Genomic DNA, 1153433 nt, shown 5'->3' with positions numbered 1-1153433 from the left:
CCAAAGAGTTATTCAATCATGCAGTTTTACCCTTCAGCCCACTAAGTCCATGCCAACCAGCAAGCACCCACTTACACTAACCCCATTTTATTCTCCCTACTGTCCCATCAACTCACCCCAGATTCTTCCACATACTTACTTACACATTAGGGATAATTTACAGTAGCCAGTGGGAGCAACCAGAGAAAACCACCACATCACAGGGAGAACGGACACAGACACCACCAGAGGTCAGGAATGAACCCAGGTCACTAGAGTTGTAAGGCAGCAGCTCTGCTAGCTGAGCCACTGTGGTGGTGTCATTCCTCAGAAGAGATTTGAAACCATCTGCCCTTTCAGGCAAAATCCCATGACACTATTTTAAAAGCAGGGAATTATCCTTTATTTGCAGGTCAATATTTAGCCCAAAATCAAGATTTCAGAAAAAAAATCAGTTCATCTGGTCACGTTGATCTTTGTGGGAACTATCTGTGAGCAAATTTTCTTCCATGATTCTTACATTGTAAATGCAACAAAACAAAACCCATTAATTCTTCATGCACCCTCTCTCTCTCTCTCAATTTCCTCTGATGTACCCAAGTCATAGAACCATAGAACAATACAGCACAATACAGGCCCTTCCGCCCACCATATTGTGCCGCCCTTCGTACTGTAACAAGAAAAAATTTAACATCCTCCCTACATCTGACCTGCTCAGCATTAGCAACGTTTTCTGTTTTTGTTTATAATTTACAACAATTTTGAAAGGTGACGTCTAAACCATATTATTTTCCTTATCTATTGCAATGAATCTGCAGAAGCCTAGTTCATATTCACAGTGCAATAGTCTTAGTAAATCAAACACTGAAAACCTTCTCTTTGTGAAATTGCCTTTGTCCTCACAATGTAAAATCATCATTCCAGTAAGTTTTTGAGATAGTGCTAATGGTCTGAACACATCATCCCACAAATATTGGGACCATGCACTCTGATTCTCCCTCCATGGATTCTAGATTTTATGTTTCTAGTTCTATTTTAGCACTTCCAGCTTCTCCAGTTTCTTTTTATTATTCACGCAAAGCCACTTGTCAACAGAAAACGACCAGTTACGGGAAAACAAACTGTCCAAGGAAAGATTCCCCAAGGAGTCCTCATGCTCTGAATGGTAACTAGTTAATCAACTGAAGGAAAAGAAATCATTTTTTGCAATGCCAGATACATTATGCTATTGTCAAAGATGGGGCACGTTGGGCCACTAATTTGTAGTGTGTGCCTTCATAGTCCATAAGACATAGGAGAATTAGGCCATTCACCCCTTCGAGTTTGCTCTGCCGTTCAATCATGGCTGATTTTTTTTTCCCTCTCAACCCCATTCTCTTGCCTTCTCCCCATAACCTTTGACACCCTTACTAATTAAGAACCTATAAACCTCCGCTTTAGTCAAACATAGGGGTCCCAATCCTGCTGACAGTTTTCAGGCAGTGAAACAGTCTGTGCATTTCCAAGCTGGACTGTGAATGGAACACAACTTTCTGAGATTCCTCAGCACTTGCACTGCTCACAAATCCTGCACCAGGTTAGAACTGGCAAAAAAAAACCTGGAAGTCCATTCACTTCATTGGAAGTTATGAGACGATAAGGAACAAAAGTAAGAATAAGCTGAGTTCCATTTTCTTTCAATTAGTTCTGTCCGCTGTGATGGTTTTAATTATTTGAAATAGGTTCTAAGTGCTTAGATTTTTTTAATTTTTGAAAAGAATTATTTGTATCTTTAATAGTTCTTGACCGTTTTGTATGTCAGGGATAATCAGAAGCTTTGAGAGATGGTCAAGCTGAACAATGGTTTTGCAACCTATTAAAGGTATCATCAGCAACTTGGTGGGTGAATTGTTTTGGTTTGCTTCACAATGTGATTACATGATTCGGAGGAGGATCTAATGCCATGCGGGGCCTCACCAGCAGGTTCAGTCCTACACATCCAAAACAGCCAAGTGAGATGCTTTTGGGAAAACTAGATCAGGCAGCAGGTCCCATCAGCAAAATCTAGGCTATTGTTTTTAACACCCAATCCACACACTGCAGTGTTGCCAGACAGCGCAGCATCCTGAACCTGGGTGAGCTCCTGAACAAGGCACAACTTATACAATTGTACAATGTTTTTGTAAGAATAAAAGTGTGAGATTAGGAAAATTGCAGTAGTGGAAGGAAGTATACAAATATAAACTTTTTGTCAGAGCTAGCATTTAGCTAAATTACCAAATAAGATATCAGAGTTGAAAGCAGCAGGGTTATGGAAGTTACTTCATATAATACTTTCAATGGAGAATATTATAACATGCATGTTTATGTACTCGTCAATAGCTGTGCCATGCTTCAGGCAAATTGTGCCTTTTGCAGGATTTACCGATTTACTTTGAAATATTATAAATATTGAAGTTGATCGTCACTTTTGATGATCCCCCACTGCTGCATAATTCTGCAACATTTGCAATGTTTGATCTAAACAAATTAAACTGGTGTTACTTTTTCTGAGCACTCAAATTACTTCTTGGAGACTATAACAATGTTGTAAACATCAGCGAATTGCAAATTAAAATGAAAAAATGCTTGAAGAACTTAACAGACCAGGCAGCATTTGTGGAGAGAGAAACAGAGCTGATGTTTTAGCTCAACCACGTTTCAGCAGTACCAGGAAAAATTAGGTATCAAACATGTTTTAAGTTGCAGGGCTGGATGGATGAAGACAACAAAGGGAATGTCTATCATCCGGTGGAGACTAAGAGAGACCGAATGAGAAATTTCAAGTTGAAACATTAACTTTAGTTTTTTCTCCACAGATGCTGCCTGACCCATTCAGTATTTCCACAGTCTCTGCTTTTATTTCAGTTTTGGATCATCTGCAGTTTTTTGCTTTCTTATTTGATAAATAAGAATGGTCCATTCCTCTGAAAAATACTGTTACTTACTTGTGTCTTTATTTTCATTGGATGCTTTGAACTGAGGACCTTCCACTTATTTGTTTAAGAAAGACTCTGTAATTGAATTTCCTCAAGGTTTCCATTGCTCAGTATCCACTACTTGAGCAGAAATGTGATGAAAATCCCACAATGAGAGAACCTCCAAGGAAGTTCTTCCCCACAGTTCTTTATGTCTATTTTTAAAGTTAAGGTATCTTTTGTAGCAATACATACAGTAACTAACTCACAGCATGTCGGTTTAGGACAAGATAACTCATCGACAGAAGTCAGATTACTGGCAGAGACTTGACTTATTTTAACAGCTAAAATGGTACACAAAGCTTGCTTGATAGTTTCTGATGAACACTAAACATTTAAGGCACATTTTTTTTCTCATTAATCACTTAAAATGGGATCACTGGGCATAATAGAAATCTGCATTTACTTATCCATTACCAGTCTCCAAGGACTGACCATTAAAGGTAAAGTGCCTGAAAAATGTTTCTTATAGCTTGTACGCATGACCCCTTTTCTATGTACTTCTACAATGATTAAATTAATTGTTGATTCTCATAGGACTCCATGCCACTAACAAATGTACTGGCTTAGAAGGCACTAAAATTTTGATTAAATTGTTTTTCTTAAACTTCCCATAGTCATACATTACAGGTTAATTTAAGACCAAGATTATTCATTCAGGCAGTAAACCTTTCTCCAGAGTGCTTCATTTAGGATTCGTGCACTTTAGAACTCAGCCAGGGTTACTTAAAGTAATACTCATGAACCAAAGCTCATTTGGCTGAGGAATGATATGGTTCATTGAGTACTTGTAGCATTTGTTATCCAAAATTTAACATTTTCAATATCAGCTAACTGCAAGCACTGAGAAATTAGTATCTCCTGAGGCAGCCAATATTTTTATAAGCGATCAGCTTGTACACCGCGATTGAAAAACAAAAGTGGTACCAAGTGAGAAGTATTACAACTAAATGTAAAATATAAATAACTTAAATTACCATTCTCTTCCCAATCTCCAGGCCAGGAAGGCGGAGACTGGAGCATTTTCTTTCAGTCTACATGAGTGAGCCAGAGCCAGTTGCCTGTCATTTTAGATACAAGAGACTGCAGAAGCTGGAATCTGGAGCGACAATCTGCTGGAGGAACTTAGTGGGTCAAGCAGCATCTGTGGGAGGGAAAGAAATTGTCAACATTTCAGGTCAAAACCCTGCATCAGGACCAGAGTTCCTCCAGCAGATTCTTTGTTGCCTGTCATTTTAATTCTGCATCCCATTCCCTGAGATTCTCTGACCTATCTGTCTGTGGCTACCTGGACTGTTTCAATGAATCATAAAGTAAGCTGGAAGAATAGCACCTCATCTACCATCTGGACACCTTGTGGACTTCCGGACTCAGAATCAAATTCAACGATTTCAGGTAACTTACCTTCCATATTTGTATCAGGTCTGGCCAATTATCAATATGTGATATTAACTCAGTGCTTCTCTCCCAAGAGGCACTGCCTGATCTGCTTGGCTTTTCCTGCAGCCCTGATCTGTGTTTCACAGCATGTACATGTCCCTTTATTTGCATTCTCTCCCTCTGTAACTGTCATGGTTAAACTATTAACCAGATGGCTTTCACCATTACAACCCTGACCTCACCCCATCAGACATATTCCCTCTGGCCTTTCCATTCCTCCACCACCCTCTCTCTGCAACTGAGAACCAAGTTGTTTTCTCTCTTTCCCAGTTCTGATGACCTGAAACATTATCTTCCAGCATTTTCTGTTTTATCTGAGATTTTGAACATCTGCAGTTGTTTTTTTTTAAGACTTTTGAGGCGGGATCTCTGACTGAATGTGGGATGCAAGAAACAGAATCCCCAGTGCTCTGGGCAATGCCAATAAGACAGGGCTTGGCCATTAGACTCCAAATGGAGTCCAGTGACGGAGTGAAGCAACAGAGGCACTGGCACCCGTTATATAGCAAGTCCCAGATCAACAGCAGGTCGACCTGCATCCAAGACTCACTTACATGGAACTGCTGAACTCTTGACTGTTCTCTTCAGAGATTCTGGTCACAGCCAGCACAGCATCAGCCAAGGTAACATCGGCTTTGAGAAAAACAAACATTAAACCCCACTACTGCAAAAAGTTAATAAAGACAGAAAATGCTGGAAATACTCAGCAGGTCAAGTAGTATCTGTGAAGAGAAACAATGAGCATCTCAGGTCCTAACCTTTCACCAGTTTGGGCAAAGGTCCAGAATCTGAAACATTGACTGGTTCTCTTTCTACAGATGCTGCCTGACCTGCTGAGTGTTTCTGTTCTTATTTCAGATTTCCAGCATCCCCAGTTTTCTGTTTCTCATTTGCTGAAAAAAAAATGATTTGAGTCTAATAACCAATATTTGCCGAAATAACAATTTCAGGAGATTTCCTGTCTCCTGAAATTGTTATTTTAGTCAATAGTTAGTTATTATCTTTCCAGATTTTAGCTGCTTCAATACTTTGCACTACTTTCAACACTTGTGGTAGTTATGACAGACAACCCTCTATATCTAGCAATCAACAATAACAATTTTACAAAAGCTTAAATGCATCAGCTATTTAGCTTATTGAAGAACAGGTGTACAGATCATAATTGTGATCAAGAAATTCAAGTAATAACAAAAGAAATGTTAGACTGATTGAGACAATTCCAAGTTAAGTCACATCATTCAAGCCGATGCTTCTGAATTGCCCTTAAAAGTAAGCAAACTGCACAAAAATAATAATAGCCCTGACCCTCAGTTTCAAGCACAGTCAACAGCAGGCCCCGTGTACATCTGTACTCCTCTCTACATCTGAGGCCAGAGTAAGATTAAGTCCCAAAGCTTAAACAACAATGTAGATATATATGAATTATATCGTTAACGTGGTCGAGCATCTGAAGTAGTTTCGCGAGAGAATGATCATACAAAATAACTAGTAAATATTCCAGCAATCCAATAAACATGGGAGTGAGAGCTTGAATTAAGCTTCATGATTAACCAGTGACAATTTATTATAACATTTCCAGAAAACGTAATGGTGTACATAGTGAAAGAATGATTCCACCAATTTCCCAGTGACCTTGCATACTCTAACAAGGAGTAAATTTGAACCTGAAATAAGCAAAAGAGCAAACAGACAGAATTTCCCCCGAGTAATATCTGGTCGTGTAAATATCCAATTCAATTATGTAAAGTGAGTGAGACTTCTCTGGGTTAAGTTTCTGGAGCATTCATTAGATATGTATAGTGCTTAACCTTTTCTAAAAAAAAGCTCTTGGCTATGGATTACCTACAAGCTAAAGTGCTTTAAAAACATGCCCCTAATTGGCACATTTTTTTCAACCACCTTTTTGTATTCCATGCACACACAAACGATAAATGTAATTGATACAGGAAATTGCTGCAATAGTAGATGGCGTACAACAGCCTGTTTGAAAATTGTTCACCTTATTTATTAAGCGTTTCACATCAAAGATGACCTACAGTTATTTTTCCCCTCTAACACAAGAACAAAGAAAGAATACAAATAGAAGAGGCAACTCAGTCCAGTGCAGCTTGTACAATCAGGAAACACCTACTGGCTTCCCATCACATGTGGCCAACCAACTGCAACGGGGTCTGTGCTTCACTGATGCAGAAATCCAATGCAAAATCATTCTTTGTTTGAAGCAGGATCATCTGACATTGGTCCAACCTCAGTGCTTTGATAGTTTGATACTACAGTCATAGTCCATTTGAAGTAATATTTTGGATTTATTGTTCCTACTCTCTTCATTTGTTTTAATTCCCTCCATAAACTTTCCACTTTATTATTCTTTTTGAAGGTAGAGAAGATAAAATCTCCTATAGTTCTTCACCACAGAGATAAATGACAGAGTGTGGATTAGCCATGTGGTTGCTCTCTGCATTGTCTTTATAGTTTGAATGTCTCCCTGTGTCTTGGTTGTTAAAAGTCATCATCGTACTCAAGTCATTCATTGCACAGTTTTAGTGCATATCCTCCAACAACTATGTGGTCCCATTATTCCTTTTGCAGTGCTGGTAGAAACTTTAGTTCCAGGATAGCACAGAGATGAAGTGGGGACTTTATCTTCAGGTAGAAGTTAGATCTTGTTACAACCATTCCAGAGGAACATGCAGCCATTGGTTCAGACATTTTTTAAAGGCATCCCTGGCAGTCATTTAAATCATCCAAATATGCTAATGTTTACATCCCCTTAATAAAATCTAACTTTACAGAACAAATGACTGACGCTCATCAGGTTTATCCACTGAACAACACTGGCAAGGAAGGTTCCACATTTAGCTGCTAATCACCTGAATTTTCCATCATTTTTTGTTGCTACACTACCTAATTTCAAATGAGATCACAGTAGAAAACTGATTCAAAATGTCCTGAAAGGGACCCTAGGAGACCACTTCAAAGTGTGTCTGCCATTAAACTTAGGAAGGCCAATGGGAACTGCAGTGCTCCTCCCCATTCGTACCATCCATGAAGATAGAACTACAGCGCCAAATATTCCTCACATTCTCAGCTTCCTTTCAGCAGCTGCAGCAATACCTGGTGGTAATCCAAGAACATTTTTCATTCAGACTGAAACAAATCTCACCCTCTGTTTCCAGCTACTTTTTATGCTTTTTTTTTGGTCTCATCCATTTGAGGGACAGCACTTGGTTTGGGCAAACCTAAATGGCCACATCCGTCTGCTCTTTCTTTCAAGCTTCTGTCATTCACAGAAACAGACTCTGGAGGGAACAACGAAAATTATGGGGGGTAGTTGTTGCAGGGATGGGGAGCAGGGATTTAATTCTCTTCCCACATGTAAACATCCTGGAAGAATTCCAAATCCCAATTTTACAGGAACCTAATATAAAATAGCAAATTAGTAGTTATGCATGCTCTTCTCAAGTAAGGTCAGCCTGAGGACAATCTGGGGTGTGCCCAGGCTGGGTAGATTACCATGCAATTTAGACTTCACATGCACAGTTCCCATCCTGAACTAAAAATTAGAGTTGGGCTGGAAAGAGGCAGAGGAGGTACCTCAGGTATGGGGAGGATCATAAAATACACAATAAGATAGCAGAATAAAGCAATGATTTTCACAGCATGAGGATAGCAGCCGGAGTCTCAAAGCTGAGTTGGCTGAATTTAGGGCAGTTTCGTTAGGGAGCATGGTTCATATCTAGAATGGGTTATCCTTAGGTTGTTTGAGATGATTGCATTTTTTCCAATTTTAAACAAAGACAGCAGTATTCTTAAAGGATATGGTGAAGTGATTACAAAATCCTTTTTAAGATATAAGATATTAGATATTTATTTATTAGTCACATGTACATCAAAAGACACAGTGAAATGCGTCTTTTTGCATTACTGAGAATGTGCTGGGGACAGTCCACAAGTGTTGCCATGCTTCCGGCGCCAACATAGCATCTTCACAACTGCGAACCTGTACATCTTTGGAATGTGGGAGGAAACTGGTGGAAACCCATGCAGACACACTGGGGGAATGTACAAACTCCTTACAGACAGCAGCAGGAATTGAACCCGGGAGCTGGCGCTGTAATAACGTTACACTAACCACTACGTTACCGTGCCTCCAATATATTGTCTGCATCCAATATATTGTCTGTGTTATGGACTAGGTTACTATTGGTGAATGTCCCTTATCTTAAAGCACAGTGCACTAGAGCATAGTGGTGTGTGTGTGTGTGTGTGTGTGTGTGTGTGTGTGTGTGTGTGTGTGTGTGTGTATTGGCGTGATTACGACAACAGAAGATAAAGTATGTAATGACGTTTTTGAAGCAGTCAGTCGGATTCAGTCTGAAGGAAGAGAGAGCGAGAGAGAAGAGAGTGAGAGAGACAGCAGCCTGCTAGTCTCTATCGATGGATGAAAAACAGTAACTGTGCCTGTCACTACAATCCACGTATGGATTTTTGGAGTAATCCAGTGGAGTCCACTTTGTCGTTAACCTGTAGAGGGAAACAGGTATTTGTGTGGACGGCCACTATTCGAATGCCTTTCGGGGTGGCAGATACTTCGGAACAAAGCAGTGGAGTTCACTTTGTTGTTGACCTGTAGAAGGAAACAGGTATTTGTGTGGACAGCCACAATTCGAGTGCCTTTCGGGGTGAGGAAGATGCGGTGGAGTGGTCACTGCTGAGTAAACACTGAGGTGTCGTTTGGGTTCCATAGTGGAACATTTGGATTTCATAATTACTCTCTATTTTCTCTCTACATTTTGGCTTCAGTCAACAGTGGTTGTTGCAGAAGCCTTCGCTCACGTTTCACCTTATGGCTTGCTGAACTGAACTTTGAAAACTATTCCTGGACTTGGAGTTTGGGGGTTTGCCACACACACACTACAAATTTAGTTTTTGGGGTTAATGTTTAAGATCTAACATTTTTACTTCTAACAATCTAATATTTTCACTTTTATTTTTCTTATTATCATAAGTAGTTATTAATAAAGTAGTTTTTAACACATACATGACTCGGTGTGTTTCTTTTGTTGCTGGTTCGTAACATATGAGCTTATACGTTGATCTATAGACTAAAAATAGAACACATAAATAAGATTGGAATGGTTGTAATTGTCTCTGGACAAATAGTTGGCTCCTTACTATGAAAAGATATAATAAAATTTAGTTAGCTTAAAACTTCAAGTTTAATATTTTATAAGTAATCAATAAAATATGTCCATGATTTCATTTTCTTTCTAAATGTTCCCATAAAATACAACTTCTTTTGTTTAAATTCTGAGCGTTCTTTAATTCTTTCAGGCTACACAAAATTATTCTGATTTGAATGAAAACTCCAAGAATGTGTATGAACATGTCAGCATTATATGAATTAAAAGCAATATACGAGTACTGTCAAACTGCAGTCATGTTCAATTACCAGTCACCAGTACCATTTACAGTTCTGACCTCACAAATAGAGCAGGAATGCTACATATTTTGTGGTCTTGGTTGCACACTGATGCCTGCTCCGTGCTTTAACTCTCCAGTATTCACCAGATCTTCATTCACATCAAAATATGACCAGCATCAGACAATGGTAAACGCCTCAAAACTTGGGTCACCTGCTGAGAATTCAGATTAAGGTTTCTTTCTTTACAGGTATCAGTCTTAAACTTGTATCTTCTAAACTATAGGCCAGTTAGCTTAATGTCTGTAGTTGGGAAAATGCTGGAAACTATCATTAAGGAAGAAATAGTGAGGCATCTGGATAGAAGTGGTTCCATCAGGCAGACACGGCATGGATTCAGGAAGGGCAGGTCCTGTTTGACAAACTTACTAGAGTTCTTTGAGGATATAGTGAGCACAGTGGATAGAGGGGAACAGGTGGATGTTGTATACTTGGATTTCCAGAAGGTGTTCGATAAGGTGCCGCACAAAAGACTTATCCATAAGATAAGGATATATGGAGTTGGGGGGGGGGGGGTAATGTATTAGCATGGATAGAGGATTGGTTAACCAATAGAAGGCAGAGAGTTGGGATAAATGGGTGTTTCTCTAGTTAGCAATCAGTGGTGAGCGGGGCACTGCAGGGGTCAGTGCTAGGCCCGCAACTGTTCATGAAATACATTAACGATCTGGAAGAGGGGACCGAGTGCAACGTATCTTAGTTTGCTGATGACACTAAATTGAGTAGAAAAGCAAATTGTGCAGAGGATGCAGAGAGTCTGTAGAGGGATTAAGATAGGTTAAGTGAGTGGGCAAAGGTCTGGCAGATGGAGTACAATGTTGGTAAATGCAAGGTCACCCACTTTGGAAGGAAAAATAGATCAGATTATTATTTAAATTGTGAAAGATTGCAGCATGCTGTTGTGCAGAGGGACTTGGGAGTGCTTGTGCATGAATCGCAAAAGATTGGTTTGCAGGTGCGACAGGTTATCAAGAAGGCAAATGGAACGTTGGCATTCATTGCTAAAGGGACTGAATTTAAGAGCAGGGAGGTTATGCTGCAACTGTACAGGATACTGGTGAGGCCGCACCTGGAGTACTGCGTGCAGTTCTGGTCTCCTTACTCGAGGAAGGATGTACTGGTTTTGGAGGCAGTGCAAAGGAGGTTCACCAGGTTGATTCCGGAGATGAGGGGGTTAGCCTATGAGAGATTGAGTCGCCTGGGACTATACTCACTGGAATTCAAAAGAATGAGAGGGGATCTTATAGAAACATATAAAATTATGAAAGGGACACATAAAATAGAGGCAGGAAGGTTGTTCCACTGGTAGGTGAGACTAGAACTAGGGGACATAGCCTCAAGATTCAGGGGAATAGATTTAGTACAGAGATGAGGAGAAAGTGCATTTACCCAGGGAGTAGTGAATCTATGGAATTCTCTTCCCAGGGAAGCAGTAGAGGCTACCTTATTAAGTAGATTTAAGACACAGTTAGATTTTGCATAGTAAGGGAATTAAGGGTTATGGGTAAAAGGCAGATAGGTGGAGGTGAGTCCACGGCCAGATCAGCCATGATCTTATTGAATGGCGGAGCAGGCTCGACGGGCCAGATGGCCTACTCCTGCTCCTATTTCTTAAGTTCTTATTAATGACTTCAAAGTACTAATTGAGTAAAGTTAATTCATATATTTTATGGAATTGTTTTTCACGTTAGCATGCTTTTAGTTCAAATCTTTTGAGCACTTTTGATCTCATTTCAACCTTCACATCTTGCTTGTGGCTTCATTGGCTTGGTATTAAATCAAGGAACCATTGTCAAATGATGGGAGTCCAAACTGGACACATAGAGCTCTGGGAATGAACTGTTTATTCCAGTGTTTATGTTGTATTCGTTGAAAAAAATTGGTGTTACATAATTCTGGCCATTATGAACTCTTCTAAAAAAGCTCTCAATAATTTTCATTAGAGAATTGAAATATTGTTGAGCTTATCAAGTGTTTACCATATGCAGCATCTCATGTCATTGAGGACCATTGAGTGAGTTGCTAACAGTTAACAGGCAGCTTTTAATTATAATTGCCCTGTTCTTTTCGGGCACCTACAACAAAAAATAGAAATTCAGCATGTCTATTTGGGTCTGTGCTAGGGCTCAGGAAAATTCTTGCACCAAAACAACAAGGGTAGAAGCATCCTCAATATTGAAGCTTGGGCCTCAGTTCCAGGAGGTCGGTGAGGTGCAGAGAGCGGCAGGCAGTTCGCCAGCTCAGCACATTTGTAAATCAGGAGATTGCTGCTTTTGCAAAAGTCCTGGGATGAGTGAGGAAGGAGTGTAGACAAACGTAAAAGTGATGACTAGATCTGGAAGGATCTGTTGGGTGAGGTACAGAACAAAAGTGGTAAGTAGGGTGAGGTGTGAGGAATTATCATGGCTTGCATTCTTTTCATTTGGTGTTAAATTTAAAGAAAGCAAATTAAATCAGCTCCACGTCCATATAAACATATTTTTAAATCTTACCTTGTTGCTTGTGGCCTAACAGCAGATATTTGAAGGGCCAACCTGTCCAGATGTATGAAAGCCTGATTTTCATTATGCAGTCAGTTTTGTGCCTGTCCATCCCAGCACTGAGCAATCATACAATGAGAGAAAGGACATACATCAGGTTCCTTACTTGCACTGCAGATTTCTTAATACTTGTCTCAGGCAAGGGAACTGCATGCTGAAGATTTGGACTTCACCAGCATGGAAGATGATATACTGCTGGGCTGTGCTGAGTGTTCACTTCATACCTGCCACACTGGAGACGAGGATATTTGTAAAAAAAACACATGTTCAATGGCTGAATTTGTACGTTGCCCACCAAAGAGATATGTACCCTATTCTGGGATTATAATTTTCTTCCAATTTATCAGTAGCAACAGAAAATGTACATTGATTCTCATATTCACTGTATGTTCTTCACAATGAAAGAAGCAATAGAATGTCCATATGAGGCTTAAATAATATGAAGCGAATGAATGTCCTGCAAAGGACAGGTGTTAGGATTTTCCATTCCCATTTAGTTTCACCCAACTTATATTTGTACCCTTGGATGAAACGCATCAGAATTTCCATACATGAATGGCTTGACTGTAGGTGCTGGATGCAATGGCACTCTGCAGCACACAGCAGCCCTCCACATTCAGCAGCATTCATTGGGAACGAGAATATGAATTGCCTGGGTCATATATCTTCTTTTTCATTTTGTGTCATCTGCATCAAGTGGCAAACAGAACATTCATCCTTTTAACCAAAAGTTACATTACTTGCAGTCTCCATTATGAACGTACAGTGTAGGAATACAGTGTAGATTATTTGTGTTTGCTCCTTTGAGTAGCTTTACACTACCCTCCACTTTTGGCTGAAACTGCCTTCTGTATGCAGATTCCGACTTTTCCGAATCCAGCATTTCACTTCTTAAAAGCCTCATTAATAGCTGGGGAAGAACTTTTGAAGCAACAATAAGCATAGATTTTTATTTGCTTTAGTTTTGTTAAGATTAATGACATAAAGACATGTTAATAAGGCCATAAAAATCAAACCAAGCAGTGGGATTTATTTCTGGAGAGAGACTATTACCATAAAAGAGTTACGCTAAACCTGAATCAAACCTTTGTTGGAGCTTACTTGGAGCATTGTGTGGAGGTCCAGTCGCTACATCACAAAAAGTGTGTGGAAGTACTCAAGTGGGTGTTAAAAAAGACGCACAAAGATATTGTTAGTAATGTGAGGTTATACCAATCAGGAAAGGTTGAACAAGCTAGGTCTGTTTTCTTGAAGAAAGAAACCTGAAAGATGATGTAATATAATGACCTTGAATGCAAGTAATGCAGAACACAGAGAGAAACACAATGAAAACTGGAGAGCAGATAGAACACATACTTCTCCGCTCTTAAAAACAATAGTTCATATATACATAGTGTTTACAAATTTAACCTATTCACATTTTTGTTTCTTTTATCTTCTGAAAAGAATGTGTCAGCAGTGCTGCATCCACTTCTTAACATGAGCAGGATGTCACTTCTTGATTGACATCAATAGAATTTTATGTTGTTTCTTCCTTAGCCCAATTGGACTCTAGAATATGGTCATAATCACATAACTCTTTGATTTTCCATTGTTTCTCTCTTGCAAGAATTAAGTGATTTACATGTACAGTTCTAATTTTACCTCCCTTTTCACAAGATTGTCTCTTTGAACTGCATATTTCAGCTATCATTCCAACATCCAAATATCAGATTTCCTGTAGTGTTAACACATGAGCTCTGTCATCTTGTTCAAATTGTTTCTCTCCATGGTTTGAGTCATAATTTCCTTTCTGTCTCAACTGTCTCTCTTCTACTCTCCCCTCAAGATTAGGCTGAACTAAGCTCAATCATGATCAAAGTCTTTTATGCATTAGTAACTCAGCAGGAGTATAACCTGTTGTTGAATGAGGTATTTTTCCGTAGTTTAGCAAAGACCATGGTAACCGATGTCTCATTGTTAAACCTGAGCTCCCCTGTCAGTGGTACTTTAACATTTCTCACTGATCACTCAGCTGCACCATTAGAAACTGGATGATATGGTGCAATAAGAATGTACTTGATACCATTTTGTTTCATGTAGCACTCAAATAGTAATGAATTAACCTGAAGAATGTTATCTAAGACTAGTTCTCCTTGTGTGTAAATGAATCTCAATTCTTTAATAGACACAACAGGTTTCATTTCAATCTATTTTAAATGACTGTAAATGCTAAGATGTTATTCATCCCCTTCTCACTGTAATCAAAGTGTACTTTTTGGCAAGTTCTCATTGGCTACTTCTAGTGGTATAAAGGAGTCTCCACTAACTTGACTCTTGCGATTTTGACGGGTAATACATTAACCTAACAGCTCTTTAAGATCTTTAGCTGATATAGACTAATATACAAAACTACTGGGAAGTGCCTTCATCTCTTGATACAAGGATACTCAGAGTGAAGTTCTTCTAACATTTCATCTCATATTCTCTTCTGGAAGGAAGCCATTCAGCCATCGTCAATGCCAGGTCTCAGAGATCCCCATCAATCGCTTTCTCCCACTTATTTCTATATAACCAATTCTCTCTCATATTTCCATCAACTCCCTCGATTCTCCTGCTACATAGGTGGTGATTTATAGCAACCAATTAACCTACCAATCAACATGACTTTGGGACGTGGGAGGAAACTGTTGCACCCAGGAGAAACCTACATGGTCACAGGGGGAATATGTAATCTTCACATAGACAAGATCAAAGGTTGGGATCGAACCAGGGTCACTGGAGCTGTGCAGCAGTAACACTAACTATTGTGCCACTATGCCTTCTCGATACACTTGGTGGGACAACTATGTCCCCATCTAACGAAAGCTTTTTCTGCTGGTCGTTCTTATCATAAGTCATTCTTTCATCTGGAAGTTCGAAGGTTTTCCAATGTACTCATTTTAAAACCTTTTTTGGTCAGATGTTCCTGAAATGTAGATGGACTGTGAGCTAGGTTGGGAGTACTAGCACACTCAAAGCACGTGCCTTGTGATTCCTGTGTAGGTATCCTTGAAGATATTATCACATCTAACCACTTATCTCCAAACAAGACTTTTGAATACTTGGGTAGTCATTGAATATAGCCTTCCAAGTAAACTGTAAGTGTGAGCAAATTCTTGCCAGAGTCGGTCTCTCAGCATACTGAGCTACAACTACCGCCAACACAAAAGATTATCTTTTGTCATAAGCCATATATTATATTAGTGCCAATACCTTCAGAACTTCACCTGAATAGGCTGTGAGACTAACTGTGCTCCTTGCAGAGAGTAGATGACTGAACTTCTTCTCAGAGGTATCCTGAACCAAAATGGAACAATCGGCCACTGTGTCAATCTGCATTAGTTCTGACATGTCAATAAACAGCAGAGCACAATCATTTTAAAAACTTGTTTCTTCACATTGTGGTCCCGTCTCGTAAATGTTATACAAACTAAAGTCTGCCTTGTCTGTATCAATTGCGTGGAGCTTTTCTCTGTTGTTTCTTAACAAAGCTTTTCCCTCTCTGTGTTGTTATTGCATTGGAAATGGCACTCTTATCTGTTGCCTTTTGTATAGATTTTAACACTGCTACTCTGTGCTCTTTCTTCTGGTATACACAACACGTGATGTCCTTATAGGGACAGGCGTATGAGAAGTAGTTATTCTGACATCTGTAACATGGATTCTTACCACTTATGAGCACGTTTTTGTTTCTGGACTAAATCTTTGGGTGTTGCCTTTTGACTGTAGACTACTGTTAGCCATTAGTTCTGAACAAATGGGAAGCCACTACTGTCCAGAACAAGCAACTATACTCCAGAACCAAGGTTATCTGAACCTCAGTAATCAAGCGTAGGACATTTGCATTTGCGTGTCTCAGAGGCCAAGCTCCAGGCCATGATCAACCTGTTTATTTTATCACACTCCACACCTGCAATCCCTCTACCACCCTACATTGATTGTCATCCTTGCTGACAATCAACACAGGCACACCTCAAGGATGCGTGCTTAGCCCACTGCTCTATTCTCTCTACACTCATGTGTGGCTAGGCACAGCTCAAACGCCATCTATAATGACACCACTGTTGTTGGCAGAATCTCAGATGGTGATGAGGAGGCGTACAGGAGTGAGATAGATCAGCTGGTTGAGTGGGGTCACAACAACAACCTCGCACTCAACGTCAGCAAAACCACTGAGTGTGGACTTCAGGAAAGGGAAGTCAGGAGAACACACACCAGTCTTCATTGAGGGGTCAGCGGTGGAAAGGGTGAACAACTTCAAATTCCTGGGTGTCAACATATCAGAGGATCCATCTTGGGCCCAACGTCTTGATGCAATCACAAAGAAGGCATACCAGCAGCTCTAATTCATTAGGAGTTTGAGGAGATTTGGTATGTCACCAAAAACTCTTGGAAATTTCTACAGATGTGTGTTGGAGAGCATTCTGACTGGTTGCATCACTGCCTGGTATGGAGGTTCCAATATGCAGAATTGAAAGAGGCTGCAGTGGGCTGCATGGGCACAACCCTCCCTGCCATTGAAGACATCTTCAAGAGGCGGTGCCTCAAGAAAGTGGCATCCATCATTAAGGACCCTCAAGGACCATTGGGGAGGAGGTCCAGGAGCCTGAAGACCCACACTCAACATTTCAGGAACAGCTTCTTCCCCTCCACCATCAGATTTCTGAATGGTCCATGAGCCCATGAACACTACCTCATTATTCCTCTCTTGAATTATTTATTTATTTATTTAACATGGTAATTTTTATGTCTTGCACTGTACTGCAGCCACAAAACAACATTTTCACAATATATGTGATAATAAATCTGATTCTGATTCCCCTGCTGCACCATACACTTCTTTGTGCTCTTAATATTAAAGAGTTCATGGTGATACAGTGGTAAACATACACCATTTCCCATATCTTGGGAACCATCACTCGGTGAAGACCCCTTCATCTTCAATGTGCCAGCGTAACCTACAGTTGATTGACAAAAAGTGTATTTTGAGACCAAGACCTCTGACCTGGATAAAACTACCAGGCAGAAGTGACCCCTGTCTTCTAATTTGCTTCTGAGACCTGGACTACCCACAGCAGGTACCTCAAGGCAGTGGACAAATACCACCAGTGCTATCTCCACAATATCCTTCAAATTCACTGGAAAGACAAGTGTACCAATGTCAATGTCCTATTCCAGGCCAACATCCTGTTACATTGTTATATGTGGGAGGAATCGAAAGCGAAGTTGTTGAGGGTAAGAACAAGTTCTGCCAGGCAGGCGAGAGTGTTAGTGAAGAGGAACTGGTTGGGTTTTTGTTCCAGAATGAGGTGGGCACTCACATGGGCCTCAGCTATCCACATCTTTTCATTGGTTTTGTGGAAGTCTTTTTTCCAAACCTACTCTGGCACCCCTCCCCAACTCTACATCAATGACTGCATTGGTGCTGCTTCCTGCACTCATGAGGAAATCGCCTATCTGATCACCTTTGCTATTAATTTCCACCCTGCCCTCAAATTCACATGGACCATTTCTGACACTTCTCTCCCTTTTCTGGATCTCTCCATCTCCACTTCAGGAGACAAACTATCCACTGATTTCTGCTATAAACCCACTGACTCCCACCCTGTCTCCACGAAGGATGCCATCTCTTTCTCTCAGTTTCTCCACCTTTACCCCATCTGTTCTCAAGACGAGGCTTTCTGTTCCAGGACTTTTTGAAATGACTTCCTTTTTCAGGAAACGCAACTTCCCCTCTATCATAGTTGATAGAGCCCTCACTTGCTTTTCTTCCATTTCCTGGACTTCTGCTCTCACCCACTCCCCTCGCTCCAGACAGAACAGAGATAGGGTTCCCTTGGTCCTCACTTTTCACGCCACCGGCCTCCGCTTCCAGTGCGTCACCCTTCAAGAATTTTCACCAGCTTCAACGGGATCCCACCACCAGTCACATCTTCCCCTCTTCTCCCTTTTCTGCTTTCCACAGGAACCGCTCTCCCTGTGACTCCCCCATCCGCTCATCCTGCCCCATCCGCTCATCCTGCCCCTCACACTCGCCATTGCAACCATAGGAGATGCAACACTCATCTTCTGCCTCACCACTGCCCTTCCAGATGAGGCATAGTTTCACCTGCACTTTCTCCAATCTCATCCATTGCATTCAGTGCTCTGGATGTGGCTCGCTCCACATCAGCGAGACCAACATAGACTAGGTGACTGTTTTACATCTGCTCCCTGCCTGCAACAGCCATCTTGAGCTTCTAGCTGCATGTCATTTCAACTCCCCTTCCCATTCCCACACCCACCTGTCCGTCCTCAGCCTTCTCCACTGCCGCAGTGGTAAAGCAGGAAGTACAAGAACAACACCTCATGTTCCTCTGGGTAGCCTACAACCCAATAGTTTTCCAATTTCAGATCACCCACACACCCAGTATCCCTTTCCCATTCCTATTGATCCACCGAGGTTCACTTTCCCTTTGTTCAACTAGTTTCATTTGTCCACAACCTACTCACCTATCCGCCGGGATTTCTTCTCCCTTGGCTTACCCATCCTATCCCTCCCTCATCCCATCATCCATCCCTTACCTATCACCTCCCAACGTCTGTCTCTACCTTCCCCCAACACCACCTGGCTCTGTCACCCCTTTTCCTTTTTTTTCCTTCTTATCTACTTCCACCTATCACCTATCAACCTCTGCCTCAAAACTCCACCCCTCCCTCCCCCCACCTGGCTGCATCTGCCCATCATCCTAACCTCACCTGGTTCCACCTATCACCTACCAGTCACTATCTCACCCCTCCCTCTCACCTCTTTATACTGGCTATCTTCCCTCTACACTCTCAGTCCTAATGCAGGGTCTCATTCCGAAACATCAACCATTCCTTCGCATTCACAGATGCTGCTTGACCTGCTGACTTCTTCCAGCAGTTTGTTTTTTTTGTTCCCAAAGCAGATATACTATTCTGAGCTGTGTCGTGGGAAGACATTTCCAGGCAGACAGAAGGTTCAAGGGTGTGCTCAAAGCCTCCTTGAAGAAGATAAGATAAGACATCTTTATTAGTCACATGTGCATCGAAACATACAGTAAAATGTATCTTTTGCGTAGTATGTTCTGGGGGCAGCCCACAAGTGTCGCCACGCTTCCGCCGCCAACATAGCATGCCCACAACTTCCTAACCCATATGTCTTTGGAATGTGGGAGGAAACCGGAGCACCTGGAGGAAACCCACACAGACGCAGGAAGAACGTACAGACTCCTTACAGACAGCGGCAGGAATTGAACCCGGGTCACTGGTACTGTAATAGCATTAGGCTAACCGCTACACTACCCCCCGACTCTTGGGAACCATTGCCCATGGCCACTTAAAGTGGAGAAGGATTTTATCAAGAACTTCAAGGCCATTCATTGGGACCACAGCAAAGCCCCATGCAAGCAGTGGAAGGAGTGAATGACCTTGCAAACGACCACCCACCCACCCCTCAGCCACAACCTTCTCCACCCGTGGAAGGGTCTACAGTTCCCACACTGGTCTCATTAGCCACCTGAGAACTCACAAAACCAGAGTGGAACTATGACATCCTTAATCTCAAGGGATGATTTAAGAAGAACACTGTTCACCAGTTGGATCTCACACTTTGGAATTCCCTCCACAAACTCTCACTCTCTCCTCCTTTAAGAGTGCCCATCAATTCCAGCTTTCAGTTCAGCACATGTTTTCACTAGAACGTATTTCTGCATCAGACATACTGCACAAATGCTGATTGTTTACACTATTAATTTTGAACCCCTAAATGTATCAGCTTTAATGTTAAAATGCAATATGAAGCATGCTATGTGATAAAACAATGCAGTAAATATTGGCAAAAATCACCCTAATAAATCAATATGAAAATACAGATCTAATTTTTACAAAGTTTAAACTATTTTTAATATATTTTAATTTTCATTATTAATTTGGAAACTACGAATTTGATAAACATGTACAGTGGTTTTTCTGAAATGCTTGTGTTGCTTTGCAGAAATATTTTAATGGTGAAGAGGTGGATTGGGTTCCTCCCGTCCAGTCCTTGCACCCAGTGGAATGTAGTATTTTGTAATGTTCTTCATCAACATGTATTCCTCGGGATTTCAAGGTACGTTGTTTTCCCTTGAACCTGCTTGCATTTCTGAGTAAATTCAGTTGTTTTATTCCAGCTGTCACGAGACAACTTAACAACTGTTTTCTATTTTAGAAATTTAAGATAAGTACCAATATCCCCATTCCTGAGTGAAGACTTGTCTGCATTCCAAGGCTAATATTTCTTTCCTGAAGTTTGATTTCTGACTTGACAGGGTGGTCCTATGAGGGGAGGTTGAATGAAGGTGATGACACAGTCCTGTAGCACGAATGGAAATCTGATTGGAGAGATTAAGATATAGAATTACATGAAAACTGGGCATTGATTTGAAAGGTGAGACCAAATATCAGAGAAACAAAGGACTGCCGATGCTGGAATCTGGATGAAAAACACGATGATGCTGGAGGAACCCAGCAGGCCAGGCAGCATCCGTGGAGAAAAACAGGCAATGTTTCGGGTCGGGACCCTTCTTCAGGACTGATGGCCTGAAGAAAGGGCCTGACCCAAGACCAAATATCAGGTAGGTAAAAAAAGCATTTATTTCCTTCACATGGAAATTCCAAACCTGGTGGCACTTGCATGGATTGTCTTGCAAGGCATTGGCATGTGGAGTATAATGTGGGAAAATGTGAAGTTATCCACCTTAGAAAGAATAAAGAAAAAGTTATTATTTAAATGCATTGAACCTATAAACGTTGCAGTATGGAGGGATCTGAGAGTCGAAGTGCTTGAAACACAAACAGTTAGCTTGCAGATAAAGTAATTAGGAGGACCAATAAATGTGTTTTTTTTACTGCAAAGGATAGGCTGTATAAAAGTAAGTCTGCTTTGATGCAACTTTATCATTTGTTAGTGAGACTGCACCCGGAGTTTGTTTGCAGTTTTGATCTCCATATTTAAGGAACTATTCACTTGTATTGGAGGCAGTGTATAGAAGGCTCAGTAGGATGATTCCCTATATTCATTGGAGTATAGAAAAGAGGTGATCTTATTTAACATTTTAGACTCTGGGTGGGGATTGATAGGGTGGATATTGAGAGCATGTTTCCACAACAAGGACATCTAGAACAAGGGGGTCATCATTTCATAAAAAAGGGCGCATCATCCATTTCAGATGGAGAAGAGCTGGAATTTCTTCTCTGAGATCTTTACCCCAGCAAGCTGTGGAGACAGTCACTGAATAGACTCAAGGCCAAGATTGTCAGACAATAAAAATTGAAGGGATATGAGGAAAGAGCAGGAAAGTAGTGTTGGATTCTTGATCTCACAGTCTACCTCATTACGGCCTTGCACCTTATTGTTTGCCTGCACTGTACTTTCTCTGCAATGGTAACATTTGCTCTCCGTGACTGTGTGGGTTTCCTCTGGATGCTCCGGTTTCCTCCCACATTCCAAAGACGTACAGGTTAGGAAGTTGTGGACGTGCTATGTTGGTGCTGGAAGCGTGGCGACACTTGCGGGCTGCCCCCAGAACACTCTACGCAAAAGATGCATTTCACTGTGTGTTTCGATGTACATGTGACTAATAAAGATATCTTGTCTGTATCCACAGTCATTGTTACAGATGTCAGATCAGTCTTTCAGAGAGTGAACCCACAAAAAGCACCTGGCCCAGATGGAGTCCCCGGCCGCGTCCTTAGGTCCTGTGTAGATCATCTGGCGGGGATATTTGCAGACATTTTTAACCTCTCCCTACTTCAATCTGAGCTTCCCACCTGCTTTAAGAAGATAAATATCGTCCCAGTACCTAAGAAAAATATGGTAATATACCTTAATGACTACAGCCCAGTGGCTCTGACATCCATCATCATGAAGTGCTTCAAGATGGCACCCATCAACTCCAGTATCCCAGACAACCTCGACCAACTGCAATTTGCCTACCATCGAAACAGGTCCATAGCGGATGCCATCTCCTGGCACCTACACTCATCTCTGGAACATGTGGACAGTAAAGGCACCTACATTAGATGGCTGTTTATTGACTACAGCTCTGCCTTCAATGCTACAGTTCCAAGCAAACTCACCTCCAAACTCCTGGATCTGGGACTCAATACCTCCCTCTGTAACCAGATCCTTGACTTCCTGATCAACAGACTGCAATCAGTAAGGATGAGCAGCAACACATCCAGTACAATTATTCTCAACACTGGTTCTCACAAGGCTGTGTCCTCAGCCCCCTACTCTACTCCCTATACACTCACGACTGCATGGCCAGATTCTGCTCAAACGCCATCTACAAGTTTGCAGATGACACCACCATAGTGGGCCGAACCTCAAATAATGATGAGTCGGATTACAGGAAGGAGATAGAGAGCCTAGTGGCATGGTGTCATGGCAACAACCTTTCCTTCAATGTCAGCAAAGAAAAAGAGCCGGTCATTGACCTCATGAAGAGGGGTGGAGCACATGCTCCTGTTTAAATCAACAGCACTGAGGTCGAGAAGGTTGAGTGCTTCAAGATCCCAGGAGTGAACATCACCAATAGCCTGTCCTGGTCCAAACACATAGACCCCATGGCCAAGAAAGCTCACCAGTGCCTCTACTTCCTCAGGAGGCTAAAGAAATTTGGCATGTCCCCTTCGACCCTTTCCAATTTTTTATAGATACACCATATGAAGCATCCTATCTGGATGCATCACGGCTTGATATGGCAACCACTCTGCCCAAGACTGCAAGAAACTGCGGAGAGTTGTGGACACAGTCCAGCACATCATGGAAACTAGCCTGCCCTCCATGCATTCTGTCTATACTTCGCTGCCTCGGTAAAGCAGCCGGCATAGTTGAAGACCCCATCCACCCTGGACATCCTCTCTTCTCCCCCTCCCATCGGGCAGAAGGTACAGAAGCCTGAAAGCACGTTCCACCAGGGTCAAGGACAGCTTCTATCCCACTCTTATAAGACTATTGAATGGTCCCTTAGTATGGTAATATGGACTCTTGACCTCACAATCTACCTTATGGCCTGACACCTTATTGTCTACCTGCGCTGCACTTTCTCTGTAACTGTAACACATTATTCTGCAATGTTGTTGTTGTATTTTCTTGTACTACCACAATGCACTGATGTGTTGAGATGATATGCATGGATGGCATGCATGTTGGGAGAATGGGTAAAGAAGTGGCGGATGGAATACAGCATAAGGAAGTGTACAGTCATGCACTTTGGTAGAAGAAATAAAGGAATAGACTATTTTCTAAACGTAGAGAATTCAGAAATCGGAGGTGCAAAGGGACTTGGGAGTCCTAGTGCAGGATTCCCCAAAGGTTAACTTGCAGGTTGAGTTGGTAGTAAGGAAGGCAAATGCAATGTTAGCATTCATTTCGAGAGGACTAGAATATAAAAGCACGGATGTAATGCTGAGGCTTTATAAGACATTGGTCAGACCACATTTCAGGTATTGTGAGCAGTTGAATGTAATTGGTTTAGCACAACATTGTGGGCTGAAGGGCCTGTTCCTGTGCTGTACTGTTCTATAGTCTATATCTAAGGAAGGATGTGCTGACTTTGGAGACGGTCCAGAGGTGGTTTAAAAGAATGATCCTGAGAATGAAAGGGTTAGTATACGTGGAGCATTTGATGGCTCTGGGCCTGTACTCGCTGGGGTTTAGAAGGCTGAGGGGGATCTCATTGAAACCTACTGAATATTGAAAGGCCTGGATGGAGTGGATGTGGAGAGGATGTTTCCAGTAGTGGGAGAGTCTAGGACCAGAGGGCACAGCCTCATCTTTAGAACAGAGATGAGGAAGAATTTCTTTCAGCCGGAGGGTGGTGAATCTGTGGAATTCGTTGCCACGGACATTTGTAGAAGTCAAGTCATTGGGTATATTTAAAACGGAGGTTGATAGTTTCTTGATTAGCAAGGGCATCAAAAGTTATGGGGAGAAGGTTGGAAAATGGGGTTGAGAGGGAAAAATAAATCAGCCATGATCATAGAACATAGAACACAGAACATTACAGCACAGTACAGGCCCTTCAGCCCACAATGTTGTGCAAACGTTTTATTCTGCTCCAAGATCTATCTAACCCTTCCCTCCCACATAGCCCCCTATTTCTCTATCATTCATGGGTCTATCTAAGTGTCTTAAATGTCCCTAATGTATCTGCCCCCACAACCTCTGCCAGCAGTACGTTCCACACTCCCACCACTCTCTGTGCAAAAAACTTACCCGACATCCCCCTTATATCTTCCTCCAATCACCTTAAAATTATGTCCCCTCATGTCAGCCATAATGGTCTACTTCTGCTCCTATGTCTTAAAATGTCTTTTTCATTGTACCTCAGTACATGTGACAATAATAAACCAATATGAGGCCAAGACTGGTTCAGCCATAATATGTTACTGCTGCTCCCATTTCATATGTTCTGATATTCCTAAATAGGGATTGCCATAGTTCAGGACAGAACTAGAGACATTTCCCAGCAGGTTCATCAGAAAGGTCTTATGAGAGATCATTGACCAGATAAATTAGTTTCATCCATCGATCATAGATGTTTTCTGACCTGCTGAGTATTTTTTATTATATTTTCATTTCAGATTTTTAGATTTTCAGCATCCACAGTATATTTGTTTTGCGCCAGTTAAACTGATCACAATTTCAAGGTCTTAGTCTGCATCTTGTATACTGTGGTAGATCAAGTGCTCATGAGGTACTTATTACATTGATGATGAGCCTGCCTCTACCAGCTTCAGACAGGGAGTTCTATCCCCACCACTCCCCAAGGAGAAAGAATTTTTCTGTAATACTCCTCCATTCTGTCCACCCATTACATTAAGTAGACCCCAGCTATTAACCTTTCCTATTAATCACTTCTCAGAATTTTATGCACGTGATTAAGTTTCATGTCAGTGTCCTTTGTTCCAAAGGAAATAATCACAACTCATTCAATTTTGCATCAGACTGAAGTCCATCTCTGGAAATATCCTCATAAACACCCCAGAATGCTCCCTTAAACTATTATCTTCTTCCTGTAATGTGGTGACCAAAACTCTGTGCAGCACTCCAACTGTGTCCTAACTGATGTTTTATATTGTACAAGAATAATCTTCACAAGCTTATATTTTGTCTCAGCCAATAAATAATAGAATCTTCTATGCCTCATCCACTATCTATCAGCATTGCTGCCTTCAAGAACCTGTGGACATAGACTCTAAGATCTCTCGAAACTGTTTAGTATCCCATCATTTGTTCTGTATTCCCTTGCCTGGTTTACTCCCTTTGAGTACATTACTTCACATTTCTCCAGATTGAATCCTATTTGTCACTGTTTGGCCTGGTTGACCAATCCAATGAAATCTTTCTGCTGCCCACAGCTTTCCTCACTATCAAGCACGCCCCCAACTTTTGCATCATCAACAAACTGCTTAAATGTGGCCCATATATTTGTGGGAGGAAGGGGTTAGATAGTCTTAGGTGTGGTTTGAAGGGCGGCACAACATGGTGGGCCGAAGGGCCTGTATTGTGCCGTATTGTTCTATGGTTCTAAAACAACATTGATCAACACCATACAAAACAAAGACCTGGCAGTGAGCCCTGCAGAATACCAAAGCAAGCAGCTTTCCAGTCACTTAAACATCTCTCAAGCATTAAACAGTTTTCCCTGCCACTGGACCAATCTAGGTTTCAACTTGTCTCTTTCCCCGAGGTCTTCTGACTTGTCATTTTTCTGATCACTTTGCCAAGTGCATCTTTGTCACATACCTGCTGCTAGAGAACTATGGCTATGTCTCTGCACTTTCCTCAACTGAAACACCAATTTAAAGAACTTGACAAGTGCAAACTGAAAATCAAGCTTTTAAATTATCTATGGAGTATAACATTGATTTTGGATTTTTATGGATGTGTAACATTATTTTACTTCTTCAAATACAGGAACCTGTAAAAGTGGTGGTTTAAATCACAGGTAATTTCTTAATAAATTGACATATAGACTCCTGCAATTTGATAGCTTGCCCTATTCATGAAAATAGCACTCATCAGGCTTTAGTATTCAATGCATTGTTGTTATGAATGGTGACAACAGTTAATTAGATTAGAGAAACAATGGTCCTATTAATTTTTAATGAAGGTTGCCATTGGGCATCAGCATTAAAGGGACATCATGTTTGACAAAGCCCGGTTAAAAGAGAGCAGTGACTTCCTTGCAGTTATCTCATCTGCAGATCCTTTCACAGACAATGATTCTGAAGAACACATAACAAGAGTTCTATTTCTGTATGACAGTAGACACTAAATTGTTTGAATGAAAGCAACTTATATGACCATATTTTGTTCAAAAGCCACAAATCTTCAAGTACTGTTCTCTGTTACGTAATTTTACATATTTGTCATGTTTATAAATGTCACAATTAATGTTTCAAATACAATTTTATTAAATTGCTCTTAAAATACTATACAAATATTAGCAGGAACCTTGCCATTACTTTGGCATCTCTCAAAAGAAATTTCAAGCCACAAATTTCTATTGTACACTTATTTACTTATAAGAAAACATAATTTATGGAAGAACCTTGACCCCAGAACTGATTAGCTGAATGATCCTTTGCCAGACTGTAGAATGGAAATTAACTGTAGAAAAAAGAATTATTACTTTTCACTACTTTGGTTAAGTTGGATATCCAGTGAAAAAGCATTTTTCTGCACCCCTAGCTACCCTTTCAAGCAAATCAGTAACTTTGGCTACTTTGAAACAGAGCTTCACTTCAGAAATACTCCACTGGCTGTAAAAGACTTGGAGACAATCTGAGACTGCGAAAGGCACCATATGAATGCTAATCCTTTTCTTTAAAGAATTGAAAGGACATCCAAAAATAATTGGAGATTTCAAAAACAAAACAAGAGGAAGTTTATCTGGATTACTCGACAAATCTGGATTACACAAAACTAATTCTTTCCTCCCTTTCACAAATCATTTATCTGTTCAAATCACAATTCTAAGGAGTCACACCAATTTCAGTTGGGATGCACTATAACTACAGTTCAACCCAAGGAAACAAGTCCAGGGGACAAGTGATTCATATGGAACACTGTTTTGTGATTGCTGTAGAGTAAAAAAAATCAAAAGTCACCCATGCTCAAAAGAGATTAATGTCATGGCCCCACTACATTGGGAATCGAAGAATGGAAGAAAGAATGGAGACCTACGAAAACACATTCAACACATTTGTCCATTCACAAACATTCTACAGACCAGAATTAGCCACATAACTAAAAGGTAGTTACTAGTAAAACTAAAGAGTAAGTCAAGAGAAAAATATAGATTAGCATAGATAAGGTGGATGGTCACAGTCTATTTCCCAGGGGAGGGGAGCCTGAAGCTAGAGGGTATAGGTTTAAGGTGACGAGGAAAAGATTTAAAGGGGATCAGAGGGTGGACCAAGCTGCCAGAGGAAGTGGTAGAGGTGGGTTGTAGTGTGAAAGGTCATGGTTGTCACGTGACAGTGACAACATTGCTCATCTGGTCTGAAAACACACCACTGTCAATCAAGGTTTGGCTCCGCCCCTGCCCCTCTGGGCGCACCTGACAATTGGTCGCTTTAAACACCTTTGTACCTGGCACACTCAGGCGATTGCTCCGTTCAAATTACCTGGGCTGGCTCCACCTAGCCCTCCAGCAGTATAAAGAGCGCCACATGCTTGTTTTCTGCCTCTTTGTCTTCTCCGAGGGATGTCGAGGTAAACTGTGCACTTAAGGGTAATTAGTTAAGTACCCCTGGGAGCATAGAGCTGATGCTTGTACAGAGTCAGGGAGTCAGGCATTGTATCATTTTCTCCCTGACCATTTGTAACCAGTTTGTTGTGCGTGTGTGCCTCTCGCCCTCGTTGCGATTTCCCCCCACTTTTGCGATCACCTGTGTGTGTGTGTGCACGCACAAGTGTGCATCTGTTCCCATTCATTCTGTCCCCGCATTTGTCTTTGTGAATAAACCATTTTTAAACTCCAAAGACTGTGTCCAGAGTCCTTGTCCTTTAAGACCTCAAAGAACCGTTTCTCACAACACGGGTACAATTACAACCTTTAAAAGACATTTAGACGGGTTCATGGATGAGGGGAAATAAGCCAAAATGTTAGGAATCATCTGCCAAAATAGGTGAGAAAGAGGTAGAAATGTGAATCAGAATGTGACAGCCCGCCTGCAAATACCAGCTGTGCCTCATCATGCAGGGCCCTGCCCTCAAGGAACAGCCAGCATGGATACCAACAGCTGAGCAATTGTAAGTGGGAGTGAGGAGAAGAGATCAGCAGTAGTCAGTGGGAGACTAAAGCATGCTTGCTCCTTCTGGATCAATGTTTAAGTAAGTAAATGTTTTTTTTTCCCACTACATTTATGTTGCATCCCCGGGCCCCTTAAGGTTCACAGTTTGAGCTACTCTACATCTAAGTTAACTAATGCAGTAGGGGTAAGCACAGGCTGCACTGAATCCTCCTCTCACTTTGGACTCATCTATCACCTGGACTCACCTATCACCTACCTGTGTGTGCTCCTTCCCCTCCACCCACCTTCTTATTCTGGCCTCTGCCCTCTTCCTTTCCAGTCCTGAAGAAGGACTTCGGCCTGAAACATCGACTGTTTACTTCTCTCCACGGATGCTGCCTGACCTGCTGAGTTCCTCCAGCACTTTTTATATATTGCTCCAGATTCCAGCATCTGCAGAATTTTGTGTCTCTGTGCTGAATCATTGACAGTTTTGGGAAGGAGCATGAAATAAGCATTAGGCCCTGAACCACACAGGTGATGGGCCTCATTCCTGTTTCAGGCAGGTGACCTGTAACACTACAATATACAGTGCACAACATAATTGGTGAAGAATCAGCACATGCAAATGATGCCAAAATGGACTCTTAAAGGGTAAAAGTGAGTGAAGGCAGAAAAAGCTCTCTGTGGCACTACTGTGTGGCTCTGGCAGAGAAGGACAAGATTTTGTGGAGAGATAAACCATCCTGCAGTAAAGAGCAGCTGAACTAAAGGTGACAGTATCGGCTTGTGCCCCAAGTCAAAGTCGAGTTTATTGTCATATGCACAAGTACACATATGCACAGAGAAATAAAGGACTGCAAATGCTGGAATCTAGATGTAAAACACGATGAAGCTGGAGGAACTCAGCAGGCCAGGTAGCATCTGTGGAGAAAAGCAGGCAGTCAATGTTTCGGGTCAGAACCCTTCTTCAGGACTGAAGATAGGAAAAGGGGAAGCCCAATATATAAGCAGAGTACTGATAGGTGGACAAAAGAGGAGAGGTGGGGTGGGCACAGGGTGGTGATAGGCAGGTGCGGGGGAGGAGGGGAGAGCAGATCCACCGGGGGATGGGTCAAAGGTAAAGAGAGAGAGGAAAACAAAAGTAGAAAAAGAGGCTAGGAAAAGGAAGAAAAGGAGAAACATGGTAGGGGGATGGGGGAGGGTTGTGAGGAAGCAGGGTGGAGATTACCTGAAGTGGGAGAATTCAATGTTCATGCCATGAGGAGCCGAGAGCAGAGGAGATCACAGAGGTGGAGCAGTGAGAGCGTATGTATGCACAGGTGCAATGAAAAGTTTACTTGCAACAGCATCACAGGCACATAGCAACATAAATTAAATTATATTTACAGTGTGGTAACAGGCCCTTCCGGCCCAACGAGTCTGCGCCGCCCATTTTAAACCCGCATATTAACCTACCCCTATGTCTTTAGAATGTGGGAGGAAACCAGAGCACCTGGAGGAAACCAATGCAGACACAGGATTATAAACAGCATTCACAAGAAAAACATGAATTGGATGGAGAAGGGGTATATGAATTTGCTGAGTTCGTGTGTTTATATATGGCATTATTTTCTAAAGTTGCCTTATGTTGCACTTCACTCTACATGTAGCATCCTCAGCGCAGAATTACTGAAGTCTGCCAGTTCTCATCGACATAAATGCCGAGCCACGATGTAATGATACAGGATACAATATAGCCATCCTGTTAACCCTGTGGCCCCTAAAATGTGGCAGTTAACAAGCACAAAGTACAGTACCAGCACATTGTAGGAACGTGCTGAATTGAGGAGGACATAGTGCTGAAGTTAGTAGAACTTATGAGGATAGGATGAGGATTTTGTCCTATGAGGTTAGGTTGAGCGAGCAAGGGCTTTTCTCTTTGGAGCGGAGGAGGATGAGAGGTGACTCGATAGAGGTGTACAAGATGATGAGGCATAGATCAAGTGGACAGTCAGAAACTGTTTCCCAGAGAGAAAATGGCTAACACAAGGGGGCATAACGTTAAGGTGATTGATGGAAGATATAAGGGGGATGTCAAAGTTTTTTTTACACAGACAGTGGTGAGTGCGTGGAACACACTGCTGGCAGAGGTTGTGGGGGCAGATACATTAAGGACATTTAGGAGACTCTTAGATAGCCACATGAATGATAGAGAAATGGAGGGCTATGTGGGAGGGAAGGGTTCGATAGATCTTAGAGCAGGATAAAATGTCGGCAAAACATTGTGGGCCGAAGGGCCTGTACTGCACTGTAATGTTCTATGTTCTATGTTATCTGCTGTCTCACTGCACCAGAGACCCAGATTCAATCCTGACCTTGGGTGCTGTGTGGAGTTTGCACATTCATCCTGTGACCACAAGGGTTTCCTCCTACGTCCCAAAGATACTTGGGTTGGTAGGTTAATTGGCCACTGTAAATTGTCCTTAGTGGGGTAGAATCTGAATGGAGTTGATGAGAATGTCAGGAAAATAAAAAAAAATGTAGGATTAATGTAACATTAATTAATAGACACAGATGGCTGACAGTCAGAACAGACTCAGTGAGCAGACAGGCCAATTTCCATGCAGGACATCTCTACGACTCGATCAGAATAAAGTGTTTATTGGCTTAAGTTGGTGTCAAGTTCTCATATTCTGTTTCCCAATCAGAATCTCTTTCTCAACCTGCATTCAGGAGAGTTAGTAAATGTGGACAATCTGTAACCCTTAATTCCTTCAGTCACAGTGTTATAGCTACAAGAGAATGCAATATGAGTAGGTCAGAGAATTCCCCAAACCCACAGCTGTAACCTTTATCTGTTCATCTTTCAGTTCCTTACTCACTTGCTAATTCACTCCATCATAGATACCTAAACTGAGACACTACAAAACAATGCACTACAATCTTTTCCCACATAAAGACGCTTCAAAGTACATTGTGCTCATAGAAACTATCACTCTACACAAACTAGTTCCACCTGAATCACTTCAGATAGTGACAAGCAGCTGCACATGACAATTTACCAGTTTCAGGTTGTAACATGTAAAGAGATGAGAAGGAACAAATGTAGATATAACTGCACCATGCACAGCCTGTTTGCTGAAGGACCAGGGCCAACAGTTACTCTGGCCTCTATTCAGAGCTTCCGCATGAAGGCCATACCAAGGAGCAAAATCAGGACTTCATGGAGACATTTGAGATTTTGCCAAACTGTATGTTCAGTTTACAAGAAAATTAAACCAAAATCTATTGATCACCAATTGACCTTAGTGTGGGCTCATAGGACCATCATGGGATCAAATAAACCGCTCTGGCAAATGGGCTAAAACAGGACTTCAACAATCTCACTATGCCACCTCTAACTTGGAGGTCTTTGCCGAATCTGCTACCAGCAACAAACGTTGCGCTACAATGGTATCCTCTGGCAATGTTGGCTGTGAATGACCTTAGAAAGCCTCCTGCTCTGCCAATGTAACTTCACCAGAACTGTAACAGAAATCCTTTTTGCACATACCTCTGATGCAGCAAACCCATGAGGAGTCCAACATCAGTGCATTCTAGACTTGACAGCTGTGATAAGCTTTGCAGAAGTCAGGACTTGTGAATTATTGCATCCTTGCAAGGAGTCCGAAGCTTCCTCACAGTTACAAAGGTAAAGGTTACAGTCTCCATGGAACTGTCAACTTTCTGAGGTAAATTTTGGGCCAATGTTTCTTTAAGGGCGACAAGCCAACTGAATTCTACTTTGCACTAATGCTTTAACTTGGGCAGTGAAATGATGCACTGACTGTGCTAGTCTAGCAAGCAAGAAGTGTGCAAATTTCAGTGCCTTAGGTGTTTCTGGGTCAGGTTATCACAAGCTTTTCATATTGACTATTTAGTATTTCTACAGTAAACATTAGAAATACAGGCATCACCGATCATATTTTCAGGCAGTATTTCTCTTTATCTTCATGATCTTTACGGTCATTCCTGACCAAGTATTCACCTAAATCTTCTTCATATATAGATACTGTCATAACCTGAACGGCTCAAAATCTATTTCACATATCCATTACACTGTGAGAAAATATCCTCATCTCAATCCTAGCCTGAGGTTTAATATTCTCATATTCACATTCTCCAGTTCAGACTTTAAGTCCATGTTAAGCAACACTTTTGTGTGTCACCATTCCCTTCAGCATTTAAGAAATGTGGACCATATTTCCTCTCCATCTGCTTTTCTCCAAAGAATGCAAATTCGGTCCAATGAGAATCATGTTTTCCATCTTAGAGTCATCCAAGGCACTCTCTGAACTTTCTCCAATCCAAGATATTATCTTGAGAGCCAGATGATCAAAACAGTACATTAAATGACAAATGAGATTATACCAAAAGCCACAGATGTAGAAAGTAGTAACTCCAGTTATAATACCTGGAATTGATCCTAGTATTTTTCTAGCCTCAACAAACTTTAATTTTGTCTAGAAAATTCCATTGAATATTCACATTCAAATCTTTCTTTCCTCTCCTTACTGAAATACACAACCATACAAGATAAACATAATCACATAAAATCGATTTTACGTTGCTTAGCCCAACCATTAGTACAGTTCCTTTGGTGGTTATTAATATCCTTTTGGTTGTTAATGTACTGCATACTGGTCTGGTCACAACATTACAAAAAAATCTGAAAGCTCTAAGAAGGAATTAGAGAAGATTTATGATGATGTTCCTCGGACTGAAGGAGTTTAGTTGAAGAGTGCCTGTAAACTGAGCAAGATCACTGTCCAAACACTAAATTGCATTAACAAACATACTGGTGGTTCAATGAATGTAAAGGATTAGCGTCTGTGCTTGATTCTCCAGCCCATACTCCCATCAAGCAAAGATTGCCACAATAGTGGCATTGACAAGTTTACATTCATGTCTGTTGCATGAATCTATTTAACCACTGTTAAATCTCTAAAGAGAAGTTCCTAAACCATAATCTATAAGAATGAAGTATGCAGGATTTCTATGAGGTCGAGGTGGCTTTGAGTGGTACTTCTGATGATGGAAGCTAATCATCTCTCTGTGACAGACTGAGTAATCCCACAGCAAATCCAAATAAACATACAGTGCCCAATGTATCAATGATGAATGACCTACCATTTTAGTGCATTAGTGGAACATAGTAGGCTGGGATCTTCTCACTCAGCTCCAGATAAATCTACAAGTTCAAATCCTAATAAGTTCAGAGTAGGCTGGCTAAAGAAAGAGGATCAAGCTTTTAAGTGTTCCAAATTGTATCGTGGTGGCTACTAATATTTCAGCAAGATCTCAGTGCAAACGAGAGATCTTTGTGTTTTAGCTTAATATTGTTGTCCTGCAACAATCAATACAAACAGAAAATGCTGGAAACACTCAACAGAACAGGCAGCATCTGTGGATAAACAGAGTTAATGTTTCAGGTCAAAGACCCTTCATCAGAAGGGTCTGAAGACTGCCTTCACCCTGAAATGTTAACTCTGTTTCTCTTTCCACCAGTGCTGCTCGACTTGCTGAACATTTCCAGCATTTTCTGTTTTGATTTCAGATTTTCCTCATCAGCAATTTCTTTTTATTTTCTTCAGGTATCTAAAAAAAAATGTGCAGCTCTTGAATAACCATATGGGTTGCTCAGAACCACATTTGTGTGTGCTGTGCAATCCAACAAATAAATTGTGAACAACGAAAAAAAAAGGATTACCACATAGATTGTGAAGTCCACCATTTTCAGTTTAGAGTCCTCTGTATTTCAGAGCAATGCACAGAGATTCTTGATATATCCCATTTCCAGGATTTTCAGTCACATACAATTGGCCTGCCCTTCCAATGCAACTGAGAAGACTGCTTCATGTGACTTGAAGCGAATTTCCCTGAAAAGTCTCAGCCTTATTACTCTCCTTCAAGCCACCACACCACTCCCATCACAAATCTTGATCGATCAGCCCACCGACCTCTTGACTTAATGCAGCCAAATACACTCCAAACCTTGACTAACAAACCATCCCTCCCCACTACTGACCACCACCACCAAACCCCTCCCCGATGCTCACAGCCTCCTGACTTGGCTGTCTCTCACAATGGATGATGTCATTCTCTCCATCCCACCAATCAATAATTACAGATGACCACCCTGTCCAGCACCACTATTGATCTCCTACAGCTGAACACCACCTTAACCCATCTATTTAATGGTTGAAATCATGACCCTGCCAACTCACAATGCTTTCCCCCTTCCTTTGGTCTCTCTTTGTCAAGATCTTTGTCCGGTCCCAGACTTATCCATTTTTATCTTACTTCCATGATGCTGAAGTTTTTTGTGCTATTGAATTCCCAATCAGCATGAATGTGAACTGATTGCATGTGGGAAGAAATCAAGGTACGACTGCTAAACATGCCTTTGTTGTCATTGGTGAATTTCTAGGGCATCACTCTCTATGTAGATCTCTCGGTAGTTTCACATGGAAAATCTAACACACGATGAAGGGTTTCCACATCTTCCGTAAATCCAACTAATTAGTTCTTGTAAACTTTAGACAAACTGTAACAAAGACCCCTATAAAATGATATTGAGCTTTTCTCCACTAACCTTGCTAGGTCACCTGGTTTACTAAGTCTTCAACCCATTTCTTTAAACCCTGTTCAATTTGAAGTAACATTCACCATTTTTCAGTCTTTAAGAATATCTCCTGTTTTCTATCACTGAGTTGCAGTGATATTCTATATTAAATGCTTCATTTAAGTGTATGGCACTTTCATTGTGTTGCCACCCATCTCTTAATAAATAGTAAATATTATTGTGATTCAGTAAATTGGTCCTTGGAAAATTTGTCAGCAATGTAGTGCAGCAAATCATGGCTGTAAAATAGAAAAGAATGAACAACTTGTCATTAGAAATCAATACAAGGGAAATGCCAAACAATGAGAAATCAAATACATTTTCAAAGTTTGCTGAAGTTCACCAGTAGTCACTACGTTGTCCAAGGATGAGAATATTTCGATCACCTTGTGAATCTATTAGGACCAGCAGCAAAGACAACTGCTTTTAAACAACCAATAACATTTTTCTCAGCAAATCATGAAAAGAAAACAAATGGTGTAGTTATATGGTGCAGAAAGAACCTGAATGGTGTAGTTATAAGTTATCTCAATTTTGACATTTAAAAAATGAATCAATAATTTGCCATCATTCTTTCAGTTAAAGTAGCAATTCACAGCTATGATCTGCAGGGATGATAAACACCGCTTCAGCAATGCTATCTGGTGGATTGTCGGTGTAGTAGCATTAACACACTATATTTACATACAGCTTTTAATATAGTTAAAAATCACCCGAAGGAACAAAAGCAAACAAAATTTGACCATCACTTGCTGTGATTTGGATTATAGGTGGGCTCTTTTAATTGTACCACAGCAACTTTAATATTAATTCATTAAAAAAATTACTGAATAAACAACATCCCAGTATTCATTTTTGAAAGCCTAACTAAGCCTCCAGTAATAACATAATGATGACTTTTGACCAATACACCTAACAGAAATGGGGTTAAAAAGCAGTAGCTGTTAATTCTTCATTCCTGACAAACTCCACCAATTCGAAGCCATGCAACTGCTTTAAATAAGCCTCAGGAACATCAAACAAACCATACATGCCATATAGGCATGCAATCAGATTGAAGCAATGGCAGAGAGTCAAAAATCACACAGGCACCCTTCTTAGTCATGAAATAATAGGGACATCCCACCTGACCAATTCGCACATTTAGTTAAAACTGGGGCTATAGATTTTGATTTGATATGCATTTTGCTCTCTATTTGTACTTTTCCCAGCCATATCCTGAGAAAAGGTTCAGCCAGTAACCTTACCTGAAAAAAAGCCATTGTTCTTATTCATTTTTACACACAATGCTGAAGATCAATACTTCATCAGAAGGAGAGTGCAGGAAGATGCCTCAATGTTACCAAAAGTTGGCCTGTGTAAAACAATAATTTTCCTATTAATCATCCTGTGACAATAAATGACAATGGGTGACAGTTTTACTACTGCTCTAATACGTCACCCTGGAATTATTTCCCAGACAAAAGCCTTGATGCCACAGGAGGAAATGGTAATTAGCACACACTGCTTTTAACCAAATGCTTCCAGTAAGGTTTATTGCTGTTTTGGGAGAAGTACTTGGAGTAGAAATTTCTCAGATGCTCATACCTTTATTTCCATATATAGTCTAAACCATCGGGTCTGCCTGACTTCACTGTCAGACAGACCTGATGCCAGTCAGTTTAATGAATGGAAAGTATCCACCGTAACACGGATAAAAGTATATACTTTTGTGAGAACCATGGATATTGCAGCTCTTAAGTGAGATCATGAGGATTTCTGGAGGATATCTCTGGGAGTAGAAAGGACATGGGGGCTATCTCAGTGGCTATAACAGTAACTAAACAATACATTCTAGTGTTGGAGATGGTGAGGAAAAATGAATGAGATTACTAGGGCCAGTGGACAACCATTTGGAACAACTACATCACTTTCCCTTCTACCAAAGAGAAAGTGATGTAGTTGTTCCAATTGGTTAAGGTACACCTGCAGATACCCATTGGATGTCTCACCCTGACTGGAGAGCAGGGGAAGCTGCTTTTCTCTTCATTTTTGTGATAAGGGTATCAATCATAAGTGTGTGTTTATTTTCTATCCCTGATTGTTCCTGAGAAGTGGTGATGCACCCTTGGTCACTTGAATGCTTTGCTAGGATACATCTAAGGTCAGTCAAACATCATTTATGTTGTTCTGGGACTACAGTCACATATACACCAGAGTAAGTTATAATAAACACAAACATATCATGTCATCACTCTGTACTCTGCCTCCAAAATTTCCATTGAAATCAGAAGACTGACAGGAGATGATTTTTTTAGGGATTATTTTGTTTCCATGCAGTTGTTTGTAACCTTTCATTTCAGTACACCAACAAATATCTCCCTCCCTCCTTCCTTCTCTCCTCCACCCCATATAGATGGCTGTGATTAGAACTGGATTGTTTTCCTTTCCTCTAATCTCAGGTACTTTAGGAACAGGTACAACTATCTGTTTTATATCAAACCAATACTACCACTCCTTAGCTGTCCCATTACCTTCCCCAACATTGTGCTTAAACAAAGTTCAGAAATATAAATCTTGTGCAAATGAGTGTTGAATGACTTTGTACCAAAAAATATCATTGGATATAGATCAGAGACAGACAGTCCCTCAAAATCCCAGTATATAAACTTCTGAGCTGTCACTCAGGAGTTCTTTATCTTAAAACAGATATGCTGGTAATGTCAAGAAAGGTCTCTCTTTATGACTTTTGGAAAATAGCTTTTTGCTTTAGAACTGGTTGCACAAATCTGTTTGTCTTTTACGCTTGCATAATAGAGAATGGAAATGTCAGCAATGATGAATACCCCGCTTAGGATTCAAAAATATTGGTATCATCACCTCAGATATCACAATAATGGCAGACCTCAGCAATTCAAATGTTTCAGGGATCAAATGTGCATGCCTCTCTGCTGCAGTGCTTGACCTTGTTATTCAAATGCATTGTGCCTCTGCAGCACCGCTATGTCACATTAAATGCTCTGTCATCTGACTCAACGTCAGTGACATAAACTTTTACTTGACTTTCTGTTATAGGGAAATCAGATAATACATATAGGATAACAGATCAATGGCTGTGAATCATAGGCAGTAATTCAATCAAGTATTTTGAAAAACGTCTTAAATTATAAGGAATATGTGAAACCGATTTATAAGCATTAGAAAATAAGTGATTTGCACAATATTTCTACATACTTATATGGCCTATTTGACAAACATTGGGCTACATTTTGACCTGTCCATCTGATTGGTGTAAAAAGATGGGTGCAGTCTTCACGTCAGAGCTACTTAATGGCTCAGTCATCACTGTCACTACTCTGAGCACTTTTCTCCAGCTCACATTGGCCAGAAGGAAATTCCAGTTGATGTGGCAAGGAAAATCAAGGGCTAAGGTAGGCATGTAGGTGTTGGTAATAGCTCTTTATATACTTCTGAAATCCATAGGAGATCTCTCGCTCTTGCTGCTTGATGAAAATAAAATTTGGGATATTTTAGAAATTAGTGCTTTGGACAAATGATCAGAGGGCACACAGCATACTTCTTTAACCATTTGTCCCTGGCATTGGTAGTCTGGTCATATGTGCATCATGAAAGTAACTGGATATGCACAATCAAACAACCTACCACTATAAACAAGCACCACTTCATCCAGCAAGTGAAAGGCATCTTCCATGCTGGTGGCAGCCGAAATGCCAGTGTGAGCAGTGCAGCAGATATTGTGGTGACATTGCTGGGCACCATTCTCCACCCCCTCTTAATGAGCTGGCTTAAAATCAAACCACTGATGGAATACTTAAGTTGTATCATTCCTGAAACTTGGAATTGCAGAAAGTGGAATTTAAGTTGTGGCTCCATGTGCTGCCCATGTTGCTAAGGTGCCAGTCCTATAGGGCATGCATAGCAAGCTAAGGGTCACCTTGGATCGTAATTACAGTTTCTTGAAACGTAAAGAGTGGGAAGGCTTTGAGAAGGAATAAACCTGCTAACAGTATGGATTCTGACCTCCACCACCACTGAAAGCAGAGGAAGGATGATGGGAAATCTCACCAGGTAAATATTGGGCATCAGGATGACAGAATATACCAGCGGATCACACTGTAGTCTCCATGGTTGATTTGGCTCTGCATGAAGGCTGGTCCTCAGTAGGTTCAACACAGCCAGCTGCATTCAGCAACCATGCATCCAAGGGGAGTTTGACTGCCTCAGGCCTCTGCAAAATGGATCCCAAGCCTCATCTAGAAGTTGGACTGTTGGGTGACAGGCTGCCAATTTCTGATGGAAGGGACAGAGGTGGAGTGAAAGATTGTGACTGATTGTGTAAAGTTTGGAGGATCATTTCTTCTGCTGTTATTGGACGAAGAAAAGAGGTACTTACTGATACTGGCAGAGCAAACACAGCACACATTCTGCTCTGCTCAATCCAAAAGTGGAAATCAGGACCCTACATGCATTTGAAAATCAAAAATTGCAGATGCTGGAAATATGATCTAAAAACAGAAAATGCTGGAAATGCTCTGTTGGTCAGGCAGCATCTGTGGAAAGAGAAATAGAGTTAATGTTTCAGATCGAAGACCCTTCTAAAATATTAATGCTGCCAGACTTACTGAATGTTTCCAATATTTTCTATTTTATTCCTACATATATTTGCCTAACATTAAATTCAATGGAGCTGTGGTCACAGGAATCCACTGTCACTGACCTCCAATTTTGGCTAACTTGATTTTAATGCTTTGATATTCTAAATGTGCAGAAAAATACATAAAAATAAAATAAAAATGAGATACACAATGTTACATGTGATTTCACCTGATGTGCCTGAGGCATTGCCCAGGGACTAATAAACCACCTGTGGCTGAGCTGGGAACACGGGAGGCATTATAATCATCAGGACAAACATACTAACAGTGGCAGAGAATACTGAAGATTGATCTTTCTGCTTATGGTCCTGTTCATTTAAAAATGCATTAAATGCCACAAGACAACATTAGCACAATGACTCCACAGTGACAATGTAATCGTAAAGCAATGGAAAGTGCCACAGAGATAGATATCGGTGCCCTGATTGAAAAGTAGCATAAAGGCTTCTAATAATTGCTTTATTGCAAGTTCCATATGGCTGCACAATAATGCTGGTAGGAAGACTACAGGTTAGAAATTTACATAATATGATTATTACAAATTCACAAATGACCTCAGTAATTCTATCAGATGGAGTGGTGCTGCTGACTGCACGAGCTTACACCCCACTGTTCACCCATCCCCCCATGTCAGTTGACAAATTGGCTCTCAATCCAGCATTATCTTGGTTTAAGAATGTTCAGCTTGGTTTTCAAATCCCTCCATGGGCATGCACTGACCCATATGCCCCCTGCAGCACCCACTGCCATTTCCGCAATCTCCTCCGGTTGTCCGTGCTTCCTCAACTGAGCAATTTCAATTTTAAATCACTACACCATTGGACCGCATAGGAATATAAGAAACAGAATCAGGAATGGGCATTCAACCCATCACACCTGTTCCTCCATTTCAATATTATCATTACTGGTCTCTTACCTCAACACCACTTTCCTGCACTAATGGTACATTTAAGAAGGAAATTAAAGGTAAACACGTTCCCACAAAGAAAGCAGGTGAGACTGCCAACCTAGAGCCTCATAACTAACAAGGTAGATAGAGGACAAGACAAGGCAATGCTGCAAGAACAAGTCAGCACACTGACTGTGCAGTGGGAGACTTACAAGACCTCAATGCGACAAAGAGCCTTGAAAGGTACAGTAAGTGTTGGATTGAAATTAAAAGGGGAATTAGGAAGGAAAAATAAGGGTTGGAGAAATATTGTTAAGAACAATCAAAGGATATCAAAAGATGTTTTATAAGTACATAAGAGTAAAAGGATAACTGAGGAATCAGTAGGAAAGTCTGAGAGGGCTCTGATGCCAATGTTGTAGATAAGGCAGATGAGTATGAAATATTGGATGGGAGAAACACAGCAAGTATTAAGGGGCTTACCAAATGTGAAATTGCATAAATCGCCAGGACATTTTAGCAGAGGAATCAATAAATATGGGGATAGATTTAAAATAATTAATTGGTTTATTATTATTGTCACATATACCAAGGTACAGTGAAGAACTTTGTTTTGCATGCTATCCATGCTTATCATTTCATTACATCAGTACACTGAGGTAGTACAAGGGTAGAGGAGACCTGAGGGAAGGTGGTGTATTTTACCCAGAGATGTCCAGTACACATCACCTGAAAGATTAGAAGCAGAAACCCCAAAAATATTTTTAACCTTGTAATTCCCTTTTACTTCATTAAAAGGATGTCCCTTTAGAACAGAAGTGACAAGGAATTTCTTTAGCCAGAGGGTGGTGAATCTGTGGAATTCATTGCCATAGACGGCTGTGGAGGCCAAGTCATTGGGTATATTTAAAGCAGAGGTTGATAGGTTCTTGATTAGTGAGGGCATCAAAGGTTATGGGGAGAAGGCAGGGGAATGGGTTTGAGAGAGAATAATAAACAGGCCATGATCGAATGGTGGAGCAGACTCGATGGGCCTAATGGCCTAATTCTGCTCCTGTGACTTATGGTCTTAAAATGTTTTGACTGTAGCTATTTATTCCACGTTGTTTTAGAAAAGGAAAGAAATTCTGGGAAAAAAAATCAGCTTTTACAGCAAGTATTGAATCTTATTAAGTTTGTAATATACTGTGCTATTTTGGTATTCTGAGTTATGTAACCTAGTTTATCCAAGAATGATCAATAGCAGCCATTGCCTGCTTATTTCCAAAATGTTTCTGCTTATCTACTGCTGTGAATGGCAAAAGATAAACAGACTCTGAAGGAAATGAAGGAAATGGTTACAAACAGCCATTTACATTGTTTCTCTTGGATTTCTGTAAAATTTACTGCAGTAACTCATTGGGACTCCTCTAAACTTGATAAAAATACCCCCCTTTATATCTGCAACACTTTTTTTTACATTAATAAGCTACTATCTGAATCAAACTGACTTTATCAGCATCATTGGTCATCTTAATGAAAACAATTTCTGAACACATTTAAATTATCAAGCACCATCATATCCTTATATTATCACCATTAGCTCACAAAATATGCACCTTAATATGAATATGAGGATACACTGGATTTAAATTCTGTGTTGGTGGATCACTAATGCTCTTCTCGTCTATAAATATTTGAAGAACAGATACGCTGTAGAGGCTACGTTGTAAGCACATCCATTGAATGCCATCTTCATTATACTCTGCCATTATGAAGAGGTCACTCCTGTTAGTTCTTTAATTGTCTGTCGGTCAGACCAGATGTGGCAGAATTGCACAGTTTTGATATGACCAATTGGCGTGGTCTGGCTTGGCTCCAACTATAGAATGTTGCTGTTGCTGTTCAAAGAATATATTATTTCCATTGCAGATTCACTACTTCGGCACCTACTTTTTATATACGTCTGGTTGCTGCTTCTGAAAATGTTTCTAGATTTTCTGGTGTTTATTTCAGATTCACATCATCTGCAATATTTTGGTTTCAAAATAAATGGAAACAATAAACCAGGTCGTGAAGGAAATGCCAAAATGCCAGCAACTCTGCGGTTAATGGCACCATTTACCCCTCCACATGTCACAAAGTTTGAACCCTACATGCCATGGACCACAAATTGGTGCAAATCCCCAGCAGTCAGCTGGGATATCTGCCCAATGAACTTACACATAACCATATAGAGTTGATATGCTACACGGAAGAAGTATGTCAAGATATTTTATATTTTTTGAATTAATTGAATTTACTTTAATGTATTTAATTGTTTAAAAGTGTTTAAATGATGTTTTTAATTGATTATTTTTTTTTAAACTTTAGGACTTTATTTACAGCACAGTTAACAGGCCCTTCTGGCCCAATGAATCTGCGCCGCCCATTTAAACCCATGTTAATCTACCTGTATATCTTTGGAATGTGGGAGGAAACCAGAGCACCCAGAGGAAACCCACGCAGACATGGGGAGAACGTACAAACTCCTTACAGACAGCGATGGGAATTGAACCCCGATCGCTGGCACTGTAATAGCATCACACTAACCACTACACTATCATGCCGCCCCAATTTCTATTAGTGTTTGAATGTTTCTGGATGTCAGAGACATTTAGAAGCAATCCATGTCCTTCACAGGTTTTAACAGCCAGCATGACCTGGAAAACCTGGGGAATTAGCTTTGCCAGGTGTCAAGATGTTTTTCCCCCTCTCTACACCCGCCGCATACTCTCCCCCATTATCTTCATCAACCATGTAAGTGCCATCAGTTGTGCAAAGCTTTGCTCCTCTCTGCACAGGGCCTCATTAATTTGGATCCAGGTGGCACTGGGCAGTAAGCTGACAATGCCAGCTCAGAAAAGGTGCACATGTTAGAATGAAGACACAAGAGAGACTGCAGATGCTGGAAATCTGCAGCCACACACACAAAACGCTGGAGGAACTCAGTAGCTCAGGCAGCATCTACAGAGGGAAATGAACAGTCAATGTTTCGGGCCGAGACCCTTCATCAGGACTGGAAATGAAGAGGGCAGAACATATGTTAGAATCATGTATGGATGCCAGTAACAAATGCTTCATTATTGTCAAATAAAATTGTGTGATTGAAGGATAATCAAAGGATAGTCAAAACCAATAAATACTTGAAAAGTCATTAAATTCTAACTACATCATCTTTCTTAAATCTTTCTGAACCCCCTCCACTGGTTAAACAAGTTTATGGTGCATCTCTTAATCATTAATGATACTTTAATAAGTCATTGGCACTCAAGTAAAGGACAGTTCTGATGGGGATTCCGTGCCTGAAATGTTGGGCGATCATCTATTTACACATTACCAAATTTGGCTTGCACTCACATAATTTGTATTGTCCTTTTGTGTGTTTTTTTTGCACTCTCTCACTGAGTTACTTCTACACTCTTCTGGGTTTTTAAGGCCGTTTTATTATCTCATGGAGAAGATCTTTGAGTGTCATCCAATATCTTGCCTGTTTTTTCAAAAGAAATGTTTGCTGATGCATTCATCCTGATAACTGCCCAAACAGGAAGCACTCCCTTCCTTGTGACTTTATCCATTAGTCACTCCACACTCATTGTTTTATTCAGTTCTATTTAGACTGACTTTTCTTTTTATCAAATCTCCACAAAACATGTTCTTTTTTGCCTATTTTTAGGAGTTTACGGATCTGCTGTGTTTTACCAGCATTTTTAGTATTTTATTGTAATAAACTGATAGCCCAAGAAATATGAGGTCATGCCATAATACTGTGGCAGAGACCAGAAGCATCTGGTTAATCATGACTGCCCTAGCTCTTTGCTGAAAGGATCCAAACTAAATATCATTGTCCTGTTCCCTCTCCCGATTGTCCTGTACCTTCCTTCCTTCAAATGATTTTCCGCTCTTCCTTTCAAAAACACAGTGGTCTCAGAATCATTTATTTCCCAATATAAAGAATTTACAATTTCCAAAATAAATATTTTTATCTAGTTTCTCCCCACAATCTCATTGACTAAGACATCCAAAGCAGGCAAAATAAATTACATTAAAATGATGCACATTTTAGAGCTCTACAAGATGATGAGGCATAGATTGAGTGGACAGTCAGAGACTTTTTCCCAGGGGGAAAATGGCTAACACGAGGGACATAATTTTAAGGTGATTGGAGGAAGGTATCAGGGAGATATCAGATGTAATCTTTTTACACAGAAAGTGGTGGGTGCTTGGAACGCACTGCCGGCAGAGGTTGTGGGGGCAGATACTTTAAGGATATTTAGGAGACTCTTAGATAGCCACATGAATAATAATGGAGGGCTATGTGAGAGGGAAGGGTTAGATAGATATTAGAGCAGGATAAAATGTCAGCACAACATCGTGGGCCAAAGGGCCTGTACTGTGCTATAGTGTTCTACGTTCCGTTCTATAAATAATGTTTGGGAAATATTAGTCAAATTAAGTGATGAAGATGAAAGAATGTAAAGTAAAAATCAAAGTAGGTATTAAAGTAGATATTTTTGAAAATCAATGACATTAATTTTCTTTTGAGTGAATAAGGCAATGCTTGTAAAATGAACTTGGAAATTATGGCTTTTCCATTTAACTCAACATTAATAATTAAGGATAGAATTAGAAAGCCCTGCAAATTTAGGGGTGGATTGCCTTTTCTGTTACTGATATGTCTACTGCATACATAATATAAGTGGGTAACTTCCAGAATAGAAGCAAAGTCACAGGGTTGTTGATAGGCTTCGTATTCTTTGGCAGTCCCTCAGGATTGAGATGACTTGAAAGGCTTATATGTATTATGAGAGCATGATGATAAACCATGAATACTCCTCAAAACCTTCAAATGCAGAACTATCTATTGCCAGTTCTTTGTAAGACATTCCATGCGGGACATTGGACTTACATCACATAGTGCATACATTTAGTGAGGTATACAATAGCTCTGAAATAGATGAGCAATCAAAGAAGGCTATTGACACTTCCATTGGAAATTCTATTGCGGCCATTTATGCACACCTCACAGCGGCCTCTGAGCCCATTGTAGTAACATCAGTGAGGCCAGCTATGGAACCTTTGCTAATGGGCCAATGTTTTTCTTTCTTGAAGAGCAGGAGGATGGGGTCCACACCAATCCTCACCTCTGCTGCCCATCCCCAAATGCATAATACCCCATTATCTGTCAGAGATCTATAGTGGTCACTCTTCATCCAAAAGCATCATTGAAATAGAGGTTTCCTTTGAGAACCATCCCTTCAAGGGCACCTGCTATGAGAAGAGTTTGTGCTTTAAAATCCTCATTTTTCACATTACTTTGAAAGTGGTGTGTAGTTACTGAGTGGAAGTGCACTGGCAGCCTAAGGTCACAGTAATCACACGTACAGTGCTTTGCACATCAGCCACTCATGGAAAGTCATTCCCTTCCCCACGATGCCACACAAAACCTGTGCGTCTCCCACATGCAGTACCATTTTATCACAAGTTTTCAAGCTTCCAAGAATGTCTAGGTCACCATCTGTTGCTTTTTTTCCTTTCACAAGACCTTGAACCTCAATTGGAATGCGTGTTTGCAATAAAAACAGGAAACTGCTTTCATTGCAGGGAAGTGTTGGGACATTACAGCCGACTTCCTTGCCTTTCTTTAAGAAATCCCTGTTGATAGGTGGTCACTGCTGCCTTGAAAATTCACATGTAGTGGCAGCCATGCACTTTGAGACACCTCTGTGAACAGTTGATCTAACCTTCAGCCCACAGTGTTCCCAGTGAGCATCGTTCAAAGAACATCTCCAGTGGAATACATTGAATAATAAATACCGAATATTAATTCTTTGCCCTCTAAAAAAAAATCCAAAAGGAAATAGTCCAAAATAACATTTAACCTATAATTTTTCTTTTTTTGTAATGCCACAGTATAGAATTTCCCCCACAGTGAAGACCTGGATCAAATCATTATCACATGCTCTTTCTTCCCATCAAACAACCATGGAAAAGGCTTCCACCAAGGTTTAGGGTTATTCATTATCTTATAATAAGTCAGGACACTGGCAGGAATGAATCACATGCTGATCTCTCACTATTTCATTGGCAATAAATCTAGGCAGAAACAAAATGTTTTTTTTATCTGTTAGAGTCATGGAGTAATACAGCGTGAAAACAGGCCCTTCGGCCCAACTGGTCCATGCCAACCACAGCATCCTCCCTGCCAGTCCCAGTTGCCTACATTCGGCCCATAACCCTCCAAGCCCCTTCCCTCTAGGTTCCTATCCAAATGCCTCTTAAATGTTGCAATTGTACCTGCCTCGACCACTTCCTCTGGCAGCTCATTCCAGGAACTCACTACCCTCTGTTACCTCTCAGGTCTCTTTTAAATCTCTCCCCTCTTATCTTGTACCTGTGCCCTCTAGTTTTGGACTCCCCAACCCTGGGGAAAAGCCTATGACCATCCACCTTGTCCATACCCCTCATGATTTCATAAACTTGTGTGAGGTCACCCCTCATTTTCCTACTCTCCGAGGAATAAAGATCTAGCATGGCCAACCTCTCCGTAAAACTCAGGCTCTCTAGTCGAGATAGCATCCTCGTGAATCTGTTCTGCACTCTCTCCAGCTTGACAATGTCTTTCCTACAACAGGATGACCAAAGCTGTACAAAATACTCCAAGTGCGACCTCACCAACTACCTATATAACTGCAACATAATTTCCCTACTTCTAAACTCATTGTCCTGACTGATGAAGACCAACATGCTAAACGCCTTCTCCACCACCCTGTCCATTTGCGTGGCTACTTTCAGTGAACTTTGCACTTACAGTCCCAGGTCCCTCTGTCCCACAACACCTGTCATTACCCTGCCATCCACTGTAAGTTCTACCCTGGTTTGAACGTCCAAAATGCATAAGCTCACACTTATCTAAGTTGAAATCCATTTGTCATTCCTCTGCCCATCTCCCTTACTGATCAAGCTCTCTTTGCAATTCATTATAACCTGCTTCACTATCAACAAAAGCCCCTAATTTAGTATCATCAGCAAACTTGCTAATCGTGCCATGTACATTCATATCCAAATCATTTACACACATAATGAATAGCAGAGGTCCCAACACTGACTGCTGGGGCACCCCACTAGTCACAGGCTTCCAATCGGAGTATCGACCTTCCACCATCATCCTCTGCTTCCTATCATCGAGCCAATTCTGAATCAACCCCACCAGCTCCCCCTGAATCCCATGTGACCTAATCTTTCAGATCAGCCTGCCACACGGGACCTTGTCAAAGGCCTTACTAAAGTCCATACAGGCAACATCCACTGCCCTACCTTCATCCCCTTAGTTACCTTTTCAAAAAACTCAAAAGATTCGTCAGACATGACCTCCCACGCACAAAACCATGCTGGCTATTCCTGATCAGGCCTTGACTATCCAAGTGATGGTAGATCTTGTCCCTCAGAATTCCCTCCAGTAACTTCCCTACAACTGAAGTCAGGCTTCCTGGCCTGTAGTTCCCAGGCCTGTCCTTGCTACGCTTCTTGGAACAATGGAACAATGTTAGCCACCCTCCAGTCTTCTGGAACTTCGCCAGTGGCTCATGACAATGCAAATATCTCTACAAGGACCTCTGCAATTTCTTCCTTGGCCTCCCATAAGGTCCAGGGGTGCACTTGGTCAGGCCATGGCGATTTGCCCACCTTAATGCGCTTCAAGGCTGCTAATAACTCCTTCCTCGTAATAAGCACATGATCCAAGACCTCACTACTTATTACCCTTATTTCGTTGGCATCAATGATATTCTCCTTAGTAAACACCACAGAAAAATAGACATTAAAAATCTCAGCCATCTCCTGTGGCTCCACAAATAGGCAGTCTTGATGGTCTTCCCCTAGTCACCCTTTTACTGTTAACATAACTGAAGAACCTCTTCGAAATATCTTTAACCCTGCCTGCCAAATCCATCTTATACTCTCTTTTTGCCCTCCTGATTTAAGCTTGGTCTTATACTTTTATATTCGTTGAGGGATTCATTTGTACCCAGCTGCCTAAACAGAATGTACGCTTCCTTCTTTTTCCCAACCAGGGTCTCGATATCTCTCATCAGCCAGAGTTCCCTGAAGTTGGTAAGTCTACCCTTCACCCTAATGGGAACATGCTGCCCCTGGACTCTTGATATGACCCTTTTAAAAGCCTCCCACTTGCCAACTGTTCCTTTGCCTTTAAATAGAATCACCCAGTCGACCCCCACTACATCTTGCCTGATGCCCTCAAGGTTGGCCCTGCTCCAGTTCAGGACTTGAACCTGTGGACCTGTTCTATCTTTTTCCATAACTACTTCCATAACTATTTATAAGGCATAATCCATTGCCTTAACCTTAACTCTTATTAGGATGGAGTAATGAAATTATTTATCAAAAAAATAGCCTTTTATCCCTTCAAGCATTTAGGTTTGCTTCTTCAAATGTGTGTTAAAAAACATCATGTTTTTAAAATGTACAAAGTAATATGGACAATAAAGGTCAAAAATGCTAATGCCAAACAGAAATTGATTTAGGTTAAATATCTCTTTTAATAGACAGGAATAAACACAATAAAATGTTAATATTTAAACCAATGTATTATAAATTGGAGTAATTCTTTCAAAACTTAGTCATTAAAAAAAAACTCAAGGTTATAATCTTAATTAGAAATAGGGTATAGAGTACCATAAATATTACAAAATTCACTATGTAGTTATTTGTTAACAATGATTATAATGAAAAGGTCTCTCTTTCTTTTCAATTACTTGATAACAAGATTGCATCCTGGCAACTTTCATCTCACAGTCACAGCAGATTTTCAGATTGAATGTTTATTGCAGCCAGCAGTCTTATTCATTAACATACTTCATTCAGGTCCTGTGACATGCTGAGGACCCCAGTGCAATCCTGGAGTTAGATTTGGCAGAAGTGGACCCACCCATGGGTTTTATTACAGAACACCTTAGGATCATGAGGGGCAGGAATGGCCACAGATCAATCAATGCACCCACTGCTAGCCTATTCCTCCTGTCAGCCACATCATCTACCCCACCCATTTTAACTAAAGTCTTTGTCCTCTTTGTGTTATTACCATCAGGGAGGAAGTACAGGAGTCTAAAGACCCAAACTCAATGATTCAGAAACAGCTTCTTCCCCTCCGCCATCAGATGTCTGAACGATCCATGAACCTGTGAAATCTACCTCATTATTCCTTTTTTTTTGCACTATTTATTTATTTTTGTAATTTATAGATTTTATGTCTTTGCACTGTACTGCTGCTGCAAACCAACACATTTCACGCCATATGTCAGTGATAATAAATCTGATACTGACTCTGATTCTGATTCAGCTCACCTTCACAAAGCAGGAGATGTGTTTCTCATTTATCCCTTACCAGTGAACTGCCTGTCAAATCTCAGTCAACAACAGGCAACACATAACATTATGGGGTGGAGCTCACCTGCTACTCACTCCGTTATCAGGTGCAATATTCTGGAGACACCGGACTATGCTATTAGCCTCAGCCCAACTCAAAGGATGTGCATATTAAGCCACGTGGAGTCTCAGGGGACTCCCGTTTGTTGTGTTATGATCTTCGGACAATACTGACAACAAATGACTCCTGCCCTCAGTCAAGCCATCTGAGCAGCAGTGAAGTTTTGCCCTAAAGATAGAGGCAAAAATGAAGTTAACTGAAATTTCTTTTTAATATATATTTTTTCATATTGTTATCTAATAAAACAATGACAGCACTGTCTACATAAACTTTCTTGGTGTGAAATCTGCTCTGCTTTAGTTATCCTCAAAAATGATTGAGTAGCAGAAGCTCTCAGCAGACAGCACACATGAATTGAGTTGTGTTCCAGTGTCCCAATGGCAATATGAACCAATATATGGAAGAGATTGGGGAATTTATATAGTTTGATAGGGTCCTAGTCAATTAGTTCAGTAATCATGAAGATGAAGGAGGTTCCCCTGAAAGCAATACCTTTGTTAAAGACTTAGGCCTTCTGTTGAACTCAATATAAAAGAGAAGCACTGTTAAAAGCAACTGCCAATGAGAATCTTTCGGCAGTAGCCCTCAATAACATCTCTCTGTGAATGTACAGAAGGTTATATTGCTGGTGTGTTCTGTCCTAGTGTGTCTCATCTTCCTGACACTCGTGTCTGCAGTGAACGACAAAATACTAACACTGAACTTGCAGTTATGAACAGGCCATTCAGCCCAACAAAGGGGTGTTACCTATTTCTCCTCTCCCACTTCATTTAATTTTATCAGCGATTCTTCTGCCTTTGTTGTCACTTCAACAACATCAACAGCTTACATTCATAGAGTGACTTTAATGTAACATAATGTTTCACAGGAGCACTGTCAAACATAGTTTTCTCTGTGCATATTAGGAAAGATAACCAACGAATTGGACAGAGAAATAAGTTTAAAGGAGGGGAGGAGGAGTTGGGAAGTGGAGAGGCATGAAGGAATGAATACCAAGGACTGCAGGGTGAGGAAAAATAATAGAAGCGACAGATTTGATATCAAAACAAACAAGAATACAAAAACTACAGCAAAATTCAGCTGGGCTTTGCAAGCCCAAGCTACCCCCATAAAGTAACAAATTACACATTCTAGCCACTCTCTATGTAAAGACTTTCTCTAAAATCTATTCATGATTTGGTGGTCATTTACAGCTTCCAGAAGTGGAAACATTTTACCAATGGAAAACTCTGTTGATCATTCTGATAAAGCTTGGGTTCAGGAGTGTGGAAGAGGTTTGTAATGGACATGTACCACCAGACTTAAGGACAGTTTCTACCCCACTGTGATAAGATTATTGAACCCCCCCCTTATACAATGAGATGGACTATGACCTCACGATCTACCTTGTTGTGACCTTGCACCTTATTGCACTGCACTTTCTCTGTAGCTGTGACACTTTACTCTGTACTGTTATTGTTTTTACCTGTACTACATCAATGCACTCTGTACTAACTCAACGTAACTGCACTGTGTAATGAATTGACCTGTACGATCGCTATGCACGACAAGTTTTTCACTGTACCTCGGTACAAGTGACAATAATAAACCAATACATTTTCACAACCTGCACTTTGATCACTCTACAATGAGATACCTATGATTCCTTCACCTTCAGCAATATCCCCATCCCACCACCAACTACCAGTGACACCCTCAACCACCAGCCGACAGCCTCAACCAACTCCACACAGCCTTGCTGAAGTAATTGTTTTTGTCGAGCTAACGAAAAGCACATCCCTTTGCTCTTTTGTCCTAGAGAAGCCAGCTACATCAACAGTGTCCCTTGCAAGGGAAGCAGTGGGATATCAACAATCAAGAACAAGTCCTGCAAGACTCACAAGTGCTGCTATGCCCACGAAATCACAATAAGTTGGGCATCAAACCTCCAGCTAAAAATGTTTGTGTGCCATTTTGGAGGCTCTGGATATAGTTTAGTGTCTGTAAGTTCAAGTTGTACTTTATTGTCATTCACCCATATGCTGTAAAACACATGGAGGAACGAAAAGTCGTTTCCCCCAGACTCTTACAACAGAGGACATACAATAAACGCAGACAAAAAAATTGTGCAAGCACAAGTAGTGTAAAAAATGGTACATACAGGATACAAAATTAGTGCAAGGTTAGTGCAAAACCGAGTTGGACAAAGAAAATACAGAACTCTGTGTTGCACTAGGTGCATAAACATGTTCAGCAGCAGCCAAAGTTCTTATGCACTGTCATGCAAACCAGGACTTTTGACGTGTCATTTGTCTAAGACTGCCTCCAGGGTCTTCAGGAGCCTGACAGCCTGAGGGAAAAAACTGTTGTACGGTCTAGTAGTTCTGGCCCGGATGCTCCGGTACCGCTTGCCGGACGGCAGTGGGACAAATAGGTCGTGGGAGGGATGAGAGGGGTAAAGGACATGCTGTACAGCTAAATAAGTTCCTCAAAAAACATACCAACACTGAAAGATTGCAAACTTCAGGTTATTAACTTTATCAATAGAATCCTATATTAAAGCACCCAGAACTGCATTCACTCCAGCCAAAATAATATCAACAATATCTGCTACTGTGCCACTAATAGAAGGAATAGGTTATCACCTTGAGAAAGCAATAGCGGAACTGTATACCTTTCTGTGTTGGATAATACACAGCAACCAGAGCTGAAATATAACAGAGCTCAGTTCAAGTACTTTGAAAGTATGACATGCATTGAAGAGAATTTGTTATGTATGTGAGAAGTCATTATTGTATTCATTTAGCCACCTAAGCTATGATCCAACAATAACAGCCAATGAGAGTGATGCTTTCAAACTCCTGTCATCCAAAAAACAAACTTATGGTAAAGACACCTTCACACAGAAAATGGCAACTAATATAGAATTGTATTTATCTTTTGTAAAAGTAGCACGTAATGCATCAAATGTGGCAATTTAGCAAAAAATAAATCATTTAAAATACATTTAATAATTTGATATCACAGCTTCCTTTGCTGCCCTGCTGTGTCAGGGACTGCAATATCTTGTTTTCATTTTTAATTGCTTATATACCAAATTCACAAATTAAGGAATGTGATTTGAAATTGGAATTTTAGAAATGCTATCAATAACCTTCCCTGGGAAATAATAGGCTCTGTGATAAAAATGTATCTATTTGCTTATATACATGTTGCAAGCTAATTTTTCCTTAACCTTCCCTCCTATTTCCACCCTTCCCTCTGCCATCTGCCAATCACCCCTCCTCACCTGGATCCATCTATTCCTTGCCAGCTCTTGCCCCAGCCTTCCCCTCACTTTTTTATACTGGCTCTCTCGCCTCTACTCTTCTAGCCCAGATGAAGGTTTTTGACCCAAAACATTGGATGTCCATTTCCCTCTACAGATGCTGCCTGACCTGCTGAGTTCCTCCAGCAGTTTTTGTTTTGCTCCAGATTTAAGCATCTTCAGTGTCTGGTGTCACTATTAGCTAACTTTCATTATTCTGAATCATCTTGCTTCTCAGCCAGAATTACAATCTCTCAAAGTGTTCCAAGATGACCTTACCAGCAGAGTGATATTGTTCCCCAAAATTGTTTAAATCTATGTTCCTAAATGTGATTTAATTCACAGTCCAGGTACATGCATGAACTGCTGCAAAAACTGCAAGCTTTTTGTTACATCATCATTTCCAGATCACACATCATCCTAGCAAGACAGAACTCTGTAAATGCATGTTTACAAGCAGACAAACTCTGCTCTCCTCAAACCAAACTGAACTGTTAACTTTCTGTAAGGCTGAAAGTGTATATTTTTTTAAAAAGTTTATACTAGGAACATTGAACTTTACTTCAGACCAAATAGAATGATGTTTTAGTTCATTTTTAGACTCAACAGTGTGAGGTTGCCTCTTCATGGTGATCCCACACTGCTTGGTAAAATATAAAAGCCCCAGAAAATACTCTACACTCTTTTTGTGGTGGGCAGGCACAGTAGTGTAGCAGATAGCATAACACTATTACAGCGCCAGCAACCTGGGTTCAACTCTGGCCACTGTCTGTAAGGAGTTTATACGTTCTCCCTGTGTCTGTGTGGGTTTCCTCCGGGTGCTCCGGTTTCCTCCCACATTCCAAAGGCGTACAGGTTAGGAAGCTGTGGGCATGCTATGTTGGTGCCAGAAGCATGAAGACACTTGTGGGCTGCCCCCAGAACACTCTACGCAAAAGATGCATTTCGCTGTGTGTTTCGATGTACATGTGACTAATAAAGAAATCTTATCTTATCTTAAAACAACATTATCATTATTCCTATGAAATATGTGTGAAGAGCAAGGCTTTCAATCATGAAGTTCAAGGAAAAACACTGTTGAGATTCCCTTTGTAACTCTGCACTGATGCTTACATACAAAAAGATAAGAAAAAAGGAGCAGATGTGGGCCACTTGTCCCCTGAATCTTGCCTCACTATTCAATATAATCTCAGACCTCAACCACTCCTTGCTGCCAAATCCCCATATATTGTTAGCTTCAGTGCAGCAATCCCTGTTGGAATCAGAGGTCATCCTGGGACACTTTCATATTGTAATAGTATTAGTGAGTATACATCGTTGATGCATTGCACTTTTTTGCAGTGGTCAACATGCACCACAGCAGGTGCAATCTTTGCAGCTGCCTTTAAAAGGGCACGTTACAAAACAAGCACCACCATACCAGCAGAAGGAAAGTGTTGCTATTGATTGAATGGATGCTAGAGTTGGTGCTCTTTGGGAGTTGTTGGAAGTGGAGGGGATGGAGGGAGAAGAGGGCTTTGTAGGGAACCCCCAGGGGGTCAGAAAGATCTGGACAGAATGGTAAAGAACAATGCCTGCAGGAGGTATGCTTTTATCTGCCAGAAGAGCACAGAGATGTCCCAGGACCCCAGCCACATGCTCCTGGCAGGAGGATTACAAGGGGATCTCTGTAACAACACGAGTGCAGTCTATAATGCCGACACTTTGGAGATGCCCACAATGAAGACCAGGGGATGCAGTTTGAATGTTCACCCTTTTACCAGCACAGTTTTGAAGGGAAACAGCTTGGGCAAAACCTTGTTGTTCTGTGAGTAAATAAGAACCGCTCCTTTTCAGTCCAATGAGGTTGGAGATCTCACTACAGCTGAATTTTACAAGTGGCACAGTCTTTGATATCATTTGAGTGAGTTCCATGCCAGAAGAAAAAGAAAGACTGAAAATCCCGCCAAAAAATGACATAATAAATTTCCTAAAGGGTGTTGGGACAAAATTCACCTGCTCCAGGTTAAGCCAATTTTCAAAACCACAATGGCATTTCTTTTCAAAGTTGGTGGATGAATTCTCAGCCAAAAGACACATCTGCTTGATAACTCTACATTGGATGTACACTATGTGTGTGTTTAGGAATATAAGGATACCAGTGGACCTTCGAGCTCCATCGACCTGTCCAACATGCAGTCAGATCATGGATGATCTGTAACTAAACTGTACCTATCTGCTTTTGACCCATTGATATCCTAAGCTGCATAAAACTATTGATCTCCATCTTCAGTATTTCAACTAACCTAATATACATTGAATTCAATTTGTCTTTTTGATTACAATGTGTGCCTCTGCACTGAATTTCAGTGACTTGTTTTAATGGTCACATAAATTCCTCTGCTCCTCCATAGCTCCTAGTCCCTCAGCATTTAGGATATGTTTTAATTTCTCATTTGTAACTCCACAGATTTGCCAACACTGAATCTACCTCACTTAATTCACTCACCTAAGTTAGGTATCCTTTGCAACTTACAGCCATTTTGCCAACAACCATCTTCCTCATACTCTGTGGCATGACTGTGTTCTGGAGTAAAGTACGTATTCCTCCCACCATTTTCTGTGTTGAATGCCTTTCACCTGTTTTCATTATCTTTAAGACATACTAGCTCAGCATCTAGTGTTTTTCATACGTGTAGTTATCCATCTAACTCAGAATTCCAACATTCTAGAGCTGAAACATATTAACTGGAATGTGCTGGAAAATAGCAGTAGTTCTATTCATAACTGTGGGAGTGAGCAAAACCCAGCCCTTGCTATCAAAACTGCTGCCCAGGCTAAGCTGGCAGTTCCCTGGCCATGTTCCAGCAGAGAAAAAGAAATCTGAATCCTTCAATTCTTACACCAAACCTTTTACACCTACAAGCCTATTCATTTAAATGGCTCTAGGGGATAAAGAAAATACAAGGAATTTTACATGTTGCTGGAAGTAATTCCATTTCCTTCAACTTTTTTGTAATTTTTTAAAAGTGTTCTTAAATATTTCTTAGCGATATTAATTTGATGTTTATATTTTAATTATTTTTAAACTACCTAATTCTTGAATTGATTTTAATAGTTTTTGAATGCTTTTGAATATCAGGGACTTTGAGAAGCATTCGAAATCCTTAACAGATCTAATAGCTGGCAAAACATACAGCATGACTATACCAGCTTTTAAAATTTATTTCAGTAATGAAAAAGCAACAAAACTGTAGAAGCTGGAAATCTGAGATTAAAAAAAATGCTGGAAGTTTCTGTGGAGAGAGAAAATAGGGAGAACACTGATGACCTTTCATCAGAACTGGAAAACAGGTTCATCCAGTTTCACTTCCAGCAGATTCACTTTCAATATTATTAATTGGCAGTCCCATGGACTGCCTAACAGTCACACATGCTTACTTTGAATTACTTTTGTTGTTCAGTTTTGTCTATTTATCCTATCCCATCCATTGTAGAACTCAATATTTTTTTTAGTTTTTATTTCAGGTTTTAGTCCCTGCTTCTTATTTAGTACTTCTATTGTTTTAAATTTAGCAGTTCCATAACCTTTCATGTAATTTTTTTAAAAAAAGATGAAATGCTCTTTGCTTTTGTGTTTGTTAACTCATGGACCTGGGTCACGGTCATGGGAAGATGAAGTTAGAGAGCAGAGTTCAGGGGTTCCCAACAGCACCTGGAAAACAGCACCCAGCAGCCAAAGAGAGTCAAGATTGGGGAGTGGGGATCGAAGGGAGACCAACGTAAAACTGACTTACCAGAAACCTGTTCCAAGGGTTGGATTCCATGGACTGGTGAGAGCCCCTATTACCTTTGATGAAGACGACCTCATTTATCTTCTGTACGAGTGGTGTGTGCTGTCCATAATTACAAATGCTTGAATGAAAATCAAGGAAGTAGCATTCAGTTACATGTCAATGAGCACCACTACCTGGGTACATTAGTGTATCAGATGCAGAGAAGAAAATTTTGAACTTTGTAATTCATACTAAGATCCCTGACTTCAGTACACAAGCACCTATTGTTATACAGTATTTCAGTCACACAGAACATATTAATGTAGTTCTATGCAATAGGATTTTTTAGTTATCATCTAAAATTTGCAAAGAGTTATGTTACTGGTACAAGTTCAAAATTAGTTTTGCAACCAAAGATACACTATAACTGGTTTATAACAATTCTGTTTTTGGGTGAAATTTTTGCAATGCAGGATCATTCAAGAAATCAAAAGGTATGATCAAATAATGGCAATGTAACCAGATAGAAAGTGAGAGTTACTTTCAATTCTGATTGGCAATAACACTGAGAATATATGCAAATTGAGGAAGTTTCTATCTATACTATCCTATCCTGTATTCTATCCTATCTGGATGTATCACAGCTTGGTACGGCAACTGCTCTGCCCGGGACCTCAAGCTGCAGAGAGTTGTGGACACAGCCCAGTGCATCACAGACACCAGCCTCCCCTCCTTGGACTCTGTCTTTACCTTTCATTGTCTTGGTGTAGCAGCCAGCATAATCAAAGACCCCACCCACCCGGGACATTCTCTCTTCTCTCCTCTTCCATTAGGTAAGAGATACAGGAGCCTGAGGGCACGTACCACCAGACTTAAGGACAGCTTCTACCCCACTGTGATAAGACTATTGAACGGTTCCCTTATACAAGGAGATGAACTATGACCTCACAATCTACCTTGTTGTGACCTTGCACCTCATTGCACTGCACTTTCTCTGTAGCTGTGACACTTTACTCTGTACTGTTTCTGTTTTTACCTGTACTACATCAATGCACTCTGTACTAACTCAATGTAACTGCACTGTGTAATGAATTGACCTGTACGATTGGTTTGTAAGGCAAGTTTTTCACTGTACCTCGGTACAAGTGACAATAATAAACCAATAAGGTGGCATTTATCTATGTGTTACGTGTTGATAAGTGCCACTACCTGGGTACCCCTGTGCATTATTGTATCAGATGCAGAGAAGAAAATTCGTAATGGCTCAAATCAACACTGAGGTAACTAATAGTTTCCAATATGTGCCTTTCATGTTAATTCTTGATGGTATCAGAACAGAATGTTTTAGGTCATTTGAACACTTTTAAAAGAATGGAAAGCATCTAAAGGAAAGAACATAAAACAATATAACCAAGTATAGTATACAATCAAATAGTAACCAGGGCTGAATCTATATTGGTCTTAGTTCTAAAAGGTCTTCATCTTACCACACACAATGCCTGTTCATATGGATCATTTATGCTGTCTTCATTCTTGTGCAGTTATAGATTTGATGTTGCTCTCAAATGCCTTATTTTACAGCCTGAATCAAATTCATGTTGCTTACAAGATGAATTAAACTTTTACATGCACTGATTGAATCAGTTTCACATCCATTTGTGTATAGGTTCTTAGATTTATCAGGAAAAAGTACAAAACCTAACATGTATAGAGCTTCTCAAATGAGAATATTGTTGAAGTAGTCTGAATATAAATTTTAGACAACAAGAGTATCTGTCTAACAAACGTGTGCACTGGGAGTCCAAATGTCTCGGCAAGATAGATTAGGTGTCTGATTCTTATCTTAAATGAGTGTAATTTGCCAAATTTAAATTTAAAATCTACCTCCAATATACAGGGAGGTACGCTGAGTGACAATAATCTAGATACTGCTTAATTTAAATCAGAGGTAGTAGAGCAAACTTGAATAAATTAAGATAAGAGAACATTTCCTTTAATTGTCTGTGGACGACTCTCTGTCTCCCCACAAATGAAATAGGATGTACTGGCAGACTAACTGAGCTCTAAGATAATAATTGGACTCTTCTTTACATTTGTAACGGTAGCTAGTTATTAGCAGTGTACTACATTAAAGGCTTCTGAATGAAAGGTATTACCATTCTAAACCAATTCAAGCAATTACCTGTCTTCATTTTCATATATAATTAAACATTCCATCATTTTTTTTTCCCCTGTTTCAGAAAATGGTCCTTATTTTCCTGCAGTAATGAACATTTGAATCAATCAGCACTGGAGCACATATGTTCTTTGTTTTCATTCAGTACTTCATTTTGTCATATCTTTCATTCGACACAAGATATACAAAAATATTGAATAAATAATCTTGATATTCAGGATTGTATGAGCTATTTGGTGACAACTTCTACACATGAGGTTTGCTGATAAGTTCAGACTTTGAATGAGTGGCATAAGATTGCATATATTCACATGCCGTCAACCATGCAGCCATTTACATTAGAGTATGGACAATTTCACAAAGTCATCTGAAATTGATGAAAGGACAGAAAGCCAGATAATACAGGAATTAAATTAAAATCAGTCTGAAAGCAAGGATATTAAGACTATTTCAGAAACTAACAGCTCTTTATCCAGCCTGAAGCAATGTTGCATTTTCCTTTTTCGTATTAACTAAGTAACATATTTCAATACGGTTCATATTTGTTGATTTGGTTTCCAAATAACAGAGCAGTGCAAGCAAACCCTTTGCTTTTGGAAAATTATTTATAGACACAGTGAGAAATAAGAGCTTTTTACGATTTTAAATGCTCAACATTATTCACTCTTGTTTTGTTAGTACATGATAAAACCAAAATCATCCTTTTTGTTCAGACTGTAGGATCTTCTACTGGAGAAACAAAGGACTGCAGCTGCTGGAATCTAGATGAAAAACACGATAATGCTGGAGGAACTCAGCAGGCCAGGCAGCATCCATGGAGAAAAGCAGGCAGTCAACGTTTCGGGTCATGTCAGGACCCTTTTTCAGGATCTTCTACTAATTCTCCAAAGTAGATGTGGCATCATTCACTATTTAACTTTTATTGCACCTCACCAAATTATTTCCTAGAATATTTTTGTGTATAGACACAAGGGCCTACAAATTCTTCAATGCCAAAAGAGACACATTAATTAACACTATCCTGGGGACAAGGGCACAGAGGATGGAGTGAAGGTCTATTCCAGTTTTGCGCATTGTCCCTAGCAGCAACATTCAATGGTGCAATGGAAAGGAATTGTCAGCTAGCTCCACCTTTACATTGTCTAGTTCCCCTTAACCAATGCTGAAGCAGATCGCAACTCCTTTTATAAGATATTTTTATTAGTCACATGTACATCAAAACACAGTGAAATACATCTTTTTGCATAGTGTGTTCTGGAGGCAGCCCGCAAGTGTCGCCACACTTCCGGCGCCAACATAGCACGCCCACAACTTCCTAACCTGTACGTCTTTGGAATGTGGGAAGAAACTAGAGCACCCAGAGGAAACCCACGCAGACACGGGGAGAATTTTCAAGATTTGCTTTTGTGTTAGTGGCCCAAGTAACTTGGCGTTTGACATCTCTGTGCATATCTGGCAGTCTTTGTGTTCATGCTTAATGCAACATTGCATTTCACAAAGGAATGTCTAGTCTGTGGGTTAATTTTAAAAAGTTTCTACTTTCACATTGGTTTTTGGTTGACATTTCATTTTTTTAAAATTTGTAACAAACAAAAGTTACCGTACCTAAACTACCTTTCCTGTTACTTTAAAGCATCTGATAAATATCCAAGTCTTCACTAGGGAAAGAGTGGATAGTTAGAGATGTGATGCAGAACAACTTCTCTATTCACCTTGCCATTGAGTCAATACAATCAGCTGTTACTCTGGAGTTAAATTTTAGGAATTATCCAGCTATGGCATATTGGACTGAAAGAGCAGAGCATCCAGTAATAAAACTGATCATAATTGCCTGTCAACTGAAATGCTTTTAAGACTATATAAAAATAACATATACATAAATTATAATGACTCAAAAAACACTTTGGAATAATTCAGATTAGTTCCAAAAAATTTAATTTTCTCAATAGTTAAGGAAGAAGGAATATAAGAACATACCTAGACCATTTATTCTATCCTTCTATTAGATCATAGCCAATCTATAACTCTAATTCTATTTAACTGGTTGACTTATAACTACCTCGTCAATTCAGGAGGTAATGAGGGAAAGACAATAAATGCCAGTGTTGCCAGTGACGTCCACCTCCCATGAACAAAAAATGAAACAAACAATTGCCATTGCTCCATACTCAAACCTTACAGATATCTTTCAATCTCAGTCTTAAAAATTTAGAGAATTTTTCAGAGAAAAATTCAGAGAATGGCTTTCAGAAAAAGGCATTCAGAGAATCAGCATCCACAGCATGAGGTCCAGCAATGAAATGAAATGACTTCTAATATCTTACCTTGCCCTAGCCTTACATAATTTAGATTTGTGACTCCTGGTCCCCAGTAACCTTTCTAATTGGAACAAATGCCAATATGCTCCCTTCATTATAAACCTCAATCAGATAACTTCTAAATCAATGCTTTGCTAAAGTATAAAATCCATACTCTTTTAGCCTATCTTAATGAACAAGATGCATTTTATTGGAAATTAGTCTGTTGACTCTCCTCTGTACTCACTTCAAAACCTCGATATATCACACATCTTATAAAGAGACAAGACTGCACAAATAGCCTAAAAACAGGGTGCTGCACAATTTTGGTGTTCTAAACTGTTATTACATTTAGCATTAATACCAAATCTTGTCCCCTGATAACAATTAAAAAATTAGCTAAAAGCAATCCAATATAATGCAAGGTCTACTTACACCCAGAAATATGTGCTAACAGGGACCTACAAATTTCCCAATGGGACCACATTCAGTTGAACACAGCATCCAACAATTTGCTGTACACCAGTCTGAGGAGTCCTTAAAGGCATTCTCCCCACGGCAACCAAATATCAGCAAAACACACTGCGACTGCCTAGGAGGATTAGATGAGAGAATCAGAGAGAGGTTTCAGGGATGAGGCAGAGTACCATTAAGTTCAGTAAAAGAATCCTGGCATTCTCATCAGTAAAGTAAATGCCTGTAGAGAAGCCACATGTGCAAGTGATGCCAGGAGACCCATTAGGATCACCATTAGAACCATAGGAAGTGGCTACAGTTATCTCCTCCAAGTCTAAGAATCCTTTCTCAGTAGAGCAATTCACATACAAGTTTCATGTCCTCACAAAACATGTCCATGTAAACTACAGATCACTGAAAACATTTGGGGTGATTTCAGTAACAGCTTCAGGGACTCATTTAGTGATATCATCATGAGTGTGGGTGAACCTACAAAACTTCATGTGAGGAATTCTTATGTGTAATCTGGGCTCCGCCACTTGATTATATCTGTACTACACTAGTAACGGGAGTGTAGACAGGGTATCTTGCTTTGCTTTGGCAACTCTGATTGTGTCAACTCATTATGAGGACTGATTTTTTTTTCATAAGTACTCCATTACATCCCTATCAGTTCCTTATTCACTCCAGCTAATGTTCACAGCAATTTTAGAGATGAATGGCTCAAATTCTCGGTTGCTTTCTCCGACCTCTTCAATGGTTTGTCCTGAAGAGTGTGTGTGGTTAGCATTCACCCTGCTTACATTAATATCTTTGTACTTTTCATCTGAAACATCCCTCTTGTGGTGTTGTGGCCAGAGCTAAAAGCAAAATTTAAAATGGAGTTTGACAAATATCCTGTTGCATTCATTTCCCCTTTGTATTCCATGCCCTTTGCGAAGACCAGATTTCCATTGTATTCTTTCATGATGCTTTAAACCATGTCCCAATTTTTTATGATGTGTACATAAACCTAAATCCCTTTGTTCCTTCACAATTCAACATCGAGAAAAGATTCTGATATTCAGTACAAAATTGTAAAGCAGTTAAAGAGACACTGGCATTGCTCCAAATGAAATAATATTCAGCCAATCCAAAAGAAATCAAAGGGCAGTTGAGACTAATATGGTTGATGATAGACATAATAAGTAACATTAAGCTTAAGCTGGAACCGTTCAAAACACACAAGGAATTTGTAAATTATTAAGGCAGGATTTTGTACATTATTAAGACAGACAAAGTGAGATAAATAAACTTGTGATAAATTGAGAAAAATATGAAATACAAGTTGCTGTAAAGATCTTAAGTGAAGCCATCGACTCAAAACTATTAGTCTACCATTGATCCCACCAGTATCTTTGGATGGAATAAGTTAACTCATTTGTTTCTGCTAGGGAGTCAAACAAGATTCCTAACATTGCAGAGAGGCAGATAACATAGCATTAGTATTCTGCTCTAGAAGGAAGCTGCTGTCACCAGCGCAAAAAAATAAAAGTTTTGGCCTATCAGCAAATCTTCAGTGAGCTAGGCCAGGCCCTAGAGCTGACCCTCCATTTGGTTCCCATAACTGCAAGTATGTCATTACACCTGCTCACATCTGGCATATAGGCTACATAGGTCAATGATGTTACAATACATCATTTGGATATCCTTTCCCCTGGGCAGTCCATCTCTGCCACAAGTCACTTGCATGGAATGAGCAGGTCTAATAAGTTAGGCAAATGCATTACCAGCAAAGCAATCAGAAGAAAAACAAGGTCCACTTAAAAATTAGAGCAGGAAGCTGAATTTTGCAAAGAATGTTAGAATTATTAAAAATAGTTTCTTGGCACCTAATTATCTGTGAATGAAGGGGAGTGTGGGCAGGGAGGGTGCGTCATAGGGAACAACACTTGGAAGAAGTCATGAGGGCATGGAACGTATTCAGGATGGAGACTTCAATGTCCATCACCAGGAGCAGGTTGACAGTAAAACCATTGACTGAGCTGACCAAGTGATGAAGAACAAAACTGCTAGACTAGGTCTCTAGCAGGTGGTGAGTGGACCAACAGGAGAGATAAACCTATTTGACCTCGTCCTCATTAGTCTACCTGTGGCAGATGCACTTGTCCATGATAACATTGGTAAAAGTGACCACTACACTATTCTTCTGGAGACAAAGTCCTGTCTTTGTCTGTCTTCGCTCTCCATCATGTTGTATGGCAATAGAAACGTGTTAAGTGGAGTGAACTAGAACAAATCTGGCAGCTCAAAGCTAAGCATGCATGAGGAACATCAACAACAGCAGAAATATACACTACTACAGCCTGTAATCTCATAACCCAGATGAGGGGTCTCAACTTGAAATGTTGTCTGCCCATTTCTCTCCATAGATGCTACCTGACCTGTTGTGTTCCTCCAGCATTCTTTGGTGTGTTGTTCCAGATTCCAGCACATCCTGTATCTCGTGCTTCTAAGTTATAAAATAGGTTTGACGCTGATGCAAATCACCCAGCACAGACAACTTGCACATATATAACTTGAAGGAGATGGACAGAAAGTGGTAAAACTTTAACTGACAACAGTGTAAGTTTGCTAAATTGAGGGATGATTCATGAGGATTGGAAAATATCTACACTATTTATAAAACAAAAATCAAGGCACCTTAGGAAGGACAGCAGTTGCTGAAAGGGATGGCTTTGAAAGGATCATGAGAGTTCACATGGGTGGGCACTTGGAGAAGTACAAGCTGTTGAAGGGCAGTTAACATAGACGTTTTCAATGTGAATGGCATTGGCAGTGGTGAACTTCTGGCCCAATCTACCAGTAACCTGAGAAGTCTGACGCTCTTGCTTTGCAATTGTTTTTACAATTGAGGGCATTAAGTGACAACTACCCAGCTTTGGATTGAAGTGATGCACAGGCCATGAGAGACCAGAGCAGAACGTTAGTAAACTAGTTAGATTTTGTTTTATTTGACCACCTGGCAGCTATAGCTTTCATGATTTTCTTTTCAACAGCCTTTGAATTACCCAATTTATTGATTCAATTTCACATCCAGCTATAGATGGGATTTAGAACTCTCAGCCTCCAGATTGGTAGACCAGTATCATAACCAGTGCATTACCAAAACCAATCACATCAGGACTGTGAGGTCACATTTAACTAACCTCCTGGAGATTTTCTAAAGAGATGATGGACAGGGGAAATGAATCTGATATTATATACTTAGATTTTCAGAGAGCTTTTGACAGGATCCTATATTGGTGATTAATAGGCAAGGCAAGGTATTACATAATGGAAGATAAAGTATGGCACTGGATGGATATTTGGAAAACAGAAATAGCAGTTAAATACAACAAGAACTTTTCAGCTCAGATTAAGGCCACTTCTAGTATATCAGGAGCAAATCTTTGAATCCGTCCTGCTTTTTAATTATGTTAATGTACAATTGAAATCTTGTGGATGATTCTGAAATTAACACACAAAAAAATTAACATCCAGAATCAGAAGGATTTAATTCTTTTAGGAATTTCCAACAATTGCAATCCAACGTAGTTTTGGGATGGCCAATAGAACTGTCAGAGACCCGGATTCAATCCTGAACCTCCAGTGCTGTGTGTGTGGAGTTTACACATTCTCCTTGTGACCGTGTGGGTTGTCTCCAGGTGCTCTTCTTTCCTCCCACATGCTAAAGATGTGCCAGTTGGTAGGGTAATTGGCCACTGAAAACTGCCTATGTGTATGATGAGTGGTTAAATTTAGAGGAAGTTGATGGGAATGTGGGGAGAATAAAATTCAATTCATGTAAATGGGGATTTTACAGTCAGTATGGTGAGCTGTAAATCCTGTTTCTATGCTCTAGGAGTCCAGCACTCCATATTGATATAAAATAATGGGCACAGGGCACAGATCCAAAAATGGGAATGGCTTACAAATGGTAGTACAACACAATGACTGGGAAAAAGAGATTAGAAAGTTGTTAGAAAAATAAAAAAAAACTTTCAGTACAGTGCGTAACTGCATTAAGTTAAAAGAAATAATAACCTGTGTTTCACAATTAGGCAGATCATGTAATAGGATGTCGTCCGTGACTCCCTACAGCTACAATATACGTCCACTAGCACTGCATAGCTCCCAAATAAGTCTAGCGGAACAACAGCGTGGCACAGTTCATGTTGCTGTGCCTTCCTCAGCCCACTCAGGCATGCTGATGATGTTGCTTCCTTCATTTCATAAGTGATTATCATGGAAACTCTTGCTGATGTCCGTCATCCGTGTCCACTTTTGTGGTGGGGAGAGGATTCATACAAACCCTCCAACATATGAAAATTCATGGTCAAGAAACATAACCAGAATTTCCACGAGAAGGTAGCCAATCCAGCAGATTATTTGGGAAGCTGGTCCAAGAGGTTGGAATGGAGGTAATCCTGGAGGTTGAAGGAACATAACAAAACATAAGAAATAAAAGCAGGATTCAGCCATTCAGCTGCTCACATTTGCTGCGCCATTCAATTGGATCATGATTGATCACTTATCTCAGCAGAATTTTCTGAGACTAACTCCAAATCCCTTGATTCCCTTAATACAAAAAATAATCGATCTCTGTCCTTAAGCTACTCCATGACTGAGCTTCCGCAGTCCTCTTGGGTAGGGAATTCCAAAGATTCACTGCTGCCTGGTTAAGAAATTTCTTCTCATCTCCATTCTGAATCGCTGTCACCTGATTTTGAAACCATGACCCCTGGTTCTAGCCAGGAGAAATATTACCCCCATTTCTACCCTGCCAAGCCTGTTAAAAACTTAATGTATTTTCATGAGGTTGTTCCTCATTCTTCTGAACTCTAGACAGCATGGACCCATTCTACTTAATCTCTGGTTACATGACAAATCCACCGTCCCAGTAATCAGCCTGCACTTCTGCTATCAGAAGTATATCCTTTCTCAGATAGGGAGACCAGACCTGTATAGATTATTCCAGATTCAGTCTTACCAAGCTCCAATATAAGTGAAACAAAACACCTCTACAGTTGTACTGAAATCACTGGCAACAGAGTCCAACATGCCATTTGACTTCATGAGTGCTTGCATGTTAACTTTCACTGGTTCATGTACAAGGGCGCCCAGACCCCTCTGAACACCAGACCTTTCAATCTCCTGCCACTTAAAAAAATGCTCTACCTTTACACAATTTTTTTACCAAAGTGAATGACCTCACATTTTTCTACATTATACTGTAAACAATCTGCCATGTCCTTAACCATTCACTTCTCCCCGTGAAGCCTCTATACATCCACCTTACTCCCTTCAGTGCCAGGAAGGGGATGTGGTCTCAGAAGTTGGAATAGCAGGTGGTCTGGGAGGTTGGTAGGAGAGCTGGTTCAAGAGATCGACAAGAGTTGTGGTTCAGGAGTTTGGTAGGTGAAGTTGTGTGGGTGGTTGGTAGAAAAGCTAGTTTAAGAGCTTGGTAGGATAAGCCTGCTCAGAGAGGCCCTATCTAAAGTATGGACCAAGCAAGGCTCACGTGTACTTGGACAGGTACGTGGATAGGAAATGTTTAGAATGATATTTATATGCCAAATGCAGGCAAATGGGACTTGCTTAGATGGGAATCTTGGTCGGCTTGAACCAGTTGGCCTATTTCTGTGTTTGTATGGCCCTACGTCTAAGTGTTGAGATGTCCTGCTTCTGCAGTTACCTGTGCTGAGCACAGGCCCTTTCCCTTGGAAACTAAATTGCATCTTGCACAAAAATCAGGCACCATGTGATCCATTATCCTGACATAAATATCTTAGCTTTGCAAATGTTTGTGACTTTATTCACAAATGATTGATTTTACACCATAGATTGAATTCACATAATTTATAATGATAGAAGTGAATTAGAAATTTAATTCTCACTCCCTAGTTAATCACAAAGAATTGAACACATTAAATCCATTGTCCAAAGCAATAAATTAAGTATTGGCAACAGTAAAGACCAAAATAGGAAAAGTAATCAGGCAGAACATTAACACTTGAAGAATAATGAAAGCATCATAGAATGATAGAAAATTCACCACACTGAAGGAGGCTATTCAGCCCATTGTACCTGTACTGTTCGGAAAAAAAGCTACCCAATCTAACCCCACCCTCCAGAGCTCGGTGCATGACAAAATTATTGAATCAATATCCAAGTGAGCTCATTAAAGCTGACGTTGTAAATAGGTGTGAAGAAAAATTGAATGTGATCCTGGAGAACGGAGGGATTTGATTATAATGTAAGCAGTCAGTTAAATCAATAAAGCATGGGTGACTGTTTTAAGCAATGAGCTTTTTACCTAGTCTGGAATACCTCTTGGAGAACAATAAACATTCAACATGTTTTAACAATCTCACCAACACTATAAGTGCATGCAATCTGTTCACTTTTTTGAATTTGCCTCGCTCTTTGCAAAGATAGAAGGTGCATAATTGTGGGCTTTCACCAGCCTGTGCATAGTATCGTTAAATGGAGATCCTTAGGAAAGCAATGGAAATCACATTTATGACATTTCTCTGGAATCCTTCAGATCTTTGAGATTCCTCAGTGAAGCTACAGCAAGTAATCTCACAGAAACTCAACCCTACAGATTGGATATAAAATTGTACAAAACATATCTTTATCTTAACACCACATTAACTAAATGAGTAAGGGGAACTACTTCAAACTATCCATTTGACAGGGTTTTTTTAAAATCTTGACGAGAATGTTTTTGTGATTATTTCCCACAACTTTTATTCCAAAAAAAATTAAATTGATTTTAGAAATACAGTATATCATTCAGCAAGAGTTATTGGCAACTTTATGAATGCTCAGTCCTTATGCAGTAGGCTTTGCCTTCACACATACTGATTCTTGGACTTAAATCTAAATAAGAATTCATAAAATGCTGAAGTCCACCACTGGGAGTTCACACAATGAGTCTTGTCCAGTATAGCTGCAGCCCTTACAGAGTGTGCAGCAACATATGGAGCACTACAGCAGACTTCTAAAGCATTTTGATGAGCAAAGAAATTATTGAAAGGGAATGTGCAGCCAAGAAGCAAAGTCCATAGGCAAGTGATGAAGTAGCACAGGAACTGACCACCCTGTAAAATCATGGGTGAAGTAAATCCACTGATTACAGGAGAAGACAACCAAAGTAGCTGTCAATTCAAGTATCAGATAAAGAAGAAAGGTAGTCCACTGAAATGAAGCTGCCAGGACACGTTCATTCAGGATTACCAAAAGGCAGATACTTTGCATGCCATAATATTTTACCTCTCATGCCTTCTCAGACATGGTATAAGCAAGTAGTTCTAACACAGGCAAGCAACATGATCGATGGTGATTACTGATATTCAGGAGGCATTGCAGGCAGATTAAATGTTAGTAAATGTTGATTCACAGCATCTTGAGAATACTAACTGAAAGAGAGCCTTAATTGTATAATTGGCATGGACTCCTCTGGCCTCCCTTGCACACTACTTTTTGAGGACTTCCTCCTTTAAAAACAAAGGCTCCCTTGGCTGTTCTATTTGGATCAAGGTTGCCATTTAGAAGAAACTTGGCCTTCAGACAGTGGCAGTAGCAATTATAACTTGCTCCCTGCACAGTTTCACACATGCTGCAAGTTATTCTGGTTTTCTCACCCATTTTAATAGGCAACCTTTGGATTAAATATTTGTTAAATAACTTCACAGTAGGATTTTGAAAATGGGATTGCAACACTTTGGAAAAAAATCAGCTGAAAAACACCAAAGCCCAACCCCTCCACTTAGCCACAATTCCTCCTCCTCCACTCCTACCATTACTACAGGTTCAAATAAAGCATACGAGAATGGAAAGGACAATGTCCTCAAAAATCATTGCATTACCTTGCTGAAAAGTAGCCAGTACTATTAGTGCCACCTTAATTTTTGTCACTGACTATTGCCATAAAGTTTCATGATATTTATCTAATTTGACAAGATTGGACCATGCAGCTTGGTTGCGAAAGAATGTCTTCCTTAACCTTGTTTTGTTTGAGCACCTAGTTGCCATTTCTATTTATGTTCTGTTGACTGATGGCACTGCATCTCAAAACAACCAAATTTCATAGGACATAATCAGAATAGTCACGGACATTTTAGATTAATAAGGAAAGAATTTTGTTACACAGGAGGTTGTGAATCTCTGGAATTCCCTGCTCATGCGAGAAATATACTCAACAGAAAATGCACAAAGTACTCAGCAGGTCAGGCGGCATCTGTAGCGGGAGATATAGAGCTAACATTTCAAGTGATTGACCTCTCATTAGAACTGAGTAACATTAAATTAATGATGCAGAATAAGGAGCGAAAGGCAGGGAGAACAAAAAGAAAGATCTGAAATAGAACAGCACGCAGGAGAGATTACAAGCCAAAAAGGGGATAATGCATGGTGGTGCAAAAGTGGTCATGGAACAAGTAAAGAGAAAAGTTGTAGCAGAAATGCAGGATCATTAACCGGAAGTACGTAATATTGTGAATGCTGAAAATCTGAATTAAAAAGTGCTGGAAACGCTCATTATCTGAAATATTGAACTCAATATTTCAAACTTGTAATTTGGCCAATAAACTCATGATTCATATCTGACAGATTATGAGAACCAAAAGATGTGAGGATTGGGTAGAAAAGAGCATTTAAGGTAAAGAATTAGCCTTAATCTGTTTGAATAATGGAACAGGCTTGAGGGCCCCATATGGTGTACTCCTGCTTCTATTTCTTATGTCCTTGTGTACTTTTACTCCTACCATTATTCTTAACAGGAAACAGCTTGTAATACAAGAGTGAGATTGGGCACAGATGAGAGTGCAGCAACTTCTGCTCTCTCTCTCACGCTCGATGTTAGAACTCCTGGAAAACAGCCAAGAATTGCATTTGGAGTCAGGAAATTCAAAGGACTGGTGCCAAATATAAAGCCTTTGTTGTAGTCAAAAAATCAAGTATCAACAGACTATATCATGCACATCAGCAGACTATACTGAGTCACTCACAAGTATCTCAATGCAATGAAAATTGAATTCCGGGGTGGGGGGAGGATTTTAACCCCATGCTCCAGTGATTTTTACAGTAGAGAATAGGGTTAAATTGACAAATCAGGATGAAATTCCAAAGCAAAATTATAGACATAACACAAGTGCATCAGGCAATAAATAGGAAACCCCAGAGGGAGGAATGGGTTAGTAATTTCAAAATGTTAATTGCTCATTAACAGCTGCAGTTGGGGATTTAACCCAGAGTGCATGTGTTTCTTGAACTCACTAAAACACACCTGTGAAACAATGGCAACAGCAAAGCAACAATAGATGGGTGCTGAGAAGCCAACAGTGTAATCTCACCATAAATTCTGCAACTACACAGCAATACCCGAGTGCACCAGTGAAAGGAATTATTTCCAGGGGTTGTGTCGCTTCTCTCCATGGCAAAATCTGAGGAAAGCTTTGCAAGGATTAAAGCTAACTGTTGTTCAGTATCCACACATTCGGATCTACTGTCAAGTTTGCAGCATTTGTCAAATCTCCACCAAATCTTAAATGGGGGTTATTTATCCAGCAAGACTATAGAACCCAGAGGTGGAATGGGCTGCAGCTGTCCACAGATGTTAAGAATGGTGGTCGTCTGTTGCAAGCTCAATGCAGTGAGCATTAGATACAAGTATGTGAGAGGACACAGAATGGAAGTTCCTGAGACCTCTGACACAAACCTTCCTGTGCTGTCCCTGCTGCCACCATCTGCTTCTGCTGATGCACTAGACTCCATGTGTAAATTGTCCACCTCCTGCTGCACATCCTTGGAACACGTAAAGACCAAGAGCAGAGTGAAGGCATGGCTTAGAACATTGAGGGTAAAACAGAGGTAAAGGGAAGAGTCTTGCATAAGAAGAAGTGTAGGTGGAAGTTCTACTCTGCTGACCTTTACCAGCCTGAATTCACTGAACTATCTGAGCCCAGGAGCAAGGGACCACACTTGCCGCTGATGTTAGCGGCCACCCCCAACCTCCACGCATAGTCAAGCAATTAAAATCAAGGATGAGCAAAGGCAAGAACTGGAGAAGGGCGGTGTCTCTAATAGGCTGAGGGCCTGGAGGGTGGAGGAAGGCCATGGATGGAATTAAAAACCAGGATGAAAATGTTAAAGTTGGGACTTTGCCAGACTAGGAATTAATGTAAGTCATCAAGCAGACCAGAGACTGGTCTCTGTGAATGGAGTTAGAACACAGGCTGCAGAGTTTTGAAATAAACTCAAGCGTATGGAAGGTCGAAGATGACAGGCTAGCCTGGAGAGTATTGGAATGCTGAGGTTAAAAAAAAAAGCAGGGATAAAAGTTTCCACCTTCTAAAACAATGAGGAAATATCAGTCAAAATAGGCCCCAGCCTCTGTTTGGGAATAAGGTCAAAGCAGAAGGAGGTGGGTCTTGTGAACAAGATGAATTCTAAGGGAGCACGAAGAAGAGAGATGGCTACAAGATGTATGTTGCGGACCAGCAGAGAGCACGGGTTTTAGGGCAAGACTGACAAGGTGAGTCAAAGGAATGGAGGGAAGTGACACAGGCAGCTGAACATTTGATTTCAATCTCAGTGATTAAAAAAACTCCATTGTATTTGTTGCAGAAGATGATAATGGAAAGAACGAGAGAATGTTTTATAGTCAATTCCTAATATTAGTTCTACCAATTGCAAAAGAAGAGCCAATATATAATGACAATTTATGTACCAACAATAATACCTTCAATGTGGAAATCCACCCTGGAGTTACAGTAATAGTTTGTAACTGTATCTCCCATTGTTCTCTCTTTGCAACATCCTTCCTGTTCTGCTGAACACTTGTAAATGTCATATTCACAGTCAGGATCTGGTGCTATTGCAAACAGTATTTTGCTGCTTCTACGCCAAGATAATGGCAGAAGAGAAGATTTTAATTTGCAGCAGATTCTATTTCTTGGGGATGTGAGCATCACGGGCAAAGCATTTACAACCCACTTCTAATTCCTCATTGGAAAAGGGATGGTAACCCACCTTCAACTGCGATAGTCCTTCTGGTGAAACAACTCCCACATGCAGCTGGTTTGGGAATTCCAGCTTTTAGAGACAAGGACAATGAAAGAATAGTGAAAATGTTTCCACCTCAGAATGATGTGCATTGAGGAGCGGAACCTGCAGGCGGTGGTGTTCCCATGCACTTCAGCTCTTGCCTTTCTTGGTGGTAGACGGCACAGGTTTGGAGGGTATTATCAGAGTAATCTGGGCATGTAACTGCAGGGCATTTTTAAGGTGGCACATACTGCAGCCATTGTGTGCAGGTGATGGAGGAAATTACATTTTTGAGTGATAAATGGAATTCCAACCAACCTGCTGTTTCTGGGTGCAGTTGAACTTGAATGCTGTAGATGCTGCACATTGAGGCAACATCACATTTCTGACTTGTGTGTTGCAGGTGGAAAGGCTTCAGTATCAGGAAGTGAATCATTTACCAGAGGATACCCAGTATCTGATCTGCTCTTGTAGCCTTGTACTTTTGTGGCTGGTCCAGATGAGTTTCTAATAATTGGTGGTCCCCAGAATGTTGATCATGGTCATAATGCTATTGAATGTTAAAAGTAGGTGGTTAGACCCTCTCTTGCTGGAAAGGGACACTTGTGAATGTTGCTTACTAATTTTTATGACTGAACATTGTTGCTTGAAAGCTTAAACTCTTTCATTTGCTGAGGAATTGTGAATAGAATTGAACATTGTGCAATCATCAACAAATATCCCTACTTAGGGCCTTGTGATAAAGGGTAGGTCATCGATGAAGCGATGGAAATAGTTGAGCCCAGAACACTGCTTTGAAGAATTCCTTTAAAAAGAACTTATAATGTAAACAAAATATTGAATTTTCTCTCTCATTTTCACATGGGAATTTTAATTTTTACTCTAATTTTCTTTTTCAGTTCACGGACTTTAAACCAAAGGCCAAATATATAGAACCCTGACAATGTAAGACCATTTGGAAAAAATGTATTTATAGATATGATTTAATGACACTTTATTTTCATTCAAAACTAACATGTTAAAAGGAAATTATAAGACTGTACATAAATAGGTTCTTTTTAAATTTTGTAATGGGGATGGTGAACCTACACCCATTCCATATGTTTAGCTTGAAACTAACTCAAAACATTTTAGCCATCATGATCTTGTAACTTATTCTAAACATCTTCTGGTATTGAATTCCTTAAAAAGAATATTTTACAAATTTGAAATGCTAACACATATGAAATATATCAAACTATTTTGAAAAGCACCATATTGAATAGTTGGACTTTTTTTTATTTTTGTGTTTAATTTGATGCTTTCTAGTATTACAGGTCAAAACAAAGTTTGCCGTAGGTTGCAATGTTAGAGATACATCTGATGCTAAGTGGTAAAACAGAAAGATTGACATTTAAGAGTAGGGTTCAAAGAGATAGTTAGCTTCTAGGATACTGGTTAATACAGATGAAAGTGATGCCACCAGACATAAAAAGGAACATATGTGTTTCATCAATGGTAAGGAATCTACCAGCACTGAAGGCAAACACTGACCTCTTAAAGACAGCATAACCTGCCAAATAAAGGCACTTTGCTCTGCAAATATTGAGAGTGTTGTTATGTTAATATAATGTGGCATTCTTTCAATAACCTCTCTCATTCACAACCGGATTGGCATTGTGGTCCTAATTAGCCCATATTTTTCTTTATAACCATTGGTTCAGTATTATATTTCTTTCCCACCAATAATTTCATAGCACAGTGCAGGAGACCCTTGCCCTCATTATCTCCAAAATGTTTTGATGATGTAAATGCACTACCAAAACACTGAAGCTAATAGAGCTTCTTACCCCAATTGATTTCAATCAGAAACATGTTTCTCACATTGATAGTTGTGCAGAGAATTCAAATGCTTAACCATAAAACATTCCATGGATAATAATCCAGATATTGCATTAAGACCAACGACTCAAATCCAGCTTATCTTTAGCCAGTGATTCCATTGAGAACCACCAGCTATCTACAGCCAAACTGCAGGCAATCCATTGTCCAGCAAGGAAGTCCAGAATGAGCCAGAACTCAGGTTCCAAGCTATCCAATGACTCGTTTCACTTTGGGTTCACCACTGAGTTCTGGGGTGGAACACTGATTTAGAAAAGCAAGGAACCAGTTGCCTTGAACGTTGTGTCAGGGTCAGCTGGTGTACAAACCTCAAGCCTATTTATTTTGTCATCCCTATGAAAGAAAGCAAGTGAACATTGGCAGGTTACTTTAATTAATTACTTTCTTTAATTGCTTTCATTTTATTAATGATAATGAACGTATCAGGGCATTCTACAGTTCTTCCACGGTGTTCCACAGGACCCAGCGATGCACAAGGATGTAGCCCACTCCACCTGAAGGAACACCTCTCATGTTCCTCTCATGACCAACTGTCTACCTTTCTGCCCATGGGGCAACTTGGTGCTGACGGGCAGCAGGTTCAGGAAACAGGCCAGCTCCAAGCCTAATTGTAAAAGAAGCTGCACTCACTGTTATTATGGAGTGAATTGGGCGTCAACATCCAGAGTTTACACATGCAGAGTTAAATGCTTCTAATTATCCTAATCTTCCACAGGCTTTGCTCACAACTCCGGGTGACAGGCTCAGCGCTGAGACTGATGTAAATCCATGTTGCTTCTGCACCACCCACCAGGCAGCCACTGGCCTCTAAACAGTCACTGAACACAGGGTAGGGTTCGTGCATTCACAGGCAAGAGAATTTTAATAGTGCAACCAGTCGTAATTACAGCCAAAGAACTCTGTAGCTTTGAAAATACAACTTTTTAAATTTTAGAATCTTACTCCTTCAGAGTTTAATTATAATTGGATTTTTATTTTTTTCATTTTTCCATCTGTCTCTTGACTATTAATTCCATCTTCCTTTCCCTAAACTTCACTTTGTGTGCATGGTTTTTAATCTAAAGTACAGGGTCAGGTTTTGGCTCCATATAATCTCAATAAGGATTCCTCAATCTGATTGGTTGATGCCACAGGCCCATGGAACCACCGAGCTGGATCAAATTCCTATTGACAGCAACATTCCACTTAAAAGTCAGCAAGGATGTGTGAGCAACTGCCAGTCTAGTGAAAGGCAAGTGTTGTTCCTTTCCCACTAACCACAAAATCCACACCAGTCCAATTGAAGTTCTGACCATCTCCTGTCATTGGCATCATTCACTGCTCCACTTGGAGTGAGTAAGACACAATGAGAAAAACCTGTCCTTCCTGCACCCATCTTAAAGCCTGAAGCAAGCAGCATCGGGGCACAGAGGTCTCCTGGGCCAACATTTGTCTCAAGCTGTCCTTTGTCCTCCTCAAATTATGATCTCTGGACAACCAAAAATGGCTCCTGGCTCGGCCAACATAAGAATCTTTAGCTAAGGCCTGGGAAATAAATGAGAGGTTAGGTGGATGGGTAAAGGGTGGGCAGGGCTGGCAACACTGCGGCTCACCTACCCCCTAGAAGGTAGTTATATTCTCCAGTGATCCCCTTAAGATCTTATGGCCCAGCTGTATTAAGAATAAGAAAAACTGTATGCAACAGATCGGATTTCTTTAGTCACATGTACATCAAAACACACAGTGAAATGCATCTTCTGCATAGAGTGTTCTGGGGGCAGCCCACAAGTGTCGACACGCTTCCGACGTCAACATGGCAAGCCCACGCCTTCCTAACCCATACATCTTTGGAATGTGGGAGGAAACCGGAGCACCCGGAGGAAAACCCACGCAGACACGTGGAGAATGCATAAACTCCTTACAGACAGCGGCAGGAATTGAACCCGGGTCACTGGCGCTGTAATAGCATTACACTAACCGCTATACTACCGAGGTGCAGACCTGCTCCACTCAGTAAAGTCACGCCATGGCAGCACTGTTACCTCCCTGAGCTAAGGAAGGTTTCATTGTTGGAATTCTCTCTAAGTATTGTTCAAGCCACAGCTTCGGTCAGGAACACAGAAGAAAGCTCTACAAACATCAGGAAAGGCCACACCAGTTCCTGCTCCCTGCACATGTACTAACACCTTGAATTATTTCAAAATTGAAAACAGGTACAAATCCAGACTGAGGAGTGTATCCAATTGAAATAACAGCTGGGCACTTGATAAACGGCACTTTAAATCCAGTACAAAAACAGGAAGTTAACTGCGAAGTTTATTTTTTCTAGTGTTTCACACACAAGAGGTTCTTCACAAGATCACAAGATCACAAGATAAGGGAGCAGAAGCAGGCCATTCGGCCCATCGAGTCTGCTCCAAGGAAAAGGGAAAAAGAAATGGGGTGGGAAAAAAAGAGAGAGAAAAAAAAACTATTCTAATCCCATTTGCCAGCCTTATCCCCATATCCCTTGATACCCTGACTATTTAGATATCTGTCTATCTCCTCCTTGAACACCCCCACTGATCTGGCCTCCACTGCTGTGCGTGGCAAGGAGTTCCACAATTTCACCACCCTCTGGGTAAAGAAACTTCTCCTCATCTCTGTCTTGAAACTGTACCCTCTAATTCTAAGATTGTGCCCTCTGGTCCTGGTTCTTATTCACTATAAACCAAAGGTGACTTAATGCACAAAGTTTCCTGAAATGCAGTATTCCTAGTTCAATAAAAAAAACTATTTCTGCAAACAAGCTGACAAGAGGTAACCTCATTCAAAGTAGTGCAAGATGCCCCATGTTCTTCCACTGTACTGATTGAAGTGACTGGCAGAATGTATTCCTTCAGCTGTGAGCTCCAAATCAGGATTTCCAGGAGCAAAAACAGATAGCAGCTGATAGAAAAATCACTGCAGTCAACATGAAGTCAGTAACAAACTTATGAAATGTCAAAACTCTTGCAGATCCAGAAAGCAGCACTCAGATAAGCTTCAGAAAGAGTTGTTTTGCAGCAATGTTATCTCATTCAGAAATGGCTGTTGGCAGTCTCAACCTGGTTCCAGATAGACAATAATCACATACAAATGTGGCAGGAGAAATTCATCTTTGGTCACTGGCACCAGATGCAAGTACTGGTTGTCTGTTGTACTCACATCCACACTTTATTTCAAATGAGGAACTAGATGTGTGGGGGTTAGTACAACAAACAGCTGGTACTCATGATTGCATTCAGTGCTGATAACCAGAGTTGAATTACCTACTTCCTGTTTTGGCATAATTTGCCATCTTCGCTCAGAGAGATATTGTGGAAAACTATTTGAAATGAAGGGCGAGAAAAATTAGGAACGATAGCCCAGTAACAACCGTAGTGCTGAAAAGGCTAGAAGCTATTATGAGGTAACAGAACATATAGAAAGTACCAATGGGAGTAGACAAAGTCAACATGGAATTGTGGAAGAGAAATTGTATTTGACAAACATATGGAGTTCTTTGAGGAGGACACTGGTAGAATAGATAAGGGGAAACTTGGATTTTCAAAAAGTTTTTGATAAATTCTCACATACAAAATTAGTGTACAAAATTAAATTGTATGGCATTGCAAGTAATGTGTTGGTATGGATTGAAAATTGGCCGGAAGTTTGAGGTTGGTATAAATGGCTCTGTTTTTTTTTAAAAAGGGTCAGCAGTAACTAGTGAGGCACTGTTGGATCAGTGCTGCAGCCAGTGTGTGCAATTTTGGTCTTCTCACCTGAGAAATGATGTACTTGCCAGAGAGAGAGTGCAGCAAATGTTCACCAGACTGATTCATGGGATGGCAGGGCTGCCTTTTAAGGAGAGATTAAGTTGTCTAAGTTTGTACTCACTAGAGTTCAGAAAAATGAGGGTGGATCTAATTGAAATTTATAAAATTCTGACAAGGCTAGACAGACTGGATGTGGGGAGGATGTGTCCCTAAGCCATGGTGTCTGGAAAGAAGTGTCACAATCTCAGGTTTCAGAGCAAGAGATTTAGGACTGAGATGAGGAGAAATTTCTTCACTCAGAGAGTGGTGAAGCGGTGGCATGTGCTACCACGTGATGGATGCCAAGTACTGGATTATTTTAAGAAGGAAATAGATGCATTTCAGGACTAAGGGCATCAAGGGGTATAGAGAGAGCTTGGTAATATGGTATTGAGATGTATGTCTGCACTGGATAATGGAGTAGACCCAAAGGCCTACTCCTATTCCTTTTTCTATGTTTTTATGTTTCATTAATAATGTGCAATGTGGATTAAACCTCTGGAGATGAAGAATGGGCTATGAGAATAAATATCTTTATCGGGAAATGGGAGTCATTTGCTCTCAAGTTCTTATGCATAAAGGGTGCATGAAAAGTGATTTTTCACATGTTGCTTGTTTTCATCCATTTCCTATTGAAATCCCAGCCATCCATAAATTTGACTGGGCACCTCCTGTTGTGGATTCCCCTGATCCCAATGTCAGTTCTCCATTCTACTTTCCACTGACATCATCAACACGTACCATGCCCATTAATTGCTAACCAAGAGGAATTGAATGGAAAGTCATGACTTAGAAACCTCATTATTAACTCACAGTTCAATCAAAAATACACTACGCTGAAAGTAGTTGTTGATGCACGATTTAAAGTGTTCCCCCAGGAACATCATCATGTGTTAATAAATCAACCCCTGAAATGTTTATTTCTATATAACTTTGTTGCTGGCAGCTCTTGATACAGATCCCACAGTCTGGATCACAATGGTACTCATGGCCACAATCAGTACAGTCCATGCTCCAGGGGAGAGCCACGCACCTATTACACCCCCACCAATCCAAAGTATTCCCACATCACTAGCATGCTTCTCATAGCCTCCCACCAACCATTCATGCAAGGCTGCCATCAGCTAGTACTCTGTAAGAGTGCGGACACATTTCCTGTAAGCCAGCAGGTGAATGCTGTTGTTGTTGCTTGCCTCGCAACAGCTGTTAAGATGAAATGCTCAAGAGAGGTTTTAACGCCACGTAAAAGAAGAAATCCGCACTATGATTTCTACAAGCAAGGACGTTCTGACTTCACCATTTTTAGGTTGACCTAATTTGCCACCAGCACCTACGCTGTTCGAGGGAAGGGAAATCCAGTTTCCACACTTAATTTTGCTCCTGCCTTTGTAACCATTGAATCAGGGTAATAGATACCGACACCAGACTGACAAAGGCATTCCTTTTCCCAGTAATAGTTATCCCAAAGAGAAAATCATTTCTTTCTGAAGTGGTATGCGATCACGATGATTTCCAGGTTGAACCTAGGTCAGTTTGGCACTTCTGGTCGCAAATTATCTGGAGCAGATAGAGAATTTTTTGCCTTCAGTTCATATCTAGTGACATAGTTCCCCGGCAAAGCTGCTCTAGAGTGTTTCTGGGGGATTTAGTTCAAATGGTTCTGAAGCACATCTGTCATTGGATCTGCAGCAGAATGATTTAAAGCAGGTCTTTCCTGACAGTGTGATTCAGGTAAGTTCCCTGCAAATTATTCATTTATCTGCAGTCCTTCAAGGCCTCACTCAATATTTTGTCATTTACTCCCTCCTCCCCACACCCCTTACTCACACCGAGTTTATGAGCCTCAACCTGCAGGCCACAATTCATAAACCCTAGACCCCGATCACCCAACCCCTGAACTTGCAGGCCTGAGTTCACAACCACCACAGTCCCCAGGCTCCTATCCAATGAACCTTCTGGAAGCTCAGATACCAAACCCCCTGGTATACCGCTCCTACCACGGCCCCCAAAACCCAACCTCTCTGGAATCTCCAGGGCCCCAACCACCCACCCAACTGCCCCAGCAATGATCTGAGGTCCTGATCTCCAATTGCTGACTCTTTCTCCCTGCAAATTCCAATCTTGGCTCTGCTCTTCAAGTCATCTATTTTTCACCGCATGCTCAGTCATGGTGCATTGTGCAAGGAAATATGCTTTATTCAAGTTCAGTACTGCCTGATGCCTTGGGTTGAGATTGCTACTGGATTTTCAAGCAACAGTCTCACTACCAAAAGGATCATTGACAGTTTTCTGTGACATTTTCCCATTTACCAGCTCTTGGTCCATAGCCTTCTACACATTTGCATTACAAGTGCACATCGAGATGCTTCTTAAATGTACCTGCCTCACCATCTTCTCAGGATGTGCTTCCAGGCACGGTAGTGTAGCGGTTAGCGTAATGCCATTACAGCACCAGTGACCTGGGTTCAATTCTGCCACTGTCTGTAAGGAGTTTGTACGTTCTCCCAGTGTCTGTGTGGGTTTCCTCCGGGTGCTTCGGTTTCCTCCCACCCACATTCCAAAGACATACGAGTTAGGAAGTTGTGGGTATGCTATGTTGGTGCCGGAAGCGTGCTGACACTTGCGGGCTGCCCCCAGAACACTCTACGCAAAAAAGATGCATTTCACTGTGTGTTTCGATGTACATGTGACTAATAAAGATACCTTAGTATCTTAGTATACAATCGTACCTTAGATTGTAACCACCCTATTGGTAAAACTATTCCTCCTCAATTCCCCTCTAAACCCTTACTCCTCACATCAAACCTGTGCCATTTGGTTTTAGACACCTCCTACATGGGGAAAAGTCTCCTTCCTCCCCAGAACCCTCCTCTCCCTCTTCTGGGCTCCTCTCGAAAATCATCTTTGTTTTCAGACTTTCACCTCTTTCTCATCCCTGTGCCAGACAGAGAAGAACTTGAGTCAAATCTCTGAAAATGAAGTATCATTGCAAAAGTACCCATTACATGCAGTAAATACCGGCAAATGGTTTCGAGCAGACTTTCTACACAACATTATTTGCTATCTGCTGACTGGTGGGATCAATGGAACTCAGGTCTAACTGGCTGCTCAACAAATCCATAAGCAAAAGGTGATCCCTTTAAATTGATCAGGAGCAGAGTTCTGTTGTTAAGGTTTGTTTTCCCGTGCATGTTCCACATAGGGTATTAATTACATCTCCATGATTCAATTCAGATGGCAGCCAGCATTTGGGCATTGTGTGTGGGTTAATCTCACTTGGGCATTTGGGTTCTGCGTGCTGTCACATCACATGCACAGAGGTTGCTGGTTGAAATTCTTGTTATATATCAGGAGCATTAGTTCTTGATCAAAATTTCTATTTGATTTTGTGCACAAAATAAATTCCTTTTCATTTACAACATGTTCACAATATGATTAAATTTCCAGGCCAGCGTTCTTTGCCACTTACTTAAATTTCATCCAATTCCCATGCTATATCTTTAACAGATTTAGTTGGTTGAAGGTTCATGCAATTTATTTTCCATACATTGAAATAAATGCTTTTGTTTCATTTTACTATAATTAATACAAATTAATATAATAATCTGGACATAAAATATCAGAAAGCTGTGGCCACCTAAAAATAGATGCTTTATTTTAAAGGAAAGTTGTTTACTTTTAAAAATGCCCTCTCTGCTAATCTGCAGGTATTGTTATCATCTCAGGGGACTTTTCTTGTAAATTGTTAAAGAACAAAAGGATTCTTTTTTTCCCCATTTCCATAAGGTAAATGGAGGATGAAGTTGGTTATCAGTTACTTAAATTTCTTTGTTGTGGGTGTTGAGCATCTGCTTGTGGTTATTGGAATAGAACACATCTGATACAGAGTCCATGGACAGTGAGGCACACACTGTTTTATAAGGTCATATGCAACTCAAATGATACTTCAAGATGCAGAACTGCTTTTAAGATATTATACGATTCCTATTGGCATCTGCTGAGGAATGAAGCCAATAAAAAAGTTCACAGACTTGATCTGAAACTTATCCTAGGTGGCAGAGAAGCAATTATATTTTTGTTTGCTCCTTGTTAAATTATTATCAAAAATGCAATTAACCCCCCACTGAAAGCTGGAAGGTTTACTTTAATTTCCATGAAAGTTTTACTGCTTTATAGATAAAAACTTAATTGGAGTAACATATTTCCTGACATTCAATAAAAAGCAGATTAAATTATAGTCTCAAGTATTCAGGGAGTGACTTTAGCCCTACTCACCTGCATATCAACAGCTAAAATAAATTAGAAGGTTACTTATTGTCCCTGGAGCAATAGGGAATGACCATTGCTGACTTTAATCAGCCTCACTGAGCAGGTTACACGTAAAGCTGCCTAAAGCCAACAGGTCATATTTTACATTTATACCTCTGGTACTAATGATGTTATCAGTCTTGATTGTAACTCAAATGCCTTACTAGATCTCCAGAATTCACATGCAGTGTGAGAAACAGCACCACTCACTGAAGGATAGCTTGTATGCCAGTCCCCTGGAGCAGTGTAAGCGAGCAGGAAACCAGCATATTTTGGAACTTATAATTTACCGGCTCTTGTGCCCACAGTTCTTGCCAGCATAGTCTTTCTGCCAGCAGGAATTTCCGAGCTTTGATTATCATACCTTTCAATATTTGTGTTTCAGCAACATATTACAGCAAAAAAGAAAAAGAAAAAGATAAGGCTGTGTTTGCCTGTTTGGTATTTGTGGGAAAACATACAGCAAAGAAATAAAGTGAAATATGTCAAGAATATCACAAATATTAAAGACAATTCAACCAGGATTTAGGAATGTGTTAAACGATAACTCTCAAAGTGGTATGGTGTCAATCTGCTGATGGTTCCAAAGGAAAATATTAAATGTTACATTTAAGTGGACTTGAGTTTTGTTTGCATTTACTAAGTTGGATGGCCTAAAGGAAATGAGATCATGTTATGGGTGTATCAGGATTTGACAAGTTGGCAGTTGAAGATAATCTGAGCATTGGTGTTGTTTAATATTAGACTTGTATTAGTATCCAGTAGATTCACACTAGAGTGAGACCACAATCTTATTATGCAAGCAAAGAGACTACAGGCCAGGATAATAATTCCATGTCACCATCCAGGCATCTGTAACTGCCTTAAAACACTTTGAGAAATCTAATGATGTATTTAGTATTCAAAAAGGACACTGCATTCACATATTAATCTGTTGGATGGGACATGCTTTTGAAATAGTAATTCATTCCAATTCAACCAGTGTGTCGGAGCTTCAAATTCCCCAAGATCCAGTGCAATCATTGGCTTTACTCCCAAATTTACTCAGTATTCAGGAGTTCATTGGTAATTAATGGGCACACAGCCCCCGGGCAGGATGGCAATGGATCCAGCCCATTGCCCAAACTTGCCACCTGTAGTGCCCACACAGGTCCTTAATGTAACCTTCTGTTCATACCAGCCTTCCAGCGAGGATTCTTGAGGGTCCACCCCTCCAGCCAGTCTCTAACTTCTACATTTCAATGAACAATGCAGATGTCAGGGACAAGCTGACCAACAAGGAGAACATAGCTGGTGATTCTCTACAGAGCTGCACAAACCAGATCATTATTCCTGTAATATAACTGTCATATCACAACTTCCGTCACTCATCCAGCTCTTCCTAACATAGAAAAACTACAGCACAATTTAGGCCCTTCGGCCCACAAAGCTGTGCCGAACATGTCCCTACCCTAGAAATTACTAGGTTTACCCATAGCCCTCTATTTTACTCAGCTCCATGTACCTGTCTAACAGTCTCTTGAAAGACCCTATCGTATCAGCCTCCACCATCATCTCTTGCAGCCCATTCCACGCACTCACCACTCTGAGGCTACATCGATACCTGTGCAAGACATTGTTTTAATGGGCTGTTTTACTACTATTAGGAGAAGATTGGGTGGAAAAACACAGGAATTAAAGAAAATAACATTTTGTAGAGAGAAATATTGATCGTGCAGTAACTATTTGCTCACATGACTATGCTTTTTTAAAGTCTGTGCGTGTGGAATTATTTTCAAAACCTTCTAAATTTAGTTGGTCTCCAGGGTAATAACTAAGATGATAGCAGAGGAGAAAAAAATCGTCTACAAGCATGAGGAGGCATATTTTCTAATACCGATCTGGTCAAAAATAATTTAATATTACAACAGTGGCTGCAGCATATTCACTTGTAGAATTGTGACCTGATACTGAAGATATCAACCATTCAGTGGACAACAGGGGCTAATTTTCACTCTGGCAATAATGTCGTTTGGACAATATCAAATCAGCCTCTCATAGTATAATTTCTCCTGGTTCCCATTTCCATCAACTTCATTATCAATTTGAAGATCTACCTCAGTGTGGATTGTTGATGCAGGTAATGGTGAAAGTATTTCCTTCATTTACTGTGCAGCTATGTCAAACATGTACTTTGAACTTGAAAAAAATCTCCTCTGTGTCTACACCACTAATTGAATACTAAAATAAAGATAAAATAATGAAATTTCAGAGAGAAAGTGAGAATGACTGTCCCAACATCAGGCTGGCACGTGAAGCATCAAAGAGTCCTGAAGTCAGTGGGAACCAGGGAAAACTCCCCAATGTTGTCCTCATACCTGTTTCAAAGGAAGGAGTTTCTGCCACAAGAGCTTATCAGAGCAGTGTGCCAGACCAATCATTTTCTGCTGCATCATCTGTGCACCACTGCATGGTCAGAGCTGGGAAAATTTGTTCGTGGTTGCTCAGATTGGATAGTGTTTCTTCAGACAACGATGTTGCCTGTGCCTATATGCACAAAAACCTGCATCACACCATTGACCATGGCAATGGCCATCTCCGACAAATCAAGTCCAGTCACCTCCCTTTGAATTCAACAGCATTATCCTTGTCAAACTGCTTATTGTCAACATCCTTCATGTCACTTTTGAGCAAGATCTCAGCCGGACCAGTCACATGAAAACTGTCACATAAGGACAGTTTGAAGACTGATTACACGGCAGGAAATGATTCACCTTTTGACTCCACATCTATTTACCATCTGCTATGGAACATTCTCCACTTGCCTACATAAGTGCACCTCCAACAACACTGAAGAAGGTTGACTCTTTACAAAGCGTAGCATTATGCAGAATCAGAATAACACCCTCCAGCCTAAACATTTACTCGCTCCAGCAGCAGCTCATTATCTGTTCAGCATTCGCAAGATGCATGGCAGCAACTTGGCAGGGCTTCCTTGACAGCATCTCTCAAACGTGTAAACCTCTGCCACCTAGGACAAGGGCAGCAAGCATGTGAGAACAGCACCACCTCAAACTTCTCCTTCAAGTTTCACATCAAGCACATATTGACCCAGAAACAATGAAGGAATGGCAAAGTCCAGAACTTCTCACTTACTATCATTGTGAGCACCCTGTCCAGACAGAGTGAAGAGAGAAGCTCATCACCTGTTCAAGGGCATTTGAGGATGAGCAATAACCTTACCCATGGTGATCACATTCCATGTATGAATAAAATAAAATGTGGAAAACGTACTAAGGCCCTTCACAGGAGCATTAGGAAAGAAAACAATGCTGTGCCACAGAAGGATGTATTAGTGCAGGTGACCAAATGTTTGCTAAAAGTGATAGGTTTGAAAGGGTGTCCCAGAGAAAGGTGAAAAGGTGGATAGATTTAGGGAGCTTATTGCCATGACAGCTGAATGTGTGAATGTTAATAGTGGAGTAATTAACTTTGGATAGTTCCACTTTAGTTTTTGATGTCCTAGCCTTATGTGAAATAAATAAATGCCATTTTTGCAAACTAAACCCCGATGTCCCAAGGTGTCCAATTTATTCATGCTATATTTACCCGTATCCTTTCCTATCATTTTGGTTAAAAACTGACAGGCATAAGGTTAAAAAATAAATAATTTTCAATAAAAGATGTTAGTTTTGTGTTAATTCTCCATGAATTTAATTTAAGATGCATACAGCCAAATGAGGTTTCCCAGTCAACACTGGGAGATTATGTCCTCAAGGTATCATGAGCTGTCTGCAGCCTGTGGCTTTGCTGGAGGAACTCTGTTAACTGCATCCAGAAAAACATTTTACACTGAAATAATATATTTATCAATGTAGCACTACTGGCATTTTATTTTCTAAACTCAAACTTTGCAGAATACTGTGAATAAAACACTTAAGCTACATACTTATAATGTATTTTACAATTGGTTTCACATTAATGTGCAGTTTAGCAAGCAATACTATATTGAAATTGTTATGAACTGAGCCTTGAAACATGGTTTCAATATCTCTCAGCATTGCCTGCTACTTCTTATTACAGGAAACTGGAGAATAGCACTTCTCATCACTGCTGGTAAAGCTTGTTATAAAATTGTGTCTTATTTTCAGAGCCTGGAGCCAAACACCATAGAATCAAACATCTGAAAAGGCTTTAGTTGGACTGTAATTTCTTTATTCTAGTTCCTCCTGTGTTTCCTGTGGCACAACATTAAGGGAATAGTTGCAAAGGGATAAAGCTGGATTACTAAATGCCCATCTTCATGACTGGCAAGCCACACTGCAGCCTGACACAAAACACCCTCTGGTTTGAGCAAAATCTCTAACAGAACTGTGTATTTTATTCTGAAGTAAACTTATAACAGTCTTGGTACCAAGTGAAGTAACTTCTTCATGCTAAAGTAAAGTCAATAAAATAAACTTATCTTTGAACCATTTTCCACCAGATGACAAAAACATCTACCCTCTAATAACATAACTCTGCATAGCTTGTGCTTACAATGAGATCAGAGGAATGTTGTAAGTGTGACCACAATCCCATCCACCCTTGGTGCCTGAACATTGAATTTCAGGGCTCCATAGTCTATGGCAGTATAACTAAATTAGAACTTCAACCTTTATCCCAGGCTAGATTTTTCTACCACCAACATCTCAAGATTATAATCTTGTACCTTCTTTATCATTGTCAGGGCCAACATCCCACCCTTATTCAGAACATAATTTTATTAGCTTCACCCTTCATTTTGATATTATCGTTATTTTAAAGTAATAGTTTAGCCTAAGATTCTAGTACACTTGGACAGGCAGCAGAGTTAGAAGCTAACACCTTATTTTATCCCTGGCCATAAAATGGGGATAAAAAGACAGTCAATGGAATTTATTGCCTTAGATCTTCCTTCCACAGCTTCCAGCTTTGTGGTCTCCCAGTCCCACGTGCCCTCTTCTACCTCCTGCCCAAGATCCACAAGCAGAACTGTTCAGGCATACCAATTGTTTCAGCAGTTCTTGCCCCACTGAACTTATTTTTTCCTACCTTGACTTCATCACTTCTCCTGATCCAGTAACTTCCAACCCACATCCGTGACACCACAGAAGCCCTCTGCCACTCTGACAAGTTTCCAGTCTCCTGATCCCAGCCAATCCACCTTTACCATGGATGCAAACTCCCTACACCTCCATCCACATCAGGATGTCCTCAGGTCCCTCTGCTTCTTCCTTAAATAGAAGCCCAACCAGTTCCCCTGCAACAATACACTGAGTCATCTGGCTGAAGTCATCCTCAAATTACACAACTTCTCCTTCAACTCCTGATGTTCCAAAACCCAAAACTCCAACTATCCCTTTGCCTCCACAGACGCAGCTCGACCTGTTGGGTTCCTCCAGCAGTTAGTAATTATTTTCCCTCCTTCAACTCCACTCACGCTTTCCAGATCAAATATGTAGCTTTGGAAACTCACATGGACCTAAGCTATGACTGTATTTTTGTGGGAAATGTGGTCTTTGTTTCAAACTTACTCTGAGCACACCCCAACTCTTTTTCTGGTACATTAATGATTGCATTGGTGCTGCTTCCTGCACTCATACAGAACTCAAAAATTTCATTATTTTTGTCGCCAATTTTTGGATCTCTCGACCTCCATTTCAGGGAATAGGCTAGCAAAAACATTCAATACCTGCCTACTGTATCCCACAACCATCTCAACCACACTTCCTCCCACCCTGCCTCCTGTAACAACTCCATTCTCTTCTTACAGTTCCTCTATCTTTGTCATGTTTGCACTAACGATGAACATTTACACAGAGGTACCTCTGAGACATCTTCCTTCCCCAACAACCAACCCACCATCTTACAGCACTTTCCCATGTAATTGCAGAAAATGCCACAATTGTCCTTTCACCTCCTCCCTCCCACCATCCAGGAATTTTTCCAAGTCTTTCCATCTTTCCAAGTGAAGCAGTGATTCACTTGCCCTTCTTCCAATCCAATGTACTGCATTCAGAGACAATCTGTCTCCTCAACACTGGAAAAACCAATGCATTTCAAATTTACAAAGTACCTATTTTTAAAGTTTCTTGTGATGGAAAATATCCTGTCAAACTGCTCCTGGGTGTGAGGAGGAGAGAACTTTTGCATTATATGGAAGATGATGCTGACCCATATGTAACTAATGGAGAAAACAAGGTGACTCAAGCTGAGAAGTGCCCACCTGAATTTACAGACTCTCGTGAAACAACTCAAAAACTTCACTGAAGCAATTTGCTTAGGTAAAGTTATTTTTTCAATCACTTAATGCTTAAAAAAAAGTGTGATGAACTTTAAATTTTTAGGTCTGTTTTCTTTCAAAAATCCTGTAGAATATTTGAAAATTAGGAAATCTTGTCTAAATCAGGAGGAAAACTAGAGATGCCATTGAGAATGAGAATCTATTTAAGAGACATAAAAGTGAACAATTGAGCAATTAGCATCACAGAGCAATATTATTCAGTACACCCTCACCATGAAGGATCCATGAATATAAATCACGTTCATTGGTCTGGGACAAGACATTTGAGTGTTTAACTCAATTAAAGGATTTTCTTGAGTAAATAGAGAAAAGTTATTCCTTCTCCTAGCAATATCAGTTGTATTCTTCACCATATTTTTGATTCCATGGACTCCAAAATAACTGAATATTGGATCTGTGAGTACAACCAATAACTGATGTCCTAAAATTCGTTTACACATTTCGCACTAACATATAGACATTTCTATAGTCATGGAGCACTACAGCACAGAAACAGGCCCTTCGGCCCATCTATTCCATGCCACCTGATCTTCTGCCTCATCCCATCTACCTTCACCCAGACCATATCCCTCCAAAACCCCGCATCCATGTACCTATCCAAACCTCTCTTAAATATTACAATTGAACCCACATCTACTACTTCCATTGGCAACTCATTCCACACTCACACCACCCTCTGAGTGAAGAAGTTTCCCCTCAGATTCCCCTTAAATATTTCACCTTTCACCCTAAACCTATGTCCTCTAGTTCTAGTCTCACCCAACCTGAGGGGAAAAAGCCTGCATGCATTCACCTTATCTATACCCCTCATAATTTTGTATACCTCTATAAGATCTCCCCTCATTCTCCTGTGCTCCAGGGAATAAAGTCCTAACCTATTCAACCTTTCCCCATAACTCAGGTCCTCAAGTCCCGGCAACATCCTTGTAAATTTTCCCTGCACTCTTTCAAGCTTATTGATATCTTTTCTGTAAGTAGGTGACCAGAACTGCACACAATACTCCAAATTTGTCCTCACCAACATCTTGCACAACTTCAATATAGCATCCCAACTCCTGTACTCAGTGCCCTGATTTATGAAGGCCAAAGTGCCATTTACAACCGGATCTACCTGTGATTGCACTTCCAAGGAACTATGGATCTGTATTCCCAGGTGTTCAACCGCACACCTCAGAGTCCTACTATTCACCATGTAAGTGTTACCCTGGTTTGTCCTCCTGAAGTGCATCACCTCACACTTGTCTGCATTAAATTCCATCTGCCATTGTTCAGCCCATTTACCTAGCTGGTCAAGACCACGCTGCTGTCCATTATGCCCCAATCTTGTTGTCATCTGCAAATTTGCTGATCCAGTTCACCACATTATCATCTCAATCATTATTATAGATGATAAACAACAACAGAGCCAGCACCGATGTCTGCGGCACACCATTAGACACAGGCCTCCAGTCAGAGAGACAACCATCTACTACCACTCTCTGGCTTCTCCCAATAAGCCAATGTTGAATCCAATTGACTATTTCATCCTGAATGCCAAGCGACTTAACCTTCTGGACCAGCCTCCCATGCGGGACTTTGTCAAAGGTTTTGCTAAAGTCCAAGTAGACAATGTCCACTGCCTTTTCCTTATTGACTTTCTTGGTAACCACCTCAAAAAACTCTCGAAGATTGGTTAGGCATGATCCATCACGCACAAAACCATATTGACTATCCCTAATCAGACCCGGTCCATCCAAATACTTATATATCCTGTCCCTTAGAATACCTTCCAATAATTTACCCATGACTGACATCAGGCTCACCAGCCTATAATTTCCTGGCTTATTCTTAGAGCCTTTCTAGATTCTAATATTGTTAAATTGTTTAATTACAATTGGCTAATGCTCTGAATTTCCTTTTGTCCAAGGAAATATTTTCTTCAGAGATTTTCCACCTAATTCTTGAAGGCAAAGACTTTGGGACTGAATTTCCACAAGGGTTATGCCCATTTCCCAGCATAATTTTAGAGGTAGATTGGTAAAACTTCCAAGAAACATCCAAAAGTATCCATTGATGTCATTTCTCAGGTGGGGATTTACCCATTTCTCAATAAAGTCATAACTGAGCAATAAGGATAAGGCTTGTGAAGATCCAGGACAATGACTCCAAAAAACATTAGCAAGTTACTTAATCTGTAAATGTATCCTGGCCTGTGTTCAAACACACAACCAATAGTATCTTCCCAGTGCAATCTCAAACCAGGAAATATTAGGCCACATTTTAATAACAGGTGGTCTGATAAAATTCTGTGCTTTATCTTGAACCAATGCCTGGTAAGTCTGTGGTGAACACACGGGATGAACAAAAGTGGGTGCACTGTCTCATCCTGTGATGGCCAGATAACTGCAGGAACCACTCTGTAGTGAATATAAGAAGTTAAGCAAGAGCCTTTAATGAGCCTTTAAGAATTTTAGTACCAGCCCAAATGCTCCTTCAGATTGGCACAGGAAGTAACACTGCTAAATCCATTTTCCTAAAATAGGCAGAACAATGTGACATTTCTCCTCCAAACCTTTGGTAGTTAAACTGAAGTTAGGCCAATTTATTTTGGAAGTCCGTCATCACCACTTGCTCCCAAAGAAAATATGACAGTCAATGACAATTGACAGAAATGAAGTATAATGCAAAGGGAAAATTTGTTTAAAAACAGATACAGCTGAATCTGAGATTACCTCTGCTTGATAAAAAGGAAGTACTGGAATAAATTAGAAGCATTTCATCATTCTGTATTGATCTAAAACTATCACAGTTTTCAAATTATTTTCTAATCTCAACATTACATCTAGTCAAATAAATGAGCAATTCTTCTGAAGACAAAGTATTTAGAAAATGAACCATACTAGGCAATGGGATGCCATAATCTCCTGTAATCTCCATTTTCTATTTAAACTCCCCAGAGGCAACCTGGACCTTTGATCTACAATTTGAACTTTCTGCTGTTCTGTTAAATTAATTCCCTATCCAACACAGTTGCCATGGTACTTGTTTATTCTCATCCATAAGAATGCTTTCAAGCACAAAATGTAAGTTCACTGTACCTTCACCCTCTGAAGTCTATGGAAGTTTTTATTTTGCATTATAATAAGGGTAAGGACACTGCAAATCTACAAGAGTTCTGCAAAATCCTTGCTGTAACTCCATTAGGGGATCAAAAGAACATTCTGGAAAACAGTAGAGATTTAAGTGTGCTGGCTTTCGGCTATTTTGGAGGATTTCCTCATTGCCTTGTAACAAGTGGAATTTCCACTCCACACACGAGGCAATTGAGGGACAGGGTAAGGTGTCAGGTTAGAGACTTCCTAAGGCAGGAGATTCCACCTCAGCAGCTCAGTCAGCCCCAGATTTACTGTGGAAACCAGAGTACAGAGTGAGGGTATCTGAGGACCCCTATCAGTGAGTCTCGGCCAGGAAGCAGTTTAGTATCAGAGTTATACACAGTAGCGCAGCAAGGAAAGTTGCAATCCTAACTCAACTGCAATCCTGACCTCGGGTGCCAATTCTGTGGAGTTTGCTAGTTCTCCCTTTGACTGTGACAGTTCCTTCAGGGTACTCAGAGACTTCCTCGCACATCCTAAACACGTGTTAGGTTAATTGGCCACTATAAAATGCCCCTAGTGTGTAGGTGAGTGGGAGAATTTGGGTGGAGTTGACAGGAATGAGAGGAGAATAAAATGAGTTAATGCAGAATTAGTATAAATGGGTGATTCATGGTCAGCAGAGACTCAGTGGGCCAAACGGCCTGTTTCCCTGCTGTATCTATGACTCTACTTTTCAAAGACACGGGCAGGTTGGCTCCTTTAGTCGGCAAATATTTGAAATTTGCATTCTCTTTTGCGTATGTTAAATAGTTCCCCGAATGTTTCTGATGCTATGTATTTACAAAACACTGAAGGGAGATCTTTGTACAAATAAATTTCTCAGACCAAGTCAAAATTCTTGGCCTTTAAACACTTCAGACCACAATCCTGAATAACACATCAGAATCATGCCTGCCGTGGTCACCCCTTTCTCCCTGCACAAGAGACCAGGTCTCGTGAGGTCATTGACAGGCAGTTCCAGAGATGTTAGGGAAATGTCACGTGACTCCATTTAGCCTGCAGCAGTTACATATCCTATCACTGGCTCTGAATCCATCAGCTGGGTCAGCACTGCAGGCCACCATCTGGGGTGATTCTGATGCATTATTCAGGATTGTGGCCTGAGGAGTTTAAAGGACAAGAATTTTTGCTTGGTCTGGGAAATTCACAAGTATAAAAATTTCCCTTCAGTGTTTTCCAAATACATAGCATCAGAAATATTCAGGGAAACTGCCTAATGGAAGCAAAATAACATGCAGATTTTAAACATTTGCTTAGAAGTCACAGCAGAATAATCTTGAAAGGAATGGAAATGTGGGAAGAGAGCGGGTGAACTCAGCAGCAGATAGTGAACCCAGCAAGGTAGGTTGACACTTGAGTGAAACACTGTGGAGTCCTGCCAGAGAGCTGTCCAGATTGATAGACTGGCTGTTCAGAGATAGTGGAAATCAGGACAGGGAAAAACCACAAGTTCCCTTCTTGGGCCTGGAATGGACCATTCCTGCTCTACCTTGCTTACAAGGAATTTTCTAATAAAGCCAAAGTCATAAAGCTTAGAACAAGGCTGCAGAGGTTAAAAGTAATGAGGTGCCAACAGTATCCTGTGCTTGTCCATGTTAAGTTAGCTCCAGCCTGTAATTAGCAGGAGCCTTGTCCAAGCCCTGATCTGCTGGTATACAAATTACACCCATCAGATTGGGCCAGGTTGTATTCACTTCCATCACTGCCAATTTTTAACGGCCTCCAATCCTTTCTTGTCCATTGTGGTCAATATTCTTGTGTTCGGTGTGCAGAATAGATTCTGCATTTTTAAATCAAGCTGTCAGCTTCTTTCATTGAGTGGATTCTTTTTTTCCTCTTATTTCAACTGTAAACCTGTTCATAAAACCCGAAATACTTTCAGTAATTGTTTTCTTTCAATCAGCTATTAAAACATTCTTTCTGTTCACTTGGCTTATTTCATGCAGATGTCAACCATGTGGTTTCCATGCTGGGGATAAACAGTCAACTATAGTTTCACAGAACTTGAGAACATCCGAATATTTGTCTCAGGTGAAAAAAATTCTTCATTTCATCATACACTCTTTTAAATACATATGAACTATAATTAAGGAGGAAAGAAAGAGTCCAGTCAGATAGCTTGTTAAATTAAGTGCATTTAAAACACATGTGCAGCATCAAATTGGATGTGAAAACTTAACTTTCAACTGATAATCATCTTCCAATCGTCCCAGTGGCTTAAAGCCTGAGGTTTTGTTTACAAAGTTTCAGATCCCTTTATTTCATAATATCCTTTGAAATTCTGTTTTAATTAGCTTTTCTGTATCATGTTGACTTTTTAAATCAGCTTAGTTGGTTCTGGGAATTCTTTATCATTTTGGACTGACTGAATTTATTTTTTGTAATGGAGTTTCGATGCAGCTTCCCTGTGAACACCTTCAACCCAGTTCAAGCATTTATTTTTATTCACATTAGTGGGACATTTGCATTATCTCAAGGTCAAATGTGACAACTATTCAACAAAGCAGCTCTCTCACTGAACAAATCAAAGGCACAAGTGAGCTATTGGAATGAATTTCATCATCCCTGTGCCTGTTTTACAGCAGTGAAAGGAATATAACCAACACGCATTGAACAGTGCAGTGGCCCATACCCAGTCAGCATGTGTGCGCCAGCCCGGATGGGTGCATGAAACGAAAGCAAATCGACATCAATCAATCCAGAACCCTTTCAGGATCTGCAATGATAAAGTCATATAACTTCAATATACAGGAAATAGATATCAATTGTCTTGTATTACTAAAATATTAACAGTAATATTGGCATGAGTCTCTCCACTCCATCACTAAATTCTATGTACTCCAGCAGTCGAGTCCAATCACACTGGATTCCCCATCACTTGGTGATCACTCCCTTATCCTACATCAGCCAAACCTGGTGTAGGACCATGATCCCAATTGACAAGGATGGGGTTTCCTGGGCCTGTGGATTAGGAAAAGATAAAGGAAATTAATTTATTGTTAACTTAATTTTAATTATATTATGGGTTTTTAAATGCTTCAATTAATTATTTAAGTGTTTAGACCATGTTTACATAGTTTTACTATTTTTAATTTATTTTTAAAGCTGGACCCCACCTGGGTGCCCCAGTGGAACTTGATCCACGATCAGCATCCAGCCCAGGTAAGTGTGGATGGACAGGGACCGTGGCTGGTGAATCCAGGCAGTGAACATAATCTATCTGGATCCAGCCCAATACCAAATTATTTGCTCATTATGTTATGTTAGAAAAATATTGAACTAATCATTTCTGGAAATACAGGGTTTACTACTCAATGCCATTTGTTAAGTCTTAGAATGAGACATTATCATGTATTATAATTCAATAACTCAAGTACTTCCTTATTCACAGCAATAACATCTCAACTGCTTTTAGCATTGCGTTTAGTGAGGCATTTTCCATTGTGTATGTGTTATATGAATTCATTAACTAAACGTCAAAGATACCAAACAAGCAATAGTAACCTTCGATCATAAATCAATAAAATGATAACATTAGAGTTTCATTCCCATCAACTTGACTGTATGGAATAACTAAGATGGCTAAGGGAAGTCATTAAAAGACTGTACAGATGTTAACAGATTGACATTCAAGGGTGAAAACTTGTACGCTTTTAGTCCGGGTGCTCCTGAGCCATGGAACCTATTATGAAAGCGTGATAATTGCCTTTGTAATTTAACAACATATTAATTTTCAGCTAACAACATTCCAAATCTAAATCACCAATTAACAGCAATTAAATAAATTAACCATTCGCTGGTTTCTTTACAATTTATATATTTTATCTATTATCACCAGAAGATTTTGAAATGATTGTGGGCATAGCCAAAAGCATCGAGTTGAACCACACTGTTGGTCACAGGTTTTGCTGAGATCAGATTTATGTTTGTGTTCCAAATCAGTGTATCCATTTTTTGTTGGCTGGATAATTAGTCAGAAAGAAATTTACACAAATCTGCTTTATCATAATAGTCAAAGGGGCTGACCTTAACCAGTTGCAATTGCTGTTAGTGTAGCAGTCACAGTATCAAAATGAGATCAGCAAATTTGCTGGGATATTGATGCTCTACCCTCAGGTAGACCCTATTGAAGGTCTACCCTCATTCAGAACATATTGAACCTCTGCATTTCTAAGTTTAATTCCAAGCACTTAAAAAGCTCTCTGTTTCAGAAGGCAAGCCTTAATTAATAGTCTCCATTTTGTCACAATGCTGTAGCTAGATAGAGTGGAAATCATTGGGTAATATACAGGATAAATGCTATTAAAAATATTTTTTTTGGCAGCAAGCAGTCCATCCCTAATTGCTCCTGAGAAGCTGATGGTGACTCACCTTCCTAAACTGCTATAGTCCTTCTGATGAAGGTTGATGAGAGAGTTCCAGGAATGCAATCCAGTGCTGATAAAGAAAAGGTTATATTTTTCCAAATCAGGATGGTATGCAACTTGTAGGTGATAGTTCCTGTAGTCTCTTGTGTCTCCATACATATTGTTAGACTCTCTTTTTGGAGATGCCTGTAAAATAATTTGTAGCCTCTTGCTCAATCCTCCATAATAACAAATTGACTCCACCCAACTATTGCTGCTGCCCAAAACAGCATTGGGGCTGAATTTAATGAGATAAGGTGGTACAACTGTTCAGACCCAGCTGCTCCTGCTCCCCATCTGTTGACTCCTTTCTCTTTAAAGAGAAATTGAGTCCCAAAATACCTTTTCTATCGGGCTGGTGCTGAGATGTTAATCTCAACTTCAGAAATTGAAATTAACTGCATAAACAGTAGAAAAGAGATTGTCCTTTTTTAAGTTTATAAAAAATGCCATATTTGCTAGCATGCATGTTATCTTAAATGCAGATCAAATTCCTAAGAGCCTTATTCCACTTTTCTTTAACTAGGTTAGGCCTCAGGCTAGAAATTCCATGGCAGGTTGGTCACAGGTTGAATGCAGGAAAGAGAGAAGCCCAGGAGGTGGCGTTGCCTTGGGAGGGATTTAGGGATACTTAAGATACTTAAGGAAGGGCTTGCAGTTTCCTGCTTGTGGGATGTCAGAATTGTGATTGGGTATGGAGAGAGCAGGAGGTTTGCAGGGAGACAGTATGTGATCAAGTTAGGGTAGACTTGAGTTTGCAAAACCACAGTTGGCTGGGACTGGGGGCCCCAAAAGAAAAGCATTGCAAGGGGCAAGCAATTAACCTAAAGGCAACCTGTGAGGTGTAGATTTCCAGTGCCAGACTCCATAGCCTTTGACTGCTCAGGCAAAACCCATTTAGTCAACAATGTCACATGAGCCTGCACCTCCTTCTATATGAGTGGCCTGTATTGTCTGAAGATCACACATATGTGGATGAAAATCACACCACTGCACACTTCTGAGTGTCTCTGCACACTCGAAGGTCAAACAGTAGAGGATCCGGAATGAAAATCACAAACTGTGACCCACAAGGAAAGGCCAGTTTTCTTTCACAAAAGGTTTTTTTTCATAGAAAGTGTATCAAGTAGAGCTCACTAATTGTGATATATGATTTCTCAGCCCCTGATTCTCAAGTTAGGCATCAAAGTACAATTAGCATGAAATACTAAATTCTGCTTGCAGTTTGCATATACCCTTGGTTTCAATGCAGTAATTTTCCCAAGCACGTTAACCATCCTGTGAGTTGGTTTTCTGCTTTTGCTGCTGGATTTTACCCAGAATGAGGCTGTAGCAGAGTGTCCTCAAGTCCTGCAACGCTACGTGACTGGGTCTGCATTGTAACCAGAAAATACTTCTTGAGAATTTTAAATCAACAACAAACCTGAAGTGAATCTCTTCTTCACTTCTTCAATATGCATAGGATCTGTAAAAGTCGATTAGAGATGATTTGTGAGTGGGGATGTTAAGAATTATTCTTCACTGATGTTCTGCCAGCTGTTCCAGTCAGGAACTGTTTCTGCTGACACACACACAGAGGTTGCCCAGTGTCTTAAACTGGGTGCTTCATATAGGGTGTAACACTAAGTGAATGGAGTTCCCAGAATGGTCACCATGGCACCTTGGGCAGTAGGATGCCAAAAGGTCAGTGGCATTGGGGAGTGTGGGAGGAGGTGAGAGCGGGAGGAAGTATGCAGAGGTGATTGAATAATCTGGGAAACAAGTAGAATCCTCCTCAAACGTATTCATAAGTCCCATATGGTACATGCTTCCCTGTTGCCATGGTGAAAAGCATCTTTAACTATGTCCTTGAGAGGATATTGGAGAGGATCCCATAACTGTGGTCTATGTCAGGGCTAAAAACATAGGAAAGAGCAGGTGAGTGGTCCCAGTTTGGAGAGTACCATGAGCTACAGAGAGTAGGACCAACGGCTGGAACAGCAAGGAAGAAGACAGGGAAGGTTACACACCAGAAGGCCACGTCTGCCAAAGGTGCTCACGGTGTAATTCTGCTGACAGGATCTCAGCCAGGAACAGTGTGTGAGATGTCTGCACATCAGCAAAGAAACCCTCATTGCTGTCTGCAACTCCAGTTAGAATTGCAGTCTCAAAGCAGGTTGACAAGCTCTTTGCCCAATGCTGTCAAGGTGATTGTGAAGATTAACTTTCATGCACACAAACGGAAAACATTTACAACAACTCAGGGGCTGCATACTGAGAGGTGACTAGGATTCTCTGCCAGACAGTGGCAGGTAGAGTGCAGCTTGCTGGATTCTTCAGGCAATTGGTACCCAGCGTGTGGATACTGAGTTAAAAGTGCCAGATCTGGCAGGAAATTCCCATAATGGGCAGCTGGTGTATGACCAAGTGCAGCATATCACAGACTCACAGCCCAGCTTCCTGCCACCATTCCATTCTGCCATCACCACAAACCTACAGTGTGGCAAATACAGCACAGTTTGGCACAATGGAACTGCCAATGACGTGGCTACTGCACGGCTCTGCAATGCGGGTGCCATGACTTATGGTAGTCTGCCACTAGCAGTTAAGGAATGAGCAGCCATGGAGGAGGAAGAAGAGGAGCAAAAAAAAGCAAGAGGATGGATGAAAGCAAGCTGACTGCCTTTTATTGACTGCTTTTTCTGTGTACAGATCACCTGAGACCAGTAAACACAACAATTGCTCATTCACTCTTTAACTCATTTGAAGAGAAATTGTCATCTTCTATCAATATATAACAGGGGTCCTCAACAGAGTAGATAGTGGAAGTCTGTTCTTGTTGGTGGAGGGGTTGAGGCCTGGAGGTCACAGGGAGAAAGAATTAGAAGTGACATATAAGGAAAAACTTTCTTTTACGTGGCATGTGGATTGAATCTGTAATGCACTGCCTGCAGACCTGGCGGAGGAGGTTCCAATGTGGCCTTCAAGGGAGAATTAGATAAATACACTGTGAGGAAAAATTTTCAAGACTATGGAAAAGGGGACCGAGGAACTGGAGAATTGTTCCGGTAGAAACCCAGCGTGGACACGGTGGGGGTGGGGGGGGGGTGGTGGGGGCTGGTGGTGCCAAGTGGCCTCCTCCTGATGCTGTGAATTCAGCCTGACTGTTTGCCAGAATCTTGGTAACAGCTGTGCCAGTGATGACAAGAACTATTTCTTCCATGTGCCTACCTTTGTACAGTTCAGGCTGACACTTGTCACTTATCTGCTGCTGCCTCTGACTTTGGACTACCTTGTCCTGAGAAAGAGAGGGAAGTGTGTTTGTGAAATCTCAAACAATTTGGCTATTGTGCCTATCATTGTTGAGTAGCTAATAGTATGAGATATAGACGTGAGGCTGAAGATCAAGGATGCGGTCACCACTTGACCTCGAATTTTTTTATGACATGATATCCAGTCTTTAGGGCTTGCTTCCACCAAGTTTCTCCTCCTAATGCCTTTGCAGTATAAACCTAGAGGATACCTTTGACTGCTGAAAATAGATTATATCTCTCCTCTCCACCATTTTCACAAAGGACTCGCAGCTGCATCCAAAGTCATGCATTTGCCATTTCCACTTTTCAGTTTCCCAGTTTGATTTCAGTCACACAACATCCATCAGTTTGTTCTGATGACTATTCACCTCCTCTTGTTGAGGTGGTGTGGACTGCCTTTTAGAGCTCTAATTGCTTAACCACATTGGCGCTGTGTTGAACTGTGCAGACATTGAATATTACATTGAATTTACACTGTTCACAGCAATGCTGTAAATGAGTAGGCAACATGAAGTGAGCATGCTGATGGTATTGGAAGAAATATGCACAAGTTGAATATTTAATATGATCCATAGAGTCATTTGGGAGGGGGGGCTAACAGCATTGTCCCCCTTTTACCCCATTATTAACTCTTTAATTGGGTTGACGAGCTGGATTCAGCCTGTCATCTGGACCTGTCCCCACAGCCCCTGCACATTGCACTTATCCAAGTGGGCTCAGAAGGTCAAACGAGTCGTCTTTCCACTGCTGAGAGTTGGGTGATGAGGCAGAGCAAGGCCTCAGTGATAACATATAGTGGAGGTGCTGACCCAGGAACTCCCTGAAAGCCTTTGACAGAAGGCAAGTATCACCTCCTGTCAAAGTCTGGAGTGCTTTTAACAGTTTTTAAATCCTTCTGATATTCAGAGACATCTAAAAATTATTACATTTGCTATAAATAATTTAAAAAATACAAAACTAAAAATGAATAAAATTAATTGAATATATTTTAACAATTTACTTAAAATACAAATGGAGAATGCTGAAAATACTCAGCAGGTCAGGCAGCAACTGCGGAAAGAGAAACAAGAGTTAACATTTCAGGTTGAAGACTCTTCACCAGAACCTTTTCCTCCAAATCAACAAGTCAGAAACTGGTCTGGAAGGCAGTGGATCACAGAAGCAGATTTCCCAGCATAACGCTGAGGAATCCTAACATGTAGAATTCAGTGATAAATGCACCAGCAACTGTCACACAGCTCTTTGCAGGGCTGTGTGGGTCCAGGATGTACTTACTGACATGTGGGTGAGGACCATTGCCTCTCATCATAACCATCAGCCACAGACAATACATTTCATTCTGTCCTGCTATCAGAGGACATACAAGATTATTGTTCAGCTAAAGTGTTTTGGGAATGCTTCTGAAAAACAGAAAGACAGTCTCATTACAAACATATATCGCAGAGGTATTAGTTAGGATAATATGAAATAGCTGTTGTCTAATTGGCTGCTCACTTTAATCGTTTCATGTTTACCATGAAAAAAGCAGTGAAGAGTAGAATTCTAAATCATCATGGAAAGCATTAATAAAGAGAGAGAGGGAGAGAGAGGCCATGCATTGTGTTATTAATCTGATCCTTTATCATTGTACAACCAGATGGAAATCATGAGCAATGTTTTCATGTTACTGCAATAAATTGGTAAGGGTTATGTTCTGTCATTGTTAACTTCAATACTTGATAGAGAACATAATCTTCAATTACACACAACATAAGAATAGATGGAGTTTTAAAGGAATAGTATTACATAACCCTAACCCTAACACATGGAATATTATTTGCAGCTACCCCTTTCTTATGGATGGGATCACAGTTGATGCGCCAGCTACGACTCATAGTTGTTCAGCATAGAAACAGGCCCTTTGGCCCACCTAGTCTGTGCCGACCATCATGCCTATCTATACTAATCCCACTTGCCTGCATTAATTCCATATCCCTCTATGCCCTGCTCATTCAAGTACCTGTGTAGCTGCTTCTTAAATGTTGTTACTGTACCTGCCTCCTCCACCTCCTCTGGCAGCTCATTCCAGATACAACTGGTCTTTGTGTGAAAGATTTACCGATCAGATGCCCTTTAAAGCTTGTCCGTCTCACCTTAAACCTATGCCCTCTAGTTTTGGACACCCATGCCATGGGAAACAGACTCTGGCTATCTGCTCTACCAATGCCCGTCATAATTTTATATACCGCTATAATGTCACCTCTCAGCCTCTTCTCCAGGGAAAACAGACCCAGTCTATTCAATCCCTCCATAAGACCATAAGATATAGGAGTAAAATTATGCCATTCGGCCCATCAAATCTGTTCCACCATTCAATCATGGCTGATTTTTTTTTCAACCCCATTCTCCTGCCTTCTCCCTGTAACCCTTAACCCCCTTACCAATCAAGAACCTATCCATCTCTGCCTTAAATACACACAAGGACTTGGCCTCCACAGCTCTCTGTGGCAACGAATTCCACAGATTAACCACCCTCTGGCTGAAGAAATTCTTCCTCATCTCAGTTCTAAAGGGACATCAGTTTATCCTGAGGCTGTGCTCTGAGATTCTGCACTCTCCTACTAATGGAAATGTCCTCTGCATGTCCACTCTATCCAGGCTTCCTTATAACTGAAGCCCTCCAATTCAGGCCACATCCTTGTGAATATTTTCTGCACCTTCTCAAGCCTAATCACATCTTTCCTACAGTCTGGTGATCAGAACTGTACACAGTACTCCGAAGTGCTGCCTCGCTGATATTTTGTACAACTGTAACATGACGTCCCTGCTCTTGTACTGAATGCCTCAGCCAATGAAGGCAATCATGCCATACACCTTCTTCACCCCCTATCTACCTCTGTTGCCACATTAGCTTCATGTCCTTCTCCATGGTACATATAGTTGCCGTAAAGGGGAGGGGTCAGATACAAAGTGTACTGTGCCCCCTAGCTCTGAGATTGTGGGCTCTTGCCACTGGACTCCATGCCTAGTTCAGTGGCAGTTTGGGTGTGTGTTCTGTACTCCCATGTTGCAGTGTGGAAGTTGGGAATATTCTGACAGCTCACTGCAGCTCGTCACGGACTAGCCACCAACTGACCTGCTGATTCAGGTTCCTGGCCAATTTCCCAGCATTCTGTTACTAACCACCTCTTTGTGACCTGTTACTCACTCTTCATTTTGCACTCTTGGCTATCTGTCTTCCTTTGATTTGCATTGGTTTTACTAATGGATAAGACTGTGTGCTCTTGACAGATAAGATAAACATCGACCACCAGCTCAACCATTTGAGTGCCAAAACGAATCCTCTTAAGCCCTAGATTACTATTGCAAAACACTCCCTGTATCTTTCCTTAAAATATGAACGAGAAATGCAATTATATTTGTTCTTGATGGCGCAAGGTGCATCTAACAAAAAAAATTCTATATTCAGGCTGATCTTTTAACTTTCTTCATCTTCACAACCAACATTGAAAATCATATAGCATTCAAGATACATAGAGATCCTATAGATTTAAAATAGTTTTCCTATTCCAAACATCTATTGTGCCATAGTTGTGAAGAGTAGAAAGATAATTAAATAATGTGTGCACTAAAGATACAATCAAACTTGCACTTGATGTATAGGCGGAAATGTCAACTTAAATTAATCCTTGCAGTTGAAATAGACCCTTACCATTCCTATAAAATATCACTGTCTTCCTGCATCACTCAAAATAAAATAATAATTAAAATTCATTGCAGCAAAGGGTCACCTAAAAGTGAGCTTAATTATAAGATATGGCACTTTTAAACAAATTCTCATGAAAAGGTCAAATTTCTTTGTGTTTGAGCCTGAGGTAATTTATATTTATATTAGCCATGAAAAACCATGCTGTCATCTGAAGCCAGAACAGGAAATATATCTCATTCGACACAACTTGTGTTTCTCCCCCTTTTCTTCTTCAACAAATAAGATGAAGATAAGGAGCAATGGTGTTGTAAGAATGACATCCTTACTAGGAGGCTTTATGGTGTGGGATACATTAGGAAAAACCCTTTCTGTGAAAGCTTCAACGGATCAGGTTCCCAACAAATGAGGCTCACTAAAGCTGACGGCTGTTTGTCAGCAGATGTTTAGTTATAATGGTGGTCATCCCTTCTTCATGTTTTACAAACATTGACAAATGAAATATTAGTAATAGCAAGAGCAAATAGTCCAAGTCTCTGAATTACTAATCCAATGGTATAATCACTACAGTTCAATACTGTATTCTTTAGTTTCCAGTTAAATATAACGTCCTCATGCATTCACTCTGAGGATGTTGCATTACACTGAAAATTGAATACTTTGAACCTTGGTCAAGTAGATCATTGAAGTATTTACATAATACCAACATCTTTAACCACAGCAGGTTATATAAAGAGGCGACTTCGAAATTAGACACTCGGTTTAACTATTTAAATACAGATTTGCTAATCTAGGGATTGAATTACGATTTTACCTATGACTGGTTTCTGCTGGTCTTGTTTTTGTAGGTACCAAGGAGATATTTATTAACATACTGAAAACGGATTGGATCCATTATACAATTCTGGTCAATTTCAGCTCAGCAAGTCCAATAAGCAGGTGGCAACAAATGTACTGCCCCTTTTATACCACCTGATTTGCCACCACATGTATTCAGAAAAACAAAAAGTTGGGCAGACTGTATAAAGGCAGCTGTTCCATCAATCAGGGCCCTAGCACCCCCACCCCCCTCCCCCCATTACCACCACCAGCACATTTTGCTGCCCAAATGTAATTTACTTCTTTTATCTTTGGGTTTTATTCTCATCATTGTATTTGTTTGTGAATTCAACACATCAGCTAATAAGGGTTTTGTCAACTCATTAATTGAAACTCATAGTTAACACATCCAAAATAGTTAAAATGAAAAGATACAATCTTTTTTTAAAATGCTTGAACTGCAAATATCACTTTCTGCCATTAGTACTGAGGGTTCCTTTACATTTTTGCCTACAATGGCAGAAAACTACTGATTAGAATTATAAGTTAGAAGCGACCGATACAATTGATGCTATTTCTAATTAAATCTAAAAATTAGTACATGCTGAGACAATAATCAATCAATCAGGGAACCATGATAGATAAATATGTTGCAGTGATTCATCCTGGTTGACAGTGATATTGAAACTCTTTCAAACTATAATGTGTGCTAAATATTTTGACTTATTCTGTATTAACTGCTCTGTTTTAACATGCAGGTCCTGCATTGAGTCCACAAACTAAAAATATTGGGTATTGACTTTAATAGATCAATTGCTAATCAAAGTAAATTCTTACCCAAGTCACTCTTAATAAAGCAATATGCAGTAGATTTAGGAAATTGCAAATACTTTAATAGATGATGGCACAGATTTTGTGTGATATTGATGAAGGAAATGTCAGTTTTTGTCCTTATTATTCCATTTAACTGACAGCAATTTAGGAATTTCTGCACATTGATGGAAATCTGTATGTTGCTGAGAGTAATTTGCCACTGAGAAGAATGTTGGGTTCTGATATGGATCTCCCCATAGATTTCAGTGTGGGAGAGGAAATTTAGGTTGCCCTGCTGCAAATCATTTAAGTTCCCCTGACTAATTCCAATGCCCCTGAAACCTCTATCAGACTGAGGAAGAGCAAAGGTAACAATAAACGGCAACACCAATATTTTTTCATTTCCTTCCAGTTTGCACATCATCTGATGGACACGTATTGCTGCTCTATAATAGTTGCTGCAGCAACCTGGAGCAGTGGGCCTGCAGAACTGATAAGCTTGAGAAGAGAGAGAAAAACGAGGGAGCAGGAGAGGCCACATCTGACCAGGTTCACGGTTGTCCTGTCTGAACTTCATTGAATAGAGGTGTATGAAACATCTGCACGTCAGAAAGAATGCCCTCACTCAAACCTGCAAACCTGTTCCAGCCACAATTCCGTGCTCAGACTAAATCAAGGACTGCAATGCCAGCAGCCATCAAGCTAAACGTAAGTATGAATCAGAAATATCTACAGCATCTTGAAGGTTGCCTGTTGCATAAGGGAGACACCGACATTCCCTGTTCCAATACACAATGTTTCATTTTTTTCTTGTTGGTGAACAGACACTTTCAAGTGCACATGGCTTCACAAGAAATGCAGGATTTTCCCATGGTGCAGGATGCTTTTGACAGCACACACATTAACTTATCAACTCTGATACTATAAAATAGTTCCTCTCCTTCAATGTCCAGTTGGTTTGTGAACATGCAGAAGATCACAAGCAGATCAATGTATGGTGCTCTATTATATAGAAACATTAATTTATTTTTTCTGCATCCATTTAGAGCTGGTGGGCAGGCACAGTAGTGTAGCAGTTAGCGCAACGCTATTACAGCACCAGCGACCCGGGTTCAATTCCGGCTGCTGTCTGTAAGGAGTTTGTACATTCTCCCCGTGTCTGTGTGGGTTTCCTCCCACATTCCATAGACTTATGGGTTAGCAAGTTGTGGGCCTGCTGTGTTGGCGCCGGAAGCGTGGCGACACTTGCGGGCTGCCTCCAGAACACTCTGCACAAAAGATACATTTCACTGTGTGTTTCGATGTACATGTGACTAATAAAGATATCTTACCTTATCTTATGTGCCTTTGCTTATTCTTCTGTTGCCACTCCAATGGCTGGAGTAAGATTGCCGCTTTTCACTGGAGGAGACTGTAGATTGTCTGGAAGAATGACTTCCAGCAGCTCGAGTTCCAGAAGGACTGCCCTATCTTGACACGGGCAGCAGTGATGTAACAAACAGTCAACATCAAGGGACACTGCAATGGAACCTGAAGCACTGAGCTTCAAACACAGTATTAAATGTTGGTCAGTACCTCCATGCTAGAAAGGACAGGAGACAGATTTTGCACAGATCCCTTTGCAAAGTTGATGCTAGACTTCTTCATTCTTCTTGACATAGGTGCAGGCTTTCAGGCATTATATTACACCTACCCATCAGCCTCCTTCGACAGACTAAGTCCTCATCTGAGACCTCTGCAGTAAAATGTGTCTAACCTTACCTTTGGGGAGCTGACACTTGCTCTAATCTTTTCTCTTTGCTCTGGTTGAATCAAGTTGACTCATTTACTAAATATCCTAATCATGTTGTCAAAACCTGAAATGCATTTCCAATACATGAGCAAATGGCTGGGATTGTCAAGTGATACCATGACAGTCTCACCGTCTTCTTACTTAACTGTCACCTCTTGACCAGCTTGTATTTCTTGGTTAATTGGAGGGAGGAAGTCACAAGGGCAGGGCTGCTGTGAGGAGGGGGACTGAATAAAAGGTAAATGTTTTCACCATCTGTAGACTATAAATCAGACAAGATTGTGGGTTGAGAGGCCAGAAGGATGTATGAAAGGGGGTTAATATGAAGACACCGTTATCTTCTATCACACCAGTCCTGCCACTGACCACCATTTCAGTGGGAGCTGCTCTGGTTATGATGATCACTGTCTCCTCCATGTAGATTGGGTTAGGAAGCCAAGATTATTTCCTGGGAAGGAACTGCTTCTGCTTCCAATGATACACCACCTAGTCCTACAAGGAAGAGGGAAGTATATCAGTGCATGCTACATGATGTGTTTGGTGATGTACCCAACCTGCTAGCAGTGTGCAGAAGCTGTGCAATGTGATGTGAAGTTTGCTGCAATGCCAAGTGTAAGTGTGAGAAGGTGCAGTGGGACCTATGAATATTAGGTGTGAGTCCCAATAGTAGGAGTTTGGTGGTAAGTGCACAATGAGCTTCCTAGTCCCCTGTGAAAAAAATCACCTCTTTCACCTTGTACCATTCTTCAATGTTTCCAGAACAGTTTTTTTTTAAAATGTCTCCAGCACTTCCTGCAGTCACAGTGCAGCTCCCATTTAAGTGATGCGGTGCAGACATTCCTGTTTTAGCTTTAAATGGCACTAGCCAAGGTACTTGACCCCTGTTGAGCCTGGCAACCAGTGAACAACACAATTAGCACAGGCTGCATGAGCTATCGCCACAGAGCTGGCAGCTGCCGTCCTCAGAAACAATGTACACTGGCTAATTTGGCAACCACACGCCCATTTTCTGGGACAAACACACTTCCCCATAAAAGTCATGTAAATGTTCGTTGGGAAATTCTGACTAACTAAAGATTGCAATTACTTAAAAGAATATACATTCTAATGCTGAAAATTTCTTTTTAATCATAAATCCCAGGCGAAGGCAACCAACTTCCTTTGGTTTCAGGCAAATTCAGCTCTGAAGTTAAAATTTCCTCCATTCTGATGGGACAGGCTAGTTGCAATAAAATAACTCCCCACCTACACAGATATGATGAAATTATTCTGCTCTTTATTAACCTGCTGCTAATTCAATCCCTGATGGATGTGAGAGATTATTATATCTCATCTTCCTGTCTCTACTGCATCCGTAACAAATTACAAGTTTTTTCTCTCTTTAAAACTGCAGACTATTTCTCGCTGGTGCTGCAGATTTATAAAGATATTTTCAGCTTTGTGGGATTTGTTTTAAAATGCAGACAAACTGGACCTTTTACAAACTCTTACTTCTGGTTTTACTTAAATACATTTTGCATGGAAATTAGGGAATAATTAAATCTAAGAGTCCCCTATCACTAGTTATTTTCAAAGAAATAGTTGCTATGAATAACAATTAACTATTTTTTGTTAGAGGACAAATTAAAACATACCATTGGGTGGCAATGGGAATAACTATTGCCACCAGGATTTTCATAAATACCAATTTCCTGTGGCTTCAGGCAATTTCAGCTCCAAAGCACCAGTGAGCTAATCAGATTCACAATTCTTCCTGCACTCTGATAGGGCAGACCAGCTGGAATCAAGGCTCCTCCTCAGGAGGGGAAGCCAACTCTGAAACAAAGGTTCCACTCAAACTGTCAAATGTACAAAATAAAACTAAACTTGCATCATTTCCCTGCACTGATAAATACTCATCATGCGCTGTGATGCCCACCGTACTCTCTCCAGAATTACCAGGCCATGTACATGGCCCAAGAAGAAAGGCAACCAGTCAGAACAACCTTTCACTCTGATCCTACACATCCTATAATCTGTCATGGGTGGTTTTAGCCAAGCCTGGAGCTAGCACACGTACATCTATGCTGAGCATAGTTAATCATTGTCTAGAAATCAAACAGAAAGGACAATGGAAATTTATTTCTCCAAATTATTGTCAATCAATCTTCATCCAATTATTAGCTGTTCAGCAAACTGTTTGTCTACTGATTGTTTCCAAGCTGTGTTCAATGTTCTCAAGGTGAAAATACCAATCACCAACATTGTAATTAATGGTATCTTTCCACCACCTGACATGCTAAATAAGAGAACTGTTCATACACAGCAAAAAAACTAAACGAAGAGTCCTGTAGCAAAGCCACTTCAACCATCAATAAAAATCATTGTCCACAATAGATTCAAACAAGTTTATGTTCAAAATTAAGTGTTCACTCCATTGTTTTATTGAACATTTCCTTCCTAATGTTGGCAATTTCATTCTCATAATGATGAGTAATGGGTTTTCTTTTTCTGTTATTCTCCAGAATATGAAGGCCCATGTTGCTGGTGTAGATTCAGTACTAATTAGTATAACAGTAGAGCTGCATTTTAATTTAAGATTCATATAATTCAGTTACTGTCCACAGAGTTTATAATTGATGATCCTTTTCCAGTTACAAAGCTTTTATTTTGACAATACCTTTGATCTCAATGAACTAACATTGTAAAGAACATCACTCTGAATGGACTAATGCTTTGGTGAGCGAGCCCATCTGAATTCACTTCTGATTGGGTGAGAGTATGTGTTATTTGCATTCCTTGAATGCTGTTCTTCCACATTTCTTCACCTGAGCTACTTGCTCAAAGTAAGGCTACTGCAGTGCCTGTGGATGGAAGATTGTTTCTCCTTTCTAGTGGAAAGGAGAAAATATCTGTGAAGAATTGTGACTGGGAGCTGTTCTGGGCTCATTTGGCTTGGCTGCAGTCTACACTGTCACAACTAGTCTGCATTAGTTCTAGAGCAGCAGTGGTGGGAGTACTGGGGAAGGATGAGGCTGTTGGGTGTTCTGTCTCAGGCACAAAGCTCTTGGCAGCAGTGGACTCCAAAGTCACAAAGGCAGCACACATAAGTTAGGTTTACAACTGTGTAAACTTGCAGGACACCAGCCTGAATTTCCAGTATAGCACAAGTTCCAGAGCTGAGGTGAAACTGATATTCCTAGACATCAAAGCAACATTTAATCAAGTGTGGCATCTTGGGGAAAACATTCCCGTGATTACAATTATGCCTCGGACAAAGGAAGATGGGTGTGGTTCTGGAAGTAAATCATCCGGGATATTACAGCAGGACTTCCTCAAGGCAGTGTCCTGGACCCAACAAATGTCAACTGCTTCATCAATGGCCTTCATTCCATCATAAGGTCAGAAGTGGGGATGTCTGCTGTTGATTGCACAATGCTCAGTTCTACTGACAACTCGTCAGCAAATGATGCAGCACATGGCCTTACTGCAACAAGATCTGGACAACAATCAAGCGTGGACTCAGCAGTGGCAGGTAACATTTGTGCCACAAAAGTGACAGACAATGACCAAAAGAGAAAGTCTCAGCACCCGTCCTTGATCTTCAATGGCAATACCGTGCTAAATCTCTACCATCATTGACCCTGTGTTTCCATTGACCAGAAATTCAACTAGACCAGCCACATAAATATGGTATCTAGAACAGCAGGAGCGACTGGGAGTCCCATAGCAAATGACTCACCTCCTAACACACCAAATCTTTAAACCATCCACAAAAAACAAGTCAGCAAAGTGATGTGATACTCTCCACTTGAGTATAGCTCAACTGTCCACTTGTGTCTAGCTCCAGTAATTTTCATGAAGCTCAACACCATCCAGGTCAAAACAGGCAGCTTGACTGGGATTACATCCAACCTGAATTATTTTCCCTTCATCACTGAAGCAGAGTGGCTGCAGTGTGTACAGTCTACAAGTCTGCAAGATGCAGTGCAGTTACACACCCGCATTACTCCAACAACACCTCCCAATACTGTGAATCTTCCCACCAAGAAGGATAAAAGGCAGCAGATTCATGGGAATGCCACCATATGTAGGTTCCCCTCCAAGTCACGCACCATCCTGATTTGGAAATATACTACTGGTCCTTCATAATTGCTCGATCTAAATCCTGGAATGACCTACCCAAAAGTATTGTGATAGTGCTTTCACCAGAAGGACTGCAACGTTAAAGAAGGCAGCACACCACATCACCTTCCCAAGGACAATTTCAAATGAGCAATAAATACTGGCCTTTCCAGTGATGCCCCGATCCCAGAAACCTTTCCCTCAATGTCAACAAAACAAAAGAGCTGGTCATTGACTTCAGGAAAGGGGGCGGTGTACATGCACCTGTCTATATCAATGGTGCTGAGGTCGAGAGGGTTGAGAGCTTCAAGTTCCTGGGAGTGAACATCACCAACAGCCTGTCCTAGTCAAATCACGTAGATGCCACGGCCAAGAAAGCTCACCAGCACCTCTACTTCCTCAGGAGGCTAAAGAAATTCGGTATGTCCCCTTTGACTCTCACCAACTTTTACCAGTGCACCACAGAAAGCATCCTATCTGGATGTATCATGGCTTGGTACGGCAACTGCTCTGCCCAGGACCGCAAGAAACTGCAGAGAGCTGTGGACACAGCCCAGCGCATCACGGATACCAGCCTCCCCTCCTGGGACTCTGTCTTTACCTCTCGTTGTCTTGGTGAAGCAGCCAGCACAATCAAAGACCCCACCCACCCGGGACATTCTCTCTTCTCTCCTCTTCCATCGGGTAGGAGATACAGGAGCCTGAGGACACATACCACCAGACATAAGGACAGCTTCTACCCCACTGTGATAAGACTATTGAACAGTTCCCTTATACGATGAGATGGACTCTGACCTCACGATCTACCTTGTTGTGACCTCGCACCTTATTGCACTGCACTTTCTCTGTAGCTGTGACACTTTACTCTGTACTGTTATTATTTTTACCTGTACTGCATCAATGGACTCTGTACTAACTCAACGTAACTGCACTGTGTAATGAATTGACCTCTACGATCGGTTTGTAAGACAAGCTTTTCACTGTACCTCAGTACAAGTGACAATAATAAACCAATACCAATAAAAGCACAGACATTAGTTGGCTCCTGTCTGCCCTGCACTTTGAGGCTGTGACCTCAGCCACCAAGCTGAGGTCAAGAGATGTGGACATCACTGGTAATATCAACACTTACAGGCCCATCCTAATTATGCCCAAACTGAGTCCACAGTTAAGATTCAATCACATGCATGACAACACTAGACTCTAGGCCAGAGCAGACAAGGACAGCAGATTTTCCTCCCCCAAAAGATATTAGTGAACCAGATGGGTTTTTAAACCACAAGGCATTTGTTTTTTTTTAATTATTTGAATTTAAATGCATCGACTATTATATTTGGATTTGTTTCTGGATCAGGGCTTCAAGCCTCCAGATACTAGTCCAATAACATATCAATGCATCTTCTGCCCACCCAAGAAATGTACACCTGGTCTGGATTGATTTCCAAGTGTCTTTAACAAAATGCTCATCTCAGGTGTGACAGTGCTGGGTCATAACAGGGAGGAGGAAATTACTAGGTCACCTGCTAAAATAATAACTTATTTCTTTGTAACTACAATTTTTAAAACTGTGGCTTTGTTGATGGCAAGGTACCCTTTCAAAATTAAGCTACTGCCCCATAACAGTATATCAGAATGGCAAAACTCTGGCCAAGGTTAAACAGCATTTCTTTTGCTGCCATGACACAAATGACAGGCAATATGTTGTATGAGAGGTTCTTGTCATTTGCCTCAAATTATACAACACACTTCTTCAAACCAAAGTGATGTGGGATTTTGACAAGGCAAGTAGAGAACATTACGTCTACCAGTCTTAAGTTCCTAAATGAAGACATACATTTAATTCATCATCAGAAAGATAAAGGGACAAGAGTTTTTCTTAATGCTTCAGACTGTCAGAATATGAACTGCTCTCTCGTAACAAAAGTGGAAGCTGCTCTCAAATAGCTTTCAAAAGAAAACTTGTATTATTAATTGAGGAAGAAAAATAAACCTTCTTTGGGAGGTTTGGTAAAAGACAAGTAATAAGTTTAAGTGGCTTGTTCTGTCAAAGATCCAAAATTAATGTAAACAAATAGCAGTGAAGTGAAAAGAAAATGGCCTGAATTTTGCAGGGGAACTGCTGGCGTTTCTCAGCAAGTTGAAAAGTTTTGGGATTGAGGTCCTGAGCCTTTTTTGGCTGTCCTCCCCATCAGTAGTCGAGCTCAATCTTGCTGAGATTTCCTTATACACTGTAGAATCTGCACTTGAATCCTGTGACAGATTAGGTGTGACACAGAACAGATTGACCAACAATGAGGTTCTGCTGGGATCTGTGCTGGACCTCAACAATTTATAATCTACACTGATGATTTAGATAGAAGCACCAAGTGCACTGTCGTCAGATTTGCTGAGGATATAAAAATAAGTGGGTTAACAAATTGTGGGAAGAACTCAACAAGCCCACAAAGAGACATGTACAGCTCAGATGAATGGGCAAGAAATTGGCCGTTAAGAGTATAATATGAGAATATGTCAAGTTATCCATTTTGGAAAAAAGAAATTATTATTTAAGTGGAGTGAGACTACAAAATGTTGCATTACAACAGGATCTGAGGGCTCCTAGTGCATAAAATTTTTTTGAAAAGTCAACATGCCAATACACCAAATAGCTTGAAAAGCGAATGGAATGCCGGCCTTTATTGCAAAGGGCATGCAGTATAAAAGGAGGAAAGTTTTGATGCTAATTTACAGGGTGCTGGTGAGACTGCACCTTAGGTATTGTGTTTAGTTTTGATCTCCATATTTAGGGAAGAAATTGCTTGTATTGGAGGCAGTGCAGAGAACGCTCACCAGGTTGATTCCTAGGATAAAGAGGTTGAATTTTGAAGAATTTTTGTGGTTGGGGCTATATTCTTAGAGTAAAGAAGAATGAGGGGTGAAGCATGTATGATTCAGAGGACAATTGATGGGGTGAATGCTGACAGAATGATTGTCCAAGTGGCAGTATAAGGGATTGCCCATTAGAGATGGAGATAGAGGAATTTCTTCTCTTGGAGGATCATGAATTTTTGGAATTCACAAACCCAGAGTGCTGTGGAAGCCAAGTTATTGAATATGTTCATGGTGAAGACTGACAGATACTTAAAGCCCATGGAAGTCAAGGCTCATGGGGAGCGAGTGGAAAGTGGTGCTGAGTCTAAGACTGGAGAACCCATGATCTTACTGAATGGAAAGATAGACTTGAAAGGCTAACTGTCCCACTCCTGTTCCTGTGTCTTATATCCTTATGTTCTAACAGATGAGCCCAGGAATTTGAATAGAGACTCTAGGCTGTGGGGAAAAAAGGCAAGAACAAGAAGCTACTTTTATTTGTTGTGTTTAGTTTGATGTTTTTAGCTGAAAGTATTCTTTGAAAAGATGATTATTATTAAGTGTTTTAATTTATTTATTTTGTTTTTAATTACATTAGAAGTGAAAATTTTTATTGACAATTGGCAAAAATAGTGACATGGCTTTGCTAGCTATCAAAGGCTTCCAGGGAAGTTTTATGGGCTTGGCTCATCTGGCCCACTGTCACTTAGTTCAGAGACCTGTGACCACTTGATGTCTTGCTATTCCACTCCAGAACCAATGGACCATAGAGACTTCTGGATATAGCAATGAGAATTCTAAAAAATAGAGAATATTGCCAGCGAGTGCTGACAGCAGGTCCTACTGAGGAATATCCAGGCCATAGCTGCTGAAGAGCAACAAGTCATTAGGACCATATGGTTCCTATCCCAGACGTTTAAACACAAATGAAGACATTGGAAGATTATAGTCAGAGCATCGCCAAAGTTCTCCTGATTTGGGAACTGTTCCAATTAATTGGAAAATCGTGCATGTCATTATTCTATTTAAGAAAGGTGAGAAAGGAAGCCAAGTAATTGTGCACTATATATGTTAATATCTGTTGTTGAAAATACACTCTACTCTAATGACCAAAACACCTTGTGTGACCAAGGTGACCAACATGGATTTGTGAAGTACAAGAAGCAGAGCACTGGAAGCACTCAGTGATTAAGTGACATCTGTGGAGGCAAAAAGGTGCAAGTTGACATTCTGAGTCAAAACCCTGCATCAGGACTGAGAGGGAAGAGGAAAGATTGCAGGTGTATAACTGTGTGTGTGTGTGTGTGTGTGTGTGTGTGTGTGTGTGTGTGCGTGCGTGCGTGCGTGCGTGCGTGCGTGCGTGTGTGTAGGGGTGGGGTGGGAAGGAGGGAAGAAGGGCAGTGGGACAGAGGCTGATAGGTGATAGGTGGACCCAGATGGGGAGGGGATGATGGGCAGATGGACCCAGGTGGGGGGAGGGGATGGGAAAGGTAAACAAAGGGAAAGGAAAACTAGGTGGACGGGTGAGTGTGTGTGGCAGGAGAGCACTGGGGTGTGAGTTACCTGTCTGGATTTGTCAACTGCAGGTCAAAGCTGATGAAACTAAAGGAGTGAATAAAGTAAAAGAAAGGGGTTGAAATGTCTATGACTGATGTTTCCATGGACTTCCAGAAGGCATCTGATAAAGCTTCTCCTGAGGCACTGCCAGCTAAAGCCGTAGCTTATAGAAATGAAGGCAAATTTTTGAACTGTTAGGAAATTGACTGAGCAGCAGGAGACTGTGAATAGAAATAATAGGCAGGTGCTCCAATTGACAGCAATGACTGGTGATGTATCACCAAGGATCTGTGCTGAAAATTTCACCATTTATTAAATGATGAGATAGAAAGACATATTCTAAGCCTTCCATTGTAATGAAGAGGTCAGGTGAAAAAAAGAAATAGAATGATTTTTTGCCAGAATTGCAAGGATAAGACTCCCTTCCACGTATCATATTTTCTGCATGGTACTTTAACACCTACCTTTGACTCATCTCTATCAAATCTCCCTTCTCCACATTAAGTCAATGTATCATCAGGGAAAACATCACTGTATTTCCTGTCTGCTTGCACGAGCCATCAAAAATTACTATTTCACTCTCTTGCTCTCATTCTAAGGTAAGCTGTCTTATACATGTTGAAAATTGTTGCCCAGTGTACATGTCAAACATGTTTTTGCTTGGAGTAGAGCCTAACTGGAAGAATACAACCTGCAGAAGGATTATCTTAACCCAGCTGGAAATATTGAATGGACATACCTAATGGCTTTTCTCTTTACTTTCAATCACCCACTAGTGCAATCATGCACAGGCAAACCAACGTGCTCTCTTCTGTCACTGATCAGATAGAAAAGTGATTGACAAATGAGGTTCTAAGTCAGTCAGAAGACACAGTCACTACTGCCACAAAATGGAGATGAAAACCTGGATGACAATGCAACATTTACAAACGCTTTTACAGAAATTGCCATTCTGTATGACAGATCATGTGAGAGGTGTCAGTGCAGAAGGCTTCACTAAACACAAGTGTGCTGATTAGATGAAGATGACAAGGTAGAACCTGTTCATGTCTCAGCTCTACTGAAGGGATAATGGATACCACTCTCAGCGATTGGCCATTAAAGAAAAGATGACGTCTGCACACTAACAATTGCTCGGAACACTACAATGGTGTGATAGAGTCCATTACCAACTTTTGTGGGTTTCAGTTAATCTGTTTAGAGTGAATAGTCATCTTAACTGGCCATTGTAGTTGTGGCAGCAGATAAGTCCCTCCTGCCGGAGTTTGTGACAACAGTAATAGCAGATGTCAAGAATGCTTCTACTGGGGTGATTCAGCTTCCAAGCTCAACAACCTCCTCTGATCGTAGTCTGGATAGTGAACTAAATGGAAAAAAGGCCTCATTGATATCAGAAGTTCCCTGTGAGTCAGAAAGTGCACTGAACCATAACCCAGTATTAGGTACAGTTGTGATAAGGAGATAGAAGTTATGCATATCTCTTGTTGACAATACTACCTTCATAACCTTCTAAATCATTGCCCACAGTTTGTCCAGGTAGATGTGGAATCATTACAGTCCACTGCTGGGATCTCTCAGATCCTAGCTCCTCAATGCTACAACCACGGGCACCACAGAAAACCTTAATTAAACTACAACAGCCTCCCTGATCCGATGCTGTATTCACCAGGAGGGCATTTCACGGAGGCCCACATAGATAAGAGTGCACTTCAGCCAGTGGCTCACACCAGTGTTGAAAATTAGCTTGTAAGCTTTTCTGTCAGCCAGTGAAACTACAGCTCTGTTTGAAATTGTCCAGTACACAGAGCCTGCTCCAGAAGTATCTGCTGAGTCTGCAGTGTTAGGTGCTACAAATATCCATTTTGTTACTTGAGCAGATGTTGTGGGGTTGAATGGCAGAGACCTATGTTGATACAGGAAAGTACAGACTGTCCAACACTTTAACCCCCTCCTGCTAAAGTTATTTCCACAGGTGACTGCTGGCTGTTCCTCGTCATCCTCTCTCTGAGCATTCTGAGAACATTTCTGCAATGCTGCCTCATGTGTTGTCTCAGTTCCAGAACAAAGTTTTGCTTCAAACTAGCAAATCACAATCATCACCCTGAGTGGACTGAAGTACAGCCAGCCACCAGGCAGTCTTTCTTTTGCTTTTAAATCACTGCCTTGCCAGAAAGTCAAAGCTTCTTTATGCAAAGTCACAGAAAACGGCAGGGATGTTGATCTGGGAGCAGAAATTCAGTTGGAAGCCTGAAGAATTCCTGGGCATCTCTCACTTTATTTGTAAACTCCAAATGCATCTCTGTCTATTTCTCCTTAATTCTTTCTCTTCCCAAGCAGAATGCTTATCAACTACCTCAACATTAGAACCACTTCAACAGTTCAGAACAGTGACAGCAACAAATGCTCAAACTTTTCAACGGCCAATAGATCCCCCAAGCCTCTAGCGGAACAATAGCTACAAAAGCTTATACTTCACATCACCTTTATCTAAGAGTGCTGAGGATGTCTTAAATGGACCTGTCACCATTTCTACCATCAATGGTTGGCAGGCAGGAGCTGGAAGCAGCCAATCAGAAAATAACACTGGCATTGTAATGACATCAGTTAATTATGATGTAAATATATGCTGGATGCCTCTACCTTGGACAACAGTCAAGGTCATTGGGATAAATGAACCAAAGAAAATTAGCTTAAGTAGACTGGAGGAGCACTTGTATTATTCTCTGCCCCATTTGTGAGTGCCAATAGCGCAAGAAAATGACAAAAGTTACTTGCAGTGACTCAGGCACATCAATCATATGTGCATAGTCTCAACTCATGGGACTCTGTCAGCTTTTAAAAATTGCCTCTCTGTTATATACAAGAAAGAAAAGTGTTAGGTGAAATCTGAACCATAATACACAAAGAGAACAAGCAAACATCAATTTAAACAGAGTGAAAGGCTTTTGCTTTCATATTTGGTTTCATGAGAGGGTTCTCTTTTCAAGGTCCTTCAAGGTTGAGGATAGCTTGTTTCCACTCTAGTTCTAAGGGTTCTGGAATGCCTGTTGGGATCTGCAGGCTCTGTCTCAGGTTGGGCAAGAGGTGATTGATGAGGTGAGTGGGTGGGTTAGATTAGAGATGGTGTGCTCCTTCTGCCATTTTTGCTGAGCTTCCATATGCTCCCAGTGAATTGAACCAAGGTTCTCAATGCCATCCTGAATGTTCCTCATCTACTGAGTGGTCGTGAGCCAGGGATTCCCATGGGTCAATGGTGTTATTACACTCTTTCAAGGATACTTTGAGGGCATCCTTGAATCTTTTTCTTTGTCCAACTGGTAATCTTTTGCTGGGACAGGGCTCGAAGTAGAATGTCTGTTTTGAGAGGTTGGCGCCAGGCATGCAAAAAACAACACCATTGGAGCCAGCTAAATGTAACGAGGCTTCCAATGCTGGGTATTTTGAACTGAGAGAGCATGCTGACATTGATTTGCTTATTCTGCCAGTAGATATGGCAAAATTTGCAGAGCCAACGTTGCTGGTAATTTCCCAGCGCCAAGCGTATGTTGTTGGCAATCCAGGTCTCAGCTGGATACAGGAGGCTAGGGATCACCTACCCAGTAGTAACCTGTGGTCTTTGTATCTGGATCGTCAGATATACTTGTCCTCACACAGCAAAGGCTATGATAACTCACCGAAGGTGATGGTGAATTTCATCATCTTTTTTTCCCCACGGCAGGGGTATAAAAAACAAGAGGACATGTTTTTAAGGTGAGAGGTAGCAGTTTTAAAGGGGATTTGATGGGTAAGTTTTTATAGACAGAGAGTGGTTGGTATCTGGAATGTGCTGCCAGAGGAGGTTGTGGTATCAGATACAATCACTATATTGAAGAGACCTTTAGACAGACACTTAAGTAGGCAAGGCATAGAAGAATATGGTCCTAAAGCGGACAAATGGGATTAATGTAGATGGGAAAAAAGGCCAGCATGGACATCATGGGCCGAAGGGCCTGTTTCTGTGCTGTACATCTCCATGACTCTACGACTGCCTTCTCTGAGAAGTGGCTCCTGGGATGTGGGAAATGGTCCACATTTTCTATGGTCTCATCGTGAACTGTTATTGTCAGAGGGCAGTATTGTAGAGGGGACCAGGTTGGCAGAGGACCTTCATTTTACTGGTATTAAGTGTAAGGACCATCCTCTCATATGATTCAGTGAAAATCAAAGTGTGTGCATACACAGGCATCATCAGTTTACTGCAACTCAACGACCGAAGATGGGGGGAATTTTGGTTCTTGAGTAAAGGCATCGTGGTTGAACAGTTTCCCATTTGTCCGGTAGCTCCAGCAGGTTACAACCTGATCAAACTCATACCATTACAGTTGGTGCAGACATCAACCATTTATTGTTCCCTTTAGTCTTCGTAATTTTTCCCAAAAATGCTCTACTGTTAGTGCATTTTTGGAGCTCATAAATGGAAACAAAGCACTTAAGTTGATTGAGATTTTCAGAACAGTTTTGGCAGGATCAAGGAAATGACTGTTTAAACTTCTGCATTAACCCAGTTCAATCCATCATACCATGCAATGGTGTTCACAGCTGCTTTGGATTATACAGTTGGTATTGCACTTATAATCATAACGATAAATACAAAGTTATGATTTAATTTTGTTCTTGTGCACTAAGTGAAGCAGGAAGTAAAGATCCCAAAATAGAACAAGCAGCACTGTATGCTTGTCAACAGTAAAATAATAGTGCACATGGCTGCAGAGCACTTGATTATCTTTGGAACAGGACAACATAGAGGCAGGAGGTCTTTTTAGCTCCTTAAACCTGTTTCACCATTCATTGAGATCATAAATAAATTTGTGACTTAACCCCATCTTTGATGTGACAATAATGAACTAATCTACCAATATAACAAAATAAAAATATACCAATCTCAAGTTTACCACTAACATTTATGAGGATTGATTGCTGTTTGCAGAATTGTTTTCGAACTTTCTAGAACCCTATGCACGTAGAAATCTTTCCGGTCCATTCCTAAAAAGTCTGGCTCCGACTCTTAGGCTATGGTAGAAATTTGGTTTCAGTTGCACATGCTGAAAACATAATGAAGCAGCACAGGCATGTTGCACTGCATTTCTGAAATATGGTTCCATTGAAGCTAATGGAATCAAAGTCCAGAAATGGAGCTCAATATGTAGCTGCTACTGTATTCCACATTTAGCACACATGACCAGGGCCTAATTTGTACACCACTAACTGATCGCAGGCATGGTAGTGTAGTGGTTAGTGTAACACTATTACAGCGCCAGTGACCCGGGTTCAATTCCAGCCACTGTCTGTAAAGAGTTTGTACGTTCTCCCCGTGTCTGTGTGAGTTTCCTCTGGGTGCTCTGTTTTCCTCCCACATTCCAAAGATGTACGGGTTAGGAAGTTGCGGGCATGCTATGTTGGCGCCAGAAGCACGGCAACACTTGTGGGCTACCCCCAGAACACTTTACACAAAAGATGTATTTCATTGTGTTTCGATGTACATGTGACTAATAAAGGTATCTTATTTTATCGGCAATCTTATTGATCATCAACTCATGACACAACAGGTTGTACAATTCACCTGAAACAAGAAATGGATGGTCATGCACACTTATTGAAGTGTCACTACGATATTTAAAATATAACAGATTTTAGAGATATATCATTTTCAGTCTGTACAAATTAGCTTTGGCTCAATAATATAATAAGCAAGTACAATATCCTCACAAGTGAAAATTGTGGCTATCATTATTAACTCTGTTATTTTACTGGCTACAGACATAATGCAGCATAATCAAGTCCGCAGTAAACATATGGACCTGGTATCTATTGTTTGCAGAAAGCAGGAAAGGGGTAAGAGCAGATTTACAGAACATGGAAAGATATCAAGGTTATAGAATTTCAATGCTGTAGATATTGGAGGACAGTGTGATGAGAGTTGTACTTGATGAGGGAAAGATATAATCAAGGTTATAGACTATAGAAAAGCAATGATACCAGGTCTGTCAATAATTATGATTATGTATACTGGTAGACAATGTACCCAAGAAGTAAAAGTCAGGGAAAAGAAGGCAGTATCAGGCCTGTAGAAAAGAGGACAGATGTCTGTCACTCAAAACATTCTGTGCAGAGAGCATGAATTATTACACTGGAGAGGCATGGTAAAAGGAGGGACAGGCTTCCTACTTGCCCACCTTAATTTAGATGGGAGATCCAGAAGAAATGTATCATTTTGTAACATGTCATTTTGATGTCCATGGATATTTCATCATTAGAGAGAAAGGGGAGAATCTTGTGCAGAAATTTACCTCCTTGGAGTTTACAATCTATGTCACTCTCTTTGACCATAAATCACACAGCCAACCTTCCCCTAACAGTGATGGCTCAGTCAGTAATGTCTGTGAAATATGTGCAGAGGAAAATTTCAGAATCAATGAGTGAAGGCAAAAAATGCATTTTCTCAAGTGTGACTTTATTTTGCTTTCTTTTTGTTTTGATTCTCAATCATGGGCAGTTAATCTAGCAAAAAATCCAATTAAATGTCAATGTGCTCACAGCCTATGTCTCTTCCTAAGCATTCCAAACACAACTTTAGTAACAAACTTGTTAGGTATGGTCTCTTAAAGAGGAACTAAACTGCAGTGATGAAGTCACTGCATTGATCGATACTCAGTCACCATAAATTACCCAAACCCCAGCTGCCATCTCTGTGCTCAATAACCTCAATTAGCCCCTTAAGGGAACAAAACAAAGATTCACTAATCCATCAGTTCAATGTGCTGCTGGATTTTCTTTTTCTACCCAGAATTCTTGAGGGAAAAATTATGACATGGTTACTCTGGAATGTAGCCATGGAATTTTGTGAAGAGAAGAATTAGATGAAAAGCAGTCAAAATAAAGAAAGGAAGAGGCAGGAGTGATGAAAGTATTATTGATGTATTAGATAGTAATTTGAACAATGCATGGAAAGTAAGCTATGTTTCATTACTTTGTAGTGCAGATTTTTAAAAAATATTTGTCAGAAAGAAGTATGGAACTAGGTTGAAAAAGGTTAAAAAAGATTTGTAATTTCTTTTACTTTGCTCACAATGTAATGAGCAGACAGTGATGATGAACAGAACTTTTTCCACTGTCTCAAAGGAACATTTTAAACATTCATCATAGTATGTGAAATCTTTATTCCCTCTGCCTAAGTTAAAGTCAGCCTCGAGATATGAACATGACAGACAGATATTGCAATACACTGTCTCACCTGATCCCCTCTGTAAAGTATAAACTTTCCGTCTGTACTCCACATGATTAACAAACTTGTATAAATCCTTATACACATGGGTTATACTCATCTATCAAGCCAGATATTTGATGTATATGTCTCAACAAAATATCCTATATATGTCCACGTTAAAAACATTGGCTAATGCTTTGTGTTCTTACTTGGAAAGAAGAAAGTGTTACTGTCAGAACAGTTTTACAGCTCAAAATGGCCTTTTATCTATTGAGATTTATGGGACACTGCACTTCAAACCAAGTGTAGAATTGGACCTTTACAGACATCCTTCATTTAATCCTATTCATACTTAAACTATCATGTGGCTAATATAATGTCACAATCTCCATACCATTAATAAGTAGAGGCTTAACTAAAGTACATTTCATCATCAGTTACATTTTTTTCATAATCCTGTTCAGTGAAAGAGTCACTAATGGCTGACTTCCAAAAATGTCACAGCTAATAGCCTATATATTCATTAGAGATTTGCAACCTGGTTACAAAGAGAGATACGTTAATCATACCATCAATTGTTGATCAAGCAGCCTTGTATTTCAAGAAGAAGGGTAATTGAATTACCTTGTGCTGTATTATTATGAGCAGTGGAATCAGAGCCAGTGATAGCTGTACTATTTCCCCACTTCCCTTTACATTGTAGCACTCACAGATATCCACAAATGATCTCAGCTCTTTGGAATAAAATTTAACCATGATTACCTGGTGACTGGATACTTGCACCATCAGTTCAAAAGCCAACCAGTTTTTCTGACAGCCATGTCATCTGACAGTTCAGATGGCCTTGTCATCTAGATGTACATGACCCACAGATCTGCAAATGGAAGTGATGTTTACCTAAAGCATGTTTCTCTGCAGACAGGTGTGACAATAGGTAACTTGATAAGCTGGGCAGCAGAAGTTTTATTAGCCTTCTCAGAATGGGGAGGAAGCATTAAATTGGCTAGGTAGGAAACACGAGACGTAATTTGATTTCATGAACTCCAAATGACTTTTAAGTCTCAAAATGAAATTTTGATGAGTGTCCATGTCTTGTCTGTCAAGTCAAAGGGTCAAGCTGTGGGATCTATCCATTATCTATCTTGAATCTTTTCTTTCATTAGGTTTTGTGACAGCAGTCTGCTCATCTTGTACTGATAACAGGGAAAGGTCTGATAATCTGTATAATGGAATCATTCATCTGGTGAAACTTCACCCATAACATCTTCGGACAATGTTAGGCTTTCTCAAATTTAGGTAGTTTTACAGTGCTCCAATGACATCAATTGATTAAAAGAAAATTCATCAATTTAATGTTTTAATTTTCCCCCTGCAAAAGCATGTAAAGGAAAGTTAATTTCACAATTTAAAATCAATCATTTTAATTTAACCTGTAATTCCAATTTCTTTTATCGGTACTTGTTTCTGTGAATTTAGCTTCTTGCTTTTAATTAAGCAGCCTATGAATTATATCTAACTTTGAGCCCTATTAATAACATAAGAAATAGGAGCAGGAGTAGGCCATCTGGCCTGTCGAGCCTGCTCCACCATGCAATAAGATCATAGCTGATCTGGCCATGGACTCAGAACCACCTGCCTGCCTTTTCCCATAACCCTTAATTCCCCTACTCTGCAAAAATCTATCTGTGTCTTAAATATATTTAATGAGGTAGCCTCCACTGCTTCCCTGGGCAGAAAATTCCACAGATTCACTACTCTCTGGGAAAAGCACTTTCTCCTCATCTCCATCCTAAATCTATTCCCCCGGATCTTGAGACTATGTCCCCTAGTTCTAGTCTCACCTACGTGGAACAACCTTCCTGCCTCTATCTTATCTATCCCTTTCATAATTTTATATGCTTCTATAAGATTCCCTCTCATTCTTCTGAATTCCAGTGAGTATAGTCCCAAGCGACTCAATCTCTCCTCATAGGCTAACCCCCTCATCTCCAGAATCAACCTGGTGAACCTCCTCTGCACCACCTCCAAAGTCAATATATCTTTTCTCAAGTAAGGAGATCATAACTGCACACAGTACTCCAGGTGCAGCCTCACCAGTACCCTGTACAGTTGCAGCATAACCTCCCTGCTCTTAAATTCAATCCCTTTAGCAATGAATGCCAATGTTCCATTTGTCTTCTTGATAACCTGTCGCACCTGCAAACCAATCTTCTGCGATTCATGAACAAGCACTCCCAAGTCCCTCTGCACAACAGCATGCTGCAATCTTTCACTATTTAAATCTGATCTTCTATTTTTTCATCCAAAGTGGGTGACCTTGCATTTACCAACATTGACTCCATCTGCCAGACCCTTGCCCACTCACTTAACCTATCTTAATCCCTCTGCAGACTCTCTGCATCCTCTGCACAATTTGTTTTTCCACTCAACTTAGTGTCATCAGCAAACTTAGAAACACTGCACTCGGTCCCCTCTTCCAAATCGTTAATGTATATCGTGAACAGTTGCAGGCCCAGCACTGACCCCTGCAGCACCCCGCTCACCACTGATTGCTAACCAGAGAAACACCCAATTATCCCAATCCTCTGCCTTCTATTGGTTAATGAATCCTCTATCCATGCTAATACTTCACCCCCAACTCCATGCATCCTTATCGTATGGATGTCTTTTATGCGGCAACTTATCGAACGCCTTCTGAAAATCCAAGTATACAACATCCACCTGTTCCCCTCTATCCACTGTGCTCATTATATCCCCAAAGAACTCCAGTAAGTTTGTGAAACAGGACCAGCCCTTCCTGAACCCATGCCATGTCTGCCTGATGGAACCACTTCTATCCGATGTCTCGCTATTTCTTCCTTAGTGATAGTTTCAAGCATTTTCCTGACTACAGACATTAAGCTAACTGGACTACAGTTACCCGCCTTGTGCCTACATCCTTTTTAAACAGTGACGTAACATTCACTGTCTTCCAATCTGCCGAGACCTGCCTAGATTCCAGAGAATTTTGGTAAATTATCACAAATGCCTCTACTATAAATTCCACCATTTCTTTCAGTACCGGGGCATGAACTCCATCTACAAGTTTGCAGATGATACCACCGTCGTAGGCTGTATCTCAAACAGCAATGAGTCAGAGTAAAGGAAGGAGATAGAGAGCTTAGTGGAATGGTGTCATGACAACAACCTTTCCCTCAATGTCAACAAAACAAAAGAGCTGGTCATTGACTTCAGGAAAGGGGGCAGTGTACATGCACCTGTCTACATCAATGGTGCTGAGGTCGAGAGGGTCGAGAGCTTCAAGTTCTTGGGAGTGAACATCACCAACAGCCTGTCCTAGTCAAATCACATAGATGCCATGGCCAAGAAAGCTCACCAGCGCCTCTACTTCCTCAGGAGGCTAAAGAAATTCGGTTTGTCCCCTTTGACTCTCACCAACTTTTACCGATGCACCATAGAAAGCATCCTATCTGGATGTATCACGGCTTGGTATGGCAACTGCTCTGCCCAGGACCACAAGAAACTGCAGAGAGTTGTGGACACAGCCCAGTGCATCACGGACACCAGCCTCCCCTCCTTGGACTGTCTTTACCTCTTGCTGTCATGGTGAAGCAGCCAGCACAATCAAAGACCCCACCCACCCAGGTCATTCACTCTTCTCTCCTCTTCCATCGGGTATTGGTTTATAATTGTCACCTGTACCAAGGTACAGTGAAAAACTTGTCTTGCATATCGATCGTGCAGGTCAATTCATTACACAGTGCAGTTACATTGAGTTAGTACAGAGTGCATTAATGTAGTACAGGTAAAAACAATAACAGTACAGAGTAAAGTGTCACAGCTACAGAGAAAGTGCAGTGCAATAAGGTGCAAGGTCGCAACAAGGTAGATCGTGAGGTCATAGTCCATCTCATTGTGTCAGGGAACCGTTCAATTGTCTTATCACAGTGGGGTAGAAGCTCTCCTTCAGTCTGGTGGTACATGCCCTCAGGCTCATTTATAGTCCATCTCATTGTATAAGGACCTCACGATGTACCTTGTTGTGACCTTGCACCTTATTGCACTGCACTTTCTCTGTAGCTGTGACACTTTACTCTGTTCTGTTATTGTTTTTACCTGTACTACATCAATGGACTCTGTACTAACTCAATGTAACTGCACTGTGTAATGAATTGACCTGTACGATCGGTATGCAAGACAAGTTGTTCACTGTACCTCGGTACAAGTGACAACAATAAACCAATACTTGTCTACCTTTTGACCCACTAGTTTGCGCATCACTACCTCTTTAGTGACAGCGATTGTATTGAGGTCCTCACCCTCCATTGCATCTGTAACATCTCTCTTTGGCATGTTAGACGTGTTCTCCACCATGAAGACAGACACAAAATAGTCATTCAAGACTTTGGCCACTTCCACATTACCCAATATTAATTCCCCCTTCTCATCTTCCAAGGGACCAACATTCATTTTAGCCACCCTTTTCTGCTTTATATAATTATAAAAACTTTTCCTGTCTGTTTTTATATTTTGTGCTAGTTTTCTTTCATAATCTACCTTCCCTTTCCTTATTGGTTGCTTAATGATTCTTTGTTGCTTTTTAAAGTTTTCCCAATCTTCCAGTTCCCACTACTTTGGGTGATTTTGTATGCATGAGCTTTTAGCTTGATACCCTCTTTTATTTCCTTACTTATCTAAGGCAGGCTTTCCCCACCCTTACTGTCCTTGCTTTTAACTGGAATATACTTTCGTTGAGCACCATGAAAAATCTCTTTGAAAGTCTTCCACTGTTCCTCAGTTGTCCCACCATATAGCCTGTGTTTCCAGTCTACGCTAGCCAACTCCTCTCTCATCCCGATGTACTCTCCCTTGTTTCAGCATAATATGCTGACTTTAGATTGAACTATTGCACCCTCCATTTGTATGAGAAATTCAATCATACTATGATCACTCTCTCATCCCTAACCACAAGATTGTTAATTTTACCTGTCTCATTGCGCAGGACCAGACCTAAGATAACATTTTCCCTTGTAGGTTCACTAACATGCTGTTCAAGAAAGCTATCACAGATGCATTCTATGAAGTCCTCCTCAAGACTACCTCGACCAACCTGATTCGCCCAATCTATGTGGAATTTAAAGTCCCCCATGACAACTGCAGTTCCATTCTTACATGCATCAAACATTTCTTCGTTTATTGGCTGTGCCACCGTAATGTTATTATTCGGTGGCCTATAGACAACTCCCACCAGTGATTTTTTCCCTTTACTATTCCTAATCTCTACCCAGATGGACTCAACATTCTGCTCCCTAGATCTTATATCGTCTCTCACTATCACCCTGATCTCATTCTTAATTACGAGTGCTATCCCACCTCCCTTACCTTCCTGCCTATCCTTCCGTATTACCTGATACCCTTGGATATTTAATTCCCACTCATCTCCACCTTGCAACCACGTTTCTGTAGTGACCATTAAATCATACCCCTTTGTACTGATTTGTGCCACAAGTTCACTGACCTTGTTTTGAATACTATGGGCATTCAGATAAAGTGCCCCTAGACTCATTGCCCTTTTAGAATCTGGTAACCTTGGTGTCTTTTGCATTTGACTTTTCTGTACTCCACTCTTACTCTTTTCTTTTCTAACTTTTGCTCTAATTTTGGCGTATTCAGTAAGATTGTTCAATATCAAAATTGGACCTGATTTGAAATATAAAAGGCTGCCAGATTCAGAAAGCATTTTCTGACATTTTGGTGAATCTGTAATCATTTGGAAATAATATCTAAATATATAAACTAAAAATACCACTGCTTCCATAATTAGAACCATATGTTATATTTGTTTTGCTGCAATCCATTAACTGCTCACTTTAATTTAGCTGAGCACAGAAAATTGAAGTTTAGACTTTGTATCAAAGAGTTTGTTTCACTTATCTATTAAACAAAGAAGCATCACTTGCTTTTCCTCTGTATCTTCCTCCACTACCGTCTCCTGTCAAGGGAGAATTATAAAATGGAGCTCTTCAAATTAACAATGATGTTTCTAGTTAATAAATTTTGATGACCTACAGCTCTTTACAAAGGAATGTTTGCCACAACTGACCAATGCCGAAGAAACTAACAAGAACCATTAGTTTAGGAAGGACTAGATATTGGCAATGGTCGTGAACTTTGTGGTTAACAGATTTGACTTACACTTAGGCCATTAGACCAGAAGATATTGAACATAGAACATCACAGCCCAGTACAGGCCCTTTGGCCCACAATGTTGTGCAGACATTTTATCCTGCTCTAATATATATCTAACCTTTCCCTCCCACATAGCCCTCCATTTCTCTATCATTCATGTGTCTATCTAAGAGTCTCTTAAATGTCCCTAATGTATCTGCCCCAACAACCTCTGCAGGCAGTGCATTCCACACACCCACCACTCTCTATGTAAAAAACTTAACCCTGACATCCCCCCGTATCTTCCTCCAATCACCTTAAAATTATGCCCCCTCATGTTAGCAATTTTCACCCTGGGAAAATGTTTCTGACTGTCCACTTGATCTATGCCTCTTATCATCGTGTACACCTCTATCAAGTTACCTCTCATCCTCCTTCTCCCCAAAGAGAAAAGCCCTAACTCACTCAACCTATTTTCATAAGACATGCTCTCCAATCCAGGCAGCATCCTGGTAAATCTCCTCTGCACCCTCTCTAAAGCTTCCACATCCTTCCTATAATGAGGAGATCAGAACTAAACACAATACTCCAAGTGTGGTCTAACCAGACTTCTATAGAGCTGCAACATTACCTCACGGCTCTAGAACTCAACACCCCGACTAATGAATATGCCTTTTTAATAACCCTATCGACCTGCACAACCTTGAGGGTTCTATGGACTTGGACCCCAAGATCCCTCTGTTCCTCCACACTGCTAAGACTCCTGCCATTAACCTTGTATTCTGCCTTCAAATTCAATCTTCCAAAGTGTATCACTTCACACTTTTCTGGGTTGAACTCCATCTGCCACTTCTCAGCCCAGGTCTGCATCCTATCAATATCCTGTTGTAATCTACGTCAACCTTCTACACTATCCACAACACCACCAACCTTCGTGTCATCTGCAAACTTACTAATCCACCCTTCCACATCCTCATCCAAGTTATTTATAAAAATCACAAAGAGCAGGGCTCCCAGAACAGATCCCTGCCGAACACTACTGGTCACCGACCTCCAGGCAGAATACACTCTATCTACCACCACCCTCATAAGAGCAGAATTAGACCATTCAGCCCAGTGAATCTGCTCCACCATTGATCATGGCATATTTATTTTTCCCTCTCAACCCCATTCTCCTGCCTTCTCCCAGTAACCTTTGACACCCTTACTACTAATACTGACCTCCGCTTTAAATATACCCAGTGACTTGGCCTCCACAGCCGTCTGTGGCAATGAATTCCACAGATTCACCACCCTCTGGCTAAAGAAATTCCTCCTTATCTCTGTTCTAAAGGGACATCCTTCTATTCTGAGGCTGTGTCCTCTGGTCCTAGACTCTCCCACTACTGGAAACATCCTCTCCACATCCACTCTATCCAGGCCTTTCAATGTTCAGTAGGTTTCAATGAGATCCCCCCTCATCCTTCTAAACTCCAGCAAGCATCAGAATCAGGTTTACTATCACTGACATACGTAAACCTCCTCTGGACCCTCTCCAAAACCAGCACATCCTTCCTTAGATATGGGGCCCAAAACTGCTCACAATGGTCCAAATGTGGTCTGACCAATGCCTTATAAAGCCTCAGCATTACATCCTTGCTTTTAGATTCTAATCCTCTCAAAATGAATGCTAACATTGCATTTGCCTTCCTTACTACCGACTCAACCTCCAAGTTAACCTTTAGGGAATCCTGCACCCGGAACTCCGATTTCTGAATTTGTTCACCGTTTAGGAAATAGTCTATGCCTTTATTCCTTCTACCAAAGTGCATGACCATACACTTCCCTACACTGTATTCTACCTGCCACTTCTTTGCCCATTCTCCCAGCCTGTCCAAGTCCTTCTGCAGACTCCCTGCTTCCTCAATACTACCTGCCCCTCCACCTATCTTTGTATCATCCGCAAACTTGGCCACCAAACCATCAATTCCGTCATCCAGAAAACTGACATACAACGTGAAAAGTAGCGGACCCAACACTGACCCCTGCAGAACTCCACTAGTCGCCGGCAGCCAACCAGAAAAGGCCCCTTTTATTCCCCCTTTATTAGCACTAGAGATTAATTGCAAGTTCATGAATTGGAACCACTTCCTGAAAGGTGGCCTCCTGATGGACAGATGGTCTCAGTACGATGGGTATAACGCAAAACATTCAACAGAAGCTCAATTTGAAATAACTGCCATTTGTCCTCCTGTTATTATTAGGCACTCTATAGAAATATATGATCGGTTATTCTCCTGGCAGGAGCAGCAGTCACCTGAGGCACACAGTGCTTCATAAGTGCTTATCTGATTAGAGCACACTTCACATGCTCAAAGCATCCTAAAATGTTCCACAGCCAGAGAAGAACTTTTCAAGTCTAGTCACAGATACAGTTCAGACAAATAGAGCTGTCAACATTAAAATAACAAGGCTCCAATCAGAAACAATGAGATAAGTAGTCACATAATCATTTTTAAGCAATGGTGGTTAATCAATAAACTCCCAAGCTCTTCTTCAAATTGTATCAGTAAGAAAGTCTTACATTTATAGCATATATCTAGTGCCTGCATCATACTCCTGATGTGAAGTAATACAAGAATAAATTCTATGGTTATGATAACTTTTGCTCTTGCCAGAGATTTGTTAGCATCCTGGTAAAAGTAGCACTTCCAGCACTGCAGAACTCTCTTGGTATTGCGTTGAAGCATAGGCCTGGGTTCCTTCCTCAAAGCTCTGCAGTGGGGTTTAAATCCATAACCTTCTTACTCAGAGTCAAGTATGCAGCATTGTACAATTGTTAATACTGATTACACAAAGCCCCTAATGTATGAACCAAATATGCTATTAAGTGTTGTAATATTAGTAAGTGTTGCTGTTACTTCACCTTTACTTGCATTTTTAGCAGCAATGAAATTCAAAGTATTGCCCTCAATTCATTACAATATCTAGAATTCCTGGCTAATTAAAGCCAAAAGATCACCTAGATAGCTACATCAGACATTTTGTAAATGAGATTTCCACATTATTGAAAACATTTCCAGCCATTGTACCTCTCAGGTACAAAAGCAGAGAAAGAACCTACTTAGAAAATTTCTACAAAGAGCTTTGTTTGAGAAAGACTCACAAAAAATATAAAGAGAAAAATTATCTGTTCTAGTTGTCTTAAGTTGACATATTTCATTGAGTTTTAATGAAATATGTCCATTTTTCATTAGATCCATGCTACAGCTCTTCATAATCCATTCAAGCTGTGAATTAGATCTGTACCAGAAATACAGTTGTACCATGGATAGAGTTCATAACCAGTATAATAAACTGCCCAATTTAATTCGTCACGCAGAGTGCTCACTTTCACTGTCAATGACGTTATTGTAATAGACTTCCCAAATTCTACAACAGAATCTGACCAGCAATTAAACCATATTAAATTCTCCACATCAACAATATTGGTGAATGTACAGGAAGAAGCCAGTAGCACTGTGCATCAACTTATAAGAAAATGACAGCTGATTTAAATAAAAACAATTCCTGTAATTTCTGCAATATGATGTAATTTTTCCAAACACTGAATTTATTATTTTGTATTTTAACTTCTTCACTTCTGTCTCTTTACCATTCTTTTGCTACGAGGAGGCAACCAACATTGATAAAATCCTAGAAACTTGAGGCACAGAAGGAAACTATTCAGCCTGTTGTACCAGGGCTGGCTCTTTGAAAGAAAAGTCACATTTTTGTCCACAACACTATCAGCTTCTTTTTCTGTAGTAACTCTCAAACTACCTTTTAAAATGATTCATAGAATCAGTTTCCATTAGCTTTCTGGGTCCTGTCAACTCTCTGAGTGAAAAAAACTCTCATCTCCTCTCGAGACATTTTGTACATGATGATTTCTTGTTACTGACAGGGGAAATGGGTTTACATCATTCACTCTATTAGAACCATTTATTGTCCAACAAAAGACCTACATTAGATCACCTCTTAATCTCCTTTATTCTACAGAGAACTCTGCCATCTTTTCCAAACCACTGCCCCCAACTCACCACAACTCTACACCCAAATCTGCCTCATAACAGATGTTCCTCATCCTTGGTAACTTTCCAAATTTTTACATATAAAGGAAAAACCCAGAATGATCCTCATTACTCCAGCTGCAGGTAAGCCAGCAATTTATAAGGTCCCAGCCTGTTTATAGAGCCAAGTAGCTCAGCTGCTTCTTTTACCACCTTATCAACTTGGTCTACAATCTTAAAAGTGCATGTGGACACCAAGATCTTCCTGCTTTTTACTTTTCAGAATCATGCCCTATATTGTACACTGTGTTTCTGTGTTAGGCCTCCCACAGTGCATCAATTCACTGTTTTTGGCAATGAACTCTATCTGCCATAACCTGCCCATTCATTATGCTGCCTTCATCATCCTGAACCAAACAACCAATACCACCAACACTTCCAATTTCCCAGAATGTGTTTCTTCTGCATTTTTGAAACACATGCAAAAGAGGATGAATTTATACCCCATTACCTCCCTCCTTCAGGTAATCCCACCCCTTCTGTTTCTTCCTCCCAGCTCCTTTGTCTTCCCTTAGTCCTATGGCTCCCTTCCCCCGCCTTGATGACCTGCCCATCTCCTCTCCTCCCTTCCTCCACCCTTCATTCCATGGTCCACTGCCCTCTCCTACCAGAATCCTTCTTCTTCAGCCCTTTGCCTTTTCTACCTATCACCTCTCAGCTTATTACATCTTCCCCCCTCTCCTCCCTTCCCCCTCTCAACTGGACTTGCCTATCACTGGAACTCACCTACCCCCTGCCTGTGTGTTCTCCTCCCCCACCTTCTTATTCTGGCTTCTGCCCTCTTCCTTTCCAGTCTTGATGAAGGGTCTTGGCCCGAAACGTCGACTGTTTATTTCCCTCCATGGATGCTGCCTGACCTGCTGAGTTCCTCCAGCACTTTTTGTGTATTGCTCCAGATTCCAGCATCTGCAGAATTTCTTGTACCTCCCTCCTTTTGTTCTTGCTCTGAATTGCTCATGTTATCATTACTCTGAGATCAGAGGTTCCCAGCCTATTCCTTATTACAGATTCACTGACTGGCTACAGCTTGGAAGGTAGCCATTGGGCTCACTGAGTCCATACTGGCTCAATGCATGAGCAATCCAGCTAATCCCACTCACCTACCCTTTCCTCATTAACCTAAAAATTCTTTACTTTCAAATATGTATCTAGCTCTATTTTGAACACAACAATTGAATCTGCCTCCTCTACCCCTCCTGGCTGTGCATTCCAAACCATAGCCACTTCCTCGTGTCTCCATTCATTATTTCACCAATCACTTTCATTCCATGTTCTCTAGTTCTTGAATGGAATGGATTTCCTCTTTTTACTCTGTCTAGCCCCTTCATGACTTTAAATATTTCTGTCAGATCCCCTCTTAACCTTCTCAGTTCCAAGGAGAACGTCAACAGCAACCCCAGTCTATCTAAATATCTAAAGTCTCTCATCCCTGGAATCATTCCAGTAAATCACTTCTGGATCCTCTTTTAAAGTCGTCACATTTTTCCTTAAGTCTGGTACCCAGAACTGGACACAATACTCTTGTTGTGGTTAAACCAGTGCCTTAAAAAGATTCATCATGACTTCTTTGCTTTTATACTCTATATCTCTATTTGTAAGGCTTAGGATCTTATGTTTTTTTTAGCATTTTATCAATGTGCCTTGCCGGTCAACAATCTCTTATTTCAACAATTGACACACATTTACTCCCCCACCGCCACCCCCCCCCCCCCCCCCCCCCCGTATCTCTTCATTCAAGTACCCCTTTAACAATTGTTCCTATTTACCTCTTCTTCCTCTTGCCAAAATGTGACACTGCATTTTTCTGCATTAAATTTTATCTGCCACAAATCTGTCCTTTTCACCACCCTGCTATCTATCACCAACCTCCTCATAGTTCATTGTGTTTCCGGCGTCCGGCTTGTGTTTCATCCGCAAATTTAAAAATGGTGCCCCAACAACACAAGTCCAAGTCATTAACATACTTCAAGAAGAGGCAATTGGCTTAGTACCAATTCTCTTCAGTCCAAAAAAAACCCTCAAAACTCTGTTTCCTGTTATTTAGCCAATTTGCTACAACTTTCTTTTAATTCCATGGACTTCAATCTTGATGTCAAGCTTCTTCTGTAGCACTTTATCAAATGCCTTTTTAAAATTCATATATACCACATCATCTGTATTTCTTCTTTGTTACTTTTTCAAAAAAACTGTAAATAAAAATTGGTAACAAACAATTTGCCTTCAATAAATCCACATTGGCTTTCTCTCATCAATTCAAACATTCAAGTGACTGTTAACTCTCCCCTTAGTTATCATTTCAAACACTTTCCCCGCCTGTAAATATTGGTTTAATCCATGAAAGCGTTGATGATGGCTTAGAGCTCAGCTCCTAAGTGTGTGCAAATGCATGTATTATTTGCATATTGCAGCTCATATTTTATGGGTTACATTTTCCATTCATTCTGAAGAATGGGTCCATTCCTGTGGAATGTTTGTTGAGGAGGGGATGCAAAATTACTTCAAGAAAGACTGAGAAAAATGTTGGGACGATGGTGCCAATTTGATTGACACCAACCTTCACTGAAATGATTCTGCTGCACACCTATTGGTTGACATCATGGCTTGCATGCTATTGTGAAGCAAGTCTAAGATGGAGACAAATTTCTGTGGGCAGCTGAATTTGAGGAAGGTGTTCCACAGACCCTCCCAACAGAGAGAGTCAAAGGCTTTAGTGAGGTCTAAAACAATATATACTGGCTCGTGCCATTCCATGCACTTTTCTTGAAGGCGTCATGCATTGAAGGTTGTGTCCAGTGTATCTCTGGATGGACAGAAACTTCACTACAGTTCAGCGAGGAGCTTCCTGGTGCTGACTTTCCCTACAATCTTCTTTGAAAATGTAATATTTGCAATTGCACCAGCCTGTACCTATAGATCTAGAGTCATAGAGTCTGACAGCATGGCAACAGGCCCTTCGGCCCAACTCATCTATGCTGACTGTGTTGGCATAATCTTTGGAAGATTATGGCCAAGACTTCTGTAGTTTCCTCCCCTCAGCAACCTAGGTTGCATTCCATCTGCACCAGGTGATTTATGTACCCACTTGCAGATTTCCCAGGTGTCTGTGCACATCTACCAGTATACATTTGACATTTTAATCCCTTAAATGTAATTTATTAACAGCTGCCCAACTATTACCCACCAGCCCCTCTCCCCCCTCAACCAGCTGCCCAACTGTCCCTAATCATCTGTCAAAGCACAGTTTGGGACTTTCTGTTGCAGATTAACCTCCTCTTCCTTCTAATTATTTCAATCTTGGTAGTGTCATCAGTGTTGGGCCTCAACCCAGACACCTCAAACCCTGAAATATTTTGTGAGATTCCTTGTTCAAGTTCACCCATGAAATTAAGAATGGAACTTGGACTTAAAGAACTTCGATAGCAAGAAGAATCCAATAATGCCAAAGCCACTGATGACTGAATTGACATTCTAAGATTAAGATGCACAGTCTCTTTGGATTTCTTCTTAATTAATAATCGACAGCTTTTCCCTTCTAGCCCAATCTACATCACTAAATTTATAAAAAAAAACATGTAAAACCAAAACCTTCTTCGATAGTACATCTTTGAAAAGCTCATAGTTAACATGAATCCATGCAATATGAATGTGATAAAACTACTGTCAAGTCAAAGGAATAGAGGAACAGTTATAATTAATTTTACCTATATAAGATACCCTTATATCTGATCTAATCTGTGGCTATAATTAAAAGTTTCATCTCTGACACAAGCAGAGGCAAAGCAGCAATTATTGCCCATAATTACTGGAGAAAAATATATTGTTCATACTTTAATTAAATTGCTAGTTGAGTTTATATTGTATGTGTGTTAAATTAATAAAAAATAAAATTGATTTGAGAAGGAATAAGTAAAAAGCACATTGTACTAATAAGAAAATTATCATGATATACTCCAGCAAAAACCTACCAGAAGAATGATCTCAGCATTTGTTCTCAGTTCAATTTCAGCCCTCTTTTCCCCATGCCTCATATCTGGTATCAATTTCTTCACTATTCAGCCATAGATGCTCGCCTCAAAAGCCCAGTCTGCTGTTGAAAGCTAATGAGCAGACACCGGGAAACGTTTGGCACCTTAGGGAGCTTGAACACAATTGCTGTAGCCGGAGGAATTTAGCTCAAATTTACACTGGATCTTCACACAGCCATAGACGTCTTGTTGCTCAATAAGAACAAGTGCCCAGCCTTACACACAAAACAGCGGCACCCACTGTGACAGACCCTCAGTAGAAGGCTCTGACAACTTCTATGGTAATTAAAATAATGTTACAATTGCCATTTGGTTCTCAATGTCAACGTTTTCAGAGACTTCCAGACCATCTCCTTGGTCCTACACACCGATCGTAACAGACCTACAGCAGCAACAAGATACAGTCCCAGTGTATGGCCTTGGCCCAATGAGAGTGGCAATTGCATTTTTCTCTCAGGATGACAGCATATTTCCTTCCCTGCTACTCAGTCTGCCAGTAACTTTCTTCATATTACAGAAATAACTGGGTCATGTTGTTCCCACAATGTAATAAAAATATGGTCTGGAGAAAAATCACGAAGGTTCTATTGGAGGGCTCATGGAGATCGCCTGAAGCAGCATGTGGAAGGATATGATCACCTAGTCACCTGCTTTCTTGACCAGAGGAAACATACTACACCAGCAGAAAAGAGGGTGAGGGAAATTTTGTAATCTTTTCCCCTCATTAAAAAATGTTTTATTTTTGTGGAGCTCTTCCATTGCCTCTACTGTAGCATCGTTAATGTGAGGAAATAAATCTACTCTTTCTGTCATGAAGTCAAAGATGTCAGGTTAAGGTCCATAAATCTGGACATGCCTGTAACACATACATTGCATCACTGAATTTTAACAAACAGTTAATTCCAGTGATATTATTTGGCTCAATATTCAAATTATAAGCAGAAAAATCAACAAATATGCATAAAATAGAAAGATGCATTTTTTTTTACCATTGTCATTAATGTGTTCAGGATGTTGACACTGCTACTTCTGATTTTAATTAACAACAGTTCTTAATTTTGATAGATAGATAATGTTCTGCATAAGGCTGGTGTTCAAAACCAATTAGTTGATTAGATTTCATTTTAAAGACTATAAATTTTAAGCTTATTCACACATTGTAATCATTTCAAGGCTTATTTAATGGGAACTAATCAATTTCTATCTGAGAGACAGTTATGTCAAATTAACTTTCCTGCCAAGCCTAACATGCAGATTTTCTCTCCAAGCAGAATGTTTTGGAACATATTTGAATCCAGCTAAAAGTTGCAGAGAACTCAAAACATATATCAGCTGGCACTTCTGACCACATGTATGATGTGTTTGTTCCACTGTATGTGGTGAAATACAACTCACAGAGTAATTGTTTTGTTTAGCTTTGACATTTTCCTATTTCATACCACTCTGCATTGTTAAGTTCCCCCCATCATCCCATGTCTCCAGAAAGCCCACACCACCAGCATCACTGAAGACCTCTGCCTTGATACCCTCCTCACTCATCCACTCCCTATTCTCTCAGTGGCTTCCCCTCCTCATCCTTCTTTTAGTTCCAAGATAAACCCTACAATTCTCTACACGACAGGAGTTTCAAACATTGCTCTCCACTGGTAGAAGTCAGGCAGATCAGACTCCAGATGTGGCCATAAATGAAGATCCAAACATCAGTCCTCATTACACTCAGGTTGGACCATCTGTACCTACAGTCATACATTGGCGATACACGCCCAATCTTGCTTTAGAAAATGGTGTAACCCATAAAGATGTTGCACCCGATTCTAGACTCATCATGAAACGTCAATCTGTCAGTGGAAGCCAAGATATTTTCATTATATTGTAATGTCTCATTGTGAAGCCATTATATTTGTTTCCTAAATGTTTTGGCCTCTCAGCTGGCAAGAGTTTCATCGAGGCCACACAAGATCATGATTCCCAAAGCAATCCAAGAATTTTCTCAGATACACTGCCTTGATGTAGGAGCCATAAAATGGAGAATTGTCATCTCCACCCTTCCCATTATCGAAAAACATCCGTCTCCAAGTGCTATAAAGAACCAAGTTCTACTCGTGTTCCAGTCATCAACAGACAAGTTCCCACCCTTCAATTCTGGCTCTGTTAAGTTTCGTAATTTTTCTCAACTGCCTCAAACTGCACTGTTGAGATTCCCACTATTTCTGTCCCCACCAAACATTTCAAAGAGGCAGTTTGCTACTAATGGGCCCAAATCTCCACACCGCACCTGGTCCCAATTAGTACCTTTCTCATTTTTTCACCTCTTCCCCAATTTCTCACCCATTCCGCTTGCCGTGTTCAGTGCATTTTTCACTCTGATCCTAGTTACTACACTCCACCCTTCTGAAATCCTTCCTTAGTTTAAATGACGACAGTACCAATAGAGTTTTGTCAGGATGTTGATAATTCCGTTCAGTGGGAATGAACGGGCTAGAATTTCACCTTTACCCTCTGTGTTTCAAGCATGGGCAGGAAAAGATGCAATTCCTCACCTCTTTTGCTATGGTTATCAATGATGAGCAAACCTACCCTGCAGTTCACCTGCGATATGCACACACAAATCTTTACAAAGTGGCAGGATAAGTCAATAAATCAGCTGTAATATCTTGTCAGATCCCAAACTTTATGAATACAAAAGCAATTAGGTTATGCTGAGCCAAAATTCACTGGCTAAGGCTCAATTGAAATATTGGGTCCTATTTTATAGACCACAATTTAGGAAAGAGGTCAAAGCCTTGGAGAGGATGCAGAGGTGATTAACAATAATGGTATCGTTGATTTTCTTTCTGCAGACAGACCAGAAGGGAAGGTAAAGGGAAAATGCAATAGGGGTGGTAAAATGAGAGAAACAGATTCTATTGCTGTGATGTCCAACACAGATTACAGATAATAAAGAAAGAAAGGGGGACTTGAGTGACCTTTAATGTTAAATAAGTAGAGCTGTCATGAGCTGTGGATATATTTACGGGATGGACCTCTGTCAATAGCTCAATCAATGTCAAAATTGTGGCAGGACAGGTCTCTATCCTTCAGCCTGGTTTCACAGGGACTCAAGGATCAGCCTAAATTGCATTTTTAAATAAACTCCAGGCAACCTATTGACCTGAGCGAGGAAGTCAGAAAAGAGAGTATTGGTATTGGTTTATTATTGTCACTTGTACCAAGGTACAGTGAAAAACTTGTCTTGCATACCGATCGTACAGGTCAATTCATTACACAGAGCAGTTACATTGAGTTAGTACAGAGTGCATTGATGTAGTACAGGTAAAAACAATAACAGTACACAGGTGAAACTGCAGGCCTAAGTTAGATATCTAATTATTACATGTGGTTTCATTTTAATAAGAATAACTTGGAGGTCTGAAATGGAATAATAGAGTTGAAAACCATGAGCCTAAATGCCTGAAGAAATGATTGACAGGCCACAGTGGGCTATCTAAATCCTGTGCTTTCCCATATCCTTATATTATTGGAAAATGCTGATAGAAGTCTATCCAGATACCATCGATCAAATGAAAGATCTTTATAACAAAATGTGTGATGGAGTCTATTATCTTCATCATGCGTCTTTTTCATTTGCTCTATGAAGTCTTGGAGAGCTCAGTTTTTCAGAAGCAACCCGTTTCTCTCACCAGCAAGAGAACTCTACTGAAACTAGCAATGCGCAGCTGGCCAAGCTGAAGAACAGATGCTCAGAGATATTGCAGCAGGAAGGGAAACAGAGGCAGACTTGTGGGAGAGGAGCAAGCAGATTGGGTTAAGAGCACTGTCTGGTATCTTCAGCTGGATCCCTCCCTGTCATGGCACCAGCTGCATTCCATTCCCTGAGGTGAAGACTCAGCCAAGGACTGATGAGCCAGAATGTTCTCATCTTGCAGTACAGCTTAGTACATGAAGCAGCACTCAGCTTTTGTGTTTGGCAGGCACAGGGAAGCAGCAGCCACAACGAAAAGCATGCCAAGCATAAGACAAGACTATTAAGGAAGAATTTCCTTCAGAGGCGAAGGAACTTGGGAGAGCTTCCAAAATGAGGAATTTAAAAAGAACATACCTTAGAGGTTGGAGTGGGCATCAGGGGGTGGCAAGAGGATAGACACATGAAGGTGCTAACCCACAAATTAAAATATTAAATATAAACAGAAATGCTAAAAGCAGGTCAGAGAGCATCTGCGGAGAAAGAAACAGAGTTAATGTTTCAGATCTGTCCCCGCTCATGAGAACTGGAATATGTTGCAGTTGGGAAAAGTTTTCAACAAGCACAGAGGTTGGGAAATAGAGGCAGAAAGAATTCCTCAGAAAGATCTGGAAAGTGGGAATGATTAAATGACAAATGAGGTGAAAATTCAAAGAAAAAATAATTTGCTCTAGGAATAAAATGTATAAAAGATGATGATTGGAATTGAAATTGGTTTATTATTGTCACTTGTACCGAGGCACAGCGAAAAACTTTGTCTTGCATGCAATCCATACAGATCATTTCATTACACAGTGCATTTGAGGTAGTACAAGGTAAACCAATAGAGAATGCAGAGTAAAGTGTCACAGCTACAGAGAAAGTGCAGTGCAAGTAGACAATGAGGTGCAAGGTCACAACAAGGTAGATTGTGAGGTCAAGAGTCCATCTTATTGTACTAGGGAACCGTTCAATAGTCTTATAACAGTGGGATAGAAGTCGTCCTTGAGCCTGGTGGTACATGCTTTCAGGCTTTTATATCTTCTGCCCAATGGGAGAGGGAAGAAGAGAGAATGTCCGGAGTGGGTCAGCTGCTTTACCGAGTCAGTGAGAAATATAGACAGAGTCCACAGAGGGGAGGCTGGTCTCCATGATATGCTGAGCTGTATCCACAACTCTCTGCAGTTTCTTGTGGTCACGGGCAGAGCAGTTGCCGTACCAAGCTGTGATGCATCTGGATAGGATGCTTTCTATGGTGCATCGATAAAAATTGGTGAGTGGCAAAGGGGACATGCCAAATTTCTTTAGTCTTCTGAGGAAGTGGAGACGCTGGTGAGCTTTCTTGGCCATGGTATTTATGTGATTTGACCAGGACAGGCTGTTGGTGATGTTCACTCCCAGGAACTTGAAGCCCTCAACCCTCTCAGCCTCAGCACCGTTGATGTAGACAGGAGTATGTGCACCACCCCCTTCCTGAAATCAACAAGAAGCTCTTGTTTTGCTGATATTGAAGGAAAGGTTGTTGTCATGACACCATGTCACTATGCTCTCTATCTCCTTCCTGTACTCTGACTCATCGTTATTTGATACACAGCCCACCACAGTGGTATCATCTTGAAACTTGTAGATGGAGTTAGAGCAGAAGCTGGCCATGCAGTCACGAGTGTATAGGGTGTAGAGTAGAGGGCTGAGGACGCAGTCTTGTGGGGCACCAGTGTTGAGAATAATAATGCATGAGGTGTTGGTGCCTATCCTCACTGATTGTGGTCTGTTGGTCAGAAAGTCAAGGATCCAGTTGCAAAGGAAGGTGTTGAGTCCCGTCTTGGAGTTTGGTGATGAATTTGCTTGAAATTATAGTATTGAGGTGGAGCTGTAGTCAATAAGCAATGGTCTAATGTAGATGCCTTGACTGTCCAGATGCTCTAGAGATGAGTGTAGGGCCAGGGAGATGGCGTCCGCTGTAGACCTGTTTCTGTGGTAGGTGAATTGCAGTGGTCGAGGTTGTCTGGGAGGCTGGAGTTAATGCATGGCATGACCAGAATCTCAAAGCACTTCATGTTGGTGGATGTCAGAGCCACCGGGCAGTAATCATTAAGGCATATTACCTTGTTTTTCTTAGGTACCGGGATGATAGTGGTCTTCTTAAAACAGGTGGGAATCTCAGATTGAAACAGGTAGAGGTTAAATATGTCTGCAAATACCCCCGCCAACTAATCAGCACAAGATCTGAGGACATGGCCAGGGACTCCATCAGGGCCAGATGCTTTCAGCAGGTTCACTCTCCGGAAGACTGATCTGACATCCGATTTTACATTGATAATAGAGGTTGTAGATGGCACAGCAGCTGCTGCTGTCCTAAAACATAGGAGCAATGGTTATAATCTGAAATAGTTTGTGTGGAGTTTGGGAGGCTGTCACGTACCCTGTCAAAAGATCAGATGCTGCTCCTTGAACTTCCACATGAACAGTGGATACGGGATACTGAACTGGAAGTATGAGTAAATCACTGACCACCTTTTAGGATTATTGGTGTAGGTAGGGGAAGGGAGGAAAGGAAGAGAACAGGGAGATGTTGAATTTACTGCACTTAACTGAGAAGCTGCCCTGGGAAGGGGGAATGGTATCAGAATTAAGGAACATTACACCAGGGTGATGCAAGGGGATGGTCTCTTCAATATCCTGAAAGGGGTGAGAACAATGACTTGAACAAGGTGTTGGAACGATAGAAGGCAGAGGAGGATGATCTGATGAACGTGGAGGCCGAGGGTTTGGTTGGAAGAAGGGTGGGGGGATGTGGAAAACTTTTTATTCAGTATTGGGTCTAAATTCTAAGCCAGGAATTAGGTTAGCATTGGTTTAGCTGAAGCAGTCCAGTTTGTGGATCTCATGAAGGGTGTAGCTAAGGACTGCATGGGTTTAGGGATATAGAAGGCAAGCCAGCTAAAAATAAAAGAAAAAGATGATGATATTTAGCATGTGTGACTTTAGGGTGTCCAAAAATTGTGGCACTATCATTTTCAATCCTATTTCTTAAAATTTAACCCTACTTTGGATATAGGATTCTGATAATATAGACATGTTTTTGTTATCAAGTGACTACAATCCCTTATTTTTCTTCATTTAATCATATGGAAGGGCAACATTCAGAGTTTTGTAAAGGATCTCCAGCATACACTTATCCTTAGGACTTGCATGGCTGTCCTGGAAGGTAGCTTATGCAATTTATTTTCAAGGTTCATCAATATGTAATTGGTCCAGTCATATTCACCCTATATCAAATAATTTGAAGAAGCTTAAAAGCTCCATTTTAAAATTGCATTTAGAGAAACAAAGGACTGCAGATGCTGGAATCTAGATGACAAACACGATGACGCTGGAGGAACTCAGCAGGCCAGGTAGCATCTGTGGAGAAAAGCAGACAGTCAACGTTTTGGGTCACGACCCTTCTTCAGGACTGAAGATCTACAAGTATCTACTGCATTCACTGCTCCAAGTGTGACCTTCTCTAAGTGAGACCAAATGCAGACTAGGTGACTGTTTTGCAGAACACCTGCGCTCTGTCTGTGACCGCGATCTGCATCTGCCCGTTGCCAGTCACTTCAACTCCCCCCTCCCACACTATCACTGATATGTCGGTCCTCAGCCTCCTCCACTGCCGGGAGAATTCCAAGCGCAAACTGGAGGAACAGCACCTCATTTTCCATCTTGGAACCTTGCAGCTTAAAGGCATGAATGTTGAATTCTCCCACTTCAAGCAATTCCCCTCCCCTTCCCCACAAACCCTCAACCCTACAATGCTTTTCCTCTTCTTCCCTTTCCTAGCCTCTTTTTTTTCCTACCTTTTTATCCCTCTCTCCTTACCTTTGACCCATCCCCCGGTGGATCTGCTCTCCCCTCCTCCCTGCACTTGCCTATCACTATCTCTTACCCGCATCTACCTATCACCACCCTGTGCCCACCCCGCCTCCCTTCCTTTGTCCAGCTATCACTGCTCTGCTTTTCCCTCCTATCTATTGGGCTTCCCTTTTTCCTATCTTCAGTCCTGAAGAAGGGTCCTGACCCAAAAGATTGACCACCTGCTTTTCTCCACGGATGCTGCCTGGCCTGCTGAGTTCCTCCGGCATCATCGTGTTTTTCATTAAAATAGAGTTTACTTGAAAGGTTATCAACCTGAACTCTGTTTCACTCTCCAATGATACTGCTTGAACTGCTGAGTATTTCAGGTATTTTCTATTTTCATTTTAGATCTGTTTGAACAGTTGGCTCTCAAGAGGTTTACACTTTGTTTACAAACTAAACAGAATAAAAGATCAGAGCCTATTTATACATCCAGTTTTGCCCAAGGATAGCAGCAATTCAGTTTATTACCCAGGAGACTGTTTAAGGTCACTTGCCGAGAAATTAAAAATAAACTTTGCTATGTCTTTTGTCAGCAATGTGCAATACAAAATCAATTTAATCCAGAATAAATCACATGAGCAATCATTTCCACATGAAGTTGTGGCAATTGTAAAATTGGAATGGGCACATCGGATCACAATCCTCAAATGTGTACCGGCTGACATTGGGAGACCTCACACGACAGCTTCAGGACAATGTGCAGAGTAGTCAGACAATTCCCAAAGTCCATAGAGTATGCTTATGCTACAAGGGAATGTTGTTGCACCACTTCACTGCTGAGTGATTCATTCAATGGGAGCCTCGGTGGTGACACCAATGGCAGCACTTCATATTGGAAGCTTCAGGTTAGCCATTCAAGACGCTGCCATGAGGATTAGGGGCCATAGGGCAGGAGGCAGTTCAAGGTCCGTCTATAAAGAGTATGGGCAGCACATTGGCACAGTGAGTAGAGGTGCTGCCTCACAGTGCCAGAGACTCTGGATCAATCCTGATTTCTGATGCTGTTTGTGTGGAGTTTGCATGTTTTCTCTATGACCATATGGGCTTCCTCTGGGTGCTCCAGTTCCCTCCCACATCCCAAGAGTTGCAGGTTGGTAGGTTAGTTGGCCACTGTAAATTGCCTCTGGTGCATAGGCAAGTGGGAGAGTCTGGAGGGAACTGATGAGAATGTGGGGAGAATAAAAAATGGAATGGTCAATGGTCAGCATAGATTCTTTGGGCAGAAGGGCCAGGCTCCATGCTGCATCTCTCTACGACTCTATGACAATGCACAGTGAAGCAGCAGATCGAACCTGGACCTCTCTGATCAGCAATGTCTTTGCAGGCTCAGGTTTTCTAAGGCAGTCAGGGTGACAATCTTCAGCCATGCTCTAATGCTGGACTGCTCTCTCTGAGCAGGTGAAAGTCGCAGTAACTCTCAACTTCCAGGCCACTAGGTTATTCCAGGCCACTGCCGTATTTGTCGATTTGTTTTTATTTATCAGGATTTGGACATCACTGGAAAAGGCCAATATTTATTGTGCATTCTTAACTGCCCTTGTAGCAATTGCTATTTTTATTAGTTTACTGTTCACTGTAGCTTCAGAGAGATCAATAAGCTCTGTATTCATCAAGGAACAACATCATTTTATTTTATTTCATTGATGAAAAAGTTTCTCTATCACTGCTGGCTTCCCACATTGCAGGCAGCCATCAGCTGCATTGATGACTCCATTGAATAACCAGGTTTCTTCAGTTGTAGGAAGTCTCTACAGTCCCTAAATGTGCAGGTCATCATAGATTGTGAGAAGAATTCACTGATGGTCAATGCCATATTTCCTGTTCCCAGGACTCCTTTACCCCCAGAGAGTTTGCACTGCCTGACAGTTTCAGTGATCTGAGAGATGTATCTTGGGGCCAAAGTTCTGCCCACTAATTACGTGATTTCTGACCCCTATCCACACTCCCAACCACTTCAGCTGAGAGGAGATAGAACGGCAACCATACAAGTAAGAAAGCACTGGTCTCCTGAAAATGGGAGTCCATTGTCTTCCTCAGTCCAGAGATGCCCAACGGGTGTGGAGACTTTATTGTATGATGCTTCATGATGTGTAATCTAGGAAACCGAAGCTGGCAGCTGATGCCTTGAGAAAGAGCAGCGAGGAGACCTGGAGCCTGGAGGCCATGAGACAGACACAGAAGAGCAACGTGAGCAAGTACAGCAGCAGAAGGATGAAGGCTATCATAGGAATGTCCCTGCCTGACAACTTCCAACTGAGCAGAAGAAAGCATTGTCCAAACAACTAATACTAGAGAAACAAAGGACTGCAGATGCTGGAATCTAGATGAAAAACTCGATGATGCTGGAGGAACTCAGCAGGCCAGGCAGCATCCGTGGAGAAAAGCAGGCGGTCAACGTTTCAGGCCAGGACCCTTCTTCAGGACTGAAGATAGGAAAAGGGCAAGCCCAATATATAGGAGGGAAAAGCGGAGCAGTGATAGGTGGAGAAAAGAGGGGAGGCAGGGTGGGCACAAGGTGGTGGTTGGTAGATGCAAGTAAGATGCAAACAAGTAATGTGGGATTCTCGAATAAAGAGATGTTTCTCCTAAACAGCCTGTACAATCACAATCCCCAAAGCAAACAAGTGACCCTTGCCACACTCATTCATTGTAGAGTACAACAGAACTGGCTGTAGACTAAACACAAATAAAGCATGTGTGCAATAATAGCCTACACCTGCTTCATAACATTGACCCTGACAATAAAGGTTCACAATATGATCCTGGAAAACAAGGTCATTTTCCATGTCTTGTGAGCCAGCTCTCAGTAAAGGCAGATATTAATGACAAAATTCACTCCTGCTTCTAGTGTGGTAGCACAGCTTTTTACCATCTGAACAAAAAAGTGTTTGAAGATCAAGATCTCAAACGCTGGGTAGTATTGATCCCTACTCCCCAGTACTTCATAGATGTGGAGTATCATCTCCTCCAACCCAGTGACGTATTGCCTTTGAGATAGCTGCCCTCCTGTCTGTGTGACACCTCTTTATTTCTCAATGATTTACCCTGAAAGGAGATTGAGTTACCTTTGCATTATCCTGTGATTGGCAGCTTGATCTGTGTGTGGGTGCTGGAGAAGTGAGGAAGGGATGGTGTGGACTGTGGATTGTGTACCTGTCTGTATTGGTGCTAGTGCGTATCCCTCTGGATGAGTGTGTCATTATGAGAACAGTATTTTTAATCATCTGCAGTCACTATGGCATAGCTTGTGAGGTCATAACATTTCTTACAACGTTGCTTTATCGAGCAAGTACTCCTACTCCTCGAGAAGACAACTTGAGTCAACTTCTGCCAGGTTCTGAAGGTAGTCCTAATGGATTAGCTGGTCATGTCCACCCAACACACAGAACCTGCTTCTTCCACGTATCTCACTGGTGTGCACGTCCATATCCCTCTGCGTAAATCATGGACACCTCTCCCTTCCCCTCCTGCGGACTCTCTCTCCCCTGCGCGGCAGCTATAGTGGGTGTTGCTGTTGTTTGGCTGCTCTGGGAAGAGCTGATTTTAGGGCTGACGTCTTCCTCTAATTGCCATGCAGCAAATCGTCGACAGCTGAATTTAGCCTGGTACCCTCAAGATCTGCACAGATCATGTTTTAAAGCTTCTTTTTGGGTGTAAAAATTCAAAGCTGTTGTTCTTTGACTAATCTGATCAATTGGTTTTTGACCAATTTTGTGATGCTTTGAGAGGGACCTGATTTGGGGCTGGCACTCAATGCAGTAATGTTTTTTGGTTCACCAAAAGTAAGATGTAATCCAATCTCTTGGCAACAGCGCTCCTCAATTAAAGCTTTACATCCAATATATATATATATATATATATATATATATATATATATATATATATATATATATATATATATATATATATATATATATATTTGTGAGCAAAGGATTCATTTCTCATGTGACCATAATTTCTTCCTTTTTATATCAAAATATAATGATCAATTATTTTTTGGAGTAATTTGAAGGGGTCAAATAACAGGGAAAGAGGTCAGCTGGGCCCTCCTTAGGGAAACAAAGGAACTGGAAAAGTCACCTTTGTCACGTACAGGTGGCTCGTATACAGATCCTGTCAAACAAAGCAAGGAACAATTCTATTCAGAAGGAGCCTTTGGGAGATGAGTGGGATGGAGAATCGTTAAAATCCCCAGCATAGAGGGGATTTATTTTTGACGCAGTTCATAGGCTAACCAGTCAAAATAGTAGGCCTTTTTATTAGCTGTTCAGTACTTTGATTTAAATATCAAAGTAAATACTACATTTGGGCACATGGTCTCCATTATTATATTGCGCTGTGTTGTATTGATGCAATACAATTGGTGAAGACTTATTGACGAAATGGCGCACACAGTTTGGTCATGACAAAGTAGCTTGTTATATAGAAAACCCATATTGGTATGCACTTAGGTAATGAAATTGCTCTTCGAACCTGATAAAGCAGGCCAAGGAATGACACAGCACCAGCATTGCACAGATGTTACCACTTTCCCCCAGCTCATAAATCTGTTGTCCTCCTTGGAAGAGGAATTGAAGGCAGCAAGGGTCATCATCTATTTGTAATGAGGAACTCCAATGCTCATCACAAAGAGTAGCTCAGTGGCTAACCAAAGCTGGCCAAGACCGGGGCTGACCAAGATCCTTCAATACTAACTCAATCAACCTGACCTTCGTCATGCATCGGACAGTGCTAGTAGCATTGACCTCTGTACTGTTCTTCTAAGGAAGTCACCTTCACAATGAAGGCACCATTCATCATATTGTATACCATCACCCACTCAAAACCGGGCATTCATGAGGGACCACGAACCATCAGTGATTGCAGAACTGTTCTTCATCACAATTGTTAATCTTAAAGGTAAGAAACTGAAAATGCTGGAAATACTGATCAGACACCACCAACACTTGTGTTATTCAGCAATTCCTGGTCACCACCCTATTCCTCTTTATTCTCCCTTCCCTTCCTCTGCAACTTAAAAATCCCTATCTTTTCTCACTCCTAATGAAACATCATCAATCTAAAATATGAACCTTGTTTTTCACATGCATTTGCAACCTGACCCATACACTGGATGAGTGACTCACCTCCTGATCCACCACGAACAGGACACAGGTCTGCTTCAGCTATACTTCTGCTTTGACCAACTCTAGTTCAATGAAGAGTGCAGATGCGGATGCCAAGAGCAGCAACATGTCTGCCTAACAATGAAGAACTAATTTGGAGCCACAACAGAATCACTTACAAGCTATTGCAACACAAGCAGCTTACACAACCACAAACTCAGAAGAAATCGGAGCTTTCGAGTCCTTTCACATACAGCCATGGATTAAATAACTTAGGGGATGGTAAGGACGCTGCGTAAGCATTCACATCCTCACCAATGACAGAGCCCAGCTTGTGAATGCAAAAGTCAAGGCTGATGTGCTTGCAACCATCTTCAATCACCTAGACGTACATGGCAGCCTCCTCTTGATGCTCCCAGTCCTCAATCAATTTGATTTACTCCATGTAATGCCAGGATTCAGCTGAGCCGACTGGATTCAGCAAAGGTCATTGCCAAGTTAATGTCTAAGTAATGTTGAAGACTTGAACTCCAGAACTAGCTGCATTGCAAGCCAAGCTGTTGCAATGATGCCACAATTCTGGCATCTATGCATTAATGTAGAAAATTGCCCAGATATGTCCTGTCCACAAAAAGCAGTACAAATCCAATCCAGCCTCCCGCTGTGCTTGATTCTTTCAATCACCAGTAATAAATGCTGTTGTTAGCATTGCTATCAAGCAGCATTTACTCACCAACAACCTGCTCACCAATGCTCAGTCTGAAGCCACCAGGCAGTGTCCTTGCCAATCTTGTCATTCTTCACAAATGTTATTCTCTCTCTACTCTAGGAAAGAGTGGAACCCCCTCAGTTTCACATTCACAGACATTGTTACCAGCCAATAACCAAGCACTTAGATAAGTGATTAGACCTGACCACAACATTTATCTGGACCACGTAAATACCAGAGCTACAAGAGCAGGCAGATGCTGGATCATCTATGTTGTGCAGGACACTGGTCAGGTCCTGCGTTAATTGAGTTCTGCAGCTCGAACAACACTGAGGAAGATCAATACCACCTAACACAAAGCAGACTCCTTCACTAATACCCTATAGATTGCCTGAAATATTCACTTCTTCCACCACAAGTGCACCTTGACCGCAATATGCACTAACTAGAAGCCAAGACTTCTTTGACAGCACCTCCCAAACCTAAAATTTCTCCCACCTAGAAAGACAAGGCGTGCAGATGCATTGAAGCACAACTATCTGCAAGTGCACCTCAACTTACACACATCCAGACTTGGAAATGTGCCACGACCTTTTCGTCAACACTTCATTAAATTCTGGATCTCCACCTCTCCCCCACCACCGCCGCCCCCCACCCCCTAACCCCAACACAAGCACCACATGGAGTTAAGCAGTTCAGGTGACAACACCGATCCTTCAATACTAACTCAATCAACCTGACCTTCGTCATGCATCAGATAGCGCTAGTAGCATTGATCTCTGTAATGTTCTTCTAAGAAAGTCACTTTCATAATGATTGTATTCATTCTTTCATCATATTGTACACCATCATCCACTCAAAACTGGGCATTCATGAGGGACCACGAGCCATCGGTGACTGCAGAACTGTGAATCTAGATTGTCAGGTGACAATCTAGATTCCAGCATCTGCAGTCCTTTGTTTCTCTGACAATCCACCATAATTTCTCAGGTTTAATTAAAGATGGTCTTACCATTGAATCCCATACAATATGTATGAATAGAAAAAAAACATTTTTGCCCATTTTCTGGGGAGTAGTTTAATCAATGGCCTCCTTAGAAAGAACTAAAGACCTGGATTAATTTAACAACTATCAGGCCTCTGATCACCTCAAAGGACTTTGCAGCCAATGATGCACTTCTCAAGTGTAATTAATTCTGGAATGTAAGAAAAATTGCTGCCAATTTGCATACTGACAATAAACAAAATGAAAGTTTTCCATTTTTAATGCCTTCACCAAAGAGTATAATTTAAACCTTTGCAAAGCCTTCAGCAGTTCAGATACTTTATAAATCTTCTTCTTTGGCAGTCCCTTAGGATTGACAGTGACTTGCTTCTGTTCTGTGGGTTCTGAGATGGCTGACAGAGTCACTGCAGAGTCTTTCACAGATGGGACATGAGGTAGCTGACTGGGTGAGCAGGTGGGTGGGTAGTTTGAGAGGTGAAGCACTCCTTCACCAGTTAAGCAGAGCTTTTGTGTATTCCTGCTGCATGCCTTGAGGTGCTCAATACCATCCTGAATGCCCTTTCTCCACCTTGAGAGGTCATGGGCCAGAAGTTCTCAAGTGTCAATGAGCATGTTGCACTTTAGGGAAGCTTTGAGCACATCATTGAACTTTTTCCTGGTCTGGTAATTTTCTGTTACTGAGGTTGGAACAGAGGGACTGCCTCAGAGGCAAGCAAGCAACATTTATGTAGTCAACCTGGGCCTAAATGCTGCAGCTGTTGACCAAAGAGATGACAATGGCATTGGTTTGTTTATCCTTCCAGTGAATTTGGAATCATTTTCCCAGCCTCTTAAGATGTCTGCTGTAGGTAATCAAGGTCACAGAAGCATATAGCAAGGAATTATTGCTGCCCAGTAGACCAAGAGTTTTGTGCTAGATCTGTGGTCTTAATCTCCAAAAGGTCTTGTTCTCAACTGACCAAAGGCTGTGCTGGTGCGTTGAAGGCAATGGCAAATTAAAAAAGTAATGCATAACTGAACATCAAACCAGAATGCAGCAACAACCGGATTACAGAGTCATTCATAGGATGATGCTAACAGTCACCTAGTCTCCACAATCACACTTGCTATGGTACCCAATTGCTACAACCAGCAGTAAAGGAGAAGCAAGTTCTGAGTACACACCCAGTGCCACGCACATTCATCACGGGAATCAGCTGGGTAGCCCAATCTTGGCACCTTCCTTCAGGCCTACTATCTTCTTCTGCCATTGCAGCCAGGTCCTCTGGGTGTTGTGGAGAGCTATCCTGATCTCATCTACCTCCTGCCAAGCATTTCAGATGACTTCTCTAGGCAAGATGCCATGGACTGCCAACTGTGGCAACCCTCTTTGTGCTAAGTACTGAACCACAGGATGCTGCCTGTAGAAATACACATATAGCTATGTGGTGTCAAGAGATACAACAACTGTATGCAATTTCAATCACTTCACTTTTATTTAGTTAATATTGTATCCCTATAAATGTTTATAAAAGGAAGAATGTCAGGTGTAAAATAAGTAGAATTGACTGTGAAGAGGGTTGTAAATGATCTTAGGAGCCACACAAGTCTGTAATTAACATTATCAGGTAACTCAAAACAGAAAAAGACTTCCATTTACATTGCACCTTCCATGACTTTAGATCTTTCAAAGTCCCTTACAGCCAATGAAGTTCTATCGATATGTGGCGAATATAATAATGTAAGGAACACAGCAGTCAGTTAGCACACAGCAAGATCCCACAAATAGCAATGTGGTAACACTTAAAACTCATTTTGTTTGAGCATAAACACGGATCAGGAAATCAAGCATTACCCCACTGGACTTCTTCAAAACAGCCCCGAGGAATCTTTTACGTCCACCAGTGAGAATAGACAAGTCTACTCCAAAAGGCTGGACCTCCAACTCTGCAGTATTTTCCTAATATTACACTGGAATATCAGCTAAATATTTTCTGCTCAAGTCTCTGAAGTGGAACTTGAACCCAGAACCTTTTAAACTCAAAGGCACAAGCACTACCATCGGCTATGCCTGTCGCATGAAAGTGGTTGGAAAAGCGTTTCACTTCCAATAGGAGGACTTGATATAAAAGCATAATGGATTTAAGCCAGCTACACAATTAATGGAGGAAGAAATAGAGGACATGTTAACGAGGTCAGTTCAAAAAGGGGAACACTAACACTGGCATGGACTGATTAGATCGAATATTCTGCTCTGTGCATTCTATATAATTCCATGAAAAGGGAATCCAAAATGCCCTTTGCAGAATATGAATAATTGAAAAAGGGGGAATAAAAGGGAAAGGGAATAAGTTTGTAGATTGTCCTTTCTTTGTGTTGGCACAGACTTAATGGGCAGACAGGCACCCATTCTATAAAATAAGACTTCTGTAGTTCATTAATTAGTTACGTCACTGAAATTCCTGTTAAGTGCTTCTGAACTTCCACATAGAGCTTAAGCTTGCCTGGAACTGAATATCAATTCAGTTTAATTTCAGTAATATGGTACTACGGTGAAGGTCCAGAAAATTTACCACAGTCATACTCCAGCACTAATACCACTTTCATAAAATAAAGTTAACAGTGACCTTCACACTGCAAAACCTAATTTTTTGAAATATTGCAGATTTTATTTTAAGATTAGGGGAAGGTGATATTCAATTTGAAGTTTCATTTTAATTTATTTACTTGAATTGCTTACCCAAAATCTTGCAACATTTCTTCAAAAAGGCAGTTAAATCTTCATTTAGCTCCATGATAAAATCCATTTCAATTCAGGTTCAGAGAGTTCAGCAGCATGCTCCAGCAATGCTTAAATTTTCAGACAATTTTTATTTACTGGTTATGTTGAACATAAAATGCTGAAAAATGGCTGAACTCTGACCTGAGTAAGATGCACTTGTTGCTCTTTATTGATCAATAGCACAGTATTTCCTAAAAAATCTTCACCATATTCCAATGGAAATATCAAGTTTGGACTGAAGTACAATTCTGAAATAGCATTTCTTGAGCAGAGTTCCCTCCATGAACACCTCAGCAAAACTGGACAGGAAAATCAGGTAAGGAACCATTCTGAAAGGAACCATTGTGCAGCTCCTCCCTGGAAACCTCAGCCATCCAATAAATTAACTTGAAGTTTTTCAGATCAGATGAGAAGAATCTCTTTTTGTTGGCAAGATGGCCTGTGACCAGAGGATATAGTTTTAATTGGAAAGAGCAGGAACAACAAAATGCACTAAGTTTTTATGATCTGCAATCCACTGTTTGAAAGGGTATTGGAAACAGATTCAAAAATCACTTTCAAGACAGAGTTGCATACAATTAGAAAAAGGGGAAAAAAATCAGGCTGTGGAAATAATATCAGAGGTGGGAATTATTGACAGCTATTACATAATGAACAGAGGAGGTACTAAAAACCGAGTAGTGTCCTTCCAGACTGAATGATTCAACAATTCCCTGATTCTCCTCCATACCTAGTTATCTATGTTTTCACTGCTTCCATAAATAAGAACAGATATTCAACAGAGTCCAGAGATCAAACTGCAGACCTGTGTTGTCTGTGCAGACAAGCAGCACATCAGGTACCCAGCACATGCACTCACTGAACCATCAGCAAAGGATTGTGACAACAAAAATGACTGATGTACAATGAAAAGGATAACAAGAATAGCATTTCTCTGATCTAATCTCTGTTCCAGTTGGAAAATGCTTAAGCCCTGCAGCACCAGTGACTGGGCAAACAATCCTTTTTTTCTGCTTGGTAACTAAAAATAACGTTGCACCAGCTGCCATGGCATTTGGATTGGTTTGTAGTGATGCAATGCAAGTTTATATCTTCGGCCAAATACTTAGGGTGCAAAAAGATGATGTAATTGTGTCACATATAGCATGCGTCCAATAAATTACATTTTTAAGTTACTTCACTGCAAGTTGCAGCATTTTCACAGATCATTATTTGAGACTTCGTTGAGAGCCAGGTACAAAAAAAAATCCATCAATAAAACTCCCCATGAAAATGACGATGACCTTTAATGTTTATTTCTGTCTCTGGTAGTCAGTGGCTGTTTAGAGTGACAGATTTTATTCGCACATTGTTGTCTTTATTTCTAAGGTACATTATTGTGAATAGACACAAGATCGCAGGACTTGTGCATCATCATGCCTTCACCATTTCCACATGAAAACATAGGAAGGGACCATCGGTCAAATTGGTGATCACTGTGGTCTCTACTACCCAGGTAACAAATAAATTAGGATATGTTTTCATCCATGTTGCCAAATGAGCAGAAACTTCCTCCATCTAATTATTGGGAAGAGCAAAGCCATTTTTTCTGTACCTGCCGTAAACCTCATTTCCTTACCAATGACTCCATCCCCTGCCCTTAAAGCTGATCAGTCACAACCTTGGAGCTCATCAGTCAAAACCTTGGAATCTTAAATGACAGCAAGATAAGCCACCATCCACATTAGTGAAGTCATTGTTTCCATCTACCACACATCATTAGAATCTACCAGTCTCAGCTCATCAAGCCTGCCCTGCTATTCAATAACATTATGGACAATCTGATATTTGGCTTCAACTGCACTTCCCTGGTTGATCCCATAACTATTGTAGTCCAAAAATTATCTCAATCTTCAATATACCACAAATCCCAGGGGCAGTGAATTTCAAAGTTTATTCTGAGGGGACAAAAACTTTCTTCACTTTAACCTTACCTGAGATTATGTCCCCTGGTTTCTATACTCCCCCACCGAGGAAGCCATCTTTACAGTATCTACCCTGACAAGCTGACAGGGAATTGTCAAAGCTGCCTCATTTTTTTTCTGGAGTAGGGCCAGATCTGCATCCTTACATCAAGTAATTTATATCCTTGAAGGCCTTGCTGCTGCTGTTGGAACCAGCTTCACTCCACAAGCCCCCAACAGCAGAACCACATGAAGTAAGTGCAATCTTTTCTCATTGGTCAATGACGAGTGCGGCCACCTTGCTGCTGACTACAGACTCCAAGGCTTTAGAACAGGTCATGAAGAGAGAGGATTTAAGAAGAATTTTAAAAGGAAAGATTTCGAGACAGGAAGCTTTATGAAGAGAATTCCAGAATTTTAAGCCTCAACTGCAATAAGTGTGGAGATTAATGGTAGAATCTTCAAAATCTGGGAGGTGCTAGAGATGAGAACTGGTGAGGTGCCGCTCTCTCAGGGTTACAAGACTGGAGGATATAACAGAGAAATGGCCGAGTGAGCCCATAAAGGCATTTGAAAACAAGAATGGAAATTTCAAAATTGGGATTTGCTTAATTTGGAGCCAGTTTAAGTCAGGAAGAAGAGTTGCATAGGACTCGAGTTAGAATGTGGACAGCAGAGAACTGGATGACCTTAAGTTCATGGTGGGTGGAAGGTGGGCTTCACCGAAGGAGAATATTAGAATATTTCAGCCTAAGTATAATGAAGGCACAAATGTAAAGTGGTTCCAACAGCAGCAGCAAGGCCTTGCACAGGATCTGGACCTTAAGGTTAATCACATGATTAAAGTGAAGAGCATCTTTTTTCCCTCAGAGGGCCATTGATCTTTGAAACTCGCTACTCCAGGGAGATGTGGATACCAAGTCATTGAAGGCTGAAGTAGATTTTTGGACTACAGGGGAATCAATAGTTGAGGGGAGCAAACAGGAATATGAAGTTGAAGGCAAAAATCATCCACAATGTTAGTGAACAGCATAGCAGGCTCAAAGGTTTGGTTGGCCCATTTTTGTTCTTTCTTATGCAATTCACAACTTCTGGCTTAGCCAACTGTCACAGATGTCTAAAACTTTGAATACATCAGCATCTCTGTATGCCAGAAACATCTCAAAAATTAAAATAAATAAATAACCTCAAACAATTTAAAAAAATATGATAACACTCTCATTTTAGACCCTTGCAGCTGGCCTTCTCTATTGTGATCAGTGGAGAAGCCGCACAAGCAAGTTCCCCACCATCCCTCAGCAACATTGCATTTCAGCGCAGGACACCATACAGAAGTCAAACATCACAGCACAATCATGAAAAATATTACAAATAGTTGACAACAACTTTGTTCAGGATTTCTAGAGATGCTGTCAACATGACAAAGTGCTGGCAGTCATGCTGGTAAATGCCAATACTTCCCCAAAAAATCCAGGCAGATATCTAGCTCAAAATCAAATCTGTTTGATAGAGATTCTGTATTTTGGTATGTTTTATGGTTCAATCTGCTATATAAGTGCAAGTTTTTGTTGTCATTTGCAGAGCATGATATTTACGTGTTTCCATATATACTGATTCCAAACAAACCAAACTGTGTTGTTCACCCCCATTTTTATTTTCATTAAGGAGCACCTTGATTTATTGCATGACACATTGCTTGCACATTAAACTTTTAGGCAAGAGTCTTCTTGATTGGCAAAAGATGTGTAAAAATATTTTTCATTTAATAAGCTGCTGTTCAAAGAGCATTATGTTTAATTATGTATTAGCAATGTTATTACCTTTAATTAGCTTAATGATGGTCTTACTAATACCTTCCCAGTGTTCTTGAGATAAAAGGTTTTCAAATTTAAGCTTTCACCGGAAGTCGATTTTCCAATTAATCTTATCAACTTATATAAATTAGAACTAATTATGCTAATTTGCTATTATCCCTAATAGTATAATACATATAACATACAAGTTTCAAAAATGTGACTTTTCCAACTTAGGAGAAAGTCTGTTGCTTGTTAAGCCTAATTACATATGTAAATTAAATACAATTATAATAATTTGGGAAATAAAAATTGCTCAGTGGACAACTGTTCAAGGCCAATTTCCTTTCTCATGTAAAAGAGTGCAAATCAAATGTGGCAAGTAAGTTTCTGGCCTTCATCACACAATAAGCAATATGACACAATTTCCAACAGATAGGCAGACCTTTGGCACAGTTAGTTTCCAATTCAAATAGTAATGCATAAATTAAATTATGCAAAACCTTTTATACCTAAAATGTGGAAATGTTACTGGCAGAATGAAGAGACTCCAGGCTGTTGCAACATTGTGGATGGATGAATTTTTCTAATGAACATAAAATAATTGAAAGCATTATGCAGGTGAGGACTGCAGTTACTTACAGGGAAGAAGTGGTACTTTAAGAATTAGATTTACAACAGTTTACCATCACAACTCAGAAGAATGAGGACCCATTTAATACATTCCCCACCAGATCTGCTGACGTTACATCAGACAGGGGTAAGCACTACCAAATAAGACATTAAAAATTTATTTTAAAAGCATGATTTCTACTGTGGCAGTTAGCAGATATTTAAGGAATGATGATTTGCCAGTTAAAGACCTCTCGCATGAAATCCTGCTAGTTGTAGTGCAATCACTCACAATCAGATTTCTGTACTTTGTACAGAATCTAAGAAACGACCAGTTTCCTTCAGGACTTCCCTTAAAACAAATATACGTTCCAAAGTTCTGACTTTAAATTAATCAAACTACTGGCTTCCCTTAATAGTTCTCATTCACCTTCCAAAACACTCATTCTCAAGAACTGCTTTAGCAAACCAAAAAGCCAAAGTGATGCTGTGAATAAACTTAATTTGCCTTAGTTTTGGCACTGGAGATCAGGTGAGCTTGAGAAATGAAACAATCTTTCTGATTTATGGTAGAAAATGACAAACTGGGCACAGCTGTTTGATGCAAAAATCAAGATATCATGAGCTTAATCAAATATCACCTCACTTGCAAATAATAACGTATGATACCAACTTTTAAATTTAATGCATCTTTTAGAGACATGGAGTCTCTAAAGACATACGGGTTAGGAAGTTGAGGGCGTGCTACGTTGGTGCCGGAAGCGTGGCGACACTTGCGGGCTGCCCCCAGGACACTCTACGCAAAAGGTGCATTTCACTGTGTTTCGATGTACATGTGACTAATAAATAAATCTTATCTTATATAGCACAGAAACAGACCCTTCGGACTAGTCCACACCAACCAAGGTGCCTACTTGAGTGAGTCCCATTTGCTTCTGTTTGGCCCATTTCCCTCTAAACTTTTTCTATCCATGTACCTGTTCAAATGTCTTTTAAACATGATAATTATACCTGCCTCTACCACTTCCTCTGGCAGCTCATTCTATGTACCCACCACCCTCTGTGTGGAAAAGCTTGCCCCTCAGATCCCCATTAAATCGTTCTCCTTTCACCTTAAATCTAAGCCCTCTAGTTTGAGACTCTCCTATCCGGGGAAAAATACTGTGACCATCCACCTTATCTATGCCCCTTTATAAACCACTATACGGTCACCCTTCGATCCTGGAAAACAATTCCAGCCTATCTAATCTCTCTGTATAATTCAAACCCTCAAGTCCTGGCAACATCCTAGTGAATCTTTTCTGCCCCCTCTCCAGCTTAATCATATCCTTCCTTTGGCCTGGCAACCAGAACTACACCCAATACTTCAAGTATAGTCTCACCAATGTCTTGTACAGTTGTAACATGACGTCTCAACTCTTATACTCAATGCCCCGACCAATGAAGGCAAGCATGTCATATGCCTACTTCATCACTCCATCTACGTATGTCGCCATTTTCAGGGAACTATGTACTTGTACTCCTATGCCTCTGTTCTACAACCACCCTCAGCACCCTGTCATTCACTGTGTATGTCCTGCCCTGGTTTAACTTCCAAAAATGGATCACTTCACACTAGTCTGAGCCAAATTCCATCTACCAATCCTTTGCCCACTTACCCAGTTGACGTAGATACTGTTGTAACCTTAGGCAACCTTCTTCACTGTCCACTACACCGCCAATCTTGGTGTCATCCACAGACTTATTAATCATGCCACCTACATGCTCCTCAAATTGTTAATACATTTATAGTAGCCTTTCTTATGATCTGAGGTTTTGCTGTGAGCATAAAACAACAATCCTTCCATGTGCTTAGAATGGAACTTAGCATGAGACTGGCACACGATAGGGGTGTGATCTTCATCAATCTTTCTTGCTGATTTTTTTGCAATCTGCCTGTTTTTCTCTGTGAGCTTACTGGAAGTCAATCACAAAAAAATGATGAAGATAACAATTGAGTTCATGCTATTACCACATTGTATCTTAAATGTCAACTTGCCTTAAAGACAAAGGTTTCCTTCATTTGGGGTGTTTTAACATTTATCAACCATCTCTCCTGAAAATAACTTGTACAATTTTTGAGTTTTTAAATTTGGATAGATCTAGATACCAAAAACTCAGTTCGTACAAATGATCTATTCATTTACCATTCCATTTTCTATTAGTACTTTATTCTGTGTGATAAAAAACAATCAAATGATTTGTAACACACCGGAAATATTTTCTTCTGTGAACTTCTCAATTTCGATAATTAATGTATTTGCTTGTCCGATAGTGATGCCGTTGTTCTGAATCCAACCTGAAATTTTCACTAAATATGAAAATATTCTCATTGTAAGCCCCTCTTGTAACAAAGATTTCCTTTTTCACTAAGCACATTGTGTATCAAATACACTTCACAATTTTGTAGGTTATCAGACTCTTTGATTTTTATTTGAGTATGCTGATTCCCTTTCTTCTTGAGGGCTATACAATGAAAATAAATTTGTGAAAATATGTTCATAGTTTAATATATTCATGTTTTAATATCAAGTCAGTCTAATATTTCAGTTATCAGTGAATACAACAATAAGCATCTAAGCAATTTGATGGAAAGTATACCGATACTGCTTCATAACATTAAGCTAAAAATATACAATTAGTATCACATGTTAAACAATTTCAGCTACCAGAAAGGGTGAAAACAGATTTACAGTAATTTTTTCACTTTCATTTACATTGTGATTGTTGGATACTAAAAGTTGTGTAATAGACTGGCCATTTGAGAAATATCCATACCTAGAACTGATGCTGAGTGGGCTCCACATGTTTAGCAAAACAGAACCAGATGAAGAATAAGAATGGATAAATAACAATCCAATGTTGCACGTAAGTTCAAAAATTGGAGATCAAAGTTAAAGAAACTGATAAAGCTCATATTGAATTTTGTAAAGAATGAAAAAGCAGTGGTAAAGCAATAGCATTCAGTGATCAATACCTTGTTTGGGAAATTCCACAGCATTGCTCCCAAGCCATCAATGCTGTTTCTATTCCAATTTCAAAAATGCCAACTTAAATATTTCAAGGAAATCCCTTATGCATTGAACCCAAGATTTATTGTGCAATCTCTCAAACTAACATATTCCTTCTCCGTGTGATGTGATCTTCTATCTTTAGCTTTTATCTTCTTTCCAGGTACTAAAAAAAATCAGACTTGGCATCAAGCTATCACTCCTTATTTTTTCTATACATATTGGTCTCCAGTTCTAAGGACCTTGGATCTTCATTTTTTAATATAGAAAAGTAAATGCAGCCCTATTGCAGGTGTATTTGGAATGCTTTGATTGACATAGCCAGTCAGCAAGTATGTGGCTGTTCTGACTACATGTATGGCATTAACTCTTCATACCATATTATCTTTGAAGACATTTGGAGGAGTTCTAATGTTGTGTAACTGCATAGAACTGCAGTGGTAAATCAAGTACCACTTCGCTACTTGTAAATCACGCTCCAATTTTCCTTGTTTCTTTCTTCACGACAGGACATAAGTGCTCTCTGTTATCTCATTCAAATAGAATTCCTTGTGAATTAATCTGAATGCTGGTTTGTCGTAGATTGCATCACAGCTCAATTATGCCCTCATCTAATCTTCACACACATACACTTTCCAACATGTACTGCAGAGAATCAAAAACTCCACATGAATTTCTCCCTTCCTTGTCCTGGGAGAAGTCTTATTGTGGTATGACAACTAACACCCTTCACTAATGTAAGACTAGTTGTGACCAAAGATCCTTCCTATTCAATACTTACCTGAAAGAGGGGGTGCATGTAAATCAAGAAATGTAGCTTTCTTGCTTATTTAAAACGTAGAGAAGAAATTAGTTATTGCAACTTTTCAGAGCCAGATTTGTCAAAGATAAGAAACATGAGGATGAATAAAAATTGCCCTTTTGGCCTGATATACTTCCCAAAGAGAGCCATTGATGCCAGTTTTGCCACTACAAACAATTTGTCCCATGAAAGGAAGCAATTAAAAGGAAAATGCTCCACCAGTAGCCTTGGGTTATTCCTGAGAAAGGGGCTAGGTCCAAGGTTGGGGACAAGGCAAATCCAATCGCCCTACCTCTGTTGTGCCAGGGATTAGTCCATAACATATGGATGGCTAAAAAAATATCAGCCCCACAATTTCACCAAGGGGACCAGCCACAGGGCTGATTACACATAGGATGCTCCATCACTAAATTGCTACCTCTTGTGGCATTTTAACCCAATAAATGGACACAATGCTTACCAATTTCTATATTAGAGATTTTGGAGTGCTCCCCAATCATCCAAGATCTAACTGAATAGCAGAATGTATTCAAAAGGCCTATACCTGTCCCTATGATTCTTTCTGAATTCAGTTTCAGTAAAGTAATTCCAAATGGGACACATTGGTCTCGCTGCTTAAGTATTCTTCAACCCACAATCCAGATAATTTGCATCACCTGGAACCAAATCTATTATGGAGAATTGTTCATAAAACACCCAGACTATAAATATAAATAAGAACCCAGAGTCCTGAAGCTGATAAAAAAAAACTACGTTCCAAGACAGTTATCTGAAAGTTGCACTCATTTCAGTTCTATTAAGGAGCGTCCTTGGAAATAAACTACTTACTATTTTTAAACAAAGATTGAAAACGATTCTTGACAAATTATTAATTAGGTCTCAGGGTTGCCACAAAGCATCTGTTGGCCAGGAGACAAATTGTGTCATTACATCATGATATTTCTACCCCCAACAACTAGGAAATTTTGGCAGCAAACTTGGAAAAATTGCCCTCCAGTGTTGATCTGACCTACCTTACTTTGGAGGAGTGCTGGGTTTTACCTGACAGTTCACCTGCAAATTCAACAAATGTTCAACATGAAGTAACCATGAGCATTCATTTACCTAAAATATAGTGCAATTCAGTTTCTAAGAGCATTTTAAATCTTGTGTCCCTAAGAACTATTCCCTATAATTATATGCAGCAGGGTTTAAAATACTGACGCTGTAACAGCGTCATTTCTCTATACACAAAGAAATGCAAAGCTCTTAGTGGTTTCATTCCCTCCATCCCATGTTTTTGACACATTGCTTAGCTCATTCTCACTTGCACTATGTAAAGAAGCTGTTAATCCATTTAATTATAAACAGTAAACAGCTGCATTAAAAGACTGCAGACAAAAAGTTATTAGAAACAAGTTAGCCGGTGAACCAAGAATAGAGGGCAAAGAAAATTAAATTCAATAGTGTTTACAGGTTGAAGGTAATTAACAGACACTGATGATGGGTAACCTCAACTACTGTTGGCACATAAAACAGAGTTTAGATGAAAGCTGGTGATGCAATAATATCCCTTGTTGCCATTACATACTTGGAATAAAATAACAGAGTAAACAGCTCAAACATTAAAACAAAGAATAACTGGAAATAATTCAGGATACATCCAGAGAACTCATGAATATGGAAGCCTTATCCTTGTCTCATTACTTCTAGTCTTAATTATTCCAGTAATCTCCTGGCCAGCCAACCATCTCACACTTTACATAAACATTTACTCATTTAAAACTCTGTTACCTGTTTCTTATCTCATACCAAGTCTGGTTTATACATCACTCTGTGCTCCCTGATCACAGTGGCTCCTAATCTGGCAAAACTCCAATTTCAAAGTCCTCCATGGCCTCACTGCAACCTCTAACGCAATTAAGCCAATGCCGATCCCCGATTTTAATTGCTTCACCACTGGTGGCTCTGCCTTCAACTGCTTCAGCCAGAAGCTTTGGAATTTTCACCTTAAATCTTTCCACTTCTCTGCCTCTCTTTCCTCCTTTATCATTCATCTTAAAACCTCTTTGATCAAGGTTATATATCTTGATATCTTAAGTACTTCAGAGTCAATGGTGTTTTGTTTTAGATTACTACTGTCAAGAACTTTACAGTATTTGGAAATGTTAAAATTGCTATATAAACTTAAGTTATTACTGTAGTTTACAGAATGAAGAAAAAACCATTAACCAGCCACAATTCCATTGTAAAAAGATTCTAGTGGGGAAAAAAAATGAACATCTGAAATTCAAATAAGGAATAGTGAATCATGTCATGAAAGCAGTAGATCAAGTGGTGCAAGCTGGAGATGTATATATATTTTAAAAGAAATTCAATCACCATATGTATGAGGTGCATATAAAACAATTCAAAGGACATGCAAAATTGGTCCTAAACACAATCGATACTCCTGAGTACAAGACCACACAGTGGGAAGTTGAACTGCCCTCTTTATTGATGAAGCCGCTAGAAGTGGTTGGGCTCAACATCTACAGTCATCTTGTGTTCTAGATAGGACTCTGCCCACTGGAAATTTCTCAGTGCCACTTTTGGCCAACTAGTGCCTTGATGTTAACGGCATTGACTCTCATGACACTTATGTATTCAATTCTGTTGTTCACATCTACACCAAAGCTGTAATGAGGTCCAGAACCAAGTGTTCCAGGTAAAGTCTGGACTGAGCATTGGCACTCAGGTTGTTTTTAAGTTCCATTTGATAAAACCATTGACAGCTTCATCCATTACTTTGCTGATGATTGACAGTGGAGTAAGCACAAGATCACAAGACAAAGGAGCAGAAGTAGGCCATTCGGCCCATCGAGTCTGCTCCATGAGCTAAACTAATACTATTCCTATCTAGCCCCTAATGGTAAAGAAATTATTAGATTGGATTCATCCTGCATGTTGTGGACAGGATATAGTTGTGCAATGTTTCACACTGTAGGTTAGAAGCTGATATTGTCCCTGTTTTAGAATGGTCTAGCTAGGGAAATTGATTAGCTAGGGACACCTGCTTCAACATTTCAGGAGAAGGATAAACCTAAATTATGCTTCCTTTTTTTATATTTCTGCATTGCAAAAGATAGATATATTTGAATCAAAAATATGACTTGCCAAAGCTGAGGATGCCATAGCAATGAAGATTAATACCAACTATTTAATGAGAGTTAAATAGAAGGCAGTAGTGACTAGCCAATGCTAAGGTTTGGAAAACTTAGATAATCCAGGCTCAAATCACGGGGACAAGGAACCATTATATCACAAACTATTGGTGGGAAGCAAAAATTGGAAGGATCTGGCACAAGTCCAGGACTCTGTCGGAAGAGCTCACACGCAAGGATTGAACATAGCTCAAGCAAGGAATCATGGAGCAGAGGAATAAAATTACAGAGTGACTGATTGGTGAACTGCCTCCTGCACTATATTAGGTTTATAAATCTTGGGATAATTCAGACTAAGCTAAATTAAAATCTCAAACCATGATTTCATTGTTTGCTCCTCTCTTTAACTAATCAATAATTGCTGAATTCTATTATCTGTTCAATGTAGCTCAGAAAAAAAGTTATTTTTTTTAGATTATATAGTTGTACAGGATTGATCAAGCTAAGCTGAACACAAAAGAATAGAAATCATCATCTGCAAGAATATTTAATACAATACTGGTTAAAAAAGTCGTGTTAAATAGCAATGTGTTTCACCTATAGTAACAGCAATGTGTTGAAAAATGTACATACCTTCCATGATAGAATAAGAGATCCTCATTATTAATAAAGGTCATTAAAACTGCTTTGATAAAAGCTATCTGGTTTAAACCAGTCTACTGCTGAAAGCTGTCATTTAATATAATAGTTGACATTCAAATCCTAGAGTAGGCTCTGGGTATTTGCTATTGTATTACTACAACTAAAATGACAATAAGCCCACGTACTGTAGAGTTTTCAATCTTTTGACAATTTAAATTAAATGGGATTTCAGATTCTGTCTTTTCTTTTATTTTGTATTTGAAGAAAGACTTTTGTTCATCTCCTTCTATTATAAGGCTTTCTATTTTTACTGTTTTAATGCAAAGTAAATGATTTTCCTTGTGTCACTGTCTATCTGTTGAAGCATTGTTCTTGAGAAAATCAATACACCGTTTATAGTTGTTTTCTTCACTAAATCCATAAGTGCCTGTAAGTGAGTATGATCCCACATATGTGTGCTCAGAGTTTCAGCCAGTAAAAGGAGCTCAGTCAGTCCCCAGCAGGACTGTTCAGATCCCGGACATGTGACTCAATAATGAAGCAGCATGAATGCTGTTGTAACTGTGCATCCACATCAGGTTATCAGAAACCAACCAAATAAATGTGCCTACATTTTGCATTGAACACACCAAATAAATCATTCAGAAATCCTAAGGAGGAATTGTAAGATCAGGCAGGTTTGTAAATTTGTGTGTTCCAGTGCTAAACTAAACTATAAAGGCCACAAATACTAGAACTCAGACACTAAAGCAGAAAATGATGGAACTCCTCAATGGAGTGACAGCATTAGTAAAGGTGAAAGACAAGTTAAACTATTGCACATCAACCTTTGATAGATCTGAAATAGTAGACCCTGGAAATCTGCCCAGCAGAAATAGGTATGGCAACAACAATAGCAACATACAGAACATTTTAACGTAGCGATATATGTCAATGGAAAATCACCAAAGCATTATTAACTAATATTTTACAGTGAGCTGCATAGGGAGAAATAGGTAGTTAGCCTAAAGCTTGGTCAAAGAAGTAAACTTTAATGACGTTTTAAAGACATAAAGAAAAATAAAGAGGCAGAGGGGTTTATAGTTGAATTCCAGAGCTTATTGCTTTGACAGCTGAAGGCACAACCGCCAATGGGGGAGTCATTACACTTCTGGATGATCAACATTTAGTTGGAGTAATGCAGATAGCTCAAGTGTTTTGAAGGCTGGTGGATGTTACAAAGGGAGGGTTGATGGTCTGAAAACAAGGCTGAGAATTTTTAAGCTGTGAAAATGCTTAACTTAGAAGTACTCAGGAAGGAAAGGGGCAATAGTTGTGTCAGCCTTGGTGTGAGTTTGATGTGCTGTGTTATCTGTGAATGTCCTTAAGTCTATACAGAGGGTAGAAGAAGGAAGGCAAACAGGAGTGCTTTAGAAAGGCCAAGTCTAGAAGTCATAAAAACACAAAGACGGTTTCTGCGGTAATAACCTTAAGCAGGGGCAGAGTCGGGGTAATGTGAAATTGGAGATAAGTGATTTGAGGGATGCCATAGATAGCAGCCTTAAGCTCTTCCCTGAGATAAAAATACGCCAAGATTGCAGATTTTCTGGATCCTGTTTCAAACCATTGTCATAGATGGAATTAGTTGCCAGAGAATGGAGTTTGTGACAAGGATGGAAGACAGTGGCGTCAGTCTTTCCAATACTTAGCTGGACTAATTTCTTGTGAAACCATTATTGGACATTGGATGGTTTAGACACAGTGGAAAGGTCAAGAAGGTTGGTATGAGGCAGAGCCAGATGTCATCATAAATATACGAAAGGTGCTACTGTTTTGAGATGATGTCATTGAGGGACAAAGGATAGATTGTTGTGAGAAACCAAGAACAGTGCAGAAGATTCTCTCGCTCAGGCTGCATGGATAAGAATGGAACCGAACAAGTGAGGCTCCACTTGCGACAATGGCGGTGAATGGGCTTGGGATGACTCCATGCCAAAATGCACAAGGCTGGTGCAGACCATATCAGCCCTCATTTCCATTCAGATAACAGGCTACAGGTTCATAGGGACCTCACCAGGGAAAAAGCTTTGGATTTCAAGCAGCTCCATCATTAGGCAAACCCTGAGAAAATTCCTCATGCCACGGAAAGTCAATATCAGTAAGAATCGTTTTGCTACTTTGATTAATTAAATCAGTAATGCATATATTACAGTCCCACAACTCATTATTCTCCATTACTACTTAGACTTCACATGGAACACTCAAGATCTATCTCTAGTATCTAACCACAGCAATTGTCCACTAAAAATGAGGTTACTTAGGATTTCTTCATCCCCTTCAAAGCCAAGCACTTACAATTACACTATCAAGTTCTCTGCTGCCAAAATTTTAGTTCTACACTCACAACAACACTTCTGCAGTTGTTGATCTGTTCAATACTGCCTTCCCTTTTACTTTCAATGGCCTTGTTTCCAATGAAAGGATACACTCTCCCTTCATCCTACTATGGCATTAAGTCTCAATCCCCTCCACCAAATCCATTCCCTAGTCCAGAATTGCCTTGGAAGGCAAAGTGATTGCTGGTTTCTGTTCTGCCCAGAGAGAAACCTGCAGTCTGCATTTCAGACAATTCATTGTTACAATGGTCAGGAAATTTCTTGAAGCCACTTCCAATTCATTGTCTTCCTTCAGTGAAAGCAATTCTGGTGAAGTAAAAGCAGATGCAAAGAATTTACGAATAGAAACTTCTAATAATGTGGTTGAACAATACATTAAAACCAAAAAGAATAAGGGAGTTGAAATGCCACAGGTTTGACTGTTCCTTGAGTATTACGGTTACCAACTATACATAAATGAACATTAATTCTGTGAAAACTGTTCCTTCGGGAACAAGTCACCCAATAGCATGCAAAATGAGGGCAAAAGGCCTAACTTTGCACCCAATAAGCAATTGAAACTGGATCCTCATTTCACCTCCTTATACGAGGATTAATGATGAGCAGAAATGCACTACAACACTATTGCTCCAAATCTCTAACCTGCACATGATTAGTGTGGCTCCAGCTCAGCAGTGATGTCCTGCAGTTGAGGTCATGAATTTTAAAGAGCTTGTGTTATGTATCATTGCATCTGATACTCCAAGGAATAGCTAAGATTGAGCATTCAAGATTATCAGATATAACCCATATGAGGTGGAGCAGAGAGTCAGCTTCCCCCTTTAGATTCAACTGCTCCATGCAATGTACTCAAAATGCATCAATTATTTGATCATATCTCTTTCAAAGGGAAAGTTTCATTGGCCTGACTGTTTTGGACTCAAACTTTGGAAGCTTTGTGAACTTACTGCTCAAGATGTTTCAGTAGGCAACTGCATTTGTGTGCAAGTAAGTATTCTTATTTTGGTTTTATGAATATTCTCATTGAAACATTGAAAAAATCTGGTTTCTACAATGTCGGCATTCAGTATTATTTTGCATTCTATCATCTGAGCAATGACTCACACCCTGTAGTCAAATGTGTTGAATTATCAGAATGTAATCACAATTACATTTTCAATGTAACATCTTTTCTTGAAGCTAAAAAGTCAATATCCCCTAGTACATTTTGAGTCATTAGTTTTGGACAGAACACTTGAAAATGGTGTGTGGAGCTTTAACTCACAAACATATTGATACAGCCTCTCGGTCAGCAGCCTCAAAGATTTAGTGCTTTTCTTGCATTGTGGACATTTTTAGAGCTTAAAATGGTGCTGTTTTATTCAGTTGTCAAAACATTTAATGGCAGTCCATTACATTGCTGTCAACCTTTTCATGCTAAGTCAATAGAGGCTGTCTACATTGGCCAGTGAATAGGTTCTTTGATTAGTTTCATTTGGAACTGTCCATCTGGCAATAATTGCATAAATTATTGTCCCTGGATCTCTCCTTTCTGCCTCTGGCTAATCATCATGTTCACATTAACTGATAATTCTCTATAATGATCTCAAATGAATGATATCAAGGAAGACATGGGACCTGGAAAGAAGGCAAAGGGATCTTGGATTGTAGGGATGAAAGTGAACAAGACTTTGATGTGAGGAGGGAGGAAAGGGAGTGAATCTTTGGAATCCTTGAAAAGCTGTTAAGGGGAAATAACACAGGGATCTATGAGCTAATTCACCAGAGTGGGAGCAATAATCTGTGGATCTTGGTCAGGTAAGAAAGAGCTTTGGAATTTGGAAAAGAAAAGAGGTGGATGGAAAATGGGGAATAAAATTAAGTGAAAAGAGAATGAGTATATGCCACAAGGTCTGCAGCTCACTTGGAGGTGAAATGCTTGCAGTATAGTTGGGGCCAACAGGCACTTTCTACATTGCTACCTTTATCCAAGAATAATTAACGAATTGAGGCAATGCATCTGGAAGTGGAATACTCCAGTGCCACCCAGATGTGCTGACCACTGGACATTCGAGGCACTTGGATATACCCTCAGTGCACCTGGCTCAACATAGAATATAGAACAGTACAGCACAGGAACAGGCCCTTCAGACCACCATGTCTGCACCAACTATGATGCCAATCTAACTAATCCCATCTGCCTGCACATGATCTGTATCCCTCCATTCCCTGCCTGTTCATGTGTCTGTCTATATGCCTCTTAAATGTTGCTATCATATCTGCTTCTACCAGCTCTCCTGGGAGCATCTTCCAGGCACCTACTTGCCTCGCACATCTCCTTTAAACTTGTCCCTCTCACAAACTTAGGTCCTCTAGTATTATATATTTGCACCCTGGGAAAAAGACTCTCATGATCTACCTTATCTATGCCTCTCGTAACTTTATATAGTTCTGTTAGGTTGCCCTTCAGCCTCTGATGCTCCAGAGAAAACAATCCAAGTTTGTTCAATCTCTGCTTCTAGTTAGTACACTCCAATCCATGCAACATCCTGATGAACCTCTTCTGCACCCTCTCCAAAGACTCCACATCCTTCTTGGAGTATGGCAACCAGAATTGCATAGAGTATTCCAAATGTCAACAAACCAAAGATTTATACAGCTGTGACTTGCACCCCAAGATCCCTCTGTACATCAACGCTCTTAAGAGTCCTATCATTTACTTCATATTTTCCTCTTGCATATGACTTCCCAAAATGTATCACCTCATATTTGTCCGGATTAAAATCCATCTGTCATTTCTCCGCCCAAATTTCCAACTGATCTATATCCTGCTGTATCCTTTGACAACTGCCTGCACTATCCACAACTAAGCCAATTTCTATGTCGTCTGCAAACTTACTAATCAGACCATTGACAATTTTCATCCAAATCTTCAATAAATTTTACAAACAACTGAGGTGCCAAAATTGACCCTTGCAGAACAGCACTGATCGCAGACCTCCAGTCAGGAGAACACACAGCAGCCAGCACCCCCCCCCCCCCCCACCACAACCCTCGTTCTTCTATAATCAGGGCAATTTTGTATCCAAATTACCAATTTACCATAGATCCCATGTGACTTATATTTTACGAAATTCCATGTAGATAATATCCACTGCCCTACTCTCATTAATTATCTTTGTCGCCTCCTCAAACACTCAATCAAATTTGTGAGACAGGACCTGCCCCGCACAAAGCCATACTGACTACCCGTAATGAGTCCATATGAAAACCAGTAACGTCAACAAACTATTAGACAACAAAACACAGCAAATGTATTTAATTCTATGATTAATATAATTATATAATTCAATTATATGACTGATGGTCACCTTGCCTTTACTTTTTCTGCAAGGTCTCAGATGGTAGATTGGTCCAGAAGGTGAGACAATGTGGAATCCAGGCACAGCTAGTCAGTTGACTTGGTAGAAGGAGTCAGAGGGTGGTAGTGGAGAGTTGTTTTTCAGATTGAAGACCTGTGACCAGTGGTGTGTCATAAGGTTTAGTGCTGGCTCCCCTGTTGTTTGTCGTATATATCAATGATTTGGTTGAGAATGTAGGTGGCATGATTAGTAAGTTTGAGGATGACACCAAAATTGGTGGTGTGGTGGACAGTGAAACAGTTTGTCTCAGGTTACAACAGGATCTGGATCAACTGGGAAAGTGGGCAAAGGAATGTAGATGGAATTTAACTCAGACAAGTGAAAAGTGATGAATTTTGGCATGGTAAACCAGAGCAGGACTTACACAATAGACAACAGGGCCCTGGGGAGTGTTGCAGAACAAAGAGATCGAGGGATACAAGTATATAGTTCCCTAAAAGTGGGGACACAGTGGCGAAGGTGGCATATGCTATGCTTGCCTTCATTGGACAGGACATCGTGTACGAGAGATGCGACATCATCATACGGCTGTATAGGACACTGGTGAGACCACACCTGGAATATTGTGTGCAGTTCTGGTCGGTATAATGTAGGAAGGATGTGATTAAGCTAGAGAGGGTGCAGAAAAGATTCACAAACATGTTGCCTGGACTGGAGGCTTGAGTTATGAGGGGAGACTGGATAGGTTGGGACTGTACTCTCTGGAGCAAAACAGGCTGAAGACTGACCTTAGGGAGCCAGATAAAACCTTAAAGTTGCCCCATATAAAACCATATAGCGTATAGGGGCAAACCAAGGGGCATAGAGTGTAGGGAAGTCTGAAAATAGAGGGCATAGATTTTAGGTGAGGGGGCAAGATTTATAGGGGACTTGAGAGGCAAGTTTTTCACACAGAGGTGGTGGGTATATGGAACAAGCTGCCAGAGGAAGTGGTAGGTGCAGGTACAATTACAATGTTTAACAGGTACTTGGATAGGAAAGATTTAGAGGGATATGGGCCAAATACAGGCAAGCCACCTTGGTCAGCATGGATGAGTTGAGCCAAAGTACCTGCTTCCATGCAGCGTGACTCCATCAGTCTATGACTCTAAATACAAGATAAGAGTTTCCAGAACTAAAATAACTCTTCCCTGGTGTGTGCGTGAATCTAGGTGTACAAAAAGCTGCACATGACACAGAAATATGAGACTGACCAGTCAGTGTCCTCATCCTTGGGAAGTACCAATGCACCAGGATCACGTGCTGTAAGGTCCCTACTCCTCAATTGTACAGACACATTCCTTTGGGCTCCTTCACTTACTACTCATGCATTGGCTGAACAATGTGGGAATCCAGAGCTGACCACATGCTCTGAAGTGGCCTGTTGAAATGGGAAAGAGATGAGGTAGAGAGAAAGACAACAGCTGAAGAAAAAGAATAGATTGATGTTTATGAAGGCATCGAGGAGAAAGCTGACGTGAAAGCCTGGAATGGATTTGGTGGCAACAGATTTGTGCCTCACCAATATCCTTAATCACTGGGCACCACTGACGGTATGAGACTGGGTAGCAAATCTGGTGATTTCAGGTTTGCTTCAGGAATATCTATCATGGAATTACTACATTGTGGATCAATGTGTGCATAATACTTGTTTGGTCATGAGATCATTACTTTTAAAGGTCACTACAAAAGCAACAGTTTACATTTATGTGGAATTGTACATAATAAGACTTATCATTGGAGTATAAAACAACAGGACCAGTGACTACAAGAAGCAGCTGTTCAAGGAGGAAAAAGCAGTTGTAAATGCACTGTGCACACAATCTGTTAATCTATACCGAACAAAGTAGATGTCAGAGTTCAGGTAGGCTCTTGCAAACCAGGAATTGGAAGGCAGCTGTAACAGAGCCAAATTGGCTCTTGCAATCATATGGTTCAGTGTTAGGGATTTCATTCAGTGATTTCCAGCCTCTTGATTGAATGAAGATTGAGAAGAAGCAGGAAAGAGATGGCAGACAGAGGCACAGTTAATTCTAAATAACTGAGGACCATTACTACAATTGACTACATTTAGTAAAGGTGTTATCCGTTTTAAGACATAAGAAGAACATTGAAAATCTGGACTCCACTGTAAGGTAAGAGGGCATAGAGATGACTGTGACCTGTGTTCTTTAGAGAGTCCTCATAAAAAATAGTGTGCATGCTGGAAATCTAGAATAAAGACAGAAAATGCCAGAAATTCTCAGTATTTACAAAGAGAGTGAAAAAGAGTTAATCTCTCAGGCCAATCACCTTTCATCAAAACTTTTATAAACATTCTGTGCGTCAATAAGCGAAAGAGGGCAAGGGTGAGGGCAAACAAAATCAAACAGTTTGCCCTAGTCCTGAGTGAGGAGAAGACCTCCGACTTCACTCTCCCCTAATCCAAAGGGGTCACCCCTAATGAGCCTGAACTTCTTTGTAGCCCTTGGAAAAAATAACATAAGTGCAGCGTTTTTCTTGAAGATGTAAATGGAAAATACCAGTCTTATAATACCCATGCAGAGGGAAGGCGGTGTTAATATTTCATAACAGTGGCCTTTCATCAGCATTCCTGAAAAATTGATGATAAAATTCAGCAATCCAACACAGCCAACCAAACTAGGTGCTGTGTACAAAATCTGATAAAGTTCCAGAGAACCACAAAGAGAAAATGTCCATTACATGCATTGAGTGCTAAGCACTGGTAACAGCTTTTTTTGAGAAACATCCATCAACCATTACCCTTTGTTTCCTGCCACTGATCCAATTTGTCACTCCCTTGAATCCCATGGGGCTTTACTTTTTGACCAGCCTGCCACTTGACACCATATGGATTACATGAATTGCACAGCCCTAATGTACCCTCCTTATCTACTCATAACTTGCTTACCATCTTATATGACATCTTTTATGTCAATTTCTCATCCAACTGCAGATTTTCATTTCAAGAGGGTGCCTAAAATTGAAAAATGGATAGTTGGAGACTGTTTAAATATCTGCAACTACTAAAGAAACCTGAAACATTAATTCTGTTTCACTCCCCACAAATCAGTATCCCCAGCACTGTCTATTTTTATTACTTACACTACTATTCTCTTTGCATGTCAGAAATAGTTGCTGTACAATTGTGCATAGAAAGGCAGAGGTGTTATTGAATAGAAAAAGACCATTCAGCCCATCGAGTCCCTGGTCAGCTCGCTGTATAGCAATCCAGTGGGTTTCATTTTCTTGTCTTATCTCCATTGTCCTACAAGTTTATATCCCTCAAGTGGCTATCCATACTCCACATATTATGTGGTATATCGTGAACCATCTCCACTTACACCTCCTTTTGTTGGCAGCTAGTACCAGGCCATCATCATGCAAAGTGTATATATAGACAAAAGTTCTTTCCCACATTTCACTCCCACCCTCCACCCCATTGTAGCTCTTGTAAAATACTTTAAATCTGTGATCCCTGATTGTACCATCAACAAATGGGAACAAATTTTCAAAGTCATCTTGACTAAATGTGTCAAATCTTATCCACCTCTATCAAATCTCTCCTCAATCTTCTATGATCTGAGAAGAACAACCCCTCCTTCTCCAATTTAACCTGGTAGCCATCCCTATAACTATTCTGATAAATTTCCTTTAAATCCTCTCAAGGATCCTCACATCTCTCCTAAAGTGTGGTGAGCAAAGTAGACATCACACCAGAACTTTATAAAGATCCACAACAATTTGTCTTCTTTTGTTCTTAATTTCCACTTATGAAAGCCAAGGTTACAAATCCCTTGCTAACTCCTCCCACCTTCTAAGATCCATCTTCATGGGCCCCCAGGTCTTTCTGTCCCAGCATGCTCTTCACAACTGTTCCACTAGGACCATATTGCCTCCCCTCAACACATCTGCATATCTGCATCATGTTTCTGCATTAAATTCCATCTGTCCATTCTGTTCTTCTCTACCCTGTTGCAGTTGATTAGTATCACTATGACTGCACACCTTGAAACTTGGTATCATTGCCAGATATTGAAGATTTGCTCAGTGTTCTAATATCAAAGTCATTATACAGATTTTTACAAAAATTGGTCCTAGCAATGACTCTTCAGAAACTCCCCTGTCTACTACCCACCAGTTTGAAAAGCAACCATTTGTTACAATTCACTGTTATCAGTCCTTGACTAACTTTTTATCCACACTGACTTCGACCCTCTTATCCCATGAGTCTCAATTTTGTTAACCGATTTCTTTATGTAGTACATTGTCAAACACTTTCTTACATCCCTACAGAGAACATCATCTACATTCCCCTCATCAACCTTTGCGACTACCTCACCAAAAAGTTAAATTGGGTTGAGTCAAATACCATCTGCCTTTAACAAATCCACATTAGCTCTCCTTCATTAACATAATCCTCTCCAAATGCCTGTCATGCTTTTCCTTGATTATCATTCCTAAATCCTTACCCACCGATGATATTAAACTGACTGGTCAGAGCTATGTAGAATACCTTTCCTTGAACAAGGGTGTCTCATTTGTCATTTTACGATCCTCTACCTCCTCCCTTGACGCCCTCAATTAGCTCTTGCACTATCTCAGCCCTCGCTTCCCCTAGAAATCTGGAATGCAAGCCGTTTGGATCAGATGACCTTCATTCTCAACGCAGCCAGCTTTTCCAGTACATCCTGCCTATCAACTTTCACCACCCCCATTACTCCCAACATCCTTACTTCTACCAATGTTGCCAGTATCCCCTTCTTTGGTACGCACAGATCTACAGTATACATCAAGCATTCAAGACTTCCCTTGCACTTCTAAATGTAAATTTTTGTCCAGAATAAGTGCCAACCCTTTCCTTATGATCAAGGGGTATTCCCCTTTTATGCTACCTGTTCTTATTTTCCTCTTCCCTCTCAAATTCTGTGTATTTCTAGTTTTTGGTGGAAGAATTCACCTGACATAGAACAAACGTCCTTTTTTCTGATTCATCATCTTTCCCATCCCCCTTGCCTTCCTAGAAGTGAGAATTATCAGAAGCTCTTCCCTGAAGGACTGATTTGGCCTTTAAAATGTTCATTTCATGTGATGTTAGCCTGTAATTTGAAAGATGAATTGAATTCAATTTCACGATCTGAGCATAAGTAAGGACCTCTCCATTCAGCAATCTCACCCCTTCATAAACACTATTATCTGGTTCTGCACCCAGTCTCCCTGAGGACAAGCATCACGAGCTCCATAAAGCCAAAACGAGACATTCTCTTAAATTTAGCATTGCCACTTATTCCAGTTCCAACCTCTCTTTCCCTGTAATATGGAGGGTAACTTTACAATCTAGTACCTAGCTAGGTGTCAGTTATCCAAGGATTATGACAATAAACCCCTTCTCTGTGCACTGGACACAGTGATTTCACACATTCTTCCATCTGCATTTATCTGATGCTCTGGAAGATGTACTGAAAAATGCTCAGGATCAAAAGCCAACTGAAAACCATAAATTGACCTAATTTTACAGAAATTTTATGAAGGAATAAAATGCAGTTTTCAGTTTGGATGTGTTCATTCCTTACTGTTTCTAATGCTGCTTTTTCCACAGACTAGACATATCTAATTTGCAGATTGACAGTCCTTGGAGACATTGACTCCCAGTTTCCTTGATGCAGCCACCTATGTGCAGAAGATAACAATGGGCTGGAGGTAGACAGGATATTAAAACCTGCAAGGTCTCAAACCTGCCTACTAACAGGTGGTACAGCAAATGGGCAATTAACCCTCTGCGGGGAGAAAGTTGGCCATTTAAATTACTTCATATTTTACATACTTTTCAGCTTTAACCTTAGAAACTGCTGGCTGAAGCAATGCTTCATGGAAGAGAAACACGGCCTTACAGTACTGTTGGTTGGCCAAGAGGAGCAGGAAGGTCTCCTTCTTGTCCAGTAACTTTACCTGCCTCCCTTGTCAACCATCAGAGTTCCTTAAGCACCCAATGATTGGGCTTTTGAGGACTGCAGATCAGACATACCCCATGATTGGAGATTGCCATGAGTAATTATGAGCATGTATAGTGGAATGAAAGACAATAAAGTGGCATCATGGTCAACTCCCTATTGTGGAGCAGCAATGCATGTCTGCACGGTAGTGTGGCGGTTAGCGTAATGCTATTACAGCACCAGCGACCCGGGTTCAATTCCGGCAGCTGTCTGGAAGGAGTTTGTATGTTCTCCCCATATCTGCGTGGGTTTCCTCCAGGTGCTCCGGTTTCCTCCCACATTCCAAAGACGTACAGGTTAGGAAGTTGTGGGCATGCTATGTTGGCGCCGGAAGCGTGGTGACACTTGCGGGCTGCCCCCAGAACACTTTACAAGATGCATTTCACTGTGTGTTTCAATGTACATGCGACTAATAAATATCTTAATGTTAAATTTTTAATCAGTCACAGTGTTGAGGCCCAGTTACACCCAGTCAGTTACATTGGACAAGCCACATTATTCACATGTTAAGCACCAAACTGCCAAAGCAGATACCTATTTTGAGCCCTTATCACGGAAAAGATAGACAGAGGGAAAGGTTCAAGGATATGCTTAAAGCCTCATTCCACATTCCCACTGACTCCTAGGAACCTCTGGCCCATGACCGCTTAAAGTGGAGAAGGAGCTTTCCAGATGGTATTGAGAACCTCAAGACCCTGCAGAAGGAATGGACCACCTTACAGATTAGCCACCCACCTGCCCCACCGGGCACTGCTGCCCCATTGTAGAAGTGTCTACAGTTCCCTCTGTGGCTTCCTTAGCCACCTCAGAGCGGAAGCATGTCACTCTCAACCCTGAGAGGCTGCCTGAGAAGATTTAATAACTGATACATGGGTTAAACCGGCAAAGTTTACGACCACCAGCTACATAACTCCATAGACCTATGCCACAGGAGCAACAACCAAACCACCAAGACTTCTAGATCACCCTTCTGCCCATAAGCTCAGCTCTTCCTCCTTCTCCTGTCAAACAGGCTGGCTTTCAACTGAGCAAATACCTTGGACAGCACTCTGCATGCAAGGAATAAAATTCCCTGTTCACAAAACCCAGTAACTATGTCATCTCTAAAGTCTTCAGTTTCCATTTTTATAACAAACAGGACAGCTCAAGTCCCATAGGGGGCAGGGGGAGGGGGGAGAGAGAGACAGAGACAGAGACAGAGACAGAGACAGAGAGAGAGAGCTGAAAATGCCCTCCAAATTCTCCCTCAGTTCCAAATATCTGCATTGGTCTGCTGAGGTGTCAATCAATATGACTACTCCATGAAGAAGCTCACAATGGGTCCACCGTGTTCCACTTCCAATAATTCATCCTTTGGCCTGCTTCTTTTTTTTAAATAAAGCACACAACGTCAACCCCTTGTCCATTGTCTGCTAGTACTCACTTGCCTTCCTGGCAATGAGAGTGCTAATGGAAGCCATGCTAAAATAGGTCATTACAGCATTAGATATATGGATATGTTACTGAGTGCTTTTGTGGTGTGAATCACCCCACAGGTCAGTATGGATAGGCTGCCTGCGAAGGTTGGTGTTCCACCACTGAGCTTGTTACCACAGGGAAATCTCCAGGCAGGGGAGAGGCCTGCAGCCAAACAAAGAAGGGGGAGGCAGCAGCTTCCATCACAGGCAACAGGAGATGATGAGGACCTGGGCGATCTGGCAACATGTGGAGCAGGTGCTGCCTATGCCAAGCCATGGCCCACACTCCCCACGCCAGGCAAGCCCCATGTCTCGGCGCTGCACCGTCAGACTGCTCACCCCAGCCTGCCCACCCTCATCCTCTCCCCCTGCCTGCCCACCCCCCATCCTCTCCCCCTGCCTGCCCACCCCCCATCCTCTCCCCACCACCACGTTCTCCCCAGCCTGCCCACGCCCCATGCTCTCCCAGCACCAGCTTCACAGGTGGCCTCTGCACATCAAGCCATGGGCAATTCATTGTGGGGACTGCACCTGCAGAGTTAGAGGTTTGTAGCAGGTTCACGATACTCACATCCTTTCGGTGAGCAGCCCAAGCAGATATTTTATTTAAAGTGTTGGGTGTACGTATCTATGAGTGTTTGGACCGAAGGTCCAAGAATGTTAAAATAAATCAGTGCTCTGCAGGGTCACAGTAAGTGGAGTAGCAGTGTATCTGTATTATGCTGACAATTATTTGGGCTACTCATTGTAAGTCAGGGCAGAGTGGATTAACTACTCTTGATAGTCATAGATGTTGAAGTTTCTGGCATTGGTTCCTACTCTTTCTCAACAGGATCTTTCATGAGAGTGTAGAAGAAGACAAAATGAAATAAGCTTCCAGCTGTCCACTTTTCCCTTCTTACTGAGTTCATGTGTGGTTCTCCACAGAAATGAGACTTAAAAAAGAATAAAAACAGATGCTCTACTGAGCATTAATGCTTAACCAGCCCGTACCACTGCTGAATGCTAACTCACCTACTTGTCTTTCCTTTACACCATTAGTGAGTGAATTCCTGGATAACCATTGGCTTCCACTGTTCCTCATTCCGATGTCCGTCCTTCGCAAGAACAATAGACAGCATTTCCTGAATTGTGAAAGGACCCTTGTAATTGTCAGTCTCGGACTGTTTAATTTGACAGCTATTTGAAATTTCTCATTAATTCTTTCATAGAATTTCCTGAGAAATAATGAAGCTTCAATGGATGTACATCCAGTGCGGGATGTTGTCCCATGTAATTGATGTCTCTTATGTGTAAATGTCAGTGCAGATAATTTAATACAGGCTAATACTTTGAGATTTGTAAATGCACTTTAAGGTAAATAGTGTACTGTCTTATATTATGCATGGTATCTAATGAGAATATAAAGAACATTGGTCAGATGAGAATTATTAAACTCAATGCCAGTAATGGTACAATTATTTAATTTGGTCAAAATCACAATCATCTCTGAAATATATCATAACAAAGAAGGCAATTCAGTCCATTAGGTCTGTGCAAGCTCCCAGGAGAGCAATCCCATTAGCTGCATTCTCCCACTCCTTATTTCCCTGTAGCCCAGCAACTGCATCTTATACAGATACCCATCAACTCCCCTTTGATTCTTTTTGACATTAGCCTCCACTAAGGGGATAATTTATAATAGCCAATTAACCTAACAATGTCTTTGGGATATGGGAGGACACCAGAGCATACAGAGAAAACCCATGCAGTCATAGGAAGAATGTGTAAACTCTGCGCAGACAGCATTGATGGACCATTTCAAACCCAGTCCCTGACTGTGAGGCAGGTTGGCAGGACCAAAGGTAGTATCCTTGGCCCTATCATGATGGACATACTGGAAAAGGCAATAGGTAATGATGAGCCTATACAAATCTCAATAAGACTTCAGTCAGGGTGATGTGCTGCAAACTACTACTCAAAGGATATTGAGAATTTAACGAGAACCACAGAAAGGTTACAGGATGGAATTGTCTCTTCACCCATTGTGCCTGATTCACAGAAATACAATGATAAATTTGAAAAACACGGATTATGAGGTGTTAAAATCAAATTGTTTCAAATGATGAACAAAAAATTCAGCATAAATAGAAGCAGTGTACTTTCAGTAATTGAGGGGTCAGGAAGGAGCAGCTGATACAAAATTAAACATAAGAGACTTAGAGTAGAAGTGAAGGGAGTTTACATCACACAGAGGCTGCAGAATTCAATTCCCGATACAGTGGTTCAGCAGAAAATGTGGATGTGCCTTTCCCCACTCTACTCTTAAACTCTGTTACACTGCTTGAGTTATAGGGAGAGGCTGAGTAGGCTGGGACTTTTTTCCTTGGAGCACTGAAGGCTGAGGAATGACCTTCCAGAGGTGTATAAAATTATAAGGGGCACAGATAAGGTGGATGGTCACAGTCTTTTTCTCAGGATAGAGGAGTCTAAAACCAGAGGGCATAGGTTGAAAGTGAGAGAGGAAAGAGTTGAAAGGGACCTGAGGGGAAACTTTTTCACGTAGACGGTGGTGGGTATATGGAACAAGCTGCCAGAGGAAGTGGTAGAGGCAGGTACAATTACACTGTTTAAAAGACATGTGGGCGGGTACGTGGACAGAAAAGGTTTGGAGAGATATGGGTCAAACACAATCAAATGGAACCAACTCGAATAGACATCTTGATTGACATGGATGAGTTGAGCCGAAGGGCCTGTTTCTGTGCTGTACAACTCAATGACATAAACAGTGTTTTACTGTACTTCTATGAGGTTATGGCAATGATGTAGGACTGGTCAAAGGAAAAGCCTGGGCTATATCACCACTCATGGTTAGATTGGATGGGTGAATGAAGGAAAACAGATTAGAGGAATATGAGAAGATGGTCAACAAACCTTAATATACTTGTCGGTTGCTTACAGAGTGAAATCTAGAGCCCTAGCTAGTGTGACGCTAACAGTTAAAGTGGACTGGATAGTTATGTAGTTTGAATGACATATCTTCAATCTCTCCAAAAACAGATCAAATCCAACCAGGTAAGACAAAGCTTTGTTTGAATCTTTTAAGCTGCTCTGTTCTGCTGTGTAATCACATATTTCATCCTTAACATTCGTAGTATGTGCCTACTGTCCACATACTTTACATAATATGCAAAATCTGCAGCTTGTTTTTTTTAAAATATTGAATAATTTTTTTTTGTGGTTTCCCCCTTTCATTTGAAGTTTCTGAGATTTTCTTTCCTTTCGGCTTTGCACGTGTCACTTTCTAGGAGAAAAAGTATTACTTTGTTATTTCTGCAAATTAAATGCAACACGTACAGGTAAAAGAAATGTGCCAAAAATGTGGGTGTCCATTTACATAAATATTCCTTTTATTTTGTGACTGCAGTTTGATGGGCCTAATGTTTTTCCTGTCTATAGGTTTTAGGCCATAGCTACTCATTTTTACGCATTGGTTTTCAGTCTTCCAACCGTGAACCTAATTGACTTTTTTGATGAGATAACAGAGAGCACTTATGAGGGTAATGGGGTGGATGTTATGTATATGGATTTTCAGAAGGACTTCAGAAACAAAGTTTCATTTAAAACGCTGATTAGCGATCTGAAAACCCATGGAATAAATGGATCAGTAGCAGCATGGATACAAATTTAACTTAGGGATGTTGTTTGTCGGATTGAAGGGAGTTCCCTATGGGTCAATGCAGAGATCACAACTTTCAGAAAATATATTAATAGCTTAGTGGTGGATATGCAGGGTAAATTTTGAAAAGATGACACAGATTGAAAATGTGGTAATCTGTGACTATAATAACAGACCTCAGTAGGATATGGATAGGTTGGTTGGATGGGTAGTGTTTGATGAAATGTATTATAGAGTTGTAAAATGATATATTTTGGCAGGAAGAATGGGGAAAGACAATATAGGCTAAATGTTATACTTCTAAAATAGTTGCAGGAACAGAGGAACCTGGGTGTATACATGCATAAGTCTTTGAGTGTGTCAGGCAACTGAGTAAGTCATTAATAAAGCATGAGAGATCTTTGGCAGAGAGTACCACAGAAAGGAGGGTGTGTTGAACCTTTAAACAACATTTATTGGACTACAATTAAAGTATTGGTAAAATTCTGGTTGCTTTTTGCAAGGACATGAAGACAGTAAGGATGGTGCAGAATAGATTTATTAAAATAGTTCCACAGGATGAGGAATTTCAGTTAAAAGGTCAAACCAGTATTGTTCTTGTTGAAGCAGAGAATGAGGAGAGGGATTTTGATAGAGGTGTCCAAAATCTTGACAGGCTTAGATAAGATAAATAGAGTGAAGCTGTTCCCATTAGCAAAAGGGTCAAGGACCAGTGGTCACAGATTTAAAGTGACTGGCAGAGATCCAGGAGTGACTTGAGGAAGAATTTTTTATTGCAGTAAGAAGTTATGATCTGAAGTGCCATACCCAGAAGTGTATTGGTTACAGATCCAACTGTAGCTTACATAAGGCAATTGGATAAATATTTGTGAATTAAAAACATTTGGAGGGCCATGGGAAGGTGAAATGTGTCTGACCGCCTGCTCTGCTGGGAGCTGGTCCTCACTCAATGAGTTGAATGGCCTCCTGTACAAAAAGAATTCTATGTTCTTGTGAAATCAAAGACTTTGCCAAGACTGGAGAATTACTGTTTTGAGGAGAAACTAACATGGCCGTAGTTGTTTTCTTTTGAACAAAGGAGACTGAGGGAAGATTTACTCGAGGTACACACAATTCTGAGAGGCCTAGACAGAGTAAACAGGAAAGATTTATTTCTCTTGGCAGAGGGAACAATAACAAAGGGGCATAAATTTAAGTTAATTGATGGAAGGATTGGAGGGAACGTTGAGAAAGTATTTTTCACTGCCGGAAAAAGTGTTGCATGCAAAGGGTTTCAGCACATTTAAAGGGTACCTGAATGAGAGGAGCTGTAACTACTGGCCTCTGGACTGAGAGCTTGAGTGAGAATAACCTGACTACCCCATTGTTGCCCAGCACGGACTTAATGGGTTGAATGGTCTCCTTTTATGCCGTAGATTTCTATGTTTCTATGAAATAATAAGTTGCTGAGGACTGCTCTTCTGATGTACGTATATAGATTAATGGCACTTGCAGCTGTAATACTTACCCAGATAATTCTGTGGGATCTTTAATCTCATTCTACATTGGAAGTGGCTCTTTTTAATCACTTGTGCCACTACTTTTCACAAAGCTGCAGCTCTCATGTTTGGAGGAACCTTGCTATAAGTGCTCATTATTGCACACATAGCATTCCTCTTAAGTCTGATTTTGCAAGAAGAATATTTTAATCTCTGAGAAGGCTGATGCTTGTCCCTGTTACAGCACGTACATCTTTACTTAGCTGCATGTCTTTCCTGCATTAGGAAAGTCCAGCTTCAAATCTTCAGAGAAATACTCAGATGCACTCTAGTGATTGCTTCCTGGGGCACTGCCTATTTTAGCCCCACTTAATCACATTCTTCAAAACACAGCCAGTGATATCCAGTGGGATTAGCACTGGGTCCATGGATCCTCTTCCACCCACATCTCTAGTAGTGGACAATTGGTCTTTAAACTTTGATTAAAATTAAAATGCTACAGATCTGGGGACTAGAATTTGGGGTCCAAATTATCCATTCTAACAGTGCAGAATCTCTGTTTTCTCCAAAATGCACCCCGGCCAGAGGATAATGAACTTGAAATCTGTTGTTTGCAGAGAAATTTGGACACATAGTGGAATTTCGTTCTGTGCTGCACGTGCGAATGTCAATCTTTTCAGAAGCAGTAATGTGATCACAATGATTTCCAGGTTTAGTTTTAACGCTGTGGAAGTTCAACCTGACACTTCTGATGGCAAACTGAGCTGGGGTAAATGACATGTTTTCCACGTCAGACGTGAACCTGATGATGTCCTCTTCCATGCAAATACCCTTCACGATGTTGCAAGGGAAATTAGTTGACTTGGTTCTGAGGCCTACCTCTTGTTGGATACTTACAGAACAACCAGGTTTTGATAACCAGCGCAGGCTAGCTTTTAGATGGTGTTCACCACTCACGTATTACCACTCACGTATTACCACCCCCTGCCCCCCATAAAGCATGAGACCACTCAACAGCACAGTTAGCATTGCCCATATACTGCAACCATGTTAATTAGCAGGCAGTACAATGTTGGCACACTGCCTGCACTTAAACAACTTGAATTAACCACGTTGCCCACACACCTTACCCCATGTGCTCTATCACAAGATGATCTTACAATGCTCTCAAAAACACGGAAACAATGTACCACAGAAAACGAACCTTCATATTACAAATAGTTCACTGTGTACATAAATAGTTACATGATTTGCTTGCAGGCTGATGTAGTCCTGCTGAGTTAGCCAGCATGCTGTTGCACAAAATTTTTTTTTTTGCTTTCAGTAGAGAATCAGTATCTGTGCAAAAAGGTCAGACCTCTTCATAGCTTTATGGTTAGGTAGTCATCATTGAGTAATGTCCAAACGTGCATTTTACAAGAAAATGATAACCATTCATCTGTTTCTCAGTTGCACAGATGAAGAAATGTATTAACATATGGCCTTTTTTATGCACAAGGAAATAGGATCTTAATCTGATGACAAAGTAGCATCGTCTTGCAATCAGACCAAGATGCAGCCTTCCTGTGATCATCATGGGAAAAGTATGGTTAAAAAGTGCGATGAAAACAAGTCCTGTTTATCGATACACCCAATATAGTCACAAACTTGTTGGAAAAGACCTGTGAAAATTGTACACTGAAGTCATTTTACCTCTGCCCTCCAAATTGAGGTAACAGTCTTCAAAATGCGATATTGCTACTAATAAAGTTAGTGAAGATAAATAATTGTCTTCAAGATTTATTTGGCACCCAAAACCATAAGACTCAGATCACTAAGAATGGTGTTACCTTTGTGTTATTCCTAAACCTATGCTGACACTACATCTACAGTGATTCTGAGCCCAGAGACATTAGTGCTGTATTTCTACATTGTACCACCATTGTTTTGTAAGGTGAAGTTGGCCTTAATCCACCAGCTTCTAAGTCCTAGGAGGGCTTTCAGGAGATTGTCAGGGTGCAATGCCAGATCAGGAGCAAGAAGGGGAAAGGAGCAGGTAGATATGGAAAAGGAAAAAGAAGAAGCCCATGACCACCAGCATAGATCCATCAAGCCAAATGGCCTCCCTCTGAGCTACGACTGCTTTGTAATTCAATGTAATATTATCTCTTAAAAGGAAATGAACAGGAGTATTTGGGACTAAAGTTTCCTGTCCCTGGGTAAAGGACAACTAATAAAACTATCAGTTCACTAGGAATTGTTAAGTGTTATCCCTCAATTTAATTACTAATGACAACAAACAAACACAACCACTCCACACCTGTGAATGGTAATCCTTTTTTACATTTACTAAGCAGTTGGCAAGCCTCTCAACCAGTGTAAATGCCAGCTCTTTAACCCAGCTACTGGGTACAGGATTGTCGGATTGTCATGGGAAGAAACTGAATAGCAATAGAAAATATTCCAATTCATCCACAAGTTGACATGTGGACTTCGGAAACCCAGCTGTAGGTTTTCTGGCATTAATCCTGAAAAATTTTCAGGTTTTCTGGCATCCCCTCATAAAAATGCTTCCTAATTTCAAAAAGTCCTTTTGCCTTGCTCTTTTCTCCCAAGGATAAAACAAATGTTGTTCACTGGAAATTTTCCTTTTAATTAGAGTCCACATTTAAAAATTGTGACTCATTCCTCCACATTATATTTGTGATCACTTTTAAAGTGGGGTGACAATCGCTCCATTGTCCAGGGCACATAGGAACTACATTAAGCCTCCCCCATGGATTCAAATTTATTACCCACTTCTCTTTGCTCAGTATGGGCCTGTGGAGCTCCTTGAACATCTTCTGTTCATTAGGCTGACAAATGTTAAGTCTGCCTGGGTTCTAAATATGCACCTTTTGATTTAGCTTTGTAACTTCAGAATAGTGTGTGAGCTCCTCATTAATGAGAGGTTCATTAACAGGCAAGAACTGGCTTTTTACGGATGCTGCATGTTCAATTTTCAGAGAGGTCTAAATTAAATGAAACACAAGCGAATTGTCCCTTGCCCATTTCTGCCACATTGTATCAGGCCTTTTTTGTTAAAATCAACACATCCAAGTACTTAAGGCTTGTTTTAATTGAATACAGACCCATTATGTCCACTTTCTATATTTATATACAGAAACGAGCCTTGATTTCTTTTTTAAGATGTAGCACTCTGTGTTGTTTTTGTCATTTTAGTTCTGTTCCTTTTCTGTTATAATAGTAATATTACTGGAAGAAATGCACTTGGTTTAATCAGGGTGACAATTTCCAACTAGTATTAGACATAGAACCCTCTAATCCAAGGATAGCATTATACCACCACATTTGCATGCTGGTATCATACTGATTGACTGGGTTATTATGGTTATAATGATTGCAAAGTTATCAGTATTCACTAACATCAGTGAAACTGATAGCAATTTTAGAATTTCCATGCACACTAAATTTAATGTGGAAATCCTAGAGCTACCATCAGTGATTCAGCCCTCTTCTCTGGGCCATGTGTTTATTTGTGCTCTTCTTCATAATCAAGGTAAAGCAGTTCAACTGATAAAAACAACAGACTAAAATACCCTGAAAGTGTGGCATGAAGTATAAGTGATAAAGCCAAAGTTACCGCTTTTCTAACTCCTTGGCTTTTAAAAGTAACCTTGTACAATTTGCTTTTCCCTCAGATAAATATTTCAAAATAGAGCCGTTTCAAATATATTTTTGTGTTTTTAAAAATGGTTATTTATGATATTTCTTGTTCTACAAATTTTACACTTCATAAAATATTTTAATTAAAAACTACACTTTTACCTTCCTAGCTTTCTGCCTGTGAAAATTCTTCAACATGTTTGACTTTTTGGCATGTCATGGTTACTGGAGACCAGATATTCCTCTTGCACGAAGAAGGCATGCCAGCGGCTCTACTTCATTAGGAATTTGAGGAGATTTGGTATGTCACCAAAGGTTCTTACAAATTTCTCTAGATGTACGGTGGAGAGCATCCTGACTGGTTGCATCACCGCCTGGTATGGAGGCTCCAATACACAGGATTGCATTGCAGAGGGTTGTAGACTCAGCCAGCTCCATCACGGACACAACCATCAAGGACATCTTCAAGAGGTGGTGCCCCAAGAAGGCAGCATCTATCATTAAGGACCCTCACCATCCGGGACACACCCTCTTCTCGTTACTACCATCGGGGAGGAGGTACAGGAGCCTGAAGACCCACACTCAATGATTCAGGAACAGCTTCTTCCCCTCCACCAGCAGATTTCTGAACGATTCATGAACCCATGAACACTACCTCATTATTCCTTCTTTTTGTACTATTTATTTTTGTAATTTATAGATGCCTTTGCACTGTACTGCTGCCGCAAAACAACAAATTTCACACCATATCTCAGTGATAATAAATCTGATTCTGATGACTGACAGCAACCAATAGAGGAGGTCTCCATCAAAGAGGCCGCTTGATCTTTATGGACAGCATTCTTCAAGATCAGAGGCTGTGTTGCCCTTAGACCAGTCTGAAGTTGCAGTCCCGTTGAATAGAGCCACCTTGAGCCATAGATTGCACATGTTTGTTAGCGACACAGAGCAAACAACACCGATGCCAGGAAATACAAGGTCTCTGTGGTATATGCGGAACATTTCTTTGTTTCAATCCTACTCAGGTCCTTTCCTCGCCTTGTTTTTCATTAAATTGATGACTCTATTGGTGTCATTTCCTGCTCTTCCCTTAAAGTGGAAAATTTAATCACCTCTGCTGCCAATATCCACCTTGTTCGTCCATCACTCACACTTCCCTTCCTTGGCTTTCCATCACATTTTGAGGGATAGGCTGGCATGCAATAAGCCAATTACTCTCACACTGCTTTGATTACTCTTCTTTTTCCCTCAGCTCTGGATTCCCTTCTACCACAGCTATCAGCAACCTTTACCCTTCTCCCACTCTTCTGTTCCAGCCCCTTTTCCTCCCATCCAGAACTAGGAGATGGTTCTCACCTCCCACATTAAACTGATCATCCTGTGCAATATCCAACGCCTCCAGATCCATGCCACCGCCAGTCACATCTTCCCCCTTCCTTTCGGCATTCCCTATGGGATGCAATGGTTCACTTTCCGTTTTCACCAGTACCAGTTTCCCTTCCGCAGCACCTTCCCATACAACCAAGATGCAGCAACACTTCTGCTATTACCTCCTCCTTTCCCACTGTCCAGGGCTAATGCAGATCGGGCAACTGTTTTGCAGAACACCTCCATTCAGTCACCACTGTTCAAATTACTCTGTCTTTGACTCCCTATACTGTTCCAATAAAGCATTCAGTTAAAAATAGCACTGTATCTTCAGTAGAGCCTTCCAGACTCAATATTGAGTTCGGCTATTTCAGATAATCAGTGTTTCTAATGCTTTCAGTTCAGATTTCCAGCGTTCAGTGATTTAAGAACAGTGTTCTGCTTCCCCAGCACACTTCCATCAGAATAATCTTCTGTTCCCTGATTGTCCCATCTTCTTTCACTCTGCACCATCAAGCATGGGTGACACATTGGCATAGCAGTTCGTGCTACTGTTGCACAGCTCCAGTGATGCAGGTTCAATTCTGACGTCTGGTGCTGCCTGTGTGGAGTTTGCATGTCCTCCCTGTGAAAGGGTGAGTTTCCCTTTGCTGTTCTGGTTTCCTCCATGTCCCATTGACGTGCTGGTTGGTAAGTTAATTGGCAACTGTAGCTTACCCTTTGTGTAGGTGTGTGGTAGCAGATTGAGGGGGAGCTGATGGGCACGTGGGAGAGAATAGGTCACAAGACTCAGTGGGCCTGGGCAGCATCTATGGAAAGAGAAACAGCATCAATGTTTCAGGCTGAAGACTGAAGACCAAAGCATTCAATCTGAAACAGTAGCTCGGTTTCTCCTTCCACAAGTACTGCCTGAGCTGAGAGTGTTTTCAGCATTTTCTGTTTTTGTTTCGGCTTTCCAGCATGTGTAGGTGGGGTGATGAAATTACTCTGATAGCCAACGTAGACTCAGTGGGCCAAACAGCTTTCTTCTATCTCATGAGAAAATGTGATATATAGAACCCCTTTATTATGGAATTCTCCTGTGGATCATGGACTTTCTCTGTCTGTTCTCTCCTCACCTCCACCCATTTTCTACATCATAGAATGTAATTAACTTTTCTTCATTTCAATATAAGCTCACCGATCTGAAACATTAGCTCCACTTCTCTCTCCCAACAAAAACGACCAAACTTTCCATATTTTTACTTCTGGATGAAAGGAAACTTGAAATGACATACATCTTTTAAATTTTATCTTTGTAAATAATCATAAATATTGCAAAGAAACAGAAAACAAAGATACTGGATCAGTCAGCATCATTGGAAAGTGAAGTTATTAGTTCAGCTGATGGCCTTTCACTGTAACATGTATAACGTATATATTTGTATTGAAGGAATACTTTGAGCAAAAATTGTTCCTCCAAATTTACTCTTTAATGTCTTAATGCAGGGATCCTTCACATTTTGTCACTGATTATTTAATTATTTTAATTGATGTTCCACTTTTGTGTTTCATTTTAAGTTTCTTACTAATGGCGGCATTAGTGAAAAACAGCCTGTCAGGCTGTAATGTTTTGTAATTCTCCCACAGCAAATTACACCAAGATCTTCTGGAAAGAAACTTCTGAAGCATTGCAGTGAACCAGCTATATGGTAAAGAGATCATTTTATTATTTATTTATACAATGGAGTGTTGCCCAACGATATAAAGGAATAAATAATGATAAATTATTGGTATAAAGACAAAGTTTATTCAGAAAGAAATTATTATTTTGAGCTTGTATACTATATCATGCGTCCACAGCTGGGAGCTATGGATTTTAGCAAGATTGTTATCCCTTACCACTGATTGGTATCAGAACGCAATTTCAAAAGTGCTGCAGAAGACAGTCTCCTCAAGAGGTAATTTCACAGCATTTCAAAAATTACCCATTTTTTGGATTACCATATAGTATCTAGCAATGCAAGAAATAAGCGTAATTAACATACACATTTGCACGGCATTAAAGCATGGGCTTTGCTTTGATCAATCAAGAAAATTTGGAATTCAGATAAGAACTGTATTTTGTGATGCCCAGAAGCAATGTTGCCTCTTTCAAATTAGTTCCTGTTATGATTCCTGTTATTGCATGGAACAAACTCTTCAAAACCAGCATTATTCGGCATCAGACAAAGTGGCAGTGGCAATCTTAATGGCTTTAATTCAGCAAATTCACTGTTAATTGTAATGGAACAGAGAGGGATGACATTAATTAGTGTTTGGACTGTTTTAGCAAGTAAAATGACGAGGTGGGGCGCAATTGCAAAAGTCTTCAAGAATTATGAGATGGTGTAACTACGTAGGCATTAATCTCCTGGGACTTCTGCACCTTAAATTTGACCTTGTGATGTTGATGCACTTGTATAATGGGGCAAATCTCCAGGAATTTTGGGGCCATTGTTTCAGGCCATGATGCAGATAACATTTAAGAGAGGTCCCAGGATTCATTGTAGATAAATTCCTGGGCAAAGATCAAGCTGTGCCCACAGTAAAACCATGGCGATTCCATCCTATGTATAAACAGAGCAGGACCTAATTAGTGCATCCTTTGCACCACATGTATAAGTCCTATCAAACGGTATGCATTTAGCTGTATGATGCTATAAAGTCAGTAATATAATTCAAGAATCAGTCCATTAACCAAACCAAGGTGAGACAGGATTCCAGAACACATTTTCATCCTGCTCAGATTTTGCAGACAGTGCACTATAACTCTAAATTGAAGGTACATTGTCTCAATGTTAGCAGAGACTTTCACCCTTGTCATCCGATTTCTCAACATTAAAGTTTAACCAGCATTTGGTTGCCACTGGGCAGAGTGTTATTGCTGGTCCACAACTTGGATCAGGTGGACTTGTATCAGCCACTGGATGTACCTGTCTGAAACTGGGAATATTATATTAATCTGTCCAAAAGCACAATTCTCCAAACTGGAGAGTAATTATTAATACATACAATAGATGCTTGATTTCTGAACATTTCATAATAAAAACAATCTGAATGCTTGGCAATAGATAGAAGCACTTAATCATTTTTCTATGAGCACTGATTCTTCTTCACATCTCAGTTTTGAAAATATATAAATTATCTTCTTCAACAGTAAGGAAAATTAGACAGATTCTGCAGCAGAATACCCAGTTTGTAATGCCCAGCTCTTGAAGGTGAATATATTCCCCAATAGTATCAGATTACATATCTCTCTATTACAAATATGGCATCATTTGATTGAATCACTGTGATTCCTGTTTCATCCAGGTTACCATCACCAAGCCTTACTACCCAGCCTTTTTAATTGTTGACATTGGCCTAGCTTGAAAAATCACCAACAGCAACATTTTACAAAGTACATGGGCACTACAAGACTGGACTGCCATTCAACAATGGTTTTTCCAGGTTTGTTCCTCCCGGAACTCACCAGCAGATGGACATCTCATTTGCACAGGAATGCCACAAGTCTGGTGCCTTTCTGGCCAAAACAACCATATAATCCTGCCACCAGTCTTCATGAAAAGAATTCCCAGGCTCACACCAGATTCCTTCATTCAGGGTGCTGAACACAAGCAAAAAGCAACACCAATCTCTTCCTTAGGCAGCTCCTATTGGCAAAACTCCAATAGCATTATGCACTCACTCATTCATAAACATCATCCTGATGTGATACACCATACAGGAATGATAGATTTATGAAATATCAAGTACCTATGGGATGTAAATGCATCAAGGAAGATAAGTGGAAACAACTTCCTTACACCCATGAAATTAACCCTTTCATAACCTTAAAAAGCATCCATTGCCAAGTGTGAGGTGCTGCACTTTGGGAGATCCAACATAAAAGGAGAGTACACAGTTAATGGCAGGATCCTCAACAGCACTGATGAACAGAGGGATCTTGGGGTCCAGGTACATGGCTCCCTAAAAGTGGCCGCACAGGTTGATAGGGTGGTAAAGAAGGCACTATGGCATGCTAGCCTTCATTAGTCAAGGCATTGAGTTCAAGAGCCAGAACGTTATGTTACAGATTTATAAAACTCTGGTTAGGCCAAATTTACAGTATTGTGTTCAATTCTGGTCGCCTCATTATAGGAAGGATGTGGAGGCTTTGAAGAAGGTGCAGAGGAGGTTTACCAGTATGCTGCCTAGTTTGGAGGATGTGGGGGGCTGTTTTCTCTGGAGCGGTGGAGGCTGAGGAGAGATTTCATATAGCTTTACAAAACTAGGCAAGTCATAGATAGACAGCCAGTATCTTTTTCCCAGGATTTAAATGTCTAGTACTCGAGGGCATGTATTAAGGTGAGAGGGGAAGTACAAAGGAGATGTGTGAGGCAAGTTTTTTTTTACAGAGTGGTTGGGGCCTGGAATGCACTGCCAGGGTGCTGGTAGGTAAGCATAGGAGCGCTTAGGAGGCTCTTAGATAGGCACATGAATATGCAGAGAAGCGAAGGATATGGTCAATGTTCGGGGAAGGGGGATTAGGTTAATTAGGAGTTATAGGTTTAATTAGTTTGCCACAACATCACTGGCTGAAGGGACCTGTCCTGTGCTGTACTGTTCTCTGTTCTATGCCACCCTCGGCTATTTTTATTTCTAGAGAAAAAAAGGAGTACCAAATAAGTCATACTACCTTGACAGGTCTAACCTCTGAGTTAACAAGATGTATGTGGGGTCCCCAGGCTACGTAAGGATTCTATTTCTGAGAAACTGTCCATAACTGAATTTTCTGTAAGTCGGAAATGAACAATTTCCCTCAAAATAGTAACGAGTAATCTTTGGCCTCAACAGTCCTTAGGGACTGATTTGCAAAGAGTAGACTGGGAAAGGTCAGTGTAGGTGATAGGAGTTGTTACCAGCAAGTGAACTGTGACCAATGTTTGTCTGGATGCAGACCAGGTGACATGATGGGGGGGAGCTGATCTGCTAATCAGCGAAAATAAAGTGTGTGCAAACGAGAGTTGGCTCAGGTTTCGTAACGTTTGATCTCCCCTGAAGGAGAGTTGGAGTAGGCAGTGTCTTTTTCTATGGGTGATCTCTGCATTGTTTCCCAGTGAAGAGATTCGGGTACTGTACCCGCGAGCAGAGTCTGGCAGAATTTGCGTGAAGTCAGGTTTTTGCAAGTCATGTTTTCCGTAACTCGGGGAGACCCTGTATCTGGCAGTGGGTGCCCCCACAAGAAGCTGCACATAACATAATTAGCCTTGCAAAATGTAAGACGAGGGATCACCCCTGGATTCCTGCTGAACTGTGGTGGGTTCTACTAAACAACTGATTACGGGAAATCTGAGGCACCAGACTCAGTGTGAACTTGATCACGTAAAATTTGATTGAGGCCTGATTCAATGTAAAGTGGACTTTGCAATCAGATGGCAGGTTTTTCACCTAGAAGGAAATTAACATGACTTATAACAACTCCCAAACATCTAGACATGAAGGAATCATAAATTGAATTTAGAGGGATTTTGATAATTAAATTGTCTTTTGCCAAATAATACACTGAACAGAGACTGTGGCAGTGGAAATGTGCCTTCAGCAAATTCCTTCTCATGTCATCGGCTAACACAGAGGATTGCTGAAAAATACACGAAAACATTAATAATCTTGCACATTGGGTGTGATGGCAAACGAAGTTTGACAAGATTCATTTTGATAGCACGCATAAGGAGGCCAAATACATCTTGTAAAATAAGTATTTAAATTGTGGAAGAGTGGTGGGATTATGAGTGTGGATATACAAAATATAAACAACACAAAGTGACAAGGAGCTAAAAGAGTTCACTTTCATGTGATTAGAAACGGGAAATTAGAGATGTTATGTTAAGCATATGTAGTCTTACATAGACTACATTGTACACTGTGCACAATTCTGGTCTTCATATTAAAAGGGATACAGAGTTACTTGAGAAGATGCAAAAGGCAGAATGCCTAAACTGAGAGGTGAAACAAGTCAGGAAAGAATGATTAGGCTGGAGCTAATAAGTAAAATTTCTTGGGTCAAAATTTAAGATTATGGAAGTACTTGGTAAGGTAGAAAAAGAGAAGAAACTACAAAGAAGATCCAGTGATGTAGTGTATGGGGTTTTCCAAAAAAGCATTCGATAAGGTTCCACATTAAAGATGTGGGTACATAGTGTCGGGGGTAGCAGAGCAGCATGGATAGAGGATTGACAGAGAACGGGGAGTCAGGATAAATGGTTGTTTTCAGGTTGACAAGCTGAAGTTGAGTGCGACAGTAATCAGTTCTGTGCCCTATTTACTTAAATGGAAGGTCTGAGTGTATTGCAGCCAAATTTGCTGATGATACAAACACAGCAAATTGTGGAGACAATACAGGTGGATTAGAATGTGGCAAAATTTAGTTAAGTTACCTACTTGGGAAGGATAGAAAGCAGAAACTTACTAAATGGGCACTCCCAAGTGCTGTGGTACAGAGGGATTTTTGGTTCCTTATACATGAAATGCAAAGTACGCACTTAAGGTAAAGCAAGTAATTAGGAATATTGCCATTCAGCGAAAGAGGAATGGCACACAAAAGTAGGGAAGACTTCCTAAACCGTACGGGGTATCTGTGAGACCACAGCTGAAGGGCAGGTTGAGGTTTAGGTCCCTTTGATACACTTGCTAAGGAGGCAATTCAGAGAAGGTTCACTTGGTTGATTCCTCAATAAAAGGGTTATCATATGAAGAATGAATAAGCAGGCTGGACCTACAATATCTTGACAAATCATAAGATTCTGAGGATAGTTAACAAGGTAGATAAATACTCAGAGGCTGTTTCCCCTTGTGAAGAAATCTAGAATGAAGGGACATGGTTTCAGGAAAAGGATCAGCCATCTGAAACAGCGATGCTAAGGAATTTTTCCTTTCAGACGATGATGATTCTTTTGATTTCTCTAACCCACGTAACTATAGTGGTTGTGTCATTGAATTCAAGGCTGAAATGACTACAGGAGAGTCAGTGAAAGTCCCTTTAAGATAGAGAGTGTGTGTGTATGTGTGTGTGGGGCGTGCTTACGTCAATAGAAGATAAAGGACGTAATGACGTTGTTGAAGAAGTAAGAAGAAGAAGGAGAGAGAGAGAGAAGGGAGAGAGACACCAGCCTGCTTGTTTTCTCTATCGATGGATGAGAAACAATAACTGTGTTTGCCACTGAAATCCATGTATGGAAGTTGGAAGTAATCCGGTGGAGTTCACTTTGTTGCTGACCTGTAGAAGGAAACAGGTATTTGTATGTGGACGACCACGGTTCGGATGCTTTTCGGGGTGAGGAAGTCACTACCGAGTAAACACTGAAGTGTCGTTTGGGTTCCATCGTGGAACATTTGGATTTCGTATGTACTCTCTCTATGTTTTTCTACATCTACATCTATCTTCAGACAACGGTGGTTGTTGAAGAAGCCCTTGCTCATGTTTCACCTTATGGCTTGCGGAACTGAACTTTAAGAACCATTCCGGAACTGGGAGTTTTGGACTTTGTCACACACACACACGAAGAGTTTAGTTTTGGGGTTAACGTTCGAGGTTTAACATTTTTGAATTCTAACATACTAACATTTTTACTTTTATTTTACGTATTATCATAAGTAGTGATTAATAAAATAGTTTTTAACACTGAATCATGCTCAGTGTGTTTCTTTTGTTGCTGGTTTGTGACAAGAGTTCTAGGAAACAGGCAGGAGGAACCGTGATCTTATTTAATGGCAAAGCAGGCTCAAGGGGCCGTATGTTGTGTTCCCACTCTGATTTCTCAATATGTTTCGATTGGTCTCTTGAACCAGAATTTAAAAACCGAATAGTTTCAGCTTTGAATATTCTGACAGACTATACATCTATAGGCCTCTAGAACAGAAAATGTCAAAAATTTGCAACTCACTAAGTGAAGAGCTTTTTCCTCATCCCAGTCTTAAATAGCTGACTCCTGAATCTGAGCCTTTGCCACTGAGATCTATGTGCTTCATAAGATACAAAGCACTTTGTGCCCCTGGATAACATTAGAATTGATCTACTAAATAATAACATTCATGTATGACACAAGGACTAGGCAATGATTGTCTCCAGCAAAAGAAAATATAGCCACATCCACTTGAGGTTGAATTACATAGAACATTACAGCACAGTATAGGCCCTCCAGCCCACGATGTTGTGCCGAATTACCATCGCCAAATACCCAGCCACAACATTCTAAGGGTTTTCCATTGTGCAGAAACCATCTCCCCATTTACTTAACCTGTCCATATGTTGTAGAATCTCTGCATCTTTATCGCAGCTTACTTTCCCACTTGGCTCTGTATTGTCACCACATCTGGACAACCTGCTAATAACATATGCCAAATGAACATGCCCCATTATATACCTACACTTCATTTTCTGTCCTCTAAGAAATCCACTTATGTTACCTACAACCCGATGGGTCCTTGTAACACCTTACTTACAATACATTATGAAATGTCTTCAGAAAATCTGGATATGCCACATCCACTATTCATCCTTATCTACCCTGTTATTTACATACTGAATAAAAGCTCAATTAAATTTGTCATATGCAATTTCCCTTCTATAAATCCAACTGACTCTGCCTAATCAAATTATTTTTCTCTAATGCCCCATTAGGTCTATTTTAATGATGGATTCCAACAGTTTCCTTAAAACTGATATCAGATTAATGGGTGCACAGTTCTTTATCTTCCAGTTCCCTCATATTTTAATAGCAGTGTTACATTTGAAATCTTTCCATCCACAGGGACAATTCCAGAATCTAGGAAATTTTTGGAAGATCACAATCAATGCATTTACTATCTCTGCAATCACCTGTTTTCCAACCCCAGAACCCAAGCCATCAGGGTCCAGTGAATGTGGTCGCTTTGGACCCTTTAATTTCTTCAATATTTTTTTCTTTACAAACATTAATTACTTATGTTTCTCAATCTCTTTAGACCCTTGATTCCCAAGTATGTCTCGCAACGTCTTCTGCTATGAAACAGATAAAAAATATATATTAACCAAGCTCAGACATTTCCTTATTCCCCGATGAAATTTACACTGCCTGTGCATTTAAATCAGTGTGTCACTACTCACTTCCTTCTCACATACCTACCCACTTTTAAGTCACAACTTGACAGCTATACCTTCCATCTGAGAAAAGCACTACAGCAATGAACCAAGGCTTCCTCCACAGGACCACCCAAGCCTCCATACTCCACCCAAACAAGCAAAATGCCATCACCTACAGGTTTCCCTCCATATCACACACTTGGAACCATAACGTCAGCTCATCATTATCTCTGAATCAAAATGCTGGAACTCCTAACCTCACAGGTCTGTGGGAATGCCTTCACTGCAAGGTCTGGAATGACAATAAATTCTTCTGATAATCAAAAAGATGATGGAAATAAATTCTTCTTTATTCTCATGTTTTTAATCTTATCCCTCTTCATAAACTGTTTGGTTATAATTTGCTGGTTCCTAAAAGTCCCCAATCCTCAGGCTTACCTACACTTCAACAACATCATAAACCTCTCTTTTTAATCTGAAACTGTTCTCAACATCTTTCAGTAGCCGTGGCTGCATCATTTTTCCCATGGAGATTCTGTCTCTCAATGGATCATACATTCATTGAAAATTATGAAGGATTTCTTCAAACATTTATTGTTCAAATGTAGAAGCAAAATACACATATTGGAGAAATAGGAACAGAAGAATATGATAATAGGATTGGGCGTGGAAGATTGGGAGGAGACTTTTGTGAAGCGTAATCACCAGCATAGACCTATTAGGTCAACGGGTGTTTCTTGATGTAAATACAAAGCGACAAATGCAAATACAGATGCAAAGAAAAGGATAGATGGTGCACTGCAAGTCAATGCAGCATTAGAGCCCTGGGACTAAAGATTCAGATTTGAAAGACTGCAGTTAATTCCATTTAAACAAATACCTGACAAAATCACTTTGATTAAAAGAGAAGTAAATCCATTTATATTGAACAACAATCTCTAAATGTTTTTTTAACGTCCCTTGTTGCCAAGCTTCACAGTTTAAAACTGATGGTTGGAAACAAGAATGGTATAAGCAAGCAATTTTAGAACTTGCCATAAAACAGCATTGTGCACATGAAAACCGGCTAGCTCAAGAAAAGAAATGCTACTAGTGTGTTTTTTTTATATAAAAGTGGCTGTACCAGCTGCCTGACAGTGCCAGAGATCTGGGGTCAATCCTGACCTTGGGTGCTATCTGCGTGGAGTTTGCACACTCTCTGTGACCATGTGGGTTTCCTCCGGGTTCTCTGGTTTCCACCCATGTCCCAAAGGCATGCGGGTTGGTACGTTAATTGGCCACTGTAAATTGTTCCTAGTGTGCAGGAATTGATGAGGATGTGGGGAGAATTCAAAAAATGGGATGAGTGTATGGATTATGGTAAATGGGTGGTTGATGGTCGGCATGGACTTGATGGATCAAATGGCCTGTTTCTATGCTGTCTCTGTATCACTCTTCAAAGGTGTAACTAGTCATTCATTCCTGGAATCTTGCTGTCCACAGATGGGTTCTTATCTTCCTACACAGCAGGACTTTTCAAATATAATTTCTTATTGCAATTGTATTTGCATATCCTGTCAAGGACTTTATCCATTCTAAATGTTCAGTATTCAGTCTACAGAACATTGAGCATGCAGAATGAAACCAAGCAGTCTTTGGTAACTGGTGTTGCACATGAATATGTGGTATAACTTTCCAACTTGCCACACTGGCAATAAGGAGACCTCTTCAAACTCCAAAATAAAGTCACTTGCAGCATGTCAACACTCCACACTTAACTTTGTTCACAAATGGCATGAGAAGGTAGACATTTGGATCTATCACCTAATTGGCACTGGCTACATTAGAAAATTGTTCTTGCCACGAGGTACATCTGGATGTGGCTTAAAGGTCCCCCACAGTGGAAATTCGTGCAGAAGGAATAATTTGAGCTAAGATATTGTTTCAATGGATTGACATACCTTTAGACACAAACAGATTAAATTCTCACAGTGGTAGAGTCATGCAGCACAACAAATGGCGCTTTGGCCCACCTTGCCCATGCCTATCTATGCCATCAAGCACCTATCTATATTAATCCCATTTACCAGCAGTTGGCCCATAGCCATCTAGGTACTGACAATTCAAGCATTATCCAGGTACTCCTTAAATATTTTGAGTGGCTTACCTCCACCACCCACTGAGGCAGTACATTCCAGATTCCAACCAGCCTCTGGGTGAAGAAGTTCTTCTACAGATCCCCTCTTAACCCTTACCCTAAATCTATCCCCTCTGGTTTTAGATGCCTCTTCTATAGGGAAAAGTTTCCTACTCTCGACCCTATCTATGATCTTCATAATTTTGTAAATTTCAATACAGTTCCTCCAAGTCTCCTCTTCTTCAAGGGAAACAAACCCAACCTATCAAGCCTCTCCTCATAACTGCAGTGCTCCATCCCAGGCAACAGCAAAAAGGTGGATCTTTTCTTCACCTCTCCAGTGCAATTACATTCTACCTATAGTGAGCAACCAGAACTGTATACAGTGCTCCAGCTGTGGCCTCACCAGAGTTCTTTCAGGTTGTACATAACCTCCCTGCTCTTATATCCTGTCACCCAGCTAATGAGACAAAGTATCCAGTCTGCTTTCTTCACCACCTTATTTACCTGTGCCTCAAGGATCCTTACACTTGTACACTAAGACCCCTCTGTTCCTCAATACTCAAAGCCATATGATTTTTTTGCATACCTCCTTCCAAACTACATCATTTCACACTTAATATTCTGTAAATTCTATATCTTACACATCAGAATCTGCAAAGGTGACTACTGCCTATTGTCAGGAGAAACAATGCTGAATAGGAAGAATCAAGTCAATTTGGTTGGTCCAATTGATAATTATTGCACATATTGTTTCATTTAGTTGAATGTCCATTACGTCCTGTGTGAGAACAGCTGAGCCACACTGGCGAGCAACAACCTGCAAAAGAATATCCCAACAAGGCCCAGAATTTGTTTGTATTGACCATCATTTGCTGAGATTAAACCAGTTGGTTCACAAATAAAGTTGCCTCAATTTTCATGTCAGTCTTGATAGGGATTCCCATCAAAGCCAAAGTACAGTCAAGTGCAATCTGCCTTAATTGTTCAAGTTAGCTAAAAGATATACAGTGAAGATCAGATTTCACTTTGTTCATATTGCTGGAGGAGCTGCGCAAACCTTTCTCCAGAAAGAGAATGTCAATGGTACCTCACAGAATTGATTTGGTGTCAACTTCCTCATTGAAGACATTGTGGAAACTACGGGGAATATAATAGTGAGACACACAAGAGATTGCAGATGCTAGAATCTGGAGCAACAAACAATCTGCTAGAGGAACTCAGCAAGTCCTGCAGCAACTTTACGGAGGGAAAGGAACTGTTGACGTTTCAGGTCACAATTCTGCTTCAGGACTGACTTCCACCTCGCTCTCAAATTCATTTAATTATTCATTTCATTCCATTTATGACACTCCTCTCCCTTTTCTAGATCTCTGTCTCCATCTCAGGAGACAAACTACCCACCAATATTTACTATAATCCCACTGACTCCCACAGCTACCTATTCTACACCATCTCCCACACTGTCTATTGAAAGAATGCCATCCCTTTCTCCCAGATTCTCCATCTCCACCACATCTGCTCTCAAGGACATCCGAAATGTCCTTTTTCAAGATGTCTTCCCTTCTACTGTGGTTGATGGAACCGTCTCTTGCATTTCCTCTATTTCTCATTCTTCTGCTCTCATTCCATGGTTACTTGGAGTATTGTGTGCAGTTCTGGTCGCCCAGCTATAGGAAGGATGTCATTAAGCTGGAAAGGTTGCAGAAAAGGTTCACGAGAATGTTGCTGGGACTGGAAGGCTTGAGTTATAAGGACACAGAGGGTGGCGGGTAAGTGGAATGAGCTGCCAGAGGAAGTGGTAGAGGCGAGTATTATTACAAACATTTAAAAGACATTTGGACAGGTACACGGATAGCAAAGGATTAGAGGGGTATGGACCAAACATGGGAAAATAGGACTAGCTCAGGTAGGCATCTTGGTCGGCATGGACAAGTCCAGAAAAGAAAACAGGTCTGATGCAGGGTTTTGACTGAAACATTGACAATTCCTTCCCCCCACCCCACCCCCTCAGGTGCTGCTTGACCCAGAGTTCCTCCAGCAGATTGTTTGTTGGAATATAATAGCAAACTTCCTATGAGTTCAGCAAAGGTTTATGTTTATGTTTACAATAGAGACATTTATCAGATAATGTTGGTAATGTAGAAATTGTTTTGGTATAGTCCTTATTACTTGAAATAGATGAGTTCCTGTATTGGATTTGCAGGCAAGAACCTGGCTGAGCAAATGTTACCCTGTGAGTTTGGTCAAGGATAAGGTGAATCTAATTGAGTAACATCCACTCCATTAGGTCAACTATTTTGATATCACTCTCTGTATCCTCAGGTATTGTGATGACTATTGAAATTTCCAATATGGATGGCAAGGATTGAAGTTTCATAAAAATATTTGCTACTGGCCAAAATTGTTCACTATTCTGAAATGAGCAACACAGAAATTTAAATTAGGTACAAATGGCTTCATGTCAGCAAGTTCCTTAGCATAGGTAGCTCAACTATTTTTGTTATACAGAGAGGAACTCAGAAGGTCATAGCCCTTTATATTAAGACATTTAGCAAAAGGGAGTTGACATGTGTCTCCTGAAGGCAGATTTTATCTCAGTTATCTTAAGAGCTGGGATAATAGACGGGAGTATTTTCTTAACAGTAAATCCAACAGAACTAAAATATTTGCTGAACGTGCTTGTCAACTATGCTGTGGTCAGTTTGAATTTTTGTAAAGCTCTGGATTCTTTAATCAGATTTCAGTATTTTGTCATTTGTTTGCATAGGATTTCCTGGAGCAGAAGATAACTGTTTGTAACCAAGGAAAGCTTGTTACCATTATGAAACCAAGTTAGGTTGGAAGCATCACAATTAAATTTTCTCAACAAAATTATGTCTTCCCATTATGGAACCTAGCAAATTATTTATCAGCCCACTGTCCATTGGACAGTGGATTGACAAAGAGAGTAATTTTCAGTGTTGAGAAGACAAGGTCAATAATACAGCTGAGAAAGCTTGCTCTCACCCACATCTCTCTCCTGTAAGATAATATCAACAGCAAAAGCTGGTTTAAGTTCCATTCTCTCAAAGATATTATTGCATCATTTATTCTACTTAAACATAATCAGTTACTGAACAACTCCCAAAATATATTTAAAGGACATTAAAACATAAGGTTCTCTGATTTAATTACTAAATCTCAGCTATTTGTTTTTCAGCACGTTAATTATTCAGGATATCTCAGGCTGTAATCCTGTGGGAATTGGCAGAGTCAACAGTGGTTATGATGGTTGAAGAGTAATGTACTAAATCATGTGACTCATCCAAGATTAACATCAAATGATCGTTCTGATCTGGACCACAAGTTTTAATAAGCCTTTACAACCAGCCATATTTGATGAAACTTGAAAAACCACTGACCAGTCATATTTCCACCTAACTTCCAACCAAAACCATGATTGCAATTCTCCTCACAAACACTAAATCATGGTTTCTGTGCTGAAATGAATAACCTACTATAAAATATCCTTTCTACTGCATAACGTTATCTTCAATCCCGTTTCTTATTCCCTCAGTCGGTTTCATTTCAATCACCTCTTGAATTCATCATCTAACATAGCTGATCTTCTACTGCTGATTTCATTCAATCCTTGTGCACTCTTTACGTTTCAGGTTTTCAGCAGTTTGCTAATTTTCACTTTTTATGCTTGTTGCTGTATGTAACTTCCATTCTTCTAGCAGTGAATCGTGACATTTTGATATGTTCCTTATTCTGTCAAAAGACACTTCCTCTCTGTTTCCAACAGTTGCCACATTTTGCCTTTTATGGTTCCACATCTATTCTTTCTTTAGCCATGAATAACCACCTGATTGTACATAGAACTCTCCTATTTTCACTATTACAGAAGTTTCTTTTTTGTACATCAGTGCTTACCCCTGCACAAACTCCTTATTCTGCCAAGATATGGATATTGCTTAAGTACCTGAAAACATTTCCCACGAGTCTCATGGACAAGAAACAAGACAAAGCTTGTCAGCTGCTGTATATTTCTCTCATTTGTAACTTTCAAAATCACTTGCTTTTTACGTATTTTGTTCTGATCAAAGCCATGATGGATTCATCTTTATTGGTTAAAGGAAACAGGATGTGGAAGAAAAGGGAAGATCGATAGAATTTAGGTACAGATCTTCCATAATCTTATCAAATGGTGGAACAGGATAGAAGGCAGAACAACCCTCTCCTGTCCCTGGGATCTGTACTCCAGAGCACGTACAATTTCAATGCATTCTAAAATAAAAGTTAGTCTTACTTTGCTGCTTTTTCTCCTAGATTGATGAGAGCTGACTTGATTTTTGGTCCCCATTGTACTTTACTGACACTGAGATTCCCTTGGATTTATCATTTTTGGTCTCTTTAACTTTGGAATGCGCCAGTAATAAAAATTTAAGGTAATTTATCAAACATTATTTTTAATATGTATAGAAGGTCTCTTCCTCAAACTCAAAACAGTGAACCCATTATAAGGAAGTATGGAATGCTTCTAATTACAATAGATGAATGTGATTACATTGGATTTAATTTCTTCAATTCATTCATTACTTATACAGTTACAGAAAACAGTCAATAGGCTATTAAACTGATAATTATGCTGACATTACAATACATCTAATGACACGGATTGCACTTTGAGTAGTGTCTGATTCGCATTAATTCTATGAATCACATTGTACAAATTTTAATATGCTACATGACTTGTGGACAAACTCACTTGTTTCCTAACAGATTACATTATTAAAACAGTATCAAAATTTCCATTTTTGGAACATTACAAAAATTAAATGACTTGTTCATGAATTCAATTATGTAACTAGACATGAATCCAAAATGTAGATAAGGAAAATTCACTTTACAAATGATTTTACAGTGCATTTGTATTAATGGTAATTGTCATTTTGCTATCATTGACCTTGAAACGTTAGCTGCAATACAATTCATCAAATTAATATTAGGTTATATAAAAAAAACAAACATTTCCTTTATTATGAAGAACTGCTTAGTAGAGCCCATCAGACCAAAGAATTGACTGATGTACAACATAGGTTGCCAAGTAACTTGCAAACATTGTGGAAAAGGCAACAGTTGCATCTGGAAGGCAAGATGTGACCTACGATTGGCTGCAACAATTGTATTTAGAAATTATGTAAAGAAAGATAAAGAGCTAGTGTGAAAAGTAAACATTTCATAACATGTATGAAGTACTGATGAAGTGTCTTTGACCTGAAACGTTAACTGTTTCTCTCTCCACAGATGCTGCCTGACATGCTGAGATTTTCTAGCATTTTCTGTTGTTATTTAATGATTGCAGTACATTAGTTATTGTTTATAACTATTAAATGATTAGGGTGATTCAGATGGCACCAAGTCTGATTTGAACCATCAGTTCCAAAGCTCCACTTAGTTTAGTATTATCACATTTAGCACTACTGCTGGGACCAAATGGAACAGGGAGCATATACCTACATTAAAAGATTGTGGTATAAAAGATTTAAATAGACCCAGGTTTCCACAGAGTTCCACCTGTTTTGCCAGGTGGACACAAAAGTCACGTTTACATCCATAATAGGAGGTTCTATATACTTCTGGGAATGATACAACAGCAGAACAGGATCACCTCAAAGAGCTTTACAAACCAAGATTTTATTAAATATCCCAAGAACTTACTAAAATGTTATTTTGTACTAATGAAAAACAGAAATTGTGTGAAACTACACCCTCGGCATGATCTTGTGTTGTTTGCCTCAGTTCAATTCCTTAATTCCTGAACTATTTGTATGAAAGCAAAATAAATCAAATTCAGTGAGGACAACTCTCAGATTGGGGACCTAGTGAAGAGGACCAGTAGTAAAAAATAGAGCAATAACACTGTTGCTCAATATTGCATCACTCAATCCTACTTAGCAAGACTCTGTTGTGAGAGGACAGCTGTACCAAATTTTCCAGAAAGATTCTGTGCAGGAAATGATCTGTGCTTTAGTGCCAACAATTGCCTTCCTTTATCCAATGTCATTGACTCACGGAGCCAGACAGGAGCCATTCAAAATGACCTAACTTGTGCCAGTTCTATGGTAGACCGGTTCAATTAGCTCTCACTCTCCTGCTCTTTCCCATCAGCCCTGAAAATATTTCCTTTTCAATTATTTATCCAATTCTGTTTTGAATACTGCTGATGAATTTTCACCCATCGGCCTTCCAGCCAATGCATTCCTGATCTCAAAACTCATTTTGTAAAATAGTTAGTGCTCATATCCCTTCTGGTTCTTTGGCCAATTAAATTAAAATTGTATCCTCTGGTTATGACCCTTCTACCAAAGGAAAGAGCATTTTTTTATTCATTTTATCAAATCATATTCCACATCACTTTGAACATAACTATTACTTCTTCCCCATACCCCCTCTACTTGGAGAATAATCAGCTAGGTTTTCACATTAATGTTTCCTTATCCCTGATATCATTTCAATAAATCTCCTCTCAAAGTTCCCAGCAGTCCCTCCCAAAGTATAGAGATCGCAATACTTCAGCTGAGGCTTCACCAATGATCTATAAAGGACTATGATTTTTGTTTATATTTAGCACTATAAGTTGATTTATAATGCCTAGAAGCTCTGGCTTTTTAGCAACCTTGTTGACTTGTGTATTAATACCTGTACGGCATCTGAGTACTTCATCAAATAATGAAAATCTCTTTAATTCAATCTTTCAGAAAGAGAAGAGTCAATTTTCCACTGTTCAATGTTTTCAGTGTTATCCCATTGCTCCTTGATGCATATGTTGGAACTATAATGCCTTCAAATAACACAAATCCTCATTCACCAGCAAAACTGCTAACTTCCCGTTTATTGCAAAATTATTGACAGAATCCATAAAATGACTGCCACGGCTACTTGGAATGGTTACTGAAGACTCAGAATATGTACTTCAAATAATGCAGTCATTCTAACTTCTCCTTAACTGAATGTGTAACCAATAGGAGAAGCTTTGTCTTACCATATTATTTAGATTGCACCACTAAAGTAATTTCCTCAAAAAAATCTGTAGGATAAAACTGCAGCAGTACTGAAAAGGTTGTGCAAAATTATTAAAATATAACATGCAAAATCCTTAGTAGATGAGAGCAATAAGGAGCAATGACAAAGTTAAAAATTTAAGTGGTTAACTAACTCATTTCTGGATGTTAAATAATTGGAACATTCCATTTAAAATCCCATTGGATGACTTAACTTCCTGCCAACAGTAAATTAACATTTGAAAACACAAATAATGATCTGGATGCAACCCAAAACCCCTAAAGGTCTTATGCATTATAATGCATCAAATATTCTTTTTCTTTTTATTTCATTGACTACCTTTCACTCCCTATGGCATTTTTTCAAGCACAAACATTTACTGTTTGTAAACAAATATGATCTTAGTAACTCCAGTGACCCTCAGCAAGATACAGCTGCAATTCCAGGAAAGTCATTTCATGAAGGACAGTTTAATTTAAAAATGAAAGCTCCAGTTTTCTTTAGCACGTATACTCTTTGTATTATATGCATTATAAAAAGTTATTTTTTGTACTATAGTTTCTACTAAAAAGTTGAAATTTGCAAGATCTCTTTCCTTTCTAGTTGAACAGAAAATCATGTCTAGAAAAAAAATTCCATTGAATAATCTCAAATTTTCTTGACTTTATTCAAATAATCTAGGTCTTCAGATTTGGTGCTTTTTTGCACTGAACAACGCTCTTGAATTTCCTCTATAAACATTGCTACATGAATGCCCAAAACACTGAAGATGAAGTAGGTCCATTTGTATTTGAAATTCTAATCAATTTTCTCTACCATTCTCCTGCCTTAGTAATCTATCTTACTTTTCCTGATTGGGGAGAGAAGGACAATTCATATTTCAAAAAGCCCCGTAAGAAAGTGAAATAAATTAAAGAAAGCAATCAAAGGGGGACATTTACAGAGCCGTAGGGGAAAAGTAGAGAATTTGTTAGCCCTTTCAGAAAGCCAGCACAGATATAGCGAGTCAAATTGCTGTCTTCTATGCTGTACTAAAAATCTTTAAATTTGTCACCCTTCTCTAACTTACTCTGATAGTATCAGTTGGTGAGGAAGCACAAATGAAAGGGTTGAATAGTTCAAACTTCTCTAGCTAAGATCAATCAAAGCTTTGAACAGATGGCATTAGTGCCAATTCATAAAAGGTGATCTGATTCCAAAAGTAACTTCAGTGTGGTCTTAAACATCATATCACTTAGCTGAAAAGTACACATGGTTGTCTGCAAAGAAAGGTGACAGATTCTGAGCATCATCGCAAATAAGAATTATTGACGTATCAGAGACCATGAACAGTGGCATTCTATAGAAGCTATTAGTCTTTCCAGGAAGCATTCCGGTAACACAGAAATCTCAGGTCTCAACACCAAACAAACTAAAAGGCCGTGCGTGTTTTCATTTTGCTTCAATTTGTGGATATACAATGACATTGGAATATGAGTAACAATGGGATATTTTCTATCTAGACCAGAATCCTTATTTCTTTCAGTTTGACTTCCCCAGTGTTCAAAAGAAGGATAAACTTGGGAAAAAAAGTGTAAGTTAATAAAGGATGTTTAAACATACTGACAAAATTATCTTCCTTAGACATAAAATAGAAAGTACTAGTGATACTCAGCTGGGCAGTGGAGAGATAAACAGACTTAATGTTGCAGGCTAATGACCAATCTGCTGAAAGGTCATCAACATGAAAGCTTAACTCTGTTTCCCTTTCCACAGATGTTTCTGATCTGTCAAATATCTCCAACATTTTCAGTTTTTACATCAGATTTCCAGCACCTACGGTGTTATGATTTTCAACCAGGCAAATCAAACCCACCCTGGCACTTCAACCTCCCCCTCAGTAAGATTTTCAGTTTTTCCTTTATTTATCTTTATTCCTCCAAGGCAAATAACTTATTAGGCATCATATTAACCATATAGGTCCTACCTTCCAATTATGCAACAAGCTTTTTCCAAAGCAGAGGAGGGGTAGCACAGGGAGCATTGCTACCTCACAGCTCCACTGACCCAGGCTTCATCCTGACCTTCAGTATGATCCATGTGAAACTTGCAAGTTCTCTCATTGACTGCGTGGGTTTCCCCGGCTTCTTCTCACATCCCAAAAACATGCTGGTTGATAGGTTACTTAGCCTCTGTAAATTACCCCAAGTGTAGCTGGGTTGGGAGTTGAAGGGCAGTTGAGGTAAATGGAAATAAGTGGAGGAATAGTGTTCTGTTGGGGTTCAAGATGTTACTTTGGGAACTGGGGCTGCATGGTTGGAGCTGTACAACTTTTGTCATTGTCAGGGGCCTTTATGGAATTAGTCCTTGTGGTTCCATTGTTGTTGTACAGACTTGTCTTTCCATTTTATGTTGTCATTAATCACAGAATCAAATACAGCACAGGTGGTGGTGACTTGGCCCATTGTGCCTATGCTGGACAATTAAAAGGGCTATCCAGTTAGTATCATTCCCTTGTGCAGTGTTGCAAATGTTTCCACTTTAAGTATTCACAATTAAAATGTATTATTGAATATACACCCTCTAACAGTGCAAACTGAATCACAACAACTAACTGCATAAGATAAAATTCACTTCAAATCCATTTCAGTTTTTTTTGCTGGGCATATTACATCTATAAGCTACCAGATTCTCCTTATTTATTCATACAAGACACATTGTAATTTAGAACATCTCTGTTACACCTCTCCTCTTCTGTGCAGAACAATCCCTTTCTAGTCACATAAGTCCCTCACCATTCCAGTAAAATCTCCTCTGCACCCTCTCCGAGGTCTTGATGCTCTTTTTAGAGTGGTGCTCAAGAACAAATGCAATATTCCAACTGTCAGAAAAGAGAAAGCCATGCAGGGAAATGGTGGTGAGATTTTGAATTGGAATTGTGATGATGTGAGCCAAAGTAGATTACTGATTGAGATCTTATGGTCCACAAGACCCTATTCATGGAAGCGGGGTAGAATCCTGTGGTCAAGAGGAGCTCTGAAAATATATGAAAGGCAAAAGTAGAGAAAATGGAGGATGCCCTGAGTTCAAGGTTAGGACTGGACATAGCCTGGGCATAGGTTTGGCTTGGTATGCAAGGGCAAAGGGGGAAAGCAATGGGCCGAACAGATGCTCCCAATATTAATAAGGTGTACTTGTTATTGAGATCAATGTGATGGGCCAGGAGTGATGGATGTAAAACAACTGTTGTAGTGGAATAAAAAAGATGGAGATTTTAATTCATCAGGATGATCCCAGAATAGTCAGTGGATTTGTCAGTGTTGAGCAATGCCAAAAGCGTTTGGTGTTGTCCAGCCAGATCTGTTGATTACTACGGGATATCAGAGGCAGCTTCTTCATGCAAAGGGTGGTGCATATTTGGAATGGGCTGCCAGAAATCGTGGTTGAGTGGCCACCTTAGCAACATTTAAAAGCTGTCTAGGTAAGTACATGAATAGGACAGATTTAGAGGGCTATGGGCCAAATGCAGGCAGATGGGGCTAGTTCACTGGGCAACACAGTCAGCATAGACAAGTTGGGCCAAAGGGCCTGCTTCCATGCTGTATGACTCTATGATTATGAGATTAGCATCATGCTTGAAGAGATCAACAGTAGGGGGAGTGTTGACAACAAACGTAGACAATTTGGGCCGGGGATCTGTTCAGGGGTGAATGCAGAAGGTAGTGTTGTTAGGAGGTGATAGATTCTGATGGAAATGAAGGGTGCAAGATGTGGATGTGATAGATGTCTATGATCAAGGCACTAAAGTAATGAACACATGTAAAGTCGAATAGTAAAGGGAGGGATTGGGGATGTAGGGAGAGGATTATTTTTGAATTATTGCATTTTTTAGAAGCCTGGTAAATGCTGGGGAAGGAGAGTTTCAGAGATCAAGATTTAGGGATCATGGTAAACTTAGAAACAAGAGCATAAGATTAAAACACTGACTGAAGTCACAGGGTATGTGGACCTACTAAGCATAGGAATTGAGGGAGAAGATTCACGGTGAAGCTTGGGGTTGCTAGAAAGCTAATGAATAGAACAAAACAAAATGTTTGAAGGAAGAAAAAGTACCAGGAAAGTAGGGACAGGAGTCAAGGTGATTTTTAATGTTCACATATTTCTGTTCATGAGTATCCCTTTTTACCAAACTGGGATTCCTTTGCTCAGTTTCATGCCCTATTGAAATTATTAATCTTGTTCAGTATGAACAGCAATCAACACATACCAAACTAAAATACAAGTCCTGATACATACACGAGTCCTGATGCAGGATTTCAGCCCAAAACGTCGACAATTCCTTTCCTCCCACGGATGCTGCTCGACCCACTGAGTTCCTCCAGCAGATTGTTTGTGGTTCTAAAATATATACAACATGTAGAAAGTAATTCTTCATTTCAAGTATGCATATTTCAATCTTGCCATCCCCTTTCTCTTCTTTTATTATAATTACCAGGGAAGTTTCATTCGAATTATTTTACCTTTGCAGCCGGTGTTGCTTGAAATATGAATCCCAAGTGTTGTCTCGGATAGAACTGCCCATCAGTGACCTTCCAGGGTAGTTTTTCTGGGATTACTGAGATTGATAGGGGAGGTTGGGTGATAAATCCCTGGAAAATTTTAAACTTGGAAGATAAAATATATTCTTTGTTTGTGGCTTGCAATTATTTTAGATTAGTATTGTGCTTTCCAAACTTGCAGCTCTAATTTTAGTGACAGTGGTGATTGATGTGATTAATATTTCTGAATATGCACCAATTTGGGTCAACTTCAGTTTCCACTCCCCAGGAGAGCCAAACAAAAAGTCCTTTCCAGGGCTGAGAAATGCAAAGTAGCTGGAACCAGAAATAGTAGCTTATTTCCAATTAAATGAATCCCAGGAAATTGGTGTAGTCAAAGAAAGGCATATAGAGACTGTAAGGTATGCTTGACATTGTCATATGCTATAGAGATAAATTTGAAGAATGGAAAAAATAAATTGAAGATCCGGAGAGAGCTATTTAGAAGCTAGATCTGCAGCACAGGATAATGAATCAGAGACACAAGTTCAAATCCCACCATAGGAGCAGGGGAATGTAATTAATTAAATAAATCTGGCATTAAAAACCTGCTATAAATAACGATAATGTTGCTAATCAATTTAGGATGGTCAATAAACGCTAGTGTAGTGAGTGACACATCGTCAACCTGTGAATGAATAAATAAAATTAATACATCCAAGTAAATTTTAAGTGAGATTTTAATTAGTAGAATGATTTTATCAGACTTTACCTACCAAAGTGTAGACTTGAGCTCATAGTAAGACCAATAAATATTTCACTCCTATATAAAAGCACACCATTGACAAGTTGATTTTGGTTATTAAGCTACCCCGTTGTAAATCTAAAGGGTCTGTGGTCAGTTCAAGAATTATTGAAAGTTATCCATTCACTTCTAATGGCCTATGTCCCATAGGACTATCAGTGTCTTTTTTAAATCCATTGACCCCAAATACTTGCAGTTGTACAGAACAAAATTCCTGCCAGACTTGTGGAAATGAATAATTCTACAAATTCATTTTCCCTATCTCCCCCTCCCAAAGCCCCTCTCAGCCCCACCAGGTGGTTCAGCAATGCAGCATATTCTTTCCAATTGTGGAGAAGAACCAGTTTAAAGATCATTCACTTTCCACTCTCAAGACAATGTTGTATTTGGTGCCTTTTCAGTCTCCTGCCACATCAGCCCACCTTCCCTCAGTTCCCAGTGAGAACTGAAATTGAATTTTCAAGTATGAATGGATCTGATGCCAGGATAACTGAGCCTATTTTATGCCTAAGAAGTTTTGTAGAGTTTTAAGCCATCTTTCTCCTCATGTCCAGAGTAATTAATAATTTTTGTAACTGAATCTAACTCTCACTTCAATTAGAAGTGCATTTTTTGCAATAAATAGGTTAGCAATAATGAGACCGAGGGCAATAAACATAAGTCTTATTCATGTACATCAGCTTACTTGAATACGTAACATACTTCCACATGATTTTCTTCTCTTAAATGCATGACTTAAAAGTATATTCACTTGGAAATTGGTCTTTTCCTTTGAAAGCTAATGCCAGTTAACTTGTACCAGGCCTGGGACCTTTTACTTGGGAAGGTCAGTACCACTAATGAACAGATCTTGCAAATACAGAACTCACAAAGGAAATCAGGGCCAAAGGTCGCCAAAGGAGGGGAAGGAGCCAAGGATCTGCAGGGTTGTTGTGACTAATTATCTGGAAGAGGAGTCTGGAAGGTTGGTAACCTGGTATTGTAGGGGTTGAGGAACAGCAGTGAACAGGTTTCTCTGATCAGGAAGGGCCCTGTGAGTGAGGCCTGTAGATTGGTGGGGAGGGGAGGGTTTGTCCAGATCAGCTCATTAATGGTAGGACTGTGAACTTGGGTGTGCAGTCAGTGTGGGGTGAGGCCCTGTGGAGATCTGGAGAGTAAAATATTTGGAACCTACCTACGTGAGTCCTCAGCCCAGACTCAGACTTGCTCGGACGTGCTTCCCAGACACTGTGAAGTCCAAGAAACGGGCAGAAAGCATAGGCCACACACACATGATTAGAAATCACACACATGTATGATTAAAAACCACAGAAGTGGCAGCCAGGCATATGTTGCATGTCCAATAAAAACACAAAAAGCCAGAAGATGTCAGCAGGTCAGGTAGCATCTGTATGGACCTGCAACATCGATTCTGTTCCTCTTTCCACAGATACTTCCTGGCTGTACAGTGCTTCCAGAACTTTCTGTTTCTGTGTTGGATTTCCAGCACCTGCAGCGTTTTGCTCCAAATGTGCGGCTGGCCACTGGGTGCTAAAGTTCAGTCTCTTCAGAATGGTAGTGCATCACACACAGAGATTCCAGGTTAGTCTCCATAGTTTGTGTGCATCACACACAGGGGGCCCGGAGGATAATGGTGCATTGTGTTCAATTCACAATAAAGCCCCAATTTTCCATCATGCTTTATTTTTTCTTGATAATGAATCACACAGCTCACAAATTTCTTGGCAATTATATCAGCGCAAGGCTCATGAAACAAACCAATAGATAACTGATTTCACTTTGAGTAGGAAATGAAAAATGTTCAGTACAAAACAGTGGATTCAAAATATCATAAAGTAAAAGTATTAAGTAGCTTATGCATCACCTGTCTCTTAGTGTGGACCTTCAGATTAGTTACTCATTACATGAAGTGCAACCACGGAGACAAACTAACCTGGAATCTCTGATAAAAGATTAACTCTGTTTCCCTCTCTTCTGATATTGAGTGGTTCCAATGGTTTCAGTTCTATTTCAGATTAATAATACCTGCAGTTTTCTACTTTTGACCCAGAACTCTGCAGGCTTGTAACTTAGTGCAAATAATGGAATCCAAACCTCTAACATTGAACTCTTTGTACACAAAAAATCTCCAAGAGAATCACAAAATATCACAGGAAGCAGCTTGCAGTTCGATTTCAACATGCGCCACCAATCATAATGCAGCACCTCATGGCCTCAGCACTCACTGCAACATAATGAGAAGTCCCCCTCCACCCACTCCCCAAACCCACCCACCCCCCTCCCCCAACCCCCACCTCGCCACCCACCCTACCCCAGATAGCCACAATCTTTATCAACAATTTTGAGAAGAGTGCCAAATATCATAATTCTGATAATGCTGATGAAAAAATTTGGTGAGGTTGTGAGTAGTGAGGAGGATGTAAATACTCTTCAAGGGGATATAGACGTGGAGATTATGCATTTTGGTGAATTAATCAAAAGCAGTATCTCTTAAATGGTGAAAAATTGGGATACATTGACGTCTTTGTACACGGGTCACTGAAAGCCAACATGCAGGTGCAGCAAGCACAAAAGAGAGCAAACAGTATACTCTCCCAACAAATAGGACGTGGGTGAGATTGCATCTGGAAGAGCATACAGTTTTGTTTGCTTTACCTTCTTTATCTTTACAATATTCTTAGTAAATCTATGAAAAAAAATACAGAGTACATGCATCAAGAAAGAGAGTAAAAATACTACTGAATACATTGTGTTAAATCGTACTTAGGATTACAATACTCTAAATCAATAATCACATATAGTAGTTAGTTAATAAAGGAAGAAAAAAATTGAAATGTTTTATTACAAAAAAAAATCTACCCCCACTACCAAAACCCAAAGCTGTTAGATAAAAGAAACAGCAAGGAAAAACCTTAAAAAAATAACAGTGTCAGCCAATATCTGCGTTTTAGTCCCCAAATCAGAGATTTTGAAAATAATTCAAAAAGGGTCCCCACAGGGTTTGAAAGTCTAGGTTAGATTCAAAAACTGAACAGCAAATCTTCTCTAGATTCAAATATGACATATTTGCTTATTGCTTTACCTTAACAAAAAGATGTACAGGCAATCCCCACATTACAGCCATTCAGGTAATGGAAATTCACAAATTACTACCCAAAATTTTGAGATACAGAATAAAATTCACCCTCAAGGAATTTATGTGAAAATAGGTAACTAAATTGAGATATGGACTGTTTTCTAGGAACGCAATCCCCCATAATGCAGGGGTCGCCTGCATTGCTGTTGGGGGGAGGGGGAGTATAGCGAAGATTCATTAAGCTGGTTCCTGGGATAGCGAGTTTGCCATCTGAAGGGATATTGAGCAGGCTTGGTCTGTATATCCTCGAGGCTAGAAGAATGAGAGGTGATCCCATTGAAACTTACAAAATCCTTACAGGCCTTGCAGGCTGGATGCAGAAAGGATGTTACACCTGGAGGAGATTTGGAATAAGGAATAGACCATTGAGGAATGAGATGAGGAGAAATTCCTTTTGCGGAATCTTTGGAATGCTTTGCCCCAGCGGGCTGTGGAAGTTCAGTCACTGAGTTCATTCAAAAGCGAGATCTATAAGTTTCTGGATACGAGGGTCTGGGCAGAGGGCAAAGAATAGAGCCGAGGTAGGTCCACCATGATTTTAACAAAGGACGGAGCAGGCTTGAAGAGTCAGATGGCCTACTCCTGCTCCCAATTCTTATGCTGACATTCAATCACCCAATAGCCTCAAGTATCCCCAGGTTGATCACTGGAAATAGATTCCCCTGATTGGTGTGTACCTGTGGCCTGGCATCTGAGACACTTGTGTACGGCTTTGGGGCTGCCCTTTCTGCCTGAACTTCACCAGGAGGTCACCAAAGCTCTGGTAATTTTCACGAATCTTGCAGTACTTGACGTCAGACCAGGAGAATTCCCAACGATGGGTATCCAGCACCGATGATGGTCTGGGTGTGGTTACAGACAAGAAGGAGTGAAAGCTCTGTCCCAATATGGCAGGCTGCACAAATCCTGCAACACATGAAATTGGCACCAAATCAGTAACTTAAGAACCTAAATAGCAGGTGCTACAGAGCTGAATTTTGCAGCCAATTACTTAAAAGCCAGGAGTAAGTACACAAACACTCAGAGTGAATTGCTGCTGCAATTATCCAATTGTCAATAGATGTGTACTAACGATTCTACTACAATCAATCTTTTCCATTATATTGAGTCCCTTTAGTTTTACAGGAAGATTGGCCTTCACTGCCCAGAATGAAAGTTTCTTTTTCCATACCTTTCAAAAACACTCCCATACAGTTATAATCCATTGTGTATTCACATATAATAAAGAATTTAACTCAATAATCTGAAACATTGTTATTAGAGCAATTTCAATGTATTTATCATATTCCTTATTCTGCAGTATTAATGGAGACTTTTATTCAGTGGTGTATCTTTCTAAAACAGGCCCTCATTTCAAGACATTAATCCCACAAACAAACTGAGCAACATGAATCACATCAACAATAGAGTTGATTTTTTTCTTCATTCTCTGTTGTTAGGATAATTATTAGGTGATATATTAGGAAAATTAAGCAACAAATAGTGCAATAACTTGGATGCAAGATAGAGTCACCTTCCTGATGTTGAGGCAGCATTTGACCTAGTGTGGCAAGAAGGAGCCCAGCTATAACTGAAATCAATGGACATCAAGAATAAAGCCATCAAGGGATTATAGGCTGTGGTTGTTGGGGTTAATCGTTCCAGCTGAAGAACATTACTGCAAAGTTCCTCAGAGATGTGTCACAGGCCCAGCCTTCTCCAGCTGCTTCAACGATCTTCCTTCCATCAGGTAGTCAGAAATGAGGATCACTTCTGATCATTTCACAGCATTCAGTTCCATTTGCAGGTCTTCAGCTAGTGCCTGTCTGTTGGATGGCCTGGATATCACATGGTTGCCAGGCAGTGACCACCTCCGACTATCTTTCCTGGACATTCAATGGCATTGCCATTGCCAGTCCACCAACAATTAAGGTTCTGGGTTTCATGAGGGGCTGGGTATCCTGTGGTAAGTGGCTCACCTCCTGACTCTTCCACCATCTGCATTGTCAGGCACAAAACTGCAGTGTGATGGTAATCTCCCCACTTGCCTGGATGATTACAACTACAGTGACACTCAAGAAGCTCAAAGCTACCCAGGACAAAGAAGCCCATTTGATTCACATTACTGATCAACAAAAACATTTACTCTCACCACCACCAGCACACCATGTCTACAGTGTGTACCATCGACACGATGCACTGCAGCTACCTGATAGGCTGCTCAAGCTGCACCACCCAAACCTGTGACTTTGACACCAAGAAGGACAAGGCAATAGGCACGTGGCAATGCCACCACCTGCAGGTTCCCCTCCAAGTCACACATGATCCCAACTAGGATATATATTACCGTTCCTTCTTCATTCTTTCATCCAAATCTTGGACCTCCCCACCCAACAGCATTGTGGAAGTACGTTCTCCAGAAGGACTACAACAGTGCAAGTTAACATCTCAGCACAATCTTCTCAAGGGCAATAAGTGCTGGCCATGCCAGTGAATCAAATACCTGATGGTTCATAAAAAAGCACTTCCTGGAGAATCACACTGGTGACTCTAAATTTGTATTAGGAGATTACATATTTAAGTTCTCAAAGACTCTAAAATGGTGCTGCACATGTTATTATGGTGAAGCTATCACTGCTTGTAATTTAAACAAAGGAAATCTGACAGCAACTTCTAGAGAGTACACAAGCGCAGTTGAACATAGAAATCTAGAAGTCAGAGAAAGGAGACACAGAAATCAGGCCCATGGATTAAAATGGCCATGTTTTTATTTAAAACAAATTATTTTCTTGTTTAAAGTTTATATTTCAAATTCCACCTTAAAATCATATGTACATTCCAGTCTTGCACACACTGTAAAAAGTTTTTTTTAAATAGTTAAAAATTATTTATAACTCCAGGTTTGCAATCTGTGAGAATTCATCCCAGCGACTGGCTGTTCAGCATGTTTGGTGACACAGTTGCTGCATGACAAGAATTGCTTTGATCTCACAGCTGATAGCCATCATCATTAGGAAAGATGAAATCCATGCACAGGGATAACTAAATATTTGCAGGCAGCCTTTTTCAAGATCTTCAAGAAGTGCCTTCACATCACTGTTCATTGAAAATTCCAAGTCAATGTATTCTACTAAATTGTTCTTGAATTTATTGCTGAGATATGTTCATAAGTTGCTTAACTGTGACATAAAATACCTTTGTACTGCCATAAAAATTTGCAAGAAATAATGTCAATGAGAAAGAGGGCTTTGCAATATCATGAACGTTTCAGAAAAACATAACTTCAGTGCAATCCTGATTCCCCATGTGATCGGCTCGTTACCGCTAGATGCTCAATATTTTTTGTGAAGATTATTTTGTTACCATTGTGCAAACTCTGTCATAAAACAGTGTACTCACCTCATCCCACATGATGATCACGCCAATATTCCAGGAATTAATTGGAAATGCTCCGCAGTATCTGTTTCCAGCTCCTCTTCATTTCTCAATCCTGGAAGAGATGCTTGTTTGGTTCTTTGGGGAAAATAAGACTGGAATTGACCTAAATTGGAACACATTCAAATACATTAAACACATCAATCACTGCTTTCACTAAAATTAGGGCAATTTTGAAAGGTACACAGTCTTCATGGAAAAATATGGCAAATATTTTAGCATTTGTTTACAAACAGATGTGCCAACATGAATCATTCAAAAAGATGTAATTACCCACCTTTCCCTTGATAACTAGCCTAACAACATTCACTACCTAGATTGACATGTGAATAATAGACACTTGGGTAAGATATTGAATGGTGACTATTAATCTGTAACCATACCACAACAATAAAAGAAAATAAAATCATGGCCTTTGTAGAAATATTCAAGGCTTATTTCCTTCAATTAAAAAATCCTCACCGAATATTTTGCAAGGCCACAGTCATTTATGGTTAAAAAACTCTCTGGTGCTCTAAGATTCATGGAAGCCTATTGTCCGATTCAGCACCTGCTGTCGAATTTTCAAAAGCGCCATTAGATATCTGAAGTGTTTTGACCATCACCTCTATGGCAGCGCTTTGCTAGAGTAATACAAAGCTAATTTTGCTGTTCTGCAGTCCATAAGTAAACCTGCATCAAATTTGCTTTCAAAATATTTATCTACTAGACATTTCACTTGAGGGAGTTCAGCAAAATAATTGTAGCCTGACATTCCAGTGCAATACTGAGGGAGTGCTTCACTTTAGGAGCTGCTATCTTTCAGGTGAAACATTAAACCAAAATCTCAACAGCTCTCTTGAGAGCTGTAAATGAACCCTTGGCATTATTACATCAAGGAACAGAGGTGTTATCCCTAGTATCTTCGCAAAAAATCTGAAACAGAAAATGCTGGAAACACTCAATAGGACAACACCCCAAGGGGTAAATTATGACACAAATTAGTATTTATACCCTTGAATTTATAAGGTTAAGGAATGATTTCACCTAAGTTTTCAAGACCTTTAGGAGGCCCGGTAGGGGAGAGAGAAGGGTGCAAGGAAGCTATTTCTTCTGGCTAGTGAATCCAGGATTAGATGACATAGCCTGAAAGTGAGAGCTAGGTCCTTCAGGAGTAGGGTCAAGAGTTAGGGTTATCACCTCTGTACAGAAAGGGTGGCAGAATTTTGGAGCTCTCTTCTGCAAATGACAACTGATCATGCACCAGTTTTTCATTTTAGAGCTGGGATTCACAATTTTTTGTTAACCTAGTGAACTGAAGAACATGAGGCAAAGGCTGGTCAAACGAGCCAAGTCACAGGTCAGCCATGGAATATTCTCAAGGGGTTATGTGACCTTCTGATTTTTATTATTTCCCACGAATTACATCTGATACTCCTTCAAATTTCTTCTGTATTGCAATTTATCCCAACTTTTCACCTCACTGTTTTAAACTGATAATGCCTGAATCTCCAATTAGAGGCATTAGACTCTTCCTATTCACTTTGAGGAGAAGATTCAACATTGTACTTAGCACAAATTAAGCAATAGCAAATTGGTTGCCAAACGTGCCTGGTTTTCTTTTCCATTAACCTGATATGTGTTTCTTCCCCAAATCATATGCCCCATTGGAGTTGATACTTGGTACATAAATCTAATGCCTGGGCTGCAAATTACTTCAGAGTCATTCTTGTACCTCAACATAACTTCATAAGAAATGCAGCAGAAATCCACTTAAAATTATATCAATGTTAACCTGATGCTTGCAAAATCTTGCTTGCACACACTGAAAATTGTCGAAAATGATGAAATGTGTGTTATGCTTGAATCTGTCTTCCCACCTGTCTGCATTTCATTGCACAATTCATATTAAAATTGCCCATTTCCCTAGTTGCATGAACCTGCATTTGCTTAAACCTATGCATTTCCTTTCATGATTAATCTGCAATTGAAGTAGTAAAGTCCATAGGGAGGTTGCAACCACCCCCCCTCCCCCTTTAGATCTCAACTATTTGTGACTGTATAAAAAACTAAGTCTGGTTTAGCAGGTCAAATGTGCAAGATTTGAAATGCATGGAGATCAACATACTGACTACAAAATTCATGTTACTTAGTACTCTTCCAACTCAAAGCAATTGGGGATGATTTTAGTGAGGCTGCACTATTGAGCCTTGAGGGTCAGAGAATTGGCTAGAATACTATGAGGGTGATTTTAAATACATGCTCAAATTGTGTACAAAGCTAAAAGTGAATCTATGGCACCCATCCAAATCCATCAGCAGAAGGGCCAAAATGATGTCAGATGGCGAGATGCCCACTGTTAAATGAATGGAAGTGGGTTCCTCCAACTGTTACTCTAATTATAAAGCTTTTTATACTCCAAAGGTTTGGTTGAAATGCAGGTTTAGGTGGTATAGAGAGGAATTTGGCTATTAATTTACTGCAGCAGATCTGAAAGTACTGTGAACGAACAAAAAAAAGTGATGGTTCTTATTTTTGGGCTGAAGTCTAAAGTACAGGAATATGGGCTTAAAATATAAATATTTTGTTACTTTCTCAACTCCTCTTCAAATAGTTACTTACTTCTGTGGTCTCATTCCATTCTCCTTTATTTTTGATTGTTTTGCTTCTCAAGATTATTTCACATGAAGCAAGGTATTTCCAAATCCCTAAAAGATAAATAATTTCAAACAACAGATGCAATTTCTAAAGCTGGATATGGAAAATAAAGCAAACCATCAAAAATTGACTTTGATCTCTTTATTTTTCCGCAGGAATTGATTGCAGGTTAAAACATTTATTCTGCAGGCTCTAGTGTCACAAAATCGAATTTACACAATAGGTCTACTGTAGTCAGTGGGCCTTGCTTATAACATGCTCCTATAATCCAATTCTTCTGATGGAAAAATAGCAATTTGACCCACAAATCAATAACAATTGTGCCATTAGGAGACTCTTAAAGTCTCTTTGCAGCAATTAATTTTTTGATTGAATTTTTATTTTTCCAAGTATTGAAGGCTTGTCTAAGCTTCTCCATGCAGTGCGAGTATGTTCTCTGACTAAATCTCACAAGCTGCATCTGAAAATTAAAATATTCAGTAAAACTATTAATTGCTGCAAAGAAGGTTTAATAGTCTTCAAACATAAATTGATGGCTATAGAATATTATGAAGTTGCTATTTATTTCATCGTAATTGTAATTGTGACTACCTACAGCCAGCAGATGGATTGTTCATTGTTTGTCGGTGATGAATTTTGGATGGTTCTTGACCACTGATATGGAACAAGGATTTTCCATGTCAAGGTTGCCATTCTGCTTTCCCTTGCTCTTACTTGCCGACAAGTAGTCCTTGTAAAAATTCATTGATTCAAAATAGTAACTGTTTCTCTTTCCCGAGATCGTGACAGATCTGCTGAGTATTTCCAGCAGTATTTTTTTTATTCCCTTCCCACAAATTTTCATTTCTTATCCATTTTTTGTTTTAAAAAGTCCATAATGTTAGCAGGATAACCAAATCTCTGGTAAACAGAAGGGAAAGCACAACAACAGTATCTGTGGCCAGCTATAAAGTCTGCAGGATGATAACAGCCAATAATCAGGGATAAAGATAGAAGCAGTGGAAATCAGAAGTAAGCAGGATAATTTCATGTGCTTATTCAAAGTAACTAAAGCAGCATGCCCACAATTATAGGCATAAGACTAGGTCATGTTACTAAACAACACCAAGACAAACAGAAAATTGGCATTTGAAAGCAAAGAAGAGCTTGAAAGATAAATAGGTCTACTTGGATATTTTCAGATGCTCACACATGTTCTGCTACCATTTTCATGAACTGCCACATTATATACACAGCTAATCTCTTCAATTACTTCCTTTCTTAGCCTGTCAATCTTACATTCCCTCTTTCTCCCTCCTGTCCACTTTGCAATCATTCAGCATTCAGAAATTCCCCTTTTGAAAGTTATCACCAGCAACAATTCCATTCTAGAGCAGAGGAATTATTCCTTAAAGCGTGCATTGGAAACTGATCATCATTGTTAAATACAGCCATCTGTAGTTATAACACTGCTGTTTGTGAGTGTTGCATGAACATTTGAAAAATTGGGCATCAATAATATTTATGAAAGTCGAACAACTTTCATGAGACAAATAACTGGTGACTGCTGATGGAAATAAAATGCAGCTCTACTTCATGAAGCACAGAAACACTGTAAGGAAAAGAAAATCAGTGATAGTGTCATGTAAACATGTACATGAATGCAATATAATGACTTTACTTAGTCAGTTAACTCCTCACAAAAATCTAAGTACTATCATAACTAAATATGAAAATCCATGAAGCAGTGAAGCCCCCTTCACACCCAAGCAAACCATCTGGAAATCTTTCCACACTCATTTCAGCATTCACTTCAATGGATTCCTCCCAACTAATGGAACTGAAGATCTCAGATGCATATGCTTACAAATATAAGAATCACTTGCTGGTGTCTGGCAATGGCAAAATGTCACCTTACCATTACAGAAAAAGACAAACTAAAACAAAGAGAATATCCAGAGTACTAATTCTAATTTTGAACCAATGGAAAAAGAACTTCCATCCACATTAACAATCGATTGCTGCAGCCTCAATTCTATGTATTCTCTTATGAGTTCAGCTTAAGAACATATGAAACAGGGCCTGGAGCAGGTTAACTCGCTCCTCCGGCCTGTTCCTCCATTCAATAAAATCATAGCTGACCAATCTTACTCTCAACGCCACTTTTTTGCCCTTCCCCACACCCCTAGACTCCCTTGCAATTCAAATATCTGTAAATCTCCACCCTGAATATATTCAATGATCCTGCCTCCACAACTCTCTGGGATAGAGAATGTTAAGGAGTCACAACCATCAGAAAAAATTCCTGCTGACTCCATCTGAAATGGACAACCCATTATTCTGAAATGATGCCCCTCTCCCAGATAACCCCACCAGCTGCAACATCCTCACAGCATCCACCCTACTAGGATCCTTTTGCACCTTACATATTGCAGTCTCATTGTTGTATTATTCATGCCCATTCACCTGTTGCATTTGGTCCTTTCACAATTTATTCATTCAATTATTGCATTACAGGGTCAACTTCTAGGTGAAATGAATGCAAACAGAATAGTGACCCTTCTCTCTGACCCACTGAAGTTAAGCCATCATAATTTTCCACCTCCACATATCAAACATACATTGTTCAACTTTGAGTAAACACATTCCACAGAACTCCTTTCAACAGTCTGAACAGCAGTGAAATGTGTCTTCTGGTTACCTAACTACTGATCTCATAAACTGCAAAAATAACTGGACATTAGGCAACTTCTTACAAAAAGTTAATCAATATTGCATTAACTGCTTTTGAATCTATGGCATTACACGCAGTCAATAAACTACTATTACAAAGCTCACTGATCCATCAGAACTGGAACACAGTATGAAACAGAACCTCCAGCATGCACTCTTGACAGGCAAAGCACCAAGCAGGATACAAAATTGTAAATTATCCCTCTAGTCTTTTCTTGAGAAGCCAGCATCTAAATCCTCACACCACTTGGTGATTCCAATTTTCAAATGAACAAAGAATGAAAAATCACAGCAGAAGAAAAATGCCTGTTGCTTCTTCTGGGAAGAAGCTTGCTACATTAAACTGCCCTCTGAGCTAAATATGTAGTCAACCTGAGCACAGGCACTCAAAGGGAAATTACAATGTAGACCAGTTCAATGGCACCAGCCTCTATTAATTAGCCTAATTGACATATTCATGACAGCTTGTACCAACTCAGTTAAGATGTCATAGCTGGACCTAATGGAGGAGTACTGTCTGAGAACTCTCATAGCTCCAGAGTGGCAATTATTAAACTATGTCAAATGGTTGAGGATGACCTGCAGTGAGTTTCAGGAATCAAAACTGTTCTCCTGTGACTGTGAAGGTTGTAGCTGCTCTGACATCTTTGACTATTGTCTCATTTCAATCATTTCATAGTGCCAGAGAATACTGTCCACCTGCATTCATTACATGCCAATGCTTTACTCCAAAAAGGTCAAGACTAACTGGTGTAGAGAAAAATATCTTAAACAAATGGCAAAAAATGCAACAGTCAAAAAATATTAACAAAAAGGGGAATAAAACTGCAAAATTGCTCAGATTCAGGTTTATTATCACTGACTGATATGTCAAGAAATTTGTTGTTTAGTGGCAGCAATATAGTACAAAGACATAAAATTACTACAAAATAAATAAATAGTGCAAAAAAAAAAGGAATAACGAGGCAGTGTTCATGAGTTCATGGCCGTTCAGAAATCTGATGGCGGAGGGGAAGAAGCTGTTCCTAAATTGTTGAGTGTGGGTCTTCAGGCTCCTGTACCTCCTCCCCGATGGTAGCAACGAGAAGAGGGCATGTCCCGGGTGGTGAGAGTTCTTAGTGATGGATGCCACCTTTTGAGGCACCGTCTCTCGAAGATGTCCTTGATGGTGGGGAGGGTGGTGCCCGTGATGGAGCTGGCTGAGTCTACAACCCTCTGCAGCCTCTTGCGATCCTGTGCATTGGAGGCTCCATACCAGGCGGTGATGCAACCAGTCAGAATGCTCTCCACCGTACATCTATAGAAATTGCAGTACGTCAAGCTGAGGAAAATGCACAGCAGCTTATTAATCAGCTTTATCCTATTTCCAAGACAGGGCATAGAGTTAATAAACATTTCTCCATGTCATACCATGTTGACATGACAACAGTTTTATTGTAGCTTTCCTCACTGTTATTTTCTGATCATATTTTATTTCTAATATCCAAGATCATCAACTCATTACAATTCACAGCACACTCCAAGCCCAATAACATGTTGCATTATTTGGCACATTAGTTGCTGGGAGGTATCCTCACGCACCAGAATCACAGCAGCATTGTTTTCATCCTCACTCTGCAGATCCATAGCAAGTGCCTGCATACTCCATTTACTAAGTTATTATGCCTAGCAAGATCCAGTGTGAAAACAGTGCCATTCACTCACTTCAATCACTTTACTGCGAAGCTATTTTTATGATCACATTCCATAATCTGTGCTAAGCATGTTGTGCTTATGGGTATAAATATCAGTCATATGCGAGAAGGTTCACCATTTCAAATAATGCAAAGGTTGATGCTCGGAGAGAAGAACAGTAAAATGCAAGCATTCTTTATATCCATTGCAAGTCAATCCATTCCAATTGCCTCTTATAGATGTTTCCAGGAGCTGTGAAATTCCTTCTACAATTAAAGAAAATCACTCCAGCATTGATCCTCACAATCAACCACCCTCTGATCATTATATAAATGACTGCAAGCACACCAGATGAAATGGAAAATAGATCTGGTAAGTCCAGCAGTCCACGATGACCAGTGATGATGGAAAATAGTGCTCTATCAAAGTTTCAGTGTTAACAAATTGCCAGTAGCAATTCTCATTGTGTGGTACTGTATATTTACTTAAAAGAATGGGGGGAGAAAAACAAAAAGATGAGTAAGGGAATAATGGTATTCATCGATTTACCTTGTGAAACACCACACTGCATCCACTTAGGGGAAATGTTCAACTTTGATGTTTGGGCAATAAGATAATCTGATGCCTTTCAGATGAAATTTATTGTGGCGAAGGAGCCCATTAAAGACATTGGGTCCATGCCTGTCAAACCTATTAAGTTGAGCTCTCCCAGAGTATTTGATAGTAGTCACTGCTTTTCCTCCTTTCATTTGTAATTCCCCTGCTTCATTGGCTTTCGAATATTAAGGTGAGATGAGCTGAGTTATCCTTTCTTTTCAATAGCCAGACCTATTTGCACGGTCCTTACTGAATGTGTTAAGTAAACTTGTTCCAGACTCTCAGCACTTCTTTCACTCTGCACATTCCTGTTTCAGTCTGACACGGCTTCTCGCCGAGTCTTAACTTCCTCACGCGATTCTAATTTAGCATGAGGTTGCACAGGAAAGTATTATTTTTTATTAAAACCATGAAAAGGTTGTGGCACAGATACAGAGAATGTAACTGATGAGTGTACGCCTGTTCAAAATAAAAACTCAAAGGACAGCTTGAAATGACGCAAGGCACAAAAAGCATGACAAATAGAAGAAATATCATAGAACCAAGTTTCCAAATGCACGCACATGGCAAACCATTACACTTACCAAGCGAAAAAATTGGAAACTGCATGCACATTCCATACTCTTTCCATTCCTTGAGGAGGGAATATCCTGGGGTGCGAAGGTAGGTTCCCCACAGTGCTGGACAAGTATTGTTTTAAGTCTAGTTTCTGCACGCATTTAAGTATCCCCAGGCATGCCTTTAAAAGTCCCTCAGATATTCTCTTTTCAGTGTTAAAATCCCCAGCTGATCAAAGGATTTTTCTCATTTTTTTTCTTTTGGAAATGATGGTTAGGATAGAGGAAACTTAACCTCCATCAACCCTCCTAACAATCAGCATTACCAGCTCTCAATGTGTTTAATGACAGCAGAACAGGCTTTCTTTGCTACATTTTTGTTTCTTTTCTTACCCACTTTCAAATCTTTATTGACAACATTTGTTCATTTCCTTTGGTTTTGCAACTCTTATAGGTTACGTAAGCAAAATCAGAAATCAAAGTAATTGTAAAACTAATCAAAGTACATCTCATGTAGAACGACACAGCACAAGAGGAGCACACTCAACCTATTGTGCCTGTGTTGGCTTTTTGTAAGAGTTAGGATATTAGTCAAAGTTCTTTCCCCATTTCTCTGCTATGTTTTGTCCTTTCTTGAATTCCCTTTTGAAAATTATTCTGAAGTCAATTCAATATTACATTCTGCAAAATAAGGTTGACCACATGTTTGCTGAGTATCAATAAACAGACTGGAATAGAAAGAGTTAAGCAATCTCAAAACCAGTAGATCAGATCAAAGCTTTGTAGTCCTGCCACATCTAGTCATGAATAGTGTGAAAAATTTACAGGAAGAGGAGACTCCATGAATGTCCATACCTTCAGTGATGGTGGAATTCAACATGTGAGCCCTAAAGACAAGGCTGAAACATTCATAACCATGTTGTGCCAAAAGTGCCAATGGATGATCAATTTCAGTTTCCTGCTGAGATCCCTACTATCTATAGTCAATTCATTTAACTCCATGTGATATCAATAACCAGCTATGAGCACTGGAAACAGCAGAGGCTACAGGACAAGACAACATCGCAGCTGCAGTACTGAAGTCCTGCATTCTAGGGTTAGCTGTGCCTACAGCCAAGGTGCTCCAGTGTAGTTAAACAGTGGCATCTACCTGAAGATTGCCCAGGCAGGTCCAGTGCACAAAGAGCAGGAAAAAATCCAGTCTGGGTAACTCCTGCTCAGTCGGTCATTTGCAAAGTGATAGAAGGGATCTCCCGCAATACTATCAAGTGACACCTGCTCACCTTGGCCCATTATGGGTTTCACCAGCACCACTTGGTCCAGACCTCATCACAACCATTTTCCTTTGTAGAGGGTATGGCCCAACTATGATAGCCATGGTCCAAAACAAGATCTACCCCCTTGGTGAGAGGACAGTAACTGCCCTGACATCAAGCCAGCATTCAACAGAGTGTGACATCAAGGAGCTCTGGTAAAACTGGTATCACAAAGTTGCAGAGTCATATAACACAGAAATAGGTCCTTAAGCCCACTGTCTCCATGCTGACCACCACGTACTTATCCATACTAATCCTCTTTTACAGCATTCAGCCCATAGCCTGCTATGACATTGCTCTACGTGCTCATCCAAATACTTCTTAAATGTTGTGAAAGCACCTGCCTCAACCACTCCCTCAAGCCAATAGGCATCCCCATAGTTGGGTCATATCTCGTACAAAGGAAGATGGCTGTGGTTGTTGGAGATCAATCAAATCGCACCAGGGCTTCGTCAGAGCACTGCCTGGGCACAACTATCTTCATGCTGCTGCATTAATGACCTTCCTTCCATCATAAGGTCAAAAGTCACAACGTTCACTGAAGACTACAACATGTTCAGTTCCAACTGCAACTCCTCAGTATCTGGCCATATCTGCACACAGCAAGACCAACAGGCAGGGACTGATAAGTGGCAAGTAACATTCACATCAGTCAATGACCATATCCAACAAGAGAGAGTTGAACCACTACCACTGATATTCAATGGCATTATCATCTCCGGGTTCCTCACCCATAACATCTTGGGATTCCCCATTGACCGGAAATTCAACTGGAACACACACATGAATACTGTGGCAATACGAGCAGGTTAAGACCTGGTGTCCTGTAGCAGGAGACTTCTCCTGACAGCCCAATCCTGCCAGGACTATGATGGAACATTCTCCATTTGCATGGATAAGTGCAGCTGCAACAATATTCAAGCAGCTTAACACCATCCGGGACAAAGCAGCTGCTTGACGCCATCAACCACCCGAAACATTTATTCCCTCCACTTTAGATGCATTGGGTTACACTATGTACCACCCTGAAAAATGAAGAAATAAAAGTTCCACTTTCAAACAACGTTTCCACGTCATCACCACTGAAGCATGCACTTTAATATCTCAAGCCTCAGTGTTCATATCATTTACCTTTGCATGTTTCTTCATTTCAGCTACATTTTCCCAACTGTAGCTGCAGATGCAGCAAATCGGTGGCAATAGGCTCAAGGTCTGCATTCTTCCAAAAAATCAACTCCTTTTTGGGACCTTGTTGCATAAACCATCATTTTTAAGAACTTTCTATGACATGTTTTCTCTCCACTTGCATAATGTGTAAGATATCTTTATTAGTCACACGTACATCGAAACACACAGTGGAATGCATCCTTTTGTGTAGAGTGTTCTGGGGGCAGCCCGCAAGTGTCGCCACACTTCCAGCACCAACATAGCATGCCCACAACTTCCTAACCTGTACGTCTTTTTTGTTTGGAAAGTGGGAGGAAACCAGAGCACCCAGAGGAAACTCATGCAGACATGGGGAGAACATATAAACTCCTTATAGACAGTGACTGGATTTGAACCCAGGTCGCTAGCACTGTAAAGCATTATACTAACCGCTACACTACTGTGCCTGCACTCTATTTTAGCCATTTGGACCATAGGTTATTGATTAACTCAGCACCATTATTGTTCATATGTCCTTGGCTTTCAGGTGTACTTATTTGGAGAACACAATGTTCCAAAATCTGCACAGAATAACACTTTACATCCTTCACTGTATTTCCACAAAAATAAATGGAGGTAATATCACCTTTCATTTACCACAGACTCAGCATACTACAAATACTTCCAGGTTCAATGTTTTAGCAATCTCTCATCATAGATACACTGAACTTAAACACTGCAACTGTATTGCATCAATTGTCTTGATCAACAACCTCAGAAATGATGAAAATGATAATTAAATTTACTTTTTAAATTGTTTTAAAATAGCAGACTATAAAAAATGAACTTTCAATTGGCTTCAATGCCACCCAAGTTAAAAACTTCCAGACTTTTCTCATAACAAGACCAATAACAAAGAAATAAGCATCATTAATTCTATTTCTGATGAGGGACAAGTTTGAAGGGAAAGATAAAATGAATATTTTCTTCTCATTTTTCATTTCTTAGTGACTTTTTCACTTTATGCATACTCTTTCTACCTCCACATTCCCTACTCCTTCCCAAGCATAATAGTTGATGAAGATGCTTTAGCTCTTACAGAGCTATCATCAGCAACATTGGTCAAACTAAAGGAATGGTCCTGACATTGATTTTATTACTTACTGCATTAAGAAGACATTAAAGCTAATCCTTACTATAAATTATTAACAAGTAATCTGCAAGCTTCTGACAAAAACAACTCCCAGTTGATTAGATCATCCTATTAATGGCCATGATTGGATAAACATGGTGACAGGCAAAATTTAAGATTGCTAAGACCATAAGTTGTTTTTAATATTCCATTTAGTTACTTGGAAGAACCATTGCCATTAAGGTAATTAAGATTCAATTCAACCATCCAGTTATTATATTCAAGCATTATTTCCACTAAAATTAGGTGGCATTGAAGCCAATTGCAAGTTAACTTTATATCCTGCTATTGACCATTAAAGGACAACTGGAGCACGACCTGTACAGTGATTCTTGGAGCACCCTGAACTAAATTAAACATTTGGAATGGAACAAGCATTATGAATGGTGTGTGTGGTTTGTTCACAAATGGCTGGAAACATGTAAAGTACTTGCTGCATCTTTGACCATTTCCAAAGGACAGCATTGCAGAAATCTTTTGAGGAGGAGAAGAAAGGGAGTTTGAAACTGGATGATTGAAAATGCCAACCCCACAGAGTGTTGATAATAAATGTCCTTGCAGCACATGGCTCAGCTCCATACTAGCTCCCCACTGATCCAGCCCTTGAGACTGTAGTTCCCAGCTATCGTTGTGGGCCTATGCCTGAAAATGTGTTTTTAAAGTTCCATTCCACAAGAAAGGGTGAACTGAAGTGTGTCAATGTCGTAGAGAAATCACCATTGTGTTTGTGTCTCACCAGATCAAACGTGAGTGCAATCTGCAGGCTTTGCACTTTTTTGCAGGTGAATTTTGAGCGTTTCTTTTCCCAGCACGGATATCACCTGTAACCGTAGAATCTATCTGTTCCTTTCAATTTGCATCATCCTTACTTGGCTGCTTGCCATTGTAGAAAAAAAAACTACTGGAGAGAAATTATGGGCTTTGTTTGTCCAGTTTCATGTTACTCACTTCATATATTTTTCCCTTAATTTCACTTACAATACTGCCATCCCATGTGCTGTTTTTACCATCCCAAGTAACAGTGATAAGGGTTACCAATTGTTCCTCATCCATCCAAACCCAGCTGCAATCGTTCGGCCTCACCAGTTTCTCCAAACTCTACCCACCATCATCCAGCTGTGTGGAATAACATCTCCCTCATTCCATCCTCATCTGTCCATTGAGAGCCAAAGTTTCACCTGCAATGAGTTCTATTCCCACTCTGAACAATTACTTCTAGAGTCATCCAGGGATATATATTTCACCTCTGCTCATGTTTTATTTACATGTAGCCTCTCAGAGGCATAATGCAAAATGGTTCTCACAAGTACATGCTCTACAACACCACCAACTCTCTGTCAATTCCCCCATCCCCACCATTTCAAAGTTATCAAATACTTTACCAATGTTCAGTGCTGGAGAGGCAGAAATGTCTGCCAACTAAGTACAGGGAAGATTGATTCCCACTACAAACTCCATTCACAAACCACTAATTCCATTTCTCACCCTGATAATACTCTGAAACTGAACTAAGATTATTTGCAAACTTGGTGTTGTTTTTAACCTCAAGATGAGATTTTGACCACGTATCTGTGCCATCACTGAGGCTGTCTAATTCCACCTCTGTAGTATTGTTCAGCTCCTCCTCTGCCCCGACTATTCTGCTGTCGTAAATCCTCACCCATGACTTCGTTTATTCCTCTCCATATTCTACTCTGACCAAACCTGAGGTCATCCAAAGCTCTATTGCCCATGTCCTAGCTCATAATAAATCCTATTCAGCTGCCATCACTGTGTTCCCTGATTTATGTAGGCTCCTGGGTAAGCAACAATTTGAATTTAAAATTCCTTCTTTTCAGTTTCCTTCATGATCTCATCCCTCCCCACCTCTAATGTCCTCCAGCCGTACAACCCTCAGAATAGGTCTCCAGTCATAGCCTCTACGCCATCCCTGATTTTACTCACCACCATTGACAATCAAGTTTCCAGCTGTCAAGACATTAAACCTTCCAATTCTCACCACCTCTGCTTTCACAAATCACTTCAAGAGAGCATTAACAATAAAACAGGATGCTAGCCCACACACAGCACTTGGAACCACAGAAGCACAGAGCAAGGCCTCTGTTTCCATAACGATGATCAGGTACCCATCTATACTAATCCTATTTCCCAGCACTCAGCTTGTGGCCTTCCATGCTGTGGCATTTCAAGTGCTCATCTAAATATTTCTCAAATGTTGTGAAAACACCTTCCTCCACCAAACCATCAGGCAATATGTTCCAGGTTTCAAATATCCTTTTGGGTGAAAAAAAGTTCCTCAAATCCCTTACCTTGAACCTACGCTCTCTGGTCATGGATACTTCTACAAAGGGGAAAAATTTATCAGTCTATTTTACCTATGCCCCTCATTATTTTGTATACCTCAATCAGGCCTCTACTCATGTAACAGTTAGCATAACACTATTACAGCACCAGTGACCCAGGTTCAATTCCGGCTGCTGTCTGTATGGAGTTTGTACGTTCTCCCTGTGTCTGCACGGGTTTCTTCCGGGTGCTCCGGTTTCCTCCCACATTGCAAAGAAGTACGGGTTAGGAAGTTGTGGGCATGCTATGTTGGCACCGGAAGTGTGGCGACACTTGCAGGCTGACCCCAGAACATTCTACGCAAAGGATGCATTTCACTGTGTGTTTCAATGTACATGTGACTAATAAAGATACCTTATCTTATCTTATCAGCTTTCTCCACTCAAAGAACACAAACCCTGCCTATCCAGTCTCTCCTCATAGCTGGAATGTTCAATCCGAGGCAATATCCTGGTGAATTCCCTCTGCAATGCACTCACATCCTTCCTCTAATGTAGTGACCAGAACTGCAAACAGTGCTCCAGCTGTGGCCCAACTAATGGTTTATATTGTTGTATCATAACCCCCTGTTTCTAAACTTTATGCTTTGGCCAATGAAGGCAAGTGTCCCAAAGGCTTTCTTTTTCACCTTCTTTTTCCCCTCAGAGATCCTGAGAATGATTCTGTTGTGTATATCATAGTTTCTTATATTAAAAACAGAGAATGCTGGCAATACTTAGCTGGTCAAGCAGCTTCTGTGGAGAGAGAAAAATAGAGTTAAATGTTTCAGGCCAATGACCTTTCAGTTCAGAATAAAGGTTATTGACTGAAACATTAAAAATCTCTCTCTCTACAGATACTACCTGAACTGCTGAGTATTTCCAGCATTACCATTTATATAAAGCCAGATCACTACATGTTTGGTGAAAGAGAAATATGCTTTAAAGCAGAAAAAAAGAGGTGGAGAGATTTTGGGGGTGAATGCCAGAGATGGCCTTGTAAACTGGGGTAATTAGATTAACATAATCCATAGTCCCTTTATATCACTTTATGTGGCATAGTGTCAAATTTTACTTGAAATCTTATCTATGAAAATCCTGGGAAGATTTTAGTATGCCAATACATATTTATACACAAGTTGTGTTGTTTCATATCCTTTGAAGAAGTGACAATTAGCCATTCTGAATACTGCATGCAAATGAACAAGGGGGACCACAAATGTTAATGAATGTTCACACAATCTTTAGCAAGATTAACAGGATGGGAATATTTACCTTGAATAATTAGAATTGCTAAATAAGCAACTGTTGCATTCAATCTTAATAAAAGTAATAAAACATAATCTCTTATTTGGAATCCATTGACTAGTTAAGGTAAATTATCCACCATGCTCATTATTTTTGGCGTAAAATAGGTCATAGGTCCAATTCACCTTGATTACACACATTGTGTATTTTAAATTCATGGACATTCCACTGACTCAGTTCAATGTGTTGCACCTCAGGGGCATTTTCAGCTAATCCATTGCTGCAGTTCATTGGCTGCACTCACTTTAAGTATTCCCACAAGTTTGTTGAGGTTTGACTTTCTTCCTAACTGTGCACCGAGTTCAATGCCAGTGGGGGGAGCACAGGCTGATACGCAAGTGTGGTTATGTTTTTGAACTAATCTCATAAAAATCACAGCCCTGATTTTAAATTACAGCTACCAGGCTGAATGAGGAAAGGTGAGTATTTATAATGAGAGCAATGATTTATCCCGCTCTGATTCCACTGCCATTCAGTCATGCCCCAATGCAGTAACCTGAGCAGGTGAGTAGGACACCCACAAAAAGTCAGTAGAGTCCCTCCACGTGTGCAGATCAAGTCAATGTAGTTTGATGGGTGCCACATTTCCTTCTGTGTCAGAAGAATGTGGGTTCAAGCCCTACTCCAGAGACTTGACTACAAAAACGTAGACTGGCATTGCAGTCAATACTGAGGACTACTTCCATGTTAAAGTATTAGTGCTGCTGCCACACAGCTCCTGTAACATAGGTTCAATCCTGACTTTGGGTAGTGTGTGTGTGTGTGTAATTTTCACATTCTCCCTCTGTGTGTGTGTGTGTGTGTGTGTGTGTGTGTGTGTGTGTGTGTGTGTGTGTGTGTGTGTGTGTGTGTGTGTGTGTGTGTGTGTAATTTTCACATTCTGCCTGTGACCATAAGGGCTTCCCCAGATGCTCCAGTTTCTTCCCACATCCCAAAGACGTGCAGGTGTGTTAAATAGATACTGTAAACTGCCCCTTGTGTAGGCAGGTGGCAGGAGAGTCAAGGGCGAGTTAATGGGCATGTAAGAGAGAAACGGTTACAGGAGATGTGGGGGATGGGACTGACGACAATTTTCTGAGAACCGCATGGACTTGATGGGCTGAACGGCCTCTTTCTATGTCATAAGGAAATATGTGATGTCATTGAAGGAGGACCAGTCTGCCCTCATGGAAGGATTAAATTTATATCTATTGTTCTAGCCCATATTTATATCCTGCAATCAACATCACTAAAACTATTAGCACATTTCTGTGTAGAATGGGACTACTCCACCTCCTACATCACAAGTGTGGATAAACAGCAAACTCGGTAGTTCATCGATTATAACACATTTTGAGGAATCCAGAGCCTGTGAAAGGTACAAAAAAACAGTAGTCTTGTTTTAAGATTAAGTCCATTGTTTGCTGATCTCCAATTTTAGTTGGAAGTCTGAGAAAGACCACAGCGTCCCTTCCTTTCCAGGTCACACCTCCCAGGATCATGGGCTAGAAGAAACCATTCAACATATACTTTAAAGTTTTCTGTGAATTGTCCTTCTGGGCCATGAGAAGCTGGAGTGCTCCTCCGGGAGTTCCAGAAAGCCTGGGCTCCCTTGATCCACCTATTATTCCATTCCATCTGGCTGCTGGTGACAGTCCCTGCCCACTAAACAAGATGCCCATGAGAGAAAATTCATTGAAATAATGCTGACCATTAAAAATAACACCAGGCCTTCACGGTTCACACGTCTAGCAGTTCCTGCCTGGTTTAGGGCTCACTATTGCTGTTAACCCAATCTAGCATAAAAACAAGTTAACAGACAAACTGCTGAAGGAACTCAGTGGGTCGAGCAGCTCAATCTGTTGAGTTACTCCAGCAGTTTGTTTTTTGCTCCAGATTCCAGCATCCACAGTCTCATGTGTCTCTATAAAAAAAATCATTTCATGTCCTACAAATTCAAAAACCAGACTCTTGTTGGTCTCAGCATTTTCAGTCAAGAATGGTGGTGGATCAATAAGCAACTAATTGGAGGAGGTAGCTCCTCAGCAATGGCAGAGTTCTGCACATGGAGACCATTATATTCACCTGCAAGTACAAGGTGGATGAGCCATCTCGTCCTTTCCATTGCAAAGCTAGTTTTTGCCCAATTTACTCCACTTGATGTTAAGAAACATCTAAGAGCTCAGGGTACAACAAAGATCCTGGGACAAACAAATCCTAGATGAAGTACCAATAGCATGCATTACAGGTGCAGTCGTACCTTAGGCCAAGCAACTCCAGTACAGTTACAACACTGTTATCTACTCAACAATGTGGAAAACTGGTTAGGTACATTTATTCCACAGAAGGCAGTTCAGAACCAATCTAGGTAATTCCTGACTAATCAGTTTACTTTTAATGATCACCAAAGTGATGGAAGAAATCATCAACATTGCAGTTACACAGCAGATCTCAGCAATAATTCACTCACCAATGCTCAATCTGGATTCCAACAGGGCCAATTAGTTCCAAACCTCATTACAGCTCTGATCTAAATGTTAACAAAATAGCTGAATAGTTGAGATGAGAGTAACTCTCCTTGACACCAAGGCAACAGTTCAACGTTATCAGGCCTCCATGTTATCACTTTAGTTGAAGTCAATGGGTTTCAAGAGGAAACTATTCCACCATCTGGAGTCACACCTTGCATAAAGAAAAGTGATTTGGTTTTCGGAAGGTTAATATCTCAGCCTTTGGACATTGCTACAGGAGTTTCTCAGGGCAGTGTCTCAGACCCACCATCTTCATTGATGATCTCTCATCATCAAGTCAGAAGGAAGGAGTAAGATGTTGGTCACATTCACACATGGATTGCTCAGTGACAAGTAGTGTTCATGATGTACATGACAGGCAATGACTATTCCCAAAAAGAGTTTAAGTGCCTAGGCTTGACATTAAACAAAAGCCCTCCAGTGGTTGGTGCCATGAAGTAATATAGGAAGACAGTTGGTGTTCTCAGAGATAAATCAGCACAGTCCATGGTATTGTTACAAGAGTTCCTTACCATCAACATCCTCAGGATTATCATTGCCCAGAAGCTCAACTGAACCAGCCACATAAACACTGTGACTCGAAGGGTAGGTAAAAGGTGGGTATTTTGCAGTGAGTGGCTCACCTCATGAATATCCCAAAGCTTTTCTAGTAGTCAGGAGTGAGATAGAATACATTTCATTTGCTAGGATCAGTGTGGCCCCAACAACAATCAAGACGTCCAACATATTCCAGGATTAAGCAATTCACTTGATTGGCACCATAGTTACCACCCTCAATATTAGTTTCCCTTCAACACTGCGGCCTGCAAAATCCACTGAAGCAATTTCCTTGGCTTCCTTAAGTGCACATCATATACCTGCACTGTCTGGTACATGGAAGATGCATGGGAAACCATGGCTGGTCCGTTTCTCTCCAAGTCACACACCACCCCAATTTAGGTACATATCAGCATTCCCTCTTTGCTACAGGGTTTAATATCTTGAAACTCCCTACTCAACAGCTCTTTGGGAGTAGGTCATCACCAAGAACTCAATAGTTCATGGAAGTAGCTCACCATGAACTTCTCATCAAGAGCAGTTTAAAATGAACATCAAATGTTGGCCTTGCTACTGATGTCCAGTGAACAAGAGTTACATGAATCAAGCCCCACTACATGGTGATCAAGAGGTTTCAGATACATTATCCTGACCCACAAGCTCCTGTAGAAACCTACAATCTTTCAGTCCCTGTGAATTCTGCAAGTTTCATATCCGCTAGCAAGCCTTCACATTTCAGTCAGCGCGGATGATAGGCATCATATTTCCCTAAACATGCACATTTTAGCAAGGATCACCAAGTAGCAACCAGTTGGGCATATATTCATTTAGAATAATGAGAGAAGATCTCATTGAAACTTACAAAATCCTAGTGGGACTGAAGATACCAGATGCAGGAAGGATATTCCCAGTGGTGGGGGAGTCCAGAACCAGAAGTCACAACCTGAGGATATGAGGGGAGACCATTTAGGACTGAGATCAGGAGAAATGTCTTCACCTAGAGACAGGGAAACCTGTGAAATTCTTTAGCACATAAGGCAGCAGAGGACAAATCATTAAATTCATAGAACATAGAACAGTACAGCACAGGAACAGGCCCTTCGACCCACAATGTTGTGCTGAACCAATTACATTAGTAACAAAATGCCCAACTAAACTCATCCCTTCTGCCTACACAATAACCATATCTGACCATTTCCCTTGCATTCATGTGCCTATCAAAGAGCCTCTTGAATGTCCCTATTGTATCTGCCTCCACCACCACCCCAGGCAGTGCATTCCAGGCACCCACCACTCTCTGTGTAGAAAACTTGCCCTGCACATCTCCTTTGAACATTCCCCCTCTCACCTTGAAATGCATGCCCTCAGGTATTAGACATTTCAACCCTGGGGAAAAGATACTGGTTGTCTATCTATGCCTCTCATAATCTTATAGACCTCTATCAGATCTCCCCTCAGCCTCCGTCACTCCAGAGAGAAGAACCCAAGTTTGTCCAACCTATCCTCATAGCACATGCCCTCTAATCCAGGCAGCATCTTGGTAAACCTCTTCTGCGTCCTCGCCAAAGCCTCGACATCCTTCCTATAATGGGACAACCAAGTGGGAGTGGAGATAGTTCAAAGATACAGAAGGAATGCTGGAACAGGGTATTGAATTTGGGTGAATAGCCATAATCATATTGAATTGCGAGCAGGTTAGAAGGGCCAAATGGTGTACCAGGAGCAAGTATATAGCCAGTTCTCTTCTCTCCAGCCTAAGCATATTGAAACTCTTACAGCACACCAACCATTGCCTCAGGTGAGTACTGAACAATAGTTTTATCTTGGCCTCATTTTAAAAAAGTCTGATAGTAGTTAACTTTGGAAATAAGTAACTAGTGCAATGTCTGTTAGCCTCAGGCACTCATAAATTCCGATCCCTGTTGGCTAGTTTTCATCACAATCATTTTGCTTTTCCTCATTTCAGCTGCAGCACCTGACTACACAGGGAAGTAATTAAAGTCAATTCTTTAATGTACAGAAAACAAATTGAACTCATATCTCTTTAGACCTACCATGATGCATATGTGCAGAAAGGTTCATTTAAAGCAATACAAAAGGGAGATGGAAAAGAACTCTTTAACCACCTACTATAGATTAACCAGAGCATGCACAGCGAAATAGACAGATTTTTGGTTTAGAGAGGAGTCAAGGATTATGGGGAACAGGCAGGAAGGTGGAGCTAAGGCCAAGATCAAATCAGCCATGATCAGATTGAATGGCCGAGCAGGCTCGAGGGATAATTTGGCCAACTTCTATTATAATCTTATGCTCTTAAGGGCTCCCTGTGCCACTGTGCCTTTACTCTGGTTAAACAGCCCAGCTAAAAAGCAGAAAGTAGCTCACAGTACTGACCAATGTCAGACTATGCATCCAGTTACCAGGATGAGCTCAATTCTCAGAGGAGATACTTTCATCATCATTTCTCTGTTGGCATATCTGCCTGAAGATTTTTCACTGGCTGGGTGTCGTACTGACAAGGTCAGATGCAGCCACAGCAACTTCAATCATATTTACATTTTCCTAAGTCCTCAGCATAATGCCTTCCTTTACAGAGCCCTCTGCCATTCACGTCCTCATTTCCAAGTATATTAAAGCTGAGATTGCCTTCTCTATGCTTCCTTCTGTGTTTAGGGCAGATGCAATTCTTAAAATATTCTCAGAGAATGCTGGAAACACTCACCAGGTCAGGTAACATCAGTCGAAAGAGGAACAAAGTTAATGGTTTCAGGTCGAAGACCTTTTGTCAGAATTGGAAGGTGAGTTAAAGTTGCAGAGAGGGTGAGGAGGGGTAGAGAGGGCAAAGGGAATGTTTCTGATAGGGTGAGGCCAGGGTTACCATGGCGATAAGCTATTGGTGAACCAATCTGGTTGATAGGTTGATGAGTGTAGTTACAGAGAGAAAATAAAAACAAAAGAGAAATAAAAAGAATTATAAATGCTGAAATACAGGTCAGGCTATGCTAGTGGATAGAGAAAGATTTGGTCAATATTAGGGATCCATTACAAGCCTACAGAGAACCACTACCATCTCAACTATCTTTCCTCTCACACTCCTCCTGTGCAGACTCCGTTCCATTCTCCCAATTCCTCTCTCTATTCCTGTATATCTGCTCCATTGACATTTTCCACACAGTGTCTCCAAGATGTTTTCCTTTGTTCTAAACTGTGGCAGGGATTTTATCATTGTTGGCAGGGACTTAAAATGCTTTTTATCTATTTCCCACACATCTCCTCTCACCCTTTCTCCTCCCAGACAGAATAAGGGTAGCGTCCCCTGGTCCTCACTTCCCGCCCCACCAAGCTCTGCCTTCAGCAGATAATCCTTCACAATTTCTGCCACCTTGAAGAAGATTCCACCAGCAGACATATCTTCCCATCCAGAATCAAAATCAGATTTATTATCACTGATATGTGACATGAAATCTGTTGTTGTGCAACAGCAGTACAGCGCAAAGACATAAAATCTATAAATTACAAAAAATAGTGCAAAAATAAACGGAATAATGAGGTAGCATTCATGGGTTCATGGATTGTTCAGAAATATGATGTCGGAGAGGAAGAAGCTGTTCCTGAATCGTTGAGTTTGGGCATTCAGCCTCCTGTACCTCCTCCCTGATGGTAGTACCCTCCACCGTTCCAAAGGGACAATTCCCTTCCACGTCCCCCGATCTGCTCTTCCATCTCCACTAATGGTTCCCCATCTCACAGCACTCTCCCATGCACCCTCAGGAGATGCAACACATTTTATTTCGTTCCTTCCCATCACCCAGGCACCCAAACAGTCCTTCCAGATGAACCGGTGATTCACTTGTATTTCTTCCAATCAGTTTTTTTCTCTTCATTGGAACAGCCTGACCCACCAGTATTTCCCATAACTCTGTATTTCACTGCTTTTACGTGTTCCTTTAAAGTCTCTCTCTCTCTCTCTCTCTCTCTTTCTCCAGAACAAACTAGTTACCTCCCTTCCCCATTTCTGAAAAAGGGTCTTCAACCTGAACTCTGTTTCTTTCTCCACTGCCTGACCTGCTGAGTGTTTCTAGTATATTCTGCTTTTATTTCAGGTTTCCAACATCTGCACATTTTTGACTTTCTTTAATTAATCTCAGCCCAGTTCTTACTGGCAGAAAGTCTGCAATATAAAACTGCCAATAATAATGTCATTAGCGACCTCCCCATCCCTGAACATTGCACAACAGGATCAACAAAAGACCCGGTTTTTAAGTACACCTTATGGGTCTCATCCAAAACAAAACAAGCACCTTGGCAAACTGCCTCTTGGTCCCCACAATATCAGGCTGACCAGTCAGCCTATAATATCTGAAAAACCCAGGTCTGTGTTGCTGAGATGTGGAGTCGAGGGAGTGGGGTCTGATGTCCTAAGGAGGGCAGAAGCCACAGAAATATATAAAACTCTCCGCTTGAACTACAACCTTGCAGATCCTCTGTGACTCATGCTGCTTCGACTACAGTGCAAAATATTTAGAATTATAAGATATCTTTATTAGTCACATGTACATCGAAACACACAGTGAAATACATCTTTTTGTGTGGAGTGTTCTGGGGGCAGCTCACAAGTGTTGCCACGCTTCCAGCGCCAATGTAGCACACCCACAACTTCCTAACCTGTACGTCTTTGGAATGTGGGAGGAAACCGGAGCACCCGGAGGAAACCTACGCAGTCACATGGGAAGAATGTACAAACTCCTTACAGACAGTGGCCGGAATCGAACCCAGGTCACTGGCTCTGTAACAGCGTTACGCTAACCGCCACACTACCGTGACTGCCTTATGTCTTATGGTACTGACTTGCATGTTAAATGGTATACTGCCAGACTTAAATGAACATTCAAACCAACCTGTGTGGACCCTTGGCAATGTAACTCTGGCCACACTATAGAGAGGGGCAATTATCCTCTTCTGAGGAAAGCAATCTATGGAGTGGATGGGAACAACTTTAACTTGCCTAAGGTAAATTGCTGTAGTTGATCTGCAAATGCAACAAACTGACTTGAGGTCAAAAGACTAAAAAAACCCACAATACTTACCAAAGGATCCTGTCATTTACAAATAAATAAAGCAGATTATTCACTTAACCTCACATGTCTGCATCATTTAAATTATGAAGCAAATACACATGGAAAACCAGATATGTCAACCTTTGCATTATTCTGCAGTATAATCACTGCTGACAGCAATCCTAAACCACATAATAGCTGGAAACTCTATAATTTTCTTTCTTGCCAACCACTTTGTCAGCATATGTGCAGGTGACAGAAAACGTCCAAAAATAACACAAACATCCTCACATGATTTATAATATTGTTTGGGGACAAAGGATAAAGTGAGATGAAATAAACAGAGATGCTGTTATAAATCTACCTTTAAAAGAAGTGTGCATTAAACATAAAAAATGGTATCTACCAGAGTAGTGAAATATTAAGACTACAGGAAAATATCTGTACGTTTGCAAATTGACAGGCTTTTAACAACAGGCATTTTATAAACAGAATCAGAATCAGGTTTATTATCACTGACATAGGTCATGAAATTTGTTGTTTTGCAACAACAGTACAGTGCAAGACACAAAAATTACTATAAGTTACAAAAATAAATAAATAGTGCAAAAGAGGAATAACGAGGTAGTGTTCATGGGTTCATGGACCATTCAGAAATCTGATGGCGGAGGGGAAGAAGCTGTTCCTAAAACATTGAGTGTGGATCTTCAGGTTCCTATACCTCCTCCCCAATGGTAGTAACATGAAGTCTACAACCCTCTGCAGCCTCTTTCAATCCTGTGCTTTGGAGCCTCCATACCAGGCAGTTATGCAACGTCAGAATGCTCTCCACCGTACATCTGTAGGAATTTACAAGAGTCTTTAGTGACATACTAACTCATATTTTGATATGCCATCAAAAATATGACTCCAAAACATATTTTGGAGGCTTAAGTATTTCTGCCCATTAGTGATGAAAATTATCATTGTTGAGGTGATTGCTCTGGAGAGAGCGCAGAGGGGATTCAACAAGAAGTTGCCTGGGATAGAGTGAATCGGTCTGAGCAGAGACTAGATAGGCTGGGCTTGTTTACCTTGTAGGCTGATGGGGGACCTGAAAGAGATGTACAAAATTATAAGAAACACAGGCAGTGGTAAACTATTCCCCAGAGAAAAGTGCGTGGAACCAAAGGGCATGGGTTTTAGATGAGGACTAAGAGGTTTAGAGGGGCTATAAGGAAGAATTTTTCACTCTGAGGGTGGTTGCAGTTTGGCATGCACTGCCTGAGAGGGTGGTACAGGAAGCAATTCTCACAACATGCAAGTATCAGTACAGTCCTGATGAAGGGTCTTGGCCCTAAACATCAACTGTTTATTTCCCTCCATAGATGCTGCCTGACCTGCTGAGTTCCTCCAGCATTTTGTGTGCATTGCTCCAGATTTCCAACATCTGCGGTCTCTCTTGTATCTCCAAGTATCAGTACAGGCACTTCAGTCGCTGAGGTTTAGAGGCTATGGACCAAGTGCGAGTAAATGGGATTGGTCAGCATAGACAGGAGAGGCCAACAGACCTGTTTCTGTACTCTGGCACACTATGAGATAGAAATAATAATTTTCCCATTTTTAGTGAAGAATATTGTAATCAAGGCTACACCTTTGTAAATGACACCCATAATTTTCTGCCCCAACTCCCAACACTGTTTTCCAAACCAGGCATTGAAAGCTCTTCCAAATAGAATTACCAACTTCTGCTAAGTTGCTTGTGCTCTTGATTTGCGTCTATGAGAAGCTCTGTTGAAGCTGCATGGAATCATTTCAGATTCTTATCCAGTAGAAAGAAAAGCCTTTTTCTTATACCTGTAATAGGCACTATGTAAATGAAAGTCCTTTTGCATGAATGACATACATGTCAGAACATTTTTTAAATGGTGAGAATCTGGGATCTAGCAGGACTAAAGAGATTTGGTGGTTCAAATACAGAAATCGCTCAACATCAGTGGAGCGGGACAAAAGATAATTTAAAAGGCTAATGGAATGTTGGTCTTCATCTCATGGGGGCTGAAGTGCATAGAGGTAGATGTTATGTTACAGTTATATAAAGCTCTGGTTAGATCTAATCCAAAGGACCGTGTTCTCAGGAAGGATACAATGAACTTGGAGGGTGTCCAGTGCAGTTTCACCAGAATGAAATCTAGGTCAACGGGTCAAAGACAGGTTGTTTAGACAAGGCTCTTATCCTACTGGAGCTTAGATAATTTAGGGCTGAACAAATTGAGATGTTTAAAATAATTAAATAAATCGGCCTGGTAGATAGAGGATATTTCTCCTGGTGAATAAAACCAGAGTAAGAGGCATCACCTTAAAATCCAGAATTAGGTGGAACTGGAAGGAGCATTTAACAGGTCAGAGGATGGGCATCCTGCAACAAGCTGACACCAGTTGTAGTCCGTAACAACATGCACTACAGCTACTCACCACCTAGGTTATTCTAATCGCACCTCACAAACCCATGACCTCTACCACCTAAATGCAAATTGGCAGCAGCCACATAGGAAAATCACCACCTCCATGTCACACTATACTGAATTGGAGATATATTGTCCAATCCTTCATCGGCCTGATGTCTAAGTCCCAGCACTCCCTATTCATCAGCACAGTAGGAATACTTTCAACGGGAGGACTGCAGTAGTTCAAGTTGTTCACCTTCAGCTTCTTAAGGCCAACAAATGTTGGTTTTTACAATGACACCAAGATCCCAAAAACAAATTTTAAAAAATGCAGTGTTGTTTCAATATTTTATAAATCCCACTCTTGTCATCCCCGTCGCTATAAAGCACATTAATATAATATCTGCAAACCCCACCTGTTACAAACCATCAGTAACAATCCCATCCTATAAACTGCACAGCAAAGCTCACTGTCATAAAAATCACTGTTATAAATCCTACTATAATAAACGCCACTGCTACAAAGCCCAAGAATGCCATCTGCCAATTCAACATTGCGCTCGGGACTAAAGAATCAAAGGATTAACATCTCTTCATCCAAAACACAGGTTAGAATTTCTGAATGCTTCATTATTGTCCCTGACAACTAGGGCAGTGCCCCAGCACACGAGCAAGTTAAGAAGATTAAAATAAATTTACATGATAAATACCATACACCAATGCAATGTACAAAACAATTCATAAAGAGTTATCAGAGGATATAATTCACAACCAAATTAGTTTGTTTGTTGTCTGAGAGATTTCTCCGCACATGCCAAACGCTGAATTGTTTATACAGCGCTCAGGCAAAAGCAGAAAATGAAGATGGGAAACCATTGTGCCTTAAACACATTTCATAAAAAATCTGTTATCTTATTTTCACCATATTTATTTATTTCCCTTAAGGCACCAGCTAATACTGTATCATGGGCACCTGTTACACAAGTTTTGATTCTTCATGGTGGCATTGGACAAGGATTGCCAACAGAGCAATTAGAGTTTATCGAATTCCACAAACCTCCAGCCACCATGAACTGGAAGCTGATATTTCCAGTCCCTAGTTTAAGGTCATTAAAGCCCAGTAGCAGCAGCTTCACCATAACCAAAGACAGCCAACACATGAAGCCTGGCCCAAATAAAGTACCTGGCAACTAACTCACAGGGAAACTCAGATAAAAGTACAATGAAAAGGATTTTACCTCAATTATGATATTTAAATTACAGCATGTACTTTGTGATTTGCAAACAACTAATTGTGAAACTATGTTTTGACAAGTTAATTACATCTTGTTTCCATTTTCTCACATTGGCAAGCTTCCCACCAGCAGTTTCCAATCCAAAGGATACTTCCTGGAATTCAGGGATCCAAGAAACATCATGAGACAACACTTGCATCAAAAAGCAAGTTGAGAAATTACTCCACATTCAGTTTGCCCACCTATTTTCAATGTGATAATGCCCTATTATCACAGTGGGCCAAAGGGCATTACCTGAACTATGAAATGTAACTTTATATATATTAAAAACATTGGCTTTTCACATTATATCAAATAGTACAGAAAACTAAACTTTTCAGTCACACACAACTCATTAAAGAAAATGCACATCCCAAAATGTAAAGTGCTGGTAAAACTACCTAGATTAGGAGCATTGCAGTGGTTTGCGTAATGTTATTACAACGCCGGCAACCCAGGTTCAATTCCAGCCACCGTCTTTAAGGAGTTTGTAAGTTCTCCCCATGTCTGCGTGGGTTTCCTCCGGGTGCTCCAGTTTCCTCCCACATTCCAAAGACATACGGATTAGGAAGTTGTGGGCATGCTATGTTGGCGCCGGAAGCGTGGCGACACTTGTGGGCTGCCGCCAGAACACTCTACACAAAAAATGCATTTCACTGTGTGTTTCCATGTACATGGGACTAATAAAGAAATCTTATCTAATCTTATTGAAAAAGCAAACTTTTCCTCCTCTATGCTTGTCAAAACTCTTTTGTATAAACTTCAATAGGTTAACCCTCATATTAGTAATTAAATACTTACATTGCAGTCCACTGTGCTATTTTTATTAGCTTTCAGTTTTCTGCACATACTCACAATTATACACAAGTGTACTTTGAAGTACACATGCTGTTCTTAAAGTGAAAAAAAGCATAACCATGTGAAACAATTTGATAAATTTACAATTACTTGGAATCTTTCAGATGAAATGATAAACTATGACTTTATCTACTCTTATGGGTGAACAGACAAGATCCAACGGTATTACTTAGGTGGGGGGGGGGGGTGGTGAGGTGGTTCTTGAAACAGTATGTAGATATTCCACCCTGGGAGTGAGCCATATTAGATCTTGTATTGGGAAATGAGCCTGGCCAGGTGATTGGAATTTCAGTGGAAGAGCATTTTGGGAACAGCGATCATTACTCTAAATTTTCAGATAGCTCTGGATAAGAATAAGACTGGACCTTGGGGAAAGGCAAATCACAACAGCATTAGGGTGGAGCTGGGGAAAGTGGATTGGGAGCATCTGTTAATAAGCAAGTCCACATCTGACATGTGAGAGTTGTTTAAAGACCAGCTGGTCAAAATTCAGGACAAACATGTGCACGGTTCAGGAACCTTAGATAATGAGAAGTTTTGCAAATTTAGCCAAAAGTAAAAGGAAGCATATGTAAGGTTTAGGAAGCTGAAATCAAACAGGGCCCTTGAGGAATATAAAGGAACAAACCTAAACAGGGAATCAGGAAGGCTAAGTGAGTACTTTGCATCGGTAGTCACCAAGAAGGAGGGCACAGATGATAGTGAGATCAGGGAGGTGTATGCTGATATTCTAGGACATGTCGATATCAAGAAGGAGAAGATATTGGGTCTCTTGAAGAACATTAAGTCCCCAGGGCCTGATGGGATTTTTTTTCCCAATTTACTGAGAGAAGCAAGAAATGAGATTGCTGGGGTCTTGACAGAAATCTTTGTATCCTCTTTAACCACAGGTGAGGTCCCAGGTGACCGGAGAATAGCCAGTCAGTGTTAGGAGAATTATTGGAGAAGATTATTAAGGATAAGATTTACACATATCTAGAAAAGCATGGACATATTGTGGCTTTGATCGGGAGGTCACATCTTAAAAAACTGATTGAGATTTTTGAGGACAACAAAGATGACTAATGAGGAATGCTGTATATATGGACTTCAGTAGAGTTATCGACATAGTCCCTGTGGTAGGCTTATCCAGAAGATTAAGGCACATGGGAACCATGGAGACTTGGTAGATTGGATTCAAAATTGGCTTGGCCATAGAAGACAGAGGGTAGTGATGAAGGAGTGTTATTCTGACCGGAGGTTTGTGACCAGTGGTGTCCCGCAGGGACTGGGGCTGGGACCTCTGCTGTTTGTGACATGATTTGGAGAAAAACGTAGCTGAGCTGATTTGGACGAAAACATAAGTGGGTAAATTAGTAAATTTGCAGATGACAGGAAAGCTGGTGGAATTGTAGATCGTGAGAAAGGTTGTCAAAGGATATGGCAGGATATAGATCAGTTGGAAAGATAAGGAGAGAAAGAGAAGATGGAGTTTAATCTGGACAAGTATGAGGTGTTGCATTTTAGGAGGTCAAATATAAAGGAAAAGTATACAGTAAATGGTAGGACCTTAGGAGCACTGACGTACAGAGGGATCTTGGGGTGCAAGTCCGCAGCACCTTGAAAGTGGCAATGCCAGTAGATAAGGTGGTAAAGTCTATGTCATACTTGCTTTCATTGGTTAGGGCATTGAGTATAAAAGCTGGAAAGTCATTTTGCATCTGCATAAAACCTTGGTTAGGCTGCAGATGGAGTATTGTGTGCAGTTCTGGTGGCCGCATTGCAGGAAGGATGTGGAGGCTTTGGAGAGGGTGTAGAAGAGGTTCACCTGGATGGTGCATGGATTAGAGAGTATTAGCTGCAAGGAGAAGTTGGATAAACTTGGATTATTTTCTCTGGAGTGTCAGAGGCTGAGGGACCAATTGACAGAATCAGATAAAGTTATGAGAAGCATAAACAGGGTAGATAGAGTCTTTTTCTTGGGGTGGAAATGTCAACTACTGGAGGGCATAGCTTCAAAGTGAAAGGGGGAAAGTTTAAAGGAGGTATATGCAGCAAGTTTTTTGTTTTACACAGTGTGATAGATGCCTGGAACGCACTGCCAGGGGAAGTGGTGGAAGCATATATGGCAGCAATGTTTAAGAGGCATTTAGACAGGCATTTGAACATGCAAGGAATGGAGAGATATAGCCCATATGCAGGCAGATGGGATTAGTTTGAATTGGGATCATGGTTGGCGCAGACAGGTTGGGCTGAAGGGCCTGTTCCTGTGCTGTACTGTTCTATGTTCTGTGAAAGGGGATAAATCAGCCATCTCCTTGCCAATATTTTTCTTTCAGTCTCCACTTAATAAACAGATTATCTAGTCATTAGTACAGTTTTTTGGAGGGAGTTTGCTGTGTGCAAATTGACTGGATCGCAAAAGTGACCACACTTAAAAATACTTCATTGGTTGTGAAGTGCTTTAAGAGATTCAAAGTTCATGAAAGGTATTTTAATCAGTGCAAAGGCAAACATAATTGCTTTATCAATGAGAATAGTTTGGAGGCCACTAAAGTTTCTTCCCTTAATATGAAACAGAATGTGTATATACCTGGAATAGGATGACCAAGTTATAGCCAAATGAAGTCAGTGTGATTAAAACAAAATCATTGTTTCATTCCATTATTAACCAAAATCATAGGGACCTGCACCTTTGAAATGTTCAGTTTAAGAGAATGTGATATTGCGTGTTAATGTTTAACTCTTTCCCCTACTTTTATTAAGACATAACACGTTTACGCAGAATTGTGAACCACAATGTTCTTGTACTGAGATGTTCTATTAAGAACTGAACTGATGTGAATTTTATAATTTTGCAGTTCAGAGAGTAATAGAGCATTAGCTATAATTCACCCAGGTGCCATTTGCAATATAGTGTACCAGATGTCTGGTGGAGATTGGAACAGCCTGTTTTCACTGTTACTAAGATCGCTATTTGCAATCTAAAGTCTAAAAAAATCTAAAGGCACAACAGAGAAAGGATTAACTCATTAATCTGAGACTTGGGGCAATGAACGTTGTCTTGCTGAAGACTTGATCTATCCGGTGCAGAAATGAGCTTACTGCTAGAGGTCGCTCTCCCCTTTTGTGTCAGTGTCGCTGAGGTTATCGGTTTTACTGTCCGATGGTGAGTTGCCATTTAAACTTGGTGGGGAAAACAAACAGTCTGTCAAACCAAATGAGCTGTAAAAATGTAGGCCTACCACTGAAGACAAGCCTACTTTAGCCATTTTAATGACAGGGAATGGTTTCCAACTAAGAATTTGTCATAATCTGAACCTAATCTTCCTGAAACCGTAAAATCTTTATCCAAATTTTATTCATTTACTTATTATGATTTAGAGAAAGACCATTCAGCCCATTCATGACAATGCCAGCTCCCAAGAGAGCAATCCCATTAGAACCCACTCCCTCTCTTATTTTTCCATTCAACCCTACAATTCATTCTAAGGGGTAATTTACAGTAGGCATATAATCTTCCACCACATCCTTGAGAATTTCATATGTTTCTATAAGATCACTTATTTTTTTCTTATTTCTAGCACTTGGAGCTCCATTCTGCTTCACCTTTCCTCATAAAGCAATTAAGAGTCAATCTAGTGAAACTGTGCAGCAACACATCTAAAGCAAGAATATCTTTCCTTACGTAAGGGAGCATAATCTGTACATGGTACTCCGAGTGTGATTACACCAAAGCTTGCAGAGTTATAGCAAGTAGATGCAGCTAATGAAAGGCAATCAACATCTCAAAAAAAAGCCACTGTACTAAACCTAAAGGTAAAATTACCAATCTCAAACCCAAAACAAAGGAAGCAGAATCCAAAATGTATAACAAAGCCGTTACAATCCTAGAACCCATAAATACTATATGTAATCCTAATGCTATTTCCAATGCTTCTACAGAAAAGCCAGCTATGCCAATAGCTACTTGCATATAATGTATAATCAAACATCTAAATAAATATGAGCTTCTAGTGAACCATTCTAAAACAAATAGTAATCTGTGAGTGACAACAATCTGTCAAATCTGAAAATCTGTCTCAACATTACCTCAGTAACAATAGGGAAATCAAACAGAAAGATTTGGGCCACCTCTCACTCATATACTGGTAATGTGACTTTTTTGTAGGTAGAAAAGATTTTTTCCCTGTCATAGAAGAACATGTTGGACACAAAAAAAAAGCTGGAAGTAGCTGAGCTGCAGCAGAAGCAGTGACAGCTGTGCCTTGACACCCATGGTTTGAATACTGATGGCTCCAGAGGGTACAGGATGTCAAACAGCTGTCAGAGGAGGGAGGCAAGGCCAGGGGCAATTTACGGTCTTGCAAAGCCAATGAAAACTGCAAAGGGAATGACAAAAAAGGAACTCAGCAAAAAAAAAGCGAATTGGATTATGCCACCTGAACATTGAGAAAACTAGAAGGATGGCTGACAAGAGACTGGAGAGTTATTTGTAGCTTGCACAGGTGCAACAGCAAGAGGGGCGAGAAGGAAAAGTGAGGAGAAAATGAAAGAACAAAGACTTAATCTGCATTTAATGGGTTGCCCAAACAATGGCTGGGGTTATCTGTATATCAATAAAACACTGGCAAGGTGTCTAATAAAGCATGCACTTTTAATGCTTGCTTGTTGGATTATCCTTTTTGAATATTTTGGGCATAGAGGTTTACTTGAGTTGCTCCTAGCACCATTTCTGCATATCTGGAAAAATCCTAAATCAGTATTCAAAGGTCTACTAGTAACAGAGTCTGCAATATATGGTAATTAAACAGATATTTGCATTTAAATTTTACATGCAGCCCCAAAGGCTCCAGGGTCCACGTTTAAGGAGTTTAAAAAAATACTTGAAGGAAGTATCCGAAGAAATGTCCAAGGACGAAACTAACACAAGCATTGCAGCAGCTAAACAACAGCACAACCCTGGCCCTGAAAGCACGGAAGTAATCAGAGGTCAGGAGGAAGAGCACCTGCTGGAGACATTAGCAGCTGTGAGGAGAGAGACAGAAGCCGTCATTATGAGGCTACGGGCAAAGAAAGGTCAAATCTGAATGCAGCAAAAGACTATCCTTTTAAAAAAAATTGCACTCTTAAGGATGTGCCAAGCCACTTGCAGCCAATGAAGTATATTTGCAATGTACTCATTATCAAAGTTATCCAGAATTCAAAGCATCAAACAATCTACTGGAGGAACTCAGCAGGTCGAGCAGCATCTGTGGGAGGAAAGGAGTTGTTGAAACCCCGCATCAGGACTGAGAGGGGAGAGTTGAGATGGCCAGTGTAAAGAGGAGGAGGGGAGTGGTGAGACAGGGGTCCAAGGTGATTGTGGACTGAGGAGGGGTGTAAGATGACAGGTAGGTTGTGCCAGGTGGGGGAGGGGAGGAAGGGTGGAGCTGGGAGACATGGCAGGTGAATGGTAGATGGAGGCAGACAAAGAGAGAGAAAGAAAATTGAGAGGCAGATGGAGCAAAGTAGGGGAAGGGGAGTGTGAAGATAGGAGAGAGCTGCTGGAGGGGAAAAGCAGGAACACAAAGGGCTATCCATGCTGGTATCTGTTAAGTAAAAGAGATGTATATGGGAACCATTAGTGGAGAGGTAAATGGCAGATGTATTGAGAACCAGATGGGTTGGGGGGGGGTGATGTGAGCCTGTGGGTGAAGTGAGAGGATGGAACCAGGATGGGGAGGGGTACAAAGATAGGTAGATGGCGGATGGGGGGTTTGGTGGGGGGTTGAGGGAAAGGGGACAAAAATGGGAGGACTGGAGGAGGATTGGAAGGAGGGGGGGGGAGAAGGGGGAGACAACCCACCAGAGGGGAGGGTTATCTAAAATTGGAAAACTCAATGTTCATGCAACTGGGTTGAAGGCTACCCAGGCAGAATATCAGGCAGAATACCTGCCTGTCACCTTACACCCCTCCTCAGTCCATAATCACCTCAGACCCCTATCCCACTGGTCCCTTCCTCCTCTTGCCTCTCCATTCTCGGTCCTGATGCAGGGTTTCGACAATTCCTTTCCTCCCACAGACGCTGCTCGACCCATTGAGTTCCTCCAGCAGATTCAAAACACGACGATGCTGGAGGAACTCAGCAGGCCAGGCAGCATCCGTGGAGAAAAGCAGGCGGTCGACATTTCAGGTCAGGACCCTTCTTCAGGACTGCAGATAGGAAAAGGGGAATCCCAATATATGGGAGGGAAAAGCAGAGCAGTGATAGGTGGACAAAAGAGGGGAGGCGGGGTCAGCACAAGCTGGTGATAGGTAGATGCAGATTCACTGCTCTGCTTTTCCCTCCTATATATTGGGCTTCCCCCTTTTCCTATCTTCAGTCCTCTGTTGTCCCCTTATTCAAAAATGGTAGGAGGGATAGACCAGGGAATTACAGACCAGTGAGCCTTACGTCTGTGGTGGGCAAGCTGTTGGAAAGGATTCTTAGAGATAGGATCTATGAGCATTTAGAGAATCATGGACTGATTAGGGACAACCAGCATGGCTTTGTGAAGGAAAGATCATGTCTCACAAGCCTGATAGGATTCTTTGAGGAGGTGACCAGGCAGATTGATGAGGGTAGTGCAGTAGATGCGGTCTACGTGCATTTTAGTAAGGTGTTTGACAAGGTTCCACATGGTAGGCTTCTTCAGAAGGTCAGAGGGCATGGGATCCAGGGAGTCTTGGCCATGTGGATTCAGAATTGGCATGCCTGTAGAAAGCAGAGGGTTGTGGTAGAGGGAGTGCATTCAGATTGGAGGGCTGTGACTAGTGGTGTCCCACAAGGATCAGATCTGGGACCTCTGCTTTTCATGATATTTATTAATGACGTGGATGAGGGGGGTAGAAGGGTGGGTTAGCAAGTTTGCAGACGACACAAAGGTCGGTGGTGTTGTGGATAGTGTGGAGCACTGTCGAAGATTGCAGAGGGATATTGATAGGATGCAGAGCTGGGCTGAGAAGTGGCAGATGGAGTTCAATCCAGAGAAGTGTGAGGTGGTATACTTTGGAAGGACAAACTCCAAGGCAGAGTACAAGGTTAATGGCGGGATTCTGGGTAGTGTGGAGGAGCAGAGGGATCTGAAGGTTCATATCCACAGATCACCGAAAGTTGCCTTACAGGTGGATAGGGTAGTTAAGAAAGCTTATGGGATGTTAGCTTTCATAAGTCGGGGGATCGAGTTTAAGAGCCACGAGGTAATGATGCAGCTCTACAAAACTCTGGTTAGACCACACTTGGAGTACTGTGTCCAGTTCTGGTCGCCTCACTATGGGAAGGATGTGGAAGTGTTGGAAAGGGTGCAGAGGAGATTTACCAGGATGCTGCCTGGTTTGGAGAGTATGGATTATGAGGAGAGACTAAGGGAGCTAGGGCTTTACTCTTTGGAGAAAAGGAGGATGAGGGGAGACATGATAGCTGTATACAAAATATTAAGAGGAATAGATAGAGTAGACAGCCAGCGCCTCTTTCCCAGGGCACCAATGCTCAATACAAGAGGGCATGGCTTTAAAGTAATGGGTGGGAAGTTCAAGGGAGATATCAGAGGGAGGTTTTTTACCCAGACAGTGGTAGGTGCATGGAATGCGCTGCCTGGGGTAGTGGTGGAGGCAGGTATGTTGGTCAAGTTCAAGAGATGGTTAGATAAGCATATGAAGGAATTTAAAATAGGGGGATATGTGGGAGGAAGGGGTTAGATAGTCTTAGGTGTGTTTTAAAGGTCAGCACAACACGGTGGGCCGAAGGGCCTATATTGTGCTGTATTGTTCTATGGTTCTATGGTTCAAAAGAATGTTGCGATACAAGCCCGCAGAGAGTTGCATAAACAATCATTAAAGGGACGACGGTATGAACAGAACAATTATTGTCCATGTAGCGATGTTACATCTGGTATTTACATTGGAAACAGGAAATTTTTTCAATCTGTAAATGTGGCTTCCAACCAGTAAAATATGAATAAAAATGTTATCACTGTGAATTAGTTATATTTTTACCTTAGCACCCCAAACATCAGCACATCTAATTCTTACTGTTACAACCAGAAAAACTGAAATTCAATAAATCTGGCAAATTGCAAGTCAGAACCATAGAAAAATCTTTCGGGAAAGGGAACTTATCACCTCCATTGGTCAAGCTTCACGAGAATCTCCTACATCAAGGCCTAGATTTCAACTTCTGGATTTAGCAGTGGCTTAACCAAGAGCTGCTTCCAATTCATGGACCCCTGCATCTAACCTGAGCATGTCAGGCTGCATGCAGGAGGTGGATTGCCAATTTCAGTACATCAAATGCTCACAAACAGCAATTTTAACCAGCAGTGTTGAACTTTAACTTAGTACACATGGGTTTCCTGAGCTTTCTGGAACCTGACAGTGAAAATCAGCCAAGAAAACTGCAGCATTGGGGGAAGCTACAGATCTGACAGGCAAGTCCATTAACAAGTAAAACTATCTACTCTCAAGTAATTGTGTTTGAGACTTTTTTTTAAAGTTTGAACTAAGTTTTCAAAATGCTGCCATTCAATTTACCCACTTTGGAGGTGACTACATGCAGACTGCACTTGGCAGGTCTCAGTGGTCAGATAACATTGCTGTGGTTCGCATTTGGAACTCAGCCGCAAACACCAGCATGATTCTCCGGAAGAGCAGCACACTGCTCCTCCTACACGTCCAGCTGCATGGGGAATGGGAAGCCATACCACAGCTGGCTTCCTCAGTGTCCGAACGTCAGTGTCACGGGAGGCTCCAGATAGCACGTTAGGAAGCAACCATTGCTCGCAGCCTTCTAGAATAAGAACGACAGTCTGGGGGCGATAATTTGCCACTGCCCTCAACTTCTTTGCTTTGGGATTCTGTCAGAAGCTTTAGAAATGCATTAGGTAATGGGTGATGTAGATATGGTTTAATTGGTTTCAGCTAATCAAATCTAAATCTTTTAAAAAGTTGATCTCACCCCCAAAGCAATCAGCTGAAACAAAAAGAATGCAAACATTTCAGAGAGCTCACCATCACCCCGTTCATAGCCATTCCGCACGATCCAGCAAGCAACAAGCTGCAGAGCTGCTTCCAGTCACCGAGCTGCCGAACATCTTCTGCTGCAAGTATTTTGTAGGTGAAACACACTGTATTCTCTGGGCAAGTGATGAAGGGAATGCACGTTTAGTGTGATGGATGGGGTGACAACCAATGGAGCTGGTCTCAGGTAGCTGCGAGGCCTATCCCCCCATTTCTAAGGCCATGCATTCCCTTATCTCTAGGGCACTGGTACCTATGAAGGCAATTCATGAGACTGTGGTTAAATGTGAGAGTGATTAGGAATATGGGGATATGCATAAAAACAGTCTGGTTCAGAAGGGATGCTGTGGGGACCAATGTTAGGGAGTTATGGCTAGATTGAGGGATTGGAGTAATACCCATGTCAAGAGGTAGCTGAGTGTGCCCTGTATCCAGGTGATGTTGTTAGGCTGCTAGATCCCAGAATGCTCACCAGGGGTGTAGCCTCTACCTTGCTCTATGTCTCCAACAGGCTTCTTTGTCCTGTCAGAAGATATGATGTTCCTGTCAGACCACAGCCCCGCAGGACAACATCCTGAATCAAAGAGCAATTTAGCACTCCATACTTTATCTTCACTGTGTTAAGTAACCAACTACAGATCTGTCAACTGCCATGTCTGTAATGTCTCATCGAACAGTGAAACTGAAGTTGAATTGTGCACATCATCATCACACCCACTCAACCTATTTGGTTGGGGAACTGAAGTAACGGGTTGTTAGCAAGTCACTAACAAACCCACTGCTGGCTGCGTTTCATGCTACTGAACCCCTAAATCCAATCCATTCACATGTAGGAACGTTAGGATTCAGTCCTACAAGACTGACTCTTAATGCCTTCTTAAGTAGCCTAGCAACCCACAGTTGCATAACTACCAGGAATGGCCAATAAATGTGGCCTTGCCAGCATCACCCACATCCTGAGAACAAACAAATTGAAACTATCAATTAGCATAAGTGTACAATTGTCATTAAGATTTCAGTAAAGCATAAGGATGTCTGTTTGAAGCTTTCTACTTTGTGTGTTGAATCAATGAAAAGCAGACAAGTATAGAATTTGTCATTTCCAAACTTGGGCCGTTTCTTGAACGAATTATGTGCTACAAATTTTAAGTTGCGAGCTACCTGTATCTGCTCTTAACCTTTCCCACCTGATGATTCACAAAAAGTTTTGTTTTTGTTTGCAGTCTCAGTGAAATTCTTTACATCTAACTGAATCTTAAGCAATTGAGCAGTTTCAGAGCTGATTTGTGGACTATTGAAGGAATTATTTGGGGCCCAGTTAAGTCTGAAGGACTTTTGGGGTATATGGGGGTGTGCCTTAAGGCTTTTTTTGAGGGGTCATTTTGGCGTCTGATGCAGGGATGGATTTTTGAAGAGAGATTTTGAGTGTGGGTTTAAAAGTGGGTTTAGACACCACCACTCAATCATTGGTTTCAGGTAATCAAATCTAGATCTTTAAAAAAGTTGATCTCATCCTCAAAGCAACTAGTTAAAACAAAAATAATGCAAGCATCTCAGAGAGAATATTTAGAAATATTAAATTTACTTTGATTAATGAAGGTTACAAAACAAAGATAATGAAAATGAGAACAGGATGGGAAAGATAAAACGGGCTGTTTTTTTTGGAAAAACAATTTATCTTTCAATTGTGTATTTTATTGGTTTATAGCTACGGTTACGGTAAACTAGCTACTGACTATTAAGTGATTTTGTTAACGTGATGTTAGCAGATTGCTTTACCCCATAAACGGAAAATATGCATTCTCCGAGCTCTGTGAAGCCGCTAATTGCCCCGACCCACTCAATTTCTAATCGTTAATTCCTTAGATCAACAATAATTTATGACGGTTCTTTCTTCAACTGAATACCTTACCGCAAACTACAAGAACAGTTTACCGATGGCAAGAGAACGAGTTGACCTTGTTTCCTTGCTATTAACGCTGGGTTACGTATCTCCGCAGTGAGATATTAAATACATAAATCACTGGCGTAGCGAGATTCAAGATCTCATTTTTGAACAAATTATTTAAATATAGCATTATAAATACATGGAAGGAAACGACTCTGCATGGCCGGGTCACAAACCGTCTATTGAGTCATGTGTCTATGATGTCTTTACTGAGAAGAAAGCACAAAATGTGCAAATAACACATCATATTAGGAATGCTTATGTACGTGAAGACCCTTTAAAAGTTAACTGGCTGCAAGACACAAATTAAGCCTGTGTCTTTAAACATTAAATCCGTGCCTGCTTTGTTTTATATTACTGTTCATGTCAGCTCGACTACTCAATTCATTTGTTAATGCATCACCGCTCCTCCCACCGTAAGACACGAATGAATATAATGAGTATATTTTCAATGAAAACAGCCAGTTCCCAGATCAATGAAGTTCGATATTCCCCCTCAGTTTGTTTTGGTCTATCTCCTTATCTCCGAGGTTAAATCTAGTTGAAGGGGTGAGGGGCAAAGGTGAATTGTGAAGATCTGATATTTTATCACCCGGCGGGCAACATGAGTTCATCAAATTTAAACTGTTTTAGGGCAATCAATTAGGAAGCTGTCCGCGGATTGAAATGTCAACAATCTGCACGTTCTGATCGCCAAAACTGCACCCTACACCCGGTCAAATCCTCCCTCAACACTTCCCTTTCCTGAGAGATTTGTCTATGGTTCTGGCTTGCAATTTGCCAGACTAATTGAATTCCAGTTTTCTGGGGGAATTGGGGTTGGATCGCGCTTCACGTTCGACGCCGTTTGCAAAGTTTTTGTTTGCATTATTTGCATTAAAAAGGGGTTGTGTCTAAATTCCTCGCTTTGCAGGATGGCGTGAAAGTATTGCATTAAATGGTATTTGATCTGCCCAGATTTACGGGTTTTGCATTAGTAAAGAAAAGCAAAAGCGGATTGACCCAAAACGTTCACTGACGCTCCTGAGAAGGTGTCGATGATTTTCTGTTTATTTCAAGTGAACGCCTCTCCATCATGGTATAAACTGATGCAACAAACGCTCTCTGCACAGCGGGGCGGACCCGGCGGAGCACAGCACAGCGGTAGTTCTACCGGCGCTTGCGGCGAGCCGTTCCGCCCCCCGCCGACCCCTCCCGGTGGAGTTTGGCAACCTTCGTGGTCAGGGAGTCGGGAGCCCCGGGACACAAAGACCTGAACCATGGAGGGCCAGCGGGGCACCCGCTCTGCAGTCACTTCGTTCTCTCTGCCGCATCACACTTGCAGAGCTGATGGGTGACCTGTGAAACACTCATCCTTCAGTGGACCCTTTCATACTGCCAAGATTGTTATCAACTCCCGCTAGGGCGTGTGTACCAAATGATTTGTCTTCCAAACCTGGGCTGTTTGCTTTGCCTACCTCCACTTTATTTTCTTTGCCACAAGTGATGTTCAGGAATTCCGGCTAATTGAGCGTGTTGTTATTACGCCTCCGACTAGTCTCATTTCTGATGAGCACGATTTTATCTCTGATTTTGATTTGAATTGGCATTATGTCACTGCGACTGCGTGATCTCCCACATCTCATCCCAGGGCGATCAGAACCTTATGCGCGAGTAATATTTAGGGGGCTGGAAAGGATTTGCAATTCTCGTGAAAAGCCACGGAATTGAAATGACATGACTCCAAGATGTCCTGTATCACTGAATCAAATATAGTCACGCTTCCTAACCTGCCAGTGCGCATCTGTTCAGATGAATCATCACAAATTGTTTATCTTATCCCGCATTATATGTGTGTGCGTGTGTGTACAATATTTATACACAGACTAATGTAAACGAAGTCTTGCCGGCGTTTATCTTTGACATATCTACCTTCTATGTCTGGTCTTATACTTCGTGTATTAGCTGAAAACAAAGGTCGTGTTTCTTGGAAATGACACACTGGGGTTTTGCCAAATGAAATTCCATGAGCTACCAAAAATGCAATGATTGCCGATCTCTGGGAAGAGAAAAGGGCTGGAGAGGACACAATGGTGTACATGTTCACTTAACATTCGCCCGGGAGACTCAGTTGTACAAGTATTTTGGGGTTAACTTCTTCTGAACCAATCCGTTGAATAAATTTTATCGATGCGTCTGAAAATCTGTGGAAGAGGGAATCCTGCCTAAATAGGAGCGTGAGTTACTCTATGCAAACTTTAGGATTTATCCCATCAGCAGTTATTGGAATGAAGAAATGGACTGGCTTTCCCGGCGGTTCCTGGTTCATTATGAGGAATATATTCTATCTGCCAGTCACCCAGTTTATGAACCAAAAATTCTGACGAGGATACACTGTGGCTTCCGAGTTTGTGCGGAACGTGTCCCTATTAAGGAAGTCATATTACTGCAAGTCAAGTGGAATGTAATCAAATATCTAAAAACTTCAGAGAGCCCGTCTGATCTTCGAGAGGAAAAGTTGAAAATGGCCTGATTTGTAAAATGTAATATTCCTTCACTATCACCAGCTAATATTGTTTACGTTGCGTAAAATATATTTTATTTGCTGTCCTATTTGGTGTGAACATGAAAGCACATTTTATTTTCTGCAAATGAGCAGGTTCCGATCCAATTTCTAGTCCATGGTGTGCAGATAGTAATGGTGGCCTGTGTCGTTTTACTGAGTTACAGATGTTGGGGAGGTAAAGATGAACACAAGTAAGAATGAGATACTTGTAATACGAAACATCAACCACCGGAAGTTCCACTGCATGAAAATGCAATAAAGCCGAACAACGTTAATTTTGCCTCTCCCCCGTCGAAAAATAATGCTTGATGAGTGATTATTTAGAATGATTGCTTTTCTTTGCGCTGTTTACCCTTCGATCTGCCATTCCGCCCTTGCTCTCCGTATCAAGATTGAAGGCAACTTATTTGTTTTAATTATATGACCTCAAAACACGTTACAAATTCGTCCTGGGGGTCTCAGAGGACTTGTGTGAGAGAGCTTCGTTTTGAAATCAAGAGCTAACGTCAAGTTGTCTTGGGGAAAGAAGTAGTTTTGCCCTATAGTATTTAAGGAACAACCTATAGTTAAGATATTTTCTTTTTTTTAATCTATAATAATAGTATTTGCGTTAATTGGCTATTTCGATAAATAACAAAATGTAACTTGTTCATTAAGGGTGAAAAATAGTGCCTCTGGTCTTTTATTGATAAATGGAAACGCCGCTGATTTGGGGGGATATACTGACTGTGCAATGTACAGTACGATGAAAACAACCAGGGGTTTTGTCTAAGATGCAAGACGGCCGCTCGAGATTCATTTTACATTTTAATACTCTGCAGTTATAACCTAATCCCATCCTGCAAAGGGTACAATTTCAGTAGCTCGTGTTTTTATTACATAATATTAAGATCAACATTTAATATCTTGCTGTAAATTATCGTAATTTATGTATAACGATGAGGCACAATATTGAATGAACAACCGAGTTTAAAGTTTATATGCTCAGAAGGAGTTTCGAGTTCACTGTCCAGTGTTTTTATTGTGTTCGGGCCGTCAGGTGAGTGCTGAGAAATTAAATCACCTTCCATCCAATCCCCAGTGCTTGAAGCCGGGCGATCTGGAGTCAGGCACCACCGCAACAGTTATCAACTTTTCTCCTCTGCACCAGAGCGATCTTTTTCCATCTCCGCAAGACTTGGCGTCAGTGTAAAGGTGCAGGGCAATTTTGTGCTGGAAACCCTTGATCGCCGAGTCCAAAGCAGAGCCAGCACCCAAATGTGATTTCCAGGCAATTGGATCTCGCCGGATTCAAATGCGAGAATGGAAGGGTATCAAACCGTCCCGTTTCTTTCCCACTTTCATGGGCATATTTTTTCTTATGCATGTTATAGGTGCCGTGGTAGAATTGACCATATTCCAAGTTAGCTTCATGTGTAATAAACTACCTTTGACCAGAGTCGAGTCCGCGCCCTGTTCATTTTAAATGTCAGGACTACTCGGTTTCAATTGAATTGTGTAGCAGGTAATATATTTCCAGAAAAGTATTGCTTACTTGCTAAGCCTTTCTTGCTGAAATATCACTTTTGAACGCATGTCATGGGATTTAGTTTGCACAAAATACCCGAGGAAAATATTCGCAATAAAACATGCAATTTTCTGAACATTTAAGATGAGGTATTTTGCCCTTTGAAACATATCTCCCAACTTTTAATGGCCAAAGACACAGAACACTGTAATGATGAACATCTTTAGTTTTATTCATGTATAGTTGCTCAGACACGTGTATATACAAAACAGATGTATAGAGTATCCACATGGCAGAAGACCATAGGTTTGTTTCTTTCTCTTATAAGCATGTCAAAAAAGCACTCTTCAATAAGTGCAAAGAATCTGCATTTCAAGCGGTTCTTGAGCAGGGCAGTACAGGCACAGGACAACAATGGCTGGACTCTAATATCCAGACGCACAAACAATGAGTGACTCTGACGGAGTGTCAAGAGTAAGCATCTAAAACAGATTTAGCAGACTCCATGAGTAACCTTCAGCATGCCAGCATTTATTAAACTGTACAGACAATGGCAGCAACGCTATTGTAAGAAGATTCGTCACGCACCAGAACAGTTTGGGGGCTAATGCATGGGAAAAACTCGGAGTTGCCAAATAGAACAGATTTACCCATTCACCGCTCAATGAAGGCTTGGATGAAAGCAGGGAACAGCTGATCTACGTGGAGTGAATAAAAGGGGAGTGGATTAATTTCTATGCTTCTAAATTTATAGAACCATTTCCATTCCACATTGCAAGGTGGGTCAGTAAAGTGTGACTGGTTGTTGACAGGTATAGTGCACCCCTACTTCTGTCCCTGGAAGGAGCCGCTTCCACACAAAGAGGGAGAAAAACAGGAGACAAAATTTACAAAACTATACCGGACAAACTTTCTTTTTCTTACTCGAGTCCATGCGCATGCCACAATGATGCTGGCAAGATCTTTCCATAAAATATTCGCTTCATTTCTGGGGCAGGAAAAAATAATCAGGAACACCAATGAATCGACTTTCAGAACCAACATGCCTCTTCACACATGGCTTCGCGATCAGAAATCCACATCACCTGATAAACATTTAGGACCAATACGTTGAATGTCAAGTCAGGTTTTTTTTTGCTCCCTTCTGTTCATTGAGAATAAGCAATTTGCAGGCTGCACCCAGTTCTGTGCTTCCAGCTGTCTATAGCATTTGCACAATTCGTGTAAGCCACTATCAGTACTGTTGAAGCACATCTTCCGTTCCAACATAGATCTGTTTGCTTAAACTGTTCAATCAAATCCAGAAATTCTATTGTATTCAATTATAAAAGATGTAAGAATTGGAATTAATACTTTATCAAACACTATTTACAACATAGGTTGCTAATAATACAGAATTTAAACAATGTATTTTTCCTATTGCCCTCCAATAAAAGGTACAAATCAATGGACTAAGCTAACACTACTGTTATAGACTATTACAGGATACACAGTATCCACTCAACAGACTGATCCTTATTTCCCTGCTTTAAAAAAGGCAACTAAAAACAAACAAGCAAAAAGTTGTAGGTCTCAAATGTCCTCAATAACATCAGGGGTGTCCAGTTTATGTTAGAATCCTCCAAGTATGTAATAGTAATGGTTTCATATTGAGTCTATTCATTATCAAAATATCTTGGCAATGGCTTGCCTAAACAGCCAGAAGTTAATTGGTCAAATAATAAAGTGTAGCTTACAGCTGACAGGAAAAAAAAATGCAATCGTTACATCACTATTACAGAGTTGGATTGCAATCCAGTTTTACAGGAAATAAAAATGATGCGGTGTTTTACATTCTCAGTTCATTAGCTTTTCACTTGTAGAATATGGTGTTAAAATAAATTGCAAACTGTTATGTTATTCACAATGCCTATCCTTATTCACATGAAAACTATCCATATTACAAACGAAACCAGCATTTCTAATCTACCTTTATATTTGTGTTTCTCACATGGTTCAGCATGAAGCTCATAGCCTATTGCAAAATGCACCACTCTTCAGTTCTGTGGTGATTCCCAAATTTTTCAAAGGCTATTTAAAGTATACGCATCTCCTACAAAAATGCAAAGCCCTGCTAAGAGCCCATGAAACAGGACATGTGTGGAAAGTACAAAATATTACAGACCATATTAGCTACTGCACAAGCACAGGAACTCTCTCTTCAGACACATGTTCAATTATAAGTCCCAAGAGGGATGGGGTTATATCTATTTGTAATATCTCCCCTAAAGTTCTGACACGGTGACTCAATGCCTTGCGTGATCATCTTACGGTATTGAGTGATAACGTATAAATATTGCATGGAGGACTAAAACCCTCTTGGGCTTCTGCTCAAAATTCTTATTCTTCAGTCACTGCATCTGCCACTGCTGTTTCTCATCTGCACTTGGATGACAAGAGCCAAACCACCTAAGGGTACTTTGAAAGAAGAAATGCACAGGAAAATAAGAATCATTAGTCTCAAAATATAATTTGGCATTTTTGCAGGAGTTTATCAGTTTGGACACATCATCCCTCTTAAATCGCTCTTTACTCTCCGGACAGAAAATAAATCTTATGCCTGGATTAAACGGAATGTCCCCCTCTTCAACAGTGCAGTTACAGAATTCGCGATGTTTCCTGATCCAGCCATGCTGTGTCAGAGGTTCCTTGTATCTTTGAGCACTACAATGTTGAAAGCATCAAGAAAAGGAATAGTACAGTCGCCAAAAGTAGCGGGGATATCCTGGATGTTTGAGCATCATTCTCACCTCGCGATGGCTCAGCTTCATGGATGGTGTCGTCTATTTAGACAGAACAAAGAGAGAAAGCAATGCTGTTACAGCAAAAGCCAACTGAAAGAATGCTCCTCAGTACCTTAGTCGCAATTACAGGTCAGCTAAGCTCCTTGGCCAAACACATTTCATCGTCACACTGGCAATTCGCCTTCTAACCACCGACAAAGCACTTCAAATTTCTTGGTTTTTTTAAACTTGAAAATCTTTCATGGTATTTAACGAAAAACAAATGCAAATCAAAAGCAGTGGCTGGGAGGAGGCAATAAGGAGCTTCAATTACTTCAGGTAAAGCAATATTTCAGCTTACAAGCCAGATATTTAATGCCAAGGAGCTAACTAATTTCTGTATAGTTTGCTCAACAAATTAAAAAATAAATGATTTCATGCACCACATCCACTGTTGGCTTTCTCATCAAATTATTTAGAATTATTTTAAAATTGGCTATTGCGTATGCTGCTGACAGAATGGAATCACACACCTAACATGGAGGATTTTACATTAAATTTATTCCAACGAATTGAAGCAATTGAAACTAGTTGAATTCAATGTTTATGATTTTGTTTGCATTAATAGATATTCAAACTGCATGAGAAAACCAACAGAGTATCTCACTGAGTTGCTGCTAATATGATCACAATGACCTTTCTTTGTACCTAGACAGAAACTGGCAACAGCTGAATGGCACAGTGAGTGTATTTCTTCATCAAACTTGATTTGTAAATGAGCAACTAATATAAATATTCTCCATTGGTTGCATAGAAGACAACATCTGTATTACTGGCTGTAAATTCTTCCAAAATCTGTTTTCATTGCTGTCTCTGGAAGTAGAAGCCACAAATGTGGGGTAAGATCTATTTTCTGCTTTTGTCTCAGGCTTGGAAAGATAATAGCTCCAGGACGAGGAGGGACAATCCCATATTTGCTTATGATTTGTCAACAAAAAAATGTCAACAGGAGAAACTTCAGTTACATGAATTTTCCTTACTTGGCAAATGGAATCTTTGTCTCAGTTACCAGCCTGTGCAATCTTTTGTAAGGTGGTATTTTCCATTTGAACAACAGCAAATGACACTGAGTCTGGGAAAGTCTCTATTAATTTTAAATCTTGCCTTATCTAGGTGAGGCCATTGCCAAAACTTAACAGACCCAAAAGATGATTTCCTCTGGTTAACATTTCTACATATTAGCAAAATATTAAACATTTTCCATTGAATGCTTTTAATAATATTTTGAGATTTAACTAACAGGCATTTCTTTTCACAATAGCATTTGTTGTGCTATCAATCTCAGTTAATCCACTGTATTACCTTACCAAGGACGATCTTTTCAACAGATTGACAGATGGAATAACCTGAAACTCAGAGCTTTCATGTAGAAATCTCTGAATTTGTGAACTTAATTGTCATTTTATACTTTCTGTATATATTTAGTATTCTATGGATTACATTTCTAATTTAATCCTTTCAGTACGTAACATGTTGGCATGTTTGTTTTTAACTAAAACCTTCAAAAACTTGACCCACTCTAATAACAGTGCAGCATAAATTGTCCTTTGCTAAATATTCAGTATTTACAAATCCTGTCTTCACCAAGATCCACTGATTTTTCTAAGCACCAGATCATTTTCCAAACTGACTTTCAACCCTATAATGCCTTCATTCCCCAGTATTTGTTATCAGCTTCCAACTTCCCTATCACATCATACAATTATTCTTTATTCCTCATTTTCTCCAATCTCCTGTCAAATGTAGATCCTTCACTTATGTTCCCCTCATTTTCTTTAACTTTCAGCGTCAGTCTGTCCCACTACTTTACTCTCTGCTGTTAATGCCACACTAAAAACCTGTACTTTTATTCATGTCTTTACTCTCTTCTCCCCAAATATCTTTAACATCCCAGTTGATTTCCGCCTCTCATTCCAGCATGTGCTCAGAGATGTTTGGCTACATGATTAAAACTGGAAGTAGCTGCGTGGTAATAACAATAATAGCCACCTCCATTCAGATAAGGATTGTATGAGATTACAGAATTTGCAAGAACTCCTCAACATTGGCTTAATATTGGGACTAATGATAAATTTGAATCCCGAGTCCCTCACTGATGTACATTCAGAACACAAAATTCCACTTTCCTCTTTTAGCTCTGAGATTATTTAACACTGCAGCTTTTTGTTAAATTAAAGTGGACTTTCTTCACCAACTGTGGGGAAATGCACTGCACCTGGTGCCCAGGTTAGGTTTTTCCATGTGGTGTGAGGTACTGTTTTACTTGAAACACATGATTCTTCTGTGCTTTGATGAGTGACTGCAGTTTTTGGGTTGACTCACATCTTTGGGTGAGCAGGAGGCCACCTTCTTGGGAGGAAGAGACATTCATAAATGGAACATGAAACTCCACTGAAAGCACCAATCCTTTTGATCGTGTACCTTGAATTTAGTAAAGGGAGTTACATCTTTGCCACTTTGGTTAGAAGAATTGAAGGACACAATTGTCACAAAAGAGAAGACAAGAGAACTAAAATTTAAAAAATCAAGATAAATTTTAGCTCAATTTTTTAAAGTCAAAAGGACTGTGCAGGTTCTAGGATAAAGTTGCACATGCTGACTTAGCTGATATCTGATGACAACTGGAAGAGTAATAATTAGCTCAAGCTTTGGTGTCAAGGGAAGAAGCTGGGAAAAGTGTAAAAAGATGGGCTGGGCTTATTGCTCCTGATCCTTACTAGAAGGTGCACCTGTGTGAAATGGCTGAGAACAATTTCCAATTTCAGTTTCCAAGTGCAAGCTGGAGGAACAGCACCTCATTTTCCGTCTTGGAACCTTGCAGCCTAACGGCATGAACATTGAATTCTCCCACTTTAGGTAATCCCCACAAACTCCTCTCCCCTCCCACCTCCCCCCCCCCCCATGCTTCTTCTCTTCCTCCCTTTCCTAGCCTTCCTCTCTTCTTACCTTCTACCCATCCCCGAGCAATCTGCTCTCCCCTCCTCCCCGCACCTCCCTATCATTCTCTCTTACCTGCATCTACCTATCACCACCTTGTGCCCACCCAGCCTCCCCTCTTTTGTCCACCTATCACTGCTCTGCTTTTTCCTCTTATATATTTGGCTTCCCCTTTTCCTATTTTCAGTCCTGAAGAAGGGTCCTGACCCGAAACGTTGACCGCCTGCTTCTCTCCACGGATGCTGCCTAGCCTGCTGGGTTCCTTCAACATCATCGTATTTTTCAAGTTGGCTGAGAACAAGTTCGATTTGGATATCATATCCAACATTGGCACTGACTATGTAGAATCACTTAGCCAAGGCAATAAAGCGGCTTATGGTACCAGTAGAAATAAATCTACGTGGAAGAATGAAACACTATTGAAGTGCACAAGAGGTAAGACAATTAAGAGAATAATAATTGGATTTAGAAGGAAACAAATTGTGCTCAAGTCAGCCATCTCAATGATGTTCTTTAAATATACCAACAGGTTCTGGTGAGGTCCACCAAGAAATGTAAAAATGTGGGATTGGGTGAAAATTGTTACTTTTTGATAGTTTTGTGTTCATTTAGATGTTTGCATTCCTCACAGATCTTCAAATCAAACTGTCCAACAATCCTTTACTCAGGAGACACAAAAGACTGCAGATGCAGGAAACTGGAGCAAAAAACAAGCTGCTGGAGGAACTCAGCTGGTCAGGAGGCAAAGGGATAGTTGATGTTTTCAGGTCCTTTTCACCCAGGACCTAATATCACTAATGTAAAAGACAGAGCCTGTCTTTAGTAGTGTTGTAGTGAGTTTACCTCCAAGTCATAAGGTTGTGCGTTCAAGGCTCAATAGGGGGGATTGAACAGAAAATCTGGGTTGACACTACAGTGGGGTACTGAGTGACTGTGGCACAAAAGATGATATCTTTCATGTGTGATGTTAAACCGATACCTGATCTTATATGATGAATGTAAATGATACTCAGGAATGATTCAAACAAAATTGTGCAATGTCTTTTGGTATCTAGGTCACATTTTTTCCATAAACAAGCACTCAAAGATAATCTAGTTATCTGTTTCCTTGATATTGGTGTGATCCAGCCGTGCACTAACTCTCAGTCACATCTTCTACATTACTGATACAGGCACAATGGGCCAAAATGTGCTGTAAATATCATACAATCTGAAAACAGCGACAATGCATCAAAACATGGTTTATTGGCTGCACTGAGCTCTGGAACACCCCAGTCTTGAACAACCCCATGTCAATATAATTTCTTTCTCATGGAGTGCAGTGCAGAATATGATCCCATCAATCTGGGTTGAATCCAAAACCTGATTCCAGAAGTGAAAGGCGTATTGAATCCACTGTGCCACTCAGTCCCTCAAAATAATGAAATTGACATCATTTCTTCATGTTAGGGTTGCTAAAATATTGACAGCAGCAGACAGCAAACAAAACCAAATATACTCAGAGACATAAATGTTGGTGGCGGACTTTAATGAAAAGGACAACATTAAAAATACAAGGACACATAAATATGCTCCAGACAGATCTATTTCTGTTCAAGGCAGTGATGCAGGCAGATAGAAGCCTGGATTCGACCAAAGTGAGGGACCAGATGTCACAATGTGACAATATTTTCAGCTGTCATGGACACATTTCTTAGAGTGCATGAAAACTGGAACCCCAATCAATTTTGAAACAACCCGCCTCCCTCCCACATACCAATTAAAAAAAATTAGTTTCATGCTTTTGTTTTCATAGATCGTTAGTCCATTTTATTGGAATGCTGAACAAATCAACTTCCTTATTAAACAATTTTTATATTAGCTTCTTTTCTGTGAAGCAAATGCAATATGACAGTTAAAAGACAGCAAAAGCATTCTACCTGCTGGATATCCCACCTCAATACACTTGTATCAAGGAGAATATCCAGCACTGCACAGAATAAAAATCTGGCACACCATGCAAGAGTTATTGCATTGTCTTGTTGCAATAAATAGAGAAGAAAGTTATCAAAAAAAGGGGAAGGAGGGGAACAAGCTTTCAACACTGAACCCATGCAGGGCATGCAAACTGTGAAGGAGGGACAATTAAGAAAAGGGGGTGGGGTGGGGGACAGACGAACTGGTTAAAAGATTCTCTAAGCATACTAACCTGCTGGTTCTAATGAACTGTCTACTCTGTCGTTAGCACCGAAAACACTTTCATGTACACCTACAGTTTTCGAACAGCTGTCTATAACAAAAATAGAAATAATAGCCAAATATGTTAGTGTGACATTTTTTTAATTTCCCTGCTTTTTTATTCTTTCTCTTTTTTTAAAAAAATTGTTCCACGTTGTTTATTGCTGAACTTGTCCATTTGTTTCAACCATGGTAAACTTTCAGAAACAACAAGTTAGCAACTGCCATAAAAGCTCAGTGAAGAAATGTAAGAAAAAAATATGATGGAAAAAACACAGAAGATGCTATGTACAGAACAGATACCACACAGGATATACACAATAAGAAAGAAAAGTTTTACCAGTGCTTACAATAAAGCATGCGCTAAAGCCACTCTTGCAAGCCTGCTAAAGAAACTTACTTGATTGTCGCACGAGGACTTTCAATTTTAAACAAGTCTTCTTTCCATTATCTGGGATAGCCGAAGCTGTGAAGTGGAAATAGAAACAATTTTAGGATTTTGTACAGAAGTAAATAAAGCATCTACTTTCCCTCTTTAATTTATTATAGGTTAAAACATGTTTAAGATCAGTAATTGCAACTGACACGACAGTGAAGTGCTCTGGCTTTAGAAAAGGCTTCAAGATGTTGAAAGTGAAATTTTACAGCACATTGGTAAAGACAGTGCGTTCATTGACTGGGATTACTTAACAATGTTTATCAGTTCTGTGGCATTTGAGGCTTTGGAAAGAATAACTTGGAATGCTTTGAGGTCTAAACCACAAATTTGATTATCTTGAAACAAAGTTGAAGCAAAAGGTTCTGTGGTGAAATTGGTTCTTAAGCTTTGATTTCTTCCCACCATCTAAACACTTAAAAATATGTAGCAACTTTTTTTTTGAAGCTCCCACCAGATCACACAACCAAGAGCTGCTGCCTCTATTACTAAATGAAAGCACCACAACTTGCTATTAGGGTAAAGTACTTGAGGTTAGTGTTTACTGACAGGAAATGACCACTTTCCTGTGGGTTCTGCTAACCCTGTGTAACAAGAGGTGTTGCTTAAGTCTAAGGGACTGTTTAATTGTCCACAGGAAATCCAGTAAAAGAGAACAGGGGCAGGTTAAACAAGACATAATATTCTCAACATCTCTCACTGCTTAACCCATCAAGCGGCAATAACAGGACCAACTACCGGTACTTACCCATGTTTCAGCTTGGAGCCTGGCCTGATTCGTGGAGTGGCTTGCCAATTGCCAAGCCAGCCACCTTCCAACTGCGCACAAGTGAGCCATACTGCTTGGTGATATAATCCCCCTGCCTTGGTGTTGTTGGATAGCCCTCACTATTCAGCAGCAGAGCTCTGTCAATATTTCTAGCACAACGGGACCATTGAGTGGCAGGAGGCTTTTTGCTGGGCAAGAGCAACCAGAGCCATTCCTTGGGAATCTGTGTGGTCAGTGGGAGTGGAAGCGAGATGGGAGAGTGGTGGTGGGAGTGAACTTTGTAAACGTTGTGCACTCACATAATTGTTTGCCTAAAATGCCAGCCAACCATGCAGGAATATTCTAGGCAAATAATTAAATGAAATCAGAAGCTGTCCCTAAATGTTTGCTTAAATATTTTCTGTACTTCTGCTCCCTTCTGGAGAATGAACAAGGAAAGTCCAGCAAAACAACTCAGCTGTATCCTTTTTTTGAGGCAGATGGTGGATACTAAACCACATCCCATCTCAAACCATCGTGGCTGAAAAATGTCAATCAGCTATAAAACAGAGGAATTCTGCTGTCAGCATGGACAAGGGCCAGTTATTTGCTCTTTCCTGTATGCTGATGACCAGTGAGGGGCACAGAGTGGCTCATCCCGCCAAAATCAGTCAGGAGTTCAACAAGGATTGCTCAGGTTTCCTGATCAGCATGCATAGTAGCCACAGGCATTGGTGAGCAGCAGGCAGTTGTCGGGTCCAACATTCTACCCCATTCACAATTAAAACAAGAACAAAATAGTGCAGGGTGCTGGAAATCTGCAATAAAAAGAAAAAGTGCTGAAACACTCAAGATCAATGGCCTCAGATGTTAGTCTGGCTTCTCTCCTCCTATGCATTCAGCCCAAACTGCTGTTTGTTTCCAGCATTTTCAAGTTGGTGTTGGCAATTATATAAAAGGCTCAGCTGTTGGCTACTTCATTGGATCAGTTTTTAAAAAAATTAAAAAGATATATCTTCATACAACGTAACAAAGTAATTATTTACACAGACATTTTCATGTGAATTTTGCAAATCTGGCTCTGTGCAAAAAGATCATTGCTGTTTAACCTGAAGGCTGTTCTGTTATCTTTAAACTGTTCATTTATCTGCAAGCAGTGAAACACTTCCAAAAGTCTTACTGAAGAGAAAGGAAACAATGGAGCAGCACATCTAGGCTGTGCAAGGAAAGAGTGAGGGTATTAGAAATGAGAAAAGGCAGATAGATGTAAAAGTAAATGTACAAGGAGAAAACTAAAGCTTATATAAAGGGATGAGATGGTACTGTTATGGACCAGCTACAGATGGAAAGAGATATAAGCAAGCAGAACTAGCCCAGCTATACATACAAGATGAAAACAGTTAATAAGATGCAGTGAGATCACTTGCAGTTTTTGACCAATCAAGACTTAGAATGAACTAAGTTTCTTATACTTTCAAACAGCAAGTAAGCATGGATTAAAAATATCCACAAAGGGTTTTTGCACAACAGTGCCTAAACTAAACATTAGCCATTTGTATGATGCCACAGTGGGCTGTGTTTAAAAGAATGCTCCCGATGTGAGAATGGATCAATCAGCCTTTGTTGGGCTCCGTTCCCTATTAATTTGCTCAGTGGAGAGATCAGACCTTGCACAGAAAGGAACTCAACCTGCCAATACAGAGTTTAGCCCTGAAAGATAATAACTGATGAAAGCTTTACCCTGAACTCTACAGCTATCTTATGTTCCCTTTCTCACTAGAAAGCTTAACGATGCCGGACATGACCTTAAGGATTTCTTCCAATTTATCACTGGCTAGCCAATTATAATTTCACAGCTACAATTGTCTTTTTAAAAGAAAGTATGAAACAGTTCCAGAGTCAGTGGAAATTCATGAGCTTGGTTCAAACCTGCATTTAGCAACATAAATTTATTTCTATTCAATTTGCAAGTCACCCAGGGCCCTATTAGCCAAGCAAAATGAGTAGAAACAATGAGTGTGAAGTTCATAACTTGCAGTTTTGAGTTCAAAGTCATTTTGATGGCAATATTATTACATAAAGCTGGTGGTAACCTGTCTCTCACTTGGAAACTCGTGAGCGTTTACACACATTGTCGAGCATCCAGTGGGAGCTTCCACGAGATAGAGCAAATTTAAGTTTCACACAATGTCAGCTGTTTGGGTATTGTCAGAAACACAGTGAAAGCTGGCATGTTTCCAGAAAGACATGCACTACAGGTGTAATTAGATGGAGACTGTTATTACCATTCCCAGGCTCAAACAATGAGGACGGCAATAACAATTATGAAAACTGCAAGAGTTCAAAACCTCACGTATCCATGACAGTTCACCAAAGTTGGCATTGATACTCATCTCCATCTTGGCACACTGAAAGTTAGTAACCCCTAACCCACTCAAAAGTCCCCCGCTACACATACAAGCTGTGGTTTTATTCAACACAAGTAACTGGCCATCTGCCAAAATAATACAAGTCACACAGGCAATTTTAAACTAGCTTCAGTTAGTGAGAGTTTCCACTGTGAATTGTGACTGGTGTGAAAATGACATTGTTCAGACTGGCAGTTTGACTGTGCTGTAATATTACATAGTTGCATGTCACAATCCTCAATTAGTATTCACAGGTATTAAATGCTCTTGTTGCAATTTGAAAGAAGGCAGCAGTGAACAATACAAACTGATGGCATACTCTCATCTCAATCTAGAGCTTACAGCTGTCATTCTTGAATGTAATCATACAGATTATAATAACACAAGAAAGAGAAGCAGTGGTTATATCATCAAGGTTGCTCCGTCATTTGATAGGATAACACCTGTCCTGCATTTCAAATCCACCTTCCCGGGCTATCCTTGACCTCTGATTCCCTTCGTGCCTGTAAATCCATCAATCTCAGTTTTGAATCATCTCAATGACTGAGAATCCACAGTCTCCTAAATGTAGAGAAGTCCATAGATTTACAACCCTCTCCATTGAAAAAAAAATTCTCCACATCCTACTCCTAAATAGTCAACTCCTTATCCTAAGATGACGTCCCCTCATTTTGGATTCCCCAGCCACAGGACACACATTCTGGGCATTTTTTTTCTCAAAATCATTTCTCATTCTTCTAAACTCCAATGAATATTGGCCAAATTTATAGGAAAGTTCTGTCAGGCTCAAGCAAAAAACAAGAATGAAATGCACAACTGAAAGTTAACAGTCAATTATTCAAAGTTAATAATTTGCTGCTATAATTCTTCAAAGAATGTCCAGTTTTTGATTGAATTTTGCCTCATTCACAGACTGTCATGTCCATTTCAATTCCATGGTTCTCCATTCTCAAATACATTGACCTCAAGAACTTGGCTCTCATCTAAAAATCCCTGTATGACCTCCTATCATCTTTCCACACATTCAGGCTCTTCATATTCCAGGTTTCAACAATTTTGCTCTTCGTCCAGTCTAATATATAATTGGGTCTGCAAAGCAATCCAAAATGTGAGCCTTGCTTTTGCTCTCAAATGCTGGTTGTCCTGCTATATGTCTCAAGGTCTTTCAGAATGACGATCGCACACAGGATTTTCACCTTGAGAGTCAATGCTTGTAGTCAGTTTATGTTTTAAGTCTTTTTCAGCTGTTCTGAAACATCCTGACCTCATGAAAGCTGCTATAAAAATGCAAGTCTTTCTTTTACATTAACTCAAAAACCAAAATCAATATGTCATATGCACCATATCACCTGATAGGCTGTAAAAGGTTAACATGTACAGAGTACATGCAGCAATAATTGCAGTAATTTATACCAGTAACTCTAAAGCACCTGCCATCCCTTTCTATTGTAGAGATGAACATCATTGTACTTTCTCCTCATCCACTCACAAACTAATGTGTAATACCTCACTGCAGAGTGCACAGAAGCTAAACCTACAAAGTATGTGTATCAATAACACGGCTTTAAAAAAAAGCATCTGCTCCGTGACTGTATTTTTCTTGTTGATCATAAACCAAAAGTCAATTTATAAAATAACCAACTTGACCAAAAACTGTGAAGCAGCTTAAAAGTTTCCTTTAGTGTGCAATGTTGTAGTGTACAATTATATTGGATAGCAATTAATGCATAATAATGCTGTTTTCTTTTGCTCTCTCCAAATGCAATGCGACTAATTTTAGTGCTAGAACGTGTGACTTAATGCTGGAGGGTGGGTTATCCTCATCTTATTTACAAACAAAATAATTATCATTCAAGGTATTATTTGAAAGGAGGATAATTGAAGCACAAGGACCAACAGGTCTGAGAACCCATAATGACTTCAAAGTCCACCCAAACCCAACAGGACTGACCTCACTGCTAACATGTGGGTATCAAAACTGGTGGGAGGTTAAGCCACTGCTGGGGACCACAATACAGTCCCCAGTAGAGGTGAAGTGGGGCCAGGGCATTGGCAAAGGTGTGGAAAACCTCTGGACTGGAGTGGTTGCTGAATGGGAGGAAGCACAGGACATCACTCCTGTTCCTCCCGATCTATGAAATGCCTTTAAAAGTTGAAAGGAAATGAATATCCTTTGAGCTACCCTTCAAGTGAAACCTAGTTCTCTATTCTGGTGGTTTGGTTGGACAAAATAAATCCCTTGGTGTTTTTTTGAAGAAATGGAAGCTATTCTGATGAATGTTTCCTCTACCCACATGACCAAAGAAAAATCACATTGTGCCATTCATCTCATTTGTGCAAAATAAGGTTTACAACGTGCTCACATAATAGCAGACAATTCATTGTGCATAATATTGATACATTTCTTAAAGTAGCAGCAATGTGCTTTATTAATTCTCACTTACCTTGAGATTCAATTGGCAATGGTCAAGGGTAGTACTTATTACCTATCCCTCATTGTCCTGAGACCATCACAATTTAAACACACAGAGTGAATCTGGACTCATGTACGGCAATGTGGATAAGGCAGGTAGGGTCATTTTGTTGAAGGACAGTAACAAACCAAATTGAAAGCTACAGGCTTGCTGTAAAAGCCCACAGTTATTTTATTAACCCACAAATCATTGGAATTCAGTTTCAGAACTCAATGTGAAATATGGAATAAGAGACCTTTGTCTATTTTTTGCCCGCTGGTTTCCGTCTTGTAATAATATTAAGCTTTTCTTTTAACTCTAATTTGAAGTAAATCAGGTCATGAGCTGAACTGTCACCCTTTTCTGCTCTTATATGCCCAAATTCCCAAATTTAGGCAAGGGAAGAAATAATTAGTAAATTGACTATTGCACAGCATTCATTTATCTCAGAATTAATTTGCTAACGGAATAAAAGAATAAAACAACACTCAAGTTTGATGACACATTCTTTCCATATTAACTTAGAGAAGTATTTTGATAAGGGGGAAAAAATGCTTAAATCCCTATTTTTGATGAAGACTTCTCGATCAAAATGTTGACCATGTTCCTCTCCTCACTGATGCCTGCCAGCATTCTGTTTTTGTTTAAACCTGTATGTTCATTAGACCAGTTACTGGCCTGAATCATACTCAAGCAGACCCAAGCCTTCATCATGTCCCCCACCTGGACCCAATGTCAGACTCAGACTGATCCCACAGTCAGACTCTTGCAGCCACATCACTAAGCTTTGCTGCTGTAGAGTTGCCCACTTCTAATGACTAGGACTTGGGTAGCAAAACCCAAGGCCCTGCCCTTGAACCACCCTGATGCCCTTCTGAAAGCTCAAACCGTCAAAGTTTTTATAACTATCTCCAAATATCCCTAATGATCAGAGACATTTAGACACCATTGAACTACATTTATGTAATTAAAAATTATATTGTTTGAGTATTTTTAAATTTCATTATAAATAATGGAAAAAAAATGTAACCTTCACTTTATTAATGATCAGTGAGCCCGTTCCTATGAATGGGCTGTGTTGGATATACAGAGCATAATCAATCCCTGTGCCTCAGAATGATCCAGAACAGCCCTAGACAGTGGTGACAATGGCATCTGATCTCCAGCTCGTTCAGCATCCCCATATCGTGACGTGTAGTTGTGAACTTGCCAACCCATAGAGGACAAAGCCAAAGGCAAGTATGATGTGGCCCACGGCTATAGCTGCAGATAGTTCATGAGTCACACACAATAATGCATTATGGGACCTGCTTTAGTACTACCCAGTCTCAGAGCTCACTGCCTTGTTCCTGTTCACAGCAGCACAACTGAGTATGCTAGATCCTTCCCATCTCTCACAGGAAATATCATCAAGGATGTCAGAGCTTCTGTAAGAGCTGCATTTATGAATAAAGGACTAGACAGCTCTGAAAATGTAACAACAAAACTTTTTTTTTCCACATTTATAGAAATTACCTAGAGACTTCATTCAACAAATTTCATAAAAGGGCACTTGGTTTGATTCATTAGTTTCAGTGGATTAAGTGATAAAGGGCATTCACTACAATCTACTTCTAGAGCAATTCCATTACTGTTTATTTACATAATACTTCTTATGTAAAACTATAAAAATATTGCTAGATGTCACAATTGAACCATTATATTTTGTCACATCGCCATTATGGATATTGGTTTAAATCCTGTTTCACAATTCCTAATCTAAACTGAACTAAACTAGGAGTCACATATCAGTTAACCTCATGCTGGGATGACATTTCTAAATCACCTCATTCACATGGCTCACAACAGGAAGTACTGCCTACTGTGGTCTAATCTGTGAATTGGTATTAGTTTCTATAATGGCACAAAACCAACCAAACCTCAAGCATTAAATGGCACATCACTAAATCAAATGGCTGCAACACATTAAAAAATGTCTGTGTCTCTTTGCAGCTCCCTCTGCTCAGGAAAGGTCTGATGCAAGCTATTGAATAACTATGCTGAAAATGCATACAAGAGCTTGAAAGGAGAGCAATCAGAGCAGCCCTTGCCATCAAACTAGTCCTTTCAAGACATACAGATGATGGTTTATCTCAAACTCAGGTGCTGACCTGCTGTGCCTATGCACAGTGGGGGGGGGGCCAGAAATCAAAGAGAAAGATTTGGGGGTGGGTGGAGATGTGGAATGCAGGTTAGTGGTAACAAATACTCCAACTTATAAAAGTAGCCTCTTCAAAAAGTGGAAAGGGTAAGGGAGCAACCTCTCGCACTGCAGATGCAAATAGGAGACATTCCTTTCATTAGAAAAGGCACCTATGGCATGAGTACTTGCAAAATGAGCCACCCCAAGTGGTCCTGGATTGATCGCAAGTCCTGAGCTTCCTGCTGGGGAAGATTCAACCCACACTGCTGAAGAAATTTCTTCCAGAGTACTTGAGCAGAAGTTTAAGGAAAGGAATGTTTGTAGCATCAGCTTGCTCAAGTTGAAGTGATAAAGGGAAATTCTGAGCCAGGTGGGTTTTGAGAGGGGTACTGATGGTGGACAGGAATGCTGCACAGATTTAAATCTCCTCAATGCACCTCATGGGATCCAGGCTTCAATCAAAGTAGGTTGCAAATAGGTTGACTCAGGTGCACACAAAGTCAAAACAGTTAAGCTCTACAGTGGGCATCAGTGGCAGAGGGGAAACAAGCAGCTAAAGTGATAAAGGGGGCAATCACCTGAGATGTCCCATAAATAGAGGGAAAAAAACTGATTTCTTAAAATTGATTTAACAAATGATTTTCTATAAATAGGTCAATCTGAAATAAGGATAATTTCCATTGCAGAATTTACTTCTAAATTCAACATGGCAAAATTTGTGTAAATCAGCATGGCCTCTTACTGGAGGGAATAATGACCCAAGTCATAATCATTGCACAAAAAAGCAAGTAAACTGGCCCTGGAATACCTCATTAGGCAGATGTTAAATGACCAGGAAGAATCCAAGCATGTAGTGGCTGCTGCAAATGGACCTCTTTGCTAAATATTCCATACTCTCAATTCCCCATAGTGTGAAATGTGAACTAACCAACAAATGGCCAGTGTGCTCTATTGCTCAGGAGGGGAAGGAAGACACAGCTGTGCAATGGAATATAAATAACAAAATATTCATCAGTTATTCATTATGCAGTTCTATAGTTGAAACTTGTGGTAAAATATTGTTGGCAGTTATGTTTGTGGGAAGTGTCAGTAAATGCATATCTTCCCTAATATCAAGGCAGTCCAACCAAGGGAAATTCATCATTAAAAAAACATGGAATTTTCAATGCTTGCTATGAATTAGGAGAATGACTGGGAAAAATAAAATATACACAAACTAAAATAATTGCTTCAGGGTCTTTATGTCTATCATCTGTTATTTACTGTAGTTTGAAAGAAAAGAAATAGCTCCAAGGGATAGATCATCATCTACGTGTATTTTTTTTAAAAAATCAGATATACTAATTTAGAGCTCAATGCCATAAGAAATAGGCCATTTTCACAATATAATTCCCTTTGTTTACTAACATTCATCAAGTGTCTCAAGGCCTGGTTGCAGATGTAAAGCACTTGAAAAGTCTTCCTGTATTGTACAGTGGTACCCATTTGATGTCCATGCCCCTTACACAAGGGTGAACAAAACACATCTTAGATCGACTGCTTTTCAACTGGCTGAATGGGTAATTTTCCTTTCAAACCTGAAAGCCTGGACTGCCAAAATTAAGAAATATTGCCTCAATTTGATTTTATCCCACACGAGTTTTGTTGATTAACTAGTTTCTTTTGCTCGAATGAATTACACCAGCTCCTGTCTTTGCCATCTAATTTTATCAGAGACTCAACAAATCATCTTTATTGTGATGTCTTGCACTGAACTGGAACACTGAAGTAAAATTGGGTTTTTGTTAAATGAATTGCCAGAACAGTTAATCTTTATCTAAGCACTATAATAACTATTTTGTTTACCGTGGCAGTTAAGAATGTTTTTAGCATTGCATTTGGCAGCCAGCACGTGTTAATATATTAAAAAGATGGCAAAATTACTTGCCATTAATATGAACCCATTTATTTTGGATAACACTGAAATAAATGTACGTGGAAGGCCCAATCAAAGCACAGGTTGCAGCTTTAAGGTCACCTTGCCTGTGTCCAGGTCCACTGCTACCCAGACTAACGATGAACTCCTGCAACACTTACGCTTCTCTGAAGGAGGCATTGACTGCATTTAGTGAATCAGTTTATCAATGGGTAAACTTTCAATAGGAGAGTGCTACAGCACAATTTTGAAAGTGCTTTGACAATGTAAATTGCACCAATTTAAATAGAGAATTTTCTTATTCTGTTAAAGTTTATTGGAAATGGGTTAGTGTTTTTTTCCTTCCCAACAGTTGTTTACAATGAATGTCTGAATCTGCACAGATCAATCTTCACAGCTCTGTACTTAACCTTCATAACTCAGCTGCTGCGCTTAACAGAGAGTTTCTTTGACAGACAGCCTAGGGAAAGGCAGAAACAAAAGGTGTTCTGGGCAGCTTTATTCCTCCCTACTTTAAGCTGAGGTGAGATTTAGCAGGACTAACTAGCACCTCTGAGAATTCAAGTGGAAGAATTTCTTCCACTTCAAACCAACACAATACTTCTAAGACCTGCTATAATTTCCCAGGGCACATAGCTACAGCACACTTCCAAAGAAATGACTAGCTCCCACATTTATTTTATAGAAAGATTAAATCTGTTATGATCTTTTTCTTTATTTTCTGTCAAAAACCATGTACTTTTCTATAACCTACCACTACTTGCTATCACCAAATGCACATTTAATTTCAGTAAAATAAAAACTTTGCTTCAGTCATTCACATACTTCATTTCCTCCAGTGACCATAACCTTTTGTTCTATGAGCCTCAGTTATTAAATTAGTAAGAGAATTCCCACATGGCTTTCACTTCTGAAATACAATAAAAGTACAAGACTACATCCACCAATTTAAAAAAATCATAATGAATATCAAAAACCTTTAAAATAAAGGTTTCCACAACTGCCAGATATTTGGTAGCTAAGTGTCTCTTTTCCCTATTCCCTTTAATGGTTCCCATGGTTCCTAGTCTGACTACTCACAGGGACATTTCAAATATCCAGACACTCGCACTTGATCTTCTCAGTAAAGGATAAGACTAAATGTTATTGTTCTTTCGCTCAACACCCAAGCAACAGGGCTTTAGGGTTACCTGTGGGGTATCTGGCAGAACTGTGGTGCTAGGAACAAAATACAAACAACTATACAAGTGACAAAGTTGTCTGACTCCACATGGAGTTTAACCTTCTCTGGCATTTAAAATTGCAAGCTCTTTAAAGGGGTTGACTAGACTTCCTCTGCGATTCCAGTCAATCATTTGCCCTGCGGTGCTATGGCAGCACAGGAACATTCCATGGTACCATTCTATAGCAAAGTTCAGAATTGTCACAGGGGCCACCTCATGTTGACTTAATTTTGTGGCTGCCTATTTATTTGCAAATTTTGATGTTTGGACACAAAATCTCACAAGGACACAAGTCAGCTCTCTTAAATTGACTTCCTGTTGGGGGCTGAGGGCAAATACATATATGCAGTCTGCTTTATTTAACTAAAGTGAAAGTGCTTAGTTATCCATTATAAACATCCAATAGTTGATCCCAGTGCCTGAAACGGTCAACTCCTATAGAAGAAGCTACTAATCCAAATGCACAATCATTTTTAAAAGTTATTGCAAAAATCTGTTTGTTGAGACTTCTTACTGTTGTGATCTCAGCTTCAGTGCAATCAATGTACGAGGACTAGAGTGGATGAAAAATTAATAGCTTGCTTGCACTGAGACACTTTCATGAGAAGCAAGGAAGAGTTAATTCAGAGCAAAATGATGAAGGTGCTCAAAGGGTCACCCAGCCTATGTAGAGAGGGAAAGTAACTTTTCCTTTCAGCTTGATACTTCTCTCTCCCCACAGGCGCTGCTGAATAATTCCTGTACATCATTTCTAACTCTCAGCATTTTGCTTTTGTGTTATTCTGAAATTGAATTTGTTGTGAATTACTCTTCATTGTACTGCTGCTTCAAGTACAATTTCTGGATACAAGATCTTTTATGTAAATGGTATTCTCCAAACTGCCATTATTGATTGATGTCTAATAAAATATTTTCCTCCAATCTGAATAATTTCACATTAAGGGGACTTCAATGTTCACTTACAGGACCTTTAATTGAGACTCAAGGCAATGACCCAACTTTAGCAAGGAAATGCTGGCAATTCTGCACTTCTTCAAATTCGTTTGCCAGTGTTTTCCAGGCTGCATGTTAATGTTGGACCCCTTGTGGAGTCCAGTGGCAGCATGCAAAGCTGTGGCAGGTTCCCCGTACTCACACTGGGGAATCTAACCTGATAATACATCATGGGAACGGGGTCTCCATTCATTTAAATGGAGAAGAACCACTGAGGGATCAAGGTAAGGTTTGGTTAATTAGCTTTTCAAAACAAAACACTGCTTCTGTTTATTTAAACTTTTTGATTGGTTTCTCAGTGTTTTTAACTGTTTTTATATTTGAATTCTATTTACATTTTTAATAGTTTGATTATTTTTCATTGCTTCAGAATGCTTCTGAGTGACAGAATCATAGAAACGTTCAAGAACAGAGGCCTGTGTTAATCAGTTGTCATGTGGCATGCCAACAATTGCTTCTGATCGTGGGCCCATTGCTTATAAATTCTGTCAGGTCCAAGGAGCTAGGCACTGCTAAATGGGTCTTACACACTTCCATTTGTGGACTGCAATGCTGCAGAATGTGGGAAGTAAAATAGTAACAAATCTAGGAGCTGGAGTGAGCCTAGGCTGAGGGAAAAGTGGGGGACAGTGGTCAGACAGGAGAGACAACTGGTGGGCAGTGATCAAGTCATTGAATCAGAACCCAGGAAGGCCATCACACAGGTGGCTTGGGGCCTGAGAGACGTCAGCAAAGAGTCATAAGACGCTTTGGGGGGTCAGAACAGTGGTGTATGGTGGGATACACTGAAGTAAAGTAATTAAAAATATAAATTAAGGGGAAGCTTCTTGAGTTGGGATTACAGTACTGAACTGGGACTTGTTCAGAGAGATCCCCTGTTGCAGAAGTTTTAGGACATAGAACATTTTAATAGCAGTTATCTCTACCATTTCAGAGATAACAGTGCTACTAAAGCCTTCCAAATGCAAAATATTTCAGATGCTGGAAATCTGAAATAAAATTAAAATAAAATGCTGGAAAGACACAGGAGGTCAGATGGTGCCTGTGAAACAGGATCTGTGATCTTCCAATGAAAAGTCAATCAACCCGAGATGATAATTCTAGAAGAATTAAGTATTCCAGGAATTCTCCAAGGGAGCATTATACCAAGGGGGTAGGTATTTGACATGGAAAATGGTTAAAATGTGACAAATAATCCATGGTTAAAACTTGACAAATAATCCATGGTCAAATTTCTAGTGTGGGGTAAGTCAGCATGGAAAACTTCACAATCACGTTCTGCTCCAGAGGAATACTTCTCTCACATGCTGAAAATACTATTGCTGCTCATCAAAATTCTTCAGCCAAAAATTTTTGATTGGCAACTAAACTAGGATGATTGTCTTCCAGCATTTTCTTGATCAGGGCCTCCCTAAGAAACAACATTGAATTGTGCACAAGAGCACTGTGTATGATTGTACAGTAGCTGCATGCAGAAACACGCACAAGGACCTTCCACTGTGTTCTGTGGTAGGCCAAAGATCACAGTCGGAGCAGTGATTTCGAGACGCCCAGGAGTGGTTAGGGTTGGGAGTGGGGAACCGGGGAGGATTAGGACTGGTTGGTGGCAGAGTGTGGAGGCGATTTGGAGCCTCCAAAATAAGGGGCAACTTTGGGGAAGGGATATCAGGCATCAAAATGATTGCAGAGTGGTAGTGGATCAGACACATGATTAGCCAGGAATTGGGAATGTGGAGGAATAAAAGACATAATCAGTAGCCTAAAGGACATCAGCAGACAGGCTACACTAAGGATGGAGGTAGACTGGGTAATGTCGTCAGACACCAAGCAGAGTTCTTCAGAAGGACGCATCTGCCTCATATTTTCCCACAGCAGCAGACCAGATTAGATAGGAGCAGCTTCTACTCTTCCAATAAAGCCTCCTACTGTGTGAGTGGCCTATACTATTCACAGAGTTAGATTGTGCATAGGTAACGTCAAATATGGACTAACACCATACCCCATAGCCTCTGTTGCACAGGCAGAGGACCTGGAACAAATGTTAAGCTCTGTAACATCAAGTTTTGGATTAAATTCCCAGTAAGCACACAGAAAAATACTGCAGTACAAGAATTTCTAGTCCTGCATAATGGGGAAATAAAAAACTGTGAATTAAAGTTAGTTGATAAATAACACTCATCTTACAATAGAAATAACATTGTGTGGTGCAACATCACTGAAATTGCTGGGAAAACCAACAGAAGCAGGATAATACTCACAGATGTAGTAATATTCTCGGCCAGGTCGGAATTCAAATCCTAATGAAAATGGAGTGAACAGCTGGAACTTTTCAGAAAATTTTAAGGGACCATTGGATGCATAAGGCCTGTTACACTCCCATCGCTTGAACCCTTTAGAGGTGTGATCACACGAGCTGTAGCCATCGTAATTCACCATATAGAGAACATAGCGCTCCGTCTTGTCTTCCGGTACAGAGTCATCATAATGAGGGCAGAAAACATCCAAGTAATCATTGATGCAAACTTCAATGTGGAAATCACCTTTCAGGAATCTGCAAAAATAAACATATAATCTTAACAGAAACAGTACGTGCCATATAATAACCTCTGTCAACAATTATTTAGAGAACATCCCACTTAAAAAAATTTGGTTTGCAATAATGAAATCTACTTTAACTCACTTACACTTGAATCCATATTATTGTACATTCCAAACTGTACATCTGTTGGAGATTATTTCTGTGTATACAATGCAGGATTATCACTGAAATTTTTCAGTAAACTCTTCTTTCATGACGCTACCAAGTTTGTAAGCCTGCTTGTATAAATATAAAGAGAATACTTAGAAATTTATAAAGTAAAATTTGACATAATTGTTTATTTCTATGTTTTCTTGTGGCGTTTTTTCAAATGTTGTGCCAATAGATTCATTAGAAGGTGATAATAGGTTCAGTGATCGTTGAAGACCATCAAAATGGAAGTAACACCAGGACCTTTATATTTCTGCCCTTTAGTAAACCTGGATGACAATTCTGCACCCAGGAGGGGTGCACTGAGTTCTCTTCAGACACGAGAAGACAGTCTGGTCCATTCAGATGTACCTCTGACCTCCAGATTAACACCCACCCACTGATTGAAGATGGCACAGTTTACACCTTCTAACTTGGAACTTCGCTCCATAAAGTGACTGAGTTCCATGCCCGTGGTTCTTGAATGCGTCACCTACCACCCTCCTGTGATGGCCTTTACTGCAGAATATTTTTTTCAAAATCAGTTAAAGAGTCACAATGGGTTTTGGCATTTGTTTACTTATATCTGTCTATACATTAAAAATCTCTATTTTTTAAAAAATGTTGATATAATATTACTGGAAGAACCATCTTGCAGCAGTCCCTACCATAGTCTTGGTGATTGTGTTACTGGCTATCTGATGACCTGGGTTAGCATTTAGACAATCTGGTGGTAAATCAGCAGACCCGAAACAGAGTGCCTAATCTGTTCAGTAACAAAGGAACGATGCGTCCACTGTCTTGATTATATGTAGAGCTTTGATTCATGGAGCAGTTAATCTCTAATATTATGACTATATGTTGCAAATGCAGAGCATCCACTTCTTCCTAAAACTCAATATATACAAATAAATAATCTTATGAATGGTTCACAAGGTTTAATGGATCACAGCGTTTATAAAATCTGGTTCGTCATGGAGTGTTAAACAATAAATTCTTGCCATATACATGCATATACATCTGGATACTATCCCCAATGTTCTTGAGTAAAATGTGCCTAATCCATTACCTTGATATTAATGGGTTACATGTATCAGTAAAGTCAGCACTTGTTTACTATCCCCAATGTTCTTGAGTAAAATGTGCCTAATCCATTTGTGACTACCTGCTGGACATGGACTTTCATCTCAAATTTATAGAACATTACAGCACAGTACAGGCCCTTCGGCCCACGATGTTGTGCCGACATTTTATCCTGCTCTAAGATCTATCTAACCCTTCCCTCCCACATAGCCCTTCATTTTTCTATCATTCATGTGCCTATCTGAGAGTCTCTTAAATGTCCCTAATGTATCTGCCTCCACCACCTCTGCCGGCAGTGCATTCCACGCACCCACCACTCTCTGTGTAAAAAACTTGCCTCTTACATCCCCCCACACCTTCCTTCAATCACCTTAAAATTATGCCCCCTCGTGTGATACGTTTTCGCCCTGGGAAAAAGTCTCTGACTGTCGACTCGATCTGTGCCTCTTTAGTTCCAGTTAAAGTCACTGAACTGATACAAAGTTACTTTCACTTAAATAAATCACTCAAGATTCTTCCATACTGACAGAGAAATGGCAAAATTGTTTCCAAAATTATCACCTTCTAATGAATCTATTGGCACAACATACGGAAAAACACAACAAGAAACATAGAAATAATTAATTATGTCAAAATGTACTTTATAAATTTCTAAGTATTGACTACATATTTATACAAGCAGGCTTACGAACTTGGTAGCATCACGAAAGAAGAGTTTACTGAGAAATTTCAGTAATAATCCTGTGTTGTAATTCATTTGTTTTCTTTAAAATCAAATAAATGTAAAACTCTCATTATCAAAAGTACAGCCATTAATTTTGCACTGTTGCATGTATTCAATTTTTAACAATGCCTTACAGCAAGAGGTAATAAAGCAAATAATAATTTACATAGCCCTTCTATTCAGTCAGACTTATATTGAAAGTTCATTGGCAAAGGCACACTGCCATACCATCTATAATTCTAACATCAAGAAGCAACTCATGTTATTAAAGGAATGCGCAACATTAATTATTGCCATACTGCTCAACTCTGGACCTCTGAATGAAAGCCTGCCATGAAATTTCCCTTAATCTGCTGACATGACTGCCTGTGTTAGCAAATAATGATTCTTAGATGCACACAGCAGGAAGCTTTCCCAACTCCACTCTAAGTATAGTGTACACTTTTACATATACCTGCTGTCTGATATGGCTCATTAGGGATAATTAAACACAAAGGCTCACATTCCTTACACCTATGTGACTTCCAAATAGCAAATTGATAATCCCCAGTTCTCCGAGTCACACATGCTAATCGTGAAGATAAAGTCCCTCAGTAATTCCTACACATTCAATAATTTGATGGCTACCAGCCAAGATAAAAAAATGAAGCTGCCAAACCATTTCTGAGTATAATTAAACTAACTCCTCCTCCTCTGTCACCACGAGGAATATGTATTTGCTGGCCCTTTGTCGAGAAATAACATTATTAGTTATAATTCCTTTTGATGATTTTAAATAAGTTTGCTGCTTTAGTCATAAACTTAAAGCTATATTTATTTAAGAGTTAAATAGCTTTGCAAAGATTACTTGTGCACCACACTCTGAAAAAAGGTGAAATGAATTTTAATAAAGCATGTTTTGTAGCTGTATTGAAATGTATTTTTAATAGCCTAGCAAATATACCATATGTCCCTCCACCATTCACAAGATACACAAAGCATATTGAATTGTGGAAGATAACAACTTAATAGTTTTTTACTGATGATTTTATGGCTTCATTAGTGAAATATTCTCTTCTTTTAAGACAGGGAATATGTTCTTGGTCTTCTAAATGATTTTTCTTCCTTAATATATCCTACCCTTGTGATAATTACATGATGGGTTTGAGAAAAATATTTTCTAAAGATGAACAATAGGGAATAGTGGAATCCCCAAATTATTCTGCGCAGAAAGATTCCCTGCACCTGCTCCATTCGGTACGTTTCTGTTAGATAGAGAATTGGCCATGTGCTTCACTGCTCCCTGTCGTAAGCTTTTTCTATTCATGGATATGAATATACAATATTGTATAATAAGTCAATGACTCGGTATACTTAAGGAGCATAATGTGTTAGTTGCTATAAACAATTACAACAAAAGTATATAGAAAGTGACTGAGTGCAGATAAGCAAGGGGGCATGTTCAGTTCTGCTACACATGAGATTACAACAGAAAGAAGTTTGCTTGAATGTAATTAAGTACAATATAAGCTAACTGTAGTTAATGATAGGGAAAGGATTACAATTCCACGCCGTGCAGACAGGCTTAGACTGCGATAAACTCAGGCAGGACACTAATGAAAACAAGATGTAACAAATTTGAAAAAAAAAATTAAGAGCTGGAGACTCATCTAACAGTTTATGTATAAATGGAAAAAAGCAACTTATGTGGGGTTCTTCAGATCAAAAACTGCACGGATTGGTCCAGGTTTTGATCACCATGAACATTAAATATTACCAGATCTGTTTCAGTGGCTCCGGAAGACCCAAATATTCATAGGCTTTATGCTAGAATCAGATGGTACAAGAACACTCCTGGGTTATAGTAGGCAAATTGATTACTCACATCCTTGCTCCTGGTATTTTTTAGTTCCTGCTACTTGCCACAGAAATTGGCCTACCATTCAGCAAAAACATTGACTTTTTGTAATGAAATTGGTGCTGAAAGAGCCACTGTGTTCTGAGATCAAAACCATAAACTGGGTTTGCTGACCAAGGCTGCAGACACACACACACAGCTGCTTCTGGGCTCGCAAAAAAAAGGAGGAAGTCCACGTAAAGCGTTGTGACCACAATCCATATCTGTCGCATATTCTACAAGAGATCTGTTCAAGAGCAGAGGAAACACAAACACACCACAGAACACTGCAGCAGTGTGAAGGTCCTATCAGCAGCCTTTCACTTCTCAAGACAAGGGAGATACTTCTGCTCACACTGCCTAACTTCTTCAGTCTCACATACAACACCTCTGCTAAATAATCAATACACTTTGATTTAAATGGCAAAGCAAGGTTAGATACATGGGGTGAACTCATAGTCCTCCTCGACAAGCAGCTCTTATCAAAACAAAGGCAGCATAAGGAATACAAGGTGCCTTGTTGATAATGAATTTATTAAAAAAATGCTCATCTCCCTCCTCTTCAAGAAAGGTCGGAACTTGACAGAGAAACGGTTAATAGCTACCCACTGCATTTTCCCAAATGACCACACATCAAACACATGAACTTGGATAAGTATCCCCAAACTACTTATTGGGAATGTTGGGGGAGTGGGGGGGGGGGTGTCTAATGGGTGGGAGAATCACACTATTCATCTGATCCAGTTCCAAAGACACACACAGTCAAGTGGGAATCATTAGAGAAACCCTGGGAATCCCCATACGCTGCACTGCTAACAACCACTACCACCACATGCATGCACACACCCCTCCACAACCCTTGCAGTTATGGGATTAACGCCAAAGTATCAACCCCATTGAGAGCCTGACCCAAATTAATAGGTAAAACTTTCATTCCAAATAAAATCAGAAAACGCTGGAAATACAGAGCAGATTAGGCAGAATCTACAGAAGGAGAATCAAAAGTAACATTTCATGCAGATGATATTTTTTTCAGAAGTGGGAAAGAGATAAAACAAGTTAGCAATAAGTTGCTGAGAGGGCTGGGGGAGGATGCATGGGACAAAGGGAATATCTCTGATAGGTTAAGACCAGGGTTACCATTGGGACAAATTGTATTGGTATTGGTTTATTATTGTCACTTGTACCGAGGTACAGTGAAAAACTTGTCTAACAAACCGATTGTACAGGTCACTTCATTACACAGTGCAGTTACATTGAGTTAGTACAGAGTGCATTGATGTAGTAAGGTAAAAACAGTAACAGTACAGAGTAAAGTGTCACAGCTACAGAGAAAGTGCAGTGCAATAAGGGGCAAGGTCACAACAAGGTAGATTGTGAGGTCATAGTCCATCTCATTGTATAAGGGAACCGTTCAATAGTCTTATCACAGTGGGGTAGAAGCTGTCCTTAAGTCTGGTGGTACGTGCCCTCAGGCACCTGTATCTTCTACCCGATGGAAGAGGAGAGAAGAGAGAATGTCCCGGGTGGGTGGGGTCTTTGATTATGCTGGCTGCTACACCGAGACAATGAGAGGTAAAGACAGAGTCCAAGGAGGGGAGGCTGGTTTCTGTGATGCGCTGGGCTGTGTCCACAACTCTCTGCAGCTTCTTGCAATCCTGGGCAGAGCAGTTGCCGTACCAAGCCGTGGTACTTCCAGATAGGATGCTTTCTATGGTGCATCGATAAAAGTTGGTGAGAGTCAAAGGGGACAAACCAAATTTCTTTAGCCTCCTGAGGAAGTAGAGGTGCTGGTGAGCTTTCTTGGCCGTGACATCTACTTTCTTGCCTGTGGCAAGAAAGATCATCCGTAGAGGTCATCCAGTTGGTGGGTTAATGATAGCAGTTAGAGAAAACAAAATGAACAAATGCTATGAAATGAGGGCAGTTATGAAGTAAGAAAAAGAAAAAAAGTATGTAAAAGTGGAGAATGAATGACTTATAGTTGAAATGGCCAATTCTGATGCAAACAGAGAAGGTGAAATAAGTTTAAATTGCTGAATTTGATAGAGTCCAAAAAGCTTCAACATGCCGAGTCAGAAGATAAAGATCTTCAACCTGAAATTTTATCTGTTTCTCATTCCACAAAAGCTACCTGACCTGCTGTATTTCCAGCATTTTCTGTGTTTGTTTCAGGTTTCCAGCATCTGCAGTCTTTTGATTTTCTTTAAATTGAAATGATTGCCAGTATAAAGAACATTTAACTTTCGTTGTCAGATATACATTTTAATTGTGACGTTAAAGAAGCAGGAGCAAGCTAACTGGCCCTTCAAGTTCCAAGGGACTGTTGTTCTTTTTGTTGCTACAAACAATGGAGAACACATATGTACACTGCTAGCAAAGTAACCGTGCATACTGAGCCCACATTACTGTTGATACCTCACCTCTAAGTTTACCCTCCACTAGAGGGAAGGTCTGTTCACAAAATAAAAGTTTGCTACAAAAGCAGTCCTTTCAATTACAATTTACAGGTGTTAATTAAGAACAAAATGAGGATGCCAAGCTTGTTAATTATGATAATTGTGGGTCTCATTTATGCTACAGGTGTTCACAGTGTGCAGCAGTGGCACATTAAAACAAGGCCCAGAATTAAACTGCTCTGCAGACGTAGATGCTGCTATTCCAACCATTGTTGGAAAAGGCCAATTACTTGCAGTATTTTTTTCATCTATTCTTCCAAAAGAAGACTCCCTTAAATTTGCTTCAAAAACCAATCCTGATTGGACCACTTCCATTCCAATTACACAGTTGAATAAAATTGGCTCCAAACCAAATGGAGTTCATCAGTCTTAAGATAACTCCTTTACATTTGCCATAACCCTTCACCAAGCAAGAGCTCTGGTTTACTGTTTACATGACTTATTTTCACAGTAAAGTCGTGCCCTTGCTATCTGTAGCTGCAGGTTTTCCGCAGTTTCACATACATCAAAGAAAAGAATGAATTGATGCATGTAGCATTAGTAATGAATACATCTGTACAATTGGTGAAATCACTGTGATGTTTAATCTGAGCTTTAATTATACCATGCATCTCATTGATTTCACATCCTTGTTGTGGATGTCCACCTTCCCATCCCATTTATCCTTTACAACTAGTTCTCCTCTGCAAAGAGCCAGGGCTCTTTACTATGCAAAAGTTATTCTATATATGTAGGTTGCTATTGTTACACAGTTCCAGCAAATAGTGGTTGCTGCTCTGTACTGGTAACTCATTACTAGTAACTAACTAAAGATTCTCAAACCTAAACAACATCACAAAAATACCACCAAAAGCAGCTTAGCAGCCCGTTCAAACTATTGTTGTATATTTTTGTATATTGTTGCATATATATTGTATGGATCTTTGTGCATCAAATGCCTGTTGTTTGTCTAATAACAAGTCACTGCATTTCAAAGTAATTCATAGCAACTGAAATACTTCAAGTCACCTTTGAGAGATGTGATAAGCTGCTATTTGAAAGCTCGTCTTTCTTTCACTTTACAGTGTTTATGTCATTATGTGTCAATAACACAGAGTGGGCCAAACATCAGCACAAAAATAAACCCCAAAATTGAATGAAGCTTTTCCATAAAACGCCTTTCATGTATACTATAAAAGCAGCCAATCTGTTTTAGTACCTTGAAATCAGTAACTGATTCAGAAGAAAATGAGTTTGATTTAATTATCAGTCAGGACACCGTAAATGCTAAGGGAGTGGTGCAATTTCAGAGGTGCTGGCATTCAGATGAGACAGTAAATTAACATAATAAGCTGTCAATTGCTTCAGCATGCCTCCCCATGTCCTTGTATAAAACTGATTCCATAGCACCTGATGCCTTCAGCATTACTGAATTTTCCAGCAGTGAACCCAGGGCCAAAATGCCCGGCATGTGCAGCCACAGATTAACAAACTTATTGATCAATAATCTAGGCAATCCTTCAAGCATTGTGCATTCTTAAAACACTCCTTTATGATTTGATTTCAAATTTTCATCATGTACGTTAGGGATGTCTTCCATTTTAGGATCTGCATTTTTCCCCAACCCCAGAAGAACATTCCTAGTGCACTAACATGCTAGCTTTCATTCCCCACACCAGTCTTCTTATTTGTTTTCTGAATACTTCATTTTTTTGTTTCAGTTAATGACCCGCTTCTTTCTGAGCTGAGCTACTCAAGAGTTAGGTTGAGATCATTCAAAACTGATGCATGTAAATTTGAAATCCACAAAACCTGGGAACTATTCAATTCAAATCAGATGGGGAAAGTTCTTGTTCTTGAAAATCAATTCTGAGAGGTCAATAAACTGAATTTCCTGTTCCTTTTGGAGAATATACTCCTGCATAAAATGAGGGCAGCCAGTCAGTGAATGAAAATCAGGAGGATCATCTGTAGTAGCTGGGATAATGGATGCTGTCAGTAAACCACGAGGTGCAGTGGAGTGTCAGCTTCAAAGAAAGGAGCAGAAGAGTTCTGAAAGGAGACATGAGGTGGACTTTAACAGCCCTGATTCTATTAACATATTAAAATGCCACCCTCAACTTAAGGCAGTAATCTTATCCATCAAACGAATGTAATGCAGTAACAAATGATGTTTCACAGAATAAAACTTTTTTTGAATGTGTGCTTTGTTTAAAGTACCAATGTTCCTGGATGTTACATACCAGCTTTAATTCACCATTTTGTTCTTGCTTCGAGTTTTTTTTTATTTCAAAAATAAACTTTATTCATAATTTTAAAAAATACACAAAGGAAAAAACAGCAAAAACAAAACCTTAACATTCATGGTTGTTACATTCAGTAGTGTAAACAAAAGAGAAAAAAAAACAACAAACAAACACAGCACCATTATGTGACTCCCTGAGGTGATACCCCTTTCATTGCTCGAGGGGCTTCCCCACCCAACTCTGCCCCTCCTATACTCTGGTCCTTCCCCACAGAGCCTTAAGCACTGGCTGCACCGAGCTTCAGTGCGTCCCTCAGCATGTACTCCTGCAGCCTGGATTGTGCCAATGGACAGCATTTCCTTACGGACATCTCGCTGTGCTGGAAGACCAAAAGGTTTCGGGCAGACCAAAGGGCGTCCTTCACCGAGTTGATGACACTTGAGGTCTGTTTTGGAGTGCGTCCCCAGGAACAGCTTGTAGATCAGAGAGTGCTCTGTCACGCAGCTGCTGGGGATGAACCGGGACACGGACCCTTGCATGCTTCTCCACACCCTCTTAGCAAATCCACAGTCTGCAAAGAGGTGGGTGACAATCTCTTCCCCACCGCAGCCGTCCCAAGGGCAGCGTACACTGGGGGTGATATGTCTTCTGTAGAGGAAAGCTCTGACTAAGAGGGCACCTCTCAATGCCAGCCAAATGAGGTCTTGGTGCTTGTTGGTCAGATCTGGCGATGAGGCATTCTGCCATATGGTTTGGACCGTTTGCTCCGGGAACAAACCCATAGAATCCATAGTGTCCCTGTCCCACAGTGTCTGAAGTACATTCCGTGCTGGCCACTGTCTGATGGACTTGTGGACAAAGGTGTTTGCTTGGAAGTACTCTTCCACAAAGGACAGGTAGAGCGGCAACATCCAGCTGACTGGGGTGTTGCGCAGTAGAGGGGTCAGGCCTATCTCCCACAACACCAGAGACAGGTAGAACCTCAGCACATAGTGACACTTAGTGTCCACATACTTTGGGTCCACACACTGCCTGATACAGCCATACACGAAGGTGGTCATCAGGATGGGGGCAACGATGGGTACACTTTTGCCCCCATTTTTCAGGGGACTTGTATAGCATGACCCGTCAGACTCACTGGAAGACGTCCCGGGTGATTGCCGAGGCAGAAGAGTGAGGAACAGGCTATGCCTGTGCCAGGTACAGCAGCCCTGAGAGCACATCGCACCTGATGACCAAGTTCTTCCCAGTTATTTGAAGACACAGGATCTAAGGAGTAATCATGTTATGTTGGCCATGCCCCCACGACCATCACCTCTTTCACTCCATCTCATAGGCAAGTGTGGGTGTGGCGGCCCGCACACACGGGACTCGAACCACCATCGGGAGCTGCGGGCGGACGCACAATAGTGCGTTTTAAACTACCCGTTCGGGGTGGACCTTTCGGCAACAGTCGGACGTCACATCCGCCCCACGGGTCGCAGCTGCCCATGGGTAGAGAGTTTGGCGCGCCTTTCTGTTCTTGGAGTAAAGAATCTTGAGTTCAGCACTCTCTGCGTCCATGTGTTTCTTCAGTAGCGCATTGCGTACAGTAGGTGATGGGGCAGTTATCCACAACTCTGCAGATATTGGTATGAGAGGCAGGCGGGGCAACTCATGTATACTCTGCTCAAGTGTCAAATCATGGTAACAGGGGCAGTGTGGATTTGCACTCTGGCCTGCAAAGAGTTAAATTTCCTGGCATATGGTAGGCACAATTGCTTGGGGAAATAAATTAACAATATAGCCTACAATTGGACAAACAAACTATTATTTGAAATCAGCTGATCCTGTTATAGCTCTTTGCTAATCAGAATGAAGATTATTTTGGAACTTTCTGATGGGAAGTCATGAGTTTACACCCACGTGCACTTAAAATATGTGACTACATCAAAATAGTCAAGTTTTTCGAGCAACTTGGAGTTAAACTCTTACAGCACAATGCATCACCTAATAAGTTCTTAAATGGGGAAGAGGTTTGTGAGTGTTGGGATTTAAACAACACTTCAGTCCTAGGACCCCCATCCCCCCATCAGCCCCAGTACTTAGTTACAAAGGTCAGCAGAGAAAAAAGTCAAATCAATGTCCTCTTTTGGTTTAATGTGGTTTTGCCCTCAATCAATCACTTTACAACACAAAGAGAGGGCACTTGGCTCAGTGTGGCAGTTAGTTATCACTGAAGGACCTGTCCAGGGTCTTATTACTTTTTGCCCTTGTTCTCCTGACAGTGAGGTACGTATCAGGCAGGATTTATGAAACACTGTGCCCATATTTTGTCTGTTTCAGGATGCTTTAATGATGCACCAGCTCCCAAATATGGCAAGATGTTCCACTTCCCAAAAACTAAATGCTAACAGCTTCAGAAAACAAGTTTTTAGAGAACACATCTCCTAATGTGGACAATGCCAATAACAAGTTTGTAAAAATAAATTAAATTAAAAAATGCAGTTTGGCTGTGAATATACATGTGAGAGCCGAAGAGTCAATAATTCAACTGAATACTTTGTAACAGTGTCTTAAATTGCAGTACTGAAGTTTGCTGAGAGGGTTTTTGATAATCAGCAAAATCCTGGGATTGAATTACTATATAAAACTCATTTTTTTTGTTAATTATGTCCTTTATAGTCCATTTCTTAGAATAAATACTACATTAATCACAATGTTATGGAGATGTAGGTGAAAGCCATTTTGATGAAGTGTTGGAGAAACTTAAGACTCACTGGCATCCACTTCGGATGACCTGTCCTGGGCCCAGCATATCGACGCAATCGTAAGGAAGGTGCACCAGCGTCTTTACATTCTTAGGAGTTTAAGGAGGTTTGGCTTGTCACTGAACGCTCTAACAAACTCTACAGATGTACTGTTGAAAGTATCCAGACTGGTTGCATCATGGTCTGGTACAGCAATTCGAATGTGCAGGAACATTAGCAGCTGCAGAGAGTAGTGGACTCTGCGCAATACTTCACGGGCACATCCCTCCCCACCATCGGCAGCATCTACAGGAGGCCCTGCCTCAAGAAGCCAACATCCATCATCAAAGATCTCCACCATCCAGGCCACGCCATCTTTTCACAGCTACCATCAGGCAGGAGGTACAGAAGCCTGAAGTCCCACATCACCAGGTTCAAGAACAGCTCCTTCCCTTCAACCATTTGGTTCTTGAACCAACCGGCAAAACACTAATCACCACTACAGTTTAGCAACACTATAACCACTCTGATCACTTTATACTAAAATGGACTTTTTTTCTGTTCTAATTATGTCTTTTTTCTTGTAAAAATTGTGGATAATTTATGTTTAATTTATGCTTTTCTTGTGAATGCTGCTTATATGATGCTATGTGCCTGTGATGCTGCTGCAAGTAAGATTTCCACTGAACCTGTGCATACATGTACTTGTGCATATGACCAGCTTTATTCCCCTTAGAATTTAAGAAAGGAATATTATTTACATTGTTACTGCTAAGAATTTTTAAGTTATGCAGAGAACATTAAATAGCTTATTCTTGGAAAACTGTATATTCTTTGGACTTGCAAGCCCACAGCCATTGTGCTTGACAACTAACGGAAGGTCCTGCTAGCTGCTAATGTAGCATCTTGTGTATCTTCAATTGGCCTCACTCTTCCTCAATTACTAATGAGTTAGATTTTAGTAAACACGTTGTAGGCTCCCATGGGACAGGTGGCTAATTTTCAGATTCTAAAAGACCATTAACAAAATAACCATCTCCAACTCAGAATAAGCTTTGCCCAGAAAGAATTCCTCCTTCCTTAAAGTTTACGTTGAGCAAGGTGTCTTTATGAGAAATAATTATGAAGTAGAATATATCAGCAGTGTCATTATTTCAAATATTACACAAGAGTCAAGATGAAGTATCCTACAAAACATTTCTAAGTGAAAAAATACAGGCATCACAAAATGTCACCATCCAGAATTGTATGATTTCTGATTTAGCACAATTATCTGTTCTACTCTATTGTTGTAGCAGCAGTGTCTACGCATATTTAAATAATGTACCCATTCCTATCCTAATTTCAGAACCATAGCTAACTTTTTTTTAGTATATATGATATTTCTGGCATAAAAGCATGCCAAGGTACTTCACTGAACACATTTCAAACAAAATTTGACACCAACCACATGGAGACAGAAAAAAAAAGACCAAATGCCTGTTCAAATAGGTAGTTTTTAAGGAATCTCTTAAAAAGAAATAAAATGTAGAGACATAGAAAGGTTTAGGAAAGGGCTTAAGGCAAGACCTCCTAGAATGGAGCAATTAAGTTTTGGGGAAGATGAAGAGAAGAGTATACACATCCTAGCAGATGGTAGGTTGGGAGGAGATTATAGAGATTGGGTAAATTAAGGACATGGAGGGAACTGGAAACAAAGATGAGAATTAAAAGCAATACATTGTATCTCCAAGAATCTATGTTAAGCAGCAGAAAAGAGGTGGTCAAATGGGTCTCATCATGAGTTAGGGACATGGCAGCAGTTTTGGATGGCCACATCTAGAGTGAGGAAGGGATGAAGGTTTCAATAACAGATGGAGGAATGAAGATAGGTGATCTTATGGAAGATGTGCATTCCATAGCTCATCTTGTGTTCAAATATGACACTAAGTTACAAACAATCCATCCATACATTTCCTTCCCCAGATATCTCTCCACAATTAGTGGGGGGGAGGGGGAGGTGAGGGAGCCCATGAGTTTAAGGTTTTCTTTGACCTTTATTTAAGTTCTTATTGATCTGAGTCCCAGAAGGAAAATGAGTGACATGTCAATTGATTTATTCTCTTCTCCTGACATCATGGCCAAAATTAGGAGGTAATTATTCATGGAACCAAAACTGTACCCAGGCATATTTAGCACATTGTTGGGCCGCCATATGCACATTCATTGCCAGAGTGATGTCATCTGACATTCTGACCTTGACGAGTCTGCACTTTAAAAATAAATAATATAGCATATGAATAATTGAAGCAATAAAATGACACCCCAAAATAATTGAGTAGGACCAAAGTTATATTTCATAACATTGATAATGTAATAGTATTCATAAAATCTAATGAAGACCTATAGATTTTTCTGACTTGATAACTCTCTGGTTAATTGGATCTGACCTGCTTACCTCCTGAATTGTTCCAGGGTGGCACTGAAAGCTGGCCCCATTCAACCAACAGATGAATGGAACAGATCGCCATGACAAATGCCACTAACCAATCACAACAAGGCGCATCTGCTGCTACGTGTGGAATCCTCTGCCACTTTTCCATATCAATCACTCCCTAGTTTAGTTTTCCTTTTGTTTCACTGCTCCCATTCTTCTAATCCATGGCTTCTTCCATAAATGCTCGGAGTGTGAATAATGACTTCTCGGGCAGCTGGGACATCACCACTGCATCTGATGAAAGATGCTGCTGCATGCCTCAGGCAGAGCCAGCTCACGCCTGCCACCGGATCGCATTCCACTGGGCTTCTGACATACCGGCTGCAACTCCCCCACAGGCTTGCTGTGATCAATGGGGAATTTGTATTAAAGCACACTGCAGTTTATGAACATTCAGTCAACACTGATGAAATAAAGTCCACCACCAATGCTGTAAATTTGAAATCAAAATTCCACACAACACAATAATTGAGACAATAATACAACTCTTCTTACTGCACTCTCCTTAAGTATTCAGACCGTCGAGTTAAAAAAAAATCTGAACGCCAACTAGCACCTGTTTTCCTAACATATTATTGTGCCATCTTTCTCAGTAGGTGCCTTGGGTCTCTAAGGCCACAGCCCCTTCCTATAACATCTTGTCAGGATTTAAAATCAGGCTGCACCTGTTTGGGGACTTAACCACACAGCCCAACATAATCAAAGCCATTCTCTGCCTGCTGTCCTCTAAAGACTCACCTCCACACTGCACAGCTGTATATCACCCCGCTCTCTGATAAATGTCGGATTACCAGAAGGAATTTGCTGAGATAATTATGCCTCTCAAGTTCCCATGAGCAAAACGTAATTTGGCCTTCACAATGTTCTCCACAATACGGTGTGCAGATGGAGATCATTTTCTCTAATTTCACCGACTTTTGTTCAGAGGCTAAGGGACAAAATACCACATCTTGCTCCTATCACTTTTTATTCATTTTGCACAGGTGTCAGTTGATGGCTCCACATCAGAGGGTTCTAACTAATCAATTATTTCTGCTGTAAAAGCAGGTTCATGTCAATGAGCAGGGGTTTAGTTCAACACAGAGCAGATAGTGAGGTGGAAATTACAGATATGATTAGAATTTTAAAGAGCACTTCCACGGCCTATTAAAAGTTCCTTTGGTTTCTGCCTCCAGCAAGCTGGGTAAAAGCCTCCATCAATACTTGTCAATTGAACTCTACAGGTCTTTGCTTTAAAACTGCATAGCATATGAACTGTACAAATACATTTACAAACTGGCAAGAAGGAAATCAAAGTACCAGCAGGTGAGATAGAATTTATCCCAGGGCTTTTTGTATCTATGATAAACTTGTTAAATCTCTTCTAACTTGCTTAATTGTTTGGCACTTTGCACTGCAACTGTAACGCATTAATTTTAAATCCGGATAGTATAACTGGGCCATGTATGGGGATGGTCCGCACCCGCTGTAAAAAGATTGAGGAAAAGGATTCTTTTAAATGTATTTGCCATTTGTAATAAATTTTGTAACTTCATAGAATCGCAAGAATTCCCAAGGTTCACTTTTAAATCAAGAAGTGATTGCAATCAGCTTCTCTTGTAAAAAGTGCACTGATTTGGCATTTTTAAAAACACCCATCAGCTAATTAAATTTTGCAATGGAACCAGCTAAGGAGTTACGAGAAGAAAAAAAGCACTGAGTGTGCGCAAAATATCTCTGATGTGGGTTTTGAGCATCGTACAAGTGACACAGTACACCGCAGAAGGACGCTTTGAAAGCTTAACCCAGCTAAATGTCTCCCTTGATAGTGGTTCCACAGATTAGGAAAACAACCAGTTCCCAGGGATGCCAACTGTTCTTTGATGATGCAGAGTGGAAATTGGCCGCAAATACTTGATCACACTTTTGCCACATAGAAGAGACAAGCTACAAATACATTGAAAGTTAAGTTTTTATTTGCTTAATTCAATAAACCTCTTTGTAGCAATAAATACGATTCAGCTGGCATTCTTCATCCGTATGAAATGTTGGATATGCTGAATTCAAACATTAGTTTGGCTATATCATGAACTGCACTTCTGTTGATGACTGAATATGTGATTCTGGAAAAAATGAATAAAAAAATCTGCCACAATGGCACAACTGAACATATTATTCGCCAATGATGTAGGAAGAGATGAGTCCTGTGGCCTTGCTAACACTGCTGCTGTCTCCTATGGAGTTTCTGAAATCGGTGACAACATGATGACATATCCCTACCCACAGTCAGTGCCATTTTCTACTCTGTCATCAGCTCCATTTTCTCACTTGTCACAACCAATGTTGGACTTTCATGTCCCTCTTAATAATGCTCCTATAAAACAGAGCTCCAAGTGCCCTCTTGGTCTTCTGGCTCACTTACCATTCTTTTCTATCTTGGGTCCATTGTAATAGATGCATTTCACTGTGTGTTTCCATGTACATGTGACTAATAAAGATACATTATCTTATCTTATAGTCCATTGTGATAGAACAACTCAAAATGTATGTTGGAAAGGAGGTTACCTATGTTACCTATCTGACAAAATGGACAAAATAACGTACTCCCCTTAGAACTGTGATATGATCTGCAAAGTGTACATTGTAAGCCTATTGGACTGAATGCAGCTGCCAAGAAAGAAGGCTTAGCAATTTCCCCCTTCAACATCTATGGGCATATTCTTGGCATTTCATGGAAGTACAATGTTTTGAACACAATGATCCTCTTGGCAAAGATGCCAAGCATCCCAGTATTAATCTGATACACGATGAAATACACAAATAATAAAATGGGTAAATCAATTGCCTCAAATTAAGATGTGATCACGAAGCTCTGCTATGTGCAGGATGCACAAGATTTTCCTTCCTTTTACCCCCGCCCCCTCCCCCCCCCCCCAGTGTTGCACATGCTTTCAATGAAATAAATTTTGTAAAATACGATTGGTCGGTGTGGATTGCGTGAAAACTAATTAGAGAATGTTAAGTACTTTAGCTTATTTCCCAACTGTGTGTTCAGACCAATAACTGCCCTTTAACTGCTACTGCCAGCATCTGACTGAGGCTAAGCACGTGCATTAACCTCTCCAAATGTGAATGAATGTGTTTATGTGCCAGAGCTCTCATAAAACAAGCCAGTCTCTAGCAGAGCGGCACCATGTTGTAATGGCCCTTTCTTCAACACACCAACTGTTCAAACAATCTGCAGCACCAACATAGTACCAGCATCCTTCACCAAACAAAACTCTGACATGGGGTTACAATATTATTCTGGCTCATTAGGGAAGCTCACCCATATTATACAAGGCCAGTTTCCGAAACTATCTTCAGAAACTATCTGGGCACCAATCCCATTGAGAGGGTTTTGATATTTCAATCTGAGTGTGTCCGATAAAGCAAATGCAAGTCATGTCAGTACACCCGTATCCTTCCAAATGATGATGTGGCTGATTTTAATAATGAACCAGAGGCCTCCATGTTATTGCTTTTATTTATTTCTCTCTCTCAACAAAAAAATAATTTAGTAATTCCTTCTCATTTGTTTCTTTCCTCGATGAAAAGTTCAGACTTTAAGGATGAGGTCAAGAGGCTTTGCAGTCTGAAACAAGGAACCAAACAGCAATCGTATCATCATGGCAAAAAGAGCCAGTGATAATACAGTATCAGCCAAAAATGACATGAATGCAAATGAAGCATGTGTGACTCAAGCTAGCTTGCCTCTTAAATTGATCGTGGCCCTGCTGTCATGCAAGAGAAAGGCACCAAAAGGGGCAGCAGCCACAATTTGCTTTATTTGTGCCAATATTTCATCAGTGTCTCAATACAGGCAGCAGAGATCATTGGACAGAATTCTATCTCTGTCAAAAAGCACTCCAGTAAAATGCATTTTACCTTTCAAGAGCCTGCACCTCTTCCTTAAGAAAATACAATTTACACTTCTTCCATAAAACACTGCAATCTTCTTCACTCAAATGGCTTCACAGTTCCCAATAAATGAAAAAGGCCAAAAGAATGAAAATGTTCAGAATTTATTGGATTCCATTTTTCAAGAGTGCAATACCTCCCGGTTGCATTAAAAATTAGATTAAATTGACTGAAGTTCAGTTAACAGGATTATGCCCTTCATTCTTAAAAGACCTATGGAGAAAAAAAAATAACATTTTTAAAAGCAGCCTGCATTGGCTGATGGAGATGATAACGGATCTCTTGAATTAAACGCGAATAGATTGAGCTTTATCATACTTTTCTGACCAAGTCAGCACCTCCAAAATGGTGCTCATTAAGTGCATTAGCAAAGTGCCATGCAACATGACAAAGGAGTGACAGGGAAAACTGCTTCAGGGCTGAGGATCCTGACCTGAAAACTGTCAGAGAACAAAGGACTCACATCTGTGGCTGCCTTATCAGTGCCCCGTGACTCCCAGGAATTCATCTCTGTAGAATTCCTCATTATTTATCTCATGACCCTATATACCAAGGGTATTCATGAAACATCATGAAGCTAATAAATTAGTGATGATTGTGGGATTGGTTTGGTGCACACAGGCAGGATGGCTCAGTCCCAAGCTCAGCACACAGCAGCTCGCCTGTCTTCATCCACTGCTGCTTATCCTCTTGTAACAGAATCCTTCCCTTGTAAGTGACTAAGACACAACTATGCCCTCCAGATGCAGCCATTAACCTATCACTTTAGTCAAGTATAGGCCTCAAGAAAGCCAGCCGGAGAAATCACTCTGTTCAGTGAATAGGATTATATTCAGTGAATGATTACATTCAGACTGTGCCCTCTGCTGCCAATCAGCCAATGTTAGGACCATTCTTTCTTCTGATTTAACTCTGTGCCTGTTAAATTGTAAAGGGATTGATTTGTGTAAAACCAGAGTGTATCAGCTTTTGACTTGGCAGATGCATCGTACATATAGATGAGGGAGAAAGATCAGATGAGTGGGAATGAAAGATGACCTAGTGCCACACAGCAAAGCATTCTGGGACCCAGCAGTTCTGCTCCATGTCCCCCATTATTACCTTCTGAGTATTTCTGTTCAGGAGGGAGTACAAACTATCAGAGAGTGCAAAATAGATACAGCTACAATTGGTTGAGTTAGAGAGCATGGACACAGCACAGTAATGAGCATCTGTTTCAGTCTGTGACCCAGCAATACCATCCCTATCACAGATCTTCTGTTAGAGAAGCCGTACAGTGTAAAATTATCTTCCAGCATAACTAAACCTATACTGAATGCATCATGTGTTAAATTAAAATGAAAATCAATTAGCATGTATCATTCTTGCATCTCCTCAAGAGGAAATACCTCAACGGTTTTGGCTTATTAACTGTCCTATTCATTTCGACTGACAAAAATCAATCATATCCAACAAGTGCATTAAGCAAAAGGAACAGGAAAAGCGAAGGTCTTGTTATTTCATTCAGGGGTCTGCAGGGTGCATGGAAGTCAATCAATGCTCAGCTGCTCCCTCAAACTAGAACAAAAGGTTTCTTCGTATTCTTGGAAAAAGGCATTTTAACACAAGGGGCAACATTCTGCTCCAGGCTCCACATTAGCTAAACTCTGAGTCACTCTGTAGTTGGAGACACAAATTCCCACGTGACCAGTTCAACCTTTTAGTGAGCTACTTTCCAAACTGACCTTGGTGGGGTAGACAGAGTCTGTTATTTTTAAAGAGCATACAGGAGCAAAGCCAAATTCTGCACTTTTTCAAAGTATCTGCATGACTACGTGCTATTTTAAGCTTTCTGAATGACTGTGAAACACATTAGAAAGGACGGATAAGTAAAATTATGAAACGTTACTAATTCAGTTGCTGATTATAACAAATGAAACCCGATAAAAGACAATCTCCAAGTATGTAAATTGCCATTGAAAAGTAAATACTCTGACACACAAGAGATTGAGTAAATACTCTGTTAGGTTTCCATCAAGATAAAATGATTATTCTTATTCAACTTGTAGGTGCTAATTTAAAACTAGCCTGAGGCTGGTAATTACTCTAATCCTCAAATGATTAAGCCTTTCTTGCCACTTAAAACAAATAAACAAGTTATGATATTCCAAATTCTTTGAAGGTGCTTATCATTCCTTTTAAAGTGTTTATTGAGGTGATTTTGAGCACTTCAAGGTGAAGAAAGTTATGCTGAAGAGTGGGATGTTGATCACACAATATCAGCATCAAGAATTCATTGATGAGATATGCCAAAGCCTAACAGACAACAAAGGTGGCTTTTACATAACATTAGCACAAATGCACTGAAAGTCTCTGAGTGAAATTGCTGATTTAATAGTTGTTTAGGAGCAAATTTCCATTTGTGATAGCATTTCCACTAAGAATTTGCTTCAACCAGGTAAAACTCATTTCAATAGAGCCCATACATCTGACAGACAGGGCAGACTTCTATTTCAAACAAGATCCCAAGAGTGAGACTAATGGTGAAACAATTGGCCTGCCATCCAATAACATGGCAATATAAATATTGTGAACAAATATATTACCTGCAACATGTTAAAGGAGAAAATTAATGATTGTTGCAAGGGTAACAGAGTGTATTCTATGTTCAAATTCCAGTGCCTCTTATACAGAGGAGTTATACAGTCTGTTTATAGCTTGAGAAACAATTTTATTATTTATATAGAGCTTTCTCCGACTTTGTACAGGATGCTGCCTCTGTTTTTTCTGTCAGCAGTAAGGAACAGCCTCTCTACTATTGGCAGAATATGCAGTTACTTATTGCTGATGCATTTAATAGGCAACTTTCTTACACAGTTTGCTATTCACATTCAGAACAGGTGAAAGATACAGGCACAAATTTGGGTGATTCTAATTAAAATACAGCCACACTTGAAATGGATCTGGAATATTTTTAACTGCTCTATTTTGCAATTTGTGCTACATTAGTGAATTGGCAGTTTATTCAATTAACTTTATTCTGCAGTAGTTCAAAATACTGCCCCTCTCACTGCCCAAGGTAGGAGAGGGAGCAATGTAACTTCTACCTCAGTATTGAGCGTTGCTCGTTTCTCAGCCTCTTGCTGAAGAATGATGGCTGACAGCTGAGGAAGGAGAGCAGCTGATTCTCAACAGGAGTCACAAGATAACTGGGTATAAAACGTTTCTTTAAAAGTATAAAACGTTCATGCAGTTTAAGCTGATTGCCGTCCCACCCCACCCCCCAGAAATGAATATGCCCACCAACGTTTGCAAACTGCTATTATTAATAAAATGTCAATATTTAACAAAATTTTGTTTGCCTTATCTGCATTTCAGCCACAATTTTTTGAAGTTCATCCCACAATTTCTGTAGGCCTTTACTGGAGGGGTAAATGAAGAGTGTAAGACAACTAAAAAGCTGTTGTTGGTAAAATTACAACTCCATCCCATGAAAATACTTCTTTCAATGTAAAATAAATGTCATAACCTTGCTGAAAATTCTTACCCTGTATTAAAAGAACATGGTTAACCTCAATTTCAGCCTTTTAAAAGAGCACAGGTCTCTATTAGGAAACATTTGCATCTGTTGTGCCAAAACATCAATGTTATGACAATCTCAAGTTAAAGTTAATGATCCACAACTTTCTACAATATTTTTTTCTCCAAAGCAGCCAAGACAAAAGCTCCTTTTTAATCCCACAGTGACTCAATGAATAAATGTGTTGCAGTGTTGAGCCATAAAGACCAGGAAATTCATAGATTCAATTCTTGGTCACTTCTGCAATTGCTGTTAGGCTGCTGATGGGTCATTGCAGTTGACCTCGGTGTCACTGGGTCATTCAGTGATTTGCAGTGGAAGTATTTACTGAGTCAATCTCAGTTGTGATGACCCCCATGGCTGACGATGACTAACATTGCACATTACATATGACCTCTTTGGTGTGATACTGAAACATACTTTCAACCACAAACGACAAAGTTAAAGTGCCCAAAGCCTCCTTGAAAAACATGCAACATCCCCACTGGCTCTTGGGAATCCCTGACCTATGATTGTTCAAAGATGGTCAATTTGGAATGGTTTTGGTTCAGGAAGCCCAGCATAAATGGCAGGAGTGCACCACCTCAACAACTACCTGCCCGCCCCATCAGGGAGATCCTGCCCCATCTGTGGAACAGTCTGCAGGCCCCATATTGATCTCATTGGCTGCTTCAGAACCACAAAATTGAAATGGACGTAAGTCATTCTTAATCCCAACAAGACATCCCAACATGATTACCTAAGAAAGGGTACACACTGAAAAGATATAATTTCTGTATTAGCAAAACACAACTAAGCAAATTATCGTCATCTGTGTATAGAAAAAAATTTAGGCCCTTGGGTTCATCGAGGATTTAGAGCAGCCTTGATTAGGTCCAGCTTTAATTTTATACCCGGGTGGACCCTAACTCAGATGATATTTACAATACGCCAAGTTTCATTGAATCATCATTGGCAACAATGATCAGGCTGAAACAAACTCATTACTAGGAGCAGGGGAGCTGACAGCATTGTCCCTTAATGTGACCACTAACAAACTATAACTTCAAGTGGGTGTGACCCCAGTTACCACCTGAAGTTCTAAACACAGGGAGGGTTGAGCATCAACTGGGTCACAGAGGAGATTCGGCTCAATTAAAAAAAACTCACCACAAGTTGTTGAAGCCAACCTGGCTGATAATGCTTTCCAATGTAACTCAACTTTCAGCAAATGCATTGGCTGTTCTGTCTCCCTCTAATCAAAAATCTCTACCAAAAAACTTTTTTTTATTAACAAATACACTTTTCCAAAAAGGATTCACTGTATTTTTGAATTGTTACTGGCAAGGTCGGTGCACATCAACTTTGATGTCAGAGCCAGATTGCAACCTTGGTAGAGGATTGACATTTCCCATTGACACTTTGCTTTACGGATTGCGAGATTTTATGACAGAGCTTTGGCAAAATGTCACAAGGCACAACAGTCAATAGCACTGACAGCTTGTAAACCCAGAGAGTAGGATTCTGCTAAGGATTGGCTTCCTCCCAACGACCCATCAAGAGCGAGTCACCTCACAGGCTGGTGTAAACTGCTACTCCCCAATTCCCAGCCTTTCAAACATCTTGCAGAAGCTGCACAAACCATGTAGTAATTCTGGCAGACTTTGCACAAAATGAGGAAGAACTACTCCCAACAGAAGCAGAAAAACTATTATTTCTTTTCAATCTTGCTTGTATCAAGCACATCTAGTTTGATTTTCATTAAAAGATATCGCCTGATAATAGTAAACTCCTTTGGATCAAACATTCGATTTGTATAGAGAAAAACAAACAACAGGATTTTACATTTGTTGTGTTGCAAATAATGGCTGAAACATTTCATGGTGCACTGCCAGCATTTGGAAATTATTAAAATAAGCCCATCAATAACAACAGCACACATGACAGGAGTTGGGTCAACTGTTCGTCCCCGAATCCCAGTGATACATGTGGCAAAAGGACTATTCAAATTTGAATAGGCCAAAAAAACCTATGAAATCATTCACAGGGCAGTCAATTGAACACATAGGCACCTTTCTTTTAAAAAAATTCAATTTTAAAAGCACTGAATAGCATTACAGAAGCTGCCAGCCACAATGGCACAGCAGGCCTCCAAAGCCTTTCACAACTGTTCTCCTGCCCCTCCCCTTTCAGAAGGATTTGGTGTAAGCCAAGGAGACCATCTCAAAAAATGCAAATTCTCCTGACCACACGCACAAAAAAAATCAATGAGGTCAGAGGTGCATCCTTTTGAAAGGCAGAACTCCTGTCCTGCCCAAAGGCATCTGGACTCCACAATAACAGCAAGCCTTGGCTAATTTATTTGCAGTTTGTAAACCATACAGATCTTGCTGAATTGACTGATTGACAAGTTGATATCAGAGTAGTATTATTCATTGCCTGCCCTTTCAAAAATGATGCAATGATAAAGAAGTTTCTGCTGAACAGGCAGGCTTATAATAATTTACTCTCCTCGATTCTGCTTAAAAGAAATCTACTACCAATGTAGCAGTTACATGATGTTATCCCCAGAGAAAATGTGATCGAATGTAAAATCCCCACAGACACTCCAAGCAAGATCAGTTTAACTCAGCACAGTCTAGGGACTGGGCCTGTGCTTTTACATTCCTGTGTGATGAATAGTCAGTTAATCCATTAAATTATCTAGTAAGATTTTGAGGAAATATAGCATGTTTATTAAAAACAGGCAACTAACATGATACTCACTCTACTAACAAAGAACATTGGAAAAGCTCAGAAGACAACTCAGAAATTAAGGAATCCTGGTTTAATGGCTATGTTTTGCTATAAAAGTAAAGCTGTATACACACATAGAACTGTTTAGCAGTCACTATTCCTGGTAGGCTCTTACAGTTTATAAATATTTCTACTGTGAAAATTACAATGTTCTTGAAATAGGATTTTTCGCAAGTAATTGTACAAGACATCAAGATGTACCAGAGCTTTCAAAGTAAACCTACAAAATAAAACAGAATTACTTGACAGTAAACTGAAAGAGCAAATCTTGCAGGAGGACAATTTGCTGGGGTAAAAGAAAAACAGGAAAAGTACATCATCATGAAAATGAGTCCAAATCTCCAGCAATAATATGATCCGTTGAGGTTTGCTACACCGGCAGTTTAAAGCAAGTACTGTACTAGTGAACGGTCCTTTCAATTTTACTACTTAACCAGTAGTTATGCATGCTTAACCATAAAAATGCATGCAAATAGAAATCCAAACTGCTCTCAACAAATTGTTCACAATATTTTAAATGTATTACCTTGCAAACTTGGACTCTCTGCTGAGTTCCCTTGTCAACAGCAGGGGTCTTAGGACTAAGAGGCTCAGCTTTCTTCATTGTAATACCTGGCTAAGGGTGGGCATTTCAACTTGGATTTAATTTTGATCAAAGCTTTTGTTCTGCCTGATGGACAAGACATTTAATGAAGTGGAAGTCACATCATTTCAGCTATCCTTTCCCCATTTTTCTTTGAATGAGGATGTAGCTGTTAACTGCCCACACAACATTCAAATATTTGTTCATGTCGGTAACCCATGGAGACGCAATGTCTGGATCCTTTGCAATAACCATCCACGTAGCCTGGTGAGACACGGTTAAAGCCATTCAACATTAATTCTTCGGAAATGTAACCGAAGGGTGGCGGCTTGCAGGACAACTGAGAGTTTTGTGCCAGTAGTAAAACAATAACTGCAGGGTTGAAGTTACATCACATTCAGGCATTACAGTACTAAAGATCATGTTTGAAGTGACGTATTTACCCCTTCTTTGTAAACATGTCTTTCAACAGCATAGTCAGGATGCTTAAGGAGGAGAGTTGCTGCCCTTTTCCTACATGCATTTTGGTCTGTGACATGAATTACAATGCAAAGTGATTAAACTCTAAAAGAAGCAGATGGGTTGAAACAGTGTGAAATATATTTGTTACCCAAAAGCTAATTCTCAAATTCGTCTCCCCTCACTGAAACAAATTAGTCTCTACCAGGCACGGGTACTAAGAGCTTTCAAAGCATCCAGTACAACTAGACTTGATAGTCGACAGCTCGAATACCTGGGAGTTTATTAGCACAAAAAACATTTTGGCACAAAACGGTATCTTCAGGGCACAATGCCTCAGCTCTTGTTATTGCATGACAGAGCCTACCAGTATTAAATGAGGCTGAGGGTATGCACATTTTAGAAACATGAATTGAGTTAAAATATACCTCCTGCATGATCAGTATGGAATGACCTGGCAAATAATTAGTTTTAGAAATGACTGGAGAGACAAGATTGGAAGTGACTCTGTTCAAGAAACATCTGCATTGTTGAGAACATTGATGTGGGATTGGAGTGACATTTAGGTCAGACTGCTCAAGGAGTCCAGACTTCCTACCTCAGAACAACAGTAAACTAGTTGGATTTTTACAACGATCATGATTACTGCATGATCACTTTTACTGTTCCATTTTTTTCCCGAATGTTACAACTGGATTCAAATACTCAAATTATGATTGCGAGATTTCAACTTTAGTTCTCTCGGTCATGAGCCCAGTGAATAGTCATTTCACTACCATAGAGGTTCTTGTTTGGGCATGGTAAAGTAACCACCACACTATTCTAGGAGGTGGGGAGAGGGCTGAGCAGATGGGGGCCAACCAACAGAGCATCATTGGTGACAAAAGACTGGGCAAGAATTGATACAGATGGTGTTATGACTTAGGAATGGACACCCTTCAGATGAGAATGCAGGCTTGAAAGCTCAACCCAGTAACATGAAGCTTGTGTTCCTTCTTATTCAACTTGAAACATTGCTTAGGTGGGGAAATACAATCAGTGGACAAAAACCACAGTTGTTTTGTAGTCACAAATGATCAGTAATAATCCTTGTAAAAGACTACATTACTTTCTCCTCTTTCATTGTCATTAATCAGCTTTGCTCTTGAGTTGTGCATGACTGACATTTTCTCAAACATGTCCAGCTTTTAAAAATTAAAACATATATATTTATTCATTTTACAGGAAGTGGACATCATTGGCAAGGCCAGCATTTATTGTCCATCCCCAAGTAGCCTTTGGAAGGTGACGGTGAGTCACCTTCCTGAAACGTTGCAGCTCTTCAGATGAAGCTAGATTCACAATGTTGTTGGGAAGGAGTTTCGGGATCCAGAGCCAGCATTTATGAAGGAAGTGATATATTTTAATTCACTCAAAGAAAGACTTGCATTTTTACAGAATTTTTCACAACCTCAGATCACTCTACAGCACCTTATACCCAATGAAATACTTCTTAAGTTTCATCACAGTTTTAACGTAGAAAACATTGTAGACAATTTGATCACAGCAAGTTCCCACAGATAGCACTTATAATGAGCAGAAGGATTGATGACAGTCATTGGTTGAGATAAAAAATTGGTTGGCCAGGCCATTAAAGTGAACTTCCTGCTCTTCTTTGAAGTAGTGCCAGGGTAATATTTACTTGAACTGAGAGAACAACCAGGTCTCATTTTAACATATCATCTGAATATTCTTGTCTGACAATCGATTGTCAATTTATTCTCTGGTGCTCAAATCTCTGGAAGGCAGCTTGAACCCACAACCTTCTCTCTCAGATGCATTATGCCACTAACCATGACTAACACCATAAATGGATCAGATACAACCTGCTTTTTCCCCGGAATAATGAGTGTGTTGGGGTTCCTCAAGACAAGGAGACTAAGTGCAATCCCTTTGGAATGTGATACTTCCCTTCAGTGAAGCTAATTGGGTTACATTTGTTTCTCAGCAGATATGTTTAGATTGGATTCCTGTTACATTGGAATCAAAAAAAATTGAGCCATAATTTTTTGTTCAATTCCTACAAAAATGCAGTATAAAGTGCACAATCAATCTGCCTGTGAATCATTTTATTTCAGCCTTTGCCCTGCTGAATAAACATAACTGCCATCTGTTTAGCAGAAAAATGCTGTGACTAACACTCCATAAAGGTCTCAACAATAACAACCATGCAAGCCAGAAATCCATGCTTACAAGCAAAGCGGCTGCTTTCCGTTACCAAAGAAAACAAACTCGACTTTTTACAATAAGGTGGGCTGAGGAGGTTCAAATGTGCAATTCTCAAATGAACGTATTAATCTGAAATTCCCTAAAGATGTTTTTTATTGTAAAAAAATTCCGAGGTTTTCACCACTGTTCCCATTTTTGATTTCACTGAGCTAATGTCATTACCATTTTATCAGCATAAATTGTTGTTTACTGGTTATTCCCACACATACTTCAAACCCTCCTTTTATCCTCAACTGTGGGTGTCTTTAAAAGCTGCTTTTATTTTGTTCAATAAAAAATTACATAGTTTTATAAATCTGGTCAGAGAATTATTTCCTTAAAACTTATTTTAAATTTTGGATGACAATCCTTTCCTTAACATTAATATATTTGTTTCAATTGTCAGAAATGAATTTATAGTGATTCCTAAAATGGCACATTCTGAGCTGAATGCTACAAGGATGATCATGAGGATATGAGTAAGCCCATTCATTATGAAAAGCATCCACATTAAAAGCTAATGAAAGTTAATAAAACTATTAGTCAACAGCAAGTGTTAGGAAGTAGCTCTCACAGTAACTCGGGTGAGAAGCCATGATTCTCAAACTAAATAGCAGTAAATCCTGCAGCATTTATTACTAATTAGAGCTTGATTTCCCTACTTGAAAAACAATGATTAAACAGTGTCTAGATCATAATAATTTGTTGCTTTGGCTGCCTTACTTGTTTAGGAATGAGTCACCCAAGCTCAGAAAATACAGTGCAGCATTGATATATACTGATTCTTTCATTCATTGTAAGCATTATTATTCGGTATAGAATGTGGTTAAAACTTTTTTATTCATCCATCGGACATGGTTGTTGTTGCCAATGCCAGCATGAAATGTCTATGCCTAGCCTCCCTTGAGAAGATGGTAGCTCTTAAACCATGTGTTCACAGAGAACCTCATAGAGCTGTGTGCTAAGAGATTCTAGGATTTTGACCCAGTGACAATGTATATATTTCCAAGTCAGGATGGTTTATCACTTAGAGTGCGTGTGTGGATGGTGGTGTCCCCATGTGCCTGTTCGCTTGTCTTTCAGAGGTTTAGGAGGTTCTGTCAAAAAGCCTCAGTGAGCTGTAGCAGTGCACTTTGCAGACGGTACATACCACAGCCACAGAAATGAAGCAAGTAAATTTTCAGGGTGATAGATTAGATGCCAATGAAGCAGGTTGTTTTGCCCTGGATGGTGTCCAGCTCCTTGAGTATCGTTGAGGCTGCAATCATTCAAGCAAATGGAGAGTATTCCGTCACACTTCTAATTTGTATCATGGAGGTGGTGAAAGACTCTGGGGAGTCAGAAGACAGGAGAATGCCTGGCACTTGTGTGGTGTGCTGTTGAGATCTTGTAGCATGGGGCACAGATTGCTTCAATTTTTGTGGATTTGTAAATGGAGTTGAACACTGTAATCATCAGCAAATATCTTGATGCCTGACTTTTAGTAGAGGGAAGGTCATAGATGAAGCAGGTGAAGCTGGTTGGGCAGTGGACACTGGTTAGAAGAGCTCCTGGGCTGAGGTGATTAGTCTCCAACAATCAGAACAATCTTCATTTTGCTAAGACTCCTGCAGAAAAGGGGGAAAATTGCCTCCTCAATTCTCATTGATTTCTACTTTTCTACAGTCTCTCCGTGCCAACTTAGATGTCAACAGTAGTGTCTCCCAGGTCTTCTTTGAAATCTAACACTTTGCCCACATTTACGTCAAGGCTGTAATGCAGTTAGGAGCCAAAAGGTCCTCGTGAAACCAAAATTAAACAGTGCTTATCATCTCCGCCTTTTTGTAGATGATCCAGGGTTGACTCAAGGTAATGGGCTAGAATAGGTTTGCTCTGCATTTCCTGATAGCACATACTTGGATATTACACCTTCATCAGAAGGTTTGCTATCATTCAGAAGATTGGTCACCACCACTTTCTCAAGGGCATTGGAGATGAGGGAATAAGTGCTGGTCTTATCAATGACATCAACAAACTGTAGGAGAATGTAAAACAAACATTTTCAGCTAGATACCAAGTATTGGAACTTCTCAGGAATAGTTTGACCAGAGGCACTTGTCTTCAGCACTACACTAAGGTATGCTCAGGAGCCATAGTTATTGCTGTATCACATAGAGTGCAGCGAATTCACTGAAGACTGGCATCAGAGATGACGGACATAACAATAGGAGACTTGGCTCATCTACTGAGCACTTCTGGCAAAAAATTGGTTACAAATGTTTTAGTTTATGTACATGCATGCTAATTTCTGCTCTCACTGAGGATAGTGATCTCCATGGTTTTTCCTTCTCCTGCTAGCTGTTTTAGTATCCACCATCCTTCACAAATGAATGTGGCAGGAATGTTTAGCTTTGGTTTGTAAGATCACTTGGTATTTACTGTTTGATGTTGTTGCTTAGAACTCATGCAGTCTTGTGTAGTAGCTTCACTAGCTTGGTATCTCATTTTTAGTTAGCTGCTCCTGATGTTCTTCGCTTTCCCCATAACAAAACAGTGTGGACGGGAATTGGAGAACAAAGAATTATGTTGAGCCTTTAACTTACACTGATGGAGTCTAATTCTGTCGCTGATGATGACCCACAATGTCTGAGGAATGGCCAGTTTAGAGAAAGGAGATTTAATCATCTCCATGCAGATGTGCTAGAATTATTTCCTCATGAACTCAGTAGACACCATGTCCACCGGAGCCCCGACAATTCATGTAACAAATGCACTGCCTGGTATAAAACTGAACCACACAGACTGAAGGTTGAAGTTCTGATCCTAAGCCAGTGATGAATTGATGGGGTAAAGATAATGATACCAGAATTGGTCCATGTAATCGAGTACCACTCCTGAATATTATCTATTGAGTCTTCCTGGTAAATATATGGATACAAGGAAGAATGGGACAGAGCCTTTTGATGAGTAACTGTGCCATATTGTGAATTTTACTTTAAAAATGGAGACTGCAGCTGATATTGATGCATAGGGAATGAGCACTTTGAAATGTACCGTAGGAAAAGTAAAGACCTTACCATTTCTTAGGGACTCTGGTTGGACATAGTGTTAACTGAGTTCATGAGGAAACAGTTCTAGCACATTTGCATGGAGATTAATGTGTGTGCGTGTGTGCGTGTGCGTGTGTGTGTGTGTAAGACGGACATATATTAACTTTATTTAGTGACCAATATAACTTTGTGAAGAAATGTTAACTTCTAACAGCATATGGACATGCCTTGATCATTGGCCATGAACACTGCAATAAGCAGTACTTGTATTGAAATCAGGTGAGGCTAATTATAAATGACAGTCGATCTGCCAGAAGTCAATTCTCTTTCTGGATTTCCACAGCCCTATTGAATTACAGGGTTTCCATCATAACTGGCAGTCAGATATTTATCAGCAAATTACAATTGTTCAGCTGAGAAAGGCACAAAATATCCACACATTGTGAAATGATGGCACGCCAAACATCTGGCCCCACCTTTTCCACTGCTATCGGGCAACCTAATTAATGTTCTCTCGGTTCAGTTGAGCCCCAACACTGAACAGTCATCATCTATGCCAAGCAGCTTTCTACAACAAAAGGAATTCCCTCGAGTCTTGTCATGACATCATTTTTGCAATGTAACCTTGTATAGTGTAAAATGAAGCTGATATTTAACATGGATATTACAAAGGCCTCCCATATCAGCCTTGAAATGACAACATGTCAGGTTCAGTCATTCGACAGGACCAAGGCCTATATTTTGGCTGCTTTTCATGACAAACAGAAAATAAAAGCACTTGGCCAGAGTATATTTTACAGAGAAATGCAGATGTTTCACGTATCATGATTCCTAAGAAAATAATGCGACAAATTAATTGGTTAACAATATTTAAGTAGCTTGGTTCTAATGTATAAAGCTTCCTTGCATAGCACAATGAACAAATACTATTATGACAGTGAACAATGTGCTTGCCTGTGAGGAAAGGAAATGAGCACGCAGTCTAGTAGCTTGATACTCTTTCTACCCATACTACTCATTTTTATCTTCTGGAGGCCAATGTTTATAACACATAGGTTTGTAACTCAACTTTCAATGACCATTATGCACTCTGCTCATTATAAGCCTCTTCTAAAAAAAATTAATTGCTTAACGCTGATGTGATATCAGCAGACTTTAGGCAAAATGCATCAAATTAGTAATCTGTATTCATATTTTTTTAATTTTTACTTCAAGATTTTGAACAGACACTTCAGCTCTACTCCACTGAAGTTTAACTATGAGCACACTGCATTTATTCGCAATAGAATATTTGTTTTCAATTCACTGTATGAAGAAAAATGATGGTAAGGATGGAATTAATAATTATATTGTTCATACACAGCAATTAAACAGCATTTTAATTCTGTTCTCTGTCTCCATATGGACACACGAAAGCTTTGCTGTCCTACCTTAATATGACCCAATTACTGAATCAATTAATAATAAAGCATAGAGAGTGGCGATTCATCCAATCAAGACAGGTGGGAAAGCAAGTTGTGAAGAGGACGAAAGGAGGCTAAGGGATATAGATAGCTTAGGTGAAAGGGCAAAGATCTGGCAAATAGAGTATAATGTGGGAAAGTGTGTCATTGTCCATTTTGACAGGAAAAATAATAAAGCATATTCCGTAAACAGTGAGACATTGCAGAACTCTGAGATGTAGAGACACCTGGGTGCCCTTGTGCATGTTTCACAAGTGACTAATACGCAGGTATAGTAAGTAATTAGGAATGCTGAAAGAATGTTATCATTTATTGTTTCTAAACGTACACAATCGTCTTGAATCATTATCCTTTAGGTAAGGAAATTTCTTCTTATCTCAGTACTGAAAAGCCAACCCTAATTTGAAATTGTAAGGCCCCTCCCCCCCCACTTCTAAACACCCCAACAATGGGCAACATTATTCCTTCAGCTAAACTGTCAAACTGTCAAAAATGTATGCTTCAATGAGATCACTTTTCATTCTCTTAAACTCCAGTGAGTAAAAACCCAATCTGCTTTATTTCTCCCCACAGGTCAAGCCCCATCCAAGGAATCAATCTAGTGAACCTCTGTTGTATTGCCTCAATCTTTCCTTTGGTAGGGAGTCCAGACCCATACACAATATTCCAGATGCGGACTTGCCAAAGCCCTTTATAATTGCAGCAATATGTCTTTACTTTTGCATTCAAATTCTTTTGTAATAAATACCAACATCCCATTTGCCTTCCTAATTGCTTTCTGTACCTGAATGTTAATTTTTATTGATTTGTGTACAAGGACACTCAGAGTCCTTTGAACATCTCACCAATTAAAAATATACTGTGTTTCTATTTCTCTGAGATGACCTCACATTTTTCCACTTTATATCCACCTACAAGCCTTCACCAATTCACTGAGTCTCTCTCCTCCAAAGCCTATTTGCACAGCCCAGGCCACCACCCATCTTTGTATCAGCAGACGTTGATTGTGAAGAAATAGGGCACCACACCAATTCCTGCAGAATCGCACTAATCGCAGGATACTAACCCAAAAATTAACCGTTTAGCCCTCTTCTCTGATTTCTATCCATTAACATCTTCCAGCATACTAATATATTACATTCAGTACTGTATGTTCAAAATGTATTTAATAATTTCTTGAGTGGCATCTGATCAAATGCTTTCTGAAAGTCCAAATACACCAAAACCACCAACTTATTTTGCTAGTTACAAACTCAAAAAAAACTTCAGCACATTTGCCAAACATAAATCTACACTGCACTGTCTGATCCCACTATTATTTTCTAAGTGCTCTGTTACCATATTTTTAATAATAGATTCAACATTTCTCTAGAATTATAGTCAGGCTGATTGGATTGTAGTCCCCCACCCCACACCACCCTGCCCCCCCGTCTCTCTTACTCTCCCCCTCTTTTTTTTCTGAAATAGTGAGGTCACACGTGTTACCTTCCACTCTGTGGGAATTGCTAGAATCGATGGAATTTTGGAAGATGACAACCACTGCATCCACTATCTCCAAAGTGAACTTAGGATACAAGTCATACAAGTCATCGGAACCTGGGGATTTATCATTTTTTAGTCTCCTAATTTCTCCAATTTTTTTTTAGTTGGCTTATTTCTTTCAGTTCATAAATCCTTGTTGAATTTGCCCAATCTCAGTCTACAAAGGACCCACATTAACTTGTTCTAATATTTTCCTTTTTACATATCTATAGAAGCTTTTATAGCCTACTTTCAGGTTTCTTGTAGATTATGCTTATATTTAACTTTCCCTTCCCTTGTCAATGTCTTGCTCTTTTGTTGAATTCTGAAAAAGTTCTCAGTTCTCGTACTTACTGCAGTTTTTGCCAATATTGTCAAGCCTTTTTCTTTGAACTGATACTACCTTTAGCTTCTCTTGCTATCAACAGCTAGACCACTTTTCCCTAATCAGCCCCACTGTTACCATGACAACACTTTTATTAATATGCCAATAGAAATTCTTGGCATACCATTTTATGTTAGCCTCTAGTCTATCCTCACAGTCCTCTTTGCCCTTCTTATATCCTTTTTCACACTTCTCTGAATCTATGTGCATTTTATATTCAGCCTATTTTTCCCTTGTCAAGATGATATCCAATTTTTTTATGTTTCACAATGCTCCCTAAAACCATCATCAGATGTCTCTGGTTTTGGCTCCCTCCCTTTTCCACTTATGGGAATCTGCCTAAACTGTAGCCAATCCAGTTCTCTTTAACTATTGCACATTTCTGACTGTCCATCTTTCACTCCAGTTTACTTGGCCAAATCTTGTCAACACCATATTAGGGAAAACTGGCAATAACAAGGGAATAAAAAGACTCTGCTATCATACCACTGCCTCATCAAAACAGTTCCAGACATTGTTATTAGATTATTTGAATATGACTTTTTCTGGTATTGTTAGTGCCTGATAATGTATGGAAGGTTGGGTTCAGGACTTTTTTATTAATTAATTTGCATTTTGGGCTGTGGGCATCCCTGGCAAGGCCAACATATATTGCCCATTCTTAACCAGCCTTGAGAAGGCTTTCTTGAACTGCTGCAGCCCTTCTTGTGAAGGTACTCACACAATGCTCATGGGTCAGGAGCTTCAAGAATTAGACCCAGAAATAATGAAGAAACAGAGATATGCTTCCAAGTCAGGATAATATGGCACAATGACAGGAACATGCAGGTGGTGGTGTTCCTATGTTTTCGCCACCCTTGTCCTTCTTCATAGTCGAGGTCATGCAATTAGGAGATGCTGTTGAAATAACCTGGGTAACTGCATGCATTTTACAGACTGTGCATATTGCAGCCATTGTGCACTGGTGGTGGATAATCAAATGGGTTACTTTGCCCTGGATTGTGTTGCGATTCTTGAATGTGTCAGAGCTACACTCATCCAGGCAGGTGAAGGATGTTTCTCCATGCTCCTGACTTGCGCCTTGCAGTTGATGGAAAGGTTATGGGGTATCAGGAGATGATTCATTCACCCAGCTCTGATGCATATTTGGCCACTCAATGTATGGTTGGTCTATTTGTGTTTCTGGTAAATGTGTTGACCTCAGGACTAGGGCGGGGGGGGGGGGTGGTGGCAGTTATATTGCATGTCAAGGGTAGGAACTTAGGCTCAAAAATATTGCAGACTGCCACAGCCTGGTGTTTTTTATGGCATGATTGTTATTTTCGTTATCATTTTCTGAGGAGCTGCAGATGGAAATGAACACATGCGAAGTTCAATGAATATTCCACTTATGACCTTATAATGGAAAGAAGGTCATTGATGAAGCAATGGGATTTTCTGGAACCCCTTAATATCCACACTGGTATAGAACACTCTTTAAAAAAAACACAATGGTCATAGAAAAATATCCACAAACCTGTTTCCTTTTAACAGCTTTTCTTTGTGAAATTGCTACTTAACAAGGTGACAAATATAATTTAAGTACCAACAGTGCCAACTTCAAGTACTCCCAAGCAGAACAGAGCACAAGATGGAGACAGAGTAAAATCCATTTTCTAGTATGTTCAGCATTTCTAGCTTTTTAAGCTTATCAAAGATATGCTGGAATTTTTCCAGGACACATTCCAGCCATTCTAGGCTTGTCTGAGGTTGACAGCTAATCTAGTGCCAATTCCTGCTAAATTATTGGCTGTTTTTTTGTTGCTGGTCCATGACCCAAAGGAACTGACTTTGTCCAAAAGAAGTTATTTCTTGCAAGAATTTTACAGTTTGTAGACAGAGAACACTTTTATTCTTAGACTAAATATAAACTCAGATCTCATAAATGTGTAACTCACTACCCTACACAATCCTCAAGTGGGGCACTTCTGTCCCAAGTAGATTCTGAGGAGAATCATTTACAAGTGTTACCCTTCCAAGTTCATACAATAGATATGCGTTACACTTCACCACCAGCAAATCCATCATGCCAGTCTCCCAAACACCCATTTGTACATATGCGCTGTACATAAGTCAAGCATTTGTAAGCTGGCAAGGACCTGGACAAAGGATCTCCACTTAGGTTGGCTATAAAATCAAAGACAGCCAGTACAACACACATGGGTTCCCCATGCCACATCCAAACTGCTCACTACTCCTTGTGTCCATAGGGATTTGATACTCATATCAATGCACATATGGCTCTTTGACTCTAAGACTCATCATATAAAGGTGGCCTATAGAGGAGGTCAGAGTTCTGGTGGAAAGTTCAGAGGTCAATAAATTTTTATTTCTCAGAGTCATAAAGAAATACAGCACAGAAACAGGTCCTTCGGTGCGCCAAGTCTAAGCGAACTTTCCGTGCATTTCAGACTAGAACTTGACCCACGAGGAAATCAACACACTTAGAAGAATGTAGGAACTCCTTCCACGATCAATTTTGCATGGATTTGACAAAAAGCAAATTCAGTAATGCAAACAAATTCAGTGTTGTCAGCAGTGCATTCTAGTGCACATCAGCAGAAAGATAACCACGTCTCCAAAGGTTAGTGTCATAATGACATGACTAGCATCAACCTGTGAAAGATGTTTTGGTTTCAAATAATACACAGGCATTGAAATTTTTTTGCCCAATAAAGAACTAACAAGACAATTGCATTTGACAAACACCTTGGGTGCCTGGCTGTCTTCACATAACCCAGTGTAAATTACTAGGATACTGTCAGCAGGACTGCCCTGCTCATGACAGGCGTGAACAGTTTGTCTCAATTCCTGAAGAAAACTACGCATTGTACAAATTCAACCAGGTTATTCCACAGTAGTCAAGGGTAAAAATGTAGCTACCACCACAATGCAGCTCTTTTATAATGAAGTATCACTTACCATGACACCATCACTTCCTCAGAAGCAAGTTGACTCAGTTCAAAGAGCAAATGCAGAAATGGTGAAAGCAGCAGATTCTGTTGCAATAAACAGTCTATTTTTAATGAGAACTATAGTCAGCTCCTGAGTGTGAAAATGACTTGATATATAATAAAAAAAAGTTGTCTCCTTCAATACTGTCATCTGGCTGAGTGGGTCTTCATCACCTGGTTCCACTCTTATCTATCGAGTCCTGGCAAGAGAACCATTGGCAATGTTTTTCCTGCCTGCTCCTACAATCGTAGCTGTGGTGTTTCTTTTTTATGGATTTACCCTTGACTCCCTCTATTCAACATGCTCTCCTGGTCAATATCATCCAAAAACATTGCACCAATTTTCACACACACAATGACTGTATCCATCTCTGCTTCACCAACACAGTTCTTGGCCCCGCTTCTATCTCTAAGTTATCACACAACCTGTCTGAAAACAGCGCTGAATGAACTGAAGTTTCCTCAAACTAAATATTAGGAAGATCGAGGCAAACCTCTTTGCTTCAGTCACAAATGACATTCCCAATTTATCAGCTTTACCTTTCCCTATGTGAAAGTCTGAAAGTGCCCATGTTATGTGCAACCTTGGTGTCATATATAACCCCAAAATAAGATATGACCACTTATTTGTAGTGCTAAAAAGACTGCATATTTCCACCTCCGTAATCTTCCCCATCTCAGCCCCTGCCTCAATTTATCAGCCCTGAAACCCTAATCCATGTTTTTCTTACCTCTTTGCTAATTCAACATACTCCTGGCAGGAATCCCTCATTCTATCCTCTGTAAACATATCATCTAAAAATTGGCCTCTCGAGTCCATCATTCCTGAGGTTTCTGTCCTTTGGTCCTAGTAAATCAATGCTTCAATTACAATGTTTTCCATGGTTTTCAAAACCCTCTGTGGGTTTGTCTCTTCCTATCACTATCCAGCCCAACTGAGAACACTGCATTCCTCCTTCAGCCCTCTTGATCATCTCTAAATGCTTCTTCTCTGCACCTCCCTACAGTTGCTGAGGCCTTAAGCTTTGTAATCTCCTTATTAAGCCTCCCTACTTCTTTTTCCTTCTTTGAAATATTTCTCAAAACTTATTTTTTGGACCAAGCTTTTGGTCATCTGCCTTTCTATCTCCTTTTGGCTCACTGACAAGTTTGTGTGATAACATTAAATGGGCCATATAAATACAAGTTGCTGCTGTTGTTGTTGCTGATACAATGGAATGAGTGTTTTTACAGGTGTAAGGAAAATGGTCAGTCAGTCAGTTCACACTGAAAGATTATCTTCTTTCAGACCGCAGGGACGGTTCTGCTTGCCAAATAAACAATGAAGAGCCTGGTATTCATTTTAAGTATTAAATTAATTCCCATAGGATCAGTTTTCACTTGAAGGAAGTTTCATGGTGGCATACTTTTCATTTTAATCCTTCCACTGTGGAGTGACAAATCTTAAACATCTTGTTTATTTTGTGCATATATTAAAAAAAATTAAATATATTTTGCACTTTACTTCATTGTAAGAAACGTTCTTTATTTAGCTGCGATTTTGACAGCTTCTAGAATCACTCACTGTAATAACAGTCTCTAAAGCCTTTGTCCTCTGCCTCATTACATTGCAGTAAGTCAACTGTCATCAGCATCTTCAGAATACATGGATCAGCAAATAAGAATGAGAAAGCCTAATTTGTGTGGCATCTGCTGCCTACCTATATAACAAACAAACCGGCATCGACAACACACAACATTTTGCATTGGATTTGTTTGCTGTAAAGCATCTTTCAAGCTACAATACCTTAGGGTAAAAAACTTAATTCAATGGCCTGACCGTATGGCATAAAATTCTGGACTTGAAGAGCTTTAAATTTTTCTTCAATCATATTTTTGAGACTGTATGTAGAATATATTCATACATACATGCATATATATAAAGTTAACTACAGCTCTATTCATACAAGAGCATTCTAGCTTTACCTCGGGAGATTGATTGCACAGTTTAACCATCTTAACAAAGAAACAAGTAATGAACTTAACAAAAGGAAGATATATTTATAAGAATACAAATGTGGTTCAAGCTGACCTTATCACAACAGTAATTTTACAAAAATGCCATTCTCTTTCACAGTCTGACAAAACCAGGAATAAATGTATCCCTCCACACCCACCCCAGGAATGAATGGCTCATTGTGCTATCGGTATGCTTTTTCCTTGTTCAAAATATTTGCAGTTATCAAACACATAATGTTCTTTAAGAGCTCTGGTTTTATGACCTTCCCACCTCAGGCATTATTGTTCTATAGTGGGATGCTGTTGTAAAAGGTCAGGCAGACACAAGCACTGCAAGCTGGGAAGCTAATTGCTTCTTCCTTCTGCTTCTGTCAAAAACCCACTGTGGCCACTTTTCGCTGAGCAGAACTTTACCAGTTCATCTTCATTAGTTCCACCACAATAGTCTACCTGTTAAACCAGGCTGTACAGCAAACAACTAAAACCAATCTGTGCAAGTTAATCATTTGAGGATTGTAGCAGTACCTTAAATCCAAACTAAGTATAAGAAGTTTGAATTGTTGATGCCTTATTTCAAGGACAATATGACTAAAAGAACTATCTATGTCCATGCACATTTGTCAGTTAGCACTACAAGATTATGGTGAGATTATATCAGTGCTGGCCATGCCTTATCACAATATTGCAGGAACACAGATTCAGATCATCACCTTTAGATTGCTTAATTATGCCCTGTACTGAGCTCCAAGAATATACTCGGATGGGGTCCGGAATACATTATTGGTCCAAATAGATTTCAAGGCCACTTCTGAATCAACCCTGTAAAATGTTAAATATATTTGTCTGGAGTTTTCTTCCATTTGTTTTTAATATACCAGCTTAAATATGCAGTCGCTAATTATTATTATTATGAACAACAAGACAGGCCTATATCAGACTTTTACCTGGTATCATGTCCAAGCAGCTTGTGTTGGGTTGATACCCCTTCATATATACACACACGCCTTCTCATTCATTGCTGCCCCACCTTAATCAAAATTCTACATAAAATCAGTTTTGACAAATTGTTAATTCAATGATAAAAAGCTTACATTTTCAATTCTTAAATATACCTATGTCTAAAGGTTTTAAGGAGCAATCATTACAACACTACTTTTTACGAACTTCGTTAATCTATTTGCCATGATGTCCAATGTCAAAACACTTAAGGTAAAAATGGACTCAATCTTTTCTCACTGCATGGATGTGACAACTTTAACTTCCATTTCTGACAGAAGCAGCGGTGGTACAAATGTGCAATTCCAAAGACATTTTTCATTTTGACAATCTAGCTCACATTGAAATTCTTCCAACAGAAAATCAGAACGCAAGATTTAGTCAAAGGATTTTTATAAGAGCTTCCCCATTGCCTTGGATAACACTGGACACGGGGTATAATATAGAACTACTCTCTTATAAACCAAATAGAAGACCAAGCTTGGGTTTGTTCCAATCAAGTGTGGCAACGTCCATTTTGCTCGCATGCAGGACAGGAAGTCCAGATCAAGAAACTACAGTTGTTCAGTCATGTCTCATATTTTTTGCAAAATACATATGATGAACGATTACCCAGAAAGAGTGGAGGTTATTGGGGAATTTCGGCATGGTTGCATTCACCTGGTCATAGAATATTATTAATAATAGTAGTTCTCCATGCAACTAGTCACCAGTGGAATTCTGCATGGATCTGCAACAGGGATGTTTCACCATCTTTACTGACGATTTGTAAAAAGGTATCAAGGAAACAATCCAGTTTGCTCATGACATGAAAGTATGTACAGCAGTTATGCCCTTTGACAAGACAAGTACTGCAAAGGCTACATATCCTGACAACATTCAGCTGCATTCAAGTAGAACTATGATTAAGGGGTATTAACTCTCTGAGCCAAGTTGCATTACTACAACTTTGATGCTAACATTTACATGACAATGTCCAAATCTGGTCTTTTACCACTGAGTAGCCTCTTCCCCATCACCATTTAAATGATGGTAGGAAAAAAAAAACTCAAGATGCTGCAAATTCTCAGTACATCAGGGAACATCTGTGGAGAGGGAAACAAAGTTAACAATCTCAGGTTGGCGAGCTTTCCTCAGAATTCAGTCAAAATCTTGGAATCTCCTATTTAGCACTGTTGCTCTTTCACCAGCAGGCCCACTGCCTTCTTGAGACAGCCAGGAACAGTGTCATCATGAGAACAAGTGTTAAAAAAAAGTCTGCAAGTAGGTCTGAACACAACAGTAAAAAGTAAGGAAATATTTTTCAAAGTAGCAAATTGCAGTACAGGACTGGAGCAATTCAAGTTATTAACCTTTCGGGGTTGCAGACTCAAGTCTGCTGATCGGGAGGACCAGTTGACGAAACAAGATTGATTCATTCAACATTAACATTGCTAAAAGCAAATAAAGTGGTCAGGTACACAGCTCCCATATAACCTTTTCATTTGTCAAGTGTAATTGTCAAGTTAGACTATTAAGTGGTTGCTGAACTCTGATCAGTTTACCAGCTCTTCCCGATATTTTGGCAATTTTGTCTCAGTCAATTGCGCTGTTAAGTAATCTCAATCACTAGTGATTGAAGACATCTGTCAGTGAACAGCTATTCAGCACAGAAGTCTTTTTTAAGCACCATTCACATCCTAACTCACACGTCACAGCAGTTAAGCAGATGTTCTCATTATCTTATAGTCATTCTATTAATGAATCAGAGAAACATCACTTTCTGCAATTTTTCTTTCTCTCTCAATATTACAAATGAACCAGCAAGTAGAATTACCTTCTTGTGAGTCTCCACAGACCTTGTATTACTGCTGCAGAACTCCAGAAGAAATTTTAATGAAAGCTTGGGTTGCTTCTGAGGAAACCAGAACCAGTGATCACTTTAGCCAAAACACCCGAGCCAGAGACAGGGAAATTTAACCCGGATTTACACCCACAAAATAATGCAGCTGCATATGATGAATGAGAGAAGAATCAGGCGACGATACCAATGAAAGTGATGATGAACCCCCCCCCCCCAACCCCGCACCCCCCCCCCCCCACTATTTGGATTCACAGATTTGAGAGAAATGTCAAAATGTGCCAGCGATTGTTGGAATGTTGGAACAGTACCCCAACAATAGCCCTCATTTTCAGATAGGAGTGAAAAATAAACTTAGAATAAATAATATTGCACCAGGAAGAATTTTTCAGGATCTTTTTGCATCCAATGAGAATAGAAATGTCAGCATTCAAAGCACTAATAATTCAAAGACCTGAAACTATGAACATGTATTGACTGCCTCAAAAGTAGTTCATGCAGTCAGTCAAAGTTATAAGGTATTGGTCACTAGTCAGTTCACAAAATATCCCTGAAATTTAAGAATTAGCCTCTGATGTGAGTAAAAATAGTGACATAGTCCTTACAAATTACAAGTGTCTTATTCTGATTGCATGGTTTCTCCTATTTCCTCCTCATCCCACTTCTTCAAGTCAGAGTGACACAGACTTCACAGCCTGAAGGTGCTCCAGAGGCTCCACCAAGGGCACCTCTGAGAGGTCAAGACCCATCTTTGAGTAACATGAGAAGGGACTTGCCCCTTCTCTGGGCTCAGGTTCCCTCTGATGGAAAATTGAGATGATTGATAAACTGAGCCTCTGGAAAATTTCAATATGGATTTCAAAGCTGCAGACTTTTCTGGAATACACAGGTGAAATACTTTGTGGCCAGCGTTAGGAAGGAATTATCTGGGAATGCTCTTCTTTACAGTTTCCCTTTCTTACCAAACAAGACCCCCAATGCATACTTCCATTCATTGCAGCTCATCCGAACATGAGCACACATCTTCAGGAAAAAAGTAGCAGGAAGGGATATAGAAATACATGATCTTGCAATTTGCAGGGGTGTCGGGGTGGGGGTGGTGAGTTTTCATGTTTCTGAAAAAGAAATACTTGGAAAGCAAAATCTCTTTGTGAATAGAGTAAGGTTAAGAAATGCAGAAATGTAGTTGGACCAATCCCAGGATATACTGGACACAGAATCTTCCAGTAATCAATCACGTTATTGCTCAATTAAAGCTACAGCGATAATGTCACAATCTTTAATCCTCTGTAGGAGTGTCACCATCAATCATGGACTTGAATTATTCTCTTGACATTTGGCGTCAGAGCTGACACAGGAGAAAGAGAATCAAAATGAAAGGAATTAAGTTCCCACATAAAATCAACACCAACTAAGCACTATTTGATATAAATTATCAGTGGCTGCTTTTTTTGTGTACTGTCCCACATACACCACGGAGGTTTAAGACTCCATCTTCATTTGCTGATTTAACTAATGTGAGCTGACATAATGTTAGATGTGCCGCAACTAGCCTTGGTGCTTCTTTTGGTTAAAGAGATGACAAGCACATCAAGTCTGTACGTATGTATGCATTATGTATTACATGTCACACAAACAAGTAGTATCAGAAGAGGAGTGGCTTGGGCTGGGTGTGATGTTGACTTTCAAAGTTCTAAAATTAAGAGCAAGTAGTTAGGCCAGACAACAGAAGATCTGTTGAACTAAATTCCTATATCTAAAATCATAGGTAGAGCTTTTAGAAAATTTACCTTTATCTTATTTTGGAGGCTTGACAAATGACTCATGTATTGCCATTTCTGACATTATTTGAACCTTTTTGTTAGTTCTGCAATCACTTCTAGAAATTTGCTTTTTTTTTCTCTTTATCTTTTAAAGATTAAAATAGGATCTGAGAATACAGTACACAAAACCATGAGAAATAGAAACAAAAAGATGGCAAACACCCCTTGCCTTGCTCCAACATTCAGTAAGGTATTGCAGATCTTCTACTTATCTCTTAGTTTCCCACCATACCTCCGTTCCCCTTAGTTCCCTAGGCACATAAAATCTGATACACCAAGTGACAGCACTCGGGCGGAGAATGCTGAAGCTTCACAAACCTCTGATTGAAGACATCTCTTGAGACCCTTGTTCTAGGCTCTTGAGCTTTCCGTATCAGTCCTTCCAATCCCTTGTAATATTTTGTATATTTCAAGTAAACACTATAAATCTAGATTCATTCTGCTCAATCTATTTTCAGCTTAAGAATGAATCTAATGAACCTTATTTCACCCCCTTGAAGGTAAGTTTATCCTTTCATTGGTGAGGAGATCAAAGGATAATTTAAAAGCATGTTTATGTTGTATTCTGTGTGGAGCTTTCTTATTTGCTGTCACCCTTACTAATTTATCTTTAATTTCCTTTGTCAACTATAATCAAATTAGCCAGGCACAACTGTACACAACAAGCCAGTTAATGACAGCTCTCTGTGGTGTTGTTAATGATTCCATAATACATCAGTAATGTTGACTTAAAACAGTCTTCTTGTTAAACTTTCTCTTTTGCTAAATAAACATTTAACTAAATAAACATTTAATTTAATCATGTTGCCGCTAAGCCAATAATGTCTTAAGAGTTCAATTCCTTCCAATGGCTTTGTTGTTTCAGTGATGGCACCAAAAATCCATTTCCCAGAGGTGGACGTTGCAAGGTATTGTTTGCAGGTTATTGGAGTATGGGGCAGTCCCAGAGAAAACAGGGAGTGAAGCAGGGTAGAAGGGGCATCTGTGGAGAGGGAAATGAAGCACGAGATTTAGAAATAAAGCAGCTCAGGAAGGAGGCTGAACACAGCATTAAGCAGCAAGGCATAAGGGTAGGATGTGAGTTTTCTCCTAACCTGGCAACTAGCAGCAGCAAAGGCTCAATCTCGAGAAACTGACTCTGTACTGATTCTCTCCATTGACCAAGTGTGCCTCTATGGGAAACAGAGGAGCTAAAGTCTCTGAATTTTTGAAGTAAAAGTGGGTGTGTCTCAGGAGACACTTTGCTAAATGTCCTTTACATCATCAGATTATGATAACTAGTTGTACATCTCTAATGAATTCACAAACACAGCAAAGAATTCAAGGTTGTGAAATGATGCTATACAATTTGGTTGATAACACCATCTAATCTAATGATCTACCAACTTGTCTGAAATTTGATAAAAGCATCTTATCAAATGTTTTTTTCAGGTAATTTTGACTTCAGGAATGTGCAAAGATGGCTAATGATAAGTGTACAGTAGATGCTACCTTTCCAGAAGCAGCTCTTCATAACGCAGTTTCCTGATCTAAATTCAATGAGACATTCATGCTTTCCAGACGTGGTCTTGGGTCTAAGTGCCCGGCTGCAGAAGGTAATTTGCATTAATGTTGTAAGTTGGAATCAGAAGGTAGACTGAATTTGTAGCTGACGCTGGAAGCCAGGGGATAGTTCTATGATGCTGAGTGGCTAAGACCAGGAGAGACACTGAGGTCCAGATGCAGGGATCCCAGTCCAAATACAATGAGGACAAAAGAGAGGATGAGGAGGTAAAATGTAAAGTTCAGTTGTAGTGGATCTTCCTTTGTGATAATTATTGTATCACTGTAATGTTTCATGGAAGTGAAACAATGGTAATAGTATATGCTGTACAGAATAGATATAGCAAGCCTCTGGTCTCCATTGCAGTTTCATTTCCCTCTCCCCTCCTCTAAACACCCTTTCATTTCTGTTCTATAGTCAAAACAGTTTAGTAACAGATGGCAAACTATAAGAGCAATGGTGGGGGTGAAGGAGGATTGGATTAAAAATCACTTTGTGGCACAATACTGTATGTAGCAGGAGCAGTGTGAAAATGTCAACTTCTTTCACATTCTCCAGATGACTTGCTTCCTTCCTCTCCAACTCTTTTCAATATTTTGGATGTTTCTCCATACAAGGTGCATAGGTATGGGATGGTTAAAATCGGCACAACAGAGCAAAGTAATCCCCCGCCTTTTTATATTGGCTATCTCCTCTCTTTCTTTCCAGTCCAGATGAAGGATCTCAACCTGAAACATCACCTGTCCATTTCCCTCCACAGATGCTGCCTGTCCCACTGAGTTCCTCCAGCGCTTTGTGTGTTGCTCCAGATTTCCAGCATCTGTATTCTCTCATATCTCCATTTTGCTGCTCCATTGCAAAGTCTCTTCAAGGTATGCCTACCGTGAAGAAGTTTTCCTCCTCTCTTCCACGGGAGTTCTGTGAGACCCTCTCTCACTGCTCCCCCCCATGATCTCTGCTGCCCTGCAGCTCTTCGACCATGTGCTATCCAGCTGCCAGCTCTTGCTCCACCCTTCCCCCCACTTTTTTTACACTGGCTATCTCCCCTCTTTCCAGTCCAGACGAAGGGTCTTGACCCGAAACATCAACTGTCCATTTCCCTCCATAAATGCTGCCTGACCCACTGAGTTCCTCCAGCATTTTGTGTGATGTTCTCTACCATCATCATTTAATTGTAAAAAATTAACAGACACTCTCACAGTGGCAGTCATGGCAGAAGCTCACAATTATATCTTTTCTGTCAAATCATATCAATGTATGACTGAATGATTACTATTCTTGTCAGAAATGAAACCTATAGATATATACGTTAATACTCTGATTATATGTTTAGCAAAGGAAACATTGATAGCTATCACTTAAATGGTATAACCAGTTGTCACAGTGATACTGGTAGATTGCTTACAAGCATTGTTATATATTAACATAAGAATTGATGTTTTTGAAAATTCAGTACATCAGAAACATCTGCTTATTTCTATTTGTTTGGGGGGGGGGGTAGTCTTCAGATACATTTTATGCGAAGGTGCACCACAAGGCCATATTGTTAGCTCATAATTGTCTGGCTACAATTTTTGTCCCTTTGAATTAATAAGGGGTAAAATTACCTTAAATATTGGTGCAACATGAAATTTCCAAGTAATTATATCGACGTGTTCTTGTGTCGTGAGCTGTTTTGATGTCATCAGTCAGCTATAACTCGTGGTCTAGTTTGGCATGGAGTAATCAATGGAGGAAGCAGGGAGCTGCAGACAAAATGGTTATACTGAGCTGTCATCATGTACAGCAGCTTTGAAAGTACATTGGAGACAAAAGGCACTGCAGATGCTGAAACCTAGAGCAGAAAACAAACTGTTGGAGGACCTCAGTGGGTCGAGCAGCATCTGTGGAGGCAGAGGGATGATTCATGTTTTGGGTCGAGACACTGCATCAGGACAGAAGGTAATATTACTGTCTGTATCCATGTCTATAAACATTTTATCCATTTCAGGAAATATAGCAGTGTTTGGTCTGCTAACTATTTACAACTACTTCAAAACATTGAGCTTCAATTACTGCTGAAACAGGTTCCAATCTCAACAAAAAAAATAAAATCACTTTCTTCATTCTTTGACATATATCCTTATATATCCTTATGCAATTCAGGTTTTAGCAGGATTTCATTAAAAACGTTCTCTCCTCTCCTTTCAGAGAGGCTCAAGTCTTGACAAGAAATTTCTCAGCATCAAAACTGCAAAAAACATGACTCTGTGCATTCCTGTGTTTTTAAACGACCGAGACCAGAGTGAATCATTGCTGATGCTCAGGAACCAGCTGACTTGCAGGCACACAGCCCATCGACATGCCAAGGACAGCAGATTGAAAGGGGGGACTGAAACAAGCTGATAGGATACATCTGCTTACTACCTGCACCAATAGTTTCTTTCATTTCTGCATTACTGCCTGCAGAAGGGCTAACATCCAAACGTCTCCATCACCAGCAGATGGTCTTCAACTAAAGGTATAATCAGGAGCAGGCCACACAATTTACCCACAGTGTAATCATAATTATAGGCTACGACTGAGAAAACATAACTAGAGGAGGGGGATTTGGAAAATGTCAACAGTGACCCAGTTTTCTCAGACCATGGTTCTCATTGAAAAAATAATTATCTTTCGTTTTAACAAGTCAAAACTTCATTTTCTAACCAAAATAACAGTCAGTTTGCCTTCATTTACTCTCAAGCCTGGCCAAAAACAGCTGCCACTCGTTGAAAATGAATCCACAGAGGGCTTTCCAGCAGTTGTGTCAATTTTTATTCTCTGTATAATAGTTTACAATGATGATAAGCGGTACTTTCACACCAGTGTAAGGTGATGCTGAGATGCTAGCTATTAATGCAGTACTGGACACCTAGGGACTTCCTATTTGGTTTGATGCTCAGTGAGGTGATGCAACTGAGAATTCACTCTACATTTTGTAAACAGTGGGAACTGAGCAGTGAAGCTAGGAGGATGCTTAACTAGGAATAAATTACTCTATTTGCCTCCAAAGCAAAATAGTAAAGCAGAAAATGTCGGAAATAGTCATCCACAGAACAAGAAAAAGGAATTAACATTTCAGACCAATCACTGACTGGAAATGGTAACTCTGTTTCTCTCTTCAAAACCTAACCTGTTAAGTATTTCCAGCATTTTCTGTTTTATTCTACTCACCTATTTTCCAAATATGTCATGTCTAGTTATATGACAGTTTGTTCAGAACCAGATATAGGCCTCCACAAATTGTATTGATATAATTAACTCTCTCCAACATTGGTTTCAGTCCCAATTTACCCCCCAGATTTTCTCCAGTATTCCTCTTTTCAAAAGGAAGGCATCTATCTGATCGCTGGCTCTTCTCTGCCTCAATTAAGCAGCTATTCCTGGGTTAGCCCACACAAAGCAGAGGAGATTTCCTGATCAAGGCAACTATTAGCAGGGTGGGAGGATATAAGGGTATCATGAGCCCTAGGAAAAGAGCATCACTCCTATTCCTTTCACTCCACAGGACCATATAATCAAGTTAAAACAGAATAACAACCTTGGGTGCCTCCCTTAATTAAGAATAATAATTTTTGTTTATATGGAGCCTTTCAGAGCTTCAGAATGTTTCAAAATGATTTATGGTCAATTAAATAACCTGAAATTCAATTGTTGCTCTGGTGTAGAAATCATGGCAGCCATTTTTTCCCACAGCAAAATATCGTAATCAGAATTGAACTAACCATTAGATTACTTCTCATCATTGCTAGCTGAGGGATAAATATTGGCCAGGATTCTGTTCTTCTTCAAGATTCCCAACCATCTTCCTATCCATCTGAGAGTGCAGGTGAAGCCTGATTCAAAACAGAGCACTGCCAACAATGCAACATCCCTCAGTAATGCCCATATGTATCAGCCCGAGGTCTCTGTGTGCAAGTCTCAGCGATGAACTTCAACCTTCTGACTCAGATTCAAGACTGCTACCATTCAAGCCAAAGCAGACAAGCTAGGGACCTAACATTTGTTTTAGACAGATGTCAAGGACACCTGAAAAATGTGCCATCCTGTTGGTCCCTGAAAGTTCAATTCATAAAACAGTCACAGTAAGGTAGTTTATGTCAAAATGTCCTTAAAAATAGTTAATGATTGTTGTGAAGCTTGGAGTTGTGAAACGCACAAAACAAATGTATGCTCCTTCTATTTCTATATAGAGCCCAGATCTCACTGTTGTCTCTTTCATACACATATTTGTGCTGTATCGCATCTTATTTTCAATTTGTCTGCATCAAAGTTGACTGTCCATTCACTCATTAAATAAATAACCAACGTATTTTTAAAGGACAATATTTTTTTATATTCCTGCAGAAAGTAGGCATGAGCTCAACAAGGCTGCTCAATTTAACCAGAGTCATGATTAAAGCAGATGGCCAAGATTTAATATTTCTAAGAAATTCATCACAATTCCCACACTCAACATTTTTTTCAAACAGCTATACTACATAATTTGGTGTTTTTATACACTTTTAATTGCAGTAATATTTGAAGTCCTTGTGAATTCTTCCAAGTCTTTCTCAGCTTCTCAAACAGTCCCATTTTAATTTCCTTTGCCTGAACCCTGTGGTCAGGTTCTTGAGGTACAATTCATTGGGACCCCATCATCCTCCTGCCCTGTTCATGTGAACAATACTCTTATGCAAGAATATTCCACCAAAGAGGTTTGTCCTTGTCCTTCTTGTCCATCTTGTTCTTAATCCCATCCTTCCACAATGTTTACACAACTTCTCTTTACCAGCAGATCACACCTGAGGGTAATCAGAGAAGGAAATATCGGCAATTTCCCCCTTCCTAACCCAGGGCTAATTGTAACCATGCTATTCACACCTTACAAGGATTAGTCAGAACAGATGTTTGCTGACAGCATTGCCCTTTGTTTTTAAATATCCATATATATTATATTCATTAAAAAAATCATTTGCTCTGTGTTTACATAGTTTACCCTCACTGTTCAATTAGACCCCATGTGAGCCATTCCTATTGAGAAGGTCAAATTCATATTTAAATGTTAAGTGGAAAATAAGTTAAATATTAGAAATAAGAAAAGCTGCCCAGGATCATAAGGTCGTAACATGATCACTAGCTTAGATGATTTTATAAACCCCAAGAGCCTGATGTCATCTAAATTCCTTCCGTAACAGTCTTTAATACTCTCTAAGGTAGGTATTAATCTCCATGTCATCTTACTTCCACAGGAAATAATAAAACATATATAATAAGTGTTTGTAAATGTAAACTGATTGGCCACCAGCAAGCTACAAGGCAGTAATTAGATAGCCCTCTACTGATAATGTCCTAAAATACCATAGCATAGCTCAAGGTGTTTGCTAATATCAACAACATCTAACTCCCAGTCTGAATTACTGTTTTATATAGACCAGCACAATTAGTACTGTTAAAGGGTGTTAGAGAATGTTCACAGCCAAATTGTAGGAGTTTCGTAGAATGTGTGCATGCTGAGCCAAATGAATTTTTCAAAATGGAGATTTACTATTGGTAGGTATGATACTAAGAGATATCGTAGAAAATTTGGTTAATGAAGTGGAAATGCTGATCTAAATGATTGAAGAGTGGCCTCAAGGGGGCTGAATGGCCTTTTCTCTTCCCTTGAGCTTGTGAATTTTGTCCTCAAGAATTGTGAAAAAAACATCTAATGAGAGATATTAGTCCTTCAAAAATGGATTATATCTGGAGAGAGCACAATGCTGTAATTAATTTTGGTGGACACAACTTCAGGGGATCTTCAGGACTGAGTACTATCTACATAATTTTGATGGTATCCCAGTCACAAATGGAGGCCTAACAGTATGGAACAAGCCTGTGCCAAGCCTTGATGACTGCTACAAAGCACTGCAACTGGAAGACTTTGCAGGTGAAGAGATAAATGTTCACCCAAAACATGGCTGCTACATCATACCCAGACCAAGTCTGTTCACCCATCACCTCTGTGCTCCAGCATCTACACTGCCTCCTCGAACACCATTGGCTTCATTTAAAAATGCAAATTTTGATCTGTATATCTCTGATTTGGCCTCACCTCTCTTCTCTGAAGCATCCATTTCTAATTACTAGCCCTTCACGAAGCCCACATTCCTCTGACTTCTTGCCTCACCATTAAGGCTTCAGTTGACTGGAGCCTGATTCCTAAATCTTGTCACTTCTCCTTCAAGACGATTTTTAAGCCCAACACATTTGACAAAGCCTTCCTCTGTCTACTCTTGTCCATACCCTTCATGGTTTTAAATACCTCCACCTGATCCCATCACAACCGCCTTTATTTCAAGTAAAACAAACGCAGCTTCTCCATCTATCTGCATCCCTGGAACCACTTTAGTGAATCTCTTCTGCAATACCTCTGAGGCCTTCACATCTTTCCTAAAGTGTAACACCCAGAACGAGACACAATGCTCTCATTGTGGTGGAGCTAGTGTTTCATAAAGTTACCATATCAATGCATTGCACTAGTTTAAATATTTTACAGCCAACATGGAGGTTTGCCAATCCAGATATGTTAAAAGTATGTGCAAATGAAGGAAATACATCCTGAGACTTATCTCCCAACAACTGAGTCACCTCTATGGTGGGCAATAGGAAGGAAAACCTGTGAAATCTTTTGTTGGCTCCATAGGTGGTTATTTATCTGGGGTGTTGCTGAGTTACACTTAGCTGTGCTGAAAAGGTGGTGATGATCTAGGTTCTGAAACCACTGCAATATATCTTGCAGCAGTTGGAAGCAACTTGTGCTTCATTTTTATGCCAAACCAAGTAAAGACATAAATAAATCATTCGCAATTTTTGTAACAATTCACCAGCTCTGTGACAACTTCTACTGAAGACAATTTTTTACTTCCAGGTTCCTTTTAAACTGAATTCAAATTCTCAAGCTTCCATGTTGAGATTTGGTATTTTCCTGATTATTAGTCCAGCCTCTGGATGACCTGTTCAGTAACATATCCTCTACAGTACTGCATCCGTGCAACCAAAAAGATTGATTGCATCATGTGAAACAGCCATTTTTCGAAAAAAAAGTTTTATAGCCAGCACTATGCTACTCTGCAGCTTTGTCTGAATTCTTCGGATTAAATGCAAATTTCAGGAAATGGCAGAATCATGAATGCATTTCTAAGAAAGGCAAAGGTCTTATCCTGCCACAGATATACATTAACAAAATTGGAGATCTTGACTGCTATTTGGATACCTGAAATAATTTGAAGCCATTCTATCAAAGTTTATCCCATCCTATTAATCATTGGAAATTCTGGAATTTTTTTATATTCAATAACCACATCCTAAATCACTGTTCAATCTATTATTGTTCAAATAAAAATGGACTCCCTTGGCTGTGGGCATTTTGATATATCAGAATTGACTAATGTTTACCTGTTCATAATAGAATAATTTTTGTTTATTCATTCAGAGGATGTGGCTGTCACCGGCAATGGCAGCATTTATTGTCCATCCCTAACAGCCTCCAAAGTGACAAGGCCGTTAGCAGTCAATCACATTGATTGGTTGAGAGTCACCTATAGTCCAAACTACGCAAGGATGACAGATTTCCTTCCCTAAAGGACATCAATGAACCAAAAAGGTTTTCAGAGCAATCCAACAACTTCATAGACACTGCAAAGGAAGCAAGCATTTCTTTTTTAAATTCCAGATTTATTTAATTACTTGAATTTAATTCCCTAGTTGCCATGGTGGAATTTAATCTCCTGTCTGTGGATGAATTGTCCAGAACAGGCTGTTAGCTCGATAACTTAAACATCACACTATCATACCCTTTTGTTTTCAGTTAAGGCATTGCATTTACAATTTATGACCATAATAATAAACAACATTAGATATTTCCCAGTACCTAACTTTCCCAGCTCTACAAAATGGGTAAACTTTTCCATATTTCTAAATAAAGTTTCCTGTTGCCTGAAAGAATCACAAACCTCTTCCAACAATATGGGCAAGATAGAGGATGTTAAACTGGTTAGTAGTTCCAGGAGTTGCAAATTAGAGCTGCAGATAAAAAATACGTTTGTTTGTAAAACCACAGGAAAGTACAAAGCTGAGCGACACATGTGTACAAGCCCTGGATACAGCAAATGATGCAGACCAACTACTTGTCCTATTTCTATCACAGAAACTGAATGAATTTGGATTCTATCTGTCACAGCACAGAGTCTATCATCTTTCAGTGAGGAAGACCATTCCTGAGTGACATTCACAAATGCGTTCAGGTGGATTTTATCAAATTTATTTCATTACTTGGGTTGGAAGCTGTTCAGCCTCCTGGCAGGTTAATAATGGGACAATTTTGGTGCCCATTATGTTATGTCAATTGAATGAAGTGCTGTTATATTGCAAGCAAAGAGGACTGTAAATGCAAGTTGTGGGGTGTTAGGATATAGGTTTTCCTGTCGTATATTGGATTCCATTTAAACGCCATTTCCATATGGACTGATCTTCACAGATCCATCAATGCCTTGGTTTTAAAATTTTCATTTTATATTTACAGCCCACCAATAATCCATGTAATCTCCTTCAGGCCTTTAATTGTGCAGTTTCTTCACCTCCGGCTTCCTGTATATGCCTCTTTTCACGGGCCTCCAATAGGACTTGAAACTGGAATTCCCTCCTTAAACCTTTCTACCTTCCAGTTTTAAAATTATCCTTAAAAATAAATTCTTGAGCAACCTTTTTTTCTGTTCTCCCAATGATTCCCTCCATAGATCAGCACCATTTTTTTGATTACTCTCTTTCCATTGGCACTTCAAAGTGGCATATCAATGTCAGCTGCTAAAATAATGCAACCATAATGTTTTCCTCATCAGCGTTCTCTCTGTTCTCTGTTCTGCTTTACTGCACCCAGCAACTTATGGCGGCACATAGTCTTATCTTGCCCTGCTGCCACTTTTCACATGAGCATGGACAACATGTATGCAGGTCTGTGGAGAATGCAATCGTACTGACCCTGCCCAAGTTCTCCAAAGTGAATGATTTAAGACCAGTCTATTGTCAGATAATTACCTATATTAATTTTTCAGATATATATTCAGTCTGCAGAGTAAGTCAACCTGTGGCACAAGTTCCTGATAATCTACTAAGTACCCTGTTGCCGGGGTTTTGGATGGTGTCAAGGATGCATCCATGAGATGGGATGGTCTTCAATTCTAGCCAGCAACATCCAAGGAGGCTCTCAGCTTTACGTAAGCTAGTAAGACGGACCCTCACATAACAGCTTGTAGAATAATCCTCCAACTTTGCACTCCCAGCATCCTTGCTTGACAGGAAGGTATATTGAAAATTTGTGCACTTCTACACTTGACCGGAAATGAGTTCTCCGCACATGCCCAGATTTCCACTTTGTGTTCCTACTGGGCAAGACTCCAAAAGGAGTGTAAAATCAGATAATAACTTTCATCCAACAATATACAGTGAAGTGAAAATGCTTCCATTCAGTGTCATTAGTCTAATGTATAATTTCCAGGGAAGCTAATGCAAAGGGAGTGAGAAAAGTGTCCAATTTTCATTTGACTTTAAACTAAAATATAAACTGTGCCCGGCATATGTTAGAGTTTCCACATAAATGAGGTTAAGATTCACAGAGTATAATTTACATTTCATTAAAGTGAATAACTCAAAGTAGAAATAATTTTCCTTTCTACTGCAAAAAAAATTAATTATTAGGAAACACTCAAGATATTAGATTCCTGAGTTTTACCTTGGCAATCATCTTGCTGCTCTGCTATTTGATTAATTGCAGTTGTTCCAATATCAATTACTGTGGGAAACCTGCAACTCCCTGCAGAGAAATGATCACTGCCACAAACTAGCCCATAAAACTCTCCATATATTGAAGGAAAGGGGAAGTGATTTGATCTCTGTTAAAATGCAAGTGTTTATTCCAAAATACAAAAGCCTTGAAGGGGTTATGGATGCCAGCAGACAGTAACTTTAATTTGTGTGATTTGTGCCTGATACCAGACCATTGAAACAGGCTCTCTCCCCTAAGTATCGCCATGGCAACAAATTACTAGCTGGACAGACAAAACACTACAATGACATTCTCAAAGCCTCCTTAAGAAAATGTAACATCCTCAACCAGCCTGTGGGAATCCCTGGCCCATGACCAACCAAACTGGGGAAAGAGGTCTAGGATGGCACTGAGAACCTCAAACCCAAGCATCAGGAGCACATGGACGCCCAGTGAAAATGGCAGGAGGAGAGCACCATCCACAGCCTATCAAATAGCTCCTGCCCCCTACTGAGGCAAAGTTTAAAGATCCCACACTGGTCTCATCAGCCAAGTAATCAAAAAGGTTAGTGCATTGAGGCAAGTCACCCTCAACCCCTAGTGACTGCCTGCAAAGACGTAAAATCTAAAGCCAACATTGCAAGGTGCTTCACATCAAGGAGAGACAAGGCAGGAAAGCCATTTTATGTGGAGAGATAGTTGAAAGCTGGCTGCAGGGATGAGTTTCAAGCCTGCATTAAAAAAAATGTCAGTAAGGGAAGAAAATTCCAAGAAATAGGAGCCAGATGACTGAAGGCACAGCTACTTCATGTGGGATGAAGAGAGAGGTGTCCCGTAAGTAAGGCAAATGTTTAGTGAAGCACAGTACTGGTAAATGATGAGCACTGAAGGGTGAAATGAGTCCACAAAGGGATTTAAAGATGACATGTAGAATCATACATTTAGTGCACTGTGGTCAGAGGATCAAAAGTGAGCTTGATAGGGCTGATAGGTGAGAAGATCAGAATATAGTGGGCAGAGGGCAGAGTTGTGAATGTTGAAGCTATCAAGAAAAGGAGGTGTGAGGCAGCATAGGCAATCCTGAAGTGGTTGCATCCAACATGACAAAAGCATGTCCAAAGCCTTCAATGACATTGCTGTTACAGTGGATGCAGTGATAGATGAATCTGCAGTACAACCCTGGTTCTCTATTGATCTCCTCTAATTTGATAAACCATAAACTGAAAATAATCTTTAAGCCAAGTTGTCACTGCTGGAAGACTGCAAGAAATGTACAAGCAGATTCAGTTTGGGAAGATTAGGACTGAATGTGATGCCTTTTCTTATTGAATAGCCATTCATTATTCATCCAGGATTGAGCATAATAATCAGATGCTCAAATGGGAGCAAGCAGTCCTGTCATCAAAATTGGGAATGAATTACTACCTTCAGAAAAAAAATGGGAGAGAATTGGAAAAGGCCACTACTGGGTTAAAAGTCCAGAGCATTAACAGATGTGTCAGAAGACTACATGGCTAATAACTAGATTTTACTGTTAGTCTCTATGTTTGCACACACTTCCACCCAATTAGCAATCCTTTTCCTTCCAAGCACGTCTAGAAGGGTCATTTTGCTAAAGTGCCTGCCCAGTTTGTTTAATATTGTTAGACTTACCTTGACTGACAGCCCTGTTGGTATGTGAATTGAGATTGATAATGCAATACAATTCTCAAAGGAAGCATGTGCGTGTCTGTGCACTGTCAGAGTGTAATGAGGAGTCTTTTCTCTTGTTTCACTGATGCAGTGTAAGGACCTACCTAAATTATGATTTTGCAGAAATAGTGGATTTCACAGTTTTAGCCTCTACCAAACTATCTGGGCCATTAGTGCTGAGTGCTGCCCTGCTCTCCCCCAACACAGTAAATCTCACTGTAAAAAAGAGACAGAGAAAGACAGCAGAGAGGTAAAAGGAATGCAGCAAGGGGATAGTACAAGGAGGAAACAGCACATGCAGGCACAGCTCAAGAGGTCAGTGACCATCGGGAAGCTGGAATCAGGAAGCTGGAAGCGCCTCTACTTCCTCAGGAGGCTGAAGAAATTTGGTTTGTCCACTTTGACTCTCACCAACTTTTACAGATGCACCATAGAGAGCATCCTATCTGGATGTATCACGTCTTGGTACGGCAACTGCTCCGACCAGGACCGCAAGAAGCTGCAGAGAGTTGTGGACACAGCCCAGCGCGTCACGGACACCAGCCTCCCCTCCTTGGATTCTGTCTTTACCTCTCGTTGTCTTGGTGTAGGAGCTAGCCTAATCAAAGACCCCACCCACCAGGGACATTCTCTCTTCTCTCCTCTTCCATCGGGTAGAAGATACAGGAGCCTAGGGGCATGTACCACCAGACTTAAGGACAGCTTCTACCCCACTGTGATAAGACTATTGAACGGTTCCCTTATACAACGAGATGGACTATGACCTCACGTCACTTGTTGTGACCTTGCCCCTTATTGCACTGCACTTTCTCTGTAGCTGTGACACTTTACTCTGTACTGTTATTATTTTTACCGGTACTACATCAATGCACTCTCCACGAACTCAATGTAACTGCACTGTGTAATGAATTGACCTGTACGATCGGTTTGTAAGACAAGTTGTTCACTGTACCTCGGTACAAGTGACAATAATAAACCAATACCAATACCAAAATGGTGGGAGTGATGGAGGGTCTGTGGAGATTTTGGGGAGTCAACAATCCCTGCCAGTGAGGGGCAGTCATCAGGCAGTTGCGACCTGCTCTCAGAACTGGAGTGGGGGCCGCACCCCTACAATCGCAGCTGAAGGAGGAAGGGCCGCAGTCCCCACCCACCCACTTCCCCTTCCCCCTCCCCCACCCTGCCGTGCCATCAGCACAGAGTGCTGCCCTGCCCACTCTCTGGTCCTCTCTGAAGAACGACAGCTGACAGCTGAGGGAGGACTGCAACTGATTCTCATCAAGGCAGCAGAGCGTAAAATGTTTCTAAAAGATATAAAAAAAGGTTAAGTAGTTTAACCAGAAAGGAATATGCCTAGTAACTTTTGTAAATTACTGCTATCAATAAAAAGTCAATATTATTTTTCCGTAGTTTTATTTGCCTTGTTCACAATTCAGCCAAAGTGTTTCGAAATTCATCTTGCAATTTTAATACTGTGTTAAATGATGTGCAATGGATGACGTTTAAGCAATCAATTGCCTTTTCTGTGGTTGACTTTGAAAGAACTCAACTGCACTGACAATGCAGGCACATTAATTGGGCTTCAATCCAACAACCACAAAGGGCATTAAAACATTTAACACCAATTTTTTTTGGTGCGAGTCACACCATCCCATTGAGAAATCATGTGGTTGAGAAATGAAGCTGTCTCAAATGTTTTGTTCGAACAGACACGGTGACATCAGAGGTATTTCTATGGAAGTCAGAAATGGAGCAAAATTGAGTATGAAGTATTGAAACTTTAGAAAAAAAGTGTCGCTGAAATGGAAATGCCATGCAATTGGGCGAAAGGTTCTTTGAACATGTTCCAGGATTCAAAAATCAATAGGGCAGATTTGCATGGCTGAGAACCATTGTGTGCTATTACCTACAATAGAATAGTTATACCAAACACAAGTTATACATAACAACACATTGAGAGAAGGTGTAAAATGCAACTTAATAGTTTTTTAATATATCAGCACATCACTACCAGGTTACTGTTGTCAAATATTTGTGGGTTTCACAGTATCTCCTCTGAAAACAACCTCATACCATTAATCATCACCACTGACAGATCATTAGGTGATCTTCTTGGATGTTTGTACATGTCACATTACTTCACTCATTCAACCACCGCAATTGCGCAGGAAGAATAATATTGGAAATTAAAGGTCTGCACAGAAATAAACTTAAAAACCCAACTCAAACTTGACCAATCATGGCCAATTCAAACCTTACATGAGCCTGAGTTATTAAGATTTCTTTGATTCCTGACCCAAACCCAATGAGCATTAGGCTTGAAGACTTGGGCTTGGATTGGGTAGCCGGGCTATAAGCTAAGTACTGAACCTTAGTGCATGTATTTATAAAGGGCCAAGCTGACTCAGTTGGAACCGAGTTCTAGGACTTACAATTTCTTTCACACTTAACCAATTCCGACGTATATAGTTGAGTAAAGATAGTCAAGTACTCTTGGGCTTGGGTTAGATAGCCTGCTCTATTTCAAATCCCACTGTGCATTATTAAACTCATAAGATCATCACTGGTTCATTTGCCAATGAACCAGTTTGGAAAACAATATCACTCAGCATGTCAGGAAGCATTTGTGGAAAGAGAAAAAGAGTTAATGTTTCAGGTCCAAGCCCTCTGTCAGAACTGGAAAAGAAAGAAAAAAATTGTTTTGAAGTTGCAGAGAGGGTGGGGGAGAGATGGAGAGAGATAGGACAAAGGGAATATCTCTCATAAGATGAATGTGAGGTAATTTTCCAATGCACTCCCAAGAGAGGGTTGTTTTCCCAACAACTGCTCTCTTGCTGAGATCATTCATTACTCCATCCTTCATGTTTTCCTTCCTTCCTGACCCCATTCCCCTTATCACCCTCTAAACTATTTCACCATCCATTCCAGCCTCCATTTCTGTGTCTCCTTCCTCTCCTTTGTCCCTTCTTGTTGCAGTCTCACTTTCCCACACCTCCAACCTCATCCCCCTCCTTGCCCCTTCCAGCTAACCTTCTGTGACCTGAGAACAATACTTGGCCTTGACTACCCACGTGCAATATCACATATGAAAATAAACATAATGCATAATTGTAAAAAAGTGAATTCAGGATAAATGCCCCTTGTCCAGCGAAACATTTGGTCTGCACCTATTTCACAGAGCAATGAAAAGGTTCACAAACCATCCCCAGGAATCTCCGAGCAATGAAAAGGGGCAAGTTTCCAGATTTTAATAACAAAGAAACTCGATGCTGGGTCTGTTCCCGTTTTATCACAGGTTCAGACACTTCTTTCCCCAAGCAGTCTGCAGAGTTCCAGCCCTAGCAATAGATATGTGCTTACAAATAAATATGTCAGGCAAGGACATGCTTGCACCTTATTTGCCTACTGTTTTTGGATCAGACTCTCGCATTTCCAAGTATGATGGCTTATATGATGTGTGAAACCAGACAGTGAGAAACAAACTGGGGACTCAAATATGACTGTAATAGGCCTCTATAGGCACACATGTACTTTGAGCATAAGTACTTGGGCACTTTATTGCAGACTCTGGCCTTTAAGCTGTCCAGTTTTTGTCTACATTTACCCTTCACGTGAGAAAACAGACCTACTTAGATCCATTCTCATATCTTTCTCCAGTTCCTTTATCTAGCAATCCAAACTGACCTTAATTTTGACTTTTCTGTTTCACCCACTAACCCTGGAAGTGAATTCCACAGCCTGACAGATTTTTGTGCAAACAAGTTTCTCCTGCCTTGTTCCAAATCACTTACTGCACTTATCTAGTACTTGGGCAGGCTGTGGCCAAATATTTCAACTTAATCATGTTGTGTGTCTGCCGCTCCCATTTCCATGAAAATCAGACCTCATTAATCCTTTTAACTGTTTCAATTTCTAATAAGCAGAACTACCAGAAACCATAGTAAAGATCATTTAAACTGTGCAAAAGGATATGCCCTCCCCACACACACGCTCACACGCACATACACACAACTATGAAGGTAGGGACACCGCACCCCCCAGTCTGGCTTAAGTTGTCAGACCTCTTTTGATGAATGTTAGTTCTCCCCATCTGGAGTGTGTGTAGTCTGGAGGAATGCCATCTTTTCCAGTACAAACTATCAATTATAACTATAAAATGGAGAGTATTTTGTTTAGAAAAAAAAGCACTGCAATTATTACCTCTTTAAACCAAATGTAGTTTTTTGAAGCACATCAGGAAATAAAAAGTTGTTTAAAGTCACACTGCAACATTCAAGAATGTCCTGGTAAATGTTAATGGAAACTAGGAGCCTTCATTAAAACTAAAGATGCACACTATTACACAAATGTTCTTTTAGTTGCATTTAATTGGATATTATTGCAAATTTATTTAGTTGCATTTTGCAGGCATAATTATTAAACAATTATAGACGGCTTCACAGCAGCGTAAAGAGACAGTCAGGCATTTAAGCAGGAGACAGAGTCTCAATTATAAGCAGTGCCTCGGCCTTATAAGTGAGCAGAGGATAACATGGAGGGAGGTCTTAGTAAGGGTTGACTTCAGGATTGCTGCTACCTTTCATTGGATGATCCTGAGAAGCTTCAGTAACTGAGGCAGATTGGACACTCTGCATCATTCCTTCCTTTCACCTTCCCATCATCTGCTTGTATAGGATGAGGAAGATAGAGGCAACTGCTTGGGATAAGTATGGGAAGCTTGAGGTTGGGACATTGAGGTGGGAGTGAGCCCCAACTGAAGTTTGATTAATTGTAACATTAAATTCCACCCAAATCCAACCAAAAAACAGCTAAGTTGAACCTGACCTGAGCCCAAATACTCAAATGCTTGCACATCTGACCTGATCTTAAACATGCTATTGACATGCAGTAATACTTGGATAACATACAGAGCCAAGCAGGCTTGACACAGCCCAGCCCACCCAACCCACAACACAGTGCCAGGCCCCATCAGGCTCACGCTAGGCAGCCACATTCTCCGCTGTTATTTAGCCCTATTTGGGGGAGGAACATGCTGCCCCTACCTCAAGAGCAAATGTGCAGAACTTGGCAACTAATCAGAAATAAATACAGCTGGATGAACAAGATTTTGGTATAAGACAGGATCTTGTCAACGATAAGAGAATTAGAGGCTCCTTATACGTTGAGGAATTAAGAGTTCCTGCTCGCTGAGGTACTTTTCCAAAACCAGTTGAGTAAATTTCCTGAAATAAAAACATAAAACACTTGAAATGATCAGCAGGTCAGGCAGTACTTGCAGAAGGAGAAACAGATTTAACATTTCAAGTTGAAGATCCTTTGTCAGAACTGAGAAAGTGAGAAGACAAGTTAGTATTAAGTTGCAGAGAGTGTGGGAAAGGGATGGCTAAGACAGAGGGAATACCTGTGATAGAAGTCAGGTAATTTTCTACTCCACTCCTGGCAGATGACCACTACAACTACTCTCCTGCTGAGGTAATTCAAGACCCATCCTTCCTTTCTTCCTGTCCTCTCTTCCCATTCCCCTTACCCTCTTCATCCCTCTATTCTATCCACTGCCCGTTCCAGCCTTCTGTCCTCCATTTCTCTATTATTCCGGCTTTCCATCCCCATTACCCATTCTTCTTTCAATCTTTTCTCTTTTTCCTTTGTACTTGTTCCAGTCCTCCTCCAACCTCATCCCTCTCCCTGCCCCTTGCAGCTGATCCTGTTTGACCTGAGCATTTGGTCTCGACTACCCGCATGCAATATCACAGATGGTAAAGAAAATACCTATATTTATTGACTGTAAACGTTCTACACATGCGGGATTTACCATCTGTGAGCCCTGGGATTAAAATTTCCTGTCAAAGTGAAAATTCTTACTGGTATAGGCAGCACAAATGAGGTATTGCAGAGTTGTAACCTTCTAATGCTATAAAGGACCTACAGACTTCCAGAGGTTTCACATTTACTGTGTTATTTTGTAGCAAAACTGCAGCTAGTATTTACACAGGCTTCTTCAGTGATAAAACCCAGCACCTTCTAGTGAAATCAGCCGGAACACACAAATACCATTCCACACTCAATGGGGCTTAGTAAATAGAGTGCCAGGATGATCTGTGATGTTTGGAGTTATGCGCCTGTTGGAGACAATGAGCTACAATTATAGCCGAGCTGAAAAAACTTTATAAGAACGAGGTTCCAGACACTGTAAACCACATCATCCTACAGTGGGAAATGGGCAATTTTCACCTATTTTGTGTCTGAATCCATCCCACCATATTTTGGCTTTAAATTGCTTTATTTTCCTGATGTAGTAACAATTGGTATTTGAGCAGTATTCAGATCGGTCATACTACCAAACAGAAATTTTGATTTACATCCTTCCCTTTTAAATTGATTTGCAGTAATAACTAATTAGTTGTGTTTTTGTGAATTTGAATGCAACTCACAACAAAATCCAAAGCCTCATTCAAGTCACATTCTATTCAAATCATACACAGTGAATTGTTCACCTTGTTTATCAAGCACTGACAAGATGCAGCTCAAAATTTATTTGCATCAATGTATAAGTTCGTGTTTCACCACAGTAATGAAAACTTGTCTCTCTCATCAAAACAAGGAGTAAATGAAAGGACAATGATTTGCAGAATGTCTCCCTCATCTTCTTAATTATTTGCATGGCAGAGCAGAGAAACAAATGAAGATAAATTAACGCTGCAATTTTTTTGGTCAAAAAATCTGCGATTAAATGGTTTAAGTACTATTACGCCTGTGTCAGAACTGATGAAGGGTGCATAATTGTGACAAAGCAGAGTGAATCATATTACCATTTTTTGTGCAATTTTCCATTCACCACTGAAGGATCCTGGCCTTCAATTAGCTATGGTGATATCAGGGAGTTCAGGGTCACTGCAAAGTGTGTCATTATAATAAGAGAAAAGCATGCAAAGCAGACACAGCTCTAACTTGTTAAAAATAATAGACATCTTAACACTGCCATGTGAATTCTACTTCTAAACAATTCATCAGTGTAATCCTGTTAAGTACCAAACTGTGCTCATGTCTAAGAAGTAGTTTTACACCTAATGCGAAACCTGAGTCTCTTCCTGCCTTAGACACTGATACGGTTGAATGACTGTCATAAGAAAAGGAAGATTACAGCTTTGTGCACAACACTCTGCTATTGTGCTGAAAGTGTTAAACTTATCATTTTTAATGGATGCACATTGAAAGATTCTCATAATGCTCAAAGGGTTTAAGAAGAGTCATCTGTCATCCCAGCTTTGTCTTTATTCCAGAGAAGAATGAAGCATATGTTTCATTAATATATTGTACACATATATTGTCCAAGGTCCACAACTTCTCTGCTGTTTGACAGTGACTACTCCATACTCCCCTGCTGTCCATCATTTTGACATCGCCCTCTTGTGGATCCACACATTAATGTTCCAAAGAAGCTCCACCACTGCATCAAATAACTTCTCCCGCCACAACATAGCACAGATATCAGCCTCTTCAAGAACTGACACACCCAGCTCTTCAACAAAAGCAGCATGCTGGAAGAATGCAACGGGTCAACGTCTGTGGAATCAAAATGTGTAAGTCGATGTTTTGGGTTGAAACCCTGCATCGAGACTGAGAGAGAACAGGAAAGATCGCCAGTGCATAACAGTACATAGTTCTTCACATTCCCCTCAACCACTAGCCATTGCAACACTTTCTACAACTTGTCCAATACTGAGTCTTAAAATTTTCTTTAGGTCTTCAGCAAGATCAAACTACTATTTTAGTTGCCATTAGCACATATCTTTATTAAAGAAACTACATCAACTTCTCTGGATTCTTTCTGAAACAGTGCACAAGCTTGGCATCCAGCTGAATCCTAGCCAGATTTTGTTTTACTTTGCATTCAGGGTGCACATACCCACAGGCAATGATGTTTGAAACCATGTTCACTATATTACCCTCTCCCACTGTGTTCAAAATCTCAGTTCATGACCACCTCATCTCAAGAAGGGATTTCTCCAATTTTCTTCAAACTTCTCCCTGAATCCTACACTCAACATCACCCACACTTGTCAAACACACTTCTTTGTCTCAAGTGTGTTGAAAATAGAAAATGCTGGAAATTCTAAGCAAGTGAGAAAGCATCTTTTGAGAGAGAAACAGAGTTAACATTTTAGACTGAAAACCTTTCATCAGAACTAGGGAAGTTTAAAGTTTCAGAGAAATGCTTTAGGGTGGGGAGAGTGGAGACTGCAAAAGATGAGATAAACAGGCAGTGGTGCTGGCTGAAGGAGAATGGTTAAGGCTAGTAAATACCAAAAGCTATGTCTGGGAGAAATGAGAGGGGAAGGAGACAAAGGAAATCTGGAATATCAGAAAGAGAGAAAAAAAACTGACACCTGGAAATGAGATAAAACACCAGATTCAAAAAGCAAACTGTTGGAGGGAATCAATGGGTCCTCATGCAAGGCTCAACCCAAAATGTCAACCATCCCTTTGCCTCCACAGATGCTGTTTGACCCACTAATTTCCTCCAACATCTGTGGTCTCTATTGTCTATAAATCACCAGATTGGTTGATTATCTGAACTGCTGAGTTCAGTGTTAAGACCTGAAGACCAGAATGTGCCAAGTCAGAAGAAGAGGTGCTGTTCCTCAAGTTTATGGTAAGCTTCATTAGAACAATGTAGAAAGCCAATGACAGAGAGATCAAAGTGAGAGTAGTACAACTTTAAATTTACTTAATCTCTAAGTTTTTTTCAGGTTCCAAGATAAGAAACGTTAACAGTTTCCCTAACCACATATGTTGCCTGACCTACTAAGTAAATCCTGCACTTTCTGTTTTTATTTCAGATTTCTAGCACCTACAGTATTCCTATCCATAACCTCCCCCCAACTATTCCTCTATACGATATATTCAGTGCTTCTCAATTACTGCTTCAATAAAAATCAAGGTCATCTTGTACTTTGGTCAGAATGGTCCCAAATGAATCACATAATTCCACCAGGTTTCATGAAAAAGGTCAAGTTAAGCTGGAAGCTGTTAAAATGACCCACCCACTTCTGTGGAGCTGCACAGTTGGAAATTCACATCAAATTAGAAAAAGACAGTTGATGTCAATCTTCTGTGGATTTAAATTGAAAAGCAAAAATTTGGATGAGTCCGCATGTGATAATTGTTAAATTCATTGGAGATTTGTATCTGACCTTTATATAGGTCCCATCAGAATTTTCCTTTTCACAATTCCATACAAATTTGAGGAAATTTTGTTTCAGAGATGAATCATGGTTAGTAAATAGTTAAATTGGAATACCTGCTTTTTTATTATGTTTGCCAAAATCCCAGTCATTAGAATAACTAAGCAGGGTGCAACGTCCAGCTGAACTGAGCTACCACAGCAAATTATTAAATATGGAAAAAGGAATTCAGTCCACCAAGACAAAATTTTTTTTATCAGATCCCATCCTCCAGTTAAATGTAGTTCTTTACAATTTTTCTCGACTCCACAGTCTCATAATCGGCAAACATTAGTATTTCATTTTGATGTCAACATTACTGGGATTCAGTCAATGCAGTACCATTTACTATTGTGCATCAATGCAAACATGCCTCAATACCACTGATGGTAATAATGGAAGGAATTCTAGGCAGGAATTCTTACACAAATTGGAAATCCAGAGTGCAGTGGCTGGAATTTCTCCCATTTGTACTCGGATGAGATTCAATAGGTGATGGGAAAGTCCATGCAGAGCAAGATGTGGTCAGAAGTGCATCAGAGGGGAGAATTGATAGTGATGAAGTGGAGCAGAAAGGAGGATACAGAACTGGGGAATGGAAATGGAGGGCCAGCAGATCTGTACCATTATGGCTTCTTTAGTTTTGGATTAAAAAATGCCTTAGTCAACATAGCATGAAATAGTGTAATGGAGAGTCGATTCCACTACTCTTTCTGAAAAATAATTCTCCTTTAATTTCTAGGCTCATTTGATCCTTGTTATTTTGTCAACATGCTCTGTAATATGCCCTGTAATCACATCAATATGTCCTGTAGTTTGGCATTCTTACTCCAAGTTAAGTAAACTATTTAATTCCACATAACTTTTCAAACCAAGACTGAGTTCCTTTCAATATTCTTTTCCAAAATGAATATAATTATTGAAGCCTCAGAACCACACGAAGCTGCAAGAAAACAGCTACGGTCCACTGAACCAATGAATTACACACGGAGAAAAACATCCTTCTCATGTCAACAGGCAACTTGGTACATGCAGGGACAGAGGCTACAGTTTATGAACCAGATATAATCTAACCTCGTGTGCCTAAGTATCCATGCTCTTTTCACAACAGCTTCTGGAGATCCGTGTTCTTTTCTGCCAGAATGTAGGCTTAAAGCTATGCTGATAAGTCTCCAAAATACACAATCCAGCACTGTTCAGAACACTTGTCCATGCATGTCCAATCCATACTGGAATCACTCTAGACTTCAGAGAAATATAGATTTACTTTTCCTCTCTAATAGAAGGGACACCACAGGGGTGAGCTTTGTTACAGTTTGTTGTACTGTTAGGTCATTATTCTGTCACTGATCTACAGCTGCAGCAGCAGAAATTACTCTTCTCACTAAGTTAGAGAAACGCAGTTTGAATATGAATCCAGATTACTGAAGCAAACAATGTCACTGAAAGTACAACTGTGGTTTTGGTTTCCTGTTGAAGAGATCGGATTATCCTTCTGCACATACGTGATGCTGGATTCAGACAATTTTATGGTTGGGATAAGTCCCTTTGTTTTAAATCAGCAAGCTCCCAGCAGGATTCTTGTCTCCACTTCCTGGGATAGGTGGGGGGAAGGAAAGACCTGCTGCAGCTCTTGAGAACTTGCTTTAGAGAACTTCTTTCTGCTTGGTTAGTACCTACCCATTTCCATTTGTCTATTGACATAATACACAACCAATTTGCACCAAAGTAAATCTTCTCAACACAGTGAGAACTTCCTTGGTGACCACAAATGCCAAGAATACCATGGTGTTCTGTGGCACCTAAAAATGTCATCAAATGCATTTTCTTAGAACCTGTCTGTCTTTTGAATGCATCTGCAGACTTTTCACCCCTGTAGGAATCAGTAATCCCATTAAAATATCCCAGCTCCTTCTGGTTACCAAGTGACTATAGTAGTCCTGAATATGACTGTGAAAATGCAAGATTTTTAAAAGAACTGTGCAACAAAATACTTTGTCTACCTGTGGTCATGTCTCATACCCTAAAATGAAAATTGTCCACTATTTGCAATGATTTCAGATATTTCTTCATTCAACTGAAGCAGATTTTTTTCAACCAAGATTGTATTCAGTCCCTCACACCATCAACGTACCCCCATTCCCATCCACCATGCCTTACCCACCTCCTCCACAAACCATCCTGTTAGCAATCCAGTCAGTCGCAGCAGATCTGAAAGAACACAGGCTTTGAATAGCGAGTCATGCATTTGATATTGATATTGACATTTTAGCCATTCCATGAGAGTACTTAGGCTTTCAGCAAGCAATTAGTGGGCTGCGGGCCATTAAAATGCTACACTGACGTTTTACATAAATTACGTCGCAATCAGAATGGGAAGGAACAAAAATATATAACGGTGTACTAATCAGAATCTAATTTATCCATTCCTTGCTAACACCTCTGTGGCCTTCAGACCAATGATGTTATAATCTCCACAGATCACCACCTCATCATTCAGTTAAGATTTCCTGATACCGAGTGAGAAATGCTGACACTGACCTGTATGGAGCCTGCTGCCTTTAGCTATAGCTATAAAACAAGCGTGTTCCCCTGTCCCATAAGCCTCTAAGCTAATTGATTTTTCAGCAAACTGCTACCTGCCATAAGTGACTCCTGTCATTAACACCTCTGGAGTGAAGACAATGTCACGCCACACTGGGCTTTGATGGGTTGAAAATACTGCGTAAAGGATAATACTTGGCTGTCAGCAGCTTCATTCTCTTGCCTTCACCATTCCATTCATTCCCAGTGATTTAGCTCAACAGTGGACTGATTCCATTTCCACTGAATGAATCACATTAGTGGCACAAACGTGCTTCCAGGTTGTTAAGTTTCCCCTGCTAACTTAGACTCTCAGTGCATTTTTTGTTTGGCATTGTTGTCCATTTTTCCTCCACCTTTTTAGCATTCCCATTTTTCCTCCACCTTTTTAGCATTCCACGACAATAAGCCAAGGCAAAATTAGACTGAAATGCTGAGAATCTTGATGGGAATAAATCCTTGAGTTGTAGCAATGCACTTGCAGAATATAAAATCCTACACACTGTTAATCAATAACTATGGAGAAAGAGACTACTGATGTCACGTTTCCCATCCGACCTTCTGAGGTACAGGAGGAACACTTCTGCAGTTCATGCTATCATGGAAAGAGATTGCATTTCATTTAAAAAATGCATTCTAAACGAGCAATTCTACAGCCACCCAGGTGACATGCAACAATGGTAAATGGCAGGTACTGTTCTTGATATGGTGACTTCCATCTCAGTTGTAATGATACTTCTTGATGACTGAGGCAACAACAGTTGCTTAAGAGTAGGAGTTCATTGCAAATGGTTATTAGAATAATTAGGCATCAAATTCTGTGCTGTCCATGCAAAGAATCAAAAATTCAACAGAAGTTGTGGAAGGACAGTGGTGGATTATAGAAAAGGTGCCATTGGTAGCATGTTGTCCTAGATTCAAGTTGGCATTACTTATAGGCTACATTATACGATGCTGTTCCCTTGTTTCCTACCTTTAATTCTCATCACTTCACAATGTGATCCATTAGACAGTAATCCAAGTTCCATCTCATACACTACACATTTGTGTCCATTGACACAAATATTTCATGCCTTTGATGACAATTTTTTACTTTCATGAATCAACATGTTTGTTACACTTTGTACAGGATTCATTACTGTACTGAGTGATATTTATTCACTCTATGGGATGTAAGCCTCTGAGTTATCTCCCCATTCCCAACCTAGTTAATAGTCATCCACATGATTCTTCAAGTGGAAAACAATCTCCACTGATAAAGTATCAATGGAACAATCATATTTTAATTGGTCACTTAAATTAAGCAAGAAGTGAAGAATGAATCAGGTGCAAGGTTAGTGTAATTCATCCATTTACAAGGATGAGTTTCTTATAGAATGAGACCAAAGGGAATGAACTTACTTACATGAAGGCATCATACTGGCTGGTGTAAATCCAACTCCATCTGACAACTACAATTTCCAAATAAATAATCAGCAGATGGAAGAGTATACAAGAGTTAAGCATAGTCAGATAGGCAATGGAGATATCACAATTAATCTGTGAACTAACCAAATTACAGTTTGACTAATATAAAAGTAAGAAACCTTAATGAGTTTAATCTTCTGTCATAATGTCACTCATAAGCAATCATTGCTTTGTACCCTTCAACATATTTCTTATCTATTCCCAGAGTTTCTTTGTATTGTTTCAGGTTTGAATTTAATTTGAGGACTTTCAATATGGAACTTTTAATCAGAAGTCTCAAGAAGAGGAACACCATGCCACGTTGTTAATCAGATTACCATACAGATAACTTATCTGTTAACAAATCAGCAACGTCCTGTACTTTACACAGTGTTTTGTAACTCAAAATGAAGATGTTAATATTGTAGAACCATAGAGCCGTGCAGCAAGGAAACAGCCCCTTCAGCCAACTGTTCCATGCTAGCCATCAAGTTCAAATGGTGTGTTCCATGCCTGTTCTAACCTCATTTCTCTACACATGGCCCATAGCCTTACATGTCATGGTGTTTCAAGTGCTCATCTAAAGGCTTCTTGATGTTGCATGAGTACCTGCCTCTATTTCTCACTTCGGAAGTGAATAACGGAATTTTGCAAGACAGAAATCCATAAAGCTGTTCTAGGGTGTTTTGCAAAGAACAACTGGATGTAGTGGAAAAATTTCACATGGACATCATTATATTTACTGAAATCCTTATGATAGCATAGCAAGCATCCAATACATATTATCACCAAGAGCAGCAGAAAATATGATCTTCACATTTTTAAAGCAAGTTTGAACAAATCCTTGGGAGTTTTGACTTAAACCTCCACCAAATATCTTAATTATATACCACACTTTTGTTAGCCTTCCTGACATACATAAATTACATGTTTTGTTGATATTCCCATTTTGCAGCAATTCCTACAGATACTATGATTTCCCATGGTAAAAGCTTACAAACTGTCAAGTCAATGTTGGAATCAGTAACAGTAATCCATGGACTAGAGCGCTGAATAACATTTAACTTGTGAAACTTGCAATTGGAAATCTCACTCTCAAAATATTAACCACAGTAAAATTCCTAAATTAAGTCTGTTGTGACACCTGCATTGAAACCAACTTAGAAACTAGAGTTGCCTCTATTCTTTCACATTCATTGCAATATAACCTGAAGCCATTCAAAGTGGGAAGGTCTGATTTTCTGTGTGCATTGCAATTGATATGACCATAAGTAAAAGAATAGGGCAGCTATGGAAAACACCACAAAGTAATATCATATCCTGCATGTGGGTCTGACCGAGCCATACGTAGTGGTGACTTGAAAATCTTGAAATATTAATTTAGCAAGCATTCAGTGTCCAGTCCTCACAAACAGTTCCCATCTTCTCTTGAAGCAAACCACACTCCCATTATAAAAGTTATAATGTTATAACCCATAACATTCAGTGCTTAACACAGGATGCACTGAAGTGACATTCCAACCTCAATCTTGGTGAGGAAAGAAGGAAAATAAGGGCCAGGCACTTGCTTCCTGAAAACTAGGAGATCAGCTGTTCCAGACTATTTTTGGGTACCTCCCATAACAGAGATGTTAGAAACTGGCAGAGGACGGGCAACAGATCACTCAGCTGACTCTCTGTCAAGAGAACGGACTGCACCCGAGGGAGGTCACTACAAAAATGAAATAGAAAAAACAATTATCTTTCCCCTCTCTTAAAAAAGGAGTTTAAATGATTAAATCATTTACACTCTTTTATTCTATTTGATTTCTAAACAGTTTTAGCTAAACAAGAAATGCTGAAAATATGTCAGATTGGAATTCGCTAGGAGGAATTACTCAACCTTAGAGTGTGAACAAGCTGATTTAACACGTGGGTACAGTTGTTCACCTTCAATAATCATGTCATTTTAACAATGCACGGTACAGCTCTGCTATGATTCCGGTGAAGACAGTATCTGTCCATATCCAGCTCCCATCAGTAGTCACTATTTAATTCAAATATTCACAACCCTATTCTAACAACAACCTTTAATAATTTTGAAATGAACATTGAACTAAATGGATTGTGCCCCTCTAACCCAAAAGTGGTACTCTCAGAAAAAGAATTTTGTTTAAAATTGTCATCACTCCTAATTGATTGACAAAAGAAAATATTCAATAATCAATTAAAGCTGAAGTGTGTAATTTAATATGAAGTGTCATTTAAAATAAAAATTCCCTCTGTGACCCAATAAGAAGTTAAATTGAGCCCAGAAATTCCTCTGTGCCTGGAAAGCTGATTAATTCAGTGATGCACTGCAGTCCAACAAACATTTTACGAGGACCCGCTGCTGCAAAATTCTACAGCACATTGTATACTAGCTGTTAGATCATTTGCAATTTGTGCTCTGAAATACCTTTACTGTACATGCTGGGCAATTGCAGGTCTGGATTATGAACTAGCTGTCAGTCGCCAATAGAGAAGATCAGGCTGACAAAAGGGGAGGTGGTTGCTTGGGGACTGGGGTGGGAATGACCTGAAGGATCTGCAAAACTTACCTGTTTATAGTTAGCTATTACATCTACCCTCCTTCAGCCTAAAGCCATCCGGGTAGGGTAAAACTAATCAAGGTTTTAAAACAGCACAACACAGAAACAGAGTCACAGAGAAATAAAGCACAGAAACAGGTCCTTAGGCACACCCTGTCAATGCAAGCCATCAAGTACCTATCTATACCAATCCCATTTCCCAGCAATCAGCCTGTAGCCTTCAATGCCATAGTATCTCAGATGCTCATCTAACTACTTCTCAAATATTCTGACAATATCTGACTCCACCATTAATATAAACAACAAATAATATAGCAGAATATCATAAGAAACTAAAAAAATCTTCATTTTGTCTCTATTCATTTCTTTTTTTATTCTCTCACCAACGATTCGCTCAAACTAGTTCTTCATTAATCTCACTAATACCACATTCTCTTTTTGTAACATATCATCCTTTTTCTCAGCCTTTTATTTTTTTCCTTTATCATTTCAACCATCTCCTATATCATTGTATCCTTCTCCTGATGTTCTTCTATCAACTGCTGTTTCTCTCCCTATATTCTAACAATCACATTGGTTTATCCATTTTTGATTTATCTTATCCACAGGAGACTCCTCCCATTTTTCAGCCTCTTTGATGGGATCCTTCGCAGCCGCAATGACACATACCCAGCTGTCTTTCATATGTAATTCCTTCTCCAAGTATTCCTCCACCTTGGCTTCCATTCTTTTTCCCTGATCAGGCCCCACGTTAGGGACCAAGTTCATAGAAAGTTGTCCCTTTTTACTTTTTGGTGACTCTTCTCTTGATTAATTTGCCATGATCTTAAATAAATTACTTCTTCCCTACTCACAAGCAATTCATACCAGTTACAGCTTGTCAGGCATGCTTGGTGTCTCAGATTAGTCCAGCAAGAATTGCCTGATCCAGACTAAATAGCAGACACTTCTTTCTCTCAGACTCATCAAAACCTTGTATGACAGCAACTCTTTCTAAGCGCAAACGGTGACCATCTACAATTCCGCCCCATTCAATGGCTTCCTAGATCTCTTAATGTTTCCCCTATTCTGTGCCTATCACAAAAGGGAATCCCACAGACAGACTCTGTTACACCAGGATTTACCCCATCGGCAGTGTCAGTCACTCAGAGGTTTTCCACTTTTCCCCACAGGCACTATTTACTCTGCCTCATGGGTCCTGTGAAAAACTGCTTCCCACTTAGTGGCCCCACTATCAATCCGATGAAATATCACCGAATTGGCGGCTGGGCATGTGCTGCTTAACATTTGATGCCATTGCCTATTTCCAGGCACAGCCACATGTGAGATGCACATGGGGCTAGAAAAGAAAATTGTCGACTTGGGAATCTGTGAAGTAAATCCCCAATTTTCTTTAACAAATATTTTCACTGTAATTCAGATGCATTGAACACATTCATATTGTGCTTTGTGAGAGAAGTACCAGCCTTGGCACATTAAAAGGGGAAAGATATCCATTTCTTTATCCTTTGTGTAACAGAACCAAAATGAGGACAATTATTGCATGGAAGTACATGCAACAACTGCCATATATGTAGAGTTATTTAATGATATAAATTGCACATAAACTATGTGGCATCAGTGAAATAACCATTCAGCATGCATACTTTAAAAATTTCAGAGTGATATTTTCTTGGGTTCATTTAGACCACTTTACTGTGTAAAATAAGAGTACACAGACTGAAGTTCAAACACTATCAAAGCTGAACTCTAATTTCAATGTCACCTACTTCTGAGTTCTCACATTCAAAGCTGGACTTAGACAAACACCAGCCGGAAGGTCAATGGTTTACTTTGGAAGGGCTAGGGGAAAGGGGAGAGGTTGCTCACTGGGACATCTTCAGTTACTGCATTCTATCTGATGTTCCAAGTAGGAGGAGGTGAGATGATATTAAGATCATGGGAAATCCATCAGGCTACATCTAATTCTGTTTATTTTTGTTGACCTGCAACATATTTTGGTAATAACTGAAAGTGCCTCAGACTAAAAATAACATCTCTCTTCCCATGAAACAATTAATGGTTAAAATACTCTGGCTATTAAGTTCCAGAGCTATTTTCTCTCACAAAATACAGTGTGTTATTGCAACACTGAAGTACTTTGATGAATGCTCGAATCCACAAAAAAAAATCAGCAATATTTTATGTAATATCTACAAAATGAATATTCAAGGAAATGGTATTAGAACACTTTGTACTAAAGGATATGGAGGAAGGAAAGAGTAGAGTTAACCGGTAATTTTTTGGAATAAGATTGTAGCTCAATCTCCTTTTCATTTTAAGTATTTTAATAGACTCCATTTCCCCCACCTCACTCTCTCTCTCTCTCTCACACACACACACACTTTACTGAGGTTTATATTTGTTCACCATTGCTGTTTTTTGCCTCACTATTCTATTCTATATCCATGGAAAATGTTTCTATGTTTGGAATTGAATTTCTAACATGGCTAGCCATTATTCTCAAGAGAACAATGTACTATATTGTAACAAAATCAAGAATCTCTTCACAATTCAAAACAGACTTTAACCTTGATGGTATTTATCAAATAATTTCATCCAGATTTGTGGGAATGTGAATCAGCTGAACCACATAAAGGTTCTGTCCAGACAGGAGACGCAAGAGACTACAGATGCTACAATCTGGAGCAAAAAACAAACTGCTGGAGGAACTCAGCAGGTCGACTATCCTGCTGCTTCCACAAATGCTGCCTGACCCCCTGAGTTCCTCCAGTACTTTGTTTTCTTATTTTCCATCCAGATACCTGCCATAAAGTTTGCAGCTCTTTACTATATGCAAATAAAACTAAGTTCGGCTCGGTAAGAGGAATGGAATGGAATTTCCTTCACAGCATATTTTCTAGTGGAAGACAAACTGAAGATATGGCTGATAACGATCCACTCAACAGAAAGTAAGGTGCAAAGCATTTGCTTTCTACACTCTATTGCAGCATGAGTAAAAAAGGCTTTTGACTTCCACCTTACCTAATTCAAAACTTTACTTTTAATAATCCGGTTTTTATTTCATGTAACTGTGTAGCTGTATGAACATCTTTCTGGAAAGATATAAATTGTGAATGGAATGATAATACTTAGATTTGGAGTTCAAATGAAGTAACTCCATCCTATGTATCTATGTATGATAGGGTCCCAAAGACAAAAAGCTCCTTAAAGAGGATTGAAAGTAGTCCAAAAATCAGATATCTTCTAAGTATGGTAAATCATATGCTCTTCACCACATCAGCCTAGATTTCTACTGTATTGGCAAGAAAGAACACGCTTGCATTATAATATCTTCAGAAATTATGTCACTTGATCATTCTTCATTAGGAACACTTGGATAAAATCAGAAAGAAACCTTTTTGGTCAGGTGCATACCTGTTTACTTCATAAGAATTTTCAAGTCAAGAGATGTTCAAGAGATGGAGGTAACATGGCTGCCATCCGCAAAGCGCAAATGGTCAAGATGAGAAATTATTTTATTAACATAAAAACAATTGAAACCTAAAATAGGTGAGATTCCCTTTCCTGTTCTTAGTTGCGTTAGACATTCTGGAAATGAAGGATGTAGATTTCACTTCGGTCCCCTTACATGAAATGCAAGTGAAAAAGTTGGTATCTGCTTCTAATAAATACAAAGCAAAGGATAGAGTTTCCATGTGGTGCAACTATTCAATAATGGAAACGATGAGTTATTAAGGCATTTTCAGAAGAGAACGTCTTGTATATGAAAAAAGAACATGGAATTCCCTAAAAACACAGCAAGTCAGACAGCTGCTGTGCAGAGAGAAATATATAGCATTTGAAGTGAACACTCTCTCCAAGTTAAGCAGCAATTCACGCAGTATACTGCATTCAGTGCTCACCCTGTGGTCTCTACATTGGTGAAACCAAATGCAGAATGGGTGACTGCTTTAGAACAACTCTGCTCAGTCCACAGGAGTGACCCTGAGCTTCCAGGAACCTGTCACTTTATTTCTCCATCCCACTACCACTCTGGCCTATTTGTTTTTGAATGCTTACACTGTTCCAATAAAGTCCAAAATAATCTTAAGGAACAGCTTCTCATCTTCCAACCAATCACCTTATAGATCTCAGGACTTGATATTGAACAGTTTCAGGTATCCTCCCTTTTCAGAGCTGTATCAGACATTAAGGCATCGAAAGGTATGGGGAGAGAATGGGACAATGTCACTTGATCATCCTTCATTAGGAACACTTGGATAAAATCAGAAAGAAACCTTTTTGGCCAGGTGCATACCTGTTTACCTCATAAGAATTCTCAAGAATTTTACAGATACAGGATCAGATATGATTTTATTGAATGGCAGAGCAGCTCAAAGGGCCAAATGGCCTATTCCTGCTCCTACTTTGCTCTTTTTCTCAGCAGGCTACCCGCTCACAACACCAATCCCTGCAGATCCATGAGGTTGGGAAGCTTAAACTTAAGGCACTGCTTAACTAAGAGAACAATGCATGTGAGCCAGCAATGGGAAGTTGAGATGAATGAGCAGGTCTTGACACAGATTCAGAAATGGGGGCTGAGTTCTAGATGAGCTCAAGTTTATAGAGAGTAGAGTAAGAGACTCTGGCCAAGTATGAACAGGTATAGATGGATGCAGTGCTGACAAAGACATGGTCTGAGATGCAGTTGTGCTGAGGCTGAAGCAATGTTGGGAGATTCTGTAAACATTGGATGGTGATTGTGCAGGTATGAAGCTCATCTTAGGTTGCAAACAGTCTGGTCCAGCTTCAGGCAACTGACAGCAACAGGGATGGAATCACTGGCGAGGGAATGGAGCTTGTGGTGAAGATTGAAGACATTGGCCTTGGCCTTCCCAATATTAAACTGGAGAAAATTTCAGCTGAACTGGATGTCAAACATGCAACTTATTCAGAGAAAATGTGGGTAAGCGAGATGTTGGTGAGGTCTCACACCTTGCAGAAGCTAATGCTGTGTTTTCAGATAATGTTGCGAGTGGGTAGCACATAGATGAGGACCAAGATCAGACCTCGTGGACCACCAGAGGTAGTAGGGGATTGGGGGGTGTTTAGAAGATCAATCGCAAGTGTCTGTCTGTCAATATATGGACGAAGAATAGAATCATTTGAGTCAGTCCCTCCGATGGATAATATTGTCAGGCCTACTAAAAATAGCAGGGAAGACTATTTGGCCCAAAGCCTGCCCCTCTATTCAATATAATCTGTCCCAGGCCTCATCTCCTCTTCTGTGCCAGTTCCCCATAGCCCTCAATTCCCTGAATTCCCTTTCAAAAGTCAACCACATCCAAACTGCAAGTCAGCTGAGAAACACGAGGACAGATCAATCACCTTTGTCACAGTCATACAAAATATAATTTGTGTCATTTCTGCCAGTAATGCAAGCAAATTGGAGGGATTCAAGCATGCACACGTGGAAGACAAGCACAGATTTGGGTGCAATATCAAATATGATGCTTTCTACGATGAATACTTCAGGAGAACACTTTCAGGACTCATTCATGAATTAACCCCCACTTGAGTAAGATTGTAGAAGTCAATCAGCTGTCTCAGAAACCTGCCCCATCAAGGTGGGATAGACTGGGGATTAAGAAAACGACAGGATTGTTAAATGAATCTCCTGGGGGAGGCAATTAGAACAGAAGATTATAGGGAGATATTTATTCAATAGAGGGTTGTGTTAAGGACTCGTCATTAACACAAGGACTTTAAAGGTTAATAGCAAACTGCAAAAAGAACAATGTGTGGGATATGCAAATATGCTGGTGACTAACAAGGCAGTACAAGTATGTTCAAAATTGGGTCTGCATCCACAGTCATGTATCCAGGAAAATATGCCACATACAATATAGGCAAAGTAAATAAAAGAAAACTCAGTGATTTGAACAGGAAAATGAACTTTGTACTGATTCATAACGCCTTCATTGAAATTGTGCATCTATTAAATAATCAGTTTTTAAGTGTATGGAGCAAATCTTTTCATTCTATTGCTTCAATGCACATCCAGAACAATACACTGTATTGGACACTAAACAGCTTCCGAAGCTAACCTTGAGCTTTCACAGCACAATGAATGTTCAGATACTAACTTTAAAATCCCATTAATTCTCAGAGGTCCCAAAGGGGTCTCTGCGTTGAGAGATCCCTTTGTGACAACTGTGAAGCAGTGGACTGTGCTTTCAACTACGGCTCCTTATTTGAGGATTCTGGGAAATCATGTGATCCCACCAGTTTCATGAGTGACATCCCACAAATTTTTCCTTCTTTGCTTTTTTTTGTAATGGTTTCTAACCACAACCCCACCACCCCCATCCCAACTCTATTTAAAATTTGAAGGCTGGGACCATTACAGCTATAAGAATGCAGGGAATAAAAGATCACCTTTCAGAGCTGAGGATTCCTTCTTCAGTAGAGTTAAGCTGAAGAGAAAGACCTGAGAAATTCCCACTGTGTTAATTTAAATATTCCAACAGAGCTTCCTTTTAATAAAAAATCTCATGACAACTGCAGCAAAATTCCCACCTTATATATCCTGGTGTTTCTTAGAACTACAGCTACATTAGCACAGCACCTAGTAAACAAGTGAACAGCTACCTGAAGAAGGGTCTCTTCTTCAGTTTTATGGGGTTCCCAAGGGATTGACACATCAGACACAAAAACTAAAGGAGTATTCACAAGAGGAAAGCAGAAGTGGGCCCGAAAGAGATAAAGAGGAATGATGGTGCTCCGTACTGGCTTGTTTTTCTCACCAGCTTCCCTGGAGGTATTATGTAAAATTCTTTTCTTCTTCCTCTCACTTTAAGATCAATCACTTTCCCATCTTATCCAGCTAATACAAGTAATGACATCCTGACAGCAAAGTAAAAACAAATGAAACATCAATGGAATGAGGAGGAAATCATCCAAATGAAAGAAATAAAGAGGTAAGGATAGGTACTGTCTGAAGAATTTGGCTATATTGCACAAAGCGTGTATTTATGATGCATCTTGGAACATCCCAAGCACTTTCCCTAGTGCTGCTGAAACGCACTTACAGTTGTAAGGTGAGGAACGCATCAGCCAAGTTTCACTAAGCAAGCTCCCACACACATAAATGAGATAATGACCCAATAATCTGTTTCAGTGATGATATTTGAGAGTAAAATATTGGCCATCACACTGGAAGAACCTCCTGACTCTTCTGTGAATAGTGCCACCTGGGAGGACTAATGGAGTCCTTACCACTTTCCTTATTTACTGCTCCCAAATGATTCTCTGTTATTACTTCAAGTTTCTTTCTGGGATTTGGGAGATTTTCTGGCAATGGATGTTGCATTCTACAAGATCTGTGGTTTGCTATCAGCATTGCACAACAGTGAATGTAGTCTGGAGTTAATTTGGTGCCACATTAAAATTTTTCCACTTTGCAAGCCACATACCAATAGTCATGTTCCAGATCACAGTCTTTTTGCACATGGAATAAGCATTAATTTAAGTGTCAGTCATGGCTGAGTGGCAAGTGAATTGTTTCTAAATCAGAAAGTTGTGAGTTTAAATCACTTTCCTTCACTTGGCAGCACAGTGGCGCAGCTAGTAGAACCACTTTCCCACAGCGCCAGAGACCTGGGTTCAATCCTGACCTCAGTTTTGTCAGCCTGGAGTATGCACCTTCTATATTTGCCTCCCATATCCCAGAGACATGAGTTGGTGAGTGAATTGGCCACGGTAAGTTGTCCCTAGTTTGTCGGTGGATGGTAGAATCCGGGGGGTAATTGATGAGAACGTGGAGAGAATAAAAAACAGGATGAATGTAGGATTTGTGTAAATGGTTGGTTGATGGTCAGTGTGAACTTGGGGGGCCAAGGGGCCTGTTTCTTTCCTATATCTCTCCATGGTGCTACTTAGTCTAGGCTGGCACTCTCAGATATCTTCCAGCCTTTCATTCTTTGAATGCAATATTAACCAAGGTCACATCTATCTAGTTAAGGGGATATTAAAAGAAATGGAGAGCATCGGGATGCCCAGTGCAACACATATCCCTCAACAGAAATGAGACAGATTATCTGGTCATAAACAGTTATAAGAGTATGATGATCACAATTTGGCAGCAGTAGGTCAGGAGCATTATGGTGTGTGTGCAAACGTAACTTGAGTAAAGCAGCAAACACTCACTCTAGCTATGAACTTGTTCCAAACTAAACCCCAATGCAAATGCATTACTGAGCAAGGACATACTGCCCTTAATTAAGTAAACATTTGTAAAATATCCACAAGACCTCTTCAAAAGTGGACTTTTTTTTAACCAATGATCACCTTGCCACTTCGATTTATATCCCAGCAATTTAAAATCAATAATTGGGATGAGAAAGAGAGGGTATGGGGAAAGCCAGAAGCAGCTAAGAAACCCAGCAAGGTCAGGAATGCGGAGGTCCTACAATGTTTATGTCCATTTTCCTTGAATTCTGGGGGTTAATATAAATGCCAGTGAGAGAGAAAGAACTGCGTGTGTAGAGTACCTCATCACAAAACACATTGCAATGGACTACTTCTTAAGTACGATCATTATTGCTGTGTAGCCAAATGTTGCTCTATTTTGCACACAGCAGGACAACAGAAACAAAAAAATGTAGATAATCAGATAGGATGCATATGGTTATGTTGTTTGAGTAAAGACAGTTGGCCAGGAGACCTGGATATCCCTACATTCAGATACTACCATGATTTATTCTCATTCACTCAAAATGGGCAGAATTGAATATCATAAAGCCAGTTTCACTAATAATGCAACAACCTTGTCTAATGACACTGCTTTAAATATATAAACTTCAACAAATTTAAACATCATCAAACAGTTACATTCCTTCAAAGAACAAGAGGCTAGCAGAAATAATGATACAAATTCAGTGCACTTTTTTAAACAAGTGGTTTTGAAGATTTCATATAATGCTCAAAAAGCCCTATTCAGGCAATCTGGTATCTGTAGTTGTAATGTGGTAATTTTAAACTCCTAAGTTGTTGTTCATGGTTGTGATTTTGGCTCCAGTGAGTTAGCTATCCAGCATCACCTCATCTGACAGCAGGGTGAGGAGCTGAGAAAGAATGTGTCAAAACCCGTCCCATCGTGCACACACACATCCTGTAAAACATTTACAACAGCAAAGATTATGGAAACATTTCTAAGCTTCTAATGTAGAAGATAGAGGCTGACGGGAAGAGAGAAGTGAGAAGAACATTGATGCCCACTGATCTCCAGAATACCTCCGTTGATTATTTATCTGAAATATGGCACAACAACTTTACAGCAAAAGTGAAAACAGATGCTTTAGGATGGTTATGCAGAACCAAACCCCACCTGTTACTGAATACGAAGAATTTAGGATCTCAAAGAGAGACATTCCCTTCAACTAAACTATTTATGCATCCATATGCATCATGCTTCTGCAGTGGACAGCTCTTTCAGACAACGGTGTTCCTGGCTGTCAATGATGAGCTCTCCTGTTGAATATGTATATGGAAACTGGCCACTGCTACCATGCCAACATGGCAGTATATCTGTTTTCTTCAATTGCACTTAAAGAGATTCCACTTGTGTAAATGGAAGATACTCAATAATATGCAACAAGTTCGCAGCTTTGAAAAACATATGTTTCATTATTTTAAGGCCCACAAACAAAGTGCATGGAGAAGTTATTTTAATGAGATCCTCCACAATAGCCAGTGAATCTAGGGCAGATTTGTGGTTGCGGACTTGGTTTTGTAGGTCAGGCTTATTACCCCAGATACAATTGATTTACCTTTTAACAATAAAGAGGCACTTATCATTCCTGTCAAGACTTCACTTCTGAGTAGGAGGGTGATGATAACAAAAGAGATCTCAGGACCTCCAAATGAGTAGACAAAGCATCCTACCAACAGAAAGCTGGGTTATAAACAGAACTTTTTGATTTGAAACTTCTCCAACAGCATTTAAAATAGCACAAATAAATTGCCAGGAAATTCAGTTGTTTAATGCAATTGAAAATCAACTTTACTACAATGAAACACTATAACAACCAATTCCAGGTATTCTGCATCACACTTGAAATTCAACCTGACACTGAGTTCTTCCTGGACACAATCTCCATGTCAGCAGCGCATAGGATGACATCAATTCTTGTCCAAAACTAACAGAGAACTTAGACCACAGTGCACTCCCAGGACAATGTGGTCTTCACACCGCAGTGCTGGATCAGAGCTTCAGAAAGGTATATCAACAACTTACCTTCATCTTCACGTCTTCCTCTCCCTTCCCCAACGATCCAACATTCTGACAGATACTCTGATCAACATGCAAATATGTGGAATAATCCCCCAACTGCACACCCAATCTCCCCATCAACCCAACATGTGAATATCACTGCTCATATCCTGATTTCTGTGAACTTGTCTATCCTGAACCATGTAAACCAGGCTTCAATGCTGCCTCCAGCCACAGTTCAGGTCAAATTGGTCCTGCAGCTGCCCACCATTCTGAACCCAGCCTTCCAATGAGCACGGGTAGACACACACTTGAAGATGGAAGGGCAGCTCCCAGTCAGTTGCCTCCAAGATCTTTAGGGTGCATTGAAGTTTCTAGGCACATATTTTATTTTTCACATGAGAAAACAATGCTCTCAAGGTTAAAAAAAGAATGGTACAATGACACTTTCTAATGATATTACTATAAAGATTTAAATCAATATCAAAGTTAAAATACAAACTTATGCTACATTTCTAGCCTTACCATTTCCCCTCCTCTGTTAGCCTCAAAATTCATGCCAGCCCTTCAGCTAGGGTAGCAAGAAATCTTGATTTAACATCATCAACACAGCTTCTTGTTTGACCTCAGGCAGTGCAAGAAATTAACTTCAATCCCACCCCAGCCTTAAACATGTCATTCAACTTCTCACATCCACCCCAACAACTCACCCAGGTCAAACCTGCTAAAGGAAACTGAATGATCCAAAGTTAATTAAGAACAGAACTGAAATTTGATTCCCTTGCCAAAGTATTCAATATTCTTCTCAATTGACTTACTGAATCTCAGAACTTCCCATTGAAAGGTTGATTCTGACAAAATCACATGACTAAGAAAGCGATTTTATTTTCAGAAAACTACACTTCCTTGTTATATCTTTGACTCAGTATTTTTCTAGTTTTTTTCTGGTCACTCAGGGTAATAGTTAATGTAGTTTTTCATAAAATAACATTTCAGGCAGAATACCTCAATATCTCTAACTGTTAATCTGTCTGTGCTCATAGGTATAACCTTTTGCATGCTTGTAGTTATGAAGACATAGTCCTTCAAATGTGTGATTGCGAAAAGTTCTATGCCTGACATTATTTCTTCATTTACTTTAATCTCTATTAATAGTGGATTAATTAAGGATGCAAGTAATCTTGTTGAATTCTATGTATTTGTTATCTAGTCTGATTACTGTATTCACCTAATATCTCATAGTGATGCACATATATAGAAAAACACTTGATGGATTGTGCTCCTGCATACTGATGAATAGTTTCCATCAGACAGAAGGCTGGTTCTGTAAAATTATATTTGCATATGATTTAAAATAGCCAAGAATAATAGTCATATTCACATCATTTCTTTTTCTAAATTTGTATTTCTGGTCAGATTTAATCCTTTTACTTTCATGCAAGTCTTCTCCTACTTAGTATTCTCCATGATTGACAAACTAAACACTGGGTTGATAAGGTACCTGAACTTTATATCCTATGTGTTCACAGACACTGAGAAAACTTTGGCCCTCCTGTGAATTTATCAAGGAAAATCAAGTGCAGCTATAGAGTCACCAAGGACTTCACTCTCATCAATACAAATCTGTACAGCAGTTGTGCTCACAGGAGGAAAAGAGTGACTCTGCAGCTTGGAGCATTATGTCATCGCCCCCATATCAGACATTACAGATGAGGCCATGCTGTTCATTTATCAGATCACTTTGAAAATGATCCAACAGCACTTTCACACAAGTGCTCATCTCCCAAAAGGAGTTCACTGTTGTTACACAGAACTGGTTGCCTGGGTTAGGTAGGTCCCATCAGCTCAGTTAGTCTACTGAATAGATCGGAATCCAGAGGGAAATTGTTCAATCTTGGGGTGAACATCTAGTTGAATTAGACTTGTTTGCAGTAGGATTGAAGAAAATTTTGCATAAAATTTGGATCTGATAACATAAGAGTATCAGATAATTTTTTTTATATTGATTTATAGTTACATATACCTGTCTTTGTTTTCTTACTAGTTGTTTTCCACAGTATACAAAACAAAATCCTCAGCAGGAATCAGAAGCCAGGTGAACCTAGAATGATTTGCTACTCTTTATTTATTCACAAGACAGACATCACTGCCAACATCAGCATTTATTGTTCGTCTCTAATGGCTCCCAAATTGAGGAGACAGTTAAGAGTCAATCACATTGTTGGGTCTGAAGTTACATATTGACCAATTCAGGTAAGGATGGCAGATCTCCTTCCCTGAAGGACATTAATATCAGATGGATTTTTACCACAATCCAGAACTTTCAGGGTTACCAGTACCGAAACTGGAAGATTTTTTTCAAATTCCAGATTCAGTTAATGACTTGAATTTAAATTCCCTCAGTGCCATGGTGGGATTTGACCTCATATCTCTGGATCAATGGTCCATAACTCTGGCTGCTAGTCCACTATCTTAACAATAATGCTACCGAACACTGTATCAGCAATGTGGGTTTTTTGACCCACAATTGGAGTTATAATGTGGCTTGAATTATTTGAAACAACCTTATTAGGAGCACTAAATACTTCTTTTCTTCAGGATTAGCTCTGCATTCTATGGGTCTTAATACAATGAGTGAGTTGAAAAGGATTTCCTTACTTTAATACAACAGATACTTGCAAAATGGCTCAGAAATCTAATATTTCAAGAAACAGGATAGGAGTAGCAGAAATCTCATCAGTGTTAAGTTACTGCTCAAGGCAAATTTTCATCAATGATGACACATACAGTGAGAGATCTTGCACTAACCCTAACCCTGCTTTTAAATTTGAAAATATGTTAGTCTGGCAAACAGCTGTTGGGAAGGAATACACTTCTGTTCAGCATAAGTTTAAAGTTATGAGTTGGTTTTAGAAATAATTTTTTGGGCACTGTTCCAGGTGGCTTACCGAAGGAGAGAGATACTCATTTGGTAACTGCAAATGAATGCCCATATTAGAATATTTAAAAGAAAGTTAAACTTTTGGAAGTAAATTTAAGAAGAAAAAGACCAATCCGGGAGGAGGGTTACTACCATCGGGAGGAGGTACAGGAGCCTGAAGGCCCACACTCAACACTTCAGCAACAGCTTCTTCCCTTCCGCCATCAGATTTCTGAACGGTCCATGAACCCATGAACACTACCTCATTATTCCTCTTTTGCACTATTTATTTATTTTTGTAACTTATAGTAATTTTTATGTCTTGCACTGTACTGCTGCCACAAAACAACAAATTTCATGACATATGTCAGTGATAATAAACCTGATTCCGATTCTGATTCTGAAAATGTTGGGAGATGCTTAGAGGGGTATTAGGTTCAGCTGTGGAGATAATTGAGATGGGAGAAAGTTCAGGGTGTGGTAAGAAAGATGATTGCGTAGTATCTGAGCTTGTCAGTAGACAGTGGAAGGGGAGGGACACACAATAACTATGAAAACCAAAAGAAAAACTAAAGGAATGAATACAATATACAGAAGAGTCTGCCTGAAAAAAGGATTGATACCTCAGGCACCCTGGCAGCAGTCCAGATGGGGATGCCAAAGTGACAATAAAAATTAATACCAAAGAAGGCCTCAGCACACCAGCTGAAATCAACTCCTGCCTATTAGGTCTGAGCCATTTGTACAACACAATTTCACACGAGTGGCATCAAGCTAAGCACTGCTTGTTTAGCAATGGAGTTTTTTTGAAAAGATTCCTTCAAATGGCACAGAAAAAATCAGTATTAGATGATAGCATTTCTAGGTTTCTTTACTTAAACTCATAATAAAGTCTGTGGACTGGATGAAGCATTTCATTCATGCCAAAATCAGTAATAGGAAAAGCAGAAGAAGTTGTGAAAAACAAAGGAAACCAAAAATAAAAGCCATTTCTTGGAAAATAAGATTGAAACTGCATATTTCACGCATAACTTTGATCACAGCTTAATTAGAGCAATGAAAAAGGAATTGGTAATCAAATGGATTCAGATGCTCCATCTGTTCCCTTTAGTTCCAATGCTAAATATATCTGAAAGAGGTCTGAATTGAATCTGTGTACACTTGAGAGGGATTGATGAGGGTTACAAGGACTCAATGAACTATTTTCAATTCCTCTTAGAAACATCCAGAGATGAAGTTCATCAAATGTCTAAGGGTGAAGGACCATTTATAGTATAGGGAATATCCACATCCTCAATGCTACAAGCAATTCCTAACTAAAAAGGGAACACATGATGTAAAGGAATTATGATTTAAGAGGTGATTTAAAAAATTAAAAATAGTTACAAGTGGTTTAATGCCATTTGGAGAAACAACAGTCTAATCTGAGCTCGAACAGAGTAAAGCATCAAGCAGGTTAGCTCCTCCATCATGTTTACTTGAGCTCTGTGATCAATCTTCTATTTCTTGCTTCTCCTAGGTCACCTAGTTGTGCAAGCTATTCTTTCCTACACTAAAGCAACTGAGAGTAAAAGGCCACAAATAGATAGCAGAGATACTGCTGTGTACTTTGGAAGAAAGGTTCTATTAGTGCCATTATTCTTCCTGTTCTCCTTGGAACACTGGGTCACAGTCAATGTAAATATCAAGGAGCAAAATAATCCTGAAGAGGTAAACGAAAACTGCTGATATTATGTGGCAGATCAGGAACCAACTGTAGATGGAGGAACTGAGTTAACATTTCGGATCAGTGAACTTTCATCCAAACAAGATGGAAGGTTCCCCCATCCTGAATTATTTTAGCATTTTCTGGGTTTTTTTTTATATTAACCTGTAGTCTCCCAGCGGAAGTGCCCATAACCCTCTCAGTCTAACTAGTCATGTGAGTTTTCTTCCCTCTCATCCATAGGAATCTTCACTTGCTACTTTGCATTGTCATAAATCAGTTCACTCCAAACCGACTCAAACTTAAGGCTATGAAAAAATACTTGGCTTCTTCTCTGTTCCAAAAGCTGTTACAAATTTTATCCATTGAACAACATTAACCTTTTATGGGAATGCATCATAAATTCATAACTCAATAAAAATAAGTGTGAACTAGAAAGAAAATATAACAAAATAATAACTATTTCACAGTGTATGTTATCAGCAGTTTAATTAATCTCAACCAGTTCTTCAATGGAAGAATGCAAGGAATTCCACTGATTGCTTTGAGCTCCATCTGGCTCATACTCAAGTATCAGGTAATAAATCCAAGAGGTGGTGAGGGTAACCTGAACTGGCCATTTGTTTAACATGTGCAACCCGAAGCAGTTAGTATTTCACCAGCAGTCGTTAAATCGGTGCCAGCGATACAGGCAAAACTCACTAAAGGGGGCATTTAAAATCTATTATGCTTTCGCAGGAAAATAGTGAAAATAGAAGGATTTTCTACCAGGCTCGTTGCCATATATTGCTCAACTCATAAGAAACCCAAATGGCTCACTGCACTAAAGAAACACCTATCGTAGTAACAAATTCAATTCCCTGTCCAGGAGGAGCTAGTTAATCTCAATTAGAGAAGCAATGGGGCAGTTCAATTTGGCTCAGCATCCTGGGACTGGAATATCCCACTCCTGCTCTATATTATGGGATCTCTGATAATATATGCAGCTCCATACAAGATGATGAGAGCGGAATTAAGCTCGATATTGATGTCTCCTTTGGTAAGATTGCCATCTAACAGATGCTGTACAGAACAGAAATATGGAAGGAATGACATGGAAGAATCTATTATGCTGTTCATTTACAGTTTTCAAAAGGAAAGGGCAGAACAGAAGATTATTCTAACAGTTTAACAAAAGAATGAGAGTAATTTCATCATACCATTATTTGCGAGCAGAAAATGGGCATCCAGGTTTGACCTCAAAGGAAAAAGTAATAGGCAATTATGACAAGAGACTTAGTTTCAGAATTATTTTTGAATGGGGTCAGTATTACATGGCAATTACACATTTAGGAATGTTGGTAAATAAATTACAAGGGCAAAAGTTAAGGAGCTCCTGCTTCAATGCACACTCTAGAAACGCATAATATCATTGCACAGAATGATGAGTTTTTATATATTTTATGAAAATTTATTTTACAATACTGCTCACAGATTAAAATAATTAGCATTATACGCCCACTCTGAGTGGATTTAGTCCCGTTTCTGAAAAGTTTAACTCCACCCACGTTTGCTCATCCCTTTATAACCTTCAACCATGCCCTCCTTTAGGATATTGAAAATAATTGGTCATACTCATTAATGTCTAAGCAGCATTCACTTTACTTCTAACAGTGGCAATAATGTATTAGTGCAACTGAGGATTCACCATTCCATAATCTACTGCTCCTGTACCTTAGGAACAGCATATTATCTACATGAATAACAATACTATTAAGCATAAATTTCAAGCAGTTAAAAAGGGATTGATTCCAACCTCTTCCCAAATGAGGAACCAACACAGACCAGAGTGAAATATTTCAGAAAAATTAGGAAAATCATACTAATACCCAATGGACAAATGAAAGCATACATTGTGCTGCATTTCAAAATTCTCATTTCATGGGTGATTTGATACGTGGCCAGTTATGTTAGGCGTTCATTGCTGAATCTGTCACCGAAACAGTAATTCTGAGGTTTGGACCAACACGAACAGCTGAAGCTTTTGCAGATTCCTTGTCCTCCAACTGTTTTTACTTTTTGAAGTACACAGTTAGAAGATCATTGCTGAAACAAACAAGAAATCAGAACATGAAAGGGGAATATTCATGTGAGGTAGCAGCCTCCAGAAAAAGTCAACTCTTCATTTCTAATGTGCTCTTAAACTGCTCTCCTAAGCACTGAATCCTCCAGCTCTATCAACTTTGACAAAAGCTTCTGATAGGCAAAAAGAGAAACCAAAACTGAAACAGCAACCCAAAAGACTAGAGTACAATTCAACATCTTTCTGCTAACCTTAGAGGATCACCTTACATGGCCAATGAAGATAAAAGCTGGATTTGAGGCATCATGATCAGAAATGAATGCACCCATTTTAATTCCTGGTCAGAAGGTACCAGAATCATGTCACAAGTCAAGCACACAGTGTATAATAATTAGTTGATTGCCTACTCCAGTATTCATAGAAAAATCATGATCACTTTTCCTAAAAATGTTTTGTGTCTTTTTTCCCCACTCTCTTATTCTTTATCTGCCATTTCACTGGTCTGTCATGCACTGCTTTTTCCTGGCAATATATTGCTCTCACCTACTTCCTTCATTAGTAAATCTGTAATTCTGTTATCAAGCTCAAATCGCTTTCCTTGCATCTCCTTCCTTCCATCTCCCCTCTTCAATAAGTTTCTGGTGCTTCTATTTGACTCAAGTTTGCCTGAACACAGAACAGTAACAATGTAAAATATTCCCAACTATTCATTTGACTATCCTCTATTTATTCACTGGTTCACATCAGACCTTTACTCCAAGGGACAGCAATCACAATAAACTTAAAAAGTAAACAGAAATTGATCCATGCTGATATGCTTCAACATCGTGATATTCCCTTCATTGGGATCACCTGACGATATAAAAGGTGGGTCCTTGGGTTGTTGGTTCTAAGAATCGTCATTAGAGGCAATACAAGTCTCCTTCATGCCAGCACTCCATTTGCACACTGCAGAAGAAAAATGGGGCAGGCATCAATCAATGTTCTCCTCTTGAAAACTGCTCTCCCACTATGCATGCAGCAATGTAAAAATATCAGAAGACCTAAATGTTCTGCTCAGCTTCAAACACTTGTGCTTAAAAGTTTGTCAGATTCAGCTGTCAGACCAAGATTAGTGAAAGCATGCAAGTCATTCCAGGTAGCTGCCTCAAGTAAAACACCTGCCTTGGTGGGCCACAGAGCAGTCAGCACATGGGCAGAATGTTCCCTCATGACTACTAGCCTGTCAGAGAATAATAGAAAAATTTATGTTTTACTACCTACTCTTAAGCTTCATAGTTAAATAGTGCCTATAGTTTGGTTTAGGTAGATAACAAAAGCTCTGTGCAAACCAAAAAGTAATTTCATGCGTGAGGGGGCAGGTAAGATTTTGCCATCATGAGCTCCTGAAATAAATCAAACTTGGGTCAGCCTTTGGCAGAAATTAAATATATTTCAGTGTCTATTTGACTATCTTTTGATCACTGGTTCACCAGAGGTTCTTAGACCAGGAAAAACAAATCTTAAGAAGCGAAATGGACATCATAATTTAGACAAGTCTGCCTGAATACGAAACAGGAGCCCTTAAAGATGTCAAATGAAAGATACTCAACATTTCATTCACAAGAAGGGCTGGCAAAGCCTTAAGCACAACAAAGTCAGGACACAAAAAGTAATGAGGTAGATTTTCATCTGAGTACTTCCAACAGCAGGAAACACACACATACACATACACATACACATACACACACACACACACACACACACACACAAAATGGTCAGCGAACCAATTTTTAAGGACCATTGAAGCTGCTGCAAAAAAAACTAATTTTCATGGCATTTATACCCCATGTGTGTATGCCTATGACAATAAACTTGAACTTGGAATTTGGAACATTTGGACCTGCTTAATGATTGGAGGGAATAAAAATTCTGACAGCTACACAGAGTTCAGCTAATTCAGATACAGTAGCATGGTGGTTAAGTTACTGAATTAACAATCTAGTGACTTAAACTATTGCTCCATAGGCAGGAGTTTAAATCCCAACAATGCACCTGGGGATTTAAATGTAACTACTTAGGAAATCTAAAATAAAGTTAGTACCAGCTATAGCAACCATAAAAGACAATTGGATTATTGTTAAAAATCTACATACTTTGAAGTGGCCAGAAAGTCACTCATTTCGGGAGTAATTAAAGATGAATTTTAAACATTGATCCACATCCTTCCAACATGGTCCACGTCCTTCGAATGAATAAATATAAGAAAATTAATGATGGGGGCAGTGTTAGAATAATTGACCAACTTTCTGCTGGACCTTAGAGTTAAGGTTCATTCAAGTGGGTTTCAAAGACCGCCCGGTGCTATTTGATGACCAACTGCATTATTTCTTGCTTGACATTCCTCTGTCAAACAAACTATCAAGGCAGTCCCATTGAAAGGTCATCAACCTGAACGTTACCTGTACAGATGCTGCCTGACATGCTGAGTATTTCCAGCATTGTATGTTTTTATATCATAACAGTTTAACAGGCAGCCAACTTGTTAGAGTTTGTGAGATCTAGTTACGTGGAAAATGGTCACTGCACCTGCTACAAACCAACAGTTACTAAATCCTTGTAGACTTTGTGGTATTTCTGAGATAGAATGAGGGTCTATAAGGAAGCATGACCTTCTGAAATTACATATCACAGACACATTATTTTACTTTTTTTTTGTGAAGGCTTTGAATCGTATCCTCACCGTCACTGTTGTCAGCCCATCGTTGTGTGAAGATATGACAGATAATATAATTCCAGAGCACGTATCAGATACATTTTAAATCCCATGAAGCCATATCCCTGACAGATTACTACTGTATGTACAACAGTGAACATTAGAAGGTTACAGTAAAAGTACCACAGAGGAAAAAAAACTCACACAGATCACCTTCCTCAGTTATTAAAAATTACAGATAATCATACGTTTTTTTCTAGTTGCAAATAACCTCCATTTTAATTGAAGAACTTTGTTCTTTACATTTTTCATAATTTTCTTCTATTTATATTATATTGCTGAATATTTGTACTATAGGATCCCAAAAATATTTAAATGGAAACATGAAATATACTTAAATGGAAGATGTTTAAATGATTAGCATAAAGAAGTCATTACTCTGTAGTTCCTACTTATGTTAATATTGAGCAAGGAAACTGGGAAAACTGAAACACTTCATAAACAGAGACCTCCAACTTTCAGTGAAAGATCTCCTTGTCACACATAATAGCAATGGTCTTACAGCATCTCTGAGTGAAAATTTATTTTTCTCTCTCCGATCCTGAATAGGGCGCTGCCATCGTAATGAAGTGAACTTGTCAGCTGGCACTGCATTTCAACCTCTGACCCCCAACTCACCAAGGAGTTCTTTCACAGCCCCAGCAGCATTAATCGGGGTGGAGGAAATGTCCCCTCTGCAGCCTACTGCCTTGTTCCCCCCTCAATGGTGGCATACAGGCTTGGTCAAGCCTCACAATCCCACAGACTTAATAAGCCAACCATTTTTTATGTTGATTTGATGGGTCTTCACCCACATTTTAAGAACGGCTTTCACATGCATTTACTTGCCGAGAGCCTTCTATTCTTGCCTTGAATTTGATTAATTTGTGCCATTCATGCGTCTATTTTTTCAACATAATGGAAAAGAACTGGCTTTTAGTCAATGTACAAGCAATTTAAATCAGAACCCTTCATACTTTTGCAAAGGCAGTGCTAATGGCAGCCGTTACTGACATGTTAATACTTTCTTGTAACAAAAAGTGAAACGTTTGTCCTGACAATCAAACTGTACCTGTAAGGCTGCACTTCTGGAATTGGTTGGAGGCAACACCTGTAAAATTCAAACAAGCAGCAGCTTTCTAAAGTGCATCAGATGCAAGCCCTGTGTTGTATACACACAGACATGCAGCAGTAATATTTTGTCTCTTCTGCCATCTGCCTACCCTTTATTTGCAAAACTAATCAGTACGTCTGCCATTCTTCGCTCTCCCTCTCAAAAAAAAATCACTTAACTGTGCCCAGTGTGGTTTAGCAAGGTGTGAATGAAGACTAAACATACCCATGAGCCTTAAAGATTTTCTAATGAGGCTCACAATTGCAGTTTAAACTCAGCTGCACAAAAGCTTTTTTAGAGGTGGGTGGGTGCAAAGGATTCTATTTTTATTGTCAGGGTTGATTTTATTCAGTTCCTTAAAGGAAATGCATAATCTTGCCATTTACCTGATATTGAAATTGCTGAAAATGAAAATAGAAATCTGATGCCCTTCCAATGATTTTTTTTAAAAATTCTAATTCCTTGAACAATAAAAAGGCAAATTTATTTCTGTAAATTCTATAATAACAGCAAGTCTTTTTCAGAATGCCGTTCAGCTTACAAGGCAGAAGCTGCTGGTATTTATTCCTAAGACAATCCTATTTTAGGTGACTGCTCTGCATAAGTAGCACTCAGCAGTAAAATATCCACCGCAAGGCACTTAATTTTGCCTTTAAATCACCTACAGTAGCTAGTTCTGCAACTGGCCTCTAGCACATGTTGTAGTATGTCACATAATTAACTGTGATTAATGCACCATTTTAAATGTCAAACAACAATAATTTCATAAGTGACACCATGTTTTAATGCATTTAGAAAAGCAGGTGGCTCGCCTCAATGCCTTTACATACACTGCCTGACGGAATGCAAGAATGACCTGGCATACACACTGAGTCAATTAGTATGAGGAAACAGCAATGGCTTGTGGGTAATCATCTCAATCTTTTGTGCTTTCTAATTAAGACATGGAAAAGCATCCATCCACTTTTAGATAATGACTAATTCTTGGTTCTATTCCTAGTTTCATCTTTATTTTCTTCTAAATTAACAACAGTTAATTAAGAACACAGTCATTAATACTCTACATAGTTGTATTTTTTTCAGATACAAATAGTATAAGATATATTATTTCAGCATTTCCTTTTAAATGAATTTTGTGCTTGTCATGATAAAGATTACTGGCACAAGCACAGAGAATACTACGAGTCCCAAAGTTCTTCTCTGGCTGTGTAAGATGTTTTGAGTAAAGTAATTTTTTGCTTTGCCTTAACAAACCCCTCAAATGAAACCTCAGTAGAGCAGACCTTATTACACCAATGTGACCTTTTCCATTTCCCATGCCAACCATTTTGTGACCTTTGAAAGTGAAATTGATATTTAGAACCAAATTATGAGTATTTTTTGCTAATGCCTCATTTTCATTAACAATTGGAATTAGGCCGATTTAAAGTCACAGTAGATGCTTCACAACCAGCAGCGAGGAAAAGCTTTCAACCCATGGAGACAATTTTAACTTAACCTGCCCCATGGAAATGGATTGGAGTTAGGGTTCAGAAATGGAAATGAGACACTCAGTATTGAAATGCATTACCAAAAGTCCCACTACGATTTACTTAATGGGATGTCTCATCTGCCCCCTGTAAAAGATCTCATGGTATAACTGAATATGGAGCATAGAACTCATTCTGGTGTCCTGATCGATATTTATGACTTGGCCGAATAATAGTAAAACAGATTATGATCCTTATGACTCTGCTGTTTGTAGGACACAATGTTCAACAAATTAACTGCTGCATTTTCCTATGTTACACAAGTAACTACACTAATTTTACCTTGCACATAGGATTTGGGCATGGCTGCCACTGCTGCCTTCACCACATGTAGTGGTGAAGTGCTCCCAATCAGTAAAATCAGGTAGTTAGTTCCAAGCTTTTGGATCACACAGTACGTCATTAACACTCAACTAAATGCTGAGACTTCCTGTGCTTGTGAAATGCGCTATAGAAATGCAAGTCCCTTCCTTGAGACAGTTCAGCAGCCTTGGCCAGTTATAAATAATAACCTTGTTAATTTGAGCAAAGTGAAAGTCTCCAGTTTACAGGCGACCCCTCATTATAGAGCCATTGCGTTCCTAGAAAACCCTCCACACTGTGATTTTCTGTAACGCGAACCCCCTTTTCCCATTGAATCCCAGAGATGCACTCCTATGGAATGTTTTTCTTTCATATTAAGCCATTTTACAGCAGTTATAAAGTGACCCACTACCATTATTTAACAGCTGAGGCTAACATTAGACTCGGGGGTGGGGGGGAGGTGGTGGTGTGGGGGGGGGGGATGGACAAGATGGACAAGGCTCGTGTGAAAGAAATGACATATTTTAGCAATTTTTATTTTGAGTCAGTCAGTACTGTGGAGCAATAAGATTTGGATATGAGGTTCACCCCATCGATTGGGTTGGCAGTCTCACCCGAGTCCCTCCTCTGCCACCCCCTCTCCAATCTGGGGACCTGTGAACAGATTGCAGTGCTGCCACGCTCTTCTTCTGCAAGGCACTTTCTCTGATGTGAAAGGCTCGTGGATTATGAAGAGTTTAGAAAAGTGGGGATATCAGGCTGCGATTTGATGATCGGGTTTCAAGGGAGAAAGGTGGAGCAGAATAAGTTTTGGGTGGTAACGGTTCAAAGCATGGTGACTTAGTGGAAGTGGAGTAGAGACTGAGGGATTACTTTAAGGAACTGGCCATGGCTACCATGGCTCCTCACAATGCAGCACATCAGAGAAGGTACCTCGTGGATGAAGAGCACGGCAGCATTGCACTCTGAGACATCTGTTCACATGTCCTCGGACTGGAAAGGATGTGGCAGGGGAGGTACTCGGCTGTGACTGCCAACCCAATTAACACGGTGATGTCATACACAAATCTTATTGCCCCGCAGAATTGAGTGATAAAAATAAAAACTGACAAAACTTGTTGTTCCTTTTGCATTTTGTGTTTATTTATTTTTGCCTCACATAAATTCCCGTAAGAGCGAATTTTATGCTGTGTCTCAAATTTCTTGGATAGTGATTATGAATTCTGTAACCTGAACAGCAGTAACACAGGGGTTGCCTGTACGCAGATAACTAATGCACTTCAGCTCCTGTAGGCTTCACTCAGATATACTGGGTTCTGAATAGGAAGCAGCCCAAAATACTGTAATCTCCAAGGCAAACACCACGCATCCCCTGCCCACCACCACCCCGATAGTTTCCTGTCTGTTGACCAGCTTAGTTTCTCGACTATCTTATGTTGCATCAGCCCACAGACAATGAATTGTAGTGAGAAGCCTGCTTAGAAAATGTGCACCAGCAAAGATATTGCAAAGGGAAATGGCCCCCAAAGTTGCTGGTGATTCCCACCAAGGCGAGGTGCTCGATCAGTCAGCCAGTGACCTGAGAAGCAAAATCATTCCTCATAAGATGGGGATAACTTCAAATCCAGATCCCAAATGTGAAAGGTCCTTGTCCAACCTACTGTACCAAGCAGCCTTCATTTCTACTTCAAGCTTTGATCAGTTTCACACCCCCAAAAAAATGTTAAGTGATCAATCATTAAGTCTGTGATGTTTCTTTGTCATCAAAAGTTTCAGAATGAGTGTTCAATGCTGATATTGTCTGCCAGTATCATGTGAGTACAACTGATTTTACACCTAATATCAAGAATTGGTACTGAATGTTCTGAACTACAAACCAGCTGAATTATCTATGCAAACCTCCAGCTATTTGTAAGCAGGGCTTCTGAAATTCTGTGCAGTTAGGTGTCTGAACAGGAGTGCGTGAATGAATCTGTTATAAGCAAGTGCAAATCCATTTTACAAAGGGCACCATTCACATTACTTCAGACAATGGAGTGTGTATGATAAAATCTGGTAACACGTATTCTATCTTAACCGTCTAAGCTTCAGGTTATGTTGATTACATTTCTTCAAAGCACCGTATGGCCATTCTCCAAATCACCAAGTAATATTTCTTCCTGAGAAATGACCTAGGTTCAAGGCAGGTGCTGTTTATATTTCACTCTGTGGCTTGAATATTAATGTTGAACCTCATGCTGTTAAATGTTTGCTGCCTAAATACGCTGCTGAAATTTGTCGTAATGCCATTGGCTTCTGGTGTAAATAGCAGGAGGCTTTCAAAATGGAAATATCTGTAAACAGGATGATTTAAATATATCTGCCTGTAAGCATAAATGACAACTGTCACATTTCACACTGGGGCAACTATGAAATACAAAGCATGACATTTGTCATGATGTCAAGAGTGTTAAAAAAAATCAAAAGTACTCAGCGAACGAGGACAATTGCCCACTGAGGATAGAGAGGAGAAATTCACTCTTTGATCACTACTGATGGTACCTATGCTCCCTCAACAAGTGTGTCAGAAGTTTTTCAACAGCAATATAACATGAAGATTACAGTTTCAAATATCTAAATACACATCATGTTCAGAGAAGATTGTGATTCATTCACCTCTGTCACAACACACTTGGACCCTTAGAGGGGACTCTCCTATTCTCCAAAATTGTCTCAGGCTGGCTTCCCCTCCAATCTATCCCACCTTAAGGGAATTACCAGACAAAAAATTCATCTGGGATCAGTTCTCCCTCGGGAATCTGTATCTTAACAAGCAAAGCTACCATGATGTCTCCTTGTGTATATAATTTATTACATTCTTCCATTTACTTTAGGAGTGAATTTTTTTCCAAGTTACCAATTAAGTATTGGTATACTGTGAACCTTCGATTTTTTTAAAAAAAAGCCAAATTGTACTTTGTCAGACTGAGTGAAGCATGATGATCAGGCTCTCTTTAGTCTGACCCTACAATGTCCCAGAGCTCGCTTAAGAAAAATAATTCGGTATTTGCATTTCCCATCCCACATCCCGACACCCACCAAATTAATGCCAACAGTAATTATTATTCAAGCTTTGCACAGTAGATCTTTGCACTGACTACTCATAATTCATTTTGAAATCTCACAGACGGCACCTAATGTAGTCTGCATTGAAACCTGTCACATAGGGAAAATATGGTGTTCAAATTCGCCAAAAAAAAAATCCAAGGTTTCATCTGGATATTATATACACACCTTGAAGTCCTTAACGAAAGGAAGTAGGCTGCTAACCAACAAGGTCATCATAGGTTTTGAATTTCAGAGTTGCTCACTATATTGGGATTGATGCCTTTCTGATGACCATATATTTCAGCAGTTGTACCTAGATATAGGACGCTGTCCCGACAAAAGAGCATTTGCTGGATATACTTTATGAATTCATTGCTCCTTAAATGAAGCAAACAAAATTGGAACGTTCTAGGCATTTTCTGAATCATTTTATATTTATTGACAAACAAACTTTTAAAGTCACCAAACAACTTCAGTAATAAATAGTGGGTCAAATGCTGCTGCATCCAACTTATACGAACATCAGAGAAGTTACTGGCCTAGAAATTCTACTATTCCCTGAAAGGTACACTAGGTGTCATAACAGTGGTCTGCCATGGCCATGGACCCCACCACAGCAAACTTTAATAGTGCCCAAGGCTGTGCACCTCTTCACCAAAAGTGTTGCCCAGGATGGAGGCTGGGGTAGATGAGACAGTCAGTGGTCATAGGTCTGGCATTAGGGGTCATTAAGGGAGCAGAGGCAGGAGATTTGTGGTCAGGAGTGGCAATCAAATAAGTGGTCAGAGGACAGGGGAGGGGAGGGGATATTGTGGGGTATTGGGGATGGGATAGTGGTCTTGGGGTAAGCATAGATTGGGGCAGTGGGGTGGTTGGGCCCTATGGATGTTGGGTACCATAGTGTGGTCTTAGTCAGGTGTTGCACTGTGAAAGCCAAGGGGTCCAGTGGTGGGTTGCTCCTGGAAGAACATGATCTAATCTTCGCTATATGACCCCTAAAGGAGCATTGCACAAGGAATGATGTAATTTACTGCACAGTTGATGTGAAAATATTATCAGGTGCGCAAGCACAATACATGCCAAGAAGTGCTTGGCTGCATTTCTGGAATGATGCACAACTACTTAGAAACCATTTTCTGTCACTTGGTACTGAAGTAAACAGTGCCACACAATCTGATTTCTAGATGATTCTTTTTAAACTGACAAATGCAGAATGCATTTGAGGACTTAAGTTGCGGTGGTGAAAGAGCTAAAGTAATCTAATATACATAGGTTGCAATGGTGAAACAGCTAAAATGTGACAAGCGTTATAGACACAAAATGCTGATCAAAAGGCAGTGATAGTGAGCTGGGAGCATGTGTAAATGTTTCAGCATCTCATTATTAAACCATATAATATGGGCAAACTGTACATAGAACAAATAGAACTGCATCACTAAGCAGAGAATTTAAGCAAAAGACTAAATGCAGTGAATAATACGAGGAGCAAGTTTAGTTTTTCCTCTTTCTTCTACTATCCGTTCAACAGATATACAATTAAGTTTATGATATTGTCCAGGAATTAGTCCATTTTCCTTGCTATTGCTGCATGCTTGAATCTTGATAGACAATCACTAAGTCATGGGACAATAACCATGTCTCCTAATACATTCCCACTATTATTATTTGGAGACACCTCAAATAAAAAAGCAGAGACGTTATTTCAGTTGAGGATACCCGCTCTCATGACAAACTGTTCCATCTAAAGCACTCACTGCAGACCCCGACAGTGGATCTTTGATCTTCCCACATTCAGGCAGGAATCCCTGCCATCCCATTGCCCAGCTGGCATCCACAGCTTCCTGAGCAAAAACCCCAATATTAGTCACACCGGAAAGCACACTATCTGCTTCGTACAGGAACAACATCCCCAGGGATTCAATACCTCTGTTTTCTTCCCATCTAATGACTTCAAAGAGTAAAGAAAATAAACCGTTTAGGAATCAGTGGAGAAATATAATGGTGAAAGTGCAATGTGAGTTCATGCTCTGAACATCTCTTGCCACTGTTGTCTTATGGCTTTGTTGCAGCAACTTAGATTCTCTCTTCCTGCTGACTCCCAATAGAATAATAACTACTATGCAGACAGGCAAGGCAGTCATTTTTCCTCCTATAACAGAGCCCTTCATTTTTTAGGGAAGAGTCTGGCTTTGCATTCTTAGGAGTGTCTCTGACAAGTCCTCAGTTGGTATTTACGTGATAAGTTTTTAATGTAAAAAGAATCTGACAGTTTACATAAGGGACGTGACCTCATGACTGCAACCCCTGGCTCTCTGATTTTCCAGATGGAAGCAGATTAGTCTCCAGCTTTCATCCTTGAACAGGAGGGGCTTTTTTCTTCTGCTGTAGCAAAGCTGGTGGAAAAAGTGATCTTCGTGACTATATAACTCACACAAAAGCATGCATCACAAATGTGTGCTAAAGTCTATTCTCCACAAAGCCCTCTTAAAAAATCAACAGAAAAAAAATGTTAATCTTGAAGTGAAAGGATGATGGCAGAATTTAATTCAATTCAATGCTTTCCTGGAAGTTAACATGGAAATTATTCCTCCAGCCTCTGCCCCCAAAAGAAAAGGTGTGAAAGTATTTCACAATAATCCCCAAAATGTATCAGAAAAAGAATAGCTTGGGAGTTCGAAGTTAATTCTTCCCCAATAAAGGAAATGGTAATAGAAAGACATGGGTGGCTAATCAAAGAGGGCCAAAAGGTGAATGCCTACCGTGTGAGCACATTTCCCACTTTTCCTAAAGTCATAAACTGAATAATCAGATTAGAACTAAACGGACAAAAAAGCAGGATGAGTGGAGACATGTAAGCACCATCCACTCTTTTTAGAAAAGACATCTTCAGAAGCTGTGCATTTCTCCACTTCCCCACCATAAGCGATTACCTCATTATTCACTCTATTTGCATCACTATGGCAACTCAATACAGAAGGAAACCATCCCCTAGCATCCTGGCTCACTGAAACACCTCTCACCCTCACATACCTTAAACATAAATATATAATATAAATTACATTCTCATTTTATTCATTTTCATGTCGCCTTTCTTTTCGCATGCACAGATTGCAAACACCAGTGGCTTCTGAAGAATGTTGCCATAAATAAGAATTATTGTCAATGATATTAACACTAATGTTGTGTTTTAAAGTTTGTGCCAAGTCTGAGGAAAGGTCACTTCAGACCAATGTTGGCAGGTCAGGAAGGTACAAATTACAATTTGACCTTCAACCATTTGGATGCAAATGTGAAAAGCAATTTCAAAATTGATTTGAGTTTGCTTTGCTGAGTTTAAGCCACAACTATGTCAACCAAAGCTGTAAAATAAGGCCAAACTGCTCTGAAGAGTTTTCTCATGGTTGGCTGTGTTTTTGCCAGGAACTGGTTCCGTATTCATTGCATTCACTCGCTGCAAGAATGAGCTTAAGTAAGACAAAGAGCTGATTGCAGTAGGCTAGTGACCTTGGTCACCACTTGCATTGTGCATGACTGGTAAATGGACACTTATAAGCAAGACTGGGGGTTTGAGATCAAAGCAATGAGGTCAGCAACATCATAGACCCATGCTCACTGTTACTTCCTCAACTTAATGAATTTCCTATACTTCAAAAAACTTGCTTAAAGCACACAAATGCAGCAAATTATAGAACTTCCTCATTTTCCAGGCTCTTGCTTCAACACAGCTCCATTGGTGTTGACTGCTCATTGATATCAATTTGTTTTAGACTTGAGCCTTGGCACTGAAACGTGACAGATTATTTAAACCTTGAGGCACTTCATTTTGCTCAAGGAAGAAACCCAAGATGGCTTAATCTCACAAGGTAGTGTGTTGATAACTAAACCATTAATGGAACTTGCAATCTTTGCATTGCTATGAGTCATACAGTTCTCATTAGAGGAAAATAGCTTTAATGCCAAGAGTAATACGCATGCAGTCATTGGTCTGCTTGCATTCCTACACCATGGAGACACATTAGATTGCAGATGCAGGAATCTGGAGCAAATAAAAGGAGCTGCTGGAGGAACTCAAAGGGTCAGATAGCATTTGTGGAAGGAAATGGACAGTCAACACTTCGGGCTGAGACCCTGAATGCCTATGACCTTGGCATTATCAAAATTGCAGCACCTTTTGAATTATTCTAACATTTTTGGTTAATAAAAAAGGTCCTGATGAGATCTGATCCCTCTATAAGATAAGGTATCTTTATTCATCACATGTACATTGAAACACACAGTGTAATGCATCTTTTGCTTAGAGTGTTCTGGGGGCAGCCCGCAAGTGTCACCACGCTTCCGGCGCCAACATAGCATGCCCACAACTTCCTAACCTGTACATCTTTGGAATGTGGGAGGAAACCGGAGCACCCAGAGGAAGCCCACGCAGACACAGGAAGAACGTACAAACTCCTTACAGACAGTGGCCGGAATTGAACCCAGGTCGCTGGCACTGTAATAGCGTTATGCTAACCGCTACACTACCGGAATAATTTAGTATTAATGTGAATTTGGCATTAATGTGAATATAAGACTGTCAAATACGGTCTGTTATTCAGTTCCCAAATATCAAAATTACTGCAAACTGTCCAAACATTACACCATCTAGTTCAAAACCAGTTCAGCGCCAGCCATTCTGTAGTCAACGTCTTAAAAAAGCCAGCCTTGACACCTCCACAAAAGAGCAAGGCACATTACAAACCTCCACAAACAGGAAGGGCATTTTATTAACAGTCATATGAATGGAAATAGTTTGTATTTTAAAACTGCAAAAGGTGTGTGCTACTCCCAACAACAGACTCAGAGATCGACTGCAAGACATCAGTGTTCACAGTTGATCCAAAGAGACGATACACTCTTCCAAAGAATTTTTCAGGCAAAGCAAATCTGAGATGTCCATACTTAAAACTACACCAGCTACTTTTCAGAAATATATTGGCTGTCATTGTCCAAAGATCATTCTGTGAATTATATTGTAATAAGATCTGTTTTACAGCTCCAGAGCTTAGCAGCAAGTATAGAAATGTACAGATGTATCAGATTAAAAGCAAAAACTGAAAACTTTCAATTGGTGCGTTGTTATCAGGTCTCTCATTTGCAAGCCAGCTTTTTCTTATTTGTTAAAGTACCTGGTTGGCATCTTTTCAAATCACATCAATTGTTGCCTTTATAAACAGTGCCATACTCCAATAGCTTAAAGAGGAGCTGCAGGAGCTTACACATTAAGGTGATATAGCAAGAGCTTGATAAAATAGACAAGCCACAGTGTTTAGGTTGTTAATTGTCAAATAATGGGACAATCTTGGCACAACAGTGTAAAATGATAATGAAAAATCAGAAAAGATATAAAAAGGCAGCTGATTCACTGTTACCATTTTCTTTTTTTTATATAAGCAGTTGCTCAGGGTCAAGGATGACTAGGGTCACTTGCTTCCAATCCAGTTCTGTGATTCTGAGGTGGCTGATGAAACCATTATGGTAATGACAGATTCTGCCACAAGTGGGGCAGGTGTTGCTTGACTGTGGTGGCAGGTGGCTTGTTTTGGAGACTGTACTCTCCTTGTTATTTGCAAATAGCTTCCCCGTACTCACATTCTAAGTGCTCATTATCCTCCTAGATGCTCCTTCTGCAGGATCCCATGGCTTGGTGAGGATGGTACATTTTGTCAAGGAGACATGTGAACGGTTGCACTGCCCTCTTGGAAACCTCTGCTATGACAGAGTTCAGAATAGAGCACTTGTGTTGGTGTTGGGCTACATAGACGCCCACTAAAGTTGGTTGTGCGTGATTAGAGCAGTGACACTGGAATATTGCCTCAGAGAAGATGTTGATATTAGTTCACCTATCCTGCCAATTGATTCAGATGATTTTGCAGAGATGTTTTTGTTGGTATTTTCCAGCCTTTGAGGTGCCCACAGCTGGCTGTCCAAATCTCCTAAGCATATAAGGAGGGCAGGGATCACTGCTGTTCAGCAGACCATAAGCTCGGTGCTGAATTTGAGGCCTTCCTCTTCAAATACTTCTCTTGTCAATCTGTCAAGAGCTGTGCTGACACACTGGATGCAATGGTGAACTTTGTCATTAATGTCTGTCTTCCCTACCAAGATAAAGAAGGAACTTTATGTTTTCCAGGGTTCAGCCATAGATTTTGATTACTGGAGTTTGAGGAGTTTGGAACATTACAGAGGAGTTTGGAAGAGGTTCAATGTGTTCCAGATGTTTACTGTGAGGTCCACGTTTTGTAACTTCAGTAAAGTGGTTAATGATGACTTGGAACTCAGACACCAAGTGTGAATCTACAATGACTGAGATTGGGGTGATCTTGTTCTGGAGTGGAGTCACCAAAGGCTGAACCGTTTTCTACTCATTCTGCAGCTTAACTCCACCCCATCAGGGAGATTGTTGGCAGTGAGGTGAAGTATTGCAGCAACAAAGATTGTGACTTGATACACCTTTGTTTGACCCCAGTCTGTATTGGGATTGGGGCTGTGTTGCACCTATTGCTGAGGATCATAGTTTACACAGAGTATGGTAATGAATTTCTGAGAATCCCCCATAATCCATCCTGATTGATGTTGTTGAAGGTTTTCTGAGCTCAAAAAAAATACATACAGTGGTTGGTGCTGTTCCCAATATTTTTCTTGTCTCTTTTGTTGAAGATGATCACAATTATAGGACCTCTGAAGCTCCAGCATGCTCTCCTCTGCCAGGTTTTCATATTAATGCAGGGATCTAATCTTCTCCAGAGGCTTTTCTGTTTTTCAGCTGTTGAATGACCTTTTCAACCTCTTGCCAGACTGGGAAAGTGCCAAGATGGTGGCAGATAGTGTGCTGAGGTATGGAGTCAAGGACACTCAGGTGAAAGACAGTTGAAGTTCTCCTTCCAACAAGCACAGACTCCTTCTCTACCCTTGATAAACCCTCCTCCATTCTTGTCTCCCACTGAGGTAAGTCCCTGGTTGTTTGGGTTGTAGATAGTGCTGAGGAGTCTATGCATGCTGTGAGTACTAGCTAGTTGCTAAATCTCTTAGGCTTTTACCATCTAGCATCTGTTCTCTAGGGCCAACTTATATCTTGGATCTCAGCTTTCAAATGACTTTTTTTCTCTTTGAGACAGGATGATGCTTTCAGTGCTTATGATCAATTAATCCTTTGTTCTCCTTCTTGTTCTCATCAAACCAATTGTGGTGTTTTCTGGTCTTCAGAGCTTCAAATAGTGGTGAACAGTGGGGCACTCTGTGACATCTGCTGGTTGAGAGTTATCAGGTTGTCCATGAGGTGCTGACAGCAGATCTATTTTTGTTTGTGTGGGATTCTTGGATCTTTCAACTTTACCATGCCATTTTGGGGCCAGTTTGATGGAGGTAAAAGACCACATTAAGTGGTGGTCAGTCCAACAGTTGTTGATATCTGCCAGGATACAAGTGAATTGGTCATTCCTGCAGTCTGTTACACAGACAATGATGTAATATAGCAGGTGCCAATGCTTAGATCAAGGGCATTGCCATGATGCCTTGTACTTTCTCTGATGAAACCAGAGATTCAGTATGACAAGCCTGTCTTCCAAGAATTTTATCAGGAGTAGGACACCACTGGAGGTAGCTTTCTCTACTCCTTCCTTGCCAATCACATCTTTCCAGAGTTTCTGATTCTGCTACTGAAGTTGCCAAGTAAATCCATTGCAACTCCATCTCCTGCTGGGACTCTGGCCAGAGTTCAAGGTCAGAGTGTAATTCCCCAATGGCCTTGTGCATTGCTTCCAGGGTTGGAGCATATGCACTAATGGCTGCAGCATGCTGGGGTGGGAGATCATGGGACACTTACCTAACCAATAGTGTACATCACTGAGGTGACAGACTAACTCATTCTTGATGATGAACCCCACAAAGTAAAGCTACTGTTCCTTTACTGGTTTTCCCTTCCATAAGAAAACGTACCCACTGCCTTGTTCTTTGAGCTAGACATGTCCTTAGAGGAGTAGCATCAATGTCAGAGTGTCTGTGTTCCCAGGCTATGGTAATAGAGCAATGTTCAGATTTAATGCTGCTGGCAATATCCACTGGTCTCCAGTTTTTGTTTTGAGTCGTGAAAGATGTCTGTGCATAATTTCCTTTAAAATGGTGGTGGCTGCTGGTGTCCAGGACAATTGGAGGCCTTAGAGGCCAGACTTTGTTGCAAGGATCAATACACATAGACATGCAAAGATGCCTACTAGCACACTGAATAGGCAAATGCACAATGACTGCATGTGCGCATACACACACACATACACACACACACACACGCATACACATGTACACACACGCATGCACACACAAAGGCACAGCACATACTTTCTTGTCCTCTTCCACAGCCCCTCTTGCTCATTGCTGGTAAGTTGAGGAAGTCCAGCACTGTTTTGATAGCTGATGGGGACAGATCTATCATGTAGGAGCAGAAATGACTCACTTGATCATCACGATGTTTGGGAGTGGTCATTTTACAGATTCAAACTCAATCCATTGAGCTTCATAGCTCAGCTACCCTCAATGGGAATAGTAAAGAGTGAAAGCAACTTGGAGAGCTTGGAGCTGTGAAAATTCTGTTAGACTGTGAATGTTACAATGTCAGGCCATATTCTGGGAACTTTGTTTTGAAGTGATCTTACCAGGTTCACTTAAAAATTATACCACGCTAACATTTTTAAAAAGCTAAATAATAGTGTGCTGGGATATTAACAGGAGTAACATTTAAAAGCCCAGAAAATCTGTTAGTCTGGACCACAAAAGTCCTGAGGATACTGGATGATCAGAGTTATAATGTATATTGCTAAGATCAGCTTGAGAGCTAACAATGTTATGGATGAGAGTACATATGCCGAAGGATGGAAAGAAGTGGTCTTAGTTATGCTGACATACGCTCTGAAAATTCACCTGGTGTCAGCTTTGACAACAGGGCTGAGAAGTACCTGGTCCAGTTCCCAATAGAAGTTTGATCCCATAGAATAGGAGAAAGAATGCAAGTGGCAGACACTACAGACTAGATGGCCACAATTTCAGTATTGATTACCGTTGAAAGACCAAAGTCAAATACCAATACCAAAAACTTCCTTTCCTCTTCGATAATGTTTCTGGTAACAAGATTAAGATTTCTGATGTGATGACATTTGCATTTCACATTGTTCAGCTGCTGGTTTAAAAGTTCAGTTCCAAGTCAGAGTTAACAGTTTACTTGCATGGCATGTTATGCTGATTAATGTTAAGGATATGTGCATTGAGGACTGAAAGGAACTTTGATATCCAATGTTAGTATCAAGTACTGCAAAGTCAGACGAACATCTAACTCTATTTCCAATCAGCTTATTATTCAAATCCAAGCTCTGTATGCTTTCTACTACTGTATCAGTTTGCATTTTTTCCACTTTCCAAGTCAACTTTGTGGCTTTTTCAAATTAACTTCAATTCGTTACAGCCAATTTTGAACCATCGTCCACATTTACCAGAAACTGGACCGACTCTGCCCAACTTTATTCTAAGTAAAACTGCTGGAGTTATCAGGGAAGCTAAACGTTCAAGTCTAAGTTGGACTCCAGTCTAGAGACTGAAGGTATAAGGACCATATGCTTACTCACACAGCTGTCCAACCACTGAGCATACCAGCTTCTTTTAAAGAAAGCTGAATGATGATTTATACCACAGCAAATAATAACCTCAGTCCACACCAATCAAATTTCAAATAATATTTTACCAGTTCATTTTAGTTCAACTATCGTTCATTTCCATTCTTGTCATATTAGTTTTATATCATATAAAACCAAAGAAATAACACTCGACTGGATACTGTGCATAATGATGTACAGTTAATGCACAAGCTGGATAATAACATCCCATTTTCTTCCCTTCCCTCTGCCCAGCCCGATCCTTTCTGCAAGGTGTGGATCCATGCTAAGACAGGACTCACTCATTGGCTTTCTGCCTGTTTTTGAGGAACTAGAACTATATTCCAACTGCACAGACCTCAGAAATAACATGGGTACAGAGTCATATTCAAGATAGTCTGACAAAATGGGATGACAGATTAGACTTCATTCACATCTCAGATGCCAAGGCAGTTAAGGCAAAATTGTTTTTGGCCACCTGCTGGCTGGGAAATAAGTGAAAAGTAACACTTACTCATTTACAGGGATTCCTCCCTGTGTATTCAGAAAATAAACAACTTGCTGAGAGATAGATTGGCTTCTAGTCACTAGACTAACAGCAGCAGGATCTGCGGTGCCAAGGATCAGCAGGCAACCACCAAGGAGAAGAAAGCCAAATGAAAGCCAGACAACTGCATTAGCCAGACAATACATGATGTGTCAAGGAAAACAAAACGGTTAGAAATTTCTCCTTAAATAGCTTGAGGGCTAAAATAAGTCAAAGATATTGGGGTGAAAATTATTATAGCAGCATAGCAGTCAAACAGAAGATACTTTGATTGTTCAAGAAAAGTTATGGAGGACAATAAGTATATTTACATGTAAAGGCTTTATGGATTTGGACTTCTAAACATGATTTATATTGGTAAAGGAATGTCTGAAGTATCTGTACTAAAGGCATTTCAAACTATTTTAGTATATATGCTTCCTCACCCACACAAATATCACCACCCTTGTCTTTAAATACTGCCACCGATTCACTGCTGGGTAACAGATCTTTGAGTGAGCCTTTAAGTGAGTCTTTGAGTGAGCCTTTAAGTTATAACAAGCCAAAGATATTCTTCTGAATAATTTTCCTTCATATACTTCCCTGCCTGATGGCATGGAAAAACTATTTATCAACATCTGTAAGAATTTGCTTTTACAGTAAAGCCAAAGTACAATTCCAACTCATCTCAAGGTTAAACCATTCCTCTGTTCTTGGCAAAAATCGAGTACACTTGATCTAATTCAAAGTTTTTTTAGTTAAAATGGTGTGAGTGATCAGATTTTTCTTTGGTCAGCTTTATGCTGTTAAATATTTCCAATCTGCTTTAAATTTTAACCCCAAGAGGAAGAATTCCATCCTTTTGGTACAATGGCTACTGTGACTAGGTGGGGTAAATAACGGATGAATCCCAGATGGACAAAGAGTAGCAGGATAACATAGAAGCCTAGAAACACACACCACTGACAGGAAGAAACATTTCACAGGCAAAAAAAAACTGAATGATCAAAGAAAGGGAATATGTCTTTAATTTTCCTTTAACTCAATCTCTACTGAACTGCACCCGAAAAGATCAAGGTGGGATTTTCTTTCCATTAAGGTGTTTCCATGCTGGCTCTTTAGGATGCCCTTTGCTCTTTTGTAATATGTTACAGATTGTTGCTGGTTTCCATTTAAAAGGCTGGTCACAGCCATCTATTGGAGGCTTGTTTATTGTTTACATTGGTAATTGCCATTATTGCTGGAAGTAAGTGGAAGGATTTTTGTCAGATATATTTCCACAGTCGGAAAATTTAGTTTTTGGTTGATTTAAACAGTCTTGATTGTGTCCTTTTAATGAAAGGACATCCAAAACGCTGAACAATGTTGTTTTGAGAATCTTTCTTTAATAGTTCAGAAATGTATATGTTTTACATCCTTTCCTCTGCAGAACTCTTTTTACATCAGTGCTTAGCAGCAGAAAAGCACTGAAAAGTTAACACAATTAATGCTTTGTTGAACAATATGTTTATTGGGAGCGAACAGTGAGCTGGGAATCTAGTCCTTTGTGCTGTGAATGCAGGTGGTCATTTTAAGCAACTCCTTGTGAGTCAAGCCGTTGATCCACAGAAAGAAAATACTAATTCAATTCAAATTAACTGCTGATTTGACAGTGCTCCCAACTACATTAAAAAAAAGCCATTCTCATCTTGATGTAAACAAACCACCTATTTGGCAGAATCCAACATGGCGCCAGCCACTGGGACTACTTGCAGCTTTGATTAATATGTTTGAGGAATTTAATCTGGAAAAGAGCTACATGAAAATCATACTCACTAATCTCTATGAAAACTGCCTTCGTGGCAGACTGCTATGGAGTTGTAGGCTTGGTGTTAGGGTCTGTTCCAGTTGCAGTGCAGAACTCCAAGCTTCACAGGCATGATAAGGAAGAAGGTCTCCAAAAAAGCAGACTCAATTCTGTTGCCTAAGCTTCTTTAAACAATCAGTGCACAGTCATTCCTTTAGGGTCACCAGTTGCCTATTTCTCAACCTATGTTCATGCAAGCAGGTAGCACTATATAAATGGAAACTGGATTTTAAATTTGAAGTTCTCCTCATACCAATACCATTCCAAAATATTGCACAGGAACCTTGCTCTGAAGCTTCTCTTTAGGTTTGACAGGGGCCAACACCTCTTTGAAATAACAGACAAAGACATTTCCAATAAAAGGGTCAGAGCCTTCATTGCTAAATTCTCATACTGCATTTTCAATGCCCAGGACCAGTCCAAGTGTAGTTGTACTTAGACTCATTGTTCAGGTTTGAATGGGTAATTTCTTACCACATCTAGTCAAGACGTTGAACAGCAATAGACATCCACTAATGGTTGTGAACTAAACAGGTGAATCAATCTGCTATTACAATTGTAGAAATTAAATTTAGGATCAACGCTTATGCTCACCTGGTTGGGAATCAATGCACTGTAGCCTAGAGTACAAGGCTGTGAGTGATCTTTCTTTCTCAATCTTCTTACTAATTTTAAAATTAGTACAAAATAATATATATAACATTGTAATTATACATATGGTGCAAAGACATCAGGATAACAATCACAACAGTTAATAGACATAATCACAAGGAGTAAAAAAGAAGTAATCTAGACCTCCCGTTCTCTTATTAAGTGAACAAATACAAAAGGAAAGATTGAAAAGAAATGAAATTTAATTATATGAAAGAAGAACCCCCAAATCAAAAAAATATATAGATAATAAACCAAAAAAAACCCAAAAACTTCAAAACAAAACTGGACTGATATTTCTTCAATTAAAAAGAAAAAAAAACATTACTATGTCGTCAACTCCGCTCCTCTGTATTCAAGGGTTATTGAAAGGAAGCTGAAAAAGGTCAGCTTATATCATATGGAAGTATTGAATAAATTGAATAAATGGACTCCAAACTTCCTCAAAGTTAAGCGAAGGATCAACAGTACCACTCCTAATTTTTTCTAAGTTTAAACATGCTATAGTTTGAGAAAACCACTGAAGAGTGGTGGGAGGTATTGGATCCTTCCATTTGAACAAAATGGATCGCTTGGCCATTAATGTGACAAAGGTGATCATACAATGAGCAGAAGCAAATAAATGGCGAGATTCCATCATTGGTAACCCAAAGATTGCAGTAATAGGATGAGGTTGTAAATCAATGTTCAATACAGATGAAATAATGTTAAAAATGTTATTCCAATATTTTTCCAAAAGGGGACAGGACCAAAACATATGTGTCAAGGAAGCCACCTTCGAATTACATCTGTCACATATAGGATTTATATGGTGATAAAAACGGGCTAACTTATCCTTGGACATATGGGTCCTGTGAACCACCTTAAACTGTATCAAAGAGTGTCTAGCACACATTGAAGATGTATTAACTAATTGAAGAATTTTCTTCCATGTCTCTGTAGGTAAAAGTATCCGGAGTTCTCTTTCCCATTCATTCTTAATTTTATCAAGTTCCTCTGAACGTATGCTCATAATCCGATCATATATTATTGCTATCAGGCTCTTCTGGTAAGGATTAAAACCTAAAATTTTTTCCATAATTTCAGTTTTATATGGTGTCGGAAAAGAAGGTAATGTAACTTTTAGGCTGTGAGTGATCAACAGTATTAATGTGCTGTTTTCAGCAGTGTGTAGAAAATAGAACAAGTTTACAATAACCAATGCTGGTTGGAATAATGCCTCCATTGTTATGTTTTTTGCTAGCTGGGGTCCAGATAAGGTAGGCTGCCTCTAGCATTAATGAAGAACCAAAAAAACTCTGCAAACACAGAACGTCAGCCATCACTCTTGGAACCAACATGTGAGCATTTACCAATGGTGTAAACTGAGCTTTGATGTCCTCAGGCTATTCTGGTTAATCCTCATGTAGTATTTCTTGCACATGAGCATGCAAGTTCCTTCCCAACAACAGCAGCTAATGGCTGTAACCTGCAAAATCTGGTCAAGGATTGAAATATGGTACCATCTTAATGGTTTGGGTTCAAAAGAGCATAGTGAGGTCAATTCCAAGTACCATTTTCCACAACTTACATCTCACCAGCTGCGTTGGCAATCAAACACCAGCCAGAATCCGTGCTCAGTGATTTGAACAGCTTATTCACAACACTTAAAGAAGAGGTATTACTAGGATAGAATTGAATTCTAGAATATAATTACTAGAATACTCTGACATTACTAGAATAAGGTAAACTCTCATATTTCATGTGTAGCGAATGGCGAGAGACCATTGTAAGCAGCACTCACTAAATTTTCTAACATAAAGGCACTTTTACAGGTGCTTAGCTCTGCACCCAATTTTATTAAGGTGTATATTCACAATTCTTGCCATGGACACGCCAAGGCAAACTGATCTCTTGCCACAACCTGGAGCACTCTGGAGTTCTTGCATGGAACCCAAGCTGTTACAGTTCTGAGGCACAATGGAAGTAATTGCAAATGCTAGTCTTTGCCATCATCACCTAAGGGCAATCAGCTAGGAGCTAAAATATGAAATGGCTGCTTCTCTGCCCGCACATTATCACTGTAATGCATTTTTTAATGTTCTGCTCATTAGAACTTGATAACAATTGGAATTTATTTCTGTATGCTTTTCAGAATTATTCCCATCTGCTGGATTCACTGAATGTTCCTTTCAACCATCATCAATCTGGTTCCTGTTTTAAAATTCTTATTCTTGTTTTTAATCCCTCTGCTGATTTCCTTATACTCCTCCAGCCTTACACCCTCCGATTCTCGATCCATGCTCATCTTCGAATGTAATTGTTCCACCACTGGCAGCTGTGTCTTCAGCTGTCCAGATCCTAAACCGGAATTCCTTCCCTAAACCCCTCTACCTCTCTCTCCTCTTTTAAGTCAGTCCTTATAACGTACTTACTGAGCAAGCTTTGGTCATCCTCCCTTATCTCTCCCTGTGTGCATTAGTGTTAAATTTTGATTGCTAACAGTCCTGTGAAGGGATATGTCACTACATTACAACTGCTTTGTAAATACAAATATCTGTTGTTTAACCATCTCTACTTGTGACTATGTGTACCTCCACGTTCTATATTCCTACCAGCTGACTGTCAAAGTGGCTCTCTCTCCTCTCAGGTATAGAACAATGCTTTACAGATCCACCCAATCTCCACACTCTTTTGCTCCCTCCCTAAGCCCTCAATTTCCTCTGTCCCTGCAACACCTTTGTAAACTTTAAGATCATCTCTGATTATCTGCCTTAATTTACTTTGCCTTTGTGTCCATTTCTACTTTCACCTTCACAAAATCCACTTGTAAGTCAGTAAGTTGTCATGAATAACAATACCTAAGCTGCCATACAGTGTATCAAAATCCTACATAGTCTCACCAATTTGCAAATGAGTAAGTTCTGAAAATGTAACTGACGTTAAACTGTTGCCTTCAAAAAATCCTGTCTAACAAGAGATCTTACTAGCCATGCTTAAAGGATACTAATGGCACCATGACCACAGAGGCAAGTTTTTTTTAAAGTACTTGACAGAATGTGCGGTTGAAGTGCAGCAATGCTCCTCCACTTTTATTGCTGAAAATCACCGTGTTCCCCACCTTGACCCCTCCCATTTGCTTCCTCCCTTCCAATTGCTTTCCCCATTATCCTTCTTGACAGTGGAACCACTCAAGGGTAACCGAAAATTGAAAAGCTCTTCACTGGCAATGGACCTGGCAAGGCCCAGTATGCCTATAAGGAACACAGCCCATGTAAGTGAAAATAAAAAAAAACTGCAGACACTGGAAATCTGAAATAAAAAAAGAAAATGCTGGAAAACACTCAGCAGGTCAGGCAGCGTCTGTGTAAAGAGAAATAACACTACACAGACTTTACAACATGAGCAGCACATTACAGTCAAAGGAGCTTAACTGCCTCTTAATGGCCATCTTATTTCACCCTGTCAGAGAAAATCTTTGTTCCACCCGTTGCCATCTCCCACCTTCTCTGCTACTTAGACTAACTTGTTTATCTCTTTCTCAGTTCTGCTGAAGAGTCTTTAACGTTAACTGTTTCACTTTTCACAGATGCTGCCTGAACTGCTGACTTTTTCCAGCATTTTCTGTTTTTAATACAGCCTATGTAAACATAGCTCAAGGCACAATGTTGAGGGGGCCTTTCTAGAGCCAAAAGTCATTCCTTATAATCAATTTTCAGCACCTGGCTGTATGTAATATAAAATCTGGCGTAGAAGACTTTCTGAGCATTTTTGGAAGGAGCTTAAAAGTGGAGGGAAGGGGTTAGTGGGATGGATTAGTGTGATTTATACACCAGTGTGTTCATCTTTTAAAATTTATGCAATCTAAAACTCAATGTTTATTTCCCATTTTTCTTCACACTTTACTAAAGCAATGAAGCTGTAAAATCTACCACTGTACATTATTCATGAAATAGGATTTCAAAACTTGACTTTTTTCATTGTTGACTCATAGCTTTTCAGAAAAGATGTATTAGTTTAAACGCAAGTCAGGAATTTTCCAAAATTTAAATTCACCAAATAAGGGGAGTACTTTGTGTAACAGTGCAGCCTATATATTGATTTTTATTTTGTTCCCCAACTGTTCAGCAAAGATGAAGTCTTCAAGGAGACATCATTAAAATACAATATTTTTAAGAGCCATTAACTGAGAGTTATTACCCAAAAAGAGATAAGAACATAAAATGTGAAATATTACACCAACTCAATAAAAACATAATAACCAACAAAAAATAAGAAGCATGAATTATGCAGAAACAGCATTTACTGCAGAAGAATTATGGCCTTGCAGTCATAAGAATGTTTTCTACTGAATTTTAAAACATATTATAAGGTAATACAAATAAGAACAAAATATTTTCCAGCACTTAAAAGTTGTGTAATACTAAATATATTAAATACGGTGGGAAGGTTATGCAATTAACTCAATTTAACTCTTCCACAGAAAATGACTTAGCAGAATTGAACACTTCCCAAAAGGCCCAAAATATAGATCGGGTAGCTAGATTAGTGAAATTTTCATTGCTCTATTCAGAGAGAACATCTCTGGTGCTGTAAAACTCCTGAGAGACATGGTTCACTTCTAGGATTCTCTTTATCTGCCAACCCCCCTTCATCTGCCCATCAGCAGAAGTGGGCCACTTTCTCAAAAGGGGTGGAGTTAAGCGTGAATTTGTTTTAGCCTGAAGCAATTAAAAGCTTTGAAGAGCACTTCCTAAATGGTGTATCGTATAAAGATTTTTTAAAAAAGTTTCAAAGTAGCAGGGCAATAGGAAAGCAACAAGAGCTAGTTCAAATCTTGAATTCCTCAGATGGTGCAGACCCTCTGGCTGTGGATGGCTTTTTCACTTTAATCCTTTTCTTAAGGCTACAAAATATTTTTAAGACTGTTTTTAAGTTAAGAAATGGAGCAGAGTTCTGCCACGTAACTGCAAATCTTATACTTTCAGGTATCTGAAATTTATGAATCATGATTGAGCTCTCTATACCCCCACTTCCTCAGCTCTCATTCAAAATTGATCGAATTCTCTGCTGATAATAAAAACATTGCTTGCAATTTGAATTACTATATTTGTCCATTTCTGCCCCTGAACCATTCTCTTCTCATACAGATCTCTAAAGCAATTTGGAACTGTTGTTCCTTTAGATATGACAGCAGCTCAATGACAGCTGTATCCTATCTTTTCTTAAAAAAGCAAAAGTCCAGCCAAGACAAAGGACAGGAAGTTAACCTTCTCCACTTTAAATTGATAGTTAGTTCTCCCTTATAGCTATGATCCATCAGGAAAACAAAAAATGAATCGATAATTTGAGCAAACCCATAGCTACAAATGTGCAGGACTTTAATTTTCATATCCAATGATATTTAAACACCACATATTCTTATAAAATTAATATTTATAAGAACAGAAAGCACAATTGTGATGATTCCTAACAAGCAGATCAGACTGATTGGCTATTATCTGGGTTCATCAATTTGCAGTGAGTAAAGCTAAAATCCTGAAATCTATATTTCCTTTGTTTTCTTATTTTCTGAAAACCTGTTCTTTAACAAATGTGTACTTCATTTAGAAAAATAAAGAAATGGGTGGTTATTAAGCTTTCGCACACGATCCAAATATTATATTCTGCTTCACGTGAGATCATATGATTCTGAGTAATTTTTAAAGCTGCGACAATTGAACCAACTGCATTTACACTTCTATGTCTTCCCCACTCCCACCCCAGATGTGATAAAAGTGCTTTCTAATCACACTCTGACAACACTAGTCAGACATTTCAAACAGGACCAGTGTTGCGGTTACTAATTTATCCCATATGGTACCCACTCTCATTGGAGCTGTTCACCATTTCCTCCAGAGTTCACTTTGATCCAAAGCAAACAGTTGTTGAAGAAAAGGCCCAATTCAGGTTGCAGTTAGTTGGGAGTCAGTTTCCCTCATCCCTCCTCCCCACTCCGTCTCTTCCAAGTCTTAAAACCACAGAACTGGATCTGGGGGGGGGGGGGGGGGGCAGAAATCTGGTCCAATCTGCAGAAGGAAGCTCTTCTTTAACTGGGCAAGCTGAAGAGGGAATGTAGGGAGTATTACAAGATAAGGTTTGTATTAAATTACAAGGCAATGGACAAAATAGCAAACCAAACTGGATTGTCAAGTACAAACTATTAGGGCTCATCATCTGAGAGACACCAGAGCTAACCAGTAAAGTCTATTCTGTGGATAATAAATGATTTCACAAATGCACAGCAACTTACTATAAATCATCAGTAAAGAAATCATCTGAGTTCTCTATGACATGGTTAGCCTGGAGTTTTTGCACCATATATGAATGTATCACTTCCCTGGTTACTCAGTTTAAAAGGATTATTTATGCATTTCTTCTGCTTATAATTTCACTTGAAAAAGCAAACTTTAAAAGTTCTTTGCAAACAGCTGTCTTTGCATATAATGACCAGAGAAATTCTTACCTCAGTACAACTTAGTTAAATATACTAGTAACAGTATTAAAGCATTCTGTACATCTCTACAGTCTGTGAATATTCAAATTATAAAATATTCTGCACTGACCCTAGGGCTGTTTCCTTTTTCCCAAACTGACTCTACACAATTATAAGCTGATGGAAGTGGCACCGTACTGAGCAAACAAATTCAGTGTATCACATTAAACTGCACAGTTCAAACATTTCTGCATATCATTCACTGAAGACAGCTCCCTTTATGTGCCATTTTCTTCACATTTGTTCTTGAGGGGTGGATTTGACCAGAACTCTGTGGTAATTTCTGCACTTTTTAAATTAAGTGACAGGTGAGAACAGTGCTATTTTGCATATTTTATCTTCTCCCAGGGTAATATCGCATAATAATTGTCATTGTTATGTCATCATGAAAGCATGTTGCTGCAATAAATTGTGCTAGCAAAGGAATTAATCATTTCCTGGACTTCAGAGAAAAAACAGGTTTATATTTCAAAATTATTTTGTAGTCTTTCAGGTACAAGTGGGATTCAGTCTAATTGATTCTTTTATTCAAGTGGAGGTGAGCGCCAATAAAGAGGATTGCTGCAAGGAGCCAGTTCCGTGCACTCTCTTACTGTATACTATCTGCCCAGGTCAGGAAAGGATACGAGTCTTCTCAAATGGTCAAATGCTGGAAGATGGACTGACACCACGACTACACTTGTCTTGCAGCCAATTTCATTTTTATATAAGCCTGACAAAGCTTCATCCCATCTGCTTTGAAATGTACCAAACCTTTGCTCCAGAGCAGAACCAAAGAGTATTGGATTCTGTTTTTAGAAATTATGTTCTTTATTCCTCATTCTCTAAACACAGAGGAGTTGTAGTGCCTCTACTACTCATTCTTTTACCGAAGGGAGGCTTATATTCCAATGTCCTGTCAGTTGGTATTACAAATGACCAGCAATGCAGGCAAAACCTGCCACTATTAATGAACAGTGGGAATTACTGGCAGTATTATTTTTACTGAGATCCTGGTGATCATCTAGTTATGATATAAATTACATCAAATCAGGAGAAAACATGCATTTAAAAATATAAAATTTTAATTTGAAAGTTTAGTTTTATACCTACAAGTTTCTTATACAGTCTGTTTAACTGATGAATAAAAAAAGTTATTTCATGACCTTGCTGTCTTTTTCTTTGATAATTTGTGAAATATTAAAATGTTCGCTCAGCAATATGTATATCCCGACGTATAAAATCTCAGTGTAAAATAGGTTGGTGAACCAAAGTTAGGCATCTTTCATTCCTAGGCATATATTACATTGTAAATGAGAGATGGTTCCATGACGAGGAGCTGAGATTTAATGTGAAGAAGTCCTCTGGTTTCCTTGATGAATCTTCTCAACACCCTTTTACTTAATACTTTTTAATATATTAGGTGCATTTGGAAACCAACGCAATCAGATGTTGGTGTTAACATCGCTGCCTTGTATCACAGTGGGGAAGGCACTGCTGTGTGTCTGTCCACTGAAAAGTAGACATGGGTCATTGCTTACCAGCGCCTGCCTACTGGTCACATTCGCTTAATGATTGAAAAGAGCTTGTGGCATTGCCTATGCTTTTTAAACACAGCAGTAGAGATAGTGGTATCACAGTCTCCTAGATTATTTTTATAAACTTTCAAAACTAATTTACTGTCAGGCTTCACACCAGGTGCATTCATTCTGTTACAGATACACGTGGTTACCAATGTGAAATCAACACTTGCAGGTGGTACCACTCTCAGCACAAATTTCAGCACCACTGCACATTCATTCATTTCTGTATTACGCTTTGGCACATGGTCAGTGCCCAAGAGAATATGTCACTGATGCCAAAATAATACAAAAAAAACAGCCTTAATAGGTACATTCTACTGTTGATACAACTCTATTTTTAGGAGCCAGCAGCATGAAACTTTCAATGTCAGCAACGAATGCATTTTTATGAAATCGCTCTGCCCATTTTTTTTTAAACTAAAACACAAAATATATGGGCTAACACTTCATTAAATTAGGAGAGAAAGGAATTTCATCTGAACGTGTTAATACTGTGTAACACAATTTCAACACATATGCGGAATAATTTTCTGCCTGCTGTTTTAACATGCTGAATAATGCATGTGTTAAATTCAATTCTGTGTTTTTTTAATATAGTCGTTAACCCATTTAAAATAAAATGGGTTAATAAAGATATTAAATAGTGCATACAGGAGTTTAATGCAAATGCCAAAAATAGCATAGGGAGGAAATTAAACCCCCAAGTGTTTTTATATTGTAATGAGGTGTGTGCTACAGTGAATGTCCCAAAACAACATACAACGTAATGTGAGAATATCAGGAACCACTTCTCGTAGCTTTCTGAATGAAGCCTCTGTTATATTCAATATTTAGAATGAGGCCAGGGTGCTTTTCTGAAATGAACTTTCCATCCAAGGGTTTGACTTTTTAGGCACAACTCATTTTATAAACACACACACTTAAAACAATACTTTCAAGTCACTAGGCTTGCATGTAACTTGACAAGTCAAGCAAAATGGAAGTTTTTAAAGGTTTAAAGCAGAAGGAAAGAGAAAAATAAGTTGGGTAATAATGCGTAAAAATGTGTCACTCATCTGTGCTATTGTGTATTGAGCAGGCAGTGTATGAAAGGTGCTTTGTCTTTGCAAAGCCTTTAAAAATTATCTTTTAGAATCTAACCTTGGGGAGTCACTCTAAGGCACCTGTTCTAATGGATGTTCCAGTCTTGGAGAATTCCTTGCTCAAAACATCAAATGTCTTGTGCTCATTGGCAGCAAAGAGCCCTTTGATCTATCCTCCATGTTATTAACATTAACCGCCTGACTAGCACAGCCAAATCAGACAGAGGCAGATAATTTGGAGTGAAAACTAGCTTCCACACAGCATGGATCTCTGACATAAGAATATTGTGCTCTGGAATGAATCAAAAGAGTTTATATCCGTTAACCCTGAGGCTGGTGAAGGAGTATTTTGACCGCTATATGGCTAGGAAAGATGACACCGTTCACAACTTTTCAGGGGGAAGTGCAGAATAAAAATAATGGAAATGTGCTCAGGAATTGCATCATTTGTTCTTGTTTGCAATATTCCTTGACTTTAAATGTAATTTAGAATATGTTCCTTTGCCTTGGGTCTGGTTAGGAGAATACAATGAGCACAATAACAATTCTGGGTTCCTTTCCTCTCAAATGATCTTTAATCAGTTTTTTTCTCAATATTATTCATCGGCTGTTTGGTTGAGGCACAATGTCTCAAACTATTTGTAGAACATTTCACCGCTGATTAACATCCAATACTTAACCTTTTTTCTCTCCAATGTAAAAAGTACACAAAATATCTGTTTAAGATCAGCCTCCAACACTGTAATGTTCTTTGGCATAGCAAACATTATTTACAGCTCCCTCTCCAATAGTCTATATGAAACAGCTGCTTGAGGAGTCTATAGCTTCTAAAGATAGTATCACAATGATGGTTTAGTGTATTTTTGGATTGGTATTGGAAAGTGCATATCTTGAGGTTCCAGGGCAGGGATTTTGTCTCTGTTAATTTCTTTCTTAAATTCATGGTCTGAAAATATTAGCATCACATTTTGATGGCTACGATTGTCACATACGAATTAGATTTCAGCAGAGTACGATGTGACTGCACTCGATGGCGTTGTCGCAAGCAGGAAAACTTATCTACTTGGTGACTCCTAAATATTCAATCTTTCTGCATTTTCTCTGCATAATCACACAAGCATGAAAGAGGAGATACGACAGATAGAAGCCAGCAAAAAAATAAAGACCGAGATTTGCGAGTCAATTCAATGCAGTCACTCGGTTTGTGATGAGCAGCACCAAAAATTTAATACAGCCGATTTTTAAAAAAATTGATTATATTTCAGCGCCGCATTTGATTTACTTAGATAACTCGATTTTTAAAAAAGAATATTTTGTATAATTAAGAAAACCCAAATGCAGACCTTTGTTATGGTTGGAACAAAAGGTAGGTTGATTTTACAGCTTTTACACTGCCCAATAGCTGTAGCTACAGCAGCACAGCCTGGTTCAAATCAATTTACAATCAAAGTTCTTATTAAGATACTCCCAGTTTATTGTCTCACGGTGTTTTCAATTCACTGCCAATATCAACTTGTTTCGAATCCACCTTCTCTGTGGCAAATTACAATGATTTTTTTTTAAAGAATTCATGCCTTGTTCCAAAATTGAATTGGTGTAAAAGAGCCTGGTTTTGAAAGAAAGTACTGTGTAAAAATTAATGTTTCAATACTTTGTTTTGAATGTTTTTAAATTTTGTAAAATAGAGTTCATTTATACTTTGTTTATTGAAGTCTCACTGTAGTTACTTGCAATTTTTCTGTTTAACCAATATTAATTATTTCAACAGATTTCACCAAATGCCTTATATTAAACCTCTATAATTTTCTTCCTATAAAATTAATGAAGGAAGTTATTTTTCTAAAAAGGAAAAGATCAGCTAACTAAAAAGAGAATCACATATTATCTCAAAATAAAAATTAGTTGACCATCACTAAAGGAACTAGATACTTTATTTTTCTCTGACCTGGACTGCCTAACCAACAGTTTTTCTAAATTATTAGCTCTACTCTGATGTCATCACTTCGATAAAATAATAAAAGCTTAAATGCAAAAAAAGGATTTTAACTGAATCAGTAATATTTAATTAATCTACTGAAATAATTATGTTACCCTCCCATTATCCTCAAAACAAGGATAATGGGAGGGTAATATAGTTACTTGCACTTTAAAAATCTCATTCTGTTATTAATCAGTCCGAAAATCAGCTTCTGAATTTGAAATAGTTATTTAAATGTTACAAATCAGATAACCATTCAGCAATCATGTACAAACTGTGAGTATAATTTTCCTCATATCTTATTATTCTGTGGATTGCTGTATGGCAGAGATATATTGTACATATTGATGTACAACTATATTATTTGGCAGACATGTCACGGGCTCCAATAATGCAACTGAATGTAACAATTTCCTGTGAATAAATTCCCATAGAAAAGATAGGAAAGTGTTTTGTGGATTAAAGTCTTACCACTTCACAATCGCTGCCTTTGTGTCTTTTTGAAAAAGAACTTATATATTTATACTAATTTTAAAATCAATGCCTGGTGTATGTTTTTAAATACATTCATGTTTGTTTGTATATTAAACTTACTATGTTTTAAAACCAAAATAATTAAGTAAAATTAGGAAGTAAAACATGAAGTACTTTATCACTTACATGCATAATATACAACATCAAAGATACTTTTAAATGTAACTAAAAAATTGTAAATTTAACTTAGATATCAGGCAGTCTTCAATGGTTCATCTTTTATGGTGCAGTCTAGCATTAGTTTTTGAGTTAATTATAAATTGTCTTCCTTCCTTTCCAAAGAGTGTATATTTAAAAATATGCGCTTTTATGCTGTAGTTAGGGATATTGTCAAATGAAGCTTGATTTAATTGAAATTTGAGAGTTGAAGCCTGTCAGGTCTGAGTATGTTTCCCATTCTGCCACTAGCATGCACGCAGCAAGAATTTATAGAACGAGAAATGTTAACGCTCCAATGGATTGAAATGGCAACTCGAGCATCGATCGCACTGTCTGAAACAAATTTTAAAATGGCTTAATCTGCCCTGATAGATGAATGGTTTTGATTTCCCATTGCAAAGAAACTTGATTATAAAACATATTTCAAGTCTTTCTCTGTGTGCAGATAATGATTCATTAATCAGTGCTTTCATTAACCCCCTACCAGCTCCCCAAACATACACAGTCCTGTTTTTTGAAGTGCAATAGGGAAATGAATGCGCAGAAAGTGACACATTAATGGCAGCAACTCAGATCCTCCTCCCTGAAACTTAATTATCTGCTTGTCTGCAGTGGTTGCTAGGCTGTACTGGATTTTCAGCCGATTGTAATTTTAAAACAGAAGGAAATTGTTTTATGGTGTATTAGGACACTTCATTCTCTAATCCTCAAAGAACTGGACTAATATTTCTGTGCTGCTTCATTAGATAGCAGAAGATTGTCTGAAATTAGATATTTAGCATGTTTTACTCCTCATTGTTATTTGCTCAAATCCAAAATGATGATTTAACAAATTATATCTTCTCTAATTTAATGAGAGGCTTTAACATCTATGGTAAATGAATTTATTGTTATTTCAGGAAAAATAATGGAAGCAAAATCCTGGAACATTTTCCTCTGCTGAAGAAATTCATACTTATTTAATGTTAATGAAGTATTAACTACTGTGTTGTCCAAAAATGAAAAAAAGTGAGAGAGAATATAATCTCATCTGAATATATAGATTTCTAGATTTTTCTTTATTTTCCTTGTGAACCTTTTGGAAGTTCTGCCAGTAATTTTCATTCCATTGGCTCCATTCAGCTGAAGTGAATAAGATGGTGCTGTAAACCAACCACAAAATGAGCAAATAAAAGGCATTTTCCTTGACTGCTCGCCTTATGCAATTGTTCCATCAGACAATATCAAAGCGTACAGTTATAAAGGAAATGGTATAAGGAGGTAAAAGAAAACACACCTGATGTTTAAGGCTAAGAATACATACACATTGAGGCATTTCTTGTGGAGATAAGGATGTTGCTTTACTAACGGTTCAGCTATCGCCTGTCCTTTCCTGTCACTCTCCAGCAGTCGAAGCTCAAGACTGCAATGTATTTTGACGAGGATTGTTGGTGTGTGGTGGCTAAGGGTGCAGAAAACTGCAGATGTTCTGATCTATAGCTGTGCGATTCCTTCCTAGTCTAGAAATGCAAAATCAAAATGTATCAGGCAGTTTATACGATGCTTTTTTTGGAAAGTGCACAAAAGCAATTTCTTTCACATTATGAAACCGCATATCAATAGCGACGTTTGCAAAGAAGAAAAATGTTGTGCTAAAATCATCTTAGGATGCACACCAATAACACCCATTGCACAGGCATTTTTCTCAATGACCAATCAAAACCATATTATATCTTATGCTGCAGCTCATAATCAAATAAAGTCAGAATGTAATAAAAAAGAATAAATACACAAATTTGTCTCAAAAGTGTGTTTGTATTTTTACCTTGGTTCAATAATTCTACAATATGTAAAATGGTCTTATTCATGAACAGTGATTAAATAAGCTCCTGCTTTATATGGATCTATTGGTTGAAAAAAAGAGGCAAATTTTTAATACTTTCCTGATGTATTTGTTGGAACCAACTTCAAAATCCTACATGATACCAGTAGAAAATGTTCAAAACATGGCCTTAATTTGAGTCTTTCCATCCTAATCCCGCAAATATTACTGACCTACATACATTACTGAAATATGTATATAACAATCTCATAACTTTTTTATACATGCTTAGCTCTGTAAAGTGAAATACATTAAGGAGAAAACATTTCTGTTTATGTGATTTTCAAAGACCACGGGAAAAAAGGTGATCCTTTTAGCAATGCGGTAAAGAATTATGGACCTACATAAAATATATGCTTTCTCTTCCCTTCCCTTCATGGTCTCTGACCCTTCTTAACATTCTGTAATTTGTAACAGTTAATAATAATCTATGGGTTTCTGTACAGGGTTTTTAACCTTCTAATGTAACACAGATTTGGAACACAATGAATTCCTGATAAGCAGAGTTCCACATGTGCTATAGACTGAAAAACACTCATAGTTCATCTAGAATCATTTTATTTATAGCTGTGATCCTTTATAAATTTAGAGCTGTTGATCCTTTATAAACAAGTATATTGACTTTTGATCATCTGTTCACAGTCATTTTTTAAACAGAATCTTACTGCAGTTTTAGATCACACACACAAAACACAGCACAAAAAATACAAAAATGGTTATGCTGTCTCAAATTTAAAAGTTTCATTGTAGGATGATACAGTATTTTGTATTGCTTTTGAACAAAATATGACAGCATTTATATACAGATTTGTTTGCAATCAATAAAACTTTGATTATCCAATTTTTATTCTACCAAACACAAAATGGCAATGGGCTATACTAAGAAATGAGAAATGAGTTGCAACAATTTGTGCCCAGCAGCACTGGGACAGCCACTTCTGGAACCATCGCCTCCCCCACTACAGATGGTTTGTAACTATGAACCAATACCTTCTGATCTGACTGCCATCCAGTCATTGTTATGTGTCAGGTCCTGTTATATTTGGATGGCTCCTTTCTCTACTTCTAGCTGTGCATGTACAGGGCTTATACACGCAAACTAGTGATTACTGTACCACCACATCACTGCAGCGCAATGCCAGCTGACTGACTTTCTGCCTCACTGCACATTTGCATCACATTACTTCTGCTATTCTAACTCTTCCAGTTCTGAACACCATCAATTATGCAAAAGAATAACAGAGCCATGGCTTTGAGATGTAACATAAAGGACGATTATGACTGTAAATAATTTAGACACCTGCGTGCCATGCTCCTTTTACCAGTGATACTAGCCCAGTGCAAGTAATGTACCGACAGGACAGGTTCCTCCTCCTAATGTACTGACAGCTCCCCGTTTACCCTAAAGCCAGCACAAAGTTACTGCATTATTCAGCCAGTAGTCTCTTGTCACTGCTGAATTTCAGTATATACTTTTCCCATCTCTTCCTATTCATAGCTTAGAGGCAGAACTACAAATAAAATTTTGTCCAAAATGGTTTCTTTTTAAATAGAGGTCGAATATAAAGGTGGCTTTTTTGGACATCTACAGCAATTTGTCAAAACTATTTCAACACCTTCCTTTGTTAAGAACAAAAAGTAAATCCCGTGCCCACTGCGCAATGTCCTCAAGTCTCCCCAGACTTCTGAAACGCAGCTGCAGTCACGTCACTGAAGCTAATGGAAGCTTGCGTGTTACCGATCAGTTCTCGGATTTTTTTTATCCTGGGCTGAGGTCATTCCATGTAGTTACAAAATTTTAATATGTGTTTTTCTCACGCTACCTCAGAAACCAAAAGTACTTAAACTATTCCATCTCTTTCGAAAGTTGCAAATTGAAAGAATGGATATATTTGCATGGATGTTTCAAATTCATAAAGAAAGATTAATAACATCCATGTATTACTATTGCAGTTGTAAAAGTCATGTTTTAAGCACTCAAAATAAAATTAGCTCCCTCTCTATTTGACAAGCGCATGATTTACTGAATTGTCCCGAAGAGAATGCCACTATAAATGAATTTGTAATCTGCTCCTATTTTCATCCCAGTAAAACACCAAAACTTCAATAAAAACAAATCCACAAAAAATTACAGTTCTTAGGTTTTTTTAACAGATAGCCAGTTACATGCCTTATAGTTAGATATCAAAGAAATGTATAAACCATCTCACAGAATTAGAATTCTATGTTGGATCTTAAATACCACAGTACGTTTTTCAAAGGAGTTAAGAAAATTACAAGAACTCCTCTCATCTATTTTATCATGCATGCTGTAGAATTAAAAAGTTCAGATAATTCTGGAAATGCACTGCCAATTTATTAACATTTGTAAAGACATTATAGATTCAGTGTTTATTGTAGACAGCTATCAATAGAACTGGGAATCTGTTAAAGGGTTTATGCTCAAAATGCCAACCTCTCATCTTTTTACAGATCCTCGCATCTTCTATTGTTACTTTAATTCATCATAGATAAAACATTGCAGATTTATTAGCATTTGTAACAGGAAATTACAGATTTAATGGTTATAGGATCAACAGAACTAGGATTCTATATCTAAAACATTACAAATGTTGACATTTTCCATCATTACTTTTACCCAAATTGTTGTGTCCTGGGAGAGAATGACAATTTTTATCTGCACTTCCTAAAATGATTTTTGATTACCTCAATCAGAACTTAATTACTTTGTGTAAAATGGTTTTACTGTGAAAATATGGATAATACAGTGGAGGGAGCTTTGCCCAATTCAGACCATGTCTGAAATACATAAAACAGCATCATGAACACACAAAGTGCAATTCTCTTCCATTCAAACATCAAAAATAAAAAATATTCTCATATCTAACCAATGGGAAAAGTTGCAATATTTTAAAATGTCTACTATGAATGACGTTCACATTTTTATATGAAGACCCATGATTGACATTGCACTTTTATATAAAATAAAGTATCCAAATATTATTGTCAAATAAAGGAAGTACAATTTCCTCAAAAACTCCTATCCTGTGCATGTGAAATTTGAATGTCTCATTTACCACTAGGCCACAAGGACCCTTCATGTTTTTATATTGCCCACAAAATACAGAGCAGGCAAAATTCAATACAAGGAAATGTGTTCTCTCTCTCTTCACAGACCAATAACCTGACACAACTCAAACCAGAAGTCTAGGTAAAATTTTAGAAAATGACACACAAAGATAGAAAATCTAAAACTGAATTTGCTGTAAAATGTGCTGGTCCCTCTATAGAATCCTATACAAGGAGGCTGCTGCAGTGTTGATGAAGTATATAAAAAATACTTGTATTTTTGATATAGCACCTTTCACATTCCCAGATGTTTTTAGAGCTAATGAAGTACTTTTGAAGTGTAGTCACTGTTGTAATGTCACAGAAATTTGTGAATAGCTGGCTTCCGCAAACACCAACATGATGATACCTGATAATCAACTGAACAATGCTGAATAAGGAATAATCATTGGCAAAGATATCAGGAATAACTCCCTTTTTCCTCCATAAAGGCTAGACCTGGGATCTTTAACATCCAACTGAAAAAGTAATCAGGCCCTCAATTTATTGCCTCACCCTAAGTACAGTACCTCATTACTGCAATGAAATTAGATTTTATATACAGGTTTTTGGAGTTGAATTGAAAATAGACTCAGAGGCATCAGTGCTACCAACTGAGTCACAGCTGACATTGAAATATTTACTGCTTTAGGCTCTGAAGAAGCCAGAAATAAATAATATTCTCTTAGGCCTTTAACCTAAATTGAAATGACCGCAAACTTTATAAACAGGTCAGTGAAGGATAACCTAGAATCTGCATTCTATAAATTTCCACCTAACATTTACAAATATACAAAAAGGAAATCCAGCTCCAGACTGTTTTGGATGGAGGCTTTGTTGGCAATTAAACAAACGCTCTGTTTGTTGAAGACTGGGGCAGTCGGCAGACAGGTGTATGGTTTATTATGCATATATGGCCATCGTATAATCATGTCCGCAGAACATTACTTCCATAGTCCAATGACTTATTCAATCAGGAAAAATAATCATTGTTTAAATCTGTAAACCACTGCACAAGTGTGTCCAACTACTACTTTCCTAGATACTAATGATTATTATATATTTCTAACAAATGTTGTTTTAAATAAATGTTCTTTAAATTAACAGCAAATAACTAGTTGCATCTAAATTAATATCAATGTGTTCATTTTGATTGGCTTGGTTAAGACAAGATTTTCTTATATCTATAAGCACAACTTTAAATATAGCAATGGGTAAAAGGTTCTGCAAAATTGTTAGTTGACTTTGTTTTCCATTTTCTTTTTTTTTGATTCAGTTCTGGTGCTGCTTTTTTCAATTTTTAAATCAGTCTTTGCCAAAAATGATTACTGATCAGTAATCCATATACATATTCTGAAAGCCATGTTGAACATCCTTAAAGCAAAATGAATGAAAATGTATATTCTGCATGGTTGACGTTTACTGCCAATATGGAGTTATCAGTAGAAAAATCTGAAGACAGATCTTTCATAGTATGCCTACCAGGGAATTTATTTCAGTTTTTAATCAGGTGAAATTGAACAACCCATGCCTGATAAATCCTCAAATCAGACTTTCCATTGGATGGATTTCCAATGAATATTTTTTTCCAAAAGCAGCAGTAGTTCATAGTGTCCACATTGCTACCATTTGCATGTTGCAGACATGCCACAGTACTAGAGGAGTTCAAATTCCTGTTAAAAGAAAGATGAACTAAAGTTTCTAACAGATTTGGAATTGACTTTGAGATTTAACAAAATCAAGTAAATTGCTCATTCTAGACAAAACAGTGAGCTACACTCACTGAAGTGCTTTAAAATAATTCAGACCAATACACTCAATTTTACAAACAGATGGTAACTTTTTTTACTGGTAACCTGAAGTTTTTGAGAAACACTATGTTACCACTTGCATTATTTAAATCAACTGAGGTGCAGTATAAGAACAATCTTTGCAGTATAAAGAGGCATGGATTACACTATTAGTTGCATTTTGTAACAACCTCAACAATAAACACCGTAAACATGAACAAGAACTCTTCTTCAAAATTAAATTAATTCAAACATACATTTTCTCTGGACCCAGGGCACACAGTGAACTCATCAGCCATTTTTAAACTCGAGTGCAGTTAGTTGGTGTTAATGCTTCCTGATGAAGAACAATTCATGGTCTGAGGTGTACTCACTTAGGTGAGCTTGGGTTTAAACTGTAAATCGGAATCATTAAGTGGCCATCTTTGCATCAGTGCAATTCTGAAACTGTTTTACATTGATGTGATTGCAGGTAATAACCAAAATGCAATTGCAATGCAATAATTCAAACTATTACTGCAATACCCATATACTCTGACAATACAAACCATCACTATCATCAGCCCAACTCAGCAGTGGCCCTCCTGTCACTCCAAAGGCTTGAACACAATATCCAGGTTGACCATTCATTGCAGTTCTGATGAGTGCTGCAGTGTTGGAAATTCTAATCTTCAGATGTGACTATAAGTTAATCAAGGTCACTCCTGCCCTTGTAGGTCAATGTAAAGGAATGTGTAGCATTTTTTTAAGTGTGGTAGTGGGAGCTCCCCTGGTGCTTTATTCAATTTTTAATCTTCCCCATCAAAAAGCCAGATAAGCTGGTCATTTATCTCACTGCTATTTGTAGCGCCTTCCTGTACACAAGTTGGTATTTCCCTACAACATTCATCATCAAATCATAATTAAGAAGTATTTACTGACACTGATACACTTTGGGACATCCTAAGGTTGGGAAAGGTGCGATTGAAATGCAAGTTCTTCCTTTCTTATGGCGACCACGTATTATGCCAAAAGATCCATCACTTACACTGTTCTATCACTGGTGTATCTATACAGGGTGATATTATGATCCTTCACTGATGTAGCTCCACACTGTGATGTTACAGTCACAGAGTGTAAATTTACAGTCAATCACTGATGCATCTGTGTATTGTCAAATTATAATCAGTCACTGGTGCAGCTACACAGTGTTATGCTGTAATCTACACAGTATGCTGCAATGGTTCATTGTAACCATACCTACACAATGTTATGATCCACCTCAGATACACCTACACAACGTGTTCTTCTGATGTATCACCTATGCATTTTCACAATGTGATGTTGCAATTTATCAGACCCACACCTACACAATATAATGTTAAGATTAAAACGGGATGCATCAACATAGTGGGAAAATACAATAAATGCCCACTGTAACTAAACAGTATAGAAGTGTGCCCTATAAATCCTACCTCTACATACTGCCAAGCAATAATCTATAAATGCCCTATCTCCACAGGGCGAATTGCTTTCTTTAACTACTGGAGACTCTGACTAGTTTAACCCACAAGCATATGGTAGGTTGAAATGGTTCTGACTTCCAGCTGCCATCACCTCTACAGCACTAAGTCCAGCTACTCACACAGCACCAGAACAAGTACTTCAAGCACTCGAGCTTATTAATCCTCTGAGGGCTCAAGGACTTTTCAAGCTTCTGTGAAGAAAATGTGGTTTGTATCGTCTGTCTGTTAATAAAAGAACGTGATAAAGACAAAGCACAGAGCACACAAAAGGTGAGTAGTTTTGGATTGAAAAGGAACATTTGGAGCTTTGGCCTTTACTAGATGTGGGGCAAAGAAAAACCCCACAAAAAAATAAAATCCTATTGCACTTCTGACCCAGTTAGAGATCTTCATGGATATTAAGCAGCCGCTTACATGAATAAAATCTCCAGCTGCTACCATTTATGAACTGGAGTGGACAAAGGGGAAAAATGAAGGCTAAAGGGGTAGGTTATTCAAATAGACTTTACTGACAGCAAGTCAATGGCTAAGTCCCCGGTAACCAGCTCAGTCTTTCCAGCCTTTCCCATGGCATTTTCCACCCAAAAAAAAGCAAACTAATTCCTTCTTTCATTGTTTCTCAAGCCTCGTCAGCACATGATTGAACAGGGAGGGGGCAGCCTAATACCCGAGGTAAACCTGAGAATGTGTTGACATCTTAGAAAAACAAGAGCTAGCTTTTCTCTGAAGTCTGATCCACTTTTCCCACCCCCCCTCTACATACACATAAACTGGCCTCCTTCCCTCACAATCTCTTCAACACTGCTGATGTGGAGGCCTTGGGACAGTTTGAGGTCCTGCTTAAGATCCATTCATCTCATTAGTTTTAAGCAGATTAATAAGAATGGCCAGTTTGCCCCCTGGATATCTAAGTGAAGAAGTTAGCTGAAAGATCTTAACGGAAGGGTTTTGTGCTCAGGACAATGATAAGGTGCCTTTCTAAATCCTTCATTGCTCTCCTTGGGATTGCAAATTTGCAACCAAATGAATTGGAGTTGGTCAAATCGAGTTCTTTGTGCAATCAATTTAATTTGCCATACATACCAAAAGAGAGAGAAAAAAAATCCCTGAATAAGAGGTTGCGATTCATTGCAATACAAATTCACCCACTGTTGTGCGCAACATATACGTTTATTGAACTCTGCTTCTGAAATCTGGTTCTATTGAAGTCAGAGTTCAATATGCATCTGTTATTTCATAATGTATTTAGTACATACTACAGATGACAAATCCTTCCTCCATAACATTTTCTACTTTGAATCGTAATAATACACACTACATCAATAACTTCCACAGCTACTTAAATAGAAACTCTGCTGATAATTTTCTCCCATGAGACATGAGATTTTTTTAAACTTGGGGAGGCTAGACTAAAACGATGCAAGGATTAAAAGTGGGCAAGATACATCATTTGTGTGCACCTCCAGCTGCTGGAGATGTAGCACAGTCCTGAGAAATACCCTGCACAAGACAAGAAAGAGGTGGGAAAATGGGTGCCTAACCTCAATATCTAGAATGATTTATATTGTGACATAAAGCTACCGGCTGCTGAGAACCTGCAATAAGAGTGCAGTCATAGAAAAGTCAAGGGTCACAGATCTCTGCAAAATCTCTCCATTTTGTGAATGAACCTGCAAATTTCATTGCAAGACAAGAGAATATGCATTTGTACACCTGAATTTGAAGCCCCCTTAATAAAGTATTTTTGCACTAAAACATGTAATTCTATTACATTTTACAATTCTATAGCAGTTATGACTGTTTTCAAAGAATGTGAGCAGTGGCACTGACGTTTAACACATTGCATGAGGTGCCAATTTAAAGATTAAGTTCTGGACCGAATTATGACATTCAGGGTGCTGTATATAAGATGGCCTTGGCACCTTCTAATTTGCACTACAGGGAGGTTGAGATTTTTAAATTATCTTTCTCACTGTCATAGGGCATTGAGATTGAGATAGGCGGAAGGATTTTGTTCTCCTGTAATAAATTAACATCAAAAACATGCAGCCCTCCACCTACTAAACCTTTTCCTTTTCACAATGGAGTAAAATAACGGTAACTGCAGCACTTTCAGCACCTTTACAATCTTACAGCCATTTATGCGCACAGACCGATAAAGGTTTTCAGTTTACAGCTCAGGTCAACTGGCCATTAAAAACAACCCATTTTTTTTTACTGAAATGCACCATTCCTTTAACAATCAGAATCAAATCAGCAAACGTCAGCCTCATGCTCACACGGCAAATTGCGTAACATTCCCCTCTCCCGCACCCAGCACCAACATCCCTCGCCGATTCCTGCCACATTTCTGGATGAGCCAAGCAGAATTCTTCTACACAATTCTTTTCCACGGTCTTACTGCGGTGAGCTGAGTACCCGTCCTCATTTCCATTATGGAGGTGGATGGAGACCGGAACCCCAAAGCTTATTTTGACTCACCCCCACCAAATAGGCCCTACCCCACTAGATTTCAATGATTCTGACACAAGCTCAGCAAATTAGCTGCAAACTGGAGCCTGAGCCTGAGATTCCACCATGCTGTGCAGCCACCCAGAAAACGCACTGGGGAATTTAGACAGCAATAGCTTTCACAGCCGAATAACTGCAATTGTGCTGAATTATTTTTGAGAAATATTAAGCCATCTCTGTTAAAACAAAATCAAGGTGGGTGCCAGTTGTTAATGCCTGCTTGAGAATTTCCAAACTCAGAAGGTACAGTTTATATTTCAAACCATGATTAGCACGAATCCCTCTGCAACCTTCACACTTGTCTGCTTGTTGCAATTCACATCAAATGCAAATCTGCAGTTGTAGCATGATTGAGGCTTTTGGGTCTCATGAAGTAAAATATCTGAGATCAATCAAAATTAGATGTGACCTATTTATTTCGAACTTGTAAACTTTAAATCATGTTAGCTCATGTTGTAACAGAGGTGTCACAGATATGGTCAAAATAAACCTATTTATCCTTCAGTACAATTGGCAATCCTACTACTAGCTCAGTATTTTCAAATACATAAAATAAAGAGCCAACTGACACCAGCATTCAGTGATCAGTATATTCCTCTAGAAGAAATAGTCTTAAGCTATATTTGTAAACATATTCCTTTTAATTAACAAAATAGCAATTCCCTCATTTTTTTTCCAAAAGAGAGAAAACAACAGGAAAGTCTAAGACCTATAATGTAAAAGAACCACTGAAAACAAATAAAATCGAAGACGGGATGAATCAGGAAACTGGGATTACGCAACAACAAGTTCAGGTTTTAAAGGACATGATGGAAGAGAGGATTAGTGAGTCAAAAGGCACGGCAGTTTCAAAATCCAGAACGAGAATAGGTTTGTGCAAGGAACTGTGCAATGAGTTTTGAATCCTGAGGAAGTAGGCAAGAGAAAATGCATGTAGGACAGTATTCTTGAAACTCTGCAAAAATAAAAGACAAAATTTCACAGGAGCTGTGACCAGTGCAATGTTGGCAATGAAGGCAATTTTATTATGTTCATAACAGAAATTTTACCAGTACCACTAAAAATGCGTGATTTCCAGAGGAAATTGAAAAATTGCACTGGAAACAAATCACATCGTCAAAAAAATCACATCAAGCAAGTTAAGCAAGGTAAGTTTAAGAATGCTTGAACAAGCATTCAAAAACAAAGTAATTACCGCATAGCAAACAGTCTAAAGATTAGTCAACAAGCCAGTACAAAATCAGCTTTGAACAGCCACACGTCAACAATATTTTGAACAACTGTGGTTAAAACCTCAGCTATGAGGAATTCTACATAGTTACAGTAACACTAAATATATTTGTTCTGAACCAAATATATCGAGCAGAAGTTGAAGAGGATCTGTTTATAATACTATAACAAAAGCAGCATTATGCCTCCATGCTTTCATGATGTAGGAGAAAAATTTTTGTTGTTATCACTTAGCTTCATGTAGTGGCATTAATACTGGCTAGCCTGATGCTGCCTTAGACTACCTGCACGAAACAATCAAACAGATAAAGTACAATTTCAAAAACTGGCAAAACGCTCATCTCTATAGCGTTTTCTTCCTTTGTTATTTTTGGTTAACAAAACACTTATTTTTTTAAAATAGAGATACCAAAAGGAAAGACTAAATGTCCTCATGGCACATCAAACCACCATTTCTTTTGGAATTCTATATGCTTCATCTCAACATTACACCAAATATAACACTGTCAATGTCTTCATGCACCAAAATTGAATTTACAATTTGCAGGAAATTACTTTTCAACTTTTAAATAAATGCACACTAACTAAGCTAGCTTACTCAAAGCTGAAAGATAACTTAATAGCTCTTAAATTACTTGCCACACGCTTGTTCACACTCGCTTAAATTGTTATCCAATAGATCTGTTTAGTAAATGTGACTAACCAGCTCCAATCCAACAGGCCTTTGTTTTTGTTGCGTCTTTTCGTTGCAGTATCTGTTCAACTAGCTCTTGAGTACAAACTCCTATGAGGTCCACCTTATTCAGCTTCAATAGAACTACATTTAACTGAAGCAACTGATACTTACATGCCCACCAAACACTAATACACTGCAACGATTTCCACAATACTGTAAGGACACTATTAAACTGGCATCTAGCAGGCTCAGTACTTCCACGCAGAACCAACAGCAGAATCGGTCGCTTACTCTGGCATCCCGATTGATTGCTTTATTTACACTTAAATCTGCTCACCAGACACCTTCAAAAGTTAGGTAAAATAATTTTCAATGCATCCAATGAGATGGAAATGCACAAACAATATAATTCACATTTCTGAAGTAAATGGGTAAAAGGTGCATCATAAAAATATTCTGCACGGGGTTCTATTTCTGCTAATGAAAACTAACTTGATACTTTAATTTTAGCCAAATCTTTCTATCCAGACTGAATATACCATGTGCTTAGATCCTGGCCAATAACACAAAAAGGGCAAATGTTAAGTGAGTCAATTAGCTCGCTCCATTTATAAATCCCGTCTCTCCACGAGGGTGGTGCTTTTCATTTAACTTTGTGGAAGGTTCTTTAATTCAACATATGTTCATGCCTTTGTGGGTTTTACTTTCCTTCAAATTAAGTACTTACAGGTTCCAATGTGTTGCCTTTTTTAATTCCCACCCTCACTGCCTTGTTCTGTATCCTTCTTATGCCAATTCTTAGCTTTTAAAACACACATGCTCTGGTGTCAGTAAGAGAGCACGGCCCCACGGCAGAACAATAGCAGCTTTTAATTCAGTGATTCCTGCTTTCACAGTGGTCAAATCTCTGAGACACAGTCAATATTTACTAGGGTTTGATGGTACCATTTTATAGCTCCCGCCATGTGGAATAGCAGCAGCAGGGAGCCAAGTCAGGGCCTGGGCTTCCAGAAATATCAGGGAAACAGCATTAAAAGACAAAAGAAAACATTAAACCAACATAATGTAAAAGAAAAACTACCTCAGAAAACAACATGCTGAAATACTGCTGCTGTCCTTCCGTCGTCAGTTGCAAGAATAGAAAATCTATCTATACAATCAAAGGAGCACTAGGAAAAAAAGTCCAGTTTAGAAAGACCACTAACTCCATTTGCTGACAAGTCAGGAACTGATCATGCATGTGACTCTTGCACTATAAACTAAAGTAATTTCCTCCACTTTCTCCGATAAATCTGCTGGAGTATAATGACGGGTGCTATAACAAATTAATATATTAAAACCACAATGGCAAAAGGGGGGCAAATCTAGTATCAAAAGACAAAAAACATCTCATGACTTTTATAGTCATACAACAATTGAAATCCACTGGGCCATTTGTAAAGAGAAATTGTTAATGCATTAATAATATTGATAAAAATGTTTCTAAACTATCATACAAAATTAAAACAACTGTTGTGGATTAAAAGAGACAAATGATGAGGCCTAGAAATTCAGACGAATTGGTCTGTTTTTGCAGCGCTTTGTATCTGGAAATCCAGAGTGGTACACAATTGCAACCATTTCCAAGACAAATAACGCCACTCTGTAAATTCATTTAATTATTTCTAATGGCAATTCACCCTTTCGGCAATGACACAAATTCCACATCAGTCACTCGTAGGATGAAGTTTATCAGACTGGAGGGCTGCCCAGAAAATTAGGTCACATTGATCAAAGGTGCACCCGTCACTGATCATTCTTGGAATAACACTGCGTCGGCTGGGATCATCCCCGTGAAGGACTGAGGCCAGACTTAGGAACCTAATCTGAGCAGTTTCCTTTAATTTTCTTTAACGTATCTACTCTCCTTGATCTCCTTACTAATTCCCCACACATCATCACCACCACTAAAGCCCTGATTTCTGGGCAACCGATCAAACTATGGCCACTCCCATCCAACAGAAGTTCAAATATCTAGATTAATTAAAATTATTTCATCAGCATTGTGCATATAATTCCAACCAAAGGGGAGTTCATGCAGAAAAATTGTTTTTTCACTATGTTTTGTGAATTGATGTTCATCAGGGAAAAATCTAAACCTATTTATATTAGATTAAAATTCATAACCGTAAACAGACAGCCCATTTTCCATGTCCCCCAATTTGAATTGCCATCGATTTTACGCTCTTGTAAATAAAATGACTTTTAATATCTAAGGTGGGCCAAATAGTCCCATTCATCTGTAAAGTTCCTGTGAAGTGCTGCTTGTGGTTACAAATACCTCACCATCAGTTTCAGCAACTAGATGCTGTTGCCAGTAAAGTGACTGTCAATTGAAGAAGGTGCAAGTTTATTTTGAATGGTTTGACTAATCTCATGAAGACAAATCTATCTTACTTCCACACACCTGAATGAACGTTTCACTTTGTTTGCAATGCTCTCAAATGGCTTTGTGACAGCTTCGCTGAATATGAACAAGCACAATACGTATAGGAATTCTGCGCCCTCATTACATGCAAAGACTTGTAAACTGAGTTCCCTTTTCACATACTTCTTCCTCACCTTTAGATTTTCTTTCCTTCTCTCGATTCTCCGAGAATGAAACAACATACCGTTTTCTGATATATTACATACTGTGTTGACCTTACTTTTAAACCTTCACTATCTAATCTTGGTCTAACAAGCTCCAGTGTTAGTTCATTCTCTGATATCCTGTTAGGATAAAGTTATGACCTCTTCAATTATACTTGTACATACTACCAAGTCCTTTCTTAAAAAGAAACACAACAAACATAACATTCATTATGATAAATTCACACACCATAAGGAGTCACCACTCTTAGGCTGATGTTACAGCTTTCAAGAATCATTCAATTTGGGATGCTTTTCCAATTGTTTTCATTGTCTGGCAAGGTTAAGTGCTTTTATAATTAAAAAGAAAATTTCACAAACATATCAACTTCCATATTCTATAATAGATTGCAACTAGATTGATAACAACAACAATAATATCTGTTCATTTAAAGTTGTCCGTAACTACCTGCATTTTTACTATTCCAGCAAGTCACATCTTGGACTATCTTATTCTATTAAGTAGCTACAAATAAATGCAATTGGTCAATTGTCTAAGTACAACATCTGCATTTTGAAAGCTTAGTTCTTAAAGGAAAATGAACAACTGGCACTGTAAATATATTGTCAACACACACTGACCAGTATAAAACAATAAAAAGAGTTGCTTTCTCAGTTTTATTGTTAAAATTGAATAATTCAAGCTTTGTTTATTATTACTCCAATTAGGATTTTACTCCAGTTCCTAGTTACAAGTGCACCTCATGGGTCATTCTGAGCAACTACTATAACACTGTGATGTCAAAATGCAATAGCTGAAAGCAAGGACTGTAATTCCATCCTTCCTTCACACAGATCACATACTTTTTTAAAAAATTATTTACTCAACTAAAATTCTCAATTTTTTGGTTTAGTTACATAAATGTATTTTAAATATTTGTTCCACTGCAAATTAAATGAGTAAAGCCTTCATTTGTAACCCACTACAGTCCCCTCTCCCCTCACTGGTGAGTCCAACCCATTCATTTCTTTGTCCTTTCCTTGTGTCATCAGAAAGAAACCCTTCTCTCTCCTCTGGGACTAGACCTGTGGAGACGTGGAACTAAGCGGCTGAGCTTTCGCAATCACCAGTCTCCTTCACAACACACAGCACTCTTATTGTGCTTCTCTCGATTATATATGAGGAGGCACCTGTTTACATGGAAAGAGGGAATGCATCGCCCATTAGTTAAAGGATTCTGAAGTTTCATTAAGTGAAATATACTCATAATTTTATGTAAGGAACCAACCAATGTTTGGCAGAATGTATTAAGACTTTGGTGGATTAATCAAGTATAAGCTCACCTCACTGAAAACAACATATGGCACTTTCAAACTGATGATTGCTTCCATTTTTGCTATCCAGTGCCTTAAAATATCTTACTCCTCAAGGAGCAATATATATTTGTTGTATGGCTGCCAAACTAAATCAAGAGCAGAGCATTTAAGTTTAATACAAAACGAACAAACTTGAAGAGTCATGGCATTTCCATACATTGCTCCAGGGTTTAAACTACCTGCTCTTAATTTTCTCTGGGATCACCACTTTACCAATAATGCGAAGTTCCTACTTATGTGCAGTTCCTGTGTGAACTCCCAGGAACCAACCACAGTACTTTTGAACAAGACACCACAGACAATGAACAAATAAAAGAGGAGAAACCAAACTCAAGACGAGGGAAGTGGGGGCAGGCAGGAAGGAGCTGGGAAACAAACCTGCACATGGAAAAGGTTTAGAGATGGAGTACTTTATCACAAATAAGCAATAACACTTCCTTTATTACAGATCTCCTCATCATAAACAGTCAATGGTAAAACATACTTTGTCATGTTTTCTTCCCCCCCAAATGACAAGTTTAACAAAAGTGACAGCCCTGTGTGTAATTAGTTTTCATTGTTCCCCTGACAGTCATTGCTCACAGCAGACCCCTGTCTTTTCTGTTTTAAGTATTATGGAAAATTCTCCATTGACAAGTATTTAATTACTACATAGCCCTAAAAAGAGTGCTGACAGGCCAACATGGGTGCCAAGGAAAGACTGACTGCCACAATGGATTCAGAAACAGGAAGAGTGGACAAGAAAGCTGTTCCTACTTTTCACCAAGCCACATTCAATAAGAGCATTTAGCATTTGTGCAGTGCCTATCACATAGAAAATTCCTCAGACGTAATTTCTGGAACAGCAGGGGGGAAAAGGGATTAGGAGGTAGCAGGAGAAAGGTTTATAGGAAGAGGAAGGGCAAAGAAATTTGAGATGTATATTGTAGAACTTGGGGCTCAAGCGGTGGAAGGAACAGCAATCAATGATGTTGTGCAGGGAGGGCAGAGTGTAAGAAACCAAATCATCAGAACAAGAGATCAGAGAGGGGGGCAATATTGCTGGAGGAAATTTCAGAGGTAAAGAGGGATAATGCCCCACCATCACTGACAAAGAAAACGTTGCTTCTGGATTTGGTTAGGACCATGTCAATGCTGTGAGAAAGGTGTAATTATAATGGAAGCAATTCTGAAAGGTAATTGCAGAAAAAAATGTACGGATATTTGGCATGCATCATCAACATACATCACCTTTTGGAGGGCAAAAGGGATTTAGAGGAAGAGTAACATTTGCAAGACAGAAATGTCAAGAAAAAATGTAAGTACAGGTCACAACAAGAAATTTGGTAGGGAAGGAGGCAGGTGCCTGAAAGGAAGGAACCATCCACAATCCCATAAGGAACCATCCTTCTGTCAAATTCCCTGACACCTAATTCCCTGACACAAGGATTCATTTGAATTATCAAGCAACTGGATGTGTTTGTATCTGATAGCAAAAGTGGCATGGGACTATCAGAACCTACTGTGCAAGTAACTGGAGTATACAATGAACGGCTGTTACTGGGGTTTTCTTCCTCTGGTGTACTAATTTATTTTCTTTAAGTAAACCAATTTACTACTGGCCTGATTAATTGTAGTTTTTTTAAGCATTTGCACTAACTGTAACTGCTTTGTTGAAAAAAAGTTGCAATTAATATCAGCAAAGCTAATGAGAGAAAGAAAACAAATGCATGCAAAATACTTAAAAGCTGCCTTAGTGTTAAATATTGAGGTAAAGGATGGTCAAGTCTGGAATTAGACATAAAAATTGAAAAGGCCTGACATGTACACTTCATTTTTTAAGAAACTAGACATGTATAGTTGAAGGTGTTCCTCTTGATTGTTTTGCATCTAATCTTTGGAAATAGCAAAATGCTCCCATTATTCAAGAAAGCTATTTCTTACTTAGACTGTATTGCACTGGTCAGGAAATTCATTTAAGAAATTGGGATGGCAGAAATGCTTGTTTTATACAATTACAGCCAATTGTTTGCACATAAAGGATCAATTTTTTTTAATTAATTAAAATTATTTTTTTCAGTCTTTTTTCATTATTATCAGGGCTCTGCCACTCGTGTTATTTTCTTGCAAATTAATTTTTTTTTCCTTACAGGGAAGCACACAATGTTGCCTCAACACAACTATACCTTTGTTCACTGTTCATCCAATTTCATATTCCATATAAAGATAAACCAATAACTGGTTGGCTTCTGGTTACTTGAAAACTTATATTTCGTAGTCATTTAACACAGAAACAAGTCTTTTGGCCCACCAAGTAACCCCCCCACCACCCGATTCTATCTCTCACTTATAGACTAGGGGCAACTTACAGTCGCCAACTAACCTCCCAACCCACATGTCTTTGGGATTTGTGAGGAAACCGGAGTACCATGTGATCACAATGAGAACATGAAAACCCCACAAAGGTCACTCTGCTGCCTCAAGCATTATGACCGTTACAACTGCAGTATGACATGTAAACCCCATGAAAATGAACACCTACCATAACAGAAATGAATTTGTAATTGCATCACCATTTTAGAAATTATATTCAATTTGACTTTAATTTTAAGTACCCAATAGATATGCACAACAACTTGCTGATAGAATATGCAGAGGTCTATTTGCTTACATTATTTTAAATGAGGGAAAAATATATTACATATCTCCCAAGTTTCTGGGGCAAGAATTTCTCTTAAGATCCACTTTGTGTATAATAACTATAAGTGTGTGCTCGCTCATCTATGTCTGTGAATGGATTCCTCAATTCCATTTTTTTTTCCTCTGCCAATTTTCTCTTGTCTCTTACAGTTAGGCCCGGCTGGACCCCTTAACGACTAATTACATTCATTCCTTTACTCTGCACAGCATGGTATTGTTAGATTACCAGATCCACAGCAACAAGACGGCAGAAAAGGCTCATCTTTAGCTGCACCTCACCAACCAGGATGCAGCATCTGGGTAGGTCGGAATGCAACCCCTTCATTAAAGTATTTACAGATTTGAATGGGAAGAATTTTTCTCTCTTTTTCGGGAGAAGGGTAATTAAACTCTAATAAGTTGCTCGTCAGTACCTTCTCTCTCGAGGCAGCAGCCTGTGAAAACCTTACTTGGACCTGGTTTCTCTCGACTTCACACAAAGGGACCACATTGAAGGAGCTGGGTTTTCTCCTGTAACAGTCACTGGATACAGCAAGCCATTAACTTTAACTAAGCACCATATAATGAACTGCAAAACCCTTTTCTGTTGAATTTTACAACCAGGAACAGAGCACATTTATGAGCAGCAGCAGTCCCCCCTCTTACCCCCCACCCCCACAATATCAACCTCCTGGAAGTGCTGAAACAGTAATTCAAACTTTCCCTTGCAAATAAAATGCAGTCCCCCGCCCCTACCTTAATAATCAGCATTAACCCTGCTGGCATGGACCACTAAATCTCCAGACCAGCAATGTGCATTCTCTTGTTTATTTTGCTCATCAATGTATTCATTTTTCAATTGATACTTCTGAAAGATTCTTCTCCAGAAATACAGAAATTGAAAAGACAGTAACAGCAAAAGTGTCTTTTTTATAGTGGATGCGAAAGGGAAACAACATTCAAAAAAATCTTTAATTGCAAAGAGCCCTAGAGTCCTTATCTTCAAAGCGGAACTCTTATTAAATTTATCCTGTTTATGCTGTGTCAATAAATGTAATTTTTATTTGCATTTTTCCCTTCAGATATCACTTTTAAAATCTACTGATTCGTGGATTTTATCAATATAGCAAAGAAACATATTAAAGGAAACAAATTAATGTGTTTTCTTTAAAAAAAACAATGTTTTCTTCATAACTTTTGCTCATTTGCAGAGAATTACAGTAATAAAAATTGAATATTCCGAACCATTACAGTTAAAGACATCAAATCGTGCAGCCAGAGTCATTAAAGACATGTCCAGGAAAGTGTCAGGATAAACTAAAATGCAATAGTGTTCACTCTGCCACTCAGAGGATATCTTGATTTTCAATATTCAGTTTTACTGATCGCGAATTCCATCGCCATTTCTTATCCTAGTTTTAACAAAGGAACACTGCACTGAGATTTGGATCAGTTCTTTGCCTCAATGCAAAGTTTTCACATTACTGCTTATCTTTAATCTTCCCAGTTTTCTAAAAGAGGAAAGGATAAACTAATGTACTAATCCAGCAACTCAGAGAATTTAGAGTCCACGCTGAAAAGAGCGTTAATGACTTTTCTGTTGCTCTAACATTGCTCACAATTAGGAAGAAGTTACAACAACCGGCCATGGGTTTTATGTCTTATAATCTATCAGCATTGTGAAATATCATTTACAATTCACTTCTATATAAACAGCTTTAAGCAGAGTTCCACACACATGGTTACTTTATGAGAGATACTCAAAATGCCACAAGGTAAAAGGCTAACTTGTAAAAGATGTAACATATTACATCACGGCAGGAGTTATTTTCTTTGATAAAACATTGTTAGAACCTATGAGTATGTCAAATAACTGCAGTAAGTGCAACAAAAGTTGGCCGAATTGAATCTTTTTTTATTATTCCCAATTCATCATATTTAGACCCACAAAGGAGATAACAGAGCCTTCAATCATATCAGCCCGGGTGAGGAAATTCTCCCAATAGCTTAAAATCCAATTTGTAAGCTGGAAACAGGTTTTTGCCTAGCAGTATAGTAAATGCAAAAAAAAAACATGCCCTGTGACCTAAATCCATTTGTTCATCTCAGCTCGAACTAGGACATTACCTCTGCACTAGAAAAAAAGGATACACAAAAATAGAGGGAATATTTCACAGAACATACCAAGTGGGATACAGATAGAAACAACGACAGACACACACATATATAAAGAATGACACAGTAAGAGAAAAACTTATAATAAAGAATACAAAGCATGATGAAAAATCCAAAAATGCACACAAGCAAGAGCAATCGTGCAAAAAGAGCAGTAGATACAGTGAGAAACATCTCCAAAAGAGAAACAGAACTTACTGATTCACAGAAACAGGTAAACAGAAGACAACAAAAGAATGATGCAGAGTGTGGAGTTGATGAAATAGATTTGTATTTAATTTGTGAGCAGCAGGGTGAAGGACGATTCTACACACACATAAAACCACACAGAGATGGGATACACATTAGACAAAATGACGGAATCTGCCAGTGAGGCTCATTCAGTCGCACCAACCTGAACCACTAATTGCATGTTTAAATTACAGTGTGCTATTTTGTATGAAACAATAAAACAAGCTTTTTATGTGCACCCACACTAAACCTTTTCAAACTGAGGTTTCTCCACAGAAAATTAATGAAATTGGGAAGAATCATTAAACCAAGTTTGAAATTGCATCTTTTATTTGTTTGCAATTGTTTTTTATGTTAATATTATATGCATATTTTAGTAAATCGTTCTGTAAATTATTTTCATCTTTGCAACTCAAGTTCAATTTTATTATTGAATTGGAATATGTTAGTCAATGCCACAAATGGTCACGTAAACCTCCGGTAAATAAAACGTTTGGCGAGAAAACGAGAAAAAGCATAGAACAAATTGATGACGACAAATGGTGGCAGAATTTCGAAGGATTTGTTTAAAATTACTTGCGGCACAGCAGCAGACACTGGAAATGTGCTGAGGTGTCCTCTGAAACGAGAACGTCTCAATTCGTTCCTCTTCCAGTAAGTTATTAGAACTTTTATTTTGCTTTGATCCACGAATTCTTCATCAATGTTTAATTTTTACAGAACGTCCCACAATTTTTGCCTTACTTTGGAAATGAAAACTTTCGCTATTTTCTAATCAATTTGAGAAGAGGTGTGTATGTGTGGGTGGGGTCTCCAGAAGATGCAGCTGAACATTGGAACCTAAAAGTCAGTTTTTCTATGTTTGATCTCGTTAAAAAGTAAAAGCAGACAAGCTGGAATCATTAAGTCTTCGATTGTATCCAGGCAGCTTTTAAAAAAGAACATCTGTGGGGATAGTCACGGTTGCAGGGACTGTGACCGCACAGATCGGACAGCAACACTTCACTGGCAGTGTATCCGAAGCTGGAAACCGGGCCCAACCTCAGACTGACAGCTGAAGCTGCCTCCAAGTTTCACTCAAAACTTCAGCGCCTCTCCCCGCTCACAATAACCAGGAGGCGCCGCCTGCACAACTCAAGTATATCTGCATTTTACACGTTTGCATTAACCGATTCAAGATTGCACCACTTTCACTCCGTATTTAATCACCCCCTATCCCAGCATCTTTTATATATAAAATATACACTTTTTAATAGTCGCTTTGAAACCCCTGCGGGCGGACGGTGAAGCCGCCCCTGCCATCCAAAGCGCCTCCTTTATATCGTCTCAATGTGTGTGGGGGGGGGGGGGGGCAGAAAAGGCTGGCAGCGGACGGATGGATTCGACCCGTCCCGGGTCTGTCCCGGGAAGGCGTCGCAGCGACTCGAACCCCTTTGACGGCAGCTTCAGAGCGGAGACGGAGAGAAGCGGCGGCGTTCCGTGGGCGCGCCTGAGCCGCAACTTTTAAACGGAGCGGACGCCTCATTGCCATTCAACACACCAACCCGATCCTTGCGTCTGTCACCACCAGCGAGAAGCACGGTTCACCTGAAAACGCTCCCCTCCCGGTCTGTCTCACCATTAAGGGGTCCAGTCCGGACTAGTTTGCTAAGACCCTCAACCCTCACAAAATAAAACGTTGACCCCCACAGGGCTTACCCGAAGGTAACCCAAAACCTGTGGAGGCGGTAGTTTTCCCCCAGCTCCCAGCGGTGACCTCTGCATTTAATATCGAAAGAGGCAACTGCGACGCTGCATGCCCGCTGTCCCCGCGGCCCGCTCCAGCGCGCCTTACCTCGGGTTGCTACTGTTCCAGTAGACGGCGTACCGATCGGCCACCACTTTGCCGGGCTCCTGCGACCAAACACACATCCAGAGCAGCAGGAAGACGACAAGTATCTCCGTGTTGATCATGGCTTCGGAGACGATGAGAAGAACTCGCCCTTTAAGTCTCTCTCTCTATCTATAGACTCTTCCAAAAGTTAAAGCTTCAGATGCCCAGTCTCATTCAGTGTCTTCAGATAAATCAAAGTCCAGAACCGGAGAGACAAAGTCCAAAACTGTAGCAAGAAATGGGAATGAAATACCTGTAACTGTGCAAAACCACTTCCGAGCAACAGAGACCTGCCGGAGATATTAATTCATTGGACACGATGTGTAAGGCAGTGGTCTGTGAAATCAAATAAAACAATTACGAATTCCCGGACTCACTGTCAGCAGGGAATGAGATTGGCGCAAAGTTCTGTAAAACGAGGTTAAGTCCGCAATCTGTATGCAAGTGGGGCAGCAATCAGCAAAAAGTCGGTGCGAAGACAGCCTGAAGTAACGGCGTGCGTTGTGAGTGCTGGTGGTGGCGGTGATGTGTGTGTGTGTGAGAGAGAGAGAGATCGATGTTTTAAATTATATGTATTCAGTTACTGGGAGTATAACAAGACCGGCTGGAGATTCCCGAGGCGACAGCATCCAGTCAATCAAGTCACAGCATCCTTTCTTTTTTTTTGACTCGCCTACCCCTCCCTCCCCAAAACCCCCCCACCCCCCACCCCCCCCCCCACTGAAGAAATGGTCTGAAGAGCTGGAACCAAGTCGCCGCCGCAGCTTTTTTGCACTCACAGTGCAAGCTCTCCGCAAGCGCGGTGCGGGCGGCAGTCACTGAGACAGACGGGAGCTGCCCCTCCCGCACAGGGGCGATGGGAGATGGGTGGGTTTCTGGCTGGGTTTGGTGCTTGCCCCTCCCCTGCCGGGCTGAGATGAACCAGCAGCCGGGATCCGAAGGAGAGAAATCCGAGTTGGGCGGAGAGCCGAGGCTGCAGGACGAGGAGGGAGCCGCCGCTTCATTGACAGTCTGGCGGCTCCGACTTGTTTTGGGGGCCGGCAGGGGAGGCGGATCAGCCGGAGAAGGGGGTGGTGTGTGTGCGTGGGGGGGGGGGGGGGGGGGGCGGGGATTGCAGCCGACGAGTGGGGTGGAGCATCAGCTCATTGCCTCCAATGCTGATAGGCTGGTCCTGACCCCACCCCCACCACCTCCTCCGCCGGACCCCCCCCCCCCCCCCCCCGCCTCCCTCCCCTCCGCCAGTATCTGCACTCGCTCCGAAGCCTGGCCAAGTCACAGAGCTGGCGGCGATGCCGGGGCCGGCGGCCGGTGCTGCGCAGGCGGTTCTCACCTCCTCTCTCCTCAGCGCCCCAGCACCTCCTCTCCCCTTACCTCTCCAGCCCGTTCATTGCATCGAAAATAACCGTGGCCCCCTCTGATCTTCTCCGGGACCACCTGCCCCTTTGCAAGGAGGGCGCTTTGACTTCATGATGAGAAACTCACCTGTTAATGAACAAGCTAGGTAACAGAATGTGCCCATTCCGGCTTGTCAGGTTAAACGGACGGCCTTACAAAAGTGCTGTGAAAATGTAAGCTCAGACATACGTTCGCTCGGATGGAGAGTTGATGTTATTTGTCCCGCATCATTAGTTATAAATCCTTTCAAAACAAAGTCATAGACCAGCAGTGAGGCATTCTTGCAAATGATTTTCACTTGTCACAACAGCTGCCATCACGTCACCCAGCTTTGCTCCAACACGCAGTCTATCGAATTTAACCAGGATGAGGTGTTTGCCCGTTTTTTTCGCACGTTGTGTGCCTGCTCTTTCCGCTCCCCTGTTCATTCGGGAGTGTGAATGTGTCTGCCTCGCTCAGCCAGCCTCCGTGATTGAATTTGCAAATCGGAACGGCTGGTTAGACGGCTCCAACGCTCCCCCTGGCGGCGTCACCACTTACTGCAGACACTCAACCTCGAGAGGAAACCTTCCCACCGTCACCGGCGATTCATCAAAGAAAGTTCAGGTGATGTAAATCTGAAAATTCAACCATATAAAACCAACAACTTCAAATTCGACGGTATCAAAGAAAAATCGATAGGAATGTTATTTCCCCCTCCTCCTCTTCCTACTTCTGAATTAGCTTGAAACTTGCTTGAAAACTTTTTCGGCTCTGATGAATTGAAATTCGAATTAGTATGTGTTGTTTCACAGTGGACTGAAACAAATCTGTAGCTGGAACTAAGAGGTAGGGAGCCAATTTTATTAGAGCCATTGATCTGAAAATAAAACTGGTAGACTTCGATAGCTTTGATTTGACAAGCCAGGCAAAGTTGGGTACATTAACAAGTAAAGCTCGATCGGATGCAACATCATGAATGATGACAATAAATTGCCTGTACATTTGCCTGGGAAATCAATGGAAATTTAATAAATCATTTTCCATATAATTACATCTCATATAACTAAAAATAAAGCAGATGCTGAGAGAAATGGAGGAAGGGGTCAGATGAAATGGGTGACAGAATATAAACATTGTCAGAGACCAATAGTGTTGAATGGCCTCTTTCTGTGACATCAAGAGGTTTAGAAATTATAGGCATGTTGCTGGAATCACTGCTGAGGCTGCAGTAGTAATAGCAAGAGCAAGCAGGCTGCAAAGACCAATGGAAGATCAACGAAGCCAGGAGAAGAATCAAGGGCCATGGAAGTTTACAGCTCCTGGGCCTTCTTGAATGGGGTGTTGTCTTCTTCTGAAGCAGTCCCTCAGGATCGAGGATGACTTGATTCCACTCGGGTTTTGGAGATTCTGAGGTGGCTAATAAGGCCAATGTGGAACAGCAGACGGCCACAGATGGGGCAGGAGGTCCCTGATAGGGCAACAGGTGGTTAGTTTGTGAGGTGGTGTGCTCCCTCTGCCTTCTGTGTGTTCCCAATCCATGGTTCTCAATACCATCCTGAATGCTCATTCTTTACTTTGAGCAGTCATGGGTCAGAGGGTCACAGGAATCAGTGGGAGTGTTTCACTTGATCCATGGATATACTCAAGGCCTCCTAAAAGAAGTGAAACACTTTCACTGATCCCTTGGAACCTCTGGTCCATGATCACTCTGTTACTTTGAGCTGGCCACATCATTCAATTATCTGACACCAGACTCGCAAAACAGGCACTCTATTCCATGCTCTGTCAGAAGACATTACCAGGTAGACAGAGAAAAAGATTCACAGGTGTACTCAAGGCCTCCTTGAAGTCTTTCTCAGTCCACTTGGTAATCTCTTCCAAGATGGAGCATGGAATAGAGTGCCTGTTTTGGGAGTCTGGTGTCAGACAATTGCATGATGTGGCCAGCTCAAAGTAACAGACGGAGGGTAACTGGAGCCTCAAAGCTGGGCATGTGTTGTACCCAACAATGCAAGCAGGCAACAGAAACCGGAACCAAACAAGAGCACACGCAACCTGTGGCCTTGAAAGCAACAGTGATTCTAAAAATCCATATGCAGATTTAGCTTTAAACTGTAATGGGTGAGATCAGAAACAGCCAATTTGCTGACCATGTGGCTTTCTCACAGGTTACAGATAACTTCCATTCTTAGGACAGAACAATGCAAGACTTTCCCAATGCAGGCATCAGGGCACAAGCAGATTTTCCCAGACTGATTGATCTCTCCAGGGGCAAGGTGCTTTTGCTTTTTCACACATTGCCCTGCACCCTCTACTTCAAGAAGATCTGCATCCTTTTTTTTAGCAGGAAAGACCTGTGCTCCTTCATTATTCAAGTAGGCTCTAACTACAGGCAGTGAAAACATTAGTCTTTGCCAAGTTTCCAGGCTCTTACTTTGATGTCTTCATTCCTCCTCTGTTGCCTCCTGATAGAAAATTTAAAAAAAGAAAATACTCAACAGGTCAGGCAAAGAGTGAAACACTTCAGATGGTTAACTCTGCATCTCTCTCCACAGGCGCTGTCTGGCCTGCTGAGTGTTTCCAGCATTTTCTGATTTTATTTCAGATTTTCAACATCTGCAGTCTTTTAGTTTTTGATCTTAGTTTCCGCTTTTTGAACCAGAAAAGCAGCTTTCAGGCTAATGCCTTAGAGGTAGGGTTGACGCTCACGGCTCCAATTACAGATCCAGACATGGGGATTGTCCATCGGTACAATAAGGTGCATTGAGATATCAGAGATCTATTGAGCAAGCAATCGATATCTGCAAACAAGGATTTCAGTGCATGGAATCTGATGGAGTCTCACAGTGCAGCCCCGACCAACTCTCCAGACTTGTGCAGAATTCAGGTAACACCACACCTTTGTTATTCATAGCGGCCAAGCTTTGCAGTCACCACAAGAGGAAAATGTCCAGAACATTGAAGGAGGTGTTGGGAGTAAAGGAGAAAATGAGTTTCAACAAGGCTGCAGCCATAAGGGAAAATATATTTAAAGATACTCCTAAGCAAACTTTCCATGTTCCAGCATGTCAATAGCCCAACATTTCACCCACTTTCTGAATGGCCCCCAACATTACTAATGTACAAGTCTTTCTCACATACATCTACAAATATGATGTCCAACATTAATGCAAATAAATATTAAACTCTTTGCTAAGCAATAAGCATTTTGTAAGTGTAATAACTTTTCCTTTTCTTTATACTGAACTGAAATCACCTTGGTACAATAACTTTGTGTCTGGAGTCTTTGATTGTTTATCTGCACCAATATGACTTGAAAACCTCAGAAAATAAAGCAAGAGTCTCATCTGTAGATCCAGGACCACCCTCACAGTACTGCACATCTACTCTGCCATGCCCTGCAAGAACGTGGTGACACTTGGGAAACCCTTGGCCATGTTCTCCACTTCCTTATCTCCACTCACTTTCATTGGTGGAGGAGATACTGCACTGCCTTAAAGATAGCAGGCTGCTCTCCCCGCAAAGCTAAAAGCTCTCACCAGAGGTCCAATGTTTTAGATCACATTCCAGTGTCCACTTGTACTATTATCGACTGCATGGTCTCAATACTTTGCTGGCTGACCTCACACATGCTAAAGCGACTCTTCCATTCATTGTGAATGGAATAGATCAATGACAGGCTGCTCAGTGCACCCAGTAGATGCCAGTGGATAAGGAATAGTCTTTGCATGTAGGTTTCACCCTCACAATCTTTATGTACTTTCTGCAACAATCCCTCTGCCTAATCCTGCCCATTTTCCTGTGCACATGCTTAATGAACCTTGCAATACAGACACCTTGATCATATCCCCCCCAATACCTACCATGCTGATGCTACCAGGGTAAAGTTGAGAGACACTGTGTCATCATTATTAATGCTTACTGCCAGTTCCTCAGCATTTGGATTCCTGTTTTGATGGCCTGAAGCTGACGAAAGGGCCAAAAAAATATTGTTTTAGTGTGAAGAATAAGTAGAGAGAGATGATTGGCTGCTGCAAACAGCATGTATCACATGAGGCTGAGATCTGAGTGTGAAGAAACAATATCAAGTGACCAAGAGTTCTGTCCTCCAGCCTCACGGCTCGTCACATTCCTGATGCAATCTATCCTCAGTCGTCCTTCTTCCCTGACTGACAATAGGGCCTGAACGGATTCTCTTCCTCCTTCTGTCTTTACCTCCTCTCTATTATTTCTCTTCAGCATCCCAGTGGGCCTCATACTTTCAGAAACTGGTGGACACTTTTTCAGTATCTCTTGTGTTATTTCCATTTCCCAGTAGCTATCGTTTCTTCTTGTTTTCAGAATTATCGCTGGTGTTTGTCTAGTTGGACCTGAAGGCATAAAGCACATTCAGTGAGAGTTACACTCACATGACTTTCCATGGCGTATTATAACTGTTAGAACTGTATAAATCCTATCACTATCAAAAATGTATGGAATTTAATGAAGAAAATAAACTCATGGAATTCAAATAGTGATATTTAAGAATAGTTCTTAGAAATCCATCCAGCCTGATACACTTTGCTTCTAATGCCAACAGCACAGATGTTAAGTGTCACTTTTGCTTAATTGGCATGGTACCTCATTTTAAAGATTACAGTCTCCGCATCCACCCCCATTTGCACATAATTTAGTATTTGAAAAAGAGCAGGGAGTCCTCAACATTTCCTGCAACTAATATCTAAAACAAACTAATGAATCACTTCATCTAAGTGCTGTATGATCAGTGGTTGTTGCATTTGCATAAAATAAAAATTGTATGTGAAGAGTGTTGAGATAGTTCCTAAAGATATAATTAGCTGTTAACTCCATTCACATCTCTATTTTGGTAGAGAACATCATCTAAATTGCATTACCAAGAATTACATTGGTGACTTCCACATATTTTTGCTGACTCGTACTCTGCCCCTTTTTGTATTAGTCTTAATAACCATTCACTTACATGCTCTTTGCATTGTTTTTTATTATTCCTTTAAATTTAAAATACAAGTCATTATTAGCACTGATCTGAGATGACTGCTTCAAGATAAATTCACGCTGATGCAAATCTGGCTGGCAGCAACAGTGTTCAGTATTGGAGTGTTATACAGCACACCGAATAGGTAAAAACCACCAACTGTTGGAAGAACTCAGTGGGTCAAGCAGCATCTGTGGAGGCAAAGGAGGAGTCGACATTTAGTGTCAAGACCCTGCATCAGCATAGCCTCCCCAGGTTATGTCAGGGTTCCGTTCCTGTGAACTGTTCATAACCAGAACAGTTACCAAGTGGGAAATGCGGCTGTGAGCCGAGTTCCCACCCAGCAGAAGGTGCTGGCAGCCCTGCAGCAGCCGCCAAATCCATCCCTCCGGTCTCCCAAGCACTCATTCATACGTACGGGCTGTATGTAAGTTGGGCGTTCATAACCTGGGGAGGACCTGTAAATCCTCAAGGATTCACCAAGCTTTATGGCAGTAACATGAGTCAATGAGCCACATTTCAGACTCCTGTTCTGAACTTGCAAGTCGTGGAGGGAGTGAAGTAATCCTCAGCTGGCCTGGAAGTCATCAGCTGGCTATTAAACTTCATTATACAATTTTAATTAAACTTCTGCCTTCTCTGCTTTTGTTTTCTCTGCTTTTGTTTTCTCTGCTTTTGTTTTCTCTATCCCTACCCAAAAGGGGAATGTCTAGGCATGTTTTCTTAATCTGGAAATTTATAAATCCTGCATACTGTGGTTGGTTGTACTTATTCTTATCAGATAACAGATCAATGTGACAAGGTTGCAAAATATGTAAGAATATTTTTAATCAATAGGAGCCACATAGTTGGCATATTATTCCATTTTAATTATTTGGATGTTCTCATTCTATTTTATCACAAAGGTTCTTACCAGAATTACTGAAATACTGAAAACAGCAAGTATCCGTACAGAAGTATCTGTTAAAAGTCGTTTATTTTATTGCACATAGCATTAATCATATTGAACCAGACATCTAGCAGCCCTATCTATATGAAGTGTTAATGCACAAATAATATTCACATTCTCCTAATCTGGTCAAAAATTTCAATTTAAACATAAGTCTCCAAGGTAGATTCAGCTTCATTTTCCTATAACTCTATTACTTGGAATAATTTTAACCAATAACAATAAATATGAGACATAGATTCTCTTTGCAACCACCTGCTGATTATTTCTTGATATATCTGCAATTATTATTTCACTGAGGCTAGTTGTCTATAGTAAAAAGTCATCATGGATCATGAGTATGGAACATATCAACAGTTGGCGCCTACACTGAAGGCCATTGCAGCCACAGAAACCAAATAAAACCTGCACCAGAAATGAAAACAGTACATTTTCTAAACAGTAGAAGACACCACAGAATGATGTCAAGGATGTAATCAAATCCCAGAGTGGAATGACAGCTATTAACCTTTGGAGCTTCAGTCTTGCGGTTTGTGATGTCATCTGAACCATTTGATTAGATTACTTCCTTGTAATCACTGTATTTAAAAGGCTCTCTAATTGTAAAGTGGGTCCCAGGGCACTCTTAGCATCTGAACTCCTTTATGTGTTTTCTATTTTGTTTGACATGCAAGCAGACTTTACATAAGTTTGGATATTTTTAAGAAAAATATTTTCAACGTTTGTTTTGAAAGAAAGTTCCCAAAGGCAGTCTGTATATCCAGCAAAGATGCAGAAGGCCACAAATATAATAGTATATTAATATTCGACATATAAAAATCATCTGTTTGACATTGTTGCTATAGGGAAGGAAGAATACAGGCCATCGACATAATTGGAATCCAAAGATAAATTGTGATTTTTTTTACTGTATTGACTTGCCGTGTGTGTGCATTGCTAACAAGGTCAACATTATTGTTCATCCTAATTTCCCATAAGAAGGTAGCAATGAGCCCCTTCTTGAATAAATGCAGCCCTTTTGGTAAAGGTGCCCTCACTATACTATAGGGAATAGGTAATTCGAGGGTCCGACCAACAATAAAGAAATGGCAATATTTCCAGGTCACGATGAGGAGGGTAACCTGCAGGTGGTGATGTTCTCCTGGGCCAAGTGCCCTTATCTCTATAGCGGAGGTCACTGGTTTAGGAGATGTCATTTGAACAAGCAGCTGATGTTACATTACAAATGTCCACATTATAAAAGGAAAAGGATGAGAAATGTTGCACTCTGATTAGAGAAATAAATAAGAATAACAGAGCTATTGTTTTAATAATCTAATTTTCCATCGAAGCATAGAGGAAGCATGTAGAGAAATGGGAATTGTGTTCCAAAAGTACATACATCATTCCAAAAGAAGTATATTAGTAGAGCCACAATAGGAAGTGTTGCTAAATCTAGTTATAAATGGTGACATTGATCAAGTAGCTGCTCTAATTGTAGGAAAACACCTTGGCAAAGTTGCTAACAGTGGATTAAGGTTTAAATAGACAATAATTTAGTATGAAAGGGGGAACATCTGATTGAATTAACAAAGAGTTTTTTAAGAGAGGAACTGGCTGGGTCATTTGAGGTGAAAAAGGAGCTGGCACACAGAACTGTAGAGAAAGCAGTAAAATGTTTTAAAAACACAATTATGAAGATACCAAATGAGGGCATTTCAATAAAAAAGAAAAATACTGTCATTTTTTGAAATATCATGGATAAATAAACATGTTAAAAACCAATGGCTTTTGGATTATAAAATATTAATATTGAGAAACTAAACATAATTTGAGAAAATATATTTATTGTGGGAAGAGGAAACCTGAGGAAATATGAGAAGCTAAATCAAAAAATATCATAAAAACATTAAAGTGTTTTGCAAGTGAATTAGTGGGATGAGACTCCTCAGAGGTGAAGGTTGTAACTGCAAATGAACAAAAAAAATGGCAGATGTAGTCATTTATAGTAAGGGAAGAATGTAAGAGAGGGAAATAATCCTTAAATGTTTGTGAGCAAATTAAGTACATGTTAATATCATTTTGAAAGCTTGGCAAACCATGGAAAGTTATTTAAGGAGTCAACAACCACAGTGGATGGAGGAAACACAGTTGACATAATACATACATCTCAGGGAAGCCTTTGAAGAGCTTCAACTGGAAGATAATTATATAGGACCAAGGTGTGCGGAACAACGTTTGGTGGGGGGTGGGGAGCGCGGAATCACAGACTTTATTTAAAACTTGCTAGACTGTAGAAAATGGAATATGAGTAAAAGCTGCTTCTAATGCAGTTCTTGAAAATAGATGCAGGATTCTGTTCTAGAGCCATTTCCTCTCACTGTATAAATCAATCATTTAGATGTCTTCCTAGAAGAGAATGTTGATTGATATGGAAATAGCAAGTATAATTAATTATTTAAAAGACAAAAAGGAAACTACATAGTTGGGGAAATCATATTAAAGACTGAGGGGATGTATTTTGGTTAAAAAAATAAAAACAGTACTCAAACAGAAGTAATTACCATAGTGTGGTATGGTTACAGATCACAGGAAACCGTGAGTATGATTATGCAGGAAATTAAAGGCAGCATCTCAGATTGATAAGATCATAACAAATCAGATTGATTTATAGGTTTTATTTCTCGTGGTATGTAGAATATAAAAGTCAAGAGGTAACAGTGAACTGATGGAGAACATGAATAAGACTCTAATTAGTGAACTGTGTGGCATTTTGAGCTTCACACTATCAGCAAGATATAAGGACTTTAGAGGGAATACAATGCAGCTTCATTAGGATGCTGCCTGACATGAGGATATGCAAATATAAAAAAGATCTTGAAATATTGCATATTCATCCATTAGAACTAGGCAGGTTACGAGGCAATCTGATAGAAGTACTTCAAATTATTAAAGAAGGCAGAAGTCAGAGCAACACAGTGGCGCAGCTAGAAGACCAGGTGCCTCATAGTTCCAGTGACCTGGGTTCAATCCTGACCTCTGGCACTGTCTGTGTGGAGTTTGCACATTCTTTCTGTGATAGTGTGGGTTTCCTCCATGTGCTCTGCGTTCCTTTCCCATTCCAAAAATGTTCAGGTTGATAGGTTAATTGATCACTGTAAATTGACCTAGCGTGAAGATAAAAGGTAGAATCTGGGGGGAATTGATATGAATATGGGGAGAATAAAATGGGTTTGGGTAGGATTCAGGTAAAAATAGGTTTTTGTGATCAGTGTGGACTTGGTGAGCCAAAGGTAGTTACAAGATAAAATGTGGAGAGATTTAGAAAAAAAAATGAGAGAAATTTATTTGGAGGAATATCAGGTTCTGGTATTCAATCTGTGAAACAGTAAAAAAAAATGAATGTAGGATTAATTAGAAGACAATGGAAGTATTTTAGTAGTCACATAATAATGGTTAAAATGTGATTACTGTTGAGGATATGAATAACCAAAGTGTGCCTGAGTTGGATGTGAAGTGCAGCAACTCTTTCAGTGCTCATCAAATACAGGTGCAGTCCTAGAGCTGATGCCTCAGGATTAATCTGAGATTCATCTGCAACTTTCATTTCTGAGCTGTTCCAGTCCTGGTTGCAATCCCTGATTTTTGGGCACAGTTTAATTTTTGATTTTTTTTTGTTATTCACAGTTTTATTATATTATTAGACTCTGCGTCTCAACAATCACAGGCTTCTTCCTCTTTGCACCTCTCACACAGTACTATGAATGGTTCCAAGCCATTGCCAGATGAAATGCCCTGAAATAGCAGCAGGTTGCAGACTGATCAACAGGGACCACTCCTCAGGAGGGCTTTTCACACAACAGGCACATGTTTGAGACTGGAATATTGGGTGGTAAATGTATCTGAATCAAATCCATATTGTAGAACCAAGATGAGAACATGTATATGAGATCATCCGTATGTTACCTTTATAGTTTTTCATTACCGAAGCAATATAAATTTAGATTTTGGAGAGGAATGCATGATGGGGTGGCACGGTAGTGTAGTGGTTAGCATAACGCTTTACAGCGCCAGTGACCCGGGTTCAATTCCAGCCACTGTCTGTAAGGAGTTTGTCCATTCTCTCCATGTCTGTGTGGGTTTCTTCCGGGTGCTTCGGTTTCCTCCCACATTCCAAAAACATACGGGTTAGGAAGTTGTGGGCATGCTATGTTGGCACCGGAAGCGTGGCGGCACCTGTGGGCTGCCCCCGTTGTTAACACAAAAAGAGCATTTCACTGTGTGTTTCGATGATGCCGTCTGGTTAGACTCATACTAATATGGGATGGTAAAGTTTGAGAATACAAAGAGAAAAATACATAAAGACTAAATACAGAAAGCAAGGAGAAAATATACAGGGAAAAAGAGAATAAGATACAGAAAGAAAATTGTAAGAGAGATACCAAGAACTACTATGACATACTGAAGAGTTAGGAAATAGAAGTGGAAAGATTTACATGACAGTAAGCTAAGTGAATAAATAAGTTAAAGTCTGGCTCAAAGATATCAAAGAAGTTTGGGCCAGGGCAGATTGTGTTCGCTATGGAGCAGGATGTTGGAAGTTCTGGATTTTCTGCAGTTATTGTTGAATTGCCTGGAGGCAGTTTGACAGGCTTGGCTCAGGGAACACTCCAGATGCCTTGCAGCTGGAGGAACAAACAGGAGCCTGCTCAATGTCTACAAGAGCCGGGGAGAGCTATCAGCAATTCAATATTCTACATCGGTGAGACTAGGTCCAGACTAGCCTACCGCTTTGCTGAGCAGCTGCACTCTGTCTCCACCATGGCCATCTAGAGCTCCTGGTTGCCAGCCATTTAATTCCGCTTCCCATTTCCACACGGGACCTGCCTGTCCTCAGCCTCCTCCACTGCCAAGGTGAAGGCAAGCTCAAAGTGGAAGAACAGCATCTCATATTCTGCCTGGGTAATCCATAACCTAGGGCATGAACACTGGCTTCTCCAGTTTCAGGTAACCTGCTCCCCTCTGTCCCCCTCTCTCTCTCCTTAATCTACCCAGGCCCTCTCACACACACCCTTCATTCTTCTCCCCTAGACCCCATCTTCCAGTTTCTTTTCCCTCCTCCACTAACTCCATCTGTCCATCACCAGACTCTCCTCTCACTAGGTCCCCTCCCCCCCACTGTTCCCATCTGCCCACCCCACCTTCCTTATTTGGTTCCTCTTCACCTTCCTTTCAGATTCCATTCTCCACAGCCCTTTGTTACCTCCGCCTATCCCCTCCTGCCTCCAGAGCTATCTCCATCCTTCCCTCCGTCTCCTGACCCCTCCTCATCTGGATCCACCTATCGCTTGCAAGCTCTTGTCCCACCCCTTGCCTTCACCTCTTTATACTGGCTCTCTCCCCTCCACTCTTTCAGTCCAAATGAAGAACCTTGACCCAAAACATTGCCTGTCCGCAGTTTCTACTATCCTTGCTGGTGCTGAATTCCAGTTCATGAACACTCCCTATTAAAAAGTCTTTTTCCTTACACTCTATGTCTTTTGCTCATCACTTTGAATCTGTGTCCTCGGTCCTTAATGGATTTTAGCAAGGCCTTTAAATGGATTTTAGCAAGGCCTTTAGCAAGGTCCCTCAAGGCAGGCTAGTCTGGAAGGTTAGATCGCATGGGATCCGGGGGAGATAGTGGACAGAATTCATAATTGGCTCAGTGGTAGGAAGCAGAGGGTGATGGTCGAGGGTTGTTTCTCAGACTGGAGGCCTGTGTCTAGTGGTGCACCACAGGGGTTGGTGCTAGGACCTTTGTTGTTTGTAATTCATATCAACACTTTGGATGTGAATGTACAAGGCCTGGTTAGTAAGCTTGCAGATGATATATGGTGTTGTAGATAGTGTAGAAGGTTATGAAAAAATACAGGGGGATTTTGATCAACTGGGTATGTGGGCTGAGGATTGGCAAATGGCTTTCAATCCAGATAAATCTGAGGTATTGCATTTTGGGAGATCAAACCAGGATATGACTTATATGGTGAATAGTAGGGCCCTGGGGGGTATTATGGAACAGAGGGTCCTCGAAGTGTAAGTGCATAGTTCACTGAAAGTGGTGGCACATGTAGATAGGGTGGTGAAGAAGGCATTTAGCATGCTGGCCTTCATCAGTCAGGGCACTGAGTATAGGAGTTGGAAAGTTATGTTGCAGTTATATAGGATGTTGATGAGGCCACACTTGGAGTATTGTATACAGTTTTGATCACCCTGTTATAGGAAGGATGTTATTAAACTAGAACGAGTGTAGAAAAGATTTACCATGCGAAGACTTGGGGGCCTGAGTTACAAGAAGAGGTTGCATAACTTAGGACTTTATTCCCTGGAATGCAGGAGATTGAGAGGTGACCTGATAGACATATATAATGTCATGAGGGGCATAGACAGGGTGAAAGCACATAGTGTTTTTCCCAGGGAGGGGGTGCTAAAAACAGGAGGGCATTGGTTTAAGATCAGAGGTGAGAGATTTAAAAGGGACATCAGGGGCAGCTTCTTCACACAAAGGGTGGTGCATGTTTGGAATGAGCTGCCAGAAATAGTGGTTGAAGAGGGCACATGAGCAACATTTAAAAAGCCATCCAGATAAGTACATAGATAGGAGAGGTTAGAGGGCTATGGGCCAAATGCGGGCAGATGGGACTAGCTCACTGGGCAACATAGTCGGCATGGATGAGTTGGGCCGAAGGGCCTGTTTCCATGCTGAATGGGTCTATGATTCTATGATCTATCTTGTATAAGGAGTATCCATCTTTATACCATATCTACATTGATAATGATCCAAATTTCACTTGCTCCGGAGAATAACCCCATTTCTCCAGTCTAACTATGTAACTGAAATCCTGGATGCATTCAGTAAATTTTTCTGCAGCCTCTTTGGGACTTTCCCATCCTTTCTAAAGTGCAGTGACTGGAATTGGATGCAATGCTCCATTTGTGGCCTAACCTGTGTTTTATAAAGATTCAACAGGATCTTGCTAACTTCTGCATTTCAATCCTCAGAAGCACAGGATCCCAAATGCTTTACAAATTGCTCTCTCATTTGTCTTAACATTCTCAAAGATTTATTTAATTAAACAATCAGGTCTCCCTATTGTGCATTCCCTTTGAACTCTGCCATGTAAACTATATTGTCTGCTTTCCTTATAATAAATTGTTATCACTTCACGTTTCTCTGTACTAAATGTGAACTGCCATTTGCCTGCAGATTCTGTCAGCTCTTGCAGTCTATTTCTATCCTCCACACTGTTTACCACACTTCCAAATTTGGTGGCATCTGCCAATTTTGAAACTATAGCAAAAGGCACCCAGTGGCCCGTGTGCCAACTCCTGGGAATCACCACAGTCTACATTCTCCAATTTAGAAAATAACCATTTACCACCCTTCTTTGTTTTCTGTATTTGAGACAAATTCTTATTCTTGCTGCCACTGACCATTTTATTTTGTGGGCTTCCATTGTCCCATTCAGTCTTTCATTTGGGACTTTTCCAAACACCTTCTGAAAATCCATGTAGACAACATATGTGACACACGTTTCATCAATCTTTTCTATTACTTCATCAAGAAAAATTCAACAGGGTTAGTCAAGCACGATTAATCTTTAACAAATATATATTGGGTCTCCATTACTAATTCATACTTCTCCAGTTACCTATTAATTTTTTTCACTGATTATAGTTTCTAAACTGCTGATGTTAAATTGACTAGCCCAAAGTTGCCGGACATGTCCTGACACCCGTTTTTGAGTAAGATTGTCACATTTGCCATTCTCCCATCTTTTAATACCTCCATCCATCTAGAAAGAGTTGAAAGGTGACAGCCAGCTCTTTTGTAGTGTCCATCTTCATTCCCTCAGCAACCTTAGATGGATGCCACAACAACCCGATGACTTATTTACTTAGAGCAGAGCCAGCATTTCCAGCTCATCAGACTACAACTCATCAATTATTTATCTACTGAGATTTTGGCATTATCATCTCTATTTATAAAGACAAATACAACATGTTCATTAAATAAAGGGAAAAGCTATAGGCCTGTTAGCTGAACATTCATTGCTGGGAAGCTGCTGGAGTCTATAATCAAGGAAGAAATAGCCAGTCATTTAGAAAAAGCTGAATGTAATCAAACCAAGTCACCAGCATTTGATGAAAGGTAAATCATGTTCGGCAAATTTGCTAGAGTTCTTTGAGGATGTAACAAGCAGAATTGATAGAAGGGAACCTGTGGATGTAGTATAATTCAATCTCCAAAAGGCAATTGACAAAGTGCCACATAAAAGGCTGGTGCACAAGGTAAGAGCTCACAGTACTGAGGGAGGTGTGTCAGCATGGTTTGAAGATTGGTTATCACACAGAAGACAGAGATATGGAATAAGTGTTTTTTTTTGCAGGCTGGACAGTTGTGGAGTGCTCCAGGGCCAACAGTAATTTACCATATGTAGCAATGACCTAGAGGAGGGAGCAGAGAGTAAGATGTCAAAGTTTGAAGAGAGGAATCAAAAGGCAGAGTATTATCCAAATGGATAGAAATTGCAAATGAGTGAAGTGTAGAAAGGTAGAACATAGAATACAGCACAGGAACAGGCCCTTCAGCCCACAATGCTGTGACAAACTAATTAAGCTGATGATGCCTAAATAAACTAGTCCCTTCTGCCTTCACATGGTCCATATCCCTCCATTCTATGTGTAGTCATGTGCCTATCTAAGAACCTCTTAAACGTCTCTATCGTATTTGCTTCCACTACCACCCTGGGCAGTGCATTCCAGGCACCCACCACTCGTGTAAAAAACTTGCCCCATGCATATCCTTTGAACTTTCCCCTCTCACCTTAAATGCATGCCCTCTAGTATTAGACATTTCGACCCAAGGAAAAAGACACCGACTGTCTATCTATGCCTCTCATAATCTTATAAACTTCCATCAGGTCTCCCCTCAGCCTTTTCCACTCCAGAGAAAACAACCCTAGTGTGACCAACCTCTCCTTATAGTATGTACCTTCTAATCCAGGCAGCATCCTGTTAAATCTCTTCTACATCCTCTCCAAAGCCTCCACATATTTCCTATAATGGGACAAACAGAATTGAATGCAGTACTCCAGATGCGGCCTAACCAGAGTTTTATAAGGCTGCAACATAACTTCCTGACTCTAGAACTCGGTGCCTTGACCAATAAAAGCAAGCATGCCATACGCCTTCTTTACCACCCTGTCAACTTGTGCGGTCACTTTCAGGGAGCTCTGGACTTGGACCCCAAGATCCCTCTGTACATCAATGCTGTTAAGAATCCTGCCATTAACTGTGTACTTTCCTTTTACATTTGATCTCCCAAAGAGCACCACCTCACACTTGCCCAGATTAAACTCGATCTGCCATTTCTTCACCCATATCTGCAACTGATCTATATCCCCCTATATCCTTTGGCAACCTTCTACACTATCCACAACACCACCAATCTTTATGTCATCTGCAAACTTACTAACCCACCTACCCAGGTTTTCATCCAAGTCACTTAGATACATCACAAACAGCAGAGGTCCCAGTACGGATCCCTGTGGAACACCACTAGTCACAGATCTCCAGCCAGAATAAGACCCGTCAACCACTCTGACTTCTATGGGCAAGCCAATTCTGAACCCAAATAGCTAAGTCTCCATGGATTCCCTGTATCATAATGATCTAGGTGTTCTTGTACATGAATCACAAAAACTTTGCAGGCAGATGCAGCAAGTAGTTAGGAAGGCAAATACCATATTGGTCTTTATTGCAAAGGTGTGGGAAATTAGAAATAGACAAGTATTGTTACAATTGTACAGTATGTTGGTGAGGCCAAACCTGGAGTACTGCACACAGTTTTGGTCCCTTTATATAAGAAAGGATATATTGGTGTTGGTGGTACACCAAAGGAGATTCACTAGGCTAATTCCTGGGTTGAGAGGTTTGTCCTTTCACAAATGTTTAAAGATATTTGATCTATATCCTTTGGAGTTTAGAAGAATAAGAGTCACCTGTCCTTGTATTCCCTTGTTATTCCTTTGCTTCTCTTTTGTTTCCACCAACCTTCTTATTGAAACATGTAAGCTCTTAGTGGTGCATATTGAGATGTTTCCATTAATGGGAGAACCTCGAACAAGTGGATAAAATTACAACATAGAGGAATGTTCATCTAAAAGGTGAGATGCATCGGAATTTCTCTCGCAGAGTGTGATGAATCTTTGGAATTCTCTCCTCTGGAGACTGGATTATTGGAAAGCAAGTAGATGCATTTTTGAAAAGTAGGGAATTGATGCCTATGGAGAACCAGAGACATGAGGCCTGGGGCAGGTCAGCTATGGTTATATTGAATGGCAAGGCAGGCTTGAGGGGCCAGGTGGCGGACTCCTACTACTTTTTAATGTCCTTGTGCTCACTAAGTAGTCTAGCCTTGCCCTCTGCCTTTATCCACAGTTTACTTCTCTAAATAGCCCCTTTACTATCTGTTTGCTATTCACATACGAACAGAAGACTTCTAGGTTCCCTTTGAAGTCACCTGCCCCTGTATTCTCTTGTTATTCCTTTGCTTCCCTTTTGCTTCCATCAACCCTCTTAGTTTATTATATGCAGCCTGCTTCTCACTTGAATTGTTCTCCTGACGTGCCGAACACTCTTTCTTTTCTTTCATCATTTTCTCAATTTCCTTTGTCATCCAGGAAATTCTGACTTTGGTTCTTCTCCCTTTTCTGCTGGGAGAATGTGCCTAGCCTGTACCAGGAACATTGGCCCACTACAGTATTACCTGTCAGTCTTTGTTTCGGCTCTACTTGACCATCCCGCATTTAGCTTTCCTCCAAATAAGACATTTTGCTTTAAATGCCTCTTTGTTCTTCTCCATCACTAATCTAAACCCTATAATCTGATGATCACTTTTCCCTAAATATTCTCTTACTGACACAAGGTCCATTCGGCCCATCTCACTCCCCTGGTACTAGACCTATTAATGCCACCTTCTTTGTTATGTGAAATTGTACAGATCAAAGTGGTTCCCCTGAATGTATTTCAGAAATTTCTTTCCTTCTTTGTCCTTTACTCTAACTTTGTCCTGATTATTATTCTAGTAAATGAAGTCAACTGGTATGAATTGTTTCATCTGGTTTTCCACTGCAGTTCTGGAAAGAAAACCTGAGTTAACCTTTCAAGTCAATGATGCTTCATCAGAGGTGGAAAAACAAGAAAACAAATGTGATTTAAGTTGCAGAGCAGGGGAAAGGTGGAAAGGACAAGGGAATGTCGGAGATTGTCCAGATGACTCAACTGCTTTTGGAGTCATCTAACAGAGAATGTTTGTTCATCATAGCTGATCAATCGGGAGATGTTCAAATAGATGAAAACAAAAGGGGGCAATTAGGGAGATAAAAACAAAACTCATGTTGGAACCTTAAGATGCAGAGCCAACAGTTGCTGGAAATCTGAAATAAAAGAGAATGCTTGAATTATTCAGGTGGCATATGTGGAGAAAAAAAACTGAGTTAATATCAGAAATATCAGGAATATCAGAACTAATGGAAGATGAGGTGCTTGATGTTATGTCGGACTTTGTTGGAACAGTGCAAAAGATAAAAGAAGTCACGGAGTGGAATGGAGTATTATATGACAGATGAATGGAAGCTCAGGGTTGCCTTTGCAAACTAACAAAGGTGTTCTGCAAAGTGGTTACCTAATCTGTATTTGGTTTCTCTCGTGCAGAGGAGGCCACATCGTGGGTACTGAATGCAATAAGTAAATTGGAAGAAGTGCAAGTGAATCACTTCTTCATCTGAAAAGATTGTTTCTGTCCCTGGATGCTGGGAAGGAATGAGGTAAAAGGTGTTGTGTCTCCAGCACTTGCATGGGGAATTGCTGTGAGAAAGGGAAATTGGTGGAGATAGATGAGTGAACCAATCACAGGAGGAACAGTCCCTTCATAATTCTGAGAAGGGAGGAAGGGGAAAGATGCGTCTGGTGATGGAACTTCATTTTTATATCAGATTTCCACAATCTGCAGTTCGATGCTTTTCTGCAACAGGCAGTTCATTTTTCTATTTGCTCTTATCAGGTGGACCAAGTAGAAGGTGGCTTCTGGAGGATGTCATGAGGCTAAATTTAACTCCACTCCTCTTGCCAACTGGACAAGAACTGGGTACATGGAGGTTGAGTCTCATCCAGTCATTTGATGCTAACTGGCCTTGTGCTGACCACTTTTTTAACGGCCAGCAACCCCTCACCACTGTCTGAGCACTGCACTGAAAGTCAATGATATCAGTCAGACCTTTCCTGTATCTTACCATTGCATGGACAAAACAGGGTCAAAAGAGGGCTGCAAGCAAATCATTTTTATTTACAGGTTTTCATGTGGTCTGGGAATTGCAAATGTACTTTCCTGGGTCAGAGTACTTACCTAAATCACAACTGGAAACTCTACTACTCTACCCCATCCCTCAGTCCACTGCCCCTGCCACCTCCACTGTGATTGTTGAGGACTATTCCTGCATATTAGATCAAATTACAACAACGATCCATTCACCAGTATAGTGTGGATATAGACTGGCAACGAAATCTGTGACTTAAGTATGAGGAGAATTTTCATTTTTCCAAAAACAGGCATGAGAGGGCCTACTTAAAGGTCAACCATGCAAGTACGGGGTATCTGAGTAACCACAGGGAGAACTGTTTAAATAATGAAGGCTGGATTTTGCTTATAAATTCCAATTGTCCAGAATATAATTGGCAGCATTTATCCATTTAAGTGGCAGGAAATCCAGAAACCCCACACCCGTGCCAGGAAAATTAAGGCTGTTCTATTTTTCATTTCTTCGTACCCAATTTCATAACCTTATATTTTCTAACGTTATACTCCACCTGTTTTGCCCATGTCCTTAGAATGTCTATATCTATTTTCATTGTTTTTACATGTTCTTTTCACTTGCAAACATAAATACACCATACTCAATCAATTCAGTAATATAAATTTTATTGTACTGAGGGCCCAGTATTGATCTCTGTGGCAACCCATTAGTGAGTCTTCCCTCTTTTTACCTTTTGGACATCAATGATTAAGGCTAATACATCTGTATATACTCGTACACCATACCAGTCCAACTGGCACATACATATTTCTGCCCTTGACCACTGCCCAACTACAGGTTACTACTTAATCTAATAATTATTAAGAACATCCTGATAATGATCCATGAAACACAAGATCCTCTTAGTGCTCACTTCATTGGAGTCTAGCAGCAAGTATTGACGAGTGGGGAAGAATCCATTAAGCCAGGTAGAGTTTGCTTTTGTAGCAAAGTATAACTTTTATCAATCAAAGGTCATGTACTTTGAGCTTAAAATGCTTTGTTGAGATTTGAATGATTAGCAGACTGGATCTTAAGGGAGAAACCTGTTTAGTCTGTTTGGATTTGATTATTTTCTCCAGATTTTGAACAGTGGAATTTAAAACAAATCCCTGTGACAGTAAAATATACAAGCAGCTACTTATTAGAAGCTATATAAAATTGTTCTGTGTCGTGTTGTTCAGCTGGTACCTTACCTCAGTATTTATCTTTAAATCTCTCCAAATAAAGTAATAAAAAGAGATTCCTAAATAATTGGATGATTGTATAGCTTTGTGCAGGCATCTTGGTAATTGTACAATCCCCGGATGTATTGAAGAGAAATGTCTGACTTCAAAGTGGACCCAAGGGGATGATAATACTTCTGAGATCCTTGAAAGTGAATTAATTGAGAATTTCAGCACTGGGACATCCTGATTATAAGCAGTCTTTTGTCATTCAAATTGATGCTGGAAGATGTTTCTGGTTGGATCAGATGAGAAGATTTTAACTTATGTAAGTACAGGATAACACTAGAAAGGCTATTGCTGTTGAACATTAGAAAAGTGGAATTAATTTTAATAGAATCAGTGCTTACTGGTTACAGATCATAATTAATTGATTATAGTATAATCAACATGAATAAAATACATTGGATTTTATGGGGTAAATTTCCAAAGTCTCTCTTTATGGTAACTGGCAGCAGAATTGCAGAAGTCCCAGAGAAGCTGCAACCAGTATTCTCAGCTCTTCTGACAACTTGTTGGTGAGCATGAGAACCTCAGTGGAAACACCTCATACAAAAATGTTCACACCTGATGGGAAATCATAAAGCAGTGCACATCCAATGAAGTGCCAAATGGATTTTTTTAAATTAACAAAATTGAGCAGCAGATTGGTACAGTGGTGAGCATTGCTGCCGCACAGCACCAGAGACCCGGATTCAATCCTGACCTTGGATCCAGTCTGTGTAAAGTTAGTAGGTTCTCCCTGCGTTTCCTCCAGGTGCTCCGGTTTCCTCCATATCCCAAAACCAGACATGCTGGTTGGTAGGTGAAGTGCCCCTAATGCAGGTGGGTGGCAGGAAGAATATGGGGAAGGGGGAAGTTGATGGGGATGTGAGAAGAAAAAATGAGACGAGCTTAGATGGGTGCTTGATGGTCAACATAGATGTAGTGGACTGTAAGACCTGTGTCCATGCAATGTGACGCAAATATTTCAGGGAGATTCATTGTGTCAGAATGAGCCTTTTGGAGAAATCATGGCTAGCCTTCAATCAAGCAAGATTTGTTGTGCAAGGGAAACATGGCTTCAAGCATTTAGGTTTTCAAAGAAAGAAAGGGAGGGTATGAAAACATTGTGTTGGCATGGTGCTTAAGAATTACGAGATCAATATTTTTTATGTTTATAAATCAAGCAGAACTTCTTCTATGCCAACGCATTGATGTAAGCAAGAGATTTGATTTTGTTTTGTTAACAATATGTCATAATATTGGACATTGTTATTTTTATAGGATTAAAAGCTGCAAAGTTGGGATGCATGGTTTGAGAGCTACAGTTGCAGATTTGGCAGGAGTTTCATGCACCATGTATGTGTGCATTTTTAGTTCTTCCCATGCAGATTGTCACATTAGCAAGGTTGATAACACATGAAGTTCTCATGTACCTGACATGTGCAGAATAGGTAGATTGTGATGTCAGTCAATGTGCCACCCTGATTTGACCAAATTGAACCCAATGACCCAGCATCATGTGCTCAGTGGAAAACTTGAGCTTAGCAGTAGGGAAGTCCAGCCCCATCTGTGTCAGCTCAAATTTGTTAGTGATTGATTTACGAGAGAATTAGTTGCAACAAAGTGTTTGCTGGTCTTTGGAGAACACATCACATTCTCAGAAAACTTCATAGAATGGTGAAGCTGAGTCTAGAACTGCACTGTGACTTCTCACCAAACCACAATGCTGCCAGATAAGGGAGTACTGTTGGCTGTTCCCCTCAATCTTCAGCTCAGTGAAGAGAATGAGAATTATAAAAGAGGACCATCTGCTTGAAGGAAGGAGAAAGGGGAGAGAAGAGCTCTCAGGTTGAGGCTCTATCCACTAAAGATGTTTAGGGAACAGCTGCACTATACACATCTTGGTACCGACAGAGATATGCTATGTGGTACAGCTCCAGAGCAGGGCCAGAGATATTTTGCCAGTGACAGTGAAAGTGACAGGGGTTATGAATTTCTATGCCTCTGGGACTTTTCAGGCTGGGACTGGGTACATCAACAGTGTTTCACAAATTGCAGCACATCACTGCAATAGGCAAGCCACGAGGCCTCTCTGCTCTAGGACAGTCAAATTCATCTGCATCTCACTGGAACGAGAGTAGGAGGCATCAGGTGTACACGGATGGACCAGAGCTGTTGGTTTCCTGATGAGGCAAAGAGACACTGAGCAGCCTCATTGGCTTGACTGCATCAGTGGGAAACCCAATATCTCCTGGAACGGAAAGGGTTTTCACTCCCTGATAACCAGTTGGTTAGTAACCCAACTCAGAATTTCGTTATATCCAATGCCTGGTGAACCAGTATGAGTTCATGCAGCAATTGCAGGAGAGAATGAGAAAGAGGGGGGGGGGGGGAGGGAGGGAGAGAGGGAGAGAGAGGGGGGGAGAGAGAGAGAGAGCGAGAAAGAGAGAGGGGGGGGGGGGAAAGAGAGAGAAGGGGGGAGAGATAGATAGATAGAGAGAGGGAGAGAAAGAGAGAGAGTGAAGAAGGACTAGACCATTTGGCCCCATTCAATAAGATCATGGCTGATTGACCTTCTGGATCTCCTCCATCAGGACTTGCAGTGCCATTTTTTTAAAATTTCACAAATAGAATTTATTTATATGTAAAAAAAGGAATTTACGTTCATAGTGTTGTTCTGTCTATAAATTCATAGTGTTCTTGGTTCTTTTCATTTGTAGTGTGAGCACCATTGCCACTTATGTGGCCTCCTGTAATGATATATGCCTCATGTTTTTGAGAGGCTTGCACACAGGGCTTAGACCCTCATTATCTAATGGCAGTAGGACCTTAGACTGCTGCCCTTCCCCACAAAGCCTTTGCATTGGCTGCACCAAACTTCATTGCATCCCTTAGCAACCTGGAATGTGCCAGTCAGCAGCATCTCCTTTCAGACATCTCACTGGAAGACCAATAAGTTTTGTGCAGACCAAATGCATCATTCACCAAGCTGATAATCTTCCAGCAGCAGTTGATGTTTGTCTTGGTATGCAGCCCTGGGAACAGCCTGTAGATCAGGGAGTCCTCTGATAAGCAGCTGCTCAGGATGAACCTCAACAAGGACCTTTGCATCCTTATCCAGACCTTTATGCAAATGCACAGTCCACAATGAGGTGGACAATCACCTCATCCTTTTTGTAGTCTTCCTGGGAATGCAATGGGAGTGAGACTCTGATCATTCAGGAAAGATGTGATGGGGAGGGCTCCTCACACTGCCAACCAAATGAGGTCTCAGTGCTTGTTGGTGAACTCTGACGATGCAACGTTCTGCCAAATGGTCTTGACAGTCTGCCCGGGGAACCGTCCTGCAGGATCCATTGTGTCCTTCTCCCGCAGTGCCAACAGCACACTTTTTTTAAATTCCAAAATAAACTTTATTCATCATAAAAAAACAAACTAGATACAACAATATAACAGTGTAAACCTTTACATTTGTGTATGGATCCATCATTAGTGTTACCTCTTTATATAAAAAAAACACAGCACCGATGCCACTCGTGTGGCTCCCTGGGGGCTACCCAATCCCGTATTTACAATATTTAAGGGGCCTTCTCGCCTGACCCTGACCATCCCTGTCCAGTGGCAGAAGAACCCAAAACTGTAGACCTTCCCTACCACGGCACACATCCAAGTACTAATATTGACTTTCACTTGATCTCCAGAGCATCCTGCAACATGCCACAGTCTGCCACCAAGAACACTCCACAGTTCAGTGCAAGTGGCTGGGAGGGGTCCATATATATTACTTAAAAAATTGTTTAATTAGTACCTGGCTGAAGGATTGTGGTTTGCCACCCTCGGTGAAGTTCATGTTACGGTGACTAACAATTAGCTCAAAACATGTATCCTAATTCTAGACTTTCAAAACACGCATGTCTTACTGTCTGTTTTTAAACTTTGTCCCTATTAACCCAGTTTTGCCTGCATCAGGTATGTGATAAGCTATACAGTTCAAATACAAGCAGCTTCCGGGTTTTAATCATTATGGGCTTCAGCTGGACTCTTTTAGAGTTTAAGAAACATTTAAATCCCCTTTGCCTGGGCACTTTTTGAAGATTATCATATCTTGTTCATATGTCTGGAATTGATCAATCACAGGGAAAGAGAGAGACAGAGAGAGAGGAGGATCATCAGACCACTGCACTAAGATTAATACCCATTGGTGTTGTGTGCAATCCAGTTTACATTGTAGTTTAGCACAGCTGATGCAATTGTTTGTCAATTTTTATCTACCCATGAGAGTTTGTTAAGACCATGTTAACTGAGTTTCTACAGTGTATCAATGATTCTGCTCACTTTGCCATTTATATATAATAAAGCTTTCTGTCAGTTTGTAGTCTAAGCCTCAATCAAGCAAAAGTGTTTTTATTTTATGGTCTTTCAAGATCAACAATGAATTGGTGAAGGCACATATAATGAGTAAAAGAACAATGTTAACAGGAACATTCTGATTGATCCCTAAACTTGCTACCACTTAACGAGATATCCCTGCATTTCAAAAGGAATGAAGCTCAATCAAGGAAGTAGTTTTAACTGCAGAACCAGGAGACCAAAGACTGAAATATTAACTTTGTTTCTCTTTCCATAGATGCTGCCTGACCTGCTGAGTGTTTCCAGCATCTTCTGTTTTTATTTCTGATTTCCAGCATCATCAGTTTTTTTTTAGTATTCATCAAACCAGAACTTAATTAGAGCATGTGACTCAAGAACTTTATTTCAACTGAACCTATGGGAAACCAGGGAAATAGTTTTGGCTCTGTTTGGAGTAAAGTCAATTGGATTTTTTTGTGGTCAAGGTTAAATCTGTGTGAAAATTGTCAAACAACCGAGTGTTGCTGAATATGATCAACTGATGTCCAGAATTTATTTGAAGGAAGCTCAGTGGTATTAAGTGGTTTTGAAGGACAGTCATTGGAGTTAAACATTTTAAAAGGTACATTAGTAAAATCATACAAGAAATCTAACAAGAACTAGCTTGAAATGTCAGCCTGGAATCACCTCAGATGTACCAATGGTTCCTCCCACCAAATAGTTTAACTCCCACCAAACAGATTATAATGTGGCTGTGACACCAACTTTTTAGTTGCTCTTGAAAGCGCCAGCATCTCCGTTCATTCTTATAAAGGTAATGTTGTTGTCAGGGCTATGGGGTCAGAAGTGCAGAGGGGGATTCCCTAGGCCAATAGTTCCTGCTTCCCATGTTGAGGCTAAAGCTGGAGTTAGACAGCGGCAATACATTGAGAGGGATGGAGGTCAATCTCCATGTGAGCCTTAATTCAGGCAGAGTGAAGTTGCCTGGTCCCCATCAATTTACACAAAATACACTGGCTTCAACCCTTGCAATCAGTAACCAGAGTTCCTGTCTGCATACTGCAGGCATGTGGCATTGACATGTCTTCTTGTTAACCCTGCAAATTCCAGTAAGATCAATGCTGCAAGGCACTACCAGGTGTTCGCCTCCCTGAATTCTACAACTACAATGTCCGTCTCCTTACAGATGTGAAATGTTCATTTAAGACCTCACCTCCATCCTCTGGCTGCATGGACAGATTGCCACTTTGGTCCCTGAAGGGCCTTTCTCCTTCCATTCTGCCCTCTTGCTCTTAATGTATTCACAAAATGCTTTGATTTAGTAATTCAGGCATCAGCAGACCTCCTGCACCTCACCCAACCAAGGAGGCAAACTATCTTCACAGGCTCTCACTGCCCAGCACAAATCTGTCCTTTCAGAAATAGCTTGATCCACTGAGGGCACTATAACAGCTGGGAGCAGGTACTTACCCAATATTCTTTCTTTCTCTTTTGCGGAGCTAGTGAAACCAATAATAGTGCAGCAGTGTGTCCACTGTTTAAGATCTGCTGGCAATAAGTAGTCCCTTTGCTAATGAGTGTATTATAGGAGCAATCTTGGATGCTCAGTTATTTGGAACCTCATTTCATAGCTGACCGACTTTTCTACATTATTATATCTAATTAACATAAGTTATCAGCATTGAACTCCCAACTGGTTTAGCATATAATTGCAATGTCCAATGTGCTACTGATCAGTCCAGGAAGTTTCTACCTTTGATCCCACATTTGTGCTGAGTTCACTGTTGATGGAAGAGTGTGTAGGAGAGGCAGGGTAGTGATTATATCATTAATCTTAGCTGCATGGAACATCAGACACAGCCATGGTGTGTCTCCAGTTAAGTAGATTTTAAACATAAAACATTTAGCCACACATATAAAATGCATTCACAAGCGTAGGTACCACTATGTTATGAGGCCTGTGGATGTTAATTAGTGGCTGCACAATCTAGAATGTTTGCTCTTAGCAGAAAACCATTACATGTCTTGATTTATTAGAACAAATGAAATAGGAACAGGTGTGGTCCATCCAACCCTTCAAACCATCTCTGCCATTGAAGTTCATGGTCGACCTTCCCCATTTTCCAACACTATCCCTATATCCCTTGATTACCTTAATGCCCAGAAATCTACTGATATCTGTTTTGAATGAACATAACAACTGAGCTTCCATAGCCTTCTGGGTACAGAATTCCAAAGGTTCACTACGCTCTGAGTGAAGAAAATTCTCCTCATCTCAGTGCTAAACAGCCTTTGTCGTTATCTCAAACTTGGCCCATGATCCTTAACTCCTCGAACAAGGAAAATATCCTCCCTACATCTAGTCTGTCAAACTGTTTAAGCATTTTGTAAGTGTTGATGAGATCTCTACTCTTTCTTTCTCCCAAACTCTCGAGAATACAGTTCCATTCTACTGGATTTTCTCTCCTATAGCAACCTGACTTCCAAGAAACCAGTCTCATGCATTTTTGCTGCACTCCTTCTGTGGCAAGTACATTCTTTCTGAGACAAGGAGACCAAAATCATACACAATACTCCAGGTGCAGTCTCACTAAGGCCTCAAATTGCAACAAACTTAAATATCTCCCAAACCTAACAGTAACTGTTGGTACATGAATACAATCCTGTGAGCACGCTGGCCCTGCCTCTGCCTCGCATTAAGGTCAAGGAAGCCACAGGAACTCTGAAATCATCCTGGACCCATTCGCTCATGGCCATTCCTGACAGGGCTAGGTATTCCACTCATTCAGTCTCACAGAAATTTCACTTTGGCAGCTAATAAATGCATTTCCCTTGTGTAAGGCAAACAGAATGCTGATCAAGAACAAACGTGCTAAAAACGCTCTAGCACGCAGCCTTCTGGACTCAATCTCAAATTCTCCAACATTAGGTAACTCGCTCTTTCTTTCTGTTTGTATCAGAACTGGCCATTTCTACCTGTCATTAAGTTGGCTTAGTTTTTCTTTTACTATTTATACAGTCGGCCCACAGGTATGTCCTACAGCCAGAGAAACAAAGGACTGCAGATGCTGGAATCTAGATGAAAACCACTATGATACTGGAGCAACTCACTTGCGTTCCGCCAGCATCATAGTGGTTTTTCATGCCCACTGCCATGCTATTATTAATACATGACACAAGCATAGAAGCATAGTGTGCTTCTAATGGCTACACGAACTGCCCTCATCAACTCAGTTGGACTCACCCAATCAGAGATATTTCCTTCCTTCCACTTACCCTTCCCCCACCTTTTTTGCCACTGAAAACTATTTGTTTTTCCCACTTTCCCGGTTCTGACAAATGGTCTTGGACCTCAAACATTAACTGTTCCTCTTTCTGAAGACGTTATCTGACCTGCTGAGTGTTTCCATCGATTTTTATTCAATACTTCTGCAGAATCATCTTCTCTTTGAGATCGCCTCTGGGGGCTGAAGTGACCTGCTTCTGCTCCAGTACCGTGGATGAAAAGGGGATCTGCCTATTCTGCCACAGGTGGGACAGGTCAAGTTTGATACATTGGTGGGGTGGGTAGCTTGGGAGATGGTGCCCCCCTTCCATGACCTTTGCTGGGCTTCTGTGTCCTCCCAATGAACAGACTCAAAGTTCTCAAAGCTATGCTAGATGTTCCTTCTCCATTTTCATTGGTCATTGGCCAGGGATTCCCATGGATTGAATTAGTACAGAGCCACATTCATGTTCCAGCAATTTTCCAAGTATTTACTGCAGGGATGCACGAGGGCTTTGAGAGCATCCTTGATATGTTTTCTCTGTCCTCTTGATAACCTCTTGACATGATGGAGTGCCCGTTTCAGGAGTCCGACATCAGGCACTTGAACGATGTGAGTCATTCGTGATAGCCAGCTAGGTATGATTATAAGCTCAGTTCTGGGGAAGTTAGACTGGGGAGGATGCTGAGGTTTATCCTGCCAGTGATTTGGAGGACTTTTTTGAGACAATGTTGTTGGTACCTCTGCAGTGCTTTGAGGTGTGCCTGCTATAATAATCCATGTCTCAAAACGACAGAAATCAATTTTGCCTGGTAGATCAGAGCTTTGTGCAAGGTTTGAGTTTATGATCATCTGATAGCTTTTTGCTCAGTTGACCAAAGGCTGTGTTAGTTCACCGAGTAATGAACCTCCTCATCAATGATTGCCTTCGCTGAGAGGTGACTCCCAAGACACAGAAAGTGATCCATGTTTTCCAGGGTCTAATCATGGACCTTTATGTTTAAGGGGTTGTTGTTGTGCAATGTGTTCAGGTTGGCAAAGGACCTTTGTTTTGCTGATAGTTGGTGTAAAACTGATTGTGTTTATTAGTCCTGGATGTCCTGGTTGTCCTCTTCAAACTAGTTCTGTTGTTTTCTGGTAGAGAAACCACAATTACTAATCATGGTGGAATAATAGTGTATAGCATGCTGCACTCAATACTCACACGGTAGTGTAGCAGTTAGCATAACGCTATTACAGTGCCAGCGACCTGGGTTCAATTCCGGCCACTGTCTGTAAGGAGTTTGTATGTTCTTCCTGTGTCTGTGTGGGTTTCCTCCGAGTGATCCAGTTTCCTCCCACATTCCAAAGACATACGGGTTAGGAAGCTGTGGGCATGCTACTTTGGCGCCGGAAGCGTGGCGACACTTGTGGGCTGCCCTCAGAACATTCTATGCAAAAGATGCATTTTACTGTGTGTTTCGATGTACATGTGACTAATAAAGATATCTTATAAGATTTACCTTTTAGTCAGCTAACTTAAATATTGTGGGTGACAACAGTATAATCAAATTATAAGAAAGGCAAGTATGAAGACAAAAAAAGTTTTACACCAGAATGGGAAACTAGTTTTGCATTCAATGTTACGGATGGCAAGCAGCCCTGATTATCTGCAAACTATCTTCTGCTCTTGCACTACAAAGTGAGCAACTTGAAGCATTACCACAAAGTAAATACTGTTTTCATCTGAACATCCTCCTGGATCAAATTAAGGAAAAACAAAGTAGCTGCATTAGGATCATGCCTGAGCAATCAACAGACACTCAGAGAAGATATGACAGAACAGAAGCTATCTGAAAAATGCACATGGAACGTTTTCCTTTATTAGCTAAAAGATAGCATTTACAGGTGTTGTGGAGGCTCAATGGTTAAGTTTACCAGACTAGTAATGCAGAAGCCTAGATTAACAATCCAGTAACCTGAGTTCAAATCCCACCACAGCAGCTGTGGGAGTTAAATTCAGATTAATAATCTGGCGTTTGGAACAATGAGTCAGGTTGACCACAAAAACTTCCAGATTGTTACAAACATCCATGTGGTTCACTAATCTCATTCAGGGATTAAAGCACGCCATTCTTACCTGGTGTGACTTTGCTGCAGTCACCCCTCCAGATTCCGAAATGCCCTCTGAAATCGCTCTGTAAGACACTTAGTTGTACAATTACTGCTGTGTTCAAATCTACAGCAGTTTACGATGGTGACTCTCCACTGCCTTCTCAAAGGCAATTAAGGATGGGCAATAAATGCTGACCTCGCCAACAATGCCCAGATCTCAAAAACTACATTAAGAAAAACAGCAGGAAGTTATTCTGGAACCGTATCTATTGATTGTTAGGCCAGATCATTAGATCTGATGGTACAGGCAACACCTGCATTACAGTTGTTCAGGTAATGGAAATTCATCCTTACAGAATTCACAAATATCTACCCAAAAATTTGTGATAGGAAATAAAATTCGCTCTCAAAGGATATCTGAAAGAAAAAGTAAATACAAAATTTTTTTTTTCAACTAGCATTTCTTGGTGCATGCACAGAAGATGCGGCTTTGTGTTAAGGAAAATCGCGATAAGGACCGTTTTCTAGGAACACAACCTGTTTGCCTGTACTGGAGATGCTGCAACAGGGATTTACAATGATGTTGCCGGGTTTAGATGAGGAAAGACTGGCTAAGCTTGGGTTGTTTTCTTTGGAGCTGACAAGAGACTCAGTTCATGAAACAACAAGATGCCCAATTGGATTAAATAAGGAGCACCTACTTACATTAGATAAGTGAGTGAAAAAGACAAGGATAACAGTAAACGAAATTTAAAAACGGCAGATTCTGGAAATCGGAAATAAAAATGAAAAGTGGTGGAAACACGCAACAAGTCAGGTGGCATTTGTGGAAAGAGAAACTGAGTTAACATTTCAGATTGAATAATAAAGCAAATTCCACTTTTGTACCATAATACAAAAAGGTGTAGTTCCAGTGCTGATGGTGTAAGCAGAATGCAAGACAACCTGAAGAATTCTCTGGCATTCAGCATCATTCTTGACATGTCCACAAACGTAGAAAGCAAATGACAACTAGCAATATTCATGCACTTTCTTTCCATAGATGAAGCTGTGAAAGAAGAAATGCTGGAATTAATGCTCTAAAAAATTCATTGTGTTGGCATTAAGAACACACTTGGCAAATCTGAGGTATTGGTGTATAAACTTCTCAGAGCTGCACTGGATGAAGTATCTGCAGTTGTTGGAAAAGCATAGAATTTCTTGGACTTCTGAAACACAATCCCAAATCTCCTGAATTTCTCCTTATTCGTTGCATCATCCAAAAAGAATGATCTTGCAAGCAGATACCTGAAATACAAAAATGTTATGGTAAACCGTTGTAGAATTGTTAATTTCATTTGGTCAAATGTGGAGACTTATCAACAATTGAAAGAATTAATCAAAGAACTGGAACTTGCAAACAAATCTACTGTGAGATTGCTATCTGTCAGCAATGTCCTAAATAAGTATTTGGAACCGATTAATGTTTTTCTTAAATAACTGGAAAAGTTCTATCCAGGTTTAGATGAGGAAAGACTGGATAAGCTTGGGTTGTTCAAATCTACAGCATCTAATGCTGCCTTAAAAAAAATACAAAAACCCTGCTTCAACCACCCTTTGAAGAAGAGAGGTCTAAAGACTCACAACCCTCTGAGAGAAAAAAATTAACCTTGCCTCCATCGTAAATGGGCAAACCCTGCTTTTAAACAGTAACCCCCATCACCCCTCCCCCCAGTTAGTTCTTGATTCTCCCACAAGAGGAAACATCCTCTCTCAAGACCCTTCAGGACCTGACATGTTTAATCAAATCACTTCTCACTCTTCTAAGGCGCTTGATCAGATGTTCACTTGTGTAGGTTGTACAAGCTCTGGACGGATACAAATCTATCCCATACAACCTTCTTGAACAATGTACCCATTCCTGGTTTTAGTGTAGTAAAGCTTCTCTGAACTGCTTCCAATGCATTACCATCCATTTCATTTACATGATGCGTGGAATCAAATTCTGGAAGTGCCAGGAACAAGGTTTCCTTAACTCAAGACCACCAGTCATGATTTGTTTCAGTTTTCCAAACAACACATTCCTGTGAATTTTTGTACTCTGTGAAGAAATTTTTAACATTGAAACATCATACAAGCCATACATCTAACTAAGCTCCTCCACACCGCCGTGACAACACATCAGCTAAGTTTCTGAACATTTACAACCAGGATGGGGACACATCGGGCATCCAGTTCCGGTGGTACTTAATCATGAAGCAGCAATTGTGTGTTTTTTGTCTTTTTATTAGGTGGAGGGTTAGCAAATTATGTGTGTCTTAATGTCCTGAAAATTCTGAATGTTATTGCAATGGCTCTGAAGGCCAGTAAGTTTCATCACTACTTTCCAAGAACAACAGCTACACCCAACACTCCCTGTGAGTCACCAGCTTGTTGATTGTGAAAGGACTCTAATCCTGTTAACACCCTAATATATAGGTGTATGGTTATATAAAATTCATTGTATGCACTGATAAGTCTTATGAAATCCAAACAACAGCATGGATACTGTAGCAAAGCATACTCAAAAAATATTAATCTCTTGTACAAAACAGAAAAAAATCTCATCAATAACCACATGTATCTTCAGTATGATAATGTATCCCAAGGTGTAGTACCAGAAGCATCAGATACTGACCTTGAGAATGAAAGGAATGCTGGGTCAACTAGCAGGATGCATTGGCGTAAATATTGATCTCAGGGAAATGTTTGAGTGTGGAAAGGTTTAGGAAGAGAATTGCACACAGGCATGATGGCTGGAGGCCCCGCTGCCTTTTGTGGCGAAAGATCAGAACACATGACTTGATTGCGGGAATGGTTGAGGTTGCAGAGAGTAGTAAATCAGAAAAGGACTTTGAAATTATTGCGCTGGGAGATAAGAAACTCCATGGAGGTCAATGAGGGCAGGGGTTTAACTGAGTAGGCTTAGTGCAAAATAAGAAATATGTAGGCAGAGTGAAATGGTCAAGGGGTAATATTTACAGAGAAAGAATCCCAGATATTCCACTTCCAAAATATCAGAACCCTAGAGGATTTTCTTTCTTGATAATTTGTCAATGCTTAGATAAAATTCCCTATTTTAAAAGAATCATGGGAACAGGAGACAGTCTAGTCCATTGAAGTTATTCTGTCATTTTAGTAACATTTTTATGATCCTAAATATGCTACTGTCTTGGTCATATGCAGGAGTTTTAATTTCCAGTTGGCGCAGTTAATTGACAAGCTAAACAATGGTAGATGTGTGACAGTTGGTCTCAGTGCTGCTGGCACCAGTTATGGGAAAATAGGAATTGGCAAAAGTGCCTCCCAATAGTATCTTTAATGTTTAGTCGAATGTCACCACCTGGATACACACAATAAATGACTCTTGTACTAACACCTGTTGAATCTGATGACGCTACGTGTGAGAATCTTCAGAGAAAAAGAAATGGATATCATGTGAATGCTTTATCTGATTACGATAAGCATTAATACTTACTCTCTCAACTGGAGGAATATAGCCACTGCATTTCAGGTATAATTAGGTTTCTGGAATTATCACATATAAGTACAAGGTGTTGCGTTTTGGAAAACAAATGAGGGTAGGACTTTCACAGTGAATGGTAGGGCCCTGGAGAGCGTTGTAGAACAGACAGACTCCTAGGTGTACAAGTACATGGTTCCTTGAAAGTGGCCTCGCAGATAGACAAGGTGGTGAAGAAGGCATTTCGCACACAGGCCTTCATCAGTCAGGGCACTGAGTATAGGAGTTGGGAGGTTGCAGTTGTACGAGATGTTGGTGAGGCCACATTTGGAATATTATGTTCAGTTTTGGCCACCCTGCCATAGGAAAGGTGGCAGTAAGCTCAAAAAAGTGCAGAGGAGATTTGTGAGAATGTTTCTGGGATTCAAGGGACGAAATTATAGAGAGGTTGAGCAGGTCGGGGCTTTATGCATTGCAGCATTGGAGAATGAGGGGTGATCTTATAGAGGTGTATAAAATCATGAGGGGCATAGAGAGGGTGAATGTGCACAGTCTTTTTTCCAGGTTTGGGAAATCAAGAACCAGTGTTAGGGTCAGAGGGGAGAGATTTAATAGGAACCCAAGGGGCAACTTTTTCACCCAGAGGGAGGTCAGTATATGGAATGAGCTGCCAGAGGAAGTGGTTGAGGCAGGTACATTAACAGCATTTAAGAGGGACTTGGACAGGTACATGAATAGGAATGTGGGCCAAATGTAGGCAGATGGGACTAGCTTAGATGGGAATCTTGGTCAGCATGGACCAGTTTGGCTGAAGGGCCTACATGACTCTATGACTCTATATAAGCAAGTTAAATTTAATTATTGGAGCAGTAATTGTACTTCCCATGTCTTATGCAGTTTTTTTTTTGATCTTATTGATGACAACCTGAATCACAGAATCAGAATATAGACACAAAAAGAGACCATTTGTCTGTGGTGATCACAATCCATCTTAATTTTCTTTTTCATTGTTTGAGTGATTTTAGATGGGTGTCTTGATAAAGTTACTATTACACAGTGTTTTATTTAGTATGGTGTTTTACAGAAGAATATACATCTGCATGTTCAGTTATGCATGTGGACAAAAGATACCATGGCTCATGCCGGGAAGGTGGGAGGAGATGGGATCAGACTGCTGTGTGGTTCCTCATGGTCAATGATACTGACATACTCCCTGTCAGCTTTCTCTGAGGGAGAATATGTTCCGGAGCAATTGCTGGTACCCCTTCAACATAACTATAGGCTTCCAGAAGAAAAAGAAAGAAAAATACATTCTGGCCGTCATTATGAAAAATGCGACTGAAAATGAAAACCAGATAGACAAAGTAAGACATTTTTTATACACGCTGGTGCTTTCTCATATTATTTGGCATATTTTCAAAGTATGCCAATCCCTTTTATTTCCATGGCAGTCTTATCTAGTGGATATATTGAAATCAATAACCGGTGACTTAGATTGGTGGGACTTTGTATTTATTTATTTACTTGGATTACTCTAAAGTAAAAGAGTAGAGGAATAAAAATATTGTGACCATAAACATCATATATTTCTACACTTTCATTAATAATATTTAAACAACTATCTTTGAATCTTTCTCTTGCAATGAAAATAATCACAATTGAATAGTTTATTTCACCAAATTGGAGCAACATACACCATCTGATTGTATAGGGAGATAGCACAATAGCAAGATATTAAAGCTGCCTCATCTAGAATCAACGATTCCTTAATAGTTTTTAAAAATCATTTTACCACCGTTTAAAAATTTATGCACTGCTTATCTAAGAGTGTTAACCTTTTTAGATGAACGTGATTATAAACTGAGTGGACAGGACCCATTATTATCTAATACTAAATAAGGTTTGAATCAATAAAAAGAGATCCTGGCAACATGTTCCACATGCTACACAAACTGCCTTAGTGATAGATGAGGTAATAAATGCACTAATATTATGAGTGTAACAAATAGACACTCAAATAGGTAGTACTATAATCTGCAATCATTTACGTTATAATGGATGACCATTTGCACAGCTCTGGAGAATTGAAGACAGTCAGGTCAAATCCTTCAATCAGTGTCTTAAATTCTCCATTACAAAGAAGATGGGTCCATTATTAGAATTAAATTTTACCATTTAGGTGTGAAAACGTTGCCATGGTTGCTGTCTTGCTGAATCTCTGTGTACTTTATAGAGTCCAGCATATTGAACACCATAACAACAACAACCTCTCTTTAGACAGCAGCTTTAACACAGCATAAGATTTTGTGAAAGGTAACATTTCATACCAAGCCACATAAGGATGTATGGGACAGAGAAACAGAAATTTGGTAAAAGATAGGATTCAAAGAATACCTTAAAGGAGGAGAGTTAAAGAATTAGGTAGGTTTAGAGGAAGAATTCCAAGGCTCAGGGTCTTAGCAATGAAGTTCACAATGTGCACGACACCACAATTAGAGAAGCACAAGTGTTTTAGAGAAGTGCAGTGTGTGAAGAGGTTTCAAACACAGTGAGGGGCAAGAGAATAAAGGGATTGGAAGGGGATGTAGAACATTTAATAATATGATGTTGCTTAACTGGGAACCAACAATAGGTCAGTGAGCAGAGCCCATAACAGATGAATGAGACTTGGAATTTGGATAGAGCCAGCACAGTTTTGGATAACCTGAAGCTTGCAGAGAATTAAATGATTTTAGTGATCTGGAATGTATTTGGAGGCAAATTTTAACGTTAAAAGAGAGTGGATGAGGGTTGCGGCAGAAGATGATCTGAGATGGAGGTGGAGTCGAAGGTTGAAATAGGTTTTAAGCAGAGGAATGATAGTAAAAGTCAAGATTATCCCAGAAAGACACAAGCAGTGCTTGGAAGTTTGGCACAGTGGGCTGGGAAAAGGGAAGGAAATGGTAGAGGCTGCTAACCCCTTAGTCTTTTTTCTAGTGTCAAGTAAGTCTATAAATTTAGGAGCCATGAGGTATTGTTGCAGCTACATAGGACCCTGGTCAGACCCCACTTGGAGTACTGTGCTCGGTTCTGGTCGCCTCACTACAGGAAGGATGTGGAAGCCATAGAAAGGGTGCAGAGGAGATTTACAAGGATGCTGCCTGGAATGCAGAGCATGCCTTATGAAAGCGGGTTGAGGGAACTCAGCCTTTTCTCCTTGGAGCGACGGAGGATGAGGGGGGACCTGATAGAGGTATATAAGATGATGAGAGGCATTGATTGGGTAGATAGTCAGAGGCTTTTCCCCAGGGCTGAAATGGTTGCCACAAGAGGACATAGGTTTAAGGTGCTGGGGAGTAGGTATAGAGGAGATGTCAGGGGTAAGTTTTTTACTCAGAGTGGTGAGTGCGTGGAATGGGCTGCCGGCAAAGGTGGTGGAGACGGATACGATAGGGTCTTTTAAGAGACTTTTGGATAGGTACATGGAGCTGAGAAAAATAGAGGGCTATGGGTAAGCCTAGTAATTTCTAGGGTAGAGACATGTTCGGCACAGCTTTGTGGGCCGAAGGGCCTGAATTGTGCTGTAGTTTTCTATGTTTCTAAACATCTTGCTGGAGGTGGAGGTGAAGGAGCTGGGGATACATATTTGAGGGAGATAGTTTTAATAAAATGATACACGTTTCACCATGGTTCTGGGGTAGATGGCAGATGGATCCAATTGTGTTTTTTTTTGTCCAGTCAGATATGTTAGCAGATGGTTAGTATAGTTTTTAGTCATATCTATTCAAATATGCAACCCTAGGACTTAGAGGCACAGGAGATGCATTCTGTACATGGAAAGGAGCAAAAGTGAAAGTAATGGACATGGACACTCTCGCAAGTCATCATCACTTTGGTCAATGGCAAAGCAAAGTGAAGTATGTCAGTGGACACTGACCTCTTCTCCTTTCCATTTTGAAAAATCTCTTTTCCATTTGGCACTTTCTAAACTATCTGACTACAATAGAGAATCTAACAGGGCAGGGTATCAAATATATATCCCTGTTCCCTGTGGTGCTGCGTTCATAGAGGACTGCAAAATTAATGGGCTTGACAAGGTTAATGCTGGGACCCAGTTCCCCCAGCTGGACTGTAGTTCCAGGATTAGTGGTTGGCAATTTAGAAAGGTGATCAGGATTTTTTTTTCTCTCTCAAAGAGTTGTGAATCTTTGGCATTATTTATCCTGGTAGGGTGGTGATTCTTTGATGATGATTATATTGAAAGCAGAGATCAATAAAGCTTTGAATACTCAGGAAATATTTTGGGTGAGGAAATAGAGACTAGATTTAATAATGATCGCTCACCTATCTCATAAAGGCTCAATAGTGTGTTGAATCAGTGTGGGGCATGATGTGACACATCATTAACAGTATTAACTGAAATCAACAACCTATTAGTAGTTAAATGTATTGGGAGACAAGTGAGATGTGGATACCGTCCAGTGACAGAGGGCAGTGGTAGGACTTTACCTGGTGTCAACCCCCATCGCCAAAGTCAAAGCATGCCAAAACTTTCCACATGATAGACCACAAAATGACTTGCAACAAAGCTTACAATTTTGATAGTAATTTATTTGTTCTAGTCCACCATAAATGTTAAAAACTACATCAACTTTTTTCTTAATGATAGATTTTATGTATTCCTATTGGAACAAAGAAGATTAAAGGGAGATTTAAGAGAGGTGCACGATTTTGTTACAGTTTTGATAGGATTCAAGGGATGAGCAAAAGACCCATTGGAGATGTGAGGGAAAAACCTACATAGAGTGTGTGCGTTTATGATCTGGAACTTGCTGCCTAAAATGTTGGTGAAAAGAGTTAATCTGCCATTTCAAAAAGGATGATGGAAGGTCATCAGCTGAAAAGCTAACTCTGTTTCTCTCTCCACAGATGCTGCCTGACCTGCTGAGCATCTTCTGTTTTTATTTTGAAAGGGAATTGTAGAGGCACTTGAGAGTGAATAATTTGTAGAGCTACAGGAAAGAGCATGGGAATGGGACTGACTGGATTGCTCAATAATGAGCTGGTATGGGTTTGATGGGCCAAATTACCCGCTTCTGTGTTGTAATGACTATATCATTTTATTTGCTGATGTGAACTTATTGTGAATATAAATCAATGTGTCAAGCAACTCATCTTTGTGATTGTGACACAGGCTTAAAATTGCTGAAGTATTACAAGTGTGGTAACAAAATAGAAGTTGAAAGTGGTTGATAAAGTGTGGAGCATAATTGTTTTTGGTCTGAAGGATTCAAGTGCAACTCCACACTGACAGTTTGTGAATCTCCTCTCCCTACTGTCTGTAGGCCTGACATGCACTGATTTGGACACCCTTAATCAAGGATTAATTGAGCATAAGTGCACAGCATAACACTATCACAATTCTGCACTAATTTCAAGGCCTTTGGGTTGTTTGATGTGAGAAATAGAAATGTTGTAGCAGATGTTCTTCTGAGGTTGCAGATAAAGTGTTTCGTTCAGACAAGAGGGAGGCTGTTTTATCCACATGGAATCATGTTGATACTTACCAAGGTTGTCACATTGTAAATGTTTTACTTCTCCATGAATGGTATTATTAAGTCCAAATAAAAAAACTTGACCAACACACATTTCCAGCTGGCAGAAGTACCAAATGGACAAAATTAATTCTTGCATTGACTACGTGAAGATAGGGGTTACCGAACAAAAATGGAACTTAATATTCTCTCGATTTAGATTTGGGACTTTTCTTTTTCTCCGATCCATCCTTTCCTCATTGTCAGCCAAAAATGAACTAAAAAGAATGTCATTAACAACATTAATTACTTATTCAGTCTGAATACCTCTTTTAATAGTAAAGTGAAATCTCCACTTAAACTTGTCAAACTGTATTTGCACTGTTATGCTCTGAAGTGTATTGATTTTCATCTAATTGGTTTACAAGATTTTGTATTTACAAAATTCTATATACCTAAACCTAATTAGTTCAGGCATTTTGACCACTAAACTAATGTACATTTGTGGTTAATAATTCACTGTTTGTACTAAATATACACACAAAAGGTTACAATTGCAAGGAAATCTTGGACCTACATAATGCTTTACACAATCTCATGTTATGACAAAGCACTTCATAGCCACACTTTATCTTGGCTCTCTCTTTTCTGGTGCATTTATTTTATCCTTGGCCTGAGACACAATTGGCATTTCAGTCAAATAAACATTGACGCTTTCATGAAAATAAAAAAAACTGCAGATGCTGAATATCTGAATTGCTGGAAATTGCTGGATTTACTAGCAGGTCAGATAGCATCCATGGAAAGAGAAGCAGATTTATTGCTTTAGGTTGAAGACCCTTAATCAGGCTTTTGCTGCCTGACTGGCTGCGCATTTCCAAAATTTTAAATATTCATTGCTGCTTTATGTTTCTCTCCAAAATAGAAAATCAATATCCCTCAAAACCAATGTATGTTTTCCCCAAAATGTTGACTGTTTTTCTCCACAAATGCTGCCTGGCCTGCTGAGTTCCTCCAGATTCTTGTTGTTTTTTTCAATTAGAAAATTACTTAGCTGTTATCGAAATCGACATATATTCATTATCTTCTCAGAATTCGATAGTTTTCCCGTCTTTCATGAACACAAATATACAAACAAGCAGTACATGGCCTCTCAACTTGCTCTGCCATTTAATAAAATCAAGGCTGATCTGATTTTAACCTCAATTCTGCATTCCTACCTTTTCTTACCTTTGTTTACCAAATATCTATCAACCTCTGCCCTAAAGTTATTCAAAGGCTCTGCTTCCATTGCCTTTTAAGGAAGAGAGTTCTGAAAACTCAGGACCTTCTGACAGAAATAATTTTGCCTCATCTCTATCTTAAATGGGAAGTCCTTTATTTTCAATCAGTGGCCCTTAGTTCTAGACTCTCCCACAAAAGGAAACACCTTCTCCACTCTACCCTGTCAAAATCCACCAGGATCTTATACATTCCTCATGAGACAACCCATCTATTTGGGGATTAGTCAAATAAACCTTCTCTGAACTGCTTCCAACACACTAAAGACCCTCCTTAAATGAGACCAACACTGTACAGAGTACTCCAGATGTAGCCTTATATATCTGAAGCACATCTCCCTTGTTTCTGTATTCAATTCTCCTGGCAATGTAATAATATTCCATTGACTTTTCTAATTGCTTTCTGTACCTGCTTGCCAGCAGTTTACAAAACACATACCAGGAAACCCAGATCCCTCTGCATCTCAGAGCTCTGCAATCTCTCTATTTCATTCCGGCCAAAATAGACAATTTCACATCCTACTCCATTTGCCAGACCTTTGCCAGAACTGTGGGCAGGTAAAAATGAAGTGTCCTTGAAATGATGCCCAACGATGCTTTTACATTTTAACCAGCTGCAGTGCAACCACTTGCAGGCATCTTTGTACTCTCTTACATACATATTTTTTTTCCCCCTGTAACTGTAATAAGGGTGTGCTGATAAACTTTATTTTCCCAGTTCTAATTCTAACATCGTAGTGGCATTGGTTCTGTCACTATGAGCTTAGTTTCATATTCTGCTTTTTACAAGCACACATCTTGAGAACATAGAACATTACAGCACACGACAGGCCCTTCGGCCCACAATGTTGTGCCAATATTTCATTCTGCTCTAATATCTATCCTAGCCTTCCCTCCCTCCGACATAGCCCTTCATTTTGCTATCATTCATGTGGCTATCTAAGAGTCTCTTAAATGTCCCTAATATATCTGCCCCCACAACCTCTGCCAGCAGTGCGTTCCACGCACCCACCACTCTCTGTGTAAAAAACTTACCTCTGACATCCCTCTTATGCCTTGCTCCAATCACCTTAAAATTATGCCCCCTCATGTTAGCCATTTTCGCCCTGGGAAAAAGTCTCTGACTGTCCACTCGATCTATGCCTCTTATCATCTTGTACACCTCTGTCAAGTCACCTCTCATCCTCCTTCTCTCCAAAGAGATCCTTAATATCCCACAAAAATATGTAGAAAAATACATAATTAAAATGCTGAATTTTAGGCAAATATTGTAAATCATATAAAATGTTGAAAGATCAACTTCTGTTGGTTCCATCCATCCAGTTGATTTGATGAGGCAGTGAATATACATATGTATTTGTCTTCCACTCTTGCTCCTTACTGACAGAAGTTCACTCAGTGATTGAACTGGGGTTTCGACAGAGACTGGTATTAGTATACAAGCAACAGGGGAGGTGGAACAGAGATACTCCACTTCACCTTTGCAGTCAAGCTCAAGGCACAGTTAATTTGGTACTGGCACTATTGCAGCACCAACTCACCAAATATACTTTTAATTGTTTGCAGGTGCTTCAATAAATAAATATAGAAATTGCTCTTCTTTGAATTTCTGAACAGATTGGCAGGTGGTAACAGATACTATCATTACATTGAAAAAGCTTCATATGTTTCAAGTTGTTGCAGAAGAGTCAGCAGGGAATTTAAAATTTCAAAACATTGTTCATTAAATTTTCATGGTCTCAACACAACGGGAATCACTCTGTTCCATGGAGTATTTAATCACTTCTGTCTGTACTTACTAGTGTAACTTTCAATCCTATTCTCAATGAGATATTATTCATCCAGTTCTTTTTTTGAAGGAGTTAATTGACAGTATGAAGCTATTTTGATGCTACTCTATTCAATACAGGGTACTAATTGAAGAAGAAAATCTCTTCTGATCTCCATTTAGCTTGGGGCTTGGCAGATTTGAACTTGTCCCCTCGAGTTCTGTGATCACAGTTTTAAGACATCTACAGACATGGCATTATCTGCAATTTCAACATTTTAAAAAGCACAGTCAGATTTCTCTCAAACTTAAGTTCATCAAAGAAAATAAATATATTTTAAAATTCTTTTCACAAAATTGTTTCAAGCTTTGAAATCATAATTGTCTACAAGTACTATTCAATGTATCGATATTGCTTAGAACACAAGGCATGGAATGTGCCAAATACGTAGCTTGAGGAAGATCATTCATTTCAAGTTATAATCAGACATTTTTGAGATGTATTTCATACTTGCTTAATCGGGTTTGACATTATTTTTCATTTGCATTCTGCTCTTCAGCAACATCATCAGAGGTCAAGCTTAACATGTCACTGACACCTGTGTTCAGCTCACTGGCAATAGTGACTGTCTTAACCTCAGCCTGATGGTTCACAACTTTGGCATCCTGTATGAACCTGAACAGAGCTCTGATTCCACATCCTTTCCATTTCAAAGACTTCTGCTTCTGTAATATCACCTGTCTCTGCACCTTCCTCAGGCAATCCAATGGTAAAAATCTCATCAATACTTTTGTTTCAACCATTATTTTGATGATATCAGTGGTATCAAGTCTGGCCTCTGATCTTCCAGCTCTCAGAGAAATGCATCCATAACTCTGCAGCCCAATTGTAAACTCTGTTCTGTTCACCCCGCATTCCTGTGATTACACATTGCATTAGCCCCAGCTCCATCACTAAACTTTCAAATTTAAAAATTCTTTGTTATTTTAAAATCCCTCCATGGCCTATCTCTGGCCTCGCCAGAATCCTCTGCTATCCTCCCCCCCTCCCCCCCCCCCCATGTCTGATAGTATTGAGTTCAGTTGGCCACCCCCACAATCTGAAATTACATCCCTGAACCTCTCCTGCCTTTGCTTCTCCTTAATGACGCCCCTTGGAATCCAACTTGTTAAACAAATGTTTAGTCACCTGTTCTAATTTATCTCCTTTGAATCAATGTCAATATTTGTTTGATTTGCATACCTGTGAAGCCTCCTGTGATATTTTGCTATGTTAAAGCTGCTATAAAAAGTAAATCATTGTCGCTGACATCTGTCTTGTATTGACAGGATATTTTCTGCATGCCACTTCAATATCCTGTTAAAATACTGCTTCAGACAATATGCTTCCTGATGAAAACCTGTGTCATGAGAGCTGTGCTGAAAGGATGGAGCCCAAAAAATAAACTATTAAGAGATGCTTGCCAATTTTACAAGTATTATGAGCACAAAGGAAAGAAAGACATGGTTAATTCTCTGTAAGTCATCTGTCATTGATAACAATTGAATGGAGATAGTGATATTGCATCAACAAAATGGTAAAATACTTGCCATATTTTCTACAATAAATCATTGAAGAGGATACAGTTTGTAGCTAAACATTCAATTTTGAACCGTGTGTTTAAAAAACTATTAATGGTAGAGCCATAAACTAGGAATCACTATTCCTATACCACATGTGACATTTAAAGTGGGATTGCATTCCTTCTAACCCTTCTTACCCCACCCCTGCAAGTCACAATACAGGTCCTATCCTTTTCACCCACACACCCCATGCCAAGTTTATTTCTGACCTTCCAATGCAATTAAACAAATTCCATGCACACAAATGAGTAGGATGCCACAGCACAGGTCTGATTCCTCATCTGCTATCAACTACTAGATCCCCTCTCCACATCCCTCTGACTGCCACATTGGCCCAGTTGGACCTGAGACTATTGGTTATTCTGAGCACCCTCACCAGCCTTGGACCTGACTCCTGGTTGGCACATTTTTGTTCCCCAAATTGTGCATTGCCTCTTCAAGGCCTTTGGCAAAGATAAAGTTTTCACAGGGTGTGTCCCTCAGTTTAAGTGGCACCCTACTGCAATGCACTCATTTGTGTGCATGGAATTTCCCAGCGAATGCATCCACAGCTACAAGAGGTCAAGGTGCACAATGGGTTAATGGGTTCATCCTTCATCTACAAGCATGAATGCAGCCAGACTGTATTAGGCCAAAGACTTCACTCTCTCTGCTGTCCATAAGTGTCCTTTAAGCAATGAGCTTGGGAAATCTCAACACTTTTTTACAGTAAATGCAAAGTAATACCATTAACTGTACAAATTGTCATTAAACTGGTAATATCACTCATTCAGACAGCTCATAACCGTGGCTGGTGTGGGAAGCAGAAAATGCTTAATTACATTGCAAGGTCAGAAATGAACCAAACAGCCAGGCAACTGAGAAAAAATATTGCTCATAGCATCAAGGCATATACTGTAAATGGCAGGCTGTTCTGAAGGCTGGAAGTGTTCCATCCTCTAACATGCCTACCGAAGCAACCTTAAAAAAAAAATCACCTTTTAATAAAAATGAAATTTTGCACAGAAGCACAAACAGATAGGAATCTTACGGGAACTGTGTCGGATGGGCTTTGTGCCCATCAGTGACTCACAGCTCTGGCCTGATGGATTTTCTGGCATCACATTCATTCCTAAAACATTGATTAGATCTCAGTAAAATTTCCATCGTCACTTTGGTATCTGCATCAGGGGAGAAGGAAACACAGAAAGTAGGGTATGAGTAGGCCTTTCAGCCCTTAAAGTTTGCTCTGCCATTCCTTGCAATTACGACAGATTCTCCAAGCCAATACCATACTCATGGTCTCTCCAAATATCCCTTGATACTTCTTGTGTCCAGAGATTGATCTACCTCCTCCTGAAACACATTCAGTGTCTTGGTCTCCATTATCTTCTGTGGCAGAAAATTTCACAGTTTAACCATCGCAAGTGAAGAAATTTCTCCTCTTCTCAGTCTTAAATGTCTTCCCGATATTCAGGGACTTTGACCCCCCCCCCCACCACCACCGTCAGGGGAAATATTCTCCTGCATCCTGTAAGAATTTTGTACTTTTCAACATGATCTCCTCTCATTCTGAAAACAGGCCTAGTTGACCCAATCTCACCTCACACAACAGTCCCGCCATCCCCTGAATCAGTTGGTGAACCTCCACTGCACTCCTTCAGTGGCAAGTATATCCATTATCAGGTAAGGAGACCACCTGCACTTAATAGTCCAAGTGTGGTCTCAGCATGGCCCAGTATAATGGCAGTAAGATATCCTTGCTCCTGTACTTAAAACTTCCGGCTATGAAGAACAATGTACCCTTTGCCTTCTTAACTACTTGCTGTACCTCCAAGTTTACTGTCAATGACTGGTATATGAGGATCCCCAGGTCCGTTTGTATATCAACATTTCCAAATCTATCATCATGAATAACACTTGTCCTTTCTTTTTTTTTCCCTATCAATGTGGATGATTTCACATTTATCCACATTAAACTGTATCTGCTATATACTCGTCCAGTTACTCAACTTATCTAATTTGTACTGAGGCTTCTTTGTATCCTCCAAACAACCCACAATCCCACTCCATTTCTTACCATTGGCAAACTTAGAAATATCGTATTCAGTTCCCTCATTCAGATCATTGATATGTACAGTGAATAGCTGGGGCCCAAGCTCAGGACTCATTAAAACGTCAAACTGCTGCAAAACATTCAGCAGGTCAGGCAGCATCTGTGGAAAGAGAAGCAGAGTTTGTGTTTCAGATCAACCTGAAACATTAACCAATTCTCTTTCTACAGATGCTGCCTAACCTGCTGTTTCCAGCATTTTCTGTTTTGATTTCAGATTCTAGCATCTGCAGCTCTTTGATTCTCATACCCTGCTACTCACCAACTGCCACCCCCAGAAAGTCCCATTTAATCCCATTGTTGCTTGTCCATCAACCAATTTTCAATCCATGCCAGTATATTACCCCCATCCCATGTACTTTAATTTTGTATACTAACCGCTTATGTGGGATTTCATCAAAGGTATTCTGAAAATCCAAGTATTCCACAGCCACATGTTCTTTCTTATGTATTCTATGAGTCACATCCTCTTAAAAACTCTGACACAAGAGATCCTGCAGATGCTGGAATCTGGAGCAACACTCATAAAACGCTGGAGGAACTCAGCAGGTCAGGCAGCATCTCAATGGGTCCTGATGAAGGGTCTCGACCCAAAACATTGACCGTTTATTTCCCTCCATAGATGCTGCCTGACCTGCTGGTCCTCCAGCATTTTGTGTGTGTTGCTCTTAAAAACTCCAGTAGCTTTGTCAAAAGAAATTTCCATTTCGTAACTCTATGTTCACTTTGTCTAATCCCATTGATATTATCTAAGTGTACCATATCACGTTCCATATAATTGTCTAGTTTTTTCCCTACCACTGATATTAGGCTAACCAGTCTGTAGTTTCCTGCTTTCTCTCTTCCTCCTTCTTTAGATAGTAGGGTCACAATTTGTCACTCTCCAATCTGCAAGCACTGTGCCATTGTCTATAGAATGTTGGAAGATGACAACTCAGAAAATAATGAGAATATGGAACTCACAAATGCAGGAGTAGTTGATGCAAGTTGTTTAGGTGCTGGAAGACTAAACAAATACATCAGAGGAAAAGAGGCAGGAAGTCATGCTGAAAGACTGAGGCTGATGCTGAAAGAATGGTGACACAAATACAGAATAAACAACTTCCCGTTTCATTCAGGTATATTCCACACCATTTTATGTAACACTGAATGGTGAAACACCATTGCACATGTTTTGTATGAGATGTTAATTGAGATGACATCGGCCATCTCAGGTGGGGGCATAAGGTCATTTGGCACAGTTTCAAAAAAGGCTTTGCTCAGTGTCCTCGCCAACACTTACCCCTCAACAACATCACCAGAACAGACCACCTTCCCATTATACACTGTTTTTAGAAGTTTGTTGAGCACAATTTGGTTCCTGTTTCCAATATTATACAGTGAATACATTTTAGAAATACTTCACTGGCTTTCACAAACCATTTTAAGACTGAACTTATTGAAGGTGTTATATAAATGCAAGTTCTGAGAAGAATGGGAGATCCACTAAATTACCCCTAATGATTTATACATTTTTGATACAATAAATGGCAAACCTGATGATTACAGACCAATGAGTGGTTAGTTTAAAAAGTGAAATAAACACATGAATACAAAATTGCAACAATATTGAACTGAAGATGTTTTTGGAAATGGTATTTATTGGACAGTTGTCATGTAACAAATTGATAAGTAATTACTAACATTTCTTTTCTCGTCTGGTTTGACTGAATTTACAAGATATAGTTTATATTCATTGACCATCTCTCTAGCAAAATAAATCAAATTTATAAACTGTAGGAAAAATCCATATATAAGAAAATGTCCCAAGTCATTTGGAAATTCTACTTTTTCTGAGAACCAAAGCAAGCAAGAAATAAAAGGCGAGATGGCTAATCAAGCATTCCTTCCACAAACCACATACGACAGATTCTATTATAAATAACACCAAACCCAATTAGCCCCATGAATAAAAGTTCTGTAAATTTTCCCTTCCCCAAAAAGAGTAAACTAAATGAAACTTTGGAGTATCAACCATTGCACCCTACATCATTTATTCTCATCCAGTTGTCATGACATTCAGTTGTCACAGAACAGGAGTCATCTTATCCCATTAATCTTCGTTGACAGTACTCATCATTATAATTCTCAATCTCATTCCAAACCGGATACTTAAACAGCTCTTTTTTTTTAAGTAAAAAGCCTGAACAATACTTCATCATTTGACAATCTAGTTCAGATATCCCACTAATTGGATAGGAAATCCTTCTAATCTCAAATACTGCTGAAGGCTTTGTTAAAATGATTTGGATGTGAATAAAATTTCTTATAAACTAAATGAAGTGTCTCAATAAGCAATATCCATCAGCCATGCAACATAATGGTTTTTATTGAGTCACTTGGAAATTGTGTTTGCATCTTGAAGATCAGGGAAAGGCTCCTTATCAGTTTCCCTATTTATGCAAGACACAACCATAACCCTGCAAATGTCAACAGAAATAATAAAGTGGGAGGAGAAGAAATAATAACACAAACCACAATAAAAAACTGAACTTTTTTTCAGCAGACCCAGATATGTAAATTCAGATAGGACAGCAGAAAATGCATTTCGATTGTGTTTTCTGTGCCAACATAACCATTTTGAATGTTAAAAGATTTTTTTTCACATGCATTTTTCTTTAGTCACACTTCTTTCTTTGTCCTTCAAAGTGTGCAGATTTAAGGTTATCTACAGAACTTCCCAAGGTCCCAAAGTTGGACTTTGTTTTTATTACTATTCAAAAAATGAATGAAATCATGGCATATTCAAATTCACAAATGGGGAAGAAATTTAGTGTGCATGTGTGTGTTTGTTCGAGAGTGGGGGAGATGGGAGCTTGCTACACTTTCTACCTTAAGGACTTCCATATTCACTGTCTCACAGAGATCTGTTAATTATTCCCATCGTTTCCCCTGAGCTCCAGTTACTTCAGCTACAGGAAAAGTCCACTTGCATCCCATGGTGTTGGCATTTCAGTTTGACTTGAGCCAATCAGACCCAAAGTTAAAACCTCACTGGTTGAATGGTTGTAGTCTCACAGCCTGAACAAAACCAAGAAATTACACTTATTGGGAAAGATTAAAGAGAGGGGTGACTTATAGAGCTTTGCAAAATGATAAAGTAACACCAGAAAATCTTGGAGCTCCACAGCTGATCAGGCAGCGTATATGGTAAAAGAAACAGAATCAAACTTTAAGCATAAGTAGAAAAAGTTAGAAATCAAACATGTTTTATGCTGCAGGAAAAAGGAGATGGGGTGGAGATAACAAAGGGAATTTCTGTGACAGGATAGAGACTAACTGACACATAGTGGTGCTGAGAGAGGGTGGTGAATGCTTATTAATCATAGATGATCAGTGTGGAGATAAATGAAAGAGAACTGAGCAAGTAATTGTGAAATACAGAACACTGAAGTTGCTGGAAAGTTGAAATAAAAGAGAATACTGGAAGTACTCAGCAGGTCTGGCAGCACCTTTGGAGAGATAAGATGGAATACAGGTTACAGATGGGTGACCTCTTGTCAGAACAGCCAGTTTTGATACAAGTTGGAAACATTGGTCAATGAAATTGTTAATTAAGTATCAAGTCCTGAGAGCTGTAGTGTGCCTACTCAGAAAATGAGATATTGTTCTTGAGCTTTTTCTGTGATTTTTCTGACTTTGGCCTCTTTCATTGCTCTGACAGTGGGAATGGAATGGGGATTTAAAATAACATGCCGTTGGAAGCTCAGGGCCACCTTTGCAATGAATCATTATTTTGACTGGAAGAAATGTTTGAGTCCCTGGATTGCGGACTTCTTCCCACCATCCGGGGATCCAACACTCATCCCAGGTGAAGCACCCATTCACGCTTGCCTCTTTCAATTTAGGATATGACATTTAATTGTTATGTCGTCTCTTCTGTATTGGAGAAATCAAACACAGATTGGGTGACCACCTTACAGAACACCTCTATTCTGTCTGCATGAGTGACCCCAAGCTTTCAATTGACTCTAATTACCATTCTTGAATCCATTTCCACTTTGACCACTCTGTCTTTGGCCTCCTACATTGTTTCAACAAAGCACAATGTAAGCTCAAGGAACAGTATCTCATTTTCCAACTAGACACCTTACAGTCCTCAGGATTCACCATACAATTCAACAAATTCAGATAACCAGCATTTCCAGTTGCATCAAATTTGGCCAGTTCTATAAGCTTAACTCTGCTTTCTCTCCCTCTCTCTACAGATGCTGCCTGATCTGTTGAGTTTTTTCCAGAATTGTCTCATTTCAGATTTCCAGCATCTTCAGTGATTTGTATTTCATATTTCCAACATGTTTCCTTTGCTCTATCTCCCCTGCTCACATTCTCCTCCCTCTGTCTTAAAACCTCTAGATCTCTAGACAGATTTAAAAAGCCTTCACTACCTTCTGTCAGTCAGTATTACCACCTCTTGTGTCACTGAGTCTTTTCTGGTCTCAACCCCATTGCAGAGTTTTCCTTTGATTGCTCTAACTCCCCACCGCTTCTCGGCATCTTGAAGCATTTTTTTAAAAATATTTTCTAGTTCTGATCGTCAAGGATGTGATCTCTGCTCCTTTCTCCACAAATGCTACTGATCTGTTTTTTCTACTTTTATTTCAAATTTTCAGCATTTGCAGCTTTTAGCTTGTCAATTAGAAATTAAGCTCTTTAAAATTATGAGTGGATTGGGCGGGTAAGGTGGAGAGAATGCTTCTAAGCGGATGAAAGCAAACATTGGGCCATAAATACAAAATAGTTACTAATAAATCAATAGGGGCATAATGAGATATTTATTGAACAGAGAATGCATAGGATGTGGAATGAGCTAAGTCAGGAAGTAGTTGAAATAAATAGGTTAGGTGCTTTGAAAAGGACACGGTGTATGAGAAGAAAGGTAGCATACGTGCTTAAAGCGTGTGATGGGATAGACAAGGGTGAAGATGTGCTTAAAGGAGAACTTGTTGGGCCCAATAGCATGTTTCTGTGCTTTATATTTTTTTTTGTGAGAGAGTTTACTGGGTCCAAGTGTCTCTGAACTAACTCACAGTCCCACTTTCCTGCCAAAAATATGAGTTGTTTATCTGATAGTGCATGAGGTCTCTCACTATACCAGGAAGAACAGGAACAGCAGCAAGCTGAGGACAACCTACATTGTGAGATTCCCTGCAAGCAATAAGGTTTGATGCAAAGGCCAGGTCATTTTATGACGATTCAGAATGGAAGGATGCCCGAGAGTATTTGATCAGGAAGTATTCCCTGTTGTTCTTATCCCTGAAACAGCAGCTTTTGCCAATTGAACTGAATATGTGTAAAGTTGGTTGTTGTGTAATCTAGGCAAAGCATTAGCCACACTTCAAACCTCTTTCACAGAAAATTCTGTTTTGTTGGTACAATCCCCAAATTAAATCATTCACATTAACTGTGAACTCCAAAATTCTCAGACACGTTTGAAGAAAGAATTAAACAAAAAGATTCAATACTGGGAAATGGCTGAATCTTACATAAAATACGAGACAAGTCTGTGAGACCTGAGAAAATCAATCTAATCAAAAATTGACAAACTTATTTCGCATGAATGTTGAGGATCTGAGGCATGACCCACAGAAACTTCCAGTCAGATGCACCATGCAGCTATTGTCAGTTATCTTAATTTGCTCAATTTCTGTATGGACTCTCAAAGGCTGCATTTACCAACATCACTTAAGTTGTCTTTTCTTTCTCCCTGATACCTCCTTCCCACTTTTAGCTCAAAGAACTTTGAAGCAGATCGTTTAACTGGCCTGTTCAATTTATATTTCATAACTATTGCATATATTTAAAACACACATACATTAATAAACACACATTCTTTTTTAGGTTCCTATGTTTTCCTGTAAAACTGTTTATCTCCATTGAACCTTTTACATTTAAAGAAACATAGATTTACACACTGCACACTACCCTCCTTCCTTAACATCTGATGATATAAGTAATTCAAAAGCTATTAAGACATAATTAATCATCATATGAAAGCAAAAAAAGAACTGTGTACTTATTCTATATTGATCTCTTTGGTCAAAACTGGACAAAATGCAGCTTATTGTTTTTTGAATTTGTGACACAGCATATGTGTCGTCTTTTTCACAGGATATGTTCATTTAATGCCAAGTCTTAACACAGTAATACAGTGTTATTTTGTCAATTTTAATTATTATCTTTCAGGACACTTTCTCATATTAATTAATAAAGTGTTCAGGCATGATATTTACAACAATTGTATAACTGGCAAAAATTAGTTTTATTTAGATTTTCATGTTATAAAATTTATGTCCTACATAAGCTAGTTCTGAACAATTGTATATGTGAAATAGAACATAAAAACAGTAATAAAAGTACATCAAACATTATTGTACCTGCTGGCTACAGTTAAGTCTGGATTTAGGGGAAAAACACTCCATTGATTCTTCTACCTACAGTGAAATCATTGTTATTCTTTATCATCAGTAGTAAATTGATTATTTCAAGGATGAAGGAAGCTTAATAAAATGGAATTCAGATTTTTAACCAAGCTTATTAATAAATGAGATGTAATCTTAACAGAGATTAACTAAGAGAGGAATTGTTAAACAAGACCATAACCAGATGAAATTAGCAGATTATAGTCATATTTGAAAATTCCCATTACTTCCATTTGGGGCTCAGATGTAGCAATGAGCAGAAAGTATGCTGTGGAAGAGACATACCTTTTACTTTAAACTTGCTGCATATACATTTCAGTAGATTTGATAACAGCTGTTTCAAGGGCAAAAAGACAACTGGCATCAAATAATTCCTAAAATAAAATGACTCGGGCTAGAAAAAATACCTACTCCCAATTATTATTTTTCTTTAAAAATAAACTCCTTCCATGGATACCTAAAAATCCATGATTTCAATCTTCAAAGGGCAAAGATTGTCAAAACAGGAACAGAAAATGGAAATGTACTGTCTTTTTGTGGCTATTAATTCAGTTCGACACAGCTTATTATTAGTGATGGTCTCTTGCAACCACCCTTTACTGTATTTAAGAATTTGAGACTTACAAGAACCACACAATGAGTTTACACAAAATTATTAACAGCATTATGATGCTGTTGATGTATTAGGAATCCATCCCATCTGATAGGCTCGTTCCAGTGTCCGCTTACAGTCTTGCATTACAGTGCTAAAGGTGATATGTGGGTACTCTTGAACTAGACGTTCTACCGTATCTTCATTCACCTGTAAAACAGATTTCAAGACAGAAAAATATTAAAGTCTTGCTTTTCCCTCATGTTTCACCTCTGCTCTTGCTGTGATACAGATCTGCAAGCAATGGTAGCTTGAAGGTATCTCATCCGGTGGTCATTCTTCAGTTACAAACCAGGCACTGACTGTGTGGAGCTACTTTAGTGCATGACCAAAGCCCAGTCTGCTCTTACCCACATCAGATATTTGCATGTGTATGTTTTCCATTGGGGGTCACTGGATAGAAAGTAGTATTTAAGATCTTGGCTGATTAACTCTTTTGTAGCATGTGAACATTAAAACTCATATCTTTGCTACAACTCTGCCCAAAATTAGCTTGGTATTTTAACCAATGTGACGAAGCAGCAAATTTACAATCTTGACAGGCGTGTAAAGAGGGAAGAATGACTTAAAATTGTTTATAAATTCCGTGTGGCCAAACAGAGAATATTCAAATCTCAGTGGAAGGAAGCTTGTTGAGACATTTATATTAATAACGTTTTTGCAATAGCTTGACGCCAAGTACTTATTCACTGAATTCAAATCCTCAGAATGTCACTGTGGGCTCTGAACACTTAGATCTTTAGAATATTAGTTCTTTGAATTCTAGTCTGCACTGAACTTCTCCAATAACTTAAGCTTGACATTAACAAACTCAATATTAGGTTTTAGACAATTCAACAGTTACCCATGTATTTTCTATATCACATTTAATGTTTGCCTGCCTATTAGCATATAATTTTATAGTCAAGACATCAACCTATTTACACTATTTAAAATAACTGACAATTATTAACGTTGATGCATAATTTGCAGCCTGCACGCTGGAGATGCCAAACAATTTACTGTTCATTGAAACTGAACTATTTTAACAACTCAATTTACAAAGTCTAAAATAGTCTTGCCAATGTCATTAAAGCAGAGTTCTTAACATTTTTAAAATATAACAACTAATTTTTTACAAAATTATACCACGTATGGAGTTGTTTAAGCTGAATAGCCTCATACCCGTAATATAAATTATACTTTTAAAAGGAGGCTGTTATAGAGGTGCCCATAAATCATTTCCCAAATCCCAGGGCGGGATGGTTTTACCACCTATACTTATCTTTACTAACTCTCTGACAAAGTCTCACTCACAGAATTACACATTATAGACAAAGTCCACCATTATAATCCCTGGGCATTCCGTGTCCCACAAGTGCGAGAGACCCACCCAAGGTGGGAGCAAGTGCCATACATGCAGGAGGTTGTAGACCTGGAAGTTCTCAACATTGACTCCAGGGCCCATGAAGTCACATAACATCAGGTCAAATATGGGCAAGGAAGCCACCTCCTGATTAGCACCCTCAGATGATGAATTAGTGCTCCTCTATGTTTAACCACCCTTGGAAGAAGCACGGAAAGTATCAAAGTTACAGAATGTACTCTGGGTGGGGGACTCCAATCCCACTGCCAAATGTGGCTTTATAGCACATTGACCGAGCTGGCTGAGTCCTGGTGGACAGATGGTTTTACTGTCATTAGTGAGTGATCCAACACACAGAATAAACCAACTTGACTTTAATCTCACTAATCCAGCTGTGGCATATGCTTCTGTCCACAACAGTATCAGTAGAAACGACCATCCTGTAGTCCTTTGTATGGGAATGGGATAGCTCTATGTGAACCAGTGTAGACTTGATGGTCTGAAATGATGTTCTTCTATAGCATAAGGAAATATGGAAGTAATTATGCTAGGATCAGACTGCAGCTTGAATATTGTGTCCAGTTACTCAAACACAAGTCAGAATGGAGAGCACTTGAAGCAGTTCAGAGAACAGACATGAGACTGATTCCTAGTGTGCAGCTTGACATTGGAGTGAGTAAGCAGCTTGAATCTGTCTGCTTTGAAAAGAGCTGACAACAGCCCACAGACATATAAAACAATAATAATGAGTAAGGTGCTTCACAACAGAGGTAATCACAAGAAGGAATCTGACTGATGATGGAAAAGATTAAAAAGTGTGAATAAAAAAGACAAAAAGATGGGTTTACTAATCTAATTTTAGGTGGCATGAGAAGCAGAGTTTAGAAAGGGCGTTCCAGAGGGAAGGATATTAATGTCCAAATTTTCGAACACCCAAGATGGGCCAAAAGGAGCGGTGATATTCAACATTCAGAATTAGAGGACCTAAGGATATAGCAATGGAGGAACGTGGATGGGGGAAACAATGCCATGAAAGGATTTAAAGGGAATGATCAATTTAAACTAAATTGGAGTACAAGGTATTGCAGATTAGTGAGGAGTGGGAATTACTGCGGAGGAAGATATACTTTAGATACACTGGAATCTCTGGAAGCTCTAGAATAAAAGACTAACATAGGTGGCATGTAAGTAATTGTTAGAGGTGACAAAAATGTAGATAACAATTTCAATGGCAAGGAAGCCCAAGACATCAAAGTAAATAGTTGCATTGTTGGCTGGAATGTGGAGGTCAAAGCTCAGCTCAGAGTCAAACAGGGAACCGAAGTTTAAAATAGCCTGGCTCACACTGTCAGAGTGGCCAAGGAAACTAACTAATCAGCTGTGAAGGTCAGAGTTAATATTAAGGTTTGATGACAAAATGACTTAGGCCTTAGAAACAGGAGTAGGCTATTTAGTCTGTTCTAACAGTCTTTTATATCATCTGTGATGTGTATCTCAACTGTGATTCATATCCTTTGAAATGTTACTGAACAATCCATCAATCTGAGCTTCGAACACTTCAGCTGCTCCAGCCTCCATAGCATCAATATGTTTCCTGATCCCTTTTTTGAACAGCCTGCTCTGATTTTAAAATCATGCCCCAGTTACTTCCATAAGAAGAACTAACTATTTTCCCATTATAAGAATTAACTTGTCTGTACCTATTTATCATTTCAAATATATCAATCAGAGTACCTCTTAGCAATCTAAGCTCCAGGAAATAGAAGCCAAGTTTATGTAGCCTGTCATCATCATTTTACCCTTTAAGGTCTGGTATCACTTTGATGAATCCATCCTATACTCCCTCCGAGGCAAATAAATCCTTCCTGAGTCACAGTGCCCCAAGCAAAACAATGTTATCCAATAAAGATCTGACCAAAGCTTGGTCCAAATGAAACATAATATTGGTCCTCCTGATTTATGATGCAAAGTATTTGTTACTCATTAATAATGATGTGAGATGGACAGGCTGGTGATGGGACATCAGAAGATAGAATGGAAAGATAAGACAGGTTGTCATCTAGAAACTATCAATACATCTGTGGATGCTGTAACTGGAAGACATAGCATGGGTGAGTAGGTGGAGGGTCCATGGATTGATAATTAGGAGGTGGTGCTGCAGGGGCATAAAAAGACTCTATTGCTGAAGGTATGTTTGGATAGGTAAGATTGGGATAAAAGGTATTTTCATGTTCGAGGACATTCAGATTGAAATGGACTGATACTTGGAGAGCACAGATGGATCAAAACTGGGGGTTTGAACATCTATTTTTAAACCATTTCATTATCGATTTTTAAGGTTCCTTAATGTTTCAAATTCAATATCCAATTGTGCTAGCATATTTGTGAGTGAAATTAGGGCAATGTAAAATGTAGAAAAAAATCAAAAGTGATATAAAACGGGCTGCATCTCACTGCTGGCTTGGAACAATGTTAACCTGTTTAGTTTTGAAAAACTGGATTATTTGTTTTTAATTTTTTTTAATGCACGAGGGTGAACTGACACAAAAATTCTTAATCGAAACACTGCTGTATTATATACAAGATATCGAACATTATGGTACAATGCAACATCTAGGCAAATTACAAATGATGACAAGAGCATACTTCAGAATATATCAGTAGGTATGGTTACAAACCTCTAAAGACACAGATGAATATGTTCTGAGAACTTAGAAAAGGAACTGCTTAACATATCAATACTCATGACTCATAAGATGCAAGATTCCAATTTCTTAAATGTCAGAAAGAAATTGGATACAAAATACATGCTGTGAAAAATGGAAATGTAAAATCATTGGTAAAACATTAAGATTAACATCACACACAAACACCGCCAGCCCACAACCTCACCAACCCCAACTCCCACCTCCAACCTCAGAGGCAGTACTAGAATTATCCAAATTGGTCAAATGAAGAATGTTTTTAAACCAATCGCAGGATTTAAAATTTTTTTCACATATCTTATGCCAAAGTACTCAATGTATAAATAGCCCAATAAGAAACCAGAGCCCTGAAATGGATGAATTCTTCGCTCTGTATATGTGGCTGCTGAGAAGGACCAATGTTTGAAATTTATTTTTGCTTAACAATAGAATAAAAAATTAGACAACAAAGAATGAGGGGGACAAGTTGGAAAAAAACCTAAAGTGATGTGACAAAGATCTTTATTACTTAATGAGCGGTTAGCGTCTGGAAGTCCCTGCCGGGGCAGTAACAGGGACAGATTCAATTGTGGCAGAGAGAACTGGATAAGAAAGGAAAGAAGTTGCAGGGCTATTGGGAGAAGGCAGGGGAGTGGGACGAGCCAGTATAAACTCAACAGGTCTAATGGCCTCTTTCTATGCTGTAACTTTTCTGTTTTTCTATATATAATGCAGTTATGAAGATGAATCATTCTCGGCCCTCACACTTCCTTTCACGATTTCAGGATTGGCAAGGATGACAAATGACATTTAGCCCAGTCCAACTCATCAATTCAAATTAAATCAGCTGCCCCCTTCCCCCATTTTAAGTGACTTTTCCTCTGAATTTACTATCTTAGATAAATGTACCCAAGGTAACAGTTCAAATTCATCAGAAATATAACTGATGAATTGCCAATTGTCAATCAGCACCAAAAGCTGAAGGTTATAGACTGTGAACTGATATTTATGATTTTAAAACATTTTCAAAAGACTGAGTGGCACAGTTAGTTTGTTTACTCCTAATGCCTCATGAAGGATGAAGGTCTCTATTCTCTCTCTCGCTGTGAGCTGAGAGGGTCCTACATAAAATGAGTGTGAACACCAAAAAGACCACAAAATTGGACTTTCATTTACTCACAAAAAGTTATGGGGGTGAGATGCATAAAATGGTGCAATGAAATCTGTATCTCTAGATAAAAGGCACAATACTGGACATAGCACATGATTTATTTCTCTGTATCTAATCTGTGGTCATGTTTGAGTTTGCATACTGTAACGATAGCTTTCTATTCCCCATTAGCAAACCTGCTTACTGTTCAAAATTTATTAAAACTTTGAACAATAGATTATGACATGTATTACACTGCAAGAAAAGTGATTTTTAAAAAAGTGATCCCTTCCTTGCAGCTGTTTATTGGAATACAGCAATTTAAAGTTGTGATTATCTAAGTTTCAAATTCTTACAAGCAAAAAAGGGGAACAATAGGCTATTTGGCCCCTCAGTGTCCCAAAGCCAGATCGATTCCATACAAGGTGACCAACAGTGAACATTTTACCAATCCGAGTTACTAGCTTTTTAACCACCTCGTCTGTCCTTTTCTGAATTGGTTTGGTAAGTAATCTGCCACTTGCTCCCTAATTCCTGACCTTAATAATGAGCCTACTATGCAATATCTTAATGGAGGTGTTTTGAAAATGTATGTAAGTTGAATATGTCTTTTTATATCTTTCTTTGTTATTCCTTCAACAAATTCAATTGGGTTAAGAAATAAAGCAGTAGATATTTGATTCTGCCGATCAACTTCAGCCGTAATTTACTATTCTAACACCTTTGGTTCTCCTAATAGCCTAAGATCAAAAAATGACCAAGCACAATTGTCATGGAGACATATTTCTATTCTAACTTTTAGGTGTTTGTTACATTTTTAAGGATATCAGTACTGTTTTTCACATTTGACTTTGTTACTTTGCGTGTTCCTTTACTATTAGTAGTTTACTATTCTTGTTCTATTTCTGTTTTGTTTTTGTAATTTACTCAGTGAATGTAGATGTCACTGGCAAGACCAATATTTATATGCCATTCTTAATTCCCCTTGACAAGGTAGCAGTGAACTGTTGTGGTTCTACTGGTGGAGATACTTGGCCAGGATACAGTGTAGATGAAGAAGTAGAATAAATTAGTATTAGTGCAAAATACCACTGGAGAAATTAATAAGCTAATAGATAAATCCCAAGAACCTGGTGATCTACATCCCACAATTTTGAAAGAGGTGGCAACGGAGAAAGTTGTAGATTCTCTGGTAAATTGGTTTATTACTGTCACATGTACCAAGGTACAGTGAAAAACTTGACTTGCATACCGTCCATACAGATAATTTCATCACAACAGTGCATTGAGGTAATACAAAGTAAAATAACAGAATGCAGAATAAAGTGTTACAGTTACAGAGAAAGTGCAGTTCAGGTAGACAATAAGGTGCAAGGCCATAACGAGGTAGATTGAGGTCAAGAGTCCATTTTATCATACTAGGGAACTGTTCAATAGTCTTATAACAGTGGGATAGAAGCTGTTCTTGAGCCTGGTGGTACGTGCTTTCAGGTTTTTGTATCTTCTGCCCAACGGGAGGGGGGAGAAGAGAGAATTTCCAGGGTGGATGGGGTCTTTGATTATGGTTATCACCTTCCAAAATTCCAGAGATTCTGGAAAGATTCCTACAAATTGCAGGGTAGCAAATGTTACCTCACTATTTAAGAATGGAGGGAGAAAGAAAACAGGGAATCATCAAATTGCAGTTGGCAAAATGCTGGAATCTATAGAAAGGATGTGATATCAAGATACTTTGAAAATATTGATATGATTGAGCACAGTCAACGTGTTTAAATGAAAAGGAAATCATTTTCTTTAATCTATTGGCATTCTTAGAGAGTGTGTCTGGTAGAGGAATCTGTGGATGTGGTGTTTTTGGAATTTTGGCAGGTTTTTAATAAGGGCCCAGACAAGAGACTGGCTGTGCAAAGTTGGGGCACATGAAACTGAGGGTGATATACCAGTGTGGATTGAGGGTTGATTAGCAGATAAAAAAACAAAGAATAAACTAGTATTTCTGACAATTCAAAAGGATGTAGACAACTGAGTGAATGCGCAATAATATGGCAGATGAAGGACAATGTGGAAAAATGTAAGATTATCCATTTTGGCAGTAAAAACAGAAATGCCGAATATTTTTAAATGGTGAGCAATTAGTAAATATTGATGTTCAAAGGCACCTGGTGGAGGTTGGGGGAGGTCCTTGTACACGGATCACTGAAAGCAAACATGCAGGCGCAGCAGGCAGTCAGGAAGGCAAATGGGGCGTCGGCCTTCGCTGCTGGAGGATTTGAGTTCAAGCATACAGATTTTTTATTTTTTATGAGACCAGGCCTGGAATATTATATACAGTTTGCTATCTTAGCTAATAAGTACTGAGGGATTGCAGCAAAAAAATCACCAGACTGGTTCCTGTCTTTTGAGGAGAGATTGAGTATGCAAGGTCTCTGACCTCTGGAGTTCAGATGAGTAAGAGGCAATCTCATTGAAATGTACAAAATTCTTCAAGGGCTCAGCATGGTAGACAAAAGAAGCTGAGTTCCAGACTTCCCTGGCTGAGAAGTCTAGAACTAGGAGTCAGAGTCTCAAAATAAGGGTTGAGTAGCCAACTCCTGCTCCTATTTATTATGTTCTGATGAAAGTACTGTTGGAAAGGGAGCTCCAGCATTTAGACAATAAAGGACTGGAGATATAACTACTACACAGCATGGTGTTCACCTTGGAGGGGGACCTGCAGGCAGTAAACCTCCCATATGCCTTCTGCCTTTGCCCTTCTCGGTGGAAAGAGGTCAGAGCTTTGGAAAGGGCTGTAGTCTAGGTGAGTAGACGTGCATTTTATAGAATTTTTCATTCCACATATCAATCCATGCCTGGAAGTTGTCCAGGATTTGTTGCATACAGGTGTGGACTATTATATAAACTGAGGACTCTGAATAGAATTGAACATTGTGCAATCATGAGTGAACATTGTTACTTCTGACTTTATAATTGAATGAAGGTCATTAAAGAAGTAGATGAAGATGGTTGATCCCAGAAGAGTCCCTTGAGAAAATCCTATCTGAGATGATTGATCTTCAACAACTACAACCATTTTCCATTTTGAGAAGCAGGATTCCACCACTGGAGGGTTTTCCATTGATGTCCATTGATTTAGTTTTACCAGGGTTCTTACACTTCACAGTCTGTCAAATGCTGCCTTGATGTTAAGTTAAGTCACTCTGAGCTCCCCTCTGGAAATGAACCCTTTTGTCCATGTTTGGACAAGGTCTCATTGAGGTTGAGAGTGAAGAAGTCCTGGCAAAACCCATTCTAAGCACCTGTCAGCAGGTTATTGGCACTAATTTGAAAGAACTGTCAATAATACCTTCCATCACAGAGTGGATTGATTGACCAGTAATTAACCAGACTGGTTTTGTTCTGCTTTATTTGGAAACGTTTCTGTTGAACTCTTTTAACTCTGTTTCTCTGACCATCAATTCTATCTAACTTTTTGGGTATTTCCAGAACCTCCTGTTCTTATATTATGATCAATCTTCTTTGCACCACTTGTAGTGCAATCACATCCTTCCTGTGGTGCAGCAACCAAAACTGCACACAATACTCCTGCTGTTGCCAAACTAATGTTTCATACAGTTGTATCATAACCTCCACGCTCTTACATTCTATGCCTTAGCTAGTGAAGACAAGTATCCGGTATACTTTCTTAATTACCTTATTTAATTGTGCCACAATCTTCAGGGATCCTGAGAGTTATACACCAAGGGCCCTCCGTTTCTTAGTATTTCCTGGTGTCCATTTATTGTCTACATCTTAGCTGTATTAGTCCTTGCAAAATGTAACACCTCACAATTTTCAGGATTATATTCCATTTCTTTGCCCATTTTACCAACTGATCAATGTCATTCTATAGCAGAAGACTACCCTCCTCATGATCCACATTATCAATCTATGTGTCATCTGTGAACTTAGTAATCATACCGGCTACAATCACATCCATATTGTTAATGTATATAACAAACAACATGGGTTACACTGAGCTACACCATTGGTCACTACCTCCCATTGCACTATCTCCACCATCACCCTCTGCCTCCTGTTATGAAGCCAGTTTTGGATTAAATTTGCCAATTGCCTTGGATCCCATGGACTCTTACTTTTTGGACCAGCCTCTCATATGCGATCTTGACAGGTCTTATTGAAGTCCCAGTGACTAAATCAACCACACTAACCTCATTGACACAAGTTTAGTTACCTCCTTGAAAAGTTAACCAAATTAATCAGACAGGATCTCCCCTTTACAAAGCCATGATGACTATCCTTACCTCTCCAAGTGCAGTTTAATTCTTAATTTTTTCCAATAATTTCCCAACCATAATTGTTTGACTCACCAACCTGTAATTATCTTATTTATTCCTGCTGCACATCTTGAATAAAGGTAGTACATTTACTTCGGTTATCTGGCACCTTAGCTGTTGCCAGGGAAGGTTTAATAATCTGACAGAGCCCCAGAAATCTCCTCTCTTGCCTTCCAAACAATCCTGGGATACATTTCATCAGGTCTTGAGGATTTATCCACCCTTAAGAACACTAAGGTGCCTAATAGCTCTTCCTCTTCAATGTTAATTTGTTCTAGAATTCCACAGTTCCCTTCTCTGAATTCTCCAACTACAAAGTCTTTCCCTGTAGTAATACAGATGAGCAGTGTTCATTTAAGACCTCACCTATGCCTTCTCGCTCCATAAACACATTGCCCCTTTGGTCCTTAATAAGCCCTTGCTCTTTTTTTGGTTCGCCTCTTGCCCTTAATAAACATACAAAACACTTCGGGATTTTCCTGAATTGTGCCTGCCAGTGCCATTTCATGTTCTGTCTTTACCTTCCTAAAGGTCATTAAAAAGTACTTCCCTTCCTCTTCCCTGCTCTAAATACTCCTGGAGAGCTTCACTTGTTTTCAATTCTCTAAACCTACCATAAGCCATCTTCTTTCTCCAACCTTCAAAATCCCTTGACATTCAGGATTACCTTACCCTTCACCCTAACAGGAACACTTTGGCCCTGAACTCTCATTTTTTAGAATACCTCCCACTTATCATCTTTATATTTACCTACAAGCAGCTGCTCCCAGTCCAATTATGCCAGGTCCTGTCTAATTATCGTGAAAATTCATGTTTCCCTGTGCAAAGGGAAGATAGCTGGTATAGAGAGAGAGAGGGAGGGCTGAGTCAGGGGCTGGTAGGTGATAGGTGGAAACAGATAAAGAAAAAAAAGGGCAGCTAGAGCCAGGTGGAGGGAAGGAAGGGGAATGTAGAAAGGTTGAGACAGAGGCTGGAAGGTGATAAGCGAAACCGGAGGTTTATGCCAGGTTTAGGAATAAGGCAGGGATAATGAGCAGATGGAACCAGACGGGGGAAGGGATGGGAAAGGTAGGTAGGCCAAGGGAGAAGAAGCCCAGGTGGATAGGTGTGCGGGTGATGAGCAGATGGAACCAGGTGGGGGAGGTTAACAAGTCTCGGTGTCTTGGTAACGGGGGGGAGGGGGGGTGTTGGAAGGGGTGGAAATGGTGAACAAAGGAAGAGAATCCAGGTGGACTGGTGGGAGTGGGAAAGGAACACAGGAGGTGTGGGTTACCTGAAATTGGGAAGTTCAGTGTTCATTCATTAGGTTGTAGACTACCCATTTGGGATATGAGGTGTTGTTCTTCTAGTTTGTGTTTGGCCTCACCCTGGCAGTGGAGAAGGCTAAGGACAGACAGGTTGGAGTGGGAATGGGAAGGGGTGTTGAAATGACATGCAACTAGAAGCTGAAGAAGGTGCTCTGCAATGCTGTTGCCTCGCCTGTGCTTGGTGTCACTGATGTACAGGAGACCACATCAATGTACCGAATGCATTAGACGAGATTGGAGGAGGTGCATGTTAATCTCTGCTTCACCTGGACATGACCTGTAGAAATGGGAAAGGAACACATGGGGTGTGGATTACCTGAAATTAGAAAATTTAGTTTTCATACAGTTGTTTTTTTTTCCCGAATCTGTTCAATTTTTTTTGTATCTGTTTCCACCGATCTCACCAGCCTTTGTCTCTAAACTGCCCCTCCCGCTCCCCCACCTGGCTCCATTTACCAACCATCCCCCACCTCACCTGGTTCTACCTATCACCTACCAGGCCCTGTCTCACCACTCCCTCTCACCTCTTTAGACTGGTTATCTTCTCTCTACACTCAGTCCTGATGCAGGGTTTTGACTCAAAACCCTTTGCCTGCTGAGTTGCACCAGCAGTTTTTTTTTGCTTCAGATTCCAGCATCTGCAGTCTCTTGTTTCCTTCAGTTCAGGACATTAATTTCCAGTTCAGCCGTGTCTCCATAACAATCCTAAAACTTAGAGATATGGCCACTATCTCTGAGTATTCTCTCTTGACTTTCATGGCTACATTCGTTTTCCAGCATTGTCCCCTCTCAAGTAGGACTATCATCAAATTGGCTCAAAACGGTCTCTTGGATGTACATTAAAGATCGGACTCTCTGGCTTTTTACACTAACGCAATCAAAGTTAAGATATCTTTATTAATCACATGTACATCGAAACATACAGTGAAATACATTTTTTGTGTAGAGTGTTCTGGGGACAGCCCGCAAGTGTCGCCACCCTTCTGGGCACCAACATCCATGCTTCCGGCGCCAACATCTTCCAGCACCAATATATCAAGGAAAATTGAAATCCCTATGATTAAACTATATTATTTTTATGAATCTCTGTGACTTGCCCATCTGGAGTGGATTAGCTTCAAAAGTGTATTACTTCTTTTCAGGGCAGGCATGGTAGTGTAGCGGTTAGCCTAACACTATTACAGCACCAGCAACCCGGGTTCAATTCCGGCCGCTCTCTGTAAGGAGTTTGTACGTTCTCCCCATGTCTGCGTGGGTTTCCTCTGGGTGCTCTGGTTTCCTCCCACATTCCAAAGACGTACGGGTTAGGAGGTTGTGGGTGTGCTATGTCGGCACCAGAAGCGTGGTGAAACTTGCGGGCCGCCCCCTGAACACTACGCAAAAAGATGCATTTCACTGTGTGTTTTGATGTACATGTGACTAATAAAGATGTCTTACCTTATATTTGCTCCTCTATCTCTTGCTGTTTGTAGGCCTGTCCTGGGTGCAATTCCCCTTCTTACTTAGTTTAGACCCTTGCCAATAGCTCTAGTAACCTTGCATCCTAGTAAGAATGTCAGACCTGTTCTGGTTCAGGTGCAACCTGTCCAGGCTTGCATAGATCCACCTTCCCCAGAAATGGTGTTGGTGATACAGATATTTGATTATCTATGTTCCTTTTTCCCTCCAGTGTTTTTATGTCATCTTTAATCAATATAACTACCCCTCCTCACCCTCGTATTCACCTTTCCCCAATCTTTTTAATTATGCTCTAACCCACAATGCTTTGTTTCCACTGCTGTTCAAGATGGTCTATGTTTCAGTTACTTTCACTCTGCTTCTTGCTCCAGACTGCCACCTCTTTCTGAGAAAGCTGTTTAGTTTACCTAACTCAATTGTGCCTTTGACTTTATTTTGAGATTTTGTGCAGTGTTTTTAATGTTTTATAGCTGAATTTGTTTGCTGAACCCTTTAATGTACACCTGTTTGTCAGTCTGAATTCACTCTTATCTCCTATTTCTTTTATCTTCATATGAAAGTATGAATTTGGAGCACGAGTAGGCTACTCTGCCCTGTTCTGCCATTTATTAAGATCATGATTTATCTGATTGTAGCCTCAACTCCACATTCCTACCTACTCAATGCTAACTTTTCATCCCTTGCTTATCATGTGTCTATCTACCTCTGCCTTAAAAATATTCAAAGACTCTGCTTGCACTGCCCTATGAGGAAGAGAGTTCCAAAAACTCACAACACCCTGAAATTTTCCCCTCATCGCTGCCTTAAATAAGTAAGGAAATCGGGAGAACACACACCAATCTTCACTGAGGGGTCAGTGGTGGAAAGGGTGAGCAGCTTCAAGTTCCAATATCCGAGGATCTGTCTTGAGCTCAACACATCAATGCAAGCAAGAAGAAAGCACGCCAGTGGATCTACTTCATTAGGAGTTTGAGGAGATTTGGTATGTCACCAAAGACACTTGCAAATTTCTAGATGTACGGTGGAGAGCATTCTGACTGGTTGCATCACCGGCTGGTATAGAGGCTCCAAAGCACAGAATCGAAAGAGGCTGCAGAGGGTTGTAGATTCAGCCAGCTCCATCATGGGCACAACCTTCCCCGCTATCAAGGACATCTTCAAGAGGCGGTGCCTCAAGAAGGCGGCATCCATTATTAAGGACACTCACCATCCGGGACATGCCCTCTTCATGTTACTACCATCGGGGAGGAGGTACAGGGGTCTGAAGACCCACAACTCAACATTTCAGGAACAGCTTCTTCCCCTCCACCATCAGATTTCTGAATGGTCCATGAACCCATGAACACTACCTTGTTATTCCTCTTTTGCACTATTTATTTATTTTTGTAACAGAGTAATTTTTATGTCTTGCACCGTACTGCTACCACAAAACAAATTTCACAACATATGTCAGTGATAATAAACCTGAATCTGATTCTAATCCCTCATCTTCAAAACTAGTTCCATATTCTCCCACAAGGGGAAACATATCCATCCTGGTAAAACCCCTCAAGATCTCATATTTTTCGAGCAAGTCAATGGATACAAACCTCGCCTGTTCAACCTTTACTCATAAGATAACCCATCCATTTTAGGTGTTAGTCTGGTAAACCTTCTCTGAACTGCTTCTAGTGCATTAACATCCTTCCTTAAATAAGATGACCACTCCAGATGAGGTCTCACCAATGTCCTAAATAATTGAAAATTAAACTGCATACTTATGTGAAAATCCAAAAAAAACTGCAGATGCTAGAAATCTAAACCAAAAACAAAAAAAATGCTGGAAATACTCAGGAAGTCAGGCTGTATCGGAGGGTAGAGAAACAGAGTTAACAGACCTACAATTCAGCAGACAGAAGAATCAAAAAGTTTGCCATCACATAGAGATCAGAATGGAACACCTGCTGTTCACAATTCTCAGTATCGTCAGCTACAAGCACAGCTACTGCACAGTCCACCTCAAAAATACTCCACTTCTCCATCAGTACAGAATTTCAATTACCTGCTTCTCCTCTTTAAGATACTTTAACCCATATTTTGTCAACAAGGATGCAACTTTGTATAAAGGGAACACACCCGCAAAACTCAAGATCAAACTTTTCAGTCTCATTTTACCAGGAAGTCTTTCACCTCATCTTTCCCTTGTGGGTCTTGCATGTCAACTTAAGAAATATTTAAAAATCTACTAAATTCTCCTAAAACAAAAGCACCTTTCCTGCATGAGGGATATAGAAGTTTAAAAACTCAAATCATGTATATCCTCAAGTCAATCTGGTATTGTCACTGTTGTAATTCATTAGTTACAAAGTACTCTGCTCTGATCTGCTCTGCATAACAGTAATCTACTGAACAAAATTACAACACTGATTTTGTATCCAAGGACAGTTGGTGAAGCAACATATGTATCATAACAATTCCTGATCACAAGATCTCAATTTCTATTCATTAAAAGAAAAACCCATGAAATTACCTTCCTCATATTGGCTGACAACTCTAGATCTGTCAGTAATGTTGTGCCATTTGACACCTCTATCAAGTCCTGGATGATTTGAAACTCCCAGTCATCTAATTTTGCAAGCAAAAGCAAAATATATGCTGACACCAGTGTGTTTCCAGCTCTGACTCTCTGAACCTTCCTTCCTGCTAATTCAGGCCACAATTGTTGGAAAATACTTTTCGCTCCCCACTCAATCTTCATCATTACTCCTGGTCTCCTCGTCTTATCTCATATCTTCATCCACATTCCCAAAGTTGTGTAAATTAACTAATTAATATCTTCTCCATTCCCACTCTGTGTTCCAGAAATCTGCAAAGTATTTTCCTCTCAAAATCTCAAATCTTTCACTTCCACCCTAGTACTCAGCAACACCAATTTCAAATTCAAATGTCTAATGGTGTCTGTCATTCATTATCTGACTGTGTGTCACTTCATCTCCCAATCCCTCCATGTCACTCTGATCCTAGTTTTCAGCTCTCTCACTTCTTTCGAAGACAGTTAATGTAGCACGAATTGGATTTCTCCAGCCTCGTTAATCTTTTTGATGAAGGATTCTGATCTGAATCAGCATTTCAACTGATCTGACTGATCATTCTAAATCATCAGAGTGGAGAGAAGTGGCGAACCTTTGTTCCATAATATAAATTTAAAATGAAATGATTTTTTAAAATGTATAATGGGCGACATCTTGCTAGATCTAATCTGCCATCTGCACACTGCCTGCATACAAATTCAATGGCTACATTTACCTGCTGAGGTACCCATGGGATACATCATACTAGAGGACCATGGAGGCCTCTGCTCCATGGTGCTCTCACAAAGCACAGTGAACAATAAGTAGCAACTAGGTCTCAAGCTGCAGAACCTGAGGCCAGGTCCCCAAAACCACTCTGAGAGCTTTTGAGAGCCTTTAATAGCCAATCAAGTCAAAAGCCTTTTCACTGTTTTTAAATGTCTCTGATATGCAGAGTTTAAATGTATTTAAATAATTGCAGGAATTATTTAAAAATAAAAATTAAATAAATGTATTTACAATATATGAGATTATTGTAAATTACTTCACAAAAAAAGCTGACAAAAAAGAAAATAAATAACCCGAACCAAGCTTTTGAATGAAGATTGGCAATGCCATTCACATCAATGGGGTTGTCACATGTATGTTAGTCAGCCCTAATGCAAAGTGGATCTGGCCACTGAGCTCTGTATGATCCAGCCCTGTCGGTGGACTCAATGGTAATTCCACTGTCAAGGTTGGAGGTCTGATGCACTGTACATTGCATGGACAGATAGATGGTAATTGCCAGTTATCATCTAACTTTGTTAAATTAAATCATTGCCTTAAAACAATACCTAATTAGTGAGGCGTAATTAATGGTCTTTTTTTAAAATATCCTCTTTTCCAAGCTCCCACATTTTATATCAAACCTTTATTATAAACTTATTCTGAGAATGCCAGGAAGCTTAGACTCCTACAAGTAATCCATACTAATTTTAAAACTGGAAGTAAGGTGGTGCTTGAAGCAGAACAGGCTGTATATTTTTCACCAGATGCCATCAAATTAGCAATTTTTTAAATGACCTGTGGGGTAATGCCGCTAATCTCAACCAAGATTAATTTTTGTAAATGATTACTACTTACATACTAGCATAGCAACGTACTACAAAGCAATCCATTCTTGTGGGTATGCTAGATCAAACAAGCAAAAACGTGTGTGAAATACTGGGCAAGAAACAACATATTGTAATTATTACGTTTCTTTTGACGAAAACAGAAAGATTACTGCACTTGTCCCAGGTGAAAAATTACTAGTAAAATCATGAATTAGGATTTTGAAATGTGTGATTTTTGATAACCTGATTAGGCGGAAGTTCACTTAGTCTGAATGTTAACAGACATTTATTTTTCTGTCAGAGGTATGCATTCACAAGATAGTAATCAATAGGCCGAAATTACATTTGACAAAATAAAATATTTCTACTTTGTTGCTATGCTGGGCTAAACTTTTAAAGACGTTACACTGGACCATATATGAGGAATCTCGCTGTTGTTATTTTGTAGATGGGATTACCACCACAGATGGTGATAGATGCTCAGACAGTAGCCTCCATTGATCAAGTCAGAAAATGATTTTCCCTAAACTTATACTAAACAGAAAGATCAAAAGGACAGTGATACTGGGATATATAATACAGCCTGATAAGGGGAATGCAATCATTTCTATATAATTGTTAGTGATTCTAAAAAGACTTCATTCTTCACTGCTGACATTTACTATCCAGGATGTGAAAAAAGTGACATTTGCTTTTAACGTATTTTTCTTTATAATGGTTACTCTGATGATTTCAGATGGGAAAAGAGGACTTGCCGACACTAATTTGATTAACAATGAATTCTTTTGATGATTTTTTATGGCTCTGATCAATCCATTCTTCTTCCATTTGTGGCGGCCTTGCCTGGAGCAAGTGATAATCAATGGAGTCATACAAGTGTGTGGTTTTGCCTAGCCTTGAAAGTGCTCTGAACTTTTATAGACAGAACAGTTAACAACTCTGCAATTCTGATTTAGCTCAACAGCAAATAACACAAAATGAGAAGAGGCTCTGACATAAAAAAAATGGAAAAAATGAAGCCCAAACCACATTTTGAAGCCAAAAGCTTGAAAAATTATTTATTAACTCTTATTCAGTCTTGTTTCCTGAAATCCTTCACCGACTTCTGCTTCATTTCAGAATGCACCTCTTCCCCTGATTTGCTTTACTGGGGAAGCCATAACATTCTGTCATTGCCTTTCAAAGTCAAGATCAATTGATCTGCTGTGGCTTTTTAACATCATCAAAATATATCACACATGAGCCATATAGTACATTTGCCCATGTGTGCACCCTCCTGCCTGCCTTTCTGCTCTATGAATTTTCTTCTAAACTTTCTTCCAAACTAACTTTGTAGATGTGAATAGTTCTTTCAATTTTCACAAGGGTATTAAATTATTACTAAATTATCTCCACTAATTAAATCACTTCATTTATACAGCTATCATTTTAGTCAGAGTCCTGGCCAAACTCCTGAGTTGGAAATTATAAGCGAGAACATAAAGGATCAGATCTTGCTATCCCACTCCCCCTGCTTGGAGTCACCACAACCAGTCCTCAGATGTTTGGAACATTTTTGGTTGGATTGAGAGAGCCTGTCACTCTGGCCCTCTGCACCCAGCAGCAGACAAACCCAGGGATGGAGCTACATCTTCTGTCAAAACTGCATGTGACCGTAATAGTTTTGAAAAATATGTAACATTCTGATTTTTATTAAATTAAGGTAAGCAACTAAAAAATTAAGAACACAGTTCTAAACAAAAACACATAAAAAAGCTAAAAACATTAAAATAACACAAAATAATTTTAGGAAAGAAATTTATCTTCTGTAATAAACATTGAACTCGGTGGGGTTTCGGATCCTGTGTAGGATTTCCGGGAACCCCAGTGAATTGCATCATGATGTACGGGCAAATTCAGCCCCCAGCAGTGTTGGAAAATTCTGAACGTTTCATGCATGTGTGCAAATCTGGAACCTGGTTGGATTGAATGGATGAATGCCAACATTTCTGATCACTGAGAGCAAAGTTCTACTGATTCTCAAAGGTAATCAAGCAAAATTCCAAGCTTTCTAAATGTCTGTACATTGCCACAATTCAACCAAGCCAGCTGGTGTCTGCAATTATTTTCTTACCTTGATTGAAAATTTAAATTCACCTTGTATTGCTAATAACTTATGCTATTCGGATTACAGACTGTGATACTGCATGTGAGCCAAACAAACGAGAAGAGTGGGACCGATGGTAAACTATTGATCCGTACTAAAGTCATCTGAAGGAGTGTTCTTTTAATCACATATGAATTAACTTAAAATTGGCATAACATTCCATACATTTTACTGCTGAACATTTGTTATGGGCATTTTGGGCCCTCTTCTCCTGTGACAGATTTGCATAAGATAATAAACATGGTTGGTGCAACTGGTTTTAATTTTACTCCAAATTGATTATTTTGGTCTGTCCAACAAGACATTACTCATGCCTCGTGTGTATAGCAGATACAGTAATTACATGAATAAGCAATTCTGGTTTAAAATAATATGCCAAGAAAAATTTAGTTTATTTCTTTCATTGTCTTCACATCATGATCAAAAGGATGAACAAGCTTTATGGTGGATGACTACTGTATCTATGATTTTTGAAATGTCAAGAAGAGTAGTATTAAATCCTCAATATGATAGCTATATCCAACTTTAAGGCACTTCTTACCACAATTATCTGGATATTGTTTTTTATCAGAATCATTGGAACACTGCCAACTTAATAGATAATGTCTCCATGTAATTATCAAGTTACTGATGATAGACAGATGCACTGATTAAGGAAGAACAGCACTGGAGCATATTGGATTAGCCCTGGAACAGCAACCAGTTAGAAAAACCTTAGTTTTCCCATTTCAGAGGCAAACTGATACCAGATTTAAATGATTATTCCTTCAAATATCCTCATTCTTCCACTTTAATTTTGAATTTTATGAGAGAGTTGATGGAAGACAATACATCAATGCTTTCGTGTCTTGTTTATAGGAGAGTTAATGTACTGTCATCATCAATAGCCTACTTCACACCAGAGACAGACATATTCAAATGAGTGACAATGGTCAAGCAAGTATGAAGAAACTATTTTCCAGATAAGAAAGTCAATAAACAAAGATTATGGATTTGAGGTTGACAAAGAATTGAAGAGAAGTTATTGTGCCAAGAAGGTTATTATGATCTAGAATGCAGTATCTGAAAGGATTGTCGAGTCAGATGTGAGGGGGGAATCTCATTGAAATCCACTGGATACTGAAAGACCTGGATAGAGTGGACGTAGAGAGAATGTTTCCATTAGTAGGAGAGTCTAGGATCCGAGGGCACAGCCTCAGAATAAAGGGATGTCCCTTTAAAACTGAGATGAGGAAGAATTTCTTCAGTCAGAGGGTGGTGAATCTGTGGAATTCATTGCCACAGAGGGCTGTGGAGGCCGAGTTCATTAGGTGTACTTAAGGCAGAGATTGATCGGTTCTTGATTGGTATGGGGCTTAAGGGTTACGGGGAGGATGGAGAACAGGGTTGAAAAAATATCAGCCATGATTGAATGGAGGAATTGACTCGGTGCCAAAGTGCCTAATTCTGCTCCTATATCTTATGATCTTATTATAAGAATGTTTAAAAGGCAGGCAGATATGTATTTGAAGAGAACAAAATTTTACAGTTAGAGAAAAAAACTTTCAGCGACAAACTAATCAACTCCTTCAAAAACTCCTTCCAGCATGGGTATAACAGATCTAATGAATTCCATTTGTGCCCTATGATTTAAAGTTTACTCTGAGAGAAGACCAAAATCTAAGCTGGCACTCCAGTGTGCAATTTTAGTTGATTGGTGCCTGCTGGAAGTGTCATCTTTCAGATGAGACATGAAACAAAAGTTTTGTAACTGCTGCCAGATGGATGTAGATCTCACAACACCATTTTGAACAAGAGCACAGGGTTCCCCTGCTATCCTGGTTGATATTTAATCTTAAATCAACATCATTAGAACAGATCACCTGGTCACTGGTTTGTGGCAGTTTGCTGTGTGCAACTTGACTGCTGTCTTTAATACCTTATTATGGTGACTGCACTTCAAGATAATCTCACTGGCTGTGGAGTGGCTTGGAATGTTATGAAAGACACCATTTAAAAGAATGATCATTATCTTTTAAATGTCATTGCAGAATGATAATGACAATTTGAGGAGCCTGCAACTGATCTGTAGCTGAAGTAAAGCAAGTATTTACAACATAGGAACACAGAAAACAGAATATGGAAATAAGCTATTCGGCCCTTCTGCTTGCTCTGTTATTCAATAAGATCATGGTTTACCTTTTACTTCAGTGCCACTTTCCTGTGCCAATCCCAAATGCTTTGATTCCCTTACTTTCTAAAAATCTATCCATCTCTGTCTTGAATATGCCCAGTGACTGATTCATCACAGCCCTCGAAGGTGGTGAATTCCAAAGATTCATGACCCTCTGGGTGAAGAAATTTCTTCTCACCTCAGTTCACAATGGCTAATCCCTTGAGCCTATATTCCCCAATTCTGGACATTACGCCTGTATCTGCTGTACCAAACCTTGTAAGAATTTCAAGGAAATTGCGTCACGTTCTCCTGAACTCCAGAGAATATTGTAGCTGATGTTCTAAAAAGCAATGAGTATTTGTCATGTAAATTCCCAAAAAGAAAAAAATTCTTGCTGAAACACAGCAGGAATAGGTTGTCACCAAATCCTTGCATATAAGCATTAAAGTTATCTCCTTTACTCTGTGCACAAACACATTGTACCCAAAGGATAATAAATCAGATATCAAAGATTCAATGGTATAAAAGGTAGAGATCTCTCCCCAAGGCCTTATGCACATCTTGTACCGATGCTTGGCAATCTTCAAAGTAGATACTAAAGTTAAACAGGTGCAGTACTTAAGGATATTCAAAGTCTAAACTTCCCTCAGTCAGAAGCAAAAATATTTTTCTGATGCTGAGATTTTGCTTCTATATCAGTCTGGTATTTATTTTATTATGCATTGTATTTAGACTTGCAATGGAAGATATTCTGTCTGATTTGGAGGAGGGTGGAGGGGGAACAGAGATTAGATTAATAGAATGGACAATACAATCCTCTATTTACATGTCTAATTTGCACATGGCTTTGCCCAAGTACAGATAATATCTATAGTTATGTTTCATTGTCCAAACAGACTAGACCAAATATAATAGTGGATTTTAAAAGTTAGGTTTCAATGGGCACTTACAAAGCATTGGGATTGATGAATAAAGCAATTGTGGAGGAAAAGGAATTCTGGAACAAAAACATAATAGTGTGCTTTATACAATATATTGGTGATAATTTGTTTTTTAAATCCTAACCCCCAATATATAGGGTTAGGGTTTAAAAAACATATTACCACCAAATCTAAGGTTTCTTTTAAAAAATAAAGATTTATTAGGTCTTGCAACAGAAAGGACACATTTTACAAGAAAAATGAATAATTGGCATTTCTGGTACAAGTCCAAAATGCCAGTAACTGGAATTAAAAGGGGCTGTATGACACAACATATTACAACGTTGTTCTCAAGTTTTTCACTTTCCCAGAACAAGTCCAGGTGATGGAGTCCTGTTGATAATAGTAATGAGGAAAATAGGTATGGCAGGCATATTGAAGTCGTCATTGGATATTAGTAGCCAGTGGAATATTACCTTTAATCTAGCACTAACTTGAAATTTTTCTCTCTTTATAACCAATGAAATCGTTCAAGAGAAATGTACAAGACCCTACATCATTGGGATAAAGGTGCTAGAGCACTGAAATAGATCACTTCATTAGCATTAAAATTAATTCACATTCTCATGTCTTGTGAGAGCGTATAATGGCATATAGACTGGAAATGGTATTAGAGGATCTCAGTTAAATACTCCTATTCCATTAAATGATTGCATTATAAACAATAATCATTTGGTGGAAGCTGTTTATCACAATGCTGTTCTCTATTTGATATGTTTCATTCAAAGTACTTGAATATCCAAATATTTAATTTTCTTTTGCTGCAACTGAACATAAGTTAAGCCATAACTTGCTGCCAAACCTGAATTATAATGCACCTAATGTCTGAGTACAGTCACCCATCGAAAAGTGAAAACCGGTGAACCTAATTCCTTTTTTATTTACCCTCCTGTTTTTGAACAATTCCCTGCTCACTGCCATCAGCTAAGGGGATAAACTTCAAAATAATTCACTTTTCCTTATTTTCTGCACAAACTCTTGCTATAATATACTAATTGGACATCAGCCAAATAGCATGTCATGGCACTGAATGTAGCATAATGAACTGCATTGATGATTTTTAAAGTACAGAGTAGATAGAATAAGTACAGAGGCTCAGAAACATTTCTCATGACATATTCACTGTTTTATCCTGTAATTTATGGGAACAGAGACTTCAAACTTACACTGGAAGGAGATACATTGAGTTAAGTCAAACCTTGACCTTGATTCCTTCATTTATGTTGGACTACAATGTTGTGCCAAATGTTTCATGTTTATTTTCTATGGTGTTACAATGACTTATTGTTTCCAGTTACCCATAACTTGTAAAGTTAACCCGACATCATCATTGTATGTGGACTTGGCTGATGCAACAAAGATAATCTTTGTGGGAGTCTATCAATAACTATATGGATTCACTTGTTTATTCTCCAAGGTGAACACTGAATTGATGACCATAATTCATTGCTGAGGTTAAGCACAGATGACATCTTTCTAGAACAGATACCTCCAAGCACTGATGGGGTACTAGTTAACCTGCCTTTGCAGTAACTTCCCAGACCACTGGCAGGATCAGCGAGCCTTTGCCAATTTTCTCTCCTGAGCCAACATCCCTGACATCAATGCTCCAAATACACCCAGCAGACTCCAATGGGTGGGTCACACACACCTAATGCCGGACTTCCAAAATAGGCATGTTCGAGGTAGATGTTATTTCTGCTTTACCTCAACAACGCATTAGGGTCAGCAATTCACTATTTACTTTGGATGACAAGTAAGTAAATTCATGAGGGTGATGATGGACACCTGCAAGGATTGGTCTTTGCTTCAACATTCTTCAGTATCTCTGCCTTAGCATTGGCCACATTCACATATGACGATGACACAGGATTAATTCCATAAGTAGCCACTGTCACCTCAGCCAGCTGAACACTGAGAAAAGATCAAGGGATTGGTACCAAAATTCTGCTACTAGAAAATACATCGTAATTCATCCAAAACATTAGGAGCAGTATTCCACCTCAACAATAAAGTTACTGCTCAGAAGTTGGACATCATTTTCTGGGGCGAGAGGAGTTACCTACATGTATGGCTGGACTGTTCCTTCACTTTTAAGCAATATTGGCTAAAGACCAAGTAAAAGGTGACAACGTGAACAAATCTTGTGCAAAAACTCTTGAGAACCACATGAATGCAGAAGAAAAGAACTGTCCTGGTGTATTCTACTGTCAAGTATTATGCTCCTCTGTGGATTGAGAGCTACCAAACTGAGATGCTGGGTGTGGAACTAAACACAGCCACATGTATTGTCAGCAGAACACTGATGTCAATGGCTGTCAACTGGCTCCTGATGCTGGAAAACATCTTTTCCCAGACATAAGAGCAGGAAGACCCACCATTCCTTTGCTAATTGATTTTCTGCAAACCCATCATGCGATTCACCACAGCATGGAAGTCATGCCAAAATTATGGTTCAAATGAAGGGAAAGGCCATGGCAGAAGTTCCAATGATATACTTTGTTCAATAGAAAGGAGCAATGGAGTCCTGAATGGAACAAAGACCTCATTACCAAACCTCTTAGAACCAATACCTGAACTAGACCTTGAGCTTAGATACAAACAGGCTGAGGAAGAAATGGCCATCTTTTGCATCATGGAAACTCTACACCAGACATATTGGCAGCAACAACAAGTCAAACAATGTAACACTTTATCAAAGTCTTCCCCCCTCTGATCTTTTCCAGGGCATATGGCCAACATCAAGCAGTGATACTGGATGCCATAAACTGGTTCCAAGACCTGAGAATCAACATTTAAGTTGCTTCCACTGTTATACAATAAGATGATGATGATGATGACAAATGCAAAAAAAATGTTTGGAAACAAAATTTTATCGTACAAATTATTTGCTGTGGATTCCTTTTATATGCTTTTAAGAAAAAAAAAGTAAAAAACACTTTAAAATGCAAATTACTTCGTCTGTGTGACAAATATTTTGTTGGAGCTATTTAATTCAGCAAGTTTCCTAGATGAAGTCAGAATAAGTTAACTGCATCAAATTTTTCCTCATGACTTTCAGATTTAAATGTGTGTTGAACTTGTTCCTGGAACGAAGTTATTTGATCTGCAAGGTGGGTGTCAAGGCAATCAATTCACTCGACTGAGCAGAAGTCTCAGACCTACCTGAAAGTTAAAAACTGATTAATAACATAGTTGCCTGTCAGTGGGAAACAAGTACTTAGTGTGAAGTATCACAGCCTCTTGGAATAAATACTTCTGATGTTCCCCATTGTCCCATTCCCAGTTTGTCTGTTTTTATCTATGCTGAACAGTGTGTGGGACTTTGGTAGAGTTGAAGCATTCACATTACATTTGTCAAATACTCTGTTAAAGAATCTGGAAAAAGTAATCGAAGGACAGAAATTACAAGACTCAGTTGCTAACATGAGAGCATTGCTACACATTCATCTGAAAGTATCCATTACTGCAGCTCAATTCCAATTTCACCTTCTTCCATACCTTCCATTCCAACAAGGTGTCTCATACATTCTGTTTTTAGTTTGGACTGTATCATTGTTTTTGGAACAAGTCATTCTGTAATATTGACATAGAATTGTGGATTATATGTGGCATATTTCTGCCCTATGCTTGCATATATTACATTAGGTTATACCTTCTGACTCTGTGCATTTCCACTCATTGGAATTACCAAGGGTGTACATGAGCAACAAACCAATCTGCTGGAGGAACTCAGCAGGTCGAGCAGCATCTGTGCGGGGAAAGGATCCTTTTCTGCATAGATGCTGTTCAACCCGCTGAGTTCCTCCACCAAACTGTTTTGTTGCTCCAGATTCTAGCATCTAGAGTCTCTTCTGTCTTGATAACACATGAGCAGCCTTCTCAATCTTTGCCCAAAGTATTGTGGTAAAGCAGTACTGTGGATTCTGTGGAATGGAAGGCCGTTTGCAATAAGCAAGGATATGTGAATTACGAATACAGCAGCTGAAGATCAGGTCCAAAAAAATGGAGAGTTTGGAGAGAAATCGCATCTTAGCCCTGTACTCTACATGTAGTCATTCTTTATCTGTTCCACCATTCTCAACATTAACACTTGTCACTAAAAGTAGAAAAGTATTCTTTCCTCAGCATGGTCAAACTTCACTCTGATGACTCCAAAAACTCACCAAAAAGGAAATGATGGAGGACTGATAACTGTATCACAGTAATTTATCCTCAGAACCTTCTTCTTCACGGCGATGTGGGTTAAACATAACAGCTGTACTTGTTAATCCTCCATACATTGCATAACCAAATAACTCAAGTATGATCCCACTAATCTTAGAAAATGTTACAAGGGATCGCCACAGAGAATTAGCATCATTCTTTCAGCCGCTTGTTTCTGAGAAAGACTGGGGGTAATGAGTGGATATTTTTTCTTTTATGCACACCACATTTTGATTTGTTAATAAATTATTTAGGGCATAATTTTAAAATGTCATTTAATTTCTCCAATATTATTATAAATTAAACTCTGATATCTCTATCCAAGTGCATATTCCCTGTGACCATAACAAAACCAAAACATACCAGATGGCTCTTAAACAGTGAATAAAGTACTAACATGGTAAGGTTTCATTCATCTGAAGTGTCTTCAATGAAGTCACTTACCTTATCACACCTCATAAGTCCCAAATACCTGAGGGACTTGCTGGTCTGTGAGATTTGGGTTGCTCCTTTATCTGTGATTTCTTTACACCAGCCTACATCCACTGTTTCAATGTGGCACTATATTGCCCAATCGCTATCAAAGCTGCAACAAATAAGGACAACGTCAATTACTTCTGCGTAGACAACCATTATTATAATTTATTTAAGGTGATAATTACCCTTGGTCAATATTCAACCAACTGCTGACATTTACTGCTCTTGAGTTCTGAGATGGGTGTGTTTGTAGTTGGGGATGACATAGTCAATGATTTCTCCCCTTTTCTCAAAAAGCAACATTTAGCTCAGTTTAAGATCATGAAGGGAAAGGCATAAGGCAGCATAGCAATTAGCAGGCTCACTTTACACTATAATTTGGTTCCAGTATCTATCCTGAATAACCCTGAATTGTTTGACTAACCCTTCACCAAATAGATAGAGATAGAAAAGACTGAGGTAAGGTTGAAGTGTAAAATACAAGTAGAGAAAGCGGAAAGTAACAAATTCAGTTACGCCTTTAAAAGATTTGGTAATCTAACTAAGAGCAGATAAAAGGAAAGAAATACTTTGCATTTCTATACCTGTAACTACATCTGATAGAAGAGTCCGTTGGAAGGAATCACAGTTGTGAAATTCCTGTTATGTTGGTAAATGTATCAGCTACTATAAATACAACAAAATCCTTAAATAGCAAAGACAGTTATCTGAGTTTTTCATGAGGAAACCACAATAGGACTCAATGTTTCTGTGAGGGTTTCAAAAACAATTGAGTTTACAAGTTATTTTTTTCTCTTATACAACTGTTTTATTTGTGCCCCTTCAGTATTGCACTGAAGTGTCAGTCTAATCGAATAAAGCTTGTGGAGTCAGGGCCTTTACCCATGAGTTTCTGACTCTGAGAGGAGTTTTATAGTTGAATTCTGAACCACCTGTTTTGTTAGTTCAAGACATGGCCATCAGAAAAAATCTTTGCTCTTGATGGCCATAACAAGAAGAATTTTCTGCTGGTTGCCTGCCCAATGTATCAAGGTAAACATTCCAGATCTAATACATTGCAATTACTTGTATCTTTAGTGCCAAATAAGATCAATTAACTGTATAATTTAGATAAATCCTTTGACCCTTTGGTATAGGATGCAAACATCCAAAAGGCAAAATATTTTCTGGCCGTTGTAACTTGTTGAAAAAGATTCTGATGAGGCTTAGCAGTCTAATTGAAGTACCAAAATGAAATATGGAGCTTATACATCATTGGTAACACAGACAAGAAATAGTGGAAGTCTCATTTCTCAGCTACTGTTTGTGTATAATCTAGGTGACCAATGAAGAGCAAGATTGGGTTTACTTTCAAAAGAAAAAAAATCTTGCATGTTTGGAGGTAGCATGAGAGTGAGGGAGAAGAGTGACCAGTAAGAGAAACCTGAATTTACATTCCAAAATAAAAAGAAAGTAATGGAATAAGCATAAGACTTCTTCCAGTCTATACTCCAAAGGTAGCATCAACCTTCAAGCTCATTACAAATGTCACCAAACATACCAATGTCAATTTACTTTCAACGTCAGCTTTCCCAACAGATCACGAGGTGAGATTGTCACCTTGTGGCAAATTTATTTTGCCGAGTATTCTAACGCTCAACACCAAAAAAAACCTGTCTCCTCAGTTGTAGCTAGTTTCATATACAGTTCAAGTCAGGTTGCTAATGAACCTCATCAGACCTTATCCTATAGAGGCTGTAAAACTGTATAATTAAGTTTATAAATCAGACTTTGTTTTCAGTGCTTTTAACCAACAACTAAACAGCAGAAAGGTCCATGGCAAGGAACATTTTGTTGCGTTATTTAATCAGTTCAAGCTTTGCACAACAATATGGTGAAGACCCTCTTTTGATGTGGGACTCATGACTTCAGTTAAATTGACATCCCAATATAGTTCTAAGGTGTCACTGTAGGATCATTCTTTTTTAAAGATGTTAAATTCAGATCTAAGTGCTCATTCAGAAGGTCCAGATGTATTCATGAAGAACAAAATGCATTCTTATAGTTATGAACATAGAACATTACAGCACAGTACAGCCCTTCAGCCACAATGTCGTGCCAACATTTTATCCTGCTCTAAGATCTATCTAACCCTTCCTTCCCACATAGCCCTCCATTTCTCTATCATTCATGTGGCTATCTAAGAGCTCTTAAACTGTCCCTAATGTATCGCCCCAACAACATCTGCCAGCAGTGTGTTCCACGCACCCACTACTCTCTGTGTAAAAAAACTTACCCCTGACATCCCCCTTATATCTTCCTCCAATCACCTTAAAATTATGTTCCTTTGTGTTAGCCACTGTCGCCCTGGGACAAAGTCTCTGACTGTCCACTCGATCTATGCCTTTTATCATCTTGTACACTTCTATCAAGTCACCTCTCATCCTCCTTCTCTCCAAGAGAAAAGCCCTAGCTCGCTCAACCTATCCTCATAAGACATGCTCTCCAATCCAGGCAGCATCCTGGTAAATCTCCTCTGCACCCTCTCTAAAGCTTCCACATCCTTCCTATAATGAGGCGACCAGAACTGAACACAATACTCCAAGTGTGGTCTAACCAGAGTTCTACAGAGCTGCAACATTACCTCGCGGTTCTTGAACTCGATACCCTGACTAATGAAGGCCAACACTTCCATACGCCTTCTTAAAAACCCTATCGGCCTGCGCGGCAACCTTGAGGGATCGATGGACGTGGACCCCAAGATCCCTCTGTTCCTCCACACTGTTAAAAGTCCTGCCATTAACCTTGTATTCTGCCTTCAAATTTGATCTTCCACAGTGTATCCCTTCACACTTTTCCGGGTTGAACTCCATCTGCCACTTCTCAGCCCAGCTCTGCATTCTATCAATATCCTGTTATAATCTACAGCAACCTTCTACACTATCCACAACACCACCAATCTTTGTATCATCTACAAACTTTATAAAATCACAAAGAGCAGGGGTCCCAGAACAGATCCCTGTGGAACACCACTGGTCATCGACCTCCAGGCAGAATATGCTCCATTTACCACTACCTTCTGTCTTCTATGAGCGAGCTAATTCTGAATCCACACAGCCAAGTTTTCCTGGATCCCATGCCTCCTGAATTTCTGAATGACCCTTCCATGAGGAACCTTATCAAATACCTTACTAAAATCCATGTACACCACATCCACTGCTCTACCTTCATCAATATGCTTTGTCACATCCTCAAAGAACTCAATCAGGCTCGTGAGGCATGACCTGCCCCTCACAAAGCCATGCTGACTCTCCCTAATCAGCCTTGCTTCTCCAAATGCCCATAATCCTGTCTCTAAGAATCTTCTCCAGTAATTTGCCCATCACCGAAGTACAACTCACTGGTCTGTAATTCCCAGGGTTGTCCCTACTCCCTTTTCTTAACAAAGGAACAACATTTGCCACCCTCAATCATCTGGTGCTACTCCTGTGGCCAGTGAAGATGCAAAGATCATCGCCAAAGGTGCAGCAATCTCTTCCCTCGCTTCCCGTAATAACCTTGGATACATTTCTTCCTCAATACATCAAAAACAGATTAATGTGTTAAAGTGATATTGTTAATGATGCTGTGTTTCTGAATGCTAAATGACTGCAATGCTTGCCCACTTATCAGTCATGACCATTTCGTTGCTAGTTACATTTTGGAAATTTCTGAGAAAAAAGCACCATACTAAAGAATGCCATTTTAAAAGACAAAAACATAAAACAAAATTTTAAATTTTGTACATGAAAGAAGCTCCATTGTAACATGAAAGTTTTCGAGAATAGTGTAAATACGATTTTTGGACAGCCTTAACATTAAGATGTGCTCTGTTCAGTTAGTGGTTGCAAAGAAGCATCACATTATCAGTGAACCTTTTGGAGACTCACTAATATAGAGGGTGCACCTCACGCAGTCTTCAGTTTCAGTTTCATGGACAAAAATTAAATGACAATATTGATAAGACCATAGATCATAAGACATAGGAGCAGAATTAGGCCATTCAGCCCATCGAGTCTGCTCCACCATTTGATCACCTTTTCTCCACAGGGTCTGTGTGGTGGTCACTCCTACTGCTTCCATGGACAGATCAATATGTACTTTATCCCTCACATTAGCTTGCAGTCTCAGTCTGACAGCTATATCTTTCAGAACTTAGCTGCCCAGTCAGTGGTGCTGCTAATCTTGGAGACTGTCATTAAAGTCCCTCATCCTGAGTACATTTTATATCCTTGCTATTTCTCACTTGCTTCTTCCACATTGTTAATAAGCAGGAGTGCTGATTCATCAGTTGAGGGAGAATGGTAAGGGTTAATAAGAAGGTTTCCTTGACGATGTTTGAAAGCCATGAAACTTCAAGCAGACTGCAGCCAATGTTCAGGACTGAGAGGACCACTCTGTACCCCTTGTACACCAGTATACTATCTCCTCGAGTGGGTTCTGTTCGGATGGAGGGACAGGACACAGCCAGGGATTTTGGGTCATTGGCTGAAAAGTACAATTCTGTGCATACAGCATGTCAGGCTGCTTGCTTGTCTTGTCTTTGGACTGCTCTCCGAAATTAGACACCAGTCCCAATATATTCAAAACAGGTGGACTTTGCAACGTCAAGTTGGCTGAGAGTGCCTTTGCCATGTCCAGATTAGGTGCCCAGGATGCTGCTAGATGATCTGTCCAGTTTCATTCTCATTGTGTTTCATTGCAGCAGTTTTTTTACGCAACTGTATGACTCTCCAGAAGGCAGTTAAGAACAAATCCCATTGCTGGGATACTGCATATGCCAGTGAGTCTAGTCTTCACTGTTTGGTTTGAGCAAGGTCCCTGTGTCTGCTTTTTACTTAGTTATGTTTTAACCACTTGTGGCTATCTTTTGGGTAGGTAGCAGTGGCGTATCTGGATCTAAGAAGACAGGTCTGATGATTGAAGCTAAGCTGATCCTCTGTGGCAGAATTAGAATTCATATTTATTCTTCTCTGGAGGTGATTAACTCACATATTGAATTTTCCTGGAAGGCCACACTTGTCATTGAATCTCTGATTCTTCCCACTGATTCCTGATAGCTTTACATTAATTTAATAGAGAAATGGCTTGTTGCTGGACAGGCAAAAGAAGGCACATCTGTGCTCACTGCCTCTAAAGTATTAACACATGTAAATTCTTTAGACGTGAGTAAGTTGATTGGCAGCAATGGGCTACATAAATAATGTCAATGAATCTATTATTCTTGTGTCCCTTCGCCGGATCATGCTGGGAAAACTGTCAGGGAAACAGCTTTTTTTCCCAAACAGTTAATTACAGGTAGTATTTGTGCTACTCAGCAACGTTGGCATTTTGAAGAATGAAGTGATTGGAGCAACACAGTCGAACCTCTTACATCTTATCTCCTTTCCTGTACTGTATATAATAGAGTGACCAGACACATTAAACTCACAAGCACATCTGTCACCATTCCAGATCTGGAAAAGGCAGGAAAGGCTAGCTGGGTTAAGTGATGCCACGGCAATATTTATGTAAAAGAAAATCATCTGTGGAGAGGTGAGCATTCTTTAGGCTCACTTAAATACATAACTCAAATCCATTTAATATCTTACAGCATCATTTCAATGAAAATGAAAAAGCTTCGTGTTCTGAGTTCTGCTTAAGAACATGTACAATTAATACATATTTTACAGACTTTTTGCATATCTCTTTAATGAGATACCAACCTTCTATATATGCAAAATTGCATTAACCTATTTTTGCCACTAAAGGATTATTGTAAATCCAAGCAAAATCCATTCATGGGCTGAAGTGAGTCACCAACAATCAGTAAGTAAAGAAAAACTACATATCTCAGAAATATAAAATAAAAACAGAAAATACTGGAAATACTCAGCTGGTCAAGCACCTTCTGTGGGAAGAAAAACACAGTTAACATTTCAGGTCGAAGACCCTTCATCAGAAGTGGAAAGGAAACAAAAGGAGCTTGTTAAGCTGCAAGGAAGGTGGGAGAAAGGGAGCTATCTCTGATAGAGTAAAACTGTGGTGACCATGGGGATAAGCTGTAAACAAGGTTATCTGGTCACTAAGTGAATGGGAGCAGTTAGAGTGAGAACAGAGACAAAAGAACAGAGACAAAAGAATGTAGGAATTGCAAGTCAAAACAGAAGAAAGGGCGTACACAATATTTATAGGGAAAAGTGGTCTTGTTCATATATTTTTACAGTTTTATCTTTTGCAGGCAAGAGCACAATTGACTTCTAATCTAATCACAAAAACCACAAAATAAACTTTAGTCCTGATGCAGGGTCTTAACCCCAAACGTTGACCATCTTTTTGTCTCCACAGATGCTGCTTAACCTGCTGAGTTCCTCCAGCATTTTGTTTTTTGCACACAAATTTGTTAAGGGAAGATATGTCTGACTAACCTGATTGCATTTTTGAGGAGTTAACAGGGACGGTCAGGAAGGACATCAGTTTGAAGCAGCTGACAAGGAGAAACATGGCCAGCCAGTCACAACAATTAAAATCTTTCGGATCTAGGGTAGAGTGGCAAATTGGATCCAAAACTAGCTCAGTGGCAGGAAGTAGCAGGTCACAGTTAGTGAAAGCTTTAGTGACAAGAAGTCTGTTACCCCTGGGGTTCCACAGGGCCCAGTACTCAGTCCCTTTTGTTTTATAATATGTATATTTAGACCTTGATGGAAGGGCATGATGATGCAAATATTTGGCATGTGGTTGAGTGCAAGGAGGAAGGATTTAGACTGCAAGATATAGATGGGTTAGTCAGTTGAGAAGAAAAGTAGTTCATTAGCCAAGGCACAAAATATAAGAACAGAGAGGCTATGCTATAACTGTATACAACAATAGTTAGATCACAGCTTGAGTACTGTACATGGATTTCGTCACATCACAGGAAAGATGCTATTGTATTGGCAAGAGTACAGAGTGGAGTTATGCAGATGTTGCCAGGACTGGAAAATTGTAGGAATGAGAAAAGACTGGATAAGCTTGAGCTTTTGTTGGAAAAGAGGAGCTGAGAGAAGACATCATTCAGATATATAAAATTATGAGGGGGCCACAATAGAGTAAACAGAGAAGACAACCTACTTCTCTTAACAGATGGCCTGAAAACCAGTGATGTCGATTCAAAGTAACTGAGAGAAGGTTTAGAGGGGAGATGAGAGATCTTTGCTTCATCTGAAGGTTGGTAAGAATCTGGAACTAACTGCCTGAAATGGAGAAAGAGGCAGAAACCCTCAGCACATTGAAAGAGTATTTGGATGTGCATTTGAGGGGCCAGGACAAGGGCTACGGACAATGCTGGCAGTAGGATTTGGTTTGGTAGTCCTGTCTATTGACTTGCACAGACATGATGGGCTGAATAGCTTCCTCCTGCATCATAGATTTTCTATTCGAGAGACAGACAACATCTATTACATGGCCACAAGGATCACTTCAAACACCAGTTAGCCTAACACTGTTCTGTCATTTATGATGCTGGAGGAACTCAGCAGGTCGAGCTGTGTGTGTGTGTGTGTGTGTGTGTGTGTGTGTGTGTGTGTGTGTGTGTGTGTGTGTGTGTGTGTGTGTGTGTGTGTGTGTGTGTGCGCGCGCACGCGCGCGCGCGGTGTGAGGGGGGAGGAGGAATTGTTGATATTTCAGGACAAAATCATGCGCCAGGACTGCTGCTCAACCCACTGAGTTCCTCCAGCAAATTCTTTGTTGCTCCATTTTCCAGCATCTGCAAGTATCTTGTGTCTGTCACCTAAGATTGCTGAGAGGTTATCCAAATTCTGTGGTTTTATGACCTCAGAAGTATTCACCCAATATGTGGTCAGATATTTAGAATGCCATAGCTCCAGTCTATAGCATGTTGTTTTAAATAACCATGGTTCTGTACATGAGTGGGGTTTCTATTTCAGGCACGGTAGTGTAGCGGTTAACGTAACGCTTTACAGCGCCAGCGACCAGGGTTCAATTCCTGCCGCTGTCTGTAAGGAGTTTGTACGTTCTCCCCATGACTGCGTGGGTTTCCTGTGGGTGCTCCGGTTTCCTCCCACATTCCAAAGACGTACGGGTTAGGAAGTTGTGGGCATGCTATGTTGGTGCCGGAAGCATGGCGACACTTGCGGGCTGCCCGCCAGAACACTACGCACAAAATACGTTTCACTGTGTGTTTCGATGTACATGTGACTAATAAAGATATTATCTATCTTATTTGATTCTCCTTGTAGGAATAAACCATGATCACTGAAGATCAAACTGCTTAAGTACAGGTTGACAGATGTCCAAGATCAAAGTGTGCACAGAGGTATATCTGAAGTTTACCAAGTTAAAATCACTTTTTAACTCAGATGCAAGAAAGCTTCCTGCATGATTCTGCTCACAGTCTTTAGTTGAGGTACAGCTCAACTGTGGTGATTTTGCAGCAGGTCGTCTTGTTACTTGGATGAAAATGATGCAGAACTAGTGAGGTCACTAACTAGTCTTTAAACCATTACTTTATGAATACATATAATGGAAAATTATTTGAGAAAAGTACAATTAACTATGCTTTAGTTACCTCCATACTTGACTATTCCAATGCACTCCTGTCTGATTTACCTCGCACCAACCTCTGTAAATGGAGGGTCTTTCAAAATTCTGCCCCCCCAAAGTACATACTTACACCATCCTCTTTGTCTCAGTGATACTGACATACACTACCTCCTGTTTAACCAATGTTTTGACTTGTACATTTTCACTCATGTTCCAGCTCTTTCTATGATCTCACCTCTACAAACATTTCCATCCTACGATTTTTCAGGATATCTTTGCTTCAATTCTAGCTTTTTGATCTTCTCCCATATTAATAGCTCCACCAATGGTGCACATGCCTTCGGGTACCAAGACTCTAAACTCTGGAATTCTCTCCCTAATCCTCTCTCCCTTTTCTGTCTCTCTTTTCTCTCTTTAGAAGCTCCTTGAAAACTACCTCTTAGGCTGTTTGCCCTATATATAGTGTCAAGGTTTGTTCGACAACACTTCTATGGAAAAGCATCTGCTTATGTTGAAGGGGCAAGCTCAAAGTTGCAAGTGGGTGGAGGAAGCAGGAGCAGAGTCGCCAGACAATAATCTGGTGAGGTTACTATCTTGTGCTTCTATGGCTATCTGAGGCCATTAGGATCTTCCTGCAAGTGCTAGCTGATTGAAAGTCCTACACACGTCCCTTAATTGTTGCAAAGTCGTAAGAGGGCAGCATGCAGGCAATAAACATAAAGAGTCTAATAATTGCTCTTTGGAGTATATCTAAGATGCAAATACAAAGGATAAGCTATTGGCAGCAACAAAGTATCCAAACTGAATGAGTTGAGAGCAAAACCAATGGAGAGCAGTGTATTGGAGGTGAACTGTGGAGGAGAAATCCATGACTTGAAGAAACGCTGAAGTAGAGCACTCCTCCTCCATCGTCAATTTTATCAATGGCAGTGGCTGGATGGAGGAGAGTGAGGAGAAGTAGAAAAGCAGAGTTGAAATTGATGGAGATGAAATCAGGTCAGGTGAATCAAACACATTCAATCATATCCCAATCATTTGTAATAGCTGATGTGGATGTTATAGCAGTGAGGGCACAATGGGAATTTATCAAGTGAACTTGATAACACATATGTGACCAACTAAAGTGGTCTTCGCTTATTGAATATATCCAAAATTGCAGAATTACTGTTATTAAATTAAGGAAAGAAAAAGTATACTGTTAACAGTTAGCTGGGAATGTGTTACAAGAACTGATTACATCAAAGCTGCTCAGAAAGTAACATAAACATGGAAGTACCATCTGACCACTGAGAATCTCTTAGCTTTACAAGATGCTTTAACATGCATAAATAAGCATGTATAAAGGCCTCATCAGATGGGCCTGTCTGCATCTATGAGTTATTAAAAATGTATTATTCAATATCTTTACAAATTATTTTTGGAAGGATATTGTGAGGCACGAAGTCAAATTTGCCAGTGCATTTTATATTGTGAATGAACCTCACAGGTGTGCTTAACCACAGGTGTGCAGCTTTGAGTGCTGTGGTGTGAAGGAAATGCACAAGTGATTTCTTTTCCCTCTAATTAACATTAAGTATCACACAGGGACTCTTATGAGCATCATGTACAAAAGCTAATTGGGCATTACACAAGAGCTGAGTACAGTGGATAGATAGTTCCAACTTTCAAATTCACTGCCCTCACTGCTGGTAAATGACACCCTGTAGGTTACAATGGAAATGATCACAGCTAAAAAGTCAGATCAACTGCAGAGGTGACTCTAATACCCATGTCTTCATTCAGATATCATAAATTTAATTGCAAAAAGAAAGGAAATGCTTATTTGAAAGGAATGTATTATGCTATTAAGTAGGTTTGGTAATGAAAGTGGATACAAATCTGAACATGGTAGTGAAATACTTCCATGAAAACAGAAATTATGGTTATATTGAAGGCTACAGGGTCGTTTGTTATCATAGTACATTCATGTTTCAAAGTATAACATTACAGAGCGTTTCAACACACATTAACATCTGCTCTTTTCCCCCACTTCCCACAAGCAGCTGTGCTGTTAATCCCAGCCTTGCCACTTTAAGAGAAGAGGCCAAGCATTTCTCTGACAAGGAGAATAAACTGGCAAGTCCAAGCATTCACAGGCAAACATCCTCATGCACCACCAAGCATTATAGCAAAAGGAAGAATTGCTGTGCACATTTGAAGCAAGTCACTTTCTCACCCTTTCAGATTTAACTGATATCAACTGCTGCATAAAAGGCAGTTAAAACAAACTGAATATTTTCTCATATTTAAAAAAGTGGGCATCCTCCAATCAGTTTTGCAGCAGCTACCATAAACTACAGATTAAACACTCTGTGTCCAAAACAAACTTTACTCCCTCCAGTTTCAACACAACTTCTGACTAATGGATTAAAAACAATAGAATTACATGTTCATTCTTTTAATTCAAGTATGATTACTATATGTAGTTGTTTTAACCATCATTTCTATCTTGTGGTGTTTTATTCACTCACTCACTATGAGATTGTTGGATTGAAAGTGGCCTGGGTTTTTACTGCTGGCAGGAGCTGGAAATGCCATTGCAGCACCATCATGACCTTTTCAACCTGGTTTATTAAATAATTTTTTAATTGCCCACAACACAAAAGCTGTACTACCTAAACAAACAGCATATAAAATATTCCACTCCCTGCAGTACAATGTATCATGAGAGCAGTATGTATTACCTACGTAGATGTGGCATCAAGTTGTAAAGCCTTGTTCAACAGTTTTCTCTTATAAAGGCAGGACTATTATGACATACATTACATCAGTGAGAAATGTTTTCATCTCTGCCAGACTAATGTCAGGGTCCTAAAAGCCAACTTTCATTCTCAGCAGTGCACCTTCCAGCAATAATGGGATAGATGGACATCTCTTTGTACTTCTATAAATGCCAGCTGCATCACATATCTTCTTGTGGTGCAAAAGATGGGTTGAAAAGCAATCTGTTCCTGAAACTGGGCCCATCATGAACTGGCTAGCAGGAGGTCTCTGGGAATGCCTTACTCCTTATTTCTTTCCTTATTTTCTTTTCCTTATCTGCAGAGAGAACTGCAGAGTCTCATCACCCCCACATTACAGTAGATTACTGACTTAAACCACAAAACCATGAAACACCTCAGCTCCTGCATTTCCCTTCCTGCAACAACAGAGGTTTTAAAAAATCCAATTCTGGTATTACAGGACTCACTGAATTAAAAGACCATTGATGAATGCAGGACCAAATTGACCAAGTTTTCTGTCACAGATTCTACAATAACAGGCAAAATATTTCATTCTCTTACGTTTATAAATGTCTTGGGCAAATTTATGATTGTGGTTTTGGTTCCATTGCAAGCAGATTGAAATAGATTTTAGGATGATAACACATTCTTCTTATCAGGCTGGTCTGGATTCAAAGCTGAGTTCCTGATGCCAAAGACAATCTTGCAACACATAAGGCATTCTAAGTTTCTCAGTTACATTAAAAAAGTATACCCTGCATGATCAGAAAGTGGATAATGTTCTGTGCCTCAGATGAGTGCTTTCTTGAAAATACAGCATAATTATAAACCTAAACAGCCTAGAAGTTCGCTTGTACCTTTAATATTTGTACAAAAGTGTTTGTAGCATGGCATGTTTTGGTTGTGGGCTTTCTGCAGCAAAATTGGCAATGGCGAAGGGTCATTTCCTTTTTGCTGAGCTCAGGTTCGTATTTTGATCTGGCGTGAGTGGGAAGAGCAAGCTAGTGAGGAGAGGGCTGTTGACTGGATGCTCAATTGGGGGCCTGGAAGAGTCCTGTGATGCAATGCAGGGACATCAGAGCGAGGAGAGAAGAGCTGGGATTCTTAGACATGAGGAGGATGGTGTCCCTGGATATTGAGGAGTGTCTAGAGATTGGGGCTGGGTGGTGGGAAGGTCTTACTGGCAGTAACTTGTTCTCTGCTTTTGAAATTCAGTTGCAAGTGTGCAGTGACTATGTTCACAAGATCACAAGACAAGGGAGCAGAAGCAGGCTATTCGGCCATCGAGTCTGCTCCAAGGAAAGGGAAATAGAAATGAGAAATGGGGAATGGGGGAAGAAGAAGAAGAAAAAAACTATTCTAATCCCAATTACCGGCCTTATCCCCATATCCCTTGATATCCTGACTATTTAGATATCTATCTATCTCCTCCTTGAACACCCCCACTGATCTGGCCTCCACTGCTGTACGTGGCAAGGAGTTCCACAAATTCACCACCCTCTGGCTAAAGAAATTTTTCCTCATCTCTGTTTTGAAACTGCACCCTCTAATTCTAAGATTGTGCCCTCTGGTCCTGGACTCACCCACCAAGGGAAACAGCCTAGCCACATTTACTCTGTCCTTTCCTATCAATATTTTAAATGTCGCTATGAGGTCCCCTCTCATTCTTCTGTACTCCAGCGAGTACAGTCCAAGAGCCGACAAACGCTCCTCATACGTAAGCCCTTTCATTCCTGGAATCATCCTCGTAAATCTCCTCTGAACCCTCTCCAACGTCAACACATCCTTCCTTATTGTATAGTTATTACCTTTGCATAAGAAAAACCTCACAACAAATTAAACAAATGATCAGTTAATTTATTTTGCAGAAGGACTAGGTCAAGGAAAGAATGGTACACCAAGCACTGGAACAACGCTTTGCTCTTCCTCAAGTTGCTTTGTATTTTTCACATCTCATCCAAAGTGCTTTCGCAATCCCCAGTGATCTGCATTGGAGACGATCTGGATTCAGTGCTAAATCTTATACCAGGCACAAATCCAAATGCTTTGACGCAAAGGAAAAGGCACAGTCAGTCCTGCCTCACCCCTTGTGTAGAGCTAAGTCCAATAACAGCTTCAAACTTTATACTATGGAACTTCATGTGCTTTTCAAAAACTAGCAAGCACGGACACAGTTAAAAAAAGCTCCCATTTCACGTATAGTAAGATAACAGAAATAATGAAAAATTAAATTTACATCATAACTCAAACCCTTTTTTTTGTGTTTAACCTCTTCAGAACCTCATCATTCCTTAACCAAATGAGCTGACACACTGAGCAAACATGCTCCAGTCCAGGAGCTTATCAGTTCATAGAGTCTGCTCCATTACAAACTGACACACCTCTTTAATTACCAACTACCCTGGAAAGTACTAGATCTCATTTTATGCTAGTGAATTGGCTGAGATTTAAGAATTAACTGCATAGAATTGTAGGTGTGAACCTACAGTCAATGCTTCCTTGATGCAGATATTGAATCTTCAGCATTTTGAATCCTCAGCTCATCGTCTAGGAATAACTAAATTCAAGGCTGCAAACAGATCAATTTTATGATGTCATCACTATTTATGCTATGAGTGCAGTCTACTGGAAGTGGGTTTAGACAGGCTGATCATTAACAGCTGTCTGAGAAACGCGACATACTTTCCATCAGTCTGGGGCAGAATCAAACCCCAATCCAAAATGTCAAAGGTTAGTGTGCTAGCTTATTTTTCCCTTGGTCATCTTAAAAGTTAAGAAAAATCATATTAGTCCATTACGATGATACTGATAAAATGTGTCCTGTTTATACAACTGACTAAAAATGCATTATCTACCTTACTGAACTCAAGCAAGGTTTCAAAAACAAAAATCCTCTACAAACTCTTTGTGTTTTTTCAAATGATTGGATTTTTTTTCTCTTTTCTCTAACATAAATCATACAGCAATTATGAGGTCTTTCTTGGCCTGCATGGTTAAAATATATTTACGCAATTGGCAGCAAAGAAACAGCCTTCAAAATTATTCCTACAGTCAATGATTCAGGAGAAAAGCTGGCTAAGATACCAACAAAGCCGTGTACAATAGGATAGTATGAAGTTCAATCTGTACTCTGTGATGAGTTAGGTCATCTCGCATGGGAAAGAATAAGAATCCATCATAATACCTCTGGCTGAATAATCTGCAAGTACTGATTGATTCAATGGTGACAAATGGCTACATGGGAAAGGCACACTGGGACAACAGGCATTCAAGGAACCTCAGTCCCACAATACTTATTGTGGAGGATATTCATGCAGAACTTTAAAGGAGGAAGAAGAAAAGATCTGTTGAATTTTAAACTCTAAATAGTGAAAAGGATCCAAACCTTATCTCCATATCCTCGCTTGTCATTAATGAATATCTCTTCTACCGAAGTACATCTTTGCTTGCATTCAAGGACAGAAATCTGCATGGCAATCAAGCTAGTGAATGAACGGTACCAAAAGATCAAAGTTTGGAGGGAGGGAGGGAGGCAAAAAATGAGTTGTTTCCATTACCAAGAAAAGAATTTAAGTTGGAAGACGATCTTCTACTTATGCTAATCTTCTCCAGTGGCATGGTCTTCCACAAACTCTCCATTACAGTGGCACTATCAGGACTGCTTATATTAGTGTTAAATCAATGCAACCTCTGAGCAAAGTGAAGTATGCCAAAGAACACGATGTGAAGAAGTGTCATCTAAATCATTCTAATCATTCTCTTCCAAAGCCCTTATCCAATCTCACTTTGAGGAAATGCAGCATAACTTGAGACTAACATCTGTATCAGTATGCAATTTCCTGAAATGCAATACCATATTAGACCGAAATTGGGCTCTTTAGGATCCATATTTGTTTGCCTATTTGACTCAAGCTTCTAACATTAAACTTGTTTACACATTTTTCTTTGCAACTCCTGTCATCCTTCAATTTGGTAAAGATGGTAAAGATACTTCTCTCCCATATGCGAAAAGAACACAGCATTTGCAAATCCTAACATTAATCCTCATGAAAATATGTATTGATGCAGTGCTGCCAAATTAGACAGGATGATACAGCTAAAGCCATCTTTAAGTATGTGAAAACCATACTTGCAAGAGAAAGAAACTTCTGCACCACTTATCCTTCACCACTTGGCACTCCACCTTGGTCCAAATATGGAGTTCCTCAATTACCTGCAGACCTGTGGATGATTGATTGGAAGAAGAATTGGCTGTGCTGATTTGTCAGACTTTGATTGTTGGATTTCACTAGAGTTTGAGAGATCATGAGAAAGTGCTGTGGCTTAAAGTTTAATTTGAACCCAGACCAGTTGTACTGTGGAAAGGCAATTGATGTCTGTTCCTTTTTTTTTCAGAACGACAGGAAGGAGGTGGAGGGCACCCATAGAGCAAGGGTACCTTCCAAAAGAGGAAGGAAGTGGCAGAAAAAGAGCTCTGAGCAGGTGGTTAAATCCATAACTACTTTATTAGGAGCATTTTATTGCCAGCAAAGTGATTGAGCATCAATTCTTGAGGAGATTCTACTTTTCCAGGTTGGCTCTCAACCTTATCTGCCACATAAAACCGTCCTGATTGTGGCAGTAAAAATCCCTGTAGCACTGAACTTCACTTGATCTGGCCCCTTCCATGTTGGTGCTGGACACATTAGTATCTGTCTGCATGAGGAAAGTAGTGGGAGGGCCATTCCATGCAGAGAGAGCTAAATTTATTTCCTTCTCCATGGGCAAACAAATCAAGCAATGTTTTGTTTGAGGATTGTGGGCTTCCTGATGGTGCCACTGTATTTTTGCTGCAGCCACATTAACATGAGGGAACCACATCAAAATCCTGAGATATGATGGAATCAAAAGGGATATCAATGTCCAACTTGTCTGCAAACTTGGGTAAACATAATAGAAGTGAAAGCCTTGATCTGGGAAGCAACTATGACTCCTTTATCATACGATAGTTTGCTATGCCCACTATTTTTCAGGCATCACATCATCCGAAAAAGCAGCTTCTTGGTACAAGAGACATCTGCTAAACATATAGCAGATGTCCTGAAGAAGGGTCCTGACCCGAAATGTTGACCACCTGCTTTTCTCCACGGACGTTGCCTGGCCTGCTGAGTTCCTCCAGCATCATAGTGTTTTTCATCTAGATTCCAGCATCTGCAGTCCTTTGTTTCTCTAGTATTACTGCTAAACATATGACTGTTCACACTCTTCCTAAGCCTGCATACAAGCAAGTGTCACATGTATAACTACATCCTCACTGCTACAGGAACAGTATAGAGCAGACGAGCTTGGTCCTCAAGCAACACTTCCTCTGCCTGGAGCATTCTGGAATCATGTTGCAAAAAAACCTCTGTTGCAATCCTCCACATAACTGGCAATTAGAAAGTGATCAGCCCTTGCCAGAAGCTGCGAGAAGGAGATGGTGAGGAAAGAGCACAATGAAACAAGGAGTAAGAAATAAAACTGAGGAAGGAAGTAGGCAACCTCAGGAAGTCCTTTTTGGCAGGCAATCAAACAGAAATTGAAACTACTGTGCTTTAAATGAGCCCTAAATCAAATCGCTACTCCTTAAAGAATGAAGCAGTCTGTGCCTGCATGCAGGAAGAACCCAATAACATTCAGCCATGCTAAGTGACAACGAGCATTGATGTTAAACATCCCAGATAATGACCATTCCCAACAAGAGTGAGTCCAAACTCCTCCCATTGACCTTTTCCAAATTCCACATTAACATACAGGAGTCACCACGGATCAGAAACTTAATTAGAACAGCAATATAATTACTATGACTCTAAGCAGGTCAGAAGTTGAATGTTCTGCAGAGAGTGACTCACCTATTGTGTGTGGCATGGTAGTGCAACAGTTAGAAGTACAACTGCACAGCTCGAGAGACCTGAGTTTGATCCTAACCTCAGATTGCTGTCAGTGTGGAGTCTGTACATGCTTTCCATAACTGCAAAGTTTTCCTCCAACTGGTCCAGTTTCCTAGCACATCTGAAGGATGTGCTGGAGGGTTAATTGGCCATTGTAAATTATCCATGGTGTAAGTTAATGGCCAACAGCATCTGTGCCAAGCCAATGACCTTTCATCAGGTTTCCAAAAGTTCTGCCTGACCTGCTAAGTATTTGCAGCATTTTATACTTTTATTGCTTGGCAGGGTATTCAAGCTTCTCTGCTAACACTTGTGCTGTAATGGAAGCAAAAGTATTGCCATCAGATGCTATATTATGTTGATGTTGCAAGTGCTGGGACTGGAGCTAGCCACCAGTTAGGCTCCAGACTCCTCTCAAAGTAAGGCATCAATCATACAGATGGGCCGAATGGCCTACTTCTGCTCCTTTGTCTTGTGATCTTGTGCTACCAGTGCCCAAGAAGAGCAGGACGAGCTGCCTCAACATCTATCATTTGGTAGCACTAACATCTACTGTGATGAAGTGCTTTGAGACGTTGGTCATGGCTAGAATTAACTTCTGCCGGAACAAGGACCTGGACCCACTGCAATTCGCCTACTGTCACAACAGGTCTACAGCAGACTCAATCTCACTGGCTCTCCACTCTGCTTTGGAGCAACTAAACAACCACAAAATATTCATCAGGCTGCTGTTTATTGATTACAGCTCAGTGTTCGACACCATCATCCCCTCAGTACTAATCAACAAGCTTCAAAACCTGGGTGTCTGAACCTCCCTCTGCAACTGGATCCTCGACTTCCTTATCAGGAGACTACAGTCAATGTGGATTGGTAGTAACATCTCCTTGTTGGTGACAATCAACACAGGCGCACCTCAAAGATATGTGCTTAGCCCACTGATCTACTCTCTCAACACACATGACTGCGTGGCTAGGCACAGCTCAAACACCATGTATAAATTTACCGATGACACCACTGTTGTTGGTAGAATCTCAGGTGGCAATGAGGAGGCTTACAGGAGTGAGGTAGGTCAGCTGATTGAGTGGTATAACCAACAACAACCTCGCATTCAATATCAGCAAGACCAAGGAATTGATTGTGAACTTCAGGAAGGAAAAGTTGAGAGAACACACACCAGTCCTCATTGAGGGGTCAGCGGTGGAAAGGGTGAGCAGCTCCAAGTTCCTGGGTGTCAACATCTCAGAGGATTATCCTGGGCCCAGCACATTGATGCAATCACGAAGAAGGCATGCCAGCTGCTCTACTTCATTAGGAGTTTGAGGTGATTTAGTAGGTCTTAGAAAGACCAAAGACTCTTACAAATTTCTATAGGTGTACAGTGGAGAGCATTCTGACTGGTTGCATCACCACCTGGTATGGAGGCTCCAATGCACAGGATCACAAGAGGCTGCAGAAGGTTATAGACTCAGTAAGCTCCATCACGGGCACAACCCCTCCCCACCATTGAGGACATCTTCAAGAGGCGGCGCCTCAAGAGGGCGGCAACCATCACTAAGGACCCTCACCACCTGGGACATGTCCTCTTCTTGTTACTACCATCGGGGAAGAGGTACAGGAGCCTGAAGGCCTACACTCAATGATTTAGGAACAGCTTCTTCCTCTCCACCATCAGATTTCTGAACGGTCCATGAACACCACCTCGTTATTCCTTTTTTTGCACTATTTATTTACTTTTGTAATTTATAATAATTTTATATCTTTGCACTGTACTGCTGCCGCAAAACAACAAATTTCACGTCATATGTAAGTGATAATAAATCTGAATCTGATTGTGATGTGCAAGGCTGGATCTAGACTCCCACCAGGTTCCTGCTTTCAAAACAATACGATTATAGTGAGAAGAGGGGGAAAATTGGGGGTGCAGCTTGTAAATCAGAAGAGATTACAGGATAAGGGGGAAGAAGTGGTGAGGATTACACCAGAGATCACCTTCATGCTCTCTCTAGTGCTGCTGATCAAAGACTGCTGCGATCTCTCCAATTACTGCCAGCATTATGTTCTCCAAGTAGAGGTGAACCACTGAAACTTTACCTGCCCTGCGCTAATTTGATGCCGCTGTCACTAATTATGTATTACTTTCTTCTGTAAGAGTCAGGGAAAAATATCTGACAAAGTGTCTGGTAATGGGTAATTGCTTTGTGGAGCACCTGCACTCAGTCCATAGGGGTGATCCTAAGTTTCCTGTTACATGCCACTTTAATTCTCGACCTCACTCCCTTTCTGACCCGTCATTCTGCAGCGTCCTCCACTACCATAGTGAGACCCAATGTAAACTAGAGGAACAATACCTTATCTTCCATTTTGTCACTTTGCAACCTTCTGGAATGAACACTGAATTTTCCAACTTCAGGTAAACTATCACCACTTCCCATTATCATGCTTGTGTCCCGTTCTCAACCCATTTCGAGAAAATGTCTTGCTAACGGTCAGTACTCATGCTCCACACCACCTGATCTGTCTTAACCTGTCTCCATATAGTCTTCTGTCTTATATCTCACTCCTCCCCCAACTCTGTTGGCAAAACTAATACCACTCCACTCTTTGCCCAGTTCTGAGGAAGGGTTCCTGACCCAAAATGTTAACTGGTCTATCTATCCTCAGATGCTGTCTGACTGACTGAGTTCTTCCAGCGTTTCTTGACTGCCATGATTGAATGGCTAGCAGTACATGGAAGTTGAGAGATGTGGATGCGAAGCTTGCAAAGGATTTTTGTGTGTGAAGGCATAGAGTCATACAGCATGGAAAGAGGCCCTTCGGCCCAACTCGTCCATGCTGACTGTGTTTCCCAGCGAGCTAGTCCCACCTGCCCACATTTGGCCCATAGCCCTCTAAACCTCTCCTATCCATGTACTTATCTAGATGGCATATCAATGTTAGCTAGGACTCCTGACTGATTGATGTTATTGGTACTGAACAATGAGGTACACATTACATGGAGTAGTGCTTAAGGTTAACAGTGTAGTGCTCGGAGATGGGATTTGATCACATGTACTCTGACTTACTCACACTGTCTGGTCATTAATCCTTTTGTTGCTCTGTGTTCTTGTACTTGGGCTTGTCTCCGTATGTTGACTTCAGTTCCCACCTCCTTCCATGCCCACTCAAACATCTGTATGGAAAATTTCATGATCCCCTTTGCAAAGAGGAACTCTCCCCTCCTCCCCCCTTTGTTGACCAAGGCAGCCAGAGACATATTGGAAAAATGGCATGCCCGAACTTGTCCGCAATCAACTATGGCTTCCAACAAGCTTCAAAGATTTACGGAATGACTTCCACCGCCAGGCATCTTCCTTTTAAGAGGGGTAGGCATGGCTTTCATCAGTGCAAGGTAACTGATCCTAACAGTTCACTAAATTTGACCCCATGGATGTTTCTCTAAGCCAAACTCGGATTGTTTTCTCTGGAGCATCAGACGCTGAGGGGTGACATGATAGAAGTATATAAAGTTATGAGAGGCATAGCTAGGACAGATAGTCAGAGTCTTTTTCCCCAGGGTGGAAAATGTCAAATACTAGAAGGCATAGCTTTAAAGTGAGGGGGAAAGTTTCAAGGAGATTTAAGAGGCAAGTTTTTTTTTACCCAGAGAGTGGTAGGTGCCTGGAACACACTGCCAAGGGATGTGGAAGCAGATACAATAGCAACATTTAAGAGGCATTTAGATAGAAACGTGAAGAGGCAGAGAATGGAGCGATATAGACCATGTGCAGGCAGATGTGCAGTTTAAATTGGTCAGCACAGACATCATGGGTTCCTGTGCTGTAATGTTTTATGATCTAATATCTGATGCATCGCAACTCTAGTTCCCATTTTCCAGTGCCATCCAATATAGCTGCCATGGAGTTTCTTATGTACAGTTTGCCATATAAATCCATAATGAGAATTATACTAGTATCAATTTTATGTGTACCACAGAAATTGGAAATGAGATCGATTCCCACTGTAATAATTTTAAGTGGTTGCTTTGGCTAACAATGGATGAGACTTTAAGAAAGTGAATGGTACTGCTGCTATTAAACATCACAAAGGACAGCTAGGGCACTTCCGGCTACAGTCAACCTGATACCTTTCAACTCCCTCATAGGAATTTTAAATCATTCTTCAGGACTGCTCTTTGGCTTTATGAATCAAGTTGGAAAGAATTTCTTCCAAGATTTAAAGACATAGGCACCAGTTCTGAACATAGCTTCACTAATGTAAACGACAAGACCCTATGACATTGCAGACCCACTGCTGGGCTTTTTAGGCAGTTTTTTTTAAAAGGATGACCTTACCCTGAAAATGTTTTCTTTTCTCAGCCTGATGAAAAAATTCAATCCCAGTGAATGATCAAAACTCCAGTAGAAAGCCTAGTTCCTTTTGCCTGAGAATTCATTTATTTAACTACAGACTCCCTATCAAGCTCTGTCAAGGTCCCTGTCCTCAAATGGTAGCGCAACAAAGAGAAAATGGCAAGTAAATTAATAGAAAGGAAAGCTACCTATAGAGTGCATGAGTATTTGGTGAGTGGATCTTTAACAAAGAACCTAATGGAATGGCAAAGTAATCCTTTTCAATAAGCACAGTTGAGAAAAATTAACACAACATTTTCTCAAAGCTCTTTGAAGGCTAGCTACAAACTGAAAGGAAACAAGTATAAATTGCTTCAGATGGAATTTATTGCTTGGCTGCATATTAAAAGCTCAGTCAATATTTTCACGTTCAGATTCACTGACTCTCAGCACTCTGACATTGTTCCTTTTCTATCTAAATATGAAATGCTAAAGTAGGCGATGAAATACAAGTATAGACACGAGACAAGGTTTGCTTTAATGCTGTCCCTATTTAAATCTACACAAATGTAAAACAATAAATTACAGTAATCAGCATTACCAATGCAGAAACTTTTACTGCAAACTATTTCAGGCAGCATCATATTGCTGCTTCACTATTACTGCAGTGTTATGCTTTTATTGTGTGTGAGGCTAAAAGCAGGTTTAATCTGCACCAGGTAATTGCTATTATAAAACTGCTTCTAATTACAGTCCATCATTCAAGATAATAAGCTTCATGTTCCAGAAGTTGTGTGATGCATATACTGAACCTTTAGTCTTCCACTTAGCAATTATGGTATGAATTAATAGAATTGAGTTTTGTGAGTTTTGGGTAAGATTCACTACACTTCCATATTTCTCACTATGATTTAGAACACAAACATACTCTGGACATCTAAACGAAAGCTAACTGTTCACTGAATAGTACTTGGGATGAGATGCTTGAGGCAGGCGAGAGATGGTGTGGGAGATGCAAGTGGAACAAACTCAGCTCCACATACAGCATTTTCAGAGTGGGAAAATGGGAAAGTAATCATGTCTGGTCATAGGCTGCAATCTTTGTTCGCATTTTCACACGGGAGAAGCTTAAAATAATGCAGTTAAATGCCATAATGTTTACTTATAACTACAGGCATTTAAATGCACGATCTATAATGGGAAGATTATATCATATCATCTAACCAAACAAAATGCATATGTTTTCTAAGCCAATTTAACCTGGATTTAACTCGATCTTAATTTGCCAGAAAAGACTATCAACTTAACACACTTTGCAAACACATGACTCTAACAATGGTGTCTGAACTAATTTTCCTTTCTGAGCTATATGGGGCTAAACTTGACAGCCCACAGAAACAAGCATGAGGATTGTGAAGTCCAAATATCTCATTATAATTATAGTGCCTGCTAATTATAATTATTATAGTATCCAGCTAGCTCTAATGACATTTTTCATTGGCTCAGCACTTCGAAAGCAAGGTCAGAACTCTCAGTGACTTGCCTGCATTACTTTAAGGTGATGTGAAATTTTAAAGAGAGGGGTTCACTGTGGCTGGAGATGTTGGTGTGTGTCCTATGATGGGAAACAGGAAAGGATGATGCAACACTGGAAGTAGATTTTCAGTTTTCAAGCGCTGTGCTAGATGTCTTCGTGGAGGAGTCCCGATGTCTTATATCTGCATGAAGTTAGAGGCCCACTAGAAATGAGCTCGTATGATGTAGGATCTCAAAGAGATCAGGAATCAAGTCCTGAAGACTTGGCTAAAGTCCCAAAATTACTTTGAAGAATTCATACAAGTAGTCAAGTCAGTGAATGCATCTTCAAATGCCAGTTACAACAGTAGACTTATGTACAACTCAATTCATCAGATCCCTGTCAACAATCCCCATCAATCAGGATTCAGGGATTACTCCATTACACACTTAAAGACAGTGCAATGCTGCAAGCCACAAACTCACATTTCACACCTCACACACACTTCTGATTCTGCCAACTATTCTCACACACATTGCTTCTGCCAACTGTTCAACCTTAATAGTCAGATTATCCAAACAATGCCTAATCTTCATCAATTCTACATCTGCAGGCGCTGGCTCAGATATTGATAATAATTTAGAGGATGCAGCTAATTTCAGGCTAAACACCAATTAAACAGATGACCCCAGTTTACATATTTGATGGAAAAACAATTGGATTTAGTTCATATAACCCAAGCATCATGTATTTTTTCTGAGATGTGTTAATTCTGCTCTTTTGTTTCATGATACTTGTTAGTAAAATTTCTTTCTTCTGTTGACCAATTCCCAGAATTTGACTGATAACCAGATGAAAGACCAGATCAGGACCTGAGATGTCAGGCAGACTTCAGATGAGTGCAGATTGCTGCATTTTGATCTCTTTTTCAGCTCCTGATCCATGGACATTTTGGTGATGATCAATTAAAAGCATTCTTTCTCAGGTGCTTGTTTCAAATTTACTTTTAAAGGATTGTATCTCAAGTACATGATCATTTTGGTACACATAAAAATGAACCTAAACAAGATTTTTTTGAAATGGAAGGCCATGCAGGTTTTTGTTACTCTTTGCAAATCTAAAAGCTGCTGCTGGAAATCTGAAATCTGTTTGTACCTGAACTGGCCAGTTCTGTTGCAAGCTATCCATCAGTAATTTGAACTGAGTTTTTCTCTCTCCACTGATGCTGCCTGATCTGCTGGGTATTTCTTACAGCTTTAACCTGCATTTTTCAACTTTAACTTATTCTTTTATATGTTTTCTCTCTCTAACAATCCTCATTAATCTATCAAAAGATGGCTTTGGGAATAACTTACCACTAAGGCAACCCTTTCCCACTCTTTCAGAGATTTTCCTTACTTCCTATCTGGCCCCCCCCACCCCACCCCACCTTTAAAACTAACTTGTTTTCATTCCTTCCCAGTTCTGATGAAAGGTCTTTGACCTTAACTCTTTTCACAGATGCTGCCTGATGTGCTAAATGTTTCCAGCATTTTCTGTTTTTATTTCTTTACTCCCTTAAGTATATCAGCTTTGTGATCATCTGGATCTTACTTTACTATTGGCTTTACAATATCACCATGGAACTGTGAACCATATATTAATTTGTACATTCAATCATAATCACGACAGATAATGTGCAGAAAACTCCGATTCAGGTTTAAACCACATTTAAATGGCCAATAAGTTATATACTGTATATTCTGGCTTCTGCCCTCTTCCTTTGCAGTCCTGACGAAGGGTCTCGGCCCGAAATGTTGACTGTTTATTTCCCTCCATAGATGCTGCCTGACCTGCTGAGTTCCTCCAGCACTTTTTGTGTATTGCTGCAGATTCCAGCATCTGCGGGATTTCTTGCATGGCCAAGTTATAGGCCTACTTTGCTTTTCAATAAACATTTACTTGAAGGTCAAACAGCAAGATTTTCCATTTTGCCTCCTCGTATTATTGTCACTGATGAATAATATAAAAAATTTAGGTACTTATCTGGCATTGAAATTTAATTCTGTTGCTGGATCATAACCAAAAAAACTGTTTAATTGACAGGATAAAACCAGTTTTGGAGAATGATGCAACCACATTTGTCATTAACATTCAAATTAGAGGTTTGTGGAGAAATAAACAGTTCACTTTGCTGCTTGACCCGTGCATATACATTACATCGCTGTTGCTTTTTCTTTATTTACATCTGAAGAATTTAACCTCCACTCCGGTCCGTGGATAGGGGTGTCATTACGGCACAGACTCCTGCAGAAATCAATTGTTTCAATAGGGATACACTCAGATGCACATTGCATGTGTGTAATATGCACTCTTCAGAAGTTGTCAAATTTAAATTTCTCCACCTGATGTTTGGTGTCGTTGAGGCTCTGAACATGCACAATGCAGAGATCCAATTGACAATTACAATGCAAAAACCCGGCATTAACTAATTACATTGTTGTACATGGCTCCCTGACCCCAAAGGCACATTCACACCCGTATTTTTTGTGGACTTATAATGCAGTCAGTTTTCTAAATATTGAGCTTTTATAAATTAGATGCAGCAAACAGAATGAGAAAAATACATGTCCTCTCCAGCAGTGGCTTCTTTCTCTCATGCCTGGACTAATTCCAGAGTACCCCAATGATCCAACCTTGACCTTTGCTCCTGCTCAACAACATGCCTGTCAACATCATCTGCAGAGAAGGGGAAGAGGACGGGAGTGGGAGGAGGCACAGTCCCCATGATTTTATTGATGATGCCCAGAACTTCCTTCCATCATAAATAAAAATAGAAAATACTGAAAAAAGCATACACCAGGCAGCAATGTTAATTTCTCTCTCCACAAATGCTACTTGACTGCAGAGACTAGGACATGCACACCATGAATGGTAAGGTCCTGGAGAATATTGAGGAACAGGGGGATTAAGGTGTGCAAGTCCGAAGATCCTTGAAGGTGGTAGCACAGTTAGATAACATGGTTAAAAAGGCAAACTACACACTTAAAACAATATTAAAAATGTCTATATTTTACTAGTGTTAATTGAATCATCAGTAACATTTCTTCTCAATTTTTTCATTGTTTTGTCCTTCATTACTGAATTCCTAAGCTCAGAAATTTTTAACTCCTTAACAAAGCTCCTTCAAATCTACCTCTCCCTCCAATAATTTGGCCATCTGCCTCAATATCTTATGTGCTTGGAGTCAAATTTTATTTGATAATGATCCATTTGGTATGCCATTAAATCACTACCTCTGCCAGAGGATTCCGTGTCCTGTTCTGTTTATCTGCACTGAAAATAGGTGGGCGCACATGTAGGTACCTCTCAGCAACGCTGCCGTCAACCCCCCCCCCCCCCCCCCCCCCCCCCCCAGACAAACACACACACACCCACACACACACACACAGAATTGGGCTCAGGCATCCGTTCACTGCCACTTCCCTACTTCTCTCCCACTACTCATCCACTCTCCACTTGACCTCTCTCACCCTTGACCCTCAATGTCCCTGAATCAGTATTTGTCCACCCCGACCACTTCCCAACCTCTCTCAGACCCCATCCTCTCTATTAGGCCCCTCAATCCTTCCCTGCACCATTCCTCAGCTTCCTCTCTCTCTTCTGGCCTTCTGTTTCCACCCCCTTCCACCTGCCCCCTCATTCAGACGATCTCTCAATTCCTCTCCACATGCCTTCTAGTAATTCACCTGCCCTTCTCCTCTCCCAATCCCGTGCACCTGATAATCTCTTGCTGTGACAAGAGACAGTGTTCCCTCATCAATGAGGTGGGTCAGAATGCAGGACAGCTGATGGAGGCACACTACTGTACTCCCCTCTACCCACACTCGAGTCTCAAGTTCTTCTCACTACTGATAGAAGGAATGCTGTGCTCAGCCATTTGCTAAATATGAATGGTGCTGCTGGTGCAGAATACTTGCATGTATACACTTTTGTAGCTGATTATTGTCAACTCACTCACTGAAGCATACAACAAGAAGGGCCTTGTACTTATTACCCACAAAACAAACATCCTCTACCAAGTGGCCCCCACTTACAATGTCTACAATGAGACTCTGGAAAGCATTGTTCACTTTCCATATTTCAGGAGCCATCTTCCACCAAAGGCATATATTGGTGATGAAATTCACTGTCACCTTCAGCGTGCCTACCAACAACAGACATCGCAAAGCCTCGAAGCATTACAGAAAGATACTAACAACGCTGCTTCTGAAAAAAACCTGTACCAGTGCAAGCCAACGTCATCAGTACCGAGGCCCCAATAACACTCAGTTGGCTTTGATGGCCAGGTCACATCCTTCACGTGCCTGACATCAGGGCCTGTTCCTGTGCTGTACTGTTCTTTGTCCTATGAGGGGCATAGATAGGATGTACAGACAGAATCTTTTTCTTAAGACAGGGCTGTCTAGAGCTAGAGGGCACAGGTTTAACGTGAGAGGGTAGAAATTCAAAGGAGATATGAGGAGTAAGTTTTTCATTCAGAGGGTGGTGAATATCTGGAATGAGCTGCCAGACGAGGTGGTGGAGGCAGATACAATTACAACATTTAAAAAGTGTTTGGACAGGTGCTTGAAAAGGAAGGGCATTGAAGGATATGGGTCGAATATGGGAAAATGGGATTAGCATAGATAGGCATCATGGTCAGCATGGACAAGGTAGGCCCAAAGGACATGTTTCTGTGCTGTATGGTTCTCTGATTCTATGATTCTATCACACACCTGAAACAGATACTCTATTCTGAATTGTGTCACGGCAAGAGACAATAAGCTGAACAGAGGAAGAGGTTCAAAGATGGTCTCAAAGCCTCCTTGAAAAGAGTGACATTCGCATTGACTCATGGGAATCCCTGGCCCATGACTACTTAAAATGGAGGGGGAGAATGTGGGGTGGGAACTGAGAATTTAGAGGCCATATATCAGGAGCTCAGAGATGCTCACCATAAACAGTGGAGGAGCACACCACCTCCCAAACTTCGACATCCTTCCCATATCAAACATCTTCTGCCCCACCTGTGACACAGTTTGTGGATCCCACATTGCCCTCATCAGCGATCTCAAAATACAGAGAGGTGGAGTGGAATCAAGTCATCCTTGATCCTGATGGTAGAGAAGATGATGATGACACTGGAAAGAGCATATTTGAATTTTCATAGTGACCAATTTAGGAGATGCACCTGATCCACTTAATTTCCATTGTGATCTTATTGCTATTTTAGTCTCTCAGGATCTAGCAGAAAATTATGCAAAGTTTATCTCTCTCGAGCAATTTTCCCATGGGACTTAGGCATTTAAAATTATTAAAAAACTGCAGATAACTTAAATCTGAAATAAAAACAAATTGTGGTAACCCTCATCAGGTCTGGAAGAATCTGTGCAAAGAGAAACAGACTTAATATTTCAGGTCAATGGCCCTGTGTCAGAACTGGGAAAGAGATTAAACCTTTCAATGACGTTAATTTCTCGCAGCATTTTAAAACTCACTTCTTTGCTGAACCTTCATCCTTTTTCTCCAGAGAAAACAGGTGCAGTTGTGTGAGTTTCTCCCTTTTGTAATGCGCTTTCTGAACCATTTTAGTGACTCATCTCTAAACCTCATTCAATGCCTGCCAGCACTTTCTTCGCTGCTAACGTAAGGCTAATTGTTATGTAATTCCCAGGGGCTTGTATCATTTTGTTTTAGATGAATGCTAAACATTTTCCCCATAGTTAACAAATGAAGCTGCTGCAATAAAAGAGGTAATGCTGGAAACTCTAGGCAGGTTGGGTGGCATCTGTGGAAAAAGCAAAAGTGTTAGTGTCTCAGGTTGAAGACTCTTCATTTCCAGGTGCTGTCTGACCTACTGAACATTTCCAGCATTTTCTGTTTTGGTTTCAGATCTCCAGCATCTTCAGTGCTATTGATTTCCAAAGTCCCTGCATCAATAGAACAAATAAGATGCGAACCTGACTCCCTCTCTTATTGCATAACAGAATTTTGAACATTGCAGCTCCTAACAATGAGGTTTAGGAGAGTGGGACGTTCACTTTCAGACAGAACAGGAAGGTCAGGGCTCAATCTCTGGATATGTAAAGATACCAGCAAGGAAACCACAAATTGCCTCAGCTCCTCTGGATAAGGGAGAGGGAAATCATTCAAGATTCCACCGTCTGTTCACAATAAAATGCACCACTTCCTGCCAGATAAAATGCAGACAGCGACTGACAGTAATGTGCCACGATGGAATCGGTATCTGAGGGTTCTAGTCAAGGCGCCCAGTCAAACAGATGATGTCAGCAACAATCTGCATTGATGTAGTACCTTCACAGAAGTGAAGACACATATGTAGAGATGAGCAAGATGTTAGGAGGTTGACCAAAGATTCAATCAAAGAAGGGAGTTTTAAGAAAGGAGGCAGTGGAGCTTTGAGAGGAAACTCCAGGCTTGGATGAGTTGAGATGTCGGAGAAAACAATCAACAATGTGGAATGAGGGATGGAGGAACAAGTGGAAAGCCAAAATTGCAAGAATGTAAAAGGAGAGGCACAAAACCATAAAAGGTTTTAAAGATAATAAGGAGAATTTTCAGCCGGACTTGTCAAGGGATGAGGTGCCAATTTCGACCAGCGTAAATATGGGTGAGAAGCGAGTGACGTTTGATCTAGGACAGAGTTCTGAATCAAGTGACTTATAGACCATGGAGGATGGTAGCACAACCAAGGAAGTATTGGATTTGTTAAGTCAGGAGGTAACAAGTGCAATGGTGAGGGTTTCAGGAGTAGATGGGCTGAACAGGAGCAGGGAGGCGATGTTATGAAGTTGAAAGCAGTTGTTACTAATGATTAAGGAGATAAAAATATGGAAACTAATTTGGGATCAAACAAAACAGCAACCAATATGAAACAATCAAGTTTAAGTAGTAGCTGTGGAAGGAATATTTGGCAAGGGTGCAGGCACGATCAATAGCATCAGTCTTCCCATTGCTAACTGAACAAACTAAACAGGTTCATCCAAAAGCTGAAAGTGAAAACTGATGTGGAGGTGTGCAACTGAGTGTTATCTGGACACAGATCCCCATGTCTTCAGATAATATTGACAAGGGTCAACACGTGGATGAATACAAGGAAGGAGCCAAGCATCGATGTGTGTTTGAGTGTGGGGACAGAGGAGTTTGCTGGTGATGGATATTATGATTCTGCTTCCTCAACCCACCATCCATATTCTCCGACTCATACACTGGGCTTAATTTGAGCTGAAAGGATCACAATTAAAACTGAATAATCAAGAAAGCAATTCAAAGATATTTCCTGGAAATGGAAAATAGAATTAGAAAACTGACAAAGAACAAACTTATTTCCAATCATCCAGACACATTCAAGGAGCACACGATGTCAATAAGACAAGTTCTAAAAAGTAAATGAGTGTAGAGAATTCTCATTAATTTTCCATCCTTTTGTTTGCCTTTAATTATTAAAATAAGTTAAATTTTCCTTCAAGAATGAGGATAACATCCTCCAGGCATGGAGGAGTTATTGAGCTGTCAGGAGCTCAACATGTATTAATAGCAAGATCAGACATTAATGTGAATATAACTTTAATTCCACCTAGTGCATCAGATTCCTCACACTAATGACCCCATAACACTGGCAGCAGTGAGGTTTAATTTCTGTGGGGGAAGTTTCCAATTGTTCGTTATAACTTGAGAAGATGACCCATAGAATCCTTGGGGAAACATACGAGCCCCACAAAAATTCAACACTAATTGCATACATGATTTGGACAATCAATTTTTTTTAAATCAGTAAGTGAATGATCATTGAAATTAATCAGAACATTTACTTTGCAATGGTTTTCTTTTTTGAAAGTCACATTGATGTGAACACTCGCTGGTGGTGATCACAAGAACTGATGTTCAATTTCTCAATTCATTAAAAGCTGGAGTAGAATTAATGATGATTAAGGTCAGGGTAAGCTGCTGGTATCTGGAACTCCAAATTCTATTAATAATACCTCAACTTATGATTGGATGAGATAGACAATTATAAATATACTAGTTTATTGTCGTATGAAGTTATTTTTACAATGCTAGTGGAATCATAATCTTCTGTTAAAGCATGAAACTGGGAGAATCAAACACATGCTTTCACACCACTCTGTGATTCTAATTGCATTCTGTAGTATTGTGGATAGGATAACATTGAGAAAAGAACGTCTTTTCTGAACACTGTTTACAAAAATACAAAATGCAGCAAAATAATGTGTCTCTAAATAAAAAACGTGGTTTTATCCAAGTAAATCAAATATACATTCCATGGTTCTGTACAACCCACCACAGTGAGTGGTGAGCTGCTACATAAGAGGCCTTATCCTTGTGAACACCCATTCCTGCCTGAATTTACTGCTGGAAATGTGAGAGTGTGAGAATCCCTCTGGTATCTCTCAGGAACAAGAGAATACTTGACTTTGGAGTTACTAATTCAGACATTTATTGAAAAATATGCTCTTAATATCTCCAGTCAACCTATTTATTAACAATATAATTCATTTTTCTTTTGCCCTCCTGTAACTGACACAAAGAAATTTCAAGCCGACTTTAAATACAAACAAACTCAATGAAGGAGGTGAGCGACTGACTTCAAACAGATCTGATGAAACAGATTCTGGAACACTGTGCTCCAGAAACAACTGATCCTGCCATTTAATGGTTTAATGCAAAACGGATTAAAACATGAACTTTGGACATGAGAAAATGCAAGCCTCACCTCAAAGAATGCTCTGACAACAGCTAAAAGCCACAACCCCAGGCTGAACTGGCTGGTAAAGCCATTAAAAGACTTGAATATCTCTGATATTCAAGCATTGAAAACTAACTGACCATACTATTAATTAATTACTAAAGGAATTCAAAATAATTGAAGTAGCAAAGTACCAAACATTAAGCAAAAATTGGAATGCACTTAAAATAATTAACTACCCTTAAACACATACGTATATGTTAATAACTAAGTAAACTTAAATTAACTCAATTAATTCAAAAGATGTAAATTACTTGAAACTTACCTCCACAGAAATGATGTTTCTAAACTCCTGCCTGCATTAAACTGACATTGATTCACAGCTCCGATTCCCACCTCATCTGCTGGGAAGCTGCAGGAATTTGCTGGTCCTCACAAGACTCCATGAGGAGTTCAAGGTCGGATGCAATTCAAATGACAGGTGAACAGCTCTCTCAAGAACTTCAAAGCATTTAAGTTCCTGTGAGAGACTCAGATTTGATTCAGGTTTTTAATCTGGGCTTCGCTGTAAAATGTCTCTTTGCACAGAGTGACTGCTTTAATCGAACAATGCCTAACCTCCACATTTATTGGATTTATTATTATTTATAAATTAAGAAAACATCTCTTAATCTTTCCATGGCTTATAATGTTATGTTGGTTCTCAATTAGAGAATGCCTTCGAGTACTCCATGAAATGTGGACATGGGGCAGCAGAAGAAAGGTTGTGGAGGGTCGAGGTGGGCAGAGACAGATCCATTGCTGTTAACTAATATTTTGACAGCAGAGAAAGAGATAACAAACAAAGCAATATAAGGAGAAATTTTTAAGAGAACAAGTGCATATTGGCTGAAGGAATCCCTGCCATGGAATGGACGAGAAGAGGTAATTTAATTAAACTGGAGGTAAAAGGAAAACTTGGATTTCCAGAAGTATGAAATATCACAGCGTGCTTGAAATCACTGACCCTGTTCCTTAATGAGAATGCACTGATCAGTTGGCATGACAGAAAAGGAGAAAAAAACAGAGAAGTATAGGATAAGTTGAGAGTGAAGAGGTTGGAGACAGAAAAAGAAATTTAAAGAAAATAAAGAGAAGGATAGAGCGGAAAGAGAAAAAGAAGAGAGGGGCAAAGGTATACACTAACAAATGGACAGAGAGAGAAAAACATGGAAGGGGAGAGAAGTAAGAGTTACAAAGGAAGGTCAGAATTTCCCTTCTGCATACTGACTGGCAAGCTGCAGAGTTTGTAAAGTTCTATGCTCACTTCCTTTCATATATGATGAAAACCTGTCTCAAAACAAAATCAACATTTCTGGCCACAAAGAGTACAAATTTACACCTTCAAAAGGCAGTAATCTGGTCATCAGAAGGCTCAGCCTAGAATTAGTATGTAACAGCCTTAATGGAGCTGCATTGCCAGTCTAAATGTACTCAATTAGTCATATAAATCAAATATAAAGAAAACAAGATACACCACAAACTGTGAGCACATAAACCACATCCTCTAATAAATCATGACTGCATTGCAAGTAAACAAAACAGTCCATAATAAGGATAAACCACCCATTACAGTACACTTAAGCCATAACAGGGATTTTACACCAGCTATCATTCACAGAAGCAGTGCTGACAGTCAAAAATCTGTCCTTTGTGTGATTGACATAACATACACACAACGTACTCATGAGCAAGATTCTCTGTTATTACATTATAATCTTAGTAACTATAGAACATTCAAAACAAAAATTAATTACCTTATGAATAAACACTTTCAATCAAAAAAAACAGTTTCAACTGTTTTGTGTAGGAAGAAATGGATGAGATTAGAGGAAAAAAATCAGAGGTTCAGAAATGACAGTGTGCCAGTGGCACACGATATGGTCATTGCACAGCATGCCAACAACCACTCTGTTTGGGTCTGCCACTGCAAACTCTGCTCGCACCCAAATGCAAGTGCAGCTAAATGGACATGGCAATTTTTCACAAACAAGAATGTTTGGGAGGTGGGGAGGAGATGACCTGGACTGCAGGCCTTACTGCAGCCTTGTGGGAGGAGGGGCGGAGATGGAGGGCATGATTAGGGCCAGCATGGATTGGGTCAGGCTGGCAAATAGGTAAGGATTGTAATGATGTCAGCCATCCAGAAGGTGGGGCAGAGAGGGAGGATGTTCAGGTAAGGGGCCTGAAGAAGCAGGAGTGAAGACTGAATCCTTCCTTGGTGGGCCGGAGCTGGGCTGATTGGAGATCTTGCCCTTCCATTTCCGAGAATATTACTTACTTGCTGATATTCTGCAAGTGCCTATTCAACATATGTGGGTCTAATTGAAAGTACCTCTTGCTATTCAACTAAGACTATTCCTAGTTCATGAATTCACAGCTTCAGATTTAGTATAGGCTGCATAATGATCACGAATAGAAACTGCAGGCAGCTTTCTTCTTCCGAACCTCTCACTGAACAGATGAAGCCAGCTATTTCAGTGTGGACTGAAGATCATATCTAGGCTCATCTTAGTCTAAAGGACTTACTTACACACTGGATAAGCTTATTGGAATATTGAAGACCAACAACCATTTTGTATCATTGACCAAGCTCATTTGAGTTCATTCACTGGTCTATGAATCTCAACCACAGATCTGTAGGATGCCAGAGATCTTGGGAACCTCTGATCTAAGAGAATCCAGCCAAAACACTTTCCTAGCCTTTGTACAGTAATGCCTCCCCTCATCCTCCTAGCAGTGTGCAAACGGATGCCAGGTAACAATGAGCTTTTGATTTGGTTGTGATAATTTTCCCTACTTCCCATCCACTTCCATGGAGTTTGCTCAGTCTTTCAGTGGTTTTAGTTTCATGATGCTGTTTCCCATTGTAATACTTTCTCAATGAACAGAAACACAAAACAAAATGATTTGGGTGTTGAGGTGCACAAAGCATTAAAATCAGTCAAAGTCAGTTTACAGACACAAGCACAACCATAAAAATGTGCTTTTTCTGCTCTTTTATGACAAGATTATTAAAATACTGCAATAACTGTTTCCTAAGAAAATGTCACACAAGATTGGATTTTCAGCATGAAATTAATGTTTATACATATTGTTGCATACCAGCTCTAATTTAGAATATGCTCAGCATGGGTCTCAGTTCCATAAATCCATGTAAAAGTTAATCTTATACACAAATTTCTTTGCATCTGAATTGTACCTTTGTCATTTTTTTAAAAAACAAACCAGGCCACGTATCCCAATAAAGCCGAGAGCCTGAATGACAGATCAGCCTCACAGCCTCAATGCTGCTCTGCATCTGGATGGAAGTGCATCAGGGCAATATGGAACACAGGAGCAAGAGTGGGCCATTTACTTTATTTTGTGATCTAATTAGGTATGGCTGATCCAGGCCTCAGCTCTGCTTCTTTGTCTTTTATTGTTATACTTTGAGAACCTTCCTCAACAAATCTCTGTTGATTTCTCTCTTGAATGTTTCAAATGAATTAGCATCCATACCATTTTTAAAGGGATAAGGTGGGGGTGGGGGTGAGGGACACAGTTCTTAATTTCCCCTCTGCTTTGTGTGAAAACTGGTTTCCTGACTTCCCTCCAAAAATGCCTAGTATTCATTTTAAGACTGTTCCTTTTCTCTAAGTTGCCTCACTATGGACTATGGATTTACATCAAAAGAATGTCACAAGAATGAAACAGTTCCTGACACTTCTGGAATCTTAAACAGCATAAGCCGCAGCATTAGCACAAAGCACATATATTCAGTAGAGAGTGAATTAAGGAAGAAAAGAAGCAAGTGCCAAAAATGAGAAAATTAATCGAAACTTTAGGGGTATAGGGATGTCTAAGTGTTTTTAATTCATTGTAAACCGCTGGAACTCTTACAGCTCAGTGATGCTGTAGAAAACATCTGGTGTGACTCTCTATTTGGGCACTAGTTTCAAAATCTTTACAGCAATGTTCTGAAAAGGAATCTGCAATGCAAATGAATCAATCCTTTAAAGATGGGAGCATTTTCCAATACTAAGATCATGGTGGACCAATAAAGAGAAGTTGTCTCATCTTTTGGTTACAAGAGTTCATACAGTCTACTTATATGCCTACGCTGGTAACTTGCAGCACTGAATTTTCTAATAATTAACATCTGCTTTAATCCACAGCAAACCATGGCATTGTTTTTTATGGAGACACAAGAGACTGCAGATAATGGAATCTGGAGCAACAAACAACCTGAGGAAGTCAGCAGGTCGAGCAGCATCTGTGCATCAGAAGTTGATGTCAGTGACACACAGTACATGCGATGCTTTGTTGATTAAGATGTAATGGAGACTTTGATACTTTAATATGCTGTGAGCTAGAAATTCAACAATGTATTATAAGATATCTTTACTAGCCACATGTACATCAAAACACACAGTGAAATGCATCTTTTGGTGTTGAGTGCTCTGGGGGCAGCCCGCAAGTGTCGCCACACTTCCAGCACCAACATAGAACCAAAGAACACTACTGCACAGAAAACAGGCCATTTGGCCCTTCTAGTCTGTGCCAAAACAGTATTCCGCTAGTCCCTTTTACCTGCACCCAGTCCATAACCCTCCAGACCTCTCTCGTCCATGTATCTATCCAATTTATTCTTAAAACTCAAGAGTGAGCCCGCATTTACGACATCAGATGGCAGCCTGTTCCATACTCCCACCACTCTTTGAGTGAAGAAGTTCCCCCTAATGTTCCCCCTAAACTTTTCCCCTTTCCCCTTTCACCCTAAAGCCATGTCCTCTCGTACTTATCTCTCCTAATCTAGGTGGAAAGAGCCGACTTGCATTAACTCTGTCTATACCCCTCATAATTTTGTAAACCTCTATCAAATCTCCCCTCGTTCTTCTGCGCTCCAAGGAATAAAGTCCTAACCTGTTCAGTCTTTCCCTGTAACTCAACTCCTGAAGGCCCGGCAACATTCTAGTAAATCTCCTCTGCACTCTTTCAATCTTACAAATATCCTTCCTATGTTAGGTGACCAGAACTGCACACAATACTCTAAATTTGGCCTCACCAATTCGTTATACACCCTCACCATAACATCCCAACTCCTATACTCAATATTTTGATTTAAGAATGCCAGGATGCCAAAAGCCTTCTTTACAACCCTGTCTACCTGCGACGCCACTTTCAGAGAATTATGTATCTGAACTCCCAGATCCCTTTGTTCCTCTGCACTCCTCAGTGCCCTACCATTTACTGTGTATGTCCTACCTTCATTTGTCCTTCCAAAATGCAACATCTCACACTTGTCTGCATTAAATTCCATCTGCCATTTTCTGGACCACTCTTCCAGTTGGTTCAGATCCCTCTGCAAGCTTTGAAAGCCTTCCTCGCTGTCCACTACGCCTCCAATCTTAGTGTCATCAGCAAACTTGCTGATCCAATTTACCACATTATCATCCAGATCATTGACATAGACAACAAACAATAATGGCCCCAGCACAGATCCCTGAGGCACACCACTAGTCACAGGCCTCCAGTCTGAGAAACAATCATCCACTACCACTCTCTGTCTTCTCCCACACAGCCAATTTCGAATCCAGTTTACAACCTTTCCATGGATACCTAGTGGCTGAAACTTCTGAACTAACCTCCCATGTGGGACCTTGTCGAAGGCCTTACTAAAGTCCATGCAGACAACATCCACAGCCTTTCCTTCATCTACTTTCTTGGTAACCTCCTCGAAAAATTCTACAAGATTCGTTAAACACGATCTACCACGCACAAAGCCATGCTGACTATCCTTAATCAGCCCCTGGCTATCCAAATACTTGTATATCCAATCTCTCAGAACACCTTCCAATAATTTACCCACTACTGATGTCAGGCTCACTGGCCTGTAATTACCTGGTCTACTTTTAGATCCTTTTTTAAACAATGGAACGACATGAGCTACCCTCCAGTCCTCCGGCACCGCACCCATGGCTAAGGACATTTTAAATATATCTGCCAGGGCCCCTGCAATTTCTACACTAGTCTCTCTCAATGTCCGACAAAATATCTTATCAGGCCCGGGGGATTTATCTACCTTTATTTGCTGTAAAGCAGCAAGCACCTCCTCCTCTTTAATCTCTATATGTTCCATGACACTATTGCCTGTTTCCCTTCCTTCCATATCCACTATGCCAGTTTCCTGCGTAAATACTGATGCAAAAAAACTGTTTAAGATCTCCCCCATCTCCTGAGGCTCCACACATAGACAACCACTCTGATCTTCTAGGGGACCAATTTTGTCCCTTACTATCCTTTTACTCTTCATATACTTGTAGAAACCCTTTGGGTTTACCTTCACATTATCTGCCAAAGCAACCTCATGTCTTCTTTTTGCCTTCCTGATTTCCTTTTTTAATATTTTCTTACTTTTTCTATACTCTTCAAGTACCTCATTTGTTCCTAGTTGCCTATACCTGCTATACACCTCTCTCTTTTTCTTAACCAGATCGCCAATATCCCTTGAAAACCAAGGTTCCCTATGCTTGTTAACTTTGTCTTTAATCCTGGCAGGAACATACAAACTCTGCACTCTCAAAATTTCGCCTTTGAAGGCCTTCCACTTACTGAGCACATCCTTGCCAGAAAACAACTTATCCCAATCCACTCTTCCTAGATCCTTTCTCATTTCCACAAAATTGGCCTTTCTCCAATTTAGAACCTCAACTCGAGGACCAGACCTGTCCTTATCCATAATTAACTTGAAACTAATGACATTATGGTCACTGGACCCAAAATGCTCACCTACACATACTTCTGTCACCTGACCTGTCTGGTTCCCTAATAGGAGATCAAGTATTGCATTGTTCCTCGTTGGTACCTCTATATATTAATTTAGAAAACTTTCCTGAACACATTTGACAAATTCCAAGCCATCCATCCCTTTCAGCTTGGGAGTCCCAGTCAATATGTGGAAAGTTAAGATCCTTTACTATTACAACTTTCTGTTTCTTACATCGGTCTACTATCTCGCTACAGATTTGTTCCTCCAATTCTCTCTGACTATTGGGCGGTCTATAATACAACCTTATTAGTGTGGCCACACCTTTTCTATTCCTCAGCTCCACCCATATGGGCTCAGTAGACGAGCCCTCCGGGCTGTCCTGTCTCTGCACAGCTGTGATATTTTCCCTGACTAGTAATGCCACTCCTCCCCCTTTCATCCCTCCCCATCTATCACCTCTGAAACAACGGAACCCCGGAACATTAAGCTGCCAGTCCTGCCCTTCCTGCATCCAAGTCTCACTAATAGCAATAATGTCGTAATCCCACGTGCCAATCCATGCCCTAAGCTCATCTGCCTTACCTACAATACTTCTTGCATTGAAATAGGTGCACCTGAGAACATTTCTATCACGTACAAACCTTTGATTTCTGTCGATACCTGCAGTCCTCGCATGACCTTTTTGCTCCTCCACATCACTACCTGCTCTAACACTCTGGTTCCCCTCCCCCTGCAAATCTAGTTTAAACCCCCTGGAGCAGCACTAGCAAACCGCAAGAATGTTAGTCCCCCTCCAGTTCAGGTGCAAACCGTCCCGTCAGAACAGGTCCCACCTTTCCTGGAACAAAGCCCAATTGTCTAGAAACATGAAGCCCTCCCTCCTGCACCAATTTCTTAGCCACGTATTTAGCTGCATGATCCTCCTATTTCTAGCCTCACTAGCTCGTGGCACGGGTAGCGATCCTGAGATTGCTACCTTGGAGGTCCTGTCCTTCAACTTTGCACCTAATTCTCCAAACTCTCTTTGCAGGACCTCCTCCTCTTTCCTATCCACGTCATTGGTCCCTACATGGACCACGACATCTGGCTGCTCACCCTCCCTCCTGAGAATATCGAGAACTCGATCCAAGATATCGCTGACCCTGGCACCAGGGAGGCAACAGACCATTCGGGATTCTCGATCTCTCCCACAGAACCTCCTATCTGTCCCCCTAACTATCAAATCCCCTATCACTACTGCTCTCTTCTTTTCCCTCCTTCCTTTCTGAGCCGAGGGTCCTGTCTCGTTGCCAGAGACGCGACCACTGCAACTTGTCCCAGGTAGGTTGTCCCCACCAGCAGTATCCAAAATGGTATACTTATTGTTGATGGGAACAGCCACAGGGGTGCTCTGCTCTTTCGGTCTATACCCCTTCCCTTTCCTGACAGTCACCCAGCTACCTGCCTCCTGACTTTTAGGGGTGACTATCTCCCTGAAACTCCTGTCTATTTCTGCCTCTGCCTCACGAATGATCCAGAGTTCATCCAGCTCCAGCTCCCTAACTTGGTTTGTCAGGGGCTGCAGCTGGATGCACCTTTTACAGGTGTAGTCATCAGGGACAAGTGTGTTGTCCCTGACTTCCCACGTACTGCATACGGAGCACACGACTGCCCTAGCTGCTGCCATCACTACCTACTCCTAAGTTAATTAAATTAAAGGAACTTACCGGCCTTACCTCTCTGGGAGCAAGCTCTTCCTCAGCCTCTGCTCGCTGAAGCCTCTCGAGCCAAAGCCTCAAAGCTCCACTCTTACCTAGGGGCACTCACACACTGGCCGCTCCTCTTCAGTTACTCCTCCTTATATTTGTCCCTGCCAATTACCTCAAGTACACACTCCCTCTAGTCAAGCACTCAACGCTCTGTTTAACGCTTCAGTTGCCCTCCACTTGTTAAGCTTTTTAAATCCACTCACCGTACCTGAAAGGGAACTGCTGCTCCAACGGCTGCCGGGCTCCTTCTGTAAAAGGAGCCCACAACTTCCTAACCTGTACATCTTTGGAATGTGGGAGGAAACCGGAGCACCCAGAGGAAACCCACGCAGACACGGGGAGAACATACAAGCTCCTTACAGACAGTGGCCGGATTTGAATCTGGGTTGCTGGCGCTGTAAAGCATTATGCTAACTGGTATACTACCGTGCATAAGAAGGTGCTGGCAGCATTATAAAACAAGCTTATTTTGTGTGATCATTTACAGTGATATGATTTCCCATCCTTATAGAGAGTAGAGTTGGTAAAGAAAGTACATTGTCAGTTGATTGAGAAAGTGGATCGGGGAGATGATCAATGGGAAAGATGAGGTTAGGTACAGGGGATTGCAGGAATATGTGAGAAGCAGCAGCGGAAGGGAACAAATCAAGGGTGCTGAGGAGATGACCAGCCTTTCCTTCATCATTGCTGGATCGAAATTGGGGAACTCCCTTCCTAATAACACAGTGGGAGCACCTTCATTAGAAGAATTGCAGCAGTTCAAGACGGCAAGCTGTCAATCCCTTCTCAGGACTTTTGGGGATGAGCCAACAGGATTGCATCCGTTGGCCTGCCTGAACTCTGAGCACCACTGCTGCAGCCAGCCCCAAGCCTTGGCAAACACTTCCCACTGTTCTGCCCCAAATGATGGGTTCTCCCAAATTCCAAGTAGGAAGAAACTCTGCACTTTGTTTAGGGTGGTCTCTCCGGTCAATCCTCCTCCCTATCTACTTGGAACCAATCAACGACACCACTGACTAGCATCGCTGACTCTGATTGACTCTCACTCTAGTTATAAAAATTATTGCTTTTATCTTCCTGTGTGTTATCTGTCAGATAACAGAGGTTTATTTGGTTACCAGTTTGATGACATTATTGATGTCGGATGGATCCCCTGTGGATGCCACCTGACAGCAGCAGATTTTGGCAAAGGATAAATCCTCACTACAAAAATCTGTCAAGCTTTGTGAGCCAGTTTCCTCTCACAATGGCCATTCTTCCTTCGCCATTTATTATGGAATCCCTGCTGTTATTTCTTTTGGCATTGTTTTACCCAATTATTAACAGGAACATCTTGTATAAACTATATAATTTTCTGATAAGTGCACAAGTTATCATCTAAGTTAGTCATTCTGGAGGACACTAGTCACCAATGACAGTAGATACTATCAAACAGCTCAAACAAAATGAAAGTTGATTGCGGACTAACACCCTCTACCACCCCACTCTCAATCAAGTTAAATTGCGCTACAGTTTATATATTATCATTAAGGAATCACTTCATGGTAATTATTTAATTTCAATGATTCAGATGCTGATTAGAAGTTCCTTGAGGTTCTTTCTCATAGTACATTTCAGCTTTGAAACCCAAAGATTAAACCACTGTCCCCCAATCACCTTACAGTCTCTTTTAAGTTTTGCACAAAGTAGTCAGGTGCGCAGAGTACAATCAGAAGACAGTATTGCAAAATCTGAAAAGTTCTGGTTTTCAATAATGCAATAAATAATTATTTCAAAATAATTTATGCCATTAGGTAATACGTGGGGAAATATTAAATGTTTCCTTCAAGTATATACAGGTTCAAGAATGCTCCTTGACAAAAATATGCTTTTAAAAATATATCAGCACCATAAATAAGTCATGTTGGCCAACTAACAGCATCTGCCATGTTGAGGTGGTGTAGGAGGAGAAGGAAGTGCTCAGTTGAATTGTTAAGATGGCTTTGAAATACAAATGTGGAATAAAAAAGAAAGGTGCAGGGAATAGTGAATGCTCATCACTGGAAAGAAAAATAGACAAGGCAATTTGCTCAAATCAAGTAAACACAAAGGCAGTAAGAAACAGATAATAGATGAAAATAGCTCCAGTAATGTAGGAGTGTGTGAGTAGACACTGCTGAGTAGGACTAATACAAATACATCAATTAACACTTGCTGCGACAGCATATTAGAAAGGATGTTGGCTCCTGGAATCGAAAGCTGTTGACAAACAGGAACCATATTTTAAATGGGATTGCAGCAATGATATATGGAGTGGCAGAATTATCTTACTATTTCAGTTCAATATTGAATTTAAAGACTTCTCAACAGCTGATTTACTTTGCTGACTGCCATCAAGTGTGATTGTGATAACTTCATTGCAACTTGTGATGATCTATACCATCACTGATCTAAAGAAATTTGGTTTGTCCCCTTTGACTCTCACCAACTTTTACCGATGCACCATAGAAAGCATCCCATCTGGATGTATCGCATCTTGGTACGGCAACTGCTCCGGCCAGGACACCAAGAAGCTGCACAGAGTTGTGGACACAGCTCAGTGCATCATGGACACCAGCCTCCCCTCCTTGGACTCTGTCTTTACCTCTCGTTGTCTTGGTGTAGCAGCCAGCATAATCAAAGACCCCACCCACCTGGGACATTCTCTCTTCTCTCCTCTTCCATCAGGTAGAAGATACAGAAACCTGGGGGCACGTACCACCAGACTTAAGGACAGCTTCTACCCCACTGTGATAAGACTATTGAATGGTTCCCTTATACAATGAGATGGACTATGACCTCACAATCTACCTTGATGTGACCTTGCCCCTTATTGCACTGCACTTTCTCTGTAGCTGTGACACTTTACTCTGTACTGTTATTGTTTTTACCTGTACTACTTCAATGCACTCTGTACTAACTCAATGTAACTGCACTGTGTAATGAATTGACCTGTACGATCAGTTTGTAAGACAAGCTTTTCACTGTACTTTGGTACAAGTGACAATAATAAACCAATACCAATACCAAATCATGCACGGTGGCAGTCTACAAGGCAAATCTGATGCTGCGATATCTTAAAAGGTGAATATTGAGCTGAGAATAGTAAGGAAATTCTGCCACTTCATACATCAATGGTGTAATCCCACTAAGGATATCATGAATGCAGGAACTGCAACGGTTATACATTCCTTTCTGGAGCAAAAACCAGAAAAGGAAAAGTGATATGGAGACAGGGGAGACTGCAGATGTTGGAATCTAGAGCAACAAACAAATTGCTGGTGGAACTCAAAGGGTCAGGAAGCATATGTGGATGGAAATGGACAGTCGATATTTTGGGAAGAGACCCTTCATGTGGTCAGATGAAGGGTCTTGACCTGAAATGTCGACTGTACAAGGATATGTGATAGTATTGGAGACAAAGAGGAGGGACATAATGCTGCCAGAAAAAATAGCAGGCCTGAGAAATGGAAGCAGTTTAGAGTTCAGCTTAAAAAGGACCAAGAGTTTGATTAAGAAAGGCAAAATAAAGGGTAAAAATGCAAAGAACGTAAACAACAACTGTACAAGCTTCTAAAAATATGTACAAAAATAAAAAGATGAGTGAAGACAAATAGAGACACGAGAGACTGCAGATGCTGGAATCTGGTGCAACAAACAATCCACTGGAGGAACTCAGTGGGTCAAGCAGCATCTACGGGGGGGGGAAAGGAACTGTTGATGTTTCAGGTTGGAAACCTGCATCAGGACTGAGAGTGAAAAAGGGAGATAACCAGTACGGGTGGGGGGGGGGGGGGGGGGGGGAGTGGTGAGACAGGAGACGGAGGTGATTGGTAGACTGAGGAGGGGTGAAGGAATATGAGCAGGTCGAGCCAGGTGGAGGAGGGGTAGGGTGGAACTAGGAGACAGAGGCAGGTGGGTGATGGATGGAGGCAGAGAGAAAAAAAACAGAGAGACAGATGGAGCGAGGTGGGAGGAGGGGAAAAGAAGGCATAGAGAGTTGCTTGGAGGGTGATAAGCAGGAACACAAATGCTACTGGTGCTGGAATATCGAGTAAGTAAGGAAGGTGATAATGAGAACCATTAGGGGAAAGGAAGTGGAAAGTCTGGAACAGGGGAGGGAGGGAGGGAGGGAGACACAGCAGACACACCAGAGGCAAGGATTACATAAAACCGGAAAACTCAATCTTCATACCATTGGGTTGTAGATTACCCAGGTGGAACATGAGGTGCTGTTTCTCTAGTTTGCTCAGAGTGTAGGTGCTCTGCAAGATGGTTGCCCAGTCTGCGCTTTGGTTTGCCGATGTAGAGGAGGCCACTGAATGCAGTAGATGTGGTTTGAAGAGGTGCACGTGAATCTCTGCCTCATTTGGAAGGGCTGTTTAGGTCCCTGGATGGTGGTGAGAGAGGAGGTGCAAGAACAAGTGTTGCATCTCCTGTGGTTGCAGGGGAACGTGCCGGGAGTCAGGGAGGGGTGGGTGGGGAGGGATGAGCAGACCAGGGAGCCACATAGGATGTGGTCCCTGTGGGGTGAGGAGGAGAAGATATGGCTGGTAGTGGTGCCAATGGCACAAAGTGGGAGTGGTGCAAGTTGTGAGGAGGATGCAAGGAGATAAGTGGACATGTGTCAAATGCAATGAAGTTATTCAGTTTGGTAGGAAATTTAGAAAGGCAGAATACTACTTAAATGTTGAGAGATTGGGAAATGTTAATGTACAAGGGTGTCTGAATGTCCTTGTACATCAGTCGTTGAAAGCAAGCATGCAAATACAACAAGCAGTTAAGAGGGCAAATTGTATGTTGACCTTCACTGCAAGAGGTTTTGAGTAAAGCAGTATACAGTTAAACAGGGCCTTGGTAAAACCACACCTGGAGTCTTGTCAGCTGTTTTGGTCACCTTAGCTGCGAAAGATTATATGCAATGGAAGGGGTATAGCAAAGCTTCACCACACTGATTCCTGGGATAGCAGAACTGTTTGGTTTGATTAGGCTTATATTCCCTAGAGTTCAGAAGAATGACACGGGATCTCATTGAAATGTACAAAATTCCAGGGCAAAGTGGTTGTGGGGAGGAGGATGGGCATTCAGAGGGTGGGTCTCTCTGTGTCTCTGACTGGAGGATCTAGATTGAGAAGTAAGAGTCTCAAGATATGGGGTAAGACACTTAAGACTAAGATGAGAAGAAAATTTCTTTTTTGGTGGCTCTGTCATTAAACATATTAAAGAAGAGGAAGAATTCTGGGCACAAAAGGCATCAAGAGTTATGGGAGAAAGTGGAACTATGGTGTCAAGATGGAGGACTGCCACGTTCACATTGAATGCAGAGAAAGCTCAAAGGCTGAACGGTCCACTCCTGTTTCTATTTTTCCCACGTTTCTGGGGTTTTAAACTAATTAAAAGAGATCAAGAGTTATGATTATTTAAAGACTCAATTATTATTTTATCGTGCAGCTAGCAAAATTGTAGATGATCAGCTAGATGGACCATAAAGTGTGCTACAGTATCTTTAGAATCCTTTAGTGTTATTGCAAGTACTCTCACTCAGACGGGACAGAACTAACAACAGAATACCCTTTTTTGCTGGCAGCCATTCTAAAACTACATTGTAGTGTCCGATGCAGTAAAATCTCATGTCATACCACATGGTGCACTCAGCTCTTAAAGGTCCACTCACACTTAGATATATTTTGAAGGCAGTTGCATGAAGATTGTTTTGGTCAGTCTCAGAAGACACTGGTGAATATATCCTAAATATAAATTTTGTTCCATCGTTGAATGACTTGCTATGATAACTATTTGCATATTTATAACTACTCCTTCAATTGACATGACGGCTTTGCATGTATCATCTTTATCACTCTCTTCAATAAATATCATTAGGCATTCCTATTTTCATTTCTTCATTCTCCGACTCCACCAAATGTAAAGTATTCTAACAGGTCTGCTCCATTGACCTGCCTCTCTATTTCCAAGACATAGAAGGGCTACCTTCTCCATCAGCTGGTAGTTTTTTTGGAAGTATTTGTACCTTGTTATGGTGACCATACACCACGTCATCTTGAATGAGCATTCTGAGGCTAGGTGCTTCCATACATTGCCTCCTGCCTTTTTCATCAAATACGACCCACCTTCAGCACTCACATAACCTTCTGGCTTCCAGCTGAATCCACATATGAGGTTCATGTGGCTCAGCCTTAACGAAAAATCACCATTACCAACTCTGTGGGCCTGTTCCTTACTTGTTTTCAGAACAATCATGTTCTGAAAAAATCTGCCCCATGTTCCTACATGCCATTTCCCTGTTGACGGCAATCCTATAAGCTCTGAGATACTAGGTCCACAGCATCAAATTAAAATGTCTGGAGGCTTCTTACATGTTGCTGCAAGTAGTTTTTTTTAAACTAAACAGCTAACAGTAAAACATTCTAAAACCAACCAGCAGTATCTGGCACAATAATGTAAGAAGGTCATACTACATGGTACACTGTGTTCTTAAAGGTACACTCATACTCATAAATTCAGCATTTACTAATTCCTTGGTTTCATGGTTCTCTGGGAGTGAACTGTTCTCATCACATTGGGTTGTAAGCATCAAGCTGTTATGCTGAACTCAGAGTTCATGAAGTGAACTCAGAGTTCATGAAGTAAACTCAGAACTTAGAATTCATGAACTATTTGACAGTCTATAATAGTAGACCTTTTTCACTTCTACAAAAGAACTGATGGTATCTACCATGAAATACTTAGAAGGATAAGTAAAAAATTCTGGAAACATTTTGGCAATTCAAAAGGAGAGGAAAATTTGAATCTACTTGGCTTCAATGGCCTTTTCTGACTTCTCATAGCTCCAAACAAGAATAATGATAAACCCTGTGCTTGCAAAATATTAAAGTTGACATTTGGCAGTTGAACATATGGTTTTCAGAAACCTACTGATTTGCCCATTTAAATGTTTTTTTTTACAGAAGAGATTATACTTTCTACAATGTGAATGGTTTTACCTTTAGTTCCACTTAATGTTCATGCTGGTGTGACAAATGAACCCAAAAGAGGCCAAAGCAGCCACTTTGCTTCAGTACTCACAAACTGCAAATAACAATCAGTCTGGGTTAACTGGCAAGTTTCATTCTGCTTTCTGATACATTGCCAATTGAAACAGAGCCTGTGCTGTGCTTGCACAAACTTGTAAAGTTGTATTTTCTGACAGGAGAACAGATATTTGAAGTCTTTCAATGAGTTGAAGTGCAGGATATTTTCCCAAAGTCAATTTAATTGAAAACAATGTGTCAAATTGAAGGTCAATCATACTGAATTAAAGGAATGCTCCAGGGAGCCTCAGACTTGTGAACCTTCCCCAAGTTTCTGCGTTTCACGAAATATAAATTCCTCAGACTTCTTTTTTAAATTCTACAAATAGTTGAATCATTCTTACAATCATAACAGGGTTCTGCGCTTATTTTTAGAGAGCAACTTAATCCAATAATTATGTGCTATGCCTGAGAATGCCAGACACCCAGACTAAGACTGTTTTGACTTCAGTACTGATGGACAAAACAATTTCATTTTTAAAGTACACAGTTCTCCCACCAGGTGATACTTAGACATTTCATTTATTTGTAATAAAGCATTGCTAGCAAATCAGTTTTTGGTCAGTGCAGAGAAATACTTTCATTATATCCTGCAGAATATAATGCTCAGAAAAGTCTCTTTGAAGATCAGGACTGTAGACCTGGTCTACAGAGATCCCTGTGACGTGGACTGCCTACAGCAGGCATCTCAAGGCAATGATAAAATACCACCAATGTTGTCTCAGCAAAATCCTTCATATTCACTGGAAGAATGAGGGTTGACGTAGTCTATATAGACTTCAGTAAGGCCTTTGACAAGTTCCTATGTGGGGTACTGGTCCAAAACATTAGAACAAATAGATACAAGGCAAGTTGAAAATTTGGATGTAAAATTGGCTTGCTGAAAGGAGACAGATGGTTAAGGGCTTTTTTTTGTGAGTGGAATCCTGTCACCAGTTGATGTACCACAGGGATCAGTGCTGGGACCCTTTCTATTTGTCATATACATTAATGATTTGGAGATGAATGTACGAGGTATGATTAGTAACTTTGAAAATTAAATGAAAATTGATGGTATTGTTGATAGTGAAGAGGATAATCTTAGATTACAGGAAAATATTGATTAGTTGCTAAAATAGGCAGAGCAATGAAAGACACAATTTAATCCTAATCAGTGCGAGGTGATACATTCTGGGAGGACTAATAAATGTACAATATATCTACGCAATGAATAGTAGATCCCTAGGGGGTATTGAGGACCTTGGTTTCCAAGGATCCCGGAAGGCGGCAACACAGGTAGATAAGGTGGGAAGAAGGTGTATGGGATATTTGCTTTCATTAGCTGAAACATAAGGTAAAAGAGCAGGGAGGTTATGCTACAGCTTTGTAAAGTATTGCTTAGACCACAACTGAAACACTGTGTGCAATCTGGGACACACTACCTACGTTAGTGGTGGAGTGGGTATCTGCTCAAAATTTAAGAAGTATTTAGATAAGCACTTGAATCGTCTAGGCTTATAAGGCTATGGACCAAGTGCTGTTAAATCAGATTAGTGTAGATGGATAGTTGATGTGTGACATGGACTTGATGAGCCAAAGAGCCTGTTGCTGTGCTGCTTAATTCTATGATTCTATAAGCAAACCAACATCAGGGCCCTCTCCTAGGCCAACATCCCCAGCATTGAGGCCCTAGAAACTATCAGTTGATTGTACTGGGCAGGGCCACATCACTTACATGCCTGACACCAGACTCCCGAAAGAGATACTATATACAGAGCTCTGTCATGAGAGAAGATTACCAGGCAGACAGAGAAAAAGATTCAAGGATGTACTCAAAGGTTCCTTGAAGAAATGTAACATCCCCACTGACTTCTGGGAACCACTGGTCCATGACTGCTCAATATGAAGGAAGAACATTTGGGATGTTACTGAGAATCTTAAGGCCTTGTATCAGAAGTACGCAGAAGCCCTGTATAAGCAGCAGAAAGAGCATACCGTCTCACAAACTACCCACCCACCAGCCTGACAGCCACCTCCTAGCCCAACTGTGAAAGTGTTCTCACTATGGCCTCATTAGTTAGAACTGGAGTGGAGGCGATTCATCCATGATCCCAAGAGACTGCTTAAGGAGGAAGGAGTTTCAAAAATGAGCATTAAGAATGACATGGTGGTCTTAAGCAGGTTTTGGGATTAGGAATGGCTACATATTGAATGAAAAAAAAACTTGGGTAAACTGATAAAGGAGGATGGACCAGAGAGATTTTTTTTTAGAAGTACTCCCAGAATGATTATGTGGAAAAAATATGAATCACAACAATTCCCGCCACTTTTCAAGATCAAAGACTAAATCTAGAGCCTAGAAGAGATTGGCCATTTTACACCTAATGAACATAGCTTTTCTGTTAGTGTTATAAAAGAATGGCAATTTTTAAGATTATTTTTTCATTCAGCCTACATCTGATGTATTGCTTCTGAAGTGAATGACACAACTGGGGAACCTGGCTTGCAGTAATTGTCAAGCCCAGCAATGAGGCACTGATTTAATAACATACATGCAGTGCTTAAGGACTCACTGCAAGTGCAAATGAAAAAATAAGGGTTACAAATGAAAATTCTAATCAAGCAAATTGCTTATAAAAATGTATGGGGCAGTCAGACAAAATAATACAGTTCTTTTCTTTCCTCAAAGAATCTTCAAAAAACTAGCAAAGACTTAAATAAGAAACGCAGTTTTGTCAATTATTTATTCAAGTACTCTCACTGCTGTCGTCAGGAACTCCTCATCAGTACTCCACTGATATTGAAGTAAAAGCCGTCTGTAGTAGCAGCACCCACTATTTAAAAAAATGCATTTGAAAATACAAAAATGATACTGAGTCTGGTAGCAATTCTTTTTATGGGCATCAGTATTCTGCAATGCTATCAACACTTGCAGCCAAAACACGTTGTTTTATTTCTTGAAGTGGAGTCTCTTTTTTGTAAGTTTAAACTTGCCATCTATGGAAGTGATTCTGCCCTCAAACTTCTGCTTGAAAATATAAACTTGTAAATCACATTTTCATACAGAAAAAGAATGTGAATTCACTTTCCATGTATCACAGAAGATTGCACTGCAGGCCAAAAATTGTGCAGTTATTGGGAAGAAAAAGAGCTCAGATGTATGGTTGTAGCAGAATCATTTTTGAAAGTATAACATTGAAATATCATGTGAAAATTATTATCAATAAATAAATATGTGTCGACTGATTATAATCCTCAAGCTTCCATTGGAAAAGGGACAATTCATCTGCGACAGACATATTTTAATCCATTATTATTATAAATGGGTGAGCTGTGCTATGCTGAGGTGAACTTAAACAGAGGAGTTAGTTTATACTTAAGGTATAGATTGCCTGGAACAGGCTCCAACAATAGATGTAATTTGAAATAAAATCAAACCATCTTATACTTATTTTAAAATCTAGCAAGGATGCACTGATAACCCTTCCTTCTTGTGCTGTAAATTCTCAGCTAGCTCTCTACGACTTTATTAACTTGACACTGCTGTCAGTTTATCTCTCTTCCCTTTATGCTGATGTCACCTGGACACAAAAGCTATTTGTTAGAAGCCACATTCATTTGTTTGAAATCAATGACTCTGCTGTGGAACTGCACAGGAAGTAGTTATTTCAGAGAATTCACTGGGCAGTCAGACAATGAGGCATTTTGGCTGCTTGATATAATTACCTAAGAGCACAGATATTGAGGTTTAAGTGCCTATATTTCATAGAATTTACATTCTTAAGAGAGGTCACAAGACAGCCTAACAAGGTGTGATTTAGTTATCTAGAGTGAACTACCATTCCACTCCACTCAGTCATGTCCGTTTAAACATAATGACTTCATTGCAGGGACATTAAATTCGAATTAAAATGGCTGAACCAGAGAAAAATACTGGGCACTACAGGCTCGAGGGTTCACGGATTGATCCCTGATCCTTCAATTTCACCTCCAACTGGGAATTAGAAGCAAACATTCCCCCACCTAATCCCCTACTCCCCAGTACAGATTCATATGTCTCTGAAAGAGACCAAGAGAGCCTGAAGCACTTTACAGTTGCTGCCACTCCTTCAGTTTGGACTCAGGTCCATATCTTTCTGATGATCCAAATGGTTTTATCAGCTGTCTCTCCAACAGTGCCTTGTGGACACATTCTGACAGACGCCATCTCAGTTTGGTAGCAACCAGGCATTACAAGCCAGCACCTCCTTAAAGGTCCCAATTCTACTCTTCAACAAATAGCTAACAATTTTCACCTTGATCAACATGGCCAATCCCACTATTTCTTGAGGATGCTCCAGACATTTAAAAAGTATCAGAAGTTCATCTCTACTTCCCCATGCTCTATATACCATTCCTGCTTCCATCAGCAAAGATGGCACAGACAAACTCTGAATGCCCATAGTGCTTTCTGAGGATTAATAGCAGGGAATATGAATCCAGTTCTTGAACACCATCGAGTGCAGAAAATATCACAAAAGCATTTAAAATTCACAGAGTACTTGGACAGCACCACAGATTTGTTCCACAAGTTGCAGCTATCCTTACTAGGGGCCAGGAGGAGATGCTTCTATATATTCTGGTTCTCTCCCAACCTATTTAGGGCAGAACCCAAGTAAAAAAAAGGCCAGTTTTGTGGTCCATGGTGCGAAAATACACCTTCAGGACAGAAACCGACTTACTCTCCAGAAGGATGACAACCAGATTCAACCTGAACAATATTTGGGGTTCATTGCCCCGAATGTTCAAAAAATCCCAGAATAAACAAGTTATCTCTTCAACACTGCTCCAGATGTGTGGGCATGTTCCCATAAAAACTATAAAGTCGTGAAGCATAGCCACTCCATAACTGCATGTTGGAGGGTACATACTAACAAAATATATGTCATTATACATTTGGATATTCAGCAATTCTATCTGATAGCTGTACAAATATATCCTTAATCAAACAACAACTTCATAAAATTTATATGGTGTACACCTGAGTACACAAAAGCTTAATTAAATAAATAAATGACGATGGCTCCATATAATAGTCTTTATCATTTCATGCAATATAAGTGACACAGCTCACCCCTAAGCAACTTTCCTGTCCTGCTGCAATCTGTATCAGTTGAAACACCAACTGCAGTCTGAAACTATTCCAACTGTGTCTTCAGGAAGTAAATCCCAGGACTTTGACCCAGCAAAGGGTCAAACTCAAGATGATGTCCGAATCTTTTTTCTCATGATAGACTTATCAAAAACAGGAGGGCATCTGTTTACGGTGTGAGGGAAGGAGTTTTAAAGGAGATTTGAGGGGAAAGTTTTTACACAGAAAGTAGTTGATGTCTGGCGCTGCCACGGGAGGTTATGGAATCAGATTCAATCACTATGTTTAAGACACACTTAGACTGGCACCTGAATAGAAGGATACAGACATAATGCAGGCAAATGTAATTAGTGTAGATGGGCAAAAAGATCTGCATGGACATGGTGGGCCAAAGGGCTTGTTTCTATGACTCTATATTTGGACCTGTTGAGGTAATTGCACCTTCTGGTATCTTCATGTTTCTGTTGACCTTGTGGTAGTGGATGTTGTGAGTTTAGATGCTGCTGGAGAAATCTTGGCATCACAGAGGAGGTAGGTTATTCAGCCACATGAGACCAATTGTGGTGAAAGTTGGTTTCGTTGCCTGTACAATGGCTTTGAATTTGTCCTTGACTGATACCTCTAATTGCCCTCACCAATCTATCAACTAGATAGCTTCACCAACAGTCACCACCACCACAACCCTGGCCTCAGCATATCAGAGATATCCTTTGTCCCTTCCATCCCTCCACCATCCTCTCTGAAACTTGGAACTAACTTGTTTTCTTTTTTTTTGTAGTTATGACAAATAGTCTTCAACTGGAAATGTTAACTTGGTTTCTCTTTCCATAGATGCTACCTGACTTGCTGAGTGTTTCCAGCATTTTCTGTTTTCACCAGATTTCCAGCAAATGCAACTTTTACGTTTTAATTCACAATCATACTTATGGCTGGCAACGAGTGCAATTTATTGGCATTTTCAATGTTACTTCCATCAAGGTCACTACTCTACAACCCAGATCAAATAAAAGATTCTGTTTGTTTAACAATTTAGACTGAATCTGTTCATTGTTTAAGCCAGAGAGCATGGATCAAAATTCCTTCGTTGTAACCATGTAGTCATTGACTTTTGCTCATACTTTTTGATTCCTGACGCCAAATTTGTAACTTTCTACTATTTCAAATTGAGGATTGAAATATTCCCCCAATTTCTGCATTACTTGGGCTTTCCATGCGGCTGCTGGATTATTAACTATGTGATTGGTGTCAGATCCTCTCTATTGGTATTGGTTTATTATTGTTACTTCTACTGAGGTACAGTGAAAAACTTGTCCTGCATACCGTTCATACAGATCAATTCATTACACAGTGCGGATACATTGAGTTAGTACAGAGTGCATTGAGGTAGTACAGGTAAAAACAATAATAGAGTACAGAATAAAGTGTCACAGCTACAGGGAAGTGCTTTGCAGGTCGACAATAAGGTGCAAGGTCACAAAGGTAGATTGTGAGGTCAAGAGTCTATCTCATCGTATAAGGGAACTGTTCAGTAGTCTTATCACAGTGGGATAGAAGCCATCCTTGAGCCTGGTGGTATGTGCCCTCAGGCTCCTGTATCTTCTGCCTGATGGGATAGAAGAGAGAATAACCCGGGTGGGTGGGGTCTTTGATTATTCAGGCTGCTTCACCGAGGTAGCGAGAGGTAAAGAGAGAGTCCATGGAGGGGAGGCTGGTTTCCGTGATGTGCTGGGCTGTGTCCACAACTCTCTGCAGTTTCTTGTGGTCCTGGGCAGATCATTTGCCACACCAAGCCGTGATGCATCCAGATAGGATGCTTTCTATGGTGCATCGATAAAAACTGGTGAGTGTCAAAGGGGACATGCCAAATTTCTTTAGCCTCCTGAGGAAGTAGAGGCGCTGGTGAGCTTTCTTGGTTGGACCAAGAAACCATGATCTACATGGTTGGACCAGGACAGGCTATTGGTGATGTTCACTCCCAGGAACTTGAAGCTGTCAACCCTCTCGACCTCAGCACCGTTGATGTAGACAGGTGCATGCACACCGTCCCCTTTCCTGAAGTCAATGACCAGCTCTTTTGTTTTGCTGACATTGAGGGAAAGGTTGTTGTCATGACACCATGTCACTAAGCTCCTTATCTCCTTCCTGTACTCCAACTCATCGTTATTTGAGATATGGCCTCCTACAGTGGTATCATCTGCAAATATATAGATGGAATTAGAACAGAATCTGGCCACGCAGTCATGAGTATACAGGGAGCAGAGTAGAGGGTTGAGGACGCAGCCTTGTGGGGTACCAGTGTTGAGAATAATCGTGCTGGAGGTGATGCTGCTGCCTATCCTCACTGATTGCAGTCTGTTGGTTAGATAGTCAAGGATCCAGTTAGAGACGGAGGTGTTGAGTCCCAGGTCTTGGAGTTTGGTGATGAGTTTGCTTGGAATTATAGTATTGAAGGCGGAGCTGCAGTCAATAAACAATAGTAGGGCCAGGGAGATGGCATCTGCTGTAGACCTGTTACGGCGGTAGGCGAATTGCAGTGGGTCGAGGTTGTTTGGGAGGCTGGAGTTGATGCGTGCCATAACCAGCCTCTCAAAGCTGTCAGAGCCACTGGTCAGTAGTCATTGAGGCACCTTACCTTGCTGTTCTTTGGTACCGGCAGTATTCTGTGCTTGTATACTTTCGATACAACCTTCTACTCTCAAAATATCATTTGGAGTAAAGAAAATATCGACTTTGTCTATATGCGCCACGAAGGACTTACTTGCTTAGTTTTTTACTCCTCGAGTGTCTGTGCGCAAACTGACATTTTTTTTTCCCCATTTCCTTAAAGAGTGACACTGTTGCACTCAAGGCTTCTCTGTGCAATGCTCAATCCTCCTGTGTTTAATTCTCCTGCTTTCAGAATATTTTTTGCTCTAACTCTCACAATACTAACTACAGTGACCTTTGTAATTGTCATTGCCGGAACTCAAGATGCACATTTACTGACTCACTGTGCACTAATGGTCTTCAAAACTTTGAAATTCAAGCCACTTTCTCTTCACCAACTGCATTGTTTTCAGCTTCAGTGTTAAATGCCATCAATCATTGATCCTTGGCAGGTTCTTCGAAGAGCTTCTTGAAAATGATTCTTCATTTGCAGACGCATCAGTTGTTTCCCTTGGCCACCCTTGTTGCCAGTGGTTGTGCATTGGGAGGTAGTCTATGAGCCACAATTGTAGAGCTGGTTTAGTACTAGATTAGAGGAACACCAGGAGACACGAGCAGCTGCAGAGCATGTGTTACTCCTAATCAAGTAACAATGTTTATGTCACATGCATGATAATGCCATTAAATCACATGCACGTGCTATGCTCATGTTTACAAATAAATATACTATACCTGTACAAATAGCACCTTCAGAAAATACACATGAATGCATAGCTAAATATATAACATCCTCATAAAATGCAAGAATACACAGTTCTTGAAACAGTGGATTTGAAAATATCTGAACCTTAGTCTTTATAACTGAGTTTTATATTATAGTGGTAAGAAATAAAATAAGATTCAATACAGGCAGAAGTAAACCATTCAGCCCTCTGAGCCTGCTTCATCATTCAATATGTTGATCCAACTCAACTTGTCCCCTCAGCACTATTTCTATACCTCTTGGCATTTTTACTGAATAATACTGGGTATCATCTAATTCGGAAAATTGCCTTTCAGTTCATACGCTACATTAAATAGTCAGAGGATCCACTAATATCAATGGGGACTGCAGAGGTGCAGATACCAAGAAAATGAAAGTAAATTCTTTAAGTTTTCCCTGTTCAGTTTAATATTTGTGATTATTTATGTTCTTAACATTAAAGATGTGTAAAAGCTATCAAAATTTGCTTTTAAAACCCTCAAGGTTGGGGCAGGACTTTACCAGTACATGGCCAATAAGACAAAGAGCTGGCCAATTCTCTTATAATATTCTTCCTTTGTGTGACACATTGCTTAACTTTTTTAAATCAAATTTGCTACTCTACAGTTTTGAATTCTCTCTTACTTCTGCACATCCATTTCTTAAGATGGAATTGAGAGAGAGAGAGAGAAGCAGAGAGGAAAGATGCAGAAGCATGATTTTATTTTGTCTTTAAGTAAACAACAATGAAAAGCTGAAGCTTTGAGATTCCACACATTTAGGAGTTAATCTTTCATTCCAGAAAGCATGTCTGACAATAATTATCACACCTTTAAAGGGGACTTAGGGTGGAATGAATATTATCTGGCGAGAGTGATCCATGCTTAAAAGTGCAGCAACTTCCTGCTATTCAACGTATTTAAATGTTGAGTTAGCTGGTGAGGTACTATTATTGCTAAGTTTTTGAAGGAACAGAATGTCCTAAGCAGCAAATTTGCACATTTCTGTGTTTAACTGGATGCATTGTTATCTGCAGATACTTTCTGAATTATACAGGAAGAACAATAATAGCTTCACAGTAATTTTTTAAGGCAAGATTGTGTTCATGTTGTCTTCTGAGCTTATTTTCAAAATTACAACCAAGAATGCAATAATGACCAACAGTCAGCTTGAATCCGGGCCGAGAATTAAATTAGAGCTGTAAATCTGATGAAAAGTAAAACAACGACACAGAGTTTGCTGTAAGAGGAATCCAGAGCACAGTTCTTGGTAAAGAAAGCAAAGCAGGACGAGAAAAAAATTCTTCAAAAATGTACTGCACCACACTATCATTATTTTAGTAAAATTAAATCCACTTAGTGATATTTTAGAATAAAGTACTGCAGGAGGAATGTAGTGCCTGGCTGATTGAAATGTGAATATGTGCGTGTTATGGATTAAGCCTACAGGAGTACATTAAACAGGACAACAGTGCTCAGCATCATTTACAGAAAACTTTAATATCACTTCCCCAACAACCTTGCCATCAATTTCACAGAGCTCAGATCTAATTCTATTTGACAGATAAAATGAAAGCACTCTCCGTCTGCCTCTAGTTCTGCCCATCAATTTCCCAAATAGTAACAACATTCTGTGAGCAACTCAATGCCTTAGCTTTCTAGTACGAATGTCCATTTTGTCACTCTGCTCATCAGTCTTGCTTTAATTTGGTTTCACTGGTAGAAAAGACAATGTGCAGCTGACAGATTATAGCTGCCAGCAAGTGCTTGCTGCCTATGAGAAAAATATTAAATTTGACCCTCGAGTTTCATAAATACAAAAGTGAACCATCTAATGATTTCCATTTATTCATGCTGTGTCAAAATAAACCTGTCATAAAGGCAATCAAAGTTTTACATGACAAAATGTTGAACATTCACAAATGTTACTGGGGCAAAGGAAACTTCCATAGTTAGTTTTAAGTTTAAGCCTTACAGTCTTTAAATTGTTTTTGCAATAGGCACTGTCATCTCAAATTATGCTAAAGTAGAGAAAGATCTGTATCTAAAGGCACATCTAGAAAGTTACTGTGATGGGTAGTCAAAATATCCTAAAATAATGATCCAATTTTATTTCATTTCGATGACATTAGGTGTTCTAGTATTTCTCCCTATTGGCTGAAGTAGCTTGATATTATACCAGGCAGTGTCAATGAGTTTCATTTTGAAGTCAAATTGATCTACAGTATGTTGAAAGCGAGACAGCAGATACATTTTTGGTGAAGAGAGGAGAACATGCAAGTTGAAATAAATGCTGATATAAAACCATACACTACAGTAGCATAAGGGCTGCAATCAGTAAGGATAAGCAGCAACACCACCATGATTATTCTCAACGTTGGTGCCCCACAAGGCTACATCCTCAGCCCCCGACTCTACTCCCTATACACTCACGACTGTATGGCCAGATTCTGCTCTAACTCCATCTACAAGTTTGCAGATGATACCACCAGAGTTGGCCAAATCTCAAATAACGCTGAGTTGGAGTACAGGAAGGAGATAGAGAGCTTAGTGACATGGTGTCATGACCACAACCTTTCCCTCAATATCAGCAAAACAAAAGAGCTGGTCATTGACTTCAGGAAGGGGGGCGGTGTACATGATCCTGTTTACATCAATAATACTGAGGTTGAGCAGGTTAAGAGCTTCAAGTTCCTTAGAGTGAACATCACTAATAATCTGTCCTGGTTCAACCACGTAGATGCCAGGCCAAGAAAGCTCAACAGTGCCTCTACTTCCTTAGGAGGCTCAAGAAATTTGACATGTCCCACTTGACACTCACCAATTTTTATTGATGCACAATAGAAAGCATGCGATCTGGATGCATCATGGCCTGGTATGGCAACTGTTCTGCTGTGACCGCAAGAAACCGCAGAGAGTTTTGATCACAGCTCAGCACATCACAGAAACCAGCCTCCCCTCCATCGACTCTGTCCACACTTCTCACTGCCTTGGTAAAGCAGCCAACATAGTCAAAGACCCCACCCACCCCGGACATTCTCTCTTCTTCCCCCTCCCATTGGGCAGAAGGTACAAAAACCTGGAAGTACGTACCACCAGGTTCAAGGACAGCTTCTATTCCACTGTAATATTGAACGGTCCCCTAGTACGATAAGATGGACTCTTGGCCTCACAATCTAACTTGTTCTGGTCTTGCACCTTACTGTCTACCCGCACTGCACTTTCTCTGTAACTGTAACACTTTATTCTGCATTCTGTTATTATTTTCCCTTGTACTACCTCAATGCACTGTTGTAATGAAATAATCTGTCCAGATGTTATGCAAGGCAAGTTTTTCACTGTATCTCAGTACATGTGCAATAATAAACCAATTTACCATTCAGCCCACTGAGTCTGTGGCAGCTCTGTTGGTCCCACCACCTCTTCTATATGGCAAATATTTTGTTTTGAATGCCACACTTGAAATGGCACCCACCACACTTACAGGCTGTGCATTCCAATTCATAAATACTAACTGCAGAAACATGTTTTTCTCATGTCACCCTGAATTTTTTGCCTATCAATTTAAATCTCTGTTCTTCAGTCCTTGAACTCTCCACTAATGGAAACACTTCTGACCATTTACCTATCTTAAACCTTCATGATTTTAAAAGCAACTCCAACTTTTGTCATCTATCCACATACTCATTATTCTCCATCTCTTGAAATATTCTAGTAAATTTCTTTTGTACCCTTTTCAAAGTCTTTGTATCCTTTCAAGAGAAGAGTGCCCAGAAATGGACACATTACTCTGGTTAAGGATGAAATTTTTTTAAGAAAGGTTTAGTGTAACTTGCAGGGTCATTAAACAAATAAAGCCCAGTGGCACAGATGCTCATTAATCTATCTTGTCACCTTAAACAAATCTCTTTTTATTTGTCCCTCCCTTTAAATATGCAGTATTTAACAACTATTATCTCTCTATATTCTTCCTATCAATCCACAAAGATCACTGGAACCTCTTAATCATCCCATATTTAATTGTTCCACCATTGGCAGCAGTACCTTGACCATAAGCCCAAAATTCTGGAAATTATTCCCTGAGCCATTCCACTGGGTGCTGTACCACTGGAGTTATGTTATTCCACAAATAAGTCATAGATCTGGATCCAAAGTCATGACCTCAAATATCATCACTGCCACTGGAGCATTTGAAGAAAGATAATTAAATACATCTGGGATAAAAAGCAAGAAGTGGGCATAAAATTAATCCTCTGTCATAAAATCTATCTGTTTAATAAATAGCTTTTGGGAAGGATATCTGCCTCCATACCTGGGGTGGCCTATATGTAGCTCCTGACCCATAGAAACATACTTAACTATTAATTACCCTTTAAAATGATCCAGCAGGCCACTCAGATGAAGGGCAATTAGAAGTGGGCGATAATTTATGACCTTATTTGTGGCACACTCATTCATTAAAAGAAGCCACAATGGAGCAGCCATTCCCTACAACTCTCAATGCTATAGCTAATTTTGCTGCTACTGCCTTTTTTATCTCTGAGTGTCAGTCTTGCTAACAATCCTAACATGTTAAGTTCTACTGAAGTTTTGTACATATAACTTCAACTGCCCGACTCTTATCAACCCTCTTTGTGACATCATCAAAATCTCAATCATGTTAGTCAAGGAAAAATTTCCATTAACAAGTTCATGCTTTTCTTTATCAGCACTTGGAGTAATTTGTGTCCAAATACTTCAGTAAGTACACTTCACAAATATTTCATCAGCCGCAGGCAATTTGGGATGGCCTTAGGCCATGAAAGCAAGATCTAACGGGAACCCTTTCTTTCTTCCATCCTTGTACAATACTGCAGTAGTATTGGAAGAGTATGACCTGTACTTCTACCCTTATCTTTCTCAGCAATTGATGATGCATCCATTCTGCAGCAATTGATGATGCATCCATTCTGCAGCAGATGACCGATTGAGGTAAAAAGGTGTCTTTAGTAATCTGGACAAAATGCAATATAGTAAATGCTGTGTGATTTAAAACAAGGCTTTGTTGATGTCAGACCCTCAGAAGCTATGTGACACATTATAACCTTTGTGTAGTCACACAGGATTGGCTTCATTATGGAGAACAAGAGAAATTATGACATGCAACACAGGTAATATATTAATAAAATTTACATATCATAAAACATTTCAACCAAAGCAACACAGGGCCAAGTTGGAGGAGGGGTCTTGAGTGGGCTAATGGTGAGGATGGCACAGAAAGGCAGCAATGTAAAGCCAAGTGCATCAATTGCTATGGAGTTCCAGGACATTAAATATGTCCAAAAATGAAGAATTAAGTAGCAGTACTGAATCTTCTCAGAATGCTCCAAGAATACTACAACCAATGAAGAGTGAAGAAGGTTTTCTGAGGTTACAACAGGATCTAGGTCAATTGGGAAAGTGGGCAAAGGAATGGTGGATGGAATTCAGCTCAGACAAGTGTGAAATGATGCATTTTGGGAAGTTAAACCAGGGCAGGACTTACATAATAAATGATATGGCCCTGGGGAGTGTTGTAGAGAAGCAAGGGTACAAGTACATAGTCCCTGAAAGTGACAACACAGGTAGACAAAATGGTGAAGAAGGTGTATGACATGCTTGTCTTCATCAGATGAGGCACTGAGTACAAGAGTTGGGATATCATGATACAACTGTATAGGTTGTTGATGAGGCTGCTGTTCTGGTTGTTGATGAGGCTGCTGTTCTGGTTGCCAAACTATAGGAAGGATATGATGAAGGGAGAGAGGGTGCAGAAAAGATTCACAAGGATGTCACCAGAAACAGAGGGCCTGAGTTATGAGGAGAGACTGGATCGTCTGGGACTGTTTTTCTCTGAAGTGAAGGAGGCTGAGGGAAGACCTTATATAGATTTATAAAATCATGAGGGGCACAGATAAGGTGAGTGGTCATAGTCATTTTCCCAGGGTAGGGGAGTCTAAAACTAGAGGGCATAGGTTTATGATGAGAAGGGAAAGACTTAAAGGGGACCTGAGGGACACGTTTTTCACACAGAGGACAATGGGTATATGGAACGAGCTGCCAGAGGAAGTGGTAGAAGCAAGTGCAATAAGAATGTTTAAAATACATTTGGACAGGTAGATGGATAGGAAAGGTTTAGAGGGATATGGGCCAAATTCAAGCAAATGGGACTAGCTCAGGAAGGCACCTTGGTCAGGATGGATGAGTTGGGCCAAATGGCCTGTTTCTGTACTGTTTCTGTACTAAAACTCTATGAACAAATGAGAGCGGTAGTTTATTTGTGTGACCACTTAGCCCAATAAAATTGCTTTTGGTAATGCAGCATGCACTCAAATGATGTATGAAACTGGGAAAACAGATAAGAAGGGAAAGAAACATTGCATCAGCCATGCTCTCAAAACACGGATGGTACTCTTTTTCCAGATCAACAAAAGAATTCAAAATGCTCAGTACTCTGTAAACAGAACATACTTTGTTATTTGCACGCCATTGTACATGCACAGCAAAACACTTACAAAATGGCCTATGACTGATGTTTCATTACAAGTTACTTTATTTTTGGTCAGAAATGAGTTTCTTTCTTAAATTCAGATGTTGAAGGAATGCATAATTGCATTCTATTGGCTCAACAAAAATTCTTTGGAAAATTTTTCAAAGGATTTTCTCCATCAAATAATTTACTGTTCGGCGATAGAAAGTGCTAACAGTGAAAACACTTGAAAAATGCAATAGCAACATCAAAATAGTTGAATGTTTTGCAATTCTACTTCCTAAGCCTGTAAACAAAGATCACATGGAGCTGGTCTCCAAATCTGTTCACTTTTTCACCTGCTCTTTTTCCCAATATTGAATTACTTAAGGCAAATATCTCTTTGCCAATTTGTTTTCCCTAAAGTTGTATGGCATACCAGTGGAAAAAAATACTGTAAAGGGTAGCAATATGGGCAACCAGAAAGGGTTCCTTAAGTAAATCTGTTACATAAATATCAATTGGTTGATCATTCTGTGATGACAATGGGAGCCAAAGCAGTAAACTTAATTCATGTTAAATTATTTCAACATATTTATTTTACAACGTCAAACTTTCCACCAGCTCCAACCACTACAACCCCAGCTCCTATCCATCTCTCAATGCATCTCAGCCAATTATATGAGATATTGCTTGAGAGAGAGAAAGATTAAGTGTAGTCAAGCCTAGAGGGTTCATTTTTCCTTATTGATTATAAAGACAATGTGAATTTGAGAATTCTTTGATGACACAAATGTGATTTGGCAAATGCTGATGAGTCGCGAGAGATACATCAACAACGTAACATGGACAGGTGTGAGTCGCTATACTCCCGAAAGTCCAGGTAAATAAAGCCAATAATAATGTTGGTGGAATCTGGATTTATAAATGGAAACATTGGCTGAAAAAAGCGTGACCTAATTTGTAAAGGGAAAGATTTTTTTAAAAATTGGACTGTAGCTTTTTTTTAAAGTGTGCTACAATGTAGCACAATTCCTGAAAAATTCATGAAATTGGTCAAAACAAGGATGCAACAGCATTAGCATGATTTTCACCCAGAAAGTTGTAGTTAAAAAAAGGTTTGCATGGTTTCAAATCAGACTACATTCAGCTGAGTGCAATTCCTAATGGATTGTTGGGTAACAATTCCTGACAGATTGCTGGGCACCAGCCATTAAAAGCACACTCCCCTTGGCAACCAAACAGCAGTAACACAAGGAAGTTGCCATGGAGGAGATACAGGTTGCTGGGAAAAGGTAGATAGCTTCAGAATTTAGAGAGAAAGCACAAAAGTTCTCATCAGTGAGGTATGTGCCAGGAGGGAGGTTTCAAGTGCCAAAGGTAGCCATGAGACATACCAAGCCTACCATAAAACCCAGACAGGAGATGCTGACAGTTGTTTCCTCCAGGAGTGAGAATTCTGGTACAGCAGAACAATCATGTTCGGACAAAATATATCAAGCCTACTGCTCACGTTTACCCACAGATACGCACAAACTGTTACTAAATTGACATGCTCCACACATCCTATCTTTGCTTATACCACCTCTACCCTCAATTCTACCACTGACATTTTAGCCCTCTCCAACCTATGAAGAAGTAAAGCCTCCAACTGTACTACATTGGTGCCAGCGTGTATGTGCTAAACTCCTCTGTCATTTGTCTTTGCAGGAAATATGTAATGGGTCCTGCTGCTCCCTCACTTGAAGATCTGGACATTGGCCAATGGGAGGGGGGGCGGTAAAGAGGAGCAACAGGAGATGCAGCAGATGGAGAACATGAAGCAGGTTGTGCAGAGCCAAGGCACCATTTTGGAGATGATGTGTACTTTTCTATAAAGGGTTCAACAACAATCCTGTCACACAGGTGACAAATAGTGGGGAGTTGTGGAGGGGCCACACATTTCAATGCAGTCTCACCTTGAAGTAGTGTGATACAGGTGCCAACAGAACATCAGCTATCCAGTCACCTGGGAGGTTGTTTGGCTTGCAGCTTTAGGATAATTGATGTTCCCAACCTAAAGTCGCCAATTCTCCTCTCACCGCAGCCTTTCTTGTCGCATCCCCCACAACCAACCATCCCAGACCGCTCTTTCAGTTGGCTGGGACTCAAAGTCTGAACCTGGCCTATCTAAGGCAGAGTTTCTTGTGGGTCATCAAGGAAACCTGGAGAGATTGAAAGGAAAATGTCCTGCAGCCACAGAGGGGGACATAGCAATATAACGATGGACCATGAAATCCAATGTAGGATGGGAACAGCACAAAGGCATTTAACTTGACAGACAAAAGCCATCATTTTCCATTCATGGATTTTTGATTTCATTTTGTTATAAATAATTTTCAAGTCACAAGCAATTTTGTAATACATTCTCATTTTGGTCATGCATCATCATTCAGTACATAGAGAGAAGTCACATTGGTCTGGCAGTTTCAGGCATTGCAGTCTATCTTGTGACGCCTCATCTAGAAAGGTAGTTAATGTCATGAACTTCAGATCAATGTGTTCAATGTCAACCTTGATTCCCGCCAGATGGTGAAGGATGTTTTTCAAATAAAAAAGATTATCTCACTGCCGTGCAGTAAATGAGTGTGATATAATTTTACTGATGCAATTTCTGCCACATAATTCTGACAGCAACTAAGTAGGACCTCCAATGTGAAGTTGATTCCTACTTTGGGAAACCCTAATCCTTTCATGTGCCTCCAAACCCACTGCATATCCCTTTAAACATTATCCCTTGAGGTGCATTACTGTCAGCTGCACTGGCAACAGTGTTGAATATCCACCACTAATGTTGGTCAGCAGGCCAAACACTCAACTTCTTGGCTACTGTTAACACCTACAGAATGGAGCTCCTCTCACAACATTTGGAGCACATTAAGGTTGGGATAGTTATGGTGGGAGATGGAAATGAAAAAAGCATTTTTAAGTCTTTTAAGCTAGTCCCATTAGAAATCATAGGAAATTGGAGGACATGATCTTCATCAATGCATCAATGGCAATTCTGATGGGTGATACCATCCCAATAGTCCTATTTTCATCAATGCTATCTGCCAAGAAACTGGATTTCACATTACTTTTTCTTTCAGGTTCCAAAATTGATCTTATTCAGAGTGCCTCATGGTAGTAATCATTTATGGGTGAAATCATGGCTATCGTAAAATTGGACAGGGCAATCTCCATTCTTTTGACCCTGCAGATAATAACAAATTGGACTCGCAACACCTCGGATACCAAGGTACCTGATTCTGATGTTTCATGATTATTGTAACAGAGATTTTAGGGATAATTTTTTTCATACACAATTAAATTAAAAGATTTGCTAAACAGTATATGATCTTCAACATAATTATGTTGTGACAGATTTGTAACTTTTCTGTGCAGAACTTGAATAAACACACACACATAATCATATCTAATGATATGAAAAGGTATCAGTCTTGCCAAATGACCATACCTCAGCTATCAGCCCCTAATGACAGCTAATTATGTAAGTAGTCCAGCTGCAGTACAAGCTCATCTGTCTCTTCACTTTGAGTATATCATATGTAAGAAACATGAAAGCAGATAGCTTTGGAACTCAGAATCCATAATCATTCTTGATGAGATAGCCAGTGATGAAGGACTAATTGAGAAACAAAAACACGTGAAGTGGCTTGCAATCCAATTAGCACTTCTGATGGAATTAAAAGCAGAGGTCTTATTGTTCTGAAGAGATTTCTTTTTGATCACATTTGTTCAAATTGACCAATCTTAAATCAACCATTTTGATTTCTGTCTACAATTAGCACAGTTCATTATAAATGTCCACCTGACTTGGCACATACAACCTCTTTACCTTTTTGTTTATTCTCTTTGAGAATCAGTCACTTTGACTATGATATTTTTCTGTCTTTTAAAGACTGACATCAGTCAAACTAAATCAAATTGGGAAAAAGACAGTGACAGCAACCTTTTGTGCAGTCTTCTAATTCCCAAAAGAAGAGAAATTGGTCTTTCACTTCAGAATGTAAGTTAATCAGGAATCCAATGGCAACATTCTAGGCAGGTCCTTTATTAATAGACAAAGTCTCCTTCCACCTATCTAAACAAGATGCAAAAGAAGTCTCATTTGATTATTTCCTTAAATTTTGCCCTGCTGTGATTGGTGATAATTTCTTTACCCCATCCTTCCCTCCGACTGGCCAAGTTATCTAACCCAGTCATAAACAAACAGGTTATTCATGAATTTAAAACATTAAACGGTTCATTTTGGATATTTGCTCCAGAATGTTGATAGGGGCTAGCCAGGAAACAACAGTGATAGTACCAGTGACTTGAGCTTCCCTCTCACTTGCTCAACCAAAATGGCAACCACAGCTTAGAACAGCAGAGATAAAATTGTGGTAAAGAAAGCTGCAACTTCCTAATCCAAAGCACTATCTGTTAGAGCTTCACAGCGGCCATCATGGAATTTTGAACATTTCCACCTCCTGGAGTCTGTCCTTTTCAGCATTTCATGAACTACCCTTTCTTCTTTAATTCTTCCTTCAAATATCTTCAGTTTTAAATTCATGATGATAGTTTAAATTGAAGATTCTGATGATAAACTGCTTGGAGAAAACTTCTAACTAATAATTATGGGAAGAGTTTCACAAATTCCATAAAATTTCCTATCTTTTTATGGAACCATGCCATGCACATAATGATTTATACATGATGGGAAAGAATGAATGTTGTAATCTATCATGTTTTGGAGAACCAGAACAGCTGCTTCTATATCAGTACGGGCACACTTCATATCAAGCCACTCCAACAATTGTCATTCCCAACTGTTCCATTCGAAAACCACTACCTTAAAAATTTCAGTGCAATGGAACACCCTGCAAGTTAAATGTATGATTCCTGAATTTATTCAATGATCCTAGAATCATTCCACCTAAATGCACAACATTTGCACACATAAAAATCACTCTCCTGGATGGAACAAATGTGGTTTACCCAAGCATCATTGATATAATGTGCACTTTAAGGCGACGTACAATTCCAGCCTATAGAGATATCTTGTCAGCAGAGTGACAGCTCAATTTTGTTAAAAATACAGCTAAGGAGTCTAATTCTTAATTAATCTTACCAAGTAATATCATTCTTAATGATCTAAATGATAATTATTGAAGTAGGTAATGCTAAATCACCATGAATTATTGAACTGGCTTCATAACCTTCCTTTACTTAAATAATTAACATTAAATGCTTATTTAACTGCTGCTTCCAACTATGGTTGAAAAACTAATAAAAGATTGGTAATTTATGCATTTATCTGAAATTTTTGGTATTTGGCAAGAAAGAGTTAATTGATTCAATAGGCAACTTTTCCGGATCCCACGGGGGTTTGGTCATGTAAAAATTAACAGGATTTGAACTAGTTATATTAAGACAGTCAAAGGAGCCTAATTTAGTTATTACTAATGCTGAGGCATTTTTTTTATCATCATTTTCATCATTTTATTTACAGCGTGGTAACAGGCCCTTCCGGCCCAACGAGTCCACGCTGCCCATTTTAAACCCAAATTAACCTACCCGCACGTCTTTGCAATGTGGGAGGAAACCGGAGCACCCGGAGGAAACCCACGCAGACACGGGAGAACGTACAAACTCCTTACAGACAGCGATGGGAATCAAACCCCGATCACTGGCGCTGTAATAGCATCGCGCTAACCGCTACACTACCGTGCCGTATTAGGCAGCAAACTCCAGAGGTTTCTTGACAGCAAGTTAAAGGAGTTAAGGAGTTGCCCAATGCCTGTGATGAACTGAACTATGAGTGCATTGATCCCAGTCTTCTTACAACTCATCCTGAGGAGGATCTTGAACGTGAATCGACAACTGACATTTTCTAATCCCTTCAGATGTCATTTGTTGATTTAAATTTCTCACTGTAGTTTCGTTTTGTCAAAGAAAATATTACTGTTAAGTATAATTTAGGAAGAAATAGATACAAAACAATATGCAGTAAAATAATTTAAAAATACCATGAGAGAGGAGTGGATAGCAAAAAGTCCTCAGAGCCGGCTTTGCAAAGTCAAACCTTAATGAACTGGAGAAAAAGATGAAGTTAATAGTCTGTGAATTATTCAGTATGATGCAACCTGATGGCCGTTGCACTAAAATTAACTTCCCAATATATTGAATCAAAGAAGTGTGGTTTTCTATCCTCACTAGCATAACTTATTTTAAGTAAAAATACAAATATTAACTTTGGTTTGTTTGCATGTTATATTCTGTTCCATTAGTTTTATCTTGTCATTAGGAAATTAATAAAATCTCATATAAGTAGATAAGCCACAGTTTTCACAAATACCCATGTGAAATTCAGTGTCAGATGAGAGCTCTTGCTGATGGAATGAAAAGGGCCAAGGAGGTGCATAGGGCAAATACAGATCATTTAGAAATACTTCTAACAATGTAAATTTTCTAAACAACGGTCCTATGCTGCAATGGAATCAGTTCATACCATCTTTTTTCACCTAACCAGATGAAATGTTTAGTCTTGAATTGTACTGAATTCCAATCTGTCTACAACAAAGTTGTGCATACGTGGAACCTCTCACTATTTCTCAATCTGTTGTATTCTCAATACGTGGAGATGGGACTGACATGATCCATAGCTGGTCATTAAAAATGTTAATTACAGTCAAATCACACTTTCAAAGACTATACACCTAAGTGATTTGAGTTGAATTCCCCAGAGTAAAATTGAGTCAACCCTAGGAGAACTCAATCCTCTTTGTTAACAAAAAGCAGCAGCACGGCTTAATAATGCTGCTGGAAGCTAGCAGACATGAATTGGATTATCAATCAAAAATATTGCTAAAATAACCTTCATTTCTAGTGCTGATTTTTTAACTTTAATTCCTTTTTAAGAGCAAATTATAAACAAGAAATTCTATGTTTTGAAATATATGTGTCCTTATCAAATATTTATTAAATCAGGCTAATTAAATGCATTGCAATTTACAAATGATTCTAATTTTAAGAATCTTGAATTCAATTGCTTGCATTCTGCCAACCCCTCACTTTCTTCCCCGATGTATCACACAGAACTTAGCCCAGCCTTCATAAAGCCCTGCTACCTATATTTCTCAAATTGTCATTGACAGCAAAAAGAAGTATCGGCAACACACCAGTTGCAATTTTTGTTTTACTATTCAATAAATGAAGGTGAAGTTCAAATGCCTGTATGCAGGAAATCAATAAGATGTAATGATTGCAAGAAATGATGAGGTAAATGAAGAGAAAGTGAAGAGAGTTATAGGTTATGTATTTATGCAACACCTGATCTCCTAAAGCACTTCTTAAAATACAATAATAAGAACAGTAATGCCAAGAAATTGCATTTCACCTCTTTTTGACAAGCTAAACCATCATTGCGTTTAGTGCTGCACTAAATTGGGCCCCTCAAAAAATTGGGAAATGGATTGCACACAAGATCACACTCTACTCAATGTAACTGCCAACACTTTTCTTGACAGTTACACGAAATAGAGAAAAACATCCATCTTTAAAGGGACACTCCACATGGCAGCCTGACAGCAGCAACACAATCTATGACTTCCAGGAAGGAGAGAAAGTCCAGGAAAAAGGGAAGTTCCCCATTAAAATGAAATATCTGCTCCACATTACCCCTACTCGAGGAGATCCCCTATATCTTGCTTGTAGAAAGCAACAGCTTTAAGTGAGACTACATTCAACAATCCAGCTGTTGCATGCTAAGTGAAATTTGATGCTTCTGCCATTGATACTCCAATTTTGTCACATTGTGTAATTAAGATGGTCAAGAGGTGCGATAGTCTAAGGTGAACCTCACTGCAGTCTCATGAGAGATTTCTTATTATTGAACGACTGCAGACCATTGGCCTGAAATGTTAGCTCTTCCATACATTTCCCTACACATTGAATGCTAGTCTAAATCAAAATGTTACGTGCATTTTTCTGAACTGCCGTGGCTCAATGCTGATTAGCCACCACTGAGGTTGAGTGGAAGTCCAAAGAAAACTAATTTTTAAATGCGCAGAGTGAAGTTGCTCCTTGGAAAGTACACTTTGTGCAGAATTCATAGTTGTTTGAGCAAGGTTCCACTCATCATGAAATGCAGAGATCTAGTACAAAGCCATTTAAGTTATAGGGTCTAGTGTTACATTCAATGCAAGCAGACTTGCAGGCAGGATGCAAGGGGATTTCTTGCATCATCTGGGCTCTTCTCACCAATTTTGGAGCATCAATCTTAAGGATTTTAGCAAGAAGTCTTCATTTGGAATACACCAGAGACTGAGATTTTGCAAGCTCCTTATGCTAAATGTGTTTCTATTAGGGAGTCCTTATATTTTAATCGACCAATGCTTGCATCCTCTGCTCAGCTGGGCAATGAGTCAGTGGATGCTGAGAAGAGACTTCCTTTTGTTATCTGCCATCTTCCTCCTGCTACTCTACAGACGCCACCTCACTGCCCCCAAACCATTTTTGGGTCTCCTTGCTCCTATCTCTCCAGCATCAACTGCTGTCTTCATTGGCAAGGGGGCAGCATGCAGCAGATGATAATGAAGTCCACTCATTTGCTTAATATGTGCTGCAAGGAAAACCAGAGTATGGAATCTCATCTTTGGGAGACCTGTGACATTTTCTACTACATTTCTGGTACCTGCATGGCTCTCCTATCTGCACTCACCAGTTGCAATTGGATAATGCATTGGTGTGAGGAATCAGGGAGTCAGAGGATAGCCTTCGTCCCCAGGATACAACCTTCTGGCCAGTGCTAGTTGCTGAAAATGTCTGGCCGTGCAACTTTCCTCAGAATGATGAAGTCATTTGTGCATCAGGAAATAACTCTCGTGATCCACAACGTCTTGCACATCGAGGGAGTGGAAACCTTTCCTGTTTAATAAAAGGGTCCAGTTTCTTATGGGAACATGACAGTATCATTGGCTGTCCGCACATGCAGGAAGCCAGCAATGCTGGGAAATCCTACTCCCCAAGGTGCTGCACGGTCCTAACTGAAATCAAAGTAGGTCAATCAGTTCTTCTGAAATACGAGTGCCTGGGTAGACAGCAAATTTTGGACAGAGTCTGAACAGCCCACTGTCATCTCTGAACTGCCTTATCAAGTTTCCAAATGTTAGCAAATGTCTCATTAAATAGAGAGAAAAGCAACTAGCACAGGGGGATCTGCAACTGTTGTAGCACAGGCCTTTGAGGTCTAATTTATGTCAGTACAGGCAGAACTGGGCATGGCATGAACAGTGACAACATTAGGTGCATGACTAATGACAGGAAAAGGTCGGGCAGACTAACGTGGATCTTAGAACAGTGTGCAGCAGGTTAGTGTTGCTGTCTCACAGCTCCAGTGATCCAGGTTCAATCCTGACCACCTGTGTTGTCTGTATGGAGACTGCGTGTTCTCCTGTGACCAGGTGGTTTCCTCCAGGTGCTCCAGATGATTTGAAGATAAGTTAGCCACAGGGTGGGATGAGAATAAAGATGGGAGTTGCTAGACATTTACGAGAAAATAAGTTACAGGGAAGTAGTGGAGGAAAGGAATTGATGGGTGAGAGCCAGCATAGACTCAATGGGCAGATTGGCCTCTTTCTGTCGTAAAAAGAAATGAGAAAAATAAAATGGAAAGTGCCTAATATAATTTCATAATTTACATGATTTCACCCTGAAATGATCATTAATACAATTTACTCCACGTTACATTGATTTTGGATGATGTCGCAGTGAAAAAACACGTTGTCTGCCCTTAGTTTTCTAATCCTTTGTCATGCTCCTAAACGTTACCTGAAGTATTTTCTTATTCCTGTTCTCTCTGTATTGACTCAGATTTTATTGGTCTTGTATTTGCTTGTGTGATTGTTCTTGTTATTTCACTGCTGGGTTTGTTTTAATAGTTCATTTTTTTGATTATGCCTGGTGCACATACCTGCTCTTTTGCCATTCATTGCTCACTTTTCTGGAGTTGTGAAGTGTGGTAAAGCACCGCTTTGGATCATGATGGATAGCAACAGTAAGAAAGGACAATGAATTAGCAAAAATTTGAGGCAGAAGGAAATTATTATACCTGCTGCACTTTACACAGTTCATTAAAGGGAGAAATTAATTGCAATTTTAGTGACATAATAGATATAGTTTTGAAATATCACCGAGTTGTGAAAGGACAATAGCTTCTCAAATCTAAAGTGGCTGGAGATTTGAGATATAATTGGTTGAAGGATAGTTTAATCAATTACATATTCTTATTTGCCAATATAGGTAGATTTATATCAAATATAAATCAATGTGTGGAAGAATTCTAGAAAATCTTGGCCTGGGTTATGTGGCCAAAATAATAGTTAAAATATTCATGCTCACCATTGCTGCTCAGTACAACTCTCAGCAACATTTGGATTTTCATACATGCATACTTTTAACATGAAAATCTGAAAATATCTGGTAATGATCCAGCAACCCTCCACATACTGTTCTGTCAGCAGCCATCTCCAACATAATAAAACTGCAATCACTTGAATTGACAGATATTAAAGCTTTATACAGACTATCCACAATGGAAAATACTCCGAAAATCCTTGGCTTAGTTACGAGGTCTGTTGGTTTTTATGGTGTACTAAGCCATAATTACTGTTCAACAAACTATCTGGCTCTAAAATATCTAATTTCTTGTATATGCACTGTAATTTCCTTAAATAAATATTTCAACATGCAAGTTTTAGAATAAAAACATTATTTAATTTCAGCTTATACTTTAAGCATATGTGCATGTTCCAGTCTTTATTTAACACCATATATTGCTTGAAAATTAAAAATGGTTTCATGGTTTAACACACTGTGATATATGAAAAATGGTTTCATGGTTTAACACAATGAGATATGCAAGTTTGAGAGAGACTGACAGAGAGGAAACAAGAAACTGTTTCCTCTAGCTGGAGTGTTCAGAAGCAACGGCCATACTCTTGGGTTAAGGGGTCAGGCATTTAAGTTTGAGATCAGAAAAAAAACCTCTTTACGGTGAAGGTTGTAAAGCTTTGGAATTCTCTACCTCAGAGAGCTTTGGATGCTCAGTTGCCTCCACTCCAGAACCAGTCATTGACATGCAGTAAGCAGACAATGCTTGCACATGTGCATACCCAGAGGCTGAGCAAACCTTCCGTGACTCATTCACTGAAGTGGGCGAAAGAATAGGCCTTACACCAAACATCCATAAGCCAAAAGTCCTCTCCCAATCTACCTGCTCTGCACAACACCACTCTCTGACAATAAATGTCCATGATGAGAACCTGGAAAATGCCGATCACTTTCGACTTTATCGAGCTCTCAGTGAAGCCAGACATGAGCATTGAAATTCACCGCTACCTCTGGTAAACTAGCACTGCCTTCAGCTGACTGAGGCAAACAAATTTCTAAGGCCAAGACCTCAAACCTAGCACTTAGCTCATGTCCTGCTGGGCAGCTTCCTGTATGCTTTGAAGCTATGAATGAGTTACAGCAGGCACCACAAAGCACTGGAGAGGTATCACCAATGCCATCTACATAAAATCATCTAAGTCCACTGGCAAGGGGTAGCACAGTGGCATAGCTCCAGCGACCCAAGTTCACTTCTGACCTCCAGTGATGTCTGTGTGGAATTCAAACATTCTCTCTATGACCATATGGGTTTCCTCCAGGTGCTCCAGCTTCCTCCCACCTCCCAGAGATGTGCTGGTTGGTAGGTTACTGAGCCACAGTAAATTGCCTCTAGTTTTTAGGTGAGAGGTAGAATTTGGGGAAGTTGATGGGAAAGTGGGGAAAATAAATCACAGGGAAAATTAATGGGGAATGGGGTTGTTCCGTTTGCCAGTATAGATTTGATGGCCTGAAATGGCCTCCTTCCATATTGTAAGGAAATATGATATATGGTAATAAGTGAACTAATATTAATATTCTCTCTCAGGCCAATATCCCTAGGATTGAGGATTTAATTACACCAGGAGAAGCATCCTGGAAGACACCGAGAACCTCAAGTCTCTTCATCAGGAGCATTCCAAAGCCAAGAGAAAATGGAGGAAGGAGTGTGCTACCTCCTAAAATACCAACGTTTGTGGGTCTCACATTTGCCTCATCTGCCACCTCAGAAACAAGTCATCCATGCCCCTGAATGACTGCCTACAAAGAAGACCCGTGATATTCAAGGCTCAAAGTGATGGAAGTTTGGATCTCAGGAACCAGAAAATTTGAGAATCAGATTAGAAGGTATTGAGACACATGATCAGCCATGATTGAATGGCGAGCAGATGAAGGGGCCTACTCTTGTTTCTATTTCTTATGGTTTCCTGTCTGTGAGAAATTTTTAGTGATTACATCACAACTGTTGGATCCAGGGATCTCTTTAAACTCTCATCTTGCATCAGAGGCAAAAGGGAAATTCTCGCCAGAGAGAGATTTCCTTGTATTCTCACCTGATACCAGGAGGTGGCAGAAAAAAGGGTATCAGCAGGAAGCATCACGCCTTCAAAGATGACTGCAAATTCTTTGCCACAAATTACATTTATAATATACACAGTCACTCAATTCAGCCAAGGGCTTCTAACTGAAGATTTAAAGAAATTACTTGCTCTCAAAATGTGCATGTCACAAGAAAGGGGCTAATTTTATTTATTTGGGTCTTTGAACATGATTATTAATAAATGCAACAGAGTTTTTAGAAATATATTTACGTTGAGAATGGTCAGAGATGTGAGGTACCTCTCAGCTCATTACATTAGAATTCTATCCCTGGACTTGGTGTTCCCACTAAGGAGTGGGAGGTCAGATGTATTGGCATCTCATTTCCAACTTGTCTCTGGCCTTCACACTGCAATGCAGTGACAAAAGTCCAACTGACCTGTCAGCAAAAGATAAGTATGCTTTGGATAATATTCTCTCTGTGATCAGTGATCCACATAGACAGTAAAATATTTGGATCAACTAAAATGTTTGTGTTTCTGTCGAATGTGTGACTTTATGTATTTTTCCAATTGATAGCCCTTTGAGACAGCCAGCTCTTTCAATGCTTTTGCAATCCATTTTAATTTAGCAACTCTACCGATTATCATCTTCCTTACAGGAATGCTGTCAATCCATCATCTAGTCATATTCAATAAGTTCCCAGTAAATGATAAACTACTGCTTCTCTCCGAGTTGTAATGAATTATAAGAAATTATTCAATTTAACTTCCAGTCAGTTGCATTTAAAACAGTGAAAAGCATTTCTAGCAGGAATGTATTGGACATTAAGTATAAAATAAATATCGGAAGTGGTAATGTAAATCATTTTTAAGCTGCAATGAACTGGGAAAGCTATTTTGATAGGTGCCTTTCATTCAGTACATAGTCCCAGTCTTCAGATCTCCTGAACCTTTCCTGGACTAACACTGGACTGACTATCAATCCTTTGTCAAAGTTGACCCACAGCCAATCATAAGGGTGTATACAGCGGGGAGCAAGCAGCAACACTATGCCCCTCCATAAACATTAAACACATTAAGGACACGTGTCTCTGTGCATATTTATTTAGTGTTTAAAGTGCCCTGCTAAAGACAGTCAACCCATGCCCCGACCCATGCCAACCACACTCCGAGAGGCTCTTCTATTTATTTTTGCAATCCTCCCTCTACTCAACTCTATTGTGACTAGATGCTGGAGGGGTTGGTGCTGGAGCCCTAACTGTTCACAACCTAAATAAATGATCTGAATGAGGAGGATCAGTGTAAAATATCCACATTTGCTAACAGATGAGAAATCTTGCTCCAATGGTGAGACACATCTGGAGTACAATGTACAGGTCTTATCTCCTTACCTAAGAAAGTATATACTTGTGATAGATGTAGTACAGTGAAGGTTCACTAGAATGATTATTGGGATGGTGGATTTGCCATATGAAGAGAGATTAGCACTGTGGCCAATGGTCTTTTGGAGTTCAAAAGAATGAGAAGTGATCTATTGAAATGTACAAAATTCTTATTGAGTTTTACAGCAAAGATGCAGAATTAATGCTTCTCCCAACTATGGTGTCTAGAACCAGGGGTCACAATCTCAACATAATGGGTTGGTCATGGAGGACAGAGATGAGAAGAAATTTTTTCACCAAGAGGTTGGTGAATCTTTGGAATTTTCTCTCCAAGAATTCTCTCTGCAAGAAGGCCATGGAGGCTCAGTTGCCAAGTATATTCAAAACAGAACTAGATAGATTTATAGTTATTTAGGGTATCAAGAGATACAAGGATAATGCAAGAAAGTAGCAGTGAGGGAAAAGGTTATCCATGGTCTTACTGAATGGCCAACTCCTGCTTCTATTTCTTATGTTCTTATGTGTTTGTAGCTGTGAGTAGGGAATTACTGCATGGAAAACCAATGCTTATACATAAAAATCAGAACAGGAGTATGCCGCCATTTGGCCATTCTGGCCTTCTCCACCATTCAATACCTTCTTTTTGCCCTCCCAGAACCCTTGATCCCTTAAGCATGAAAAAAATCTACCTCCTTCGTGAATATACTTTCTGACTTCACTTTTTCTGTTTTGTGTGATAGAGAATTCCATTGGCTCACCATCCTCTGGGGGAAGATCTCTCTTCCTACTTTTAGAACCAAAATAGATAACCTCACATCTGTGTCAAAAACTTACCCCTCAGATCTCATTTAAATTTCTCCCCTCTCACCTTAAACCTGTGCCTTCTAGTTCGAGACTCCGTCTCTGGCAAAATAGATTGATTATCTATCCTATTTAGGTGCCTTGTAATCTTATTAACCTCTCCAAAGCACTCCACAGCCTCCTACATTCTAGTGAGAATAAACCCAGCAAATCCAATCATTCTTTATAACTAAAGCCTTTCACTTCAGGCAGCATCCTGGTGAACCTCTTCTGCACTCTCTATTACTACCACATCCTACTGTAGTGTGGTGACCAGAACTTTTTGCAATACTCCAAGCAACGTTTTGTACAGCTGCAACATGACATCCCAACTGTTATACTCGGCTCATGAAAGCAAGTACACCAAATACCTTCTTCACTACCCTATTGACCTGTGTTGCCACTTTCAGCAAGCTAAGGACTTGCACCCAAGGTCTCTCTATATATCAACACTCCTAAGATCCCTGGCATTGACACTATATGTCCTACCAGAATTTCACTTTCCAAAGTGCATTACCTCACACTTGCCTGGATTAAATTCCTTCTGCCACCACTTTCCCCAGCTTTCAAGCTGATCTTCGTTCAATTGTATCCTTAGGCAACCTTCTATGCTATCTAAGACTCCACTAATTTTCATGTTGTCTGCAAACTTACTAATTAGACCCAAACTGCTCCCAATCTTTGGGCTTGCTGCTTTTTCTGGCAATTTTACATATCTCCTCTTTGCATCCAATTGCCAAAATCTCAAGTGATCCTGAAAGAAGGAAAGACAGGCAGAAAGGTTTAGGGAGAATACACCAGAACTAAGGGCCTTGGCAGCTGAAAACATGGCTAAAAATGCTCAGCATTCTATAAGAATTAGGAGCAAAAGCAGGCCATCTGGCATTGTGAGCCTTCTCTGTCTTTCATCATGATCATCGCTGATCTTCTACCTCAGTGTCATTTTCCTGCACTATTCCCATATCTCCACAGCCTTACGCAGTACAGCTTTCCAAAGGTTTACCTTTCCCTGGGTGAAGAAATTTCTCATCTCTATCTTAAAGTGCCTAACCCTTATACTGAAACTCTGCCCTCTGGTCTCAAACTCCTCAGTCAGGAGAAACAACCTCCCTGTCAAGCCCTTTAAGTATGCTCTTCTCACTCTTCTCAACTCAGGGAATACAGTAGCAGCCTACTCGAGGGTTTTAGGGATGGAGGGGATCATAGCATAAGTGTGTATAAGTAAGGTCATGGAAGTATTTGAAAATAGGGATTAGAATTTTAAAACCAGGCATTCTTACACAGAAGCCAATGTAACGGGCAAGCAAAGGGTGAAGGGTAAAATGGGACAGTACGATTTAGGTCATGGATAGCAAAGTGATGGAGGAGAACAAGTATATGGAAGGTGGAAGGTAGGAAGCAGTCCTGGACATTCTTTTGTTCAATTATGTAATATGGGTGTTAAACATTTACTGCCCTTCCAAAATTTGCGCGACAGAAGGTCTGCATAATGAAAACCAGAGCTAACTACAGTAAAAGCTACTCATGACCTGCAAGGGCAAACACAAACCAGAGTGCAAAAACTTGATGGGAAATGACTCTTAAGTATACAAAGGAGAAAGCTGTGATTAAGTTGTATAGGAAGGATATATTTGCATATATCTAAAAGGATATATTTGTCTGGAAGCGAATGTAGTGCAGATTCATCTAAACGATACCAGACCTTAGAGATCCAACTTATGAGGTCAAGTTGCACAAATTTGTATTGTATTCTCCTGTGTACAAGATTTATGGGTAATCTAATTGAAGTGTTCGATTGGGCAGATAAGATACACAGAAACTATTTCTTCAGAGAGAGCTGTTCATAATGAAGGACATAATTTTAAAATTATGGTTTGACTTAAGTGAAATCAGGAAGCACCTTATAGTCTCAGGATAATGGAAATTCAACATTGTCTTTCCTAATGGAAATTCAACATTGTCTTTCCAAATGGCCATGGCTGCTGGGACAATGGATGCTTCTAAAACTGAGTTCAGTAAGATTTCATTGGGCAAAAATATCAAAGCAAGTAAAAAGAGTTGAGTTACAAATCGTTCATGAGTGGCACACTAGGCTTAAGAGGCTGAATGGCCTGCTCCTGGTTTTAACTTTGCTATTTCTTCAAAAAAAAACCTGATTTCGGACTGTCATATCAATTGATCGTACTGCAAGTATCTGACAGAAATAGCAAAGATTTTCAATCTTACTGAAATTAAAAGTCTTCCAAGGTTGACATGAAATACAGACAAATATCAGATTTGATCTCAAAGCTAATGATATGTGACTAGTGAGCTGGCAATAAGAAAAAAAATCTAAGAACAATGATTCTTTCTGGCTCCTTTGTGTTTTCTTTGGATGCTTCAATTTCATCAATTCAAAACTTTGTTCCTTGCCGTACTAACAAACAATAGCACATCGCCTTCAGCTCTTTCCCTTGTAACGGTTTCTATCAGTCCACAACTCTGCTTTTATCTGTACAAGACTCAGACTATCTTCCTTCCAATTTTAATCAGTATCTACTTCTCAAGTTTACAATATAAAAACACAAAAAGTCAGATATTCCTATTTGTTTGGTCACGTATAGACAGACAGAAGTTTTCTCAAGTAGATTAATATTGCTCTTATGATATTTATCTTCAGTCACTAGTACTGCTGTGCTAAAGTGTGGGACTCGCTTGTTATTAGCAAATTATATTCCCATTTTGTGTATCCACAGAAGTCTAAAAATAAACATGAGAACAGTGTAGTGATCAGCTGCACGAATTTTACTCATATTCATGGGGCTCCTCTGCATCTCATTGACATTCGCAGACCATTGATGAAACCCTTGGTGATATTACTCAAAATTCTTCAAGTTGTGTCTCCAGGGTTTCCTCAGGCCTACAGCCAAATCTATGGAGATGAAATACCATCCCAGTGGGAATCTCTCCACTGGAAATCCAACTCCAATGTCTCCATGAATGGAGACGTAACATGCACAATAATGGCAAACAACCCACAGCACATGATTGACATCAATTGTGCATTTTTTTCACACTGCATAAACAATTAATGAATGGCTTATGTCAACTGTAGTATTAACTGAAAAAAAACCCAAAGGTTGTAGTTTCTTTCAATGAGTTCAGCAGCTACTCCATATTTGTAATTGTCTAGGACTACTGTATCTCCAGGCAACGTCACTTCAAGAATTTTTATTACCTTCCTCTTTCCACTACAATGAAGTGCAAAGTCTGTTAATACCTGTTTCCATATTAGTTAAAAGCCCATCCCAATCTAAGCCACTGTCAAGAGTCAGGGAGTGAAGAATTTCCAATTTTGTATCAGTCTGCTTTAGGATACGTTTTTATCCTGAATGCCATTCCTAACACCTCCTACCCCCCACCACCCCCAACATCTCCAATTTGTCTCCATTTACTTCATATGAACACCAGGGACCCTGGATGTGATTCCACATATCAATCTTCTCTCCAAATTCCCCCGATCTCTTCACTGATCCCCAAACCCCACCCCAACCACCACTCTGAATTTCTCCTTGGCTTAACTCTAATCATCTCTAAAATCCCTGATCATCTCCACCTGTTGATTCATCACTTCTCTGCGGGACATCTCATCACCAGTCGCCTCCTTCTCAGGCTCCATGATCATCTCCCTATCAACAAATGCCCTCCCCAGAACCCTCTGTCATTTCCATCAGTGCAAATCTCCTCCCAGGCCTCATGATTATCTCTCTACCACCAATCCCCTCTCCAGAATCCTCTATTATCTCCTCCCAAGGATCCTCCTTCATCTTCCCATTACCAATCTCCTTCCAGGATGCTTGTTTATCTCCACCAAATCTCAATCCCAGAGTCTCTGATCAATCTCTCTCCCTGGGTATCTTATTCATTTTTGGCACCAATCTTTTCCCTGGGCTCTACAATCATCTTCCCCTCTCCAGTTTCCTCTCCCTTCCCTGAACATCTCACTGGAATGATTCAGACGGGTGGCACAATGGTGCAGTGGGTGGTACTGCTCCCTGACAGCTCCAGCGAGACTTATTCTACCATGATCTCTGGTTCTATCTGCATGGAGTTTGCACACTCTTCTTATGACCACAATGGTTTCTCCTGGATGCTCCAGTTTTCATTCACTTCTCAAGACATGCTGGTTGGTATGTTAATTGGCCATTGTAAACTACCATTAGTGCAGGGGGGTGGTAGGAGCATCAAAGGGAAGTTAATGAGCATCTGTGAGAAAATGGGTTATAAGGGAATAAATGGGGAATGCGATTGATGGATTGTTCTGTGAATCAGCACAGACTTGATAGGCTGCATTGCCCCCTTGTCAGAAAATGTGCCTCTGCAGGAACGTAAGAACATAAGGAATAGGAGCAGGAGTAGGCCATCTGGCCTGTTGAGCCTGCTCCGCCATTCAATAAGATCATGGCTGATCTGGCCGTGGACTCAGATCCACTGACCTGCCTTTACCCCATAACCCTTAGTTCCCCTACTATGCAAAAATCTAACTGTGTCTTAAATATATTTAATGAGGAAGCCTCCACTGCTTCCCTGGGCAGAGAATTCCACAGATTCACTGCTCTCCGGGAAAAGCAGACACATCCTTTCAGCCTCTACCCTTTAAACTGCTTCAGAAACTTACTTCTTTCAATAAATCATCTCTGTTTCTTCTTTAAACCAATAAGTAGAGGCTCAAGCTGCTCAACTTTTCTGCATTTGTCAACCACTTCATCCAGGAATCAACCTAATGAACTTACTCTGCATTGCCCGCAATGCAAGCACATCCATCCTTCAACATGGAGAGCAAAACTGTGCACAGTACTCCAGGTGTGGTCTTGCTGGTGTTCTTTAAAGCTCCCTTCTCTTATTCACTACCTCTTGCAATGAAGACCAACATTCTATTGGCCTTCCTAATTACTCACTGTATCTGCATGCTAACATTTTGTGTTTCATGCAATGTGACCTCCAGATCCCTCTGTCATCCCCCTGGCAGGAGTTGCTGGAGGTGTGAGGGAGCAGCACTACCCACTGCACCATTGTGCCACCCATCTGAATCATTCCAGTGAGAGGTACAGAAGCCTGAAGTCTCCCACCACCAGGGTCAAGAACAGCTACGTCCCTTCAACCATTCAGTTCTTGAAGCAACTGGCATAGCCTCAATCACTACGGTTTAGCAACACTATGACCGCTTTGATCACCTTGTACTAAAGTGGACTTTGTGATCTTTTGTTCTAATTGTGTTCTTTCTTGGAAAAATTGTGGGTAATTTATGCTTAATTTATGTTTTTCTTGTGAATGCTGCTTATAAGATGCTATGTGCCTGTGATTCTGCTGCAAGTAAGTTTTTCCTTGCACCTGTGCATGCATGTACTTGTGCACATGACAATAAACTCGACTTTGACTTTAACACAACATTTTTTTCACTCCATTTGAGTAATTACTTAGATTTTATACCTTCTTCCAAAGTGGATAACCTTACATTTTCCCACATTGTACTCCATCTATCAGGTTCTGGACCATGCACTTAACCCAATCCATTTTTTATTCTCTGCACATTCTCATCAACTGCCCCCAGATTCTACCACTCACCTGCACAGGAGGGGCAATTTATAATGACCAATTAACTTACCAACTTGCACTTCTTTAGGATGTGGAGCACCTGGAGGAAACCCACGCAGTCACAGGTGAACGGCAAACTGCACACAGACAGCACCCACGGTCAGGATTGAACCCAGGTCTCTAGCTCTGTGAGTCGGCGGCTCTATGAACTGAACCACTGTCCTATATATCATTCTCTAGTGAATCCTGCCCAGTAAGGAAATAACATGAGGAACAGGCTACTATTATATTCAGTAGGTTACAATCAAATAAGGCTTCTTTAGATGGAATGTTCTCAACTTCAATTTGAGATAAACCCCACCATAAACTATGCCCAAACCATTTACTCTATTTCTCTGCAAAATTTCTCTTAATATCCAAGACAAGATGACTGAAGATTCAGAATATCTATTCAACCTTTCATCATAAATTAGTGTCCATGACTTGTAACCTTTATATTTTTGGGGTAGGCTTCGTGTGCATAATACGAAAGTAAAATACTGCAAATGCCAGAAATTACAAAAGAAAATTCTGTAAACACTCAGCAGGTCAGGCAGCGTTTGTAGAGAGAGATGCAGGGTTAACACTGCAGGTTGATTCTGATGAAAGATCATCAGTTTGAAACATGAGCTTTGTTTCTCGTTCAACCGCTGGTACCTAACTTGCTAGATGTTTTCTGCATTTCCTTTTCAAGAATAAAAGACACCAGTAGTTTCCTTAAGAATCAATTCAAATTTTGAATACGAGAGCTAGCACTGACAAATAACAGAGAGTGAATACAGACTGGAATCAAATTAATCTCATACTCAGGTGCAATATGTTTAGCCAGAATAAAATAGCACTGGTGAAACTAGAAACTTGCAAAAATCTTTACGAAAGACTAAAAACTATCCAAAAAATCGAAAGCCTTTCTCAGAACAATCTCCAGACCATAAATTTGTAGCAATTTATAGTGCAGAAAATAACCCACTGGAGAAAAGAATAATGGATATAATGCCACACAATGTCCTGCATATCCCATAATGAGGAAGCTGCACCAATGACAAAAGCAGCACAATGGTCTGAGGTTCTAAGTCAGAGTCCATTTTACTTTATAGCTTCTGATGGGACAGCAATAATTCTCAGAGACTGAAGTTTAACAAACCAAGATTACTACTCCAATATCTATTTGTTTTGCTGCATCCATTATAGATGATTTTTAACCTATAATAAGCACAGAAAACATTTTAACAATACTCAGTTAGGGGACTGAGCTGAATCGCAAAAAACTGAAGTAAATTAATAATGGATCAAAAGCTGTATCTCTGCAAATATTAACCCACAAAGATTTTATTGTTAAAACAAAGATATTGAAAATTCAGATACACAAATGGCAGCTTAATCGGATGAGATGTTTCAGCAATTGAAAACAGAACTATTCCAATGGCTCCATGATCAATTCGGCACTTTGATTTCACTTCTGTTCCAGTTCACCCTTCACAATTTGCAACATTTTTTTATAAACAGATTCTTTGCAATTAATATTAATGACAGCAACACAACATACTGCATTTCATTTCTGTTACATGGGATTTTGGTCAGCTACAGCCTACTGGCTGCAATTTCACTTGAATCCATGCACTACAGAGGGAGTGCTGAATTGTCTTAAATGCTTTTCAGATTAGACATTGAACCAAGGTCACATCTTACCTGTGGTGATATAAAAGAACCCTTAACATCATTCAAAGTACAGAAGAATTTTCATAGTATACGAGTCAATTTTTATCCTTAAATCAATGCCAAGAACAGATTATCTGGTCATTTAGTTGTTGTCCTTTTGTCAAATCTTAGTATGTGCAAGTAAGTTGCTATATTTCCTACAAAACAACAGTATTCATACTCATATGAACTGTGAAATTCTTTGGCTTCCTGAGGTTTGAAAAGACATTTTAGAAGTTTAAGCATGTTGTTTTTTAACATGGACATCATCAGTACAATTTATCCAGTCATGATTGTCTATTGTCACAAGGTAGTAACTTCATTTATTTTATATACATTTATGGTTTATGAATGTAGTCAGTAGTGGTTCAGTCTTTTATGTTAAATAGTCATTTCAGTAGTTTAATGCACACATTCTATTTTGGTTTAATACTCATGAAACATTAAGTCTTATTATATGCCTGGTTCAAAATGTCCTGGCAGTTAATAATTGTATAAGAGATCTATCAGGTGCTTCATATGCAAATAATGGCAGTCAATTCTAGAATAGGAAATAATATTTACCAAATGCCACAACTGAAATAATTCAATTATCAATGTAAAAAAATGCCACCTCAACAGAGTTGTACTTCAAAACTGGCTCACTTCTCTCCAGCTTGAACAGTATAAAGATAACAAGACATCTTAATTTGCCAATAAGTCATTTATTTCTTCTTCACTGCTTCACAACACTGTATGCTCCCTGTGAAAATACTTATCCAGGAAGCTCAGTGGCAGCTTAAGAAAGGCATGGGGGCCCCAGTGAGTAAATTAATTGCAGCCTTGGCCTTAAGATCCAATGTTCATTCTTGTAAAGGATTTAACTTCTATTACCGCATGGATGTAGATTCAGGCTGTCTTTTTCATAAATGTACATTAGGTATTTTTTGCTAAAATTCTGGTATTTCTTAATTTGAGTTCAGCTTATTTCAGTGTGAATATAACAAATAATAGCTAAGGAGGGGAAATAATTATCAGCAAAGAATAATTGGCAAGGAGGGAGTAGGAAAAGCTAACTCAACAGAATCCTCCTGCCAACAAAATGCTTGGAAGATATTTTTGTCATAAACTCTACCTGGTTTCATCGCAGAGACGAGTACAAGATCTCAGAGAAACACCAGCATTGATACCCGTTAGATTACCTTGTCATCTGAATGAGACCCATCAAGAGCGTTTGTATCACCTACACTGCACCAAGTGCTGATGGCACTTGGAATGACCACCAATCCATTTTGTTACCTCCAGTAGCCTGGCCCCAAAACAATGGCTGCAACAGAAACATTGCTATAAAATCACTGTTGAAGGTCTCAAGGATAAAGCAGAAAGCTCTTCTCAAACAGCACTTCAAAGGCAATCCAACAACTCCCAACCAACAGGTGCAACAGAATGTCCACATATCCAGACTGCCCTGAAGACCACAATAATTAGTAAGTGCAATGAGAATCTTGGCTTTTCTCCTGCAAAACACCAGGGCTGCTTTGATGAGAATGACGATGAGATTCAGGGGCAAATTAACTGTATTCTTGGAATGGAGTCTCCACCTCACAGGATCAGACACAACTTTATTGGAACAAAAACAACAGGAAATCCACCCTCTAAAGAATAAATAGTGAGTGGAAAGAGTGCAGGTTTTTCCAGCAACTCATTGATAAGCATGGCATGCATGGAATCATTAGCATTGTCACATCTATCCATAGCCCAAAAACTCTGGAGTCTACCTGCTACTAGCCAAGGACAGAGGTGGACTTATCAAGGAGAGAGAGGCAATCAGGGTCCACTGGATGGAATATTTCACACAGTTCCTCAATCACTACCTTATCCTGGTTATGAGTGGCCTTTATCCCAAGCTAACTATCCACTCTAGCCTTGTCAACACTCAAACAACAAAGTCTCTACTACAGAGATTATCCCCAATGAAGTTTTGAAACTTGGTGGAGAGGAAGTTCAGTTATAAATTTACAATCTTACTTCCTATGTCAGGGAAGAGGAGCACTTGTTAGTAAATCTCAAGAAAGGAGACAAATCTGATGACTGCAACCACAGAGGGGTCTCCCTGCGGTCTATCACAGGGAAGTCAGCACCATGCTCCTCTTCACCCATCTCCTCCTAGGAGCAAAAGAACTCGTCCCTAAATTGCAGTGTGAATTCCATCCATGTAAAGGTGAATGGACATGATCTTCACTGTGTTTCAACTCTGAAATGTAGAGAGCAGCATCAACCTCAATACATGAGCATTTGTGATATCACAAAAGCCTTTTACTCGGGCAGTTTGTCTACTTTTCTGCCTGTTCTGCGTGTCCTCTTATAATCTTTTTCAACAGAAAATAAGATCTACTTTAAAAGAATTTATCAAATTATGAATTTGGCACAGAGTTCTGTACTTTCATGTAAAGACAACTTAATAACCTCTCATTTGTGATTATCTTAAATTTGTACCCATCAGCAATTAGCAGAAACTATCTGCCACTATTTAATTTATCATACATAGCCCTTCATAATCCTGAAGACCTCATACAGATAAATACGTTTCATTCTCAGCTTCAATGAAAATATCTGAACCATCTTACATCCCCACAACCCTCCAAATCCGGGTAATATTCAGTGAATCCATACAGCTAATTTTCAGTTGTCTACCCTGAATCATAGGGTTAAACATGATCAAAATAAATAGTACTTTACTGTTATACTCTGTGCTTCTAAACACGTCAAAATGATTAATTCCCTAACTTCTCTTCTCTCTTTTCCAAACGTTTGTTGTTCCACAGACAATGGTAGCTTTCTAGTACTTTGCACATGCCCCTGCTTCCCACGAGGATCTTAGTGAGAGTTGGTAATCTGTTTTGTGGCAGAGGGCATTGCAACCAAGCCAAATCCTGATTAAGGAAGGACAGTTGTAGAGCCTTGTCTTTTCTTGTCGGCTGAAGGATTTACTTTATGGCACTTCCTTCTTATCAGTGCATCTGATCGTTCAAATCCATGCCTCAGAAATCAAGTGACTATGGTCCTCCTCATTCTGTACCGCGCGTACAGTGTGTATCAGCAATTATAAATGGCAACTTGCTCAGATGCATCCTGTTCATAAAAAGCAGAACAAATCCAATCCAACTACTTACTGCCCAATCAGTACATTCTCAATCATCAGCAAATGAACGGAAGCTGTCAGCGACAACGCTATCAAGCAGCAATTACTCCCCAATAGCCTACTCACTGATGTCCAGTTTGGGTTTCACCAGAACCACTCAGTTCCAGATCACATCACAGCCTAAATCCAAATGTGCATATACCTGAATTCCAAACATGAGGTGAGAGTGACTGCCCTTAATGACAGCAGCATTTGATCTGTGGAGGCAACAAGGCACCCTGGTTATACTGAAATCAATAGGCATCAAGGAGGAAACACTCCAATGGCTGGAGTTGTACCTCTCACAAAAGAAAACGGTCATGGTTGTGAGAAGTCAACCATTCTAGCGCCAGGACATCCCTGCAGGAGTTCCTCGGGGCGTGTCCTAGGCCCAACTATCTTCAGCTGCTCATTCAATGACCATTCTTCATCAGAAGATCAGAAGTAGGGATGATGTTGAATTCCATTTGCAATCTCTCAACACATGAAGTAGTCCACACCTGCCTGCAGCTTGACCAAGACAACATTCAGGCATAGTTTAATAAGTGGCAAGAAACTTCTGCTTCATAAAAGTACCAGGCAATGACCATCTCCAACAACACAGTGTCTGACCATCTATCCTTTATGTTCAATGGCATTACCATCATCTAGTCAGCCCATTATCAATAGCTGGGGGTCACCATTGACAAGAAACTTATCTGGACCAATCACATAAATACTTTGGCTGCAAGAACAAGTCAGAGGCTGGGTATTCTGTGGTGAGTGACTCACCTACTGACACCCTAAGCACTTCTCACTACTCATGGGAGACAAGTCAGAAACATGATGGAATACTCTCTATTTTCCTGGATGAGTGCAGTGTCAACAACTATCAAGAAGTTCTAACCCATCCAGAACAATGCAGGCTGTTTGATTGGCATTCCATACAGCGCCCTAAACATTCATTCCCTCTACCAATGGCATACAGTTGCTGCAGTTTACTAAATGCACTGTGGTTACTCACCCAGCCGCTCTGACAGCCTCTCAAAACTGTGATCACTCCCACCAAGAATGACAAGGCAGAAGGTGCCTGGGAACAACTCTAACTGCAGAGTCCCTTCCTTACTTGGAACTGCATCCCTGGTCCTTCATTGTTACTGGACCAATATCCTGAAACCCCCTACATAATAGCACTGTGAGAGAATCCTTCACCAGAAGGATTGCAGCTGTTTAAGGTGGTACCTTTTCAATAGCAATGAGGCATGGGCAATAAATGCTGCTCTTGCCACTGACACCCAGCTCCCAAAAATAAGTTAAAACATAATCTGCTTTTTATCATCATGTCCTTTCTTGTTTAATCACAATGATATTTTTACCTCTAGGGTGCTGCAAGTGTTACGTGATAATATAACAGTGAGGAAAATGAGCATCTGAGATCTGAGGTAATGAGGCTAATGACTGTACATTTACTTAACATGACGGTGGAATTATTAGCCCTAGGAATAAGAAGGAAGTGCATGCTCAGGTGAGTAAGTAACATCACCAATGTAGTTGAGAGAGAAAAAGAGATAAAAAGGTTTTCAGTAAAGTAAACAGAAAAAAAACTTGGAAAAATTTAAATCCACATTATATAAAATATCAAGGAGACTCAACATTTATCATTTCTAATTAGCTTGTTTGACAGAAATTAACACTTAGCAAGTCATAAAAATGCTACGTATCAGGTGAATTATATTTAAGTTTTTGTGGTTAGTTTAATTCATATATATACCCACAAATACAGCAAATCCATGGCATTCATTCAGTAATGGATGTGACAGCATGGTGCTATTTTCCTGAATTCTGCTGTGAAGCCACACACCTTGGACAGCAGCTTTTGGACCTATTCCTGCTACGGCACTATTTGAGCAGATATAACGGCAAACTCCATTTGCCTCACTGTTAAGTTGACTGCAAATTATAGTTCATTGTCTTCTGTAAGAATGTGTGATTGATGAATGCACCATTGCCTCAAAGCTGCAAATCAAACTGTGTAATTCACTTTTCTGGCTGACCTCTAATCCACCTAACATATGTGCATTTGGAAGCATAATGCACAGAGGTCTGTCTGTATGAGTCAACTGGTTGCCAAACTGTGATATTTAATTTAATTCCTAAATATTAGTTTTAAATTATGTAGCATATTCCTTGCATCAGCTTACAAATTACCCTATGATTGTTATACTTGAAACATTCATAAACCTCAGAACCACCAGCAGTTATCTGTTTAAATAGAAGCAAGCCAGAACTTCTGCTCTTTGCATTGTAAATCCTGGAAATCACAAGCTTGTGTTTAAATTCAGAATGCCGAATCTGTCAGTTTGCTCTGTTGCAGGACTCCAACGTGGAATCCTGCAGCAGAGCTCCATCTCGCCGTGACTGTCAGCATTTACAATGGGGAATTGCCTGTCAGATCCTGGACCACGATCCAAGACCCTATTCACTTCAATGGGAATTGTGGGGTTGTGGATACAAGGCAATGGGAATTTTTTCAAAATTCTCTTTATTTTATTGTTTTTTTTGTAATTTCTTTGTGCTTTCGGTGTTTTACTTTTAAAGATATTTATAAACTACGAAATGGCTCTTTTGCAGCGTGAAAAGTTGGGGGTAGGTGCACTTTGGAGAGGAGGCTTCTTCAGTGCAACATGGGAGGCCATGCCATCAGTCAAACTATGCTGACGTGGTACAGGACACTTTGTGCCAGCAAGAAAAGCACTCTACAAGCATACGAGATAAGTATGACCATAAGGAGCCAACCAGCAACAGTCCCTGACTAGTAAAATGTCCCCAGTATTTTTACTTGTATTAAAAAGATATACATTTGGACTTGCTCAGAAATGAGGGAAACACAAATTGCAAGCTTGTCACTAAGACTATATTTGTATATTATTGATTAATTTGTTACTTTGCGTTTCTAGTAATAATTTCATCAATTACAGTTAAGAAGCAACATAAGTTCTGAGGTACTTTATATCAAGTGCACATATTTTTCCACATTTTTTCTGGTAGTTAGAATTAAATAATATGGTGTGCTTCATGTGGAAGGCTCCCCAAAAGGTCAATTCAATTGAAAGTATGTGTACTACAAGAACACACAGTCTACATTACACAGAAAGGTTTGCATGTAATTCTGACCTCTTTTCACACTCTAAAGATTTAGATATTAAGATTCTGTAATAATTATGGCTTCGAACATATGTACCAAACTGGATTTATCTAAATTCATTAATTTGTTTTAGAGCAACCTACTTACGCGAGTGTATTCCATTAAACCATTCCAAAACTGCAGGAAAAAAATCAAGATCCTTTGCTTTCTCCTCATACCAGCAGATATCTGAATGATGTGGTCAGCTGCATTTGTGTTTGTTTGTGCCTGTGTTGAAGCTTAATGGGTATGTGTACATGCAGATGTTTGTGTGTTTGATTTTCTCCGAATGTTACTCCAATACAGAGTTGTACCATTGTACTTGCATTCACAGTCAGTGTTCACATTGAGCAACATGACACGAACTACCTATGAATAAATGGGAAAACATACCAGGATTAGATGTCAAAACTTAGTTATTACTCCAATATAAAAAAGGAACATTTTAAACATTATCATGGTCCTGTTTACATGGTGCTCTGAGTGCATCGATGCAAGAGTGTAACAAAGTAAATTTCATCCTTTAATTCATTGCTCCAGCTTTGACAAGGGTGCCATTGTACCACAGTGTAGCTGAATTTCACACAGATGCTCATATTAAAACGTGCAGGTAATACTTAGCATTATTGTTCTCACATCCAAATATTGGCGTGCTAACCAGAACAAGATAATTCAGTTTGCATATTGGCAACCTCTTGACCCTGCAGTAATTACATGTCGATTCAGTTTTACCTGACTTTCTGTATTCTAATGTTCCATGGATGCTGTGGCTTTGTTCTACACTAACGTGATATTCAGCAGCAGTGCCACATTTAATTTATGCTCACAGTCTGAAGTCATTTTCAAACAGCACTGTGTGCTTTGCAATTACAGATTAAAAAAAACAAATAGTGGGTTGAAATACTTTCCACAATGCCTTTATCCAAGGCTTGCTATTAAAGAAAAATATTGTTTATTTGGACTAAGTGAACCCAACAGCACGAGATTTAAAAAAAAACATGGATATGCTAAACGAATAAGAAATACTGACATGTAATTACAAAGGATTTTTACATGGAGTGAAAAGTACCTAAACTACTCATTAATCTACCTGTTTTTTGCACTTTATGTTTGTGCCATTTAACTTCACAAGAAGTCAGAACTGAAATACTAAAAGTAAACCTTTGCAGGACAAAATAAAAAATATTTAATCAGGACAAAACAAATCAGATGACGCTGCATTGTTCATGAACTCAGCCTCAAAATGGAGACCTTTAAATCAGTTATCCACTGTTATGTACACAATGTCCACCAGCTCAGATACAATGTTCACACTGCAAGCTCATCAACAGAGTCAAACAGTTCAGGCCTCCACTGATGATAAATATGTAGAGTCTAAATCATAAGGTAGGGTCCACACTGACTCTGAAACAAAGTGAAATGAGATTAATCTCTCCAGTCCCCAAATTAGGATTGGGGCTTCATTACCTTTACAGTTGTTGATTTAATGCAAGGTGAAAGTGTGCTGCAGTGATGTTGTATGTATGAATCTGCTCACAAATAAATACGAAGAAACACAGACAGAAAAGCCTATAAATGCATCCACAGTTGGTAATGATAAACACACTAGAGAGCAGCATTTTCCTCCATTTCTGAAATTCATTTTCGCCAGCTTCAATGAAACCATTGTCTGGAATGATATGGGAATGCATAGCTGCTACTCTGTAAAGTATTTAACAGTACCAGTGATGCATTTCTAGATAAAAGAGTTACAGAGAGATTTCATCCATCTTCCAAGGTATACATAAAAATCACCTACTCTGCTCAATTATGGCTTGGATTTCAACAGTAGCACCCTTTAAAGACAGTTCAATACTCCGAACAAAACGAAGGTAATTTCAACATAATTATTTGTATCAATCACACAAAAATCTTAGGTTATGTGCAATAAATGCACAAGCTCATAAAAAGGTCCAAAATTTGGCACAGTGCAATGAATCCACACAAATTTGTTTTGGTCCTTGTCGAGTGGTATTTTCAGGCACATACCTTATGCAAGTTCTTGTGTGCTTTGGAAATGCCCATCATCATGTTTTCTTCATTAGCATGTGTTAAATGCGAGTAACTAACCCTCATTCTCATATCTCCTTCTCTTAAAGGGCTGCATCCAACTGGAAGTCACTGTACGACAAGGAGAGCATTCAACAGCAGCACAGGCATGGGACTGGACACCAGTTCATTTGTGTAGACTTTGAAATCTTGGTGGAAGATGTGGACACTCTCGAGGAGTAGATAAGAATGTGAAGTCGTCAATGAAAGAAATGAAATAGCAGTGGAAGGATGTGTCCTGAGATCAGCACCAGGAGCAATGCACTAAGGGCCTGATTCCCAAGTTGCATGAGGTTTAATGATTTTACGCGCCACAAACAGGGCTGTCCCAGTAAACCCATTGTTAGATCCTGTTCTTGTCCTACTGATTCTTATTTCTTCCCACCTAGACTCTATTCTTTTGCCCTTCATTCTTTCTTTCCCCAATTACACTTAGAATGAGATTCTGTTGTTTTCATCTTTTACTAACTCACTTTATGGTGTCCAGTGGAGAGCAAGTGTTTTAAATACTTTTAAAACTTTATTTATACAGCACAGTAACAGACCCTTCTGGCCCAACGAGCTTGTGCTGCGTAATTACACCCATGTTAACCTACTAACCTGTACGTCTTTGGAATGTGGGAGGAAACCGGAGCACCCGAAGGAAACCCACACAGTCATGGGAAGAACATACAAACTCCTTACAGACAGCAGCGGGAATTGAACCCCGATCGCTGCACTGTAATAGCGTTACGCTAACCACTACACTACCGTACCACCCATTTTCCTACAGGATAGGAGGCGGTGCTATTCCAAGGCTGCTCTTCTGCAGAACATTGGTAGAGAACTGGAATTGGACTAGATGCAATAACTTTTGCTTGATGAAAAAATTTGGAAAAGAATGCACTTAGCTACAAATTGAAAGAAAAACTTGGAAACAGGAAGAACTAATCTGCAATTTCAAGTCCGTATAGCCAGTGGAATGGCTGTGCCATTGTATACATTGATGTACTGAAAACACTGGTATCATCGTACATACATGCTTGAGCAAAAATATTATCTATAATGTAAAACCTTGAATGAGGAACATGACACTTAAAATGATATATTAAAATTAATATGTTGAACATAATAAGATTATTACTTAATCAAACATTTGTACAGTTTTCTTTCATGCAGGAATATGTCAGGGGAGAAACCTTCAAGACACCAATCTGAATTTCTCCACCACAACTACGTCAGGTCACCTTGGGCACAGTCCAGGTTTTTTTTGTTGAAAAAAGGCAGAAAGTGAAGGTGGTTATTCAAAAAAAATAATTAATATGTTCTTCAGTGTCATTGTGGCTACTAAGTACTGCCCTGACAAAACTGGATGAGTACAGATACCATCAGTGATTTGTGCTGTACTGCGCAATCTCAGATACCACAAAAGCGAATGTGCCTTTGACCTAGGCAAGCAAAATCACCCAGGATTTCAGCTCCAACAAGGAAAATCAAAATGCATCTGTATCTGAGATATTCTTGTTTCCAGGCCACAAAAGGAATTTTATCAAAGCATCACAGTCTATTCACACTTTCTTCCTCAGGTTTTCAGCTTTCATTTCCAATGCTCCATGTTGCTCCTCCTTTTAGAAAGGAGGAGTTAGGGAAGCAGTGAAGGCAGACTAAAGTGTTAACAAAGAATATGTATACTCTGAATTGACAAATCAAATGAAAACTTAAACTAATTTCATGCAGTAACATCAAAAACATGGTCAATCTGATTCTGTTTCACAGTTCTCTCATGCCATTAACTTTACGTTCAGTTTATTACAGAGGTTCTTGCTGAAATGTATGGATACCGTCAATTTCTTTTCATTTCCTTGCAGATGAATGTGGTAGCAAAGTGTACAAATTGCTATTCTGGAATCAGCAATAACTCTAACTTATCATCAAGGATTTGCATCTTTTAGACAACAGATCAGATCTTCACAGTTCACAAGAAAGGATTAACAAAGTCCTTGCCTTCATGCAGCAAGACTTACATATGGTTCAGGCATGGGCTAATAGCTGGCAAGTAAAACTTGCAGCACAAAACTGCCAAGCAATGACCATCGTCAAAAAGAGAGGGACTAACCACAAATCCTTGACAGTCAACAACCTTATCATTCCCGGTGCAGGGGTGGTGGGGGAGCAGGGGTTGGGCAGGGGGCCACCATTAACCAGAAACTCAACTGGACTAGCCACATAAGTAAGTCAGCTGGTCCAGCCACATAAATACTGTGGAACAAGAGCAGGTCAGAGGCTGGTAATGAGTAGGCCAAAGGCACAAGTCAGGAGTGTCACAGAATACTCGTCACTTGCCTGGATGGGTGCAGATCCAACAATATGAGAGTTCGACACAATGCAGGTCAAAACTTGACTGGCACCCCGTCATCACCCTAAACCGTCATTCATGCACTGCAGCTACTTGCCTGGGCCAATTCAACAGCACCTCCCAAATCTGTGAGGTGGGCAAGGGCTGCCGACACAAGGGGACCATCATCTTCTGTTCCCTCCCAATCTGCCAATACATTGGCTTTTCATCATTAGAGCTGGGCCTAAATCTTGGAAATCCCTTAACAACAGCTTTCTAAGGATACCTTCATGAGAAGCATTTCAAGAAGGTGGCTCTCCATCACCTCCTCAAGGGCAATTAAGAATGGATAATAAATGTTGGCACTGCCAGCACCACCTTGTCCCAAGAATGTGAATAACAAATGGTTTCCTGCAGGTAGGAGAGTCTCTGTGCCTTTGAGTAACTAAAGGAGACTATGCTTCATAATACATCATGTTCACTTTCAAATAAGTAGTTCATTTGTTTCAATTCTAGAAGGGTAGCATCCAGCAGGTTTTAATCTGCATCAGAAAATCTTCCATCCAAATCTAATGTGCAAAAAGTTAATCTGATTTTATCAAGTCACTCTTTCTTCATGTTCAAACTCATGGATGTTCAGGCTTCAAAATGGAATATTTACAATTTGAGGCATTGCCAGTTCAGTTTGATGAAAAGAGGAAAGGAATCATCAGTCTTCGCCAGCTTTAGAAGAGCAAACTCTTCTGTGCAAGTGTATCATTTTCCATTTCCCACAGTGGCTATGCTAAATGAGGATGTTAATCTGGTGTTGAATTAGTGTCTGTAGTACGCACTTTACCTGCTAGGAAATGGGACAACTGTGCTTACTTACTGCCATTAAAACAAATATGATACGGAACACAGTTTGCTGCTAAATTTACTTGAAAAGCTAGACTGAGTGCAATATACCGTCTTGTTCGTGTTGGCTTTTAAGCTTAAAATTATTTCTAAAATGAAATAAAAAAGCAGACAGATAACCTATGTCATGAAAAGCTTTGGTATCAAAGCACCTGAGTTTTCTGGGTTGTTGAATTCTAAAATAAGGAGAAACGGGGAATATTAAAGCCTTTGATAATTTCTGGGCTGCATCTTTTCATTGGTTGTCAATCCACAACTTTCCTGTCAAAGGTTTGCTTAATGTCATCATAATTCCACTTTTCCATACACGAATTTTGATGTGGTTGTCCTTACGTCATACAAACCAGAAAACATTTTAATATGAAACTCATTTTTTTAACGGTTGTTCAATTAGAGTTCAAAGAGGAGTAATTTAATGATTTTCATACTCTTGATTGATAGTCAGCAGCATGAGAAAAGACAGCGACACCTGCAACAAATCTGACATTTGCTGCCTTTAGATCCAAGTTTGGAATGAACAAGAATTAACTCTGTTTGACCCAGGGATGCTTCCTTCCTTTTTGAGGCAATTTAAACTTGGGCATGTCTTCTCAATAACTCAGTGGATGCATACACTGCCAAGTATATGCCAGTTGTCAGATGGAGCAATAATGTTAAAACATCCTACTTCTGAACACTATCTGGCAACGACTCTGGGAATTGCATTTGCAGATGTTTGCTGAAGATAAATCTGATGTGGATGTGATCCTGCCAGAGACAATAATCCTTTGATCCCTAACAACTTGGAGTGGAGGAGTAAAGAGGAATGATCTACAGGAAAACTGGAGGAAAATTTGCACTTCTGAATTCAATGAACAGCTGAACCAAAGCACTCAACAAGTGTCTATATTTGTGTGGTAGAAAAAAATGCTTTGCATGCTGTGTTGCAACTCTCCCAAATCGATAAAACAACACAGATACACACTGAAAATACTTTGGAAGCCCAAACATCAAATGGGTCATTCAACGAGTAGAAATTCACCATGTGTAGATAGGAGGCACTTTAAAGGATTTTGCTGTTCTTGACTTGCCAAGGGCAAATAAGATTTGCAAGGACAACACTCCAGATTGTTATCCAATCACTAATGATAGGAGGTGCATACGTGAGACATAAACTGAGCAGATCGGTTTATCTTTAATCAAACCTTTTAATCCAACATTCTCACAAGCTCATTATCCAGAACGAAACAAGGAGTGGCACATGACTCCAAAGATTATGTGTACCAAAGTGAAACAATCACTTCAGAAACTGACAACCAACATTGCAAGGAGGCAAGAAAATAATACATTTTCCTTATTGAAAGCAGAGTTTTAAAATAGTTTCAAGGTTCTCAATTACTTTTCTGACAACAGCAACAAACTTTAAAATGTCTATTCATTTTAGAGACTCACTCTATCAAAGCTTTTCCTCTTTCCCATTTAATTTTCTCATAACACAGAAAAATATTTTGTGTATTTTGTGCCCAACAAATTAGGACATTTTTTTTGTTCACCATTTACAGATCTAAAGAAATAAAGCATAAATCAAGAAGTCACAAAATTGATAATTCTCGTTGCTCAGAAATTCAAGGACATAAAGCACCATGTGCAGTCAGATTCATTTTGCTATCTTAATAGAAATAGAAAATGCAATACCTGCAGAGAATTTTCAGAAGTATGTTACACAACCTCCGTTCTACACACATTGAATATCTACTTGTTGACTGACCCAATTGATGTCTGAGCTTCCAAAGTCTTTTCAGTGTGTATCTGTGTGGTTTTATAGATTTGAGGCAGTTGTAACACACCATGCAAAGTATTTTTTCTACCACACAAATGTATATAGTTGCTGGTTAGATACATAGTTATTCCAAGTCATATAATAAACATCTAAAATATGGGCATGGGTGATTTTATTAACCTTGCATTTTTTTTCAAGATATTCACTATTCAAATAAATTCCATTTAACTTACTCAAGAATCATGATGCAGTAAACTCTAAAATGCTATTCTTACAAAAAGAACACTGCACCTCCTCTAAATTTTGCAGTAAAAAATACAAAAAGAAATCAACTTCTTATCTGGGACATAAACCTGAAGAGATTTAGAATTTAAAATGCTGCACCAACAGGGCTCTCTTTCTTAAACAAAAAAATGCTGGAAACACTCAGTAGGTCAGGCACCATCTGTGGAAAGAGAAACAGAGTTAACTTATCAAGTCAAAGACCCTTTGCCAGATTCTGATATGTAGTCTTACGATTTTCATTTTTGGGCTCCCTTTCTTCACCGGAGAGTGATTATGACAACAGTTCTGAATAGTTCAAGCTGTTGTTTGATCTTAGTAGAATGTAAATAAATATAAAATCTCTTCCCCATCTGAGCATGTTTCTACTTTGAAAATGAAGCATAAAATCATTAAACAGTAGCTATAATATCAAGACTACAATTTTTAATTGAAGGACAAAAAACTGTAGATGGAAATCTGAAAAAGGAAAATGCTGGAAACACTCAACAGCTCAAGCACCATCTGTGGAAAGAGAAACAGAATTAACTTTTCAAGTTGAAGACCTTTTGACAGAATCTGTAGTTATTTTATTTTCATTCTCAGGCTCTCTTTCTTCACTGGAAAGCAATACTGGAAACCTGAAATAAAAACAGACAAAACTGGAAACACTCAGCAGGTCAGGCAGCATCTGAGAAAAAAAAGTAATGCTCAAGATTGATGACCTTTCATCAGAAGTATTAAAAGTTATAAATCAACCGTGTTTTAAGTTGCAGAGAAGGGGGAGAAGCGGAGGTAGGACAAAGAGTGTCTGTGATAGGGCAGAGATGGAGACCGAATGAAGGAGTGGTATGACAAAAGGTCGTTGAATGCAGATGACCTGTCTAGAGGAGCTGTAAATAGAAGGAGATGAATCAGAACGGAAGAGCGAAAAAACAAAACAATGATGGAACTGTATTAGATAAAGCACTGCAGTGTTGGAAATCTGAAAAAAAAGCAGATAATGTAAAAAAAACTCAGCAGGTCAGGAGGCATCCATGGAGAAAGGAAAATGGTAGAGGTTGATGATCTTTCATCAAAACTGTGCAGTCTTAATAAAAACTGGAGAAGCGGGATATATCGGAAATTGTTGAATTGTTTTTGTGATTTTTATTAATGACCTGGATGAGGGGGTAGAAGGGTGGGTTGGCAAGTTTTGGAGATGACACAAAGGTTGGTGGTGTTGTGGATAGTGTAGAGGATTGTCAAAGATTGCAGGGGGACATTGATAGGATGCAGAGCTGGGCTGAGAAGTGGCAGATGGAGTTCAATCTGTAGAAGTGTGAGGTGGTATACTTTGGAAGGACAAACTCCAAGGCAGGGTACAAAGTTAATGGCAGGATTCTGGGTAGTGTGGAGGAGCAGAGGGATCTGGGGGTCCATATCCACAGATCCCTGAAAGTTGCCTTACAGGTGGATAGGGTAGTTAAGAAAGCTTATGGGATGTTAGCTTTCATAAGTCGAGGGATCGAGTTTAAGAGCCGCGAGGTAATGTTGCAGCTCTATAAAACTCTGGTTAGACCACACTTAAGAGTACTGTGTCCAGTTCTGGTCGCCTCATTATGGGAAGAATGTGGAGGAGATTTACCAGGATGCTGTCTGGTTTAGAAAGTATGCATTATGAAGAGAGACTAAGGGAGCTAGGGCTTTACTCTTTGGAGAGAAGGAGGATGAGAGGAGACATGATAGAGGTGTACAAAATATTAAGAGGAATGGATAGAGTGGACAGCCAGCACCTCTTTCCCAGGGCACCAATGCTCAATACAAGAGGGCATGGCTTTAAAGTAATGGGTGGGAAGTTCAAGGGAGATAGCAGAGCAAGGTTTTTTACCCAGCGAGTGGTTGGGACATGGAATGTGCTGCCTGGGGCAGTGGTGGAGGCAGGTACATCGGTCAAATTCAAGAGATTACTATGTAAGCATATGGAGGAATTTAAAATAGAGGGATATGTGGGAGGAAGGGGTTAGATAGTCTTAGATGAGGTTTAAAGGTCAGCACAACATTGTGGGTCGAAGGGCCTGTATTGTGCTGTACTGTTCTATGTTCTATGTTCTGTTCAATGTTGAGTCCTGAGGGCTGTAATGTGCCAAATGTGAAGATGAGATGTTATTTGTCAAATTTACTTTTTCTTTGTTGGAATTGTGTAAATGGGCAAAGGCTGAGTGCAGAGATAGAAGTGGTCAATACATGATTGGGATGGAGAATTCAAATGATAGGAACCTAGTCCTTGCAGGTGAAGCAACAGTTGATGCACTTCTTCCAAATTAGTGAACTCAGATCAGTCATTGCTCGCAATGTGTTCTCACCTACATATGTTTTTTTTCTCATATCTTATTAAAATACAGGACATCATGTGGCCCTTGAGTCAATGCTAGCTCTCACAGCAATCCCATAAGTTCCTAATTCCCCACCTACTTCCCTCTGACCTATTCTTTCTCACATGCCCAATAACTCCCCCTGATTTTCCTGCCACCCACCTACAATGGGGATAATTTACAATAGCCAATTAACCTACCAGTTCATCTTTGAGATGTGGGAAGAAACCAGAACATCCAAAGGAAACCCACCTGGTAACTCCAAGCTCCAGACAGTACTCAAGGTCAGGATCAAGTCAGTGTTCAGTCTGCAGGAGTGACCCTGAGCTTCCGGTTACCTGTCACTTTAATTCACCATCCCATTCCCACTTTGAATAATCTGGGTACAGCCTCCTGAACCGTTGCAACACTGCCCAATGTAAGCTGATCTTTTCTCTGGTCATATTGCAGCCTTCTGGACTCAGTATTGAACTCTCCAACTGTGAGGTAACTCACACTCTCTTTCTGTTGGTATCAGAACTGGCCATTTCTCCCTGCCACCACTTTGGCTCAGTTTTCTTCCATTTGTATGGTCTGACCTTCTGGGCATGTCTCATAGCTTTGCTACTAGCAACACATAAAACAGACAAAGAAGCTTAATATGATCCTAACTGATATACCTATTGCTACATTAACTCATTTGGTCTCGCCCCATCAGAGATATTTCCTTTGTCTTTACCCATCCTTTTACTGCCTTCTCTGCTATTGAAAGCCAACTTACTTTTCACTTTCCCAGTTCTGTGAAGGGTCCCGGACCTAAAATGTTAATTGTTTCTCTTTCCACAGATGCTGTTTGACCTGCAGAGTGCTTCTAGCATTTTCTGTTTTATTTCAGATTTCCAGCATTGTACTAACTGCTGCACAACTGTATTGCTCATCAGAGATGTAGAGAAACCATCTAGTCTCTGTCACTTCATTTATTTAGCAAAGTACTGACCTTGTGATAAATTGCTACAAAAGCTTAATAAAAACAGAGACTGCTTGAAATGCTCAGAAAGTCAGGCAACATCAATGGAATGAGACAGAGAGCCAACATTTCAGGTGGATGATATATGTCATCACATCTCCTTATCAACACAAATCATTAAATCTTTTTCTTTCCACAGATACTACCTGACACACTGAATACTTCCATCATTCTCTGTTTTTATTCTAGATCTCTGGTAAATGCAGCATTTTCCCTTTTGATCACAGAAATTTCCTTTGTTTCACCGAGTGTAACACACATAAATATGTTGCCTTGATTTCAACAGAATGAATTCTTATATCCTGTTTTACTCTCTTATACAAATAGAGATAGAGCAGGGAGAGTCATTCCCCTTAAAAATAAGGCACCCGGGTTCCTTAGGGTGTGACTGACACCATTAAAATCTTATTTATAACAGATTAAAATACCTTGACATGCAGTAGAAATGTTAAAAAATGAAAAGATGATTCATTCAACAAGTAGCACTATTTTAAAATTCTTTTTTCTCTCAAAATTATTGTTTAGGCATCAGAAATTTCCATTACCGAGAACAAATGATGGGAAAATAAAAAAGCAATGCATTTTGAGTGATAAGAAGATTGGGTAGATCACAGTCAGATTCATTACAATATAGCGGCCATTGTGTGTCAAACTGTTCAACAACTTTAACAAAACAAAATATTGATGACAGCAACACCTACTGTAGCAACAACTACTGAAAGTAAAGATACTCTTGTCCATAAACAATATTTAATGTATTGAAGAATGTTCATTTTATGCCTCTGAAACTACTTTGCATAATAATTAAAATCTACAGAATGACGAGACTCTCCGATGAATACCAAATGAATGCAAGTTCATTTACTGAAGCTGATACAATATTGTCCAGCAAGCTCCACCGTTTCTCAATTAATAGGACAAATACAAATTCTAACTTGATTATAATATCTTGCTCCAATTCTAACAACAGCAAAGTTAATGTGCATGGCAAATACTAATGTCCTCCACTCACAGACCTTTTCATAGTTCTCTGCAACATGCTTAGAAGCAGATTGCATGGTCTGCTAAATTCCTTACGATCCCATTATACTCCTTCATACAGTCACTCTTTGAACCTAGTAGATATCTCCCAGACCATTTCTGAGAGATTCCTCAGTTCCATTTTCAGCAAGCAGTTAACTTATTTGGTCTACTTTGTGGGATCTGCTGTGAGCCAATCAGTTTATGCATTCTACTCTGGCATTTTTTTCGATTCATCAGAGGGAGAAGTCATCTTGCACTCTCGCCAGCAAAGTGACAAATGAAACAGTTTTTGAGGTTAGTCATAGACTCTTCGTCACCTTCCATTTGCAAGTTTGGCTTTACAATGAGATCATCTCTCATTCTTCTAAACACAGTGGAGTAGAGATTTAAACTGCTTAATTTCTCCTTGTATGACAAAATTCGCATCCCAGGATTTAGCTTAGTGAACCGCGGTACTCCTTCTATCACAGGTATATCGCTCCTTAACGCTAGACATGAACACAATATTCCAGATACAGTCACTCCAGGGCTCTGCATTATTGGAGCAAGATGTCATTACTTCTAGAGAAACAAAGGACTGCAGATGCTGGAATCTAGATGAAAAAACAACGAGATGCTGGAGGAACTCAGCAGGTCAGGCAGCATCCGTGGAGGAAAGCAGACGTCCTGACCTGAAACGTTGACCGTCTGCTTTTCTCTATGGATGCTGAATGACCTGCTGAAGTCCTCCAGCATCTTGTTGTTTCTTCATGTCACGACTTCTTATACTCAAATCCTCTTGCAACGAAGACCAACATATTGATTGCCTTACTAATTTCCTGCTGCAGATGCATATGAAATTTCAATGAATTATGCACAAGGATATCCAGGTCCCTCTCAACATGAATACCGTTCAATCACTCACCAGTTATAAAACAGTCCACCTTTTCATTTTTTTATTTACGTAAGCCATTGACCTCAGATTCTTCAACTTTTTATTTTAACAGCCATGTCCTGGTGCATTCACTTAGCCTGTTTACAGTTCCCCGCAGAGACTCTGCATCCTTATCAAAACTCACAGTACCACCCAGGTTTGCATCACCAGTAAATATGGATATATTACATTCAATCCCCTCAACCAAACCACTGATATAAATTGTGAACAGCTGGCACCCAGGCACTAAACCCAGTAGCATCCTCCTGGTCATGTCTTCCCAAGGTGAAAATGACCTGTTTATTCCTATTCTATTTCTTCTGTCCATTAACCAATTCTCAATCCACTCCAGCATACTACTCTCAATATTGTTTGCTCCAATTTTGTGCAAAAATTGTGTGGCACCTCATCATAAACCCTTCTGAAAATCAAATAAAAAACACAATATCAACTGGTCTGTCCTTAAATAGTCTGCTCTGTATAATCACTAAAAAAACGAAATTGTCAAATATGTTCTTCCTTTCATAAATCTGTGTTGGCTCTGCTAATCCTAGTGTATTTTAAGTGCCCAGTTATCACTTCCTTAATAATACATTCCAGCATTTTCTCTATTCCTGATTTAAGGCGAACTGATCTGTTGTTGTCTGTCTTCTCTTTCCCGCCTTTCTTAAATAGCGAGGTTAAATTTGCTACTTTCTAATCTGTGGAAACCATTATAGAATCAAACTAATTTTAGAAGTTGATAACTAGATCACTAATAACTTCAAAGCTATCTCTTCCAAAATCCCAGGATTCAGATCACTAGGTTGTAGAGATTTATCACCTTTCAATCCCATTAATTTATCCAGTTCCCGTTTCTCACTAATGCTAATTTTTCTGAGTTCCTCAGTTACTCTAGATCTATACACCTCCATTATTTCTGGGAAGTTTTCACTACCTTCTTCCTAAAGGAAAAATGTGTCAGGGAGTAACTCATGAAATCAACAGTGTCTTGCAGTTGGATTGAACACAGTACAGATACAATTAGCACTAACAAGCTCTTTCCTTTTTGAGCAAGTATTCAGTATGTTCATGGCATTGACCAGAATTTGGGATCAGCACTTGCTGTTAATCCAGAAGAAAACTGCCCAAGAAGATCGAGCAACTTCTGGGCAAGTACTTCCTCTTGTCTTCAGCCCAAGAGATTCCTGACGCAAAGCAACTATGATCTCATCAAATTGACTGGACAGCCAACCAATCACATTAAACAATTCTCAAAGATGGCTAACCAGGAAGGAAAATATACATTAGTAAATTAACTTTTAAAATATTATAGAGTGGAAAATAAATACTGAGACATGCAAACACCATTAAGGTGAAAGCTAAAATATAAAAACACATAATAAAGATAGTCTACATTTTAAAAACTTTTCAAATATTTAAGTGAATTACAGTACACATTCAAAAAGTAAGCTTTAAGGCTCCAGTAGACTAACAGGTAATAATAGCTTAGTGTGCTCCTTAAAACACAGATGTCATTATAAGACAAACAGAAAGTTAGTTTTGAGGCCGTAGTTCACTAACCAGTAAGAATGCTGCTAAAAGACTCAAACTTCATGCAACAAGGCTTAAAATTTTCAGATTTTTTTTAAACACCAAAACTAGTTATTACATAGCCTACATATAGATAAAGTGACTTCCCTGGAGTCCACTGAAGAAGTCTAGAAAGAGCACCCTGTGGACAAGGGCTGAACCACTGACAGCAGCTTCAGGACTTACATATTAAATTATGCATGGATTGAAACCATAAAGTTACTGTTAGTTTCAGAAAGTACTGTATGTAAACACAGATACTTTCACCATCACTACTAATGCAATATCTGGGCCATTGTTCATGACATTTACACCTCACCAAATATTTGCACATTCCCAGACTTGCAACCTCACAATACTTTTAAAGTTATCTTTCTTGCACGTGAACATAAGAGGGAAGTAAGAAGTACTTGCTTTGGAGCAATGAAACCATGTTTGGCAGGCCTCTGCCCAAGGTACTTCTCTTGGACTTAGTAGTCTTTGAATGTCTTTGATAAGCAATAAATTTATGGGCAAAAGGGAAAATCTATTGTGGCAATAAAGAAATTTCAATCTTTGAAGTACCAGAGCTTGCAAGTACATCTGTATTAGATCAGCTGTCACGTTAAAGGCTGATAAGACCACTGAAGTATAACACTGATCTGAAGAACACATGTATTGAATGGTAAAAGAAATTACTTGTTCACATCCCCTAACTGCCATGTTTCTCTGTTAAGAGATATGTACACAGGTATTAAGCAGCATTTTAAGGTCCCTATTAAGATAAACTTCTTTATGTTCAGGCTGATGTGATTTGCTCCAAGATCTTTGAGCCAAAAACATTATATACTTAAAGCATTCAATGTTTTGACGTTTTCTCTCATTTGTGCATTCTGCAGACCAATGCCATTAGTTAAAGGTAAAGCCTGGAACAAATACACTGTTGCGTGAATAAAAATTATTTTTATTTGATGAACATGGGCATTGTTTATTACCCATTCCTATTTGTCCTTGAAAAGATGGCAGTGAACTGCTGCAGCATGTGATGGGAAGGCATTGCCAACATTGTTGTTAAATAAGTATTCCAGGATTTTGAGCCTTTGCTGATGAAGGAATGGTGAAACATTTCTAAATAATGTTGTGTGTGATTTGAAGAGGTGGTGTGTTTCCATGTGCCACTTGCTCAGTCGTGTTGGGAATAGATTGTGATTGTTTTGGGAGATGTTGTTAAAATCGCCTTCGTGAGTAGTCTCATTATATTCTGTAGATCATACACACTGCAGTCACAGTGTGCTGGTGCTGTAAGGAGTCTAAGTTGGTTTAGGAGCTAACTGAAATAATAGAAAAAGGTGGGAAATACATAACAGCTTATGCAGCATCTGTGGAGGGAGAAACGGAGATAACATTTCAGGTTGATGACTTTTCATTGGGTCTTTCAAAATGGCATTGACCTGAGAAACTCCCACAGCCACTTCAAAATAGTAAGATGATTAGCCTTCAACTACAACCATCTTCTTTTGTGCCACATTTGGTTCCAATGAAACTGTTCTGTCTTTCTTTTCTCCTTTAAGATACTGCTTAAAACTAATTTCTTTGACCAATATCTTCTTATGTGGCTTATTGATAAATTTTGCTTGCCAACACTCCCATGGAGTGCTCCAAGATGTACTGCAGTGTTAAAAAGGTACTGTACATGTTGGCATTGTTGCAGTTATTGCCTTCTTCAATAGTTCTCCCATAATTTCAATTTTAATCAGTCTCCCTAACAGTGGGAACCTTATGTGGTCAAGGTGGATTATTCAATTGAAGTTTTGCACTGGGTTCCATCATAATTAAGGATGAGGTTGTATGTGAACCTTAGTCCTCCAGTTAGCTGGTTAATTGTCCACCATCATTCCTGACTGGATTGGTGAAATCTGATTCATTTGTTGTGGGATTAAGTTCCATCTATTGCTTTCTGCTTCCATTGTTTTGCATGCACATCTTGAAATTTCATCAGGTAGGCACCTCATTTTTAGTTATTCCTCGCAGCGCTCCAGGTATGGACTTCTGCAGTCCTCATTGGATCATGGTTGGTTACTGGTTTTCAGGAACCAGTAGAATGAGGTGCATGTTGGTTACTTAAGTTATAGATTGATAGGGAATACAATCCTGCTGCTGCCAATGACTCAGTGCCTCCGAGATGGCCAGTCTGAGCTGCTAGATCTGATTTTGTGTAATGGATACTCCTACCGATACTACCACAGTCAGATGGAACTTTGATAGGGAGACTGGCGATAACAAGATTAACCAGCTTTCTCCCCCTGCATTAGTTCCTTCACTACCTAGTCTAGTAGCTATCCTTCAGGATTCTGCCAACTAGGTGCATGAACATTGAGGCCCCCACCCCCTCTGTTATTACGAAAGTTCTGTGGCAGTGATTTCCTCCGCTTTTTTTCCAAGTGGTTTTCAATAAAATGGCGACTTGAGGGAGGGCAGTGGGTGGAAACACCAAAAGCAAGATTCTGAAAATACTGAAATAAAAATAGGAAATGTGGGAAATACTCAGCAGGTCAGGTAGCATTTGTGGAGCGAGAAACATAGGAGGTTTCCTTGTTCACAATTGATATCACCTACGAGACTTCATGGACTCCTGGGTCATCACTGAGGTGTCCTAGGGCCACTCCCTCCCAATTGTACACCATTGTATCACCACCTCTGTGTCCTGCTGGTGAGAACGAACACTGCCATGGAAGATATTAAGGAAGCACAATGGACTGCAGATGCTGGAATCTGGAGCAAAAAAACAAACTGCTAGAGGAACTCAGTGGGTCGAGCATCATCTGTGGAGGCAAAAGGATAGTCAAGGATTCGGGTCGTGACTCTGCATCAAGACCTGAGATATTACGGAAACTACTACCATGTGAGGATGGAGATACAAAAGACTACAGATGCGGGTATCTGGAGCAACAAACAATCTACTGGAAGAAGTCAGAAAGTTGAGATCATCTGTGGGTGGAAAGGAAATGTTGATGTGTGAGTCGAAACACTGCATCAGGATGGTGTGAGGATTGCTTGCCTAATTTGTGACACAACTTTCGCAATTAGGAAAGGAAGATTTTGAAGAGCTAACTGGGCTTGGTATATCTTTATTACGTCTGGTGCTTTGGTTGATACCTGATGTCCATTTCATTAATATTGCTTCTTTGAGCCCTTTCATAACAATTGATTGGTTTGCTTGGTTATGTCAGAGAGCATTCAAGAGCCACTCATACTGTTTTATAGATGTAAAGGTCATTTGCCTTCTAATCAAAGTAACATGTGATCATGGCTTGGCAGTTGGATGAAAGCATTAAACTCTGCTGACGAATAGGTTTTCCTTCAGGGAGAAAACATCAGCAGAGGACTAAACATTTAGCTTTATGTACCTCTGTTTACATAACTTTGTAATGGCTACATGCCAGTTATTCTGTAGCTATTCCTGATAAGTGATGCTATATTAACTTGCAGATAATATCCCCATGAAGATAATACAGAAAAAGTAAATCACATCTAACTCAAGGTCTTGCATACAGCTGGGCCCTCAATGTCAGACATGTCAAATATCACCCGCCAATGATGCAAACATTTAGTAATAAATATTTCAGTTAAATTTTATTTGTATATTACTAATAGTTCCAATATAAATTATTTTTAGCTTGAAATTTTGAGCAGGAGTATATTTTAAAAAGATCCTGCTAATTATTCTGTTCAGGGATACTTCTTTCTTTTTACAGGTTTATTAGGTTCTTCAGTTGTCCATTGGCATGCAAGAGCTCACAGAATTATCTTGTGTCCGAGGAAGAGAACATTCCAATTTTTATTGGACCTGGATAGTCTACATTCTTTTAGTCTGATGGAACTCTCTAAAGAATCTGCTGAGTGTCTTCAGTGAGCCTTGCCCCATTTGAATGATTTTGAGACAACATTACCATAATTGCTGAGTTGAGATATGACCTGCACAGTGCAATTGCTGTGATCAAAGTAATTAATAATTCAGAATAGCAAAATGAACAGATCAACATTTCTATTTATTTGAAGGTATGATATGTGAACAGCTACATCTGATCCCAATGGTACACAGTGGTGCCAGTATTGTATTATTGCCTTTGATACATCCTGGTAAGGAACATCCACTAATAACACTTGCTGTTCCAAGAGTTGACAAGGAGAATGTTCATTATTGGTCCACTTAGAGATAGATGCCCATTCTGATTTTGTGGAGTAGCACAGGGATAGTTCCTGCCAGCAAAAATTAAACATGTTGCACCACAGCAAAGGGCTGCTTAATGAACCATGATAAAATGGGGACCTATTTTAAAAACAGTCATATTTTGAATTTCAGGTTTACCCATGAATAAATGTTCTTTGACTATATGTCAATTTACTGAGAATTTTCAAAAAGTATGTCTTTTTTCTAAAAAGCAGTAGAACATCAATGGGGTGAATTTGCATACATAACACTGGCTACAACACACACAAAATGCTGGAGGAACTCAGCAGGTCAGGCAGCATCTACGGAGGGGAATAAACATGAAGGGTCCTGATGAAGGGTTTCAACCCGAAACTTCGACTGCTTATTTCCCTCCACAGATGCTGCCTGACCTGCTGAGTTCCTCCAGCGTTTTGTGTGTGTTGCTCCACATTCCAGCATCTGCAGAATCATTGTGTCTCAGTGACTGGCTAATTGTTTTTCTAAATGTAATCACAGATCAGAGAATAAATGTGATAGATACCGATGATTGTCAAAAATTGTAAAGTAGCAGAGAAAGACATCATTTCTCAACAACTCACTTCAAAAAAATCTAAAAATGCCCTGAGAGAAACAAAGGACTGCAGATGCTGGAATCTAGTTGAAAACACAACAAGATGCCGATGGAACTCAGCAGGTCAGGCAGCATCCATGGAGAAAAACAGACGGTCAACGTTTCGGGTCAGGACCCTTCTTCAGGACTGAAGATAGGAAAAGTGGAAGCCCAACATATAGGGGGGAAACAGAGCAGTGATAGGTGGGCAAAAGAGGGGAGGCGGGGTGGGCACAGGGTGGTGATAGGTAGATGCAGGTTAGAAATAGTGATAGGCAGATGCAAGGGGGAAGGGGACAGCAGATCCACCAGGGATGGGTCAAAGGTTTGGAGGCAGGCGGCACAGGGGGAGGGGAGGAGAGGAAAAGGAGAGAGAAGAAAAAAAGGCAAGGAGAAAAAAAGAGAGATAGGCTAGGAAAGGGAAGAAAAGAAAAGCAGAGGCAAGGTTGGGTGGGGTTGGCTTACCTAAAGTGGGAAAATTTGATGTTCATGCCATTAGGCTGTAAGGTCCCAAGATGGAAAATGAGGTGCTGTTCCTCCAGTTTGTGTTTTGACTTCTCCTAGCAGTGGAGGAGGCCGAGGACTGACATATCAGTGATGGAGGTGATACTTCTGCCTCACCTGAAAGGAGTGTTTGGGTCCCTGGATGGAGGTGGTGTAGGGGCAGGTGTTACACCTGTGGCGGGGGCAGTGGAAAGTCCCCAAGGTGATCTCGGGATGAGTGGAGAGGGAGGAGTGAACTAGGGAGTTGCGGAGAGATTGGTCCCTGTGAAAGGTTGAAAGGGATGGGGAGGGGAAGATATGTTTGGTGGTGGGGTCCCGTTAGAGATGGCTGAAGTGGCGGAGAATGACGTATTAGATACGTAGGCTGGTGGGATGAAATGTGAAGGTAAGGGGGACCCGATCCCTGTTGGGTCTGGGAGGGGTGGGGGTGAGAGCAGAGGTGCGGGAAATGAGAAAGATGTGGGAGCGGGCTCTCTTGATCACAGTAGGGGGAAGCCACGGTTAGTAAAGAAGTTGGACATCTTGGATGTCCTGGATTAGAAAGCCTCATCATGGCAGCAGATCCGGCAGAGGCGGAGAATTTGAGAGAAAGGGATAGCGTCCTTGCAAGAGACAGGGTGAGAGGAGCTGTTATCAAGGTAGCTGTGCAAAAGATGTCGGTGAATGCCTTGTAGATCTTTTACTCATCACAAATATTAAAGTGCAGGAATCATATTCGTGTGTGAATTATTACACCATTTTTAAGTATTCAAGCTTTTGAATCATACATTGAGGGAAAAATATACCTACATACTCATTATGATAAGGAGACTGCCATTCGATCCACTGAATCCAAGCAATCCTATCAGTCCCATTCTCCCTTTCCTTATTTCATAGAACATAGAACATTACAGCACAGTACAGGCCCTTCGGCCCACAATGTTGTGCCAACATTTTATCCTGCTCTAAGATCTAGCTAACCCTTCCCTCCCACATAGCCCTCCATTTCTCTACCATTCATGTGTCCATTAATTTCCCCACATTGTAGCAGCTTTCTTCTCTCTCACATGCCCATCAACTTCCCTTTGCTAATTTTGCTCCTTACTTTACAATTTATAGTATGCTATTAATCTTGCAATGTGTCTTTGAGAAATGGGAGCAACCAGCAGTAATCCATACATTCACAGGGAGAACATGCAAACTGGACACAGACTGCAGCCAATATCAGGTCGCTGGAGCTGTGAGATACTAGCCCTAGTAGCTCACATTGTGCAAGCTGCAAATCCCTTCTTTAGTATATCATTGCAGCTAACAATCAAATCCTAAGAAGTTAAGGGCTATGATGTTAATAGTTTTCATAAGAGTTTCCAGCAATATCCACAGCAACAAATGCATGCTTGTACATCCCACCTTGCAACTCTCCAATCATGCTGCCACTCTTCAAGCACCTCAACAGTATCTCAGCATCTTTCACCTCTGCAAGACCAGAGCAGTTTTGGCATGGACTGTTCAGTGAAGAATGCAGCATAAACAGCAGAAGCAATTGTTGCCATGGTGATTTTAGGGACAGCTGTAAAAAGTACACCTGAGCAGCTCCAAGCACCAATTTCTGGAGACAAAAGAGACTGTAGATGCAGTGATCATAAGGAAAAAACAATCTGCTGGAGGAACTCAGTGGGTCAGGCAGTATCCATGGAGAGAAAGGGATGGTCGACAGTCAAGAATCTGCTTCAGGATCAGTCCCAATACAAGGTTGGGTGGGGGGGGGTTGGCTTACCTAAAGTGGGAGAATTTGATGTTCATGCCATTAGGCTGTAAGGTCCCATGACAGAAAACGAGGTGTTGTTCCTTCCGTTTGTGTTTTCACTTCTCCTGGCAGTGGAGGAGGCTGAGGACTGACATACCAGTGATGGAGGTGGTGTAGGGGCAGGTGTTATACCTGTGGCGGGGGCAGTGGAAAGTCCCCAGGGTGCAAGCAGGATGGGTGAGGGAGGAACGAACTAGGGAGTCGCGGAGAGATTGGTCCCTGCGAAAGGCTGAAAGGGGTGGGGAGAGAAGCACCCAAAATGCTGATCACCCCCGTGCCTCCACAGATGCTGGCTGACCCACTGAGTTCCTCCAGTAGTTTTTTTTTGCACTAGTTTCTGGACCTTCCCCTAACCTCTTCCAATTTCACTATGTTTTCACTGAGTTTTGACTCACTTGCTCAACCTCTTTGCCTTGGGAGATCTTGTGAAGTGTTCACTGAAATTCACTGCGGGTGAGAGTGGTTGCCGGAATTGGCAGCAAAATGAAACCAAACAGCCGAAGGGGAAGTGGTTAACATCTCAGTGAACTCAAATATTAAATAGTTATGACCTGGTTTATGCTTCAATGTGCTGCACACATTAAAGCTGTAGCTGGGGCACAATGGGCAGTGGAAGTGAGTAATATTAGGCTGTCATGTGGTCATTTCTTCACATAGCCTGAAAATGGAAGCCATGTTTGGCAATGAGCACTGGCACTTCTGGGTTGCATTTAAATTTCTATTAGTGGACATGGGACCAAGCCAATATTTAAAGCTGGATCATGCTAACCATAAATCAGAATATCTGCACCATGTCAGGGATTAAACCAGAGGGCATTTCGAAGAAAAACATATCAGTTGAAAGTGCTGAATGTCATGTTCTCCATAAGAATAATAACAAATTCAGGAGGATAATTGGAAAGGGTTGTCAGATTTAAGAACAAATGTTTCAGGACAGTCAGAGTTTGGCTTTATTCAATACAGGCTGACCCCAGGATACATAAGGGTTCCCATTCTGAGAACCAAGGAAAACATCATTTAGTAGCTGCAACTCTCTACAATGGACAACTTGATAGAGCACAGACCTCTCTTTACAGAATTCTAATCGCAATACACAAATAGTTGTTTTGCATCATCGGATGAGTAGTTAGTGAATGAATCTCAGAGCCAAAAATCTGGTAGGATGTGTGTTAAAAAGTGACTGACAGTTTATTACACGGTGCTTGATTAATCTTTATGTAGTTTAACTTTGAAATATAAATGTATCATTTGCTGCTGGTCCAAACTCTGTGTCTCAGTCTAATAGAAATATATATCAAGCCTGCTTTTTGTGAGTTGAGAGAGGTATGTGTGGTATATTCCAATAAAGGGGATAAAGCAAGGATTCTCTGTTCTGATCGCTGGGCTCACCCTTGTTAACTATACATCATGATGTAAAGTGCACTCTGGATTGTAGACAGCTTACGTGATTGGCTTTCAAGCCAAACCCAAGAAAGCATTTTACACAATATCCCACAGTGTGGCAATCACTCAGATTTGTGACTCAAGTTTCAAAATTACAGTTTTTAAACCACGCATGTATTTTATGAAATCTTCACTGGAGATGCTCACTTAAAGATTTTTAATATAGTTAGCACTAAGATGAGCCTAAACTTGATCCTCTAAGGATTAGTATCTTTTTTCCATCGTATTTATTACCACTTATCAGGATAAATCAATTAAACAAGTCAGCTGGAAAAGCTAAATGCTTTTCAGAAAGGCACAAGAAGTCAGCAATATCTTTTTCTAAGTTCAGTCAGCAGAGCTTATGAAACAAATCCATCATTTGTAAACTTGAGGAGAATTGTGGGCCAAAACTCTATTGTAAACAGCTTCAGTGCCCAGGGAAACTTACCAGGGATTGTGTTTGATGGAGGATATGGATGCAGCCCACAGAATGAATAAATTGTTACTGTATTTGACATGGATTATTTATGCTAAACTGCCAGCAGTAAAAAAAAAGAGACATTTGGTGACCATTTTGGGTCTGGCCAAAGACCATTATACCAAGAGGTTTTACTTTCAGTGTGAGCTGCAGAGGAGGAGGAGGAGCAGCGTTAAAAAAGGAAGGGTGCAGGTAACAGATTGAGTTTCTCTTTCTTATAGGCAGCATATAGAAGGGAGGGAAACTCCAGCAGGAGCAGCCATTTTGGGAAGGGTTGTCTTGAGGTTGAAGCATTGCTGTTGAGGTCAAGGTGCCAGCTTTGTGAACACCAGGTTTCATTGAGGAGGGCGAGCAGCATTAAGATAAGGCAAGGTAAGGTAAGGTCTTTCTGTTTCTTTTCATCCACTAGTTACCAAAGGGTCAGTAATGGCAGTCAGTGGAGACGTATGCTCCTCCTGTGAGATGTGGAAGATTAGGGAGAAGTCAAGTGTTCCTGATGACTACATTTGCAGGATAGCTCCTCTCAGACCACTTGGATTGGTTGGAGTCGCAGCTGGACTCACTGAGAAGCATACAGGAGGCAAGTGTTATAGATAGGAGCTTCATGGATGTGGTCACTTCAAGGGTTCAGCAGATTGATGGGTGACCACCAGGAGGGGTAGGCAAATAGTGCAGGAGTCTCCTGTGGCTGCCCCCTCTCAAACAAGCATGCTGCTTTGGATACTGTTGGGGAGACAGACTCTCAAGGGAAAGCAAAAGCAGCAGCCAGATCAGTGGCACCATAACTGCCTCTATTGTTCAGAAGGGAGGGTTGAAGGCTCTCTGCCAGGACAGGTGGGATCTGTGCAAGAAAGATGGGATGACCTAAACTGGAGGGGCACCAATATCCTTGCAGGGAGGTTTGCTTGTGCTACTCAGGAGATTTTAAATTAGTGTGGCAGTGGGGTGGGAACCAGAGCAGCAGGTCAGTAGTTGGAGAGGTGAAGGAGAAGGTAGAGGTTAGCTGAAGTAAGTCTAAGAGGAAGAACATGCAAAGTCAGGTTAATGACTGTGGGACTGACAGTCTGAAGTGTATTTATTTTATTGCAAAGAATTTAATGGGTAAGGCAGATGAGCTTAGAGCATGGATTATTACATGGAACTATGATGTTGTAGCCTTTACAGAAACTTGGTTGAGAGAGGGGCAGGACTGGCAGCTCATCGTTCCAGGGTATAGGTGTTTCAGTTGAGATAGAGAGGGATGTTAAAGAGGTGGTGGAGTTGCATTACTGATCAGGGAGAATATCACAGTTGCATTCAGAGAGGACATCTTGGAGGGTTCATCCATGAGTAGAACTCAGTAATAAGAAAGGTGCTATCACTTTGATGGGGTTACACTATTGGCCTCCCAATAGCCGGCAGGAGCTGGAGTAACAGATGTGCAGGCTTATCATGGGAAGTTATAAGAACAGCTGAGTTGTAGTAGGTGATTTCAACCTCCCCAATATTAATTGGGGCTCTCGTAGTACCAGGGTCTTATGGGGCAGAATATATTAGGTGCATCCAGGAGGTTTTCTTGAAATAATATGTAGATCGTCCAACAATGGAAGAGGCCATACTAGATCTTGTCCTGGGAAAAGTCTGGCCAGATAATTGAAGTTTCAGTGTGGGGAACATTTTGGGAACAGTGATCATAATTTCATTAGTCTTAAGATAGTTATGGATACGGATAAGACTGGTCCTCAGTTGAAAATACTAAATTTGGGGAAAGTCAATTATAACAGTAGTAGGCACGAATTGGGGAGACTAAATTGAGAGCGCCTAAGTGGGGGTAAATCCACATCTGACAGGTGAGAGTCCTTTAAAGGCCAGCTAGTTAGAGTTCAGGACCAGCATGATCCCGTAAGGATGAAAGATAAGGATTGCAAGGTTCGGTAATCTTGGATGACAAGAGATATTGTAAGTTTAATTAAAAAGAAAAAAAGTAAGCATATGTAAGGTTTAGGAAGCTGAAATCAGACAAGGGTAGGGCAGTGAATACAAGAGGAAAGTATAATGTAAGTAGCAGGACCCTTAGGAACATTGGTGTACAGAGGTATCTTGGGGTTCAAGTCCATAGCTCCCTGAAAGTGGCAACACAAATAGATAGGGTGGTAAAGAAGGTGTCCAGCGGGCTTGCCTTCATCAGTTAGGGCATTGAGGATAAAAGTCAGGAAGTCATGATGCAGTTGTATAAAACTTTGGATAGGCCACGTTTGGAGTATTGTGTGCAATTCTGGTTGCCACAATGTAGGAAAGTTTGTAGAGGCTTTGGAGAAGGTGAAGAAGAGGCTCACCAGGATGTTGCCTGAATTGGTGTCTATGATCTATAAGGAGAGGTTGGACAAGCTTGGATTGTTTTCTCTGGAGTGTCAGAGGCTGAGGGGTGACCTGATAGAAGTAAATAAAATTATGAGGGGAATAGACAGGGTCAATAGTCTTTTTCCATGATGGAAATGCCAGAGGACATACATTTAAGATGAGAGGGGGAAAGTTTTAAGGAGATTTGCAGGAAAGTTTTTTTTTACATGGGGAGTGGTAGGTGTCTGAAACACACTGCCGCGGGAGGCAGTACAAGCAGATACAATAGTTGTTTAAGAGACATTTAGACAGACACATGAATAGGCAGGGAATACAGAGATACAGACCATGTGCAGACAGATGGGATTAGTTAGATTGGCACCATGGTCGATGCAGACCTGGTGGGCCAAAGGGCCTGTTCCTGTGTTATACTGTTCTATGTTCTATTTGTGATAAAGTCCCAATAGACTTTCTCCATTGCTTTTCGCTGCTTTGAGTGCTGTGTTAAAGATCTCTGACACTTCTAATGTGAAATTTCACCTTTTAACATGAAGACCTTTTAAAAATTGACATGTACTCTCACTCTCAAGCAGCGACGTATCTCACTTTCAACGTATCTTCGAATTTGCTTAGAGTGTCTGATTGTGATTAATCTAGTGATGCTTTCAATGGATTTATATAATCACTATAGCTCTGAAGGCCATTTAACCAATTGAGCCTGTCTTACAATTGTATATGCCATCTCCCATCTCTTTTCCCATAGCCTTGCAAATAATTTTTCCTCCAATGAACCGTGCTATTGCCATTCCACAATGAGAACTGTTACTGCCATTGCGAAATGGGATGGCACACCATTGTGTGCATCAACAGGGGAAGCAAACACAATAGACTTCTTATAAAAGTTTCAAACCGTCAGCATGAAGGAAATTCTCCATAATGCCGCATAAACATTCAGTTATCTTGAAGCAAGCATATACTAAGAACCCAGACTCGCTTGCACTGAACAGAAAGAATTTTGATCTCAAAAAGTGTCTCCATCTGGTAATCTGGTCATGGTAACAATGTCCTGCGTATCTCATAATGGCCTACTTATGGTTCCTTCGAAGGGTCTAGGCATGCCTTGCACTCTGATTTCCATTGGGAGAATATTTGTACACAAGTCCTGCTTCGTCATGTGTGAAGAAGACCATTCATTCCGTCAAGCCAGTCCCAGATCTTTGACAAAGCTATCCGATTTCTCCCACTTCCTCACACTTTATCCAAACCCAGCAAAGTTTTCTGCTTCAAGTATCTAACGAATGCTCTTTGAAATATTTTACTGAATATACTTTCACTATTATTTCAGTGAGTCAAGGTTTTAAATTGCCGCACAAGACATAATTTTCCTTATCTCCCCTCTGTACGTTCTCATTACCAAGCTTCTTGGCAGTGAAAACATTTTCTTCTTTTTTATTCCATAAAAAACCCTCATAATTTTGAACATTTCTATTAAATCGGCCATTAACCTTCTCTACTCTAACGAGAACAATACCAGTTTCTCTAATCATTTCCAAAGGCCTAACATCCTTCATAAAATGTCGTGCCCAGAATTGGCCATAACACTTCAGCTGAAGCTTAAAGGTATTTGCATAACGTCCTCATTTTTGCACTCTATGCCAGTCTGCTTTCCTTTTTTTCAACAGCCTCATTTGTTCTTGAATCATCACATATTGGTGTCTGTAAACCTTATGCTTCTGCTTTTGCATCCCATAATTTTTCTTTACTGTTTCTTCAAAAATGGGTTAACCTGACAAAGTACATAATACAGCCAAGAGATTTGAATTTTATGTCACTTATGTGGATTAATAAGTCCACGAGACCAATGAGAGTGGTAATTATCCATTCCATTTTGTCCCTGAAATTCTCCTTATTGTGCTTATTCACTGCTGTGTCCTTCATAGTTCATATCTACAAGTAATCTGCAGCCTTCTAATTAGTAAGCCTCTTCAGAAAGGATTGACAACTCCCCAGATTTAGCTTGAAGGTTCCAGGAATTAAAGAGGAATCTTTCTGACACTGTTGTGATAAATTCTATGGAAAAATCATGAGACATTAAGAAAGAAAAAGTGCTTCATTTTCAGTTTAATTGAAGACTCTGCTTACTGGTTATAAAAATATTGTAAATGGAGAAAAATAGGCTGCATGACTGGGTACGTGGTTGGAGGCAGGTTGTTGGATATAATGAAAAATTCAATAGAAGTTGGTATCAATATTTTCCACTCACAATAACACATGCAGTGTGCTGAAGGAGTCAGCAATGATCTGAAACTGGCATGGGCAATGCTAGCACATTTTTGTTTTGCGGCTTAGGCTAAGAATAAAGGTGACAAGATTTAATGTAGCCAAAACACACTGCAATTGTAGCAGTATGTATTCTGTGACTGCAGGGCAGAAATTATAGTTGATGGTTATCAAATAATTCTAGAGTTAATATCAAATTACTCCATCTGCCACTGAAACAGAGATGTTAACATTTTTATCTATGTATTCATGTTTACAGCAAAATCAATGATGACTTATTTTGGAGATTTTCAAGTCAGATATTGCCAAAATATTTCACCAAGACAGATGGAACTAAAAACATTCTGGGCACACATTTCTTATGGTGGAATAAGGGGCACATGTCTTGAGCCCTAAAAATAAAATGTGCTTTTTTTTGAGGTAAAGGCTTATCATTAACTGCTTTCTGCAACCTTTGCATTTACCCACCACTGCTGCTCCCTGGTACACTTCAACTGCACAACACAGTTGACATTCAAGGTCCTGAACAGTGAACTAATGCTGTTACACTGCACATTTTCAGATTCATACTTTTGAAGCCAAATGTTACTTCATCACACAAAGTCAGAACTTCTCTCTAACTTTTGGAGTTAATTTTATTCACTCAGAGTGTCCTGAGATAGATAGCAAAGGTGGTTGTTTAAGGATGCCGTGGGACATAGATCAGCTGGAAAGTTAGCTGAATTGGTAGTAGGTGGAATTTAATCCACACAATCGTATGGGCAATTGCTGGTAGGACATATGAAGTAAATAGCAGGGACCTTAGGAGCTCTGATATACAGAGAGACCTTGGGGTGCAAGTTCATAGCTCCTTGAAAGTGGCGACACAGGTGGATAGGGTAGTGAAAAGGCAATTTGGCATGCTTGTTTTCAATGGCACTGAGTATAGGAGTTGTGACATCATATTGCAGATGTACAAAACATTGGTTAGACTGCACTTAATTCTGGTCTCCACACTACAGGGAGGATATATGGTTGTAATAGAAAGAGTGCAGCAAGGTTCACCAGGATGGAGTGGAGGGCTGAAGTTATAATGAGAGATTGTATAGGCTGGCTTTATTCTCACTGGAAAGTAGTGGCCTGAGGGGTGTCCTTACAGGAGTTTATGAAATTATGAGGGGCATAGATAGGATAAATAGTCAGAATCTTTTTCCCAGGGCTGGGGAGTAAGGAAGTAGAAGGCATAGGTTTAAGGTAAGAAGGGAGAAACTGAAGAGAGGTCTGAGGGTAAGCTTTTCACACAAGAGGGTGGTGAGTATCTGGAATGAGCTGCCAGAGGAGGTGGTGGAGGCAGATACAGTTACATTTAAAAGGCTTCTGGACAGGTACTTGGATAGGAAAGGGCATAGAGGGATACAAGCCTAATGCAGACAAATGGGATTAGCGTAGAAAGGCATCACGATCAGCATGGGCGGGGTAGGTCGAATGGGCCCATTTCCGTGCTGTACATTTTTATGATTCTATATTTGTTAGTGGATCTTTATTAATCAAAAACAAACATTGGTAGTAGGATATGGTGGGTGAGTCAGCAAACTAAAACTATAATCCATGGCTCATGAGTCAAGTTTTTATATTGCACATTTTCAGATTCATATTCTACTGTAGTGTTTGTAAAAGTGGTAAAGCTATAATTACATCATGTTACAGCATAGAAGCAGGAGGAGACTATAAACACTCTCGAGCCTGCATCACCAGTCAATAAGATCACGGCTGATACTATACCTCAAGTTCACTTTGCCCACCGATCTTCATATTTGTCGATTCATTTGGTGTCAAAATCTTTTACAGATCTCAGCCTTAAATATATTCAATGATTGAGCATCTATGTCTCTCTTCGATGGAGAGTTGCAACGATTTACAATTTTCTGAGGAAAGAACTATCACTGCGCTAAATGGCAAGCCCTCAGTGTGTGACTATCCCCCTGTTCCTTGATTCTCCAGCCTGAGGTGGTAGCCTCTCAGAATCTTTAATGAATCAATAAGATCACTTATTCTTCAAAACTTTAGTGAATATCTTTCAAACTTCCTCAATTTCATTAAAGAAAACCCTTTCCTCCCATTTCTCAGTCTAGTGAATCTGCACTCCACTGACCCTGAGACAAGTATCCTTTAGTCTCTTTCCTTAGTTCAGGTGTGATCTGCTGAAGTCCTGTAAAGTACAGTATGACTTACTGATTTTTGTACTCCAACCACTTTAAAATAAAGGTCACTGTACTATTTGCCTTTCTTATTACTTTCTGTACTTGTATGCTTACTTTCTGCACTGCATGAATCAACACACCGACTCTCTTGTACATTCACATTTACAAGTTTCTCATCATTTAAAAAAATCTATTATTTTATTCTTGCTATCAACATGAATAACCTTTTCCCACATCACATTCTATCAGCTACCTTTCCATCTTACCTCACCTATCGATTTCCCTCTGTGGACTGTTTCCTCTTCTTAGCTCACTTCGCCTTGTATCAACAAACCCAGATGCACCCTATTAAAATCAGCAGGTCCTGATGAAAGTCATCAACTCAAATGGACTAACTCTGTTCTTCTCATCAGAGATGCTGCTTAACCTATTATGTATTAGTGAAGAAGATGTTTCTCTTTTTATTTCATATATCAATTACAAACTAAGCAAGCTTCATATACTAGTTTTGCAAGTTGCAGTTCCCCAGCCTCTACTCTAAAGTAGACACGCAAGAGATTCTGCAGATACTGGAATCTGGAGCAACACACACAAAATACTGGAGGAACTCAGCAGGTCAGGCAGCACCTATGGGGAGAAATAAACAGTCGAAGCCCTTCATCAGGACTGGAAAGGAAGAGGGCAGAAGCTGGAATAAGTAGGTCGGGGGATGGGGAGGAGTACATGTAGGCAGGTGATAGGTGAGTTCAGGTGATAGGTGAGTCCAGGTGAGAGGGGGAAGGTAGGAGGGTGGGGGTGGGGGAGTGGGGAGATGTAAGAAGCTGAGAGGTGGTAGGTAGAAAAGGCAAAGGGCTGAAGGAGGAGGAATCTGGTAGGAGAGGGCAGTGGACCATGGAATAAAGGGAAGGAGGTGGGGAATAGATGGGCAGGTCATGAGGGTAGGGGAGGGGAAAAAGAAGGGGGGAGGAGGCCACAGGAATGAGGGAAGACAAAGGAGGAAAAAAAGGGAGGGAGGGAGACCATGCAATAAAGGGAAGCAGGTGACCATGGAATATAGGGAAGGAAGTGTCAGATGTACGTTAGAGGAACAACACCTCATATTTCACCTTGGTAGTCTCCAACCTGATGGCCTCAACATCGATCTCTCTAACTTCCAGTAACCCCTCCTCTCTTCTCCCCCCTTTTTTTGTTCTCCTTTGTCTTTCCTCATTCCTGTGGCCCCCTCTCCCCTTCTCCCATCCTGCCTATCTTTTCCTCACCTCCTTCCCTTTATTCCATGGTCCACTGCCCTCTCCTATGATTCCTTCTTCAGCCCTTTACCTCCTCTACCTATCACCTCTCAGCATCTTACATCTCCCCCCCACCCTCCACCCTCCCCCCTCCTACCTCCCCCCTCTCACCTGGACTCGCCTATCACCTGAACTCACCTATCACCTGTCAACATGTACTCCACCCCCTCCCCTGACCCTCTTATTCCGGCTTCTGCCCTCTTCCTGTCCAATCCTGATGAAGGGTCTCGACCCGAGACGTTGACTGTTTATTTCTCTCCATAGATGCTGCCTGACTTGCTGAGTTCCTCCAGCATTTTGTGTGTGTGTGTCTACTCTAAAGTAATTCTTATAATTCAATACGTTCAGCTTCCTTGCACAAGAACAAGAAGAGATCTTGTCATTTACCTGCAACATTGCACAAACAAAGGGCAGACAGTGCATGAGGATGTCAGGTATGTCAATGTTGGTTAGGTGGGGGCATTAACTCAACCTCAGAGCAGACACAAGGCTTTAAAGTCATATGTTTATTTTATTTCTTCGACATAAGGAATTAGATATAAATTAAGTCTGGATGAAGGCATTTGTATTAGAAAACTGCATGTTTAAGTCTGATTTTAAATGTTATCAGATTGCTGATGGAAGTAACTGATGCATAATACCTGTAATTTAGTCAGCTTTATCATTCATTCTGCAAGCAAGTCTAAATTAAAACATTTCATCATGCCAAAAATGATTGGTGAATGAAAATCAATCATTTCCAATGTAATAAGCAATAAAATACACCAAGAGAAAATGAAAAACCAAATGCTGGAAACTGAAATAAATCAGAAAAATGTCAGCACTTATGTAGGATTCCACCAAAAGCATTGAGAATCATGCAGGAGAAAAGGAGGCTATTCAGCCTGTCGTGTCAGTGCTGGCTCTTTGAAAGGGCCTATTTTGATCCCATAACTCCGCATTTCAAATAAACCTGCAAATTAATTCTCTTGATATATTCCTAATAGTCTTTGCAAGTTCCTATAGAATCTGATCTACCAATCTTTCAGTAGTGTATTTGTAAGGACTAACTTTGTGTTAACTTTATTCTGATTTCTTCTCCAGTACTCTTACACATTAGTTTAATTCTATGACCTCTGTCTACTGACCCATTTGCTGGAATGAACAGTACTTCTCTATTGCTCTACAAAACCCCTCACTATTTTAATTATTTCCAATAAAAACTCTCCCTGACTTAGAAGGAGAACAATTCCATCCATCTTCTATGACTTCCCTATACATGACTTCCCTCATCCTGGTTAATCTCTTTTGTACTCCCTCCAGATCCTTAAGATCCTCAAGTGAAAGCCCATCCACGGGTTTCTGAAACTCGAGCATGATTTCCTTGCTTTAGTCTTCACTATTCTCATTAATGAAGTCAGAAATATAAACTTTCTGCATTATATTATCAATTTTCTTTGTCACTTTCAAGGATTTGTGGATAGGACCTCCAAGGACTAAATGTGCAGGCAGTCCTCACCCCATTGCCACCCATGTAAGAAGTACCATGTACAGTATATGGCCTCTGAAGTGATGCTCTATGTTTCTTCAGTTTGAATGGACTAAATCAAATCTGCAACCTGTCTCACACTTCACTCGTCCGTCTTTGATCTCCTGAAGTCTGCTCCTATCATGAGCACCATTTTTTGCATTGATCAATGTTATATCATCTGCAAACTTCGCAACTGCACTCATCTATCCTTTTAAATGTTAGTAAGTTTGCGGATGACACGAAGGTTAGGGGTGTTGTGCATAGTTTGGAGGGCTGTCAGAGGTTACAGAGGGACATGGATAGGATGCAGGGTTGGGCTGAGAAGTGGCAGATGCAGTTCAACCCAGATAAGTGTGAAGTGGTTCATTTTGGTAGGTCAAATATGTTGGCGGAATATAGTCTTAATGGTAGAACTCTTGGCAGTGTGGAGGATCAGAGGGACCTAGGGGTCCGAGTCCATAGGATGCTCAAAGCGGCTGTGCAGGTTGACTCTGTGGTTAAGAAGGCATATGGTGTATTGTCCTTCGTCAATCGGGGAATTGAATTTAGGAGCCGTGAGGTATTGTTGCAGCTATATAGGTCCCTGGTCAGACCCCACTTGGAGTATTGTGCTCAGTTCTGGTCACCTCACTACAGGAAAGATGTGGAAGCCATAGAGAGGGTGCAGAGGAGATTTACAAGGATGCTGCCTGGAATGCGGAGCATGCCTTATGAAAGCAGGTTGAGGGAACTCGGCCTTTTCTCCTTGGAGAGACGGAGGATGAAGGGGGACCTGATAGAGGTGTATAAGATGATGAGAGGTATTGATAGGGTAGATAGTCAGAGGCTTTTCCCCAGGGCTGAATTGGTGGCCGCAAGAGGACATGGGTCTAAGGTGATGGGGAGTAGAGATAGAGGAGATGTCAGGGGTAAGTTTTTTACTCAGAGAGTGGTAAGTGCGTGGAATGGGCTGCCGGAAACAGTGGTGGAGGTGGATACGATAGGGTCTTTCAAGAGACTGTTAGATGGGTACATGGAGTTGAGTAAAACAGAGGGCTATGGGTAAGCCTAGTAATTTCTAGGGTAGGGACATGTTCGGCACAGCTTTGTGGGCCGAAGGGCCTGAATTGTGCTGTAGTTTTTCTATGTTCTATGTTCTATATATAAAAATGTATAACCATTAATCCCTGAAAATCCCACTGCGTACTTCACCTGTCTGAAAAACATTCATTCATGTTGCTCTTTATTTCCAATCTCTTAGATATTCATCTCTGGAATTCAGTTGTTTGATCTATGTTTGGATCAAGGCTGTGATGACACTGAGTGGTTCTGGCAAAACCTAAACTGGGCATTATTGAGGTGGTTTTTGCCAAGTGTTGCTTGTTAACACCGCCATTGACATTTTCTATCACCTAAGGTAGCTCTTAAAGTATTGCTCTAAACCATGATTAAAATAATAATATGTTAAATAAAGACCAGGATCAGTAAAAAAAAAGGTCTTAGAAGCCTGGACTGTTTCAGTATTCCCATAGATCATATCATGTGCGAGCTCTGGGATATTTCAACACTGGAGAAAGTAGTGATTCATTTTAAGTTTGCAAAAGTGAAATACTGAACAAATTATAACAGCCACATTCATTCAGAAAGAATATAATGCTTTGAGTGTCTGAAGATCTACATGCACTTACAGGAAGGTAACGATTAACCAAAGGTGCATTCTGAAAGAGCTATTTGATGACATTGTATCAATTAGGAAATCAACCTTACTGGTATACAGGTAAAAGTAAACTTCATTTTTTCAGTTCTCAGAGAAATTTGTATGGATAACACAGCCATGTATTTCTCCCTAATTTTTCACCCAGCTAAGAAAACTTTACCTAAAAATTCACCAGCTGACTTCAATGGAATGAATTTCAGAGACTGAATACAATGCTCTGTACTGACATAGTAGCATGTACAGTGCAGATGCAAATTTGTAGGCAAATTAAACTTATTTCTGACCATGGCAGTTGGACTTCAGTAACAGTCTTAAAATTCAAACTACAGCCTGGGAGTGAATCCTTTCTTAACAATTAATGCAAATTTAACTGAATCCCTGCTTGTTTACATGTAAAATTCTGGATTGTTTGTGGGGTTGTTGTAACCTTTTTCCGTTTTAACTGACTGTCTCTGCAGATAAGGGAAATACTGATTTTTTTGTGACTACCAGCATCATGTCACATAAAATTCATTTGTCACCTGGTCTGAAAAGATCAAAAGCAGTTTACAACCATTTTATTCGCCTCTTATTGTCCAATTCTCAAAAGGTACAAATTTTTCCCATTTTTTGTATTTTTTCCTGTCCTAAAAATAGATTGCAGCATGTTCTATTCATAATTATGATCGATTTATACACTAGCATAAGGTACGTGCACTTATCTCTGTTGGTATTTAACATTTTAAAAGGAATGTTAATTTCCTTTTTTTCCTTTTACCACTCAGTTCTTCTGTTCAATGAAGCTGAGTTGTGCAATAGATAGTAAAACAGAAAAGTTATTACTCCCCTAAAATCCCAGCTGGTGTCACTGTGACTGTGAGTTCTGCTTTACCAGCAGCAATAAGCATTGGTAGCTATTTTCAAGAGCTGCAAGGTAGGGAGTTTCAGCAGCCAGGATGACAGAATGGATTTTGTTTTAGACAGTGATGCTATATCCAAAATTTTCACCACCAGCACAGGCAGCTAATTAAAGCAGGAAAAGGGGTTAACAATCCTTGAATGCGGTCCAACAATCGCAAACAAGCAGGGATTTACTTGCTCATTTGATAAAACAGCATATCAAATGCTTCACTTCCAGGCAAATGCCTGTAGTTTGAATTTCATGGCTGTCACTGAAATCCATCTGCCATGACCAGAAGCAAACTTGAAGGCCAAGTCCAGGAGGGACATGTTGATATGATCTGTTCACCCATAGTGGGGGAATTCATTTGTTCATTGATCATTGACTGCAGATACAAAGGTATAGCTCTCATTTTGTCTCCTTTCTTCTGCAAAGGAAGACAGCGTAACAGGACTGCAGCTCCGCCGAGGAAATAAATGGAAATAGGTCAAAGAGCCAGACAACGGAAATTATTCTCTTGCTTTCCATTTACTTTTGGCCATGAAGCATAAAGCACTTCCGAAAGGTGCTTCAGTAGAATTCTTACAAGCACAACATTAATCTCAATTAAAGTGAATTACACCTAAACAAGGAAACAAAACTCCAAACAAAATTTAAATGTAAGGTATGACCCAGATTAACATTCAATATATACACTTGAAGTGTATCCTAAAGAGGTAAGATTGCTGCTACAAAGTCAGGGGGCCTGCAGTAGATGATTCTGTAGTTTTTTTTACATGTACAAGTGCAAATTAAAAATAAGATTGTCAGACTTGAATACAATTCAAAAACAGGAGTTCGAATGGATTTGTATTAGGGTCATGGTAAGGGAACAGATGCAATAATTACAACATGGTTTAAAATGAATCGGAGAAGTACTTGAACAAGAGCAATATAGCAGGAGAACAAAGATTAAGAATAGGCAGCTCCAGGTGAAGAGCTCATTAGAGCTAGATTCAATGCAGGCACAAAAGGCCAAACAGGTTCCTGCTCTGCAATGATTTTCAAGCTCCAGTGAAGAAAAAAATATTAAAACTGGAAAGACATGGAACTCCAAAGTGATGTCAGCACCCATGAATATCAACAGAATCTCATTAACCTGGAAAGGTGCCCAAGTGGAAAGAAGATAATATGCCATAGAGTAGGACCAAAGAGCCAGTATGCCAATTTTTCCACATAACTTAGCAAACCGATTTCTGGCTTATCCTATTGGTCAGGGGTGCTGAACGGCAAGAAAAACCACACAGGCAAAAGGGCTTTGCTGAAATATAAACAGTCCAGGTTTTCCTAAATGTCACGAAGGTCAGCACCACAGCACATGCTTGAATTCACACATTTCTATAAACCATCATCTTCCACTGCACGCAGAGTGCAAAATTTCAGTAATTCCCTTGCAATTATGCTGAGATATCAACTGCTAAGTCTCTGCCAAGTGAGATTCCATTTATTTCAAATGAAGAGGAAGGGTTGCGAGGAACCAAAGCAAATATTTGGTCATTTACATTTCTTTCATTAACGGAGTTTGCTCAAATTTTTCTGATTGTTTTCAACTATTTTAATTAACTATTTTAATTTTTTTTTGCTATAAATTAACTTTGAAACCTTTTAATGATTTGATAACTCATTAATAGTTTTCCAAAGTCACTGAGTGACAAAGGCTTGCAGCCAAAATTTCAGGTAGGTCTTATTTTGGCTTCACCAAGTGATAGGATTTAACTTTAAATGCCCTGAAGTGAGTCCTGATGCAGAATCTAAACCCAAAACATCGACTATCCCTTTTCCACCACAAATGCTGCTTGATCCACTGTGTTCTTCCAGCAGTTTGTTTTTTGCTCCAGATCCCAGCATCTGCAGTCTCTTGTGTCTCCATATCCTGTAAGGAGTTAATTATCTTGTTGTCGCAGGTCAGAATGTGAAAAGCAAAGGGCTTGAAGCTATTTACAAATCAACACATGCTATTGTGTGAAACATAATGCAATGATACTCACTGTGCAGCTGACTGGTGGCAAGCAACAAAGGCATATTTAGTTCTCTAAATATTATAAACAATGGTTATGTAATATGAATATATTATATTTGTTTATATAATCAAATCACACAGTTCTTGTAACTGTTATTAACATTCATTCATTAAATCAAATGATAAAATCCGTTTCAATTCATGTCAGGCTAAAAAGCAGAAAAGTTTAAAAAAACCTAAGTTAACCATCAAGTCTCCACTTCCAGACACATGCTTTTTAAAGCAAAACAAACAAACTAATTTTTTTTCAAAATACTTCAGAACAAAAAAATCTGGAATTCCACAGAAATGAATAAAATGAATTAGAGCAGAAAATCAAAAAGACAGTGACACAATTACACAAGCGTTTGCTATCTGCTTTGTCAGCCACACACGATTGCTTCATACTAATTCATTTGACACACAATCTCCTTACGGATGGAGAAAATTTCATTTTCTTCCAATACTGTGTAAACGATAATGCCCCTTCTAAAGGATAGAGCAGACATCGTCAACTGTTAGTTTGTTTGTACTTTAGTTCTGCGAGTTGCATTTTGCTTTCACCCATTGCCATTAGAATTTAAGGTCTCTTTCCTACCAGTATTATATAGGCAAAAAAGGCTCAGGTTGGAGCCACATGGCACCTTGCGACTACACATTTGTACTACATGGCACATACTTCCCAAAAGCAAATATTTCCACTTCTTAAGCCTTCAATGAAGAAAACAAAAACTGTTAATAGCTTAAAATGGAGGATATGAACAGACTTGTGGAAACAGATATCAGCGATATAGTGCACTGGAATGGACTGTGCAAAATACAGTGAACTACCTCTTCACATTTAAAGGCAGTTTACGGCTTAAGAAATTCTTTAGACTTATGACCAAAGAGAAAGGGAGAAGACGTTTCTCCCTAGGGGCTGGATTACAAAGGCAACAGTTATATAGTAGGAGAGCCTTGGTCAAACCATGTCCAAGTACCTCATGAAAGATATTTGGATGCAATACAACTCAGATTCACCAGAATGTTACTAGTGCAAAGAGGATTAATTTGTAAGAGCAAGTTGAGAAAATTAGGCAGTAAGAAAGACTGGGAGTGATCTGGACAATTTGTGTTTAAAATGTTAAATGTGTAGAGAAAATATTACCTAGAAATCCTAGTACACCTGAATGGATGAGGTAAACTGGTATTGAAGTGCTGTGCTAACAGTTGTTTCAATTGTGAGCTTCCTACTGCAAATTGCAGTTGTCTTGGAAGCAACTGAATGGGCATATCACATTTTTGGGAATGATTAATCAGATTCTTTGGTCATGGAAGGTGGAGTGGAAGCACGAAGCAGTCATTGGAATAATTAAGGCCTACATTCGGGGGAAGAGAGAAATTTGGAAAAAATTGATGCCTGGAATTGTGGACAACAACCGGATATGGAGATCTGAGCCCTCATCACGGACCTCTGAGGGTAGGGAGCTGAGGTTGGAGTATTGGAGAGGCCATGTTGTAAGTGGGGTCAGGCAATCACATCATCTCATGTTACACTGATGTAGGACATGTGAGATCATGCATGGATATCAGCACCACAACATCTCTCTCCATCACCCAGAAGAACTATCTTACAGCAATAGCATTATGCCTAAGTTTTCCTCCAAGTCTCACACTACCCTGAACTGCATGCCAACTCAACATTTTGTTCATTGCTGCTAGACCAGAATCCTAGAATTCTACACCTGACACCACTGCGGGAATGATATCAATGTTGGGTTATCACATTTTATCTAAAAGGCACAACGGTTGGCTGCCATGCCATTCTTTGAATTATGGGTAATATCATACCTATATTAAATTTGGACTGAAGAGAAATAAAATGTATTCTAGAACTAGGCTTTCCAACAACTTGGACAGGGCAACAATTGTGGCCTTGCCAGTGCTTCCTACATATTATGGACCAAATAAAAATTAGCTCATTCCTAATTTGTCACTCAGGCAGAGAACAGTGTGGCATCATTCAATAATCACGTGACTTAATCCCACCACCAGTCATGTTATTGCACAAAAAAAATCAAATTTAATGCACCTTATCTGAATGTAAATAAAATCAGCAGATTTAATTGGGAAATCAAACTGAAATCTTCATCAAAATTAAAACTTTATTTCTAAATGGCAAATGACTTATTCAGTTAATGATTCTCATAAACTGGCTGTCAATCACACTCAGCTGCAGACGGTCAGCATCCTTAGTACATTCTCCCTGGCAGTCAATTGTAAATGCTTCACCTCACACTGAGACTCAATTATCACAATGTTACTACTGAATGTTAACAGTTGATTACAGTAATATTAGTAAAGTGGCCATTGAAAGATCCTGCATAATATTTGTACAAAAGACTTCATTTTCCATCAGGAACTTCCCCTCTCCTTCCTTTTATTCTGAATTATTTCTCAACTACATATTCTATTTAATGAAATCAATAAAACACTGAATTAATCTGCTTATCCTGTCTCAAGTGAATCTTCTTATTCTCAGGCCCAAAGCCATTTGGTTAAAATTATTTCCTGATAGGATGAAAAACAATTTGAAGCTTTGTTTAATCAATGAATAATGTTGCACACATTAGATCAACAGGTTGAAGGTTTTTATACATGATCAATTGCTGAAAATTGTTAAATGACCTCTTATTAAAGTACTGTGTCTCTGGATAAAGTAGGTTAATTTTTTAGATAAAAAGACAGTTGCTTTACAGTTGCTTTACACTTTGCCTTATCAAAAATCTAATACAAGATTTAAATGTTTAACACAATTCACAAAATAGAAAGACTATTATATCCTTTTGACTATATGCAATGATAGATAGCTGAATTTAAATATGAAAACTCTGTACAGTTTAATGAGCACATGGACCAGCACTTGATCCACCCAATATATATTTGTCCTAACTTCATAATATTTGGGTAATAGGCAAAAAAGTTAAAGTACTGGAAATGTATGTCTCTCAACAACCATTTTGAGAAAAGGCAGTTAATATTGTAGATGAAGACCCTTGTTAAAATTCACTGCTGAAGAGTCATCCTCACAGGTCTCCCCCTGCCTTTGCTCCAATCAGATGAGAAACTAACTCTATATTTCCATTATTTTTATTCTATTCTGCCAGCATTTGCAATTTTTCTACTTTGATTGCAGAGAGTATTTCTGCAATTGATAAAAGTAACCCAGAAAGACAGCAGGCCTCGTATACCAATATTCCTCAAGGACCTCTATCTCTCCATAAAAAACACAACAGCAACAGCAAAATATATTTTCAAATATTAAGTGCCTGGGGCATTTCAAATATTTGCAACATGGCACTGAAATCTGTCCACTGAATTTATTTCTAGGTTTCAGATGATCAGTATAACTCACTTGAGAATTCATGAGAAACTTAATTTGTGTTTGTTTTTAATCGTTTTTTTGTGCATATCTCCCCTCATCTCTGACTCCTGCTTACTCCTTTCTCTCTTTCCAATGATTACAGTTGTATCACACAGTGTCTATGTACATATGTCTATCTTTTATATTCGCCTGTCTCATATTTTCATCATTACTGTGACAGTTTCCAAATGGTGGATAACCACACAATAATATTACCTCTCTGATGCAGCTTCTCATCTTTTCCATCACATGTACTTCTAACTCTATTTTAACTTCATTGTATTTTCACTCCCTTTTACGCTCTACTCATCTATTAATACAAGATTTAAATGTTTAACACAATTCACAAAATAGAAAGACTATTATATCCTTTTGACTACATGCAATGATAGCTGAATTTAAATATGAAAACTCTGTACAGTTTAATGAGCACATTTTACTCTCACCTTTCTCTTATTTCTTGTGCACCTGTAAGTGATATAACAAGAAGGTCATAGCTATTGATGTTGGATCTGGATCAAGACAGGAGAGAGCAATGTTGGGTTGCTGATTCAGTGTAAATAGTTGGACTTGTAGATTGAAAGATACCTCAGGGTCAAAGATATCAGCAAAGTTTTAAATAGTCGCATTTATCCTCAGTGGCCATGGAAGCCATGGCTATAAGGACAAATTTGTAACAGGATCCACAGACAATGGGGTTGGCCTTCCCAATGATTAGTTGGAGTTAATTTTTGCTTAATTAGCACTGATTGCCAGTCAAATAATTGAAATTGTAGTGAAATTATAGATGTGAGTGAGATTGTGCTGAGGGAGAGCTGAGTATCATCATTACACCGGACTGTGTGGCCAGATTCTGCTTTATTCCACCTACAAGTTTGCAGCTGACACCACCATAATGGGCCAGATCTGAAGTAATAACGAGAAGGATTACAGGAAGGAAATAGGGAGCCGAGTGACATGTTGTCAAGACAATAATCTTTCCCTCAATGTTAACAAAACAAAAGAGCTGGTCAGTGACTTCAGAAAGGTGGGGGGTGAAGTACACGCCCCTGTCTGTGTCAATGGCACTGAGGTGGAGATGGTTGACAGCTTTAAATTACTAGGTGTAAATATCACCAATAGCTTGTCCTAGTCCAACTACATTGATGCGATGGCCAAGAAAGCACATCAGCACCTCTACGTGTACAGAAGGCTGAGGAAATTCAGCATGTCCCTGTTGATCCTCACCAATTTTTAGAGATGCACCATAGAAGGCATCCTATCCAGATGCATCATAGCTTGGTATGGCAACTGCTCTGCCCAAGACAGCAAGAAATTGCAGAGACTTGTGGACTCAGCTCAGTCCATCACAAAAACCAGCCTCCCCTCCATTCACTCTGGCCAGACTTCTTGCTGGCTCGGGAAAGCAGCCAACATAATCAAAGACTCCTCCCACCCAGGTCATTCTTTCTTCTCTCCCTTTCCATCGGGCAGAAGATACAAAAGCTTGAAAACACATACCACCAGGATCAAGGACAGCTTCTATCCTGCTGTTATAAAACTCTTGAACACACCTCTTGTACAATAAAGATGAACTCTTGACCTCTTAATCTACCTTGTTGTGGCCCTTGCACCTTATTTGTCTACCTGCACTGCACTTTTTCTGGAATTGTAATTGTAACACTCTGTTCTGCGTTCTGTTATTGCTTTTCCCTTTGTACTACTTTGATGTACTTATGTTTTGAAATTATCTGGATAGATGGTATGCAAAACAGCTTTTCACATGTGACAATTATAAACCAAAAACGAGATCTATGTGTTTTGCTGATGTTGCCACGGGGTAAGTTGAAGCTAATAGGTCCTTGCAGAGTGAGAAGCCACCTATGGTAACCTTCTAACAATAACCAGGTAAATAAGAATGGAACCAGGCTAGGATCCTGCTGGATAACAGCAGAAGGATTTGGAGAAAGATGATATAAAAAAATCATGTCAAAATCTGTGCACAACTTGAGAAGTTTATGGTCGCAAAGAACATCATCTGTGACAGTGATAAATTGTTAAGAAACAGCTGTCACTTTGGAAGGATGGGATTAATTTTGGGAGAGCAAAGGAGAAAGAAGGATTGGATATGGAGAGGTCAAGTTTGTTAAATCCTGATATTATGCTAGCCATGGAGAGGAAGCAATGTTACTGTTCTTCATAAAATTGTAATACTTAAACACAAGACTGAGGAAGATGCAAAATGTGATTTATAAAGCTAATAAATAATGAATGATGGATTTAACTGAACACTCAACATTACTATCACAAAATGACAAATTCTGATTTGATGGGGAGCAGGTATATAAGAGAATGTTAGAATAATTATGAACTTCACTATATTAAATTTAGTTGAATAATGGTTAAATTTGCTGACCATAAAGAATATTTTTCCCTTTGTCAGTGTCTCATTTTTAACATTGTGGAAATGAGAAACTAAAAATAATTTAATCTTGTAGCTATACTTAATCAGTGACATAGCCAAATGCAACTCTGTAATATTCTCTCAGAGGATTATGAATCTTTGAAATTTTTGACTCCAGAGGGCTGAGTCTGAAACATTCAGTATATTCATGGTTGAGATAGACAGACTTCTGGTCTATAGGGGAGTTGAGGGTTCTAATGAACAGGCAGGAAATTAGAGTTAAGACCAAGATGAAATCCACCCCGATCTTATCAAATGGTGGAGCAAGCTCGAGGGGCATTTTCCTGTCTCTTTTTCTTATGTTCTTACATTTTTGTGCCTTTCAAACATAGTGCATTAGTCCAAAGAATAAAATAAAACAATCATAATCTATTAAATGGACTATGTTTTCCAGACCTTAACAAAGTGAAATAATTGTGACTCCCCCTCACTGTAATCGCTCACCAAATGTTGTCACAACAAATGATGCCTTCTCCACAAGTGTCAGACAAAATTGGTTATAAAATTAGCCGGAATAAGACATATTGCCTTCATTCAAAATCTTCCACTTAACGAGTTCCTGGATCAAATTATTTACAGAATAGTTGTTTGAAATTATTAATAGCAGATTAACAGTAAGATATCAGATATTTATTTATTAGTCACATGTACATTGAAACAGTGAAATGTGTCTTTTCGTGTTACTGAAAACGTTCTGGGAGAAGCCCACAAGTGTCACCACGCTTCCAGCGCCAACATAGCATGCCCACAACTCCTAACCTGTACTTCTTTGGAATGTGGGAGGAAACCAGAGCACCCAGAGGAAACCCACGCAGACACACAGGGAGAACCTACAAACTCCTTATGGACAGCGGCGGAATTGAACCTGGGTTGCTGATGCTGTAATAGTGTTACGCTAACCGCTACACTACCGTGCCACCATGCAGTATCAACCATGCAGAAGATAGACTAATTACTAGATTTTGAATAATGACTTGCTTGGATGATGATATGTTTGGACCAAGTGAACCAGGGAACAAGAATGAGTCTACTTTGTGTTAATCAGAATTATGGAAATGCTGCTAGAGGAAACATGAAATAGTTGCAATGACCTCACAATGAACAGGCTCAGAGCCATCATTTATTTTTTGAGCTGGAGAACAAATGGGGAAGATAGCTTTACAATGAAGGATGTTTCCAGCAAAAAGCAAATTGGAGAGATATTACTACTGCAGGAGTTATGTACCTTGAAATTATATGGTGTATTAATGGGGAAGTAAGCAGTGGGCCAATGAATATTTTCTTTGAGGGCCCACAAATACAAAATACAGCAGTGCAGAAGGACCTGAAAGTTGTTTGTCACCGTAGAGAACTACTGAATGGTAAAAGATCCTTCTTTCAGGCCCTCGGCCATAATACACAAAGTCTGAGCCCAGGTTTGAGAGGTGGGGGATAGGGTCGGGATGATAGGATCAGTAGGAAGGTTAGTGAGCAAAGAGTGATATGGAGGTGTGGGGGTTGGGAAGCGTTCAGCTGTAGGGGACTAGATGGATGGCATGTAAATAGATGGAACGAGGCAGAAAGTAAGTGTGGGAGGGGGTAAGAGAGATGGCAGATTTGTTGAAGTGGAGGTAGGATTGCAAACAGGGGAAGGGTGTTGAAGGGCCACGACCAACTTTGTCGGAGAAGGAAGTGGGACACAGGGAGAGGGGGAAGCCAAGGAGAGACTTCCTACCACTGGAAAGACTGCAGGGCCTGGGGTCTGCTTGGGCAAGTCTGCGTTAAGTAATGGTGAAGAAAGTCTCACCACACTGCTCCCGGATAGCTGGCCTGCATGATCCATAGGGCATACTTGCATGACAGAAAGTCTACCCAAGTGGTGTCCTGGCATATATTAGCATTTCAGACATGCAGTGGATGACAAGGAAGAGCACAGTCTTTGCAGAACTCACTGCAAGTCCACAATTTTCCTTTACAAACAATTTTTCATTTACTACAACATACCTAAATGTATGCAATGTGATCCAAAATTTGGAGGCAATGCTATCACAAAGAATGTTCATCAAACATCTGAATATAGGAGGTGGTAATGTTTAGTCTGAAGTTTGAAGTACCTCCATAGAGGTCCAGAAAGTCTTATCCTCAATATTCCATCAATTAAAAAGGCAAAACTGCTCAATTGTTGAACAATTGACTCTCTTGGAATCAGATTGATGAAGACAATAAATTATGTCCCTCCTGTGAATACACCAGATATTGATACAGGAAGTTCGAGTTTAGTTTCACATTCACATTCTTTTAACACTGTGTAACAGAAACCTTTCAACAGACAGCAACATTGCCCTTGAAACTCAGGCCTCTTTATCCTTCATAAATGCAGCCACTGCCAGGAAGTATCTTGTCAGTGGTTACCTAACTTGGTGAGTGAGCCATTTTGCCTTGGATAGACAAAGGTTTGATCATCTAATACATTTCTCTGTCATCAGTTGTATGAATCTCCACTGCAGACCGAGGCATGAAGCATCATCCATTCTCTTTTATGTGAAGTTGCGCATAGAGTCCAATCAAACATAAGCAACTAAGCAACTAGCGAACAGTTACAGACGAGCAGCAAAGTGTTCCAGAACAAACGATGAAAAAAACGCACAAAATAAATAAAATCTAATTTAGGCAAACAGATTTCACTGTCAATAAATTCATGTCATTTTCAACATAAAATTATGAACATTACAAAACAACTATTGTATAAAATGCAAAAGGGAAAATAAGATGCGGTTGTGAAAGATATAGAAAAAGCAAAGGTTTTTATAGCATTGATATCTTCCTCGTCTTAGGCAGACCCAGGGATCGAGGATGATTTGTTCCCACTCCATTCTGAGATGGCTAAGGAGGCCACTATGGAAACTGCAGACTCTGCCAAGGGTGGGGCAAAATACATCCAAAGTACCCCTGATGGATTCTACATTGTAAATAACCTACCATTAGAGTGAACACTTTCATAACAACTTTTCAAGCCAGTAGGACTGATAAGAGTAGGAAAATCTCTTGTACATGTTGGCTCCTGGTAATATTACTTCTACATTTCAAATATTAATATTGAACTAACTTAAAAGCCAACCATCAACACCTTTTTCTGTTAATGGCAACACTGATTACAATATATAAGTGTTTTGTAAAGTTGCTGTGTTAAGCCATAGAAGCCATAGAACAATACAGCACAACACAGGCCCTTCGGCCCACCAAGTTGTGCCGACCTTCAAACCACTCCTAAGACTATCTAAACCCTTCATCCCACATATCCCTCTATCTTAAATTCCTCCATATGCTTATCTAACAATCTCTTGAACTTGCCCAACATATCAGCCTCCACCACTACCCCCGGCAGCGCATTCCAGGCACCAACCACTCTCTGGGTGAAAAACCTCCCTCTGACGTCTCCTTTGAACTTCCCACCCATTACCTTAAAGCCACGCCCTCTTGTATTGAGCACTGGTGCCCTGGGAAAGAGGCGCTGGCTGTCCACTCTAAAAAAGTTTAAGGAGCTTCATATATAATAAACTTGTTCCAATTCTGAATATGATGGAAATGTTTCAGAAAGAACTTGCTAAGTCTGTTGCTATCATTTAAAATTGCTCACTTTCAATACTTCAATGGCCTAAACTATGGTAAATTTGTAGAAGTTACCACAGAGTCACGATTGAACATAAAATAATTGACCATTGTGAAGATTTGAAAAATCCTACTTCAGCAAAATATGCCTCAGCTTTTTATGATTACATTTGAGAGGCCTCAATGCCCAGCACATATTAGATGACCCTATAATCTCAGGTTTGCAGACACAGACATATTCCAAAGGTAGCAGTGATAAACAGCAGCATACACACCGTAATCAGTGATCTTACAGGACACAAGGTACAGCTCCTTCAGGCTCTTTCCTTCCTTAGCTATGAATTCCACACATCTACAAAAACAAAATAAGGCACCCAGTTAATACAAATTGGAGTCAAAGGTTTAAATGATTAAGCAAACAAGAATTCCTAACACAATATCTGTTGGAAACTGATGAGATAAAGCAAAATGCAAAGTTCTCCTCATCATTACACATTTTTCCAATCCCAAGTAGTAAGGCAACAATAACCAAATGTCTCCAAAGGGTAAGGTTGTTTTTCAGCTTATGTTCCTAAAGAAAATCAATAGGGGTGTAGTGGTGGAGGATTTAAACTTTCCCAACACTGACTGGGATTGCCTTAGTGCAAGGGTCTTAGATGGGGTGGAATTCATAAAAACCTAGAGGAGCATCCTAGAGGGATCCAAAAGTGTGTAGAGAGTCCTACTTGGGAAGGGGCTGTACTTAACCTTATCAGAGGGAATGAGAATAGGCAAGTAATAGAAATGCCTGTGAAGGAACCCTTTCGGACAGTGACCATAGTTTGGTAAGTTTCAAGAAAAATGTTGATCTTCAAAACAGGGCCCTGATTGGGGGAGGGCAGATTTCAAAAGGACCGGAAGTAGATTGGAAGCAGCTGCTTGAGGGGAAAACAAAAACCAATAAGTGAGAGGAGTTTAAAAGGGAGATAGTAAGAGTTTAGAGTCAGCATGTCCCTGCATGAGTAAGAAGCAAAGGTAGTAAGTTTAGGGAACCTTGGTTAACAAAGGAAATTTAGGTTTGATCAGGGAAATGAAGGAAGCATATGCAAGGTATAGGAAATTGGAATCAAACAAGTCACTTAAGGTTTATTAAGAATATGGGAGAGAACTTAAGAAGAAATTGGAAGGGCAAAGTGAGACAATAAAAATGACCTTGGCAAGTAGGATTAAAGGAAATCCCAAAACCTTTAACAAGTAGATTAGAAGTTTGAAGATAGCTAAGGAAAGAGTAGGTCCCCTCAGGGACAAAAGGGTTACATCTAGCTGTGGAGCCAGTGTCATATGAGTGAGGTCCTAAATGAATACTTCTCGATGGTATTCAGCAAAGGGAAGGATGTGAAGGCTCAAGAGTTATGGGAGAGGTAAACTGATATTCTGGAGCATGCCTGTATCCGGAAAGAAGTATTAGAAATATTGGTGTACATTAGGGTGGATAAATGCCCAGGGCTTGATGGGATCTATCCTTGGATGCTAAGGGAAGCAAGGCAGGAGATTGCTGGGGATGTGCCAGAGTCTTTTGTATCTTCATTAGCAACAGTAAGGTATCAGAGGACTGGAGGACAGCAAATATTATCCCCTTATTCAAAGCAGGCAATGGAAACTACAGGTCGGTGAGCCTCACATCAGTGGTAGAGAAGTTGTTGGAGGAGATTCTAAGTGACAGGACTTAGGTTCACAGGGACTGATTAGGAGAAGTCAGCATGGTTTTGTGCAGGGGAGATTATGTCTCACAAATTTGCCTGAGTTTTTAGAGGATGTAACTAAGAAAGTTGATTAAGGCAGAGCAGTAGATGTGGTTTACATGGACTTCAGTAAGGCTTTTGACAAGGTCCTACAGGGTGTGATCAATGACAGAAATAGACTTCCAAATAGACTAGAGGAGACAAACACCATAGAAACATTTAGGAAACAAGTAGGTGCATCAATACAAGTGGAAACATGCATTAATATGGAACAGACAGATTCCATGAAAACTTGTAAAGAAACATGTCCACTCCCTATTCGTGCATTTATGTATAATTTTCCAAAACTTATAAGAAAAATTACTGGTTGATGGCTTTCCAAATGACTTAAGCAATGCAATAATCAGAAGATGTTGCCAATTAGCTTTGGGGTAAAAACTCAGAAATTACCCTTAAAGTGCCATTGTTGTTTGTAAAAGTGTCCTGAACCAGAGGCAGCACCCCCAAAAACAGATGGGAAAGGAAGAGGGATGAGAGGAGTTAACAATGGAGAAAAAAAGTATAGCAAGATGTCATTACAACACAGACTTGCTAAAATGTAGTTAGAATTTGATAATTTGAAATGTTAGTCTGGCAATCAGTTACAGGTATATCTATGGATAGATTTGTGATAATAAATCTAAAACTTGGCACAACTGAGGACTGAATGTAGTTAATTAGAAAGTACAGCCAAAGTTCTTGGCAGCAGAAAGCAGTCCTAAGAGGCCTTGTTACTGTTTACGATGTACTCACAACCAAGGGAAAGCTAATTAGAACTGTCATATATTGGTTATCATCTTTCACTTTCCAAGTTGAGGGACTTCAGATTACTCCAGAGTTTAAAGCAAATTGTACCTTAAGAGACACTTAGATAACCAGATTTTGAACTGCCCCTGGCCAGATTTTGTTATGAATGTATATTTGTGTCTGTAAAGTCCACAAGTCAGACAAACAGTCACTGAGATAACAATCACATTTTCAATCACTTTCCTGACAAAATTTAATTTTCTCGGAAGCATCACAGGTACCATCTTACACCAATCAATAAGAGTAAATATGCCTTTGGTGGACTGGTTTAAACAGAAAGTGAAATGGGGGTTGATTTGGTGGGGAGAAACAAGAACTCCTCAGATAGCAGGTTCAAGGGCATCATTTCAAACACGACATCCCATTATTACTGAGGTGATTGTCTCAAGTTCTGGCTCCAACAAAGCTACTAGTACATTGAATTGTAGCTCAAGGAGCTTAATCTAAACTAGGATCAAGAAGAGTAAATATAATGATCGAGGTCTGATTGGGCCAACATTGATGAAAGAATGAAATGTGTGAGGAAACATTAAAACGTTATATTGCATGACATGGTGTAATTTAAAACACAAGAAGGTTAAAAATTGGCTACTATTTCATTGTACAAGAATTTTTCTCAAATTCAAGTACTGTAATTCCCTTTCAATGTTACATATGAGATGCAATCCATACTACTTTTATAGTTTTCATTTTCAAACTGCAACTGACCACTTGATTTTATTTAATCTTTATGATTCAGAATTATACTCTTTAATTAGAAGAAAAGATGCGCTGTAATAAATAAAAAGACCCAAAGAAATCTATATTTAACTTGAACAATATATACTCCGGGAAAATTCAGCAAAATTTCTTCAGGAACTTAATAGAATGGTATAAACTTAGACACGAGATTTCTGGACCAGGTGCATAAATAAGAGCCTTTTGGACATGCTGACAACCAGTGGAAGCATCTTCAACCAAATTAAAACATTTCAGGCGAGATTTCAAAATCTCTTTTGTCTGATTTTCACAACTAGGAGCTCAACAAAGATAAACAGCCTGAGCTGCTTCAAAGTAATAATATCAGGCAAAATTTGAGACCAAATGAAAAATGAAGATAATGTGACAAGGGTCAAAAAATGTAACCAGTGGTTGTTTTCTGAGCGCACCTGAAAAAGAGGAGAAACTGGCTGAGCAACTTAGAAGGGGAATTCAAGAGTTGAGTGTAAAACTGTTAAGCAACTAAAAGCATGGATGTTGAAGGCTGACAGAAGAAAATTGGAGATTGGCAGGACACCAGAATTAGAACACAGAGATCAGATGATAATAGTGTAAAGGAGGTAATCAAGAAAAGAATGAATGAAACCATGATGAAATTCAAAAACTGTGAAAATTGAGGCATTAAAAGACAGGGACCCAATGTATATCTGTGGATAGGAAGACAAATAGGACTTCCTGCAAGCTCAAGTTGACTGAACTCAATTTGAGTGCAAGAAGGGAAGCTAGCCAGGAGAGTATTTGAATAGACACTCAAAATTTTGGAAACACTCATCAGGTTAGGCAGCATCTGTGGAATGAGAAACAAAATTGAACTTTCAGGTCAAAGACCCCCCATTTCTCTTTCCACAGATGCCCTCTGACTTGAGTGTTTCTGGAATTTTCTGTTTTTCATTCATATTTCCAGCATCTGCAATTTTTTAATTTTTCAAAAGATAATGAAGGCATTGATGAGGGTTTCAGCAGCAGATAAGCTAATGCAACAGTGTAGTAGGTGTTGGTGGATTAAATCCTGGTTAGTTCAGCTCAGGGTTAAGTAGAAGGCAAAGGCACATACAAGGATGTGTGATGTGAACACGAGACTTGCCACTTGCAAATGGTTAGCAGCTTTCAAAAAGCAGGCAAAATGATATCCATTGATATAACCCTCATATTCCCACAGAGTGATAAAAAAACATTTTTGAAGAGAGAGAACAGCATTGTAGCACAAGATGAACAAAAGAAGCACTTCCCAAAGAGAGACTAAACTATCAATCACTATCACAGATCTATAGTGCCAGAATCCCGTGAAGAATGCTGAATCCTCTTTAGGTTTGAAAGCCAGAAACAATTTGATTCACATCGTCCAAACTCATTTTTTCAAACCTAGGTTTGAGAAAGCAGGCTGTTTTTTTTCCTCTCTCTTCGGTGGGAGATTCCTTGAGTGAATTGTTTTCTTGTGTGCTGGAGAGAAATAACTTATACCACATCCCAGTATGATTTCTTTAGAGGGAGAGAGGATGAGAACAGAAAACATGATGCATAGCAAGAGGTTGTTGGGTCCAGGGTCATTTGATGATAAATGTGTCTCTCTTTTGGCATCATACAATCTTAAAAATCTAAGAAACTACCTATGGAAAACAGTTGCAAGGTAGTTCTTGGTTTCAAGTTAATTCCTGCCCCCCCCTCGCTCCCTCCCATAACATGTGCTTTTCATTAAAGCAATAAGGGAAGATCCTTTAAGTCTTTATGCTCATGGGCTTCCTTGAGTTTTTAATTTTGTAGCCATACATTCCTGCACTTCATTCTGAGCCTGGTTCCATGGTGGTAAGTATACAGCTAATTACTGTGAATTAACAGTTGCTTAATTCACATTTCTTGTTAATTTAAACTTTTCAGCACCTAAGTTTCACTTTTCAATGTTATTTACTAATTCAAAGGATTGGAAAACTCAATTAAGTGCAAAAAAAGCTTTTGAATGTGAAGAACAGAAAGCAAAATGCCGTAGATGCTGGTAACCCAAAACTAAATAGATAATGCGGGAAATATTCACTATGTCAGGCAGCATCTGTGGAGACTGAAACAGTTAACTTCTCAGTTCTGATGAAAGATCATGTGTCTGAAATACTAACTCTGGTTCTCCCTCAGCTGATGCTGCTTAACCAGCTGTATATTTGCAGCATTTCCTATTTCGTTTTTGAATATATAGAGTTGATTGTAATGGCAAATGTAAACAACTTGGGTTTAAAACTGTGTGAACCCAAAAAATTCAGTCCAATACGGAGCTCAAAAAAGTCAAATATTAATTCCTTCAATCTTGAACTCAAGTCTTGACACTGCAATCTTTTTTCTCCTTAGCCAGATCTCATGTTGCACTGGGAGTCACTACCATTACTGGTCTGAGAACAGAAGAAAAATCAGCTGGGATCCCCATTGCACATGGCAAGAGGCCAGAATCAGATCTCTTGTGAAATCTAAGGAAATTCGGCATATCCCCAATGACCTTCACCAATTTTTATAAATGCACCATAAACAGCATTCTATCTGGATGCATCGCAGCTTGGTCTGGCAACTGTTCTGCCCAAGACAGCAAGAAATTGCAGAGACTTGTGAACGCAGCCCAGTCCATCGCGAAAACCAACCTCCTGTCCATTGACGCTGTCTACACTTCCCGCTGCCTCGGGAAAGCAGCCAATATAATCAAAGACCCCTCCCACCCAGGTCATTCTCTCTTCTCCCCTCTTCCATCAGGCAGAAGATAAAAAAGCGTGAAAAAACGTACGACCAGGCTCAAGGACAGCTTTTATCCCACCTTTATAAAACTCTTGAATGGACCACTTGTATGATAACGATGAACTCTTGACCTCTCAATCTATCTTGTCAAGGCCCTTGCAACTTATTGTCTACCTGCACTGCACTTTCTCTGTAGCTGTAACACTAAATTTTGCATTCTGTTATTCCTTTTCCCTTTCTACTACCTCGATGTATGGATGTTTGTTTTGCATGCCGTCCAGATAAATCATTACAAAGTTTTTTGCTGTATCTCAGTACATGTGACAATAATAAACTAATTAATTAATTAATACCCTGATGATAAAATACTTATTTCAGAAAAGTACCAGACGGCTGTTGCCACTTTCAAATCAGTACCCAACTATTGAACTATTGTTGCCTAGAGGGAAGGAGAACAAATAAACATTTCTGGCATATTTTTATCTATATTTTTACAAATAATAAATGTGACGCACCAATTTGAATGGCACCATTATGGTTATTCTAGCGTTAAAAAAAACTAAAACATAAAACAAAAGGGTCTCCATCCGAAATGTCAACTGTCCATTTCCCTCCATAAATGCTGCCTGACCTGCTCAGTTCCTCCAGCATTTTGTGTGTTGCTACATAAGACATTAAGTAGTTATAAGTAAAGATTGCCAGCAATTCCTTCCCATGGATGTGCACTGAAAAAGCAGCTTATACAGTATGTTGCCACATCTATGAACAGCCTGGGCATTTCCATTGTAGCACATTTGCTCTCAACAGCTGCCATGTTCACAGAGGGCCTCTACTAATAATCGACTTACCTATTGTTTACATGGATGGCTTTTACAGATAAACGATATCAACATCAAAGTGATTAAGCAACCACTATTGATTACATTTAAATCCTTCCCTCTATTGAAATGCTGCTGCAATCCAAATTAGCATAAAGTTAAACCCGAGGTCTTGAAATTCTTTCACCTTGTGTTTTTTTTCCTTAGCACTATGTACATGAAAGTTGGTTATTCTAATTGTGATGACTTCCAGGTCAAATAGTGCCAATGCAGAAATTCAACCTTGCACTTCGAGTTGTAAATCATGGCAATGACACAATTTCTATGTCAGTCGGATGCATGGACTGTTACAACCTCTTGGGCAACTTTCCTTCAGAATGTTACTTGGAAAATTAGGTCACTTTTATTTGAGGTGTCCTTGTTAGGCATGCAGAACAACTTTGCACTATATTGTTGCTGCAAAACAACAAATTTCAGGACATATAAGCCAGTGATAATAAACCTGATTCTGATTTTGTTTCAACAGTGCTGTTTCTGGACCATGCTCCTATCTGGATCTGGAAACCCCAAAGATAGGTTTCCTTAATTTGTGAAGCACCAACCACGACAATGGCTTCTCTATGTCCCACTCAGGTTGTGGAACTATCCACCTATCCACGATCACCGGCTCCCCAATTGCCACAATAATCACCATCACTCGATAGTCCAACTCCCCAAATAACCCAACAACTGATGATCTCCATATCCAAGCCCTAATCCCTTACCAAAGCTGCAACACAATCCCTGAATGGGAACTTTTTTCAGCCCAACAGCCCTAACCTCGGTCCCAAACTTAGCTGGTACTTCTCTTTTCAAGCTTTGCAATGGTGCAATGTATAAAGGAAAGTGTGTAATGGGAGAGGCAAGAGACTGCAGGTGTCGAATCCGGAGCAAAAGACTGCTGGAGCATGTAAAGGAGAACCTGTGGAGGTAAGGGGGTGGTCAACATTTCAGGTCAAGACCCTGCATCAGGGCTGAGAGTGGAGAGGGAAGATGGCCATATATAGAAGTGAGGGGGAGGGTCAAGACAGAGGCCAATAGGTAATAACTGGAACAGTTGAGGGGGGGTGGAATGATGGGTAGATGTAGCCACATGGAGGAGAGGGAGCATTAGGAAAGGTGGACCAAGGCAGAATAAACTCAGGTGGATAGGTACATGGGTGTTGGGCAGATGGATCCTGGTGGGGAAGAGTAATGAGTCTAGTTAATGTGGGGAAGGTGTATTGGAAGTGGTGAACAGCCCTTCCAGGTGAAGCGGAGATTCAGCCTGGACGGGAGATGAATAGACCAGGGAGGAACAAAGAGAGTGAGCCCTCCGGAAGGCAGAAAGAGGTGGGGGGGAAGAGGGTAAGATGTGGCTACTGATGGGACCATGTTGGAGCTGACAGAAGTGATGATATGTTGGATGTGGAGGCTGCTGTGGTAAAAGGCGAAAACCAGTGGAACTCTATCCCAGTTCTGTCTGGGGAGAGGGGGTGAGAGCAGACGTGCGGGAAAATACGGGAAGGCTCCATCAACTGTGGCAGAGAGGAAACCACGTTTCCTGGAGGAGGAGGACACTTAGAGATGAAAATGTGCTCTGTCCGCAACAACATCTCAAAACTGCTCTCTGTCCGCCACGGCCATCTTACCCCACCAGCCTCCACGTCCAGCATATCATCTTTCGCTACCTCTGCCAGCTCTAATGGGATCCCACCACCAGCCACCTCTTCCACTTTCATGCTCTTTCTACTTTCCTCAGGGCCCACTCTCCATGACTCTCTGGTCCACCCACCCCTCCATGTCCCCAGCACTTTCCACAGCATTACAGGAGGTGCAACACTTGTCCCTACACCTTGTCCTCACCACCATCCAGGCACCTAAAAAGCCCTTCCAGATGAGGCAGAGATTCATGTGCACCTCATCTAACACTGGGTGCTCGCGATGTAACCTCCACATTGACAAGAACAAGTGTAGACTAGGGGGCTGGTTTGCAGAATACCTGCGCTCTGTCCGTAACCACAACCTGCAGCTTCCCGTTGCCAGTCACTTCAACTCCCCCTCCCATACTATCACTGATATGACAGTCCTCGGCCTCCTCTGCTGCCAGAAGAATTCCAAGCACTAACTGGAGGAACAACACCTCATTTTCCATCTTGGAACCTTGCAGCCTAATGGCATGAATATTGAATTCTCCCACTTCAGGTAATCCCCAACCCCTTCCCCACAGACCAACCCCCCCACAATGCTTCTTCTCTTCTTCCCTTTCCTAGCCTTTTTTTTCCCTCTCTCCTTACCTTTTACCCATCCCTTGGTGGATATGCTCTCCCCCACACCTGCCTATCACTATCTCTTACCTGCATCTACCTATCACCACTCTGTACCCACCCTGCCTCCCCTCTTCTGTCCACCTATCACTGCTCTGCTTTCCCCTCCTATATATTGGGCTTCCCCTTTTCCTATCTTCAGCCCTGACCCGAAACATTGACCGCCTGCTTTTCTCCACAGATGCTGTCTGGCCTGCTGAGTTCCTCCAGCATCATCATGTTTTTTTCATCTCGATTTCAGTATTTGCAGTCCTTTGTTTCTCCCACACCCATCTATCTGTTGTTGGCTTTCTCCGCTGCCACCGGAAGGCCAAACACAAACTAGAAGATTGACACCTCATATTCCGCTGGGATGAACACTGAACTTTCCAATTTCAGGTGACCAATACCTTCTGAGTTTCTTTACCACTCCCACCAGTCCAGCTGGGTTCTCTCTCCATTTGTTCACCATTTCCATCCCTTCCCCCCCCATTACCAAAACTCATTACCCTCCCCCATTTGGTTCCATCTGCACATCATCCACACAGCTGCCCACCTGGGTTCCTTCTCTCTTGGTCCACCCTTCCTATCCCCTCCCCCCCTTCCCCACAGGGTGCCATCTGCCCATCATCTCTCCCTTATCTCGTTCCACTTATCATCTATTAGCCTCTGTCTCCATCTCTGCTCTTTGTGACTTTTATAAATGACTTGGATGAGGAAGTGGAGGGATGGGTTAGTAAGTTTGCAGATGACACGAAGGTTGGAGGTGTTGTGGATAGTGTAGAAGGTTGTTGTAGGTTACAGTGGGATATAGACAGGATGCAGAGTTGGGTGGAGAAGTGGCAGATGGAGTTCAATCCGAAAAAGTGTGAGTGATACATTTTGGAAGAACGAACTTGAAGGCAGAGTATAAGGTTAATGGCAGGATCCTTAGCAGTGTGGTGGAACCGAGGGATCTTGGGGCCCAAGTCCATAGATCCCTCAAGGTTGCCGCACAAGATGATAGGATAGTTAAGAAGCTGTATGGTGTGATGGCCTTCGTTAGTCACAGGATTGAGTTCAAGAGCCACGAGGTAATGCTGCAGTTCTGGTTGGACCACACCTCGAGTATTGTGTTCAGTTCTGGTCACCTCAATATAGGAAGGATGTGGAAGCTTTAGAGAGGGTGCAGAGGAGATTTATCAGGATGCTGCCTGGATTAGAGAACATGTCTTGTGAGGAAACGTTCAGCAAACTAGGGCTTTACTCTTTGGAGTGACGCAGGATGAGAGGTGACTTGATAAAGATGTATAAGATTATGAGGGGCATAGATAGAGTGGACAGCCAGCACCTTTTCCCCAGGGCAGCAATAGCCAATAACAAAGGACATCAGTTTAAGGTCAGAGGAGGAAAGTTTAGCCGAGATGTCAGCGGTAGGTTTTTTTTACACAGAGAGTGGTGGGTGCCTGAAATGCACTGTCGGGGGAGGTGGTAGAGGCTGACACAATAGGGACATTTAAAAGACTCTTAGATAGGCACATGGATGTAAGAAAAATGGTTATGGGCAGTGTAGGAGGGAAGGGTTAGATTGATCATGGAGTAGGTGTTTATATAGGTCAGCACAACATCGTGGGCCAAAGGGCCTGTACTGTGCTGTACTGTTCTATGTTCATCCTTGCCCACTCAATCTCATGTCTAATTCCACCCCCTCCCCCATATCTGTATCTGCCGATCACCTTCCAGTCTCTGCATGAATGAAAGAGAAATGGAGGGCTATGTGGGAGGGAAAGGTTAGATAGATCTTAGAGCAGAATAAAATGTTGGCACAACATCATGGGCTGAAAGGCCTGTACTGTGCTGTAATGTTCTGTGTTCTATCTCAACAACCCCCCCTTACCCTTCTCCCATCTGGCTCGCTCTGCCCAGCATCACCCCTCCCCTTCCCTTCTAGCTACATCCCCCATCTGGTTCCACCCATCACTTATTAACCTCTGTCTCAGCCCTCCCTCTCACTTCCATATACTGGCTATCTTCCCTCTACACTCTCAGTCTTGATGCAGGATTTCAACCCAAAACATCAACTATTCCTTTGCCTCCACAAGTGTGTATTGGGAATTTTGTAGTGCACTTGCCTGACTGCCACTAAATTTTGATTTGCAGGCCTATAACTGCATATTGCATAACCAAGGTTTAACTTGTTTCTACAGAGCCGATGAATTTATGGCCATATTCTCACCAAAAATTTTATTTCACAAAAAAATGCTAAAATGAAGCACAGTCAAAGTGATTTTTTTGATCATTTTAAGTCTCCTACTCCAACTGTAGCCATTTACTCCCTTGAATTGCTATATAAATTGTGGAGCCAGCTGCGATGATTTAGAGACCAGCATGTGAGGAAGCAGCCTGAGGCTTCATCATTATTAAATCTCCAAGTAAAATGCTGCATCCGTAATTAGAGAGACAATGCCAAAGGAAAAAAGGTGGCATTTATTGTAGTAGAGGGATGATCTGCAGATGAGGTGAAGCACACTTCTGAAACCTTGATCAGTCCACTGCTGATACTGAAGTATATGCTCATGCATTTGCTTTGTTGTAGCAGCCATTGTGATTTTCTGAAGCCAAACTATAAAATGTTCAGGTAGAATTAAGGTGCAGGAGACAGGTGCTTTCCAATTGGCTATCTGCAAGTAAGTACCCTTCTTTACTCTTACTCGTAATCCAAATAAACAGTAAGAAACATGATGGGCTTATAAACAAAATTTGTACCAGATATATAAGCATTACACGCTGTGTTCTGGTGAAGATTTCAGGTTGACTTTTCTGTCACAGGTAGAAATGATTTAACCTGCAATGTGCTTGCAGGTAATAGTCATAGGAAGTAGTTACCAGTACAGTGATAGTTGTGTTTCTTTTCTCCATTTCAAGAACAGAAAGAAAATATCAATTACTGTTTTAAAAGCTCTCACCATGTAGGATGCATCTATTGCTCATGGAGCAACAATTAAAATGAAAATACAGGTGAATTCGATGCCACATATTTCAGACATTAGTTGGATGCCTCCACCTGACACAACAGCTGTCCTAAAACTGCAGCATAATCCAAGAATATTATTTAAAAGGAAATAATCACCAGGGTGATCACTAGAAATTTTAACAGATGTGCATTAACAATGAGTGAAAGCTAAATTTTATAAGCCAGCTGTCAATATTTCCTAGTTTAACAGCTATGCATTAGTTCATTCCCATGTGAGTAATGATTCCATATTCATTTAATGTATTTATCATGGGAATTTTGTTGTACATTTCAAGTTGCAGAATTCAACAACACAACTATTTACTTAAAAGGAGTGTTAAATGCATTGATCTCCTCAGCACCCATTCAAGTGCTAATCAGGAGGTGATGCAATGTGTAGTAATGCCTCCTTCCAACTCAAAATTCAATGATGGTTAAAGATGAAGATAAACCTTACCATCCAACCAAAAAGACCGTCAGGTTTCGTTATTTTAACATCCATTTAATTAATCGATTAAAGCATTCTCATTCACGTCATTCCCTATTTACTTCTGATTACATTTTGTTGGAAGAAAAAATAGTTTGAATTGTTGACCTTTTGTTGTACTCATAATTAAGTTTCTGGAGTGAGGCTTGAACCTATGACAGCGTTACCATTGAATAACATAAAATTGGAGGGGAGTGCTAAATGTTCAAAATTACATTCTTCCAACAAATAGGAGTTCACTTTGCTGTATGAAGCTCTTACATCTATCACAGTGAAAGAAACAGAATAAAGACTGACACATAGTATTGTTAACTAGTTTTTCCTGTCTTTTTCCACACAATATTGTTAACTATTTTTCCTGTCTTTTTCTATATTTTTCAAGTTAAAGGAATACAAACGGAGAATTGCTCTGATAACACTTCTGTGAATTCATCTGAAGTGCATTATCATATCAAGCTCCAACATGATCACGTGATAAAATTGTTTCCCAAAACTAGAACTTGCTCAGCACTTCTTGATTTATTTTTCTCCACCAGCTTCTAATTCTGACTTTTATTTTTCTCTCCTACTCATACTGAGGTGTGCTTCTGCAGCCCTTTCAGGTCAACCAAATTGCCATTCTTCCTCTGTGTGTCTGGACTGTAAATCCTCAAAGCATAAACACAGCAAGCCAAAATGGGAACATTTATTGTTTATTCCAAAGAACAGCTCTTCCAGGCCCAATGCCATTGCAAACTGTACTCCTATCCAAAGATAACTGAATTCTTTTTCCAAAACTGCAATGTCCCTTCAATGATGTTTGTGATCAAGTTGTTCCAGCTTTTTTTTTCATAATTATCCCATGCCTTTACAGTTCTTTAAACATATAATTTGAGTGATGGATATAACTGATTTTGGTTGAGCTGAAATGGTAGCTCAAAGTCTGCACAATTCCATAATTTTGTGGTTTTCTGAGGTCTTATTTAAAAATGCCTCCATAGCCTCACTCTCATGACTCTGACTGATCTCTGGTAATCGTCATCCATTCCACGAACTTCAGCTTACAATTCAGCCATTGATCCCTCTGTTCTATCTTTGAGTTAAAATACCTTGACCCTTAAATCTCCTGACTTCCAAAAGCATTTCCATCATCAACAAGGAACAAATCAGGAGTGTGATGCTGTATGAGTGCAAACTAATGAAGTTCGATACTATCCAGGTCAAAGCAGCCTGCTTGATCGGTACCCCATCCACCTCCCGAAGCATTCATTCCCTCTACATGTTGGCTACAGTGTGTACCATTTTCTAAATGCAGTGCAGTTACCCACTCAGGCTACTCTGACAGTAAACCACCCCTCCGCCCTCTGCCCCCCCCCACCACCCCAACCTGTGACCTCTACCATCAAGGGCAAAGGATTTGGGTGGATAGGAACACAACCACCTGTGCATCTGTGTTTTGTAAGTCATACACCTTCTGACTTGGAAATATATCACTTTCCTTTGTCATTACTGGGTTTAAATCCTGGAACTCCCTTCTCAACGGCACAGTGGGAGTACCTTCACCAGAAAGACTACAGCAGTTAAAGGTGGCAGCTCACCACTACCCTCTCAAGGACAACAAGGGATGGGTAATAAGTGCTAGCCTCACCAGTGATATCCAGGTACCGAAAAACGAAGAAATATAGTACAAATAGCAGTAACTGTGATAAGACTATTGAACAGTTCCATTATACGAGACCTCACGATCTACCTTGTTGTGACCTTGCACCTTATTGCATTGCACTTTCTCTGTAGCTGTGACACTTTACTCTGTACTGTTATTGTTTTTACCTGTACTGCATCAATGCACTCTGTACTGACTCAATGTAACTGCACTGTGTAATGAATTGACCTGTACGATCGGTTTGTAAGACAAGCTTTTCACTGTACCTTGGTACAAGTGACAATAATAAACCAATACCAATACCAATACCAACTGCCAAAGTACTGAGTTCAGGAACTCCCACTCTAAACCTGTCCATCTCACTCTCCTCTGGGACATTTCTTAAACTATGACCGAGTTTAGAAGCTTCAGCTCCAATGTCTCCCCTTGGAGCTTAGGGTCAAAAGTTGTTGATAACAAACCTGTGAAGTGGCTTGAGACATTTCTTAACCATGCAGCATTGTAGCTGCTTCTTTCATACTTGTTTAACACTTTTTTGATCCAAATTAGTTTTCTTCACACCGGTCCAAATCTCATTCATTGAGCAGCAGTGGAGACCTTTGAGATTGTCCAGATGGAAAAAAACAGGTTTATCCACTTTGAAATCAAAAATGCATTTATTGTCATAGTTGTGGAGAACAGAAACAGGTCCTTCGGCCCAACCCTTTCATGCTGACTGTGATGCCTATCTTTGCTAATCCTATTTGCCCGCATTAGGCCCATACTCCTCTATTCCTTTCCTACACAGGTCCAAATGCCTTTTAAATATTGTAATTGTATCTGCCTCTACCACTTCCTCTGGCAGCTCATTCCATATAACCATTACACTCTGTGTGAAAAACATGCCCCTCAGATATCCTTTGAATTTCTCCCCTTTCACCTTAAGTCTATGATCTCTATTTTCAGACTCTCCCCGGCCTGGAAAAAGACTCTATCTACCCTATCCATGCCTCTCATAATTTGACAAACCTCTGTAAGGTCACTCCTCAGCCTCCTATGTTCCAGTGAGAATAAACCCAGTCTACTCAATCTCTTCTTATAACTGCAGCCCTCCATTCCTTCCTATAAGGATATGACATTCAATACATGTCATGGTAAGGATACTTTTGGCTATTGGAAGTATCTGTTACAACATAAACGAGCCATGCTAAATGTGAATTGCAAGCACTTAAAAAAACCTGTGTTTTCACTTCAATCCCAGTATGGGTAATTTCAGTCAGCTCAGCTAGTATAGATATTTGTCTCAGTACGTGTGGTTTTTGTGGAAGAGATATTCAGGATTTTTATTGGTTATTGGTCAGGAAGTCCTGTGGAAAATGTCACACCTACATACTGCCTCTGACCCACCCGTACTGGTCCTTTAAGTAACCCATCAAGACACATTACCTGGACTTACAGAAGATCAAATTGCTTGAACAAGGGCCTGACACATGCCAAAGCTACGACATACATCCAGTTTCAAATGTGGAAAAATAAAAGAAATAACAAGGCCTGCACGTGTTCACATTGTTAGGATGTACCAAAATGATTTTGAAATTCAGTCATTTACATTTTGTGGTAAAGCTGGCAAGTCACTCTGTGCAGAACCCTCAACTAGGAAATAAATAAGCTGATAAATAGGGTGATAAATATGGTTTATATGGCAATTGTCAGGACAACTCCAAAAACTCCTTTCAGTTCAAGTTGTTATATAGCATTTTTTTAAAAATCAACTGACAAAGCACAAGGAGCCTCGGTTTAACCCAAAACATTACAATTCTGACATTGCCAGCACTCACTGCTCAGTTCTGCATATATCAACCTAAATCACAGTCATGAACCCAATCTTTTGATGTGAGAGTGAGAAAGATGGATGTTTAGATGCTTACTTATTTATTAGTCACATGTACATCGAAACACACAGTGAAATGCGTCTCTTTGTGTTACCAAGAATGTGCTGGGGGCAGCCTGCAAGTGTCGCCACTCTTCCGGCGCCAACATAGCATGCCCACAGCTCCTAACCTGTTGGAATGTGGGAGGAAACCAGAGCACCCAGGGGAAACCCACACAGACATGGGGAGAACATACAAACTCTTTACAGGCAGTGGCAGGAATTGAACCTGGGTTGCTGGCGCTGGTTAAAAAACAGAAAACTAGAGGATGAAATAGGTGGGTGGAGAGGGCCAGGGGAGGGGAGTAAACAGACTGATCACTCAAGATGCTTAACTATATATTTATATTTGTAATAAAATTTAACAGATCAGGACATCCCTTGGTAATACAATGTAACAGACCAGAACTGCAGTATTATGAATAAAAAGTATAAAAGCATTGTTCTTCTCTATTCCTTCCATTCTTTATTCAAAGTTGATGCATTCAGTGGCTGTCTCATAAGAACAAATGCTCTTTCCTTTCAGAATCAACTGATTTGTCAAAAAATATATTTAGATCACCTTTTTTTGTGTTGTGGCATTTAAGAAAACAGGAATCCAAGAAACAGTAACAGAATAAGGCCATATGACACCTTGTGCCTGTTCATGGCTGATCTAGCCTTGGTCTCAACACAAGCCTGCCTGCTCACCACAACCACTGATTCCTCTAAACTCCAAAAATCTATCAATCTTATCCTTGAAAATATTTAATGACTCAGCCCCTAAAGTTCTCTGGGGTAGAGAATTCTAAAAAAAATCACAAACCTCTGAGAGAAGAAATTCCTTTTCAACTCAATCATAAATGGATAATCTCTGTCTGCTTAAGTGTAAGCCCTATCTGCTTAATCTTTCTTCACAAAATAACCCTTTGTTTCTGGTAACCAGTAAACCTTTTCTACACTGCCTCCTAGGCAAGCATAGCTTTCATTAAATGTATGGACTTTTAATGTGATCCCACTCAAGTCCTGTGTAGTTGAAGCAAAACTCCCCACTTTTGTATTCTGTCCCACATTCAATAAAGGCCAACATCGCACATGTCTTCCCAATTATTTGCTGCATCTTTATGCTACATTTGTGTTCCTTGTACAAGGACACCAAGATTTCTCTGAACACCAGCATTCAACAGTTGCATGCTATTTAAATAATATTGCTTTTCTATTTTTCCTTAACACCATGGATAGCCTCACATTTCCACACTTTATACTCCATCTCCCCACCTTGCTCCCTCACAACCTTACAGATTTTTACTCCTCACAGCTTGCTTTCTGATGTAAAATCAGAAAATGGTAAAAACACTCAAAGTCAACACCCTTCTTCAGATGCTACCTGATCTGTTTAATGAAAATTAAAATTTAGTTCTCTGTGGTTTATAACAAAAAATATCTTCAATTTAATAAACAACAATCATTAAGGCTAGTCAGATAAATAATACCTTGGCTATGCCAGGACCTCACATAAGATTTTTTTTCACAAGAACAGACATATGCTCAGTCAACAAACATATTGAACTATTTAGATCATAGCTGTGTCAGTGCTTAGTGCAATTTAATCAATATTTTCACCCAGCAATGAACTCAGGTTCTGCAGCACTGTTGAAAGAATGCATAGATAAAAAAAAATTCCATCTTAGGCAAAGCAGAGATCTGAAAATTAAGACTTTCAAGCACAGCTGTTTCTTTTCTACAAGCTCATCTTTGTTGGCGACAGACTCTGATAAAAGTGAAAGCAATTAACATTGTTGTCCTTATTGAACAATGTTCAAATTAAGAGACTGAAAAAATGTCAACAAGTGGAAACAGTGTGGCAGAATTTTATGTATCAGGATTTCATTCGCACATATTAAGTTTGTTGTAAAATACCAGGAATACACATCATAAAATTGTAGCAACTGAAAGATATATCAATAGTAACTAATATCAATGCAACTTTAACAGAGAAGTAAATCAGTGTCATATCAAAAAAAACCTGCTAATAAATAAACCACTGATAACTCTGATTCAGAATGTTCAATGCTTTCCCTAATGAGAAAAGGGCTTTCCTCTAATATCTATGCTGGCTTGGTTCCCTAACTTACTACAACTGTAAAATCACGGATGTGGAGCCATGAATGTTCAGGGAATAAACTTATGTTCATTGGTGGGTGCATGAAACACACCATTTCAAACCGAGGAGAGTGACGGTTTATTTTCAGAACAAATTTCAAGTCTTTATTTATTACTTCTCTGGAACATAACTGACATTTCTGTAGCAGAGTGCAATATTATTCATTTATGTCAACATTTTAATGAATAAATAGAATTTCTTTCCAAATTCTTATATAATTGAAATTTAAGACAAGATGAATCTAATCTGAAATACAGCATTATTGAAAAGGAAGTCAGAATGATGAATAGAGAGGCTGTGAAGTATTTCAAACATCTAATGAATTTGAAAGAAAAATCTGTTAACTAATCTTACTATTATTGAATAGATAACATAGACCTGCAATATTATTATAAAATGGATATAAAGTAAATCAAATAGCAGCAATTAAAAGTCTGTGTTTTCCTTCCATAATTGAATTACTTTGAGTAGCAACTGCCACAGTATGGAAGTGTGATGAGCAGTGTGCTATGAGTCTTGACATCAAGACATTGACAATTTCAGGAACAGTAAGAGTTTGCACTTTTGAGCTTCTAAAAAAAAAGAGGGACAAAACTTTTGATTTGGAGAACAACTGGCAGCCAGAGATATGAAGGCATTCAACTATCCAATGATACTTTGAGCTGCTTTCTGCTCAAGCAATCCAAGAGCCACCGAAGATGTGGGAGTAATATTCACATTTGTTAAGCATTTCCAGTGTCCTAAGTTTTTTTTCCTTTCAATAAAATTAACCAGAATGTTTTTAGTATAAATTTAATGTTACAAATAAAAAAGCACAAAATATGTACAAATTACTGATAAATTGGAAACATGTGATTTATTGCACATAAAATTGAACATTAAAATGTTTTCTGCAATGATTAAATAACTAGGATGTCAGTATAGGCACATCCTGCATCTCAGATTTCCATTTGTAAAATATCCCATCTCAAGTGATGAGACAGTTTGCAGAATGTAAATGATCCTTTCTCTGCTTTCCTACTCTGCTTAATCCCATTAAAACACTTAGATGTTTTCTTCTGATAATTATAAATTGCCTAATGATCACAGCTGATACAATACTGAAAAGCTGTCAGCAAAGATTTGCCATTTTTAGTCTTAATCCAACTAATATAATCAGACGTCTCAATAATGCCCCAGTTCAAGGTTACGTCACCAAACTGATTTTATGGTCCCATAATGTAGAAAACCAAAAGCAAGTATTAATTTTATTCTGAAATTATTAATAATTTGAAATGTTATAGCGTCGATGTGCAGCAGCAAACCTGACGGGAAGACAAGTGAGGCAAAAGAGACACAGAAACCCTATCAGTGTGTGGAACAGAGCTTCTTCAAAGTTGGCATTCTGGAAGATAATTCTTTCAGTATCAAATTCTCAGTATCAAATTCCACAATCCTTCAGGTAACTTGCTTTCTCAGTTTGTATCACACAACTGGCCCAGTTCTGCTGTTGGTCATCCATCTGTAATGCTGGCTCCATTTTTTTCTCTCCTAACTTGCTGGACATTTCCCACACCTTGGCATTTCATTGCTTTTACATCCCTTTTTTTTTGATTTCTCTCTTTTTAATCACCCTCATATCATAGTTTTTATGTTCCCTTTGCTTTCTCTCGCTTTCTAACTGCCTGCAATCTATCAACCACTTAATCCTTCTACGGTTTATCACTACGGCAACCCCAACCATATCCCATCAGAAGTCATATCCATCCCTCCCCCTCCCTCTCTGCAACTTAAAACTAACTTTTCTCTATTTCCCAGTTCTGAAAAAATGTTAATTCTGTTTCTCTTTCTACAGATGCTGCCCAACTTTCTGAGTGTTTCTAGCTTCTATTTTAATTTAAAATTGTCAGGAATCTGGCAATTAGGAAAGGGGCATTACACCAAACAGATAAAAGTTTATATACAAAGTTTCATTCAGTCCATGACTGAAGCACACCAGCAGCTGCCACAGTGGTGAATGGGAATCACGTTGGTGTTGAGTATAGTATTTGACACACTCGCCTGTTATATACAGAAAATCTTCAAATTTGAGCCAAGTTAACGACAGTGGGCTTGGTGAAGTAGAACCGTGAGCTTTACAGTCTGCATCAACATTTCAATATTACCTGGTATTTAGCACATCGTCATCTGTAGGTTCTTGTATGCAGATTGGCTGCTGCATTTCTTACAATACAAAAGATATTGCACTTAAAATATAATTTATTAATTACAAGCATGTTGGATCTGTTATGGTTGTGAAAGACACTTTATAAATGCAAATTACTTCTTCCTTTAACAGGATGTTTGGCTTCAAATATTTAACCATGCTTAGAAGTACTTTATACCCCAACTGCTTCTTAATCTAACTGCATATATTTCATCTAACTCAGGGTTCCATTTTGAAAGATCAAAAATGTCAGTTATAAATTTCACTTGAATAATCTTGGAACTTGTGCATTCCTCTTCTTAATGTCCCAAATAAATCAAATGAACAAAGTCTTAAACTGTGATCTAACTCCTTGTCAAGATAAGTTAGATCTAATGCCAAACCGAAAGGCTTATCTTTAACCATTATTTGTAGCACAACATAAAACCAAGCTGAAGCAACATCATCAACCACAAACGACTCGATACAATTTAATTTTATTACAAGCAGGTGATGCGGCTGCGTTTTCCACAATAATGCACAGTTTCAAGGTTATTCTTAGACTTAGCCAAATCAATTGGTTAAAATATATTGTGGGTATCAAAGTCACACTGACATAAAGTTAAACGATTATGAAGTTCTATTGCAGTATAAAAGTAGCTTTATTCTTAATTTGTCTGCTCAGCATCTCTCTTTATCTCATCCAAGCAAGTATGTATTTGTCACCAATAGTGTACTTGATTTTACTTGATCTTGCTTTTGGAAAAACTGAAAACCTAACAACATTGCACGCATATTAAATAGCTAGATCAGTATTATTGAAGTAGACATTGATGCATGACAAACACAAACTATGTGGAAATTCTCTCCCTGAGGCGGTAGAACTGGAATTCTTTGACAAAGACCAAAATATTTGATAACATTTTTTTTCCTGAAGACGAGAGTACTATTTATGAAAACTGTTGTATCGACAGGACAAAAGTAATCTAATTTATAAGTGATAAATGATACACAAATTGAGACCCCCCTGTGGAAATCATCCCCCCCCCCGTGTGTTCCTACAACTGTGCAGGTTAATCCATCATGGACTAAAAGAGAGAAAGGAGGCTTCAGTTTCAAATCTTGGCTTGTGTAGAGTCAACTTTACTTAACTGCCATGGCACTAAAACTGCCCAAAGCAAACTTAGATGCAATGAGGAAAAAACAGCCTGTGCTAACATATCTGACATAAAGAATAATAGCTCGATTACAAAGGGCTATCCAGTCAAATTGTTCAGTGACACAGACGATCAACTCAGAAGTAAGAGCAAGCCACAAGCTACTATACGTGGTACTAAAATCAAGCAAGAGTCACAATTTTCAGAGGAAAGGTGAAATAAAATCAGACTGAAATGGTTAAGAAAACTCAGGGGTTTTACTTGTAGAAAAAAAAGCAACACCTTTGGTTTTATACTATCAGCTTGCAAAATGCTTTTTTTAAAAATGTGTGTAACAGATGCTTCAGTGTACTGTGAAATTCACTACAGCATTCGCATGGCTGTATGAAGTATTGCTCAACAATAATTCTGATATCCAGAGATAGCTCATAGCCTGAAAACAGATTTCATTTGTCATAACAAATGAATCTTTAACTGGTGCATAAATTGCAGGCAGGATTCTTAAGAAATCTTTCTGCACTGACATATTTCTTTAGAAACACATTAAATATCTTTATGTTAAAAGGAAATAGCAAAAAGGAATAGCAAAATTCCTAAAACAGTGAATTTTGAAAGATCTATTATTTACCAAATGCTGAAGGTATTTAACAGAATATTAACATTGCACTACTAATCACCTTTTGTCATTTTCAAATACTGATGAAATAAAAACATGTTCTGTTGTAATATTCCTCGTTTTTAAATGAAATTATCCTTAGCAGGAAATAAGTAAACACTTATGTTTCCTTCAAAGATTTTTATCTGAAAAACCTTCTGCACCCTCTCACACTGCCACCATGTGGCAAGTCTTTTCTTCTTTTGAATAAGATAAGGTACATCATTTGGTAATGGAAACCTGCACGTTTTACATATCTTCTCCCAGAGGAGTTAGCTGATGCACATGTGATGCCAACCATCCAATTTTCATTACTGAAGCTTGTCAGAAGTTAATGCAATCTGAAGTCAGATCACTGTTCTTCTTTCAATGTGGAATTTGCCCACCTGTAGCAACTGAATAGGACTCAAAAACAGAAACTCGGTAACTCCTTCTTCTCCTCCTGCCAAATGTTAAAGCTAATTGTAAGCCACTTACCACTACGATCAACTAATCCAGTACAAACCACATCAAACCTCGTCATGATCTTGCACCTTATTATCTGCCTGCACTGCACTTCCTCTGTAGCTATAACGCTATATTCTGCATTTTGTTATTGCTTTTCCCTTGTACTACCTTGATGTACTGATGTGATGAAATGATCTACATGGATAGCATGCAAAACAAAGTTTTTCACTGTACCTTGGTACAGGTGACAATAATAAACCAATTTACCAATACTTGACAATCAAGGCACTAGTCTTGCTAAATTGCAAAGTGCCACACTGATGTTTGTAATTCACCAAGGCATGGTGGTGTGAGGGGGGAGGAGGAGGAGCCTGAACTCTTTTTTAAACTCACATGTATTCTGTGTAAGAGAAACAACAAAACAAATGCCTAGGAATTCTTCCCAAACCAATCATGCTAAATAGGAATGTCAGCATGTTATACTCTCCCTCTGAAGGAGGCAAGATACAATATGCTTCCACCACTGTAGGCAGGATAGAGAGCTACCAACTAGGACTAAATTTCTCATCAAAATAGTTATTTAACTAATCAGTCAAAAAAGGACTTCAAAGCTTGCAACAAAGCACTTTATACCCAGACTCTCCAAACAAAAAAACCCAGAAACTTAATATTGCTAACTGAAAAGCAAAAAAATTGCAGGTTCTGGAAGAACAAAATAAAAACAAAAAGTGCAAGCCAGGGAGATCCTGTGGAGAGAGAAACAGAGCTCACATTTCAAGTTAGTGACTTTACCCATTTTGATGAGGGTCAATGAGCTGAAATGTGACCTGTTTTTCTCTCTCTACAGATGCTGCCTGACTTTAATGTTACTACACAGAAATCCAGAATAGAAGAGGGTAAGAGGACTGCAATGCTTAAAATACTTGAATTTCAAAAAAGACAAATATTTAAATTGAACCTAGACCTCCTTTTCATCTTCATTCATTAACTTTCAAATAATGTGACATATTGAAGCTGGTCTTTGCCAGCAGAGTAATTTGCAGTCATATTGAATTGAGAGCAACACACACGATGCTGGAGGAACTTAGTGGGTCAGGCAGCATCTCTGGAGGGAAATGGACAGTCACGTTTCGGGTCAAGAACCTTCATCTGGACTGCAGCCTCGTATCCTTCTTCAGTACTTGTCTCCACCGCTATCTTGTCCCGTGTGGCTTCCAAGTGTCTCAGTTCTGCTTCAGCCAGGATTTCAGGTACTTCACTCCATCCATTGAACCCCCCAACAGTTCTCCCTCCGTATTCTATGCGCTACCCTCTCTGCCATGCATCGGTTTTTATATTTTTTCTTATCAGTCCAGATGAAGGGTCTCGAACCGAAATGTCGACTGCCCATTTCCATTAATGCTGCCTGACCTGCTCAGTCCCTCCAGCATCTTGTGTGCTGTTCCAGATTCCAGCATCTGCAGTCTCTTGCATCACCATATTGAATTAAGAGTCCATCAAACCATGCTTGGTTCTCTTTTCCATTGAAGTCAGTAGAAAAGAAAAATAAGGAAGAATCTAAAAGACACAAATCATTCCCTATTGTGTGCTTCACTTTGTTGGTGAAAATTCAATTCCAATTCCATTTAACCTAGAGGGGCAGCTTGTTTCAGATCCATGGAAACAACTGACATAGCCTTACCACCCTCCTTGTCAATTTGCAGATGAACAATGATCAGTGCTGAATACTCCATGTGACACTCATGTTCATATTACACAACAACCATCCGCCACAAGAGCATATCCAGCCAGTTGCGCTTGGCATTCCAAGCTCCTCACTATTAGCATCCAAGAGAGTCATCATTGATGAGTAAATCAATAGGACCATCACGTAAATGCTGTGGATACAAGAGCAACTTAGAGGCCAAGCACCTCTTAACTCCCTGATGCCTTGCTATTTTCTGCAAGTTACAAATCAGGGGTGTGATGCAATACCCTCCATTTGCTTGGATAAGTACAGATCCAACAACACTCAAGAAGGTCACACCATCTGGGACAAAACTCACTCTACCCTAAATTTTTCTTTCCTCTACCCTATGGCTTCAGTGTGTGCCACTTACAAAATTTACTGTAGCAAAACAACACGACTGATTCAACAGTATTTCCAAAATCCACAATCTCTAGCTAGAATCAGGGCAGGAGACCAATGGAAATACCATCACTTCAAGTTCCTTTTCGTGTCACACAGTATTCTGCCTTGCAAAGATCATCACTGCTGAGCCAGAATCTTGGAAACTCTAGCCCAACAACATATCACCAAGCAGGACTACAGCAATTCAAGAATGTATTTCACCACCAACTTTGAGGGCATTTACAGATAGGTGAAGGGCAAATCTCCAATCAGGATCTGCAGCTGCACGAAACCATGCAAGAACAGTTTAGAACATCAAAGGGTGGCATGGTGGTGCAGTAGCTGGTGCTGCTATCTCACAGATCCAGGGATTCGAATTCAATCCTGGCCCTGGGTCCAGATGGAATTTACAAGTTATTCCAATAACTGTGTGGACTTCTATCAGATGCTCCATTTTCCTCCTAAATGTGCTGATAGATTAATTTGCTGCTGCCAAAAGAATCAAAGGGAAGTTGATGGGTATTAGGGATTATAAATTAGCAGGGCTACAGGGATATTTGTCAAATCTGCTGGGAGCTGGCATGAACCCAATGGGCTGAATAGCTGCCTTCTGTACAGTAATCAGCCATATAGATCAATAGAGAGGTACAAGAAGAGTGCCATCAAAAAATACTTAGCATTCCCATTATTAAGCAACAATTACATTTTAAAAACATCCTAAACTAGGCCTACATCCTGTAAGATCTGTCAGCAGAATAAAACTTCCAGGCATGTCACAAAAATAAATCCACGTTGTTGTTGGCATTAAGGTAAATCTGAAAAATATATTTTTATGGTTATAGAAGCAAATCTATGGGTTAGAACCATAAAAATATGTCTCTCTCTTAATTAAGTTGTCACAGATTGATTCCCACAGAAGGTTTGATAGTATAAAGCCTCTGAAGACTGAAAAACGGTAATTTGAATGTAACAGCAGACTTAGGATTTTCAAATACACTACATTAATGCAAGTGGTTGTTGTTGTTGGCATATTTTTGACAATGTTGGTAAAAGGGAAATACTATCCAGGACTTAATGAGATATGCTCTATTCCATTAAACATAAACTGTTGGAATAGGCAGGCAGCTGTTTGGTTTGACAATTCAAATTTTCCATTAAAAGGTTAGCTTCAGTACAAAGCAGGATTTTTCATTTATACTCATCCTGACTTTTTATTATAATTAACAAAAACACCACCCCCACCTTTGCTGCCAAGCTACTTTAGATGCCTCTTTGGTACTGTTGTACGTACGTATATTATAATTTCACATCTACTGATCCACAGTGTTCAGCGATGATTAAATAGGCCATGTAACGAGACATCATTGTGGATTTTCTCTGATGTGATTAACCAAGGAACCACAGGTGAGTTTTTGATTTGTGGAGCTTTCCATTAATAGTTGTAAATCAATAGAGACGAAGGAACAAGAAAGACAATTTTACAGAACTAAAACCTTATCCAGGGACTTGCGATCACAGCAAAATGTGAAAGCTGAACATTACACTGAGGATGCAACATGATTGAGAACATACTCCCTGGTTATAAATGTATAATTATCTCTGTTCACAGCTTATCCTATTATGACTGTTCTGTGTTCTATTCTGGAGTGCTCATTACATCCCACATCTGGATAACTTGCAAAATGCTTAGCTGCCCAACAAAAGACAAGAACAAAATAAATTTAGAAGACACTTTAAAATAAGATACTTTGCTATCTGTGGATGTTGAATTCTATGTTTTAATCAATTATAATTCAAATATATGGTTGAAATAAAAATGACAATTAGCAGAGAGAAAATGGAAAGGGAGAGTGCTGACCTTTTCTGAATGACCAATGAGTAATCCCACTGGGAAAGGTACCTCACCAAGAGTATGATAGGCAAAAATTATCCTCGTATACACCTCATACATCAATATTTTATGAGAGTACAACTTTCCACTATTTGTATCCAGCTCTTTCAGAATTATTTGCACATTAGCTAATCTATTATGAAAATATTATGGTAATTTGACTCGTTACTTTTCTTATGTACTTTGTTAAATCCAGTAAAGCATTCATGTATATATAAAACTAAAGAAACAAAGTGACTAGTGTTCTGCTAAAAGTCAGCAGAGATCAAATTGGTCTGTTGTTTGTGCATCAGATATATTTTCTTTGTTACACTCCTTCATATCACCTGATCAACAGGAAAAATAATGTATTTTTGATTCATGGAGCTCATCACAGCATGTATAAATAAATGGTCAATAAAGAACAAAAAAGACCAGAGGCCATTGCTATTCAAGGTACAGAATTAACGTTATCATTTTTTTCCATCTGTGATAACTTCAATGCCTTTTGCCATGGGGAATACAGGTAAAAGAATACATGCATGTGTGAGAGAGAATAAGTTGCAAGGCTGCACAGACGGAGGGAACGGGACCAATGGGATTGCTGCCCTGAGTGAGCATTGACAAATGTTCTTTGATATACAAGACAGCTCCAGTGTTGATCAAATGTGTACATTCAAGAGCTATCTCTTGAAAATTTCCCTTTCATCAGTGCTCCGTGGGACCAGATTGTGCTCAAGTTGGCCTGCCACCTAGTCACCACATGCCATCACTCGCATGGGCCAGAGGCAAAGGGCAACCTCCAGTCAGGCAGCAAGGATTTAGTAATGACTGGATCTCAAGCAGTTTAGTGTGAGAGCCCCAGCCGAAATGGATTTTGACAGAAGGTAAAGCTTTTTTGGAGAGGGAATAGGGACAGGGTGGTGGAGGAAAGATTTTGTCAAAGCTGAAAAAAAATTGTTTCTTATTATCTCTGACTTTCAGAGACATTTAAAAACTATTAAAATAGCATTTGAATAAATTTTAAGAAGTAAATTATTAAAATTAACATTACAATAATTAAAGATAGTTCACAAAGATTAAGCTAAAATAATTTTAAAATATCACTACTCTTCCCTGTCACCTCATGATTAGCAGGCCTGGAATCACCATTGATAACAATGGGACTTGTATCCTAAGCCAGGTAGGATCTGAATGGTGATTCCCTAGCATAATGCACAGTGACAGATTTGGTGCCATCTGTCACTCAGCAAGTCCTGGGCTTCTGCATTCAGCAGCAAAAGCATGAAAGTCCGAGACTTAAAATTTCAAAGATTGTAAGTCAGCATTTCTGAATGGAACTGCCAACTCTGCCAGCAAGAATTGCCCCAATGTTTCTGAAGGCTTCCATTCCTTTAGTTTTGCAAATGCTCATATCATTCAGCTCCTCATTCACTTTACACTTATTGATCTGCACTATTTCTGTGAGATATTCTGGGTCATTACAAAGTATTTAATTTCTCTGCCATTTCCTTATTTCACAACATAAATTCTCCTGTTTCAGACATACTGGTCACACAGCAGTTGACACTGCTGCCTCACAGCTCCCGCAACTGGGGTTCAATCCTGACCTTCATTGCCTGTATGGAGCTTGCACGTTCTCCCTGTGGCCGTGTCGGTTTCCCCTGGGTGCTCTAGTTTCCTCCCACATCTCAAAGATATACTGATGGATTAACTGGCCACTGTAAAATACCCCTCAGTGTAGGTTAACAGCAAAAATAAGTATCAATGGAGAGTTGACGTGCATGTGTGAGAGAGAATAAGTTGCAAGTCTGCACAGAAAGAGGGAACGGGACCAATGGGATTGCTGTCCTGAGTGAGCATGGCCCCATTAGGCCAAATGGACTCCTCCTGTGTCATTAGAAGTAAGGGACCCACATTAACTTTTGCAAATCTTTTCATTTTTATACATCTAAAGAAGCTTTTATGTTTCTCGCTACTTTGCTTTCATATTGTTCTTTCCCTTATGAATATTTTTGTCTTCCTTTAGTAAACTGTGAAATTAATTACAGCAGTTGATATTACAGGGCTAGGTACAAGAGTTGACTTGGACAGAATGTATGAAATGTCTTAAGTTCCAAACAACAAAGACATTTGCTGAGGGACTCCGGAATTATTCTCTTGGATTCAAATGGTTAAATGGAAAAAGAAATTCTCTGAGTATAAACACACTTGTGGGAAACGACCAGACAAGAATCATGGGTTGCTTTGTTTTGTATTATATCAAGACTTTGCATCCCCTGACTTATAAAAGAACAATTTACAATTCTCATGGGAACAGCAGACCTATGTGACAAGTTAGTAACAAAAAGATGGCACAGATGGCCAGTCAGTAAGAAGAGCGCAGGTTAGATGACCAATCAGGAATGAATCATTCAGCCGACTGGAACGTTTGAACAAAGAAGAGATATGAATAACGGTCCCGTCGCAGTCAGAGGCAGTCAAGCTGCAGTCAGAGGAGTAGGTAATCTAGTCAATTAACTCAAGAATATATATATGGGGCAGACTGACTATCCGAGGAACGTTAGTACAACAGCAACTATCTGCTACGTTGGGGATCTGTGACTAGAATAGTATCTGTGACTTGAAGGAAGAATAACCTTAGTGGCAAGAGTCAGTACAATATACATACAACCTTTTTTTTCGTTACAGGATCTTAATTGCTTGTCTTGTTGTAAACTGCAAATTCAAATTTCTGTAAGGGACAGATGTTATGGAAAGGTTCTGCCCCCACAGGATTGGCTTCCAACATGGGGCTTTGCATTTCAAGACAAAGAAGTGTGAAATGCTGCAAACTAGATAAACAAATTCCTGAAGAGATAACAGAATATAGTCCTGGGAAAATAAACATAGAGAGGATACTTGTAAGGTGACAAGTCCCACTCAAAAGGTTTTCAAGTGTTCAGAAGACTCCATGAGGCAGATGAAGCAAGAAGCTGTTGGCATCTGGATTGTATCAACATATAGTGATTGGCAAAGAATAAATCATGTGATTGGACAGAAGAAATGCAGAAAACCATGTCACAGTAAACCAATGACTGAATGAATTAGAGGAACAGAGACGTAAGAGAGTAGAGATGAATGAATAGGGTAACAGGACTGTTTAGTATTCAAAGTATGAGGTCAAGGTATGGCCTGGGGAATGTAATGAAGCGACAGCCAGGACAGAGTCTGTGGAAAGAACAGGATAACGCACAGGTTTCCTTTAGGTTTGACAGAACCAAAAGCAATAAAGTAATGGGGTGAGGTGCAGGGAGGGGTGGGGGGGTGGGGGGGTGGGGTGGCTTTCAGAGAAATGAGGAAGAATCACAGAGAGTGCAAAAGGAGAATTGCAGTCTTGAAGGGGCAGATGTCTAATGACACTCACTGGAACTTTTGGGGTGGGGGTAGTGAATGGTAAATCTCCAGCTGACGATCCACTCGACAGGGCAATCCAGCAAACAAATGATGGAAAGTCAAAGTCAAAGTCAAGTTTACTGTCATATGCACAAGCACATGTATGCACAGGAGCAATGAAAAACTTACTGGCAGCAGCATCACAGGCAGCACATAACATTATATAAGCAGCATTCACAAGAAAAAACATAAATTAAACAATTTTTTACAAGAAAGAACATAATTATAACAAAAAACAAAGTTCATTTTAGTGCAAAGTGGTCATAGTGTTGCTAAATTCTAGTGATTAGGGTTGTGCCGGTTGGTTCAAGAACCAAGTGGTTGAAGGGAAATAACTGTTCCTGATATATGGAATAGACCATAGCCATGTCCACACACCACTAATGAACCCAATGCAGCACTACAAAGGTGCTCTAGAGGTGCAACTGGGTGAAAGGGGAACACTGCAGAGCAAGTTTATAGAATGATGGCAGTATGACAAGTAATTAAAGAATGAAATTACTGAGTGCAACTACAATCTGCATTTATGTAATGACTTTAACGTCATAAAACATGCAAGTTACATCATTGTGGTTTTATTCTGCCCACAGCACTTCAATTTTACCTTGGTTTTTGTGTTCATTTTATTCTTTGTGGCAAACTGCAATGTTCCCCACCTCGATGACTGGTTCTCTTCCATTCTAAGATTTTATGTCATTTCCTTTTAGGATGAATTTCTTGCAGTTCTATTTTTGGTAACAGGTTTTAGTCAGGATAAATTAAACTTTTAGGAGCCAAAGTTTAAAAAATTGAACTCTCCAGGTGATAAGTAACTTGAAAAAAAGTTCCATCTGTGAATGAAAATACTTCCAGCACCTCTTATCTTCCAAAATCCCAAGTGAAAGGAGTATGGGTAGCATAAAATCAGTCTATGGGGACCTGACTTCACACAGTAAAGCCATCCATAATCAATACTAACTGATTTTAAATGGGTAATCTTAATCTAATGTGGCAAAAGAGTGACTAAGGGATACACATGTTATGCATATTCGGCACCTTCCTCTGAATTCAGGATTGAAGCATTGTACTGGAATTTCCATTTGGCTGCTGGGAATGGTTAGTCATCTTAATACAGCTGCACAGATATGTAATATTCTATTTCACTTTGAGGAAATATTATTTGCAGTTGAAACAATGATTCAAACTTCAGCCTAAGAGAGGATGCAAAAGTATTTAGCCTTATTACAGTGATCAAACGTAATACTGGCAAGGTTCATAAGAGTTATGCAGTGTGGTAACAAGTCCTTCTGCCCATCAAGTCCACACTGACCATAAAGCAACCATTTACTCTAATCCAACACCAATCTCATTTTATTCTCCCCAAATTCCACCACTCACTCACTCAGGGTAATCACCAATTAACCTACCAACCTGCAAGTCTTTGGAATGCTGGAGGGTACTGAAGGACTTGGAGAAAACCCGTGTGGTCATAAGGAAAAATACAAACTCCACACAAACAGTCATGAAGGTCAGGATTGGACCTGGCTCACTGGAGCTATGAGGCAGCAGCTCTACTAGCTGTGCCACTGTGCCACGCTATTAATAACAAATAGAATTAAAAACTATTTTGCAGGACCTGAAGTATAAGTTGAGCAAAAGTAAGCAATTGTTCCCGAGTGCTAAGATTTACAAAGTTGTCTATAAAATCTTTCTAAATAGGAAGGCTTGCAAAACTGTGGCTATTTTCATTTGATAGAGGAGATTAAGAAGCAAATTGTTAGATACAGAAAAACTATAAAGCTTTGTATTAGCCAGTAGAAATTACGGACCATGATAATACAATTTTAGGCACATGTACTCATTTTAGTTAAAATGAAGTTCAAGTTTTTAAAATATCTACCAAAACACAACACAATACTTTGAAGTCTTTCTGTTTCATCAAAATTGTGCGGCTTCTAGGATATTGTTCAGCAACTGAAGTGGTATTTTAACATCATCAGAATGATCGCTGAGACTGGTGAGTCATTTAGTACGGCATTAAAATTTCACCTAGAAATGTCCCTATTTCCTTTGTAGAATTTGGTTGCTTGGTTGAATTTGGTCCACAGGGACCACTGTCCACGACTCTCTGGTTCACTCATCCTTCCCCATCCACCCCTCCCTGTTCCCTGGCATTTTCTCCTGCAACCGTAGGATGTTCCTGCACTCTCCCTCACCACCATCCAGGGACCTAAGCAGCCATTCCAGATGAGACAAAGATTCACATGCACCTCCTCCAACTTCATCTACTGCTTTCGGTGGTCTCATTGTGGCCTCCTCTACATCAGCGAGACAAAACATAGATTAGGCGACCTGTGGTTTGCCCACAATGGCTATCCTGATCTCACGGTTGCATGCCATTTCAACTCCCCTTCCCAGACTCACACCTACCTGTCTACCCTCGGCCTTCTCCATTGCCAGGGTGAGGCCAAATGTAAATTAGAAGAACAACACCTTACACTCTGCCTGAGTAGTCTGGTAAGAACAGTGAGTTTTTCAATTTCAGGTAGCCCACATTCCTTGTGGTCCTTTTGATCCAAACAAGGTTCTCCCAGCACCCCAACATCACCCAGTCTCATTCCCCTCTCCCAATGGTTCCATCTGCCCATCATCCCTCCTTTATCTGGCTCCACTTATCACCTTCCTCACATCAGATCCCATCATGTGCGGCCACTTACTACCATGCAGCCTCTGTCTCTTCTTCCTCCACCCCCGTCCTCCCACCTGGCTCCATCTGCCCTCTTTTTTCCTCCCACCTTATCTGTCTTCTATCTATCACTCATCAGCCACTGTCGCCAACTTCACCCCTCCTCCTTCCCCTCCATCACCTGCCTCCATCTGCCCATCATCCCTCCTCCTCAACTGGTTCCACCTATTGCCTTCCTTACTCCCCTCTCTCACTGCTTTAATATTGGCCATCTTCCCCCTACACTCCCAGTCCTGGTGCAGGGTCTCCACCCGAAACATTGACTATCCCTTTGCCTTCACAAGGTGCCTCCTGACCCACTGAGTTCCTCCAGCAGTTTGTTTTTTGTACCAGGTTACAGCATCTGCAGTGTTGTGTGCCTCTACTTGTTGATGACAGTGAATTACAAATGAGAGAAAAAACAAAGCAAAACAAGTGAGGAACTGTGGAGATACAGAACACAACAGCTGTTGGAAACTGGAATGCAGGTAAAGTCTAGCAGGTCAGACAGCATCCAGTGAGAAACAGCTAACAGCAGGGTTGACAATCCCGACACCATGAAAGTTTATCGACCTGAAATGTCAACCCTGCCATTCTCCACAAGCTGCCGAGAATTCCCTGCTCCTGCAACAGAACTGGCCAGTTCTGACACAACCTGGAAAAGCTGGCAATCTGAAAATATTAAATTCAATATTGATCCTCAAGGGCAGTGACATGGCCAGTCAGATGATGGGACGCTGTTCCAAAGAAACAATGTCCAAAGAAAGGCCAAAGAAAGAATGATCAGAGTGCTAGTGGGGTGGAAAATTTAAGTGACGGAGAACTGGAAGCTCAGGGTCACCCTCTGCAGACTGAACAAGGTGTTCTGTAAACTGGTTACCTAATCTGCATTTGATTTCTCCAATATAGAGGAGATCACATTGTGAGCATCAAATGCAGTACACCAAATTGGTAGAAGTGCAAATGAATTATTGCTTCACCTGGAAGGGGGAAGGAAAGAGGTAAAAGGGCAGGTGATGCATCTCTTACAATTACACGTGAACCAGGGAAGTGCAGAGGGAACAGTCTCTTCAGAATGCTGAAAGGGGAGGGGAGAGGAAGGTGGGTTTGCTGATATAATTTTGTTCAAGATGGCAGAAATTATGGAGGATGATCTACTGAATGTGGAGGCTTGTAGGGTGGAGGATGAGAACAAAAGAAACCTTATCCTTGCTCCAGGTGTGATTAAAAGGGGATGAAAACAGAAATCTAGGAACTGGAACACATGTAATTGAGAGCCTTTTCAACTATAGTGAGAGGGAATTCACAGTTAAGTAAAAAAAGAAGCATGTCTGTGGAAAATGTCATCATCAAAACAGATGCAACTGAGCAGCAGCATCTGGGAGAACGGAGTGGGGACTTTACAGAAAGCAGGGCGGTAGAAGGTAGCTGCAGGAGTCTGTGGGCTTGTAACAGATATTGGTCATTTACCTAGCCCCTACTGATGGAGACAGAAAAGAAAAATCAAGAATTAGAGCTGGACTATATGAAGGTGAGGCAGGTTGGAAATTGGCAGCAAAGGTGATGAAATGTTTGAATTCTGAAGGAAAGAAGTACACCGATGATTGCACTGATGTCAGTTGCTGCTCTTGCACCATAATAGAAAACTTCATTAACTGAGCCTCACATTTCCAACCCTCCTCCTCCTCTCCACGGCCCAGCTCCAATGCTACCCTTTATGTCCTCAATTTCCCCGTCTCCATTCTTGGGATAGGAATGACAACTAATATCAATTACAAGCCCACTGCCTTCCCACCATACCTATCGCCAACCTTTTTTTCGTTAGGAATTAATTCAATTTTCAAGTTTCTCAGTGTCCATTGGAATAGTTCCGGTGATATGATCTTCCACATTGATGCTTCAGCTTTGTTTCCTTTTTCCTCAACCAACAATTCTCTTTGCCTGCGGGTGGTCTCATTGCTCATGTATCACTCCCCTCTCCCCTCATTTGTAGAATCACAGCAAAGTTTCCTTTGAACTGTTCACAAGCCTCCACATTCAACAGATCATCTTTCTGCTACATTCAGAGTGATGTTACAACAGACACGTTTCTCTGCCTGCCACTTTCAGGATTCCAAAAGAATTGTGACATTCTGAACCACTTCTCAATTGCCATCAACATTTACAGGAGATACAATATCAGTCCTTTCAGTTACTCCATTCCAATTGTTCAAGCCCCCAAACACTCCATCCAGATGCATCAGTAATTTACTTGTACATCTTTTGAAATAGTTGTAATATATTCATTGCTCACAATGTGTCTCTTTCTAAATGGGAGAGAAGTGGAGAATGAAAAAGAGTGATCATTCTTCCATTCAGCCCACAAGTATTTTACCTGAGATGCTGGCTACTTATAATTTTAGTTTTTTGCCGGGCTTTCACATTGACCTCTTGGTTCTCAAGCCTCCAAACCTGTTCCCATGTAAGCTTGAGGGACTGCAGCTCATCTGATGAATAGATATTTACAACCTTCTGGACATTAACTTTTGGTCACAACCACCATTCCCTTTGTCTAGAAAGGAGGTCTTGTTCATAATTCATTTGGTTGTTGCTATTTATAAATTCTCTAGATTAATATTTCCTTACTTATCCCTACTACGTCCTTTGTTCCTGCGCACCATCCTTTTTGTCCTTGAACTTAAAAAGGTCTATCCTTTTGTATTTTCCTACTCTTTTATTGACTCATTATTTGATTAAAACTGTTACATCTGTGACATTTTCCAGTTCTGATGAAAGGTCAACACTCTCAAATATTAACTGCTTCTCTCTCCTCAAATTCTGCCTGGCTTGGTGAGTATTTTCAGTACTTAGCTATTGTCAAAAGAACTGGGGCAGGGCAGATAGAATTAGTGTATTTCCAATGACTGAGGAGTTCTTGCACAAAGATAAATGATGTAATGCAAGAGATATAGAACAGAAGAAAGGAGAAAATAGATTAAGCATAGGTTTGTATGGCTGTGCAATACATATTTCCTGCTGTCCACTCAAATAGGAAATTGTGACCACGATGATGGTGAGCACATGATGTTTTTAAAAATCAAAAAGATGCCTGCCAAATTAAAGGACTTAAACATTAAATAATAATCAGAGAAAAAGGTTAATGCACACTCAATTCCCTGCTTTTATAAGTATTCTAATATGAAGCAAAGTCAATAATTATCGCATATTTGCTTCATATAAAAATATCTAAATAATTATCTTACAAATTTGTTCAGGAAAGCATTCAATTTTCAATTAGCAAATATTTTCTACTATTAGGAAAAACAATTAAATGCACATCAATGCAGGTCTGTTTAATTTAAATAATTTCATTTGCAAACTAGCTATGTAAACACAGATCCCTGTGCCTACTCCGCTTCAGATTTCAATCCTATCTGCTATTTTTGTAACCACCTTGAGATTTTGCTTTGAATATATAAGTCTGAATTGATCTCTGCTCTGGAAAGTTTATAGGGAAAATATAGTCAGATCAATTTGATTTCGTTTCAAAGCATGAGTAATCCAGAGCATTAACCGTTCCAGTGGAGCATAAACCAGAGAAAAGGCTATTGCATATAACAGCTCTGATGTGAATCATGTCCCAAGCAGACCTTGAAAATGAAGGATTTATATCCCCTGGAACAGATTAAGAGGCTGAAAAAAATGATTAACGGCTTAGTGAGCCAACTTACAAAATTTGCCAAATCTTCCTATCATAACCACTGATATTCAACCAAAGTGCTGACTAACTGTCATGAGCTCCATTATTCGTGAATCTGATGTGATCACTGAATAAAGAATTCAACTCTTTACTCTCCCTTTGATCACCCAATTCATTATATTTGCACAACACACCTCTCATGAAACATATACTTACGAGGACATTTTTTTAACACAATTTTCTTCTTAAACTGCATAGGTCCCACAACTCCTTATCTAAATTCCTCAGACAGAATTATACATTAATTTTCTATAGAAATGGTCTTTCCCCTATCTCACTCCCAGCTCTTATTTTCCTCCATCTATACAGCTCACTTCATTAAATGCAATTTGATGTGCAGTCACAAGTGTAACGTAGGGAAATACAGCAGTCAATTTGTCAACAGCACCAACAACAGCAATTAAATTATAAACCAGATATACAAAAAGAAAGTGTAGTCTGAACAGTTGTCCCAAAGTATTTCTACTTCCTAGATGCTGCCTGACCTGCTTAGTATTAACAGCACTTTATCATTTCAGATTACCAGCATGTATCATTTTATTTTATTTTCATTCACTGCAATGATCCACCAGAAAAATGAAAACAATTGTGGAATTTGGGGAAGACAAACAATAGAATCTGATAAAAGTTAAAAGGAAATGTAATGTAGACATGAAGGAAACAATACAGTAGGAGACAATGTCATGAAAGAGTCAATACGACGAAATCTGACTTAATACTTAGGGCTTGCAAAGAAAAAAACAACATCCATCAAAATAGTAAGCTATAGGAAAATGAAAGCCTTACAACAAGAGTTAGACCTAATATAGACTTATTATAGGCTCTTTCATTAGGTTTTTTATATTCAGTTTTAACATTCACATAAGTATGAACAGCCCTGTTAAAAATGAAATAGCAAACTTTTATTTGAATAACAGAAAATATTTGTTTGCTCCAATCATCTGAATGGAAAGTCAATGACTACAAGTCCAGTTGTTAATTCTTGCAGTTTATTCTCAAACCACCAGCAAGCTGCACCTGAATTAATTCTTGTTTTAATTCACATGGTCATTTTTTTTCATTCATGCTAACTTCCATCTAAAATACAAGTACAATTGTGCCTCTACAAAACTACAATCATTAAGCAGATCTTTTTATCAGTCACAATAATAAACAAGCAGCTAAAATAGACAGATCTTATACTTTTAAGTATCTTCTTTATGGCAAAAGTTGATGGGTCATGTAATCCACCAGTAGCAGAGGTTGAGCTGCTTCCTCCTGTGAAAATCTCAGGAAGTACTTGGAAGGCAATTAAGAGAACAAGCCTGAAGTCTATACCATCTAGACTGTATGTTTGCATGCTTCACTAGGTAGGGCATGTGGAAATTACTTCCAGGTTATCTTCTGAAAGCTATGCTCTATGGTCAATTCAAAAACAAATGGCAAAGCAGAGAAAGCTTAGAAGTCCAATTCAGCAACAGTTTCTAGCAAGATCTCAGGAAATTAGGAGATCTTGTAGACAATTGGTACAATCATCGCCACAACAGCTCAAGCTAGAAAAACTCAGTTAAAGCTAATATAGTCCCATGAAAATCCACAAGGAAGCCCAGAATGAGGCCTCTAGGCAAGATGGGATGTAAAAGATGCTCTAATTTCTATCTGGTGAGTGCACCTACAACCACCATCAGGGAAGGTTTATTAGACACACAATCAGACTCTTCTTGGTAACCAGTAGCGGTATCTGCATCTCTTGCCAACAGTTAAGATGTTTGTCAGTCTTTGAATCACAGCAAGGATATTTCAAAGTGCTTCTCATGAATTATTTTTGAAATATATTCCCTTCTAATCCATATAAAGAGTAAAATATGACAATTATTTTGTTTCCAATTTTGGCAAGCTAATGATACTCCTGACAATACCCCATGACACCTGCTTCACCAAATTACAATTCGTACTATCAACCTCAAGAATACCACATCTTATGAACAGAGAGAAAAAAAGAAATCAGGACACACCAACAGCCGTTGGCAAGAGCTCAATCTATTCCTATTGATGTCTATTTTATTAAAAGAAGTTACGGATGGAAAAATACTTATTGTACCTTAGCATGAGGTAACAAGAAAATCAGGCCTAGCACCCTTACGCCTATAGCATTTGAGAGTTAATTAGATCTGATACCTTACGGCTTAATCTTCCAAACTACTGCACATGTCATGTATCTTGTGCCTGCTAAGCACTGAGCAATTATCTTTACATTTATTTTTTTTTCATTTTTAGAACTGATCCCTTTTTTCCATTGGATTTCTCAATTTATTTTTACTTGAATTATTGTTCGCTATGTTCTGTCTTTAGCCAAGCAGACGGGCCAGTGAACTGCACACCTATCAACAATAACTTGCATTTACATATCACCTTAACCCAAAGATAGAAAAGTGTGAAGTCATGAAAGGATTTGGAAACAAAGATGAGAATTTTAAACTTAAGGCTACGAGCCAATGTTGGTCAGCAAGCACAATGGTATTGGGTGAGAGGTAAGTTATAAACAATAGAGTTTTGAAAATATTCAAATTTATGGAGGATGGAAAATGGAAAGCTGGTCAAGAGGTTGCTGGAGCAGTCCAGTCTGGTAGCAAGAAAGTCATGAAAGAGTTAAGATAAGGACATAGTCAGGTCATATTCAAGGTTGAAGCAGGGGCCATAGTGGTTTAAAGCTCCCCTTGAGGTCAAATATGCCACCAAGGTTGTGATTGCTCAAATTCAGCCTCTGACAGTTGCCAAGGAGATGGATGGAGTCAATGGCTAGGGAACAAATGTCATGGCAGGGACCAAGCAATGCTGCTTTTAAAATAATTGGATCAGAATTCTTTTTCACTCTCAGTGGGGAAGCACTTTGCCTCTGCTCAGCATCAATTATGCAGGTATAATTAACAAAAAAAACTTTACATGATGAGGATTGGATAACATAAGCATAAAACCCAAACTGCATCCCTTTATGCTGGGGCTACAGTATCATGAGTCACTCTGACATTGTCCTCATTTATATTTAACAATCTTGTTCATTTCAACAGCTCTCTTGCTCTCTATTCTATACACAACACTTTCATTAATATTGTGTTTTTAATATAACACAACATGTTATGCATCTCAAGGGAGTGCTACCAAACAATATTTGACTCAAATGCTCAGGTGAAGCAAGACCAAAAAGGGTAGATGTATGGGAAAACTCTGCAGAATTCTCTTCCAGCCTCTTTTGCTGGAAGGGAATATATTTCTCTTCCAGCTGGAAGAAAATTCCAGAGCTCAGAGAACTGGCAGCTGAAGGGATGGTTTGAAAAAGTGGAGTAATTAAAATCAGACTTAATCTGAAAACTAGAACTGGAGAAGCATGTATATTGGATGGGTTGTAGAGTTGGAGCAGATAACAGAAAGGGTGGGGTAAGTTTGAAAAGAAAAACACAAACTTTAAAATTAGATCTTAGTTCATCTGGGAACCAATATAGTCAACACAGGGGTGATGGCTGAAAGGAACTTGGTTCAAGTTAGGAAAAAGCAGCAGAGTTTTAGATGAATTTAAATTAATGGAAGATGGGGAGTTTACCAGAGGTAGAATTATTTAATATAGTGGTAAGAAAGGTATTTCAGCATCAGGTGACCAGAGGCAGAGATAGAATCAAGTGACATTATTAAGGTGAAAACACATGATCCACATGAGAGCATAGTTCCGTAGCTTGATGCGAAATAGAACAGCGTGATTGTAAACAGACAAGTTCAGCTTCAAGGGGTTGTCAGGGAGAATTATGGAGATGGCAGCTAGGGAGAAGAATTTAGGGTTTCAATTTTAGAAAATATTTGCTGTCAGAAAGACAGTTGCCTCCCTCAATTAAGATCATATATCCTCTATTAATAACTGAATATTTTAAAATCAGACATCAATCTGTATTTCTTATAAGGGATATTTACTTCATATGTAAACTTCATATCTTACTCATGAGAGCTGAAATGCACTAAAATAATTTATCAAGGCATCTATTTGATAAAAAATGGAATGCTGGAAGAATTCAGTGAGTCCATTTCTGACAGTTGATATTCTTGATTTGTGAACGGTGAAGTAATATTTTAAAACATTTAAGGGGATCAAAATCATTGAGCAGTGATGCAGAAAAGAATGATTGATAATTGAAAATAATTTTTCATTCTGAATTATATAATCAATGCATTTCAAGAAGTAACTACTTCCTTTGTATCACACAGGAAAGTTGACACAGATAATAACACTGGATTCACTAGAGGAGTTTTAGCCATATTTGAAGACAACAGCCCAAATGAATTGAGTTTTCAACTATTTTCCAATGCACTTTTTAGAAGATTAACTGGAAAACAATTAGTTTAGCAACACACTGAACAACACTGTGGCCTGATTAGCCTGCCAGCTTTTTCAAGCCAAATTAAATTTAACAACAGCTAACACTCTTTAGATTATAATGTTATTTTGTTCTTCAATTTGCCAGATGTGGCAAGACAAATCATGGCATAAGAGCCCAAAATACGATAGAGCTTACAGCCTATTAGTTAGTTAAAATGTAATTTCAGTGTTCTGAGTCAACTATACTAAGTACATCAGAACGTGACTGGCAAGACGGTGTCTTCTTGGAACTGTTTTCAAAGGTAAATGCTCAGTTCAATTGTGGAGCTTTCAGATTATTGCAATCATGATTACTATTTTCAATCCATCAGTGTAATACATCTGCAAGCTATTAAGATGAGAGAAATCAATTTGTTTTAATTTAATGTTTTAAATTAGTTCTCAGCATTATGGTGTTACTGATTATATTTTTCAATAGATAATGATTTTTAAAATGTTAAATGTTAGCCATTTCAAAAACACTTAATTCAAAGACAGCTCTAGCCCTACCCCCAGCTTGTCTTCTGTCAAAGCCTATCTTGTCAAAGAGTATTGTGGGTGTAGGGCTTCCAAACTTATCTCTCCCACCTCCCAGGCCCAGTCCCATTTGAAGCTCACCACCCAAATCAAGAATACAAAGAGTGCCAGTGAGTTGGACCCAGGACCCTCTGTATCCAGCCCAGGTGTGTGCACAAGTGCTAGAATGTGAAGGACGTAGAGTGATTCTGGGCAGCTGACCCAGTCCACCATGATCTGACCCATTAACTCTGTTTCTTTCTCCACAAATGTTGGCTGACCTGCTGAACATTTTGAATACTTTCTATTTTTATTTCAGATTTTCAGAATCTGCAGCATTTTATCTTTGAAAGAAATTGCAAGCAATGTAAACAAAAGAACACAACACATCCAAGAAAGTACAGCATCACTCAGCAATGCAAATATTAATTTGCAAACAGGATAATGGGATCATGATCTGAGGTAAGATCCTTGCCTGATTTGCTCCTCTCAAACCAAGGGCTATCCAATTTCTAAAGCTTGGCTGAAATCCACACAGTTATTTCCACACAGGCTGATAATCCATGCAAAACCTTCTTAGCTTGTATGGTCATAATAAATAAGCCACATGGGCACATCTGGAATTGCACAAGTGAAAAATCCCTGAAGTTTTCCATCAATAAATTAGAACAGATGAATAAAATACCAATTTCAGCCTTAACTTCTTATGCTTGCAAGATAAAATAAAGGGCACAATTTTAAAAGGAGTACAAGGACAGAGAGGGTTACATAGTTTATTAAGCGGCAGGGCAGGTTGAGAGAGTAGTTAAAAAAAACATGCAGAATGCTGGGCTTAATGGAGAGGCACAGAGTACAAGACCAAGCAAGTTTTGAAGAGCCTACATAAAACATTGTTTTGGGGGCCACACTTTAGGGTGAGGTTGTTCTTGGAACTGAGAGTTTGGAAGGGAATTTGTTAGACAACAGAATGAACTAAGAGAAACTGTTCTCATAAGTAGTAAAGTGCCCAGTTCTGGAGTGGAGCTCTTCAGCATTACAGCTGAGACATGTCTATTCCCATAGCTTTTGCTTTATCCAGTGTTCTCTGCTCATATAGATCATGTGTGATATGAAATCAGTTGAATTTGCTGATGACAGACTTCTGTGTCCATGAAAATGGTGTGCAGGACATGGACACAAAAGTCAGTCTGCGGAGATAGAACCACAGTTAAGATTTCAGATCGATAAGCTTTAATCAGGTTATCTAAAAGTTAGCAATTTAAAATGTTAACTCTACTGTCTGTTAAGTATTTACAGATTTTATTTCAAATGGCTCTGTTTTGGTGCTTCATGAGGTAATTTTTAATTAAAGTTTAGATCTATACCACTATAGTGCATCCTATCAAAACAGTGTTGAAACTAATTCAAAACTCTTGATTTTTTGGACTAATCACATTAGAAAGCACCAGTTAACTGCAATACAATGTTAATTTGAATAACTATGCACAACCTATGCAAACAAATCTACGACTATAACAAGTAAGAACTAATGGGATGTGACCAAAAATTTACAAATGTTTCAGATGAGAATCAATTACTTTTGAAGAGGATGCTTTTTCTTTCCGCTAAGCCTTTGATTGTCAGATGACACTCCCTTGTATGAGGAGATTTACAGAACAAAGTTCATCAATTTCCTTATCGGGAGACCACAGTCAGTATGGATCGATAATAACATCTCTTCCTTGCTGACTATCAACACAGCACAGCTCAAGGATGCGTGCTTAGCTCCATTCTCTCTACACTCATGACTGTGTGGCTAAGCACAACTCAAACGCCATCCATAAATTCACCAATGACACCACCGTTGTTGGTAGAATCTCAAATGGAGATGAGGCAGCGTACAAGAGTGAGATAGATCGGCTGGTTGAGTGACGTCGCAACAACAACCTCGTACTCAACGTCAGCAAGACTAAGGAATTGATTGTGGACCAGGAAGGGGAAGTCAGGAGAACACACACCAGTTCTCACTGAGGGGTCAGCAGTGGAAAGGGTGAGCGACTTCAAGTTCCTGGGCATCAACATCTCAGAGGATCTATCCTGGGCCCAACAAATTGATGCAGTCACAAAGAAGGCACGCCAGCAGCTCTACTTCATTAGGAGTTTGAGGAGATTTGGTATGTCACCAAAGATTCCTACAAATTATTCTTGATGTACAGTGGAGAGCATTCTGACTGGTTGCATCACAACCTGGTACGGAGGCTCCAGTGAACAGGATCGCAAGACACTGCAGAGGGTTGTAGACTCAGCCAGCTCCATCACAGACACAACTCTCCCCACCATCAAGGACATCTTCAAGAGGTGGTGCCTCAAGAAGGCAGCATCCATCATTAAGGACCCTCACCTCTTCTCGTTACTGCCATTAGGGAGGAGGTACAGGAGCCTGAAGACCCACAGTCAGTGATTTAGGAACAGCTTCTTCCCCTCCGTCATCAGATTTCTGAATGGTCCATGAACCCATGAACACTACCTTGTTATTCTTTTTTTGCACTATTTATTTATTTTTGTAATTTATAGTGTGTGTCAGTCATGATAAATCTGATTCTGATTCAAAGACCATGGTTCACCAACAATGGTCCAAATCTTGCCATCAGCAGCAAATCAACAACTTTTGCTGCTGATCTTAAACAAGCCATTACTTCTTTTCACATCAATCTGCCGTCAATTCCAGCAATACTGATGTACTGATAACATCATGCTCTCAATTCAGACAATTATACTGAACAATTATCACAAACAGCAAACCAACAAGGATAACGGAAGTTTTAAACAATTTACTATGACACAAATAAGAATGGAAATATACAAAAAAAAGATTAAGGTAGATGCTGAAATCTCACAAATAAACTTTTTATTTTAAAATCAGTTACATACTGAAATATTTATTTGAAAGAAGTAGAGCCCACAACATAAAACTAACTTTTTAGGGTCAGAATGTTTGCTAGCCAGTAATTATGCATTGGTACTATTAAAAACCTTGTTAGACCTGTGTAACAACACAAAACATTTTCAGTTCAGATGAAGGGTCTCAACCAGAAACACTGACTGTCCAGTTCTCTCCATAGATGCTGCCTGTTCCTGCTGAGTTCCTCCAATTCCTTTATGTGTTGCTCCAGATTTCCAGCATCTGAAGTCTCCCATGTCTCTAAAACATTTTCAAGGTATTTTTACAAAGAGATTCATTTGCAACAACCTGAGGTTCTCATCAATTCAACTGATTTCCCTTGACTTTGGTGGGGAAGGTGATGCAACAGCATGGCCTATCAGGCAGGGTGATGGTATGTTTCCAATGAACATGAGTTAAGACTCCCCCAAAGCGTAACTGTTTCCAGTAGTAAGAGGATCCATAACCAGTGATGACAAATTTAAGATAATTGACAAAGGGAGATGAGAAGAATTTTATTTTATGCAGCAAGTTGTTTTGATCAAGGAATGCACTCCATGGATGGGTGGTATAAATACATACAGTAGTAACTTGCAAAAGGGAATTTTATATATACTTGATGAGGAAAAAAAATGCAGAAAGATGGGAAAAGAACAAGGGACCATGAAAAACTGGATATTGCCTTCAGAGACAACGCAAGAATGAAAGGCCAAATGACCATCTCCTGTGCTCTGTTTTAACTCCTACAACCAGGAGGCAGAAAAGTGCCTTACTCTATCAGTCTGGACAAACACTGAAGGTGACCGATCATGCTGCAGAGGACCTGTGAGGATACTCTTTATGTTTCTAAATCACTATCAAAATACTAGTGTTGAGCAATACTTCCTGAGTGATGTTAATATGTGAAAGAATGTCACTCAAGAAAGCACCCCAAATGTTCACTTCATTATGTCCAATATTTGTCAGACAAAACTCAATTCAGCTTGTTTTTGTCTTCTAATTTTTTAAATATATTAGCCTTAGAAAACAAATAGAATTACAATCTTTTCAGCATAACATAAAGACAAATTGCAGCAATACTTGAGTATTCAGGAGAACATGGGTCCCATGTGCCCTGTGTTCTGCAAAGCCAATGGCAACAATTGTAACCAAATAACTAAAGAATATTTACACCCTTCCTAAAAATCTCACCCAGATTTCATTCTCACAGCATTTAATAGGTGTGTAACAAGAGCCCACACTTTTACCACAAAGGCAGTATATTTCAAAGATCAATTTATACCATAAGCAACTAATTTTTCATCAGGGTTAAACTACCTCACTATTGACAGCAAAGTGCAATTACTAGATCTTTTAATTATTGCTACATACAATGCAATAAAATATAAAAAAGAAACATATTACAATAAAAATCACTGCACTTTTGAAGTGTACATACACCTTGATATTCTCAAAACTACTTTTGACTATCGCTGAGCTCAGAAGCTGTATGCTAAAAGTAACCTCGACTGCACAATACATCTAAAAATAACAAGGTATTTCAATAAAAGATTTCAACTGCTGCTATTAAAAAATGATTCAGTGCGACTGGGAACAGGTAATTAAAATGATACAAATGTACAAATGCATTCAAATGTATTTGAATGTAAACAGCAGAAATAGAGACATACAAAACAATTGTTATATTCATGTTTTTTGCGTGTATACTTGCTTTCCCTCCTTTACTAATTATCCCTATACCAATCTGGTCAACCAGCCTGTGATTTTAGGATCATATTAATACGTAAATAAATCTCAAATACTAGAGGAATTGCAGCACCATTAGGCCACCAGGTCATGTTAAATGCTATCAAAAATATTGGTAAGATAATAGAGTGCTGGGAAATAATAGTTTATCATAACATTAGCTCATAACTGATTGTTTTGGGTCTTTTTTACTGGTATAACTTATGCATATAATAAACTTTAAACTAGAACCTGGATCATTCATGGAATGTGCACTGTGGAGCAGGCTTAAGAATGGTATATTTTAGAGACATAGGAATTACGAGACAAAAGTAGACATCAGGTCCATTGAATTTGACTGCTACAGTCCTCGTAATTGCAGGGTACAATGATAATGGAGTTGATGACTAATTTCTAGCTGTGAATCTGCAACAGACCCAGAAACAAGAGGAGGAAGCCCAGTGTCATGGACAGATTAGGAAGCATAAATTCAAAGACCCCTGTACTCAGAAGCATACAGTATTTGTCAGATGTAAATTTATTTATATGTCCGCAGCAACAAAGGATTGGAAGATTCAAATTGCACTCTTCTACTTTACTCTCCAGGGATATTGACATTTGTATGTCTAGACACTGAATCCACAGGTTGATCTTTACTTACTGCTAGTAAAATCCCAGAAAAGTTAAGGTTACAAACGATGGGCTAACTTGGGCTGGATACGGTCCATCATCTGGATCCACTGTTCATGGTGCCTGCCTAGCCATAAAATCCTCAACTGAAATGTGGAGTGCTTCTTCCCCTGTATCCAAGAGGCTTCCAGTAAAGTGTAGTGAGGGATTCCAGTAAAATGAGTGGACCTCAGAGGGCACGACAAGACCCCACCCAAGAAACTTCTGACAGCTTTTGACAGATGGCAAAGCTAAGGGTACAGTGTCACCTTCTGTCAAAGCTATCAGTGTTTTGTAGCAGCTTAAAGTGTCTGGGTAACAGAGACTTGAAAAAACTACTAACATTGCTTAAACCCATTTTAAAACATTAAAAAGTTAAATAAACTTAAAATGTATTAAAGCTCTAGGAAATAATTACTAACTTTAAAATAAAGTAAGACAAATAAAAATAAATAACTGAACTTACCTTTTCCCACCTAACTACTTGAGCAGGAATGGCCATTCCAATCAATTGAGTTGCTACACCTGTGTCAGTTCTGACTGGCATTGGATCAGAGAGGTGCAATTCCCAGCACAATCCTGGCCAGTCTCAGTTTGATGTGGCTTTGCTGTGAACTCAATGGGAAGTTCAATATTGGAGTAGAGTGACAGATGCACATGCCACATGTCCCCAGTTAAAGCAATTCTACACAAAGTTGGGACTTCCTTATCCTGGAGAAGCGGTTGCCTTTGAAACCACCAACCATAGTCACTTCTATTTGGGTGAATATAAACTATACTTCAAAATTTTTGTAGTTACACTGCAGCAGTTGTAAAAGCCACTGCGATGTGAAGCAAGATCCAGGAGGTGAATCACTTGCATAATTCAGATAACTTTGCAACAATCTTATACTTCACTATTTGCAACAATATGCAGTTAAAAAAAACGTTGCATTGACCAAAAAAAGGATAATGAACTAAGAAACTGCTGTTTGAAATGAAACATTTTTTTAAATTAAAACATATTTTGAAGAGCAGTACTGGACAGACACATTCACTTGCAGAATAATATGAAGCACACCATGGTGAAGGCCACAATTTTGTCAGCAGCAATTTTGTCATGGCATTGTATCTTCTTTTTCCATTGTATGCATTAATAATGGTACAGATGTACTGGGAGAACATTATTTCTCTGACCTCCCCACCCCACCCCCAGGCCTTTACTATATTTGTAAAATCCTTCCCAATAAAATGCATCAAGGATGCCAAAAGACCTTAATACAACTTGAAGCTGTCTTATTATATAGAGCTAACTAAGACATCAGATTTATTGTAACACTAGAATCCCTGACACATGAGCCAGATGAATCCCATAAAATGGAACATAAAACAGATAACTATTTAGAACAAAGGAAGTTTTTTTTCTCTCTGAGCTTCCCTTTGCAGGGGATCCTTTCATTGGATTAAAGAAAGCTAATACTGGCATGGATTGGATAAAATAATCCAGTGAACTGTAGAACTGGTGGCAATAATTACCTAGAAATTGGATTTCACCTATTTTTGATGAATCGAGCTGGTGTGGTACTTAGCATTAAAGCCTAATTGCTTGCCCTACAAAATAATTGTGAAATTGGGCACAAATTTTGGGATATGCAGATTCCCTCATTTGATCTGCACTGTTACACTTTTGCCAATCTTCAAACAAAAAAAGATTGACAAACTTTAACAAACCTATTTCCACAGATAATCAACATAAAATTTTGCCATAGAAGTGAGGGAAAATGCAGGGGAGGGAACAAATCAGCAATTGTCAATCTGTGTGGCCACTCTCCATGAAGTCCTCTGCCATGAGTAAACCCCTTCCAAATGAGTTGCCACATGAGGCAAAGATCTTGGAAAAATGATTGGGAAAATATTTTGGCCACTAAATAGGAACCTGGCAAATGTTTTGATCATTAATCAATATCAGAATAGAAATTGTTTAATTAGAATCTTATTGGGGATTTCAGTGTAATGTGCTCCTTGTTTTCATGACTGTTTAATGGAGGTCATAAGTTGTAGCTCAGAGCTTCAATATATGTTGGTAGAAGCAAAAATAGGCAAAACATGAATAGCAAAGTCATTAGGTGTAGCTATGATGCCAGGAAAACATCAAGTGCACAAACATGAATGGTGCAGAAATGCCTGGTCCAGTCTCCCCATGTACACCAGTGCAGATAGCACTGATGTCATGGGTGCATCTTATTTCATTCTCATTCATTGCCCAAATAAACACACCTTTCAATGGAGGCTAGTGATAGCAATATGAGCCCCATTGGGGTTATGGTGTTGCTTAGTCCAAGAGTGCTATCCCAAATATTAATGAACTGTAAACAATAAATTGTTCAGACACAGTTATAAAGTGATTAAATGACCAGTATAAGGTAAACGGTAGAAATTACAGCACAGGTGAGAAAATAACATTAAGGAAAAAAAAGGCAAAAAAAATTGTTTTTCTTTTACTTAAGAAAATCCTAAAGCATTTTACAATTAATAAAGTGCTTTTGAACTGTGAGAACTGTTGTACTGTAGGAAACACAACAAGCAATTAGTGTACAGCATGCTCACATAAACAGCTTCAAGGTAATGATCAGATAATCTGTTCTTGTCATGCTGTTTCAGAGATAAATATGAGCCAGGACACTGGAGGCAACTCTCATGCTCTTCTTTAAAACAGGGCTGTATACATCCACTACAGAGAATAGAAAGGGTTTCCGTTTAACCTTTCATCTGAATTACGGCACTTCTGACAGTGCACCATTCTTTTAGGACTGGTTAGGAGGGTTGGCCTAGATTTCTGAGCTTGAGTCTCTGGAATGGGATATAATCCCACGTGTCTCAGAAGCATGAAGGTTACAAACTGAACCACAGAAGAAGGCCATTCGTACTGGCACTACTTCTTCAGCTTCTCAGTCCTTTGCTGTAACCCTTTAAATTTTTCCTACCCAAATACTTATCCAATTCTTAATAAAAAGTAATTATTCAGTAAACATATTCCAATTGACAGCTTAATTCAAACCATCTGATAATTTCATTCTTTATTATTGTGTTGCTTATACCACTGAAAAATTCAACTGCTTTTGAATTATCAAGTCATCAGGAGTTCACATGAAGTCCACTTCAACAGCTTCTTTTGGTAAAACATTTCAGGGTCTATGAACATTCTGAGTAGGGAAAAGATATTTTCTTTTTTAAGTTTTCTAGTGATCATCCCAAGTCCAAAACCAAAGAGCTGTTATAACACAGCTCAATTAGTTAGGATTCGCTCTCAAGTTAGTCCTTTGTTCCCTCATTCTTTTCCGATATCCTTACAAATGAATTTTCTTCATGCCTATGTAATTGCCTTGTGAAGGTCCTGATGGTCTATTTCCCCACCACTACTCCTATTGGAATCCAGATCAACAATTTCTAGAAAAAATTTTTGTTGGCATATTCCTGAATCATTCAGCCACCACTTTATATTGGTGTCTCATAGTCTTTGAACCCTCTGCCAATGCAAATAAACTTTCTCTGCTTAAACTTTCTACATCTTTAATGATCACATACACCTGTCAAATATCCTTTCAACTTCCTTACTCCAAGGAAGACAATGTCAGCTTCTCCAGTCAAACAATATAGCCAAATGTCTTCATCCCCGGAACTATTCTAGTAAATTCTTTCCGCACCTTCAAGGAATCTCATAATTTTGCATAGGTTCAATGGAATCTCCGATTCATTTGAGTGAGTCTTTCAGATTAGAATATTCCCCCAAACAATTTCTTTCATTGTTAAGTGGGAAGGTCCCCACTGTCAGGTTAAATGGCTACAGAATGTTGATGTGCTATCTTTCAGAACTGTTTGACGTTGCAATCATAATCTAGTAAGAATTAATTACAGTGGTTCCCAATTATTGATTGTCAACCAGTGATAACCATCAAGGTGTCTGTATTCCTGTTTACATATTACAAATGTGATTCAAAAGATCATCTTTCCAGAAGCTATGTTTTGCATCTAGCAGGTCTGTCTTTTCTATCTTTTAATCTACTTAGCGAAAAAAAGTTTGTAAAAAGGGAGTTGTAGGTTGGAATTCAAATTGACAAACAAAATTAAACCCAAAATTTATGATTATTGATGGAAATAACATCGTCCTTGATAAAACACTTGAATCTATAGCTGTGGGGCTTAATTTTCAATTGGTATGTCAGTCAGAGCCATTTTTTTGGCAAGAATATTTGGTCTCCAGGGAACTTGTTAAACCTACATTATCAAGCAGTTGAACATACAAGTATTTTTTTCTCCAATGCTTGGGTTAGTAGGACACCAAAGGAGGCTTCATGTGAGCAATGTTCAGTGTTGGAAGGAATCATTCTAACTACTGAAGTTCTAACAGTGGAGACCAATTACAGGAAAGCACAGTTTCATGCACTTACAATAGAGACCTCTTCTCTTTGCCTACAGATCTGGGAAGCACACTGGTGCAGATTATGCAAAGGAAGCAAAGATTGCTGTCTGAACTAGCTGTCAGTTTATTGCTTTAAGGTCCAGCGCATATCATTGTGGGTTTTACATTTCTGTTAACTATTTTTCAGCATTTTAAGGTATACTTGTTAGACAATTTGTGTTAGATAGTACTTCAAATTAACAAGTGGTATTGATTACAATGTATTGAAAATAAATCAAAATATTTGCATGACACTTTAATGATAATTTAGTAAGCATCTCATACTAGTATAAGGTTCCCTGCCACCATGATGTCTGCAATTCCATTCACATTGACAAAAGCAAGTTTCATTTCTTTCTGTTGGCAGGCTTCAGGATAGGATTTAGATGAACTCATGTTGCAAATTATAATATGATTGTAGTTGTTCAGTGAAATAGTTTCAAGGTTGATTAAAAAAAGCAGATGCTGGAATCTGGAGTAAAAAAAAGAGCTGCTGGAGGAACTCAGGATGTCAGGTAGCATCTGTACAGGGAAATATATAGTCTCATGGGGTCTCAGATCCAACAACTTACCAGTACAAGACAGTACTGTTGAAATTGCAGTTATTTGGGAGTTTTAACATCATTTTTTAAAACAAAAAAATGAGAGATTATTTACCTTTTTTAACAAAGATCAGTGGTCCTCTTCAAATGAAGTGGGCTGCAGTTGATGTGCCAGCTATGGCTGACATAAGACTGAGGTGCCAGATATGAAGTGTATCTGGCCCATAGCCCATTAGGTAATGGAATGCCTCAATGGTAAGTTTAGGGGCAGAGTGAGAGGTCAGATATATATGCACCTGACCTCCCATGTGTTCCAACGTCTTCTGGTTGTCAGCAGAATCCAGCACATTTCAGGTGTAGACTAAGATAAATGGAAAGAACTCTCTTCTGATTTTGTGCATGGATTGGAGGATTAATGTGAACAGGGATGTTGAGCAATATATAATTACTATACATTGTTATTACTGGATATCATCAGCATTGGATGTGGCTGGTGACTTGGGAGCACTGCAAGGAGATCCTGGGGTCTGCAGATGTAAAATATAGTTTCAGGGCATAGAAACACTTTAAGAAAGACAAAGCCACAGAGTGATCAAGCCACAGATAAAAAAAACCTGCAGACGCTGTAAATCTGGAATAAAAATATTAAATGCTGGAAACACTCAGCAGTCCAGGCAGTATCCATTGAAAGAGAAACAGGGTTAAGGTTTCAGGTTGAACACCCATCATCAGAACTGGGAAAATCAGAAAACAAGATAGTTTTAAGTTGCAGAGAAGGTGGAAGGAATGAATAGGTCAGTGGGAATATCTGTGTAGACTGAGACCAGTTGGGGATAAATTGTGGAAGTCATTCAGACAAAGGATTAGTGGAGGTAATTAGGGAGAACGAAAATGAACAAAAGTTGTGAGATAAAGACAATTAGAATACAGACAAAGGAAAGGTGCAAGATGCAGGGCTGTGGGATGTGCCCAGCAGCTCTGGCTGTACTAATAGACAGAGAAAAATTGAATCAAAATCACAGATGGATGACTTATGGCAGAAATCGCCAGTTCTGAAACAGATAGGGAAAGCAAATTACTTTAAATTATTTAACTTGTATAGAGTCCAGAAGGCTACAACTTCCCAGACAGAAGATGATGTGCTCTTCCTCAAGCTTACATTGGGCCTCATTATAACATTGCAGGAGGCCACAGACAGATAAGTCAGAGTGGGAGTGGGATGGAGAATTAAGGTGGTGGGCAACAAGAAACCCTAAGTTGCCCCAGCGGACTGAAGACAGGTGCTCCCCAAAACATTCACCCAATCTGCAGTTGCTTTCTCCAATGTAGAGGTGATTACATTGTGAACATCAAATGCAGAATACTAGATTGGAAGATGTGCAATTAAATCACTTCTTCATTTGGAAGAACTATTTAGATCCATGAAAGATAGGAAGGGAAGAGTTAAAAGCACACATGTGGCTTCTCCTCAGGTTGCTGAAAGAAGAATGGTGGGGACAAAACAGTGGACTGGGGAGTCCCAAAGGGAATAATCCCTCAAAATGCAAAATAGGGAGAGGAAGGGAAGATACAGTTTGTGGCAAAATGTCATTGAAGCTGGTGGAATTTGTGAAGGATTACCCACCGAATGTGGAGGCTGGTGGGGTAGGCTCAAGGAAAACTATATCCTTGCTCTGTCCAGGAGGAGAGGGACTGAGATCAGAGCTGCAGAAGAAGGGCCAGCTGTGGTTTCTTTATCAAAGACAAGGGGGGGAAACAGAAATCACTAAGACAAAAGAGACAGACAAAGGTCAAATGTTCCAGCCTTCCAGATTGAGTATGGAATTCTAAAACTTCAGGTAATGCACTGTGTCACAACTGGCCATTTCTGCCCTACGTCATCCATTTATGATATTGGCTCAGTTCTTTTCTCTCTCCATTAGCACAGCCTGACCTACTGGGCATGTCCTACAGCCCTATGCTTCACACTTTATCATATTCCGTTGTTTATATTCTCGCTAAATGCTCTCATCTCAGAGCTTCTGTTCATTTTCCCTCTGTAACTATCACCATTAACCCATCGACCAGATGACCTCTACAACTTAACCCCATGGCAACCTTAGTCTCATCTGATCAGAAATATTTCCTTTGTCCCACCTGTTCCTGCCCCATCTTCTCTCTTTTCTGGTTCTGATGAAGGTTCTTCAACTTGAACTGTCAATTTTATTTCTTTTTCCACCGATGCTGTCTGACCTTTTGAATATTTCCCGCATTTTCTGCTTTTATTTCAGGGTTGCTGGAACACTGTATTACATACAGTGATGCTAAGTTATGGGCACTAGAGAGGGTTGTTCTGAGAGTCTGAAGTCATTGAGTGTGTGGATTAGACGTTCATGACCATTGAACATTAGAATCTAGATCTGAGGGTGAAAAAGGTTTCCTGGATCCAACAGGACTAAACAAGGTTTTAGAACATGGGGGAAAGGCTACATTCCAGACTAGAAGAAATGGAAACTCCTTGGATTATGGCAATACTTCAGGAGCAAGGTGTTACAAACTAGTGGGAGAAGATAGTTAATGAGAAAGAAGCTCAAACTGCCCCCTTTGAACCATCAGTTTCCAGATCATTTATCCCCTTTTTAACCACCTGGATGACCCCTATATTAGACTTGCCGATTGAAAGGAACCTTCTTTCTTTATTATCCAGCAAAAGAAATTCTTTATGATTGGAAGAATCACATGCTGGGTTAGCACTATTTCCTGATATGGTGCAGCAGGGTGGCAGTCGAAAATGTAATGGACCGAATATGCCAAATTACACAATGCTAATTAAAAAAACATCCATAAAGAAAATATAATGTTTATGTAATTCCTTTAAACTTAACACACAAAAATAATCACCAAAATTCAAATTGGTTCAGGTGAGCAGCTTTTTGATTTGAATTTTCAAGAAATAAATCCAAGCCAGTTGAGTGACCATGGTATATCCTTCACCACTTCAAAAAAACTGACAGACCACAGTAGTTCGGAACAGTGGCTTTATTGGACATGACTGGTTTGGTCTGTCAATTTTCTGAAATTATCAGTCAGTCTTTGCCAGTTTTCTAGCTTCACTTGGCATAGGTTCGGTCTCCCTTGAAATCCCATCCCCCCCAGCAGAAGCATCATGTTGTGGACCAATGACCTGGACCCATCAGCCAAGACACGACCATGTAACTAAGTTGCAGCCATCAACCATCTTTGGATCCACACCTGAGATATGCCTTGGGAGATAATTCTGCTCAACTAAGAGGCATTATCAATGAATAATTAAGGCAATGATGCACTCACTTCAGTACCTGATGCAAAGGTCAATGTAATCTGAGCCAATTCGTTTATTGGTGGAGTGAGGGAAGCAGAGAAATAGGTAGGCAACACATGAATTGACCCTAATTCCATTTGTATCACCTCAACAGATTATCGTGTTTTGGCTTTCACTGCAAGGGTCATTACAATCGTTATCAGAAGTTGATTTCTACCCCACTGCCACCCTATACCTGGATCACCATTTGGTGCATACCCCAAGTGAAGATCAACTCACAATACAACCAGGGTCCAACCATCTTCTTTGGATCAGAGCAATTTATTTATTGAGTCAGCACAAAGCACCTCATAACATAAATTTTCCCCGCAATCTTTCTAGAAATGAAGTTCTTGAAGGATGAAGGGCATCTTCCCTTAAAACACAGACCAAGTGGCATTTATTTTTATTGAACAAAAAATATACACAACCAGGTTATTATGTGTACTCTTTATCCTAACAGTTATAAAAAGTTTTGCAAAGCTAGTTTCTTTTCTTGACTTGGAAGAAAACGAAACTGAGAAGAACATACATATATCACAAGATAGTAAATGAAAGAATAGCAGATGAGCAGGACCATTCTGCCAACCTTAATTCATCTGTCCAATGATGCCCACGTTTAATCTTTCTCCCTCACCATCTGCCACTTATCACAAAGTGTTTGCAATGCAAACCCAGGCCACCCACCTCCTAGTTCATTAGCCATTAGGTGTTTATGAATGTTCTGAGGTCATGACACATGCTATTTAAAGCAAATCCATCTTCTCTCTTTCCCTCACATCAATATCCCAGGCCCCAAGCTGTCCTCTCATATGAGACAATAATTTGCATACAAAGTCAGTTACAGCAGATCATCTCTATTCCAAGACAACCAAAGGCATTTTACATAACTTCTTTGCCAAGCTTTACCATTACATCTCACATCCCATCCTGCCTATTCCCATGGTTGCTTAAAGTTGCAAGCTTCTTTCATTACATTTCTTCCGACTGCCTTATGTTAATACCACAATTGCCTTTTACCATCTCCTATTTCATTCATCTGGAGCTTGTTGCACTTCCAAACACTTGACAGACTATTTTATGTCCACTAATGTTTGGATATATCTCTAACATTTTCTCTTCCTTTGTTCTCATTTTAAAATGAGCTACACTAGTAATTATTTTTCACAAGGATCATGAGGGAATAACTTGATCAAAAAGCTTACATGCAGAACATTTCTTTTTCTGTGCTTTGCAAAGAAAATTATTTCCAGAGGGGAATGAAATTGTGACAATTTTCAGGTCAAATTGCACACTCCAGAAATTCAACCAGGCATTTCTAGTCATGAAGTTCACTTGATAATTGCTACTTAATTGCCACCTTAAGTTAAGATCAGATTAAGTTTCTTCATTTGTGTCATGTGTTGCTAATGGTAAGATGGTGGGACATGTCCAGTGGGCCAGCCTATGAAAAATAAAATGGAGCCAAGGTGATGATAAGCAGAAATAGTGAGTTCTGATATATAGAAAATATTTATTTAAAGTTGAAAAGTTCAACACCGAGTCCAAAGGCGGAAATGTGCCCAAGGCAGTAGATGATATGCTGTTTCTCATGATGGCATTGTCCCTCACTGTAACAGTGCAGGACATCACAGACAGGACAGAGTGGGAATGGTATGGTGAGTTAAAGTGGCAGACAACCAGAGGCTCAGGGTCACTCCTGCAGACTGAACGCAAGTGCTCCACAAAGCAATCACATGATCTGCATTTGGTTTTTCCAACATCGAGCAGGCCACATTGTGAACTCTGTATGTAGTACACAACATTGGAAGACATGCAAGTGAATCACAGCTTCACCTGGAAAGCATGCTTTGGGTCCTTGGATGGTGGAAACAGGTGAGGTAAAAGGACAGGTGTCCTTTGAGGAATGATCTTATTGAAACACATAATAACCTAAGGGGGCAGGATCAGGTAGATGTTGAGATGTTTCGACCAGTGGGAATGTTAGGGTGGCTTAGTTACAAGAGTGAGTGGGTGAAAACTCATGAGAGGCATTCACTTAAAACTGAGTTGGGTGGGAATATTTCTTACAGATCACTGGAATGCTCTGCCCTATAGTATAGGCTAGTTCACTGGAGGTATTTTGCAAGACTGGGGAATTTAGGGCTGTAGGGAACTGGCACAGAAGAGGAGTCCTGGACAGATCAGCCATGAAGGTCAGATGGCCTACTCATGCTCCTATTTTCTTGTGTCCTTTTGTATCTCCCTCCAACTTGAAAAACACTTTGGAAAACCCATATATAATACAGAGTCATTGGGTCATAGAGCACTACAGCACAGAAACAAGCCCTTCGGCCCATCTAGTCCATGCTGACCTGATCTTCTGCCTAGTACCATCTACCTGGACCCGGACCATATCCCTCCAAACGCACCCCATCCATTTACCTATCCAAACCTCTCTTAAATGTTACAATTGAACTCGTATCTACCACTTCTGCTGGCAGCTCATTCCACACATACACCACCCTCTGAGAGAAGAAGTTTCTCCTCAGATTCCCCTTATATATTTCACCTTTCACCCTAAACCTATGTCCTCTAGTTCTAGTCTCACCCAACCTCAGGGGAGAAAGCCTGTATGCATTCACCCTATCTTTACCCCTCATAATTTTGTATACCTCCATAAGATCTCCCCTCATTCTCCTGCGCTCCAGGGAATAAAGTCCTAATCTATTCAACCTTTCCCTATAACTCAAGTCCTCAAGTCCCAACAACATCCTTGTAAATTTTCCCTGCACTCTTTCAAGCTTATTGATATCTTTCCTGTAGGTAGGTGACCAGAACTGCACACAATACTCCAAGTTCGGCCTCACCAACGTCTTGTACAACTTCGACATAGCATCCCAACTCCTCTACTCAATGCCCTGATTTATGAAGGCCAAAGTGCCAAAAGCTCTCTTTATGACCCTATCTACCTGTGACACCACTTTCAAGGAACTATGGATCTGTATTCCCAGGTCTCTTTGTTCTACTGCACACCTCAGAGCCCTACCATTCACTGTATAAGTCTTACCCTGGTTTGCCCTCCCAAAGTGCGACACTTGTCTGCATCAAATTCCATCTGCCATTTTTCAGCCTGCTTTTCTCGCTGGTCAAGATCACACTGCAAGCTTTGATAGCCTTCCTCGCTGTCCATTACACCCCAGTCTTGGTGTCATCTGCAAATTTGCTGATCCAGTTTACCACGTTATCATCTAAATCATTGACATCTGCTGCACTACCCTCATAGCACCTCTCATCAAAAGATAAAATCAGGTTAACATGAAATAGTGGAAGCCTGTACAGTGAAATAGGCTCACAACCTAAAGACAGCAGAGAGGGAAAGCTTTAAGCCCATCTAATGGGATCAGATTCAAAGTGCAATCACAAAAGATAAAAGGAAAATATGACATCCCACAATGTTGGCAGATTTCCTCGATCTGTACATCCTGCATTTCATCTATAGAGGCAACAAAGCAGCAAATTTTCTCTCAGTATGTGACACAAGCAGAACCAACGGAAGAAAGGAAGTATCAAAAACTTCAAAGTGAAAGGAAGAAAACTACAGAAAGAGTATTATTCAACTTCTTAAAGACAATCTGCAGCTTTGGCACATTTTGCTATGTGTGTGGGCAGTGAGCACAAATAAAGAATGTCAAGTAAGTAAGCTAGCTTCCATTCTGTAGTGCAGCAGTTGAAGAAAAGCTTACAGGATCAAACTCAAGACTGGTACATGGACTTTAAAGTATGCTACTTGCTAACACTTGGTCACAGGTAGATCTTTCATTTGGAAGAGCAGAAGGCTTTGGACAAAATATAGAGCTTCTTTCAATAGTTGATGGTCATCCATCAACAGGTGGTACCCATCGCAGTATTTATCTCTAGGAAAAGTGTTGCGTAATCAGGGCTGAACCAAGACGGGTACCACTGCATCTCTCTCCAAATAGTCTGCGTAATGGACACACCAGACTGATGTGGATGACTCTGTTAACCCACTTCAGCCTCAGGAGCTTCGCCTGAGGTTCCAAGGAGAATGAAAGGTTCTCTTCATACCATTCAGCTAGATCTTGGTATATAATGGTCAGTTCCACTGTTAAGACACCTTGCCAAATGCTACTGCCAAATCACACAATATTTACAAAGGATCTGTGGGGGAAGACTATAATGAAAGACTACCCTGTCTCATTCTTTTGTCACATCTTAGAGGTTCTATTCTGCTTCTTTGAGCTATTTAAAAATGGTTTGTATTGTGTATGACCAGCAAACTATTGATTGGAGCACCACTGGCTGTAAGTTCTGCCTTATGCTTATTCTTTTCATGAAATAATTTAATTTTGAAAAGTAAGTTCATAAAACCTTTGTCTCACCTAGTTAAACTTGATCTGTCTTTGGAGGGAAAATTAAATGAAACTACTTGGATATCCAGTCCATTGCTTGTTGATGATAATAAACCAGCCAGTGGGTTGTTAGCCTTCTCAGAACGTGCATGGTCAGGGTAAAGTATCTTTAATGGAGAGAGAAAGGTCGCTCCTGTCTATAGATGGCCTGCACACAGGAATAGATAATTAACTGCACTAAAAGCGATGACATGTTGGTAACACGATGCCAACCTTCTGAATTCCACATTTCGTCTGAGCTGATTGGGATATGTGATGGAATTTCCTGTGCAAGAGGCAGATTATCAATTTCAAAATGGTAATCATTTATTAAGATAATAACAATAGATTAGTAGTTCAATTGGTAAATTGGTTTATTATTGTCACATGTACCGAGGTACAGTGAAAAACTTGTCTTGCATACTGTTCATACAGATCAATTCATTACAACAGTGCATTGAGGTAGCACAAGGTAAAACAATAACAGAATGCAGAATAAAGTGTTACAGTTACAGGGAAAGTGCAGTGCAGGTGGACAATAAGGTGCAAGGTTATAACAAGGTAGACTGTGAGGTCAATAATGCTCATGAGTTTCTCAATCTTTCTGCAACCCATCACAGAAACCAAAATGAGAGTACCGCAGTATTCAGTGGGAGGTCAGGGTTGAAAGGCAAATCTGGACATAAATGCAGATTTACTGTTGGTTTCTGAGTGAAGCCATGAAAGACTTCCTTCATAGAATTTGGGTTGAGAGTTGTTTAAAAAAAAACTTTTGACAAAGTTTGGCTGAAATTTGAACTAAGTTTGTGGGCTTTAGTGTTCATTTGCCAAAATTTGGAGATGCAAACTTGGTAAGTGCACCTTACAGGTCTCCAGTGCCACATCACCATTGGATTTGGGCATATGTTTTGAAACTGTGGGACTAAGGAATAACAGCAGGAGCTTCTGGAAACCTTAAGACTAGTCTTCATTTACTGACAGCTGCACAGGAAAGAAGGAATTTCCAAAGAAGTCAAGCTCATGGGAGACCATATGTGCTGCACAGGTCTACACTGTTTTCTTGACATGTTTGAATCACAGAAGCTGAGGCAGCTTTGGAAATTGCACTAAATGGTGATACATAATGCTGCCTGCTGGATCTAATAGCTGTGCCTCTTTTATCAGCATCCTCAATTTCTTGACCTTGGGATTCTGCCAGACACAAGTGCAGGATCTAGCAATGAGTCAATCATAAATAGTTGTATAATTAATCAACTTCATTTGTAATGAGGCAGTTTGAATGATCAAGATCTTAGGTTTGCCACCTAGCTGGCTTCTCACAAGAGTCGGGAGCAATTGACTGAAAATATGTAACAATCAAAGCACCCCCAGATCACCCAGATATGTTCATCAATCAGAGGGACTTCCGTTCCATCTAAAGGTAGTTGGTCTAAAACCGCAATAAGTTATTTCTATGGGTTTGTGGAAGATTCCCAGACAGCTACCATGATACCTTCATCCTGTGGCAGTCCACATTCCCTGACTTTATGATGCTTCCATACTGTCTTACTGGCTGGCTGCTCAGAAACAAATGAAAACCATGTGAAACATAGTACCCAATCAATGAGGCATAGGAGTGGTGAAACCTATGCTACGCACCAAGAAAAATCTTACTCAGAATATTGTTTGCATGCTCAAAGTGCAGGTCAATGCCTTGAAAAATCAAAAGGCTTCCTTCAACATCTACCAGGCAGGGCCTCCAGCTAGGCCAAATTTGGACTCTGTGAAGCAAACATACAATCAGAAAAATTAGGAGCAGGAGTAGGCCACTTGGCCACTCGAGCCTGTTCCATTATTTAACAAGATCATCGCTGATCTGACTGTAACTTCAACTATGCATTCCTATACTTCAACTAACCTTTCACCCATTTGCTTTTCAAGAACTTATTTATCTTAAAAATATTACAAATATTCAAAGACTGCTTCCACTACCTTTGAGGAAGACAATTCCAAAGTCTCATGATCCTCAGAAAGAAAATATTTTGTTTCATCTCCAGCTTAAATGTATGACCTCTAATTTTAAAAGACAGTCTGCTAGTTTCAGATTCTCTCACAAAAGGAAACATCCTCTCCACATCCACCCTGTCCAGAGCCCACACAGCTCTTGACCCACATATTCCAAGCAAATCATTGCTCACTTTTCCAACCCCCAGTGAATATAAGCATAGACATTCCAATGCATTCCAGGTACTAATCGAGTAAACCTTCTCTGAATTGCTTCCAACTTATTAACAATCTTCGTTAAATAAGGGGACAATAGTGTACATAGTACTCGAAATATGGTCTAATTAATGCCGCAAATCTGAAGCATATCCTCCCATTTGTTCATTCAGTTCCCCTAGCAATAACTGATAACATTCCATTAGTTTTCCTAATTACTTGCTGTACCTGCATACTCATCTTGCACAGACCCTGCACGAGAACATCCAGATTCTGTGTATCTCAGAACTCTGAAATCTCTTTTCTTGTGTTAGGAAGCAATTTCAAACTGCAATCTTATACTGAATACAAGATGTTACTTCAATCATCTACATTTGCAGGAAAGAATTTAAGTTATCCATGAAGTGAAAAAAAAGGAAGTGTAGAGAAATACAGACTGAAAATGAGTTCAAAAACTGAAAAAGGAAGATTTACTTTCTTCTTCTGACATTGACTGAACTGCTGTGCACTTTCAGCATTTTCTATTGTAATTTAACAAAGCACAGCAACTGCTGCCTGGTTGCATTTACATCCCCTCAAGTGGCCAGGTCAGAAGCAGCATCAGCAAAGTCATTTTCAGTATTCAGCAGAGGGCAAAAGCCAAGCCCTTCTGAATACTCAGTTAATAAGGTAAGAATACAAATGACTGTAGTAATAAGGTAAGAATACAAATGACTGTAGTAATTATAGAATTATAATAAGCTAAACTGTGGCATTTTATTGGATAAAATACGCTGATAACCAAAATATTTGTAAATTGGAGTTGCTAGTAAATTTCAAAGCACTCTTCAATTAACGTAGGTATATTTTAATGTGTTGTTATGAGCATTCAACAACTTTGTAGAGATAGTAATAATGGGAATGTGGCAGAATATAAAAAGCCTCCTATTATCAGACAACAGTAGGTACATCAAAGCACGAGAAAATAGGAGTAGAAGTAGGCCACCTGGCCCCTCAAGACAGCTCTGCCAATCAATACGATCATGGTTGATCTACACTGGCCCCAACTCTTCTTCTGTGCCAGTTCCCCATTGTTAATTCTCCCGATCTTTCAAACATTTATCTACCTCCACCTTCTAATGAGCTAGCCTCCACAGCCTTCTGGGCCAGAGAAATTCAAGAGATTCACCATGCTCTACAAAAAGAAATATTTACACACACCCATTTGAAATCACCTGCCCCTAAGCTCTATGTCCCCTCGTTCAAGACTCTCCCACTAGTGAAAACATCTCAATGTCTATCCTGTCATGCTCTCTCAGGATCTTTTATGTCTCAATAAGATCACCCCTCATTCTTCTGAATTACAAAGAATACAGGCCCAATCTGTTTAGCCTCTCTTAATTGGACAATCCTTTCACCCTAGGAATTAGCCAAGTGTATCTCTTTTGGTACCTGCGATCAGCTGGCGACAGAGGAAGTTAGTGAAATCCCACATACATTAAAATGGTATTGCCTTTTTATTACTTTTGTATTTCTTTTCTCTGGTTAGAATGGGGAAGGTATGCTGGAAAATAAAACACTTTCATACATTATCCTACTTTATTGTACCTGGAACTTGCAGCTAAGATAAATAGTGGTCCAATGAGTTCCTTTATTTTCCTTATTCACAGAAGTGTATCATTTCCTTTGCAGCCCATCATCAGGAGTCTCAAAGTAAAGTTGCTAGTTTGGTTCTGATTAGTAAGCCCGTGTTTACCTTAAACTGAGGTTACAATGGTCTCTCCCCACTTCAGGTAGCGAGGGAATGTTTCACTGTTTTCACTAACACAGGTACTGGGGAGCGCAGGGAGGATTGTGCATTTACCACAATTTGCACTTTTAATTCCAAGGTTTGGTCTAAAATTTACTCAAATAATCATTGAAACATATAACATTAGTGATTCTGAATCACAGATTGGGTTTTGAAGATCCAATTTTTGTTATACCTGAAATATTAACAATAAAATGTATTTTTATACTGAAAATGATGCAATATCTTGAACCTGTTCAGCTAAGGAAAGGAACAATTGCCTTCATATTACTTCTGTTGTTGAGGATACCCTGCATTTTTCCTGCAGCAATTCAGCACACTTGCAGTTGATCTTCCCTTCTTTTGTTAAACAATCTAGTTAGAAAATTAATGCCTGAAAAAGAAACTTCTAAAATGTAATACTTTTTACACAAGCAGTAGGGTGGTAAAGGTGGCGTACTGCATACTTGCCTTCATCGGTCAGGACACTGTGTATAAAAGCTGGGAAGTCATGTTACAACTGTATCAAACTTCGGTTAGGCAACATTTGGAGTATTGTGTGCAGTGCTGATTGTCACACTGTAGGAAGGATGTGGAGACTTTGGAGCGGGTGCAGAAGAGTTTCACCAGGATGTTGCCTAGGTTGGAGTGTGTTAGCTAGAAGGAGAGGTTGTCCAAACTTGGATTGTTATCGCTAGAGCGTAGGAGGCTAAGGGGCGACTTAATAGAAGTACAGGAAGTCCCCGGGTTACGAACACCCGACTTACGAATGGCGGGAAGAAGGCATGGAATTGGGCGCAGAATGGTTTGCCTGTCAGTGTTGACTTTTTCCGGGTGATGGAGGTGGCGAACGGCTGGATCGTGGACCTCATGTGTTACAGTCTGTACCGCTATTTCGGGGCAGGGATGTTCGAGGAGTTCCGAATGAGGAGGGACAACATGAATGGTCACCAGCTCCCTCTCCCGCTGCCCCCACCCACCATATCTACTCTCTCTCTCTCTCTCTCTCTCTCTCTCGATCTCTCTCTATCTATCCAGCATTCACTCTCCCCCGACAGGTCGTCCCCGGGTAATGACCGAGGTCCGTTTCTACAGATGTCCTTACATTGATTTTCTCCGTCAGTCGGAAAATACACAAAATTCACTCGATGTGGTAACTGTACCTCCACAGTACTGCACTGTAATGAATGACACCAAACGCACATAAGACTGATGACAGTCTTCACGTCCCGGCGATAACAAGTTATGCTGTATTTTAGATTGCTTCACATTATGTGTGGAATTATAATGCAACTGGAATCAAAATTCCATTTGGATCTTAATATATAGCAATAAATAACTGGAGCTTGTAGCGATTTAGGACTAATTGACGCGAGATGTGAACTGTACGTAACTGTTCCGACTTGCATACAAATTCACCTTACGAACAGACTCAAAAACGGAACTCATTTGTAATCCAGGGACTTCCTGTTTATAAGATTATAAGAGGCATAAATAGGGTAAATGGTTAGTCTTTTTCCCAGGATGGAAATGTCAAATACTAGAGGGCATAGGTTTAAGGTGGGGGAGGGAAGGGGCTAGTTTAAAGGAGATTCATGAGGCATATTCTTTTTACACAGAGGGTGGTAGGTGCCAGGAACATGCTGCCAGGGGAGGTGGTGGAAGGAGATACAATAGTAACATTTAAGAAGCATTTAGGCAGCCATATGAACAGGCAGGGTATAGAGGGACATGGACCTTGTGCAGACAGATGGGATTAGTTCAGATTGGCATCATGATTGGCACAGACATTGTGGGCTGAAGGGCCTGTTCCTGTGCTGGACTGCTCTATCTTACATTTAAACATCCAAATTTTGAATAGTGCTCAACATTCTTTGCAATCTGCTCATCAGTTATTTGATGAACAGCAACTTAATAAGTACTACATATCTGAGGAAATGTGAGCACTTCTTTCAACACTTGCTGCTGCCATGGAGATCTCAAGTCATTTGGAATGACAGCTTTGAGCTTCAGTGTGCCACTAGCTCTTGGCACTGTCTAGCATGGTTGTTAAACAGTCACCGGTGTGCACTGCACTGAAGAGTATTAATTCTGGCACTCCATCTTTTTTACTGCAACACAGGTGACAGAAACAATGCGACCTGCTACTGCTTGATTTGTTGCTTATTCAGTGAATCCAGCTGAGCAAGATAAATCGCTCTAAATCTGGGTGCCGTACTTCACTCACTGTGCTAATCTGATTTGCACTAATTCAAATCACTTGTTTTCAGACTTTTAACCTTTTAAAACTCTTGCTGGATGCAAGAGGCAGACGGAGTGGTTACATCGTTACTGTCAGTAAATTTAAAGATAGCAGCTAAAAATGCTGCCTCATTTAATGTTAAACCAAGTCAGGGAACGCTATGATTAAATGTTATCCTTTGCTGAGTTAGTAAATTCAGCCAGGATGTCAAAAGGATAACTCCCATCTGCCCTCAGAGACCCTGAATAAGGATAGTTCAAGTTACAAATGATTATTTGGGGATATTTTTGCAAGTGTCCTTCTGTAAATGTTTGCATGGGAGAGAACTGGACACAATTCTCAGCTACAACAGTCAGCCAGCACTCCCTGTTTGGGGTTCACATGAGTTCCAGCACAGCAGCTGATGCCCATATATTCCAATTGGAACAAGACTTAGCAATGTCAGTAGAAAACTGGAAAAAAATTATTTGGAAAACCATCCTGCTCATCCTACACTAATCCATGAACCACCCAGTTCCCTTGATAGCTGGTTAAAGAAAAGTGACAGGAAAGTTTGACAGCCATTCTCCGGCAGGTAGTTATTGACATAGTATTTTAATTATGTGTTGGCCTTGGTTCAGTGATAGAAATCCCAGCCAGAGAATGCAAATTTAAGCCCAGCTCAGGACTCACCACATAATCACACTTGGCATGTTAGTGGAAAATTGTGAATGCTGTAATGTCAGAGATATCATATTTCATGAATGTCATTAAACCTAGGTACTGTTCAGGTGCTGCTGAAGATCTTAGGCTATGGAGCTTTCCCAGTATGCTGACCAAAATGCAACCACCCTTCCTGCCCCTCAGCTAAATCCAGCAGAACAGAATGACTCATTTTACAGTTTATCTGCTGTTTGTTTACATGGTCATGAATTGGCTGCTATTTTCCCCCCAGTGGTGATTACGTGCCAAAATAACTGGTTGTGAAAGTGCTTTGAAGTTAATAAAGAATCCGTATTGAAATGTCACCTTAAATGCACTGAGGATGCCTATAACTGCTTTACATCAACTAATTTCTTGACAACCAGTCATTATTTTGTTGGCGATTATGAAGATAATTTGCATGCATCGAGACAAAATGAGGAATTGTTGTTTTCTCTTAATGCATCAAAATATTACAGATAAGTTCATACTCTGCTAATTAATCATTTCAGCAAAAACAGGCATGTACAGTCATGCAAAACATCATGTTCCACCCAACACTAAAAGAACAATAGTAAAAATACAACTTTTGCTTAAATATTCCAAGAGATTCACCCATTATGTAAAATTAAAAAAACAGAAATAAGAGAATGGGGAATAATGTTTCTTGTTCGAAATTCCATCCCTCATCAGAGAACAACAGACATAGCAGAATTCTCCTTGATGAATTAGTAGTTTAGTTCAAGGCATGATCTCTTTAAATCAGGTCATTATCCCTATTTGGCTATTCCAATGATCTTATTGACAGGAAGCATTGTTAAACATCCAAGAGAAGCTTTGTAATGATCAATGGGTTTCTCATCAACAACTTGGTTTCTGGTGAGCTTATGTTACAAAAGCAGTACTCATATCAGACTAAAGTCAAGGCTCCTGTTGTATCCTAATGTGACACAAATGCCATCTATTAATGATGTTTGAGTGGAATTCAGAGAAGGAAGTCTAAATGATGGCTCAATTGGTTAAATGACTGAGAAAATGCTTCCAGATTTATTATGAAATCAAGCAAAAGTAGTCTCCATTGGCTTCTTCCACCAGATCACAGCCTGGGATTAAAGCTCCAATGCACACTGCAAGAGGCTGTGGAGGGTTGTTGACTCAGCCACTCTATCACAGGCACAACCCTCCCAACCATTCAGGACATCTTCAAGAGGCAATGTCTCAAGATGGTGGCATCCATCACTAAGGACCCTCACCATCCGGGACATGCCCTCTTCTTGTTACTACCATCGAGGAGGAGGTACAGGAGCCTAAAGACCCACACTCAACAATTCAGAAACAGCTTCTTTCCCTCCGTCATCAGATTTCTGAATGGTCCATGAACACTACCTCATTATTCCTTTTTTTAATGCACTATTTATTTTTGTAATTTATAGTAGTTTTAAGTCTTGCACTGTTCTGCTACCACAAAACAACAAATTTCATGTCATGCAAGTCAGTGTTAGTAAATCAGATTCTGATATCTCTTGAATTTTCTATTTTCATTTTAAACAATAACTATGTCACTGGTCAAACTCATAAATGCCTGATTCCAAGAGCTGAATAAACTTCACAATTGTCTTGAAAATTTATTGATTTGAAGTTCATCTTCAGATTTTAATTATTCTATTTACAGATAATTGGCATTTACCTAATAAATGGTATTGCTTTTCCATCATTCACATGTAATTCTTGTTAAAAGAATCCAAAGTCTGGTTCACTGAGGTTACTGTATAAAATTCCCTTCAATTCTTAACCATTACTGCCTTCATTAAATGTACAAGGATACATGCTAGTGCTGCTCCGGGGGGGTTAAACTAGATTTGCAGGGGGAGGGGAACTAGAGTGTTAGAGCAGATAGTGAGGTGGAGGAGGAAAAAGGTCATGCGAGGACTGCAGGTATCAACAGAAATCAAAGGTTTGTACGTGATAGAAATGTTCTCAGGTGCATCTATTTCAATGCAAGAAGTATTGTAGGTAAGGCAGATGAGCTTAGGGCGTGGATTGGCACATGGGATTATGACATCATTGCTATTAGTGAGACTTGGATGCAGGAGGGGCAGGACTGGCAGTTTAATATTCTGGGGTTCCATTGTTTCAGATGTGATAGAGGGGGAGGGATGAAAGGGGGTAGGAGTGGCATTACTAGTCAGGGAAAATATCACAGCTGTGCGTAGACAGGACAGCCTGGAGGGCTCGTTTACAGAGGCCATATGGGTGGAGCTGAGGAACAGGAAAGGTGTGGCCACACTAATAGGGTTGTATTATAGACCGCCCAATAGTCAGAGAGAATTTTAGGAACAAATCTGTAGCGAGATAGCAGACCAATGTAAGAAACAGAAAGTTGTAATAGTAAAGGATCTTAACTTTCCACATATTGACTGGGACTCCCACACTGTGAAAGGGATGGATGGCTTGGAATTTGTCAAATGTGTTCAGGAAAGTTTTGTAAATCAATATATAGAGGTACCAACGAGAGAGAATGCAATACCTGATCTCCTATTAGGGAACCAGACAGGTCAGGTGACAGAAGTATGTGTAGGTGAGCATTTTGGGTCCAGTGACCATAATGTCATTAGTTTCAAGTTAATTATGGATAAGGACAGGTCTGGTCCTCGAGTTGAGGTTCTAAATTGGAGAAAGGCCAATTTTTGTGGAAATGAGAAAGGATCTAGGAAGAGTGGATTGGGATAGGTTGTTTTCTGGCAAGGATGTGTTCAGTAAGTGGAAGGCCTTCAAAGGCGAAATTTTGAGAGTGCAGTGTTTGCATGTTCCTGCCAGGATTAAAGGCAAAGTTAACAAGCATAGGGAACCTTGGTTTTCAAGGGATACTGGTGATCTTGTTAAGAAAAAGAGAGAGGTGTACAGCAGGTATAGGCAACTAGGAACAAATGAGGTACTTGAAGAGTATAGAAAAAGTAAGAAAATACTAAAAAAGGAAATCAGGAAGGCAAAAAGAAGACATGAGGTTGCTTTGGCAGATAATGTGAAGGTAAACCCGAAGGGTTTCTACAAGTATATGAAGAGTAAAAGGATAGTAAGGGACAAAATTGGTCCCCTAGAAGATCAGAGTGGTCATCTATGTGTGGAGCCTCAGGAGATGGGGGAGATCTTAAACAGTTTTTTTGCATCAGTATTTACTCAGGAAACTGGCATAGTGGATATGGAAGGAAGGGAAACAAGTAGTAGTGTCATGGAACATATAGAGATTAAAGAGGAGGAGGTGCTTGCTGCCTTACAACGAATAAAGGTAGATAAATCCCCCGGGGCCTGATAAGGTATTTCGTCAGACATTGAGAGAGACTAGTGTAGAAATTGCAGGGGCCCAGGCAGATATATTTAACGTGTCCTTAGCCACGTGTGCAGTGCCGGAAGACTGGAGGGTAGCTCATGTTGTTCTGTTGTTTAAAAAAGGATCTAAAAGTAAACCAGGTAATTACAGGCCAGTGAGCCTGACATCAGTAGTGTGTAAATTATTGGAAGGTGTTTTGAGAGATCGGATATACAAGTACTTGGACAACCAAGGGCTGATTAAGGATAGTCAGCATGGCTTTGTGTGTGGTAGATCGTGTTTAACGAATCTTGTAGAATTTTTCGAGGCGGTTACCAAGAAAGTAGATGAAGGAAAGGCTGTGGATGTTGTCTGCATGGACCTTAGTAAGGCCTTTGACAAGGTCCCACATGGGAGGTTAGTTCAGAAGGTTCAGACACTATGTATCCATGGAAAGGTTGTAAACTGGATTCGAAATTGCCAGTGTGGGAGAAGACAGAGAGTGGTAGTGGATGATTGTTTCTCAGACTGGAGGCCTGTGACTAGTGGTGTGCCTCAGGGATCTGTGCTGGGGCCATTGTTGTCTGTTGTCTATATCAATGATCTAGATGATAATGTGGTAAATTGGATGAGCAACTTTGCTGATGACACTAAGATTGGAGGCGTAGTGGACAGCGAGGAAGACTTTCAAAGCTTGCAGAGGGATCTGAACCATCTGGAAAAATAGGCCAGAAAATGGCAGATGGAATTTAATGCAGACAAGTGTGAGGTGTTGCATTTTGGAAGGACAAATCAAGGTAGGACATACACAGTAAATGGTAGGGCACTGAGGAGTGCGGAGGAACAAAGGGATCTGGGAGTTCAGATACATAATTCCCTGAAAGTGGCGTCGCAGGTAGACAGGGTTGTAAAGAAGGCTTTTGGCATCCTGGCATTCTTAAATCAAAGTATTGAGTATAGGAGTTGGGATGTTATGGTGAAGTTGTATAAGACATTGGTGAGGCCAAATTTGGAGTATTGTGTGCAGTTCTGGTCACCCAACTATACGAAGGATATCGGTAAGATTGAAAGAGTGCAGAGGGGATTTACTAGAATGTTGCCGGGTCTTCAGGAGTTGAGTTACAGGGAAAGGTTGAACTGGTTAGAACTTTATTCCTTGGAGCGCAGAAGAATGAGGGGAGATTTGATAGAGGTTTACAAATTTATGAGGGGTATAGACAGAGTTAATGCAAGTAGGCTCTTTCCACCTAGATTAGGAGAGATAAGTACGAGAGGACATGGTTTTAGGGTGAAAGGGGAAAGGTTTAGGGGACAGGTTTAGGGGGAACATTAGGGAACTTCTTCACTCAAAGAGTGGTGGGAGTGTGGAACGGGCTGCCATCTGATGTCGTAAATGCGGGCTCACTCTTAACTTTTAAGAATAAATTGGATAGATACATGGACAGGAGAGGTCTGGAGGGTTATGGACTGCATGCAGGTAAATGGGACTAGCGGAATAACGTTTTGGCACAGACTAGAAGGGCCGAATGGCCTGTTTTCTGTGCTGTAGTGTTCTATGGTTCTATATGGTGTGGCAGATACACTGGTGGGAGTACTTACTGCATTTTGTACCCTGGTGCATAATTTAATGCTGAGAAGCGAAAGGTCTGTATATTAACTTATTTAACTAAGTAACAAATAAAACGTCCTTACTTCTGCAGTGATTTTGACAATGGCCAAGAGCTGATCTATCCCATTAAGCTTCCAATAGGTTAGGTCTCAGAAAGGGAGAATTCTATAAAAATTAAGTGTATTTTTTATGTCATAAAATTGAGCTTTACCATTTTTGAAGCATTAACAGATTTAAAATTTAGGCCAAAGAAGCTAAAAAATGAAAAACAAATCAGATGATGGATATCTGAAATAAAAACAGAAAATGCCGGACACTCAATGGGTCAAGCAGCATCTGTGGAGAGAGAAACAGAGTCAATGCTTTAGGTCAATAGCCTTTAAGAGAACTAAGAAATAAAACAAGATGTAGAGATAAGGGAGGTTTGGAAAGAACAAAGGGAATATCCTAGGGGACTGAGCTGGAGGAGATCAGCTGTGATTAACCAACCTTTACCACACCCTCTCACCCCGCAGCACCACCACCACGTGCTGTTCAATCTCTCTTGGTCTCTGCCCTTTCCAATGTAGGCATTACCTTCCTTCTCTGCAGCTTAGCACTTCTGGCCCGGCCCGCTGAAGTTCTCTGCAACTTTAAACATGTCTGATTTCTATGTTTTTCTAGCTTTGATAAAAGATTACTGATCTATAACTCAGTTTCTCTCTCCATTGATACTAACTAACCTGATGCAGTATTTCCAGCAATTTCTATTTAGGGGCCACGCAATTACTCAAAACAAATACAGATGATATAAGCAGGAATAAATGTCAATGACCACAATTCCAAATGAACTGGAAATTTATGCTTGGTATTTACATGGAAAAGGAATGCAAGCATGGAAGTGAATTTTCCATTTAGAAGTAAATTTTGCTGCAATTGAACTTGATGTGTCAATTCAAGTTAAATTGAATGGTCACATCTCCACAAACTGGAACATTTTGAACAGAATACTTTTATTTTTAGCTTAATTCCATAAAATTACCAAGACTAAAGGCTTCAGCTAAGCTCTTATTAAAAGATTTAAACAAAGATCAGAAGTATTCACTCTTTGATTTAGGACTGGAAAGTAATTAATAACATGTAGGACAATTAAAGAAAATAATCACAAATAAATTACAGTTTTATTCATATTGCTAAAAATAATAGAATACTAATATTTTTGAAAGGTCCATAGGAAAATGATTTTCATGTAATATCTTTAATAATGTAGTTTACAATTCTCTTCATGTCCATGTCCCCGTATGGGTTTGTCCTTTCCTTTCTGTGTAACCTCCTCCAATGCAACACACCTTAAGTCTCTGCAATCGTCTATCTGAAGCTTCTTGCATAGCACTGACACCTTTTGACCCACCATTACCAACTATATAGTCCATTACCAAGTAACGCAGTTACAGTCAAAATAGTTTCTTTTTAACTTGGTGGGGAATGGCCTGGGTTGACTAACCCTATTCTTCATATGTTCTGGGTGCTCGTAAACTATCAGGAGTCAGTTTCAAGGCATGATTCAATCAGGATCCATTTGCTGCCTCAACCCACTTTTTGGTCAGCAAGTGGCGAACCATACCAAATTTCATAGAAGCAACATCCCTGTGCCATACTGTAATCTGCCTCTCTCTGTCTCAACTCCCCCACACTCACCTTCCCTCCCTCCATCTCCCTCTTTCTTCACCCTACCCCTCTCTCTCCCCCCAATCTCTCCACACTCTCACCCCCAAATCGCTTCCCACTCAAATCGCTCAACGTTCTCTCCCTAGAAGTGCTCCACACTCTCTCCCCTAAATCGCTCTGCACTCTCTCCCCCATTGCTCCCTCCAAAATCCCACTTATACAACACCCACAACAAAGCATGAAAGTCTAATGTGCTTTACGAGCTTCATCAAACAAAAGAAAGTGCTGTGTAACATAAGGAGATATTAAGGCAGGTGACCAAAATCTTACACTAAATAAGCAGATTTCAATGTGCATTAAAATGTAAAAGAGGCGATACAAAAAGATTCTCAGCGAATTCAAGAACCTAGGGCCTTGGCAATGATGACACATGTAAAATGGAGGACACACTAAGGGGGAGGAGGATAAGCTTCTGTCACTGCTTGCCGATGGGTTACTTTAGGTTAGGGCAGAGAGGAGAGCTGCATCAAAATATGGCATGTTAAGATTCCACAACACAGGGACAATCTCTCTATTTGAATGAGAACTTCTGGAAGTTCACTATGTACTATAACTTTTAAGGTAGGAAAAAACCTTAGGCAATCCTTTAGGATCAAGGATGACTTGTTTCCACTTTGGTTTCATGGGTCCTGAGGTGGCTATGAAGCCAATGTAGGCACCAAAGACTCTTCCACAAATGGGTCAGGTGGCAGCTACTAGGGTGGGCAGCTGGGAAGGTGGTCCACTCTTGCACATTAAGAATGCTTTTAGTACATGCAAGGGGGTGGGGAAACAAATAGCAGTACTCACATGTGAACTTTTCTGATCTGAAGTAAACCAAATTAATTCCTATACTTTTTTGTGGATCAATTTCTATTGCAACGGTTCAACCTTTAACAAGTGAGAACAATACTCAGGTAAACACCTGGTTCCCATCTATTTTTTATTGCTGCCACCTGTATTGGTACTTGCAAAACACAAAAATTGTTTGAACAGCAGCTGGTATGTAGGTTGCTATTTTAAAATACTGGCATGTGGTTTATTGTAGTAAGTAAATCAACATTACATCAACAGTCATACCCAAAAGAAATTTTTCAGAGGTTTTCCATCATGCCACAGATAAAGTTTAAATATTCATGGACATAAATATGTAGACTATGCTTGCTTTATTACAACTGCTACATATATCTTACAACTTTACTTGCTGTTGATAGTCATGATGAAAATATTGTAAGAGTAATTTTCAGACAGCTTACTATAAGTTTTTTTTTAATATGGAGTAGTAATGTGTTCACATTAATAACCAAAGGAAAATAAAAGGCCAGATGGAGAAGGCCACAGCCTCTTGAGGCAGCTCTGCAACTAAATTAGTTCATTGCTGATCTGATTGTAATTTCAACTCCATATTCCTATGTTCCCACAGTAACCTGTTACCCTTGTGTTTATCAAGTATCTATCTAGTTCCATCTGGAAAATATTCCATCTCTGCTTTCAGATTCAGATTAGTTTATTGTCATATGCACCAGAATAAACCTTTGAAGAAGAGTGTTCCAAAGTCTCACGAACCACGAAGAAGAAAAAATATTCCACACCTCTGATTTAAATGAGTGACCCCCTTATTAAAAATCATTGATCCCTAATTCTAGATTTTCCCACACGAGGAATCAAATTTTCCACATCCACTTTGTCAAGGCCCTCAGGGTCTTTTATGTTCCAAGCAAGTTCTCTGTCACTCTTTTGATGTCTAGTAGATAAAAGCCCAGTCTATCCAACCTTTCTTCATAAGACAATCCACCTATTCCTAGACAAAAACACAAATGCTGGAAGAACTCAGTCATTTCCAATTCTGAGTATTAATTGAGTAAGTCTTCCCTGAACTGCTTCCAATGCGTTAACATTGTTCCTTAAATGAGACCAATGCTGTGCTATGCTCCAGATAGGTCTCACCAATACCTTACTTAATTGAAGCATATCTTCCTTACTTTTGTATTCAATTCTGTAGAAATAAACAGTAATATCTGTTAGCGTTCCAAACTACTTGCTGTATTGGCATACCAGTCTTTCACAAATCATGCACAAGGACATCAAGATACCTTGGTATCTCAGAGCTCCGCAATTTAATTTTTCCTTCCTTCTAAATCTTTTTTGGCATTCGCTGCTGTTTATTACATTCTGCCCAATCTACTGATCAACTATCTATGAAAAGGCAGAGCCAAAGCACCCCCATTCACTTGCTTAATGTGAATTGAGACGTTCAAAATGCAATTTCCAGAGTGCGACATAGTCAAATGAGTTCAAAGCAGATAGGTAGCAAGTAAAAAAATGTATTTCCTATCCTTTTCTCTGCTTAGGTGATCCCTCAGGATCGAAGGCAACTTGCTTCCATTCCAGTTTTGCAGGCTCTGAGATGGCTAATGATGTCAATGTGAGACCCGCAGACTCCATCACAGTTGAGTAGGAGATACCTGACAGGGTGGAGAGGTTGGTAGTTTGTGAGGTTGTGAACTTCTTCTACCACTTAGGCTGGGCTTGTTTGTGCTCCTGGCACATGAACTTGAGGCTCCTTCTCCACTTTGAATGATTATGGGCCAGGGATTCCCAGGAATCAGAAAGGATCTTGCAATTTTTTCCAAGGAGGTTTTGAGGATATCCTTGAATCTTTGCCTCTGTCCACCAGGTAATCTCTTCTAATGACAGAGCTGGTAAATGAAGGTATGTTTTGGGATCTGGTTTCAGATGTGCGAATGACATGCCTTCCAGAACAATCATCATCTTCAAGCCTTAACTCTGCACATGGGCAACACAACTGCCTTCTTGTTTCTGTAAGAATGCAATGCCCCCATTGGCAGGGTTGGGTACCTAATGTAAGTTCAAGTCTCTTCTTTGTTAATTTACTATCCAAATAAAATCTCATATGCATCATGTAAAGGGGAAGAAACTTCACTTTTGGACTTCAATTGTTTCTTTATCCAAAATAGTATTTAGAGGTTGGAATACAAAACTAGACCCCTTAGCAATCCAATCCATTTACCATGTTGGCCTTAAGCCTCCACTTAACTAAATAATACTATCACATTTATTCATCATGTTCCAACATCCTTTCAACCCTTTTTCTTTCATCTTTATGTCCAATCTTATCTTGATCACTGGTCCTGAAAGCAAATTCCACAGCCTTAATTATGTTCAGAAGATTCTCCTGTTTAAGTCACCTGTATGGCATGTTTCACAAATGTCAAATTCAGATGACAGCTGAAAGATGGGGAAACAATGATGTCTGAGTTGCATGCTGAGCCAAGGTGACTGTAAGTAATCATGTCTATTCTGATTATTCTTCAATCACATACGGTCTACAATGTAATGTCACAAGTTTGAATATTTCATATTCGTATCATTATTTTGCATGGTTTGGTTATCAAAGTTAATTTCTATATTCAGTTCTGAAGCCAGCAAGGTGTTACTGTATCATTTGATTCTTTGTTTTTGCTGTCAAGTAATCTTGATCTTCTGGTGCCGAAATTATAATAGGGGGTCTTTGGAAATAAGGTCAGGCTGACAGCTTCTTAGATGGGCAACCCTTTATTTTTAAATAGAATTAGTGGGGAGAGAAAAAATGAGTTAATGTTACAGATTGATGACCTTTCACTGGAGAAAACAAATGTAGAATGTGCGACTGCTCTAACCTCTCTCTCTCTTTGGCTCTTGCATTGTTCAATGAAGCCCAATGTGAGCTCATGGAACAGCATTTCCTTGAGTAAAGGTCATCAATCTGTAACGCTCACTCAGTTTTTCTCTCTTCATAGATGCTGCACGACCTGCTGGGTATTTTGTATCCTGCAGCTCCAACATTATCTTTTTCTTTTTCTCCTCTATTTTTATTCAACTGATTCTACTTACATCTCCAAGTAGATCAAATATGATTAACAAACCTTCACCACCCTCTCTCAACTGGCACTGACACCATCTCTGTCAATTAGTCTTTCTTGTTCTGCACTCTATCACAGGCATTCCCTCTGTTCTCTCTACCCTTCCTCCTTCTGCAAAACATCTTTGATTGTTAGCTTTTCCTAGTTCTGGTAAAAAGGCATCAGCCAGAAACGTTAATCTCTCTGACCACATATACTGCCTGATCTGTCGGTTATTTCTCGCATTTTATTTCAGATAGAGTTTAACATTTTACTCCTGGTTGCAATCAAACATTTTCTGATACCAAAGCTAACTATTTCTAAATGGGTTTCAGATTAGAACACACCTATGTACTGCTTTAATAATACATCATGATCAGACTTATACCACCAAAATATCTATTGCTATATATCATGTACATTGTCAAAATTTCTGCTTTAAATTCCCCTCTTACCCTTTTTTCTCATTCTTCAAATTCTACCACTCAATGTTCATTTTGCATTTCTATTAAAAAAATGCAAGTGCATTTTAGCACTTCATCACTTTATTTAGATCAAAAGCATCATTCCTCCACTCTTGACACATCAGCAGGTTTATCTGGTAATCACAATGCCAGGCTCTGTCAGTAGTATGAACTAAGCAGTTGATCTCAGGCAAGGCAGGAGGAGAGTCCACTCTGAGCAGCTAAAACATTCCAGGATTAGAAACAAATGTCCCATGTTTCTGCTCCAAATCACCAATCAATTGCTTTAGCTGGAAATAACGAGGCGAGATATTTGCTCTGTACAGGATATTGCAGGAAAAAAATGGCCATGTAACTGCCAAACTCTCCCTGTGTAATATTTCAAAACTTTAGGATACACATGTGACCTTGGAAGTCCCAATATTGCAGTTAGTTGTTGTCATAGAGAGATACAGCATGAAAACAGGCCCTTCAACCATCAAGTCTACGCCAATCATTAACCACCTATTTTACACAAATTCCATTTTGTTCTTCCCACATTCCCATCAGCTCCCCCCAGATTCTACCACTCACCTACATACTAGAGGCAAATTACAGTGGCCAATTAACCTACCAACTCACACATCTTTGGCATGTGAGAAGAAACCAGAGTATCCAGAGGAAATCCATGCCATCACAGGGAGAACATGCAAACTCCACACAGACAGCACCTGAGATCAGGATTGAACTTGGATCTCCAGCACTCTGAGGCAGTGGCTCTACCAGCTGCGCCATAGTGGCACCTGTAGTGGTAGTTATCCCAATTGTTTTTCCGGTTTGGACTCCTCATGGTCTCTAGAGACAATCAGAAAGAGTGAAGTTGTGCCAGTTTCCTGCCGCTTACAATGGCAGGAACCACTCAAATGACTTACGGCAAGTTACAGCAGGTGTAGAGACAACTTCTCCAATAATTTCAGTGGAAGGGGAGGGAGGATATTTACTTGCTAATTTAGATTCTTTCAAATTATTTGGTATTATTTCAAAGTTCTTCTAGTGTTGAAGAACTTCATTTTTTAATTTGTAGGATTGAATAGTAAGAAACATTCCATGTTTTAGAAGGGACCTTTATCATGGCTCACACATGAATTATTCAATTTGTACAATCCAGCATCAAGGCTTGGCTGGAACAGTAACCCAACAAAGATGACATTCCAAGAGCACCGGAGAAAAAAATTGTTGAGAACATAAATAAATAAATCCCAGCAACGTTAATTGACTGTTTCTGCCCCAACAGTTTCTTCACTTGGTATAGCTCATATTTCAGCCATAAATGCCTTAAAATACATACCCAAAAGGTGTATGTACTATTCATGAATCTGAAGTAACCAACATAAACTGGTGCTCTGGAGCCTTAACGACCATGAGATAATTTTTTTGGCAACACTGGGTAAGTAACCTGAGTGCTGCAATCAAATGATTTTCAAGTTATGACAGCTCCCAGATAAGACTATGTACATGCCAGGTTTCACTCAGTCATTGGTAACTGTGGTCTCATAATGGGAAGCAGCATTTTAGCTTTGAACAAATTGCTTGACAATCTATAAAATGGCCCTGGACAAAAAATATACTTCTCTCTAGATTAGCTGCTGGTGTTGCTGACAAACTATCAGGTAAATACTTATGTTTGCAAGAAAGACGTGATTCGTTGTGGACTGAATTCATGCATCTTTTATCAGCGGAATTTCATTTACAGATAAACAAAAACTGGATTTTTTTTCTGTCCTTACAATACTGGTGCATGCTGTGGCACTGGTGGTTTGTACTTTCTACTAACTTGCTTGTTCATTCGAATTACAAGTCCCTGGGTTGCAGCTGCCTATTTGATAATGTGGAGTGGGAGGAGGGTGTAAAGGGGCTAGGGTAATCATGTCCAACTTGATCTTCTCCTTGTCTTAATTCAACAAACACTGCCCAGTTGGAACCACAACATACCAGGCAGGAAACCTAACTCTATCTTTTCCTCCTCTTCTCACCCAAGGATTCTCTTTAACCTCCCATTGCCTGGTAACAATGTGCTAACTCAACCAACTTAGCAGGGATCCACTCAAAACATCTTTGTTCTATGTGAATCAATAGTACCCAGAGATATTTTTTAACGAAGTGCTTCCTAGTTAATTCTTATGCCTTTCCAGAACAAAAATAGTAGAGTCTCTTTAACTGAATTTTTTCTAGTCTTCCCTTTCACACTGCAGCTCCCATCATTCCTGGAACTGCAAATTTACATTGCCTTTGTACCTCTGAAACAGCACCATCACTCTGGGAAGTTGAGTCTAACCTTGCCAGTTGTGTGACAATTCAAAGACAGAATTCTGTATGTATTACAAGTGCCACAGCGTAAAGTAATGAATTGCAAGTGAAGGGGTTAACGTTCTGTGGTTGAAGCTTGCCACCTTATTATAAATTGCCCTGAGGGTAGTAATGCTGCAGGATATAAATCCCAGATAGCTGTCAGCTATTCTGCTAGGCTTTTAAATGTTATGCAGCACTTTTAAAGTATAGCACAAAAGAGCTCAGGTTGCACAGAGCAATTTAAATTTTATTTCTTGCTATTTTTAAAAGACTAATTGGATAGTGGCAGCTTTCACCACTGGGGAAAGCCACATGTATGCAGTATTATTCTCAGACACAGTAGTTAGCAGCTATGAAATGCGGTTATCAAGAGAAATGACAAAATAAATCAGGAACCAATATCTTGATGTGGGCTGAAAATACATCTTACCGTGAAATCAAAAGCACTCACCTCAACTTTATAGCAGATCAGATTAGCTTAATTAGAATCTGGGGGAATATTTAAGTATTTTGTGTCCATGTCATAGATAAAATTATGCACTCATTATAATTTCAAGATGTTATTGGACAAGTTAGTTTGAGATGACCTAACCATCATAGTTTGCATGCTGGAGAAAAAAACAAAAGGAAATTAACAGTTAGACACATGGAACACTTTGATTGGATTTTTCTTTTATTCCCAGAATTGTCGTCTCATCCAAATGATTTTACTGATGCACCTACACATTGACACAAATGTATACTGGGATGGGCTGAAGTACAGTGCTGAGCAAAGTGAAGAGAAAATTATTCTGCACTTAGCTATGCTAACGCTGACTAGAATGCTTGATGCCGATGTTGGGTGCCTGAAATAAAAATAGCCCTAAATCACTTGCATTAGCACTTCTCACATTGTTAGGCTTACATAAAAAAAGACTAAGTGAAAGGGTCCAGAACCAACCTCAAAGAGGAACACAACTAGCCAACAAGAAAAGTTTTATCTCTATGTCAGGCAACAGATCATAGTGTGATTCAGATCGGAATCAGTAGGTAATTTCCCATCAAGTCCCCCTTGGTCAATAAAACAGTTGCTCAACATGTCACATCATAAAATGCTGATTGTTGCCACTTATTTGACTATCTGCTATTCATTGGCTTTATCAGTACCATTATGTGGTTCAGGCATCCCACCAGTGGCCAGGGAACTTCATGTTATGTAACATCACTATCAACAGCTCCACCAAAACCACATGGCCATAAAGGTACCTCAAGCTAGTTAAATGTTTGAACAAATTCTAATGCCATGAGTTTGGTAAATGGTTGGTGAAAATTAAAAATGACTGCAGATGCTGGAAACCTGAAACAAAAGCAAAAAATGCTGGAAACACTCAGCAGATCAAGCAATATCTGTGAAAAGAAAAACAGAGATAATGCTACAAACTGAAGATCCTTTGTCAGATGTATGATTGGTGGGTGGTTCAGAGACAATCAAAAACAGGACCTGGAGGAAAATGTTCCATTCCTTAACCCATGGGTGCTGAGTTTGATTGGAGCACATCAACCACCAACACAGATGAGATCAGCTGAAGTAGCAGAGAATGGAAGTCAACAGACAGACAGGCCTTGCATGATTTGAGCTTGTACATTTGCCAACTGAGCTACTGGTAGAGTTCAAGTGACTACTGACCCAACATAACTTGCAATGAGTGTCATGAGCTGGATATTTACCTCATCATTCAGATTGTATTATTTCTGCATCACAAATATTAAAACGAATTGATAATATGACAGGGATGTCAGTGGGGGCACTTAGAACTTGATACACATTGAGTCAATAGAATTTAAGGATAGAGAAAGATGCCAAACATATTGCAGAATAAAATAGGACACGAATGACAGTCTAAGAGAAAAATAAAATTGAGAGGCAGAGACAAAAGGAAAATAAAGATATTTTAAAAATTACATTTTGAAAACCTCCAGAAACAATTTGCTCAATGTGAGAGTTTATGATTCATTTCCTGGGCCTCCAAGGTCATGTGGCAAGTTAGGGAAATAAATTATATCCCTAACAGGATTGCTGCAACATGAATTACCAGTCATATATGGCTGTGCCAAGTTTAATTTGTATTTATGGCACAAGTCCAGAAATGTCCAGAATGTCAATGGTGAGATTAACAGCAGTCTTTCATTTTCTTAAGGCCAGTGGTGGAGTTTGCAAATTCTCCAGCAATCTGTGTCAATTTGTAACTAAAGGGATATCTCTCATCACAAATTGCTGTTTTCATGCACTAATAATAGTGGTCATGTTTAATTTAGTTATTTCTATAGCAGTTCTGGCTCTATTCTTAATAATGAAGTCGGCCGCCAACTGATGGAGAGACCTAGGATAGTCTGAAGTCAAGGTCTGCTCCAGATGCAACCGTGGCCAATCTGAACTCAACCCAAGGTGTCTGAGTTTTTCTACACCCATCCTAACCTGAACATCACCCCAGAAATAGCAATCTTAAGCATGCTATTGATCTGTTTGAGGATGAAACTCCAAATATTGATCAATACATATGATAATACTAAGCAAATCATCCTGACCTCCACAGATATTGAGCCAGGTAAACACAGCCCAGAATGATCCAAACCTAAATTTTTTTGTCAGGGCATACGTGGAACCTGACCTGAATCTAACACAGCTTGGAACTCGAAGCCAGAGTTTAGTTCTCTCCAGATCTCTGGAACTGATTTCTTAAGTGCTGAAAATCTGTTAAGTTTATTTCTGAAGAAATTATTTCTATTGCTGCTAAAACAATGCAACCCAATCATCATTAAATATTCTGATTAAAAAAAATACAGAAGCAAGAAATAACTTACCCAATGACCACCAGTCATGACAGCAACCGCTAACAAAATTAATGGCTTTTTTGGGTCAGAAGACGGTCTGCTCAGTGGAGGTGCAGTCCTGTCAGCCAATGCCAGCCTTCTGAGATCCTAGGTCTCTCCATCAGCTGGCAGCCACCTCCACCACTACTCCAGTCAATGCCAATGTTTCTCAGCAAAACTGAACTGCTGACTGGTGAGAGGTGGAAGAGGAGAGGAAGAAGAATAGTGTAATCTCCTGTGGGAGAGATTTATTTCCTCTTAAATTATAATGAAGATCACCATGTCGTGCTTTGACTGAGATTGAGAGGGAGTGATTTCATTAAAATCTGTTGCCAACGCTAGTCTCTGCTAGTTTCTGAAGAGTGTAGTTGTGCAACTGGTAGGGCCAGCTGCTTGCATGCTTGTTTGTATATATGTCAATGCCGCCCTATCAAAAGTGGTTTAAGCAGTAATAGGGAGTGAAAGAAAGAGCAGAAAGAGAGCCCTCAGATTTTGTACTTGATATTTTGTAGCCTTTATTTGAGGTGTAAAAACCTGCTGCATCTCCCCAACATTCCTGCCACAAGAGCCCAATCCCTCAGTGAGGGTCTGGTTGACCTTCATTCTTCTGTGTCTTTATTAAATTTGCTTGGCAAGTTCACTGGTGAACATCATGAAGTGGTAATGCTATTTACTTGTGTCGACTTCTAAAATTCCCTGCAGTCACTTACGTTGGAAGCCTTATGTGATCTGTGTGTGGCTTTTATCTAAATTCAGATGCACTTGGCTCCTCTACTACTCTCCCACCCAGCATTTTCTTTTAAATAAGACATTGTTCACCTTTCTCTTCAAAGAGACCTACTTTAACTAACTGGAAATAAAGTCTAGAATTTCTATTCCTGAAGCCCTCAATGTCTCTCCCTGGTGATTTCCCTTGCATATCAGATTAATTTTCACAAAAGATGTGTACATTAATGAGGTAATGATTGTAAGTATTGGTAAAGTTGGATGAATATAGCCCAAAATTGAAGGGAAAGTATCTTGCCCTGTTCCCAAATGTTGTCTTTCAGATTCACCTCTGCACAAGACAAGGCTTTTGGTTAACCTCCCAACCCAGAGATAACACCTCCAACAATGTGCCACATTCTTGGTACTGCACTGAAATTTTGGAATGAAGTATCGGCCTCAGCTAGGTGCTGAGTATCATGCAAGCTACCTGAAAACAGCTGATCACTGAAAGTTTTGAGTTGGTTGTGAGGTCATCTTTGGTCTCAATTATTCTATAAGGCACATTTACAATTTTGATCTTCATGTGTGAAAACGGGTACACTTGCTATAACGGAGTGCAGATTCACCAGCAAAAATCACACTGCTAGAGAAACTCAGCAGGTCAGGCAGCATCTGTGGAGGCAAGGGAATGGTCAATGTTTCAGGTTGACACCCTGCATCAGGACTGAGACTGTAGAGGAAAGTTAGCCGGTGTACATAGAAGTGAGAGAGATCTATCTCTTACCAGCTTACCACTTACCACCTATCACTTACCAGCCTCTATCTCACCCATTCCTCTCATTTCTATATAGTGGCTATCCTTCCCTCTAAACCCACAGTCCTGATGCAGGGTCTCGACCCAGAACGTTGACCATCCCCTTGCCACCACAGATGTTGCTTGATCTGCTGAGTTCTTCCAGCAGTTGATATTTTTTTGTTCCAGATTCCAGCACTTACAGTCTCTTGTGTCTGTAGATTCACAGGAATGGTTCCTGGGATGGCAGAAGTGCATCATCTGAGAATAAACTGAGGAGGTTACGTCACTACAAGATGATCTCATTGAAACATATGTTTTTAGAAGGCCTGACATGGTAGATGTGGGGAGGTTATCTTTCCACTGCTAAGTAGTCTTTAATTAGGGTTCACAGTGTCAGAACAGAAATGAGGAATAATTTCTTCACTCAAAAGATGGTGAATTGTCATAATTCTCTATTCCAGAGGGCTGTGGAAGCTCAGTCATTGAGTCTATTCAAAAGATAGTGATCTGGATATTAAAGGAATCAAGGGAAATGGGGATAGTGCAGGAAAATGGTGCTGAGGTAGAAGATCAACCAATAACAACAAAGTAGACTAGAAGGGCCAGATGGCCTATTCTTGCTTCTAATTGTTATGTTTTAAGTGGAGGTACTTACAGAGAACTTGAAACTTCTTTTCCAGCATTATGCAATTGAAAATTGATGGTTTACTGGACTGAAACATAATAAGAAGCCCACCATCCTAATGCTCAACCCAGCAATCAACCCACTTTTGGTCCCATTCTCCAACTTTGCTGCTAGTCCTGGTATTCCCCAAGGTCAAAGTTGAGTTTATTATTATATGCACAAGTACATTAATGCACAGGTGCAATGAAAAACTTACTTGCAACAGCATCACAGCATTCACAAGAAAAACATAAATTAAACATAAATTAGACACAAATTTTACAAAAAAGAACACAACTAGGACAAATGAAGACACAGTCTATTTTGCTGCAAAGAGATCAAAGTGGTCATAGTGCTGCCAAACTGTAGTGATTAGAGTTTTGCCAGTTGGTTCAAGAACCAAATGGTTGAAGGGAGGTAGCTGTTCTTGAACCTGGTGGTGTGGGACTTCAGACTTCTGTACCTCCTGCCCGATGGTAGCTGTGAGAAGATGGCAAGGCCTTCTTGAGGCAACGCCCCCCCATAGATACTACCAATGGTGAGGAGGGATGTGCCCGTGATGTATTGGGCTGAGTCCACTACTCTCTGCAGCTTCCTATGTTCCTGCAGATTTGAATTGCCGTACCAGACCATGATGCAACCAGGCATCATAAGATGATGAACCCCACACCAATGTAATGGCCATTCTTCCTGCCCACCCCATCCCCGAGGCTTCTGCCAAGCTGCAATCATTCCCTACTCCACCATTAATGATCTGGCCTCCAATCATCCTACACTCCTCCCACACTAAACTCCAGTCAATTCCAACCCCATCCAGTAATCTGCTGGTTCTTTCCAACCACCTCTTTAAATGCTGGGCTGCAATGCCAAAGACCAGAGCTTGTAGCCAACCTCTTGTTTCCAGCCTCAGCAAAGGAGAACTAGGTACTTCTGAACAACAATGTTTAAATGCTAAATATATCTGAGTAAATAAAAATGTAATCAGCATCTTTATTTTTGATTTTAAACAAAACCTTCCATTCATATTACTGTGTGGTTTACAAGTAAAATTATCTCTTCCGTTTCTTTTGAAGCTAATTTACCTTCCCCGAAAATAACATGATCAATGGTAACATATTGGAATACAAAGTTCTTATTCAAAAATATTCTTAATAGTGAGCCTCAAAATACAATATGCACACACAAGGGAACAAGTGCTGGCAGCATGGAGAAAACTGACAAGCATCTGTGCCCTCCTTACATGAAGGCAGAAATAACTTAAAATTCCAGTCACTTGTGGAATTATTGTACTCTCAGTTATCTATATATAGCAGTTCTCAGACACACAAGTGCTTTTCTTAAACTGAATACATTCTTACCATAGCTTGAACAGACAGGATTTAATATTGGGGAAATATGTTAGTTTTTACAGTCCTTGTTTTTATTCAAGGACAGTCTGCAGCACTGGGTGGATGTCAAAGACCAATAATTGGGAATTCTGCCTAAAATCATCACCATTTACTTGATCCTCACACCAAAAGATCATGCAAAGCCTTTTATCTTAGCACCTTAGACAGAAGAGTTATTAAAAAGAAGCCATTCTCTCACATACTGCACTGATGCAATGTATTTGATCCTTTCAGGATATTGAGCATATTTAGCTAAAAAGATTAAAATGGAATAAGTTAATTCCTGAAGCAACAATTCGACTCCAGATCTCATTGCACTTCTGAAGACGACGGCACACTCTGCAACATACTTCCACAGGGGCTTTACTCAAACTAACATTGTCACACTAAACCACTGAATAAATATGCAGAGTTGTTTGATAGATTTGAAAAAACACAAACAACTGTAACAATGAGGTACTGTAGCTTATTAAATTCCACTACTGGTGCAAACAAGTCCAAATCAACATGGGAATGTTATTCCCTCCAATAGTTTCCTCAAAGGGAATATCAAGGCTCAATGTTTACAAGAAAACAAAGCAGTGTTAAAACAGTAACGAGATGGTTACACAGGGAGAGCTCAGCACCCTAGTTGCCCTTTTCAAACTGATGAACTGAAGTGTACAAAGGCTGCTTTCCCAAACTGCATGCCTGCCTGGCGCCAACCTCCTCGATGTTCTGCATACAATAAAACTCTGATAATCTGGTACCCTTGGGACTTTGGCAGTGCTGGACAAGCAGATTTTCCAAACTATTGAATGTTACTCCTCTTAACATCCCAAAATATTTTTACTTTTTTTTTACTTATTACACATTAGCTTCATAAATTTTCCAGTAAACCCACTGAGTTTAAAGGGAGCGGGAAATACACAAGCATTCTGGACCCCAGCTCCTGCTGCAAAGCTACCCACGTTCCTGCTGCAGACCCTAAACCCCAGCTTTGCTGCACACCATGCTCACCATCCAGATCCCAGCTGCATTCCAGACTTCTGGCTCTGGCTGCACACCCTACTTGAACTCTGGACCGCCGGCTCATATTCAGGACTAATGAGTGAGCCAGATGCCAGAGCATCAGCATGCTGGATTATCGGAGTCTAGTCTCAGCTCCCGACTCTTTGGATTTAACAATTTGATAGGTGATAATTGTCCTCTCTTTGTCCAATACAAGACTTCCTATTCTGAATGCTCACATTAAACTCATGCCCTTGACAGAGACAGGCTGTGGGATGATGATACATCTTACATTAATACTGTTATCTTTTCGCCTTCAGGTTTTACCATTAGCCCTGCTCGAAAAGAAGAATCAGTAAACCACTAAAACACAAAGCAAACATTGTTAAATTATATAACTGAGAAAATAAATTAGAATCAGAATCAGATTTATTATCACTGACATATGACGTGAAATTTGTTGCTTTGTGGCAGCAGAACAGTGCAAAGGCATAAAACCTATAAGTTACAAAAATAAATAAAAAGTGCAAAAAAAAGGAATAATGAGGTAGTCTTCATGGATCGTTCAGAAATCTGATGGCTGAAGGGAAGAAGCTGTTCCTGAATCGTTCACTTTGGGTCTTCAGGCTCCAGTATCTCCTCCCCGATCATAGTAATGAGAAGAGGGCATGTCCCGGATGGTAAAGGTCATTAATGATAGATGCCACCCTCGAGGCACTGCCTCTTGAAGATGTCCTCGATGACGGGAGGGTTGTGTCCATGATGGAGCTGGCTAAGTCTATAACCCTCTGTAACCTCTTGCGATGCTCCTCCATACCAGGCTGTGATGTAATCGGTCAGGATGCTCTCCACTGAATTATTTCAGCCTTTGCTTAAACGCAACAATATCTTTTGGTCTAATTATTCACCTTGCTCATACACATGGTGGTTCATTTATGAATGGTCAGTGTTAATTTAGTTTTATTCTGGGAATGACTGAAAATGATTGTGACCCTGATGAAGACTACTGAGAGGTGCAATAAGGGGGCAGTGGGTTTGGAACACATTCTGTGCATGTACTTTGTTTTGGATGCATAAATGGTGGTGTAAATGTGTGGAGTTAATGTGGTGCAGGAGATTACACTTAAAAAAAAGCAAACAATAGTGCAGTAAATGAAGGAAACCAGATGAGGTGTGCCATGAAAATTCTGCTTACAGCTCAGAACGTTCTCAAAACAGACACACTAAAGGGATTAGCGTCTTGCTTTATTAGGTTTATGGAGACCCAAGTATGACCTTCATCAAAATGCATTTCTATTTTCAACAGATTGAAATGCTCTGAACACAGCTTTTTGAATTTTCAGTAATGATTCATGCAGTCTTCTCTTATTGAAGGTAAAGACCAATAAAGATCTGGTGAGCAAATCAAATCTCTCTCTGATCCTCACTCAGTTCAAGGAGTTCATTCAAATTATTCTTATCTTTATAAAAACCTTCATATGAACCAAATCCTGATTATCTATTAGTTGAAGAAAAGTTAAATCTGAGTACTTGCACTTCTCTGTCCAATCAAAATTTATTTACTTAGAAACATTATGGACCAGATCATGCTGAGTTCTAGCAGCAGTTCCGAGTGGAACCACGAGTACATAGCTCTTTAAAAGCCATAGGTCTCAGACTTATGTGCATGTGCTGTGAAACATGGAAGTCTGGAGCTTATTCTGAAGGTCCAATCTGTCAATTCATTCTGCAACTGTTATCCAATGACAGAGATTAATCTTAATAGGAATTCCTATTCCAGGCAAAAATTTCAGAGGCAAAGAGTTACTTTTTTTAAACTTATTTTGCTTCAGTTTCATGTTTTAATTATTCATGTATTTCTATGTATTTTGTTAACTTCTGCTTAAAAAAGTTGAATAACCGAGTTTCAAAGCATGCAAAGCATTGCCTCTAGCTTTGTTGCTGTCAGGGGTGCTTCAGAGGCAATTTTCCGCACCTTGCCAGCTACATTAGTCACCTTAGAACTCACAAAGTCAGAGTGGCAGCAAGTCACCTTTGATCCTAGGAGACTTCAAAAATTAGCAACCTTTCTGGAGGAAGCCTGGCAGGGTGTATAACAATGCTAGCAGCCACTCAAGCAGTGTCACTTATCTCAGTTCACAGTTGAATTGCATGAGTTCAGAATTTATTTATAACAGAGTTCATTTATAACAATAAAAGAGTGAATGATTCAAAAATAAAATAAATCATAATGCTTTGGTTGAAAGTTCAACATCCCAGACTCCTTCCCGGTTCACTATCTTATCCACAAGTTTTGAAATGTTAGTGCCTTTTCTGTGACTGCAGACGAGCTCACTTTCCTTTTGAGCCCACACGGATGTCCTTGATGGTACCTGACTAGCTCTTGCTTGCGATGGGCCAACTTCAGAGTGCTGCTGAGGGCCATCTTAGGGAGCAGACTGTAATGGGAGGTGACCTGGTGCCCTCCCAAGGGGTGAGGGTAATTATAACACTCTGGAGACTGGGTAGACTATGCTGGCACTCAGAGTACTGTTTCAACCTAAAGTCCGGGAATAGAAAATGCTAGAAGCTCTCAGTAGGTCAGGCTGCATCATTGGAGAGAGCGAATTGATGTCTTATGTCGAGGTCTCTTTGTCAAAACTGGTCCCTGCTGTCTTAATTATCCTCCTCAGTATCAGCTCTCTGCACAATCGGAAGATTGATTTTTTTCCCTCTCCCCTCTGTTTTTATTTATTTCCTTCTATTTACATCTCCTCCAAATCATCTGCATTTATCAAGCTGTCACCACCCACTCTCAGCTGAAACTCCATCACATCTTCATCTTATCACAGATGGAAAACAGCCTCCCCTCCATGGACTCTGTCTACACTTCTCGCTGCCTCAGTAAAGCAGCCAGCAAAATCAAAGACCCCACCCACCTCTTCTCCCCTGTCCCATTGGGCATAAGATACAAAAGCCTGAAAGCACGTACCACCGGACTCGAGAACAGCTCCTATCCTGCTGTTATATGACTATTGAACAGTTCCCTAGTATGATAAGGTGGACTCTTGACCACACAATCTACCTCATTATGACCTTGCACCTTATTGTCTACCTGCTCTGCACTTTCTCTGTAGCTGTTACACTTTATTCCGCATTCTGTTATTGTTTTACCTTGTACTACCTCAATGCACTGTTTAATGAATTGATCTGTATGAACGGTATGCAAGACAAATTTTTCACTGTAACTCAGCACAAGTGACAATAGTAAACCAATTACAATTCCATTCCTTTGTGTTCACCACCCCTCCTCTTCGCTGCAACTTTAAAGAACAATTAAATTCTAACCTTTCTCAGTTCTGAGGAAAGGTCATTGATCCAAAATGTTTACTCTGCTTCTCTTTGCACAGATGCTGCCTAACCAGCTGATTTCCAATATTTTGTGTTTTTATTTTAGTTATAATACTTGTTGCCTAGAAACAAATGTATTACGTAGCAACAGTTGTGCAATCTACTGTTTATAAAACTCATTTCGATTTCCTAAGTGGAATGGAAAGCACTGCTGCAATAATATAGAATATATACACCTAGCCCAACATTGCTGACACTGTTTTGGAATCAGTTTCTTTGTTTAGCTACATTACAATGGTGGTAATGCTTCAAAACAACAAAATTTATTTTATCATGCTTTGAAATACCTTGAAGTCATGGAGGATGCTACTTAAATTCAAGTTCTATCAAGACTGTACCATGAACACGTAATATCCAGCTACATGAATAACAAGAATATGAATAAAACTTAAGAATGATGGTAGTGATCTTACTGGAATCATCTGGCAGCAGGGGAATAAATTAATTTAGTCTTCAACCGAATTCCAATTTTGGATTATATCAGTAATCAATCACTGGTATAGTAAGTTAGAGAAGCATTAACATTAGATTTAAATATTCAGAACCTGATCAAAATATGTGTATCCCACTCCCAGAAAAAAAAGAAAATATAGAGACATGGATTTTCCTGAGTAGCACCTGCTGCCATGCTCTCCATTTTCTGAACTTAATCTTCTCTGCAACTAGAATGCAGTTCTCAGCCAGAGCCTGATCAGGGACATTGCCTCAATTGATGTACCCAAGCCCCTTCCACAAAACTCCTCAGGAAACCCTTGACAGATGACAAAGCTCCTGCATCCAGCTTTCCTAAAGCTGATAAGGTTGTTCAATGCATTTGAATGTTTCGGACATTCATAAGAATTCAAAAGGTAATAAACATTCAAAATATTAAAATTATAATAATTTTGTTAAAATAACTACAAATAATTAAAACACAAAATCAAATAGAAATAATTAAGAAATATAACAACTTATTCTTACTATTCTTCCCCACAGCACCACAATCCCCATTCAAGCAAATGGGCTGGAGAATTCTCTGCTATGTCTAACCTGCCACAGGAACTGAGAGCAGTTTCCCAGCCTAAATGCTGGGAAGTCTCAATGAGCTCTGCTCTTCTGCTGAACTCCATGCAGAGTCCAGGGGTGGAAGGCAGCCAGGAAATGGCTGGCAGATCTTGGCAAGTAAGTTCTAAGCTACCATATTTGCATGTGAGTCCTGAAACTTGGTAGTGCTCAAGCTGCAACTGAAAGCAAAACCTTGCAAAACCTGGGTCAACATCATGCAGAGTTCATCAGATTGTAAAATTACAATGTATATTTGGCATCCAAGATAACTTTGAGCACATTAGAAGATCAGCTAAGTGATGATCATCATAAAAGTTCCAGTCAAGTAATGTAGCACATTTAAATATTGTATTTCACTTGTATTACACTATATTACTTATACCATTAGGTAGCAAAGGATCAATTTTCTCATCATCCAAGTAAGCAGACGCAGGCCTGGTCTGTACGAGGATAGAAGATTGCCTGGAATACTAAGTGCCACAGGCTTGCTGCTGAGAAAAAGAAATGATCCAACTGGCACACTGAATTCAATGAGGATCTCAGTCATATTGCATTGCATATGTTGAAACCATAGAATCTTGAACCAGAAAATAATTTTGCCAAGCTTTACTAGTAAATAGAAACATTTAACTGATACATTCTCAAGAATAAAGGAAGACAATCAGGCAAGCCCTTTTTTTAAACTATGGGCCATACACTTTGTGAGTAAATCGTTTGTTATGTATGTACAAGACTGTCTCAAATTATTACCTAATGCATGTTAAAGCTTTAAATTTTATTTTAATCTGGAACAGATACAGTATCTGAAGGAAAATTAGTGTGTTATATTACATCTTCATCAAATTGAGGGATGCCCTAATGATGAATCAAACACATGCACAGTCAGCAATAAATCAGTCCAAGGTCAGTTACCATCTGCCTAGTTCTAGTACCAGCTGGGTGTTCCCAATCAGGATTAAAGCTCAATATCCTGGGATTGCATGCTTAAGACTTATAGAAATTCAGCTACGATGAATCAAAATTATTTCAAACACACTCTTTACTACTATCTTGAAAAGAAAAAACTATTCACGTTAGTCTGGTCTGGACTTAAACCAAGAACTGATGACTTTGCCTAGTCTAACAAAGTAGTAGTTAAATCTCAGGGGCTTAATTGGTGTTTAAAATTGTCAAGCTTCATTTTCACTTACAGCTTCTTATTCAACTACCACTTCCTATCTCACAGCCTGCAAGCTATTATTTTATCTGAATGCAATTGTCTGCACACACACGTATCCAAATTAAGTTGCCAAGTGGATACTGAAAGCTGCTTCTCCAAAATATGAAAAGCTGCAGTTCAAAAGCAAATTGCTATATGATATACATTCACCTGTCTAATGTAGGCGTATCTGCGTATTAAAATAAGATTCATGACCTTCACAAACATTGGACAGTACTTTGTTACAGTCTTGCAATTACACAAAATATATGAAGAGAACAAAAAAGATATAGTTATTAGTAAATTTGAACATTTGAAAAGAAAGTATGTTCCTTAATTTGGATCACAGTGACATTCCTCTGCAACCAAGGCATGAGCCCACATAATGGACTCACACCCTGTCTTGGAATGGCCAAATGATATTCACTCAGATTCAACATTAACATCAAAAAGAGCAAAAGAAAAGATGATATGAATGGACTGATCACATAAATATAATGTTTTATAAAGTAAGTGAAATCCTCAAGTATTATATCTCCTGAACCCACATCTGTTTATTGATATCATCCATATAATCGATTTTACCTCACTGGTAGACTTATGTATCAGAATCACCCTCACAATATTTCCAGGTATTTTGGGGTCCAGCTGACAGGCTGATCACAGAAGTTTCAATTAATATGTTTCTGCATCACAGGAGTCCCTCCACAGTTAATCACATTTGATAGACAATGAACGTATTGTTGAGGCAGTGAATCAGTCAATTTATTTGACAGGTATTAAATATAACCAGGTTTCTGAAATGCATTCCTCAATAATGATTGATGCTTCACTGAAAAGAAAAAAATACCTTTTAAAAGTAGCTTGCAGTTTAGGCTTTTTTGTTTCCTCTTCACAACAATTATAATATCATCAGCACAATCAAAAAAAATTGTGAATTAAATACTTTAAAGGAAAAGAAGCAGTTTATAATATATTTCTCTTTTAAAGCCAGTGTTTTTGAAAGTTTTCCAAATGGAGCACTGAGCTCAAAATTTTCCTTTACCTTCTGGTACCTGGCTCAAAACTAGTCTGAGCTGATAAAATTAAATTCTCTCTCCTCTCTAGACTTCGAAGGATCCCAATTGGAATGTATTTGGCAACCTAGACAATTCTTAATAACAATCTTAGAACACCAAGCCGACAATAATTCAACACTAATTGGCAATAAACTGGCATTGTGACTCAGAGAAACCACATGATGGATGAAGTGGTTATTTAAGGCTGCACAAAGATAGAGAAATTTTAAGCCCAGAACCTTGAAAATACTGAACTCTTCTATCCAAGTGGTTGTTTTGCCTTTGGTCTTGGTGTGTTCATTACTGTTCATTCTGAAGCATGGGCAATTCTATGCTTCAGAAATAAACATCAGGGTAAAGAGGAATGAAGAACTTAAAAGCTTCCAGTAGAGTCTCTAAAATAACCAATGAGAGGATAGCTTTTGCACTGGAAACCAAAGATTAATATCATCTGACAAAGGGCAACTAAGACATTGTGTATTTGCTCCTTGGGCTTGAGGGAACTGCTAGAATGACATATAACAAAGATTTTGCTTTGAAGAATGGAGTACCCAAGATTCAGATGAGGGGAAGGTTGAACAAATGAAAAGTTCCAGACGTTATGTGCCAAATTGAGAACCAAATACTAAATATATTTTTTTGGAGACTCGGGAGTAATGTTTTATTTTATGCAGATGAAGCTGGGTTACAGAAAGAGACAATTGGTTGCATAATACTGGGAAACAATAAATCTTACACATCAGGAGAGCAGATGACTCGGCATGATTAATGCCATGTGAGAGCTACAAGTATTTTGCAAACACATATGCTTGGACATTTTTGGTGGAGGCCAGATAGGAGGGTTGTTATTTCTGAAGGTGATGGTGTGAGAGACAAGCACATTCAATTAATCTTTCAATTTGTTTAAATAGTTGAAAAGGAAAACTTACACGGTCAGCGAAGTGGATTACAAAATGTCCTCAATAGTCTCCTCTCTGGTCCAATCAACTTCGGTGATAGTATGATATTTTAAATTCAAGATCTGCTAAAATAAACTCGCTCTTTGATTGTGCTTCTGGTTCCACCAGCTTCTTAATTTTCCACTTCTCATTTCTTATTTTTCTGTCATGCTTGTTTCTTGGGGTGATTTATAAATGCAAGTCTTTCAAGTTAGAACTTCCATTCCCCGTTGTATGTAGCTGAGCAATGCAGACAAGATAGTTAAAGACACCATTTATGATTTTACCATGTATAGCATCTATCAAATGTTTACGCAGAAAAAATAGTAGGCCATTCAGCCTTCGAACATGCTGCACCACTGAAAACAACCAAGGCTGATCGTCAGTTTCAAAACCATTTTCACTCTCTCCCTAAACCCTTTGATGCCATTTGTGTCTAGAAATCTATCCGAACCAGTATCAGGTTTATTATCACTGACATATTCCGTGAAATTTGTTGTTTTGCAGGAGCAGTACAAGGAAAAGCCTGAAGATCCACACTCAACGTTTCAGGAACAGGTTCTTCCCCTCCGCCATCATGAACTCTACCTCATTATTCCTCTTTTGCACAATTTTATTTATTTATTTTTTGGTAACATTGTAATTTTATGTCTTGCACTGTACTGCTGCCGCAAAACAACAAGTTTCACGAGGTCTTCAGGCTTTTCCTTCTTAAATATATTCAGCAACTTGACCTCCACAGCCATCTGTAGAAGAGAATTCCACAAGAGCACTATTCACTGAGTGAAGAAATTTCTCATCTCCATCATAAATGTCTTTCCCCGTATCCTGAGTCTGTGACCCCTATCTCTAGACCCTCTGCCAGAGAAAATATCTTCCCTATATCCAGCCTGTCAAGCCCTGTTGGAATTTTGTACATTTTAACAAATTTCTCTCACATACTTCACAACTCCACTGAATATAGGCCTAATCAGTCCAATATTTCAACATACATTTATAGAGGCCCAGCAGTTAGTGCTGCTGCCTTGCAATTCCAAGGACCTGGGTTCAATCCTGACTTTGGGTGCTATCTATGTAGAGTGTGAGAGAGGATAGGTTGCAAGGGTATAGGGTAATACAGAGCAGGATGAATAGATTTACTCCCCGGAGAACCAGTATGAACCAGTTGACAAAATAGCCTTTTTTCTGTTATGATATAAGTATTGCACTCCTTCTGTAACAAATACATCTTTTCTTAGTCAGAAGACCAAAACTGCAAACGGTACTCCAGGTGTGGTCTCATCAAAGCACTGTACCATTTGCCTTCTTAACTGCTTGCTACATCTGCATGCTTGCTTTCAGTGAATGGTGTACAAGATCACAGACAACTCTTTATACATCAACAGTTCCCATTCTATCACCATTTAAATAATACTCCACCTTACTGTTTTCACTTCCTCTGCAGATAACTTCACATTTATCCACACTATATTGCACACTCACTCAACTGGGCTAAATTGCCATGAAGCCTCTTTGGATCTTTCTCATAACCCTCTAGTGTTCTGTCATAGGCAAACAGTACATATTTCATTCAGTTCTCTCACCCAATCATTGATTATATGTCATTAATACTAAAAGCCTAGGCAATAATCCCTGCAATAAGATGTTATTTTTATTAGTCACATGTACATCAAAACACAGTGAAATGCACCTTTGCACAGTGTTCTGGGGGCAGCCCGCAAGTGTCGTCATGCTTCCGGCGCCAACATAGAATGCCCACAACTTCCTAACCTATACATCTTTGGAATGTGGGAAGAAACCGGAACACCCGGAGGAAACTCACGCAGTCACGGGGAGAACGTGCAAACTCCTTACAGACAGTGGCCAGAATTGAACTCGGGTCACTGGCGCTGTAATAGTGTTACACTAACCACTACACTACCCCCCACGAACCACCCGAAAAACTCATTTATTCCTATTCCCCATGAAGCTGTCAAGCATCATTTATTGACTACCAAGCATCATTTATTCCCTGCAAGTATATTACCCCAAATTCCATGTGCTTTATGTGAAAAACAACTGCAGATGCTGGAACTCTGAAATACAAATAAAAAATGCTGGAAATACTCAGCAGGTCTGGTTGCACCTGTGGGAAGAGAAACAGAGCTAACACTTCAGGTCTAAGCTGCGGAGTATTTCCAGCATCTTCTGTTTTTATTCCATGTGCAGTAATTTGGCACAATAACCTTCTGAAAATGCAAATATACCACACCTCCCTTATCTATTCTATCAGTTACTCACTAAGAAGACAAGAGCAGGGGCAACGTGTACATGGGAATACGCAGGTTCTTCTCAAGTATCAAAAAACACCAGAAAATACATCAGTGTTTCTTCATCATTGGGTCTACATCCTAGAACACCATACCCAACAAAAGTGTCATCAGAAAGAAGGCAGCAGTTCAAGTTGGTGGCCCCCAACTACCTTCCCAAGAACGATTAGGCACGTTGGCCTTGCTTTGGTCAGATCTCCCAAAAAATAAATTATCTGTCCTCTGCCACCCCTCACCACCAACCTCAGCTGGAGTGGCTCTGGGGTGCAATCATTAAACTCAGTACTTCCAGGCAAAGGGATAAGCTGTTTTGCAGGGATCCCCCCTCCTTACACCAACCATTGAAGATTGCTGGAAAGGCACTTGTAACTATTAGACAACAACAAGACCAGGAAGAGGTATAGAATTATGATAATTAATCAGACAGGTTCATGTGTGAAGAAGGGACAGCTCATTCAGGTCCACCACTTGGCACATCTTTATCCTAGCATCATGAAGTACCTTCAGCTCACAACAGGGTGAAGACAAAGTTTTTCCAATAGAAATCAACAAAACACTTGAATTACCGGACACTAACCATGACAGTGAGGGCCTTGATTTTAAGCTACCCTTGGAGATATTAATAAGTCATGCACCTTCATTTTTTATGCAAAAATGCAGGACACAACAGCATTTTCTTGCTTAATATTTTCAGTTTTGTTAATTACGTTCAATGCTATCTGACTAGAAACATGAGGTTAGTACCAATAAAAAGTGTATTCAGAACAAAGATGTGCTCCTGAATTACATTTTTCTTTTATGCAGCATGTTGAAATTATAGACAACTTCAAGTCACTGGAGGAGTTTTTTTTAATCTACTTTTGAGAAGACTAATTATAATTACACAGTTCCATTGTTTATTTTTACTACTGGGAGTACTACAATCATGACTTTCAATTCAATAGACTTGTTAATTTATTTAATCGTGAACTGAAACAAAAATCCCTTTCCAACATCAAATTACCTTTCAGCTTTGAGCCCAGTAAAACTAAGCTGTATAATGGCCTCTGATGCAACAATTAGTCTTCAATTTTATCATCAATAAATCTATCAATATCCATAGTTTTAAGTTTAGCTACCCTTACGTTGCAGCACTGAGCACCATCTAGTAACCTGTTTCCAAATGTTTTAATAAATTAGGATCTCACTTTCAAATAGGTTTCCTGAGAATCATCATGTGTCAAAGTGCTTGTTGTCTTGTCCAGATATTGCAATTATTCAGTCACTAATGTTCTCAGCCAGGTTTCTAAGTGTTAGTGCATATGTGAGGGTTAGCTACTTAGGTGAGACTCTGATCACAAGTTTTCTGCTTTCAGTTGTGTTAGGTGGTGTGGAGAAGCAATTGTATTTGCAGGTAACAAAGACATGGATCAGGGTTTTGGTAGTCAATGAGCTGAGGCAGTATCATTTGAGAAAGGTGCATCATCAGAAAATGTTGATGATGCAAGTAAACATTTCACAAAAATTGTTCTAAAGAGACCAAATGAAACCCACCCTCCAATACCAGTTGTATCAAATACATGAACATTTGGAACATAAATGAAATATAAATTACTGTACAATTATTGTGAGAATTAACATCCTGTGATTTGAATTAAATGGCCAGCTAAATATCAGTGGCAGTCTGCAGCAAAAGCACAAAATTAGCTCTGCACTTTGGGCTTGGGAAATAAGTACAAATGCAGATTGATTTGCCATTTAATATTGTGCATTCATGTTAGAGAGCCCATACTCTAAATGCAAAAGTTTTGTTATTTAATTTAGCAGCAGCAGACCAGCTAAACTCCCAAGCCAGTAATCAGAATCCTAAAAGAAAAAAAATGGAAGACCTTACAACTGCTACTGTTACAATGCTGATGACAAAAATTATTTATTTACTGCTGAGATAAATATTCAAGTGTTCTGAGTCACAAGGTATCTAAATGACCAATTAGTGAATACAGATTCAGCTGAACAAGTTCACACCAATCTACAAAACTGCATAAATTATTATTTATTACTTCCACTTCAATAACATGTACAAATTGTACGTAAGTATTAGGTTAGGACTATAACAACCAATATAAGACAAAATGGCAAAGATTAGGAAAATTCATACACTTGCTTGCTATGTCTCAAAATACAGGAAATGAAAACTATGTATTAATTCTATTTCATTTGATTTAAAAGTAAAATGTATATGAAAAAATTACAAAGGGAGGTCAGAAGGGTAGATGCTAACATGGCTCACACTCTTAATGAAGCAGAAATCAAAATGACACCTCAATTACATTGATTACATATTTCTGAAAAGTCTCCTTTCACTCTTGCTCCTCATTAAAACCCATATCTTTGACTTGCTTTTGTCAACCTCCTTTGGCTCAGAATCTATTCCTTAATTGTACCTGCAAAAGTCATTTTACGTTGATTTTTCTGCATTAAAGAAGTTACACAAAGGGAAGTTGAATGATTTCTTTCATAATAGGTGTTTATTGACTTTTCCAGCAGGGTGTCCTACAGTCTCCAAGGTAACAAGAAGTCACTGACTCAAGCCAACTTCTCTGGTATCTATTGCATATATTTCGTATTTAAATCATTAGTTTTCTGAATTTTCTTTGGTTATAGATTATTGGGTTGTGTAAATGTGCAAGGTTCAAGCTCCCAAATCATCTAGGGAATAAGAGCAGTGTCAGCCTCCACCCACCCACACCAATCACCTCCCTGACATTATCCAAGGATTCTTGGCCGTGATCTGCAAATAAAAGAATAATTTTATTTAAAACTCTGTGTGAACATTAGTCAATTTAAAAGTTGTGAAAACAGAAGAAAACAACATGGTTGGTTAGCACAGAATTGTACTGGTTTCCATTCGTTCCATTAGCACAAGTCATTGCGGCAAATCCGTAAGTTTAATGTGACTGTTAGATTAACAATCGCAGGTCCTGGGTCTTTGAGAAGAGTCCACAACACTTCACTGACAAGGTGGCAACTCAAAACGTGATATGCTCTATTCCAAAAAGTACTGGAATGCTAAAAGCTCAATAAATAATCAGTATTATTTCTTCACCAAATAACAAATATTAAATGTATCCTTTATTCCCTACAAGGTTTACATTTTTTTCAAAATTAGTATACTGGTAATTTGGTTTATTAATGCCACATGTACCGAGGTACAGTGAAAAACTTGCCTTGCACACTGTTCATACAGATCAATTCATTACACAATGCATCGAGGAAGCACAAGGTAAGACAACAACAGGGTGCAGAATAAAGTGTTCAGTTACAGCGAAAGTGCAGTGCAGGTAGACAATAAGGTGCAAGGTCATAACGAGATGGATTGTGAGGTCGAGAATCCATTTTATCATACTAAAATGTATTTTTCATTAATTTAACAACACTGGTTAGAATTAATAATGAATATAATGTCATTCATAATGATTTAAAGTTTAGTAATATGACTTACAATGTTAAGAAAAGTGGCAAGGCTCCTGATTTTGAACAACATTATGCTCCTATCAAAAATATTGAAAAAGCAAAATATGGATCAAATTTGTGTGTGATTTATTTTTTTCACCCTTTTGACAATGCAAGGCTTACAAGCACTAAATAATGACATCTGTAATGCCCACTGGAGGTGAAGTCAAGTGGAGCTGATTGAAGAACAATGATTGCACCTGATTTCAAAAGACTACAATGCTACAGAAATCTTGTTTAACAACATTCACATAAGTTCAGACATAAATTTCTAAGGTACACTTACAAAAGCAGGAAAAAAAGAATTAATGCAAAGTGCACATGGAATAAATATCTAACCCTAAGAAGTGAACCATTGTAAGTGATTAAAGCTGTAGGTGCTGCACTGGATGATAATATGTGCTTCAAAAAGAATAATCAGAACGGACAATGAAGCATTAGTTACTAAAAGTTGATTGCCCTCCTAACTGGTTGCTAAACTTGCATGTTAACTTCTAGTGATTCATGTACCAGCACACCCAGGTCTCTCTGAACGTCAATACCTTTCAATCACTCATCTTTTAAAAAGTACACTGTCTTTCTATTGCTTCTACTAAAGTGGATGATCTCACATTTTTCTTCATAATATTCCACCATGTACTTGCACATTCATATAACCTATCTATACCTCCTTGAAGTCTTGTTGCATTCTCATCAGAGCGCACACTGCCACACAGCTTATTAATATCAACAAACATAGATGATTCCCTCATGCAAATCTACAATATCGTCTGTGAATAGCTGAGTCCCCACGCATCACAGCCTTGCCGCCTAAAAATGATCCATTTATTCCTGTTCTCTGGTTTCTGTCAGTGAAACAATTTACCATCTATGTCATTACTTTACCCTTAATGCACTCCAATTTTGTTTAGTAATGTCTTACAGACAATACATGTGTATCATCACCACTGGTTCATCAGTTTCTATTCTGTTTGTTACAACTTCAAAAAAATTCCTGCACATTTGTCAAACATAATTCCTCTTTCATAAGTCCATGGTGACTCTGCCCTAACTTATTACCAATTCCTTCCTCAATAACACATTTCAGCAATATTCCTACCAGTGAGTTAAGAGTAAATGGATTTTAGTTCTCTGTTTTCTCCCTCCCTTAATGCTTCCCTTTTCCTGATCAAACCATCAATATCCTTTGTCATCCAAGGTTACCTATCTTTGCCTTTCACCCTTACTAGAATGTGCTGGCCCTGAGCTCCAGCTAACACTTTTCAAAGATTCCCACTTATCAAATGTCATTTTACCCACAAGTGTTTGCTCCCAATTTAATTTCACCAGATCCTGACTTATGCTATTGAAATCAGCCGTCTCCCAATTTAGGACTTTAATGTGAGAAATAATCTTATCCCTTTTCATAACTACCTTAAAACTGACAGAATTATGGTCACAGTTCCCAAAGTTTCCCCAGTTTCAAGATTTGTGTAAAAAGGAAATGGTTAGCAAAAGTTAATGTGGGACTGAGGCAGGAGAAATTATATTGGGAGGTAAAGAAATGGCAAAGAAGTTCAACAACTGTGTTGTGTTTATCTTCACGGAGTACACAGGAAAGTTTCTGGAAAAAGTGGAGGACTGTAGGTTTAGATTAAATGAAGAAAATTTAGCATAGGTCAAACCAAAATAGTATTGGAGGAATTAATAGGATAAATCCTCAGGACCTGATGACCTGTATCCTCAGGTATTGTAGGGGTTGCATTTGTGAGCTTCTAATCTGTAGGAATCATTATAGAATTTACGGAATTTTGGAATGTGACAGCTAATCCATCCACTCTCTCCATAACCATCTCCTACAATCTTGAAACTGGGGAAACTTTGGGAACTGTGACCATAATTCTGTCAGTTTTAAGGTAGTTATGAAAAGGGATAAGATTATTTCTCACGTTAAAGTCCTAAATTGGGAGACGGCTGATTTCAATAGCGTAAGTCAGGATCTGGTGAAATTAAATTGGGAGCAAACACTTGTGGGTAAAATGACATTTGACAAGTGGGAATCTTTGAAAAGAGTTAGCTGGAGCTCAGGACCAGCACATTCTAGTAAGGGTGAAAGGCAAAGATAGGTAACCTTGGATGACAAAGGATACTGAAGGTTTGATCAGGAAAAGGGAAGCATTTGGCCGATATAGGCAATTGGAAAGGAGTGGGACTCTTGAGAAATATAGAGGGTGTTGGAGGGAACTTAAGAAAGAACTAAGGGCAAAAGGGGGCTATGAAATATCCTTGTCAAATAAAGTTAGGAAGAACCTCAAGATATTCTATAAGTATATCAGGAGCAAGAAGATAGTGATAGGGAAATGTGACAGGGAAAGAGTGGGTCCCTTAGGGACCAAAGGGGTAATCTCATTATGGATTTGGGGGATGCAGGTGAGGTCCTGAATGAATACTTCTCATCTGTATTCACCAAGGAGAAGGACATGAAAGGTAGTGAGTTCAGGGAAGGGTATGCTGATAGTCTGACGTGTGTCTGTATTAAGAAGGGGGAACTCTTACATGTCCTGCAATGTGAAAGGTTTGATAAATCCCCAGGGCCAGAAGAGATCTATCTCAGATATGGGAAGTATGGGAGGAAATAGCTGGACCCCTAACAGAGATATTTTCATCTTTGTTAGCCATAGGTGAGGTGGCAGAAAACTGGAGAATACCTAAAGTTGTTCCTTTATTTACGAAGGGTAGCAGAGATAAGTCAGATAACTAGAGGCCACTGATCCTTAAGGAAAATTATTAGAGGAAGTTCTCAGGGATAGGATTAAAGTATATTTGGAAAGGCAGGGGCGGATCAGGAACAGTCAGCATAGTTTTGTGCAGGAGAAATCCTGTCTCACTAATTTGATTGAGGCTTTTGAGGCATCGAAGAAGACTGACAAAGATAGGGTACTAGATGTTGTCTGCATGGACCTTAGTAAGTTATTTAACAAAGTCCCACATGGTAGGCTATTCAGAAGGTTAAGGCATATGGTAGTCAAGGTGAACTGGCTAATTGGATCCAAAATGTGATAGGAGGCAGCGGATGGTCATGCAAAGATGCTTTCCTGATTAGAATTCTGTGACCAATTGTGTACTACTGCGATCGGTGTTGGGGCCCTTGTTGTTTGTGAATACACTAACAAATTGGATGTGAATGTAGGAGGAATGATTATCAAGTTTATGGAAAACACAAAAAAAATTGATGGTATTGTGAGGGCAAAGAAGGTTGTCCATGGCTATAGCGAGCTAGGGATCATATGGAAAGTTGGGTGGAGTGTTGGCGGATGGAATTTAATGCTGACAAGTGTGAGATGATGTTTATTGGCAAGTCAAATAGGGGTAGGACATGTACAGTAAATGATAGGGTGCTAAGGAACATTGATGAACAGAGGGTTCAATCCATAATTCCATGAAAGTGGTAACAAAGGTCGATAGGGTGATGAAGAAGATATACTGTACAACATGCTAGCCTTCATAAGTCAAGGCAAAGAATATAAAAGTTGGGATGTTATGTTAGAACTTTACAAAACACCAGTTTAGACTACACTTGGAGTAGGATGTGCTATTCTGGTTACCACACTGCAGGAACAATATGGTGGCACCAGATGGAGAACAGAGGAGATTCTCCAGGATATTACCTAGATAGGAGGTCTTTAACTATGGGGAGGGATTGGATAGGCTGGGCTTGTTTTCTTTGGAGTTAAGGAGGCTGGGGGTGACCTGATAGAGATATACAGGCAGGCCCCAGGTTACTAAGGTTTCCATTCCTGAGAGCTGTCCATAAACCAACTTCTCTGTAAATCAGAAATAACGTTTTCCTATAGCTACCCATATCATATCACTCTGGGAGAATTTGCGTAAAGTCAGATTTCCACAGGTCAGGTCATTGATAACTCGAGGAGCTTTGTATAACATTATGAGACATAGATAGCGTAGATAGCCAGAACTTTTTTTCTCATGATAGGGCCATCAAAAACAAGGTGGCATAGGTTTAATGTAAGAGAATGGAGTTTTAAAAGGTACTTGAGTGGTAGGTATCTGGAATTCGCTGCCAGAGGAGGAAGTGGAATCAGATACAATAATTTCATTTAGGAGACATTTAGGCAGACACATAGGCAAGGTATAGGATACAGATCTAATGCAGGAAAATGGGACTAGTGTAGATGTGCAAAATGGCTGGCATGGAAATGGTGGACTGGAGGACCTATTTCTGTGCTGTCCAAAATCCTAGGTACAAAATAGCCCAGGTGCAGTCTCATGAAGGCTGTATAATTGCAGTAAGACATCTTTACTTCTATTCTCAAGCCCTCTCACAATAAAGGCCAACATACCATTTGCCTTCCTAATCGCTTGTTGCACCTGCACATTGGCTTTTGGTGAATAAGCAAAAGAACAGAGCTTAGAAATTGAATTGCAAATGTGTTTTTTCATCTTTATGCAACTTACAATTGCATTTTTAATAGAGTGAAACATAATAAGACTTTTCAGGTGGTTTCGTATCACCCTGGAAATTAGATCAGGCATCTCCTCATGCAATTTCTACATCAGGACACACGGGTTGTCATCATTGTTCATGCAACACTCATTCTGCGACATTAAATGAGAACTTCAACCACACTGCTCTGAAGGTGCCCTTTGTTGGGCCCTTCAAAAAAAAATGCAAAATCAAACCACATGAATTTCTTAAGGGAAAATCACATCAGAAAAATTTGATTGGATATTTTGAGGAAGTAAAAATGAGAGTTGATGAGGGTGCCTCTGGAAACGCATAACTAAGCAACTAATAACAGAACACATAGGAGAGCTTGATAAGATTAGGCAGAGTCAATATGGGTATATGAGAGGGAGATTACATTTGACAAATGTATTAAAACAATGAGGATGTGCCTAGCAGAATGGATAACAGATAGCCAGAGGTTGTACTTTTGGATTTCAAAAAGACACTCAATAAGACGCTACATAAAAGGTTACTGCTCAGTTGCTGGGCTTGAGGATAACATATTACTGTCGACTGAGGACTGGCTAACAGAAATAAAACAGAAAGTAAGGATAAATGGATTATTTTCAAGATGAAACTAGTAGGATGCCTCAGGGATCAGTGTCAGGGCCTCAGCTATAAAAGATCCATTTTAATGACTGAGATAGAGACTAAGTCTGATGTGTCCAAGTTTGCTGATGGTACAAACATAGTCAGGAACGTAAAGTGTGAGGACACCAACTCTGTGCAAATGGATTCAGAGAGGTCAAGTAAATGAGTAAGATGATGGAAGTATAATGAGGGGAAATTCACTTTAGTAGGAAAAATATCAAAGAAGGGTATTATTTAAATCATGTAAGACCATTGAACATTGCTGTTTGGGGAGATAAGGGTGAGTTTGGTTAAGAAACACAGGAAGTTATCATGAAAGCATAGCAAGTAATTGAAAGGCAAAATAGAATATCGGCCCTTATTGAAAGTGAGATGAAGTTCAAGAATAAGGAAGTGTTGCTTAACTGCATGTATCTTTGGTGAGAACACACCTTAAATAATGTGCACAGTTTTGGTTTCTTTATTTAGGATAGACATACTTTCCTTAGAGACGGTGCAGAGGGTTCAAGTGGATTAATTCTTGGTATGAAGGTATTGTTTACAAGTAAAAATTGAGCAGAATGGGTGTCTACTATTTGGTGTTGATGAGAATACAAGGAATCCTCATTGAAATATAAATGATTCTGACGTGGTTTGATGGTATAGACCAAAGCCACTCAATAGTTTTAAGATTTTTTGGACTATAGAGGAATCAAGGATTATGAGGATCAGAAGAGAAGATGGAATTAGGATCAAATATTAAATCAGTCACGAATGATGGAACAGGGTCAGGGGCGTCATGATTTAATCTTGCTCTTCATTCTTACGTTCCTATGTACGATGCAATCTCCGTGAATTTTAGCAAGGCATTTGACAAAGTCACATACTATTAACTTTATATTAATTTCATCAAAGTATAACAAGTAATCAGAATGGCAAAATAGACATTTTGGATGTTATGGCAGGTTAGATGAAGTACAAAAGTAAGTGCTGCTGAACTGTATATATTAATTATTCAAATCAATTTTGACTGTTTTAGGTGACTGATTATCTAAGATAACAGTGAAACAAGCCCTTGACAATGTGGTGCAGTTGGGGGTGGGGGAGTGGGGGGGCTGCAGGGAGAGGGACCTCTACATATGACATCAAGAGGTTTGGTCCTCACTTCTGGTTTGATTATCTTCTGCTAGTCCCACAATCATCCCATGTGGGGTAAGCAAAGACAGGAGGTCAAAAAGAGTTCAATCCTGCAAGTCGGCTCCCTTTCTCTCTCCACCGATGCTGCCAGAATGTGAGTCCTGCCATCCCCATGCACACAGCTCTCCAGTCACTAAAGCATTGACTTTCTCACTCCATCATCGGTGCCTGATCATCTGGGAACATCTAGCAGTTTCTGTCTTATTTTACATTTCTAGTAATTGATACCATGGTTTCAGTACTAGGTCCCTTGCTTTTCATGTTAATAATTTAAACTTAAATTGACCACGTGGTTGATAGTGGAATGCTCTATGCTGCAGGATGACATGAATAGAATGGGCAGTGGGCAGAATCATGTCAAATGGAATTCAATGCCGAGAAATGCGAGGGAAAGTATTTGGGGAGGGCAAACAAGTCAAAAGAATCCATGTTAAAAGGTGCAATAGTAAGAAGTGAAGAGCAACAAACATATCTGAGAACTCATGTCAATAGATCATTGAAGGCAGCGGAGCAGGTTGGTAAGGAGGTCAAGAAAGCACATAAGGTACTTACTTTTGGTGGCTAAGGCTTTGAAAATAAGAATAAGGACGTCATGCTACAAGTACATAAAACACGAGTTAAGCCACAGCTGGATAATTGTGTGCAGTTCTGGTCATTACACGACGGGAAGAATGTGGCGGCATGGGACAGAGTACAGAGGAGAATTATGAGGTTATTTTTCAGGGCTAGAGAATTATAGTTGTTCAGAGTCTGACTAAGCTGGATTGATTTTCTGTGGGCACAGAAGAGAAGATTTAATTAAGGTGAATAAAATTATGAGAGGTCAAGAGAAGGTGAACTGGAAGGACCTAATTCCCTTGGAAGAGAGGCTTAGTTAATTGGTAATAGTACTAGAGGAGAATTGAGGGAAAAAAATCTGAAACCAACAGTCGTGGGGGTTTAGAATTCTCTGCATGAAAGGGTGGTGGAGGCAGAAACATTCATCAGATCTGATAGATAACAGGATGAGCACCTGAAGAGCCAAAATGAACAGCTAGGAAGTAGTAATTGCCTATATAGCTCCAATTTGTCCTGCAGAAATATAGTGGGCCAAATGGCTTTCTTCTGCACTGTATAGCGCTATGGTTCTTCTATAATGCAATGTAACTGACAAAATAACAAGAAGTTTGTTTTACATTCAGCTGTCAATGATCTGGAAAGCCATCTTATAAAAGGTGGAAGCAGATTCAATTGTAACCTTCAAAAGGGAATTGCATAAGTACTTGAAGGGGGAACATTTTCATGACTGGAATTTGGTCTAATTAAACAGCTCTTTCAAAAAGCCAGCACAATGGCAATGGGCAAAACAACCTGCTTCTGTGCTACATTAATCTATGATTCTAAAGCACAAACTTCTTAATTCACTGCTGAGGAAACTACACTAACTTGGAATCGTCTGCTCTGAACTGTGAAGATCTAAGAGAAGAGGATAAGTAGTCTGGGAATACCTAAGAGGCTGCCAAATGAGAACTACCCTCTCAATGAAAAGTAGCAGTAGCAATGAATGTTGCAGTATCTTGTAACATCAATCCCACATGATGCAAATTCCTCCAGTGGAATCTCAAACGTGGGCCAATTCACCAGCATAAACTCAAAGCCTGTGTTCCTAAAAGGAGCATCGATGTCACAGACTCAGGATATAGATGTTCCAAATTAAGCTTTTCTTCACCGCTAATAATAACGAACATGCTTGGACAGAGGAGCTGCAGATGATTAACATACTTCGCTGTGCCTCATGATTTATTCAGCTCTCTGTGAACATTCTAACATTAAACATGGTGGTGAAACATTCATTAGTACCACAGTGGACAGATGGATAACCTTTCTTAGATCTGCCTGGGTAACTCTTGCCTAACCATCAATCAATATGAAATTCAATAATTGGAATTGTTAGGCCAGTGCTGTAGGAGAAAGGCATATGCAAGCATATAGAGTTTCCACAATCCGTAAATGAATGATTACTCCTTTCAAAATTCCTCGTAACAACAAATGCACAAAATGCATGTTCCTCATTCTAGGATTCAGAAAACCACAGATGCAAGGGAAAAATAAAAAAACTATGGACATTTGCTGGGAGCCTCTGCTTTGCCATTACTCATTCATTTGACTGCAGCACCCACCTGGATAAGCTATGAATAGTTGCAACACACAAAATGCTGGAGGAACTCAGCAGGTCAGGCAGTATCTATGGAGGGAAATAAACAGCTGACGTTTTGGGTCGAGACCCTTCATTGGGACTATTCATCAGGCCAATGAATAGTTGCCCAACTGAAGCATCAAATGAAGTTAAGCAACCAAACTATATTACCATCTCAAATCACTCTCCTCTGAAGTAACTTGTTATTAAACAAAGTCTTGGACATAATTAATATAATAGCATATTAATTGGGTAATTATAACGTGTTTTTTCTTAATGCTGAGGGATAACGATTAAATGAAAAATATTTTGATTCTCTTGACATGTCTGGGCACTGAAGGAAGACAGGAGAGCTCACTTGGGCATATATGTTCAGAATGTTCCCCTTTCCATTTTTTCACTGTAAGACAATGGAACAAAGGTGTTGGAGAGGTTGAAGAGAAAATGGAAAATAAAACAGCAATGTATAATTCCTGAATTATAATTCAGTGATACACTAGTTTCAAAATTGATAACCTACAGTGTAAAATGTGGCATGTGGCAAAGAGATTGACAGCATTGAACAATGATCTCAATTACCATATTGTTCCTTCAATAGAAAACAATAAGCTACAGCATTTGCTAAGTAATGTTAATTAAATCATTTGCTTTACATAAGGTGCAATCTTTTTATAAACAAAAGCAATTTGGTCAACCAACTGTAAGTAATGTGTTATCAGTACCTTAAGGAAAGCATCTTCCGAAGTTATAACCACTTTACAGAAATTATGGATGTGTTGATTAAATGATTTTTGTAATGGAATTTTGCAGATTTTCTTCATTTCAAAACTGAAAACATATGTATGCATCAAAGGAACAAGATATTAAACCTGCTCACAAGATTTCATTACAAATTCTTATATTAAGTGAGTAACAATAGCTCTGAGCAGTTAACGCGTATCTTTTAACGGTTTAACCCAACTGATTTCTGCCGGTGTTCAATGATCTATGCTCCAGGCTCACCACTTCCATCCCTCTTCCCTACCTTTCTATTCCTTTCTCCACCACATTTTTATTGAGCTTCCCCTTAAATACATCTATCATGGACACCTCAACTGGTGCTTAGAGAGCTGCACATTCTAACATATTCAAAATAAAGATCTGCCTTAAAGGACATTTGTATTTACTTATGACTGCCTTGCATTAATAACCCCTAATTACAGACTCCTCACATTGGAAACATTTTCAGTATACCTACCCCTTTTTTATAACCTTAAAAGCATCATTAAGTCAGCACTCAGCATTCACTTTTCTTAAGAGCCCAGCCTGTCAAATCTTTCCTGAAAGGTATATCCTGCCAGGTTTGATAATACTTCTGTAAATAGTCAAATGAGGGGACATGGTTACAAGATGAGTCAGGTGGTCATTTAAAACTGAGGTACGTAGGATCTTCTATTGGAGGGTGGTGAATCTCTGGAATTCTCTATCTTGGAAGGCCGTGGTGGTTTGTTCACTGGGGTTTTTAAAGAGGAAATAGATAAATTTTTGAAAGAAATCAGACCCAGAGGAGGAAATCAGGCCCACGGCATAGGCTTGGGAGTCGTGACCTACACCTGCTCTGATTTTCTTATGTCTGCACTTCCTCCACTACTTCCATATCCTTTTCATAATACAGAAACAGAGGTGTGCAAAGCAGAGTGTGTGCTGCACCAAGGTCCTTTGCAAGTTTGAAGCAACTTCTGCACTTTTTGATTTATTTGTCTAGAAACAAACCCCAGTGCATGGTTTTCTTTTTATATGGTTTTGGAACAATGTCAAGAGGAGTGGAAAGCTGCAATTTCAAGAAAATAGGGAGGGAGAAAATATATAACCAAATTCAAGCGCCTGAAGCAAGTTGGAAACTTGCTAGATGAAATTCTTAAAGACTTGGTAAAAGGACATGTAGAAAATTGGAATATCAGCAGGCAGAGTCAACATCAATTTATGAAATTGAGATAGTGTTTGACAAATAAAATACATCTTTTGATACTTTTGTAGATAAGCGAAACCAGCGAATGCAGTACATCTTTTTTTAAAAAGTGCAAGATTAAAAAACATTAAAGTTGTATAAACTAAAGGGTCACCGGATATGGGATAATATATTAACTTGAACAGAGAATTGGCTAAACATCAAAAAAGGTAGGAATAAACAGTTCTTCAGGATACAAGTCTGTTACTAGATGTACTACAGGGATCAGAACTATGTCTTCAGCTGTTTACCATCTATCATGATGACTTGGATGAAAAAACAGACTGCAACATATTGTGTAGTTGACAGTAAGAAGCAAAGTTATAGATGGCATGAAGATACAAATGGTCTGATCAGTTAAACAGAAACATGGCAAATGAAATTTAAAGTGTGAGGCAATGCATTTGGGGAGATGAAGCACGGCAAGAGTATATTGCGAGGTATGGAGGAACAGAGGGAACTTGAAGTTTATGTACATGGATCCTTAAAGGTAAGCAGGTCAGGTTGATAAGGTTAATGAGGCTTATGAGATGCTATCCTTTACGAGCCAAGGCAATGGAATATAAGTGCAGGAAGGTTATGCTGGAACTGTAGTTAGACCACAGCCTGAGTTATGTAATGACACTATAGGATAGATGTGATTGTGTTTGAAAGGCTGCAAAGGAGATTTATGAAGATATTGCCAGGACTGGAAGGTTGCAGCTATGTGGAAAGATTGGATAAAGTGATGTTGTTCTCTTTGGGACAGAAGAGTTTGAGGTGAGATTTAGTTGAGGTCTATAAAATTATGAAGGGCCCAGACAGAATTAATAGGAAAGATGTATTTTCTTTAGCAAAGGGTTCAAAGAAACAGAGGGTTGATGTCTGGAACACGCTGATAGGAATCAGGCACAATTGTTACGTTTAGGAGGTATTTAGACAGATGCAGAAGGCTACAGTCCTAACGTGGCCAAATAGGATTAGTGCAGACGGACGTGGTGAGCCGAAGGGCCCGTTTCTGTACTGTACGACTCTATAACTGTCTCTGAAAACAGGGGACATTGATTTTAAGCAATTAGTAGAAAAATTAGAGGGAAAATAAGGAAGAATCTTTTTTCACCCAGATCATGCGAAGGGTTTGGAACTCACTGCCTGATGAAAGAATGGTGGCAGAAAGCAGTACTTGTATGTACTTGAAGAAGCCTGACTGCAGCATATTAAAAAGTGGGATTAGGCTAGAGACCTCTTTATTGACCAGCATGATTTGATGGGCCAAATGGTCTCCTGTATCATAAATATTCTGTGATTCTACGCTTGCTGATTATGAAACTGTTGGAAAACACAAGGACGCTGACAGAAACAGGTTAAGTGAGCAATAGGTAAGGAATGGTAGAAGGAGTGAATGTGTAAAAAAAATATGCAGTTATTCATTTTTATAGCTTTCATTTCAGCACATTGTAGACCTGAACCCAGGTCACCACTGAATCAAGGATAAGAAGCATAAAAAGCCATAGGTTGAGGGGCCAGATACAGTCACATTAAGCCCCTCAGCAAGCTACGGCTGGCTTACATAGAGTAGCCCCAATCCAATGAGTTCAATTTTATTTTTTTTCAATTCTTTTAAATTAATTTCACCTATTTTTAAATGGCTCTTATTAACTGTCTTAAAACCCATGAAAAAAATTTTGAGGGCATGATCTGGATGCAGGGACTCAGAATCCACTAACTAAAGGCTAGTTGCCGCTCATAAATTGTTCCACTTCATGAAACAGCACAGCAGCAAGGCCCTCAGCTGGATTAGATCTTTGGCGCTGCAAAAGGTTTATGCATTGCAAGGAATCATATGGTGTGGGGAGCAATCGTGAGGCATGATCCCATCAAGTACAAGCTGGTCCATCATTCAATAATTAAAACAATGTATGTTATTACTATAAAGATACAAAAAATGTAGTTCATACAAATTAAGAAAATTTAAATGGAGTGTAGGGATATTACAAAACATCATCTTAATTACAACCAATAATTCCAAAAACAACAGATGAGGAAAGTAGTCAAACCCCAAAGGCAATTCAGAAGAACCGAAGAATCTTTGCTCTTAATGTTTTCTGCATGGTGAGAAAAGATTACATCGAGCTGTTCATCCATGAAAACAGAATGACAATGTGATGACCTTTTTGGAGATCCACACAACATTTAATAGAAAACGTTAAATCCAGAAAATTATAATCAAGATTATAACTAAAATCTGAGAGTAACACAAGCAAGCAAGCAAAGCTGCAAATTAGTAAGGTGCAAGTTAAGGATTGCTGTCTAACACTGGGAATGGATTTTCCAGAATAGTGGAAGAGAAAGCTACGGAAACAACTGTCATGAAAGATTCAAGAGCCATGAGAAACCAAGTATCTTCCCTGTCTGAAATCAGCCAGATAATGGCATTACATTGTTGGACTACCTCTCATCTTTCTCTAGTAACATTTGACCATTTATTCTTCAACTTGTTTGCAGGCCATTAATTCTTCAGCTCTTTCGCAAAAAGTAAGTGAATGCTAAGAAATGCTTCAATTATTATTGTACAGGTTCTGGAAGGAACATTATTGCACCTTGACTTCTTTCCAAGTACAAATGACTGCTTCAAACAAAATCAAAATCTGAAGGTAGTGCCATTTTATCAATAGGAAGAAATTACTCCATGATGACCCATATATATGTTCAATAAATGGACAGTCACATTCCAGACAGAGAAAAAAAATCAGTTAACTAGAATACCATTTAAAGCCCTAATGTAGACAAAACCTAGTATAATATGGATCTTACTGGATACATTATCAAAAGCTGTAGTATCAAAAAGTCATCCATCAGTACTAAACATGCAAATACAGAGGTGGCAACAATCTGAAAACCTTTTCTGTACTGCAAAACAAACCAGTAAAGAAATCCCCAGATTTAAAACCGATCCTTTCCGGTTAGCTTTTTACAAATGTCTTTACAGCTGTGGATAGAGCTGCTGTATAAATGTGTTGACTTACTTCTACTTCCATTTTGTGGGTTCTTAGGTGGCTAATAAGATTATTGTGGGAAATACAGACTGTTCCACAGATGGGGCAGGTGGTATCCGGTGGGGCAGGGTCAGTGGGTGATTTGTGAGGCGTTGTGCCCCTTCCACCTCTTACCCAGGGCTTCTGTATGCTCCCTGTGACACTTTACTCTGTACTGTTATTATTTTTACCTGTACTACATCAATGCACTCTGTACTCACTCAATGTAACTGCACTGTGTAATGAATTGACCTGTACAATCAGTTTGTAAGACAAGCTTTTCACTGTACCTCGGAACGTGACAATAATAAACCAATACCAATGCACAGCCTCAAGATTCTCAATATCATTCCAAATGTTCCTTCTCCACTTTGAGCAGTCTTGACCCAGAGATTCCGAAGAGTTAGGGAGGATGTTGTACTTCTTCAAAGAAGCTTTCAGCACATCTTTAACTCTTTTTCTCTGTCTGACTGATAATCTTCTTCCATGACCGAGCTCCAAACAGTGCGAGTGTTTCAGGACTCTGGTGTTGGGTGTTGGGTGCCAGGCATGCAAAGGAAGTGGTCTGCCCAATGTTGCTTACTTAGTAAAACTAGGACCTGAAATCTGGGAATATTGGTCAAGGAGGGGGCGTTGATGTTGGTTTGTTTATTCTTCCAATGAATTTGGAGGATTTTACAAAGACTGCATTGGTGGTATTTTTCCAGCGCCTTGAGATGTCTGGAAGAATAAGCAAATCAACATCAGCACCCCCTCTTTGGCCAATATCCCCAGATTTCAGGCCCTAGTTATACTCAGTCAGCTACATTGAATTTGCATGCCCAACGCCCAATACCCAATACCAGAGTCCTGAAGTGCACAGACTGTTCTGAGTTCAGTATTTTTCCAGTGCCTTTAGGTGCCTGTTGTAGGTACCCTTAGTCTCAGAAGTACAAAGGAGACCACTGTTGCTCAGTAGACCATGAACTTTGTGCCATGTTTGAGGTCTTGACCTTCCAATATCCTTTTCCTCAATTGACCAAAGAGGGTGCTGATGGTGGACTTCAACAACAACGTCAGTCTTCAGCAAGTGGTTCCCAAAATTTGAGAAGTGGTCCACATTTTTCAGGGTCTCACTGCAAACCTTCACAGTCGAAGCTTGCATGCTACTATGAATCAGGAATATGATGGGGACACATTTCTGAGGGCTGCCAAACATGAGGAGGGTGTTCCGCAGTCCCTCCAACTGGGAGTCAAAGGCTTTACTGAGGTTGAAGAGGACCTAGTATACTGGATAGTGGTGTTCCCTGAATTTTTCTTGGAGTTGTAACATACTGTGTCTCTTGATGGAAGGAATCGGCATTGCCACTCAGGGAACAACCCTTTGCAGTGGAGGAGGACCAAAGAAATGATCTGCTGTGTAGCATAGAGCAGGGAGATCCTTCTGTGATTACCACAGTCAGACTTGTATCCTCTCTTGAAGATGATCACATTTATGGTATCTCTGATGGCCCTAGAATATTCACCTCTTCCCAAATGTGGGTTATAAGGCTGTGGATTTATGAGCAAAGCTTTTCATTGCAAGTTTTAGGATGTCAGATGGGATACCATTTGCTTTCAAGGCCTTGTTATTTTTGGGTTCAGTCAGGAGTGGCAGCAAAGCTGGCCCAAATAAGTTGGTGTGGGATGTGGTCAAGGACACTCATGTCAGGGAGGTCTTCAAAGTGTTTCTTTCATTTCAGTGAGTTTTGATTGTTTCTTTGTCCCTGATGAATTCAGTCTCATTTTTAACTCTTGAAGGAGTGGGGACTTGGATGCTTGGCTTTTACAGCAGTGAAGAACTTGCGCATGTCATGGATATCAGAAAGTCGCTGAGCCTCCTGCGCTCTTCATACACCATCTACTCGCAAGGTCACAGGTTTTCTGCTGGACCCAAAACCAAAAGTCTAAGAACTACAGGAAGAAAGAGTGGGGAAAAAAAGAATTTTTTTCTCTCCTGGATAACTCTTCTGATGACTTTCCAATTCTTCCTGTGGTCCTCTAATGAAATTACTTTCTGTGCTTTTTGTGGATTAAAAAACATTTACTTATAAATGTTTCTCAATTTTCTTGCTACATTCATATCAATCTATAAAAATGAATAAAGACGAAAATCTCCATTATCTTAAATAAGGATCAAATGTTCTGAATATTGTGCTGGAAATTGAATTTAGAGCTTTTAACTTAGAGCAGATTTGCATTGCTGCTCCAACAGTCTTTATGCAATGTATCCTCTTTTCTTTCACTCTTTATTTGTCTCCCTCTCTCTCAAGTTCTGGAATCTCTTCCACAGTATCCTTCTGCAAGTGGTATGAAAGCATTTCTTTGAGTTAATTTCTCTAAGCTCTATTTTTCCATTTTCCCTTCTCTTTTATCTCTTACTCTGAGAAGCTGCTGAGGAACAGGAATGGTATGTAGTCAAACAAACCAGACTAGGTTTAGTATGAGTGCCAGCTCAGGAAAACCTCAGGTTCACTCCAATGCTTTTGCAAAATGCCATGAAGTAAAATTACAATAATATTGGTTGTACACTTCAGCATGGCTTTGTTTGTGTTGTCTCTTGCTGTTTTGTACATCTTACAATTGAGTACTTCCATAATGATGTAAATCAGAGGCACTGCATCAGAGAGCGGTGACATTTCCAATCAGTATGACAAGGATGCTCATAGATATTGTTTATTTCAAAAATAAATTGTCAGTTGTGTAAACTTAACAGATCTGATACATATTACGTTTATTATTTTCTTTTCTGTGGAATTAATTAGTGTAATGAAGGAAAATCATTTACACGACAGTGGTGTAGCATTCAGATTGCTATGTCCTTAGTGCAGTTTCCTTGGCAATAATATAACCCCACTAGGAAGACATGGTGTTTTCACTGCTTGAAGTGAATACTCAATTTACATTAGAATAAGAAAACTGCTAGCATACATACACATCAACTAGCTGTGTTTTGTGAGGACAGCTAGTATTTCAATTTAGTATGCATGTTTTCTGAAGTTGCGATTTGAAAGCAACTGAAATTCAAATGTCCAGTGCTATTCCAAGATCAGCCACAAGCCAGCAGCTGCACATACACCACTGTGTCAGTGGGGCAGATTAAACCATTTGTTTCCCAAAGGGAAAGTAGTTATAGGTCATTCCTATAGTTTTGCTGCAAAGGTTTTCTCTCAAAACAAGTCCATATTGCACACCCAGAAAATGCAAAACTGTATTCTTTCCATATGCTAAACAAAAAAAAACTCAGCATTTAAATTCCGATCTCTTTTGGACAATGGAGATCTAAACATCCCACATGCTACAGCCAATGTCTGTTAAGACCTATACTTCACTTGTAAGACAAGCACTGCCAATTTCTCATGCCTACTTTACTCAATGGAACCAGCTGAAGTGCAGGTGAATTAAACTTCCTCTGCTGTATGGTTGTCAATGAGGCAGATGCAATCGTTTAAACATTAGACCAGAGCTTGCTGGGAAGAGCCAGCAGTTCCCAACTACTCAGTCGAAGAGCCATCAAATTCAGGATTCACCTGTGAATGCAAAAGTCTCACACTTACAGGTTGCTCTTCACCAACAATTCCTTGATTGGAATTGGACATTGGAATTCTCCTGGCAGAATGTGAACAGGCTGCAATTCCCCAGAAGTTAAACTGCAGAATCTGCCCTTAATTTTGAATTGTTTTTGAATGTTTTTGCGGGTTTCTGAAAATCAGGGAATAGAGAAGCATTCCGAGTCCAAAGTTTTTCTATCCCTACAGTAATGCACAAGCCCTGGCCATCTGGGATCAAGACAGCTTCAAGTAGCAAGGTGAGACCAGCAGTTTCTGAAAAGATAAGTCCCTACTTTGTTGGCTGATCAGTTACACAGCTCTTGTATGTTGCTCCTAACATAACTGGATGACAGAAGAATCAGGGAGTAAGGGTAAATGATGGGAATGTGAGAAGGAATAAAAAAATGGGGAAAGTGCAGATGGGTGCCTATAGTCAGTAGGGCACAGTGAGTACACGGGGCTGTTTTCATGCTGTAGGACTCTTAAAAACGCAAGGGTGTGTGAGAAAAAAACGTTTTTGTGTAAACATGAACTCACTGACTTTAAGGTAGTGAAACATTGAATCGCAGATTTCAAAATAGAATCAGACACGAGAGTCACAGGGTAAAACAGTGTCTGACTGGATTACTCAACAAAGGGATAGTACAGACTCAATGGACCATATGGCCTTCTTCCAACAGATTCAATGATTCCATGACCAAATAGACAGTTACCTCACAAAAGTACAGCAGTGAAAGCCAGAAAGTGCATAATGAAGCAATGCTGATCTAAAGGTTTCTCTGATTCTGGTACAATGTTTGAGCACCAGATAGGATTGCTGTTTTGAACTGGGATTCATAGACTGGGGAAGTGAATCCTTGTTGCGCTACAAATCTTAGAGGACTACACCAGTTGAATGCACTCATGGACAATGTCTTCTGACATTCTTTCATCACACATGATACATATCAATGGACAGTCATGGCAGTGGCAGGGATGGACGCTTTAAATGAAAGTACAGCTGAAATTGACGCCACATCAAGTTTTACTCAACCTTTCCTAACTCATCCTTAGACTATGGCTGTCAGGTCAATAGAAGGATTGTTCACAGAAGATAGGAGAGGATAAATGATCATGCAAATGTGATCATGCAAACTTAGTCATTTTGCAAAGGACTTGGATGCAATGCTAACAGACAAATTTTGTCTGTGACCTCACCAGAAATGGCCAACTGACCTTTGTGCATAAAAATATTCCTGACGGACTCCTTTTTAGGGTTGGGAGACCTTCTCAATACACCCTTCTGCTTTTATATAGAGAGTGCATAGCCAGAGGAAAAGGCCAAGAACTAGCCAAGCTTCAGTTTCCCTCCACTTTCAAGACAAAATAAAGAAACAAGAAAACTTGCAAGGAGCTTTTAGACTGTAACAAGATAAGGGAAACTCTTGTTTGCAAGCACAGCATTCAAAGCTACAACACATTTTCTGTGACAGAGATGGCAGCACTGCATTTGTACACAATTGATCTATATGGCTATGAAAAACACCTGTCACAAAAAACGTACATCAACAGTTATACTTCACACTGTGGGAAAGTCTATCACTTGTAAGAATGGTTGGGACATTTTCTAGCAGTTCCCTAATTACACATCAGTGAACAATAAATTAGCAATGTTAGCCAATGCTTCCACTGCAACTTGGGAAAGACTAAAGGAAAACTTCAAGCTGCTGCAATCTTAAGGATCATTGCCAATGACATGCAGGTAAAGGGATGGTGGGAGGCTTTTTAAGGGGAGGTGGGGAGAGTTCAGGGTCAACATGTTCGTGTTAGAGGGCAACACTGACAGGATTAGGGAACCCTGGGTGATGAGGGATATTGAGGCCCTGGTCCAGAAAAAGGAGGCATACGTCAGGTATACAGTTGGTAGCTGGGATCAAGTGAATCCCTTGAGGAGTAAAATGGGTGTAGGAGTTCAAGAAAGAAGGAAATCAGGAGGGCAAAAAGGGGACATAACATATACTTGGCAGATAAGGTAAAGGAGAATCTTAAGAGCTTCTATTAGTATATAAAGAGCAAAAAGGTAAATACAAAAAGCATATATCCTCTTAAGGATTAGTGTGGTCATTTATGTGTGGAGCTACATGAGATGGGTGAGGTCTTAAATGAATACTTCTCATCTGTATTTACTGTGAAGAAGGTCATGGAAGCTAAGGAGTTCCGGGAAGAGAACAGGGATGTCCTGAAACATATCAATATTACAAAAGGGGAGGTGTTGGTGGTCCTGTGGCACATGTAGGTACATAAATCCCCAAGCCCTGACCAAGTGCACCCTAGGACTTGTGGGAAGCAAAAGGAGAAATTGCAGGGGCTCTGGCAGAGATTTTTGTACCTTCATTAGGGTTGAGGTACTGAAGACTCAAAGGTGGCTAATGCTATGCATTAATTTAAGAAGGGCAGCAAGGTTAAGCAATGGAACTACAGGCCAGTGAGCCTAACATCAGTGATGGGAAGTTTGGTCAGGATGGATGAGTAGGGCTGAAGGGTTTCTGTGCTGTATAACTCTATAACTCTGACTTACTGCTTCATGGACAGAGTGTGGTTATTCCATTGTGGCTGGTTTACATTTTTGCATAGCACTATTCTTTGTGAACAATGATAGTTACTTTAAGGCCATCACCCCTTAAAGGATTCCATTACATGACTAACTGCTCTCTGGGTTGCAATAACATTTGTAGAACGTTCCAATGACAGTCTGTGAAGAGCTCTTAAATAAATTACACATGCTTAGAGTTCTTAATGTCTCATGTGTATAAGCCTGCATACTCTGCAATGCACTTCTGCAAAGGTTAAGGACCCACTGAGCATATATATTTTACACCTTGCAATAGTAGGCAAGATATATTTTCATGCAATATTTCACTGGCATTCACATCCTGCAAGTAGCAAATATATTCCAAATGGATAGCTATTAAGCAAAGGAGCACAGCAGGAGCTGAAAACATTGTCCCCCTTAGCTATTCTCAAATTTACTCTCATCCACTTGTTGCAGAAAAATGGTTGAAAATTACAGGTGAGTGTCACCAAAAGCAACAATTCTAGAGACAACTCATAACCCTGAACACTCAATTTACATGGGGAGCATTGCAAAGCAGCATACTTAAATAAACATTGCAAATGAGATTGCAGTCTCTAGTGTGTCATTTCAATGTAATTACTACTAATTACTACATCATCTGTAGGCAAACTCACCTTACCCCATCCCTATTATTTCATGATTTTCCGTAACACGAAACTAGGTCAAGAAATGAGAGTTGAGAAAAATAAAATTTGTGTTTATTTTTTTCAGGGAAATTCTGTTAGAGCAAGTTTTATTCTGTAACTAAAATTTTTCAGTGGTGATTTGTGAATTCTGTGAAGGCGAACTTCCATTACCCAAACGGCTTTAACACGGTTGCCTCTATATCAGTGCTGATTAAAAGAAAACTTCTGTTTGCAATGGAGGAGATTACAAATTAATAAAATATTTCAACAGGGGTATCTTTATGCGAAGCTTACTAGAAATTACATCAGATCTTTCCTGAGCAACATAACAACCAGACAACAGGTGTAATGTACCAGCATGGGCAGCAGTGGGTTAATTAGAAAAAATTAAAAGAGAAATAAAGAGATTAGTTACTTATTGTTATATTCATCAATGAGAATGTTTATTGCCTTATGTTCTTGGTCACAGAGGACTCTATTTTTGATACATCTGCCAAGCTGAAACTTTAAGTTTGCTTTTAAAGAGTTTTAAAACTCTTTTAAAGAGTTTTAAGTTTTAAAGAGCTTGCTTTAGGGACAGGTGTAGGAATAAAAATAAGATGACTCACTTCATCAGTGGTTTTTGATAAACTTAGTTCATGTTACCCTGATGTACTGTCGGCAGTTTTTATCTGCCGTTGCATTTACAAACACTTAGAATGAACTTCATAATCGTTTTAGCTGGAGGCTTGAGCCATGTCCATAGTTACCAATTAGCCATTGTGGGAATACCATTTATCACTTTATAATGTTACAGTAGCATTTTCATTGCATTGTTTATTCTACAATTTTGCAGAATAGCATTGAAAACAAATAGTGAATAAAAGATTTACAACTATAACAGTATTAAAGTCAGTTCTGCCTCCAGCAGCAGCAGAATTACAAGATAAATAAGGGATTCACCTCGTGAGGTGATTTCTTCTCAACACACTGCAGACAAAGTGCCTGTGGCATTGAACATAAATGGCTAATGGGACTAGACTTTCTCAGCCATTGTTTGGTTCAAGCTCCAAAAATATGTACTTAGAATCATCCACAAAGGAAAGCAATAACGTTCCTTTGTGTCTGGCTTGTGCAGACCTTCCTCCAACTTTGGAAGGACCAAGATCAGAAGTAATGACACAGGAACAAACATCATTGAAAGAGAAAGCAAAAAAAATTGCAAATGCTGGATATCTGAAATAAAAACAGAAAGTGCCGTAAATACCCAACAGGTCAGGTAATACAAAACAAACTACCTGAAGAACACAGTGGGTCAACCAACATTTGTGGAGGTGAAGTGATGGATCGACCTTTTGGATTGAACTCTGCATCAAGACTGAAAGTGTAGAGTGAAGGTAGTATGTAGAAGTGAAAGGGTGTGTTGAGACACAGGCTGGTAGGTGATAGATGCAATCATGTTCGGGGGGGGAGGAAGGGTGGGGGGGGAGGAAGGGTGGGTGGGGGGGTGACAGTGATGAGAAGACAGAGCCAGGTGGAGGATGGAAAGGGAAGAATCAATGTAACCAGGTCAGGTAGTATCTGTGGAAAGAGAAGCAGTATTAACATTTCATATTGATCAACTCTGCTTCTCTTTCACAGCCCCTGCCTAACCTATTGAATATCTCCAGCATTTTCAATTTTTAAATGACAGGAAAGAAAATCTGTCTGTGCATGCTTGAATTTCAAGTTGGCCCTCTTCAAGAGGATCTCTCTCTCAGGAACTCATTTTTAAAGCAAAAACATTCAAAGATATTTACATTAATTTTTTTGGGGAAGGGTCAGATCTGGCAGGGGAAGAGTTATTATACCCAGCAAGCAGAATTATCTGAGCAAAAATTTAATAGGACTCTTCACTAAAGCAATTAAGGTTAATTGCTTATCTAATGCTTGTAATCCAGCTTCTGAATGGATCTAGCTTGGTATCCCAGATGGCTTTCTCTTTTATTATTTCTCTTTTATTGGAAGGATTGATCCAGAAATTCTGTCACATAATGCTGTTTGTAAGTGCCATAGAACTTTCACCATGTTGTTCACCAACTGTGAAAATGGACAAATAGCAGGCATTGCACACAATGAAAACTTTGTTCAGCTTCTTTTATGTACATGATACACTCATGCACGGAGCATACCCATCGCACATGAATAACATCAAACCCCTTGGCGCACTCAATTTCAGGTTTCCCTTTGAAATAATATTACAGTTATGTAGCAAACACTCAAGCAGCATTTGGCCACAGGAAAGAAGATCAGAAGAGTATGGAATCCTCTACATCGGCATTATTTAAAGGGATACTCAATTGCTTATCATGGAGTCACTTGCAACAGAGATCATTTCAGTCTAGAGGTCAGAAGAGAGCATAGGTGACAGTTATGTAGGGAGTCTGTCAACCTGTCCCCAGTGTTGCAATGGGTGGGTCTGAACTCCATTCAGTTAGAAATTGCCACACTACCCATCTTCTATGGAAAAGTACTTCAGAAAACTACCTTCAATCACAAATCCATGAGGCAGTGGTCAGCATGGAATGCCCTGCAGGCAGTTCAGGAGAAAGACATGATGGATCCTGTGTTTCCCTAGCAGACTGTCAACACCATTTGGCAGAATGTCTCGTCACTACAATTCACCAACAAGCACCAAGACCTCGCTTGGCTGGCAGTGATGGGGCCCTCCCTGTCAGATCCTTCCTACACAATCAGAGTCTCACTCAGGTGCACGTTGCCCTTGGCACGGTTACGATGAGGAGGAGGTGATTACCCACCTCTTTGTGGACTGTGCATTTGCAAAAAAGTTCTGGAAAAGGGTCATTGTTAAAGGTTCATCCAGAGCAGCTACAAAACAGAGGACACTCTGATCTATGGGCTGTTCCCAGAGGCGCATACCAAGACAAACATTAACTGCTGCTGGAAGATCTCGCCAGTCCAAAGTCCTACTGCCACTAGACATTGAAGGGCTAAGTCCCGTCCAGAAGTCTCTCAAACACTTGAAGTTTACATCATCCAAGGAGGCCATAGAGTATTGTGATAATACGACAAAGTATTGACTGAATAACATTATAAATGTAAAGAAAGCCATGCACTTTTTTTTTGTATTACTTGTATATACATTTTTATGTATAAAGTTTATTTTTGAAATATACGTAAAAAATGTGTGGAGTCTGGCTGAGTAACAAGCTGAAGTTTGCCACTTGTTGCTGTTTACAGTAGGTCCTTCAATGATATTCTTGCTGGACTGCAACACAACCAGGAGAAAACAAAGAAGGACTGATGGCCTGAGCAACTTGTCAGAGGAGTTCAAAGAAGGAAGGGAAGAAAGGGTGGAGGTGGAGGAGGTTGTGGGGAGGGAATTCTCATTACCCAAATCATAATTCCATTAAAGATGACGATCCAATGCATTTATCCACAATAAGCTTGATCATAGAAAAGGCCCCATGCACAAGTGAAATGATATTCTGTAGTAAATGAGAGGGTCAGCGAATCTGCTGCATAAACACCAGATGGAGTGAACTGGACAGGAAGGCGATTGGCAAGATTAGGCCTTGGGAGCACGGTGGACAGGGAGGTCAATGAGAAGCTGATCAGAGATGAAGAAACAATAAGGATACCAACAGAGACACAGAGGTAATCCGGAGGTTTATTTGCCATGTTTTCTTTGTGCATTTCCTCTTTAAGATTTCAGGTCAACATTACACCTGCATTTTATCAAAACTACATTCTGGACTGGTTATGACTACTGCCCAGTGGCTCTGAAATCCACCATCATGAAGTGCTTCGAGAGTCTGGTCATGACACGCATTAACTCCAGCCTCCCAGACAACCTCGGCCCACTGCAATTCGCATATCGCCAAAACAGGTCTACGGTGGACATCATCTGCCTGGCACTACACTCATCTCCGGAGCACCTGAACAGCAAAGACACCTAGGTTAAATTATTGTGCATTGACTAGAGCTCCGTCTTCAATAATATAATTCCAAGCAAGCTCACCTTCAAACTTCTAGACCTGGGACTCAACACCTCCTTTTGCAACTGGATCCTTGACTTCCTGACCAACAGACCGCAATCAGTAAGGACAGGCAGCAACAGCTCTGCCATGATTACCCTCAACACTGGTGCCCCACATGGCTGTGTCCTCAGCCCCCCACTCTACTCCCTATACACTCACGACTGCATGGCCAGATTCTGCACTAAATCCATCTACAAGTTCTTCATCTACCACCATGGTGGGGCGAATCTCAAATAATGATGAGTCAGAGTACAGGAAGGAGATAAAGAGATTAGCGGTATGGTGTCATGACAACAACCTTTCCCTCAATGCCAGCAAAACAAAAGAGCTGGTCATTGAATTCATGAAGGGGGGCGGTGCACATGTTCCTGTTTTCATCAATGGTACTAAGGTCAAGAGGATTGACGGCTTCAAGTTCCTGGGAGTGAACATCACAAATAGCCTGTCCTGATCCAATCACTTTGATGCCTCAGCTAAGAAAGCGCATCAGCGCCTCTACTTCCTCAAGAGGCTGAAGAAATTTGGCATGTCTCCTTTTGACCCTCACCAATTTTTACTGATGCACCACAGAAAGCATCCTATCCAGATACATCACAGCTTGGTACGGCAAGCACTCTGGCCAAGACCGCAAGAAACTGCAGAGAGATGTGGACACAGCTCAGCACATCACGGAAACCAGCCTCCCCTCCATGGACTCTGTCTACATTTCTTGCTGCCTCAGTAAAATAGCCAACATAATGAAAGACCCCACCACCCTGGACCTTTTCTCTTCTCCCCCTCCCATTGGGCAGAAGACAAAAGCCTGAAAGCACGTACCACCAGGCTCAAGGACAGCTTCCATCCCGCTGTCATAAGACTATTGAACAGTCCCATACTATGATAAGATGGACTCTTGACCTCACAATCTACCTCATTATGGCCTTGAACCTTGTTTGCCTGGACCTTACTTTCTCTGTAACTGTAACACTTTACTCTGCATTCTAAGATAATACAAGATCTGTCATTGTTTTCCCTTGTACTATGTCAATGCACTGTTGTAATGAATGATCTGTTTGGATGGCATGTAAAACAAAGTTTTTCACTGTACCTTGGTATATGTATCAATAATAAACCAATTTCCCAATTATTACACTTAACCTATGAAGTTACAGATAAAATCCCATCAGGGACTTTCTGCCAATTTTTCCTTCTCTAGAAAGTTCCACTAAAACTATGGGAACTGCTCTTAAGAGTAAGAATCTTGGTTGCTCAAAGGCATACAATAGCTGAGATAGTAAATGTGTCATCAATTTAATGGGTTATGGCTTGATGTGAGAGAGAACAGTCTGAAAGCCTTTGCAGTGTGATTATTCTTGTCTTTCTGTAAAGGTTATTCTGGGTTTCAATATCTTCCTTTGCCAAGACTTACTTCCTGGCTTCAAAATGAACATATTGATTCTGTGCGATATTACAGTTTTGAAGCTTTCCTTTAATAATTTAGTCTCCCTCCATATCTACTCAAAGTTTGATAATTAAGTTCCATCTTTATAATTTGGTCACTCTTAATATCCATTTGCAATCTCTTTTTACAATATTTCAATTTAATTTATTGATCTTCTAAATCTTCTCTGTAAGTTTGGAGGTTAATCAGAATTCAAAATGTAACATGTAACTTAACATATGAAGTTGCTTCAGATTCTGTTTTAAAAAGGAACACTGTCACTCTGTTTTAATAACAGCTCTTCTGTCTTAGAACAAGTTAAAGAAATACACAGAGCTGACTAGATTGAGTGATTACTTACATGTCTAATGAAGTTACTTTCAATTAATAAAGCTTCTTTGTGTAAAGCTTAACAGCAGAAATAGAAAGCAGCTACATGTTGCACCATCTTTGACCTCTACTTTCAAGATTCCCTGAAAATTGTATCCAAGACAACAGAAATGACATGCTTGCATGTATGCTACACACGGCATGAACAATATTTTGGTGATATAAAGTTGCCTTTAACCATAATGAAATATTTGCTTACAAGGTACAGTTATAACTCTGTAAAGATTATTTCAGAAATACTAAGCCTTGAGTAATTGGTTAAATAAATTACAGCTATCCGTACAACATACAAAGCATAAGGAATGTTTGAGAAGACAGATGATGTGCAGTTTCGTACTTCAACTAGATCTGAAGCATCGACTGAACCACCAATTGAAGATAGAATTAAAATAGAATATGCTGGAAATACACATCAACAATACCGTACTCTTCTGCTTTAGTGATAATATGACATCCTGAATCATTTCCTATCCAACAAGTTGATGCTGGATGCTTCTACTTTCCATAATAAGATATTATAATAGCACAGACCTTTAAGTGAAGATCTTATTGCACTTAACTTTGAGGCCTTTGCTATGATTAAGAAGCCGCAATATGAAATACAATTCATGCAGTCAACTGCCACCAAGATAATCTTGTAAAAAAGATTTCATGGAGAATTTTAACCAAAGCAAAAGTAATTTTTTTAAACAAATTACTAACTTTTAAAATAATAACCTCTATATTTCCTGAGCGAAATAAAATTCCAGCTGCGTTAAGCTGTCTCACAGCAAATGAAAATTGTACAGGTTCATGCTTGTTCTTCTCATATGATGATAAGGAACCACAAATAAATTAAGTGATAATTGATAACAACTGAGTTTGATTCCAACTGGAAACATGAGAAAAATCTGATGCAATTCAGTTTACTATGGTTTTTCTTGCATGTAACAAGTGAAAGACCTTGCAGGACAAAGATGGCCTGAAGTTCACTCCACCAATTGTGTCAATAATATGGTCACTTGGTCAGGCAGGATAGTCCCTTGCATTTGAAATTAGAGGGCTGCTTCAGTCATCTGTGCACTTATGTCAGAATATCAAGGGCCTGTAGTCTGTGCTTTTTAGCCCATTTTAATGAACAATTGCAGGCCTGTAATTGCTAACAGGCATTCCCTGATGAAAACACAAGCTAAATTCAACTTCCATATATTTTTACTTTCATGTTTGATTTTGATTTTGTTAAGGTATCGTAGTGCAGCAAATCAGATATTGTGAATTCATATCTCAAATGGAAAACAGTGAAAATAAATTCAATAAATCTCGAGATTTGTGAGCTGAGACCCTCGCCAGTGTCACCAACAAGTGATAAAACCTCATTAAATAGTTCATTCTTAACATTCTCTGGAATTGCCTCACAGCCACTTTGTTGTACAAATAAACATTATTTAAGAAAGTCCGTGACAATACACGATAAATGTGGCATTGCCAGTGTTACTTTCATGTTAACAGTTTTAGAAATTCAACTTCAGCTACTAAACTGGAAAATGTTTGTTGGTGTAACAATGTTTTGTACTGTACGTTAAGCTGGATTTCAGGATGCTGGAGAAAGCATTCCACTTCTCAGTACTATCAGCCCTAATAACAGCTCAAAATTCAGCAAAATATTTGTTTGTACAAAAGTTATACCTTTCTTTGCTATTTACTGTTGTACAAATGGTTGGCAAATACTTGAAGAGTTTGTTCAGAAATATGGAGGTACTGATGAAGTTCTAAGCTTAATATTACTCAGTGTATCACTTTCTTCTACCACGTCATTCTCTCCAACATTCATACTAACTGAAGTGGGGATAGTAAAGATATTAGGAGAAGTAACAAAGAGGATTAATCTCTGCATAGTGGATATCCTCCCTGTCTCTAATCAATCATCTGACTTGTTTACCTCCAGACCCTCAAGCCTAACTAAAGCAATTGTGTATATGGACCACAACCACAGAAGGAGAAGAATTCAAATCATAATAAATGAATACTATCAAAAAATACCATGCAATAGAATGACTTTTCCTTTCAAAAAGAGCACAAGAACATAAGTTGATAACCAACAATGCAGGTCCCATGCCACCTCATACAGGATTTATCAATTGTAATTTAAACAGCTTATTATTTCCTCCACTTTGTAAATAATGATGCAAATTTGTGTTAAACCAGGATGGCATCAGGGAGAGAGGAGTTTGAAATCATGAGACAAAATAATAAACCTATGTCCAAATGTTTGTACTTGGAGAACCATTTTCAGATCAGAGCAGAGTACTTGGGGCCAGAAGAAGACTCCCCAGTCAAATTTCTATGAGCCAAATTATCTTTACATCAGCTTAAAAACATACTGGAATTTGGTTTAAATACAACACATTACTGGGTTTCAATAAAGAATGTACTTGACAAATAAATCTTGCTTTTCAGTGCATGGATTTCCAGAAACCATTGTCAAACTATCTTTCACAAATGTAACGTTTTCACTTGCAGGTTAGCTGTGCGATGTTGAAGTTTATTGATTTGATACTTTTGTAATCTAGTGAGCTTCCCATGTTTGAGTTGTTGAAGTTTTGAGTTCTTTGGTCTTCCTATTCCTTGCATCACCTATGAATCTGCAGTATTATGTTGCATGTTTCATTTCATATGTTATGCTCCATTATCCATTTTTTGCAGATAAGACATAGTGTTTGATATTTTACACCTGTATTGAACTAGTTTTCAATCCACTTTTCCTTAAGTTAACATCCTTGTGTGCCCATTTTCTCTTTTTTGTCTGGCCCCTGATGCAAAAATATTACTCAATCGTTCTATGCTTCACATACTCCCTACATGCTCAGAATTAGAATGTTGGTTTATTTTGATTGAATGCTTGTGTGATGTAATTATAATACTGTAATCTGTTTTTTTAATAATATCTACTGAAAAATTGTCATATATAAATTGAACCTTCAACAGGAACTAAACAATAAATTTTGGTTTATAGCTATTCTCAAGACTGCTCCCAAGAAATGCTATGGGCCACAGCTTGCACATTCTATTCCAAAGTAAAAATCGATACCCTTAAGGTTACTCTCCAGTATGTTATTGGGTTCCATCCTTGGCCTCTCCTCTCCTCATCACTCTTATTTAATTCCAAAATTATCTGTAAGCATGGTGTCAGATTTCATACAAACACACAGGAACGGCAGCAGGTCACAGCAGAGGAAGCTAATTACCACCTTCTAGGAGCAGTTGAAAAATCACCAGTGAAAGCTGTCAGCATAACTCACCCTGCAGCTAAACAAGATGTATGCTAATCATAATCAAACTTCACCTTCCCATCACTCTCATTCCCAAATGATCCCTATGCTCTTCAGTATAAATACATGGATTGTGCAGTTCAGTGGCCAGGACCAACATTAAGTTAAATTCTCCTTAGAAACTTTATACCTTAGCCCAAATATTTCCTTTTTATGGGCAAATACAGAGTTCAACCTGATGAAATGAAATTTCAGGTTCTAAGCCTTCAATTGAGTTCAACTTCAACCAAGTTTAAAGCCCACATCTAATTCATCACTTGGACTTCTGTCCCCTTCCTTATGACAGTCTGATGGGCACTATACATTTATTGGTATTTCAGATTCAAGGTTTCCGAGGATGGTCACAGGACAATCTCTTTTTAACTTGAATCGAAAGCAAAATGATTCACCAACATTTCCTCTGTAGCCTAGCTGAACTTGCCCTCAAATTAAACAATGTAATATTTGATTCCACTCACTCCCTCCAAATGAGATATGGGAACCTATGTGGGTCCAAGTTATGCCTTCTACTTTAACAGAAATTTGGAACTTTCAATGTTCCAGTCTCACTTTGTTGCTCCTTCTCATTGATGACTTTACTAGTACCGTTTCCCCTTACACGAGTACCTCTGACCCTTCCTTTCCTTTCCTTGCATTATCTCTATATATTTATAATAAGCTCATTGATTGCCATAGCTACCTTGACTAAAGTAATTCACATCCCTCTAAATACCTTGAAGGATTTTATTCCACTTAGTTTCTCAGTCACTTTTGCAGGTACTCTGACTAAGACATTTCAACATTAAGACACTAAAAGACATTTGGTTAAGTACATAGATAGGAAGGGATTAGAAGGATATGGGCCAAACATGGGCAAATGGGACTAGCTTGGTGGGCACCATGGTTGGCATGGATGAGTTGGGCTGAAAGGCCTGTTTCCATGCTGTATTACCGTATGACTCTATGACTAACTCCAGTACCTCCACTTTATCTTCTTTCTTCCTTCATCAAGGATTCCCTTCCATCATGTCGACAGGCTCCCAACTACGTCCATTCTATTTCCTGCAATTTTGCTCACTCCTTTCTCTTTCTCTGACAAAAGTGACAAGATTTGTGACTGAAAAGTGACTGGGGCGGGCACGGTAGTGTAGCGGTTATTGTAACACTATTACAGTGCCAGCAACCTGGGTTCAATTCTGGCTGCTATCTGTAAGGAGTTTGTATGTTCTCCCCATGTCTACGTGGGCTTCCTCCGGGTGCTCCAGTTTCCTCCCACATTCCAAAGACGTACAGGTTAGGAAGTTGTGGGCATGCTATGTTGGCGCCAGAAGCGTGGCAACACTTGTGGGCTGCCCCCAGAACACTCTACGCAAAAAGGTGCATTTCACTATGTGTTTTGATATACATGTGACTAATAAAAGCTATCTTATCTTAAGATTTTTATCCAGTTCCATATTCTTGGTTCCAGTTCTGGTTTAAGTGAATCTTCCTTCACAAATCCTCATTAAGTTTTCTTTTTGGGTTACAAAAATCCAAGCAACTTGAGTCAGCACTGCTAGCTTGGGTCATTTAAATATTCACACAGTTTGATGTGTTATCAACTGAAAGTGGTTTATTTGTGTTTTGACACCACATCTTTGAACCCAGCTGGATGAAATTTGTAAATAAACCAGAATATATTTTCACCATCCTCTAAATGACTAACGGCAAAATGTGTCCCTCAATTATCTCTTTTGAAATCTCCTTCCCAAAATGCTGACCGCAAACTGATTTAAGCCAGTTTAAACTGCTTCTATATCTTAATTTGCAAACAGAAAGCAGCAAGAGTTGTGTTACCAGAACTGTGGCTTCAATGCTCCTAAAATAGCAGGAACAGAAGCATTATGGCTAAATTACTCAAAATCTCAAGGCCTGAATGAAAGATCCAGAGGTTTCAGTTTAAATCTCACCATGGCAAATGAAGAATTTAAACTTAGTTAGTTATCAAATCTCCAATAAAAGCTAGTACCAATGACTATGGAATTGTCACAAAAATTCAATTTAGTTCACAAATGGAAAGAAATATGTGTCCTTATCTGATTATGGGTGTATATGACCCAGGACAATGTGATTGATGCGAAGTGTCCTCTATATTGCCCAAGGAAGCCAGTCAACTATACCAAACTAGACTGACCATGTGGCAATGACATGGGCTCTGATCTGTACATGAAAAAGATACACTCAGCTCAGTTGACCCTGCAAATTCCAACCCATGAAAATCTAGAGATGCGCCTACATTAGACAAATCAATCCCACAGATGTCAAGGACAAGATGACACTTACAGAATCATAGCTTTCAGCGAATGTTCCAAATTCTTTCATCCTGATCCCTGGATAAACAACCTGCCCATCAGTAAGGCAGAGGCATCAGAGGGCTGCTACAGTTGGGAGAGAATAGACAAGCCTTTGCCTGGTGGATGAGAATAGAATAGAATTGACTCCAGACCCTGTGAAGTATCATGGCCTCAGGTAAGGTAAATTCCTGTTGATTACCTTGTAATATCCTCCCTCAGCTGATGAATCAGTACTCCACATTGTTGAAACCTTGAAATACGCACATAGGAACAGAATTTGTGCTGGTTGAGGTCTTCAACATCCATTGTCAAGAGTGGCTTGATGATGCCAGCACAAAAGTTCTGAAGGATTAATCTACCCGACAGGACTTAGAGAAGATAGGAGATAACCGACATGGTGGAGAAACTTAGCAGCCCATTCTATGCGTCACAGATACTTCTGTCCTAAAATATCTCAATGAGAATGACTCCAGGTAGTTTGTAATTAACTTCAACACTTATTGTCTAAAAAACACAAAATTAAATTCCTACTTCTCGTGTAAACCAGAAATTGTGCAAAAGATCCCCCTAGATACAACAGTTACTACATTCAAATAGTCTACCTTCAACATCAAGGCTTACACGTGCAGCTTGATTAGGTGGGTTAAAGGTCAGAGATTCCCCAGGACCCAGGCAAAAGTCATCCATATCTTCAAGGGAGAAGACTGAAGTGTTATAAAAAGTGCAGGATATGCTTTAACAAGTGATAAACCAAAACAAAGAATTTAATAGCACTCACACAGCACCTTTATAGCATTAAAATGCCTATATTTTTGATATTGCCTCCACAAAGTACAGTGAGATGTTTCACAAGTGCAAGAGACACTAAGCAGCAGTGAGGGAGAGATAAGTATGTTGACTTAAAATACAGGAGATTGTCAAGATTTTTTTTCCTTGATAAAGTGCTTTCAATAGCACATGAATGGCTTCATCACTATCAGCAACTCTTTCAAGTATAAAAGAAATAGGCTCTGGGGACATTGACAGAGATTTTAAAGATCTTTCAATCTGCTATCTGATCAGACTTTGGCAACTCAGATCTCTGTGATTGGAAAGCTCTGTGTCTGAATTTCTGGAATGCTCTAATAGTGTGAAAAGTATTATGTTGGGGGGGTGGGGGCAACTGTAACATTTGACAGGTTCCATTCCTATACCCTCACCATCATTAAATCTCCTGTTTCCAGACTTCTCTGTGACTCTTCAGATTCAGCTATTGCAGTGCTGATCTTGCTGACCTCCCACCTTCTACCCTCCATAAATTTAAACTCGTCCAAAACCGTATTACCATTATCCTGTTGAAGTTCCACTTGTCCATAATCTCTTGCATGATGATCGACGTGGGTGTTGAATGTCCCAATATTTGAATGTTCAAAGTTCTTATCCTCGTATTTAAATTGCATCATACCTCATCTCCATAACGACCTTTACCTGTACAACTCCATTGAACTTTCTGACCTCTAAACCTTTTCCTTCATTAATGTCTTTTGTTAGGCTCCACATTCTAAACTCTCTACGTTAAATCCCTTCATTCCTTTCTTAGGCAACATTTAAACCCCATCTTTGATCAAGCTTCTGAACACACCTCCTAATATCACCTTCTTAGGCATAATGTCTATTAAGAGAATCAAAGATTGGCATTATTACAGGAGGTGCCATGCTGCTCCTCTGCAACTACAAACTAGCAAGGCTCAACCCTCTGCCCCTTACCCACCGAACTGATCCAATTCCCTGTTGGAGGCCATGAGTAAATCAGCCACCGCCCCCTCAGGCAGTGCATTCCAGATACTAACGACTTGTTGCATTTTTTCCTCATTCACCTTAGATTCTTTTGCCAATCACCAGTCTACGCCCTTAGGTTCCTGACCACACCACCAAAAGGAACAGTTCATCTCTGTTCACTGTGCATAGATCCCTCCCAGTAATTTGAACATCTCCTTTCAACTTTCTCTGCTCTGAGGGCAATCTGAGCTTCTCCAGCCTTTCTCCATAACATAAGAATACCAACCATGGAACCATTCAAGTAAATATTTTCAACACCCTCTCCAAGGCTTTCACACCCTTCCTAAAGTGCTGCTGAGATCAGAGTTGGATGCAATATTCCAAATGTGGCTGAACCAGAGTTCATCACATCTTTCCTGGTTTTTGAACTTTGTGCCTTCGTTAATAAAGGCCAAGATCCTATTGTTTTCACCACTGAACTGGTCAACTACAAAGATGTATTTGCTCCTACACTTTCCTTGAAATTTACCCCTTTATAATATATTGCCTCTCCTTACCCTCGCTATCAAAAATTTCATCTGTCATGTATCCATCCATTTCACCAACCAGTCTAAGTCCTCTTGAAACTCACCACTCTCCTCCTCATTGTTCGCTGTGTCTGAAATTTTGTTTTGCCTTTGCTTTGATTATGCCTGTATACATAGGCATCTTTTCAATTTTAAGTATGTCACATAAAGAAAAGCTGTTGTTGCAGTAACATCTACCCTTCTATAAGTGAAATATTCAGAAACATTCAGGCATTGGCAGTTTTGACCAAGTCAGGGGTGTAATTTAACTAACTGATGGGTTTTTTCCCCCACATTTCCTTTCGGGGTGGTTGTTCTGCTCCACCACTCACCACCTGCCCTCCATGTCAACCCATTAAGCTGCAAAAGACTCTCCCACTGCCAGGAATGGCAACTGCTCTGCCCAAGACCACAGGAAATTGCAGAGAGTTCTGAAAGCTGCCTCCCCTCCGTCTACACTTGCCACTGCCTCAGGAAAGCAGCTAACATAATCAAGGACCCCTCCCACCCTGGTCATTTTCTCTTTTCCCCTCTCCCATCGGGCAGAAGATACAAAAGCGTGAGAGCACATACCACTAGACTCAAGGACAGCTTCTATCCCACGGTTATCAGACTCTTGAATGGACCTCTCACACGCTAAAAGATGATCTCCCAGTCCACTTTGTCATGGCCATTGCACTTTATTTGTCTACCTGCACTGCACTTTCTCTATAACTGCAACACTATATTGTGCATTGTGTTTTCTTTCTACTACCTCGATGTAATTACGTGTGGCGTGATCTGCCCGAATGGCACGCAAAACAAGGACTTTTCACTGTATCTCGGTATATGTGACAATAATAAACCAATACCAATAAACGGGTGATCTTCACATAAAAGTTGCTGCTGTACAGATCATCTAACTTAAGTTCTTAGTTATTTCAGAAGTAAATGTGAGCTATGCGAATTCAGAGACATTATAAATGCCTGTACATGACTATAACATTATCCAAGATTCTCAGAGAATCTCCACACTTTTTTTCAAACAAGGACATCAGCTCTGTAGTAACAGGTGTAGTTGAAAAATACGACTTATTAAATGAAGCAGCAGGTCATTCTGGATAGATTAATTAAGATGAATAGGCCCTCTTTAAGTATTTTACCAATGGAGTTTATGTGATTTCTTGGTAATAATAAGAATTTCTGTACTGTTTTTGCAAGGTCAACTTCACATCATGTTACAAATTAATCTTGCCTCATAAATGTATGCAACTTTTTGAGGCCAATAGATCTAAATAACAAAAAAACAAGCACATGCAGACTGAACTGTTCCTCAATAGAAATGTTTGATTACCATAGTAAAGCAAACAGTATTAAAACAAATATTATATCACGTATATTCTGGTGTTGTTGAATATTAAAATTTGAGAAAATTTGCAGCACAGCTGCTGTAAGGAGAACCAAAGGAAGGGGATTTCCTGTGAGTGGACTGAGTGAGAAAAAATGAAGACACAGGCCCATCTCCCACTCATATTCCTTAGTCTTTTGAGTTACACATTCAAAGATTTATGTTGAACTAAAAATCAAAACTAAGCACAGTGATTGGGTACTCAATTTAACACATTCTGCATCGACCACTAAGGGTTGTTTTCAGATCCTGTCATCCATATCCAAGTGAGATTTTTCCATAGCTGAAAGCATAAATAAGGCTCCAAACAATTGGTAATCAATAGCATGTCTTCTCCATAAATGTATTCATTAAACACATTGCTATCATTTTATAAAAGAATATAAGTTAATTAGACCATGTAACTAGCTGTGTGTAGCAGGAATAACTCTGCAATGCAAACTTGTCTGAAGGCACATTTACACAGATTGTGTTCATGCTCACTATCCACTCCACCCAATTCAATACAGTATGAATAATCCATACAGCAGAGGTCAGAGTCATAAAAAGAAAATGCTTCTATCTATTGATTCACATGTGAAAAACGGGAGCACAAAAGGAAAGTACAAAGGGGATTTGGAGGATACACAGCTCGACTTGGGCATTGTTCTTCCAGAGCTTAAGGAACAAACTATGTACCTTGAGTCAGTTTCACCAATTCATGGAAAGAACAGCAGCAAGTTGTCTCTAGGATAACAATGAATCATAATTATGATAGTGCTCTGGTGCAGGGAGGAGGCTGCCATCCCATCGAGTTCACTAGCCAAGGCTTCATTGAATCCAAGCTCTTAAAAGTTGTCTGGAAGCAGAATCAAAACAATTCATTTCTCGTATCTGAAGTAGGATGACATCGTCAGCAGAGTTTGCCTGCTGGAGAGTCTTATTCACGTTCTCTCCTGGCAAGTTGGCTACAGCAGGAAACCTGATGTTCTTCAATTGCTCTAATAGACTGTTAAAAGTGCTCTGAAATGTTCAGAGAATTACAGCTGACTCAGGATAAGCAACGACAATGAAATCCATGCGGAAGGAGGATGAAACATTACATTTCCTACAGTCATCACTCATATTAATTATCTCCTAAGACTATGCAGTATGCCCAATGTGTACTAATTGAAGATTATTACAAGTTAGACAGTGAAGTCAATTTTGTCTCACAGACTTAAAAGTTAAAAACGTTTAAATGAGAACATAAACGCAGGTGCTGTCAATTAACAGAGTGAAGATCTTTAGAACAAAACCACATTAGCTTAGGCTGTAAATTTACAGACATGTTGCACATAGAGGAGCAATGCTTGGGAATTGGAAGTATGGGAACACAGCAGCAGAAAGTACCATTCTATTCCTTCTGTAATGTTATTATACAGTCTTTACACCGAATTAATCAAAGATAACAGCAGATGCTTTTTTATCCAGAAGTTTGCACTAGGATTGTTCTGCACTACACAAGAAGTCTGTTCAGGAGACCGGTAACATAATATCTGACAACCATCGATGAAAACATTCTGTTTTCATGGAATTAATGTCTGCTATTCACCCTTAAAAATAATTCAATTGATTGATCTTGCTGATTATCAGCTGGTGTGAAGCTGTAATTACAAACAAAGGTCAATAATCACCTCCAAAATGAGGCAGTGGTCATTACAGAGGACTAGAAAGGATGCTTGAAGAGTGAAATTAAATGATCATACTGCAAATCAGACTGGGAAAAGTGAACTAAGTTTTTGTCATGGAGGAAATTTGTCACACAATGTTGAAACTGAGGGTTAAGACCACGATAAGGAAACTGACATTGCGTTTGGAATAGCTAACTGATCTGCAGAAAGAAGCCGGTAACATAAAAGGTGGCCACGTGCTCACATGTGGTAACGTACAAGTGAAGCAGGAAGGTGACCAGGACAGGTTTGATGATAAGGAGCACAAGGCTACGGGTTAGGAAAGGCAACCATTGAATGTAAAACCAGGTGGGAAGTTTAGATTTTATGAGCAAAGAAACTAAACAAATTGGCCCAAATAAAATATTTGGCTGGATTTTCAATGTAAAATCCAGCCAAGATTCCTATACCTGATATAACAGCAGAAATGCTGGAAATATACAGCATGTGAGGCTGCATCTGTGGGAAGAGTTAATGTTTCAGGTCAAAGACCCTTCATTAGGCCTGGGAAGGAACTGCAGGGAGAGTGGAAGAACATGGGATGCGACCAAGGACAAGTGGTCCCCTGCACCCCCCCCCCCCCCCACTGCCCCCTCTGGGAAAGAACAAGGATAGAGTCCCCCTGGTCCTCATCTTCCACCGCACCAGCTCAGCATTCAACAAATCATTCTTCACAATTCCTGCCGCCTTCAAAGAGATTCCACCACCACCAGATACATCATTGCCTCTCTTCCTCTTTCAGCATTTCACAGGGACTGTTCCCTTCATGACTCCCACCAACCACCCACTTCTGATGGCACTCCCCCTTGCAACTGCTGGCAATGTAACACTTGTTCTTTCACCTCTTCCCTTTCCATCATCCAGAGTTATAGACTTATACAGCACGGTACTCTCCTTATCCCACTTGCCAGATGTCTATTTACCTGCTAACAGCCTCTCCCTTCACAAGTTCCTGTCTAAACCTATCAAAATTAGCCTTGCCTCAACTTAGAACTTTAACTTGTGGACCAGTACTATTTCTTTCCATAACTTTTTCTTAAATCCAATAAAATTATGGTCACTGGTCCCAACATTCTCTCCCACTACCACAGTCACTTGTCCAGACTCATTTGTCAATAGGGGGTCAAGTGTTGCCTGCTCTCTAGTACAGCCATCAACATATTGCTTGAAAAAACTTTCCTGGACACACTTAACAAATTTTGCCCCACCTAATCCCCGAGCACTATGGCAGTCCAAATCAATATTAGGGAAGTTAAAATTATCAACTATTACACCCACACCAATCTGCAATCTCCCTTCATATATGCTCCTCTAATTCCCATTTCTTCCAAACCTGTGTAACCGCATTCAGTGTTCACAAAGTGGTCTCCGCAAGACTTGAGAACCAAATGCAAATTGAGTGATCACTTAATGGAATACCTGTGTTCAGTCCACAGGGACAACCCTGAGCTTCCAGTTGCCTACCACTTTAATTCTCCATCCCACTCCCACTCTGACGTATCAGTCTATGGATTCCTGCACTGTTAAAATGAGGCTGAAAGCAAGCTTGAGGAACAGCACCTCATCTTCCGTCTGGGCTCTTAATATTGAATTCTACAACTTCAGGTAACTTGATCAGTCATCTGTATCTATACCAATATCTGTGATATTGGCTCAGCTTATTTGTTGTTTCTTTTTCCTTTTTGTTTGCTCTTGGAGTGGAGGTCCTCCACACCCAGCCTGACCCGATGGGAATGTCTTTTTGCTTTGCATTTCACAACTCCCACATTCTATGTTCTCACTCACAAATATTCCCATTTACTCATTGACTAGATAACCTTGTTCGCATCTTATCTCTATGGTGATCCTGATTTTACCCTATTGGAGACACATAAAATTAAAAAAATAGAGGGATAATAATAAGCAGCAGTGATGTGTGTGTGTGAGAGAGACAGAGAGAGTAGAGAGACAGACAGACAGAGACAAAGAGAGACAGAGAGTGGGCACACAGAAACAGGCCCGGGCCTTTGGTCCACTAGGTTCACACCGACCACCAGCCATCCATTTACATTAATCCTACAATGATCCCATTTTTTATTCTCCCCACATTCTCATCAGTTCGCCCTAAGATTCACCTACTCATTTGGGGCAATTAACCTACCAACCTGAGAGGGGAACAAATGTAATTCAGCAGCATTATTATTCCAATTTCAGTTAAAAACATTTTCACTTGCAGTACTTTTTTTTCCAGATGGAATTACTGACCTACTCAAAATTCATTGCTGTCATTAGTGCTCTGTTTTGAAAGGCAACTCCAACACTTTATCTATTGCATGATGTAATTCAACACTGGTATAAAAACAAATCAATTATAAAATTGCTGAAAAAAATGAATCTTGCTGCTCTGAAACATTGGAAGACAATGGGTGGGAATTCTGGTACATAGTGCAATCTTTTTGTGCATTACGTAGCAGCTTTCTTAGATCTCAATTCTGACCAAATTTGCTTACACGGAGTCAGGCATTGAAGCAACACTTGCAGTCTTCAGTGATGGTCCAGATGTCTTTCATCTTCCAGTTAAATTTGCCTCTTTTCTTGGTGGAAAGTGCTGATAACACCAATCAATATCTGTCACCATCTCCCACTCAGAAATCAAGGGACAAGACTTCCACAAAGTGGTTCAATTTGAACTAATTCTGCCAGAGCAGGAAACTGCACACCAAGATCTGTGCTTCTTATTTGACTTGCAACTGATGTACAGTTTCTCCATGATTACATTCTGAAGGCCTAGTATCCTCTGTTCTCACACATATCACACATGGCACATTATCACTTATTAATATTACTCTCCACAGTCTCACATGACACTGGCTCAGGTCCTTTAACACACTGTTACTTTAATATATTTTAACACATAGAAGAATTTCTGAGCCAATGTATCAGACAAGTGCTTGTTAAGCTTTAATGGATCAACACTAATGTCTGTAGCTGAGAAGATAATGTGTTCAAGCCTCAGTCCAGATAAGAGAGATCTGACCAAGGCAGACACTTCACTGTAGCACTGACAAAGGCACATTTGAAGAGCAAGGAAATTCTCTTTGTATCCTGGTCAATATCTATTCCTCAGCCAGCACCATTAAAACAAATTACATGTCATTTATCTCAGAGTTTCTGGGGACTTTGCTCTGTGCAATTTGCCAAACAGTAACTTTTATTTAAAAATGTATGATTTTTGTTCAGTTACATGTAGGACAGAAATATCTGATGAAGAAAGTGGACACCTATAATTAATGGAAAAGCAAAAAATGCAGATACTGCATATCTGAAACAAAAATCCTGGAAGAATTCCAAATGTCAGGCAGCATCTGTGGAGAGAGAAAGGTTTCTGATTGATGAAAGGTCATTGACCTGAAACATTAGCTGTTTCCCTGTCCACAGATGTTCATCTTATTGTTTTGAAACAGATGACGACAAGCATTAAAACAAAGTCAGATTCATTTAGCAAAGGTGATAACTCCCAGAGATACGCAAAACATTTTAGAACACTTCTTACATCCATTGTGGTTGGAATTTTTCTCATGGTTTCTGCAGAAAGGCTCCTGGCAGAACTGTAAACATATACAGCCTCTAACAGAGAAAGACAGCTGTCCAAGGACAGGTTTGTTGACATACAATCAACATATACAACAATGCAATGCTTGTGGCAATACATGCAAAATAAAGATATTTTACATACCCCCAAAAAAGTAGCTAGATTACAACTCCTGCGTTTCACCATTAATTGTTTAAGATATCAGGCAGTCAAGGCACCTTCTTGATCCTAAGTAATTGGAGTGTTACAAAATGAGTGGTACTAATCCAAGAGAATGTGAACCCTTAAATTTGTATTCTCAATCTGTCTGAAAAAACTCAACTGGGTGCAGCACCACTTTCCCTTTATTCAATAACTAAGTGTCTGAGAAATTTAATTTTGAGAGTTACATTCACATGAAGTCTGAAAGCTGATCAAATTCATCTCTCTTTAATGATCTTGTACAATTGAAAACACTGCAAGATGCAGATGTGCATCTGGTTCATTTTATTGTGGTCAACATGAATTCTTAACAATGCGATTAAACATGATGGTAGTTCCAGTTAACAAAAAAAGTGCTTATGGTTACCTCTACTTTATAGCAACTACTGAGCATGGTGTCATAGAAAGGCAGATTGGACTTACCTCTCTTTGAAAATTTTGTTTAAGACTGATGAGAACAGCATAAAAATGTACTTAATTGTTCTCAGACCCATAAATGTAGCCTTTCCTTCTCTAATTGGTGACAACCAGATTGACCTTTCTGGTGTAATTCTAACTTGGGAACAGTAATTAGATAAATCCGCCACTTCATACATTTAAGTCAAATAAATAACCAAGCTCCATTGCCAGTGATTTCTGAAGTAACGTTCATTAATCAGCTTTGTCCATTTGGCTAATGTAGGGGGAAAATGGATCAAGAAGTTAAGAAGCTTTGCATAAGGTACAAAAATCAATTTTTGAATGAATGTCTAATGCATTTTTAATTCATCTGACCATAAGTTTTAAGAGCAAATGAGATGCCCATGACAGTGAGAACGTTTGAATAAGAGCATCTTCTTCCAATTAGAAGATTTCAGTTTTATTAATCATCATAAATAATTAATGAGTGGTTGAGTGTCAAACTGAGAAATGCAAAAATTATTATTTTTTCTCCTATGGTAAATTGTATACCCAATGAATGCAAAAATCTTGCAAAACTGAAATTCTGTTTTCTCTCCAAACATCAGATTTCTTTAACACCATTTCAAAAAGTGGCAAGTCATTATGAACAAGGAAGATCAGGCAGAATATTGGCTGAGTTAGCTTGTTTTTTTTAAAAAAACAGGACCACTGGTTGTATGGTGTACACATATCATATTGCAACCCAAGTCCAAGCCACATTTAGCTCAATGATGTTATCATTAATTTCTCCACCTTCTTGAAATTAATGGATGTTTATTACTTACTTTTAAAAAAAAATGTTGAAGACCACATAAAGACTAACTGAGGCAATATAATAGCTGAAAAGTTTTACCTATTAACCAGAAAATTTTACAGGTTATAAAGCACAGTCACCAGAGATCAGCCCAATTCATCCATGCCAACCACATTGCCTATCTGTGCTAATCCCATCTGCCTGCATCCCTCTACTCCTTTTCTATCCAAGTGCCTGTCCAAATGACTTTTAGAGGTTGTAATTGTGTCTGCCTCTACCACCTCCTCTGGCAGCTCGTTCCACCACCCTCTGTGTGAAAAACTTCCCTCTCAGATCTCCTTTAAAATTCTCTCCTCTTACCTTAAACCTATACCCTCTAGTTTTAGTCTCCCCTACGCTGGAAAAGAAGACTGACTATCTGTCCTATCTATGCTCCTCCATAAGATCACCCCCCCCCCCCCCAGCCTATCCAATCTCTCTTTGTAACTAAAGCCCTCCATTCCAGGTAACATCCTGGTGAATTTCTTCTGCACCCTTTCCAATACTACCACATCCTTCCTATTCTGTGGCAACCAAAACTGTACACAATACTCCAAGTGCGGCCTTAACCACCATCTTGTACAGCTCCAATGTGATCTCCAAACTATTACACTCAACGTCTTGGCCTACGAAAGCAAGCAAGCGTAATGCCTTCTTCACTATCCTGTCCGCCTGTGTCGCCATTTTCAGGGAACAATGAACTTGCACCCTAAGGTCTCACTGTACATCAACACTCCTAAGGTTCCTGTCATTTATTGCTGATGTCCTGCCAGTATTTGACATCCCAAAATGCATTACTTTACACTTACCTGGATTAAATTCCATCTGTCACCATTCCACCCAATTTTCCAACTGATCTATGTCCCTCTGTATCCTCAGACAACCTTCTTCACTGCCTACAGCTCTACTACTGTCCATGTCATCAGCAAACCTACCAATTAGACCATCTGCATTGTCATCCAAGTTATTTTTTATATATATGACAAACAACAAAGGTCCCAGCACCAATCCCTGTAGTACACCACTGGTTACAGACTCCCAGTCAGAAAAACAACCCCATGATGAAATGTTGTTTTCTCCCTAGTAGCAGCTCCCAACTCCATCATATACGATTGAAATTAGTCCTCCCCCAGCTTAAGACCCCACCTATAGGGCCAACCTTATCTTTTTCCATGACAACCTTGAATCCAACTGAATTATGGTCACTCTTTCCAAAGGATTCCTCCGCAGACACTTCCACCAGTTGCCCATCCTCATTCCCAATACAAAGTTGAGTACAGCCCCTTCCCCAGTAGGACTCTCTTCATATTGCTTTCAAAAGCCCTCTTGGGATTATTGTACGAATTCCACCCAATCTGAGCCTCTCACACTAAGACAATCCCAGTCAAGATTGGGCAAGTTAAAATCCCCACTACTATTACTATCCCAATGTTATTGCGCCCAACTGCAATTTTCTTAAATATCTGTTCTAATTCCTATTAACTATTGAGAGGCCTATACCATAAACCCGTTAAAGGGATCAGCCTTTCTTATCTCTACCCATATAGCTTCATTGACCGATCCCTCCAGGATACCCTCCCCGAGTGCTGCCATAATGCTCTCCCCAATTAACAGTGCAACACCCCTTCTCATTTTGTACACCCCTCTGTCAATCCTGAAACTTCTATGCCCTGGAATATTGAACTGCCGCTCCTGCCCTTCCCTCCACCACATTTCCGTAATTGCAACAACGTCATCGTCCCTTGTGCTGCTCCAGGCTCGCAGCTCATCCCTCTTACCTACGAGGCTCCTTGCATTGAAGTAAAAGTTGTTAAGCCTACCAGTCGTCTCATGCTTCCCCACCTGCCTCTGTCTGTTCTGCCCATTGAACCTGCCTGTTCTATTTTCTGCATATGATTCTGTTTCCCCACCTGTTGCATTGTCATTCTGGGTCCCCCTTTGTATTTTTCTGGTTCAGGCCAGTTGCTGCCATCATAAAGCCACAATGGACCTTTCAGCGCATTCCCTCTATAATCACAAACAGAGCTAGGTGAATTTTTTGTCATCCCGTGGGCGGCTACAATCTGGAATGTACTACCCGAGAAGTGGTTCTGGAAATTACTCTCTCAACGTTTAAGAATTATCCGGATGAGCGTTTGAATCGCCAAGACATAGAAGGCTATAGACCAAACGCTGGCAAATGGGATTAGTATGGATGGATTTACATAACATAATATGTTATAATATAGCATTGTGGTGGTTGGCATGGACACGGTGGGCCAAATGGTCTGTTTCTATGCTGATAGACTGTATAACCACGACAGAAGAGCTACATATTAAGCCAGATCTTGGCCACATGGCATGAGTTCAGTACACTTTTCAGAAGCCAAGTCACATGGTGGCCCCTAAACTGCAATGATAATGAAAGGGATGGGAATGGGTGATATCTGTGATTCCTGCATCTATGATTCCCAATAATCAGCAACAATGCAGCCATTGTGTGGAGGCCATAGACAGAGAGATCCCAACATTGAAAATCAGGATATACCCATCCACCCACCATTTAACTTCAGCTGAACTACCAGAGAGATAGGGTAAACGAATAAAAATTGTGATTTGGACATTTAACCCAAATGTTTCACTGACCCTTAAGCGGGAAAACCTTCATTGCACCTACTACAGCAACTCACGCTGCTACCTAATAGAACAAGGGCAGCAAATGCAAGAATACAAGCACTTACACATTCTTCTGTAAACCACACACCATCCAGGTTTGAATGTAGTCTCCTTCATCATCACTGTTAAACTCATGAAATCATCTGCCTAAAAATATTGTGGGAACATCTTCACTACATCTTCTACCAGCACTTTAACAGCAACTAGGAATGGCCATTTAAAACGGTCTTTCCTTGCAACATCTATAACCAAGAATGAATTAAAAAGTACCAATTGAAAATCAATTTTGGTTATTGATCTAAACATTTAATGTGTTTCTCTCTCCTCAGATGCTGCCTGACCTGCAGCCCCAACACTTTCTACTTTCATTTATTATTTAAAAAATGGGCCCATTTCCAGCTTAGGACCAACCAGAGATCAGCAATAAATACCAGCCTCTTTCATATCCTGAAAATCAATAATTAGAAAGAAAACCTATTGAGAAATCTGCACATGAAGAATTCCAGTCTGTTCGATATAAATCACATCAACCACACTGTCTTCTTAGGGTCACAACTGACCTGTGTAAAAAATGTCAATGAAAGAATCCAAAGATAGAAAGAGGAAACAAGAGTTCCACTTGTTCATATTATTACTAAGTTTGTGATTGACAAATGTACTGGGCTGAATCAAGCTAGCTGACAGGCAGCTGTTCCATGGGGAAGTGCCAACTGTCAAGCACTTGATCTGCAGTTTGTTTCAGATTTTTACACATGCTTGGGAAGGTGATGAAATCTAATATCTGAAACAATTAATGCTAATGCACCTGACCTTCCACTCCATCAATGGACTCCAAGCTAGCAATTCTACAATACAATTTATATTAATCTGCCCTATTTATAAATGATCTAAATATTCTGACTATCAGAAACATTTAAATAAAGTTCAAATGCCTATGATATGTCTCAGCAGTGGGTTGGATCAAGCCTACTTTGTTGAAACACTCATCTTGTGCCCTGGGAAATTAATGAAAGACAGCATCGCATTTTGAAATTAAAACATTTTGAACTATTTAGATGGGTTACCCTCTTCTTTATAATACATTTTCAAATCAGAACAATAAATTTGTAAAAAGGAGTATTAAGAAAGTTATTCATTTAACAATCATGCAGGGTGAAAATTATATAAAGGATATTTCATGTATAAGATGCCCAAAATGTGATGTCAAAATATCAGACAGGAAGAAGGGTGACACAATGGACTGAGGCTCTGTGCAGCTACATTATTTTTATTAAATTATTTGCAAATTTCTCATTGCATCCTCCAAATAGCCAATAATCTATATAACATGGATAATAAACCTAGGTATTTCATATGTAGATATGAGCCACTAGCCACTAAGGAGTAAATTATGAGAGGGATGGAGAGATAATTTTAAATGTGGTAAAAGAGATTCAGAGATTAAGGAATTTTCCACAAACAGCACTGCATCATCTGAAAGCTCTGACATCAATGGTGAAGCAAACCAAGAGGGAAAGGCACATGGAGCTGGAGGCAGATGCCTGTGAGAAGATCCAGGTCTGGAGCAAATTCCAGAGAAGGTTAGGGCAAACACTGGGATTAACTGCAGAGAACACACATTGCGAATTAATTCATTAATAACAAGAGGTCAAAGAAATAAAGAAATTATATATTCTCTTTAAAAGTTTCAAGATATCCTAAACAGAAGAAATGGAAGCAGGAGTAGGCCTTCTGAGCCCTTGTTGCCTGCTTCCCCATTCAATAAGATCAAGGCGTATCTATTACCTCAACTCCACTTTCTCACACAAATCCCACATATCTTGAATCCCTTAATTTAAAATAATCTACAAATAGTTAATTCCTTTTTAAATTTAGTCATTATTGTAATGTAGGCAGCATTGTTTGCAATTGTTTATAACAAGGCGCCACAAATAGCAGTGAGATATTCAAAGAAAGGTTTTGAGTGATTGTAGGTTGAGAGCCAGATTGACCTTTCTTCAGGGAATCTAAGAGAGAAGATGGAGCTTTGAATTAAAGTCTCATTTGAAAGATGATACCCTTGAATGTATAGCATTCCCTAAGTACTGAAGTAATTGGGATGGTACTAGTAGCCACAAACTTCTGACCTCGAAGCTATAGTATGGCCACTGAATCACAGCTGACAAGCATGTCAGAAAGGCAATGGTAGACTTCATTTCAAGACAAAATATTTGCTGTACAATTTTGGATAAGTGGTAATTAGTGGAGAGAATGAGGTCAATACCTATTAGAATAATCAAATTTGAAATGACAAAGCTCACATAAGAATTTCAGCAGAGAAGGGATTGAGAAAAGGTCAGATCCATGTAGCAGTGCACAAGTGAAATAAATTATCTTGGTGCTGGAAAGGCGGTAGAAGTCCAAGATCTGCAGAGGCCCAAAGATTACAAATGGTGTTGTTCGATAAGACGGAGTGGCCAAGACAGTTTACAGAAAGGGTTTGAGGCTAATAGAAAAGTAGGACAGTGAACATTTTGTACTTTCTGCCTAACGGTTTTCTTTTTTCAAATTTCTCTCCTGAAGGTACTGATTAATACAGGAGTGCATTTTCAAACATACCAGCAGCTCTAGTTGTTATTGTTCACGTGTGAACATGGACACTGAGAACTGTTCTTTGTCAACATCTAAACAAAACCAGTTTCTTGTAAAAAAATGGCTATTTTGTGGTTGACGGATCATTAGTTTTCAGAAGAGGCAGGGATCATGGCTGATGCTGCCCTCCTGAGCCCACATGTATTAAAGTTAATTGAACAATTCGACTTACTATCTGAGATCAACCATATTAATACAGGCTGGGCAAGATGCGGTGACTTATTTAATCATATATTTAATTACCCGGTCCCCAAAAGGACAGTCTTGCAATAAATTGAGACATTAACATGTACAGGTTATGCATTAAATAGGTTCAATATTAGACATAGCAGGACACAATTTTTTTTTAAGTTATGAATATAAAGTTCCCATTTATTCAGAGAAATTCATACATCTATTAAGTATAGAGCAAATGAGTTTACAAATCCAAGGTACCTCAGACTTCAGTTCATTTAATCACATTCAAAACTGCTTCAAAATCTGTTAAAACCTACAAATGTATTCAGGAAAATCAGAATTTTTCCTCGAGATGCTGTTCCTAACTTCCACCCAACCTATTTCAACAGCAAGAAATAGGGGAAGGAACTGCTTTTGGTTCAACTCTAATGCAAGCTTTAGCCAAAAATACTACAAAAAAGCACAATCTGTCCCTCTAAACCCTCTTATAAGATTAATGTCCAACTACAACGAACTATCAGCCTAGGAATTCTTCAACACCTGGAAGGTTTCATTCAATTGTTGGTGAACCATTAAATGTTTTTAATTGAGGGACCATCACAACAAATTTTATTGCACAAGACCCAAGGCATCATATATTTAATTGGGCATTGCACAGTTAACATGTCACAGTAGTGATATGCCTTCATAGAATCACTTGGCTCTCATCTCTTATTTTATTTCTTTAAGTCTGGGTTATTAAACAATGAGCTAGGCTATTATATTAGTACATTGACTTTTACATTAATTTGCCACTGTCACCACCAGGATATACAAATGACAAAACAAATTTAAAATAGGATACAACTCTCTGCCTTGTTTATTGGTGAGTTAATTGTACCACTGATGCATGACACATTCCCACATTTGGCTTTCCTGATATGTCGAACATGGTGGTAGGTTTAGCGAACATTTTCACAGTACTTCAAAGTGGGCATTCAAAACCACACCCACCTCCCTGCTCATGAGTTTCTGTTCAATAGCTTTGATCTCGTATGGTGAGAATTCTGGCTTCAAATTTTGTTGAGTTCATACAGTACTGGAACAAGTTGATATAATTTTTTAACTTAAGCTGACTTTGAACCCTGCTGGAGACAATTATAATGTAGGTCAGAGATGCTACAAGATCTACAGACATGCTGCTTGACCCCATTTCCTAGTACAGGTATAATAAGCTCACAATTACATCTATCACTGTAACAGAATTGCAGACAATATTAGATAAATATGAAAAGCTGAGTGTGCACTATTATTCAACAGTAACTATTTTAAGATTTTGATTCATGGAATGAAGACAAATTCTATTTTGTTTATAAAGCAAGTCAGTTTTATTGTCAGAGCAAAAGAAATTGGACTACAAAACTGTAAATTACAAGCAATCACACAGGATGAGCAAGATGGAAAAATGTGACCATGATTTATCCACTTTGGCAAGGAACAGAATAAACATAAATTCAATTATTTTTTTTTTGCTGCTTTAAAATTCACCTTTGAATGCTAAAGATCTAGACTTCATTTATTAAAATATAAAATGGCCAGTTTGTGAGAATTAAAACTGCACCTATTTAATACAGACAAGTATCACCCTCGATTCAGTGCAAGCAGTTTTATCTGTATGCTGCCAGTTGTGGGTTCAAAGCCCACCTCATAGACCAGAACATACATTTTAGACTGTCACTTTAATCTTCCTTGTTTGAAGAGTTGTTGAACCAAGGGCCATCTGCCTTCTGAGCATGCATTAAGATAACATGCCACTATTCAAAGAGAACTTCTCCTTCTGTCCAAGGCAACATTTATCAACCAAGGTTAAAACAGATGTGGAATAGCAAAAGAAACTGCAGATGATGGATATCTGAAATAAAAAGAAAAAGTGCTGGAAATGCTCTGTAACTCAGGCAATACCTAGTCATCCATCTGAAATGTTAACCCTGCTTCTCTCCTTGCTGAGCATTTCCAGTGTTTTCTGTTCTTTAAAAAAAGATAAACAAGCCATTTTTTCCACCAGTGCTTGACAAAGTTATTGTGTGCAAATTATACGTTATATTCCCTGCACCACAACAGTGCTCTCAGAGTGGCACAGTGACACAGCTGGTTGAGCTGCGCCTCATAGCGCCAGAGATCCGAGTTCACCCTGATGTCGGGTACTGTCTGCAGGGAGTTTGCACCTCCTTCCTATGACCGAGTGAACTTCCTCAGGGTGCTCCAGTTTCCTCCCTCATGCAGGTTGGTATTTTAGTTGGCCACTGTAAATTGTCTATTGAGTGTAAATGGGATACTGATGCTCAGCGTAGACTCGGTGGGCCAAAGGGCCTGTTTCAATGTTGTGTATCTCTATGGCTATTTCAGAATTACCTCAATGACTACAAAATTTTTTTAGATATCATGAGTTATAAGCAGCATTAGACATCTTCAACTTCATTCTTTTCTTTCTTTATTGAAGGTAGGAAAACCAAGTGATAAGAACATTAATATTACATCTTTATTTATATTATTCAAAATCTGGAGTATATCTCAATAATCATCTTAGCTTGCAGAGGGAAAAATTTTGTCCAAAAAGGAAAGGGCATGTAGCTAAAGTGACAAACCACTTTTCACAACAGATATTGCTGCAACTGACTGGAATTATACTCTGAAGTTAAGTGCCATGAGGTAGAGCCTGATACAGGTTTTTCTATCCATTGGTTAAAGCGCGTTCTGGAGCTGGAATGGGGACTGACTTCTGAATAAATCTGACATTTTCATTTCAATATATACTCAACACTCTACTGATACAGACAACAGTCCCGTGTTTATTTCTGCAACATAACATGCTCACCTTTTTAAACACTACCTAATTTTATTTTTATTTCTGACATTTTTCAGTATTTTACCACTTTATAACCTTTGTGTTGAATTATCGTGAACTTATCTCTGCCACTTTTCTTACTTCTGCAAATGTTCCCCCCACTCCCTCCATCCCTTTACTCCAATGTTCTTCTTGGTTCTTTCAATCCTTTGGTCTGTGAGCATGTCTCACCATTAGTACATCAGTACAAGTTTTTCATTGTACCTGTACCTCACCAGACTTGTGCACTTGACAATAGACACAACTTGACCTTCAAGCACATCATAGGAACCTCCAAGCCCAACAATAGGAGTCCCAAATCAACATGACCTATTATTCCAAATACTCGAAAAAAAATCACACGAAAATGGTAGCCCCTTAGATCTTTATGGAAAAGGCAGAGGCTGATATTAAATAAAAGGATGCTATATAGCTTCATAGGATTCACAGAAATAGTCAGGATTCACAAAAATAAGACAGCAAGCAGGAACTGATTGGAAGAGATGAGGGAGTAAACATCAATCATACAGGAGGGAGAAAGGGTGAAGGTGTTCAACAATGTTTTTTCAAGCAGGATTCGTTCCTTTCATTGGTTAACAGGAACAATTGAACATTTTCATCAATACTTGCACAATGTTCTCTTAAAGGATTCCTTTAACAGAAAAAAAAGTATTTTCAAAGCTTAAGTTACAACTAGTGTATTCCCAATGTAATAAGAATTCTTCAGCCTTAAGCAGAGTTACTCAGTGTGTCTGGTGTTACAAGGTTAAACTTAAATCATTCTTGATGTACTGAATAGGAAAAGTTGAAACTGTCTTTTTTTTGGGATGGATTACCACAATAAAGGAATTACCAGCAAGTTGTTGACCTTATCTGAATGCCAGAAATAAATGCATTTCATCCTAATAAAAAATTCATGCACTCCTAGAATGTTTTAAAACTATGAAATACTTAGAGGTCATATTTTACATATTTTTCTGTTTCTTTTGGCATACATACAGTGAGCATGTGGCCTTCCATTGCACAGTCTGGCTTGTGTGGTGTTTCACACTTGTGTTCTAGCACTAGGACAGTAGGATACATAAATAACAATGATTTTTAATGCAATTCAACCAATTCCCTTGGCCACTTTGACACATTGAAATAGTGTTTCTTTGTTGCTGTATGAATTTGTGTGTGTGTGTGTGTGTACATACACACATATATAAACAGGTCCTTCAGGATTCAAATACAAATTGACTAAAAAAATAATGCAGGAAACCAAACAAGCAGGACAATGCCGAAAAAACACCGACTTAGGTTTGAAAGTTTTCTTTGGCCACACAAAATGAGCAGGGTAAGAAGTTCACACAGTTTGCTGCCAAAGAATTATCAATCTTCAATGTGCCAGCTTTTGCTCCCACATCCCTCCGTCTGGGTGACCATCAGAGCTAGCTCATGCCAATCTTCAGACTGAGCATCATCTCCAGGTGTTATCCCTCCCTCTGCTCTAATTCCTGATCTGTTGGCTTTCTGCCCTTCAATGAAACCTGAGCACACTGAATAAGCACCTCCTACTGCTCCACCAAATGCCATTCCTTTCCCCCAGAATGAGACTCCCACATTCTGCTGCTGCCCACCATTCTCTATCCTTTGCCACTGAGTGCCACCTTCCACTCCTTTACTCTGTTCTGCATTCTGCTCTTCTTCCGAGCTGCCTCTTGTTCCCAGCACCCCTTAAACTCAACAACTTTCATACCTAATCCTCCTGCATTCCCTGCTAATTACCAAATGGGAAATATAAAAGCAAAACAATAAATAAATCCACAGAAACATAGCAGACAGAAGATGCCATGATCCATTGAATGGCGAAGCAAGCTTGAGGATCTGAATGGTCAACTCCTGTTTCTACAACTTATGAAATAAAGATCAAATACACTAATATAAATAGGGTTAAATTTATATAGTGTACTCAATCTTTGTTTCATATTTTACACACACAGCTATGCTGTAAGATCCATCATGCCTGCATCTGTTGCCAGTTATAAAGAATTTTTATAGCTTATTTTAGGAGGATCAGGTCGATCGGTTTACAGGGAATGACAAAACCAACTAATGTTCATATTACATAGGGTTCTAGCATGGAACTCACACCCATAGTTTGAACCAAGCAGTTGCTTCACCAATTATTTTGTCAGACAGATGAAAATGTGATTTCAAAACAAAAAGGAGTATCATGGATTAGGACTGCACTCTGTCACTGAATTACTCAAATGTGGAAAGGATTTCCAAATATTCAGTACTCACATTATTTTATTTTCTAATGATTTAAAACAAGCTGACATTATTTAGTGGGCGACAGACATTTGTGAAAACTGATTACATCAATGGCATCATCAGCTATTGCTTTGAGTGATGTAGGTTTGATTAGTGGGAGTAATTAAAGTGCACACAATATTGTACTTTCTTCCAGCGCAGTACTCATCATTAAGTTAAAAAAAAAACTCACAGCAGCAGCATTTCTATCAGCATTTGTAGAGGGCCCCATAGACTTTCCAGGCAGCCAGTATGTCAGCAAACATAAACCTAATTCAGCCTTTTCAATTCATGTGTAATCTACTGCTTGTGCCATTTTTGACTGATTGAAATCTAGGTATTGATAGATTTTGCATTAAAAAAGTATTATCTGTACATGCATACATGTTAAACTGCCATCGATCCATATAATTCATTCATTATTGATGGTTCTAGCCTCCAAGTCTCTACTACAAGGTACAAATAGCAATCCCATTCAAATGTCATTTATAGAAGCTCACAAACAACAGTTCTCTGATTAACCTGAAATCCCCAGGAAAACAAAATTGAAATGAAGATTTAATAGTGTCCAAAGATTATTTGTTTTCATTTTAAAAATATTTGATAGAGGGTCAGTATCCAAAAGCCTATTGAAAATAACATGACTTTGCCATTATTGTTGTCAATCTGTGTACAGCAGGAATCGAGCAATGAGATTAAACATTTGTCTTTGGAAATATTCAAATAACAGCAGACACGCCTGCTCTTCCAAATCTGCTTTTCAACTTACTAAGCACATAGATTTAGCTGATGGACAGTTGCCAGATAAACTTCTATTTTCATCACACAGAACTGACCTGTATTGAATAATGATGACCTACCCATGTGAATGAACATCACCCAGGGACCTCTATTCAAATAGAAGATACTCAAAGGATTGGAAATTTTTTTATTAAGTTCAATTCAATTTCAATCTATTTAAGATCTAAGGACAAAGCAGTCTGTGCACGGTGGTAGAGGGGGGTGGGGTGAGGGGGTGCAGAAGCAGTGGCAGGAAAGAAAAGTCCAGGGACCATATTGTGTTAACCAAAAGCATTCTTCCTTTATAATACATACAAACACTAACAAAGAATTCTGATGGATTTTTATCATAAAGGACTGTAATTGTCATCGACCCACCATGGTGCATATAGCACAGCAACTAAATTAGTCCAGATCTTTGGTTGAGTTATCCAAAGGACTAGACTAATAGTCTAGAGACACAAATTCAAAACCCACACAGCAGCAATGGGTTTTAAATTCAATTAATAATCTGGAATGAAAATCCCATTAGTAACAATGACTACAAAACAACTATATTGTTATCAAAACCCATCTGTTTCTCTAATACCCTTCAGAGGAAGAAATCTGCTATCCCTACTCAATAGGGCCAACATGCAACCCAGACTCACCGATGTGGTTGTTGTTTAAATGACCTCTAGCCGTTCTATTCAAGGGAAATTAGGGATGGGTAATAAGTGCTCACCCTGACACCACCACCAAAATCTTTTTAAAAAAATTTAAAATTTTCATACTATGTCTCCATTCTCAAAAAGACATTGCAGTGATGTAACTGACAGTGAGTATCACAGTAAACCAGGAACCATGACATCTGAACATCCTGAAATTCACACCATTTTGGAGCTTGCCAAGCTTGAAGAACTACTCTTCAATTCTTACAAACTAGATTCCCAAGCCCACATCATCTGCTGCTCAGATAATATGGGTCTTGGGGTAGTCTCGAGTCCTGGTTCCCTGCTGCTTTCGTTCAACCTCCTCTAGGACGTTCCAAATCAACAATCATAATATGGTGGTCTAAGAACAATTCTGGCACTTTTTCCAAAAACTGTGCACGAAAAAAAATTCCTGAGAATTTTTTTTTCAGAATAAAACATCGAAGTGATTTGAACAAAATGTATTCTTCGCGTTTGGTTTACTCTTCAATCAATTATTCTGAAAGTTCCAGGGAATATCAAGCAGGGATTGCCTGTGTAGGTTTTCTGAAGAACGTCTGCATATTACTTCTGAGCACTAATAGCTGAGAAATACACATATTAAGGAAGGAATCGGAATCTGGGTGGTTACAATGCAGAGTTCCTGAACATGAGGGAAACCTGAGGAGTTTTCAGGCTGTGATGACTTTAAAAGTGAAAGCACAATCAATGGGACTAAGACCAAGAAAACAATAATGAAAAGAGTAACATTGGATAAACAGACAAAAAAAAATCACATTGAGATTGGGAACGAAGAAATTACACCTGAGTGGTGTATAGGAGGAGGAAGGGAAAATGGGAGGAAGAGTAGGTTATTTAGCCCTTTGAGCCTGCTCAGATATAGAACACAGAACAGTACAGCACAGGAACAGGCCCTTTGTCTGCTGCGAACATGATGCTAATCTAACTAATCCCATCTGCGTACATATAGTCTATATCCCTCTATTCCCTGCCTGTTCATGCATCTGTCTAAATGCCTCTTAAATGTTGCTATTGTATCTGCTTCCACCACCTCCCTTGGCAGCATGTTCCACTCTCTGTGTAAAAAAAACTTGCCAGGCACACCTCCTTTAAACTTGCCCTCTCTCACCTTAAATCTATGCCCTCTAGTATTTGTCATTTCCATCCAGAGAAAAAGACTCTATCTACCCTATCTGTGCTTCTCATAATTTTATATACTTCTCTCAAGTCACCCCTCAGCCTCCAGAGCACTAGAGAAAACAATCCAAGTTTGTCCTAATAACTGATATTCTCCAATCCATGCAACATCCTGATGAACCACTTCTTCACCCTCTTCAAAGCTTCCGCATCCTTCCTGCACTGTGGTGACCAGAACTGCACACAATACTCCAAATATAGCCTAACTGAAGTTTTAAACAGTTGCAACAAGACTTCCCGACTTTTATACTGAATGCCCTGACCGATGAAGGCAAACAAGCTGTATGCCTTCTTACCACCCTATCCACTTGTGTTGCCACTTATAGGAAGCTACGGACTTGCACATCAAGATCTCTTGACACATCATTGCTCTTAAAGGTTCCACATTTACTGCATCTTTCCTTTTCCATTCAACATTCCAAAATGCAACACCTCACACTTATCCAGATAAAATTCCATTTGCCACTTCTTTGCTATATATTGTTTAGATTGAAAGTAAAAATAATATGGTTTAATCATGATGTAATTATGAGCTAGAAAATAATTTGATCATTTGTGAGCATTTAACTCTCTCATCACGTGTTCCTAATGAGATATGGCAACTTTTATACTTCGTTTCAATTAGCATGATCACTATGTTTTACCCATGATCAATAAATTAACATGTTGATCACAGGTAAAACATAGTGATCATGCTAATTGTAATTCAATATCCGGATGTTGCCTGTATATCCTGAGGCCATTCAGCACAATATTCAGCACCATTCACAACTCTTCAGATAATGAAGACCCAAGAGACTGCAGATGCTGGAATCTGGAGCAACATACTAGATGCTGGAGGAACTCAGCGGGTCAGGCAGCATCTATGGAGGAAAATGGACAGTTGATGTTTCAGGTCGGGACCCTTCATCTGGACTGAAAGAGAGAGGAGAGATAGCCAGTATAAAAAGGTAGAGGTAAGAGGTGAGCAAGAGCTGGCAGGTGATAGGTGGAAGTAACAAAGAGCTGAAGATGAGGGAATCTGATAGGAGACCAAACCCTCCTCCTATTCTTCTTTGTTTCTATAAGAGCTTTGCTGTTTCCTTTTAAGTCTCTCTTCCAAATTTTCTCTTTATTTTCCTTTCCCTCCCACTTGGGTATATTTTCTTCATTCCCAATCTCAGTGTGATGTTTTTTGTCTGTTTATCCAATGTTTGCTCTTTTCATTATTGTTTTCTTGGTCTTGGTCCCATTGATTGTGCTTTTGCTTTTAAAGTCAACACATCCTCAGGTTCCCCTATCATATTCGGGAACTCTGCATTGTAACCACCTAGATTTCAATTCCTTCCTTACTTAATGTGTCTATTTCTCAGCTATTAGTACCCAGAAGTAATATGCAGAGATTTTTCAGACTATCCTATCAGAAATGCTCTATAGAAATCGAAGTGAATAGAAAACAACATGTTAATTTGATCACATGTAAAACATAGTGATCATGCTAAATGGAACTCAATATAAAAGTTGCCGTATCTCATTAGAAACACATGATGAGAGAGTTAAGTGCTCAGAAGTGAACAAATTACTTTCCATCACATTATTAAACTTCATATTACTTTTACTTTCAATCTAAACAATATTTAGCTTTGAAATAAACTGGTCAAATCTATTTTGGTTTCCTTCTCAGCATCTAATAATCAGCACCTTGATCAGTAATGGATTTTCTTTGGTAGTGTTCAAATATATTGTATTTTACTAAACTGCCCAAGATGTATTTAATGTAATACCTACTTAGCTTGATCATGAACTTACAAAGTAAGTTACATGATGAAAAGTTATAAATTCCAAGGGAGAAAAACACGGTCACCAGTAGCTCTTCAAAGTCAAAATATTAAATTGTATTACAATGAATTATTGTACAAAAGTTTGTCAAAATGTTCAGTGATGTAAACTCAATCGGCTCACACATTAATTCACTTCAAAAAGGAGGGTATAATGAAATCAATACATATTCAAAATAGCTAATATAGCTCTAGAAAAGTCCAGATTAATTCCGCATATATAGTTCTTTTTGATTAAAATGCTTAAATCCAGAGAATGACAGATACATCTTTGAGAAATGTTAAAAACCCTAATTTAGTACATAAACTGGAACCTTTCACCATCATCTCAGAATAATAGAAGCCATGTCAATAACCAGAATAAATGTGTGCTGTTAACTGTGTACATCTGCATGTTTAGTGGGACATATGGATAATTTTCACAATGATGAGTGCAGTAAATAAAAAAATGAATCATTAATGGTCTTTAACAGAATGACAACACTTATTCCATATACTTGAACATGTGGGAGAAAGAGAGGAAAAGGAAAACTTGCAGTTATGCACCTTTGCTGTTGCAGATAATCTTCTGAATTTATTCCCAAGTGAAATTATTTACACCAGTATTCTCCTGTCACACCTTTTAAACTCCTGTGTGATGTGACATTCAAAACGTAAAGCCGATTACATTCTGACATAACCATTCTCTGGTCCTTGAATGTACATTGCTCAGAAATATGACTGTCTTATGAAAGCATTTGGAAATGACAGCATTCTGGCAGACAAACAAGTATTGTGCACATAAAAAGTTTGTATTCACCCCTGTATGGCTACAAAAGTTGTAATATCTTGGATACCTATCAAAATTGTTTGTGTGGCATAAACCATTCAATTGTTGCCAAAAGATGTTGATAATGAAAAAAAATTGCTCTATACCTAATTGTTAAATGGAGACAGTAAGCTTTATGCAAGCCTTTCATCTTCCTGAATTATGGCTGAACAATGTCTGCAAGGGTGTAATTGATGAATTCAAAGTCAGGATATCTAAGCCACTAAAGGACAAATATAAATTTAATCTGTGATTAATTTTCAGAGCTGATAAATACTACTGCTATAAGTCTTGTTAACAAGTTTTTTTTCTATTGCCCTGGAAATTTTCCAGGGTAATAGAACAAAATAGAAAAGAAATTTTCCAGGGTGTCAGCTTTGTGTACTAATAGCATCTTCTGCATCTCTATCTTGCAGGGGATTATTTTCCTTTTTACCGATCAGTGTATAGTTTCATCTACACGTCCTAATCTGGTCACTCGTCTTGCCAGAGTCAACATAACTATTCAACTGGTTGCTTTCCCTCCTCCTGAACCTGGATCCAATAAAATAAACTACAATTCCTACCGAATCCTGTCTGGAGCCATCTGGTGCCACGTGGGACAACAAATGATTTTTTTGTGAACAAGTGTCATAGGATGCAAAGCACTTTATAACCATCTTAGATGCAAATGCCCTTCCTGTGGCTCTGAAATTTTCCTTGCAATACATATCAGCAGCCAAAAAAATCTAATTTATTCCCTGCCAAAAAAGTGTATTACTGAAGAATTACTGCAGTATTCTGTTAGAATGAAAGTGAATGCACAACATGGGGAAGGTCTTTCTCTCATGAATCACAAATTAATTAGATTGCTGGTACTTTTCGTGTGCACTTTTAAAAATACCAGCTCAATTCCTATACAATTTTCTGAAACTAATCAGTTTTTGCCTTAAGTTCTAAATGGCTATAAGAACAAACTCACTCCACCATATTGTGACTTCTCTAATATTCCCTCCAAAATTTTAAAACTGGAAACAATATTCCCGGTGTTCCTGCTTCATTGCAAGAAATATGAGCTGCAAATTTCAGCTCGGTTAGTGGAACTACAAGAGCTATATTAGTTCCAATACAGCAGCTGATCCATAAGTACATATTTCAATTTTCAATGGGTACCATTCATATAAAGTATCAAGCTCTACCACCACCCTACCTCCTCCCACCACTTCCACCCAACCAGGCTTATTTAAAAGGATCATCAACTACTTCCAGGTTTGTTGCTGAAACTGGCTACAGATACAATTCTGCCAGGGTTCGATGCTTTCCACAGTTCGTTAAAGTTACGAACAACCACCAACCACAATGAATGATGTGGCAGGTATTGAAGAAGTCTTTGACAATTTCATCATTTTTGTACAAAACTAGTTGCATCCAGAAATGGGCACATTAGTCTGCATTATTTGGCATTCCTTTTAAGAGTAACAGGACAGAGAGAAAATGCATAGAATAAAGCCAGAGGAGGAGGCAAGGATGAAAGGTTCTCAGCTGGAAGGCCATTTCTGCCTTGCTGGCTAAATGGGGTGCATTGTAGGTGATAATAAAACATCTTTGTTCAATATGCAAATAACAGCTTCTTCACAATTATAATATCAAGCTATTAAAATGCTGTTTATGTTAAACATAAATATTATGTCCCAATTTCTGCCTACATGTCAAGAAAGAGATCCATTGCACTTTGCTCTTTCAAGGGGACATTCTTGTAATTTCAGCATGCGCTATAGTCTGGGAACCATGGAATAGTTGTCTTCTTATGTAATCATGACTAATGCTTCAGAAAATTGAAGAATTTTAAAAGTCAGCTATCTTCACTGTTTATGTATCAAAATTCTACAAAAAAAATTCGACATCACTACAACCATAAAAGAAGATACAACAGAAGTATGGAATGCTAGCATTCAACATATCATCTGTATGAAGAAGAGATTAATTTTTCAAGAGACACAAATTTTTCAAGCATGATTTCACCACATGACCCTCTTTGCCCGTCTCAAATAAATAAAGGAATCATTTAAAAAAAATAATCAGTTTTTAGTCTGAGAACTTAACTGAAGCTGCACAAATTCCTGTGGCATGAGATAAGCAGCATTGCTACCAACAACCCACTAAGTCCACTAAGTTAGTGGCTGAGAAGCAGTCATGTGCAGTCTCTATCTATAAGTACTAAGATACAATTTCACACAGGACATTCTGTATATCTAACAATTGGACATCAGCAATCAATCATTTTCTATGTTTTGAAGTTTTCTGCAGCACAACCTCTTCTTGTTTCATTTTAAAATCTGCATTACAGGTATCTGGCATAATAAGCAGCAACGTCAGCTTTGAGGAGAAGCAATAAAAATGCATCAACAAATCACCACCCTATTTTAAACCTCAGCCATTCTTTTTACTGACTTAACTCCCACCCTATTTATGGCATAATCAGTGTTGCTCTCAGTTATTTTGCAACCTTTAGCAAAATAACTTACAATGCTGTAATTCAATCATAAAGAAATAGTTTGGAGTAAATATACATAACAAACATACAAATTAATCCAAAATTCAGGAAATCTCAGTCAATGAGTAAAATGGTATAGACTGTCTTAGAAGCTTCACAAAACAACTGCTGTGAAAGAGCTACTTTTCCTCATGCTTCTTAAGCTTGCTTCATGTTTTTTCCAAGAAGATTGCCAATTAGTGCAATGATTGGCTCTTCAAACATCTGAGTCTTATTTGTACTACAGATGTCCTTAATTGCTGCAGTTAACATCGTACAAAGACATATGTATTCATTTTCCCTGTGATGTCAAAACATGTAGCTATGGAGAAAAAGTGTTGTGTTGGAGTTTGCACTGTTTATATTAGGTTATTGCATGTACTCAGAAAACACTACTGTACCTGTCGTTAATGCTCCAGTTCAGACATAGATTCAGAGCGCTTAAATTCTTGCATCTCTTCACCACCTCCATTACTGTTTCATTATTCAACTCCGTTATGTGACGTAGATCAAGACTGATGAGATCCTTCAGCTTAGGATGAAAAGAAAAATAAATATTGAAATGCATCACTGTTGTGCTATGATTCATGTTGTAAATCACAATAACCAACTGTAATAGGGAATCTACAAAAGGATCATCTATAGGCTATTTAATCCCTCAAGCCATTTTCTTATTTCAGTAAAATCATGACTGAATTATTTCCAAGAATTTTTTTATTGCATGGACTAACTTAGGCAAATTGTACAATGTATTCAAGGGGAAGTGAGATAAATGCAGGAGGGTAAAAGAAACAGAAGATAAGCTGATGCCATATTTACTGAAGTATGGAGGGACTCAAATGGAGGATAAGAACCAGCACAGATCAGACAGGCTGAATGGCCTGTTCTATTGCAAATACATTCTAAGAGTAATTTTAATCTTCCATTTACTGATGTTATCTATGGGTGTTTAATAAACAACCAACAGCTGATGCACATTGCATACGTGCTTTGTGTAGCACAGCTTTGAATTCTGATAATTATGCACTGTAATTTAAAGCACATTGCAGCAGAACTTGCTTTAAGCCTACCTGCTAAACTGACACATGGAGTACGGAGTTAAGATGTTATTTGTTGGCATGTGTTTTAATGAGGACATTGACTTTTCTTTATATATATATATATGTGTGTGTGTATATATATATATATATATATATATATGTGTGTGTATATATATATATATATATATATACATACACACACATATATATATACACACATACACACACACACACACACATATATATATATATAGAGAGAGAGAGAGAGAGAGAGAGAGAGAGAAGAAACAGAAGCCTACTTATATTCGAGGCAATAAGTAAAACATGGGACACCACATCTAATTAAAGTGCCTTTTCGGGAAGCTTATTCAACGGTCTGTGGGTGCACAATCAATGGCCATCTTTCCAGGAAGATTCAGACGGGCCTGGAAAAATGGTATGAATGACCTTGATGCTGCTTCTCCATGGATTTTGTGAATCTTCTGTTGAAACTTGGGTGTAAATTTGGGAAAACCCCATGAAAATTTAATCCTGTTACTTCAAGGAACATTGATCAAATAATGTATATTTTCATATCTAACTTTACATAGCATATAGATAAGTAATGGTCAGGAAAAAGCACCTGAAGATTTTTTTTTAGGAATTACTGCATTTAGCCTTTGTTAGTGCAGACTAGCTTCTGACACCATGAACTTTGGTCACAATTGAGAAAACTGGAAGTTGTTACAATAGAGAAAGCTTTACTACTTTAGCATTCTTTCCCCATTGAAAAATAGACAAATACAAGCCTTGAGCATAAAATTAAATTAAGTTTGCTTTGTCTGCTCTTTCATTCTGCTTCAAGTTTTTGATAGCAGAATTCCTTTAATGAATAGTAATTCATCATGTATATATTGCATGTGGAATCATCCTTAAGAAATTTTAAAAATGTAGCATATGGAATATGGAACAGAAATTCCACTTAATCTATGGCTTTTCCAAAAATATTATTCTGATTAAGGAACAAAACAATTGCAAGAAATGTGAACTTGTACAGCACGCAAGGCAAACGTTTGGCCAGGGGACCATAACACCAGGATAAAGAGGTTACTTGTGAAGAAATTCTGAAACATTACTTTCTCTTTGTTAGAACAGTAGAGATCATATTTGTGAGCAATACAGAGAGAGGAGTTGTAAACAGGGAGATGTAGTGATGCTGATCTAATGAAGGTTTCTAAAGTTATCAAAGATCATAAGAAACTCAACAGAGAAAAACTGTTTTCACTGCAGGCTACAATTAAAACAAAGGTGTGCCAAGATATAAAATTGCATTTTTTTTACTTCCAGTGTTCTGTGCCTGAAAAATAATGCTTTTCTGCAGTGAAACACAATAGCAACCATTTTAGTGTTGCTTCGTTCCACTCCCTAAATTTAATCAGAGACTTGCATGTGTGAGTACCCTTTCATTCCTGAAATAATTTCTACAGTAGATATCATACCCAATGTAATGTTCCTTTTGCAGCAGAGATGGAATTTATCCTAGGAGTATCCGCAGGTATTCCCACTCTCCAAACTACACCAATTCCTCCACCATACTGATTATCCACCACCAACACCTTCAACCTTTCCAAACCCCCTGAGACCCAATGACTCCAAATCTGCCATCACGGTGATGCCATAGTCCCTACTTCCCACCCAATCTGTCACCCTGTGATCTTTCTTCCAAGGCCCTGACTCCTGATCTGCCACAATGCAATCTCCTGTCCGAGGCTCTGGCTACACAAACTGGCTCATCTGCCATGATCCCTTAAATAAAAGACACCAAAGCCCCCAGTACTGAGCCCTGCAGCACCTTACTTATCACAGCCTTCCTCCTGAAAAATCACCCTTATTCCTACACTTATCACTAATTCACTACACTAATCACTAATTCTTACACTAATCAATCCACAGTCTACACCAGCATATTACCTCCAATGCCATGCACTCTATTTTTGTTTTATAACCTCTTGAGTGGCATCTTATCACAGGCCTTCTTAAAGTCCAAATATACCACATCAGCTGGTTAGCCCTCATCTGCTTGCTAAAACCTCAAAAAACTCAGAGATTTGTCAAACATCATTTCTCTTTTGTAAATCCATGTTCATTCTGCCTGATCGTAATATTACTAATTCTAAATGTCCTGTTATCATTTCCACAATAATAGATTCTTCCAATTTCCCCACTAATGAAATCAGGCTAACTGCTCTATTGTTCCCAGTTTTCTCTCTCCCTCTTTTCTTAATTAGTGGAATTACATTTGCTACCTTCTAATCTGTGGGTCCATGGAATGTTGAAAATGACAACCATCATCATCAAATTCCAAGGATGCAACTTATCAGGTCCTGGGAGTTTATTGCCTTCCAGTCCCAGTAATTTCTATAATAGTTATTTTTTTTTTACTAATGCTGATATGTTTGAGCTCCTCTTTCACTCTAGACTAGTAGCTCTCCACAATTTCTGGGAGGTTTTCTAGGCCTGTCAATCACAGAGGATGGAGCTGGCTTCTCTCAGCCATTTCCTGCAGGGAGAGTTCTGTGAGATAGGTGTGATCTTTTCAAGCAGCACAGCCATAAATCCCTATCATCCCTTTCAAACGTTGACGGGCATGCTGGCCAGTCTCACACAAGTGGTTTCTATTGTAAATATTAAATAATTCCAACCAAAGCAGCTTTCCATTGCCCAAGCTTTGACCTTTTTGTAAGTCATATATATTTTTGCTTGTACATACTGTTCTAGTTAACCTTCTGTCTCAGTGCAATTTCAAGTTTATAGATAAACAAAGTGCTGAATTAAGGCAAGTTGAGCATAAGTCTTTTGTATTTATTAAACCCAATCAATGACACTAAATCCTATCTGAAACAGATTAATCACTTTCTGATCCAAGAATAAATATCTTTATTCTCTTAAGTCTCCATTAAAAACGACTTACATGAACATTTTATATTGATCCCTTGGTGCAGAACGCAGCAATTTACTTAGCATTTAAGGAAATTGCACTGCACAGCATGTTACAAGAGGACTCCAACTGACGAGAACTGTTCTCTGCCAAACTATATTTAAATACGCACAGTTGGACAGTCTAATATTGTATGTCTTTTGTCAAAGACAAGAAAAGCTCTAGTGCTTCACATTGCAAAAACTGTTAAAACTGGTATTTTGTACTTGACAACATATAATTTATCCTGTTATATATGAAGAAAATTACTCAAGGAAAATAGTTTGCTAAATCATTTTGAAGCTTTGCAACTGCAGAGCTATACAAGCAAAGTGCATTCAAATAAAATGGTTCAGTTATAAGTTTTCAGTTACATGGTAACCACAACTATAGATGGAGACCTTCTTCTTAACTTGCAAGTGCAGCCAAAACTTTAAACTAAAAGGTTTCTTGAAACAGACTGAGATAAATGGTTGAGTGGGGCATTCTATTTCCAAATTCACTTCCACTGATGCCAATGGAATTGAATTTCAGAAATGGACAGGTAGCTACTGAAGTATTGCACAGCCAACTAGTAGAGTTTTGTCAAAAAGATTTGATGAACCATTGGGGACCTCCATTGCCCTAAAATTACCGTCCACCTGACTACACAAGCATGGCTCCCAGCATAGTCTTTTGCTGGTAGTCCAACTTCCAGAACACAGGCATGGGCCCTAGCTTAGCATGGGGGAGGTGAGGGGGTGTGGAAGGGAAAGAGGATACCATCCCTGCATATACTGATCATTATGACAGCCAGTTTCAGCAGGGAGATTTCCCATACAAAGAGCTGGGAGGGCTGCAGAGGATCACTCTACTCCATTGGACTCTATGAGAAGTCCACCAGAATAGCACACCAGCAACTGCAACTGCCAGAAGATGCCATCACAGACTTATGCCAAAATCAGCAATGTAAAGTAGGAGCTCTACAGGGAAACCCTGGCCAGGACTGGTGTTTGCCCCAGCATGACTCTACCCCAATGCAACACGTTTGCTTAAAGGAATAAAGGCTGAAATAGTAAAAGCTTTGCCACAACTTTTCAATTATTATTAGATGTAAAAGTGCTGCTGGAGGACTGGGAGATTGGCCATATATAGCACTATTCCAGATACAGATGGGGGATAAACAAGTAAACAAAAGGTCAGGTAACATCATTGGTGGGGAAATTACTGGAAACAATAATCAGAGTAAGAGTAAAACTTAATTTCAAAAGGCAAGGTACTAATCAAGGACAGTCAGAATGGATTTAGGCAAATTATCACTGACTAACTAGAGGCCGTAGGTTTAAGGGGAAATACTTAAAGGAGATCTGAGGGGCAAGTTTTTCCCACACAGAGGGTGGTGTGCATATGGAACAAGCTGCCAGAGGAGGTGGTAGTGGTAGCTACAGTCACAGCACTTAAAAAGGATTTGGACAGGTATATGGATAGGAATACAGAGATCTAGGCTAAGGGCAGGAAATTGGAATTAGCGTAGATAGGCATCTTGGCCGACATGGACAAGATACAAAGGGTCTGTTTCCGTGCTGTATGACTCTATGACTTCACTGGTTTCTTTGATAAAGTAATAAAAAATGTTGATCATGATGTGTTGTGTTAATGGACATTCATAGGGCACTCAAACCCAATGCCAGATGGGAAGCTTGTAAGGAAGATGGAAGCCCATTGGCTTTTCCAGATATAGGAATGCCGATGCAACCAGAAACAAAGGGTTGTGATGATTGAATGTTTTTCAGCCTGGGAAAATTTTTGCAGTGTGTTACCTAAGAATCAATTTTAGGTCCATTACAAAAAAGAACTTTAAACTAATGTTCAAAAAGTAATTTAAAACTCCAAAAAGACCAGAAATAGTGGAAATGTACAGTGGGCCAACCAGCTTCAGGAAGATGGAGACAAATCAATGAATTTTCTATAACTTTTCTTTGGTACTGGTGAGAGTCACAATTAAAATATAAACAACAAAGATCTCCATTTACAAACTAACTTAATGTGTACTTTGAACAACAACTTCCATTTATACAGCACCTTTACTGTGGCTTGAATATTCTGAGGTACTTTACAGGAATGTTATCAAAAATATAAGGATATAATGGAACACAAATGACCAAAATCTGAAAGGAGGAAAGTAAGATCAAGCAGAACAGAGATGTTGATAGAGAATTACAAGCTTCAAGCTTTAGGGGATGAAGCAGGAGGTGTCTGATGAAGTCAGTGAGTGGATAGTTTGTGAGATGGTGCGCTCCTTCTGTTATTTACACAGGGCTTCTGTGTCTCTTGATGCATGGCCTCTAGGTTCTCAACACCATCCCAAGCACTCCTTCTCCACCTTGCACAGCCTTGGACAGGATGTTTCCAGAGATTGTGGGGATCTTGCACTTTTTCCAAGGATGTTTTGAGTACAATCTTGAAACTTTCTCTGTTCACCTGGTAATCTCCCCCCATGACAGAGCTCAGAATAGAGTGTCTATTTCAGATGTCTGGTGTTTTCCCATCAGACTGATCAGGTAAATTTTGTATCACAATCACTCTAACATTATAATGTGTCGTGTAGCTTTGCCTATGCCTGTGAAAACACTTCTTTATCTGTTGGTTACCATGGAACAGCTATATTCCCACATTCTCTACTTCACACACCGAAGTTTTAAAAAAAAAATCTGCTTTAGCCCTTGTTCCCTCTCAGCTGTCTCCATTTTGTCAGTACAAGACTTTACCTTGCAAATTGTTATAAAGGGAAGGATATCAATGACCACACTAGTGGAAGTAATTCAACTGTTTTAGGATCCAAACATTGTTCAAAATCTTTACAGTGAAGGAAAAAGAAAATGATGGCAAAGATTTCCAGCAATTGCAGTTTATACTTCATATCTCCAGCATTCGGCATTGAAATACAATGTCGAAAACAAGGTGAGCCTTTATTACCTGGTCACTTAAAATCCTTCTTGTTTCTCTTTCAAACAAATTATTCCTGAATTACAGTCTTTAAAAAAATATGTTGATGTGCAACAAGAAGAAAAAGGTGCTAGTTTTTGCTGGCCATGTGATTCATTCCTCCTGAGCATAGACTGTAATAGATTCAGAGGTAAAGTGATTTTTAAAATACTGATGAGAGATCAAAAAATAGCCTACAGTAGCATTGGTGTCTTTTGTTTTAAGACTTGAAAGCAGCGAAAAAGTTAAATCTGTTTCTAAAACAGTTCATCAATGGGAGTTCATTGCCAAAAATTCTTGGTCCTGGAAAACTTGAAACTTCAGCTGCAAAATTTACCAAGTTATGAGCTTAGCTACATGGTGAAGGTTAAAACAGAAGGGCAAATCATGAATCTTGCCTGCATGAACCTCTTTCAACCTAGCTCTGATCTACCATTGGGAGGCGTTATACATGTGACCTTTGGGACATGGTGATCAAAGATCAGACAAATTACTCAAACTGCCAACTGTCGGCTGCATTTTCTTTTGCATTTTTAATATTCAGTAGTGGAATCCAGATGAGCAGTCTGGCAGGTAAAATGCTCCTATGTATTCCCAGAGCCCGTGAGATGTTGTGCAAGAAAAATGGCCAGGGATGACTTATTAGCCAGTTTTTGCTCTCGTTCATAGGGCCCCCTATGCCATCACACTGTTGATATGAAAAAATATTAAAACAGCACAGGTGAAGTCAAGAAAGTGACTCCAAGGAGTGCTACATCACCACAGGAGAAATATACTCCTGCTTTTAAGGTAGAAACAAAATGGCAAGCACCAAATATTACATGAGTGTGGAGCATTTAATATGGAGGTTCTAGAAAGTATGAACTGGCTACAAATTAGAGGGTGGGAAATTAACTCTCAACATTCTTCCAATAAAAGAGACCAAATTGGAATAATAACTTCACAACAATTACTCATGGCAGATCATGGCCACAGCAATATCACTTGAGGCTGTTCAGGGGAGCTGCCTGCCTGAAGAGATTCAGGTGGTCCAGACAGTTACGTGTCAGCTCAGGAGTTTTCTGACCTTCTAGGAACTGAGGGGTTTCTGGGGAGGAGGATGGCTCCTCCTCATGGGGCTTGCAGGAATTCATAAAAAGAGAAAGTATTTAGAATCAGCAAATCTTTTAACAGTTATGCCTCATTAACTTCATACAAATGTTTTAAGTAGAACATAATTGTGTCAAGGATGATGTATAGAAGTTGGTAGTTCAGATAAAACAAAAACAGCTGCACATACTTGATGAACCAGATGGGCAGGATCTGCACCGTAACATTTTACAATTCTGTACAGATGATCAGTCACAAATTTTGCAAACATTCATCGTAATCATTAACTCCACCTGTGTCAATCATGGGGAACATCTCCGATGATCCTTGTGTGAATACCATTCCAGCAGGGGAGATTAAAAAGAGGGTCAAAATATTAACAGAATGTCCTTCATCAAACCTGATAGGTTATTCTGAAAATTAGGTGAATGTCTTCCTTCTGCCACCTGTGTGACTTGTTGGTTTTGCTGCATTCTAACAATCTGATTGGCTTAATGGAAGAATTCAAACAGTTCTTCCACTGATTTTCAATGATATGACTGTCACCTGATCATTACAGGACAAATCTTTGATCTGTCTCTTACCAATTTTTATAGATGCACCATAGAAAACATCCTATCCGAATGCATAATAGCTTGGTATGGTAATTGCTCTGCTCAAGAGCAAGAAATTATGAACACAACCCAGTCCATCATGCAGACCAGGCTGCCCTCCATTGACTCCATCTACACTTCCCACTGCCTCAAGAAAACAGCTAACATAATCAAGGACCCCTCCCACCCAGGTCATCCTCTCTTCTCCCCTCTCCCATCAGATAGAAGATAAAAAAGCTTGAGCATATGAACAACCAGACTCAAGGACAGCTTCTATCGCACTATTATCAGTCTCTTGAATAGACCTCTCATACACTAAAAGATGAGCTCCTGAACTCTTGATCTCCCAATCTACCTTGTCATAGCCCTTACACTTTATTTGTCTATCTGCACTGCACTTTCTCTGTAACCGCAACACTATATTCTGCATTCTCTTCTCTTTTCACTACCTTGAAGTAATTATCTATGACATGATATGTCTGGATGGCATGCAAAACAAAAGCTTTACACTGTATCTGAAGTCTTGTGCTTATCCCTCTGAGGAAACTGAGGTGTTCATCATGACAAGGTCATGTTCCAAGCATTTTGTCAGGAGAAGGGCCCCACTGGAGTTAGCCTATCCTCAACAATTCAGAAACAGCTTCTTCCCCTCCGCCATCAGATTTCTGAATGGTCCACGAACACTACCTCATTATTCCTTTAAGTTTTGCACTATTTATTTTTGCAATTTATAGTAATTTTATGTCTTTGTACTGTACTGCTGCCACAAAACAACAAATTTCACGTCAGTGATAATAAATCTGATTCTGAGTTCTTTCTCAACAATCACACCTTGGTGGTTGTGCATCTTCCCACCATGCTGTTGAAGTCACCCAGGAGAATTAGTCTCTCTCTCTCTTTGGGAGCAGACTAGGATTTTTTCAAGAACACAAGAAAATAGGAGCAGGAGTAGGCTACCATGCTCCTTAACCCTGCTCCACCACTCAATATGATCATGGCTGATCTATGCTGGCCTCGACTCCCCTTATATGCCAGTTCCCCTGAACTCTTAATTCCTTGATCTTTCAAGCATTTATCTATCTCCACTTTAAATATATGGAACGATCAAGCCTCCACCACCCTTGGGGCCACAGAATTCCAGAGATTCACTTCCCTCTGAAAGAAGAAATTTCCACACACCTCAGTTTTAAATGACTGGCCCCTTATCTTGCAGCTACGTCCCCTTGTTCATGACTGTCCCACCAGTGAAAACGTCTCAATATGTACCCTTAGGATCTTATATGTCTGAATAAGGTCACCCCTCATTATTTTAAACTCCCAAGAATTAGTGGTGAATCTCTTTTGTATTGCTTCCAATGCTACTGCATCCCTTTTTTAGATAAGGTGACCAAAACCATGCACTGTATTCCAAATGTAGTCTCGTCAACACCCTGTACAACAATAACAAGATCTCCCTATTCTTAAATTCCAACCCTATTGCAAGAAAGGCCAACATGTTATTTGCCTTCTTAACTAACTATTAGACCTGCCTGTTAACTTTTTTGCTATTCATTCACTAAAACACTAAGATCCCTCTGAACTTAACGCTTTTGCAGTCTCTCTTCATCTCCTCTATTTCTTGTTACTTAGTTAATTTTCTGTCCATGCTTCTCCTGTCCCTTTCAGTCCATAGCCCTTAATCTTCATCTCATGCCTATTAGGATGCACTTTATCAAAGCCCTTTTGAAAGCCCATATACACAACATCAACTTCATTTCGTCAACCCTGAAACTTCATCAAATAACTCTATCAAATTAGTTAAATGTGATCTAACTAATCTATGCTGGCTTCCCTAATCAATCCACACTTGTCCAAGTGACAGCTAATTCTGTCCCTGATAAAAAAAGTTTCCCCACCACTGAGCTTAAACTTCAGTTGCTGACCTTGCCACACACTTGCATGTGTAACATTTAAAATGTTTGACTTTTCAGTCACTGCTGCTTCAGATCAAAATCCAGAAAACATGAGGTGTCAAACCGGTAGGCCAAGGTAATCTTGCTTGTGCCATTTATTGGTTGTTGCTGCAACTCATTTGTTCTCCTGCCATTAATCTCATCACTCTTAGATGTTAAGATGATTATGGTCAATGCAATAACTGTATAAAATCAGCATCAAGTACTTTTGACTGCATTTAACTCAGAAGAATGGCTGAATTACAGGCAACTCACATTCCTAATATTAATTCCACTGAAGCATGGATTTACAGATGCAGAACTGCCAGTATGGGTATCAGAGTAAAGAATATTTGGTTCTGTAAAAATAAATGCTTCAAGTGTCATCAAGTTAGGGAAACTATTTCAAAAAATACCCTAAGGAAATAATTATGCAATTTTAATTGCTTTATTCAAATATCATAACTTAGGACAATACTAATCTCTTTGATAAGTGTGTACCTGATACAAAACTAGTGGGCAATTAAAGCAAAGTGCAACAATACATCATCAACAGAAAGAGCACAATGATGCTTATTGTCTGACATTAAATATTTACACAGGTGGCTTGTAAAAATAGAATTTAAAACCCCATTTCATTCACAAGATTGACCAGCACTTTGCTGCTAGATCAGATAGTTCACAACAATAGCTTCCATTATCTCAAGAGAGTCAGAGAAGTAATACACATTCCATCGGGGAAGCAGTGATAACTGACTCACTGACTCTCTTGTTTGTCTCATGACCCCAGAGTTCCTTTGCCATTCTATACTAGGCAACAAGTTTAATGTCTGTCCCTGTCACTTTTTGCTCAATGATATGTACTGCCGCCCAGAGAGTAGAGAATTGCAAGATACCAAATAAAGTTAGAAAACACATTTTCCTCTTTGGCTTCATTAATAGTCACCTTTTCACCATGAATCTTTTAAAGGCTTTGAAATTTTGCTCACGCGCTGTTCCACTTGGAATTGCAAGCCAACTTGTGTAAAAAGTGATTCACTGCTGTGACAAATGTCTTGTATGCATAAGAGCAGATGTTTTATTTTCCAGCGTTTTCAAAACATTTTATTCAATGCTAAATCCATTTAGATGATACTATGGCTCCTTTAAGATTGATGGAGGCTGGTCTGGAAAATTCAAATTAACTATCAACTGTGAAATTTAATCAAATAAAATAAAATTATAAATGCATTCAGGAAAGATTTGACAATCTTATTACACAGTTCACACCTTACCAGCATTAATTTGCTGAATTATGTTTTAATAATAAAGACAACATTCAGAAGAGGTTTGGATACTGAAACTCACTCTGGAGTCTTGGAGGCAACTGTGTCTGGACCCACCAAAAGACAATGATGTTTAATGAGAAGACTGAGAAATTGATTCTGTCATGACTCTTAGAAGCACTTTTAAAAGAAAAAGCTGATAAGGAAATATTTTCTGGGCTATAGGGAAAGAGCAAGGTAATTGGATAACTTTCAAAGAGCCATCAAAATATGATGGACTGAATGACCTTCTTCTCTACTAATTATGTGGTAACAGTCAATTGGAGAAATGCAGGGTACAACGAAAGTACTTTCCTTGTGTATTTGTTGCATTTTTCAGGGGCAGAGTTCGTGCATTGGCTCTGCCCCTGAAAAATGCAACAAATTTTGCTTTCCTTTTTGCTGGGCAACATTAACTTCCATTTGAATAGATTCTTCACTGTTGAAACTATCATGAGCAGCTCTGGATGCATGAAGAAAAAATTCAATGTTGAGCCAAAAGGGGAAATAACACATGAAGAAATAACAAACTTGGTCAAAAACGAAATTCTTGGAGCTAGAAGACAGGACAATAGAGTGGGAATAACAGAACATAGGGTCTAAATATCTGGAAATTTTGCTGCCAATTGTGAAGGAAAGACAGAGGGTGAAGGTACAGGGTCAGAAGAGATCACAAAACATAGGAAGGGACAAATTCATGAAGCATTTAAAAAGGTTACAAGTTGAAATTTTTTGGAAACGAGTGGCAGATGCAAGTAGTGAAGATGCAGAGCTAGTGAGGAAAACTAGGTACAGGACAATGTAAGGACAGCAATTTGGGATAAACTAATTTTTATTAAGCTGAAAGAAGAGCAGCTGGTTAATTTGCGAGATTATTGGACTAATCAAATTTAAATGTGTCAAGAGTGAGAATGAGCACGTCAGTGGTTACTGAGCTGAGAAGGGGTGGGCAAAATTGTGGAGGTGTCTGGATCATCAGCTTAAAACTTTAAAAAGCCACCAACAGCAGCAAACCAGCAAAAGAATTATTGGGGTGTTTTGGGAGCTGGGGCTCAGGATCCAACATAAGGCACTAATTCACAAGGTCCTTGAGGTCAATTGGAACCACAGAGCCACAGATAGTAAGTGCAGCCATGCAAAAAGTGAGGAGCAAATGTGGGCAGCAAGCCAAACCAAGCTCTGTCTATCTCCTCCCATTTCATGATTGTCCACAGATATTAATTACTGGATTTGACAAGGTTGTCTGATATTGTTGTGGAATGCCATTTAGAATGCATTTTTACCAGTGCTGTAGCTTCATGAGGCTAGCATCCCTGAGTCGGTGCTGTTCATGGTGTGCTTTTTAAAATATTTTTAATTGAACAAGCATCCAGAACTTAAAAAGCTATAAAGCATTATTTTCTTTTCCCTCTATTTCCCTTCACCATCCTTAGATTGATTCTTTTCACCCTTACATTGAAAGTTATTAAAATTATTCCTCATTCTGTCTGCAGTATTTATGGATTGTAGTACTTTGTAAACAATTGCATCAATATTGATTAATCTCTCTATTTATAGATACAAAATCTGAAGCTTAAGTTGTTTTATCTGTATTCTACAATTACAAAAATAATTATATAATCTGCTCATTGATGATGGGTCTGTCTGTAACAGCATTGGCAGGACAGCTATTCACATTTTCTTCCAGAGACAAAGCACCATCTTTACAATAAGAACATCATCCATCATACTACCTGTCATCATTATTGTGCTTTCAAAAGATTAAGAATGGATCCAATTGCACAAAACTGGACATCTATGAGGCACAATGGGCCATCGATAGCAGTAGCAGAATTTTATTCTAACACAACCTGCAATTTCATATCTTCATGTCTCCTTCACTTCTCCATTGATGTTAAGCCACGTGACCAAGGTTCGTTTATAACCAAGGCCGACATCCACAAGATTATGCTTACAGTACATGGAGAGATTAAAAACTATATTCAAATCTCTATATCTTTGTGGTATGTCAATATAAAGACAGTCCATTGAAAGTCAAAAAAAGTGAAAATTCTGGAAATCCGAAAATAAAAACAGAATATGCTCAAAAAGCAGTTAATGTTTCAGGTCCAGACCAAAACATTAACTGTTTTACTTTCCGTGGAAGCTGCCTGACTTGCTGAGTGTTTCCAGCATTTTCAATAAAGTCAGTCCAAAATGTTCATAGCATTTGCACTTGTATTAGAAAAAGAAATACTGTCAAATTTTGTTTTATATGTTTCATTTTCCATCGATGATCAATCCAATCCAGCAAGAAAGCACACCTGCGCGGGAGAAATTATCAAAGAAAAAGAATACCACAACACTCTGACTGAAATGTTTAAACAATAAATTCAGTGTTCAAAACCTGGCAACCGATAAAAGGCAGTAAGTCTAAGGACCATGAGAGAAAAAAAAATCAGTTGTCTGATACTTAATTAGTCACAGACATTTCACAGTTTGCATTCAACTTCTTGTTCTTGGTTTAAAAGTATTCCATTAAACTACCCACTTTTAACTTCAAGGTTACTATGAAAGGAAAGCTGCATTCTGTTTGGTGAGCATCTGAAAAAGATTGGGCTCACTGTATGTTAGTTGGAACAATTATCAATTACATAGCAAGTTATGAGATCAAAAAGAATTTGTGAGTAAATATGTTCCCAGACATGAAGCTTTTGGACCCAAAATCTCCATTAATGGAAACTCTATAAATTATAATATGATTGTGAAAAGATTAGAGTTTGGAAATGTACCACTTCTGAATGTGATATTTTACTATGAGACCACTAATTACAGAAGAAAAGATGCTTCTGATTTGCTTATTGGTTTTAATTTTCTTCTCACCTTTCCCTCCTGTCAATTTTTTTCCTCTCCACTACTTAATCTGCTCTCCATTGGAGTGATTCTTTATCCCTGTTCCTGCCTATATTGCCTGTGACTGTAATTCACCACGTTTCTTTAACCCTCTTTCTCTCCTTATCATTCATTTAGGATAATATACCACTTAGCATAACGTTCAAGGTCCTGGATGTGATAATGACATTTTCAGATCAATGTTCTGTCAATTTGCAACATAATGAAGTATGATGTCAATGCCAAACATAAAACTTCAATTAATGGTCCTCAATATGAAACACACCATCACAGCTGTGGGAAACATTTATTGCCAAGAAATGCAGAACAAACTTTAGAAAGGAGGACAGACTGGAGTTTCCACTCACCTGCACAGTTTTTATTGGTGTAATCTGGCAATAGCAGTAAACACCACAGCAGAAGATCATGGAACTTTGAGGTCAAATTCCATTTTGAACAACTCGAGCTTTTATGAGCTTTTGTACTATTTTAAAAATCGTCATGCCAGAAATTTACCCTCTCTCACAAAACTGACCACGTTTCCAGGATGAATTAATCAGCACTAGTAGTTTCCAATAATTGTGTTTATTCATCGGATAAGACTTAATTTTAAGACCAAAATTAAAAGATATTAATTGGGCATGCTGTGAAAGATTTTGAATTATTTTCTGTAAATTAATTCAGAAATTGATGGCTAATCCCAAATTATATTAACACGTTTTTAAATTTGATATATATTTTAAAGCCATTTTCAGCAATTCATTGTGATTAATCACAGCTGCTTATTTCTTTGTGACATGGTTTCTCAAGTGTATTAACTAAAATGCACCAGGGAACTTCCCGAGAAATTCAGTTTCAGCAGGTTAAGCAGAAGCTGCCAGACAATGGAGTCAACATGTTACACTTTAATGGAATTCATTCCATTTACAAACTTTTAGCCTTACTGACTGGGGATGAACATTCAGGCAAGTATATTTGAAAACACTGGCTGTTTGCACTTGTTCAAGGCAGATGTTGCAAACATGCAAATAATAATTCAAACAGGACACTCAATTTGCTACCAAGTTGCCAAATTATACTCTAATATCTCCAAATGCAATATGAAAAGAATGAAGTACATAAATTGATTTAAGGAAATTCAGTCATTTTCATTTTGCTTCTGGCAAAAGAACTCTACTTCATTCAAGTTAATGTAAAATTGGTAGAATAAATTAGCAAATCATTCTGCAAAAAAAAACTAACAAGATTCTATTGATCTTTCACGAGCTTTAGAGATAAAACATACCTGCTACCTTTTCTATAGAATCACAAAGTATCTCCTTCACCTGAACTATTAACTTGACTTTCTTTCTGGAGTTGTTCCTTTACATTGAAAGCAAAAATGCCGGAATTGTAAAAAAGTAACTGGTGTTTTGTTTACATAATTTACGTAAGATCACTATCCAGTGTTTGGCAATGAACAATATAGCAATCTTATGATTAACACAAGATGCCATTCAATCTTTGAGGTAAGGAAGGAATATGGTAATGTTGTCAGTGATATGGCACAGCATCAATCTTCCCAATACTTTCCTTAATTTTTATCACTGCAATGTTTCAACATGCCTCCAACAAACTTTCTGTGGGACTGAATCTAATCCTTAGAACTAATGGGAAACTGATCAACCCAGAACCAAGGTCACCTGACTCTCATTAGTGGAGCTGCAAAATGCAGACAATTCTTGTGTTTGCACAGACTCAGAGGCCAAGCTCCAAGGCATCATCAATTTGTTGACCAACCCATATGAGAAAATGGGCCTTATACTCCACATCCATTTGACCAAAGTGTTCTGCAAACCTAATCCCTCTGTACCCTGTCCTCCAACAACAAAGGTTCACAACAAGACCCTGGAAAATGTGGGTCACATCTCATATCCCAGGAACCACCTCTCAGCAAAGGCAGATATGTACACAAATGCTCCAAATTTACTGAAAAGATAAACAAACGAATGTCAGAATCTTCTCCCAGCCTAACATTCCCAGCACTGAGGCCCTAGTTACATTCAGTTGACTATGCTTGGGGAGGCCATGTGGTTCTCCTGCCTGACTACAGATTCCCAAAATAGAAACTATATCCTGAGCTCTGTTGTGGGAGGAGAATACAGAATGGACAGAGAAAATGCTTCAAGGTTGTGCTCAAAGCTTCCTCGAAGAAGTGGAACAGCCCCACCCATCCCCAGGAATGAGGCCCATGACCACTGAAAGTGGAAAAGTGGAGGAACAGCATTCAGGATGGTATTATGGCAATGCAGCAGGAACATTATGAGGACCTATGTAAGTAGCAGAAGAACTGCACCAGCTTACAAACTATCCACCTATTCTGCCCAAGCTATTGCCACAACCTCCTACCTCTTCTCTACCAGACCCCTCCTGCTCTCTGTGGAAGAGTCTGTGATTCCCACACTGGCTTCATTCGCCACCTCAAAACCCACAAATCCCAAGAGGAAGCAAATCATCCTCAATCCCAAGTCACTGCCTAAGAAGAAGAACATATGGCTCATTCAAGATTCAGACCAGAAATTCTGGTAAAGTGATTTGGACAGCAGAAGGGGAAAAATGGTCAGAAAATAGATATTAAAGGAAATGTCAACATAGTTTTCAAAAAAGAGACAGCATGGACTATATTTTTCTAAATTGGGTATATGAGAAGAGAGACATGAATGAATTGTGCATTAAGTTCTTGAAGCTGGGAAAGCTGGTTGACAGTGGAATTACTGCAGCATATGGGATGCAGGGGTTTGTAAGCAGAGATGCGATATACAGAAGCAAAGTAGTCATTTTGGACCTTTATAAAATAGTTAAGCTATTACTGAAGTACTGTGCACAATTCTGGTGATCATACTTTAAGAAAAGATGTTAAGGCTGTAGAGATGGTTCATTTAAGATTTCCAGGGACTGTTCTGGGAGAAAGGGGAATTCAATTACAAAAACAGACTGTGAAACCTAGGGTTACTCCCATATAGTTGAGAGGAGATTTGATAGATGTGTACAGAATTATGACTGGTTTAAATAGGGTCCAGAAGAGAAGCAGTTCCCATTCATGGAAAGGTCAAGGAACAGAGGGCACAGATTTAAAACGAAAGCTAAAGATGCAAGGGTGACATGTGGAAAATCTTTCTACGCAAGTAGCCACGATCTGGAATGCTCTGTCTTAAAGTGTGCTGGTTGTTGATTCAATTATGGCTTTCAAAACTGGAATGGTATAAATATCTGAAGCTTAAAAAAAATTGCAGGCTATGGGAAAGGAAAAGAATGGGGTAAAGAAAATGAACAGACTGCTCTATAAGGATCTGGCACAGACTTAAGCTGAATGACTTCCTTTTGTGCTTTAACAATTCTATGATTCTATGTAAATATGCTAATGGAACACATAAAAAACTAGATTGTTCACATGGTGTCCAAAACTATTGTACATAAACAGAATCAGTTCCATCTGTGAAAAAAATTCTTGAGAGATTGACTGATCAAATAAATACACAAGAACTCAAAATTGACAACAAATCTCTCAAAATGTACAAAGAATGTCAAAAAATTTTCATCACCAGATTAAAAATGCTATAATTGACAATTCAGCTGAGTCATATTCTGGAAGCTATGACATCAGATATCATAGTATTTATGTTTTTATACAATGACATTTATGTTGCCTTAAATGTTTATCCAATCTAATATTTATTGAAGAAAGGATTTCTGCTTGAGGTATTGGTACTGGAAAGCAGAAAAGTAAGTGACATATGTTTCAAATAGCAGTTTCTTTTTTCAAAGAAATCTTACATTTGATTTCAAATTTTCTTGCTATCAGTTATACACGCCAGTAGAAGGTACAAGCTGACGTGACTGATGCAAAATGAGGAAAAGACCATGCTGAGCAACATTTGCAAAATTCTCCAACATTTTGTAGAAAGGAACGAAGAAGGTTTTTGAATTTTTCAGAAAAGTTATAAGTCTCTATCACCATGGAGATACTCAAATTGGACCCTATTCCTTGCTAAACCACTCACTAGCTGCTGATGAAGTGCACTAGCAGCTCCACAGGAAAAAGTCAGGAGTAATAACACACTGATCAGAGAGCCATTCAACTTCAGGAAATCTGGAAGGGGTTGAGAAATTTCAAGGAGCTGAGCAGTGCCAAAGCAATGGATGGTCCAAGTCAATAATTTGCTATTTACAATGGAACCACCACTGAATATGAGGGATATCCATTGTCAATGATGTTGGTGGTACTCAGTCAGACAAGGTTGTATTTCTCTTTGGCTTGTCACAGTTCTGACAGTTGCAATTTCATTTCAAACACATAAGTAGTCCTTCACTGTACAAACTCTTCTTTATATTTTTTTATTTTACAATCAGAATTTCATTGTTACTGGAAGTAGTCATACATAGTTATTCATTCCCTGCTTTCTCCTGCCCTGTATAGATATATCTAACATGTTTTGAATCTGCTGTTCACAGTAATCTAAATCATGATTATAAGGCAACATTTTGCTATGGGCTAATTAATCACCCTCCATTCTATGATTATGTTAGGTTAGCTCAGATGACCTCAAAATCAAACTTTCTTATAAATATATGCAGACAAACTATCATGAGAATAATTCCCAAATCAGAGCTGCAATTAATAAATACATATCAATTTAAGATCCTGCCTGCATCTTCCAATAGTTCCAGTGTAAACGTTTGGCAAACCCATCTCAAAACATTGACAAGCCGTTCAACTCCTTTGTGGGATGGTAATTTGACTGTTCTAATCACTAAATCGATAATCAGTAGACTTCAATATAATTTAAAATGAAAACATTAAGATGCTTCAAAGAGGCAGATCAGGTTCAAATTGTTCTTCCTGCACATATAGCTGTGTTCCAACATTTGTCGAAAATTGGCATGCCATCTCCCACTTCCCACACTGAATATTCCAGATCCAAATGTTCTCCCTTGTCACTTCTACCAGTTCTTTGAATTGCAGATGTCGCGCTTAAGCACCTTGCCCACACAGAGTTACAACAACCAAGGAAATAATTCTTATAGGTTTATATATCACTCCACATGTTATAAAAGGTAATTACACACATTATTGCTTCCTCGAGATTTAAAACATATTTAATTTCAGGGCATTCTAATTATACAGTTGACAATGAAGGCATTTATTCTCTGCGAGATTGAGCATATTTGACAGAAGGCTGCTGAAGATTACATTTTAACCTGGCTAAACACAAAGGAATTTAATCAGAACAAATGTATTTTGGACTTTATCCAAAGACTCTTAGAATAGTAGTTCAATAGCACATATCAGAATGCATGGGATCAAGAGTATTCAGGGCTCTGGTATTATTTGTCCTCTTAAAAAATATTATAATAGAAACCAGAGTGAGCTCTGCTGCCTAAATCATAAACATACAGGCATTAATAATCCAAAACTAGGAAAGAAACTCCAAACTAGGATAGAAACGAAAGGACTAATTTAATAGAAACATTTATTTCTTATGATAGTTTTAAAGATATAATTTTTCTATCAGGTAAAATAGTAAAGCATGTTACTAATATATATAAATGCAACTACATAGAAATAAATGGTACATTCTAATCACTAATATGTACACAACATACAAGTACTATAACAAGAGTTAAGAATTAAATATTCCTGGATACCTAACATTGAGAAGCGATGGCCAAATTGAAAATGCAGAGGAAGTCCTGATAACAAAGGATAAGATAAAGACTGTTGATAGAATGGATCTTACTCGGAAAATCAAAAACTAGTATCAGTTTGGAGGGAGCTAAGAAACAGCAACAGCAGATAGCATCGGTGGGAATTGTCTCTTGTTCCCAATCAGCTGTCACAATATATGTCCTGGCATAAATCAGGAAATGAGAGGTGGATGCAACAAGGGTAACACAAAAATAATGCAAGCTTCAATTCACACCTAGACTGAACAAATCAAAATAGCGGTAATCGTGTAGAGAATGAATTCATGGTGTGTATAATAGATGGTTTTCTAAATAAGTATGTTGAGGAAATAGGATATTTCTGGCCCACAAAAGGTTAATTAATAATCTGGTAGTAAAGGGCCCTTTAGGGAATGGTGATTAAAATATAATATCCAGATTGAAAGTCATTTTGTTTAATCTGAAATCAGGGTCCTAAATCTAAACAAAGTAAATAATTAAGATATGAAGTGTGAATTGGCTATGGTAGATTGGGAAACTACATTAAAAAAATAGGACAACAAAAGGGCCAATGGCCAACACTGAAAGAATACACAAGTTTGTGGTGAACCCGTAGTCCCTTAGGGCACAAAAACCCAACAGGAAAAATGTTGCCATCATGGCTAATAAAAGAATTTAAAAGTAACATCAGATCAAAGCCAAAGCCTTACAATGCTGCCAAAAATAGAATTAAGCCCAGGGTGTGGAAAAAGTACAGATTTCAGTAAACTAAAAGCAAGAAATGGATAAGAAAAGGGAAAGCAGAAATGGAAAACAAACTAAAATTTTACAGAGATATATAAAAAGAAAAACAAGTCAGGAGTGAATCAGGAGCTGAAAGAAATTAGAATGCATCAAAAAGTAAGAAAAATTAATTGGACTGAAACTTGATTAATCCCTAGGACCTGATGAGTGGCATCTCAAGTTTCTGAAAAAAAGTGATTGTGGAGATAGTGGATACACTGGTAGTCATCTTCCAAAATTCCATAGATTTTAAAATGGTAACTACATATTGGAAGGTAACAAATGTAGCTCCACTATTTAATAAAGGAAGCTAAGTGAAAATGGGTGACACAAGACCAGTTGCCAAACATCATTAATATGGAAATTGCAAGAATCTGTTATTGAGGAAACGGAAGCAGGACATTTGGAAAATAGTAATAGGACAGTGCAAAGTCAACATAAAATTCTAAAAGAAAAATCATCTTCAACAAATTTGTTAGAGTTTGTTGAGATTATAACTAGAAGATAAAATAAGGGTGAACCAGTGGACCTAGAACATAGAATATCATAGCACAGTACAGGCCCTTCGGCCCACGATGTTGAGCCGATATTTATCCTGCTGTAAGATCTATCTAGCCCTTCCCTCCCACATAGCCCTCCATGTTTCTATTATTCATGTGCCTATCTGAGAGTACCTTAAATGTCCCTAACATATCTGCCTCCAGCGCCTCTGCCGGCAGTGCATTCCACGCACCCACCACTCTCTGTGCAAATAACTTACCCCTGACATCCCCCCTATAATTTACTCCAATCACCTTAAAATTATGCCCCCTCGTGTTAGGATCTGGTGCATTTGGACTTCAATAAGGTGCCACTAAGGAGTTATTAGAATACGTGAGACCGTGAACATGTGAAAATTAGAGCATGTGAGATTGGGGATAATATACTAGCATGGACTGGTTAATGAGCAGAAAACAGAGTAAAAATAAAAGTTATTTTTTGGTTGAGAGGCTGTGACTAGGTGGGTACTGCAGGAATTAATGTCCCAGCTGCTCACAATCTTTATCAATGACTTGTATGAGGGTATCAGCATAATCTGTGAAACTGAGGGACCTGCATCTCCTTGTATATGATTCACTGAAAATTAATATGCAGGTTAAGCAAATAATGGGTAAGGCAAACTGTATGTTAGCCTTTATTGCAAAAAGATTTGGATACAACAGTAAAGATATCTTCCTACAATTATATGGAGTCCTCATGAGAATGCATCTGAACTAATGCACACAGATCTGATTCCCCTACCTAACGAAGGACAATTGCAACACAGAAAATTCTATGAAGGTTCAATAGATTGATTCCCAGGAAGGAATGAGCAGGGGTTGTTTGGGACAGTTATCATTTTAGAAGTGATTAAGCAGATTGAGCCTTATTTACTTCAGTTTAGAAGTGTAAGAGGTGATTCCGTTGGTGGTAGAATCAGGAATATTATTTATCCTGGATGAAGTGACTCGAACCAAAGTTCAATGTCTCAAAAAAAGGGGTTGGCCACTCTGGACTAAAATGAAAGGAAATTTCTTTACCCAGTGGGTGGTGAATTTTTGGAATTCTGCACCCAAGAGGGATGTGGAGGCTCAGTCACTGAGTATATTCAAGATACAGATTAATAGATTTTTGGATAATAGGAATGAAGGATTAATGCAGGAAAATGGAACTGAAGCATAAGATCAGCCATTACGTTATTGAATGGCTGACCAGCCACAAGTAGCCAAATGAATTACTCTTGTTTTTATTTCTTATATTCTTACATTCTGACCTCAAAATATAACCATGTTATAAGTTTCTATATATATATAAATCAACTGTGAAATGCAATTGGAGTGTCCTATCACAAAATAAAACACCTTAGGCAACTTTGAATCACTTGCCTGTTTGACACACTATGTTTAAAGAGCATTGAGCAAGCAGCTGTGATATCAATTGCCATGCATGTGTGTTCAGGGAAGTTTTCTCTGTGTCCAGCATAGTTTTCTTATGCATATGGCCCTACGAGAGAGAGGGCACACTGGAGCTTCAGTTGGGCAATGAGGCTGGGCAAGTGACTGAAGTGTCAGGTGGGGAGCACTTTGGGACCTGTAACCATAATTCTATTAATTTAAAAATAATTATGGAAAAAGATAGGAGTGGTCCACAAGTTAAAGTCCTAAATTGGGGCAAGGCTAATTTTGATGGCATAAGACAGGAACTGGCAACAGTTGATTGGGAGAGGCTGTTAGCAGGTGAAGGGACATCAGGCAAGTGGGAAGCTTTTAAAAGTGTGATAGGAAAGGTTCCTGTTAGAGTGAAGGGCAAGGCTGGCAGGATTAGGAAACCCTGGCTGATATGGGATCTTGAAGGTCTGATCAGGATAAAGGAGGCATATGTCAGGTATAGCCAACTGGGATCAAGTGAGTCCCTTAAGGAGCATAAGGGGTGTAGGAATACACTTAAGAAGGAAATTAAGAGGACAAAAAGGGGACATGAGATGTCCTTGTCAGTTAAGGTAAAGAAAAATCTGAAGAGATTCTATCAGTACATTAAGAGCAAGAGGGTAACTAGGGAGAGAATAGGTCTCCTTAAGGATCAGTGTGGTCATCTATGTGTGGAGCCACGGGAGTTGGAAAATACAGATGAGGTCATGGAAGCTAGGGAATTCAGGGAAGAGAACACTGATGTCCTGAAACATATCGAGATTATGAAAGAGCAGGTGTTGGCAGTCTTGAGGCACAAAAAGGTGGATAAATCCCCAGGACCTGCCCAAGTGCATCCTAGGACATTGTGGGAAGCAAGGGAAGAAACTGTTGGGGCTTTTGCAGAGACTTTTGTATCTTCCTCAGCCACAAGTGAGGTACTAGAAGACTGGAGAGTGGCAAATGTTGTGCATTTATTTAAGAAGGCCTGGAAAGACAAATCAGGGAACCATAGGCCAGTGAGCCTAACATCAGTGGTGGGGAAGGTGGGGAAGTTACTGGAGGGGATTCTGAGAGACAGGATCCATTTTCATTTGGAAAGGAAAGGACCGATTATGACCAAGAGGATTGACGAAGGCAGGGTAGTAGATGTTGTCTACAGGGACTTTGGCAAGGCCTTTGACAAGCTTCCACATGGTAGGCTCGTCCTGAAAGTGAGATCACATGGGATCCAGACTGATCTAACCAATTGGCTTGGTGGAAGAAGTCTGAGGGTGGTAGTAGAGGGTTTGCCACAGTGATTGGTTCTGGGTCCCATGTTTTTGTGATATATATTACCGATTTGAATAAGAATGTAGAGAGAAGATAGAACAGTGCAGCATAGAAACAGGCCCATGATGTCTGTGCCGAACACAATGCCAAATTAAACTAAATCTCTTCTGCCTGCAAATGATCCATATCCCTCCACTCCCTGCATAATCAAGTGTCAATCTAAAAGCCTCTTAAATGCCACTATCGTATCTGCTTCCACCACTGCCACTGGCAGTCCCTTCCAGGCATCTACCACATTGTCTGTAAAACAAAACTTGCCCTGCACATCTTTAAACCTCCCACCTCTCACTTCAAATACATATCTTCCAGTATTTGACATTTCAGTATAGGGCAGGCACAGTAGCATAGTGGTTAGCATAATGCTTTACAGCGCCAGCGACCTGGATTCAAAATCCGGCCACTGTCTGTAAGGAGTTTGTACATTCTCCCCGTGTCTGTGTGGGTTTCCTCCGGGTGCTCCGGTTTCCTCCCACATTCCAAAGACGTGCAGGTTAGGAAGTTGTGGGCATGCTATGTTGGCACCGAAAGTGTGGCGACACTTGCGGGCTGCCCCCCAAAATCACTACACAAAAGATGTACTTCACTGTGTGTTTCGATGTACATGTGACTAATAAAGATCTTATCTTATTTCTGCACTGGGAAAAGGATTCTATCTACCCTATCTATGCCTCCACATCCTTCCCGTAACGGGTCGACCAGAATTGCACACAATACTCCAAGTGCGACCTAACTGAAGTTTTATATAGCTCCAATATAACTTCCTTACTGATACTCAATGCCCCGACCAATGAAGGCAAGCATGCCATATGCCTTCTTTACCACCCTATCTACCTGTGTGGCCACTTTCAAGGAGCTATGGACTTGGACCCCAAGATCCCTCTGTATATCAATGCTGTTAAGGGTCCTGCCATTAACTGTGTACTTTCCCTTTACATTTGAGCTCCCAAAGCGCAACATCTCACACTTGCCTGGATTAAACTCCATCTGCCATTTCTCCACCTATATTGTAAATGATCTATATTCTGCTGTATCCTTTGACACCCTTCTTCACTGTCCACAACTGCACCAATCTTTGTGTTGTCTGCAAACTCACTAACCTACCTATCTACATTTTCAACCAAGTCATTTATATATCACAAACAATAGAGGCCCAAGCACTGATCCGCATAATGTCACCGAACTGGTCCAGTCAGAATAACACCTTCCACCACTCCCCTCTGTCTTCTATGTGCAAGCTGGTGAAAGAGGCAAGATTTAACAGGAACTTGAGGGGCAATTTTTTTTTACACAGAGGGTGGTACGTATATGGAATGAGCTGCCAGTGGAAGAGGTTGAGGCAGGTACAAACACAGCTTTTAAAAGACAGATGAACAGGTATATGGATAGGAAAGGTTTAGAAGGATGTGGGCCAAACATGGGCAAATGGGGCTAGCTTGGATGGGCATCTTGGTTGGCACAGACCAGTTGGGCTAAAAGGCCTGTTTCCATGTCGTATAACTCTAGGACTCTATGACATCAACTTTCCCTTCAATCCCTTCACCTGCTGCTCTGGTTCCCATTCCCCTGTCACGCTAGTTTAAATTCTCCTGAGTAGCACTTGTGAACCTCCCTGCGAGGATATTGGTTGCCCTCCAGCTCAGATATAACCCATCCCTCTTGCACAGGTCCCACCTGCCTAAGAGGGAAACAGGCCTTCGGCCCAATCAGTCCATGCCAACCAAGACTCCCATCTCAACTAGTCCCATTTGCTCTCATTTGGCCCACATCCCTCTAAACCTTTCCCATCCGTGACATGTCCAAGAACCTTTTAAATACTGTTAATGTACCAGCCTCAACCACTTCCTCTCGCATCTCATTCAACATATAGACTGCCCTCTGGGTTAAAAAGTTGCCCCTCGGGCTCCTATTAAATCTCTCCCCGCTCACCCTAAACCTAAGTCCTCCCGTTCTTGATTCACCAACCCTGGGAAAAACACTGTGTGCATTCACCCTATCTATGTCCCTCATGATTTTTTACACCTTTATAAGATCACCTCTCATTCTCCTACACTGCAAGGAATAAATCCCCAACCTGCTCAACCTCTCTCCATAACTCAGTCCCTTGAGTCCTGGCAAGATCCTTGTAAATCTCCTCTACACTCTTTCCAGCTTAATGGCATCTTTCCTATAGCAGGGTGACAAAAACTGAACACAATATTCCAAATGTGGCCTCACTAAGTCTTGTACAACTGCAACATAACATCCCAACTTCTATGCTCAATGCCCAGACTGCTGAAGGCCAGAATGCCAAAAGCCTTCTTCACCACCCTGTCTACCTGTGACGCCACTTTCAGGGAACCATGAACTTGAACTCCAAGGTCCCTCTGTTCCACAACACTCCCCAGGGCCCTGCCATCATTCACTGTGAAAGTCCTACCCCGATTTGTCTTCCAAAAATGCAACACTTCGCACTTATCTGAACTAAACTCCATTTAAGATTCCTCGGCCCACTTACCCAGCTGATCAAGATCCCTCTGTCACTCCTGTTAACCATCTTCACTGTCTAGGACACCATCTGTTTTAGTGTCATCTGCAAACTTACTAACCATGCCTTGTACATTCTCATCCAAACCATTGATATAGATGACAAACAACAATGGGCCCAGCCCCGACCCCAGATGCACACCACTAGCCTCAAGTCCGAGAAACAACCTTCCACCATCACCCTCTGCTTCCGACCATCAAGCCAAGTGTGTATCCAATCAGCTAGCTCTCCCTGGATCCCACGTGATCTAACTTTCCAAAGCAGCCTACCACATGGAACCTTATCAAAAGCCTTACTGAAATTCATAAAGACTACATCTACCACTCTGCCCTCATCGACCTTCTTTGTTACTTCTTCAAAAATCTCAATCAAATTCATGAGACATGATCTCCCATGCACAAAGCCACACTGACTTTCCTTAATCAACCCATCTTTCCAAATGCACATATATCTTATCCCTCAGAATACCTCTTGTAATTTACAGATGTGTGGCCTACTGGTCTATAGTTCCCAGGTTTTTCTTTGCAGCCCTTCTTAAAAAAAGGCACAACATTAGCCACCCTCCAGTCTCCTAGCAGTTCACTCATCACTAACAATGATGCATATAGCTCAGCCAGGGCTCCTGTAATTTCTTCTCTAGCTTCGCACAGTTATTATCTACAACATTTTGTATACTCACAACAAAGTTATATAAAATTACATTTACAATTATTGATTTTATTGCATACAACATCATTATAATTTGTGAAAAAATGGAATGCTAATAGCTTATAGTGAATATCTAAAAGTGCTAGTGATAAATCCAAAACTAATTATTTGAAGCTGATATTCAGACCAAAAACTGTATAATAGTTCAAGTATCTATTATCAATTTGAACATCAGCAAGACTTAAAAGAATCTGTTATGTCAAAAAAGGCCATTGATCAAGAAATTCAGACATCTGTGGGGCATATACAGATTGTATATACAATTCCAATTACAGACAATTGGTCATTTTTCCTCCATCTTCCCTGCTCTGCTCATTAGAATCACCGGGATTTTCTTGCAGCAAACTATTACAAATCACAGAGTGAGTAAAACACTTAATAAAAGAAACAAACCCACTTTGAGAAATTTATCCCCAACAAGCCACTTTATCAGACCATGTGGATACACAGTATAGTGTCTTGATGAAACACGATAGATTTTATTTCTTAAACAACCTAAGGCTATCCTTGTGAATTCTTAAGTGGCACTCAGTGTCATGCAATGGCAGGAAGAAAGAAGAAGAAAAATTATTTTTTTTAAAACAACAGGGGGAATAAAAAACACTGCACATAATACATTTATAATAAATGGCCCGGAGGAGGTAATCTGCTGAGCTTAATGTAAGATGTCCTAAAGAAGCAATATCCCACTGCCTGCTGAATCCAGATAACTGATCTGCAATCAAGTTATTATGAATTAGACACAAGTCCCATTAGAATCAAGACACATTGGACTCACACCATTGTAGAAATGACGTTCTTCTCTTTGCTATTTTCAGAATGTGAGGAGTATCTTATCTTATCTTGCTCCCTCCAAGTATACCACTAACATGAAAAAAGACTTTACCAGGTAACAGAAATGGTAAATGGATTTACTTACCATTAGTTTGCTCTTTCACAACAGGGTTAAAGACATATTGTTGCTTTGCAACATCAGTAATAAACCATAATCAAATGAGAAATTGAAAATCAGTGATCGGTGAAGTTAAATGTGAGATATGCCTGATTACCCACTTTGGATCCTAAAAGGCCAAATTGAAATATTTTTTATAAAACTAAAAGCTGGGGCTAAGTAAAGAAATGTAGGCAAGTGTGTATGTAAATCATCAAATTCACGTTGACACATATGAAGAGTAATTAAATAGACTAATGGAACACTGCCATTTATTTCATAAGAGACTGGATAACAAGAGCGGAAGGCTTTGTTATATGGAGGGAACCGTCCCAGAGAGCTTGGGCCAGAAAATAAAAGGACAACACAAACAGGAAGAAAATATGAGCAAGATTGGAGCTGAGTGCAATTTCAACAGAATGATGCAGAAGCTGTAAAGATTAAATTATGAGAACACGTTGCATAAAGTTCAATTCTATCCCTTAATATTCAAAAGGTTGACCAATCATCTGCTTAAGGTCTTTGAAATGTTTTAGGAATTCTACAGGGTGCGTAGAGAAAAGAGATTTCCAGTGATGGGAGAATCAAATACAAGGGGCATAATCTTAAATGCATAACTTGGATGTTAAGCAGGCAAATCTGGACTACTTTTTAATGAAAAGGTAAACAAAATCTGTAATTCTCTCCCCAAATGAGAGAAGTTAGGAAAATGAAGCTGTCAAAGCAGAAATCGGCAGATTTTTATCAGATAGGGATACAGATAGAGAGAGATAGAGAGAGAGAGAGATAGAGAGAGAGAGAGATAGAGAGAGAGAGAGAGAGAGAGAGAGAGAGACAGACAGACAGACAGACAGACAGACAGACAGGGACAGAGAGTGAGGGAAAAAGACATGTAAAAGGAATTCAGCTATACTGTAGATCACTCAGGCTCAGACTGCATATTAGAATAGGCTTGAGGGGCTGAAATGGCCTTTATGCATTCTTGTGGATCAACTGGTGAACTCATGCCTCTGAAATTCCAGGTGCAAATCCCACTTCAGAGATTTAAGTATAAAAATCTAGGCTGACATTCCAGTGTAATACTGAAGAAGTGTTGCAGTTAGATGTGCCCTTTTTCCAATGGGTCTCTCAGGTGGATGCAACAGATCCCATAGGATTATTTTAAAGAAGAGCAGAGGAGTCATTATTGGTGTCCAGGTCATCTCACTCTCTCAGCATCCCTAAAAAGCGCGTTATCAAGTCTTTTCACACTGCTGTTTTTGGAAGCCTGCCATGAGTAAATTGGCTGCCACATTTTCGACATTACAGGAACAACTACATTTAAAAAATACCAAACCAACAGCAATTCCTATGTAAATTAACTGACTTATTTCCGATTTCTCATGCTGCTCAATTAACTCCTGCATATAGCAACATTTGCTCAGCCATGTTAAATTCTCACAGCTGTATTTTTATCCCAAGCATAAATTTTCAATAACCTATAGAACATACAATAGTATAGCACAGGAACAGGCCCTTCAGCCCACAATGTCTGTGCTGACCATGATGCCAATCGAAACTAATCCCATCTGCCTACACATGGTTTCCACCCACTTTGACTATCTCTGACACTTCAAAGTTGGATTTCCATCTTATCTAAGTTGTTCATAAACGGTGAATAATTGCAGTCCTTACATAAATCCTTATGGGACATCACAATCACATAATCTGTGGTCTCTGTCTCCTGTCAACAACTCATCAATAGTTTCAGTTGATGGTCTCTTAAATTATGTGCTTTGTAGAAACCCATATACAAAAAATGTCCTTCCATTTTTGAAAAAAAATCAGTTAAGCAAGCAAAAGTAATGCCACCCCTTTTTGGATCTGCTGAAAATCTTTAAAAATTCAGTCACTCTAACCTTAACTATCTACCTTCACAATTTATTAAATGGATGTTAAGCCAACTGATCGATAATTCCCTGCTTGGGATATCCAACCTGCTATCACCCTTCTTTCCATATAAATAATAAAATAATTAAACATATCTGCCATTTCCTCATTTTCTTTTACAATTTTACTGTTACTAGTTCAGAAAAGGCTCACTGTGCTCCTGCCTGTCACTTATTTTCTAATGAAATTGTAAAATAACTGCTTTTTGATTTTGATAATCCTTGTAACATTTCTTATACTCCCTTTTTGTGGTAATATCATTTGAAGTTTTTTTTTCCCTTCACCAGGATTATTGCAAGTTTTTGTCTTGTTATGATTTTCCATTAAGTCTTTCCTCATTAGTCAGCTTTTTTTTAAGCAACTAAAACTCATGGAGCAGAAACTGGTTCTATTTTTGACTTCAAAAATATGTCATCAGTTATAAAATGTTTTAGGACATCCAGCAGTTATGAAAGATTCAACATGAATGGGTGTGGCATAGAATGTGAGAGCTTGGATGTCCTGTTACAACTTTATAAAACATTGGTTTGGCTACACCTGGAGTACTGTGCGCAGTCCTGGTTGCCACACCATAGAAAGGAAGTTATTGTGCTAACAAGGACATTGCCTGGATTGGAGCAGTTCAATAATGAGAAACTGGACAGGCTGGGTTTGTTTTCCCTGCAGCCAAGAAAGCTGAGGGTTGACCTAATAGAGACATAGATGGGGGAGATATTTAAAATCTTTTTCCCATGGTGAAGTTGTCCAGAACAAGAGGGCATAGGTTTAAGGTGAGAGGTAGGATGTTTAGAGGGAGTGTAAGGGGATTATTTTTTTTACACGAAGGGTAGTTGGTGTCTGGAATGTGCTGCCTGAAGAGGTGTTAGAGACAGATACTTTTAGGACATGTAGGAAGAATCTCGCCAAGGCATAGAAGACTATGGATATAATGTGGGTAAATGGGATCAGTGTAGATAGGTACAATGGGTGGAATGGATGTGGGGGGTGGGGCCGAAGAGCCTGTTTCTGTGCTATACAACTCTATGACTCTCTACTAGGTTCTTTCTTACTTAGTCCTTGTTTAACACTGCATTATAATGTTACTCAGTTAATTAAAATTTATCATTTGGAATTCAGTTCATGCCACTTTTTTTCCTCAATAAACTTCCTTTCCAATTTTTTCCTATAAATGGAAACTCACATTTAAATAAGCATAGAAATGGAATGAATTTGGGAGCACTCTAGACAATAATTTTAAAATGTTTCAGGTATCATTTAGGTATCTTATTGTATGCATAATACAGAAATACATCCTTGGAAGATATTTCATCAAATCAAGAATATTTTCATTTTGCAATAGTCCTAACCCACCTTAGAATAGTGAAGGAGTGCAGGAGAATTGATATTCCTCTCCTCATGCCTAACTTCATCATATATTTCTTCAAAAATATTATTACAGATTCAGCAGTAATTATAGAGATTTATGACAAATGGTTATTAGTCTACTACTTACCCTCGTGAGGTGAATGACCCCTTGGGAAGTGACAGAGCAGCCCATAAAACCCACATATTGCAGCAAAGGACAATGTTCTGCAAATGTTTTCACCGATTTATCTGTCACCTGCAGAAAGAATGCAAAAAAAAAATTAGTGTGACTTTTATCCAGCAGCTAAACAATACATTCATCAACAGAAAAAAGTTTTAACCAACTCAATAGTACAAGTTAATTTGAACGAACATTTTGCTTGAAGGGCATTATACTGAAATCAACAATAAAGCTGTGCTCATAATACCTCCATTTTATTTGCTTCAATAAGCTTTTGTATTGCCAAAAACACCCTGAGCAAAAAAGTTCACATTAATAAATAAATGAAGTAATTAAATGCATAGGAGCCATGAGAAAAGAACAAAAAAAAATTGCAAATATAAACAAACAAAAGCTAAAAATACAACCTCTAAATATTATAATCAGCCAAGCTTTCAAACATTTTATAAAAAGACACTCATTTTGTTTTTAAATAATCAGACAGCCTCCTTGAGTCTGGAGCTTACCAAGATACAGATTATGGTTTCAACAAAAGCAAACTGAGATAAGGTGACATGAAGGCAATATTAAGAAACTGGAAGTATATGGTCTTTTGTAATAAGCACTAAATGGTGTGGGAATTACAGCTCATGGTTGAAGAGGACAATTCAACTTGGATCTGAGGGAACCAACAACCTTGAACCAGAACCAACAATCGATACCATAAATCGGGGCCCACATATCGCAATGACAGGCTGGTTGACTCACACAAAAAAAAATTAGCAGCATCCTGGAAAGCAGGGTTGCTGAATTCAGTAGTATAGACAACAGGATAGGATTTTTGGCTTCCTTCCAGAATCAAAAACAACAGTTGCATGAAAGTGACTTACTGAAAATTATCTCATACTTTTTGCATATGTACATGAAGCAGCATGAAACAACATTTTATTTGTGCAATTTCATGGTCAAAAATCTCATTATTAAAAATAATTCTCAGTAAGATATAATGGCATTCAGGAAGAGGAGAAATCTTTTTGGCATTGCAACATAAACGCAAAGATTTTCAGTTCATGGTAGTGTAGCGGTTAGCGTAACGCTTTACAGCGCCAGCAACCCAGGTTCAATTCCCGCTGATGTCTGTAACGAGTTTGTACATTCTCCCCGTGTCTGCATGGATTTCCTCCAGGTGCTCCGGTTTCCTCCCATGTTCCAAAGAAGTACAGGTTAGGAAGTCGTGGGCATGCCATGTTGGCGCCGGAAGTGTGGCGACACTTGCGGGCTGCCCCCAGAACACTCTACGCAAAAGATGCATTTCACTGCGTGTTTCGATGTACATGTGACTAATAAAGATATCTTATCTTATCTTAGCATAGCTAGTGGTAAAACCAGGTAAAAAAAAATGATCATGAAAGCTGCAGGGTTGTCATAAAAATCCATATTCAGCCACAGAGCTTCTGGCCAACAAAATTTGCCATTGCTCAGTGGATCAGCAGGGCAACATGGGATGGTCAGGAAATACGGCCTTACCAGGATCACCTTCATGAGAATCTCCTCATTGCTTGCTTTTGGTGGTTGCACCTGCTGTCAGCCACCATGCAGCAATATTAAGTTTTTTTTCAAAATTATAAATAAGGAATTTCAGAAAAGTAATCCTTCCCATCTGGTTTAATAACAAGCAGTTCATGAAAAAAAAATATTTTTTCAAGGGAAAAGTGCACACAACTAACAGAAGGTTGAATCTGGCAGTAGAAGGTTCAGATCTGGTACAGGGTGACAAAATCAAACATGCAATCTGGATACCAACATCTGGCAGCTGCCAAAGATTCCCTATACTTCAGAAGCAACCTGTACAGAAGGATATAGTGGATATAGTAGTTTAAGCACATGAAAAAAATAAAGAAGCTGAAGAGGATTCACAATGATATACAGAGCTATATGTCACATAGATTGCATTAGTCTGTATCATGACCCTCTGCTATAACCAGTTGCAAAGAGAACCAGAAGCTAACAGCATTCCCCACCGCCGTAAGGAATACTCTTGTGGTCAGATGTTACTGCTTCCGATTATTCCTCCTTGGCTGGATTCACTACTGAGCCTGGGGCAGGACCTCAGTTGCACTGAGCTGAAGGATTGAACTGCATAAAGTTCGTCTAACCTAAGCCAGAAAGGAAAGTCATTTTTTTTATTTTAATTAATGTTTTTAATTAATGTCTGTTAAATGTGTTTTCAAATAAATGTATGATTGCTTAAAAATTATTTTTTTAAACTAGCTGAACCAACTTCAACTTTTTTTTTAGATTATTGGCCACGGCAGCAAGGCCTCCAGCTCAGCGAGTCCCACTGGGGTAGCAGATGTTTAATGCAGCAGTGGGAATTGCACAAGGGGCAAATGGGAAGCATGGGCTTTGTTGAGCATGATCTGGCCCAATATGCCATAGAGAGTTTGAAACTTAGAGTGCTGGAGGATATTCCTTGAGTTGCAAATAATTCCCATTGGCCCGAATAGAAAACTGCACAATGAACTTTAATGACCTCTTTAATTTTCCTGAAAATTTTACAACTTTCCTCCAGCAAACCCCTTGGGTGCTCATTTGAACTTGTAGGGAATGGACGCATATCAAATCAGGCAATCTTAAACCATGGGCACATTTTGCACAGGCAACTGTGTTAATTGCAAAAACTGAACACAAACTTGTATTTGATCTAATATTTATAAACCCGATAAGCATACATAATCCTATAGAGTGTCTCAGAGGAAGACTTTCACTTTGCAATCTTTTTCTTATTAGCACAATGATATTTTGTGAATGACATGGATGAGCAAACTTAATAAAATAGCAATAAATAATGGAAATCTTCTTGAATAAACAATATCCTCCGTTCCTATAATAGTCAATGATTATGTGCAAGAAAGTAACTTGGCCTGAATATATAACGTCACAACCCATAAACCAATCACAGTCAAATATACAAATGTGATTATTCTAGCTGGAGGACCACAATGTATTGTGCAAGATTGGAAAAGGCTGTCATAAAAATGAAAACAAAAAATAATGTTAATCAATAGTAGTGGTTAATCCCCAGATTATGGAAATTGCAGGATGGGAGCATTAATGGAGTCCACCTACACATGGACACTTTACTGAAACACTGCATGCATGGAGAGATGCAAAACACCACTTACTATTTTTATAGCATGCTTAATGTAGTAAAATGATCCAAGCCACATCACAGACATGTCATCAAACAGAATATTGCAGAAAGCGACATAAAGATGCTACTAAAACAAGCAAAGAAACAGGTTAGGGATTAAGAAGTGAAGTAGAAATACAGAGAGGCTTAAAGGAGAGGATTCCAGAGTTTGAGGACTATACTGCTGAAGGCATGGCTTCCAACAATGGTGCATTTAGTATTGGGAACAGAGAATAGGTTGGAGTGCAGAGATCTCAAAGGCTTGAAGAACATTATAAAGGTAGTGGACAGCAAGGCTATGGAGGGTTTGGAATACAAGGATGAAAACTTTACAATCAAGACATCCCTGGATTAAGCATAAACGTACTTCAGCACAGGGGTGATGAATGAATGAAGTTGACAAAAGGCCATCAACCAGAAACTATAATTGTTTCTTTCTCCACAGATGCTGCCTGACTTGCTGAGTATTTACAGCACTTAATGTTTATATTTTAAATTTCCAGCATCTGTAATATTTTGCTTTTAGAAACTTGATGCATTCTTGTATAGAAGTATTAGTGGTTTTGATATGTTTATGTTCATGAAGGATGGAATTCAAGCCTGATTGAAGAGCTATCCAGCCTGATTAACTTCACCCTCAAGAGATCAGTGACATCTGATGAGGAGTTAACCAATCAAGTGCCTTGTGAATATTTGCTGTTATTGGCCAGAAGGCAAACTGCATTATTGATTTATAGATTAAGTGCTTTGTGCTTCAAAAGGCAAGAAAGATAAGGCATATTATTGCTCTACACTATCATTGTTTATAGCTGCCCATTAATTTAATGCTGAGCTCAGAAAATGCTCATAGTTCTCATGACAAATCTCCAGTCCTGGTATCTGATGGCTTCTATGTTCCAATAGCACATAACATATGGACAAATTTGTAACTGAATCTTTTATTTAGGAAATGATTTTAATTTGTCTGCTTTCCTTCAAGGACATGGGACTTAGTGGAGAAGCAGTGATACTTTGCTACAAAACTGAAATAGCTGTCAATGACATTACCAGGGGGTGTGTTCCCTTAAAAACATCCGGATTGCAATTTTCCATAATGCAAACCCGCTTTATCTGAACATAAGTCAAGAAATGCAAGTTGGGGAAAAAAGTTTTGTGCATGTTTATTTACTCTTTTTACATAAATTCTGTAAGAGCAAATTTTATTCTGTATCTCAAATCTTTTGGGGAGTGCTTTGTGAATTCTGTAAAGGTGAATTTCCATTACCCAAATGGCTGCAAGGCAGGGCTTGCCTGTACCCTCACCTGGATTTTGTTGACATCTCAAAAGCTGATGGTTTAGACACATGAAACAAAAATTCTAATTTGTAACACTTGAATACATGTGAAAGAGAAAGAGAGAGAGGGAGAGTGAAAAAGACAGGCAGACGGGAAGAAAGACGTAGATAAACACAGAAATGTGGGCAAAATGCAGACAGGTATATTCTTCACCTGTCCTAATTTGAATTATTGTGTTAAAATTAAATACTTAAAGCAAAGATTTTTGTTGGAAGCAATAGATTAGCAGGAAATACAGGAAGCCTCTGACCTCTGGTATTATCCCTCCAGTATAGCAAAAGGAAGATGTGAGTTAAAAGCATGGGAATAAAAGACAATCATTTGATTCCTCAAAGCTTGTTCTACCATTCAATTAGATCAGATTAATCTGAACCTTGTTCCAATACATATACACAGCTGCTAATGCTTTTGATTTTTTGTTCTGACAATTTCAAAATGGAAACCATAATGCCTTGTCTCAGATTTACATCGGATACAAGGAGGTGGGCTCTGTAAATATCATCAATGAAAAACAAATGTCTGAGAAAATGCTTTCAGCAAGTTTATTGAAATCTAATATACTGTTTTTAAATTATTGAGGTAAGAAATTGTTGGACAAGGATGGACAAGGTTCATTAGAAATGCATGGCTGGCTACAATAATATTTATAGTTTGTCTATTTTCAAAAAACTGGCTGACGAGAGGAGATAATTTATCGAGACCGACAAAAATCCAATAAGGATGATACTGTACTGTTTACAGGCATTCAGACAGGATTAACGCTGTGCTATCTGGATTATTTTGGAATAAAGTATCCTATAAATTATTGAACAGATGATTCAGCTGTTGGGATATGTTAAGAGTCAACAAAAATCTATCATTTCCTGTTTAATTGTGGTACTGTTCTGCACAGTTTTGTGAACAAAATCCAATGTGGTCAGGTTAAAGTTTAAACCAATAATTGATCATTTAATTCTATAGTAAGTATTAATTATTGCCAGTCCATCTCTTCAGCACTGATATTTAACAATGACAAGTTTTAATGGTTGAAGGCTACCTAGCAAAATTAAATTCATTTTCTTTTCACTTTTTGTCTCTTTTCTCTTAATTAAGTCTTTCCTTCTGTGCTTTTTAGGGTCTATAGGACGGGGGGAGGGGGGAAGGAGGGGGTTGAGAGTACCAGATTCACCACCCTCTGCATAGAGAAATGTATTTACAGGCTTAACTGTCTTACCCTATTTTGAAACTATGTTCCTTTCAATTAAAAAATGACTTTTAATTAATCATTCAAACATGGACAAAGTTCTTTCATACACCTTAAGTGAGGTACAAAACCCCTCACCACCCTCCCATCAATTGGTAGCTCAGAAGACAGTCAATCTTCAATGCAACTTGCCAAAGCAACCAAACTTCATGATTGTATTCAAACAATGGCTATCACCAGACTACTTGGAGCACATCAGCACCTGGTTTATTCACAGCTGTAATATGCATTGGACATTGCATGAGTGCGAAACGTGGCTGCCTTTGCATTCTCTTGCCAAGGATGACTGACAACTACGCTTGTGCACTTTGACTCACACTCAAACTGCATTCAACAGTAACCAGAAATCAAAACTTATCACGCTTTATGGTGGTGTTTTTATCTACCAAGTCGTCCAGGAAATTTAAGGACCACTCAGTTAAGAGAGTTAAAATTCAAATGTTAATTCATTTAATTAAATTAGAACCTGTAAATAAAGGACTGCAATTAATCAGAAAGATATGGTTCACTGCACACTTCCTTTCTACAGATTTACTTTCTTCTGTGTTTTTTGGCAAAAATAGGAAGCAGTATTTTCCTTATTTTCAAGCAGTATATTACGAATTGTTTTTCCCAATCAGTTTACTGGGCTGCAACCTCTATTCCTGAAAACTGTTGTGGACCTCTGGAGCATTTAATACAAGCAATGCACATGGATTTCTGAGTTTGTAATCCAAAGCTATCCTCAATGTTTCTTGAAAATTTGAATTTAATACATCAAAGACTAAAAATCGTTCAGACCTTTAGTTGCATTCATATCCTTCTGCACAAGAGATTTTGTCTTTCAAATTTTAATGTCAAACTACAAATACTCAAACTGCAAATACTCCAAATACCAAAACACTTGGCATTCTCTTCAGTCATTAGCAATTTTCTTTTCCAATTTTCTCTTGATGTTTGTAATTCCTTTTCAGCTACCTTCAATTGGTTTTCCAATCTTCTCCTTTCTAATTCTTTCAATCATTGAAAATTACTCGTGCTCGTTCTTTACAAATCTTCAATTAAAAAATCTGAAGCTAAATCATCAAATTTCTCTTTGCTCCAAATGAAATACATTACAATTGATGCAATGAAACTTAAGAATGCTCCAATGTTGGCTTTCGACTCGAGTTAAAATTTTAAACTTTTATTCAAACAGGTCAACTCTCATGAAAAGAATACTTGAAGCAGATCTTAGAAGATGTAAGCTAAACAACTAGATTCTATGCTGGGATAATTAGGCTGGTGGAGCTACAAGTTTCAATAGCTAAAATACTTCTTGGCAGGCTTGATGTTACTTATGACATAACAATGTCATGACTTACGACAAAACTTATGACATGATAATAAATGCTATTCTTGTTACATATTTTATTCTTGCTCTTTTTTAGAAATTACACAAGTGAACCTTGCTCAAAAGCTTTCCTAATTCAGCCAATTCCAGCAAAAAATCAATGAAAGTGGCTGTTAAGATTTATTTTCCTGATACCCACTGTGAAGTAGATGCCATATTGAGTCCAAGAAATCAAAGTTAGAAACTAATTAACATTAGTCTGCCTGGGACAGATGCATAAATGATGCTCATTCTTGGGGGAAAAAAGGATTCTGAATTAGGTAATATAAAATTGGGAAGTATACTAAGTTGTGAAAGACACCAATCTGTGGATAATGGAGCCCATTGTTACTACCAGAGCTGGGGAAAACGTCAGAATATGACATAAAATCTGTATTGTACAGTGGCTTATTTCTAAATTATTCTCTAGAGCTCAAGTACCACTGTATAAAGTAGATCCTATAGCAATTTTCTACATCAAGTCAACCCTCCATGTGTAAATGCATAGAGAAAGAAAGGACTGCAGATGATGGAATCTAGATGCATACGTAAATGCATAGCTTAGTGTAAAACAGATCTCCAAATTGTTGACTGACAATAAGATTCTCATTTCAGGCTTCAGTTTGTTGCCCACAAAGAGAATCTGAAATTCTGTCATATTATGATCACTATTCCACAGTTATGAAATTACTAATTAATTCTATCTCATTACACATCATAATTCTAAATAGCTCATTCCCTGGTTAATTAACAAAGTATGATTCTGGAAAACCATCTTGAATACATGCCACAATATGATCAGGCTACTCCAACAGCACCTCTCAAAGCTGCAACCTCTACCTCTAAGAGCGAAAAGGTTCCCCTCCAAGGCCCACACTATTCTGACTTGGAAATATATTGTTGGACCTTCATTATTGCTCTGTTTAAATCATGGAAGTCCCTACACGACAGCACTGTGGGAATAACTTCACCAGAAGGATTACAGAGGCTCTTCACAAACTTCTTAAGGCAATTTAGGATAGCAATAAATTTTGGCCTTGCCAGTGACATTCAGATCCAGAAATAATTAAAAGAAAAACACCCGTTCATCCCTGGCTACATTCTAACTTCTCTGCCGAGATTGGCCTTTTCTCCTTGGAGAGACAGAGGATGAGGGGGGACCTGATTGAGGTGTATAGGATGATGAGAGGTATTGATAGGGTAGATAGTCAGAGGCTTTTCCCCAGGGCTGAATTGGTGGCCACAAGAGGACATAGGTTTAAGGTGCTGGGGAGCAGATATAGAGGAGATGTCAGGGGTAAGTTTTTTACTCAGAGAGTGGTGAGTGCGTGGAATGGGCTGCTGGAAATGGTGGTGGAGGCTGATACGATAGGGTCTTTCAACAGACTGTTAGATAGGTACATGGAGCTGAGTAAAATAGAGGGCTATGGGTAAGCCTAGTAATTTCTAGGGTAGGGACATGTTCGGCACAGCTTTGTGGGCCGAAGGGCCTGAATTGTGCTGTAATTGTTCTATGTTCTATCCTTTCTTACTGTCAGCCTGTTTGCAACCAAGTTGTTCATTGTACCCGTACCTCACCATTATCATGCATATAACAATAAACTCGACTTGATGTGATGTCTACAATAGGGTGAAATAATGTTGCCATCAAATGGGCAGTTAAGTTCCTTTGCCTTTGCAATGTGTTGCCAATAATGTGAAGCCCAGTTAATGTGGTATGGTCGGACAGGCCCAAAATACAGGGCCAGGCCCAAAATACAGAATATGCAAATGAAAGAAAAAGAGAGAAAGGAATCACAAGCAAAAATGGGCAGCCGTGATACAAACATAAAGTAAGAGCAATCTGCCTTTTTTTATTTTCATTGATTTTTAACTAGTTTATTTATTAAAAGTTAAATAGCTCTCTCTACCTTGATCTACCTATTAGTCTTTCGCAAAGCTCTAAAGAAAACAACTAGGAACATAAGAAACAAGAGCCTGGTTGGGCCATATTGCCCCTCAGGCTTGCTCTGCCATTGAATAAGGTCACTGATAATCTGATCCTTTCCTCAACTCTACTCTCCTGTTTGAACCCAAGATTTCCCTGCAATCCAAAAATCTATCTTAGACTTGAATATATTCAATGACTCACCCTCCACAACTTGGGTAGAAATTTTCGAAGATTCACACCCCTCTGTGAGGAAAAATTCCTCTTCACCTCCATCTTAAATAGGCAACCCCTTGTTCTAAAACTGTCTCCTAGTTCTAAGATCCTCTCAGAGTTTTATTTGTTTCAATAAGACCACTTAACATTCTTCTAAACAGCAATGAGTATAGCCCTGTCCTTCCATCCCATTCATCATGCAGAAAAGGCCAAAACATATAATTTTATTCTAAGCACGAGAAGCTAAAGGAGACACAAAGTGTCACAAGATCACAAGACAAAGGAGCAGAAGTAGGCCATTCGGCCCATCGGGTCTGCTCCATGAGCTAAACTAATACTATTCCTATCTAGCCCCAATTTCCGGCCTTATCCCCATATCCCTTGATACCTTGACGAATTAGATGCCTATCAATCTCCTCCTTACATGCCCCCAATGATTGGGCCTCCACAGCTGTATGTGGCAAAGAATTCCATAATTTCACTACCCTCTGGCTAAAGAAATTTCTCCTCATTTCTGTTTTAAACCGGTGCCCTCTAATTCTAAGATTGTGCCCTCTAGTTCTGGACTCCTTCCCCCTCTGCATCAAACTCTGCGTGTGCAAGCAAACTCTATCTACTTAAGCCTAAGGTCCCCAAGTACTGACTTGACCTCAGTTCACAATAATTATCAGCCATTACAGGTTATTATTAATTAATTGTTAAACTTTAACTGTTATCACTCTCCTATTTACTATGGTTAACATTACTAGCTTAATTTCAATGCAAAACTAAATTACATTTTCGAATGAGACTACTCCTTTAGCAATTCATCTTTTGCACATTCTTTAAGCTAGTTTGTGCAGCATTCTTACTGATGCAAATATTCATCCCTTTCCTGATGAGAGGCCACCTGTTTCTGCTGGAACATTCCATGCCCAACACTGTGCATTCAAAAAAAGTCTTCTCTTAATTTGTTTGATGATTTTAAATCTAAGCCCTCTAGTCATTGTGTAATGTGTAGTGGTTGTTAATTATTTACTGCATCAAAACCACTTGAAATTTAAAAATGTTCAAATTTTAAATCTTCAATGGAAAACCATAAGTAGTAGCATTAACAAAGGAGAGGTTTTATGAAATTACAAAACTATTGCTTGGACTAATGGTAGATACTTTCAATATCACTACTTGTGGACTTTCGCTGTAGTGGACCTATTTGGAAACAAGGTATGTTAAAGAGAAAGTATGTTTGAAATTTAAAGAGATATTTATATTTATGGTTCTGTAAAAAACTTACACATCATGATTAAACTTCAATGCAATGCAAATATCAAAGCTTTCTTTCAGCAATGGTACGTCTGGCAGCTCAATCATGCTTTCTACTTTCATGCTAAAATGTGTTAAACATTGAGAGCAAAAACACAGCTGTCAGAATCTGAACAGACAGTAAATCTTTTCCCTTTTAAAGAAAGCATTAGGCTCTCATTCTGAATACTTCTGCATTATGGATGTATTAGAGAAGGAAACAAGCAATACACGTTGTGCACTTGGAATTTCCGTGAGGGAAGACAGTTACAAACTACTTTAAAAAACCAAATCTCTTTCACCTCATGAAATTTTATATTGATCTCATATTTGGAGTTCCCTGCATTTCCAGCATATTTGAATCATATCAAATCTTGGAGAATGGTATAACAGTCACTGACCATAAGGCTACCAGATCTGATGTGGAATATCAGAGATTATTTATGTCATGCAGAGTCCACATTGAAATCAGCAAATAATGTAATTTCACCAAATGTTTCATAACATTAAAGAAAAGCAAAACACAATGTGTGATCCACCAAAGGAAGTCAATCTTTTCTTAGTGTCTTAGAGCTCTAACCAGTAGAGCTGTTACAATTGTAAACAGTGTAGTGAGATCACACATGGAGTACTATGCACAGTTATGATCCCCTTACCCAAGAAAGGATACAGTAACTGGAGACAAACCAAAAGAGATTCACCAGGCTAATTGTTGGGGTGAGACGGTAAGCAGGATGAGCCTGTCTTCTTTTGGGTTTCGAAGAATGAGGGGTGATCTTAAGGAGGTAAGACAACATTTTTCACAAGTGGGAGAATCTCAGCTAAGGGAACATGGTTTCAAGATAAGGAGCTGATCATTTAAAACTGAGGTACTAAGAAATGTACTCATGCAGGGAATGCTGAATCTCTGGAATTCACTGACTCAGACAACTGATGTTTGCTTGTTGGAAGTACTTAACTTGGAGGTCGATAATTTTTTGAAAAATCTGAGGATTGAGGACTATGGAGATCTGGCACAGATAAGGACTTGAGGCCTCCAGTAGATCAGCCATGATCATGTTGAAAGGCAGGGAAAAGTTCAGGGGCAGGTGACCTACAGCTGCTCTTTTTCTTGTGAGTAACTACTTCACTATTATGTATTGAAATAAACATTCTAGTATGTCCAGCATGAAACATTAAATGCTTCCTCATGCTGTGAAGTAAACAGCAAGCAGACCAAACTCCCATGATGTTTATAATGACATGTCAGAGAATATGACAAAACAATATATACCAAGAAACATTGAATTCATTATTAAGTGAGCAGCAAGATAAACTACAGCAGTGCACTGTTCTGAAAGAACAGTCCTGAGAAAAAGTATCTGTAGCTATTGTGCAGCTGGCTGTTCTCTTTATGGTTGCAAATTCTAATTAATCAAAACAGAAATATTACCATATCTGATTTAACTTCCTCTGTAATTTATTCACTTTTTAGCATTGCGAGCATGGCCAGCATTTATTGCCCATCACTAATTTTCCTTGAGCAGGTGGTGGTAGCTGCCTCAGTTGTTGGAAGTCGATCGTCACTGCAGGATTTTCTCAGGGCAGTACCTTAGACCCAATCATCTTCAGCTGTTTCCTTCTGTCAAAGGTCAGAAGCACGGATGTTTGCTAATGATTGCACAACAGTCAGTTCCAAATGGAACTTGCCAAAAAGTGAAGCAGTGTATGCCTATACTGAGAGGACCTGGACAGCATTCAGGAATGGGCAGGTAATATTCATACCAAAGACTATCTCTAACAAGAGGCGATCTAACCAGCTAGCCTTGACATTCAATAGCCTTACCATCAACTAGCAACATTCGAGAAGTCATCATCAACCAGAAACAACTTTATGAGCTTTATAAATACTGTGGCTATAACACCGGAAGTTGTAGAGTTAATATGCAGCAGTAAGATTGCTACCTCACACTTCCAGCGACCTGGGTTCAATCCCAAGCTCCGGTGCTGTCTGCCTGGATTTGCATGGTCATCCTGTGACAACGTGGGTTTCCCCCAAGTGCCCTGGTTTCCTCCATCATGCTAATGAAATGCTGGTTAGTTGGTTAGTAGATTAGTTAGCCACCGCAAACTGCCCCCAGTGTTAGGTGAATGGTAGAACTTGTGGACAGTTAATGGGAAAATAATATAGGATTAGTATAAACAGGTGCTTGCTGGCTCATGGATTCAGTGGGCAAAAGGGCTTGTTTCCACGCTCCATTTCTCTACAATATGGCACAAAACAACCACAGTGTCTGGAATGATCTTGAGGCTAGGAAGCTGGATGTGACAATGACCTTGACATCTTCTGTCAGGGTGGTCAGGGCACAGATGTAAACCTGTATTTAAACCATGATCTTTGCATTGACTATATTGGTAAATGTGGGTCAACATAGATACTACTCCTCATGGGCTTAGGATAGGAATATGAGTTTCTGTAAACTCAATGGAGACCCTGCCTACGTTTGTCTCTACAAAGCCAGTGCTACAGTTTCAGGTCTTCCAACAACTTCAGCTGCAGCACCACGCATGCACTCGCAGTAAGGATTTTCCATATTCTGAAGTATGGAAGTCAGTAGAAGCCACAGTGGTGATCAGTCATTCTTCAAAAGTTGTGGAGAAGAGTGCAAGAGCTGCAAGTGAAAGTGTGAGTATCACGATAAATCGTGCAGCTGCTGAGCAAACAGCGATACGAAAAAGAGGTTGGTCTGAAGGTAATGAATGGCAGGGAAGCTTTGGAAAAAAGTGACTGAATTTCACCCAGCAACACTGACAAGTAGCTCAGATGAACTGAATTTATTAGATGCACATTGGATCCCAGAAACACATCACCCACGTTAGTATGAATCACCCTGGGAGGTGCCCAGTTGAATTCCCAGAGTCACACAGAATGACCTAGAAAAATACACAATTAAAATAACAATGATAAGGTCAGTTGCTAATTTAATAGCAAAATAAAATTATCATAAGTTCCTGCAGGCATATTAATTGTATCCAATGACAAGGCCACAGAAAATCACAACCATCACATTATCCAAGTCCATTAGCTTCCACCCAGGAATTTGTAATAATTTGATTACCTATTCCACCTTCAATGACATTCACTCTTTGGGCATGGTTTCACATTGGGTTTGCTTGAAGCAAGTCTTACAGCTGATGAAAAGAGATTTATAAGTTATAAACTAAAGCTTAGAGAATAGAAGAGACTGGCCTGGAACTAATGGCACTGATATTTTTCCACCCATTAAAAAAGATATATGATGGGCCTTGGTTAATACATTTTCCCTATTCAGTGCACCAGGTTGCACTGACGAATTACAACCTTCTATTATCTAGCATAAAAATTTTATTTTTCTTTTAAATTTAATGTTTCTCTCCCTCTCCCACTATTAAAAGTCAAGACCCTTGCATGTTCAATCTATTTTTACAATGCATCTCACGAATACATAGAATTTCTTATTGAATAATTGTGAAAAAAATTCAGAAGTCAAATGTGTTCTCTCTTCTAATTTACCAGATCAGCATGCCAATTAAATAGCAAACCACAGTAAAACTTATAATGCAAAAATGAATTATTTTCATATCTATTTCAGTGGTACCCAAATGATGACATTTGAAATAATGCCACTTTAAACTTGCAACTGGACAAAATGTTTAATACAGACACCAGTTTTTGAGGACATCACAATCTGTGATGCAAAAGGTACCACTTTAAGTGACCAGATATATAAGAGATATATAAGATAATTTTATTAGTCACATATACATCAAAACACACAGCGAAATACATCTTTTGCGTGTGAGTGTTCAGCCTGCAAGTGTCACCATACTTCAGGCGCCAACATAGCATGCCCACAACTTCCTAACCCGTACGTCTTTGTAATGTGGGAGGAAACCCACACAGACACGAGGAGAACGTATGTGGACACCTGTTAAAGTTTAAGTATTTTGTTTTAATATCTTTAACTTTCAAAATGTTTCTTTTAAGGCAAACCACATCGAACACTTGGTGGAAACAAGATTTAATAAATCGTGAAAATTAGCAAATTGCTGGAAGAATTGCTAATTGAATTGTTTCACAGAAAAAAATCAACAGCAAAAATAATAAATTAATATACAATTGGAATTCATTTTGCAATTGCAATTGATCTGAAACTGCCAAGGTTCTGACCAAACCATAAAGTTTTACATTCATCTGTGTTGAGTTAAACCTGGACAATTCACCTCAGCATTTTGGGTTCTCATTCCCAATCGCTGTACAGTGCCCTCCAGTGGAAATGTCTGCATACAGTTTAAAGAAGTGGGGAAAGTGTCTGATGCGTTTAAGAGGACAACAAAGTCATATTCAGCCACAATTGTATATCCTGCTGCAGTTATCGATAATTGCTATCCAGGTTTACAAATAAAGAATTCATTCTTGAATTAAATACCAAAGTTCAATAGGGAAAGCCAAACCATAGAAGGTCTAAGGGATAAAAAATATTGCACGCACTGGAGAAAAACTACAGCTGAAATAAGCTTGTGTTTCTTTGAAACTAATCTCAAGGTAATCTATTTATTATTTTTGTCCCCAATTTTGGTTTTCTCTCCCACCAAGCACCATCAGGAAGTCACAGAAGGAGCACAGACTTTTCAGCATCCAAACCATTTGCATTCCTGTTGGAGATCACATTAATTGCATAACATAGAAACATAGAAAACCTACAGCACAATTCAGGCCCTTCAGCCCAGAAAGCTGTGCCAAACATGTCCCTACCTTAGAAATTACTTGGCTTACCCATAGCCCTCTATTTTTCTCAGCTCCATGTACCTATCCAAAAGTCTCTTAAAAGACCCTATCGTATCCGCCTCCACCACCGTTGCCGGCAGCCCATTCCAAGTACTCACCACTCTCTGAGTAAAAAACTTACCCCTGACATCTCCTCTATACCTACTCCCCAGCACCTTAAACCTATGTCCTCTCCTGGCAACCATTTCAGCCCTGGGAAAAAGTCTCTGACTATCCACACGATCAATACCTCTCATCATCTTATACACCTCTATCAGGTCCCCCCTCATCCTCAGTCGCTCCAGGGAGAAAAGGCTGAGCTCCCTCAACCTGTTTTCATAAGGCATGCTCCCCAATGCAGGCAACATCCTTGTAAATCTCCTCTGCACCCTTTCTATGGCTTCCACATCCTTCCTGTAGTGAGGCGACCAGAACTGAGGACAGTACTCCAAGTGGGGTCTGACCGGGATCCTATATAGCTGCAACAATAGTTGGACTCACTGTGCCCATTACAAGGTTCAACCACGCCTCCTGAAATTCAGCAAATACACAACTAAAATTAATTTATGAATACAAATTTATATCAGTATAATTATTTTCTTTTTTAAAAATGAGTATCTGATAATCTTTTTCCTTTGTTCCTATGAGCACCATTTGTTTCCTCTGACTCATATTTCTTTCACGATAAGGAGAAACATTAAGTTCCATTGAAGAAAGGCCAATGACCCCTGGGCTAAAATTTGCATTTTTGCAATGGCAATCCAACTAGCAGTCGCCAAATTATTTTTTACAAATTAGCAACATAACAACTGAAAGAATGATATTTGTATCATGATTTCCCAACCACAGCTTTTAATGGCCTCTTTAAAAATAGAAGTGCAGTCGGAAATGACTTTCATTTGGTTGTATAAAAAATAGGTTTTGTTATTTGTGAAAATTATTCTTTAAAGGAAAGGCTGATCCTAAGGTTCTAATTTAAAGAATTAAATAATGAGAAAAAAGAAAATGTCCTGTGCTAAAGATGTGACAATTTAAAAAACATGCATTTCCTTTGCTGCTAAGTGTTTGAACCTCTGCCTCCATGTCATAAAGGAAAGAGTTCTGAAGCAACTTGAGTGCCAACTATAGATGGCATAAATTCAGACTGGCCTAAAAATTTGGGAAACAATATCCTGAGATATGATCAAGATGATTTTTGTATCTCACATCATTAATAAACACAGAACCCCACCCACCAATTCTTTCCAACTTCCCTTTCTTCAATATCTTTTTATTAAAGGAACTTGTTCTCAAGTTACTACATTTCCAAATTAACTATTAACTACATTTACAAATTCCAAACAAACCAGCTTATGGTAATCCATTCCCTTTCCAGGACCCAATCTGTACTGAACCACATAGTTTACAACTTCACTGTCCTGTGCTAGGCGAGCTGACTTTTTAATGCCATTTCATGTCTATCACCAAAGCTATCTGCACCAACCTCCATCTCCCCTTCCTCATTTGCTGATGAAATACTTTTATTGCCTCCAGACTTACCTATTCCAATACTGTCCTGGCTAACCTCTGATCTTCCACTCTTCAAGAACTTCAGTCTGTCTAAAGCTCTGCTATATTTTATTCTACATCATCTCATTCACCCATTCTGACTGTCCATGCTGACCTACATTAATTCCTATTCTCTCAATGCCTCAAACACTGCCTTCATGGTCTTGCCCCTGCATTTGCTTACCTTCTCCAACTCCAGCAGTACCACGTTTCCCCAATCCCTCACCATCTTGAACTCTTCATACTCAGGAAATTAATTTCAAGTTGCCCTCTTCCCTTAGCCTCACTATTGAGAACTATACCTTCAGCGACCTCAGCCACTTTCTGGAATTCCCTTCCACCCGTCTGCCAATCAACATCTCCTTTAAGATTCTCCTTAAAACTTTCATCAATTGAGATTTTTGTTATGCTTTCTAAAATCTTCAGCTCTAGCACCTCTGAAATATGAATCAAGCAAATATATAAAAAGCAGTCTCGCCTTTGAGAGCTCCAACTTCTATTTCAGTCTTTCGGACCAAAGTAGCTTCGGTATTTTACTTATCCACCATCCAAGAATTAATGTCAATATATAGATATTGTAAACCCACACATTCTCCCTCACAGTATATAGGATCCAATAAAAATGCAGGCATTGCCCACTTTGCTAATTGTTCTTTTCCCAGCTTGTAAACTAAGGCAAAATTAAATGTGAAATATTTACACAATTTGCACCACATTTATGTTCCCAAATCATCTGATAAATATTCTTTGAAAGATTGTTAAATTACTATCAGCGAGCCATGGGATGGTGGAATCTGAGCTTGAAATCATTATTAAAAAAAACAGATATTGCACCGTTCTGACACCCTGTATATTTCTAAAATTTTCAATCACAAAAAAATTAAATTAATCTCAGGTACAAAATAGATTTCTATAAGTGCTTCATTCCAATTTTGCAATTCAGAAGTGAGTTTAAAAACAATTAATATTTCTTAAAAGTAAATGTACGCATTACCATTATTCAATGAGCATGATGAGTCAAGCATCAACTTACAAACTCATCAGATCATACCATCAGCCTACATTGCAGACTTTCCCTCACTATTCCTTTATCTGTCTTGCCTTAATAGGAAGACAGAGCTGCCTTCCCCTCTATCCTGCACCAGCAGTACACCATGTATCATCCATAAGAGATGTAGTCAAAAATAAAAACAAAATCCTTTAAATAGAGGAGAATGGGTGTCACCATGGTCTTCCTTCAAAATGAGGTACATAGTTGAGGAGAGAGGAGTACCACAAAAAATGTAGAAAATTGCCCACAACACAGTACCATCAGTCTTTTCCCTCATGACAGAAAACCAACACGAACAATGAGGTTACACAATGCTTTTCGAAAAGCAAAAAATAATTGCCAAACTTTTTTTTAACCTCCTTCTGTTACAAGACTTGTAAATGAGACTGTGATTTAAATATGTTTCTTTGATGAGGAAATTGTATCCCAAGTGTTTTGGTTTGAAGATAATTAACCAGATCAAGTATCTAGGCCACTCTACAAAAGATTTTGACAATGTGGCAGAATTCAGCTTGCATGTCAGGCACAGAGAAAAAATGAATGGAATTTATTTTTCAAAGCACTGCCTGATGAAGGTTAGAAGTGCAGGGAGTAAAATGGTATCAGGATGAAAGTATAAGGGAGTAATATAAAAAATATTTCCCTATGTAAGAGATAAGATCTTTATTAGTCACATGTACATCGAAACACATAATGAAATACATCTTTTGCGTAGTGATTTAGAATACCTTACACAACTTCACAGAAAGAAGCAAATGACTGTTCTATTGGCATAAGAAAGCCCAAATTGAACTGGTGTACAGTGCATAATCCCAATCAACACCTAGGATAAAGTACTGGGCAGTCAAAATAGAGAATCTGCTTGGGCACTGCACTGGTACAGTGATGCTGCTGCAGCAGGTAGATACCAGACTTGCAATCCAGAGACCTGGACCAACTAGTTTACAGTTTACCAATCTGGAACTTAGAAAATCAACAACTAATCCTGGTAATGATGACACAAAGAAAAACTGCTGTATCATTGTAAAAACCCCAGAATGCCCTTCAGGGAAGGTAAACTGCATTACTTACCCAGTCTGGCCAAAATGTGACTCAAGATCCATACCATGAGGTGACTCTTACAGTAAATGAAGCAGCCTAGCAAGCCGCTCAGTTGTTCTATTATAGCTATGTTCAAACAGAGAAAGATTGAAACTGATACACTACCTACCATAGATGAAAGCACTCAATTCGGACATGGCAAAGTCACTCCCAATGTAGTTGTTGACCTTGCAAGGTCTTCCTCAGAAATATCTGGAGACTGGTCTCTAAATTGGGAGAGCTGTCCCATATATCAACCTGACTGTTGTACTCACAGAATTGCATCTTATAGATTCCTTCATCACAATCCCTAAGCACATCCTGTCTCCCAGGAGGGAGGGAGTAACCCTCAACATCGACTTCAGACACCACAAGTTCTCATGGCATGAAGTAAAACATGAGCAAGGAAACCTCCACCTGATTGCCAGTACCACCTTACCTCAGCAGACGAAGCAGCGTTCCACCACACTGAACAAAATCTAGAAAATACACCCTCTGGGTGGGGGCTTTAACGTACATCACCAACTGTGGCTTGTAGCACCACCACAGACCGGCCAGGCTGAGTCCTTAAAAATATGACTGCCAGACTGGGTCCATGGAAGGTTGTGAGTGAACCAACATGAGGGATGAATCAACTTGACCTCATCCTCACTAATCTCTCAGTGGCAGATATATCTGCCCATGACAGCATTGGTAGAAGTAGTCACTGAACAGTCCTTGTGGAGACAAAGCCCTATCTTCACACTGATAACACCCTCTATCACGATGTGTGGCACTACAAATATGATTATTGAGACAAACTCAAAACAGATTTGGCTGTTCAAAACTGAGCATCCACAGGGCCCTACAGAACATCAGCAGCAGAAATATAAACAACCACAATCTGTAACCTTATAGCCCAGCACGTTCCTCTTTCTACTATTACAATGGATCCAAGGGACCAGCTTTGTATCAACGAGGAGAGCAGAAGGGCATGCCTTAAAATGATGAGTTGCCAGTGAATCTGCAATACAGAATTACATGCATGCTTAACAGCACAAACAGCATGTAACAGACAAATCTAAGCAATCTCACAATCGACAGATCAGATTGAAGCTCTGAAGTCCTACCAGATCGAGTTGTAAGTTGTGAACGACACTTACACAAATGAGGGAAAAATCAAAAGCAACTGCAGGTGCTGGAAATCTAAAAATAGAAACAGAAAATGCTGGAAATACTCAGTAGGTCCTGCCATATCTGTGGGAAGAGAAACAGAGTTAAGGTTTCAGGTCGAAGACCCTTCAACAGAACTGGTCAATGAGTGAATCGGTGCAGTTAGAGAGTGAGAACATAGACAAAAGAAAGAGGAGACACAAGAAACTGCAGATACTGGAATCTGGAGCAACGCATAAGATGCTGGAGGAACTCAGTGGGTCAGGCAGCATCTATGGAGATAAGGGTCTTGATCCACAACATTGACTATCCATTTCCCTCCAGAGACGCTGCCTGGCCCATAGACAAAAGAATGTAGGAGTTCCAAAATGTAGAGCAGGTAAACACGCCCAGCAAGACAGGCTGGGCAAATCCTCCACTCTCACAGGAAAAAGAAGAGAATGAACAAGTGAACCAATACCAAAGATGGATGACTGATACAGACAGAAATCAAGTTACTACCCAATTCAATTCACTTTACCTGACATAACCAGCTGAGTGCACTGGATACAACAAAGGCTCTGGGACCAGTCAAATCCCAGCTCCAGTTCTGAAGAATCATGCTCCAAAACTAGCTGCACTTCCAGCCAAGCTGTTCCAGTATGGTTACAATGCAGGCATTTAACCAAACATGTAGAAAATTGCCCACAACACAGAACTAATGCAATCTGTGTAATTACTGTTCATTCAGTCTACTCTCGGTCATCAACACAGAGACGAAAGCAGTCATCAACATCGCTATCAAGCAGCACCTACTCAACAATAACCAGCTCACCAATACCCAGTCTGGGTTTCGCCAGAATCAATCCACTCCAGACCTCATCATAGTCTTGGTGTAAACATGAACCTAAGAGCCGATTTCCAGATATGATAGCATTTAGCCTTGACGTTGAGGTGACATTCAACAGTCAATCTCCCCAGTCCCAGGATGTTACTGGAAGAGTTCCTTGGGGCAGTGTCCTAGGTCCAACCATCATCAATGACCTTCTTTCCATCATAAGTACTACCATGTGTTAACTCAGAACTGATTTATGAAGCAAGAAACACAAATGACAACAGTCACCCGCTTCAGGAAGAGAGATAGGCTACAGACCAAGGGTTAGTTATAACATTAGTTATATCACTTGATGTTTTGATGAAAAGGAAATTTGAAAAACAAGGTGGTATTACGTAAGTTAAAATATTATAATGTCAAAACTTAAAGCCACAACCATAAAAGATATAAGTAAATTATAATATAAAATAAATAAGACTATTTCCCATCACAAGGTCAGAAGTAATGATATTGGCTGATGATTAGATAATGTTCTATTCCATTTGCAACTCTTTCAGCGAATGAACAAGTCCATGCCTGCATGCAGGAAAACCTCAATGACGTCCAGGCATGAGCTGAAGTGCCAGGTTGTGATCATCTCCAACATGGGAACATGGGAGAGTAAAACCACCTACATTCAATGGCATTACCATTGAGTTCCCCTCACCATTGACCAGAAGCTATTAAATACCACAGCTACTAGATTAAGTCAGAAGCTGGATACTCTGTAGCAAATATTTACCACCCGACATCTAAATGTCTCTCTACCATCTGCAGGGCTTATGTCAGGACCATGATAGGATACTCTCCACTTCCCTGGATGAGTGTAGCTCCAACGACTCTCAAGAAGATTGACGTCACTGAGGACAAAGCAGCCTATGTGATTGGCACATCCGACAACCACTCTACACATTCATGCCAAACCCCAGCAGCACACAGTGGCTGCAGTGTGCAGTATCTGAAGGTTACTTTTCCAAGCTATTCCAACAGTATTTCCCAAAACTGACAGTCTATCACCAAGAAGGTGCAAGGAAATGCCACTATTTGCAGGTTCCTCTTCAAATCACACACCATACTGTCCTGGAAATATTTTGCTGGTCCTTCATCATCACCAACTCTGAATCCTGGAACTGCCTCCCCAAACAGCACTGGTGGAGTACCTTCTCCAGAAGAATGCAGCAGTTCAAAATGGCAGCTCATCACCAATGTCTTAAAGGTAATAGAGATGGGAAATAAATGATAACCTTGCCAGAGAAGTCCAGATCCCAAAAATGAATTTTAAAAACCCTACACTAGCTTCCCAAGCTATCCCAAAGTTCTTAGCTCCCATTAAAGTGGTTGGCATTGCTATAGACACAAAAGGCCACATGTAAATGACACCACAGCAGGCATAATACAAAAATGGCTGTAAGATGGGAAAATAATTCCATAAGTATTTAAGTTACTTCTTTTATTACACACAAATAAAAGGAGAGTCAAAGGAATGAATTTTGCAGTTGAGGCATATTACAATGCATTGACACAACTAAATGGTATGCTTAGCACTACTGACATTTAGGGAGGAGTGGCAGTGGGAAAGTTTGAAAGTGCAGGGAGAGATAGAGTAATGTGAATTTGTAGGCATAACAGTCTTTTCAGAGATTGGTTAAATCCACAGTGGCTATCAATCAAATCATGGATCTTCACCTTTGCAACTTCCTGTGGGCCTCACAACATTTCCCCAAGGAAAAGACACTGATTGAGTGAGCAAATATGTACAATGAAAATATTTTAACGAACAATGATAAAAGTTAAACCAGTTATGATTAATTCAACCTGAAGAACCCATTCCTTCCAGACACTCAACATCACAGTATATATATAAGGGTACACACAATTAATTTCCACTGGCAAATTGACAATTTGTTAAGGACTAACTAATAACAGTTTTCTCTGGTCAAGATACTGTTGACATAAGGAGAATTATACTCATGACTAATTTTTACAGACTGTTCAGAAAATTTTGTTTCTCCTTCAATGGGTTTTTGTCATTCTCCACCCCATACTTTTCAACCCAATTATTCCTTCTTCCCCACAAATCTCAGTGGGCACATTTATAAATATTTGCAGCTCAAATGAATTTTCAAAACGTTAATATGTCTATTGGTCGAAGAAATGAAAATTTGGGAAGGTACACCTGGAATATTGAGATCTGAATAAAAGACTGCCAGTTGATTGTCAACGGAAAAGTTCTGTTGTGCAACATAACAGTTGATGTCTCAGTGTTTGAAGTGCCCCACTCTACTGTGACAGAGATCCGTTTAAAGGATGAGGGTGATGGTACGATAAGATAAGATTTCTTTATTAGTCACGTGCACATTGAAACACACAGTGAAATGCATCTTTGCGTAGAATGTTCTGGGGGCAGCCCGCAAGTGGTGCCATGCTTCCGGTGCCAACATAGCATGCCCACAACTTCCTGACCTGTATGTCTTTGGAATGTGGGAGGAAACCAGAACACCCGGAGGAAACCCATGCAGTCACAGGGAGGACGTACAAACTCCTTACAGACAGCAGTCGGAATTGAACCTAGGTCGCTGGTGCTGTAATAGCATTATGCTAACCATTACTACCGAGGTAGGAAGAGCTAGGAAAGCATTATGAAAGAGTTCAAGTAAGGACAATGAGGTGAAATTCATCTGGCATAATATTGTGCTCCCAAACGATAAGGGAAAATTCAATGAACCGTTCAGCCATGTAGCAACAGCTGACTCAAAGACAACATTCCTCACCATGTACAATAGAATGGGGGAGGAGGGGGGACTATGATGGTCAAAAAATACTTTTAAAAGTGAATCACAATATTAATCAGAATGTAAGTTTACCTAAACATGTATCAACACTTCTGTACTAATGAGTAAGGGATCACTCAGTAGGGAAATGGATCACTTCCTTCCCTGTCATCCAGTAAGAACATCAATCATTCCTTAATTCTACACCATTATGTGACTGAATTCTCTCATTCAGAAGAATGCATGTTATTGTACCAATTTGCTTGTTTTCTTTTTCTCAGATGAGCAATTCCTGCAACCTTTTCAGACAACTTAGAAATTGGTCCAAAAACAATTTGCTCTCTCAACCCACATTTGTGCTGACTGCCTAAAATTCAAAAGATGGAGATAGAAAAACCTAACATGATTAACAGTCTCCAGCATAAAGCAATAAGAACATGAGATTACATAAACCAAGGAATACGAATATCTTTATGCTTCTCTGTCCTTTTCTGTGATTACAGTTTTCAAATATAAACAATAGTTGCAAATGCTCTAATCCAAGAGATGATTCTTGTGTTAGCCCAGCATGTTCAATGGTCACATTCATTTTCTATTTTCCATAAACCCTGATGCTATCTAGAATAACAAGTAAAAGTCCAATACCCAATCAAACAAATTTCACTTTTAAACTTCAATATATCAGATTATGCATCAGTCATCTTAAATAACTATATATCCTTTAAAAGTAACTGTACATTTGTAGTACAAAAGTTTATGTACTGTTGGCACATGAACATAATCATTCATTGCTCAAAGCACATTTCATAAGCCAATGTCAGGTAAAACACAAGAATACAACAGTGGCTCATGTTAGGAACTGAAAATTTACCAGTCACCTTTACTGAAACAGCAACAGCAATAACTTCATATTCCTGTGGCCAAAAGAAATAAAAGAATATATTTTGTGCATTCAGTATAGCTGAGTTTTCCCAGACAGAACACCCAGTAGTTGGCCATTCAAGCTGAAGTGAACTTTACAATTACGTGCAAGTGCTCAGAGTCCAGACTGATTTACAGATTGGGAGAGTGGGAGGTGGGGTGCAAATACAGCGCACTGTCATTGTACTCCACATAAAATTCAACAGGCATCCTTGCTGGGATTCCCAGCATTTCACTATGCGATTTCCATTTTGATCCAAAATCCACTCAGACTTTGTGTAGTACCCAAGACCCCAATGGGATCTGTAGGTCTATAGAGTAGGAAGTAATGAGGATCATGTTACTTTGTTTCATTTACTTTATGAGTTTATATCTATGGTTTTATGATTTAATTAACATAATTTTACAAGAAAAAGCTTAGAAAAAGATCTTAATATTTAAATTTTTTTGCTTCAATTTTAATTGTGTTTATGTATCTTTGAACACAAGGGCATTTAAAAACTGTAACAATGATATAGCAGTTCCTAAGCTGACAGAGCTCCACCTCCCCCAAGCCACCATTCCACCAGTGAATGGAGGTACTTGGGGTCAACAAGGTAGCTTCTCGAATTCTGTCCTGCGTAAATGCAGGCATGTGGGGTCCATTTGCAGTGATTCTGAGCAGTGGGCCTGCTCCATCATGTCTATGTTGTATTCTGCAACTGAAGAATTGCTCTTTGGTTGAATATATAATTCAATATCTAAGAACTATTGGTCAAAAAAAAATCAGTATATCTTGTATGCCTATGAACACTCAGTTAACTAAGCACCCAAGTCATAGAGACCAAGACCAAGATTTGGACTTCCATCTGTAAAGCAACCTGATTACAACGTATGTGATTGGAGGGTGGAACAATGGATTCAACAATTGATTTAGGAATAGAGAAATTTTGGTCCCAATTATTATCCATTAAATTTCTGCAAGTGCAAGTGATACAGATGTGTACTTTCAAATGCAAAGGGTCTGTGTTCTGGATTTGTTCCTCTAAATCCCTCTGTCACTCTGTGTAGTGCTTTAATTTTATTTTCCTCTGCAAACAATAAAGGATATTCTTGATGCATTCTTTCCTCCATGGCCGTGCTGTATTTAGACCAATAAATTTTAATTGGTATTATTTTCCTATTTATATTCCTCATCATTTCACATTGCCAGTACCACCACACACACCTGTACTGGATACCAAATGTAAGGTGCATCGCAAGATGAACATCAAGATGTCAAGGCACGCAGAAAGATATTCTGAAGTGAAAAAAATTAGTTAAGTGGATTCCTGAAACTGATTTTAAATGTCAGAAGTTGTAAATATGAGAGAATAGGATCAAGGTAGTTGAAGGTCTGCAGGGTGCAAAAAAGTGAAGGAGAGAAGATCAAAATCAGAACTGAAGAAAGGACTGGGATAAAGGAAATGGCATGAAAGGAGGCAGATCAGGCCTTACAGAGTCTAATGACAGAAGATGAGGAATTTACAAATTTAATATCATAGGGATAATCAGCTCTGAACATCATTAGGGATAGTTGATGACTGAGCAAGACGTCAAACACAAACACTGAGATTTTGGATCCTTTGAAAAGATTTGCAGGATCTAGCTTGTGAGGCACTGAAGTAATCTTTAATAATGAGAAAAGTTTCAGTACCAGAGTGATTCTAGAAGTCCATAAGGACTGTGGATCTGAAAAGTGAAGGGTGGGGAGTATGGGGGAGATGGAGACATAGGTTGGACACAGTTGGTGGGTGGCAGGATGGGAAACCTGGGATCTCTGGTTCGGTTCGTTCAGGTGCATGATGGATGGGAGGTTAGAAAATCAATGATTGGGGAGATGGGTTCAAGTTAGAAGAGGCTGTGAGCTTGAGTGACTTGTTGGGGTCAGTACCATGTGCCCAAAGGTGGTAAATAAATAACTTTAAGGCTTCTAACCTAAGCTGGGTTCCCAGGACTAGGAAAAGCAGGTTTCATAGGCACTGTGAAAGACTGCTTCAGCAGAAATAGTCAGCATGCCCAAGTACAAAACCCAAAAGTGGCCATCAGACCAGCATTATGTGCTGTTAGATGCCACTGTTCATCTTCATAGAGTCATAAAAGTTATAAAGCAACGTACCAGGCCCTTTGGTCTTACTCCTCCAAGCCAACCAAGGTGCCTTCCTGAACTAGTCCCACTTGCCTGCATATGGCCCATATCCCTTTAAACCTTTCCTATAAATCTACCTGTCCAAATGTCTTTTAAACATGTAATTGTATCTGCCTCTACTATTTGCTCTGGCAGCTCATTCCATATACCCACCACCCTCTATATAGAAAAACATGCTCCTCAGGTCTCCTTTAAATCTTTCCCCTCTCACCTTAAACCTATGCCCTCTGCTTTCAGACTCCGCTACCCTGGGAAAAACACTGTGACCATCCACCTTATCCATGCCCCTCAGGATTTTATAAACCTCTCAGATCACCCACCAGCCTCCTTCACTTCAGGAAAAGCAGTTCCAGCCTATCCCGTCTCTCCTCATAACTCAAACCCTCCAGTCCCAGCAACATCCTTGTGAATCTTTTCTGCACCCTCTTGAGCTTAATCACATCCTTCCTATAGTATGGTGACCATAACTGCACACAATATTCCAGGTGCGGTCTCACCAACATCCTATATAGCTGTAATGTGACATCTCAACTCTTGTACTCAAGGCCCTGTCTGATGAAGGCAAGCATGCCCTATGTCTTCTTCACCACTTTGTCTACCTGTGTGCCACTTACAGGTAACTATGTTCTTGTACCCTTAGGCCTCTCTGTTTTTTACAACACTCCCCAGGACCCTGTTGTTTACTGTGCAAATCCTGCCTTATTTAACTTAATAAAATACATCACTTTGTATTTGTCCAAGTTAAATTCCATCTTCCAATCCTTTGCCCATTTTCCCAGTTGATCTGGATTCTGTTGTGATCTTAAACGATCTTTTACATTGTCCACCACACCACCAAGTTTGGTGTCATCCACAAAATTACTAATCATGCTATCTATGTTCTCATCCAAATGGTTTATATATATGACAAATAACAGGGGGCCCAGCACCAATCCCTGCAGTACATCACTGGTCACAGGTCTCCAATCTGAAAAACAACCCTCCACCACCATCCTCTGATTCCTTCCACCAAGCTAATTTTGTATCCAGCTGAATAGCTCACCTTGGATCCCACGTGATCTCACCTTCCAGACCAGTCGATCATGCGGGATCTTGTCTTTGAGGGAACCCGCATAATACATGGAGAGACACTGAGAAATCAAAAATACTGGCCTTTGTAAATCAACCTGTAAGTTGCCAATATTCAAATATGATTTATTTTTCATAGAAATTTCATCACCTAATGCATAACAACATGCTGCTATGATTTACCTTAGTCAGATCTTTTTAGGGATTTATCTTTCACGTAGCGATTCTTGTAAAATTTGCTTCAAAGTACTCATGGCTGCAATGACATCCAGTGGTCTCAATATACAATTGCAAGAGCATTTGAACTGCCAGCTAGAGTTCAAAAATGCTTTCATTTGTATAGCTACTATCATAAATTCTGGACATCCCATAGTATTTTACAGCAAATAGCTCTTTCTGAAATGTAGTCTCTTTTACAATGTGGAAAACGCTGCACCCAATTTGTAAGTACAATGAGGTCTCATAAAAGCAGAAATTAGATGATTTATTTTTGTTATGCCGGTTAAGAGGTAAATTTTGGCCTTGACAACATAGAAAACTCAAACATTTTTTTCAAAATAGTCCCATCTAAGGGGTAGATGGGGCCTTAGTTTAATATAACATCTGAAACTGTTACCTGCATTAGGGCAACATGCTCTTGGTACTGCACTGGAGTCTTGATTTTTCGCACTTTAAGTTTCTGGAATGGGGATTGAACCCATAACCTTCTGGCTTAGAGCCAAGGCTGCCAATACTGCCAACAGCATTATGTTGTTCAATTAGTGCAATGCCTTATTAGTGCTACTCCAAACATAATAGATAAAACCTAAAATTGTTTATCAATCAGTTTTCATGTGTTATATCTGTAGAAATGCACATCTACATGCACTACCATAATTTTTGACTTTTTGTGCCACATATTCTAATGGAACTAAAATCACCCACCACCCTCCTTAAGCAGATTTTGTATTTTTTATGATCTGGAGGGTGCTATGTTTACTTTCTGTCCAATTAAGTTGGATAGCCAAATATTGGGTTTGTAAATGAGGATCCATAAATTCCAAAACAGTTTTACATGTATAGAAAGAAGTTTTACTCATATGAAACATAATTACAACATATCAATTAATTTATTTCAAACACTAAATGAATGTAAAGCTGACCATTTATGCTCCTCAGTTGAAAAAATAAAACTATAGATTGTATGCCCTTCAACGTTGAATATGCTTCTCTGCTGTATTCTTCTGAAAGAAAACTAGTTCAGATTTAATGAAAGACAGGCAATTTTTTGCACTTGTAGCAACATTACCAGCCAGAGTTCCCAAAGGGGATGTGGGATGTGTGAAGACTTGGAGGGGGGGGGGGGGGGGGAAGAACAGATATAGATGAAAACAGAAAGAGCAGTCACACAAACTACACTATATGCTCCCTTCCTTTGTCCATAAAATCGTAGTTTGACTCATCAAACTATCAATCTTTGAGGTGACAATCAATCACTATAGTGTTGGAATTTTCTCATCCACACATCAAAGGAATAGATTTTTACCTCGGGGAAGAAACCATTCACAACCAATTTTAACTGCATATTGGGCCAAAAACAGCACAACAGATTGTAGAAGAAACAAAAAACAAACTGAAGTCTGGTGATTACTGATTTAGAGATTAGAATAGCTAAATTACCATCCCACAAAGGAGTTGAATGGCTTGTTGAAATCTTGAATTAGGTTTGCCATAGGAATCCACTGGAAGTATTGGAAGATGCAGGCAGGATATTAAATTGGTGTCTATTTAATAATTGCAGTTACCATTGGGGAGTTATTCTCATGATATTTTTTCTGTATACATTATGGAGAAGCATTGGTACATTTCCTGAATTTATAAGAGCTTTTGGTTTTGAGATCATCTGAGCCAACCTAATATCATCATAGAGTGTGCTGGGATTAATGAGCGTATTGCAAAATATTGCTTCATAATCATGATTTAGATCACTATGAAGAGCAGATTCAAAATGTGCTGGACACAAGAGACTGCAGATGCTGGAATCTGGTGCACCAAAGAATCTGCTGGAGTAACTCAGCATGTCGAGCAGCATCTGTGGGGGAAAGGAACTGTCGACGGTTTGGGTGGAAACCCTGTCTCAGGACGTGAGGGGAGAGAGTGAAAGAGAGGGAGAGAGAGGGGAGAGAGAGAGAGAGGGGAGAGAGAGAGAGAAGGGAGAGAGAGAGAAAGGGGGGGGAGAGAGAGAGAGGGAGAGAGAGAGAGGGGGAGAGAGAGGGGGAGAGAGAGGGGGAGAGAGAGGGGGAGAGAGAGGGGGAGAGAGAGGGGGAGAGAGAGGGGGAGAGAGAGGGGGAGAGAGAGGGGGAGAGAGAGGGGGAGAGAGAGGGGGAGAGAGAGGGGGAGAGAGAGGGGGAGAGAGAGGGGGGAGAGAGGGGGGAGAGAGGGGGGGAGGGGCGGAGAGGGGGGGAGGGGCGGAGAGGGGAGGGGGAGAGAGGGGAGGGGGAGAGAGGGGAGGGGGAGAGAGGGAGGGGAGAGAGAGAGGGAGAGAGAGAGAGAGCGAGCATGCGTGTATGACAGGAGCTGGTTGGTGACAGGTGGACCAAGGAGGGAGAAGGATGGTAGACAGAAGGAACCAGTTGGAGGAGGGAGAAGGGTGGAGTTGGGAGACAGAGACAGGTGGATGATAGGTGGAAGCAGAAAAAGGGGGATAAAAAGCAGGTGGAGCCAGGTGGGGGGAGGGGAGGGTGGTGGAGACAGAGGCTGGAGGGTGATAAGTGGGGACACAAAGGTTACATGCTGTAATCTGATAAGTAAGGAAGATGATAGTGGGAACCATTAAGAGAAAGATGAAGGACAGATGGAACCAGATGGGGGAGGGGATCCACTCCCATTTTGTCCCCTTTCCTTGTTCCCATCACACATTTTAACCCCCTCCCCATCCTGATTCCATCCACCTACTGCCCACACCCCACCTGGCTCCTTCTGTCCATCATCCTTCACCCCTCCTTGGTCCAGCTCTCACCTCCCACCCCGTCTCACCTCTCCCCCCCTCCTTTTTATTTCCTGTTATCTTGTCTCTCCACTCTCAACTCTGATGCAGGGTCTCAACCCAAAACATCAACAATCCCTTTACCCCCAAAGATGCTGCGTGATTGGCTGAGTTCCTCCTGCAGTGCTCCAGATTCCAGTCTCTTGCGTCAAGGCTATGAAACCAATTGATAAAGAAACAGCAGATGTTGGAAATCTGAAGTAAAAGCAAAAAGTGCTAGAAACACTCAGTTCTGGCAAAGGGTCTGAATTCTGTTTCTCTGCCCGACATGCTGATTTTTTCCAGGTATTCTGTTTTTAATAACAGAACCAAGTGATGATGCAAATCCAGAGTATCTAAAATGAAAACAAAAGTGAATCATATCCCCAACCTATTATTTGAAAATCTCTAAATAGGCTCTTCATCCAACCATTGGAAGGCTAATCAGTCATCATTTGCCAATTTATTTTTTTTGTACTGAGGTTTAATATTTTGATAAAATTTTAATTTTGAAAAAATATTCTGAGCTTTTTCATAAAATTCTCACCAACATCACTGAGTGTTCTGGGTGGAATAACAAATTTAATGATGGACAAAGTATTTTTTCCTTGTGGTTGAAGAGCAATTTGCTAAACTTGTATTTATTAAGGCATGTTCCTTTAATTGTTATAACAATTTTCTCATTCACAAGCCGTATACAAATCCCTTTTTTGTTTTCCTTTGAAGGTGAAACAAAGTATTCATAAAATAATTGAAAATCAATAGGTTCACTCAGAGTTTCCTGCATTTTCTGTTTCTATTCATGGAATTACCCCACTGTTGCATAATCTTGCTGGTTTATTAACAACAATCGCACCATGCCCAGATTGATAGACTCCAGCTGTTGCTTCATTTTTTGATGGTGTCCTAATTACACTTTACATTGGTTGCAAGTTTTTCATACTGTCTTGCTGCTCGCTACATTACTCTCTTGTTTTTATTTAAGGATCACAGTACTTCTCTCAGCTTTCTTGTCATTAGTATTAATTCTGTTTGCTTTTCATTTAGCCTTTATTTTCAGGCTAAACAGGTGATTCATCCATGGAGCAATGCACCTAGTCATAGAGTCATACAGCACAGAAATAGGCCCTTCGGCCCAACTAGTCTATGCCGACCAAGATGCCCATCCAAGCTAGTCCCACTTGCCTGTGATTGGCCCATATCCCTCTAAACCTTTCCTATCCACGTACCTGTCCAACTGTCATAGTCACAGAGTCGTACAGCATGGAAACAGGCCCTTTGGCCCAACTCGTCTATGCTGTCTTTTGCCCAGCAAGCTAGTCTGATCTGCCAGGGTTTGGGCCATAGCCCTCTAAACTCCTCCTATCCATGTACTTATCTTTATAGCTTTTAAATGTTGCTAACGTGCCCACATCAACCACTATTTCTGGTAACTCATTCCAAATACGCACCACCCTTTGCATGAAGAAGCTGCCCCTGATGTCCCTTTTAAATCTCTCGCCTCTGATCTTAAACCTATGCCCTCTTGTTTTTAGCACCCCCACCCTAGGAAAAAGACCATGTGCTTTCACCCTGTCTATAAAATACTTCTTAACACTCTTTTGTTGAGAAGATGGTTCCCATTTACTTACAGATCACTCTGAGGAGGAAAAAGCAGGAAGACAAGAAAAACTGTATATTTTTCCTTCAATTCTTCTTAAGAATTTTGGTGAAAAAAATCAGTTACAAGAATATAATAACTCATAAAACTGAACACACAATAAAAAACATTATTTCACCAATAAAATCAGCTTTTGAGTACTCAGATGATATTCTACTTTAACCAAAAATGTTTAGACATACCACAGCAAAATGTTGAGCTGAATATTCAACAAAGCTATTTTTTGTTTCTGATTAAAGGACTCCTTGCAGGATAGCTTAGATTCCTCATCAACAATTAATGTACCATTACCAGGAGGAACCCATAACTAAGTACATGCCACATTTCCTGCCAATTCAAGTAAAGTACAATGCCAATATAAATGCATTGCTATTCATCTTGTTTAACAGCATTTCAATGATACAAGGCAGTATTTTGAGAAAATATCTGTATCATAGTGCAGTGAGAGCAATAGGAGATGAGAAACTGCCTTTTTCTTGAAATTTTAATCATCTGAATTTCCCTTAAAGTGCAAAACTAATTTAGTAGATACAAATATGTGTAACTGGCAACATTTAAACTGGTTTCACACATGCTGGAAATTTGCTTTTATTATATTTTTTAACACTTTGACAATGAACAATACCAAAGCCACACCCAAATTTAAATGACCTGGACAATAACTAACAGAAATGGTTTTCATCTTATATTTTGGACATGGGCTTGGAAACAGAGTTAAAGTAGCCAGGTCAACCATGTACCTTCAGAACCAGAACCAGGTTTATTATTGCTGTCTTATATGACATGAAATTTGTTGTTTTGCGGCAGCAGTACAGTGCAAAGACATAAAAAAAACTATAAATTACAAAATAAATTGAAATACAAATACAAAATTGAAGTACAAATTACTATAAACAGATATGGCATAACATCACAGAATTATTTTTAAAAAGCTCTCAAATAGCTTATTTTTGTGAAACAATTGCATCCTGTATGCTGTCAATTTGTCTGCCAATCCAAACTTAAGAACTGCGAATCAGCATTGTTTCAGCAATTCTACACCACCACTGAAAAAAGGCTTCAAATCAGATTACTGCTTTATATAATTGGAAGATTTACTGCTTTATATAAATAGGAAGATTTATGCCATTCATTTCAAACTATTGCTGTACATGCTACCAAAGGGTTGCTCATTGTGACTTACAAATGGAATTCCTTAGCATCTGACTTGATTTTACAGAGATGGCAAATGTGCATGTAAGGATAGGTCACTTTTAAAACAGGAAAAACCTGCTTTTATAATTTGATTTACATGAAATTTCAAGCACACTGAATACTTCATGAGATTCAGTCAGGCCAAATTCAAAATATTCTGACAGATGTGTATGGCCAACAGTTGCCCCATGGAGCTTCTCCATATTAAGATTACATAAGGTAAGATTTCTTTATTAGTCACATGTACATTGAAATACATAGTGAAATGCATCTTTGCGTAGAGTGTTAAAGGATCAGCCCACTTCCAGCACTAACGTAGCATGCCCACAACTTCCTAACCTGCATGGCTTTGGAACGTGGGAGGAAACCGGAGCACCCAGAGGAAACTCACGCAGTCACAGGGAGAACTTACGAACTCCTTACAGACAGCGGCAGGAATTGAACCCGGGTCACTGGTGCTGTAATAGCATTACGCTAACCACTACACTACCGTGCATACAGCTGAAACTTTCTCAGAATGCATACATATACATTGTCTATCATGCTCTTTAATCAATGTTAAATCATAAATTTGTTAGAAAGTCCAACAAAAGCAATTTTTCAGGTATATCTCATATTTTGACTGGGGTAGCGCAAGATTTTTTTATCTGCCACAAACTCCAGCTCAAAATTTGGGGTGTACATGCACTATTTTTCCCAGTAAAGTAGGAAAACAGTATATTGAATTTTACTGCTGAAGGTTGGAATATAAAAAGTACTTCTGTAGTAGTATAGGGTCTTGATGAAACCATGCCTGCAGCACTGTGACAACAGTAATAAATTCTCATGAAAGGCAACAACAGAAAGTGCTGGAAACACTCAGCAGGTTAGAAAGCTTCTGTGGAAAGAGAAACAGAGTAACATTTCAGTTGAATCTCATGGAAGGTCACTGACCAGACTGAAAAAATCCCAGATTGAGGACATATGCATGTTGGTCTGGGAACCAGTTTTATCAGCTAAATGCCACTGATTCCCAGCCAGCAAAATTCAACCCAGTATTTCAAATTTCATAATAATCTATAAATTAAGCTTTGAATATATTATGAACACTATATTTAACAGTCTTATAAGCATTTTCAATAGGACCCAAGGTCTGCATAATATTTTACTTAGTACATAATGTCTTTGAGGAAAGATAAAAGCTTAAAAGCTCATAATGATAAGTTCCAGTGTTCTGTGCATGCTGATGATAAATGGTTATTTAAAAAAAAGACTATTCATTCCAACAGTGCTCATCCAACTAGAATAAAATAAACCAGCCACATAGTCTTCAATCTGCATTAATTTCCCCTAATTGCTGACCACAAGACTGGGAATGCAATGCAACTAACATAATTCACTTTAATGGGTCAAAATTTCTCTGCATTCTTCCAACTGCAGCCAGAGTTGTTTTTTTCCATGTATTTTAGAACATTTTGTGTTTTGAAAATTAAAAAGGGCAAAATGATGACTAAGAAATAAAATATTTACTAGCAGTTATTTTGTCATCTTTTGGTTACTTAATCTGTAAACCCCTTATGTGTCTTCCTTCCTCAAAACACCAGATTTAAATTGGATTAAAACTGTGCAGAAAACTTTATGATTATGCCAGCAGTCAATTATGAACGTACATTTCCACAACTTTTTCCAACAAAGCTTCTATAATTAATGTTATAATTCAAATGTATTGGGAGTACAGCCAATATAACATACAATACTACCAACACATGAAGTAAAATACACAGTGCCATTCCATTAAACTACTAAATACATGAAATCAATGCAATTCTTATCACTAATCCATGAACTAGTACATAATTGAATGTGCATATTAAAATATACCAATCCATGAAATAAATACAACTTACACTACCAAATACTAAAATAAATAAAATATAACAAGACCAACAATCCCAATCCATGAAAACAATGCAATATACATTGACAATTCATGTCAAGATACATAATGAAATGACTACCATAAATACTCCCAATTCAGAAAATAATAATAAAAATATAACCAGCAACTATTAACAAAGACAACACACTCTATCATTTTGCAAGCTACCAACTTCCAGGCAAATCTGCATCATTCATCTGTAAATTCATATGCAGGATCAAGGTTTTGTTAGCAAGGACCAATTTGTTGCCCATTTTGAATTCCCCTTCAAGAGAACTATTTTTCTGAACTACTGTAGCCCACATGATGAAGATGCACCCGGAGTTGGTAGTGACAGTAAAGGGATGGTAATATATGCCCCAGTTAAGATGTTGTACAAATCACAAGGGATCTTGGGATGGCCATGTTTTCATGTGCTTGCTACCCTTACTCTTCTCAACTTACAATTTTATTTTCTAATAAGTTTTTATATTTCAAAAATAATCTTTATTCATCATAAAAATATATACTAAAAAAAGTGCAAAACTTTTTTACATTCATGGTCAATACATTCAGTATGTTAACTTTTTTTTAAACCATAGCACCATTCCCTCTCATGTGGCCTACCGAGGTGATACACCATTTAAAGACAGAGACACAGGAGAGGCAGCACCATTTCAATGTTTGAGGGTCTTCCTGACTCAGCCCCTCCATGTGCAGTAGCAGAAGGAGCCGAGACTGTGGTCCTTCCTACAGAGCCTTTGCACTGGCTGCACTGAGTTTCAGTGCGTCCCTCAGCAGGTACTCCTGCAGCCTGGAATGTGCCAGTCGGCAGCATTCTCTTATGGACATCTCACTGTGCTGGAAGGCCAACAAGTTCCAGGCAGACCACAGAGCATCTTTCATCGAGTTAATCATCTTCCAGCAGCACTTGCTGTCTGTCTTGATGTGTGACCCTGGGAACAGCCCGTATATCAGAATCTGATGTTACGCAGCTGCTTGGGATGAACCGAAACAAGGATCCTTGCATCCTTCTCCACACCCTCTTGGCAAATGCACAGTCTACAAAGAGGTAGGTTACTGTCTCTGCCCCACTGCAGCTGTCCCAAGGGCAGCGTGCTTTGGGGGTGATATTCGTCCATAAAGGAAGGATTTTACAAGGAGGACCCCTTTCACTGCCAGCCAAGTGAGGTCCTGGTGCTTGTTGGTGAGTTCTGGCAATGAGGCATTTTGCCAGATGATTTAAACAGTTTGCTCAGAGAGCCACCCCACAGTATCCAAAGAGTCCCTGTCCCGCAGTATCTGCAGGACATTCCATGCTGACCACTGCCTCTACTTCAGAAGTGACTGTTGTGTGCTCATCATGCATACCTGGTCCCTGTGTAACTCCAGTTAGTACAGAAACACACTCAGAACAAGTCATTTAAGTCATGGAGAGCAGCCAATCCAATTCAGCTGAACCCAATGAAATCTTTTTTAAAACTTATTAATTCCATGAAACAACCAGCTATGTCTATCTTTCCCCACAAACAAGTGGACTTAATGATGAAATGGATACGTATTCAGTTGGAAGCTGATCTCAAAGTCAATTAAAATGTTACAAGGTTGCAAAGGAAACCTTTTGTTGGTTCAACTTCAACAATAAATTGGGCATAACAGCACTAACATCAGTAAAGTTAAACGATGAACCCACAACATTGTACCAAATGTAAACTAAACAATGTAATCAATTCTACTTATTGGAACTTCTAACTGCTGTAGAATATTACAGAAAAGACATGTTCAAATCAATTACCTATCATGATATTCACAGAAGAATAATTTGTTTTTGTAAAGCATCCCGACTGGAGTAAAACAGCACAAGGTAACTCACAGAAGCAGTAAAGAACAAAAACTTTACATTGAACCAAGTGTGAAGATTGTTACAGCAGGATAACAGAAGCTCAATCATAAAGATAAAATCTAAAGAACATCTTCAAAGAAGGGAAAGAATTAGGCAAACAGAGATTGGAGGAGGAAACCCCACAAATTGTAATGAAATGATTAAAATCTGGTAGGCTTAAGAGATCATAAAATGGAGCAGTACGTAGATAGAAGAATGCTCTAAAGATGGTGGAGTTACAGAGAAAGGGAGTGCTGATGAATTGGTGAAATTTGAAGATAAGAATTAATTTTTTTCAAGTATAATACTGTTGGACCTGGAACCAATGTAGATCAGCAAGCAGAAGGGCGATGGGTAACCAAGATGCACAACATGATGTTGGCAACAGAGCTTTGATTAAACAGTTTTCTGGAAGCAAGAAGATGAAAGATACAAGAATAATGAAATAGTCATCTGGAATAGTCTTGTGCAAATGCAACATAACATCCCAAGTTCCACACTAAATGCCATGAATGATGACAACCAGCACGCTAAAAGCCTACTTCACCACCCTGTCTACCTGTGATACCACTTTCAGGGAACTATGTATTTGTACTCGCAGGTCCCTCTGTTCTACAACACTCCCAGGAACCCGCCTTTCACTGTGAAAGTCCTGCCTTGGTTTGACTCCCTAAAATGCAATACTTTGCACTTATCTGAAATAAACTCCATTTGTCATTCCTCGGTACATTTCCACAGCTGATCAAGATCTCGCAATAATTGTTGATAACCTTATTCACTGTCTACGATACCACCTACTTTAGTATCATCTGCAAACTTACTAACCATGCCTTGCACATTATCATCTAAAGCATTGATATAGATGACAAACAACAATCCACCAAACCCTGAGGGACACCAGCAGTCATGGGCCTCCAATCCAAAAAACAACCTTCCACCATCACACTTTGCTTTCTTCCATGCAGCCAATTCTATATCCAGTTAGCTAGATCTCCCCGAATCCCATGCAATATAACCTTCCAGAGCAGCCTACCATGTGAAACCTTATCAAAGGCCTTACTAAAGTCCATGTAGACTGTGTCTACCACCCTGCCTTCTGATTACTTCTTCAAAAAACTCAATCAAATTCATGAGACATGATTTCCCATGCACGAAGCTGTGCAGATTATCCCTAATCAACACCTGTCTTTTCAAATCCATGTATATCTTATGCCTTAGATTCCCCTCCAATAATTTACCTACCACAGATGTTAGGCTTACTGGTCTATAGCTCCCAGGATTTTCTTTACAGCTCTTCTTCAATAAAGGCACAACATTAGCCATCTTCTAGTCTTCCAGCACCTCACCTGTTGCTAACAATGAAGCATACATCTCAGCCAGTGCTCCAGCAATTTCTCCTCTAGCTTCACACAACATTCTTGGATATACCCGATCAGATTTATCCACCTTCATACATCTTAAGACATCCAGCAACTTCTCTACTATAATGTGGGCTATCCTTAAGACGTCCCCATTCATTTTCCCGAGTTCCCTAGACTTCATGTCTTACTCCATGGTAAAAAAAAGAGAAATATTCATTGAGGACCTCACCCATCTCCTATGGCTCCACACATGGATATGCTCTTTGGTCTTTGAGGGACCCTATTTTCTCCCTATTCTTTACCCTTCAATATAAAACCTCTTAGGATTCTCCTTAATCTTCTCTGCCAAGGCTATTTCATGCTCCCTTTTTGCCCTCCTGATATTCTTCTTCAGTACACTCCTGAATCCTCCAGGGATTCACTTGATCCTGGTTGCCTGTACCTGACCCATACCTCCTTCTTTCTCCTGACCAGAGACTCAATATCTCTTATCATCCAGGATTCCCTATTCCTGCCAGCCTTGCCTTTCACTCTAACAGGAACATGCGGACCTTGAACTCTCACTGTCTCACTTTTAAAAGCCTCCCACTTGCCGGACGTCCCGTTGCCCTCCTACTCCAATCAACTTTTGCAAGTTCCCATCTAATACCATCAAAATTCACCTTGCCCCGATTTAGAACTTTAACTTGTGGACCAACTCTGTCCTTTTCAATAACGATTTTAAAACTAATAGAACTATGGTAACTAATCCTAAAGTGCTCCCCCACTGACACCTCAGTCACTTGCCCTGCCCTATTCCCCAAGAGTAGGTCAAGCCTTGCCCTTTCCCTTAAAGGCCCTTGATATATTGCCTGAGGAAACTTTCCTGAATACACCGGACAAATTCCACCCCATCTAAGCCCTTAGCAGTATAGCAGTCCCAGTCGATATTAGGAAAGTTAAAATCCCCTAATATGACAACCTTATTATTCTTGTAACTCTCAGCAATCTCCCTACATATTTATTCCTCTAATTCTCGTTGAATTAGAGGAATAAAAATGTAGGGAGATTGCAGAGAGTTGCAATCCCAACAAGGTGATCAGTTTAATTTGAATTGCGATAGCAGTTCTCTATAAAGAACATTGCAGGGAGTAACACTTATAAATTAATTCCATCTGCACAGTTCATTGCAAGACCAGAAAAAAAATCTCTTTTAACTAGAAAGCCCAGTTTAATTTTATTATTTTCAATTAACTCTGCGCCAATTATTTTCTTTCCAATAAACACAGCACAGGGCATAATCCCATTTTAGTCCTGCTTTAAATGTGTTCCTAAATGTTTGTAAATCTACACTGAAAGTTCTATCAACTATATCTTGTCACAAAACCATCCATGTTCCAACTATCATCTCTTTCATGATTCACCCAACTTTTTATTTTGTAATAATTTTAAATTAATCTCCCTCAACATTGACTCCACAACCAGGGCCAATCTTTGTGATGTACATTCCCATCAAAACGATACAATAATTATAAAAAAACATCTATTAAACCTGTGTTTAGCCTTGGATGAACTGTCTACATATTTCTCTGCGTCTCCTTAAAACTAATTTCCAAACCCAAACAACTTGTTAACCTACAATGGCTGTTTGCTATTGCTTTAATAGTATTTCTGTGCAAGGACACCCAGAAATGTACATTACTTTGTAATGATGGCCTTGCTTTTTGTATAATATTATCATTATTTTTTTCATTCTCATACATCACATCTCTACTTCTATTCTAATGGATTTCATTTGAATAGTTTTATCTTCCATTTTCAAAGAATTACTTATTTCATTTTTTAATCTCTTTGATAATCCACATTCCACAATGTCTCTCCATTATGTGAGCATTATTTCCAGTTATTTACTCAATTCATCTTATTTATTATTTCATATTTGTCCACATAAAGTTGTTTCCACTATCTATCTGCCATTCCACTTACCTGTCTGATTTGATAGCATTCTGCTCATTTACAACACATCAATATTCATTACTGTCCTTTTATTATTCCCCCTCAGTCTCCCTGCTAAATTCTGGATTTCAGCCTGATCCAAAATTTCAAGCCATATGTTAAAAATTGCTTTTGCAGATCTTATTATCCACCCCTAACTTTGCATGGACTTCAACTGTCTTTTATTCAAAGGCTAGTATTTTGCTTGGGGAGTCCAAGATGCCTCTGTCATCCAGATTACTGTTCAATAATATCATCTGTAAGATTCTGGTGCTGACAATCTGCTCTATCATTTCAAGTTTTGTTAACATTCTCTGTTGTATTCCCTTCTGAATCTCTGACTGTATATCCTTATTCAATTGTTCAGTACTAATGGGGGTCTCGTACAAACATCTTAGCATATCGTCACCCAATGTAATTTCACTTCCTTATGGTTTAGACTTCACCTTCAGCCTCTTTGACCACCCACACCAGACCCAGAACTGCTCTAGAAATTCCACAATGTCACAGAACACAAAGGAGAGTTTGTCAGGACCAATCCAAGAGTCATCACTACACTTCTGCTCACATCAATTAATGTGTAGGCCAATTTCCTTTCCAGATAAATGCCCATTTAATATCTCTGCTAGATCACATGCCTACTTACTTTAAACATAATAACAGTGTAGTGAATGGAAATATTTAACTGTGGTTTACAAAAAAAATCCAGTTTTTTTTAAAATCCAGATCCTGGACTTCATTCCAAGTACTGCATTTATTGCCCATCCTTAATTGCCTTTAAGAATGTGGTGAATCTGGAATGCTGAAGTTCTTCTGATGAAGATAGTCTCACAGTAATACCCACACTGGGTAGGAAATTCAAGGATTTAGACCCTGTGATATGCTTCCAAGTCAAGATGGTGTGCAACTCAAAGTGAACATCAAGGTGGTGTTTCCATACATCTACTGCCTTTGACATCCTTGGTGGTGGGGGTCATGAGCTGGGAAGTCTGTGAGAATAGCCTTGTTGTGTAACCAACAAAATTGATTCATTTTCACTTAATTTCTAAACTTCCTGTGAAAACTGCAATAAAAACTTCAAAATTAATAAAGGTAAATATCTTCATATACCTTAACATCAAAAAATGGATGCCCAATGCCAGAAAGAAATATTCCACGATCATTCATTGCACAGTACTGCTTCTTTTAATTCTATGCTTCAACCCAATCTCAAACCTATCTTCTTCTCTTTTGTACACAACACAAGCATTTGGCTTTAATGTACCTATTGTACCAATTTATAACTGAGTCATTATATTCATAATTTGCCACAGGTGCTGGGGCATGTGTCACGATTCTAGATGAGATTCAAAGCTAAATTGAAGTAGTAAAAGGAAAATCTGCTAACTATTGTGTTGTCCATTTCATACCTCATTATTTTAAAACCAAATACAGGGAAAATAATCAGAATTTTTTTTAGTCAACAATCAGAGAAAGCAATTTTATTTCAAGTTCCTCAGTGTGCAAAATAACTTCATCAAGCATAAGAACGTCTTCAGCAAAACATTTAACCTTAGATACAAATTAAATTCATCATCATACCAAGCCATCTACAATATTGGCTAAGTTTGAAAGGTGTACATGCCAAATTTTAACCACTATTCAAACAGTGCTCATCAAGATCAAAGAGTAATTTGAATCTGAATCTGAATCATGGCTTCAAAACTTACATTAACTATCCTCTGGTTCTATTGGATAAACTGAATTATACAAGGAAATGTGTTTTCTATACCAGATTTTTGGTTAAACATTAAGGGAATATACCATGACACTGTAGTGATCATATCCAACAGTTCTGCACTGTTGAAACTTAATGATTTCTTCCCCATTGTTTATCTGGAAATGATCAGGAGGTATAATGGCTTAAAATGAATTTCACTTGAAGTTCAGTAAGAAATTTCCCTTCACAAAATGTTAGGCCCTCAATATATCCAACAAAATGCATGCTTATTGCATCAATATTTTGCAATATTCATTATTCTTAGCTGCCTTGACTACTAATCTGAACAGCCTCCATCAATGCCCAAAGCATTTAAGTTCTCCACCATTCTTTACACCTGTGGAGTGAAATTCCTCCAAGGAAAGTTTTTTATGCCAATCATCAGAAAGTACACAGATGTTGTAGCTAGTCATTCAGATAACTAAACCACTGATGTGCTTTTGTCAATGCAAATAGATCTTCAAGGATATGAGGGAATATTAGGCACTATCTTGGCTCTCCAGACTGATTATTGGAGCAGTATTTTGGTGGTAACAATTGGTGGCTCACATTGGGGACCATAATTTTCAGGCTGCTTCAGAAAAACAGCTCTCTATGGCAGAGTCCTTTCTTGCCTCACTCATTCTAATATACACCCTTCTGAACTTATAGCACTTTGTTCACCAAAAACCAACTTTTATATTGTCATCATACCCACCAACAAGGGTGGTGCGGTAGTGGGCTGGTGGACAGACCTCCATCTCGCAGAGGCCACACCTTGAATAATTTCTACAGTTCTGGTCACATTACAAAAAAACTGTGACTACACCAGAGATGCACAAGTATATTGTAGAACTGGAAAATTGTAGCTTGAAAAGGATAGGCTGGCATTGTTATTGTTCAAGCAGAGAAGGCTGAGGGGAAACTTACGTGAGGTGTATAAAATAATGAGGTGAGATAAATAAGGATTTATTCCCCTTAGCAGTGAGATCAAAAAACAAGGCAAATAGATTTAAAGCAATTGGTGGAAGGATTGAAGTGAGATGAGAAAAAATATTTTCACTCCAAGTGTTCTGGGATCTGAAAATGACTACCTGAGAGGACAGTAGAAACTTGGATGTGCACATGAAGAGCCTTAATCTGCAGGGTGTGGACTTCGTGCTGGAAGATGGCAATAGGTTGGATAGCTCATTTTCTTCTGGCACAGATGTGATAGACTGAATGGCTTCCTTCTTCATCGCAAATTTTCTATGATTCTCCTAATAGCACATTTCTGATCCCTGCAATTGGATAATGGTGTTTTGTGTTCAGCTGACAACATACACCATGTTAGAGACTAATGAATAAAAGCCAGGTTGAACCAAGGAGCAATTTGACTCTTTTTGCACATGGGCCCAAGAAAATCATTCAATAGCATGCACCAACTGAAAATTATCCAAAATGAAAATCACTAAGTGTATGTGTTAGAAAAGAATAAAGAATGCAGAAGGATGGGAGAAGACTCAATGAAGCATACATGTCTGTATGAATTGATTGTGCTGAAAAAAATACACAGCACAGAAACAGGCTATGCAATTCAATGGAGATATCTCTTCTTTGGACTTATAATGGCATCAGGTCATTTTCTGGTGGCTATTTTCAATATCTTATCTTTACGATGATCAACAGAGAAATTTAAATGACCCTGTGAAAAGGAATGTGATAAATCTAGAATTGATAAGAAAGTATTTTTACCTGTTGTTTAAAGAGAAAATAGATTGGGAAAAATAAAACCCGCAAGTGACCATTGGATGATTGTGGAGGCCATAATGTGAGATAACATCTAAAAACTTAAAGCTTTTGATAAAATCAATACTGAAAATGGTCACCAGAAAATGACATGATGCCATCATAAGTCCTAAGATTAGCGTAGGTTGCTGAAGTTTCAATCATGAACCCAGAATAACATGAGCAGCCTTAATACATTTCAGTTAAATACAAACAGACTTCATGAATGAAGCTGGCAGACATTGTGTTCAGCTTTCATGAAAATTTTAGAAAAGCATTGAGGAGGATTTAGACCTGTAATTAGCTACCAGCCTAATAATTTTCTTACGTCAGTCATGCTTTAGAGTTTCCAATTATTTCTTATTTAATCATAAGTTCTGAACCATCAGGAGCATTTTTGATTGACAACACTAAAGCAGTTTAAAATTTGAATGGGAATATTTTTACTGAACCTAATTTTGTCAAAAAAAATCTAAAAGAGAAGAAATTGAGCAGTAAAGCAAAATATAGTTTGCCTGCTCTGCTTTTAATCAATTAAGATATAAGGTATCTAACTGCTTGGCTCTAAAAACTATATAGTGTTCCTATTTTTACCAACACTGTCACCAGAGTTAACAGAAACTCCTGAACTTTGTCCTACTATATATTCACCTCAAATTGAAAACTGCACTCTTACTACACCAATATTCCTATTTCTATGCTTCACACACTATCCATGCAACATTTCTTAATAAACCATCCAATTTCCCACTGGTGTGTCAATTCTGGTCAGCATTGTACTGAGGATGTGGTCATGAGCAATTAACTTTAAGCTAGCCAAATAAATTTTTCAAAAGCCCTCTTTACAGCTCCAAGAATGGATAGGCAAAAAGTAGCAACATTTCCCTACCCAACATTAACTTTCATTATACAGTTTTAATTCAACATATGTCCTAAATGTTAATCATATCTGATTCTACATTTTGTAACATAACTTTAAACAATTGATGACTTATCTATTTCTTTCTTTCATATCAATAGTGCAAAAGACAATTAATTTGCACCAGAATTTTTAGAAATGGAAGACAGAATACAGTAGCATTTAGAAGAAACATGATTCTGGAAGTTAAGATTTGTACACCTCTCCCTATCTACATCAAATCTTCAAATCTACATCATTCAACTTTCACTGGAATATTTGTTATGTTTTGCTCGTGTGCACCAAGTTTCAAAAATCAACTTATGCTCAGAAAACAATTACTCGAGGCAGGAAAAAAATTGGGAGTATTCACATAATTGATCAGGCTGAAACAAAATGAAGAAACTTAAAACCAGAAAGCTCAATGTGCTATACATTAATATAAGGTACAAGTATTTTAAAAAAGAATTGTTAACAATTCATAACGTTTAATGACTTTCCACAGTAAAACCCCTTAAAATATTAATTGCTAATATCAACTATGAAAAAATGTGCTCTACTAACAAAAAGTAATCAGCAATATATCAGTCTGATAAAGTGTAAGCAAAATGATCTTGAAACTAAGCACCACTAATAAAAATTAATTATGCTTATTTAAAAAAAATCACTTGAATGAGGCAACAATTGGAACAGTTGGAACATGATTTAACCACAGAATTCAGAAAGGGAAAAGTACACCAGCATGATTCACACATCAAACGCCTGCAAAGATGAAACTGTGCCTCAGCATAGAAATGCAGTAATTTATGGGACAAGAGTCTATTTAGATCTTCCTATGCATCGCACCCCAAAACAAAACTCTCCTACCTAATCCCACTTCACAGCTCTTTGTCTGAATTCTAATTTGGGCATACTTAAACACTTTTTAACTGCATTAGTGTCTCTGTCTCGACCATTTCCTGGATGAGCAAAATTCTTATCTCACCCTCTATCCTCTAATCCTACCAACCATTTTACTGACCTATTAAGAGAAATTAAGGTAGGTGGGTGGAGATGGGGAGGGGGGGGAGAAGAGAAGTTGCAAATGGTATTCAATCTGCAGAAGTGCAACAGGGATGTTCTGTGAGATCTTAAATATTGAATAAAGCACAAGTGCATATTCACTTACAGTCTTCCATTTTCTAAATCTTCTGACATTTTTTTTTCTTGCCTGAAGTATGACTTATACTGGGTTACAGTTCTACTGAGGACTTGGGTGAAAAGGGAAATGGTAAGTAAATCATGTCCATTTCTGACTAATATTATTTGAGCTATCTGAGAAACAATACATCATTAGAAACTGAACATACAATGTTCAGATAACAACTGAAAGAGAAGTACAGTGGCGACTCTCCAATAACAGGTATTACTTGAGGGAAACTTGAAATTCTTCTAATTAGTAACTGATTGAAAATTAAATTATTGACTTCAAAGATTTTATGAATGAAGATAAAAACAATAAAAGAATTTTTTTTCCACAGGAAAGCAGTTATTCCCTTTCAATTTTTGATGCTAGCAAACTTATGTATATTTTAAAAGCTCTAGTTAATTCAACTACTGCACACTCTTAAGTGTAACAAGACAGAAATCTGCTCATTATTCATTGATTAATCTTCACCTATTGCGTTTTTATGAGTTAAAAATGCTATTCAATGGAGGGACAAATTTTAACAATGAAATAAAAAAAAGGGCCCAAACACTCCCTCCCATAAAAGGAGTAATTAATTTATATGGTGCTCATGATGGCTCAACACTACATTGGAGAAACCCAATGTAAAATGGGATACTTTCAGTCCACAAAGGTGACCCTAAACTTCCAATTGCCTGTTACTAATAATCTATCACACTCCCATTCTGTTTTCTGTCTTTGGCTTCTTAAGCTATTCCCATGGAGTCCAATGAGAGCTTAAGAAATGGCATCTTACCTTCCACTGTTGCTGTTCTCTGGATTCGAATTTCAGTTAATCACCCTTTTGTGATTGTCAGAACCAAGTTCTCATGAATGGTCAACAACCTATAACATTAGTAGTCTCCACAGATGCTGCCTGACTTCCTGGGTATTTCCAGCATTTGCTTTTATTTCCAATTTCTAGTAACCACGGTGTTATATCACAGTACCGGTACACTTTCCTCTCGTCTTTATTGTCAATCATCTCCATATATTTACTTCTCTCTCAGAATGCAGTGACTCTTAAATCTTCAATGCCTCTCTCTCATCTGGTAGGACCATTTTTACTCTTGATATTATAAACATTGATTTTGTTCTCTCCACTGCAATTTAAAGTATGTTCAATTTCTAACTTTGTAATCATTCAGCAAATCTTCAACCTGAAACAGTAATTCTGCTTCTCCTTCCGTAGATGATGCCTAACCTGCAGAATGATTCCAACATTTTCTGTTTTTACTTCAGAGTTCCAGCACCTGCAGAATTTTGATTTTCAGTTTGTAACTACTCCTACTTTGGATGAAAAGTCATCAACCTAACAACAGATGCTGCCTGACCTGCTGAGTATTTAGAGCAACACACACAAAATGCTGGAGGAATTCAGCACTTCAGGCAGCGTGTAAGGAGATAAATAAATAGTCGACGTTCCAGGTCGAGACCCCGCTGAGTATTTACAGCATTTTATGTTTTTTTTGGAAAGAAAACAGGAGTAATCTCAATGCTCAAACTAAAAGCTCAAAATGCAAATAAAAAACCTATAATTTCTCAGTTAACATCAGAAAAAAGTGTGACAAGTAACTATTCTGAATGAGACCTTTTGTTCTGACAAGGGATTTGCGTCTCTTTCAGACACTGACAAAACGCCGATTCTGCTTCGAACTTCATGAATGAAGAGTTTCAGTTTCAATATGATCAGAAATGGAATTACCTCAAGAGACTAAATCTTCCCAGATTCTTCAATTAGAGTCAGAGAGTCATTGAGTTATACAGTATGGAAACAAGTCCTTCAGAAACAAATACAAATATGTTACTGATCTCCTTCAGGAGTAAACACTAAATAAATGCACCTTAAGCTCTCAACTTCCTGAAAGTTACTTCTTTACTAAGCAAATCATCCAAGCCTAGTGTCACGAACCAGCAACAAAAGAAACACACTGAGCATGATTCGGTGTTAAAAACTATTTTATTAATCACTACTTATGATAATACGTAAAATAAAAGTAAAAATGTTAGTATGTTAGACTTCAAAAATGTTAAACCTTGAACATTAACCCCAAAAACTAAACTCTTCGTGTGGTAGTGGCAAAGTCCAAAACTCCCAGTTCCGGAATGGTTCTTAAAGTTCAATTCCGCAAGCCATAAGGTGAAACATGAGCAAGGGCTTCTTCAACAACCTCCGTTGTCTTAAGATAAGACGTAGATGTAGAGAAACATAGAGAAAGTAAATACGAAATCCAAATGTTCCACGATGGAACCCAAACGACACTTCAGTGTTTACTCGGTAGTGACTCCCTCACCCCGAAAAGCATCCGAATCGTGGTCGTCCACACACAAATACCTGTTTCCTTCTACAGGTCAGCAACAAAGTGAACTCCACCAGATTACTTCCAACTTCCATACATGGATTTCAGTAGCAAACACAGTTATTGTTTCTCATCCATCGATAGAGAAAACAAGCAGGCTGGTGTCTCTCTCCCTTCTCTCTCTCTCTCTTCTTCTTCTTCTTCTTCAACAACGTCATTACGTCCTTTATCTTCTATTGACGTAAGCACGCCCCACACACACATACACACACACTCTCTATCTTAAAGGGACTTTCACTGAGTCCGTAACACTAGATAAAGCACTGAGCTGGGCCAGCACAGGATGGTCTGATCAGACCTGAACCTTAATATTTTATCAGTACACCCCAATCAACCCATTTAGTAAAGTACCAACAAGCTGAAGGTGGGTAGCCAGGCTCCATCTGACAATACAGCACTCCATCCGACATGGATCTGTTCATCTAGATTTTGTACTCAGATTTCCAAAAAATGAAATTTGAATCTACCACCTGTGGCTCAGAGAAATAACAGCCAGCAACTGAGCAACAGCAAGATGTGTCCCAAATTATAAATGAGAAGATCAGATTAAGTGCCAACAGTGTTTAAGCCATTGTGCGAAATAAACAGCCTTCTTGAATGATGAGCTGCTGTTCCTTGAGCTTCCAATGAACTTGGTATTGGTCTATTATTGTCACTTGTACCGAGGTACAGTGAAAAACTTGTCTTGCATACCGATCGTACAGGTCAATTCATTACACAGTACAGTTGCATTGAGTTAGTACAGAGTGCATTGATGTAGTACAGGTAAAAACAACAACAGTACAGAGTACAGTGTCACAGCTACAGAGAAAGTGCAGTGCAATAAGGTGCAAGGTCACAACAAGGTAGATCATGATGTCAGAGTCCATCTCATCATATAAGGGAACCGTTCAATAGTCTTATCACAGTGGGGTAGAAGTTGTCCATTAGTCTGGTGGTATGGGTCCTCAGGCTCCTGTATCTTCTACCCAATGGAAGAGGAGAGAAGAGAGAATGACCCGGGTGGGTGGGATCTTTGATTGTGCTGGCTGCTTCACCCATGCAGTGAGAGTCCAAGGAGGGGAAGCTGGTGTCCGTGACACGCTGGGCTGTGTCCACAACTCTATGCAGTTTCTTGCAGTCCTGGGCAGAGCAGTTGCCAGACCAAGCCGTGATGCATCCAGATAGGATGCTTTCTATGGTGCATCGATAAAAGTTGGTGAACGTCAAAGGGTACAAACCAAATTTCTTTTGCCTCCTGAGGAAGTAGAGGTGTTAGTGAGCTTTCTTGGCCGTGGCATCTACGTGATTTGACCAGGACAGGCTGTTGGTGATGTTCACTCCCAGGAACTTGAAGCTCTCAACCCTCTCGACCTCAGCACCATTGATGTAGACAGGTGCATGTTCACCACCTGCTTTCCTGAAGTCAATGACCAGCTCTTTTGTTTTGTTGGCATTGAGGGAAAGGTTGTTGTCATGACACCATTCCACTAAGCACTCTATCTCCTTCCTGTACTCCGACCCACTGCTGTTTGAGATATGGCCTATGACACTGGTATCATCTGCAAACTTGTAGATGGAGTTAGAACAGAATCTAGCCACACAGTCATGAGTGTATAGGGAGTAGAGTAGGGGGCTGAGGACGCAGCCTTGTGGGGCACCAGTGTTGAGAATAAACTTGATTAGAACAGTGCTAGAAGTGAAGAATTAAAATCTCAGGCAATCAGAAGCACATAGCAGTCACCCAATTTAGAGGAGACCAAATACAGTTAACTAACTGAAATAAATATAAGGAATTTGTTGCTTGCCTGGAACTGGCTGGGGGCCCGTTGTGAGAAAGGAGGAAACAAAGGGGCAGATGTTGCACCTGTCGTGAGAACCAGTGAAAGGAAATGAAAGGAGAAGGAAATGGAAAATAAGTTTGGTGGGGGCAACAAGACAGCACATCAGAAATGGAGGAGAATAGTCCATTGAATGTGGAGAATAGTGGGGTGGAAGATGAGAACGAGAAATATTCTATTATGGTTTGGGGAGAAAAGCTGAAAAGTAAGAAGAGGGGAAAAGGCAAGAAGGAAGAATGGAAAATGGGATGGACAGAGGCATCAGGGAGAAGAATCAAATGAGGGAAAAGGTAAAGATATCAGAAGCACTGTTAATGAAATGCAGCATTAGCAGAATATAGGCAATGGAGTCAGAGAAACTAACAGGACAGTAGGGAGAGATAGCTGTGGAAGTTTGTGAGCTTAGGGCAGTTTCTGGTCTTTTCCCTGAAGTGAAAATAGAGAAGATGTCAGGCACAAAAGTGGGGCAGAGTGGTATGGAAACTGGAATCAAAGCTGATAAATTTTTACAATTTGGATGACAATAGGAAACAACATGAAAACAGATGGAGTAAGAGGAAGGGAACCAGAGAGGGACAAGAATAAAGAGGGTTCCACAACCATGACTCAGCTCCACCTTCTATGTAGGAAAAGACAATGGCATCAAAGGAAAGGTTGTTCAATTTAAAGAAAGATTCAGCCAGACAAAAGTCAGAGACAATAGGTGGGTCCAGGCCACACCTTCATTGAAGGAAGATGTGGCAAACCCACAGGGATTACTGGTAGGATATGAAGTTGTAAAGGGATTGGGGGTCCTTAATGAAAAGAGGACAGCGATAGTTTACTAACTGGTAACAGAAAGGCAGAGAGCTACCAAAGTATTACAAATGTATGGAAAAGACAAGGGGAGAAAAGGTAGTCAACATGAAAAGAAACAGGTTCTGTTGAATTCAGCACAAGCTTTCCTTATTTGGCTGCCCTACCAGCAATATCAACTGACAGTGATCTGTTACTAGTTCCGCCCAGGATAATGCCCTGAAGAGCTCATGCCACAATGTCCTGGGGCTGGGATGAATTCCCTCCATTAACCAAAAAATGTGTGTGTTACGACTGCAACACTGACCCTTTTCCTCCACCGTCAGTTTCTATGATTATGGCATGGTTTTAATGTGCAGTTAGAACAAGCACTGTTAGCTAAGTACAATCTTTCTTTACTTACCATTCCTGGGGCAGCACCTGACATTCACAAGCTGTTGAATTTGATAATTCGCCTGCCACACAAGTACTAGCTGCCACTGTATAGCTGTTGTATTCATGAGAAAATTGAATCGAAAATAACCACACAAGGGCAGCACAGTAGTGTAGTGGTTTGCGTAATGCTATTACAGCGTCAGTGACCCAGGTTCAACTCCCGCCGCTGTCTGTAAGGAGTTTTTACTTTCTCCCTATGTATCTGTATGGGTTTCCTCCGGGTGCTCTGGCTTCCTCCCACATTCCAAAGACGTACAGGTTAGGAAGTTGTAGGCACGCTATGTTGGCGCCAGAAGTGTGGTGACACTTGGAGGCGGCCCCCAGAACACTCTATGCAAAAGGTGCATTTCACTGTGTGATTCGATGTACATGTGACTAATAAAGATGCCTTATCTTATCTAATGAGGTACATGTACAAACATCTTCACATGGGGAGATTAAATAGAGGGAATGTAAGATATTAATAAATCCAACAGGGAGAATCTTCATCTTAAGATTGACAAGAGTACAAACTCATTGTCTGAAAGCAAATTACATTGATTCTTGTAAGGAGAAGCTAGATAAGGACATAGCAGAGAATGAAAGAAAAGTATATGCTGATATGATCAGATAGACTTGGACGCGAGGAGGCTTTTATCCCCATGGTGTTGCTCACTTGGATTGAATGGCCTGCTTTTGTACTCTCAATTCAAAATAATCCCTACTCTCAAGAGCAATGATTTGAGATATGCTGTATCTGGCCACCTTTTATGAGCTACAAAAACTGTTTTTTCTCTGTTACTGAGCTCTAATAAATGGAGCACCAAATTCATCTGTTTCGGGTGTCAATATCTTTCTCCTCTACAGGTGACTTTTTAAACCCAGCTGAAAAATGCTGAGAACAAAATTCAAACTTCTAAGACAGTAATGAAACTGTAAGCCAACATACTTCCATCTCATTTACCATGCGTAGCTGCATCAATAACAGCATGGGAAAGCAACAAGCAGAAGGAGTACGATAAAGGGGCAACATCTGTTTCTGTGTTTATGTTTGTGTATACATGTGGGGGATAAACAATAAACTTCTCTATTGACATGTATTTTGTGTGATAAAATTGATAATTTCACAAGTTATGCTTCATTTCTCTCATCTTCCTGGTTTGTATTACATGAAAGCCTGAAATGCATGATGTTCTGACTAAATCACAGAATTTCTATTGCGGCAAAAGTAGCATTCTCAATGGTTGAAAAATTACAACATTCTTGTCCGTGACAAAAATTTATGACAGTTTTTTTTACTAAATGGCATGAGTTTGTAATATACAGATTAATAGTCAGAACTTCTTATTTATCTGATTTATTTAATTAAATTATATTCTGGTTTATACCTACCAAAGAAAAGAAGCAGCACATGGCACAATGTGATGCCTTCTCACAAGTTAACACACAGTGGCAGTGATCACTGTTGAACCTTGAAATCATTTAATTGATATAGAGGAAGTGGAGCTCCATACCACTGAAGGTGAACCTTGGTTACTAACTACAAGTGGCATGGCAGAGAACGCAGCATGAACAAGCAAATCAAAATAGGCAGGTTTCAAAAGAATTTCTCCTCCTCTATCACTGACATAACAGTTTAAAGAATAATTACATATTCTGCGAAGACTTAAAAGCTAAGTAAAGCAAATAGCATTATTATTAAAACTAACATCTCAAGAATACTTAGAACTAATAAGTCAAGCTAACCACAAAATCAACAATGTTTAACAACCAAAACAGCACAAATTGGAAGACCAGGGATGAATAACACTAAGAGGAAAAACAAAAATCAATTAGAGGCAACTACATAAATTCAAGGACTACAAAAAGAACAAACACCAATGACAATGTATTTTTAAAGGTTAAGTGGAAAGTGCTAAACTGGGGGAAGGCTAATTACAACAGTATTAGGCAGGAGCTGGGGAGAGTAGATAGGGGGCGGCTGTTATTGGTTAAGTCCACATCTGACATGTAGGATTCATTTATAGGCCAGCTAGTCAGAATTCGGTACCAACATTTTCCTGTAAGGAAAACAGACAAGTATGACAAGGTTTGGGAACCATGGATGACGAGAGGTGTTTTAATTTTTCATAAAGAGAAAGGAAGCATATGTAAGGGTTAGGAAGCTAAAATTGTTCAGGGTCCTTGAAGAATATAAAGGAAGCACAGAAGAACTTAAACAAGGAATCAGGAGGGCTGAAAGGGGCCGTGAAATGTTCTTAGCGAGTAGCATTAAGGAGAGTGCCTGGAATGCACTGCCAGGGGAGGTGGTTGAAGCAGATACAATAGCAACATTTAAGAGGCATTTAAACAGGCAAATGAACAGGCAGGGGATGGAGGGATATAGTTAATGAAGGCAGTTGGGATAAGTTTAAATTGATATCACGTTGGCACAGGTATCATGGGCCAAAGGGCCTTTTCCTGTGCTGTAATGTCCTAATGTTCTATAGGATCATTAGCAAACACTTTGTAAAGGCCGGCAAGCAAGGATGTAGTTCACCTAGACTACAAGTTATAGTCAGTTATAAACAGGAAAATTTTGTTAAAATCAGTCCACTACCAAATTATCCACACAAAATTGGAAGATACATTTCTACAGGTTGTGAATTACTGTTTATCTTATAGAATGAAAATGTACGAGACCAACTTTCGCTGTCACTTGGCAGTAACATGCTTCCAACAACTTTAAATACAGATCAAATGGAGGAAGCAGACAATGGAACTGTAACACATGTTTTTTCAGAGGTTTTTCCTGAAGCAAGTAAGTAAACATTTCAGAATCTATGGAAAGCACTTAATAGAATGTAGAGAGCTGAAGGATATCTGAGAGCTATAGTTTAGGATAAAAATATGATGGTATGGGAGTCATTTAAGAAAGAAGTTTTTGAGAACATAACAGAATTGATAAAGAATCAAGGAATTAGGTGAACAGGAGGAAATCAACCTTTGGCTTCATGAGCACCTTGCAAAGTGTAACACAGGTTCAAGATCAGAATACCATACTTTACATGTTGCTAATCGAGTTCACAAGTAATGAACCAGTCTCCACAGATAGAAACACAGTAATACAAACACAGCTATCAGGTGTGTTTTGCTTATGTAAAAGTCCCAGAACATCAAAGGACAGGACAAAGTGGTTGAACAATATGTTTCAGAGAGTATCAAGCAGTTCATTGAAGTCAACAATAACTAAGCAATATGGACAGATGAAATACAGAATGAATCATGCATTTCCTTATCAAAAAAAATAAAGAAATTTAAATGTCACTAAATCATTATTTAGCAGCTCAAATTAGAGCCATCAAGATAAGTTTTGGTTCATTTCTTTCTACTGGATATCACATGGAACAACAATAATATGAAGACATAGAAAATATAATTAAAATTAGGTTTATTTTTAAATAATGATTTATTCTATCATCTTCACAGCTAATGAATTGCTTTCAATTTCATTAAAAAAACTGCAGGGACCAAAGTTTGTCTTGAGTATCAACCAACAGCTACATGGCAAATGAAGAAGCTATAATATGGCAATTTGTTTTTTGGATCAGTAGATTAAAAAGTGAGTGTAAATTACCACCTTCCAGCATGAGATCAGAGTATTCATATTTGAACAGCATATCCACGTGTACTTTGTCCTACTAGAGTATAGCCTGGTTTTTGATCAGTGTGTGCGAGTAACTTCTTGATAAATAGTTATTTGATAAAACTGTTTAACACAGCAGAAAGCACTGAAATTAAGCCTCATTGTACTATCAGCAGGATCATCTACAGAGGCAAACTGTTAGATTGACCATCTTAGCCAATTCTTTGATGAAGTTAAAGTACGACTCACAAAGAGACAAAGATGTGATGTGTCTAATAATTCAAATCGATTTTTCAAGCTCGAGTGAAAGATAAAGACCGCAAAATCTTGCACTGAATAATGGCAGATGTTTGCTCGTCAAATATACACACGAAGTACATTTCACTGTGTTGTGCGCCATTGATTGCTTTTGGGAAAAATCATTGCCATTATCAACTGTGATGTAGAAATTTCCATAGTAACTGTTTCTCTCGACTTTGAAGGTGCAAGCACTGTATGATCATGATAATTTTCCTATAATTATACCTAATAAATCCATATATGTCCTTGACCGTGGTTTTGTCACCAAGGCCATGGGATGAGAGGAGCTCTGGTGGATTCTTGAATGGTTCTTGTCTCTTACAAAGACACAAACTCACAGTCTCACATGGAGGTGCACAAACTAGCTGTGGGTTCACTGCATCCACATCCTGATTGTATTGGCCATTCATATTTAATGTAGTCATATGCAGAGATTGTTAATGTACGCCTCTGCATTCCAGCTGAAGGATCCCTTGATTATGACGTATCCCTTGACTTCACCAAAAATACCTTGCCGAGGCTTGTGGACTGTGAAAATCAGAGTCCTAGCCACACAGCTTGGGGAACCTGTCTACGTGATGTTTTAAAACTATATCAATACCATTGGCAGGAGACAGCAACAGATTCACTGGGTTACATGAACAAAAACCTGCGAACTCAGCAACAATTGTTTCTTGCTTTTTTTTCCCCCACTTCAGCTTTGCTTATGATTCAGCAGCTTGCATTGACATCCTACTAATTGTAAATTCCATCTGGTTGCACGGTCCTAAGCAGACCTTCAATTCTGTCAAATAAGTCAGACAATTGGGCAGAGTTCCTCAGCTTCAATCCTGTAATCAAGACAGAACACTCCAAGACAGCAAAGACACATTTGCTTTTCAGATGATTATTATCTTATTATTGCACAAATCATAATGATGCTAGCTATCTTTGCAACAGGATTCACTGGCGCAGCCTGTTAAGAAAAGTCAGCTGATTCAATGATAGCTGGTTCCTGTATTCTCTTCTGCTATTACTCAATTTCAACCTTTCTACTGCAATGTACAAATCAAGTTTTGAACAACTGAGGTCTAGCATTCTCCTCATAGTGAATCTTGGTAGTATTAAAAGGTAGGAGAGCAAGTGCACAACAAATCCTCTCATATTTGTGAAGTATTGCTGACACAGAAGCTCCTGATCTCTCTTGATCTAGCTTTACCTTTGATTGCCAATTCCAGCCTATCAAATTGGACCCTTGCCTGAAAACTATCAGGAGAGGGAGCTTGCTTCATTTTCATCAACTCCATTCCAGCTTCCCTATCAAGATGGACCTTCCCCCAGTTTACCTATGAAGGACAGTTGAGTCAACTCCTTGAGCTTCTCTGTTCCATGCAGCCACTGTTACTCAAATTCCCATTCACCCAATACCAATACTGCTACACCAGAATTATTTTCCATAGCTCCTGAGAAGCAAAGTCCAAAATCTCAGGAATACTTAGTCCTGAAAACATCCTGGTTAGTTTCTTCCTTTCTGCTGCAAATGATCCTAAAGACAATGTTCACATATTCAAACTAAGTAAAAAGACTCATGATTCAGCAGTTTAAACCTTGGGCAGTTCTGTGCAAGAAGTCATTGTCGTTTGTACCACTCGTCCACTAGAGGCATTCATAACAATAGGATGACAACACAACATTCCTACTAAGTTTTTTTAAGTGCCCTTGCACCACAGAATAATTATGGGCAGCAGACTAGTTTAATATCACAGTATTCCAGTTTGCTTAATCTATATAGAGCTATGTCAAAATATATTGCTCTCACATGAACTTGGACCACAAGAGGTACAGATAGAACCCTTGACGCTTGTTAATGTACTCATTTCATTCAACGTGTTGTGCAGGCAGCCATCCTAATCTTTAAGACACTTCAAAACACAGGAAGCCAAGAACAAATAAAGACAAGCTATGGAGTAACTTCATCCATTCTGTATGGTGTTAACTCTCAAATGAGACCTCCCCTCCTTCCTCTGATTCCATTTCTTTCTCTCCTCCCCCATGTACTAATTTATAAACATAGCTAGAGATAATTTTAATCTTAAATTACCTTTGTAAAGACCTGAAAACATTATTTGCAGCAAATGCCTGAGCAATAGTTCAGCAAGAGGACTATGGCATAGTAATCTATAATTAATTTATATCAGAAAATGACACTCCACAACCTACAGTAGAAGCAGTTAACGAGTCAAAGAAAAGGCAGTAAATAATCATATTTGTCAAATCTGCCCCAACTCAGCACAAATATTTACAAATACTTGTGGAGGGGTAAGTTTGTAATTATATTTAATGGAGACATTTTTCCTGAGATTTTGGCAGCAACACAAATTTTAAACACCTCATGTGGATTTTCCAGAACTCCATGAATTTGACAATTATGGGAGGAGCAGAGAATTCCAGCAGTTAACTGCTCTTTCAAGCTCTGCTTGAAGGCCAGGAGAAGCAGGAGTGCTTACCCTTCACAGACCTGTCCCCAGTCCTTCCAGCATATCTTCTGTTCTGAATGGCCAATCCCTACCCTCCCACCCATTCAAATCCTCCCATTTCTGCTGTTCCTCCTCTTCCTCTGGTCATGTACCCTATCAAGTGCCGACTCCACACACCCCATTGATCACCACTTTCTCTTCAGTTTCTCCTCCTTTGCAATTGCCTGCCCAGTAATCTCCACAAGTTCTGCCACTTTTTCCTCTTTCGTGTTAGCCAGTTCAACACACACCAGCAAACCTATCACCTAACGTTGTTCCACCTGCTCTTTTGGTTGCTGTTGAGATAAGTAGCTACACCAGACATAATTTTTCTTCCAGGTGCTTACTTCATGTACTAAACTCAGTATATGAAACACACGAAAAGAAAAAAACATCCTATAGGTTGGTAGAAAAAAATACATTCTTTAAGTTGTTGTTCTCTAGGTTTCATTAGCCTGAAAGTATGAGCAAGTGTAGAAATGTGTCATTTATTTACAATGCAGTACCCATCTGTTTTAAAAATCTTTTTCACTGCACTAAAGGTTTCATGGTGTTTGATTTCAGAAAAACCTACTAGTGCCACATGCTTAAAAACTATATCTATTGATGAGTAGTATTCAGGCCTTCAGCTATATAGGCTGACACTCTTATCCATTTCATAATAAAAGTATTTTAATGGAAAGTTTGGATTAGATCAAAGTAAAAATATAAGTATATTAATTAACTTTTCTCAATTCAGGTAAAGCTATTATTCAATGTACAGATATATCAACAATAGAATCAAATAGCTGGTAAAATCTGCTGAAATTTCATTACACTCTGCCGAACACCCAGCTTTGTTCTCATTGCATCACATGCAAATTCCTGATCCCATGAGAAATGATTTTTCTCACGTTTGAAGTCATAAGACTATAGGATGCAAATGATCACAAGTAACTTCTAAAGCTGAATCAACGACTTAATACATTAGATCAAACATACATGAACAAAAATATTGAAAGAGCAAAGAAACAGGATGTGCAGCCAGCTCTGGCTGAGGAACATTAATTGAATGACATTTTCTGTGATGAACTGTTATGATTAAATATGCAAAATACATTTAATATTCCTGCGGTCACACTTTTGTTGCATTTCTGGTCAATATTAATCCATTATAATTTCCTATATTCTTATTTGAACTGCTAATTACGTACAAAACTTCATCACTGGGCAGTAGGACTGTGGCAATCATCTTGTTTTCTCGGCCTCTACTGCAGGGAAAATGCTAAGTTGCAACCTAAAGGAGTGAAATCAAAACACACCGGACATTGGGTTTAATTTAAATTAGACAACTGCTATCATCAATGCGAATTCAGATATCAAGGTTCTCTGTTGGTCATTGTGGTTGTCAGGGAAGGATAGAGGTGAATGGAGAGGCGAAAAGCAGATCCAGCAACTGACACGTAAAAGGAACAGCAATGAACAGCATTGCATCAGTGGTGGCCTCCAGTTAGGCTGCTACATGATCTAGTTATCAGGAATGCAGCAAGCCATGTTCAAGACAGTCCACTTTCAGTAGGAGCATCTGATACAGGTGTCCGGCCTCATTTTCATACTTACCATACCTTACCACAAGAGCAAACTCTGGATACCTTTAGTTATTACAAATCAGGTGGCAGACTTTTAGCAAGGAATGCTTTATTGAACATTCTTGGCAAAGGTTTCGCACCTGTGCAAGAATTACAGTCAAAACCTGATTAGAATATCTGTATGATTTTTCCAATTAATTACGAATAAAATAATAACAGACTGAGTGATTCTCAAATGAAAACCAAATTAGCTACCAACATTTCAGTCCAATTTAGAGCATAAGTAGGAACAGGAGAAGGCTATTCAGCCCCTTGAGCCTGCTCTTTCTTTCAATAGAATCATAGTTATTGCAACATTCCTTGTTCATTTTCCTGCCCTTTCCTCAAAACACATGATTCCCTTCCTGATTAGGAATCTACCTATCCAGATAGATAAAAAGTAAATATGGGGCAGCAAACCTGGAAAGCCTGTGTGACATGGAAACATTTATGTTTACCCTACCTCAACAGGTTGAAGGGGCCTTTTACCTCATGTGAAAAACTCACGCTACTGCACTGGGGTATCAGTCAAGAATGTGACTTGAAAGTTCCAGTGAATTTGTATGGGTACAGAACCATAGCCTGAAAAATTGTGAATGGTTGGATAGAAATGAATTCCTTGTGCTTGTACAACAAAATCAAATCTTACTGATAATTTACAACTGTTTACAGATCCACCTAAGCCTATAATATTCAGTCCCCTAAAGAATATACGATTTCTTCAGATGACCTAGTTCAGAGGCTCTCTTCAAAGGTGCAATCAGATACTCCAGGGACCATAAAAGCCATACTGTCATTACTGTGGACAATCATTTTCAATCCCTTTTAGAATATAAAGTAAGATTTTTTATTCGCTGTACTCCTGCTTGTTGTTCGAATGGGAGCAGAGGAAAAGAACCCAAGACAGGAGGTCTAGAGGGTAAAGCATCACTGGTGAAGTCAGAAACAAGTACAGAAAGTGCACAAGCCTTGACTAATAATCGAGAGAAGCCCCAAAGGGTGACTGCACATTGCTTGCAGCTTAGAAGGAGGCCATCAATCGAGTCGTGTGTTACTTGGCCTCACTCAAAGAAATTTTCTCCTCAGTTCTACATTCCTTCACCCTCCATTGGTTCTGTTTTAATCACAATTGAACAATACCAGGCAATCATGCTGATTTACAATTATTTAAAATTCTGGCAAATGCTGAAAAGATTGGCAACAACATTGGCATAATAGTTGTGGGAACTGGCAAAATTTCAAGTCCAACTTCGAGAATCTGCAGTTGGTTTGAACCAACACTCTGACACAGTGCTACCTTTGAACTAAGCATGTAATTTTGCTTTACACCATGAGCTGGTTTCCTAACCTAACAACACACCAGCTCTTGTTTTTAATATTTTGTTTTGGCAGAGTTTCCTGGGCATTATTTTCCCTAAAATTTTTATTCTGCTAATCTCAGAGATACATGATGAGGTGTGAGGAAATGAACAGAGTCAAGAGGAAGTAATTGGGCAGAGAGGTGGAGATGGTTGAGAGGCAGAAAAATTAATGGGTTGGGAAAAAGAGGAAGATATTGGGAGCAGAGAAAACGGTATCCAGGGCGCAAGAACATAAATGGTACCTTGAAATAGCAAGCAATCAATTTTTAACATGAGAGTCAGTTAGACTCTCAGCCTATTGATGCCAGACAACAGTGAAATCTATGTAGTAACCCATGAAAATACAGGGCATATGATGATCAAGCAGTGGACATACAGGTATTTCAGTACAAAGGAATCTAAAGTCAAGTCACACAATTGGAGTTCAACAGGAAAACCTGGAATAGGAATACAGTACCAAGGACTGCACAACTCATTTATATCCATAGTGCAAGGAATATGGGCTGACTGAGAATGATAAATTGTTTCCTTTGTGACTTCCACCCTCACCTATGCAAAAAGCAAAAAGAAAAGAGACTGAGTAGAAGAAGAGTTAATAGGGATAGAAACTCTTCGACAGAAAGATAGCCTTAGTTTTTTTTGGAAACATTTTCCTTCCACAAATAAACAGAAATCTACCCTGAACATCACAATGCAACGATATGATTAGTGGGCTGCACCATGGTGCAGCTGGAGGCACTGTTGTCTTACAACTCCTGTGTCCCTGATCTCTGGTGCTATCTGTGTGGAGTTGCATTTCCTCCCTGTGGATTTCCTCTGGGTGCTCCAGTTTCCTCCCACATCCCAAAGATGTGTGGGTTGGTAGATTAATTGGCTGCTGTAAATTGCTCTGAGTCTTGACAAATGACAGAGCAGACTGTCCGTTAACATGACGTTTTTGCAGCATCAACTTTTGACCTCTCAAATCCTTTCATCCATCAATCAAGAGGGACTGTGAAGTATCCTTTTCAAGCTTAGCTGAGCTCAAAAAATCATCCCCATCTCACGTACATCATGGCGTGCAAGCTGTGATCTTAACCAACAATTCCACACCAGAACCAGTTTCTGGCCAGACTGGTGTAAAGCAAGGCTACATCATTACCCCAACATTTTCTTCATCTTTTGCAGCACAATACTACACCTCACCTCCAACAAGCCTCGCCCTGGAGTGAGACTAATCTACTGTTCAACCTATGTCAGATCCATTCCAGAACCAAACTAACAGCAAGCTCAATCACTGAGCTGTGGTATGCAGATGACACTTGCACATGCTTGTTTGGACAGCAAGCTCTGAGTCATCAACTGACTTACTCAGGTGTAGAAAAGAATGGGCCTTACATTAAAAATCTGCTGAACAAACTTCATCAACCAACATGTCCTCACACTGCACCCTGACAAATAACATCCACAGCAAAAACATTCCTTTGGAGCCATCTTTTAATGAATTTATTGAGAGATATGGACCATGTGAAGGCAGAGGGATTAGGCATCGCTAGCTTAATTAGTTCGGCACAACATTGTGGGCCGAAGGTCCCATTCCTGTGCTGTACTGTTCTATGCTCTATCAATGCATTTTTTTATTATGAAGATCACCATCACTTCAGTGCACCAGCCTTCAGCTGTTTGAGGAAAAGAATGTTTGGAGATCAAGACCTCAAATCCGGCACACAGCTAATAGTGCATTGACCCCTGGCCTCCTATGCACCATTGAGACATGGATGACCTCCAACAGCATTCCAAAGCACTGTAGACGTCCCACCAACACCGTCTCTGCAAAAAAACCTCCAAAATCACTGGCAAGATAAGTGAATCAAGGACAGATAAATGTATACACTGGATTTTGGAGCAGATGCAATCTGCCAACAAGCATAGAAAAGGTCAATAAGCACACTGACAACAGCAGTTATTAATGAGTTTTTTTTAACCACAAAGATGATAGTCATAACATTCCCATGGGTCAACATTAATATAACTGGTCTACAAAATATAACATACCTGGACTAGGCAAAATATAAATCAGCTCAAATGCAGCATTGGTTAATTGTGAACAGTGCTGCACATAATTTTATGAAAATGTAAGCAAATTAGAAGATGGAGAGGTGGACGATGCATGAAACAATGCCGATAAATATGAGGTATCTTCAAAGTAACAAGCAGGAGTTTTAAAAAAAGGAAACTTATCTGAGCTGAATTTAACGCACTGCATTATTTATTATACATGCACAACATAACAAGACAAAATTGCCTTCTATCTCTGATTTTGGCACTTGAAGGTAATATTTGGCAGATCTGGAGATTGACAGTGACTTATACAGAACATCATAGAAATTAATATGTACATGGTATTCTTTTGATCTTAAAGATCCCAGAGATAATGGCTGGAGGGATCTCTAAAGCTCCAATTTATTTGTGTCCTTTCTGAGTATAAAGGTTAATTGGATATAATCCAAAGTGTTAACACTGCACACATTTTGTACTCAAGATTTCCTTTCAGCTTTTCCAATCATTCAGAAACCAAAGGGAATTAATTATTCGGGATTTATATTCTCCCCAGAGTTAAAACAGTCATCTCAAATGTAAAGCAGGAGAAGATAGGATCAAAGATGGATTTTTTTTTGTCCCAAGAGGTGGCATCTGGTATCCTCCATCTTTGGGCTAGAAAAATATCCAAAATACTTCACAATTTTGCCAACAGTTTGAATTAACTTCCCTCTCACATTCTAGGAATGGTTTCAAAAACAGTAACTAAATATTATGCATTAGAAAGTAGACATTTAACTTGATTGAGCTTCGGATGTCACCACATGGCCTACATGACACATTTGGTCTCAGCGTGGAGTGAATTTGCTTTCTCATAACTCCCCTACCCATAGAGGCAACTTGTCCCTGAAACCAACTTGGAAATGGCCACAGGTCCTTTCACCATAATTGGCAGGCTCTGCCCCCAGAACTTCTTTGATGGCATACTAGCTGTCAAAATGCTTTTAGTGAATGTCTGTTTCTGACATAAGCAATGTTACGAACCAGCAACAAAAGAAACACACTGAGTCATGTATAAGTGTTAAAAAACTATTTTATTAATAACTACTTATGATAATGAGAAAAATAAAAGTAAAAATGTTAGGAGTAAAAATGTTAGATCTTAAACATTAACCCCAAAAACTAAACTCGAAGTGTGTGTGTGGCAAATTCCCAAACTCCAAGTCCAGGAATAGTTCTCAAAATTCAGTTCAGCAAGCCGTAAGGTGAAACGTGAGCGAAGGCTTTTTCAACAACCACTGTTGACTGAAGACAAAACATAGAGAGAAAATAGAGAGTAATTATGAAATCCAAATGTTCCATGATGGAACCCAAACGACACCTCAGTGTCTACTCAGCAGTGACTTCTCCACCACTTTGTTCCGAAGCATCTGCCACCCCAAAAAGGCACTCGAATTGTGGCTGTCCACACAAATACCTGTTTCCCACTACAGGTTAGCGACAAAGTAGACTCCACTGGATTATTCCAAAAATCCATACGTGGATTATAGTGACAGACACAGTTATTGTTTTTCATCCATCGATAGAGACTAGCAGGCTGGTGTGTCCCTCTCTCTCTCTTCTCCTCTGACTGATTCCGAATGTCTGCTCCAAAAACATCATTACGTCCTTATCTTCTGTTGTCGTCATCACGCCCCCACCCCCCCCCACACATACACACACACACACACACACACACACACACACACACACACACACACAGAGTGCTATGTCTTAAAGAGACATTCACCAATAGTAACCTAGTCCGTAACAGCAAACATTGAAAAGTACTATGAAACTATTTTGAAAAATTAAAACGGTTCTTTTCAAAATTAAAGCAGTCTAATGGCATGTGCAGTTTTGAAATATAAAGGAAATGCTCCAAACTACAGAGACTTTCATGATGTATCTACAATACTCTTTAAAATCCTATGAGGGAAACAATGTGATCTTGAAATCTGTCATTCTTTGGGCCCATTGTTTATTATTATTATTTTTCCTGTATTATTTCTGGTGAGATCACATTCCTAACTCAGTATTAGTTTCCTTAGAGGTCTGGCGTGCCATCCTCTACTATGCATATCAATTCAAAAGTAAAAATTCAATGTATCTGCCATTTCTTTATTTTCAATTGTATTACTGACTTTTCAGCTAATATGGTTGTAAAAAAAAAGTGTTGATCTTAATATCCCTTACAGATTTCCTTTCATATTCTGTTTCCGTCCTTAACTTCTTTGGTTTTCTGCAAGTGTTTTTTTTGGTAAGTGTAATCTTGCCCCTGAGGAGATAGATTTGCTGTAGTTTTTTTTATATACACCTCCCACTCAGTTTTGTTATTTTAGTTATTAACAGGTTTGCCCAACTTATAATGTACTATCTCTGTGTCATTGCATTGAAATTAGACTTACTTAAAACTAGAACCTTAGTAAAATGGAGACACAAGAAACTGCAGATGCTGGAATATAAGCAATAAACAAACTGCAGGAGGAACTCAGTGGGTCGAGCTGCACCTGTGGGGGGAAAGGAATTGTCGATGTGTCAGATCATGACCCTGCATCACTGTTCCCTTTCATTTGCAAGGAGGAACTCAATTTATTCTGATTGGTATTCAATAAAGGCTCAGGACATTGCTAGATTCTTAGTAAACATTGGCTTATTACTCACAACTGCTTGTCCTGGGGCATATCATCACAGAAAACCACCCTGAACAGAATCATTCAAACATGAACTATTCCATTTATCACAAGTTATGTGAAAGTTAAAATACTCTGGTGTGGCGACTCACCGTCTAGTCGGGCGAACCGGCTCGGCAGTCGGGTCGCGCGGCGTCGGAGCGACAAGGCCCAAGATGGCGGCGGGCCTCGTCTTTCCGAGCGACGGGGAGAACCCGCGTGCGGGGAAGTCCTGATGACGTAGGACTTACGTCATTACCGGTTGTTTTGGGCGGGAACATTCTCCCTTAAAGAGCCCGCGCAAGGCGGGAAAATTAAACCAGTTCTGTTTGGCAATCCTCCGAGTAGAGTCTTGTTTTATTCCGCGGTAGCAACCGCTACACTGGTAAAGTCATTCTGCTTTTTCTACATGCCTGTCCAATCACTGTGTTTGTATACACTACCATTTCTTGCCATCTATCAGTGTGCCGATGCAGAATTTCATTGAAGTTTTAAGTTCTTTCTTTTTCAATCCTTTTATTAGTTTTCAAATTAATACAGATTGATATATAGCATCAATATTTATACATGTAATACAAAGAGATCAGGATAACAATCATAGCATATATAATCATAAAGAACAATAAAATATAAAAAAAATCTGTAGATCCAACGATCTCTTAGTAAATGAATATAATATAAAAGAAAGAAAAAGATTTATTATATAAATTTTAAAAAAACCCAAATCAATAAAAAAGAATTATAAACAATATAAACTAAACAAAAAAAACCTTTTAAAAAATAACAAACAACAAAAAAAAGAGAAAAAAAAACAGGGCTAAAATTTCTCAGTAGAAATGCAGCAATGTTATGTCGTCAAGTCCGTTCCTCCAAGTTGGAAAGTTATTGAAAGGGGATCTACATCATGTGAAAATATTGAATAAATGGACTCCAGATATCTTCAAATTTAAGCGAAGGATCAACAGTACCACTCCTAATTTTTTCCAAGTTTAAACATGATATAGTTTGAGAAAACCATTGAAAAGTAGTAGGGGGTATTGGATCCTTCCATTTAAGCAAATGGGATCGTTTGGCCATTAATGTAACAAAAGCAATCATACGGTTAGCAGAAGGAGATAAATGGCCAGACTCTATCCTTGGTAATCCAAAAATTGCAGTGATAGGGTAAAGTTGTAAATCAATCTTCAATACGTTTGAAATAATGTTAAAAATGCCTTTCCAATATTTTTCCAGAAGAGGACAGGACCAAAACATATGTGTCAAAGAAGCCACATTCGATTTACATCTATCACATATAGGATTTATATGGTTATAAAAACAAGCTAATTTATCTTTGGACATATGGGTCCTATAAACTACCTTAAACTGTATCAACGAGTGTCTGGCATACATTGAAGATGTATTGACTAAATGAAGAATTTCCTTCCAAGTCTCTATAGGTATAGATGTCTGGAGTTCACTTTCCCATTCATTCTTAATTTTGTCTAATGATTCTAGACGTATTTTCATAATTAAATCATAAATTATTGCTATCAAGCCCTTCTGATAAGGATTAAGACCTAAAATTTTTTCCATAGTTTCAATTTTGTAAGGTGTCGGAAAAGAGGGTACAGTAGTTTTTTAAAAATTTCTAATCTGCAAATATCAAAAAAAGTGTCATCTAGGCAAATTATATTTATTAGACAATTGTTCAAAAGATGAAAAACCGTTATCAATGAATAGATCCCGAAAACATACTATTCCCTTCCTTTTCCATATGGAAAAAGCTGAGTCAGCTCTAGATGGATGAAAGAAAAAACTAGATTGAATGGGACTTGACAAATTAAATTTATTCAATCCAAAAAATTTACAAAATTAAAACCATATTCGTATTGTATGTTTAACAATTGGGTTAGTCGTATGTTTACTTAACTTGGTAAGGGCAAAAGGGAGTGAAGCACCTAAAATAGAAACTAATGAAAAGTCAAGAACTGATTGGTGCTCAAGGCATACCCATTTGGGGCAGAAGTTTTAAATTCATTCACCTCCATTACCTGCATTCATCCTGTTATAGTTTCTCATTTTTGAACTGATTTCATCTTTAATCACTAAGGCTATACCTCCTCCTCTACCTAATTCTCTATCTTTCCAGAGACATGATAAACTAATATATTAAGGTTCCAGAATCTTATACAGAATCCATGTCACAGTGGTGGCCAGAATGACTGCTCTCAAAGTTGAATTTAACTGGCATTTCATTCAGTTTGTTCCTTTGTGAACAGAATGCTTACTTGCACCACATATCCTAACCATACATGTATGGTCGATCCCCATTTGGCTACATCACAACAATACATCACAAGTCTTCACAAAAAAGTAAGATAAGCAATTACATAGCTTCTCAGGAACATCTTATATCCAAAAGCGCATTTCACAAAGTTACTTTGAAAAGCTGCAACTGCTACATAGGCTCAGTAAGATTTAACAAATGGTCATTTTATTGCCATTTAGAAGACACTGCTGAGGACGAGTTATTGGTAAGGGCACTTAAATGACTCTTCATCAAACAGTATTCACTCAAACAGAGATACAGAGCCTCTGTTTAATATCTCTTCAAATGCATAAACCACACAACTCTCTCAATCCTTAAATTACAAATAAATCAGTCAAAATTTTTAACATGTAACCGAGTAAGCTCGCTTGTGGCATAAATGGAACATAGATGATTTGGTGCGAAATATACTGCATTACAAATTCCTGCTTGTAGATAAGATAAGATGTACATCGAAACACACAGTGAAATACATCTTTTGCGTAGTGATTTTGGGGGGCAGCCTGCAAGTGTCGCCACACTTCCAGCGCCAACATAACATGCCCATAACTTCCTAACCCGTACGTCTTTGGAATGTGGGAGGAAACCGGAGCACCCGGAGGAAACCCACACAGACACGGAGAGAACGTACAAACTCCTTACAGACAGTGGCCGGATTTGAACCCGGGTCACTGGTGCTGTAAAGCATTGTGCTAACCACTATGCTACCGTGCCATCCTACTACTACTACTGGCCCATTTCAAAGTATATTTGTGCTTTGATGGCTAGAATCCAAGCATTCTGATTTTTACACTAATTTGCTGTCAATTATTACTATACATGCATTTAAGAGAAATAATCCACTGTCATTTTCCAATGGCTACAGACAAAAGGATATAGTAAAAAAAGAAAAATCATCCTGTGGACTAGAAAATAATCAAAAGTGCATTAATTCACAATGGTTACATTTTGCTGAGTCTACATATTAGTTTCAGCTCTTCAAAGTAACTTTGTGAAATGCACTTTAAGATATTGCCAAATTTGTGCAATTAAAATTATGATCAACCCACATTAAAATTACTGACATTAACCAAATACATCAACATGCTCCACAAGTTCATACGCAGCAAGAACAAGCAAATCAAAATAGGCATGTTTCAAAAGAATTTCTCCCCCTCTCCACCACTATCACTGACAACAACTTTCAAACTTAGCTTTCAGTAGACCTCCACTATTAGAATGAGAAATGAAGAGAAGTAACAGGTGCGTATGCAACTGAAAAGAGAAATATAGGTTTGATATTTCACACTCTTTCGGAACAGGCATGCTTTTTTTTCCCCAGACTTCTTAATCAAAAACCATCCACATTTTCTTTCCTAAGCTTTTAACAGAATTCCTTTACATTTCCATTTTCCAATTTTAACAGTGCCTTTTGGAAAGTCCTAAAGTCACCTGCATTCCCAATATATATTTAAATGAAGCATTCTGCAATTGTGATAAAAGATAGCCAAGCACCGGGCTCAAAAAAAACTTCAGACTGCTGGCTATTAGTTCCTTTCAAAGTACTTTCATTTCAAAGTATTAATGAGTTCATTAATAGAGATGCTCCCCAAATAACACAAATGTTGCAACATTCAATATTATGAGAATATTCCAAACACTAATCTTCAACTGTACAAGAACTAATCCAGAATAACCAAGATTTCATTCAACAAACATAAGCAAGGTCAAATATCTAATATTGCTAAAACTACAGCAGAAAGCAGTAAGCAGTCGGGCAAAGAAAGTTTGGTCATGAATATTACGTGGCCTAATGAAAACGGTAGAAACATCCAGATAATCCTTAGGTAAGAAAGGTATTATAAAACACATCAACTAGTTACAATATACATGACAATGTAATCTCTGGAGTAATGCTATGTTCCACGGAAATGAAGTGATAACAAAGCAGTAGTAATTTACAAGTGAAAGTGGTAGCTATTCTGCTTTGAAATTAAGATTGCTTGCAATTAAAATTTAAAGTTTTAATAAACTTACTCCAGCAATCACAAGTAATTTGGATTTAGTAGATGCTACTCAATTCTGTTTCTGGACTAAGTTCATGGTAAGAAAAAAAATAGCAGTCATGGGCGAGATGATAGTATTTTGATAGAATAAATGCAGAGATATTTTCCCATGAGGGGAATTCAAAACCAGGGATCTTGAAGTATCAGTAGTCACTAATAAATATCATCACGAACTAAGGAGAAATTTTGCCATAAAACGGTCGTTCAACTTGCTATCACATGGAGCAGTTCAGGTAAATAGCAGAGATAAAGGGGAAGTTACTTCACCGCTGGTCCATGATCATTCAAATTGGAGAGGGGACATTCAGGAAAGCAATGAGAACCTCAAATCCATGCATCAGGAACATAAAGAAACCCTATGTAAACTGGAGGAACTCATTACCCTTCAAACTACCCACCCATCAGCCCGCTAAGGCACCTACTGCACCACCTGTGGAATAGTCCTCAGTTCCCATATTGGCCTCATCAGTCATCTCAGAAACCTTGAAACCGAAGTGGAAGTAAATCATCCTTGATCTCAAGGGACTGCCTACAAAGAAGTTATGAGTACATAATGGAGAAAAGAACAGAAGTATACGCTGATCAAGTTGGGTGAATTTGGGCAGGAAGAGGTTCATTTGGAGCCTATAAACCAGTTAAGCCAAATGGGTTGATTCTGTGTTGTAAACAGACCATAAAATGGAAATAAATGATCTAATAGTTCAGTGATACTGTATTCTGACACAACAGAAGCAAAAATAACAAAGGAATTTATTTACAGCATCAACTCTTCTCAATCTCCTATTTTTGGTTATTAGTATTAACAAACACCTTGCTAATAAGCCGCAACTTAAAATAGCAGAACTGTCAGCTAACGTATATTCAATATGCTTAGTTTAATTCAATTTATCTGTGACCTAACACAACACATGCTGATTTCTCAAAGTCAAGGAATTCAAAAGATCACATCATTAGTGTAAGTTGTAACACTTAGGAAAGATACAATTGTAGAATTAAAAACTTTGCAAATGAGTTATTGAATGCACAGTTTTCTATTCAATGTTTGTAATTATATTTCTCCAGCTGCCATCTAGTGTCAACTTCAGTGAAGGTTCCTTCCAGCTACTTTATTACTTGACTAAACAGCAAACAGTAATTAATTATCCCTTTTAGGTACATATATGTGCTAATATCCGAGCTCGGAACTAAAAATATCAGAATCTTGAGGAAAAGCATAAAAGTGTTTCTCACCTCAAAGTATGGCTTCCAAACTTGGTACAAAATCATCTTTAAAAATTAATCAGAAAATCTAAATGTCAATGTAAATGCAGTCCAAGAAGGAACAGAAGACAAATTTGAAAGTTCAACAGCAAGGAAGAAAACAAAAAAGGAAGTTAAGAGGTGCTGTTTAACCTGGTGACTATTTCCAGCATTTGTCTTATATTTCCCAAACAATGTCGTCCTAAAAGTCTTAAGAAAGTGCCGACTTGTCAAAGAGGGATGCAGTGATGATTCACTTGACTGGTTGGTTGGAATGCAGGTTTGCTCTGTGAGGAGAGATTGAGGAGACTAGACTGTATTCTAGTTTACATGAAAGAGAGGAGATTTCACTGCAACTTACAACATTCTTTCATGCTGAATGCAAGGAGATTGTATCCCCTGATTGAGAAATCTACAACCAGGAATCACAGTCTCAGGATAAGGGCTAGGACTGAGGTGAGGAGAAATCTGTTCATGCAAAAGGTGGCGAATCACTGAAATTCTCTACCCAAGAGGGTTACTGAAGGTTCAGTCACTGAGTTCATTCAAAATAGACACTGATATATTTCTAGACATTAAGGAAATTAAGAGACATGGGACAGTGCACAAAAATGACATTCCTCAAGATCATGGCTGAGCAGGCTCAAAGGGCCTACTCTTCTCTTGTTTCTTAAGTTATTATATTCTATTCAGTTTGTAACTGTGATTCTGATCATCCGATTACTTGCCATTTTAATTTCCCATCACATTCCCAAACTCAGCCTCCCATAGAATTTTAATTGAAACTCAAATACAGAACATTAACTTTCAATGAAGCACTTTGCAATTTAGCAGTCTCAGTAGCAAGTTCAACAATGCCAGATCACAATCTTTTTAAGACAACAAAAGCTGGTTCTACTGCTGCCGCTTCCTTACTTTAACAACAGTAAGCCGTTCAGTCCATCGAGTCTGCGCCAGCTCCCCACAGAGCATCCCATCAGTCCCATTTCCCCTTCGCATTTCCCTGAAGTCTTGCAATTTATTCTAACTCATAGAAGTCCATCAACTTCCTTTTGATCCTTTTGCTGTTTACTTGCACTGTGGGGTAATTTACAGTTGCCAATTAATCCATCAGCATATATCTGGGAATGTAGGAGGAAATTAGAGCACCTGTTGGAAACTCATGTGGAAACCATGCTCTGATCTCACTAATCTAACTTCCAAAATTTTTGGTTTGTCTTCCAGACTTCCAGTGTCCACAATATTTTGATTTTCAAAATAGTCTGAATATATTGGAACTTCGGATCGCATTTCTATAGTCCTTGACACTCTACAAAAAAAAAGCTGTTGAATTGATTATTGTGTGCTAACTTCTTTAACTAAATGACAATATAGATCAAAAGTTAGCTGGGAGAAAGGAAGTAAAATTGGAATTGAATTTAGGAGCCGAGAGGTAATGTTGCAACTGTATAGGACCCTGGTCAGACCCCACTTGGAGTACTGTGCTCAGTTCTGGTCGCCTCGCTGCAGGAAAGATGTGGAAGCCATAGAAAGGGTGCAGAGGAGATTTGCAAGGATGTTGCCTGCATTGGGGAGCATGCCTTATGAAAACAGGTTGAGGGAACTCAGCCTTTTCTCCTTGGAGAGACAGAGGATGGGGGGGGGCCTGATAGAGGTGTATAAGATGATGAGAGGCATTGATCATGTGGATAGTCAGAGGCTTTTTCCCAGGTCTGAAATGGTTGCCACAAGAGGACAGAGGTTGAAGGTGCTGGGGAGTAGGTATAGAGGAGATGTCAGGGGTAAGTTTTTACTCAGAGAGTGGTGAGTGCATGGAATGGGCTGCCGGCAACGGTGGTGGAGGCAGATACGATAGGGTCTTTTAAGAGACTTTTGGATAGGTACATGGAGCTGAGAAAAATAGAGGGCTATGGGCAAGCCTATTAATTTCTAAGGTAGGGATGTGTTCGGCACAAGGGCCTGAATTGTGCTGTAGGTTTTCTATGTTCTATGTATGCAAGGCCTATGATTAATTTGTTTTATCCAATGTCAGTACTGGTGAAATGCAAAGCTCTATTGTACAATAAATATCTTAATACTCTTACACTAAATTCCTTCTGGATGATTCAATTGAATAAATTATATTTGAGAATACAAAGAAAAAATAGCATACAAATGCTGGCTGGAAATTTACAAAAGACAGCAACTAATTTTGTAGGCAAAGGCTGAAATGCTCAACAGTTGGCTCAGTCATTGCATTCATTCAAAACAGAGATCAAGAGATTAAGGGAATGGGGGATATGGACATAGTGATGGAAAATGGCACTGAGGAAGAATATCAGCCATAATCTCAATGGATGGCAAAGTAGGCTTGAAGAGCCGAACGGCCTAGACCTGCTCTGACTTCTTATGTTTTCTTGTAGAAGTCAAACTGGCAGCTCGACATCTCTTCAGGGAAGGAAGACATCAAAGAAGTTATAATCACTGGAGTAAAGTAAAACTCTCTTTAATACTTGGCCAGTTTTTGCCAAGATCAGTTCACCAGTGGAGACATACAGCTTGAGACATAATCTTTGCTACTTCAGTCATTTTCAAATAGTTTTGCAACAAATGTCGAGCACCCTTTGTTCCATAATGTTAACATTTTACCAGCCAAGCTCTGATGTGGTCTAAAGCAATTTCAGTTGATCCAGCTTCATATTTGCTAATTGCTGAATTTTAACTTAAAAATGTTTCATGTTATTTAACGGCTTTGAGTCATTTCTTCTACATTTATCATTCTGTATTCCCCATGTCTTGGAGATGAATACTGATGTCTAAAATTACTCAAGAGTTTTAAATCCTTTACGATATTCAACTGTCTTGGACTGAAATTGTAATCCATACATAAAATTAAGGATTAAAAACATATTCTTCTTTATTATAAATACAGGTATACACAACAGATTGTGTTTGGGATAGAACTTGTTCAGCATTTTGTTAACACACTATTAAAATTATAATTTAATTCTAACATGGTCAGTAAATATGACATGCCATGTACAAATGTTAACCTTTACTTTGTTCAAATAAAGTAGAGGCACCAATACTATTGATTCTTCATCTCAGGTGTACAGTTGCAAAGGGAATTGAGCTGAATAAACATAGTCACAAAAGAACAGGCAAGGAAAACACACTCCACGTAAAGTGAACATTGAAGTATTACTCATGGTCAAATTATAAAGTTATCCCTCTTAGAAAGTGATGCAGTTTTTACAGAAGCTTTCCAATGGCTCAACAACAACTACGTAATTGACAGAGTTTCTGAAGACTTTATTTAACAATTATCAATAATACTTCACAAATTGTAAAGGAACAGAACCAGCAACAAATTTAAGTATTCCAGCCCAGATTAAAGAGACAGCTTACTATTGTAAATTCCTCAAGTCCTCTGAAAGTGCTACACTGTTAAGGTGAAACTCACACTGGTCCACCTGAGCCAATCCCTGCCTATCATCTGTATCTTCAAATTTCTCTGCACTACCTTTATAGTCACTTTGTTTTTATTCTCTCATGACAGACAGCATGCCTATATCATATTTATCTTAACAATTTTGGAGGTGCCTTGGTTTCCCTATTGCCCAATAATTTACCATAGTTAGCATAATATAATAAATAACTAGCTATGCCCTGGATGAATGAGCTGTTTCACTGTTGTACTTACAAGTCCTGTTTAGGCAATTGCTGCTGACTTTAACACTTAGCATGAAACTCCAACACTTCCTATTGTCCTGCAAACAACTTCTCTGAAAAGTCTAAACAAACCTTTGATATCCTAACAATCAGCAGTTTCATGATCCCAAACCTCCATACAGACATTATAACCCTTATATAGCTTTTGTTTTCAGTTTCAACTCCTTATTATTCTTTTCCATTTGTTCCCCACTGGTATGAGAATTATTATTGATCCTTCCTTTGCCAAGTATTTGTAATTAGTTGGTTTAGGAAAAGGAAATAAACAAGTAGTGAGTTTTACTTTCTTCTGTAAATAACAAGTGGCTATTTATCTTATGCTTGTGAATTTTTTTCTTCTTCTTGTGGCTTAAAAGCCTGAAGGCATTCAGCATATCCTTAACAATAGACTTGGTCTATTTTATTCATGTGACTTGTTTTTCATTTTAACACTACTTTGTAGTCTTAATTCCTATTTCTACAACTCTTATAACTAAATCTGTTCTACTAATCTTTTCCTGAAGCAGTGCAGTATTACTGCTGCTTATTAGTCATTATGCTGCAATGCAGTTATGACATTGATTCACAATGCCTCCAAAAAATTAATTACCTACGCATACACATCAGCAAAACAAGTCAAAAAGACTTATTCTAAAATTCCTGATTAGTGCACATAAAAACATTGAGGAATGGAATTGCCACTAGACAATTTTATTTGATAAACAGGCTACAACAATTAGAAATCAAAGTAAACAGGAAGAATTTAAGCAATACTATTTTTGATGGTAATTAATATTGCGATTGAATTGAAATGTTTACACAAATTTAAGAAAATGTTCTCAATCTGTTCTGACGACGTTACTCAGATATATCAGGCACCTTTAACACAATTTTTTTCTGAGGAGGTTTCAAGGACATCCTTGAATCCTTTCATCTGTTCACATGGTAGTCTCTTGCTGCAACATAGCTGAAAATGGATTGTCGTTTCATAGTCTGGTGCCAGGCAAGCAAACAACATGACTTGGCCTTTGAAGCCAATTAGTGCTGCAGCACCAGGGATGTTGGTCTTGAAGAGGGTGCAGACATTGGGTCATTTACCTTACAGTTAGATCTGAGGATTCTGCAGAGAAGGCAGTGGCAGTATCTGCCCAGTACTTTGAGATGCCAGTTGTATGTAGCCCATGACCCAGAGACAAACAGGAGGGCAGAGGTTACTTCTGCACAGTAGACTATCAGCTTTATTCTGGGGTGAGGTCTTGGTATTTAAACACTTTTCCTTAGGTGGTCAAATGTTGTGCTGGCAAACTTAACATGATATGGAATTTCATCATTACCTGCCTTTATTGAGAAGTGCCCTGAAGATATGAGAAGTGGACCAAGGTTTCCAGAATCTCAACACGGACCTTTATTGTTGGAAAATGCTATTATACTGCAGAGGAAGGAGGATTTTTATGCAAATTAAGGTCCATTCCCTTGCATACATCACTCAACAAGTCAATGACTTGCAGCTCAGCTTCTAAACAAACACATGGGCAAACATTTTTTGCATTCTGACTGAGGCTAGGGTGATCTTGATTCTGGAGTGAAGGTGCCATAGCTCGAAGAGCTTCCCACCTATCTTGTAGATTGGCTCCACCCCAATGTGAAGGTTTTTGGAGGTGAAGTGCAGGACTGTAGTGAGCAAGATTGAGAGAAATGCTGGGACAAAAATGCAGTCTTGCTTGACACCAGCCTCCACTGATGTTGGGTCTGTTGTGGACCCAGTGGTTCAAATCATGGCTTAAAGCAACAAAATTACAATAGGATACTTCACAGTCGCTCTAAAATGATGGGTTCAATATTTTTGTGAGATCAAACAAAGGCCACATATAGAGGTTGATTCAACTCCCTGCATTTCTTTTAATATTGTCACAGAATAAAGATAGTGTTTATTGGACCTCTTGACCAACAAAATCCAGACTGCAGCTCAGGGAGCAGCTCTTCAGCTGCAGGGTGGTGGTGGCTTAGGATGACCCTGGCAATGACATTCCCAATGGCAGACAGAAGGCAGATCAAGAAATTCTGGCTCCTTTCTTGTAGACTGTTACAATTACAACATCTCTGCAGTCCCCAGGCAGGTTCTTCCTGCCCAGATGTGGGAGATGAGGTTGTGAATTTGTGACTCAAATTTCTCTGACAATTTTTAGAACTTCAACAGGAAAACTGTCTGCTTCAGCAGCCTTCTTCCTTTTCATTGGCATTTGGCCTTTTCAACTAACAGGATCCAAACTAGCATAGTAAACATGACTTCAACTCATTTCATAATTCTGACAAATCAATTATACTCAGGTCTTTTGGTGACTATATCTGTATCTCAAACCAATTACTTTACTATGCCATAATTTTTCAGACCAAACTGGAAATTACTTCAGCTATATTAGCTTCAAAACTGCCTCACACATAACATTGATAAATATAGCTGAACTCAAAAAAACTTATTTACTTTGAGATCGTTCAATATTTTGTCTTTTTTGGTTATATCAAAGTATATGTTAGTTTTTTTTTCTCTGTTCTAAATTTAAAAATAAATCCATTTAGCACATTCACAGTTTTTTTTATATGCATTTGAACTTTTCCTTCTTGAGTATAAACTATGAGACTGGATAATTAAACATTCACAATTTCCACAAATTAAGAACAAGGTTTCATCTTCAATATGGTCATTGCAACTTCTACCTTACAACAAAACATAACAGAACCTTTTTCCTGCTATTATATAGTAAAATTCCAAAAAATCCATCTATGGACTAATCACAAATCTCATTAATTTGGTATCTGGCTCACCAGGTGCTGATTCCCATATTCCCTTTAACACACCAGGACCTGGTTCCCATGCTTCCTTTAAACTAATGGGTTCACTGGAAAATGTAGTATTCTACTATAAGACATCTAGAAAAAGGAATTACAAGTATGTTAGAACATTAATAAGAATAACAACCAATAGTCCAGAAAATATACTAGTCTGACACCACCAAAATCCCAAAAGTACCAGATTAGCAGAGTTTAAATGCAACTCACATTAGAGTAAACTAAAACTTAATTGTATACTTTCCTGGAAACTAGATAGGTGACTTCCCAAGTTTAACCAATAACTAGAAATAGCGAATCAGAATCAGATTTATTATCACTGACTTATATGATGTGAAATTTGTTGTTTTATAACAATTGTTGGAATAATAAATCATGAATGATAAACCTTACTTGAAGCATTGCTGACCAAAAGGGACAGATATGTGTAGACGGGTACTATTTGTAATCCACTAAGGTTTGAAGATGCAAATTGGAGAAACTTACATTAATTTGCAATCTCAAAAACCAAGAACACGCTGGTGTATTATTAAACACTGTTCTAATAGTACTTCAGGAGTTGTTTACTGTCAGAATATATAATTATAAATATTTTGTTAAAGCATTGAACTATTTACAATCATAACTTTTGGATTCCTAGGTACACATATACATTAGTTATCAACTGAGTTGTAAACTTTCAGCATATTCCAAATATTTAAAGTTTTATGGTTCCCTAAGCTTCTAAAGTATACATGTTTTCAAGAAATTCCATGATAAAGTTAGAAACTGTCAAAGGATCTCAAAACTTTCTATTTCTTAAAAGAAAACTGACTGTCCTCAGTAATTTGCCAAAAATCTGCAAATAGCTGCAATAAATGACAATTATTTAATTTCTGAAAATATGATCAGCAAACACCCAGTACAGTCAGATGCACTAGGAAGTTTTAAGACGACAAATGTCATTTGGTCTATAGTCATGTTACAATATAAATTCAATGTCAAAGTCAAAGTTGAGTTTACTGTCATGTGCACAAGTACATTACTTAATTTGTGTTAGTTTCTCAAGTAAGGTCTCCATAATTATGTAATAAAAACAAATACACAGATGTGATCATAAGGCAGTGGTCTGAATAAAGTCGCTCAAATTTCATTTTGACATTAAAACTAGCCTGTACTGGATCCCAGAATAAATTATTTTATTAAGTATATTTATTAACTTTATACAAAAGCTGTATGGTTTCCTTTCTGCTCAATTCAGACCATCACTACACCCCTTGAATCAAGTGTATGAGAGCATTCACCCTTTGAACTATTATTGTGCTTTAACAGCTGCAGCAAACCAAACCACAACAATTGTTCATCCTTTGTTAAAACCTATACCTAACATCAAGTGAGTGAAAAATATTACAATTATTAAACAACACATTTCAGGATAATGCAAAATCATTATACCCTCAAATCTTCCTACTTCTTCATTCAAGATAAAGCATGCTTGGTAGAATTACAGTATTAAAATATTGAGCATTCTTATGGAAACACAATAGTGTGATGCATTAAATGGAATGAGTTTTTCTGCTGTTAAAGACCAATGCAACCAATGTATTCATACTGGCACTGCAAGATGCTTTTGATTTCTGCATCAACACCCAATTTGAGCAGAATCTATTAAAATTATTAGTAATATATTAGAGCAGTTTTACTTAACAATTGTACTGTTAATACATTATCCTCATGCATATCCTTCCGTGAACATAAACGGTGTCATGTTTCACAACTGTTTTTTCTTATTAATCATGCAATCAGTATGGTCTTACTAACTACAGTTAAATACTGAAGGTGCACATTTCCAAAGCTTTTGCAAGAAATTATCATGTTTCTCTTTTGCACATCCATATACTATCCTGGGATTCACTCCTGTGCTGCAGAATCCAAAGATTTTAATCCGGCGAAGAAAAGCTGGTTAAAACAGCAATATTTACCCAGTTCTTAAAACATGAGAATAAAAACTTAAGTTATCACTGACCTTGCTCATGCCAATGGAAACTCTGAAACAGTGGCTTTTTGAAAGAGCAAATAAGACACATAATGCTTCTATATTTAGCTACAAGTGTTAATGCTTTCTTGCATTATGAGAAACAAAGTATTTTGAACCACAGATTCTTCAATGCATCTTACCGCTGAGTTACAGCAGCTTAGAAAAGACCCAGTTTGCACTCTCGTCCACTTGAAGTGGACTGTACATCAAAGTACATCAACACAATTTAACGTCTGATGCATTTTTCCCCTCCATGACCAGCCAGGTGTTGAGGACAGAAAGAAAAGCTTCTTACACAAACCCCTTGCCTTGTTTGATCATTGGGCACTTTTGATCTGATGCTGGCCAAGTTTTAGTAATTACTTTGCTTTTCCAAACATTTCCCTCATGTGCCAGATAGAATAAAGACCATCAAACAGAGCTCCAATACAGCCTGTGGGCCATGACGTGATTCCAGAAGAATAGCCCTAGCTCTCATCATTTCCAATTCAATTTCTTTTGTTATGGGATGTTAGGCTGAGGCACATACAGTAGGAGAAAGGATTATTGTGGCTAGTGGACCAAGTCATCTTTAGTCCTCATTATATTTAGCTCTTTTCAACATAAGTAGCTCTTAAAAATCCTGTTAACTTAATTGTAACTGCTATTAGATAATTATTTTCTATCTGCATTGGATAATTTTCCAAAAAATTTCCAATCAGTCAGACAAAGGCCATTTGACAATGTGTAATACAACAGCAATCCTTTCTAAACTATTATAAACTTGGAACAAAAGGTTTTCGCGGAGGGTTTCTGGCAGGCATCATCAGTCAGAGGCAAGCTTTTAAATTCAATAGATTAACGAGAGTACAACTAATCTATGGATGTTTTTCACTAAAAGGCCGGGCTCTTAATTTACCTTTTTCTCCCCAGTTTCTAAATCTTATCAAAACCTTTTTTTTAACCTTAAAGATTTGACTGCAGTGTGAGACAAATTACTAAGCATGCAACTCTTCACAGTTTTGTCTTGAGATAAATTTGACTTGCTTCATCAAAGCAGCATACACAGACAAAAGTCAGTTTATACAGGAGGAGGTGATCCTCACATATTTCTTTTAAATGTTTAGTTATTTACTAAAAGACAACAGAAATTTTAAGTGACCAAACAAAAAATATCCCTATCAATCCATTCTAACAAGATTTTTAATAATTACAAAATATGATTAAAATTTTTTACTCAAATTTAACAAACATAATCATTGAATTATATCAAATTGTATTTCCCATTTGATGTAGCAATTCATTAGTTGGTTCTATGGAATTAGAATGTATATGTGTATTTTAGAAACTTGGAAATATTTCTATCATAATTCAACTTTATGTTAAAATATTGAGTACCACTACATTTAGGTGCAATGCAAAATGCCCAGGTAAGAGCAGAATATACAAAATATGCATTTATTTTTAATATAACATTTTCTGGTGCATTATCTATTTCAGTATTATTGTTTTGCACCACTGAAATTCTGTTTTTAAATCTATTTCACTCTACTGTCCAAAGCTGGTCATTCTCTCAAAGGGTAATTAGCCAGGTGAAGAGTAAGAAACCAAAGAAGATTACATGAGAAATAACAGTAAAATCGTCAATCTTTTGTGCAGTTAGACATTGAAAAAACTCATCTGTTCTCAGTTACTGATTAATATTTCCTTTAGCTGGCACCAATATGCAGTCGAACTCTAAGTGCTGTGAACTCTGTGCTTTCATCTGGAGAGAGCATAGGAGTACTATGTGGCGCAGGGAGAGTAAATGTATGTGCCAATAAAATAAATAAGTGTGTGAAACTTAAAATAATAAAATAGAACTGGAAAGGATAAAGAAACAGTAAACATCAAGCAAATTGAAAACAAAAGTCAGATAAAAGAAATTATAAAAGATTACAATCAAAATTAGAAATCTTAACAATATAAACAAAAAAATTCTCTTCCCCCAAACATCACATCAATTTTTCAGCATGTACACAAACACATTACCCAATTTATTTTAAGGAAATGATAACACTCGAATACTCCTTCTTAATTTCATCATTTTGGGTCATATTGACTGCTAGGTAGAAAGGGCGTCGTGTCTGTTCCTAAAGACCTCTCTCTACAGTAATAAAGGGTACTGGTGAAAATGGCTGATTGCTTACATGTATATTAATTTTCCACTCATACAGTTTGGAGTGATATATTAATATGGAAAGTGAATTGGCTAACTAACAGAAAGCAGAATATTGGGACCAATAGGTCATTGTTAGGTGGTATGCTGTAACTAGTCAAGTGCCACTTAAATAGATACTAGAACCACAACTATTTACATTCTTTACAAACTTTGGTGAAGAAAGGAATTGTACTGTGGCCAAATTTGCAAACAGTACAAAAAAAAAGAATAAGTTTTAAGGAGAGCACCAAAAACCAACAAAGGAATATAGATAGGTTAAATAAAGGAGTAAGAATTTGGCAGGAGTGCAATATACATAATAGTAAAATTGTTCACTTTGATCATAAGAACAGAAAAACAGAATATGGTTTATGAGACTACAGAATTCTGCTGTACATACAGATCTAATTATCCTCGTGGATGAAACATAGAACGTTATCGCACAGGTAAAATGAGGTAATTATGAAGGCAAATGATGTGTTAAAATTATTGCAAAGGTATTGACTGCAAAGGTCAGCAAAAATTGGCTAACTATACAAGTTGTTGGTCATTTCATAGCTGGAATACGATACATAGTTTTGGTCTTAGTTATTGAGGGATATACTTGCATTGTTGACAGCATACAATGCATTCACTGAATTGATTCCTGGGATGAAGGTGTTGTCTTATGAGGAACAATTAAGCAGGCTAGGCCAATGCTCATCCACTCTTCTAGTTATTCTAAATACCTCAAATTGATCATGCTCTCAGCTTTCTAATCCCAAGAAAATCCTATCCAGTGTTATGCTATATGCTCAATATTAACCCCTTTTAGCCCAGATATCATTTATATCACCTACAGAATTACCCTTACAAGACTAATAAAACATCACAAAGGACGTAAATCCAGCAATGAATGCAGTACTCACCAAGGCTCTACAACTGAACCATCATTTACTCAATTTTGAATTCCACTCTAGAAACCAAAACTGCTATCAGCCTTTTTGAATACTTCTTGCAACTGTTTTGGCTCTTACAAGGGTAGACATCAACTTATGAAACTGTTCTCTTTGTACTATCTTTTTAAAATAAATCCCTGAAGAGTATTCCTGCCTTGAACTCAAAATTTAAATAAAGAGCACCCTTGAATGCTTTGAATTGCAGTCGTACAGTGAATTACATTTGCAGGGGCCTCTTAATTTTGACTAGCTCACCATTCATGATTGCAGCCAAAATTCAATATACAAACTTCATCATTCATTAAGATTATATTTATTTATTGTAAATTTAGGAAGAGAGAGTCATTTACCTGGAATAGTTATAATGGATGTAATTAGGACTGTTTATGATCTATCTTATGCAAATGATTTCACAGTACATATGAAATTAATTGAAGTTAAAACCCTGTAATTTACATTATTATTGAAGAACCTCAACTTGCATTGTTTTGGACATCCCTTCTGTTGTATTCGCTTTTTCAAAAATTAGGATTACTGACATTCTACAAAAGCAGATTTTAAAATTACAAAACAGACGTACAATTTTCCTTACAGGATTTTTTTTTGAAAGATGATATTCTCAAATAATAATAGAAAAACAAAAAAAAACACAAAACACTTCTCAATAAGGAGCTGTCCAGAATTGGTGAGCTAGAAGTTCTCCTTTGCAGGATGCATAGCTGAGGGATCAAAGTCTAAAACTAAAATAATGAATTACAGAGTTACAAAATTTCTGCATTGAATTACCAGCTATCAAAATGAATGCTATCACAGAAGCACTGAAGTTGCTTACATCAGCTAAAAAGTTATTTGACTACAAGGATCCTACACAACACTTCAGTTTGTTATTGATTGAAATATGTATATTTAATCTTGATTTCATCATTCCACCAATAATATTACTCCTTAATAGAACACATGTGCACATTTAATGCACATCTGACATTGTCCCAAATGTAGTCTTGCACAGATTTCAGGCTCAAGATGTCACGATGCTAAGATTGGGAGTCCCACTCACCAAGAATTTGCTGGAAATTTGATTTCCATTTTGCAAATTTCCAGTTATTTAAATCAATGCACAGACATCACTCACAATCCAAGCCTGATTTATCAATATGTCCTTTTAATGAACAAGTCCCCTGCCAGAAAGAATTTGTTGAAAATTTTCCTCTTGGATTCTTAATCAGGTTCAGTTCAGTTGCTCATCTAAACTGTCATGCATTTTATCCTGGGAAGTCATCGGTACCAAAATGATATACACAGAGCTTCCAGCAATTACATAGACACTATTTGCATTTTCTTTTACTCTGAGTATGTGGAATAAGGATATCAATAGCTACTGTAGTTCTTTTTTTTCTTGCTTCAAGTGCAAAACAGTAGAAATTGTATCCTGAATCGAGCAACAATTCTGCATCAGTTCCACTCAGAGCTTTGAGAGAGGACCAATTATTGGGTGATTAAACAATGTAATATTTTGTTTTATTGTCATATTAAAGTTATTTAGTGTTAATTTTTGCAGTCAATTATAAATTGTGGCTTAAGTACAAAGTTTAAATCATGCAAGTTGGAACCCTGATACTCGTAAAATATCCCAATTTCAAGAAATATAGTTTAATCCATAAGAAAAGAGTAAGAAACTGAGCCTAAACCACTCTCATTTCCTGGACCCTGTCTCATTGCCTCATTGTTGCTGCCGCTAGTATTTGAATATCTGCTTTTTTTTGTCAAGCAGAACCAAACACAACGGTTTGACAAGGGCACTATAATTTAATCCCATACACTCTGCTCTGGCGAGGATTTCAACATCCAATGATTTCTTTGATTATTAATCAGCATTGACTAAACATGGTAAGCCCCATCTGTGAAGATTCCAAGGTCTCTTTCAGCTTCAACTTTAACTATTTTAATTTTATTCACAAATATTTAAGTCACCACAGTTATCTTTCTTTTTCCACTGTGCAAAACTGAAACTGCATCATCTCATGGCCAATTCAAAAAGAGGATTAAAACTGCAGCTTTCCCAGTGAGTGCAACATGTGTTAAATGTTAATTATACATGGACTTGAAAGATTAGGAAACAAATGACTAGACAACATCAAAAACTAACACAACAAAACTTGATATCGAGAAATACAATAATTTCAATATTTAAAAATCAATTTGACAATATGCTGAAATTTAAAAACTATTAGTATCTCACTATTAGAAATAGCAATTAAAAATTTGAAACTATGTTTTCCCTTCAGTCAAAGTTTGCAAAGACAGTCCTAATGCAATGTAAATGTTAAATAATTTAAAAAACTATGAGACTTAAGGAAAGGAAATCTGCACAAACTGATGGTTTCTACCACAGGTAGGGAAATTGTAGATATACTAATCATAATTTCTGAAGCTCTTTAAACTTTAATATCATGTTTTCACATTTATCACTCCAGAAACAAAAGACCTTCCAGCTCAGTCAGTTTAACTGGAATATTTTAATAAAGTGGCTGAGGACAAAGACAAAATAGATTTAAGGGCATATATTCTTCTAATGTCTTTCACAGGATGAAGGCATCCAATTAAGTACTTTTAAAATGTAGTTATGGTTGCAAAGGAGAAGGTGCAGCAATTGATATGTACTAAGCAAGTTATCACAAACAGGAGTGTGATGATGATCAGTACATCTGTTTCTAGTGAAGTGGATTTTGAGTCACTGAACTAGGAAAAAAATTTAAGAAATTCATTACGCCATTCAGCACCTGCTGCCCACTCTGTCATTCAATAAGATTATGGTTGACATCAGTGACGGTTTCCTGCACTATCCCATATTCTTTGATTCCAAAAATATCTAAAAATCTGTTTTGAATATATTCAACAACAGAGCCTCCACAGCCCTGTCGGGTAAATAATTATAAAGAATCACTTTCACCTGAATAAGGAAATTTCTTCCTGTCTCAGTCACGAATGACCCCAATTTTTAGACTGTGAACCCCAGTTCAAGATACCCCAGCCAGAGGAAACATAATTTCCATCTACCCTATCAAACTCCATACGAACTCCATACAATTTTATTTTAATGATTTTAAGAAAAGGCATGAAAGGAGTGAACTTTGAGAGCAACATCTATGAATTTGGCTTATACACCCTTGAGTGTGGAAGATTAAAGAATAACCTAAGTACACAAATTACAATGAGTCATGAATTCAATAAGATGGAGGCAGAAATAAAACATTTCTTCTCATACAGAAATCCAGATGATGGCACCATAATCTGAAAATTAAAGGAGGACATTTCAAGCATCAAATTGAGAAGCACTATTTTCTTTCCATAAAAGGGAGAAATCTGGAACTCACTTCAAAAAAGGCTCTGGAAATAGGACCGACTGGAAACTTCAAGGCTTAGTTTCACATTAATTATGGAGTAAATGGTGTTGAGGCACAAATTAGCTGTCATGTGATTGAAAACTGGACAGTCTCATGGCACTGAATGTGCAAATTTATTTAGGTTATAGCAAACCTCAGCTGGGGCATCTCCTGAAAAGACCATAATGTATAGAAATTCTAAGGACAAACTAAAGGTCTACATTTGTGATCAAAATCTATTTTGATCCATTCCTTGCAAACAGAAACTATCTATGACAATTGGAATACAACATTTGCAAAGTGATTGATGGATTATATTTCTAAAAGAAGCATTACAAAGCATTTAACTAAGTAGCTGTAGAATTAAGGTCAAGGCTATAATAACAAAACTGAAAGTGGTTCTAACATTATCTGCTCACTCATAAGAGACATTGATTTCTCTCAAGCTTGTACTATTATATGACAAATTGATTTTCTTGATAGCAAGGCAGTGCCTGTCATTTATCAATCAAACAAGTAATGCAGGACGATTGGTTTAGACACTGCCCTATACCGGACTTGTAAAAAGAAATGCTTCTGATAAATGAAGAATTCCTGTGAAAAGAATATGGACACATGAGTAAATATGCTTGTGATTTTACAATACATAATGCACAACCTCATCAGCTTAGTTTACGTAGAATGATCCTACTCATTTCCATCATTAAGATTACTGCATAGCTTCTGGTGAGGCACTTATGGCCACCAAGGCACTTTAAAAAAGAACAATTTTGCCTTTTCAGTCCGGCATTTTGTCAACAGAACATGTACTGCACAAGAATGATATACTAATCATAACTACTCTGTCACTATTGGTGTGGGAGCTAATTGTACTTTATGACTTGACAAGCAAGGCACTGCAGAAATTCAAAGTGTAGAGACAGATTTCTTTTCATTGTAATAACAAATAATTGGCATCTATATTTGACATTCTGAAAATATTCCAAGTTAATTGTTAGCTAGTCAGTTGTTTTCTAAGTGAACTTCCTGTAATTAAGGCAGATACTTTCCACACATCAAAATCCCATAAGCATCATGCAGTGTGCAAGGGTGACCCAGAGCTTCCAGCTGCCTATCACTTTAATCCTCCATCCTACTCTACTCCAACTGAGGGGTACAGCAGTTAGGTTACCAGGCCAGTAATGCAGTCACTTGAAAGAACAATACAAAGATTGGTTCAAATCCAATCACAGTAGCTGGAATTTAAATTCAGTTAATGAACTGAAATTTGGAAGAACAATTGTCTTAGTAATGATGATCACAAAAATGACCAGATTGTCAGAAAAAGGCATCAGGTTCACGAATGTCCTTAACAGAAGGAAATCTGCATTCCTTACCTACAATATGTGACTCCACACTTCAACACGGTTGCATCTGAAATGGCCATACAAACCATACACTACTGCTAAAACTGGTTTGACTACCTGAACACTGAATTCAGAAATAGTAAAGTTGCTCTCAGCCCAATCAAACATATGGGAACTGATGTCTAAATTGGGAGAACTGTCACAACTGTCACAGTACCTGTCTCCTGATATAGCATCACAGACCCACCAGAGGTGACACCATTGTGGTACACAGGGTCTCATGGAATCCTCAACAGCGAGCAAACACACACAAAGACTCTTGGCATCAGATCTCACAAGAGCAATGAAACCACCTCCTGATTACAACCTACCATCCTACCTCAGCTAATGAATGAGTGCTCCTCCATGTTATATAGTACTTGAAAAATACATTGCAATCAGCAAAGGCACAGAATGTACTCAGGGTGGGGGACAAAACTGTCCATCACCAGGAGTGGCTTGATAAAACCACCAGTGACCAAGCTGGCTGAATCCTGAAGGGAAAAAAAACAAACCGATTGAGTCTGCAGTAGGTATTCAGAGGACCTATACAAGAGATGAACCTACTTTACTTTGTTTGCAACAATCTACCTGTGGCAGATACATCTAGACCATAATAGAAGTGATTAGTGCACAATCCTAATGGAGACAAAGTTCTGTCTTCACATCAAATAAACCCTCCATCGTATTGTATAGCACTGCAATCATGCAAAATGGAATAGACTCAGAATAGTTCCAGCAGCTCAAAACTAGGTATCCATGAGGCAGTCTGGACTTTCAACAGCAGCATAATGTACACTACCACAATATGTAATCCTCTGCCTCGACATATCCTTCACTTTATCATTACTATCAAATCGGGGGTCAGTTTCATAAAAGGTGCATCAAGGGAGGTGGACATTAAGCACATCACGTCCATGCCTGTCCAAAAAGAGCTCTCAGATTTACTCCCAGCCTCTTGCACTTGCTCCAGAGTTCTGCTGGTTAAGTTCATCAAGTATTCATGCTAGTACTTTTTAAATGTAATGAGTGTTTCTGTTTCTACCACCTTTTCAGGGACCAACTGCCCTCTGGCTGAAAACATTTTCCCCATCTCCCCACCAATCCTTCTACTAATTAATACCTTAACTGAGTCTCCCTTCAGCCTTTTTCCCCCAAAGAAAATGATTCCAACTCACCCAATCTTTTCTCATTGCAGTCCTAGCAACATGCTCATTAATCTCTTCCTCACTTTCCCCAGTACAAGTACATCTTACCTACAAGTTGGTGATCAGAACTATACGTAGCACTGAAACACTGAATATAGCCCTGCTCTTATATTCTATGATTCAGCTAATTAAGAAAAGCATCCCATTGTTTTTTCTTTAAACACTTTCTCAACCTATCCTGCTACTATTAAAGATCCATGGATATATACTTCAAGGTCTCTTTAATCATCCACACCACTCAATATCCTCCATCTGTTCTGTATTTACTTACCGCTTTGAACCACCCCTAATGCACTGCATCACATTGTTCTGCTATAGTCACTGCTGTAAGAGGGGGAAATGAATTTGCATAATATTTTCTCCAATTATTTAAAGGTTACAAATTATGGTGGTCCAAGTTCATAAACAAAAACACAAGCAAATGACAGAAGTATTTTTAAAAGTTCATCAGCTATACTAAAAGAACACTTGCATAATTATGCAATATAATCACCTTAGTCTAAAAGGGAAGGCCAGAAAGAAAACAGTTAATAATTAGTCTCAGTGCTGAGGGTGACAATGACAGAGGTCTGGACCAGGTTGGTTTTCATCAGAGCTCATGACCTCTCATGACACAAAAAAAGAAAATTAAGATAGGGAGGAGTTAAAAAGTTAAATATCTCAGAAAGCCCAGAGAAATTGTCAAGCTCACTAATTTGACTGATTGGTAAACGTGAAAACAAAATTGCAATGCTATGTGTTTTTGATATGATACTATTTGTTACATTTTACAAAAGGAAGACAAAATTACAATGCCATGTGTTTTAATATGATACTATATGTTACATGTTACAGAAGGACGATCAACACATTTATCTCACACCTTCAAGTCTGCAAAAGATATTAAGGTGCCTCACGGAAACGTTATCAAACAAAATTTGACATCGAGCTGCATTAGGAGATATTAAGGCAGATGACTAAAAATTAGTTGAAGAGATTGGTTTAAGGAGTGTCTTCAAAGGAGGAAAGAGAAAAAGTGAGATGGTGAGCTTTAGGAAAGAGTTTCCAAAGCCAAGGATATTGGCAGCTGAAGATGTGATTGACAATGATGAGGCAATTAAATAATTACGTGATCAGCAACTAGCCAGAATTGGAGGAGTTGAGAGATCTGAGAGAACTGCATGGCTGGAAGAGATCAAAGAGACCAAAAGGAACAAACTACTGAGAGATTACAGGGGGAATAAAAAGAGAAAGGTTCATAGGAATATCAGAATTTGATGAAGCAGGTTTAAAGGTACATTAGACATTAGTGCAACTAACAGTAAGTGCAATAGTTAATGGGCATAAAAGGCCAGATACATTAGAAAACTAAATTTTAAAAGTGACAGTGAAATTCAAGATGAAATAGTCAAAACATTAAATGAACACCTAGATGAGAGGATAATATAACCTTCTTATCACATTTCCATAAACTTCAAAATAAATTCCTGAAACAATATCCAACAAAGTTACCCTTTGACCAGGACAATTATTGGCTTTATTGACCTTGCATCAACAGGTAACAGAATCTGTAAAGGACAGACCTAAATGTTAACTGCTCACTGCATCTTAACATCAATGAATAGCTCACTTTTATGCACTTATGTCTAATATTCCTTTAAAGCTGCTTCATCAATTTCTGATATTCCTCTGTACCTTTCCCTTTTTATCCTCACAATAGTTTAGTTTTACACTTCTAAATTCTTTGATAACTCCAATGTTAGGCTTCGTCAGAAGCAAAATTCACTTTCTAAGTTAGTGCATCCATGTTATATCCGCACGTGGATAATCAATGTCAATGGGTAGAACCCTGCAGAATTTTGTCAGTGTAGAAGTTCCAATCAAAAACATTAACTTTAAGCCCTAGGTCCCGGATTTCTTTGCCTGTGCCATGCAACACAGAAATATGAGACTTATTGACAGATCTCAAGGGCCTGGGGTTATTATCACTAATAAGGTGTTGCACCAGGTCAGACCTGATGGATGTAAATCCCAAATGAATGATAGAAAAATAGGGGGCTATGTGGGAGGGAAGGGTTAGATAGATCTTAGAGCAGGATAAAATGTCGGCACAACATCGTGGGCCGAAGGGCCTGTACTGTGCTGTAGTGTTCTATGTTCTATGTTCTATTTCATTGGGTCCTGTAGGTCTATGGATTAAAAGGCAAAGGGGGAAATATGTTATATCACTTTTAAAAATGAATGATTTGAAGTCTTTGCTGTTTGATTTAATTTTAGTGTTTCATTATTTTTATTTATATTACAATTTTTTACATTGATTTTAAAGGGGCAAATCCTTCACTATTCCAAGCTCCCAGATTGCCTGAGCCTTGGACCAAGGTGTGGGCAAAGCAGGATCAATCCCAACGCAAGTGATCAGTTGCAGTGATACCGGTGACACCTGCCATGAAGCTGTTCACCTGGCTGTTTAAATTCAATATTTATTAATGTCTTTGACAAACATGAATCGTCAAAAATGTTTTTAAATACGAAATTAAAAAGTTAAAATTGTTAACACACTGAAAATACTTTAAATAGCTTAATTAAATACACAAAACTTTTACTTGCCTTTCTCTTTTACAATAAGCTTGCTGTACTTGAACCACGTGTAACCTATTGCGAGATAGCGGACAGGCTCCCAGTCTGAGAACAGGGAAAACTGCAGAATTCCTCTGAATTTTTCCTGTGGCATTACATGTAGGCAGCCAAGACCATTAATACAACTTCTGGCAACCCCTCCCATGATTTGGATATATTATCTGAAACCTTTCTGGATCTTTTCCCCTGTGTTTCAGGTACTACATCAGTGTTTGTGTTTCTTACTTTGACATCTTTTTTCCTCCCCACTGCTTCCGAGGTTGCATTTTTACTTGAACACATCATATGTTTTTTTCTGTTGCATCAGGCTACTCCTGGTGGATTGCAAATTTGTGGACAGCTTGTTGGTGGAGATAGCCCAGGGTCTCCAGCAAATGTAACTTCATTTATGTCCTTCAATGTTATACTTATTAATATTTGAACTGTAAATTTAAATTTCCTTCTGTTGAGGATTAGCATTTACTATTTGCTTTTTTTTGTTCTGTTATTTTTAAAGTTTTATCTTAAACTAGTCCAAAAAGTTAAAACTACAATATTAGAAGTGTCCAGATATTGCCCTTGTTCTTGGATATAGGCCTGACCTTATCAGTCAATATAATTGCTTTCCTATTTATCATTATTTTTGGCAAGATGCAAAATGTAAATAAAAGTCACATTATTATAACACAAAATACCAACAGCACAGGATAAAAGCAGGGAGAAAGGTCAGCTTTAATTCAATGTACCAACTGGAAGCTTTCAGATAATCGGATAATGCAGAAAAGAATGCTGATTTCAGGGATGAGGAACAATGTACTGATGGTAAGTCATCTGCTCGTTGATTTATTCTTCTCCATCTACCATTGATAAAATTCCCATCAAATAAAATCCTTAAAGTGAGGATTGCCTTATGCTGAGGCAACATTTGTGCTGACTTAAAGTGGGAGAATTGCCTCATGATTTGCTTTTCTCAGTGGGAAGGGGCAGGGGGAATGGGTTTAGAAGACATAATATTGAAAGAAACGCATTTTAAGTTTGAAATGATGTAAAGATCTTATCACATACAGGTCCTACCAGGGTTGAGAATGCCCGACTTATGGACACCCCATACATACGAACAAGCATTTGGGAGAGCAGCGGGATGTATGTTGCTGCAGGCATCTTCTGCTGGGTAAAAATGGGGCATTTCCACGTGCCTTCTCTTCCATCCCATCCCCCCCAAAATCAGGGGGCTGGGTAGACCTGGGAGCGCTGAGCAGACTCATTCACCGAGTCAGTGAGGCTAGCTGGCGGCTGTTCTTCCCGTGCCTGCTCACTCTCCTTTCAGAGCTGCTTCTGTTCATTCCCGACTCACAATCAGTTCTAAGTAATGGAACCCTGTCATAATCTGGGAACCACCTGCTGAGTTTGGTTGTTGATAGGAGAAGAGAAACGTCGCAGGTGACAGATTTTTCAATCATAATTTGTATTTTGTAAATTGGCTTAAATCTGCTAAATTGTATCAGGATGCTTCCATGTACAAAAGCAACAATAAAAGTGATTGTTCAAAATAAAGTAACTGATTTGGGAATCAATAGTGATTTTCTACCCAGATACTGAGTATATTCAAGACAAACATCAAGAAAATTTTGACCATTAATGCTATTGATAGATATTGGTGAAGTGTCAAAAGGCAGAATTAGAATGAAAGTTTAGCTATAATTTTGAGTTGTGGCAGAGGCTAGAAGGGCTGAGCGGCCTACTCCTGCTCCAACTTCTTACAATATAATACGATGATCTTTTGAAGCTCCATCAGACAGCGCCTGAAGGAGGGCATAGATGTGTTGTTACAATTTCCCAAACAATGATTCCTTTAGCCACTGTATCATGGGATAAAGTTGAATGGTCTTCCAGCATCTTCACACAAGCAGTTATTGAAATGAGAAAGGAAGACATGGTGGATAAGAAACAGCACTGGTATCCTGGCAACCATTCTGGATAGAAATAGGACGCAATGCTACAAGAATTTCTTTTTATAAATTGAATTCTAAAAAATGAAAACAGTCATACAGAAAATAAATGAATCAAGTCTGAAAAAGAGAAAATCTTTTCTTTTGATTTACCTATTTGATTTCTTGACCTTTTACAGCATTTGGAGAACAAACAGAAAAGAAATTCATCACATATAACATAGAAAGTCATCATTATTTAAGCCTGTTTGAAAACAATAAAAATGTTTTAAAATGGTACAAAGTACATATACACTTACATAACTTGAGTTGACCTATGTCACAACAAACTGCTAAAGATGTTTGAGGGACCTAGATAATTCTCCTGTACCATAAAATGATATTAATTTCATTTTATACATTACAACACAAGATAGAACTGTAAATCATTCAAAGTCCATTGCAATGCATGCAAGATCAATGCTTCTGAAATTAAAAATAAGTATATTATTGTCAACATATTTATTGTCCTGTATAATCCTTTGTGTCAAATAATTTTTTTGAAAGTAATTGCTGAAACAGATAAAAAAAAACAACAACCAGTGCTGGAAATCTGAAAAATCCAAAATGCAGAAATATGCAGTAATATGTCAACATCTGCAAACATGTAAATGCTTAAAACCCATCACCAATATCGATTCAAGGAAGATGCTACACCCAAATAATTAAGCCATTTTATTCTTGTTACAAGTTCTTCAGGAAATGCAGTACAATGCTGGTCGGTCCAGTATTACACATGAAGCAAAATCTAGTATCACTGACAAATCTGTACTAATGCACTTTAAAACTACTTTAATTCACAAAATGTTGGCAATGAATTAATTCCAATGATCAATATTTATTGATTTTAAAAACATTTTCAAATGTGGTCACCATATCCAAAAGCCATTTCCTATAAATTCATCCCGTGTTCGATACTACCAATTTACTGTGCAGTTACACTTCTGGGGAAAAAAAATGCCTACTCAACGTAGATGTAAATAAAAGTTTGGGACCCAATGTATAATGCATAAATGCAAACATTTAACACCTCATACGGTAAAACAAAGAGTACAATATCAGACTGTGGTACTCAAAACTTTAAATGCAAAACTTGTGTTGTAGAAAATATCCAGAATAATTTTTTGACTAGCATTCTTAACTAACCATCTTTATCAGATTAACAAATCAAAGCACAGCATTTCAAACACAGGAAGTATGCATCTGAGCAAACAGACATAATGTTTAATTCATATAAGTTACATTAATATTTCTATTTGAACTACCTCTGTGCTATTCGGTAGAAAAATATACTAAAATGCACAGCAACTACTAGTAAATCTGCCGCAAACTAGTGAAAGTTTTTATTTTTGACCTTCAAAGAGGGTTTCAAGAACTGGCGTCTAAACTAAAGAACATCATTTATCACTAGCCAATTCCTCCAAATCTAGAAAACCATAATCTCCATCCAAAAAGCACAACGGAAATAGACCTGACGTCCCTCCTTTGAGAATTCATCATGAATAGAAAGACAACAATTTCCTCTTCAAAGGACCATGCCTAAAGCCAAGCAAGGACCATGTCTAAATCTAAAGAGCTACTGCATCAATGCTTTTTATGTTTGTGAGTATCCAAACAGCCACCTGCTGTCTCCTCTCAAGTGTTTCCTCAATGGAGCAATAGCCTTTGACCTTCAATTTAGATGAAGTTTCTGGCAACTTTCATTTTACAAAAGGACTTGATCTTATATGAACAAGCTTACACATTTCATTAACAAATGCACATCCATAATTAATAATTCATACTTAACTTTGCAGCTAATTTTCAAATGTATCTTTTATCTACATGTTACAACATCAGCAACATTGAAATATTTTGTTTTGTTATGCTTTAATCTTGATTTTTAATTGTTATAACTATACCCAATTCTGCAGTCTCTGAACATATTTGAATATGCAGAAAATTACGTGACAGATAGGAAGTAACATATGTGCTGGCATGCTGAGCACATTTACATACATAGAGCTGCTCAACATACTTCACAACGACTGGTTATCAAAATCATTCAAACAGAGATGCACAGTTTTGCCATGTCATTATACAGGACATAGTGCTCTCAGGTGATTAACTATTCAGCACAAATGCAGCAATTCAAAATATATTGCCAGCTGCACCTCATCCCTGCTCATAGAGCAGAGTTATAGAAGAATCTTCTACATCCATGCTTGATGGAATCTCAAATTTCTCCATCCTATCTCTCACTGCCAAATACATCACAAAATAGATACGAATTAGAAGCAGGACCATGCCATTTGACCCCTCAAGTCTGCTCCACCATTCAGAAGCTCATGACTGATCTTTTACCTCTGTGCAATTTTCCAGCACTAACCCCTTATTCCCTTGATATCCAAAACTCTTATCAATCTCTGTCTTGAATATACTTAGCATCTGAACCTCACAGCACTCTTGGGTAGGGAATTCCAAAGATTCACTACCCTCTGGCTGAAGAAATCTCATCTCAGTTTTTATTTTGAGACTGCTTCCTGGTTCCAGGCACCACAGGCTCAAGAGAATTTCACTCCCACATCTATCCTAATAAACCCTGTAAGACTTATGTATGTTTCAATGAAATTACCTCTTATTCATTAGCCAATCTGCTTAATCTCTCCTCATGTGATAAGTGCTCCCTTCCCAGGAATCATTCTGGTAAATCTTCATTGCACTCCCTCTATCACAAGTATACCCTTAAGGTAGAGCGATCAGCCCAGCACACAATATCCCAGAAGGAGTCTCCCCGGGACCCTATATAATTGCAGTAAGATATCCTTACTCTTACATTCAAATTCTCTTACAGTGATGATCAACATACTGTTTGTATTTATAACTACTAACTGCATCTACATGTTAAATTTCAGCAATTCAAGTGCAGGAGTATCCAGGTCTGACCGAATGCCAAAAGCTTTCATTTTTTCCACTATTTAAAAAAATACTACTTTTTTATTTTCTTAAACCCAAATGGGTGACCTTACATTTTTCTAAACTACATGCTATCTGCCATATTCTCTGCCATTCACTTCGCCCGTCTCTATCTCTCTGAAGTCTCTCTGCATCCTCCTCACAGCCCACACTACCATCCCACTTTGTATCATCAGGAAACTTGGAAATGTTACAATGGTCACATGGAAGATTAAAAGAAGTCATTTTTTTTATTTCTGGCTTTAGTCACCTTTTAAAAAAAATAACTGCAGGCCAGAAAATGGGGACAAATAAAGGTCAAGCAATGGAATGAATGTAGGAAAAGAAACCAAACAGATGGAAAATGAGGCAAGAAGAGAAATACAATATTTTTTCCAATTTGGATATTTTCCAACATTGGCCAGAGGGTATAGGTAATCCCACTGGACTAAAAGAAGCCAAGGTTTAATGTGTGCACCTTTTAATGGTGTCAACTAAGTGATAGAGATGCAAAACAAATTCATATTTTTACATTTTATCTTTACATATGTAGATTGCTAACTTAGTTAAAATTATGAGTCATTAATTAAATAAACTTTCAAAGATATAAAACACACAATAATAATTCACAAGCAGCAAAGCCCAAAATGTAAAGCTAATGTTTCCTTGGCTTCTAAAGACCAACACTGCTTATTGTTCAACTTTGCTGATACATACACTCCCTCTTCTGGTATATGTGTTTCTCTGTTTTACTATGAGAATTTTTTAAAAACACACAGATGGTGTAATCTACCAGGTGCAATATTTTCAGCCTTCAGATTAACCCAAGATCAAAATATCTCACCCACTTCCAAAATTACCAATCAACCGAAAAATTTTCCAACTGCCAAATGTTGATTTGGCTTGTTGTTGACTGCCAAATACTTCCTCATGAAAGTAGCACATTGTTAACTGTTGCATTCTCTCAAGAAATTACCTTTCCTTAACTACAATCTTAAAACAGAGGTATAAAGATTAAAGCAGCCTTTATTATTTAAATGTCAAGCAACACTCATTTATAAAAAAGAACTTGCATTTATAAACCGTCTCTCACAACATCAGAACCACCATAAACACTTTAATGACAATCAGTACATTTAAAGCTTCTATTACAATGCAGGAAAACACAGCAGCCAATATGCAAAACAAGGTCCACAGGCAGAAATGAGAAAACGACCAGATAACTTGTTTTAGTGATGTTTTGATGCATACAGTTTCACCAGAACACTGGAAGACAACCTTCAGCCAATCTTTGTATAGAACCATGAGACATTTTACATACATGTGACATTTTACATAAATGTCTCATGGCTCTATATAAATTTTAATAGTTCATTCCATAGATTTACCTTTAACAGTGCAGTATTCTCTCAAAAATGCAATAAAATAGCAAGTCACTGAAATAAACCTGACACTTGTTGATTCAGAGGCAAGAGTGGAAGGCACACACATTGCGATAATCTGGTTGAGGTTGTGTTGGAGAAGAGATGATGTGGGTCTTTCATGATAAAATAACAATTCTGTATTTAGGAAACGTAGTAGGTATGTGAAATCATGACATATTTTCCAACATTGTTCCTGTAAGTGCTACCTGTTTCTCCTGGAGGAGATTATTTATATGCAATTCTATCTCCCTCTCAGAAAATCATGGAACTCTCCCTCTCCTTCATGGCAGACATTTTGTGCAATAAAGTTAGAAGGGACTGGAACTTAGAGAAACAGATTGTTTTAATTAATTGTTTATAATCAGAGTGGAGAATGGGAGAGGGACAAAGCTATAAAGGCCTGGGAACTTCTGTTCCCAGATGTTCATATGTATACAATGTTCTGACACTTAATATAACTTCAAATGGAAAATAAATCCTTCATGAGAAACAGTGTTGTTTCATTGTATTTTGCAGAGATTCTGATTATCCACTTGCTTGTTTGCCTTAAATTACTCCCCTCAATGATAGCCTGCACAACAATGCAGAGGGAGAAGACTAGGAACTCAAGTGAAGCTTGGCAGAGATAGAGGAAAAATGAAATGTAAAAATTGCTTATTATATATAAAAAAAATTGGTCGGATTACCTGAACTTCAACTGACTGATTTGGATGCAACATGACCTCTTTAACGTACATCTTACTGAGGCTTGAACTACTGATTTTTTTTCTCACCACTCGAAACAGCACTTTAAATGACAACTTAACATTGGACCATAATAGTAGTGAAATTGGTTCAGAAAATGTGCTCAATTTAATCAAAGGTAGTTTAAAATGGTGGGAATTCTGTACAATTTCTTTTCATGGTATTTCCTCCTCAATATCAAAAATATCACCCAAGGATTTTGTTTTCAAACTATGTCTATATCAAGTAACAAATACAATTAAACACAATGTAGACACAAGAGATTCTACAGATGCTGGAATCTGGAGCAACACACACAAGATGCTGGGGGAACTCAGCAGGTCAGGTAGCATCTCTGGAGGGAAATAAACAGTCTACGTTTTGAGTCGAGACCATTCATCAGGACTGGAAAGGAGGAGGGCAGAAGCTAGAATAAGAAGGTCAGAGGAGGGGGAGAAGCACAGGCTGGCAAGTGATAAGTGAGTCCAGGTGAGAGGGGAAAAGTAGGTGGGTGGGGGAAGGGGGATGAAAGGGAGTGATGTAAGAAGCTGAAAGGCGATAGAAGAGGCAAAGGGCTGAAGAAGGAATCCGGTAAGAGAGGACAGTAGACATGGAGTAAACAGAAGGAGGTGGGGAATAGATGAGCAGGTCATGAGGGCAGGGGAGGGGAAAGAGAAGGGGTGAGGGGGCTACAGGAATGAGGGAAAACAAAGCGGGGGTGAAGGGGGGTGGAGGGGAGGGAAGGCGGGTGGGAAAGAGGAGGGGTTACTGGAAGTTAGAGAAATCTATGTTGAGGCTGTCAGATTGGAGACTACCAAGACAAAATATGAGGTGTTGCTCCTCCAACTGCGTCTGGCCTCAACGTGACAAGAGAGGAGGCCGTGGTAGACGTGGGAGTGGGAAGTGAATTTGAAGTGGCTGGCCACTGGAAGATCCTGGCTTTTGCAGCAGACAGAGCGAAGGTGCTCGACAAAGCGGTCACCCAATCTGCATCGGGTCTCACCGATGTAGAGGAGGCCACACCGGGAGCACCAGATGCAATAAGTGACATCCTCGGATTCTCAGGTGAAGCGCTGCCTTACCTGGAAGGACTGTGCAGGGCCCTGAATGATGGTAAGGGAGGAGGTGTAGGGACAGGTGTAGTATTTCGTACAGTTGCAAGGACAAGTGCCAGGAGGGTCATCAGTGGGGAAGGAGTTGCGAGAGAGCGACCCCTGTGTAAAGTAGAGAGAGGGGACGAGGGGAAGATGTGCCTGGTGGTGGGATCCTGTTGGAGGTGGCAGAAGTTGCAGAGAATGATGTACTGGATGTGGAGGCTCATAGGGTGGTAGGTGAGTACAAGGGGAACCCTGTCCCTGTTATGTTGGGGGAGGGGATGGGGTGAGGGTAGACGTATGGGAACTGGAGGAGATGTGGGTGAGGGCTTCATTGATGGTGGTGGAAGGGAAACCCTGTTTACTGAAAAAAAGAGGACATGGAATGGAAAGCCTCTTCATGGGAACAGATGTAGCAGAGGCAGAGAAACTGGGAGAAGGGGATAGCATCCTTGCAATTGACTAGGTGGGAAGAGGTTTAGTCAAGGTAACTGTAGGAATCAGTGGGTTTGTAAAAGATGTCTGTGGTTGATCTGTCTCCAAATGTGGACACAGAGAGATCCAGAAAGGGGAGAGAGGTGTCAGAGATAGACCAAGTAAATTTGAGGGCAGGGTGGAAGTTGGATGCAAAGTTGATGAAATTGACGTGCTCAGCACAGGTGCAAGAAGCAGCACCAATGCAGTCATCAATGTAGCGGAGAAGGAGTTGGGGGGTGTTACCGGTATAGGTTTGGAGCATGGACTGTTCCATGTAGTCAACGAAAAGGCAGGCATAGCTGGCGCCCATGCAAGTACCCATGGCTACATCTTTGGTTTGGAGAAAGTGGGAGGAGTCGAAAGAGAAGTTGTTGAAGGTGAGTACCAGTTCAGCCAGATGGAGGAGGGTGGCGGTGGAGGGGAATTGGTTGGGTCTGCTGTCGAGAAAGAAACAGACAGCCTTAAGGCATCCCTGATGGGGCATGGAAGTGTACAGAGACTACACATCCATAGTGAAAATAAGGCAGTCAGGGCCAGGGAACTGAAAGTTTTTGAAGTGATGGAGAGAGTACGAAGTGTCATGGATGTAGGTGGGAAGGGACTGGACCAAGGGGGACAAAATGGAATCAAAGTATGAGGACATGAGTTCAGTGGGGCAGGAGCAGACAGAAACAATGGGCCTATCGGCAGTGCGGGATAGGAGAACTACTTTTCTTTCCCGCCCCCCCCCTTTGTTCTCCCTCATTCCTGTGGCCCCCTCACCCCTTCTCTTTCCCCTCCCATGCCCTTATGATTTGCCCATCTATTCCCTACCTCCTTCCCTTTATTCCACGGTCTACTGTCCTCTCCTACTGGATTCCTTCTTCAGCCCTTTGCCTCCTCTACCTATCACCTCTCATCTTCTTATATCATACCCTTTCATCCCCACCTCCCCTACCCACCTACCTTCCTCCCTTACCTGGACTCACCTATCACCTGCTCATGCTCCTCCCCCTCCCCTGACCTTCTTATTCTGGCTTCTGGCCTCTTCCTTTCCAGTCCTGATGAAGGGTCTTGACCTGAAATGTCGACTGTTTATTTTCCTCCATAGATGCTGCCTGACCTGCTGAGTTCCTCCAGCATTTTGTGTGTGTTAAACACAATGTACCTGCCTCAAAGCTAAAATCAACAATATACATGTAAAGTGTTTGGGATTTTTGTTCTTTATATGTGGGATCTAATTGTTCAGACAACACTGCAATTTAACATTTATCCACGTTTTTGTCCTTCTAAAGTGTTATTTTCCAATCAGTTAACTATGGCATAAATTGTTGATGTGCATTACCAAATGTCAAAATAAAAACAAGTGTGTACATGATGATATCCTGATGATTAGTGGAAAGAAGAAGGGAGGTAGTAAACCAAAGCAAGAGCTACTCTCAAAAAGGAGAAAGAAGAGAAATACAAAATAAGATGCTCCTTACACTGAATATTGATAAAATAGACACAGGTAAAAGTCTAGAATTTGTTTGCAGTTGAAAGGTCAAACAATGGAAGGCTATAAATTTATGAATGCCTGCAGAAAGAAAACTAATGTCTCACAACATGAAGTACATGTGGATACGAGAATAAATTTAAGACAAGCCACAATAGTCTTTTGAGCAATGTTTTCCATATTATAATTTAGACAAACAACCCATATGAATAAATTCAAAACAAACTCTTGAATGTTGTCCTAATTAATGTTCTGGGTTTTTTTTAAATAATTACAACAATATGTATCATGCCTCAATTGTCTTTGTTCTAAAAGTTGTTTTCAGATTAATTTTGACCTCGAACTTTGCCTTCAATAGGCATCAACACCAAAGTGAAACACATCCCCATATGCATGTATCAATGAACAGATCAAGTTTTTTTTAATCTTGGGCCAGTGATTGTCCACAGGCTACTTGAGCTTAGCTGATCCCTATTTTACCTCCCAGGCACAAAATCCTCAACAATTTCATCCCATTTGTAATACCTCCAACGCCTCTACATCTTAAGTCTGATACTTGTGTAACGAGGAAGGATTAATAAAAGATGTTGTGGTTCAGGATCCCCGAAACAGTAATGATTACAACATCTTATTTTATCCAATAGAATTTCGGATAAAGTTCGAGGGTGAACACCCAGGACCCATAACCAAGATCCTCATCTTAAATGGGGGCAATTACAATGGTATGAAGGTAGAGACGTCTGGAGTGGACTGAGTAAATAGGCGAAGGGATGATCAGTGGATGAGCAGTGCAGATATTTAAATAGCTAGTTCTTAATGCTCAGCAGAAACTTATCCCAATTAGAAAGATGGATCCCAGGAGAAAGATGAACTATCCGTGATTAACAGAAATCAAGGAAATATTAAAGGCTGGAGCATACAAAGTGGCAAAGGTTAGTGGTAGATCAAAGGATTGGAAATTTTACAAGAACCTGTACTGAGACTAAAAAAAATTAAGAAGGAAGAAGATTGATTTTGAGAGAAAAATGGCAAGTAATAATCAAAGCAAACAGTAAGGGCTTCTATGAATATATTGAAAAGGATGGGTAGATCAGATAAGTGTAGAACTCCTAGAGAAACCAAAAACATGGGCTTCGTGTCTCATCAGATAAGGTTATGGTAGAAAATGTGTAAGAACAGTTTGTAGGACACATTTTCATCCAAGCTGTCAACTGAAAGTGCTAGAATCTGAACCTGCAATCTCTTGACTGCATCAGGAGTTCCACCGAGCCCAAATATCTAACTTGCTTTCTAATAACTACCTACAGAGAGTCATACAGTTCTACAGCACAGAAACGGGCCCTTTGGCCCACCATGTTCATACCAACACTTCTGCCCATTTACACTATTCTGATTTGCCTGCATCAGATCCATATCCTTCTCTGTCTTGCCTATTGAAGTGTCTGTCTAAAAGTCTCGTCAACATGGTGCTCATATCTGACTCCACTGCATTCTCTGGCATCGAGTTCCAAATATCAACCACCCTGTGTAAAATTTTTCCCCTCAAATACCCTTTAAGACTCTTCCTTTCACCTTAAACCTATGGTCTCTTGTTTTCGATACCTCTACCATGAGAAAAAAAGATTCTGACCATTTACTCTATCTAATGCCTCATATTTTATATACCTCTAAGAAGTCAACTCTTAATCTCCTTCATTCCAAGGAAAATAAACCCTTATAACTAATGTCCTCCAATCCAGGCAAGATGTTTCCAGGTGGGAGAATGTTGCATGAGGCAACATAGTTACAAGATTAGAGGATGCTCATTTAAAACTTAGTTTTACGGAGATTGGTGAATCTTTGGAGTTCCCACTGCCAGAGGGCTGAGGAGGCTAGATGATTGGAGGTGTTTGAAGAGGAAGGAGATGAATTTTTTTTTTGAAAGGTCATGGAACTGATTGCAATGGGGAACTGGTACACAAGAGGAGATGAAGCCTGGAGCAGATCAGGCATGGTCACGTTTGAATCGTGGTGCGGGTTTGAGCAGCCAAGCAGCCTACCCCCATTTTCTTACGTTCTTTTCTGCCATGGTCAGCAAATTTGCTAGTTTTTCATGCAATGCTTACTATCCCATAAGAAAAGCTTTTATTCAACTCTTTTTTTTAAAACCTAATGCATTGCTTTTCCATTACAGAATCAGTTTAATAGTGAAAAAATTAAGCAAAATTGTACTGTGTTGTGCAGTGCTCAAGTTCAACATGTATTTACAAAATACACTGACGGGGTAAACCAAATGCAGAGCAAGAATCATTTTTTATATTGTACATTTTCTTCCTGAAGCTTACGGTATAAAGCTATTACTAATTCTGGAATCTAATTACAAATCTCCTGTGACAACACAAGGTGGGAGCAACACAACTATTGGAAAATAATTACTTTTATGAAAAAGAAATCAAAAAATGGTTTAAATATAAAACGGCAGAGAATCTAATTTTTTTTTCAATGCCAGAACTCATGTCTGATGAATTATTTGGCATTAAGTAATGTAAACACATCTCTCTCACTCATTTGTAAAGTTTATCCTCCTGCATATGAATTGAAAATTTGTTGGAATCACCAAATAGTACAAGGCATTTCACAATTCTTGTATCTATTCACTTTAGAAAAATACTTTACCTCAGATCAAAACATAGCCTACATCTTAGAATCAGAAAACATCAGCCATAAATTGACAAAAATATAGATTTTTAAGATATAGATCAAATATTTGATAAAAGGTTTGCAAGTGTTTTCATAAAATGTACTGTATTGCTTAATAAATTAGTGTTCAGTTGGACCCAGAACAATATCCTGAGAAGTGCCTGCAGTGATCTCCAGTCACTGGAGAGGTTGCCACACAATTCCTACTGGCTTCAATTCCACCAGGACTCCTAAATCCTAAGCATTCTATCTGTGGTGATGGAAAGGAAAGTCACCTGTGGAATTCCACTTTTTGTCCCACATTTTAGCATACATAAGTGATCAAGGCTGCAATGAGGTCTGGAACAAAGTGGTCTTGGCAGACCCATCTAAGCAGCGATGAGCATGTTATTACTGTTGCAGAATTGACACAATAGCACTGTTGAGATTTTCCATGTTTCTGCCAACAGAATTGTAATTAGTTGGAGTATATGCATACTGCTTTTTGTAGCTAGGATATAGCAGGAATACTTTCCTCTTTTGTCAGGAATGTGTATTGTATCTTTATTGGATCATTTAGTTAAAGCTGTCATTAGTTCTGCAGCACTATTTCTTCAGCACTGTATCAGGGATATTGTCAGGGCCCACAGTCTTTGCTCAATCCAGTGTACTTCCATGTTTTCTTACAACATTGGAGGAGGTCTTTCAATCTATCAAGCCTGTGCTGGTTCACAAAGCAATCTATTTCCCCATTAATTTTCCCTGTAACTTATTCCCCTCATTGCCATTAATTCTACTATCCACCTGCACGAGAGGCAATTTACAATGGCCGACTAATCTATCAAAGCACAGGTCTTTAGGAGGTGGGAGGAAAGCAGAGAATACAGAAGAAGCCTATGCAGTCACAAGGTAAATAAGCAAACTCTGCACAGACAGCACCAGAATTGAATCTGGGTCGCTGGAGCTCTGCTCGCCACACCAGCGTGTCACCCTTGCTCCTGAAAGTCATATTGATGAAGACTGCTTTCAATGATAGTGAAAGGAAGGGACTGAAATATATTATCCAAAAGGTTCTTCTGGATGAAGATGGTTGCAAATACTTCAGCTATATCTTTTCCTCTAGGATGCTGACTTCCACCATCTTTCAAAATGGGGATACTCATGAGGACTGCTCTTATGCCTTTAATTGTCCACCAGTACTTCGAAATGGATGTCATAAATCTGCAAAGCTTTGATCTGATCCATTAATTGTGGGATTAAATAACTATGTGCATCGTTCTGTTTCTGCTGTTTAGCATGTATGTAGTCCTGCTTTGCAGCTGCACTGGAATTGCAGAAGTTGGTGCAACTTCTGGCATGTTCTACTATACACCTCATTGAATCAGTGATGTTCCTCTAGCTTGATGACCATTGCAGAGTGAGGGAAATGTTGTGCCAGGAGGTTATAGACTATGGTGAAAAATAAATCTGCCACCGCAAATGGTCCACAAAGTCTTCAGGACAATTGGTTTTGAACTACCATTTCTGTTTTATTTCAACATCCATTTCAAACAATGATCCACACGTAATGTGGTAATAGAACTTCATCTCTGCAATCATTGTATAGTGGCCACTACTGTCCATTCCACTAGTGGCCAATACTGTCAGAGGCAGGTGTGTCAGAATCAATTACAAGAACAAGGTCAAGAATTTGATGTCCTTGAAGAATACCTGCTTCAAGACCATTCCAACAACTATATCCTCAAGGATCAAGCACTTTTGGTGAGAGTATGGGGCATGCAGATGATGATGGCTGAGCATCAGTGCTGGAAATCAGAATATATTCTGTGTTAACCTAGGAGGTACTAATTGGTGCTTGACATGGAGGGGTACTGATGGCAATCAGTTCATAGCAATCAGTAGAAGATACCCTTGTTCATGTTGTTTCTGACAGCATGATAATTTAACTGGTCCAGGGTCAACGACCACTCTGTTAACTTTGTTTCTCTTTGCACAAATGGTGTCCAACCTGCTGAGTGTTTGGCATGCAGAAGACGAGGAAGGTTGAGCATTATCATTAAACTGACACTGGGAATGTGGGCCTTGAAGAATATTCATGAACCAGACATGTTTGTATGACAGTGGTTTCACTGTTAGTCTTATAGACACTTATTTTTATTCAATATTTGTTTACTAATTTTAAATTCCTGAAGTGTTATTGATAGTTAACCAGACCATAAATAGAAATGAAAAGTGAAGTGTTATATGTAGAATATTACAGTATTTCCTAAAAAAAATCTTTTCTATCAATTGTCAGAGCTTGCAGTTCTAAAACTAGAACTGGGACATCAGTTTTGTGTTGATTCCACATGAGTAAAATCAAAGCCTTCAACTCCAATCACTCTCACCCAAGAGGTTATTTCTTAGTCAAAAGTACCATGTCCAAATGTTGGCCAACAGCTAAAACACTAACTTTGAAAACAATTCTCCAGAAGGTTTATAAGCTGAAGTACTGATACCATTCTCAGCCATTCCTGAAAGTTAAACATACCAGTTTGTTTTCCTGCATGTAGATTTTCTGCAGTCTTGGGCAGCCCCGTGCCAATGCCATCATGCCTTCGTCTGTGATCTTGTAACATTGACCAAAATGAATATCCAAAACATCTGGACATTTCTCTCCCAGCTACAACAAAAAGTTTGAGAATTTCTTTTAAATATTAGAATTTTATAGCAAATAACATATGAATATTGTATACTCTTCTTTGTAACTCACACTTTCCAGTTAACCTATGGTGTTACTTAAATGCGTGTAAATAATATATACAATAAATCCACAACTTAAAATATCATTTTGGTTCATGGTTATGTGATGTATAATGTCAAAATAATCACTTCCATGACTGCATTTAACTAATTTTAAGGAATAATATTGTAGTGATTTTGGAACTGCCCAAATTACAATGCCTGGCCCACCTTTCTTGCTATCTGTGTTTTTTTAAGATCATATGAGAACTTTATTAAGAAGATTTTAATGATAACATGAAGATGTTAACTATACAAGTATCATTTATCTGTGTAATTTTAAATGATGATACCAAACACAGTGTTTCTTTCCATAAAACAAAAGTAATGTTGATGTATGAAACACCTAAACTTGCTGAAAACTCTCAAGCCAAGAAGATTAAGGAAATTAAAGATTAATAATAAATATAATGGATTGTTTTTGATATCCAGCACTCGGCTTTTTTTTTAAACTTCTTTCTTTTCGATTACCTGGCCTGCTTCACACTTCCAGTAAATTTAGAATGGTTTACCTCTCAACACCAGTTACATTGTGGTCTTCCCCCTTGTCCTAACCACGTATGTAGATCAACTATGTTAGCATGCAAATTATTATTAACCCAAGGATAATCACAATGAGACTAAACTCTGGGACAACCTTAAATAGCTTACTTTTGGAATCATGCAATGTCACCAAAACATGGAACAGTACATTATAGGAACAGGCCCTTCAGCAGATGATGTCTTTGCTGACTATGATACCAACTTAATGTATATGAACATATCCCTATATCCTTCCATAGCCTCATTGGATCTGACTTAATTTTATCCAACAAACACATACAAAGAGCAACTAGGTATAGCTCCCAGTACACCAGCACAGCTTTCAGACAACTGTGGAAAAAGATCAATTTGACCAATTTTTGCATCATCTGCCAACATCTTTGTCATTCCCCTACACCAAAGTCTAAATCATATTCAAAATTACATATTCAAAAAATTACATATTCAAAAAAATCAAGGCAAGTTCCAAGCTCTATGGAACCCCATTGATAACAACCTTCCAGTCACAAAATAAACATCAATAACTACCCTTTGCTTCCTGAAAATGAGCTAATTTTGGATCCAATTTGCCACTCTACCTTGGATCCCCTGGGCTTTTGCTACTTCGACCACCCTGGCACAGGGGGACTCTGACAAAAGCTTTAATGAACCCAGGTAAACCACAGCAAAGACACTGCCCTCACTAACACACCTCAAAAAGTGAATTTAAGTTAATCAGACATGACCTTCCCTTAACAAATCACACTCTGCCATACTGGAAAAAGCATGTCAAGTTCCAGGTTCTGTGAAACCTCCTTGATCACAAAGTTCCAGTTACAAAATAAATCTGTGCATTTTTAAAGATATATGTTCTCCTTTAGAATAGATTCCAATAACCTACTCAGTACCAAAGTTAAACTAACTAACCTGCAATTGCTTAACTGATCCCTTACTCCCTTATTAAACAACAGTGCAATGTTCACAGTCTTCCAACCCTCTGGCCTCACTCTAATAAGGATTAAAAAAAGCTGCCACAATTTCCTCCTACGCTTTTTACCATTCAGTGATGTATTTCAGCTGGGCCTGTAAATTATCCACTTTCAAAGATGCTACATTCCTTAACAATTCCTCTTTCACTGTGTTTAACACATGACTATTTCACATGACAGAGAGTTTGTGAACTGCAATGCACAAGAAAGAATACCTTAGCATTGGACAATATTTGTGTACCTTGGTTTGCCTTCATACCCAGTGTTCTATTGCATCAGATCCACATAATGATAATTACATTGACTGAAGTAAATCCGAGTGACTTTTAGCTTTACCCAACACAACTTGACATAGTGTCTTGCATCGTGGTTACACCGGCATGTAAATTTCGCCCCTCAATATTGGGTGTGGTACCAAGCTTGGAAACTCACATCACCAGTTCAGTGAAACTAAAATAATGTTATGATGCATAGCTTATTTAATCAATTTTAAGGAATTTTTAAGATGGTTTTGTAAGTAAGCATTATACTGTCAAACTTACACATTAGCAAGAAAGATAGCAAATTAAACCTTACACTTAGTGCTTTGCTTAAACACAATGTGCAAAGTATGTTCTGCTGTTCCTGCTGATTATTCAGGGGTCTATAACACAGTCCCACTAAAGGGGTGGGTCACTCCAGTGGGATTGTATTATAGACCCCCAAGAGTCAGCAGGAACTCAAGGATCAAGTGTGCAGAGAAATTGCTCGTATTAGTAAGAATAATAGGGTGTATTGGTGGGAGATTTTAATTTCCCCAGTGAGTGTTAAGGGCCTGGATGGGGTGGAATTTGTGTAACGTGTCCAGGAAAGTTTCCTGAGTCAATATATAGAGGGCCCTACTTTGGAGGTTGCAATACTGGACCTCCTCTTAGGGAACGAGGCAGGGCAAGTAACTGAAGTGGCAGTCAGGGAGCACTTTGGTTCTAGTGACCATAATTCTATTTGTTTTAAGACAGTGATGGAAAAGGATAGGACAGGTCCACAGGTTAGGTTGCTAAACAGGAGCAGGGCTAATTTTGGGGGAATTAGGCAGGATCTAGCAGAGGTCAATTAAGTGAGCCTGTTTGAAGGGAAAGGAACAAGTGGCAAGTGGGAAGCTTTTAAGAGTGTGATATTAAGAGTCCAGGGACAGCACGTTCCTATTAGGGTGAAGGGTAAACCTGGCAAGTTTAGGGAACCCTGGCGAATGAGCGATATTGAGCCTCTGGTCAAGAAAAGGAAAGAAGCATACATTAGGTTTAGGAGGTCGGGGACACGTGAATCTCTTGATGACTGTAAAAAGATTAAGAATACACTTAAGAGGGAAATCAGGAATGCAAAAAGAGGGTAGGAGATGGATCCGACAGGTAAGCTTATGGAAAATCCCAAGAGGTTCTCTAGCTATATTAAGAGTAAAAGGATAGCTAGGGGGAGAGTAGGTCCCCTTAGAGATCAGCAGAGCCACCTGTCTCGAGCCATAGGAAATGGGTAGGATTTTTAATAAATATTTCTCCTCTGTGTTTACTGGGGAGAAAATCATGGTTGCTCAAGAGATAAGGGAAACAAGTGGAGATGTTTTGGAGAACATTCATATTACCAGGGAGGAGGTATTTGCAGCCTTACAGTGCATTAAGGTGGATAAATGCTTTACAGCGCCAGCAACCCGGGTTCAAATCCGGCCACCGTCTGTAAGGAGTTTGTACATTCTCCCCGTGTCTGCGTGGGTTTCCTCCCACATTCCAAAGACGTACGGGTTAGGAAGTTATGGGCATGTTATGTTGGCGCCGGAAGCATGGCGACACTTGCGGGCTGCCCCCCCCCAAAAAAAATCACTACGCAAAAGATGTATTTCACTGTGTGTTCCGATGTACGTGTGACTAATAAAGATCTTATCTTAAATCCCCAGGGCCTGACCGAGTGCATCCTCGGACTTTGTGAGAGGCTAGACAAGAAATTGTGGAGGCCTTGCAGAGATACTTGCTTTGTCGTTACCCAGTGGTGAAGTTCCCGAAGAGTGGAAGGTGGCTAATGTCGTTCCACTGTTTAAGAAGGGTAGCAAATCAAGCCAGGGAACAACAGGCCAATTAGCCTGACATCACTGATGGGATGTTACTGGAGGGAATTCTGAGGCACAGGATCTACCAGCATTTTGATAGACAGAGTCTGATGAGGAGGAGTCAGCATGACTTTGTGCATGGGAAGTCATGTTTCATGAATTTTTTTTTGAAGAGAGTTTTTTTGAAGAAGTAACTAAAAGGATAGAGCAATGAATGTTGTCTATTTGGACTTTAATAAGGCCTTCAACAATGTCCTGCATGGTAGGCTGGTCTGGAAGGTTAGGTCCCATGGAATCCAGGGAGAGCAAGTTAGATGGATTCAAAATCAGCTTGGAGGAAGGAAGCAGAGGGTGGTGGTTGAAGTTTGTCAACTAGTGACTAGTGGTGTGCTGCAGGGGTCAGTGTTGGGACCTTCATTATTCATTATTTATATGAATGATTTGGATGCAAATGCACAAGGCTTGATCAGTAAATTTGCAGATAACACGAAATTAGGTGTTGATCATCATGTAGCAAATGGATTTCAATACAGATAAGTGTGAGGTGATGCATTTTGTAAATTTAAACCAGCGTAGGACTTATACTGTGAATGGTAAGGCACTCGGGAGAGTAATGGAACACAGGGGCCTAGGAGTACAAGAGCATGGTTCGTTGAAAGCAGTGTCAGAGGTAAACAGGGTGGTGAAATAGGCGTTTAGCACGCTGGCCTTCATTATTCAGGGCAATGAGTATAGGAGCTGGGACATTATGTTGCAGTTGTATAAGTCATTGGTGAGGCCACACTTGGAGTACCGTGTACGGTTTTGGTCACCCTATTGTAGAAAAGATGTGGTTAAACTGGAAAGAGTGCAGAAAAGATTTACGAGGACTAGAAGGCCTCAGTTATAGGGAAAGGTTGGCCAGGCTAGGTCTTTATTCCTTAGAACATAGGAACATAGGAGAATGAAGGATGGCTTTACAGAAGTATTTAAAATTATGAGAGGCATAGATAAGGTGGATGGTAACGCTTTTCCCCCAACGTAGGGAAGTCCAAAACTAGGGGACATAGGCTTAGAGTGAAAGGGGAAAAAGTTAAAAGGAACCCGAGGGGCAACCTGTTCACCCAGAGGGTGGTGAGTATATGGAATGAGCTGCCAGAGGAAGTGGTTGAGGCAGGTACAATGGTATCCTTTAAAAAGCACTTGGATAGGTACATGGAGGGGCAGGGCTTGGACGGATATGGGCCAAATGCAGGAAATTGGGATTAGCTGGGTGGGCACCATGGACTCGTTGGGCCAAAGGACTTGTATCCGTGCTGTATTGCTCTATAACTCTATGACTAATTTATTGATGGATACTGATTAAAGGGGTTTCAAGTGTAGCAGTAACATAATTAGAATGCAACTCATTGAAGATGAATTGTTGCTGCTTCAACAGCATGATTTATTTCCAAACTTTTAATTGATGTCTGTTAAATATATCAGTTCAGGTTTTTCAATGAATAAAATATATCCATAAACCATAAAGCCAATACAATCTATAAAAGCAACATTTCAAGCAAATACATATAAATTAATAATTCTGAATTATACACTTTGTATTTCTTCAGGAGTTAATGCAGCCTTAATTCAGAAACAGCCAGCCTCATTTGCCATTTTTTTCAGTTCTTTATTACTCTGACTTCTGAAGTAAATCGAAACACTGAATATCTCAACTTATTTTTAGTATGCTTTCCACAAATGGATTGTACAAATAAAAAAAATAAAACTGCATTCTGAAGGAGCAAAAATAAAGCTGAGAGAATGAGGTCCTTGGATTCATGTCTTAACCAAAAGACACCATCTCAACAGAATAGGTCTGAAAACTCAACTCGTGCTGTAAATTTCCAGTCAATAATCACCAAAAAATATTTTACATCAATTTGAAAGTAACAAGACAATTGCTACCATGGACAAGATTCTGGATAACACTGCCACCTACAAGAGAATTCCTCAGAAAAACCATGTGAGATTAAGATTAGAAATTGGCAATGTCAGAAGGCAGATAGAAAATAGGTAAGATAACATAAGGAATGCAAGTTCATATACTTTGGGAGGAAGAATAGAAAGACATATTATTTAAATGATTTGAGACAAATGAATACTTGTATTTGGAGAACTTTGTGTCTCAAAAGAAATGCAGAAAGTAAGCTTGCAAGTACAGTAAGTAATCAGGAAGGCAAATGGCATGTTGGCCTTCATTTTAAGGGTGACAGCACAAAGGTAGGTAAGTGTTGCTGCTGCTATACAAACCTTTCGACTTATAGTACTGCAATACCATTTTGGTCTCCTTATTTAAGGCACGCCATACCTGACATTGGCAATGCAGAGAAAGCTGACTTGATTGATTCCAAATATAAAGGGGTTAGTTTATGAGAAAAGATCCAGTAAGTAGCAGCTATACAAACTGAAATTTAGAAGACATGAAGGCAATCTTATTGAAACACAAAAGAACCTGAGAAGGCTTGATATCATAAATGCTGAGAGGATATTTCTTCTGGTTGGGGAAACTGGAAATAAAGGCAATGCTTCAGTGAGGGATCACTTATTGAGGGATGGCACAGTGGTGCAGCTTGTTGAGCTGCTTCCTCACAGCTCCAACAGCCTGGGTTCGATCCAAACCTGGAGTGCTGTCAGTGTAGAGTTCCCACATTCTCCCTGGGACTGAGGGTATGCTCCAGTGCTCCAGTTTCCTCGCACATCCCAAAGATATATGGGTTGGTAGCTTATTTGGCCACTGTAAATTGTCCCTATTGCATAGATGAATAGTAGAATCTTGGGGAGGGTGGGGGAAGACATTGATGGGAATGTGTGGAGAATAAAACATATTAGTATAGGATGTGTAAAATGGGTCCTTGGTGGTCAAAGCACCTGTTTGCATGCTGTATCTCTCTATGACCAAACACTGAGAGATGAGGAAGAAGCCATTCGCTCAAAAGATTGTGAATCTTTAGAACCCTTTACCCTATGAAACCTCGAGGACTAAGACACAATTTTACAATTTAGGAAAATTAAAGATTGAGATGAGACAGGAAAGTAGAGATCAAGATCAACCCACCCATGATCTTACTGAAAGGGACAGCAGAAGCCTTATGGTCCAGTCTTGCTCCTATTATGTTCCAGCAAGTTGTTGCATTGCAGTGCATTTCGTAGATGGTTCGCAATGCAGAGGAAGTGAACATTTAGTATACTGAATGAGGCACCAATCAAGTGGGTTGCTTTGCACTGAATGACATCAGCTCCTCAAACACATTGGAGTTGCACTCATGCAGGCAAGTAGAAAGTATTCGTTCACATTTCTGACTTGTGTCTTGTATTCATTTCCCATAGTCTTACCAAGTCTCCTTGACACTACATCCAGTGAAGTGTTGGCTTCATCATGTAGAACACTGACTATCAGGGTGGCAGGAAAAGAACTGACCAGCAGTTTCAAAGAAATAAATCTTCTTTGCCTCTTGCAATAAAGGACAATATGCCATTTGCATTCCAAACTACTTGCTGCATCTGCCTGTTGAATTTTTAAAATTCCTGCACAGGAACACCTACATCGCTCCATACTCGATTCATTTGCAACGTGTCCCCATTTAGATATTAATCTGCCTTGAGATTCCTCTTACTGAAGTGCATAACCCATATTTTCCCACATTAAATTCCATTTGTCATCATTCCACAGCCTATTGTGGAGTCCAAATATTCTTATCACAACCTGCCCTCCCACCTACTTTCAAGGGATTGGCAAATTTGGAAACCTTGCACTCTGCCACCTCCTCCAGGTCATTAATATAAATTGTAAATAATTGAGGACCAAGAATTGATCCTTGGGGCACTCCACCAGTTACATCCAACCAGCCTGAACAAAACCTATTTATTCTGTCTCTTTGTCTTCTATGTGATAACTAATCTTCCATCCATGCCAACACATTTCCCCTATTACCACGTGCACTTACTTTGTGCACTAGCCTTTTTTTGTGGCACCTTCTCAAATGGCTTCTGAAAAACCTAAATACACTAAACTCTGCTTGTAACATCTGCAAACAACTCTGGCAAATTTGTCAGACAGGATTTATCTTTCATAAAACCATGTTGATTGTTTGATTAAGGTTCTCCAAATGCCCAGCTATTTCTTTCTTGATTATGGATTCTAGCATTTTGCTAACATCAAATGTTAAGCTGTTAGGCCAATAGTTACCCATTTTTTGTCTTCCTCTGTGAACAATGGAGTGACATTTGCAGTTTTCCAATCCGCTAATATCATCCTAGGACTCAGTGAGCTTTGAAAAGCTTCAACCAATGGCTCTATCATCTCTGCAGCCACTTCCTTAAAAACCCTCAGGTATTGATTGTGGGGACCTGGCAACTTGTCTGTCTTTAGTCCCATTAATTTATCTAATACTTTGTTTACCCTTTGCATTTTTAAATAATCATTAAAGCCCTTGCTTTTTGATACAACTTGCTAGTTTATTTCTCATAATCGATTGGCTCCCTCTTTATTAACTTTATAGTCTCTCACTGCTGGTTCTTGTAAAATTCCCATTCCTCAGCCTACCACTAGCCCTTATCACTTTATATATTCTGGTCTTTGATTTAATATTTTTCTTGACCTCTTTTGTTAACTATGGCTCATCTTTCTCCTGGAATTCCTTTTTCTAATTGGTATCAATTTCTGCTGTGCATTTTGATCTAAACATTTTGAACTAGCTGTTTAAATATCTGCCATTTCTCATCAACTGACCTACCCTTAACATATTTATCCAGTTCAGTCCAGTCAACTCTACCTTCTTACCATTTGTAACTGCCCTCATTTAAGTTAAGGACATTTGGACCCCAGGTGTTCTCCCTCATATTGTGTCTAGAATTCTATCATACTGTGAACACTGGTCCCTCAGTGATTCTGAACCACATTAATTCTACCTCATTACACAAGACCAAATTTAACATAGCCTGTTCCTAGGTAGGTTCTGTAATATACTGTTCTAAGAAACAATTCTTGGCACACTCCAGAAATTCCTCTTCCCTGGTACGCTTGCCAGTTTCATCAGTTGAATCAATATGCAAATTATAATCACAGCTTCTTTCTTATAGTTCCACATTTTCCCATTAATGCCTTGTCCTGTCAAGAAGCAACATCTTGACAGCCCATAGACCACACTGAGCTGTGTCTTCTTTCCCCTGCTATTCAATATTTCCACCGAAACCGATTCTATATCACTATTCACATCTATATCACCACTCACCATGGTGGTGATTCCTTACTTGATAAAAAAAAAGACTACCTCACCTTGTTTCCCTTTATGTCTATTCTTTTGAAATACTGAATAACCTGGAATATGAAGTTCCAAGTCCTGGTCACACTGCAACCACATCTCCATGATAGCTATTAGATCATACTCATATGTAACTATAAGTGCCATCAATTCATCTACCTTGAAACAAGTGCTATGTGCATTCAGATGACTGAGAACAGATAGGGGGAAAGTAATTAGCTGAATTGGATTTGTTCAGCTTGGGTAATTTTCCACATTATCAGGCTAACTATAACAGATTAGCCAGAAGCTAAGGCATCTTCAGTACTGCTACTAGGAATCTTTCAGGTCCCATAATCTTTGCTAAATCCACTGTCTTAATGGTAAAAGAAACAAGCCAAAATGGCTTCTATAATGACAGCAATCTCAAGGGGAAAAAAGTTCAGCACAGAGGATTTATTAGCTGATAGAGGCAGTGGGTGGTTATCATGTTTGACCAGACATCATGAGTTCTCACTATATCTGGAGTCTTAGGGGTAGTTGTTCTCCATAGAGTGCTGCTATGCTGGCATGTGGGTTTGTCAGGATACTATGCAACTTGGAGGCAAACTTATCAGTTGTGGCATTGCCATACATCCGCTGCCCTTGCCATTCTTGGTAATAAAGAGCATTGGGAGGCAAGATCAAAGAACTTGAGAACAGGAAGGGAAAGGGATCCTGGAATACATGATGCATTACAGGAGCTGATCCCAACAAAGACGCATGAAAGTACAGAGAAAGAAACTACAACGTGGATCATCATAAGAGATTGCAAAGGGTAGTCAAGACAAAGGATTGTAGGCAAAATGTGGAAAACTTCAGATATCTCAAAGTTGGTAGGTGCATTTCCCAGCATATTCATGGAAGGGGAAAAGTTCAAGGCAAGGATCAGTTGGTTCTTTTTGGGAAGAAAATGAATGTGATGGGAATTCATTTTGTATTTTTAAATCTAACTATTTATGGTATTCCAGCTTATTTAAAGTGTACTTTCCAATTGTTATATCACATGCTGCAAAATATCACCTAAACATTCTGTTTTCTCTTTATTATTCAAGAGAATTCTTCAAGGTGTTCAGCTGCTTAGTCAGCTTGATGAATCACTGCTGCTGTACACCTAGTACTGAAAGAATACGACTCCACACTTGTCATAATTAACTTTCAAAACCCAAGCATCTGCATGCAAGGAATTACTGCTTTTATTTTGTTAAAAGTGTACTCTGACTTGATACAAATTCAAATCAGAAGCTCAAACCACATTCCTGAACGTGCAACAACTTCAAGCCATTCAATCCATCCAACAATGAGGCAAATGGCAAGTTGCAATTGTTCATAAGCTAATGGCAAGGCAATCAAACTTAGACAACTTTTACGTTTCTACATTCAGTGCATGAACCTTTGCGGCATGTATGCTCCATAAATGCTCCAAGTGCCTTTAGCCTCATGATCATTGTAACAAGTTTTGGGTGGCAGTTAGGTTACTGAGTAGAGAACTCGGATTTAAGGGACCAGAGGTAACATGAGATAAAATTTATTGTTTACAAAATTATTAATTAGAATTTGAAATGATGAACATGTTAGCTTGGTGGAAAAAAATTCAACAGCAACTTAGATCATTAGAAGTAGATCAAAGAATTGAGAACGTGGAGAACTGGCAAGAGGAGGAGTTGAGGCTAGCGTAAATCAACCATGATCATATTGAATGGTGGTGCAGGCTTGAGGGGCCTGGTGGCCTACTCCTACTCCTATTTTCTTGTGTTCGTGTGTTCAAAAGGGAACTGGATTAAAAACCTGATAGTTTTGGGGGGTGGGGGGGGGGGGGGAGAGAGCGGGGCGGGGGGGTTGTTTTTTGTTTGGAGAAACGGGCCTAACTTGGGTCTAACCTAATTAATCTACAAAAAGAATGAGAAAGACTCACAGGACTAAATAACCTGCAGTCCATTAAAATACAAGTTCTATACATCTGAACTTGCATTTCTCATATTTCATACAACATAAGATGACGACATTTGGAATATACCAGCATGTAGTTGGGATGTGGGAGGGAACCATAACATCCAGAGCAAATCCACATGATACAAAGAGAACTAGCAAACTCCATACAGATAGCACCCAAGGTCAGGATTAAACCTGGGTCATGACACCTAACAGCTGCAAGTGTCAAGGAAAGGGGAAGTCCAAAACAAAGCTTTGAGTTCAGTGGAGAAATATATACAGGTATTTGCTTTACATGAAAGAACATGACCTCATTATACTGTTGTAGAATTACTTTACTCCTTGACAGTTTCCCTAATAAAGGAATGTCAGCGTGCCATCACTAATCTCAATCTTGCCTTTAAGGAAATGTTGACTGTTATTTGAATGAAATGTTATATCAAAAGAAGAAAGCACAAGTGAGCGCTGGAGTCATGGCCATGATTTACCAAAATTATTGAAAAGACCTCTTCATCTAAATAATCTCTTCATCTCTTTAAATAAAGAGTTTCTCATGCATACAGTAGCCATGTGTTTTATAAAACATGGACAAATGTCCCCTTCACTCCAAGTGATTTCTGCATTTGCCATAATTAATCTTTCTGTACAATATTACAACAATGACAGTAATATCACTGAACATGCTAAATTACAGTACTGTCTCTAAATAACATCAACACTGTCAGTAATGTCACTGAGCATGCAGAATTACGGTACTGTCTCTAAATAATTCCCAACAGCATCAAATTAATATTGATTATTTGTAAAACCAGATTTAATAGGGCTATAAATTTTCTTCTGCTATTATAATTCACTTCCACATTAATATAGAGATCAATGACGAAGTGTCCAGAATACACAACACCCTGCCCTGTGGGTTTTTATAAAAGGAAAGTGGAGTTTTTGCATTTATTTTGCACTTTTTGCAAATTCAGGATGTGCCAAAACAACTTTCCAGCAAAACAAGCACACTTGAACTGCAGTCACGTTAATAAATTTGGGAAGTACCACCTGGCAAGTGAACAGAGCAAGGTCCCAACAACAATATTTTTATTGATAAGCTAATACGATTTTCTTGCAATGTTGACTGCAGAATAAATAACAGGCAGGGCACAATTTCCCAGATCTTTTTCAAACAGTAGAATGAAAATTCTGCCCACCTGAGAATGTAATTGTTCATTTCAAAAGCAGCACATCAAAAAAACAATACTCCTTCAGAAAAGAAACACAAGATGGACTTTGTCCCTTGTGCCTGTTCCACCTTTCAATTAGAACATGGCTGGTTTATATTTCAACTACATTTTCCACCTTTGTTCCATAATTTCCTTGAACATTCCTCAACAAAATCAGCACCAAATTGCCATCCTGTTATGTGCTTATGTTTCTGCATCAAGGCTTGGAATATGGGAAACTCCAACAGGTGTTAGGAACATATAACGCAGAATAAAGTGAACAAAAAGAAAGCTTGTGACAGGTATTTAGAGCTTTACACTGCAGAAAGCATGGAGAAGTACAGAAGCTGCAGAAGGGAAATTAAAAGTAGATTAGCAAGGCAAAGAAGGTGCAGGAAAAAAAATATTGGAATGTCAAAACAAGGAAAGCCCTATTTTCTAAGAACATCAAGGAAAAGATAGTTATCAGGATACTAAAGGAGGAAATAGAACCCATGAACACTACTTCATTATTCCTCTTTTGCACTATTTATTTATTTTTGTAACTTAGAGTAATTTTTATGTCTTTATGTCTTGCACTGTATTGCTGCCACAAAATGACAAATTTCACGACATATGTCAGTGATAATAAACCTGATTCTGATTCTGATCCTGAATCTAAGGCGACCTGGGTTCAATCCAAGGACAAACATCACACTGAATACTAAGATACCAATATGTGTAGAAGCATCGAGGGATCTTGGAATGAACCTCCAGAGAACCCTCAAGGTAGAGGTGTAACTTGCCTTTACTGGCCAAGACATAGAATCAGAGGCTAGGAAAGTAATGCTAGAATTGTCTCCAACAAGAATACTGTCACCTCACTATAGGAAAGATGTGACAACACTGGTGAGAGTGCAGAGAATATTTCTGAAGAAGTTGCCAGGAGTGTAGGATTACGGTTATGAAGAGGCTGACTAGGGTATAGTTGTTTTCTTTGGAACATAAGAGACAAATAAGAGATTTAATAGGTGTATAAGACCGAGAGTGATCTAGACAAAATTAATAGAACTGATCTATTTCCTTTAACAGAGAGGAAAATAATGAGGGAACATAGATTTAAGATGACTAGTAAGATTAGAGGAAAGTTGAAGACAAATCTTTTTATTCAACCAATAGAGAACTCATTCTCAGAAAGGTTGGTGGAGGAGAAACCTTCATCAGTACTTGAAAAGACATAACCAAAAAGGCTATGAACCAAGAGCTAGAAAGTGAGATTATCCTAAGAAGCCCCTTTTTAAACCAATGTGCACTGAATTTGTTCTTAAAAGCCCATAAAAAGCAAACAAAATCGTCGATATCTTGAGACAATAACTAAGCAATAAAAGCAAAAGATCATAAGCTCCAATTGGAGTTCCACATACATTTTTTGGCACTTCATTATAGGAAGAATATACAAGCAACAGAAACAATGGAAGATCAATCTACTCAAATATTACAAGAAATGAGGAATTGGGTAATTGCAAAGAGACAAGACCTCTGTGTTTAATCACTACACTGGTACAAAGTGCAGAGTGTTTGACACAAAACAGGGCTCAATGTTATTGTTTTTACTGGTTAAGAAGTGCGTAATGTCAGGCACAAATTTATGGCAATAGTCAATTTAAAAGGAGGATGAAAGCTAGGAAAAGATTGTGCATTTAATAAACTTAATGTTGAATGCTACAAGCCGATAAAGTGTAAGGGTAGCTTGCCTTTACTGGACAAGGCATGGGACCCGAGACTAAGAAAGTAATGCCAGAATTGTATAAAACAGTAAGAATATTGAGCACATTTCTGGTCACTTCACCATAGGAAGGATGTGACAAGTGGGGTTCTAAAGTTCTTTTAAAACATTAGGTAAAAGCTGCATGAAACAGAAAGGAAAACAGTAATGATAGATTATGACAAGGCTCACATGAAGGAAAATATTGAGCACTTCTCTATTCAAATGTATTGTAGCTGTTCAAAGTGTCAGGTCTCTTGAAGTTACCTTTACAAAAACCAAAAGCAAAAGGGAAAAATATATACTCATGTTATCAGTTCAAATGCTTTTTGAAACAAAACTTCTTGCTACTGAACTATTTATCAAACCGCCTTGAACTAAAGTTTGTTTTTGCTCTATATTACAAAACATTATAACACCATCCAGTATATTAGAAAATGTATGAAAAAATACAATGAAGCAGAAATGCAATAGTTGACAGAAATAATATTCAAATTATTTATCTAAAAAGAAAATAGTTCCAGAATCTTATCTTTTTTGAGTGTTGCTTCACACCTCAATGGAATCTTGCCTCAAAGTGAAAATTTGAATCAAACAGGGGAACTGCAGAATGTCTAAGCTGGCAGCACTTAAACAATACCAAGGGTAATTTGAAATATGGATCAAAACAGTTCTCATCGGGATCACGTTAGTAATTAATGTTGTCTTATAAACTGTTGAAGTATGATCCATAAATCTCTACATTTGACTGGGTTCAATTACATCAAACAACTGAATTGTTTATCAAACAGCTGTTACCGCAGAAAGATATGCAATAATATGAACCTGTAAGTTAATATCCATTGCTTATAAATAGAATAATATTCAAATTATTATATTTTAAATATACGCAAATTCTGATGCCATGTATTTTTCTTTATCTAGGCAACTGAACATGCTTTATAATCCTAGACTGAATTACTACACTCCTCTCCATAAAAGATCATCAACTTCCACCTGCATCTGACCCCATCGTAGCCTGTCAGACATGCCTTGCTTAATTTTAGGCTCAATTACTTCATCCTTTTCCTTTGGACTCACAATCCTCCACAAGCTGCATCTCATCTAAAACTACAACTCTACTTCCTAACATGTCATGTATCACTTGTGATCACCCATATTTTATATTAGTTCCTAATTACCCAATGACATAAATTTCAAATGTTTTTCTTGCACTAAAACTGTACCTGGACCTACTGTTTCCCACTGAAAACCTGTGAGCCAGTGTTCTTCTGACTTCATCTCCTACTTCCCTCTTTCAAGTTCACCATTAATAACAATGCTTTCAGCAAGCGTTGTCAACTCAGTCCTGGTCTAAGTGTCAACCCAAAACATTGACAATTCCTTCCCCCCACTCTCTCACTACCTCCTCTCCCCCCCCCCACACACAGATGTTGGTCAACCCCCCGAGTTCCTCCAGCAGTTTGTCAACTTTTGCTGTTCTCCCATCTCCTTCCACCTTTCCTGTCTTTCTGACATTCATTAAAATCCAATTCTTTGATCAAATGTTATATTCCATTGCTTACCCAAACCTCTCTTATTTCTGCATTAATTTCCCTCCAACCTCTGAAACACTTTCAGACATTATCCCACCCATGTTAAACTTCCAAACTGAGCACAGGTTAAACATCTAACCTTGGTCTCCCATACCATAAGGTATATTCACCGAATGAGGACATGCAACTCACAAAATGTAAACACCCATAAAATGTGAAAATTACAATCTACAAATTAAAGAACAATGCAAGCTAATATTTCATTTACAAAAACCATTAGAAGTTCAACATTTTATTTACAAGTTCTTAAATTACAAAACAATACATGTATCAAATCTAAAATTTGCATAGTGAATTTCTTTAATATAAGGAAGTTTAGTTTGCAAACATGATAAAGACTTCTTGGATACTTTCCATAGCATTTATAATGAGTGCATTTCCTTAAGAACAAAGGTGAAGTGAGCTACAGGCATTAAACAAAAACTGCTGATATCTGGAAAAACATTTCTTTGTTTGGCGCATAGCGTACCATGTTTGGTAAAATCAGTCCTTTCTTCTGACCAATGTACAGAATTCCTTTTGATTTGCTGGCACCAACTCTTGAATGCTTTTATCCTTAAGACTTGTTGTTCCAGGCAGACCAAAAACCCATAATAAATCTGGGTCACTTTTCACACACACAAGTTCTCATGGAAACAGCCCAAACCAAGCACATAATGAGCCTGCCGTCCCTCCATCTGGACAAAAAAAAATTAGAGGGACGTTTGCAAAAGAAGGCAAACTGGATAGCAAGAGCTTCTATGATATTTAAAGAGGAAGAGAGTGGCTAAAATAAATGTTGGTCCCCTACAGGATGAGACTGGGGAAATAATGATGGAAAGCAGAGAAAAGACAGAGATTCTAAACAATTATTTCCGATTGAACTCATGGGGAAGACACTAATAACAATGATCGACAATCAAGGGGTAGTGGTTTGGGAGGAACATAAAACAGTATTGATTAAAAGAGAAAAAGTACCAGACGAACTGAAGCAAAAACAGAAAATATTGCAAAAACTCAGCGAGCTTGTTTCAGATTTTCAGCATCTGCAGCTTTTTTAAAAAATATTTTCCTTTACAAGGCAAACAAATGGGGCTTAACGTTAACAATCCCTCAAGACCTGATGGTCTGCATCCTTGAATTTTCAAGGAAATGGCTGCAGAGATAGTAGGCTGATGGTTGTCATCTATAAAACTTCCTTGTATTCTGTGGAGATCCCAGAGTATAGAAAAATCAGAGTGTAACACCACTACTCAAGAAAGGAAGGAGGTAGAAATGAGCAAACAATAGGTCAGTTCACATAAGACAGTCAAGCAGAGTCAATGTTGTTGTTTGAAAGGGAAACTGTATTTGACAAACTTGCTAGAAATCTTTGAAGATATAACAAAGTAGGTATGGTGTACCTGGTTCCAGATAGCATTTGATAAGGTGTTACATAAAAGGTTACTTCCCAAGATAAGAGCACACACCGTTGGTGGTAATATATGCATGGATATATATATTAGCATGAATAGAAGAGTGGAAAAACAGAAAACAGAGTCAGGATACATGGGTCATTTTTATATCGGTCAGCAATGACTGGTGGAATGCCACAAGGATCAGTGCTGGGGCTTCAACTATTTATAATTTAGGTCCGAGTGTACTACAACTAAATTTGCTAATGATACAAAGACATACGGGTTATCTAGTTGTGAGGAGGACACAAAAAGCCTTCAAAAGACATATGTTCAGCAAGTGGATAAGAAGTTGGCAGTTGGAGCACAATGTGGGAAAATGTAAGGTTATCCACTTTAGAAATATTAAAAATCAAATTATTATTGATTTTAATTGCACAGTGGCACGACAGGCTGCTGGTTCCTGGTTCTGGTGATCCAGGTTTGACCCTGACCTCCAGTGCTTTGTGAGGAGTCTGCATGTTTGACTTATTACTACACGAGTTTCCCCCGGGTGTTCCAGTTTCCTTCCACATCCCAAAGACATACTGGTTGGTAAGTTAATTGGCTACTGTAAATTATCCCTCGTGTAGGTGGATGATGGGAGAATTAGGATGGAATTTATAGGCATGTGAGACAATATATAAGTAAATGGTGAAATTGGATTGCTCCGTGAGCTGGCATAAACTCAATGGTCCATATGACCTCCTTCTATGACATTAAGACAATAGGAGATACAAGATATATTAATGGAGTAAAAAGACAAACACTTGTGGTATAAAAAGATCTTGGGGTCCAGGTGCATTAAGCATAAAGGGTTGGTAATGCAGATACTGCATGTAATTAGGAAGGCCAATGGGAAGTAGGCCTTTATTACAAGAGACTTAGAACATAAAAGTTGATAAGTTTTGATACAACTTTACACAGCGCTGGTGAGACTAAACAGTTTTGGTCTCCATCTTTAAGGAAGGATCTGCTTGCATCAAAGGTTGATTCCTAGCGATGAAGTGCTTGGTATGCAAAGAACAGTTGAACAGCTTGGGCATATACTCTTTGGAGGTTAGAAAAATGAAAGATGATCATACTGAAATATAAGAGGAGGATTTACAGTGTGGTTGCTGAGAGATTGTTTTCCACATTTGGGGAGTTGAGATCCAGGAAGCATAGTTTCAGAATACAAGGTCACCCATTTAAGATGGAGATTAAACATAGAACATTGAACAGTACAGCACAGAAACAGGCCCTTCAGCCCACAATGTCTGTGCCGACCATGCCAATTTTAATTAATCCCACCTGTCTGCACATGGTCCATATCCTTCCATTCCCTGCTTGTTCTAAATGCCTCTTAAAAGTTGCTATCCTATCTGTTTCCATCACCTCCCCTGGCAATGCACTCCAGTGCACCTACCACTCTGTGTGCAAAAAACATGCCTTGTAAATCTCCTTTAAACTTGCCCCCTCACCTTATATTTGACCTCCCAAAGTGCAACACCTCACACGTCTGGGTTAAGTTCTATCTGTAATTCCTTTGCATACATTTCTAACTGGTCTAAATTCTGCAGAATCCTTTGACAATCTTGCTCACTACCTACAGCTCCACCAATTTTTTTGTCATCTGCAAACTCAGTAATCAGCCCACAGTAAATATTCGTCCAAATACATATCACAAACAGAGATCCTAGCACTGACCCTTGTGGAACACCACTGGTCATAGACCTCCAGTCAGGAAACACCCATCTTCTAAACCAATTTTGAATCCATTCTACCAAGACTCCATGGATCTCATGACTTCAGGATCAGGTTGCCATAACGAACCTTATCAAAAGCTTTACTGAAGTCCATGTTTACAACTTCCACTGCCCTACCCTTGTCAATAATCTTTGTTACCTCCTCAAAAAAACTCAGTCAAGTTTGTAATACATGACCTCCCCTGCAAAAGGACATGCTGACTATCACTGGTAAGTCTACGCTTTTCCAGGTGCGAGTAGAGAATTTCTTCCCTCAGGGAGCTGGCATTCTCTACCCTAGAGAGCTGTGGAGATGATTATTGAAATGTGCGAGATTGACAGAGATTTGATCCATAAAAAGGTCAAAGAGTACGAGGACACTGTGGGAAACTGGTATGGAGGCCAAAATTAAATTAGCCATGATCTTACTGAATGGAAAATTAGGCTTGGTGAGCAAATTTGCATACTACTACTTCTGTTTCTTATGTGTTACTTTTTTTTAGCCCACCACATATACATTCAGGTACTCAAATACATTTTTCATCAGGTATTCTACTATCAACAAACAGCATTTGAAAAACACTAGAACTCCAGCCCATCTAGTACAGCATTAACAATATAGTTAAGGCTGGACTAGATTCAATCTGTGATCCCAAAGCTGGCAAAGTGATAAAAAGAGCAACAAATAAACCGAGGCATTATATATCCAAAGCAGTAGGTTTCAAGTTAAAAGCCATGATTCCTCAAACTCATAGAAGCCAAATTAAATTATTTTTGTGGCACCAAACAAAAGGTGAATTATTTTTGTTGCACAAACATGAGATAATGCACCTGAAAGAAATGAAAAATAACATTAACTTAAGTATGCACGGTTTCCAAGGCAGGGTTGTAGACCCAGGAACTGAATGGCATCAGCCCATTAGTTTGCAAATACAACTTAATCTTTCCTATCATAATGCTGTATCCTTCATTTTATGAAACAGCACACTGGAAACATTTCTTGAGCCCAGTAATTGTCACAAACAAAAATATTTGCAAATAATTTAATCAAGCTAATCCAATCCCAAGTGAATGAAAACCCCCTTGATTACTAGTCAATCTACTACTATGCTGTGAACATGTTCATCTAATATTATAGTTCCAAAATGCCTGGCCAGGATTAAAATATAATCAGAGCATATAATGGTTGAAGAAAATTCATAAAAAAGGCTTCAAATTAAAAATTTAGTAATAATAAAATGAATACCTGTTGTAAAGATTCATCTGTAAGTTTGTCCTGGTTTCCCACATGCACTTTCTGCAGAAAAGGGCAATGGCATGCAATTGCAATGAGGGAAATGTCACTAAGTTGCTTGCATCGATATGCTATATATTTCTGCAGTCCTGGACTCTGCATTGCTATAGAACTCACTCCAGTGTCAGAGATATTTCGACAATCAGATATATTAATTTGGATTCTGTTTCGGTTCTTGGATGCAATTCGCTTGAGTACATCATCAGTGATCTGTCAAGAAACAAGAAAAAAATAACAATTTATTTTAAATACAAGCAATAATTTCCCCACAAGCCTCTGTATCCAATACATCATTCTTCGCAATTTCCGCCACCTCCAACAGGATCCTACCACCAGGCACATCTTCCCCTCACCCCCTCTCTCCACTTTCCGACGGGACCACTCTCTCCGCAACTCCCTTGTCCACTCGTCCCTCCCCACTGATAACACCCCTGGAACTCATGCCTGCAACTGCACCCAAGTGCTACACCTGTCCCTACACCTCCTCCCTGCACCATTCCGTGCCCTCGCCTACTGGATTCCTTCTTCTTCAGCCCTTTGCCTCTTCTACTTATCACCTCTCAGTTTATTACATCTCCTCCCCCTCCCCCACCTACCTGGACTCGCTTATCTCCTGCCTGGGTGTGCTCCTCCCCCTCCCTCTTGTTCTGACTTCTGCCCTCTTCCTTTCTGGTCCTGATGAAGGGTCTCGGCCCAAAACATTGACTGTTTATTTCCCTCCATGGATGCTGCCTGACCTGCTGAGTTCCTCCAGCACTTTTTGTGTATTGCTGCAGATTCCAGCATCTGAAGAATTTTTTTTGCATCTACAATTAGAGGACATAGGTTTAGGGTAAAAGGTAAGGGTTTCAGAGGTTTTATGAATTTTTTCCATCCAGGGGTGGTTAGAATCTAGAATGCACTGCCTGAGGGAGTGGTAGAGGTTGGTACTCCTACGATATTTAAGTATCAAGAATTGAATTTGATTGAGTTTTGTTTTTGAAGAGGTGACCAAGAGGATTGACCAGGGTAGGGTGGTACATGTTGTCTACATGGACTCTAATGGAGGGTTGTTTTTCAGATTGGAGACCTGTAGCTGGTGTAACGCCACAGAGATTGGTGCTGAGTCCACTGTCACTTGTCATATAATAAACGACTTGGATAAGAATGAAGGTGGTATTGATTAAGTTTGTGGATTTGGTGGTGCTGTAGACAGTGAAGAAGGTTGTTTAATACAACAACAGGATCCAGATCAATTGGGAAAGTGGGCCAACTGGGACTCTGGGAAGTGTTGTAGAACAGAGACCAAGGGATACAAGTACATAGTTCCCTGAAAGTGGCGACACTGGTAGACAGCGTGAAGAAAGCGCAAGGCATATGGCACATTTGCCTTCAGCGGATGGGGCATCGAGTACAAACATTGGGATATCAAGTTACAGCTGTACAACACGTTGCTGAAACTGCATCTGGAATATTGTGTGCAGTTCTTGTCGCGATACTATAGGAAGGATGTGATTAAGCTAGAGAGGGTGCAAAAAAGATTCACAAGGATTTTGCTGGGACTGGAGGGCTTGAGTTATAGGACTTGATAGGCTAGGACTGTTTTCCCTGGAGCGAAGGCGGCTGAGGGGACATCTCACAGAGGTCTACGAAATCAAGGGCACAGGGTACAGACAGGGTAGATGGTCACAGTCTTTTTCCCCCTTGGTAGGAGAGTCTAAAGCTAGAGTGCATTGGTTTAAGGTGAGAGGGGAAATATTTACAGGGGATCCAAGAGGGAAGTTTTTCCACACAAAAGGTGATGTGTGTATGGAACACGCTGCCAGAGGAAGTGGTAGAAGCAGGTACAATTACAACGTTTTAAAGACATTTGCACAGGTACATAGATAGGAAAGGTCCAGAGGAATATGGGCCAAATGCAGGCAAATGGGATTAGTTCAGTAAGACAGTTTCGTTGGCATAGACGAGTTGGGGCAAAGGGCCCCTTTCTGAGCTGTACAACTCCAATGAATCACCAAAGTATAGAAGGCTATGGATCAAGTGCTGGAAAATGGGACAAGTATAGATAGGTACTTGATGGTCAGCAGAACATGGTGGTCTGAAATGCCAGTTACAGTGTTGCACAATTCTATAACTTTGCTCCTCTGATGTTGCCATTAACATTTTTCTTTTCTTGACCCCCTTGACTGCTTTACTTTGTTTTGCCATTTGCTTTGGTTACACATTTCTAACTTCCCCTTCCTTTTTTGTTTCTCTCCTTCCTGGACTCCCATTGAGGCACTCATCCTACTGCCAAGCTTAACCCTCCCTAACAGCACTAACAAACCAGCTCCCCAACCCTTACCACCCAGCCCAACACAGTGTTCTGGTTTCTTCTCACTTTCTGATAAAACATTTAAATGAAATAAATGAATGGCATGTTCAAAAACACTACCAGTGCTGCATTATCTTGTACTTTCCAAAAAATTATGCGACTAAGTAACATGAAAACATTTTGTTTAAGGAAAGGAGTACAAAAATACTTTAAACCCAGTTTTGAAGGGAATAAAAATAGCTCAAATATGGAATGGTTGAAAGAGTTTTTTTTTTATTGAACTTCACAACATGAACACAGAATAGAAAAGCTACAACTATTTTTCAACATAATAGAGAGAACAGGAAAGCCACAAATGAATATCTTTATTTCTTGTGTGAAGGCAACATAAACCACTGTTTAAAAGGAAACATACCATACTCTCACTTATGGAAAGCTTTTGGCAATGTACATCTGAAACCGCTAATCAAAACAGAATTCACAAAACTTCCACCACCCTGATTTTGAATGTTTTATAAATCAACTCCACAGTCTTTTTCAGCATTTTGAAAACCAATATTTCAGAATTTCAACTTGATTTGCCTTTCAGTGTGTCTGGAACCATTTCATTCAATCATTTTAATTATTAATTTTCTTTGGTCACTTACATAGATGGTGTAATTGGTCAGAATATTAATATTTCATTCACTGGCAGCTGGCATTTCATTGGCATATTTTATTTCCAAAGTAAGAGGCAAGCTGAAAGCATTAAAACAATTTGGTTCTAAAAAAAATTAGGAGTCTCACAGCTGCAGTGATCCAGGTTCAAATCTGACCTCCAGTGCTGTCTGTGCAGAGTTTGCACATATGCTCTGTGACGGTCAGGGTTTTCCCTGGTTTCTCATTTCTTTCCAAAGGCAAGTTAGTTGTTAGTTAATTGACTACTGTAAATGACGCCTAGTGTAGGTGGCTGGTGGGAGAATCAGAGGAATGTTAATATGCACGTGTGAGGGAATAGGTTACAAGGAAACAAGCAGGGGAATAAGATGCCGACTGTGGGAATGGCTCTTAATGAACTGCTCTACAGTGAGCCTGTATGAACCAGATCAGCCTAATGCCTTCCTTGTTCATAGGGAGTCTACAATTCTTAATAAATGCATCATGATCACAATACATACCATCCACATGATACACTGCAGCTCATCACCAGGGTTTCCTGGACTCCACCATCCAGATAAACAAGGACAGCAAGGTTTGTGGGAAGGTCATTCCGATTTGAATATTTATCACTTTTTCATCATTTCTTCACCAAAATCCTGCATATCCTGCAGTACTGCAGGAGTATATTCCTGTGCAATGGGTTCAAGATGATGGCCCAACAGAACTTTCTTAAGGGCAACCAGAATATACAAGATGATTTGAAACAAACTAATTGATTCTCAAGGATGGGTACCACTGCCAAGCCAGCATTTACTGATAGAAGCACTGAGTGGTTGCGGGGTTGAGCGCATACTACCTTATACCAGACAATTCACTCTTCCAAAATGACAGAGGTTTAAGAGGCTGATCAAACATTTAGTAAGAGTAACTGAAATACTTGACATATCTTTTTTAAAATTATTTTCCAAGCTTCTTTGAAATACCTTGCAGACAAATGTGACTTCCTGTAACTTATTGCAAACTTCATCAGTACATGAAGAGCACACCTTTGTACGGTAATTTACACAGCCCTTCTTGCTGCCAAAGTTTTATTATATGCAACCCATAAATCCGGTAAATGTTTTTCATATGTTAAGTTGATTTGGCGTTCAGGATTATTTTAGCAACTCTATATAAATAAGACAGCCAAGTCCATACCTGCTGTCGCCCACTGAGGTCCAGCTGCTTCCAAAACTGGAAATCGAGACCAAGATCACGCCAGTACTTGCAAACCAAAGATGCTGAAAGACATCTTTCCTTCAAAGATAAATGAGCAAAGACCTGAAATTAAGAAAAGTTTCTGATCAGATACAATATAGTCAGTATTTACAATGCTGGGTGTAATTTCTAACATGTGCTCTGAAATCTCTGGAAGGTCATTAATACTTTAGTCCAGCCAAGTTCAAGAAAACAAACACATTTGCTAGATTTCTCAATTTCACATTTTGATAAAAGATTAAAAACAAATGTTTTTTTTTCCCCCTTAGCAGACTGGTGTTTGTGTGAAGCAGACCAAGGGAGAGCACTACATCTGTCTGTACTCCTCACTGTAAATTGCATATGGCTCACAAACATCAAGATGCAAAGAGGAGAGAACATAGAACAGTACAGCACAGAACAGGCCCTTCGGCCCACAATCTTGTGCCAACATAGCTAATCCCTCCTACCTACAGAATGCCCATATCCCTCTATTTTCCTCTCATTCACGTGCCCATCCAAGCCCCTCTTAAAAGCCCCCAATGAAATTGCCTCCACCACCCTATCAGGCAACGCATTCCAGGCATCCACCACTCTCACAGTAAAAAACGTACCCCTCACATCTGTTCTGAACCTACCCCCTCTCACCTTAAATGCATGTCCTCTGGTATTGGATCACTCAAAAATGGGGAAAAAGATATTGTTTGTCCACCCTATCTATGCCACTCATAATTTTATACACTTCCAACAGATCACCCCTCAGCCTCCACTGCTCCAGAGAAAAGAGCCCAAGTTTGTCCAGCCTCTCCTGATAGCATATGCCCTCTAATACAGGCAGCATCCTAGTAAGACTTCCTCTGCACCCTCTCTAAAGCCTCGACATCCTTCCTATTAGTGAGGTGACCAGAAATGCGCACAATACTCTAAATGTGGCCTAACCAGAGTTCTATAGAGATGCATCATAACTTCTTGACTCCTGTACACAATACCTTGATCCATCAGTTCAGTCAGTGGTAGAATCGCCGAGGAACTGTTGAAGGTAGACATTGAAGTCTGTCAGCCACAATACATTCAATGGCTTATTTCCTTTCTGCTTCCTTCTGGCTATTTTCAACATAAAGAAGCAGTACACAGAGTGTGGTGTGTATATGGAACAAGCTGCCAGAGGATGTGGTCGAGGTGGAAAAGTTACAATGCTTAAAAGGCATTTAGGATAGGAAAGATTTAGAGGGATAAGGGCCAAATGCAGGCAATTGGGACCAGCTCAGGTAGGCAACTTGGTCAGCATGGACAAGTTGGGCCTGAGGGCCTATTTCTGTGCTGTATGACTATCTCCCCGCCCCCACCCCCACATCCCCCACCCCCATCGAGAGAAATAGAGAACTGCAAGGAAAATAAAAAGAGAACAAAGAACGGTGCCACATGATTAGTACCACAGCTGGTAGGTTCAGAAACAACAATTTAATTTGTACTTTCAAAATATTTAATTGAATTTAAGATACATGCTGCCTACAGCAAATTCCTGGAAAGACCCAAAAGAAAGCCCTCCACAGTCAGAAAAGGCAAACAAATACAATTTTAAAAGATTACACTGGAAAAGCTAGATGGCTGAAAGGCACCAACAATCTACAAGATTTTTTTTAAACGATCAATCCAATTGTAAAAAATGTGAAATAAGGAAGTTAAAATTTATAACTGAAGTTTTCTTTAAAAGAAATGAACAAGTTGAATGGATTGTTTGTGAAATGACAGTGTAACATGTTTTAAAAAGAGCATTTTCTTTTTCTTTACAATATTTTTATTGAATCCATGAAAAAAAAGAGTACATGCATAAAGAAGGAGAATAAAAATACTACTAAATACATTGTATTAAATCGTACTTAGATTACAATACTCTAAATTAATAATCACATAGTTAATAAAGGAAGAAAAAATTGAAATATTTTATTATAAAAAAAATCTACTCCCACTACCAAAACCCGAAGCTGTTAGATGGAAAAAACAAGGAAAAACTTCTAAAAACATAACCGTGTCAGCCAATATCTGCATTTTAGTCCCCAAATCAGAGATTTAGAAAATAATTCAAAAAAGGTCCCCACAGGGTTTGAAAGTCTAGGTTAGGTTGAAAAGCTGAACAGTGAATCTTCTCTAAATTCAGCATTTTCTTTTTAAATACAGATGTAGGAAGTTACTAAAAAAGGCAAAAAAAAACTGAAGCTGGAGAAACAAATCAAGTTTTGCAGACAGTGAGTACACAACTGAAATAAAGTCAATATCCCATGGCACTGGAGCTCAAATTACATCTTTGTGAGTTAAATAGTTAGAAAGAAGGGCAATTGGTAATTGGCTTATTATTGTCATGTGTACCAAGATACAGTGCAAAACTTTGTTTTGCATGCCATCCATACTGATCATTTCAAAACACAAGTACATCAAGGTAGTACAAGGAAAAAGAAATAACGGAATTCAGAAATATAGCATTACAGATACAGAGAAAGTGTAGTGCAGGTAGACAATAAGGTACAAGGGCAACGACGAGGTAGATTATGAGGTCAAGAGTTCATTTTTATCGTAGAGGTCCATTGAATAGCCTTATGACAGCAGGTTAGAACCTGTCCTTGTTCAAAGCATTCTATGTGGTTAGACCATGACAAGCTATTGGTGATGTTTATACCTAGGAACTTGAAGCTCTCAACCATAGTCACCTGAGCACCATTGATGCATACAGGAACATGTATACATATAAGTATTAAGTTTCTCATTTCCAAATCAGTCAATTATATTTGATACTAAAGTTAATTAACAAAATTTACAGGAATTTTGAAGTTGGCTACAACTCCTATTTTTCTGCATTACAATCTGAAATTCCTGAACATTTACAACACCAACAGAAATATATCTAAACATATGCAATATAAAAGCTTCTATTTTAAATAAGGGCTTAGAGTTAAGGCAGAAAAAAGCTCATATGAGTAATGCTTCTGTGCTACTGCGCTTGCCTCTTGTCAATCTTTCACAAGTGAGGATGTAATTTTTCAGTTTGAAAAAATTTTAAGTGCCCACCATTATTTAATACATTTTCTGCCATACTGTATTACCAATTGAAATAGCTGACCACCCTTCAGAAGGGAACTCATGCCCCACCCGCAATGCTTGACCTTGCAGCAGTTGTAGTGGTACATCAATCTACTAATGCTAGATTTTTCCTCCAGGGTTGGCATAAGGTCACTCATGCCTCATGGCACCTAGAGATCCCAGCAGAATTAAGTTGTTTCAATCAGATCAATTGTTATGGAAAATCCAGCACATATCCCACCTCATCATATACTACAGAAACTTTCAAACAATTTTGTTACCCTAAAACCAGCTATAATATTGTTCAATTTCTTGAAGCAGCAAACTTCAATTATATTTGTGTTAGCACATCAATGAACAGATAAAAAGCTATCATTATATCTGTGACATTTTAACACAAGAAATAAAAGGAGTAAACTATTTAGCTCTTCATCCCTAGTTCACCATAGGATCATGGCCGATTTTTGCCACAAGTGCATTTTTTTGTGCTCAAATCTCATATCCCCTGTTTTCCTTAATAGCCAAGTACCTTTTCATTTCTTATCTTGTTTACACTCAGCGACTTAGCCTCCAAAGCCCTCGAGTAGAGAAATCCGAAGATTCACTAGCCTCTGGAAAAAGAAATTTCTTCTCACAATCCTAAATTTTGAGATTATGACCCCTGGACATCCTAGCCAAGGGGAACATCATCACTATATCAATCCCTCAAGACCCATAAGAATTTTTCATATTTCATCAGGATCAACCCTCATTCTTCTAAACTCCGAGTATAAACCTCATACGTTCAATCTCTCCTCATCAAACAATGCACCCCCTCACCCCCAATCTAGTGTATGAATCTTCATCACATTTCCTCTGTTGCAAGTAAAGCTTTTCTTGGGGAGAAAGGCAAAAGCTGCAATACAGTATCCAAGTGTGGTCTCATCAGGTCCTTTAAAAATTGCAGAAAGCAAAACTGTGGTTTCTCAAGCTGCATTGTGCTTTTGTACAATATATCAAAGGCAACTCTTTGCAAAAATCTCAGATTTAACTCAAAGAGGAAATGTCATCAGAAAATTACATCAAGTTCCTAAATGAGACTCAAAGTGATCTGGTGTTCTGCTAATAGTGAACCAAATGAAATTCATGATGCAAAAGGCCAGAACTGGAAGAGCACAGAAATCTAGAAGGAATATAGGAATTTAAAAGGAACAAGGCCATTTTGGCATAGAATGAAAGTGTATAGGCAGAATTGATGCCAGATTAAGTCACCAATTATAAGGTGATGGAATAATAATGAACCTAACAAAAGGCATGGATGTGTGTTTCAGCAGCATATAGGGAGAGCAACAAAAGACACAAACCACGATTCTTCTCAGTATACCATGACTAGTCTCTCTACACCTGTATTTTTCTGACATTGACTTCATATCAGAAAATATCATGTGTCTATCTAGAACAAAAGTTATGGAATTTTTTTCCCTAAACTTTTCAACCTCTTCACCTTAGACACTTTACAAATCACTTAGGTCTAAGCTATTACTTTATTTCATTTGCTGCGACTCAGAGTCAATGATTATCCAATTATGCTTCAGTCATCTTTTTTATATATGTTGAAAGCACTACTCAAAAGAATGTTAGGCTGGATGTGAGAGTCGATCATGACCTTGGAAAAATAAAATTTCCCTCAAATTCAATGGGAAATCTATCAGATCACATGAAAGGGCATTGCGCAAAATGGCATTCACCGAAACACTATCAGCTCTTTTAATTTTGTTTATCTTCTCAATCAAGCTTAGCTCACACCATACATTGAGCTGGACTTCATGAGCAAATACCATTTATTTCTTCACCAGCCTCTCTCCACCCCAGCACCCCTACCAGGAGGAAGTGATGACATTTAGTCTTTAAAACAGCATCAAGTCTGAGAGCTCCATGAATGTGTTGTCAAACATGGACGTCCCAAACTTCCCGAACAGATGGCACCTGTTGTGTTATGCTAAGGAAATCCGGTCTTGGATCCTGTATTGGTTTCAAGCCATATTTTTTTTGAGCTACAGCCATCAAGCAAAAATAAAAGGCTAATTCCTTGTTATTAAAATAAGTTTAGTTTCAAATTATTTAAATGTTTATATGAATTTTACCTAGCTTACATTTTAAAAATGTTACATTATATATTAATTGTTAACAGTTGTTAAACACCTCTGAAAAACTATTAAAATCCCTATCAGCTTTTACATACATATATAACACAAATGGATAATAATTGATATAAGAGGATTTTTTTCCCCTCAAATTAAACACTATTCAGAGATCTCTGATGGCCAAGTAAATTCCTAGCAAGGAGAAAGAAAGTCTGAAAAAAAAACTTGAACAAGGTTCAGATCCAATAATGACTGAAAGAGCAATAACTGCAAATCTTAGGACATAAGCATCTGATTTTATATAGAGCATTTAACATAGAGAAAAACCCCAAGGTACTTCAGTGTGTTATCATATATTTGTCACTGAGCCACAAAGGGAGCTCAGGACAGATAACCAAAAACTTGGCCAAAGTGTATTAAGCAAGAAAAGAGAGTCAGAGGGATTTCAGAAGGGAATTCCAAAGTTCCGAGCCAAAGGTGAAGTTATGCCTGCCAACGGTGAAGCAATTCATGGATGATCAAGAAGCTAAAATTGGAGCAGTGCACAGAGGTCTCAGTAGCTCAGGAGAAAATTAAAGAGATACGAATGGACAAGGCCACAAAGGGATCTAATAAATATGAGAAATTTATGAAGGGATTGCTTAATCACAAGCTAACATTGGTCAGCAAGCACAGTGGGTCTGAGTAAACACGACTTGAAGCAAATTAGAAAACCAGCAGCCCGGTTTTGAATGAGCAAGTTCACACAAGAATGCTCTGATAATAGGCAATCAGCCTGAAATGTCAACTCTTGTTCTTCTCTCCACAGATGCTGCTTGACCTACTAAATATTCCCAGAACAATCAAAAGTGTATCGGAATAGTTGAGACCACAAGATAGAAAAGGCATGGATTTGGGTTTCAGCAACAAATCAACTGAGGCAAGAGCAGAGTTGGGTGCTAACATTAAGTCAGTCTTGGGGCAGCGAGTTGCACAATCGAAAGATGATCACGCAGTTAACAAGACTGCTTACAAAATAGAGATTTTCTTAGGCCATGCTTCTTGGCTGACTCTATACAAAACTAACATAACTATACTTGGGTTATACAAGGCTACAACAGTTTCTACATTTGGAACATTTTTTCAGCTTTGATCTATTACTAGTGAAGGACTTCTAAGCAAATCAGAATGATTGCAATAATATCAAATCTTTGAACTTTGGAGCACAGGCTCCAAAATAATAAGAAATAGGAGCAGACTGATCCAGTCTTGGCTTCAACATCACTTTCCCAACATTTTGCTTATGCTCACATATACCCTTGTAATTTAAATGTCTGTCCATCTCTACCTTGAATACATACGAGTCCACTTCCAGAGTTTTTTGGTGTAGAGAATTCTAAGATTCATGACTCTCAGAAAAAATTCCTCATCTGTCTGAAATAGCTGACCCCTTATTCTGATACTATGCCCCACAGTTCTAGATACCCTCACTAGAGCAAACAAACTCTCAGAATCCAGCTGTCAATCCCTCTCAGAATCTTGTACGTTTCACTCAGATCAACTCTCATACCGTAAACTTCAATGAGTTCTCTCTCAACTTGATCATTTTTTCTTTCCATGTGCCAACGCTTCATCCCAGAAATCAACCTGATGAACCTCCTCTGCACCAACTCCAATGCAAGAGAATCCTACCTCAAATGAGACAACCAAATATTTACAAAGTACTTCAGCTGCAGTTTTGCAGTGTCCTTTAAAGATCTATCAAAACTTCCCTACTTTTACACTACATACCTTTGCAAATAAAGGCTAATATTCCTTTATTCTTCCTGGTTACTCGCTGTAAAGGCATGCTAAATTTTTGTGTTTCATATACTTGGATCCCCAAATCACCCTGTAGCACAACATTTTGTAGCCTCACTCCAACATCTTGATCTGCAACATCTTGACCTATTTACTTCCTTTTGCATACTTTCCATCTCCTCCACCTAACTTGCTAACCCACCCATCTTTGTATCATCAACAAATTAAGCTGTAGTACTGCAATACTTTTCCCATCAAAAATGACCATTTATCCTGACCCCGATTTCTGTTCGCTGGCTACTTCCCTATCCATGTCAAGGTATTAACTACAATGCCACGTCACCTTGTGTAGTAAACTTACGTTACACCTTATCAAATGCCTTTCGGAAATCCACATAAACTATGTCTACTGGTTCCCCTTTATCCATCCCGTTTGTTACATCCTCATGTAACTCCAACAAATTTGTCAAGCATGATTGTCCTGTCACAAAAAGGACATTGATTCCACTTTATTGCCTTAGGAATTTCTAAATATCCTGCTATTACCTCCTTAATAATGGATTTCAGCAATTTCCCAATGATAGATGTTAGACTAATACGCCTATGGTTTACTAACTTCTGTCTTCCTCCTTTGTTGAATACTGGCATGACATCTGCGGTTTTCCATTCCCTTTGGACCTCTTGAGAATCTAGGTAATTTTGGTAGATGCCAACCATCACAACCATTGTCTCTACAGCCACTTCCTTTGGGTCAGTTCAAGGGCCTTGTGGGCCTTTACCAAGACAAATATTTTTTGCACGATTTTAAAAAAAAGAGTATCGATGCAAGTCTTAATCTGCTGAGAAAAATGCACGCTTAAAAATAATGAAATTGAACCAACTTGGCATGTCTTTTTGAAATGAAGTGATTGTAGGAGTGCAGGTATGCCTTTCACGTTGCTGAAATGTTTTCTTGAAGAGGTATACAAATAACACAAAGGTGTTGGCTAATAATTCTAAAATTATAATTAAATTTACTTCTCAAAAGTAGATTGAACTATTTGTGTAAAAGTTTCTTCTGACCAAGAAAAAAAGGAAAATATAGCCAAGGTGTGTTAAAACTATATTTCAATTTTAATCTTGGTATATCTGCAGAACAAGGCAGATTACAACGTTCCAGAGTTTACAATGCACAGTTCAGATTGTTTTTGGTAAGTCTGCAAGCAATATTGATACCACAGGTGCAGTATTATAGGGACAATAATTACATGAAGTTGAAGTTTTCCCAATGACTTAGATTGAAGTCACGCCTTTGTAATACAAGTAAACAGAAGGCCAGAAACAAAGTGTTGGTCAAGGAATTTAACCTTTTTTCCCTCCACAAAATTCTTTTTGAATGGCATCTCAAATGGCTAATATACAGTTCTTAAAATTCCGAATAATTCAAATTTGTTTTTGTGTTCTTGCATTTACATGGCAGTGTATTAATTCACATCATAAATAATAACCTGCATGGTTAATAACCTCACCTTAAGAAGTATAGAGGAGGGAAGCTGATTAATATTCGGTGGCTCAGATTCCATTCTTAAGTCTTTAAGATTTTCTTGGGGGATATTTTCACTATCTTCAGATCCCAAAGGGGATAATGGATGCTGGAGCAGAGAAGAGCAGTCACCCATGTTCCCCTCAAGTCCCATGTTTGTGCATTCTGCTGCGGACGTAGGCAAAGTACGTACAGACACGGGACACTGTGCTATGTCATTATTTAAACCAGTCTCAGGAACTCTTCCAACTGCAGAACGAGGCAGTTTGCAAGGTGTACAAGCTTGTACTCCAGCACATTTACGTTTACAAACTGGCATCTCGGAATAGTCTGAACAGACTGTTCTAAACAGAGGTGGCCCAATGAGTTTTGCTGGAACACTGGAAAGTAAACTTTTACCCTGTTCTTCCCAGATACTAAGTTCCTTTGGGGAGAGAAGAAACTTAGCACACTCCTCCGTAGTAGTCAATGCAGTGTATCTTTCTGCTAGTTTGGATGCACTTTCAAGCTGATCCTCATCAAGAGCAGAAGTATTGTGAACTATGAAGCACAGCATACAAGGTCCACGAAGAAAGCAGTTCTTTCTAACTTTCCGTCTTCTTTTCTTCACACGTTTACCATTTTTTGAAAGAAAATGGCCCATATAGAAGACTCAGAACGTTCTCCAATATGATCCTCTATAAAAAGAAAAAAAAAATTAAGTGTAAATTAAAATTTCACCTGCATACATCTGTAGAGATAATTCAACTGCACATTTAACTTCAAATCACAATTTTGGAAGTATAATGATGGATGAAAGAATATTGTACACTCCTCCATTGTGGACCGTATGGGTTAACACTGCTAATTTCATTAAAAACAGATCTCTCAAATGTTTCTGCCATGGCCATTGTACTTATAATTGCAATACAATGTTATACACCTCCAACACTCATACAAGTACATTTACAATTCATTTAACAATTTTCAGCACAAATTCGCAGCAAAAATCAAAATCGCAATTCTATTGCATAAAGGAAAGATACACTGAGCAGCTTTTGAAGTTCACTAACAAACTGAAAATTTCTGTTGCACAGAAGCTGACAACTATCTGAAAATTGAGAGTCAAGCTAGTTTTGATTCTAATTCATTGAAAATGAAGTCTTAGAATTAAGTTTTATTAAAAATTTTGGTTCAGAAATTGAGTTTGTACAATTAAATGCTGCAAATTGACATAGCCAATTTCTCACAAACTGTCTTAACGTGACTATTTTACTTCAGTTCAAATCTTCCATGTTTTACTTCAGTTAATAGTCTGAAAATGTTTGCCAAGATACCACACTGAGACAGAACAGAAACTTCAATAAAATAGGGTAACCTGCATTTCAAAATTAAAAACATGTTATTTTATCAATATTTAATTGTATCCATAAAACCTCACAACTTTCCATAATACAAAATAGGAACAATAATTTACTTCAACTATATTATGAAACACAGATGCAATGCATCTCAAATTGTCCCCTTCTATTTTAATGGTGCTCCTCACATCATCATCTGAAAACACATCAGTTTCTGTGTGTACAGTAATGATGCTCAGCTGCAGGTCATCACCATCTCTCACAACCCCCCACAGTCACTAAGTTCAGACTGCTTGCCTGACATCCAGGAACAGACAAATAGAATTCTATCTATTCCTGGATGGGAATCTGAAATTTATTCTTACACCAATCACTAGTATTGCATATTCCATCAAAAATAACTTTGAAACAATCCAAATACTGTGTATACCTGCAAGGCATTATTTTAAGGCAAATTTCATCGTAAAAAGTTTCAACCAATATTTAAACACAGTCAACAACTGTTGAAGAAGACAGTGCCAAAAGAAACATGCACAGAACACAAGAACAAAGGGAATATATCCACTATAACCATTTAATATATCACAAGTATACCTTTTCATCCAGATAGGGTCATAGAGAGATACAGTACAGAAACAGGCCCTTTGGCTCATTATGTCCACACCGAACATCAATCTCCCAATTTCCACTAATCTTACAATTCTCTTTCTCCTCCCCCCCCAAATTCTCTTCAACTCTCCACAGATTCTATCACCCACCTGTACACTCGGGGCAATTTATGGTGGCCAATTATCCAACCAATTCACATAACTTTGGGACATGGGAGGAAACTGAAGCACCCAGAACAAACAGAGGACTGGGAGCAAACCTACACGGTCACAGGGAGAGGGGACAAACTCCACAATGACACACCCGAGGTTAGGACTGAATCCGGTTCTCTGGCACTGAGAGGCAGCCATTCTGCCACCCTGCAAACTAAGCATGAAAAGGAAAAAGAGGCTACAGAGAAACAAGTGGGGGAATGGGATTAATGGAAAAACCAGCATAAGTTCAAAGGGGAAAATGGCCTCCTTCTGTATCATAAGGAAATGAGAAAATTACGAAAATATCTTGCATTGAGCCTACAATTTCAGAACAATTACTGTCATCTTAATCCAGAAGTTTGCAGATTCAGAAGCTATGTTTAAATCTCCTTTGCAATGATACATTTAGCACACAAGTCTATTCTGAAGTTGCTAACTAAAAAGGTATGCATCTTGATCAATTCTATGTCAAGAAAGTTGACTAATACGTTAAGATATACTATTTGCAACGGGCAAGTCATTTTGTGAGAAAAAGTTGGGAAGCCTTGGCTTCTATCCATTGGAGTTCAGAAGAGCAAGAGGGCACTTGATTAAAACAGGGTCATGTTGAGAAGGACTCAGAGATCTTCAGGGTGTCTGATATGGAGAAGATATCTCCCTTTGTGGGAGAACCTACAATCAGAGATCACAGTCATCCATTTAAGACAGATTTGAGGCAAATATTTTTTTTCTCTTTGAGGATTACAATCTTTGGCACTCTCTTCCTCAGAGGCTGGTAGAAGCAGTATTCTTGAATATTTTTAAGGGAGAGATAAATAGATTTTTGATAATCAAAGGGATCAAAGATTATGGAGGTTGACAGGAATACTGATTTGAGATCACAATTGGATTAGTCACAATCTGATGGAACAACAGAGTAGACTAAAGGAGCCATGTGGTCTACTCCTACCCCTGATTTGCATGTTTGTATGTTCACGTGACAGGTGCACTGCCTCCTCAGCATCACACATTCATCCAACTGCCACAGCTGAATGTCAAGAGATACACACTCCTTTTCAGATGCAACCAGATGACTTTCCTTTGCCCTTGTTGGAAGATACAGCAACCAGCTGCTTGATGATTCATATTCAACATACCTCAGAGCAGGGAAGGATCCCTTACGTCCATCCCTTTTTGGTAATACTAAAGAGTAACACACTAACTGTGAAAGACAACTATGATATTCTAAAGGTGCGTTATATTTCATTTTTATAAAAGGTCCCATGTGACAAGAGCTGGCTTGATTAACATTAAAAGTTCCACAAGCATTTATTACAGCTTTTTGAACATATCTAAAGATGTAGGAGTATTTCCCTGCTTTATGAGATTTTATAATGAATTTGGCAGTATTATTCATCATCAGCTTTCCCCACTAGATCCGTAATTATCATGTCAAATATGAATTAGTACAATGACAGTGAATAATTTATCTCCTCCCACATTGAAGTATCCATATTTATTTACTTAAGTGGGCATGCGTAGCATACAAACACACTCAGCCAGCCATCCACTGCCACATCTAGCCAACTATATGAAGGTCAATAAAGCCTCACCGGAAGATGGGAAGAATGCCAGGCTCTTTCTCTGCACTCAGTCACTTTCCCCACCCTCCACTTCCCCACTAACCTAAACCTTTAACAAGAATGAGGTGCACAAAGACCCATGTGCCATGGAGAGAAACAATATTCATTAAACTGCTTCATCCTTCCCCAAAAATCAATACTCTAAGTTTCCCCACCTAATCTTGAACTAATCTCGGACTCCAGCTTTCCTACTTATTCCCACTAATCCTTTTAACCTCATGTCATCTATAATACCCACTTCCTGTCTCTTTGACGCAATTCCCAAAGATTTCTGAACCAAAGTTTACTTCCTATCCTTGCCAAGATGTTTGACAGTCTGCCACCTTCCCTTTTAAAACCATAAACATTCAACACCATTTAAAACTCACAATTAAACCACGCCTCTGGTAACTTCCACCGAATCTCAAACATGCCGTCAGAAGTCCTTGAAAGTGCTTACCTCATACATATTGTCACCTGTGTCTATCACTCACGCATCTCCGGTTTTGGCCAACCCAGAGGAGAAAAATTGGCTACAAGTAACCAGGGACATTTACTTTGACTGTGATGGTTCTCCATTATATTAATACTAAAAATGAACAATGATCTATGGTTTTGCTCTTGGTCCCCACTTAGATCCTGTCCACGCTGACAATATTTATATGTAAAAGGCTGCTGACGCCAAGCCATGCCTCTCAATCCCTCTATAACCTCTATGTTGTCAAATATTCATTGTGGAGGAATAAAGCTCAACTTCCCTGCATAACAAACTCATCCAAAAGTCTACTATCTACACTAAATAATATATCTCATACCTTCAAGAAACAGCTGAGAACACTAGATACAGCAAATGTTATGGAACTAAACATCATCCCAGGTGCAGAACTGAAGACTTGCACTTCAGAACAAGCTGCACCTCTGGCTATGCTGTTTTAGTAGTTACAACAGTGGCATCTACCTGACAAGGTGGAAAACTGCCAACATATATGTTGTTGATAAAAACAAAAGCATGAAAAATTCAATCCTTCTAATTACCTCAATTATCAACAGAGTGATGGAAGGCTTCAACTACAGTGCTATCAGTAGCACTTCCTCATCAATAACCTGAGCAGTGTGGCTGTTTAGATTTCACTTGGACCATTCCGCTTTGGACCTCAATGAACACAACATTACTGCAGGACTTTCCCCTTTGGGCCTAAAGCACTGATGAAGAAACTGATGATGGAACAACGTCCTTCTTTCAATCACAAGGTCAGAAGTGGATGAGCAGACAATGTTTATTTCCATTCACAATTCTTGAACACATGAAACAATCCTTGCCTATATGCAGCAATACCTAGACAACATTTAGGCATGATAAGTAGTAAGTAACATTCATGCCACACAAGTACCAGGCAATTATCATCTCCAAAAAGAGAAGATCCATCAAAATACCCTTGACGTTCAATGGCATTACCATTGTGGAGTAAGCCAGCACTTCCAAGGCACAGTCAGAGGAGCGATAGAATACCCTTTCATTTGTCTGGATGAATGCAGCTCCAATAATTCTCAAGAAGCTCAACACAACCCAAAACAAAGCAACCCAGTTGATTGGTATCACATCCACCATCCCAAACATCCACTCCTCCATCAGCAGCAGCAGCAGTGTATACCATCTGCAAAATGTACTGCAATAGCTCACCAAAGTGACTCAAACAGCCCCTCACAAATCTTTTCTCTCAGCCAGCAAGGAATACCATTACCTGCTGGCTTCCCTCTAACTTAGATACCATGCTGTGTTGGAACTATATTGTCATTCCTTTCCCTTGCTGGGTCTAAATCCTGGATCTCCCTCCACATCAGCCCTGTAGGAGCACCTTCACCATTAGGGACAGTAGCTGCTCATCATCATCTTCTTAAGGGCAATTAGGAATGAACAACAAACACCGACCTTTTTTTTTAAATGGTTAAATTGTGATCTTTTGTGACCTTGGTAAACTCATACTGAATATATCAACTTTAAATGCAATTCTGTCATCTTAACATAAACACTGATTAAGTTGACACTCTATATGCTGTTGCACACATCTTTCAAAATGCAAAATAAATTTGAAATATTTGAATGTTTTTCATTTTTAATGAAAAAATTAAGTTTCAGACTGAAAAACCATAGAGTTTAAACACGTCAGTTGGAGTTTTATTTCAAATGATATCTCTCACTAACTGAGTACAAAACCATTACACCCCAGTTAGTTTTGCAGTGTGCCCAAGCCTAATACCATGTATGTGTAATCGAGAAAAGAGGAAGGGTTCTGGGCATCAATTAAAAAAAAATGGACTCCAGAAATACCTCAAACCAAAACTGGCTTTAAATACAAACAATGTCAGAGTTTAATGTGTAATATAATCTGTCATTTTAAATGTATATACTGTACACAATTATAACCAACCCCAATTCAAGTGACTAATCTAGGTGAATTCCAAGTGGGAGAAACTGCATCCTCAGCCACTAAATTCATAAACCCAAAAATCATAGATTTGAGGCTAATGTTTTTCTTTTGTTTTCACCTTTCAAACTTATAGCGATATATTCCTTGGTATCTAGAAAATATTTTAGTTTAAAATATCACTTCTAATTATACATTATTAAAAGGCTTCACAGTTCTTTTAGGCTGTGAACTGAAGGTGATGCTTTAAAAATAACAACCTCTGTTACCAATATTTTAAACCCCGAGAATTTCAGCACTCAGAGCCATCAATCTCGAGTCCCATTCCTGTATCGCCCCCTCTTTCCCCTCACACGATAAGAGTATTCGTAGATGTGAAATTTCAGCTGCAACATTGCTACTGACACACTCGCTTTAAACAAGGCCTCAGCTGCCCAGTGCATGTCTTTGAAACCGTAAATTACCGTAAAATACGTGCTACCTACCGGCGACTATTCCTCCCTAGCTTTCACGCATTTGCAACCTTGTACAGAAAGGTGTCATAATTTCTACATTTACAGAAAACTATTACTAATTTGGAAAAAACAGCGAGCATAAACTGCTTGGGAGCTTCCTACACTGCAGGGCCTACTTCTTCAACTGAGCACGGCAGTGACGCCGGCCGCAGCTGATTGGTGCCACTGAAGGAACGTCATTCGGTGGCTGGAGCCGCCCTCTGATCGCGATCTGTGGTCGCTCAGTTGCTCCCAGTGCCAGCTCCCAGTCCCTGCTCCCAGTGCAAACACCCAGTGCCAGCTCCCAGTCCCTGCTCCTAGTGCCAACTCCCAGTGCAAGCTCCCAGTCCCTGCTTCCAGTGCCAGCTCCCAGTGCCAACACCCAGTCCCAGCTCCCAGTCCCTGCTCCAGTGCTTGCTCCCAGTGCCAGCTCCCAGTCCCTGCTCCCAGTGCTTGCTCCCAGTGCCAGCTCCCAGTGCCAGCTCCCAGCACCTGCTCCCAGTGCCAACACCCAGTCCCAGCTCCCAGTCCCTGCTCCAGTGCTTGCTCCCAGTGCCAGCTCCCAGTCCCTGCTCCCAGTGCTTGCTCCCAGTGCCAGCTCCCAGTGCCAGCTCCCAGCACCTGCTCCCAGTGCCTAAGGGCTTCTCTGCCTTGAGTTTGAAGTAACTTCACTCAACGTATTGCGAAGTAAGGACATCTGTCAAAGTTTATGCTGGTTAACTTGATATTTTTCCTGAAGCAAACTTTGCTTGTGTTTGGGCAAAGTTTTGAGAAGCTGGACTTCTGTCTCCCGTGTGTACACATGAGGGTGTGAGATGATCAAGGGTTCGCTGTGATAATTTTAGAACTGAATCATTCCCATGGATGAATTGTTCACTGCAGTGCATTTTGTAACATTTAGAAATATATATAAAATCAAGAATACTTCGTGAAGTGATGCACCGACAAATGTCCTTTTGTGTTCAAAACATCGCGTACAACCGTCCTGTAACCTGCCACAAGTCAGAAGCAATTAAGCATCAAGGATTGATAATGGGAAATCATCAGAATGGACCCTTCCCTAATTTCAGCCAGTTGACAACAAACCTAAAGTTGCCACCATCAGTCAATAAGGAGCCAATAAACTTCCGGCAGCCACCCATCGAAAATGAATAACAAATCTTTGGAAAAGCAAAAAAAAACTACAGATGCTGACAATCTGAAATTAAACCAGATAATGCTGGAAATACTCTGTAGGACGGGCAGCATCCATGGAGAGAGAAACAGTTTATGTTTCAAGATCTTGGCCTCTGCTTCTATCTCTCTCTCTCTCTCTCTGATCAGATGCTGCCTGATCAGCTGAGCATTTCTAGCTTTTTTTGTTTTTTTATTATTAATGATATTCTAGAAGCCAGCCAGATCACAGTCAGTTAGGTCTCCCACTAGCCTGCTCCCAATATCTTCCAATTACCATCAAGTCAAATTGAGTTTATTGTAATATTCACAAGTATGGTGAGGTACAGGTACAATGAAAAACTTGTTTGCAGCAGCATCACAGGCAGGTAGGTACAGACAACACACAGAATATAAATTATACATAAATCATACAACATAGTGAAGAGAGACAGAAAAAAAGACTGTGCAAAAAGAAGACCTAAATACAAAAAAACAAAGACACCATCAGAGACAAGTCCATAGTATTGCAAGAGGTGGTCCATAGTGTTCCATTGCTGAGGTAGGGTTAGGGGTTGTGCAGGTTCAAGAATCTGATGGTTGTAGGAAAGTAGCTGTTCCTTAACCTGCTGGTGTGAGACTTCAGGCTTCTGTGCTTCTTGCCTGACAGTAACAGCAAGAAGAGGGCCTGACCCAGATGGTAGGGATCTTTGATGATAGATGGCACCTTCTTGAGACAGCACCTCCTGTAGATGCTGTCAATGGTGGGGAGGGCTCTGCCCATGATAGACCAGGCTGTGCCCACAACTCTCTGTAGCCTCTCACGTTCCTGTGCATTGGAATTGCGGTACCAGGCAATGGTGCAACCAGTCAGGATACTTACAACAGTGCACCTGCAGAAGTTCGTTAGAGTATTTGGTGGCAGGCAAAACTTCCTTAAGCTTCAAAGAAAGTAGAGGCTTTGACATGCCTTCTTCATGGTCAACTCCAGCGGTTACTGTACTATCAGTTTTTAGCTTGTCACCACCTGCCAGACTACAGCTCATCTGCAGAAAGCCACAAAAGCGAAGTGAAGAATCAATTCTTGCCAAGAGAGAGCTGCAATAATCCAGAGAAGTGGGAAAGTGTTGCCAGATTGAGAATTCTAAGGCCAGAGTTAACTTTCAAACTGGATATGTAACAACATTGATAGTCAACTGGCTGACTTGATTTTACACAACAAATTTATTTAACTTGCTACCCTTTTGCATTAACTAGGAGGCATATCTTAAAAGTTAAATCTACTAACTATATGTGTGCTGCTCCTTTGTCTGGTGAATTTAGAGAATAAATGTTACCCCTTGTGATCCACACAGGGAAGTGAGGCAGGCACATGCAAATAGCTTAAACAATCAAGAGCATCTGATTGTCTGAAAAAAAAGTAAATTAGGAATCTTATCTACGTCTTCTTCACCCCTCAAATATATTCCTTGGCATTTGAGGCTTCTTAGTGATTTGCATTGTAGGGGTTCCCGTAAAGAATGAAAAGCTGTGGAAGTGGATATTGTATCCAAATTCTCAACATTAAACCCTGTTTAGAAGTGAAGTATTCAGGAATATATGGTTGTACCAGTCAAAAACAATGGAATCAATAGCAATTGGTTTCTAATTGAGGTTAAGAGAACTATTTGCGTACTTAATTTCCAGCAGCACTTTAACATGACAGGGTCCTTTTACAATCTCAAAATATAAAAACTAATGACTATTAATGTTAGTAATACTGCACACTCTGGCAATAAAATAAATGTTTTAAAACAAATCACTTGGAGGTAAAAACTGGCAGTTAACGGGAAAGTCTGTGTTCACTTCCCATTGGCCTCAGACTAAACACTTAGCAATATCTACCTCTTGTCTAAATGGGATCATTGTCAAAACTACAGTTGGTACGTAGGAATTCATCAGCCCCCAGTAAGTTATGCAAGCTCAGCAAGAAACAAACAATCAACATCTCAAGTGCTTCCCCATGACTGTACACAACTTAGGGAAGTTAATGGAGCAACTCAAGATTAGAATATACCATTCAAACTATAGCTTGTAAATTTTAACTGTTAGCTTCATCTCTGTCAATCAATGTATTTCAACCAAAGCCATATTACTTATTCAGGTCAGGAAAACACCAGTTAAGAATCCCTCGTTTGTTGACCAACATTGGCTCCAGCTTAAGCAACATCTCAATTGCTCTTGTACTTTCAGGTTCACTTTGTATTACGTGAATCAACAAACCAAGATTCTTCTCAACATTTTTCTTTATAGATGCCGTTTGAGCTGTGCCTAGCCACACAGTCATGAGTGTAGAGAGAGTAGAGCAGTGGGCTAAGCACACATTCTTGAGATGCGTCTGTGTTGATTGTCAGTATGGAGGAGATGTTACTATCGATATGCACTGACTGTGATCTCCTGATAAGGAAGTCAAGGATCCAGTTGCAGAGGGAGGTACAGAGGCCAAGGTTTTGAAGCTTGTTGATTAGTACTGAGGGGATGATGGTGTTGAATGCCAAGATGTAATCGATAAACAGCAGCCTGACATATGTTTTGCTGTGGTCCAGGTCCTTGCTCAGGCAGGAGCTTTATCCATTTGCAGACTCTACATCTTCCTCAAAGCCTACTTTCCTATTTATCTTTGTAACATCAATAAACTTGACTATGTTATACATTGTCTTTTGATCTAAGTCATCGCTGGTTCATCACTATCCATCCTTTTATTTACATCCTTAAAATGTTCTATTTCATTTGTTAAACATGATTTGCCCTTCATAAAACCAGATTTGATCCTACTGCATTTTATGATTTCCTAAGTTTCCTGTTGCTCTGTCCTCTGGATTTGAGAATTTTGTTCATAAGGTTTAGGCTAATTGGTCTGTAGTTCTCTTTTTTTCCCTTTCCTTCTTAAATAAATAGAGTTGAGGTCCTTCCGATCTTCTGGGACCGTTCAAATGCTTTCAATATCATATTTAGCCAATTGTAGACGTTATGAAACCCTACAAAAGCAGGAAACTCCATCTGACTTTTCTTTGTCTCAGCTGCTTCCCAGCATCTTTTTGCTCAGTGCAGCGAATATCATGAATTTTTGAACCAACAACTTCCTCCCTGAGGTACTGAGTGCTATTTTAGTATTTCTCATCATTGCAGTAATAGTTTCCATAATTTTATTTTTGGCATAGTAAAATATCATTCCCATGCTTTTTTATTTTCTTTTAATTTAAAAGGCTACAATTTGGAGACTGTTACAGCCGAAGTGCAATATCTAGAATGGAAAATGGAATGAAGAATCAGTACTTTCATAAAAGGACTTTCCTCATCACCAGTACAAAAGAAGTCAAAATGAGAGCCCATAAAATTTAGCCTTTGAAATTCATTCAAGTTATACCTTAACCTTGTTGATAAATCAATAGTTTTGATGAACTGAATGACCTGTTTCCCTTATTCACAAATATTTTTTTCCCTCTGAAAGTACTAACATGCTGGAATGCACTGTTACTGAAGCCAGTGGTTCTCTGATATCTTGCTCCAGCAACCATTATCTATATACACAAGCATACGTTTACCCAGGTAATTTATGGACACATTGCAACCTATCTTTCATAATGGTTTTCTAACTCCTTGACCTTTTCCTTGGCCTGGACACTTTGAGGCTATTTATAATTTTCTGATGTGAAAGTAGTAAACTCAGCAGATCAATCTAGAGATCAAGTTCAATAAATTCCTGAAATGTAAAGTATAAATCCAATGACTCCTTGTGATGTATATCAAATAATTAAGTTCTATTGAATGCCTCTATCTCAAGAATGGAATTTTATTTGTGGGGATTTATGAACTCAACTTTAAAAAATAGTAACTTAATGATTATGTTTGTTCTTTCTTTCTAGATACATTTGTCAGCCATTAGGTTACATGTCAGCAACTATATATAGATATATATAGATATATATATATATATATACATATATATATATATATATATATACAGACATACATATATATACCACGTGGGTAATTTGTATATTGTCATTGTAATTTACTTAAGCACAATGAGGAATCAGTGGATGTGATGCACTTGGATTTTCATAAGGCTTTCAATAACATCCCACATAGAAGGTTGGCCAAAAGGTTAGAGCACGCAGCATTTGGGGTAATATACTGACATGGGTTGAGAATTGGTTATCTGATGGAAAGCTATGACTAGCAGTGAACTGATCTTTCTTGTGTTGGCAGGCTGTGACTATTGTGACTCCACAGAGATTGGTGCAAGATCTATATCAATTATTTGACTGAGAGGCCAAATGTCATTTTTCCAATTTTGCTGGTGATACAAAACTATCTGGGATTCTAAGCAAGGAAGAGGATAAAAAAAAGTTTCAAGGGGCTATAGACAAACTGAATGAGTAGACAAGAACATGGCAGGTGCAATATAATGCAAAAGAATGTGAAATTATCCACTTTGATTCACAAAACAGAACAGCAATGTATTTGTTAAATGGTGAGAGATTGGGTAATGTTGATGTTCAAAGGGAGCTAAGTATCCTTGAACACAAGTCACTGAAAGCCAATGTGCAGATGCTGCAGGTGATTAGGAAAGTAAATGACATCTTGTCCTTATTACAAGAGGGTTTGATTTCAGTAGTAAGGAAGTCTTATTGCAATTGTGTTGGGCTTTGGTGAGGCCACATCTGGAGTATTGTATCCAATTTTGGTTGCCTAACCTACTTGCAAAGAAGATTCATTGGACATGTTCCAGCAATGGTGGGTTTGCTATATTCAGTGGATAGGCCTGTATTCTCAGGTATTTAGGAAAATGAAAGCAGATCTCATTGAAACAGAAAATTCTTACAGGGCGCTACAGGCTAGATGCAGTTAGTCTAAAACCAGGGGCTGCAGTACCAGAGCTGTGAAGTTTTAGTCATTGAGTTCATTCAAAATAGAGATCAATAGATTCCTGGACATTAAGGAAATCATGGGATATGGGGATAGTGCAGGACAATACAGTTGAATGGTGGAGTAGGCTCGTGTTTTCTTTGGAGAAGAGAAGGCTGAGGGGAGATTTGATAGAAGTATATCAGAATCAGGTTTATTATCACTGACCTATGTCATGAAATTTGTTCTTTTGTGGCAGCAGTACAGTACAAGACATAAAAATTACTATAAGTTACAAAAATAAATAAATAGTGCAAAAGAGAAATAACAAGGCAGTGTCCATGGACCGTTCAGAAATTTGATGGCAGAGGGGAAGAACTGTTCCTGAAATGTTGAGTGTGGATCTTCAGGCTCCTGTACCTCCTCCCTGATGGTAATAAGGTGAAGAGGGCATGTCCCGGATGGTGAGGGTCCTTAATGATGGATGCCGCCTTCTTGAGGCACCGCCTCTTGAAGATGCCCTTGATGGCAGGGAGAGTTGTGCCCGTGATGGAACTGGCTGAGTCTACAACCCTCTGAAGCCTCTTTTGATCCTGCACATTGGAGCCTCCATACCAGGCGGTGATGTAACCAGTCAGAATGCTCTCCACAGTACACCTGTAGAAATTTGCATGAGTCTTTGGTGACATACCAAATCTCCTCAAACTCCTAAAGAAGTAGAGCCACTGGTGTGCCTTCTTCGTGATTGCGTCAATGTGTTGCACCCAAGATAGATCCTCTGGTTGCACCCAATATAGATCCTCTGACGTTGATGCCCAGGAACTTGAAGCTGCTCACCCTTTCCACTGCTGACTCCTCAATGAATACTGGTTTGTGTTCTCCCAACCTCCCCTTCCTGAAATCTTCAATGAATTCCTTGGTCTTTCTGATATTGAAGGCGAGGTTGTTGTTGCGACACCGCTCAACCAGCCAATCTATCTCACTCCTGTATGCCTCCTTATCGCCATCTGAGGTTCTGCCAACAACAGTGGTATCATCGGCGAATTTATAGACGGCGTTTGAGCTGTGCCTAGCCACACAGTCATTAGTGTAGAGAGAGTAGAGCAGTGGGCTAAGTGCGCATCCTTGAGAGCAAGGAGATGTTACTACCGATCCGCGATGATGAGGGGTAAGGAGAGAATAGTGAGTGGGAAGCTGTTCTCTTTGGTGGAAGGGTTAAGGACTGAAGGTCACAGATACAAAATAAAGGGGAAGAGAATTAAGAATGACATGATGAAAAAGTTTTTTTTACACAGCCTGTGGTTGGAATCCGGAATGCACTGGCTGCAGATGCGGTGGAGGCAAGTTCCATTGTGGCTGAAAAGGAAATTGGATAAATATATGGTGAAAAATTGCAAGGCTACAGAGAGAGGGCCAGTGGGTGGAAGTAGAGAGCTGCTCTGATAAAGAGCAGATGTAGACAAGATGTGCTGAATGGTCTCCTCTGCTCTAACCATTCAATGATTACAATGACTTCATTCCTTTTAAAATTATTCACTTAGTTTTGGGTCTTATGCATTTTTGCTAAACTTGACATATTGTGGTTGTCTTGTTTGCTGCAGCCTTCATTTGTAAAGCATTGGTCTGGATTGTGCTGGACTCTGCACACTTACCAGACTCGCTGCACTCCCTCCACCCTTTTCCCAGATGCAGGGAGCAGAATGCCCTGACCGTCCACACCTGAAAGCCATTCCACAAGGGATCCCAGAAAAAAAACAAGATCTAAGGAAATGTGCTGTCCTGGAATGCCCTGACAACTTGCTACTGTCAAAGGCTTATGAACAAATAGTCAACATTCACATAGATTAAGTAGGTTAAAAAAAAACTGGTTGGTTTAGATTTAACCGGAAGTGTTTAGACATTGAAGTAAAATAATTCATACACTTATGTGCATTTACCTTTTTCCACAGCTGCAACAACCCCATTCGAATGACTTAGATCACCACCTGAGGGGCCAGTTGCCTGGTTCACTCCATACCCTGAAACTGAATATTTCTGCTACTTTCTCATATCTTTTGTTTTACCACAGTAACTGAATAGTTCACCTAATGCTCATTCTAGATTTTTTAAGGTTTTACACCAAGTGTTTTAAAATATACAAATTGTAATTCAGCTCAGTATTCACTGCAAAATATTATTTGTACAAACAGACTTGCAGTTCCTATATGAAAATCTTAACCCATTATGAATTGGATGTTACAAATTTGGAAATATACAATCTTAGTGATAGTATGGAAATATTGATTGAAAGGTCATCTTGGCACAAATACAACACCACGGTCATGAGTTGTGTAGCCACAAACAATTACTTGGAAGATCAATGAAATTTGTGACGAAAGACTAAATATTTAAGTTGGAGCAATTAGTTTCTCATGCAATTCTCAATGTTGTCCAAGCAGTGCACCAACTTAGAGTGAGTGCAGGAGTCAGGGAGGTTGTGGTCTTGTTCACCTGGATGTTGTTTGTGTACATGTGAAAACAGAAGCTGTGTTTTGGATTATGTCACCAGGAGCAGCACGTGGAAAAGAAACAGGAGAAGTGGGAAATCAAACATTCTTAATTTCCCAATTGAACAAAAAGGGGTGATAAGCAATGTATCAAAGACATTCTACATTGCTTCTCCTTTAAAAGGGAAACAAACCCATAGAAGCCATCAATTAATTATACACATTTACACAAGATTAAATATTTTCATGTGAATACACAGTAATAAACTCAACCAGATACATTCTTATTCGATCTGTGAGATGTCAACTACAAAGATGTTTTTGGCATCCCTTAAGAATCTGCTATAGATGCCTTCAGTTTTGGTGGATCACCTTCTCTTGTAGGCTGGAGTAATCTAAAAGCCACCTCTAACCCAGGTCCTCCCACACTGAGAGCCAGACTGGGGGTGAACTCAATAGGTACAGAGAGACAATCAATGCCCTCCAGAAGGAACACTTCAAAGACCTCCTCAAAAAGAAGCTGGGTCCTTGGACATGGACCACCTACAGCAGGCATCTTAAGACACTTGCAAGATACTGCTTATGGCAATCTTTCTGATGACAATGTCCTTTTCCAGGCCAATGTCCCCAGCATTAAAGTCCTCATTGCACAAAATCAGCTATGTTGGTCAGGCCACATTATTCGCATGCCAAATATCAGACTCCTGAAACAGAAACTCTGTTCTGAGTGTCACAGAAAAAGATCACCAGAAAGAGGAAATGGTTAAAGCATATGCTCAAAACCTCTGTAAAGAAATGCAGCATCCCTGCTGACACCTAGTATTAATATATTACTTGGACTTGGGTGGACAGGACACAATTTCCAAATCTGCAGATGGCAAAACTCAGATGAGTACTGACTGTGAGGAAGACTTCAAGTAGGTATAGATGGGGGTGGTAAATGGCTGGATAGGTGACAACTGAAATTTAATACTGAGAAATATAAGGTACTTTCATAGGAGGAATGAGAAGAGGAACTATGAGCCAGAGGGTACAAGAAAAGGAAGAAATGAGGCAGACTGTGTTGAAAGTGGCAGAGTGAATTGAGAAAATGGTTAAAACGGCAAGTGGTACCCTGGGCTTCATAAATAGAGATACAATGTGTAAGAGCAAGGAAGTCATGAAGAACAGTTATAAAACAGTAATTCAGGCACACCTCAATTATTGCATCTAGTTCTGAGTACACATGTTAAGAAAGATGTGAAGGCTTTGGAAAATCTGCAGATGTGTCAAATTGATTCCCGGATGTGGAATTTTAATTAAATAGATAGAATGGAAAAGCTGATCTGTTGATCTCCTTGGAACAGAGGAAGCTATGAGGAGAGATATTTAAAATCAATATGGATGTGGCCAACTGGATGCAAAATTGGCTTGGTCGTAGGAGGCAGAGGGTGGTAGTGGGGGGTTGTTTTTCAGGTTGGAGGCCTGTGACCAGTTGTGTGCTGCAGGGTCCCCTGTTGTCTGTCATCTATATTAATGATATGGATGAGAATTTTGGTGGCATGGTAAGTACGTTTGCAGATGACACCAAAATTGCTGGTATAGTGGCCAGTGAAGAAGGTTGTCTCAGGTTATCACAGGATATTCATCACTTGTGAAAGTGGGCAAAGGAATAGCAGATGGAGTTTCACTCCGGAAAGTGTGAAGTGATGCATTTTGGGAAGTTAAACCACACACAGTGAAGGGCAGGGCCAGGGGAGTGTTGTTGAACAGAGAGACCTTGGGGTACAATTAAATAGGTCCTTGAACATAGCAACATAGGTAGTCAGGGTGCTGAAGGAGACATATGGCATGCTTGGCTTCATCAGCTGAGGCATTGAGTACAGGATTTGGCACATCATGTTATAGTTGTCCAAAGGAAGGAGCTGTACAAAGGAAGAATCTGGAAGGAGCTGCCAGGAGGAATTGAAGGCACAAACAGTAACAACATTTAAGAGGCATCTGGACAGGTACTTGAATGAACAAGGCATCAAGTGATATGGAATTAATGCAGGCGTGGGATTAGTATAGGTAGATATGATGGCCGGTATAGATGTAGTGAGCTGAAGGGCCTGTTTCTATGGTCTACAACTCTAGATGTAGATGTAGACTCTAGATGTAGAGAAACTGTTCCTGTTCTTGAAGAGGTTAAGAACTAGAGGACATAAAATGAAGGTATATGACAAAGGATCCACAAGTAACTTGTGCAAGTTGTTTTTTACACTGCGAGTGGTTATAGTCTTGAATATGCTGCAGTTAGCAGTGGAAGCAGATTCAAAAGGGAGCTGCATAATAAGAATGAAAACATTTGCAGGGCAATGTGTTCAGGACTGGGTAATAGGACCAGTTGGATTGCTCTAGCATAAACTGATGCAGAATTGAAAGACCAAGTGGCTCTGTTTATGATCCTGCAATTTTTAAAAATTTCCTCTCTTCAATATTCAATCTAATTAAAGGGAGCCATTTGTGATGGAGACTTATGTGGAACAGGTGCATTAGTTATAAGCTCAACAGGTTTATTAAGTAATTTACATCCAATTACTTAATAAAATAATTAATATTTAGCAATGGTGACAATCACAGTCTGTTCCTCAAAAGCTTGAAACATTGTTCTCTAAGAAACAATTTGGCTACTTCTTTTGACCCAAGGGCTTCCACTAAAGTTGCTTTCTGTGATTGCAGGACATAACACTGTGGACAAAGAATGGGATTCTGCCTTACTGAGACTGCCTCATGTTCTGAAATGTCATTTCCATTTTACATGGTTCCTCAAATGTTAAATGCTCTGTATTAATTATTTTCATCTGAATTCTCTCATCAACCAGTGTGTACTGAGGTTTCCTGCAATGCCCCAATCTAAAAAAGTCTTCTGGCTGACCACATATTCACCAACCAGCTCTTGTAGTCACAGGTTACGTGTGCCAAGTCAAAGTTCTCTCAAATCTCCAGTGCGGCACCAAAACATCTCAGCAGAGTTTTCATGATGTCCTCATTTGTGGCCCTAGTAGACTTAAGGATTCTCATATGTCTCCAGCCCTCCACCCCCACCACAAGTAAGAAATTCGCTTGCCTCTTCTTGTACCTGACTTTGATGCTCTGTTCAGTGTCTTCCCTAGGATCTCAGTGATATTCTTTGAGAACATTTCCACATATTCCACATACAGGATAAATAGCCAAGATCGTTCATTTCTCTCAAAGTGACCTACATTGCTGCCACACCCACTTTTTGCAGTTATCACTTCTCTGCCTAGAGAATTATGTTCATTTTTATCTTTGCTCTGGTTCATGATCCTGCTATTTCCAATATGCAGCAACATTTCATCTTCATCAACAATCTCATCAGGGTATTGGCATTGGTTTATTATTGTCACTTGTACCGAGGTACAGCGAAAAGCTTGTCTTACAAACCGATCATACAGGTCAATTCATTGCACAGTGCAGTTACATTGAGTTAGTACAGAGTGCTTTGATGTAGTACAGGTAAAAACAATAACAGTACAGAGTAAAATATCATGGTGCGAGGTCAGAACAAGGTAGATCATGAGGTCAGAGTCCATCTCATTGTATAAGGGAACCGTTCAATAGTCTTATCACAGTGGGGTAGAAGCTGTCCCTAAGTCTGGAGGTACGTGCCCTCTAGGCTCATTAGTGTTGATACTTAATGAGTCAAATAACAGAGATAGAACTATCAACAAGTATCCTTTATCCTCCCAACAAAACAGCAACGGCTGGTACAATAATGTATCAAAGCTGCACCACATTGTACACACGGTTCTTAAAGGTACCCGTATACTATATACACTGCACCAAACAGTGCTTCCCATGTGTTCTCTTTTTTCCCTTGAACATTCTCTTTATTGTTGACCAGATCCATGATGCTATCTACTCTTTTACTCACCCCCAGAGTCATGACAGGGTTCTCTTATACAATCTATGCATTCTGCAGATGTCCCTCTGCCATTTGCACCATCTGTAATATGATGCCACCACCAAATGCAACTTCTATCTCATTTCAGGCTTTCAAAGAAACAAATCCCTCCATGACACCCTGATCCACTACCTGTTCCAAAATCTATTCCCCTTCCCATGCCTTCTTTCTGTGTAAGAGCAAGAAATCTGCAAGCTGCTCTTTGACCCCTTCTGTTTCTATCACACAGGTCGTTAATCATATTAACTCCACCTTTACAGTTACTATCCTAAATTTGTTCTTGCCTCTTTTTTGAAATTCCTAAAATAATCTCACTTGCATTCTGTTTTCAGTTTGGACAGAGTTTCTAATGAGAAAATATTAATTTCTGTTCCCTTTTCAAGTATTCATGGTTTTTTGTACATTTCCTGTTGCTTTTCAGATTGCCACATAATGCTCTTATTGCCAAGATACTCTACATTTACCTCGCAGTCCATATATAAATAGGATCAAATAACAATATATTCATGTAAGAAGGACACAGGTTTTCAAATGATAAGGGTGAGAGATTACAGAGATTATTTTTCCATTAATGTGGTCAATACCTTAACATTAAGAACAAGCTACCAGGCAAGCTAATTTGAGATACATTTATACTTTTTAACAGTGTTGGATTGGTATCTGTTGAGGAAGATGGGGTGGGGTGAGGTCTGTTACAAAAATTCTTAACCTCTGTGACTAATTGATTTTATTTTGAGAGGAAGTTGATAGATATAATTGTTGTTGCTTAACGCAGAGAACCAATAGACAACATGCATGTGAAAACAGAGTCCTACGCAGAATCTGGATCACGCTACTTTGATGGGCTGAATGAGTCGAGTTTGTGTGTAAAATGGGTGGGGTGCGGAAATATGCTTTTGGAAACTTGAATGTAAATACCATAGTATAAATTAAGGCACTTTGTCCAAGAAGAGATACATTAAGACCTCCTGAGTGCCTCACAATTTAGCACCCATTTGGTGAACTTCAATGACACTCCTCACAGACATGTTTTTAAATATTTTTTTATAATGTATCAAATCTACTCTAATATTTATTCCCTGGAATCTAGTTTTATAACAAAGTATCAAGTTTGCCTTGGCATACTTTACTGTGAGTCAAGGGAGATGCTGATTTATAACAATAGGAGAATTGTGACTTTTAACAATAATGTATTATAAAGGCCACTGATTTGTACTGACTGAATGTGTAAATTTTCATTTTATCACATACTATTCTAGTACTTTTACCAGATTCAATTCAATGATTCTATTCATTATTCTGTAGAAGACAAATATGTGGCAGCCTCTTTATGTATGAATTCATTTATAATTTCTTACCATATTTAAAATCAGATGCCATGTAAGATTGTAAGTTTGTACCAGGTTGAGATAGTATTTAACAGTACGTTAGTGATGTACGTTATTTGACTGCACAGAGAGCAATCCTGAGGTTTGGTATTTCCTAGAGTGATCCAAGACTTTGGAAGCCTCAAGAGGATATCCATGGGGTATAGATATGTGGATGTGGGATAGCATCCTAGTTTGTCAGCAATGAGATGTATAGGCAAAGGGCTATTGGCCCTTTCTGATTGGTTCTTGAATGCATATCTCCATGGAAACCATGCTACCATTGGCAGTAGAGTCACCAATAGTCCTATATGGTAGGGGACTCTCTGAAGGTAATTGGTTGACCTTAATGACATTGATATATGAACTCCAGTTTTCCCACAAATCCAACAGAGAATATTGGGCCATGGCCAGGAATCTCTGGACCATCCCCAATTCCTTTAACAAAGAACAGTTTACAGCACATTTAGAAGCCCTGTGACAGGAAGGAACGTAATGAAAACTGCATCTCCAGCACAGTGGTTGGATTCAACTGCCCCTGCTGTCTGCCTGGTCTCTGGGATCCCAGGCCCATGCCCTGAGTCCAAGAGACCAGTGAAGCAAGGACCAGAGACCCAGAGAGTATGTCCATCCTGGTCCTTCTCCACCTCTAGATCCAAGGTTACTGCACTATAACACAGGTACAGTGCTGGTAGATACAGATCTGTCAAAGTGGAACACTAGATTGGAGGACTGGTTGGCATATATCTGCTATGGTAGAGTACTGGTGTAGTCACAGATGTCCATATATAACAATAGGATACAATATTGTTGAGCAATTTTCTAAGGAGCTGGTTGACAAAATGGGCTTAAAGGTTCTTTAAACTACCGTCCATTCAATGGCACCCCTTCCAGATTTGACCCTTGTTAGAAATGGGTATTTGAATCTGAGGGATTTCCAGATAAAGCTGAAGCTGCAAGCTTACGTTATTATGAAGGGTGAGCTGGGATGAAGTTTGTGCCAGAAGGAAATTGAATGCAATGGCACACACTTTGAAGACTGCAGTGCTGTTAGAAAATCGTCAGATGTCAGAACTATGGAAGTGGCAGAACTTGTACAATATTTTCTAATTTCCCTTTCACTTGTTTAAGCTTATTCCATACATTGTAGGCAATTGTAAGTCACCGTTTGGCTTATTGACCTGTATCCTTCTAAGATCTTCTGTAACACCTCGAGGTTTAATGTGACCCTGGCTTGTTTCCAGCAGTTTCCCTGTTCTCAACATGGCCTTTCTTCTTTCTAATGCTTGCGAGTCAAGTCTACCACACAGAAGATTCAAGTAAATTGCATGCACCAATAAAAATATGAGAAAGACATAAATCCTAGCAGAAAATGAGATAATAAAATGTTACACTTATTTGTAAAGACCATATGATTACTGTTGGTCAGTTAATTTGGTGAAAAGTCACATGCTCCAAAGTAGGGTATTAGATAAACTGACAAGTTAAAAGCAGAGAGAGGAACCAAATTTCTACTCCAGCATTATTAATGTCCCAAAGAATTCTCCATGAACAGCCTGTTTTTTCCAATTCATTTTCCCAGTTGAATACTTAAGTAGAACTTTGCAGGAGTCAATTGGCAACCAGATAAAAAAATGTGGGACAAATAATACGTTCCCTATTTTGAAGCAAAAAATTAACCACAGAACCTTCCTGCTGGCAGGCATCAGAATGCAGCTGCAATAAATATAAGCCTGGCACATGCTCACATTGCAGCTGAAGTCCCAACCTACAGATTTTGGATCCCTCTATTTCCATTACAAATACCTGCTTGTCGCTACTGTCTTCAAGGAAATGATATTTGACATGATTGAAACTAAAGTCTTAAGATGAAAATAATTTTACTGGGAGATTCAAGAGAATGCTGATGTTGAAATTGTCCATAGTGAATGTGAAGATTTTTCAGGCTATATTGTTTTGCTTGGTTGGTATCCCTCTTCCTAACCATTAGAAGCTGCCAAATCCTTGTTGTGTCCCATAATGAAATGGCAGTGATTCCTGCAAAAATGCTTTTCTGTCACTCAAAGGTTCAATTGCTTATGGTAAGTTAAAATGTGCAGCCTTCTTATAACTCACCATTGTCCCTTATTCAGGTATAAACTTTGAGCATTGAAAGTAAATCCAATCCCTTTTCACCCAATGTCTACTTCAACTCATTTTCCAATAAAGTCACTGAGTACCAGTCAGTTGTGTAAATTCTTGGTGATATTTTTTCTGTCTCTATATTTCACTATGACTTTATGACCACCTGGATCAGGTCAGTGAAATAAAGATAAATTGAGGATCATACCTGTATTTGAACCATATTCTGTATTGCCCAAACACACTGAACCTACCCATTCAGCCACCATGATGTTAGGTCTGGTTCAGTGTTAACACACTTGCTACTAAGTTAGAAAGTCATGTATTGAAGCCTAATTTTATTCCACAGTTTGATTTGGACATGGGCTAAAACTTAGTGCAATAGAGAATCAGTGCAGTGTTTCAGATCAGATTTTAAGTCAAGAGCCCATCTGCCATCTCAGATGGAAGTGAAACATTTTATGCCTCTTTTGAGAAACAGCAGTGTTCCGGTATTCAACAAGCACCATTACAATATACAGTTATTTCTTAGCCAATACTGGGAGATTGCTGTGGAAATTGTCTGTATTTTCTGCTTTACAACAATGGGTCATAGAGTCATGCCACACAGAAAACAGCGCTTTGGACCACTTTGTCCATGACAACTATTTTCCAGCACTTCAACCATGGCCTTCTATGGCTTGGTGATTCAAGTGCTTGTCTGGAAGCTTCTTAAATGTCTCTGCCTCCACCACCTCCTCAGGCAGCACATCCCAGATTCCCACCACCATCTGGCTGAAGAAACAGATTCCCTCTAAACCTCTTACCTTCAAGCTATGTTCTCTAGTTATAGACTTCTCTGCTATGGGGAAAAGTTTCTTTCTATCTATGCCCCATATAACTTTATATATTTGAATCAGATCTTCATTCAGCTTCCTCTGCTCCAAGAAAAATAAACCCAGCCAATCTAGTCTCTTATAACTGAAACATATCCTCGTGCATCTTCTTTGCACCCTCTCCAGTACAACCACATCCTTCTAATAGTGTGGCGACGAGAACTGCCCACAGTCCTCCAGCTCTAACCTAACCAATATTTTATAAAGTTGCACCACAACTTCCCTCCTCTGATATTCCATACCCCAGCTAATGAAGACAAGTGTCCTGTATGACTTGCTCACCACTTTATTTACCACCTTCAGAGATCCTTGGCTTGTACACCAAGATTGGGGAACTGAGGCATACAGCAGATTTGCCATGATCATATTGAGTGTAATCTTGAGGGTCCAAGTATCCTACTCCTGCTCCTATTTTCTTATGTTCTAATTTCTACCAAAGGCTCTCTGTTCCTTAATACTCTCTTGCCCTACCATTCATTATGCCCTAGGCTTATTAGTCATCCCAAAATATTCACCACACACTTATCAGAATTGAATTCCATCTGCCATTGCTCTGTTCATCTTACCCACTTTTCAATATTAACCTCAGAATACCCTCTTCACTATCAACAACACCAACGATGTTCATGTCATCTGCAAACTTAGGAATCATACCTCATACAATCACATCCAAATTGTTAAGATACATAACAAGCACTGGTCCAACTCTCCAGCATCTGTCTTCTATTACCAAGCAAATTTTGGATCCAATTTGCCAACTTGCCTGGATCCCATGGGCTCCAACCTTTTGGACCAGTCTCCCATGTGGGGCCTTGTCAAAGGCCTAACTGAAATTCTTGTATAGTACATTGACATCATCAACACAGACACAAGAGACTGCAGATGCTGGAATCAATACACTTTGCATCTTTGACATCATCAATATGTTTTGTTACCTCTTCAAAACTTGATACAAGTTGGTCAGACAGGATCTGCCTAATAAAACTGTTCTGACTATATTTAATGAATTCCAAGTGTAGTATAATCCTGCTCCACAACTTTTTTTTCCAATAATTTCCCTGCTACAGACATTAGACTCACATAGCTAACTTTCCCTGGTGTCCTCCAGTTATCTGGCACTTCCCTTGTGATGAGCAAAGATTTAAAAGTCTCTGTCAGAGTCCCAGCAATATTTTGCCTGACCTTGCTCGAGAGCCTGGGGTACATCAATCAGGCCCTAGGGATTTACCCTCCTTTCTAAGCCCAGTAAGATATTTAATACCTCCTTTTTAATGGTAACTTTGTACTAGATTTGCACTGTGTCCTTTGCTGAATTCTCCACTAGAATGTTCTCCTTAGTGAAAACAGATGAGAAGCATTCATTTAAGATTTCACCTATGTCCTCTGGCTCCATGGACTGATTGCTCTTTAGTCACTAATGGGCCCTACTCTTTCCCTAGTTACCCCTTTGCTCTTAATATACTTAAAAATGATTTGGGACTATCCTTAACCTTGTATGGCAGTGATATCTTGTCCCCCCTCTTTGCCCTCCTAATTTCTTTCATGGACTCCTTTCTCAAGACCTATTGAATCTCCCATATTTTTGGTTCTCTATACATCCCATATACTTTTTTCTTCATCCAACCCTCGATATCCATTGACATCCAGGGATCCTTGAATTTCTTGTCCCTAAATTTTATTAAATTTTAGCAGTCTTGATGTGATGTGAATTTTGTCCCCAGCTCAGTAACTTAAATTGTGTCTTCTAAGTTGAGCTAACTTTAAAGTACTCTTTAATCTTTCAAAAGAAGACTGATGCTATTCGCCCTTTCTAGATTGGTTATCAGTTCTAGTGTTATACTTTAAATGTACTTCATCACTTGTAAAACACATTCAGACATCCAGAGGCTATGAAAGGGCTGTGTCAGTCTGATGATGATGATGATGATATCTTTATTAGTCACAAGTACATTGAAACACACAGTGAAATGCATCTTTTGCGTAGTGTCACCACGCTTCCGGCATCAACATAGCATGCCCACAAGTTCCTAACCCGTACGTCTTTGGAATGTGGGAGGAAACCCACGCAGACATGGGGAGAACGTACAAACTCCTGACAGACAGTGGTTGGAATTGAACCCGGGTCGTTGGTGCTGTAAAGCGTTACGCTAACCACTACACTACCATGCCTGCCTAAGCTCTTACTGTGGAAATCATTGGATTCTATGGCAGTAAATAAACATGTTAATGTGTATTTTACTTCCCATAATCAACATGCAGATAAATGGGGGAGAAAAACTTGCTGATGTCTTTAGCAGTGGAAAGCAGTGGAAATGTTGCCATCATGAAACAGCTGCTAGTGGGAAAAAATTATCTGCTGACTCTATCAATTTACTTATGCTGAGATGTAATTAAACATTTGGAACAAAGTTAAGTTCAGAGGTTGAGAGTTGATCAGACTGAGATACAGATTTCTGAGATGGACTGACAAAATCGATCCTCAGGTCAGGGAACTCCCACTAACTAGCTAAGCAGTAGTCTAACGTTGATTAAGTAAATGCAGCATGGGAGTTAAAATCTTCACAAAACTGTTAGCTCTAGTACTCATGTACCAATCCTATCTGGTGTTAAAATGTAGACCTTCTAGTTTAAGTGCTGTTTTAAACTATTGCTTTAGATCGCTTCATATCACTTGCACCACATTCTACTTTAAGCACTTGACTGGAAATATAGCAATTATTTTGGCACTGGCCAAAAATCAGATTAGATTCAAATTTATGAATGTACAGTATAGTCCCGGATGAGTAGCCCCGTCATATGATACACCTCTCTAAATAATTATTTATGTGAATAATTGTTGCCTGCAACATTATCATGGAGAGGTAAAGCATGGAGACAGGCCTTTCAGCTCACTGATTCCACACTGACCACTGACCACCCATTTACAGTTATCCTACGTTAATCAGTACTAATAACCAAACTTCAAAGCCCTGGGCCCCTATACCTCCTTCTGCAACTGGATCCTCCTGACTTCCTTATTGGGAGACCACAGTCAGTGCAGATCAGCAATAACATCTCCTCCTCGCTGACAATCAACACAGGCAAACCTCAAGGATGCGTGCTTAGCCCACTGCTCTACTATCTCTACACTCATGACTATGTGGCTAGGCACAGCTCAAACAGCATCTATAAATTTGCCAATGACACCACTGTTGGTCATAGAGTCTCAGTTGACGATGAGAAGGCTTACAGGAGTAAGATTGATTGGCTCATTGAGTGGTGTCACAACAACAACCTCACACAATGTCAGCAAGGCCAAGGAGTTGATTGTGGACTTCAGGAAGGGGAACTCACACCAGTGCTCATTGAGGGATCAGTGGTGGAAAGAATGAGCAACTTCAAGTTCCTGGGTGTCAACATCTCAGAGGATCTACCCTGGGCCTAGCACATTGATGTAGTCACGAAGAAAGCACTCCAGTGGCTCTACTTCATTAGGAGTTTGAGGAGACTTGATATGTCACCAAAGACTCTTACAAATTTCAATAGATGTACAGTGGAGAGCATTCTGACCGGTTGCATCACAGCCTGGTATGGAGCCTCCAAATGCACAAGATCACAAGAGGCTGCAGAGGGTTATACTGTATACTCAGCCACCTCCATCACAGGCACAACCCTCCCCACCACTGAGGACACTTCAAGAGACGGTGCTTCAAGGAGGCAGCATCCTCACCATCCGGGACATGCCCTCTTCTCATTACTACCATCAGGGAGGAGATACAGGAGGCTGGAGACCCAAACTCAATGATTCAGGAACAGCTTCTTCTCCTCCACCATCAGATTTCTGAACAATCCGTGAACACTACCTCATTATTCCTTTTTTTTTGCACTATTTATTTTTGTAGTTATAGATTTTCATGTCTTTGCACTGCACTGATGCCACAAAACAACAAATTTCACATCATATGTCAGTGATAATAAGTCTGATTCTGATAACACCAGCATGTTCAATTTTTGTACTGTGGACTATGCAATATATCTCCATACAATCAATTTTTTATACCTTCCTTCCAGTTAAAAATTGCTGGTTCCTCCAGTTTTCATCTTTGTGACTCATCTCTGCATTGTTTTCACATGAATGTTTTACCTCTTTCACAGTAATTAGATCTGGACATTGTGCACAAGTTGCAATTACAGTTTCAGAATCAGAATCAGTCTTATTATCACTGACATGTCATGAAATTTGTTGTTTTGTGGCAGCAGTACAGTGCAAGACATAAAGATATATAAATCACTACAAGTTACAAAGATAAATAAATAGTGCAAAAGAGGAACAATGAGGTAGTGTTCATGGGTTCATGGACCATTCAGAAATCTGATGGCAGAGGGGAAGAAGCTGTTCCTGAAATGTTGTGTGTGGGTCTTCAGGCTCCTGTACCTCTGCCCCAATGGTAATAACGTGAAGCGGTCATATCCTGGGTGGTGAGGGTCCTTAATGATGGATGCCGCCTTCTTGAGGCACCACGTCTTGACGATGTCCTTGATGGCAGGGAGGGTTGTGTCTGTGATGAAGCTGGCTGAGTCTACAACCCTCTGCAGCCTCTTTCAATCCCGCGCATTGGCGCCTCATAACAGGTGATGATGCAACCAGTCAGAATGCTCTCCACCATAGAAATTTGCAAGACATACCAAATCTCCTCAAACTCCTAATGGTGTAGAGCCACTGTCATGCCTTCTTCATGATTGCATCAATGTGTTGGGCCCAAGATAGATCCTCTGAGATGTCGTTGCCCAGGAACTTGAAGCTGCTCACCCTTTCCAACACTGACCCCCCCCAATGAAGACTGTTTTTTTTTCTCCTGACTTCCCCTTCCTGAATCCACAATCAATTCTTGGTCTTGCTGACATTGATGCGCGAGGTTGTGTTGCAACACCACTCAACCAGCTGATCTATTTCACTTCTGTACGCCTCACATTACATCTGAGATTCTACCAACAACAGTGGTAATCATCAGCGAATTCTATAGATGCATTTGAGCTATGCCTAGCCACACAGTCATGAGGTGTAGAGAAAGTAGAGCAGTGGGCTAAGCATGCATCCTTGAGGTGCGTCTGCGTTGAGTGTCAGTGAGGAGGAGATGTTACTACCTATATGCACTGACTGTAGTCTCCCCGATAAGGAAGTCAAGAATCTAGTTGTAGAGGGAGGTACAGAGGCCCAGATTTTGAAGCTTGTTGATTAGTACTGAGGGGATGATGGTGTTGAACGCCGAGCTATAATCAATAAACAGCAGCCTGATATATGTGTTGACAAGGATGTTCTGACATCGGCCTCTGAGACAGAGAACACAGGGTCACCAGATGTTGTGGAGATTTGCACAGGTGTAGTGTTATTCTCCTTTTCAAAGCATGCATAAAAGGTGTTGAGCTCATCAGAGAGTGAAGCATCACTCCATTTATGCTGTTAGGTTTCACCTTGTAGGAAGTAATGGTATGCAAACCCTGCCACAGCTGTCATAAGTCCGATTGTGTCTCTAACTTCACACAGAATTACCTTTTCGCTCTCACAATGGCCTTCCGTAGGTCGTACCTGGACTTCTTGTAGGGTTCTGGATCGCCGGTCTTGAATGCCACTGATCTAGGCCTCAGCAGACTGCGACTCTCCTGGTTCATCATGAACTTCGGCACATTCTTTTGTAATGATTATATTTTTTTATTATTCTTCACTCTGTGTTTTTAAAGCTTTTCCTTTAAAACTAAAATCGCTTCTCCTGAAAAGCAAACAGGTATTTGAGACTGAGGAAAAGTGGTACTTAACAAGAAATGGCTTTGTTGATTACTCGACATGTTGAGTGTTCAGTCATCACAGAATAGAGACAATTTTATACATATGTGTGTGTGTGCATGTGTGTATACACACACAATATATAGCCCATCTTTTCTTCTTCTGTACACTAACTTTCACCATATTCATTTAATTTCATCTGCCATTATTCGGCATGCTCACACATTATGTTTACCCCATTCTGCATTTTTTGGACGACTTCCTGCAATTCCTTTGCCTCTTCTCATTTGATATCATCAGCAACATTAAACAATCTGCATCTCCATATTTCCTTATGATATAGAAAGAGGTCATTTTGACCCATAAAATCTGCCCTAGCTCTCAGGGTAATCCCATTTCCCCATTTATTTCCCTATCACCAATTCTCTCACACATTCCCATTAACAACTCGCCACCAACCTCCACACCACCGATTCTCCCACCAGCCACCTACACCAGGGTAATTTATAGTAACTAATCAGTCCAACACCCAGCATGTTTCTGAGATCTGGGAGGAACCAGAGAAACTGGGTGAAGCACATACAGACGCAGGGAGAATATGTAAAACTGTACAAAGGCAGCACTAACAGTCAAAAGCCTTGAAATTCGGATAACAGGTAATCAATGTAAATTAGCAACAGTAGAATCCCAAAGTGAAGCTTTATATACTCCACTAACATTTTCCCTTACCATTCCAAACACTATGCTTTGCTTTCAGCTTTTCAGACTCTTTCATCTCTAGGTACAATTTTTTTCTGAATCTACACAACCTTAGGCATGCCCAATTTGACATGATATGGAGACGCTAAAAATTCTGCAGATGCTAGAATCTGGAGCAATACACAAAATGTGCTGGAGGAACTCAGCAGGTCAGGCAGCATCTATGGAGGGAAAAAAACAGTCAATGTTTCGGGCTGAGACCCTTCATCAAGACTGGAAAGGAAGAGGGCAGATGCCAGAATAAGAAGGTGGGGGAAGGGGGAGGAGCACACGCAGGGGATAGGTGAGTCCAGGTGAGGGGGGAGGGTAGGTGGGTGGGGGAGGGTATTGACATGATATGGATATTCATGAAATGCCTTTTAGATGTTTAAGTATCGAAAATGTACAGTTAAATTAATTGTCACTTCTTCAACAAAATCTGAAAAGGTTGTCAGGCAGGGATCAGAAATTGATGACTGACCACACTTAATTGATCTCATCATTAAATGTGGTTTACAAGATATATTGCCAATCAAATCAAGCCTGCTCTGAGGCACACGATTCACCAGGTCCAGACCTGTCCTGTAGCCGGCAGGAAGATCTCCAATAGCTTTGCACCGCTCAGGAATATGATCACCCACACGTGGGACAGTGGGACGGATGGTTGCCTCGTCAGCTTGGACCAGGAGAGAGCCTTTGACAGAATTGTGCACCGGTACAGGATGGCCATGCTCTCCAAAATGGGCTTTTGGACGAGAATCCAAAATTAGATATGACAGCTCTGTACAGACTTCAGTAGCGCAGCCCAAATTAATGGTGAGAAATGGAAAGCCTCCCAATCAAATCTGAAGTCAGGAAAGGCTGTCCTCTCTCCTCTCTTGTTTGTGTGTTGTATTGAGCCTTTGCTGAATCCATCAGGAACGACACAGAGACAGCAGAAGAAGCACTCATGTGAAAGCATTCTTGTACATGGATGATGTCACCATCGTCTGCCCAGAATCAGCTAGTTTACAGATTGATGAACATGTGCAATCAGTTTGAACTGGCCTCTGAGGCCAAATTGCAGCAAAAATAAGGTCATGCTCTTTGAGAATGGGTCCAACCAATCCTTTCATCTCTTCATTGTCAAGTTTGTTTTCATGAAGGTGCTGGGAATATGATCCAGAGGAGACTGAGCATGCAACAGAAACTGGCTGGAGTGAATATCCAAGGTGAAACAGAAGCTGGGCCTGAGGGAGTGGCTCTTTCTTCTGATTGCAGAAAAGAACCTGGTCATAAGATGATCTGTTTCACTGTACAGGGCACAGGTGTGGTCCATAACTCACTCCTTGTTGCTGTGGAATGTTCCATTCAGTTGGACTGTGCTGTACCACTTGTCCCTCATTAGAAACATTTCTGCAGAAAAACACCTTTGACCACAAGTCAATCAGGCAGCAGTCAGCAAGGAATGTTCTCAAAGCCCTGCAGAAGAAGGAGACAGGTGATTTTATTGCATGTTTCCCTTAGCAGTCTGTCAAAGTCATTTAGAAGAATGCATCTTCATTAGAATTCTCAGATAAACATCAAGAACTTGCTTGGCTATTGATGAGAAGGGCCATCTCTTTAGATTCTTAATGCATGGCTGAAGTTTCAACTCCACTGCATGCAGTCCTCAAGGTGGCTACAGTGCAGATGACACCATGATCCACTTCTTTTTGGACTATGTGTTTGCCAAGGTCATAAAATTCAGAAGTGAAACTCAATTCCTAAGCTGAACATTTGTCAACCTCTTAAATCTCAATAACAGGTTCCAATTTCTAAGCAGCATCAGAACCAAAAACTGGATTTCCAACTTGAAATTCTACAAGCTTCAAGGTTGCACAATTTTCTGTTTTTTTTGAGGAGTGCTTTGAAATGTGTTGCAGCAATGCTCCTTGGCAGCAATAGGTAGTTGTTTTATCATTCAGGTTTAATGAACTGTTCATTTTTGACACCAGCACATTAAAATTACAGAAAGCTATGGTGCTCTTGCAAAAAATAGTAACAATTGTATCTGGCTGCCCTTGTACAGGAAAACCTCAGCTCGAAACGTGCATGTAGAAATGAAAATGCATGAGATACGCATAAAAACTAGCATGCCAACTTAAAACAGTTTTATTATGTATCTTGCAAAATGATTAAGTTTTGAATTAGCAACAAATACCAAATGTACTTTTTCTAGAAAGCAACTTTGCAGTGCTTTACCTAATTAGAATAAAATCTAACCAAATGAAACATAGCATTTCTTCTTGTCTTTGTAACTAACTTGCATTTGAATACAAAGTGGCTTAGAATTTCCTGGAGCTGACTTGTAATTAATTTTTGTTCTCATAATTCAGCCCAAAAATCATTTGTGCTTCCAGTTGCTGTACGTGCAAATTTAAAATAACTGCAGGCAAAGGACAAATTGGTGAATTATAAAAAGAATAGCTTGATGATCTCTGCAAGTCTAGCATTTTTAAAACAAACTTCATTAGTATTTCCAATCTATGTTTTTGAAAACTTGAGTTATTTGATGTTGCATACTTCCAGTGTTTTTTGAAATACATTAATTAATGCTAACTGCATAATAAAACAAAATTATCAGTAGAACTATTCAGTCCATTATCAAATGGAATTTGAACAGAAAATTATCATAGTGTCCTGTGACTTTTTTGATGAACATTCGTCAACCTGTCAACTCTCAATAACTGGTTCCATTTTATTCTCTTATTGGATTATCAAAACTCACCGTAAAAAACAAAATCAACAAAACTCACACATTTTTTGGTGATGAAATAGAGAGGGTAGGTGTGTATGTGGAATTTAAAAATCTGTTTGATAGAGCAGTACCTAATATATTTCTGAACAAATTTAATACATTTTGGTAAGAATAAGAAACAATTATTTAACTGGTATTAACTAAACAGTACAATGTTAAGGAGGGGACAGGAACAAAGAGAGCTTGAAGTGTGTGTTGTTTGAAAATGGAAGTACAAATTGAAAATGTACAAAGGATCCTTGCCTTTATTAATATGTGCATATTAGTACAAGAGCAAAGAATTTGTGCTGAATCTTTTTAAGCATTGGATTTTAAAAACACCCAATTTATTTTTGACTTTTATAAATGGGAAATAAGCTCAGGGCTCAAATTTAGTGCTGTACATGATCCAAAGGAATGGCAGATCACCAAGAAGTCAGTAAGGCGAAACACATGTATCCCTCACAACTAATTCTCAATGACAAATCTGAACTATCTGGGGATTTAAAACTTCTCAATTGTATCAAGACACACTATATTAAAGTTAGTTTTGAAAAGACCTTGATTTTTTGTTTTGTATTTGTTTTGGAATTACTTATTCAGATGCTCTCTAATGCCTATTTTTATAAATATCATGTTCACATTATATGAAAATACTTAACAATATGTTTCAGTAATATTACTTTTAAAGGCACAACATCAGTATATTTATGGTGTCTTTAGCATATTAAAGCCTGCTAACACTATTCACAGGAGCATTAAGAAACAAAGTTTGACACCAAAACACATTAGGACAAAGCATAGCCCAACAGGTTAGTTTTAAGGAGCATCTTAGAGGAAGGAAAAGGTAAAGAAATTTGTGAAGGGAATTCAAGAGCTTTGAGCCTTGGCAGTTGAAGGCATGATACCAATGATTCAGTGATTGAAATCAGGGGTGCTGAAAAGCCTGGAATAGGAGGACTGGGATGGGAAACGTGAGACCATTAAGGCCTTGTTTAACTGAGAGCCAATGTTGGCTAACATGCCTAGAATTGATGGGTGAATGTAACAATGGATAAGGGCACCAAAATTTTGGATAACCTCAAATTTAGAGGATAGAGTATGGAGTGGTGACCAGTAATGAATTCATTACATAAAGTGACCACAAAGACATGATGAGGGCTTCAACTGTGACTGAGTTGAGCAATTGTTTTTGCAGGCGTTATGGATATGTGGTTGGAAGATCATGTCATACAATATCAAGGTTACAAACAATCTGGTTTAGTCTCAAGCTGATGGTTGGGGAGGGAACTTGCGGCATGGTTGAAAGTTAAGGTCTTGAGGTAAAGTTGGATGATGTGAGTGTACGTGTGGAAACTGATGTTGCAATTTCCATGTAAACAGCAGACTATCAGCCCATTCTCTGAAACATTGCATGATGTCTTTATGCTTATAACATATACATATGGGGAAGCATAGAGTACAGCTTATGGACTACAAACTGAATATATTATGAATCTCGGCAACTTGCTCAGTGTGTGCATTGGTGAGTAGCTAAGTGATCTCCTTCTGAAATTCTACTTGTTTAATTTAATTTGATTCTGCATTTATAATTGAACTTCAAACTTAACTTATAATATCTTAGTTTTTCTCAATAATGAAGAAGATGCCTGCCAATGGTAGTACATTAAGTGCAAAACTGGAACTCAAAACTGAATTTCAGTAAAAGATTGTTTATCCAGTACTTTGGAAACAAGCACACTTCAGTAACCTGCATTTCAAAGGGAGCAGCTAGGCTGATAGAGGGGTTGTGCTGAGGAAATGCCTGGGCCAACATTGGGGCAGGACTAAGGGAGCACCCAGGCCAATATCAGGGAATGCCAAGGGAGCAGCTAGGCTGAAGGAGGGACAGCACTGAGGAAGCTGCCAGGCTGAAGGAAGGATTGCACCAAGGGAGCAACTTGGCTGAAAGAGAACTGTGCCGAGGGAGCAGGCAGGCTGGCTCCTGATTAACTGTCACAAACTGGCAGCTGTCAAGTCTGGCATGTGCTGGATAACCAAGCTTTAACTGTAAATAGCATTTACTGTCAACAAGGGCTGAATCAATACTTAGATACTATGGATGAGGATTAAAAATGTACAAGTGTATAAAGGGTTTGCTGGAATGGGAAATATAAAATCAGAGAATACAGTTTTAACAGATTGCAAATTGAATTTGGACAGCATGGGAATTTAGTGCAGGAGGGAAAACAGAGGTCTCTAACTTAAACTTTTACCTTAAACTCAGAAATTACAAAGATAAATATACAAGGAAGCTGGTATTTTATCCATTGAACTTTTGGTAACCTGCCATTCCTTTGAAATAAATTACATTTCAAACTAATAATAAATAAAATCAGTTGATAAGCATGAGAAAAGGGAATAAATAAGTAGTGTGGCGGTTAGTGTAAGGCTATGACAGCGCCAGCGACCCAGGTTCAATTCCGGCTGCTGTCTGTAAGGAGTTGGTATGTTCTCCCCGTGTCTGCATGGGTTTCCTCCAGGTGCTCCGGTTTCCTCCCACATTCCAAAGACGTACGGGTTAGGAAGCTGTGGGCATGCTATGTTGGTGCTGGAAGTGTGGCAACACTTGCAGGCTGCCCCCAGAACACTCTATGCAAAAGATGCATTTCACTGTGTGTTTCGATGTGACCAATAAAGATATCTTACCTTATGCAGTTGAGACCTACTATTTTGCAATTTGTGGGAACTTCAGGGCTCTTAATGTGATCTGGGGACGAGATAAATAAAAGATGTCTCCAGGTGCTCATTTTTCAAGTGCAGAATTTTTGAGCTTGAAGGACAGCTGAAGTCACTGTAGAGCAATAGGAAAGCCAAGTTTCCTGGAACCTACTTTTCAGGAAGCGGTCACCCCACCACCAAGTAGAGTTCAGGAGTTCAGGACAGTAAGTGGAAGGCCATCCAAATGGGTAGGAAGAGAAATTGCAAGAATCTGCCAAGTGCCTTTCTCAAAAAAAAACTTTGCATTACAGACTGGTGAGCATGACCTTGAGGAATATAATCCAGTATTTAGTACCATGGGTCAAACATGGAAGATGAGAAATAAATTGCTCATGTGCTCTGTTGCCTCCCTGGTAGAACAATAAAAGATATCACAGCATGGGAGCAGATCATTCTGCAGACTATGAAGACGGCAAAGGCAGGCTTAGAATGCATATGTGTAAATGCACAATACACATTTGATAAAGTTGGTGAACTACAGGCACAAAGAGCCATTTGAGATTATTAACGCACAAAAACACTGGATTGCATGATGAATATTCCTGCAGACCAGTTGCTAAGAAAAGACTTGCAAGGAAAAAGAATTGAGGTGGCAGTCCATTAATTATTATAGTGCTGGAGAGAAGGAATATTCTTGCAAGGTCAAAGACTCACATTTAGTTAGTGGTAAGAAGCAAGAAGGAAGCTATCGTTTTGCTGGGCAAGAAAAGAGTAAGGGGGAAGATAGAAGAGCAAATGTACAGGAAAGTTACAGAACTATTCAGCAACTGGCGGATGCCTTGTGGGATCTTAATGTTGATTATGACAATGTTAGAGTAAAGGGCAAAGAAAGGGAGAAGTCTCTCAAATGTCTTTATGAGAACTTACTTGATCAATTCATTGTTAGCTCAATGAAGGAGGAGACGTTGTTCGATCTTGTTCTGGCAAATGACGTGGGCCAAATGGAACAACTGTCAGTGCAAGAATAATTAGGGAATTGCATGTTATTATCAAAATGTTTAGAGTAGTAGGACAAAGAGCAGTGAACTGCTGACTGTTTTACCTACTGCGGGCATTCTCCACCATCATCCTGACTGCAGTCTACATCTCACCTTGGGCAGACATCAAGCTAGCTTCCTTCTTGCCTCTTACCACTTGAGGAACTAAGTCTCGTAATCAACAAGAACAAAGTGGTGTACCCAGACCTGTCACATTGTAGTGGGAGGCTTTAATCAGGCTAGCCTTTAATTGAGGAAGTCTCTGCCTAACTACTATCAACACATCACTTGCAACACTAGAGGACCCAACACACTCGACCACTGCTTTACCACCATCTAGAACACCTACCACTTCATCCCTCACCCGCACTTTGGTAAATTCGACCACCTGGCTGTGCTTCTTCTCCCTGCATATAGAGAGAGACTGAAGAGCGCGGCATTGATGCAGAGGACTACGAAGAGCTGGACAGCAGAGGTGGAGGAGCGAATTTGGTATTGCTTCTCAGTCTCTGAGACCAACGTCTGGGCATCCTTCAGGATAGTAAATCCATGAAAGGCATCTGGTCCAGACAGCGTGCTTGGCTGAGTACTAAAGATCTGTGCAGACCAACTGGCTGGAGTATTTACAGACATATTCAACCTCTCACTTCTGCGGTCTGAGATTCCCACCTGCTTCAAAACGGCATCTATTATACTGGTGCCCAAGAAGACCGTGGTGACTTGCCCCAATGACCACCGTCCGATAGCGCTTACGTCAACCATGATGAACTGCTTCGAGAGGTTGGTTATGGCGTGAATCAACTTCTGCCTCAGAGATGACTTGGATTCGCTTCAGTTTGCCTACCACCACAACAGGTCAACAGCAGATGCAATTTCTCTGAATCATCACTCTGCTCTGGACCATTTGGACAAAGAAACTCTTACATCATCGACTACAGCTTGCCATTCAATACAATCATCCCATCCAAAGTCATGATCAAGCTTCGACACCTGGGCCTCTGTACCTCCCTCTGCAACTGGATACTCAACTTCCTCATCTGCAGACCTCAATCAGTGAGGGCTGGTAATAACATCTCCTCGTTGACCTTAGCTCAGGAAATGCGTGCCTAGACCCCTGTTCTACTCTCTATATGCACATGACTGTGTGGCTAAGCACAGCTTCAATGCCATATACAAATCCGCCGATGACACTACTGTTGTTGGACAAATCACAGGTAGTGATGAGTCAGCATACAAGAGCGAGATAGGACAACATCCATAAAATTAAAGAGATGATTGCTGACTTCAGGAAGGGGATGGAGGGTGAACATGCACCAGTCTACATTGGGGGATCGGCAGTGGAGAGGGTCAGCAGCTTTAAATTCCTGGGCGTTAACATATTGGATGACCTGTCCTGGGCCCAGCACATTGATGCAATCACAAGGAAGGCACAGCACTGAGGAACCAAATGAGTACACCAGTCTTTATCAAGGAGAAAATGCTCCTGGAATCTGAGCAAAGGAAGATGTAGTCAAGATTCTGGATGCGCTAAAAGTTGACACAAAGGAGATACTAGAACAGCAAGCTACACATTAAGTGGGAAATCACCTCATCCAGATGGGGTGCATCAGAGATAGGATTAGCAGTTACTTAGATCAAATGTGGATTGAATAGAGAAAGCCAGCCTGTTAAAGGAAAATTGTGTCTAACTAACCTGATAGAGTTTTCTTTTGAACAAGTAAGAGAGGATGGATGAGGGAAGTTTGGCTGATGTATATACAAGTTCCAGAAGGCACTTGGTAAAGTGGCACATAATGACTTATCATCAAGATTGAAGATGATGGGATGAGAAGGGTTCGAGCAGCATGGATAGGAAGTTGTCTGTATGGAAAGCAAAGTAGTGGAGAAAGGTTATTTATCAGACTTGAGGGGAGTGGGCAGAGGAGTTCCCCAGAAGTTGGTATTACTACCACTGCTATTCTTAATATATATTAATGGCTCAGGCTTGTGTGCTCAGGGCATGTTTTCCAAATTTTCTAGTCACACAAAACTTGGAGGTATAGTGAGCTATGAGGAGGATAGCATACAGGAGATAGTTAATCAGGAAAAAGGAGGCATATGTCAGGTAGATGGAATCAAATGAATCCTTTGAGGAGTAGAAGGAATGTAGGAGTACACTTAAAGAGGAAATCAGGAGGGCAAAAAGGGGACACGAGATATCCTTGGCAGATAAGATAAAGGAGAATCCTAAAAGATTCTGTAAGTATATTAAGAGAAAAATGGTAACTAGGGAGAGTATAGATCCCCTTAAGGATCGGTGTGGTTGCCTCTATGTGGAGCCACGGGAGATGGGTGAGGTCTTAAATGAATACTTCTCATCTGTATTTATCATAAAGGTCACGGAAGCTAGTGAGTTCAGGGAAGAGAACAGTGATGACCTGAAACATATCAACATTATACAAGAAGAGGTGTTGGCAGTCTTGAAGGTCATAAACATGGATAAATTGCCAGGGCCAGATCAAGTGTATTGTTGGAAGCTTAATCACATCCTTCCTATAGCATGGCAACCAAAACTGCACACAATACTCCAAGTGGGCTCTAACCAACATCTTGTATAGCTGTAATGGGTAATGGCCAGGTACATTCTCAGAGGGGAAAAGAGGGGAACCAAAGTCACAGCTTCCTGGATGAGAAAGGACATAGACAACATGATGAAACTTGACAAGCAAGTAATTCTAGTGAGAATCAGGTGAGGGAGGAAGGGAGGTAGGTGGTGAAGGGTCTCGGCCTGAAACGTTGACTGTTCATTTACCTCCGTAGATGCTGCCTGACCTGCTGAGTTCTTCCAGCATTTTGTGTGTGTAGCTCCGACCTTTCATTGGAATTAGGAAAAATTGGAAATCAGCATGTTTTAAGTTATAGAGAAGTAGAAGAAGTAGACACAATCAGGAGAATGTATGGGGTGGGATGGAGAGCAAAAGCAACTGATCCAAATGAAGGTGTTCTCCGATGAAAGAAGATGGTGAAGGCTCGTTCATTGTAAATGGTCTGCCTGGAAGAAAGGCAAATAGAAGGAAATGAATGGGAACACTATAAGGAGAGAAAGAAAAAAACACAATGCTAAGCTGTGAGAAGTAGAAAACTACAATTGCTGGAAATCTGAAAGAAAAGAGAATGCAGGAAATATCCAGCAGGTCAAGAAGCTTTTGTGGAGTTAGAAACACACCAATATAAGATAAACACTTGTTTCCTATCAAATACTTTCCATGATTCAAAAAAATCCTGCTCTATGTTATACAAACACTAAATTCAAATATGAATCAGAATCAAATTCTACGTAAGAATTAAAATACTTTAACTAACACGCGATGCTTTTGGTCATTTGAAAAACATTTTTATATTTCCCAAAAAATTCTATGGAAGTATTTAATCTTATTGTTGATGCAACTTTCAAGGCATCTTATGGGTCATTATCAATATTTCTCAGAAAAGGAGCTGAATTTAAACATCCTTCCATCTTCTATTTTCAGAATTTCACATTCTATGCTTGAGATTTCTTGTAATTTGAAACTACAGAGTTAAAATTTCAAGAAGGTTCAGAATTTCAGGGTGGGTGGGGGAAGGGTTTGGTTTGTCCAATTTCCGGCAATTGTTCCATTCAAATTTTCTGCGCCTCCTTAAAGTGACAGCCAGAGACTGCCAAAGAATTAAATTGCTTCCTCCTGATTACAGCTCATGTCCCCCTTTGGGTGACCAAACCCATGCAGAGAAAAAAATACCTGTGTCTTTGTGAAAAGGTGGGGTAAGGAAGGGGTTAAACTATCAAAATTGATGGCATGTCAGAAACACAACACAAGCTCATCGACTTCCAGATTTAACACAAACAAGTCAAACTGCAATTGGGAATCTCATATGGGAAAAGGTGGTTGTCAACCTAAGTGTATTACTCTGCTGATTATGAACATTAGTAATGACCATTTTGGAATTTAGCTCAGGGTGCAGAGAACTCAAACTTCCTGGAGTACCTGTGAAATCGAGCAAAGATCACAGTGACAAAGGACAGTGCCTGAGGAGTTGATAGATCTGGCAATAAATGCAGGAGTCTTATAACTGCTCTCTTGAAGGACCCCATAAGCCTTTGAAGATAAAGGTATCTAGAACTCATTTTGAATCTTAACTACTCTTTTGCTATTTATTTTATTTTTATCCCATTCAATAAATTATCAATTGAAAGTTTCGAAACAATGAATTTGTCATTATTTCTCAGTCCACTAATCTGATTGTAGATTCCTTAATTTCCTTCCTACAATTTTGAAATGTTTAATACAGTCTAAATAGCACAAGCTTCTTTGTAATCCTTAAACTCCGATCATCCTATCTTCTCAACACCAAGCCTCCATATAAAAAATAGTCCTTTAAACAAGGTTGCCTTTTTCGTTTCTTATCTTCTATATCCTTAAGAAACGTACTACTTTATCTTCTGTTCTTGAGCAGATTTCTATTAATGTTATTGTCCAAGTCTTTCTAAAGAACAACTGTTCCCAATTCTCCAACTGATGATAGTACAGCAGTAGCACAATAGTTAAATTGCTGGAATTGTACTTCAGCAAGCAGAGTTGAAATGGTGTCACATCAGCTGTGGAATTTAAATTCAGTTAATAATTTGGAATTTGGTTGGTCTGCTCTGAGGCCTGGCAAAATTGTCTATCTGCATTTTCAGGATGCACAGGGGGAGTTCTATAACTTCTTGCCATTCTTTTCATTGTATAAAAGAATGCTATCAATTTGGAAACTGGTGCTAAACCTTCACATGACACCAAAAGGGAAGCTTCTTACAGTCTTATCCTTCCTCTGCACTTCCCTCTTCAACATAGCTTTATAAATTTGACTGCAGAGGAAATGCTATCATTTGCAAGATGGTTACGTTCTGCATATGTCTACGGAAAATTCTCAACTTCCCTATTAAAACTCTGAAGCTACTTTTACATCGGTATGTGTTATTTTAGTGCCATTGGTCTCCCCACAAGTCTTGCACATAAAGCAGAAACCCCAAAGCAAATCTACCAGAAGCACTCGCGCCAGCATTTGTTAAGGGGGCTTCAGCAAAAGAAATTTCTGATTTTTGTCTGTTTAGTAATCATCAGGTTCAAATCTGTTGAAGCAGCTGTTCTTGATGAAGGAATTCTCACTGCATCCTGTTGTTATCCCAACCAGCATAACAACAAAGTTTGCTTGTCCGATATTTACTTCTAATGCCAATTTGTTAAAGAACCTACACCAAAATAAATATTTTCACGAATATTAATATGAAGTCTGATATGAAAGATGACTTTTATGGTTTGAAATTAACTTTGAATGACAGGCAGAAATGTGTTTTTCTTATTTCAATCATTAATTTTTCTTGTCTCATATTCCTGTTTTTTGAGTGCTATTTTCTTTCCTTCCTTTCATTTATTTCACTTGTTTTCCACCAAAATTTCTCTACTTTATTTTCTCTTTTCCTTATCCCACAGCTACTTTGTCAAATTTGGTGATGTTATCCGAATGAATTGTTTAAAGAAATACTAATATCAATCAGGGGCAGCACAGAAGCAACCAGAATTTGATCTTTTTTGAACTTTTGTGTGGGGAAAAACCAAACAATGATCGAGTGGAATAATCTTTCCTTTTAAACCTTTTCAGGAAAAAGATCCACCTAAGTGGCAGTGAAAATGCAATATCTTGAACTTGCCATTGGGTGGCGGTATAATTTATTTCTCTCATGAGGAAATCAAATACACAATATTGAACAGAGAAACAAACCTTCAAATTTCCTCTATCCCAGAACTTCAAAATAATGTACTTACATATGGGAAGTGATAGAAAGGAAAAGACTTAATGCATTATGCAACACAATATAGCAACTCTGCATCCTACCTGAAGTCATGAAATTACTTAGCAAAGGGAAGAAAGATAAAAATTTAGGCGAATTAATGGGGTTGGGGGATGATTATTAAAGTTTCTCTCTCCATAGGATAACCAAATAGAAACAGGAGACCACTTTGGCCCCAAGTAACAACCAGGTACATTATTGCTGCCACAACAGAAACAGATTTCCAAAAAATTCCAGGAATTCATTGCACTCAACACAAATCGATAAAAACCTACAGAGCCCACTACACTCTGAGAAAAGAAATTCTTATCATCAAATTTAATTCTGTCATTGCATGTGACCTCTGATTCAGAGAGTTCAGAGGAGATTTACGAGGATGATTCCCAGAATGAAAGGGCTTACATATGATGAGCATTTGTCGGCTCTTGGACTGTACTCACTGGAGTACAGAAGAATGAGAGGGGACTTCATAGAAACATTTAGAATGTTGAAAGGACTGGACAGAGTAGATGTGGCCAAGCTGTTTCCCTTGGTGCGTGAGTCCAGGACCAGAGGGCACAATCTTAGAATTAGAGGATACAGGTTTAAAACAGAGTCGAGGAGAAATTTCTTTAGCCAGAGGGTAGTGAATTTATGGAATTCTTTGCCATGTACAGCAGTGGAGGCCCGATCTTTGGAGGCGTTTAAGGGAAGAGATAGAAAGTTATCTAATTAGTCAAGGTATCAAGGGATATGGGGATAAGGCCGGAAATTGGGGCTAGAAAGGAACAGTGTTTTTTTTTCACGGACATTCCCCCACTTCTCATTTCTTTTTCCCTTTCTTTTCTTTGGAGCAGACTCGATGGGCCAAATGGCCTACTTTTGCTCCTTTGTCTTGCGATCTTGTGATTCTTCCTTACCATGTGGCTGAAATAGCAACAACAACAGCCATTTATATAGTAAATCTCCCTGCAACAGAGGAGGCACTTCAGCCCATTGAGTCTATGCTGGCTGTCAGAACAAAGCTATCAACCCCACTGCCCCACTTATTCTCTCTTGCACACCCATCACATCTGCTCTGATTTCCCTCATACCCATCTACACAAGGTGTAATTTACAGTCAATTAATCTGTCAACCAGTTTGGCTTTGGGATGTGGAAGAAAAGCGGAGCACCTGGGGGAAACCTATGTGGTCACAGGGAGAACATGCAAAATCACACATACAGCACCTGAGGTCAGGATACACTCCAGATTACTGGAGCTGTCAGGCAAAAGCACGACCTGCTGCACCACTGTGCCACTATTTTTAAAGTAGCGAAAACCTTCTGAGACCTTTCCTTGGAGCAAAATGATCAAATAAAAATTGGCACAGAACCACAAAAAGTGACGTTACGTCAGGTGATCCAAGGCTTGGTCAAAGAAGTAGACTTTAAGGAGAGCGTTGGGCAAGAGAATTTGAGTTATAATTCCAGAGTTTATGGCCTTATTCGCTGAAGACACAGTTTCCAGTGTTGGAATGAGTAAATTCAGGGATTTGCAAGGGTCCAGATGAGGATTATAGAAAGAATTGTTAAACATAATCTAATCTCTTCAGCATTTTGTACAATTCAGTCAAAATCAACTCTAAATCTATGTTTCTCTTAAGTTCAGAAATTCATCTTTTCAAATATATCTGAGTAACTGAGATAATATAAATATAATGTTACGCCTTTCCTCTACACCCTTTCCAAATGACTCAATGTAATCCAGTGTGTGAAGAGAATAAAACTGGATACAATATTCTATTGAAATCTAACCATGCTATTTTTCAAGAAAATAGTGAATTTTGTTTAATAATGGATGATTTTACTGTACCCAATTCACTTGAGCAAAAACTTCAGAGCATCAATCATGAACCTTCAGAGATCCATGAGATGGCGTATGCCATCTCCTTGGCTCTACACTCATCTCTGGAGCATCTGGATAATAATGACACCTACGTCACACAACTATTTATTGACTACAACTCCGCCTTCAATAATTCCAAGCAAACTCATCTCCAAACTCCTAGACCTGGGACTCAACACCTTCCTTTGCAACTGAATCCTTGACTTCCTGACCAACAGACCACAATCAGTAAGGATGGACAGCAACACCTCTGCCACGATTATCCTCGATACTGACGCCCCACAAGGCTGCAATCTTAGCACCCTACTTTACTCCCTATACATTCATGACTGCGTGGCCAGATTCTGCTCTAACTCCATCTACAAGTTTACAGATGATACCACCGTAGTGGGCGTATTTCAAATAACGATGAGTCAGAGCACAGGAAAGAGATAGATAGCTGGGTGGCATGGTGTCATGATAACAATCTTTCCCTCCATGTAGGCAAAACAAAAGAGCTGGTCATTGACTTCAGGAAGCAGGGCAGTGCACACGGTCCTGTTTACATCAATAGTGCTGAAGTGGAGATGGTTGAAAGCTTCAAGTTCCTAGGTGTAAACATCACCAATAGCTTGTCCTGGTCCAACCACGTAGATACCATGGCCAAGAAAGCGCACTAGTGCGTCTACTTCCTCAGGAGGCTATGGAAATTCGGCATGTCCCTGTTGACCATCACTACTTTTTATAGATGCACCATAGAAACCATCCTATCCAGATGCGCCACGGCTTGGTATGACAACTGCCCTGCCCAAGACTGCAAGAAACTGCAGAGGGTTTTGGACACAGCTCAGCACATCAATGAAACCAGCCTCCTCTCCAATGGACTCTGTCTACACTTCTTGCTGCTGTGGTAAAGCAGTCAACATAATCAAAGACCTCTCCCACCCTAGACATTCTCTCTTTACCACCCTCCCATTGGGTAGAAGATACAAAAGCCTGAAAGCACTTACCACCAGGCTCAAGGACAGCTTCTATCCTGCTGTTGTAAGACTATTGAACAAACTTCTTGTACAATAAAATGGACTCTTGACCTCACAACCTACTGCATCATGGCCTTGCACCTTATTGTCTGCCTGCATTGCACTTTCTCTGTAACTGTAACACTATATTCTGCATTCTGTTATTGCTTTCCCCTTGTACTACCTTGATATACCAATGTGATGTACGAATGATCTGTATGGATAGCAAGCAAAACAAAGCTTTTCACTGTACCTCAATCCAAGTGACAATACTAAACCAATTTACCAAATGGAATGCCCAGGTCTCTTCATTATTAGATATATATCCTTTCTAAGGTGTTAGTTTGCATGCATGTTAAGGATTTGACTTGCCCAAATGCACAATGATATATTTCTGCTGGAGTAAGTGTAATTTTCTTATTATAATGGCCAAAAACCCTCTTCATTGTAGTTGATCATCCTTAACACTGGCAACATTTATATCTGGATCAATACAATAATAAATCACAACAGTCTTGATACTGATTCCCTTTGGTCAGCTGAACATCTTCAATCAGATCCATTTGATGCACCATCACTTTCTACCTCCTGGTGTTCAACCGATCTCAATATGGTGCAGCAGATTTCCATAAACCAGAAAACTACTTTTTCAAGAAGTCATGTATGAAGTTACCCTCCGTGGATTTCTCAATTACAGGAAGCTGATATCAATGACAATTTAATACTAGGGTTCCTATTACATTCTTCATGTGTTATAATTTAATTAAATTTGTATTAAATATACTAAATTGTCCAATTTAATAATACGTGTAGTGACCATGTTGTAATTTTGTTCTTCATACTAGTTCAATATACACAAACTGTTTTTAACTTGTGACTGAGTCTTTTCCTATTGTGGTCTTACCATCAGAATGAAGAAGTTTTCCCTACTCTACCCACCGTTCCTCACATCCTGTATCCTCCTCCATCATAATGCAGAAGAATCATTGTTTCTCAAAGACACAGGCACCCTAATATCTCCAGGTCAATTCCACGAGAACCTCTGAAAGTAAAACATGATATAATTGGAAATATAGATTCAGCAGTTTTATCCTTTGACATTTTTCCAGTCTTTGGATTAAGATAACTCATTAAAATTCACAAAAAAAAACAAAATAGGTCGCATGTCTCTTTCAACATGTAAACTACCAAGTCTAGCACCATATGATTACAGAAACCATTTAAAGCACCCTCTTTGAAGACATAACCCTCTTTAAATTCTGATTTTATATATCTCCTGGGGCAGTTAGACTGGATATATTTAATAGGTCATCTAAAATGGAAAAGTCTAGTGTGTAAGTGTGGTGAAGGATAAGATGGACTCTTGACCTCACAATCTACCTCGTTATGGCCTTGCACCTTATTGTCTGCCTGCACTGCACTTTCTCTTAACTGTAATATTTTATTCTGCATTCTGTTATTGTTTTCCCTTGTACTACTCTAACGCACTGTTGTAATGAAATGATCTGCATGGATGACATGCAAAACAAAGTTTTTCACTGTACCTTGGTAGATATGACAATGACAAACCAATTTACCATTTTACCGTGTATTGCGCAGGTCAATCTTTCGCATCTGGTCTACAACTAATCTAAATAAGCAGTTTGAATTCTTGTATCCATTTTTTGGCATAGTTCCAGAAAAACATGCAGAAACTTTACCAGCACATTGGTGATCTGAGAACATGTTAGTCATGATTAAAAATCTATAACAATAAAATCCCAATAAGTGTACTGACAGGTTGTTTCAGATTGAATGTTACAATGACACAGAAGGATATTTTATCTTTCTATTTTGGTTTTGCCTGTTGTCTCACTGGTTCAATGTGCAGATAAATATAATTAACTCAGGAAAAGGTTCTGTTGGTAGATAGGCTGAAACTATTGTATTGCAGAAGACCATAACACAGGAGCAGAATTAGGCTATTCGGACCTTCGAGTCTGTTCTGCCATTTGATCATGGCTGATTTATTTTTCCCTCTCAACCCCATTCTCCTGCCTTCTCCCCGTAACCTTTGTTGCCCTTACTAATCAATACCCTATCAACCTCCCCTTTAAATATATCCAATAACTTGGCCTCCACAGCTGTCTATGGCAATGAATACCACAGATTCACCATCCTCTGGCTAAAGAATTGCAGATGATATAAAGATTGGTGGTATGGTGGATAGCATAGAAGATCACCAAAGGATACAGCAGGATAGAGATCAGTTGCAGATATTAGCGGAGAAATAGCCAAATGTGAGGTGTTGCACATTGGGAGATCAAATGTAAAGGGACAGTTAATGGCAAGACCCTTAACAGTGTTGATGTACAAAGGGATCTTGGGGTCCAAGTTCATTGCTTCCTGAAAGTGGCTGCACAGTTTGATAGCGCAGTAAAGACAGCATATGGCATGCTTGCCTTTATTAGGCATTGAGTTCAAAAGTTGGGAAGTTATATTGCAGCTTTATAAAACTCTAGTTCGGCCACATCTGGAATATTGCATTCAATTCTGGTCACCCTATTACAGGAAGGATGTGGAGGCTTTGGAGAAGGTGCAGATGAGGTTTACCAGGATTCTAGCTGAATTAGAGGGCATTTGATATGGGGAGAGGTTAGACAAACTTGGGTTGTTTTCTCTGGTGTGGTGGAGACCGAGGGAAGACCTCATAGCAGTTTATAAGATTATGAGAGGCATAGATAGGGTAGACAGTCAGGACCTTTCTCCCCAGGGTTGAAATGTCTAATACTAGAAGGAATGCATTTAAAATGAAAGGGGGCAAGTTCAAAGGAGATGTAAGGGGCAATTTTTTTTTCACAATAGAATAGTAGGTGCCTGGAATGTGCTGCCAGAAATGGTAGTGGAGGCAAATATGACAGCAACACAGAAGATTACTTATCCACATTCCAATCTCCTTCAGCTATTTCAGTACCATAAAAATTTTCTGACAACTTTTCTGCAATACTTAAGATCCAACGTTGTCTTTATCCATTTGTCCATTTCTGTGTATCATTGCTTGCTCTTATTGCCAGTTTATGATCCTATCACCTATTTATCACTGATTTAAGTTTTCTCTCATTGATCCAATTCATTTTCCTTTATCCAGTTCCAGGTTTTATCCTGACCTTTCTCTGCCTTTTTTGGATTCACTTTTAATCTAAACAGTACTTTGTTACAGTCTCAGCAAGGCTTCTTCACAAGTCTCATTCCAATCCCATTGCTCCTGATCAATCTCACAAAGGTTTTTGAGAGTACAAGGGTTGGGAGGAAGGTTTAATGTTTTGCTGGGAAATCTACAAAGCTTTTAACGTATTTTGCACCACCTGGATGATCACTTCCTCAAAACACCTAAAGGCAACAACAGATATAATCTCTTAAAATCAATGTTAGTCTTTTTTTTTCCCAGATTACTTTTATACAGGCACATTTGCTGTTAATGATTCGAATTATTTTACCTATCACCTTTACCAACACATTGGTGATTCGAGAACATGTTAGTCATGATTTAAAAACACAGGAAAAGCATTAAAAAAAACTATGACTTAATAAAATCCCAATAAGTGTGCTGACAGGTTGTTTCAGATTGAATGTTACAATGACACGGAAGGATATTTTATCTTTCTTACTATTTTGGATTTGCCTGTCGTCTCACTGGTTCAATGTGCAGATAAGTGTAATTAACTCAGAAAAAGGTTCGGTTACCAGTACCAATACCAATGTTGGTAGATAGGCTGAAACTATTGTATTGCAATAAGACCATAATACATAGGAGCAGAATTAGGCCATATAATCTTTTTCTTAAGGATGGATGGTATGTTGCTCCTCTTCCCATGTTTTAAGTCTAGTGAGGAATTCCCTGCTTCCTAACGCGCATGTTCCAATCACAAGCCCGTGGTCGCCGTATCCACGGCGAATGTTGAAGGGAGTGGCAGGCACAGTGTGGAACGCACTGCTTTTTGACACGCTTCATCTGAAAAGCAACACAGCTGACATTAAGCATGTGTTAAGACTGCGCCAAAAAAACACAACAACAAAAAAAAGAATTAAAGAAAGAAAGGCAGCGACGGGACTCTCCCAACGAACCGCCGGATCCACGACACTCGACGCCCGGCGAGCATGCGCAGCAGCGTTGGCGGCGGACTCGGCGCATGCTCAGTTCCGAGAGCGAGCCTGCTCGGAACTCTGCCCTCATCCCCCAGCAGCCTCCCTTGTGCGACACTGCGCCTGCGCGCTGCCTGGGAACGGCTGACCTCGACGGGCGATGATTAAAAGTTAAGAAGTGGATCGGTTTGAGCGTGTTAATCAATGTTTCCGGTCCCGGGTCCAATCCATGGTTTATTCAGTTACTCCGGTGGGCGATATCTCCCCCTTCGCGCTGTTGCTGACGAGGTAGGCAAATCTCGGTTTGTGTGCTGAACGACAAGAGCCCGGCGATTCAATGCAATCACAGCCCCCTAGCCCAGGCGCGACCCCCGGCGCACCTCCAGCCCCAGGGCTGCCTGTCAGGGAGCTGTCGAGCCCCTCTCCGCCCATAACTCTTGCCCGCTTCCTCCATCCAGGCATCGAAATGAAAACAGGAAATAATGGAGAAAATTCGGGATAGGCAGCATCTCTGGAGAGAGGAACAGCTTAACGTCTCAGTCCTTTGAATTTTCGTTAAAATATCATGTATTGTACCACCATCGGTTATTTGTCATGACAGCGATTGACTTCTGCCTGTTTATTTGTAATCGCAACCTGCAGCTTCGTGCCTGTTTTTTACTCGCATAATTTCGATAAGGCGCAAATCGTCTTCCACTGTAGGCTTTCAGTCCATTTTTTGAGCAGATGGACATGTGAGCAGAAAATCAATTAATAATGTTATAGAATATCCGGCAAATAAAACGTTCTTAACAGTTGTTTACATTATTTGACTGTTTATTTTTTTCCGTAGGAGCAAAGTAGTTAACACAAAAATAAAAGATAATATAAATATGTTTGCCGCTTTTAAAAAGTTTTATTGAAAAAGAAATGCCATTTCTGCTCCAAGGGAATTGTTCAGAAAGTCGAATTGACTTTGTACCCAGTAGCTATAAATGGAGTATTTTAACAATGGATCGGGGATATTTCGTTTTCAAATAACTTCGATATCTTTTTCTCTTGTACTACTGAGATGTCAATTGCTGAAAGTAGATGTGATGTGCAAAGTTTGAAAGAGAACTTGCAAATTTCAAATACATATTATTTTAAGATTACATACCTGAAACAAGAATTGCCTGTTGTCAGCATTCTCATTCTAAATTACAGTGTTAATCTGACTGTTTTAATTGTGTATACCAGGTTGTGGTGGTGAAGTAGTGCTGCCTTCTTATATTTCCTAATCCTTGTACCCAACCAATTCTCAAACTGCTGTAACTTTTGCAGTTTAACTATTAATAGTATAATATCAAAGATTCTATCGCAGTCTCTGCAACATTAAAATGCAGCTCTTCATAGAGTTGTACAGCGCAGAAATGACCCCTTCAGCCCACTACATGGATGCTGACCTTTTTGACCATCTACAGTAATCCCATTTGCCCGCATTAGGACTGTATTCTTCTGTCCCTTGCCTTTTTAAGTGTCTGTCAAAACACCTCTTAAACTGAGTAAATGTATCTGATTTCACCACCTCCTCTGGTAGCAAATTCCAGATATCAACAACTGAGTTTTTTTAAAAAGAAACTAACCCTCAGATCCTTTTAAAAATTCCTTTCTCTCACCGCTTGGGATAAAGGGATAAAGTGGAATTCTCCCACTTTAGGTAATCCCCATCCCCTTCCCCTTCCCCACAAACCTCCCTACCCCCCCCCCCCCCCCGATGCTTCTCTTCTTCCCTTTCCTATGCCTTTTTTTTCCTCTCTTCTTACCTTTCACCCATCCCCCGGTGGATCTGCTCTCCCCTTCCCCGCATCTGCCTATCACTATCTCTTACCTGCATCTACCTATCACCTCCCTCTGCCCACCCCACCTCCCCTCTTTTGTCCACCTATTACTGTTCTGCTTTACCCTCTTATATATTGGGCTTCCCCTTTTCCTATCTTCAGTCCTGTCCCAAAATGTTGACCGCCTGCTTTTCTCCATGGATGCAGCCTGGCCTGCTGAGTTCCTTCAGCATCAGTGTTTTTCATCTAGGTTCCAGCATCTCCAGTCCTTTGTTTCTCTTTCTCCTCTTGCTTTGGACATCCCCATCACGAGAAAAGATTTTGACTATACACCATATGTATTGTTGTAATCTTCTATATTTCTATCAGGTCACTTTGGCCTCCTTCATTGCATGGAAAACGAGCCCAGCCTATCCATTCTCTCTCCATAACTGAACTCCCAATCCAGGCAACATCCTGGTGAATCTTGTCTGCACTCTTCCCAACACAATCACATTCTTGTATATTTTGCCAACTAGAACTTGAATACAATACTCCCAAGAGTAGCTTAACCAGTGTTTTGTAAAGTTGCAACACAAGGTCCCAACTATTACAATTCTATGCCCCAACCTATGAGGGCAAGCATGTCATGTGCCCTCTTCACCACTCCGTCAACCTGTGTTGCCACTTTCAGGGAACTTTGGACTTGTACGTCCAGGTCTTTCTGTTCTTCCACATTCCTTGATGCCCTACCATTTGCTGTATATGTTTTACCCCTATTTGTCTCCCCAAAATGCATCGCCTCGCTCTAGTCAGAACTAAGTTCCATCTGCCATTGCTCTGCCCATCTTTCCATCTTTTTGAATTATTTTGCATTGATCTGCAATGATGGGACTTTGAAGTTGTTATATTTTTAACATAGCAAAGCATCCCAAAGCATTTCAAGGGTGTGTGGGGGGAAAGAATTGAAATTGAATGATAGACATTTGGATGGGCTCACTAGAGGCTTAGAGTTGAACTTTACTGTATAGGAGAGACATGAAAGATCCATGGGGGTTATTACAAAGCACAGAGTGTTTATAGATGAAATCTCATCCACCAATACTGGGGATGGAGAATATGTTTTGGGCAAAAAAGCCACAGGTGGAGAAATCAGTAATTTGGGTGTGGGTTTTAGGGTTAATGAATTTTATAGTGATGATGAAAGACAATGAAGAATGAGAACTTTTTCTATTGTAGGTATGTATTGTCACTGAAGATCAACTATCACAGGTGGTGAGTGACTATATTTAGTATGGGATAGAATGTTAGGATTTGATCATTTTGTTAATTTTTGTCCTTCCCTTCCACAAATCCTATCTTGGTTGCTTTCGAATATTCTAAAACAGTAATTTGCGTTGTTTGAATTGACGTTGTTAAAAATTTACCTTCAAGGTAATTGGGCTGCTTTATATCATGAATTTCTATGGCAAGTTTACACTCAATAGAAATATTTTATTGTGCCCTCAATACCCTTTCCATCATCATTTCTGATTATTGATTACAAAATAATAACTGTATATTATTGGTGGAAACATTCAAGAATTTGTATTGTGAAAGCGTTTTCCAAAGGATTGGTCTTGGGGGGCGGGGGACGGAGTAGGGGAAAGGAAAAAATTGCTGGAAATACTCAAGTCAGGCAGTGTTTGTGGAGAGAGGAAAAACACGGAGAACAATTCGGGTTGATGACCATTCATAACCTGAGCTGGGTATTTCCAGCATTGTCTATTTTTTATTTATGTGCAATATTTTGCTTTTGGTTTTACAAGATTTCTGTGATTAATTAATTGAAGATGTGCACTGAAATGCACTTTCCAGTAATTTTTTATATCCTCTGATTTGAAAATGCAACCAAATTTTCATGATGATTAATATGGCATTGACAAATGATCCAGTGACACAAGTTCAACTCTCACCATACTTTGAACTACCCAGTTACATGTATCTGTAATAAAAAGCTGATATCAGTGATGAAGACCATTAAATTCTTGGATTGCCTTAAAAATCCATCTGGACTGCTGATAACCTCTGGGGAAGGAAAACTGCCATATTTACTGGGTCTAGTTCACATGATCTACAGCAGTGTGGTTGACACATTACCTTGCAAACAACTCGGTTGAAAGGAATTTAGAGCCAGTAATAAATACTGGTTTTGACATCAAGATCCAGTGAGTGGGGGGAAATGTAAATAGATGCCTTGGGAAATATTTCAGAACTATGGGGAAATTTATTTGATAATTGTCAAACCTTCACTGATTTCATGGTGTGTGGAAAAGGTAGAGTTCACTTTTAGAACATAAAACAGTATGGGAATATACAGGAACATGTACATGTACAGGAACAGGCATTTCAGTCCATGATATCTGTGCTTGCCATGCCAATCTAACTAATCCCATCTGCCTGCACAAGTTCTGTATTCCCCTGTTCCCTGCCTGTTCATGTGCCTTTCCTACTGCATCTTAAATGTTACTATCCTATCTGCTTCCTCCACTTCCCTTGGCAGCGCGTTCCAGGCACCTACCACTCTGTGTGTGTGTGTGTGTGTGTGCGTGTGTATGTGTATGTATAGACACATATGTATATAAGATAAAAACAACTTGCCTTGTAAATCTCCTTTGAACTTGCCCCTCTCACCTTAAAGCTATGCACTCTAGCCTTTACCATTTCCACCCTGGGGGAAAAATACTCTATCTACGCCTCTCAAAATTTGCTTGTGATGCTCCAGGGAATTTTTATTGTGTCATCATATAGAAGAACATCCTAGGAAAAATGAGACTGCAGACGCTGGAATCTCGAGCAAAAAACAAAATGCGGAGAAACTCAGTGAGTCAGGCAGTATTGGTGGAGGGAAATGGACAGCTGATGTTTCGGGTTGAGACCCTTCATCCTTGGATGCTGACAAATGCTGGCATGGGTGGAGTCAAGTGTAGAGGCAGCACAGTCAGTGAAGGGTGGCAGGGGAACTCATTTTGTTGGATCTGGATCTGAAGGATATAACAATGAGTGAGGCTGAGTTTGAATTAGAGGCATTTAAAGAACCACTGCAGGTCAGCAAGGAAAGTGGTCGTGAGTAAGGAAATATTGATGGAGTTTTGGTGACTTGAAATTTACGAAGTCCAGCCAGTCAAGTCTGGTGGTTACAAAAGCATAGACACTGATTTCAGCAAAAATTGGTTGAGTACATGAGTTGTAAATATTTAGAACTTATTGTATTTGGAATCTCAACTTGTGGGTCACTGTTATTTCCCAACTATCAACTGAGATATCCATCATGTCTCAATGTTTCAATGATAGGGACAGAATCAGTGACAATTATGGAATTTCATTTAGGGCATAAAGCTGGTGGCTTTGATCATGGTAATGTTTAACAGAATGAAATGGTGACTCATCCAAGACTGGATATTTCCACAAACCATTTAACATCAGAGATAGCAGAGGGTTTGGTGGTGGAAAAATTACAGCCAGTTGTCATCAAAAGCTTGTCCTGTGTTTTTGATAGTACCAAAGGAAGTGTGCATCAGAATGTAGAAACGCCCGAAGGTAGGTTCTTGCAGGATTCCAAGGATAAAGGTGCAAGGGGTGTGAAGAGAAGCCCTGTTGGAAATTTCAACAGTAGATGTGTCAGAAGAGGATGGTGAACTGACGGAAGATAGACTTGCTGAGGTGGCAAGACAAAAAAGGAAAAGAAGATTGGAGATGGTGTATGTTTCCAAGGACTAAGAAGTTGAGGCAGAATCTTGATTTTGAGGGAGCTTCTTGGTGTGTGTGCTAGTCCAGAATTGTTTATTACTTTGGGATCATCCTTCACCTCTTACTTAGAGCAGAAGATCTCTTTTTCTCTGTCATGTGCTGTTGGACGTTAAACTTCCAACCCTATATTCAGTCCATTGTAAAGACTAACAATATCTACCTACATCACAGGCTGTAACTTGACCCATCTCCTCCTGAAAGCCTTTGTTATCTCTATTTTTGACAGTTGGCCCACAGTGCTCCATTTTCCATAATTTTCAACCCATTTAAAACTCTGCGAGCCCATTGCTGATCCACAGAATCTTGTCTCATCATCATTCCTGGTCTTCTTGGTCTACTGGATCCTTTGCCACCAACCCTTCCAATATGAAATGCTCATCTTCATGTTTATATCACTTCAATTCCTTGTCACTCCTTATTGTTGCAGTCAACACAGCAGCTGAAGATGTTTGGGTTGAGAAATTAGAAGAATGGATCTAAATGCTCTGGAGTTTAGAAGATTGAGAGGTAATCACATTGAAAAATTAAATTCTTAGAGTGCTTGATGACAGATGCTGAGAATCTACTTTCTTTGGCAGGGCAGCAGGGCATTCGAGAACTAGGGATCATAGCCTCAGGTGAAGGTGCAAGCACAGCATTGACATGAGAGGAAATATCTTTGGTCAGGACAATAAATTTTCAATTTTCTATCAAGTTAGGCAGTGAATGCTTACTTGATTACTATTTTCAAGAGAACAATTAAATGATTTTTAGGACACTGAGGTGGATAACATTGAAAGCATTGAGTTGATGAATGTATTCAGCAAAGATCCTAGTGCATGCCAAAGCAGCCTTGCTGGAATGCTAATTTCATATTTTTATTTCTTAAATTCTTGAATCAGCTCTTGTCTACATGCTCTGGTCATTCCGAATCATGGGTTCATTTGAAGAGGTTTTATTTTCGTGTCTTAGCTGAACTTCCTCTATCAACACCACAAGGAGAAATAAATTCCTCACACACTGTAAATTGGTTATCTTGTAATGTGTCAGATGGCGTGCGCAGCCTCCTGTTGCGTTTAAACCCACTGAATTTGGACATTTTAAATATTTTTTTGACATTACATGTTGAACATGCAATTCTGAATATTAGATCATTTAATTTGTTTTAGATCAGGAAGAAAGGAATAGTACTGCTTAATATCGAAAGTAGATTCAGCATGATCTCTATGGTTCGATGTTGCTTGTGTTTCACATTTTGTTTTGACAGAGGAAACCATCAGCGTTACCATCTAAACCTAGACCATATTTAAAGCTTAAATTTAATAAAGAATATACTTTTTTAAGCAGGATAACTAAGGAGGTTACAGGTCTGATTTTTGAATGTTTGAATTTTTGATGGTCATGATATGATGTAGGTCAATAGATCAGTGTTAAAATTTTCTATTCTGTTACTTGTACATCTGGACCCACTTCTGGGGCAAAATACATCTTTTCCAAATGGAAATGTTGCACAAAAACACGATAGGGAACAATTAGGCAAACGTTAACTCGTATGGTTGCGGTGAGTTTAAGCTGTACTTTATTAAATTCAAGTTTTAAGTGGAGTCTATGTTCAAATGATAATGCTGACAATTGGTGCAACTGTTGATTTCCTCTGAAAACGCAGGCAACACTCTCAGTCACTACTCATCCAAACATCAAACCAAAAAGTTTATGCAAAATCTACTCTCTATTTTGTTAAACAGTACCGTTCCTTAAAATTTGCAGGGGTATTAGCATAAGCATATTCTGCTGATTTGAGGGGAAGGGAGAGGAGCCCCTCTGTGGATAATGCAGTAATGGCAAGAGTAAAGCAAAACCCATTAAAAGGCATAGGGTGTTGCACTGGACTTTGTTTTTTTTAACTACACAGTGATGTTTGTTTGTTTCATTAATTAGTTTGTTCTTTATGTGAAATTCATTGAAATAGTTTTCATTCAAGAATACTTTATCTTGCTACTGCTAATGCATCAACCGTATCAAATGAGGGGATGGATTGAGAAATGCAATGTTGCAGAATCATGTGTTTCTCCTCCACTTTCACTCAATACTGTGATCTGCCTGCATACCTTGGACACAGTTTCATTGTCACAAAGCAGCTCATTAAGCTTTTCTGGTAATTGATATTGAGTCATTCTTCAATATTTTCTGCATCAGCATTTTAATCTTCATTTACTACACTATTTTTGCTAGCATGTTGATGAAATTTCTTCCTCATCCCAGTTGTTTTCACTGCTTGCCTTTCAAAAGGTTTTGCATGTTGAGTTTTGCTATGCTCCACACTTTGGCCGCTTCATAACTTGAAATTGTCTCCCTCATTAAGATTGTTTTGTAGTAGTCCATATCGTTAATTCCTTTTTGGTCATGAAGTTATTCATGATTCATATTTTGGATGGCAGAAGATGTACTTGATAGCAAAATGTTGTCAAAAATGTTATCTCTGATGAGAGAAATCTTGAATAAAGGTGGGTAGGGGCATGTTCCACTAATAAGATAGGCTTTTCTGGCAAGCCCTTTGATCACGTCACTGGATTTGAGGAACAAACTTCTTGTCAAAGTAATGTGATCTGTCTACATCAACTTCTAGTTGAAATAGTACATTAGCATATTAGCAGTTTAAGTTCCTTGAAGTGAATGTACTTTTTTATGTTTGCCAATTACAGAATTTGAGCCAGTTGCATTTGCACTGTGTGCTAGCCTTTCTTTGCTACGCCAGTTGCCCAAAGTGTGTCAGTCAGTCTTGAATGTAAACATCTTTGTACGCATTTCCCATCAAGTTCAATTTCATCTGCATTGTTCTGCTGGCAACCCATTTTCAAAGACAACTATGAATTCCTATCAGAAGCTCTGAGAGGCTTATTGCTCTTAACTTTCCCCTTTGAGTCCATGGACTTAAGGTTCACACCATCCCAAATGCTCCTTCTCCACCTGAAGCAGCTATGGGCCAAGGATTCTCAGGAGTCCTTGACAATGTGGGTTTTTTTCTCAAAGAGGCTGTGAGGATATTTTTGAATTGTTTCCTGTATTTACGTGATGATTTCTTCCCATGGCTGAGCTCAGAAGAGACTGTCCATTTTGGGAGGATTTTTCGGGCATGTAATTGACATAGCAAAGGAGCTGATTCTATGTAAATAGTGCCTCAGTGTTCAGGATATTGGCCTAGGAGAAGGCACTGGCATTGCTCGACTTATCCTAGCAGTAGATGTTGGAGGTCTTTGTGGAGACAAAGTGGTGGTATCTCTCCAGTAGCTTGGTCGCTGGAGGGGCCTGGTGTAGATAGTCCAAATTGCAGGGGTGTGAGGTGGGTAGGTATCACTGTTCCCAGTAGGCATGAATTCTGGGCCTGTCTTGATCCTTGACACCCTTTTCCTCAGTTATACAGTGCACAAGATGATGGTGAATTTTATCATTGATTTCTGTGTTCACTCAGAAGTTGTTTCTGAGATGTAGAAAGTGGCCCATGTTTTCCAGGCCAGGGATGAAACTTAATCATCAGAGGGTGGTTTCTACTGTGGAATGTGGCTGTTATGAGACCACTGTTTTGTGGATGTTGTAATTACAACTCATTTCCACGTCCAGCAAGTTATTAAGAAAGCTAACAGAATGTTATTATTTATTGCTAGGAAAAATTCCTGTAACAAGTAAGGAGGCCACAGTCAGATTGGTCAGAGTGGGAAGGGAATTAAAGAGGCAGGCAACCAGAATCTCAGTGTCATTCCTGCGGACTGAATGCAGGTACTCCATAAAGCAGTCACCCAATTTGTGATTGGTTTATCCAGTGTGAAGAAGACCATGGTATGAACGACAATGCAGTACACTAGATTAAGAGCAAGTTTATCACTGTTTCACTCGGGAAAAACTGTTTGGGTCCCTGGGAGATGGGAAGTGAAGAGGTGAAAGAAAAGGTTTTGTATCTTCTCTTGTGTGGGGAAAGTGCAATGAAATCTGGGAGTAGTTGGTGGGGATGGAAGACAGGATCAGGGCATGATGAACAATGGTTTTTGAACTATAAACTGAAGAACTGCTGAATAGGAAAGCAGTAATCTAATCCCCAAGTATCAGGTGTAGAATGCTAACGTGTGTACTTAATCTCAAAGAAGTGGTACATTCATTACATGACAAAAAACTTAACTTGCCAAGGTTCGTGGCTGGCCACAGTGGGTTATCATGTAACCTATTTAGTGAATAAAATTACGTTCGAAAAAATTTGCACTTCCAGAACGAAACTGCAAGGGCTGAAAGGTTATTGCATATAGTCTGAAAGGTGGAGTTGAGGTTATAGTCAGATCAGCAATGAGCTTATTAAATGGCAGAGCTGGAAATGAAATGAGTAACCCTTGAGAACAAGCTTGAGTCTGAAGCTGGATCACATAGAGACTGCAGCCTTGAGCCTGAGCTCAAGTGCTTCAGGCCCCAGTTTCCATATGAGAAAAGAATTGCAAGCTGTTCTATTTTTCTTGATGGTTGTGAATGATGCGCCCCAAAAAGAGAGTGGGAAGGAAAAAAGTGATTTTTTTTTTATATAGACCTCTTTTGAGGATCAGAGCCAATAAACAGTCATATGAAGTAGGAGCAGGAGTGGGCCATACAGCCCTTTGAGACTGCTTCACTTTGCATCAAGATCATGGCAGATCTTCTACCTCCGTATCAATTTTCTGCCATTATCCCCAGATCTATTGATTGCCTTAATGCCAAAAAATCCATTGATCTCTATTTTGAATGAAAATAATGACTTGGTTTCCACACTGGTCCAGGTCAGAATTCCAAAGATTTAACTACCCTCTTACTGAAGTATTTTTTTCTCATCTCCTTCCTGAATGCCCTATCCCAGTTGGTGAAACATAGTCCCTGCAAGACTGTCAGGACCTTTTAAAAGAATAGTAAATTTCAATGAGATTTCCTTTCATTCTTCTAAACTCCAGTCACTGTTTACATGACCTCTCTTCATACGCCAAACTCCCCATATGTGGAACCAGGATAGTGAATCTTCACTGCACTTCCTCTATGGCAAATACATCCCTTCTTGAGTAAGGAGACCAAAACTGTGTATAATACTCCAGATGTGGTCACATCGAGTCCCTATACAATTGTAATGACTTCCTTAGTCCTATAATTAAACCCTGTAATGAGAAAGGCCAATAAATCATTTGCTTTCCCAGTCACTTGCTGAATATTGGCCTGCAGTACAAGCACACCCAGGTCCCTTTGAACATCAACGCTACCCAATCTCTTGCCATTTGATAAATATTCTGCTTTTATGTGAATCAAAGTGAATGACATCACTTTTTTCCATTTTATGTTCCATCTGCCATTCTCTCTCCCACTCACTCTCCTGGCTCATATCCCCTTCAAGCTTCTTCGTCATACCCACCTTTGTAATTACAATCCTGTCTAACTTTTTTATCTCAGGGAATTTGGACATATGACATTTCATAGCTACAGCTGAAGCATTGTTGTAGGTTATGAATTGCTGGGATCCAAGCACCAATCCCTGCAGTACTCACTCGTTACAGCCTGCCAATCTGAGAAGGATTTGTTTGATGCAACTCTTTGCCTTTTGTCCAATAACTAATTCTCAGTCTATGTCACTATGTTACCCTCAACTCCACATGCTCTAACTTTGCTAACCAACTTCTTCTGCAAGACCTTACAGAATGAATTCCAGAAATCTAAGTACGTCACTTTGTACTGGTTTCCCCTTATCTATCCGATTAGTCGCATTCTCAAAGAGCTCCAGGAGATTAGACAGATGCGATTTTTGTTTTTGCCTCCATACAAACGTGTTGACTCTGCTTAGTCCTATTATTATTTTCATGGTATGCTGTTATTACATCCCTTTTTATAGATTCTAGTACTTTACCAATGACATTTGGTCAATAGGTCAGTAATTCTCTGTTTTCTCTCCCTCCTTTCTTAAATATCATGGCCACCTTTGTTAAACCCAAATCCACAAGGACAATTTCAGAACCTAAAGAAATTAGAAGATGATATCTAGAGCATCCATTGTCTCTAAAGCAACCTCTTTCAAAACTCTAAGTTGATCATCAGGTATTTGGGACTTTCTCTGGTAATATCTTTTGACTAATATTTAGATCTTTCACTTCTTCTTATTAGACCCTTTAGATTTCCTTGTATATTTTGCAGGTTTTGTGTGTTTTCCTTGAAGACAGATGCAGAGTAAATGTCTAATTATTTGCCATTTCTTTATTCCCCATTGCAAGTTCTTCTATTTCTGTCTCGTGAGGGCAAATGTGGGCCCCTCAAAGTGTTATCCTTTTTATGTACCTAAACAAAAAAGCTCTGACAGTCTGTTTTTGTTTATTGCCTCACTACACTTCTGTCTTGCCTTTCTGTGTAAGTTTCTTGGTCCTCCACTGCTGAGTTCAAAATGCTCCTAAACCTAGGCCTACTGCTATTTCTTGAAACTTAATAAGACTCTTTTAATTTAGTATATAAACAGTAACTAATAGATAATCAGTAGACACGTTTTGTGGGGGATAAAATATCTTGGCATTATGTTAAGGAAAGATTAAGCATAAAATAGTTACATAAAATGTGTTACCAAGGAAATGACAAACACTTTGTGTTTGGGATTTTATTCAAGAGTATACTTGGAAAGCTGGGTAAGCCAACTTCCTGGTGATGATTTTAATGTTTTATTAAAACATTGGAGCGTTTGATGTCTTTGGACATGTACTCAATGGAGTTCAGAAGGATGGGGGGATACTGAAAGGCCTGGATAGAGTGGACATGGAGAGGATGTTTCCATCCTTAGAATTAAGCGACGTCCCTTTGAAACTGAGATAAGGAGGAATTTCTTCAGCCAGTGGTGAATCTGTGCAATTTGTTGCCACAGAGGGCTATGCAGGCCAAGTCATTGAATGTATTTTAGGCAGAGATTGATAGGTTCTTGATGGGTAAAAGGGTTTTAGCGAGAAGGTGGGAGAATGCAGTTGAAAAAGAATGATTGAATTGCCAATCAGGACATGCATGGCTTGGTCCTTTTCCTCAGAAGAGTGCTCATATTTCATTTTTGCAGTAATTTTTCACAGGAGAGAACTTCCAACTTCATTTGTGGTGACGAAGATGGAATGGAGTGGCAGAGCAGCAACAATATTCACATGAATAGTTACTTAAATGGAAACCACTTCAAATAACAGATTTGCCCAGCTTTCAGTTCTTATTAAAATACAAAACAAAATTCCACACACTACTATGCTGCATCTTTAATCAATTGGCCCTGAGTCAGTTCATAGATGATCTATTCATAATTGGATGTTTGGATGTATATTGATGCCTTTGTTTATTTGCTTATAAATCAGGGAGAGAGTTGGAGGAACTTGTTTCCAAAAAATCTTATGGCAAAAAGTGACATTTGAATGTCCTTTAAAACAAAGAAAAAGGGTCCAGCTCAGGATGTCCTGATCGGCAAAACATCAAAATTGCCACTTGTATGTTCTTCATCAAAATGAAATTCTGCTGAAGAACAGCTTGCATGGAATGGCCTACAGAGAAGAAAAAAAGTGAAGTGGGCATTAAATAATAATGGACAATGGTTTCTACAAAACAATTATAAAACCACAATTGTAAAGCATTTTGTTATGCAAGTAGTATCTTGTTTCTGAAAGGTAAATTGTAATAATTCCAAAACATGCTCATCTGGTTGGTTTTAATATTCTGAACATCAGGCTTCAATAAATTAACAGTTGTAGGTCATTGTTTATAGATTACTGGAAGGATGTCTTACAATAACACCCAAGTTATTTTAAGCAGTGTTACAAATTCCACTGAAAGTTCTGTGGAAAATGTAAAGCCAACATCATTTTCATCTTTTATAGAAAGCTTTTTGGATAAGGCAAAGAAGATGAATCTAAGTACCTTCAAGTAAGGATGTTGCATTCATAATTTCCCTGAATAAAGAGTAGTTTTAAAAAGAAAAAAAATCCACTGCATTTCTTGCCTCTGAAAGCTATCCATGTAACCTAGATAGATAGATTATGTATGACTTTCTTATGGACAGGAGCAAGTTTAGTTGTGCTGCTTCATATGTCAAATAGCCTGACAATATTCATAGCCCTGGTCTAAACTCTGGTAATAGTCACTTAGTTAGAAACTAGTCCAAATCACAGCCATGTTCCTACCTTAACCAGCTTACCAAGTACATTCCAAGAACATTCACTTATTGAAATATCTATGCAATATTTTCGTTTAATCTCATTAATGCAGTGCGAGCCATGTTTGTTAAAACAAAAGCTGTTTGCAGATTATCTATTTGTGATAGCTTATTAATAGAATCAGTTCATTTACCATTCTGTATAATCTGTTCAACCAATACTATACTAGGCTAAAATTGGTCAAATCCTGAAAATATCTCTTGTCTTAATAAAACAAGAACTCACCATCCGCTTCCCAATAAATTTAAAGGTATTTCATGGAACGGCAAGGAGCTTTTGTGCCTGCCCCATTTTACTTCAGTGCTGTACTGCCACCATATCTGTTGATTTCTCTAATAACTAAACTTTGTAGCATTTGTGTTGTTGCAACAAGTTAAACCTGCTGCAAATATATTGGGCCAGAACCCATGCAAGGGAGTTGTTAATAATGAATTACGTTTTCTGGCAGTGACACTCAAATATTCTGGCCCAAATAAGGGGGCAATTAAAGTGCTAGCTTCTCATGACTGAAGGCTGAAAGGTATTCCTAAGTGTTTTAAATTCTAAAAATTTTAATTCTTTTCTCTTTCCACCATTTTCGTATCTTTGGGAAACTTGGAAACCTTGCACTTCATTCCCTCCCTGGTCATTTAATGCAAGTAGTAAACAATTGAGGGCCAAGAACCGATCCCTAGTTACATCCCTTCAGCAGATTGTGTTTTGAACTTCGTTTTCTCTGTGAGAGCCAGTTTTCAATCCATGTTAACATACTTCCTTCAATACCTTCAGCTCTTAATTTATACACCAGCCTCTTATGCGACACAATGTTAAATGTCTTTTAGAAATCTAAATACACTACATCCACAGGTCTTCCTCTATCAAATCTCCATGTTACATCCTCAAATTTGTTAAACATGATTTACCTTTCATAACACCATGTTGGCCAGGTTTGATTATATTCGGCTTTCATAAATGATGAGTTATTTCCTGTTTAATTATTGACTCTAGCATCTTGCCAACAATAGATGTTAAACTAACTGGCCTGTAGTTCCCTGCCTTTTGTCTTCCTCTAAGGGAGTCACACTGGCTGTTTTCCAATCTTGTGGTACCCTCCCAGAATTTAGCGAGTTTTGAAAAATTTTAAATAATGGGTCCACTATCTCTGTAGCCACTTCCTTTAAAGCCCTTGGGTATAGGCCATTGGGTCCCACACTTTGGCCATATGAGTTTCTCTACTACTTTATTCCTTGTGATTGGGACGTTTACAAGTTCCTCTCTGTGAAATTAGCCTATCTGTTATCTTAGGGATATTTGCAATATCCTCCATGGTGAAGACTGATACAAAATATTGATCTAACAATGTGCCATTTCTTTGTTTCCTGTCATTAATTCCACAGCCTCATTCTCTAGAGGTCCCACACCTACCATAGTTGCCTTTTTCCTATTTATGTATCCATAGAAACTCGTGCTGTTTGTTTTGATATTACACAGAAATTTTCCCTCAAAATCAGTTTTCTCTATTCTTACGAACTTTTCTTTAGTCTTTTGCTGTTGGATCCTAAAAACATCACAGTCCTCTGGCCCACCACCAATCCTTGCCACTTTATATGCTCCATTTTTCAATTTCACCTTATCCTTGATCTCCTTTGTTAACCACAGATTGTACCTCATTCTCATAGAATCCCCCTTTTCTAATTGGGATAAATTCCTTCTGAGTGTTATGGGCCAGTTATGGATTTAAATGTCTGCCACTGTTCACCCACTGACCCATCTCTTAGCTTAATTTCCCAGTGCAGTGCACTATAGACAACTCAATCTTCATATAATTATAATTTCCCTTATTTAAGTTGAATCCTGTGGTGTTCACCCTCAAGTTGTCATGAATCACACCACGTCCTCATTCATGAGAGATGGGAGCATACACTTGGTAAACTAAATTAGTTTATTATTGTCACATGTACTGAGATACAGTGAAAAACTTTGTCTTGCATGCCATCCATACAGATCATTTCATTACTACAGAGCCTTGAGGTAGTACAAGGGAAAACAACTTTGTTTTGCTTGCCATCCGTACAGATCATCTGTACATCACATTAGTATATCAAGGTAGTACAAGGGAAAAGCAATAACAGAATGCAGAATATAGTGTTATAGTTACAGAGAGAGTGCAGTGCAGGCAGACAATAAGGTGCAAGGCCATGACAAGATAGATTGTGAGGTCAAGGGTCCATCTTGTCATACCAGGGAACCATTCAATAGTCTTATAACAGCGGGATAGAAGTTGTCCTTGTGTCTGATGGTACATGCTTTCGGGCTTTAGTATCTTCTGTCCGATGGGAGGGGAGGAGAAGAGAGAATATCCAGGGTGGGTGGGGTCTTTGATTATGTTGGCTGCTTTACTGAGGCAGCGAGAAGCGTCGACAGAGTCCATGGAGGGGAAGCTGGTTTCCATGATTTCTGAGTTGTGTCCACAACTCCCTGCAGGTTCTTAGGGTCATGGGCAGAGCAGTTGCCATTCCAAGCCGTGATGCATCCAGGTAGGATGCTTTCTATGGTGCATTGATTAAAAATAGGTGAGGGTCAAAGGGGACATGCCAAATTTCTTTAGCCTCCTGAGGCAGTAGAGGCGCTGGTGCACATTCTTGGCTGAGGCATCTACGTGGTTGGAACAGAGCAGGCTACTTGGTGATGTTCACTCCTAGGAACTTGAATCTCTCAACTCTCTTGACCTTAGCACCATTGATGTAAACAGGACCGTGTGCACCTCCCTGCTTCCTGAAGTCAATGACCAGCTCTTTTGTTTTGCTTGACATTGAGGGAAAGGTTGTTGTCATGACACCATGCCACTAGGCTCTCTCTCTCCTTCCTGTACAGACTTATCATTATTTGAGATTCGTCCCACTACGGTGATGTCATCTGCAAACTTGTAGATGGAGTTTGAGTGAGAATCTGGCCACACAGTCATGAGTGTGTCGGGAGTAGAGTCGGGGGCTGAGGACGCAGCCTTGTGGGGCACCAGTGTTGAGGATAGTCGTGCCGGAGATGTTGAATCAGATTTATTATCACTGTCTTATGACTTGAAATTTGTTGTTTTGCGGCAGCAGTACAGTACAAAGACATAACATTACTGTAAATTACAAAATAAATCCTACAAAAAAAAGAATGATGAGGTAGTGTTTATGGGTTCAGGGACTGTTCAGAAATCTGATGGTGGAGGGGAAGAAGCTGTTCCTAAATCATTGAATGTGGGTCTTCAGGCTCCTGTACCTCTTCCCTGATGGTAGTAACAAGAAGAGGGCACGTCCCACATGGTGAGGGTCCTTAGTGATGGATGCCACCCTCTTGAGGCACTGCCTCTTGAAGATGCCCTCGATGGTGGGGAGGGTTGTGCCTGTGATGAAACTGGCTGAGTCCCCTCTGCAGCCTCTTACGATCCTGTGCATTGGAGCCTCCATCCCAGGCTGTGATGCAGCCAGTCAGAATGCTCCCCACTGTACCTCTATTGAAATTTGCAAGAGTCTTTGCATGCTGTGGATCCTGAGTCCAGCCACACATCTGGCGTATGGTCTTGACCACTCTTTTGCTCTATTTATGTTTTTTTTGTAACTTGTGGTAATTTTTATGTCTTTATGTCTTGTACTACTACTGCTGCTGCAATGCAACAAATTTCACAACAGACGTCAGTGATAATAAATTTGATTCTGATTCACCAGTGGTCTTGACTCCAGCTCTGGCCACACAGCGACTATTTAAGTTTCACATCTTGCCAGCACAAGACATCAAATGCAGTCCATCTCATGGGAAACGGGATTAACTAGACACCACAGGAGAGGGCTCTGGAGCATACCAACACTCCCAGTAATAGATGGCTGACCTCACGAGTACACAAATCAATAGCAAGTCAGTGCACTATGAGGCCTTAGTATTTCAAAAAGGCCAAGTCATAATTGAGTCTATATGTTGATACAATCTGGTAATCTTTCATGGGGTACAGCAGTAGTTCAATCATAATACTTAAAGACCTGGATTGACAATCCAGAGACCCAAATTCAAATTCTGTCATGGTGGTTATAAAATTTAAATTCTGTTAATCTGGATTTTTTTTTAAAAGGCCAAAAGTGAAGAATAATAATTGTCATTGGATTGATGTTAAATCACATTTGTCTCACTTGTGTCCTTCAGGCACAAAAATCTGATGTCCTTATCCAGTCTGCCTCTGGATCTATAGCAACTTGGTTGACACTTAAATGCCCTGTGAAAAGATTTAGACAGCCATTTCAGTTATATCATAAACACTGTGTTAAATCATAAAAAGTACGAAACCTGATGGGCCACCTGCATCAATCTAGGCACCAAATTCAGGTGTGGCAATGTAGCTCTCAGCCCAGTTGACCATATGAAGTCCTCCTAACAGTGGAATGTCGATGCTGGTGAACAAATAGTCTTGCAGATTAGTTGAGGAACAGACTGAAACAGCCATACACATAGTGGTGTCTTACAGATGATGTGCCACCAGGAAGAGAGGGACAGTAGTTCGCAAGTAGCTTGGGAAAAACTCAACATAATCTGCAATCCCATGGAAGTCTCTTGGCAACAGGTCCAGCATAGACAAGCAAACCTCCTCCTGATGACTAACTCTTGTCCTCCCTTGACTCGTGTATCCTCCATATTGGAAGAAGTCGTGAAAGTAGCAAGGTACTCTGGCTTGGTAGCACCACCGATGTCTGAGCTAGCAATATCATGAAGCACCTAACTGCTGGAATTGGGATGGCAGGTAGTGAGCAAACCAAAATGAGCATTGAACCTACTTGACCTTTTTTCTTATGGATTTCTTCCAAAATCATCATCTTCACAGAAACATCTTCCACCAATTTGAATCACTCCATGTGATATCAAGAAATGAGTTGAGAGCACTGGATATAGCCATGGCTTTGGAACAAACAGTATCCCAGCAATAGAGCAGAAGGCTTGTGCTCTAGAACTTGCTGTGCTTCTAACCAAGCTATTCCAACACAGTTAGGTATGCAGAATTATGAGAAGCCAGGGTATGCTAAATTATGAGAGGGCATAGTTAGGGAAGACTTCCTCTTAGCAGAGGTGCCTAAAACTGAAGGGCGTATTAGTGCAAGGGGCAGGAGGTTTAGAGGAGAGCTGAGCAGGGACCTGTTGTACCCAGAGGGTGGTTGAAATTTGCAGCATTGCTGCCTAAAGGGGTTGTTGGAAGCAGAAAGTCGCACTGCGTTTAAGAGCATTTGAATTGCCATGGTATAGAAGACTATGGGCCAAGTGCTTGTAAATGGGATTAGTATAGATAGGTTTCCAGCTGTATAATTACATTGTTTTCAAATATTGTCTTATGTAAAATTATCCTCATTAGGTTGGCAGCTTGGAAGTAAGTTTTGTGACACACGAAGTATGAATTTGACTTTGCAGTAGAACCTGGTTTTATCTATTAATATTAAAACGGATATATCAAAAACATCTTCAGAGTTAATCTTGCAAGTGGTGAAATAATGTGTTGTTTTATTTATTCAAGAAGATCCTTATCTCAAAAGTGGTTTTTAGTTGAGCAGGAAGTGCCCATGTCTTTAAGGTGTAACAAGACAACTGAATATGTCTCTGACATTCTTTCAGAACAATGGAGTATTAAAGGTTAGGTTCTGATGATGTATAGTTTTCATTGGGAGGAAAATATTGAATGAGCAGCGTGCAACTGACTTTCCAAAGATTTCAACTTATTCTTGCCTCATGATTTTATGCAGGCAATCTCTAATTGTATTCTCCATTTGAGTTGGTCATCCCCAGTCCATAATTAGTCCACATGAAGAACGAGTTTTTTGTGCTGTCGTGCTGGTTAAAATGTGGCTCGTTAGCCTAGACTGAGTTGGCATGTATGCTGTTTATTGCAAATAAGAGTTAAACTACTTTGATACAGCTAATCTTATTCATTTGTAGTAAATCTAAATTTGCTTCTACAATTACATATTGAGTCATCTTAAAGTGTAAGAGGAAAAGGTTAAAGAAAGTTTAAAATGTAGAAGAGTTTTTTTTAAGAAGAGCAAGGCATGGTACCATAAAGTTAGTGCAGCAGCATTATAACTCCAGTGACCTTGGGTGCTCCCTGTGTGGAGTTCACACATTCTCTGTGTAACTGTGGATTTCCAATGGGTGATCAGTTGCCTCCCTAATTTCAAAGATGTGTTGATAGGTTAATCGACTGCTTAAAATACCTCTTAGTGGCAAAAAGAATCAAAGGGGAGTTGATGGGCATGTAGGAGAGAATGAAGTGCAAGAGTACATGAGGAAGAGAATGGGATTGGTACAGTTGCTCTGCTGAGAGTCAACCTGGACCTGATAGGGCAAATAGCCTTCTGTGTCATAATAACTGTTAATTGTATGAAATTCAAACATGCTTTGGTAAAGTCTTATACTTTGAATCCATATTGTTCAAATGTAAGCAAACTTCTGTTTTTTTTTTATAGAGCAAGAATAATAACTTTTACTCTTTCTCTTGCTATTCAGGACAGGGGACATGCTTTGAGCAATAGATGTTGAAGTCGCTTTAAACGCTGTGGATATTGTCGTGCCTTATTCAACATGGGGTTTGGAAGTGACCTTCAGAATTCTCACGAGGCTTTGGTGAAATTGCAGGAATCTGAGCTTAAGTTAATGGAGACGCTCAAAAAGTTGATGTCTCTAAGGGTTAAAAGTGACAAAGAGTATGCATCCTTCCTACAGAACATTTGCCAGCAAGTGGAAAAGCATGAAGCATCATCCCCAGTGGATTTCGTTAGCAATGTCTCCAAGGTAAATTGACGATTGATATTTCTTCCAACCCTCCCCTGCCACAAACCCTTAACCCCCACACCCTCCCCAAATCTATCAGTGATTTTAAATTAATGTCTCTACTTGTTAACAGCTAATTGTTAGGCTTGAGAACAAAGTATGTTAGTGATTTAAAAAAAAATTGACCTTGAATTCTTCTGTTATAATCTGTAGTATTCATAGTTAATATGCAAGTGGATAATGTAATTCCACTTTTCATAATGGCATGGAATCAAAAGAGTATCAGGCTTTGTGATACAAATATGATATACTCACTCAGCTGCCATTTCTTGTGAGACTGAATTTTTTTAATTTCTTTACAGTCTTGGGCCTGTGTGGTACATCAAACAGAACAGTTGAGCAGAATAATGAAGACACATGCAGAAGACCTAAATGTGGGACCCTTGTATAGATTGACTATGATGATCAAAGATAAGCAGCAAGTGAAAAAAAACTATCAGAGTATGCAGCAGCACTTGGAAGCTGAAATGTGCAAGGTAGTTCAAAGTGCAGACATGAGTTTGTTCTTGGCTATACATTTAGTCTTTGTGTTCATTTTATCATGTGCCACCTTTAAGTTGCTTCTTTCTAATTGAGTGGGACTTCCGTCATGCTGTGCCTTAGAGAGTGGTTTAGGGTAGCATTATTAGACATACAGAAGCAGGTTGCTTTCTGATTCTCATATCTTGTCTATGGAGGAACCACCCAAGATAATGAAGAGTGAAATTGAAGGATATCATTGGGTTCATCTGAAATTACCCTGCCCTAACCCCATATTTTGCTGCACATGTGACTTCTGCGTTATATCTTATTTTCCCCGTATTAGGCCGCTTTCTGATTACTTCCTGATCTTGCACCTAACCCCAATGACTCCTCCATTCATTCCTGAAGTTTTGCCTGAATTGATGTCATTCTGTCTGTATCAAATAGCTGCTATTGAAAAGGAAATAAACTGAAGATGGAAGAAATCTGAAATAAAAACAAAGTGCTAGAAATACTCAGCAAGTCAGGCAGCATTTGTGAAGGGAGAAACAGAGTTAACATTTCTGCTCAATGACCTGACATCAGAGGCAAAAGTGTTTAAGTTGTAGGGAGAAGGAGAGATGAAGACAATAAAGGGTTTTTATGTGAGAAGGTGAAGGCCAAGATTGCCTAGGTGATAATGCTTTTACAGCCATTGAGGTAACCAATAAATGATGGCAGTTATAGAAAAGAGAAAATAAAAAAAGAGAAGAGAATGTTTGGAAAAGTGGGATGTTGCTGAAATCTGAAATGAAAGAGAATGCAGGAAACATTAAGCATTTATGGAAAGAGAAAACCTGAGTTAATGTAATGCTGATGAGTTCTGATATAAATAGGAAAGGCTAGTTATCAGAGATTATGTACTTCAATAGAGTTCAAATTATGCCCGTCTCTTTGTGGGATACATGGAACACGTTTCAGTCTTACTCGGACACTCCCCCTGAATTATTTTTCCAGTACATTGATGACGTCATGGTGCTGTTTCTTGCATTTACACAGAGCTCAAAATTTCATAACCTTCAGCCAATTTCCACCTTCTCTTCATTTTTACATCATCCATATCTAACTCTTCACTTCTTTGACCTCTCTACCACAATCTCAAGGGATCGACTAGATCCCAAGATCTATTAAATGCCCATAGATTTTCACAGCTCAATTTATTTATAATATATCAATATTATTATTTATTAAAATTTATTATTATATATCAATAGATTTACACAACTACACCTCCTCCCACATTGCTTTGTGTAAGAACTCTATTCCATTCTCCTATCTCTTCTAGTGACAAGACGTGCCCCATCTGTACTCTGAATTATCTTCCTTTTTCACTTGTATGTGGCTTGCCTTCTACCATAGGTGACAAGGGTCTCAACCACATCTCTGTTTTGTGCACTTTCTGCTCAGCCCCTCTCCCAGATGGAGGAAGGGAGGGTTCCACATCCTCAACAGCCACCCCACCAGCCTCCTCATTCAGTGGATCATCCTCCATAACTTCTGCCATTTCAGTAAGATTCCATCATTAGTCTCCCCCTTCTCTTCCAGCATGACAAAGGAACGACTCCCTGGTCCCCTCTTCTATTTCCACCAAACATTCCCTTTCTTGTGGTACTTCCCTGTACAACTGCAGGAGATGCACCAGCTGCCCTTTTACCCCTGTCCTTTCCCATCATCCAAGCACCCATACAGTCCGTCCAGGTGAAACAGTGATTCATGTGTTTTTTATGATTTAGTTATTGCATTCAGTGCTTACTGTGTGGTCTCCCATACATTGAAAAAACAAGTACAGATTGAATGTTGCATTGCAGAACGCCTTTTCAAGTCTGAGGCATGATCCTGAGCCTTGTTAAGAAAGTCTCCCGTCCCCTTAATTCCATTGCCTGTCATTTTAATTCCCCATCATCCTCCCACTCTGACCTCTCTGTCTTCCTACTTTGTTCCAATGAAACCCAAGGTGAGGTCGAGGAACATCACCTTATCTTTTGATACCTTATCATTTGGGTACTTTACAGCTTTGGGACTTGCTATTGAATTAGACAATTTCAGACAAATGACCTTTTCTGTTTGTGTCAGAACTGGCCAGTTCAAATGTAAGCTCAGGCAGCTAAAAGGTAATCTCAGTTTTTCTCTCTGCACAAATGCTCAGTATTTGCAATACTTAATGTTTTTATTTCAAGTAATTGTGTTCTTCTTGGATCCCTCAGCTCTCCCACAGCTACCACGCTGCCCTTGAATCTGTTAACTGTAAACCATAGAATACTGTACATAGCAGTTGATTGGGTTACTTAGCTAGCAGCAGTTGTGACTGCAATCTTTCCTTGTATGTAACATTCATCATCCTGGGAAACAGTCTGGTGAATCATTGTTGCACTCCTTCTATGGCACTGGTATCCTTTCTTGGGTAAGGAGACCAAAACTGTAGATTGTACTCCAGCTGTGATCTCACCAAGGCCCTACATAATCACCTTTACTCTTGTAATAAAGGCCAACATGCTATTTCCGTTCCTAATTGCTTGCTGTTCTTGCATGTTAGTTTTTGACGATGTGCCCAAGGATACCTTGTCTGTTTGAAAATCAACATTTCCCAATTTGTTATGACTTTTTAAAAAGATATCACATTTTAAATTTGTTCACCGAAGTGGATGATCTCACATTTTTCCATGTTTTGTTTCATCTGCCATGTTTTTGCCCACTCCCATTCACTTGCCTATATTCTTGTGAAATCTCTTTACATCTTCATCTTTACTTGCAATCCAGGCTAGTTCTATATCATCACCAAATATAGAAGTATGACATTTGGTCCACTCAACCAACTTGTTGATTTTGAATAACTGGGGTCCAGGCACCAGTCCATCTAATGTCCCAGCTTGGTTCTTGCAGCTTGCTTCCTGTTTGCAGCATCTAATGCAACTTCTATTTTGGCAGCATCGCCTTCCTCCCAATCCAGGTCATATTACCATGACAGCTGATCTTGATAGCCACTTATTCCCCCATAGTTTTGACAGCAGATCAAAACAAAAACAGTATCTGTTTTTGCAATTCCCTCTCACAGACAAGGCTATTGACTCTTAACTTTGCCTTTTGATTTAAATTCCCATACCCTAATTCATGGTCAACTCTGGACCAAACTATCTTTCTTTTTCTTTTTACAGGCATAATGTTGATCATGCAGAGTGCAGTCTCCAGCTACTTCCTTGTACCCTCTTTATTGCATCTCCTTCAATCCTCCTGTCTTCATAATGTCTGCTGAAGAAATGTCTTCCCCTTGTCTTACCATTACCCTTTCCATGTGCCAACTGTCCATCATTTTACCTTTTATCATTTGCCAAATACTTGAATCTCATTGAAGGTGATTTCACATTTTTAACAAATTAATTTGGAAAAGAAAGTAAATGTGATATTACAACTGCAAATTGTCAGTATTGTACATTAATTATATGAGCCATATACTTTCAGATTAGTGCTGAATCTGAGGTAAATGACATCCTGTTTTCAATGGTTTTACAGTTTTCTCTCTGCTTAACAGTAGAGTCAGTGATCTGAAACCCATATCTTTCATACTTGTAGTTATACTTGAATTACCTCAGGAAGGATGTGGTTTCACATTCTTCCCAATTGTTTAACAGAGTTTGTCTTAAGCAGTTCTGAGGTTCATCTGCAAGCAATGTAACAACATTTCAGCTATTAAATTAAAGAATGTTTCTGTGTGATCAGTGTCACTTGATGGGGTATTGTGGGGTAGGGAGAATGCATCAAATCCTTGTCTGTAACAGGTTAATTTGTTTCAAGTCAACCTAAAATATACAGCATGACTGTTATGCAAAATGAGTTTTGGCTAGTTGTGCAAGACTTCACAGAGCCAATCATCAAATATAAATATAAAAATATATAAAATTTATAAATATATAAAAATAAAAAAAAATTGAGGGTAAAAAAAAATTCCTTGGAGGTACAGATGATTGCATACATTTTCATAAAATGAGGTATTTAGCATTTAATATCATGACCAACTATTCTTACTCTTTGGTAGTTATTTCTCATCCATGTCAGGCTCTATGTTAATACTTCCTTGCAAACAGTAATTGGGCAAGATTGGGATTTTTTGTGCACAGAAGGTGTAGCTGGGCAATCTTTTACATTGTCAGGTAAATGCCAATATCAGTCAGACTAGAACCAATTTGGTTATAGTTGTCACAAAATTTGTTATATTTTGTGAAAGCCCCTTTAAACTTGTCTACAAAATTTGGTGTTCTCTTTGACATCTCTGAGCCCTTCAGGACATTTTTTTGCACTGTGAATTTGGCATTCAACTTCTTTTCCACTATTTAAATGCCAACGATTTTTCTGGTGAGGATTCACCAAGGTTTGGTGAGGCTGGGGTCATGATTTTTCTGGTGAGGATTTACCAAGGTTTGGTGAGGCTGGAGTCATGGGTGGGGGAAGAAAAGGAAAAGACCCATGTATCAACTCCCAATAATAACAAGAATCTCACCTAAGCTATGATTGCTTCATTTTCATAAGTTAATCTGCAGCCCCCCCCCCCCCCCCCCAAACTTTATGGTGGATATTGACATGCAAAACATTATGTAATTTGTACTAAGGAAAGCTAATGCATACTCCCCATTTCCCTTCCTAAAACCAAATATTCTTTTCCATCTGACATTAACCATGGTCTCGGGAAAACAATTTTGTTAAGCTAAGCAACACACACAGAATGCTGTAGGAACTCAGTAGGTCAGGCAGCATCTATTGAGGAAAATATGCTGCCTCACCCGCTGAGTTCCTCCAGCATTTTATGTGTTGCTCCAGATTTCAGAATCTGCAGAATCTCTTGTGTCTTTGTTATGCTAAGACTACTGTGAACATCAATTTCAGCATCTGTCACGATGAAATGGAACAGTGGTACAGCGAGTAGATTTGCAGCCTCATTGCTCCAGTAACCCTGATTGATTTCTGTACTTGAGTATTGTCATTATGGGGTTTGCACATTTTCCCCTTGGCTACTAAGTGCTCCAGTATCCTCCCACATCCTCAGAACATGCATGTTGGTAGGTTAATTGGCCAGTGTACTTTGTGCCTAGTATGTTGGTAAGTGATAGATTCTGGGTAGGAGTTGATGAAAATGTTCCAGGGGAAATTTGTGGAAGAATGAGATTGCTCTGTGAGCTGGTATCAACTCGATTGTCTGAAATGGCCTTCCATTTTGCAGGGAAATGTGGAAGTCAGTCCTATTTATAAGAAAAATATATGGAAAATCTCCAAAATAATTGCCTCCTATTTTTATTTTGACAGGTTAGAGTTCTTAAAACTGCACACTATGATTTGATAATGTAATCATAAGAAAGGAATTAAGTTTAATATTAAAGAATGAAATAATTTGTATCGGGCTATGACAGCATGCATAGAATTCCGATATGTACAGTAAGACTTCAACAATCTGGCATTTTGCCAGATGTAGATTTTTCCAAACTATTGGATGTTATTCTTTATTAATACCCCAAAACATTTTCTTTAAATTTGCTTTTTTTTGTATGTTACACAGTATTCTAATAAATGTTCCAGTAAACCTGCTAAGTTCAAAGGGACTCCAGGAAACTGGACAGTTTGGAGAGAGTGTGGGAAGATTCCAAGTGACTTGAATGGGAGCATGAGAACTGGGACCCCCATGAGTTGCAAGGGAGTGTGAGAACCAGGGCCCCAGTGAGGGGGAAGGGAACATAGTAAACATCACCTAGTAAGCCAGATGCTGAATGATTAGGATTTCTAAATGGTTGGATAGCAAGAGTTTTATGGTATATTTGTAACTGCAAAACACTGGAGATGTTGGAAATCTGAAATAAAAACAGTTGCTGGAAATACTCAGGTGGTCAGTTAGCACTCATGACAAGAGGAACCAGCTTCCTCCCTTGCTCTCACACCACACCCCTCTCATCCCTATTTTTCTTGTCTATTATTAGGGATATTTCTTTTTAATTCTGACTTTTTTTCATGCTGAGAAGGTTAAATCTAATTGGCCTTCTAGAAGAGACTTCCTCTCCTTTACCTGTGTCAATGTTTTAAAGTTCTTCCAACAATGCTTTTGTCAGTAGTTGTGATGAAGATAGACAGCTTACAGATTTGATCCCTAGTCTTATTCAACTTTTAATTAGGTAAAAATGCTGGAAATGCCCAACAAGTCAACCAACATCTTTGTAGAAACTGTTATTATTTCAGATTGATTACTTAACATTGGGGGACAGTTTTTTTTCCTCATTTAAGTAGTGTCCTGTTAAATTTATTTGAGAATCCATAGCAGATCACTGCTCTCAAATTTGGTGATTAGTAGGAGGGTAAATTCTCATTCATGGAAAAGATAGATATCCCACAGTCTAGTTATTTTTAGTGTTTTTGTGAAATGCTGCGTCTTATAAAGAGCTTGACTTCATGGAACTATAGTCACCTCAGCATTTAGAATTTTGCAAACAAATCATACAAATTTCCATCTGAACATTTTGTTAATTATATTAAGGTGACAAAGACTGAGCTAGAAAAGCTGAAATCTGCCTACAGACACCTGGCAAAAGAAGCCACAGTTGCAAAGGAAAAATATAAAGACGCCCTTTTAAAAGGTAACAAATCAAAACTTGCAAAGTGTTTAAAAATACATTTCTGTTTTGATCATGATATTTTGAAAGTGAAGAAACTTTGAATTTGCACAGGGAACTATAAAGTGATTTTTAGGAATGATGTATTTCGTACTCTGACATAGGATAGTGCAAGTAATTTTCATTGCTTTGAAAGTTGTTGGCCATGCCTCAAAATGAACAGAGTATTCTTCTGAGGATACTGAGTAGATGAGTGTAATTTAGTAAATTTCATGAATTTATGAAAGACAATAGAGTTGATGTGTGTAAAGAAGATGAAGACTTCCAAAATAAGCATCATATTAACCAGCTGCATTAAAAGTTGATGTGAATGTGCATCAGTTAGCACCAATAAACAGTAGGAATGTAGTGGTCTGCTTAATTGATTCATAAGTTGCATTTCTGTTCTATTAAGTGCAAATGGCAAATTACTGCTCCTGATGTTGTACCTGTTTACATCCCTCCACAGTTATAAATTCCAGGCATCCATAAGTTGCAGTTGCAAATGCAAGTTTAATTCATAGTTACAAGGCCAGGAAGAAATAAGTGAACAGCTTTAATCCTTGAAATTGATTTACAGAGAAAGATTGGGGTATTTTTCTTTGCAATTACTCCAAGATTGACAACTAAATGCTTAGTAAAGGGAAGCACACAACACTTTCTCTTGTCAATCACCATAAAGGAATAAAACAAAGTATTGGAGCCCAATACAATTACTTTAACATTTAAGGTTATCTTCTTTTATCTTAAGTGCCAGGTAAGAATGTGACATTTGCCCAGAGAATAAAAGTAAACAAGATCATGGAACACAGTACAGCACAGGAACAGGCCCTTCAGCCCACAATGTTGTGCCGAACTAATTAAGCTAATGATGCCTAATTACGCACATCCCTTCTGCCTGCACATGGTGTATAACACTCTATTCTCTGCATATTCATTTAAGAGGCTATCTAAGATCCTCTTAAACGCCTCTATCATATTTGCCTCCACTGCCACCCCTGGCAGCGCATTCCAGGCATCCACTACTCTGTGTAATTAAAAACAAAAACTTGCCACGCACATCTGCTTTAACTTTCCCCCTCTCACCTTAAATGCATGCCCCCTAATATTAGACATTTTGACCCTGGGCAAAAGATACCAGCTGTCTATCTATGCCTCTCCTAATTTTACAAACTTCTATCAGGTCTCCCCTCTGCCTCCGCTGCTCCAGAGAAAACAACCCAAGTTTGTCCAACCTCTCCTTATAGCACATGCCCTCTAATCCAAGCAGCATCCTGGTAAACCTCTTCTGTACCCTCTGCAAAGCCTCCATGTCCTTCCTATAATGGGGCAACCAGAATTGAATACAATACTGCACATGCCACCTAACCAGAGTTTTATAAAGCTGCGACATAACCCCTGACTTGAACTCAATGCCTCAACTAATAAAGGCAAGCATGCCATACGCCACCTTTACCACCCTGTCGACTTGTACAGCCAGTGAGCTATGGACTTGGACCGCAAGATCCCTCTGTACATCAACGCTGTTAAGGTCCTGCCATTAGTGTGTACTTTCCCTTTACATTTGATCTCCCAAAGTGCAACACCTCACACTTGTTCAGAAGACAACCATAGTTGTATCTGATATGTTGTAACTGAATTATTCTTAAAATGAAATTTTGAAATATTTATTTTTGCAACTGCCAGCCACTGAATAAGTAGTTCAGGTTCATTTGCTTACTATGCCTTGTATTATTCTCTGGCAGAATGTTGCAGCTAAAACTGCAGTACTTTCCGATCTGCAAATGCTTTTGCTTTTGGAATCTTGAAAAAGTAACTACTGGAGAGCAATTTTTTGAAAAATGTAAACGTATATTCAAACGTCTGCATATAACATCTGCAGAACTGGTCAGTATTGGGAACTGTCAGTGGTGGGGGGAGAGGAAATAAACAGAAGTATTTCCATCAAAAGTGAATATTTGGGAGGGAAAATGGTGCAAAACTGGGACAGCTGTTTGGAATATGTAACATAAAATTTGCTTGCTGAGTAATATATGAAAGAAATGGATGCAAGACCAAAGAATTAGCAGGTGGTTACCCTGCACGGTTGATTTTATTTTGAATGGCAGGTCAACAGCGAGTCATTTGTGCACATTTTATGGTTAGAATTTTCTTGATAATTGAAACAATTTTTTGTTTGCTCAATATTTTTATGCATTGTGGCTTTTCCTGCTAAATTGCTTGTTAATCATGACTTACAGGACATAATATCTGGAGGTCTTAAGGGAATATGATTTCAAATTGACTGAATCTACACTATGGTAGACTTTATGAATTTGGTTAATAAAGCAGAAACTGATTAACTTGATTATATTTATCATGAGACGGAAGTAAAACATTGATAAATATACATTTCATGTAATTGTGGGTTTCCAATGTGACATGAATGAATTAGTTCCATAAAAGCATTCCAAGTTGTGGCCGGTACATGAATAACTTGTTTCATTTTCATCACAACCCCAGACTTGCAGAAATATTTTCTTATGTTTTGAGTTGCTTCAGGCTGTAAGGGATAAAATCAGTAATGGCAGTCAGCCTGGTTACATAAATATAAACCTTTTAAGTTTGTTGAAGTTGTGGATTTTACCTTCAGTTTGCAAGACTTTGTACTTGTTAAAAGTACTACAGTAAAATAATCAAGCCAAAATAAAATAAACTGTTAAGGACAACTGTAAACATTGCAGTGACCTATTGGAATTGTTTTTGTTACACAACCTGTGAGGCATGTGAAAATTTGATGCTGTTAATTCAATAAATATTTAATTCAACTCTCTTCCTCTTGTATTTCTTATTGGTGGCTATATCAGTAAACAAGAAATGTTTCACTCACTAAAACAGGCAGGCAAATTCTGTATTAGAGTATGTGGCTTGGTTTGTGTTTGTTTTCCAGATTACAAAAAAAATTTATAGTGCCAAATACCTACCTGTGCTAAGAGTTTGCCCAAGTAAAATTCAACACAAGTACCATTTGGATATAAGAAATGGAAGCAGGAATAAGCTGTTCTGCATCTCAAGCCTGCGATAATGTCTGTAATGTTCTTCGGAATTCTGGTTGATCTGATTTTGGCCTCAACTACACACTCCTCTCTGTCCCTATTGTCCAAAAACCTCTCTTCCTGGCAGTTTCCTGCTCAGATCTCCCAGGTGTAGTTAGGCAGTGAGCAGGTAGTTAAAATGAAATTGGAATACTCCTATAAATGTTTTGCAGTGCAGAGATTTTACTTGTTACTTGGTAGCATTTTATACCGGAGGAAGTGTTTGATGTTTTCAATGAATTGCCAATATTGAAAGTTCTTGTTTGCACGTCTTTGGAATCTACTCCAGGAAGGAAAATTCACTTCCCTTGTCTTCCTTTTCTATCAATCTCCACCCAGTGCTTTAAGTCCTTGAATCTGGATCCTGTTAAAACAGGAATCAACCATTCTCATTTTTTTTTTAAAAGTACCCAAAACAAAAAATAAGTGTAATTTACCATTATTGACAAGTCACAAAAAGCATATTTTGTTGAGGTTATTGTTGGAAATCTTCACTTGAGCAGAAAGTAAATTGTTTTTGAACTGATAACAACACCCCATTTTGTTCCTGAAATCTGCAGCTTTTGGAAGTATGATTTAGACTTGAGGAATTGATTGAACTTGCAAGGAGTTGATGTTTGAAGAATTGTCAGGTTTATCTTTGAAAACAATTGAATTTCTGAAGTTTGTACTTTTGTGTTTTCTGTCCTTCAGGTAAAGAGACTGAGAAAGCTAAAGACAGATTTGACAAGGCCACAATGAAACTCCATAATCTACACAACCAGTATGTGCTGGCAGTGAAGGGCGCCCAGTTACATCAGGAACAATATTATGATAAAGTTCTTCCTCTGCTCCTTGATTCTCTTCAGAAGATGCAAGAGGAAATGATTCTTGCATTGTAAGAAATATTCTAGATAATTCATCTACCACTTTTTTTAATAGAAGAGTGTGTTAATGTATAAGTTTTTGAGCATTGTACTATTTTTGGCAATGTAAATGGACAAATAATGCACAGATTTTAATTTGGGGGACTGATCTTTTAATAAAAGTTGTTCAGCATTTTTATGTGCAATGTAGGCATGCAATAAGAATTGTTACTAAAAGTAAAAATTTTAAAAATGCAAATGCTGGAAATCTGAAATAAAAACAGAAAATGCTGGAAACATTGAGCAGGTCAGGCCACATTTGTGGGAAGAGAAATAGAGTCAATGTTTTGGGTCAAAGGCTCTGTCAGAACTGGGAAGGAGACAAAAGGAGCTTGTTAAGCTACAGGGAGGGTAGGGGAGTGAGCATGTGTCCCTGCTCTGCATTTCACAATACCTACATTCTTTTGTCTATGTTCTTGCTCTCTAACTGTTCCCAGTTACTCATTGGCCAGAAAACCTTGTTTACAGCTTATCCCTATGGTTACCCTGGTTTTCCCCTATCAGAGACTCCTTCCCCCACTCCACTCCCACCCCCACCCTCTCTGCTGCTTAATAAGCTCCTTTTGTCACCTTTTCAGTTTTGGCAAAAAATTGTTACAATATTTGCAAACGGCAAATTTATTTCCTTCCACCCAAAACCAAGTCCCCACTCCTTTATACCTAAAAAGTTGTCAGTTGTAGACAGTGAAAGAAATTGCCACTGAAGTTTGACCGGAAAAAATTGATTTAATTTAGCAGTGAAGTTTGTTCAGGTTGTTGGATGTAAGAGGAAGGAGGGTGTGAGAATGAAGAGGTAACTTGATGGATATTTTAATTTCAGCTCAGATTTATCTGGGTATGAATACACAGATAAATCTAAGCATTGATTCTTGCCACTACTGACAATGTATAGGAGAAACCGAATTAGAAAAAATAATCTGAAATTTCCTGAAAAATTGGATTACGGTCATGGTGCATATACATTATTAGTATTGGAGTGCAAAAGTTCCAGTCATTTATGACAGTTTCAAATTATAATAATTTTTAAACAGTTTCAAGTTTTCCTTTTTCACTTATGCTGCTTTGCATGTGAAAATTAAACTTAGCTCTGCTATGATTCAAGATAGTGGTAGAGGCAAGTTTCTTTCAGTTGGACCAGTTCTCTTGTTATTTTAGCATGATGAAGTCGTGAATGTAGCCTTCTAGGCTGAAAATGACAAGTTTGGAATCAGATGATTTTGAAGGGAAATAGGAAGAGAGTCCAGATTTGGTCACGCTCCTGCCACTAACCTACAGCTGAATTTTGTAAAAACTTGTTTGACTACTGAAAGGTTGGATATGTGAAGAAGCAGGAAAAAAAATCAAACATCTCAACTCAAGATTTGACTCCATTTAAATCAAGAAGACTGGCTTGTTGGTATTTTTTTGGTCAGGGTTAATTTTGCTTGAAACTTGTGAAGAATGTTGTTGTGCATATATTGGAATTTTCTGTGAGGGAAAAGACCTTGAATGTTACACTACTGGCTAACATCCTGTTATTTTGACTAGGCTAAAAGAAATGTGTATAGTTGTCTTAAATGTCATTTGCTGATATAGGTAATGGGGCTTTTTTGCCTTTTCTTGCTTTTTGAACTTGGCATTTATAGTTTGAATGCATGTTGAAGTATTGAGAGGTTATCCTATTTAGTCTGATAGAGAAACCCCTCAAAGCAGAATAACCAACTTAGTTTTTAATGTCAGTCTAAGTAGTAAGAAGCATTGCATAGGTTACGTTGGAGAGCTGTGGTTAACAGCTCTAAAGTTCTTTTAGGAAAATGGACCAAATAATGACAGACGTAGGCAGTATTGACCCATTAAATATTGGATATTATTTACCTATGGATTATACCAATTCAATGCTTGTAAATATTACTAGGAGATAACACTGTGATAAAAACATGATCAGAGCTTGAAAGTGAGAGTCACTCCATTGTAAGAATAAAGGAACCTTGCTCCACATGACAAATCAGTTTGACAGAAAACATCTTGGAAAGTGCATGCATAATTCCTCAGTTCTTCGTCCAGAATGGAAGACTTGGACCAGGGAGAATGATAAAAATATTGGCTGATACTGATTTTTGCTAGTATCTTGACATATTCCAATTAATTTTCAATGGAATATTTCCATAAAATCAACTGTAGGGGATCAGTGTGCCTAACACTGACGGATATTCACTGCCATCTTTGTTTTTTTTTGGGGATATTCTGGACCAAGCTATAAGCATTTCTTACATGATCAGCAAAAATCTTACAACATGCAGATTAGGAAAAATATTTTTAGTAATCCACCTACAATAATAATCATACAAGGCATCAAACTGAACAATTCAAGAACCCTATTTTTATATGAGTCCACAATATTGATCTCCTTTGTCTTACTGCCCAAATAACTCACTGTTGGTTTCAGCAAATGTAAATATTTTATGTGGGTGTCTGTTGTGATACAGTATCCATCTAAATGCAGCACTGGGGTAAGGGGAATCAGTGCAATTCTGAAACTGTTTTGCTGCATGAGATTTGGACAACTATATTAAGTGACAAAGAGGGTTAGTGGGGACAGAATTTAAGTTTTCTATTTTCCCTGCCTTGAGAGCCCCATTTCTGCTAGGATTTAGTCCTTGCATACGATGAATTTCCTTTTCATTCAGCCACACAGTGCTTCAGCTGAAAATGGGATGACATTTTCTGCCAGTTCTGCCTTCTTAGTTGGCACTGTCATGGTTGGGGAAAGGATGTTTCCATTTCGGGTAATATTTGGAACAAAGGCAAACACCTTTGGAACCCGTTCTGCTCCAAATTGTGCCTTTTTCAGATGTAGCACTATGAGTTGACATGTAGAATTAAGCGAATGATCAACTTTCGAACTTCTGCTTGAAATTTTCAAGTCTTGGATGAGTAGCAGTTTCTTTACCAAACATTGTTATGACTGAAGCCATGTTCATTCACTGTATTGCAAATGCCAGATACTTGCCACCTTATTTTCATTCCCTTTTCATCCACCTTCTCAAACTGACATCAAACCAAGTTTCTCTACATCTCAAATAGCAGCTGTTTCAACCTTGATAATGTCAATTGCTTTTGCATATCTGTTGCTGAATCCTCATCTGTACCATTATCATTCCTGAACTTTACTATTTTAGTCTCATGCAAAAAACATGCAAAATTCTGCTGCCCATATTGTTTTGCATGCACATTATTCTTGTTTTCATTGACCCACTGGGTCTTATAATTTAAAATATCTATTGTATTTGTGTGTCTCGTGGTCTTTTTCCTCACTGTCAGTGACTTTCTCCTACTCTATAGCTAAACACTTTTACTAAATTCTCCATTGTTGCCTCTGCTTCTCGTATTTCCCCTTGTCCTACTATTGCTAGCCAGGCTTTCTCCCCTTGAGGTCCACTGCTTGGAATTCATAGAATCATAGAAACATACAGCAGGGAAACAGTCCCTTTTCCTATCCCAGGTTATTGATAGAGGCAAGCAAAGAGATTGTTGAGGCCTTGACAAAGATCTTTGTATCCTCTTTAGCCACAGGCAAGGTCCCAAAGGACTGGAGAGTAGCCAATGTTGCTCCTTTGTTTAAGAAGGGCAATAGAATCCAGGAAATGAGAGGCTATCAGAGGAAGGGAAGCTATAGGAGAGGACTCTTGGGGATAGGAATTACTCACTTTTGGAAAAGCATGGGCTTATTTAGGGATAGCTAGCATGGCCTTGTGTGGGAGAGGTGATGTCTTCAAATTTTTGAGGAGGTGATGAAGATGATCGACGGTAGGGCAGTGGATGTTATCTACATGGACTTAAGTGAGGCATTTGACAAGGTCCCTCATTGTAGGCTGATCCAGAAGGTTCCATGGTGGATTCCATGATGGATCCATGGTGACTTGGTAGCCTGGATTCAAAATTGGTTTGGCCATAGAAGACCAATGGTAGTGGTCAATGGGTAGAGGTCTGTGACCAGTGGTGTTTTAGGGATCAGTGCTGGGATCTCTGTTGTTTGTGATTGACTTGGACAAAAATGTAAATGGGCTAATTTGTATGTTTGCAGATGACACAAAAATTGGTGGAGTTGCAAATAGTGAAGGTTGTCAAAGGATACAGCGGGATATAGATCAGTTGCGGATATAGGTGGAGAAATGGCAGATGGAGTTTAATCCAGGGAAGTGTGGCACTTTGGGAGGTCAAATGCAAGGGGAAAGTATACAGTTAATGACAGGACCTTTAGGAGCATTGATGTACAGAGGGATATTGGCGCCCAAGTCCATAACTCCCTGAAAGGGTGGTAAAGAAGGCATATGGTATGCTTGCTTTCATCGGTTGGGGCATTGAGTATAAGAGTAAGGAAGACATGTTGCAGCTGTCTAAAACTTTGGTTAGGCCCCATTTTGGAATATTGTGTCCAGTTCTGGTTGACCCATTACAGGAAGGATGTGGAGGCTTTGGAGAGGATGCAGAAGAGGTTCACCGGGATGCTGCCTGGATTAGCGAGTATTAACTGCAAAGAGAGGTTGGACAAACCTTGATTGCTTTCTCTGGAGCATCAGAGGCTGAAGGGGCACCTGCTAGAGGTTTTTAAATTATGACAAATGCAGATAGGGTAGATAGTCGGAGTCTTTTTCCCAGGGTAGAAATGTCAAATACTAGAGGGCATATCTTTAGGGTGGGGGAGAGTGGAAGTTTAAAGGAGATGTGCGAGGTAAGTTTTATTTTACATAGAGAGTGGTTACCTGAGTTGACCATGCTGCCATGAGTGGTGGTGGAAGCAGACACTCTAGTGGTGTTTAGACAAGCACATGAACATGCAGGAAGTTGGGGGGGGGGAGGATTATTGATCATGTGCAGGCAGATAGGTTTACATCAATTTGGCGTCATGGTCGGCATGATGAGCTGAAGGGCCTGTTCCTGTGTTGTCTTGTTCTATATTCTCTGTTTTGCTCCACCTCATCCATGTTGACGGTGATGTCTTTCTATGCTAATCCCATTTGCCTGCATTAGGCCCATATCCCGCTATGCCTCACCTGTCCAAATGCCTTTGTAATAATATCTTCCTCCAACACTTTCTTTGGTAGCTCGTTCCAGATCTTCACCACCCTCTGAATGGGAAAAACTTACCCCTCTGATATCCTTTAAATTTCTCCCCTCTCACCTTAAACCTGTGCCCACTAGTTCTAGATTCCCCTGCCCTGGGAAAAAGATTCTGACTATCAATCCTATCTATGCCCCTCTTAACTTTAAGGTTACCCCTCAGTCTCTGATATGAAAAACATGATGATGCTGGAGGAACTCAGCAGGCTAGGCAACATTTGTGGAGAAAAGCAGGCAGTCAACGTTTCTTCTTCCTTCTTCCTGACCTGAAACATTGACCGCTTGCTTTCCTCCACGGATGCTGCCTGGCCTGCTGAGTTCCTCCAGTGTCATCGTGTTTTTCATCTAGCTTCCAACATCTGCAGTCCTTTGTTCCTCAGCCTCATATGTTCCAGTGAGAATAAACCCAGCCTACTAATCTCTCCTTATAACTACAACCGCCCCCCCACCCCATTCCAGGCAACATCCTGGTGAATCTCTTGTGCACCCTCTTTAGTGTTACCACATGCTTCCTGCAGTGCCACGACCAAAACTGTACATATTATCTAAATGCAGTCTAACTAATGTTCTGTACAACTGCAACATGACATCCCAACTCTTGTACTCAATGCTTTATCCTATGAAGGCAAGCATACCAATGCCTTTTTCACTACCCTATCCACCCATATTGCCACTTACAGGGAGCTATGGACTTGTACCCAAAGATCTCTGTATATCAACACTCTTAAAGTCCCTGGCATTTGCTCTATATGTCTTATCAGAATCTGACCATCCAAATTACATTAACTCATAATTGTCTGGATTAAATTCCATCTGCCAGCACTCTGCCCGACTTTCCAGCTGATCTTTGTTCGACTCTATTCTTTGACAAGCTTCTTTGCTACGTATGACTCCACCAATTTTTGTGTCATCTGCAAACTTACCAATCACACCCTTGACATTCTCATCCAAGTCAATTATATATTTTACAAAACAACAAAGGTCCCAAGACTGATCCCTGCAGTATACCACGAGTTACAGATTTCCAGTGAGAAATAACACCCATTCACTACTACCCTCTGCCTCCAATCATCCAGCCTATTTTGGATCCAGTTTACTAACGCACTTTGGATTCCTTGTGCCTTAACCTTGTGGACCAGCCTACCATGTGGTGCCTTGTCAAAAGCCTTACCAATATCCACGTATACTGCTTTGCCCTCATCAATTTTCCTCATCACCTCCTTAAAAAAAATTCAGTCAGATTTGTGAGGCTTTAGGATCTCTACTTTCTCACCTCATTTTAAGAATCTCTTTAAAATCAGACTCCAGCTTTTTCAGTTTTATGTTTTCCTTAAAATTCATCTGTGAACAAAGTTTTAGTCCTGTTCTTAATAACTCCTCTGATTTTTGGCTTCCATTTTGAAATTGTATCTGAAGTACTTTAAAGGCACTACATAATGTAAGTCATTTAAGCTTTATCGGCTGTATACTTAACGGAAGAAAAGAGGTTGATTAAAATTCCTTCTGGTTAATGAGGAGGTAATATTAGAAATATGTGGCCACGTTGCCTATCCTTCAATCAAAGAGATGTAGAATGCAAAAATTTCTTGGACCTGAATGAAAACAAGGGGATTAACATTCTTTCACAATTAAACTAGAGATTATAACAATTTTTGTACTGAAAGCTGAGGAAAATTTGTTTAAAATCAAATAACAAGAACTGGATGACATGGATGTGGGAGGTAAGATCAGTAAGTTTGCGGATGACACAAAGATTGGCAGAGTCGTTCATAGTGTGGAGGTTAGTCTTAGGCCGCAGAGAGACATTAATGTTTTGGTGAAATGGGCTGAAAAATGGCAGATGGATTTTAATCCAGACAAATGCGAAGTGATGGATTTTCAGAGCACTAATGAGACCAGGACATACTGTATACCATGAGTGGTAGGGTCTCGGGTATTAAGGAACAGAGGGACCTTGGAGTCCATAGACCCTTGAAAGTGGCAATTCAGGTAGACAATGTGCTTGAGAAGGCATATGGGATACTGGCTTCCGTTATTTGGGGCATTGAATATAGAAGTAGAGAGGTAATGCTCCAACTTCATAAAATCTCAGTCAGACCTCAGCTGAGTATTGTGTGCAGTTCTGATATCCAAGGTATAGGAAGGATCTGACAGTACTGGAGAGGGTGCAAAGGGGATGTACCAGGAGGTTACCTGGGATGGAGCAGTTCAATTGTAAGGAGAAACTGGAGAAGCTAGGTCTGTTCTCGCTGGAGCGGAGGAGGTTAAGAGGTGATATGATTGAGCTATATAAAAGCTATGAGGGATACAGATATAGTAAACTGCAGGAAACTTTTCCCTATATCAGAGGTAGATAAAACTAGAGGATATAGGTTTAGGGTATATGAATGGGACCTTCTTCACCCAGAGTGGCAAGTAGCTGCAATGCACTGCCTGAGAGAATGGTTGAAACTGTGTTGCTGACAGCATTTAAGAAGGGTCTAGGTGAACACTTGAATCACTTGGGCATAGAGGGCTGTGGACCAAGTGTTGAGCAAAGTGGTTAGTACGGAAGGGTGCTCACCAGTCGGTGTTGACAAGTTGGGCTGAATGACCTATTTCAGCCCAATCAGCTGTATCATTCTATGACTCTAACTCTGAAGTTGGTCTTAAAACAGAAATGTTCATTTACCTCAGTTAACTTCAGTTTTTTTTCTGCATAACATTCCATGTTTTCCATTTGACAATTGTTCCTTATGAAATTACCTTCAAAATTTGTACAATAGATTTATACAATCTAAGGTGAAGGGTTATTGTTTAAAAATAAGGGGTTACTTATTTAAAATATAATATATCTAATGTGCAACAAGTCTATGATGCAAATAAAGATGCATATTAGGAGATTATTGGAGTTTAGAAGAGAGGGGAGACTTGAAGGGTCTTGAAGTGTAGATGTAGAGAGGTTGTTTCTTGTGGCTGAATCTAAAATAGGGGTCATGGTTTAAAACCAAGGGAGTTGTTTATTTAAGATAGAGATGGGGTGTATTTTTTCCTGACTCTGGAACTCTTCCTCAGAGTGGAAGCAAAGTCTTTGAATATTCTTAAGGCAGAGGTAGATAAATTCTTAATACACAATTGGGTGAAAGGTTACAAGAGGTAGATTGGAATACAGAGTGGGAGTTAACATGACAGAGCGGACTTGAAGGGCCAGATGGGCTACTCCTCCTCCTAATTCCAATTTCAAAATGCTAAATTAATGGTGGGGATATTTTCTCTTCAGATAAATGAGTGACAGAAATTGCTTTGTGTTGAAATGTTGCTACCTTTTAAGTTTTTTCATTTCTTAGAATGCCAATTGGAATATAGAATGTTCTTCATTGTTGGTTTTGGTTAAACTTTCTTAATCAAATTTTTTTTAAAAATGAAGGAATCAGATAATGATCAGCTAGTTTACTTTTCTCGGGTGGGATGGTGTTAAATTTCTTAAACTTTCTAGCTACATTTACCAGGGTAATTGGAGGGTGATTTGTATATAGTGCAAAGACTTTGAGGAGTGGGGAGTTAAATCACTTGCTGGAGAATACCTATCCATTGCCTGGTCTCAAAGCCACAGAATTTATATATTTGGTCCAGTTAAGGCTCTGGTCAATGATGAGCCCAGGAATAAAGAAGTTGAGGAATAAAGAAGTTGAGGAATTCAACAATGATAATGCATTTTGAATGTTCTGGAGAAGTGGTTAAACTATCTTTTAGAGATTTGTGTGGTGTATATACATTGCTTTACAATCCCTAGCCATTTCGTTGCCATTAACAAGCCTTCATCACCCTATCAGCTTATATCAATCCCTATCACTAATAATAGTGATCTCTTGGTCTCCACACTGGCACATATGTCCATGCCACATATGCGGCACGGTAGCATAGCGGTTAGCTCGATGCTATTACAGCTCCAGCGATTGGGGTTCGATTCCTGTCGCTGTCTGTAAGGAGTTTGTACGTTGTCCCTGTGTCTGCGTGGGTTTCCGCCGGGTGCTCCGGTTTCCTCCCACATTCTAAAAAAAGACGTACAGGTAGGATAATTTGGGTTTAAAATGGGCGGCGTGGACTCGTTAGGCCGGAAGGACCTGTTACCACGCTGTAAAATAACATTTTAAAAAAAAATTAAATTTATCCAGGTCTTGATGCATGTGGGTATAGTTTGCTTTGTGATCTGAGAGATCGTAAATGGAATAGATTGCTGAAATCATTAGTGAATGTCCCTGCTCTGGCCATATGCCAAAGTGAAAGTCATTGATAAAGTAGCTGACAGTGATCTGGCATAAGGAACTGCTGCAGGGACAATCTGGGACTGAGATGATAGCCAGCAACAATCACAGTAATCTTCCTTTGTAAAGGATGTAACTCTCAAGAGTTTAGTTTAAAAGTTTTTTTCCCTGGATTACCAATTATACTAGGTCTTCATGGTGTTACTATGATAAAACAAAAAATGCTGGGAATGCCCAACAGGACAGGCAACATCTGTGGAGAAAGGAATAGTTAATATTTCTGATCAATGACAGAACTGGAAAAATTGTGGAAAACAAAACAAGACATGTTTTAAGTTGCAGAGAACGGGAATGGTGGGTAGAACAAATGAAATGTTTGTGCCAGTGTGGAGACCAAGAGATAATAGTGACAGAGATTGATATTAGCTGATAGGGATTGATATTAGCTGATAGGGTGATGAAGGCTTGTTAATGGCAACGAACTGGCTAGGGATTGTAAAGCAAAAAACTGCAGAGCTGGGAATCTCAGATATATTTTCTATTTACTCTGTTGAATATTCTTCTTCCCTTTACACCTCCAGTCCAATCAGGTGTCATGAATAATCTTCTTCTTCATCCCTCTTGCCTTCCACCAGTCCATATCACCTGTTTTCTCAGTCACGACCCTTTCACAGACATTTCCTTTATTCTCTTCACCTTTCTGTCTTCCCTGCAATTTAAAAATATGCGTTTGCTAAATTTTCTCGATCCTGACAAACAATTTTCACCTGAAATGTTCACTCTAATTTTCTCTCCACAGATGTTGTCTGGCTTTCTGAATATATCCTGCATTTTCTTTTTTTTAATATATCAAATTTGCAGCATCTACAATTTTTTTGCTTTTTGTTTCATAATGAAACATTTGGCCAAATGATGCCATGGGCTGTTAGTCATAACTTGCTTCTGGAATTTCTCTCTTTTGTCCATGTTTTAACCCAGGTTGTAATGAGGTGTAGAGCAAAATTGGTAGTAGTTATACAGCATGGAAACAGGCTTTTTTGGCTGAACTTGTCCATGCTGACCAAGGTGCCTACATGAGCTAATCCCTCTTGCCTGTGTTTTGCCCATATCTTTCTAAACCTTTCCTAACCATGTGCCTGTTGAAATGTTTTTTAAATGCTGTAATTGCACCCATCTTTGCCACTTCTGACAGCTCATTCCATAAGCTCATCAACCTCTATGTGGGAAAACTTGCCCCTCATGTCCCCTCTAAATCTTTCCCCACTGATCTTAAACCTATACCCTCTGTATTTAGTCTTCTCTACCTTGTGGAAAAAGACTGTGACCATCCAACTTGTCTACGCTCCTCATTATCATATAAACCCACATGAGGTCACCCTTCAGTCTCCTTCATTCCATGAAAAACAGATGGATCTGTTCTTTGCATTTTATGTAATTTCCTTTCAAAAATGCCTGGCCAATATGTTCCAATGTAGACACAGCATTGACTCAAAATTATGGACAGTTGCTGAAATACAGCCAGTTCATGAGGCAAGAGAAATCCCACATAAAATACTGTTCACCTCATCAAACAACCTGCTCACCAAAAGAGTGATCAAAAAGTGTTGTCAATAGCACTTTCATTCAGGACTTATTCATCAATAACCTCGTTTGCTTTGGGTTTTGCCTGGACCAATCAGCCTTGAGCATGTTATAACTGAGGTGCAAAAGGAGAGTCAAATTAAATTTCTGCGATATGGAGAGGATGATCACTATTGACACCAAAGCAATTTTTAATACAGTTACGCCATCAGTAACCCAGTAAAATCTGTCAATAGGAAGTCAAGGAAAAACTCCAGTGGCTGAAGTCATACTTGGGTATGTCATACATGTTTTGTACTGGTGAAGGCTGATCATGTTATTCCCAAGACATGCATTATCTGAGGAGTATCCATGGTTCAATTCTTTGTGGCTTATTCATGAATTATCTCCTCTAAGTTGTACAATTAGAAATGGACTTGTTGGCTCTATTTACTACAATTCTGGTAAGGCTTGCATGCAGCAAAACCTGGATGATGTCCATGTTTTAAATGGCAGCTTCCAGATATGGAGTCCAGTGATCTCTTGGCATTCAATAGTGTTGCCATGAATAATCAGAAGTCTTTCCCATTAGCTGAAGTATATTTGCTATGTAAGTATTACGGATAGTACAATAGAACTGAGATTGGGTATCGTGTAACTCGACTCTTAAAGCCTTTTCATCAAATACTGTATATGATGCAATAGAATACTTCCCACTTGTCTGGATGTTTGCATAATGACACTCAAAAGTAAGTACCACCTTGGACAAAGCAGTCTTATTGATCAAAACTTAAGCCATTAACTTCAGTATTCACCCACTCCATTGCTGGCATATTATAGCTGTGATATACAGTATATTGTTGATGGGTGCATTGCAGTAATTGGGCAAACCAAAAAGTGGAAAGGTACAGTATATCATTACCTTAAAGTCTCAGCCGATCCTGAATCAGACATTTTGCTTAATCAAGTATGGGTCAAAATCCTAGATCTCTCAATATAACAGTCCTGCCACAGGATTGTTGTGGTATTAAAGACAGAATTCATTACCCTGAGAGCAGCTAACTTCAGATGAAGAAGGTGACAAGGTTTATGAAAAATGTAGAATTCTGACTGGCTAACAAGAATGTATTCCTTGGAACCGGATAAAGCTATTCTTAGTCATCTGCGGTTAGAACAGGTATAAAAGTAAGTCCAAGCATGTTGAAGAGTCCTTCTGATTCTGACTTTATTACTGCATCATGCACAAAGTGAAGCTGACTTTACCCACTGTGAATTGTTTTCTGCTCTGAAGATTTCATTGGCAAACTATTTTACCTTTTTGGTCACCTGCCTATAAAGAATTCCTTACAGATGATATTAAATTAATCCCCTCTCAATCAATTTACAATATTAACGATTTAATTTCCCTGATATGTGAAGCATTTTGCATACCATTTGTAAGATTTCATTTGTATTTCTTAAACATAGCTGAGGCTAAAGTCTTTGTCACCTGCTTCTTCAAATTTTTATCCTGGGCCACAGTACATTGGTTATCCACATCGCTGCCCTGCCACTAATTTGATTATAGTTTTCTGTGAATGTTGAACATGCTCATTTTGCGCTGGCTCTTATGAAAAAGGGAGGGAGGATGAACAGAACAAAATGAATTGTTTGCCAAGGATATTTGTATGAAGTCACTCAACTACTTCTAAGCAGCTGAAATTTTAGTCCAAGAGAGGAGACTTTGCATAAGGCCTTTTATCTTATCCATTTATGTAGATCTGAATTTCCCTTTTGAACTTTGTGGGGTTAAAATGTTTCAGAATAGTCCATGCTAATGTTTTAAATATTCAGTTACTAGAGATTTTCTTCCGCAAATTCATCTTCCATGTCAAAACAGATGTTGGTCTTTTGTTGAAAATAACAACTGTATCCAATAAACAGAGAAATGCCAAATGGCATGAAAATAGTGGGAGCTCAGTGGCCAAAGAGCAATGCAGTTCCACCGGTTTTAAAATCCTTGTGTGTGTGTGTGTGATAAATTTTAACATTTGTCTCATTCAGCTGGACCTACTCAATTAAGTTAGCCCCTGTGCCACTTAATGGCTTAAGAGATTAAGATAGAAAGTAGTCCAATCATTCTGGTACCTAATGCGAAGCAAGTTAATTGAAATGTAAAATGAGTTCATACACAAGTAACTTGAAGTATATGCCCTCAGTGGAAAAATAGCAACACGTAGATTGGAAATGGTAAATTCAGATCTCTCCTACAGTTGGACAAAGACAACATCTAAAAGACAACTTGGACAGGCAAATGGATAGGAAAGGTTTAGAGGGATATGGGCTAAACATGGGCAAATGGGACTAGCTTAGATGGGCAGTTTTGTCGGCAAGAACGAGTTGGACCAAAGGGCCTATTTCCATGCTCTTACTCTATGACTAAAGAACACAAAACACTAAATGTTAAATTTAAAAACTTGACACAACTAGAAGTAAAAGATCCAACAGATAAGTAAACCTGTTTTTCTCACTTAGCCAGAAATAATTTGCATTTATGCAGCACTTTATATGCCCATTTTCAGATGTTTTAAACTGAAGTCACTAGTAGTTTGGAAAATGCTCAGGATCTATTACTGATCTGTTAGTTAACTATTAATATTATCGCAAATGCTAGATTCCAATGGGACCTTTTAACTGTGCTTTAAAAGACAGATAATAGATCGGATTAAGGGTATGTCTGGTATGTGATACTGAAAGATGGCTCCTTTCAGAATTGTCCACCCACTCAAAACCCCAGTAACACTTAAGGCTGCAGCAGGGGAGAGCACATCAGTCATTTTGCTGTTGATTGAACAGTACATGGATACTCCCTTTGCAGAAATGGACCAATACCAAGGGGCGGCACGGTAGCGTAGTGGTTAGCGCAATACTATTACAGCGCCAGCAATCGGGGTTCGATTCCTGTCGTTGTCTGTAAGGAGGTTGTGCGTTCTCCCATGTCTGCGTGGGTTTCCTCTGGGTGCTCCGATTTCCTCCCACGTTCTAAAGATGTACGGGTAGGTTAATTTGGGGGTTTAAAATGGGCAGTGCGGACTCGTTGGGCCAGAAGGGCCTGTTACCACACTGTAAATAAAATTTTTTAAAAATACGTCAATTTTCTGATGTGGGGTCCTGATTAACAGTTGTGTACTTGGTATACTTTACCATATCATTTCCTTTCCCCAGATGGAAGGACTGCCCACACTTTACTTCCAAAACCAGTCATGCCTTGTAACAGGAAGAGTTTTCAGTTCTTTGATGGACAGGTGATCTGTGATCATAGGCATGGAATAAAGCAAGTTTGTGTGCAGTTTCCTGACATAGTTGTCTTCTTAACTCAGCCTTGTGATTCTTGAGGAGACTGACCTCTTTAGAAACCTAGCCACAATAAAATGAAATTGGGCTTTTCATAGGAGTGCATTTCTAGTGGCTGACAGGTCTGGTAGAGTTATACACAATTGTTCGAACTCCGATCTAGGTTTTCAGTGGTTTGTTGCACATTATCATATTCTGCAAGTCACAAAGGCCATCTAATCTACCACAAGAGGAAATGGAGAAACAAGATGAAGAAGGGATAAGAAAGAAGATCGAGCGTAAGGTTAATTCCAAGTAGTGGTTCAGGAACAATGAAGCAATAAATTAAAATTCTCTCATGCAAACTTTTCCATGGCATTGCAAAACTCCCAACACAACTTTCTCTGTCCACCTGCCTGGCCTCTGAACTATTATTCTTGCAGGGTTTCTCTTGCATCATAGAAACATAGATAAAATACTGCACAATTCAGGCCCTTTGGCCCACAAAGCTGTGCCAAACATGTCCCTACCCTAGAAATTACTAGGCTTACCCATAGCCCTCTATTTTTGTTTGGCATCGACACAGATTTCAATGCCAAACAAATATCTCAATATCACATTGTGGATTTTAGAACTTTGTTCTTATCAAAGTTGAACCAGAGTTAACCAAATGCAACCTATCTATGACAATCCTGATTCAGGGTTTCAACCTGAAATATTGACAGTTCCTTTGCTGCCACAGATGCTGCTCAAACCACTGAGTTCCTCCAGCTGATTGTTTATTACTATATATGACAAGCTTTTGTGCTTGCTCACCTATTCAAGCACTCCTGGAAGATGATTCCTGGTTTGCAAAAACTGGGAGCTAGAAATCTGGTTGTCACCTTAACAAAGGCCATCAGAATTGTAGACTTGATGTGTGATATTTGTGATTTTTCTACTAATGTAATTAAAAATGGGTCCCTGCTGCCAGCACATACTTTAAAAGTTGCTCCCATACCTATAATGAACAGGAAGTGCAGTTGATGTATATTTTGTAAGATTCTTACAGACTGAAGAAATCGTTCCAAGCAATTTTTTGCTATCTAATTAGAAGTTGTTTACTATTGCTTCTAGGACAAATAATGGGCTCTAGCCACAGTCAAGCCAATGCCAAGTTACATTACATCTGAAGAAAATAATTCCTTATTTTTCAAGTTTGTCCATATGCTGCATTTTATTCTGTGCTACTTGTGATTTGTTTTTTTTAAGCAGTAGGTATCTCAGATGGAAGTGGAAGCCATATTTGCTTCTCTAAACTCGATCATTAACTGTTATCTGCACTTAACAGCAGGTTAATCTTTTGGATTTCATAATAGAATTTACTTCTTGTGTTGAATGATAATCTGTAGCTTCTTGAGTTAGACTGTTTTGAAATATTAACTTGACTTCATAATCTATCTTCCAAGTCCTTTTTAAATCTGTAGGTTATTGTCTGGTTCTGAGACAATTTGTGTTTAAATGTCAGGTGTTTTGTGCTATGGTTTACATGTTTTGTCAATCAGCCCCATCATAGGGTTGTAGAATCATAGTCATACAGCACAGACAGAGGCCCTTCAGTCCTCCGTGTTGACCATCAAGTACCCATGTATACTAATCCTTTTCACCAGCACTTGGCCCTGGCAGCTCAAATGCTTATCTTGATACTTCTTAAATGTTGTGAGAGACTCTACCTCCAAGACCCACTCAGACAGTGCAGTCCAGATTCCAGCTGTCCTCTGGGTGAAAAACATTCTTCTTCTGATCCCCGAAAACTCTTCGTCCTTTCCTAACCCTTTGTCCTTTAATTTTAGAGACCTTTGCTTATGGGGATGTTTCTTACCATCTGGCCTGTGTCCTACTATGTAATGTTTATAGTGCAAGGACATTATATCTGGTTGTTTTAAAATAGGTTTTCAACACAAAAGGCCAGTCGGATCATTATATTTCTGGTTACTTTGAACAACTTTAAAATTAATTCCATTTCCCCACACTTTGTGCTTCAATATTTATGACATATGGCCTTCAAGGAAAATATGTGCGTATAACCGTTTAATTAGCTAGCTTATCATTAACTCAGAATGAATCCAAGTTCACTTTATACCAGTCTTAAATTTAGATGGTTGAGGAATGATTTGAATAATACTGTACGGAGCATTACTGATTGCCCGTCATCTGCATTGTCATTAGAAAATTCAGAATTGGGGATTTCCCTTCTAAGTACAAACCAGGCTTTGCAGGTTTGAAATTAAGAAATATTTTAAAACATTTAAGTTCACATCTTTACAACAGTTGATACTAAGTCGATCATTAATGCGGAATTTTAATTGCTTGACAATTCAGGATATTAAGGGATATGGAGGGAAAAGCAAATTAATGTAGTTGAGTTGCAGGTCAAATGTGATATCATGGAATAGCAGTAAAGGGTTGGGAATTCTAAATGTTATTTTTATTACCTTTTTTCCTTTTATTGAACCTAATAAGTTTGTGCTCACTATTTCCATATTATATTATAAATACAGGACAAAAAGAACAAACATGGATAACCATCTCTGGAGAGTTAAGTGATTACATAGTAATTCAATCAGTGCAGCAGATTTATTTGGCTTATTTTAATTAATTGCAAAGAATGTAAGAGCATAAAAAAAATGGGAGCAGCTGTAGGCTATTGCACCTTTTGAGCTGATTCAATATTAATGCAGAGATCTTCTACCTCACAACATTTTCCTGCATTATCACCATATCACTTGATTCCCTTAATATCCAGGAACCTATGGAAGTCTGTTTTGAATGAATTCAACATCTGAATGTTCATAACCCTAGGGAGTAGAGAGCTCTGTAGATACATCACCCTCTGAACGAAGAGATTTCTCCTCATCTCAGTTCTAAATGGCTTACCCCTTGTTCTGCAATTGTGACCACTCATTCTAGACTCCTCAACAAGGGAAAAGGTCCTCCCTGGATCCACTCTAAGAATTTAAAAAGTTTCAATGAGATCTTCTCTCATTCTCCTAAACTTTAGAGAATTCGGGCCATATTTACTCCATCTCTCTTCATGCGGCAAACCCACTATCCCTGGAACCAGCTTGGTGAATCTTTGATGCACCTCCTCTTTGTTAAGAATATCCCCTTTTTAGGTAGGGAGACCAAAACTGTAAGCAGTACTCCAGACATGGTCTCACCAAGTATAATTTTGTATGACATCTTTATTCCTGTAATCAAATCCTCTTGTAACAAAGACCAGCCTACCGTTTCCCTTATTTATTGCTTGCTGCACCTGCATGTTAGCTTTCACTGAAAAGGACCCCTCATCTTTGTGAACATTAACATTACCCGGCCTCTTCAGCATTTAGGAAAATATTTTCTGCTATGTCTTTCAAAGTAATTTTACGCATTATATCGCATCAAACTTGGAAATATGACATTTGGTTCCCTCTGCCTAATCATTGATGTGGTTGGCTGGGCGCAAGCACCAACTCCTTTGGTCCTCAAAGAGTCACAACCTGCTAACCTGAGAACAACTTGTTGAGTCCCGTGCTTTGCTTTCTTTCCAATAACCTATTCTCAGTCCAAGTCTGTATATTACCCCTGACTTTTGCCCCCTCCCCCCCCCCCAGCCTTGTTCAGCAATCCTGTGTAGGACCTTAAGAGCTTACTGAAAATCCAAGTACACCACATCAACTGTCAAATGCTCAAAGAATTACAGTAGTCAAACAATATTTTCCTTTCATAACTCTAAAAATCTATCAGTAAAACTCATAGTTGTGTGTTTCTGCCAATAAATTGATGGAGTGGTAATACCTTGTCAATTTTCCACTTTATCAGGCAGGTGCTAATGTAGCAAATGTACTGCAACAGCTTGGCTAAAGACAGAGGTAGATCTGGAGTATGGATCTTCAGTGTTGCCTTGATGTAATGGTAGCATGAGATCTGGCAATTCCACACAAAACTATGAAGAAATGTTTGGGATTTCAAAGCAACTGATTTATTCTTGTAGTTACTGTATTTAATTGGTTGGTTCAATTAGGTTTCTGTCCAAAAATAATTTTTTTCCCCAAGGATGTTGATTATGGGCAATTTGTAAATGCTCATACCACTGAGTATAACTGCGGTTTTATTAGGCTCACTGTAGATAATGACTTATCCTTGTGTTAGCACTGCTGCCTCACAGTTCCAGAAAACAGAATTTATCCTGACTTGCTCTCTGAGTGGAGTTTGTGTGTTTTCTGCCAGGTGCTTGGGTTTCCTCTTGCACTCAGATGTCTTTGTAGGTTAATTGGCCCTTGGTTTAGGTAAGTGGCAGAAGAATCAAAGGGGAATTAATGGGCATGTGAGAGAGAATAAATTGCACTTTTGCAAGAGAAATAAGAAACGTGGGGATGAGACTGATGGGATTGTTCTGCTGAGAAGTCATTGTGGAGGGATTGGCCCAGCTGCCTCCTGTGTCATAGTTAGTATATATATTCTTCTCACCTATCAGTCCGAGCCTGAATATTCCCTAGGTTTTTGTTTTGCATTTTGTCAAGGGCTGCCTTGTTATCTAGTGAGTTGGAAATGGAGTGGAGCACCTTACAGTGGACCTTGTTTGAGGAATGGTCATTGATGAAGCAGCTGAACATGTTTGGGGAATGCAAGTATGAACTCTTGCAGCAATGACAAAGGGCTGAGATGATCAGCCTCCAGCAAGTACAGTCATCTTCCTTTTGTGTCAGATGTCACTCTGGCAAGGGAAGCATTTTCCCTCTGACTTGCATCTATTTCAGGTTTATCATGGCCGCCACACTGGATCAAGTTTTGTGTTAAAGGCAATCTCTCTCACCACACCTCACCTTTGCATTGATTGCTGTTTGTTGATGATTTGTGGACCAATGATCCAACAACACCCATATTAAAACATGTAATCAAATATTAGAATATATATTAAATTAATTTAAAGCCAGCTTTATACCCTTCTGTAGATCACTAGTGAGACTACATTTGTCTGCATATCTGGGAAACCTACTTTAGCAAAGTACTGGTTTGTGAAAACCCCACGGTGACACTGGATACTAAGATTAAAATTCAGCTGAGTTCAAACTCCCAAGCTATGCTACTCCATGATTCTCCTTTATGTTTGTTGGAAATTTTGTGCATTATCTTACTTGCCTTATTGCTGCCTCCTCTTGGATTCAGTGGTAAAATTGGGATATGAAGATGTGAAGGAATTCACATTGACTAAAAAGGTGGTACAATTTTCTTTGATGGATGTTACCAGTAGGCTATCTCCTGCTAAGTGGCAACAATGTATTTTTTACAGTAAAATTGAACATTTGTGAAATAATGTTGTACCTGATAACTTTCTTTTTGTTTTCACTTTCCTCCATAGAAAGGGAATTCTAGAAGAATATGTAAACATAACTAGCCTTGTGACAGAACAGATAGTAAATATCCACAAGGATGTCCTAAATTCTGTTGAACAAATTAACCCCACCTCAGAGTACAACCACTTCATTGAAAATCACAGGTAATATATTTATTGTTCAATCCAGTACTTAAAAAAAAACAAATAATCTTAAGGTATATGATAAATTCACAAGATAGCCAAGATTCTCTAGCCTGATGATTTTTATTTAGTTGCACAACTGTTCTTTTGGAAAATATGGAAATTTGTATCTGCAAATCAAAGCCCCAAAACATAATGATATAAATAATCTATTTTGATTATCATAACTGCGGATTAAGCATTATTCTTCATTGCTCTTGCTTGAGCGATATTGAGAGGACCTTTTTACGTCAATGTCAACAGACAACCTTGAAAGGTTGTACTGCCCTGAAGTGTAGCCTAGATTGTCCCTAGGTGCTGGCTTTAGGAGTTGATTCCAAAATCTTACAATTCTGAGATTAAAAAACTGAAAACTGGAAAACTAAGAAATGCTGTTTAGAAAATGAATTTTGAAAATGAAAATTTTGCTTTGGGGTGTGTTTGTAAATTTTCTTCACTGATAAGGAATTTCCTTTTGTAATGACATTCCTTTTCTGATCGGAAAATTTTGCACTTATGTAATTCAAATCCATAGTCAATAAGTAAAAAAAAAGCAGCAGTCAAAAATAGTTTAACAAATGCTTCAATTTTATTTTTGATGTGTGACTTCTCTTGCAGGTCACAGCCAATTAGGGAGGCAAGTGTTGAGTTTGATGTTTTATTATTGGAAGAAATGGAAAATGTTCAATCCAATGATATCTTGTGGAACAGTTTAACAGCAGAAAGTTTACAGACAACGTAAGTTTCAGATCTTGTTCTTATGCCATTACTATGTAGTTTCTCAACATTTCAGAAAGTAATCATTTGGGCCTTCGATATTTAACAGCAGCAGCGAAGGAAGTATTTGCTTTTATTTCTGAGAACAGTTATTAAAAATAATTAAATGTTCAAGTCGGAACTCATTTTGTTCATACAAAGTACCTGAAAGACAATTGATGTTAAGAAACTGAAAGAAAACATACTGAGCCTTGGATGCAAATTACAGAATCTATCACATTTATAATGAACTAATGATTGCAAAGTCACTTTTAAAATTCAGGGAGGAAGATCAATTTCCAATTTTTATTTGGGCTTATTTTCCATCCATGTTCATTGTTCAACTATAGACCTTCCTGATAATTGTTAATATGTGTCTTAAATATGGTGGTATCACACTTGAGCCTCCACCTGCTTCTTGCATGCATACACATGTGGACTTCCAGGACAGTGTTGGGGTGTCTTTTAATATTATTTGAAAATGGGAATCTTTTCTGACTTTCCCTTCATAACTTAAAATTCTAGAACACAGTTGTGTGCTATTCACATTTCTCATTACATGATCCAATTTGACAAACATGGGAATCTGAATCTTGAATTTTCAATTTTGTGTGACAAGGCTCTTTATTGATCTCTGGTAAGTGCATTTAATAGTTCTGATTGTGTCCGTTTTGGTACTTTTGCAGGTAATTCTTGTGGCTTCTTTTCTACCGCAATTGTGGTCAGTCACCTGTGGAAATTCTTACATTATCTTTTGTTCTTTCAATAATAGGCTAAAAACAACAACTGAAGACTTAATCCAAACTCAACAAACCATTACCAACAAGGAAGAAATCATGATAGAACTTGAGAAAAAAATTCAGGAAACAACAGCGGCATGTGAAAAGAAATCTGAGTAAGTACCAAATACTCTAAGTTACTATTTTGATGAACTTTATTAAAATTGCAGTTGTATTTCACCTACCTCTTACTATTTTCCCACATCCATGTCATCCAGCGACCAAGACAGATAATGTAGGTGTGGAAGAGGGTGATATGCTGAAATTATTCATTTGACTAGAGAAAGTGAGGTCCCTCACTATAAGGCAATTCAAGTTATTTGTTGATTATAACAAGGTTGAAAAACACAAAGCAGTAATTTAAGTTCTGGATCCTGTTACTGGAAGGCAAAGACCCAGCAGCGGGAGCTATACTTAAAATGGCCAGTGTTGTTTTTTGGATTGCAATGCATATTTATTTGTGTTATCAATTGAGAACTACGTTGTCATTTGAAATATGTTTTGCAAACTGATCGCAAAGATATCTTTAAAACTGATATGCAAGCTAAGAATGTTTTTGTTTGTACGTTAGAACACTGTGGTTTAAGTAACTGTGAACCACCAACAAAGAGACAAAAATATCCCTTCAGAAATTAAACAAAAAACACAAAAACTGCAGATGCTAGAACTGAAATAAAAACAGAAAATGGTGGGCAATACTTAGCAGATCAGGTAGCAGTTTTCACTGGTATTTTGCTTTGGTTTTACACAACCAGTCCAATACATAAATTTTTCAGTTTTTCATATTTGTTGATCATTGGGATCTCTCTCTTCTGGGGAAGGTACGACCTGTACAAAAAGGACGGGTTACACCTGAACTGGTGGGGGGGCCAATATTCTTGCGGGCAGGTTTGCTGGAGCTGTTGGGGAGGGTTTAAACTAGTTCAGCAGGGGGATGGGAACATGAGTGATAGGTCAGAGGTTGGTGCATTTAGTGTACAAGTAGATGCAGCGTGTAGAAAGACTGAGGAAGGAAAGGCAGTTGAAAGGGCAAAATTGCAGTCAATTGGATGGCTGAAGTGTGTCTACTTTAATGCGAGAAGTATCAGGAACAAGGGTGATGAACTTAGAGCATAGGTAAGTACGTGGAATTATGACGTGGTGGCCATTACAGAGATTCGGCTGTTACAAGGGCAGGGATCGCTGCTGGATATTCTGGGGTTTAGATGTTTCAAAAGGGACAGGGATGGAGGTAAAAAAAGGTGGGGGAGTGGCTTTGCTGATCAGGGACAGTGTCACAGCTGTAGGAAGAGAGGATGTCCTGGAGGGATCGTCCACTGAATCAGTGTGGGTGGAAGTCAGAAACAGGAAGGGAGCGATCACTATATTGGGAGTATTCTACGGACCCCCCATTAGCAGCAGAGACAATGAGGAGCAGATCGGGAGGCAGATTTTGGAGAGGTGCAAAAATAACAGTGTCGTCATGGCTGATTTCAACTTCCCTAATATTGATTGGCACCTCCTTAGTGTAAAGGGGATAGATGGGGCAGAGTTTGTTAGGTGTGTCCAGGAAGGATTCCTGACCATTCTGGACCTGCTACTAGGCAATGAGCCTGATCAGATTTTAGATCTCTCAGTGGGAGAGCATTTTGGAGATAGTGACCATAACTCCTTGATCTTTACCTTAGCCTTGGAGGGTGATAGGAGCAGACGATATGGGAAAGTATTTAATTGGGGGAGGGGGAAATGATGATGCTATTAGGCAGGAACTTGGGAGTGTAAATTGGGAACGGATGTTCTTGGGGAAGTGCACAATGGAAATGTGGAGGTTGTTTAGGGAGTACTTGCATGGTGTTCTGGATAGGTTTGTCCTATTGAGGCAGGGTAAGGATGGTAGAGTGAAGGAACTGTGGTTGACAAGAGGTGTTGCAGCTCTATAGAACTCTGGTTAGACCACACTTGGAGTATTGTGTTCAGTTCTGATTGCCTCATTATAGGAAGGATGTGGAAGATTTACAGAGGGTGCAGAGGAGATTTACCAGGATGTTGCCTGGATTGGAGAGCATGTCTTATGAGGATAGGTTGAGTGAGCTAGGGCTTTTCTCTTTTGGAGAGAAAGAGGATGAGAGGTGACTTGATAGAGGTGTACAAGATGATAAGAGGCATAGTTCAAGTGGACAGTCAGAGACTTTTTCCCAGGGTGAAAATGACTAACACAAGGGGCCATTATTTTAAGGTGATTGGAGGAAGGTATAAGGGGGATGTCAGAGGTAACTTTTTTTTACATAGAGAGTGATGGGTGTGTGGAATGCACTGCCACCAAAGGTTGTGGGAGCTGATACATTAGGGACATTTAGCCACATGAATGATAGAAAAGTGGAGGGCTATGTGGGAGGGAAGGGTTAGATAGATATTGGAGTAGGATAAAATGTCAGCACAACATCGTGGGCTGAAGGGCCTGTACTGTGCTGTAATGTTCTCTGTTCTAAATCCAATCATCCAGCTGGGTGTTTCCTCCAAATCCATGAAGTGTTTTGCTGCTATCTTTTTAAATATACAAGAAAACAGGTTCTGGGGTGCAGGGATTCAAGGCTAGAGCCCTTTGGATGGAGTGATCAGTACAGTGGTTTTGTTTGCTTCCTGTTCATCAGCAGACTTTCTGGGGTTTCCACAAGCCTGCTAAGCTCCTGAATTTGTAATTGCAATCACTTGAGATGCAAAAGAATTCTCAGAGGGCAGTAAAGGTCCAAACTAGTTTTCCAGTGTTACTATATTGATGTAACTATGTAGCACATTATTGCAGCATATTGTAGTGCTGATTTAATGCAAGTCCACTTACATTCTGGTTTCATTCCAGATAAATAACTGATATATGGAAGGAAAGTTTAAACACATAGTTTAATTGTGCAGTGTGATTTCTCCTGCCGAGCTCAAGAGTGGCAGAGCTGAAGTCTTCAGAGACCATTAGGAAAGAGGATTAATTGATGTGATATATTTGGACTTCCAGAAAGCCTTTTGATTTAGTGTCAGAGAAGAGCTTAGAGCACACAGCATTGGGGTAATACACTGGCCTGGATTCAGGATTGGTTAACACACAAAGCTGAGTAAATAAACAAGTGATTTGGATTGGGAGCCTGTGCCTTATGGGATGCTGCAGAGATAAGTATGGGAAGACAAGCTGTCCACAATCTGTATTAATAATTTGGATGAAGGGATCCAGGGTAATATATTCACATTTGCTGATGATACAAAACTGGATAGCAGTATGTGCTATGAGGAGGATGCATCGAGGCCTTGGGGGTATATAGGCAGATTAAGTGAATGGGTGAGGACATGGCAGATGGAACATAATGTGGAAAAATATGAGATCATCTACTTTGGCAGCAAAAAAGAAAAGCAGAGTTTTTTAAATGCTGTGAGACTGAATGAAGTTGGTGTTCTGAAGGATTGGGGTGTCTTTGTTCACAAATCACTGAAGGTTAACCTGTAGGTTCAGCATGCAAATTAGGAAGGCAAATGTTATGTTGGCCTTTATTGCAAGAAGGTTTAAGTAAAGGAGAAAAGACATCTTGCTCCAGTTATGTCAGGGCATATTGTGTACAGGTCTTCCTACCCATGGAAGGATGTACCTGAAAAAAGTTTCAGTGACAATTCATCAGTTGGATTCATGGGATAGCAGGTTTGTCATTTGAGGAGAGATTTAAGCAAACTCGGCCTGTACTATCTTAAGTATGGAAGAATGAGAGGTGATTGTACTGAAACGTGCAAAATTCTTACTAGGCTTGAAATGTTTCCCCTGGCTGGGTGTCTGGAGCCAGGAGACATAATTTCAAAATAAGAAGCTGGCCATTCATGTCAGACATAAGAAATTTCTTTGGAACTTTCTATCCAAGAGAGCCATGGAGGCTGAGTCACTGAGTAAATTCAAGATGGAGATCCATAGACACTGAGATATTCAGTGATTCTAGGGATATTGGTTTGGTTCAGAAAAGTGACAACAAGGTAAAAGATGCCATGATGTAAGAAAGGAAAAAGCGCGAGGAATCAAATGGCCTGGTTCTGTGCCTATTTCTTTTGTTCTTGTTCATGAATTAGAAAGCACTGCTTCCACACTCACCTTGTTAGAAAGTGGTAGGTTTGTACCACATTCCAGAAGGATCTTTGTGTACAACAGGACAGAAATTTGAATGCATTACATCATGGTTCCTTCTGCCTTCATGTGTGGAATGAAAGATTCCACACCATATTCAGTGTGCAGGTGGTAGAGCTGCTGCATCATAGCTCCAGTGATCTAGGTTCAATCCTGTCCTCCAGTGCTGTTGCCTGTGTGTTTTCTTTTTGTGTAGACTCCTTGTGTTCATGTGGGCTTCCTCCAGATACCCCGGTGTCCTCCCACATGCCAAAGGTGTATGGGTCGCAAGGTTAATTTGCCACTGTAAATTGCCTCGAGCGTGTAGATGAGTCAAGAATCTGGAGAAAGTTGAAGGGAATGTGGGGATAATAAAATGGGATTAAAATAGGATGAGTGAGGATGGCTGCTTGATGAGCAGCATGGACTCTGTGGCCTGCTTCCGAGCTATATGACTTCATGAATCTAAGACCTTCAAAGAATCATACAGCACAGAAATAGATCTTTCTCCCCATCTGTCTCTGCTGACTGTCAAGTACCTGTCCATACTAATAATAATTACCAGCAATTGGTCCATAGCCTACTTTTCGAAGATTATTTTGGTACCTTGGCTATCATTTGTCAAATATCACACTGTTGCATCTGCTGCCATTTGCACGTGCAAATTTGCTATTACCTTTCTCTCTATTTGAAGCAGTAACTGCGTTTCAAGAAGTGTTTAATTAACTTTGAACCACTTTAAGATTTGTTGAGAATGTAAAAGGAGGTGCATCAATGCATAGCCTTCCTTCATTTTTTCTTTCATTCACACGCATGCTCTTGTTTCTCCATTATTTTTAATATTCATTCTGAAATGTAATAACAAAATCCTATTAATCCTGCAATCCATTTACTATAGGAAACATGTTTTCCAATGAAAGGCCAAAGAAATTTAGTTCCATTATGAAGTCCCAAATAGAGTTACATTGGGCTCATGTCAGAGATTAAATTGTAAAAATAAAATTGGAAGGTGCCTTGAACTTGCTCACTTAGAATTCTGATAGCAGGCTGCCAATTTTTAAGTGCCATTTTTTAACTAGAGATGGCTGTTTCCCAGACCTTGGAAAACTCAGCACTAAAGGGCTGAATTCATAAGATAAGCACCATTATAGCTCAGCCTGTAGACTGAGGAGGAGCATGAATGTTTCCTCCAGGTCCAGCAAGCTTGCCAGTTTAACCTTCACTCCTTGCATCTGTCTGCTCTCCATCCACCACTGCACATCATCCCCCAACCACTATCCACTGTTTTGGTCCATGATCTGGAACCCCTGGGGTTCTGGACTATCTTTCTCACCACACTGCTGTCAAAATTCCTCCAGTCTAAAGCGTAGTGACTACCTGAAAAGCTTCCAGATGGTGAATCAAAATGCACCTTGTTAAATTGCAGTGCTCTGCAGTTAAATTTGCATAATCTTCATTCTTGATCCCTTATCACTTCTACCACTCAGAACTCCCAACGCTGTCTCTCTGAGATTCCCTTGGGCTTTCATATAATAATGACCTGGAGAATCTGATGCTGACTTGTACATCATGCTGCTATCAGCATTTTTGTTTTTTTTCCATAAATCGTGCTGCTGTTTTTACATTTTTTTTGAATGCTATTAAGGATGAATAATGGCCTTTCAAGTGCCTGTATATGCTAAATCTGTTTCCTGACTTCTCATGTTTATATGTAGTCTATGTTTGAGGTTGCCTGAAATCTCCACAGCATAGATTCATGGAATCGTACCACACAATCATAGAGGAGGAGGTCATTCGTCCCATTAGGCTATCCAATTATCACCTTTGCCAAACATCTTCCACAGAGTGTTGCAAATTATTCCTCTTCCACTTCCTCATTATTAAATCTGCTTTCATTACCCTTTTAGGCAGTAGATCCCAAATTATAATTTGCTGTTTAAAAATAAAAATCTTATTTTTGGGTCATATACCATATATCTGCATATTTCAATAATTGAACCATTTGCCACTGAAAATTCGACAGTTTCTCTTTACACACTTGCACCAAATCTTTTATGATTTGGAAAAGCTCTGTTCAAGCAACTTTTAGCCTTTTTGCTCCAAGGACTAATAGCTGTAGCTTCTCTGGTCTCCATCTAACTGAAATTCCCCCAATTGTTTTCCTAACTTTGCTAGTTTTAGCTTTAACACGAATAATGAAAACAAAATATTGGCTTTTCTTTACTTTTGAAGAATGTTAATTCTACATGAATTGCTTTAAGAAAAGGTTATTTTCCTTGCATACGGGTGTGCCTTTTCATAATGAAGATGGTGAATGTATAATTAATTCAAAATTTCTTTCTACCAGCATTGTGCTATTGCTGAGTCAGAAGCAGGCATTGGAGGAGCTGAGGCAAAATGTTCAGCAGATGAAGTGTACTGAAGCTAAACTCTTGGCACAGAAAGATTTATTGGATCAAAAGGTCAAAGAAAATGATGGGAAGGAACCACCTCCAGTGCTGGCCTATGAAGATGATGCAAGATCTATTACTTCAATGGTAGGTTTAAATATATAATGCATCTTGCAGTTATTCATATTTAATGACTGAAACAGCAAATATGAGAAAATAACACGTCTGTCTGGTATTTCAGGTGGATTTGGGAGCTAGTTTATGTCAATCCATTTTTACTGGGCATGGAAACAGATCCCTAGGAGTTAGAAAAGTATTATAAATGTAAAGTGTTACAGACTATTACTTGCAAAATAAATTTATGGAGAAGTAAAAAGCCATATTAATTAAAGTTATCATTCAATGATCTGTACACAGAGCAGGTCAGGTTACATCTGTGGAATAGGAAATAGAATTGAAGTTTAAGGTTGAAAATGTTTTGTCAGAACTGGAAAGGAGGGAAAACAAGTTTTAAGTTGCAGAGAGGGAGGGTTGGATGGGACAAAAGAAATTTCTCTGATAAGGAGAAGCCAGGGTTATCATGGTCATAAGATGCAGTTGAAACCACTTGTTTATTAGATGAATGAGGGCAATGAGAGTGAGAGAGAGATTGAACCCAGGAGTCGCAGAGGGACCAATCCCTTTAGAATGCTGAAAATGGAAGGAAAATGTCTGGGTTTGGCATCATCTTGAAGGTGGCAGAAATTAAAATGATCTAGAGGCTGGTGGAGTGGAAGGTAGGGCAGAAAACTCTGTCTATGGTCTGTTGTTGATGAGAGTGTGGAAGAACAGAAAAAAATAAGAGTAATGTAGGATTAGTGTAATGGGTGGTTGATTAGCGTAAATGGGTTGTTATGTACTTGGTGGGCTGAAGGCCCTGTTTCCATACTGTATCACTCTGCGACTCTGACTGGTATTGAGGGCACATGCAGGAAATAGAGCAGAAGTATTTGAGAGTCCTCTGAACAACAGTGGGGAGGAAACCGTAGTTACAGAAAAAGGGAAGCATTTCATGAAGTACTGCTTTGGAAGGTGTTGTCAATCAGACTGATACGACAAGGCCAGAGAAACTGCAAAAATGGAACAGAGTCCTTGCAGGAAGTAGTGTGGGAGGGAATGTAGTCAAACATCTGTGAGCCTGCAATGGTGGAAATTGGCAGCAAAGGTGATGAATGTTTTGAGTTCTGTATAGGAATGGGAAGCAGCACCAACGTTGTCATTATTGTACTGGAAAAATGGTGATGAAGGATGTCTGAGTAGGACTGGAAAAAAAAGGACCTTTCAATTTAGCCCTCAAAAAGACTGGCATAGCTTGGGCTCAGGCAGGTTCCCGTTGCTACCCCTTTGATTTGGAAAAAGTGAATGCGGTTGAAGGATAAATTGTCAGAATGAGTTCTGCCAAATAAAGAGGATGGTGATAATGGGGAAATGGTCTCTGTCCAACAAAGAAGCAAATGGCCTTAAGACAGTCCTGGTGGGGATGGAGGTATAGATGGATTAGATCCACAGTGAAAATGAGTTGGTTGAGACCAAGAATTCGGAAGCTGCCAAAGTGGCAGAGAGCATCAGAAGTATGGTGAGCTGGGGTGACTGGACAAGTAGATAATTAGGGGCGTGGATATTTTTGTTCCTTTGTTCAAGAAGAGAAATAGGGATAATCCAGGAAATTATCGGCTGGTTAGCCTATAATCACATCAGTGCTAGGGAATCTATTGGAAAGGACTTACGTGCATTTGGAAAAATGTGGCCTGGTTAGGGACAGTCAGCTTAGCTTTTTGCAGGGCCAGTCATGTCTTACAAACTTGAATGAGTTTTTTGAGGAGGTGACAAAGGTGATTGATGAGGGTAGGGCAGTGGATGTTGTCTACTTGGATTTGGATTGGTAGGCATTTGACAAGGTCCCTCATGATAGGCTGATCCAGAGATAAAGATGCATGGGATCCACGGTGACTTGATAATTTGGATTCAGAATTGCCTTGCCCATAGAAAACAGAGGGTAGTAGTGGAAGGGTGTCATTTTGGCTGGAGGTCTATGGCCAGTGGTATTCTGCAGGGATTGGTGCTGGGGCATCTGTTGTTTGTGATATATTCTATAATGACTTGGATGAAAATGTAGATGGGTGGGTTAGTAAGTTTGCAGATGATGCAAAGATGGTTGAGTTGTGGACAGAATAAAGGGTTGATAGAGGATACAGCAGAATATAGATCAGTTACAGATGTAGGTAGAAAAATGGCAGATGGAATTTAATCTAAGCAAGTGTGAGATGTTGCATTTTGGGAGGTCAAATGCAAGTAGAAAGTATACAGTTAATGGCAGGACCTTTTAACAGCCTTGATGTACAGAGGGATCTTTGGGATTCAAGTCCACAGCTCCCTGAAAGCGGCTACACAAGTAGACAGGGTGGTAAAGAAGGCATATGGCATGCTTGCCTTCATTGGTTAGGGCATTGAGTACAAGAGTAAGGAAGTCACATTGCAGCTGTATAAAACTTTGGTTAGGCACACTTGGAGTGTGCTGTGCAGTTCTGGTCACCCCATTACAGGAAGCATGTGCAGGCCTTGGAAAGGGTACAGAGGAGGTTTATCAGGATGCTGCCTGGATTAGAAAGTATGAACGAAAAGGAGAGGTTGGCCAGACTTGTGTTGTTTTCTCTGGAGCATCAGAGGCTGAGGGGAGATCTAATAGAAATTTATGAAATTATGAGAGGCATAGATAGAGTAGACAGTCAGAATCTATTTCCCAGGGGAGAAATGTCAAGTACTAGAAGCCATGCATTTAAAATTAGAGGGGGAAAGTTTAAAGGAGATGTGCAAGGCAATTTTTTTCTATACGGCGTGGTAGGTTCCTGGAATAGGCTGCCAGGGGTAGTGGTGGAAGCAGATACGACAGTGGTGTTTAAAAGGCTGTTAGGATGATACCTGAATGTGCAGGGAATGGAGTGAAATGGATCACATACAGGCAGAAGGGATTTAGTTTAATTCTGCTTCATATTCATAGCGGAATGGCCTGTTCCTGTGCTATACTGTTCTATGTTCTAAATGAGTTCTGTGGGACAAGAATGAGATGAAACAAGGGATCTACCAGTACCTGCTGTGGATTTTGAGGAGAAGATAAAGCACACTGTTCATGGATGGGTAACAGTTTGGAGGCTTGGAGAGAAGATACAGAGAAAATGGGGTCAATGATTGTCTGGTGGCCTGATGAACAGTGATGGAGTCATGATCCAATCTATAATAGCAAAATCATAAGGCATTTGAGAAAGAGCAAAATAATTCTTCAAAGTACTTTACCATTATCATGAACTGCGACCTATAATTTATCAGCCAAATGTCAATTTGTATGATTTCAATTGGATGTTTCCTCTTTTGTTTTACTCCTTTCTGTTTTACTTAAGTTGTGCACCAACATTTGCAAGGAATAGGCAGAAAGGCATGAAAGCCACTGACTAAGCTGCTGTTGAACTGTAAGCAGGAAGGTTTGTGAGAACAGTCCAACTGTCTGCTCTTTACCATCCCCCAACCATGTGATTTCACTTGCACTATCCCTCTTCTCTGCCTGACAGCTACTTGCCATAATTTATGGCTATGAAGTTGTATCATGTTAATTATATTCCATTACTCATTTTCTAAAAGTCAGTCTGATGGCTATGATTTTGAGTCTCAATTTAGATGCATCTAGCCTTTTTATAAACTATTAAGTAACAATGTGGTTTTAACTCAATCTTATTCAAAGTCACTTTTCAGATATTGTTTATATACAATTCCCTGCTCCCTAAATTCATTTAAAGGGGAAAAAAAAACAAAAAGAATTGTTGAAAACATTGAAACTAGTCACATAGCATGTATGGAACAAATGTATTGCCTCATATTTCAGATTTATATCCATCGTCTGAACTGAAAGATAATGAACTAAATTTAAAAGGTGTACAAACAGAAAATAAGGGAGAATGAAACACAGATACACACAGATCCTGTACACAGTCATCTTCACATTTAATATCAAGAAACACATTACTTGAGTATATGCTCATGATTTATGATTATATAAATCACTGTCTTTCTGATCACTCAAGCTTTTTAGTAGTCTGTTTAAGGTATTGCACAATAGCTACTGGTTCTTCACCTTGTTTAAAATGATTACATTTAAAATAATAACAAAAAGCAATATTTTCAGGACTATTTTACAGTTGTGAAAACTATATTTAAGATAATTGCAAGGCTATTCATGGAACTGTCTTTTGCACTGAAGTACAAAAAAGCAATTTTCTGTTCCAGTTTCTGTTCTATTTGTGTAGCTTGCTACGAAAGTATGTTTTAGCATTATTTCGGCTGTTGAAAAGGTTAAAAAAAAGAGCAACAATACCTCAGTTTTTGACAAGGTTAGATCCTCAGCAAGTATAATCAGAATTTTGCACAATCCTGCAATATACATATTGAATTAAAGCTATAATAAATTGCTGTTGCACTTTGCAACAAAATGTTATACACGAAAGTAACAAAGGCACTGAAATTTTTAATTTTGATTTATATTCTTCATGCTAGTTACTGATTTTTAGGGGGCCCACCTATATCCTGACCATTCTCTTTTTCCAAATCACCCACTAGTTTCTGAAATTCTTTTTATTTCTGAATTGTACCAATACATGGTCACCAATGCATAATCCTGATCCTTTTTTTGATATTCTTTTTCATTTACTCCTTTTTCCCTTCCATTCCCGTGGACCAGATAACTTGGTTTACTTAGTTTTGATTCCTAATCAACTTGCAGCCATATCATGCACTCAAAGATTTGCACCTGCGATTCATGCTTGTTTTACTTGCATTCAATTTTTTATACATCAGCTTCACAGTGCCATCTACAGACAGTATGCCATGGGCATATTGTGGTCACCCACTGCTATTAATGCGTAAAAGAACTATAAGTTTTGGAAGTTTTATTCAAAGGGCAGATATCATCAGTACACATCTTTATCTACATATCCTTTCTGCCAAAATGAACAAAAAGAACAGTTTCAGTTGTTTAAAAGTTTAGAAACGCTGTGTATCAAATCAACTTTCCAAAAGCCAATGGTCTGAAGTTTGCATTTGCAATCAAAGTAAACTATCAATCCTGCTCAGTATTACCGTGTAAAAGCAGCAATTTCTGGCATTTTCTCTTGAATAGTTAAACACACGGGAATGCTGCCTTTTGGAAGAAAAAGGAAAATTTTGTGTGTGTGCAATATGATGGAGAGTAGGAGTTATTGAATGAGAAAATGAAGGGTGGGAACAAAACAAAGAAATGAAAAATGGTTGCAGAGGAAGTGTAAATAGTTAAAACAGAAAAAGGGAGTAGTAAGAAAGCATGGAAAATCAGCAGCGTAATTTTGTAGCTACTGCATTGAAAATAAATTATGCAACTGACTTTGTCAAAGTGATAGCTATGGTTCTTTCAGACAAAGTCAAATGGAGTTCACAAGGGTATTTTGCAAGAATTGTTGTAGGTTCTTGTATGAGAATGGACGAATATAGATCTGAGTATACAGTTAGTTAAGGTGGGAGAAGGCTTGCATGGAGTACAAACAGCAGTTTCAATCAGTTGGGCCAAATAGCCTGTTCATGTGCAATGACTATTATGTATGTGAGAAGCAGTGTGCCAGGTGCCATTGGATTACAGGACTGTTGCTGATCAAGTAGTACGAAATGGTGTCTATATTCAGCTCTTTGGGGAATAATCTATCAATGTAAAGAAGTCCATTTGAATTTTGGTTTTGCATCAGAATTGGACAATGTATCAGATTTCATCTCTTTCCTCTTTAAGTAGCTGCATTCCAAAAAATACATCGAATTTATCAGAAACGGGCCATCAAGTATAGCAAGACAAGTGGTAAAGAAGATACAGTGGTTGTTCAGCGGTTATATTATTGGCTTAGCAATCCAAAGACGTGGACTAACAATTCGGAGATCCAAGTTCAAATCCCGCCATAAACAGTTGTGGAATTTAAATTTAATTAATCACCATTACAAATGTTCATTCAGAGAAAGAATGAAACAATCCAGGCTATTACAGTGACTTGGGCATTGAATTTGGACAAAGCAGTCACACCCAGCCCAGCTGAACTTATAAAAATCCTCTTCACAAATGTCTTGGTGTCTAAATTGCAAAGATGTCCTACAAATGATAAGAACAACCTAATGCAGGGTTTCAACCCAAAAAGTAGACAATTCCTTTCCCCCCCCCCCCCAACAGAGGCTGCTTGACTCGCTGAGTTCCTCTAGTAGATTGTTTGTAACAACCTGACATAGTTGTACTCACAGAATTGTACCTTTGCAGAAAACATGCCAGACTCTTCTGTGATGTTACTATGTATGTTCCATCTTACCAATAAGACAGACCAACCTGAAGTGGAGCACATTGGTATACTCTCTGCTTTTTGTCTTTCAGCCAAATATCTATCCATTGCACGTGGATAGTCCTTTGTTTTTAAATAATGGGTAATTCATAATATATGTAATTTCCCCTTACTTCTCGGGATTACAGGATTTGGCTGTTGTGATCATAACCCATAAATCTTATCAGCATATTATCATACTTTGTAGCTGAGATCACTAGCCACCTAAACAACTAGAATTTATAAACTGCTTTCAATGCAGTAAACAACCCAGAACATAAGTGGAAACTCTTAAGTTTTTTTTTAATTTCCCACTGTTCCCAGTTGCAAGGGGAATTGCCATTTGGATTTTGAAGAATTAAACAATCTTAATCTTATTGTAATCCTTCATATAATGTGCCACTTTTTGCTTTATGCGTGAAGGTTAAAATCCTGGACTGTTTCTAAATACTGAGATCATATTTACTCCGTGCAAGTCTGTTCTAATTATTTTTTGTGGCTTTCAGTCACAATGAAATCACTGGTGTGGTGTTCTCTATTATAAGTTCTTATATAGTTCAGATGCAACTCTGACAGACCTAGGAAGACACAGCTGGTGAAAAAAAATTACAAACAACATTTTAAAAGAATGGGGTATAATTTGTGGCATCACAATAGACGAACAAAATTGATTTCAGCACAATGTTCAATGCATTGCAACATCTCAGCAGATGGAGCAGTCCATTCCTGCATGCATTAAGGAGAGTGGCAGTGGTTCAATTTAGAATCAACATTATATACTGAGAGTACTGGAGTTCTGCTGTATTCTATAAGGTAAATGACTCCTACTCTTTTAGGCCATCTCTTGGGATCAAGGATGACTCCAGTTCTGTGGGTTCTGAAGTGATCAAGGCCAATGTGGCACCTGAAGATTTTGTCACAGTTTTGGCAGGAGGTTGCTTGACTCTGCAGGTGTGTGGATAGTTTGTGAGATGCTGCACTCCTGCTGTTCACACTGGACTTCTGGCATATGCACGGTTATCAGTGTCATCCTAAATGCTCCTCCTCCACTTGAAGTAGTCATGAGCCGGGGATTCCCAGGAGTTGGTGTGTCGGTGAACTTTTTTAAAGAAGGTTTTGAGATCTTTCCTGTGAAATCTATCCTCTGTCAACCAGGTAATCTCTTGCCATTTGCAGAGTTTGGAATAAAATTTGGTTTAGGAGTCTAGTGTCAAGCGTGTAAATAATGTGGTCTTTCCAATGAAATGAACTGAGTGTAATTAGGGCCTCAGTGCTGGAGAAGTTGACCTAGGAGAGGATAGTGACATTGGTTTGCTTATCCTGCCAATGGATTTGGAAGATTTTGCCGAGACAGCAAAGGTGGTACCACTCCAGTGCTTCGATGGAACCTGGTGCAAGTTTTCAAAGTCTCTGAAGCATTTTGGAACCCAGGGAGATTACTGTTGCTTTGTTAATCATGGACTTTGTGTTTGGTCTGAGGTCTTGATCTTCAAATGCACTTTGGTCCAAAGGCAGTCTAGAACACTGAAGTAGGTGAAATTCATTGCTGATGTCTGCCTTCACTGAGAGTTGGCTCCTGAGATAAGGGAAATGGTTTATTTTTCAGGGTCTTGTTGCGGCCCTTTATTGTCACGGCACAATGTTGTACAGTGGGAGCCTTTTTGGAAGAAGATCTTTCTTTTGTAGATATTGCTGAGATTGAGGGATTGGGTGGTGAGGGAGGGAGGTGGAATGTTGGTTCTGGAGTGGAGGCAATGTAGGTTGAAGAGTTTCCCATTTGTCCTATAGATCAGTTCCACTTCTCTGGGGAGCTTTATTTACCATTGTGGTGAGAAAGATTGGAAAATAAAAGTGTTGAGACATCTCTGGATCCATTGATTAGGATCATGGCTTGTATACCAAATATAAGATAAAACAAATTTCTATGGGCAACCAGATTTGAGGGAGATATTGCACAGTTCATCCCAATTGACAGAGGAAAAGGCGTCAGTGAGCTTATATAATGGTTGGTGCTGCTGACTGCATTTCTCTTGGAGTTGTCATGTGATAAAGAGCACATCCAATGTGCCTCATGATGGATGAATTCACTCTGACTTGGAAAACAACTCTTCAGCCACTGGGAGGAGGTGGTTGACAAGGACCTTAGCATTGATCTTTACAGCTGTGGGAGTCGATGAGCTTGGAATGTATGTTGGTTGCTAACCTATGCCCTGAGATGGAGAAATGAAAATCCAGAAAAGAAAGGGAAGAGTCAGAGAAAGGTCATGTGAAAGTGAGACCAGGATAGAAATTGGCATCAAATATGATTTTTTTGAGTTCTGTATGAGTGCAGAAAACAGCACAAATACAATCAGCAATGTACTAGAAAATGAGTTGAGGAAGGAGATTGAAACAAGGATATAATTGGAGCAGATGTTGTTCAGCGTAAGAGTGAGTTCAGCCAGGTGAATGAACGTGGTGGTGGAGAGGAACTGGTGGGCCTCTGTTCAAGGAAGATGTGGACAGCCGTCAGAGCATCATGGTATGGGATGTAAGTATACAGGGATTGTATGTGGTGAAGATGAGTAGATTGGGACTAGGAAATCTGGAAGCTGTCAAAGAAATAGAGAGCATCAAAGTATCATGGAAGTAAGTGAGAAAGACTGGACCAGGGAGGAAGGATGGAGTCGAGGCTTCAGTAAAGTTCAGTGAGGCAAGAGCACTCTGAAACAGTGGGTCTGCCTGGGCAGTCCTCCATTTGCATCTTGGGGAGGAGATAGAAGTGGGCTGTGTAGGGATGGTGGGCTCAAAAACTGGATATTTGGGAGGGAAGATCTCCCAAGAAAATGAGTGACTGTCTAGAAGACAGTGGCCTGATTTTCAGTAATGGGGTCATGGATGTGTCAGAGAGCTGATGTATGGCCTCTGGGAGATAGAGGTCAATTCAGCAAACTACAACAGTACCACCCTTGTTAGGAGTTTTAATGACTTATAGCAGGGTTAGGGAACAGAATGCTGCAAGTTCCAAAGGAGTTTTGTTGAAGTGAGTGAGGGGGATTGGAAAAATTGAGAGTGTTGGCAGTTAGCGATGATGGCAGAAAAAGAGCTCAAATGTCATGCTGGACGCTTGTTGAATCCCAGATATAAGGGCACTGAAATTGAGATCTCTGCTGAGAACTGATCATTCAGAATCAGAGGGGAAAATCAGATGGGAAAACATGGCCAGGCATGGAACTGGGTGAGAGAGGGTCAGAGCGAAGAGAGGGGAAGAAAGGTCCAGTTTTAAATGCATGAGCTGTTGAAGTTTGTAACTTTTAACATCCAAAAGGAAGGCAAAAGATCTTGTGTTGCAGTGCTTAATGTGCCAAGAATAAAGTAGAACTGTGAACCAGAACAGCTTTGAAATGCATTGTTACTGACAAATTTCGTGGCGTAATGCTGAAATAGTACCAACAGATGGCAGCAAAACAACTTGCTGTACTTTCAGCTTTTTGCACATCTGTGCCATGCTGCATTTCAAAGATTGAGCCATTCTGGCCTCTCCAGCAAAATGGCTGAAAAGGAATATTTTCCATTAGGATTATCCAGCAGTTAAAATAATTGGTTGTGGTTAATTGTGTAATTTATATTAAAAAATATAGTTGCAATAAATTGAGTTTTATCTGCAGTGATATCTCAGTCCTAAGTGGCTTACCCCACATTCTTAGGCTGTCTCCTGGTTCTAGACTATGCTACCATCAGACATACAAGAGTATTTTTAAATAGTTGGGTGTTAGGAGAATGGGATGCTCTGAGCCAGCAACCAGATGATGGGCTGCTGATTTTTAAACTTTCAATCGAAGGAACAAAGACTCAATTTTGTGCCAAAGAGATGTTATCCTTTCATTGCATCTCGCTCTCTCTCATTCTCTTTTCACACTTGCTTTGGCTTTATATCTTTCTCTCTCCCTTACATGTCACCTGTTTTTGTCACTCATTAATGTTCTGCCTTTTCCGCTGCATCTCATCCCTCTCCCGTGCATGCTTGCAAGTAGCCTCTTTATTGCTCACTCATGTGCAGTCTTGTAAACTGTGGCCAGACTCTCATAAGCTGCTGTGTAGCCATCTTTGCCTGCTCGTGCAAAGCCTCAATCATTCCTGTCTGTTACTTGATCATGCACTCTGTGCTGCTCTGTCTTGTTTCTGCATGCTCCCTGTGTCTCTCAAAGTTGCACACACTCTCTCTACCTCTCACATGCTTAGGAGGAGATGTAAGTGCACAAGCGGTGGGGCACAGTGGGGCTGCAGGTAGTGCAGCTTTCTCCGAGCTGTAGTGATCCTGGTTCAGTTTTGACCTCCAGTGCTGTGTGTGTGGAGTTCGCAATTTTCCATCTGACTATGGGTTTCCCCTGAGTGCACTTGTTTCATCGAAATTAGGAGTAGGAGTGGGACATTTGGCTGTTTGAGTCAACTTTGCCATTCAATATGATCGTGGCTGATTCCTCAAGTGCAATTCCCTGTCCTTCTTTCTCCCCATATCTCTTGATCTCTTTAGCCTTTAGTACTATATTGAACTCCTTCTTGAATAAAATTAATAATTTGGTCTCAACTACCTTCCAGAATAGAGAATCTAGAAGTTCACCATTCTTTGGGTGAAGAAATTGCTCTTCATCTCAGTCCTGAATGGCCTACCCCGCATTCTTAGGCTATGACCCCTGATTCTGGACTTCCCCACCATTAGACACCTCTTTACTGCATCATGTCTGTCCAAGTTCCATTGGGATTTCAATGAGGTGCTCACTTATTCTTAACTCTAGCGAATGCAGGTCCAATTGTCCCAATCTTTCTTCATTGAGTCATACAGCACAGAAAAAGGCTCTTCAGGCCACCAAATCCGTGCCAACCACCAAGCACCCTTTTACAGTAATCCTACCCAAATCCCATTTTAACATCCCCACATTCCCATAACTATCACAGATTCTACATTCACCAGCACCCTAGAGACAAATTACAGTGGCTAATTAACCTACCAACCCACACATCTGTGAAGTTAGCATTCAGAGAAAACCCACACGATCACAAGGAGAACACATAAACTTCACACAGACAGCGGCAGAGGTCGTGATTGAACCCAGGTTGCTGGAGCTGTGAAGCAGCAGCTTTAACATCTGTGCCACCCCTTCATGCGTCATGTATCATGTTTCGTATGTCAGTCCGATTATCCCAGGAATCAGTCTGGCGAACCTTGATTGTGCTCCCTCCACAGCAAGAAAGAACATCCTTCCTCAGATAAGGGGATCAATACTCGAGGTGTAGTTACACAAAGGCCCTGTACAACTGGAGTTAGGAACCCCTGCTTCTGCATTCCTTCACATTATCCTATCTATCCTTCTCACCACCTTCTCTTCAACTTAAAACTCGTATTTTTTTATTTCTCTTTTCCCGTTCTGACAAAGAGTGTTTAACCTGAAGTATTAACTCTGTTTCTCTTTCCATGGATACTACCTGACTGCTAAGTGTATCCTTGATGGTATATAACCCCAATTCTCATGTGCTTTTATTTTGCACACTAATCTTTTATATGGGACTTTATTCAAAAGCTTTCTGAAATAAATTGCATCCACTGGTTCTTCCTTGCTAAAGTCATGCTGATTGTTAGGTTAATTGGCTACTGTAAGGTCCCCCAAGTGTAGGTAGCTGGTGGAAGAATCGGGATATTAATGCGTGTGTGTGTGTGAAGGTGAATTACAGGTGGGGGAGTGGAATTGATGGGATTACTCAGAGAGCCAGCATGGAATCAATGGACTGAATGGCCTCCTACATTGTGGGGAAATGTAATATGGAATACAGATTTCTGGAGCAAGTTTGGTTTGTATCCACCACAGAAATAAAGCAATTTCACAATGTCCAATGCTGTGGATGGCTGAACACAATTTTGGATATCAACATTTAAGTACACATCTGCCCCTCAGCTGAAGTTGCTGTTACACTTGCACACAAATGATGACAAGTGGCAATAGTGTTAAGCTGATCTTGACAGCCAAATGTAGCCCATTAAATTCAAGTTCCTCTTGTGAAGGACAGGGAAGGAAAGAAAGAAGGAAGGGTAGCAGTATTGATTAAAGAGAATATAACAATTCTGGAGAGAGAGGATGTCACAGAAGGGTCAAGGAATCAATCTGCTTGGTTAGAGCTAAGAAACAGTAGAGCGAACACTAGATTGCTGGATATATTCTTTAAGTCATCCAACAAAGATAAAAATAGGAAAATGTGCAGGGAATTGCAGAGAAGTGCAAAAATTCTTGGATGGTTAGATTGGGTGACTTTAATTTTGCCAGTGTAAACAAGTGTTAGGAGCAGAGAGGGTGAAGAGTTTTTGAAAAATGTCCAGGATAATTTTCTGGTTACTTGTACATGGAGGAAGGTGCCATTGTTGGATCTCTTTTCAGAGAATCAGGTGGGTTTGTATCCACATATAAACTATAGAAAAGGAGAAAGGCAATCCAAAGTAAAAGTAATTAATTTGAGGAAGGCCAATTTCAATGCAATGGGAGTGTATTTGACCCAGGCAAATTCGAAGCAAAAATTGACAAGTAAAACTGTAGCAGAACCATGGGCATTCTATAAGGAAGGGATGGTTCAGGTACAGCGTAAGCACATTCCCGGGAGGGGCAAAGGAAAAACAAATTCAGAGCTCCATGAATGATAAGAGAGATGCAGAGGAAGATAAAGTGGGGAAAAAAACCGTTTATGACAGAAACATGCTGTTGATAAAAGAAGCAGAGGGGAGTAAAAAATAAATTGAGAGACAGAGAGAGTACGTGGGGTGGGGGGGGGGGGGTGGGAAGATAGCTGTTGACATAAACAGTAACCCTGAAGTGTTCTGCAAGCATATAAATATAAAGGTTAGTAAATGGAGAATTGGGGCATATTAAAGTCAATACATTTGCAAACATTGATCTGAGATAGGATTAACAGTAACCTGGAGGTAGATAAATTAGTTAAGGCAAGTCAACACAAAATTTGTTAAGGGCAAATCATGTTTAAACAGTTTGATGGAATTTTTTTTTGATGAGGTGACTGAGAGTTGATGAAGAGAATGCAGTCAATCTGGATTTCCAGAAGGCTTCTGGTAAGACGCCACATAACAAATTTGCATGAATTGTCCCTGGGTTGAGGTACTGAAGTCACAAAGACAGCTTAGAGAGGTTGGGACTGTTTTCTTCAGAGAAGAACATACTGAGGGAAGTCTTGATAGAAGTGTAAAAATTGATCAAGGTTCTGGACAGAGTGGATAGAGAAAGGCTGTTCCTTTTTGCTGAAGGGGTTGAGGACTAGAGAAAAGAATTTGTCGTGACATGAGGTAAAATGTTTTAACACAGCATATGGTTACAATTTGGAGTGCATTGCCTACAGATGTGAAGGCAAGTTCCATTTTGGCCTTCAGGGGAAACTGGATGAATATATGGTGGAAATAAAATTTCAATACTGCAGAGAGAGGGCCAGAAGTGTTGGAACTGGTGAATTGCTGTGGTTGAGAGCTAGGCCAAATGGCTGTCTTTTGGGCTGTAACCATTATACTGCCCTTCGCCCTGCTGACTCAAGTGTCTTGTTTTGTTTGCTGCACCATTTTCAGCTGGCATTTTATCTTGATGTTCAGCAATGCTTTGAGCTGATGCATACAAGGACAAGTTTAACTTACAATAGTTGCCTTTTGACACTGCTCACAAAAATATGTAGTCGTTACAGCAATAAGAACATAAAAAATAGCAGGACCTGTCAAGCCTGCTCCGCCGTTCAATAAGATCATGGCTATTCTGGCCATGGACTCAGCTCCACCAACCTGCCTTTTCCCATAACCTTTAATTCCCCTACGATGCAAAAATCCATCCAACTATGTCTTAAACATATTTAATGAGGTAGCCTCCACTGCTTCCCTGGGCAGAGAATTCCACAGATTCACTACTCTCTGGGAAAAGCAGTTTCTCCTCATTTCCATCCTAAATCTATTCCCCTGAATCTTGAGGCTATGTCCCCTAGTTCTACTCTCACCTACCAGTAGAAATAACCTTCCTGCCTCTCTCTTCTCTATCCCTTTCATAATTTTATGTTTCTGTAAGATCCCCTCTCATTCTTCTGAATTCCAGTGAGTATAGTCCCAGGCGACTCAATCTCTCCTCATAGGCTAACCCCCTCATCTCCGGAATCAACCTGGTGAACCTTCTCTGCACCGCCTCCAAAGCCACTACCTCTTTCCTCAAGGAGACCAGAACTGCATGCAGTACTCCAGGTGAGGCCTCACCAGTACCCTATACAGTTGCAGCATAACCTCCCTGCTCTTAAATTCAATCCCTCTAGCAATGAAGGCCAGAATTCCAGTTGCCTTCTTGATAACCTGTTGCACCTGCCAACCAACTTTTTGCGATTCATGCACAAGCACTCCCAAGCCCCTCCGCACAACAGCATGCTGCAATCTTTCACTATTTAAATAATCTGATCTCCTATTTTTCCATCCAAAGTGGATGACCTTGCATTTACCAACATTGGACTCCATCTGCCAGACCCTTGCCCACTCACTTAACCTGCAGACTCTCTGCAGACTCTCTGCATCCTCTGCACAATTTGCTTTTCCATTCAATTTGGTGTCATCAGGAAACTTAGATATGCTACACTCGATCCCCTTTTCGAAATTGTTAATGTATATCATGAACAGTTGCGGGCCTAGCACCAACTCCTGTAGCACCCCGCTCAGCACTGATTGCCATCCAGAGAAACACCCATTTATCCCAACTCTCTGCCTTCTATTGGTTAAACAATCCTCTATCTATGCTAATATATTACCCCCAACTCCATGCATCCTCATTTTATTGGATGTCTTTTATGCGGCACCTTATCAAATGCCTTCTAGAAATCAAGTATACAACATCCACCTGTTCCCCTCTATCCACTGCGCTCATTATATCCTCAAAGAACTCCAGTAAATTTGTCTAACAGGACCTGCCCTTCCTGAACCCATGCTGTGTCTGACTGGAACCACTTCTATCCAGATGTCTCGCTATTTCTTCCTTAATGATAGCTTCAAACATTTTCCCAACTACAGATGTTAAGCTAACTGGCCTATAGTTACCTGCCTTTTGCCTACATAATTTTTTTTTAAAACAGTGGCGTGATGTTCGCTGTCTTCCAATCCTCTGGGACCTGCCCAATTGAGATTTCAGGTATTTAAAAAAAATATAATTAATTCAACTGTTTAAGGAGTGTGAACAAAGATGATTCCAATTAACAGAAGCTATTACTTCGAGTTTGCAGGGAAAAGCAGAATGCATTAATTCTTTCTGTAGCACAGGTGAAACTTAAAGATGGGCCAGATTGTGCAGCAGTCACCGCCCACAATGCCTGCCAGCGAGCCACACTAAACATCTGGATGGAGTGAACCTGACCCTCCACACTCGAGAGTCATCCTGCCAGATGTATTGTATTTCAAAAGGCTCATAGGATTTATATAATGTTACACCGTGGCCCTGTTCTCAGAACACTTCGATAGTGACATTAAAATTATTTAAATATTTAGGGATAATGTGAAAGTCGACCCGCACTGTAATAAATCAGACAACAGCAGAACCAAAGAACTTATGACTAATGCTTTATTATCTTAACACTAGCGAGGGATACAGAGAAAGAGTAAACAGTGTAACCCGAGCTCTGTACTGATCCCACTCAGAGATTCACTGATTAGTGTCCCCATCTTTGTACCCACTTCGTGAGAAACCTCTGTGGGAAGCTGCACTTACTAAGCAGTTGTTTACAGCAAGTTTTTAGCAAAACAAGATATGTCTTAAAAACTCCTCTCTTTCTCACATGCACCTGGACATTTTTACAGTCATAACTATATTCATCCATGGTTGAGGCAATAACACACTATGGGAAGAATCACTGCACACCATTAACCCTTACATTGCCAGCCATTAACCCTTGCATGTCCAGTTATCTTTTACAACAGAATGGGACTTCGATAGAGACATTAAATTTATTTAAATATTCAGGGATAATATTATTGTTTTTAAAAAATCATGTATATAAATAAGTATATTTAGAGTACCACAAAATGCAAATAATTAAAGCATTAATTAATTAAAATAATTCAAGCTCCCCTCCACTTTCCTTTTTCCAAAAGATCCTTGATCCCATCCAAATGTCAGCTGGCCAGCAAAGTACATCCAGCCCCTTTCTCCAGCACATGGGTGCTCTGCAGCTGGGCTCACTGGTGGAGTGCTGACCTTCAGGTTGTTTTGGACTTCTGTGTGTGCTTTGTCAAACAAGGAAGTTTGAAAGGAGCTGAGCCACAGTTCTCTGAATAGAGCCCAATATTTCAAAAGGTTAAAATCCAGTGCAGAAGCTACTGTCTGAATATTTCAGATTGAGAAGTTGCAAGAAGTTTTATTTTTTTAAGTAAAATTTTGTTGTACTTTACCATTAAATATTTGATGCTACTTGGGCAGTACAGATATGTGCTTTACTAATGTGGAAGTGAGATTTTGGGCATGCTATCACTTTGCAAAAAAAAATTGAAGGTGCCACCTATGGTGCCACAAGGGAAGCTGTTCTTCAGTGAATAAGATATAAAGGACTCAGCCTTAATGTTATGGAAATGTTAACTCTCTTCCTCCTTCCAGAGATGCTGCCTGACCTGCTGAATGCTCCCAACATCTTTTTTTATTTTGGGTTTGTAGCATCTGCATTTTTTTCTTATTTTCACTTAAGGATTCAGCCTGCCTTTTGCAATGCTGTAAAAGGACATTGGAATGCATGTGTTATTGTAAAGGAATAAAAACAGAAAATACTCAGCAGATCATTTATCTACTGTGGAAAGAAACAGTTACTGTTTTTCTCCTTCCCAGCTTCACCATCAGAATTTCTCTGATCGGGTGAGACCAGATTAGTTAGTGCAGCGGTAGGAGCAGCAGTTAGGATCTGATTTTTCTTCTTTAGATGTGTGATGTGTTACTTATGACAAGGCTGTGGGACGTGCCCAGCAGGCCAGACTAAACTAATAGGAAAGGGAAACCTCAGCATAAATGATGGCAGAAGGAAATAAAGAGCAAGTTACCTAATATTGGAGATTTCAATGTTGGGTCCAGCAGGCTGCAATATATCCAGGCAGAAGATGAGATGTTGTTCCTCAAGCATGCCTGGGGGCTCATTGTAACAGTGCAGGAGGCCACAGGCAGAAAGGTCTGAGTGGGAGTGATTGGGGAGTTGAAGTGGCGATCTGAGGACTGAACAAAGGTGCTCCACCAAGTGATCACCCAATCTGCGTTTGGGCTCTTCAAAGTAGAGGAGACCACATTGTGAACACCGAATGCAGTACACTGGATTGGAAGAAGTGCAAGTGAATCGCTGCCTCAGAAGAAAAGACTGTTTGGGTCCCTGGTGTTGCAGATCTTGCAGACCTCCTGAGTGACTACATCATTTTCAGTCTTTATTTTAGGTTTCCACCATCTGTAGTTTTTTTGATTTTCATATTCTGTTAGTCTGAAGTATCTTCAGTGAAATCAGAGTGGTTACTTACTTCCTACTAATCCTTATATTTAATTTAGATCTTGTAACCTGCTTGTTCTGTAATTAACTAGGATTGGTGAATTGAACTGATCTTTTTTAGTCTTTGCATGGTTCCTGTGAAAATGAGACCAGTTGCTATGGTAACGTGACCTCTTCAATTAAGCAGTTTAATTTATGGATTTGAAAAAAAACTGAATGCACAGAATAATATGATTTATTGTTAGTATGTTTTTTATTTTTTAAAAATCATCTGATTATGGATGTTCTGCATGATAGTTGAACTAAATTAGGAACAGTTGTTTGGAATGTATTTATTTTGGCATGCTGTCCTCAGCTGAAGCAGTTTTTCCCCTTTTCAGGGAGAGTGTGGTGATATGAAATTTAACTTGCATTGTATGGTTTAATTTAGTCTAACCTTTACTGCTGATCTTTGCTTGCATTGTGCTCAGTGCTGCATAATATGATCTGATAAGTGAAGCAAAAAGTGATGATACACGAAGCATTGCAATACATGTGTTCATTCAACACAGTGTTCAGTCAGTACCAGCAGAAAACTAGCTACAAATGCATAACCTCTGCATATCTCTGTCTGTCTCTCCTCCCTCTCTGTCTGTCTCTCCTCCCTTCTCCCCTCCCATCACTTTGTCTCTCTCCTTCTGTTTTCCCCCCCACCCCCTCCAACTTTATTTCTGTCCCCCTCCTCTGTTAACTTAGTGTCTGTCCAAAACATTTGTGTCTGCCTGCACTCCCATATTTTTGTCTGCCACTACATCTTGATTGACCAGTTCCTTAATCTAATATGCCAGTTCTTTTTAGACAGTTCTTCTTCCATGCCCTCATAATTCCCCTTATTTAAGTCTAAAATATGAACCTTGGACGCATTCATCTTTTCTTCAAACTAAAATATTAAATTTACTCATACTATCATCATTGTGACCCAAGGGCATCTTCACCATTAGATCATTAATTATTCCATTCATATTGTACGGTATCAGATATAGCATAACCTGTTGTCTGGTGGGTTCCAGATCATGTTGTTCTAAGAAACTATCTGAAACCACTCCTCTATGAATTCGTCATCTTGGCTACCTTTGCCCATCTGCTTTTTCTGATCCCTATGTAAGTTAAAGCTTCCCACGTTCATCATGCTACCTTTCTGTCTTTGACCATTCATGAGGTTACAGTTAGGGGACCTGCACACCACTCCCATAAGTGACCTGGCCATTTTTTTCTTTATCTTTTCTTCACCCAAACCATTTCCTGATGTTCTGAATTTATATAATCCCAATCTACTGGACAAAGTCATAAATGACTTTCATAAACACTGCTTAACCTTTTGCTACCTTTCTATCTTTCCTTAATGTCATGTACCCTTAAATATTCTGATCCCAGTCAATATCTTTCTGAAATGCTATCAGATCATACTTATTTATTTCTATTTGCGCTGTCAGTTCATTTGTTTTGTTTGAATACTATGTGCATTCATGTCCAGAGCCTTTGCATTTGTCTTTTTATTATTTCTGAACCTCTTGCTTTATCTACTGATTTACTCTTAAACCAAAGAGTGCTCTCTCTGCTTTTCTGTCACAGTCTCTTTATCATTTCCCACATTAATACCTTCCTCTCCGGCCTTGTTTCAATGCCAGTGATTTATGACATCTTTGTGACTTCATCCCTTCTCCCCATTATTTGGTTTAAAATCCCCCAGTTAAGTGACTGCCTAGAATACTGGTCCCAGTGTGATTCAGGGATAAACCAACTCAACAGTACAGATCCTGTTCTTTTCCCCGACTGGTAAATGTTTACTTTTTCTCGTATAGATATTCCTAAGTTTTTTTTGGTGAGTTTAGGAAACATTAATCATTTATGTAGAGCAGCTACACACTTTGCTTTGTGTTTATATCTGAGTCTATCTATAAATACTGGTTGAGCATGGTATCTGGAGAAGCAGTGCAAACTGCACAAGCAACTTTCTGATTTCTGCATTGAACTGCACTTCTGCAGTCAGCAGAGCCACCGATGATCTCACAATTAATTTACTGACAAATCTGGGTCATTAGCTTGACACTGTATCTGCTTTTCTGAAGGATCATTTTCCTCTGTAAAACAGACATTACATTCTTTCACAACTCCTATTCTGACTGGAGATCACATTTTAAAAAAAAGCTTTTCTCATGAGAAAGCAATTCATGTGGACTTTTTCTCCTTGTTTTCTTGGACAAATGCAGATGAGGTAATCAAAAGTGTGATGTTGACAACCTTTAGCTTGCCATTGAAATTTTCCATTCTATTTCCACCCGTCTTTTCCCTCCTGCTTTGATTGTTCAAGTTCAAGCTCCAAAAGCTGTACCACTGTCTTTCACTTGGGCACCCTTTGGTGTTAACATTATTTTCAGTAACTTAGTTTGTTAATACTTCAGCTTTCTCAACAGCAAGGCATGCTGGCATTGTGGAATAGGTGCATTAACGAGGAAACTCTGCACCCTGATATGGGTTTGCTCTTTTTCTGTAGTGGGACCACACAGTTTCCAATTTTGGCCAGTACTTCTGGTTAAATTTCATACCTGATCTGGAGTCTTTAAGACAATTTTCTCATTCTTGATTGCAATACCTTCCACCCCCCTTGATATTTATACTGTGATGTTTCTTATAATTGCCTTACTTTGTTGGCATTATCTGATATAACCACTGCTCGAGTCTTCTATCCATCTTCTGCTTTTTGGGGTTTCCAGTTTCTTTTTTCTGTACTCCCCCTTGCCACTGATCAGATCCCATGAAACTGCTTATTTTTCTTCAGAATTGAAAGAAATACTTTACGCCAAAATCATTAATGTATCTGTTCCCTCCACAGTAATGAACTAACCAAGTATTTCTAGCAATCATTGTTTCTGTTTCAGATGTGCAATTTTTGTTTGCTTTATAATTAATAATACTTTGTGGCGACTCACCGTCTAGTCGGGCGAACCGGCTCGGCAGTCGGGTCGCGCGGCGTCGGAGCGACGAGGCCCAAGATGGCGGCGGGCCTTGTCTTTCCGAGCGACGGGGAGAACCCGCGCGCGGGAAAGTCCTGATGACGTAGGACTTACGTCATTGCCGGTTGTTTTGGGCTGGAACATTCTCCCTTAAAGGGCCCGCGCAAGGCGGGAAAATAAACCAGTTCTGTTTGGCAATCCTCCGAGTAGAGTCTTGTTTTATTCCGCGGTAGCAACCGCTACATTGGTGACCCCAACGGTCCAAACGGCTTTTGGACCCGCGAAATGGACGACAGCGCAGCAGCCAACGCAGTGGCCCTCAAGCTGCCCACCTTTTGGACACTTCGGCCCAGCGTCTGGTTTGACCAGGCCGAAGCGCAATTCCACCTTCGGCAGATCACCTCCGACTCCACGAAGTACTACCATGTGGTTAGCTCTCTGGACCAGGAGACAGCCGCCCAGGTTGGAGACTTCATCCAGTCACCTCCGGAGGGAGATAAGTACCCGGCTTTCAAAGACCTTTTGATCCGGACCTTCGGCCTCTCCCGTCGTGAGCGCGCCGCCCGCCTGCTTCATCTGGATGGCCTGGGGGACAGATCCCCATCCGCCCTAATGAATGAGATGCTGGCATTGGCCGAGGGACACAAGCTATGCCTGATGTTCGAACAGGCCTTCCTCGAACAGCTCCCCGATGACATCCACTTGTTGTTAGCTGACGCCGACTTCAGCAACCCCCGTGAGGTGGCCGCCCGGGCAGATGTCCTGTGGAGGGCCAAGCGCGAGAGCAGTTCGTCCGTCAGTGAAATCACCAGGCCGCGAGCCCAACGCCCGCCTCGCCCGGCCCCAGCAACCGAGCAGCCACGCCCCAGGAACGCAGACGACGACACGGGTGACCAGCTGTGCTTCTACCATCAGAGGTGGGGTGCGGAGGCCCATCGATGCCGCCCACCCTGCAAGTTTCAGGGAAACGCCAGGGCCAGCCGCCGCTGATGGCTACGGCGGCTGGCCGCCGACAGAGCCTCCTCTTCGTTCAGGACAAGAAATCTGGACGGCGTTTCCTCGTTGATACTGGAGCGGAGGTCAGTATTTTGCCCCCGACAGGCCGCGACACTCATGACAGGCCACCAGGTCCTCTACTCAATGCCGCCAACGGTACAACGATACGGTCTTTCGGCACCCGTACGCTTCAATTACACTTTGGCGGCAGCCGTTTTACCTGGACCTTTACCCTTGCCACCGTCACCTGACCACTCCTAGGAGCCGATTTCCTTCGGGCCCACAACCTGTTAGTCGACCTGCGAAGGAAGCGGTTAGTCCACTCTAGCACTCTCCGGACCTATCCCCTGGGAGAAATCAGCCCACCAGCCCCGCGCCTGGACTCCATTTCCCTTTCTGGCGACGATTTCGCCAAGCTCCTAGCTGAATTCCCATCGATTTTGGCACCTTCGTTTACAAATTCGTTTACGACACCACATCATTACCACAGGGCCACCCCTTCATGCCCGAGCACGACGATTACCTCCAGACAAGCTCCGCCTGGCAAAGGAAGAGTTCCGTCACATGGAGGAGCTGGGGATTGTTCGCAGGTCAGACAGCCCCTGGGCCTCCCCCCTGCACATGGTCCCCAAAGCCACCGGAGGGTGGAGGCCCTGCGGCGACTACCGCAGGCTGAATGACGCCACCACCCCGGACCGCTATCCCATCCCTCACATCCAGGACTTCGCAGCGAACTTACACGGGGCCCGCATCTTTTCCAAAGTGGACCTCGTTAGGGGATACCACCAAATCCTGGTCCATCCGGATGACGTCCCCAAAACTGCGATTATCACCCCATTCAGCCTGTTCGAATTCCTTCGGATGCCGTTTGGCCTTAAGAACGCCGCGCAGACCTTCCAGCGGCTGATGGACGCGGTAGGCCGAGACCTGGACTTCGTGTTCATTTACTTGGACGACATACTGATCGCCAGCCGTAACCGCCAGGAACACCTTTCCCACCTCCGCCAGCTGTAGTCCCGCCTCCGCGATTTCGGCCTCACGATCAACCCGTCCAAGTGCCAATTCGGACTTGACTCTATCGATTTCCTCGGCCACAAAATCACCAGCGACGGGGCAACACCCCTACCCGCCAAGGTGGATGCTATCCACCATTTTGCCCGCCCCGACACAGTCAAAGGCCTACAGGAATTCCTGGGGATGGTCAACTTTTACCATCGTTTCATCCCTGCAGCAGCCCGTATCATGCGCCCTCTGTTCTTGCTGCTGGCTGGTAAGGGCAAGGACATCACCTGGACTGACGAGGCTGCGGCTGCTTTCGTTAAGGCCAAAGACGCCCTGGCAGACGCCACGATGCTGGTACACCCCAGGACTGACGTCCCGACTGCCCTCACGGCAGACGCGTCCAACACCGCGGTGGGTGGGGTACTGGAACAGTTACTCGAAGGCCGCTGGCAACCCTTGGCATTTTTCAGCAAGCACCTTAGACCGCCCGAACTGAAGTACAGCGCTTTTGATCGGGAACTTCTAGCGCTGTATCTGGCGGTCCGGCATTTCCGATACTTTCTAGAAGGCAGGCCTTTCACCGCTTTCACCGATCATAAGCCTCTGTCCTTTGCCTTCTCCAAAGTCTCCGATCCCTCGTCAGCAGAGACATTTATCCTACATTTCCGAGTTCACAACTGACATCTAACATGTCTCCGGAAAGGATAATGTCGTTGCTGATGCACTTTCCAGACCAACCATCCACAACCTATCCTTGGGTGTCGACTACACGGCCCTAGCTGACGCACAGCAAGCCGACGACGAACTGCCCAGCTACAGAACCGCAGTCTCGGGTCTGCAGCTCCGAGATTTCTTGGTTGGTCCAGGTCAGCGGACCCTACTTTGCGACGTTGCGACTGGTCAGCCCCGCCCTATAGTCCCTGCAGCCTGGCGGAGACGCGTTTTTGACTCGGTACATGGGTTGGCGCACCCGTCCATCAGATCTACTGTCCGACTGGTCGCCAGCAAGTTTGTCTGGCATGGCCTGCGCAAACAGGTCAGTGAGTGGGCCAGGACTTGTCCGCACTGCCAGACGTCAAAAATCCAGCGACACACCAAGGTCCCACCACAGCAGTTCGAGCCTACCCGTAGGAGGTTCGACCACATACACGTCGACCTTGTGGGCCCTCTGCCGGTTTCAAGAGGAGCCCGGTACCTCCTTACCATCGTGGACCGGTTCACGAGGTGGCCTGAGGCAAACCCCCTGACTGACATCACAACTGATTCCTGCGCCCGGGTGCTGCTCACAACTTGGGTCTCACGTTTTGGCGTTCCAGCCCACATCACTTCAGACAGAGGCACCCAATTCACTTCCAGTCTCTGGGCTGCATTAGCGAACCTGCTAGGGACGCAGCTGCACACCACCACGGCCTACCATCCTCAATCAAACGGGTTGGTGGAACGTTTTCACCGCCATCTGAAATCGGCCTTGATGGCCCGCCTGAAGGGTCCTAACTGGGTTGACGAGCTGCCTTGGGTCCTGCTCGGCATACGCACTGCCCCCAAAGAAGACCTCCGCACTTCGTCAGCTGAGCTTGTATACGGGGCGCCACTAGTTGTCCCCGGGAATTTCTTACCTGCCCTTCAGGACCAAGGGGAACAACCCCCAGCAGTCCTACAAAGACTGCGCGAGAAGCTTGGCGCCTTGGCCCCGATTCCCACCTCACGGCACGGTCAAGCCCCATCCTGCCAGCCCAAGGAACTACGGGACTGTAAGTTTGTTTTCGTTCGCAGGGGCACACCTCGGGCGCCATTGCAACGACCATATGAGGGACCGTTCCGAGTCATACGGAATAACGGATCCACTTTTATTTTGGACATTGGAGGCAGGGAACAGGTTTTCTCGGCGGACCGCCTCAAACCGGCCCATTTGGATCTGCAACAGCCTGTCGAGGTTGCCACGCCGCGACGCAGAGGCCGCCCCCCTAAGCGGCAGTTGGCACAGCCCACGGACCTTGGGGACTGTATCGCCGGTTCTGGGGGGGGTTGTGTGGCGACTCACCGTCTAGTCGGGCGAACCGGCTCGGCAGTCGGGTCACGCGGCGTCGGAGCGACGAGGCCCAAGATGGCGGCGGGCCTCGTCTTTCCGAGCGACGGGGAGAACCCGCGCGTGGGAAAGTCCTGATGACGTAGGACTTACGTCATTGCCGGTTGTTTTGGGTGGGAACATTCTCCCTTAAAGGGCCCGCGCAAGGCGGGAAAATAAACCAGTTCTGTTTGGCAATCCTCCGAGTAGAGTCTTGTTTTATTCCGCGGTAGCAACCGCTACAACTTAATGGTTTATCTTTAAATGTTCTGTAATTTTAATTTGTATCAATTGACACTTGCGTTATGCCATTAGGTATGTATTTTTCTAATTGGCAGAAATAATTCACAACATACAATATCCCCAGTGCATATTTTTTAAATTATTCAATGCATAAAATTGCTTGTTTTGGTGGATTCTTGAAAAATTAAAACGTAATAATCATTTACAGGTCTTTGGAAAGTCTATTTGATATAGACTCAGAGTAATAAAGCAAGGAAGCAGACTCTTTGCAAGGACCATCAAACACACATTTACACTAATCCCATTTTACTCTTCCCACATTGCCATCAACCAGCCCCAGATTCTGCCACTCACCAACATACTAGGGTCAATTTACAGTGGCCAATTAAACTATTAACCTGCACATTTTGAGGATGTGGGAAGAAACCAGAGTACCCGGGCAGAAACCCATCCAGTCACAGGGAGAATGTGCAAACTCCACACAGACAACAGCAGGAGTCAGGATTGAACTCAATTCACTGGTGCTGTCAGACAGCAGCTCTTCCAACTGCACCACTGTGCTGTTCTAATTTGATAGAAAATAAGGAAGTTTGATACTGTGTCTTGTGTTAATGTTCTGTAACTTGATTTAATGTATTCTAAATGGAACATAAAACAGGCCCCTTGGCCTTCAATGTCTGTGCCAACTGTGATGCCAATCCAAACTAATCCCATCTGCTTACACATGGTCTACATCCCTCCATTCCCTGCCTGTTTTTGTGCCTGTTTAAATGCCTCTTAAATATTACTGTTGCATATGCTTCCACCACTTCCCCTAGCTGTCAGTTTCAGGCACCTGACACTTTACATGTGAAAAAAAACTTGCCTCATAAATTTCCTTTAAACTTTTCTCCCATCACCTTAAAGCTATGCCCTCTAGTATTTGACATTTCCACCATCTATGCTATCTATACCTCTCACAATCCTATTTACCCCCGTCTGGTCGCCCCACAGCCCCCGACGCTCCAGAGAAAACAATCCAAGCCCGTCCAACCTTTCCTCACAGCCAACACACTCTAATCACTCTAATCCAGGCAATATCCTGGCACACCTCCTCCAAAGCCCCAACATTCTTCCCTCAATGTGACGACCAGGGCTACACACAACACTCTAAATGTCATAGAGTTTTACAGCATGGAAACAGGCCCTTCGGCCCAACTCATCCATGTCGACTGTGTCGCCCAGCGAGCTAGTCCCATCTGCCCGCATTTGGCCCTCTCCTATCCATGTACTTAGATGGCTATTAAATGTTGCTAATGTGCCCGCCTCAACCACTGTTTCTGGCAGCGCATTCCAAATACACGCCACCCTTTGCTTGAAGAAGCTGCCTCTGATGTCCCTTCTAAATCTCTCGCCTCTGATCTTAAACCTATGCCCTCTTGTTTTCAGCACCTCCTCCCTGGGGAAAAAGACCATGTGCTTTCACCCTGTCTATGCCACTCAAGATATTATATTACCTCTATCAGGTTCCCACGTTCCACAGTATGTGGCCCAACCAAAGTTTCACACAGCTATAACGTGAGCCCCCCCCCCCCCCCCCACCGCCAAAGTCCTACACTCAGTGTCCCAAGCTTGACCTCAAGCTATATTGAAACTTTTAAATATTAGTATATGAATTGAACAAGGGTAACCTAATTAAATCTTGATTGGGTTTGATTGTACATCGTCCTAAAAGAATGCATGCATTTTTTTAAAGTGATTTGTGTTCTTTTTCAGGAAAAAGGAAAAGACAAGGTTTCAAAATTTGACTCCATTCGACACTCCATTGCTGGGATCATGAGATCACCAAAGAATTATTTGAGTTCATCTGTAAGTTAACAGTATTTTCATATACATTATTTGCCATATAATTCTGGCAAATTCCTTGCTTTTTTACCATTTAATTTTCAGAACAATCCTAAATGTTGCTGCAAAGTATGAAACTTATTGTCTTTTGCCTAGTTACCCAGAAAAAGTGGAGGTAGACCATCTTGTATTGATGCTTTCTGCGGTGCATTTGGATAAGATTTCTTTATTAGTCACATGTACATCGAAACACACAGTGGAATGCATCTTTTGCGTAGAATGTTCTGGGTCAGCCCGCAAGTGTCGTCACGCTTCTGGTGCCAACATGACTTCTGGCGCGGATAACAATGAATCATTTTGGAGTCAACCGTGTTCCATTTCCTTTCTTGGGATGGCATTGAATAAACAAGTCGTCTCTCCTTTTTCTTTGCTGAATTTGCCTTTTAATGAGAATTATAAATAAGCATGGTGGGATTGAAGCCACTTCTTCTGGATTATTATTCTGAACCTATGGACAACTACTTGTATCTGCAGTAGAGGTTTACAAGGACGGTTCCTGGGATGAAACATTTCAGTTATGAAGAGATTGGATAGGCTGGTCTAATTTTCCTTGGAGAGGAGGGGGGGTGGTGGGTACCTGATAAAGGCATAAAAAATTATGGGGCATAGATAGGGTGAATAGTGAGAAACATTTCCCCATAATAGAGACACCCAAGCCCAGAAGGCATAGGTTTAAGGCAAGGAGTAAGAGGGTTAGAGGGGATCAGACACAAACATTTTTCACCTAGAGTATGGTTGCAATCTGGAACGCAATGCTTGCAAAGGTGGTGGAGGCAGGTACTCTTACAACATTTTAAAAGTATGTGGGTGTGAACTTGAATCACCAAGACATTGAAATCTTAAAGTCAAAGTTGAGTTTATTGTCATATGCACAAGTACATATATGCGCAAGTACATATGCACGGGTGCAATGAAAAACTTACTTGCAGCAGCATCACAGGCACACAGCATCAGACACACAACATACACAAGAAAAACAAAAATTAAACATAAATTATACACAATTTTTACAAGGAAGAACACAAGTAGAACAAAAATAACAAGACCATTGTAGTGCAAAGTGGTCATAGTGTTGTTATACTGAGGTAGTGATTAGGGTTGTGTAGGTTGGTTTAAGGGCCAAATGGTTGAAGGGATGTAGCTGTGGGTGAAGAAATGAAGCTGGTAGTGTGGAACCTCTGGATTCTGTACCTTCTGCCTAATGGTAGCTGCAAGAAGATGGCATGGCCCAGATGGTGGGGATCTTTTTTGATAATGGATGTAGCCTTCTTGAGGCAGCAGCTCATAGATACTATGGATGGTGAGGAGGGATGTGCCCGTGATGTATTGGGCTGAGTCCACTACTCTCTGCAACTTATGTTCTTGGGATTCACTACAGGCTATGGAGCAAGTGCTGCAAATCAGATTTGTATCCAGGGGTACATGATGGTCAGCATGGATGTATTGAGGCAAAGGGTTGTTTTTTTTTTGCTGTATGACTTTATGACTCTTTGTGACATAGCCATTTAACAACTTCCATATTATTCCTCACCTGTTAATTGTATAAATGAAGCATTTTATATAAGTCATGTGTTTGTAATGGGAAAATGTGGAAATGTATTAAAATATCAATAATTCTTTATTTTTTCCATAGTCAATTTTCTTAAATACAGTGAAAAACAGAAAAGCAAAGTTGGGTTAAATTGAATTTGATATTTGAATTTTTATAATTAAGGAATCAAGTCTGGCATCCTGGCATTATATTTGGATATTGAGTAATAATTACAGAAATAAATCAATATAGTTTAAGTGAATGACCCCATCCCTTTTTAATTTGAAATTGTTGAGTATTGGCTTTTGCTTTCTATTTCTTTCTTGATCTCTCATTCTTTCTTTTGCATTTGTGCACATATACAAAATGGCAGCAAGCTAAACAAATGAAAAACTTTTATTTTCATATAACTTGGTTTTGGTTCGGACAACTATGTTTATTAAAGACAGATTGCAGAATTCAGCTTTTGGTCATTTAGTTTACACAGAAACAGGAGAACATTTTGTTTCTGCCAGTCTGTAATCTTCATATCTTAGCTAAATATAGCATAACATTTGCTGTTGTAGTGATAACAGTTCTGTCATTGTTTGCCAGCCTTGTACAGTGACATGACTTTTGCATTAATATCCATGTGCAGAAATCTTAAAGGTCATAAAGGTTCTGCGGGGGATTCATTGTTGGTTAGCAGGTGTTGTGAAGGAATCTTTACCATAATTAAGTGAAATTATTGACGATGAAAATTTAAAATATTAACAAACTATGCTCATTATAAAATGTTACAGCAAACTCAATTTCCCTATAAAACTGCCTAATTTTTATACATGTGGATTCTCTCATATAATTTTTTTTAATGCAATGCATTACAGTATACAAAACCAGAATGCTGGAAAAATTTAGTAGATCAGGCAGCATCTTTAGAGAGAAACAGTCATAGAGGAGAAGGAGGGGTGGCAGGAACAAAAGAAATGTTGCTCATTGGGTGAAGAGAATCTTAATGACACGGGTGGTGTTGGTGCCAACTGAGAGGTGGTGAAGCATTGGAAATTCTGGAGAAAACGTAGATAAATGAATGAAAACACACTAGAGCAAGAGGGAAAAAAAAGTGCTGGAACTATGAGATACAAATACTGCAGTTGCTAGAAATCTGGAAAAGATAATGTAATACATTATAAAGTAAAAACAAAAAGATGCTAGCTAGTTCTGATACCTCTGGGAAGGTTGGTTATTTGAAATTATTGAATTCGGTATTGAGTTCTTAAAATGGTTGAAGGGTTAGAGAGGTATTAAGAAAAAACCTTTTTGCCCCCAGAAGGTTTGCGAGAGTAAGAGCATGGGATGGTGGTCTGGAACTTGGTACCTGAATAGATGGTTGAGACAGAAGCTGTCATCATACTTAAAATGTACTTGAGTATATGCACTTGAACTGCTATAACCTGCAAGACCACAAACCGAGAAATTGGTAATAGGTTGGCAAGATCTACAGCCACTACAGGCATGGTGGACCAAGTAGCCAGCTCCACCTATAGGTTTTAGAATTTTATAACTACTACAATATTTGAGTCTTGTTGTTCATTGAAGTGAACTGACACTGCATATTTAATTGTAATGGGCTGATCGATTTTTGTGCCATTTATGGGTAGAGAATTAAATACTCTTCTCTTGATTTGGTAAATATTAATTAGTTAGTTAGACCTTACCATTTAATATCAAAAAGGTTTATCCTCAAGTTCAGGATTCATGAAATGGAAATGGTGCTGGGTATTCTCTGGGACATATGGAATCTGAGTTACCAGTGAAGCAACCAGGTATATCCTTAACCAATCAGGTCAAAGGATTCTGAACTAACTGCAGAAACTGTGAAGGAAGTGGAAGGTAGAATGATGAATGTGATTTCAAACTGGATACAAGAGGACTAGAAAGACTGGTTTACTTGAGAAAAAGTGAAATTGTATATAGTTTTTTTTCATTTTAATTTCTTTCAAAAACTTAAAAATCTGAAAGAATGAGACTAAATAATTACAATTGTTCATTTTCAATGCCAGAGAAATCAGCTATCATTAATTAACACTTTAATTGTTAATGTTTGTTAAGAGGTATTTAGATTTGAATTTACTTGACAATTTCTGTGGTGAATTTATTTTGTGATGCAGTATAAGTATAGGGACTTGTATATCTCAGTGCATTTGTATGGTGAAGCAGATATTGAAATGGGAATCATGCAGAGTTTGTGACAGAGGATTATTTTTAATAGCAACTTCATGATTTTCAAATTTAATTTACACAACTGCACTTGCTTGAAGAAGGTGAAGTGTTTGCATATAAATGACTGTGAGTGGTATGGGTCTCAACTTGTCTTTGGCAGTAATTTTTGGTCAATTGTTATATTTTGTATTTGCACGGTTAGTGTGAGTTACCTACATCTTTTTCTTTACCTTTTTATTGTCAATTTTAAAGTATTTGCCTTGTTTCTTTTTTGTTTTAATGCAGTGTTATGGATTGTTTGCACATTTTTCAAAATTAGGAACACTTTCTTTCCTTTAGTTCTTTGATGTGATGCCTTCCAGCGAGAAACCATTAGCTGAACAGGACTGGTATCACGGAGCAATTCCTCGGATAGAAGCCCAGGAGCTGCTGAAACAACAAGGAGACTTCCTAGTCCGAGAAAGTCATGGCAAACCCGGTGAATACGTCCTTTCTGTTTACTCAGATGGGCAGCGCAGACACTTTATCATCCAGTATACAGATGTAAGTAGTTATGAGGGGGAAAAAAATCAATCCGAAAACATTTATTCGTCCACTGATGCCCTTTTGTATAAGTTTAAGTTGAAAATGTAAACATTTCATCCTGCTCCATCAGTCCTTCAGGATCAGAGATTATTTGCTTCCATTCTTCTGAGTGTTTTGAAAGAACTGAGGAGACCATCATGGGATCTGCAGGTTCTGCTCCTGATGGTGCAGGAGATGCTTGACAGAGTGCATGGGTGGTTCATTTGGGAGGTGAAGCTCTCTTACCACCAAATTCACTGGACTTCCATGTACTTCTAATGAAGGGGGTTCTTAGTGCCTTCCCAAATGTTCTTTCTCCATTTTGATCAGAGATGGGCAGGAGATTCCCTTGAGTCTGTGAGGGTGCTGTACTTTCTTGGAGAAGTTTTGAGAACATCCTTGAATTATTTCCTGTCTACCTGATAATCACTTACCATGACATATATCAGAGTAGTGTTTGTGTCAGGAGTGTAGTGACATGATGTACCGATCAGAGCCATGTGTAATTAGAGTCTTAATGCTGATGTGGCAGGATTCTGAGGTTGATTCATTTAACCTGCATGTGGATTTGAAGGATTTGCATAATTAGTGTTGGCAATACCTCTCTAATGCCTTGAGGTGCCTGCTGTAGGTAATCCCTGCCTCAGAAGCATGCAGGAGGGTGAGGATCAAAGGCGGCTGGTAGACCATGAGCTTTGTAATGCAAGGTCTTGGTCTTTAAACACACTTTTTCTTGGGCTACCAAAGTGTGTGATAACACACAGAAGATGATGGTGAATTTCATCATGGATGTCTCCCTCATTGAGAGGTGGCTTCTGAGATATGGAAAGTGGTCCAGGTGCTCCATGGTCTCATCACAGGGGACAATGTGGTCAAGCAATCGCAAGTTGGTAGATACCCTTTATTTTGAGTATATTTAGTGTAAGGGTCATTCTTTCATGTGCTTCAGTGAACGACGTGGTGATGACTTCCAGCTTAGCCTCCAAAGGTGCACAAACACAAGTTTTGTCTGCTTATTACAACTCATGACTAAGATTAGAGTGAGCTGGTTTTGGAGTGGAGATGATGTAGGTTGAGCAATTTCTCATTTGTCATGTAGAGGAGTTCCACTGCAACTTGTTGGAGATGAGGTACAACACTGTTGTGAAAAAGATTAAACTGCTGGAACAATGTCGCAACCTTGCCTGACATCAGTGTGCACTGCGATTGGATCCGAATGGACATGTTGTTTCAGATCTTAGCTTGCATGCCATCATGTAGCAAATGTAGAATTTCATAACAAATTAGTAACCATGCAGAAAAGTGTGCATTCCTTAATTTAGTGTTTTGAGTGGAAAAATAATATTTAAGATTAATCTTATTAATAGAATATCTGCATGGTGCATTGATGAAATGTAACAGGGCTTCGGCTTTTTTTCACTTCTGCCCTTTTCATGTTGGTTTATTCTGAATGAACATCACTCTACCCAAGACTCGGAAGGCTCTATTTTCTTTTGTGTATAGTTTGATTCATGGAAAAGTTGTGCCAATACCTTCATGTGCAAAATTCTGCCACTATTTTTATTGCATTTTATTAAATCCAAATAATAGTATGGTGAAAGGTGGAAGCAAATCATTCTTGCTCATCCAAAATACCTGTCGACTTTGTTTTGTCTATTACTTACCTAATCTTAAATTTTGGAATTGTGGCGTGAAATAAACAGCTGGTTTGTTGTCTGTGTGGAAGTTGTTCACTTGGGGAACTGGGGCATGAAGATTGAATGTGGCACGATTTTATTTGTCTGCACACTCCTACCCCACCCCATTACCACCACTACAAACCCTGCCTTAAATAAAACCTCTTGATATTCAGAAGTCATTTGTGGCAAGAATGAAAGTGTTGTTCCTCATTTCTCTTTCAGTATTTGATGCTTATTTTGAAATAATGGTCTCTAGTTTCCTCCTAACAAAAGTAATTTATTTGATTTACCTTGTTATTTCTCTAAACTTTCAGAAGACCATATGAAATTTCCCCAGCACCACCTCAGTTCCTGGCTTAGTTGAGGGTTGTTTGGTGGATTTCTTGTAAACATATATGCTCCACAAGTATTATATAAGTGTAGAATTTTGCAATACAGGTGGAGGCAATTCAGTCTGTGCAGACTCTCTAGTGGAGCCACCTATTACTGCTTGCTTTTTCCCTGTACACTTACGCTCCAAATTATGAATATGTCTTAGGCTTTCTCTGCTCAACTGTAGAGGTGCAATTTATTTCAACTCTCCTGCTATATGTGCTTATACCTCAATGTATCCTGATGAATCTCTTCTTCACCAGCTCAATGTCCTTGTTAAAGTAGGCCAGTCATCCTACTTGGCATACTAATCTTTACAAAACCTAACTGCTCAAGGGAGCTGCAGAAAGCTTCAAGAATAAGCTGCACATCTTTGCAATGCTGCTTTTCCAACCCCTATTACCCTTTCTCTCAACCTGGGGCACGCTGTATGGTGCTCGGTTCTAAACAAGAAGCCGTCTGCCAATAGGTTTCTTTTGTTTCATATGATTGTTATGGTTGGCATCTCTATGCTGATAATCAGCCCTGGTGAAAATAGTTGATACTATAGATCAGCTTAATAAAAAATGCTACAGACGCACAGAAGGTCAGGCAGCATATATGGAAAGAGAAACAGAGTTAACATTTCAGGTTTGAGGACTTTCATTAGGTCCTTCATTAACTCTGTTACTCTTTGCACAGATGATGGCTGAGTGTTTTCTGCTGTTACTTCAGATATCCAGCATCCATAGTTTTTTGTTAAATAATTTTATGGTACTAAAGGTTGCTGGACTGTTGCTATTTGGCTTGCAAAACATTTTCTTAAGTCGGTCAATAATTCTAGGTACTTTTTTCAATCTCTTACGCAGAATCAATATCGATTTGAAGGAACTGGATTTCCCACGATACCTCAGCTTATAGAATACCATTATAGCACAAAGCAAGTAATCACAAAAAAATCAGGAGTGGTCCTCTTGAATGCTGTTGTTAAGGTAGGTGTACTCAGGCAACGAGATTAGAATATATTATTTTTCCACATGTTGAAATTAGTTGATCTGGGCAACATTGTTATGCAAACATTGAATAATTCAATCAGTATTTTGTAGTTTTCACTGCCAAATGTTGTAATCCCGTCAAAAGCCTGCTGTTGAAGTAGTTACTTTGTTCAAGTAATTTACCCTATGCAATACAAATAATAAATATTCAGTAAAACCAGAGCCTCTGCACTTAACTCTCCTTCATATTTAGAATATTAAATCCAAATTATCTGATTAGTTTTGCACTAATAGCTTGGAATAGTAAATAAAATATTGGGCTATCAGATAATAGGATCGCTGTGAAATGGATAATCTCCTGTGAAGATCTGTGTTCCAATGCCTTCCTGTTCCGCCCTGCTACAAATTTTGAGTTTACTTGGGGTATTTTTCCTGCTTCATTATCACTCATTTTCCTTGTTTAATTAAAAAAAATGTCTTTTGAGACTAGCGACTCCAACTCAATCCTGGCACCCACCTCTGACACCTCATCAATCCTGATTTTATATCAGCTTTCAGGTAAATCTCAACAACACTCCCAACTGCCAAAGCTACAAATGTTTAGTCGTGGCATCTGTAGCATGATTATTGCAAAGATTTTACTCAATGGGGCCCACTGCACACACACGCTGTCCACGTACCAAACTGATCTGCATTTGCTGGACGTTACTCTGCTGTACTCCTGCAAAGAGACCCAGCATATTACTAGGCCCTTGCCTGGTATAATCAGGTCACAAGAGTAATCCAAAACATGCCCTTCCCATGAAACTGTTGAGAAAACCTTTGAAACCCTCTGGAGCCATATCCCTAACTTTGATATCTTTCAAAGCTCTTTTTTAATGCTTCTAAATATCCCTGAGGTTCAAAAGCCTTTTAAAAATAGTAAGAATCAAATAAACAATTAATTTTTACTATTATAAGTAAACTGTTAAATTATTTCATATCTTAAAAAAAATCAAAAATACTTCCAGATAATTGAAATCATTATTGTAAACACAAATGATGAAATGAATTTAACTCACTTTACTCTTACCTTTTCTTTATTGCAACTATAAAATCCCTATTTAACTGATTGGACATGAGGATCCTAAACTAGGTCCAGGCTCCAAAAGCAGATCTTACAGTTTAAATGTTAAGTTCCAGTTAAGTTCATGCTCCAACGCTAGACCACATCACAATCCAATGATGGAGATTAGTGATAGATTTGTCAGTAATTCTGGGACATCCAGAATTTCTGCCCTAAATTCTGGAACATACTGGCAATTTATGCTGGCAAAACCCACCATCATCCAGGCCAATAACCCCTCTTGCTGGGGACTACCGTGACCAACATTTCAAGGGTTGTTCATTGACTTTGGGGTGAGCTCAATAGTGGACAATTTCATTTTTGACTCAGTGGCTCCAGTATTTGCAGTGAATTTTTAATTTCTGTGCATATGTTTTAATTTAAAACCAGCATAGATACTCTTTCCAGATTCTTTCTATGAAAGAATAATCAAAAAATCCTCAAAATAATTTAACCACTCGAGCACTTTTTATTCAGTAAGTGCTAGTACCTAAGAGGCACAAAAATGGGTAACCAGAGTGCCTGAAATTATATAAATTAATTAAGTGAGGTCAAAAACTAGGGGGCATAGATTTATAGTCATTGGAAAAAAGATTGAAGGAAAATGAAAGAAGATTCTTTTGCCTGGGTGGTGGTAAGGGCTTGAAACTCACTGTCAGAAAGGGAGGTAGTGGCAGAAGCTCTCACCAAATTTAATAAGTGCCTGGATGTATGTTTAAAGAGCTGTGATCAGCAGGGAAATGGATCGATGGCTGAAAGGTGAGATTTTCACATATTGCATTTTGAGAACATGTTTGGATTGATCAGCACAGACATGATGGTCTTAATGGTCTTTGTCATAAGTTTAGATGATTATATAAACTGCCTCCTTAAATGACATAGAACATAGAACAATTACAGCACAATTCAGGCCCTTTGGCCCACAAAGCTGTGCCGAACATGTCCCTACCCTAGAAATTACTAGGCTTACCCATGGCCCTCTATTTTACTCAGTCTCTTGAAAGACCCTATCGTATCTGCCTCCACCACCGTTTCCGGCAGCCCATTCCACGCACAATTAATTCCATCTTTCACTTCTTTGTCCATTCCATCAATTTATCACAATTTCTTTGCATCTTCTTTTGTGATACTCATTGTTTACTATATGTTTTTTTTTAATATGATGCAGAAGCTTGGCCACATTCATCTAAATCTATATCCAGATTAAATGTTCACAGTAAATATAGTGAACAAATTTGAACTTTGCAGAATACTGCTACCAAATTCTAACTGATCTGTGCATAGTTGATTTTTTTTTTGCCCCTGCTGACCAGTTTGTAAATTCAATTTATCATCTTTTTCACTTCATATTTGTTAATCTTTTCGAAATGCCATTGATACTGACATTGGATGTGTCAAGCTATTTGTGTGTTTCAAAGATCAATAGCTTACCATTAAGAACTTTATTTGCAATGAGTATGATGAATGTAAGCATTTATCTAGGTGATGTGCCCATGATATTTATGGTAAGAGTGGTAATCTGATTGTTTGAAGAAATAAAATTCCAAAATATTTGTGCGTACAATTGGGTGTAAATAATACCTCATGGGAATTTCCAAATACTCAGCTGCTTGCCGTACATTAAAAAGAATATATAAAAGATGAGGTTAAGCAAGGACTGTATCCTTATAGGGATTATCCTTTTCTTTCAATGCTTTTGTTGCATTATGGTCGATAATTAGAATTGCTTATTGTTGATTAATATTTTTAGCAATTATAAAAAAAGATTTTCCTTAATTGTGCCGCCAAATGCCACCTTTTCTGAAACATGAACCTGCTTCATTTTTATCATGTCACATTTAAAATTCTAGAATCACCCTTTCATAAAATTTGAATTGTTCATTGATATCTTTGATATTTTTTTTCTACATATTGTATTCAATTTGCCTGAAGAAAAAAATGTGGCTTGTTGAAACATTTTTACTTTGGCACAGGACAAGAAGTGGGTTCTCAATCATGATGATGTCACTCTTGGAGAATTGCTCGGCAAAGTAAGTGGAAAAGGTGCTTTCATTGATTGATCTTGTTAAAGTGTACGATACCATATGTTCATCTAGTGTATTTTCAGATGATGTTGCTGTTTATTCCTTCAACTGAACAGTGTAAATGTGTTCAGTTGATCGACACTTTAGCCTTATTAATAAAAGTTTTTAAACTCTTAATTAACTCTTCTGGCTAGTTGAGCTCTATTCCCGAGCTCAAAGAGGCAGGTGAACAATCAGGTAATTTGATTACAGTCCTCAATTCCTGCTGCTAGGCTTTTTAAACTTTATTTATCCAGCACGGTAACAGGCCCTTCTGGCCCAACGAGCCTGCACTGCCCAATTACACCCGTATTAACCTACTAACCCATATGTCTTTGGGATGTGGGAGGACACTATAGCACCCGGAGGAAACTCACATAGACACGGGGAGAACGTGCAAACTCCTTACAGACAGCGGTGGGAATTGAATCCCGATCACTGGTGTTGTCATGGCGTTACACTAACCGCTATGCTACTGTGCCACTTTGAGAAGGTGCATGTGAGCAATGCTGGAATGACTTCACCTAAACCTCAAAATTGTAGAAACTAACACAAGTCCCCAAATCAGAACCAAAGTCAGGAATTGGCAATGCAAGAAATAGTTAATCAAGATGTTGGCTTCCACATACAGAGCATTTACAAAGTAATTATAGAATTTGAGCACATGCCATTGAAAACAATTATTTGCAAATTTCATTTTAAAAATGCATGCTTTAAAAACTTTAATCAGTAAAGAATCTCCACAGTGCAGATAAATAGAAAATATTAGAAATTAGATAATAGAAATGCTGAGAGAACCTCTTTCAGCATTTCAGATCTTGCTTTAATATTTGTTGCTATAACTAGTATTGAGCCAAACCTGGAACTGTGTTACTACTATTTTTACATTGCAAAAAATATGAGAAATACGAGAAATGGTTTGCAATGATGCTGTATTTTGACCTTGCTGTTTCCCTAGCGTAGTGCGTCAAAATACTTCGTAGATATCTGGAAAATTTCAAGGAATACACATTTAGAAGACCTTTCTGAGGTTCTGTTTTTAAACCTCAGACATGTTGTTGTACCTGAAGTATCTGAAGCAATTGAAAACTTCGATAAAGATACTTAATATGCTTGTAGAACTTTCCTCTGAGAATTTTAAATGTTGATAATGACCATGCAGAGACATTTACGAATCTATTAAACAGGGAAAGCAAATATCAGAAAGAAAATGTTTGCCTTGTCATGATGAGTTGGTTTAATTTAATATGTTTACGATTAAATTGGATGTTATGTATTTCAGGGAAACTTTGGAGAAGTCTTCAAGGGAACATTAAAAGATAAAACTCCAGTAGCTGTAAAAACATGCAAAGAAGACTTGCCACAGGAGTTGAAAATAAAATTTTTATCAGAAGCAAGGTAAATTTTATATACTGAGAGCACACAGAAAAGCATATTACATTTACTTTTTTGAAAGTGATTTTTTTCATTCTATTTATGCTGACAAATTAGTCTGAACAAACTTTTCAATTGAAATTTCTGCTGAAAGAAGGTAATGTAATTTTCTTCAAACTCTAAATGATTGTGTTGAAGAGAAAAAAGAAATGATTCTTACCATCCTTTATCCTCATCACATTTTACTTCCAAATCATGATCTGCAGTGGAGATGCTTAGGTAAATAATCATGTATTTCCCTGTGTTTTCCTATGTCCATGGAATAAAATGATTGCTTTATTAGTTTTGGTTTTGTTAAAACAGGATGATACATCTGTAGGTCATTGTTTCTATTGTAGTGGATCAAGAGAAAAGTGAAGAGTAATACAGATTGCAAATTTGAAATCCCCCTTGGATTATAACTGGTTTTCCTCCAGTTATTGTTAATTTTCTATTATTAATTTATTGGATATGAACCAAGAATGAGCTCCTTTGTTATGTTAGAAGATAGGCAACATGCAGGGTACCTTCTCTGAATATACATCACCTTCTTCCAGCTCTGGTCATCTTGTGTGGCCTCACGTTAATTTGAAAGGTACCCTGCGATATGAATCAAACCTGAGTTCTTAAAAAGTTGAAAGTACTGAAGTGATAAAAACTTAAAATAAAAATAATAAATTAAATACTTCTGGGTAAGAAAGAATCTTGACATCACTGAGCCGTTGATGCACCCAAAAGGAGGTTGCATCCAAAAGACTCAGGTTAATGAGTCAGCTTTGAGATGTACCAGCTCAACCACTCAAGGACAAAGGAGGGAATTTATGCCAAAAGCCAGAGGGTGTGGGTGAGGTACTAAATGAGTACTTTGCATCGGTATTCACCAAAGAGAAGGACAAAAAAAATAAGGGAGGGGTATGCGATATTCTAGAGCTGATATTAAGAAGGTGGTGGTGTTGGGGCTCTTGAATAACAGTAAGGTGGATAAGTCTCCAGGTCCTAATGGGATCTATCCCAGGTTATTGAGAGAGGCAAGAGAGGAGATTGCCGGGGCCTTGACAGAGATCTTTGTATCGTCTTTAGCCCCAGAGGGCTGGACAATAGCCAATGTTAATCCTCTGTTTAGGAAGGGCAGTAGAGACAAACCAGAAAATTATAGGCCGATGAGCCTTGCATCAATGGTAGGGAAATTACTGAAGAAGATTCTTAGGGATAGGATCTACTCGTATCTGGAAAAGCATGGACTTATTAGGGATAGTCAGCATGGCTTTGTGCAGAGGAGGTTGTGTCTTACAAACCTGTGAGTTTTTTGAAAAGGTGATAAAGATGATTAAAGTGGGCAGGGCACTGGAGGCCATATACATGGATTTTAGTAAAGCCTTAGACAAGGTCTAAATTAAGGCACATGGGATCCATGGAGAATTGGTAGATTGGATTCAAAATTGGCTTGGCCGTAGAAGGCAGAGAGTAGTGGTGGAGAGCTTTTACTTTAAATGGAGATCTGTGACCAGTGGCATTCTCCAAGGATCAGTGCTGGGACCCCTGTTATTTGTATAAATAATTTGGACGAAAATGTAGTTGGTCTGATTGGTAAGTTTGTTTAATCCAGACAAGCGTGAGGTGTTGCACTTTGAGAGGTCAAACATAAGAAGAAAGTTTTCAATGAATGACAGGACCCTTAGGAGCATTAATGTACAGAAGTATCTTGGGGTGCAAGTCCATAGCCACTTGAAAGTGGCAACACAAATAGCTAAGGTGGTAAAGAAGGCATACAGCATGCTTGCCTTCATCAGTTGGGGTGTTGAGTATAAAAGTCAAGAAGTCACATTGCAACTAAATAAAACTTTGGTTAGGCCATATTTGAAATATTATGTGCAGTTCTGGTCACCGTATTAGAGGAAGGATGTGGTGGCTTTGAAGAGGGTGCAGAAGAGGTTCACCAGGATGTTGCCTGAATTAGAAAGTATTAGCTATAAGGCTGGACAAACTTGGATTGTTTCCTCTGGAGGCTGAGGGACGAGCTGATAGAAGTTTATAAAATAATGAGAAGCATAGATAGGATAGATGATCAGTGCCTTTTTCCCAGGGTGGAAATACCAAGTACTAGAGGACACAGCTTTAAGGTGCGAGGGGGGAAAAGGTTAAAGGAGACATGTGAGGCAAGTTTTTTTTTAAACAGCGAGTGGTAGGTGCTTGGATGGCGCTGCCAGGGGATGTGGTGGAAGCAGATGCGAAAGCAGTATTTAAGAGATGTTTAGACAGGCACGTCAACAGGCAGGGAATGGAGGGATATAGACCATGTGCAGGCAGATAGGATTAATTTAAATTGACATCATGGTCAGTACAGGCATCATGGGCCATAGAATGCATTCCTGTGCTGTACTGTTCTATGTTAACTACAAATGTGTGAAACTGATGTCTTGTATTGCTAATATGTCGGATTGTAAAAATTACTTTATCTCTTTATTTTTGGTCTAAACTTCCTTTGACCGTGTCATTTTTTTCTTTACTCTTATTGGATAAAATTCTGTCATGAGATTGTCAAATTTCCATTGAAATACTAAGAAATATAACACTGCCTTTGATGAGTTTTCCGTGCATAAATATCTCAATTTTAAACAGGATACTCAAGCAGTATGATCATCCAAACATTGTCAAACTAATTGGTGTCTGTACCCAGAGGCAGCCCATTTACATTGTTATGGAGCTCATACAAGGTAAGATCCATATACATTGCCAATACGTCCATAAGATTTTCATATCGCAATTTATTTAAAATACTTCCCTTCCCCTAAACAACTTTTTAAAAATGTCTGCAATGTGCTGTGCTTGTTTATTAAAATGTTTGCCTTCCATGAACACTCCCCATATATCTATCTATCTATCTCTCTCTATATATACGCACAAAAGTAAAAATATAAAAATAGTGTAATTATTAGATATCTATCCATTTGTCCACCGAAGGAAAAGATATTTAAAATATTAACCAGGTCTTGCCTTTGAGTTTATCAGAATCACCACCATCCTAGGTTCTTGTCCTTTTTAAACCATTTACACATCTTCCTCACCTTCTTTAAATGTTGGGTCTGTTGTTTTTGCAACTTGAATTTTCATTCAATGTAATAATGACCATCTAAATATTTTCCATTACTCAGGACTGAATCAGGCCACTGTCTGCATTAGAAGGATTCTGCTATTTTATTAAACAGGGAGACACTCCTGAAAGTTATTGCCTAGAAATGCATGCCTAGCTTTTAGCACTGAACTCGCTGCACTTGTACTCTGCTTTCCAAATTCTGTTCCAGTGACTTCAGTGGAACAGAATTTCAAGCACAGAGTACAACCTGCTGTTGCAACCATGTAGTTTACCAATCATGACTTTCCAGGCAGAAACTTGCTGCTTCTATCAGTGTACGTTCCAGAAGGCCGATGCAAAGCAAATAATTTAAAAAATTGAAGATACGTTGGAGTGAGAACTGAACAGTGTATATTTCATTGATAAAATGAATGGATGACCAGCGTAGATGATTTAATATTTTAAGATTTACTTTTTAGTATCACAGCATTACTTGTGGTGATTTCTGTTCAAGACTTGTATTTTCCTTTCTAAAAACATAAGTTAATCGAATGTTACTACACGATTGCATTTTATTTTCTGTGCAGGTGGTGATTTCCTTACATTTCTAAGGAAAAAGAAAGATGACTTGAAAATGAAACAACTTGTGAAGATGTCTTTGGATGCTTCTGCTGGCATGGCTTACCTTGAAGGGAAAAACTGTATTCACAGGTGGGGAAAAGGCTTTCTAATTTTTGATAATTCTGTGCCCAGAAATGATTTAGCAATACCCTCAATTTTGCTTTTCACATCAACATTTTTTAAATCACATTGATTACCTGTAGATTAAAGATGGTACACTCCAGTATTGGTGACTTATAATCATGTGATCTTTGAATTATCCCTACGTATTAGCCAAGCTATGCATTGTTACATCTGCCAACAAGGAGCCAACAATGACTTGTCTGTGGGTATCAGAAAGTATCATATGAAAGGGATAATGTATGTAAAGCACTTTCTCACTTGGATATTATTTTTTCTGTACAAAGTTTTCTTTTCAATTTTAGCATTTTGTTCATAGCCTGTGCATCAAATAAAGACAAATGAAATGTAGAGGCAACTCCAAATATGCTATTTTATTAAAAATGCTGATAAAAATATTATGCCAACTTTAAACTTTAGTGAATTGTTGGCCCACAGGGTGCTGTACATTGGAAATACCTTACTGTCTTGCTTCAGCAGCATAATGACAACATATCCAACCTTCTGAGCTCTATCAGTGAATAAGCAGGTCACAAGACAAATTGTAAATTTGATCAGGTTTAAGTGTTGATAGTTAATTTTAGGAGAGCTGCTTTAGAATGAAGTTAATACAAACTGGATGCATTGCAGCAATGAATAATCCAGTCCATAATCTGATACTACGTGCTTCTTTGGTATTAATTTAATGATGTGCCATTTTGTCCATAAAGTCAGCTGTATCTATATGTGGATTTCAAAAAAAAAATTAATTCAGCAGCTGAAGAAAAGAAAGGCTCGTGTCTATCTTGACTCATGCTTTATAATTGCCAGTCCTATTGACCCAAGCAATCACTTGCACTGTTTGTTTCAGAGTCTCAATTCAGATCTTATTTTCAGTGCGGCTCTTGCTTGAGTGATTGCAGTACAGGATAGCATTTTAGTTTAGAGAGCAGTTAAAATTATTCACTTAGTTTAATTCTTAATTTCAATTCTGTTTTATTGTAAACAAACGCAAACCATTTATCATAATCTAACATTCAACTGCATTATCGGAAGGGCAAAATAAATTTAATTTGCCATTCAGCCATTTGGACTAAAGGTCAGTCCACTCTGTGGAGCTCAGTCTTTTCTTGGGATTCCAGCATTTCAGTTTCTGCAAATTGCTGTTAAAAAGTTATTGAAAATTAGTCTTTTCTGTTCTTTCAAGTGCAAAATGGTAAATTTCATTCTGTCACTTCTTTACAGGGTGTTAAGAATATTCAGTAGATTATGTTATAATCTAATCAATATTAAAATATTTAAAATGAGTTTCAGCTTTAGAAGAATTTAGTTTTCTTGTGGTGGAAGATTGTAGTTCATTCAGCAGCCGTAGGCTGGTTGAACTTCATGCAAATTCCTTTTACTTATCTAGAAATGTTTAAATCTGACATATCCTCATGGTATTATCTATTTTTGTCTTCAAAGGAGGTCACCAACTGCAATGAATTTTGCTTCAGTAACTATTCTGATCATTTATAGTGGTTTACTGAAGAAATGAAACAATTTAAAACACACACCATAAAACCGATGAATTGTGTATATTAAGAATTGATTCCGCTTTCATGATGTTAAGAGTTATTGGTGCCTTTCCTAAATCCAGTTATATGTGCTTGGCCTGAACACACATCCAGGTGGGCTAAAACAAGTCACAACTTACAGAGCAGTACAACTTTTATTTTAATTTTTATTGAAACTAAGTAACACAACTCGTATAATATAAAATAATACAAAGAATATAGCATAAGATATTACAAGAAGCTGAAAATGAATTATGATGTAGGATTATATGATTAAAATGTTATAAACTATAATAAACTACTATGCAATGTTGCAGTTTTTGTATTTTAACTGTCCTATGTGGTTTTTAATTCTTAACTATTACCTCAACTTCCATGTAATTAGCCCTAACTTTGATTCTGTAGACAACTCACTCCAGTGATTAAATGAGGTAATTGGTCCCCTTGTTGTTACCAGCTGATTAGACCTGTTCACTACTTCTTTGCAAGTTTCCCAGGTTTACCCCCAATTCCCCTTTTTATAACACAAAACAATCGTGCCTGTGACAAATGGTCAACATAAGCCTCTCACCTTATTCTTCCCATCCCAAGTTTATTCCTCATAAGGTCAATGCACTCTTGACCCAGTTAGCCCTAGAAAAGGTGTATTGTTCCAAACACAGACTAGGTGACCATTTCGCAGAACACCTGCCCTCCCTCTGTAACCGTGATCTGCATCTCCCCGTTGCCAGTTACTATAACTCCCCCTCCCACTCCATCACAAATATGTCAGTCCTCGGCCTCTTCCACTATCAGGAGAATTCCAAGCACAAACTGGAGGAACAGCACCTCATTTTCCTTCTTGGAACCTTGCAGCCTAACGGCATGAACGTTGAATTCTCCCACTTTAAGTAATCCCCGCCCCACCCCTCTTCTTTTCTTCCCTTTCCTAGCCTCTTTTTTCTACCCCCCTTTTTTCCTGCTTGCCTTTGACCCGTCCCCCAGTGGATCTGCTCTCCCCTCCTCCCCTGCACCTGCCTATCACTATCTCTTACCTGCATCTACCTGTCACCACCTTGTGCCCACCCCGCCTCCCCTCTTTTGTCTACCTATCACTGCTTTTCCCTCTCATATATTGGGCTTCCCCTTTTCCTATCTCCATTCCTGAAGAAGGATCCTGACCCGAAACATTGACTGCCTGCTTTTCTCCATGGATGCTGCCTGGCCTGCTGAGTTCCTCCAACATCATCATGTTTTTCATCTAGATTCCAGCATCCACAGTTCTTTGTTTCTCTTTCAAAAGTGTATTTGTTCTATTTTTACATTAGTGTCACTTAAGATTAGTCATGTTGATGAACAGAAAAGATCCAACAGTGTTGTTGTTCACCTATGCATTGTAGTGCTGTGATAAGTGCTTCATAAATTATTACAAAACAAAATATTAGGAAGGTGTTGAGAAGGAGGATTATCAAGCAAAATTTGACAACTGTTTGGCCACAAGGGATGTTAAGGCTGGTTACAACCTAGTTGGAGGTAGGATTTAAGGAAAATTTTAGATTTCTGGATCATTGGGATCTCTTCTCGGGAAGGTGGGACCTGTACGGAGAGGACGGGTTACACCCGAACCAGAAGGGGGCCAATATCCTTGCGGCGAGATTTGCTAGGGTGGTACAGGAGGGTTTAAACTAGTTTGTGAGGGGGAAGGGAACCGGAGGAGTAGGTCAGAGGAAGAAGGGAATGGGGAAAAGTTAGATCAAACAGGTAGAGAGGCTTTGGGGAAGGAGAAGCAGAATACAGGCTGTAAAAGTAGTAAGGTAGATGGACTGAAGTGTGTTTACTTAAATGCAAGAGTGTCAGGAATAAGGGGGATGAACTGAGGGCTTGGATAAGTATGGGGGACTATGATATCGTGGCTATTACTGAGACGTGGCTGACGTCAGGAGAGGAGTGGATATTGAATATTCCTGGTTTTTGGTGTTTTAAGAGGGATAGGGAAGGGGGGAGAAGAGGTGGAGGGGTGGCGATACTGGTCAGGGACACCGTTACGGCTGTGGAAAAGATGGATGTTGTAGAGGGATCATCTCTAGAGTCCGTATGGGTGGAGTTAAGGAACAAGAAAGGAGCAGTTACTCTACTGGGAGTATTCTGTAGGCCCCCCGGTAGCAGTAGAGATATAGAGGAGCAGATTGGTAGGCAGTGTTTGGAGAGAAGCAGAAATAACAGGGTTGTTATAATGGGAGACTTCAACTTCCCAAATATAGACTGGAACCTGCTTAGGTTCCAAAGGTTTAGATGGGACAGAATTTGTTAGACGTGTCCAGGAGGGATTCCTGATGCAGTACGTTGACAGGCCGACTAGAGGGAATGCCATGTTAGATCTAGTTTTAGGAAATGAACCGGGACAGGTGAATGATCTATTGGTGGGTGAGCATTTGGGGGACAGTGACCATTGCTCCATAACCTTTAAAATTGTCATGGACAGGGACAGGTGCAGAGAGGACAAGAGGTTTTTCAATTGGGGAAGGGCTAACTACGAGGCTATAAGGAGAGAACTTGGGAGTGTAAATTGGGATGTTCTTTTTGAAGGAAAATGTACCATGGGGATGTGGTCGATATTCAGGGATCTTATGCAAGACGTTAGGGATAAATATGCCCTCGTGAGGCAGAGAAGGAATGGCAGGGTGAAGGAACCATGGGTGACGAGAGAGGTGGAACGACTTGTTAGGGAGAAGAAGGTAGTGTACGTGAGGTATAAGCAGCAAGGTTCAGACAGGGCCCGTGAGGAATATAGGGTAGCGAGGAAGGAACTTAAGAAAGGGCTGAGGAGAGCTAGAAGGGGACATGAAAAGGCTTTGGCTAGTAGGGTTAAGGAAAATCCCAAGGCCTTTTTCAAGTACGTGAAGGGTAGGAGGGTGAAAGTAGGTCCGATTAAGGACAAAGGTGGGAGAATTTGCCTGGAGGCGGCGGAAGTGGGAGAAGTTCTGAATGAGTACTTCTCTTTGGTATCCACCAGGGAGAGGGGTCTTGATGATGCGCAAGGGAGTGCTGGTAGGGGTAATGTTCTCGAGGTTGTTGATATCAAGAGAGAGGATGTGTTGAAGTTGTTAAATAATATTAAGACAGATAAATCTCCGGGGCCTGACAGGATTTTCCCCAGGCTGCTTCGAGAGGCTAGGGAGGAGATTGCTGAACCGCTGGTAAGGATCTTTGAGTCCTCGTTGTCTATGGGGGTGGTGCCGGAGGATTGGAGGGTTGCGAATGTGGTCCCCTTGTTCAAAAAAGGTAATAGGGATAGGCCAGGGAATTATAGACCGGTGAGTCTCACGTCTGTGGTGGGTAAGCTGTTAGAAAGGATTCTAAGGGATAGGATTTATGAACACCTAGAGAATCATGGACTGATTAGGGACAGCCAGCATGGCTTTGTGAAGGGTTAGGTAGTGTGAGGGTGGTCTGATGGACGGCACGACACGGTGGGCCGAAGGGCCTGTTTTGTGCTGTATGGTTCTATGGTTTGAGGGGAAAAGCTTAAGGAGGAAGAATTCAGGGGCTTAGTGCATGAAGGCAAACCTGAGAAAGGTAGAGTGGTTATGTTTGGTCATCGAGGGATTTGAAAATGAGGATAAAAATTTAAAATTGAGATGGTGCTTAACAAATAGCAAGTGTACATCTGTGGTCATTGACTTGATTAGCGAACAGGACTTGGTTTGACTGAGGATATGGGCAACAGAGTTTTGAAATGAGCTCAAGTTTATGGAGAGTAAAACAGGAAGCTGGCCCAGTGTGTATTTGTATAGTTACTACTAGTGTAAATATGTGGATGATATTTCAACAGCAGGTGAGCTGAGGCAGTAATGGAGTTGCTAATGTTATAGAGGTGGAGACAGATATTCTCAATGACAATGTAGATATATGATTCCAAAGCTCATCTCAGAATCAAATATGACTTCAGTTCCAGATACAAACCACAGAGACTGTCAGTGTCCAAGGGAACAGTTTGCTAAAGTGACCATAGACAATGGATTTGATCTATTCAATATTTGTTTGAAGGAAATATCTGATTATCCAGTACTGCATATCAGACAAGCAGTCTGACAAATTTAGAGACAATGGAATGTTTGAGAGGGATTATGGTGAATTAGATGTGAATATTGCCAATGCACACATCTAGAGCGTGCAGTCTAATTTATAGAGCGTGGAGGCTGGTCAGGAGGAAGAGAAGATATCAAGTGCTGTCATTATTAGGGTGAGGGAAGGGAAAGGTGCATTTTAAACAGATGGAAGGAGGAAGTCTAGGTGGTTCAGTAATTCCATGGAAACAAGTCTACCTAAGGACAATTACTACATTTAAATTGCACATTAAGTGTTGATAAATGCCATTTGAATCGGAGATAAAAAGGGAGAGAATTATACTGGCCATTTAAAACAGGAGTGAGATCATTTCTACAAGCAAGTGAATAAGTAAGGAATCTTAAAAATCAATTTGAATGGTAAACATTTTATCCACCATAGGGTTATCAAATCTATCAGACACCGCTTCAATTGCCCTATCATTTTTTTCTCATCTTTAACAGAGACCTTGCTGCTAGGAACTGTCTTGTTGGTGATGGTAATGTACTGAAAATCAGTGATTTTGGCATGTCAAGACAGGAAGATGATGGAATTTACTCATCATCCGGCTTGAAGCAGATTCCAATCAAATGGACAGCCCCTGAGGCTTTAAATTATGGTAAAGGTTTTTATGCAGTGTGTTTGGAAATGTGAAAGTGTGAGTGGTGCAGTATGCACAATTCCCACCAAGCTTTAATCATTTTTCTTGTTATGGCACAGAAAGAAGCCATTCAGCCCATGGAGTCTGCACTGGCTCCTTGTTGTTTTATCGCTTCATCCCTTTCCCAAGCTCTTTCTCCAGTGATTTTCCCTCAAATGCCTCTCCAAATCCATTGAAAGCTGTGATTGTTTTCTTACTGCCCTTGCAGGCAGTTTTAGATGGTAATTACTTACTACATAATATTTTTCTTCACGTTTCCCCTTTTGCCCATCTCTTTGAATGTGTATTCCTTAGTCCTTGAACCATCTTCTAAATGGAACAGCTTCTCTCTCTTTGCCCAATTAAATTCTGCCATAATTTTTCAAATCTCTTTTCACCCTTCTTGGACCACCCCAGTTCCTCCAGTCTACTTTTGTAGATTTCAATCCTTATGGCTGGAGCCATTCTAGAAAATCCAGGCCAGAACTGGATGGATTAATGACCTAACTTTCCTTTTAAATAGATGTTGAGAGTAGCCTCCCTGCTTTTGTACTTTTTCTCTAGTTATAAAGATCAGGATCCCATCTCCTTTATAAATTCTTTCAACGTATCCTACTTCTTTCAAAGATTTATGTGCACAAATACCTATGTCCTTTTGTTGCTACATACATTTTAGAACCATCCTGCTTCTCCTGATCCTTCCATACTTCTCTGTATTAATTTCCTCTGTCTCTTGTCTAGCTGTTCTGCAAGATAGTGATTTTCTTTTGTGAAGCCCTGCAGGATTTTTATTATGTTAAAGTTGCTATGTAACTGTTGTTCTTACTGGTACAGAAATAGGAAGATTAATTTTAAATTACCCTGGCAAAAAATGCTCAGACACAGTGGGGTGAATTGGTTTCTTTTTTTTATATTGGTTCCCTTTTTCTTGTAAACACAGAAATTGTTGCAGTTGAGATTCAAATTGGTAGGCTACATTGTGCAGCAAGCAATCTTTGTAAAGCTCATAATACTTAAAGGCAGGTGTAACCATCTCCGCTATATTTGCAACAAATTTATCATTTCTCTAAATTAGTTCAGTTTCAAGAAACAGATTCCTCATAAATCCGCAGTAGATACATTTCTCAGAGTGGAACTGAATCATATAGATTGGTTTTGGTCTGTGATCTTATCAGTCTACAGGGTTCAGTTCTTCACTGAGATCAGCTAACTCAGCACAGACATTGATTCAGTCTATACTCTTATCATCATATGGACTGAGCTAGCTCAATATGAGGTATGCAGTTGACCTCAGCACCCCAGGCTTAGGACAGAACATATCACACAGGATTTCTGTTCTCAGTTAGCTCAAGAACAGGTAATGGATTATGTTGCTCTACATTGTTGCATGACATTTCAACACTGATGTCTACAATTGGACATAAAGAAGAGCTACCTGTACAAATTACTAGAGGGAAGAACTCTATCCAGCGAGAGCTAGCATCTTTGAGAGAAGAGAAAAATCATGCCATACTTCCTTCCCCTCTCTGCAAAAAAAAGTCAAATGCAGGCTTCACTGGAACTGTGTAATAAAGTCAGGTTTATCTACTTATATTAATCTTTAAGTTAAAATAATACACATTTTCAATGTACAAAATAGATTAAGAGACATTTGATATGCTGTTCTGTTGCAGGACGATACAGCTCAGAGAGTGATGTCTGGAGCTTTGGGATACTTTTATGGGAGACATTTAGCTTAGGCGTATGTCCATATCCTGGAATGACCAATCAACAGGCACGAGAACAGGTTGAAAAAGGTAAAGTTATGAACATCAACATCAAGAGTTTAACAGTGGGGAACAGCCCTACATAAGTTCTCTGCCAAGCTACACAGCTTGCTTTGCTTCTTGTTTCTATATACAGTACAAGTTTCCTTTAATTTTTCTTGCAATATTGGCTGCTGTTAAAGTCTATCCAAACTCTGATGTCTTTCTTATCTTAAAAGAACATCTTTGACCAATTGTGTCCATGCCAACTCCCAGGCGATCAGTCCCAATAGACTCATTCCCCTTCTCTTTCCTTCAACCTCTTATTCTCTCTCTCACATATCCAATGTTACTTTTTGCCATTAACCTACACTAAAGGGAAAGTTGCAATAGCCAATTAACCAACCAACACATTTCTGGGGTGTGGAAGGAAACCCAAGGTTAGGAAGAGAACATCCAAACTCCACCCCTTCATGATCCAAGATCAGCACTGAACCCAGTTCCCTGAAGCCGAAAGCAAGTGTGCTGTCTGCTACTTCACTGTGTTGCCCCTAAATATGGGATCCTATCCTTATCCATAAAATTTATAATCCAAACATTTTGTATGATGTTTTACCTGAGACTGAATCTGACTTAGTAATTAGTTTATTTCATTCATAATCATTCCTGTAAATGTTAAATACATTTGGAAAGTTTGAAAATTATAAATACTTAGACATTATTATTGTAATAGAGTGCTTATAAATGATTTGTAAAGATATTTGTGAAACCAAACATTATTTTATTGAAAGAATACGGTATCTAAATAGACTGTACTAGAACACCTGGAAGTTATGTTGGCACCTACAGTGCACAGAAAATGAATTGGCCGTCTCATTGATTAGACTGCCTCAAAGTCATCATTGGGAATAAATTTTGGTTCATAATATATTTCATTAAGAAAGTGAACAAATCTAACATTAATTTCAGAAAAATGTTGCCAATTAGTGATAAAAATGAGTTCTCAAACCTGGAGAATGTGGGAGACTGAATCAGTAAAAGGTGGAGTTAACAGAATTTTGATCTGTAGGAAGCGGATAGAAAAGTAAAGCTGATGTCACGATCCAATCAGCCATGCGGCTCAAGGGCCATATGGCCGACTCCAGCTATTTTACATTCCTGTCAGTTGCCACTTGCTTCTTTGCGATCCACTATAAGTTATGGATATGAAATACCAGCTTTTTTAAAAATTAAGGATTCCTTCCTTGATTTAATTGTTACAGTTGCAAAATAAAAAGTTGACAAGTTATAACACACTTTGACAAGACAGCTTTATTTACAAAAAAAAATTCAGCCAGGATGAATTAAGGTATTTATAATACTACAAATTCCAAGTTTCCTGCTTCCTTCCGTACCAAACATCCAAACATCTCATCTATAACACTTAATTTATTTTAACAAGTCCTGTTTATATAACTTGTCAACATTTCAATCAATGGAATGAATTTTGGAGGCAGAGTACAATGTGCTTAAATACTGCAGAGCACATTTGGTGCTTTGGCTGGTGATGAATACAATGTTCTAAGATTTTGCTCCTTAAATTCAGAAAATATTACAACATAACTTATGTTAATTTACTTCAAATTATGTGAATTTTTATTCATTCTGTCTTTCAAAATTCATATCACTCAAAAAATACTTTATGGATAAATGTGTCTGATTGATTAGGCCCAATTAATTCTCATATTTGCTAATTATTGAACAGTCAATGCCCCCCTACCCCCAACACTGCCCCCATATCTCTCCATGTGGAACTAATGTTCACTTGAAAAGTGGGATGGTGTTCTTCCTAGCATTAACAATTGGATCGAGCGCAGAACCGCCTTAAGAAAAAAAATGTATTTAAGTTATTTTAGTAGCACAACTGGGGAGAACGTTGCAAAGTTTAAAATATGCCTTAAAACTTTCGCAGGTTACAGGATGTCACCACCACAGAAATGTCCAGAGGATATCTATAACTTAATGCTGAAATGTTGGGAGTACAAACCAGAAAACAGACCAAATTTCAGTGATATACACAAAGAACTCTTGGCTATCAAGAAAAAGGTAATATAGTGGCACAGAGCAAATGTTGACTGTAGGAAATTCGGTATTCAAGTACTGAAACAAATCAGGAAATAACAGTTTTCCTCCCACATATTGTAATTAAAATTATGTAAACATGTTAGCATATCTTTTATTTACAGTTTATTAATCATTTATTTCCTGTTATTTCTGGCCTGTAAATAATGATAAGGTACATTATGGAGAAAGGCCTTTCATGCAAAAGACCTAATTGCAAAATATTTTCACAACTAACTTGCAACTCCTAGTAAAATTCTGTGGTAATCATTTCCTAAAATGTAAGTAAAGCAAGGAGGTTTTGGTGCATTTATTTGGGTGTTATTGATATGCAATACAAAGAATTTCTGTGGGACTGATTTCAAGCTGATCTACTTTAAATTTAATATTGTAGAAATCAGATTTATCACATATTTACAGCATTCCAACGGGAAAAATATTCCTGGATCAGGATATTTTGACATGTTAGAAAAAGCACTGAAATGACTAAATTGCATACGTAAATCAGAAACACCAGCAAAAGAGCTTCATGGTAATCTTGTGCTGTGATGGATAGCCACTGCCTATAATTTTTGGTGTTCCAGTTGTTGCAAACATTAGGAAAAACTTTCCATGATGTACCTGACATTCCAATATTCTAAACTGTGCAAAGTCCCTCTCTCTTTAAATCAAATGTTAAAATTGTTCTTTCGTTTATTTCAGTTTTGAGATCTTTGATCTTACTGCTTATAAATGTATTTTGCAGCTAGACTTAAAATGTTTGAACATTTTCTAAACAAAACTGGGCATTTGGCCAATCTTTAACAGGGACAATATTGTTTTACTGTCTATATATCACTGCTGAATGTTAACCCTTTGAGTATTAACTGCCTTTTCTGTTATCTAAGAATCTGAATTAATGATTTCTCATAATGAATCATTTAAAAAGACTAGAGAAAGTTTGCAAAGCAATGCAGTATTTCCTAATTTGTAACTGTTCAATAATAATCCAAACTAAAACTAGATTTGACTTGGGTAAAATATTATTAGAGGCTGAAAGATCATACAGTGGCTAAAAAGCTGTGCGTCTTTTGCCTTTATGCAGATTAAAACAAACACAACACTTGGTGACAATGTTTTAGTGATGACATACAACATTGAATTATTTAAATTGTACTTACCATATTATTGCAGATGGGATGTGTGATTCTGCTGCTTTAGTATACACAGATTTCCAAAGCCACCATTTGTTACTAGGCAGCACAGACTTGAGCATGTCTTGAGAGGAGTAAACCAGCTGGAGATCATTCCATTACAAAACATCTTGTCTCCTTATTGCTGTGCCAAAGCTTTATTTCATTATGAATCTTTACAGCCACCATACAGGCATCATCTCTGGTCACGGTTTATAAGGAAGCAGTGATGCTTCAAGGCATAATCCATTTGCCACATCTTTGTTGCTTGGATACCTGATACAGATCTTTTAAGGCCGGCTCCAATTTCAGTTTCCAATATTTAACTCTTGTATCTTGCTCTGACTATATTGAAAATTGTGGGAAGTTTCAGAATACAGTCCTAGAGAATATCTATTTCAGAAAATATTACTGAAATAAAGATTCCCTTGTGTTCTTATTCATAAAGCAAGAGTTACTGAATAGCCGACCTCCTCTAGTGGGTCCTGCATGCTTCACTAAGTATGTGTTGTTTCACATCTGAATCTTTTGCAATAATTATTTTGTCCCTTATGGTGTATGGATATGAGAACAGCACATTTACCTGCATCGCTTCTGAAAATCTCACTTATTGAACTGTAATACTAAACTCTGTACCTACCGTTATACAGCCATAAATATAAAATGCTTTGAAATCATGTACTGTAAATCATTGGTACATTGGTGATACTTCCAAATATGCAGGTTTAAAATATTGTTCTATTTTTCAAATATGTTTACAAGCATGAACTGATGTATCTTTCAGTTTGCTTAATGTGTTTTGGCAGTATTGGTCTTTGAGAATTTTGGAATTTGTGGAAATAATGTAATTTACAATTGTTTTAAAACTAAACCTGTCTTGTAAACATCAGTACAATATATAGGAATTTTATGGATTCAGATTCTAGAGAATTACTGTATTAATAGAAACTAAATAAGCTGTGCTAAGTATATTTTGAGTACTTTGTGCAGCATTTACTGAAATTTTTTAACATTGTTATTTAACAGCTACTGATCTTATTTGAAGTTTTATAACTAATCCAATATAAGGGCTTTTGTTTTAAAAAGAGTGAAGTTTACATTTATACCCCAATACTTCCACTTCGTAAATATTTAATTGCCTTTGTTGCACTGTTTCCAAGTCAAACTTAGCTTTGCACGTAGAAAATGAATGCTTGGCAAGTTCCACAGAAAAGGTTTCAGTGCAGTAAAAAAGTGTTTACAGAATTATCAGTATTTTTAAACAGGTGATCCTGGTGCTCAGTGGAGTTTTTTTCCCTTAAAATTCATACTGTTCTGTTATCAATTTTGTAAACAGAAAGTAGTTAGAGTAAAGTCAGTAAATTCCCTTAGGTTGGAAAATAGGTGTTTTTGCCAGCAAGAATTATGATTACTGTAAGGCAGACTTTGATTTTATTATGGAATTATGGATAATGTATTGTTTGTATTGTGCCCACAAAGTCATAAACTACACCTTCACCTGTGACAAAATGTCATATAGTCACTTTCAACAACATTGATAGCGTCATCCAGCCATGAGTGAAACAGTCCATACCAATTTAAATTTAAATGACAATAATAAGTGCATTATGGAATCATTGGTGTATTTTGAAATTCACATGGCTTTTTCGTTGCCACTAAAAGCTATTTCTCACTACCTACTAGATTAGAATCCTAGGAAAGATGTTGCACACTACAGGAGACTTGCAATACCAACGAACCTATGAAGGGACCTCCTAACAGAGATACAAACTGAAGTTTGGTTCAATCTCTGACGTCAGATGAGATTTTACATTCAATTGGTAAATGTAAACAGAAGAAAAATAGATGGGAGATGGTATGTATTGCGCCATACCAGTGTCATAATATTCCTCTGCCCAGACCCCAGTAAATATTTTGGTCACTTTTTCAAGTGGTATAAGAATTGACAAATTGGTCTTGCAGCAATGGGTCAAAAAATGAAATTACCTTGGGTTAATGGGAGTTAACTCTCCTCTCCAAGTTGCACGATTTTGATAGTTTGAGCCTTTATTCGAGTTGGCACAAGCCCATAATGTTTATAATAATAATAAAAAAAAGAAAATGCTGGAATGCTTAGCACCTGTGGAGAAAGAAATGTTCACCTACAACATTAAGTCTGTCGCTTTCTACAAAAACGTTGCCTTACCTGTTGAGTAGCTCCTGCATTTTCTGTTTTTATTTTCAATTGCCCCACAATTTTTATCTTTAATGCATTCTTTCTAACAAAACTATAATATACTTGGCCCATTGCTGTGATGTTACTGTGATTATATAAGAATGCAGAATGTCTGGTTACTTTAAAAATCAGTGTTTTAAGGTAAAGGTTTACCTTGCCTCATGTCCCATTGTTGTCGGCTTTCATGCTGCCATAGCCCAGTGGCTATAACCCTCCACTTTTCTGCTGTGTGCCATATATATTGCCTTTCTACTAACCAAATTATATTTTTCTGCCATTTAATATAATTGCTGCCACTAATAATAACATAGCAAGTCATATTGTGCTTTTCAAAAGCTCCAGTGCAGTGTTATTTGGTGCCATAATTAAGACCAGAATTCTATTTTTTTTTAAATGCACCTTTTCTTTTTCTAATATTAAACTTCTATCTTTTCAAAGAAAATAAAGCAAACTTTCAACACTGGAACTATGTAATTCATCAAAATGTTTTAAACTTTCTGTCAATGTTTGCTTTAAAATTAGTCTTATTTTTAAGGATGTATAATATTTCTACCCCAAAACATTGAAATGAAATTTTTGATGTCCATTGGGGGAGTCATGTTCAAAATACCAAACAGAAACTTGTCTTTTGTACTTTTTTTTAAAACACAGTCCTGTGTTATAACATTTATTTATTTTGTACTTTTGTTTTTACAGTGAATTTACAGGGATTTTGAAATGACGTTATATTCTCTGAATTCTGTGCTATTGTGAATCGCAGACTTGTTCCTGAAATGCTTCTGTGTCATTTTAGACCAAATACCACTAATAAGTCTGTTGATATTTATGTAATCCCTTAATAAAGAGAATGGAGGCTCTGTATTGATTGTTTTTTGTATAACCAATATTGGAAAATTGCAAAGTACACCATTAGGCCTAACCCTTGGACATTCCTATTTACTTCACACTAAAGCTTTTACTAATCAGTTTTGCTGCCTTTGCTGGAGAAACAAAGGACTGCAAATGCTGGAATCTAGCATCATCGTGTTTTTGCTGTCATTGCTGACCTAATGTCATAAATGTGTCAGAATGGAAGAAATTTTTTTTTGGTGTGAAATGCTAAAGGGAGGAGTCGACATTTATTTACAATTTAATGTGTTGGTCATTATAGCTGTAATCTCTTCAGGTATAAAAATCTCTAAATATAATACCAGCAGAAAACATGACAATTTGAATGTTAAATATCATCAAATGAGGAAAAAGACAAGCCCAACAGTGACTTTGGTTTTCAGAGCTAATGCATCATACTGTGGACTACAAGGAACCCTTACCCTCACCTGTATTTAGAAGTGAATGCCAGTTAAAGAGCAAGATAGTCTGAGGACTGTTGTACTACTTACGTGATCCTCCTTGTCTGTGTGCGTGGTGGGGGGGGGGGCAGGTTACCCGTTTCCTTTATTTAATGTTTTGAGCAGAGAAAGGATTGAAAACAAAATGGACAGGCTTGCAATACTGGTTAAAGAAACAATTTCAGCTGTGAGCACAGATCATAATTTAATGAAATCATTTGAATTGAACTGAAGAATAAAAATGAAATAAAAATCACTACTGCAGGGATAAAGAGGAGAGAAAATATGCAGGCATATTTCTGATGTGAAAATAGGACAGCAAAGGAAAATTTCAACTAGCCATATTAACTCGATAGAATTGATAATAGAAGGTATATAATTCTAAGTATATTCATGAGAATTATTTTAGTTGATATTCAGCAAGTCCAACATAATCTTAGTTTAGGGAATGAATCTGGGCAGTGGTAGAAGTTCCATTGAAAGACAATGTTGGTGTTAGTTAGACCTAGAGTAGTGAGAGCTAAGACAAAGATCAATTGGGAATAAAAGTTCTCAGCGGAGGAAAAGCCAGTTTTGCCAAGAATTGGAAACAACTGCAAGTAAATGGTTATAAGATCAACAAGGAATGTCTGAGGAGGAGTTAAGACAAAACATGTTACTACAAAGAGAAAAAGCAGCAACTACCAATTCTAGAGCCCCATGGAGCAAATATGTTTGTTAAAAAGGAAGTTTTAGATGGGTACCAAGAACTCAATACTGCAGCAAGCCTAGAGGAGTGTAACAGGTGCATTTGTCAAAGTTAAAAAGGAAATTAGTAAAGAGGAGACTGAACAAAAGGTTGAAGTGTCGGGAACAAGCTGAAGGGCCTGTTCCTGTGTTGTACTGTACTCTCAGACTCCCAACATAGAATCAGAAGGGAGTAAAGCAAAGCTGGAAACAGACATGAGAGGTTTGGGTGAGAGGATATTCAGGAAAGAAAAAGTAATAGTGCAGGGCAATGACAGCCAGAATAGAAGGGCAAAATGTACCAGAAAACAGTTGAAGTGATAAGATAAAATTAAGGGAAAGAGAGAGAAATGGGGAAAGACAGTTCACACTAGATTAGGATTGTACTGGGATAGGTGGCAATGGAAGTGATATAACTAAATTTAGCTGAATATGTAATGTGTTAAATAGTGAACTACAGCCACATTGGAATATGATATGTAGATGATAACAGGAACTTGGCTACAAAAGTAGAAGAACCAGCTGTTAAATATTCCTGGATACAAAGTGCTCAGGAAGGGATAGGTAAGAGGAGAAAGGAGTTGTGAGTAGAGAGAATATTATAATGTAGGTGTGGAATGATCAAAGGCAAAATCTTGTTGGAGCTAAGAAACGAGATGGAACATTGAACTCGCAGGTATATTCTACATCGACAAGTGGGATAGACACAAAAATTAAGTGGGGATATTACAAGTAAGCACAAAAACTAAATGGTAGTGCTAACAGGGGACAACAATTATCCCACTGGGATAATAATAGTGTTAAGGACAGAGAGGATGAAGAGTTTCTAAAATGTGCGCAGGATAATCTGGAGAAGTATGTTTCTGGTCCAACAAGGAAATAGACATTACTGGATCTGCTTCCTGGAATGAGGTGGATCAAGTGCAATAAGTTTCAGTAGGAGAACATTTCAGAGGTAGTTATCATAACACCATAAGATTTAGGTTAGCTTGAGAAAAGGAGAAGGAGCGATGCAAAGTAAAAATAATTGATTGGAGAAAGGCCAATTTCAATGGGATGAAAACAGATCTGTCCTAGATAAATTCAAAGTAAAAGTGGACAGGCAACACCGGCAGATTAATGGCTGCCTATAAGGAAAAGATAGAATTCAGGTTGAGTAAAGACATGTTCCAATGAGGAACAAAGAATAAACAAATTCCCTGGCTCTATGGATGACACAGGATATACAGAGCAAGATAAAGCAACAAAAAAAGCTGTTTCTAACACACAAACCAATACATCAGGATATATTTTGGTTTCTAACACACAAACCAAAATACCAGCATGAACCAAGTTTATTCTGAAGGAATCAGAGAGGAGTAAAAAGTAGAAGTTGAAGAGATAAAGAAAGAAAAGATTAGCTGCCAAATACAAATAAGAATCCGAAAGTGTTCTGTAGACATGTACAAATAGTAGAAGGGTAGCGCATGAAGGAGTTGGGCAATCATTCATATGCACTGAGGACACTGTTAAGATGCTGAATGAGTACTTTACATCAGTCTTCACAGGGAAGAAGGTGCTTTCAATGTAATAATGCAGGAGGAGATAGTTGAGACATTAAACAGGTCAAAAATTGATGTTATGAGGGTATAAGAAAAATAGTCTGAAAAAGTAATCAGGAATGGATGGGATGCTGCCTAGGATTTTGAGGGAAGTACAAGAGGTAATCACAGGGGCACTGACCAAAATCTTTCAATGCTCTTTGGATATGGGTGTGATGTCAGAGGATGAAAGAGCAGCAAATGTTACTCCCTTGTTCAAAAAATGAATATCCCAGCAACTTCAGGCCAGTCACTTTAACCTCAGTGGTAGGAAAGCTTTTAGAAACATTTTTCCGGGACAGGATTAATAGTTACCTAGAGAAAAATGGATTAATTAAGGCACGCTAGCACAGAACTGTGAAGGGCAAATTTAATTATATTTAACCAATTTGTAAGAATTGTTCAATAAGATAATGAATAAAGTTGATGAGGATAATGCAGTGAATGTTAAGCACACTGATATCCAGAAGGCTTTTGATATGCTGCCACATAGAAGGCTTATCAGCAAAGTTGAAGCACATGGCAGTAAAGTACCAATGTTGATGTGGATACAAAATTGGCAAAGTAACAGATAACCTAGTCATGATGAATGGTTGCTTTTTGGACTGAAGGAAGTTCAATAGTGGCATTCCCCAGGGTACACTGTTAGGGCCATTGCTTTTTTTGACCTATATTAATGACCAGAAAAGATTTAAAAGAATGGTCTACAATTACAAGGATAGATTAGAGAGGTTGTGACCGTATATTCCAGAGAAGGCTGTGGGGCGGGCTAATGACCTTTAGCTACAGGAAGGGCTGCACCACCTTTATTTTTTGGACTGGAAAGGAGTAGAGGCTTACAGGCCTAATGTGGGAAATTGGGACTGGCATAGTTGGCATGGATGAGCTGGGCAGAAAGTGCCCATTTCCATGCTGTGCATTTCCACGATTCTACTAAATTTCATAGAATGATCATGGAGGATTTACCCCATAGCCCTTAATCCCCCAAACTTTCAAATATTAATCTACCTCTAAATATTTCTAATAGGCTGGCCACCACAATTCCCTGGGGTAGAGGATTCCATAGATTTACCACCCTCTGCAAGAAGAAATTTCTATACACCTCATTTTAAAATAACTGGCCCCTTATCTTAAAACTGTGTGCCCTCGTTCGAGATTCTCCCACTAGTGAAAACATCTCGACATCTAACATGTCATGCCCCTAAGGATCTTAATCTGTTTCAATAAGATCAGCCCTCATTCTTCTAAACTCCAAAGAATACAGACCCAACCTGCAAGTCTCTCTTGATAGGACAATCATTTCATCCCAGGAATTAGCCCTGGTAAGTCTTCTGGATTTACCTCCAATGCTACTATATCTTTTCTTAGGTAGATTCATAGAGTTATACAGCATAGAAACAGGCCCTTCAGCCCAACTTGTCCTTGCCAACCAAGGTGCCTATCTACGCCAATCACATTCGCCTGCATTTGGCCCATATCCCAATAAACCTTTTCTCTCCATGTTCCTGTCCAAATCTCTTTTAATCATTATTGTATCTGCCTCTTCCACCTCCTCCGGCAGCTCATTCCACATACCCACCATCCTCTGTGTAGAAAAACTTGCCTCTCAGATCCCCTTTAAATCTTTA

The 1153433-nt window shown here is 39.5% G+C and overlaps 3 protein-coding genes across 10 annotated transcripts; 1 reads left to right on the top strand and 2 right to left on the bottom strand.

The window, feature by feature from the left end:
* Nucleotides 1-263801: 263801 nt before the first annotated feature.
* On the bottom strand, nucleotides 263802-434407 carry efna5b (ephrin-A5b). Of its 5 annotated transcripts, none has more exons than XM_052020520.1 (6): nucleotides 434021-434407; nucleotides 432500-432764; nucleotides 286187-286479; nucleotides 271971-272036; nucleotides 271542-271622; nucleotides 263802-266416 (listed from the first exon to the last, which is right to left on the bottom strand). In XM_052020520.1, the coding sequence occupies exons 2-6, from the start codon at nucleotides 432616-432618 to the stop codon at nucleotides 266298-266300; spliced, it is 678 nt and encodes a 225-aa protein (XP_051876480.1). In that variant the 5' UTR covers nucleotides 432619-432764; nucleotides 434021-434407; the 3' UTR covers nucleotides 263802-266297. The 5 variants fall into 5 exon arrangements, with proteins under 5 accessions (XP_051876480.1, XP_051876482.1, XP_051876481.1 ...); XM_052020522.1 differs by lacking the exon at nucleotides 434021-434407 and adding an exon at nucleotides 433910-434011; XM_052020521.1 differs by lacking the exon at nucleotides 434021-434407 and adding an exon at nucleotides 433318-433567.
* A 46169-nt stretch (nucleotides 434408-480576) lies between these two features.
* fbxl17 (F-box and leucine-rich repeat protein 17) lies at nucleotides 480577-989859 on the bottom strand. The gene is given in 11 exon segments (XM_052020204.1): nucleotides 480577-486175; nucleotides 512382-512491; nucleotides 512494-512523; nucleotides 650275-650351; nucleotides 811488-811618; nucleotides 843162-843269; nucleotides 950345-950476; nucleotides 970351-970608; nucleotides 974528-974650; nucleotides 983052-983742; nucleotides 989721-989859. Coding segments are annotated over 10 exon segments (1764 nt in total). The 5' UTR covers nucleotides 983709-983742; nucleotides 989721-989859; the 3' UTR covers nucleotides 480577-486037.
* Nucleotides 989860-1032480: 42621 nt separating this feature from the next.
* Nucleotides 1032481-1149030, top strand: fer (fer (fps/fes related) tyrosine kinase). Of its 4 annotated transcripts, XM_052020108.1 has the most exons (22): nucleotides 1032481-1032685; nucleotides 1035415-1035450; nucleotides 1038392-1038471; nucleotides 1052658-1052942; nucleotides 1053284-1053457; nucleotides 1059991-1060090; nucleotides 1063873-1064056; nucleotides 1083684-1083821; nucleotides 1084458-1084577; nucleotides 1085368-1085490; nucleotides 1091830-1092019; nucleotides 1118833-1118925; nucleotides 1123034-1123237; nucleotides 1126158-1126280; nucleotides 1129362-1129418; nucleotides 1130734-1130849; nucleotides 1133484-1133578; nucleotides 1134525-1134648; nucleotides 1140764-1140918; nucleotides 1142613-1142735; nucleotides 1144636-1144769; nucleotides 1147640-1149030. In XM_052020108.1, the coding sequence occupies exons 4-22, from the start codon at nucleotides 1052733-1052735 to the stop codon at nucleotides 1147712-1147714; spliced, it is 2538 nt and encodes an 845-aa protein (XP_051876068.1). In that variant the 5' UTR covers nucleotides 1032481-1032685; nucleotides 1035415-1035450; nucleotides 1038392-1038471; nucleotides 1052658-1052732; the 3' UTR covers nucleotides 1147715-1149030. The 4 variants fall into 4 exon arrangements, with proteins under 4 accessions (XP_051876068.1, XP_051876066.1, XP_051876067.1 ...); XM_052020107.1 differs by lacking the exon at nucleotides 1035415-1035450 and having other exon boundaries at nucleotides 1032530-1032685; XM_052020109.1 differs by lacking the exon at nucleotides 1038392-1038471 and having other exon boundaries at nucleotides 1032530-1032685.
* Nucleotides 1149031-1153433: the final 4403 nt, after the last annotated feature.

This window comes from Pristis pectinata, chromosome 7, assembly GCF_009764475.1.
Source record: "Pristis pectinata isolate sPriPec2 chromosome 7, sPriPec2.1.pri, whole genome shotgun sequence".
Taxonomy (NCBI): domain Eukaryota; kingdom Metazoa; phylum Chordata; class Chondrichthyes; order Rhinopristiformes; family Pristidae; genus Pristis; species Pristis pectinata.
The sequence above is the reverse complement of the archived record's forward strand: the minus strand, read 5'-3'. Positions and strand labels throughout refer to the sequence as shown.

Bases quoted from the DNA above. Each gene is read 5' to 3' on its own strand.
- efna5b (XM_052020520.1), bottom strand. From the start codon at position 432,618: ATGATCAACACGGAGATACTTGTCGTCTTCCTGCTGCTCTGGATGTGT. The intron at 271,623-271,970 runs GTAAGTTTCTTT...TTTTTGTTATAG, and splicing joins AGTCCTCGTGCGACAATCAA to ACAGCTGTTCGAAAACTGTA. The intron at 266,417-271,541 runs GTTAGTATGCTT...CTGTCTAAATAG, and splicing joins CAGTTCATTAGAACCAGCAG to ACGACACCATCCATGAAGCT.
- fer (XM_052020108.1), top strand. From the start codon at position 1,052,733: ATGGGGTTTGGAAGTGACCTTCAGAATTCTCACGAGGCTTTGGTGAAA. The intron at 1,085,491-1,091,829 runs GTAAGTACCAAA...TCTTTCTACCAG, and splicing joins GCATGTGAAAAGAAATCTGA to CATTGTGCTATTGCTGAGTC. The intron at 1,133,579-1,134,524 runs GTAAGATCCATA...TTTTCTGTGCAG, and splicing joins TGTTATGGAGCTCATACAAG to GTGGTGATTTCCTTACATTT.